We start from the raw sequence: 1,153,433 nt of genomic DNA on the forward strand, positions 1-1,153,433 counted from the left end.
GACAGAATCATGAAGATTTGCATTGTGTCAAATCTAGACAGCATTGTGAAGATTAGCATTGCATCACATCTAGACAGCATTGTGAAGATTAGCATTGCATCACATCTAGACATTATCATGAAGATTCACATTGTGTCACATCTAGACAGCACTGTGAAGATTAGCATTGCATCACATCTAGACAGAAGCATGAAGATTCACATTGTGTCACATCTAGACAGCATTGTGAAGATTAGCATTGCACCACATCTAGACAGCATTGTGAAGATAAGCATTGCATCACATCTAGACAGAATCGTGAAAATTAGCATTGTGTCACATCTAGACAACATTGTAAGATTTCGCATTGTGTCACATCTAGACAGAATCGTGAAGATTAGCATTGCGTCACATCTAGACAGAATCATGACAATAGCATTGCGTCACATTTAGACAGCATTGTGAAGATTAGCTTGCGTCACATCTAGACAGAATTGTGAAGATTAGCATTGCATCACATGTAGACAGAATTGTGAAGATTAGCATTGCGTCACATCTAGACAGAATCATGAAGATTAGCATTGCATCACATCTAGACAGAATCATGAAGATTAGCATTGCGTCACATCTAGACAGCACTGTGAAGATTAGCATTGCATCACATCTAGACAGCATTGTGAAGATTAGCTTGCGTCACATCTAGACAGCATTGTGAAGATTAGCTTGCGTCACATCTAGACAGCATTGTGAAGATTAGCATTGCATCACATCTAGACAGCATTGTGAAGATTAGCTTGCGTCACATCTAGACAGCATTGTGAAGATTAGCTTGCGTCACATCTAGACAGCATTGTGAAGATTAGCATTGCGTCACATATAGGCAGAATTGGGAAGATTATCATTGCGTCACATCTAGAGAGAATTGTGAAGATTAGCATTGCATCACATCTAGACAGAATTGTGAAGATTAGCATTGCGTCACATCTAGACAGAATCATGACGATAGCATTGCGTCACATCTAGACAGCATTGTGAAGATTAGCTTGCGTCACATCTAGACAGCATTGTGAAGATTAGCATTGCGTCACATCTAGACAACATTGTGAAGATTAGCTTGCGTCACATCTAGACAGCATTGTGAAGATTACCATTGCATCACATCTAGACAGAATTGTGAAGATTAGCATTGCGTCACATCTAGACAGAATCATGAAGATAGCATTGCGTCACATCTAGACAGCATTGTGAAGATTAGCATTGCATCACATCTAGACAGAATCATGAAGATAGCATTGTCTCACATCTAGACAGAATCAAGAAGATTAGCATTGCATCACATATAGACAGAGGGCCTCATTACGACCCAGGTGGTAAGTTACCGCCTGGGCCGTGACTTTACCACCATGGCGTAAACTACGTTTACGCCATGGTGGTAGGCGGACTTACCGCCCCATTCCAACCTTGGCGGGGCGGTAAATCCCCATTTTCCCATTTTCCCTTCCCCATTCCCATTTTGCCCCATAGGGCATAATGGGAGTGGGGAAGGCGTTAATTACGCCACCGTAAATTACGGTGGCGTAATTAACTCTATAGTCCCTTAGCGCCATGGATTTTAACACCTGCTAAAAGCAGGTGTTAAATCCGCCATGGCGCTAAGGGACCTCGTACTCAGGCGGTAAGGGTCGGCGCTGTTTACGCCGCCGTAAAACCCTTACCGCCTGAGTCGTAATGAGGCCCAGAATCATGAAGATTGGCATTGCGTCACATCTAGACAGAATCATGAAAATAGCATTGCATCACATCTAGACAGAATCGTGAAGATTCGCATTGTGTCACATCTAGACAGAATCGTGAAGATTAGCATTGCATCATATCTAGACAGAATTGTGAAGATTAGCATTGCATCACATCTAGACAGAATCATGAAGATAACATTGTCTCACATCTAGACAGCATTGTGAAGATTAGCATTGCATCACATCTAGACAGAATTGTGAAGATTAGCATTGCATCACATTTAGACAGCATTGTGAAGATTAGCATTGCATCACATCTAGACAGAATTGTGAAGATTAGCATTGCGTCACATCTAGACAGAATCATGAAGATAGAATTGCGTCACATCTAGACAGCATTGTGAAGAATAGCATTGCATCATATCTAGACAGCATTGTGAAAATTAGCATTGCCTCACATCTAGACAGAATTATGAAAATAGCATTGTCTCACATCTAGACAGAATCGTGAAGATTAGCATTGCATCACATCTAGACAGAATCATGAAAATAGCATTGCATCACATCTAGACAGAATCGTGAAGATTAGATTGCATCACATCTAGACAGAATCATGAGGATTCGCATTGTGTCACATCTAGACAGCATTGTGAAGATTAGCATTGCATCACATCTAGACAGCATTGTGAAGATTAGCATTGCATCACATCTAGATAGAATCATGAAGATTTGCATTGTGTCACATCTAGACAGCATTGTGAAGATTAGCATTGCATCACATCTAGACAGCATTGTGAAGATTAGCATTGCATCACATCTAGACAGAATCATGAAGATTCGCATTGTGTCACATCTAGACAGCATTGTGAAGATTAGCATTGCATCACATCTAGACAGCATTGTGAAGATTAGCATTGCATCACATCTAGACAGAATCATGAAGATTCGCATTGTGTCACATCTAGAAAGCAATGTGAAGATTAGCATTGCATCACATCTAGACAGCATTGTGAAGATTAGCATTGCATCACATCTAGACAGAATCATGAAGATTCGCATTGTGTCACATCTAGACAGCATTGTGAAGATTAGCATTGCATCATATCTAGACAGCATTGTGAAGATTATCATTGCATCACATCAAGACAGTATCATGAAGATTAGCATTGTGTCACATCTAGACAACATTGTAAAGATTCGCATTGTGTCACATCTAGACAGAATCGTGAAGATTAGCATTGCATCGCATCTAGACAGAATTGTGAAGATTAGCATTGCGTCACATCTAGACAGAATCATGACAATAGCATTGCATCACATCTAGACAGAATCGTGAAGATTCGCATTGTGTCACATCTAGACAGAATCGTGAAGATTAGCATTGCGTCACATCTAGACAGAATCATGAAAATAGCATTGCATCACATCTAGACAGAATCGTGAAGATTAGCATTGCGTCACATCTAGACAGAATCGTGAAGATTAGCATTGCATCACATCTAGACAGAATTGTGAAGATTAGCATTGCGTCACATCTAGACAGAATCATGAAGATAGAATTGCGTCACATCTAGAAAGCATTGTGAAGAATAGCATTGCATCATATCTAGACAGCATTGTGAAAATTAGCATTGCCTCACATCTAGACAGAATCATGAAAATAGCATTGTCTCACATCTAGACAGAATCGTGAAGATTAGCATTGCATCACATCTAGACAGAATCATGAAAATAGCATTGCATCACATCTAGACAGAATCGTGAAGATTAGATTGCATCACATCTAGACAGAATCATGAGGATTCGCATTGTGTCACATCTAGACAGCATTGTGAAGATTAGCATTGCATCACATCTAGACAGCATTGTGAAGATTAGCATTGCATCACATCTAGATAGAATCATGAAGATTTGCATTGTGTCACATCTAGACAGCATTGTGAAGATTAGCATTGCATCACATCTAGACAGCATTGTGAAGATTAGCATTGCATCACATCTAGACAGAATCATGAAGATTCGCATTGTGTCACATCTAGACAGCATTGTGAAGATTAGCATTGCATCACATCTAGACAGCATTGTGAAGATTAGCATTGCATCACATCTAGACAGAATCATGAAGATTCGCATTGTGTCACATCTAGAAAGCATTGTGAAGATTAGCATTGCATCACATCTAGACAGCATTGTGAAGATTAGCATTGCATCGCATCTAGACAGAATCATGAAGATTCGCATTGTGTCACATCTAGACAGCATTGTGAAGATTAGCATTGCATCATATCTAGACAGCATTGTGAAGATTAGCATTGCATCACATCAAGACAGTATCATGAAGATTAGCATTGTGTCACATCTAGACAACATTGTAAAGATTCGCATTGTGTCACATCTAGACAGAATCGTGAAGATTAGCATTGCATCGCATCTAGACAGAATTGTGAAGATTAGCATTGCGTCACATCTAGACAGAATCATGACAATAGCATTGCGTCACATCTAGACAGCATTGTGAAGATTAGCTTGCGTCACATCTAGACAGAATTGTGAAGATTGGCATTGCATCACATCTAGACAGCATTGTGAAGATTAGCATTGCATCACATCTAGACAGCATTGTGAAGATTAGCTTGCGTCACATCTAGACAGCATTGTGAAGATTAGCATTGCGTCACATCTAGGCGGAATTGGGAAGATTAGCATTGCGTCACATCTAGACAGAATTGTGAAGATTGGCATTGCATCACATCTAGACAGAATTGTGAAGATTAGCATTGTGTCACATCTAGACAGAATTGTGAAGATTGGCATTGCATCACATCTAGACAGAATTGTGAAGATTATCATTGTGTCACATCTAGACAGAATCGTGAAGATTAGCATTGCATCGCATCTACACAGAATTGTGAAGATTAGCATTGCGTCACATCTAGACAGAATTGTGAAGATTGGCATTGCATCACATCTAGACAGCATTGTGAAGATTAGCATTGCGTCACATCTAGACAGAATTGTGAAGATTGGCATTGCATCACATCTAGACAGAATTGTGAAGATTAGCATTGCGTCACATCTAGACAGAATTGTGAAGATTGGCATTGCGTCGCATCTACACAGAATTGTGAAGATTAGCATTGCGTCGCATCTACACAGAATTGTGAAGATTAGCATTGCATCGCATCTACACAGAATTTTGAAGATTAGCATTGTGTCACATCTAGACAGAATCATGAAGATTAGCATTGCATCGCATCTACACAGAATTGTGAAGATTAGCATTGTGTCACATCTAGACAGAATTTTGAAGATTGCCATTGCATCGCATCTAGACAGAATTGTGAAGATTAGGATTGCGTCACATCTAGACAGAATCATGAAGATTAGCATTGCATCGCATCTACACAGAATTGTGAAGATTAGCATTGCATCACATCTAGACAGAATCATGAAGATTAGCATTGCATCGCATTTACACAGCATTGTGAAGATTAGCTTGCGTCACATCTAGACAGAATTGTGAAGATTGGCATTGCATCACATCTAGACAGCATTGTGAAGATTAGCATTGCGTCACATCTAGACAGAAACATGAAGATTAGCATTGTGTCACATCTAGACAGAATCATGAAGATTAGCATTGTGTCACATCTAGACAGCATTGTGAAGATTAGCATTGCATCACATCTAGACAGCATTGTGAAGATTAGCATTGTGTCACATCTAGACAGAATCATGAAGATTAGCATTGCATCGCATCTAGACAGAATTGTGAAGATTGGCATTGCATCACATCTAGACAGCATTGTGAAGATTAGCATTGCATCACATCTAGACAGAATCGTGAAGATTAGCATTGTGTCACATCTAGACAACATTGTAAAGATTCGCATTGTGTCACATCAAGATAGAATCGTGAAGATTAGCATTGCATCGCATCTAGACAGAATTGTGAAGATTAGCATTGCATCACATCTAGACAGCATTGTGAAGATTAGCATTGCATCACATCTAGACAGCATTGTGAAGATTAGCATTGCATCACATCTAGACAGAATCATGAAGATTTGCATTGTGTCAAATCTAGACAGCATTGTGAAGATTAGCATTGCATCACATCTAGACAGCATTGTGAAGATTAGCATTGCATCACATCTAGACATTATCATGAAGATTCGCATTGTGTCACATCTAGACAGCACTGTGAAGATTAGCATTGCATCACATCTAGACAGAAGCATGAAGATTCGCATTGTGTCACATCTAGACAGCATTGTGAAGATTAGCATTGCATCACATCTAGACAGCATTGTGAAGATAAGCATTGCATCACATCTAGGCAGAATCGTGAAAATTAGCATTGTGTCACATCTAGACAACATTGTAAAATTTCGCATTGTGTCACATCTAGACAGAATCGTGAAGATTAGCATTGCATCGCATCTAGACAGAATTGTGAAGATTAGCATTGCGTCACATCTAGACAGAATCATGACAATAGCATTGCGTCACATTTAGACAGCATTGTGAAGATTAGCTTGCGTCACATCTAGACAGAATTGTGAGGATTAGCATTGCATCACATGTAGACAGAATTGTGAAGATTGGCATTGCATCACATCTAGACAGCATTGTGAAGATTAACATTGCATCACATCTAGACAGCATTGTGAAGATTAGCTTGCGTCACATCTAGACAGCATTGTGAAGATTAGCATTGCGTCACATATAGGCAGAATTGGGAAGATTATCATTGCGTCACATCTAGAGAGAATTGTGAAGATTGGCATTGCATCACATCTAGACAGAATTGTGAAGATTAGCATTGTGTCACATCTAGACAGAATCGTGAAGATTAGCATTGCATCACATCTAGACAGAATTGTGAAGATTAGCATTGCCTCACATCTAGACAGAATCATGACGATAGCATTGCGTCACATCTAGACAACATTGTGAAGATTAGCTTGCGTCACATCTAGACAGAATTGTGAAGATTAGCATTGCGTCACATCTAGACAGAATTGTGAAGATTGGCATTGCATCACATCTAGACAGCATTGTGAAGATTAGCATTGCATCACATCTAGACAGCATTGTGAAGATTAGCTTGCGTCACATCTAGACAGCATTGTGAAGATTAGCATTGCATCACATCTAGACAGAATTGTGAAGATTGGCATTGCATCACATCTAGACAGAATCAAGTCGATAGCATTGTGTCACATCTTGACAGAATTGTGAAGATTAGCATTGCGCCACATCTAGACAGAATCATGAAGATAGCATTGTGTCACATCTAGACAGAATCATGAAGATTAGCATTGCGTTACATCTAGACAGAATCATGAAAATAGCATTGCATCACATCTAGACAGAATCGTGAAGATTTGCATTGTGTCACATCTAGACAGAATCGTGAAGATTAGCATTGCATCACATTTAGACAGCATTGTGAAGATTACCATTGCATCACATCTAGACAGAATCATGAAGATAGCATTGCGTCACATCTAGAAGATTAGCATTGCATCACATCTAGACAGAATCATGAAGATAGCATTGTCTCACATCTAGACAGAATCATGAAGATTAGCATTGCATCACATCTAGACAGAGGGCCTCATTACGACCCAGGCGGTAAGTTACCACCTGGGCCGTGACTTTACCACCATGGCGTAAACTACGTTTACGCCATGGTGGTAGGCGGATTTACCGCCCCATTCCAACCTTGGCGGGGCGGTAAATCCCCATTTTCCCATTTTCCCTTCCCCATTCCCATTTTGCCCCATAGGGCATAATGGGAGTGGGGAAGGCGTTAATTACGCCACCGTAAATTACGGTGGCGTAATTAACTCCATGGTCCCTTAGCGCCATGGATTTTAACACCTGCTAAAAGCAGGTGTTAAATCCGCCATGGCGCTAAGGGACCTCATACTCAGGCGGTAAGGGTCGGCGCTGTTTACGCCGCCGTAAAACCCTTACCGCCTGAGTCGTAATGAGGCCCAGAATCATGAAGATTGGCATTGCGTCACATCTAGACAGAATCATGAAAATAGCATTGCATCACATCTAGACAGAATCGTGAAGATTCGCATTGTGTCACATCTAGACAGAATCGTGAAGATTAGCATTGCATCACATTTAGACAGCATTGTGAAGATTAGCATTGCATCACATCTAGACAGAATTGTGAAGATTAGCATTGCGTCACATCTAGACAGAATCATGAAGATAGAATTGCATCATATCTAGACAGAATCGTGAAGATTAGATTGCATCACATCTAGACAGAATCATGAGGATTCGCATTGTGTCACATCTAGACAGCATTGTGAAGATTAGCATTGCATCACATCTAGACAGCATTGTGAAGATTAGCATTGCATCACATCTAGATAGAATCATGAAGATTTGCATTGTGTCACATCTAGACAGCATTGTGAAGATTAGCATTGCATCACATCTAGACAGCATTGTGAAGATTAGCATTGCATCACATCTAGACAGAATCATGAAGATTCGCATTGTGTCACATCTAGACAGCATTGTGAAGATTAGCATTGCATCACATCTAGACAGCATTGTGAAGATTAGCATTGCATCACATCTAGACAGAATCATGAAGATTCGCATTGTGTCACATCTAGAAAGCATTGTGAAGATTAGCATTGCATCACATCTAGACAACATTGTGAAGATTAGCATTGCATCACATCTAGACAGAATCATGAAGATTCGCATTGTGTCACATCCAGACAGCATTGTGAAGATTAGCATTGCATCATATCTAGACAGCATTGTGAAGATTAGCATTGCATCACATCAAGACAGTATCATGAAGATTAGCATTGTCTCACATCTAGACAGAATCGTGAAGATTAGCATTGCATCACATCTAGACAGAATCATGAAAATAGCATTGCATCACATCTAGACAGAATCGTGAAGATTAGATTGCATCACATCTAGACAGAATCATGAGGATTCGCATTGTGTCACATCTAGACAGCATTGTGAAGATTAGCATTGCATCACATCTAGACAGCATTGTGAAGATTAGCATTGCATCACATCTAGATAGAATCATGAAGATTTGCATTGTGTCACATCTAGACAGCATTGTGAAGATTAGCATTGCATCACATCTAGACAGCATTGTGAAGATTAGCATTGCATCACATCTAGACAGAATCATGAAGATTCGCATTGTGTCACATCTAGACAGCATTGTGAAGATTAGCATTGCATCACATCTAGACAGCATTGTGAAGATTAGCATTGCATCACATCTAGACAGAATCATGAAGATTCGCATTGTGTCACATCTAGAAAGCATTGTGAAGATTAGCATTGCATCACATCTAGACAACATTGTGAAGATTAGCATTGCATCACATCTAGACAGAATCATGAAGATTCGCATTGTGTCACATCTAGACAGCATTGTGAAGATTAGCATTGCATCATATCTAGACAGCATTGTGAAGATTAGCATTGCATCACATCAAGACAGTATCATGAAGATTAGCATTGTCTCACATCTAGACAACATTGTAAAGATTCGCATTGTGTCACATCTAGACAGAATCGTGAAGATTAGCATTGCATCGCATCTAGACAGAATTGTGAAGATTAGCATTGCGTCACATCTAGACAGAATCATGACAATAGCATTGCGTCACATCTAGACAGCATTGTGAAGATTAGCATTGCGTCACATCTAGACAGAATTGTGAAGATTGGCATTGCATCACATCTAGACAGCATTGTGAAGATTAGCATTGCGTCACATCTAGACAGAATTGTGAAGATTGGCATTGCATCACATCTAGACAGCATTGTGAAGATTAGCATTGCATCACATCTAGACAGCATTGTGAAGATTAGCTTGGGTCACATCTAGACAGCATTGTGAAGATTAGCATTGCGTCACATCTAGGCGGAATTGGGAAGATTAGCATTGCGTCACATCTAGACAGAATTGTGAAGATTGGCATTGCATCACATCTAGACAGAATTGTGAAGATTAGCATTGTGTCACATCTAGACAGAATTGTGAAGATTGGCATTGCATCACATCTAGACAGAATTGTGAAGATTATCATTGTGTCACATCTAGACAGAATCGTGAAGATTTGCATTGCATCGCATCTACACAGAATTGTGAAGATTAGCATTGCGTCACATCTAGACAGAATTGTGAAGATTGGCATTGCATCACATCTAGACAGCATTGTGAAGATTAGCATTGCGTCACATCTAGACAGAATTGTGAAGATTGGCATTGCATCACATCTAGACAGAATTGTGAAGATTAGCATTGCGTCGCATCTAGACAGAATCGTGAAGATTGGCATTGCGTCGCATCTACACAGAATTGTGAAGATTAGCATTGCATCGCATCTAGACAGAATCGTGAAGATTGGCATTGCATCGCATCTACACAGAATTGTGAAGATTAGCATTGCGTCGCATCTACACAGAATTGTGAATATTAGCAATGCATCGCATCTACACAGAATTGTGAAGATTAGCATTGTGTCACATCTAGACAGAATCATGAAGATTAGCATTGCATCGCATCTACACAGAATTGTGAATATTAGCATTGTGTCACATCTAGACAGAATTGTGAAGATTGCCATTGCATCGCATCTAGACAGAATTGTGAAGATTAGGATTGCGTCACATCTAGACAGAATCATGAAGATTAGCATTGCATCGCATCTACACAGAATTGTGAAGATTAGCATTGCATCACATCTAGACAGAATCATGAAGATTAGCATTGCATCGCATTTACACAGCATTGTGAAGATTAGCTTGCGTCACATCTAGACAGAATTGTGAAGATTAGCATTGCATCACATCTTGACAGAATCGTGAAGATTAGCTTGCGTCACATCTAGACAGCATTGTGAAGATTAGCATTGAGTCACATCTAGACAGAATTGTGAAGATTGGCATCGCATCACATCTAGATAGCATTGTGAAGATGAGCATTGCATCACATCTAGACAGAATCATGAAGATTCGCATTGTGTCACATCTAGACAGCATTGTGAAGATTAGCATTGCATCACATCTAGACAGCATTGTGAAGATTAGCATTGCATCACATCTAGACAGAATCGTGAAGATTAGCATTGTGTCACATCTAGACAACATTGTAAAGATTCGCATTGTGTCACATCTATACAGAATCATGAAGACTCGCATTGTGTCACATCTAGATAGAATCGTGAAGATTAGCATTGCATCACATCTAGACAGAATTGTGAAGATTAGCATTGCATCACATCTAGACAGCATGGTGAAGATTAGCATTTCATCACATCTAGATAGAATCGTGAAGATTAGCATTGCATCACATCTAGACAGAATTGTGAAGATTAGCATTGCATCACATCTAGACAGCATGGTGAAGATTAGCATTTCATCACATCTAGACAGCATTGTGAAGATTAGCATTGCATCACATCTAGACAGAATCATGAAGATTCGCATTGTGTCACATCTAGACAGCATTGTGAAGATTAGCATTGCATCACATCTAGACAGAATCATGAAGATTCGCATTGTGTCACATCTAGACAGCATTGTGAAGATTAGCTTTGCATGACATCTAGACAGCATTGTGAAGATTAGCATTGCGTCACATCTTGACAGAATCATGACAATAGCATTGCATCACATCTAGACAGAATTGTGAAGATTAGCATTGCATCACATCTAGACAGAATTGTGAAGATTGGCATTGCATCACATCTAGACAGCATTGTGAAGATTAGCATTGCATCACATCTAGACAGCATTGTGAAGATTAGCTTGCATCACATCTAGACAGCATTGTGAAGATTAGCATTGCGTCACATCTAGACAGCATTGTGAAGATTAGCTTGCGTCACATCTAGACAGAATTGTGAAGATTAGCATTGCATCACATCTAGACAGAATTGTGAAGATTGGCATTGCATCACATCTAGACAGCATTGTGAAGATTAGCATTGCATCACATCTAGACAGCATTGTGAAGATTAGCTTGCATCACATCTAGACAGCATTGTGAAGATTAGCATTGCGTCACATCTAGACAGAATTGTGAAGATTGGCATTGTGTCACATCTAGACAAAATCATGACAATAGCATTGCATCACATCTTGACAGAATCGTGAAGATTAGCATTGCATCACATCTAGACAGCATTGTGAAGATTAGCATTGCATCACATCTAGACAAAATCATGACAATAGCATTGCATCACATCTTGACAGAATCGTGAAGATTAGCATTGCATCACATCTAGACAGCATTGTGAAGATTAGCATTGCATCACATCTAGACAGAATCATGACGATAGCATTGCGGAACATCTAGACAGAATTGTGAAGATTGGCATTGCATCACATCTAGACAGCATTGTGAAGATTAGCATTGCATCACATCTAGACAGCATTGTGAAGATTAGCATTGCGTCACATCTAGGCAGAGTTGGGAAGATTAGCATTGTGTCACATCTAGACAGCATTGTGAAGATTAGATTGCATCACATCTAGACAGCATTGTGAATATTAGCATTGCATCACATCTAGACAGCATTGTGAAGATTAGCATTGCATCACATCTAGACAGAATCATGAAGATTTGCATTGTGTCAAATCTAGACAGCATTGTGAAGATTAGCATTGCATCACATCTAGACAGCATTGTGAAGATTAGCATTGCATCACATCTAGACATTATCATGAAGATTCGCATTGTGTCACATCTAGACAGAATTGTGAAGATTAGCATTGCATCACATCTAGACAGAAGCATGAAGATTCGCATTGTGTCACATCTAGACAGCATTGTGAAGATTAGCATTGCATCACATCTAGACAGCATTGTGAAGATAAGCATTGCATCACATCTAGACAGAATCGTGAAAATTAGCATTGTGTCACATCTAGACAACATTGTAAAATTTCGCATTGTGTCACATCTAGACAGAATCGTGAAGATTAGCATTGCATCGCATCTAGACAGAATTGTGAAGATTAGCATTGCGTCACATCTAGACAGAATCATGACAATAGCATTGCGTCACATTTAGACAGCATTGTGAAGATTAGCTTGCGTCACATCTAGACAGAATTGTGAAGATTAGCATTGCATCACATGTAGACAGAATTGTGAAGATTGGCATTGCATCACATCTAGACAGCATTGTGAAGATTAGCATTGCATCACATCTAGACAGCATTGTGAAGATTAGCTTGCGTCACATCTAGACAGCATTGTGAAGATTAGCATTGCGTCACATCTAGACAGAATTGTGAAGATTAGCATTGCGTCACATCTAGACAGAATCATGACGATAGCATTGCGTCACATCTAGACAACATTGTGAAGATTGGCATTGCATCACATCTAGACAGCATTGTGAAGATTAGCATTGCATCACATCTAGACAGCATTGTGAAGATTAGCTTGCGTCACATCTAGACAGCATTGTGAAGATTAGCTTGCGTCACATCTAGACAGAATTGTGAAGATTAGCATTGCGTCACATCTAGACAGAATTGTGAAGATTGGCATTGCATCACATCTAGACAGCATTGTGAAGATTAGCATTGCATCACATCTAGACAGCATTGTGAAGATTAGCTTGCGTCACATCTAGACAGCATTGCGAAGATTAGCATTGCATCACATCTAGACAGAATTGTGAAGATTGGCATTGCATCACATCTAGACAGAATCATGACGATAGCATTGTGTCACATCTTGACAGAATTGTGAAGATTAGCATTGCATCGCATCTAGACAGAATTGTAAAGATTAGCATTGCGTCACATCTAGACAGAATCATGACGATAGCATTGCGTCACATCTAGACACTATTGTGAAGATTAGCTTGCGTCACATCTAGACAGAATTGTGAAGATTAGCATTGCATCACATCTAGACAGCATTGTGAAGATTAGTATTGCGTCACATCTAGGCAGAATTGGGAAGATTAGCATTGCGTCACCTCTAGACAGAATTGTGAAGATTGGCATTGCATCGCATCTAGACAGAATTGTGAAGATTAGCATTGCGTCACATCTAGACAGAATCATGACAATAGCATTGCGTCACATTTAGACAGCATTGTGAAGATTAGCTTGCGTCACATCTAGACAGAATTGTGAAGATTAGCATTGCATCACATGTAGACAGAATTGTGAAGATTGGCATTGCATCACATCTAGACAGCATTGTGAAGATTAGCATTGCATCACATCTAGACAGCATTGTGAAGATTAGCTTGCGTCACATCTAGACAGCATTGTGAAGATTAGCATTGCGTCACATCTAGACAGAATTGTGAAGATTAGCATTGCGTCACATCTAGACAGAATCATGACGATAGCATTGCGTCACATCTAGACAACATTGTGAAGATTGGCATTGCATCACATCTAGACAGCATTGTGAAGATTAGCATTGCATCACATCTAGACAGCATTGTGAAGATTAGCTTGCGTCACATCTAGACAGCATTGTGAAGATTAGCTTGCGTCACATCTAGACAGAATTGTGAAGATTAGCATTGCGTCACATCTAGACAGAATTGTGAAGATTGGCATTGCATCACATCTAGACAGCATTGTGAAGATTAGCATTGCATCACATCTAGACAGCATTGTGAAGATTAGCTTGCGTCACATCTAGACAGCATTGCGAAGATTAGCATTGCATCACATCTAGACAGAATTGTGAAGATTGGCATTGCATCACATCTAGACAGAATCATGACGATAGCATTGTGTCACATCTTGACAGAATTGTGAAGATTAGCATTGCATCGCATCTAGACAGAATTGTGAAGATTAGCATTGCGTCACATCTAGACAGAATCATGACGATTGCATTGCGTCACATCTAGACACTATTGTGAAGATTAGCTTGCGTCACATCTAGACAGAATTGTGAAGATTAGCATTGCATCACATCTAGACAGCATTGTGAAGATTAGTATTGCGTCACATCTAGGCAGAATTGGGAAGATTAGCATTGCGTCACCTCTAGACAGAATTGTGAAGATTGGCATTGCATCACATCTAGACAGCATTGTGAAGATTACCATTGCATCACATCTAGACAGCATTGTGAAGATTAGCTTGTGTCACATCTAGACAGCATTGTGAAGATTAGCATTGCATCACATCTAGACAGAATTGTGAAGATTAGCATTGCATCACATCTAGACAGCATTGTGAAGATTAGTATTGCGTCACATCTAGGCAGAATTGGGAAGATTAGCATTGCGTCACCTCTAGACAGAATTGTGAAGATTGGCATTGCATCACATCTAGACAGCATTGTGAAGATTACCATTGCATCACATCTAGACAGCATTGTGAAGATTAGCTTGTGTCACATCTAGACAGCATAGTGAAGATTAGCATTGCATCACATCTAGACAGAATTGTGAAGATTGGCATTGCATCACATCTAAACATCATTGTGAAGATTAGCATTGCATCACATCTAGACAGCATTGTGAAGATTAGCATTGCGTCACATCTTGACAGAATCATGACAATAGCATTGCGTCACATCTAGACAGCATTGTGAAGATTAGCTTGCGTCACATCTAGACAGAATTGTGAAGATTAGCATTGCGTCACATCTAGACAGAATTGTGAAGATTGGCATTGCATCACATCTAGACAGCATTGTGAAGATAAGCATTGCATCACATCTAGACAGAATCGTGAAAATTAGCATTGTGTCACATCTAGACAACATTGTAAAAATTCGCATTGTGTCACATCTAGACAGAATCGTGAAGATTAGCATTGCATCGCATCTAGACAGCATTGTGAAGATTAGCTTGCGTCACATCTAGACAGAATTGTGAAGATTAGCATTGCATCACATGTAGACAGAATTGTGAAGATTGGCATTGCATCACATCTAGACAGCATTGTGAAGGTTAGCATTGCATCACATCTAGACAGCATTGTGAAGATTAGCTTGCGTCACATCTAGACAGCATTGTGAAGATTAGCATTGCGTCACATATAGGCAGAATTGGGAAGATTATCATTGCGTCACATCTAGAGAGAATTGTGAAGATTGGCATTGCATCACATCTAGACAGAATTGTGAAGATTAGCATTGTGTCACATCTAGACAGAATCGTGAAGATTAGCATTGCATCACATCTAGACAGAATTGTGAAGATTAGCATTACGTCACATCTAGACAGAATTGTGAAGATTAGCATTGCGTCACATCTAGACAACATTGTGAAGATTAGCTTGCGTCACATCTAGACAGAATTGTGAAGATTAGCATTGCGTCACATCTAGACAGAATTGTGAAGATTGGCATTGCATCACATCTAGACAGCATTGTGAAGATTAGCATTGCATCACATCTAGACAGCATTGTGAAGATTAGCATTGCGTCACATCTTGACAGAATTGTGAAGATTAGCATTGCGTCACATCTAGACAGAATCATGACGATAGCATTGCGTCACATCTAGATACTATTGTGAAGATTAGCTTGCGTCACATCTAGACAGAATTGTGAAGATTAGCATTGCATCACATCTAGACAGCATTGTGAAGATTAGTATTGCGTCACATCTAGGCAGAATTGGGAAGATTAGCATTGCGTCACATCTAGACAGAATTGTGAAGATTGGCATTGCATCACATCTAGACAGCATTGTGAAGATTACCATTGCATCACATCTAGACAGCATTGTGAAGATTAGCATTGCGTCACATCTAGACACAATTGTGAAGATTGGCATTGCATCACATCTAGACAGCATTGTGAAGATTAGCATTGCATCACATCTAGACAGCATTGTGAAGATTACCATTGCATCACATCTAGACAGCATTGTGAAGATTTGCTTGCGTCACCTCTAGACAGCATTGTGAAGATTAGCATTGCATCACATCTAGACAGAATTGTGAAGATTAGCATTGCGTCACATCTAGACAGAATTGTGAAGATTGGCATTGCATCACATCTAGACAGCATTGTGAAGATTACCATTGCATCACATCTAGACAGCATTGTGAAGATAGATTAGCTTGCATCACATCTAGACAACATTGTGAAGATTAGCATTGCATCACATCTAGACAGAATTGTGAAGATTAGCATTGCGTCACATCTAGACAGAATTGTGAAGATTAGCATTGCATCACATCTAGACAGAATTGTGAAGATTAGCATTGCATCACATCTAGACAGGATTGTGAAGATTAGCTTGCGTCACATCTAGACAGAATTGTGAAGATTAGCATTGCATCACATCTATACAGCATTGTGAAGATTAGCATTGCATCACATCTAGACAGGATTGTGAAGATTAGCTTGCGTCACATCTAGACAGCATTGTGAAGATTAGCATTGCATCACATCTAGGCAGAATTGGGAAGATTGGCATTGCATCACATCTATACAGCATTGTGAAGATTAGCATTGCCTCACATCTAGACAGAATCATGAAGATTAGCATTGCGTCACATCTGGACAGAATTGTGAAGATTGGCATTGCATCACATCTAGACAGCAGTGTGAAGATTAGCATTGCATCACATCTAGACAGCATTGTGAAGATTAGCTTGTGTCACATCTAGACAGCATTGTGAAGATTAGCATTGCGTCACATCTAGACAGAATTGTGAAGATTGGCTTTGCATCACATCTAGACAGCATTGTGAAGATTAGCATTGCATCACATCTAGACAGCATTGTGGCATTGTGAAGATTAGCATTGTATCACATCTAGACAGTGTTAACTGAACTGAGGCTGCCAACAGCACATCACAGCTCTCTTGCTCTTTTTCCTGCTCAACCTTACTAACCCATCCCATCATCTTTCCTTTCCAGATCCACCAGAGAGCCAGGGGACCACTCCGGTGGTGGTAGTGCGCGGTATTAATATCCTTTAACATTAACATAACAGAAGAAAGTGGTCTCAAGAGAGTGATAAAGAAAAAAAGAGCAGCTCCCAATGTGCAAGGAAACCACGCCCACGGAAGCGTCTATGAATGTCTGCAAGGGGCAAGGTCAAGCTTTGTGACTTGAAATCCCCCCCACTGTAAACTGTGCAAATATCCCCAGAGAGTGTACAAAAGAACTGCATCTAAAAGATGGGGCAGGCCACGTGCCAATGGCATGGTTTCATATGTCTGACAGGACCTCCATGTGTATTGGGGCACACCCACACGAGACCCCAACCTGGGCGGTAAGTTTCGACTAGCGGTGCTGAAAATTACCACTACGCACTCAGAGCATTCACCTCATCTAACTTCCTTGTCACAGTCGTTGTACTGGGAGATGAAAGCAACCAGTGGCCCATCCCTCTTACACACACACCTGCAGCAAGGAGGCTGGTGATAGGATGTTGAGCACCTGGGCGTTTGCAGTGTAAGGTGAGACGCAGATGGTAAGGTCGCCTGCAGCACCATGGTGTGCAAACATGCTTGATGACTGAGCCAGAGCAAACCTATTGGCACATAAACTGGCACACCTGACTGCTGCACACTTTGCATGACCCCAGCTGCTCTGAACATTATTAGTGGTTCCAGCTAAACTAGTGCAAGCATTGCTGCGGCTCCCAATTTTGGAATCACTCTTGTTAGACAGAGGGAGGTGCTTGCTTGCGCAGTTGAGGGGAAACAGCTTTCGATGAGGGCCAGGCTGTATTCCAACAAATAATTAAAAAAAATAAAGACATGGGGGGTCAGGGGTAGATCATTGAAATAAAGTTTGAGGGAGAGATGGGAAACTGAAATAGACCACATTTGTGTCAGGACAGGACTCCCATGAAACACATTGCCGGGCGAAAATACAGGCAACATTTCCTCTCAGTGTGAGAAGAACACAATGGAGATAAGATTACTTTTAGTGGCTGTAAAACAATGTGCCATCTTTTACTGGTCAGACCAAATACTAGCAGTTAAGATGGATTTCTAAGCTCTGAGCTGGTGGCCAGATGTTTAGGAGGCCACCCTAGTTTACTGGAACAGGGGAACCTTCTGGATAAGCCAGACCAATCTACGGTAGCTTGGCAGCCGGTCAAGACTAAGGGGTCATTACAAGTATGGCGGTAGCCATGGAGCAATTAGCTCCATGGCTGCCTCCCATACCGCGACCGTGTCCGGTGTTGTGCAATGGGGACTTACCGGTCTTGTCCAACCCTGGCAGGACCGGTAAGTCCACATTGCACAAACCATTCCCCATTCCCATTTGAGCCCCAATAGGGCTCAATGGGAATGTGAAGGGCGCAAATAACGGGCTTGCGAAAGGCAAGCCCGCTATTTGCGCCCTGGTCACATAGTGGGACCCGTAAGGGACGTGTGGTCCGACCACACGTCCCTTGCGGTTCCCGTTATGGGACCTCAGAATCAGGCGGTAGGGGATTACCAGCACCGGTCTCCTTACCAGTGCCCGGTATCCCCTACCGCCCGACTCGTAATGACCCCCTAAGTCTCAGGAGGGGGGGAGTGGCCAGAAGCCCACAATGAGCACACACAGTAAAACTCCACAGAAGACTCTTACACAAATGTATATAAAACATACTTTTATTATAGGCCTTAATAATTAAACACGCATAAACCACAGTAATAATAACAGTTACCCCACTGGACTTACACTATTTACCATATATACAAATGTGTTCCGCCTAATGCGTACAAGTGGGAGAACACAACCACAACCTGCAACAGAAGAGGTAAGTTAACACAAACATCACATTAGGAAGTTCTTCAGTCGATCCCTAACTTATGCAGTCCAGCCCTACAAAGTGGGGAGCCTTGTGCTCAAAATTACAACAGTGTGTTAACAATGCCCAGTCGGGTGTAAAAGCAAAAGCGGGTCCTCTTCAGGGAGCTGTAGCAGTGCAGGAAGGAGCTTTAAGTGATGAAGAACACTGTCCTACTATTCAAAGAGGGTCTACATTTGCAGGCAGAGTGACTTTCGAGTTTCGGGAATAGCTAGGGAGCGCAGGCTAGCTCAGCAGAGGTGAGTATCTTTTCAGGGATTCTCATGCGTATAGAACAATGGCTTTTCTAGGGGGCCACCGGTAAGTAATGCAAGTACTCACCGACCCTCGACACAGTCCAGACCAAACTTTGGTCATCCGCGGCGGGTCAGTAGCCTTTTCTCAGCTCTCGATGAAGAAAGGAAGACAATTCCAGTGCAGCACATTTTAGGGCACAGGGGGCAGGTAGACAGCCTCTTACAGCGACCGTCACCACAGCAGGGCAACGCAGGGGCTGCAAATGCTCGTGGCTTGCGGCACCCTCATAAATTGTGACCCAGAGGAGCTAGGACAATGAGTTTTGGCGGGAGAAGGCCCAGGACCACAAGTTAGCGATTCTCAAAGTCTTGAATGTCAACTCAGGACGGCAGCACTCCTGTGTTCAAGCTGGTCAGTGTGCTGGTTGGCCCAGGAACACTTCAGAAGAGGCTCTTTTCGAGGGTAAGCAGGAGGTGCAGAGAGTAGTTGGTCCCATTACTCCAAAGGGTTGAAGCGGCCTTGCAGGCCTTCTATGATCGATACAACAACAGGGGTCCAACGGGACAACAGTGTGCTCAGGGTGCCAAAACTTCCAGCTCGTCTCCGGCGGTACCACGGGTCTGCTCTTTCATTTCAGGATACTTGGCTCCTTTTATCATTTGGTGTGACCTTCAGGTGATTGACCTGGAATGGATGCAGAGTCCCTTCTCTTATCCAAGATTCACTTTGTGCTCAAATCTGGGATAGCCAATTGAAGATCTGCTCTCTTGCATTCACACCAGGAGTGGGTGAATCACGGCCCACAGTGGTTCCAGTCATTCAGGCGTACCTGACATAATTGCACCAGTAGTGTGGATAGGGGCCAGACAGTCCCAACCCTCTCCCTGGGCACTAGCGCACGTGACACGCAGGAGCCTGCGAAAGTTGCAGTTTTCACAGGAGGATGCATGCCCAAATAAGGAAAACCTGGGCCTCTCAACCTCGGGGAAGTCAAAGGGACAAAATGGCCAAAGGTCAGAACACTGCCACAGTCTGGAGCCACACGCGGTAAATGCATTTTGGTTCAGTAAAAAGAAGTAAAAATACTTTAAAAGTAAACTGCTGCCACCAGTTCGTCCTAGGAGCACTTGTACAATCACCAGAACATTTTTAGAGGGTGGCTACGGCCATAAAACAAAAGGACCCTCTGCCCGGTACTGTAATGTACTTGGCACATAGAAAAAAAGTTACCAAGAAAAGGAAACATAGTCAAAGACTAAATGATATGATATGATATGATATGATATGGCATTTGTAACGCGCCTATACACAGGTGTTTCAAGGCGCGACGAGGCGGGGAGGGGGGAACAAGGGGAAGACAGACAACGATCCTACTAGGCCAGGTGTCATTCAGATCGCGCAAGTGCAGGGGTAGGGGGAAGGGAAAAGTGCAAGGGGAAGGGGAGGGGGGAAGTGCAGAACAGGGTAAGTAGAATAAAAAATAAATAAATAGGGCCAGCTGGTGGCAAGTGCAAGGTAAGTGCAGACAAGTGCAGGGAGGGGAAGGGGCTGTAGGCATACAGAGACAGTGCCGCAGTGCAGGGGTTGCCAGGGAGGCAGTGCAAGTGGAGAGTGGCTGGGCCAAGGACCGAGGTCAGTGAGAGTGACCCAGGTGCAGGTTCAATGCAGTTTCAGTGAAGAATTTAGCAGGGGAGAGGGAGAGAGAAACAAGAAGCAAAGAGGAAGGTTTTGAGGTGCTTCCGGAACCGGAGATGGTTCTCCTCAAGTTTCAGTGAGGCAGGAAGGCTGTTCCAGAGGGAGGCCCCTGCCGCAGACAGAGATCGACCCCTAGCTCGTTGCTTTGAGAAGCGGCTGACCCTGAGGGAGTTGGAGACAGATGAGCGAAGGGCTCGGGAAGGAAGATATTTAGGAAGAGAGAGTTGAAGTTATTTAGGCCCCAGAAGGCCTTGTGGACAATGCAGAGGGTTTTGAACTTAATCCTCGCAGCCACTGGGAGCCAGTGTAGAGATTTCAGTCCTGGAGAGATACGGTCGCTGGGCTTGAGGCCAAGGACAAGTCTCGCAGTCCTGTTCTGGATGAGTTGCAGAGGGCGGAGAGTGGAGGCAGGCAGATTAAGATAGAGGCTGTTACAGTAGTCCAGCTTCGAGAGAACCAGGGCTCTGGAGACCATGAGCTTCTGCGGGAAGGAGAGGAAGGGAAGAATACCTCTGAGGAGGTGCAGCTGGTAGTGTGACTTCTTAGAGACGTCAGATATATGAGGAGAGAAGGAGAGTGTGGAGTCGAAGATGACCCCAAGGTTTTTTGCCTTGCAGGTAGGAGCAGGAAGTGGGCCAAGAGAGGCCGGCCAGAGAGCTGCAGGGAAGGAGGGAGCGGGTGTGCCGATGAGTAGAATCTCATTCTTACTGGCATTAAGGCAGAGGTCATTGGCGGCACACCATTCCTGGATAACAGACAGACAGTCAGAGATGAGGGAAGGAGAGAAGGAGGCCGAGGAAACATAGTTTCCCAGTACTGACAGCCTGAAAGACGTGCCAGTTTTCCCATAACAAATGAGGAAAGCCCAAAGGAGTGCAGCTGAAGGCTGTGATCCACTGGAAAAAGTCAGGTTAGGTGAGCCAAACAAAAGCAAAAGGTCTCCCACCTCTGTACATGGTCGGTCAGATCTGAGAGTGAATCATGGAAGCATGTGGCAAGCACAGCGCCAACTCTGCCGCCTCCACCAGCAACTTCACGGCCAAAATCACGTAAGAGGAGGCTGAATAAGCTACAGGGCACTAGTATCATCCACCTGCCTTCTCTGCAATGAAACGGTCTTCCATGGAAACTCTGGATCCAGGTTGGGTATCGAATCTTTGCGGTGGTATATGATGCAACTCTGTGCCCAGGACTCGGATAAACCCACGTTTAAAATTACATGCACTGCATTCACGTGAATGCTCGAATGACTGCCCTGTTAAAGAATGTGCATAGCAGCACTGAACTGTCATCCAAAATGCAGCCCCTCTTAAAAGTGCTCAGAATTCCCACAACTAAGGTGTATAAAGCGGAAAAACTAGCACCTCGCTTACCTCCATCAAACAATTATCCATCTCTGTCAAGTGGATAATAGAGGTCAAAAAGGTTGACTCTACGAACCGAAATAGATTTCCTCACTCGAAACACCACGCATGCGTGTAGGCAGTCTGCACAAAAGAGGCTGGCTGACGGGGACCGCAAGTTGAGCTCTATTTAAGCTAACTGCGCATGCCTATGTTGATAAGAATCAAGAATCCAGAACCCAGGTGCGTATACTTGCTCGTATACTGCCGCCCGAAAAGTAATTAACACAAGCAATGATTACTTCCTCAGCTGGAAAGAGAATATTGCCTAGAATTAAATGCTGATGCCTGAAGGCCGCCTAAGAAATTTGAAAGCTGCTAGTTGATGCCCAGAGGGATTCTGGGAGTGGTAGTGCAGCTAAGTGAGTTATAAAGAAAAATGAAATAAAAATAAAATTAAAAATAAATTAACGGACAATTCGAACTTTAAATTACGAAGATGTCAACTAAGCGCCAATTAGATGCTGGGAATTATAGTGACACAAAATAAGTAAAACCTCGTAGAATAGGTGAATACTACTATTATTGCCTAGAAAAAATAGTTATTGCCTAGAAGAAATAGGCAGGAAAATTAAGAAACTGCTGACCAGACGCCAGATGAACACTTGGAGATGACATCCAACTAAAGTGCGATATACGATCTACCAGTATCTAAATGGGTCAAAACTGAGCTAAAGGTGCAAACGTCACCAAGTCTCTAGAAAATGCACCCAGGCTGCCACAGGATGGTCCGGAATGGGCTGGTGTGTTGTGGACAGTCTCTGTAAATGTGAGAAGAATGACAAGAAAAAATGAATAACATACGTGCATGGGGCGGTCCCAGAATCAGAGAAAGCTCACAAAAACAGCGGCCAATTAACAGCAACTAGTAAACAAAGGAATAAAGAATGGGGCGATTCATTTCCCACTCGTGATGGCATAGGCCCGTAGGGACTTGCGGTAAGAACCTCATTAACGGATATTAAAGTCCCACGACTCTAGTGTGTTAAGGCCTTTGTGGAGTGTTTTTAAATTAAAAATCCACATTTGCTCCTTAAAGGACAATTTGTTGGCCAATTGTACTGTGTTATTGGCAAACACTTTTTCTAAGCAGAACCAGGTTAAAGAGTTCGGATTGTGTCCCATTTCTACACAGTGAATCACTAGTGGAGCCGATAAATTGCGAGTTCTGATTTTTGATCGGTGCTCATTAATACGTAGGTTAACTTCCCTAGAAGTTTTTCCTACATACAAAACTGGCACGGACACTGAATGGCGTAAATAAATTTCTTGCTTCTGCAAGTGGTAAAAGTACGTAGTGCCCAACACCTGCCGTTGTAGGTAAAGTCTATCATTTTTTTTTAATTTACAGGCTGCGTACGACGTGCACGGATAGTGGCCTTTCACTTGGTTGAGGTTGACATCCCTAACCTTGGGCTACAAGACTCCCGGTTCGTACTAACCAGGTTAGTCTTGGGCTACATATGTTCTATGCAGTAGTCTATAGCCATGTTTTCGTGTTTTACAGAATGGTAACATCCACCTCCTGAGGAAGACGTTGTGTTTACTACCACTACACGTCGAAACCGGTCGAGAGATAAACCCTACAGGGATGTGATCTTTTGCACTTTTCCTTCCGATCCACCCTGACAATAGATGATTTATTAATTAATTCTATTGATTATGAATCTAAAAATGATGTCTGTTTGATGGGGACCAGTCATGAATTCCTTCTCCCCACAGGTTTTTAGCATGATTCTTTTGTCTTTTAAGCTTTTGGATGTATGTCACGGTATGTTGAGTTGGGTTTGATAGAGTGCACTATGAATGGTAAGTATGTGTGACAATGTTTTAGCCGACTTTAGGCATACGGGTGCTGCTGTTTTGCTGTATTGAAGTGATCAGTGTTTAATTATTTGTGATTGACTCACCATTGTTGAAATTGTTGGTATCACTTTCAATAAATTTTGATACACATTTTTTCAAATTGATTTGTTTCTCTGGACAATCTTTTTCTGTTGTTCTATGGCTGGCTTTAAATGCCACTTACATTTGTGCTAACACTGTTGTGTTTTTGAGTCCTGTTCCCGCCATTTTACAACCACAGTAATTCACAGAGAGACACCTTCCTTCAGGACATACAGTAGTAGAGCTGGCATTATCTGCAGGCCTCCATGTGAAGCATGTGCTGAAAAAAGAGCAGTGTTTGCAGCTGCTCATAACACCACAACAATCAGGAAACGCACAGCAAGATTCTCAAGAGTAGTAATTGGCTGTGCTGCATGTCCACGTTCTACAAATACATTAAATGCTTTTCTGTGCTTTTCCAAAATTTTAAATATGGAAAGAGTTGCTTTAGAAAATGTGCCATCAACCCTAAGCCATCACTGACAGCAAAATGGCAAATGTGCAGCACCAACCAATCAGAATGTTCCGAAATGACATCCTCTATGAGGCTGGCGGCTGTAATGTCATCACACATCCTCTGTGGTCAGAAATTAGGCTGGCGGCTGTAATGTCATCACACATCCTCTGTGGTCAGAAATTAGGCTGGCGGCTGTAATGTCATCACACATCCTCTGTGGTCAGAAATGAGACTGGCGGCTGCAATGTCATCAGACATCCTCTGTGGTCAGAAATGAGGCTGGCGGGTGTAATGTCATCACACATCCTCTGTGGTCATAAATGAGGCTGGCGGCTGTAATGTCATCACACTTCCTCTGTGGTCAGAAATGAGGCTGGCAGCTGTAATGTCATCACACTTCCTCTGTGGTCAGAAATGAGGCTGGCGGGTGTAATGTCATCACACATCCTCTGTGGTCAGAAATGAGGCTGGCGGCTGTAATGTCATCACACATCCTCTGTGGCCAGAAATGAGGCTGGCGGGTGTAATGTCATCAAACATCCTCTGTGGTCAGAAATGAGACTGGCGGCTGTAATGTCATCACACATCTTCTGTGGTCAGAAATGTGGCTGGCGGCTGTAATGTCATCACACATCCTCTGTGGTCAGAAATGAGGCTGGCGGCTGTAATGTCATCACATATCCTCTGTGGTCAGAAATGAGGGTGGCAGGTGTAATGTCATCACACATCCTCTGTGGTCAGAAATGAGGCTGGCGGCTGTAATGTCATCACACATCCTCTGTGGTCAGAAATGAGGCTGGCGGCTGTAATGTCATCACACATCCTCTGTGGTCAGAACTGAGGCTGGCGGCTGTAATGTCATCACACATCCTCTGTGGTCAGAAATGAGGCTGGCGGCTGTAATGTCATCACACATCCTCTGTGGTCAGAAATTAGGCTGGCGGGTGTAATGTCATCACACATACTCTGTGGTCAGAAATGAGGCTGGCGGGTGTAATGTCATCACACATACTCTGTGGTCAGAAATGAGGCTGGCGGGTGTAATGTCATCACACATCCTCTGTGGTCAGAAATAAGGCTGGCGGGTGTAATGTCATCACACATCCTCTGTGGTCATAAATGAGGCTGGCCGCTGTAATGTCATCACACTTCCTCTGTGGTCAGAAATGAGGCTGGCCGATGTAATGTCATCACACATCCTCTGTGGTCAGAAATGAGGTTGGCGGGTGTAATGTCATCACACATCCTCTGTGGTCAGAAATGAGGCTGGCGGGTGTAATGTCATCACACATCCTCTGTGGCCAGAAATGAGGCTGGCGGGTGTAATACTCATTCACTGTTCTGAAATGTGGTAAACTTGGGCTTGCCGCTCACGTCCTGCCTGCGTGCTTCTCGTATCGTCTGTCTTCCCGCCCCCACACTCCCTCCTACTCCATGGTGCTCTCTATCTTGCCTATCTTCTCTAACTGCTTCTCTATTGACTATCCTGCTCTCCTCACTAAATCTGGTAGGAAAACGTTTAAAAAGGACATCCTGGTCTCCAACCCAGGCCTCCCTATCGCAGACACCTACACTAGTGCCTGCTCTAAGGAAACTCTCACTGACATCCTCTTTTTTGTGCCTTCACCTGACCTATGGACCCTTCATATGGTCTCTGTGCTCTCTCCTTTTTCCTCTTCTCCCATTAATGGTGGCACCCGTTGGGATGTCCTCTTGGCCCCCTTCCGCTCCTCTAAGGCCATCATTAATGTCTACGCTAATGGGTCCATCTTGGTCCAAGGCCATCAGGCCAAACTTCACCTCTTTGATAGACGCTTCCCTCGCCTCATCAACTTCCTTTCCTCCCCTGCTGTCGCCCCCCTGTCTTCGGCTACCTTGCCTCTAAACCCTCCCTCCCTGCCCCCTCTCGCACTCCCTCTTCAACTCCTTCTTCTACACCTCTGCAGGGTGTACCTCTGATCTGTACCCCTCCCCCGAAGTCCTTCAAGGATGGCAACCTTCTCCACTTTGCCACTCTTAACTCACGCTCTGCCATCAAGCATTCCTCCGATATCTGTCGCCTTCTTGAGGAACTGGACCTTGACGTCCTCGGTCTCACTGAGACATGGTTCACAGCCAGCTCTGTCACAAGCTTTGACACACTCCTACCTGAAGGTTACAAGATCCTCTCTGTGCCCAAGCCCAACCGTGCGGGGGGGGTGTTGCCCTTATCTTCCCTGAGTGGATTCCTGCCACTGTCACTCCTACGCAGACCTACTCCTCTTTTGAATGTCTTGTCTGCCGACTCTCTCTCTCTCCTAGCCATTCCCTTACCGTGGCTACTATCTATCGGCCACCTGGTCAAATTTCCTCCTTCCTCTCTGAGTGGGCTGACCTCTCCTCCTCACTCCTGTCCTCTACCACTCAACTCCTCTTTCTTGGTGACTTCAACATCCACCTAGATGCCTCCTGTCCCCCACTGGACTCTTTCGTGACCTCTGCGACTCTCTCTCACTCTCTATTCTCCCGTCTGGGCCTACTCATTCTGCAGGGCACACTCTTGATGCTCTGATCTCTTCTGACCTTCCCCTCTCTGTCCCTCTCTCCACTCCTCTCTCCTGGAGTGATCACTTTCTCCTATCCTCCCACCTCACCCTCCCTACCCCACAGGCAAAGCCACCCTCATCATTGCCACCCACCTTCTCGGTCATCCGACCCATGAAGCGCGTGTCAGTTGCGGCTTTCGCTGCCACCTTCTTGCCCCCCCTCCCCCTTCGGCTGACTCCCACCCTGACACAGCCCTCTCCTTGCTCCACTCTATTATATCTGATACTCTTGATATCCATGCCCCTGTCATGAAAATCCGCCTGAAGCCCAAAGCCAAATGTAACTCCTGGTATGATTCGGATCTCGTCACCCTAAAACGCAAGTGCAGGATGGCAGAGAGGAAATGGCGTGCTTCATGTTCATCCTCTGACAAACTGGCCTGCCGCCTGCTCCAAAGGCAATACCGTCTCTCTGTTCTCACCAAGAAAAGAGCCCTTATCCAAGCCCGCATCTCTGCGGCATCTAACAACTCGGCTGAACTCTTTAAAATCTGTAAGGAGCTTGCCAACCCTGCTGCAGTCTCTACCTCTCCTGTCCCCTCCCAGGCCCTCTGCACTGCACTGACCTCCCACTTCATCTCTAAAACTCAGGACATCCTGTCCTCACTCTCCTCCTATCACCTCCCCCCTCTCTTCCCTGCTCTTCCTCTGGCCCTTCTGCAGCCACCCCTCCTCCCTCCTTCTCTGCCTTTCCCCTTTTTTCTGCTGACGAGGTTTCCAGACAAGTCCGATCTATGAAAGTCTCGTCTAAACAGATTCACCCCTGTTCCTCCAAAACTATCAAGGACCACATCGACTCCCTGGCTCCTGCCCTGGCTGACTTTTGCAACCACTCCTTCGCCTCTGGAGTCTTCCCATCCCCCCTCAAGCACTCCCTTGTGCACCCTCTCCTTAAGAAACCCTCTGCCGACCCCTCCTGTCCGGCTAGCTATCGCCCAATCTCCATCACTCCCTTCCTGGGCAAGCTCCTGGAAAAACTGGCCATCTCCGAGCTTAACCTCCATGCTGAAGCTGTTGATAGTCTCCATGACCATCAATCTGGCTTCAGAGCGGCCAGAAGCACGGAAACTGCTCTCCTGAACATCCGTGAGGACCTACTCTTGAACCTCGACTCCAACACTCCGTGTGTTCTCATTCTGCTCGATCTCTCTTCTGCCTTTGACACTGTCAACCATGCCATCCTGCTCAACCGTCTCCGTGATAACCTGGGTATCACTGGTCAGGCTCTGGCGTGGCTGACCTCTTTCCTTTCCAATCGACCCTCCCAGGTCCAACTTGGGTCCTTCCTCTGACATCTTTTTCTCCACCTGTGGCGTTCCCCAGGGATCTAATCTCTCTCCCTGGCTGTTCAACCAGTATCTGGCACTCCTTGCCCACCGCATCGCCGCCCTCTGCCCCAACTTTCAGTGCTATGCGGACGATACCCAGCTCATTTTCAGGCTAACCTCGGCCTCCTCCTCTCCCTCCCTCATCTCTGACTGTCTGTCTGCTATCCAGGAATGGTGTGCTGCCAATGACCTCTGCCTTAATGCTAGTTAGACTGAGATCCTACTCATCGGCACACCCACTCCCTCCTTCCCTGCAGCTCTCTGGCCGGCCTCTCTTGGCCCTCTTCCTGCTCCTACCTGCAAGGCAAAAAACCTCGGTGTCATCTTCGACTCCACACTCTCCTTCTCTCCTCATATATCTGACGTCTCTAAGAAGTCACATTACCAGCTGCACCTCCTCAGAGGTATTCTTCCCTTCCTCTCCTTCCCCCAGAAGCTCACTGTCTCCCGAGCCCTGGTTCTCTCGAAGCTGGACTACTGTAACAGCCTCTATTTTAATCTGCCTGCCTCCACTCTCCGCCCTCTGCAACTCATCCAGAACAGAACTGCGAGACTTGTCCTTGGCCTCAAGCCCAGGGACCGTATCTCTCCAGGACTGAAATCTCTACACTGGCTCCCAGTGGCTGCGAGGATTAAGTTCAAAACCCTCTGCATTGTCCACAAGGCCTTCTGGGGCCTGGGGCCTAAATACCTTCAACTCTCTCTTCCTAAATATCTTCCTTCCCGAGCCCTACGCTCATCCGTCTCCAACTCCCTCAGGGTCAGCCGCTTCTCGAAGCAACAAGCTGGGGGTAGATCTCTCTCCACGGCAGGGGCCTCCCTCTGGAACAGCCTTCCTGCCTCCCTGAAACTTGAGGAGAACCATCTCTGGTTCCGGAAGCACCTCAAAACCTTCCTCTTCACTTCTGCTTTCTCTCTCCCTCTCCCCTGCTAAATTCTTCACCAAAACTGCACTGATTCTGCAACTGGGCCACTCTCACCGACCTCGGTCCTGGGCCCAGTCACTCTTCACTTGCACTGCCTCCCTGGCAACCCCTGCACTGCGGGACTGTCTCTGTATCACTACAGCCCCCCCCCAGCACTTGTCTGCACTTACCTTGCACTTGCCACCAGCTGGCCCTATTTATTTATTATTTTATTTCTATTCTACTTATTTGTACTGCACTCCCCCCCTTCCCCTTGCACTTTTTCCCTTCCCCCTACCCCTGCACTTGTGCGGTCTGAATGACACCTGGCCTAGTAGGATCGTTGTCTGTCTTCCCCTTGTTCCCCCCTCCCTGCCTCGTCGCGCCTTGAAACACTTGTGTATAGGCGCGTTACAAATGCCATATCATATCATATCATATCATAATGTCATCACACATCCTCTGTGGTCAGAAATTAGGCTGGCGGCTGTAATGTCATCACACATCCTCTGTGGTCAGAAATGAGGCTGGCGGCTGTAATGTCATCACACATCCTCTGTGGTCAGAAATGAGGCTGGCGGTTGTAATGTCATCACACATCCTCTGTGGTCAGAAATGAGGCTGGCGGCTGTAATGTCATCACACATCCTCTGTGGTCAGAAATGAGGCTGGCGGGTGTAATGTCATCACACATCCTCTGTGGTCAGAAATTAGGCTGGCGGGTGTAATGTCATCACACATCCTCTGTGGTCAGAAATGAGGCTGGCGGCTGTAATGTCATCACACATCCTCTTTGGTCAGAAATGAGGCTGGCTGGTGTAATGTCATCACACATCCTCTGTGGTCAGAAATGAGGCTGGCGGCTGTAATGTCATCACACATCCTCTGTGGTCAGAAATGAGTCTGGCGGCTGTAATGTCATCACACATCCTCTGTGGTCAGAAATGAGGCTGGCGGCTGTAATGTCATCACACATCCTCTGTGGTCAGAAATTAGGCTGGCGGGTGTAATGTCATCACACATCCTCTGTGGTCAGAAATGAGGCTGGCGGCTGTAATGTCATCACACATCCTCTGTGGTCAGAAATGAGGCTGGTGGCTGTAATGTCATCACACATCCTCTGTGGTGAGAAATGAGGATGGCGGGTGATTCACACATCCTCTGTGGTCAGAAATGAGGCTGCCGGGTCTAATGTCATCACACATCCTCTATGGTCAGAAATGAGACTTGCGGCTGTAATGTCATCACACATCCTCTGTGGTCAGAAATGAGAGTTTCGGCTGTAATGTAATCACACATCCTCTGTGGTCAGAAATGAGGCTGGTGGGTGTAATGTCATCACACATCCTCTGTGGTCAGAAATGAGGCTGGCGGCTGTAATGTCATCACACATCCTCTGTGGTCAGAAATGCGGCTGGCGGCTGTAATGTCATCACACATCCTCTGTGGTCAGAAATTCGGCTGGCGGGTGTAATGTCATCACACATCCTCTGTGGTCAGAAATGAGGCTGGCGGCTGTAATGTCATCACACATCCTCTGTGGTCAGAAATGAGGCTGGCGGGTGTAATGTCATCACACATCCTCTGTGGTCAGAAATGAGGCTGGCGGCTGTAATGTCATCACACATCCTCTGTGGTCAGAAATGAGGCTGGCGGGTGTAATGTCATCACACATCCTCTGTGGTCAGAAATGAAGCTGGCGGCTGTCATGTCATCACACATCCTCTGTGGCCAGAAATGAGACTGGCGGGTGTAATGTCATCACACATCCTCTGTGGTCAGAAATGAGACCGGCGGCTGTAATGTCATCACACATCCTCTGTGGTCAGAAATGAGGCCGGCGGCTGTAATGTCATCACACATCCTCTGTGGTCAGAAATGAGGCTGGCGGCTGTAATGTCATCACACATCCTCTGTGGTCAGAAATGAGGCTGGCGGCTGTAATGTCATCACCCATCCTCTGTGGTCAGAAATGAGGCTGGCGGCTGTAATGTCATCACACATCCTCTGTGGTCAGAAATGAGGCTGGCGGGTGTAATGTCATCACACATCCTCTGTGGTCAGAAATGAGGCTGGCGGGTGTAATGTCATCACACATCCTCTGTGGTCAGAAATTAGGCTGGCGGGTGTAATGTCATCGCACATCCTCTTTGGTCAGAAATTAGGCTGGCTGGTGTAATGTCATCGCACATCTTCTGTGGTCAGAAATGAGGCTGGCGGCTGTAATGTCATCACACATCCTCTGTGGTCAGAAATGAGGTTGGCGGCTGTAATGTCATCACACATCCTCTGTGGTCAGAAATGAGGCTGGCGGGTGTAATGTAATCACACATCCTCTGTGGTCAGAAATGAGGCTGGCGGCTGTAATGTCATCACACATCCTCTGTGGTCAGAAATTAGGCTGGCGGGTGTAATGTCATCACACATCCTCTGTGGTCAGAAATGAGGCTGGCGGCTGTAATGTCATCAAACATCCTCTGTGGTCAGAAATGAGGCTGGTGGCTGTAATGTCATCACACATCCTCTGTGGTCAGAAATGAGGATGGCGGGTGATTCACACATCCTCTGTGGTCAGAAATGAGGCTGCCGGGTCTAATGTCATCACACATCCTCTGTGGTCAGAAATGAGACTTGCGGCTGTAATGTCATCACACATCCTCTGTGCTCAGAAATGAGAGTTGCGGCTGTAATGTAATCACACATCCTCTGTGGTCAGAAATGAGGCTGGCGGGTGTAATGTCATCACACATCCTCTGTGGTCAGAAATGAGGCTGGCGGCTGTAATGTCATCACACATCCTCTGTGGTCAGAAATGAGGCTGGCGGGTGTAATGTCATCACACATCCTCTGTGGTCAGAAATGAGGCTGGCGGCTGTAATGTCATCACACTTCCTCTGTGGTCAGAAATGAGGCTGGCTGCTGTAATGTCATCACACATCCTCTGTGGTCAGAAATGAGGCTGGCGGGTGTAATGTCATCACACATCCTCTGTGGTCAGAAATGAGGCTGGCGGCTGTAATGTCATCACACATCCTCTGTGGCCAGAAATGAGACTGGCGGGTGTAATGTCATCACACATCCTCTGTGGTCAGAAATGAGACTGGCGGCTGTAATGTCATCACACATCCTCTGTGGTCAGAAATGAGGCTGGCGGCTGTAATGTCATCACACATCCTCTGTGGTCAGAAATTAGGCTGGCGGCTGTAATGTCATCACACATCCTCTGTGGTCAGAAATGAGGATGGCGGGTGATTCACACATCCTCTGTGGTCAGAAATGAGGCTGCCGGGTCTAATGTCATCACACATCCTCTGTGGTCAGAAATGAGACTTGCGGCTGTAATGTCATCACACATCCTATGTGGTCAGAAATGAGAGTTGCGGCTGTAATGTAATCACACATCCTCTGTGGTCAGAAATGAGGCTGGCGGGTGTAATGTCATCACACATCCTCTGTGGTCAGAAATGAGGCTGGCGGCTGTAATGTCATCACACATCCTCTGTGGTCAGAAATGCGGCTGGCGGCTGTAATGTCATCACACATCCTCTGTGGTCAGAAATTAGGCTGGCGGGTGTAATGTCATCACACATCCTCTGTGGTCAGAAATGAGGCTGGCGGCTGTAATGTCATCACACATCCTCTGTGGTCAGAAATGAGGCTGGCGGGTGTAATGTCATCACACATCCTCTGTGGTCAGAAATGAGGCTGGCGGCTGTAATGTCATCACACTTCCTCTGTGGTCAGAAATGAGGCTGGCTGCTGTAATGTAATCACACATCCTCTGTGGTCAGAAATGAGGCTGGCGGTGTAATGTCATCACACATCCTCTGTGGTCAGAAATGAGGCTGGCGGCTGTAATGTCATCACACATCCTCTGTGGCCAGAAATGAGACTGGCGGGTGTAATGTCATCACACATCCTCTGTGGTCAGAAAAGAGACTGGCGGCTGTAATGTCATCACACATCCTCTGTGGTCAGAAATGAGGCTGGCGGCTGTAATGTCATCACACATCCTCTGTGGTCAGAAATGAGGCTGGCGGCTGTAATGTCATCACACATCCTCTGTGGTCAGAAATGAGGCTGGCGGCTGTAATTTCATCACACATCCTCTGTGGTCAGAAATGAGGCTGGCGGCTGTAATGTCATCACACATCCTCTGTGGCCAGAAATGAGGCTGGCGGGTGTAATGTCATCACACATCGTCTGTGGTCAGAAATGAGGCTGGGGGGTGTAATGTCATCACACATCCTCTGTGGTCAGAAATTAGGCTGGCGGGTGTAATGTCATCACACATCCTCTTTGGTCAGAAATGAGGCTGGCTGGTGTAATGTCATCACACATCCTCTGTGGTCAGAAATGAGGCTGGCGGCTGTAATGTCATCACACATCCTCTGTGGTCAGAAATGAGGCTGGCGGCTCTAATGTCATCACACATCCTCTGTGGTCAGAAATGAGGCTGGCGGGTGTAATGTCATCACACATCCTCTGTGGTCAGAAATGAGGCTGGCGGCTGTAATGTCATCACACATCCTCTGTGGTCAGAAATTAGGCTGGCGGGTGTAATGTCATCACACATCCTCTGTGGTCAGAAATGAGGCTGGCGGCTGTAATGTCATCACACATCCTCTGTGGTCAGAAATGAGGCTGGCGGCTGTAATGTCATCACACATCCTCTGTGGTCAGAAATGAGGATGGCGGGTGATTCACACATCCTCTGTGGTCAGAAATGAGGCTGACGGGTCTAATATCATCACACATCCTCTGTGGTCAGAAATGAGACTTGCGGCTGTAATGTCATCACACATCCTCTGTGGTCAGAAATGAGAGTTGCGGCTGTAATGTCATCACACATCCTCTGTGGTCAGAAATGAGGCTGGCGGGTGTAATGTCATCACACATCCTCTGTGGTCAGAAATGAGGCTGGCGGCTGTAATGTCATCACACATCCTCTGTGGTCAGAAATGCGGCTGGCGGCTGTAATGTCATCACACATCCTCTGTGGTCAGAAATTAGGCTGGCGGGTGTAATGTCATCACACATCCTCTGTGGTCAGAAATGAGGCTGGCGGCTGTAATGTCATCACACATCCTCTGTGGTCAGAAATGAGGCTGGCAGGTGTAATGTCATCACACATCCTCTGTGGTCAGAAATGAGGCTGGCGGCTGTAATGTCATCACACTTCCTCTGTGGTCAGAAATGAGGCTGGCTGCTGTAATGTCATCACACATCCTCTGTGGTCAGAAATGAGGCTGGCGGGTGTAATGTCATCACACATCCTCTGTGGTCAGAAATGAGGCTGGCGGCTGTAATGTCATCACACATCCTCTGTGGCCAGAAATGAGACTGGCGGGTGTAATGTCATCACACATCCTCTGTGGTCAGAAATGAGACCGGCGGCTGTAATGTCATCACACATCCTCTGTGGTCAGAAATGAGGCTGGCGGCTGTAATGTCATCACACATCCTCTGTGGTCAGAAATTAGGCTGGCGGCTGTAATGTCATCACACATCCTCTGTGGTCAGAAATGAGGCTGGCGGCTGTAATGTCATCACACATCCTCTGTGGTCAGAAATGAGGCTGGCGGGTGTAATGTCATCACACATCCTCTGTGGTCAGAAATGAGGCTGGCGGGTGTAATGTCATCACACATCCTCTGTGGTCATAAATGAGACTTGCGGCTGTAATGTCATCACACATCCTCTGTGGTCAGAAATGAGGCTGGCCGGTGATTCAGAAATGAGGCTGGCGGCTGTCATGTCATTACACATCCTCTGTGGTCAGAAACGAGGCTGGCGGGTGTAATGTCATCACACATCCTCTGTGGTCAGAAATGAGGCTGGCGGGTGTAATGTCATCGCACATCCTCTGTGGTCAGAAATGAGGCTGGCGGCTGTAATGTCATCGCACATCCTCTGTGGTCAGAAATGAGGCCGGCGTCTGTAATGTCATCGCACATCCTCTGTGGTCAGAAATGAGGCTGGCGGGTGTAATGTCATCACACATCCTCTGTGGTCAGAAATGAGGCTGGCGGCTGTAATGTCATCACACATCCTCTGTGGTCAGAAATGCGGCTGGAGGCTGTAATGTCATCACACATCCTCTGTGGTCAGAAATTAGGCTGGCGGGTGTAATGTCATCACACATCCTCTGTGGTCAGAAATGAGGCTGGCGGCTGTAATGTCATCACACATCCTCTGTGGTCAGAAATGAGGCTGGCGGCTGTAATGTCATCACACATCCTCTGTGGTCAGAAATGAGGCTGGCGGGTGTAATGTCATCACACATCCTCTGTGGTCAGAAATGAGGCTGGCGGCTGTAATGTCATCACACATCCTCTGTGGTCAGAAATGAGGCTGGCGGGTGTAATGTCATCACACATCCTCTGTGGTCAGAAATGAGGCTGGCGGCTGTCATGTCATCACACATCCTCTGTGGCCAGAAATGAGACTGGCAGGTGTAATGTCATCACACATCCTCTGTGGTCAGAAATGAGACTGGCGGCTGTAATGTCATCACACATCCTCTGTGGTCAGAAATGAGGCTGGCGGCTGTAATGTCATCACACATCCTCTGTGGTCAGAAATGAGGCTGGCGGCTGCAATGTCATCACACATCCTCTGTGGTCAGAAATGAGGCTGGCGGCTGCAATGTCATCACACATCCTCTGTGGTCAGAAATGAGGCTGGCGGCTGCAATGTCATCACACATCCTCTGTGGTCAGAAATGCGGCTGGAGGCTTTAATGTCATCACACATCCTCTGTGGTCAGAAATTAGGCTGGCGGGTGTAATGTCATCACACATCCTCTGTGGTCAGAAATGAGGCTGGCGGCTGTAATGTCATCACACATCCTCTGTGGTCAGAAATGAGGCTGGCGGCTGTAATGTCATCACACATCCTCTGTGGTCAGAAATGAGGCTGGCGGGTGTAATGTCATCACACATCCTCTGTGGTCAGAAATGAGGCTGGCGGCTGTAATGTCATCACACATCCTCTGTGGTCAGAAATGAGGCTGGCGGGTGTAATGTCATCACACATCCTCTGTGGTCAGAAATGAGGCTGGCGGCTGTCATGTCATCACACATCCTCTGTGGCCAGAAATGAGACTGGCAGGTGTAATGTCATCACACATCCTCTGTGGTCAGAAATGAGGCTGGTGGGTGTAATGTCATCACACATCCTCTGTGGTCAGAAATGAGGCTGGCGGCTGTAATGTCATCACACATCCTCTGTGGTCAGAAATGAGGCTGGCGGGTGTAATGTCATCACACATCCTCTGTGGTCAGAAATGAGGCTGGCGGGTGTAATGTCATCACACATCCTCTGTGGTCAGAAATGAGGCTGGCGGCTGTAATGTCATCACACATCCTCTGTGGTCAGAAATGAGGCTGGCGGGTGATTCACACATCCTCTGTGGTCAGAAATGAGGCTGCCGGGTCTAATGTCATCACACATCCTCTGTGGTCAGAAATGAGACTTGCGGCTGTAATGTCATCACACATCCTCTGTGGTCAGAAATGAGAGTTGCGGCTGTAATGTAATCACACATCCTCTGTGGTCAGAAATGAGGCTGGCGGGTGTAATGTCATCACACATCCTCTGTGGTCAGAAATGAGGCTGGCGGCTGTAATGTCATCACACATCCTCTGTGGTCAGAAATGAGGCTGGCGGGTGTAATGTCATCACACATCCTCTGTGGTCAGAAATGAGGCTGGCGGCTGTAATGTCATCACACTTCCTCTGTGGTCAGAAATGAGGCTGGCTGCTGTAATGTCATCACACATCCTCTGTGGTCAGAAATGAGGCTGGCGGGTGTAATGTCATCACACATCCTCTGTGGTCAGAAATGAGGCTGGCAGCTGTAATGTCATCACACATCCTCTGTGGCCAGAAATGAGACTGGCGGGTGTAATGTCATCACACATCCTCTGTGGTCAGAAATGAGACTGGCGGCTGTAATGTCATCACACATCCTCTGTGGTCAGAAATGAGGCTGGCGGCTGTAATGTCATCACACATCCTCTGTGGTCAGAAATTAGGCTGGCGGCTGTAATGTCATCACACATCCTCTGTGGTCAGAAATGAGGATGGCGGGTGATTCACACATCCTCTGTGGTCAGAAATGAGGCTTCCGGGTCTAATGTCATCACACATCCTCTGTGGTCAGAAATGAGACTTGCGGCTGTAATGTCATCACACATCCTCTGTGGTCAGAAATGAGAGTTGCGGCTGTAATGTAATCACACATCCTCTGTGGTCAGAAATGAGGCTGGCGGGTGTAATGTCATCACACATCCTCTGTGGTCAGAAATGAGGCTGGCGGCTGTAATGTCATCACACATCCTCTGTGGTCAGAAATGAGACTGGCGGGTGTAATGTCATCACACATCCTCTGTGGTCAGAAATGAGGCTGGCGGCTGTAATGTCATCACACATCCTCTGTGGTCAGAAATGAGGCTGGCGGCTGTAATGTCATCACACATCCTCTGTGGTCAGAAATGAGGCTGGCGGCTGTAATTACATCACACATCCTCTGTGGTCAGAAATGAGGCTGGCGGCTGTAATGTCATCACACATCCTCTGTGGTCAGAAATGAGGCTGGCGGGTGTAATGTCATCACACATCGTCTGTGGTCAGAAATGAGGCTGGGGGTGTAATGTCATCACACATCCTCTGTGGTCAGAAATTAGGCTGGCGGGTGTAATGTCATCACACATCCTCTTTGGTCAGAAATGAGGCTGGCTGGTGTAATGTCATCACACATCCTCTGTGTTCAGAAATGAGGTTGGCGGCTGTAATGTCATCACACATCCTCTGTGGTCAGAAATGAGGCTGGCGGCTGTAATGTCATCACACATCCTCTGTGGTCAGAAATGAGGCTGGTGGGTGTAATGTCATCACACATCCTCTGTGGTCAGAAATGAGGCTGGCGGCTGTAATGTCATCACACATCCTCTGTGGTCAGAAATTAGGCTGGCGGGTGTAATGTCATCACACATCCTCTGTGGTCAGAAATGAGGCTGGCGGCTGTAATGTCATCACACATCCTCTGTGGTCAGAAATGAGGCTGGTGGCTGTAATGTCATCACACATCCTCTGTGGTCAGAAATGAGGATGGCGGGTGATTCACACATCCTCTGTGGTCAGAAATGAGGCTGACGGGTCTAATATCATCACACATCCTCTGTGGTCAGAAATGAGACTTGCGGGTGTAATGTCATCACACATCCTCTGTGGTCAGAAATGAGGCTGGCGGGTGTAATGTCATCACACATCCTCTGTGGTCAGAAATGAGGCTGGCGGCTGTAATGTCATCACACATCCTCTGTGGTCAGAAATGCGGCTGGCGGCTGTAATGTCATCACACATCCTCTGTGGTCAGAAATTAGGCTGGCGGGTGTAATGTCATCACACATCCTCTGTGGTCAGAAATGAGGCTGGCGGCTGTAATGTCATCACACATCCTCTGTGGTCAGAAATTAGGCTGGCGGCTGTAATGTCATCACACATCCTCTGTGGTCAGAAATGAGGATGGCGGGTGATTCACACATCCTCTGTGGTCAGAAATGAGGCTTCCGGGTCTAATGTCATCACACATCCTCTGTGGTCAGAAATGAGACTTGCGGCTGTAATGTCATCACACATCCTCTGTGGTCAGAAATGAGAGTTGCGGCTGTAATGTAATCACACATCCTCTGTGGTCAGAAATGAGGCTGGCGGGTGTAATGTCATCACACATCCTCTGTGGTCAGAAATGAGGCTGGCGGCTGTAATGTCATCACACATCCTCTGTGGTCAGAAATGAGACTGGCGGGTGTAATGTCATCACACATCCTCTGTGGTCAGAAATGAGGCTGGCGGCTGTAATGTCATCACACATCCTCTGTGGTCAGAAAGGAGGCTGGCGGCTGTAATGTCATCACACATCCTCTGTGGTCAGAAATGAGGCTGGCGGCTGTAATTTCATCACACATCCTCTGTGGTCAGAAATGAGGCTGGCGGCTGTAATGTCATCACACATCCTCTGTGGTCAGAAATGAGGCTGGCGGGTGTAATGTCATCACACATCGTCTGTGGTCAGAAATGAGGCTGGGGGTGTAATGTCATCACACATCCTCTGTGGTCAGAAATTAGGCTGGCGGGTGTAATGTCATCACACATCCTCTTTGGTCAGAAATGAGGCTGGCTGGTGTAATGTCATCACACATCCTCTGTGTTCAGAAATGAGGTTGGCGGCTGTAATGTCATCACACATCCTCTGTGGTCAGAAATGAGGCTGGCGGCTGTAATGTCATCACACATCCTCTGTGGTCAGAAATGAGGCTGGCGGGTGTAATGTCATCACACATCCTCTGTGGTCAGAAATGAGGCTGGCGGCTGTAATGTCATCACACATCCTCTGTGGTCAGAAATTAGGCTGGCGGGTGTAATGTCATCACACATCCTCTGTGGTCAGAAATGAGGCTGGCGGCTGTAATGTCATCACACATCCTCTGTGGTCAGAAATGAGGCTGGTGGCTGTAATGTCATCACACATCCTCTGTGGTCAGAAATGAGGATGGCGGGTGATTCACACATCCTCTGTGGTCAGAAATGAGGCTGACGGGTCTAATATCATCACACATCCTCTGTGGTCAGAAATGAGACTTGCGGCGGTAATGTCATCACACATCCTCTGTGGTCAGAAATTAGAGTTGCGGCTGTAATGTAATCACACATCCTCTGTGGTCAGAAATGAGCCTTGCGGGTGTAATGTCATCACACATCCTCTGTGGTCAGAAATGAGGCTGGCGGCTGTAATGTCATCACACATCCTCTGTGGTCAGAAATGCGGCTGGCGGCTGTAATGTCATCACACATCCTCTGTGGTCAGAAATTAGGCTGGCGGGTGTAATGTCATCACACATCCTCTGTGGTCAGAAATGAGGCTGGTGGCTGTAATGTCATCACACATCCTCTGTGGTCAGAAATGAGGCTGGCGGCTGTAATGTCATCACACATCCTCTGTGGTCAGAAATGAGGCTGGCGGCTGTAATGTCATCACACTTCCTCTGTGGTCAGAAATGAGGCTGGCTGCTGTAATGTCATCACACATCCTCTGTGGTCAGAAATGAGGCTCGCGGGTGTAATGTCATCACACATCCTCTGTGGTCAGAAATTAGGCTGGCGGCTGTAATGTCATCACACATCCTCTGTGGTCAGAAATGAGGCTGGCGGCTGTAATGTCATCACACATCCTCTGTGGTCAGAAATGAGGCTGGCGGGTGTAATGTCATCACACATCCTCTGTGGTCAGAAATGAGGCTGGCGGGTGTAATGTCATCACACATCCTCTGTGGTCAGAAATGAGGCTGGCGGCTGTAATGTCATCACACATCCTCTGTGGTCAGAAATGAGGCTGGCGGCTGTAATGTCATCACACATCCTCTGTGGTCAGAAATGAGGATGGCGGGTGATTCACACATCCTCTGTGGTCAGAAATGAGGCTTCCGGGTCTAATGTCATCACACATCCTCTGTGGTCAGAAATGAGACTTGCGGCTGTAATGTCATCACACATCCTCTGTGGTCAGAAATGAGAGTTGCGGCTGTAATGTAATCACACATCCTCTGTGGTCAGAAATGAGGCTGGCGGGTGTAATGTCATCACACATCCTCTGTGGTCAGAAATGAGGCTGGCGGCTGTAATGTCATCACACATCCTCTGTGGTCAGAAATGAGACTGGCGGGTGTAATGTCATCACACATCCTCTGTGGTCAGAAATGAGGCTGGCGGCTGTAATGTCATCACACATCCTCTGTGGTCAGAAAGGAGGCTGGCGGCTGTAATGTCATCACACATCCTCTGTGGTCAGAAATGAGGCTGGCGGCTGTAATTTCATCACACATCCTCTGTGGTCAGAAATGAGGCTGGCGGCTGTAATGTCATCACACATCCTCTGTGGTCAGAAATGAGGCTGGCGGGTGTAATGTCATCACACATCGTCTGTGGTCAGAAATGAGGCTGGGGGTGTAATGTCATCACACATCCTCTGTGGTCAGAAATTAGGCTGGCGGGTGTAATGTCATCACACATCCTCTTTGGTCAGAAATGAGGCTGGCTGGTGTAATGTCATCACACATCCTCTGTGTTCAGAAATGAGGTTGGCGGCTGTAATGTCATCACACATCCTCTGTGGTCAGAAATGAGGCTGGCGGCTGTAATGTCATCACACATCCTCTGTGGTCAGAAATGAGGCTGGCGGGTGTAATGTCATCACACATCCTCTGTGGTCAGAAATGAGGCTGGCGGCTGTAATGTCATCACACATCCTCTGTGGTCAGAAATTAGGCTGGCGGGTGTAATGTCATCACACATCCTCTGTGGTCAGAAATGAGGCTGGCGGCTGTAATGTCATCACACATCCTCTGTGGTCAGAAATGAGGCTGGTGGCTGTAATGTCATCACACATCCTCTGTGGTCAGAAATGAGGATGGCGGGTGATTCACACATCCTCTGTGGTCAGAAATGAGGCTGACGGGTCTAATATCATCACACATCCTCTGTGGTCAGAAATGAGACTTGCGGCGGTAATGTCATCACACATCCTCTGTGGTCAGAAATTAGAGTTGCGGCTGTAATGTAATCACACATCCTCTGTGGTCAGAAATGAGCCTTGCGGGTGTAATGTCATCACACATCCTCTGTGGTCAGAAATGAGGCTGGCGGCTGTAATGTCATCACACATCCTCTGTGGTCAGAAATGCGGCTGGCGGCTGTAATGTCATCACACATCCTCTGTGGTCAGAAATTAGGCTGGCGGGTGTAATGTCATCACACATCCTCTGTGGTCAGAAATGAGGCTGGTGGCTGTAATGTCATCACACATCCTCTGTGGTCAGAAATGAGGCTGGCGGCTGTAATGTCATCACACATCCTCTGTGGTCAGAAATGAGGCTGGCGGCTGTAATGTCATCACACTTCCTCTGTGGTCAGAAATGAGGCTGGCTGCTGTAATGTCATCACACATCCTCTGTGGTCAGAAATGAGGCTCGCGGGTGTAATGTCATCACACATCCTCTGTGGTCAGAAATTAGGCTGGCGGCTGTAATGTCATCACACATCCTCTGTGGTCAGAAATGAGGCTGGCGGCTGTAATGTCATCACACATCCTCTGTGGTCAGAAATGAGGCTGGCGGGTGTAATGTCATCACACATCCTCTGTGGTCAGAAATGAGGCTGGCGGGTGTAATGTCATCACACATCCTCTGTGGTCAGAAATGAGGCTGGCGGCTGTAATGTCATCACACATCCTCTGTGGTCAGAAATGAGGCTGGCGGCTGTAATGTCATCACACATCCCCTGTGGTCAGAAATGAGGATGGCGGGTGATTCACACATCCTCTGTGGTCAGAAATGAGGCTGCCGGGTCTAATGTCATCACACATCCTCTGTGGTCAGAAATGAGACTTGCGGCTGTAATGTCATCACACATCCTCTGTGGTCAGAAATGAGGCTGGCGGGTGATTCAGAAATGAGGCTGGCGGGTGTAATGTCATCACACATCCTCTGTGGTCAGAAATGAGGCTGGCGGGTGTAATGTCATCACACATCCTCTGTGGTCAGAAATGAGGCTGGCGGGTGTAATGTCATCACACATCCTCTGTGGTCAGAAATGAGGCTGGCGGCTGTAATGTCATCACACATCCTCTGTGGTCAGAAATGAGGCTGGCAGCTGTAATGTCATCACACATCCTCTGTGGTCAGAAATGAGGCTTGCGGCTGTAATGTCATCACACATCCTCTGCAGAGTCTTATATTTTGTGCTTCTACTTTATCCTGACCAGGTAATGTTGCCACTGGATGAAGTCAAGGCTTTTTTGCTGCAGCCACATTGCTTTAAATGCCATACGGCAAAGGTCAAAGTGAATAGGTCATTCAAAGGGCAGCCAATTGCAGAGCTTGAGGGTCAGACCAATGTCATCAGATTTCTTTCCATCAACAGCATTCAGGCGGCGATGGGAATGGCAGGTTCCAAAGGTTTACGGATGCAGTGAAGAATAGCCATAAGATTCCTGTCATCGACATGGGATAACACCTGAGCCTGACAAATCTAGAAGACATTATCATTACGGGCAGAGGGTTTCGCCTGATGTAATAAGGGAATTTGGTGTTGCACAGTCTTTCCTCTGGTTCCCGAGGGCACAAGGCATATTCTGTTTCTGCTGTATTGTGTGTAAGATTGGCTGCCAACATTCAGAACGGAGGATAGCACAGGGGCAACGGGCTGGTCCTGGAAACATGACCACGCAGAGCAACAGAGGCACGGTATTAGGCGTATTATTTGAAAAAAATGATTAAATAAATAAATAGTATCCAGTCCACCCTTGAAGCAAGAGAAATGCTCACTAGTGTATCCACAATTAAGTGTCATTGGTGAATTGATGGATCTTAAATACGCACTGGGCAAGCTGACATACCGGGGTCTCCAGATGTAAGTTACACAGAATCAGCGATAGGATGGACCCCTTACGATTCCACAAGGCTCAGGAAAGTGAGGGTATTCTAATGATCCTGTCTGGACAACCTGTGGACTGCCAAATAGAAAAGTTTGAAACCAGTCCCACACTTGTTGAGAAGGCCCTCAAGGTCCACCGCTCCGGACCCTGCAGGTATGAGCCGCCATCAACAGTTACCCTGAAATTACTCTGCGTGAGCACATTAATGACTGTGAACTGGGAAAATCAATTGCGGTCACGTGACCAGGACGAATTACACAACTTTATTGTATAGGAATGTATTGATGTCACTAATAATTCATGATTTGAGCAGATCGCATTTGCTGGAGGTGGTTAGATTTGGAAGGGGTCTGTGTGTCAATGTCCGTGCAGCTTCTGAATTCCATCAGGAGTTGTCTTGATGGGGTTAAGCCACTTCTCCGCTGAGCTAGTTTTTGAGAGTGGTTTTGGGGGAAAAGGCAGAATGTACTATGAATTAGCATCGCTTGGCTCCTATGGAAGTGAAGAAGGCATACAATGAGTTTATTGCTCGCGTCGGATAATATTTATTGTGTTTTTTTTGCAGGGAAAACTGTTTGTAGTTCCTTAAGAGGTTGTTGTTAATATCACTTTCAATGCAAGGTGTGAATGATCCTTTGTTTACAGGTCAGCAATTTGCATGGAATGCATTTCGTCACTTGAAAGGAGGGTGGCTTGTACCCGACATGATTTCTTTGTATTATGTTACTCTATTACGCCCCAATGCTTAGGGGGAGGGGGATATGCTGTACTATATTGAGCGTGTTGTACTGATAATACGAAACATTGAAGTGCTCTAGTTTGGGGAGGAGGGGCTGGAGGAATGTGTTCTTTGGAAGGTTCTCTAGAATTGAAGCAGCTGCATCTTCAATCTACCATCTACCATCACCTTAAAAAGGTGTTGTATCCCCAGTTTTGTTTTAAAATTTCATTAGCAGGGCTGCTGTTGTCTAGTTTTGACAGCATATCGGGGGAAAGAATGGTGACTAAGGTCGGAGGTGAATTATGTTTCATTTTTTGGAATGTGAATGGTATTAATAACCCACTAAAAAGGGGAAAAATAATTAACCACTTGAATAACCCTAAAGCGGATGTATGCTTTTTGCAGGAAACACATTTGTTACAAGAGGAGTGGAACAGACTGAAGAGGGGATGCGTGGGGAGTGTATTTGGTTCATCCTATAACTCAAGGTCACGCAGAGTGGCGATTTTAATTTGTAAAAAGTATTCTGTTCAAGTATTGAAGTATTATTTGGACAAGGAGGGCAGGATATCCAGGGTGAAATTGTAACGTTATGTAACATATGTGCACCAATGATGGATGATGGTTCATTTTATAGATACATTGCCCAGACACTACTGGATATGAATACCTCAATACTCGGAGGAGATTTCAATGAGGTGCTAGACCCGTTGATGGACAAAAGTCAAAGTGCTACGACTCGAATGAAAAATAACCATTCTGTGTCCTTACATGCGTGATTGATGAGCATAACTTGGTGGATTCACGGAGACTGCAACATCCATCGACCAAAGAATACAGTTTCTTTTCACACAATACATACTGTAGATTAGACATGAAACTAGTGTCAGGTAAAGCAGCTGAAAATTACACGTGTCTGGTCATGCACCAGTGGAAATGTGTCTGTGTCACGCCTCCGCCAGTCCACAGGTCTCACTGGCGTCTTTGGAATGCTTGGTGCTGGTGCCGCCATTAGAATGTTCCATTCTAGCCCTCTTACTTCCTGGTTAACCGTCTAGTCTTTCTTGTCTGCCTTGTTTTCCTACTTAGCCCCGCCTCCGTTTCCGGTTCGGCGCGTTGCAACTTTGCCTTTTCGGTTTGTTGCCGTGCTCCGCTCTGTTTACTTCTACATTGTTTCCTCTTGCTTTACTCCTGTTACTGAGCCCTGCTCGCTCTTTCCCGCTTCTCTGTGGACTTGGCGGCGGTTTCCCCGTTCCACTCGCTCCTCCTTGATCCCTCTCTCCCTTTCTCTCCTTCTTGGCTTTCCCTGTTTCTGCCTTTCCGTTTCCCTCTTCTCTCCGTTGTTTGGTTCTCCAGTTTCTCTGTAGCGTTCCCGCTCCTCGGGCCGCGCTGCAGGGTATAGTCCATGTGCCTTCTTTAAAGGATCGTTTACTCCACGCTGCCATTCCGGATTCACCCGCCTGCTACACTCTCCAGACTTCCACATCTTCAGTGTATTCTCATCTGCATCCACGCCTCCTGGGACACCTTGCCACTGCATCCATTCCATTGATCATCAGAACTGGAAAGAATCCTACCAACCTGTATTGCACTGATACAGATCCACTAGAAGAGGTTTTTTTAAAGCTTTTGCTTTTTTTCCTCTTCTTGTGGTCTCTGCAGAAAAAAAAGAAGACCAAAAGAAATCCCCGTCAACGCGGAAGCTCCTCTGAAGAAACAGGTGAGGAGGAAGGGGAGGTGGACTTGGACATAACTGATATACAGCCGGTTACAGCAGAGTTTGACAGTTTGCAACGCCAAAAAGACCAGATCATGGCATCTCCAGAACAAGTCCAGGAACTCCTTTCCTCAGTCCACAACTTGACTCAAGAAATACAGGCTGTCAAGACCGGGAACACTGCCCTTAGACAGAGAGTCAATCGCTATGAACAGTCTTGCAGCGATTTACCCCCCATGCCGCTGTCTTGTGGCAAATACAATGGGTCTCCCCATAAATTCAAGGAATTCATGGAAGCATGCATAATCCACTTTACATTTAGACCCCAGACATATGCCACGGATCAGGCACGCATTGGGTTTCTGATCTCTAACTTAACTGGGAATGCTTTATCCTGGGCAGCCCCTCTTGTGACTAGTGCTAGTCCTTTGTTGCAGGACTATTCCGGATTCACAGCCCAGTTTAAAACGGCCTTTGAAAGACAGGAGACGGCCGTGGTTGCCAGTGAGCAACTCTTGGATATACGTCAAGGTAATTCTGATTTGCTGTCCTATATTTCACGCTTCAAAAGGGTGGCTGCTGACGCAAGTTGGCAAGAAAACGCACACTTCACCATTTTTCGTCAGGGACTAAGAGAGGACTTAAAGGACGAACTAGCAAGGGTTCCAAGGCCAGGTACACTTAGTGACCTTTGGTCCACAGTCCTCCAGTTGGACTTCTGTCTATCTGAAAGGCGTTCGGAGCGCTGCAAGAACCGGGGATTTCCTAATCCATTGGAACCTATCACTTCCACCTCCACTCCCACCCAAAGTAAAGAAAGTAAGGAAGAACCTATGCAAATTGGGACAACCAGAGGACCACTTTCTCCGGAAGAACGCAAACGGTGCAGGGACAACAATCTGTGCATGTATTGTGGGTCGAATCAACATATCCTGAGGGATTGCCCTGATGTACCTCCCCGACGGTCGGGAAACGCCACCCCTCGGAACTAGTAGGGACAAGTTACTGAGGGGGTTTCCCAAGTCCATATGTGTCGCTGTCTATCTCTCCAGCCAACACCACCGAGGATAACCGGCTCATGGTAATAGCAGTCCAGTTGTGTCTCCCAAGTCAGACCTGTGAGGTGTTGGTCCTGCTGGACTGTGGGGCAGCAGGATGCTTTATGGACATTGTGTGGGCAGACAAGACCGGCATCGGTAGGCTGGAAAAAGAAGAAGACCAAAAGGTGGAGGGAGTCGACGGAAAGCCGCTGAGTTCTGGTCTCATCACCCATACCACCTCCTCACTGGTAATGAAGATTCTCCACCACACCGAGTCAATTCAATTTGACCTTATCAGGACGGCTCACTTCCCCGTTATCCTGGGAGTGTCATGGCTAAGAAAGCACAATCCACTAATTGACTGGAAGGGGAACCAGCTTTCGTTCTCTTCTGAGTTTTGTCGGCAATCCTGTTCCTCTATTAATCAACAGGCCACGGTCCACACCCTTCCAGATCCTTCCATAACTAGGGAGGTTTTGAAGATCAACAATATACCCAAGGAGGAGTTTGGTCAATACCAGAAGGTTTTTCAGGATGGGGCCCCTCAAGAGTTACCTCCCCATAGGCCGGAGGATTGTGCCATTAATCTGACACCTAATGCCATTGTTCCTTTCGGGCGCATGTTCTCCCTGTCCTTACGGGAGAAAGAGGTGCTTAAAGAATACCTGGATTCTAATCTCCAACACGGCCTCATCCGTCATTCCCACTCTCCTGCTGGGGTATCCCTGTTTTTCATTCCCAAAAAGGGATTGAGCGAACTGTGGCCTTGTATAGACTATAGGGGACTTAATCAGGTTACTATCAGGGATCGGTATCCCATTCCCCTAATCAAAGACATTCTGGAGGCTGTACAAGGAGCCAAGATATTCTCCAAGATTGACCTCAGAAGAGCTTACCATCTGCTACGTATACACACCGGAGATGAGTGGAAGATGGCTTTCCGCACACCATTCAGTCACTTCGAGTATTGTGTGATGCCATTTGTTTTTATTGAATGCTCCTTCAGTGTTTCAGCGTTTTATGGACCGCACATTTTCGGATCTCTTGTTCCATTGTACCATCATCTACCTAGATGACATCTTGGTTTTTTCCAAGGATACTCAATTACATACTACTCATCTTCACCAAGTCCTACAAAGGCTACAGGATAATCATTTAAAGGCCAACCCCGACAAATGTGTCTTCCGAGTTTCTGATGTCCTCTACCTTGGATTCATTCTATATTCGGAAGGCAAAAGGATGGATCCCTCCAAAGTCGATGCCATTCTACAGTGGCCCAAGTCTGGTTCCGTCAAAGAAGTGCAGAGGTTTCTGGGGCTTGCAAATTTTTATCGCAAATTCATCCCGGGCTTCTCTGACAGAGTACTACCCATCACGCGGTTGTTGAAGAAATCCTCATCCCCTTTTTCCTGGTCAACAGAGGCCGATCAGGCCTACCAGCTGTTGAAGACAGATTTCTGCACTTGCTCCCATACTCCGTCAACCTGATCAAAATGCAAGGTTTATTGTTGAGACTGATGCCTCCGCCGCTGCCCAAGGGGCGGTTCTTCTCCAGGAACAGGACGGTATAGAGCATCCCATCGCGTATTTGTCTAAGACCCTGAACGACAGCCAGACCCATTATCTGTAATCGAAAAGGAACTGTTGGCCATGAAATCGGCCTGCGAAGAATAGCGTCACCTGTTGCAGGGGAGTCTCTATCCCTTTGAAATTAGAACAGACCACAAGAACCTCAAGGCCATACAGAGTATGGAATGCGTCAACTCCCGACAAGCCCGGTGGGCCCATTTCTTCACTCATTTTGACTTCACCCTTACATACTTACCTGGTTCCAAGAATATACTTGGGGATGCCCTCTCAAGAAAGCCTTACCCTGGCGTATCTCAATTGAAAACACCTAGTCTCATGTTTCCTGATACCAAAGTTATCTATACCATCGACTCCTTCTTGGAGAAGGTCCATAGTGCCTCGTCCTCTTCGGAAATTCCATCTATGTATTCTAAAGACTTGGTGTTCAAGGATGGTTTATCTTTCCACAAGCAACGCTTGTTCCTACCCAACTCCCAGATGCGGCGCACCGCGTTACGATGGTGTCACGATGACCCAGTGGCAGGACACAGGGGAGTAAAGAACACCCTGGATTTGGTGAGTCGTCAGTTCTGGTGGCCGGGGATGGCGAAGGAAATTACTAAATACATTCATTCCTGTCCTGTTTGCTGTCACTCAAAATACTGCACTCAAAAATCTATTGGATATTTACAACAGGAAGAGGTGCCCAAGAGGCCTTGGAGCATTATATCGACCGACTTCATAGTGGAATTACCGCCTTCGGAGGGATGCTCTTGCGTTATGGTGACGGTGGACTGCTTCACCAAGATGGCTCATTTTTCACCACTGGCAGGTTTACCCACTGCAGCAGAAATGGCGACAGTGTTTGCCCGGGACATCTTTCGATTACATGGCACTCCGGATAAGTTCATCTCTGACAGAGGCACCCAATATTCATCCCACTTTTGGAAAACATTGTGCAAACGATTAGGCATAGAGAGAGCCATGTCATCTGGTTCCCACCCCCAGACCAATGGACAGATGGAGAGGACTAATGCATCTCTAGAACAATACCTCCGATGCTTCATCAATTCGCAGCAAGACAACTGGGTGAGCCTGTTACGCACAGCGGAGTTCGCCTATAACAATGCTACTCACAGTGCGACCAAACTCAGTCTTTTTTTCTGTTCTTATGGCTACCATCCCAGCTTTATTCCTTTGTCTTTTTCTACTCCCTCTCCTATCCCTTCTGTTGACCAGCTGCTATCTACAGTTACAGAGGCACAGAAAGTTGCAGTGGAGAGTTTGCAAGCAAGTGGCCTTCGCTACCGCACTCAGTGCAATTGCAAACGCCTACCTTCTCCTGATTGGCAAAAGGGTACCAAAGTATGGTTAGCAACCAAGTATCTACCCCGGTGGTTACGTCCATCTAAGCTCTCCCCCCGATACCTGGGTCCTTTTTTCATCACCCACCGAGTTAACCCTGTTGCCTTCCGCCTTCAATTGCCTCGCCATATGCGTCGGCTTCACCCAGTGTTTCATTCATCACTATTGAAGGAATACTGTGAGGACCCATTTGGTCATCCATTGCCCTGCACTTCGGTCCCTTCTGCTGTTCCTCCAGTGGAGTATGAGGTGGCTTCCATCCGAGACTCCCGTTATAGAAGGGGTCGGTTGGAATATCCGGTCCACTGGAAGGGTTATCCTAGCTCTGAGGATTCATGGGAGCCAGTTTCTTTCGTACATGCCCCTGCTTTGGTGCAAAGATTCTATCGCCTTTTTCCTGGCAAACCGGGTGGGGTGTCCCTTGGGAGGGGACAAACTGTCACGCCTCCGCCAGTCCGCAGGTCTCACTGGCGTCTTTGGAATGCTTGGCGCTGGCGCCGCCATTAGAATGTTCCATTCTAGCCCTCTTACTTCCTGGTTAACAGTCTAGTCTTTCTTGTCTGTCTTGTTTTCCTACTTAGCCCCGCCTCCGTTTCCGGTTCGGGGCGTTGCAACTTTGCCTTTTCAGTTTGTTGCCGTGCTCCGCTCCGTTTACTTCTACATTGTTTCCTCTTGCTTTTCTCCTGTTACTGAGCCCTGCTCGCTCTTTCCCGCTTCTCTGTGGACTTGGCGGCAGTTTCCCCGTTCCACTCGCTCCTTCTTGATCCCTCTCTCCCTTTCTCTCCTTCTTGGCTTTCCCTGTTTCTGCCTTTCCGTTTCCCTCTTCTCTCCGTTGTCTGGTTCTCCAGTTTCTCTGTAGCGTTCCCGCTCCTCGGGCCGCGCTGCAGGGTATAGTCCATGTGCCTTCTTTAAAGGATCGTTCACTCCACTCTGCCATTCCGGATTCGCCCGCCTGCTACACTCTCCATACTTCCACATCTTCAGTGTATTCTCATCTGCATCCACGCCTCCTGGGACACCTTGCCACTCCATCCATTCCATCGATCATCAGAACCGGAAAGAATCCTGCCTACCTGTATTGCACTGATACAGATCCGCTAGAAGAGGTTTTTTTTAAGCTGTTGCTTTTTTTCCTCTTCTTGCGGTCTCTGCGGAGGAGGGGTCCCCGGCTTCCCTGTTTACTAGGGAATCAGGGTGGCTTCCTACTGCGGAAGACCATTTCTCTTCACAAAAAAAAGAAGACCAAAAGAAAGCCCTGTCAACGCGGAAGCTCCTCTGAAGAAACAGGTGAGGAGGAAGGGGAGGTGGACTTGGACATAACTGATATACAGCTGGTTACAGCAGAGTTTGACCGTCTGGCATCACGTTTTAATATAAACAGAACTTGCTCATGGGAGATGAATACATTACTACTGGAAGAAGATGAATTTGTTGAGAAGATTATCAGTGAGGCTATTCATTTCCTTGAGGAAAACCACATGGTGGAACTAGAAGCAAGAATAGTTTGGGAAGCCGTCAAGTGCTCTATGAGGGACTTATTGATCAGTTTATCGAGCGTTGAGCGGGCGGAATAAGAAACACGACACTGAAGTTCATGACCCTGGATATGAACATAAAAGACAGACATGACAGAGGAAGTGCTACATAATCCAAATGATGAGAAAGTTAAGGAGCTACGCCACATGAAAAGAGATTATAACAAGAAAATGTCTGAAAAGTCTGAACAAACATTATTCCGTATCAAATGCACATATTTTGAAAATGGGGAAAAATGTGACCACTGGTTTGTCCATCGTTTAGAAGCCAAGAGGGAGACATGGCTAGTCCGTCTATCACTAAATTGGATGGGTCCATTCCTTTTAACCCTAAAGAGATGAATAACGCCTTCAAGGACTATTATGAGCAATTATTTTGTATTTGTATTTTGTATTTTATTAGGTTATATATAGCGCTTTACACTAAAGCGCTTTACATAAGGACAATAAGAATACATAGCAAGCATTAACAACATGTGAGTCAAGTATTAGAAACAGTATATAGAACAATTTACATGACCAATATGGTATTATATGAGTGGTATTGGACCATGGTGGGAGAGGTAGTAAAGACATACAGGCCGAATCATGGAATGAATGTGCGCTGAAGTTTTCGGCGCAAGCGTGCGAAACCCGCGCACAGCGATTCATGGAAGTCTGTGCACGTGTAAATCCCTGGATGTGTGCTAAAATTCTGTGTGGCGCACTCTGGCGCACACGTCTCCAAACAGCGTGCGCTAAGCGCACAGTGAAAGCGCACATAGCGCAGTGCACACAACAAAAGTAGGCGGAACAGGGGGCGTAACACGTGGAATGGGGAACAACACGTGAAAATGTGGGCGTCACGGGGGAAGTACAGAAGGCAAATGCGCGGAACGCCCACACGCTTGTCTACAACACGTATTCATGGAATCGAACGGGGCTAATGCGTGCGCCAAAAAAGATGCGCTAATCCGGAAACACATACGCCAGCAGGAAGCAGACATACGTGGACCCGCGCAGCATAAATGTGCGCGCAAACTACAAACAAGCTCAGACGCCAAGATGAATATACCGTTCCTAGCAGCAGTGGTCGTAGGATACCGCAGGAGGAGGAGGAGGATAGTAAGGCCCAGAATTTTTACACCCAGAACCAGCCTTTTTGGGATGCCTGATGACCAGGTGTATGGGAGGTACAGGTTTCCACCTCACATAATACTTGACCTGGTGAGTGAGTGGGAGGATGACCTCACATCACCCACCCTGTGCTCCCAAGCACTCAGCCCCCTGGAGAAGGTCCTCAATGTACTGCACTTCTTGGCCACTGGATCATTTCAGCGGACAAGTACTATAGTGGGGGGGTGTAACAGGCCACGCAGTCACGCTGCCTACACCAGGTGTTGGCCATCATGATGGAACGCCCATCAGTACGCAGGCACATATACCTGCCCAGAACACCTGCAGAAAGGCAGGCTGTCATCCAGGATTTTTACGGGGTGGCACACTTCCCCAAAGTGCTAGGTGCCACTGATTGCACCCATGTGGTTCTACGTCCCCCCAGGGCATCTGAGCATATCTATAGAAACCGCAAGCACTGGCATTCCATCAATGTCCAGGTAGAATCTGATGCCAAGAGAATCATCACCTCAGTATATGGCAACTATCCAGGGTCCACCCACGACAATTTCATTTACAGAATTTCAACCCTAAACCGGGACCTAGAAGCTGGGCGGCATGGCGACACATGGCTGCTTGGTGAGTAAAAATGCCACTGCACATGCATGCATGTCAGATACTGAGTAATGTCACAACCCCACTAATGATACCCATCACCACCTCCCCAGGGGACATTGCCTACCCTCTGAGCACCCACATGATGACGCCAATTCGGAACCCCACCACGCCACCCGAGGTAAGATACAACACAGCCCATATTGCAACCCGGGGCATAGTGGAGCGCACATTCGGAGTGCTCAAGTCACGCTTTCGCTCCCTTGACCGCTCTGGTGGGCAGCTGCTATACGCTCCCCCAGTAGTGTGCAGGATCATAGTGGCAGCATGTGTCCTGCACAACGTTGCAACACGCCGGGGCCTGCCGGTGGACATGGTGGTTCCCCCACATCCCCAACCACATGCACGCCCGCTGCGCATGGGAGGGGAAAGGGCACGTGGTGAGGCAGCCCGTACGCAGCTGATGGCTAATTACTTCACATAAAATCACACCCCTGTGGAGTGCACACAGCCCTGGCACATACCAGCTGACAATCAATGATGATGACATAAGGGACACTCAACTATCACAACCATACCATCCTGAGATTGGTCACCTGGAAGTGTTACATTGTGTGCATCCCTACCTACCCAAACACCACCAATGCTGTGTCATCAAAATACATACATCTATGCTGCTAAATTCATTACCCCCTTGCTAAATACAACATGAGAACAGCGCCATGTCACCCAACCCCTCCCCAGCTCCACCACCAAACACACCATGGCATGTCATGCAATGTGAAAGCAAACAAAGAAATGCACAAAACCTGACACAAGTGTCAAAAAGTGCACTGTCCCAAATGCAAACTGCCCACAGACAATATGCTCCCAGTAATCAATAAGAAACAGCACACATGACCAAATACTTACCACCAACACAATGCTGCAACACACCATGGAAAAATACAAAAACATGACAGTACTAAGTTCAGGTAGTGGTAGTCTTACAACCTGAATACGCCAGCACATCGACCCTTTACAACTGTAGAGTGTTGCTGCCACGCAAATGTCTCAGTGTACTGCATACAACATGAACTGCATCTGCAAAGAAGACGGCCTTGTGAAGACATGAGGAAGGAACTGTAGATTAGGAGGAAGACATGGATACACAAGCACATATCAATGCACCATGCAGTGTACAATACAACAACAATATCCACTAGGGATGTCTACACAGTATTGACTACAGACTGCCCACACAGCTCATGGGAGCCCAACGCCACTGTGTAATTCACTGTCACTTGGTCACACCCTTTCCAAGCCCATGGAAACGGGAAGCAGGAGGGGTGTGTGTCTCACAAACCCAAGCATCTAACCCAAACTCAGGACAAGCCTGCATGTGCCGAGCCAGAATACAGTGGATGCCCACGGGAGCCACACAAGGCAACACACTGTAAAAAAAACTCTCAAAAATCAAAAATGCCCATCTATGGGCAAGGGGGTTTGTGGGAGGCCACCCAGGAGGTTCGAGGACAGGGTGCACACCAACACCCACCTGCGTGGATGTTGCGAGAAAAAAATAAACTCCTTGGGCTCATGGCCTGCACGGCTATGCCATTGTGGGAGAACTGCTGTCGCTCTGCTCATCCTCTGCTGCTGCATCAGGAGGCAGTGGCACTATGGAGGGCAGCCCACGCAAAGCCCTGCTATGGTCCTCCATGGCAGCAAGCATGCGGGTCTGGAAGGTCTGATTCTGGAGGATTAAAGTGCGGAGATCCCCATGCAGCACATCACGGGTTGCCTGCATTTCTGCACGCATGGCCTCGTGTGATGCCCGGATCTCCTCACATGTTGCATGCAGCTCAGCTGAGAGTGAACGTGTGAGCTGCTCCAGCTGCTGTTCTGCCCTAACATTTCGGGAAGCCTCAAGTTCAAGCAGACTCTGTCTGAGGTTATGGAGTTCCACCCTAGGGCTTCCCTGAGGCCCTTTGACTCTATTGATATGGATTCGCGCAGAGTTTCCAGTGCCGCCCGTCGGTCCCTGTTGGAAGTCAAAATGTCTTCCCTGTGTGATTGGCAAATGGAGTCTGTTGCCTGCTGTTGTTGCTCCATTTGCCTTTCAGGGGGGATAATGGAAGTGGCCACCCTCTCCATTGCCTGAGCCATCATTTCTACTGATGCTGCCTGTTGGGTTGCCATACCGTACATTGAGTTTTCCCATACAGTATTGCCTGGTGGCACACGGCCACCGCGTCGGCGAGCACCACACCTGTTCAATCTGCACCTTGCTGTGCTGGCACTGCCTGAGGCTGCAGGTCTGCATTCCCCCTCTGATCTCCTGGCCAAGGAACAGGATCAGATGCTGTGGAGTGTGACCCTGCATCCGTAACCGCCAAAGGCGGACCTACCAACACTGACATCCCCATAGAGGGTTCTACCCCTGGTCCAGGTGGGTTGGACAGAACAGAATCCCTGCCAGAAACAATTACCTGCGACGGCACATAAGTCTCATCATCCGACTCAGCACCTGAATGGAGGTCTGGGGAGGTGCACCCAGAGGCACCCCTGGACAGTATGGTCTGCAGTAAGATTGTAATTTCCCCCACCACCACACCACGTCCCCCACTGGTGCCCGGTCGTGCCTGAGATTCCTCCTGGGTCTGCACCATCGCCTCAACCTCAACAGCACCAAGTGCGTCATCACCTGCAAAAACATGAAAGACAACAAATGGAAACAGGCATGAGCACCATAGCACACACATAGGCCGTGACAAGCAAGAGATCCAGTACATGATTTACACATGTCCCACATGACTATAACCCTGCCATGCATGCACTGTCAAAGAGTTGGAAGTGGAGTCAAAAAGGCAGACACTGGGGTGAGCAAGATGTAAAAGCAACACGTTAGCAGCATGTTGGGTAGCACTGGCATCACACATCAGGCTGTGAGTGGCATGTCCAAAACACATACATGACACATGCCACCACACAGATGTCATGTAGCATAGCCATGGTAAATTACAAAACTACAGCAATATGTCAGTGAATGAGTACTGTCACACATCCATGTCACATCGACATGATGCGAAGATTGATGCTGAATAGTGTTGCAAAATGTGCATGTGCCACACACTGAAACTCATCCAGTGTCCAATAACACAGTCATTGTGGGCTGATCAATGGTTGGTCACTTTAACATTACAGGAAACATCTGTCATCTTCCACGTGCAAACAGGCCCTAATAAAACATTTCTGCAGCCCAATACTCCATCGGCCTGAATGGTGTAATCAGTAACATAACCAGGTAAAAGTAGTGGCCCAGTGTGGGCTGTAAACAATGACCGAAGCATATCACATATGTTGCAATAGGGCAGAATAATGCATAGCAAAAATGGGAGAGTGGAGACAATCAGCCTGAATTAACACTTACCAAATCTGAACAATGTAGTTGCAAGACGACAGTTCAAGGTAAATTGCACTAATGTGGGTGTAATTGGCAACTGTGGGCAGAAGGGATACAGTCATACCCAAATCCAAGGCACGTGAATGTATGGGAGGAAGCAAATGGGTGACCCATAACACTCAGGAGTACACACCCTCACCTGGCACTCACTCAGAACCCGTCACCCAAACAACATACACATGGATTACACACTCACGCATGGGCACTCACCGGACAATGCCTCGTAATCAGGTAGATCTCCCACACCTTGGATCTGTTCCTCTGTGATGAAGGTCCCAGCAACAGACTTATGTTCAGTGAGTTTGTTGTCCTCTTGTGGAGACCCACCGCCAGTCACCAGAGTAGCGGCATGATTTGAGGCCAGCTTGTTCTTTGCTCTGCATTTCAGGTCATTCCACTGCTTGTAGCAATCATCAGCTGTGCGCCTCACAAATCCAAGGGCACTTATGCGATCCGGGATGGTCTGCCAGTGTGCCCTACGTTGACCAGGTGTGGTCTTGCACCCTGCAGTCACCAACATTTCGCGGTTATGTGCCGACACATAGCTCACAAGTGCATCAAGTTCGAGGTCATTAAAGCTAGGCTTCCTTGACGTGCCGGACTGTGTAGAAGTGTCTGGGGTCTCAGCCTGTAGTGCCAGAGCACCCTTCTTTCCCTTCTTCAAAGGTGGAGCAGTGCCTGAGTGGCTTGCGCCGCTCTGGTCAGTAGGGGCAGAAGCACAGGTGGACTGGGTACTGGGAGTGTGCGAAGGCACAATGACCATAGGTCTTGGTGCAGGCATTGGCTGAAGTGTGATGTTGGCAGGGGCAGCATCAGTTTGATGGACCAGGACCGACACTGTCCCGGCTGGGAGGCTCAGATCTGGGGTGGATAGAGCTGCAGCTGCCCCTGCAGCCTCCCCACCCTGCCTACTTGGGGCAGCAGATGACATCGCTGCCCCAGATCCACGTGGCCTAGTGACACCAACTTGCACCGACACACGTAGCTTAGACTTGCTGACCTGGAAGTCAGCCTGGGAGTCATCCTGTGCCGGCTCAGGTGCCACAATGGGCTGGTTCAACAAGGGTTGAGCTGGGATGGTGTCAGCCACGTTTCCCTCAACCATGGGGCAAGGGCATGGGTGTCCTTGATTGGTCCTCCACACATGGGGGTCTAGGGGCACCCTGCAAATCCTGGCCACGTCCCCTACCGCGCCCACCACACCCACCTTTTGGAGGTCGGCCATCTTTGCCTCCCTTACCGCTAGGTCGCCTCCCAACCATGGCACTGATGTTGTGGTGCGTATGGGAGTTGCAGTAAACAATTGTCCTGGGCAATTGGGGGTGAAAGGGTTAGGGTACTAGATGGAATTCGTACCCTAGTGCTCTAGCAAGTCTGTCTGTGACCCCTGGGGGAAGATGACGGGTCACGCAATGCACAGGCACCCAAAAAACAAAAAGTAACGTACACGCAACCCCTCGTAGACCACGTGCGTGGAGAAATTAACCCGTACTACGCTGTGGCACCCAGAAACACAAAAACAAGTGTACGTGTGTTACACGCAGCCTACAATGACCTCTCAAGGGGTACGCGACACACGGGCAAGCACAGTTGGTAAATGCGTGCGCAACTCACCGTCTGCCTGGAAAAAGAACGTGAAAAAAACGTGCGTGTGCGCGTAGGTAACACCCCCGCCAAAATAAGAACCGTACGCTGTCTGAGGAGACAGGACAAAAGAAGAAGCGAACGCTGTTTGAGGAAACAGGCCCAAAAAAAATAAAGAACGCTGTCAGAGGTAACAGGGAGTATGAACTTGAAACGCTGTGAAGTAATTGCTTGTGAACCGACAAGAAGTACAGAATTCACCCACTCGCTCTCCACGAAAAGCACGTACAAGGGAATGGGGTCCTACACGTACCTTTTAAAGTGGCCCACACGTACAGCGTCACTTACGCGTGTACGCGCTAAGGCCCTTTCCTCCAATTACATGAGCTGACACTCGGACGTGCAGTTTTTGGACATGTACGATGAACATGCACCCGTGTTAATGGAAATGCCCAGGAGCGTCACGAAACTTACGCGCGTAGGCCCTTTCCTCGGATTACATGCATCTACACATGGACGTGCAGTTTTTTCACGCGCGCTGAACCACTATGCCCACGTCACGAGGGAAATGCCCGCGCGAGTCACGTCACAGAAGCGCTTATGCGCTAAGGGCCTTTGGTCCAATGAAACCGCGTACGTGTGCTGATGCGCTTACGCGCGAAGGGCCTTTCCTCGAATTACACGCTGACATTCAAGATTTTCACATGCCAAATCACTCCGTATCAAGCTGGCCACGCAACAACACACGGAAGACCACGCTCCTGCCCAGAAGGCCGAATTACTGCCCCCCAGAGCCCTGAGCACGCTCCCACCTGCCATCTGCTGCTGCCTGACTGCCTGCTGCCCATGTGCCCTGCCATTTGCTGCCTGCACGTCAGCCAGGGGTGCAGTTGCTGTGACCACCCCTGCTGGTACCGAAGACTCCCGACTGGGATACCATCGATCCACAGCCCAGCCCCAGGACCCAGTTGCCCACCCACTCTTGCCTCTGGGGTTGCCATGTCGGGCACAACACCATCTCGCACCACTGGCAACCCCCAGCCAGAGAGGCAGAGGGCCACCAGCATCAGTGCCAGGGAAGTTGGTGTCCTGGTGGAGCAAGTCCTGGGGCAGTATGATGCCCTCTTTGGAGGTTCGCGCGCCAACAATGAAGGACGGACCAGGATCTGGATGGACATCGTGACTGCCATCAACGCGGAGGGGGTGGCAGTCCGTGACTTACAACATGTCAAGAAGCGCTGGGAGGACTTCAGGTCCAGGACCCTCAACAAGGCCCGGCGCCTCTTGAAGGCAGCGGATGCCAAGGGGCGCCGGGTCCACCTGTCCGACCACCAGATGAGGGTCCTGGAACACATACGCCCAGCGCTCCACGTCCAGGTCCTTGAGAGGCAGACCCGTCTGGAGTCGAGCGGTAAGTGTACATGCATACTGATTGGACGCTGTGCGTGTGGTGGTGTGCCAGTAGTGTGCTGGTTACACATGTGTTTTCGTAGGGCCATGTAGGGATGTGTATGAACAGGGGCGTGAGGCTGCCACATGTGAGTCCTCTTAGGTGTGAGACACATCGATGCTGTATGTGTTGGTGAGCATGCTGTGCAAATGCAGGTGTGGTAGCACACATGTTTGAATTTCTGTGTATGTACGTTGGCATGGTTGTGGTGTCACACATGGATGGTGGTTCCTGCTGCATGTATCTGCACTGTGTACATGTGCATGTGTGTGTATTGGACAAGTGTGCAACTGTGATGCAACATGGATGCACGTGACAGTGATATGTAGAAGCCTGAATGCCAGATGTGACATGTATGGCGATCGCATCACTCCGACAGTTGGAGGAGATGTAGACATGCATGTAAGTGTGGTGGCGTGTGTGCATGTCTAGTGCACTCCCTGTGTTTCATGTGATGTCAGGCTCACCTTCGGCTGCTCATGCTCTTGTATGTGTATGGATGTTGCTGCCTGGTGCAATATTGCTGTGGAAATGCTCATGTGTGTGAGTTGAAATGACATGTGTGTCGTGGAGTGTGATGCCATGTCTGAAGTTTGACACTGCCACTCATGTGCAACTGTCATGTGTGTATCAGTCCATTGTACAGTGCCCTGATGTCTGTGTTTTATCTCTCCCTGTCTGCAGCATCAACTGATGAAGAGGACGGAGAGGGTGCTGTGGAGCACAGTGGCAAGGATCGCATCACCAGCCGGAGACGCAAGGCCCGGCTCCCCTCCCAGATTGTCATCTCGTCGGGGAGTGAGGAGTCTGGTGCCGCGTCGCAGGCCGCAGCTGCCGAGGGTAGGTCCAAGAGGCAGAGGTCGGAGGTGGACTCCTCGGCAGCAGAAGGTGCAGCTGAGACCCCACAGGGTCCAACGGAGGAAGATGGCACGGAGTCATCCAGGTTGGTGGGGGGTTTGGTGGAGGAGGAGGAGGCGGAAGGGACACACACAGCGTCTGGAGGTGGGAATTCCACTGGTGCTAGTGGTGCAGTGCAGGGGCAGGGACAGGAGGCAGCACAGGCAGCCGCGGAGGTGCCTGTGTGTAATCCTGTCCCTGATCTTGTCACTGCATCATCTGGCACCAGCAGGGATGCCTACGTCCAGACCCGTTTTCAGGGAGGGGATGAGCGCACAACAACTGGCCTTCCTCTCCCTGTGGACGTGGCTATCCGGGACCGTGTTGAGCCTGTCCTGAGTGGGATAGCGTTGCGTCAACGGGGCATGCAAGGTGACCTGCAGTCTTTTCGTGGAGAGACTGCACGTCGTCTCGCATGCCTCTTTGACCACGTTGACCTACTGGGACGGGTCACTGGTGTTGGATTCCTCCTTGTGCCGGACCTTCTTGTGACCCCCTCCTCACCTGAATCCCCTACGCGCCAGTCGTTCTCCATGCCATCTTCCCACCCATGTGTCACCTGGGTACCCTGTGGAGCTGCCCCTGACCCAGCGGCCAGGCTGGTGGAGGACACATCCCTGCCACAGTCGGGAGTCGGACGTCCAGCAGGGGTGGCCACCACGACAACTGCACCCCAGCCGGAGGAGGATGTGCAGGCAGCAAGAGCCAGGGCGCAGCCACAGGCACAGGTACAGCAGCAGCAACATGGTGGGAGCAATGATCGCTCGGGGCCTTCAACTTCAGAGGAGCAGGCATCAGCCATAGGGCAGGAGGACCCCCGATTTCAAGTGTCTTCCTTGTGGCAGCGGTTAGGCCACACCATAGATGTGGAGTGGCAGCAGGCGGAATAGGCACGGCTCACAATCGTCAGGGCGGAGAACTTCATGCGGGGGGCCCTGAGGCGGGCCGAGTGCCTCGAGGCAATTCGCAGGGAGTTGGAGGTAAACATGTCGTCGTCCCTGCAAACCTTCTGGGCCATGGAAGAGGACCGCCTCCAGGACATTGAGCGGGAGTTCGATGAGGCCCTGGCCCGGGACATCAAAAAGTGAGATGTCTGACTAGCCCGCTGCCATTGTAAATAGTTAGATAGTGTTAGGTTTCCTCTCTGTTTTTGTTTATTTTGGCCCGCTTGGACAATGCACCACATTTCTGTATATAGTTCATTATTAGGTAGGGTTTTTTGTGGGTTTCATTTCATTTGTTGGGCTCATGGAACCTGGATTGGTGATTTGTATATAGTTGAACAGTGGATGTTTCTCGTTTTTATTTTAATTTCACCATGGCGCAATGGATTTCATATATTTTTTTTCCCTTGGATTTGTTTGTTGGACTGAGACATTGGACACATTTTCATTTGGATTTCTTTGGATTCTGATTTCATATTTTTTATTTTTTTCCAGACATGCTGCATTTTATTTCTTATTCCCATTATTGATTTTTTTTTTCATTACATTCATGTTGTGTTCAATACATTTTTGTTTCATGCTTCGATGTGTGGTATTCTCTCATTGGTTTCATGCATGTCATGATATGGGTTTTCACATTCACTTGCACCCATTGTGTGTGTGTGACGGACATGTGTTCATGTACATACTTGCCATTCGGGTTGTATCATGTAATGGCCATTTCTCTGTGGGTGGATGCAGTACTTGTTTGGGTCTTTGGGCTGGGGTGGCGTGGGGTGTGGTGTGGGTGGCCATGAGGCCCATGATTGAGGATCGTCATGAGGTGGGTGCTGGGGGACATGAGTGGGACATGAGTGGGGGCCTGCTGGCAGGTGCCCCTGACTGCTGGGGAGTAGGGGGTGCTGGGGGACATGAGTGGGGGCCTGCTGGCAGGTGCCCCTGACTGCTGGGGGTGGGGGTGCTGGGGGACATGTGTGGGACATGAGTGGGGGCCTGCTGGCAGGTGCCCCTCACTGCTGGGGGGTGGGGTGCTGGGGGACATGAGTGGGGGCCTGCTGGCAGGTGCCCCTGACTGCTGGGGGGTGGGGGTGCTGAGGGACATGAGTGGGGGCCTGCTGGCAGGTGCCCCTCACTGCTGGGGGGTGGGGGTGCTGGGGGACATGTGTGGGACATGAGTGGGGGCCTGCTGGCAGGTGCCCTTGACTGCTGGGGGGGGGGGGGTGCTGGGGGACATGAGTGGGGGCCTGCTGGCAGGTGCCCCTCACTGCTGGGGGGTGGGGGTACTGGGGGACATGGTTGGGGGCCTGCTGGCAGGTACCCCTGACTGCTGGGGGGTGGGGTGCTGGGGGACATGAGTGGGGGCCTGCTGCCAGGTGCCCCTGACTGCTGGGTGGTGCGGGTGCTGGGGGACATGTGTGGGACATGTGTGGGGGCCTGCTGGCAGGTGCCCCTGACTGCTGGGGGGTGGGGGTGCTGGGGGACATGTGTGGGACATGAGTGGGGACCTGCTGGCAGGTGCCCCTGACTGCTGGGGGGTGGGGGTGCTGGGGGACATGAGTGGAGGCCTGCTGGCAGGTGCCCCTGACTGCTGGGGGGTGGAGGTGCTGGGGAACATGAGTTGGTGATCACCAGTGCAAGGTGACATGTGGCTTGGCTGGGGGGCATGCCCATGGTGGATGGGCTGCCTGCAGGACATGACCAGGGGTGCAGGGTAGTCCCCTGTGGTGTGGGCTGCCTGCAGGGGCCGTGGAGGGTGTAGAGGGAACACCTGGGAGGACCCACACTCCCAATTCACGTGTAGGACTCCCCGCGCAACCCCGAAAATCAGGTACCCCACTCCAATCGCATGTGAAACTTCCCGTGCACCCCAGGAATACACGTACCCCACTCGCACACGGCCTATCGCCTGTGAAACTTCCCGTGCACCCCCGAAATACACGTTCCCCGCTCCAATCGCATGTGAAACTTCCTGCGCACCCCAGGAATACACGTACCCCACTCGCACAGGGCATTTCGCGTGTGAAACTTCCCGCGCACCCCTGAAATACATGTACCCACTTCAATCGTGTGTGAAACTTCCCGCGCACCCCAGGAATACACGTACCCAACTCGCACAGGGCATTTCGCATGTGAAACTTCCCGCACACCCCCGAAATACAAGTACCCCACTCCAATCGCTTGTGAAACTTCCTGCGCACCCCAGGAATACACGTACCCCACTCGCACAGGGCCTATCGCGTGTGAAACTTCCCGTGCAACCCAGGAATACACATACCCCACTCGCACAGGGCATTTCGCGTGTGAAACTTCCCGCGAACCCCTGTTATACACGTACCCACTCCAATCGCGTGTGACACTCCCCGTGCAGCGGGGTACGTGTATTTGGAGGGGTGCGCAGAGAGTTTTACAGGTATTTTCGTGGTTGGGGGCCTGAGTGCCATCTATGGGATTTGTGCGCTGTGCATGGCGCACGGGGAGGGGTTGGGGGCGTAACTGGCGCTGCTGCAGGGTTGCTGCGCCACTCTGCGCCACGGCTGGTTTAGGGAGCTAAAATCCATGAATACGCTGCGCGCGGAAATGGATTTTAGCGCACGCGGCTGGCGCAGAAATTCGCACACGCACACTGTGCGCCAACCGCGTGCGCCACTTGTGTGCTGAATTCTATGAATTACCCCCTTAGGATGTGATGTAGGACTGTCATGAAAGAGACAGCACAGGTGTTATGATGGTAATTGGAGGAGGTATGATTTGAGAGAAGTGCAGAAGGAGGAATAGGCGGAGATGGAACGGATAGGGAGAGGTAGACGGTTCCAGTGGTAAGGGGCCAGGAGTTGAAAAGATTGGAAGCGGGATGGGACACAGGGCAGAGGAGGGGGAGTTTGAAGGAAGAGATCAGCAGAGCAATGTGGGAGAGGGGGAGTATAGAAAGTGAGGAGAGAGGAAAGGTAAGGTGGGGCAAGACCATAGAGGGATTTAAAGACGAGGCAGAGGAAGTTGAATTTGAGATGGGAGTGAAAGCAGATCCAGTTTAGAGAGGCGAGAGAAAGGAGATGTGATTGTGAGGAGAGAGAAGACAGAGTGAGCGGATAGCAGAGTGGTAGATGGTTTTAAGAGGGGTCTGATGAGTGAAGCAGAGACGGAAGAATAGAGTGGAGTAGTAGAAGAGTTTAGAGAAGATGAGGGAGGAAATAAGGAGTTTAGTAGCATGGAAGGTTAGGAAGGGACAGACTTTACGGGTTTTATAGAGGTGGAAGCGGCAAGAGCGGGCCGTGCGAGAGATATGGTGGGAGAGGGAGAGGTTGGAGTCGATGTGAAGGCCAAGATTGCAGGCGTGGGGAGAAATGGGAAGTTGGGAAGAGGAAAAGAGAATGTGAGGAGGAGGAGAAGAGGCGGGGGTGTTAGCAGGGAAGAAAAGGACTTCCACTTTGTCAGCATTTAGGGTGAGAAAGTGGGAGGACATCCAAGATTTGACAGCAGAAAGGCAGGAAGAGAGCTTGAGATGGATGTCAGGGGAGAAGGAAGAGAAGGAAAGGAAGAGCTGGGTATCATCTGCGTAGAAATTGTACACAAATCAGACTAATAGCTATCCTCTCGGGAGGATAGCTCAGCGGCAACGTGCTCGCCTTGGAAGGAAGACGCCACGGAGCAACACAGGTTTGATCCCAATGTCCGCGCTTAGAAACCTCTCGTTATTCAGCGTGTTATAAATAACCTATCATATATCAGCACCACGATGCCTCAGGGCCGCTGCGCGCTTTATACATTCAAATAAATAAAAATAAATAAATATCTGGGGACTTGTAGAGCTTTAAGGTAGATCTACACATGTCGAATTTAACAACCAAGAGAGAAATAATTTAGATGCCGAACTGACTACTGACGAACTACGGAAATCAATGACATCCCTGAATTCTGGGAAATCGCCTGGACCAGATGGGCTGCATGGCTGAATTCTATAAGATCATGCCAGATTCCGTAATTGAACTTTTACGTGACATCTATGTGACCTCTCGTTCTGCTGGGATGCTACCCCCAAACAACCCGCCATGCATCAATTTCACTGATCAAAAAGAATGGTAAGGACCTGACATTACCTTGGAACTATCATCCAACTTTCGAAAAAAAGGAAAGAAAATGCATTTTTATTTTTGAATTTTCTGGGCTGGCAGTGGATTGCAGACTGTAGCTCTCCTGATTCCTTGTGCACCCAGCATGTGGGTTTAATATCGTGCCTGCTGCTTTCTCACCTGCTCACATTGGATTTTGGGTCCCTCCAAGATGGCCTCACTTTTTCTTCATGTGCCTGATGTCCTCTAGCCCAGCCTGACTCCCACGCCCATTGGTTGCCTGGGCCTTCATTGCCCAATCGGAGCAACCGAGAGGCGGGAGCCGGCACCATCTACAAAGGCCCACTTCTAAGGCCGTCAGCTTCCCTGTCTGCTGTACAGGTCGTTAAATGAGACTCCTGCTTCTGCCACAGCCCAAACCCCCCCATGAGTCTGCTACCCCTGGACTATTCGGACTCTTACCACATTCTGAATGGGTTAGTTTCCCTCCTTCTTATGTACACATCTGAAGCTGTTTCCATACTCACCCTCACCACCTCACTCCCATTTTAATTTCCTTAACCACTGGGCCCTCTTTTAAATTGGACTTGGGTGTGTTTTGCATTTAACTGGAAAGTCAAACTTGCGTGTGTTTTTGCATTTAACTGGAAAGTCAAACTTGCATTTAACTGGAAAGTCAAACTTGCGTTTGTTTTGCATTTAACTTTGGCCACTGATTGTTAGCTGCTAGCCCAGAGACTGCTCTATACTGCTGTACTTGCTTACTCCTCCCTCTGCCTCTTCTTTTCCACTCATGGCACTTTCTGTTTCTCCCATCTATTCCAACTGCATCTCTATCAACTATCCATCCCTTCTCACTAAGTCTGGAAAGAAGAAGTTTAAAAGGATATCTTGGCCTCAAACCCAGGTCTCCCTATCGCTGATACTTGTACCAGTGCCTCTTCCAGACAGACCCTCACCGACATCCTCTTTGTTGTTCCTACCCCAGATCTATGGACCCCCCATATGATCTCTGTGCTCTGTCCTGTCTCCTCCTCTCCCATTAGTGGTGACACCCGCTGGGAAGTCCTCATGGCCTCATTCGACTCCTTCAGAGTCATCCTTAATGTCTACCTAAACGGCATTGTCATGGTCCAAGGTCCTCAGGCTAATCTCCTCTTTGATAGGCGGTTCCCTCGGCTCATCAAATTCCTTTCATCTCCGGCTGTCCCCTCCTCTCATTCCTTGGCTACCTCGCCCACTCTTCGCTCCTCCACTGACCCTCTTCAGGCTATCTCCACAAATCCGCAGGGCGTACCTCTGATTTGTACTCCTCCCCGGAAGGTTTTTAAGGCCGGCAACGTTCTTCACCTTGCCACTCTCAACTCTCGCTCTGCTGTCAAACACTCCTCTGACATCTGCCACCTCCTTGAAGAACTTGACCTTGATGTCCTAGGTCTTACGGAGACATGGTTCATTGCCAGCTCTGTCACAAGCTTTGACACTCTCCGCCCTGATGGTTACAAGATCCTCTCCGCACCCAGATCCACCGGGCCCGGAGGGGGTGTAACCCTGATCTTTCCAGAATGGATTCCTGCCACTATCATTCCCACTCAGATTTACTCCTCCTTCGAATGCCTTGTCTGCAGGCTCTCAATCTCTCCTAGCCACTCTCTTACTGTTGCTACTCTCTACTGGCCCCCTGGGCAAATCACCTTTTATTCTTTCTGAGTGGGCTGACCTTTCCTCCTCCCTCCTGACCTCTACCACTCAACTCCTCCTTCTTGGTGACCTCAACATCCACCTCGATTCTCCCTGTCCCTCATCTCTGCTCTTTCATGACCTTTGCGATTCCCTCTCACTCTCTATCCTCTCCTCTGGCCCAACGCACTCTGCTGGACACACACTTGATGTCCTGATCTCCTCAGGCCTCCCCCTCTCTATCCCTCTTACCACTCCTCTCTCCTGGAGTGACTACTGCCTTCTCTCCTCTCATCTCTCACTCTCTTACCCCCAAGCCAAGCTCACACCTACACTGCCATCTACCTTCTCGGACATCTGTCCTATGAAGAGAGTCAGTTGAGGCTTTCGCTGCCACCGTCTCTCCCCCTCCCCTCCTCCTACGGCTGGCTCACACCTGGACACAACCCTGTCCCTTCTCTACTCTTCTATCTCTGATAATCTTGATGCTCTTGCCCCTGTCATGAGGATCCGCTTGAAGTCCAAAGCCAAGTGTAATTCCTGGTATGACTCCGACCTAGCTACACTTAAACGTAGGTGTAGGGCGGCTGAGAGGAAATGGAGTACTTCTTGTTCATCCGCTGACAAACTGGCCTGTCGCCTGCTCCAAAGGCAATACCAACTCACTGTCCTCACCAAGAAGAGAGTCCACATTCAAGCCCCTGTCTCTGCGGCATCTAACAACTCGGCCGAACTCTTTAAAATCTGCAAGGAGCGTGCCAACCCTGCTGCAGTCTCTACCCCTCCTCATGCCTCCCAGGCTCTCTGCAATGACCTTGCCTCTCACTTTATCTCAAAAACCCAGGACATCTTGTCCACCCTCTCCTCCCCTCCCCTTCCTATTCCCCCTCAGTCTATGCTTGCTAACCCCCCTTTAACCTCCTCCCCTCCCCTTCCTATTCCCCCTCAGTCTGCATTTGCTAACCCTCCTTTACCCACCCCCCTCCCTCATCCTCTTCCTTTTCTCTCTTCTCCCCTGATGTGGTCGCTAGACAAGTCCCATCTATGAAAGCCTTGTCAAAACAGGTTCATCCCTGTTCCTCTAAAACCATCAAGGACCACATTGACACCCTCACTCTGGCCCTTGCTGATTTCTGCAACCATTCCTTTCCCTCAGGATCCTTTCCCTCCCCTCCGAAACACTCCTTTGGGCATCCTCTTCTCAAGAAACCCCCAGCTGATCCTTCCTGTCTGGCTAACTATCGCCCAATCTCCATTACTCCCTTTCTGGGCAAACTCCTGGAAAAGCTGGCCATCTCTCAGCTCCTTCATTCTGATTCTGTTGGTTGTCTCCATGACCACCAGTCTGGTTTCAGAGTGGCCAGATGCACCGAAACTGCTCTCCTGAACATCTGCGAAGATCTGCTCTCCAACCTTGACTCTAACATTCCCTCTGTCCTCATCTTACTCGATCTCTCTTCTGCCTTTGACACGGTCAACCATACCATCCTGCTCAACCGTCTCAGTGAGAATGTGGGTATCACCGATCAGGCTCTGGCCTGGCTGATCTCTTTCCTCTCTGATCGACCTTCCCAGGTCCAACTGGGGTCCTTCCTATCATCTATTTTCCTCTCTACCTGTGGTGTTCCCCAGGGGTCTAAACTCTCGCCCTGGCTTTTCAACCAATACCTGACAACTCTCGTCCACTGCATTGCCACTCTATGCTCAAATTTCCAGTGCTACGCTGACGAGACTCAACTCATTTTTAGGCTGCCCTCGGCCACCTCCTCTCCCTCTCTCATCGCGGATTGCCTAACTGCCATTCAAGATTGGTGTGCCGCCAATGATCTTTGCCTGAATGCCAGCAAGACTGAGATCCTCCTCATCGGCACGCCTTCTCCATCCTTTCCCCTCTCTCTCTCTGGCCGGCCTCCCTCTGCCCTCCTCCTACCTCTACCTGCGAGGCGAAGAACCTCGGGGTCATCTTTGACTACACACTTTCCTTCTCCACCCATATCTCTGACATCTCTAAAAACTCTAAAAACTCTAACTTCCTACTGCACCTCCTCAGAGGTACTCTGCCTTTCATCTCCTTCCCTCAGAAGCTCACTTTTACCCAAGCTCTGGTTCTCTCCAGGTTGGACTACTGTAACAGCCTTTTTCCAAATCTACCTGCCTCCACTCTCCATCCTTTACAACTAATCCATTGGCTCCCAGTGGATGCAGGATTACATTTAAAACCCTCTTCATTGTCCACAAGGCTTTCGGGGGCCTGGGTCCAAAATACCTTCAGCTATCCCTCCATAAATACCTCCCCTCTCGAGCCCTTCGCTCCTCTACCTCTAACCCCCTCGGGGTCAGCCGTTTTTCAAAGAAACAAGCTGGGGGAGATCTCTGTCTTCGGCTGGGGCCTCCCACTGGAATAGCCTCCCTGCCACTCTAAAACTTGAGGAGAACCATCTCCGGTTCCAGAAGCACCTCAAGACCTTCCTCTTTGCATCTGCCTTTGCTCTCCCTCTGCCCTGCTGATCTGTTCTCTTGGCACTGTGCACCTGGCCACCCTCTGTCCCCCGGGCCCAGGTACCTGCTCACCATGCCACCCTTCTGCACTGCCTCCCGGCCACCCCTCACACTGGGGACTGTATCTGTACTGCTACAGTCCCCCACTCCCCATTTTCTTCTTTTTATGCACTTATCAGACTTACCGTAAACACAGCTCTTGCCACTTGCTGACCGCACTACCCCTGTTTATTGCTTCATTATCTATTTATTTGTATTTATTATTATTTATCTGTTCTCCTCTGCTCCGCACTTTCCACTCTCCACTTCCATGCACTTTTCCCCTTTCCCTTTCCCATTAACTTGCATGTTCTCAAGGTCACTGGGCCTAGTAAGATCGCTGTTTTGTTCTCCCCTGTTCCCCTCCCTTGCCTTGTCGCGCTCTGAAACACTTGTGTACGAGCACGATACAAATAAAATATTATATCATATCATATCAATTAGCATATTAAATACAGACAATAAAACTCTGTCAAAATCTTTGGGAAGGAGAATAGAATTGTTGCTACCAAAGCTAATTTATACAAACCAATCAGGAGTTGTCAAAGGTAGACAAGCTGCCAATAATATGAGAAGACTCTTACAAACCGTATCCTTAACAACAGATAAGTGTGATGATGCGAGAGTCTTCTCATTGGATACTGAGAAGGCCATTGACCGAGGGAATTGGAATTACTTGTATGATGTACTAGAAGGAATGGGTGGTAAAGCTATCATGCTCTGGCCCGACAGCACACCTTGGAACCAATGGCATGAGATCTGAAGGCTTTGAGCTGGAGCAAGGCACTAGACAGCGATGTCCTTTGTCCCCACTTTTATTTGTAATTGCAATTGAACCTCTGGCAGCTGCAATTCGAGAAGAAGAAAGGATACAAGGAATAGGTTATAGCGGAGTGTGTCAGAAAGTGTGGCTTTATGCAGATGACCTATTACTGGTGCTGAGGGACTTAGGAAATTCACAGCCAACACTTATGGGGCTTATTTCTGATTGTAATATATGCTCAGGCTATAGGATCAAATGGGCAAAGTCAGAGCAATGCCACTAACCAGATGTTATAATAGACTGGTGATTACAAATCTGGGACTCAGATGGTGCCCAGAGAAACTAAAATACTTGGGCGTCAAGATAACCAATACATAAGAAGGAATGGCAAAGGAGAATTTGAAGGTTCTGAGCGTTGGACTTAAACAGGATTTACAGAGATGGAAGTTGCTGAATCTATCTTTATGGGGTAAAGTCAACGCACTAAAGATGATCTCAACAGCAGCATGATCTCGACACTGAGCATGCTACTATTGGATATTGGAAGACATCATGGAAAGAATTTGATGCTTGTATACAGATATCTTTTGGAGACAACAAGCCACCAAGGTTGAAACAATGGAAATTGCAATTGCCACAGGAGAGTGGTGGATTAGGGGTTCCTAATTTGTATGCCTATCATCTGGCATTTATGGCCAGATACTACTATGCACCGTTACTGGAAAAGGTGCCGGATGATTGGACTAAGGCAGAGGCTTCTCTCTTAGAGACTCTGGCCCCGTTGGCTATCCTGACAACCACATCGGGACGAACAACTAAAGTGGAGCCCACAACGCAATTTTTTAGAAGCTCTTGGAAGGAGTTTGCAAATCTTTTGGGGGACAATGCATCTAAGAGGCTTGACTTATCTGTATGGTACAACCACCAAATGGTAAAGCACTATTTTGGGCAGATTAACTCCTGGGAGGTGTACAGTGGATTGTGGATCTGAGAAGTAATGCCAGATGGCTGACCATAAATCAGGTAAAGGAGACGTGGTAAATACAAAATTGCTCACAACATGATTACCAGAGGCTTAAAAAGGCAATTGGGGACATTGAGTCTGAGGGGGGAACTGATTTCATATCCCTTAATGCCAGTGGTAGGGTGGAAGGTAGGCTAGTGAGTAAATATTACAAACTGATTGTGTCTAGATCAATGGACAATAGTTCCCTAATGTAAGAATGGACAAGAATGGACAAGGGGATTGACATGTGAGATGACTCAGGAATGATGGCAGGTGGTTTGTAAGAATGTTTGCTTATTTTCTCTAAGCCTTAGCGAAAGATCCCATCAAGTTAAGATCCTATATAGGGTGTATTGGACGCCTGCGAGATTGCGTAAGAGAAGTCTCTCTGATATGTGTGATTGTTGGCGTTGTGTTCAGAGAGTGGGCATTCTGGAACGCATGCTCTGGGAGTGTGTGAGAGTGAGTGATTTCTGGAGAAGACTGCATCATTTTTACCAATGTGTTGGGACAAACCTTGGATTACAATTTTAATACATTCATTTTTGCTTGTGACGAATTACTGAATGATCTTAATACCTCGCAACAAAAATGGCTATTTAGAGGTGCCTCAATGGCTAAAACATTGATATTAAGAGGATGGAAGTCGTGACTCTTCGGAAGTGAATGTTGGGATGGATGAAATGTTAAATTGGCTGACATGGGAAGATGGATTTATCGTCGGAAGAAGTCAATTATCCTTTTTGAGAAGATACAGAGTAGATTCCTGGACATTAACTAGCACTTTTCTTTATGGGGGGAGGGAGTGGGCTTATTAAGACATGTTGGCTGTATATTGCATCTGTAGAGAGTTGCAAAATGCAACAATTACTAAGAAAAAAAAAGGAAAAACAAATCAATTACCCTGTGGATGTCAAAAACCACCTGAAGGGTGGCAGCGTCTGTGTTGTGACCAGGGTGGAAACCAAATTGAACAAGCAATTGATGTGAGCTATGTGAGCCTGTTGTAGCGAATTGGCTCGCTCAAGTTTTTTCCAGTGAAATTGAAACCTGGTCATAGGCCTAAATTTGCTTAAAGTTGATGGATTAACTCAACCAATGGGGAAATTAAGCAAAGCTTCATTTGCTCGTGAATAGTGCCTTGTGCCAGTGAGGTAGTAAGAATATGTAGGGGGTTAAACAGCTTCTGAGAAAATGCCTTTAAAAAACAAGTTTGAATGACATTATTTAAATATGTTGTTGGTTTAAAGTAACTCTTAATTGAGTTAAAATCAGCCATTGACACTGATGGAATATCGTCCCAAACCGGAATATCCCCAACTGTAGCTAATTCTTCTGGAATGAAATCTATCTTACTAACAAAAAGAATGAAAAGCAGTGCCCAGTTCCACTGAAGAGGAGACTACGGTCGGAGGTACAAAACTGGCCAAAGCTGAATGACCTGAGAAGGGTTTAGGGCTGAACGGTGGCTGCGGTCATCTGAGACGCACATTACACAGCTTTGGCCTCCATCATGATGACTGTCAGATGCTCTCGTGTGATCTTAAGTTAGAAAAAGCAGTTCAGTAGACATAGCACAAGAGACTTTAGATTTTTAACCCCTGGGTGTACCAGGGAGAGCCAATCTAGCTTTCCTGAACATTGTCAAAGAACTACGACCCTACTGATCATCATATTGAGAACTACTGATCATCATATTGAGTACTACTGATCATCATATTGAGAACTACTGAACATCATATTGAGAACTACTGATCATCATATTGAGAACTACTGAACATCATATTGAGTACTACTGATCATCATATTGAGAACTACTGAACATCATATTGAGAACTACTGATCATCATATTGAGAACTACTGAACATCTTATTGAGAACTACTGAACATCATATTGAGAATTACTGATCATCATATGGAGAACTACTGAACATCATGTTGAGTACTACTGATCATCATATTGAGAACTACTGATCTTCAAATTGAGTACTACTGACCATCATATTGAGTACTACTGAACATCATATTGAGAACTACTGATCATCATATTGAGTACTACTGATCATCATATTGAGAACTACTGATCTTCATATTGAGTACTACTGACCATCATATTGAGTACTACTGATCTTCATATTGAGAACTACTGATCTTCATATTGAGTACTACTGACCATCATATTGAGTACTACTGATCTTCATATTGAGAACTACTAATCTTCATATTGAGTACTACTGACCATCATATTGAGAACTACTGAACATCATATTGAGTACTACTGATCATCATATTGAGAACTACTGATCTTCATATTGAGTACTACTGACCATCATATTGAGTACTACTGATCTTCATATTGAGAACTACTAATTTTCATATTGAGTACTACTGAACTTCATATTGAGTACTACTGACCATCATATTGAGAACTACTGAACATCATATTGAGAACTACTGATCTTCATATTGAGTACTACTGACCATCATATTGAGTACTACTGAATATCATATTGAGTACTACTGACCATCATATTGAGTACTACTGAACATCATATTGAGAACTACTGATCATCATATTGAGTACTACTGATCATCATATTGAGAACTACTGATCTTCATATTGAGTACTACTGACCATCATATTGAGTACTACTGATCATCATATTGAGAACTACTGATCTTCATATTGAGTACTACTGACCATCATATTGAGAACTACTGAACATCATATTGAGAACTACTGATCATCATATTGAGTACTGCTGACCATCTTATTGAGAACTACTGATCATCATATGGAGTACTACTGATAATCATATTGAGTACTACTGCACATCATATTGAGAACTACTGATCATCATATGGAGTACTACTGATCATCATATTGAGTACTACTGCACATCATATTGAGAACTACTGATCATCATATTGAGTACTACTGACCATCATATTGAGTACTACTGAACATCATATTGAGAACTACTGATCATCGTATTGAGTACTACTGATCATCATATTGAGAACTACTGATCTTCATATTGAGTACTACTGACCATCATATTGAGTACTACTGAACATCATATTGAGAACAACTGATCTTCATATTGAGTACTACTGACCATCATATTGAGTACTACTGCACATCATATTGAGAACTACTGATCATCATATTGAGTACTACTGACCATCATATTGAGTACTACTGAACATCATATTGAGAACTACTGATCATCGTATTGAGTACTACTGATCATCATATTGAGAACTACTGATCTTCATATTGAGTACTACTGACCATCATATTGAGTACTACTGAACATCATATTGAGAACTACTGATCTTCATATTGAGTACTACTGACATATTGAGTACTACTGAACTTCATATTGAGAACTACTGCTCTTCATATTGAGTAATACTGACCATCATATTGAGAACTACTGATCTTCATATTGAGTACTACTGATCATCATATTGAGAACTACTGATCTTCATATTGAGTACTACTGACCATCATATTTGAGAACTACTGATCTTCATATTGAGTACTACTACTGACCATCATATTGTGAACTACTGATCTTCATATTGAGTACTACTACTGACCATCATATTGAGAACTACTGACCATCATATTGAGTACTACTGATCATCATATTGAGAACTACTGATCATCATATTGAGTACTACTGACCATCATATTGAGTACTACTGAACATCATATTGAGTACTACTGATCATCATATTGAGAACTACTGACCTTCATATTGAGTACTACTGATCATCATATTGAGAACTACTGATCTTCATATTGAGTGCTACTGACCATCATATTGAGTACTACTGACCATCATATTGAGAACTACTGAACATCATATTGAGAACTACTGATCTTCATATTGAGTACTACTGACCATCATATTGAGTACTACTGAACATCATATTGAGAACTACTGATCATCATATTGAGTACTACTGATCATCATATTGAGAACTACTGATCATCATATTGAGTACTACTGACCATCATATTTGAGAACTACTGATCTTCATATTGAGTACTACTACTGACCATCATATTGTGAACTACTGATCTTCATATTGAGTACTACTACTGACCATCATATTGAGAACTACTGACCATCATATTGAGTACTACTGATCATCATATTGAGAACTACTGATCATCATATTGAGTACTACTGACCATCATATTGAGTACTACTGAACATCATATTGAGTACTACTGATCATCATATTGAGAACTACTGACCTTCATATTGAGTACTACTGATCATCATATTGAGAACTACTGATCTTCATATTGAGTGCTACTGACCATCATATTGAGTACTACTGACCATCATATTGAGAACTACTGAACATCATATTGAGAACTACTGATCTTCATATTGAGTACTACTGACCATCATATTGAGTACTACTGAACATCATATTGAGAACTACTGATCATCATATTGAGTACTACTGATCTTCATATTGAGTGCTACTGACCATCATATTGAGTACTACTGACCATCATATTGAGAACTACTGAACATCATATTGAGTACTACTGATCATCATATTGAGAACTAATGATCTTCATATTCAATACTACTGACCATCATATTGAGAACTACTGAACATCATATTGAGAACTACTGATCTTCATATTGAGTACTACTAACCATCATATTGAGTACTACTGATCATCATATTGAGAACTAATGATCTTCATATTCAATACTACTGACCATCATATTGAGAACTACTGAACATCATATTGAGTACTACTAACCATCATATTGAGTACTACTGAACATCATATTGAGAACTACTGATCATCATATTGATTACTACTGATCATCATATTGAGAACTAATGATCTTCATATTCAATACTACTGACCATCATATTGAGAACTACTGAACATCATATTGAGTACTACTGATCTTCATATTGAGTACTTCAATCAACATCTGGGCCCAATCTGTTTTGAGCCACGGCATTAGTGCTTGCATTTGAGGTGCGGCTGGACATGCACTGGAAGGTTCTAGATCTTCTATGAGACTGCAACCTTGTGACTTGGTTACTCTTTGCAGCGTGTTACTAGTGGCAGAAGTGGTGCAGTGAGAGTTGGCAGCGGCCCTGTTTTAAAGAGGAATGGTCTAGATTAAATTGGTTGTGTGACGGCTGAATACTATGCCTGTACTCCAGGGGACATATATACCATTTGGCTCAGTGGGGGTTGTGAGTTGCGCACATGCTTTTGTAAGGTCTTTGTTTTGTTCAGTCCTGTTGTGGACTGTTCTGTTGTTTTCCATTTTTTTTCCGTTTTGTATCTTGTGTTCTGTATCTATCTGCATGGCACTGACGCCTGCATCTGCACTGCACTCACACCTGCATCTGCATTGGTATTTTTCCATTTAATGTACCATTTAGTATACTTTGACAAGATCTGACAGTAGTGAGTGCTCATGGTGGCTAGACTCCACTCTCGCAAGGCCCCCACAAGGGAGGCATTGAAGTCAGCACCCTAGGCTGCAATGTTTCCGGTTCTTGCAAGCCTCCTAGGCAGACTACTACTGACTGGCTGGTTCTCAGTCAGCGAGCCGCAGGAGCTCCCTTAGGGGTCCCTGATTTTTCCGGAGTCCCGCCAATCGGACCTAGTACTGATGAAAGATGTGAAAACAGAAGGGATATTTTGGCCACGGTATCCAGTGATGCTTGTGGGGGCGCTGTGACCGGCCCAGGCTTAAGTGACCCAAGCTTAAGGGGCTCAAATGGTCTGGAGGTGGCATTTGCTGAGGTCATGGTTGACCTTGCTGCCCTGAAGATTCTACAATGGGGCACTCGGGTGTAGTACCTCAAGCTGTCCTTAAAGCTGCAGCACTAGTGTTGAATGATTCGGGAGCTGTTTCAGATGCTCGGGTTCCTGATTCTACCACTCGAGTGTCTACTCCAGGTATGGGAACTACCTGCAGCCGTCTCCAGGAGCTTTCTGATAGGGGCTCCATCGATCGCTCATCCAGAGCTTCCCTGGAGGCACTAGAACGCTCTATAGATTGCTATTATGCTGAGAACGGCTTGACTGGGCTGCCTGCCTCTGAGGACAAAGTGCTAGAGGCAGGAGATTGTGTGCCCCGGTCCGTCATTGTTGCTGATGTGGGTTCCGCTGGCTTAGCAGTCTCTGAGGGTGCGGGGGGGTCATAGTTCACCCCGAGTAGATAGCCCGCTGTGCATACCAAGCATGCAGGGCTGCCCGGCTAAAAGTACTGGCCATCTTGGTTTCCAGGGGAGCAGCCGGTTTAGTGAACCTCTGTGTATTCCACCAGTTAAGAGGGATCAATGCAGCTCTTTACTTGACGACTCACAGGCTGGTTGAAGGCCATTGCCCTCACAGGCTGGTTATAGGCCTTTGCCCTCACAGGCTGGTTGAAGGCCATTTCCCTCACAGGCTGGTTATAGGCCGTTGCCCTCACAGGCTGGTTATAGGTCTTTTCCCTCACAGGTTCGTTATAGGCCTTTGCCCACACAGCCTGGTTATAGGCCTTTGCCTTCACAGGATGGTTATAAGCCTTTGCCCTCAAAGGTGGTTTATAGGTCTTTGCCCTCACAGGCTGGTTATAGGCATTTGCCCTCACAGGCTGATCATAGGCCTTTACCCTCACAGGCTGTTTAAAGGTATTTGCCCTCACAGGCTGGTTATAAGCCTTTGCCCTCAAAGGCTGTTTGTAGGTCTTTGCCCTCACAGGCTGGTTATAGGTATTTGCCCTCACAGGCTGGTTATAAGCCTTTGCCCTCAAAGGCTGTTTATAGGCCTTTGCCCTCACAGGCTGGTAATAGGTCTTTGCCCTCACAGGCTCGTTATAGGCCTTTGCCCTTACAGGCTGGTTATAGGCCTTTGTCCTCACTGGCTGGTTATAGGTCTTTTCCCGCATGGGCTGGTTATAGGCCTTTGCCCTCACAGACTGGTTATAGGCTTGTTCCCTCACAGGGTGGTTATAGGCCTTTACCCTCACAAACTGTTATAGGTATTTGCCCTCACAGGCTGGTTATAGGCTCTTTCCCTCCATTCTTTTGAATTTTGGGGCCTCTGTGCTGTTGGCGACTGATGCCTCTGCCGCTGATTCGGCCGCCGAGACCCTGTTCGGCCCAAGTGCTGATCATATTTATTTTTTTGCTCAACATTTTAACAGACTTGTTACAGCCTTTATGGAACTGAGGGAGGCGTTTAGGCTGCTTACCGTGAAAGGGGACCCTAGGGGACCCTGACGTCTATGGAAACAAGGTGAGTCACCACACACGATAGATACACCAGACACGAGGTTGTATTCCCAAAGCTAGGGTTTATTGGAAAGCAAAAGTCTCAGATGGCAACTCGGTCTCACGCCCCGCAACGTTTATCTCTAGACCTCGAGGGACGCAAGAGAATGAATTACGTACATCAGTTACATATATACAAAATGATATCAAACAATCAGCTATGACATGTTTAACACCCCCCTTTTATTTGGTTTCTTTTGGGACTAGCAAAGCCAATGGTGACTTTACATGTCCTGGGAGACAGTAGTCAGTCCCAGGGTATGGAGTCTATGTTGGGGGGTCGCTACGACACCCCTGGGTTACGGCACGGAGGGTGCTGTGTAACCCACATCAAAAAAACACATGAGACCCTATGGGGTAAAAGACCCCATAGCCCATAAAACACATGGAAAGTTAAAGGAACACCTCAAATCATGTTTAAGAGTGGGAGCAAAAGAATCTCACTCTTAGCAGGAGAGAAAAAAATAAACCCCAAAAATCCAGCAAAGCTGCTGGGGGACTCACTAGGTTTGGGAAATTAGCCTTACAGAGAATTCTCCCTAACAATGAATCACCCCCCCATGATTGCTTAATGGTCACTGAGGAAGAAACCAAGGGGAGAGTTGATTTAAGTGATATCCCACAGAAAGAGCCAGACGGAGAGCTATTTTGTGACGGCTGATGTTTTAAATTACCAGATGGCACGACAACTGCCGCATATGCTATCACTACCCTAGAGAGCGTTGTAGAAAGCAAAAGAATTCCCTATAATTCAGCACAGGCCGCAGAGATAATAGCATTGACCAGAGCCTGCGAGATTTCAGAAAATTTGAATCTGAATATATATACTGATAGTCAGTATGCTTTTGGAGTGGTTCATAATTTTGGTCGAGTCTGGGCTGAGAGAGGATTTGTGACATCACATGGCGCCAGAATTCAACATGACCCTTTGATTTTATGATTGATTTTACGATTGCTGTCTGCACTCACGTTTCCAAAGCGCCTAGCAATAGTGAAATGCGAGGCACATAAAAAAGTAACATGCAAGGTAGGAGAGGGAAACGCGTTTGCAGACAGAATTGCGAAACAAACTGCCACTGATTTGAATACCAAAATGATGACTGTTCAGACTGAGGAAGTACCCTGTATGATAGAAAATGGAGTTGCCACTGTCAAAGAAATGCAGGCCGAGGCTACGGAAAGATGAAATACAGGGCTGGGCAGAGGGATCTGCTGAGCTGGATCTGGAGGGTTGTTGGGTGGACAAGGGAACTAGAAACTGGATGTTGCCAAATTCGTACGTGACTGCAATGGTCACAATGGCTCACAGCCCTACCCACATCTGTGCCAAGAAAATCATACAGCACCTTTCTACAGTTTGGCAGAATGTAAACATAAAAAAGAATGCAGAGAGGTTGGTGCAGAACTGTATCACGTGTTTGCAACACAATGTAGGGAACGGAACAGTGACTCCAAATAGGCAGTTTTGGCCCACCCTCTATGCTAAATTGCATTCCGGACCTTGCTATCTATTAGGTGCTATTCGTGTCCAGGGAGCTGACACGCCCTAGCGGGCTCAGCAAAGGGGGGCCATAAGAAGAGCATAATTCAAGCCTTTAGCTGTATTATTCTAACATATTCTACCATATAACGAGACAGGCTGGCATCTGCGAAATTATTAAATGCCCTGCAGCTCTGCTTCAAGGCTATATTCGGGAGGGAGCCAGGCATTCTTCCTGGCGCTGCCTACGTTTGTGTTTCAACAAACTCTTGTTATCCTCCCGGCCATGAGGCCTTTTCCTTTTTACATACAGACAACAATGTTTTACAGTCGAGCAGTGTAAGCGGAAAATATACTGCGAAGCAATGGGAACAGAAAGCAATGAGCAATGGTTAGAAAACAAAATGGCGATTCTTGTTACATCAAAATGGCCGTTCATTGGCAAACTCGAAAACCTATATTCTGTCATATCGTGTATGAGACGGTTGGCCCACGGCCACCAAAATATGTTTGCGGTCACAAAGTAGAGGTATCCATTTTTCTAGACTGCCAACCGATCGGTGTGAAAGAGATGCGGGGAGACTAGACTCCTGCTTGGGGGTGATCAATATGCTGGCGAAATCCTTTTCGTACTTTGTGGGAACAGCGGCTAGAGCTCCTGAAGCTTTGAATGCTCTAAACGCATGTTATGACCAGGCTACAGGGCCTGGCTCGGCGTGCATCCCTATAAAGGCTGGGTAGGATTTCATGGCAGGAGCTGGGGTGGTCATTTAATGAGGAGGCAGAGGTTTATCTCGACACAGTTTGATGGCATGGTACAGTCTCATAATGGGACCCCCATCTTAGTGGGCTCAGGTCTGGCTGTTGTTAATTCTGGCTCTGGGGTTCTGGTCAGGCCCAACAGAACTGTGCAAGGTCTTTGTGGGACTGATACTTCAACGTCCGTGGGCCCCGAAGCCTCCCAGGATACTCTTTGTGATGTAATGCGACAAGGAACCGCAAACGACGATCCCCTTAGGGGCCGGCGTGACCTAAATTTGATTTTCTGTTTTAAGGGCCTCCCTCATGGCGATAAAAGTGCATCTGGAACTGTTGCAAGGTTTTGGCTTCCAAGGGGCTTGAGTATTTGGAAGACAAGAAGCTGAGCTCTGTCACGTCCATGATTCTTGGTATCATTGGCAGAAGGTGGGGGCAGGGGCGCTAAGGAAGGCTTTGTTTCTAAGTATCCTGTTATAGGATCTCGGATTCCTGGGCCTGGTAGCAATTCTGAGTCTTTCATTGATCCCAATCGCCCTATTATTGACTTAACAAGATCTGAAGTGGAACAGAGGCTGAGGCAGGTTTCTTTAGCTCCCTTTCAAGTCTCACATCAGGCCCAGGATATGGTGAACACCTTTGCCATTCAGGCCCCTCCAATGAAGCAAGTTTAGGGCTCATGGTGTGCATATGGAAGGAGGGGCTCAGTATGGCCCTAGTGAGTGCTTTGTGGCCAATGGTCCATTTTTTTCTGATGCATTGTGTGATACATTGTGTATGCAATTCCCTCGCTTGAAGTCTGTGTAATTGTGGGTGTGCGTATCCTGGAATGTGATGGGGATTAAATCCAGATTAGATTACCCTGAGTCACTGCCACTTTTTGAATGGTCTGATAATATTTTAATACAGGAGTCCTGGGCTTTGGGCGATGTGGCTGTGGAAGGGTTTATGGCCTATTCTGTCCCGGCGCAGATAAGTTATCGTTGCCATGGAGGGTTGTGTATATTGGTCAAGTCCCTCTATGTGACAGAACCCTTCAAGTTGGAGTTTTCCTGTCCTTTTCTGCAGGCGTTGAGAATCCCCAGGGTGGGTGGCCGTGACATTTTGATGGTCAATTTTTATAATAGCCCCGATGCCCAGTTTGTTAAGAACTGTCTTTCTATTTTAGCTACTGTGATAGAGGGTTTGGTCATCTGGTCATCAAATGATCTATTTCTTATTTTGGGGAGGACTTTAATATCAAGTTGGGCGATGGGCTAGGTGTGACTCTGTTTCACCCCACTGAAGATGACCTGGCTGCTATCTTGTCCCCTACCATGAGAGATGCTAGAATGTGTGGGGAGGGACTTAGGCTATGCAAGTTCCTCTTTTCTTGGGGGATGCAGGTGGTTAATGATCGCTTCCTCGAAGATGTTCTGGGGCACTTTACTTTTTTTCACTACTGGGTCACTCCACAATTGATTATTTGTGTGTCCTAGTAAAATTCTGTGATAGTATTATGGGATTTAGGGTGCTGGATGATATCTGCAGCGATCATATTACTATCCGAGTGGAGCTTAAGCCCAAAGGTAGGCCTTTCTCCGTTTTGTCTAACGTGCCCCTGGTGACTTGAATCTTCGGTGAAAATGGCAGTCAGTGGACTGTGAGAGCTTGCAGAGGGATATTGTCATAAATAATTGGCAGGTTTTTTAACGTTTTTTTCTCTGGCAATTTAAATCGGGGTGACGTTTGGTCTGACTTCTCGCTACTTCTGACCAATCTTTGGGCTTCATTTACCCTGAGGGTGAGTAGAAGGAAGAGCAGTCCTCATTCTAGGTGGTTCAACGCAGAGTGTGTAAAGCTGAAGTCTTGCCTGCTGAGAATTTAGAAAAATCCCTCGTCTACAAGGTTTGACATTATTACGGCTCAAACTATTTATAAGAAAGCCACAGCTCATAGAAAGCATGAAATTGAAACAGAGTCTTGGGAGGAATGGGTTAATTCTTCTGTCACAGATGATGTCAAACTTTTTTGGGACATTGTCAAAAATGGGCCCTTTTATAAATGTAAGTTTGGTGGCTCTTCTGTGATGGTTACTGGCCAGGATTGAGAAGCCCATGACTCTGCTTTATACAGCAACGGTCCAGGGAATGGGATGATTGCTGGCCCTTTGTTTTGGATTCTAATGAGTTATCGAGTACTATGTAAGACAACATTATTTTCAACGTTGAAGAAATTGTGTTAGCTATTAAGAGTCAAGGTAGGAACCAGGCCCAGGACCGGATAACGTTCCTGCAGACTTGTTTTTGGCAGGACCAAATCTGTGGGTCCCTATTTTGGTGCTGGGGGTCATTTTTGTATGTGCTAGAGATACCCATCCTGCTTCCTGGTCTCGTGCTGTCATTCATCCAGTTTATAGGAAGGGCACTGCCAAAGTCATACAGATTCTTTTAGATTCTGTATTTAAGATCTTGGGGAGGGCCCTTCTTGGGAGATTGGAGTCTTGGGTGGAGAGTACCCATCCACTTGGGCTTTAGACCTGGACTGGCACCCGCAGAGCAGGTCTTGAATCTTTACTGGGTAGTGGCACATTCTTTATTCCCCATGGATAAACCTATCTATCTGGCTTTCATGGATCTGAGCACTGCGTTGGACAAGGTTAATCGTGCTGGGCTGCGGAAAGTGTTCGGAACCTTGAATTGCCCCAATGCCCTGATCTCATCTCTCAATGGAGGCTTGAGTGAGGAGTGGAGCTGCAGGACACTACACCTCCTTTTTCTGGTTGAATGTGGGGGTATGAAATACAGGGTAATTAATTATTATTATTATTATTATTAATATTATTTTTATTTGGGTATTTATTAAGCGTGGACCTACCTTGTGGAAGCAAGAGAGTGCTTTTCAGTCATGTAGGGGGAGGACACGGTGAGGGCCGCAGATGTTCCAGGGAGCCGGGACCTAACAGCGCTGGAGGGACAGACAATTTGGCAGCAAGGCAACTACAAGCAACCAGGGGAGGAAACCGGGGAGAGCAGGTAGCATCAGGTAGCATCAACATAGGTTAGGTAGGGAGTGGAAGATCTGTGGACCTGAAACACTTGTGTATAGGCGCGTTACAAATGCCATATCATATCATATCATATCAAGTGTTAGGAAGGAGCCATTCCATGAAGAGGAGGATGAGCTTATGTCCCTTTAGTCATGTGCATGTAATGGATGGGATCGCAGAGTAATTCTGTGTCCACATAATCGAACCAACTCAGGAAGATGGCAAAGGTACTGTTTAATTAACAATTATCTAAAACAGGAAGGTTACAATGGACATAAATGGACGGTCGCTCAGGCTCTCAAGAATTTTCTCATAAAAACATCCTTATATGCAAAACATACATCACAGGTTGTATCATACTATGTGACACATAATTGAAAACCTATCAAGGGTTGGGATTGGCTAAGGGAAACATCTAAATATACTTTCTATAGGGACTAGGACTGTGATTGGCTGCCCACTGTCAGGTGAACAACTTATGCGTAACTCTAAAAACATGTCTTCTTCAACACTTTTAAGTACACAGTTTATAATTGGTGCTCAAACTATAAGGCCCTTCATTATATGGCCCTCTACAATTGGTTGGCATGCTCATGCCATGTCTGCAACATTCGGTTTGCTTAGCAGCACGGAAGCTAAAACCCAGGTGCCAGGAGGTGGACTTGACTTCAAATCACCACCCAATTAGCCCGACATCTCTCATCACCCATGCCTTCTGCCATGAAGATTGTCTTTGAACCTGGCCTTGCAAAGTATCCTTGTCTGTGGGAATATGTGGGAGTGCAGGCTCTCACAATCGTTATTCTAGGACTCCAGTTCAACTCTATTTTCATCCTCAGCTCACGTGACAGGAGACCACGATTAGGTCCATTTTGAAACATTGAAAATGTCTTAAATTAATAAAACCTGGCACTCTTGGAGTTCTTCCTTTGCACCTTAACATGGGATGATTCATCCTTTGCACATTCACTGCTTTCAAGAATAGAGAAGCGACCTTGGCTGCTTCAGTTTTGATACCAGGCCAAAAAGCCTCACCAGGTGCTTCCACGATCTCAGCTTATTCTTGCTGTGACATAATTCTCGGCATTTCCTCTCTATGGGCGAAGGCTTACTAAATTCATGACTCTAATGTCCAGCTTCTATACAGTGACGGCTTTGCCTGCCGTCTAATCACTATATATAGCCAGCCTCTATGATGACTTAGTCTACTTGCGTTTCAGCATCTGTACAGTTATTGAATGGTTGATTTTTTTGCAGCACTACACTCATGCAATCTTCTTTTCGCATATGAACGTTTACTCGATTCTTAACTTCCTCATCAGTTTCTGTAAGATCCATGCATTCTCTTCAGCCAGTATTCTCAGGGCATCACTCATGTTTCTTGTGATGTCACTAGCTTCTCTATTTGCCCCTTTTCATATTCTTTCAGGGAGCTCTTTCCTCAGATTGTCATCTCTTCGTGAATACATTCAGTAGGGTTGTCTCTGTGGATACCCTCTTTCGAATATCCGCTGAGGTATTGGCCTAACTGCTGGTGTCAAACATGGCACAATCTCAGTCCTCCAACATAGAGGAGTTAGGGGGCAGGATTTCCTACAGAGGCATGTAACTGCTCCTCTACATTCCCCCCTCTGGTCGAGTCCTCGACCACCTCCTCAAATGTCTTCACATCTTGATATTTTCTCTTGAAGAAGTGCTGCTTCAGGGTTTAGATCTTCATCCCCTCCTCAGGGTGCCAGCTGATTTAACATGCTCATCTACACTCCAGGTCATGTAGTTGCATTCGGTTTACAATAGACCAATCGTCCCACATACTTATGATTCTTTGGATACAGGAACTTGTTCCTTCAGGTACTGCGATGCTGGCATCTATATATTTTCTGACATCTTTATCCGTCAATTCCTTGGGTCCCAACCCAGATTCGACATCAATCATGATTTTCATTCCTACCACTTTCTTTGCTGTTTTCTTGCATTGGGCAATCATTATCCTGATCACACAGAATACAAATATCACCATCGCCAATATTGCTCCAAGAATCTTGAATATGTTTGCCAACCACTGCAGAATCCATGAGAATATGGAGGCAAACCAACTGTCATCCTCATTGTCCTGTGTCTCGTCTACCATCTTATTATGCAGGTTTGTTGGCAAAGTTATAGCCTCTGTCAAGGTCCCATTCTCGTCATCATGAGAAAATATGAATGTGCAACATGAAGGCCCAATTTTGGTGCAAACTCTTCTTTCCATCGCTGTGATCATGTCAAAGACATTTCTGTTCTGCAGGGTCATTAGTCATATGGCCCTCAGCTCTTCCTTGATAGCATTGAATCCCTTTATGGTGATAAGGATTGTCTGCAGGAGATCCCATCTGATAATCTGCAGCCTCTTGGCATTGGCCATCGTCTGGATCCCAGGCATGATTATAGTCATAAATATTGAGGCAGTCTTGCTGAGCAACCTGTGTTCATAAGGAATGGAGTCATATGCTTCTATTGGTTTGGCTGAGAAGTAATTCCCCCTTCTGGTCCGATTGAATGGTCATATGCTTTTGGAAATTCACCAATGTTCAGGTCCCTCTGAGGAATCACTAATGCTAGAACATGGATGAGCACCAATGAGCTTACTCTAACCCAAACCTTGGGCAACGTCATGTAGGCTCTAGACTCACAAGCCCAATCTCGATCCATGAGGATGGCTGTCCCTTCTCCCATCCAAGAAACGTCAACTGTAGTTGTGCATTCCTTGTTATTGCCCTCATGATTCTTTCTGTGTCTTCAGAAGCACAATGTCGCATTAGCTAATGGGATTACAACCATGGGTCCAGATTCATCTTCTACCCATGTCAGTAGTTTGGCATGTTTAGCCCATGACTTCAAACATTCATTGTTTGCTTTTTGTACCTCCTGTACATATTTTGGCTTCAGTAGATGAGCTGCACAGGACATCAGTCCTTCTTCCCATCCCTTCTTGGATTTCACTCATCCATAGACTAAGAACTGAGTTCACTCCCAACATCCAGGTGATCCAGCTATTTCCGTCATATCAGGACAATTCATTTTCTTCATCTCTTCAATGATTCCCTCCTCCTGTCCTGCTGCAGGATACACAAGCATCTTGCTCTTCCATGCAGGTTCCTTTTCCATTTGTAAGGTCTTGATGTAGTCATCCTGATATGGAAACAACCATCTTGATCTCCATCGTAAAGAGTTTCAACTTCCCTGAAATTGTCCTCGAGTCGTACATGTTGCGAGATGACAAGGCACCTTGCATCGTATTCTGGGCCTTCTCTAGTAATGAGGGTTTGCACTGTATTCATGGCATAGGGGACAAGTGAGCAGACGTAGCAACTCTCCTCAGATGCTCTTTCCCCCACTTTTCTCATGTGCTGGTACCACATGTTATTACCCACTTGTGCTGCATTATCTAAATAAGTATTTATCCCCTCACGATCTTCCTCTGGATCTAACTTGTGTCTTTTAGAGGCCATTAACCATTCATGAAGTATATCAAAAGAAGTTCCCATAGTAGGAAGAACCATAGGGACCTCTTCCACAGTGGAACTGCGAACATGGTAAAGACTGTGAAAGATGAGGAACAGAAAGACAGACAACACAATTATGCAAGCATATATGATGCATAAGAACATAGGCATAGACTTGTGTCCACCTGCCTGGTCATCCTTATCTGTATCCTGTGCAGCCACGGGCACCTCACGCTTGGTGGCAGTAGATAAGGTGATCAGGTGTGTACGGCACATCTCCGAGTCTTCTGGAGAATTTTGAAATGGTTCTTGAGCACCGACCCAAAATGTCCCCCTCTTTGGTGTCCCTGGTATTGATGTGTACCCAGGGCAGCTCTCCTTGACATAAGCGAACATGGTCTCAAAGACCCACATATACTAGACTTGCACATTCCTCTGAGCTTGCCAGCTGCCTTTGACAGGGTGGGCCACTGCACATGTACGGTTCATGTATCCAGGACCGGCTCAAGATCACAGGCAAAGCACACGCTTGGCTTCAGTCTTTTCTTTTTGACCGGTCCTTACCTCTCTCTGGTCTCTCCTGTTGGCTGTGGCATTCCCTGGGGCTCTTCTCATTCTCCCCTCGTTTTCAGTGCTTACAAGAGACCACTCACCGATATCTTTGAATCTGTACCTCCAAACATACACTGATGGCATCCAACCTGTAGTCAAAGTCAACCACCCTCTGAACCCGACCCCCCCCCTTCAGATCCTTACACAGCTGCCTCCAAGCCACCCACAAATGGATGCACTTCAGCAGGCTCTCCCTAAAGGGTTACACATCTGAGATCCTAGTGCTCTGCCCCTTGACCTTGCAGTCTCTCTAATAGGGCCCAGTCTTGTACGGCCAAATCTGTAGGAAGCCTAAGATTCTACTTTGGTGATTATCCCTCCACGCACTACCACATTAGCAGCCAGTCAAATGCTGCAACCTACAGTTCATGCTGGTATGGACCATCCCGTGTGCACGTCCACCCTCTCCAGAGCCAGCCTGCTCAAAGCAATCAACTCACTCACCCAGAATCGATTATACCACCTCCCTCTACTCCGCTCTACCCCAAATACTCCATCTCTAAACCTACTCCTCCACAGCAAAGTACTTCACCTGAAGCCTCACGCCAACATCTGTCTGGCACTGGCTCCCATCACCACCCGAGTCAAGGTACGGCTACAGACCCTAATGCACTGGATCCTTCTGGACCGGGGACCCACAAGAAATATCAGATCCTCTGATCAGCCTCTTTACAGGGTCCAGAATTCTCGCTTTGGGTGCCGCTGCTTTGCTGTCCTGCCTCCCATCCCCTGGAACTCTCTTCCTTCCGACCTTCAACCTGAAAACAACCACCTCCAATTCCAGCGCCCCCTATGGACCTCGCTCTTCTCTCAAGCCTCCTAACCCACACCCGTCTGCGATCACGCTGGGCCACTCCTGGCCCCTGCTCCCTCCATGGTGCCCTCTTGCAGTGAATATGGTCATTGTCCCCCTTTTATACTGACCCCGCCCCTGATTTGGGTATGGTTTCAGGTGTTGGTTGTGTGCAGATGTTGGAAAACAGCGAGGGGGTTACTTAGGTCTGGCATCTATGAACGGAGCTACAGATAATGTATTTCTGAAACAAAATGGCGATGACAAACTGCGGTGCCCCCTCCGGTGCGCATGACCGGAAAGACTTCAAGCAGTGCTCTGTGACCTCTGCATAGCAGGACGTGACTTTCGTGGCTTTTTTTCTGTTTGACAGAAAGAGTCCGCGGATTTATCGCCAAGCAGAGTAAAGCAGGTGGGGGCCACACAGTAGCCAAAACCACTGTAACCAGTGCTCACTAACTCAGCTGTTTCCTCCCTCTGGCCGGATATGGCAAGGCTGGGGATGAAAGGCGGGCTGCAGGCTACATGGAGGAAAGGCGCGCGGGCTGCGCCATCACTGCTCACCAGGATGTTAGGGTCATCAGTGCTCAAATGGCCTTCCCAGAGCTGCCCCAAGTTGGCTCCCGGGGCCCCCTGCCAGGGTCCTCTGCACAGAGGCTCAGGCAGGGCCCCTAGGCGCTACTGGGGACCCCAAAGGTTAAAGGCCAGGCAGCCATGGCAATAGAATGTCTGCATGGGGTGGCTATCTACACCTCAACTCAGAGCTAGCATGTTAATAGTGTTGTGTACACACTCACAGCACTGTATTACTGTCTGTCTGTATGTCTGTCCGCATTACCCTAATCCTGCTATACAGCGCTCTGCTGCTTCAAGACTAAATGGGCGCTACAGACATATAATATGATCAATATATACGACATATCCTATATAATAACAGGAACTCCTTCAGAAGGAGACCCTCAAACATAGGGGGCAATCCATATAGTGTTGTGGGGGCCTCCTGGGCGATGTGGCGAGTACAATCCACTATTAGAACATTCTAATAAGAACCCCCAGCGTTTGCATCCAGCATTGAGAACAAGAAAGCAGGCGAAGGGAATAGATGTACAATTCGGAAACAGCCATGAAAAGTGAAAAAGGGGCGACATGGGAAAGACACTTGTCAGGCACTGCCGTAGTGGTATTAAGTGGCCATTGATGGCAGAAGCTGGGTAAAAGGGGTACCAGTACATGGGCATCTAATAACAGTGCCTGGTAAATGCCTAATACTTATACACAGGCCAAAACTGTTGGCTTTGTCAATGCTTGTTTTAAACAGGACTTCAGTGAAGGACACACATGGTGCTTATACATCGAGTGTCTGGAGGCAGACTTGGTAGTAAGACATTTCTATTGCACCAGTAGCATGCTTACAGCCCATCTCTCAGAAGACTGCTTTGAACAAACACTGCAGGCACTTCAAGTGCAAAGCCTGATGTACGGCTTGATTAAAGTGGGCTCAGAGAATTTCCATGAGGACGTTGAGGTAGAGCCATTTGGGTATCGTGCATGCAATGGTTGGGATGCAGAATAACTCGGACACCAAATAATCGAACTCAGGAAGATGGCAAAGGTTGCTGTTTTAATATCAATTGTCTGAAACAAGGAGTTACAACGGACATCAATGGACGTTCGCTCGAGCTCTCAATACATTTTACATACAAACACATTTATATGCTAAAAATTCATCATAAGTGACGTCATACTACGTGGTAAATGAGAAAAACCAATGAGGGGTTGTGATAGGCTCAAGAAGAACATCTAAGTATACTTTCTATAAGGGGCGGGATTGTGATTGAACATCTAATGTCAGGTAGACAACTTATGCCTACCTCCAAAACAGGTAATCTTCAACAATATTAACTACACCATATATCATTGTCTCTCAAACTTTAAGGCCCTTTGCTACATAGCCCTCTACAATTGGATGGCACGCTGGTGCCATATCTGGAATATTTGGTTCACTTAGCAGCACATAAGCCCAGACCGAGGTGCCAGGAGGTAGGCTTGACTTTACCTCCCCACCCAATTAGCCTAACGTCTCTCATCACCCATGCCCTCTGCCATGAAGACTGTCTTTGAACTTGGCCTTGCAGAGTATTCTTGTCTCTCGCAATATAAAGAATTTTGAGCATGCACAATTGTTGTTCTAGAACTCCAAGTTCAACTCTATTTCCATCCTTGGCTCACGTGACAGCAGACCACGATTTTAACCCTTTTTCAGCATTTAAATGTGTTAAATGAATGAAACTTGGCAGGCTTGGTGTTCTTTCTTTGCAGCTTAACAAGGAATGATTCAGCTTCTCGTGTTCACTGCCTTTGATAATAGATAACCGGCCTTGATTGCCTCACCTTCGACACCAGGCCAGACAGCTTCACCATTCGTTTCCACGATCTCAGCTAATTCTTGCTGTGACACAGTTCTCGGTCTTTCCTCTCCATGGGTCCGGGTGTCAAGAGTAGACAAAGGCAGTGAATATGTCAAGGGAAATGTGCACAGGATCACACAGTGAATAGCTTTGCGTCAAACAGCATGCACACAGGAAACAAGACACATGTACACTAAAACCCAGGATGTGCAAGTAGAGCATAATAACAAGACAAATATATGAAAAGGGATGGGGTATAAGCACTTAGAAGCTGCTTTTGATTACAAAGAAAGTCACCAAGCTCCTTACCCACAAAAGCTGTTACAGGTACTGACAGCACTCAGCCCGCATACAGGGCAAGCAATGACAGGATCTGTGAGCTAACACCCTTGAAGGTATTGTATAAGGTAACGTAAAGACAATACTCACGAGGACGAGAAATACCAACTGAAATGCCAGCGATGCCCACGAACCCTGTTTACCAAACAGGGACCCAGAAAGGCTATAACAGCAATGGGAGGATAACTTAATACATAAGACTCATGACAAGGGGCAAGTAGGTATAGTGATTACAGAATAGTGAGGAAAACATAGGCCTAAACACAGGAGCTCGCTACAACAGCACTGCACACCTAATAATCAATAGGGAACAAATAGAGAAGTGCAAGGGAAAACCTGGAATAGATTCCAAGAGAAAGTAAAGGAACAGGAAAAACTAAATTACAAAGGCAAAACCTTCCCCCCATCCAAGGAAAAGAGGCAAAAATCGAAATCTTTGAATGAGGAGGGACAAAAGGATCAAGGCTTGACAGCAGAGTAGGGCAAAGTCAAAGAAATATAGAACAAAGGCAAACTGGGCTGCACAGAAAAAGGAAAGCACTGGGAAGTGCTCCCTGCAAAACAGAGGAAGATAGAAAGGTAATCCGAGAAGCAGAAATCACTAATAAGCACATTCAATTCCAAATCCAGGGAAAAGGAACAATAAAGTAGAAACCAGGAACTAGACGCTAAGCTAGGAATCAGGAGCAAAGGACCAGTCACAAACAGGAACACTGCAACAATGACCAGCGCTGGTCTGAAGCAAACTGAGGCTTTTGAAGCTGCTTAATGAGCACATGCCTCAGGTGTGCAGCTTACTGCACCTGCCAGCCACAGGTGCTGCTTATCCTCCACCCAACCTTGTCCTGCAAGGGTGGAGATGAAACAGTGGGCCAGGCATTCTGGGAAGCATAGTCATTTGATTAAAGCAGCATGCTTGCTACCAAAAACCTGGAATGGAATGGGAAGTAGCTTGGAAAATAAGGATTTAGCACTCCCAATTCACCACAGCACTGTAGCATAAGGTTCAAACCGAAAGTCCAGTTGGGAATAAACCCCAAATCATGCCCCCAAGTGGTGGGAACGGGAGCAAAGGGAGTAAATTGTGACACCGGGCTTACCAAATTCATGACAACGATGTCCAGCTTCTATACAATGGCGGCTCCGCCTGGAGTCTATTCACTACATACAGCCAGCTTCTAACATTACTAAATCTACCTGCGTTGCTGCATCTGTACAGTTATTGAACGGCTTGCATTTTCTGCAGTGCGTCACACACATGCAATCTTCTTCTCACATATGAAAGTTTACTCAATTCTTAACTTCGTCATCAGTTTCTATAAGGTACATGCATTCTCTTCAGCCAGTATTCTTAATGCGTCACGCTTGTCTCTTGTGACGTCACCAGCTCCTCTTTCACTCATTTTCATATTCCTTCAGGGAGTTCCTCCCTCAGATTATCGTCTCTTCGAGAATACATCTGATAGGGTTTTCTCAGTGGGTATCTTTTTTCGAATATTCGCTGTGGTATGGTCACAACTGCAGGTGTCAAGCATCGCACAATCTCTGGCTTCCAACGTACAGGAGGTGGGGGGCGGGATTTCCTGCAGAGACATGCAGCTGCTCCTCTACATTCTCCCCTCTGGTTGAGTCATCGACCACCTCTTCAATGGTCTCCACATATTGATATTTTCTCTTGAAGAAGTGCTTCTTTGGAGTCCAGATCTTCATCACCCCCCTCAGGGTGCCGGCTCATTTAACATGTTTATCCACACTCCAGGTCATATATCTGCACTGTCCATTCGGATTACAATAGAACCATCGTCCCACGTACTTCTTATGATTCTTCGGATACAGGAACTTTGTCCCCTAAGGTGCTATGATGCTGGCCTCTATGTATTTTCTGACATCTTCATCAGTCAATTTCTTGGGTTCAAACCCAGATTTGACATCGATCATGTTCTTCATTCTTACTGCTTTCTTTGCTGTCTTCTTGCATTTGGCAATCACTATCCTGATCACAAAGAATCCAAACAACACTATGTTCAATAGTGTTCCAAGAAACTTGAAGATGTTTGCCATCCACCGCGGAATCCATGAGAATATAGAAGAAAACAAACTGTCATCTATAATGTCCTCTGTCTCGTCTTCCATCTGATTATGCAGGTTTGTCAACAGCATTATGGCCTCTGTCAAAGTCCCATTTTCCTCATCATGAGAAGGTATGAACTTGCAACATGATGGCCCGATTTTGGCGCAAACTCCTCCTTCCATCGCTGTGATCATATCAAGGACATATCTGTTCTGCAGGGTCATTAGTTGTATGGCCCTCAGCTCTTCTTTGATAGCATTGAATCCCTTTATGGTGATGTTGATTGTCTGCAGAAGTTACCATCAGCAATTTGCAAACATGTGGCATTGGCCATTGTCTGGATCCCAGGCATGAATATAGTCATAAATATTAAAGCAGTCTTGCTGAACATAGGGAATGGAGTCATGTGCTTCTATTGACTTGGCTGAAAAGTAATTCTCTCTTCTGGTTCGATTGAGAAATTCAAGCAATATTCTCCTTCTAAAATGGGCATCTACTTTTGGAAATTCTCCAATGTTCAGGTCACTCTGAGGAATCACTAATGCTGGAACATGGATGAGCACCAAGGAACGCGTTCCTCCCCAATCCTTGGACAGCTTCACCTAGGCCCAAGGACCACAAGCCCAATATCGGTCCATCAGGACGGATGTCTCTGCTCACATTATGGAAACATCAACTGTAGTTTTGCAGCCTTTGTTATCTCCCACATGCTTTCTTCCTTCTCTTCGAAAGCACAAGGTTGCATTCGCCAATGGAATCACAATCATTGGACCTGATTCATCTTCTACCCATGTCAGCAGGTTGGCATGCTTAGCCCATGACTTCAAACACCCGCCGTTTACTCTCTGCACTTCTTGTACATACTCTGGCTTCCGTAGATGAGCTGTACAGGACATCAGTCCTTCTTCCCATCCTTTTTTGGATTTCACTCGATCATAGACTAAGACTTGAGTTTGTTCCCAGCATCCAAGCCATCCAGCTACTTCTGTTCTATCAGGGCAGTTCATTCTCGTCATCTCTTCAATGATCACGTCTTCCTGCCCTGTTGCAGGATACACAAGCATCTGGCTCTTCCATTCAGGTTCCTTTTCCATCTGTGTGGTCTTGATATAATCATACTGGAATGAAAACAACCATTTCGATCTCCATCGCAAAGTGGCCCAACTTCCCTGAAATTGTCCTCTAGTTATACATGCTGCAAGATAAACGAGACGCTCAGCATTGTGTTCTGGAACTTTTCTATAAATTAAAGTTTGCACTGTATTCATGGCATAGGGTATGCAAGCGCAGATGTAGCAACTCTCCTTAGATGTTCTCTCTTCCCCCTTTCTCATGTGCTGATACCACATGTTATTACCCAAGTATGTTGCATGGTCTAGATAAGTGTGTACCCCCTCATTATCTTCCTCTGCATTTCTCTTATGGCTCACAAATTCACAGATTGTGTAATACTCTTGAAGCATATCAAAAACAGTTCTCACAGTCGGGGGAACCATGGAAGCCTCTGCCTCAGTGGAAGTAAGCAAATCAAGGATGCTAACCTTAATTTCGACACTACAGTAACCTCTGATGAATCGTGTGCCTGGACTGATCACCACCTTATCTCCTTCCCACTACAAGACAGGCCTCAACCTAAACCAAGGAACCTCATGGGCCCTCCAGCTTTAACGAGGAACAAGTGTAATGTACAATAGAGAACGTACTGCCGTTACTCCATCCTATTACCAGTCTTACTTCTTTCAGCTCAGACCCTGAGGCACTAGTAAACGTATACAATTCCACGTTAAAACAAGCTATTGACATTATAGCACCACTAAAAATGTGCAAAGGTAATCCACGAACACACCTGAGCTCTTTCTTCAACCCGACTCTTAAAGCCTTAAGGAATGGAAAAAGGTGCGCAGAATCCCTATGGAAAAATAACCCCTCAGATCTGAATAAGGATAAACCCTTGAAAATTGCCTCATATTACAAATCCAAAATTCTCCAAACTAAAAGAGACGTATAATGACAGAATTAATAAAGCAAACTCAAGTACAAGATAACCTTTCGTCATTCTAAGAGAATTAGAGTCCCCAACTCTCCCGACAGATACTTGCATCAAAGACAAGACTTGGTGCACCAATATTCAAAGCGCCCTTTCTAATAAAATCACACTCCTACAAAATAAAATGGAGGCCAAAAAACTAACTCTCTCTAGTGACCTATCATTACAGGAGTGGCAACTGATTCCTACTACGAAGTGCAATCATTTTAAATTTGCCCCGGTCTCTACCCACGAAGTGGAGGACATAATAGCCTGCCTTAAACTCTCCAGATGCCAGGGGGACAAGTGCTGGCAACAATAATCAAAGAGGCAGCCAAAGATCTAGCTCCTTTCATTACTAAACTAATCAACTCTTCCTTTGACTCTTGTACCTTCCCAACAAACTTGAAGGATGCTTGGGTTCTCCCTCTTTTAAAGAAACCGAATCTGAACCCTAACATTCCTACGAATTACAGACCTATAACGACTGTCCCATTTCTCTTGAAACTCATAGACAAGGCAGCCTAAATACAGATACAGTCTTACTTTGAAGCAAACAATGTTCTAGGACTCCGCCAGTCAGGCTTCAGACCTAAACATGGAACTGAATCTGCTCTCATCGACTTGAAAAATTAAATGGATGAGATAAAGGACAAAGGAAAATTGGCCCTCCTCTTCCTACTGGACCTCTCTGCTGCATTTGATTTAGTTAAGCATAAAGTGCTTTACAATCATCTTTTGTCAGCTGCCCTATTTTCCACACATACTACTGCCTGGATACAATCCTTCCTGGACAATCGCTCTTTGAGAGTATTTTCACCTACTGACTCTGAGGACCCTGCACCAATCACATGCGGAGTACCACAGGGTTCATGTGTCTCTCCCACGATGTATGATATATTTACTAAGCCGCTTTTTGATGATCTTGACAATCTGGGTGTCACCTGCACTAACTATGCAGATGACACCTATATTCTCGTACCCCTTTCGGGCGATCATGACATCGACTCAGCCTTGCAGAATAAAGTGTATCTGATTCTCCAAGCGTGGACGGCCACTCATGGCCTCAACTCTTGCTCATCGTTGTTTAGCGAGACTGAATAAACTTAGTTTAAATCATTCAACATTAATGGCATAGACATCACAGTTTCTAATGTGGTAAAAATGTTTGGTTTTTACCTTGGCTCAGCCCTGAACCTGAACAGACAAGTTAATGCTAATGTGTCAACTACAGCTTACACCTGCAAATTAATTAATGCTTGCAAACAATTTCCCTCTACAACAAGTTGTACTACCCTTGCTAGAGCTCTGATTTTATCAACATTAGACTACGGTAATGCACTTTACCTAGGGTTGAGCAAATACAATATGAATAAATTACAAATATTGCAAAATAATGCTCTAAGAACTGCGTTAAGCGTTCCAAGAATGCAACATATCTCTGATGCCAGACGTAACACCAAATGGCTCTCAGTCAAGGATAGAATTAATTTCAAATCAATAACCCTCACCTTCCAATGTCTTTCCAATGCAGCCCCTAAATATTTAGCAGACAAATTTACCAGAAATACATTGGATCGTCCTACCAGATCCACACACCTACACCGCCTCAAGGTCCCAAGATACAAGCTTCAGAAAGCAGGGGAAAGTAGCTTTCCAGTTCTGGCAGCTCAACTGTAGCCTTAAGATCTGAACCTTCCTACTTTAGCTTTAGGAAAGAGACCAAAAGATGGCTATTCTCCCGTGATGTATAACTTTGCATCACCCCGTGACCACTGAACACATTTTAACCACCTGGCCTTTATGTAGATATCTGAAAAAAATTCTGTAAATAGACAATGTAATATAATTTAATTTCTATTCTGTAATGCCATCATATATGTACCTTATTTTTTGTAATCAGGCCCTTATGTATGTACCTTACTCTGTAATGTGTGCTAAGTCTTCATGCAATGTGTAACGTGCCCCGATTCCTAAGGGTTTGGTGCACTATATAAATAAAGAAACAAACAAACAAAAGCATTCCAATAGAGGGTAGAACTATAGATGCCTTTGCCTCAGCGGGAGTACCAGTATGATTGAGACTGTGAAAAATAAGGAATAAAAACCAAAGAGTGTAATTGTGGAGGCATATAATATGCACCAAAACATTGGCATCCACCTTTTGCACCATGCTGGTACTTGTTGCACTTTAAATTCTCTAGAACTGTGCCAGCCTCTAAATGTCTCATCTTTAATACAATCATCAAATTACTGTATACTTGTAACTGTAAAATTTGCTCAATAACTGCATTGAGGAGCCTCCTGATCACAGAGCCATTCTTAGGATCCTGTAAACAAGTGTGAACATCAATGTCTCTTCTGACAAGAGCAGGATAAGCTTGAAGTATGAATATAAAAACAGCAAGCACAAGCCGATGCACATCACTGTCAGTAAGTCCCATATGGTTAACTGCTTAGAACAGATATGCACCATGAAATTAATCTGGATAATGATCTTGTTTCCAATTTCTAATCAAGAACTGACGTTTAGGCATAATTTGGATGCTTCAATGTGTTTCTAAATTTCATTTTTGGCCTACTAAAATTCTCAGCAAGTCCTTGCACTTCTGCTAAGGTAACTATAAGGATTGTCCTCCGATTTTTAGTCCAAGCTAAATCTGTATCATTCACATTCAAGTCATTGCTTTATCGTCCTTCTTCTTTGTCATCGATTGAGTCTGCCCATGCTGAAATTCTTCTTTTTGTCCTGCTTCTGGATCGGCAACAGTGGGAGGGAGAGGCTCACCTTTGTAGACTTTCACATCGCCCAAGTGAAGCCAAGCTCGTCTTCCTTGGACCTTTACAGCTGAAGGGGTTATATTTTCAACACAAAAGGGGCCATTAAAAGGTGGCTCATTATACTTTCTAGTAAAATTCTTTATCAAAATTAGGTCACTAACATATAACTTGGGTGCCGATAGAAGTTCAGTTGGGTTGGTTGTTGAATTGTCTTCATCTGTGTTCTGAGACCGACCCCCATGGCGCTTGATTTGATCTGAAATGCGAGAGATGCAGAGGTCATACATGTCAAATAGGCCCTCATTATGAGTCCAGAGGTAACCGTGCCGGAAAAACCAGCAGGTAGCCTCCGGACCAATAATGATTTACTGGCACCTGACTTGCCGGAATAACCAGGGCATTACTGTCATGCGCCTGCCATCCTGGCGCCTATGGAACTTTTGGTGGCTTTGCCGCCATTAGAATGCTCCATCACGTTGTTCACACTGCCCGCTTGCATGACTAGTCTTTTTGTCCTCCCTCTCTCTCTCCAGGACTTAGCCCCGCCTCTTACTTTCACTTTCGTGTTGCAACCTGCAAGTTACCTTTGCTTGGGGTCTTTGACGCTAGTTTTCTGCTTTCATCCTTTGGCAGCTTTCCTCCTTTTGTGTTTTACCCTGTGGCTTGCTTTTGTCCTGTTCCTTACTATTTTTTAGTTCCTGTTACGGATCACGTTGCGCTCCGGAACAGGATGCACTGTTGCTTTCTGTGTTCATCCTGCCCGCTCGTTTCTTTCTCTGTAGCTATATGCCGTCTTCCCCAGCAAATGCTTGCTTTTCCCCACCTTACCCTTTCCTTTTCTTTATGTCTTTTCTAGCAGGAGTCTGCCGCTCTCTGCTATTACCGGCGCTCTCGCCGCCTACCTTCCACCTTCGTTCAAGGATCTCATTGTTACCCTTCTGTGACTTTCCCTTTTCCTTGGACCATCTTACACTCACCTGGAGCAGTTGCCCTTTGTCCTCGCAGTCTTTACTACCGCACGCTTACCTGAATTGTGGTCTTCTCATCTCACATCCTTCCTGTACCCTGAGAGTTACCGGGTCCATCGCTCGTACTTCCTATGGACATCCACGCATGACCAGTGTTACAAGAGGTTTTTTCTGCAGTTGGATTTTTCCTCTTGCACAGGCATTCTCTGGCGGGTGTGGCTTGCATCCAGGGAAGGCCGTATCTCTTCACAAAGAAGAAGTCAAATCGGAGAAAGAAGGGCAAGAAGCTACAATACTCTTCAAAAGAATCAGGTGAGGAAGAAGGGGATCTAACGGTGTTAAGTGATTCAGAAGCAGATATAACCGACAGTCCTGACAGTTTGCAACACCTAGTTACCTCCAACATGGCAACAACAGAACAGATCCAGTAATTGGTTAACACTGTGCAGGGCCTTTCTCAGGAGGTCCAGACTCTAAAGACAGAGGATTGCTACGCGGGATCAGCCACATGCCTATTTACCACCCATGCAGTGGGCCTAGGACAAGTATGATGGGTCTCCAAAGAAATTTAAGGAGTTTATGGATACATGTATTGTCCACTTCACTTTCCGTCCCCACACTTAGGCCTCGGATAAAGCCCGGTTAGGTTTTCTGGTGCCAAAGCTGACGGGCAACGCCCAGACATGGACCACTCCAATGGTGACCAGGGCAGACCCCGTATTGCATGACTATGGGGCATTCACGGCCCAGTTTAAACAGGCCTTTGAAAGACAAGAATCCTCCCAGATAGCCAGTGAAGAGCTACTAGACCTCAGTAGGGGTCTTCGGATCTCCTAACCTACATTTCGCAATTCAAACGGATTGCTGCTGACACGGGGTGGCCTGAAGCTGTGCAATTCACCATATTCCGGAGGAGACTAAGAGAAGAACTTAAGGATGAGCTGGCCCGCTCACCACGTCCCGCAACTTTTTCCGAATTGATGTCGACTATACTGCAGATCGACTTCCGGTTGTTGGAACGAAGACCAGAAAGAAGGAAGGTACGCTCTCCCATGTATCCAGCTGAGACCTCCAACCCTCCCTCCTCCCCCATCCAAAGAAGAGCCGATGCAATTCGCACCGCAAGAGGCCCTTTGACTTCGGAGGAATGGAAGCAACGGAAGGACAACCTCTATATGTACTGCGGTTCCAACTTACACCTCCTTCGAGATTGTCCTGAGGTGTCTCCTCATCGCCAGGGAAATGGGCGACCTCGGAACTAACAGGGACTGGTCTCTGAGGTACTGCATTAAGTCCCTATGTTTCCTTGACGGTGTCCTCCACCATCCCCACAGAGGATAACAGGTTGATGGTAGTGGCCATCCAGTTACTTGTTGGTCGGAAGACCTTGGATACTCTGGCCCTCATAGACTGCAGAGCAGCCGGCAGCTTCATGGACTTTTTATGGGCCAACAAGGTGGAGATTAAACAGGTGTAGAAGGAAGAGGACCAGAAGGTTGAAGGCGGCAATGGCAAGCCCCTTAGCTCAGGATTAATAACCCATTCCACCGACGTGATACGCATGACAGTACTACATCACACAGAGTCAATCTAGTTTGCTCTCATACAGGCTGCACACTTTCCGGTAATCCTTGGAGTGTATTGGTTACGCAAGCACAATCCGGCGATTGATTGGTCAAAGAATCAGATCGCCTTTACTTCTGGATTCTGCCGCAATTTCTGTCTAAACAGTTGTTCCTATGAGACGGTGAAGGTCATGGACGATTCGTCTTCCTCCTCTTCAAAGCCCCTGTGGGTCCATCTAATACCTACCAATTTAGGCTGTTTCAATAAAGTGTTCAGGGATCAAGATCACCAAGAGTTACCCCCACGCCGATCAGAGGACTGCGCCATTGAACTACTCCCCGACGCCCTCATTCGCTTGGGCCGCACGTTCTCTCTTTCTCTCAAGGAAAAGGAAGCTCTCTGTTCCTAGTTTTGTTCTGCCCCGATTCTTCGCCAGCCAGACCAGGATCTTCCCTTCGCTTCGGCAGCTGCCATTGGGGCAGTCTTACTACAAGAGTATGAAGGAGTGAAGCACCCGGTGGCCTACCTATCGAAAGCTCTCAACGCAAGTCAATTGAACTACTCGGTCATAGAAAAGGAGCTATTGGCCATGAAGATCGCCTGTGAGGAATTGCACCATCTGCTGCAAGGTACTTGTAAAGAGTCCACCGGTGGGGGGTGTCTGTACTTCCGCTCTCTATATGGTAGAGAAGAGGCACAGAGGACCCCAGTCAAGATTCTCTATCATTGGTACGTGGTTGAGCAATCAAGGCCTAGCTTCTCAGGAGGTGATGCGGGCTGGTTCTTAAGTACAGTGTAGTCCCCAAGCACCCACAAAGGAATGTCCACATACTGTATCGGGTACAACACAGTCTTTATATAATTAATATTCAAAGGTATATACAATATCACGATAACTCACTTTGTACTCCGACAATCAGCAATGGTAAATATATACAGTTCTAAAGTGGTACCACTAATTTAATTAGATCTCATTAAAGTGCATACGGTTAGAATGACACACAGATCCGAATAAAGAGGAAACCAGCAGTAGAGAGAGGAAGGAAAGCAAGATGGTTGAACAATTGGCAGAATACTGGTCCCGCTACCCAGAAACAGTTCTGTGTGGAGATCTCCCCACCTGGGCAACCTGTAGAAGAAAGATACAAGCCCAGTCCAAATATTATTCACACTAGACTTTTCAATAGTTCTGCAACCCCAAAGTACCTGGCGTTGTAGCATTCCTCATTGGGGAATCGACATCCCTTCTTGAGTGTCCTCCCTTTCAGGCAGGAGTCATGGGTCGTCGAACGTCTGATGGAGAATAGGTCGAACTACGACGGTGAAGTGGCCGTGTAGTTCCTAGCGGTACTCGTTGATGGGGAAGCGTAAACGTCCTGCAAGGAAGAGGCGTGCGGGGCACCTCGGTGTCGATAGTTCTGGACCGCAAAGAGTTTGAAGAACTGTGGTCTAGCAAGGGTGTCGAGTCGTTGGCATCTCTGTGGTCTTTTGGGTGGCGGGCAACCCACCGGTGGATGCTTCTCAGCGCGTCAACTGTCAGGCCTTCTCCAGCAGGATACAGTGGCGACGATGTGGACGAGAGTGTCCTTGGATTCGAAAGTTCTTAGGCAAAACAGGAGCACGGCGGCTCCAGTGGGCGACGGCGGCCGTTGACAGTGGCAGACAACAGTCCGAGTGCTTCTCCTTGGAGTTCCGCAGCAGTCCCCGTATCGGCAGCCTGTCGTAGGTCTGTCTACCAGGGAGCGTTGGCAAAGATCAGCTGTGCAAGATGGTCCCTCGTAGCTCGGGAAGAGGGCACCTTACCAGGTCCTCTCTGGGGTCAGTCCTTGGAGGCACAGCAGCTTTCAGATTGTGAAGGAGAGCAACAGCAATTCTTCTCTTCCAGCAGGGCTTCAAGGTCAAGCGTCAGTTTCACTCCAGTTACTCTTCGTAGTTTGCACTTCAGCTCTGAACACTTATGAACACGATTCCTAGCAGTGAGAGGTCCCCAGATATACTGTTGATCTCCCATTCATTCCGCTGGGTCAAACTGAAGCATCCAATCACTACGAAGGGCATTCATGCAGGCAGGCAACCAATCAGACGCACAGTGCATTCAAGCCATTCACTTCTCTCCAGACACTCACAACAAGTTATGTGTATTGGGACAAGTACCGAGCCATTCAACACTTCATACTGCATTCATACTGGTTTCGGGCAGGGCTGGCTCAGTCATTGTGTCAACTACCAGATACTAGACAGCCACAACATAGAATGCGTATTCGTCACACACTCCATTCACCCAGGTCCCACCCACAGGTGTACCCACAACATACGGTCGTTGGGAAGGATCCAGCCAGTCTGGTCAGCACTTCCCCACACTACCATATATGAAACTTCCACCCAACAGTCAGTCAGGGGGAAGGGACAGAGGCAGGGCTTTCCGGGACTTCGGGAAGATCAAGGTAACAGGTGATGGAAGGCAAGAGGCCATGGGGGCCATTTTGTCACCATCAGGAATCTACCGATTCCAATGACAGGGCCTGGGCATCCCAAAATGGAGGACGCTCAGGGCACCCGTCAATTCAGCACGTAGCAGCCACCAGCTCGTACTCTGCTCTGTGGGTCACACACAGGTGCCCAAAAACATACACTAGGGGCACAGGGTTGCACCCCTACCTATGGGTCTCCCATGGGTCTGTTCACCAAACCAAGAGAGAGAGCGGCACCGCCAGGAGTTCCACATGAACTCCTGCACGGAAAACACAACAGAACATGATAAAAAGCAGTAAAGGACAAGGATACGGAGGCCCTGTCCCTCCGATGCATTTCCAGCATCACAGCACTATACACCCTTTTCTGATAAGAACTGATTACAAAAACCTCAAAGTACTTCAACAAATGGAATATGTCAACTCCCGGCAGGCCAAATGGGCTCATTATTTGCTCAGTATGACTTCAACATAACATACCTGCCTGGTAGCAACAGCGTCTTGGCCAATTCCCTCTCCCGGATTCCTTTACCAGGCATCTCATCTGATCACCGAACCAGATTACATGCTTCCTCAATGAAGAGTCGTGTACCAGGATTCTTCTTTTCTCCAGACCGTAAGAGAAGCTACAGGAAACACTTCTACCGATCCTCGGGTATCTTCTCAGGACACTCTTTGCAGGCGAGACAGGCTATCGTTTGTTAATGACCGTTTGTATCTTCTGGATACCGCCTCTAGGCGGTTTGCTCTCAAGTGGTGTCATGATAGCATTCTCGCCGGTCATAGAGGCATTGCATCCACCTTGCAACTCCTGAAGCGACAGTTTTGGTGGCCGGGTGTGGCGAAGGGTGCAACTCAGTCTCTTTCTCCCCTGTAAGCACACTCTCCTCACCTGAGCTGTCTGAGTTGTCGGTCTCTTGTAGGCGTCGTCGTGCAAGGTAGTCTCTCCCCTTCTTAAGATGAATGTGCTTGTCATGGAAGGAAGCCATAGTGACTGCTGATTAAACAGCTGCCCCGTGACTCCCTTTCCGGAACCAAGCCAGAAATCAGGGAAAACCCAAAAGGGAAAAAACCCTGTGGTGTAGCGTCGACCCTTCCAATCCAGATGACAGGACAATCGCTGATAAGAGCAATGGTGAGAGGCAAGCAGCAGAGTTTGTAGATTGAATGTCCAAGAAGGCGAAGGCAAGGAGTAGCAGTGTCGGGGAAGTCGGAAACTTCTTGTGGCAGTACGAAGATATGGCACTGGATACAGGAAGAGGGAGAAGGTAGGCAGCAAGCACAGCTCAGAGGAGCCCAGCAGTAAAAGAGAGAGAGAGAGGGGGGAAAGCGGATGCTGCCGGAAACAGAACCCGCCAGGAGATGAAGCACAGCAGCGTACCGCTTGGAGCAGCGGTAGGGAAATGAAGTGAAGAGTAGAGTTCCGAAGAAAACAGGAACACAGGAGAACAGGGAAACCCTCTGGCAGGTCCGAAGGCGGACGGCAGAGGATCGGAGCGAGGAAACCCGGAAACAGGAAGAATCCAAAGTGGGTTGCAACGCAGCGTCAACCCGGGAGGCGGAGAGTTAAATACTCCCAGTGACGCTGCGCTACGTAACTGGGGCTGGAAGCAAGAACACAGAGAAGGGACTAAAACACCCTACCTCTGTGTCTCCAGCTCCAACGCGGAAGTATCCGCCAATTTCGGCTATGGCCATGACGGCGGATGACAGTATGCCCCTCCCTAGACCTAAACCACCCTGGCTTCCCCGGGTGCAAGCGGTGGAATCTGGCAAGCAACCGAGGGGCATGCACCTGGGAAGCTGGTTCCCAGGAGTCCTCCGACTCCGGGTAACCCTTCCATGAAAGGAGGTATTCCAACCGACCACGGTAAAACCTAGAATCTCTAATAGCGGAAACCTCAAACTCCTCCTGGGTGGATGTAGACACAGGAATTTGCCGGGAGAGAGACCGGTGGTGTGGATCTGGATAGTAGGTTTTGAGGAGAGAGGAACGAAAAACAGGGTGAATGCGTTTAGGAGAAGGGGTGAGTTGGAGATGATAGGCCACAGGATTGACCTTAGAGAGAATGGGGAAAGGACCCAGGAAGCTCAGAGACAGTTAGGAATGTCTTGGAAGGTCTTGTCCATCGGGGAAGGTACTTTGTAGATAACCACACCTTGTCTCCCGGCCTCCAGGAAGGGCATTCTCTACGGTGCCTGTCGGCTCCAACCTTATTCCTTCTTCTGCTATCTTCCAATCCTTGCAATGCGCTGGTCTGAGCCTCTTGGATATTTCTCAAAACCTCTTCAGCGACTGGTGAATTGGAAAATCTAGGTACCTCTGGTATTAGAACTCGAGGGTGGACTCCGTAAGTACAAAAAAATGGAGAAAGACCTGTGGCGTAGTGCTTGGAATTATTGTAAGAGAACTCTGCCGTGGGAAGTAGAGAGACCCAATTGTCTTGATGCTGGGAAATGAAACATCTCAGATATTGTGCTAGAGTAGCTTTAAGTCGCTCGGTTTGGCCGTTGGATTGCGGATGGAAACCGGAAGAAAGGGCTCTTTCTACCCCCAATCGGGTACAAAAGGCTGTCCAGAATTTAGAAATGTACTGACTTCCCCGATCGGAAATTATCTTGTCAGGGAGACCATGTAATTTGAAAATGTCTCGGGCAAAGGTCTCTGCCATCTTAGTCCCGGAAGGGGGGAGAAATGTGCCAACTTGGAAAAAGCATCCACCGTCACCATGATACAAATACATGATTCGGATTCCGGGAGATCCACTATAATGTCCGTGGAGATGAGTCCCCACGGGCGAGTCGGCTTCTCTACCTGAGTGAGGAGTCCTAGAGGTTTGCCCGAGGCATACTTGGCCCTGGCACAAATTGGGCACGATCTCACGTACTCAAACACCTCCTTTCTTATGTTGGGCCAGAGAAACGACCTCGAGATGAGTTCTAAGGTGCCGTCTCCGCTTCTGTGCCCCACCATACGTGAGTCATGACACCATTTCAGGATCTGTCCATGAATCTCTGGAATGCCGCTGGGGCATTCACCAATCCGAACAGCATAACTTTATATTCAAACAAGCCCAGAGGGGTACGGAATGCTATTTTTCATTCGTCTCCTTGGGCAATCCGTAGAAGATGGTATGCGTTTCGAAGCACAAGCTTGGTAAATACTCTAGCCCATTGTACAGCCTCAATGATGTCCGTGATAAGGGGCATCGGATACCTGTCACGAATGATAACCTTATTTAGGCCTCGGTAGTCTATACAGGGTCTATGATCGGCGGAGTCTCTTTTCTTAATGAAAAATAAAGGAGCTCCTGCAGGGAACTTTGAAGGTTGTATTAGGCCATTCTCCAAATTGGTATCTAAGTATTTCCGAAGAACCTGTTTCTCCGTCTGCGTGAGAGAGAACATCCGACCAAACGGTACCAGAACATTGGGTTCCAGGTCGATGGTACAGTCCTCTGGCCGATGAGGCGGCAATTTGGCATGAAGGCACTCCTGAAACACCTCGGAAAACCCTGAGCAAAAACTGGGTAATGCATGGACTCCCACGTGAATGTTGGAAAAAATCTTAACCGGCTGTAGATCTCCCCGACCCTCCAACAGAAAACAGTTGGTAACGCAATACGGGGAATTGAAACTCAGTTGATTCTCGGTCCAGTTTATCAGTGGATTATGTCTACGGAGCCATGTGATGCCCAAAATAATGGGAAAATGGGCGGCCCTGATGATGTCAAAACATAAGACTTCCTTGTGTTGGTTTATCGTCAAGGAAAGTTCCTCCGTGGTATGGGTAATAGGACCAGAAGACAAAGGTGACCCATCCCCTCCTTCAACCTTCTGACCTTCTTTCCATGGTATCCGGCAGAGACCCACCCTGTCTGCCCACAGGGTGTCAACGAAGTTACCCATCGCTCCACAATCCAGTAGAGCTAGGGTCTTTACTTGTCTGCTCTCTAGGTCAAGATGTACAGGAATCACCATGAGTCTGGAGTCATCTTTAGACTTGGGAGAGGAAACCGAAAGAGAGACATAGGGACGATGAGAAATGTTGGGAGACCCCCAGTCGCTTGTCCCTACTGACGCAGAGGGTAGTCGTTTCCCAAGCTCTTGTTTGGCAGTTCTGTGCAGTCCTTGAGAAGATGTTGGTCTGAACCGCAGTTTTGCTGCGGTCATTTACATTGTGCATACCCACAGCATGGGGCAGGATTGCGTTACAGAGGGTGAGGTCTGATGATGTGCAGTGGACGTGTTGTGGGATGTGGGCTGGTTGCAAGTCAGGCATATTGTCATTGGTGTGCAGCTTCCATCATTACCACAGGGTTTGGGTGTCATGTTCAGTTCGGGATGCTTTGGGGCACAGTGTTTTTCAGTATGGATATTGTGCAGTCACCACCCCAATCACACCAGGGTGGTGTGTGCATCTCTCCCCCATTACACTGCCATGTGCCTGTCATGCAACTTACCAAGCAGCCAAGCACATCGTCCTGCATGTCGCTCCATGTAGCGTGGTAGCGTGGAGTTCCACAGGACCATTGAGTCATGAGTTAATCCCGGATATCGGGCACAACAATGTGTGATGATCTTGCTGGAGTCACATACCATCTGCACATGGATGGTATAGCTTACGATGGAGTGGTATAGCTTACGATTGCGGTACACCACCTCCATGGCATGCGGGACCACCATTCCACATGGGTGCAGTCAAGAGCACTGATACAGTTTGGCATTCCTGCCAGTGCATGGAAGCCAACTTTAGTGTCAAGGATCTCCTGGGCAGTCCGTGGTGGGGATATGTAGTCACTTGAGTGCTTCAGGGGGGCATCCAGCACTTGGTTCAGTATGCGTGAAAGAAAAGGTTGTGATCTGCCATGCATCTGCCCCACAGTGTGCTGGTAGGTGAGTGTGGCCAGGAAGTGGAGCACAGACACTACCTTCGGTAGAGGGGGGATGGCGGTGCGTATTTCAATCAGGCTGACAATGTCGTCGTGTATCATGTCCACAATGGTGGTGATGGTGTCCTGGTCCAGGTGGTACAGGGTGTGGATCTGCTCAGGGGTTAGGTTGAATGGACTGGCTCTGATGCGAGGGATTGGAGGCTCCTGCGTGGTACCACTGGCTGCATTGGTGGGACTTGCTGGGCCTGGCTCACCCTCATTCTCCTCCTGCGTCTCCTCTGTGGTGCCTGTTGTTGTTGTTGCTGGTGTAGCAATGCAAGCATGTCCTCCAGCCCCAATATCGCAACTGCAAGTGGGATCATTTTGGTGTGGAAAGGGGTGTGGTGTGTGAGTGTGCTCCTTTTGTGCTGGGCCAGACTCCATTTCCTCCACCTTTGCTGATTGTGTGCACCTGTGGCAGCTGGGAAAACTGCACATTGCTGTTAACGGGTGGTTCGCGATGCCGGTGATGCTGCCATCCCGGTATCCCTTATTACCACCTTTGTGATGCCGGTAGTTGCATGTCTGCATGACTTGTGATGTCCTCTGGTTAGCGGCATTCCAGTATTGCCGGCCCGAAGGGGCACGTGACCGCGCATGCCGGTACGGGGGTGCACGGTCTCATGAGGCCCCATATTCCTGTACAACCTTGGAGTAACCTCACTAAGGACTTCATTTTTGATCTTCCCCCTTCTGAAGGTTGCACTTGCATTATGGTCACTGTCCACACGTTTTCTAAGATGGCCCATTTTCTCCCCTCGCTAAAGACATTTTCTGGCTGCATGGACTGCCTGCTAAAATAATATCCGACAGGGGGACCCAGTATACTTCATGCTTCTGGAAAGCTTTATGCGACAAACTGGGCATTGAGAGAATTGTCCTCAGTGTTCACCCCCAGACCAACGGGCAAACTAAGCGCTTAAATGCCACTCTGGAGCAATATCTGCAGTGCTTTACCAACCACCAACAGGACAATTGGGTGACACTATTACCCACTGCCGAGTTTTCTTATAATAACGCTAAGCACACGGCCACTGGTTTAAGTCCTTTCTACTGCAATTACGGATTCCATCCTTTGACTATCTTACCCAGAGATCTAAAAGTCACTACGGTACCATTGGTAGATGACATCCTAGCCAACATAAAAGAGGCTCACAAGATCACCAGCGAAGGCCTACTTGACAGCAAAGCCCGTACTCAAGCCCAAACCAATCCTCATCGCCAACAATCACCTGACTGGTCTAAAGGTACTGTCACCCCGCTTCCTGGGCCCCTTTCCTGTTTTGAAGCAAATTAACCCAGTTGCTTATAGGCTGGAATTACCCCTGCGATTAAAACGCATTCATTCAGAGTTTAATTCCTCATTGCTCAGAGAATTCCAAGGGGATCCATACCAGCGTTCTGTTTCTTCCCCACGGCTGCCCGTGGACACCACACTAGCAGAATATGAAGTCACTCAGATTATGGACTCTAGGTACAGGAAGGGGTGTTTGGAATATTTGGTACACTGGAAGGATATACCCACTCTGAAGACTCCTGGGAACCTGTTTTGCATGTACACGCACCCAGATTGCTTCACATGTTCAACCGTTTGCACCCAAGCAAACCTGGTGGTCCACACCTAGGAAGGGGGCTTACTGTCATGCGTCTGCCATCCTGGCACCTATGGAACTCTTGGAGGATTCACCGCCATTAGAATGCTCCATCACGTTGTTCACGCTGCCCACTTGCATTACTAGTGTTTTTGTCCTCCCTCTCTCTCCAGCCCCGCCTCTTACTTTCGCTTTTGCGTTGCAACCCGCAAGTTACCTTTGCTTGGGGTCTTTGACGCTAGTTTTCTGCTTACATCCTTTGGCAGCTTTCCTGCTTTTGTGTTTTCCCCTGTGGCTTGCTTTTGTTCTGTTCCTTTCTATTTTTTCATTCCCGTTACGGATCACATTCCGCTCCGGAACAGGATGCGCTCTTGCTTTCTGTGTTCGTCCTGCCCGCTCGTTTCTTTCTCTGTAGCTATCTGCCGTCTTCCCCAGCAAATGCTTGCTTTTCCCCACCTTACCCTTTCCTTTTCTTTATGTCTTTTCTAGCAGGAGTCTGCCGCTCTCTGCTATTACCGGCGCTCTCGCCGCCTACCTTCCACCTTTGTTCAAGGATCTCATTGTTACCCTTCTGTGACTTTCCCTTTCCCTTGGACCAGCTTACACTCACCTGGAGCAGTTGCCCTTTGTCCTCGCAGTCTTTACTACCGCACGCTTACCTGGATTGCGGTCTCCTCATCTCGCTAAGTTCCTGTTCCCCGAGAGTTACCGGGTCCATCGCTCGTTTTTCCTATGGATTTTTATTTATTTATTTATTTATTTATTTGGATTTATAGAGCGCACATCTGCCCGGGGGCATCGTGGCGCTAAAGAAGTCTTACTTGTTACAGGCATACATGGTGAATATACAGATACACAGATTTGCATAGAAGCATATTTTCATACATTTGCTGTTATTTCCATACATACAGTGGTGAGAATACAGAAGAGGCAGGGTTAGTTGAACAGCGTGGTTTTGAGTAGTCTACGGATGGATACCTACACTCACCTGCTCCACCGCTCACGCTTCCTATGGACATCCACGCACGACCAGTGTTACAAGAGGTTTTTTCCACCGTTGGCTTTTCCTCTTTCACTGGCATTCTCGGGCAGGGTTCCATTGTCTGCCATATCTAATACGGTGAAATTGTCGCTTTCATCAGAGGAAGGCTGTATCTCTTCACAAAGAAGAAGTCGGATCGGAGAAAGAAGGGCAAGAAGCTACAATACTCTTCAGAAGAATCAGGTGAGGAGGAAGGGGATCTAACGGTGTTAAGTGATTCAGAAGCAGATATAACCGACAGTCCTGACAATTACAGCCCCGGCTGTCCGGTAAGTCAGGCACCGGTAAAATGTTGATCCCCATTCTTGTGGAGTCCCAGACGACTCCAGGGGAATGGGGACCACGGAAGAACCGGCACCGTTAATAATGGTGCCGGTGCTTCCGTGAAAGTCTGCTGGCGGTTGCCGTTCCGCCCACCAGGGTCAGACCAGGCGGGCAGAACAGCACCCGCCAGCAGACTCATAGTTTGCCGGTCCGGAAACAATGGTGCCGGTAAGCTTGCCGGCATTGTTTCTGCACCGGCAAACTTGTAATGAGGGCCATAGCCATTCAATTCATCACCTAATGTTTTAGCTGCACTCTGGGCATCACTTCTACTACTAGACAGAGGTGTAAGAGGTTTTCTCATTTGCCGACCTGTTACTAGCTTGTGAGGGGTGAGGTGATGGTCTGATCCTGGCTGATTTCGAAGGGCATATAAAGCTCGGGGTAGGCAGTATAGCCATTCCTTCTTCAAAGTCATCCTTTCTATCCTTTCTTTAAGGAAGCCTTTTAGTCTCTCACATATTCTGTCCACTTGCAGGTGATAAGCAGAAGAAAACTTGTGTTTAATGTTCAATAGAAGCCCTATTTGCTCAAATAGTTCATTATCAAAATGGGGCCCATTTTTGTATCTCAACACTTCAGACACACCCCACCTCGGAAACACCTTGTGCACTAAAAAATTTGCTGCACAAGTGGCATCAGGGTGTGTACGTGGACCGGTAACGATCCACCTAGAAAAGGGACCCACTACCACTAATAAACACCTATATCCATTACATACTTGCAGCATATCGACATACTCAATATGTAAATGCTGAAACTGAACATTTGGTTGAGGTATTACCCCTCTAATTCTTCTTAGTGAATTCTCAGCAGTAAACCTTTGACACAGGATGTAGTGTACCATAAATAGTGCAATGAGTTCTAACAAATTATGAATGAACCAGCCTTCCGCAATCGTAGCAGCGAGACTCTCCCTAGTTACATGCACAGGGTAATGCAGCTGTTCAAGTGCGACCTTTAATAATGCCCTCCAAACATCTGCTCTGCAATTATTAAATGACACTCCATCATGTGCTGTGTTTTGAGCTTTCGCACTTGAATACCCCGCTCTCCTCCATATGTCATCAGCCCTTTCCCCAAGAATAGCTGCCAGGAGTCATTTTATGTCCCCTATAGCCAGTCTTTCCTCCTGTCATTTTTTTGAATTCATATATCCATTTCCCATCACCCGAAGTCAAACTCTGGAGCTTGCACCTCAAATTATCGTTATCCATCTGCGCCCGTGGAATATACTGGGGCATTGCTCTCCCTTTTCCAATAAGGAAAACTGCGTAAACCCCAGCCCACAGTTGGTTCCCATCGTTAGTATATCCATGGCAGGGACGATTGTCCCTGTCTGTCACCTTGCCGGTAGCAACCTTAACCTGCTCACATATGGCAGCTACTCTCACCTTTCACTATACAATCGTCCTCAGGGACGCTCTGGATATAGTGTGGGATCTGGCGTCCTATCCTTAGGTTGTTCCAGATCTGACATCTTACTTCTTTGTCCATTTTTACACTTCCTTCAGGGGCACATGCACTCCCTCCCTCTACCCCAAAACTGTATTCTCTCTCCTCGTCTGATATATCTTGTCCCCAACTAGTGTTACTATTATCTCACCTACCTTTGTCTAAGTTCAGTCTGCTTAAGGCCAATGCTCTACATTCGTGACTGAATGGGATTGACTCCTCTCTTTGCGATCGAGGCTTTAGGGATCGATCATTTTTCCCTTGAGTTTCATGCTTGCTGTTTCACCTCAACTCTTGATAGGCCTTATCGATCCTCCCTCCAATGCTTCCCTCATCAAATCCTTTCTCTTCCACTACTAATCTAGATGATGTTGGCATTACTCCCTTTGTCAAATACATCTCTTCTAATCTGTCCCTTCATATTTCTGGGCTTGGCCGCACTGATTCCTTACGAATGAGACCAGTATCAAGACCCCGATGTCTTCCCCTTCATTCCGTTTCTTCATCTAGTTCGCTTTGCTTTCTCGCATCCCTTTGTCGCTGTATTGTATTATCCCTTAATCTTTGTGCTTCCTCCTCCTCTCTCTTCCTTTCTCTTCTATCGCTCTCTGCCTGTTGTCATACTTTCTTTGTTCTTCTGCCCATTCTTCTTTTCCCTCTTGCTCCTCCTGATATAGCTGTTCTCCTCTCAGCCTGCTCTTCCTTTTCTGCTCGTCTTCTTAGGCAGACCCAACCCCAGATTAGAAAAATCCCAATTCTGGGTTTCCGCTGTAAACTTGTAAAATAATAAGCCTTGTTTCTGATTGCACGGATAAACTGAGCGTGAAATTGATATAGGCCTTTCTCCATGCGAGAATCTTTCTTTATTTTTGCTTTGAATTCATGATCTTTCATGTATGTATTTTATGTTTATGTCCAAGAATGTGTATTTGTTGATGCTAATGTTGTTTTAATGCACCTTTATATGTTGGATTTCACTATATACAATTTCTCTACATTCCCCTTTTTTTGCAATTCTAACATGCAAATGACATTTATTCTCTTGTCTTGGTGATTTGATTGTTTCTTCAGTAATATTACGCTGTTTTTTGAAAGACCAGGTAATGACAAGGTGTTCCTTGTTCTGTATGATGGAATATTGTTAGAATGACCTTTGTGGCTAAATAGGATTGGACCAGGGAACTGCACTCAAATAATTTAAACCCAATAGGGCCAATCCACGACGCACCAGCACCTTCTGTTGTTTTATGATTGGATATTCTTGCTCCTGACTGGTGCATCTCCCAACGGGCAGACCATTGCCACTGGTTAGTGGCCTCTTTGTTTGTATACTTCCTTTTCTGCTCGTCTTCTTTCAATCTCTTCTCTCATTCTTTGTCCTTTCTTTCTTATCTTCATCCTTATCTTCTCCTTGCCTAACTTCCTCAATGCTTTTCCTCTCTAATTTGAGTAATATCTGTCCTGGAGTTCCTCACCTAGGCCCTCGAAACCAGTGGATTTGGATCGGACCAGAAAAACAACTTTGAACCGACATTCTGTAGAGTTTATAGATACTCCAGTAAAAAACAGGAGGCTTAGTGAACTACCAACAGATATGCAAAAAGAGTCACCAAACAACAAAAGAGACATGACAACAATCATGTCTGCAATAGCAATTGCAATGGCACCCTTCTGCAAACTGTATGAGAGCATAAGTGATGTAGCAAAGGACAACACAACTACCTTAGTGCTCATACAGTCGAAATTATTACTGCAATAGATCTGAAATATGACATATCTCAAAGGAAGTGAGACAGGATGGACAAGGAACCTGAGAATATTTCAGCGTCTATCGGAGAAGAACCTGGAGCAAGTCGATTATGGGAACAAAAATCAACACAGACAATCTGGGATAAAGGCGGCGAAGAAACGATTGCACAGTTGTTCACCAAAGCCAAACCAGTCACAAAAACGAATTCAACACTACCGAAGTATAATGCACGACTTTCGCAGGCTGCTGACCTGCCAATTGAAAATGGTACAGGAAAGAAAGCTTTAATATTAGCAGAAAAAGATCAAATAGGAAAAACAAGGCAGGCTAAGAGCCTGATACTTGACCGGAAAACTCTTGAGGATCCATCAACCAAAAGAGGAACGGTCTCTATTGCAAAAGTGACCACTTGACTTGACCAAGTCACCAAAACCAACAACGGAATCCACAGACCCTAGTCTTAAAAATGGGTCAGTACATAGGCAAAGAGACCAAGGTGCAGATATCCAGATACAGTCTGTAGATGACAGTGCCACGAATAAGGAACTCCAGAAGGCAAGTATCCATAACCACAAGACAACAATCTCGTCCATGGATGCTGACCAGGATATAACTGAAACATGCCAGAATTCAAAGCTTGATAACCCCAATAAGCCAAAAAAGCTGACGTTATTAACAGACCCAGAAACAGCGCCGGATTCCCGTCATTAACCATCCATTAGGGAACACCGCTATTCAACCTCGACTAGCCATCACCAGCCGATTAACAGAGGCTCAAAAAAATCAGAGACAGATGCAAAAACCGAGAAAGAATCCGACTCTTTAAGCTAGAACAAGCCTCAAGTAAAGACAAATATATGGTTCTGAATCGCAGAGCTGTGCTAAAAATAGCCGCAAGCACCACAGCTTTAAAAGGGCTAAAAGCCGAAGACTTTAAATTGATCGAGCCATATCACAGGGAAGGCAAGGCAAAAGCTTATTTGCACATCAGAGAAGCTGCAATTCAAGATTTAACTCGGGATGCTTCAAAAGACCTAAAGCTAGCAGGTTTCACTCTATCGGAAATAAAAACTGCAAGTAAGTAACAAAAATACAGTCGAGATGAAAAGAGCATATATAAATCGACACATGCCACCAGCCCTACAGATCGCCATAGTAACCGAAGAGCAGAGCTGAAGGCTCATTTCGAGGAATACACACACAAGTCAAAACGGAAATACTCGACAGACTAAAGGAAGGTATTCCATGATCAGGAATACAATGAAAGAAACAGAACAAGTTCAACCTACCCAAATACGGGCAGGCAAGATGGTTATCAAAGAAGACAGAGTGCAAGAGACCAATCCCACGTCGTAGCATAATCTATAGCCAGAGGAATTATAGACAGGAATCACTGTCAAGGAAAGTACACGCAACACCTGCCAACTCAAAGAAAGAAGCAGCGTTAGCTGGACCATGGAATTGGTTGAAAGGGGCTTTGACTTCGAGCCACAGGAAATAGCAATCATCGAAGGAAGTTAGTAAAATATACTTCCAAACGGCTATGACTCTAGCCTCGTGGAATACGAGAGGCCATGCACATTTAACCAACCCCAACAGTGAGGAACTAGGGCGATTCGACATTTTATGTCTCCAAGGGACATGGCTGCTTGAGGAACCGACAATGGACGGTTTTGAAATTGAAACGTCACCAGCAACGAAAGGCCTATTTGGACAGCCATCTTCAGGGTTACTCATTGCAGTGAGAATAGGACAAGACCTAAAGATCATCAAGACTATCACAAGATCCTACGGGGTTCTGGCCATCCTCATGCAATGGAACCACTTCTCTAACACTGAAGGAGCATGTACTACGTCACATCTTGCTTTGATCACCGCGTATTGGAATCCCCAAAGAACCTCAACTACAGACTTCTGCCAAACAATGGCCGATGTCATCGATGCAATTGTTATTGAGTGGAATATTATGTCCATAATAATCTGTGGAGACTTCAATGCTAACTGTGTGCATCCAAAAGAGCAATCTATACCTACGATCAATGCGTCGCAAGCAGAGGTTAGAGGTTGAGCATGGATGAACTTGATGACCTCAAGAAACTTTCATAATGCCGCTTCGACGAAGGATTGGAACATACAAATCCCGACTTGGGAAAGGGGAACATCCATGGCCACCTTGGACTATATCTTCATTTCTAACGCTATGCTGTTAGAAATCAACAACTACCAGGTGGATAAAACACAGGCAAGTGATTACAACATACTGTCTATAGCATGGGTGGCCAATTTGCACCAAACCGAAGTATATTCAGCGTCGGTCGGGTCTAACAGCCACATACTCATCTGCGTCTTTCAGCAGCAAAGGTCCGAATTATTACGCAAGAATATGCAACAACAGCTTTCGATCTTCAAACAATGGACGCTACACCCAGACCAAAATACATTCCAATCCTGAGCAAGTTTAAGGCTAAACAGAAAGATGCGACAGTTATTCCAGTCAACCATAGTCATGCATATGACAAAGTATTAGCAGGGAAAAAACTGCATTGAGAAAATTAAAATGGAAGGCAAAAGCCGAAAACATCGAAGCAACGTGAGAGCAGTATGTAAAAGAACAAAAAATATACAAGTCATGGTTGAGAACGCGCAGAGCCGTCTTATATCAAAATGACGCAGAAACCATATTAAGAGCACTCTCAACGAAAAGGTCAGAAGACTTCTGGGGCCTAATTAATGCCACTAGAGGCAATCTCGGAGTCAACATGGCAAATTCAGTTACTGAATCTGCGTGGGATGATTTCTTCACAGAGCTCTTTGCAACACCATCGATCAACGATAATCAACATCTGGAGACTAGCCGCCATCCATGGATAGATTTGTCATAAAAACCTGATATAAGGCTAGTTATTCAAAACCTGAAAACTTCGAGAGCTCCGGGCCCAGATGGCCTGACCAATATCGATTTAAAAAACTACATCGATGAATGGACAGAGTTCATCAGTCTTCTATTCAATCAGTGCAGAATCAACAGACAGACCTCGGAGTCATGGACTAAAGCAACAATAGTCTGATCTTTAAGAATGGCTCCAGGGAAGACCCAGCGAATTACCGCCCTATAGCCCTTCTGGATATCCTAGGGAAACTGTTTGCAACTCTTCTCTTACAGCATTTCTGATTCTGGGCAAAAACGGCTCCCTGCAACGACCATCTGCAAACGGGTTTTGAGAAAAAGGGCAGTACATCAGTAAATATCTTCCTTCTGAACATCCTGAAGGCCAAAATAAAACAGGGCGCCCCTACTGTCTACGCCGCATTTATAGACCTGTCTCAGGCATTTGATAAAGTTGATAGAGCCCTCCTATGGGGTAAACTAAAACTTTGGAAATGCCCAGAAGATATCTTAAATCCGATAATAGCATTGCATACAGAGACTTCTCTCTGTGCCCGCCTGAGCAGGCAAGGCACACTGTCCAGAAAAATTCAAGTAGAAAGAGGCGTGAAGCAAGGTTGTCCCCTGGCGCTGGCCTTATTTGCGGCTTTCCTAGGAGACTTTAAAGAATCTGAAGAGGATGTCCGCTCCTTTCCATCAAAAGTAGGCAACATCAAGGTATCGCGCATTTTATATGCAGACGACATGATCCTCTTGGACCAGACGCCAGTAGGTCTCCAACGACAGCTTGACAACCTTGCCAGATATATGGAAACCAATAATCTCTCAATCAACAATACTAAGACCAAAATCATGATTTTTGCCAAAAGCCAACAACTACACAAACCTTCTAAAACTTGGTCAGTCAACAGAATTAAAATTGAAGTAGTGGATCATTTCAAATACTTGGGAGTCATTATTGAGGGCTCGCCCAAAGAGACCAAAATGCAGCAATATCTCTGGGAGAAAACAAAAAACCTGACCTCACAAATGAAGGTGATTGACCGAATATTTTGAAATTTTTCGTTGATACCAGCTATCAATTTTTACAAAGGTAAAATTGTTCCATCTCTCACATACGGCATGGATGCAACCATCTCCATGCCGACCGCGACCTGGCAGAAACTGGAGGGCTACATTTGGAAAACAGCTTTGGGTTTGCCTAACTCAATACCAATATCAGCATTAAGAAGAGAATTAGGATTTTTGTCTCTGGAAGCAACTGTAAGCATTGCATCTATCTCATTGTATAGGAAAACACTCCTACAAGATGACCTCCCTATCTTTAGCTTCATCGGGACGAGCTAGAAGCTTCAAAATGAAAAGCTATCCATCTCTGGACTGACCAGCAAAAAAACAAATTACATACTGTAGCCTGCACAGAAGAAGATCTGTTGACAAATCCTCAAAGAGTTATCCAGAAGCTTAAAAACGAAGATTGGATAACCATAACGGAAAAAGCAGTGGCTATTACATTCTTGAAAGACTTACCCCCAATTTACAACAAGCTAAAAATCCCCTTGGCATACTGTAAAAAGTTCACTGATAAAAAACCTCAGCAAAACGTTCTTAAGAGCACGTCTCAATCTTTTGCACACAAGAGAAATCTTAGCGTTAAGAAGCCAAGCGAAGATGGCAACCTGCAGAGTCTGTAAAATTTCAGAAAATCAAGAAATGGTTCGGCACCTCTTGCTAAACTGTCCAGCCCTAAATAGAGACCGTACAGCCTTTCTAGCCCCCCTGTGGGTCATCTCAATACTGGTAGAAGAAGGCACATGGTGGTCACGGCTGATCTCTGGCGAAAAAGTAAGATGGGCGATGGCAACAGCTAAAGTGATGGAAGCCGCATTTGAAAAAATACATTCTTGAAAAATTACCTGAATAAACTCTTAGCTCGAAAACTCCCCAGCGATGCCGGAGCGATGCGATCGATGGACTGATTAGACCTAAGCAAAAGCCGATTGCGCGTGGCACTGGTTCGCTTTCATCAGAAGAAGATACCGTCGTTGATATTTCCTTGATGTTAGTTGTTAGACTCTACCTGAGGAACATTTCGTCTGAGATCTGATCTTTTTGTAAAAATCAATTTCTTTTTGATTACACACAAATAAAAAATAAAAAAATAAATAGATGCCAACACAATACACTCTTCTACATTCAGAAAACCAACAGAAGTGAATTCCACCAGTTGTCATCGCAAGAGTGTGATCAACAGCATGCCTGTTGGGGAATACATTTGTGCTCGCAGGAATTGCAGTAAAGGGGAAACATTCAGACAGTAATATACTGAATTGATCGAAAGATTTCAGGAACCGGGCTATGAAGGCAATAAGCGGCTCGTGGAATATAAAAGCCTATTATTGAATAAGAAGGACTTATTGATACTCAAAAACAGACAGTTGGACAAAGGTTATGATAAAGTAAAAATGATCACCCAATAAACATCTGATATCCATGCAATTTTCAAAATGTTTATAAAACATTGGCATCTTCTCTAAAGTTAGATGAGGACTTGAAGCGGTACACTAATGATCTACCCGTCTTTGTTTACACAAAAGCGCCAACATTGGGATCGTTACTCAGTACATCATGCATGCTTAAACAGGATGGTATTAATTAAACATGGCTTCACAAAGATGTGGCAGGGGCCTATACATGTGCTAGATGAAATATGTCCGATTTGCTTTTAATTGCAAGAATTTAAAATCAATCAAATGGAAAACTTCTCTATCAAAGAAAGTATGTATTCTCGAACCAGATTTGTCATATATGTGGTAAATTTGTCTGTGCAATAAAATATATATTGGCAACACAGTATGTGCACTTTGCATACGAATTACAGGTCACCTTTACTTGATGAGAAGCTGCTAGCAGCCCATTGGCAAGGACTCCATCAATTGGGTGAGAAAAAGAACATACAATGAGTGAGGTAATGAAACATGTGTCACAAGTAGCGGAGAAAGAGAATGTCGCCTCAGGCAGCTTGAGGCGAGATGCACTTGCAAATACAAGACTCAATACTGAGCATGAAAGGAATGTTTGTAGCATAAATTATTATCAACAAGTCTTCTTCTAGTCTAGAGCAGTACATTTTCTCCTTTTTTGTATGTGATTCAGCTCCAAAATCTATTTGTGTATTGAGTTTTGGTGCTGATGCCTAAAATCACACCTGGCTGTTGAAGACGTCTTGCTTGTTGTGTGAATGCACTTCTTGTTGAAGTGCTGTCTTGACACGTGGTTTTATGTTAGCTGAAGGTTGGATGCTCAGGACATGATGTACAATCATCGTACAGCGTATATAGTAGCGCAGTCTATCGTTCACCTAATTGGTTCAAGCTGTGTGGTAGGATTCACCTGACGCAGCTTTGTCATTGGATGATCATTTCGAATTGCACACCCTGCTAGGACTGGTTACTGCTGAATGATCACCTTCACTACTAACAATCGCCACCAAAGGTTTCAGTTCTGTCATCTGATTACTTATCGAGTATTTTACTCTCAATACTATCAAAGCGATGCTTGTAATTTATAAGTTGATAATTATATCGTACTTAAAATATCCATACGTCATAAACTGCTGACATACCCTGCTTATATATAGGCATGTCCATGAAATCACACATTATATATATATCTAATCCTGTTTCCAAAATGGTGGTCGCGAGCACGCGGCACGCCGACATTTTGGCCAATGCAGCATGGAGGAGCCTAGCAACTCATTCTTTGTAAGTTGATAATTAGTTCTATGAGCTAAGTTTATGAAAGTACTCAGGTGGTTCTGTCAAAAACCATCCATGGTTTTGGATGTTGCTTTGCAGGGTTTCCCCAACAGGGTCACCCTAATCTAACCGATCGATGATACTGGAAATATATGTTCGACTTTCACTGACAGTCAGGTAGGAATGAGAACATGCATTTGGAATCCGTGAGCGAGCCTTCGGCCATACTGACCAATCCTCTCTTTTCCTAATTACTCTGTGATTGGGAGGGATAAGACTCGGCTTTGATGCGATTCCTTCTTAGCCCTTTCGCTCGCCCTTCCGACTGTGGATAATACCATTAGGGGCCATCTTTATACCCACCCCCCCCCCCCCCCCCCCGCACCCCCCTCTGTTACTTCTTACACAATTGAACAAGCTTTAAGCTGGCTTCTGAACATAATCAGGTGATCCGCGTGATCGGCCTTCATTGACGAATCTTTTAAGAACCTCTTAAATGGTGACTTGGTGATAAGGCACTGCTCTGGACCAAGATCGTATTTAACCAGGGTCTTTGAGTACATTCAGTGGCACTGATCAAGGCTGCTGGAAGAGAGGCAAGCAATCTCTTTTATTCATTTTTCAAACTAACGTTCATTTGTGTTGTTCTTCTCCTCTTCCTTCTCACTGATGCTTTCAACTTGTCCTGTTTTTTTAATGGTTATCTGCATTGTTTGCTACTGTTACAGGCACCTGTATTGGTTCATACGTTTCATTGTGATGTGTACCAATGTATAACTTGACAGCCTTGAAAATGACCTGGGTATATGTCGAAACACGTGTTGGCTGTGACCTTGTTGTTATTTTGATACATTAAAATTGATTGTAAGAAGTTAACAACTCTATTGTAAATGTTTATAACCTTGATCAAACGGAGTGACCTATATTGTGTGGAGCGCAAACCGGTCGGTGCTTAAAAAATACCTAACTACCTAACTACTCGGGCACCAGTTCTGCGTGCACTGTTGAGTCCTCTCTCAGAGTGAGAATGCCATGGTAGGCTTGGTGCCTGTCCTAAGATGGCCCTCCTTTGGAGCAGGAGTGGTTCGCCCATTGGAAAGGGGCCAGGACCGCCTGTCCTCTGAGTTCAGGGTGTGCGGGGCCACTCCAGGAACATAAAGAGCTCATGCTAGGAACAGACACGTAGGCCATTACCTCACTCGTTTCGCTTCTGTGTGCAGCTAGGCAAACGTTGGGCAATACTTGTCCATTTTGTCTGCTGCTGAAGCGTAGGTCGGACTCTCTCTGGAGGACTTTGAATGTGTGACTTTAGCTTCAGGGAAAATGAAAATAAACGCAAATCAACAAATATGTGTAACTATCAAGTGCAAGAGAATTCGCACACTATGTGGCCCATCCCCCACCAAGTACTTCCGGTGAGAAGCCGAATATGGGGGCACATAAAGGGTGATCAAGGGCAATGACCTTTAGTATTGCCCCCCCGTCCAAGCTCTGAGGCTATTATCGCCCCGCTGCAGCTCTGTGGGTAGATGGCACCACCAATCGTTGTTCCTCGAGAACCAACTGAGTGAGGAAAAAAAGGATGAAAGAAAATGACCTTTTCAAAGATGGTTGCTGAGCAAGTTATGCTCCATGACCGTGTGAGCAGTGCCCCACACTTCAGACAGTCACAGACCAGGACAAGTAACTCGGAGCTGCTCGGGAAGAACATGGTAGAGGCGTGAAGCTTGCGTGTAGAAGTGCCCGGCTCTGCACGCAGATAAGAAACAGCCCAGGGCAGACCACATCAGGGGACGCAAGAGCACGTGGCCCAGAGATGGTGCCGCTGCCCCAGAGTGCGCCCAGTGGGGAACCCAAGATGAGCCACGGTTCAATGCAAAACCCAGGAAATGGATTGGGGTGCAGGGAAGGCTGGTGGAGGGAAATGAGGCAGACAGGTGTCAATAAAGAAAACCAAAAATAAGTAAAACGATCGTGATGCAGAGTCTTCCAAAGGGGGAGGCTCTGCGCCACCAAAGGAAAACCTATAGAGATACCTTCACCACTGCAATTTAGAGTCACCTGCAAAGTTGCAGGGTTATCATTCAAGCTGGTCTTGTTTGAAAGGCCGCTTCATGACTCTGGTCTTTGCCTTTGGGTTGCAGGTTTTGCTGGGATCCCAAACCCTTGTGGGTAGAGTATGCCGGTTTCGGCCTCCATGGTTAACACATCCCGGGCTTGGGGAAGATATAAAGACATCGACCATCAGGCGAAGGCAGTGGAATGGCTACGACACAAGCTCAGGTGGGCACGCTCTCACTGGTGGTTTTAGCAAGGTCCCTTTCCGCTAGTATGCTCCCAGCTCCCTGGCTGTATCCCTGGAGCACCCTGCGCTGTCCCCACATTGAATTCTCCCACTGACTCTCAAAGAGGTTACACCATCGCGCACTTCTATACACCAGTTAGAAATTCTTCCTTGAAACAACCTTGTCCACTAGAACTAACTGACTATTTCCTTCTAGATGTACCTGATCCCCTCTCACTACCACAGGGTACCTGTTCCCCTCTCACCACCACAAGCTACCTGTTCCCCTCCCACCACCACAGGGTACCTGATCCCCTCTCACCGCCACAGGGTACCTGTTCCCCTCCCAGCACCACAGGGTAGCTGATCCCCTCTTACCACCACAGGGTACCTGTTCCCCTCTCACTGCCACAGGGTACCTGTTCCCCTCCCACCACCATAGGGTACCTGATCCCCTCTTACCACCGCAGGGTACCTGTTCCCCTCTCACTGCCACAGGGTACCTGTTCCCCTCCCACTGCCACAGGGTACCTGATCCTCTCCCACCACCCCAGGGTACCGTTTCCCCTCTTACCGCCCCAGGGTACTTGTTCTCCTCCCACTGCCCCAGGGTACCTGTTCCCCTCCCACCACCCCAGGGAACATGTTCCCCTCCCTCTGCCCTCCCACTGCCCCACAGTACCTATTCCCATCCCACCGCCCAGTGGTACCTGTTCCCTTCCCACCGCCCCAGGGTACCTGTTCCCCTCCCACCACCCAGCGTACCTGTTCCCCTCCCACCACCCCAGGATACCTGTTCCCCTCCCACCACCCCAGAATCAGAGTACCTGTTCCCATCCCACCGCCCCAGGGTACCTGTTCCCCTCCCACCACCCAGCGTACCTGTTCCCCTCCCACCACCCCAGGATACCTGTTCCCCTCCCACCACCCCAGAATCAGAGTACCTGTTCCCATCCCACTGCCCCAGGGAACCTGTTCCCCTCCCTCCACCCTCCCACTGCTGCAGGGTACCTTATCGCCTCCCACCACCCCAGGGTACTTGTTCCCCTCCCACTGCCCCAGGATACCTGTTCCCCTCCACTTACTCAAGGTTTCTTGGAAAAATAATATACATGTATTTACACAGTCAGTTGGAAAACATTCCACTAGGAAGAGCAGCTCAATATCACAATCTAATATACTACAATACACAACCAATCAGTTTCTGAACAAGTTCAGCTCCCCTGAAGTGGGAGCAAAATGGCACTTCAGTAACTTTAAAAAGGGGTAAAAAGACAAGGTTAAAAGAATTAAAAGCACAAATGCTTTCAGAGGTAGGGCAAATAGTTTCAGTTCACTACAACCAGCAATTCAGTTCAATAGGTCTGTGCCTAAGTTAATGGTTCAGAGTCTTGTATAGGATATTGATACTGATATTTTATTTCTATCGCGCTTGTACACAAGTGTTTCAGAGCGCGACAAGGCAGGGGAGGGGAACAGGGGAGAACAAAACAGCAATCTTATTAGGCCCAGTGACATTGAGAATGCGCAAGTGCATGGGAGAGGGGGAGGAGAAAAGTGCATGGAAGGGGGGAAAATGGAAAGTGCGAAGCAGAGGAGAAACAGATAAATAACAATAAATAAATAATAAAGGCAACAAACTGTGGTAGTGCAGCCAGCAATTTGCAAGTGCTCGGTTTAAGGCAACAGACAGGGTAGGTCTGATAAGTGCAGGAAGAAAAAGGGGGGGCTGTATGGGTACAGATACAGACCCCAGTGCAAGGGGCTGCCCGGAGGCAGTGCGGGGGGTGGCAGGGTGAGCAGTTACCTCGCCCGGAGGACAGAGGGTGACCAGGTGCACGGTGCCAAGAGAGAACAGATCAGCAGGGGAGAGGGGGAGCGGAGGCAGAATAAAAGAGGAAGGTCTTGATGTGCTTCCGGAACTGGAGATGGTTCTCCTCAAGTTTTAGAGTGGCAGGGAGGCTGTTCCAGAGGGAGGCCCCAGCTGAAGACAGAGATCGACCCCCAGCTCGTTTCTTCGTTAGAGGTAGAGGAGCGAAAGGCTCAAGAGGGGAGGTATTTGCGGAGGGATAGCTGAAGGTATTTTGGACCCAGGCCCCTGAAAGCCTTGAGGACAATGCAGAGGGTTTTAAATGTAATCCTGGCAGTCACTGGGAGCCAATGGAGAGATTTCAGGGCTGGAGAGATACGATCCCAGGGCTTGAGGCCAAGGACAAATCTTGCAGTCCTGTTCTGGATTAGTTGCAGAGGGCGGAGAGTAGAGGCAGGTAGATTTAGAAAGAGGCTGTTACAATAGTCCAACCTAGAGAGAACCAGAGCCTGGGAGACCATGAGCTTCTGGGGGAAGGAGAGGAAAGGCAGAGTACCTCTGAGGAGGTGCAGTAGGAAATTTGACTTTTTAGCAACCTCAGAGATGTGGTCAGAGAAGGAAAGGGTGGAGTCAAAGATGACCCCAAGGTTCTTAGCCTCGTAGGTGGGGGTAGGAGGAGGGCCAAGGGAAGCCGGCCATAGAGTGAGGGGAAAGGATGGTGAAGGTGTGCCGATGAAGAGGATCTCCGTCTTGCTGGCATTCAGATAGCACAGTTCTGGTAGTAAACATTTAAGTCTTTGCCACGGATCTTAGAAGAATTTGGTCAGACGAAAAGTTAGATGTTGGCTTAGAGAAGGACAAGCCTTCAAAGTTGGGAAAGTTACACAAACTTTCACAGCGGCCGAACAGAGTTCTTGACCTCACTTGCACAGTACCTTTTAAATGAACTGAACTGAGCTGTAGCTGAGGCAATTGTTCCTGGCAGTTCCTGCAGATCTCGCTGTTCCTGAGCTTCAGTCGTGGGGACAAGAAGGAGGGCATCAGGAGGTTCCTGCACTGCCCAGGGAAGAGGCCATGAGCTTGGCAAAACGTCGGTTTAAGGTGTGAGTTCCTTAAAACCACAAACTGGTATCCTTCCCACTGGCTATCCGGTTTTCAACAGCACTCTGAAGAAAATTTGACCGGTATAGGGACGGTGTCCAGGTGACTTGTGAGTTGGTTGTTCCCACCAAACTCAAGCAATGAAGTCGTCCTTGAAGGGCTTCTCTGGCAGGGGGGTTTCAGGGAATTCTGACCTGCAGCAGTGCTTCACCGGTGGACCAGAAGTTGCAGCACCACCAGACGGCAATACAAATGGCTATCCACAAACCACAAAATACAATTAAAAATGATATCCTTGACACACAAAGCTCTCAATAATGCCGCCCCAAGCTACCTCATGAACAAAATACAGAAAAAAACCTCTATCAGACCAACCAGAGCTACCAACACCAACTGCCTAGTAGTACCTAGATTTAAACTAACCACGATTGGTGGCAATAGCTTCCCTGTGAAGGCTGCTAAAACTTGGAATCTATTACCTAACAATTTAAGAGCAGATCAACCTTACCCACTATTTAGAAGAAACGCCATCCAACATTTTATCTCCAACGACCACTAGTCACCGGTCCACGCTATTCCCAGCCACGACACTGATCCCTGTTTTCCTGCTGAATTATGATATGTTACCCGCACCATCTCTTATGCAATTCACTGACTTTTACGACTCTGGTCTTGTATAATTTGTATATTATTTCTGTATCTTGTATAATTTGTATAATATTATTGTATCTTGTATAATTTTGTAACTTTGTAAGCTTCGCATTATCCTACCTGTTGCGCCCTTCTACCCACGGGTCTGGAGCGCATTAGAAATTAAATAAACAAACAAACAAACAAACAAACAAGCAGCAGTCGTCTTCCTTCAGATCGTCTTCGGTTCTCTCGTTCCAGTGGTCGACTCTGCTTACGAAGTCCCAGAGGCCTGCTTTTAAACAGTTTTCCCCCATTCATTCCAGCCTGGCTGTCTCTCACCCAGAAGGGTGGTAAAAGAAAGGGTGAGGTGGAGACGCGCTAGACACTACAGCAATAAGGCACACAAATAATACAGTTGATATTTTAATTGTAGCAGAAACAGCCGACACGTGTTTCGACACGCTGGTCGTTCTCAAGGCTGAGTAATTAATGGGTCATGATATAACAACAACAAAAATGAATTACAAATTATCATAATCAAATTAGATATACACATTAAAAACATCATCGCATAACAAAAGATGGCGATTGAAATTAGAGCAAAACAAACATACCACAACACATTGTATAATACAAAAGTTGTAGGCATACCGTGAACCAGGGTTGGAGAGTGGAGCACGCAAGGCGGAAGCAGTTGCAAGGATTAGAACAGAGCAAAAATTGTATAATAAGTATGGTCATTTTTGAAAATGTTCAGCCTTTAAATACAATACTAAAATGATGGTCACATTTAGTGTATACAACACTCAGAGTGTGGAAAACAAGAAGAAGGACGATCCTTTTGGACAGTGCGCAGAGACACCGGAGCCACCAGCCATGCATTGAAAACACCAGTCACCCATTAATCAGTAAAGTGAATATCTTGAAGCAACAAGTAAATGATCAGTAATTAGCCCTTCAGAAATAAAAAGAAGGTCCTGACAGGAGGAGACTAGAGTCCAGAGGGAACAAAATAATAAATAGTCTAAGCTTACCGTATGCGAGACAAATATGTTGATAAATCGTGGAGAGGTAATCCCTATACAAAGTAACCATGGGTGATCAATAAAGTAACAAGCAATGAGCTGATCAGATTATTGTGCAGAAATCAAAACTAAAAGTAAAAATAATCGAATTAACATACCACAAAAAGCAAGGCGATGTGAGACTCACTCGGGCATCGCATGCAGATAACAGTCCCTGCCGTAATGACCGTGACAAATATATTACCTTGGGAACAAAAGTAAACAATATCATTTGAGTACTAATTGCAAAGGAAACGAAAACAATTGTGCTATTGCTGAGCCAGGAAGGCACAGTACTTACTCGTACAATCGAGCGGTCAAATAACAAGGAAATCCCCGAAAGCAGTCGTCCTTGAAGGGCTTCTCTGGCGAGGGGGTTTCAGGGAATTCTGACCTGCAGCAGTGCTTCAGCGGTGGACCAGGAGTTGCAGCAGTCGTCTTCCTTCAGATCGTCTTCGGTTCTCTCGTTCCAGTGGTCGACTCTGCTTACCAAGTCCCAGAGGCCTGCTTTTAAACAGTTTTCCCCCATTCATTCCAGTCTGGCTGTCACTCACCCAGAAAGGTGGCTGTCCTTGCCAGACAGCCAGCCGGCCAATCACGCCAGAGTGCATTCAGGTCTCCCAGGAGACTAAGCACAGGGAGTTTCGGGCACCTCCCTCACATCCTGTCCACCCCAGACCCTCAGATGCCAGAGGAGGGCTTCAGCACTGAAGCCCGTCAAAGGACAACGAACAAAGGGACCAAACTTGGTTTGGTGTGCAGTTAAACACAAGAAGGACCTTTTCTAAAAGGAACAGCGAAAAAGGTCGACTGGAGTCTGTTTTTACAGATAGGTCTTGGGCGCCATATTGAAAAACATGGCTGACCCGATTTTTAGCTACCGGTGTTCGCGGTCGGGAAAAATCATGGTAGTTTGTTAAAAAACACTGCTACCAGCCATTTCAAGTAGAAAAGGGTAACATTTGACTGTTACATGAGTGTTTAGACTCAGGGGATGCTAGGCAACCCCTCCAGCACTCTAAAGGAAGATAGTGTGTGCTGGGTCTGTACATTTAAAAATACTAGTAAATTCAATTTAACTTTACAGGCTCTGGGAGACAGTAGTCAGTCCCAGAGAAGGTATTTAAACCTTGGGAAGTCTGAAAGACATCCCTGTGCCACTGCACTGAAGGTGCTGTGTGACACACAAGAAAATGATGATGCCTATGGAGTTGTTTTAAAACTCCATAACCAAAGAACACAAAAGTAAAACACATTGAAAATGAAAAGGTCAAAGTCCCAAAATATAGCAAAAGACCTGGAGGGCTCTAAGGTAGAGGGAATTTAGCACTTGGGTGAGAATTCTCCCTAACAGGGTGGTCTCAGGATCTCCCATATAACTCCTTCTGGTCCTGCATCCACTAGCTTGAGGTATCCCCAGCCCCTTTCACCACCCCACTGTCAAATCCCAAGTTTATGTGGGGTATGTGGTCACTTATCTCTCGCTCTTCCTTAGAAACCCTAAGCTGGTAGTGTGCAGGCTTTCACCTTCGACCTCGCAGCACTTATCCCCCTCAGGGAAGCTTGTGGAGATGTGGCAGTCTGGAAGGATGACCCTCTGTTTGTGTAATATTTATACAAGTCTATCATCTACACTTCATTGCCATGATCAACTCGCCCTTGGGTGTCAACCTTATAACTGGGTGTGTCTGGGATTAGGCACCCCTTGGGAGGGAAGGAGACTTTCCTCTCTGCTTATAAAATCTTTCGGCCACTCTAAGTCTGGGAGTGAATTTCCAGTCGGATCAGTGTCTTTGTTTGGGAACTCCTGGTTATGGGACATCTAGAAGCATTGCTCAAAGTTAGGGAGATCTATCCCAAAATGCCTTGTTCCAGTATGCCGGGCAACAGAGCTGCATGATCCCCATCTGAAGAATGAAATCGGGCCCTCGGAGCCAGGCATTTGGGTAGACATTCATATCCCCGTTGGCCAAGATGTCTAGCACAGCTCTAAAAAGGTTCTTTACTTCGGGGTACATCAAGTCCACCGTAATTGCAGAATTTCAGCTACCCGAGACACGTAGAGCCAGAATGGTTTCCACCCAGATCGCGATGGGCATACAGTCAGTCTGCCTGGAAGTTCCTTGAGCCAGTATTTGTGTGTGCTTGTCAACCTGGAATTCGCTATAAAATTTCAGTTTGGCTTTTCCTTCCTAGCTTCCATCAGGGCACAATAATTGGTATCCAGAAGCTCATGAGGTGGGATTGTTAGACATGCTTGGGCCAAGTGTCTCCGCTTCCCGCAGGCATAACATTGTGCTATTGGTCACCATTGTAGGCTGGACAGTGGTTTACTTGTCTCCACTCTAACAGTTCTCCTGCCTTTACAGGTTCCCCTTCCACAGTTTTGGGCCCCATAGAGTGACTGCAGGCACCTTCAGAGCTATCGCAGCTGGTGTCCATTGGGGCATGTCTTCTTCTCTGTCGGTCTTCTATTGCTGGAGGCTTCGCACTCCTGTTGCCCTTCGTATGGCAGATTAATCTGATGGAGTTGCCTGTCTGCACACTGCAATGAGAGTGCCAGAGAATTACACAATTGGTCCACGTTAAGCTATCCCTGGTCTTCAATGAAGATGTTCTACCCTAACCACTTATTCACTAATAATTGGATTCTGTAGCTGAGTGATCGTGGTGTCCCACCGGGTTTTTGCGGTATCTTCTGTAGACATTGTTGACAGTACTCTCCATTTTCCTTAGGATTCTGAGGTGGAGGTCGTCATCACAGGTAGTTGGACTGTCTGCATTCAGGACCTTCTGGGCATCCAGAATTCTCTGGTCATCAATGGATCATTTTAATGTGCCAGTAGGTTTGCCTTCACTGGCTGGCAGTCACAATCGATTCCAAGTTACAGAAGAACCCCTCAGGTCTTTCTCTTCAACATACCGCTGGAGCAGAGACTTAAGTGGTGCTGGAATATGCCACCCGATCTGTGGCCAGCTGGTTGAGAGTGCTGGTAAATGTTACCACCCTGATTCAGTGTTCACTGTGCCTGCAGCATTGTCCATCCTTGTGCCTCCAGGGTTGAAAATAAATCCTGGCTCGACTTCTCAGGATTCGGCTCATCTGGCAGTTCTGGCACTTTGGCGGAAGCCTGCTTCATTTCTTACATTGGTGTTTATGCCAACTGGGATGTGTCCTGTTGGATCAGGCCCGGTTACTAGATTTCAGTCTCACTGCTGGATTCCAAGTTCTCACCACCCTGCTAGTCAAGATTAGATCCCCACCTCCCAGACCTGCGGTCTAACTTGGGACCTGTGGCCATGGACGAAAGATGGGAAGGATTCCCTAGGCGGATTAAGGTTCTAGGGATTGTGGGTCCAGCTAATCCCATGAAATGGTACCACTTGTCACAGAGTGCCCTGAGTGGGGAACACATGATGAGACAAAGTACACTGGTAAATTTAGGAAATGTATTGTTGTACAAGAAATAACATGTGTGAGAGGTCAAAAATGTGTGGCGGACAACTTTTTGAAGATTTCGCAAAAAATTAAATTTTATTTTAATATAAGGTTGGATGAAAGCCTCACTATCCCCACCCTGATGAGGATTTCCCAGCCTAAAATAAACTAAAGGAAACACCCTAACAAAGGATATCTGTCCCTCACACTTATACATACAACAAATAAACAAGGAAATACATGGCAATTCCAAAAAAACAATACTGATTGAATTTGTAATGTCACAACAGTCTCTCCTGTTTGAACCTGGGCAAATTCCTCTTCCCCAGGTTCAAACGTGACTCCATTTCAAAGTTCAAGAAAAGAAAGCATTGAAATCCTGATTTACAATATGGTTAAACCACAGTTTGCTTCCGCTTCAACTTGTCAACAAAAAGTTCCAACTCATTAAATAGAAGGTTCTTTCTCTTCCTTGAACAAGTTCTCAGTCCATAAAAAACAACAATAATTGTCTTGGTCAGGTTGATTTGCCACAAATACCTGTAGTGCCACAATCAACATAAATCGTCTCTTGGCCAGGATAATTTGCCACAAATACCTGTAGTGCCACAATCAACATAAATCGTCTCTTGGCCAGGATAATTTGCCACAAATACTTGTAGTGCCACAATCAACATAAATCGTCTCTTGGCCAGGGTGATTTGCCACAAATACTTGTAGTGCCACAATCAACATAAATTGTCTCTTGGCCAGGATAATTTGCCACAAATACTTGTAGTGCCACAATCAACATAAATTGTCTCTTGGCCAGGATAATTTGCCACAAATACTTGTAGTGCCACAATCAACATAAATTGTCTCTTGGCCCGGGTGATTTGCTACAAATTCTGTTAGTGCCACAATCAACATAAATTGTCTCTTTGCCAGAGTGATTTTCCACAAATACTTATAGGGCCTCATTACGAGGTATGCCGGTAAGGGAAAAATGATGCCGGTATGTAAATACCGGCATCATTTAACGTTCCGTAGCATTCTGACCCACAAACCCGGTATTAACGGCACCGTTATTTACGGTGCCGTAAATAGCAGCATAGGCGCGTACACACGCCTCTTCGGGCAGGAAATACCGGCATGCCGTTAATAGGTGCCAATTACAACCCACGCAAACATGCAAATACCGGCATCGCAAACCCGGTAATAACGGGCTGCATGATGCTGGCAAAACAGGCATCGCGGACCACCCGCAAACAGCAACCAAGATACAAGGCAGCTGCCACAGGTGCACACAATCCCCACAGGTGGAGTCTAAGGAGGCTGTGCCAGTATGAACTGAGCACACCCACACACCACAACCCCCCCCCCCACAGGTGTAGGCAATGTAGAGTGGCCCAGTACAAAAGGAACACACCTACACACCACACCCCTTCCTACACCAAAATGCTACCACTAGCATTTGCAATCATGGCGCAGGAGGACATGCCTATAATGCTACAACTACAGCAACAACAGCAACAACAACAACTACAGCAGCAAGAACAGGCAGCACAGAGGAGACGCAGGAGGAGAAGGAGGGTGAGACAGGGCCAGCAATTACCACCAGCACAGCCATCAGCGCCTCGTAGGCAGCCAGCAATCCCTCGCATCAGACCCAGCCCATTCAACCTAACCCCTGAGCAGATCCACACCCTTTACCGGTTGGACCATGACACCATCACCACCATAGTGGACATGATACAGAACGACATTGCCAGCCACATACAAATACGCACTGCCATCCCCCCACTACTAAAGGTGGTGTCTGTGCTACACTTCCTGGCCACAGGCACCTACCAACACACAGTGGGCCAGCTGCATGGCATTTCACAACCACTATTCTCACGCATGCTGAACCAAGTGCTGGATGCCCTCCTCAAGCACGCAAGCACCCACATATCCCTACCACGGACTGCCAAGGAGATAGCCGAAACCAAAGTAGGCTTCCATGCACTGGCAGGCATGCCCAATTGTGTTGGTGCCATCGACTGCACCCATGTGGAATTGGTAGTCCCCATGCCACAGAGGCGGTGTACCGCAATCGCAAGCAATACCAATCCATCAATGTGCAAATGGTATGTGACTCCAGCAAGATCATCACCCATTGCTGCGCCCGATTTCCTGGATCCACACATGATGCCATGGTACTGCGCAACTCCACGCTACCCCGTCACGTGGAGCGACATGCCGGACCACGTGCCTGGCTGCTCGGTGAGTTGCACAACAGGCCCATGGCCATGCTGTGGGATACTCATGTGTGCGGATGCAGAAGGGGGGGGGCTACTGCACCTGGGTGGGAAAGGGGGGGTACTTCACCAGGGTGGGAAAGGGGGGGGTTAATAGTACACCTGGGTGGCAATAGACAGTGAGTGGAGAATGAATGCAGAGCTAAACACTCCTCACCTGACCCAGCCAAACGGTACATGACACTTCTCTGGGCCACATCTCACAAATAATGCATATCGATGAGAACAAGTAAGAGGCACAACCAGGCCACCCTGGTGATGGCAAGCAATGCATGAATGAACAGGAAGGCAAGTGTGACAATGTGGGCAGTGTGACCATGCATAGTAAATAATGAACAGCATGAATTGGAGTCAAAACATTGTTGCACTACCACAGCACATCTGCCTCAGCATGCATGATTACATCCTGCACCATCTATTGAACGCCATCCAGACTACCACACCTCATGACAGTATAGATTGAACCTAGATACAATTTTTTCATGCTTACAGGGACATGTGCATGGCCACACCAAATAGCTGCCGCCATGACTGTGCTCCCTGAATGTGGCAGTTCAGAGTGACACACACCTATTTGAATCTGCTTGCAGGTGATGGAGGATATCCCTTGAGGCCGTGGCTACACACCCCTGTGCCTAACCCGCAGAATGGCCATGAGGAGGAGTACAATCGTGTGCACACCCGTCCCCTTGTTGTGATTGAGCAGACCTTTGGCCTGTTGAATGGGCGGTTCCGCTGCCTCAGCAGGTTTGGTGGGGCACTCCTATATAGGCCTGAGAAGGTGGCAAAGATCACTACGGCCTGTGTCATGCTCCACAACATGTGAGTCTGGAGAAATGTACCACTGCCACCTGACATTGACATGCATGGGCCGGGTGAGGATGAGGAGGATGGAGACGGAGGTGAAGTAGCCCCCCTGCCAGTACGTGATGCACGGGATGGCTATGCTGTACGCCAAGCACTAATTCACAAATACTTCTGAAATACAGGGACTATGAAAGACTCGTGTCAGTCAGACACTGGGCCAATGTGGAAATGCACACAGGGAATGTTGGGAGTTGGGTACTGAACACCGTACCACATTAAATGGATGCACACAAAAATAACAATGTCCAGCCATGGATTTTTCTTGACGTGTGTATTATTTACAACAGCAAAAATGTGCCCACTCCCCCCTCTCAGACTCCCCCAACAAACTCCCTGACCCCCCCAACAAACTCCCTGACCCCCAACAAACTCCCAGTCCCCCCAACAAACTCCCTGACCCCCCCAACAAACACCAACATCCCCAATAGACTCCACAAGATACACCCCTTCACCTCCAACCTTGTGTCCCACTACCATTATCCCCCCACACTACTTCCGGGACTTCTTCCTGTCCAGAGGCGGCATTTCAGTGTGCCTTGCACTCCTACGTGTGTGGCGCACTGGCCGGTGGGGACAGATGAAGCTGGTGTGGAGGTAGTAGGTGATTCGCTGGCAGGTTTCACACCTCCTGCAAGCCATGGCCGCTGCATATGAAGCAGCATTGAGGTCAGCACCTGTGTCACCGCCCCCAGGCAGTCCCTCATTAGCCGAGCTGATGCACTGACAGCGGCTGTGTTTGCTTCGATGGCCGCTGTGGTCCCTGCAATTGCTGTGGCAATACCCCGCCTGGTTTCCTCCCCGTCTGCTATGTACTGGCGGAGTAGGTCTAACATGGCCTCCAGTTGGGCCTCCACCATCGACAATCGTGTCTCCAGGGTTCTGGAGGGGGCTGGAGTGGTGGGTTGTGCAGTCACATGGATGACATTTTCGGGACTGGACTCCTCAGAGGTGGGTAGGTCACAGTCACGGAGGCAGGGATCAACTTCACTGCAGGTGGGTGACTGCAGGTGTTGGGGCGAAGGGGTGGGCACGGGGCGCGGGGTGGCCAGGCATGTCACCTCAGTGTCTCCCTCAGGCTCCACACTGGCATCAAGTTCTTCCCCAGTGGAGGCGGGTGCTGCCAGGGACTCCCCTTGGAGAGGTGTGGCCTGCTTGTCTCCAGCGAAGGTGGTGGTGGTGGTTGCCCTCTTCTTACGGTGTGAGGTGGATGCCCTCGCAGTTGTCTCCTGGGTTGCTTCTTCCTCATCAGTGCCTGGGGGGGTAGAAGAGATGCAGGGCATCAGTGATGGTGTGACATGGCAGTGGCGGTGCTGTTCATTATTCATTTGATCATGCTTTCATGTCTTTCAGGTGTGTCACACAGGGTATTCAGAGGGGGCATGTAAGCATTCACTGCATGGCAGGTGGCATGCCATTGATTTTGGGTTTTTGTGAAGTATCACATGGGCAAGCTCCAGGTGTGTTGGCTGTGTGTTGGTTAAAGGATGGGCACTCAGCATGCATTTCAGTGTGGCAGCGTTTGGCCCACCATCTGTATTTGAGTATGGTCATGTGGGTGTTGGGAAATGCATTGCCTTGCCTAGACTCTCTACCACTTCACTTGTGCTACTTCATGGTCTCCCCTACAGGGATCTGCAGGGTCACTCACCTCCTTCCGCGGTTGATGCCGCACCCGTCTCCATCTCACATAATCCCTCGATGGACTCAGGACTGATGAATCTGCTGGCCGTCTCCTCCCGGGGCATCAATTTGGCAGGGGGGTGGGCATCCCCGCCTGTGGCCATGGCCTCCCTCCGATTGGTGGCCATGATATTGCGTACCCTCAACCGGAGGTCATCCCACCGCTTCCTGCAGTCCCTCACACTGCGCGGGGTGGGACCGACGGCTGATACCTTGTGGGCTACCTCCTGCCAGATTTGCCACTTTTGTTGCTGCACCTCCCGCTTCTTGTCGTGGGATTGTATTGTCTCTGCATGTGCAGCTAGAGTGTCCACTAATATGGTGAGCTCTGCGTCTTAGTAACGCTGTTTACGCAGCCGGGGGGTGGTTTTCCTGGTAGCCTTTGACATCCTCTATGGATTTCCACTGTGCTCTCCGAGTATCGGCTGGTGGTTATGGGGGATGGCAATGGATTGTGTTTTTAAAGATGGCTGCCAGCCCATCTCCCGTTCCTGCGCGATGACGTAATTTCCGGGTCAGTTTTTTTGCGAACACGGTATTACCATGCCGCTATTACCATGCCGGTATTTAGGGGTTGGTATGAGGCGGTACCACTATGGGCAGGTCCCGCAATGCCGGTATAGGGGAGTTGGAGGCCCTTTAGCGGCATGGCGGTATTGCCACTACCGGCATGGGGGGACACGCGTGCTCGCGCACTCGTAATCACCCGCTATTAGCGGGTTCATACGAGCACAGACCCGCTCATTCCGGCATGCCGGTAATGAACCCGGTTTTACCGGGCAACTCGTAATGAGGCCCATAGTGTCACAATCAAGATAAATTGTCTCTTTGCCAGGGTGATTAGCCACAAATACCTTTAGTGTTACAATCAACATAAATTGTCTCTTGGCCAGGGTGATTTGCCACAAATACCTGTAGTGCCACAATCAACATAAATTGTCTCTTGGCCCGGGTGATTTGCCTCAAATGCGTGTAGTGCCACAATCAACATAAATTGTACCTTTGCCCGGGTGATTTGCCTCAAATGCGTGTAGTGCCACAATCAACATAAATTGTCTCTTGGTCAGGGTGATTTGCCACAAATACCTTTAGTGCCACAATCAACATAAATTGTCTCTTGGCCAGGGTGATTTGCTACAAATTCTGTTAGTGCCACAATCAACATAATTTGTCTCTTGGCCAGGGTGATTTGCCACAAATACTTGTAGTGCCACAATCAACATAAATTGTCTCTTGGCCAGGATAATTTGCCACAAATACTTGTAGTGCCACAATCAACATAAATTGTCTCTTGGCCAGGGTGATTTGCCACAAATACCTTTAGTGCCACAATCAACATAAATTGTCTCTTGGCCAGGGTGATTTGCCACAAATACTTGTAGTGCCAAAATCATCATAAATTGTCTCTTGGCCAGGGTGATTTGCCACAAATACTTGTAGTGCCACATTCAACATAAATTGTCTCTTGGCCAGGATAATTTGCCACAAATACTTGTAGTGCCACAATCAACATAAATTGTCTCTTGGCCAGGGTGATTTGCCACAAATACCTTTAGTGCCACAATCAACATAAATTGTCTCTTGGCCAGGGTGATTTGCCACAAATACTTGTAGTGCCACAATCAACATAAATTGTCTCTTGGCCAGGATAATTTGCCACAAATACTTGTAGTGCCACAATCAACATAAATTGTCTCTTGGCCCGGGTGATTTGCCACAAATACTTGTAGTGCCACAATCAACATAAATTGTCTCTTGGCCAGGATAATTTGCCACAAATACTTGTAGTGCCACAATCAACATAAATTGTCTCTTGGCCAGGGTGATTTGCCACAAATACTTGTAGTGCCACAATCAACATAAATTGTCTCTTGGCCAGGATAATTTGCCACAAATACTTGTAGTGCCACAATCAACATAAATTGTCTCTTGGCCAGGGTGATTTGCCACAAATACCTTTAGTGCCACAATCAACATAAATTGTCTCTTGGCCAGGGTGATTTGCCACAAATACTTGTAGTGCCACAATCAACATAAATTGTCTCTTGGCCAGGGTGATTTGCCACAAATACCTTTAGTGCCACAATCAACATAAATTGTCACTTGGCCAGGGTGATTTGCCACAAATACCTTTAGTGCCACAATCAACATAAATTGTCTCTTGGCCAGGGTGATTTGCCACAAATACTTGTAGTGCCACAATCAACATAAATTGTCTCTTGGCCAGGATAATTTGCCACAAATACTTGTAGTGCCACAATCAACATAAATTGTCTCTTGGCCAGGGTGATTTGCCACAAATACCTTTAGTGCCACAATCAACATAAATTGTCTCTTGGCCAGGGTGATTTGCCACAAATACTTGTAGTGCCACAATCAACATAAATTGTCTCTTGGCCAGGGTGATTTGCCACAAATACTTGTAGTGCCACAATCAACATAAATTGTCTCTTGGCCAGGATAATTTGCCACAAATACTTGTAGTGCCACAATCAACATAAATTGTCTCTTGGCCAGGATAATTTGCCACAAATACTTGTAGTGCCACAATCAACATAAATTGTCTCTTGGCCAGGGTGATTTGCCACAAATACTTGTAGTGCTACAATCAACATAAATTGTCTCTTGGCCAGGATAATTTGCCACAAATACTTGTAGTACCACAATCAACATAAATTGTCTCTTGGCCAGGATAATTTGCCACAAATACTTGTAGTGCCACAATCAACATAAATTGTCTCTTGGCCAGGATAATTTGCCACAAATACTTGTAGTGCCACAATCAACATAAATTGTCTCTTGGCCAGGATAATTTGCCACAAATACTTGTAGTGCCACAATCAACATAAATTGTCTCTTGGCCAGGATAATTTGCCACAAATACTTGTAGTGCCACAATCAACATAAATTGTCTCTTGGCCAGGGTGATTTGCTACAAATTCTGTTAGTGCCACAATCAACATAATTTGTCTCTTGGCCAGGGTGATTTGCCACAAATACTTGTAGTGCCACAATCAACATAAATTGTCTCTTGGCCAGGATAATTTGCCACAAATACTTGTAGTGCCACAATCAACATAAATTGTCTCTTGGCCAGGATAATTTGCCACAAATACTTGTAGTGCCACAATCAACATAAATTGTCTCTTGGCCCGGGTGATTTGCTACAAATTCTGTTAGTGCCACAATCAACATAAATTGTCTCTTGGCCAGGGTGATTTGCTACAAATTCTGTTAGTGCCACAATCAACATAATTTGTCTCTTTGCCAGGGTGATTTGCCACAAATACTTGTAGTGCCACAATCAACATAAATTGTCTCTTGGCCAGGATAATTTGCCACAAATACTTGTAGTGCCACAATCAACATAAATTGTCTCTTGGCCCGGGTGATTTGCTACAAATTCTGTTAGTGCCACAATCAACATAAATTGTCTCTTGGCCAGGGTGATTTGCTACAAATTCTGTTAGTGCCACAATCAACATAATTTGTCTCTTGGCCAGGGTGATTTGCCACAAATACTTGTAGTGCCACAATCAACATAAATTGTCTCTTGGCCAGGATAATTTGCCACAAATACTTGTAGTGCCACAATCAACATAATTTGTCTCTTGGCCAGGGTGATTTGCCACAAATACTTGTAGTGCCACAATCAACATAAATTGTCTCTTGGCCAGGATAATTTGCCACAAATACTTGTAGTGCCACAATCAACATAAATTGTCTCTTGGCCCGGGTGATTTGCTACAAATTCTGTTAGTGCCACAATCAACATAAATTGTCTCTTGGCCCGGGTGATTTGCCACACATACCTTTAGAGCCACAATCAACATAAATTGTCTTTGTCAGTACCCCTTTTAAGCACTTCTTCAACTTCCACCTGGTTTACTCCCATGCCAGGACCATTCCTCTAACAGTTTGCCGTCCTGTCCGAACAGCATTTCACAACCACTAGAGATTTTGGGGCAGCGCACAGTTGCCTCCCGGTGTGGTGCGATTTACAAATGTCAAAACAAATAAAAGAAATAAATAAATATCACTTGACAAATGTTTTACAACTTCGTAATATTCAATAACTTGCAGTTTTAAAACTCCCAACAACTCTTCAGGGAAAATAAGATTGACACGGGTGTTCTTTGAAAATAAATCTCTTCTTCTGGATCTCTTTTCCCAGAAAGGCAGCCTTTTGGCCACTCTTTCTTCCCCACCGCGCCAGTAACCAATGACTGATAGGACAAGGTACTTTTGCTTCTCTTATTTTGACTTAGGTAATGTGAGTTTATACCAACTGTCACCCAGGTTGTGCAAAGAATAAGCAACAAGTTTCACTGCTCAGGAATCTTCCAAAGCCCCTTGCCACATTTGGTAATGTCTTCTTGATTTGTACTGCCTTGGTTTGTCTCTCTCTTGGTTTGGGAAATGCTTGTAGGTTTTCACTTTATCAATGTTGCCCCGTTTGATTGTTGGGGTTTACATAGACTCAAACTTTGTCATGGCCACAGGCCACAGAACACAAATAACACACCATCTAGTGATGAGGCACTGGGTCACTTGACTCACTTATGTCCCTTTGGGACTCATAAACACAGGGGCCCTGAATTTTGGTGCCAGGCTCATATAGAGATGTGAGCAGGAACACTTTATTTCAGTGCAGGAGTGCTTTTATTTTACCTCAGTGCACACTTTATTTCAGTGCAGGAGTGTTTTTATTTTACTTCAGTGCTGGAGTGCTTTTATTTTACAAGAATTTTCCAGGTGCTTGAAGCCTTTATTCCAGAGAACATCCCCATGTGCTGACTCATCGGGCGTGGCTCCCTAGGCCTGGTCTTCAGGTGCTGACTCATCGGGTGTAGCAGGACGAGGCAGCAGGCAGGCCAGAGCTACTGGCCGTGGCCAGGAACAAGACTATATAAACCCACCGTTCCCTCAAGCAAACACTTTGCGTTACTTTGCACCTCCATGCAACGTGACGCTCACCGGCGCCTGCACCAGCTACTTACCTCATGATCCTGCAACAACAGCATCCTGACCTGGACCCTGGCTCGCATCTCACAGCAATGCTCCATCTTCTTGGCAGATCCTGATTCGACGCTGCCGCACCTGCACTCTCTGTCCCACGAAGCTGAAGTCCTGAAACAAGAAAAGAAGACAAGACAAGGTTAGACCTCCTGAAAACACACAACCCAGGGTCGCGCCACATTTAAGACCCAATGCGCACCCTAAGGCACCATTAAAGGCTACTTACCAGCTGTCGGACCATCTCAGCCCCGCTCCTCTGTACCGCCGGCTCCGCTTCTTCTACCGCAGCTACCGCCGGGACCGCACACCACCTGCAAGGGGAGAGAGCAGAGAAAAGAGACATTACATACAAAGGACAGAGAACAAACTTTACAAATACAATTACAACAGTCGGAAGACAAGCGGGCAAGTGGAAACAAGGGAAACACCCACAAGAGAAGTGGATGAGTCGCAGCTGGCCTGGACTTCCACAGCATGGGACCAGTGAAGGAACTAGGTTCCCTTCAACAAGCGCCCCTGCCAGAAGCAGCAGGACGGAGAGCTCATCATCATCATTCAGCAGGTGAGCCTAAGAGGAGTGCAACCCCAGGGAGGCCACATCCAGGGAGAAGAGGTCTGGAGAAGGGGTCAGGGACAACAGGCTGCATACTCATACGACCCCCCTTATATTCACGCAGGAGCCACACTGCTCATCACCGCAGTTCCCCACACAGACGCAGAGGGAAGAGCAGACAATAGGAGTTTCATCCCTAGGAGGGCTGCGACCGTGCTCCAACGCCTCCGCAGAGACCAGGTGAGCGTAACACACTTGTACATTTACAGTCTTTTGGCTTAAAGTAGGGTTTCGCTGCTTTCATTAATTTGGTATTCAAGACTATTTTGGGAATCTCTGTCACTCGCTCGCGAGTGCTGTTTTTGCTGCGTTCCAGTAGTGTGAGATTCAAAACTGCTTTTCAAGTCCCTTGCATTCACACGCGAGTGCCCATCACTCGCCCAATGCCTGCCTTGCATACACGAGCAGGGAAGGAGCGCTACAGGGTCACAAACAAGCTGTGAACTCACAGGTAAGGCTTGCTCTTCTCTTCCTCTCGCCACTTGCAGGATTTCTCTTCTTGTGGCTTCTAACAAGTCGGCAAACCTCTTCTTTCAGTCCACCGCCACCCAACTGGAACTGGAGCCCTTATCGCTCCTAAGGGTCTCTGGTGCAGTGCAGCCACCAGAGACTACCTGAAGGCCCTTGGGTGCCTGTCAGCCATCTTCAACAGCCTCTGCGAAGGGAAAACTTCCCTCGTCTTCGCTTCCCAATGCGCAGCCTCTGCAGATCAGGTCACCACAGGGCAAGCTTCCCGCTTGAATGCTTCCTACTGTGCAACCTCTCCACCTCAGGATTTGAGAGGCACTGACCCTCTCAGGACCGGCAGCTGCTCTCTGCCGCCCCAGTGTCTTCTCTCTCCTCCAGCTTCTGCTTGGGCTGCCTGCAAGAGCCACACTGCTTCTGTTTCCTGCTTCTCCTCACTCTTTTCCTCCTTCTCATGACCTGCACCTGAGGGGGCCTTTCAAGCCTCTCATTCTGCTTCAAGTATGGGTCATTTGCTTTAATGATCTGACCACTCCTGTAATACTGCACCTCTTAAGCCATCTTCCTCGTCCCAGTAATTACAGGATTGTGGGACTTGAAGTCCCTACTGACAAAGTTAGGTTTTCCTATTTGAATATCACTTCTACACCTCGATATATTCATTTTAACCCAGTTTGAAGGAATATCATGAAGATTAGTTGTTAAACCTGATTGAAGAGGGAAAGGCGATTATTTTAGGTCGTTATTATCCATAAATTCACTTTCACTGTAGGTGTAACAGAGGTCTTTTGTTTTACATGTCTCTGGGGCTTTGACAGAGCTTTCATTTCTTGTAAGGCCTAGAGTTTTATGAGTATTTTTGGCCCCTTTTAAATGTGTATTTTGTGACACAGCAAGATGGTTTTTACAACAAGCCATTACTCACTTTGGTATTACTCAGTCACCCTCCCTAGAGGAAGACAAATACTGTGGGCCTCATCACGAGTTGAGCTGTATTCCCGGCTGTAATACAGCCGACTGTAATAGCCGTAACACCGACCAGTCCGGTGATATTAACACCGGATCACGAGTTGGGCCTTAACGGTAAATCCCCATTCCTGAATGGGTCCATTGGATGCAATGGGGAATTTTCGGTGCTAATTATGCGGGCTAATACAGCCGGCTGTAATACAGCCGAAAACAGGGATTTTCACCTCCAGAAAAAAGCTGGAGGTAAAACAGTCGATTTAGCGACCAACTCGTGATAGGGCCAGCCCTTAAATGCGGCTGTAATACCGTTACCACCGCATTTAAGGGCTACAGCCCAACTCGTGATGAGGCCCATCATTCCACAAACACCTGTTATTCCCCCGGGCCTTTTCTCCTCCCAGGTGATTCTCCCGCAGAACACGCCCCCAAGGTCAGGATCAGGAAGCGTCTGCCTTCCCCTGGCCACCCCACAGAGTCCTCTCATTCCCCCGGGCCTTTTCTCCTCCCAGGTGATTCTCCCGCAGAACACGCCCCCAAGGTCAGGATCAGGAAGCGTCTGCCTTCCCCTGGCCACCCCACAGAGTCCTCTCATTCCCCCGGGCCTTTTCTCCTCCCAGGTGATTCTCCCGCAGAACACGCCCCCAAGGTCAGGATCAGGAAGCGTCTGCCTTCCCCTGGCCACCCCACAGAGTCCTCTCATTCCCCCGGGCCTTTTCTCCTCCCAGGTGATTCTCCCGCAGAACACGCCCCCAAGGTCAGGATCAGAAAGTGTCTGCCTTTCCCTGGCCAACTAGGAGGAGACCTAAGGGAGGGAATTAGTGAGGAGTCTGTAGAATTCATCAAACATGGTACAGCTAAGTCCATGGTAGGGAAATAACAGAGAGTGAGACGAGTGTCTATAAAGAAAACCAAAAATAACCCAAATTAGCTTAATACCACAGGACGTCTGCCTGAGTCCTCCAAAGAGGGGAGCTGTTTAAACCACAAAAACAACATTTTTAAATTCAATCCTCTGGGTATGGCCTCTTCAAAAACTGTTAAGCTGAAATATCAAGTCCTATTTCTGGTGTTCTTCAGATTTCGGTTTAATGGCCTTGGTCTTTTTCGTCAGGCTGAGGATTGACTCAGAGGCCAATCCACCTCAGCATTGGGGAAGACTTATATAACTCCTCAAGGAGGTGAAGACAGTGGAAATGCAGCTCGTGCTCGGCTAGTTGGGGTTTCAGTGGAGAGCTAAGGGAGGTCCTATATCCCAGGACCACCCCCCTCCCCTCTTAGAATACTCTCCCTGATGCAGGGTGAGATGACACTGTCTTGTACCTCCTCTCACCCATTTTAGATTATGGTCTATCTAGAATGACTTGGCCCGCTGGAACATTCTTAGTCTTTCCTTCTAGACTCCTCCCAACCACTCAGGTATATTTCCCCTTCTAATTCCTTTCTCTCAGCCACTGATGTCAAGACCTTTAAGCTCCTCCCACTTCCTGCTCTGTGCTTTCTTGCAGGGTTCTCCTCCAATCTCCTTACTCTCTCTGTTTCTAGATGGTATCGCCGTCTTGTCGCTTTCCACCACTTGCGGGTGACTCCCCTTCACTGCAAAGGTCCACCTCCTCCACTCTCCAACATCACCTCTCCCTCTAGTCTTAATTTTTACTTTTTCCAACCTCTTCTCCACCCCTACAACCCTCCTCCTTCTCACGATGCATCGCTCCTTCTCCAACTCCCCAATACCTCCTTCTTCTGATGAAACCTCTTTCCTTCTCCAACCTCCTCACTCCTTGTTAAACAGGATATCATATCGTGCCTCCTTTATTGTATATACTGACCTAAGCCCAATCGCTCTGCGAAGAAAACTGCGTTGCAAAGTTCCGATTCTAGATCGACTTCGTCACCATATTAGGTCCATCTGCCATTTTCATTTCTATTCCAATGTAACTCTGTGTTCTAAAATGGTGGACAGTGTTTCCTGCTTGTAACTGAGCCGCCCTGAACTTTGTACGTTAGTTAATGTATAAACTGTCCGTTGGCCGAATGTTTGGGTTGAGTAAAGAGACCTTGTCCCATGCCTGACTTGTAGACAGAGGTTTGTCTGCACCAATAAGTCTGATCACCGGGCATACCTCGACCACAATGCCGACGAAATACTGAACGTGGACACTAGCTGAACTGCATTGTAAAGGACATGTGTTAAGGCTTATTGTTAAATCCGAGAATACACTGTTGCCATTGTGACTTGTTTGTATGTGAATTGAGGATGATTCATGTGCATATTATCGGACAAGCCAGACGTGAACTCGGCACAAACTCTAGACCATGGATTATTAACTTGCAGAGGGGCTGTACATTATGATCACAAATGTATAAAATGCACAACTGTTTAGACGTCCAGTACCTCTCACTTCTCACACCGAAAGGGCTGGTATTCGCTGTGATGTACTGAGGGCCAGATAGCTATCTATATCTGACTTTATTTCTTTGTAACTGTACAGTTTTAGAATAAAGATCTGTGATTCTTTATAAGCCCGTGTTTGGTGTATTTCCTTTTGGGGTACTCAGCCTCGATATATCCTTTTGCTTTTACAGATGGCACCCGAATAGGGACCCTCAAGATTGATGCCATCTCGTTGAAAGTTGACGAGGCTATCGGACCGGGATCGGACCATGAAAAAGGGGGCCCCTACCTTATTTGAGAAGCAATACCTCAGCAGTACTGCACAACCCGATCCCTGGACGGTGAGCCCGCGGTTCCAGATGGCATCTTGACGAGGGTCCATATATCGAGACGGGCAGATTTGCCGAAATCACCAACCACATGGGTCCTTTGATAGCTCTTTGAAATCCGATCGGACCTCCTTAGAATTTGATCAGGTGAGTTGTGACCTGATTCTTAAGTATCCTGATAATTTGTTTTGGAGTATTGCACTCGCGAGTACAATTATTGACCAGGTAACACCAGTATTCTGATATGCCTGGGAAATCGTCTGCCTGCTTCAGGGTGTTATTCCGAAGTGACAGACAATCTTTGTAATTTGGCCGACAGGCGCCAATGGAGGGGTCGCCGGCGTGTACTATGTACTGTAAGCAGGGCATTGGTAGTATAGTGTTCAATGATATTTGGCACAGACAAACTAGACATGCTTCCAAACTTCAGTGACGAATCAATGGTAGTTTTAAAATTCTTTGCATAGAATACTTAGAATCTATATTATTAAAGAAAAATGCTAGACCTGCAGCATTTGATGTATTACAGAATTGGAGGAAAGACGCTTTGCAGCAACTTAAGAGTAGGGAAAAACATACGCGCCGTCATATGACGAACGCCAAAAAAGTGTTGTTATATGATCAAAATAAACAGTCTGAGTCAGTTAGAAACATAGATAGGGCTTTTTCACTTGGTATCCAGTAAATGTATCCTTCTAAAGACTTTCATGTATCTCATGAGCTGATTGACAAACTTCTAAATGAACGTAGGCCTGGTGCCACTGCGCCACCTCCGTATGTTCCTCTTCCTGCTGTTATTCCTCCTCCCGTAGCTCCTCCTGCTCCTCCTATTGCTCCTCTTGTTGTTCCTCTTCCTCCAGCTGTTGTTTCTCCTCTTGTTGTTGCTCCTCCACCTGCTCCTCCACCTTTTCCTGCTGTTACGGGTTTGGTGGGTTTGCCTGCTGCACCAGACACAGCACCCTTTTCACTGAATGTATGAGGTTTGCCTACTCTTCCTCTTCCAAGTGGTTCTGTACCACTAGTAGTTGATCGGGGAGCGGGATCAAGGGTTGTAACTCGTAATACTGTGTCTCCAGAGAGAAAGCATGAATTGACTGCTTGGGCTAGACACTGCATGGAGAAGGGTGAACAAGCTGATGTTTTTGCCACACTCTCTAACTTAGACAATGTCCCTGAGAAAAACGTTTTTATTGATGGTTGGGAATTCATTTACGTATAATGTGGAGCAGATTCAATGATATAGATCTCCCACAAGGGTTGAGGCATCTGAATATTTTAGCATATTCAACAGATACTGCGGAGAAAGTACATGAGCACGTCAAGAGGGTTTTTGAGTATAGAAGGGAGTTCAAAAGGTTGCGGAATGAAGATATTGATGTTGCTAGTTTGAATGCTATGTTAGTGCAGAAACGGTTCTTTCCTTGTCGTAAATCGATAAATGAGGAAACACGAATTTATACAAAAGATGCGATTTGGTGGATTTCAGACATGTCGATAACTCCCGTAGAAGTATATGACACGTATAGTCAGTATATGCCAGAAATGCAGAGGAAAGTGATACAGGTAATGGTAGAATACCTGCAGGATGAATGTATAAAAAGAAAGATTTGTTGTCCCGCAGAATTATTGAATATTTATAAGAGAGCTTTTTCATTTGACACTTCTTCAGCTGCTTTAACGCTCAATTTAGCTCTGTTGCTCAGTAAGCGTTCGGAGTTGCCTACTTCTCAGTTGCCTATGAGAGAGGTTCCTCCGACATTTGTCCCAAAAGTTGAGATCCCTGCTAATGTCGCAGCAGGTACACCTGCTGTGGACATTCCTGCACATTATGTATCGCAGTTTGTTCATGTCCCGTTCTCGAGACTGGAAGTGAACACCATTAAACAATCTATTCCCGATATTAGGAAGAATCCAACAGGGTTCTACAAAGAGATAGAGTCTGTCTTGCAATCGTCAGTATTCACCTTGAGTGATATTGATTTGTTATTTCCCGTACTCCTACCTGTTGATTTGTAGAAACAGATTAGAACTGCAGACGATGTACCAGGGTTAGGAGATACATGGGATAATATGGTTAGACTAGTAGAGAAAGGCCAGCTGGCAGGAGACCACCACAGGTAATATTGACCTTGCCCGATAGAATACTTACAAGGTTAAAAGCTATAATTCCTGAATGAAGGATTATTTGGGACAAACTTACTGCTTGTGTCCAAGGGAAATCTGAAGGTGCTACCGAGTTCTTTAATCAGTTCGAACAAGTATTTTCAGATTTCAGTGGACAAGATTTGAGCACGGAGTCTGGGAAACAACTATTTGTGGACACATTTGTGCGTGGATTGCTGCCTGACATCCAGTTGCAAATTATGTCTTCATAGAGCGCTTGGCAACATAAGTCTCAGTCAGAAGTATTGCATATGGCTCAATACTATGAGAATCGTGTCAACAATGAAAATGAAAGAGTTGAAAAGAGAAAAGGCAACTTAAAAACAAAAGTCCAGAAAATTGTTAGAGTCCCTAGAGGGGGTAATTCACAGTTTAGGCATCAGTATGCTCAACAGGGAAATGTGCCATTGGGTCCTGAAAACATAAACCAGTGTGCTTATTGCAGACAAGAGGGTCATTGGCGTGCGCAATGCCCGATCCTCCATCAGATGTCGAATAACGCATTTGGAAACATGGGTAGATGATCCAGAGGTCCTGGTAGAAGTCAGTTTTCTCAGGACTCGCAACAACCTTTTTTGCAGGATAATCAGGCACCGAGTGTGGATAATAAAAACATTTTTGATCATCCTTCTGCTGCTTACCTCTCTGAAGATCTTCCTTTTGACCACATTCTGTTTCGTTAGGATTGCCCGAAGCAGGGTTTGGAACCAACGCCTATTCCCGTTAATCAGAAAGGTCCCCACGTTGAGATGATAGTGGGAAATAGGAAACATCTATTCTTGATAGATACAGGGGCACAGAAGTGTTCCATTGATCATTTACAGGTTCCAAACATTCCACTGTGAGGTCAAACCAATGTTTCTGTAGGGTTTTCTGGCACACCAGTAGTATGTCTGGTTTCTTTGCAGGTACCGATTACCTTGGGTCCATTTTCGGATCACTGTCCATTCCTTTTGACTACGAACTGTGAAGAGAATTTGTTGGGGTTGAATTTGTTGAAGGAATTAAATGTGGTAATTCATTGTTATTCTGATGGAGTGCGTTTGACGATTTCACCACAGCAACTTTCTGTCTCTCAGTTCTTGACCAGACCTTTGCCGCTAGAATTCAGTGATGTTCTGGAGTGTTTATGGGCAATTGATGATAATGATGTCGGTGTATTAAAAATTGAACCTGTTAAGATTGTTTTGAAACATGGAGTAAAGTTGCCACGTATTCTCCAGTATAAGATTTCGGTTGATGGTGAGCAAGCTTTGAAATGCATAGTCTGCGATTTTGTGCATCGTGGGGTAATTGAGGAAATTGCAGGTAGTTTGTGCAATAGTCCGATTTTGCCCGTGTACAAAAAAGGCGATAATGCAATTCCTTTTTTCGTTTCATTGTTGATCGACGTGCCATCAATAAGATTGTTGCTCCACAATTTCCCATTGTGCCTGATGTGATGACAATATTGACTATGATTCCGGCTTCAGCTACTCACTTTAGTGTTGTGGATCTTAAGAATGTTTTCTTTAGTATTCCTATACACAAAGATAGTAAATACTTGTTCGCGTTTACCTTAGGGGGACGCTCGTTTACTTTCACCCGTGTGCCGCAAGGTTACACGGAGAGTCCTAGCATCTAGAGTAGGGCTTTGAAAGAGCAGCTTGATACACTCGAGTTGCCTACCACTTGTACACTGCTTCAGTATGTAGACAATCTACTCTTAGCAGCTGACTCAGAGAGCGCCTGTAAGGAGGGCACTGTGTTGTTGCTTATTCATCTAGCATGACATGGACACAAAGCATCACTCAAAAAGTTTCAGTATTGTCGACTGGAAGTCACCTATTTAGGCTATCTCCTGTCAAAGGAGGGAAGACGGTTGACGCCTGAGTGGATAAAAATAATTTCTAGCATGTCGGTCCCAAATACACAGAAGGAAGTCAGAGCCTTGATAGGCATGGCTTCTTACTGTAGGCAGTGGATCCCCAATTTTTTGTTAACGATTAAACCAATGTTGGCTTTGAGGAAGAAGGGCATTTCTTCGCCATTGTCGTGGAACTTCTAACACCAGCAAGCGTTTGATTTGCTCAAGACTGCACAGTGCTCGGCACCAGTTTTGGGCCACCAAATTATGAAAGGGCCTTCGTGTTGTATGTGCATGAACGTGATGGATGTGCTTTGGCTGTATTAATGCAGGAACATGGAGGGAAGAATAGGCCGTGCAACTACTTTTCTTCCGCCCTTGATCCTGTTGCATGCGCTTTGCCAAGATGTTTGAGAGCTGTCGCTGCTGCTGCTGTGTCCGTGAAACAAAGTGAGGGAATGGTCCTAGGCCATGCTTTAACCCTGATGGTAACTCACTCTGTAGATGTTCTATTAAACAGAACACAAACGCAACACCTCACCTCCGCACGATTACCGAGATACGAATTAATCTTGTTTGCACCGCACATCAAAATTCAGAACTGTTGTGTTCTTAATCTGGCTGAAATTGTACCTTTCCCGCAAGGTACTGCTTGCAGTGACGAAGAGTAACATGACTGCCTTTACACCACAGAGCAAGAGACAAAAGGCAGAATTAATCTAAAAGATATTCCTTTGAACAATCCACAAGGGGAGCTGTTTTATGATGGCTCCTGTTTCAAACTTTCAGATGGTACATACACGGCTGCTTTTGCAATCACCACATTGAACACAGTTGTGGAGACCAAAAGAATCACGCATAACTCCACGCAGACCTCAGAGATCATAGCATTAACCCGAGCTTGTGAACTTTCCGAAGGGCTTACAGTAAATATATACACTGTCAGTCATTATGCCTTTGGGGTGGTTCACAACTTTGGCAGGCTTTGGGCAGAACGAGGTTTCTTGACCTCACATGGCACTAAAATCCAGTACGGCTCCTTGATAGTACGGTTACTCTCAGCGCTTGCACCGCTTACTCAGTTAGCAATTATGAAATGCGCAGTGCATCAGAAGATTATAGATAATGTGGAAAAAGGGAACGCTTTTGCTGACCAGATAGCCAAACAGACTGCCACTGATCTCTCTTCAGAAATGTATACTTCAAGGGAAGCCACAAATGACTCTACTTTGGATGAGGGAATCGAATCTGTGAAAGACATTCAAGCTGATGCCACTTTAGAGGAATCTAAGAAATGGGCTGAGGGTTTGGCAACATTGGATGATGACGGGTGTTGGGTGGACAAAGTAGAAGGGAAATGGTTACTGCCAGATGCATACATTACGATGATGGTCCCACCCATATCTGTCCGTGAAAAGTTACCAAAATGTTGCAAAATGTGTGGGTGAATGATAAAATCTCCAAAGTAGCTGAGCGCTTTGTTCAAAGCTGCATGATTTGCTTGCAGCATAATGTGGGAAAGGGCACATCGACTCCTAGGGGTAGTTTTGGTCCACCTTCTGTCCCCTTTGAGGTGATATATTTTGACTTCATTGAAATGGAGCATTGCAACAACTACAAGTACGTACTAGTGGTTGTCTGTGCTTTTAGTAAATGGGTTGAAGCCTCTCCTGTCAAAGATGCCACAGCTATGACAACGGTGAAGACCATGCTGAAGGAATATTTTCCTCGGTTTGGTTTGCCAAGAGTCATCTGGACGGACAATGGTCCACATTTTATCGCTGCTGTAATTCTGCAGATATGTGCGGGATTACAGATCAATAAACTGTTCCATTCGGCTAGACACGCTCAGAGTGCTGGTTTAGTAGAAAGACACAATGGCATCATCAAAAACAATATCGCTAAGACGTGTGCCAGTACCAAACTAAGAAGGCCAGACACCTTACCGGTCGTGTTATTGTCTATGAGAATGACCCCTCAAACTAAGACTGGGCTCTCGCCATTTGAGGTGGTCATGGATAGGCCAGCTAACATTTGGAACCTGCCTAGGCCCTGCTCGCTACGTGACATTGAGCATGTACTTCTTTCTGATTATTGCAGACAGTTAACAAAAAATCTGAATTTGATTTACTAAAAGGTGCGAGAAGCTCTACCTGTTAGGTACGAGGGCCCAGGTCACAGCATCCGACCTGGAGAGTAGGTTCTTGTTAAAGCATTTGAAAGAGCATCCTGCCTTGCACCCCGTTGGTGGGGCACACACCAAGTTCTCCTGGTTGCACAGAGCGCTGTGCTAGTGGAGGGCCGGAAGCACTGAATTCACGCGTCCCACATCAAGAGGATTCCCTTCCCTTTGCCACACGATACAAGTGCAGATAGTTTCCCATACCTGCACTGTAACCAACGATCATGAATCATCAAACAGCATCAAGAGTGCGTCGGAGATTCTCCCTGAGCCCGTGGAGCCTGGGGAAACAGCTGCTTCATCTCCACACTCTACAACAGCTCCTTTTGCACCAGTATCAAATCCTGTGTTAAATCCTGCTTTGAATTCACCGCTTCCATCATGAAGTAACGACACGTTGTTTGCAGATCACTCAGTACCAGGGATCACAAGGTACAATCTGCGTCTGAGGAGTTAGACTTACTGCACGGTGCGGCTGTGCCATCAAGAAAAAAACATTGAAGGACTTGTCTTTTTGGCCCGATCTTTTGTACGCATCGCGATTCTGTTGGCTAAGGTTTGGGAAAGGACTAAGAAAACACTCAATCTGGAGATCACCAGCAAATTAAATTTGGTGAATTTGTTTGAAGAAACAATGCCTGCAACTGCTCCCACTCGTACGGAACAGATAAGAGACTGTGTGACCGACCGTAATAATGAACATTTAAATGCTGGCGCCCCGAAAACCTATTGTTGTCTTGTGATTATGTTAACTTGTTTCACAATAGTCATTGCCTTAGGATTTTGGCATTTGGAAGAATTAAATCCACTTGAAATTCTGTTACCCACTGAAAATGTACCTACTGTTTCTACACCTTTCGTGCATCTGCACACTCTATCTCCTAGAGACTCTCAGCACAGACAGAGTTACTATAATAATACTCTATTACTTATCATGAATGCCACACATGCCATTTTTAACAAGTCCAATTGCTGGGTCTGCTCGCATTTACCGCAACATGGGGATAAGGGGCTGAGTTGGCATATTCAACCTTTACCTTTGACTACTGCATGCTATGCTTCTCTAAGGGCACTATTCTTTGGCCGATGGAACAATAGCATCTCGGGGCACTTTGATGGAGCTAATTTGAATGACTTTGAGAAACATGCTCTAACGTCCCTGGGATGCTCACTCTTTGCGAATAGGAGCAAGCCTAATCTTGCTTCTATTAGGCCTTCTGATAGACTGTCCCGTCCTTATCAATCTCTGATCTCTTTCAAGATGGCTCCTATAGGCAATAGGGATGCCACGCCACCTTCTTATACTGTTAACCACAGCCCCGATTCAGTTTCTTTCTGCATACAGAGGAATGGTACTCAGTCAATGGGTGATTTCAAGGAGTGCACCAATGTTGCGAACTTGACTAGTGAGGACAGACCTTTGTATGTAGGCGAACCTGTCTACTTTGTGGTAATGTAGCTTTTCCATGGTTACCCAGGGATTGGCAGGGAACTTGTTATTTAGGGATTCTGTTACCCAGGGTATTCATTGCTAGCACTGTAGAAATTTCAAAGGCTCGTCCAAGGCGGGAGAGAATGGCGATACTTCAGCACAAGTTCTGGGTGACGTAGCTAAATCCTTCGTACCATTTTGTGGGCAAATACTGAACTCTGAGGATATCAGAAGACTAGCGAGAGTACTGGAGAGGACCATCAACTGGACCACTGACATACTCTTTAACATGACCTTAGAACAAAAACCAATAAGGTTAGTAGCACTTCAGAACCAGATGGGATTAGACGTCATCCTGGCAGAGCGTGGTGGGGTATGTATATTAGTGGGGTCCGCTTGCTGCGTTTTTGTGCCAGATTCCTCCCCAATGATTTTTAGGGCAATACAAAATCTGTACATCCTTAGTTCAGAAGTGCATGTTCCCGAGGGGAACTGGGATCTTAGCGCTTGGTTCTGGGACTTCTTGCCATCTTGGGGATGGAAGCTACTTTCGGTCTTGCTGATTATTTTAGGTATTCTGTTGTTTTTCTGTTGTTGTATACAATGTCTTCCTGGTATATGTTCGATGATTGGAGGATGTTGTGCACAAGCGATGGGTACATTAGGGCACAAGGTATACGCCCCAGAGAAAATGTCTAATGAATTTGTGCTGAAAGAAATCTCAGTATCTGACATCATGGCGATTGATATCTCCGATAGTGATTCAGGGTGTATGGACATTGAGACGTGGAGTTACTCGTAAAGTGACTAGAAGTAGTTAAGCACTTGGCTTAGGCCAAAAGGAGGGTTTGTTAAATGGGATATCATATTGTGCCTCCTTTATTGTATATATTGGCCTAAGCCCAGTCGCTCTGCAAAGAAAACCGCATTGCAAAGTTCTGATTCTAGATCGACTTCACTGCCATTTTAGGTCCATCCGCCATTTTGATTTCTATTCCAATGTAACTCTGTGTTCTAAAATGGTGGACAGTGTTTCCTGCTTGTAAATGAGCCGTCCTGAACTTTGTACGTTAGTTAATGTATAAACTGTCTATTGGCCGAATGTTTGGGTTGAGTAAAGAGACCTTTTCCCATGCCTGACTTGCAGACAGAGGATTGTCTGCACCAATAAGTCTGATCCACGGACATACATCGACCACAATGCCGAACAAATACTGAACGTGGACACTAGCTGAACTGCATTGTAAAGGGCATGTGTTAAGGCTTATTGTTAAATCTGAGAATACACTGTTGCCATTCTTTGTAACTGTACAGTTTTAGAATAAAGATCTGTGAATCTTTAAAAGCCCGTGTTTGGTGTATTTCCTTTTGGGGTACTCAACCTCCATATTTCCTTTTGCTTTTACATCCTCAACAACTCTACTCTGTCTGATGACACTCTTTCCTAATTAAACCCTTCCGAACATTCCCTGCAGGGTCGGCTTTCTCCTCCTGGTATCCTCTCAGGAGACCGCTCTCTCGCCACTCTCTGCCAAACTCCTTCGTCCAACTCCTACTCAAACACCACACCCTTCCAAACTGAAGTCATTGCATTATATAGAAATGTTCTCCTTCCCTGGAGTGAATCATACTGATATTGAGGATATCTGTGCAGTGAGGCCTGTAATGGGTTTGTTATTGTGCCCTGGGTCAGTGGCCATGTGATTTGGAAGGGAGCGAGCCTCAGGTTGCATGACGGTCTGCCATCATCGTTGATTACAGAAGAGCCATGGGTAGGTGTGGAGTCTCCCACCCCTGCCCTAGAAGCCATGGTGTTACTGTCTGAATGGGTCTGGGTACTTCTGCTCTCTGCGAGGGGTCAGAAATGTGAGGAGGACACAAAAGTACCAGGCGCAAACTATTGTTCGAGGTCTTCATGCTTTGATACAAGCGTGGTATGGTATGGGCCTTTTGACAGATGATGAGAAGCGTTTATTAAGCATAATTGACCCGACCATGACGACTATGTTTTTTTTAAACAAAATGTATAAGCAATTCGAGGCACTTCCAGAGGTCTGCCCGATAATGAGTGGGATAGGGTGGGCAACAGAAGGCTTGTCACGGTACATTGACAAGGCAATCAAAGAGCATGTTCTAATACTACCATCCTACATTAGAGACAGCACGCTGCAGTTTTTGTCAGACATAGAATGGCGAGAAGGCTATCTTTTAGCCACAATGGATGTGACAGCTTTATACACAGCTATCAATCATGAATTGGTGATAAAATCAATTGATTACACCTATCAAGAATTTTCAGCGTCTTACCGGCTACACATATAGATGCTTTAATGTTCCTAAAATTCACTCTTGTTAACAATGTTTTTCTTTTTGTGGATACATATGATTTTCAAACTAAGAGAATGGCTATGGGGGCCAAATATGACCCCGTATTGGCCAATCTCTTTATGGTTCAATACGAACAGACACACGCTCTAAGCAACAATGAATTTGTGAACAATGTTATTACATGGAGATGATATATCAATGACATTTTTGTCATATGGCATGGCTCATCCAAAGCTTTCGAGAGGTACATGCAATACTTGAATGATAACATGTTCGGTATCACACTAACAGGTCATTGTGAATATACTAGCATAGACTTCCTCGATCTTCGCATCTATATCTCAGTTGGGGCAAAATACAAACCAAGACATTTCGCAAGATCACAGAGGTCAACTCCACATTTGCATTCAGGGAGCTGCCATCGTAAACTGACTACTAATAACATACCAGCAGAAGAGTTTTACTGAGCACGCGTAACTGTAGCAAAGAATCACATTTCGCTAAAGAATGTAACCTTTTGACCAAAAGGTTTCAAGAGAGAGGGTCTCCTCCCACCGTCCTTAACAAGAGCAAGACAGAACAACTATGTTGCAGCCAAAGTCCATAGGAACATTGACATTATCACCAATCATTCTAAGGATGCACAAATACTTTACAAAATAGTTCAAAGGCATTGGAATATCCTACTTTTTGGCTCTGACCTATGTCCATATCTAGACAACAAATTCAAAGCACCCACTATTAGGAATACATTGGGCCTCATTACGAGGTTGGAGGTAAGTGAAAGATGATGCCGGTAAAGGATTACCGGCATCGCTTAACGCTCCGGCCCATTCTGACCTGCCAAACCGCTATTAGCTGCACCGTAAATAACGGTGCCTCTAATAGTGGCGTGGGCACGTGACCCTTAATGCCGGCAATACCGGCATGGCGTAAACAGGAGGACATCACAAATCAGGCGAACATGCAAATACCGGCATGAAGAAGGCGCTAGAAGTGGATACCGGCCTGGTGGCAATACCGGCATCGCGAACCACCTGTAAACTGCCATGTGCAGTGTTCTCAACTGCCACAGGTGCATGCATTCAGCACAGGTGGAGTCAATGTACATTGGGCCAGCACAAAAGGAGCACACCACACCCCTTCGCACACCCCTTCCCACACTAAAATGATTCCAATATTAGTAGCTGTACTGGGGCTGGAGGACATGCTGGCATTGCTACAACAGCAACAACAACAACAGGCAGCACATAGGAGACGCAGGAGGAGAATGAGGGTGAGACAGGCACAGCATGCCCCATCAGTGCAGGCAGTTGTACCACGCAGGCAGCCCCCAATCACTCACATCAGAGCCAGTCCATTCAACATAACCCCTGAGCAGATCCACACCCTGTACCGTCTGGACCGGGACACCATCACCACCATTGTGGACATGATACACAACGACATTGCCAGCCTCATAGACATCCATACTGCCATCCCCCCTCTACTGAAGGTGGTGTCTGTGCTCCACTTCCTGGCCACAGGCACCTACCAGCACACGTTAGGGAAGATGCATGGCATATCACAACCATTATTCTCACGCACACTAAACCAAGTGCTGGATGCCCTCCTCAAGCACACAAGTGACCACATATCCCTACCACGGACCGGCCAGGAGATCTCCAACATCAAAATTGGCTTCCATTCACTGGCAGGCATCCCAAATTGCATCGTGCCCTCGACTGCACCCATGTGGAATTGGTGGTCCCACATGCCATGGAGGTAGTGTACCACAACCGTAAAATATACCACTCCATCAACGTTCAAATGGTATGTGACTCAAACAAGATCATTAAACATTGTTGTGCCCGATATCCCGGATCAACCCATGACTCAATGGTCCTGCGGAGCTCCACGATGCCACGCTACATGGAGCGACATGCCGGACAATGTTCCTGGCTACTTGGTGAGTTGCATGGCAAGCACATGGCAGTGTGAAGGGGAGAGATGTATACTTCACCTGGGTGGTATTAGTTGAGAGACTGAACAATACCCATACTGTAATACACTGTGACCCAAGCCAGCCCAGACTGTATCTGACACCTGAAACCAATATGCAAGACGTAAGCTGCACAACAATAACAAGCCAGTACAGCACCCTTACCATATCCATCCACATGTGCACTGCACATAATCATACCGTCCCCTCTGCAATGCAATGCAGTGACATGATGACAGTATGCCCAATGTAAATGACCGCTGAATAGCATCACAACAGACATTAGTCCATGATTGCGTACAAAGGAATCACATTAACTTAACTTTAGCTTGCGCCGCATCTAGGTAGAAATGTGATTGTTAGCATGTGCCACACTTAAAATTCTGAACTTTAGCTTACGCCGCATCTAGATAGAAATGTGAATGCCAACATACACCAAAATTAGAATTCTGAACCTTGGCTTGCGCCGCATCTAGATAGAAATGCGATTGTCAACATACACCAAACTTAGAATTCTGAACTTTAGCTTGCGCCGCATCTAGATAGAAATGTGAAGGTCAGCATCTACCGCACCTACATGTATTCCCATAATTGCAAGGACAGCAATGCCAACTAACCAACCAACTAACAATTTCATCCCTCTGCATACACCTCTCAAACTCTAACCAAGCACAACCAGAAGCCTAAAACGCAGCAATCCGCACAAACTTCACAATGATGCAACAACAAAACAAACCACACATAGATTTGCACAACAGCACATGACGATTACCGACCGTAAAACACCCCAAGCTCAGCCAACGGACCCACCAGGCTGAGGATGCCAACAGCACATCACTGCTCTCTTGCACTTTTCCAGCTTATTCCCACTAACCCACCCCCTCTCCTCCCCTTTTTCAGAGCCGCCAGAGTGCCAGGGGACCACTTCAGTGGTGATAGCGGGCGGTACAAATGTCCTTTAACATTAACATTAACATGAAGCCAATACAAAGAATGTCACTGGCACACCACCACATAAGTGCTAAGTGCAGCATGCCAGCATGTGGACATCAAGCGCGAAATGGCAGATCATCAAGAGTCTGTTACCAACAGTGACAGGATCAAAGCATACGATTGACTACACATCACCTAGATCACGTCAACAACTGCCGTAGGCAGCCAAAGTGCATGAACACTAGAAAGGAATAAGACACTCATGCATCAACTAGACGATGCGACACACACCTGTAGATAATGTGAATTCAGACATTGCAGTTACCTTGAATATCGCCATTCTTGCAGGGATCTGTGGATGTGAGCAAGAAATCAATGCAGGCTTGTGTGTGATAAGTACAGGTTACATTTGATGAGATCACTTACACATAACCATTTTTGCACCCATGCAGGTGATGCTGGCTATCCCTTGAAGAGGTGGCATCTTACCCCTGTCCGTAACCCGCAGAAGAGGCACGAATAGGACTGCAATCGTGCACATACCCGTACCAGAGTGGTGATTGAGCAGACCTTTGGCCTTTTGAAGGCACGGTATCGATGCCTCAGCAGGTCGGGTGGGGCACTCCTGTACGGGCATGATAAGGTAGCCAAGATCATCATGGCATGTGTCATGCTGCACAACATGTGCATCAGACGGAATGTGCCTCTGCCCCCTGACATTAAACTGCAACCGCCTGGTGAGGCTGAGGAGGAAGAAGAAGATGGGGTTGCACGTCAGGCAGGTGGCGATGCAAAGGAAGGATGTGCTGTGCGCCAGAATCTGATAGACCAATATTTCTAATACACATGGATTCAGAGGGTGCAATGGATGTGGGACTCAGGGCACTGGTTGTTGGGGGGACAAGAACACTGTGCACTCTTCACCAATAAAGCACACATTCACAATACCCAATGTCCAGTCATGTGATTGTTCTTGACACAACGGGTGTATTAAGCATAAAGTGAATAGGAAGTGCATGAACCTTCCACCCCAAACACCCTCTCCCCCCTCCCACCACAACTCCCCCAAACACCCTCTCCCCCCTCTCGCCACAACTCCCCCGTCACAACTTCAGTGCAGCATTTGTCTGCAAGAGTCAGCAATTACAGGCTGCCCCTACTTCCCATGTCCTCTTCCAGCATTGGGTGGTTGCATATCTGGCCGGTGCAAGGTCTGCGTGGACCTGCGCAGGGGGCTGGTGCCTAGAGTTGGCAGAGGAGGAGGTGCCTGGTTGCTCCTGTTCCTCTGCGGGACGCTGGCTCTCCATTGAATCCGCGATGCAGCTGAGGACCTGCCTCGCAGCTGCGAACTCATCGTAAATACGTGTTTTACTGGCTTCGATTGCCAGTTTTATGCCCGTAGCATATTCACGCCACTCCTCCCTTGCCTGGGCACCCTTGCTCACATGCTGCCCAACCAGTGCAATGAGCTCCTCCTGGCGCTGTTGGATGAGGCTGATTCCCTGGTCTCTGTCCCTGCCTTTGGTTGATGTTGGCACAGCTTCCGGCATGGGTCCACCATCAGGTGAGCTCTCCCTGGGGCTCCATCTCCCTGCCAATGACTCTCCACCAGACAGCTCATGGCTGCTGGCATTGGATGTGGGGCATGGACTAAGGTGGGGTGACAGCTGCGGGCTGGGTGTGCCCTGTCCTACGGGTGTTTGGCATGTTCCCTCTACATCCGACAGGGGTGCCGTGGCAGCTGCTTCTCCAACTGAACTGTTGGCAGCAAACAGTGAGCCTTCTGCCACTCGCTTCGGTGTGGTGTGTGTGACAGGTGTGGGTGCTATTGCATCGTCAGTACCCCTTTCACGCCTGTTGACGTGTCATCCTGTGTGGCTTTCACCTTCTGCAGCATTCCTGGTTCGCCAGTGCATCTTGATGTACTAGGCCTGTTGCCTCCTTCCATGCCCCTGACCTTCTTCATTGGGGCTGTGGCCTGTGCTGCGGAGTCCTGGTCCTCACTGTCAGATTGTGAGCCTGTGGGGGACCAAGAGAGGGACAGCATCGGTGATGGTGCGACGTGCATCATGCATATATTGGTACTGCTGCAGTTATGTGCATTTGGACTTTGAGTTGTGACATACAGGTTGCTTGCTATATATAAGTGGGTCATACAGGCATACGTCTGGGTGACACATGTATGAGGGGCTGCATGCATGAGGATGTGATGTGGATGTGGACAGCCTATGGGCAGGGTTGTCTACATGTGTGGGATGCCACATGCATTGGCTCATTTCAGTGTCACTTTTGGGGAACATTGTCATGCTTTGCATGACAATGTTTTGTGTGGACACTCACCTCCATCATCCGATGATGGCACACCATGCTCCATTTCACCCACTCCCTCAATTGTCTCTATGCCTATTGTGCTGACACATGTCTCCTCCCAGTGTGTCATCTTGATCTGTGACCCTCCTCCGCCACCTGTTCCCATGCCTTGACTCCGATTGGCTGCAGGTTATCCCAGCGCTTGCGCACGTTCTTTACAGTGCGGGGGGTGGTACCCACTGCACTGACTTTGCATGCCACCTCCTCCCAGATCACCTTCTTTCTTATCTGGGCGGCACACCGCATGTCTTGCTCGGACACAACCTCAGCATTTGCAGCTAGAGTGTCGGCGAGCATATTTAGCTCCTCCACCAAGAAGCGGACCTTGCGCTGGCACGCAGCACCTTTCTTCAGGGCCTTGGGAATTCTGATATGGTGTTGGGTGAAGTTGGGGCAGCTGTAGTGTTGATGCAGGTCCTGGGTGCTGAGTATGACAATGGATTGTGTTTTTAAAGATGGCCACCGTGCTCTTTCCCATTATTGTGCGATGACGCTACTTCCGGTTCCGCTTATTTGCGGTCACCGCTTTTAGAGGTGGCTGCTAATTAGAGGTGGCCGCTAATTAGGGTCACCGCTAATGCCAGTTCCATGGATGGCGGTAGTGCTATCAGTGCTTCCCTTGATGCCGCTAAGTGCCATTTTTGGGTCTTTAGCGGCATGGCGGTAATGTCCTTACTGGCATGGCGCAAAGCTCGTGCCCGCGAACTCGTAATGGCCCGCTATTAGCGGGCTCTTTACTACACGGACACGGTAATTGCTGCATGCCGGTGAGGACCGTTACTTACCTCCAACCTCGTAATGAGGCCCATTGTGTCCCTCATTTTTAGACACCAGTCGCACTAGTGGAAGCGATTGGCTGAGAACTGCAACCTGCAGCATGTGTAGGTATGCTCATGCTGACTTTTGTGAATATACTGACAAAGGGGGCACAGAGATCAAGATCAAAGACTTTATTATTTGCAGAACGACCGTTGCAGTATATGCTATAACGTGCGTTTGCAAAAAACTGCATGTGGGAAGTACCATCAGGCAATTACGAGTCAGAATCAGAGAGCACATAGCAAGTCTGAACAGCCAAGACCATATGTTGCCACATGCAGTCCACTGGCAAGAATGCCACCAGATGGCAGACAAGAATGATTTAAGGTTCATTGCATTTATGAGGGCCAAATGTGGCATAAGAGGAGGGGATCTGAAATTGAAACTGAGGTGTATGGAGTCAAAATGTATTTGTCATTTACGGCGTATTAAAGAGGGACTCAACATCGAGCATGACAGGAATTTTTTCTTGTGACTATTGTGATGAAAGATCGCAAAAGGCTTGTTTTCTGGTCCTTTCCTTTTTGCAGCGGTGGATTTGAAGTCTGCCCGTGTCCTGGCTTCTGGTGGTGTGCTGTCCGCCAGAGATGCTTAGTTACTCTGCAAGGTAGCTGGGTGACTTGAGGGTGACTGCCTTATAGATGACGCAGCCAGACGTAAAGGTGATTCGTGGGAGCCAGTGAAGGTCGATGAGGGCCAGAGTGATGTGGTTGTATCTGCAAAGATCCTTCATTAGGGCGCTGCCGCGTGTAGGGCGCTTCTCAGTGGCACACGGGAGGACGACGGGAGGCTTACAAGAAGGACATTGCCCCCATCCATGTGGCATAGGACCAGTGCTTGAACAGTGAATCTATAGCTGTCAGGAGGGAGGAAGGGCTTGACCTTCCACAGGAGGGAGAGCTGATACTCAGCTGTCTGAGTAGATAAGTGTCTACCAGTATATCCAGGGCTTCTCACTGGAGTTGGATGAGTGCCATGAGCCCCTTGCACAGTTGGCAGTCTGTCACGTGACATATACATTGACCTACACTGTCATCTTGTAGGCAAACACAGTCTGTGAAGAGGGCGCCACTTCACCAATCAGTCCTTGACTCCGGGAAACGCTGGGTCATGGAAGGTTTTCTCATCACCTGAAAGGCACACATCCGCAGAAATGCCAGCTCTGTGACTATTTTAGAACATGCTAATGAATTATTCTAAAATGTGCAGCGAAGCTGCGTGGGTGGGCAGGTCATGTGAGCCTGCGTCTAGACAATGAAATAACGATTATACAGAAAAATAACATTTCAGCAGAAAACGCTGACGTCTGGGAGCAGAGAGTCAGGTGCCCAGGCATCAGCTGGGAATGTTAAACCAACAGTTTATTTATTAACTTTCAGGTTAAGGGGAAATGTGGGTCAAGCAATACCAGAAAAAGAGCAGCCAGCCAGTCCCTGCCAAGCACTGGCTTCCTTTGCTGAACAGCGCCTCCAGCTGGTGTGCTGGTGCAGGTCCAGCCTGCCCTGGTGCAGAAATATAGGTACATGAGGGGGTGCACTCTGGGTCACTGCTCAATAACCCTTTCAGCCATTGGGCTTCTCTTCCAAACGTTTTCAGAGCTCATCCCATCATCAGGGAGGCAGTCTCAGCTGCAGTCAGGGCAGGTGCTGTCTATTGGTTAAATAAACCTTTTAACACTATATATTTCAACAATAAAATCATACACTTACATAAAATATCATTACACACCTAAATACATACCTCCTAACACATGCAATCCTAGTTCATTCCATATTATAAAACAAATAAATAACCTTTTATCATTCAAAATGCAATATGTCCTTAAAATAATTTTGACTATTAGGACCCTTCACCTAAAATCTTTTTCATCTGATTATTAGCAAGCTTTGTTCTAGTTCCAACCAAAGGAGAAACAAAGTAAGGTTTAAGACTGTGCAATTTCCTGAGTATAAAAGGCACCAGGTCTGTTCCGAATAATGGGTGACCTTTGATGTAAAGTTCTGGGACGGGACAGCACGTGACCAGAGGAACATAAAGACATCTCAAGGGCGGGGAGTTTCCAAAAGCAGCAATTGCATGAAATAAAAAAGCAAATCATTTAATTGCACTCCTGTTGTGCACTTTCAAAATATCCCCATGAGAAAGATGAAAGGAACAAATAACTCCGGTGACAGTTCCAGCCTGCTTTGCATAAAACCAAAGAGCATTTTGGGAACATAAGAATGGTCACAGATTCATAGTTTTGACAGACATATCTGTGATAAAAAATAGATACGGTTTTTAATTACTAAGTACATGATGATCAAATCACTTCCACGCCGACAATACCCAGTTCTTTCGATCTCTTTCTGCTTTCTCTGACTCTATTCATAATAACGTTTCCACCTGCCTTCAAGCAGTCCAATCTTGGATGCATCCTCGCTGCCTCCACCTTAATTCGTCTCATTCCTTCCTCCTCCATTTCTCCTGTTCTTTCGCTTTCTTCAACCATGTTTCCCCCTTCCATCATCCCTCTTTCCTGCTCGGCTTTCAATCTTGGAGGTTTTTTACACTAATCTAACTTTTGAGCTCCACATCTCTGCTACTTCTAGTCTTGTCACTTGTAACTTTTTAACATTTGGGAAATTCGCCCTCTCTTGACTTTTTCTGCTACTAAACTCCTTATTTCTTCTTTGGTTCTTTCTGAGCTTGAATATTGTTCTGGCCGCTTCTCAGTCTTCCCGCCTATGATATGAAATGATATGGCATTTGGAACGCGCCTATACACAAGTGTTTCAAGGCGCGATGAGGAAAGGGAGGGGGAACCGAAGGAAGACAGACAGCGATCCTACTAGGCCAGGTGTCAATCAAATCACGCAAGTACTTGGAAGGGGGAAGGGAGAAGTGCGGGGGAAGGGGGAGAGGACATTGCAGTACATAAGATAAGAAAATAAATAACAATAAGTAAAAGTACGGCCAGCAGGTGGCAAGGGTAAGTGCTGATATCAGGTGTCAAGTGTTGGTAGTGGGACTGTAGGGACACAGAAACAGTCCCCAAGTGCGGGGGTTGCCAGAAAGGCAATGCAGGTGTGCGACTGGCGGGGAGGGGACCTGGGCCGTGGCCAGGTAACCAGTGCAGTTTCAGTGTCAGCCAGGAAGTGAGCAAGGGAGAGGAGGAGAAAACGCAGAAGCAAAGAGAAAGGTTTTGAGGTGCTTCTGGAACCGAAGATGATTCTCCTCAAGTTTCAGGGAGGCAGGGAGGCTGTTCCAGAGGGAGGCCCCAGCCGAAGAAAGAGAATTACCACCCACTTGTTCCTTGGAGAAGCAACTGACCCTGGGAGAGCTGGAGGCGGATGAGTGAAGAGCTCAAGAAGGAAGATGTTTAGGAAGAGGGAGTTGAAGTTATTGAGGCCGATCCCTGGGATTGAGGCCAAGGACAAGTCTCGCAGTCCTGTTCTGGATATGTTGCAGAGAGCGGAGAGTAGAGGCAGGCAGATTTAGAAAGAGGCTGTTGCAATAGTCCAGCCTAGATAGAACCAGAGCTGTGGAGACAGTGAGCTTCTGAGAGTAGGAGAGGAAAGGAAGAATACCTCTGAGGAGGTGCAGCTGGTATTGTGACTTCTTAGAGACGTCAGAGATGTGAGGAGAGAAGGAGAGTGTGGAATCGAAGATGACCCTGAGGTTTTTAGCCTTGCAGGTGGGAACAGAAAGAGGGTCAAGAGAGGCCGGCCAGAGAGCTGCAGGGAAGGAGGGAGCGGGTGTGCCGATGAGGAGAATCTCAGTCTTACTGGCATTAAGGCAGAGGTCCTTGGTGGCACACAACTCCTGGATAGCAGACAGACAGAGAAGAGTGAAGGAGAGGAGGAGGCTGAGGGTAGCCTGAAAATGAGCTGGGTATCATCCGCATAGCACTGAAAGTTGGGGCAGAGAACGGCGATGCAGTGGGCAAGGAGTGCCAGGTATTGGTTGAACAGCCAAGGAGAGAGGTTACAACACACAACCAAAATAACACACTGACCTGAAAGCATACACCTAAAAATTACACCTCACATTTAATGACTTCAACACATCCAGCTATAATCATGTTACCGTGTCAAACGTCACTAAATACAACCAAAATAACACCACGACCTGAAAGCATACACCGGAAATTACTTACAATTATTATCACATGGGAAACTCAACTCCCACATGATTCCTTATGTAGATTATCCTTAAACATACACCGTACGTATACTTAATAGCATTAACAATTAAACCCCATATGAAATAAGTACATACAGTAACATGTTCTGAAACACACCTTTAATAAATGGCCACACAACATACAGCCACAAATAAACCTTAAATAACCTCACTCTCTACATCTGGAAGTGACCCAACACAAGAGTGGAAGTTAAGCTTTCAGCTATTCTGGTTAAATTGTCGCTTTTATTTTATGCGTATTTACTGTTAATGTTCTCTGTCTGTTTAGGAGTAGGCTAATCCATAAACTAGCGTTTTCAACGTTTATATGAAAAAACTTTGCTTGATACGCTTATGGTGACCCTAAATAGAACTGACACCCCAGCAATTTGTGTTAAAAGAAGTGCTTTATAAAGTGTGTGCACATCTGTGTGTTTCAAGGTGCTGCTGGTGATAAAGGGCGAATAGGAAGGCAGAAGAAGAAACACTATTTTGTGAGGAGGGTACTGCATTTACCCAGACTCTTCCCCCTCTCAGAGCAGCTGCTCAGCTGGGGCAAGCCGCACCCTTCCAGGGCCAGTGCGAGTTATTAAGGCTGCACAGACACAGCAACCCCCCTCGCACCAATCAGCTCATGGCACCTACCCAGCTCATAGCTCCTAGGCAGTGGGCAGTAGTGGAATTAAATGTATTTGTTGAGTGCAAACTTACTACGAGAAAACCAGTATGAAGGCACTAGTCATAACTTAAAACACATCAACAAAACCATTACATGGCAACAAGAAAAGCAGTGTTAGAAATGCAGTGTTTCTGAGTGGCCTTCCTGTGGCACTGGCCTGCCCTCGCTTTGCTCTGAGCACAAGAGCCATATTGCAATTCTAGACAACATTTCTGCCCTGGGGACTCATTAACACGTTAGCATTTAGTTTCAGGCTGTTCTCGAAGGTGCCGCCAGGACTATGTCGCTATTTTAATATGGCGCCTTATAGCGCTCCTTCAGGGCTGAGCGATATTTTCCATTTCCAAAGCATTTGTGATTTCTGCTTTTTATTGGTCTTGGCAAGTAGAGCAGATGGCCACGACGCTGCTGAAGTTTAAGTTCCACACACTTATAGCCAACAAGTAAAACCATCTACAGGTGTGTTTGCAAAGGCAAGTGGGCATTGCCTGTGCCCTGAACCGCCTGCCCCCACCATGCCCGAGCAGAGCGAGGATCAGGGATTAGTGGAGTGATCTCCCTATCTTGTACCTAAGCTTGTTTGCTTGGGAAATATTTGTAGAAACAGCTGAGTTTTGCTCCTAGATCCGATAAGCTGCTCCTGGCAACGAAATTGCAAACAGACGGGGACATCATTGGATGTGAAGCCACACGTTTTGCCAAAAGGCCCTATCTCTCTGTGGCCTCTCTAGGTGGTGTGGGGGGGCATGTGCAGTGCCAGTGGAGGTGACCTCAAGACCCTCAGGGTATGTGACTGTGATTTGTGGTTTTCATTGGGCAACACACCACTACAAGGAATTCACATTTCAAGGGCCGCGTCTCTGGCTCACAGATGGGCTGGAGCCACCATTGTGAGTAACAGTCCTAATTCCAGTTAACATGTAAATCAAACAGTACATTTTCACCGCACAACTGTACAAATCATAATTTTCTTAAAAACATTTTCATGATCTAATATTGATTAATATACAAATATAAAAAACGATTGTTTGGCATTTTTTAGCACATGTCAACACAATACACAAAACACCATGATGTTACTCACATCAGTGCAACAATGCAAAAAAGTTCAATACGCGTGCAAATCGGCAATATATCGAAAATGACAACCTAATATATATATCGAGTTTGAATACGGGGAGACCCTACTAATAAGTGCAAATACTCAGCAAACGGTGTGTCTGTCACCTAGACACAGCTTCTGCCACCGTTTATATTTATTTATTTATTGTTTATTTATATAGCGCTTATACACAGGTGAAGTGCTTCAAAGCGCTTCAAGGCGGGAAGGGAACAAGGGGCTACAGTAATCATTCTTAGGCCTTGAAGAGTGAACATTATACATTAAGAGGGCTCAAAAGCCCTCCCTCGCCCCACCCCGCGCCAGCCTACTATAGGTGGTTCTAGGGAATCCTCCCATTGGATACCGAATAGACCATAATCGTGTAATAGGCTGTTAGGGAGAATTCTCATTTCTGTGCTAATTCCCTTCAACCTCAGAGAACCCGCATCTCTTTTGCTCTACTTTATGATTTTTTAATTTTAACCTTGGAGTGAGAGAGCCCTTTTTATCACTCTCTCATGGGTTTTGACCTTATTTGGATTATGTGTTTTCTTTGTTTTTGGAGTCTGACAAACTCCATAGGCATCTCCTTTTTGTATGGTGATGCACAGCACCTTCAGTGCAGTGTCAGAGAGAAATCCTTTAGATTTCTCATAAGGTTGAAATACCTTTTCTTGAAAGCGTCAACAACACATGAGGAAGAAACGTGGTGGACAATCGCTGTGGCATTATTCATGGAATACATCGGTCTGGCCCAGCTAGACAAGGACAAAAAACAACAAAGAAATAAACAGAAAAAACAGGAGAACCCAGGACATAAAGACATTTAGATTGGATAACATTGGAGGTTACTCTTCAATTGTTTTGTAAAAATAGTAATACAATTAAATCAAATAATAAAAAAGAAATAAAAAGAAAACCCTTTTCTTGGGTGAACTACAGTTCCCAAGAATAGTAAAGTGAAATTGACTTTACTTACCTTTTCTCTTTGTGGGTCCAGCACACCCCATTTTATGTGGAGTGCTGAGGGGTTACTTAGTAGCCCCTTTTCCTACCTACTCATGTAACATTTTTTAAGTTACCCTCACTACTTTAAATGACTGGTGGCAGTGGTTTAATTTTCCTACCATTGTGCTTTTCTACTGCAGGCCGAATCCTCAGCTGCAGTATTGAATCCATGGGTGACCAATGTGTCAAAATGGCCCGGGCTTCTTTTTTTGCCATTTCTTGATTGTGAGCTCTTTCTTGGGTTTTATTCTGCGCAATAAACCAGGTTTAAACCCTTTGTTCATTTTGCCTTTGGCGCCTTCAGAGTGTCTGGCAGGGCAGGAAGTGAGGGAGGTGTCCGAAACTCCTGTGTCCTTAGTGTCTAGGGTAACCTGAATGCACCCAGTCCTTACTGGCAGGCTGGCTGTCCTTGCAGGTTTGTGAGTGACAGCTAGGCAGTGCATGAAAGGGAGAAACCTGCATAAAAGGCGAGGTCTCTTGAACTGAAGATGGAGTCGACTGTAGAGGTGGAGCCAAGTAGCCCCACCCAAAGCTCCTCCCCCATGCTGCCTATATGTTGGGAGCCAGAGTGTGAGACACGTGCAATGCCACTGAGGATCCTGGAAGTAAGGTTCCCATTGAGAAAGCCATTCATGCATACACGACAATATGACGGCCATTTGAATTAAATCCCGGAGGAAGTGGGAAAAACAAGCAAAAGTGCAGATTGATGACATCATGAAGAAGTAGAGCTGATGCACCCAGAAGAGACGCAGAGACGAGAGAACATAAGCATTCTATAGAAGCAAAGGAGGAGGTGGTAAAGATGAGCAACATTTCGGGGTCGAGGAGAAGATGCTACAGAAATAATGAAGAAGATACCAAGTCATTTTACAAGTGTCCAGACGCAGCAACGCAAGTATAAAAGTATTCTTTAAGGCTGGCTATGTAGTGAATAAATTGCGGCGATGCGCCAACATATACATATAGGAATAAATGGACTACAGATATTTCATAATGCACTGTAGAAGAGCTGGACACTGTGAGCAGAAAGGATTGTTTCAGTGTCTCGCAGTTAGAAATTGAAGGCTTAACCATGGAGGTGAATCAAAGAAGGGTTTGGTTGGCCCAACACCTAGAAGTCAAGGCCACTGTGGGCCTGAATGTTCGTACGGTGGTTTCAGAATGTGTGAAAAGAACAGAACTCCTGTCTTAAGTGAGTAGCGAGAACATTGAAGACATCAGAGGTTCATCATTTAATGGTATTTTAAATACAGAAAGGCTCAAAATCTTGGTCTGCAGTTATGTGGTTGGATGAAAATAGACACTACGACGAGCTGTATCGAAACCAAGAAGACAGAGCATGCCTATACTCCCTCATATTCTCGAGCACAGAGAACATTTCCAAGGCTGAGTTCTAAGCCTTAATTGACTGGCAGAAGGCAAGAGTGATGGTGAAAGGCAGGCTAATTGGTGGGAAGCTATGGTTATGACCAGGCCACCAGCATCTGGATGCCAGCCTGCGTGCTGCTTACGGATGTGGAATATTGCAGGGGGTACAAGGGTGCCAACCAATTATAGAGGGCCACGTAATAGAGAGCCCTATAGTTTGTATAACCAATGGGACGTCGTGTATTTGATGATGTTCGGAATGACCTGCACTAGAGGAGGGCTTAGTTGCCCCACCTGATGTTAGATATATAATCACCTTCCCTGACCAGTATGGAACCTATACCTAGATGTTCCCTGTAATCCTATCACATCCCCAAGTAGGTTTTTGTCATTTGCCACGTAGATTGATGTCAGTAATGACAAGTTTTTAGTATAAAAGCAGTTTTTTTATAACATGCATTGAGTGAGAAGATTGAGCGAGTTTGTTGATGTTCACTGTAACTCCCTGTTTTAGATCATTGATATTAAAACAGATGTACTTTGCCAACTTCCTGAGCCAGTTTGATTATTGATGTATGAGTATATTCTGCATCTCCAGCCATCTCTAAGTATTGCTATCGCATAAAAGGGCTGGGTCGGACTCCCCAGTTCACGACCACTGGAAGAAACATTCGACGAAGGAATCGTGAAGAGAAGCTTGCTGCATCCTCCCAGACCGTTGAACTGCCCGGTGCCCTGCTGCTGTGCTGAAACTCCTTCTCCTAATCGACAAGAGAAGCTCTGGAAGGGACGACTTCTTCCCTTGGGTTAATGGGACCAACTAACCCCAAGACGACCTTTGCTGCAAGACCTTCCTCACCTGGCTGTACTTCTATGCTACTGTTGGAACCGAGTGCCAGGGGTTGAGGCATCCGTAGTCGAGTGCAACGTTTGTAAGCTGGCCAAAAGCTCCAGGAAGATCCTGAGGACCCTCCCAAAGCAGGACCACCCAAGCTCGAGCCACCTCACCAGAGTGCAGGACTCAAGGAGTGAAGGAAGCCCAATCGGTATCGGAGATGCACAGTTGTGCTATTTGCCGGTGGCTGAAACCACGAAGTGTCACTGAATAGAACAGGGCCCGTAGCTGCCACTGACCTCTGAACTGCTGTGCATGAGTCCTCCAGATGTCCTCCCTCTTGTCCCCACGACTGAGGCCCAGGAACACAGGATCTGCAACACTGCAACCAAGACAGAGGCCAGCTGGCTCCTCTTCTTCTAGCCTAAGGTACTGTTCTGACTAAGTGGTACTTACCTCTTTGTCTGTAGCTTGCTTTTCTCAGTTGAGATTGCAGTAGCTGCTTTTTCTAGAGTTGATCTCAGCTCTAAATTTCACAAGTGTAACAACGTGTGGCCCAACAGTGATTTACCACAACAACTCTAACATTGTGCAAGACGTTTTGCTATCTAAGAAGTGCCTCATTTCCATAGACTTTGGCTGTCTTGGCTCCCTGTAGATTCTTCTGGTCCATTGACTTTGATTCTTAATGTCCCCCATAGTTGATACATTGGTTTTTAACTAGTATTTGCTGGCAAAGGTTTTTATCATTGGGAGACTTAAAGTGCTCACATGCTCTGAGAAACTGTTCACCTTTTTCCTTTCTCTAACCTTTACTTTTTTACAAAGTACAAAAGTGATATATAAATGCCAATACTGCCCTAGTTAGTGAGGTCAGGGTGTCGGAAGTGTGTATTAATTACCTCTAACGAGTATCTACGGGCTTATCTTCCTTCTGCGAAAGGGCTATGAAGTGTGTTCTTACTGTTGCACAATGCCCTTTTCATCGAAGGCGTATTTAAAAATGACAGGTAAATAAATACATTTTTTACTAGAAAACCTTGAGCATAAGTGTTATTTCGTTACTTGTCACTGTGAATCTCTAAGGTGCATCTCTACAGCTCACATGGACCCCTTGGAGATAGGTCTGGCTGCTCAGTCACCCCACAAACGTGTGTAGTACAGGACTATACCAAAAGGTGTCTTACCTAACCAAGAGGACAGGTGTTGTGTAGTCTTCCACAGGGTCACTGCTTCAATTCTTGCATAACATAGACCATGTGAGTAACATCATGGGTTTTTGTGTATTGTGTTGACATGCTCTCCCTCAGCCCCCCCACACCCAGTGCACCCCCAGGGCCCTATCATCTAAATGAATCTTTTTCATCTTTGGCGGAGGCAATGCTGATAAAATAACATTTCCCCCTGAGAAAAAGTTACAAAGCAGCAGATAGAAATAATGGTGGCTATTAAAATGTACACTGGGCAGTGGCAGAATAGTGAAAAGAAATGGAAGAAAAAGGCTGATTATGTTGAGAAGAAAGACTTGTGTCTCAGAGTCTAGTTCTAGCCTGTAGTTCTTAGGCTTGCTGCACTTTGCCCTTCACTCCCATGCACAGTACCAGCTGATCCAGGTCGCCTCGTGCGTTTCCTGCCTGAACCCCCCCCCCCCCCCATTAAATCTCTCAGCACTCATGCTCTGTGCATTTCCATTGGACTCGTAACTACACTGTGCACTCTGTTCCCGTCACAATAAGACGCCATCATGATTCACGGGCAGTTCCCCAGCACCTGACGGATGGATATACTTGAACCCAGTGGCAGGGGTCGAGAAGGGCACCCTCCGCCCCCCTGCCAGTATTAATAGTCTTGGTTTACCCACAAACCCCTCCCACCGGTGAGTGATGAAATAGTATTGGCCGATGTCCCGTGAAGCGCAGCCTTCAATATTCCACAGTCACTTTTTAGGGGCATGTATTTTGTGTCTGGGTCCCTGCACAAGCCGCAGCAGGAAGGACCTAGAGAGTGATTGTGTTGCGATGTGTATTATTCCAGGTAGACAACGAGGATCATAGACACTGACCTGGGTTTAATTCCACAACACAATTAATCACTTAGTGCCCTTATACACTCAGAATCATTACATCAAGAAATCCTGAAACCCTCCCACTTCTCTACACTCCCTCCTTTCTCACTCCTGGAACCATTCCACTTCTGTAGACTCCCTCCTTTATCGCCCCTGGAGCTCTTCCACTACTAACACTCCCTCCTTTCTCGTCCCCTGACACCCTCCCACTTCACTACACTCCCTCCTTTCTCGTCCCCTGACACCCTCCCACTTCACTACACTCCCTCCTTTCTCGTCCCCTGGAGCCCTCCCACTTCTCAACACTTACTTCTTTCTCGCCCCTGGAACCCTCCCACCTCTCTACACTCCATCCTTTCTCGCCCCCTGGAACCCTCCCACTTCCCTACACTCCCTTCTTTGTCACCCCTGGAACCATCCCGTTACACAACACTCCCTCCTTTATCGTCCCCTGGAGCTCTCCTACTTCATTCCACTCCCTCCTTTCTCACCCCTGGAGCCATCCCACTTCACTACACTCCCACCTTTCTCGCCCCCTGGCACCATCTCATTTCTCTACACTCCCTCCTTTAGCGGCCCCTGGAATCCTCCCACTTCTCTACACTCCCTCCTTTCTCACCCCCTGGAACCATCCCACTTCACTCCTTCCATTAGCAGCCCCTGGAACCATACCACTTCTCTACACTCCCTCATTTCTCACCCTCTGGAGCCATCCCACTTCACTACACTCCCTCCATTCTCGCCCCCTGGACCATCCCACTTCTGTACACTCCCTCCTCTCCCCCTGGAACCATCCCACTTCACTACACTCCCTCCTTTCTCGCCCCCTGGAACCATCTCACTTCACTCCACTCCCTTCTTTCTCGCCCCTTGGAACCCTCCCACTTCTCTACACTACCTCCTTTCTCGCCCCTGAAACCCTCCCACTTCTCTACACTCCCTCCTTTCTCGCCCCCTGAAACCATCCCACCTCTCTACACTGCCTCCTCTCCCCCTGGAACCATCCCACTTCACTACACTCCCTTCTTTATCGCCCCCTGGCACCATCTCACTTCTATACACTCACTTGCTTATTGGCCCCTGGAACCCTCCCACTTCTCTACACTCCCTCCTTTCTCACTCCCTGGAACCTTTCCACTTCACTCCACTCCTTCCTTTATCAGCCCCTGGAACCATCCCACTTCTCTACACTCCCAACTTTCTCGCCCTATGGAACCATCCCACTTCACTCCACTCCCTCTTTCTCGCCCCTTGGAACCCTCCCACTTCTCTACACTACCTCCATTCTCGCCCTGAAACCCTCCCACTTCTCTACACTCCCTCCTTTCTCGCCCCCTGGAACCATCCCACTTCTCTACACTCCCTCCTCTTCCCCTGGAACCATTCCACTTCACTACACTCCCTTCTTTCTCACCCCCTGGAACCATCCCACTTCACTCCACTCCCAACTTTCTCGCCCTATGGAACCATCCCACTTCACTCCACTCCCTCTTTCTCGCCCCTTGGAACCCTCCCACTTCTCTACACTACCTCCATTCTCGCCCTGAAACCCTCCCACTTCTCTACACTCCCTCCTTTCTCGCCCCCTGGAACCATCCCACTTCTCTACACTCCCTCCTCTTCCCCTGGAACCATTCCACTTCACTACACTCCCTTCTTTCTCACCCCCTGGAACCATCCCACTTCACTCCACTCCTTCCTTTATCGGCTCCTGGAACCATCCCACTACTCTACAGTCCCTCCTCTCCCCCTGGAACCCTGCTACTTCTCTACACTCCCTCCTTTCTCACCCCCTGGAACCATCCCACTACTCTACACTCCCTCCTCGCCCCTGGAAACATCCCACTTCACTCCACTCCTTCCTTTATCGGCCCCTGGAACCATCCCACTTCTCTCCAGTTCCTCCTTTCTCACCCCCTGGAACCATCCCACTACTCTACACTCCCTCCTCGCCCCCTGGAAACATCCCACTTCACTCCACTCCTTCCTTTATCGGCCCCTGGAACCATCCCACTTCTCTCCATTTCCTCCTTTCTCACCCCCTGGAACCATCCCACTTCACTCCACTCCCTAATTTATTGCCCCATGGAACCCTCCCACTTCTCTACACTATCTCCTTTCTCTCCCCTGAAACCGTCCCACTTCTCCACACTCCCTCCTTTCTCTCCCCCTGGAACCATCCCACTTCTCTACACTCCCTCCTCTCCCCCTCAAACCATCCCACTTCACTACACTCCCTCCTTTCTCACCCCTTGGAGACATCCCACTTCACTACACTTCCTCCTTTATTGCCCCCTGGCACCCTGCCACTTCACTACACTCCCTCCTTTATCACCCCCTGGTACCATCCCACATCACTCCACTCCCTTCTTTCTCACCCCTTGGAACCCTCCCACTTCTCTACATTACCTCCTTTCTCCCCATGAAATTCTCCCACTTCTCTACACTCCCTCCTTTCTCATCCCCTGGAACCATCCCACTTCTCTACACTCCCTCCTCTCCCCCCGGAACCATCCCACTTCACTACACTCACACCTTTCTTGCCCCCTGGAGCCATCCCACTTCACTCCACTCCTTCCTTTCTCGCCCCCTGAACCATCCCACTTCACTACACTCCCTCCTTCTTCACCCCTAGAACCATCCCACTTCTCTACACTTCCTCCGTTCTCGCCATGAAACCCTCCCACTTCTCTACACTCCCTCCTTTCTTGCCCCCTGGAACCCTCCCATTTCTCTACACTCCCTCCTTTGTCACCCCCTGGAACCATCCTGCTTCACTCCACTCCCTCATTTATCACCCCCCGGAGCTCTCCAACTTCCTTCACTCCACTCCCTCCTTACTCACCCCTGGAGCCATCCCACTTCACTACACTCCCCCCTTTATTGCCCCATGGAACCTCCCACTTCACTACACTCCCTCCTTTCTCGCCCCTTGGAACCCTCCCACTTCTCTACACACCCTCCTTTCTCGCCCCTGAAACCCTGCCACTTCTCTAGACTCCCTCTTTTCTTGCCCCTTGGAACCATCCCACTTCACTCCACTCCTTCCTTTAACAGCCCCTGGAACCATCCCACTTCTCTACACTCCCACCATTCTCACCCCTGGCACCATCTCAATTCTCTACACCCCCTCCTTTATCGGCCCCTGGAACCCTCCGACTCCTCTACACTCCCTCCTTTCTCGCCCCCTGGAAACATCCCATTTCACTCCACTCCTTCCTTTAGCAGCCCTTGGAACCATCCCACTTCTCTACACTCCCTCCTTTCTCACCCCCTGGAGCCATCCCACTTCACTACACTCCGTCCTTTATCGCCCCCTGAAACCCTGCCACTTCACTACACTCCCTCCTTTATCGACCCTGAAACTCTGCCACTTCTCTACATTCCCTCCTTTCTTGCCTCCTGGACCATCCCACTTCTCTACACTCCCTCCTCTCCCCCTGGAACCATCCCACTTCACTCCACTCCTTCCTTTATCGGCACCTGGAACCATCCCACTTCTCTAAACTCCCACCTTTCATGCCCCCTGGAACCATCCCACTTCATTCCACTCCCTTCTTTCTTGCCCCCTGGAGCCCTCCCATTTCTCTACACTCCCTCCTTTGTCACCCCATGGAACCATCCCGCTTCACTCCACTCCCTCATTTATCACCCCCTGGAGCTCTCCCACTTCACTCCACTCCCACCATTCTCACCCCTGGCACCATCTCAATTCTCTACACCCCCTCCTTTATCGGCCCCTGGAACCCTCCGACTCCTCTACACTCCCTCCTTTCTCGCCCCCTGGAAACATCCCATTTCACTCCACTCCTTCCTTTAGCAGCCCTTGGAACCATCCCACTTCTCTACACTCCCTCCTTTCTCACCCCCTGGAGCCATCCCACTTCACTACACTCCGTCCTTTATCGCCCCCTGAAACCCTGCCACTTCACTACACTCCCTCCTTTATCGACCCTGAAACTCTGCCACTTCTCTACATTCCCTCCTTTCTTGCCTCCTGGACCATCCCACTTCTCTACACTCCCTCCTCTCCCCCTGGAACCATCCCACTTCACTCCACTCCTTCCTTTATCGGCACCTGGAACCATCCCACTTCTCTAAACTCCCACCTTTCATGCCCCCTGGAACCATCCCACTTCATTCCACTCCCTTCTTTCTTGCCCCCTGGAGCCCTCCCATTTCTCTACACTCCCTCCTTTGTCACCCCATGGAACCATCCCGCTTCACTCCACTCCCTCATTTATCACCCCCTGGAGCTCTCCCACTTCACTCCACTCCCTCCTTACTCACCCCATGGAGCCATCCCACTTCACTACACTCCCCCCTTTATCGCCCCATGGAACCTCCCACTTCACTACACTCCCTCCTTTCTCGCCCCTTGGAACCCTCCCACTTCTCTACACACCCTCCTTTCTTGCCCCTGAAACCCCGCCACTTCTCTAGACTCCCTCTTTTCTCGCCCCCTGGAACCATCCCACTTCTCTACACTCCCACATTTCTCGCCCCTGGCACCATCTCACTTCTCTACACTCCCTCCTTTATCGCCCCCTGGAAACATCGAATTTCACTCCACTCCTTCCTTTAGCGGCCCTTGGAGCCATCCCACTTCTCTACACTCCCTCCTTTCTCACCCCCTGGAGCCAACCCACTTCACTACACTCAGTCCTTTATCGCCCCCTGAAACCCTGCCACTTCACTACACTCCCTCCTTTATCGCCCACTGAAACTTTGCCACTTCTCTACATTACCTCCTTTCTTGCCCCCTTGACCATCCCACTTCTCTATACTCCCTCCTCTCCCCCTGGAACCATCCCACTTCACTCCACTCCTTCCTTTATCGGCACCTGGAACCATCCCACTTCTCTAAACTCCCACCTTTCATGCCCCCTGGAACCATCCCACTTCATTCCACTCCCTTCTTTCTCGCCCCATGGAACCCTCCCACTTCTATACAATACCTCCTTTCTCGCCCCCTGGAACCATCCCACTTCTCTACACTCCCTCCTCCCCCCCTGGAACCATCCAACTTCACTACACTCCCTTCTTTCTCACCCCCTGGAGCCATCCCACTTCACTCCAAACCTTCCTTTATCGCCCCCTGGAACCATCCCACTACTCTACACTCCCTCCTCTCACCCTGGAACACTGCCACTTCTCTATGCTACCTCCTTTCTCGCCCCCTGGAACCATCCCACGTCACTCAACTTCTTCCTTTCTCGCCCCTGGCACCATCTCACTTCTCTAACCTCCCTCCTTTCTTGCCCCCTGGAACCATCCTACGTCACTCCACTCCTTTCTTTCTCACCCCCTGGAACCATCCCACTTCTCTACACTCCCTCCTCTCCCCCTGGAACCATCCAACTTCGCTACACTCCCTTCTTTCTCACCCCCTGGAACCATCCCACTTCACTCCACACCTTCCTTTATCGCCCCCTGGAACCATCCCACTTCTCTACACTACCTCCTCTCCCCCTGTAGCAATCCCACTTCACTACACTCACTCCTTTCTCACCCCCTGGAACCATCCCCCTTCTCTACACTCCCACCTTTCTCACCCTATGGAACCATCCCACTTCACTCCACTCCCTTCTTTCTCGCCCGTTGGAACCCTCCCACTTCTCTACACTACCTCCTTTCTCATCCCTGAAACCCTCCCACTTCTCTACACTCCCTCCTTTCTTGCACCCTGGAACCATCCCACTTCTCTGCACTCCCTCCTCTCCCCCTGGAACTATCCCACTTCACTACACTCCCTTCTTTCTCACCCCCTGGAACCATCCCACTTCACTCCACTCCTTCCTTTATCGGGCCCTGGAAACATCCCACTACTCTACACTCCCTCCTCTCTCCCTGGAAAGCCGCCACTTCTCTACAATCCCTCCTTTCTCGCCCCCTGGAACCATCCCATTTCACTCCAATTCCTCCTTTCTCGCCCTCTGGCACCATCTCACTTCTCTACACTCCCTCCTTTATCGGCTCCAGGAACCCTCCCACTTCTCTACACTCCCACCTTTCTCGCCCTATGGAACCATCCCACTTCACTCTGCTCCCTTCTTTCTCACCCCTTGGAACCCTCCCACTTCAATACACTACCTTCTTTCTCGCCGCCTGGAACCATCCACTTCACTACACTCCCTTCTTTTTCACCTCCTGGAACCATCCCACTTCACTCCACTCCTACCTTTATCGGCCCCTGGAACATCCCACTTCTCTACACTCCCACTTTTCTCTCCCCCTGGAACCATCCCACTTCACTATACTCCCTCCTTTCTCGCCCCCTGGAACGCTGCCACTTCACTACACTCCCTCCTTTATCGGCCCCAGGAACCCTCCCACTTCTCTACACTCCCACCATTCTCGCCCTATGGAACCATCCCACTTCACTCTGCTCCCTTCTTTCTCACCCCTTGGAAACCTCCCACTTCAATACACAACCTTCTTTCTCGCCCCTGAAACCCTCCCACTTCTCTACACTCCCTCCTTTTTCGCCCCCTGGAACCATCCCATTTCACTACACTCCCTTCTTTCTCACCCCCTGGAACCATCCCACTTCACTCCACTCCTTCCTTTATCGGCCCTTGGAACCATCCCACTTCTCTCCACTCCATCCGTTCTCACCCCCTGGAGCCATCCCACTTCACTACACTCCCTCCTTTATTGCCCCCTGGAGCGCTGCCACTTCACTACACTCCCTCCTTTATCGCCCCCTGGAACCATCCCACTTCACTCCACTCCCTTCTTTCTCGGCCCTTGGAACATCTCACTTCTCTACACTCCCTCCTTTCTCGCCCCTGGAACCATCCCACTTCTCTACACTCCCTCCTTTATCGGCCCCAGGAACCCTCCCACTTCTCTACACTCCCACCTTTCTCGCCCTATGGAACAATCCCACTTCACTCTGCTCGCTTCTTTCTCACCCCTGAAGCCCTCCCACTTCTCTACACTCTCTCCTTTTTCGCCCCCTGGAACCATCCCACTTCACTACACTCCCTTCTTTCTCACCCCCTGGAACCATCCCACTTCATTCCACTCCTTCCTTTATCGGCCCCTGGAACCATCCCACTTCTCTCACTCCCCCCTTTATCGCCCCATGGAACCATCCCACTTCACTACACTCCCTCCTTTCTCGCACCTTGGAACCCTCCCACTTCTCTACACTCCCTTCTTTCTCACCCCTTGGAACCCTCCCACTTCTCTACATTACCTCCTTTCTCCCCCAGAAACTCTCCCACTTCTCTACACTCCCTCCTTTCTCACCCCCTAGAACCATCCCACTTCTCTACACTCCCTCCTCTCCCCCCGGAACCATGCCACTTCACTACACTCAAACCTTTCTTGCCCCCTGGAGCCATCCAACTTCACTCCACTCCTTCCTTTCTCGCCCCCTGAACCATCCCACTTCACTACACTGCCTCCTTCTTCACCCCTAGACCCATTCTACTTCACTATACTCCCTCCTTTCTCGCCCCCTGGAACCATCCCACTTCACTCCACTCCTTCCTTTATCGGCCCCTGGAACCATCTCACTTCTCTCCACTCCCTCCTTTCTCACCCCTTGGAGCCATCCCACTCCACTACACTCCCTTCTTTATTGCCCCCTGGAAGCCTGCCACTTCACTACACTCCTTCCTTTATCGCCCCCTGAAGCCATCCCACTTCAATCCACTCCCTTCTTTCTCGCCCCTTGGAACACTCTCACTTCTCTACACTCAAACCTTTCTCGCCCCTGGAACCATCCCACTTCTCTACACTCCCTCCTCTCCCCCTGGAACCATCCCACTTCACTACACTCCCTCGTTTCTCGCCCCATGGAACAATCCCACTTCACTCCACTCCTTCCTTTATCGGCCCCTGGAACGATCCCACTTCTCTACACTCCCACCTTTTCCACCCCCTGAAACAATCCCACTTCACTCCACCCCCTTCTTTTTCGCCCCTTGGAAGTCTCCCACTTCTCTACACTCCCTCCTTTCTCGTCCCCTGGAACCATCCCATTTCTCTACACTCCCTCCTCTCCCCCTGGAACCATCCCACTTCACTACACTCCCTTCTTTCTCATACCCTGGAACCATCCCACTTCACTCCACTCCTTCCTTTATCGGCCCCTGGAAACCTGCCACTTCTCTACACTCCCTCCTCATCACCCCCTGGAACCATCCCACTTCACTCCACTTCCTCCATTCTCATCCCCTGGCACCATCTCACTTCACTCCACTCCTTCCTTTATTAGCCCCTGCAACCATCCCACTTCTCTACACTCCCTCCTTTCTCACCCCCTGGAGACATCCCACTTCACTACACTTCCTCCTTTATTGCCCCCTGGCACCCTGCCACTTCACTACACTCCCTCCTTTATCACCCCCTGGTACCATCCCACATCACTCCACTCCCTTCTTTCTCATCCCTTGGAACCCTCCCACTTCTCTACATTACCTCCTTTCTCCCCCTGAAATTCTCCCACTTCTCTACACTCCCTCCTTTCTCACCCCCTGGAACCATCCCACTTCTCTACACTCCCTCCTCTCCCCCCGGAACTATCCCACTTCACTACACTCACACCTTTCTTGCCCCCTGGAGCCATCCCACTTCACTCCACTCCTTCCTTTCTCGCCCCCTGAACCATCCCACTTCACTACACTCCCTCCTTCTTCACCCCTAGAACCATCCCACTTCTCTACACTTCCTCCGTTCTCGCCATGAAACCCTCCCACTTCTCTACACTCCCTCCTTTCTTGCCTCCTGGAACCCTCCCATTTCTCTACACTCCCTCCTTTGTCAACCCCTGGAACCATCCTGCTTCACTCCACTCCCTCATTTATCACCCCCCGGAGCTCTCCAACTTCCTTCACTCCACTCCCTCCTTACTCACCCCTGGAGCCATCCCACTTCACTACACTCCCCCCTTTATTGCCCCATGGAACCTCCCACTTCACTACACTCCCTCCTTTCTCGCCCCTTGGAACCCTCCCACTTCTCTACACACCCTCCTTTCTCGCCCCTGAAACCCTGCCACTTCTCTAGACTCCCTCTTTTCTCGCCCCTTGGAACCATCCCACTTCACTCCACTCCTTCCTTTAACGGCCCCTGGAACCATCCCACTTTTCTACACTCCCACCTTTCTCGCCCCTGGCACCATCTCAATTCTCTACACTCCCTACTTTATCGGCCCCTGGACCCCTCCGACTCCTCTACACTCCCTCCTTTCTCGCCCCCTGGAAACATCCCATTTCACTCCACTCCTTCCTTTAGCAGCCCTTGGAACCATCCCACTTCTCTACACTCCCTCCTTTCTCACCCCCTGGAGCCATCCCACTTCACTACACTCCGTCCTTTATCGCCCCCTGACACCCTGCCACTTCACTACACTCCCTCCTTTATCGACCCTGAAACTCTGCCACTTCTCTACATTCCCTCCTTTCTTGCCCCCTGGACCATCTCACTTCTCTACACTCTCTCCTCTCCACCTGGAACCACCCCACTTCACTACACTCCCTCCTTTCTCACCCCCTGGAACCATCCCACTTCACTCCACTCCTTCCTTTATCGGCACCTGGAACCATCCCACTTCTCTAAACTCCCACCTTTCATGCCCCCTGGAACCATCCCACTTCATTCCACTCCCTTCTTTCTTGCCCCCTGGAGCCCTCCCATTTCTCTACACTCCCTCCTTTGTCACCCCCTGCAACCATCCCGCTTCACTCCACTCCCTCATATATCACCCCCTGGAGCTCTCCCACTTCACTCCACTCCCTCCTTACTCAGCCCATGGAGCCATCCCACTTCACTACACTCCCCCCTTTATCGCCCCATGGAACCTCCCACTTCACTACACTCCCTCCTTTCTCGCCCCTTGGGACCCTCCCACTTCTCTACACACCCTCCTTTCTCGCCCCTGAAACCCTGCCACTTCTCTAGACTCCCTCTTTTCTCGCCCCCTGGACCATCCCACTTCTCTACACTCCCACCTTTCTCACCCCTGGCACCATCTCACTTCTCTACACTCCCTCCTTTATCGGCCCCTGAAACCCTCCCACTCCTCTACACTCCCTCCTTTCTCGCCCCCTGGAAACATCCCATTTCACTCCACTCCTTCCTTTAGCGGCCCTTGGAGCCATCCCACTTCTCTACACTCCCTCCTTTCTCACCCCCTGGAGCCATCCCACTTCACTACACTCAGTCCTTTATCGCCCCCTGAAGCCCTGCCACTTCACTACACTCCCTCCTTTATCGCCCACTGAAACTCTGCCACTTCTCTACATTACCTCCTTTCTTGCCCCCTGGACCATCCCACTTCTGTACACTCTCTCCTCTCCCCCTGGAACCATCCCACTTCACTCCACTCCTTCCTTTATCGGCACCTGGAACCATCCCACTTCTCTAAACTCCCACCTTTCATGCCCCCTGGAACCATCCCACTTCATTCCACTCCCTTCTTTCTCGCCCCATGGAACCCTCCCACTTCTATACACTACCTCCTTTCTCGCCCCCTGGAACCATCCCACTTCTCTACACTCCCTCCTCCCCCCTGGAACCATCCAACTTCACTACACTCCCTTCTTTCTCACCCCCTGGAGCCATCCCACTTCACTCCACACCTTCCTTTATCGCCCCCTGGAACCATCCCACTACTCTACACTCCCTCCTCTCACCCTGGAACACTGCCACTTCTCTACGCTACCTCCTTTCTAGCCCCCTGGAACCATCCCACGTCATTCCACTTCTTCCTTTCTCGCCCCCTGGCACCATCTCACTTCTCTACACTCCCTCCTTTATCGGCCCCTGGAACCCTCCCACTTCTCTAACCTCCCTCCTTTCTTGCCCCCTCGAACCATCCTACATCACTCCACTCCTTCCTTTAACGGCCCCTGGAACCATCCCACTTCTCTACACTCCGACCTGTCTCGCCCCTGGCACCATCTCACTTCTCTACACTCCCTCCTTTATCGGCCCCTGGAACCCTCCCACTTCTCTACACGCCCACCTTTCTCACCCCCTGAAACCATCCCACTTCTCTCCACTCCCTTCTTTCTCGCCCCTTGGAACCCTCCCACTTCTCTAACCTCCCTCCTTTCTTGCCCCCTGGAACCATCCTACGTCACTCCACTCCTTCCTTTCTCACCCCCTGGAACCATCCCACTTCTCTACACTCCCTCCTCTCCCCCTGGAACCATCCAACGTCGCTACACTCCCTTCTTTCTCACCCCCTGGAACCATCCCACTTCACTCCACACCTTCCTTTCTCACCCCCTGGAACCATCCAACTACTCTGCACTACCTCCTCTATCCCTGGATCAATCCCACTTCACTACACTCCCTCCTTTCTCACCCCCTGGACCATCCCACTTCTCTACACTACCTCCTCTCCCCCTGTAGCAATCCCACTTCACTACACTCACTCCTTTCTCGCCCGTGGACCATCCCACTTCTCTACACTCCCTCCTCTCCCCCTGGAACCATCCCACTTCACTACACTCACTCCTTTCTTGCCCCCTGGAACCATCTCACTTCACTCCACTCCTTCCTTTATCGGGCCCTGGAAACATCCCACTACTCTACACTCCCTCCTCTCTCCCTGGAAAGCTGCCACTCCTCTACAATCCCTCCTTTCTCGCCCCCTGGAACCATCCCACTTCACTCCAATTCCTCCTTTCTCGCCCTCTGGCACCATCTCACTTCTCTACACTCCCTCCTTTATCGGCCCCAGAAACCCTCCCACTTCTCTACACTCCCACCTTTCTCGCCCTATGGAACCATCCCACTTCACTCTCCCCCCTTCTTTCTCACCCCTTGGAACCCTCCCACTTCAATACACTACCTTCTTTCTCGCCCCCTGGGACCATCCACTTCACTTCACTCCCTTCTTTCTCACCCCCTGGAACCATCCCACTTCACTCCACTCCTACCTTTATCGGCCCCTGGAACATCCCACTTCTCTACACTCCCACCTTTCTCTCCCCCTGGAACCATCCCACTTCACTATACTCCCTCCTTTCTCGCCCCCTGGAACGCTGCCACTTCACTACACTCCCTCCTTTATCGGCCCCAGGAACCCTCCCACTTCTCAACACTCCCACCTTTCTCGCTCTATGGAACCATCCCACTTCACTCTGCTCCCTTCTTTCTCACCCCTTGGAACCCTCCCACTTCAATACACAACCTTCTTTCTCGCCCCTGAAACCCTCCCACTTCTCTACACTCCCTCCTTTTTCGCCCCCTGGAACGATCCCACTTCACTATACTCCCTTCTTTCTCACCCCCTGGAACCATCCCACTTCACTCCACTCCTTCCTTTATCGGCCCATGGAACCATCCCACTTCTCTCCACTCCCTCCTTTCTCACCCCCTGGAGCCATCCCACTTCACTACACTCCCCCCTTTATTGCCCCCTGGAGCGCTGCCACTTCACTACACTCCCTCCTTTATCGCCCCCTGGAACCATCCCACTTCACTCCACTCCCTTCTTTCTCGCCCCTTGGAACCATCTCACTTCTCTACACTCCCTCCTTTCTTGCCCCTGGAACCATCCCACTTCTCTACACTCCCTCCTTTATCGGCCCCAGGAACCCTCCCACTTCTCTACACTCCCACCTTTCTCGCCCTATGGAACAATCCCACTTCACTCTGCTCCCTTCTTTCTCGCCCCTGAAACCCTCCCACTTCTCTACACTCTCTCCTTTTTCGCCCCCTGGAACCATCCCACTTCACTAAACTCCCTTCTTTCTCACCCCCTGGAACCATCCCACTTCACTCCACTCCTTCCTTTATCGGCCCCTGGAACCATCCCACTTCTCTCCACTCCCCCCTTTATCGCCCCATGGAACCATCCCACTTCACTACACTCCCTCCTTTCTCGCACCTTGGAACCCTCCCACTTCTCTACACTCGCTTCTTTCTCACCCCTTGGAACCCTCCCACTTCTCTACATTACCTCCTTTCTCCCCCTGGAACCATCCCACTTCTCTACACTCCCTCCTCTCCCCCGGAACCATCCCACTTCACTACACTCACACCTTTCTTGCCCCCTGGAGCCATCCCACTTCACTCCACTCCTTCCTTTCTCGCCCCCTGAACCATCCCACTTCACTACACTCCCTCCTTCTTCACCCCTAGAACCATCCCACTTCTCTACACTTCCTCCGTTCTCACCATGAAACCCTCCCACTTCTCTACACTCCCTCCTTTCTTGCCCCCTGGAACCCTCCCATTTCTCTACACTCCCTCCTTTGTCACCCCCTGGAACCATCCTGCTTCACTCCACTCCCTCATTTATCACCCCCCCCCAGAGCTCTCCAACTTCCTTCACTCCACTCCCTCCTTACTCACCACTGGAGCCATCCCACCTCACTACACTCCCCCCTTTATTGCCCCATGGAACCTCCCACTTCACTACACTCCCTCCTTTCTCGCCCCTTGGAACCCTCCCACTTCTCTACACACCCTCCTTTCTCGCCCCTGAAACCCTGCCACTTCTCTAGACTCCCTCTTTTCTCACCCCTTGGAACCATCCCACTTCACTCCACTCCTTCCTTTAACGGCCCCTGGAACCATCCCACTTCTCTACACTCCCACCTTTCTCGCCCCTGGCACCATCTCAATTCTCTACACTCCCTCCTTTATCGGCCCCTGGAACCCTCCGACTCCTCTACACTCCCTCCTTTCTCGCCCCCTGGAAACATCCCATTTCACTCCACTCCTTCCTTTAGCAGCCCTTGGAACCATCCCACTTCTCTACACTCCCTCCTTTCTCACCCCCTGGAGCCATCCCACTTCACTACACTCCATCCTTTATCGCCCCCTGACACCCTGCCACTTCACTACACTCCCTCCTTTATCGACCCTGAAACTCTGCCACTTCTCTACATTCCCTCCTTTCTTGCCCCCTGGACCATCCCACTTCTCTACACTCTCTCCTCTCCCCCTGGAACCACCCCACTTCACTACACTCCCTCCTTTCTCGCCCCCTGGAACCATCCCACTTCACTCCACTACTTCCTTTATCGGCACCTGGAACCATCCCACTTCTCTAAACTCCCACCTTTCATGCCCCCTGGAACCATCCCACTTCATTCCACTCCCTTCTTTCTCGCCCCCTGGAGCCCTCCCATTTCTCTACACTCCCTCCTTTGTCACCCCCTGGAACCATCCCGCTTCACTCCACTCCCTCCTTACTCACCCCATGGAGCCATCCCACTTCACTACACTCCCCCCTTTATCCCCCCATGGAACCTCCCACTTCACTACACTCCCTCCTTTCTCGCCCCTTGGAACCCTCCCACTTCTCTACACACCCTCCTTTCTCGCCCCTGAAACCCTTCCACTTCTCTAGACTCCCTCTTTTCTCGCCCCCTGGACCATGCCACTTCTCTACACTCCCACCTTTCTCGCCCCTGGCACCATCTCACTCCTCTACACTCCCTCCTTTCTCGCCCCCTGGAAACATCCCATTTCACTCCACTCCTTCCTTTAGCGGCCCTTGGAGCCATCCCACTTCTCTACACTCCCTCCTTTCTCACCCCCTGGAGCCATCCGACTTCACTACACTCAGTCCTTTATCGCCCCCTCAAACCCTGCCACTTCACTACACTCCCTCCTTTATCGCCCACTGAAACTCTGCCACTTCTCTACATTACCTCCTTTCTTGCCCCCTGGACCATCCCACTTCTCTACACTCCCTCCTCTCCCCCTGGAACCATCCCACTTCACTACACTCCCTCCTTTCTCGCCCCCTGGAACCATCCCACTTCACTCCACTCCTTCCTTTATCGGCACCTGGAACCATCCCACTTCTCTAAACTCCCACCTTTCATGCCCCCTGGAACCATCCCACTTCATTCCACTCACTTCTTTCTCGCCCCATGGAACCCTCCCACTTCTATACACTACCTCCTTTCTCTCCCCCTGGAACCATCCCACTTCTCTACACTCCCTCCTCCCCCCCTGGAACCATCCAACTTCACTACACTCCCTTCTTTCTCACCCCCTGGAGCCATCCCACTTCACTCCACACCTTCCTTTATCGCCCCCTGGAACCATCCCACTACTCTACACTCCCTCCTCTCACCCTGGAGCACTGCCACTTCTCTACGCTACCTCCTTTCTCGCCCCCTGGAACCATCCCACGTCACTCCACTTCTTCCTTTCTCGCCCCCTGGCACCATCTCACTTCTCTACACTCCCTCCTTTATCGGCCCCTGGAACCCTCCCACTTCTCTAACCACCCTCCTTTCTTGCCCCCTGGAACCATCCTACATCACTCCACTCCTTCCTTTAACGGCCCCTGGAACCATCCCACTTCTCTACACTCCCACCTGTCTCGCCCCTGGCACCATCTCACTTCTCTACACTCCCTCCTTTATCGGCCCCTGGAACCCTCCCACTTCTTTACACTCCCACCTTTCTCGCCCCCTTGAACCATCCCACTTCTCTCCACTCCCTTCTTTCTCGCCCCTTGAAACCCTCCCACTTCTCTAACCTCCCTCCTTTCTTGCCCCCTGGAACCATCCTACGTCAGTCCACTTCTTCCTTTCTCACCCCCTGGAACCATCCCACTTCTCTACACTCCCTCCTCTCCCCCTGGAACCATCCAACTTCGCTATACTGCCTTCTTTCTCACCCCCTGGAACCATCCCACGTCACTCCACACCTTCCTTTATCGCCCCCTGGAACCATCCAAATACTCTGCACTACCTCCTCTATCCCTGGAGCAATCCCACTTCACTACACTCCCTCCTTTCTCGCCCCCTGGACCATCCCACTTCTCTACACTACCTCCTCTCCACCTGTAGCAATCCCACTTCACTACACTCACTCCTTTCTCGCCCGTGGACCATCCCACTTCTCTACACTCCCTCCTCTCCCCCTGGAACCATCCCACTTCACTACACTCACACCTTTCTTGCCCCCTGGAACCATCTCACTTCACTCAACTCCTTCCTTTATCGGCCCCTGGAACCATCCCCCTTCTCTACACTCCCACCTTTCTCACCCTATGGAACCATCCCACTTCACTCCACTCCCTTCTTTCTCGCCCCTTGGAACCCTCCCATTTCTCTACACTACCTCCTTTCTCATCCCTGAAACCCTCCCACTTCTCTACACTCCCTCCTTTCTTGCACCCTGGAACCATCCCACTTCTCTACACTCCCTCCTCTCCCCTGGAACCATCCCACTTCACTACACTCCCTTCTTTCTCACCCCCTGGAACCATCCCACTTCTCTCCACTCCTTCCTTTATCGGCCCCTGGAAACATCCCACTACTCTACACTCCCTCCTCTCTCCCTGGAAAGCTGCCACTTCTCTACAATCCCTCCTTTCTCGCCCCCTGGAACCATCCCACTTCACTCCAATTCCTCCTTTCTCGCCCTCTTGCACCATCTCACTTCTCTACACTCCCTCCTTTATCGGCCCCAGGAACCCTCCCACTTCTCTACACTCCCACCTTTCTTGCCCTATGGAACCATCCCACTTCACTCTGCTCCCTTCTTTCTCACCCCTTGGAACCCTCCCACTTCAATACACTACCTTCTTTCTCGCCCCCTGGAACCATCCCACTTCACTACACTCCCTTCTTTCTCACCCCCTGGAACCATCCCACTTCACTCCACTCCTACCTTTATCGGCCCCTGGAACATCCCACTTCTCTACACTCCCACCTTTCTCTCCCCCTGGAACCATCCCACTTCACTATACTCCCTCCTGTCTCGCCCCCTGGAACGCTGCCACTTCACTACACTCCCTCCTTTATCGGCCCCAGGAATCCTCCCACTTCTCTACACTCCCACCTTTCTCGCCCTATGGAACCATCCCACTTCACTCTGCTCCCTTCTTTCTCACCCCTTGGAACCCTCCCACTTCAATACACTACCTTCTTTCTCGCCCCTGAAACCCTCCCACTTCTCTACACTCCCTCCTTTTTCACCCCCTGGAACCATCCCACTTCAATACACTCCCTTCTTTCTCACCCCCTGGAACCATCCCACTTCACTCCACTCCTTCCTTTATCGGCCCCTGGAACCATCCCACTTCTCTCCACTCCATCCTTTCTCACCCCCTGGAGCCATCCCACTTCACTACGCTCCCTCCTTTATTGCCCCCTGGAACGCTGCCACTTCACTACACTCCCACCTTTATCGCCCCCTGGAACCATCCCACTTCACTCCACTCCCTTCTTTCTCGCCCCTTGGAACCATCTCACTTCTCTACACTCCCTCCTTTCTCGCCCCTGGAACCATCCCACTTCTCTACACTCCCACCTTTATCGGCCACAGGAACCCTCCCACTTCTCTACACTCCCACCTTTTTCGCCCTATGGAATAATCCCACTTCACTCTGCTCCCTTCTTTCTCACCCCTTGGAACCCTCCCACTTCAATACACTACCTTCTTTCTCGCCCCTGAAACCCTCCCACTTCTCTACACTCTCTCCTTTTTCGCCCCCTGGAACCATCCCACTTCACTAAACTCCCTTCTTTCTCACCCCCTGGAACCATCCCACTTCACTCCACTCCTTTCTTTTTTCGGCCCCTGGAACCATCCCACTTCTCTCCACTCCCCCCTTTATCGCCCCATGGAACCATCCCACTTCACTACACTCCCTCCTTTCTCGCACCTTGGAACCCTCCCACTTCTCTACACTCCCTCCTTTCTCACCCCTGAAACCCTGCCACTTCTCTAGACTCCCTCTTTTCTCGCCCCTTGGTACCATCCCACTTCACTCGACTCCTTCCTTTAACAGCCCCTGGAACCATCCCACTTCTCTACACTCCCATCTTTCTCGCCCCTGGCACCATCTCACTTCTCTACACTCCCTCCTTTATAGGCCCCTGAAACTCTCCCACTTCTATACACTCCCTCCTTTCTTGCCCCCTGGAAACATCCTATTTCACTCCACTCCTTCCTTTAGTGGCCCCTGGAACCATCCCACTTCTCTACACTCCCTCCTTTCTCATCCTGTGGAACAATCCCACTTCACTCCACTCTTTCCTTTATCGGCCCCTGGAACGATCCCACTTCTCTACACTCTCACCTTTCTCGCCCGCTGGAACCATCCCACTTCACTCCACTCCCTTCTTTCTCACCCCTTGGAACCCTCCCACTTCAATACACTACCTTCTTTCTCGCCCCTGAAACCCTCCCATTTCTCTACACTCCCTCCTTTTTCACCCCCTGGAACCATCCCACTTCACTACACTCCCTTCTTTCTCACCCCCTGGAACCATCCCACTTCACTCCACTCCTTCCTTTATCGGCCCCTGGAACCATCCCACTTCTCTCCACTCCCTCCTTTCTCACCCCCTGGAGCCATCCCACTTCACTACACTCCCTCCTTTATTGCCCCCTGGAACGCTGCCACTTCACTACACTCCCTCCTTTATCGCCCCCTGGAACCATCCCACTTCACTCCACTCCCTTCTTTCTCGCCCCTTGGAACCATCTCACTTCTCTACACTCCCTCCTTTCTCGCCCCTGGAACCATCCCACTTCTCTACACTCCCTCCTTTATCGGCCCCAGGAACCCTCCCACTTCTCTACACTCCACCTTTTTCGCCCTATGGAACAATCCCACTTCACTCTGCTCCCTTCGTTCTCACCCCTTTGAACCCTCCCACTTCAATACACTACCTTCTTTCTCGCCCCGGAAACCCTCCCACTTCTCTACACTCTCTCCTTTTTCACCCCCTGGAACCATCCCACTTCACTACACTCCCTTCTTTCTCACCCCCTGGAACCATCCCACTTCACTCCACTCCTTTCTTTATCGGCCCCTGGAACCATCCCACTTCTCTCCACTCCCCCCTTTATCGCCCCATGGAACCATCCCACTTCACAACACTCCCTCCTTTCTCGCACCTTGGAACCATCCCACTTCTCTACACTCCCTCCTTTCTCACCCCTGAAACCCTGCCACTTCTCTAGACTCCCTCTTTTCTCGCCCCTTGGTACCATCCCACTTCACTCCACTCCTTCCTTTAACAGCCCTGGAACCATTCCACTTCTCTACACTCCCACCTTTCTCGCCCCTGGCACCATCTCACTTCTCTACACTCCCTCCTTTATAGGCCCCTGAAGCCCTCCCACTTCTATATACTCACTCCTTTCTTGCCCCCTGGAAACATCCCATTTCACTCCACTCCTTCCTTTAGCGGCCCCTGGAACCATCCCACTTCCCTACACTCCCTCCTTTCTCACCCCGTGGAACAATCCCACTTCACTCCACTCTTTCCTTTCTCGGCCCCTGGAACGATCCCACTTCACTCCACACCCTTCTTTCTCGCCCCTTGGAACCCTCTCAATTCTCTACACTCCTTCCTTTCTCGCCACTGGAACCGTCCCACTTCCCTACACTCCCTCCTCTCCCCCTGGATCCATCCCACTTCACTACACCCACTCCTTTCTCACCCCGTGGAACAATCCCACTTCACTCCACTCCTTCCTTTATCGGCCCCTGGAACGATCCCACGTCTCTACACTTCCACCTTTCTCGCCCCCTGGACCAATCCCACTTCACTCCACCCCCTTCTTTTTTGCCCCTTGGAAGCCTCCCACTTCTCTACACTCCCTCCTTTCTCGTTCCCTGGAACCATCCCATTTCTCTACACTCCCTCCTCTCCCCCAGGAACCATCCCACTTCACTACACTCCCTTCTTCTTTGTCCCCTGGAACCATCCCACTTCACTCCACTCCTTCCTTTATCGGCCCCTGGAACCCTGCCACTTCTCTACACACCCTCCTTTCTCGCCCAGTGGAACAATCCCACTTCACTCCACTCCTTCCTTTATCGGCCCCTGAAACGATCCCTCTCCACTATACTCCCACCTTTCTCGCCCCCTGGAACCATCCCACTTCACTCCACTTCCTCCTTTCTCGCCCCTTGGAACCCTCTCACTTCTCTACATTCCTTCCTTTCTCGCCCCTGGAACCGTCCCACTTCCCTACACTTCCTCCTCTCCCCCTGGAACCATCCCACTTCACTACACTCACTCCTTTCTCACCCCGTGGAACAATCCCACTTCACTCCACTCCTTCCTTTGTCGGCCCCTGGAACAATCCCACTTCTCTACACTCCCACCTTTCTCGCCCCTGGAACCATCCCACTTCACTCCACCCCCTTCTTCTTCGCCCCTTGGAAGCCTCCCACTTCTCTACACTCCCTCATTTCTCATCCCCTGGAACCATATCATTTCTCTACACTCCCTCCTCTCCCCCAGGAACCATCCCACTTCACTACACTCCCTTCTTTCTCGTCCTCTGGAACCATCCCACTTCACTCCACTCCTTCCTTTATCGGCCCCTGGAGCCCTACCACTTCTCTACACTCCCTCCTTATCGCCCCCTGGAACCATCCCACTTCACTCCACTTCCTCCTTTCTCGTCCCCTGGCACCATCTCACTTCTCTACACTCCCTCCTTTATCGGCCCCTGGAACCCTCCCACTTCTCTACACTCCTTCTTTCTCACCCCCTGGAACCATCCCACTTCACTCCACTCCTTCCTTTATCGGCCCCTGGAACCATCCCACTTCACTACACTTCCTCCTTTATTGCCCCCTGGAACCTTGCCACTTCACTACACTCCCTCCTTTATCGCCCCCTGGAACCATCCCACATCACTCCACTCCCTTCTTTCTCGCCCCTTGGAACCCTCCCACTTCTCTACACTACCTCCTTTCTCCCCCTGAAACTCTCCCACTTCTCTACACTCCCTCCTTTCTCGCCCCCTGGAACCATCCCACTTCTCTACCCTCCCTCCTTTCCCCCCGGAACCATCCAACTTCACTACACTCACACCTTTCTCGCCCCCTGGAACCATCCACTTCACTCCACTCCCTCCTTTTTCACCCCTGAAACCCTCCCACTTCTCTACACTCCCTCCTTTCTCGCCCCCTGGAACCCTCCCACTTCTCTACACTCCCTCCTTTGTCACCCCCTGGAACCATCCCGCTTCACTCCACTCCCTCATTTATCACCCCCTGGAGCTCTCCCACTTCACCCCACTCCCTCCTTTCTCACCCCCTGGAGCCATCCCACTTCACTACACTCCCCCCTTTATCACCCCATGGAACCATCCCACTTCACTACACTCCCTCCTTTCTCGCCCCTTGGAACCCTCCCACTTCTCTACACTTCCTCCTTTCTCGCCCCTGAAACCCTGCCACTTCTCTAGACTCCCTCTTTTCTCACCCCTTGGTACCATCCCACTTCACTCCACTCCTTCCTTTAACGGCCCCTGGAACCATCCCACTTCTCTACACTCTCACCTTTCTCGCCCCTGGCACCATCTCACTTCTCTACACTCCCTCCTTTATCGGCCCCTGGAACCCTCCCACTTCTCTACACTCCCTCCTTTCTCGCCCCCTGCTGTTATGCGCGCAAATTCCCGGAATGGGATATGGGATACGTACTGTTCGTTTCATCAGTAAAAACACGGGACTCAACCGAGTTTTGCGCTGTGGTTCACAGAAAGGAATATCCCGAACTACGGGCCTCCGAGGTGGCTGGAGGTTGCCATGGAAGCTTAGCACTGCGTTGCTAAGGAGAGGCAACGTGCGTGTCGGTTCACGGCGGTGATCATGTGACATTGGATATTTAACCCCGCCCCCCTGCTTGCTCAGTGCTTCTGATAAAGCATTTTTGGCGCTACTTGTTTACTGTCTTGCATCTCGTTTACCTGGTATCCTGAACCCTTGCTTCCATAACCGACCTTGCTTTTGGATAATCCTAGTCTGTTTTGGTATTTCAGTGATCTACTGGTTTTTCGACCCTTGCCTTCTGCCCTCGGATTTTGATTATCGTCTTTTCCTCTAGTTTACATTTGCTCGTATGGATTTGACCCGGATTGTTTAAAGGACTTCTCTTGAATATATATAGACTACTCCGCGGGACAGCCTCCGCTGCAACGTGGGACAGCATGGGCTGCGCTGCGGGACAGCCTCCGCTGCTACGTGGGACAACGTTTGTTGCATCACGGGAGTTGCACATTAGGAAAAAACACTTTGACTTTCCGTATTCCTCCCAATTCATCTTTCTCTTGCATCACGAATATTTACCATGCATAGTTAAACCCTGGATTCCCTCTGGTAAGAATCTCTGTGCTTTTCTTCTTATTAGTACTGTAGTGTAAAAGGGAATAGTAACCAGAGAGGTCGTTTGTTTTGCAGAGAATTCCTATTGTTTCCGGTTCCTGCTAGATCGAGGTTAATCAACTTAAGATCTGATCTATCTCTAAGCAGGTTAGTGTGGGAGGAGTGTTAGTACTTAGAGAAGACACACGGTATACTTGGATACTAATTATGCTTCTTTCCTTCTACAGCTACGGTGGTCTCTGAGGGAAATCCAAACATCATTGAAAACATCTTTCAATTAATTGATCCCTCTGTATGTGAATTATTACCATTCAGAGGGGTACATTGGTGGGAAGAATTCTTCTTCTACACTACGGGGTCAACCAGTGAAGAGGAATTCTGACACCTGCAAACATCCCATTTCACTCCACTCCTTCCTTTAGCGGCCCCTGGAACCATCCCACTTCTCTACACTCCCACCTTTCTCGCCCCCTGGAACCATCCCACTTCACTCCTCTCCCTTCTTTCTCGCCCCTTGGAACCCTCTCAATTCTCTACACTCCTTCCTTTCTCGCCAATGGAACCGTCCCACTTCCCTACACTTCCTCCTCTCCCCCTGGAACCATCCCACTTCACTACACTCACTCCTTTCTCGCCCCGTGGAACAATCCCACTTCACTCCACTCCTTCCTTTATCGGCCCCTGGAACGATCCCACTTCTCTACACTCCCACCTTTCTCGCCCCCTGGAACAATCCCACTTCACTCCACCCCCTTCTTTCTCACCCCTTGGAAGCCTCCCACTTCTCTACACTCCCTCCTTTCTTGTCCCCTGGAACCATCCCATTTCTCTACACTCCCTCCTCTCCCTAGGAACCATCCCACTTCACTACACTCCCTTCTTCCTCGTCCCCTGGAACCATCCCACTTCACTCCACTCCTTCTTTTATTGGCCCCTGGAACCCTGCCACTTCTCTACACTCCCTCCTTATCACTCCCTGGAACCATCCCACTTCACTCCACTTCCTCCGTTCTCGTCCCCTGGCACCATCTCACTTCTCTACACTCCCTCCTTTATCGGCCCCTGGAACCCTCCCATTTCTCTACACTCCCTCTTTCTCACCTCCTGGAAACATCCCATTTCACTCCACTCCTTCCTTTAGCGGCCCCTGGAACCATCCCACTACTCTACACTCCCTCCTTTCTCACCCCGTGGAACAATCCCACTTCACTCCACTCCTTCCTTTATCGGCCCCTGGAACGATCCCACTTCTCTACACTCCCACCTTTCTCGACCCCTGGAACCATCCCACTTTACTCCACTCCCTTCTTTCTTGGCCCTTGGAACCCTCTCAATTCTCTACACTTCTTCCTTTATCGCCACTGGAACCGTCCCACTTCCCTACACTCCCTCCTCTCCCCCTGGATCCATCCCACTTCACTACACTCACTCCTTTCTCACCCTGTGGAACAATTCCACTTCACTCCACTCCCTCCTTTCTCGCCCCTGGAACGATCCCACTTCTCTACACTCCCACCTTTCTCGCCCCCTGGAACAATCCCACTTCACTCCACCCCCTTCTTCTTCGCCCCTTGGAAGCCTCCCACTTCTCTACACTCCCTCCTTTCTCATCCCCTGGAACCATCCCATTTCTCTACACTCCCTCATCTCCCCCAGAAACCATCCCACTTCACTACACTCCCTTCTTTCTCATCCCCTGGAACCATCCCACTTCACTCCACTCCTTCCTTTATCGGCCCCTGGAACCCTACCACTTCTCTACACTCCCTCCTTATCACCCCCTGGAACCATCCCACTTCACTACACTTCCTCCTTTATTGCCCCCTGGAACCATGCCACTTCACTACACTCCCTCCTTTATCGCCCCCTGGAACCATCCCACATCACTCCACTCCCTTCTTTCTCGTCCCTTGGAACCCTCCCACTTCTCTACACTACCTCCTTTCTCCCCCTGAAACTCTCCCACTTCTCTACACTCCCTCCTTTCCCCCCGGAACCATCCAACTTCACTACACTCACACCTTTCTTGCCCCCTGGAACCATCCCACTTCACTCCACTCCTTCCTTTCTCGCTCCCTGAACCATCCCACTTCACTCCACTCCCTCCTTCTTCACCCCTGGAACCATCCCACTTCTCTACACTCCCTCCTTTCTCTCCCTGAAACCCTCCCACTTCTCTACACTCCCTCCTTTGTCACCCCCTGGAACCATCCCACTTCACTCCACTCCCTCATTTATCACCCCCTGGAGCTCTCCCACTTCACCCCACTCCCTCCTTTCTCACCCCCTGGAGCCATCCCACTTCACTACACTCCCCCCTTTATCACCCCATGGAACCATCCCACTTCACTACACTCCCTCCTTTCTCTCCCCTTGGAACCCTCCCACTTCTCTACACTCCCTCCTTTCTCGCCCCTGAAACCCTGCCACTTCTCTAGACTCCCTCTTTTCTCACCCTTGGTACCATCCCACTTCACTCCACTCCTTCCTTTAACGGCCCCTGGAACCATCCCACTTCTCTACACTCCCACCTTTCTCGCCCCTGGCACCATCCCACTTCTCTACACTCCCTCCTTTCTCGCCCCCTGGAAACATCCCATTTCACTCCACTCCTTCCTTTAGCAGCCCCTGGAACCATCCCACTTCTCTACACTCCCTCCTTTCTCACCCCGTGGAACAATCCCACTTCACTCCACTCCTTCCTTTATCGGCCCTTGGAACGATTCCACTTCTCTACACTCCCACCTTTCTCGCCCCGTGGAACCATCCCACTTCACTCCACTCCTTCCTTTCTCTCCTCTTGGAACCCTCTCAATTCTCTACACTCCTTCCTTTCTCACCAATGGAACTGTCCCACTTCCCTACACTCCCTCCTCTCACCCTGGAACCATCCCACTTCACTACACTCACTCCTTTCTCGCCCCGTGGAACAATCCCACTTCACTCCACTCCTTCCTTTATCGGCCCCTGGAACGATCCCACTTCTCTACACTCCCACCTTTCTCGCCCCCTGGAACAATCCCACTTCACTCCACCCCCTTCTTTTCCGCCCCTTGGAAGCCTCCAACTTCTCTACACTCCCTCCTTTCTCGTCCCCTGGAACCATCCCATTTCTCTACACTCCCTCCTCTCCCCCAGGAACCATCCCACTTCACTACACTCCCTTCTTCCTCGTCCCCTGGAACCATCCCACTTCACTCCACTCCTTCTTTTATCGGCCCCTGGAACCCTGCCACTTCTCTACACTCCCTCCTTATCGCCCCCTGGAACCATCCCACTTCACTCCACTTCCTCCGTTCTCGTCCCCTGGCACCATCTCACTTCTCTACACTCCCTCCTTTATCGGCCCCTGGAACCCTCCCACTTCTCTACACTCCCTCTTTCTCACCCCCTGGAACCATCCCACTTCACTCCACTTCCTCCGTTCTCGTCCCCTGGCACCATCTCACTTCACTCCACTCCTTCCTTTATCGGCCCCTGGAACCATCCCACTTCACTACACTTCCTCCTTTATTGCCCCTGGAACCCTGCCACTTCACTACACTCCCTCCTTTATTCGCCCCCTGGAACCATCCCACTTCACTCCACTCCCTTCTTTCTCACCCCTTGGAACCCTCCCACTTCTCTACACTCCCTCCTCTGCCCCTGGAACCATCCCACTTCTCTACACTCCCTCCTCTGCCCCTGGAACCATCCCACTTCTCTACACTCCCTCCTCTCCCCCTGGAACCATCCCACTTCACTACACTTCCTCCTTTATTGCCCCCTGGAACCCTGCCACTTCACTCCACTCCTTCCTTTCTCGTTCCCTGAACCATCCCACTTCACTCCACTCCCTCCTTCTTCACCCCTGGAACCATCCCACTTCTCTACAATTCCTCCTTTCTCGCCCTGAAACCCTCCCACTTCTCTACACTCCCTCCTTTTTCGCCCCCTGGAACCCTCCCACTTCTCTACACTCCCTCCTTTGTCACCCCCTGGAACCATCCCGCTTCACTCCACTCCCTCATTTATCACCCCCTGGAGCTATCCCTCTTCACTACACTCCCCCCTTTATCGCCCCATGGAACCATCCCACTTCACTACACTCCCTCCTTTCTAGCCCCTTGGAACCCCCCCACTTCTCTACACTCACCCCTTTCTCGCCCCTGAAACCCTGCCACTTCTCTAGACTCCCTCTTTTCTCGCCCCTTGGAACCATCCCACTTCACTCCACTCCTTCTTTTAATGGCCCCTGGAACCATCCCACTTCTCTACACTCCCACCTTTCTCGCCCCTGGCACCATCTCACTTCTCTACACTCCCTCCTTTATTGGCCCATGGAACCCTCCCACTTCTCTACACTCCCTCCTTTCTCGCCCCCTGGAAACATCCCATTTCACTCCACTCCTTCCTTTAGCGGCCCCTGGAACCATCCCACTTCTCTACACTCCCTCCTTTCTCACCCCCTGGAGCCATCCCACTTCACTACACTCTGTCCTTTATCGCCCCCTGAAACCTTGCCACTTCACTACACTCCCTCCTTTCTCGCCCCCTGGAAACATCCCATTTCACTCCACTCCTTCCTTTAGTGGCCCCTGGAACCATCCCACTTCTCTACACTCCCTCCTTTCTCACCCCCTGGAAGCATCCCACTTCTCTACACTCCCTCCATTCTCACCCTCTGGAGCTATCCCACTTCTGTACACTTCATCCTTATCCCCCTGGAACCATCCCACTTCTCTAAACTCCCACCTTTCACGCCCCCTGGGACCCTCCCACTTCACTCCACTCCCTTTTTTCTCGCCCCATGGAACCCTCCCACTTCTCTACACTACCTCCTTTCTTGCCCCCTGGAACCATCCCACTTCTCTACACTCCCTCCTCCCCCCCTGGAACCATCCAACTTCACTACACTCCCTTCTTTCTCACCCCCTGGAGTCATCCCACTTCACTCCACACCTTCCTTTATCGTCCCCTGGAACCATCCAACTACTCTACACTACCTCCTCTCCCCCTGGAAGCCTGCCACTTCTCTACGCTACCTCCTTTCTCGCCCCCGGGAACCATCCAACTTCACTACACTCCCTCCTCTGCCCCTGGAACCATCCCACTTCACTCCACACCTTCCTTTCTCGCCCCCTGGAGCCCTCCCACTTCTCTACACTCCCTTCTTTCCTGCCCCTGGAACCATCCCACTTCTCTACACTCCCTCCTCTGCCCCTGGAACCATCCCACTTCTCTACACTCCCTCCTCTGCCCCTGGAACCGTCCAACTTCACTACACTCCCTTCTTTCTCACCCCCTGGAGTCATCCCACTTCACTCCACACCTTCTTTTATCGCCCCCTGGAACCATCCAACTACTCCACACTACCTCCTCTGCCCCTGGAAGCCTGCCACTTCTCTACGCTACCTCATTTCTCGCCCCCTGCAACCATCCAACTTCACTACACTCCCTCCTCTGCCCCTGGAACCATCCCACTTCACTCCACACCTTCCTTTCTCGCCCCCTGGAGCCCTCCCACTTCTCTACACTCCCTTCTTTCCTGCCCTTGGAACCATCCCACTTCACTCCACTCCTTCTTTTAATGGCCCCTGGAACCAACCCACTTCTATACACTCCCACCTTTCTCGCCCCTGGCACCATCTCACTTCTCTACACTCCCTCCTTTCTCGCCCCCTGGAAACATCCCATTTCACTCCACTCCTTCCTTTAGCGGCCCCTGGAACCATCCCACTTCTCTACACTCCCTCCTTTCTCACCCCCTGGAGCCATCCCACTTCACTACACTCTGTCCTTTATCGCCCCCTGAAACCTTGCCACTTCACTACACTCCCTCCTTTCTCGCCCCCTGGAAACATCCCATTTCACTCCACTCCTTCCTTTAGCGGCCCCTGGAAACATCCCACTTCTCTACACTCCCTCCTTTCTCACCCCCTGGAAGCATCCCACTTCTCTACACTCCCTCCATTCTCACCCTCTGGAGCTATCCCACTTCTCTACACTTCATCCTTATCCCCCTGGAACCATCCCACTTCTCTAAACTCCCACCTTTCACGCCCCCTGGAACCCTCCCACTTCACTCCACTCCCTTTTTTCTCGCCCCATGGAACCCTCCCACTTCTCTACACTACCTCCTTTCTTGCCCCCTGGAACCATCCCACTTCTCTACACTCCCTCCTCCCCCCCTGGAACCATCCAACTTCACTACACTCCCTTCTTTCTCACCCCCTGGAGTCATCCCACTTCACTCCACACCTTCCTTTATCGCCCCCTGGAACCATCCAACTACTCTACACTACCTCCTCTCCCCCTGGAAGCCTGCCACTTCTCTACGCTACCTCCTTTCTCGCCCCCGGGAACCATCCAACTTCACTACACTCCCTCCTCTGCCCCTGGAACCATCCCACTTCACTCCACACCTTCCTTTCTCGCCCCCTGGAGCCCTCCCACTTCTCTACACTCCCTTCTTTCCTGCCCCTGGAACCATCCCACTTCTCTACACTCCCTCCTCTGCCCCTGGAACCATCCCACTTCTCTACACTCCCTCCTCTGCCCCTGGAACCGTCCAACTTCACTACACTCCCTTCTTTCTCACCCCCTGGAGTCATCCCACTTCACTCCACACCTTCCTTTATCTCCCCCTGGAACCATCCAACTACTCTACACTACCTCCTCTCCCCCTGGAAGCCTGCCACTTCTCTACGCAACCTCATTTCTCGCCCCCTGCAACCATCCAACTTCACTACACTCCCTCCTCTGCCCCTGGAACCATCCCACTTCACTCCACACCTTCCTTTCTCGCCCCCTGGAGCCCTCCCACTTCTCTACACTCCCTTCTTTCTCACCCCCTGGATCACCGCATATGATTACATGAAAGAATTTGATGACACAAGATAATCGCCATGTATGTATGCATGCATGTATATATGTATGTCTGGGATTTATAAAGTAGGGAACCAGGTGGGAAGCAACAGGGGTCTGCGCAAAGGGAACCCACCCAGCGGAGGAGAGTGGGTAACTCCATAGGGAGGGAAGTAGGGTTGAGTGGACAGTGAGCAATTGTTGAGATGTTCTTTGAAGAGTAGGAACCACGGGGGCTTAGCGAGAATAACCTTTAAGCAGGATATGTCCCACTTCACGAGTCTCTCCGCAGCCCTTCCCTCTTCCCTGTCCACATTCCCACAGGGTCCTGATCCCTCCCTTGATATCACTAGTAATGGTAAATACATTTTCTATGTGGACACCGGCGGGTGGAATGCAAGCAGCACCTAACACTAAGCTCCCTGCTCACCGACTCACGCTTGTGCTCACACACCTCCTTATGAAAAAGCAAATTAGTATCCTGGAACTACTAAGACCATCATGCACTTGATTACACAGGAATGGAAGTCATTTACAGAGCAAGTCGGACACACCTGCTGTTTATTTCTTTATTTCAGCCTCAGAGCCCTGCATAGGAGGCTTCTGGGGCTGCAGTTTAGGAAATGGTCAGAGGAGTGTGCGGCAAATCTCAACATGGCCGCAAGAAGGGCAAGAGGTGGAACACATGCTTCAGTGCGCTACGCCCACACTTGCACCACAACTTCGCTTGGAGGTGTTTCAGTCATAAAGATTATCGGACAAAGTGAGATTCCAACTTTAAATTAGGCTTCAAAGTCATCCCCAACCAAGATCCCAACATGGATGAGCGTTTGGTTCCACTCAGGGAAGTCATTTAGGTGTCACCATAGGTCGCAACTGCGACCTCTGAATTCTCCCTTGCTACCCCCGTGCTCACCCTTGGGACCCCTAAAAATAAAAATAGTCTTTATTTTTTATTTTAATTATTATTTTAATTATTTTAGTAATGCAAGCTTCTGGGCTCTGGCCAGCACAATGTGGCTCTTGACTTCTAGAGTGGCTGGCTTTCTTGTTCAGGCCTCTTAAAAAAAGAAAAAAACAAAGAACAGGGGTTCCACAAGTCTAACACTTTCAGCAGTGACCCTCAATAAGAAAAAATAGGAATAACAAATAATGTGTCTTTCTGAAATTCTATATAATAATTGCTGAACTCATTAAAAGGTTTACTTCAGGCACACTTCAGGGGGTGAGTCACAGAATTAGTGTGTTCATAAACACCTCAACTCAGCCTTTCATCCTTCTGAGGTTGATAAATGAGTACCAACACAGGTTGGGTGATATTGTAGGTATATGTGTTCTATATAAAGCGCTAAAGCGTAAGTGCTATATAATAACACATCATTATCATTCTGCCTTGGACGTCTGCTTGCATTCACAGTAATCTGGTAATATGGGCCTATACACACTGATATTAATGGTACACATGGCGATCCATTCTTGTGTGAAATGGACATCACATTATAGTGATATCATAACCATTTGTTTCCTAGTGTACTTAGGAACAATGCTATGTGATGCCATTTCCTGTTTTGTCAAGGGGTGAAAGGTCATGTTCCATCGCTTCCGCGATATCACTTCGGGGTGAGGTCAAATGACACCCCTTCCTGTGATGTCATCAGGGGTCAAGGGCAGTAGCGTCGCCAGGAATCAAATTTAGGAGGGGCACAGAGGGGAATCAAAAAATAGGGCTCCTGGTGTGGAACCTATTCTACCCAGGAGGGTTAACTAGGAAAACAAAAGATACAAATGAATAGGTCCAAGGATGCTAGGCTCAGAACAACACCTCCACATGTATTATCAAACTCTGCATTGCTAAAGAAGGAATCACTCTTCAATAGTATGTTGTAGAGATAAATCTCATTTTTTTATATTAGTATATTAGAGTTGTGTGCAAAAAGACATAAATCCAACATTTAGAGAAATTAAGACATCAAAATGGTTTGCTAAAACAGAACAATCGGACAAAAAACAAAGATATTTACAACACACAGTGCCAAAAAAACATTTTTTGGGACAATCTCCAAATTGTGTGTATGCAACAAACCCGACTCCTATTAGGATTTGCCAAGAAATTCACATATTACAGTGTACATATTCAAGTCAACATTTGTGGAAAACACATAGAACAATGGTGGGTACACAAAATTATTTTTCTTGCGTAAACAGCATTAATGTGCTGTAGTTTTGGGGGGAGTAGTGCGTCTACACCAGGTGTTTCAGCCGTTTCTAGGTGGGCTAGGTGTGCCTCATCTTTAACACGGCTTTCATCAGGACGGAGTTCTGTGTAGATTGACGTCTGTGCTGCAGGGGAAGGAGACTACAGTCAAGGGGGTGTCTGAGCCAAAATTATTTAGTTTGAGTGAATCACGTGTGGTTGATGTAAAATCAAAAAGCACATAGCTTACCTATGGGTTAATAGATTTCACAGGCGCTAAATTTGAGATCTGCTAGCCGCATGGGCTGGTCTCTGTATGATCCTGTTGCAAATAACAGAGAACGAGAGAAGCAAAGGGAGGTTGAAGCTAAACATGTCCCCGTTTAAAAAGGCATGAAAAAAAGTTCAGGGAAAAAAGTCTTACCTCTCGCTGGAGGTCGAAAAATGCTGATCCAGGGTGGTATCAGTGGGAAACAGACACAGCTTGCACAGCTAAAAAATATATATGGCTCAAGGTGAGTGTGGTTACCTAGTAACAACTGTCTCATATATATAGCAGTAATTGCAGGGTTTATTTTAAAGTACCTGTGAGGGTTGCAGCATGGGCAGCCTGTCTGCAAAAAAGTACGAGCTGGAGCTCCTCAGGCTGCTGAGTCTCAGATGAGACTGCAGGGACCTGACTGCAAAGCGTTGGTAACGCTGTTGCTAGGTCCCTGTAGTTATTTATATGTTGGCCATCTTGGAATGGCCCTAGGATCGAGTGGGAAACAAAATGATGGATTCTGGCACAAAAAAAGCTCAATCAATTATGGGTGTAATTAGTGTCAACGCGTGTCTAAAAAGTTAATTTAGACAATATTGTTGACAAACGGTTGTCATGGCAACCGTAAGCATTGCGGAGTGGCATTGGTTTTTTATACTCTGAAACAACATAGCTAATGGCCCCATGAGGTTGTGATTACCGAAAATACTTCATTTCAATATGTTGTGGCATGGATCACAAAATGTGTATGTGTCTCAGGAATCTCAGCAGAGAAAGACCATAATTAAGTAGGTGGACAGTTTGTATTGTATTACTAACAGCCCGAGAGGGTGAGAATTAGGGCGTGTCGCCTGGAAACTTAATACATAGTTTCATAATGACAGAAAACATTTGGAATTAACAAAGAAAGTATAGTTTTTCATGTAGGTGATTTCATACATTGACCAAAAAAACACACACAGTGCCATAATGTCTACTGACTTCTGCATTTCATGAAATGAAAAATGATCATAGTGTTAAGAAGTTCATAGCTCATACTCAATCATTGGGCACATGTCATTACAGGAAAGACTTCCATTCAACTGACACATTTAGACCAGCCTGAACGGAGTTAAGTCTGTGGACCCACCGTTGTTCTAATTGGGTCAGCGTTTTGTTCAGATCCCCCCACGCTTTGCTGGTTTCACTTTTTGAAGTACAAACCATCTTATATCAGTATCACTATGGTTCTTACTGATAAAATGCTCTACTAGGTGCTTGTCTGCTACCTTGTTCTTGATACATGAACGATGTTCAGAGATGCGCATTTTGATGGCACGTGTGGTTTTTCCTATGTAGAGGAGTTTGCAAGGGCATTTTATTACATATATGACACCCTTCGTGTTGCAGTTTGTAAAATCTTTCATTATCCATTTAACTTGTGCATGTTCGAAAGATTTCTTTTGCAGGGTCAAAGGGCATGCCACACATTGACCACATTTGTGATGTCCAACTATCGGAGGTAAATCCCATAGTGTGTTCTGTGTTTGTGGGGGTGGCTCTATGAAGGTGTGTACTAGAGTGTCTCTTAGATTTCTGTTTTTCTTGAAAGCAAAACATGGCACATTGTGCAGAGTGCTGGGGTGTTTCAACAAATGCCAGTTCTTCTTGATGGTTTTCTGCATCAATAGGCTCAAGGGTCCAAAAGTGGTGACACATACCAGTCTTCCCAAATCTTTTTTCGGTTTGTTTTCCAAACAGATTTCTCTAGGTGTATGTTTGGCTCTCTTTTTGGCTTGGTTGATGGCCTTTTTTGGATAGCCTCTCTCTGCAAGTCGTTGGGTTAGTCCTTCTGCATGTTGATGGAATTTTACCAGGTCTGAACAATTTCTTCGTATACGCAAAAATTGTCCGTAAGGTAAATTGTACTTTAATCCCATCGGATGATAACTTTGGAAGTGCAACAAAGTGTTGCGGTCCGTGGGTTTTCGAAACAACTCAGTTTTTAGTCGATCCCCGGTCTTGTAGATATGCAGATCCAAGAAATCTATTTGGTGGTGGTCCCAATGCATGGTAAAATTAATGTGAGTATTTCTTAAGTTGATCCAACTGTGGAACTGTTGTAGTTCCAAAGGTGTCCCCTGCCATATAATAATCACGTCGTCAATGTATCTCTTCCATAATGAGATGTTTCTTAGGAAGGGGTTGTATGGCGTGAAGACATGGTTCTTTTCATAGCGGGCCATATATAGATTGGCAATGTCCGGGGCGAAAGTAGCGCCCATACTCACACCTTTAGTTTGTTTGTAGATTTGGTTCTGAAACAGGAAGAAATTTTCAGACATTGCCAATCTAGTGCACTCAAGGATGAAATTTGTGGGGGTAGAATCTAAGTCTTCTCTGGTGTTCAGGATGCACAAATGGCTTCTAGACCTTCTTGTTGTGGTATCGATGTATATAGAACCTCGACATCCATTGTGACAAGGAGGCTATCGGTGGTGAGGATGATGTCGTCAAGTAAGTTAATAGTGTTTGTGTTATCCTTTAGGTAGGAGGGCATTTTGATTACAAAAGGTTTTAGAAAATAGTCTGTGTAAAGGGACAAAGGTTCCAGGAGGGATTTGCACGCCGATACAATCGGTCTACCGGGCGGTTTTTCTGAATTTGTATGCATCTTTGGGATGATATAGAAGGCTGGGATGCGTGGGTTGGTTTTGTTCAAGAACATCTTCTCATCTTCACATATCCAACCTTGCCTGAGGGCGTGTTGAGTGAGGCTTGCAATTTCGTCTTGGAGGACCTTGGTAGGGTTGTATTCCAAAGGTAGGTAAGCTTCTCGATCGCCCAGTAGTTGTAGGCACTCAATGTTGTAATCAGAGGTATCCCAAACGACTATGCCGCCCCCTTTGTCTGCGGTCTTGATTGTGATTGATCTGTCGGTTTCCAAATTTCTCATAGCAATCCTTTCTTCTTTATCAAGGTTATCGCTGTAGAAGTTGTCTTTTTTAAAACCAGCTAGTATGGTCTTGGTGACTATCTTCTCAAAAGTTATGATCTCGACGGGAGTCGAGCCAGGTGGAGGATAGAACTTGGATTGTTCTTTTAAACCTGTGGTGTTGTCTGACTTATTCTGTGGTTGTTGTTGTCCAGTGTCTCTGCACGAAGGTAAGTAAACTTCAAAAAAATGTTTAAAACGTACATTTCTGAAGAATTTCCGCAGTTCTAATTCAATCTCAAAAGGTTGTGCCTTTTGGGCAGGGACGAAGGATAAACCCTTGGCGAGGAGCCTTAATTCTGGTGGGGTCATAAAGTGGGTGGATAAGATGAAGACTGGTATCCCTGGTTCTGTCCTTGGTTTTGGTACCACTGGCGCGTTCTCATTCGCTGTCCTGGTTGCGTCGGTTGTCTCCTGGGTCTTCCTCTTTGTCTGCCCCTGGGAAAAAAAGGTTGTGGTTGCTGTTGTGCTGTAGATCCCGGTAGGCTTGAGGTACTTAGGAGGTCCCTGCGAAATTGACTGATCTATTTCTCCGATTGTAGTTTTGGCTTGCTTGTAAATCTGTGTAGTATGTAGGTCTGAGAAAAGGATAGGTTTTTTCTTCTGAATAGTTCGCTAGGTCTTTTTTGAACTTGTCCACCTTCCTGTCCAGTGGCAGATTTTTGAACTTGGTGATTTCCAACTCCAATTTGTCCAGCTTATCCTTAGCATCCTGATTGGATTTGTCTTCGAGAAACTTTTTTTCCAAATCGATTAATTCAGCGCCTTGTTTTTCACATTCCTCTTTAGCCTTGTCTATAACCAGAATCAACCAATCGCGGCTGCATTTATTTCCAACCCCACTAAAGTTTTTCGTGAACTTAGGGTTATCTGTAAATACCCTGGGGATGTTGCGTACCTGGAGGCCTTCGGGTATCATGCCGGCCCTCAAGTATTCGAGCATGAACTTGCCATGTAGCTCTGTTCGAATTATTCTTTTTTTCTTTTGATTGAGTATTTCTAATTGGTCCTCAGTCAAACCTCTAGTGAGCACACCCTGCTCGTTTCGTAGTGTGGAGGTGGTTCCTAGAAGTTGTTTAAAATAGTCATCGGTATACAAGACTACCTTGACGTTATCCCTAGATGACAGATGGAAATTTATTTTACTATAGCTAGATTTTGACCTTGTTATGGGTCGGTCGATGCCCACAGCCACGGGCTGTACAGACTAGAATCAAAAAATAGGGCTCCTGGTGTGGAACCTATTCTACCCAGGAGGTTAACTAGGAAAACAAAAGATACAAATGAATAGGTCCAAGGATGCTAGGCTCAGAACAACACCTCCACATGTATTATCAAACTCTGCATTGCTAAAGAAGGAATCACTCTTCAATAGTATGTTGTAGAGATAAATCTCATTTTTTTATATTAGAGTTGTGTGCAAAAAGACATAAATCCAACATTTAGAGAAATGAAGACATCAAAATGGTTTGCTAAAACAGAACAATCAGACAAAAAAACAGAAAGATATTTACAACACACAGTGCCAAAAAAACATTTTTTGGGACAATCTACAAATTGTGTGTGTGCAACAAACCCGTAAGGTAAATTGTACTTTAATCCTATCGGATGATAACTTTGGAAGTGCAACAAAGTGTTGCAGTCCGTGGGTTTTCTAAACAACTCAGTTTTAGTCTATCCCCGGTCTTGTAGATATGCAGATCCAAGAAATCTATTTGGTGGTGGTCCCAATGCATGGTAAAATTAATGGGAGTATTTCTTAAGTTGATCCAACTGTGGAACTGTTGTAGTTCCAAAGGTGTCCCCTGCCATATAATAATCACGTCGTCAATGTATCTCTTCCATAATGAGATGTTTCCTAGGAAGGGGTTGTCTGGCGTGAAGACATGGTTCTTTTTGTAGCGGGCCATATATAGATTGGCAATGTCCGGGGTGAAATTAGCGCCCATACTCACACCTTTAGTTTGTTTGTAGATTTGGTTCTGAAACAGGAAGACATTTTCAGACATTGCCAATCTAGTGCACTCAAGGATGAAATTTGTGGGGGTAGAATCTAAGTCTTCTCTGGTGTTCAGGATGTCACGAATGGCTCCGTCCTGATGAAGGCCGTGTTAAAGATGAGGCACACCTAGTCCACCTAGAAACGGCTGAAACACCTGGTGTAGACGCACTACTCCCCCCAAAACTACAGCACATTAATGCTGTTTACGCAAGAAAAATAATTTTGTGTACCCACCATTGTTCTATGTGTTTTCCACAAATGTTGACTTGAATATGTACACTGTAATATGTGAATTTCTTGGCAAATCCTAATAGGATGACAATTTTTGCGTATACGAAGAAATTGTTCAGACCTGGTAAAATTCCATCAACATGCGGAAGGACTAACCCAACGACTTGCAGAGAGAGGCTATCCAAAAAAGGCCATCAACAAAGCCAAAAAGAGAGCCAAACATACACCTAGAGAAATCTGTTTGGAAAACAAACCGAAAAAAGATTTGGGAAGACTGGTATGTGTCACCACTTTTGGACCCTTGAGCCTATTGATCCATATAACCATCAAGAAGAACTGGCATTTGGTGAAACACCCCGGCACTCTGCACAATGTGCCATGTTTTGCTTTCAAGAAAAACAGAAATCTAAGAGACGCTCTAGTACACACCTTCATAGAGCCACCCCCACAAACACTGAACACACTATGGGATTTACCTCTGATAGTTGGACATCACAAATGTGGGCAATGTGTGGCATGCCCTTTGACCCTACAAAAGAAATCTTTCGAACATGCACAAGTTAAATGGGTAATGAAAGAATTTACAAACTGCAACACGAAGGGTGTCATATATGTAATACAATGCCCTTGCAAACTCCTCTACATAGGAAAAACCACACGTGCCATCAAAATGCGCATCTCTGAACATCGTTCCTGTATCAGGAACAAGGTAGCAGACAAGCCCCTAGTAGAGCATTTTATCAGTAAGAACTATAGTGATACTGATATAAGATGGTTTGTCCTCCAAAAAGTGAAACCAGCAAAGCGTGGGGGGATCTGAACAAAACGCTGACCCAATTAGAACAACGGTGGGTCCACAGACTCAACTCCGTTCAGGCTGGTCTAAATGTGTCAGTTGAATGGAAGTCTTTCCTGTAATGACATGTGCCCAATGATTGAGTATGAGCTATGAACTTCTTAACACTATGATCATTTTTCATTTCATGAAATGCAGAAGTCAGTAGACATTATGGCACTGTGTGTGTTTTTTTGGTCAATGTATGAAATCACCTACATGAAAAACTATACTTTCTTTGTTAATTCCAAATGTTTTCTGTCATTATGAAACTATGTATTAAGTTTCCAGGCGACACGCCCTAATTCTCACCCTCTCGGGCTGTTAGTAATACAATACAAACTGTCCACTTACTTAATTATGGTCTTTCTCTGCTGAGATTCCTGAGACACATACACATTTTGTGATCCATGCCACAGCATATTGAGATGAAGTATTTTCGGTAATCACAACCTCATGGGGCCATTAGCTATGTTGTTTCAGAGTATAAAAAACCAATGCCACTCCGCAATGCTTACGGTTGCCATGACAACCGTTTGTCAACAATATTGTCTAAATTAACTTTTTAGAGACGCGTTGACACTAATCACACCCATAATTGATTGAGCTTTTCTTGTGCCCCCCAGATGGAGCAGAATCCATCATTTTGTTTCCCACTCGATCCTAGGGCCATTCCAAGATGGCCGACATATAAATATCTACAGGGACCTAGCAACAGCGTTACCAACGCTTTGCAGTCAGGCCCCTGCAGTCTCATCTGAGACTCAGCAGCCTGAGGAGCTCCAGCTAGTACTTTATTGCAGACAGGCTGCCCATGCTGCAACCCTCACAGGTACTTTAAAGTAAACCCTGTACTTACTGCTATATATATGAGACAGTTGTTACTAGGTAACCACACTCACCTTGAGCCATATATATTTTTTAGCTGTGCAAGCTGTGTCTGTTTCCCACTGATACCACCCTGGATCAGCATTTTTCGACCTCCAGCGAGAGGTAAGACTTTTTTCCCTGAACTTTTTTTCATGCCTTTTTAAACGGGGACATGTTTAGCTTCAACCTCCCTTTGCTTCTCTCGTTCTCTGTTATTTGCAACAGGATCATACAGAGACCAGCCCATGCGGCTAGCAGATCTCAAATTTAGCGCCTGTGAAATCTATTAACCCATAGGTAAGCTATGTGCTTTTTGATTTTACATCAACCACACGTGACTCACTCAAACTAAATAATTTTGGCTCAGACACCCCCCTGACTGTAGTCTCCTTCCCCTGCAGCACAGACGTCAATCTACACAGAACTCCGTCCTGATGAAGGCCGTGTTAAAGATGAGGCACACCTAGCCCACCTAGAAACGGCTGAAACACCTGGTGTAGACGCACTACTCCCCCCAAAACTACAGCACATTAATGCTGTTTAAGCAAGAAAAATAATTTTGTGTACCCACCATTGTTCTATGTGTTTTCCACAAATGTTGACTTGAATATGTACACTGTAATATGTGAATTTCTTGGCAAATCCTAATAGGAGTCGGGTTTGTTGCACACACACAATTTGGAGATTGTCCCAAAAAATGTTTTTTTGGCACTGTGTGTTGTAAATATCTCTGTTTTTTTGTCTGATTGTTATCTTTTAGCAAACCATTTTGATGTCTTAATTTCTCTAAATGTTGGATTTATGTCTTTTTTGCACACAACTCTAATATAAAAAAATGAGATTTATCTCTACAACATACTATTGAAGAGTGATTCCTTCTTTAGCAATGCAGAGTTTCATAATACATGTGGAGGTGTTGTTCTGAGCCTAGCATCCTTGGGGCACAGAGGGGGCCAAAGACAAAAGTAGGGGGGCACAGACAAAAGTAGGAGGAGAACATGATCACTGCTCGTCTTAGGGGGGGGCACTAGGGGGGCACATGGTTTCACAGGGGGGCCCTGCCCCCCCAGGCCTCCTCCTAGTGACGCCACTGGTCAAGGGTCGTGTGGTGTCACTTCCGCTACCACTGGCACTTTAGTGAAATGACGTTCCTGGTTCCACTACTGACCTTACCTGAATGTTATGCTTCTGCAGAACTTTACTCAAATATAGCGACATCTCTTATTTCACTAGAAGAGTCAACGCCATCAACATCTACTTGACCACTCAGACGCTGAATAAATCCACATGGCGCATCCACACTCAGGAAAGGTTGATCACCACTTTTTATTTCTGATGTAAATAAACCATAATACATGCATCTCAGGTGTCAGAAATGACATATGTACCACTACTTACCACCAGTTCTGAATTCAGAGGTAAAGTGTGGGATTTACATCGTGCATACAGCTTGAGATAACTCCCACATTTTGCCTTGAAAAGGTATCACCCCATTACTGTGCAGCAGAAAATTCTGAGGGTGAAAATGTCTACGTTTTTACTGCAAATTTCAGAGCAATTATATTTTAGGGTAGCATATAATGTGAGGGGAGTAGGAAGGGGTTACAGGCGTCTCCCCTGCATATAATTGTGTTGACATGTGCGAAAGAAAAAATAACCTCAGCAATTTCATCTTTGGTATTTTCTATTCGCAGTAATTTCATGGACCCACTTCAACACAGGTGGATTAAGAGCAGACAGAATTGAGTTCTGGGGACTACACACATGGGGGTCAATAACCCCTTAGCGCCACTCATAACCCAGCGGTAATTCCCCCAGACCCAGTGGCAGTGAAGTCATTGAGTTTGGCACATAACGATGTCAACTGTGCTTTAAAATGTGTGCTTCCTGTGGCTGCAGCAAGGAAAGTGTCTGCAAAACATAACCAAATATGCATACAATATTTTGATTTGTAAAGCATTATGCAGAAATGGGAAGAAGGTTCTGTGGCATGTGGATCAAGCAAGCATCAGTGCAGCTTTCTCAAAGGCCTATGAAAGCCTGCACCAGTTCTCTGCGCCTGCTATAGGTCCATGTAGCACGTAGTATGTTCCTCTCTTTACATTCAAATTCTTAAGACGTTTATCTAAATAATGTTGGAATTCAAGGTGGCTGCATGCTTACTATTGCATATTAATGCGTGTACACATGTATTACATTACTTTCTGCCCTACAGTTTATCCTGAAGTGTACCCTCCTTGATTTTTTAAACATCTTCCTTCTCAAGATTATTCCTCAATATCTCTTTCTTGCTTCGGCTTTTCATTGGTTGCTTTCCACTGGTTCCTTTCTGTCATTGCTGCTTCGGCTTTCCATTGGTTGCTTTCTGTCATTGCTTCTTTGGCTTTCCACTGGTTCCTTTCTGTCATTGCTGCTTCGACTTCCCATTGGTTAGTTTCTGTCATTGCTGCTTCGGCGTTCCATTGGTTGCTTTCTATCATTGCTGCCTCATCTTTCCATCCGTTGGTTTCTGTCATTGCTGCTTCGGCTTTCCATTGGTTGCTTAAGGTCATTGCTGCTTCGGCTTTCCTTTGGTTGCTTTCGGTCATTGCTGCTTCGGCTTTCCATTGGTGTCTTTCTATCATTGCTGCCTCATCTTTCCATTGGTTGGGGTCTGTCATTGCTAATTCGGCTTTTCATTGCTTGCTTTCTATCAATGCTGCTTCGGCTTTCCATTGCTTTCTTTCTGTCATTGCTGCTTCGGCTTTCCATTGGTGTCTTTCTGTCATTGCTGCTTCGGCTTTCCATTGCTTTCTTTCTGTCATTGCTGCTTCGGCTTTCCATTGGTGTCTTTCTGTCATTGCTGCTTCGGCTTTCCATTGGTTGCTTTCTGTCATTGCTGCTTCGGCTTTACATTACTTGCTTTCTGTCAATGCTGCTTCGGCTCTCCATTGCTTGTTTTCTGTCATTGCTGCTTTGGCTTTCCATTGGTTGCTTTCTGTCATTGCTGCTTCGGCTTTCCATTGCTTGCTTTCTGTAATTGCTAATTTGTCTTTCCATTGGTTGCTTTCTGTAATTGCTGTTTTGGGTTTCCATTGCTTGCTTCCTGTCATTGCTGCTTCAGCTTATCATTGGTTGTTTTCTATCATTGCTACATCGGGTTTCCATTGGTTGCTTTCTTTCATTGCTGCTTCGGGTTTCCATTGCTTGCTTCCTGTCATTGCTGATTCGACCTCTGAGTGGTTGCTTTCCACTGGTTGCTTTCAGTCATTGCTGCTTCAACTTTCGATTGGTTGCTTTCTGTCATCGCTGCTTCGGCTTTCCATTGGTTGCTTTCTGTCATTGTTGCTTCGGGTTTCCATTGCTTGCTTCCTATCATTACTGCTTCGGCTTTCCATTGCTTGCTTCTTGTCATTGCTGCTTCAGCTGCTTTCCATTGCTTGTTTCTGTCATTGCTGCTTCGGCTTTCCATTGATTGCCCTCTGTCCTTGCTGCTTCGGCTTTCCATTGCTTTCTTTCTGTCATTGCTGTTTCGGCTTTCCATTGGTTGCTTTCTGTCATTGCAGCTTCAGCTTTCCATTGATTGCTTTCAGTCATTGCTGCTTCGGCTTTCCATTGGTTGCTTTCTGTCATTGCTGCTTCGGCTTTCCATTGTTTGCTTTCTGTCATTGCTGCTTCAGCTTTCCATTGCTTGCTTTCTGTCTTTGCTGCTTCGGCTTTCCATTGGTTGTTTTCTGTCAGTGCTGCTTCGGCTTTCCATTGGTTGTTTTCTGTCATTGCTAATTCGGCTTTCCATTGGTTGCTTTCTGTCATTGCTGCTTTGGGCTTCCATTGCTTGCTTCCTGTCATTGCTGCTTCAGCTTTTCATTGGTTGCACTCTGTCATTGCTGCTTCGGCTTTCCATTGGTTGCTTTCTATCATTGCTACATCTGGTTTCCATTAGTTGCTTTCTGTCATTGCTGCTTCGGGTTTCCATTGGTTGCTTCCTGTCATTGCTGCTTCGACTTCTCAGTGGTTGCTTTCCACAGGTTGCTTTCAGTCATTGCTGCTTCAACTTTCGATTGGTTGCTTTCTGTCATCGCTGCTTCGGCTTTCCACTGGTTGCTTTCTGTTATTGCTGCTTCGGCTTTTCATTGGTTGCTTTCTGTCATTGCTGCTTCGGGTTTCCATTGCTTTCTTCCTGTCATTGCTGCTTCGGCTTTCCATTGCTTGCTTCTTGTCATTGCTGCTCCAGCTTTCCATTGCTTGTTTCTGTCATTCCTGCTCCAGCTTTCCATTGATTGCTTTCTGTCATTGCTGCTTCGGCTTTCCATTGCTTTCTTTCTGTCATTACTGCTTCGGCTTTCCATTGCTTTCTTTCTGTCATTGCTGCTTCGGCTTTCCATTGGTTGCTTTTTGTCATTGCTGCTTCGGCTTTCCATTGATTGCTTTCTGTCATTGCTGCTTCAGCTTTCCATTACTTGTTTTCTGTCATTGCTGCTTCGTCTTTCCATTGCTTGTTTCTGTCATTGCTGCTTCGGTTTACCATTGCTTGCTTTCTGTCATTCCTGATTCGGCTTTCCATTGATTGCTTTCTGTAATTGCTGCTTCGGCTTTCCATTGCTTTCTTTCTGTCATTGCTGCTTCAGCTTTCCATTGGTTGCTTTCTGTCATTGCTGCTTCGGCTTTCCATTGTTTGGTTTGCTTTCTGTCATTGCTGCTTCAGCTTTCCATTGCTTGCTTTCTGTCTTTGCTGCTTCGGCTTTCCATTGGTTGTTTTCTGTCAGTGCTGCTTCGGCTTTCCATTGGTTGTTTTCTGTCATTGCTAATTCGGCTTTCCATTGGTTGCTTTCTGTCATTGCTGCTTTGGGCTTCCATTGCTTGCTTCCTGTCATTGCTGCTTCAGCTTTTCATTGGTTGCTCTCTGCCATTGCTGCTTCGGCTTTCCATTGATTGCTTTCTATCATTGCTACATCTGGTTTCCATTGGTTGCTTTTTGTCATTGCTGATTCGGGTTTCCATTGCTTGCTTCCTGTCATTGCTGTTTCGACTTCTCAGTGGTTGCTTTCCACAGGTTGCTTTAAGTCATTGCTGCTTCAACTTTCGATTGGTTACTTTCTGTCATCGCTGCTTCGGCTTTCCACTGGTTGCTTTCTGTTATTGCTGCTTCGGCTTTCCATTGCTTTCTTTCTGTCATTGCTGCTTCGGCTTTCCATTGCTTTCTTTCTGTCATTGCTGCTTCGGCTTTCCATTGGTTGCTTTTTGTCATTGCTGCTTCGGCTTTCCATTGATTGCTTTCTGTCATTGCTGCTTTGACTTTCCATTGCTTGCTTTCTGTCATTGCTGCTTCGGCTTTCCATTGCTTGTTTTCTGTCATTGCTGCTTCAGCTTTCCATTATTTGCTTTCTGTCATTGCTGCTTCGTCTTTCCATTGCTTGTTTCTGTCATTGCTGCTTCGGTTTACCATTGCTTGCTTTCTGTCATTCCTGCTTCGGCTTTCCATTGATTGCTTTCTGTAATTGCTGCTTCGGCTTTCCATTGCTTTCTTTCTGTCATTGCTGCTTCGGCTTTCCATTGGTTGCTTTCTGTCATTGCTGCTTTGGTTTTCCATTGATTGCTTTCTGTCATTGCTGCTTCGGCTTTCCATTGCTTGCTTTCTCTCATTGTGGCTTCGGCTTTCCATTGCTTGCTTTCTGTCATTGCTGCTTCAGCTTTCCATTGCTTACTTTCTGTCTTTGCTCCTTCGGCTTTCCATTGGTAGCTTTCTGTCATTGCTGCTTTGGATTTCCATTGGTTGCTTTCTGTCATTGCTAATTTGGCTTTCCATTGGTTGCTTTCTGTCATTGCTGCTTTGGGCTTCCCTTGCTTGCTTCCTGTCATTGCTGTTTCAGCTTTTCATTGGTTGCTCTCTGTCATTGCTGCTTCGGCTTTCCATTGGTTGCTTTCTATCATTGTTACATCGCGTTTCCATTGGTTGCTTTCTGTCATTGCTGTTTCGGTTTTCCATTGGTTGCTTTCCGTCTTTGTTGCTTCAGCTTTCCATTGTTTGCTTCCTGTCATTGCTGCTTCGGCTTTCCATTGGTTGCTTTTTGTCATTGCTGCTTCGGCTGTCCATTGCTTGCTCTCTGTCTTTGTTGCTTCAGCTTTCCATTGGTTGCTTTCTGTCATTGCTGCATCGGCTTTCCATTGGTTGCTTTCTGTCAATGCTTCTTCGGCTTTCCATTGGATGCTTTCTGTCATTGCTGCTTCTGCTTTCCATTGGTTGCTCTCTGTCATTGCTGCTTCGGCTTACCATAGGTTGCTTTCGGTAATGCTGCTTCGGCTTTCCATTGGTTGCTTTCTGTCATTGGTGGTTCGGCTTTACATTGCTTGCTTTCTGTAATTGCTTCTTCAACTTTCCATTGTTTGCTGCCTGTCATTCGTGCTCCATCTTTCCATTGGTTGCTTTCTGTCATTGCTGCTTCGGCTTTCAATTGGTTGCTTTTTGTCATTGCTGCTTTGGATTTCCATTGGTTGCTTTCTGTCATTGCTGCTTCGGCTTTCTATTGGTTGCTTTCTGTCATTGCTGCTTCGGCTTTCCATTGGTTGCTTTCGGTCATTGCTGCTTTGGCTTTCCATTGGTTGCTTTCCGTCATTGCTGCTTTGGCTTTCCATTGCCTGCTTTCTGTCATTGCTGCTTCAGTTTTCCATTGGTTGCTTTCTGTCATTGCTGCGGCAGCTTTCCATTGGTTGATTTTGGTCATTGCTGCTTCAGCTTTACATTGGTTGCTTTCGTTCATTGCTGCTTCGGCTTTCGATTGCCTGCTTTCTGTCATTGCTGCTTCAGTTTTCCATTGGTTGCTTTCTGTCATTGCTGCTTCGGCTTTTCATTGATTGCTTTCCACTGGTTGCTTTCGGTCATTGCTACTTAGGCTTTCCATTGGTTGCTTTCTGTCTTTGCTGCTTTGGCTTTCCATTGGTTGCTCTCTGTCATTGTACTTTTGACTTTCCATTGGATGCTTACGGTCATTGCTGCTTCGGCTTTCCATTGGTTGCTTTTGGTCAGTGCTGTTTTCGTTTCCATTGGTAGCTTTCTGTCATTGCTGCTTAGGCTTTCCATTTGGTTGCTTTCTGTCATTGCTGCTTTGTGTTTCCATTGGTTGCTTCCTGTCATTGCTGCTTCGGCTTTCCATTGGTTGCTTTCTGTCATTGCTGCTTCGGCTTTCAATTGGTTGCTTTCTGTCTTTGCTGCTTCAGCTTTCCATTGGTTGCTTACTGTCATTGCTGCTTCGGCTTTCCATTTGGTTGCTTTCTGTCATTGCTGCTTTGTGTTTCCATTGGTTGCTTCCTGTCTTTGCTCCTTTGGCTTTCCATTGGTTGCTTTCTGTCATTGCTGCTTCGGCTTTCAATTGGTTGCTTTCCGTCTTTGCTGCTTCAGCTTTCCATTGGTTGCTTACTGTCATTGCTGCTTCGGCTTTCCATTGGTTGCTTTCTGTCAATGCTGCTTCGGCTTTCCATTGGTTGCTTTCTGTCATTGCTGGTCCGGCTTTACATTGCTTGCTTTCTGTCATTGCTTCTTCAACTTTCCATTGTTTGCTGCCTGTCATTCGTGCTCCATCTTTCCATTGGTTGCTTTCGGTCATTGCTGCTTCATCTTTCAATTGGTTGCTTTCTGTCATTGCTGCTTCAGGTTTCCATTGCTTGCTTTTTGTCATTGCTGCTTCGGCTTTCCATTGGTTGCTTTCTGTCATTGCTGCTTCGGCTATCCATTGGTTGCTTTTTGTCATTGCCGCTTTGGCTTGCCATTGGTTGCTTTCTATCATTGCTTCATCGGCTTTCTATTGGTTGCTTTCTGTCATTGCTGCGTCGGCTTACCATTGGTTGCTTTTTGTCATTGCTGCTTCAGGTTTCCATTGCTTGCTTATTGTCATTGCTGCTTCAGCTTTCCATTGCTTGCTATCTTTCATTGCTGCGTCGGCTGTCCATTGGTTGCTTTCTGTCATTGCTGCTTAGGCTTTCCATTTGGTTGCTTTCTGTCATTGCTGCTTTGTGTTTCCATTGGTTGCTTCCTGTCTTTGCTCCTTTGGCTTTCCATTGGTTGCTTTCTGTCATTGCTGCTTCGGCTTTCAATTGGTTGCTTTCCGTCTTTGCTGCTTCAGCTTTCCATTGGTTGCTTACTGTCAATGCTGCTTCGGCTTTCCATTGGTTGCTTTCTGTCATTGCTGGTTCGGCTTTACATTGCTTGCTTTCTGTCATTGCTTCTTCAACTTTCCATTGTTTGCTGCCTGTCATTCGTGCTCCATCTTTCTATTGGTTGCTTTCTGTCATTGCTGTTTCAGTTTTCCATTGGTTGCTCTCTATCATTGCTGCTTCGGCTTTCCATTGGTTGCTTTCGGTCATGCTGCTTTGGCTTTCCATTGGTTACTGTCTGTCATTGCTGCTTTGGCTTTCCATTGGCTGCTTTCTGTCATTGCTGCGTCAGTTTTCCATTGGTTGCTTTCTGTCATTGCTGCTTCACCTTTCCATGTGTTGCTTTCTGTCATTGCTGCTTCATTTTTCCATTGGTTGCTTCCTGTCATTGCTGCTTTTGGCTTTCCATTGGTTGCTTCCTGTCATTGCTGCTTTCGGCTTTCCATTGGTTGCTTTCTGTCAATGCTGCTTCGGGTTTCCATTGGTTGCTTTCTGTCATTGCTGCTTCGGCTTTTCAATGCTTGCTCTCTGTCATTGCTGCTTCAACTTTCCATTGGTTACTTCCTGTTATTGCTGCTTTTGGCTTTCCATTGGTTGCTTTCTGTCATTACTGCTTCTGCTTTCCTTTGGTTGCTCTCTGTCATTGTTGATTCGGCTTTCCATTGTTTGCTTTCGGTCATTGCTGCTTCGGCTTTCCGTTGGTTGCTTTCTGTCATTACTGATTCGGCTTTCCTTTGCTTTCTTCCTGTCATGCTTCTTCAGCTTTCCATTGGTTGCTTTCTGTCATTGCTGCTTCGGCTTTCAATTGGTTGCTTTCTGTCTTTGCTGCTTCAGCTTTCCATTGGTTGCTTACTGTCATTGCTGCTTCGGCTTTCCATTTGGTTGCTTTCTGTCATTGCTGCTTTGTGTTTCCATTGGTTGCTTCCTGTCTTTGCTCCTTTGGCTTTCCATTGGTTGCTTTCTGTCATTGCTGCTTCGGCTTTCAATTGGTTGCTTTCCGTCTTTGCTGCTTCAGCTTTCCATTGGTTGCTTACTGTCATTGCTGCTTCGGCTTTCCATTGGTTGCTTTCTGTCAATGCTGCTTCGGCTTTCCATTGGTTGCTTTCTGTCATTGCTGGTCCGGCTTTACATTGCTTGCTTTCTGTCATTGCTTCTTCAACTTTCCATTGTTTGCTGCCTGTCATTCGTGCTCCATCTTTCCATTGGTTGCTTTCCGTCATTGCTGCTTCATCTTTCAATTGGTTGCTTTCTGTCATTGCTGCTTCAGGTTTCCATTGCTTGCTTTTTGTCATTGCTGCTTCGGCTTTCCATTGGTTGCTTTCTGTCATTGCTGCTTCGGCTATCCATTGGTTGCTTTTTGTCATTGCCGCTTTGGCTTGCCATTGGTTGCTTTCTATCATTGCTTCATCGGCTTTCTATTGGTTGCTTTCTGTCATTGCTGCGTCGGCTTACCATTGGTTGCTTTTTGTCATTGCTGCTTCAGGTTTCCATTGCTTGCTTATTGTCATTGCTGCTTCAGCTTTGCATTGCTTGCTTTCTTTCATTGCATCGTCGGCTGTCCATTGGTTGCTTTCTGTCATTGCTGCTTAGGCTTTCCATTTGGTTGCTTTCTGTCATTGCTGCTTTGTGTTTCCATTGGTTGCTTCCTGTCTTTGCTCCTTTGGCTTTCCATTGGTTGCTTTCTGTCATTGCTGCTTCGGCTTTCAATTGGTTGCTTTCCGTCTTTGCTGCTTCAGCTTTCCATTGGTTGCTTACTGTCATTGCTGCTTCGGCTTTCCATTGGTTGCTTTCTGTCAATGCTGCTTCGGCTTTCCATTGGTTTCTTTCTGTCATTGCTGGTTCGGCTTTACATTGCTTGCTTTCTGTCATTGCTTCTTCAACTTTCCATTGTTTGCTGCCTGTCATTCGTGCTCCATCTTTCCATTGGTTGCTTTCGGTCATTGCTGCTTCATCTTTCAATTGGTTGCTTTCTGTCATTGCTGCTTCAGGTTCCCATTGCTTGCTTTTTGTCATTGCTGCTTCGGCTTTCCATTGGTTGCTTTCTGTCATTGCTGCTTCGGCTATCCATTGGTTGCTTTTTGTCATTGCGGCTTTGGCTTGCCATTGGTTGCTTTCTATCATTGCTTCATCGGCTTTCTATTGGTTGCTTTCTGTCATTGCTGCGTCGGCTTACCATTGGTTGCTTTTTGTCATTGCTGCTTCAGGTTTCCATTGCTTGCTTATTGTCATTGCTGCTTCAGCTTTCCATTGCTTGCTTTCTTTCATTGCTGCGTCGGCTGTCCATTGGTTGCTTTCTGTCATTGCTGCTTCGGCTTTCCATTGGTTGCTTTCTATCATTGCTGCTTTGTCTTTCTATTGGTTGCTTTCTGTCATTGCTGTTTCAGTTTTCCATTGGTTGCTCTCTATCATTGCTGCTTCGGCTTTCCATTGGTTGCTTTCGGTCATGCTGCTTCGGCTTTCCATTGGTTGCTTTCTGTCATTGCTGCTTCGGCTTTCCTGTGCTTGCTTCCTGTCATGCTGCATCAGCTTTCCATTGGTTGCTTTCTGTCACTGCTGCTTCGGCTTTCCAATGGTTGCTTTCGGTCATTGCTGCTTCAACTTTCCATTGGTTGCTTTCTGTCATTGCTGCTTCAGTTTTGCAGTTGTTGCTTTCTGTCATTGCTGCTTTGGCTTTCCATTGTTTGGTTCCTGTCATTGATGCTTTGCCTTGCCATTGGTTGCTTTCTGTCATTGCTGCTTCGGCTTTCTATTGGTTGCTTTTTGTCATTGCTGCTTCGGCTTTCCATTGGTTGCTTTCTGTCATTGCTGCTTCAGCTTTCCTTTGGTTGCTTCCTGTCATCCTGCTTTGGCTTTCCATTGATTGGTTCCTGTCATTGATGCTTTGCCTTGCCATTGGTTGCTTTCTGTCATTGCTGCTTCGACTTTCTATTGGTTGCTTTCTGTCATTGCTGCTTCAGCTTTCCATTGGTTGCTTTCTGTCATTACTGCTTCGGCTTTCCATTGGTTGCTTTCTATCATTGCTGCTTTGTCTTTCTATTGGTTGCTTTCTGTCATTGCTGCTTCAGTTTTCCATTGGTTGCTCTCTCTCATTGCTGCTTGGGCTTTCCATTGGTTGCTTTCTGTCATTACTGCTTCGGGTTTCCATTGCTTGCCTCCTGTCATTGCTGCTTCAGCTTTTCATTGGTTGCTTTCTGTCTTTGCTGCTTTGGCTTTCAATTGGTTGCTCTCTGTCATTGTTGCTCCAACTTTCCATTGGTTGCTTTCTGTCATTGCTGCTTCAGCTTTCCATTGCTTGCATTTTGTCATTGCTGCTTCGGCTTTCCATTGCTTGCTTTTTGTCATTGCTGCTTCAGCTTTCCATTGGTTGCTTTCTGTCATTGCTGCTTCGGATTTCCATTGGTTGCTTTCTGTCATTGCTGCTTCAGCTTTCCATTGCTTGCTTTTTGTCATTGCTGCTTCAGCTTTCCATTGGTTGCTTTCTGTCATTGCTGCTTCGGCTTTCCTTTGCTTTGTTCCTGTCATGCTGCTTCGGCTTTCCATTGGTTGCTTTCTGTCATTGCTGCTTCAGCTTTCCATTGGTTGCTTTCATTCACTGCTGCTTCGACTTTCCATTGGTTGCTTTCTATCATTTCTGCTTCGGCTTTCCATTGGTTGCTTTCGGTCATTGCTGCTTCGGCTTTTCTTTGCTTTGTTCCTGTCATGCTGCTTCGGCTTTCCATTGGTTGCTTTCTGTCATTGCTGCTTCAGCTTTCCATTGGTTGCTTTCATCGACTGCTGCTTCGACTTTCCATTGGTTGCTTTCTGTCATTGCTGCTTCAGCTTTCCATTTGTTGCTTTCTGTCATTGCTGCTTCATTTTTCCATTGATTGCTTCCTGTCATTGCTGCTTTTGGCTTTCCATTGGTTGCTTTCTGTCATTACTGCTTCTGCTTTCCTTTGGTTGCTCTCTGTCATTGTTGATTCGGCTTTCCATTGGTTGCTTTTGGTCATTACTGCTTCGACTTTCCATTGGTTGCTTTCGGTCATTGCTGCTTCGACTTTCCATTGGTTGTTTTCTGTCATTGCTGCTTCGCTTTCCATTGGTTCCTTTCTGTCATTGCTGCTTCGGCTTTCCATTGCCTGCTTTCTGTCATTGCTGATTCGGCTTTCCATTGGGTGCTTTTTGTCATTGCTGCTTCGGCTTTCCATTGGTTGTTTTCTGTCATTGCTGCTTCGCTTTCCATTGGTTCCTTTCTGTCATTGCTGCTTCGGCTTTCCATTGCCTGCTTTCTGTCATTGCTGATTCGGCTTTCCATTGGGTGCTTTTTGTCATTGCTGCTTCGGTTTTCCATGTGTTGCTTTCTGTCAATTGCTGCTTCGTGTTTCCATTGGTTGCTTCCTGTCATTGCTGCTTCAGCTTTCCATTGGTTGGTTTCTGTCATTGCTGCTTCGGCTTTCCATTGGTTGCTTTCTGTCTTTGCTCCTTTTGCTTTCCATTGGTTGCTTTCTGTCATTGCTGCTTCGTCTTTCCATTGGTTGCTTACTGTAATTGCTGCTTCAGCTCTCCATTGTTTGCTTCCTGTCATTGCTGCTTCGTCTTTCCATTGCTGTCTTTCTGTCGTTGCTACTTCCGCTTTCCATTGGTTGCTTTTTGTCATTGCTGCTTCGGCTTTCCATTTGTTGCTCGCTGTCATTGCTGCTTCGGCTTTCTATTAGTTGCTTTCTGTCATTGCTGCTTCGGCTTTCCATTGGTTGCTTTCTGTCATTGCTGCTTCGGCTTTCCATTGGGTGCTTTTTGTCATTGCTGCTTCGGCTTTCCATTGGTTGCTCTCTGTCTTTGCTGATTGCCCTGAGAAAGTTGCTTGGTGCATGTACTGCAACATACATGTAATTCCCTAGGTGCGTCCCCAGTATAGTGCTCTGCAGCATCTTCCCAATGTTTGCACTTTATAAATCGCATACCAGCATAGATACATATTCCCCTCTCCTCCCCCTGTCCTTTCGTGGCCTTTAAAGCAGGCTTTTGGCACATGCACACTCAGAGCCACGCCCATCTAGCCGCCAAGAGTAGGTCTCCTGGTGCATGTACCTGGCACCTTGGCCCTGCATGCACTTCTGTCAGCTGTCATGCACATGTCCAGAATACTGCTTTGCTTGTGCCCCCGGACCCCCTTTATCTAGCAGAGGGGTCAGAATCAGCACTACCTGCCGAGACCATGTCCCCACCTCCTGCTATTTTCCTTGATACATTTGGTGATTTCATCTGCCCAGTTGCCAACTTCCGGGAAAGCACCTCCCCATCCGATAATGGGACACGACTTATGCAAAGTCCTAAGACGTCCCGAACACGCCCCTACTGTCCTCCAGACTTGCGCTGAAAATGCTAACTGTCCCCCAGGTTTACAATTACACAGGTGTTTAGCTTAGGAGGAAAGATATCACTAATGAAGCGTTGGAATGTTTCACTGACTGATGGCGTAAGGAGCTCCTCACAGAGCCGGTGTCTTGCATCAAACGCTCCCGCAGCTCTAATTCCTACTAAACTGTAATCTCTTCTCAAGTCTAATTTAGAAAATATGTTGGCTGTGCACAACTGGTGCATTTGCACAGATATTAATGGCGATTAATACTGTACTGCCACTTCGGCCCCGACCGTCTCCCTCACAAGGTAACTCCCATCATGCCCTATTCACGTTCACCTCCAGCTTCAGGGTTACACAGGTGGCGTGTGTTTAACTCAATCAAGGCAGGGAGGGGCTGGTCCTGAGTGATCGTGAAGTTTCTTAAACTAATAACATCCACTGTATCTCCTCCAGGTGTGCTGATTGCGTCACCATTATGAGGGGCTGATTCTGTCACCATTATGAGGGGCTGATGGCGTCAGATCCTTAACAAGTATTCCTTGGATCTTATACTCCTCACGATTGAGGAGTTAGCACAGAGTCTTCAGACTCTAGATGAAGACATCACCAATCTTAAATCATCATTGAGCAAATGCCACTCAGTGGATCAACTCCAACAAGTACTTGAGGATACTAACCAAAAACTACAGAGATACAAGCAGGAGTTAGAAACTAAGAAAATTCGGAAATTCAGGCATGACACTCTTGATTATAAACTTGATGTCGTCTATACATGGCAAGATTATTACGGGCATCACTCGAGTAATCCATACCAAGGTCAGGCATCAAAACCCGGAACAATGCATGCTGGAACTACATCTTCAGACGCTTCTTGTACATAACTAGATCCAATAAGAGATCCTGAAATCATCCAACCTACCAGCTCACGAGAAGATATATCAGCAGGCGATGACGTGCGTTTTTTAGAAAAGGACCCACCCGACGCAGACAATCGAAATCCACAGACAAAAAAGGCACAGAAAGTGGTCAACCTATCCTTGTATACACTTTTGCATTTGGAACTGCAAGATCTTAGGAAAGGACTATCCTTTGTCCCTCAGAACAACAGCACAAATTCCTGAGGAAGATGAAGTTGAAGCTATTCTTCGAGGGCCTTGAACAGTATCAGGTTTGGGAGGAACAGTCAGAATTTCTGGAGATTAGCCCAAAGAGCTCCTTTAACCCACCGATCCAAAACCACGTTCTATCAACCTTTGAGAAAGCTATACTTTTAGATTTGAAAAAGTTACAGTTTAAAAGCAAAGGATTTGGCAATTTCTCAACACGTGAACGGCTATCAACGTTAACAGGCTGACCCACTACCTTATCAGGCTGGTCGGTAATGTCCTCCTCTTCGGTGGAACACAGATTGCCTCCCGGTTCCCCTTCCTCCTCACCTGACGTTGAAGAGTAGTTCAGTTTCTTTCTCCTGGTGTGCAGAGCAGGTAATCTCTTCTTCTTAAGAAGGTAAGGTCGGCCTCGAAAGGAAGCCACCACGGCCCCTAAACAGGAGTCACGGTGACCCCCCTCTGCGACAGACAAAACGGAGTGAGGGGAAAAGCCAACGGCAGAAAAACCCCTCCGGAGCACAGAAGCACACTGATCCGGAACCAAGAAACGATGGAAGTAACACAGCAGATCCACTTGAGGTAAGTGAGGATGGTGAGCGTAATGAGACAAGCTGAAGGTAATGAACGGCCGCCGCACAGGTAGCTATGGAGAAGGGGAATCAGCAAGAACGAAGGAGAGAGAGCCAGGGAGCGAACTGTGAGCGGGGAGAAACAGAGAAGGGAAGCCAGAATGCCAGGGGATGAGGGGACGAACCAGAATAGGAGAAAAGGAGGATAGCGGGCGGATCACCGCCAAGAGGAAAACGTGAACGGATCGAGAGCAACAGAGGGAAATCCGCAGTTGCAACGCAGCGAGCCGCCTAGTACGGAGAGGTGATATACTAGGCGGAGGCCATGTTTAGGAAGACTAGACCGTAAACGTCATACACAGAGAAACGTGACAGCGCAGATCAATGGCGGCCAAGTTTCCACCTTTTCCATATCCGCCAACTACCTGTGGTCGTGACAACGGCAAACACTTAAAAATCTTTTTGATAATGATACGATTATTTTCAAACCTGCGTGTTAAGACGGATTTCTGAACTCTGTCCTGGTGGCGCAGAAGTTCAGAAGGCCAACCTCATTACTTGGAACAGGGTAACCTCTGGACGAGCCAGACCAATCAAGGTAGCGATCGCGGCAGTCAAGACTAGGTCTCAAGAGGGGTGAGGGTGACTGAAAGCCCGCAATGAGCACACAAAGCAAGAACACTTACAAACTACTCCAAACAGTTGTTATATTAAAAATATATACACATTTATTTCAAGGCCTTTAAAACAATGACCGTAGCGAGAAAATCACAATATAACGATAGTAAACCAACACATACCATATCAACACAATATATATACAAACACAACAAGTCTCAAGCGTTATATGCACGAAATGTGTAGTCCACCTAAAAGGGAGGGAAAACAGGCAGTGCGCAATAATGCTTAGACCCAGTTCGCCTTCAGAGGCACCTAACTAGATGGAAGTCCGAGCCCTGCGAAGAGTGGAGCCTTGTGCTCAAAAGTACCTGCACGCGCTGGTGCCAACGGGCAAAAGGAGAAGCTCTTCGAGGGAAATCCGGCAGTTCAGTTTAGTGCACAAAAGAAGAAGAACAAGTTCCGCGACTCAACCGCAGCCTCCACAGTGAGCAGAAGCAGAGCGCGAGTACGGAAAGGGGGTGCTGTTTGACACAGCGGGGAAAAGCAATGGGCTCCTACAGGAGGGCGACCAGATCCTAGCTATGCTACTCACCGGTCCCCGATGCAAGCAGACCCAGGCTTCTCCGCGTCAGTTTCAGCAGCTGGCAGGTTCAGAAGAGCAGGGAACGCCTCGTCGTCGTGTTGAGTAAAAAGATGTCCCAATCGAAGAAACCCGCACAGTTTGTTACCACAGCAGGGCAACGGAGCGGCCGTGTGTATCTGAGCCAAATGTACACTACTCACTTCAGACCTGGGAACGCCAAGTGTACGAAGCATGTGAGAGTGACAAGGACTCGAAATACTACACAACCTGGCGGCGGTTACAGAGCAAGACTCCTGTGTAAGCTGGTCAGTCAGCTGGATGGCCCAGAGACGCTTCCGAAGGCTTACTGGCAGGAGATGGTGAAGATGCCGAGAATAGCTGTTCCCGCTATTCCAAGGGTCGAAGTACCAGTACAGGCCTTCTGGTTCGATCAAAGGTGAAAAGGGTTTCACAAGACGACAGCAGTGCAGAGGAGAAGTCCTTCAGCGGGTCACCAGCGATTCCTCGGTTCAGCCTCTTGGTTGCAGGATACTTGGCTCCTGTATTCCTTCGTTCGTGAGAACTCAGGAGATCGACATGGTAGTGGTGTTTCCAGCCCCCTCTTATCCACGGTTCCCTTCGCGCCAAAACGGAGGGGACCCAATGGGAGATCCGCTCATCAACACTCACACCATTCGTGGACCAATCAAGGACCACGGTGGTCCCAGGCATTCACACCACCCTAGACTCTCTGGCACCCAAGATGTGTATTGGGACCAGACATCCCATCCCACCTCCTGGAGGCACACACAAGACATGTAGAAGCCCGCGAAAGCATCCGTTTTTCGCGGGAAAGTACATGCCCAAATAAGGAAGGCCCCAGGTCGGCTCGACCTGGGGAAGGTGAAGGGAGCAAGACGGTCAGCGGACAGGACAAAGGAGCCTCGTGGTCTGGCCATTTTGGGAGCCCGGCCACCATTTTGGGTTAAGCGCGAGAAACGCGCTTAGAACGCCAAAAGGAGCTCAAAACACAAGAAACGATCGCTGCCACCATTCCTGTCCCTGAATCACTTGCACCGATCAGATACAATCCTAAACGAGTATCTAGGGCCTGTAGAAGGCTAGAGACCCAAGAGAGCTGTAACTTAGCTTACAGTGCCCTCTTGTGTCATGTTGCACGAAAGCCACAACATGATAAAAGAAACTACGGGAAACAGCGTTCCCCGGTACTGACTGTCTTAAGGGCATGTCTGTTTCCCCGTAAGAAAGGAGCGAAAGCCCAGAGGAGTGCGGCAGAAGGCTGCACTTCTCTGGCAAAGTCAAGAACAAGGTGAAAAACAAAAGCAAAAAGTTTAGGGGTTGCCACATGGAAGGAAAATTACCTACAATTACGAAATCTTTCCTAACACTCGCCCTTCCCAGACTATGGACAGGGGGAACTAATCCACCCCTGGATGAGTCTCTTGTTCAGGTTGGTTAAACATTCTGGACAACCCATCAGCATTGCTATGTTGGACACCTGGCCTATGCTCAATAGTGAAGTCGAAGCCTTGTAGACTTATGGACCACCTAAGCAACTTTGGATTCTCCCCCTTCATGTTCATTAGCCACTTTAAGGGCTTATGGTCAGTTTGCACAGTGAAGTGGGTCCCATAGAGGTAGGGCCTCAGCTTCCTTAGGGCCCACACAACAGAGAAACATTCTTTCTCTACCGTGGACCATCTGAGCTCTCTGTCCTTAATCTGGCGGCTAATAAAACCAATAGGGTGTTCCTTACCCTTCTCATCTACTTGTGATAGTACAGCTCCTATCCCAGTGTCAGAGGCGTCCGTCTGCACGATAAAAGGTCTTTGATAATCAGGGGCCCTGAGGACAGGGGCCTGGCACAAGGAGTCTTTTAAGCCATTGAAGGCCTTCTCACACTCGTCGGTCCAAGTTACCTTCTTGGGTTTCTTCGGAGTTGTGAGGGCAGTCAGAGGCGCAGCTATGGTGCCATAGTCTGCCACAAAATTGCGGTAATACCCCGTGAGTCCTAAGAAGGCTCTCACTTGGGTTTGCGTAGTGGGGGTAGGCCAGTCTTGTACTGCTTGTACTTTACTGGGAAGAGGCTGTATCCTCCCTCCACCTACTTCACATCCAAGGTAAACCACTGAGCCTTGTCCAATCTGGCATTTACTAGCCTTTATGGTCAGGTGGGCTTTCTGAAGAGCCTGGAGCACGATCCCGAGGTGTTTCACATGGTCTTCCCAGGTGGCACTGAAAACTGCTATATCGTCCAGATATGCAAGACAGAATTCGTCCAACCCATTCAACACATGATTCACAAGCCTCTGGAAAGTGGCAGGTGCATTCTTCAACCCGAACGGCATTACCCGGAATTGGTAAAGGCCGTCTGGAGTAGAAAATGCTGTCTTCTCCTTGGCATGTTCTGCTAAAGCTATTTGCCAATAGCCAGCAGTGAGGTCAAACATGCTGAGGTACTTGGAGGCACCCAAAGTATCCACCAGCTCATCTGTTCGAGGCAAGGGGTGTGCATCTGTCTTGGTGACAGCATTCAGAGCCCTGTAATCCACGCAGAACCTCAATTCAGAAGTGCCTGCCTTTGGAACCAAAACCACAGGGCTGGACCAAGGACTACTAGAGGGTTCAATCACCCCAAGGTCTAACATCTTGTTGACCTCGGTCTTAATATAAGACCGTACTTTGTCTGACATCCTGTATCCCCTACTTTTGGTAGGTACACTGTCTCCTGTGTCAATGTTATGTTTGCACCAAGGTGTCAAACCAGGCGACTGTGAAAACAGGGGGGAAAACTGCCTAAGCAAACTTTTCACCTCAGCCTGCTGATCAGAAGTCAGGTGAGGGGCCACTCGGACACCCTCAAAGGAGCTATCTGAAGGACCGCTTTGGAACAGGTCGGGGAGAGGTTCAGACTCCTCTTCCTCAACATCTGAAGCCAGTAGCAGTGCTGCGATTTCGACTCTTGGGACGAAAGCCTTCAGCCTATTCATGTGAAACACTTTTGGAGCCTGTCCAGGCCTTCCAAGGTCCACTAAATAGTTAACCTCACCCAGGGGCTCCACCACTGTGTAAGGGCCTGACCATTTGTCCTGTAAAGCTCGAGGCCTTATGGGATTCATGATCAGGACTTGCTGACCAGGTGTAAAGTTGATGAGGGAAGCTTTCTGGTTGTACCAATGTTTCACCAGCACTTGTCCTGCCTTCAGTTTATCACTAGCCAAGCCCATCAGAAGTACCATCCGTTTTCTGAGCCCTAGCACATAATCAACTACGTTGGTAGTAACAGGGGGAGTGGGCATCTCCCATCCCTCTTTGACGATGGCTAAGGGTCCCCGTACGGGATGACCGAACAGAAGTTCGAAGGGGCTGAAGCCAACACCCTCCTGTGGTACCTCTCGGTAGGCAAACAGTAAGCATGGTAAAAGAAGATCCCATTTTCTTCTCTGAGGTTCCTCCAGAGCCCCAATCATGCTCTTTAACGTTCTGTTGAAACGTTCCACCAGACCATTGGTCTGGGGGTGGTATGCAGAAGAGAACTTGTAGGTGACCCCACATTCCTTCCACATAGCCTGCATATACTTCGACATAAAGTTGCTGCCACGATCCGACACAACTTCTTTAGGGAAGCCAACCCTAGTAAATATGCCAAGTAAAGCTTTTGCAACTGACTTGGCAGTTACAGTTTTCAATGGGATGGCCTCAGGATATCTGGTTGCATGGTCGACCAGCACCAGGATAAACCTATTCCCGAGGATGTTTGCGGGTCAAGGGGACCAACGATGTCGATCCCTACCCTTTCAAATGGTACCCCCACAACTGGGAGCGGTACCAACGGAGCTTGGATTGTCGCGCCAACCTTACCAGACAACTGGCAGGAGGCACAACTCCTGCAGTGACTTTCTACTTGCACCCCCATCTTGGGCCAGTAGAAGTGCATGGATAACCTTTGCTTGGTCCTCTTCATACCAAGGTGACTAGCAAGGGGAACTTCATGCGCCAACTGCAAGAGGAAGGGCCTAACAGCAAGGGGAACCACCAACCTCCTATGGTCTCCTTCTGTAGACTCTGTGGGCTCACTATACAGGAGTCCACCTTCCCAATAAATCCTATGCGTCCCAGGAGGTTTACCCTCAAGCTGGGAGCAGGCCTGTCTCCTTGGGCCTTCCAGAGATGGGGGCTCACGTTGGCCTTTACTGAATTCGTCCCTATCAGGACCTCCTTCAACTAACAAGTCTTTTAGTTCAGGATGATCGTTGGGGTCAAATACTTCAGGCATCGCCACCTCCTCGTCAGGCCCGGGCAATTGACCAACTTCCTCCACCGTAGTGGTAGGCGAGCTCGGGGGAATATTCTCTTTCCCTCGTCTTGACTTGTCGACTCCTTTCGCCTTGGGTTTCCCCTTCGGCTGGGGCAGCGTATTGGTCTTGGCCAATGCTGCCCGTGCTTGAGACCGTGTGTAGGGTCTTTCGGCAGTGTCTCCTCCGAGCCCTAAAGCTCTGAGATCATTACCTAACAAGACCTTTCCCGGGACGTTTCTCTGAATGCTCACTGGAATCCTGACTGTTGTACCATTTAAAGTAAGATTTACAGGTATTACTGGGATCATACGGAGTGGGCCGTCAGCCAACTTAGTGGGCATCAGAGTAGCTCTGGCAACTTCCTCTGAGTCTACCAAGGTAGAATCCACTACAGTGCGACTGCACCCACTATCCCTAAGAGCTGGAGTATCTGCTCCATTGATCAGTACACTGTCTTTAAAGTAGTGCTTGGTATTATCCGGAATCCTAGCATAAGCCTCTGCGACTTTAGGCTCCCAGGAACCCAGGGAAACTAAAACTACCTCAGCCTCTATCCCGCTGGGAAATGAGTCTGAGGAGAAGGATGCTCCTGTAATTTCTTCTTCCTTGTAGGAGGAGAAGGCCAGATTAGCGGAGTGGACCCCCAAAGGTCTAACCTTACACCGGGGATCCCCCTTCACGTGGTCAGTTGCTCCACAAGCAAAACAAGATCCATTGGGTCTGTTTACATAGGGAGGCTTATTGTAACCAGAGTTCTGTTTCGGAGGCTGACCTCCACTACCCTGCAAGTTCTCTTGTGTCTTACCCTTATTTTTCTTTTTGTGGCCCTTATGAGAAGAAGATTTAGCAGATTTTCCACCCTCCATATCGTTGGACTTTTTCCCTTCCTCCTGCTTACCAGGATGAGTTTTGTCCTTATGGGACACTCGATGTGACACCCATAAGTCTGCTGCAATGGCCAGCTTCTTAGGATCTATCTCCTTCGAATCGGCCAAATGCTGCTTAAGCTCCGGGGAAGAAGATGCAAAAATGTGTTCCAGCATGACAAGATTTATCATGCCTCGGAGGTAGAAACCTTATAACCTTCGACCCAGCCAGTTAAGTTTTTCAAGGACTCAGTGACATAAGATACCCAAGTACCACCGTCCTTTTTCTTATACTCTCTGAAACGTTTCAAATATTGGGCCAGAGTTTTCCCAAACTTTAAAATTAGAGTTTGCTTTAACATTGCGAAATCAGCTCGCTCAGCCTTCGACATTTCCATAATGGCACTACAGCCAGAATGGGGCAGTCTGCTGAGTAACCAGGCAATCTTATCAGCATTGTCAACTTGTTGAACTTCGCATGCATACTCAAACGCATTCAGCCAGTCCATAATGTCATTCCTTTCCTCATACACACTGAGCAGATCTTTCGGAAACCGTGGATGAGAGGAAGCCCCAGACCCATGTCCAGGACCCTTGGACCCATTTGCAAACTGAAGCTTGGCCAGTTCCAACTGGTGATCCCTGTCTTTTTGTTTTTCTGCCTGTTCGATTTTTAGTTTGGCTATGCTGAATTCAAGCTCCTGCTGCCTAAACCGCATCTCTTGCTTCTTGAATTCAAGCATAGCCTCCCCATCAGCACTGGCAGAGGAAACATGAGACATCTCGTCCTCCCTGTCCTTGGGGTCGCGATGGATCAGTGCAGCGGCAGAACCGTCGGTTCTACCAGTGAGAGCAGCCCCACCTCCTTCCGCACTGTCCTCAGAAGTTATAGCGTTAAGCTGCGCTTCTTGCCACGCCACGATTCTTTGGATCATTTCCAATTTCGTGCCTTGAGAGGCAACACCTCTCTCCGCACACATCTTTTTCAATGTTTCTGATTTGGAAGCATTTAAAGTTAACAAGGTATTTGTTTCCATACTGTTAGATAGGACTATGGCCTTTTTAAAGTTATACTACAACAAATCACTACGTGTCCTGGTTGGAATAACCTGAAATGCCTTAGTTCGTGCGCAACACTGGATACCTTCAGTCGTATCCCACCGCTGTACACCAATTTGTTAAGACGTATTTCTGAACTCTGTCCTGGTGGCGCAGAAGTTCAGAAGGCCAACCTAATTACTTGGAACAGGGTAACCTCTGGACGAGCCAGACCAATCAAGGTAGCGATAGCGGCGGTCAAGACTAGGTCTCAAGAGGGGTGAGGGTGACTGAAAGCCCGCAATGAGCACACAAAGCAAGAACACTTACAAACTACTCCAAACAGTTGTTATGTTAAAAATATATACACATTTATTTCAAGGCCTTTAAAACAATGACCCTAGCGAGAAAATCACAATATAACGATAGTAAACCAACACATACCATATCAACACAATATATATACAAATACAACAAGTCTCAAGCGTTATATTCACAAAATGTGTAGTCCACCTAAAAGGGAGGGAAAACAGGCAGTGCGCAATAATGCTTAGACCCAGTTCGCCTTCAGAGGCACCTAACTAGATGGAAGTCCGAGCCCTGCGAAGAGTGGAGCCTTGTGCTCAAAAGTACCTGCACGCGCTGGTGCCAACGGGCAAAAGGAGAAGCTCTTCGAGGGAAATCCGGCAGTTCAGTTTAGTGCACAAAAGAAGAAGAACAAGTTTCGCGACTCAAGCGCAGCCTCCACAGTGGGCAGAAGCAGAGTGCGAGTACGGAAAGGGGGTTCTGTTTGACACAACGGGGAAAAGCAATGGGCTCCTGCAGGAGGGCGACCAGATCCTAGCTATGCTACTCACCAGTCCCCGATGCAAGCAGACCCAGGCTTCTCCGCGTCAGTTTCAGCAGCTGGCAGGTTCAGAAGAGCAGGGAACGCCTCGTCGTCGTGTTGAGTAAAAAGACGTCCCAATCGAAGAAACCCGCACAGTTTGTTACCACAGCAGGGCAACAGAGCGGCCGTGTGTATCTGAGCCAAATGTACACTACTCACTTCAGACCTGGGAACGCCAAGTGTACGAAGCGTGTGAGAGTGACAAGGGCTCGAACTACTACACAACCTGGCGGCGGTTACAGAGCAAGACTCTCGTGTAAGCTGGTCAGTCAGCTGGATGGCCCAGAGACGCTTCCAAAGGCTTACTGGCAGGAGATGGTGAAGATGCCGAGAATAGCATTTCCCGCTATTCCAAGGGTCGAAGTACCAGTACAGGCCTTCTGGTTCGATCAAAGGTGAAAAGGGTTTCACAAGACGACAGCAGTGCAGAGGAGAAGTCCTTCAGCGGGTCACCAGCGATTCCTCAGTTCAGCCTCTTGGTTGCAGGATACTTGGCTCTTGTATTCCTTCGTTCGTGAGAACTCAGGAGATCGACATGGTAGTGGTGTTTCCAGCCCCCTCTTATCCACGGTTCCCTTCGCGCCAAAACGGAGGGGACCCAATGGGAGATCCGCTCATCAACACTCACACCATTCGTGGACCAATCACGGACCACGGTGGTCCCAGGTATTCACACCACCCTAGACTCTCTGGCACCCAAGATGTGTATTGAGACCAGACATCCCAGCCCACATCCTGGAGGCACACACAAGACATGTAGAAGCCCGCGAAAGCATCTGTGTTTCGCGGGAAAGTACATGCCCAAATAAGGAAGGCCCCGGGTCGGCTCGACCTGAGGAAGGTGAAGGGAGCAAGACGGTCAGCGGACAGGACAAAGGAGGCTCGTGGTCTGGCCATTTTGGGAGCCCGGCCACCATTTCGGGTTAAGCGCGGGAAACGCGCTTAGAACGCCAAAAGGAGCTCAAAACACAAGAAACGATCGCTGCCACCATTCCTGTCCCTGAATCACTTGCACCGATCAGATACAATCCTAAACGAGTATCTAGGGCCTGTAGAAGGCTAGAGACCCAAGAGAGCTGTAACTTAGCTTACAGTGCCCTCTTGTGTCATGTTGCACGAAAGCCGCAACATGATAAAAGAAACTACGGGAAACAGCGTTCCCCGGTACTGACTGTCTTAAGGGCATGTCAGTTTCCCCCTAAGAAAGGAGCGAAAGCCCAGAGGAGTGCGGCAGAAGGCTGCACTTCTCTGGCAAAGTCAAGAACAAGGTGAAAAACAAAAGCAAAAAGTTTAGGGGTTGCCACATGGAAGGAAAATTACCTACAATTACGAAATCTTTCCTAACACTGCGGACAAAGGGGGTGCCCTTGTCCTAATGGACAAACAGGATTGACTGGTAGAAATAGAGCGACAACTGTCCGATAAGGAGACATATCAAGAAATATTGTTTAATCCAACAACACAAGTGATGACTCGGATCCAGGAGACCCTTTATGAGGCTGGAAGGAGGAATGTAATATCAGACAAAATCCACAGATTTTTGGAGAATAAACATCCCATAACACCGGTTCTATATATACTTCCGAAAATCCATAAAAGACTCCTGAAACCTCCTGGACGCCCAATCATTGCTGCCACTGAGAGCCTTCTCGAGCCTCTGGCACAATACTTGGACAGAATTTTGCAACCCCTAATACAGAACACAACCACATACCTGAAAGACACGACAGATTTTTTGAAAAAACTTCAAGAGGTACAATTTTTGGATGGACGTGACATACTGTTTATGATGGACATCACTTCACTCTACACTAATATAGCCCACGATTCGGGACTGGAAGCAGTTGAGTGGCTGCTGTTAAGGTCAGAGGATTGCCAAGGTGACCATGCGTTTGTACTGACCTTACTCAAATTGGTTTTAATTAATAACTTTTTAAAGTTTGGTGAGAGATTTTTCTTGCACATTTCAGGAATTGCATGGGGGCAGCAATGGCCCCGCGCTACACAAATATATACACGTACTTTCTCAAATACGAGTATGTGATATCCTCACCCAGGTGGTCCAGACATCTGGCTTTATATACACGTTACATTGATGACATATTTGGAATTTGGAGTGGTCCAGAGGAAGAGCTCAAAGACTTTTTTAGGATGATGGACCAGATGCATCCAAAGATCAAATTTACCAGTGACCAGCCGGTCGAACATTCACTTTCTGGATGTTGAAGTTTATGTGAAGGAACAGAAATTGGAAACCCGTATCTTTACAAAAAATACAGACAGGAACAGTCTGCTCCTTGCTACAAGCTTCCATCCTCAGAGACCTCTGCACAGTGTTCCACTCAGTCAGTTTCTTAGATATAGATGAAACATCTTGTGACCCAGTGAATATATACGGCAATCAGCTTTACTCCAAACTAAATTCAAAGGAAGGGGCTATGATAGCACCCCCATTGCAGGTTTAAAGGAAAGAGTCAGTAACGTACAAAGAGATGCCTTACTACCACCAAAACCACCTAAGAAAAGCGAAACACTTGTATATGTGACTACGCACTCTACCTAGAGCAGAAGGATAAAGAGAATAATCCAGAAACATTGGCCGATGCTTTAAATGGACCCCAAATTGCAACAGCTTTTTCCTCAAACACCAACCTTTGCATATATAAACCACAAAGCGCTACGTAGTAGCCTCATTAAAGCTGAAATACTGACTCCGAGAACAGACAAGAACACATTCAATGGCACAACACTGTGTCTGAATTGTCAGCACTGTGCAGATATAATAAAGGGCAACAGCATTAGACATCCCCATTCTGGCAAACCAATATGGCTAAAGCACTCATGGACCTGTGATGCTACGAATGTTATTTATGGCCTAAAATGTCCATTTGGCTTCTACTATGTAGGTTTGACTACAAGAAAGGTAAAAACATGTTGGACGGAACACAAATCTAACGTTCGCACCAGTAGCCAGAGATCACCAGTAGCGATACATTTCTCAGAAGCTCGACATACAGTCACACAATTGAAATGTGTGATCCTTGAACAAGTGAAATTGGGTTCTCCTAGGGGTGACATAGTAAGGAAATTGCAGCAAAGAGAAATTTCATGGATTGAATTATTGGATTGCCTTAGCCCCAGGGGTATGAACTATGAGTTTGATTTGATGTGTTTTGTGTAAAAGCCAACTGGCAACACCGGTCATAGCATGTGAGCAGAACTGATCTCTGCAAGAACAATGGACATGTGGGGCTGGAAGTGCCTCCGAAACCCCCATAGAGTGTGAACGGCTTGGAACTCCCATCTGGGAGCGCCAACCACGGCAGCGTTATGATGTCCTCTATCCGTTCCTGAATACATGAGCAGAATTCAGACTGTATTGGTGTATTGTTGTCCTGATAATATCACGAGAGTGCCCTGGGCTGATTTACTGGATTACCCCTATATCAGGAGTGGGGATCATGTAGTGGATATGACACAGATGTCTTTAAAATGCTGATTGATGTTATTGGTTTCTGAATGTCGAGGGATCACCTTGTTACCAGGGCGTCAGATGAGTTATGAGGAACATGTCCTCCCATGCCTTATGAGTGAGTAGGGCTTTCAATACCCTACACTGTGCACCTTAATAGCGATAGCTTCACACGTATCTTGTGATTGACCATGACTGGCTTGGCCAGCCTCTATTAGGTGGTCATGGGGGCAAGAGCAGGTTAACTCTGTACTTCTCCCATGCCTGCCGTTATTTAGCCCCTATAGGACTAGACTAAGTGCAGTACTCGGTGGTCATGGGGCTGGAGCAGGTTTCTCCTCTTCCCCCAAGCCCACCGTTATTTAACCTTGGAGGATTAGTCTTTCTTTTTTATCCCTGGGGTGATGCACTCGCAACCTCTATATGGTGTCACGTAAACTTCTTTAGTGACTATGGGCCTCATTACACGGTAGGCGGTAACCATGGTGCTATTAGCGCCAATGTTGCCGCCGGTATTTTACCGTGTCCGCCTTGGTGGATGGCGGAATTACCGCCCTACTCCAGGGTGAGCCGGGACGGTAATTCCCCATTCACCAAGGCCCTTCCCCATTCCCATTTTTGCCCCCATAGGGCATCATGGGAATGGGGAAGGCGCTAATTACCAAGGTCCCTTTGCGGCACCCTGCTTTAACGGCTGGTAAAACCAGCCGTTAAAGTCGGGTCCCGCAAAGGGAACTCGTAGTAAGGCGTTAAGGGTTAACGGTCACCGGTAGCATTACCGGTGACCGTTAACCCTTACCGCCTTCCGTGTAATGAGGCCCTATGACTTGCTTTTACTTGGTGTGCATAGGGGCCAGAGCAGATTTTCGTCTGTACTTGCCCCATGCCCACTACAATAGAGCCCTTTGATAATCATATTCAGGCTCTTCACATTTCATACATACGAGGTGGATGGAGGGGCAGAGCAGGTGACTCCGCCCTGCCAGATACCTCTCAGGCCCTTATTGGGGTTCGGTTTTACAATACATGGGCATTCATCATGCCCGAGGTGGCTTACTGATATGTCATTTAAATCATCCGATCTTCTTCACTTTTCGACCAGGTCAAGGCGCTGACGCTCATGTGCATCCCTCTCGATGCGCGTGACCTTTCCTGTCCCCCAGCAGTCCCACACCAAGATGGCCACAGAGACCAAACATAAACTCAGCGACGAGCACCGCGCGTCGGGCGGTTCTTCCCTGCTCTTTCTGTCCTTTTTTCCTTTAGGTAAGTGCAACATTGTTCACATTTTTGATTTTTAAAAAAGAGGGGTTGGTTTATCTGTTATGGATGGCACACTTGAATTTGAATATTTTGTTGAGGAGCTGCATCCCAGCCTCTGTTCTTCATTAGGAGCTGTGCAGTTCCTTGCTGCTCTGCACTCGCTTTCTGAAATCCCCACTTGATGTTTTGCATCTCTCCTGACCACACATACGATTGTCCGCTCTAGGGTTTCACTGGAGATCAATCACTCTTCTGGTAGCTTAGTAGCTACGGTTTCTTAACTTTTAACGCCATACATGATCTGGTCATTTCGTCCCAAGGCCGATTAGTTAACACTCAGCCTTCTCTTTCCCTCTAGGGACCACAGTCTTTTGCTATCTGACTCCTATGAGTACTCTGCAGTAATGTGTGACCGCACCCCAGCGTGGTTGGACTCCCCGATGAGCTATCTTTTGGATCATAGGGTTGGTGGCATTAGCCGACTCTTTTAATGTATTTAGTTGAGATTACAGTCTGAGCCCTGGATAAACTATCCTTTTTATCAATTCTTTAGGAATCCATACTCTGAGAAAACGGGTTCATTTGGAACCAATAGCAATCCTAGCCCTGAAGATGGATTTTCTGTAAATCCAAAACGCGTTGGCAACAGATCAGACCCAATGATGCTATTTACGATCGTTTACTTGGACTGAGAAGGTTTTCCTTATATGACTAAGCGTGGATGTTGTAAACACTAGTCATCTTCTCTGTTTATGTTTTGGTATTACACATTGGAAGCTGTCCTACCACACATTATCGAAAACTGTTCACCCTCCTCAGGGCGGGTCACTAATGCTTTAATTTCAATGCATTGAATTTTGCATGTATTTGTGACACAGTTTATACTCTTGTACATTCCCCTCACTTTGGGGTGTTAGGACTATAGACCTATTAAACTGGACCTGGGATTCTGTCCCTATAGGAGTGCATATGGGGCTACAGTGTGGCAACACACGGTTTCGTTCTTCAGCGGGCTGATTGCATCACCATTACGAGGGGCTGATTGCGTCACCATTATGAGGGGCTGATTGCGTCACCATTATGAGGGGCTGATTGTGTCACCATTATGAGGGGCTGTTTGTGTTACTATTATGATGGACTGATATGATATTATATGGCATTTACAAAGCACCTATACACAAGTGTTTCAAGGCGCGACGAGGCAGGGAGGGGAAAACAAAGGGAAGACAGGCAACGATCATACTAGGCCAGGTGTCATTCAGATCGTGCAAGTGCATGGGAAGGGGGAAAGGGAAAAAGTGTGTGTGGGAAGGGAGAAAGGAAAGTGCAGTACATGGGATAGTAGTAAATAAATAGTATAGTAGTAATAAATAAGAGAATAAAACGGCAAGATGGTGGCAAGTGCAAGGTAAGTGCAGACTTGAGTGCTGGTAGGCCACTGTAGGCATACAGAAAACAGTCTCCGGGTGCAGGGGTTGCCAGGGAGGCAGTGCAGGCGAGCAACTGGCGGGGCCTGGGCCCAAGTCAGAAGGGTGGCCAGGTAGCCAGTGCAACATCAGTCAGGAATTCAGCAGGGGAGAGGGGGAGAGAAAGAAGAAGCAAAGAGAAAGGTTTTGAGGTGCTTCCGGAACCGGAGATGGTTCTCCTCAGGTTTTAGCGAGGCAGGAAGGTTGTTCTAGAGCGTGGCCCCTGCCGAAGAGCGAGATCTACCACCAACTCGTTGCTTGGAGAAGCGACGGACCCTGAGGGAGTTGGAGGCGGATGAACGCAGAGCTCGAGAAGGAATATATTTAGGAAGAGAGAGTTGAAGGTATTGCGGCCCAAGGCCCCAGAAGGCCTTGTGGACAATGCAGAGGGTTTTGAACTTAATCCTCACAGCCACAGGGAGCCAGTGCAGAGATTTCAATCATGGAGAGATACCATCCCTGGGCTTGAGGCCAAGGACAAGTCTCGCAGTCCTGTTCTGGATGAGTTGCAGAGGGCGGAGAGTAGAGGCAGGCAGATTTAGAAAGAGGTTGTTGTAGTAGTCCAGCCTAGAGAGGACCAGAGCTCTGGAGACAGTGAGCTTCTGGGGAAAGGAGAGGAAAGGGAGAATAACTCTGAGGAGGTGCAGCTGATAGTGTAACTTCTTAGAGACGTCAGAGATGTGAGGAGAGAAGGAGAGTGTGGAATTGAAGATGACGCCGAGGGTTTTGACGAGACTTTCATAGATCGGACTTGTCTAGAAACCTCACCTGCAGAGAAAAGGGGAAAGGCAGAGGAGGACAGAGGGGGGGATGGCTGCAGAAGGGCCAGAGGAAGAGCATGGAGTAGAGGAAGGGAGGCAATAGGCGGAGGGTGAGGACAGGATGTCCTCGGTTTTTTAAATGAAGTGAGATTGCGTCACCATTATGAGCAGCTGATTGTGTCACCATTATGAGCAGCTGATTGTGTCACCATCATGAGGGGCTGATTGTGTCACCATCATGAGGGGCTGATTGTGTCACCATTATAAGGGGCTGATTGTGTCACCATTATGAGGTGCTGATTGTGTCACCATCATGAGGGGCTGATTGCGTCACCATCATGAGGGGCTGATTGCGTCACCATTATGAGCAGCTGATTGCGTCACCATTATGAGCAGCTGATTGTGTCACCAGTATGAGGGGCTGATTGTGTCACCCTTATGAGGTGCTGATTGTGTCACCATCATGAGGGGCTGATTGTGTCACCATTATGAGGTGCTGATTGTGTCACCATCATGAGGGGCTGATTGTGTCACCATTATAAGGGGCTGATTGCGTCACCATTATGAGCAGCTGATTGTGTCACCATTATGAGGGGCTGATTGTGTCATCGTTATGAGGGGCTGATATTGTGTCACCGTTATGAGGGGCTTATTGCGTCACCATCATGAGGGGCTGATTGTGTCACCATTATAAGGGGCTGATTGTGTCACCATTATGAGGTGCTGATTGTGTCACCATCATGAGGGGCTGATTGCGTCACCATTATAAGGGGCTGATTGTGTCACCATCATGAGGGGCTGATTGTGTCACCATTATAAGGGGCTGATTTCGTCACCATTAAGAGCAGCTGATTGTGTCACCATTATGAGGGGCTGATTGCATTACCATTATGAGGGCGTTGGTTCCCCATCACACGTCCCAGAGATCTGCAGTGTACCATCAACTGTCCTGATTGGTTCTGGCTATTCTTTCTTGAGGGAGGAAACTCCATTAGTTGACACAAACTCTTAACTTATACAATCTCCGAAGCTCCTGGAGCTGTGCCAAGGGTCCCGTAAGCATAGACAGGGCCACTTGGTGTAAGTCTTACTGCTGGATCACTATTCAATGATATACCAGAGGTGGGTGACTTCTAGAAGACATTTAAACCAATGGTAGAAGTGTACTGAAAAAAGTAGTGGCACTATGGTGTCGGCAGGGGAGCGGGTAGGTGGAAACATAGGGCAACATGTGGCAAGTGTCGCGGGCGGGCAATCCAAAACTATAAGTAACTAGTGACTAAGGCTCCTATTACAACTTTACACTTGTACAGGGACATGAATGGACAAGTCCTCTATATAGAATGGTGACTTTGGTTGTAAAAAGTAGAGGAATGATAAACAGAAAAAATAAAAGTAGTGGAACACCACTCCCAACCATTCCTGCTCACTTCGATCACTGATTTAAATCATAATGGCTCATGTGTAATAGTCAAACGGTTCCAGTTTGCTTCTCATGCAGAACTTATGCACTCACTCCTCATTCCCCAGAGATAGCTCCTGCTCACTGGGTAATAACCACAAGCTGCTTCTTCCTCCTGCTCACTGGGTGATGCCGGATACCCAGGGACTGCTTCTAGCTCCTGCTCACTGGGTGATGCCAGATACCCAGGGACTGCTTCTAGCTCCTGCTCACTGGGTGATGCCAGATACCCAGGAACTGCTTCTAGCTCCTGCTCACTGGGTGATGCCAGATACCCAGGAACTGCTTCTAGCTCCTGCTCACTGGGTGATGCCAGATACCCAGGAACTGCTTCTACCTCCTGCTCACTGGGTGATGCCGGATACGCAGGAGCTGCTTCTATATCCTGCTCTCTGGGTGATGCCAGATACCCAGGGACTGCTTCTAGCTCCTGCTCACTGGGTAATACCCACGGGCTGCTTCTACCTCCTGCTCACTGGGTGATGCCGGATACGCAGGAGCTGCTTCTATATCCTGCTCTCTGGGTGATGCCAGATACCCAGGGACTGCTTCTAGCTCCTGCTCACTGGGTAATAACCACAAGCTGCTTCTTCCTCCTGCTCACTGGGTGATGCCGGATACGCAGGAGCTGCTTCTATATCCTGCTCTCTGGGTGATGCCAGATACCCAGGGACTGCTTCTAGCTCCTGCTCACTGGGTAATACCCACGGGCTGCTTCTACCTCCTGCTCACTGGGTGATGCTGTATACCTAGGAGCTGCTTCTAGAGATGCTTCAAGCTCCTGCTCACTGGGTGATGCCAGATACCCAGGGACTGCTTCTAGCTCCTGCTCACTGGGTAATACCCACGGGCTGCTTCTACCTCCTGCTCACTGGGTGATGTTGTATACCTAGGAGCTGCTTCTAGAGATGCTTCAAGCTCCTGCTCACTGGGTGATGCCAGATACCCAGGAGCTGCGTCTAACTCCTGCTCACTGGGTGATGCCAGATACCCAGGAACTGCTTCTAGCTCCTGCTCACTGGGTGATGCCAGATACCCAGGAGCTGCTTCTAACTCCTGCTCACTGGGTGATGCCAGATACCCAGGAGCTGCTTCTAACTCCTGCTCACTGGGTGATGCTAGATACCCAGGAACTGCTTCTAGCTCCTGCTCACTGGGTGATTCCGGATAGCCAGGAGCTGCTTCTAGCTCCTGCTCACTGGGTGATGCCAGATACCCAGGAGCTGCTTCTAACTCCTGCTCACTGGGTGATGCCAGATACCCAGGAACTGCTTCTAGCTCCTGCTCACTGGGTGATTCCAGATAGCCAGGAGCTGCTTCTAGCTCCTGCTCACTGGGTGATGCCAGATACCCAGGAGCTGCTTCTAACTCCTGCTCACTGGGTGATGCCAGATACCCAGGAACTGCTTCTAGCTCCTGCTCACTGGGTGATTCCGGATAGCCAGGAGCTGCTTCTAGCTCCTGCTCACTGGGTGATGCCAGATACCCAGGAACTGCTTCTAGCTCCTACTCACTGGGTGATGCCGGATACCCACGGGCTGCTTCTACCTCCTACTCACTGGGTGATGCCGGATACACAGCAAAGAGGCAACAAGCAGTAATATGGGTCGGTAGATGAACGGGGACACATTTTGTGCGTTCGTTATTTGCAAGGTAGCGGCACTGTTTCTCATGCTTCTTCATTACAGCAGTGCTGCTGTTTCTTAGGGAGGAAGGATGCCTTTAGCTGATGTCATTTTCAGATAAGTAAAACTTTTGGTAAAGATATGTAATGTGTAGTGCATTGGTAATCGCTGCATACCAATGTGTGTTGATGGTGTGTAAGGGAAATGTTGAAGGTGGACGTTCCTACATCAATATAAAATCTATTTCCACACTTTGCACGAGGCATGGATCTTACTGTTAAGTGTGTACTGATTCTGAGACATCGCTGCATACCAGTACGTGTTGGTGGTGTGTAAGGGAAATGTTGAAGGTGGACGTTCCTACATCAATATAAAATCTATTTCCACACTGTCCACGAGGCATGAATCTTACTGTTAAGTGTGTACTGAATCTGGGACTTGTCACTGTGCTGTACGCCCGCATATTGTCATGTGGCATTCTTCGCAAAGGTCCATACTTTTTAGCAAAAGACCCTTGGTAAAGGGACGTTATGGTTACGTTGCCCTACTGAAAATCTGTGACATTGAGTACAACATTTTTTTATTAACAAGATTTTACACTTAAATTGACCTACTAAAAACCCATTCAATTCATTAAAAAAAAACTTTGTTAAGGGGACATTATGGTTAAGTTGCACTACTAATAACCTATGCAATTCACTAAAAACACTTTACAAATGTGCCATTATGGTTCAAAGTAAAACCGAAAAACCCTTGACATTTGCTAATTATGGTAAGCTAAGCAACCATAGCTCACACCACCTACGTGCATTGCTAAGACTAACACCCACGACATCAAAGATGACATCACAAATGTCATTGATGACATCACATGTCTGGCTTCCTCTTTTTTTCTTTAGTGATATATTTTGGGCATGTAATAATTAGGAACAAAAAAATCAAAAAGTACTACATTTCTAGACTTACACTTTAAATAGGATTGGGGCCTAATTAAGCTTGTATATTTTTTGTGAAATTATAACTTTCTTTTCTCTCCGCTGCCGCGACAAAACTTTGCATTTAGCATTTTCTAAATGAATGCTTTGTGGCGAGATGTGAATTAAGGCACATTAGAAAGTGAAACTGATATTCAATGAAAATGCAAAGTTGTCAGTTCCACCATGGAAGGAGTTAATCGAAAAATCCCACATTGTCAAAGCTAAGTAAAGAGGCAGACTAAACACGATTATCACTGAATGTTTTACAAATATTGACTCTTTTATAAAAATGCAAACACAGCGATGGAAAATGAGCCAATGTCGAAGTCAGCGGCCACTTTCTGTTGACTTTCTCCTGTGTCCTCTAATTTCAGAGTAAGGGCTTCGGCTTTCACAGTAAAACGATTCCCTGAACAGTCACTTCACAGGGTTATGGACCCTACGTGCGAAGAGTACAGACAGGCAATGGGTAAATATTAGGCGCGGGGCAGGGGTCAGCCCGGAAGTGAACTCCCTCTCTAGGCAATGCGCATTCAGGGTGAAACTGAGGGGAGGGTCTCAGGGGCCACTTATACCCCACTACACCCTGCGGAGGTCCACCGATGGGCAGAGAGATAAAATAAGAGCCAATGGTTTGACTGTGAATGGCATGGGGGGAGCGGAAGGGGGGCATGAGGGGGCGGGGGGGGGCGGAAGAGGATGGTGGTTAGAAATAAAGCTGAAATGAATGAGAACGTTGCCTTGACAAAATGGGCAAAAGTGAGGCAAAAAGAACAACAATGAAAAAAAAGAGATACATAGGGAGGAAAGGAAAAAATGAAAGATTAAAGGAGGGGGGAACTGCTCAGGGGCAACACATTTGTCTTGGAAGCAGGACAATGCAGTGCTACACAGGTTTGAATCCCGATTCGTGCTTAGAAACCAATCTCTGGTATTAATTGGGTTTTAAATAAAAACAAATTCTCGGGAGGATAGCTCAGGGGCAACGTGCTCGCCTTGGAAGCAAGACGACGCAGAGCACCACAGGTTCGATCCTGGGGTCCCCGCTTAGAAACCTCTAGGTATTAAGCGCCTTATAAATAACCAATCACATCAATTATAATTATGAGCATTTTTAAAAAATAAATTGGGAAAGAAAACTATAGAAAAGCAAACAAAAAGAAAGTAAGAAATAAGGTCATTAATATGTTTTTTAAATGTCATACATAATGCACACGTTATTATATCTAATACATAGAACCCAGGATTCACTGTGGCAGTGATAGAGCCTAGAGCCACACAGGCTGGCACTTAACAATAAGTAAATGAAAGCTTTATAGCGCCCTGACACACACTGTCCCGGATCAGCAATGGCAGACCGCTGTGCTGGACTCAAACCCCTGCTGTTCAACAAGCTTAGAAGCTTCGCTTTTACTGTCTGTTACCGATCATGTACCAGCGCCGTGACACCTCCGGGTCTGGGCGCTGTCAACAAATGAAATAAATAAGCAGCCTGTCCCACTTTACAATGAATGGGAATGTTTATAACCCAGCATTTCCCGGGGGTTCCATCGTGTTGGCGAGGTTCACAGGCTTGTTTGAATATTCCCCGTCATCAGAGTGAGAAGCCTCTGGAACATTAAAGCTGTTTCATTTGCAATGCAGAAAAAACTGCAGTCACTTTTGTGTTCTCTCAGTGTTGTTTTGGGTCATTTACCCATTAGCGAATAGGCAGTTCTTCCTGTAGCTCCACCGTGGAGCCCACTTCAGATTTTCATAATGCACGTGACGGTGCCAAAACAAGTCAAGATGACCCGCTTGCGGGGTAGGAGGGAGGGTCGCATGAGAATCTTTGAAAGATACCACTGCTGGAGAACAGACGTTACGGGTAAGTAATGTATTCCTTCTCCAGCACCAGATCTTTCATGGATTCACACGCTTGTTTGAATAGATTATATAGCAGTGCACCCAGATCTCCATGAATGCAGTGCCATGCCAGGAGGAGGATAAGGCTCACCTCAGGTGAACAGATGTTGCAGGGCAGCCTGCTCGTCTCAGGACTTCTGGGTCAAGTGTTTGTCGACCCTGCAGAACCTGGTGCTGGCGTGAACAGACCTGCGGCCTTGCAGATGTCCATGAGCGGACCACCGGAAAGGCGGGCAGTGGTAAACGAGACCAGTCTAGCAGAAAAGGCCTTAGTCTGATTGGAAAAAGGCCAGTTGAATAAGTGAAGAAAAAAGTAAATGCAGGCAGAAACCCACCGGAAGATGGGGGACCTGATCAGCCTCTTGCAGATGGGTGTCAGTCCAAACGCTACGCACAGCAGCAAAGACCTTGGCTTGCAACAGGAAGCAGTGTTTATCAAAGGTTCATGGAGGGAAACCAATGAGGGTACAGTAGTTCCAAATGTAAAGTTTCACATCAACCAGACTTTAGACTTCTGGTAAACAAGATAAGGCAGATAGACGCAAAGTGCCTAGATGTCACCCACCCTCCTTGCGGAGGTGATGTCAACCAAGACAACTGTCTTCCATGATAGGAATTTCATGTAGCGGTCTTGCATTATGTTGTCATGCCTGCGCCATGGGGGCATACATTTACGATCAATATGGACTTTATTTTCCATTTGCGAGACTTTGGTGCTTTCTATTTTTCCCAACAAACTACACTTACCACAATGCACTTGGCTATAACCATCTATTCTTGGCCATTGCTGTTCGTCATATTTGGAACTACAATCCCCAGAAGCCCTAGGGATCTCCTCTGCTTCCACCAGCTCAGGAACAGAGATGGAGGTGGCCGATTGTCTGCAGGTGTGCTGATCCAGGTGCGACCAATTAGCCTGCCTCTGTGCTGGGCTGGGCTGGGCTGGGCGGTATAAAAGCTGCTACCTGTAGGAGCTCAGTCTCTTGAATTAAGAGTCCTTCCGGCACCTTTTTGCTTCGAGCTACGGATCTTGTATGCGGTTCCTTCTTACTCCGGCTTTGGATCCAGTGCCCTGCCTTGCTCTCTACATTGCAGCTGATCACGCTCTGCTGCTTTCCAGCCTCTGCCCTTGCCCTGCCGGGCTCTCTGCTTTGCAGCCGATCATGCTCTGCTGCTTTCCAGCCTCTGCCCTTGCGCTGCCGGGCTCTCTGCTTTGCAGCCGATCACGCTCTGCTGCTTTCCAGCCTCCGCCCTTGCACTGCCGGACTCCCTGCTCTGCAGCCTGCCTCACTCCGGCTGCCTACAGCCCTTGTCCTCTGGGCTCCCTACCTTGCAGTTTACAGTCCTCTGCAGCCTTCTACAGTCAGCGGCCCTGCTCCTCTGGGCTTACTCCTTGCTGCTGGTCCTTCTGGCTCCTTGCCACGCAGCCTGCTTCTCTCCGCTGCCAACAGCCCTTGTCCTCGGGGCTTCCTACCTTGCAGCCGATCACGCTCCGCTGCTTGCTACCTACAGCCTTTTTCCGCTGTGTTCTCAGCCTAGCAGCCCTCTACAGTCCTCTGCAGCCTTCTTCAGTCAGCAGCCCTGCTCCTCTGGGCTCACTCCTTGCTGCCCAGGCCTTCTGGACTCCTTGCCGTGCAGCCTGCTATACTCCACTGCCCTAAGCCCTTTCCCTCTGGGCTCCCTACCTTACAGCCCTGCTCCTGTGGGCTTGCTCATTGCTTTCCTGCTCCTCTGAGCTCTCAACCTTGTTCCCTACTGTCCTCTGCTATCCAATCCTGTTACACGACTTTCCCTTCATTCCCTTCTGCTAGTTTGCTATCAACTTCCTTTTGCTGGATTGTAAGTATCTTCTCTTGTACTGTTTGTAGACCCTTTTGTACAGAGCTTGTCTGTTGGTTTCCGTCAGGCAACCTCTGCCCCTTCCCTTGTCTCGTTTCTACGTTACAGACACCGATAGCTGTTGTTCCCAGCCATGAGCAAACAGCGTGGGCCTCTGTTATAGCAAACTGTGCAGAAGGCTAGAGTTTTTTCTAAGGTCAGTGGAATACTCTTTTCCTATATCTGCATACACCCCTAGAGGGAATCCATTCTGTTGTACCTTATTCCTTGTTACACTTGCCTACTCTTCGTTCTCATTACTTTCAGCTGTGTGTGTACTTATCTGTCCACCTTACTTTGGCACAACCACCCAAAACCCTTCCTGGGTGTCCTGTGCCTCTCTTAACAGGGTGTCATCTTGTGACAGAATGCAAGAGCCAAAGATGTCTTGTTCTATAGGCAGGAAAGGCACACACAGACCAAGGATGCTTTCCATTCGCGTTAAGAAACCTTTGCTAAAATATATAGGTTCCCTAAAGTCGGCAAACAAGAACATTAGTCAAAAGGACAGTCTTGCCTTAGTACACAAAGATTTACAAGCACGGTACTACACGAGCCAGTGCTCGCTGACCCTTCTAGGTGTAACTACTATGACATTTGCAACTATGAGCCGCCGTCTCTATCTGTAGAAGAACTACAACAAGAAAATGAATTCCTGCAGATTTTGTTAGCCCAACCAGTGGAAAACACTCATGCATTTTCTGACAATTCTTCTAACACTGCTACAGCCAAGGACATAGCACTCATTGTGGGAGACTCTAACCCAGAGTACGCTGTTGCCAGAGTGATATGCTCAAGATCAGCTTAGCAAGCTCCCCAGACTGCTGGAAGCCCTCATTTGACAGGACAAGGCATTCAGTATCCTGAGGTTAGTGCATCTGGTCCTGGGTACAAAAGACCAATACTGACCATCGGTTGTCTTAATACTTCCCCAGTATCTGCTAACCATAATAACCTTAAGGTCAGTCTTCCTATTGCTACACAAGATTCTGAAGCTTTAGATCAGGCTAATGAAACATACCTGCTTCAATAACAACTCCTACACCTTAAAAGACAGACCGAAGATCTCTATGATGACTTTGTTTATATACATAGTAAAAATGTAATGAAGGGACACAAGATTCCAGACCTTCTGACACTATGTCCTACACCTGATATTCTGTCTTTAGAGATCGACATGATAAGGCCTGGAATTGCCGCACAGAAAATAATACAGACTTATACCAAGCAGATGGAAGACCTAAATTTAGCATATGCATCCCTTCTAAAGTCTGACACAGCTCTTTCACTTTCCAGCCACAGTAACTCAGGTTGTTGTACAGTGTCACGCCGCCCAACCCGGGCTTGTTCCAAACCACTTACCTGATGCGGCGTGCCATGCCTTGGAGGGTACGGGGCTTTCGCCTGGGGGGTACGGGGCGGTCCTGGGTTCCGGTTGCTCCTGGATCTTCGGGACGCTTGGTCTCACGCGTACGCAGTCGGCCGCTCCGGTTCCCGCGCTCTTCCGGTTTCCCGGGGCGTGCCGTTCCGCGCATGCGCGGCCGACCCCTTCCCGCTTTCCGCGCATGCGCGGTACACGATGCTCTCGGCTCCCGGCCGGTTTGCGGCCCAAGCCTCGCTTTGGCCCTCCCAGCACCTGGGAAACAGCACGGCTTGCGTTCCAAGCCTCCCGGGTGTGGGAGGCCCTACTTAAGGAGCCCGTGGTTTGATCAAACCGTGTCTCAACGTGGTCTGACCGGATCGTTGTTTTGCTCCTGCCTTGACCTGAGTTCCGCTCTGTCCTGCCTGGTCTTTCCAGTCCCTTCTGTATAGACCTGCCCTTCCTTGCCCGGGTAGGGGGTCTCCCTGGTTCCCTTCTCCTTGCTCCCTTCCTGCTGGGGTGGTTCCCCCCTTCTCAGTTGTTCTCTGTTCTTCCTCTGGGTTCTTGGTCCTCCTTGGTTCGCTTGCCTTCCCGCCTTCCCTTGCATTCTGCTGCCTCCTGGATTCCTGCTCCTGGATTCGACTCGCAACTCTTCTTGCTCCAGTTGTCTGCAGAGAACTTCTAGCCAAAGACTATCAGGCTCCCCCTGTCAGTGCTTGCACTGTCCTGATGCCACATTAATCAGGGGTGAGCTAACCTGTGGCATCGGGAGCTGGTTCACCTCCAGTCCAGTATCCATTTGAACGGGAGTTGGGCTGGTTCCTTGTGTCACTCTCACATCACCACAGAACTTCTGGGATTCTGGCATCGTCTACTAAGCCAACTTCCGGACGAACAGGTACGCTGCGCCCTAGTGACGCCATCTTTAACATACTGTCAGGAATGGCACTCTATTAAGAGTGGCACAGGACACCCAGAAAGGGTTTGGGTGGTTGTGCCAAATAAAGTGGACAGATAAGAACACACACAGCGGAAAGGAAAGAGAACGAAGAGTAAGCAAGAGTAGCAAGGGAAAATATACAGAATGAATACCCTCTTGGGGTGTATGCAGATATAGGAAAAGAGTATTCCATGAACCTTGGAAATACTCTAGCCTTCTGCACAGTTTGCTATAACAGGGGCCCACGCTGTTTGCTCATGACTTGGAACAGCAGCTCTGGGTGTCTGTAATGTAGAAACAGGACAAGGGAAGGGGCAGAGGTTGACTGATGGGAACCAACAGACAAGCTCTGTACAAAAGGGTCTACAAACAGTACAAGAGAAGATACTACAGACAAATCCAGGAAAGGAGGTGATAGCAAACTAGCAGAAGGAAATGAAAGGAAAGTCGTGTAACAGGATAGGATAGCAGAGGACAGTACGGAACAAGGTTGAGAGCTCAGAGGAGCAGGAAAGCAATGAGTAAGCCCACAGGAGTAGGACTGTAAGGTAGAACGCCCAGAGGAAAAGGGCTTAGGGCAGCAGAGTAAAGCAGACTGCACGGCAGGGATCCCGTAAGTGCCGGGCAGTAAGGAGTGAACCCTGAGGGACAGGGCCGCTGAACGTAGAAGGTAGCAGAGGACTGTAGAGGCTGCTAGGCCGAGAACCCAGCGGAAAAGGTAGGTAGTAGGCAGCGGAGCGTGATAAGCTGCAAAGTAGGAAGGCCCAGAGGGTAGGGCTGTAGGTAGTCAGAGTGAGGTAGGCTGCAGAGCAGGGAGCCCCAGAGGACAAGGGCTAAGGCAGCCGGAGTGAGGCAGGCTGCAGAGCAGGGGGCCCAGAAGACAAGGGCTGAAGGCAGCCGGAGTGAGGCAGGCTGCAGGGCAGGGAGCCCAGAGGACAAGGGCTGAGGCTGGAAAGCAGCAGAGCGTGATCAGCTGCAATGTAGAGGGCCCACAGGGCAAGGGCGGAGGCTGGAAGGCAGCAGAGCGTGATCGGCTGCAATGTGGAGAGCCCGGCAGGGCAAGGGCGGAGGCTGGAAGGCAGCAGAGCGTGATCGGCTGCAATGTGGAGAGCCCGGCAGGGCAAGGGCGAAGGCTGGAAGGCAGCAGAGATTGATCCGCTGCAATGTGGAGAGCCCGGCAGGGCAAGGGCGAAGGCTGGAAGGCAGCAGAGCGTGATCCGCTGTAATGTGGAGAGCCCGGCAGGGCAAGGGCGGAGACTGGAAGACAGCAGAGCGTGATCCGCTGTAATGTGGAGAGCCCGGCAGGGCAAGGGCGAAGGCTGGAAGGCAGCAGAGCGTGATCCGCTGCAGTGTGGAGAGCCCGGCAGGGCAAGGACGAAGGCTGGAAGGCAGCAGAGCGTGATCCGCTGCAGTGTGGAGAGCCCGGCAGGGCAAGGACGAAGGCTGGAAGGCAGCAGAGCGTGATCCGCTGTAATGTGGAGAGCCCGGCAGGGCAAGGGCGAAGGCTGGAAGGCAGCAGAGCGTGATCCGCTGCAGTGTGGAGAGCCTGGCAGGGCAAGGGCGAAGACTGGAAGGCAGGCGATCCGCTGCAATGTGGAGAGCCCGGCAGGGCAAGGGCGAAGGCTGGAAGGCAGCAGAGCGTGATCCGCTGCAGTGTGGAGAGCCCGGCAGGGCAAGGGCGAAGACTGGAAGGCAGCAGAGCGTGATCAGCTGCAGTGTGGAGAGCCCAGAGGAGCAGGGCTGTGAGGCAGGGAGCCTGGAAGGCTATGGCTGGAGGCAGCAGGGTGGAGCAAGCAACAAGGCAGGGTCCAAGCAGGAGTGAAGGTAAACAGCATACAAGATCCGTAGGAAGACGCAAAAGGTGGAGGAAGGACTCTCAGATGCAAGAGGCTGAGCCACTGCAGGCAGCAGCCTTTATACTGCCTAGCCCAGCACAGAGGCAGGCTAATTGGTTGCACCTGGCTAAACACACCTGCAGGCAATCGGCCACCTCCCTTTCTGTTCCTGGGCTGGTGGAAGCAGGGCAAGTCTCTAGGGCTTCTGGGGGGTGTAGTTCCATTGATAACCCATAGGAACAGCCAGGAATCAATGCTTGTAGCCAGGTGCATTATGGTATGCGTAGTTTGTTGGAAATAATAATTAAGCAGCAAAGTCTCGCAAATGGGAAATAAAGTTTCCAAAGTAAATATAGATAGATCCAAGAGTCTGTTGTAAATAAATGATAAACATATAGTCCAAATTGAGCGTAAATGGATGCGCCCATGGCGCAGGCATGACACATACAGACAGTAAAGAATTAACTCCTTCGGTGGGCCAAATCACTCACACTGCCATTACACCACAAGACAAGTGTAATCTTCTGATTAGAGATCCTTCTGAGTCAAAGGATTATTCTGCTCTTACTTCTGACTACTGTCCTTTACTCACACTTACAGCCTCTTCTGAAGTGATCAAATCAGAAATGTATTCTGCTTCTAAGGGTTTTTATACACCAGACCACGAGTCAGATTCTGAACAATACCCAGTACCTGTCTGGAATCCAGTCTTTCCATCAGTCATTACCCCAGAACCACTTAGCAATCTGAGCACACCAGACTTTGAAGATCAGCCTTCAGAACGCCTACCCTATCCTGACCCCACATCTGTCATACTGCCTGTTACTGTATCTGCTAACCCAATCTCTGATGCTCCTCCTGTTAATACTTCTAAATCTGCTACTGTTGCAGTATCTCACATCACTCTTTCTGCAGAAGAAGCACCCCCTTCCTCTCTGCCTGCTAGGACAGAACCGGTTGCTCAGTCAGATAACAACTTTTCTTTTAGGACTACAGCTCCGGTTGTTCCTACTGGTGCCTCTACAGCACTAGAACTACCAGACTCTACTCTGTCAGTCTCAGGTGCGTCACTGGCCGCTGGTTCTTCTACGGCACCCACACTCCCAGTTGCAACAGCATCGGAACTATCTACAGCCATTCATGATCTCCATGCTGCGGTGGCTTCTAAACTTCCTACAAATCATGGAAAACCCTCCACTGTGACTCCTGAAATTTCTGCGGCTAATCTTGACTTTGCCATTGCCGCGTCTGATGCCTTGGAAAACCTTTCTAGAGCAACCAACTCTGCTATACCTCTGGCTCCACCTTCCAACACCTTACTGTTGCCTTTCAAAGCAGGATTTGCCATGGAGCCTGCAGCAGTCTTTCACAGTTCCTCTGAACACACTGTTGGGTTTTGAGCTCCAAAGACTTTGAATTCTACCTCAAAGGTTCCGAACATTGATACTGTCTCCGTCCTTCAAGACTCCCACCTAGCAACCTTCTTAAACAGTTTTTGGTGCCTCATGATGTGCCTTTTTGGAATAAGACTCTTTCACGGTGTGACAGACATTCTTCAGGGAGCCTGGAGAGGGGCCTGGAGAGGGGCATACTGTCATGCCTGCGCCATGGGCGCATACATTTACGATCAATATGGACTTTATTTTCCATTTGCGAGACTTTGGTGCTTTTCTATTTTTCCCAACAAACTACACTTACCACAATGCACTTGCCTATAACCATCTATTCTTGGCCATTCCTGTTCGTCATCTTCGGAACTACAATCCCCAGAAGCCCTAGGGATCTCCTCTGCTTCCACCAGCTCAGGAACAGAGATGGAGGTGGCCGATTGTCTGCAGGTGTGCTGATCCAGGTGCGACCAATTAGCCTGCCTCTGTGCTGGGCTGGGCTGGGCGTATAAAAGCTGCTGCCTGCAGGAGCTCAGTCTCTTCAATTAAGAGTCCTTCCGGCACCTTTTTGCTTCGAGCTACGGATCTTGTATGCGGTTCCTTCTTACTCCGGCTTTGGATCCAGTGCCCTGCCGGGCTCTCTACATTGCAGCTGATCACGCTCTGCTGCTTTCCAGCCTCTGCCCTTGCCCTGCCGGGCTCTCTGCTTTGCAGCCGATCATGCTCTGCTGCTTTCCAGCCTCCGCCCTTGCCCTGCCGGGCTCTCTGCTTTGCAGCCGATCACGCTCTGCTGCTTTCCAGCCTCCGCCCTTGCACTGCCGGGCTCCCTGCTCTGCAGCCTGCCTCACTCCGGCTGCCCACAGTTTTGTCCTTTGGGTCCCTGCTCTGCAGCCTGCCTCACTCCGGCTGCCTACAGTCCTTGTCCTCTGGGCTCCCTGCTCTGTGGCCTGCCTCACTCTGGCTGCCTACAGCCCTTGTCCTCTGGGCTCCCTACCTTGCAGCTTACAGTCCTCTGCAGCCTTCTACAGTCAGCGGCCCTGCTCCTCTCGGCTTACTCCTTGCTGCTGGTCCTTCTGGCTCCTTGCCACGCAGCCTGCTTCTCTCCGCTGCCAACAGCCCTTGTCCTCGGGGCTTCCTACCTTGCAGCCAATCACGCTCCGCTGCTTGCTACCTACAGCCTTTGTCCGCTGGGTTCTCAGCCTAGCAGCCCTCTACAGTCCTCTGCAGCCTTCTCCAGTCAGCGGCCCTGCTCCCCTGGGCTCACTCCTTGCTGCCCAGGCCTTCTGGACTCCTTGCCGTGCAGCCTGCTATACTCCACTGCCCTAAGCCCTTTCCCTCTGGGCTCCCTACCTTACAGCCCTGCTCCTGTGGGCTTGCTCATTGCTTTCCTGTTCCTCTGAGCTCTCAACCTTGTTCCCTACTGTCCTCTGCTATCCAATCCTGGTACATGACTTTCCCTTCATTCCCTTCTGCTAGTTTGCTATCAACTTCCTTTTCCTGGATTTGTCTGTAAGTATCTTCTCTTGTACTGTTTGTAGACCCTTTTGTACAGAGCTTGTCTGTTGGTTTCCATCAGGCAACCTCTGCCCCTTCCCTTGTCTCGTTTCTTTGTTACAGACACCCATAGCTGTTGTTCCAAGCCATGAGCAAACAGCGTGGGCCTCTGTTATAGCAAACTGTGCAGAAGGCTAGAGTTTTTTCTAAGGTCCGTGGAATACTCTTTTCCTATATCTGCATACACCCCTAGAGGGAATCCATTCTGTTGTACCTTATTCCTTGTTACACTTGCCTACTCTTCGTTCTCATTACTTTGAGCTGTGTGTGTACTTATCTGTCCACCTTACTTCGGCACAACCACCCAAAACCCTTCTTGGGTGTCCTGTGCCGCTCTTAACAGGGTGTCATCTCGTGACATATGTAGAGACTGAAAAGGATGTCCCATGCACTGCTTTCCTAAGCAGTCACCAGGCTCTTCAGAAGTGTTTTAACAAGTAAAGAGGGAAACAGCAGCCACGAGAACCTATGAGAGAGGTGGTGTGAGGGGTCAGACTTTTGGATGATTTGTCAAAATACACAATTTTATTTAATAATAAATGTTATCAAACACCTCACTATCCCTACTCTGGTGAGGATTTCCCTGCCCATCAAAACTAAAGGAAAACACTCTAACACAGGATGTCTGGCCCTCACACTTCTCCAACAAATACACAAAGACATAGATGGCAAATCATGGTATCATCAACAAAGATATTCACAGTCTCTCTTGGTAACCTGGGTGGACTCCCCTTCCCCAGGTTTCGAGGTAATTCAGTTCAATGTTCAACAAAAAGAAACCAAAGAAATCTGTGTTTGTAATAGAGTTTCAGTTCAGTTCTTGGCTCCTTCAATGTCACAGTAAAGTTCTGTTAATCAAAGTTCAAACTACAGAAAAGCTTCTTGGTTACATAAAAACTTTCCACTTCCTCAAAATAGCATCAATGTCATTCCCGGCCATGATGCTTCGCCACAACTTCCAGTTGTTCAAGAAAAAATTCCACAGTTCCTTGTTAGATTAAAGTAAATATATACTTCTGCAAATGTTAATGAAACACAGGTCTTGGTTAACACTTATTATGTCTCTCTTTACAAGATTAGGAGTCACAGTAGGTATCTTAGTCAGGATAGATTTACAGCACTCCTACTTCCACTTCAACAACTTCCAACTTTTAGCAACTTCTACAAGAGTTCACCACAAGGGTCTACTCCTCCGCCTCATAGTTTTCCACCTTCAATTGTGCTACCGAAGTCCCAAATCTACTGACAACCAAATACACCACCACAGCTTCTATGACAAGATTCACTTTCAGGTTCTTCAACACCTTCAAGCAGGCAAGGCACTCTTCCTCTGAATATTCCTTTTCCAGAGAGAGCAGCTTCTTTGCCTCTCATGTCTGTCTGCAACAAACCACAGCTTCAATATTAGTTTTCAAATAGAACAAGATTCACTTTCTGGTACTTCCACACCTTCAGTTTGTAGTAAATCAGTCCTTTATGGGAAGAGCCTGTGTTAGAGTAAGCCGGTCTTAGACGAAGCCCTATCATAGGGCCTTCATTTACAAGGTCTGTTTGTAGAATAAGATTACTTGTAGACAAAGCTCCCTCGTAGACGAAGTCCACTGCTAGAATGGCATTTTCACCGATCGGCATGTCGTAGCATAGGCCTTGATTCTCTAATCAGGTTCTTTAATTCGAGTCTGCAGTCTCCTGGATTCTCAGCCCATATTTTCTTTGACTCCAGTCCATAGTTTCAGTATGTAGACTCATGGATTCTCTGTGCAGAGTCTTTGCTTCTTGTGTCTGTGGGTTCAGTCCGCAATTCCTTGATTCCAGTCCACAGTACCCTTGTTCTTGGCCTGTAGTACTCTTGTTAATGCTACTGCTCCCCGTGTTCTCTGTGTGCCCCCATTTCACATGCCAGATCCCCTATTGTCTCCTCCTTTGATATGATATTATAGGTTATTTATAACGCGCTTAATACCCAGAGGTTTCTAAGAGCGGACTCAGGGATCGAACCCGGGATGCTCCGTGTCGTCTTGAGCACGTTGCCCAAAAGCTATCCTTCCGAGACTGTCTTTTAGGAAGTCTAAGAAACAAATGACTCGAGGTAGACACTAGAACTGTTTGTTTGAAGGGATTATCTGTGAAGGTCTGTTTTTCTATTTGTGACTTCGCATGGGGATGGGGTTTGGTTCTGGGATCCTCAGAAGCCAAGCCCCAGCTCTTTCCTTTATCACGTGTCTGTGTATTGACCATTGTACCTTATTAATTAACCCCTCGGGGGAAGCAAACACGTGTGTTCTTGCCCCTTTCCATCACCTTTGTGGCTGATCATGGCCCTCCTCCTTAGATCATACAATCCTCTCTACAGGATGGGGTACAGGTCCTCCCTTGACCCTCTGAGGAATCATGCACCCTGCTATACTTGTGAATGTTTATAGCTACTGTTTCCCATGTTCCTTCCATTAACCCCTCATTGCTTCTATTTCCCCCCCTTTTTGCCCTTTCACGCCCTGAAATTAGCTGTTTTGCGAGTTTGGCACTGTACAAAACCCAAGTAACATTTTGAAAAAGAACATTCTAGATGGATAGTGACTACATATTACATTGCCTGTACGGTGGCTGGCACTGCACCTTTACTGTAGAGTGGCAACGTGTGGCTAAAATGCAGGCATGCCATTAGGGGCACTCAGTGATGGGCGGGGGGGCACCCTTTAACTGACCCCTGAAAGACTTGTATAAGGAAATCGGAATTGTGACATAATGCGATTGAGACAGTATTGCATGCCATTGGCTCGCTATATTGCCAATCGATCCAGGCACCGTCCATTAGCCAATCATTGTAATGGGAATCCTGTCTAAACCCCCATAAACCACAGATCCTAAAAGACATTGGTCAGGTCTTTCCCACCCATCCACCTTAGCGATGTGGGGCTTGGACTGGCCATCGCCTGACATGTGCTCCAGGCACTTAACCTGTGCCACCGCAGAGCACATTCATTGAGATTAGGTATTATAGAGGCCATGAAACTAAGTGGGTCAAACAGGTAAACCAGACAATCAGCAATACTAAAGCACAACCCAGTGTGCTAAGATAGCGCCGCGAGTCAGGTGTTCTGTGTGCAGCGCGCATTCATAGTTTCGAATCCTTGCAGGGCTGTCTCGCCCTCTTCCATTGCGTTTGATACTAATAACACGAATCGTTGCAGTGCTTGGAAGCAGCTGAAAACTGACAGAAAGCACTATTTTAAAAGTGGATTTTAATTGGCTTGCTATGACTTTTATTGTATTATTCATCAACATGATCTTTATAGAATTTACCTAAGAAAGAATCAAACATACCAAATTATAATATAGTAAATCAGAGCGGCCAACCCCCCAATTAAAACCTAAAATGGTCACCTTTGAAACCAGCTTGTTGCCACACTTTATCGTGAATGGACAATGGTCTCCAGGTGCGCTCTCCTGCCTCCGCCATGTTTACGCTCCGGCCGGAGGATATACGGCTTGGCCTTTGGTTTGCAGTCTATATATTTTTTGAGGATTTCACAACTGGTTATGGGTTACCTTGAACAATGTTCGTTGAGATATTTTTATTGTGTTGATGTTGAAATGAACTTAACATTTTGTTTAACATTGTCTTTTTAACGCACTGTTCATCTCTGTTTGTTTTTTATGTTTTCTACCATGGGATTTATTATTTGTTTTCCCCCCATTTTTGATTTGCCATTAATGTGAATGTAGGATTTATACTTGCTCTGGGTTTGATTTTACTAACACTATTGACCGTATTTATCATTTCCCAAGAATGCGATTTATCATTTTCAACCTTAAAGCTCGAACCAAATACATGCCTTGAAACACTTGTGTATAGGCGCGTTATAAATGCCATATCATGTCATATCACTAACAGTGACAATTTCTCTATGCGTCCAAGCTGATTCTTAATATTGTAATTTAAGGAGCCCTGAGGAAGACCCCTAGGCTTGAAACACGTGTTGGCTAATTTTTCTTTTACATGGTTCCCATGACATTATATGTGTTTATGTGATACGCAAATTTGTGTGAAAGCTTTTTCTCTTAGACTCTTTCAAAGCCAGTTTAAATACAATATTGGGGTAAGTACCCCCTCACGCATTTTCCCTCAACCAGTGCTGCCCTCCATTCACTGCCCTGCTGCCATTTCTTCTTCCCGATGCTGTCACTCCTCATTCCTTCCCTCCACGCTAAATGTAAAATGTGATAAACTACAATCACCAAAACTATTGGCATTGCCAATGCTTGTTTCTGGTGTGGTCATGTATGCGTTACCTCCTGGATAAAAATACCTCACAGATTCAATGGCTTTGGAGTGTAACGGGAAGTGGCGCATTGTTTCGACAGCGCGGTCATAGAAGCAATGAATGTGCTCTCTGCGGTGTCATTTCCTCCACGCGAGGGAGCCAGTGACGTTTCACGAATCCATACGTCCTCCCGGTAGCCGGGCAAGTGACTCGGTGAAGGTGGCTATATGCATAGTCCTTTCTGCACATAAGGACACAGTTTTCTCCAAGGTGCCATGTGATTGGCTTGTCCCTCATGGTATGTTTTATTCTATGTAGAGCCCTCATGGTATGTTTAGTTGCAGCTGTAGGCGTCTCAGTTCTAATTACTCTTGTTGAGCCCTCATGGTATGTTTAGTTGTAGCTGTAGGCGTCTCAATTCTATTTATTCTGTGTAGAGCCCTCAGTTCTATTTATTCTGTGTAGAGCCCTCATGCTGTGTTTAGTTGGAGCTGTAGGCGTCTCAGATCTATTTATTCTGTGTAGAGCTCCTCATGGTATGTTTAGTTGTAGCTGTAGGCGTCTCAGTTCTATTTATTCTGTGTAGAGCCCTCATGGTGTGTTTAGTTGGAGCTGTAAGCGTCTCAGTTCTATTTATTCTGTGTAGATGTCACGACTCGCTCCCTTCGCTCCCGTTCCCACCACTTGGGGGCATGATTTGGGGTTTATTCCCTACTGGACTTTTCCTCCGAACCTTATGCTACAGTGCTGTGATGAATTGGGAGCGCTAAATCCCTATTTTCCAAGCTACTTCCCTTCCGGATCCATTCCAGGTTTTTGGCAGCCAGCATGCTTCTTTAACCAAATGACTATGCTTCCCAGAATGCCTGGCCCACTGCTTCACCTCCACCCTTGCAGGACAAGGTTGGGTGGAGGATAGGCAACACCTGTGGCTGCAGGTGCAGCAATCAGCACACCTGAGGCGTGTGCTCGTTAAGCAGCTTTAAAAGTCTCAGTCTTACTTCAGTCCAGCGCTGGTCATCGTTGCAGTGTTCCTGTTGTGACTAGTCCCTTGTTCCTTGCCTTTGTACCTAGTTCCTAGTTCCTGTTTTCTTGTTCCTCCGCCCTGGATTTCGGATTCATGCGCTAATTGATTTCTGCTCCCTTGATTCCCTTTTTGTCTTCCTCTGTTTGCAGGCAGCATTTCTCAGTGCTTTCCCCTTTTAGATGCAGCCCAGTTTGTCTGTGTTCTATATTTCTTTGACTCTGTCCTTTGCTGCTGTAAACCCGTATGCCTTAGCCTTCCTCTTAGATTAGCTTCCTGTCTTTTCCTTGGAGGGGTAGGGGGAAGTTTGCATTGGTTATTTCGTTTTTCCCTGCTCCTGATCCTTACTTTCTATTGGGTTCCATTCCATGTTTTCCATTGCACTACTGCATTTATTTCCCATTTGATTATTAGGTGTGGTGTGCGGTTGTAGCTAGCTCCTGTGTGAATGCTTATGTTTTCCTCACTAATTTGTAATCACTATTCCAACTTAGGTATTTAGTTTTCCTCCCATTGCTGTTATAGCCTTTCTGGGTCCCAGTTTCATCAACAGGATTCGTGGGCTAGCTGACATTCAAGAGGTTTATCTCGTCCTCGTGAGTACTGTTCTTTAGTTCCCTTATTTAATACCATCAAGAGTGTTAGTTCACAGATCCTGTCATTGCTTGCCCTCCACGTGGGTTTAGCGCTGTCAGTACCTGTAACAGCAATTGGGGGTAAGGCGCTTGCCGACTTTCCTCGCGGTCAGGTGCTTACCCCACATCCCTTTTCATATATTGGTTTTGTTGTCACACTCTATTTGCACTCCTGGGTTCTAGCATACATGAGTCGTTGTTCCTGTGTGCATGTAGTTTAATTCGAAGCTATTCACTGTGTGATTTAGTGCACATTTCCCTTGCCATATTCGCTGCCTTTGTACTCGCCTGACTAATCCTGACAGAATGACCAGCCCAAAATTCCCATTGAATATGGCAAGTTTAAGAAAGAAAGGCAGCAAGGCCTCTAACATGTTTGTACAGAAAGCTTCCCCTACATTTACCTGTGACAATCAAATCACTAGTCCTGACTTAAATGAACTCCTTGTCACGAATGGGCATTTACGTGCAAAGTATTTTTCCCATAGGATGGCACATCCTACATTGCCTGATCCTAGTTCTGTCTTTTGTTTTGATCCAGATTCTATGTCAGTGCAAGCCTTAGCCGCAGAACACAACACACTGTTAGACTTATTATACAAGAGTACCTCTGTTGTTGAACCCCATGATTCCAGTTGTGCTTCACCTCAGATAGAACAGTTTCATGGTACAAACATAAAGAATGGAGGGGTTCCTTGCATAACTTCTGTTTTCTACCCTCAGTCTAAAGCATACTCCTTTGCACAAGTACATACTGTAGTCCCTAATGCCAAGAGGTCTAATGTCAATAGTTTGCTTAAGGGAAACACAGACCAAGTTGGTAAGAGAAAGTATAAATCTCAGAACCTGAAAGCAGTAGAGGACAATGCACAATCGGTGCACATCCAGATTGCTAGTGCAGGATCCAGCCCTGATGCCACTATGCCTCCCCCTGTGCCTACTGATAGTGATGTACAGTTAATGCAGGGCATGCTAAGAGCTAAGCTTGAGGAGTTAAGACAAGAATTCATTTCTTTACAAGAGGAGAATAAAACCTTGCACTCTTTACTGAATACACCTCAGACTTTATCTGTTGATGTTGATGAAGTGAACACTGTTCAGCCCCTGAGTGCAGAGACTTTGGTAAACCATGATATTTGTCAATATGTTAGATCTATTGGGAGTGAAAGTCTTTCTTCTAGCACAGCGCTTAATCTGGGCACGGTTTCTAACAATGGTTCTGCTGTTTGTCAGGGATTGCAGTTAGCTGAAGATTTACAAGCCACTCCTTTACCTAAAATTTCCTGTGTAGCAGTTTGTCATAATTCTGAGCTAGCACACATGCAAGCTTCTGATTTCCAAACACAATCCACAATGGTGGCATACACAGATTCAGTCACTACAGTAGGCTTAGGCCCTGCTCTTATTGATACAGCTGCTGAGACTGAAGTAGAGGTTCAAGCTGATATGGAAAACGATGTTACCTCTGGGTTCACTCTTCCTTCTGCCAATTCTGATCAATACGAACAGTCAGAGACAGTACAGATTTCATGTTCTGATGGACTCATTCCACAGCATACAGAACCAAAAAACCGGCAGGCGATTCCTGAACTGTTGATTGTAAATCTGCCTCTTTCAGAAGCTAAGACAGAGGAATGGACAATTGACGAAATCCTGATTAACAGAGACTTTACTATGGTGATTCCACTGGTTGATTTTGACTTCTACAAAGAAAGAGACTCTGTGTCACCCACTAAAGAAAGGGACTGCAAGGGTACAGCTCAGTCTTTGGTTACTGGTGCCAAGGAGTCTAATGCCCTAAAGGTGCCCTCCATTCCTGAGCCACCAATGTGTCTGTCAACTTCTGAGACTTCTGTCTGTCCTCCTACAACCATTGACTCTTCTATGATCCAACCCACAGCCCTGCAGTCATCTTTGGCACACGTGTCTTCACCCAATGAACCGCTGCCATGTCTGCCATTTATTCAAGAGCCAGTCCCAAAGACCTGGACATGTTTGTATCCAGCAACCGAGATTGCTTCAGCTTGCATGCCTTCAGCCTCAAGGTTTCCTCTGGCCTGCCTGTCTTCAGCTACAGTGACTCATCCTGCAGATCATCCTTCAGCTATAGAGCCTCCGGTAGTCCATCTTAAGTGCATGTCTTCAGTCCCGGAGTATACTGAGTATTTGCCTTCAGTTCATGAGACGCCTGTATCCTGCTTAGCCTCGCTGCCAATATCAGAGGTATACCTGTCTACACCATCAGATCCTGCTGTATTTTCTTCTGCTCCAGCGATTCCTCCTGAATCCCAACCATTTACTGTCGATGAACGTCTAGCCTGCCTTTCTTTTGCTTCAGGAGGAGCACCAGAATGCCTGCCTTTTCCACAAGACGATTCTCCCAACTTTTTCACTTTAGCATCAGAGCCTCCTAAATATGCAGCATCAGAGTTTGAGACTTTTGCCAGCTCCCGCTTCAGAGTCATCAAGCTGGACCAAGTGATGAGTCAGAACCACTCACCTGGGTGTGCACAGGGGGTGGTGCAGACCGGCGTATTACCTACAGGACTTGTGCAACAGAATTCCGCCAAGAAGCACCAGTTGGGTACTAGTAGCCAAAGGAAGGGAATGACTGCTGCAGTTCAAAATGTGTCTGTTATTACTCCTTCTGCGAGTGTGCCTGAAATACCAAGTACTGCGTTTATCACTCCTATCAGTATGCCAAACGTCCCTGCTGTTGTATCCCACGTGCAACAAAGTGGCTACACGACTGTCACCAGGAGTACCAGCCTTGTACAACCCATTGGACTTCCAGGTCTCCAAGGCGTAGAACATGTGCAGTCAAACCTTAGTCACTTTCAACCACAAGCCTTTTCCCAGATGGATGACAGAAGAAAATCTGAACCTCTACCTCAGCCGCCACCTTCTCTAATGGCTGAACATAAACCTTTCCTGAAGCCAGCAATTTCCTCACCTCTCGCATGTCCACTCTCGGCAGAAAGGCTAACAGGGCTTCTACCATTGTCTAAGGCATGTTGCACCAGCCTGCCTCCCTCCTCAAAGACTTATAAGTGTCCACTCCCAGTGACTGAGCTTCCTGGACCTTCCAACTCTGCTTCAGGTCCTGCAAGTCCTTCATGCCTTTCTTCGTACCATAAGTCTCTTCCTCACCAGAAGCCACCGTTTCCATCAGTGCCACCTCCAAAGACAAAACGCTCCTATCATGGAAGTCCATCTGCCTTTGCCCACAGGCCACCATTTCCATCAGTGCCACCTCCAAAGAAAAAGCACTCCCATCATGGAAAGAAGATGTCTCGTGCGGGTGGCGGGCACCAGAAGACGGCCGTGGGAGGGGGTATACTGTCACGACTCGCTCCCTTCGCTCCCGTTCCCACCACTTGGGGGCATGATTTGGGGTTATTCCCTACTGGACTTTTCCTCCGAACCTTATGCTACAGTGCTGTGATGAATTGGGAGCGCTAAATCCCTATTTTCCAAGCTACTTCCCTTCCGGATCCATTCCAGGTTTTTGGCAGCCAGCATGCTTCTTTAACCAAATGACTATGCTTCCCAGAATGCCTGGCCCACTGCTTCACCTCCACCCTTGCAGGACAAGGTTGGGTGGAGGATAGGCAACACCTGTGGCTGCAGGTGCAGCAATCAGCACACCTGAGGCGTGTGCTCGTTAAGCAGCTTTAAAAGCCTCAGTCTTACTTCAGTCCAGCGCTGGTCATCGTTGCAGTGTTTCCTGTTGTGACTAGTCCCTTTTTTCCTTGATCTTAGCTTTTGTACCTAGTTCCTAGTTCCTGTTTTCTTGTTCCTCCGCCCTGGATTTCGGATTCATGCGCTAATTGATTTCTGCTCCCTTGATTCCCTTTTTGTCTTCCTCTGTTTGCAGGCAGCATTTCTCAGTGCTTTCCCCTTTTAGATGCAGCCCAGTTTGTCTGTGTTCTATATTTCTTTGACTCTGTCCTTTGCTGCTGTAAACCCGTATGCCTTAGCCTTCCTCTTAGATTAGCTTCCTGTCTTTTCCTTGGAGGGGTAGGGGGAAGTTTGCATTGGTTATTTCGTTTTTCCCTGCTCCTGATCCTTACTTTCTATTGGGATCCATTCCATGTTTTCCATTGCACTACTGCATTTATTTCCCATTTGATTATTAGGTGTGGTGTGCGGTTGTAGCTAGCTCCTGTGTGAATGCTTATGTTTTCCTCACTAATTTGTAATCACTATTCCAACTTAGGTATTTAGTTTTCCTCCCATTGCTGTTATAGCCTTTCTGGGTCCCAGTTTCATCAACAGGATTCGTGGGCTAGCTGACATTCAAGAGGTTTATCTCGTCCTCGTGAGTACTGTTCTTTAGTTCCCTTATTTAATACCATCAAGAGTGTTAGTTCACAGATCCTGTCATTGCTTACCCTCCAAGTGGGTTTAGCGCTGTCAGTACCTGTAACAGCAATTGGGGGTAAGGCGCTTGCCGACTTTCCTCGCAGTCAGGTGCTTACCCCACATCCCTTTTCATATATTGGTTTTGTTGTCACACTCTATTTGCACTCCTGGGTTCTAGCATACATGAGTCGTTGTTCCTGTGTGCACGTAGTTTAATTCGAAGCTATTCACTGTGTGATTTAGTGCACATTTCCCTTGCCATATTCGCTGCCTTTGTTCTCGCCTGACTAATCCTGACAGTAGAGCCCTCAAGGTATGTTTAGTTGGAGCTGTAGGCGTCGCAGTTCTGTTTATTCTGTGTAGATCCACTCATGGTATGTTTAGTTGTAGCTGTAGGCGTCGCAGTTCTATTTATTCCGTGTAGAGCCCTCATGCTGTGTTTAGTTGGAGCTGTAGGCATCTCAGATCTATTTATTCTGTGTAGAGCTCCTCATGGTATGTTTAGTTGTAGCTGTAGGCGTCGCAGTTCTATTTATTCTGTGTAGAGCCCTCATGCTGTGTTTAGTTGGAGCTGTAGGCGTCTCAGATCTATTTATTCTGTGTAGAGCTCCTCATGGTATGTTTAGTTGTAGCTGTAGGCGTCTCAGTTCTATTTATTCTGTGTAGAGCCCTCGTGGTGTGTTTAGTGGAGCTGTAAGCGTCTCAGTTCTATTTATTCTGTGTAGAGCCCTCAAGGTATGTTTAGTTGGAGCTGTAGGCGTCGCAGTTCTGTTTATTCTGTGTAGATCCCCTCATGGTATGTTTAGTTGTAGCTGTAGGCGTCGCAGTTCTATTTATTCTGTGTAGAGCCCTCATGGTATGTTTAGTTGGAGCTGTAGGCACCTCCGTTCTATTTATTCTGTGTAGAGCCCTCAGTTCTATTTATTCTGCGTAGATCCCTCATGGTATGTTTAGTTGGAGCTGTGGGCGTCTCAGTTCTATTTATTCTGTGTTGTGCCCTCATGGTATGTTTAGTTGTAACTGTAGGCGTCTCAGTTCTATTTATTCTGTGTAGAACACTAGTCGCTTTGCTACTTGGGGGTGTCCCATCTTGGAGTCTACGGAGTCGCCTGTTGATATTTAATGAATAGCACATCTGGAGAGTGCAGGGCTCTGCATTCAATGGATCCAATGCCAACATCTGCTCTAATGGATTCCAGGGAGGCTGATGTAGGCAAGTCAAGCAACTTTCCCCAGTTTTGAAACACTCAAATGTCACCCCATATTATCTGACACAAGTGATCTCAGTATTATATATGGAATAAAGCGCCCCCTGTGTACCGTTATAAGAACATTGCAAGTCACAGAGGAGTTCAGGAACCAGCTGAAGGAGAGTTCCTTTATAAGGTCACAGAACTCCAAGGTGACTTGCAATATCCTTTTTACATCCAGTAGGGGGCGATGTTTTCCTCATAATACATGGATGCACGCTGTCATCCCCTTTAATACCGCGCCTCTTCCTTAATCTAATGAAAGAGGTCTCCCCTTTGCTGTTACATTGAATCAATTTAGAATCTGTTTGGAATTTAAAAAAAAAGAATATGCAGCTTTGAATGTGTTGCAAAAAAAGAGTTTAAACATTTTAATAAAATGCATTGAAAACACTTTCATTTTGTACTTTAAGATAGGATATGATATTTTATTTGTATTGCGCTCATACACAAGTGTTTCAGAGCGCGACAAGGCAAGAGAGGGGAACAGGGGAGAACAACACGACAATCTTACTAGGCCCAGCGACACTGAGAACGCGCAAGTGAATGGCAGAGAGGGAGGGGAAAAGTGCATGGAAGGGGGAGAGTGGAAAGTGCAGAGCAGAGGACAACAAATTAATAATGAGAAATAATAATAAATAAAATAAATAGATAATAGAGGCAATAAGCAGAGGTAGTGCAGCCAGCAAGTGGAAAGTGCTGTGTTTATGGCATCAGACTGGTTAAGTCTGATAAGTCTGATAAGTGCAGAAAAAGACGAAAATGGAGGGGGTGGCTGACAGAGTGGGTACAGATACAGTCCCCAGTGCAAGGGGTGGCCAGGAGGCAGTGCAGGAGGGTGATCAGGTACCTGGCCCAGGGGACAGAGGGTGGCCAGGTGCACAGTGCCAAGAGAGCTGATCAGCAGGGGAGAGTGGGAGCGAAGGCAGAAGCAAAGAGGAAGGTTTTGAGGTGCCTACGGAACCAGAGATGGTTCTCCTCAAGTTTTAGAGTGGCAGGGAGGCTGTTCCAGAGGGAGGCCCCAGCCAAACACAGAGATCTACCCAAGCTTGTTTCTTTGAAAAATTACTGACCTTGAGGGAGTTAGAGGTAGAGGAGTGAAGAGCACGAGAGGGGAGGTTTTTACAGAGGGATAGCTGAAGGTATTTTGGCGCAGGCCCCAGAAAGCCTTGTGGACAATGCAGAGGGTTTTGAATTTAATCCTTGCATCCATAGCAATGGAAAATTTCAGAGCTGGAGAGATACGATCCCAGGGCTTGAGGCCAAGGACAAGTCTTGCAGTCCTGTTCTGGATTAGTTGCAGAGGGAGTAGAGTAGAGGCAGGTCGATTTAGAAAGAGGCTGTTGCAATAGTCAAACCTAGAGAGAACCAGAGCTTGGGAGACAGTGAGGTTCTGGGGGAAAGAGAGGAAAGGCAGAGTACCTCTGAGGGGGTGCAGTAGGAAGTTTGACTTTTTAGAGACCTCAGAGATGTGGATGGAGAGGGAAAGTGAGGAGTCAAAGATGACCCCCAAGGTTCTTAGCCTCGCAGGTGGGGGTAGGAGGAGGGCAGACAGTGAGGGAAAAGGATGGTGACCTCCAGATTGCCAGCTACCCCAATGACCTCCAGATCCCAAGCTATCCCAGTGACCTCCAGATGCCGAGCTACCCCACTGACCTCCAGATCTTGAACTACCCCACTGACCTCCAGATCTCAAGCTACCCCACTGACTTCCAGATGCTGAGCTACCCCACTGACCTCCTGATCCCAAGCTACCCCACTGACCTCCAGATGCTGAACTACCCCACTGACCTCCAGATCCCGAGCTACCCCACTGACCTCCAGATGCTGAGCTACCCCACTGACCTCCAGATCCCGAGCTACCCCACTGACTGCCAGATGCCGAGCTACCCCACTGACTTGCAGATCCCGTTATGCCACTGACCTCCAGATGCCGAGCTACCCGACTGACCTACAGATACCTGACTACACCACTGACCTCCAGATTTCCAGCTACCCCACTGACCTCCAGATCCCGAGCTACCCCACTGACCTCCAGATCCCGTTATGCCACTGACCTCCAGATGCCGAGCTACCCGACTGACCTCCAGATCCCAAGCTACCCCACTGACCTACAGATACCTGACTACACCACTGACCTCCAGATTTCCAGCTACCCCACTGACCTACAGATACCCGACTACACCACTGACCTCCAGATTCCCAGCTACCCCACTGACCTTCAGATCCCGAGCTACCCCACTGACCTCCAGATCCCGTTATGCCACTGGCCTCCAGATGCCGAGCTACCCGACTGACCTCCAGATCCCAAGCTACCCCACTGACCTCCAGATCCTGAGCTACCCCACTGAGCTCCAGATCCCGAGCTACCCCACTGACCTCCAGATCCCAAGCTACCCTACTGACCTCCAGATCCTGAACTACCCCACTGACCTCCAGATACTGAGCTACCCCACTAACCTCCAGATCCCCAGTTATGCCACAGACCTCCAGATCACTGACTACGCCACTGACCTCCAGATCCCTGGCTACCCCCACTGACCTCCAGATCCTGAGCTACCCCACTGACCTCCAGATACTGAGCTACCCCACTGACCTCCAGATCTCAAGCTAGGCCATTGACCTCCAGATGCCGAGCTACCCCACTGTCCTCCAGATCCCGAGCTACTCCACTGATCTCCAGATTGCAAGCTACCCCACTGACCTCCAGATCATGAGCTACCCTCTGACCTCCAGATCCCAAGCTACCCCACTGACCTCCAGATGCCGAGCTACCCCACTGACTTGCAAATCACCAGCTACACCACTGACCTCCAGATCCTGAGCTACCCAACTAACTTCCAGATTCCTGGCTACCCCACTGACCTCCAGATCCTGAGCTACCCCACTGACCTCTAGATCCCGTTATGCCACTGACCTCCAGATGCTGAGCTACCCCACTGACCTCCAGATCCCGAGCTACCCCACTGACCTCCAGATCCCAAGCTACCTCACTGACCTCCAGATCCCGAGCTACCCCACTGACCTCCAGATTCCGAGCTAACCCACTGACTGCCAGATGCCGAGCTACCCCACTGACTTGCAGATCAACAGCTACCCCACTGACCTCCAGATCCCAAGCTACCCCACTGAGCTCCAGATCCTGAGCTACCCCACTGAGCTCCAGATCCCAAGCTACCTCACTGACCTCCAGATCCCAAGCTACGCCACTGACGTCCAGATCCTGAGCTACCCCACTAACCTCCGGATACTGAGCTACCCCACTGACCTCCAGATCCCCAGTTATGCCACGGACCTCCAGATCCCTGGCTACCCCCACTGACCTCCAGATCCTGAGCTACCCCACTGACCTCCAGATACTGAGCTACCCCACTGACCTCCAGATCCCCAGTTATGCCACTGACCTCCAGATCCCGAGCTACCCCAATGGCCTCCAGATCCCAAGCACCCCACTGACCTCCAGATGCTGAGGTAGCCCACTGACCTCCAGATCCTGAGCTACCCCACTGATCTCCTGATTCCTGGCTACCCCACTGACCTCCAGATCCCAAGCTACCCCTCTGACCTCCAGACCCGTCATGCCACTGACCTCCAGATGCCGACCTACCCAAATGACCTCCAGATCCCAAGCTACCCCACTGACCTCCAGATCCCAAACTACCCCACTGACCTCCAGATGCCAAGCTACCCCATTGACCACCTGATCAAGAGTTACACCACTGACCTCCAGATGCCAAACTACCCCACTGACCTCCAGATCCCAAGCTACCCCACTGACCTCCAGATCTCGAGCTACCCCACTGACCTCCAGATTGCCAGCTACCCCAGTGACCTCCAGATCCCGAGCTATCCCAGTGACCTCCAGATCTTGAACTATCCCACTGACCTCCAGATCTTGAACTATCCCACTGACCTCCAGATCTCTCCAGATCTCAAGCTACCCCACTGACCTCCAGATGCCAAGCTACCCCGCTGACCTCCAGATGCCGAGCTACCCCACTGACCTCCAGATCCCGAGCTACCCCACTGACCACCAGATCCCGAGCTACCCCACTAACCCCCAGATCCCGAGCTACCCCACTGACCTCCAGATCCTGAGCTACTCCACTGACCTCCAGATCCCGAGCTACCCCACTGACCTACAGATACCCAACTACACTACTGACCTACAGATTCCCAGCTACCCCACTGACCTCCAGATCCCGAGCTACCCCACTGACCTCCAGATCCCATTATGCCACTGACCTCCAGATGCCGAGCTACCTGACTGACCACCAGATGCCAAGCTACCCCACTGACTTGCAGATCAAGAGCTACACCACTGACCTCCAGATCCCGAGCTACCCCACTGACCTACAGATACCCGACTACACCACTGACCTCCAGATTCCCAGCTACCCCACTGACCTCCAGATCCTGAGCTACCCCACTGAGCTCCAGATCCTGAGCTACCCCACTGACCTCCAGATACTGACTACGCCACTGACCTCCAGATCCTGAGCTACCCCACTGACCTCCAGATCCCCAGTTATGCCACTGACCTCCAGATGTCGAGCTACCCCACTGACCTCCAGATCCCGAGCTACCCCAATGACCTCCAGATGCCGAGCTAGCCCACTGACCTCCAGATGCCAAGCTAGCCCACTGACCTCCAGATCCCCAGTTATGCCACGGACCTCCAGATCCCTTGCTACCCCCACTGACCTCCAGATACTGAGCTACCCCACTGACCTCCAGATCCCCAGTTATGCCACTGACCTCCAGATGCCGAGCTACCCCACTGACCTCCAGATCCCGAGCTACCCCAATGGCCTCCAGATCCCAAGCACCCCACTGACCTCCAGATGCCGAGCTAGCCCACTGACCTCCAGATCTCGAGCTAGCCCACTGACCTCCAGATGCCGAGCTACCCCACTGACCTCCAGATCTTGAACTACCCCACTGACCTCCAGATCTCAAGCTACCCCACTGACCTCCAGATGCCGAGCTACCCCACTGACCCCCAGATGACAAGCTACCCCACTGACCTCCAGATGACAAGCTACCCCACTGACCTCCAGATCCCGAGCTACCCCACTGACCACCAGATCCTGAGCTACCCCACTGACCTCCAGATGATAAGGTACCCCACTGACCTCCAGATCCCGAGCTACCCCACTGACCTCCAGATCCTGAGCTACCCCTCTGACCTCCAGATCCCCAGTTATGCCACGGACCTCCAGATCCTGGCTGCCCCCACTGACCTCCAGATACTGAGCTACCCCACTGACCTCCAGATCCCCAGTTATGCCACTGACCTCCAGATGCTGAGCTACCCCACTGACCTCCAGATCTCGAGCTACCCCAATGGCCTCCAGATCCCAAGCATCCCACTGACCTCCAGATGCCGAGGTAGCCCACTGACCTCCAGATCCTGAGCTACCCCACTGACCTCCATATTCCTGGCTACCCCACTGACCTCCAGATCCCAAGCTACCCCACTGACCTCCAGATCCCGTTATGCCACTGACCTCCAGATGCCGAGCTACCCCAATGACCTCTAGATCCCAAGCTACCCCACTGACCTCCAGATCCCAAACTACCCCACTGGCCTCCAGATCCCAAGCTACCCCACTGACCTCCAGATCCCGTTATGCCACTGACCTCCAGATGCCAAGCTACCCCAATGACCTCCAGATCCCAAGCTACCCCACTGACCTCCAGATCCCAAACTACCCCACTGACCTCCAGATCCCTGGCTACCCCACTGACCTCCAGATCCTGAGCTACCCCACTGATCTCCAGATCCTGAGCTACCCTACTGATCTCCAGACCCCAGCTTTTCTTCTGCCTGAGCTTCTTGCCCTTCTCCCTGTTTACTTCTTGCTTGTCCTCGCCTCTTCTTCCCCCCCATCGTTGTCCCTGTACTTAAGCTGAATTCCATATCCTGGGCTAGAGAGATAGCAGACTGGTTGAGTTCCTGCACCCTTGAGTAGCATTGGCTCCAAATATTGGGAATAGTGCTAAGATCATGTGAAGAACATTGGTGAACAACTCTTACATGCCATGTCAATGCTGGTTTATTCCCTTGTACATGGAGGTGTTCGCAGACATGCACACGTGGCGGCCCAGCTCCGCCACTGTGCTTCATTTGCACTGAGTCAAAAGTCCTTGGGCCTCATTACGAGTCTGACGGTAACTGCGGCGGTAAAACCGCCTGGTTACCGCTGGACTCGTATTACCATTCTGCCTCCGTGACTCCTGGAAATACCAGGGCATTACGACCCTGGTGTCCTGGGAATTCCAGAGGCGGAATTTGGTAAATCCCCATTCCCATTGAGTCCCATAGGACTCAATGGGAATGGGGAGGTGGAAACAGCGGCACCATCTCGTGATGGTGCCAGTGTTTCCACGTCCGCCTGCAGGCGGGAGGTGTTAAACCGCCAGGTCAGACCTGGCGGGAAGATCACCTCCCGCCTGCAGGACTCGGGATCGGGTGGTCCGGAATTAACAGTGGCGGCAGGTTTACCGCCACTGTTAATTCCGGACCGCCCGACCTGTAATGAGGCCCCTTGTGTCTGATCGTCTCATGTGTGATGCTCCTGTGTTATTTCTAAGTATGCAAACAACTCTGTTTTCATGTTTTACACATTTTAAAAATATATTATGCTAACAGGGGCCTTATTTAGAACCAGAAATATTCCTTTCAAAAGAGGTATTCATGTTTTATATATGTTCATTTTGAACTTACTTGGGATGAATGGGGCTCATTACGGGTTGGACAGTGCGGTAAAAATGCTGCAGTAATACCATTACCACTGCATTTCTGCACCACCCAACTAGGGGTTTGGGGGTTAAGCGGTGGAAAAACCTTCATCAAGAAGCTGGAGGTAATTCTGTCACCTTACTGCCCAGAATCAGCCAATTCAGGCAGACTAGCAATGCCAAACCACCACTTGTGATCTGGCGGTAATACCGCTGGAATAAGAGGCGGTAATGGTAATGCAGTCTGGTGATATCTCTGCGGATTTACCCGTGAGATACTGCCGAGACCCAATATTTCTAATGCAGGTGTGCATCAACCAGATATATTCACTTAAAAAAGTGTTAATTTTACATCTGAAAATGTGATTGCTGGCTGCAGCTGGAGTGAGTCATGATGAGCCAATGGCTTCCTGTCAGCTGCCATAAGCTGTCTGAGGGTGAAGGCCTTTCACTTTAGGAAATACTTTAGGCCTAGAATCCTGAGCATCAGTTGTTGTTCTGTCTGTCGCCAGCCTCATAAACCTCCCATTCCTGGGGCTCCTTTGCTCCCCATTCCTGAGCATCTCTGGCAGCAGGACCACCTGTGCCTTGGGAACCTTTTCTCAGAACTGCAGAATTCTATCCTCACTCCTCTGCACTTGCACAAGTCACGATACACCCCTCCTGGACATAAAGGGGTGGGTTTTACTAAGCGCAACAATCATGCAAATAGGATGTCTCTTCGCTGTCCAATACTGAAAAAGACCCAGGAACACAGTAATATCGAAAGCCGGAGCAGCAGAGTATAGATTGAATAGATGAGTTTTTAATGTTTTCCTAAAAACTAGAAGAGACGGGGCCTTCCGTAGGTGAGAAGGTAGAAGATTCCAATGTCTGATAGCCTGCACCACAGACCAACCCCCACCGGAACTTTCTTTCTTATAAAAAGGCGGGGTCAGCCTCTTATCCAGTCTGAATCTGGCAGAGTGTGCTTTGGCACCGGAATTCAGCCTTGCTGTGAGCAGTGCTGCTCTTGGATGCTGCACGCATTTAAAGAGCATACTGTGCTCAAGCACCTTGAAGCGTCTCTTGTGCTAGATGGAATAAACCAATACCGATCTCGGACCCAAAAAGCTGGACAGACTCAAAGAATATGGCAAAGTACTACTTTATTATCAGCATAAAATATAGTAGGACAATCTGGTGAACTACAAGCTGTAGTCCACACACTCACACCCATTGTGATTATACAAAGGTGTACGTCAGCTATAATGTCATCCCACGTGGCAAACTAAAACCTATTGAAGGGAGGGATTGGTTAAGGGAACATATAAGCATATAGTTTGTATAAGTATTAGTTACACCATTGGCTGCCCCTTATCTGTTAGGCAGGATGTTGCTACATAGACCCTCTGATTGGTTGCCATGCTTTCCCAACCTTGGACTTTCGGCTCGTTAGCCACACATAAGCAAAAAGGACTCCAGGTGCCGAGAGTAGCATCAGACTACTCCCCACTTTCCCAATTAGTCCATCATCTATCATCGGTCCAGCCCTAAGCCAAGGCTTCTCATTTGTAGTTGACCTTGCAGCCTGTTCTCTGTTCTGGGACTTTTAAGGGAGTGTAGATACACCGTTATCTATTAGGAATCTACCTACCTGCTACCCAGTACCACTGTATGCACCCATCCACAGACTTTCTTCATGGCTCAACTGCCATGTTAAAATCCACAAACAGCCATGGCATTCATTTACCTGTTTTACTGCTGCAGGTTTGGACCAAACTACTTTCATGTTCCATTCCGGGTTTTGGGTTAAACGGCTGATGCATCCTGGTAGATGTATGCTGTCCAAAAGGCATAGGGCTGGGGCAGGCATACTAAATACATTAACTTTCAACACAACAAGCTGCTACAAGTTGGAGAGACCCTGGTTGCATTCACCTGTTAGAAGCTCCTGCGGGCTCGGCTACCAAGAGAGGGATTTTCCTTCATTGCAACCCACTGCTGGAGGCTACTGAAGCCTGGCCTGGGCTTGATTGGACACAGCTGCCTCAGGCTGTAATCAGCCCCAACCTGATGAGATGTGGGCTGGGAGGGCTTCATAAGCTCACTCTGAGGATTAGCAAGTGTTCTATTAACTGCCTTTACCTGGAGTTCCTGCTTTATGCGGTTGTTGAACCTTTCATGCTATCTTGCTTCTGGTTACTAATTCCAACATTCTATAACTGCTTTCCAGTTTCTGTCTTGTTTGCTGTTAAACCAAATCCTTTTTTCGGAAAGTATTGTGTTGCCTTTTTGCCATTCCTTGCTGTGAGCAGACAGCCCCGCCCCCACACACAGGCTCACCTTTTTTCTGGCAAAGCTGCCCCTTCTCCATGTCGCTTTGCAATCCAAGTTTCATGCTTTACTTGCTAAGACCCTTGTCCATAGTTTAAGTACTTGCTTTTTAGTGTACTTCGTTTACTGAACCACGTGTTTGCAGCAAAGTCTTGTCTGTTACTAGTGCACTGGGTTTCTTGAACCATGTATTCATTCACTAAGTTAGCAGTGACCTGCTACCTTTCTTATGACTAAAGCTTTAAGTGTCATGATATTCCTAGAACGCTAGGTTTACAAGTTTATTTGTGGCAACTTTCCTTGCCACGTCCCCACCTACAGCTTCTGTCTATAGTTTCTGCTCTTTGCTTCTTTTCCTATCCTGTACTTGGTCATTTCTACCCACTCTGCGTTTCCCTCTTGATTACACATTGGTCCGCTGTTGTCTCTCAGCTCTGTATCCTTATACAGTGTGACCCATGTGTTTGTCTCCATTATGATTAGATAAGGGAAAGACAATGCTTGCCTTAGTCTAGTTCATTCGAGTCTTATCTGTCTCAGTATATGGTCTCCAGCTTTACCTTTTCACTGAGTACAACCCCTTATCATATTCTAGTACACCCTTTATTCTGATCAATCTGTGTTACCGAGTATATTTGCCTGCCTTCCCTTTCTCTTTCACTTTGCTCCATCCCGCTCCTGACCCTACAGTTCCTGTGACTACCTGTCTCCTCCAAGATCAGCCTGGTATGTATTTGGTTTCTGTTATATGTCACCCCAAAACTACAGTGTGTACTCTGATATATATCTATTGCCCTGTGCAATCCTGACATTAGCTTCAATTAGAGTTTAATGAATAGCCCTTGTTTTTGACTTCTGAATCACATGTGAGGAGACCATGAATTTGTCCATCTCGACCTTCTATTTACTGCTATTTGATTACATTAAATTGGGTGCCATTTCCCTTCTTGGCCTCTAAAGACTTGCTCACTTCATCTTACATGGGTTTTCTTCATCTTTAATTGTCTAATACTTGGCTCCTGCAGATGTTTTCTCCTTTGCTTAATCTAAGAGAAATATGTCTTACTTACTTGGCTTATCCTTTTGACTCCCCTTGTGCCTTGCAATTGTTCCTTGAAGTAGCAGGCCAATGGACTCCTCTTTATTCCTCACACAAAGCTGTTTTTCCAGCACCTCCTGCCTCTGCATTCCCGGTCTATCTCTGAGGTAGCTTGATCCTCCAGTAGTTGCCCTGTGTTTGCAAAGGAGGGCAGACACTACACTATGTTCAGACCGAAGGACATTCCCCGCCTGACAACAGTGATTAAGGCTCGGATCCAATGGAACACTCACATGTGCCTACGTCATTGCGGCTCTGATCCCGCGTTGGCTGCAAGGGGCAAGTTCTTCCGAAAGGGCTGTCGGCCGTGTCCTCCCGGACACCAGCGTTTGGCAACGGCAGCAGCGTTGTTCAGCTGCGCAGGAAGCAAAAGTGCATGTTGAGGCTTATTAAGGCTGACTTCAAAAGTAAGAGTTTTTCTGGCCGGTCCCTGGGACCATCTGCAAATTTGTATTGTTTTCCGTAAGGTTCGATTGGTCTATGCCGACTGGGACACAAGCATTTTAAATTTCAGTGACGGTCCCTGGTTGTGGGATCGTCCCTAATGTTATCACTTTAACCGTTCTTAGAGCTCAAGTAAATATATGTTTGGTCAGGGCACGCGGGGCAAGGAACTTTGCAATGGTCCCTGAGTTCGGGACCGTCTATGCTAAGGGATTGGCTGGCATTGTGTGGATTGCAAGCACTCTGTAGCTCAAGGGTTTGCACGTGCTTTTGCCAGTTGCATGGAACTGGGTTCAAGCTACCTCTGGGGCATGAGAAAGTGAAGGGGCAGAGCAAAGTAAGTATAATGTTAAGTGGTGGGCACGTGAGGGGAACAATTTCTGCAGTGGACACCCGTTAGCTCAATGATTTTGAGCGCATGCCTACCAATAGCAAGGCGTTAGGCGCAAGTCACCTCGCAGACATCACCGTGTAGTGCTAGCAGCTAGAGCAGTGGTATTCAAACTGTGGGTCGCGACCCCCTAGGGGTCCGCGGGTGCATCCCAGGGGGGCCCTGAGAGCTCAGCATGAAAAAAGAATTTTTTTTTTTTTTTTTTTTTTAGATTGGAAGAAATGGACAGGGGTGGCCCACATGGGCGGGCTGAAGCATGAAACTGTCTCAGGCAACAATGAAAAAGTGGCCCACAGTTGTAAATGGATATTCATTCCTTTAGTCACAGACTGGGCCTCATTACTACTATGGCGGACCAGTAACAACGGTGCTGGTAAGCTACCGGCACCGTTGCTACCGTTCCGCCATAGTAAGAGTTGTGCTCGTGGGTGCTTGACAGCCCCCGCCAGGTCTGACCTCAGCTCGTCGGATGCACCAGCACCGTTATTAACGGTGCCGGTGTATCCGAGCTCCCCCTTCCCATTTGAGCCATATGGGGCTCAAATGGGAATGGGGATCTACCGGCACCTTCGAAAGGGCAATTATCATGTCCGCCTAACTCGGCATGACCTAGTAATTGCCCATTCGCGGGTGCCAGACCCGGATGCAACTCCAGTGGCAGCCGTGCCGGTTTTACCGGCACAGCTACCGCCAGAGTAGTTATGAAGCCCACTGTTTCAATAGTACCCAAAGGGGTGCTTTGTGTTAAAATGTAAGTAAATTGTGATATATTCAGCAACAATGGTCAACATTACTAACTGCATAGTGGCCCCTCACCCATTATGGAGGAGCTAAGGAGCCAGCCCAGTGAAACAGTGAGCACTCCCTCAGCTGCTTTATCCAGCTAATGGAGTGCTCCTGGGCTGGCTGAACTGTCAAAGGGAAACACTGTTTCCCTTTGACAGTTCAGTTTAGTTCCCCAGCCGCACATGCTCACTGAGCCATGCAATTGCTGGGGCGTTTTGCTTCGCCAGCATTGCATAGCTCATTGGAAATGCTGGCTGGGGCACTGCATGTCTGTATGTCCGAGGGGGAGCTCCTGCGCCTCCTCGCACATACGGACAGAGCAGCTGGAGCAGCACCCACACACAGGCCAATGCAGAAGGTACGTTTATGTTCATTGTTTTTATTTAAACATGTGTATGGATGCGTTATGAGTGAGTGTATGGTGATGGATGCTCATGTGAATGATAGAGTGATTGCTGTATGAATGTGCAGCGCCTTGCATATACACATAATCATGTTCATTGTGTTAGGACCAGTGGGGCCCAGGGGACAGGGATGGTATCTTTTTACCGGACATCTATCATTCAAAACCCTCTGCCTTGTCCACAAGGCTTTCTGGGGCCTCGGTCCAAAATACCTTCAGCTATTCCTCCGCAAATACCTCCCCTCTCGAGCTCTTCACTCCTCTACCTCCAACTCCCTCAGGGTCAGTCGTTTATCAAAGAAACAAGCTGGGGGTAGATCTCCGTCTTCGGCTGGGGCCTCCCTCTGGAACAGCGCCCTGCCACTCTAAAACTTGAGGAGAACCGTCTTTCTTCCTGCACTTATCAGACCTACCCTGTCTGCTGCCTTAAACGTAGCACTTGCAAATTGCTGGCTGCACTACCACTGTTTGTTGCCTTTATTATTTATTTATTGTTATTTATCTGTTTCTCCTCTGCTTCGCACTTTCCACTTCTCCCCCCTTCCATGCACTTTTCCCCTCACACTTGCGCGTTCTCAATGTCACTGGGCCTAGTAAGATCGTGTTTTATTCTCCTCTGTTCCCCTCCCTTGCCTTGTCACGCTCTGAAACACTTGTGTACGAGCGCGATAGAAATAAAATATCAATGCCTGCCCCCTGGACTCCCAGCAACAATTGCAAACTGTTTGGCTATTTACCCATTTTTTGTTAAAAGTATGCTCTACAATGCAACATTTTAACCTATTATTTAAAAAAAAATTCACAGGGGGAAACCCCCCCGAACCTCCCCTTAATGCCCCTCCACTTAAAAAAGATTCACCAGCTGCCACTGGCCCTCAGACTGTGTTGGGAACGGGATGGGGGAACCGAGGGACTATGGTGGGAGCACAATGGGCGGGAACCATGGGATAGTGATGGGAGCAGAGTGGGGAGAGCCCTGGGTGTGTGATGGGGTGGGGAGAGACCAGCGACTGGGTAGGAGTGGGATGAGGGAGCCCAGCGACTTTGATGGGAGCAGGTGACGGCGCGCAATATATACTGTCCATTTAGCATTTCTGGGGGGTCCCGACCTGCCCAAATTTTGCTCAGGGGGGCCCTGGCCAAAAAAGTTTGAAGACCACTGAGCTAGAGGGAAATGCAAGCGAGTATAATTTCAGTGGGAGCACACAACTGAACGATTTCTGCGATAGGCTCTGACTGCAGCGTGCCGTTGGCACTAGCGGTCAATACACAGAGCCCATACTTAGAAAGCGGGGGTTCCAACACATCCTAGGAGGTATCCAGTCATTTTATTGCAAACAAAACAGAGTGCTACATAACACTGAAAAGAGTAAATAAATACATAATAGTGCGGTATGGGGTTAAAATGGGTTGTGATGCGATTGAGGTGGCTTTTAAAGGGTGGGGAAAAAGGGGATTTTGGGGGAGGGGGCTCAAATTAAAAAAACTAAAAATACATTTGGTGTTTTTGGGGGTTTTGTTTGCAGTTAAATGTACCACTCTGTAATTGTGGTTGATAACATCACACATAACAGATACAACCATCCTAGGACGCCTCATGATCAAAACCTGCAAATGTGTGAAGATTTCTAATGTGGGCCGTTTATTCCGAAGCAAGGCGTCCAGGCGCTTTTTGTGCATGATTTTTGGGATCTAAAACCCCCAGGCCTCGGGAGGCCATATATAACTACAATACCCTGTGTGCTGGGGAAGGGGGGGAATGAAGTGTACGTTTCTGAACCTCAGCCTTTCCATGTTGCGTGTGCCAGGTAGACCAGCAGTAGCCCTCTTGCTGGGGTGGCAGTGCCACCGAGGCCTTTTATTTTCAAAAGGCGCTTTGGGATCCTGGCACTGGTCAGGGAAGCGGAGCTGATGCAGAGGATGGCAGAGACTATGTATGGGCATCATGATAAACAGTAGAGACTCCTGGCATTGTGAGTGCCAGTTGTGTAACAGCCCCTGTGCTACCACATCATGTTTAACATGCGAGGTAGTGCTAAAAGAAAACCTATATCTCGGGGAGCCTAAAGTGCAGGCTAATGCTTGGCGAGTTCATGTTTATTTAGGCAAGATTAATTCCTAGCATTTCAAATATTGTCATTAATGACCACGTGAAGGACCCCCCATGGCTATTGAAGGGCTCTGCTGTGTTACTTTTGCAATAGGTAATGGTAGGGCGTTGTCTGGCACCTGTGTCTTACATGTATGATCAGTACACACAGGTTACCGTGTCCATGGGTCAGTATTTAGCCCTCGTTAAAGGGGACAGGAAGGACATTGCCTGAGAATTAAAACTGGGGACTGGTTTCCGGAACATGTATATGACTGTCCAGTGCAGAGTTGGGAGGAAGAACGGATTAATTGTTGGAATTGAAATGATATTATGCCTCCTATCGCAGTATTTGAATGTGTATTGGCCTACGCCAAGTTGTCTAAAATATCATGTAAATAGACTCCGCGGCAAGGTCTTGACCTTAGCAAAAAGTAATGTAAGTCGCCATCTTGGATTTAGCTGCCATTTTAGGTTCTCTTGTAATGTGGAAGTCACCCTGAACATCAAAATGGAGGCCGAATGACATTCTGAGTGATATTCTGGCCGTTGTGACCTCCACACACACGAATAATTAATATGCCTGCAGGCCACTTGTCGGGGTCGCGAACTGAGACCTTGTCCTATCCCTGACTGTAAGAGGATTCAATTCAACACTACACCTAAGTCAATGCCTAGTCTGGGATACTGAATGGAAACCCTTATTGATATATCTTTATGTCCAGTTCATGCGTTCTGGATGACTACCCCTATATAACACCCCTCTCTTGGAATCCCCCTGACCCCACTGAGCCAAGAAGTAGTTCTGTTTTGCAAGTTTAAAAGGTTTAATTGATAATTTAAACAATAGATATATATATCACACTTTATAATAAATTAATAATTGAATATCACACTTAATCTGAGCAGTAATCAATAATGGATAGTCCGGCACTAGCACACTTCTTTATAATCAATGATGAGTGGTTATAGGATGGATAAGATAGCAACACTGGTAAATAGGGACAGAAGAATAATGTGGTAGAGAATGCTTTATAGGGCTCAAGGAAATGCAAGGTTGAATGAATGAAATGCAGTATAGAAATACTCAATATGACTTCAACAAAACAATGTAATCACTTTTCTCTGGCAATCCCCTCCCCCCCCTTTATGCAATGCAAGGAAATGGAAGGAAAGCACACAGTTCTCAGAAATGCAATCAAATGTAATTCAGTTCACCCCAGCAAGCTTAGACTACAGAAGTTTGAAACACAAGCCCAAAATGCTTTTATATGTGCTGGCAATGAAGTGAAAAATATGCTAAAATGCTTTTATATCCCTCTAGAGGTTCAGGGTGAGTGGTATCTAGTTAATATTAGTCCGGGCTCACTCTAGCAATGATTCAGGGGTGGTTCTTAAGAGGCAAACGAATTTTTAGCAAGGAAAGCAAGGAAACTGCTGTTTTCACACGTGGAGAAATTTGCAAATCGCGGCAACATTCGCGAGTGCGTTTTTCGCGATTGCGGCAATAGTGTATGGAATAGGAATGCGGTTCTAGGTTCGTTGAAAAGCCAAGATTCCCAGCTTTCAGAGGAAAGTTACTGCAAGTCTCTAAGACAAACGGTCACAGAGATATGAGCGATATGGTAAAGGTCGTTTTTCAGATTTGAAATTTTAAAGTTCAAAGTGACAGCTAGCAACTAGAAATGACAGGTGACAGCTTTACAAAATGACAGGTGACAGTTAGGAGGCAGTTCTACTTAGATTAAAATAGATTGAATTATATTATTTTAACTAAGAGATTGGTTCTTCACAGTTCTGCTAGGTACTCACAATATATTTAGAAATAGAATGGGCCTCGCCACGGATCTGGTCAGGTTTTAGACTGGACTCTGGTCTGGTCTCGGCACTTCACAGTGATCTGGGTCAGCTCTCTGGTTCTGCTAACAGTGGTCTGGGTCAGCTCTGCTCTCTCTGGGTACAGCACTGCTTCTGGATCTTTCTGCACAGCTTTCTCTGGAGATTGATGGATTTGAAGTCTGGATCTCTGGATGTGGTATGGTCCGGCAGCATGCTCCGCAGCAAATGGAATTGAATGTCCCTATCTGTCCTGACTGTCTGCTTTTATGTGTTTTGAAAGTGGGTGGAAAGGCTAGCTTCCTAGGCCCTACCCCTCTCCACTTGCATTGGCCACTTCATCCTCTTCCCCTTGATTGGGGGAATGAAATGAAGTGTCATCATGATGAGGTCTGTTTATAGTACAGAGAACCCACCCCTGTCAAATTACACACAATCTATATTTTGACCCAAAAGACATATTTGCACAGGTACACATTTGTTTAAAATTACATGCACCCATCACATATCACAGGAGGTATACCCTGTTCAAATCTGCTCTTCCTGGGAGCTTGCACTCAGAAATGGCAACATTTGCACTTTTTGGTCAGGTTACCAATATCAGATTCTTACTCAAATTTACCCAAATGTGTGCAAGGCATGCAGGCATTAATTGATGAAGTATCAGACTTTTAACATGCATACATTTTAAGTAATACCCTCTTAACTGCTAGTTTGCCCCCAGATCATGCCACCGGTTCTAAAAACCTCTTAAAATGTGGGCAGAAAAATCACAAGAATTATGGTATCATTTAATTAATTATGACAAGTCCGTACTATGAGTTATTCATCTTTTTCTAAAACCATATTCTGGCTACAGGGGTGTGTCTTTTCAGGTCACATGGTACAGAAACCAGTCTTTCCACTTTCTTCAAGCTCAGCCTCTGTCTCCAGTTTCTCCCCCTCCCAGTTTCTGCCAAGCCAGCTTGCTCTCACATGCAGTGCTCCTCCCCTTTCCTTCCAGGAGGAAGCCACATTTACGGCCCCCATAATAAAACATTTGCCTGGGCCCTGGAAGGCCCATTGTTCAAGAGGAAGCCATTTATGGCCACTTCAATAAACCCTCTGCCTGGGTCCTATGTTTAGTCTCTAGCAGTCCCTTGGTAATCCAATCAGAGAAGTGTCATATCCCTTTTGGTGGGAACAGCAAAAGGCAGCTAGGCCTGGGAACACAGCAGTTGTGCAAGTCTCAACTCCTGTCGGGGGTAGCTGGTGGGCAGAATTCAGTTCCTTAAGCCAGGCCCCAGCTAATGTCACTTTTAGTTACCCAGTGTTCTGCATTCAAATAAAACTAACCATTTTTTACATATGCAGCTAGAATTCTGATTCTAAGTTTAAAACTATGACATTTAAACAATTGCAACCTATGTGACACTCAAAAGTAGATCACTCATTTCTTTTAAACATTTAGGTTTTTAGTGTCTTTCAGTCCAAATTTACTTAAACTGCTGAAATCCACAGCTCAGCCAGTCTTGTTATAAACCTTCAAGTCACTTCAGAATATAACTTTACATTGGATCCACCTCTCAGTAAGTCTTTCTTTGGCCTGCTTTGGGTTCATTTATTCAGTTTTACACAAAAAGAGAAAAAAGTCTGGTGTTGTTTTAAAACGCCGGCTTTCTGATAGTGGTGAGTACTGGTAATGCACCCATTTTTGGGATTTAAGAAAATGAATTCCCCACAATTCTAGGTTGCTTTTGGCAATCAGCATTGCCATTCCCAATGGTTTCAGGCTACTGTGTGGGTAGTCCAATGGTGGTTTTAGGCAGTGCCCTTCTGTGCCCATAACATCGGCAAAATGGGTGGCAGCCTATTCTTCATGCACTTCCCTGGGCATTTTCTTGGAATCTCTGTCCATCATGATGTTTTCCATGTCAGTACTGCACAGTTTTGAGGTAGGGCTTAGATGCGTGGATAAAAACATCCCACAAGCCCCCCTCTTGCGATGGCCATTCTGTTTCACTGATGGGACTCGCAAGACCTGGGATGTTTCCTCATCTTCTTCCAATAGATGGCACAGTTCAGCATCTTTTCCTCCATCCGGTCGGATCGATCGGTTCTCCTCGCCAGTCCTGATGGGAGTATTGGGCGGTACACTGGGCCCCTTGCGTCTCTGCTCCCGGTCTCCGGATCATCCTCCTTGGCCCGTCTCCAGGTTTTCTTTCTCCTAGGACGACAAAGGAAGAGCGGCAATACCTATTCATAGACATTTTTCCCCCACCATTGATATAGTGGGGTGGCATATAAATTTATAGTCAAAACATATGGACATGCACATTTCTTTTTGCATTCAAAAACGAAAACACCCACATTGAGAAACTCAGAATTTGATAGGCGATATGTAGGATGTAAATGAACAACTGTATCAGCAGAACTGATCAAAATGCATACATTATGGGATTGACCTGGCAAGGAACTCTAGGCCTGGTCCCAAGAATGGTTAACCCGCGAGGGGGTTGGCCAAGGGCTGGATAAAGGATATAAAAACCCAAGTATTCCAATGTACGGTCTCTCTACTAATGCATCGAACCCTTGTTGAAGTTTGTTACGTTACTCTGAGAGCCGAATAGCTATCCGTTTGTCAATTGACTTTGGTAACTGTTGTAGCTTTTAAATAAAGCACTTGTATGTCCTTTGTAACCTGTGTTGGTGTGTTTCTTTTGGGCTTCCCAGCCTCATATCAATTTTTATGTTTTTACATAATGGGGGGCTCTCCTCCATGCAGGGGGCTTGCAGGCTGAGCTAACATAAGTGGCCGGCTTCTTCTTCACTGCACAGATGCGCTTAGACTGACCCAGTGGCTCACGTTTTAGAGAGGCGCTAGATGAGACGCGTATATCCAACAGCAGGCAAGTGCTCACAGAAAGGTTGTGCGAATACAATATGCATGCGAAAGGGGGGCATAAAAAAGCGCGCTGCCCCGTCACCAGAGTTTCCAGCGCGAGATTATTCCTGATGCTGCAATGCGAATGACTTCCTAGCTGTTGCCGATGTATCTACGCGGATCCAGCACTCTCTCGATCACTTTGCACGCTCCCCGTCACTGGACGTTGTGCACTCGCTTCACACCTCCATGCATGCCCATCTCTTCTTGCACTCTGCCTCGCTCTCGCCCTGTGTTTCCCCTTCACTTGCCTGTCTCTTCTTGCACTCTGCCTCGCTCTCGCCCTGTGTTTCCCCTTCACTTGCCTGTCTCTTCTTGCACTCTGCCTCGCTCTCGCCCTGTGTTTCCCCTTCACTTGCCTGTCTCTTCTTGCACTCTGCCTCGCTCTCGCCCTGTGTTTCCCCTTCACTTGCCTGTCTCTTCTTGCACTCTGCCTCGCTCTCGCCCTGTGTTTCCCCTTCACTTGCCGGTCTCTTCTTGCACTCTGCCTCGCTCTCGCCCTGTGTTTCCCCTTCACTTGCCTGTCTCTTCTTGCACTCTGCCTCGCTCTCGCCCTGTGTTTCCCCTTCACTTGCCTGTCTCTTCTTTCACTCTGCCGTGCTCTCGCCCCGTGTTTCCCTTTCACTTGCCCGTCCCTTCTTGCACTCTGCCGCGCTCTCGCCCTGTGTTTCCCTTCACTTGCCCGTCTCTTCTTACACTCTGCCATGCTCTGACCCCGTGTTTGCCCTTCACTTGCCCCTCTCTTCTTGCACTCTGCCGTGCTCTCACCCCGTGTTTCCCCTTCACTTGCCCGTCTCTTCTTGCACTCTGCTGCGCTCTCACCCTGTGTTTCTCCTTCACTTACCCGTCTCTTCTTGCACTCTGCTGCGCTCTCACCCTGTGTTTCTCCTTCACTTGCCCGTCTCTTCTCTCACTCTGCCGCACTCTCGCCCCGTGTTTCCCCTTCACTTGCCCGTCTCTTCTTGCACTCTGCTGTGCTCTCGCCCCGTGTTTCCCGTTCACTTGCCCGCCTCTTCTTGCACTCTGCTGCGCTCTCGTCCTGTGTTTCCCCTTCATTTGCCCGTCTCTTCTTGCACACTGCCACGCTCTCACCCCGTGTTTCCCCTTCACTTGCCCATCTCTTTTTGCACTCTGCCTCGCTCTCACCCCATGTTTCCCCTTCACTTGCCCGTGTCTTCTTGAACTCTGCCTCGCTCTCGCCCCGTGTTTCCCCTTCACTTGCCCATCTCTCTTGCACTCTGCCTCGCTCTCACTCCGCGTTTCCCCTTCACTTGCCTGTCTCTTCTTGCACTCTGCCATGCTCTCACCCCATGTTTCCCGTTCACTTGCCTGTCTCTTCTTGCACTCTGCTGCGCTCTCGCCCTGTGTTTCCCCTTCCCTTGCCTGTCTCTTCTTGCACTCTGCCGCGCTCTCGCCACGTGTTTCCCCTTCAGTTGCCCGTCTCTTCTTGCACTCTGCCGCGCTCGCGCTGTGTGTTTCCCCTTCACTTGCCCGTCTCTTCTTGCACTCTGCCTCGCTCTCGCCCTGTGTTTCCCCTTCACTTGCCGGTCTCTTCTTGCACTCTGCCGCGCTCTCGCCCTGTGTTTCCCTTCACTTGCCCGTCTCTTCTTACACTCTGCCATGCTCTGACCCCGTGTTTGCCCTTCACTTGCCCCTCTCTTCTTGCACTCTGCCGTGCTCTCACCCCGTGTTTCCCCTTCACTTGCCCGTCTCTTCTTGCACTCTGCTGCGCTCCCATCCTGTGTTTCTCCTTCACTTACCCGTCTCTTCTTGCACTCTGCTGCGCTCTCACCCTGTGTTTCTCCTTCACTTGCCCGTCTCTTCTCTCACTCTGCCGCACTCTCGCCCCGTGTTTCCCCTTCACTTGCCCGTCTCTTCTTGCACTCTGCTGTGCTCTCGCCCCGTGTTTCCCGTTCACTTGCCCGTCTCTTCTTGCACTCTGCTGTGCTCTCGCCCCGTGTTTCCCCTTCACTTGCCCGTCTCTTCTTGCACTCTGCTGTGCTCTCGCCCCGTGTTTCCCGTTCACTTGCCCGTCTCTTCTTGCACTCTGCTGTGCTCTCGCCCCGTGTTTCCCCTTCACTTGCCCGTCTCTTCTTGCACTCTGCTGCGCTCTCGTCCTGTGTTTCCCCTTCATTTGCCCGTCTCTTCTTGCACACTGCCACGCTCTCACCCCGTGTTTCCCCTTCACTTGCCCATCTCTTTTTGCACTCTGCCACGCTCTCACCCCGTGTTTCCCCTTCACTTGCCCGTCTCTTCTTGCACACTGCAGCGCTCTCACTCTGTGTTTCCCCTTCACTTGCCCATCTCTTTTTGCACTCTGGCCCTGTGTTTCCCTTTCACTTGCCTGTCTCTTCTTGCACTCTGCCTCGCTCTCCCCCGTGTTCCCTCTTCATTTGCCCGTCTCTTCTTGCACTCTGCCTCGCTCTCACCCTTTGTTTCCCCTTCACTTGCCTGTCTCTTCTTGCACTCTGCCTCGCTCTCGCCCAGTTTCCCCTTCACTTGTACGTCTCTTCTTACACTCTGCCTCGCTCCTGCCCCGTGTTCCCCCTTCACTTGCCCATCTCTCTTGCACTCTGCCTCGCTCTCACTCCGCGTTTCCCCTTCACTTGCCTGTCTCTTCTTGCACTCTGCCATGCTCTCACCCCATGTTTCCCGTTCACTTGCCTGTCTCTTCTTGCACTCTGCTGCGCTCTCGCCCTGTGTTTCCCCTTCCCTTGCCTGTCTCTTCTTGCACTCTGCCGCGCTCTCGCCACGTGTTTCCCCTTCAGTTGCCCGTCTCTTCTTGCACTCTGCCTCGCTCTCGCCCCGTGTTTCCCCTTCACTTGCCCATCTCTCTTGCACTCTGCCTCGCTCTCACTCCGCGTTTCCCCTTCACTTGCCTGTCTCTTCTTGCACTCTGCCATGCTCTCACCCCATGTTTCCCGTTCACTTGCCTGTCTCTTCTTGCACTCTGCTGCGCTCTCGCCCTGTGTTTCCCCTTCCCTTGCCTGTCTCTTCTTGCACTCTGCCGCGCTCTCGCCACGTGTTTCCCCTTCAGTTGCCCGTCTCTTCTTGCACTCTGCCGCGCTCGCGCTGTGTGTTTCCCCTTCACTTGCCCGTCTCTTCTTGCACTCTGCCTCACTCTCACCCCTTCTTTCCCCTTCACTTGCCCGTCTGTTCTTGCACTCTCTCTACCTCGCACTCTCCCCGTGTTTCCCCTTCACTTGCCCATCTGTTCTAGCACTCTGCCGCGCTCTCATCCCGTGTTTCCCCTTCACTTGCCTGTCTCTTCTTGCACTCTGCCGCGCTCTCACCCTGTGTTTCCCCTTCACTTGCCTGTCTCTTCTTGCAATCTGCCGCGCTCTCACCCCGTGTTTCCCCTTCACTTGCCTGTCTCTTCTTGCACTCTGCCTCGCTCTCGCCCCGTGTTTCCCCTTCACTTGCCTGTCTCTTCTTGCACTCTGCCTCGCTCTCGCCCCGTGTTTCCCCTTCACTTGCCTGTCTCTTCTTGCACTCTGCCTCGCTCTCACCCCGTGTTTCCCCTTCACTTACCCGTCTGTTCTTGCACTCTGCCTTGCTCTCGCCCCGTGTTTCCCCTTCACTTGCCTGTCTGTTCTTGCACTCTGCCTCGCTCTCACCCCTTGTTTCCCCTTCACTTGCCCATCTGTTCTTGCACTCTGCCTCACTCTCACCCCTTCTTTCCCCTTCACTTGCCCGTCTGTTCTTGCACTCTCTCTACCTCGCACTCTCCCCGTGTTTCCCCTTCACTTGCCCATCTGTTCTAGCACTCTGCCGCGCTCTCATCCCGTGTTTCCCCTTCACTTGCCTGTCTCTTCTTGTACTCTGCCGCGCTCTCACCCCGTGTTTCCCCTTCACTTGCCCATCTGTTCTTGCACTCTGCCTCACTCTCACCCCTTCTTTCCCCTTCACTTGCCCGTCTGTTCTTGCACTCTCTCTACCTCGCACTCTCCCCGTGTTTCCCCTTCACTTGCCCATCTGTTCTAGCACTCTGCCGCGCTCTCATCCCGTGTTTCCCCTTCACTTGCCTGTCTCTTCTTGTACTCTGCCGCGCTCTCGCCCCGTGTTTCCCCTTCACTTGCCTGTCTGTTCTTGCACTCTGCCTCGCTCTCACCCCTTGTTTCCCCTTCACTTGCCCATCTGTTCTTGCACTCTGCCTCACTCTCACCCCTTCTTTCCCCTTCACTTGCCCGTCTGTTCTTGCACTCTCTCTACCTCGCACTCTCCCCGTGTTTCCCCTTCACTTGCCCATCTGTTCTAGCACTCTGCCGCGCTCTCATCCCGTGTTTCCCCTTCACTTGCCTGTCTCTTCTTGTACTCTGCCGCGCTCTCACCCCGTGTTTCCCCTTCACTTGCCCATCTGTTCTTGCACTCTGCCTCGCTATTGCCCCGTGTTTCCCCTTCACTTGCCTGTCTCTTCTTGCTCTATGACGCGCTCTCGCCCCTTCACTTGCATGTCTCTTCTTGCACTCTGGTTCCGTGTTTCCCCTTCACTTGCCTGTCTGTTCTTGCACTCTGCCGCGCTCTCACCCCGTGTTTCCCCTTCAATTGCCTGTCTGTTCTTGCACTCTGCCTCGCTCTTGCCCCGTGTTTCCCCTTCACTTGCCTGTCTCTTCTTGCACTCTGCCGCGCTCTCACCCCATGTTTCCCCTTCACTTGCCCGTCTGTTCGTGCACTCTGCCTCACTCTCTCCCCGTGTTCCCCTTCACTTGCCCGTCTGTTCTTGCACTCTGCCTCGCTCTCACCCCTTGTTTCCCCTTCACTTGCCCGTCTCTTCTTGCACTCTGCCTCGCCCCGTGTTTCCCCTTCACTTGCCCGTCTCTTCTTGCACTCTATCATGCTCTTGCCCCGTGTTTGCCCTTCACTTGGCCGTCTCTTCTTGCACTCTATCATGCTCTTGCCCCGTGTTTGCCCTTCACTTGTCCGTCTCTTCTTGCACTCTATCATGCTCTTGCCCCGTGTTTGCCCTTCACTTGGCCGTCTCTTCTTGCACTCTATCATGCTCTTGCCCCGTGTTTTCCCTTCACTAGGCCGTCTCTTCTTGCACTCTATCATGCTCTTGCCCCGTGTTTGCCCTTCACTTGGCCGTCTCTTCTTGCACTCTATCATGCTCTTGCCCCGTGTTTGCCCTTCACTAGGCCGTCTCTTCTTGCACTCTATCATGCTCTCGCCCCGTGTTTCCCCTTCACTTTGCCGTCTCTTCTTGCACTCTGCCTCGCTCTCGCCCCGTGTTTCCCCTTCACTAGGCCATCTCTTCTTGCACTCTATCATGCTCTTGCCCCGTGTTTGCCCTTCACTTGGCCGTCTCTTCTTGCACTCTATCATGCTCTTGCCCCGTGTTTGCCCTTCACTAGGCCGTCTCTTCATGCACTCTATCATGCTCTCGCCCCGTGTTTCCCCTTCACTTGGCCGTCTCTTCTTGCACTCTGCCTCGCACTCGCCCCGTGTTTCCCCTTCACTAGGCCATCTCTTCTTGCACTCTATCATGCTCTTGCCCCGTGTTTGCCCTTCACTTGGCCGTCTCTTCTTGCACTCTATCATGCTCTTGCCCCGTGTTTGCCCTTCACTTGTCCGTCTCTTCTTGCACTCTATCATGCTCTTGCCCCGTGTTTGCCCTTCACTTGGCCGTCTCTTCTTGCACTCTATCATGCTCTTGTCCCGTGTTTGCCCTTCACTAGGCCGTCTCTTCTTGCACTCTATCATGCTCTTGCCCCGTGTTTGCCCTTCACTTGGCCGTCTCTTCTTGCACTCTATCATGCTCTTGCCCCGTGTTTGCCCTTCACTTGGCGGTCTCTTCTTGCACTCTGCCTCGCTCTCGCCCCGTGTTTGCCCTTCACTAGGCCGTCTCTTCTTGCACTCTATCATGCTCTTGCCCCGTGTTTGCCCTTCACTTGGCCGTCTCTTCTTGCACTCTATCATGCTCTTGCCCCGTGTTTGCCCTTCACTTGGCCGTCTCTTCTTGCACTCTATCATGCTCTTGCCCCGTGTTTGCCCTTCACTTGGCCGTCTCTTCTTGCACTCTATCATGCTCTTGCCCCGTGTTTGCCCTTCACTTGGCCGTCTCTTCTTGCACTCTATCATGCTCTTGCCCCATGTTTCCCCTTCATTTGCCCGTCTGTTCGTGCACTCTGCCTCACTCTCACCCCTTGTTTCCCCTTCACTTGCCCGTCTGTTCTTGCACTCTGCCTCACTCTCTCCCCGTGTTCCCCTTCACTTGCCCGTCTGTTCTTGCACTCTGCCGCGCTCTCACCCCGTGTTTCCCCTTCAATTGCCTGTCTGTTCTTGCACTCTGCCTCGCTCTCACCCCTTGTTTCCCCTTCACTTGCCCGTCTCTTCTTGCACTCTGCCTCGCCCCGTGTTTGCCCTTCACTTGGCCGTCTCTTCTTGCACTCTATCATGCTCTTGCCCCGTGTTTGCCCTTCACTAGGCCGTCTCTTCATGCACTCTATCATGCTCTCGCCCCGTGTTTCCCCCCTTCACTTGGCCGTCTCTTCTTGCACTCTGCCTCGCACTCGCCCCGTGTTTCCCCTTCACTAGGCCATCTCTTCTTGCACTCTATCATGCTCTCGCCCCGTGATTGCCCTTCACTTGGCCGTCTCTTCTTGCACTCTATCATGCTCTTGCCCCGTGTTTGCCCTTCACTTGGCCGTCTCTTCTTGCACTCTATCATGCTCTTGCCCCGTGTTTGCCCTTCACTTGTCCGTCTCTTCTTGCACTCTATCATGCTCTTGCCCCGTGTTTGCCCTTCACTTGGCCGTCTCTTCTTGCACTCTGCCTCGCACTCGCCCCGTGTTTCCCCTTCACTAGGCCATCTCTTCTTGCACTCTATCATGCTCTTGCCCAGTGTTTGCCCTTCACTAGGCCGTCTCTTCTTGCACTCTATCATGCTCTTGCCCCGTGTTTGCCCTTCACTTGGCCGTCTCTTCTTGCACTCTATCATGCTCTTGCCCCGTGTTTGCCCTTCACTTGGCCGTCTCTTCTTGCACTCTGCCTCGCTCTCGCCCCGTGTTTCCCCTTCACTAGGCCATCTCTTCTTGCACTCTATCATGCTCTTGCCCCGTGTTTGCCCTTCACTTGGCCGTCTCTTCTTGCACTCTATCATGCTCTTGCCCCGTGTTTGCCCTTCACTTGGCCGTCTCTTCTTGCACTCTATCATGCTCTTGCCCCGTGTTTGCCCTTCACTTGTCCGTCTCTTCTTGCACTCTATCATGCTCTTGCCCCGTGTTTGCCCTTCACTTGGCCGTCTCTTCTTGCACTCTATCATGCTCTTGCCCCGTGTTTGCCCTTCACTAGGCCGTCTCTTCTTGCACTCTATCATGCTCTTGCCCCGTGTTTGCCCTTCACTTGGCCGTCTCTTCTTGCACTCTGCCTCGCTCTCACCCCTTGTTTCCCCTTCACTTGCCCGTCTGTTCTTGCACTCTGCATCATTCTCACCCCTTGTTTCCCCTTCACTTGCCCGTCTCTTCTTGCACTCTGCCGCGCTCTCACCCCGTGTTTCCCCTTCAATTGCCTGTCTGTTCTTGCACTCTACCTCGCTCTTGCCCCATGTTTCCCCTTCACTTGCCCGTCTGTTCGTGCACTCTGCCTCACTCTCACCCCTTGTTTCCCCTTCACTTGCCCGTCTGTTCTTGCACTCTGCCTCACTCTCTCCCCGTGTTCCCCTTCACTTGCCCGTCTGTTCTTGCACTCTGCCTCACTCTCACCCCTTGTTTCCCCTTCACTTGCCCGTCTGTTCTTGCACTCTGCCTCACTCTCTCCCCGTGTTCCCCTTCACTTGCCTGTCTCTTCTTGCACTCTGCCATGCTCTCACCCCATGTTTCCCGTTCACTTGCCTGTCTCTTCTTGCACTCTGCTGCGCTCTCACCCCTTGTTTCCCCTTCACTTGCCCGTCTCTTCTTGCACTCTGCCTCGCCCCGTGTTTCCCCTTCACTTGCCCGTCTCTTCTTGCACTCTATCATGCTCTTGCCCCGTGTTTCCCCTTCACTAGGCCGTCTCTTCTTGCACTCTATCATGCTCTTGCCCCGTGTTTGCCCTTCACTTGGCCGTCTCTTCTTGCACTCTATCATGCTCTTGCCCCGTGTTTGCCCTTCACTTGGCCGTCTCTTCTTGCACTCTATCATGCTCTTGCCCCGTGTTTGCCCTTCACTTGCCCGTCTGTTCTTGCACTCTGCCGCGCTCTCACCCCGTGTTTCCCCTTCAATTGCCTGTCTGTTCTTGCACTCTACCTCGCTCTTGCCCCATGTTTCCCCTTCACTTGCCCGTCTGTTCGTGCACTCTGCCTCACTCTCACCCCTTGTTTCCCCTTCACTTGCCCGTCTCTTCTTGCACTCTGCCTCGCCCCGTGTTTCCCCTTCACTTGCCCGTCTCTTCTTGCACTCTATCATGCTCTTGCCCCGTGTTTCCCCTTCACTAGGCCGTCTCTTCTTGCACTCTATCATGCTCTTGCCCCGTGTTTGCCCTTCACTTGGCCGTCTCTTCTTGCACTCTATCATGCTCTTGCCCCGTGTTTGCCCTTCACTTGGCCGTCTCTTCTTGCACTCTATCATGCTCTTGCCCCGTGTTTGCCCTTCACTTGCCCGTCTGTTCTTGCACTCTGCCGCGCTCTCACCCCGTGTTTCCCCTTCAATTGCCTGTCTCTTCTTGCACTCTATCATGCTCTTGCCCCGTGTTTGCCCTTCACTTGCCCGTCTGTTCTTGCACTCTGCCGCGCTCTCACCCCGTGTTTCCCCTTCAATTGCCTGTCTGTTCTTGCACTCTACCTCGCTCTTGCCCCATGTTTCCCCTTCACTTGCCCGTCTGTTCGTGCACTCTGCCTCACTCTCACCCCTTGTTTCCCCTTCACTTGCCCGTCTGTTCTTGCACTCTGCCTCACTCTCTCCCCGTGTTCCCCTTCACTTGCCCGTCTGTTCTTGCACTCTGCCTCACTCTCACCCCTTGTTTCCCCTGCACTTGCCCGTCTGTTCTTGCACTCTGCCTCACTCTCTCCCCGTGTTCCCCTTCACTTGCCCGTCTGTTCTTGCACTCTGCCTCACTCTCACCCCTTGTTTCCCCTTCACTTGCCCGTCTGTTCTTGCACTCTGCCTCACTCTCTCCCCGTGTTCCCCTTCACTTGCCTGTCTCTTCTTGCACTCTGCCATGCTCTCACCCCATGTTTCCCGTTCACTTGCCTGTCTCTTCTTGCACTCTGCTGCGCTCTCACCCCTTGTTTCCCCTTCACTTGCCCGTCTCTTCTTGCACTCTGCCTCGCCCCGTGTTTCCCCTTCACTTGCCCGTCTCTTCTTGCACTCTATCATGCTCTTGCCCCGTGTTTCCCCTTCACTAGGCCGTCTCTTCTTGCACTCTATCATGCTCTTGCCCCGTGTTTGCCCTTCACTTGGCCGTCTCTTCTTGCACTCTATCATGCTCTCGCCCCGTGTTTGCCCTTCACTAGGCCGTCTCTTCTTGCACTCTATCATGCTCTTGCCCCGTGTTTGCCCTTCACTTCCTTTATCTCTCACCTCTGGCACGCGTGCCTTGAGAAGTCCCCCCCTTCTCTACCCGCATCCTGGCCTCTTGCCCCTTGCCCCATTACGCGCTCCTCCTGGAGCCTTCAGTGCAGGCGTTGTTTAGAGTGCAGATAGGGAGACATGCCACATGGGGAGGGGCTCACAGTTTTTAATTGTGTGTTCATTTGCTCACCCATTGACTTCCTATGGCCATTCACACCCAGTTCCTACCCCTCCCTGCCCAAAACACCTCCTTGGGGGAAGTCTTGGAGCCATCAGACATTGTGCTGGAAGCGCCTGCCCGTGGCCATGTGAGAGATAATGGCTCCATTGGAGCTGTAAACCCGCTATTGGGGTAGTAACCCCAGGCCTGTTTCAGCCACTCCATCTCCGAGGTCTGCGCGTCCTTCTCTGGAGTCTGGTTACACACTTTGCCCAAGGCCAGGAGTTCCGGCTAGTGGAGAAGCATCCGGCATTTGGCAGGTAGCAAAAGCCCAACTATTGGCACTGCCAATGCTGGTTTTTAACAGGGGCTTGAGCTCGGCTCCCCTGCACGGGAGGGGGTGTCTCCAGATTGGAGAGGATCTCTGGGGAGATTTTAGGTGGGCCAATGCCCAGGGGCGAGCGTAATATTGGAAGCACTTCATTCTACTAGGTGGCTCATGAGTCCTGACTGTGTCCTGACTGTGTCCTATGGGAGCTCGGCTGTCCCGGTGACGTCACCGGATGCGCTGCTATGGGACGGCTCAGCTCCAGTCTTCTCACTGTTTGCCCCAAAGTTGGGAAGGGGCGGAAGTGGACTGCGGTCATCTTTACACACGCCTCGAACACCAGTGTGGCCTCATTTCCTGATTGGAGGAACCCTGCAAACCATCCATCATCCTCCTCTGACTGGCGCCATGTCCTATCCAAATGTCCTACTTCTTGCCCTAGTGGGTGCAGATTACCAGGGAACCACTTCTGCCTCCATGGGTGGATGACATGTTCCGAAGCCTGTGAAAGACCATATGCCTGGGGGGGGGACGACGAAGCGGGGGTGCTGTCTACAGGCCCATGCAAGCAAATGCTGCTTTATGATATGATATGGCATTTGTAACGCGCCTATACACAAGTGTTTCAAGGCACGACGAGGCGGGGGGGGGGGGGGGGGGGGGGGGGAACAAGGGGAGACAGACAACGATCCTACTAGGCCAGGTGTCATTCAGACCGCGCAAGTGCAAGGGTAGTGAGGAAGGGAAAAGTGCAAGGGGAAGGGGAGGGGGGAAGTGCAGTAAGAGGTAAGTGGCGTAAAGTAATAAATAAATAGGGCCAGCTGGTGGTAAGTGCAAGGTAAGTGCAGAGCAAGTGCTGGCTTTCACCTGGCACCCTTATAATGAAGAGGCAGAACGGCCATTGGCATAAGAGGCAGAGGGGCCATTGGCATCTGAAGCGGAGCAACTATGGGCATCAGAGGCAGGGCACCTATGGGCATCAGAAGCAAAGCGACTATTGGCATCAATTGATATTTTATTTATTGGCATCAGAGGTGGAGCGGCCATTGGCATCAATTGATGTTTTATTTATTGGCTTCAGAGGCAGAGCGGCCATTGGCATCAGAGGCGGAGCAGCCATTGGCATCTGAAGCGGAGCGACTATGGGCATCAGAGGCAGGGCACCTATGGGCATCAGAGGCAGGGCACCCATTGGCATCAGAAGCGAAGCAACTATTGGCATCAATTGATATTTTATTTATTGGCATCAGAGGCAGAGCAGCCATTGGCATCAGAGGCGGAGCGGCCATTGGCATCAGAGGCGGAGCGGCCATTGGCATCAGGGGCGGAGCGGCCATTGGCATCAGATGCAGAGAGGCCATTGGCATCAGATGCAGAGAGGCCATTGACATCAGAGGCCGAGCGGCCATTGGCATCAGGGGCACAGCGGCCATTGGCATCAGATGCAGAGAGGCCATTGGCATCAGATGCAGAGAGGCCATTGGCATCAGAGGCGGAGCAGCCATTGGCATCAGGGGCACAGCGGCCATTGGCATCAGGGGCACAGCGGCCATTGGCATCAGGGGCACAGCGGCCATTGGCATCAGATGCAGAGAGGCCATTGGCATCAGATGCAGAGAGGCCATTGGCATCAGATGCAGAGAGGCCATTGGCATCAGAGGCCGAGCGGCCATTGACATCAGATGCAGAGAGGCCATTGACATCAGATGCAGAGAGGCCATTGGCATCAATTGATATTTTATTTATTGGCTTCAGAGCGGCCATGGCATCAGAAGTAGAGCGGCCATTGGCAAGAGGTGGAGCGGTCATTTGCATCAGGGGCACAGCGGCCATTGGCATCAGAGGCGGAGTGGCCATTGGCATCAATTGATATTTTATTTATTGGCACCAGAAGTGGAGCGACTATCGGCAACAGAGGCAGAGCGGCCATCGGCATCAGAGGCCGAGCGGTCATCGGCATCAGATGCAGAGAGGCCATTGGCATCAGATGCAGAGAGGCCATTGGCAAGAGGTGGAGCGGTCATTTGCATCAGGGGCACAGCGGCCATTGGCATCAGAGGCGGAGCGGCCATTGGCATCAGAGGCGGAGCGACTATGGGCATCAGATGCAGGGCACCTATGGGCATCAGAGGCGGAGCGGCCATTGGCATCAGAAGCTAAGCGACTATGGGCATCTGAAGCGGAGCGACTATGGGCATCTGAAGCGGAGCCGTCATTATTTGCCCGCATTGTATTGTGTTGTGAGGCAGGGCATTTAGAGGTGATTTTTCCTTGTATGTTGTGAGAGTAGCAGATGGTTTATTTGGTGGAGGTTGATGGGGTAAGTATGAACATTTAGATTGTGAGAGGATTTTGTTGTTGTGATCCAGGGGTAGGATTTGGATTTTGGCGCATGGCCCTAAGGGAAAAGTGTGAAAAAAATTGTCAAAATGTGTGTCAAAAAACTATTTTTGCTCTAAAATTTCGGTAAGCTTACAACTATTTTTGCACAGTTTATTCTGTGTAAATGCCAAATTGCGCGCTGCTTATAAATTGTCACCATGTCAGTTACCCCAATAATTCACCTATGCAAAGCATTCCCTAGGTGTAGTGCCAACATTACTAAATATCATGCTGAGTGGGTGAAAGGGACTGCTGGAAATATGTACCTGTCGTGGCCACAAGAGGGCCCACACTGTAAAAATGTACTCCAACACATGGGCACGTACTTACATGCCACACACGAGGGCAAGAAGCGTACCCATAGGTAATTGGGATAGTGGAGAGACAATGATAAAACCAGAGAAAAGGGTAGGGGGAATATATTGTTGAAACTCGATGGCAAAGGCACAGAAAATATTTATGCAAGGGTAGTAGAGTATGAAGAAATGAAGGGAGCAGCCAGGGAGGAATTCGGGAGGGAGACACAGGAAGAGATGGAGCAAAATGCACAAAGGGAGGAAGAGAGGGAACAGAGAGAAGCATCAGGGAAGATGCAGAGAGAGGACCAGGAATAGCAAAGAAGGAAGAGGGAGGTAGGAGAAGGGGATGAGTATGCAAAGAGGCTAAATGAGAACAGGAGAATGGCACAAGAAAAGGAAGACATTGACATATGAGGAAGGAGGTGAGCCGAAAGAGGAGCAAAGGTATGATGCCAGAGATGTGGGGAGAAGGGAGTGGGACAATAACCCCAGAGACCAGGGGCAGAGATGTGTTGCCAGAAATAATGAGTGGAACATATGTAAGGGAGCGAGTTTTGGTCTCCCACTTGAGGATGACAAGAGCGGAGAAAGTAACAGGGAAACAGTTTGGGTAGACATGGATGGTGAAGAGGGGGGAGAAGAGGCAGCGCAAACCCCACAAATGGATACCACAGGACCAGGCATGGGAGAGATATCAGATTTACTGGAGCCAAACTTAAGCCTGTATCCACCCCCACATCAGTACTGCCCCTAAATGAAGACCATAAATCACTGTATTTCATAAGAAACTTGCCAGAACGTCAGTGATACCACGTAGCTGAGACATTGAAAAGGAAAACCTGTGCAGCATCACCTTTGTGCAAGAAAGGGATAACAATTCCCTTGCTCCACAAAAGATTATGACAACCCCACTATACTCCATGGAATCAGACAGACAAAAATAACTTGATGGAGAAGCTGCCATCACTGACAGCAGGGGTGCGCTGCTGGTTCTACAAACTAGAGCGAGAGACAGCTGGGCTGGCATTGGCCATAGGTGACATGAAAAGCCCATTTGCATCCATATTGGGTGACCAGGCAGAGGACATGTGGAAGCGAGCAGGCTATTCTGCAGTGACAGAACATAACACAGCTAAATATCAAGTGTCACCATTTAATAATTGCAGAGCTAATGTATGGAGGGCACTAAGGGTGCTATTTCCAGATTGTTAGGGAGAATTCTCATTTATGGCTAATTTCCCTCACCTAGTGAGTCCCTCAGCAGCTTTGATGGATTTCTGGGGTTTATTTTTTCCACCTGGTAAGAGTGTGAGCCTTTTCCCCAATCTTACATGTGTTTTGCCATGTGTATTTCTACTGTTGGTGTGATCTTGGGCTCTGGAGCTACACCACTCCATGAGCGAGCGTGCGTGCGTGCGTGTGTGTGTGTGTGACATAGCACCTTCAGTGCAGTAACACAGGGTTGTCTTTGAGACTTCCCACTGACTCAATTTTTCTGGGGCTGACTACTGTCCCCCAGAAACAGGTAAAGTTGCCATTAACTTTATATCGTCACATTTAACTGCAGACCCAGGACACCCCATCTTACATGGATTATTGGAAAGGGTTAATTCCTACCCCTTTTTTGTCTGTGCCTCTCTGAGCCTTGTTTTGATCCCTTAATATTAAGACTTGGCTGCTGGCAGTGGTACCTACCCTAACTTTTCTACCACAATTATACTATATAAACATGGTACTGTTTTAGGCTATTGTATTAGCCTCGAACATAAACCCGCTTGACCAAATTCGTTTTCTTTTGGCTCCGGTCGGGTTTAGTCACCATTTCTTTTTGTTAAAGTCCTTTTTGTGTTTTACTTTTCGCGCCAAACCAGGTTTGCCTTCTTTGTTCGCCGTCCTTTGGCGGGCTTCTGTCCAGAAGCCCTCCTTTGGCACCTGGGTCTCTAGGTGGGCTGAATGTTAAGGGGTGGGGTTTAGTCACCCACTGCACAGGGTCTCCTTGGAGACCAAAGTCGCACTTTGTGTCGATTGGCTAAGGTGGTTGTCCACGCCGGACAACCCCCCTGCTGAGTGATTGACAGCCAGGCTGTGTGAATGGGGGATTTTGGCATAAAAGGCACGACTCTTGAGCTGGAAGTCAGAGTCGCCACTGGAACTGCAAGAACCGAAGAAAAGCGGAGAGAACGAAGGCTGCTGCAACTCCCAAGTCCCGGTGAAGCCCTGCTGCAGTCCTGGGCTATCTACCCTTCAACAACAGAAGATCCAGTCCGGAGTCTTCTTCCCTTGAGCCTGGTGGGATCAACCAGCTCACCTTCAGCAACCAGAGAATCCTCTTCTTGGTCGAAATCGCTGCACACAGCTGTAGTGGTCCGGATAGCCATCTGTAGAGACCCTCCTGTTTTAAAGGAGCGCACCTTTTATTCACCGTTGCAACACTGCTGCTGGCTTCATCCCTGGGTAGAGCAGATCGCTCCTGATGTCCTCCTTCTTGTCCCCACAGCTGAAGCTCCAGGAATCATGAGTCTGCAGGAACTACCAGGAACAACTGTGTAACGCTCACCTGATTCCCACGGAGGCGCTGATCCCGGCTTGGCTGCTATCGTTTCTTCAATTGAGAAGCGTAGAGCTCGGACGACTCTCAGGACTGGGCTTCCTCTTATCGAATGTCTGACTTGCAGGGTAAGTTTTCTGCAGGTGGAAGAAAAAGGGTTAATCACCGTTTGATGGGATTCCTTCTCCCACCAATCGCCAGTTTCTCCCACAACTTAGCTTTCTACTTGTCTCAGCGAGCTCTCACCTTAGGCGTATAAATGCTGAGCTCTCCATCCTGCGTCTGGTGCAGGGATGCGTGGATTCCAGTTACGTCACTGGATGAGTTCAGTGTTGAGGCTCAAGTCTTTTGCGGCCTTAGTTGTGGCACTGGTGCTGGGATGCCGAAGAGCGATACCGCCGTTACTGCACGAGCGGATGCCTGTAATTATACTGTAGTCTTTAGGCTTTAAAAGATGGGCACCTCAATAATGTCCCTTTTCCTTTGTTTCAGGCCTCGGGATGCTGTGGGCGTAGTTTTCCGTTGCCGCTGCACGTGCCGATGCACGTAAGTATAATGTTCGTTGGCCGCTTTTAATGGCACCTCTAATAATGTCCTTTTTCTAGTTTTCAGGTGCCGGATGCTGCAGGCTTTATATCCATTGCCACTGCACGTGCCGATGAACGTAAGTATAATGATCGTTGGCCGCCTTTAATGGCACCTCTAATAATGTCCTTTTTCTAGTTTTCAGGTGCCGGGATGCTGCGGTTGATGCGGCCGCTTCTGCGCGTGCAAAAACTGGTAAGTTAAGATGAATGCAACTGCCTTCACCCGAACCCCTTTTTAATTATGTCCTTTGCCTTTCAGGTGCAGAGAAGCTGCCGAAGAGAAGGCCGCGGTTAGCTCCGTTGCAATCACGGATGGATCAGGTAAGCGGGCGCGGCTGCGAGCAAGTCGCACTTTTCTAACCTTATGTTTATTCTTTGCAGGTTTTGCCGGTGACTGAATTCCGGGATCTGGTAAGTATTGTTCTGTGTCTTTCTTCATCCACAGGTTGCTGCGCGGAAGCTGAAGATGACTCTGGACCTGGAATGCAGGAGCCGACTCGGTGAGCGTCCTGCTGCTGCTGCAGAATAACGCGAAGCACGTGTTTTCCATCGGGCGTGGTTTAAATAGCAGAGAAGTGCTTCCAGTGTGTGTTCTTCCACTGGTTCCACCCAGGTAAGAAAAGAGTTCCTGAATGGAGGGAATAGTTCCTCCCAGCCCTGATGGCTGGGGACTTCAACCAGACTTGTTTTGTTCTGGGTAAATATGCAGCATGGTCTGCCTCTGATAAGTCCACCCAAGCATTATTACACTGTTTATCAATATGAGCCTGGCGCCTATGGCGCCGGGACTGAAACCCTTCATGAGCCTGGCTCACCACTTAGCATGTTTGATTGACAGCTAGGCTGAATGAATGGGGGTTTCTTGCATAAAAGCAGGGCTTTTGGGACTGGAACTTCAGAAGTCGCTACAGGATCTGAGAATCCGAAGAGGAAGAAGCTGAGCCGACCTGCCACGACGACACCACCGGTGGAGCCCTGCTGAACCATCTCACCACTTCCCGACGACAGAGGAGATCTTCTTGCCGGAGAGTCTCATCCCCTTGAGCTGGTGGGGACAACCAGTTCGCTTTCCTTTGTCGCCTACTAGGACGTCTCGTGGTCGGATTGCCCGTGCCAAGTACCCCGGCAAACAGATAGCCACTTACCACTGAACCGCGAAAGAAAGGACCACCCCTTTTAATCGAGAAACTCCACGGCTGGTTTCTTCCCTGGCAGCACAACGACCTCCTGCTTTCCTCCCCGCCGAGATCTTCTCTTCTGCCGGACGAAGCACCGACTCGCAACCGCTGCCAGGAACAACTGCCCCCGCTGGAGTGTTCTCACCATTTCAAGGTACTGTGTCCGCCTGGCCTCCCTTTCTATAGATTGCTACAAGGTGACAGTAAATCCTTAACCTTCTAGACTGGGCTGGCCTCTTGACCATCTAACTGGTCCCTTTCTTTTGGTCCAACTTCTTTCTGAACCTTTGAGACTTTTGTGCACTTTTCAACCATGTGACCTTGGACACATTTCGTTCTGATCCTCTTAAAGTGGATCCGGCTTTCTGAACTCTAACTTCACGGTTTGATTCAGCCTTCCTCTCTTGCTGTGTTCTTTTGAAAGTGTTGGGATCTGTTTCAATTTATGCTCTGCCTTTCTCTCCCTTTGAAACCGAATTATTAGAGTGCCATCTGCGTTAAGCGCTCACCACTGTCTGAAAATAAGTGGGGGCTTTACTTAAGACTTGTCTAAATATTCTTGTAAGGGAGTGTATATACTTTAGTGACTGTTTTTGAACGTGCTTGAGGATTAGTGCCAGTGTGTTTTCTTAGATGTGTTTTTAAATAAATAATTATATATCTTCTACACCAAAGCTCTGGTCACTGTTTGCTTGTTCTACTGTGTTTACCTGCCCTATTGTGTATCCTCTGTATACTGCCTAACTCTTCTTGAGAGAAGTCCGACTGCTCAGCCACAGCTACCAGGTAAATCTGGGTGGTGCAGACTGCCACCAATTGGGTTCACTGCTAACTCCTGTAGTCCTAAACTTTTTGCAGTGGTCCCTAAGGGAACTGCACAGGTTTCTGCCTAACTTCCCCCGCCCCTCAAGACCCCTTCTCTCAACCGCACAGTCTCTGAAAACGACAGTCCGATCACAATCCTGGCGTACCTCACCAGAGTCATGGAATGCTTGGTCACAAACCAACTCCAACAACAGGTCACCACAAGCGACCTCCTCAACGCCTTTGAATCAGGTTTCCACTCCAGCCACAGCACCAAAACGGCAACTCTTCACATCCTAGATGACGTGTACAACATCACTCACAGACGATACGGCCCTTGTACTATGCAGCGACCAGTCCACAACTGTTTACATCAACTGCACCATCCTAACAAAACATCTAGTCCCGCAAGATCAAACTCTAAGGCACTATCGTTCATCGGCATGCCTCCCTACCAATCCCACCCCACCACAGTGAAATATGAGTATATGATATGGCATTTGTAATGCGCCTATACACAAATGTTTCAAGGCACGACCAGGCAAGGGAGGGGGAACAGAAGGCAGACAGACAGCGATCCTACTAGACCAGGTGACATTGCGATTGCGCGAGTGCAGGGGAGGGGGGAAGTGCAAAAGGGGAAATGGGAGGGGGGCAGTGCTGTACTCGGGATCAAAACAATAACAAGAAGTGCAGCCAGCAGATGACAGGTGCAAGTGCACACAGAAGGTGTCCAAAAGTGCAAGTAGGGGGAACTGTAGGGTTACAGATTCAGACCCAAGTGCAAGGTTTGCCAGGAGGCAGTGCGGGTTTGCAACTGGGCAGGCAGAGACCTGAAGTCAGAGGGTTACCAGGGGACAAGTGCAGTATCAGACAGGAAATCAGAAGAGGAAGAGAGAAAACAGAAGCAAAGAGGAAGGTCTTGAGGTGCTTCCAGAACTGGAGACGATTCTGCTCAATTTTCACAGAGGCAGGGAGGTTGCTCCAGAGGGTGGCCCCAGCTGAAGGAAAATATCTACCCCCAACTCGTTGCTTGGAGAAGCGACTGGCCCTGAGAGAGTTGGAGGTGGAGGATGAAGAGCTTGAGTAGGAAGGTATTTGCGAAGAGAGAGTTGGAGGTATTGAGGATCCAGTCCCCAGAAGGCCTTGTGGACAATGCAGAGGGCCTTTAACTTAATCCTTGCAGCCACTGGGAGCCAATGCAGAAATGTCAGTGCTGGAGAGATACGATCCCTGGCCTTGAGGCCAAGGACAAGTCTTGCAGTCCTGGTGTAGAGAGGGAGCCAAGTACCCCCACCTCAAGCATCGCGCCTATGTTGCTTATATGCTGGGAACCAGAATGTGAAACACGTGCAGTGCCAGTGAAGATACCAATACCAAGGAGAATCCTGGAAGCAAGGTTCCCATTGAGAAAGCCATACCTGCATACACGACAATATGATGGCCATTTGAGCGAATCCCAGAAGAAGTGGGAAAAGTGAGCGAAAGGGAAGAGTGGCAACGTCACACGAAGCAAGACTGACGCAACCAGAAGAGATGCAGAGACAAGAGAACAGACATTCTATAGGCATTAAGAAACTATCGAAGATAAACAACATTTCAGGATCGAGATGAAAATGCTTATGCTACAGAAACGATGAAGACATTAAGTCATTTTACACATGTACAGATGCAAGAAACGCAAAGTATTCTTAAGGCTAGTTATATAGCAAATAGATTGCAGTATGCGCCAAACATGTATATATGTATGTATTTATGTATGTAAATATATATATATATATATATATATATATATATATATATATATATATATATATATATATATATATATATATATATATATATATATATATATATATATATATATGAGTGAATGAACTATAGACCATTCCAATACGCATTTTAGCAGAGCTGGACCAGAAAAAGGAAGGATTTTCCAGTGTGTCGCAGATGAAAAAGCAATGGCTTTACAGAGGTGAATCAAAGAAGGGCGAGGCTGGACCAGCCCCAAGAAGCCGAGGCCACTCTGGGCTGGAATGATCAGACAGTAGCTACAACCGTGTGAAAGAACAAACTCCTGTTCAGAAGACGTGCATGAAAACAAGAAAGACGTCAGAGGTTCATTAAATAAGAGTATTTTAAATACAACAGAGCTCTAAATCATGGTCTTCAGTCACGTGGATGGCTGAAAACAGATAATCGTGAAAAGCTACAGCAACTAAAGGAGACAGAGTATGCTATACTCCCTCGTATTCTCCAGAGCAAGGAGCATTTCCAAGGTCAGGTTCAAAGCCTTAATTGACGAGTAGACTGCAAGGGTGATGAACGAGGACATGCTAATTGGTGAGAAGCTATGGTCAAGATCAACCCAGCAGCACCTGGATGCCAGCCTGCGTGGGGCTGGTGTATGTGGAAAAGTACTGACTGGTTCAAGGGTGCCAGCCAATTAGAAGGCTACATAGTAAAGAGCCCTATAGTTTGGCCAGTCAATGGGACGTTGTGTATTTGATGACGTTCATAGTGATCTGTATGAGGGGAGGGCTTAGTTGCCCCACATGATGTTAGAGACCCCGTCACTCTCTTAGACAAGTATGGAACGTATACCTAGATGTTCCCCCTAATCATATCACTTTCTCCAGTAGGTTTTTGTAGTTTGTCACATAGGAGGACGTCAATAATAATGAGTGTTTACAATATAACCTGCTTTTTTATGAAACTTGCCGAGTGAGAAGATAGAAAGAATTGTCGATGTTCGCTGTAACTCCCTGTTTTAGACAATTGCAAATAAAACAGCTTTGATTTGCTAACTTCCTGAGTTAGTCCGATATTGTTTGAGTATCTTCTGCATCCCCATCCATCTCAAAGTATTGCTACCTCGTCTGAAAGGGCTGGGTCGATAACCCTGGTTCACTGTTCTAGATGAGTTGCAGAGGACGGAGAGTAGAACCAGGCAGATTTAGAAAGATGCAGTTGCAATAGTCAAGCCTAGAGAGAACCAGAGCTCTGGAGACAGTGAGCTTCTGGGGGAAGGAGAGGAAAGGAAGAATACCTCTGAGGAGGTGCAGCTGGTAGTGTGAATTCTTAGAGACGACAGAGATTTGAGGAGAGAAGGAGAGTGTGGAGTCGAAGATGACCCAGAGGTTTTTAGCTTCACAGGTGGGAGCAGGAAGAGGGCCAAGGGAGGCCGGCCAGAGAGTGGCAGGAAAGGAGGGTGCAGGTGTGCTGATGAGGAGAATCTCTGTCTTACTGGCATTAAGGCAGAGATCGTTGGCGGCACACCATTCCTGGATAGCAAATAGACAGATGAGAGAAGGAGAAGAGGTGGCGGAGGGGGGCCAGAAAATGAGCCGAGTGCCATCAGCATAGCACTCAAAGTTGGAGCAGGGAGCGGAAAATGCAGTGGGCAAGAAGTGCTAGGTATTGGTTGAAGAGCAACGGAGAGAGGTTAGACCCCTGGGGAACACCACAGGTAGAGCTAGAGATGGAGGAGAAGGACCAAAGTTGGACCTGGGCGGGTCGATCAGAGAAGACCGAGGTCAGCCAGGCCAGGGCCTGATCGGTGATACCCAGGTTATCATGGAGACGGTTGACCTCATGGTCAGTATCCGGGTGGAATCCCACATAAAGGTTCTCTATACCACCACCACCTGCATGGCCACTCACTTCCGAAAACTCAACCCTTGCAAAAGAGGTGACCAAATATGCTCCCTCAGGCACACGCCGGACATCCTCCCCGTGGCACGGCTCCCGCTCCTCTCCACACCAGTCAAGTCCCAAGGCTTCAACATCGACCACCGTCCCCCAACCTATCCTTCACACACCACACCCCACACACCACATGCACACATGCACACATGCAGCCTACAGCGACGACCTCCATACCCCAGTCCAGGCAGTAGTTCCAGGCAAGCGGGATCAGCCCAGGGCTCTCCTATCCCCCTTCCCCCCCCTTGCAAGGCATACAGAATGCATCAGCAAGACACTCATCCGAACACTCCCCAATCACCACCTCTATTCCAGCTCCACCGCCCCCCCTGACTCCCCCCCCATTCTCCAGAGACTCGCTTTCAAAGGACTCTTTATCGTGTACAAGGCCTTCCACATCAACACAAACTACAACCAACAGCCACAAAAACACCAGACAAAGCAACCACAATCTCCTAGGTGTGCCACTCTGCAAACGTACAGGCACACAACCACCCAGCTGGCAGCCACAGACGTGAATGACCCCAACCCCACCCGGACCCCCCTCCCCTCCCCTCCCATAATCCAGCCAGGCGCCTGATCTTGCTGCCCTGCCGGCAGCATCACTTCTTTCTGAGCCCCTGGGGTTCGCTGGGGGTCCCCCGGGTAGGGCCGGCGCTAGAGAAGCGCCTCAATAGTAGTGTCTGTCTTTCTGAGTGTCACATTCCCTGCCACGCGGGGGAGAGGCCAGGGCGCCTCTGGTGGTTTCACTGGGGTGGGGGGTCACATCCCCAGCACACGCCACACTAACACCCGCTGCTTCCATGCTCAGAGGCATGGGGGGCGGGGGGGGCGCTGCTGTGCGAGGCGTGTTCCTTATGCTGCATGACTCCACACCACACCACGCACCTCGCCCTGGACTCGAGGGCAAAGCTACAGAAACGGGGACAATGCATCTTTCGTGCACTAGGGCAACGTTTGCCCTGGTGCCAATACCGTGCCAAACTGCACTTGACAAGGAGCAATCGGTTTCTAATGCGTTCGTGTTTTTAGAAAAAGGGCACACGACACGTTGCTATACTCTACTGAAACTTTGCGCTGTGGTGCAACGTTTCTGTAATGTGGGGTGCAGAGGCCTACCGGGAAATCTCCAGAGCTCCTTAGGCCAGTCCAGCCCTGCCCAGGGTGCATCAATCAAAGGCTACAGGGCAAGCTCCAGACTTCCCAATAGGCCAGTCCACCCTCGCCAAGGGTGCAAAGGCTATGGGAAAATCTCCAGAGCTCCCCTTAGGCCAGTTCAGCCCTGCCCAGGGTGCATCAATCAAAGGCTACAGGGCAAGCTCCAGACTTCCCAATAGGCCAGTCCACCCTTGCCAAGGGTGCAAAGGCTATGGGGAAATCTCCAGAGCTCCCCTTAGGCCAGTCCAGCCCTGCCCAGGGTGCAGAGGCCTACGGGGAAATCTCCACCCCTGCCCAGGGTGCAGAGGCTACAGGGCAAGCTCCAGATTTCCCAATAGGCCAGTCCAGCCCTGCCAAGGGTGCAGAGTTCTACGGGGAAATCTCCAGAGGTCCCCTTATGCCAGTGCACCCCTATCCTGGGCCCAGATGTTCTGGTAAATCTGAAAGCAAGGGGATGGGTTGGGTTAGCAGGAAGAGAAGGGACATGCAAGAGGGACGTGACCAACAAATGAAGCACTCACTCAAAAGCACTACATGCAGAGGAATATCTCAGCTTCTACACAACAGAGGCAATCACACACACACACACACACACACACACACACACACACACACACACGACTGCGGTTCAGGACACAGCGCCAGTCCTGAAGTTTCGCTGCCATTAGCTCTCACTGCGTGTTTCCACCCTCTGAAGTGCTCCTTCAGGACCCCACAGGGCTTTCTGCCTAATTCCACCATTGCAGAGAGATTATTTTTATAGATTTCCAGACAGGGCAGACGTTCCATTTTCCTAATGCAGAGACCCCCTGGTGCGATTCAATTACACCAATAAAATGGGATCCCAGGCAGAGCGCGCGGCTGAGTCAAAGGGATCGTATTATCCGGTGCTACTCGCATGCACAGCACAGCGCCCAGACGCATCTCCTCCGAACGAGGCTCGTTATATCGCTTTCAAACTACAAACTTAATCCATCCCTCGAGAGCACCCCCCACCAGGGCCCAGGGAGTCGGGCGGAGGCAGTAACCAGCCCCCCTGCCAGGGCTTGGCCGCCTCCAGTCGTGGGCCTTCAGCTGGGCTCACAATGATACCCAAGACCTCCCCAAGACCAGAAGATGAGGTGCCCCCCCCTCCCCCTGATGAGTCATTCGTGAAGCGAGGGGACGGCCGCCTCTCAAGTGGGCCCATTCTTTGGGCAACCCATATAATGGCGGCCCTCGTGAGCAAGGGGCAGAGCATCGAGCAGGAGGCAGCGGCCCGAAGCCCTCGTGCAAGGCAGGAGGCGCTACCATGGTAAGCATGAGTCCCTACACTTCTCTACTCATGGCCCTGGCTCTGTTCTCCCACGGGTTCCTGCTCTCGCTGTCCAAGTCCATACGCAAGGCTGAGGGCGACGAGATGCTCCTGGACTCCATCAGCCTCGGCAAGGCGCTGCGCAGCGGAGAGGGCGCCGAGAAGGCCATGGTCAACCAGCTAGAACACTTCAAGAACGACGAGTCCAACTTCCTGGACGAGGAGGAAGAGCGAAGCGCCAAGGTGGGTCTTCCTGGTGAAGCCCAGTCTCCCGGGAGAGGGTAGCCTAGCTCTGGCGAGAGTGGGGGTACCGCTGAGTTATGGAGGGGCAAGGGGTATAGCGCCCCAGATAGATGTGCGGTCCACAGAAGCTCATATTAAGCACCCACCCGGCATGACAGGGGGGGGGGGGGGGGTCACAGCAGCAATAGAAGCACTGTGCTGCCCATCCCTGGGACCCCACATCACACACAGCCGGGCGTTGCCTCCCTTTCAGGCGAAGCTTGAGAGATTACAGTTCAGAAGAGCTGCCCTGCCACACGAACACGGACTGGCCTTAGAATTCCGAACACCTGATGGGGCGATGGAGGGGACTGGGGCAAGAGGCGGGCACAGTCAAAATATATACATTGCTTCAGTATCAATCCTATGATGGGGTCGAAGAAGGTGGACGCCCCCCCCCCCCTTGCTAACCCTTGGAAAGACGAACCCAGGCCTCCCCTCGCATAGAGCTGGAGTCCTTGGGGGAGGGGGCTCGCCCCACGTGCAGTGGGACTAGTGGAGTGGGGGGGGGGGGCACACTATAGTGGGGTTTATTAAATATACAGCATCTGCCGCATTAGCTCAGTGGGCCGAGCGCCTGCTGCTGAGTGATGCGCATTGCCTGTAGGCCAGAAGTCTGGCAAGAGCAGCGTGGGTTCAGGGGGGCAAGGTTAAGTTCACGCTGTTTAAAATGCCACTGCCCGTGCCAGCTTGCTGGGGGTAGAAACGTTGCTTATAAAAAGTACATTTCTTATAACAAATGTCTCCTTCTGGGCAGAACTTGGCTCTGAAACACAACTTCCTGGGCCACAGCGGCCTGAACCTCGCCATGAGGCAGTACCCGTACCTGGCCCTCAGGGGCCCCTCGGACTCGGAGACCCAGAGCCTGGAGAGCGTGCAGGAGAGGCGGGAGGCCGGCGAGGAGGACAGCGCCGCGAAGCTGCCCATCGGCAGGAGGGATTTCGACAGTAAGTGCCAGGCCCCAGGTGGTGGTGGGGGGGGGGGGGAGGAGGGAGGAGGGGGGGGGGTGGGGAGGTGTGTGGGGAGAAACGGCTTCCCAGCTTCTGTGCCCCTCAAACCCCCCCCCCCCCCACACGCACTGGCCCCCAGGACAGGCACACCACCCCCACCCAAGACCCCTGAAGGCCAGGCTCTCGGATCACAACACTGCCTCCTTTCCCACAGGGTGTTCCTCCCCCTGGGCCCCGCAGACCACCGCTGGGCACGGCCACTCCTGTTCCTCCACCCCTCTGCCTCTTCACCAGGCCTCCCACTGCATGCAGAGCGACTGCCCCAACACTAGGTGAGGCCAGCTGCGACCACTGTTGGGGCCACCGCGCCCACCAGGTAAGCCACGTGTGTGCAGCCTTGTGCCAGAAAAAAGATTGAGTGGCCAGTTCAGAACCCCCCCCCCCACCCCCCTGTGAACATTCCAACTCCTGCTATGCAACAGCTGCTCCCAGCACACAAGCAGAAGAGGACCCCCACCTCAGGCAAACTCACCCCTATACAGAACACCTGCCTCCACTATCAGTGGCCCCACCGTCAGCCAGAAACCAGCTCAGGGGCCCCTGCCCTCAGGTTCTCCGCCTCCCTCAGTCCATATGCGCACACCCGCTGTGGAGGCAGGCAGTTTACTCCGGGAAGGCTTTCTATATGCATGTGTAATGTGTATAGGTTCCAGTTATTTGCAGTATGAAGAACACACACGAGACCCCTCCCCCACTCCCAATCACTGACTTTATCCCTTTCCTTGCTTGCGACACCACCAGTAGCCCTGGCAGCAACCCTTGCCCGACACAAGCCACCATGGACCCGCAAACGCCGCCGCCATGACCCTGCTGCGGGACTGAAGGAGCGCCCCTCGAATGCACGGGGCTCCCCAGGGGCCAAGGGGGTGGTCCTCTGAAGCCCTTAGTCCTATCCAGGGAAAGTTTCATGGACCTTCTTGCATGTAGGTGATGGAGGGGTCCTTCACACACTGAGAACCTGCTCTCAAGTGATGGTGCGAGGGAGGAAGAGGCGGGTGGGCCCTAGCACCACCCAGCCCACAGGCAAGACTGGGGGGCGGGGGGGAAGCTCTCCTGGGGTGCACAGACATGCCTGGGCCAAGCATTAGCCACCAGAAAGCCGACCTGCTGTGCTTTAGGTGGGGTAAGAAATTGAGGGGGGGGGGGGGGGGGGTAAAAGGGTGGAGGGTTATCGCAAGGAATGATACTTAAGATCATAACTGAGCCAACATGGTCAGCAATGGACAGATACAGATTGAACAGTCCGGGTGACAGGGGTGACCCCTGTGGCACTCCACAGGGTATTGGCAGCTGTTCACTTGAGCCGGTTGCTTTTCCAGAAACCTGTACCAGGGAGGTTAGTTAATCTAGAGCAGAGTATACTACAATCCACCAGATGGAAACTGCCCCCAAGCCCAGCACGACGAGCCGACTGATGCCCCCTTGTCAGCATTATCGAGTAGGCAGTCTCTGCACCATGGCCTGCCCTAAAGCCAGACTGGTGCGGCTCTAGAAGGTCAGTAGCTTCCAGATGGTCTTGGAGTTGCAGAGTCACAACTTCCTCAAGGACTCTTGTGGCCATCAGAGCCCTGCAAAGGGGCGATAGTTGGCAAGCACTTTATGGCCCAGGTCGGATTCCTTTAGCTCCTCTGGAACAAGGCCCAGCGAGGCCTTCACACACACCCGAAGGGTTTCAGGGGATCCCCCCCGTGCCTGCGCGCGGTGCTTTGCCAGATCTGCCGGGATTGGGTCCTACGGGAAATGAGGAGCCTTCAAATGAGAGCTTCTTTTCCCACTGGGGAGAAATTAAACTCCGGTAGATACATGTTTTTCTACTAGAAACATCGGACTCCGTTAAGGAGGGAGACGTAACCGATTGAGCATCGATAGTCAATTTTATTTTTATTTTTAAAAAAGGTGGTGATAAAATCATTGCCCATCTTCCGAGTTGTGGGCATGCAGTATTATAGAATCCGGACTGGCTAGGTTCCCGATGGCCATGGTCACTGCCGAATGGATGCGCCGTTGACATTTGAGGGCAGGTTTAGAGCTTCTATGGTCTACAGGGCTCTGGCCAGGAGCCATTTTCTCCATTTTCCGATATTGGCTCCCTCAGTACTTCTGCTGGTCGTTAAACCACCGATCCCCTTCCCTAGTCATCGTTGTAGTGTTTTTTAGGGGTGCAATAGCATCACAGCCCATTTGTAATGGTCTCATCAAGTTTGTAGAGACCTCCACACCCACCACGGTGTCGTAGACATGTGACTCAGGAGGTCGGCATCAGAAACACGACGAGATTCTGAAATAGAGGTTATTGTGCTTCGAATTCTAGGTTAGTACAGCACTGAACCCAGAGTGCATTTACCATGTATAGGGAAACCAAAAGCACTGAACCCAGAGTGCATTTACCATGCACGGGGAAACCAAAGCACTGAACCCAGAGTGCATTTACCATGTATAGGGAAACCAAAGCACTGAACCCAGAGTGCATTTACCATGCACGGGGAAACCAAAGCACTGAACCCAGAGTGCATTTACCATGCACGGGGAAACCAAAGCACTGAACCCAGAGTGCATTTACCATGCATAGGGAAACCAAAGCACTGAACCCAGAGTGCATTTACCATGTATAGGGAAACCAAAGCACTGAACCCAGAGTGCATTTACCATGCACGGGGAAACCAAAGCACTGAACCCAGAGTGCATTTACCATGCATAGGGAAACCAAAGCACTGAAACTACAGTGCATTTACGATGCATGGGGAAACCAAAGCATTGAAACCAGAGTTCATTTACCATTCATAGGGAAACCAAAGCACTGAACCCAGAGTGCATTTACAATGCATAGGGAAACCAAAGCACTGGAACTACAGTGCATTTACGATGCATGGGGAAACCAAAGCATTGAAACCAGAGTTCATTTACCATTCATAGGGAAACCAAAGCACTGAACCCAGAGTGCATTTACAATGCATAGGGGAAACCAAAGCACTGATCCCAGAGTGCATTTACCATGCATGGGGAAACCAAAGAACTGAACCCACAGTGCATTTAATATGCATAGGGAAACCCAAAGCACTGATCCCAGAGTGCATTTACAATGCATAGGGAAACCCAAAGCATTGAACCCAGAGTGCATTTACAATGCATAAGGAAACCCAAAGCACTGAACCCAGAGTGCATTTACAATGCATAGGGAAACCAAAGCACTGGAACTACAGTGCATTTACGATGCATGGGGAAACCAAAGCATTGAAACCAGAGTTCATTTACCATTCATAGGGAAACCAAAGCACTGAACCCAGAGTGCATTTACAATGCATAGGGAAACCAAAGCACTGGAACTACAGTGCATTTACGATGCATGGGGAAACCAAAGCATTGAAACCAGAGTTCATTTACCATTCATAGGGAAACCAAAGCACTGAACCCAGAGTGCATTTACAATGCATAGGGGAAACCAAAGCACTGATCCCAGAGTGCATTTACCATGCATGGGGAAACCAAAGAACTGAACCCACAGTGCATTTAATATGCATAGGGAAACCCAAAGCACTGATCCCAGAGTGCATTTACAATGCATAGGGAAACCCAAAGCATTGAACCCAGAGTGCATTTACAATGCATAAGGAAACCCAAAGCACTGAACCCAGAGTGCATTTACTATGCATAGGGAAACCAAAGCACTGAACCCAGAGTGCATTTACTATGCATGGGGAAACCAAAGCACTGAACCCAGAGAGCATTTACCATGCATAGGGAAACCAAAGCACTGAACCCAGAGTGCATTTACAATGCATAGGGAAACCCAAAGCACTGAACCCAGAGTGCATTTACTATGCATAGGGAAACCCAAAGCACTGATCCCAGAGTGCATTTACTATGCATAGGGAAACCAAAGCACTGAACCCAGAGTGCATTCACAATGCATAGGGAAACCAAAGCACTGAACCCAGAGTGCATTCACAATGCATAGGGAAACGAAAGCACTGAACCCAGAGTGCATTCAACAGGTGAAGGGAAAAGCCAAATCACCGAGTACACCTCTGCATTGACCCAGATAGCAAAGGAGATCAAATGCAGAAGAAGGCAGAGTCATTGTCATGGCCATGAAACATAAGTCATCAAATAACTTTATTTGGCCATAGGCCATCAAAGTGCATCCTAACAACAAACATTCACTTATCCACATAGCAACAAAAAATTTCCACAGAGTAGTGTAGGCATTTGTTTACGAGGGCACCCCTCGAGTCTCGCTTGTTGACCCGCAGTTTGGGCGCCCCAAGTAAAGAGAGAGTAGCATTTTTTTAGCCCCCTTTGGATATAGTTTTGTGACGGTCCCCCTGTAGGACGGGGTCTAAAGGCTCTAGGTTCCGTTCTCTTTGGGCATAGGGGTCCAATAGGTTGAGCCTTGGTCTATCAGAGAAGCCGGCGTGCCCTGGGAGTTGTTAATCTCACTAAACTCCATAGACCCCGTGTGCGGCAGTTGTGCTCAGCCTGGCGTTGCCTCCTGTTGGCACCAGTGGGCCTACACAGAGCCGCGACCAAGGGATGTCTCTCCAAGACAAAATGATGGCAATGTTTTGGTCAGAGTGTCTGGCTCAAGGGGGCATACCGGAGGTGGGTTGTGGGCCTCGTTACAACAGCTGGAACCATAGGGGGCCCCTCCCCCGCCACCCCTAGAGCTAATGGATGTTTAGTGGTGCTCAGCTGCACATGACTGCAGTTAGAATGACCTCCCTGGACTGGGCGGACCTCCCTGGACTGGGCGGACCTCCCTGGACTGGGCGGACCTCCCTGGACTGGGCGGACCTCCCTGGACTGGGCGGACCTCCCTGGACTGGGCGTGTGAAAACAAGGAAATATGAGGCAGGGTAACCAAAATGGAAACACACCAAACACAGGTTACAAAGGAACATACAAAGTACTTTATTTTATACTGAATCCAGTTACAAAAGAACAGAACAAAATTCAGATAGCTATCGACCCTCAGTACAACACAGCGAACTCCGGCGTGGTTCGGTGTGCTCAGTGAGTGCAAATATTCATTGAAACAGTCAGGCTTTTATACATTTCTCCAGCCTGTTGTCCAGCCTTTCTTCAGGTTAACCATTCCATAAATAAGTTACTGCTCTAGGGTCCCTTGCCAGGTCAAATCTAGTTCATCTTAGGTTTATACATTAACAAGAAGAAATGGTAATGTATGCTCTAGGCCTAACATTACAATGCGGGACTTAATTTATACAATATAGTTAAGCAGATGTTCTCATTCAATTATAGATCAGTTTCGGTGATACAGGAAATCCATTGCACACAGGTCAGCAGAAGGACAAGGTCTCAGCTCATGACCCTAACAAGTGGCCTGCAGGCAAGTTATACATTAGCTGTACAGAGGTCATGACAATCGAGTTCTGTTCTGAATAACATAGGCTACCATTTTAGCTCACATGGTGACTTTATAGAGTAAGAATACCTAAAATGGCGGCTTGATCCAAAATGACAGTTTACATTGTTTCTAAGGTCAGGACCTTGCAATGCAAGTTTATTCACATGTAGTTTATAAGCAGCTTGTTAGCAGCTTGGCGTAGGCCAATATACATATATTTATAGCAATAGGAGGCACGATATAATTTCTAGTTTGACAAACGCTCCTTTTGGCCTATGCCAAGTGCTAAACTACTTCTGATCTCCCTGCAAATAACTCCATGTGTCATCGTCCATACACCCTGAATAGCTGTCAGAAATATCTATCGCCATTAGATCTTTTACTAAGATCTTTCAATACATGCTCCTTAGAGGTTTTATCCGGGGCATACACTTTATGTCCTATTGTACCTATCGCCTGAGCGCAACATCCCCCTAGCATTGAACATATACTTAGTAGACATTGGATACAACAACAAAGAAATAGCAGAATTCCCAAAATAATCAGCAAGACTGAAAGCACTTTCCAACCCCAAGACCGCAACAAGTCCCAGAACCAAGCGCTAAGATCCCAATTTCCCTCGGGAATATGCACTTCTGAACTAAGAATGTGCAGATTCTGTATTGCCTTAAAAATAGTTGGGGAGGAATCCGGTACGAAAAGACAGCAAGCGGACCCCACTAGTTTACATACTCCACCACATTCAGCCAGAATGACATCTAATGCCATCCGGTTCTGAAGCGCTACCAATCTGATCGCTTTCTGCTCTAAAGTCATATTATAGAGTATATCTGTGGTCCGGTTTATGGTTCTCTCCAGTACTCGCTAGTTTCCTGATATCCTCGGAATTCGCCATCTGCCCAAAGAATGGAAGGAATGATTTCGCTAAATCTCCTAAAACCTGTGCTGGAGTGTCGCCATTCTCGTCCCGCCGTGGACAAGCCTTCGAAACCTCTACAGTACTTGCTATAAACACCCCAGGTAACAGGATTCCTAGATAACAAGTTCCCTGCCAATCCCTGGGCAACCATGGAAATGCTACATTACTGCAAACAAAATAGATAGGTTCACCTACATACAAAGGTCTGTCTTCCCCAGTCAAATTTGCAACGTTGGCACAACCTTTAAAATCTCCCATTGACCGGGTGCCATTCCTCTGTATGCAGAAAGAAACTGAATCGGGGCTATGGTTAACAGTATAATAAGGAGGCACGGCATCCTTATTGCCTATCGGAGCCATTTTAAAGGAAATCAAAGATTGGAAAGGACGAGACAGTATCAGAAGGCCTAATAGAAGCAATATTGAGCTTACTCCTATTTGCGAAAAGCGAGCATCCCAGGGGAGTCAGAACACGTTTCTCAAAACTATTCAAATTAGTGCCATCAAAGTTCCCCGAGATGCTATCGTTCCATCGGCCAAAGAACAGTGCTCTAAGTGAAGCATAACAAGCAGTTGTCAAAGGTAAAGGGTGTATATATCAACCTAGCCCCTTATCCCCATGTTGCGGTAAATGCAAGCAGATCCAACAATTGGTTCTGTTAAAGATTGCATGGGTAGCATTCATAATTAGAAGTAGTGTTATTTTGATAATTCCGTCTATGCAAAAGATCTCTAGGTGACAAGGTATGTAGTTGCACAGAAGGAGTGGGAACAGTTATATTTTCAACAGGTAGGAAATCATTGAAAGGGTGCATTCTCTCCAAATACCAAAACCCACAACCAACAGTTACTAAAAGTCCCGTGATTATCACCAGTGGACAACAAAATGTTTTCGGGGCCCCCACACTGATCTGCTCATTGTCTCTCCTAGTCACATTTTTGTCCAAAAGTTCAGTACGAACGGTAGCGGATGCGGGCATTGTCGTCTTCAATCGAGAAACACCAATTGTTCGTTTGCTGGCGACTCCGGTCGCGCGTCTTCTTAATGTCTTTTCCCACAACCCTTAGCCAGCAGAACCCTTTATGCAATTGGGCCAAAAAAAGGCAAGCCCTCAAATTCTTTCAATTGTACAGCAAGAGCCATATTGCAAACCTATCTCCTTGGGCGGTGATTATACTTCACAGTTTCCGGTGCAAAAGAATCAGCAGACAGGATGTCGTCACTTCCCACAGGAGGTGGCGAGTGAACGGAAGTTGGATCAGAAGATGGATGATCCACAAACGATGCAGTGGGAGAGCAAGGAGGCAAGATGGCCGTTTTGTCGGGCCTTACAACTTTCGGAACGGCCTCCGATACTCTCTCTCCACCGTCTGCCATTTCGGGTACGTTGGTTTCAATGTCGGAAAGGGTTTCTGCGTCTTCTGTATCGTATGGCACTGGGTGTGGGATCCGTTTGGTGTGGCTGCCGTGGATCCAGTGGCGACGTCCCCCTACCCGCACCGCAGTCTGAGTGACCAGGAGCACCTGGTAGGGGCCCCTCCAACGTGGTGCGAGGCAAGACGCTCTATCGAAGGATTTAACGAGGATCCAATTCCCTGGTCGTAGACTGACCGGGGCCCTCGTACCTCACCGGCAATGCCTCTCGCACCTGGTGATAAATTGAAAACAGGTTTTTAGTCCATTGGTTACAATAGTCGGAGAGAAGTACATTTTCTACATCACGCAATGCGCAGTTTTTAGGCAAACCCCAAATGTTAGCAGGTCTCCCCATTACCAGCTCAAAGGGAGAGAGCCCAGTCTTAGTTTGAGGGGTTGTCCGCATTGAAAGTAACACAATCAGTAAGGCGTCCGGCCATTTTAGTTTGGTGCCGGCACACGTCTTAGCGAGCTTGTTTTTTATGATACCATTGTGTCTTTCCACTAATCCGGCGCTCTGAGCATGTCTGGCCGAATGGAATAGTTTGTCAATTTGCAATGCCGTACATATCTGTAGAATTACAGCATCGATAAAATGCGGACCATTATCCGACCAGATAACTCTCGGCAAACCAAACTGTGGGAAGAATTCCTTTAACATGGTCTTTGCAGTGGTCATGGCTGTAGCGTCTTTAACAGGGAAAGCCTCAACCCACTTACTAAAGGAGCAAATTACCACAAGGACATATTTTAGATTGTTACATCGCTCCATTTCAATAAAGTCAAAGTGAATCACTTCAAACGGGACAGAAGGAGGCCCAAAGCTACCTCTTGGAGTTGCTGTCCCCTTTCCCACATTGTGTTGTAGGCAAATCATGCAATTTTGGACATAATGCTGGGCAATTTTTGAAATCTTATCATTTACCCAGACTTTCTCTAACATTCTCGTGATCTGTTGAGCGCACACGTGTGGGACCGTGTGCCATGGTAACCATCATTACTATATAGGCATTAGGAAGCAACCATTTCCCTTCAACCATGTCCACACAACACCCATCGAGTTTCCCCAAGCCCTCAGCCCACCTCTTGGATTCTTCTAATGTGGCATCGGCTTGGATATCCCGTACAGACCCAACACCCTCATCCATTGCATAGGCATCTACAGTCTCCCTTGAAACATACATCTCCGTGAAGAGATCAGAGGCAGTTTGTCTAGCTATTTGATCAGCGAAAGCATTCCCTTTCCCTACATCATCTATAATCTTGCGATGTGCTGCGCACTTAATGATTGCTAACTGACTAGGGAGCGCAAGCGCTGAAAGCAATTGTACTATCAGGGAGCCATGTTGGATCTTGGTGCCATGCGAAGTTAAAAACCCTCTCTCTGACCAAAGTCTTCCAAAGTTGTGAGCCACCCCAAAGGCATACTGGCTATCAGCATATATGTTTACTGTTAGCCCTTCAGAAAGCTCACAAGCTTGAGTCAATGCTATAATCTCTGCGGCCTGCGTAGAGTTATGCGTAATTCTCTTGGTCTCCACAACCGTACTCAATGTAGTGACTGCATAAGTAGCTGTGGATGTACCATCCAGTAGTTTGAAGCAGGAGCCATCACAAAACCGCTCCCCTTGTGGGTTATCCAAAGGAGGTCCCTCAAATCAACTCTGCCTTTTGTATCTTGTTCAGTAGTATACAGGCAGTCATGTGACTCTTCGTCACCGCAAACAGTATTTTGCGGGAAAGGTAGGAGTTCAGCCGGGTTAAGAACGCAGCACCTCCTAATTTGAATGTGGGGAGCAAACAAGATTAATTCATATCTCGCCAGTCGTGCGGAAGTGAGGTGTTGCGTTTGGGTTTTGTTCAATAGAATATCTACAGAGTGAGGCACCATCAGGGTTAAATCATGGACTAGGACCATTCCCTCACTGTTTTACAGACGCAGCAGCGACAGCACACAAACATCTTGGCAAAGCGCATGCAACAGGATCAAGGGCGGAAGAGTAGTAACCGCATGGCCTATTCTTCCCTCCAGGTTCCTGCGTTAATACAGCCAAAGCACATCCATCACATTCATGCACAAACACAAAGGCCTTCTCATAGTTCGGTGTGCCCAAAACTGGCGCCGAACATAATGCAGTCTTGAGCAACTCGAATGAATGTTGATGCTCCGTATTCCATGGCAATGGCGAAGAAATACCCTTCTTCGTCATGGCCAACATCGGTTTTATCACTAGTGAGAAGTTTGGGATCCATAACCTACAGTAAGAAGCCATACCTATCAAGGCTCTAACTTCCTTTTGTGTATTTGGGACAGACATGTCAGAAATGTGTTTTATTCTTTCAGGTGTCAGTCTTCTTAACTCCTTTGACAGGAGATAGCCTAAATAGGCGACCTCCTGGCAACAATATTGAAACTTTTTGAGCGAAGCTTTGCGAGCATGCTTAGCTAGATGGATGAGCAACAACACAGTGTCTTTACAAGAGCTCTGAGTCAGCGGCTAAAAGTAAATCATCAACATATTGAAGCAACGTACAAGTAGGGGGCAATCCAAGGGTATGAAGCTGCTCTTTCAAAGCCCTACTATAAATACCAGGACTCTGTGAGGTGCATGAGTAAATGTGAATGAGCGTCCCCCTAAGGTGAACGCGAACAAGTATCTACTATCCTCATGTATAGGAATACTGAAGAAAGCATTCTTTAGGTCCACAACACTGAAGTGAGTAGCCGTAGCTGGAATCATGGTTAATATTGTCGTCACATCAGGCACAATTGGAAATTGCGGAGCAACGACTTTATTAATGGCACGTAAATCAATTATAAAACGAAATGGAATTGCATTATCACCTTTTTTGTACACGGGTAAAATCGGACTATTGCACAAACTTCCTGCAATCTCCTCAATCACCCCACGATGCACACAATCGGAAACCATGCTCTTCAAAGCTCGCTCGCCTTCAACTGAGATCTTATACTGTGGAATTCGGGGCAGCTTAATTCCATGTTTCAAAACTATTTTAACAGGCTCAATCTGCAAAACACCGACATCATTGTCATCAACTGCCCACAAACACTCTGGTACATTACTGAATTCTGGCGGCAAAGGTCTAGTCATGAATTGAGAAACTGAACATTGCTGTGGTGAAATCGTCAAACGCACTCCATCAGAAGAACAATGAATTACCGCATTTAATTCCTTCAACAGATTCAACCCCAGCAAATTCTCTCCACAATTCGAAGTCAAAAGGAATGGACAATGGTCCATAAACAGATCCAAAGAAATAGGTACCGGTGAAGAAACCGGACAAACAACTGGTGTGCCAGAAAACCCTACAGAAACATTGGTTTGCCCTGACAGTGGAATGTTTGGAACCCGAGAATGATCAATGGAGCACTTCTGTGCTCCAGTGTCTATCAAAAATTGATGTTTCCTACTTCCCACTACCATTTCAACGTAGGGACCTTTCTGATTAACGGGAATAGGTGTAGGTTCCAAACCCTGCTTAGGGCAATCCTAACGAAACAAAATATCATCAAAAGGAAACTCTTCAGATAGATATGCAGCAGAAGGATGATCAAATATGTTTCTTGTATCCACACTCGAAGGAACAAGTTACTTACCTGTAACTGTTGTTCCCCAGCATGGGTCTGGCATGGATTCACATGCTCATGAATATTCCCCGTCGTCAGGCTGGGAATCCTCGGTAAAGAAAAAACCAGTATCAGTTTCGTTTCTGATCTGTCTTTCGTAGTAGTAACCAATCACTGGTCTCTGCGTCATACTGACCACAGCCAATGACTGCCCTCTACCTAAGCCCCGCCTCTGGCAGCCCTCTTCAGATTTGGAAGCACGTGAAGTGGCAGTATGACCAAGTGAAGAGCCGCAGAGGGGTAGGCGGGAGGGTTCGCATGTGAATCCATGCCAGACCCATGCTGGAGAACAACAGTTACAGGTAAGTAACTTGTTCCTTCTCCAGCATGGGGTCTGGCATGGATTCACATGCTCATGAATAAAGAATACATAGCAGTACACACATGCACAACCACGGGAGGTGGCAAAGGCTCAACCTTAAGTATTACATCAAACTCAACATTAAGCAATCTTACCTCCTCACCAGGCTCACCTCAGGCGAACAGGTTGCGCAGCACTGCTTGGCCGACCCTGGACTCCTCCCTGGAATCCCGATCGACGCAGTAGAATTTCGTGAAGGTGTGCGTCGACCTCCACGTAGCAGCCCTGCATATGTCCAGCAGGGCCACACCAGATAGGAACACCGTGGTAACTGCGATCGCTCTGGTGGAATGGGCTCTCAGATGGCCAGGCAGCGGTCGGTTTGCCAACCGATGACAGTACATGATACAGCCGGAGAGCCATCTGGAAATGGAAGCCTTCGAGAGAGCCTTCCCCTGATTGACAGGTCCAAAGTTCACAAAGAGTTGTGACGTCTTCCGAAAACACTTCGTGCGGTCCACGTAGAACTTCAGCGCTCTAGCCACATCAAGCGAGTGCAAAGTCCTCTCAGCCGGCGACGAAGGCGACGGGAAAAACACAGGCAACACCAAGGGTTCGTTGAGGTGGAATTCCGACGGCACCTTGGGCATGAAAGAGGGGTGCGTCCTGAGCAGCACCCTCGTGTCGTGAAAAGTCAAGTATGGTGTCTTGCAAGATAGGGCCTGGATCTCTCCCACTCGTCGTGCGGAGGTGATGGCCACAAGAAACGCTGTTTTCCACGACAGGAACTTCAACAGGGCCGAGTGCAGAGGCTCGAACGGAGGTCCCATGAGCTTGGTCAGCACCACGTTGAGCTCCCACGCCGGGGCCGGAGCCTTCACCGGCGGGAACGATCTGAACAGTCCCTTCATGAACTCTTTCACCAGACGATGAGACCACAAGGACGTCCGCCCCGTGGTTCTGGTGTATCGGGAGATCGCAGCAAGATGAATCTTGATGGACTCGTGCGCCAGTCCAGCCTTGGCCAGCGTCAACAGGTACGGCAGTACTTGGGGAGCCATAATCCTTACAGGGTTAATCTTCTGTGCGTGGCACCAGACAGAACCTCTTCCATTTGTGTCCGTAGCATTTAAGAGTCGAGGACGCCCTGGCCTTTGCAAGAACCTCTCTGCAGTCGGCCGGTATGTCGTATCCTCCAAACTCTAGCGCTGCAGGAGCCAGGCCTGCAAGTTCAGCGACTTCGGGTCGTGGTGGAGGATGGCGCCTCCTTCCCTGGAGAGCAGATCCGCGTCCACTGGCAGCTTGATTGACGGGGACGCTGACAAGTCCAGAAGGTCCGGGAACCATATCTGCCTCGGCCACGAAGGTGCGACGAGGATCATCCTGCATCATGACCTCTTGAGCTGGTTGATGAGCCGGATCAGCAGTGGCAGTGGAGGGAACGCGTATAGGAACAGGCCTTCCCAGGGGAACGAGAAAGCATCGCCCATGCTCCTCGGCTGGGGAAACCTGCTGGCGAACCTCCGGCACTTGGAGTTAGTCGCCGTCGCGAACAGGTCGATCTGGGGTGTGCCCCACCGTCGGAAGAGGCGATCCACTAGATCCTGCCATAGTTCCCATTCGTGGCACGAGCGCAGCTCCCTGCTGAGTGAGTCGGCGATGGTGTTTATCCCTGCCAGATGAAACTGCACCAGAAACATCCTTTGGGCGACGGCCCAATGCTACAGGTCCTGCGCCTCCTTGGACAGTGCTGGGGACCTGGTTCCGCCCTGTTTCCTGATGTAAAACATGGTGGTGGTGTTGTCGGTGAAGATCCTCACCACCTTGCCCTTGAGGGACGGAAGGAAGGACCTGAGGGCCCAAAACACTGCACGGAGCTCCAGGATGTTGATATGGAGGGACTTCTCCGTCGGGAGCCAAAGGCCTCTCGCGTGCAGATTTTCGGTGTGCACTCCCCACCCTTCCAGGGAGGCATCCGTGGTCACTGTCTCCTGGTGGCCTGGGGTCTGGAAGTCCATGCCCGCCTTCAGATGCACGCGGGTGCCCCACCACCGGATCGCTCGTCGGAAACTCTCGTCGAGTGTGATCCTCTCCTCGAAGTCACCCGTCGTTTGGATCCAGCGCGCGTCCAGGAACTCCTGCAACGGGCGCATCCGGAGCCTGCACATGGGAATGAGGTAGATGCAAGAAGACATCATTCCGAGGAGGGACTTGATGGACCTGACCTTGGCCGCGTCAGCAACCAACATCCGCTGTACCTTGCCCAGGATGGCCCTGGTCCTTTCCTCCGACGGGGAGGCCAGAAGGGACACTGTCGAGCTTCGCTCCCAGAAAGTGCGTCTTGCGCGGGTACCAGGTGGGACTTGGCGTAGTTCACGGAGAATCCCAGGTCCGTGAGAAGTTGGACGGTCCTTGCCGTGTGCTTCACGGCGAGCTCCCTCGTCTTGGCTCGGATGAGCCAGTCGTCCAGGTAGGGGTAGACGTGGATCCCCTCTCGGCGCAGCTGCGCCGCCACTGGTGCAAGGCACTTGGTGAATACCCTGGGAGCCGACCGTAGACCGAAGGGAAGGGCTCTGAACTGATAGTGACGCCCTTGGAGCACAAACCTGAGAAATTTTCGGTGCCCCTTTAGGGTGGGAATATGGAAGTAGGCATCCTCCAAATCCAACGACGACAGGAAGTTGCCCTCCTCCAGCTGCCCCAGGACGTGCTGGAGGGTGACCATCCGGAACTTCTGTGCCTTGATGAACTTGTTCAGCCGTCGTAGGTCTAGGATGGGGCGCCATCCTCCCGTCTTCTTCACGAGGAAGTATCTTGAGTAAACTCCGGAGCCCCGAAGCCTCTTTGGGACGAGTTCAATGGCGCCCTTCCTGAGCATCGCCTTTACCTCCCGGAGAAGCTGAGGGACATGAAGCTCTTTCCTGGCCACAGGGGGGACGCGCGGGCACCTTCTTTGAAATTCGAGCGCGTGGCCCCGGGCTAGGTAGTCCAGCACCCAACGGTCGGTGGAGATGGACTCCCACACGCTGACGAAGCTCGCCAGCCGGCCTCCCACCGGGGTGCTTCGGTGGGGGCCCGACCCCACGGCCGGTTCAATCCTGCTTAGACAAGGCTTTGCCGCCTTGGTGACGACGGCGGGGTCCGCCTGACTTGCCTCGTCCCCTGTAAGCTTCCTGAGACGACGAACGGCCGCTTGACGGTAGGTGGAAAATCCGCCGCCGGAACCTTTGGAGGCACTCTTGCCTCCGCCGCTCCGAAAGGGCGGCCGCCGTTGCTGGAGAACCCCGAGCGCCCAGGCCGTCTCCGTGTCCGCTTTAATGGCTTGAAGGGAATCGTCCACTGTTTTCCCAAACAGGTTGTTCCCATCGAACGGCATGTCCAGGACTCTGGTCTGTACGTCTTGACGGAAGTCAGTAGCCTTGAGCCATCCACGCCGCCTAAGGCACACGCCGTTGCCCAACTGGCGAAATCCAGTGTCGGCGATGTCCGTCGCAATCGCGATGGCGTGGTCCGACGCCACCTCACCTTCCTGCAAGATCTCCAGGGCATCAGCCCTCTTGTCGTCCGGTAGGAAGTCCAGCAGGGGAGCCAGTTTGTACCACAGCTCCCTGTCGTAGCGGGCTACGATAGCCAAGGCGTTAGCCGCCTTAATCGTCGTCGCTGGAGACGAGATGACCCTGCGCCCCATCGTGTCCAATTTCTTTCCCTCGCCGTCCGGCGGGGAAGTCGACGTGGAGGCCGCACCCCCCCCCGCTTTCTTCCTGGCCGCCGCGGAGACGACGGAGTCCGGGGTAGGCTGTGCCCGGAGGCACAAGGGGGCCGCGTCTGGGACCCGGTACTTCTCGTCCCGGTCTCTTCTAGCCGGCGTCGTGGATGGGTTCTTGAGGAGGGCTAGGCCCTCATCCCAAATATCGTCCAGTAGAGGTACCGCGAGGACAGTCTTCCTCTTGGCCTCGCGCCGCTGATAAAGGAAACCTTCCTTCTCCTCCGGGCAGAGCTGGAAGAGCTCAGATGCCCTGGCGATCATGGAGTGAAAAGATCCAATCTCGTCGGGCGGGGAAGCCCGGGTGGGAGGAGATGACGGCAGATCCTCGTCGTACACCTAGTCGTCCGTACCCGTCGCGGCCGTGTCAGTCCCCATATCATCCCGTTGAGTCGTGGACGGGGAGGAGGGCTGAACGGGGCGCGACGGCTGAAAAGGAGGTTGAGGGTGAATCCTTTTCTTAGGAGGGGGGCTGCCCGAAGGGCCTGGTTCCGGGTCCCCCGACGGGAGTGGTTCCTCCACTGGTAACGGCAGTCTCGTCCTTATCTCTGAGCATAAGGACTGTATAGCCAACAAAATGGTCGCCGAGTTGTCTTGCGGCACTGGCAGAGGGGAATCCGATGGGCGGTCAGGGGCCCCGTCGGTACCCTCGACAATGTCGTCGTCGCCTGCGTCGGGATCCTTCCCGACGGGCTGGTCTTCTTCCACACCAACGCCGTGGCTTAAGACCTTGATTAGTTCTTCCTCAGAGGTTGAGGCCGAATCCACGACAACCTCCTGCCCCCCCTTTTTCTTCTCCGGAGGTTTCACAGGGGTCCTGTCGATGGGCATAAAAGAGGACTCCCTCCGCGGTGGCAGGGAGACTGAGCCCCGAGGTCGCCACCACTGGTGTAGCCTCCACAGGCTGAGCCAGGGCCGCCGCGACTGTCTCGATAGAGGCCTTGGCCGGATGGATTAAGGCTTTCACCACCTTAGGTGTGCTCACCGCCTTCTCCTTGAGGGGGGGGGGGGGACACTGCCTCGCTCCCCCTCCGCCTTGGAGCTCGACCGGGCCCTCTCCAAGAGCTTCGCCGGGTGCTCGGCCTTCCTCTTAACCGACCCAGAGCGTTGGCTCGTGGTTGATGGTGCCGGGGAGGGTGCACCCTGCCTGGCGCCCGTAGAGCCCGACCGTTCGGCGCTCCCGGTGCCAGCGGACTCTCGGTGCTTGGCCTTATGTTGGACCCCCGTCGCCGGGGCGTCCTCAAAGGTCTTAGAAGACCGCTCGGATTTCTTCTTCTCGCCGGACGGGCTCTTCCCTTCCAGCCAGTTGGCGAGACGTTGATGGCGGTCTTTCATGGTCCGCCCCGACATGTTGCCGCAAAACGCACAGTCCTTCTCCACGTGCGTCTTGTCCTCATGTAGGCAGTAAAGACAAAAGGAGTGTTCGTCTTCCTTAAAGACATTCTGCAGCTGGCATCCAGGGCAGACCCTGAACAGCTTTCCGGGCGTCAAGCTTCCCTTCTCCTGGGCCATGACCGAGATGGGCCTGAGAAACTTCTGGAGTCCTCCAAAAGCAAAGCTCGACGAATCTTCACCCTTGAGGGGTGTGGACGAATCCGACACGGGTCCCCGTTGATCGGATGGAGAGTCGGTGGAGCTTGAGGCTCTTTTGACCGAAAAAAATGAAGTTTTTGAGAAAAAACGTGAAAAAATACAACGCTCGAGAGCAATAGCACGAGGATCCCAACACTTGAACGTGCGGTAAAAATCTGAAGATGGCTGCCAGAGGCGGGGCTTAGGTAGAGGGCAGTCATTGGCTGTGGTCAGTATGACGCAGAGACCAGTGATTGGTTACTACTACGAAAGACAGATCAGAAACGAAACTGATACTGGTTTTTTCTTTACCGAGGATTCCCAGCCTGACGACGGGGAATATTCATGAGCATGTGAATCCATGCCAGACCCCATGCTGGAGAAGTCTGATTATCCTGTGAAAAAGGTTGTTGGGGATCCTGCGAAAACTGGCCTCTACCAGGGCCCCCTACACCCGGGCGACCCCTGGATCGTCTACCCATATTTCCAAATGTGTTAGACCTCTGTCGAAGGACGGGGCATTGTGCACGCCAATGACCCTCCTGGCGACAATAGGTACACTGGTTAATATTCACAGGACCCAAGGGCACATTCCCTTGTGGAACATACTGACCTCCAATCTGCGAACTACCCCCTCTGGGGCCTCCAACAATTTGCTGTAACAATACTTTAGTCTTCAAATCACCTTTTCTCTTCTCTACTCTATCTTTTTCATTATTGACACGGTTCTCGTAGTACTGAGCCATGTGCAGTACTTCTGATTGGGATTTCGCCTGCCAAGACATAATTTGTGACTGGATGTCAGGCAGCAATCCACGTACAAATTTGTCCACGAATAATCTTTTCCAAGACTCTGTGCCTAAGTCTTGTCCACTGAAATCCGAGAATACCTGTTTGAACCGATTAAAGAACTCTGTAGCACCCTCAGATTTTCCTTGGACACAGGCCGTAAGCTTGTCCCAAATAATTCTCTTTTCGGGGATTATAGTTCAGTTTTGCAATGATTCTGTCAGGCAAAGTTAGCATCACCTGAGGTGGTCTCTCACCAGCTGGCCTTTCCCCATCAAGCCTAACTATGTTAGCCCATGTATCTCCCAACCCTGGTACATCATCTATAGTTCTAACTTGTTTCCACAAATCTACAGGCAGGAGTACAGGGAATAGCAAATCAATGTCGCCTAGGGTAAACACTGAGGACTGCCAAACGGACTATCTCTTTATAGAACCCTGTCGGATTTTTCCTAATGTCAGGAATAGTTTGTCTAATAGTATTCACTTCCTGTCGTGAAAACGGGACGTGAACAAACTGCGATACATAATGTGCAGGAATGTCCACAGCAGGTGTACCTGCTGCAGCATTAGCAGGAATCTCAACCTTTGGGACAAATGTCGGAGGAACCTCTCTCATAGGCAACTGAGATGTAGGCAACTCCGAACGCTTACTAAGCAACAGAGCTAAGTCGAGCGCTAAAGCAGTTGAAGAAGTGTCAAGTGAAAAAGCTCTTATAAATGCTCAATAACTCTGTGGGACAACTAACCTTTCTCTTTAAACATTCATCCTGCAGGTACTCTACCATTACCTGTATCACTTTCCTCTGCATTTCTAGCGTATATTGACTGTATGTGTCATGTACCTCAACTGGAGATATCGATATGTCTGAAATCCATCTAATCGCATCTTTTGTACAAATTCGCGCCGCCTCAGATGTCGATTTACGACACGGAAGGCATCGTTTCTGTACATACATTCTTCGTCATCCTCATTCCGTAACCTTTCCAACTCCTTTCTATACTCAAATATTCTCTCAACATGCTCATGTACCTTCTCCACAGTGTCTCTTGAAAACGCTAAAGTATTCCCTTGTGGGAGGTCTGCATTATTTAATTTACCCCACATTACACATAAATGAATCCCTAAACCTTCAATGAAAACATTTTTCTCAGGAAAATTATCCATAGTAGAAAGTGTGGCAAGAACATTAGCTCGATCATCTCTCTCCATACAATGCTTAGCCCATGCAAACAAATCTTTCTTTTCTGTAGGAACAGTATTACGAGTAACAATCCTCGACCCCGCACTGATCAACTACAAGCGGTACAGAACTACTTGGGAGTGAGGGTGCAGGCAAACTCAATGGAGGTACTATTACTGGTGCAATGGGAAGAGGTAGAGGAGCAGGTGGAGGAACAACAACCGGAGGAATAGGAACAACAGGTTGAGCAGGAAGAGCAGGAATAACAGCAGGATGAGGTACAGCAGGAGGAAGAGGAACATACGGAGGTGGTGCAGAGGCACCAGGCCTTCGTTCATTTAACAATTTGTCGATAAACTCATCAGAAACATGAAGATCTTTAGAAGGATACATTTTCTGAATACTGAGTGAGAAAGCCCTGTCCATATTCCTAACCGACTCAGACTGTTTGTCCTGATCATAGAACGCCTTTTCAGCATTTGTTTTATGACGGCGCACATGTTTTTCCCTACTTTTAAGCTGCTGCAACGCTTCTCTTTTCCAATTTTGCAAAACATCAAATGCTGCAGGTCTGGCCTTTTTTTTTTTAACAAGACTGACTCTAAATATTCAATACGAGGGATCTCAAAACTACCATTGACTGGCCACTGAAGTTCGGAGGCATGTCTGGTTTGTCTGTGCCAAATTTTATTAAATACTACACATGCCATGCTTACAGTACATAGTACATGCCGGTGACCCCTCCTGTGGTGCCAGATGGCTAAATTCCAAAGATTGTCTATCGCTGCGGAATAATGCCCTAAAGCAGCTAGACAATTTCCCAGGCATTTCTCAAATACTCCGTGTTACCTGGTCAATAATTGTATCTGCAGATACAATGCGCCAAATTCAAATTGTCAGTTGAATTAAGAGTCGGGTAACGACTCACCTGACCAAACCTAAGGAGGACCGATCGGTTTACAAAGGACTTACCTAATGAATTTTACCTTGTGTATGGTGATTTCGGCAAATCTGCCCGCCTCAAAAAATTGACCCTCGTCAAGATGCCGTCCCAGACCACACGGCTATCGTCCAGGGAACGGATCGTGCAGCGCTGTGGAGGTGTCGCGTCTCGTTCAGTCGGGCCAGTTATGTCACACCGTTCCGATCCCGGTCCGATAGCGTGCGTCAACTTTCAATAATCCGGCAACAATCTTGAGGGTCCCTATTCCGGGCACCAACTGTGAAAACAAGGAATTAATATGAGGCAGGGTAACCAAAAAGGAAACACACCAAACACAGGTTACAAAGGAACATACAAAGTACTTTATTTTATACTGAATCCAGTTACAAAAGAACAGAACAAAATTCAGATAGCTATCGACCCTCAGTACAACACAGCGAACTCCAGCGTGGTTCGGTCTGCTCAGTGAGTGCAAATATTCATTGAAACAGTCAGGCTTTTATACATTTCTCCAGCCTGTTGTCCAGCCTTTCTTCAGGTTAACCATTCCATAAATAAGTTACTGCTCTAGGGTCCCTTGCCAGGTCAAATCTAGTTCATCTTAGGTTTATACATTAACAAGAAGAAATGGTAATAATGTATGCTCTAGGCCTAACATTACAATGCGGGACTTAATTTATACAATATAGTTAAGCAGGTGTTCTCATTCAATTATAGATCAGTTTCGGTGATACAGGTAATCCATTGCACACAGGTCAGCAGAAGGACAAGGTCTCAGCTCATGACCCTAACAAGTGGCCTGCAGGCAAGTTATACATTAGCTGTACAGAGGTCATGACAATCGAGTTCTGTTCTGAATAACATAGGCTACCATTTTAGCTCACATGACGACTTCATAGAGCAAGAAAACCTAAAATGGCGGCTTGACCCAAAAATGGCAGTTTACATGGTTTCTAAGGTCAGGACCTTGCAATGCGAGTTTATTCACATGTAGTTTATAAGCAGCTTGTTAGCAGCTTGGCGTAGGCCAATATACATATATTCATAGCAATAGGAGGCACGATATAATTTCTAGTTTGACAGGCAGACCTCCCTGGACTGGGCGGACCTCCTGAGCAAGCCTTGAAGAGAAGACTGAAGGACTTGGGGGCATGGTTGGCTCACTGGTTTAGCTGCCCTAAGTGTGGTTAATCGCAGAAAGGAGCTATGCCCCAAACACAGCCATCGGGGTGCCTCTGCAGGTGGAGCCGGGAGAAGATTTGCCCTCCAGAGGTTCCGGAGCCTCTGTGCCCATTCGGTCATTTAGGGCCAATGAGCATGGGCCGGTGGTAGGAGGTATATGGACCTTAGAAGCCCCGGGCTCTTGCAGCGTAGGCGGGCATTCATCACAGGGCCGGGCAGATCAGGTATTCGGTGATCGCCGTGGAGACCATTAATGGGTCACCCAATCACGATGCTGTGGGCTTCCTGAATCCAGCGAAGGCAGGGGTGCATTCCGCTGGTCCTTCCCAGTGGCCAACATCAGTTTTTGGGGTGGCAGAAAAATCTGTGGACACCTCAGTCTTTGGAATAACAGGGATGACAGTGCACATGGGATTAGCCCTGCCATGATCTTCTTGGCTATGGACTGAACAGCCTGTATTCGGTTGTCCCCCCCGCCGCCCCCCGACCCCCCCTCCCCATGGCCATTGTCTTCCTCATCCTGTTCAGTACCTGCCCCTTCCAGGACACTTGGTCATACCCTAAGAACCTGTGCATTTCACGGATCAGATAAGTGGTATCCCCCATGGAATTGTCAGGGGCGCTTGCTTCCTTGGTTTTTACTTCACCCCCCCACCCCCACTCCGGCAATGATGGGGACAATACCAGGATTACAAACCCTGCCCTTACTCTGGGGGTTAGCCCCACATCTTCTGCAGATTGCAAGCATCTTGCGAGGAACCTTAGGCTTTGGGTAGGGGATGGGAAGTCAGTCTGCACAAAAGAGAAGAGGGGGATAAGGAGAGGTTAGCAGAGACTCCGGCTCCTGCATTGGGGATGTGCAAGTGTCCCAATGTGCCAATCCTCAAACGATCAAACATAAGAGTCCAACCCAGCCCCAGCAAGAGGTCATGCAAAGGCATGGGTCAGCAGACATTCCCCTGCAAAAGAAATCAAGACAATACATTTCTGAAACCCATCAAGCTCATCTTGCCACCTGCCATATATGCAATATATTACGTGACGAAATCCGGGCATTCATACGGGCAGCTCGTCCCTATGGGCCCACATGTGATATTATCTGCATGCTTGGTAAATAGAAATGGGGTGGTGATGTGAGGAATTCGACCATACACGTGGAGTGCGCGCTCGTCTGGCTTATTGTTAATAATGATGGGAGATCAACCTCAGGAATGTGAGAGACCATTCCGCACACGTCATCTGCTCACTGCACGAATCGCATAGTCGCGTGTGCTCTGCAAAGACACACCCTCCAGGCGTCGTCTTCCCCCATCATATTCAGCTGGAATATGACAGCCACGTGTACATTAAAGCATCTCAAGAAAGGAGAAGGCACACCTTCCTCCAGACATGGGCAGCCTAATTTAAATATCAAAGGCCCCAGGGATCTGCTTCATCTTCAGGTAATTCGGCTGGTGGCAGTGCATCCTAATGAGGAATAATTAAGGCAAGTCTGGAGGAGAGGCTTGGTTGCCAGACAGTCAACAGGAAGGCAGGGATAACACCCCTTTGGTATGTAATCTGTCAATTTGAAGCTGGTTCCCACCCCTTTGAATGAATGTGACGAATGGCAGTGGTCCAGGGATGAATATCAGTTTCTAAACCAATCAGCCCCACACCTCTTGTACACCAGAAGGGATCCAAACAGCTTGGAACACAAGTCAATTATAAACCTCCTTGTCAAATTTGGTGGGAGACAGCTCTGTATCAGGCGGCAGGCAGTTCGGCAAGCAAGGCGGGACAGATGGCTGCAGGCTGTCCGGCGTGGCAGCACGGGCCAAGAATGGTCTCTGTGCTGGTCAGCGGATCGTGGGTGCTAGTCGAGGTGGCTCAGTGCAGCGTGACAACAGTGAGCGGTGCAGCCGGATGCGGTTCGAGGGCTCGAATGTCTCAGTTTCCTTAAACAATAGATGCCGATTGATGCTCGTGTGGCACACCTAGCTTCTTAGCAGGGCTAGTTTCGTCCTTTCAAGGTAGATGGCCCAAAGCTGAGGAGAGCGTTTGCAGGCAACAGCTTTGTCCTTTGTCCAGAGACTCTCTGCAACTAACTCCCACCTAGAAAGCTTGCTGGCAGAACCTAGCAGGGCACACTGTGCTGGCTGGGAACCGGTTCTGGAGCTGCTGGACGGGTCCTCAGAGTCCGCCATCGCCCTCTGTTCCCTGGGAGATGTTTAGGGGAGGGATCTTGCTTTCCTCTTGGAACTCCTAGCCTTCATTCTCTGGCAGATGTAAGGTAGACTCTACCTTAAGCTCAAGTCCAAATGAGTCCTAACTCTTTTGAAGCCTTCAGATCTGCTAAGTGAGGGGTTCAGCCCTCTTTTAAAGCCAAATGGGCTCCAGTGATTGGTGCAGGCTCAACCTACCTGAATGAACCAATCCTGGGTCCCCACCAACAATATTGTTGTGCAGGGGTCAGAACCAGAGTGCTCTGCAACAGGCAAGGTAAGGGGCGACAGCATACACTCCTAAATCCCAACCCATCTTCCCGTCTATTGTAGATCAAAGTGTCTCACTGAGTTCTCCGACAATTAAAGCGCAGGTCTCCAATTAAGTTTGTGACAAGAGCAGACTTCCTGTCTTTCCCCCCACTCCCCTGTAAAAAGGGGTTAGCTCTGCAGGGGTGTGCCTGCGATAAGTAGTGGAACCGACATGAATTTCACTGCCTTTCATACAGAGTGGTATGGACTAGCTTCAAATTGACACATTGCATACCAAAGGGGTGTTGGCCCCTGCCTTCCTGTTGTCTGTCCAGCAACCAAACCTTCCTCTCCCTTAATGCCAGTCACAGATTTTCCTCATCGGCACACCTGAACCCTCCTTTCCAGTCACTCTGCATGGCCTCCCTTGGCCCACTTCCTGCGCTCACCTGTAAGGCTAGGAACCTCAGTGTCATCTTCGACTCCACTCTCCTCACATCTCTGATGTCTCCAAGAAGTAAAACTACCAACTGCTCCTCCTCGGAGTTATTCTTCCCTTCTTCTCCAGCCCACTGTCTCTAAAGTTCTGGTTCTCTCTGGGTTGGACTACTGCAACAGCCGCTTTTAATCTACCTACCTCTACTCTCTGCCACCAATCCAGAACAGGAGTGCGAGACTGGTCCTTGGCCTCAAGTCCTGGGATCATATCTCTCCAGCCCTGAAATCTCTTCATTGGCTCACAGTGGCTGCAAAGATTCAATTTAAAACCCTCTGCGTTGTCCACAAGGCTTTCAGGGGCTTGGATCCAAAATATCTTCCACTCTCTCTGTAAATACTTTACTACTCGAGCTCTCGCTCCTCCAACTCCCTAAGGGTCAGTCGCTTCTCCAAGCAACAAGTTGGGGGTAGATCTCGTTCCTCGGCTGTGGCCTCCCTATGCAACAGCCTCTCTGAAACTTGAGGACAACCAACTCCGAGGTCTGGAAGCACCTCAGGACCTTCCTCTTTGCCTCTGCCTTCACTCTTCCTCTCCCCCTCCACTGTTGATCTGTTCGCTTAAGTAATGGGCACCTGGTTACCCTCTTTTACGGGCCCAAGGCCCTGCCCTCCCAGCAATTCACCAGCACTGCCTCCAGGCAACCCTTGCACTTCAGTCTGTATCTGTAACCCTACAGTTCCCTTAACTGCACTTATCAGACACCTCTCATCTGCACTTTAACCTGCACTGGCCACTTCACTGGCTGCACTATCAGTTCCAGCCCCTGCTCAACACTTTCCACTCCTCCCCTATCCCTTGCACTTTCCCCCTTCCCTCCCCTGTACTTGCGCGTTCTCAACGTCAACGGGCCTAGTAAGATCGTCATTTTGTCCTCCCTTGTTTCCCTCGCTTCCATGGTCACCTCCTAGGAGCACGATACAAATAAAATATATCTATCTGTTCCCTGAGCTGGTTTGAGGACCCAAAATATCCAGGCCTATTCTCTCGAAAGGCCGCCCAACCACGGGTAGTAGAATTAAGGGGGCCTTTGTGGCAGCACCTGACTTGGTAGAAGCTTGACAAGTCAGGCAGGACCAGACACATTGCTTAACTATGCCAAACTGCAGCCAGTAAAAGTGCCACCTGGTGCCCTCATCCTCAGTCTTTTGGCTCACTGTACAGTAGTCCATCCTTCCAGTACACTTTGAAGAGTCCAGGTGCCTCGCCCTTAGGCTGCTCCTCCGCCTGCTTCTGCAGACCCAGAGTGGGACACTCTTTCTGGGCTGTGTAGAAGTCAGTCTGATCTGGGCCCCCAGCTGATGCAAACTCATCCAGCTTGGGCAGACCCTTCAGATCTGCACCCATCTGGTCCTCCACCTCAGGTTCCTGCGCTACGCCAGGAAACTCTGAAATCACTGAGTCCCCTGCTACCAAAGTAGGGTCCTCATTGGCTACTAGCCCCTCTCCCGCAGGAGTAGGCGACTCAGTCTGTGGCACTGGACTAGGGGCTACCGGCCATGCAGATCCTTCCAAAAAGCCAGCTGGAAGCACTCCATGCGCTAAGGCTCCGAGTGTGTTCAATCTGGCGCTCTCTTTGGCCCCCCCAATCGTGAAGCCACTGCAACTATTTTGGGACCAGGAAGATCATTACCCAACAGACATGGGACAGGGATGGAGTCTTTCACCAATACACAGCACTGGGTCGTTTCACCTCGCCAGCTGAACTCTATTGCTAAGGGGACTTACTCTTACAATCAAACCCACTGATGGGACAATCAGGCCGATCAATATACTGGCCTGGCTGTACCCACTGCCAGATGAGAGGTGACGCTAGCCACAGTGTCCCGGACTGCAGGACTTGTGTCCATTGATATACACATGTTCTAGATATAGTTAAGTATTATTGGCAACTGGGGTTTCTTCTGGAGACCGTTACCATTCCCACTCAGTGTAACCAATCGTATTCAGCCACTCCCAGGCCTAGTGAGAAGTCCTCCTCTGAGAGGCCCACACTAAGGATGGCCTCTTCCAAGAGACCAACATTCACTATGGCTTGCTTGGGTAAGCCCCTGCAAGCAGGATCCCCTTTCCTATGGCCCAGCTCCTTCCACACAAAACAACCTTTGGGGCGTCCCAGTGTTAGAGGTGCCTGCGCTCTTTTCGGTGTGCATGGCTGAACTAGAGTTTCGGTGTTTCCCTTCATTTTTTTGGGGACCAGACTTAAGGATTGGGTTGGACCTTTGTCCTTCCCATCCTGGTTTAGTTTTTTGTCTGCCGATTTCTCTTCCGGTTTGGGTGTGCTCCCTCAGCCCTTTTCTGGATTCGAATACTCCCATACCTGTTGGCAGCCTTTGTAAGTTCCCTAGTGTCTGTGATAGTCTTGTCCACAAGATGCTGGTGTAAGTCAACCTCACAATTTTTCAACACATGCTCAATAAAAAAGCTTATATCAGCAATGACTACAGCAGAAGGAAAGACCAAGCCCACTACTTGGAACACCCTTCCTTCAACCACCTTCCAGATTCCTCAGAGCAAGGTTTGGGCAAGGCAGCCAGTCCTCTGGATGGAGCAGCGTAGGTCATAGTGGTGGGCTCAACAACCAAGCCTTAAGGTCAAGGAGAGTGCTTCTTACTTCCTCTGCCACACACCCCAGCAAACCATACACATTACAGTCCTCACACCACCTTCTCTTCACAACACACCCCAACATACTCTCCTCAAGTACAACAAATTGTCATGGCAATCAACCAAGGCAATCAACCAAATAACCCCATTCAAGAAGACAAACCCCACAACCACCACACAAACCGTAGCTCAACAATTCCATCAAACAAGAACTCAGCCACCTTGCAAGAGCCTGGCAAAAAGAACCCAAGCCCCTCCACCAGGATACATATCAAAGACTGCCGCTACAAATACAAGATGTCCATATGCAACGCCAAAGCAGCCCACTTTCTGCAAGCAATCCATTCTGCTACAACTACACAAGCTTTACTCTAGGAGATCCCTGCCCACCTCCCTATGGAAGCCCCTCATGGCCGAGTGCAGCTATGAGCCCTCCACTAGGCAGCCCTACCTCCGACTCCAAAAACTTGCACCCCAGAGACAGACACCAAAGACACCGCCCACCAAACAAAAACATGCACATTTCCTAGACGACACCTCAAACCGTATCTCCACACCAGCCCTGCGCTGGGTCAACACCATCAACTCATGCCTACCACATGGTACGGCAGGACAAACGTCACCCCCTCAAGAAACCAACCCTTCAGCCAACACTCTGAAAACAAACATCCCATCATAATCCGGCCATCCCTCACCAGAATTCTGTAATTTAACACAACCAGCCAACTGAAAGAGCACATCACTATCGTACTCCAGCCAATCAGGCTTCCGACCAGGCCACAGCAGAGACTGCAACACTGCACACCCGCTCCGCAGCCTTCCACCACACCCTGCACCTCAACATCCTATTCCACAGGCTGAAACTCTGGCACCACCCTCAACTGGTTCACCTCCTTCCTCACTGAAAGGACACTCCGTAACCATACCCGCCTCATCAACCAACCTATCGCCCTCCCGCCCACCCATTAGGTGAACCCCATAGAAAGTCTAAGCTATTTGTATTTATTTGTAATGCACACCTAACCCAAGGGTAGCCAGGCGCAAAGGCAGCAAGAGGGTTGCAAAGCTTCGTTACATACAGTGTGGTGAGGTCCAGCTAGGGTTACATTGCCGGACGTATCACGCCAAATTGGAGGGTAGGACATGTACATTAAAGGCAATACTATAAGCATATTTACATTCAATGAGTAGGGGTAGAGCATGTACATTAGGGCAATACTATAAGCATATTTACATTCAATGAGGCGCCACATGGTAGTGGCGAATCTGGGTCTCTAAGAGTCGTTATGAGTCGAGAGATTTGAGCTTGAGCCAGTGGACAGTCCTGGCTCTGAACTGGTGGTAGGGTAGGTCCTCCCTGCAAGACGGAGGGAGGGAGTTCCAGAATTGTGCTGCTTTTACTGGAAAGCTGTTGCCTCCAGATGTAGTACGTTTCAACCTGGGCACCAGAAGAAGGTTGGAGTTGGCCGTTCGAGGGGCGGGAGAGGGTAGGTCTAGTAAATCTGGCGGTGAGGTATTGGGGGCTGCTTGGTGGAGGCATTTATGAATCAGAGACACTAATGTAAGGAATATCTTGTCCTTGGTGGATAGCCAATTACAGATCTTCTGGAATCTGAAATATGGGCTTTCTTCGGGATACTAAGGGCCGCTCTGAGGGCATTATTTTGGAGGATTTGGATTTTGTTAGAGATATTTGTTGCAGCCTACATATAAGGCATTGCAATAGTCCAACTTGGACAGGATCAGTGCCCTGGCCAAGGTGGTACAGTTGGTGGGGGAGAGAAAGGGTTTGGCTGCCCTGATGAGTTTGCAAGTGTAGGAAGTGGCGGAGGCCATTGCGTTCACTTGTTTGTTGAAGGTAAGGGTGGAATCTAGATAGAATCTGAGGGTTTTAACCTCCTTAGCTACCATGATTTTGTTATCGTCAATTATGAATGAGTATTTGTGGCCCAGTTTGCTTAAGTGCCTGACGTAAAATACCTGAAAATAGTATTTGCCCACTCGAGGTGCCCTTCCAGCATGCAGAAAGAGCACACAGTAGGAGGGAGAACCCACATTATTCACACAATCCCACTCCACCCCCTCAAAAGCAGCACAGAATATTGCAGCAAGTCGCCAAGAGAAACCTGCTCCAGCCTAATCACGCTCATTCCAAAGGAGGGTGGCCACAGCATACACACACCTTATGATGATTAACTAAGTGTGACCTCTACATATTCCTGATCTTTCAAGATTTCCATGGTCCCAAGCCTGCCGACAGGACATTTTCCAACCACCTTCGCACAGGTGGCGCCAGCAGAACACACCCACACTACACCCTACACTCAAGCCCTCATAAGAAACAATACCAGAGGGTGAACTTTTCACAATTTACTGAACACCAGCAAAAGCCCCCAAAGCGATCAGGCAACACCACCAATAGAACAGGAATGCACAAAACCGCTCCCCCCCCAAAATGGGACGCTAACCACTAGAGGTCCTCTGAGAAAGGCACCTCAGTGTTTCAACAACATCCATTTAAACCAGGCTGGAAGCTCATTGCTCAGCTCCCGCCCTTCACCTCCGAGAGAATTCTGGGGGTCCATCAGGTCAGTGTAGGTCGCTCATGAATGCTGCCTTGGATATCCGGGACGCGTGCACTCAACTTGGAATCCTTTGGAACCATTTCACTGGGCAATATGGAAACCAATTATTACAGGTTTAATAAGACGAGGGCCTAGACCAGGACACATTATGCACAAGCACCGATGGCCTGTGGTCGCGGCTGTAACTTACACTCAATTCAACACAATACGCTTAGAAATTTCTTAATTTGACACGAGCCAATTCTTTATTCACAACAACTCACCCAAAGGGGGCCCGGTGGGCAAGCAGTGGTTTGAGGTCTACTGGTACAAGCAAGGAAAAGGTGGGAACAAACCCATTCAAGATATCCACTTAGCAACAATCCCTGCACTTGCATGGTTGGTACCACAGCGATGGCTTCAGGAGTGAGGGGGACAGGCGTCATGGCCAACTGGGCCCGTATACTTGGTAGCAAGTGGGGTGATTGGGTCTAAGCAGTTTCTAGGTTTGAAGGGAAGGGCGATTTGCTGGAAGAGCTTGGTTGAAGCACTCGTGTCTGGACATGATGGCGATGTGAAGGGGGGGGGGTGGAATAATGGAGGCCTGGTTGAGTTTAGGAAGGCTGGTTACACCTTAAAAAGGAGGTAGATGGGAATGGCTTTTCATCTAAATATAGGAGCGCTATTGATAGACCTGTCACTGGTGACCAGGGAGCACTGATGACAAATGGTCACTTAGACCAACACCCCCCCCCCCTCATCCCCTTTGACCCAATGCAATCATCTTACAGATACAGGACTGGATCACACCGCTTTGTAATCGCCATTTAGTTCAGACCATGATTGTGTGGGGGGGGGGGGGTGCTAAGGGGTGGCACCCCACCAATCTTGATGAGACCACGGACTGCACTCTTATGAATCCACTAAAACTATATTTTCCATTTCTCGCAGTGCTCCGGTGCATGCTGGGAAGAGTGTACAGACCGTGTTGGCAAATCTGACGCCCGCCCCTGTGGAGACTCCGAGGCCCCGGACATCTCAGCGTCTTTGCTTAGTCTACGTACAAACAAATTGTGTGTCCAAGAACCAAGAAGTACATTTCCAGAACAATATTTTCATATGTATGTTTAATAAAATAAGGAATTCCTGCAAAATGCAAGACTCTGTGCAGTGCAGTTGTGTAGAAAGTACTGGAAGTACACAGGGGGGGGGGGGGGGGTGGGGGAGGCTGATGTGCATCCATACCAAGTTATTTTGTTTTGCTACATGGTGTTAAAAAAATATTTAAAAAAAAAAATCAGGATTCAGAGCCTGAAGAAGCTGGTCAGCTTTGCCTGCCCAGCAATTAGTTTAGTCTTTGCCGCTGCCTTGTGGGTGTTCCCCGATCGGATGCTTTGTGGTCCTTATTCTGTGGCTTTTTGGACACTTTGGGTGCCCCAACAGTCTTCTTGTGCGGGGGTTCAACCGCCTCGCAGTCAATGTTCTCACTGTTCAAATCCACCTGTTTCCTCTTGGCGCTCTTCTGCCCCTGAGGCCTGGCCGCCTGGCCCTTGCTAGGCTGGCCTCGGCCCTGGTGAAGGTTCCCAGAGATCAGGCCCAAAGCTGGCCTTGCCACCCGAGGAGCTTCAGCTGCACGTGGTCCGGTCCATCCAAGTGAGCAGGAGGAGCGAGGAGGAAAGGGAGACAGTTAGCCATGTTGGAACAGGAAGGCGAAGCATACAAACATCACAACACTGAGAAGGACTTCCAACCACCCTGTGCAAAACGGCCGCATCTACGCAGTAGCAGGTAGCATGGCTGTATACTTGCACACCTCAAGAAGCCAGGATTAATGTGGAGGTGCATGGCATAGATTCCCTCCCAATCCCAGCCCCCCACCTCTGAAGAATAGGGGGCCCACTAAAACATCTATTATTCAGTAGCACAGGCAGCATCAGGAAGGAACTCTCCCACTCATAGCCCAGGGCACACTTGCAAAAAACAGTTAAGAGGTCAGATAGTAGCAAAAAGAAACCTGTACCTACACATTGCAGCCGAATGGGCCGCACAGGGGGTTACCACCATTAACAATCTAGACCCACCCTCCCCAAAATCAAATGGAGGGGGACACACCATGAAACACCCCCACAATAGGCCAACAAACTGGCTTGCAAATGCCTGCTCAAAGGTCCCTCACAGCATCAACTGCCTCTAAAGTCAGACAACGGGCGGCGTAGAAGACCTGGCTTTCTCCAGCAGTCGCCCAGGTTTAGAGAAGTCCATTATGGCGCCCTTCAAGGTGCAGCGACAGTAAGGCCGAAGAGTGGGGAGAGGTCAGAAGAGTAACTGCTGAGTACTTCTTTGGCCCTCGCAAAGACTGAAACTTGTGGGGTACATGCATACCCTGCCCCTCCCCCATCCTGTACTCATCTGCTAGGCACTGCAGGACTAGACGGGCACGCCAAATTATGCAAAGTGCGAGACAAAGGCTCTCAGTCATCTGTAAAACAGCATTGTGGCGCTTGGAGCACAACATTACAGAAACTACTGTGGTTCTGGACTGAGAATAACTGGTTGGCACAGCAACAAGCACTGCCATGCATGAATTCCAAATCACCAACATCTTTTTCGAAACTCCCCCACCGTACTACCCAATGCGGAGCCCCCCAACAATATTTGCTGAAATCAGCAGCTTTGTAAGAAGCACGTCAGCTGCGGGCTCCCCATTTCCCAGCTGCGCAGTGATTTCATATGGAGCCATTTTGCAGACATTTGGCCAATTTTGGGCTACATTTCACTGCAGATCTGTTTGTGCTCCAGGGCTGCATCTCTACCCCCCACCCAGTCCCTCACCCCCCTCCCCCGGCCCCCATCATGTGCACTGGTTGTGTTTTGTTTGGGATACTTTTGAGAAGTCCTCAAGATGCTTTGTTCCTCATGTTTATGGCTCACAACCAACTACAGTACACCCACCATACCTCCCCTACTCCCTGTATCTCACCCACTCTACATACCCCCACTTAGACTGATGCAGCCTGTGAGTGGTCCGGGGCTACAATGAGCCGCACAATAATAATTCCAATTAGGCAGGTAAATACAAAAATATAAAGTGATTAATTTGGCCTTTCAAACACTAAACAATGACGCCTCCAAGTAAGTAGTGTTACAGAACTAAATAAAATACATATGTACATTCCCTCTTGTGAAAAGATAACAGTGTTAACCAGGTACGTAATCAGATTCAGAACACAATAGAAATACTTAAGAGCGAGACTAGAATAGTTCCCCAATACTTGTAAGCCCAGCCCTGAATTGCCCTAGAGTCATGTACTTCACAGGTAGGTTTACTATGTGATGCTGCCAGTGTTTGCAATGGAAACCGGGAGGCTTGCCAGGAACACCAAAAAACTATACTGGAGTGGGACACGGGTCAGGGGCTTGCATCCAATAAGGAGTGTCCTCCAGAGCCATCTTCTTCATGGCAGTCCGTGGGAAGGGCGGTCTGGGGCCCGAGAGCAAGACACCAATACCACAGGACTCTAGGACCTGACAATACCAGGCAGGATAGAAACCTGGGTACAGACTTTTACAAAAAAGCCAAGAAGGAATTGAGATCCACACAAAACAACAAAACTACACATAAAACCTTTGTTATAGCCACAGTGCCTCGCAGGATAGTGAACTAGGTAGACTGTGAACACAGTGAACATTGTGAAAGAGACCTGGGGAAGGGAGACACATCCGTTGGTGTTTGTGGCCGTTGTCAAAGGAATCAAGAGGGGTGGGGGGAAGCTTCGACATTGTGAAGATACAAGACTTAGCTTTGATCTGTGCTTTATTTAAACCTTAGTCAAAAGGATCCTTTTTTGAGACTTGATTTGCATCCCTTAAGAAGTACATTTCCTTTTTAATCACCCAGAAGTGAACTTTCGGGCCATCATCCCGAAGAAAAACATTCTTCTGAATCAAGAAGACCCACCCTTTTGTTTAGTTGTGTGAATAATGTAAGTGTCAGAAATATGGACAAAGGACGATGGACTCTTTGCCTTAGACCGACACCCTGACACGTTCCATATATTGGAGGCAGGGAAACCCCTCTTAGAACTAGGGTCAGACCGGGTTTTATCTTTATTTTTACTACCAATAAAAGTCAATGGCAAGAAACATGTCTCCCGTGCGCTAATCTCCCTCCACACCAGGGTTCAAAATGGAGATTCAATAAGTAGGAGGTAAAACCAGCTCCTGGGTTTCAGGCATCACCCTGTAGGCAGGAGCTACCGCAGGAGAACCAGCAGCTATCAGAGATGCTCCTTCAACTCGCATAAGAGGCGAGGCACTGCAAACACGCTAGTGCCAACACACCAACATGCCAATACAGGTTTGCTTAAAGGTGAAAAAAAAAAAAGTGTTCCCACAAATCAGATGCTATATCCTGTACACAAACCCAACGAAAGGACAGACTGCCAGACACCATATTGTGAGGAAAGGGGCACAAGCACTCGTGGAAAAGTTACATAAACATAAGTACATAGAAGACCGCTAAGATCTCAGAGTAACAACCAAAGGCCAAGACAAACATGGAGGGAGATTGCTCGCAGCATTATCACCCTCCTCACAACCTTAAAAACAGATCCTACCCTCAAGTGGTTCAAAGGGAACTTGGCCACCTGGTTCCATGAACAGAAGACAACCCAACTCCGATATGCCCGAAAACAAACCAAATCACCCCCCCACCACCACCATCATCATCACCACCACCTCAACACCGAAGGACTCCTAAGATGAGTATAACTCATGCCGAGCACTTCCACCACCCGGCTACTTTCAGCCATTACCTGATCACCTTTCATGAGGCTGAATTTGGCAAATTCAGAAGATTCCAACTTGTTCCTCCATCCACTGGTTTTAGGTTTCTTGTAATATGAATAATCTGCAGGCACTAGAGTTTTTGTAACCCCCCCACCCCCCCGGTGCCTTACAAATGCATCAACCACACTATGTAGCCCCACCATCAGCCCAGATCTCTGCTACAGACTAACTGAGCAGACTTACCTCACCCAATGCGCCCTATTGCATAATATATCTCAACTATTGTAGTCAGTCCCCACCCGCCCAGCGCTTTGAAGCAGCAGTGCTGCGAGTTAGTACTTTGCCAGTGTAGCACATTTTCCAATTGGAGAATTTTCAGGGACAGCTCAGAATACATAGGTAATATTCTGGAACCTATGAAGGTTAACCTTAACAAAAGCAAAAATGATAACATGGTTGGCAGTTACTAACGGATGTGACGTCCACTTTGGGAACTGCTTTGCAAGATGCAACACCACTTCCTTTTAAGGGAAGCCCTACCCATTTATTTCGGCATTGAAGTATCCGATCGCAGGACAAATGCTGTCATTTAACTTACCCATGATTGGCATGTTGTAGAAGTCCTGAGCTCTACAAATGCAGATCAATGCGAATCGGACCCCTTGCCATAGCCAGAAGTTCACATCACTGAGCAAAGTAGTGTTAAACTTCAGGTCCTGTGATCGTTGGTTCTATGGGACCACCTTTCAGTCGTTGCACCCATGCCAAGCACTCATGACACCCCCCCCCCCGCTCCCCATAATCCCTGCACCCGCCCCCAATACCCTCCTGCCACAGAACACAATTAGTAGGCATGATAAAATACCTGCGGGAACAGGCTCTTCATCGAAGCAGAGGGCAGACACCAATTTTGGTGCAGGATGAACACAGGTGGGCACTTGGCTCAGACTGGGGTACTCTGGCTGCTTCCGGTTCATCCAATAGTCGTCCTTGTACGTACAGGCGAACTGCGACCGGATCAAGGTCTGCTTCAGCTACAAGAAAGCAAAAACAGCTGAAACCAGTTCAGATTTTACTTGCACTTCAGCTCCAGGAGTGTTTAGGAAAGCATGAAGTAAAACTGGCAGTTTTATGTTAGGATAAGTCTCCCCACACCGCAGACTGGAAAGTCTCCCTAAGGGGGAAAGTGGGGGTCCATAGAGTTAAACCCAAACACTCAAAGGGCACCATCGCAGAGCAGTCAGGCTTAACTCTAGAGTGCATGACCAGGCTCTGCCCCCCCCCCCCCACCATCCTCCCTCAGAAATGTAATTATAAATTAAGAGGACACATCTGAAACTGCACTAGAATTATATATGTAGCTTAGTAGAAGGAGCCAATGACCAGGAGCGATAGTTTTTCATAACGGACATAAGGTGTATAAAAACAGCCGTTTTCTGTCGAGTTGTGGAGAAAAGAACTTGGCGGTTAATCTTTCCCCCAGTTTATATTTCAATTAAAACTGGGTTACCTTGCATTTGGCATACCACAATCACCCTCTTTTTGGCAACTATATGGCTTTTGACCTCTGGTTATGCCTTCTTGCCAGTCTTTTTACATTGGCTTATTGCTAGTCGCAAGATGCAAAAAGCAATTAGGACCAGTACCAAAATTAACAAGAATTGTGAACTGATCAAATAAAAAGGAAACATCTGGTAGAAAACACAAGAGCTTAAACTATGCATTTCAGGCTGTGCCGAAGCGCTCTGCTCATCTCACAAATGAACGACCGACGTGCTGAGCTCCACTAGGAGCTAACGCCGTTCATACAGAATTCAGACTAGAAGCAGCGTACCTTCTCCTTTCCCTCCATTGACTTGTGGACACGGTGTTTCAGGGATTTGGGAGATGCATCGTTGCTTTGCTCAGGAGATCTACAGTGAAAAGAAAAGGCTGAACGTAAGTATAACCATTGCATTTCAGGGCCACACAAGTCATGCATGCAATCATCAAATACTGTGTGGACACCTTAAACTAGCTGCTCATTTTTCTGATAAAGCCACAGCCTGGATCAGTTAATTCCTGGACAACAGATCGATGCGTGTCTTCTCCCCCCCTAGCAGCAGCATCACCCGCGCCCGTCACCTGCGGGGTACCACAAGGTTCCTGTGTCTCTCCCACTTTGTACAACGTGTTCACCAAACCTCTGATATTTTGGACTATCTGGGTGTCACATATACAAATTATGCTGACGACACCCAGATACTCATTCCAATCTCAGGAGACTACGCCTCCGACTCTCTCTCTGTGAATGCCATCTACCAAGTCATCCAAGCCTGGATGGCGCAACACGGACTCTGAATGATGAGAAGACAGAGCTCCTCATTCTCGGCTCTCCTCAAAAACTATCCAAACTGCAGCCCCCCGATCCCCCCCCCCCCCCCCCCCCCCCCCCCCGAGTTCAATTCCTTCATCATCGATGGTAACACTAGCAAGGCCTCTAAGGACACTAAAACGTTAGGGATTTACAGCGACTCCACTCTATCCCTGGCCAGAGAAACAAGTGCAGTCTCCTCTGCAGCGGCATACACCTGTAAGCTCAGTACAGCTAGCCACACCTTCCTATCACCAGCCAACTGTGTCTCACTTGCCAGGACGCTCGTGCTGTCAAAAATTGACTATTGTAATGCCCTCTATTTGGGCACCAACATATGTAACCTAAGCAAGTTACAAATCATCCAAAACAATGCTATTAGAGCAGCACTCAACATCCCTAGGAACCAACACATCTCAGACACCAGACGCAACCTACGCTGGCTCTCCGTCCCTCAACGAATTACATTGAAAACACTTGCCCTCACTCACAAATGCCTATCCAACCAAGCACCTTCCTACCTAGCCAACAGATTCGCCCTCCACAACACCAACAGACCCCGCAGAACTGCCCAGACTAACTGCCTCTCTATACCACGCTTCAACCTTCAAAGATCTGGCGGAGCCAACTTTCCAGTAATGGTGGCCAAACTCTGGAACACGCTTCCCAACTTGCTAAGATCTGAACCGTCCTTCCACAGTTTTAAAAACATGGCTAAAGCTTGGCTAACCGCCCAAGACCCTTCACTTACTTGCTAACCACCTCCCTTGCGCTAGCCACCTCTTGTACATAGGCTATGTCCTCCCGATCACCCGTAACTGCATTATGTATATAGGTTTAATGTTATTGTAATTTTAAACTGTAATTGCACTGCCATGTCTGCCTTATGTTGTAACTAAAATATGTGCTCGGATGCCCTCGGGCCTGGTGCACTCTATAAATAAAATCAATAGAAATACAATCACCTCAGACCTTCTTCCGGCCTTTTGGGCCTCATCAGCAAGGAGTAGTTTGGGCCTCATCAGCAAGTAGTAGCTTGGGTCTCATCAGCAAGGAGTAGCTTGGGTCTCCAGGCCCCGGGCCCAAGTCTGGAATACCCATCCCTCTCAGGGTGACTTGGGCAGAACCAAAAGGTGATTAGCACCTTTTGATACGATTGATTCACTTTGGTGGATGTTTGCGTGCTGTTGCAGAGGTGGCAGAACGCCTCACAATCAAAATGGAAACTGGGTGGATACCTTGAATGGCCGAGTCATTACTCCTCCCAAGTGGTTATTCCTCTAAAAGTACAACTTAAGACTGTGTGGCTTCTAGATAATCTATCAAACAGGTTATATTATGCAGGCAAAGGGTCCCTTATTAACTAGATCATACAGTAACGATGGCTGACGGGAATGCAGTCGCAAAGCAGATATTGACAACTCAAGAGTCCACCCACGGACTGGAGCCTGAAATAAGCAGACACCTGTAGTGGCAAGAATGGACCGGGGAAGCCACCACACCACGAAGGCCCAGAATCAATGTCATCAGCATAGGACATAAAACAAAGCAAGTTTTACCAGGACCAATATTTCACTTAACAATGTTACCTAAATAGTGTCAGCATCGAATCCGCTCCGAAAAAAGACGCGTTTTCCTCATCCGCGCAGAGGAGGTCCGCTGTATTCCGGGTTGGAGGACTGGCAGCTTCTTCGTCCAAAAGAACCAACAGTGCCTTGACCGCATCCCTTCCACAGGAGGCTGTACCATGGTTTATGGCATGCATTTTAGGCTGAAATGTAATAATGGAACAGCTTTAAAAGCAAAGAAAGGGGTAAAAGCCTCTGACCAGTTCTAAGCAAGTGTCAACACCTATTCTGCACCACGCAAAAAAGCAAGCACAAATCAAAGAAAACACCCTCTTCTCAGTGCACAAATAGTGGCAGGGTTGATCATCTGATCTGGGGCACCGATGCCAACCCTACAGTAATCAACTCCACCTGCAGAGTTGAAACTGGAGCCTGGTATGAAAAGGTGCCTGTAAAGAGGTCAAGCCTTCAATGGAATAACTTGCCAGCGATGGGCTCACTGAGGGGTGAAGAGTGGTTCAAGAACTCCCCGTCTAAGCCACAGCCTGCAGTCTTTGGTTCGTCAGAGGTTTTGGGACCAATGGCCTTAACCAGCACAGTGACCACCGTGCGCACTTCTGGCAGTCATAATCCATAGAATCCGGGTGCCACAGGTTGCAGCCTTCCGGTCTAAAAGGACTAGGTGGCTTGAGGCCTTGAGCTGCTTACTCCTGAATACACACCATTTTACATATTGTTTTTAGGCTTTGCCATATCAGGCGGTAAAAGACGGCTAGTAGGAGTAGATTGGGAAACTGTCTTGAGAAGCCTATTTGTTGCCATGGTAACTGGCAACGCTACCGGCTGCATAACTGCTCACCATTAGTCTAGTCTCTTGTGCTGGTACTCCTGTTAGCAGGCCATCGAACTTAGGGGGGTTTTCAAAACCTTTCCTGGCGCAAGTCAACCCTAGTAGACTGCCCAAGTCTAACACAAAAGGCTGATAAACCCACTGGGTAGTGTGACTGTAAGGCTTACACTAGGCAATGAGGAGTATTGTGTAAAGCACAACTAGTGCAGAAGACGGTCACACAAGAGATTGCCCACACAGTTGTAGTATTTGAAACTAAAGCCGCAATGTGTGTGTTTATACAAGTAAAAAGCAAACACAAACATGAATTAAACACATGAACAGGTGCTTTTAAGGGCTCCACTTGGGGGGCATGCAGCGAGCTACATTACGCAATACTAGAGCAAGAGAGTGCGTTTTTTTATCACAGGCCTGATAAAAGTATAAAAAGCAGAAGCAAACCAGTTTCACCTAGTCAAGGTCACTCATAGGCGGCAATGGTCTCAATGAAGCCGCTATTCTGGACCGTTCATAGTACTGAGTTTATAGGTCCCCACTGAAGGAAAGTGGCGGTCACCAAACCTGAAGTTTTAGACGGACCCACAATTCATCACCAAACGGTAAAGTAGAGGCAGCTGTAAGATAGGACTTTACACTCAATAGGCCTGCATGGCATCCCTCTGGATGCTAACAGGGACACATCACCCTCTGACCCAGACCAGGTCGGACAACATCCCAAGCTATGGCCATGCTGTTGGGCTAATTTAAGGTTTCAATAGTCACAGGTGCAGGCATCTGAACAGCTGCTTTCGGTGGCTCCAGTCTCAAGTCAGCAGACTCTTGGGACCAAGGTCCATCAGACGCAACTTGAGCCGATAAGGTCCCCAACTTCTTATCCTAGGACAATTGAAAGTTGACAGTCAACATGACAGTCCCAAAGGTATGGGGACAAAATGATTGTTACCGCAATGCTCTTTTTTGATGACAGTAAAAGTTTGGGCCCCACAGCAGAGGTGTTCCGCAAGATTCACAGGCCCTCAACTGCAAGATCTGGGCAACAGTGGTCTTCTGCAGATGGTGGCAGCTAGAGGCCCATGAATACTCTGCTGGACGATGATAACAGTGATGCAAGACGCGGGGTCGGTCATGTTCATAGGGAAGGGAAAATGGTGTAAGGGGTTGCCCATAAGAGCAGATATTTACTTTGTGCTGCATAGGGATCTTACAGAGACCCTCCAACGCTTCGTATATTTTGGATTTTTGGCTCCAACAGTCAACCACCAGGATAGCTCCCGATGCCCATTTCATCTGGAGCAACCTGGGCTACAGGGACTCCAGCCAACCTATCAGGGCCCTTAAATATTCAAACATGGTGGCTTTCCAGAGGGCCAGCTCAGGTGCAGTCAACACAACACTTTGGTTTCAAACATGCATTGGGGCGGTCTGCAGCTCCTTATCCGACACAAACCAGCCCTACACATACACGGGGCAGCACCGGGGCTCTGGCAGAGCCCACAAAGAGAAGGACCGTATGGACCCCAATTGCCATGGATTTCAGAAGGCCACTTTAATGGGCCTGCAAAGTTACACAGCAAAGGCTGAGCAGGCATGTTCACATGACAGAGGAGCAGCAAGGCTGAGACTAAAGAGATCAGGGGTTTGATGCAACTTAAACAGGAAACCGCCAAGGAATGATTGCCCACACAAGCAAGTGTAACAATACACCGATTTACGCAATAAAGCGTCATTAAGTCAAAGCACTAAAACAATATACAGAGTCTGGTGCCAAAGAACACAAATATTCTGGAATTTACAGTTTGTTAAAATGGCCTGAAATGAGGGAAGGATACATGAATAATGTCATGCCGATGGGCCAGGGGCACTCCCGATCCAATGCCATCCCTAGCCTATGGGCCAGGGACACTCCCGACCCAATGCCATCCCTAGCCTATGGGCGAGGGACACTCCCGACCCAATGCCATCCCTAGCCTATGGCCGAGCGACACTCCCGACCCAATGCCATCCCTAGCCTAGGGCCACCCCTATCCTATGGACCAGAGTTCCACGCGGTTTACGGTCAGGATGCAGGTCTTGCCTACACCAGAGAGTTTTGAGGACATTCAAGTTCACTGCAAAGAAAGCACTAGGACTCACAGTAGATTACACTAGAGCATTTGCAAATATTTCCCAGGTAGCAACCTTAGTTTCCCCAGAGTAAGGAAGGGGCAACTGTCAATGCTAGTCATCCAGGCGGCCCAGACAGAATTCCTATACTCCGGGTACACACCCAAAAGCAAAGCAATGATAGCTGCAAGATTGAAGTGAATGGATACAGGGACATCTAAGCAACCAAGTACCCATCAAGACAAAAAATAAAAAATGAAATAAAACTGCTTACCTAACCCCCCCCCCCCCCCCCCCACACCCCACCCTCCTGCAAATCAGGGTAATTGGGGAAAATTGCTCACTAGGGTCAAGGGGTTAGTTACAGGTGCAAAGTGCTCTGCAGTCAACGTCTAGACCACTGGTCCAGCGATTTTGGCATGTTAGTTTAAGAAAATGAATCACAGCCAGACTGCAGTTGGCTATTGCTGCAGGACTTCGTAAGGACCAGGAAACCTACAAATGAGGAGCTGTGGAGTGCCAGCGCCCAGGGTCTGCAGGGATGAGGAGGGACCACAGGACTCCACCTGCAGCACGGGTTCCTTGATCGAAGCGGATACACAGCAAGATCCAGGCAATAGGACCAGTCTCCTCTTCAGAATACGGAGGCCAGCTCCTTCCCCTCCAGGACGACATCTGCAACGAAGGACTCCAGCTAATGGCCAAACCAGTTCAGAGGGAGGCACTGGGAAGGCCTCACATGCCACAAGAGCAGAGAAGTCTCAAGTGTTGGATGGCTTAGGTAATGGTGGTCCCAGCGGCAGTCCTCCAGTCATCCACAGCCCCTCGTACATTGGATCTTTGGCTCCAGTCGCCTCCCGTACAATTGCTTCAGAGATTACAGATCAGGAATATGCAACACCCACAACACAGGCTGCTATCCAGTCATGGACCACCAGCTCAGGTAAGTGTTTAGTACATGTATTGGTACAGTCTACATACCAATAAGAAGCCCCAACCAGTTTGACGCACACAAAGGTAGGTTCCCACTTACGACCACACCAGCCTGTAAGAAAGGCAGTGGAAAAGGAGAGAACCACAAGCACAGGACCTGGCTCGCCATGTTTAGCACTAGCGGGCACAAGTGGTCACCTTAAAATAAAAGTGAGTGATTCCATAACAAGGTACCACTGCCACCAGCCTCTAACCTTCACATACTATTGAAAACTAAATCTGCATACACCAAAGTCCAATGCGAAAGCAAGGTTTCTCTGTACTACGCGCCTTAGGGAAGGTAGTACTAACACAAACTGGGGACAATGTCCACCCTGCACTGGTAGCCTTGAGGACTCACCAGTGCCACAAAGACCGAACGATATAAATAAGACACAAATGTCCACAAAAAAACAAGTCAGTAAGGGCCGGAGGGGGCGGGGGGGGGTGATTTGGGTGCTCGAGAGCCCAGCCAAGATGGTCGCTCTCCTTTGAGCTCCGCAGCACCTTGGATAAAATCCTGATATCAGGGCAACCAACAAGTCTTCCCTGCTGCGCATGTTTCCCCAACAATGAAGGGCACCGGAGCATCGGCTGGATACCCCTGAGGGGCAGGTGGAGCCTGCACGGCCCTTCACACCTGGTCAGCTAGTGCACAGCCCATCGGAACACACAGGCTGAGTAGGTGGGTGAGCCGGACCCATGGACTGGGGCTCTCGGCCCATCTACTGGAACTGGCACCGGTGACCCGCGCAGCGCTCAACGAGAGGCAGTCTAACTCCAGAGATAAAGACGACAATCCCAGATCAGGGCTGCAGTGAAACATGGCAGACGCCACACAGACACATTGCTGAGGGCAGAAGGGATGCACGCCTAGGAATGCCAGGCGCACCAATCCATGTCCAACCACAGGTTGGCAGGGCCTCACTAGGGGGGCTGGAGTGGAAAGGGAAGCCAGTCTGAGAGTGCAACCAGCAGAGGCCATCTAGTGAGGGGAACAGCGGCTTCATTGGAGCTGCCTGTGAGCGTTCTGGGGCCCGCCACATCAGAGGCAGAGCGATACACCACGAGATCCTGATAGTGTTAGGCTGGAGTGTCAACACCCTAAACCATTGCATGGTAGGCCCACCTTGGCTGCAAAACCCTAAAAAAACATGACGTTGCTCCCTGAAGCTGTCATTGGAGCACTGCAAGGATAGCAGCAGCCTGAAGATTGGAGGTTTCCAGAAAGGCACAGGAAGACGTAGGAAGTTCTGGGAACAGGTGTGGAGTAGCCTGTGCCTGTATAGGCAATCGTGGATACGGCATACTAGGAGCCAAGCTGTAACAATTGCTACAAAGCGATAGTGTGAGTTCTCTGGGAACCGGACAGTTGATGAAAATATCATGACAGTAACCGGGAACACCTTTGTACCATGCTTACTCCGAATCAAGATGAGGGGAAAACGGACAAGCAGTAAACTAAATGTAGCTTTGTCGTGGCCAACCCAAGGAAGAAGTGTAAGAGGTTGGGTCAGGCGGTCCCCAGATTGATCAGCCGGGTGAGACGATTGATCTCGGTGACATCAAGGAGATGCTGGAATAAGCACCGTGGACTGAAGTTAAATCTCACCTGCAAAGTCAACCACATGAAGGTACAGCGTGATAAACATGGCAACCGCCTGGACGAGACGGAAAACGGAATTCTCAACGATGGAAGATGGTGCATCCTCGATGGCAGGAGAAATGCGTCAAATTAGGAAGTCACTAAAGGAGGTAATGGCCAAGCAAGACAATCTCAAATTGAGGTCTAGGACAAATAATATAAGTACTGTGGGGGTCCCCAAGGCCAGCGGCACCAGGTCTACAGAACAGTTTGTGGAATCACTCCCCAAAGATGTGCTGGGTTCACAGAGGTGCTCCTGTTTTCCTGGTTGCGAGAGTGCATCGAATCCCTGGGAAGCGTCCAGCTCCTGGAAACCCACCAAGACCAATTATAGCTCAGATGCTCAATTACAGGGACCAGGCCACTGCAGGACCCAGCACAAGAAAAGGCTGTTTGATGTACACCAGGTGATCGAATCGATTATTACCAGACTCCACCAATAAAGTGCAGGACACGAGAAGAACCTACAGACATGTCACATGGGCCATGCGAGCAAGAGGCATGAAATACATCACGATGTTCCCTGCAAAGCTGTGCATGGAACAGAAGGGGAAGGTCCCATTCTTAACCTCCGTCCCCTCTGTGCTCGTCATCCCGGGAGCCACACTGAGTAACCGAGCGTAGTAGGGGTTACCCAACATGCTAATGTTTAATTCTAATCATTTTCCTTTGTCGCTCGGATAATACACCTCTGCAAGGGAGGTGCTAGCTGGCTTCTTAGATTTGTCTTCAGAGCAAAATACACACGATAAAGGTGGGTGCAGGGGGGGGGGGGTGTGTGTTATTTACTGATGGGTTGTGGTGGGGGTGGGAAAGGGATTAGGTTTTCACAGATTCACTTTCAATGGTTAAAATGCTGATGACTGCAGAATACCTGCCATAGCAGCTGAGGAACTGGGGCTGTAGAGTCCAGGTGCACAGACAGGACAGGCGCTAAGGGGGTTTACCTCATGCAATGCACGTGGTCAGAACAGCTTCACTATGGCAATGAATGTGTTATTATATCTAGCGAGGCATCGCGTCAACATTGCTTTCCTATAAGAGACGCACTTGATATTGGACACAGGCAATGGTGATGCCACGGGTACTAGTTCTCTAGAGGGGTGTGCACCATGATCAATAAGTTGCTGGAGTTCTGGCTCACCGACGTGGCCAAAGACTCCAAGGGCAGGGCTTTAATGGTCACTGTAAAACAGACCTCTCAAGGGAAGCCGCCCCCCCCCCCCCCCCCCAAGAGTGAAAAGACAAAAGGGCTAAATAAAGATAGACCAAAAAGGAGCAGTCTTTCCACCCACTTGTCAATTCACCATACTTTCCATCTTGTATGTACCACATTTTCTACAGTATGGCTGGTATAAGTCAGCCTTAAAACAACCCTTCACCTTGTGGTACTCGTTTACGACCTCGGAAGGATCAAAGGCTGAGTTTGGCCATGCCGGGATTGAAACCTGCGTCAGCATGCTCTGCACAGATGTCAAAGCGAGCGCTCTACTCGCTGTGCTAATCGAACCTCCACAAGACCCCGTCACTCTGTTGCTCCACCCACCACCAGACTTTGCACCTTCCAAGCTCTACTCAAGGACACTAGGCCAGCTCCAGGCAGACAGCATGGAGTAGGCTGCTGGTCAAGGGCCATGCCCTGCCACTCAGTTGCCCTGCCCGCCACCTATTTGATCAGGGCTTCTTTAGCGTCCTCATCACCGGCATCCTCAGCAAAGGACGTGCAAATACAATGGCCTCACCCGATTGGGTCTGTTCAGCCCTCATAGGGCCAAGGGCCTGACCCGCTATCCTGCATTTCACCTACAAACGAATCGCTACCAAAAGACATCACCATGTGTCCTCCCTCCACAGCCCATCCCCACTCTCACTAGGGTTCGAATGGCCACGTGCCCTGGGCAGCCCCAGCAAGCTACCCATGCACCCTCATCAATATTGCCCTTGCCCCCATCCAACACACACGGACTAAATGCACACACCCTCTCACGTGACCAATGCTCGCTCAGCAGTCGCTCATACTAAAGAGATTGTACAACATCCTTGATGCCCTGTCCATCACTGAAACATGGTTTATCCCATTCTCCACACCTCCTACCCCAAGGCTACTGCATTCAGCATGTCGACTGGCCAGGAAGGGCAGATGGCAGAGAGCCAACCATCCACAGGAGCCATTGGCCATGCTCCATCACCCCCTCCCCCAGAAGAAGCTCATTTTGAAACCTGCCGGGGACTCCATCACACAAGGAATCCAACTTCAACCTCATCTACAATCTCTAACTTACTCTGCCAAATTGGCACATTCAAATAACGTCTGCGTGATTTTAACGTCCCTGAGGCACCATACTAAGCACGCTTTTTGCACAGACCACTTCCATGGACCTTACGCAAATTCTTCTGAACAAAGGCAGCACCATAGACTTCTGGGGCTCATGATTTGGCTGGTGCAGAATGAACGTGTCGGTATTAACGTTCACTGGCACGTTTCTGCACCGGCCAACTACAAGTTAACCTGTGGTGTGTCTGATTTACCGGAGGCAAGTCAGGCCCCTGACCAGCAAAATCCCCAAGCAGTCCAATGGGACTCCATGGAATGGGGATTAACCACTGGCACTCGTAATCCTGCCGGAGTACCAATATTTCCGTTTGCAGCCAAAATTAAAATGAGCCCCTTTGTCTTCACATCTTCCTGCGTCCCCTGTGCAGACCCTCTCCCACTTGACTGGTGTGACCACACAGCCATCCCACTATCAGTCACCCACTCGACTACAGTGTTAGTCCAGAAATTACCCCTACTATGTATAGTATGTATATTATGTTGGCCGGAAACCATTAGCATCATGTGACCAACATCGCAAACACAGAATCGTCAGTATAACTAGTATAACCACAAGGCGTCCATTTTTTCCACCATTTGCTTTTTTCCCTCTGTCAAAATGCTTTGCAAAATGTATTTTATTCGGGAAGCTCATACACGGTGCGAGGCCACAGCCTGCATGTTGAAAGATCAACCCAGACAGGAATGCCAAACAGTACACAAATACATTGTTTTCCTCCCTCACAAAGTCCTTGGAGGCAAGCAGAAACGGCACTTAATCAAAGGCCCAGGTGCCGGCCTGTCTCACTAAAGCTGTAGCAATAGGCAGTTAAAGCATGAATTAGCAGTCCTCCTTCGCGGATCCGCCTCAGAACAGGCAGACCCCCTAGTTCACGAATAGAAACGGGTAGATAGCATGCTATGGAATGTGCCTCTCTCGCGAACACACTATCCTCGCTGAACAAGTGCTTTATGTTCTCCATAACAAAGAAATGTCTCTTCAACTGTTGCTAAAATAAGTATAATTAGATTGAATAAGAAACTTGTCATAATTGTTAATCACCGAACCCTAGCTCCAGGAGATACATTATGGGCGGTTTGATTTGCCTTCAAAGATTGTATACATGTTGTTGCTTGAGCGATGCTCTTACATCTCGCGAGGTCTGGGTGACACGTTGCGAGACGTTCGACCCAGTCAGCCGACTGAGCATACTTTGCAATAAACTATAGTACTTGGGAAATCGAACCTTGTGTCTGTCGTATCACTATCATATGGTGACTGTGCCTTAGTTTCCATATGCGGAGGGTCTTCAGGGCCTAGCAACGGCTCACAAAGGTCAGGCTAGATGGACCTCACTCAACGCCGCCCATTCAAAACCTTCCCGTCAATGAGCTAAAAGCAAACTTTGACGAGTTCCCTACCACAGGGAATGCCTTGGGAATCCTGGAATTATTCAGCAAAACTCTGAAACTGGTGGGCACTCATGCCCCCCTAAAATCCAGCCGTGCCAAGCCTACACCATCCGCCCCATGGTGCACCCCTGAGCTAGCCTCCATCAAACGCTCAGAGCCCTAAAGAAACAGTGACGCAGAAACCATAACTCGGCAGACTTCACCAACCTCATCTCTGTGCACAAACCATAGGATTCGTATTATGGAGGCGAAAGCCGATTACTCCACCACCATGGAAGCAGCCTCTAACAGGAGCAAATACCCCTTTGAAGTAGCGCATCGAGCCAAACCCTCACCCGACCGAGGAAAAATGAACAGAATCAACACATCACATTGAAGAAAATTAGACAAATTCTGAGAGGCCATCGAATCAACCTCTTGCAGCATTAACATCCCCTGCATGCATCCTGCCCCTCTGGACTAAATACTCTCCCCTTTCCGCCAGATCTAAGAATGATTGCCTCCCTCAAAACTACTTCTTACTCTGAAGATATAATTCCATCATTAAACAATTGACACGGCCGGCGCTCAATGCGCTCCTCAGCATCATCAAGGCCTCCCTCGGAAAAGGATCATTCCCGGACACCCTCAAGACTGGTCTCGTGAGCTCTTTTGAAAAGCAAAAATACCCACCTCTTTTGATGAAAAACACTTTTTAAAAAAAAAGAACGACCTCTTGATAAAAAAAGCAACATCTTTTCATAACCAAACCCTAGATCCAGACTACCAGGCCAACTACAGGCCTATTATGAATCTTTTATTGGAAAAAACTTGGAAAAAGTATTTGCTACACAACTACTTGTCAGAATCGACATGACCATCAGTCGGGGTTCCGCCCAAAGTGTAGCATCGAGAACACCACCATCCAGGTGGAGGATGCTCTCCAAATCATGGATAAGGGGGACTCGTGCCTCTTTGGCCTCCTACACCTAATCGGCTGTGTTTTTCACCGTCATCCACTGCATCCTTATCGTTCTCTTCCCTCCTTGCTGAATGGATGGGATTCTCTGGCAGTGTCCTGAATTGGTTTACCTCCTACATCTCAGGCAGGCACCAGGTTGTCCAGATGAACTCCTTGTTTTCTAACCAACTCGATGTCTCCTGCGTCCCGTGAGAAACCAGAGAGTATTCTCCAAGTAGATCCTGGGAATCCCTTATTCAAGTGGCCAGGGAAGAACCGGCCCCCTCAGATCCCCACCTAACAGCAAACAAGCGGGAAAGAACCTGGGTAGGGGAGCCCGGGTTTTGCTTGGGGAAATAACCCTGGGGAGACGCGGTATTATACCAGGGAAGAAGATGGAGGGTTAAGTCCACAAAGCTTTTGTAGACTGCTCCATATCTACCCCCCCTTCCTCCCAATAAATCTCCCTTATCCAAAGCAAACAAACCATCCGCATATGGTAAACCCTTTAAGAACCCCAAACCCCAGTGCAATGGGAAACTACATGTCCCAGGTGTTGCATACCTGAATACTCCCGATCATTCTTCTCCACCGACCCCTAATTATTTTCCTAACTCAATCTGCTTTAACAAACCACCTTTCTCCCCCCCCCCCCCAATTCATTTCACAAACCCTACCAAGCTTACCCTTCAAAAAAAATCACCTACCACCCCCCCCTCCCAATCCCCCAGGACGAAGGCTATAATTCTATAGAATACCTCTTCCCCATCCTAAAACATAGGACATTCAGAAGCACTGCCCCCTCCTCCTTTTTCCGCAGGAATACCTTCACACACCACAAAAGACAACTGACTAATACCAGAGCTGTTTACCTGAAATGTCCCAATGCAAGGGTCAGGCAATTGACCGGAATATCACACCAGACTGCCCTTTCCCTTCCCCACAGGGATAAAAAGGTGGAGCAGAGTACACTATTTGAGCAAGGCAGACCGCACAACGAGAGCTATCCAAACCTGGCAATAAAACTAATCTGGTGAACAGATCTTTAGGAGGCCACCCTGGTTAGTGAAACAGGGAACACTTCTGGGAAGTCGTCCAGGACAATTCACAGTAGCTTGGAGGGCAGCCAAGGCTAAGTCTTCGGAGTAGTGGGGGTGATCTGAGGTCTTGGATGAGCACACAGTAGGACAGCAAGAATTAGCCCTAGACAGTAGTTTATCAAAAATACCTAATTTATTAGGCCCATAACACACAAGTGAATAATGGAAAGAGTAACATCACTACTGAAATACACACTATGTAAAATATATGTAAAGTCACTTTTCGGTCCATGCAGTAAAGTGTGGATTCCCGCCGAAACCTGTAAGGAGGGAAAGCAGCCAAACTAACACTGGCAAACTCCAGAGATGGGTCTCGCTTTATAAATCCCATCCTTCGAAGATTGGAGCCTTGTGCTCAATGTAAAGTTTGCGGGTAAAAGCACAAAGTACAATATCCAAAGGGGTAGTAAAGTTAGGAGGCTTCTGGAGTGAGCAACATTTGATTCAGAGAGTCAAGGGAGGATCTGCTGCGGAGAACAAAGAGGTTCCCAACTTGCAGACAGCTTTAAGAAGCAGAGGCCACCCAAGCCAAGGACCACAAGGTGCCCTTTGTGCGCATTACGGGGTTGGATGGACTAGGGTCCACCAGAGTGGAAGGAGTACTCACTGCCCTTAGCTCACTCTGGGGCCAAACCTGGCATGTTTGAAGAAGGTTGCCTGGAGTAAGAAATACCCTCCTTGGTTAAGCTTCAAACTGCACAGGCACTGCAGGTGCAGATGCAGGTCTGGCTTACAAGAGGACTGCATCTCGTCACGATTGCACAGATTCAGCTCGTCTCAGGAAGGTGGAAAAGTCACCAGCAGCAGCCACTGTAGCACTGATTCAGGGGTGCTCAAGTCTCACGGTCTGACGCATGCTTCCCTCGCAGCCCAAAGCAACTAATAAAAAGATGCTCTGCAGTGCAACTAGAATTCCCCCAAGCTCGAGACAACTCAAACCACGCTCCTGCACGGGTGCCAAGGAACACGCAGGTCAGTTCACTGGAGGGCCCACAGACACTTCTGAGATGGATTGTTAGCAGGGCACCAAGGAGGCAGAGAGCATTGGTCCCACCACTCAAGGGGTTGAAACACGTTTGCAGGCTTTCTGAGATAGAGAGCAAAGCAGGGCTCTACACCAGGGGGCTCAGGGTGCCAAATCTTTTCTGCACTGTTCTTCTCTGGATACTTGGCTCATCTATAAGTCGATTCAGACCTATGGGTGATCTGCGGGTCTGCATTCAGAACCCGTTGTCATATCCCAAAGTCCAGTGAGTGCTCACATCCAGCTGACCAATGAGTATCTGCCCCACTCATGCATGCCAGCAGTGTTCAATCAGGGACTACTGATGCTCTTGTGCACACAAGACATCCTGGCACCAGTAGTGTGGATTGGAAAAAGACAGTCTCTGCCCACATCCTGGGTACCTACACACAATATGCATTAGCCTGTGAAAAGTGAAGGCTTTCATGGGTGAATGCATACCCAAATAAGGGCCCTCCAGGTCACAGAGCAGGAGGAAGGCCAACAGACAAAATTGCAAAGGAGAAGACAAGACCTTGCGGCACAACCATGACACTATCGGTTGGTGCTCGGCCTGTACAGCTTATGCTCTCTAGAAAGTAGCTCACTTGAGTTACTGTGATTTCTGCTGAACTTTTTGTCAAGACTTTAAAGAAGAACAAGTGCATCAGAGCTATTGGTTTTTGTCCATTAACTTTGGCCGCCATGGCTCCATAAAGACACCCTTCTGATCCTACTGGCTTTGGCTGCACTTGTTCCCTCAGATAATTGTAGACCCCCCATTGCTGGCATGAACATTCCTCTGCCTCCCATTGGGAGACCAATTGTTTTACACTGTGGGAAGTATGTTCAAAATCTGATTCTAACCTTTCCTTCCTTTACAACTCAACTGTATTGGTAACTGCACTTAACTGAAGTCACCCTCGTGTGCTGGAAAATGTGTTAGCAGAAAGTAATCCACTTTTGTCTTTTAAAAACTGAACCCAAACTTTGAATGTTACTAGTAGACAAAGCTGTTTAAAGAATGCTCATTTAAAACTTGTGTATACTTGAAATACATATTTATATATAACTGAAGTGTTACTTGGCCACTTGTACATCTATACAGCTGCACAGCTCACATTACCCCTCTTAAGATATGCCCGACTGTTCAGTCACACTACCAACTTGTGTAGTACAGGCCTATATTTAAAGGTGGGTTACCTAATACCAAGCAGATAAGTCTTGTGTAGTCCTCACCAGTTAGTCTGCACTAATTCTTACCAAACAAGTACAGCAACCCCTGCCCTAGCGAGGAGAGCACATGTGTGTACACACACACACACACACACACACACACACACACCGTTTAAGACTGATAAAGGATAGGACAGTTACTCGCTGGGTAAAGAAATCTGTGTAAGTGAATAGTCTTACAAACCATTATTTAAAAAATGACGTCCTTGAATAATTATCCCAACTGTTTAAAAGTAGGTTTGGGCACTTTACCAATCCTTACTTCCAGAACTGTCGACGCAACAATGGATATCCTTCTCAATCTCTCGTCTGCCTATGAAACGGTCAACCATACCATCCTGCTCAACCGTCTTCGTGACAACCTGGCTATCACTGATCAGGCTCTGGCCTGGTGGACCTTTTCTTTGCTGCACGACTCTCCCAGGTCCAAATTGGGTCCTTCCGATCATCTAACTCCCTCTCTACCTGTGGTGTTCCCCAGGGGTCCAACCTCTCGCCCTGGCTTTTCAACCAATACCTGGCAACTCTCACCCACTGCATTGCCCTTTTCCGCTCCAATTTCCAGTGCTATGCTGATGACAACTCATTTTCCAGCTTCCCTCATCTCTGACTGCCATTCAAGGTGTGCCGCCAATGATCTTTGCCTGAATGCCAGTAAGACGGAGATCCTCCCCATCGGCACACTTGACTCCTTTCCCCACTCTCTGGCTGGCCTCGCTTAGCCCCTCCTACCCCCCCCACCTGCGAGGCCAAGAATCTCAGGGTCATCTTTGACTCCACACTGTCCTTCTCTGCCCACATCTCTGATGTCTCTAAAAAGTCAAGCGTCCTACTGCACCTCCTCAGGAGGTACTCTTCCTTTCCGCTCCCTCCCCCAGAAGCTCACTGTCTCCCAAGCCATGGTTCTCTCTAGGTTGGGCTAAATCTACTTGCCTCTACTTTTCGTCGTTTTGCAACTAATCCAGAACAGGACTGAGAATTGTTCTTGGCTTCAAGCCCTGGGATCGTATCTCTCCATTGGCTCCCAGTGGTTGCAAGGATTAAATTCAAAACCCTCTGCATGGTCTATAAGGCTTTCTGGGGCCTGGGTCCAATACCTTCAGCTATCCCTCCGCACATACCTCCCCTCTCGAGCTCTTCACTCCACTAGGGGGGGGGGGGGGGGGCGTGGTGTCATTTTTCAAAGAAATTAGCTGGTGGTAGAGCTCAGTCTTCAGCTGGGGCCTCCCTCTGTAACAGCCTACCTGCCCCTCTGAAATGTGAGAACCATCTCCGATTCCGGAAGCACCTCAAGACCTTCCCTTTTGCTTCTGCCTTCGCCCCTCGCTCCCCTGCTGATCGGTTCTCTTGGTACTGTGCCCCTGGCCACACTCTGACACTCTTCCGGGCCCAGGTACCTGCTCACCCTGCCACCCCCACGCACAGCCTCCGCCGCCCCCCCCCCCCCCCCCCCTGCACTGGGGTCTGCATCTGTACCCATACAACCCCCACCCTTCTTTTTCTCCTGCAGTTAAAAAATTCCCTGTCTGCTGCCTTAAATCCAGCACTTGCCACTTGCTGGCTGCATTACCACTGTTTGTCTTTATCAATTTATGATCTGTTTTTCCTCTGCTCTGCAATGTCCACTTTTCCCCCCCCTTTCCCTTTCCCATGCACTTGCGCATTCTCAATGTCACTGAGTCTAGTAAGATCATGGTTTTTGTTTCTCCTCCGTTCCCCTCCCTTGACTTGTCACTCTGAAACACTTGTGTACGAGCGCGATAGAAATTAAATATCAATTAAGTTATGCCAGTAAGAAAAGCCCCAGTCTATTCAAGAAACAAAACAAAAAAAGCTAAACCCCACAGATAAAGCAGACGTCCATTGTCCATGAAACCTGGCTACTGTATTTGTATGCTCATAAGAATGCTGAACCTTTGAACATGGTGTATTCTTGGAAAATGGCTTCCATAATACCTGCATACTAAGAAAGTGGAGCCCTTACCCGTGCCGGGCTGACACCAGGGATCAGGTCTTTGGCCACCTCATTCTGAGCATTGATTATGTTTTGAATCCGCAACTCCAAATCTTGGACGACGTCCACCACTGCGGTGCAGTATCGATCGCCACTGCAGCGTCCCCTGATCAAGGCCATCTTTATGGTGGATAAAATGCGCACCACAGCAGTCCTGCGGAGAGGAGAAACAAGAAGTGACCACGGCTGCTTACAAGAACAAGTTACACAGAACAGTTCAACAGGCGAGTGAGGAGGCTGCCGTCGGCCTAAAAGCTGATCCTTAACACACTCACGAGCACAACCTTTACTTGGCCTCCCAAGATGGCGCTTTAGGACTGCAACGTCCACCAGGATCAATTGCAGAGAAGCACACCTTCCATAGTGCTTATATACTTCCATAAGCAAATCCCATGAAAGCAGGCGTGCCTTACTACAGTCTCATATTGAAGCCACACCAGAAGACAATCCTATATAAAAAAAAAAATTTTTTTTTTAAAAAGTATGAGTCTACCCAAAAAAAAAAAAGAAAAGCTGACCCGCACAGTAAGTGTGCAGGAACATTTCTACTGAAAGACCAAACAGGCAGAATGTGCATAGTAACGCAGAGGGGAAGCATGTACATACAGCGTGATGGCCTCTGGGCCACAAGGGGCTTCAAGCAAGAGACTTTACAATATCCGAGGTACATGTCTACCTGGGCTACAAAAATTTGTATTCAGGCCATTCACAATGTAGTGCAAAGTAAGATAAAGCACCAGAACGAGCACAGAAATGCTGAGAACTTGCTGAGGTTCACCGCTGAAACCAGATGGTCTGGAGTAAGTCTGCACTGCTGTAAGTGTCGTCTCGGATATGCTGGGAGGCACCCAGCTCCTGCTTCTAGCCGAGGAGAGCCCGGTTAGCTTGAAGCCAACAGCTACCAGGGTCACTTTTGACTCCCATGGCCAAGTGGTGCCTCACAAACATGCATAAATGATATTAACAGAGTTTGTGAGAATGTAAATAAAGAAGAATTAGGAGACATGTAAATCCAATGCATCAGACATAATGGGGTGGAGAAATAAAGAGTGCAGCCCATGTAAAAATTAGATTTGCAGTGCACTTTGTATTGGTTCCCTAGTGGTAGCTCCCGCTTTTACTGGGTGATGCCAGAGTCCCAGAAGCTGGTTTTAACGCTTACTCATCGAACCCTTAAACAGTGCGCACTTGCTTTCATAATTCTAATTTGGACATGGAGGCAAGCTTTGCCGCCGAGCTCCTGCACTTGGTGCCAGAAAGAGGTTAGGGCTGGAAGCTCGGAGGCCAACAATGCAGGTACAAATAAAAAAAGTAGCAACCAATCTCTGCTGGGGGTTTAGATGCATGCGAAACTTGCAGCCCTAGAATAGGTCTGGGAGGGGGGTATGCGTGTTAAAAGGAAGGAACAGGAGGTTCCAGATTCAGCAGGAACAATAACTGGGCGACATGTCACTCGCCCAGTGTAGGCAAGAGTTGCTTTCATTCCATACCAACGCCTTTCTTTCAAACATCACAAGCACACAGACTGACTTTAAACATTACACCTGGAAATAGTGGTAGTAACTTCAGGGGTGCCAACTAGGGAGGCCGACGAGAAGGGTCACTTGGAGGGCCACCCCGAGAAACAGCAGCCCAAAAAGAGAATATACTTTCATGTGGAGGGCAATGATTTCTGCAGAGTAGCTCTGGCTCCTGGAAGGAGGTGGAGGGGTCGGGGGTGGGGAGGTTAAAGAAAGTACACCCACTTCTTCCTGCCAGGATCCACAAACCTGTACTCTGGGTGGCCGGATGCTCAAGGAAGGAGCGAAGTTCCGAACCAGCACCATGCGTCGCCCAACAATCGTAAGGCAAAGCTCTGCCTCACCAAAGTAGAGGGCACCCTTTGCAGCACTCCTCTCCCCTGATCTGGTGGGAACATGTAGATCACAACTCTTGCTCGATGGACTAATCTCCACGAGGCAGCGAACATAAGCAGGTACCGCTTTGCTGCCAGGAGCCCGATGATATAGCGGAATGGACCACAGAATATTCATCCCAAGACATTAGAGCACTGCAGTTTTCCCCCCTCACCTCAGAAGCCCTCATCAAATCCTGCGACACTGTTGGTGCAGTACCCTTTGGGTGCACTACCACAACCTTCACCTCCTGGCAATAGGAACCCAACATTTGGTATAAGTTTGCACAGGTTGGTAGTGTGGCTGAGCAGCCAGGCTTATCTCAAGAGGGGTCAATGTGAGCAGTAGGGTGGTTATACAGATTCAGTGACGAGTAACTTACACACAAGGTTTCGTGATTAAACAATTTATTTAACAGTCAGTTTGAGTAAGCCTTCGTAGGGGGCAATAAGAGTAACACAAATACACACCTAGTTTCTCTATCTGATCAAGTACCCATTGGGGATGGCAGAGAGACACTTCCTACACCCTCAGGTGACTTAAATAGCTAGGACACTGAACATTAATACATCACTGGTACATTTACATCAATACTGAGGTGTCAAAGAAAAGGGTTATAATAAAAGAAGAGATCACACAAATATTCTGAAACGGGCAAGTACTTTTGAACCTCCAACGCAAAGTAAATTAACCCCTTCCTGGAAGGAAAGAAGAGTCATTCAGGGAGCCAGACCAGCCAATGTCAATTGGGCAAACGTGTAGGTGTGCTGAAGCACTTCCTGCAGTTAAGTAAAAGTCTTGCACAATGTTTTAAAAGTCTTTATAGAAAAAGTAGAATCAATGTAGGGCCACAAGCTGTTAGATTTGTGAGGAGTAGAAGATGCAGGCAACTCTACAGAAGCAACCAAGACCAGTCTCAACTGAGAGCAAGTAAGGCTACAACAACAAGTGGTAAGTTCTTAGGTGTACAGTTTCTTTGGTTAGAAGAAATTCTTCCAGCTGGCTTCTGTTCCTGTACAGCTCTGCAGATCCAGTTGTTCCTGGGCCTCAGTCGTGGGGAAAAGAGGGAGGACTTCTGGCGACTCCTGCACTGGGACGGTCAACAGCAGAAAAGGACAAACTTCGATTCAGCGGCACTCGCAGTTTCAGCTCCTCTGCACTCAGCAAATAGCACCACTGCGATTCTCGGCTACCACTTTGGATTTTCCTCGCATCTGGGGTCGGGCACTCTGCTGAGGTGGCTCAGGCTTGGCCAGTCCTGCTTCCTGGCAGTCCAGAGGATCTTCCACAAGCTTGGGTCCGACTTAAAAGTGATGCAATCCAATCTGGTGTTCCTCTCCCTGGCACTTCGGTTCCAGCAGAAGTACAGCCAGCTCCGAGAGGATGTCCAGACGAGTTCGCTTTGGGGTTGATTGGTCCCACCAATCCAAGGGGAGAAGTCGTCCTTGCAGGGCTTCTCTAGTCGAGGCGAATTTGGAGCTTCAGCCCTGCAACAGGGCTTCACCGGGCAAACCAATGGTCCAGGAATTGCAGCAGGCGTCTCTTCCAAGTAGTTCTTCGGATTCCTTCGTCCAGAGGTCGACTGCCTTCCAAGCCAAAAAGCCTCACCTTTTATGCAGGTTTCTCTCTCATTCATTCATTCCAGCCTAGCTGTCACACAGCAGGGTGGCTGTCCTTGCCAGATAGCCAGCTGGCCAATCACCTTAGGATGCATTTATGTAACCAAGGGGATTAAGCAAAGGGAGTTCGGCCACCTCCCTCACATCCTGCCGCTGCCAGACATACTGAAGCCAGAGGCAGGCTTCACTTGTGTATCCCGTTAAAGGCAAAATGAACTAAGAGACCAAACCTGGTTTGGCTCGCAGAGTAAATCTCAAGAAGGACCTTTCCACAAAGAAATGGCAAGAAAAGATGACTAGGGCCATTTTGACAAAAATGGCACCCAAGATACTGCAGCTGCGAATACAGTCCGCAGTAAAAACACCATAGTTAAAAGTAAACCACTGCCACCAGCAATTAATTGTGGAAAGGGTAACAAAAATCCTACATGAGAAACTAGACAAAGGGGATACTAAGTAACCCCTCCATCACCCTATCCTAAGAGTGTGCTGGGTCTAGAAAGTTACAAAGTCAATTTCACTGCTCTTGGAAACAGTTTATCCAAGAGAAGGTATTAAACCTTTGGGAAATCTAAGACTTCCTTGTGCCACTGCACTGAAGGTGCTGTGTGTCACAATGCAATGATGATGCCTATAGAGTTTGTCAGACTTCAAAACCAAAAGAAAGTGTGACAAATCACAGAAAAATATATGAGAGAGTGTGAAAAAAAAGGGCCTCACTCGAGCAAAGGTGCTGGGGGTCTCTAAGGTAGAGCGGAGTTGGCATATTACTGAGAATTCTCCCTAACCGTTCACAACCCAACATCCATTCCAGACGACCTCTTCCATGGCTGGATTCTCTTGGGCGAGTTCAACCCATCTCCAAAATCCAGTCTTCCTCAGGGTCTTTCCAAGTCGATGCCCACCAGACGCCACATTGTGTGCCAGACGGAGACGTTGGAACCCAGGATCACCGACTGGTCCCGCGGATCCTCTGGCACTGACGCCCCCACCTGGAAATCACAGGATCGAGAATAACTCAAGGATCCCAGGGTCCACTCTGAACTGGTAACATTGCTGAACAACGTGCACAGCAACCATCCCCAGTAACTGCCAAATGCATCCTGCAGAACTGCTTACCTGGTCCCAGTTCAAGGCGTTTGATTCTTCAGCACCTCGGGCAGGCATTTTCACCCTTCTTCATCCCAGCTTCCTCATCTTGGCAAACGCATAAGGGAATCCTTCCAACAGCATGAAGGTCACTTTCCCAAGATTTGCAAGAACACTGGTCCCTCTTGGCCTCTTGTGACATTGCCATCTCCTTTATTGAGGCTCATCGCCTGGGTCCAAAATACCTTCAGCTATCCCTCTGCAAATACCTCCCCTCTCGAGGCCTTGCCCCCTCTACCTCCAACTCCCCTAGGGTGTTTTTCAAAGAAACTAGTTGGGGGTAGATCTCAGTCTTCGGCTGGAGCTTCCCTTTGAAACAGCCTCCCTGCCACTCTAAAACTTGAGAACCATCTCGGTTCCGGAAGCACCTCAAGACTTTGCTTCAGACTTTGCACCCCACAGCCCCCGCTGATCTGTTCTCTCCTGGCACCATGCACCTGGCCACCCTCCGTCTTCCGGGCCCAGGTTCCTGCTCACCCTCCCGCACTGCCTCCGGGCCACCCCTTGTACTGGGGTCTGTATCTGTACCCATACAGCTCCCCCTCCCCTTTTTTCTTCCTGCACTTATTGGACCTACCCTGTCTGCTGCCTTAAACTCAGCACTGACACTTGCTCGCTGCACTACTGTGTTGCTTTTATTTAAGCAATAGAACCCGAGCGGTGGGGGCATTACCAGAGTTGGTAAAGCCCCCGCCGCGAGGTTTCTATTGCTATTAGTATCCCGGCCCGCAAGATTTGCGTGACCGGGGTACTAAAAGCTATTTTTTTTCTGTCCTGAAACGCTGCAGCGTTTGACAGAAAAAAAAAAATAAATAAATAAAAACAAGAAAATGGCCGCCGCCAAGGAAAGGGAAAACGGAGTCAGTTTTCCCTTTCCATGGCGGCCATCGGGAGCGGACGCACTGGGAACACAAGTGTTCCAGCGCGTCCGCTCCCGAAAAAGGATTAAAAAAAAAAACAAAAAAAAAAGTGAGTGGGGTTGGTAGGGCGGGAGTGGGACGGGGAGAAAAAAAAAAATACCTGCGTCCCCGGCGGGGGAGGGAAGCCCCCAGCCGTGTGGAAGCGCAGAGCGGGGATCAAGAAGGTAAGTTGGGGGGCGGGTGGGACGGAACAGTATAAGAAGACTAACCCGAATCCCCGGCGGGGGGCGAAGGCAGCTTCTCAGCCGCAGGGAGGCTCGGAGCGAGGATGGTCCCGCTTCGAGTCTCCTCATCGGCTGAGGGGCTGCCACACCCCCCACCCCCCGCTGGGGACAAAGGCCGTGGAATCCCGACAGAGGGATTCCCGGCCGGGTAGGGACCTGGCAAGAGCCAATCAGAATGCTTGTTGCATTCCGACTGTCTCTCGCCGGGGTACTAATATTCATTCTGTTCTCCTTTTGCTCTGCACGTTCCACTTCTCCCCCTTCCTCGCACTTTTCCCCTCCCCCATGCACTTGTGCGTTCTTAATGTCACTAGGCCAAGTAAGATTGTTGTTTTGTTCTCCCCCGTTTCCCTCCCTTGCCTTGTCGCACTCTGAAACCCTTGTGTATGAGCGCGATAGAAATAAAATATCAATTCAATCAGGAAGTACTTCAACTCAGAAAAGGTATTTAAAATGGATACGTCTCCATGTGGTTAAGTACCCATTCCTTATACATTCGGTTATTTGCACTTTCAGTATGCCAAAAAAAGCCTACAGGCATCAGGGTGCAGGGGTGGTAGGGTGATGCAAGGGGGGGGAGAACAGGGTCCCTCCCGGGAGAAGCCACCAGGACCTGGAAGACAAACCCCTTCTTTCCGTTCAGGGGGGGAGGGAGTGAGTAAGAGGCTGGAGGCACAACGGGAAGCAGTAACCTGCCAATTCAGGTAAGACTGCTGGCCACGCAGCAATCTCGCTAGCGCAAATTTCCCACCAGTCGGGGGCAGACTAGTGCAGTGTGCAGGCAAATGGTTAGAGTTTACCAAAGATGCATGGGTGCTGCAAGGTTTTTGCTTAGAGTTTTATTGGAGCCCATGCAAGCTGGGTTGACCGGGCCATGTCGTTTGCAGGTCAAGATGAGTGCCTGCTAGGGGAAGAGATCGCGCAACGGCATCGCAAGGGGGAAGATTGCACCACCAGAGGTTGGCCCAAGCTCATTTGGGAGCAATAGGTTTCTGGTGAAGTGCTAAGCTGTGCCCGGTGACTTTGAGGGACCTCAATGCTTTCCTAGTATATCACCACTTCAAGACGGAAGGCCTCCATCTACTGCGAGACATCCTTCAGAATGAAGATTGCCTCGCAAGGATAGATCTGAAGGATCTATACCTCAGGGTGCCCATCGCGCAACAGTTACAATGCTTTCTGCAGTTACTCTAGCGCAGCCAAAAGGTGGGAATTCACCCATCCCTGTTCTGGCTGTCCTCTACACCTTGGTGCTTTACCAAGATAATGAGGCCAGTTGTGTCAAGAACAGGTTATCAGGCTCATTATCTGCCTGATGGGTCAGGACAGGCATCTATTGCAGGAACAGGTGGTGTACAGTGTGGCTTCTACAGGAGCTAGGATTCCTCATCAACTGGGACAAGTCGGAGGTAGAACCACCTCAGAATTTCTGGGCTTTATGGTGGACTCCACTTTTGGGACCCTCAGACTGCCCCTGGTGAAAGTCAACGCAATCAGGAAATAAATGTATTCAGGTCAAAGGATAGAGTCTTGCTCAGGGAACTGGCAAGGCTGGTAGCGTGTCTCACGTCGTCCATTCAAGCAATTTTTTCCCGGTCCTCTCCACTACGGAGCATTGCAACGCCTTATAATTCAACAACTCCGGAAGAGTCTCTCGTACGAGCATAGAGTTCCGCTTTCCCCGGAAGCCAGGACTGAGTTGTCCTGGTGGTATCACCATAAGGAGGCGTGGAATGGGAAAGCAATTTTCGGATCCGCCCCGGACCATAGTAGAATCTGATGCCAGCCGCTGGGGAGCACGTTGTGGGGAGAGGACGACTGTTAGGAAAGGAGCTCAGTCTACAGATCAATTGCCTGTAGCGTCTAGCAGGCTCCTTCGCAGAGAAGTGATGGATGCAGGAAAGGGCACACTTGCGTGATGCTCAAGATGGACAACGTGACAGCAGATCATGTACCATGTCTACAGAACGAAGTAGCCGATTTGGAACTTTAGGTACCGCCGGGATGCAAGCAGTTGGCAGCTGGACCCCGGGACTGTTCCTCGAGATCATGGCCCAGCGAGGGCCTTGTCAGAAGGACTTATTCGCCTACAGGCTCAACAGGCAACTTCAGAGGTTTTATAGTTGGAAGCCGGATGTGCCAAGGACAGATGCCTTCCTTCAGGCTTGGTGACTCGGCAGGGAGTATGCATTCCCACCATTCGCATTGATAGCGCAGATGCTAGCCCAAGCGAGGAGGCAGAAATCACAACTAGTGCTCGTCACTCCCAATTGGAAGGGGCAAGTGTGGTTTCAGGGTCTGTTACAGCTCTCGTGCCATCCTCCTATCTCACTCCGAGACTTCACAATCTTGGGGGACCCAGAAGGCAAGACACCCCTCCGCTAGTGCTGGCACAGCCTGAACTTAATAACCTGGATGATTTCCACAGAGTACAGTCCCTGTCAGGCATTTTGGGCGTAGCTGAACAATTCAATTCATTCAGGAATCCTGGGCGCCGGGATAATGAAGGCACACAAGGTTGCCTGTGGAAGATGACCTTGCCGGTGTCTGGCTTGGTACATCCATACCGCTAGAGCAAAAGGTATTTATATAGTGCACCGTCACCAACGGAGTTGGTCTCCAAGCACTCAGGTGAATCTGGAAAGAAAGGTGGGCGGGGTGGGTTAGTGGGTCAAGAGGGCGTAGGAAAGTGAGAGATGGCGTACTGTTGGCAACTTTAGTTCGGTTTTCACCGTGCGCGGAGCTTGGGTGTGCAAATATGATCGAAGTGGGTCCTTGCGTGCTGTCTTTGCGATCTATGTGTTGGTTGTTGGTGTGGTGAAGTCTGTGCAGTTTGCTGTGAGAGCGGTGGTTGTGTTGGTTGTGTGTGAATTAAGTAAGCAGAAATTAGAGGTTTTGTTGGCGAGTTATATGTCTCAATCCCTGTAGATTAGTTCATCAGGTAGTCATAGTGGGTTGGTATATTCGCTCTCGGTTTAATGATTGTCTAGTTTCTGTGGTGATACTGTGGCTATTTCAGCAGATAAAATGGCATAGTACCCTAGGTTAGGTGAGCATTGTCCCTAGACCGATAGTGGGGTTTTATCATCATTACCCAGCTTCTTTCTATTCATTTACTGTCGGTAGTTCATTGGGTAGTATAAACTTCTCTTCCCTTTTCGGACTGTCTAGTTTGAGCCGGGGAAAAGTTTAGCCCCCAGCTAGGCTGTTGAGCTTGGTGAACCCAGGGTGCAGGCATGGGTCCTGCTTAGGTGGTGGAGTTCTATTATCACTCCCCGTTCTTTCCTATGCATTACTGTCTATGTTCCATTGCTGCCTGTGCCCCTGAAGTTTCCATTGCTGGGTGATACCTTGCTCTCCCTTCAGATTGAAAGATGGGTGTTCTAGTTACAATTGGTGAGGATTGTTTTAATTGATAAGTAGTTATGTTACATATCCATATGTTCTTATTGATAAGGGTTGATGATTTAGGGAGTCAGGGTAGGTTTTCCTCTCGGGCTAGTTACTCAGTGTATGTCCTTTTGGGCATTCTATCTAGTTATGGGGTGAAGAGCCAGGATTTGAGGAGTTTGCTGAATTGTAGGTGATCTCTTGTGTTCCGTATGTTCTTTGGTAGTTCCTTCCAGGTTTTTGGGGCAAGGTGAGAAAAGAAGGATCCTCAGAGTTCTCTTGTATGATTTGGGTTCCAAACGGATGTCGCTGCTGGATCTAAGCAGGCTTGCAGTGTGGTGGACGTTTAGTATTCTTCTGATGAACTCTGCACCTTGGTCGTGGATTGCTCTGTGCGTAATGCACATTGATTTGAACTTGATTCGCTTTTTGATGGGTAGCCAGTGTAATGTTTTCAGCGCTGGTGTGATGTGTTTTCTTCGAGGTTATTTAAGGAGCAGTCTGGCCACTGCATTTTGTATGCGCTGGAGTTCATTTAGGTGTCGCTCAGGGAGGCCTAGATATAGGCTGTTGGCATAGTCTAGTCTGGACATGAGGGCGATGACGGCAGTTGTTTGGTTGGCGAATGAGAGGAATAGTAGGATTCTTTTAACCGATGGAGAAAGAAGGATATCTTGATTAGGGCGTTTACTTGTGGTTCTAGAGTGAGTTCATAGGACTCCCAGGTTTTTTATAGTTGATGATGGGGCTGGAGTTTCACCAAGTTCAGATGTAGTGCGTGTGTTGAATTTCTTGGCCCGGGCTGTGTAGGGGAGGACTGGTCCAGGAGACCCTCGCCTGCGCTTTCTCCCCAGGTGAGGGCTATGGCTTTTTTGGGCGTCCCCTCATGCCACCCGGGCCCAGGTGGTGGAGGGTTCACCCACTGGAGACATTGCCCGCACGTATTGATTGCCCACATGTAGTAAAATTTAGCTAGGCCCAGAAACATTTTTGTCTGGTAAAGATGATGTGAGCTCAGCGCACTGTAGCGCGGCCCCCACCTTTGGAGGGTTTCAGTCATCCTTGTTGCCGCAGCACCCTGGCAGATCCGCTGCGAGCACGTTCCCACGAACAAGACGGACATGAGCTAGCGCAATACGCTAACATTGTAACAGTTCACCTCCCGCAGTGTATCATCGCTCCCAGCATGACCCGGCCAGCAGGCCTGGGCAATGAAAAGAACAGTAAAATGGTCATCAGATGGCAGACAGTCTTTATATATTAATGTCAAGACTACTCGCAAAGTATGCTTTCTTCCACCAAATCCCTTATATTACAAAAGCCTGTAAAATGTATAAAATATAAGAAAGCACGCTTCCATGATATAAGCAATGGCGAGCCCACACCATTGCAGTTGGGTGCTAATAATAAAGGAACGCACCAGGAATCTATTTGTTACGTGTATCACTGGGAAACTTACACCCCATGGGCTCGCGCCATAACTGAACTAATGCTGCTAGAGGACACAAGAAAGACAAATGTAACCATACAGAGGGCCCATGTGAAGGAGGCACGAGAAGGCGCATGTCATGTGTGCATATCCAGGTCCCATATGTGCCACCACCGTCACGAATAGTGGCGGGGTACTTTCTATGTTCTCCACCAATCCTAATTCTACCTCACTTACTGCAAATATATATATATATATATATATATATATATATATATATATATATATATATATATATATATATATATATATATATATATATATATATATATATATATATATATATATATGCATATAACTAAAATACTGTACTTGCTAAAACATATTGTATGAATAAGGTGCTCAGACTGGGTATAATCGAGACACATCCAGCAAAGCTTAAATGCATGTTTTGTATTGCTTACAATAAGTATTATAGAGTGTTCAAATGTTCGTGATGTTTTTACCTAAATCGGCAACACACGAGGGAGATACCTTTGTGAAATACGTGCAAGGCCATTCCCCCTCCCACCCTGCGAAGGCTGCCAAGGCATGAGAGCAGAGACCGCGCCGCGCTGCTTTACCTCCCCCAACCAGACTGGAGCCGCTTCAAAGATTTGTAACCCCCTCTGTAGCACCCAAGGCCGCCACCTGCATTATTTACAGCACAGCAGTAAACCTCTGCCTGAACACACGCGCCCCCTCGTAAACCTCACAACCCACCGGACCATCTCAGACTTATGGCCCTGTGCAATCAGGACACCCAACACTTTGACAACACACAGCGGAACATCCATAACAACTTCAAACAAGGCAGAAAGACCCGTCCCAGGCCCTGAAGCTTAGCCCCTCGACCTATGGCCCCGGTCAACAGGACACTGGTAACCATGTCCTGACGTATTACCTCCAGACCCCTCACAAGGTGCATTCCTCCTGTGTTGCATTAACCTGTAGTATAACCTATTGGAAGATTTACTAAAGAAGATAATATTGAAATGACTGAATGACTGCGGTGTGCATGGCCTAGGGCAAATAAGTCAGGAAAAGACATTAATCTCCGACACCGGCCACGATGGCACAACAACACCGCCCGGATGAACTCTGCCACCCTGCCAGGCCCAGCCCAACCCACGAGGCTGACCAGTGACGTCTTCCAGCCAAAGCCAACCACATCGCAGCAGCACCTATAGTTAGTCGTCGCCACCCAATCCCCTTGAACTTGTGCCCCCTATAGTGTGTAGGTTCTTATGACGTTTTTTGTAAATATATACGCCTGTCTTTGCTATTGTCGGACAGAGCGCTCTCGGAGTTTGCAGAGTTCTTTGCATGCCCTATTCTGATTGATAAAATCCCATTTACGCTCACCCGCACTCTGTCTTGGCCTTATTCCCATTTTGGGAGAGTCCTTCATTGTCTCTCATTGCGGGGAGGATCGTGCTGTTTGGGGACGCTTGCTTTCAGCTGTCAGCGAAAGGCAAAGATGTGGGACGTAGACAAGAGTTCTTAGACTTTAAGACCTGGCCAACTAACAAAGATTTATTGCGCAAAGCGCTGTCGGACAAACTTGCAACTTTGTTCTGCCTCCTTTCATGCAAAAGGAAGTCAGACATTACAGCTTTGAAGATCGACAATAAGTATCTCACTTTCGGAAGGGACCCTTTACATCACCAGGAGAACAAAAACGAATATCAAAGCTGTGACGGATGCAGCTTTCCTAGACCAACCGAAGCGGTGTCCGGTTAAGTGTATGGTATACACAAAGCTATGACGGCCCATTTCAGGTTGCAGAATCAATCCTGCCTACAGTTAACGTTACGGAAATCTTTCAAGGCTATTTCCGCAGTGACTCTCACAAGGTGGGTGCACTGGAGCATGCATCGATGTTCTGGCTTACGGATCCCACTCAACACAAGAGGCCATGGCTTCCAAAGCTCTGAAAGTAGGAGTGCACCTGGAAGATATCATGAAGGCTGCCGACTGGTCCAACAAGTCAGTCTGTAAGACCTTGTACTTCAGGCCAACTGAACAAGCGTCGACCTTGGTGGTAAGTAAGCTTCAAACTAGCATGATCCACCGGTCTTAGAATTCAGGTTTTCCCGACTACCGTAACAGAAAGTCATAACTCTTAAACACAGAGGCGAATGATTATTCCACCCAAGCAACCGCTTAGAGTGCGCATGGGAGCAGTACGAGTGGTGTAGCACGACAGACCGTGTATCGCCATTGCTTGCCTAGGGCTTAGCATCCAGGCAAAGTCATATGTTCTGGTTTTCTTTGCAGGCGCAGAGGCTAAGCCAGCGGCTACATGAGGTAGCAGGATGAGTTGCAGGTTATGAAGCATTTACTGGTTGGGACGCCAGTTTAAGTTGGTGAAAGCAAAAGAAAGACAAATAGAGTTACCAGTCAGGAGTGGTACACCTCCAGAGGGACTGGGATTGGATGGCAGGGTCACACGGTCTTTTCTCACCATACTAAGTTCAAACTACATGAGGATTGGTGTTTTCCTGTCCAATTTAGTATTTCCTTGTATTGTGTTTTGAATGAAGCTGCTTGAGAAGTAATGTGTACAGTTGAGCACAATCCTTCGCCTCAGTTTCTAATGAAATTATGATTCTGTTACAATAGTAGGGAAAACTGAATTTTCTCTGGTTGTGTGGAAAGCATTTGTGAATATAATACAGACCGGGAAGTCAGCAAACCAGCGTATAAGGAACATCTATGGATCTTCAATCTCAAAACTATTGAACAGTTTAAAGAATGAGAATTCCATGCTGAACATCTTGTTTTCACAGTTGTACCTCGTTTTTGTGATCTGCTTTTTAATTTGCAATTCCATTTTCATTGTTTCAAGCCAGGTTGCCAATTCGACACCGGCTGGCTGTTTGTCCTCTTTTCCCCCCCCCTTAATTCAGTATCATGGTTAGAGCACTGTTCACCAGGATAAGATTCCTTTTTTATTGCCCTGAGATTTTGAGCCCACATAGCATACTTTGTTAGTACCAAGATGTGCACTATATTGACTTTAGGGGAGCTGTGGGATTGTTCCTCTTATTTCGATTGTTAGCCACGCCCAATCCCATGTCTAATTATTCAGTGGTTTGCTGCCCAGAGGCCGGTGGCACTAGCATGAATATAGGTACTTTAAGTCCGCTGCACATTTAACACGCATGAATGTGCTGATTCTCCATCATTCAGGCTAACGCAGACTAGTAGCATGTTTCAGGGACCATTTTCTCATCTTTTAAGTTAACCTTCAGAGTTCATTTCTTTTCCAATATCTTTGGCTTGAGCTTTATGAAGTTTTGATCATTTGCAATATTTCTTAGGCTCAGGCATTACTGTTGGCCGTCATCCAACACATTCCACATCCGTGATCCTTTGTGTATGCAAGTCATTTTCTATACTTTCTACAGTGCTCACATAGTGTGACGTTACAGTGAAATCTTGTCCTGTTTGGGGTTGTTTTTTTTCCCCCACCCTCCCTGTACCATTTACTGGTTGCAGAGTTACTCTGTTTCCGCCTAATACCATTGTGTGGGCACACAGGCGTTAGCAGCGGGTTATGCTAGGATTCCTAAATTTGTATGATCTCTAACAGGCCACCAATTTGTTTCTGGATGTTCCCAGTTTGTATGTTTTTACTTATTTTGCTTCCTTTGTGATGGACATTGTGGAGGTGTTGGTTTATTTTGTGTATGTTTTTTATTAGGTAGCTTTTGTTCCCCGTATGTAGACGTTGATAATGTTGAAAGCGGTCGGTTTTTGGAGCAGCCTGAAGAGAGAAACACTTAATTCACCATCTCACTTACGGGCCACATGTTGTATTGTATACTTGTAATTGAATATTGGTTTCAGCTGTGCATCATTGTTTAGGAGCTTAGTGTTGCAAAATGTGTGATATTTGATTCTACAAATAGTTTTCTTTGCCACTTTACATTGTCTTTGTGTCAAACAATAATTGTGATTTATTTACATCTATCGTGTATTTTGTATAGCCATTAAAATGATTGTTAATTCTCTAGGCACTTCAGTGGATACCACCTCGATATGCCTAGTCGTTACCTTGGGCTCCTAGAGATCATTCAGTTCCTTTCACTCCTTTATCAAAGATTTTTTAAAATTTTAAAATAATGTTATTTAGATTTCCCTTAGCAAGCTTATTTCATTTTTTTACTTCCCTTCAAAATATTTCAGTTTCCGCAACTAATAGTCAGCCTGTATTATTCGCTTTTAGCTTGCAGAGGCTGGTGACTAGTGCGATTGTGTGCAAGTTTCTCATACTCGTTTTTATTAAGCATTGTTTGGGCATTACTTTAGTTTTGTGGCTGAAGAGACCAAGCCCCAGTCACAGCGGCAGAGGGAGAGGGAAGGTAGAGGAGAAAATCATGTATGGAGGAGAAGGAAAGTCTTGTTTACGGAACTTAAGAAGATCCAGCTCAAGTATGAAGGGAGCAGGGAGGCCATTCCAGAGAGGTACCAAGGAGAGGGATCTACTGCCCACTCTCACATTTGAACTGTAGAGAGGTGGAGCCAGAGGACTGAAGAACCCTGGCCAGGAGGTATTTCGGGAGGGAAAGCTGGATGTAGAGAGGTACCATGCCCCAGACAGCTTTGTGGATGATGCAAAGGGTCCTGAATTTGATCTTTCTGGCCAACGGGACCCAGTAGAGAGATTTTATGCTGGAGCAATGCAATCCCTGGGCTCAAGGCCAAGGATAAGTCTAAGATATTCATAGCTATTGAAATAGCTGTTCACGCTTCACATTGTCCATCACACATTGCACTCTGCCGAACAAGAGTTCAATTCATGGGCTAAACATCCCATTTGCAATGGGCAACTTGGATGGATACAGAATAAGACGACTATGTTCAAGACAAAGACAAGATTAAGAGCGCATACCAAGAATCATGTGATAAGCCTGGAGTGAAAGGAGCTGGAATTAGATGGGAAGTAAATAAAAGACTGGAGAATCCAGGATGAACAGAGCCCAGATGCCGATTTGGGGGATCAGTCCTTCACCAGATGATGGGAAGCATGTGTGGTCATCTGCAGAGCCTGGGTGGTCATTGGTTTATATCAACCAATCATTGACATAGTGCAAAATGGTTGCACGCCTTTATAACCGAGACTTGCTAAACTACTGACATGGGGCGAAGACAAAGGTGGCCAGTTGCAGATAGTGCCTTTTTGCAGATAGTGCCTTTGGAAAGTGCAAAGCTGTGTTTCAGAAACAATGTCACAAGAAAAGTGGGAGAAGCAGAATTGTGGTTGAATCTTTGACGTGCCAGGAATGAGCATTGGAACAGCAGTGATAATGGATCACTACTGGGCTTGTGGATCCAGAGTTTACATGAAGCTGCCCAAAGATTGGGGAGGACATAGTGAACATTCATGTTCCAGCGTTGGCGATTCCTAAAAGTGACCTGAACATTGACAAATTTCCAAAGGCAGATGATCATCCGAGGAAGAAAAGAGATGTGGAGCTGATAAAATCGGAAGAGAACTAGTTCTCAGCCAAGTTAATAGAAGCTTTTGACTGTCCCATATGAACAGACTATTCAGTCAGACCTCAGCGATTTTTACAATAATCTTCAAGACCAGGATCCAGACATAAGCAAATACTAAGTGGTTACAAGTAACCAGATGGGAGTTGTTGCAGACAAGCAACACTAACAAAGGGATTTAAAGCTATCAAGGAAGAGCTAAGAGCAATACGACTGACTCTTCAGAATACATGTGTCCTGGACATGTTTACAGCCATGGATGGAGGGGTTTGTGCCAAAATTGGAGAATCATGTTGCACCTTCACTATTCTCACGATGAGGAGAATGGCACCTTGACTGAGGCCATAGAGTTGCTCATGAAGCTACACATCCAGATGGTTGACGAAGTGGAAGATGTTGCGGGTGACAGTTGGCTTGAATCACTCTTTTTGTGGGTGCCACAATGGATGGCAGATATGGTCAAGTTCCTTGGAGCCCTGATAGTAATGCTGTTGCTTGGATTCTGTGTAATCAGATTGGCTCGCACCAAGACTGCAAAAAAAGCTATAGGGATGAAGATGATTGATGCTGAATCAGGTTGGAACACCAAAGAGCTAACTGATGAATAAATCAGATTATCTAGAGGCCAGCATCCATGCACCTGAGGGAACGAAATTCCTACACCCAAAGAACCATAAGATATATGTGGAGAAATGGATCTATTGCAGTCCAAGAGGACAGTGCATGCCTATGACCTGGAACAGGGAGGAGCATGTGAAATCAGCTGGATGCCTGAAAGGAGTGATATAAATGGGTTCCAAAGAATTTCTTCAGAAAAAGAGATCTAGATGTGAAGGATGATGGGAGAGTGGTCGATGAATCACCTAGAGGGGGGCATGCAGAGAAGGAACCAAGTACCCCCACACCTCAAGCATTGCTCCCATGTTGCCTATATGTTGGGAACCAGAGTGTGAAGTATGCGCAGTGCCAGTGAAGATACCAATACCAAGGAGAGTCCAGGAAGCAAGGTTCCCATTGAGAAAACCATACACGACAATATGATGGCCATTTGACTGACATTCCGGAAGAAGTGGGAAACATGAACAAAAGGGAAGATTGGTGACGTCACATGAAGTAGGACTGACGCACCCAGAAGAGATGCAGAGACGAGAGAACAAACATTCTATAGGTGTTAAGTATCAAAGATAAGCAACATTTCAGGATCAAAATGAAGATGTTTATGCTACAAAAAAGATGAAGACATTAAGTCATCTAACGTGTACAGATGCCAAGAAACGCAAACAGACAAAGTAATCTTGAGGCTAGATATGTAGTAAATTGCGGCATGCACCATATATATGAACTATGGACGATTCCACTATGCATTTTAGCAGAGCTGGACCAGAAAAAGGAAAGCTTTCTCCAATGTGTCGCAGTAAAAAAAAAAAAGCAATGGCTTTACAGAGGTGAATCAAAGAAAGGCGGGGCTGGCTCAGCCCCAAGAAGCCAAGGCCACTCTGGGCCGGAATGATCAGACAGTAGCTACAAACATGTGCAAGAACAAACCCCTGTTCAGAGGACGGGAGTGAGAACATTGAAGACGTCAGGGGTTCATTAAAAAAATAATATTTTAAATACACCAGAGTTTTAAAACATGTCACGTGGACGAGTGAAAATTGACAATCATGACATGCTGCGCAAGGAGATTACTCCCTCTTATTCTCAGGCACAAAGAACAAACTCGGCCAATCGTCAAAGGGCTAATTGACTTGCAGACAGCAGAGTGATGATGAATAGTAGGCCAATTGGTGGGAAGCTATGGACCAACCCACCAGCACCTGGATGCCAGCCTGCGTATGTGTAAAAGTACTGACGAATGTAGGGGTGCCTACCAATTATAGAGGGCCACATAGTTAAGAGCCCTATAGTTTGTGTAACCAATGGGACATTGTGTATTTGATAACGTTCATAGTGACATCATCGTATGAGGGAAGGGCTTAGTTGCCCCACCTGATGTTAAAGACCGTATTCCTAGATGTTTCCTCTAGCCCAGTCACTTTCTCCAATACATTTTTGTAGTTTGCCAGGTAGGATTAGTTTTTACTATACAAGATGCTTTTTATGAAATTAGTTGAGTGAGAAGATTGAAAGAATTGTGGATGTTCGTTGTAACTCCCCGTTTTAGACAATTGAAAATAAAACAGCTCCCATTTGCCAACTTCCTGAGTTAGTCCGATTATTGTTTGAGTATCTTCTGCAACCCCATCCATCTCAAAGTTTTACTACCTTGTCTTAAAGGGTTGGGCTGATAAACACACCCCCCCCCCCCAGTTCAAAGCTGTGATCATGAAACTGACGAGAAGGGAAAGCATAACAATGAGGAGATAACAGTGGTTCCTGTGGATAATTACAGCTCAAAAGATGAAGCAAGCTCCTAAAATGAAGGGGAGCTGTGCACGAACAGAAAAGAGCAAAACAGCATCAGCAGGGCAGCCACGGGAAAAAGGTAAAGTGAGCAAAATCCCTGAGAGGAGATATTTAAAAAAAAAAGTAAAGTATAGAAATGTTAAGTGGGAATCTGAACAAAGAGATAAAGTTGAAATTGCTAAAGAGGGGGTGAAGCTAAGCCCCGGGTTGCACGACCTGCAGTTGGTGGACTGTGTGGTCCGACAACTGCGCTACAACCCAAGGAGACCACACCGAAAGTGTTAATTATCAGCCCAAGCTGAGAGCTTTGTGAAATATGGGAAAGGTAACCATTAAGGATTTGTAGTTTGAAAAGCTGGGAGATTTGAATGCTTTCAAGTTTGAAATTGAACTTTGTGAACCCCAGAGGGTCTAAGCTTGGACGAGGGATGCATGAGGCCCGTTGAAGGAGTGTGAAACAAAAGGGTTCAGAGTCAGAGAAAAGGAGGCCGGAGAAGGCTGCCTTTGTTGCAAGAAGAGAATGTGAACTTTGTTTGGGACATAGCTCTGCTAAACGGTGGTGAAGCCGTGTCTTGAACTTGGGGAAGGGAACTGTGGAAAAGCTCCAGTGCCACCGTGTTTTACTTGAAACACCATTCGAGATTATCCCACCCTGTGCACATTGTCATTCGAGAAGTGAGGGCAAGCATAGGTTGGACACAAATAGCCACTGTTTTAAACTGAAAGACTTGGGCTTCCCACCCACCACCGTAAAGTGAAGTATTTTTATGTCAGCGTATACTTTTGATAACATGCATGTCTCACATCTGCAAGAAGAGGTTACAAAAATGCATCTTCAGTTAAAGAATCATTCTGAAAAAAATAAATAAATGCAGAAGTCTTAAATACAGGAAATTCTAAAAACTAAAAGCGCAGCTTGATCGGTTTAAAACCCAAGTCTACAATTAGAGACCTTAAGGAGAAAGGAATTCCAAACACTAAATGGGGGAAGAAAAGCCTGGAGACGGAAGTCCTCTGGGATGCAAATCATCAAGATCAGAAGTCGGCACAATCAGAATTTTTATCCCAGGAAATCTCCGATGAGCCTTTAGAAAAAGCTAAACTCAATATTTTCCTCTAGTTAAATTCAATCCCCCCCAGACCACAAGCTAGATTCCTTAGGGTCCAGCATGAAGGTGCTTTACATTTACACACCATCCTCCCCCACCCCCCACTATTGCTGGGCCGCAAAGCGGAAAAGCAAAACAAATTAGTAGCTGCTAGAAGGCCACCTCCCAGGATCTGAAGCGCAGGCACCAAATCAGAGTCCAGTACATTCCCCTGGGCGTATGCAGCTTCATAAGGACAGGACTAGCAACTCTGCTGAAGATTGAACTCCACGGAGGACTTCTAGTGCCCGCATCCTATTCCGACCGCCCGCCCCCACAGAGACACAAAGTAGAAAGTTACCTTGGATCAGAGATTTCTCCCAGCATTTCATCAAGCTTGTCGATGAAGCCAACAAACAATGCAAGTCCTTTGACGTGTGTTCTTAGTGGATCAGACTGCGACGGCGCATAACCTTTGCCACCCAGTTCAATTGTTCTTATAAAGGACGTGGCCACCTATAGCAAGTGAAGGAGAACCAGGTTACATGAATCCCAGCTGGCACGAAATGCAGTTTACTCTAAGTACAGGCTCGAAAGAAAAAAGGTTTGCTCACCATACAACATTACATCCTAGAATTCCGAACACGCACCAAAATGGACATTGCCACCATTGCCTCTTTAGAAAACCTTCCCTCCCACTTACCACGCTCTGCCCAACGGACACAGTCACACTTCACATCTACACAAGCTCAACACCTCCTCCTTTGAAGACTTCCAAGACTCGTTCACAGTTGAGATGGATTTCTAATATCTGGCCTTGGGGACAGATGTCAGGAGGCCAACCTAGTTCTAGTGAACGGGGAACTCGGGAGTTCAGCCAAACCCAATCCAGGTAAGCATGGAGAGCAGTCAAGGATATTCTCAGAAGAGAATGAGTGGGGGGCGGGGGGGTCAGGGGTTCACAAGGAGTCCACACAGTAACATACACAAGCGGCAAGTACAACAATATTAAATTGATTATAGGCACAATGCATCAAGCGGGTAATATCACATAACACTCCAAATTAAAACGTGTACAGGCGCGCTATAAATCATATACAGTCATGTTTGGTTATAGCAATGCATACAATTCACCTAAACACCTGAAAGGGAAGGGTAGTTATGCAATGAGATAACAGTCCACAAGAACCAGACTAGAAGCATAACTGAGTACAATCCCCAAGTTGAATGGGGCCTTGAACCCAAATGCCACAAGGTTCCTTTAGGAGAGGGGACAAAGTCAGGAAGTGTTCTTGTGGTGAGAAATGTTCCAAAACACAAGGATTTTATTGGGCTCTTCAGGACACTACCACCAGACTGGGGATGGCCGGTTAAAGCGACATTTACCGCACACAGGCGACAGCCAGTTGTGAACAAAGACCAACTTCCAGAACAGGTTCCATTGATGTTGGGAAGCTGAAGCCTGGCAGGAAGGCGACTTGTAGGAGTAGCTGGCGACTACTGAAGTATCAGACAAAAGTGCTGAATGACGACACTTCAGGCGCGGTAGCCCAAGTCGAAGCAGGTCAGTCCACCATGGTCTAGGGACAATTCCCAATGGCTCCAGGCTGCAGGATAGCTAGAAGATGTTGAGACTGGTTGGTCCCATTAGTCCAAGGGGCGAAGCACTGATTAGGGCCTTCTGGGATCAGGTAGTCCAGCAGGGCTTCACCGGGACAGTTGCAAGAAAGGTCACCAGGCCTCTTCAGAAGAGGTCGCCCTAGGGTCTTGGACAAGACCCCAGCACATGCCAACATCTTCATATCACCAGAGAAGGATCCTGGACCAGAACACCATCAATCACAGTCAGGCAAGGGAGCGGTAGGGCACGGACTACGTCTATTAAACCCTACAGGAGGTGGGAGAAATACAGACTCACTCGGGGCACACGGGTTTAAGGTGGTCCATGGGTCCCTGGTCATTTTCGGCATTGGGATTGTACATTTCAGCAGTCAGCAGTTCAGCACTCTGGCTAGACAGTTCCTGGACTGGCTGGACAGCCCTCACATGAAGAAAGAACCACCATGTTGCGGAAGGCCTCGGGTGGACTCTCAAGGACACCTTCAGGCATCCAGAGATCAGCGGTGGCCCCTTGAAGAAAATGGCAGAAACAAATAAAGCTGGTCCTGCAAGGCCCCTCTGTGTGCCGTAGAGCTGCAACAACAGAGTGGGCCAGAGGGGCACTTGATAAAAGTCGAGGGTCTGTGGAGACTTGGGACAGTGACAGGATGAAGAAAGGAACCCACGACAAAGCTGGTAAGCCCACAGGATGGTTCCCGGATACTACCAAAGACCTCCAAAGTCAGGATCCTCAAGCAGGGGTTGGGATCAATTGTTCCCACCAGTCCAGGGGTCACAGCACCAATGAAGGCCCTCTGGAGATCAGCAAAGGAGCGGGGCTTAGCCAGGAAGGTTGGAGAACACCACGCTGCATGGTTTCGAACAAGTTCCAGGTCTTCTCTCTTCAAAAGGGGGGGGGGCGCGCGGGGAGTCCTGACTCCAACAACAAATCTGTTGAATGGCTGCAAAAGTCCTCTAATGGTAAAGGGTCTGCACCAATTGAAATGGCACTAAAACTCCAAAACTGGACGAGACAATTGAAATAAACTACCATCTGTTGCCTATGTGCTTTGAAACACTTGCTTTGTGTATAGGCGCTATACAAACTTCCATACCATACAGGGCTCGAGTTTAAGCAGCTGGTAAAAGCAGCTTCTGGTTATCCAGCAATAACTGGTGACCAGGCCCAATCACTGGGGGAACGAGGAGCTAGTACACTTGTGAACGGCAATATAAATAATTTCATTAACCTCCACATAAGATACAAAAAATATATAATGTGGTCCATTTAGGACCCCTGATGCCTTAAATATCAGAGGAGTCCTAATGTCTATTTATAGATTGCCCCAACAGGGTGCAAAATGTGCACTCGCCAATGGCTAGTGATATTGGACTCTGGGCGAGTAGGAAATGGTGTGGTGTGTGCAAGTTTAGAATGGAGTTGGCAAGTGACTTCATGCTGGCTAGTGGCTTGCAACTTTACATGTGTGCCCCCCCCCCCCCCATGTGCCAAACACACAAAGCTAAATTCATAAAGGTGAATTTAGCTCAGCATCAGTTGGCCTAGGGAGCCAAAAGTAGCTCCTGGAAGCTGTTTCAAGCCAATCAGGCTCTTCTAGGCTACAAGCTAGAGCTAAATAACTCCCAGCTCGGCCCAATTTCAAATTATCAAAACGGTGGGTTGGTTTGGGGTGGGGTGGTCCATAGAGTTCTAAGATGGAATGCTGCAAAAAGAAAACCTTTTAATGAAGTGGGAAGGGGCGCCTGGGCAGTCTTTACCAGACCCCAAAAAGCAGCCAAGATTCCAGCATTTAGGAAAAACTAAAAAGACCCGCCCCCACGCCCCCAGCCAAAAAATAAAATAAACCACACCCTTGTTGAAAGGGAATAACTTTGAATTGAGAAAACTGGAGAAAAGGAACTTGCCGGGTGCCCTTTATTTCCAGTTTGCAACATAGGAGTCTGGGAAGGGCAACACCAACAGCTCCTTTTGACCCCAGTCCAAAGTGGTGCCTTGCAAACATTCAAGAGGCCTTCAGATGGTAAAGGTTTTAAATAAGGATATAAAGAAAAACAAAGAAGTTTAAACCATTTCAAACCAAATGGGTCATTCATAGTTTCCATGTACACTGGGTACTAGCTTCCTGTTCTGTAGGGTGGGGGGTGGCGCTCCCGCGTGCTGGGGGATTCTCAATACCTCGAGCTTCTTTTGATGCTTGCATAGTAAACCTTCCTTTCACTTCCTGATCAGGGACCCAATACCCCTAAAAGGCATTGGGGCACAATGGAGTAAGCACTACAGAAACCTGCCAAAGAGGCAGTTACATTTTCTACTAAATTTGACAAACATTGAATACTGCAGAGACGCCTGTGCAGCCAACCCTGAACTTTTAGAAGAGCCCCTCTCCAAAATAACCAACTAGCGACTTAAGACAGGCCTGAAAATGGGCACTAGTCACTAGCTGTGGCCTGGAGAAACATTGGCTTCAGAGGGGCAAGGAGCAGTGTGCTGTGGCTTATTGAGTGGACCTGTTAATTGCTTTGCAACTAGAAACTGAACCCCCAATTTACAAATATTTAAAGAATGAAAGGTATATCACCCAATTTGAGGCGGGTGAAGCCACCTACTTGTATCCACATCACGCACACCTGTGCCCAGGCAGAACTGCGCAGTATAATAGCCCTTCAATTGCATAATCTGACATTGCATTTAAATGACACCCCTAAAACAGTCACAACACACAATGGAGACGTACCAGAAAGAGCGACATCTGTTTGTCCCGCGCGGCGTGCCGTAGGTGTGTGAAGGCATCTCTCCCCAGCCCCCGGTCAGGGACATTGAGGACGCTGGCCAGCGCCAGGTCGTTCTTCGTGTTCACAAGGAGGCCCAGGTAGGCACAGACCACCCTCTTCATCACAGAGCGCAGCTGCACAAGACACAAAGGCAGGGTTCACTTCTCAAGGCCATATAGCAATCATGCTTTGTATACACAACATAAAACAGAAAAGTAAAAGGGATAAAAAGCTATACAAATCGATACATAATCTAAAAAGCAACTATCAGCCATTAAACACAGATAAAGATAGATGGTACCACCTGATAAGAAGCCAAATACTGATTCAGAAAATTGATAGCATCTCTTTGCATTTCCAAAAAAAATTGATACAATTCCAGGTTATTTCCTTCCATCAATTGCGACCACAGAGGTGCGAGCGCGCTACACTCAAGATTATTAAACATTTTCAGGTACTTTTGCCTCAAAACCCGGATACTCGCAAACAAGATGTGTTCCACCCACCCTTCATCTCCAGAACATCGCTGGAGTTTTAGGAGAAGATATTGTCTGATCACATAGCAATTAAGAAACGCCATAAGCTGTGCAGGCCTAGAGACACGGTCCTGTAGACTAGTAATAAATATGCAGGCCTATAGACGAGTAATATATATGCAGGTCTGGAGACACGGTCCTGTAGACTAGTAAGAAAAAAGGACCACCGTTTGATTTGGAGGTTATCTGCACCAGATGCCCCTCAACTAGAGCTGTGCAACGTCAGTTCCAACCTATAATAGTACAGACAGTATCAAGGCAATTCAGTACAGACCGCCATTTATCATACCAAGTTTTACGGCCAAGCGGAGCCAACGTCGTGAAATTCTCCAGGCGTTCTCCAGGCGTTGGAACGCTTCGATACATTTCACAATCAGTGTCAGTATCAAGAAGTTTCAAATTTACCCAACACATGAAGGATTTCTGGGTGAACATAGAAATAATCCCAGATAGTTTGAATTCAATAGTTATTCGAAATTATTTACGAAGTATTTTGGCCTCAAATAGAGTAAGCTCAAGGCCAAAAGGCATGGCCCCAGATTTCAATGCCGTACCCGAGCACTGGAACTAGAGTATAACAAAAGCACGATCTGCACCTAAAAGCCGCCATTCCTTCTATAAATGAGCTTTTGGTATTTGTCATAAGCTTACATTTAGCAGGGCGAGGAAGCTGGCCACTCAACGCCCTGGCGCAGGGCGAGGGACACAGCTTCTTTGGGAAGATTGTATGCAGTACCCTTAGGGTGCACTACAATACACCGGACCTTCTGGCAGTAGGGACCCAACCTTTGGTATAAGTGAACTACACAGGTTGGTAGTGTGGTCGAGCAGCAAGGCTTATCTCAAGAGGGGTAAGGAAGGTTGTGACAGAGTTACACAGTACAGTTATCCAAATAAACACTTACACTCGGTTGCTTGATAAAAACAATTATTCATTTATTTCACGGTCGGTTATATAAGCCTTCAGAAAGGAGCAAAAAAAGTACCACTTACAATACACTTCAAAACACACTTAGTTTCTCTAAATCAGATACCCACTGGGGATGGCACACACTTTCTACATCCTCAGGTGACTTAAATAGCAAGGACACTGGACATTAATATATCACTGGTACATTTAGAGCAATACAGGGTTTGGTGCAAAGGTTAAATAGGGGAATAAATAATAAATAGTTCAAACAGGTAAGTACTTTTTGAAACCTTCCAATGCAGAGTAAATTAACCATTCCCTGGGGGAAATGGTCAAGGCACAAAGTCAGAGGTAAAGAGGAGTCTCAGGGAGCCAGGACAGCCCATGTTAATTGCACAATGTCAAGGGGGAACTGAAGATCTTTGTAAGTAGAAAGTCTTACACAATGTGTTTAGAAATGTTTGCTGAAAAATAGAACACTTTAAAGGGCCACAAGCTGGGAGACTTGAGGGGCAAAGCTATAGCAACTCTGCAAGGTAACAAAGACAGGTCTCAACTGAGAGCAAGCAAGGCTACACAAGGAGGTAAGTTCTTAGACTGTACAGTACCTTTGGTTAGAAGAAATTGTTCCAGAAGAGCTCTGCAAATCCTGCTTTCTGGGATTCAGCCGTGGGGACAAGAGGGAGGACTCTGTAGAACTCTTGCACTGCAACGGGCCGGTCGGTGACAGAAAAGGACCAACTTCTATTCAGTGGCACCACAGTTTCAGCTCCTCGCGTCTCATCAAATAGCACCACAGCAGATTCTTGGCTGTTGGAAAGTGCTTTCCTTGCATCTGGTGTCCAGCACTCTTGAGGTGGCTCTGGCACGGCAAGTCCTGCTTCATGGGAGACCAGACGAAATTCCTGGAGCTCTTGGCCAACTTAAAAGCAACACACAATCTGGTGTTCCTCTCCATGGCTCTTCGGTTCCAGCAGCAACTGCAGTGGAAATACAACCAGCTCTGAGAGGATGTCAGACATGCTTACTTTGGAGTTGATTGGTCCCACCAACTCAAGGGGAGAAGTCGTCCTTGCAGGGCTTCTCTTGTTGAGGCAAATTCAGAGCATCATCACAGCAGCAGGGCTTTTCCGGGCAAATCAATGGTCCAGGAGTTGCAGCACGTGTCTTACAAGCTATTCTTCGGATCCCTTTGTCCAGTGGTCTTTCCAAGCCAAAAAGCCTCACCTTTTATGCAGGTGTCTCCCATTCATTCCAGCCTAGCTGTCAATCACACAGCAGGGTAGCTGTCCTTGACGGACAGCCAGCCATCACCTTTGGGTTCATTTCTGTAGCCAAGGGAATAAGCACATGGAGTTTTGGGCACCTCCCTCACTTCCTGCCCCTGCCAGTCATACTGAGTCGGAGGCGGTCTTCACTCGTGAATCCAGCCAAAGAAAATTAACAAAGATCAAACCTGGTTTGGTGTGCAGAGTAAAACTCAAGGACCTCTCCAACAGAAAATGAAAAAGAAAGATCGGGCCATTTTGACGAAATGGGCACCCATGAGTGCCTTACCGTGGCTACGAACACAGCTTCCGGTAAAAACACAATGGTAGTAAAAAGTAAACCACTGCTACCAGCCATTAATTTTAGAAAGGGGAATAACATAAAAATGTTATATGAGAAGCTAGACAAAGGGGATACTAAGCAACCCCTCCAGCACCCGATAGTAAGATAGTGTGTGCTGGGTCTAGAAAGTAACAAAATGTAAGTAAAGTCAATTTCTCTTCACTGCTCTTGGAAACAGAAGTTTCACCAAGAGAAGCAATTTAAACTTTTGGGAAATCTAAGAGACTTCCCTCTGCCACTGCACTGAAGGTGCTGTGTGCCACAATGTAAAAGATGATGCCTGTGGAGTTTGTCAGACTCCAAGTCAAATAAGAAACCCAGAAAATATCGCTTTAAAATTACATACGAGATGAAGTCCTAAAGTCCAGCAAAAGAGCTGGGGGTCCCTAAGGTAGAAGGGAATTGCCACATTTTTGAGAATGCTCCCCAACGCGGCCCCAACACCCTGGGGCAGGGCGAGGGGGGCGGCCACTCCCCAACACCCTGGGGCAGGGCGAGGGAGGCCCATCGCTCTGTTAAAACATGCCTCGTTACTCAAACACAAGGCCTTACCAAGGCAGTATCCACCCACCCCCAGCCATTACCAACGGGACAATTCCAAAGATATACTTCATGCCAGGTGGGTCCTACCACTATCAACAGAAACGGAGCTTTAAGCTGAATTACCTTTGCTATATCCTGGGTCGGTCGACGACTCGGTGTCGTAATGGAGGCTATGATCTGGTCACGCTCTTCAGAATCCTGCGATCCAGCAGAAATAAATTCCAACATTTGAACCTGATAAAGAACAAACGAAAATAGCTGTTAATGAGTATGTAACCAAATGTACAAGAGTGAGAAGAAAAATTAAAAAGTAAAGAATTCCTACTGCGAAGGGAGGATATTAGCATGCACCAGATCAGCATAAATCAAGCATTCAAAGTGCATATACATCAGCAGAGCTATGCATTCGCAGTCTTTGGACAAAGATGAGAGGGGAATAAACCAAAACAAATGATTGCTCCTTCTCTACGTGGTGATCAAAGGCTCTACTACCAACCCCAGAGACAGCCTTGTTACAGCCTTCAATAGCGACACCCACAATACCATTAGGTTTCCAGGAGGCTACCCAGTGCCAGCATGTCATCCACACATGAACCTTCACCCAACAACTATTCCCGGGGAACCAGATCAGATCTACTGCAAAAGGCAACACAAGCATGGATCACACAGAGCAGCTCCTCACATCTGGGGACTAAAACGGGCACTAGAATCTCTTCTGTTGATGCAATCTGACCGCAACAACAAAGTACTGGGCATCATAAGGAGATGCGGCTGTGGTACCCCTCTGAGGCCTTCCAGCTTCCAAAGGTCCAGCACCGCCGACATCGCAGGACACCACAGTACCAATCCTACCAGATTCCCGGCCATGGGTACAAAGACTCCAGCTGAACCAACCAGCCAGCGTATGCTGCACTAAAAGCATTCTCGCTAGGGAAAGGGCAGTAACACCACTATCCACACTCTAGACCTCTTGAGCTTCTGCACTCTGCAGCAAGGCTGGAATCTGGTGTCAGTGCAGCTGTGCGGATGCCATTAGTTTCCTCATGTATCTGCTCTGGGATTGGATCAGAGGCCCAAATGCAAAGTGCCTTGAAGGGGAGCAAAGCAATACCACTTCACCCTGGTCTACAAAACACTAGCCTCCCAACCGGATGGGAGACTCCAGTTGCTTAGAATCCACACCCTATTTATAAAACAACCTGAATGGCACCTGACCCCAAGGTAATCGCCCCCCGATGCTCATCGGCGATATGGTTGCCCTGCCCCACCAGCAAGAAACTTACTTCCTTTGTCTCAGGAGGATAGCTCAGGGGCAATGTGCTCGCTTTGGAAGAAAGACAACACGGAGGAAAAGGTTCGATCCCCGGGGCCGTGCTTAGAAACCTCTAGGTATTAAGCAGGTTATAAATAACCCATCATTTCAATGCCCACCCCAGGGTCCAGAGCCAATGACCCTTGCCAAAATGGGCATCAGCAGTTTCGCCAGTCTGCCCAGTGAATCGGCTCGTTTAAAGGCTTTGTTCTACATCCTTGTCCCGAGTCAAGCTCTGCTGACGGCTTTTCGGGATTTGGCTCTCCGCTAGAATGCCATCTCCTGGAGGAATTCTTCCACATTACCCACCACACTGTGCCCAGTTATGGCATATACCCGCCTAATCTTCCTTCATATTAGACTCAGATTAAATCCCTAAACTGTCACTTTGCCCAGACGCTTTGGGTCCCTGGCTTCCTAAACACAGAGCCTGGCCATCTGGACTCCCGGTGGCCCACCTGCTTTTGTAGTGTCTCTGTATTGCAGTACACAGTCTCCCAACACTGGTCTGGATTGCTTTGGCGTCTTCTGGAGGGAAGCCCTGACCCACACGACAGCACGCAGCCATTTTCTAGATCATACTTGCCATGCTCTGTCAGTCTTGCACCCCACTGTAAATATCCCCTTTTGCAGACAGGATCCCTTAGTTTGTTCATGGGATCAGCACCACATCAGGCCCTGGAGTCTTCTCAAGCGACTCCAGATAAGAAAAACGCCCTGGTGGATGGCAGCTCAAAGCTACCTGGGCACAAGTAGTGTCCAAGCACCATGGATGGAACCACCTTCCACAACAGATGCAGGAGCTGGAAGCAGAATGATGCAAACTCGCCAACAGAGTCTTCTGGATCTCAAGATGTCAGCCAACGCCTAGGGCAAGACTATGAAGAGGGCTCTGCACCGCCCAGCCCCCCCCCCCCCCCAACCCCTCATACCCCTAGGACTGCATTCAGGAGGTGCAGCAATATTGCCCTGGTAGGCAGGCTTTCTAGGGCTGAAAATGTCCATCCAGGCTTCGGCGCAGTCAGGGACCAGCCTGAATCATAGAAGACAACTTCGGTTCTTCCATTGGATACCAAGTCTACTTCGCAAGAAGAGACTCCATTGAACGCAATAAGAATTCAATACAGGAGTGCAGGCACCAAACACCCCATCTTGGGCAGCGTAAGGGTGCAAGACCAAGGCAATGAGCAAGAGAAGTAGACAATGCTTCCAGCACCCCAACTAGTTATTTCATGAGGCTGTTGTGTTGGGTTGCACCGTACTTTTAACCCGCCGCCCCAGACCCCCAGTGCATATTTACCAAGCAAAAGAAATGCCCTTTTACAATCCAATGTGGAGGAGGTAGAGGTAATGCGATTTCCCCAAATATGGGCGTGTGCAGCAGCGGCAGTGGATAGGATGGAATTCGGATCCAACAGGAAAAATACAAACTAAAGACCCTCGTGGCCACAAGCATTTTCCAGCTAGCACCGTTCCTAATGCCCCTGCATATGTCAAATAAGAACCGTCTAAGTGGTGCATATCTGGGTAACGCAGGAAGGGGGTATCGAGGGGTGCAGATGAACCAAAGCCTAATAATGGCAGAAGTACAAGACATGAGAAATCCAAACGGATACTAAAATCACCCAGCAATCCCTTCTGGTTGGCTCATCTAAACCGCAAGGACATTCTCAAACTCCATGACACTCAGCTTCATGGAGGCCAAATACAAGAAATGTTGTGGGATCGCTAACAGATTGCGTGCGCTCTTTTCCACTCTCAAATTTCAAAAAAATATATATATAATGAAAATGCGGGGGGGTCGGCAGCAAGTGATATCACTCCCTCAAACTTCCCACAAAGTTTGTACAAAGTAGACAAAGAAATCAAGGCTCGGGAGGATATCTCGCGCTCACACCAATGGCTAATTGAAAGACCTATTATCACTAGTGCTATAATTCTTCTGAATAAGTGCAAAAGTTCCTCAAGTTACATAACACTTGTCAGTTCAGTATAATTTATTAATTTGACTTCCAAAGTAAAGAACAGCCGACACGTGTTTCGACCTTGGTCGTTATCAAGGCCACTCTATGTCAATGGATTAAATCTTCTGTCCCTATATTGTAGACCCTGAAAGTCTATGTTCCTAACATAAAGTAACAGATTAGTTTACTCTCTTGTTGCCTAAGTTTGAGCCTAAGATTTCCACCCCGTTTACCCATCTTCACTTGCATAAGACCAATGAATCTTATGTCTTCCTGGCTATCCAACTGATGTTGCAGCTGCCAATGGATAGACATTGGTGTCTTGGGATCACTACTCTTTAAACTAGCCAAATGTTCCCTTACTCTTATTCTCAATTGCCGAATAGTACTACCAATGTAAAGCTTACCACATGTACATATAATGGCATAAACGACAAAGCACGTTTTACAGTTAATAAACTGCTTGATCTTAATTGTCATGGCATTATCATCTGTAAAAGAGTCACAATTAGAATGCGCATATTTGCACTGGTTGCAATTACCACATTTAAAAAATCCCTTCTTCCCTTTAAGCCAAGTACCTTCAGTACTATTTGTCTGAACATCCAAAAAAGAGGGACTCAACTTCTGTTTGATGCTATGTGCTCTCGTAAAAATAAATTTGGGTTTCTCAGTCAAAAAAGGTAACAAATCCTTATCAAGTCTTAAAATATCCCAGTGTCTAGACACCATTTTGTACAGTAAAGATGAGTCTTGCGAAAATTGAGTTATTATAGAAATGCAATCATTCTCAGGTTTCTCTTTCACACGGTCACATAAAAGCTCCAATTGACTACATTCTTTGTACTTGTCTGCTGCTTTCTTAATACATTTCAGGTTATATCCTCTCTTTTGGAATCTTTGCGTGAGCAAATCAGACTCCCTCTGATAATCCAAATCTAAACTACAATTTCGCCTGGCCCGATAAAATTCCCCAGCCGGGATATTATCTATTGTAGATCTCTGATGACTACTTTTTGCATACAATATGGAGTTGACTTCTGTTGGTTTACGATATGTTTGTGTTTCAATTTGCCCATTGTTCACAAAAATATGCAAATCTAGAAAGTCAATGCTTTGTGAGCTCACTAGACCTGTAAATCTAATGCCAAATTTGTTATGGTTAGTGTGTAGCACAAAAGTATCATATAAAGCAGGAGACCCTTTCCATACAATTAAAACATCATCGATATATCTTCTCCAAGCTATTAGATTCGTTTGGAAGATCTCCTGATTGTAAATGTGCGTTTCTTCAAATTGGGCCATAAACAAATTCGCCAGGGATGGCGCAAACTTAGCACCCATGGCAACTCCCTTGGCCTGTGCATAATACTGTCCATTAAAAATGAATACATTATTTTGCAAAGTAAATTTGAGAAAGCTTTTAAGCATTTGTATATGCTGCATGTAAGAAGCAGAAGAATTCCCAAAGGTGTAGTCAATTGTTTGAACTGCTAGGTCATGATCTATGCTGGTATAAAGCGCTGAAACATCAAGGGTAGCCAAAAGATAATCTGATTCCCACTTAAAGGATTTGAAAAATTTCAAAACGTGTGCACTATCTCTAACATAAGATTTCATTTTGAGAACATGGGGTTTTAAAGCTTCATCCAATGAATGATAAGTGCATAACTATTAAAGAAGCAGATAAGGGGGGCAACATTGTGGTAATGAATACGCAGGATTACATAACTATGGCAATTTCTCATTTGAATACTCCACAATGCTATACCCTTCTAAAATCTAATCCAACGAAGAAAATTGTTTCTGAACATTTGGAACTTATCCAGCTATGGTATAACAGAGGCTTTCTAACAGAGGATGAAAAAAGTTTTCTGACTAATACGGAACCCACCATGCCCACTATGTATTTTTTGCCTAAAATACACAAGGGTTATGAAACCTTACCACCAGTCAGACCTATCATGAGTGGGATAGGGTGGGTCACGGAGGGTATGTCCCAATATTTGGATGAAGCTTTAAAACCCCATGTTCTCAAAATGAAATCTTATGTTAGAGATAGTGCACACGTTTTGAAATTTTTCAAATCCTTTAAGTGGGAATCAGATTATCTTTTGGCTACCCTTGATGTTTCAGCGCTTTATACCAGCATAGATCATGACCTAGCAGTTCAAACAATTGACTACACCTTTGGGAATTCTTCTGCTTCTTACATGCAGCATATACAAATGCTTAAAAGCTTTCTCAAATTTACTTTGCAAAATAATGTATTCATTTTTAATGGACAGTATTATGCACAGGCCAAGGGAGTTGCCATGGGTGCTAAGTTTGCGCCATCCCTGGCGAATTTGTTTATGGCCCAATTTGAAGAAACGCACATTTACAATCAGGAGATCTTCCAAACGAATCTAATAGCTTGGAGAAGATATATCGATGATGTTTTAATTGTATGGAAAGGGTCTCCTGCTTTATATGATACTTTTGTGCTACACACTAACCATAACAAATTTGGCATTAGATTTACAGGTCTAGTGAGCTCACAAAGCATTGACTTTCTAGATTTGCATATTTTTGTGAACAATGGGCAAATTGAAACACAAACATATCGTAAACCAACAGAAGTCAACTCCATATTGTATGCAAAAAGTAGTCATCAGAGATCTACAATAGATAATATCCCGGCTGGGGAATTTTATCGGGCCAGGCGAAATTGTAGTTTAGATTTGGATTATCAGAGGGAGTCTGATTTGCTCACGCAAAGATTCCAAAAGAGAGGATATAACCTGAAATGTATTAAGAAAGCAGCAGACAAGTACAAAGAATGTAGTCAATTGGAGCTTTTATGTGACCGTGTGAAAGAGAAACCTGAGAATGATTGCATTTCTATAATAACTCAATTTTCGCAAGACTCATCTTTACTGTACAAAATGGTGTCTAGACACTGGGATATTTTAAGACTTGATAAGGATTTGTTACCTTTTTTGACTGAGAAACCCAAATTTATTTTTACGAGAGCACATAGCATCAAACAGAAGTTGAGTCCCTCTTTTTTGGATGTTCAGACAAATAGTACTGAAGGTACTTGGCTTAAAGGGAAGAAGGGATTTTTTAAATGTGGTAATTGCAACCAGTGCAAATATGCGCATTCTAATTGTGACTCTTTTACAGATGATAATGCCATGACAATTAAGATCAAGCAGTTTATTAACTGTAAAACGTGCTTTGTCGTTTATGCCATTATATGTACATGTGGTAAGCTTTACATTGGTAGTACTATTCGGCAATTGAGAATAAGAGTAAGGGAACATTTGGCTAGTTTAAAGAGTAGTGATCCCAAGACACCAATGTCTATCCATTGGCAGCTGCAACATCAGTTGGATAGCCAGGAAGACATAAGATTCATTGGTCTTATGCAAGTGAAGATGGGTAAACGGGGTGGAAATCTTAGGCTCAAACTTAGGCAACAAGAGAGTAAACTAATCTGTTACTTTATGTTAGGAACATAGACTTTCAGGGTCTACAATATAGGGACAGAAGATTTAATCCATTGACATAGAGTGGCCTTGATAACGACCAAGGTCGAAACACGTGTCGGCTGTTCTTTACTTTGGAAGTCAAATTAATAAATTATACTGAACTGACAAGTGTTATGTAACTTGAGGAACTTTTGCACTTATTCAGAAGAATTATAGCACTAGTGATAATAGGTCTTTCAATTAGCCATTGGTGTGAGCGCGAGATATCCTCCCGAGCCTTGATTTCTTCATGGAGGCCAACTTTCCGATACTAAATTCGGTTTGACGCGGTGTGAAGGAACAGTACGTTACAAAGCCTAAACTTGCGCTCAGGACGCGCTGGTCAAGGAGGGAGTCTTATATCCCGCCGTCATGGACCAGACATAGGATAGAAGTAAACTGGGCTCCATTCTTGATAAATAAGGGTCGCCGAAGGTAGAGCGGAATCTCATTTTGGGGGGGGGGGGGAAGATGGGTTCTGCGGTCTCTGCTCTGTGTGAACCTAGAGTCCTGAACAGAATGGTATCAATATAGGTCTTGTCTAGGCTCTAGTTCTTTGCTGATCTCTCAAACGGCTGCGTGTTCATCATCTTCCACCAAGGAGGGGTCTCAATAGATATGTCTTCACTGCCCTGTGGGTCATGTTTAACCAGAACACTGTCTCCGATATTCCACGTGTAATAAAGGGTAGATTTCGCAGTATACCAGTGTGAGGTGTTCTTTTGGGGTGACTATTGAACTAACTGTACTCTTTGCCAGTGTTCTCCCCCCTGAAGTTAATCCCAGCAGCTAAACTACAGCTACCATTGGAGTCTGGCCTTTTCCTTTACCAGTGCATTGGGAGGCTACACTGCTAGGTCCCCAACCCTAAAAAACACCAAATACTGTGGATGCGTCGAGCCTCCAGAGAGAATCTGAGCTGGGCCATGTCCATGTCAAAGGAGGGACACTCGAGACTATTCCAGAGAAGACTTCAATCTGTAGCAGATGAAGGCAGGGGGCAGAAGTACAGAGTGGGGGAGGCTAGTGCCACAAGTAAGCAGCACTCTACCATCTTGAAAAGGCACTATTGCTCACGTCCTTGTAACCCACATGAGGTGCTGTAGGGCAGGAGAGGACCCTCAGACTAGATCGGGCAAGAGCTTCACAACTCAATCCCCACCAGGATTCAGCCAGAAGGTCTCCCCACCATTCACAGTTCTGTATCTTTTGGAAAATCTTAAACACTTTAAAGGGCCAATGAAGGTTTACAACGTAGTGTAGAGGAGCAGCCGCACACCTCGCAGGAAATCCCCGCCCCCTGTTTGCTATATGTTGGAAGTCGGAGACTGTGCCATGTTGGACACCAGCAGTTGTGACAATACCGCAGCAAGTAGTATCCACTGAGAGAACTGTGTACAATGTATCCCCGAAGAGACAACAATCTGAGGGAGGAACTCCCCGAAGGAATATGAAAAAAGAAAGAAGGTAGTGACATGACAAGAGACGAGTGTGACGCACTGACAATACTGGCTGAAGAGAATGCATGGATCTTATGGAAACTAATGAGGAATGCAAGGATCAAGTAAACATTCAAATGCAGAAGATTGCACGTGTGTGAAGTGCTGCAGAAATACAACCGTTCAATAGATGTACAGATGCTGAAACGCAAGTAGACCAAGTGATCAAAGAAATACGTAGTGAACAGACTGCAGGCGAAGCCGCCATTGTATAGGAGCTGGATATTGGTGTCATGAATTTAAGCTGAAAACTATGGGGAGGCTGGCAATTGTTTCCCACCACAAATAAGCTGAGATCGTAGAAGCGCATGGCGAGGGTGTCTGGCCTGGCATCAAAACAGAAGTAGTCAAGGTCGGCCATCTATTCTTGAAAGCACTGAATGTGCGAAGGATGTCGCCACTTATTAAGGGGCAAGGAAAAAACACCAAGAGTGCCATTTTTTATTAATTTAAGACATTTAAATGCTGCAGAATGGACCAGTGAGCCAATGATGTAAATAGAGGAGCGCGGAGTCCTAGAATAGTGAGCGCCTGCACTTGTGTATTTTCCCCACAGACAAGAATGCTTTACAAGGCCAAGTTCAAAGACAATTTTCATGGCAGACGGTATGGGTGATGAGATGTTGGGATAATTGGTTGGGGAGGTAAAGTCAAGTCCACCTCCTGGCACCTGGGTCTGAGCTCACATGCTGCTGAGTATGTTCCAGAAGGGCACAAGCGTGCCAACCAGTTGTAGAGGGCCATATAATTAAGAGCCTTCGAGTTTGAGAGCCAGTGATAAACCGGGTAAACAGTGTTGAAGATGACATGTTTTAGAGGTAGGCATAAGTTGTCCACCTGATAGTGGGCAGCCAATCACAATCCCAGTCCTTATAGAACGTATACTTAGAAGTTCCCCTTGAACCTATCAATACCTTGTAGGTTTTTCCTATTTGCCACGTAGTAGGATGTATTTTTTGCATTCAAGGAGGTTTAGATGGGTAATTTGTTGAGCCGAGAGAGCGTCTGTTGATGTCTGTTGTACCTCCTCATTTTAGACAATTGTTAATAAAACGACACCTTTGCCATTTTCATTCATTCATTTTGATTCAATTATTTGGACTCCGTTATTCTGCAACCCCATCCATTACATGCACGATAAAAGGGCCATACGTTATATATGGTAGGCATTAAACGCGCCTATACACAAGTGTTTCATGGCGCAACAAGCCAAGGGGGGCTTGGGGGGGAGAAACAAAGGGAAAACAGAACCATCTTACTAGGCCAGGTACATTGAGATTGCGCAAAGGGAGGGGGAAAAGTGCGAGGGTGAAGGGGCAGCGCAGTACAAGGGAACGACAGTAAAAAATAAATAGAAATAGAAATAAATAGAAAAATAAAAAAAGATACAAGTAAAGTGCGGCCAGCTGGTGGCAAGTGCAAGGGTAAGTGCATACATCCGTTGTCAAGTGCTGGTAGGGGGGTGTAGGGATACAGAGAACAGACCCCAAGTGCGGGTGACGCCAGAGAGGCAGTGCAGGGGAGCAACGGGTTTGGGGGGTCAGGGGGGGTTCTGGGGTCTGAGATCAGAGGGTGGCCAGGTAACAGTGCAGTTTCAGCCAGGAGATCAGCAGGGGAGAGGAGGAGAGAAAGCAGAAGCAAAGAGGAAGGTTTTGGAGGCGCTTCCGGAAACGGAGATGGTTCTCCTGAAGACGCTCAGTAGGACTATGAAAGAGGCCACTGCTAAAGACTTTTCTGTGGGCAAGCAGCATGGAAGCCTAGACTACACGCTTCCGACTGCAACTGCTCGAGAATAAGACCTGGTTTTCAGGGAAAAGAATTGAGAAAAACTCACTGGTGATACAGATCCAGAAAGGGCTCCAGACTCGAGCTCCACTGACTTCAGAAACACGTCAATCAGGTCCAGCATGTTGCCACTCTTAAGACAGGCGTCATACGATGCTCTGACAGCCGTGTAATCCTCAGGCTCTCTCATGCCATGCTCAAGGGACAGCTTATCATGCAGGAAGTAATTCCACGTGGCCAACACATCACTGAGGGACACTGTAAATTCCCCGAAGCTCTAAAGATTGGAAAGATGGGGGAGAGGAAGTCACCATCACTAGAAGCTGAACACTCAGCCCTCAAGCAATGCCACCCACATCAAGACCTCCCCCAGCACAGACCCAGCCCTCAAACAATGCCACCCACGCCAAGACACCCCCAGCACAGACCCAACCCTCAAGCAATGGCACCCACACCAAGCCCCCCCCCAGCACAGACCCAGCCCTCAAGAAATGCCACCCACGTCAAGACCCCCCAGCACAGACAAAGCCCTCAAGCAATGCCACCCACACCAAGACCCCCCCCCCCTCAGCACAGACCCAACCTTCAAACAATGCCACCCACGTCAAGACCCCCCCACAGCACAAAAGAGCCTGGCACTGCCTGCAGTCCAGAACTAGCACACACATGGGCTTCAGCATGGAGAGCTGAGTGTGGCAGGCAGGCGATAAGGCACCATGGCATTAGCCATTAAGTGTGTGAAGTCCAGCTATTGGCTGATTATACGTAGGTGTCTTTCAGGGGAGACCGCAGGCTTCTTTATACGAATTTCCAACACAGAGTTAAGGTCAGACAGGTGCATGGCACCATTGGCCCTGGGGGATTAAAAGCAACTAACTTGAACCCCTAAACCCCAGGGATAATTTTCAGCAGCACTCAAAGGGGGTCCACATCCCAACAGCAGCAATTGGCAAGGTCTCAAGTCATCTCAGGGGAGGGAAGTTACCCATGCATGCAGAGTACAACTTCCCCAGCCCCCCCCCCCTCCATTATCAAAGCGAAGGGAAAAGACAACGCAAAGCCATGAAAGGCCCAGTGTGAAGGAGCAGAAGGACCCACCTGCTTATGGACCTCGGCCATCGCCAGCTGCAGGATCCGCAGCATGCAGTCCGCCCCGCACAGGGTGGTCCTCTCGCACCCGGGCGATGCAGCCAAGTGCCTTCTGACCAACTGGAGCATTCTCAAGATGTCTTGGTGGCTGGCACTCATCCTGGCACACCTAGGCAGAAGGAAAGGATGGCAAGTCAAACATGGCCCCGCGTTACCCATGACGTTCCCAGGCAAAGAGGTCCTACTCCAGCTTGGACTGAAGAATATGAATTACACCCTGGGCGAGGGGGTCAAACCGCCACCCAGGAGGGGTAACAAAGCCCCCCCACCCCATCCTCCCCAGCACTTCCAAAACGTCCAGTGTTGACACCCTGCCCTGGGTACTTGCCCATGCATTCGCCCACTTGACACTCCAGGTTTCTCATTCTCTCAGACATTGTGCCAACTGTGCACAATTTACTGAATCTTTTATAACACGTATAATACCTGGGGCCAGTCCCTAAGCACGGGGCTTGGATTCAAACCCGTGTTGCTCTGCAAGGCCCTCCCGGCCCAATGATTCTGGCATGTGTGTGCAGGCCTCGCACATGTGGCCCTGTTGTGGTGACTGCACCGTATGTGCGTGCTGGACTAAGCATGGCCCTGCTAGGCTATTGGGGCTGTGCGTTTCTGAACATGCATGATGGCAAAAGGCAGAATTATGCCAGCTGGAACCAGTACCTGGAGGTTCACTGCCAAGGAAAAGCAGTGTGCCACTCACTCAAGCATTCTTCATGAACACTACTCTGCAATGGTGTGGACCCCCGCGAGGCCCATGCAGCAGCCAAAACCTCCGCTTGGGCAATGCATGCTTTTTATTAAGCAATAAAAACATACAGAAACAGTGAAAGATGCATGCACGCCCACCTCCTCTGATGATGCGCAACCGCCCGCCACCCCCGTCCCCCACATGTACAGGGTGCCCCATAAGATTTTTAAGTGGAAGTATTTTACTCCCCATTTAAATCCCATTTCCCCATGGGAGTATTATATAAACAAGTATAAATCTTTTAACCGTAAACTGATTTTCTGCATAGTAAAGATACAGGGTCGCCTCTTTGGGTTGCCACTAGTACTGGACCCCACCATCAGATGACAGAACCCCTTACCCAGGAGTACTGCCTAGGGTCCCTCTGGAGGGTACAGCGTGGAGAAACCGCCCCCCACTTCCCGCACTACCTAAAAAATACACTAAGTGCAATAGTTCAGGTGAAACATGTGATCCAAAGACTCTGAAATCCATTCCCAATAACCTCACTCATGAAGCCAACAGAGTTAAGGGCGCGCATTTTTTGTTGATGCTGTTTGGCTGTTTGCTGTGCTCCGTGTGAGGGGTGGCGAATCTTGACCTTCTGTACATCTTCAGCCGACGGCCCGAGACTTCGCAGTGAGCAAAGAGGATTTGCTCAGCACGCTTATAGCAGACCTAAGGGTGAGATTCCAAAACAACCGTATGAGATATGAAGTGGGAGACTTGAGGCAAGTCTTCTTTGATCCCATTATTGACCTTGGTGGTTATGTTTCCAACCGCAGTTACACCTGGAAAATAAGGGAAATTTGCATTTGCTAGCTAGAACATAGATCAGCGACTGCTAGAGGCTGATTTTGATTCCATTTCTTTATACACTCGGGTCCAGGGACTGCGGGGTGCATCTGTTGGCTGCACCCTTTGACCCAGACTGTTTAGTGCATTGGCTCTTGATCAATCCCAATGAGATCAGGACTACGTAGTGGAGCTGGCCTACGTACGCCTGTACAAGAGCACATGGTGGTACCCTGTGGAGTAAGTGGAATCCAGTTGGGGGGAGGGGGGTCCTATTATACCATCAATGAATATACAAAGCCCAAATACGAGGGAAACATCCCTCTACGAGCCGAAACAGGGGTAACATTTACTGCTGAGGATGATGTAAGAACATGTGAAGCCCAGAAAACAGCTTTTAAACTTGCCTATATGACTGGAAATCCACCTCCCCCACTTGAACCAGCTGTAACCATCTGTAAAGAGATCTACAATGGAAAGAAGGAAACAGAGGTAATGGTTTTAAGTTTTTCTATCCCGACCATGACACCAAGTGCACCGGAAGGGGAGCGAGGCGGTAATTTCAAATTTATCATCTCGGGCAATCAATACAATGCTTTTGTTAAGGCCAATTTCTGGTCAAATGGTCAAGGACCACTACTTTATTAAATCTGCCACAACGAGCACAGATTAAATCTCTGCCAGCACTAAAAGGAACAGCAATGCTCGACCATTCAGTGAGGTCTTCACAGCCCAATTTTGGGGGGCTCAGACTTGACTGACATTAGTATCATTGAATTGTCTGATCAAGCGGAAGGTGAATTGGAGGCCCTGAATACAGAGCTGTCCAGTTTACAGTCACAGAAGCCTTGTAAGGCCCCTACGTTTGACTCTCCGACTCCTCTGGTGGAAGTAATAAACGAGGAATCATCAAGCATCTTCCCAGATAGGAGATGGCGTAGGATTTCATGAAGGCTCCTCTGAGTTACATCATAGGGAGGTGGACGAACATATTTGCCTGTCTCACCCCACTATCGGCTTTGAATATGGTGTTGAGTTCTTTTGTTTCCCTATATGAAAACATTTGGGCCGAATTGAAATCTACCAATACTACATTAACTAAGGTTACCTCAAAACTTGAACAACTGGGGTTTGAGGTTCGTTTTGCCAATTTGGCTACAAGGGAGGAGGTGGAAACTAGGAATGTCGTGCAGCCGAATAAAAATTCTGATAATGTCCTGGGGTCTGTTATTGAAATTCCTGATGATCTGGGATCGAATGATCAGTTGACCCCTTTGGAAGTGAGCTCTAAATCCACTGTAATGGATCATCCAATTGATAATCAAGTACGGGATACTACTGGGACTGACGCCGATATCATTGACATCCCTAACGATCAATCTCTGGTTGGGGAGGAAGTAAATTTGCCCATGGAAGGTGAAGGGAATTTAGCCAAAAGGGCAAGAGACCCCCCGCCCCCCTTTTTCTAATAAAAATACTATTGTGTTGAAGGGCAAAGCATTGAAGCAGAGGGCGGGCTTTAAGAACGGCCCACCGCACTCTGTTTCGTGCTAGATTGTCACCTGTACCGGAACAGGTAATCCCAATCCATGAATCGGTGTAAAAAATCTGAGACCATATCTGAGAATATACCAACAATACTGGATCGGGTGGTTGGAGTGTCAGCTCCCTTGAAGCCTATTACAAAGTCACTTGTGATGAGTATGGAACTCATTAAGGAAGGGGGTGGCCCCCCCTACCCCGATATGAGCCAGGGTCTGAGGTTGAAAGATTCTCCTATTAATCCACTTCCATATCCAACCGGATTTTGGGGTGAGCAGGGAGGGGGCCCTTACAAGGTCAAGTGGCACAGCGAGTAGAGCGCCCGCTTTGACACCCGTGCAGAGCCTGTTAACGCAGGTTCGAATCCTGGCAGGGCCAAACTCAGCCTTTCATCCTTCCGAGGTCGATAAATGAGCACCACACACCGTGGGTAATAATAAGCAGCGCTCAGATACCTGAGGGTTTGTAGCGCTATATAAAAGCCTAATTATTATTATTATTATTACAGATTTGGCCCATTTGCCAGCCAATTTCAGTCTATCTGGGGCTCATCGGGGGGGGGGGGGGGTAATCGACTACCTCTGTGCATATGCCGGGGAACAGAGTGGAGGGAAAAATGGTGCATGCATGCACTACAGCAAGTCCTCTGGTAGTTGCGCACAAGGTACCAAGGGTGGGTTTGGGAGGTGTGAATGACGCTTTCAGGCCCATGTTGGTCACAGGGGATATCCTACCACAAAATTGCCTCTTCCGTGTCTTAATCCCATTTTGCCTATAGACAGGGTGGTGGCAGGATCTGGTATGGGAAAAATCAACATTCCTCAAAGAGGTGGCCGACCTCCTCCCAGAATCTAAAGATCCCAGAGTCTCAGCTGGTATGAAGGACCTGTTGCAGCGCTTTCATTATCCTTCAGGTGCTACTGTGAGAGGGCTCACTGGTGGCACCTGTGGTGATTGGTGAATCATTTCATGGCCCATCAAGTGCCCCATTAACAAAACACTCCTATTCTGATGCACTCAAAGGGAAAGTAGTCACACGACAGACTGAATGGTGGGGGACGTGAAATACATCAAGTTAAGATTCATTGCACTCTGGGCTTGGACTATCAGATTTGTATGAACCGGCCAAACATTCTAACCATCTTTGCGGCTATTCCAAGCCTGGCTTTGGTGTCATCGGCTGACATTGGGAGAGTTTCCTTCCCAGTTAGAGAGGATTTGAGCACCAGTATTATGTTCCTATCCTCTCCTCTGGCAAGAGAACTAATTTTCACCCAAAATGAACTGGCAGGATTGGGTTTTGAAATCTCTCAGATACATGGATCAAACAAGGGAACCCTCAAGAATGGCATGAGCCAATCCATTGCTACCTCCCTAAGGTTGCCGCCATCCCTAATAAATTGCCCCAGAGTGGAGTGCTGAATGATATGGATTGGGCATCCATCGTCTCCTCTCTATGTCAAAAACTGGTTCCATGAAAATAATTGCTCTTTGGGTGACCATTGGAAGAGTAGAACGCTATGTTTGAAATCTCGGAATACCTGAGGCAATGTTCATCTTTTTGCCAATTGTGTGTGTATAAAAATGTTGAGAATGGTTAATTGCATTTGCCTACAAGGGAAATGGTTAACCTCAGCACCAACTCAGGACGGCTGTAGCGTTTTTATCCAATCCGCTAGAGATGGGACGGTGGGTCGAACATCAGGGGGCCTCTTGAACCCCCCCCAATCAGGGGGCCAACTTGAACCCCCCCCAAGTTGAATTAGAAACCATCTTAAAATTGATCACCAGATGTAAGCGTTCAAGTGCTCAGGGCCCAAATGGCCATACGAATAACATCTTTAAGGACAATCCAAGTTTGTGGGCCCAGTTGTTGTGCCTGGAGTTCAGTGATATATTGTCCTCATGGGTGACCCCTGTATCTTGGAACACATCTCATGATGTCCCACTCTCAAGTGTGGCAGCAGGACTGACCTGGCGCATTAACGTCCGATTTCATTAATCAATGCAGACTGCAAGATCTTCTCTTTCCTATTGTCACACGAGGAGTGGGCTCACAGGCGTCACCCGCTGGATCAATTCCAGACGGGCTTTAGAATGGCCCACTGGACCAATGCTAACGGACTTGCCCTGAAGTGTGTACAAGAGGTGGCAGGGTTGACAGCAGGTGGCTGTACGTATATGGCTTCAATCGACCAGACAGCCGCGTTTGACCGGGGCTGATTGTGGCTAAGTTGGCCAGTTAGGGCCTACCTGCAGGGCTCTTGAGGTGAATGTGTGGGGTCTACGAGAACTGTGGGGTCTGAATTTGCTTGAATCAAGGAGGAGATCTCTCAAGGAGAATTAGATCTTTTCAGGGGGTCAGACAGGGTTGCACATTGGCACCCTGGCTGTTCAATTTTTTCAGATGTAGCCATCTCGCTCACCAAAGAATAACTCCTGGCCCCTAAGATCGGCAAGGATAAAATTATTTGGCTAGCATACGCAGATGATCTATTGATCTTTGATAACACCAAGGTGAGGTTGCAACGGTCTGAGTAATTTTGAAGTATATGCTAAAACCAATGGGTTAACAATTAATCCCTCTAAAACTAGAATTCTATCTTTTAGAAAAGCAAGAGTTGATTTCAGGTTATAACCGTAAGTTGGGTGAGATTCCTTTGAAATTGGTTGAGTCAGTGCGATATTTGGGTTTCAATTTCTCTGCCTATCCTAGCTCTAAGGCAATAATTGAACCTATCTTACATAAGGCAAAATTGCTAGAAGCGCAGGTGGTCAGGATTGATTGAAAGTTGGCAAATTTTCTTTGAAACACGCCCTGATATTCTATGAGAGGACAATCATACCTAAATTGATCTATGGCCTGGAATTGCTTCCCAAGAGAGTGAGCGACAAACTGAATCGCATAAAGGGCCGCATCTGGAGAAGATCGCTGGGTGTGCCGAATGCGATTCCCATCTCTGCAATCAGATTTGAATTGGGTATAGTATCAATGTGGGCACCTGTACAGTGGGCTGTATATCCCAGTACTCAAAAATGTAAACCGGAGTGCCAAATAAATTGTTTTATTATTTATAATGCGCACCAGACCCAAAGGTATTAGGGCGCAGAAGAAGGAAAAGAGGATTGTTCAGCTTAGGTTACATTGCTGTGCGTTACAATACAATATATTAACAGTGTTGGCAAAATTCATACAAAAGAACAAACGGTAGCAGGAAACATCAAGCAACAATTAAACGCAGTAGTGGACGGTAGTGTGGTAGGGGTCAAATGTCATAATCCTTAATCCATTGAATAAGGTTGGATCTGAAGCTTAGGTAGGACATGTCTTCTCTTAATGAGGGTGGGAGTGAGTTCCAGTTTGGGCAACTTTGACTGGGAAGCCATTACCACCAGTCTTCATACATTTGAATCTAGGCACTTGAAGTAGGTTAGCAGTGGCTGTTCTGGAGGTGCGGTTGGAGGATTGTCTCCGGAATCTGGAAGTAAGGTACTGGGGGGCGGCCATGTGTAAACATTTATGAGTTAGGGAGGCTGATTTAAGGAGAATTTTATCTTTGGTGGATCTTCTAAAGTCTGATATATGGGCTTTCTTGGGAATGTTAATGGCTGCTCTCAAAGCATTGTTTTGTAAGATCTGGGTCTTGTTGGTAATGTATTTATTGCAGCCTAAGTATAGGGTGTTGCAGTAACCCAATTTAGATAAAACCAAGGCTCTTGCTAGAGTAATGCAGGGTGTAAGGAATGGCTTAGCTGCTCTAATTAACTTACACGTGTAGGCGGTGGCCGAAGCCATAGAGTTTAGTTGTTTTTTGAAGGCGAGAATGGAGTCTAGGTAAAAACCAAGAGTTTTCACTTCCTTGGCTACTGGGATGTTGTTGTCTAAGTGGCCTAGTTTATTGAGGTTAGCCTTGGTGCCCAGAATGAGGAGTTCCGTTTTGTCATCATTCAGGCATAGTCCATGAGAGGCCATCCATGCCTGGATGATGAGATATACTCTGTTCACAAAGGCCAAATCCTTGTCCTAATCTCCCGTCAACGGGATGAGGATCTGTGTATCGTCTGCATAATTAGTGTAGGTGATACCCAGGCCATCTAGATCAAAAAGGGGCTTTGTGAAGATGTTGTACAGAGTGGGCAAAACACAAGAGCCCTGAGACACAATGCAAGTGATAGGAACAGGGTCTGCGGCTGCTGAAGGTGCGATGACCCGCATAGTTCTATTATCTAAGAAGGATTGAATCCAACCATGGCTTCTCGTGAGAAGTGGGTGGCTGAGTCTAAGTGGTGGCAGAGAGTCTTGTGATCGACCAAGTCAAAAGCTGCTGAAAGGTCGAGCAGCCAAAGTAATGCTGTGTTACCGTGGTCTCTCAGGGTGTCTATTTGTGCTTTAAGGTCGATAACAGTTTCCATTCCGCAGTTGCGGTCTAAGGAGGTGGTTGCATTCCAGATATTGTTATTTGTAATTTGGAGGTACCCTACCTTGTCCAGAATTTTAATCAGGAATGGCACTGTCGTAAAGGGGCAATAATTAGTGGGAATGGACAGGTCAAGTTTTTTAGAAGTGGGAGTACCCACGACCGTTCCAAGTTGTTGGGAAAGGTACAGGTGGTGAAGCATTTATGAGTTTTGTTATGAATGGGGAAGGTCCCTTGCAGCATCCTTTATGATTTGTGCAGGACAGGGGTTGCCGTGCAAGTTAAACGGTTTGAGAGTTAAGATGACTTTTCAACTTATAGAGTGGATACTTTCTTAAAGTTGAAAAGGGGTTTAGGTCATTCGGACGGGGGTGAGGGGGGAATTGTACAAGGGCACAGGGGCCATGATATTGTTAGAGTTGGAGGCAAGGAGGAGGGATTCTTTTTTGTTGATTTTAGCCTGGAGGGTCGTTATTTCATTAGCTAGGGCGCTCTGGATGCTGGTGCACCAGGTTTTGTCCTTAAGGCAGGCGTCAGGGGCTTGGATAGGTGTTTCCAATTCTTTAAGTATTATGAATAGTTCCTTCGTATTGGAGTTAGCTTGAGTGATGCGTGAATTGTAGGAGTCTTGTTTAACAAGGATTATTTCTTTTTTGTGTAGGGAGGCTAGTTTTGAGAGATTATTTTTGTTAGTATCAGAGGGGTTTAATCTCCATATCTTTGCATATTTGCGTTTCTCAAGTCTAATGGCTTTTAGGTAGGGGGAGAACCATGAGTTAACATGTTTTCTCCGTTTGCATTTTCTGATTTTCAAGGGTGCTATGGTATCCAAAGCGGTTAACATTGCCTTATTGTACTCTTCGACCAAGGTAAGTGGGTCTGCAGGGTCAAGGTGGGGATGATCAGCGGAATTAGTTTGTCAGATGTAATGTTCTTTTTGTTCCTTGTAGGAATAGCAGGAGCTATACTGATGGCATGAAGGGGGGCTGTGACTTCAAGGGAGAAAGATCAGGTGGTGGTTAGACCAGGGCAGGGGTGTTATGGCATTAACGGACGTTACACAATGGTGGTCCGCTATCCAATCAAGGGTTCTGCCCTTCGAGTGAGTGACGCCTGTTACCTTTTGGGTGAAGCCTGATTCCTCAATGGAGTCTTTGATCTGTGTGGCATTAGGATCTGAGGGATCTTCGTAACCAAGATTAAAATATCCTAGGAGAAGACTTGGCGATGTATTTTTTAGGTTATCCGAGAGGATATTGGTAAGATCATGGATAGAAACTTGGATTTTTCATACATATTGATTTCTAAGGGTTCGATCAGAGGCCATACTGGAGAAGATGGGGATGTCAATGGAGACTTTGATCTGAAACCCTATGTTTGTAAAGCGTGCACTATTCAACTTTGATTGAAAACTAGACAAATTTCACTCTTACCCTTCACTATTGCATTTGAATCATGAGGTCATTTTACAATTTCCGGACAGACTATATCGAGGTATTGTCCTTAGGGCTAGATGGAATGTCCTCCCCACTAGAGACATCCTAGTCAGAAGAGGGCCGAACTCGGCAGACCTTGCTAGATGCAGGTTCTGCCTGGCAAATGAGGAGTCGTTAAAACATCTGGTTATGGAGTGTGTGACACAACCTCCACTTAGGGTTAAATATCTCGAACTTCTAAATGCCAATTCCATTACATATTAAGAGGAGTGGACATGGAAAAGATGCCTGAACATTCGAACTATTCATAGGGGCCTGGCTCTATCCGGATTTATAAAGTTTAAATTTATAATAGAGCAAAGTTTGTTATCCTGCCTGTTTTTTCTGTTCTTTGCCTATTTTTGTAGGTTCATTTTACTCTTCATCTTTTAGGCATAAATTGGTATTATGTTTTTTGCATTTGTAGCATTCAATGAGTGGGAAACTATTATATGTAATGTTTGAGTACAATGAGTATCGTATAATATTCCATTTTTTATTGTTGTATATTTCTCAGTTTTGTTTGTATTGATAGTGCAGATTTTTTTAATTTTTTTTTACTTTTGTGAAGTTTTAAATTTGATATGCTTGTCTTGATTTTTGTAAAGGATTGAATAAACCATATACAAATAAAAACCTCACTCATGCGAATTAAGTTTTATAGAGAAACCTCGGCCCAGAAGGTTTGTTGCAAACGTGCCCATGTTGAACAAAAGCCTTTTTACTCCTTGGATTGGTTTTCCCAGAGACAAAAAGGCGGAGTCTTTGAGAAAAGCGCACAGCCAAGGCCGCTGCACTCGTCCGCTTATGGGAGTCTGGTGGTTACATGCATCTCAAATGGGCTTCCCTGCAGCAACTCAGGCCTTCATGAGAAGAAAATGGCCCCCAGAACCCTCCAGAGTAATGTGAAGAGCCCACATGCATTTCACCAAAAATGGGCAAAGTAACAACTTAATTGGGGGTAAATATTTCAAAATACAAGCTATGAGCCAGCCATCGTCACTACCAGGCACGTTGCATTCCATGGACATCAATGGGAACACCCACACGCCTCCATCCACCCCAACGACTCACCTGGAAAGCCTTGCATTAAAATGCAAGCCTTTAAACACTGTACATCCTAAGCATTCTATAGTGTCTGGCTTCAGCAGCAGCGCAGAGCCTGGAAGCATTGTACTGTGTAAGCATTCTATAGTGTCAGGCTTCAGCAGCAGCGCAGAGCCTGGAAGCAGTGTACTGTGTCAGCATTCTATAGTGTCAGGCTCTAGCAGCAGTTGGAAGCATTGTACTGTGTAAGCATTCTATAGTCTCAGGCTCTAGCAGCAGTGCAGAGCCTGGAAGCATTGTACATCCTAACCATTCTATAGTGTCAGGCTCTAGCAGCAGAGCCTGGAAGCATTGTACTGTGTAAGCATTCTATAGTGTCAGGCTCCAGCAGCAGTTGGAAACATTGTACTGTGTAACCATTCTATAGTCTCAGGCTCTAGCAGCAGTGCAGAGCCTGGAAGCATTGTACTGTGTCAGCATTCTATAGTGTCAGGCTCTACCAGCAGTGCAGAGCCTGGAAGCATTGTACATCCTAACCATTCTATAGTGTCAGGCTCTAGCAGCAGTGCAGAGCCTGGAAGCATTGTACTGTGTAAGCATTCTATAGTGTCAGGCTCTAGCAGCAGTGCAGAGCCTGGAAGCATTGTACATCCTAACCATTCTATAGTGTCAGGCTCTAGTAGCAGTTGGAAGCATTGGGCAGTCCAAGCATTTTATAGTGTCAGGCTCTAGCAGCAGCACAGAGCCTGGAAGCATTGTACTGTGTAAGCATTCTATGGTGTCAGGCTCTAGCAGCAGTGCAGAGCCTGGAAGCATTGTACTGTGTAAGCATTCTATAGTCTCAGGCTCTAGCAGCAGGGCAGAGCCTGGAAGCATTGTACATCCTAACCATTCTATAGTGTCAGGCTCTAGCAGCAGTGCAGAGCCTGGAAGCATTGTACTGTGTAAGCATTCTATAGTGTCAGGCTCTAGCAGCAGTGCAGAGCCTGGAAGCATTGTACATCCTAACCATTCTATAGTGTCAGGCTCTAGTAGCAGTTGGAAGCATTGGGCAGTCCAAGCATTTTATAGTGTCAGGCTCTAGCAGCAGCGCAGAGCCTGGAAGCATTGTACTGTGTAAGCATTCTATGGTGTCAGGCTCTAGCAGCAGTGCAGAGCCTGGAAGCATTGTACTGTGTAAGCATTCTATAGTCTCAGGCTCTAGCAGCAGTGCAGAGCCTGGAAGCAACTGTGTAAGCATTCTATGGGGTCAGTTTAGCACCCTGAAAGTATGATAAACTGGGCCTGCTCCTCCCTCTGGACCAGTCAGCTGCCTTCGACCTGGTAGACCATAAAATCTTGTGTCACCACCTCACCTCTGCAGCCTACTTCTCGCAGGAAGCAACCAAATGGATTTCTTTCTTCCCAGAAGGCAGGGTCATACAAGTGTTCACAGAGCATGCAAGTGCTTCCTCAACCCCCATCCCCTGTGGGGTTGCGCAAGTCTCCTGCATCTACCCTACTCTATACAACATATTCACTAAACCTCTCTGACATCTTAGACGCCATTAACATAGGCAATATCAACTATGCCAATGACTACAAACATCTCCTCCCACTATCAGGCAATTATGCAATAGACTCCAAGACCCTGAAGGCAGCATATTCCACCATCCAGGCACAGGAGGCAGTTATCCAGAGATAAAATGGAAATCCTTGAATACTCAGCATGCATTATTGATGACATCCGGACCCCTGTCCTTGGGGTGTACCTGGATGCCACCCTCATTGTTTCACTAGGTCATTGCTATCACTACTCCAGCAGCCAATGCGACCAAACTACTGAACACAGCCAAACCCAACTTGTCCACTGGCAGCTGCTTCGCCATCAGCAGAGCTGTCATAGGCTCAAGGTTAGACTACTGCAATGCCCTTTTCACTGGCACCTGCACTAAAACCATCCAGAAGTTGCAAATCATTCAAAATAATGCACAAGCAGCAGCACTGAACATCCCAAAAAGGGAACACATTGCGGCTGCCTGGAGAGTCAACCACTGACTGTCCATCAAGGAGCGTGTGCTATTCAAACCCTTTCCATTGCCCATAAATGCCTCACTCCCTATCTCTCACAGAAAATGCTAAGAGCCCGCGCCACCAGACCCCATTATAAGAAGCCCATATACCCACCAAGTCACACAGCCTAAAAGCAGGAGGCGCCGCTCCCCTTCATTGCAGCCACACAGTGGCACTCCCGGCTGCTGGAGGTGGCAGGAGGGGTGGGGGGGGCCCAGGCAGTGGGGGGGCCCCAGGCCACTGGGAACACCCCAGCACTGGGTGAATCATGAAGGGGTGCTGGGGTCACTCCCTGCACTCTGCTCGACACCTGCACCGCCGACACATTGCAACTTGACTGTCAGCCTGCAACAGCGCCACGAAGCCCCTGCGCTGTGTGTGCGCTCAATCAATAAATAAATAAATAAATAAACAAGCAGCCACGGGGCGGCGCGTGTGCGAGGCCAGTGCCATTTCACTGGAATCAGCAGCACTGCAGCGTCGGCTCTGGTGGGGTTCACCTCACCTGGTGATAATACGGGGGTGCAATGCTGGGGGTCGCTCTGCTCACACCTGCTCTGGCCGCACAACACTGGCAGCGGCACCTAGGCTCCGCCCCCGGGGAGATTTAAACACATTTGAACAGCCATTGGCCGGACGCTGTCCAATCAGCGCCCGGAGCCTCTCGCCCCGCCTCTTTCGGTCAGCCAGACACACACTGGGCCGCGCGCCGGAGCGGCCATGTTGGGAGTAGCGGGTCCTGCGCTCTAGTGTTTCCTCACCCGCCGCTGGACTGAGTGTCAAAGGGGAGCCATGATAGGGTCAGGCAGGACGCATTGACATCAGGCGGTGAGTGGTACTCCTCTAGAGCTCTGATTGGACAGCGGCCCGTGCCTGACCCCGCCATGGCGCCCGGTGTGTTCTCTTCCCTCTCTGCATGCTAGACTTCCAGGTGATCGGCTCCGGAGGGTTCAGGCGCTGGCTGCTGGGGACCTGTGCGGGACAGGTATGGAACACGGGGCTGTAGTGAGTGTGACCCCGCTCCTCTGCGCACTGCTCAGCTGGGAGGGGATGGCTCTGCGTCTGCCTTCTTCCCGCCTCCTGTGCCAGCTCACGGGGACGCACCGGCTGTGCCCAGGGGCCCCTCGCACCCTGATGCCCAGGGGCCCCTCGCACCCTGATGCCCAGGGGCCCCTCGCACCCTGATGCCCCTCGCCCTGATGCCCATGGACCCCTCCCCCTGATGCCCCTCCCCCTGATGCCCAGGAGCCCCTCGCACCCTGATACCCAGGAGCCCTCACCCTAATACCCAGGGGCCCTCGCCCTGATGCCCCTCGCCCTGATGCCCAGGAGCCCTCACCCTAATGCCCAGGGGCCCCTCGCACCCTGATGCCCAGGGTCCCCTCACCATGATGCCCCTCGCACCCTCCCCCTGATGCCCAGGGGCCCTCCCCCTGATGCCCAGGGGCCTCTCGCACCCTGATGCCCAGGGGCCCCTCGCACCCTGATGCCCAGGGGCCCCTCGCACCCTGGTGCCCAGGGGCCCCTCGCACCCTGATGCCCAGGGGCCCCTCGCACCCTGATGCCCAGAGGCCCCTCGCACCCTGATGCTCAGGGACCCTCCCCCTAATGCCCAGGCGCCCTCCCCCTGATTCCCCTAGCCCTGATGCCCAGGGGCCCTCCCCCTGATGCCCCTCCCCCTGATGCCCCTCCCCCTGATGCCCCGGGGCCCCTCACCCTGATGCCCCTCGCACCCTGATGCCCAGGAGCCCTCACCCTAATGCCCTCCCCTGATGCCCAGAGGCCCTCCCCCTGATGCCCCTCGCACCCTGATGCCCCTCGCACCCTGATGCCCAGGAGCCCTCACCCTAATGCCCTCCCCCTGATGCCCAGGGGCCCTCCCCCTGATGCCCCTCACACCCTGATGCCCAGGGGCCCCTCGCACCCTGATGCCCAGGGGCCCCTCGCACCCTGATGCCCCTCGCCCTGATGCCCATGGGCCCCTCCCCCTGATGCCCCTCCCCCTGATGCCCATGGGCCCCTCCCCCTGATGCCCAGGGACCCTCCCCCTGATGCCCAGGAGCCCCTCGAACCCTGATACCCAGGAGCCCTCACCCTAATACCCAGGGGCCCTCCCCCTGATGCCCAGGAGCCCTCACCCTAATGCCCACGGGCCCTCCCCCTGATGCCCCTCGCACCCTGATGCCCAGGGGCCCCTCGTACCCTGATGCCCCTCGCACCCTGATGCCCAGGCGCCCCTCGCACCCTGATGCCCAGGCGCCCCTCGCACCCTGATGCCCAGGGGCCCCTCGCACCCTGATGCCCCTCGCACCCTGATGCCCAGGGGCCCTCCCCCTGATGCCCAGGGGCCCTCGCCCTAATGCCCCTCCCCCTGATGCCCAGGGGCCCTCGCCCTAATGCCCCTCGCCCTGATGCCCAGGGGCCCTCCCCCTGATGCCCAGGAGCCCTCACCCTAATGCCCACGGGCCCTCCCCCTGATGCCCCTCGCACCCTGATGCCCAGGGGCCCTCCCCCTGATGCCCACGGGCCCCTCCCCCTGATGCCCCTCCCCCTGATGCCCCTTGCACCCGGATGCCCAGGGGCCCCTCACACCCTGATGCCCAGGAGCCCTCCCCCTGATGCCCCTCCCCCTGATGCCCCTCGCACCCTGATGCCCTTCGCCCTGATGCCCAGGGGCCCTCCCCATGATGCCCCTCCCCCTGATGCCCACGGGCCCCTGCCCCTCACCCTGATGCCCAGGGGCCCTCCCCCTGATGCCCAGGAGCCCTCACCCTAATGCCCCGGGGCCCTCCCCCTGCTGCCCCTCCCCCTGCTGCCCAGGAGCCCTCATCCTAATGCCCACGGGCCCTCCCCCCTGATGCCCCTCGCCCTGATGCCCAGGGGCCCTCCCCCTGATGCCCAGGGGCCCTCCCCCTGATGCCCAGGGGCCCTCGCCCTAATGCCCCTCCCCCTGATGCCCAGGGGCCCTCGCCCTAATGCCCCTCGCCCTGATGCCCAGGGGCCCTCCCCCTGATGCCCAGGAGCCCTCACCCTAATGCCCACGGGCCCTCCCCCTGATGCCCCTCGCACCCTGATGCCCAGGGGCCCTCCCCCTGATGCCCACGGGCCCCTCCCCCTGATGCCCCTCCCCCTGATGCCCCTTGCACCCGGATGCCCAGGGGCCCCTCACACCCTGATGCCCAGGAGCCCTCCCCCTGATGCCCCTCCCCCTGATGCCCCTCGCACCCTGATGCCCTTCGCCCTGATGCCCAGGGGCCCTCCCCATGATGCCCCTCCCCCTGATGCCCACGGGCCCCTGCCCCTCACCCTGATGCCCAGGGGCCCTCCCCCTGATGCCCAGGAGCCCTCACCCTAATGCCCCGGGGCCCTCCCCCTGCTGCCCCTCCCCCTGCTGCCCAGGAGCCCTCATCCTAATGCCCACGGGCCCTCCCCCCTGATGCCCCTCGCCCTGATGCCCAGGGACCCTCCCCCTAATGCCCAGGCATGCATGCACACCCAGTCCCGGGAGACCCCTGCAGACCTAGGCTGCCCGTGGCGCTTCAAACAGTGGCTGGTACACGGGGGCTTTGGTGGTGGGTGCGGGGCAGAATTCAAGCTTCCCTGGCAGTGGCCCCGAGACCCCCCCTCTGTCCCGCAGCACCAGAGGCCACGCGGCAGCAGGCGGGCTCTGGCACTAGCGCGGTAAGTTGCTGCCCACCACCCACTTTACAGTTCAGCTGCCCGGAGCACTGCCCCACAGGCTCTTCTTTCTTCTTTTTGCTGATAGACTTTATCCCTCCGCGTGACCATTGCACCCCTGAGACTTGAGTCCCATTCACTCCATCCTCTCGGGTTCAGTGGGAAGTCCTGGGTTGGGTTTTTTCATGTGATATCTGAAAAAATGAGATCTGGAGCAATACATTGTCAGTACATTTTAAATTAGTAATTCATAAGTGAAAATCAATCATGATATATGGCATTTCTAACACACAAGTGTTTCAAGGCGCGACGAGGCAATGGAGGGACATTGATATAGCACAAGTGCAGGGGAACGGGGAGGGGGAACGTGTGAGGAGTGGCGTACAAGGAATCAAAAACAAGTAGTGCAGATGGCAAGGGTTAAGTACAGACAGCAGGTGTCCAATAAATGTCAAGGAGGAGACTCTAGGGTTGCAGATACAGACCCAAGTGCAGGGGTGCAACTGGGCGGGCAGGGTCCTGTGCCCGAAATGAGAGTGTAGCCACGTGACCAGTGCAGTATCAGCTAGGAGTTCAGCAGGGAAGAGAGAAGGCAGAAGCTAACAGGAAGGTCTTGAGGTGCTTCCAGAACCAGAGATGGTTCTCCTCAAGTTTCAGAGAGGCAGGAAGGCTGTTCCAGAGGGAAGCCCCAGCACAGGAAAGAGATTTACCACCAACTTGTTGCTTTGAGAAGCAACTGACCCTGAGGGAGTTGGAAGTGGTGGAACGAAGAGCTCGAGTAGGAAGATATTTCCGAAAAGAGAGTTAAAGGTATTGAGGGCCCAGGTCCCAGAAGGCCTTGTGGACAATGTAGAGGGTGTTGAACTTGATACTTGCAGCCAATGGAGAAATGTCAGGGCTGGAGGGATACGATCCCTGCGCTTGAGGCGAAGGACACGTCTCACAGTCCTTTTCTGGATGTGTTGTAGAAGGCGGAGAGTAGAAGCAGGCAGATTTAAAAAGAGGCTGTTGCAGTAGTCCAGCCTGGAGAGAACCAGAGCTCTGGAGACAGTGAGCTTCTGGGGGAAGGTGAGGAAAGGAAGAATACATCTGAAGAGGTGCAGTTGGTAGTGTGACTTCTTAGAGACATCCAAGATGTGAGGAGAGAAGGACGGTGTGGAGTCGGAGATGACCCTGAGGTGTTTATCCTCACAGGTGGGGGCAGGAAGAGGGCGAAGGGAGGCTGGCCAGAGGATGAAAGGAAGGTGCAAGTGTACCGATGATGAGGATATCTGTTGTTAGGGAGAATTCTCTTAAAAGGCTAATTTCCCTTACCTATAGAGTCCCCCAGCAGCTTTGCTGGATTTCCAGGGTTTATTTTTTACTCCTGCTAAGAGTGAGACTCTTTTAGTGACCCCCAAACATAGACTCCATACCCTGGGACTGACTACTGTCTCCCAGGGCATGCAAAGTTACCATTGACTTTGCTAGTCAATAGTTGTGAACAAAACCAGTACAAACCATCTTACAATGGAGGTACTGGGAAGGGTTAATAGTTTTTGCCTGGTGTTAATTTTCGAGAGGGTACTGTCCAGTCCCTCTCTCCAAAGTTTCTGGCTGGTGGCAGTGGTTACTACCATAAATATTCGACCGCGAATATTCCCCTATGGGATTTTCCCATTGTTGAGGCTACCACTTTTTATGACGGCCTCTAACATACCGCCGGGTCATTTTAATATTAACTTAACTCCAGTGTTTTTTTTTTAACCAGATCTTTCATAATATTTCTTTCTTGTGTCGCTCTCTGTAATACAAACCGAGGTCAGAGCCCTTTGTTCGTCCTTTTGGCAGGCTTCTGGACAGAAGCCCTCCTTCAGGTGCCAGTGAGTCTGGGGTAGACAGGATGTGCGGGAGGGGGAGTAGGCACCCTGGACAGGGTTGCCTAAGCAACCCAAGTCACACTCTGCCCTGATAGACTGGAGGGTTATCCCGCCAGGATAACCACCCCGCTGTGTGAGTGACAGCTAGGCTGTATGAATGGGGGTTTTTCTGCATAAAAGCAGGGATCTGAGGACTGGAGGACAAGATGTCGCCACTGGACCTGAGAAATCCAAAGTGGAGAGAAGCCGAGGCCTCTGAAACGACTGAACCACCAGTGAAGCCCTGCTGCAGATCCGCACCACTTTTCTCCAACGACAAGAGAAGATCTTCACCTGCAAGAACCTTCTTCCCTTGAGCTGGTGGGGCCAACCAGTTCACCAATCGCCTTCCAGGACTTGCCTTGGTTGAATCGCCAGTGCCAAGCACTAGGAGACCGGATAGCCAGGCACCTGTCCACAACTACCACGATTTAAGGGAACGTACCTTTTATTCCGTTTTGGCATCACTGCGGCTGGCTTTATCCCTGTGCAGTGCAGTAACTCAAACCTTCCTCCATGACAAGAGCCTCTTTTTTCCTCTGCTGGATCTCCCGAACTACCGGCAACGCAGGAGCCTCTTCCACTTTTAAGGTACATTGTTCCGCCAGGCCTCCCGTTTCGTTGGGTACTGCTAAAGGTGTTTTAAATCTTTTACTTACCTTCTGGGCTGGCCGTCCCTATCGTCTAACATTATCTTTTTACCTTCTGCACCCTCCTTTTCAACCGTTAAACAAAGACTTGACCTCAGCTACTAGAACCGTTTGAACCTGGTGTTAAGTAGTCAGCCGGAGACAAACAAGGTTTTCTTTCAAAATTGTTTCTTTTCACAACTAACACTTCTAAGGTCATTGAATTCAGACAAACTGATGACGGTTCCTTTCACCTCGCGGCATTGGCGCTGCGACTTGCTTTACTTGCAATTCAGCGGTTATGCTTTTATAAGTCCCAAATAGTCTCTTATATTTCCCCGCCGCGTATAGGCTTTCACCCCTCAACCTGCTCGCCTGCCGGGCAAACAAAATAAAACAATAGCAATTGTGCACAATTCACACCTTGTAATACTTTTCCTCCGTTTTGCCGCTTTTCTTCTCTGGAATGCTGTTTTGAGCCTCGGACCAGGTACAGCGTCAATCTGTAGGTTTTCAGCTTCCTCCTAGTAAGCCCACTCGTACTCTCCGCAATTGGGTGCGGCTCCCATCGCCACGCGCTGTTCCTGCAAGAGAAGACCCCCTCTGAGTCTCTTGGAGTTGCTTTTAACCCTTACCCTGCTCCTCCCCCGTAATCAGCCTCGGGTGTTCCCAGCAACGGTTTTATCAGCTACTGCTTCTTAAGGTAAAAACTTTTTAACGCATTGTACGCGGATGATAGATTATTTACTGGACTTTAATCCACGTGAGTACTGTTACTGTTAAACTGCTATGCTATAACTAGCTACAGTAGTGCTCCCCTGTTACCCCTGTCACGTGCTATGCCCCTTGCCCTGGCCCAGACACCCATTGTCCTATGTTGTGCTTTTGATTGTTATATGATTCATGCTATGCCTGGTGCTGTGCCTCACGGTAAACCACAAATATACTGTGCTCCATGGTCGCCTACATACCACATCTCAGTTGTGTTGTGCCCCTTGGTCGCCTACAGACCAGTCTAGAATTGTATTGTGCCCTATGGTTGCCCACAGACCAAATTTCAGCTGTGTTGTGCCCCTTGGTCGCCTACAGACCAGTCTAGAATTGTATTGTGCCCTATGGTCGCCCACAGACCACATTTCAGCTGTGTTGTGCCCCTTGGTCGCCTACAGACCAGTCTAGAATTGGATTGTGCCCTATGGTCGCCCACAGACCACATTTCAGCTGTGTTGTGCCCCTTGGTCGCCTACAGACCAGTCTAGAATTGTATTGTGCCCTATGGTCGCCCACAGACCACATTTCAGTTGTGTTGTGCCCCTTGGTCGCCTACAGACCACATTTCAGTTGTGTTGTGCCCCTTGGTCGCCTATAGACCAGTCTAGAATTGTATTGTGCCCTATGGTCGCCCACAGACCACATTTCAGTTGTGTTGTGCCCCTTGGTCGCCTACAGACCACATTTCAGTTGTGTTGTGCCCCTTGGTCAAAATGCTCTTTTGTGATACAGACTGCCCCAAACTGTCCTGATTTACTCTGTGATCTGACCTTCTGCGTTTTTGCACACTTACATGTACATCCCTTGTTTACCAATGCAGCCCCCTAGCCCACGCCCCAAAGCGCCTACATACCTCCCTTCCACTTTTTCCATCTTTCTCACATCCCTCTCCTTTCTGGCCACCTGCAACATGCTGCATGCGCACCTAGACCAACATGCCCACCTTTGCCCCACCCCTCCAGCAGACCTCATACACAACACACCGTCATTTGCACTCCATCCCACACTCAACTCCCTTACCGACCCGGTCGGACACCACCCACTCCACCTCAGGCTCTGCAGACTGAGAACTCGCACTAAACACCTCCTTACTCTCCGCAGTACTCCACACTCCACATTCCTTAGGAACTACAGACTCAGCTCTCGCACCCATACATCAGCCGCCCAGACTTCCTTCCCTGACCACGCTCACTACCTTAGCTCTCATCACGCTGCATGTGCCACGCCCAAGCCTCACACACCCAAATTCACACCGCCCACCCCCAGCACCACCAACACACACACTCTACATCCAAACTTAAGATGCGCCCTCATCAACGCGCGCTCTGTCCATGCCCATGCCATTGAAATCAATCACCTTATCTCTACCCATAATCTCGACATACTTGCCATTTCCGAAACTTGGCTCCATGAAGCCTCCAGTCCTTCCATTCACCTCGCTCTCCCTGAAAACTATACCATCCTTAGACAGGACCGTAAAAACTTAAAAAGTGGTGGCGGCGTAGCCCTCATCTTCAAGGACACCCTCTCCATAAGAATGTGTAATCAACAATGGGACAATAACGCCGATCTCCTCACTGCCAAACTAGCCCTTTCACCTAATTGCACCATAAACTTCTTTATCACCTACAGACCACCAGGATCTCCTCTTGACTACCAAAAGCAACTCCTCCAAAACATAGGCAACAACCTCAAAAGCATCCTACTAGGGGACATTAATCTTGGCTTAGCTGACCCGAAGGACAAAGTAGCCGCAAATTTAGCCAAAGAATTATCTAACATGGGGTTCGAACACAAAGTTACTGCACCCACTCACAGCAAAGGCAGATCCATTGACTGGCTAGCTGATCACAACTGCTCATCGGCAATTACCTCCATCTCAGCACTTCCATGGACGGACCATCACCTCATCCAATTTACCATTCCTACCACGCCTACTCATAAAACCTTAACCCATGCCCCACCCGCTAAAGTAAGAAGCTCCAAAAAACTCACTGCTGCCAACCTCGCCCCTCTCCTTGATACCTCACAACTCAAGCATCCATTCCCCACTGACCCTACATCTCTAGCCAACATCTATTCCAGCACACTCACTCAAGCCATCGATCTCATTGCCCCGCTAGAAGAAAAAAAAGGGAAAAAATCTATGCACTGCAACTCCTGGTTCACTGAAGAACTATCCGTCCTACGCACCAAGAAACGCAAAGCCCTAACCAGGTGGCAAGCAGCGCCTAATCAATCCTCGCTTAAAGACTTTAAAGAGATCTCTCTGACCTACAAAAAAGCCATATTCCTTGCTAAATCCGAATCCTACAACCAGAGAATCACTAATGCCAGTTCCAAATCAAGAGAAATTTTCTCCATATTCAAAGAACTCACCACACCAGCCTCTAGCCCAGACAAAATCATCAAGGATGAAGCATGGTGTACAGGCATCCAGGCTGCTCTCCTCAACAAAGTTAAATCTCTCCAAGACAAAATAGCCTCCCAACGCAAAGCTCTCAACACCCCCACCTGCCCGCCCATACCTCACACCAACAACTCCCCATCACAAACACCCCTTTTTGCCTTCAGAGAAGTCTCGGAGACGGAAGTCAATGACCTCCTTTAAAAAAATCAAACCCTCCACTTGCAAAGGGGATATCTGCCCACCCTCCGTAATCAAAGAGAGTGCAGAATACCTCACCCCCATCATCACGGCTTTTATCAATGCCTCTTTCACATCTGGAAGTGTACCACAATGCCTAAAAGAAGCCTGGGTCCGCCCGCTCCTAAAAAAACCCTCCCTTGATCCCTCCTCCCCTAACAACTACCGCCCCATCACCACCGTCCCCTTTCTCCTTAAAATCTTGGACAAAGCTGCACACAATCAAATCCAACACTACCTGGAAACAAACACCATCCTAGGCAAAAGACAGTCAGGTTTCCGCAAAGGCCATGGGACTGAAACTGCTCTTCTAGATTTAAAAAATCAGATTACTAAAATAATGGACACAGGCAAACCTGCCCTCCTCCTCCTACTCGACCTTTCTGCAGCATTCGATTTGGTCGACCACAGCATTCTCACAACGCACCTCTCCAATGCTGCACACTTCTCTCACAAGGCTACCACATGGATCACATCCTTCCTTGAAGGCAGGGCCATGAAAGTGTACTCTGACCAGGATAGCGCCCCCCCACCACTATCAATTGTGGAGTCCCACAAGGGTCCTGCACCGCACCGACCCTCTACAACCTATTCACCAAACCCCTCTTTGACCTACTGGACTCCCTCAACATAGCGTACACCAACTACGCTGATGACACGCAGGTCCTCCTCCCCCTCTCTGGAGACTACGACCTTGACTCAGAAGCCCTCCTCAAAATCTACTCAACTATCCAAACATGGATGGCTATCAATGGCCTCTGCCTAAACGGAGACAAAACCGAAATCATCATCCTAGCCCGTAACGAAACTCTAACCAAACTCAGCCCCAATTACTCGCACTTGATCATCGACAGTATTAGTATACCTGTCTCCTCTGCCGTCAAGACCTTAGGAGTCTACATTGACGCGACACTCTCAATGACAAGACAAACCAGCGCCATTGCCTCAGCTTCTGCTCTGACTACCAAACTCATCTACGCCATAAAACCCTACCTCACCACGCCCAACTGCCTCTCCCTAGCCAGAGCTACTATAGGAGCCAGACTGGACTACTGTAACGCCCTCCTGGCAGGCACCTCATCAAAAAACCTAAACAAGCTCCAAATAGTGCAAAACAATGCCCTCCGTGCTGCACTACATATGCCCAAATCTGACCATATCTCACAGGCCAGAAGACGCGTCCATTGGCTCCCAGTCAAGGAAAGGATCAACTTTAAAATCCTCACCCTCACACACAAATGCATTAACCACACAGCACCCCCCTACCTATCTGAGACTATAACCAAGAACTCCTCCATCCGCCCCAGAAGAAGTCACCACGCCAACCAACTCCAAGTACCCACTGTAAAAAGAGCCAAAGCCGGCGGCATTGGCTTCCCTCACATAGCACCTAAGCTATGGAATGCCCTCCCCAACGCGCTTAGAGCAGAACCATCTCTGTATCTCTTTCGCAAATCCCTCAAAACCACGCTATTCAACTAACTCCACCTTCCCTTCACCCACCTCAGCTCGCACACATCTGATACGAAAAGTGTTCGATACGAAATGCTTCCTGTAATGAAAATTGCTTTGTAACCATCTTCCTTCCATTGTAACCAGACTATGTATGTATTCATGTAACAGCGCCACGATGCCCCCGGGCTGACGTGCGCTTTAAATAAATCTGAATAAATAAATCACACCTGACCCTGATCCCCCCGCTGTGGGTTAACCCTGTACTCTGTGTCTGTACTGGTGGATCCGATACGATAGGGAAATCCGGTTTTCCCTTTCCTTAGTGTCCTTTCTTTTCACATCGGTGGGCCCCCTCCCTGATGCAGTATTCCGTGTGGAATTCTGGGATCTGTAGTCTTTTTCCTGTTTTCCTTTCCCTTAAAGGCCAGCATTGGCACCCGGCTGATCTCTTCCGCAACCCCCTCCTTTCTCCCGTGTTCCAGGGCGGCCGCTACTGCTTCCACATCACATACCCCCCCGAGGACCCATGCAGTTCGGACAGGTCCATGGCGCGTGACAAGTAATCAGCCACCATCTGATATTTTCCTGGTTTATGAACAGTCACAAACTGGTTAAGGCTGTAGCGTCAAAAACCATTGCAGGACCCTATGGTTTGAGTCTTTTTGTGTGGCTAACCATTTCAGGGGTGCATGATCGGTAAAAATGGTAAACCGTCTTCCCAGTAGGTAATACCGGAGAGACTCCACTGCCCACTTTATTGCCAGGCATTCTTTCTCCAGCGTTGAGTACGGAATCTCGTGTGGAAGTAATTTCCTACTGATGAAGGCTATTGGGCAAAGGTTTTGCTCCGTACCCTGTGACAACACAGCTCCTAAACCACATCCCGAGGCATCCGCCTGTAAATAGAATTCCTTCGAGAAATCAGGACAATGGAGAACAGGTTTTGTGGAAATCATCCGGATCAGTTTCTGAAAAGCTTGCACGGCCTCCGGGGTGATCTGTAGGTAACAGTTTGTTTTCAGCGTATCCGTAAGGGGTACAGCTATGGTAGAGAAGTGTGGTAAGAATCTCCTGTAATACCCCACAAATCCAGGAAGGCTCCTATTTATTTTCTAGTTTCAGGAGGCCGCAGCTTCTGTAGGGCTTGAATTTTGTCCAACAGTGGGTTATCACCCCACCTCCCACTGCATACCCCAGATATTTGGTGGTGTGTGCTGCCAGTTTGGTCTTTTTGGGGTTAATGTGCAGACCAGCCGCTTTTAACGCTTGTGTCATTTGGGTCAAATGTGCCAGGTGATTGTTCCATGTAAGGCTGAAGATTACTATGTCGTCTAAGTAAGCCACAGCATATTCTTCGTGCGGTCTCAGGATTTTATCCATTAAGGCTTGGAATGTAGCCGGTGCCCCATGCAACCCAAAGGGTAAGAACGTGAACTGAAACAAGCCTTGAGGGGTCGAAAAAGCGTGTTTCTCTTGGTCTGCTTGTTTGAGGGGAATCTGCCAATACCCTTTTGTTAAATTCAGGGTGCTCAGGAATGCTGCTGACCCCAGCTTTTCTATCAGTTCATCAATTCTGGGCATTGGGTAGGTTTCATATTGGGATATGGCGTTCAACTGCCTAAAATCCATACAGAACCTGGCAGTACCATCAGGTTTAGGTACTAGGACTTTGTGCGAACACCATGCGCTTTTAGATGGCACAAAGGTCCCCAATTCGAATATGTTATCTATTTCTTTGGCTACTTCTCCATGTTTTGACTCTGGAATTCTGTAAGGCCTGAGACGTACAATTTTTCCTTCTTCTGTGGGTATTGAATGGGTAGCCATATGTGTTTGTCCTGGTATTCCTGAAAAAATCTCGGCCCACGGTTTCAGGGTATCCAATAATTCGTTTTTTTGGGTCTCACTCAACTGTTCGCCCATTTCCACATCTTGCAGGCTACTACGGCTATTGGGGACCATTTGCTCTGGGACTGACATGTTTGAGAGTGTTGCACATTATACGCCCGGTGTTTCTTCTTTCCACAACTTGAGCAAGTTAATGTGGTAATTCTGAAATCCTATTTTTCCGGTCAGGTTGTTCCACCTTATAGTTCACCGGGCCCAGGTTTTTGGTTATCTTATACGGGCCCTTCCACTGGGCCAACATTTTGTTTGTGTGGGTAAGCAGTAAAACCAGCACCTTATCCTCTACCTTAAAAGATCGAGGTCGGCTCCCTTGATCATAATACTTCTCTTGTCTTTCTTGGGCCCTCCCCAGGTTTTCATGAGCAAAATCTCTGTTTACCTAGATGTTCTCTTAGTTCATTAACATAGTCTGTGAGCGTGGTTTCTTCCTGTTGTTCCCAGGTGTCTTTTAGTAATCCCGGTATGGATTTGGGCTTTCTTCCGAATAACAATTCAAAAGGGGAGTATCCGGTTGAGGATTGCGGGGTATCACTTAGTACCATCAACACCCACAGTAAAACCCGATCCCACCCAAACTTGTGGGACTGGTGGCTCTTTTTATCTGTTTTATAGTTTTATTATATCGTTCCACCAGCCCATGCGTTTGGGGATGGTACACTGAGGTTTTCAAGTGTTGAATTCCTAAGGTTTTGCACACCTCCTTCATAACTACCAACATGAAGTTACTCCCCTGATCTGCTACTATTTCCATGGGTATTCTCACTCGAGCAAAGAACGGCATAAGCACATCATATACCTGACGGGGCGTGGCTAGCAGCCATGTAGGAAAGTTGAGTCTCGTGTAGCTCCGCTCGGTGCGTCCACTGATATGCCGAAAACTCAAGCCATAAACTATAAAATCGACTAAAAATCACCACACATGCCAATGGTTGCCTGGGGCACCCGTGGAAGAAGATTGGAACGGCTACGACTTGCCGTTGGGTCGCCGCACCGTAAGAAGGAGAACAACGTGCCTGAGATAATGGTGGTCGCCGAGTGATCCGGCTCCTCGCTCGACCCAGCACCAAGACCGAGGACATCGCGAGCCCGCCTAGACCCAGGGCACCCGAGGTCGGTGGGGGTGATCGAATGCCCTAAGTTACGGGCAACGAGAAAAGCGAACCAGGCACACAAGGACCTGCACCCAATCCCCTGTGCCCTGCGCCGCCGTTGGTCAAAGGCGCCAAGGCAGACGCCTGCTGTGCCGGCTGTAAGCCGAGAGTAAGTGGAGGGGCGGGAGGCCAAAGCGGAGAGCTCCGGAGATAAACCCCAGAAGAGTAGCGATCGCCATGGCCGCCCAGCGCAACACACTGGATGGAGACAGGAAGCCGAGGCTGGTGATCGAACAAGCCCCGCCAAGAGACTGGAAGACCCGAGGCGCAGGCCTCACTGAGGGGACCCCGTGCGCGCCACTGCATAGCATGACGGCGTGGCCCCCACGGACCCACACGAGCGCTGGGCATTACACCCTGTGGCCGTCCATACGGCGGCCCCATGCAGCCAGCGGAGACCCATCGCGGCCACTGCAGTTGGCCCTGAAGCAAACCTCACTCCCGCCGTGACTGTGCTGAGGAGGCCGGGACACTGGGCGAGGACACCTGGAAGCACTGCTGAGACGCCTGCAGACGAGGGGTAAGGAGTCGGAGGGAGGGAGCACTGCAGTCACCGCCGTCCCTGGGCAATGTATAGAGACACTGATAACCCCCAATTACTGACACACGCGCCTGGCTGCCACACGCTGCGCCCAGCACTGGACTGCACTCAGCTGCACCATGAGGCCCACTAAAACTCTTTGCGAATACTGAGGCTGGCCCCGTGGGGAGGGGGCATCCTGCAGAACTGAAGTTGCGCACTATAGACCTTGCGCTGAAGCCCCCATAAGCCCCAGTGGGCGACCAAAAGACGAGGAGTGCAGAGTCAGCGGCAAGGAGCCCCGTGGACAACACACACAGCCCCTGCACGGCTGATGCGCAGTGCCGCCCCTGCCGGAGCCCCAGATCTTAAAAATACACCGCCCGTGGCTACATACCGCGCCCCACGCAGGACAGTATGCAGGGTATTACGCGACCCACAGCAGCACGGGTCGGCCACCAGAGGTGATCCGCCCGGGGGGGGGGGGGCAGCGCATGCCCTGAAAGAAGCGAAGTTGGGGTTTCGAGATAGGCCGAATCCCCCCCTTTCTTCCTCGAGCACTGGAGAGGAAACTCAGGGGCACCCCCATCAATCAAGCCAAGAGGAGCTCACTCCGAGTTCCCAGTACGCCACAAGAGTGCTCCTACCCCTTACACCACGCTGGGCCTCCCAATTCATCCCAAAGGTGGAAGCGCGCAACATAAGTGAGCCAATTGGGCCCCTGAAAGCTCAAACACGGCCTTGCCACAAAGCAAACCACCAAAACTACTGCTGCCAAGTCAACAGATAGATCAGGCGGGTGCGCCCGCCCCCAGAGTGATGACCACAAAAGGTGCACGGAGCAAGCACAAACAAACCACCATGGAGAACTTTACGGCCACTGGGTCGCTCAGACCAGACGCCAGCAACCCCAATGGCGAGATGCGAAACACTGAGCCCCCAGAACCAGCGAACTCGCAGCTCTTGGAGGCCATCATGACCCTCCAGAAAACTATGGAAAGCAAAATAGACGCCGTCGCAATTGACCAAAACCTATTGCGCCAAGATGTACGCTCCATCACCAGTAGAACGGAGGCTTTGGAAACCCAAGTGCGAGACAATACTGAGTCAAAAACCCAGCTCCTGAAAGAGGTGGGCGCCCTAACACAGAAGGTGAAAAACCTAGAAGACAGAGCTGATGAGGCAGAGGGGCGGGCCCGCAGAAACAATATTAGAGTTATAGGCCTACCTGAGGGTATTGAAGGCAGCGACTCCACGAATTACGTCGAAGACCTCCTACTACAAGAAATCGGAGCAGGGAAATTTTCCCAGGGATTCACCATAGAGAGAGCCCATCGATCCCTCGCCAAGCGACCACCCCCGGGATGCTCACCCAGACCGATAATAGCCAAAGTGCTCAATTACAAAGACAGAGAAACTATCCTTGCCTTTTCAAGATCAGGCGGCTGTATACAAAGAAACTCCGCGAAGGTCGACATTTATCCAGACTATACTCTACAAGTCCAAAGAAGCAGAGCCCAATTCACCCACACCAAAGCTAGATTGAAAACCGCAGGCCTGCGCTACATGCTTCTTTACCCAGCTAGACTAAAAGTCCTGCATAACAACAGAGCCTACTTTTTCGACACGCCTGCTGAAGCCACCGAATGGATAGACAGGGAGCAGATACCAGACCTGGAACTAAAACGGCGGAAACCACGGCAAACGGCATCATGAGAAATTACTCCCGTAATCCCCAGGCAGCATACACCTGATACACCGCACCATGCTACGTAATGCGGCAACCTTAATTTAATTGGAGCCACACCAGACACGAATGGCTACACAATAGATACCATCTGAAGCAACCTACTCCTGCCCCCAAGAATAGTTTGGGTAGTTTGACCGCCCGTAGTGCACCAAGAGACCTAGGTCAAATGGAGCGGAAACAGGGCAGTCAGAACGAGCGAAACCTCGCTAGACTTGTTTTTGTTAAGGGTTAAGTTAATGTTTAACATTCATGAGGAAGGGAGCCCCCCACCCTGGGGACCCATTTAAAGTTATATACCTAATGTACCAAGACCATCATCTGCAGAACAGTTGTGGTGCAAACCAAGACCCCTCAAGGCAATGCAACCTACCAAACCAAGCGATTGGGCTACCTCACGGGCCACCCTCAAGCCCACAACTACACTCAGATCATGGCTGACAAGGTTAGAATTATGTGTTGGAATGTCAGAGGCTTAAACAGCTATGTCAAGCAACATTGTGTCCATACATTCATGAAACGTCATAATGTCGGAGTTGCCCTGCTGCAAGAGACCCACCTAAATGCACCCAAGTTAACAGCGCTGACCAAAGTCTGGGGGGGAACCCTGGCGGGCTCCACGTATGATAGGGGAGTCTTAATTTGGATTGCGCCTTCCATTCCCATCAATCTGACCCACACTAAAACGGACAACGAAGGCAGAATGGCCCTGATACAAGGCACCATCGAGGGGAGGGACCTTTGCCTGATTAGCACCTATGCTCCTAACCATGACGCTACATTCTTCTTCCGCTCGTTGTACACCCGCCTGAACCCATGCAGAGATAGCATAATAATTTGGGGGGGCGACCACAATTGCACCCTAGACCCTCGCATTGATGGATCCGACAATAAACCCGTCCGCCCTTCCCCACCCACCAAAATATTGAATGCCCTTGCACACCAATTCACTTTGAAAGACCTATGGAGAGAGCAGCACCCAGATAACAGAGTTTACTCCTTTTACTCTCCCCCACATGCCGTACACACCAGAATCGACTACATATTCACTGTGAGGAACACCTAAACCTGTTCGAAGATACACAATACCTGGCCAAAGTGCTGTATGATCACTCCCCTCTGATGACCACTTGGACTGTAATCACGCCCAGACCCCCAGTTCCTACATGGAGACTCAGAAGCGAAACGCTGTTAGATAAAGCCTTCTGCGAACAAATTAGACAGAGCACCTCAGATTATTGGCAGACCAACTTGGACAGTGTTCAACACATAAGCACGGCATGGGAGGCATACAAGGTGGTGATGAGTGGAGAAATGATCGCTGCCACTGGAGGGGCCCAAAGATCCATCACGTCCCTGCTGGCGCGCACTGAAGAAGAGTTGAGGGACTTGGAAAAAAATAACGTCCCGGACCTTGCCCACATGAACAAAACAATAGAGCTTAAGCAAGCATGCTTAGCACACTGGGAGTCACTAGGGAAGCTAAGCTATGCAAAATATTTCAAAAGGAATCATGCCCTAGGCGACAAACCCGGGAAATTATTAGCATGGCTCTATAAACGCGAAATTCCCAGGAAACCCATTTTCCTAGTCCGGGGCACAAATAGCCAGAACATCCACACAAAAACGGGGATTAATCTAGCGTTCAAAGAATACTACCAGGTCCTTTATTCCAACCCTTCACCACCCACTGACATAGAAATTGAGGACATCCTCGACATCATCAAGCTACCTCAGCTTGATGAACAAATAGCCGAGACCCTAGCAGGCCCCATCACCCCTGAGGAGGTTGCGGTCACTATTAGATCGCTCCCTTCTGGGAAAGCACCAGGATCCGACCGACTCCCAGGAGAGTTCTATAAAACCTACGAGAATATACTAGCCCCTCTGCTATCCCTAGTGTACAATGAAGCATATGAGCTGGGTCACCTTCCAGACCCCATGAGAGAGGCGGTCACCCCCCCCCTGTTAAAACCCAATAAGGATAGTTCAGAATGCTGATCATACAGACCCCTGTCAATGCTTAACGTGGATAACAAGATACTGACGGAGCTACTAGCAGGGAGGCTAAGGGTAGCCGCCCGCTCTTAATTCACCACGACCAGACAGGGTATGTGCAAGGCCGCTCCATCACAGAAAACTTAGCAGACTGCACCATGTCATATATAGCTCTGACAACAACCCGGATAAATGCGCAGTGGCGTCCTTAGACGCCTCCAAGGCATTTGATTCAGTCCGATGGAAATGGCTCCACGCCACTTTGGCCAAGATGGGGATTGGGCCTGCCTTCCTTAAATGGGTCAAACTCACCTACGCAGACCCTACCGCCAGAGTGCGCATGAACTTCTCTGACAAGTGGAATCTCTCCCGTGGTACACGACAAGGATGCCCTCTCTTCCCCTATGCTCTATATTTTAGCTATTGAACCAGTGGCGGCATACCTCAGACAGGAGTATGGCGACGGGGTTATAGTAATTGACGGAATGACCCACTTAGTCTCCATGTATGCGGATGACATGCTTCTTTACCTAAAAGACCCTGAACATATACTACCCTACATACTGGAGACATTGGAGGGGTTTCATAGATGCACAGGTATCCAAATCAACTACGATAGGTCATGCCTGTACCCCCTAGCAGCCCTAAGTAAGTCCAAAGAGAAACACCTCCCAACTCTTGCCCTTAAATGGGAACCTACATCCTTCAAATACTTGGGCATTACGATCCACCAAGACCCCAAAACTGAACACGCGTTGAACACACTGAAGGCGAAAGAGCGTTTGGTCAAATCAATAGACTTCTGGAGGAAGCTGCCACTTTCAGTGGCGGGCAGAGCAGGGCTCCTTGAAATGGTTGCACTACTGAGATTCCTTTACTTCTTCACCAATGTCCCGTACAATATCCCGCAACCATTCTTCAAGGATCTAAATCAACTATGCAGAAAATTCCTTTGGCTAGATGGAAGACATAGTCGCCCTGAAAACGACTCAAAGGCCATATGACAGAGGCGGCCTCAAGGTCCCCAATTTTGAACTTTACTATATAGCAGGTCAACTGAAGCATGTGATCCAATGGATGGCCGATGACGCCACAACTGACACTCGCCTTCTGCAGCCCACAAACTCCCTAAAGCTACTCGGGGACCTACTCTGGATCGAACCGGGAGCCAGACATCAAGATTCACACTTAATCCGCCTCAGAACCCAGATATGGAAGCGCGCCTGCAAGGCCGCCAGAGTGGTCGACCCTTACTCCCCACAGATCCCGATTAGTGTAATCATGACATCCAGTCCAGAGGGCCAGAAGGTGATTAGGAACACATGGGAGACCTACGGTGTTGCCACCCTGGGAGATCTGGTAGACGATCAGGGTATCCTTACGTTTATAGAACTACAGGAGTCCACAGGGATACCAACAGGACAGTTCCTCCTACACAGCGCTGTTGTAAAAAGACACTCAAAACGCTGGCCGAAAATGGAGACCCTTGATACCGGACACAAGGTCATTGAGAACCTGTTGAGTGCGGCAGAGGGAGGACGTGGAACCTCGAGGCTCTACGAAACTTTGCTCACCTGTACTACACAACAAGACCTTAGGAGCAGGAGCAAATGGGAGCTCGAACTTGACACACAGTTCGAAGACAATGAGTGGGAGGTTATAACGCACTACCACAAAAAAGTATCTAGAAATGCCCACTTGCAGCTCATACAATTCTATATAATCAACAGGGCATACCTTACCCCAGACATTACCTCAAGATTCAGCAGAGCAGGCGCCGCAATGTGCCACAAATGCCAAGAACCCCGTGTGGGGATGACACATGTTCTGGGGATGCCCAGCAATTCAAACCTTCTGGACGCAAATCAAAGTAAGGGTGGCAGAGGCAGATATCGAATTAGATGTGCAGACACCTAAGGCGTGCATTCTGGGCTCATACCCTAAAGGTAAAAAGAACAAGCCTCTGAACAGACTTAAGGACTTAATGTATATTTTAGCAAAAAGACGAATCGCCATGGCTTGGAAATGCTCCAGAGCCCCTAGTGTTTCCACGTGGTGGGAGGACCTCCGGAGATGGACAGCAGCCTAAACGGGCTTGGGAGCTGGCGCAACGACAACAAAAACTAGACACCTCTGCGGATCTATTACAATGGGTGGCCATCGCAACAAGCCTTTTTTACGCGAAGGGGGATAGCTCCTCCAGTGAGGACTTGGACAGCCCACATTAACCCTGCACACACTTGGATCGTGTCACAGAACAGAATGGACTTGGTCAAGTTAGGAGGGAGGGAATGGGGGGTTAATTGTGATTATGTTATTGTTTCCCAATCATGCATAAGTTTGTTTAGTTTTTGGAAAATAAAAATAAATTTTAAAAAAAAGCACATTGCATACCTGTCTTGCTGAGATTCCCCTTAAAGGGAAAGCTTCGGGATACCGAGTGGCATAGTCCACAATCACTAAGAGGAACCGAAACCCTCTACTGGTGGGCTCCAATGGCCCTACAATTTCCATTCCTATTCTCTGGAAGGGCTCCTTAATCAGAGGCATTCTTTGAAGAGGTGCTCGAGCCGGTGTATGAGGACTCGTTTTTTGACCTATGGCACACTCCTGACAATATTTGGCTATTTCCGCATACACTCAAGGCCAGTAAAAATTCTGCAGCACCCCTTTTTACTGTCATGTTTTCTGCTAAATGGCCCCCTGTTGTGTGATCATGTGCTAGTTGAATCAGAGTTTTTCGGTATGACTGGGGAACCAGCAATTGCTCCCTCTCTTGGTTGTCCGAGCCTCGGTTCACTCTATATATTAGCCCTTGATTTTCCTTGAAGTATGGAGTGGTAACTGGGGTCCCTCCCATTGCTTGTGCTTGCTCCCTGGCCCTTTTTTAGGGTTTCATCCAGTCCGCTTTCGGTCCGGAACGAGGGAAGATGGTCCCCCACTGGCCAGTCTGAGGACAATATCCATTCCTTTTTCCCTGTTCTTTTCCATACTCCTCCTCTGGCTTTTTGTGGTTTTCTGTTTTTTGTGCCTTCCTTACCTGTTACCTGATTCCCGTTCTTTCTTGTTCCTGGTACCCTCCTGGTACAACCCGTGGTTGTGTTGTCCTGTCCTCCCTTCTCCTTGTCCTGTGGTTGGGGCTCCCTTTTCCTTCCTTCTGAGTTAGGTGGTTCCCTTTCTGTTCCTTAGTTGGCCCTTGCCCTTTGTTCCTTGTCTGCCTGCCCGCTCTGCCTCCCTCTGCCTTGGTGCCTTCCTAGTGAGCCAACCACTACCTTCCTCTGCCGGATCCAGCTTCTTACAACTTCCACTGTGACCTGATCCTTGGGACTTCCATCTTCCGGATCCAGTCTTCCTTGGGACTCAGCATCGTCCTCTGGAGAGGCTCCCCCTGTCAGTGCTTGCACTGTCCTGACGCCACGCTAATCAGGGGAGATCGCACCCGTGGCGTTGGGAGCTGGTTCACCTCCAACCCGGATCCACTCGGACGGGAGCTGGGCTGGCTTCCCGCGTCATCAACCACATCTCCGCAGGACTCCTGACAGTCTGGCATCATCTTCAAGGTCCTCAACCGGACGAACAGGTACGCAACGTCCTTGTGACGCAGTCTATAACATTTTCACTCTTCTTGCCGGTACCCCGATCTCTTTTATGGCAAATGGAGCTTCCTTTAACCATTTGTCGAATTCTGGAATATCTGTCCCTATTAGTACCGGGGCTGGGATGGTGGGAATAATGGCTACTTTAACTGGTATCTCTTGTCCTTCTAGCCCCAACACAATGTCTTTTGTAGGGTACCCTTTTACATCCCCATGTACACTTTTTATGTCAATGGTTCTCGCCTTTCCTGGGTCTTGCTCACTCGCATGCGGCCAAACGGCCGTCTGTCTGCTACCGCTGTCCATCATGGCTGGTTGGGGATGTCCATCCACCGTTACCTCTATCACATAGGCCAGTTTCTTCCGATATCCTGGTGCTTGTAACGTTCCAATGTCCATTGGTACTGCCTTCGTTTTTTTGGCACAGAACCGGGCTATATGGCCCCATTCCCCACATTCAAAGCATAGGGGCGGCTGTCCTTTTAGGACGCTAGTTCCGTTGGTGGACTTAGGGTCTGGTCTATTTCGTGGTTCCTGGGTGGCTCCCCGGTAATTGCTGCGCATGATAGGAGTTTCATGGTGAGGCTTTGCTGGTAGGGCCGTGAAGGTGCGGGGTGTTCCGGCTTTTTGATAGGCGGTGGCCACATCTATGGCTTCAGACAGAGTAAGGTGGTGATGTTGCCTTACCCACCGTTGGATGGGTCTAGGCAGGGCGTCAATGAATTGTTCCAACATCACCTTTTCCTTAATCTGTCCAATCGTGGCTGTGTTGGGTAGTAGCCATTTCTCCGCTAAATCTTGGATGCGGTAGAACAATTGCCTGGGGCTCTCGCCAGGTTTGAGTCTGGTCTCTTGAAACTGGAGCCTATAGGACTCCTCATCCATCCCCAGTCTTTCCAACACTGATTTCTTGATGTCCGCATATGGGGTGTCCCCTGTGGGATTAGCCGCCTGATATGCGCCCTGCATCACTCCAGTAAGCAGGGGCACAAAAAGAAAGCCCATCGGTCCTGTGGCCATTGTGCTGCTCGGGCTATTCTTTCAAAGTTTACAAAGAAATAACTGGGGTCATCCCCTACCTGGTATTTTTGAAGTACGGTAGGTGGAATGGCCGGATGTGCTCGTTGTGTCGCCACTGTAGGGCCTGTCGATCTGCTTGCGCTTGATGCCCTTGTACTTGGCACTAACTGTTGCAGCTGCTGTTGCCTTCAGCCAGTGCTTTCATCACGGCTTCCATGCTGATGGGGATTTGTGTTCCTCTTAAATCCCACCTCTGCCACCACTGTTAAGTAGTCAGCCGGAGACAAACAAGGTTTTCTTTCAAAATTGTTTATTTTCACAACTAACACTTCATAGGTCATTGAATTCAGACAAACTGATGACGGTTCTTTTCACCTCGCGGGCATTGGCGCTGCGACTTGCTTTACTTGCAATTCAGCGGTTATACTTTTATAAGCCCCAAATAGTCTCTTATATTTCCCCGGCGCGTATAGGCTTTCACCCCTCAATCTGCTCGCCTGCCGGGCAAATGAAATAATGTTAAATAGCAATTGTCCACAATTCACACCTCGTAATACTTTTCCTCCAGTTGCCGCTTTTCTTCTCTGGAATGCTGACTTGAGCCTCGGACCAGGTACTGTGTCAATCTGTGGGTTTTCCGCTTCTTCCTAGTAAGCCCACTCATACTCTCGCTGGTCTCACTCCAATCGGGTGCGGTGCCCATCGCCATGCGCTGTTCCTGCAAGAGAAGACCCCCTCTGAGTCTCTTGGAGTTGCTTTTAACCTTTGCCCCATTCCTCCCCTGTAATCAGCCTCAGGTGTTCCCAGCAACGGTTTTATCACACCTGACCCTGATTGCCCACCTCCTCCCTGCTCCGCCCGCTGTGGGTTAACCCTGTACTTCATGTCTGTTCTAGTGGGTCTGATACGATAAGGAAACCCGGTTTTCCCTTTCCTTAGTTTCCTTTCTTTTCCTATCGGTGGGCCCCCTCCCTGATGCGGTATTCCGTGTGGCATTCTGAGATCTGTAGTCTTTTTTCTGTTTTCCTTTCCCTTAAAGGCCAGCATTGGCACCCAGCTGATTCCTTCCGCAAACCCCTCCTTTCTACCGTGATCCAGGGTGGCCGCTACTGCTTCCACATCACACCTGGGCACTTTGCCTCGTACCACTGACTCTGGCTAATTCTGTTGCAACTGCCTTCTCTAGATTGCTTTTCAACAAGAAATGTGTTGGTGCGCCTAAACTCTTATAACCACCTTTCCTTCCCCGTTATATATTGTTGAAGTGCCATTTTGCTCGGTTTTCACCTGAGTATTGCTTATGCTAAAGTACTACCTTGCCTAACTTGTTCACAATCCAATTGGGAAGTGTTGCTGGTGTGTTTAGGAGTCTAACCCTGTATAACCCTCTGAAGAAATTGTTAGTGCCATTTCTGCTTGGTTTACACTGTGCCATTTTGCTCAGTTTTCACTCAGCTCAAACTTGTCTCCAATTTAAATAGGGAGTTGTGTATACGACTGTTTTAACTTGCTTTAGTAAAAGTGATTTGTGTGTTGAGTTAAGAGTGTGTAAAATAAATATATATTCTCTTTGATACAAAGCTTTGGTCAGTGTTTCCTTGTTCCATAGTACTGCAGTCCTATTGTGTAAACCCTGAATACTGCTCATCTCCCTCTTGAGATAAGTCTGACTGCTCAGCCACAGCTACCAACTAAATCTGTGTAGTACAGACTGATACCAAAGGGGATTTATTGCATATACACCTGTAGTCCTAATCTTCTGTAGTGCTCCCTAAGGGAACTGCATAGGATTCTACATAACTTTGTTTGTTTGTTTGTTTATTTGGTATGGCGCGCAAAACCCAGAGGTAATAAGGTGCAGCAGAGATCAGAAAAATAAGTTTACATAAAAGCTTGGTTACAGAATGAAGTACAGGTGAGTAAAAACATAGCATTACATTTCGTAAGAACTGGAGAGAAGAGGGCATATTTACATATATATATATATATACAGTTAATTATATTACAGTTGGTCAATTAGAGGAATGTACAGATATACAGTCAGGTTGGCATGATTCAGTCGAGGGGGTCGTTGGATCGTAGCCAGGAGAGAATGTTTCGCCTAAAGCTGAGGTAGGATTGGTCTGTTCTGATGAGTGGTAGTGCGTTCCAATGTTGAGCAGCCATGACCGGGAAGCTACTGCTGCTTGTTTTTTTCTGTTTGAATTTGGGTACTTGAAGGCAGTGAGAGTTAATCATTCTGGTGGGGCGGGTGGAGGTTTTCTTTACTATTCTGGCTGTGAGGTAGGGGGGTGCTGCGTTGTTTAAGCATTTGAAAGTGACTAATGCTGTTTTGAGTGAGATGCGGTCGCAGATTTTGAGCCATTTGTGTTCTCTTCTTTTATTGGAGATGTGTTCCTTGGAGGGTAGGTTGAGGGCTGTTCTGAGTGTGTTGTTTTGCAGGGTTTGAAGTTTGTCAGTTATATATTTGTTGGCTCCTAGGTACATGGCATTACAATAGTCGAGTCTGGATAGTATGAGGGCATTGGCGATGATGATGATGCAGCTGGCTTGGATGAGGAAGGCTCTACTTGCCCTGATTAGCTTGCACGTGTAGGCAGAAGAAGATGCTAATGAGTTCACTTGCTTTTTTAGTGACAATGCTGAGTCAAGGTGGAAGCCTAGGGTTTTTACTGTTTTGGCTACTGGGATAGTGTTGCCATCGATGTTGAAGGCCTCGTAGTTGGAACTGAGATTTTTTCGATTGCCGTTGGAGCCGAGTATCAGAATTTCGGTTTTATCATCATTCAGACATAGGCCATGTGTGGCCACCCAAGACTGAATGATGAGGTATATTTTGTTTACCAGGGCAGTATCTGAGTCGAAGTTGACCGAAAGGGGTATGAGGATTTGGGTGTCAACTGCGTAATTTGTGTATGTGACACCCAATCTGTCCAACTTGTCAAATAAGGGCCTGGTAAAAATGTTGTAGAGGGTGGGGGAGACGCAGAAACCTTGAGGTACACCGCAGGCTATTTTGATGGGGTCTGCTGAGGCTAGTGAGGAGAAAACTCTCATGGTTCGATTGTCCAGGAATGATTGGATCCAGGTTATGGCGTCCTTCTGGAAGTGTGCAGCCGAGGCCAGGTGTTCACATAGGACTGTGTGCTCTACAAGGTCGAAGGCCGCCGATAGGACGAGGAGTAGCATGGCGGTGTTTCCTTTGTCATTGATCTCATTGATTTGGGTTTTATGATCGATAAAGGCCGTTTCAGTGCCGTGTTACGGCATGAATCTAGATTGTCGCGACGCCTAGTAGTTTGTGGGTTTCCAGATAATTGCTGGATTTGCAGGTATGCTACTCTGTCTATTATCTTTAATAGGAAAGGTACCGTGGTGATGGGCCTGTAGTTAGTAGGGATCGCGGGATCTGAAGTTTGCTTCTTGAGGAGAGGCAGAACCCATGATTCTTTGAGATTGCTTGGAATGGTGTTAGAGGAGAAGGATGCGTTGATCAGTTTGGTTATGAAGGGGGCTAAGTCCCTGGCAGCATCCTTGATTATCTGGGGGGGGGGGGACAGTTGTCCCCTTTGCAATTTGATGGTTTAAGTGAGGCGATGGTTTTTTCGGTTTCTGGGATGGAGATTTTAGTAAATCTGAAAGCATTCGGGTCAGAGGGATTGGTTATTTTGGCTAGATTGCTGGGAGGTGAGTCGTTGGTGGTTTTTTCAGTGGGATTTTTTTTTATTTTAATGTGTTTTTTTGTTTTTTTAATTTTTTTTAATTTTTATTTTTTTTAATTGGCGACCGTCTTACTAGCATTGGCAGGATAGCTCAGGGGCAATGTGCTTGCCTTGGAAGCAAGATGACACCGAGCGATATAAATTCGATCCCCAGGTCCGCACTTAGAAACCTCCTGGGTATTAAGCGCGTTATAAAAAAACTATCATATCATTAAGACAGAGATCGTTGGTGGCACACCACTCCTGGATTGCAGACAGACAATCCGAGATGAGATGGAGAAGAGGTGGCAAATGGGAGCATGAAAACGAGCTGAGTGTCATCCGCATAGCACTGAAAGTTGTAGCAGAGAGCAGCAATACGGTGGGCGAGAGGTACCAGGTATTAGTGGAAAAGCCAGGCAGGAAGCTTAGAACACCACAAGTAGAGAGTGAGATAGAGGAGAGGAAGGACCCAAGTTAGACCTGGGAGGGTAGGCCTGAGAGAAAAGGGGTCGGCCAAGCCAGTGCCTGATTAGTGACACCCACGTTAACACAGAGACGGTTGAGCGGGATGGCATGGTTGACTGTGTCAAAAGCAGAAGAGAGATCAAGTAAGATGATGACAGAGGGGTGATTATCATCAAGGTTGGAGAGCAGGTCTTCACAGATTTTCAGGAGAGCAGTTTCCGTGCTTCTGGCAGCTCTGAAACAAGACTGATGGTGGTGGAGACAACCAACAGATCCAGTGTGAAGATTCAGCTGGGAGATGGCCAGCTTTTCTAAGAGTTTGCCCAGGAAAGGAGTGATGGAGATTGGGCGATAGTTAGCTGGAGAGGAGGGTTCGGCTGAGGGTTTCTTGAGAAGAGGGAGCACATATATATTTTATGTTTTTTAAAAATGTCATAAAGGATACAAACAATAGCAGATAGAAACTATTCGTTCAGGAATTCAGTTCATTCAACCCATACAACACATTCAATCCATCCACATACACAGATACGCTGTACATTCAATAGAACTGTGTACAAAAACATTACAACGTCAAGGAAAATTGTAAATCAAACAACAAACCCAAAAGAAAAATATTAAGAAAAAATGTATAATTTGAAATGTCGACAGGAGAAGACTGGAATGGCTCAATCTTGCAATGTTGACTTCCTGCTACTCCAAAAAAAGCACCCACTGCACAAAGTGAAACCCTTAACAAATACGCTGTTTTGGCAAAGAATGTCAGGGGTTCCAGTTCACAGAGCTAGAGAATCAACGAGATGGAAATGAATCCACATCAAAGACATAACTTTAACGTGGATCCATTTCCATCTCGTTGGTGCAGTAGGCAATGGTGAGGGTGTGACCCTGTCACAGGGGTCTGTAATATCCTCTTCTTCACAAGAAGACTCCCGTCTCACCACCCTCCCCAAGCTCCTCACCTTTGTCCTTCTTCTTGGTTTTCCTCTTCTCTTCGCTTTTGGGTCTCTCCTTTTTTTAATGTAGATAGGGACGTCCATGGAAGGATTCCACCGTGCCACCGTAACAGGTGTGACGGGGGTTAAACCTCCGTGAACGTCCAGATAGGGGAAAAAGCCAACGGCATAAAAAAACCTTGAGAGACTTCCACGCAGTGGTCGTGGAACAGGCTTGAGTGAACCAGCAGATGAAGTGGAGAACGTGGAACCAACGGTAGGATGAAAGCGGCAGAGGCAATCCGAAAAGACAGGTCTGGTACACGGACTGGCTGGTGAGTACAAGGTACGTGGCAGAGGCAATCCGAAAAGGCAGGCAGAGGTCTGATACACGGGCTGGCAGAAGAGTACAAGGCGGTAGACCAGGGTAAAGGAAAGAAGGAAGAAGAAAGCAGAAAAAGCGGAAGGGACTAGAGAGGGGGCAAGGACAAGGAGGCGTATAGGGAGAAGAGGGAAGAAATGGAACGATGGAGAGAGAGAGAAGGAGCAAGGGTAGGAGGAGCAAGTGGGTGGAAAAGAAGGTAAGAGGGCTCCTGCAGGAAATCGGGAGAGGAGCGGGTACTAACGGACGCGAGGTCCGAAACGGGAAAACAAAACACAGCGAGAGCAACACGGGTCGGTAACCAGGCAACGTTGCAACGCGCCCATAAACCGGAAGCGGCTGAATAAATACCTCTGGTTAGGTGCGTGTGCGAAAACTAGACCGGTAACACCCGCAAGAGGAAGAACGTAATAGAACTAGCTATGGCGGACCATAGCGCCAGCGGTTCCAAATCTGCCACCCTCGCAGAGACATGACAGTATGCCCCCTCCTAAGGTGCCCTCCCCGGGCTTGCCGGGATGATGGAAATGAAATGTACGTACTAGGAGAGGGGTATTGATATGAGAGGTAGGTTCCCAGGAATTTTCTGACCAGGGATATCCTTTCCACCGCACAAGATACTCCAGTCTACCTCTGCATACCTCGAATCGCAGATCTGGGCAACTTCATACTCCTACTGGGTGGAATCTGAGGGTAAAGGAGTACTCTTGGGATGACGAGACCACGTATCCTCATGGAAAGGTTTCAATTGGGAAGCATGGAAGACGGGGTGTACTCTACGAAGAGCTATGGGGAGTCTTAATCGAAAAGCTACTGGATTGATCACCTGTGTGATCTTGTATGGTCCTATGAACCTAGGGGATAGCTTGGAGGGGTGAGTCCATCTTGGTTAGTATCTTGTAGACAGCATGACCCGAGATCCTACTTCCCACCCAGGGACAGGTCAACGGTGCTTGTTGGCTTGCGTCTTGTAGCGCTCTTGTGCCTCACTGAGACCTTTCCTAGCCTTCTCATGTACTTCTCGAAGTGAGTGAGGAATCCACAGAGGGCAGGTTGGAGGGAAAGTCAGAAATGGGCAAGATAGAATGTGGGTGATAGCCATAGGTGCAGAAAAAAGGACTTGTACCAAGAGCAGAGTGAACAGAGTTGTTATAAGAAAACTCAGCTAAGGGTAATAGTGAGAACCAATTGTCCTGTTAGAGGTTTACGAAGCATCGTAGATATTGTTCAAGGGTTCCATTGAGACGTTCTGTCTGTCCATTTGATTGAGGGTGGAACCCAGATGTCAAGGCTCTCTCTACTCCCAACCTTCCACAGAAGTCTTTCCAAAACCGGGAAGTCTATTGACTTCCCCGATCCGAGATGATTTTTGTAGGTATCCCGTGGAGACGAAAGATGTCTTTCAAGAATACCTCTGTCATTTCGGTTGCAGAAGGTACCCCCGGTAAGGGGGCAAAGTGAGCCAGTTTGGTAAAAGAATCTACCACCACCATGATGCATGTACATCCTTGAGATCGGGGCAACTCGACGATGAAATCGGTCGAGATGGTATGTCATGATGCCCGCTCCCGGGGAGCCGGTTCAAGCCCTGCGTCCCCGAAAGCGGACATCCAGTCCCCAAGGAAGGACCCAGCAACCCCATATAGGGGCCCTTTGGACAGTGTCCTGGCGCCTATGGCGCCAGGCTCATAAGAGACATCAGTCCTGGCGCCATAGGCGCCAGGCTCATTATGGATGTGCTTGGGTGCACTTACCCGATGCAGACCATGCGGCAGGATCCCGGCCTCCTTGAGGCCTGAAAGGAACTACTTTACCTGTGGGACTAATTTACCATCCGGGCGTGGTCGGGGAAGGATACATACCTGATTGGAGGAAGGATACATACCTGGAACTTCTTCCAAGGCTATTTAAACCCCACCCGAACAGCCACACGTGCTTCGCGTTGTTCTGCATCTAGCTGCTGGACGCTCACCGTGTCTTCTCCTGCATCCTGACTTCTGCCACGCCTGCCAGCATCCTGGATCACCTGCAAAGGAAGAGAAGAAGAGAACAGAAGAAGGAAAAGTCCTTACCTGCTAAATCCGCATCCCGGAGACATCTCGCCGACAATCCTGAAAAGGAAGACTTTTATTTAAAAGCTCATTGCGTCGATCGCTGCAGCGCCGCATTCCACTCACCTTTACTGGGCGCCTCCATGTTCAGCAGCGATCATCCGGATTTGCAGTCACGCCCCAGCGCCTAGGGAGAAAAAGACCAGAACAAAAGGTGAGAGAGAGAAGGGAATAAGGAAAGCTAAATCTCCATGTTAAGACTTACCTGTTGATTCATTCCCTCTTCATTTCGGGTCCACGCCGCATCCTGGCATTTCCGGACCCCGGCCCCTAAGGGGAAAAAGAGACATCAGCGTTAATGAGCGAATGAAAAGACATTACCAAAAAACGCTCATTAAAGCCTTACCTGATTTCTACAAGGATTTCACCTCTCATCTCGGGTCGGTGCCTGTTCCCCGGCATTCCATACCCCGGCCCCTATGGGGAAAAAGACACTAGCATTAGTACATTAATGCATGGACACAAGGGGAACCTCTTATCAAAAAACTTACCTGTAAGCCAAGCAAGTTTGGTTCTCACCAATCCGAAAATCCAGTGAAGTAACTGGATACCAACGCGCCCCTGCATCAGAAGCAGGATAGAGAGCTCGTCCTTCCAGACCCTAAGGTGAGACGCTACGAGGAATCACAGAAGGGTGAGAGGGGAAAGTGGGAGGCTGATTGCATTACCCCGCAGGCAGTTGATCCCCTATTTTCGCCTACAGAAGGATACTTCTGCGAGCCAGACAAGCCAGATTTGGGGGCCCGGTCCAGTCCGTCTTCCGAACCCTGCGCATCACCTTAGAAGAGGTCACAGCAGCGCGAGCCAGGCCAGCGCCTCCGTGGGAGTCAGGTGAGCGTTACATGGTACTCCAGGGACCGACGGGAACCGCACAGGGTTCCAGGAACCCTACAGGCTTTTGGTGTGAAACCTTGTTACGAAGACAAACTGCACAGGACTGTACATAATGAACGACCTCTTTGTAGATACTCTAAGGTGCCCTTGGAATCATGACACCAAGTTAAAGCTGTTTTCCGGAGGTATGCGTGGGTAAATAAAGTTTACCTCTTACGAGATAGAGGCCGTCTCTGATGTTATAATTGATGTCCTTGGGATGTTTGTCCACTTTGAATTGTCCCCCAGAAGCATCTCTCACCTGCCTCAAGAATGTAGAGAGCATTCCGATACACTTGGTTAGGGGAAACATCAATTCTCGAGAGGCTTCTGATTCGGACATGTAGTCGCATCGGCGAGAAAGGGAATCTGCCACCAAGTTCTGGTTACCGGGTATGTAAGTGATGACAAAATCAAATTGAGCAAAAAAGTGAGCCCATCAACATTACTCCTCTCCTTAAAGTACCTGCACTCCAGGCTCCCTTCTCACAGGACCCGGAAACCCTCGCCAGCTCCTTCAAGCTAGCCATTACCCAAGCGGTCGACTCTGTTGCTCCCCTCACTCTCAGGAAAGCCAAGAAAGCCAACACACCAATGCCTGGTTCTCCCAGGATCTGCTCCAAATGCGTGCTAAAAAACGTGCCGCCCTAGCAACCTGGAAAGCTTAACCCAATGATACTACCAAACTAGCCTTCAAGACCATCTCCAAAGACTATAAATCTGCCATAACCCTAGCTAAAGCCAGCTCCTTCAACACAAGGATAGCTAACGCCAAATCTGGCACTAAGGAAATCTTCGCCATTTTTAGGGAGCTAGAAACACCTTCCTCCCCACCACCCACCCTCCTGAAGGATGAAAAATGGTGTAATGACATCCAATCCGCCATGCTCAACAAACTCAATACCCTGCAAACGAGAATCCTAGCTCACCAAAAAGCCCTAACCCTCCTGATTGCTTCCCAAAATAGTCATCAGAACAAGGAGACTACAACCAACTCCTCTCCGGTCTTCAACTTCAAAGACGTCACCGAAGCCGAAGTCATCTCCCTCCTAAAAACTATTAAACCGTCCAACTGCAAGGGCACGCATGTCCTGCTCAGCTCATTAAGGACTGCGGCACCACCATCGCCCCTTTCATGATGCCTTTATCAATGCCTCCTTCCAATCAGGCCTCGTCCCGTCCGACCTCAAAGAGGCCTGGGTTCGACCACTCCTTAAAAAACCATCCCTTGACCCCTCAGTACCAGGTAACTACAGGCCCATTACCACGGTCCCCTTCCTGCTTAAAATTCTGGACAAAGCAGCCTACCTGCAAGTCCAAAATTTCCTTGAGGACCACCGCCTTCTGGGCCTTCGGCAGTCTGGTTTCAGGCCACGACATGGGACTGAAACGGCCCTACTCGACCTGAAAAATCAAATGGACGAATTCAGAGACGCTGGGAAACCTGCGCTCCTTCTGCTCCTTGACCTACCCGCCGCATTCGACCTTGTCGACCACAATACACTTTGCCACCACCTCTCCATTGCAGCCAACTTCTCCCCTAAAGCGTGCGCGTGGATCACTTCATCTCTGCAGGAACGGGCCATGAAAGTCTTCTCCGACTCGCCATGTGCCTCCCCCAGCAACATTAAATGTGGAGTACTCGAGGGATCCTGCATCTCTCCCACCCTCTACAACCTATTTACGAGGCCCCTCTTCAACCTTCTCGACACCTTGGGCATATCATACACCAACTACGCTGATGACACGCAGGTGCTCATCCCTCACACTGGTGACTACAAGACAGACAGGATCACCCTTAACTCCATTTACTGCACCATCCAAGCATGGATGGCAGAAAATTGGCTGTGCTTCAACAGCGACAAAACCGAGCTCCTACTCATTGGGTCACCAACCATCCTGGGTAACCTCAATAAGAAATATCGCTCCTTCACCATCAATAACATACCCATCGAAGTGTCCCACACAGTTAAAACTCTCGGAGTCTACCTTGACTCTAACCTCACCATGAACAGGCAGGTCAACGCCATTGCATCCTCATCGGACTACTACTCTAAACTGCTCAACGCAGTAAGACCCTTCCTAACCACGCAGAACTGCCTTACTATTGCCAGGGCCACCATCTGTTCAAGACTGGACTATTGTAATGCTCTCCTCGGTGGTACATCCAGCAAAAACATTGCCAAACTCCAGCTTGTCCAAAACAATGCACTTAGGGCCACCACTGGTCTTCCGAAAAAGGATTACATATCGGACCTTAGGAGACAGGTGCACTGGCTTCCCGTCAAACGGAGAGTTATCTTCAAAATCCTCTCCATTACCCACAAATGCCTCCATGATCTAGCGTCCCTTATCTATCCCAGTGTCATGCATGCTGGACGTGGTTCTACCTCTTACGCTCATAGAACAGCTAGACCGTTCTATTCCAAATGGCGGTTGTTCGATTCATTGCCGGGAAACTGACGTCTGCACTTTTCACGTCGCTAAATTCACGTGAATTCTGCTTCGTCACGTGAGCTACGGCATTACGTATATAAGTAGCGTGGAAACTTCACTCGCTGCTTCTGATCAAATCATTTGGCGTTGTGTAGCTGAACCTCCGATCTGCGTCCTTGCAGTTTTCCTCAGCTGCTTCTTGGGCCTTCTATAGTGTGTTTTCCGCCACACGCTGATTCCTGGAGCTGTTTGTTCGCGTGTAATTCCACAAGCGCACGCTGTCTTCAAGCGCGGCTGGCCTGGATTGCGTGTATCCTGTTAGCGTGTAATTCCACACGCACACACTATTTTCTTCGCGGCTGTTCAGAACCGCGTGTACTTTGTTTATTCCACAAAAGGGCGCTATTTCTGACTCCTGCATCTGTGATATTAACAGGTGGATTTATTCATTTCTATACTTTTCTCTACGTGGGAAGGAAGTTTTTCAAGGACTGTTGGAAGGTGACAGTGAACAGTACTTTGGACGCTATCCTGTGGTGCAGCAACCCGGTATCTAGCGTGAGCCTCGTGCCGTTCGGGATAAGTCTCCCTTACTAATCTTCCCTTCCTTGTCGTTTGTTCCAATTCCGGATTTTCCTCAAGAGACTTCTGCTGGATTCTTCTACACCAGTCATAAGGTCAGTGTGTGAATTAATGCCAAATACTGTTCTATCATAGAGAGTTGATTTGGGGCAGTTTCTTATGATACTTTATTTTGTTCTAGGCTGACTTCCTATACTTTACCCACGCCCTTTCCAGTGATCTATCTCTCTGCCTGTTTCATCAGTTAGAGAGTCGTATCATTTGGAAGGTCTAAACTTGACTTCACAACTATCAAATCATGTGAACAGGGATCCGGAAGACCCTACCATCTGTATCCTTTTGAGTACCGTATCCTTTTCAGTCAATACTTTGGTGCTTTATGACAGAATCGGAAGCCATGGAGGGTACGGATCCTTTAACTGTTCTGACTCAGTTGATCAGCGATTTGAGAAATGAAATGGTTACGGCACAGGACATGTTGCGGCACCGTATGGACGTTATGCAAGACGCCATGCACGCTAGTCCTCAGGGAGCACAGATTCCGATGGCCACTGCATCTGGATCTGGGACTATGACACCCCCACAGGAAACTATTAATGTGGTTATGCCCACTCAGTTTCCCTTGGCTCCTCCGGAACGGTTCACAGGTGACCCCAAAACCTATAGAACCTTCGTTAATCAGTGCCGACTCCATTTTCTTTGCCGTCCTACATTATTCCCTGACCTAACCACAAAAGCAGCATTTGTGCTTTCCTATTTAGGGGGTACAGATGCTGCTTGGGCTAACCCTTTGTTGGAATCAAATAGCCCTTTGTTATACGACTGTGATGATCTTTTGGCTGCTATGAGTAAAGTCTTTGACATGCGTTATGCTACTCAAGCTATGGATCTGGAGTTACTTAATCTACAACAAGGCAGTCAACCTCTTTTGCCTTACATTGCCCGATTCAATCAACTAACAGCCAAAACTCAATGGCCTGAAGGCAAGAAAACGGCTGTTTTCTACAAGGGTCTTTCAGAAGAACTGAAAGATGCCTTATCCATGGTTCCGGTGGTTCCTACGGGATTCACAGAGTTGCTCGATTTGGTTCTACAAATCGATGCCCGAAGAAATGCTCGGAAAGGAGAGAAAAAACCATTCTTACAAGCATCGGTTCGTTCGGAGGCACCGGCAGTTCTCTCGAACGACCCTGAACCAATGCAGATTGGCGCTGTGAGAGGCCGGTTGTCCAATGCAGAAAGAGAGAACCGAAGAAAGAACAATTTATGTATGTATTGCGGTTCATCCGAGCATTTATTAGCGACATGTCCTAAGAAACCAGTCAAGCGTTCGGGAAACGCCAAAACTCGACAGTAGCAGGAGTCCCTGTGTTGAGTTTTTATCGGACTCCAGTACCATTCCTAATCACGCACCTATAGCTGTCGAGGTGACGTTACGTTGTGATGACCAAGAATTGGTTTCCAAGGCCATGATTGATTCCGGAGCCACTAACAATTACATAGACTTCACATATGCCAAGAATTGTTCCATACCCCTTGTAAACAAGAACAAACCTGAAACGGTTAATACTGTGGACGGATCTGTTTTGACTTCTGGTATGGTAACCCAGGAGACGGTACCTGTTCAGATGACATTATCTAATAGTCATTCGGAAGAAATCGTCTTCGATGTCATAGCTGCTCCGCAGTACAAAATAATACTTGGTCTTGCCTGGTTGACCCTTCATAATCCCGCTATTGACTGGGTTTCGGGATTGCTCCAGTATCCTTCAATTTATTGCAATGAACATTGCTTTACCAGTCAGGAGGTGTCAAACAATTCACATATATTGGCCTCTATGGGGGGGAGCTTCAACTATTAGTGTGGTACATCAAAGCGATACAACCATACCATGCAAATACACTGAGTATGCTGATGTTTTTGATAAAGGCCAGGCAGAACAACTGCCTCCACATCGACAGTATGACTGTCCGATTGAACTGATTCCTGGAGCTAAAATTCCTACAGGTCGTGGATATTCATTGACTCCAAAAGAAGACGTTGTGTTGAAAGAATACATCGATAAAGCTCTAGCGATGGGATTCATACGGCCATCGCAATCGCCTGCTGTGTCTCCTCTATTCTTTGTTCCGAAGAAAGAGGGAGATCTAAGGCCTTGCATTGATTACAGGGCACTTAACGACATCACCATAAAAAATCAGTACCCTTTACCGCTGATAAACGTTCTATTGGATCAATTAGGTACTTCCAAGTACTTCACTAAATTGGATTTGCCAGGAGCATACAAATTAGTTTGCATTCGTGAGGGCGATGAATGGAAGACCGCTTTCAAGACACGGTATGGCCTTTACGAATATTTGGTGATGCCTTTTGGTCTGTGCAACGCTCCCGCTACTTTTCAGTTCTTCATGAACGATATTTTTGGGGATGTAATGGACCAATTCGTGGTGATTTATTTGGATGATATTCTGATTTATTCATCGTTTTTTTCAGAACACATCAAACACGTTTCTACAGTCTTACAAAGACTCAGGGAGAACCTTCTTTTTGTGAAAGCCGAGAAATGTGTCTTTCATTCACAGGAAGTGGAATTCCTGGGTTACGACATTACCAATCTAGGTGCTCGAATGAGCCGTTCCAAAGTGAAGGCCATATTGAATTGGCCTGTTCCGCACAATGTCAAGTCATTACAGTCTTTCCTAGGCTTTGCAAATTTTACCGCAGGTTTATTCATTCCTTCTCCAAAACAGTGGCTCCTTTGACGGCTTTAACTAGTTCCAAAGTTCCTTTCTGTTGGAACCAGAATGCCCAAGCATCATTCGAGATGTTAAAGGAAGCATTTACCACCGCACCCGTGCTTCAGCATCCAGATCCAGATCGCCAGTTCATTGTTGAAGCGGATGCATCCAGTGTCGCTACTGGAGCGGTGCTCTCACAAGTTTGCACAGAAACCAAGGAGGAGCACCCAGTGGCTTTCTTCTCTTGCAAACTTACCCCATATGAATGAAATTACACAGTCACTGAGCGGGAATTACTGGCAATCAAGGATGCTTTCCGAGAATGGCGACATCATCTTCTTGGGGCCAAACATCAGGTGTTGGTGTACTCTGACCATAGAAATCTTCAAGCATTCAAATCTATGAAATGTCTTACGGCTCGACAGGCCAGATGGCATGTCTTTTTTGCTCAATACGATTTCCAGGTCACATATCGTCCTGCCAGAGAACACGTTAAGTCAGACGCTTTGTCTCGCATTGGTGAGGAGGCGAAGGAAGAATCACAGGTGCGCAATCAGTTGTTGGCAGATCATGTAATATGTAGTTGTTCTGTTCAACCATCCTTAAAAAACGAAGTACAGGAGTGGGTGAAAAATCATCCCCAAGTGATCCAGGATATGAAGCTGGACGTACATAACGGTTTACCTTTCACACAAGGAGTGCTCTACTTACCAACGTTTTCAAAGCGGAATAAGGCCCTCAAGTGGAATCATGATTCCTTGATCGCAGCCCATCCTGGACAGAAGAAAACACTAGAGCTGCTTAAAAGATGGTGTTGGTGGCCATCCATGACAAAAGATGTCATAACTCATGTATCAACATGTTCTGTATGCATCCAATGCAAAAACACTCCTGGTAAACCAGTGGGCTTACTCCAGTCACTACCTGTCCCTAACAAACCATGGGACATGATATCTATGGACTTTGTGGTGGAACTCCCACAAAACCAGGAATACGATACCATATGGGTTGTAGTGGATTACTTCACTACATTGGCTCTTTATATTCCCTGTATTGGTTTACCAACAGCTGCTATTTTGGCTGACCTGTTCATTCGACATGTATTCCGTTTCTTTGGTCTACCGTCAGTAATCATTACGGACAGGGGCTCACAATTTGCGTCACGCTTTTGGAGAGCACTAACTTCAGCATTACTGATTGATGACAGAATGTCCAGTGCTTATCACCCTCAAACTGATGGACAGACCGAAAGAGTCAATAGCACTATGGAACAATATCTGCGGTGTTTGTGTCTGCAGTTTCAATCAGATTGGCTCAAGGTCCTGCCGGCAGCAGAATTTGCCTACAACAACTCCTATCATAGTGCCATAGGCACTTCACCTTTCTATGCCCTTTATGGACAACACCCCCGATCAATACCTTTGGATTCCAGTTTGTCTTTGGATACTCCTGCCGCAGGCCATACTTTTCGTGATCTTACGAATCTACAGAGGAAAGTGAAGCAGCAATTGGAACAAGCTAAAATACACGACAAGTTCTATGCCGTGTTCTGAGGCTACCAGATTGCCTGTACGGCCTGTTGCTATTTCTGTGAGGGGTTCAGATGAGTACGAGGTACAGGACATACTGGATATGAGGCTACGTTCTGGTTGGCCGTATTATCTGGTGGATGGGAAGGGCTACGGTCCCGAAGATAGGTCCTGGGAACCTCTTTCCAATATACATGCTCCTGCTTTATTGAAGCGTTTTCACTCGAAAAGGGAAGAGGTTGCCCCTTTGGGGGATGGCACTGTCATGCATGCTGGACGTGGTTCGCCCTCTTACGCTCATAGAACAGCTAGACCGTTCTATTCCAAATGGCGGTTGTTCGATTCATTGCCGGGAAAGCGGCGTCTGCACTTTTCACGTCGCTAAATTCATGTGAATTCTGCTTCGTCACGTGAGCTACGGCATTACGTATATAAGTAGCGTGGAAACTTCACTCGCTGCTTCTGATCGAATCATTTGGCGTTGTGTAGCTGAACCTCCGATCTGCGTCCTTGCAGTTTTCCTCAGCTGCTTCTTGGGCCTTCTATAGTGTGTTTTCCGCCACACGCTGATTCCTGGAGCTGTTTGTTAGCGTGCAAATCCACAAGCGCACGTTGTCTTCAAGCGCGGCTGTCCTGGGCTGCGTGTATCCTGTTAGCGTGCAAATCCACAAGCGCACGCTGTCTTCAAGCGCGGCTGGCCTGGGCTGCGTGAATCCTGTTCGCGTGTAATTCCACACGCGTACGCTGTCTTCAAGCGCAGTTGTTCAGGACTGCGTGTATCCTGTTCGCGTGCAAATCCACAAGCGCACGCTGTCTTCAAGCGCGGCTGGCCTGGGCTGCGTGAATCCTGTTCGCGTGCAATTCCACAAGCGCACGCTGTCTTCAAACGCGGCTGGCGTGAATCCTATTCGCGTGAAATTCCACACGCGCACACTATTTTCTTCGCTGCTGTTCAGAACCGCGTGTACTTTGTTTATTCCACAAAAGGGCGCTATTTCCGACTCCTGCATCTGTGATATTAACAGGTGGATTTATTCATTTCTATACTTTTCTCTACGTGGGAAGGAAGCTTTTCAAGGACTGTTGGAAGGTGACAGTGAACATTACTTTGGACGCTATCCTGTGGTGCAGCAACCCGGTATCTAGCGTGAGCCTCGTGCCGTTCGGGATAAGTCTCCCTTACTAATCTTCCCTTCCTTGTCGTTTGTTCCAATTCCGGATTTTCCTCAAGAGACTTCTGCTGGATTCTTCTACACCAGTCATAAGGTCAGTGTGTGAATTAATGCCAAATACTGTTCTATCATAGAGAGTCGATTTGGGCCAGTTTCTTATGATACTTTATTTTGTTCTAGGCTGACTTCCTATACTTTACCCACGCCCTTTCCAGTGATCCATCTCTCTGCCTGTTTCATCAGTTAGAGAGTCGTATCATTTGGAAGGTCTAAACTTGACTTCACAACTATCAAATCGTGTGAACAGGGATCCGGAAGACCCTACCATCTGTATCCTTTTGAGTACCGTATCCTTTTCAGTCAATACTTTGGTGCTTTATGACACCCAGCGCATTTCCATGCCCACCTCCACCAGGCCGTCTAGGCTAGCCTACACTAACCTGATTACCAAGCCCAAAACATGCAGAGTTCGTGCTGGTGGCTCTAGCTTCCTAGCTATCGCTGCCGACCACTGGAACGCACTCCCCACTCACATCAGGGCTATCAACTCCCACTTGGCATTCCGCAAAGCCATCAAAACCAGTCTGTCTGTCTGTCTGAAATGTTCGTGCCTAGCATTTGCTCAGTACTCAACTGAAATTCTATGTCTGCTTAATGTACCTGCAACTGACCGCCTTACAATGTAACTAAGTAATCGCATGTTCCAAAGTCGTATTCTTGCCTACTTACAGCTTCTTCAAAAAGCGCCTCAATGCCCGTGGGCTGTAGTGCGCTATACAAATGTAAAAATAAAATAAATAAATCGTGCTTGAAGAGTGTTGAAGCATTCAAACTGTCTTAGGACTTGTAGGTTTTTGTGGTCGGTCCGGATGGTGAAAGGGTGTTCGCCTCCCTGCAGTAAATGGCGCCACTCAAGACAGGCCGATTTTGTGGCTAACAATTTGCGTTCAATAACAGAATAATTCTTTTGACTGGCATTTAGAGTTGGGATGTTCCAAGCCTTGATGTTTCTGCAAGAAGACCGCCCCAATCACAGCAGCAGAGGCATCCGTCTCTAAGATAAAGGGTCGACCTTAATCCGGATGGAGGAGGATGGGAGCGGTACGAAAGGCTTCTTTAAGACTGCGAAAACTGTCTTCTGCTTCTGTAGACCATCTGAAAGGGGCCGACGACTTCTTGAGAAGAGTCGTGATAGGTATGATCTTCTGAGAGAAATTGGAGATAAACTTCCGAAAGTTCGCTAGGCCAAGAAACCTTTGAATCTCTTTGACGGATTTAGGTGACGGCCATTCCAAAATCGAAGTCACCTTGTGAGGGTCTCTAGAAATTCCTTGACTGGAGAGGATGAATCCCAAATAGGGAATGGAAGTGGCAGAGAACACACATTTGTTGAGTTTGACAGAGAGATGATCGTCTCTTAATCTTCGGAAGACTTCCTTTACATGTTCTTCGTGTTCTTCGGATGTGTTGGAAAACGCCAGAATATCATTGAGATATACAATGGTGGTATGACACAACAAATCAGAAAAAGACGGTCCATAAAGCGTTGGAAGATTGAAGGGGTGTTGACTAACCCAAAAGGCATCACCTCATACTCAAAAAGCCCAAACGGAGTCCTGAATGCCGTTTTCCATTCGTCACCAGTCTGAATGGGGAGCAGATGATAGGCATTCCGTAGATCAAGTTTGGTGAACATGGTGGCACCCTGGACGGCTTGAATAATCTCAGTTATCAGGGACATCGGGTAACGGTCCTTAATGGTTACCTTGTTCAAGCCCCGATAGTCTATACAAGGACGCAATTCCTGTGTCTCTTTCTTGAGGATAAAGAATAATGAGGCTCCTGTTGGAGACTTCGAAGGCCTGATCAGTCCATTGGCTAAGTTGTTATCCAGGTACTCTCTGAGATAACGTCCGTCTTCCAGGGATAGAGGAAACATCCTACAGAAGGGCACCAGGGCTCCGGGAGTGAGGTCGATGCAGCAATCTTCCGGTCGGTGTGGAGGTAGTTCTATGGGAATCTTCTCGGTAACTACCTCAGCAAATTCCTTGAGATGGTGCGGTAGACAATCCGTCTTGGAAGCTTAGTAGGTTCTTTGTCCAGTCAATGTGAGGGTTGTGTTTTCGTAGCCAACCAATCCCCAAAATGAGGGGAAAGTGGGCTGCACGAATTATGTCAAAGACAATCTTTTCAGAATGCTGTTGAATAAATAGGGCGAATTCTTCTGTGGTGTGGGTAATCAACCCAGAAGTTAAAGGTTCCCCATCGACACCTTCCACCTTCTGGTCTTCTCGTTTGGCGACACGGTTAATTCCCTTTTTGTTCCACCCACAGGGTATCAATAAAGTTACCGGCCGCTCCGCAGTCGAGTAAGGCCTGGGAGGTTACTTCAGTGGTTCCTAGTTTAAGGGTTACAGAAGGTACCATGAGACGAGAATCTTCAGGTATCTCCGAGGAGGATACCGAAAGGGTTGTGTAAGGACTTGGAATGGCCCCTCGGAAGTGAGTCCTAACACTTACTGAGGGCGATAGTTTCCCGACCGTCTGGGAGGGACGTCAGGACAGACCCGTAATAAGTGAGTGGATGCTCCACAATACATGCATAAACAGCCATCCCTACGTCTCTTACGTTCTTTCGGGGTGAGCGGAGCTCGAGCTGTACCTATTTGCATTGGTTCTTATTTTCCTTGGCGTGAGGAAGGCACAGACGTAGGAGGATGGGTTTCCAGGGGAGGGGACCCAAAGAACTTGGTCTTCTTCTTTTCAGCCCGACGTTCCGACAGTCGGAAGTCTATCCGGAGGGTAGCAGTGATGAGGTCGGCAAAAGAAGTTGGTCGAGCAATACGGGCCAGCTCATCCTTGAGATCCTCTCTCAATTCCTGCCGAAAGATGGCATATTGAGCCTGCTCCTGCCACCCTGCTTCAGCTGCTACTTGTTTAAAGGCGGTGATATATGTCAATAGGTCGGAATTCCCTTGTCGGATGTCCAGAAGGTCTTCCGATGCTATAAACGTACTTTCTGTGCGCAAAAAGGTTTGCTGTAAGAGGGTCTTGAAAGTGCTATAATCATGTAGAACTGGATTGGTCTGATTTACTAGAGGGGTGGCCCATGCCGGAGCGTTACCCATCATATGGGTAATCATAAACCCCACTTTGGCGTGGTCAGACGCAAAGGTTTGGGGACGAAAAGAGAAGTGAAGGTTACAGGCATCCAAAAATTCTTTAACTCTCTTTGGTGATCCATCAAACTTGGGAGCGAAGGAAGGTCGGTAGAGGGTCGTTCTCTCTCCGTCATGTTGCTGTAACGCTGGATTAGCGGCCTTGAGATTCTGTACTTCCAAGTTCAGGCCTTGTACTGCAGCAACAAGTTCCTGAACTTGTTGTGGTGTTGCCATACTGGGTTCTTGGTGGCGTTGCAAACTGTCACAGGGGTCTGTAATATCCTCTTCTTCACAAGAAGACTCCGTCTCACCACCCTCCCCAAGCTCCTCACCTTTGTCCGTCTTCTTGGTTTTCCTCTTCTCTTCGCTTTTGGGTCTCGCCTTTTTTTTAATGTAGATAGGGACGTCCACGGAAGGATGCCACCGTGCCACCGTAACAGGTGTGACGGGGGTTAAACCTCCGTGAACGTCCAGATAGCGGAAAAAGCCAACAGCATAAAAAACCCCTTAAGAGACTTCCATGCAGTGGTCGTGGAACAGGCTTGAGTGAACCAGCAGATGAAGTGGAGAACGTGAAACCAACGGTAGGATGAAAGCGGCAGAGGCAATCCGAAAAGGCAGGCAGAGGTCTGGTACACGGACTGGCTGGTGAGTACAAGGTACGTGGCAGAGGCAATCCGAAAAGACAGGCAATGGTCTGGTACACAGGCTGGCAGAAGAGTACAAGGCGGTAGACCAGGGTAAAGGAAAGAAGGAAGAAGAAAGCAGAAAAAGAGGAAGAGACTAGAGAGGGGGCAAGGACAAGGAGGCATATAGGGAGAAGAGGGATGAAGCGGAACGATGGAGAGAGAGAGAGAAGGAAGGAGCGAAGGTAGGAGGAGCAAGTGGGTGGAAAAGAAGGTAAGAACGCTCCCGGAGGAAAACGGGAGAGGGGCGGGTACTAACGGACGCGAGGTCCGAAATGGGAAAACAAAACACAGCGAGAGTAACGGCAACACGGGTGGGTAACCAGGCAATGTTGCAACGCGCCCGTAACCCTGAAGCGGCTGAATAAATACCTCCGGATACGTGCGCGTGTAAAAACGAGACCAGTAACACCCGCAAGAGGTAGAACGTAATGGAACTAGCTATGGCGGACCATAGCGCCAGCGGTTCCAAATCCGTCACCCTCGCCGAGACATGACCGACCCCCTCCTCTCCTTGCCCCCCCCCCCCATTAGGCACTCATAGTTTTACAGTGAGGTGTTGGACAGTTTGTTTTATTAGATTTAACTGTACTTTGTGGTGTGTTCACATTAATTGATTGTACCTACAGTTGATGACCCTTTTGTTTCTCTTGTACAGGCTTTCAAATATGTTATTGGTGCCTGCTGCTTCATTTAATTGGTCATACGTGATTTAGATGACCTAGACTGCGTGCAGATTCTGTTTTTACTCAAGACTGGGTGTGTCTAGATACAACTTCTGGCAGTTTTGCTGTTTATCGATTTGACAATGTGTATTTGTCCTTAAAAGATTTATCAATTCCCCTGATGAAGACGTTCTTGAATTATTTTGTCAATGTCAAAACCGGTCAGTGATTTCTTTTGGAGTAGCAGGAAGTCAGCATTGGCAATATTGAGCCATTCAAGTCTTCTATCTACATTTCAAATTATACATTTTTTCTAAATATTTTTCTTTTGGCTTTGTTGTTGTTTTATTTACAATTTCCTTGATGTTGTAATGTTTTTTTGTACACAGTTCTATTGAATGTACAGCTTTTCTGTTTACATGGAAGATTTGAATGGGTTGAATGAATTGAATTCTTGAATGGATAGTTGCTATCTGCTATTGTTTGTATACAGGTAGCTTGCAATCGTCTTCACCAGGTAGTTCGGAAATCCCAGGCTGATCATCTTGTGCAACAGTCCCTTGTGCCAGACTTGGTCGAATGGTTTGGCGTCATCCAGGAAGACGATTGCCATGGACTTGTTGGATGGTGTCCACCGCTCTCGGCAGTTGATGGGTCGATGCTTGCTCCTTTCGATATCCAAACTGTTCCTTTGCTAGTAGGTTTCTTTCGCTTGCGAGTCGCTGAGGCGGGCAAGGAGGACCTTCTCTAGGAGCTTTGATAATCGAGAGAGAAGGTTGATGGTACAGTAGTTCACAGGATCCCTCTGTGGTTTGGCTGCCTTTGGGAATATGATGACCCTTGCTTCTTTCCAGGATCTCGGGAAGTGCTGGAGTCTCATGCATGCATTAAAGACCTCTGTGAGGTGTTCCATTGATGTCAGCGGGAGGGTCTTGATTGGCAGGTTGGTTTTTTCCGTCGCTCAGAGCTTGTGCACTCCTTTATTTCTTCTGCTCCATCCCGGTTTGGTCTTCTGCGAGATGCTGCCCTACAGGCGGGTGAGTGCACCTCTGTTATAGCCCCCTTAGGTTGCGCAGCCCCCAACAACTGCTCCTTCTCAGTGTTATCCGGACCCTTTGTTACTCAATATAGTAATCCTTGCTTTTCCTTGAAATAAGGGGTGGTGTTTGCTGTATTGGATGGATCTTGTGCTTGTTCTCTGGCCCTCTTTAGGGTGTCATCCATCACAATTTCTGTACGGAAGGACGGCAAATGGTCCCCAACTCTCCAATCTACTAGACCGATGTCCCTGTAGTCCTTTTTCCAGGCTACATCCTTCTTTTCTGGGTTTGTGATAAGCGTATCTTTGTAGGTGCACCCTGTCTGTTTTTGCAAAGGGTGCTTCTTGTAACAATTTTTCAAACCCCGGTAGGTCTGTACCTGTGAAAACAGGAGTTGGAAGTGTGGGAATGACAGCTGCCCTTATGGGAACCTCCTCCCCTTTTATGCCCAAGGTGATGTCCCGTGATGGATAGTGTTTAATGTCCCCATGCACACATTTCACGGCTATTTTATCCACCTTGTCGTTCTCCTGGTTGCTCAGGTGTGGCTGTATGGGGGTTTTGTCTGCTGCTGCTGTCCATCATGGCCTGGGCCAGGTTGTCAGAAATGTACCAAAGTATCAACTGAAAAGGATACAATACTCAAAAGGATACAGGAGGTAGGGTCTTCCGGATCCCTGTTCACCCGACTTGATAGTCGTGAAGTCAACAAAGACCTTCCAAATGATACAACCCTCTGGCTGATAAAACAGGCAGAGCGATGGATCACTGGAAAGGGCGTGGGTAAGGTATAGTAATCCAGCCTAGGACAAATTAAAGTGTCATGAATAACTGCTCCAATCTGAGTATGATGAATTAGATAATGACAGGAATGATCACACTGACCTGTATCTCTGGGTAGAACAATCCAGAAGTCTCTTGATGGATTTGAAATGAAGAACAAACGACAGGGAAGGGAAAATTAGTAAGGGAGACTTATCCCGAACGGAACGAGGCTCACGCTAGATACGGGTTGAATTCACCACAGGATAGCGTCCAAAGTTCAGTTCAAAGTCACTTCCAATGATCCTTGAAAGGCTTCCTTCCCACTTTAGGGATCAATCCTTCTGTTAATTCCACAGATGCAGGAGTTAGAAGAAAATAGCGTTTGAAGACAACGTGAGCGTGTGGATTTACACGCGGGCAGGATTCGCGCAGCCTGGGCCAGCCGCGTGTGAAGACAACGTGCGCGTGTGGATTTACACGCGGGCAGGATTCGCGCAGCCTTGGCCAGCCGCACTTGAAGACGAAGAGCGCGTGTGGATTCTACACGCGGGCAGGATTCGCGCAGCCTTGGCCAGCCGCACTTGAAGACGAAGAGCGCGTGTGGATTCTACACGCGGGCAGGATTCACGCAGCCTTGGCCAACCGCGTGTGAAGACAACGTACGCGTGTGGATTTACACGCGGGCAGAATTCGCGCAGCCTTGGCCAGCCGCACTTGAAGATGAAGAGCGCGTGTGGATTTTACACGCGGGCAGGATTCGCGCAGCCTGGGCCAGCCGCGTGTGAAGACAACGTGCGCGTGTGGATTTACACGCAGGCAGGATTCGCGCAGCCTTGGCCAGCCGCACTTGAAGACGAAGAGCGCGTGTGGATTTTACACGCGAGCAGGATTCACGCAGCCTTGGCCAGCCGCGTGTGAAGACAAAGAGCGCGTGTGGATTTTACACGCGAGCCGGATTCACGCAGCCTTGGCCAGCCGCAATTGAAGACAGAGAACGCGTGTACGTTATCACGCAAGGGATAGTTCCAGGAATCAGCGTGTGGCGGAACACACGCTATCGAAGGCCCAAAAGTAGCTGTAGGATTATGCCAGGATGTAGATCAGAGGTTCAGCTACACAACGCCAATAGAGACGATCAGAAGCAGCGAGTGAAGTTTCTACGCTGCTTAAATACGTAATACCGTAGTTCACGTGACGAAGCAAAAGTCACGTGAAGTTAGCGACGTGAAGAGTGTAAACGTCGTTTTCCCGGTAACGTATCGAATAGCCTCCATTTGGAGTAGAACGGTCTCGCTGTCCTACGAGCGTAGCGTCCAGCATGCATGACACAGGTGTCCATCTACGGTGACCTCTATTACGTAGGGTAGACGTCGTCTTCGGAATTCCTGCGTTTGAATACTCCATGTCTCCATGGGTTCTGTCTTCATTTTCCAGGAGCAGTACCTTGCGATAGGGCCTCATTCTCCACACGCAAAACACTGGGGTGGCTGACCTTTAGGTAGAATGGCTCAGCTTGATGGCCGTGCTTCCATCCGCAATCAGGGCTCTGAGGAAGTGGCCCTGTAGTTTCTGCTGCGCATGATGGTGGGCTCGGTATTTTGCCTTATAGGTGGAACTGTGAAGTTCTGGGTGCCCCAGCCTTTTTGGTATGCGGTAGCCACGTCTATGGCCTCTGGCAATGTTAGATGATGTTGTTGCCTGACCCACCATTGAATTGGACTAGGCAGGGCTTCTACGAATTGTTCCAACATGATTTTGTTCTTAATCTGCCCAATGATGATGGTACTGGGTTGCAACCATTTTTAGGCCAAGTCTTGAATGCGATAGAACAGCTGCATTGCTGTATTGTTGCTCATTTTATGTCTTGGGTACAAATAACCTCATAATTATCAGTAAACAAATTGCTAATCATATAGGTTTGTTTGCTAATCAAGAATAAATTAATTAGCAAACTCTCCTAATCAGTTTTTCAAAACTGATTTATGCCTTGATAAGTAATGTATTTGTGATATTTTATTTAACTGTAATATATGTTTAAAGTTTATACTGAAACGCATTAAACTAAATTAAATAATGAGATATAGTGCATGATTTCATTTGGGTACTAGCAGATAAAAGGGGGCAGTGTGGGCATATGCTCACAGGCCTTTTGGGCACTTGATGCATGAACATGTGCTTTACAAGGGCAATTATGGCATGTATTGTTGACCACCCATGTGACTTTCTTTGGGCACAAAATGCATGAAAGGGGTAACGGACATCATGATCTGGTTTGGGCAGAACCTACTTGAAAGTGGGACAATGCTAGCATATATTGTTGAGAGAGGCCTCCATTTGTTTCCTTGGAGACTGCCAAATTCAACACCTGTTTATGAAATGCTACTATATGTTGCTCGTAACCTGGCATCTATTCAATTGTTTTATCTGTGACCTGCAGAGCTCAGTGTACATTCTTTATTGTTGCCATAATGGTAAGCGCGTGCTAAAAGCATAAATCAGTTCCGATGAATTCGCTTGGTTCAATTCCGGGATTATGTGTTTCTACCTTCTTTGATCCCACACTGGGAGAACCTGATTTCTGTGAGAACTTGGTGTACAAATATTCAAACTGCGCTAGCTAACAAAATTTCACTTCTACAAGAGAAAATAGAAAACAAAAAACTAAATCTATCCAAGGACCTGCATTCACCAAAATGATACACAATCCTGACGAAACCATGTAACCGGTTCACATTTTCCCCCCCGTCTCTATCCAGGAAGTAGTGAAAATAATATCTTCTTTAAAACCATCCAGATGCCAGGGTGACTCCTGCCCGGCACCAATAATCAAAGAGGCAGCCAGAGAACTCGCACCATTTATCACCACCTTCATAAACTCCTCATTGGACTCATGTTCCGTCCCATCTAACTTAAAAGACACGTGGGTTCTCCTGCTTTAACAAAACAAACGACCTGTATCCTAACATACAAACCAATTATAGGCCCAGAACAACTGTCCCCTTCCTTCTTGAATTTTTAGATCGATCAGCCTACCTCCATATTCAGTCTTACCTGGAAACTAATAATATCCTTGATCTGCGTCAATCTGGTTTCAGACCTTATGGAACAGAATCTTCCTTCATAGATGTAAAACATCAAATGGACAACCTAAAGGGCAAAGGGAAGCTTCCTCTTCTCCTCCTATAGGCTCTCTCGGCCGCATTCGACTTAGTTAATCACAAGGTCCTATGCAACCATCTGACCTCAGCTGCACCCTTTTCTGATGAAGCTACTGCTTGGATTCAATCATTCCTGGTAATCGCACTAGAAGAGCCTTCTCACCTAACGCCTCAGCTGAACCCATACCCATCACCTGTGTTCCACAAGGGTCATGTGTTTCGCCCACATTGTACAATATATTCACCAAGCCCCTTTTTGATGATCTTGATAGTCTGGGTGTCACCTACACTAATTATGCAGATGACACTCAGATTCTCATTCCCATCACTGGTGTTTATGAAATTGACTCAACCCTACTAAACAAAATATATCTGATTATCCAATCATGGATGGCCACCCACGGCCTCTGTCTGAACGACGAGAAGATTGAGCTTCTCCTCGTTGGCTCAGTAGTAAGAATAAATAATCCAAGCAATCACTGCAATATTGACGACAACAATATCAAAGTTTCCAAGGAGGTGAAAGCCTTAGGTTTCTACCTCGACTCAGCTGTAAATTTAAAGAAGCAGGTCAGTGCCACTGCATCAGCCACAGCATACGCCTGTAAATTAATCGATGCCTGCAAACCCTTCCTCTCGACAGCCAGCTGTGCTACACTAGCTAGAGCTCTAATTTTATCAAAATTAGACTACTGTAATGCCGTATACCTAGGCTCTAGTAAATATAATGTGAACAAACTACAAATTCTACAGAATGACGCTCTAAGAACTGTGTTCAACATTCCCAGAACCCAGCACATCTCTGCTATCAGACGTAGTGCAAACTGGCTTGCAGTTAAAGACAGAATTAAATTCAAAACTTTTAACTGTCACGCAAAAATATCTCGCTAACTCTGCCCCTAAATATCTAGCCGACAAATTTGTCAAACAAACGTAGGAACGCCCCACTAGAACCCTACACTCGCACTGCCTGAATGTACCTAGATTTAAACTGCAAAAAGCAGGCGGAAGTAGTTTTCCAGTGATGGCCTCTAAACTACGGAATTCACTACCTGTTGACCTAAGATCAGAACCTTCCTACAGCTTTAGGAAGAATACAAAATCCTGGCTCCTATCCTTTGATGTATAATCAATGCACTAGTCGGACGTCTTTGTATATATCTGTATGTAACATTTGCAAATATGTGTAATTTATTGTAAATATTTCCAATTGTTTTGCTGTCTTCTCTGTATGGAACTCATGTAAAGTGCCCAGATACCTCCGGGTTTGGTGTGCTATATAAATAAAATAAACAAACAATATGCAGTTGTTGCTGTCATCAAAAAATGTAATCGCTTATTGTGGCAGATGGTCTAGGATTTCAGAGACGGAAGGTCTCCGGGAACAAGCCCGTGCCATTCACTTCTGCAAACACATCTAGGCGATTAGCAATTCATTGCCAGGGGAGCATAACGGGCAGGTGACAGGACACCCGGGGCCCTCATAGCGACCCCTGGTGGGAGGATGCCATCATCTTGACACCACTTGGAATGTCTTCATGATAGCACGCTGGGGAGCTGTGGGGGGTGGAGCAGGCATATGTCCCAGGGGAAAAAAAGAAATGGGCACTGTTGTGTCAGCTCGTCCCTGCAGGCCATCCGTTCATTTCCAATGATAACATGTTTGGGGCTTTTTAAAGCATTGCCATAAGGATTGAGTCGCAATAGATGAAGATGGAGACAAGGGAGAATAACCTGAAATGAGTCAATCACAAAGCCACTTTACATCGCAGCGGATTGACACCAAGGGTTCTTTTATGATGTATCTCAAAGGTCTCTGGGGTGGAGGTAAAGCTTTCTCAAGCCAGACCAAACATGGGTGAAAGGCATTACTATTTAAATGGTGCATACATGGCTGCTTCCCCAAGTGCTGCATAATGAGCAGGCCCAGCATGCTGGGTGTGCCGCCATTGCTGAAGGATGGGGTTGATAAGCATATCATGTGTCTATCCATGACGTTTCCTTTTCCATCAGCATCTCCTAGGGCGGAACTGTGGCGCAGAAGATGAAGCAGGACAACTCCAGGACGGCCGCCTACACGGTGGACTCCGAGGACTACGTGCACGTGGTGGAGTTCAATCCCTTCGAGTCTGGAGAGGGCGGAAGCTTGATTGCATATGGAGGCAACAATTACGTGGTTATTGGTGTCTGCAGGTTTCCGGTGAGCTAACCATCTCCATCTGTTTGTGATGGAATTTGTTGCAAAGGAAATAACCATAGTTTGGGGAATTACATTTCTGCGGAGAAAGGTGGTGTTGCTCTTATGCTTCATATACTTTCACATCTTGATTGACTGTTCAAAAGTAACAAACACTCCCCCCTCGTCACCCCCCGAAAGTAATGATTGGAAAATGTTGCTCAATCCTTAAAATATCCAGGCACTATTCTCTGACCCCTAAATAGTAAAACCTAATCATATTACCCTATTGTTCACATAGCACTCTGCACTGGATTACTGCTTGCTCTTGGGCTGCAATAATAGTAATTAATGCCCCAATCAGATTATGGTCTTCAGAAGGATGGAAAGTTGCATTAGGACCACCAGTTTCAAGCCTCTACTTTCACGTGGCAGACGCTTGACTGAGTCATCTTACCAGCTCTATTGGCAAGACCTGCATCCTTGCAGTAATCCGTGCACTAATCCGTGCGCTGGTGGGAAAGTCCGGGCCATGCCCTTGCTACATGAGCTGGGGATGACACTGACATTCCAATGCTTATGAATAGATTCCCAGCGGTTGTACTTCATAGTGTCCACCAGATTTCCAAGCTCCTTGTTTGCTCTGCGGCATTATGTGTTTGTTCACTTATCTGGCCAGCACCTACGATGGTTGCGGCAGCAATAGGCCAGGTCTCATTTGTGTACCTGTGAATCTTTGGTTTTCTTCGATTAGACACTGCAACTTTCTTCCTGTAAATCATGTTCTCTTTTCACATAGGAGACAGTGCAAAAGGTAGCGTGGAGCGAGTTGAGTGGATAGACGATGCCGTGAGAATAAACACGCTCGCCTGTAGTTTGATAGTGGGGGGAGGTGTGTGTGTGTGTGTGTGTGTTGGTATAGTTGTGTTTATTTGAATACACCCTTTGTAAGGGTGTGGAAGGAGGGGACTGGCGCACAGGTGGCATGATTGTTGGCAGAGACTTGTATTAAATAAGTGAGTTGGAGATAGACCTCCCTGCCCCTAATACTAAGAGGGGTTTCCCTGCTTTGAGATAATATTCTGAGGAGTCTCTCGGGATAGTACAAAGAAATAAGTCCACCGTTGTGTCAAAAACCATTTCCAGCCCTCACGTGTGATATTGATTGCCTCCTTTTAGCGAATGTTTTCTAACTGACTGTGTTTTACCAAGAAACCTTGAATTTAAGTGTCTATCTGAATACTTGTGATTGTAGACCTCTGTGTAACATCCTTACAAGCTCACATTCCCGCTTGAGATAAGCCTGGCTGCTCAGCTCGCTACCAGAAACTGTGTGGTACAGACTTATACCAAAGGTTGGTTTTGCTTACACCTGTAGTCCTAGTTGTGTGTAGTGGTCCCAAAGGGTACTGCATACAAACTTTGCCTAACAGTTCCACAGGAAGTAAGAAAATCCCTTCTTGGCGGCATTCCGCGGGAAGTAAGAAAATCCCTTGTTGGTGGCATTCTGCAGGAAGTATGAAAAATCCCTTGTTGGCAGCGTTCTGTGGGAAGTAAGGCAATCCCTCGTTGGCGCCGTTCCACAGGAATAAGGGTAATACCCTGCAGCTTTCAGTTACGGCACTCTGTATAGCCGTTGACAGCCTGGTTCTCCGTACCCCAGTGGCCCCTTCTAGGTGACCACAACGCTGGCTCTCTGCTCCCCATTTGGGTGCCCCTCACCTGCTGTTCCTAATATTCCCAAAGGTACACATCTCCTGCAGCGTTTGGGTCCTCTTCTCCCTGCTCCCGTCCTTCCTCTGGCTCCTCCCATCACGCACACACCACGTTCTCTTGTGATCCGACCAGAGGGAAAAAAACACAGCCGCGTTAGTCCCGGCCCCTCTCAACTGGCTCCCCACCTGTTTCCCATTTATCCAGTCCCTCGCCACCGGACCACACCTCCTCCTTAGCCTGCCACTGCCGACTTAACGCTGTACTCTGACAACCCCGCCTCACAGGCCGTTAGTCCAAAGGAGCGTCTCTGGGTTGGTTACTCAAACGACTGATAGATTAGAAGAAGAGTCCAAGGAATATGCTTACAACATGGGAGATGCCGATAAATGCAAGGCCTGAATTTGCTGCTCTCCATCCCATCACCTCCCCTCCCCCCCGCTGACACATCCTGTGTCAATAAATCTTCCTGCCTTGCCGTATTTGTTTGCCAACCAGCTTGTATATTTAATGGGGCTGTTTGAGGTTTATCTTAAGGCAACCTCGCAAACTTTGATGTTTTATGAATTTGGGCCAGCATTTCCCCTATCTGCGCATTTCCTTAATATCCAAAATATGTTGTCGGCTGAGATTGTCGTTTTCCTTTACAACAGTAGTCAAGGGAACTGGAGCTTGCGTTGATTCTATCCCCGAATGTTCTTCTACCGCCCCTAAGATCTTTCCTTCCAAGATAATTTCAGTTAATTCAAGTAATTGTCTACCTTCCAGGACTGCCATCTCATCTGTCTTTTCAGTCATGATATGATATGATAGTTTATTTGTATAGCGCCTTTACACAATGTGTTTCAAAGCGCTTCAAGGCAAGGGAGGGAACAAGGGGAAAAAACAATTACATTCTTACAGGCCATGAACAGTAAGGATGTGAAATTAACTATCGTACTCGGCCTGGCGACATTTCAGATAGTGCAAGAGCTAAAACATAGATAAGGAAGGGAGGGGGAGAGTGGGAAGGAAATGGAAAGAGACAAGCGACTACCGTACTAGGCCTGACAACATTTCTGGTAGATCTGGAAAAAAAACAAGAGGTGAGGGAGAGGGGTGCAGAAAGGTAGGGGAGGAACAAAGCAAGCGACTATCATAGTAGGCCTGACGACATTTCAGATAGTGCGGGAGGGGGGGTGGGGAGGAAAAACAAGTAAGGGGAGGGAGGAGGAGACAGACGAGGTTGCTATCATAATAGGTCCAGGGACGATTCTGATAGAGTAAGTGCATAGAAGGAAGTAAGGGGAGGAGATAGGAAAAGGGAGATGGGAAAGGAGGAGAGAACAGAGAGTTAGCAGTCAAAAGAGTGGAGAAGCAAGAGGGGAGAGTGAATACAATTGCAGAAGTCAGTAGTAACGCATAATGTTGCAAGCCAGGATACAAGATGAAGATGGGAACAGCATGATTCAGGGCCACCATGAGTACAAGATGCAAAAGAAGTTCAGCATGAGAGTTGAGAAAGGGTGACGCACCATGAATGAATGAAGTCCATAAAAGTCAAATCCAGCATTGGCCACAAGACGGTGATGGTGAAACCAGAATGTATCAGGACAGACTCCTGCAGAAGTAGGCTTGAGTGGGGTGAGGGGGGAGCAGGGTAGAAGAATCAAGCAAAACGGGCAACACCTGTGTGCGAGAATGGGGGGCACAAGGGAACATCACAGGGGGACCAGAGGGAGTAACACATGTTGGTGCATGCCTACCTGCTGTCTGAGCAGAGGGTCGGGCCCTGGGTCCGCCTGGTCTGAACAGGTCCAAGAGGAGTTCCCCTTTTCTTCGCCTGCCCTTCGCCCTCGGACGCCCGGTCGAGAGACGCCTATGATCTAATAGTTAAGAGCAGGAAGGAAGAGGCAGGGTTAAGAAGGTGGGTGGTGCTTGCTAAGTGGTGAAAAAGAGCGGCAAACAGGAAGACACCAGGTGGGCGGAACTTGCTAAGTGGTGAAAAAAAGCAGCAAACAGGAAGGCACCAGGTGGGCGGGACCTGCTAAGTGGTGAAAAAGAGCGGCAAACAGGAAGGCACCAGGTGGGCGGGGCTTGTTAAGTGGTGAAAAAGAGCAGCAAACGGGAAGGCACCAGGTGGGCGGGACTTGCTAAGTGGTGAAAAAGAGCGGCAAACAGGAAGGCACCAGGTGGGCGGGGCTTGCTAATTGGTGAAAATGAGCGGCAAACAGGAAGGCACCAGGTGGGCGGGGCTTGCTAAGTGGTGAAAAAGAGCGGCAAACAGGAAGGCACCAGGTGGGCGGGGTTTGCTAAGTGGAGAAAAAGAGCGGCAAACAGGAAGGCACCAGGTGGGCGGGGCTTAGGCCAGGTGACCTAGATCCACTTGCACCTGCTCCCCATCTGCCAACATGATGACAACTGAGTCTGTGTTATCTGTGAAGGAGATTAAATGGGCAACAGGGCAGTCTTTTGCCGGACTAATTTGCAGATTTTAATTCAATCATACTGCCGTTCCCTGCTTTAGGTGCTTTAAAGAAAAAATCAGGGACTGTCTGATAGTGGCCGTTGTGGAGAAGCCGGTGAACCAAAATCGTCTGAAACATGGGGGCCGTTAAAAGAGAAGAAATGTGGGGAAGAGCTACTGCTGGCCTGGTGTTTGTGGGTTCAGGGTGTGGGATGGTCTGGTCCCACTCCATATCTGGGCGTGTCTGAAGGTCTCTGTGTGAGGCATGAATGAAGGACACAGTGGTCCCCGATTGAACTACTTCTGGCTGTGTGAATGGTGCAGATCCTTCCCATTGGTGGGCTTGGACTGGCTTCCAGCCAGGATTGAAGATAAGAAGAGGACTCCTGCAGCCATTTCTTCAGATCACTGTTGGAGCCAAGTATTGTGTGTAGACGAGCAGTCGACTGAAGATCTATGGATGACTGCCGAAGAGGCAAGGTAACCCTTCCTGCGTTTGGCCCGGTGAAGCCCTGCTGGACTACCTGATCTGCGAAGGCCCCGAGCGGTGCTTCAGCCCTTGGACTGGAGAGGCTGACCAGTCTTGATGCATTCTCGGGGATCCATCCTGCTTGCCTTCTTCGCCAGCGGTTGCATCCTGCACCAACAGCCGACTGGAGAAATCCTCTGACCCGCAACCGATAGACACCCTGCACCAGAATAAACAGCAGGAAAATCTACCTTAAGCGACCCCCAGATTACCCATCTAGTCAGGGGGTGATGCACCTCCTTCTGTTCTCCTTAGAATACACTTTGGTTATTCCATTCCATCGCTTTTGATCGTCAGATCTAAGGGCTTGTATCTGAAAGATAAGAATGATATATTTTACATACTTGTAACTTGTTGTATATCTTGTTGAACTTTTTTCATCACCACAAGAACTCTTCCTACATCTGTCCCCTCCCAAGAAGAAGCCTTATAGGATTTGGAATTACAACGTTGGGGCTTAATTCTTGTGCATCCCTACTTACTTTCTTTTAGTTGACTAAGTTAATGTATGCACTCCTAAAAACCTAAAGGTGACTGTGTATATATATATATATGTTTGATATTTGGAGTATTGTGTGATATTACTACCTGCTTGATTCCTTTTTCTAGTGTGTTTTGGGTCCTATAGAGTATTTTTGTACTTGCCTGTCTAAATTGAATTCTTGTGTTCTTCGCTATGTGGACTCATCATGGACCCCTGACCAAGCTCACTTTTTCCTGAGACTATGCCTTGACCACTCTCCACGCTTAACTTGATTGGGTTTGGCTTACCTCGGAGTTCCACTGTTCACTATAACTAGGGAGGCCTCCTACATTCCTGCCCACCAGGCCAGATTCTAGAAATCCATTCTAACAGGAACCACGGAAAAAAGACACTATCCCAAAAGGAAGAAAGAATGGGAGAACTAAGTTTGGAAAGCAAGCAAGAGATACTTGACTGGAGCTCGGAAGGGCATTTCAGCATTCCGAGGACTCTATGGACTGGAACTGTGAACATAGGAAACGGCGACGACGATGATGATGATGAAGAATAGAAGGGGTCGGAGTCCGAAGCCAACAGTCATTGCTCGGTTGTTTTGTGTTTTCCATTTTAGAAGATAGGAAGAGGAACTAGGTTAAATTAGGATTTCCAGACAGCTGACTTTATATTGTTTTAAGTGCTGGCACCGCGACAACATCCCTTTATATTTCTTTCTGTTTAGAGTAGGGCTTGGAAGCCCAGCTTCAAGGAACGATTAGGTTTACTTGATTGTAACAGAATTGACGATCATGCCTCCTTGTCTGAAACCTGATTCTGACCCGTCGCAACCCTCGATCGTGGTTTGAACTGGTGTATTATTGGTGGCATACCATGACCCTGGCCCGAACATTTCGCATCCTGTGGAGGTGTTTGCCAGATGTAGATTGGCCATCTGTCTAATCCTTTGTTTTTAGCCGCCTAGTGATTGGTGGGCTGGCTTAGGCCTGCCACTGCGTGTGGGTGCAGTTAGTGGAGACCATGTGCCTTCTTTGAGTTCTGTTTGGATTTTCACAGAATAGAGGTCCTGTTAGAGTATTCCTGCCGTTCTGGGTTGCTGCTGCATTTGTGGACCAGATCTCGTGATATTGGCTGGACACTGTGCTCAGCTCAGCTCTCCTCTTACCATTTACGGTGGTTGGATTTGTACTGGGACGACTGCTGGCTTCCTATGTTGCATGAGCCAGGATTTCCACCCTGGGACTGTCTCCACGCCTTTATACTGCCGCGGGCATCCTGCCACAGTGGTGGATGCTGCCATCGCCTTTAAAGCGGTTGAGACCCCAATACCCCACCTCATCTGCTCTTCAGGACCGTCCTGGGCACCCCCTCTGATGTCTTCTGCTCTTGGGCACTCTCTCTTTGTTAGTTTAGCCGCCAGAACCTGCTTTTCTGGGTTCTCCTGCCTTTTCGGAGTCGTCCTCACCGGTGCATCTGGCTTGAGGGTCCCTCTAGGCCCTTCATTGACTGAGGTGCACTTTTGCCTTTTTTAGAGCCAGAGTGACTGTTCTGTTTGGCATATGGGGTCCTGTAATGACTATAATCCAACCCCTTGTCTCTATATGTAATGTGCCCATCACTAGGTAGTGGATCTACAGTAGGGTATGGGAGTGTGTGACCTTTTATGCCACTGTTACTCCCACGCAGACCTACTCCTCTTTTGAATGTCTTGTCTGCCGACTCTCTCTCTCTCTCCTAGCCATTCCCTTACTGTGGCTACTATCTATCGGCCACCTGGTCAAATTTCCTCCTTCCTCTCCGAGTGGGCGGACCTCTCCTCCTCACTCCTGTCCTCAACCACTCAACTCCTCTTTCTTGGAGACTTCAACATCCACCTGGATGCCTCCTGTCCCCCCTCTGGACTCTTTTGTGACCTATGCGACTCTCTCTCACTCTCTATTCTCCCGTCTGGGCCGACTCATTCTGCAGGGCACACTCTTGATGCCCTGATCTCCTCTGACCTTCCCCTCTCTGTCCCTCTCTCCACTCCTCTCTCCTGGAGTGATCACTTTCTCCTCTCCTCCCACCTCACCCTCCCTACCCCACAGGCAAAGCCACCCTCATCATTGCCACCCACCTTCTCGGTCATCCGACCCATGAAGCGCGTGTCAGTTGAGGCTTTCGCTGCCACCTTCTTGCCCCCTCCTCCCTCTTTGGCTGACTCCCACCCTGACACAGCCCTCTCCACTCTCCACTCTGCTATATCTGCTACTCTTGATATCCTTGCCCCTGTCATGAGAATCTGCCTGAAGCCCAAAGCCAAATGTAACTCCTGGTATGACTCGGATCTCGTCACCTTTAAACGCAAGTGCAGGGTGGCAGAGAGGAAATGGCGTGCTTCATGTTCATCCTCTGACAAACTGGCCTGTCGCCTGCTCCAAAGGCAATACCGGCTCTCCGTTCTCACCAAGAAGAGAGCCCTTATCCAAGCCCGCATCTCTGCGGCATCTAACAACTCGGCCGAACTCTTTAAAATCTGCAAGGAGCTGGACAACCCTGCTGCAGTCTCTACCTCTCCTGTCCCCTCCCAGGCCCTCTGCACGGCACTGGCCTCTCACTTCATTTCAAAAACTCAGGACATCCTGTCCTCACTCTCCTCCTATAACCTCCCCCCCTCTATTCCCTGCCCTTCCTCTGGCTCTTCTGCAGCCACCCCTCCTCTCTCCTTCTCTTCCTTTCCCCTTTTTTCTGCTGACGAGGTTTCAAGATAAGTCCGATCTATGAAAGTCTCGTCAAAACAGGTCCACCCCTGTTCCTCCAAAACTATCAAGGACCACATTGACTCCTTGGCTCCTGCCCTTGCTGACTTCTGCAATCACTCCTTCGCCTCTGGAGTCTTCCCATCCCCTCTCAAGCACTCCCTTGTGCACCCCCTTCTTAAGAAACCCTCTTCCGACCCTTCCTGCCCAGCTAACTATCGCCCAATCTCTATCACTCCCTTCCTGGGCAAGCTCCTGGAGAAACTGGCCATCTCCCAGCTTAATCTCCATGCTGAATGTGTTGGTAGTCTTCACGACCATCAGTCTGTCTTCAGAGCTGCCAGAAGAATGGAAACTGCTCTCCTGAACATCCGTGAGGACCTGCTCTCGAACCTTGACTCTAACATTCCATGTGCTCTCATTTTGCTTGATCTCTCTTCTGCCTTTGATACTGTCAACCATACCATCCTGCTCACCCGTCTCTGTGATAACCTCGGTATCACTGGTCAGGCTCTGGCGTGGCTGACCTCTTTCCTCTCAAATCGACCCTCCCAGGTCCAACTGGGGTCTTTCCTCTCTGACATCTTCTTCTCTACCTGTGGTGTCCTCCAGGGATATAACCTCTCTCCCTGGCTGTTCAACCAGTATCTGGCACTTCTCGCCCACCACATCGCCGCTCTCTGCCCCTACTTTCAGTGCTATGCGGATGATACCCAGCTCATTTTCAGGCTACCCTCGGCCTCCTCTTCTCCTTCCCTCATCTCGGACTGTCTTTCTGCTATCCAGGAATGGTGTGCCGCCAACGACCTCTGCCTTAATGCCAGTAAGACTGAGATTCTATTCATCGGCACTCCCACTCCCTCCTTCCCTGCTGCTCTCTGGCCGGCCTCTCTGGGCCCTCTTCCTGCTCCTACCTGCCAGGCAAAAAACATTGGGGTCATCTTCGACTCCACACTCTCCTTTTCTCCTCACATATCCGACGTATCTAAGAAGTCACACTACCAGCTACACCTCCTCAGAGGTATCCTTCCTTTCCTCTCCTTCCCCCAGAAGCTCACTGTCTCTAGAGCCCTGGTTCTCTCTAAGCTGGACTACTGTAACAGCCTCTATCTAAATCTGCCCGCCTCTACTCTCCGCCCTTTGCAACTCATCCAGAACAGGACTGCAAGACTTGTCCTTGGCCTCAAGCCCAGGGACCGTATCTCTCCAGGACTGAAATCACTACACTGGCTCCCAGTGACTGCGAGGATCAAGTTCAAAACCCTCTGCATTGTCCACAAGGCTGTCTGGGGCCTTGGGCCAAAATACCTTCAACTCTCTTCCTAAACATCTTCCTTCTCGAGCTCTTCGCTCATCCGCCTCCAACTCCCTCAGGGTCAGCCGCTTCTCCAAACAACGAGTTGGGGGCAGATCTCTTTCCACTGCAGGGGCCTCCCTCTGGAACAGCCTTCCTGCCTCCCTGAAACTTGAGGGGAACCACCTTCGGTTCCGTAAGCACCTCAAAACTTTCTCTCCCCCTCTCCCCTGCTAATACTACTGAAACTGCACTGAATCTGCAACTGGGCCATTCACCGTTCTCGGCCCAGCCACTCTCCCCTGCACTGCCTCCACGGCAACCCCTGCACTACGGGACTGTGTCTGTATCCATACAGCCCCCCTTCCCAGCACTTGTCTGCACTTACCTCGCACTTGCCACCAGCTGGCCCTTGTTATTTATCCTGTATGCTGTATGCTAATAACCCTGTATTGCACTTTCCCCTCTCCCTTTCCCCCATGCACTTTTCCCTTCCCCTCTACCCTTGCTCCTGCGCGATCTGAATGACACCTGGCCTAGTAGGATCGTTGTCTGTCTCCCCTTGTTTCCCCCCTGCCTCGTCGCGCCTTGAAACACTTGTGTATAGGCGCGTTACAAATGCCTTATATCATATCATATCATATATCATATCATTGCACTGCTTTTATACATGCACCCGTTATTTTATCATGTTATGGCTTTTTAAAGTACTTGGGGAACTAATAGAGGGATCTATGTGGAATCTAAGAAAGGTGCTTTTTCACCTCACTCCAACAGGACCTCTAGTCTGCATCACCTTTTTTTCTACAGTAAGAGACATTCAGGTTCTCTCTTGGGGTGGGTCTACTGCCCCACCTTAGTTGGTGGTCTTACCAGTGACCTAAATGACCTAAATGGTAAGGTTGGAAATGTTTCTCTGTGACCTCTGGATGCTGAGCAGGGATTTCTTCTGGGTTTGTGATGCTTGTTGCTTGTTTTCGCTCCTAGAGCTGGTCGCTTTGCACTGAGTGACGAAAGGCTGAGTGTCTTGGATAGGTATTAATATCTGACCGTCTGGTTCATGTATGCACTGAGGTTTGCCCCGCTGGAACGTGCAAGGAAAGGTCGAGTGTCTCTTGTTTAGTTATTAATATCTGTCCCTCTGTTCACATATCCACTATATATGGGCCCCGAGAGATGAAAGGCTGAGTGTGTTCTAGATATGTGTTCATATTTGACCTTCTGGTTCACATACTATATCAGTGACCTGGTGTTTTCTTTTTTTAGGAGGAGGATGTGACCGTGGAAACATTTGTTTATAAGACACTCCGAACATTTCAGCATGGCATCAGTGTGGACGCCATCGCCTGGAGTCCAGAATCCAGACTGGATGCGTTACCTCCACTGATCAGGTATTGCCCACACTGTGAGGGAGGCGCGTATGCAAGACATGGCGCAAGTGCGTCCTTTCTTTTCACCCTTACATCCTGTTCATTTCTATGATTCCTCACCCCCTCTCACAGGAGCTGGTTGAGTTTCTGGTATCTTCGTTGGAGGGGTTGGGGCCAAGCATTGTACATGATTCCACTTCCTCTTAGATCTAATTTTACGTTGGTTAGAGGTTTCCCTCCTAACAGTAGGATTTACACTGGAGTCTTCTGTAGCAGATCCAACATTCTCAAGGTGGTTAACCATAGACTTGGGTTGCCTGGATTTCCACCCGCTTTGAGGGTTTCTAGTCCTCAAAGGCCCAGATAGGTCTCCAACTTGTCTCTCCACCTCTTCCTCAGAAGTAGTGTGGGTCAAAGACTTTCTAATTGGAATTGAAATGATGGAGCAGAGTTTGGGCTCCCATTTCCCTACTATTCTAGTTTTAGAGTTGCCTTAGAGGTTGCCCCACTAACGCAAGGACCTGCAATGATGTCCTCTATAGAGGGTCCCATAGGCTCAGAGTGGTGTTTTAAGGTTGACTCGCTAGCCAATCTGGTTTGCTCCTGTTTAGTTTTACTGGGCAAGAGTTTTTAAATTATTCTCCAACAGGACTCTACCAGGCATCTCATTTTGTACACTGACCGGGACCCTAACCGCGATCTTATTGCATTGAGTGAAAGCTGGCAGGTTAGGAACCATTTGGACCGGGCCTCCAGCAAGTTTAGTGGGAACTTTGGGTGCCTTAGCTACATCCTCGGTTTAAAAAAATCTTTCATCAACCACTGTTCTGCTGGCCCCAGTGTCTCTCACGGCAGGAGTCTCCTGACCATCTACAAGAACACTGTCCTTATAATACACTTTGGTGTTACCTGGAATGGTGTTGTAAACATCCACATTCTGCTGTTCACACATACCTAGGGACATTAAAGGTACACTGGCTTGAACTCCAAGGGGTTCTTCAGCCAGTAGGTGAGAGTGCACTTGCCATTTGTACTTCTCCCTCAGGGATGAAGGCTAAGGAGGCAGTGGGGACCCCTGAAGGTTTACCCTTGCATCTGGGATCCCCTTTCACATGATCTACAGACCCACAGAGAAAAAAGTTACCAAGTGCTCTTAGGAATGGGGGTTTCTGTTGCCCTCACTCTGGTTGGACACCAGAGGGTTCACTAGACCTACCAGGTTTACCATGGGATCTACCCTTATTTTGTTTGTAGCCCTCTTCTGGGTGGTTGGAATTATAAAAGTCTTCTCATTTTTGTACTGTTTTCCCTCCTCCTCCTTATGAGTTGCCCTGTAGGCTACCTATGAGTCAGCAGCCTGTGCTAGTTTCTTAAGATCAATTTCCTTAGTCAGCCAAGTGCTGTCTCAGCTCAGGAGAGCAGGCATCAAACATAGTCTCAAGTAAAAAAAAGATTTCTCATTCCTACAAAGGAGTTCACTCTGTAACCCCTAATCCAACCACCTAAATTCTTCAAACATTCATATAATCGGGTAGCCCAAGGGGTACCAACAGTCCTTTTGAGGGTGATAAACCTCTTAAGGTACTAGGAAGGATTCTTCCCCCAAATCTGGCTATTGATGCCATTTTAACTAACTCATAGGGCCTCATTATGAGTTTGCCGGTCCGGTAAACAAGGGTGCTGGTAAGCTCACTGGCCCCTTTGTTTCCGGATCGGCAAACTCTGAGTCTGCCTGCCGCGGCCGCTGTGCCCGACAGGTCTGACCCTGCCGGGCACAGCGGGAAGTAAGGCGCCGGTAAAATATTACGAATCCGGCGGCAACCCACTGGTAGCACCGGCAGGGTTACCGCTGAAAGCAAGCGTCCCCAAACAGCACGATCCTCCCCGCAATGAGAGACAATGAAGGACTCTCCCAAAATGGGAATAAGGCCAGGACAGAGTGCGGGTGAGCGTAAATGGGAGTTTATCAATCAGAATTGGGCATGCAAAGGACTCTGCAAACTCCGAGAGCGCTCTGTCTGACAATAGCAAAGACAGGCGTATATATTTACAAAAAACGTCATCAAAACCTACATACTATAGGGGGCACAAGTTCATTGGGATTGGGTGGCGACGATTAACTATAGGTGCTGCTGCGGTGTGGTTGGTCTTGGCTGGAGGACGTCACTGGTCACCCTCGTGGGTTGGGCTGGGCCTGGCAGGTCGGCTTGAGTTCATCCGGGCGGTGTTGGTGTGCTGAGGCGGCCTGTGGCAGAGATGAATGCCTTTCCTGACTTACTTGCCCTCTGCCATGCACCTCGCAGTCATTCAGTCATTTACAGTTCTATTCTCTTTTAGTAAATCTTTCAATAGGTTAAGGCAACACAGGAGGAATGCACCTTGTGAGGGGTCTGGAGATAATATATCGAGGCCTGGTTACTTGTGATCTGTTGACCGGGACCGTAGGTCGAGGGGCTAAGCTTCGGGGACTGGGGCGGGTGGTACAGGTCTTTCTGTCTTGTTAGAAGTGGTTATAGATGTTTCGCTGTGTGTCGTCAAAGTGTTGGGTGTCCTGGTTGCACAGGGCCATAAGTCTGAGACAGTCCGGTGGGTTGTGGGGTTTACAAGGGGACGCTTGAGTTTAAACTAAGGTTTACTGCTATGCTGTAAATGATGCAGGTGGCTGGCCGCGGCCTTGGGTGCTGCAGTGGGGTTACAAGTCTTTGAAGCGGCTCCAGTCAGGTCGGGGGAGGCGTGATAGCGCAGAGCGGGGCTCTGTTCTCATGTCTTGGCAGCCTTCTGAGGGAGGGAGGGGGATACATCGAGACCTTGTACGCTTTCACAAAGGTATCTCCCTCGTGTGTTGCCAAATATAGGTAAAGACATCGCAAACATTTGAATACTTTCTATAATACTTATTTAAAATCACTTCAAAACATGCATTTAACCTTGGCTGGGTGCGTTTCCATTATACCCAGTCCGAGCACCATGTTTGTACATTATATTCTAGCAGCTACAGTGTTTTAGTTACATGCATATACATTTGCAGTAAATGAGGTAGTGGTTAGATCAGTGGAGTACATAGAAAACGATCCGCCCCTGTACGTGACGGTGGTAGCATATGAGGGGCTCAGACATTCACACATGATAAGTGCACTCTTGCGCATTCTTGACATGAGTTCATAGTATAGTTGCATCCGCTTTCTCGCGTACTCTAGCAGCATTAGTTTTAGTTATGGCGCGAAACCATGTGAGGTAGGCTGCCCAGTGATACACGCAACGAACAGATCCCTGCAGCGTCCCTTTGTCATTAGCATCCACCTGTAATGGTGCGGGCTCGCTATAGCTTATATCATGGGAGCATACTCTCTCATTTTAATACATTCTACAGGCGTGTATATTTTGTGGAAGAAAGAAATAATGCAAGAGGACTTGACATTCATATATACATATATATGTAAAGACTGTCTGCCATCAGAGGACCATTTTGCTGTTCATTTCACTGTTCAGGCCTGCTGGCTGGGTCATGCTGATAGTGATGGTACACTGCGGGAGGTGAACTGTTACAATGTTAGCGTATTTCGCTAGCTCATGTCCGTCTTGTTCGTGGGAACGTGCTCGCAGCGGATCTGCCAGGGTGCTGCGGCAACAGGGATGTTCTCCAAGGGTGGGGGCCGCGCTACAGTGCGCTGAGCTCACACCATCTTTACCGGGCAGAGAATGGTTTTTGGGCCTAACTAAATTTGTGTTGTAATCAATACATGTGGCCATTCGATACATGCGGGCAATGTCTCCAGTGGGTGAGCCCTCCACCACCTGGGCCCGGGTGGCATGAGGGAACGCCCAATGGGCCATAGCCCTCACCTGGGGAAGAAACGCAGGCGAGAGGGGTCTCCTGGACCAGTCCTCCCCTACATTTCCCCCCTTTCGTTACTAAAGTAACGAATTCTTTAACTCCTCTATCCTCCTACACTCTGCTTCGTCCATCACCGCCTCATCCCATGCAGGAGTTCCTTTGATAGGCATCCATGCTCTGCACACCCCCCTTAAACTCTCACCTCTCCTGGCGTATTCATCTGGAGTACACGTAAGATATATGCACCCACCATCTCCTTCCAAATCTACCCACACTTCCTCGTACCATTCTAGTATGCGGGGCTCTTTGATGGTGGTGTGCCAAAGCTTATCTACAATATCCTTGTCATGGTACATGGGCACCAGTTGGTACCTTGGTGTGTTGTCTACCCCTGTTTGTACTTGTGCTTCTTGCACCGTTTTTATTGTACCGTGTGAGTTGCCCATTGTCACCATCATCATTGCACCATTTGGTACTGCGTTAGCACAGACTCGAAGACCCACCTGGCATAGGCAGAAAATCAATAGGAGGAACACCACAGCTGGCATCAAAAATTTCATCGTTGTTCCAAGCCATGAGGGGACCCAGGAGAAGAGGTTATCGAACCATGTACTATCTTCTGCTCCGCCTTCCATCTTCATTTTTTCTCCTAGGTTGTGGACTGCTTCGATCACATGGGACAGGGAGCCGTTTTCTGCGTCTTCAGAAGGTACGAAAGTGCAGCAGGCACTTCCTATTTTTCGGCAAACACCGCCGTCCATCGCCGTCAACAGGTCCAGGACATACCTGTTTTGCATGGTCATCAGTCGCAAGGCTCTTAGTTCGACCTTTATTATGTTAAAACCTTCTTCAGTGTCGTTCACCAGCTGAATTAATTCCCAGCGTGTTATCTGGAGCCATTTTGCGTTAGCCCTTGCTTGGACACTTGATACGAGCGAGGCAAAGAATGTTTCTGCTGAGCTGAATAATCGATATTTGTCTGGGATCTGGGCCAATAGTTCTGATGATGCCTTCGATATATAGTTTGATGCTCGTCTGTTGCGGGTCAGCACCTCTTCCTTGCTTCCAGAAGACAGGACATACATTCGTGGTTCTGCAGTTGGTTGGCCCACACTCTGTTGTGTGCGTTCCTGTGTCCTTTTGCTTCCATCGATGTGGCTTTCTGGTATCACCATTAGAGCTGAGTGCAGAGTGGCCATTGAGCAGCTGCCACTCCACGACGGGGGGAGGTGTAGGTATGCCTGGTTTCCACATACCCAATACGTGTCCATAAGGGCCGCAGTCCCTTTTCTTAGGTCTGGGATAGTGAGGGTTTTGTTGCACTTCTTGTTCGTCCCCATGGACGTTCTCCCCTCCCCTTCGAAACATAGTTCATAGTCTATTTCATTCTGCAGCTTGAAAGGCTTTTCGATGGGCGTAACCCAGGTTAGTTTTGAAATGTGTTCTCTCCATACGGGTGTGCATGTTTCTTTTATCCATTGCAATTTCTCCGGTGCCACACCCCTCAGTGCTTCAGCTTTACACATTACTTCTTCATTCTTCCACTTGTTATCAGAAAAAAGTGTCCCTTCGATTGCAAAAAATGGTTCTTTCAGACATACAACCCCTGTCGGTTTTGGGTAGCACGTTTTCTCGTTCTGCAGCATTTGAAAAGTCACTTCATGTGCCTGGAAAGTATTCTTAATTCTGCACAACGTGAGATGAAGGAGACATTGGGCATCTATAATCGGCAACTCTTTGGGTAACAGTACTTTGGGTGTACCTGATGCGTGAGGGATGAGGGAGCAAACATAACAGCTCTCGTTTGTTGTTTGTTTACCTGTGGCACTCATATCTGCATACCACTTATTTGTTTGGTGGGGGTGTCGTGGGTCTTCCATCTTATCTAGGCCTAGCCCATAGTACTCATCATACTTCCTCCTCCCTGCTTCCCTCTTCCGTCTATTGTTCTTATTCCTTATATTCTTCCCGATTCCCTGGGCACGAGACAAACTAGACCCCCCTTTCTCATTCCCGCCCCCCTTCACCCAGTCATCATATAATATTTCATGTGTTTCTCTCATTCTTTGATTCTCTATGGTCGTGGGGGCAGGTTGGCTGGTGGGGGTATTATACAACCATGATATGGCAGAGGGATTTCGGTCGTTTAAACTGTGAGCATTGTAATTAGACATCTCAGGTGGGGACAGTGTGTTGTTTTATCTTTCACTTTTTGGCCCTCCATCGTGTGAGATGACAACATTGGGTGACGTAGTATAGTAGCCCCACACAAGTTTAGTTCCATCCCATATCAAAAAATCACCTTCCCTTGTAGTTGTGTTGACACTTCCAGTTGTATTGGTCCCAATAGTTGTGTTGCTCCCTCCCCCCTCGTTCATCTCGATAGAGATGAACGCTATGAACCAGTATGTAACCAGACCAAATAATAATGTAAAAAACAATATAATGCACGTAGATAGTCCACATTCATACGAATATATACATTTCACAGTTAACCATTCTCTAATTCTAGTAAATTTATCCGTTGCAGGCCGCCCGTTAGATGCCATGGAAGCTCCTGTTTTAAGATATAAAAGTGCATTGAGTGCATACATGTAAACATTTTTGTTGGCACCATCAGTGCCAATATACATGTGACGGGGAATGGAAGCGGGTGGGGATGCGGGGAGGGGTATTCACAGACAAGGGTGTATACACGCTCATAGTTTGGCATTCCATTTAATATATGTATATGATATATTCATACTCAACAAGATTAAAGTTAAAACAAAATTTTCCCCTTTTTTTTTTTTTTTTTTTGCATCTTTATCAGTTGTGCATTTCTTCAAATTCAGTACCAGCACATACACGCAAGTTCATATTCAGTCATTCTGCTCAGTTGCAGCGTTTGCTGTTGTCTGTGCCTCCCCATCTACCTCCTCTTGTACGTTGCTATATGCCTTCCGTACATCGGTCAAGTGCACCCAGTACCTCAACCCTTTGACCTTTACCGCCGTAGGCGTGCAAAATATTACTTCATATGGGCCATGGAATCGTGGTGCATTCCACCGACGCACAAAACTTCTGACATATATCCAGTCGCCTGGCGTTAGCTGTAGTTGTTGCTCTGGCTCCGTGACAGCGCCTGTTACATTTCCCTCTTCTCTAGTGAAGGGTGGGGACAATTGCTTTGCTATCACGCGCGCTGCCCTTGTCAGTTTCTTTAAATAGTCTGTGAACTCATCTCCCAATATCGCGGCGCTTCTGTGAGCGTCTGAGTGTTCGCGCAGTGGTGAATGTGCTGTGTTCATCCGTCTCCCAGTCACGATCTCGTGCGGGGACAAATGGTGGTCTTTGCTTGGCTGGTTTCGCAACTCAAATAGCGCAAGCGGTAGGCAGTAAATCCAATTCTTTTTTAATGAGAAGCATAGTTTTGATAACCTGCCCTTCAACAGTCCGTTCATCTTTTCCACTACGCCATTACTTTGAGGATGATAAATTGAGCATAATTTATGTTTTATTCCCAGCAATGTAGTCACTTCCTTAAAAAGCTCATTCACAAAATGAGTGCCATTGTCTGAGCGGATCACGTCACAAATTCCCCAGCGCGGGAATACTTCCCTTACTAGGAACTTGGCGGCGCTCTTGGCATCGGGTCGCGCGCAGGGTCCTGCTTCCACCCACCTTGAAAATGGGCACACGACCACAATCATGTACCGTGCACCATGACACCTTTCCCCCATGTCTGCGTAATCTATGTGTAGTTCCTTGAATGGGCCAATGGGTTTAGGGATTGTTCCCCGGAGAGTGCGTAATGTCATCCCTGAATTGTATATTTGGCATGTTGTACATTCCATTGCCAATCGAGACACATGCTCCTGAAGACAGGGCACGAACCATTCTTCCTGTATTTCTGCTGCGATGTGTTGTTTGGTGTTATGTGCAGGGAAGTGTAGCTGTTGAAATGCAATCTCTAGTAGCTGAATTGGCATTACCACCTTCCCCGAGTTATTTTGCCTCCACAGCAGGTCTGTTCCTGACTTGCTGCACCCTCGCTTTGTCCACAATAGTTTTTCCTCTGCACTGGCTCCTTCCTGTAATGCTATTATTTGTTGTATGGGCATGATATTATATCCCTCTGGGGGCTCTTCGTTTGTTTTGTCCTTAAGCATGTACTCACCTGTGTCATTTTTGTGAAAATAGGAAGCCTCCTTGGCGGCCGCGTCCGCTGCCGCGTTCCCTAAAGACACAACATCTGTGTTGGACGTATGTGCTTGGCACTTTACTATTGCTACTGCAGTGGGGTTTTGCAGGGCCTCAATTAACTCTTTTAACAATTCTGCATGCTGGACAGGTGTTCCATCTGCCCTCCTAAAGCCCCTCCGCCCCCATCTTGCTAGGCCTCCATGTACTGTCGTTGTCATGTAAGCTGAGTCTGTGTATATTGTTACTGCACAACCCTTTGCTGCATGTAGTGCTTCTATGAGTGCAATCAGTTCTGCTGCCTGCGCGGAGTAATGTGATGGGAGACGATATTGTACCAGTGTTTCATACTCACCGTCTTCTAACCTCACCACTGCCATGCCAACGTGTTTTTCTCCCGTGTCCGCGTCAATTGATGCGGACCCATCCACAAAGTACACTTCCCCTTCGCTTAGAGCGTTCTCACACACCACTGTCTCCTCCCCGCTTCCTCCTGTGTAGGTTGCGCAATCGTGGTTCTGCATGTCTTCGAGCGTGCACGCTTCTGTAATGAATGTGGCGGGGTTCACTGTCTTGCATCTCACTATATGGATGTTGGCACTGGACAGTATAACCTCGTAGGCGGTCGCCCGCTGTGTGGTCAGTGTGCTTTTTGATCTCTCGAGTATTGCAAATAATGAATGTTCCACAAACAATGTCACAGGGCAACCCATTACTATTGTGGCACTTTTCTCAATCGCGAACGCGGCTGCAGCGAGTGATTGCTCGCACGCGAAATGGCCCTGCATCACAGCATCTAAAGTGCCACTATAGTAAGCCAATGGCTTGTGTCCCAAAGATGTTTTTTGTGTCAGGACTGCTGTCATCAGTGTTTCCTTGCAGTGTGAGAATAGGTAAAACTCGCGTCCATAATCAGGGTTTGCGAGTACTGAGGCGCTTGAAATCAACTCTTTTAGTGTTTGGAAGGAGGAACTCATCTCTTCTGTCCATTCCATCTTCCTGTTCTCCTGTTGGGCCACCTTTAATGCTTGTAATAAGGGCCTGGTGTATGCCGCATAATCTAATATCCATGCTCGGCAATAATTGCACATTCCCAAAAATTTCTGCATGTCTTTTACTGTTGTGGGTTCTTGTACTGATCTTATGGCTTCTACCCTGTCTGGTATTATTCTTTTCCCATCTCTTGAAATCAGCTGCCCTAGGTACAGGACCTCTGTCAGACAGTACTGTAGCTTTCCCTTGTCCACTTTGTACCCCTTGTTGGCCAGCAAGGTCAACAATGTTACGGAATCTGCTCTGCATGTCTTTTCGTTTCGTGCGCAAACTAGCAAATCGTCTACGTACTGAATAATGGTGCTCTCAACTGATAGGTTTCCTAGGTCTTCATGTAATACACGATTGAAGATGCTCGGGCTCTCGCAGTAACCCTGTGGTAATCTGCAATGCTCATACCTTTTACCCCCCAGTGTGAAGGCGGTAAGGTATCTACTCTCTTCAGCCAGGGGTATAGAGAAAAATGCGTTTTTCAAATCCACTACTGTGAAATGTGATGCCTCTTTCGGGATGCTGCATAGTATTGATGCGGGGTTCGGGACTAGAGGGAACTCCTTCTGAATTACATCATTGAGGGGGCGTAGGTCTTGTATCATCCTCCACGACCCCCCTTTTGCTTTTTTGATCGGATAAATGCAAGTATTACATGGGGAGTTTGAAGGCACTATTATCCCTTGTGCTAGTAGGGCATTTATTGTCTCTTTTATCCCTTCTTCAGCTTCACGAGACAGAGGATACTGTTTAACTCGTGGTAAAATTGCTCCTTGCTTTAGCTTTATTACCACAGGCTGTACCCCATGCAACAGTCCCACATCATGGGGGCCTGTCGTCCATAAGCTGTTTGGTACGAGCCTCATGTCGTCATCAAAAAACGACGGTGGTGCTCCTACCACCGTCATCAATTGGACGGGAATCTCCCTTGCTTGTATTAAAATATCACAGGGCATCGCTATTTCCATCACTATTTCACCATCCCCCTTCTGAGTCTGAGAAGAGATCCTCATCTGTTACCTCTCGCAGGGCGGTGTTGGCGTTTGTGCATAGCACTGTGCGCCACTCACACCCTTCCTCGTCCACTCCGATCACAGCTATTCTTTTTGCTGACACTTGCACAGCGTGCAAATCTAACGATACCACTGATCCTGGTGCTGCGTTGGGGCATACTATGGGGCGGAAGAGGAACTCCGCCGGGATCCTCCAGTCCATGCTTCTCAGCTCGGGAATTATGAGGGCCAGAGTCTTCAGCCCTTTGATAAACATTTCCTCATTTTGTGGCAGTCCTCGTATTTCCTGCGTGGTTGTGTAGGCTTGCACTACCAACATTGCACGCAAGGGGCATATCCCGGGTGTGGAACACACTATCCCTCTCTCGGTAAATGATATGGTCATGTTGAGTTTACTCAGGAGATCCCTCCCTAGCAAGTTAATTGGGGAATGTTCGTAATACAATAAGGGTGCCTTCACAGTCTTACCCCCCACTGTCACATCCAAAGCTTCTGTATAAGGAACTTCAACTACAGCCCCAGAGAACCCCTGCGTCTCTAACTTCCTGTTAGATAACGGGAATCGGCCCTCTCTGATACATGATTTCTCCGCTCCCGAATCAACCATGAATATAAATTGCTTGTCTCCTATCTGCGCCCCTACCAATGGTTCCTCTGCTGCATTGTAGGTGGTGGATAGAACTGGACATGCAAGTGTTCTCTGTGGGCTGTCCTATGCGGGGTATCTCGTCGCCCCTCCCTCATTAAAGACATTTCCGGAAACTACCGACATGCCGCTGTAAGGCGCTGGCGCGGGGGCCCCGTTTGCTGTTGTCGCGAAAGGGTTACCTGGCGTGTATTGCATGCTGTCATTGTTTTGGGGGTGGTTCTGTGTCCTATATTGGTGTCCTTGTTGCTGGCCCGTGGTACCCTGGCCAGGGTTCCTTAGCTGCTGTTGTCCCATTGGGAGACCGTATGGGCTTCCCGGGTGTGGATGACCATAAGCCTCCCCCTCCTGGAACCCATTGTTTTGTCTACTTCTGCATTCCCTGGAGTAATGTCCCCATCTTCCACAGTTCCAGCAACTCCCTTGGGGGCCCCTGGGACCCTGCCATCCATTTCCTCCCATTCCTCCATACCCCTGTCCGCCTCCTCTCCGGCCCCTGTACCCACCTTGTCCCCCTCGAGGGGTCCACTCTTGCCACTGCGGGCTTCCACCTTGCTCTTGCTCAGTCCACTGCCGCTGTGCTGGTCCTGCCCAATTAGTTGCCACCCTTCCTTGGAGTGCTATCAGCCCCTCCTCCTCCTCATCTCCCTCCCTACTGTGTGGGAGCGCGGCTACTGCTGCTGCAACCTTCACTAACTTTGACTGTACTAACTTCGCCTCGTCTGCCAATCTTTTCTGCGCCACCTCCTTCTCCCTCTCCTTTATTCTTTTACAATGGTGTACTATTATGCTTTGAATTTCTGGCCATCCTTTTGCTTCAATACCTGCTATCTTGTCAAGCGCCTTCTGCACTTCCTTTGGGAGCCCTCTCTTTATAATGAAATAAAATAAAGATGTCGATTGATACCAGGGCGTGCCCGTTTCTGCTCTCCACATCTCTTGGACCCGGAAAATATAATCCATAGCCTCTTCCCCGTCATTCATTGTACACTGCATCACTGACTGCAAGTCCGGTGTGTCTGGGAATGTTTCGCGTAAGGCATCCCACACCCTGGCACGCACCGTGTTAAATGATGCCCCATCATGGCGGTCACAGTCTAACGTTACTCCCGGGAAACCGGCCTTAACCCATACCCTTTCAGCCTGGTCACCTACCGCTGATACGAGTAGACTTTTCACATCTCCTATGGCTAGGGGTACCCCGGCAGTATGTTTCTCAAAGGCATATATCCACTTACTTGCCCCTCCTGACAACGGGGGCAATAGCTTTAATAAATTGGCTTTATCCATCTGTGCCCATGGGATATAGTTAGGCCTCCCTCCTCCCCTGTGTATCAACGGGAGCTGTAGCCTTCCTTTTGTCGTTCCGTCCGGACCCGTTTGAGCTGTTGATGTCCCCAGTGATGCCATTTTTCCCACTCTGTTCCTTAGTCGGCCCGTCCACTCATCATCCAGGGTTCTCAGCGAACACGTACCTTCCTCCCCCTCGCTTCCCCCTCCTATTGCCATACTCAACCTATCGCTTTCTTCTACCTCGTCCCTTATATCACACAGCAACTCCTCTCTAAGTCCCCCCCGCCTTTCCTCGCTTGCACCATCTCCCTCTCCGGGCCCTACTTCTATTATTCGCGTTGGTTCTTCCTCAATTCTGAACAAAATCTCGCCCTTTTTCCACCCCTCTTCAGGCTTTCTATTTTCACCTAGCGCTCTGGACGTGCGCCCTGATCTAGTTGCATCTAGTGCTGTCCGTTCGCATATGTCTTTTATCCTCGAGAGCTCATCCTTTGCTATCGTCAGTCTTGATTCTAAATCATCTGTGAGCTTCTCTATATCCACCCTTTGTGCGCCTGCCTGGGCTCGCTCCCTCGTGCTTTCGTATGGCGGAGGTGCCGTGGGCCGGAGGGGTGTAGTATCTCTCGGGGGAGGTATGTAAGTGGGATCACTGTACCCCTCTGCGGGCACAGGCTTCTTTATTATCGGGTACAAGCTTATTACCTCTACTGGTGGCGCTACACTTGAGCCTTCTTTGACATCTCTTTGTATTAGCAGTGGATTGTCTGTGGTGGACAGGAGATCAGTATTTAGTACTGGTGTCTTAGGCGGTGGTATCTCTTCAAATAACCTCCAAAGATCTAATATTTCCCTCCTATTTTGCAGCTGCTTTCCTTTGTATTTTAGATAAATGCATGTGGCCACTGTATCCAGGACACTTTTATCAAACGACCCTCCCTCGGGCCAAATCTGAGGTAACCCCTCCCCCTTTAGCTCGGTCACCCATTGGTCATGATATTTTTTAATCCGCTCCACGTATCCCGGGAGATTCTTACAAATATGTGATAAGGGTGTTTCAGCCCCCATCTCTGTGCCCTCCTAGTGCTGATGTGCCTCGTGTGTTTGCAACTACAATGTAACTGTCGTATCAATATTATTCTTTATATATTACCTCACATTCAATGCTGGGTCCCTTTGGGCTCTCCCCCTCCCTGACTGCACAATACAAAACTGGCCGTGCACAATGTCTATTATGTTCTTTTTGAGGGGCACATACAAGAGCAACCCATCCTTTGGTTTGACAATGTCAGACTGGAAATCAAAAAGGTACTCACTCACTCCACTATATTGGCGTTTTCTGAAGAGAGAAAAACTTTTATCCGACCACACTTATTATGACCATTTAACTATTATGCACTTCCAATCGTTCACACATTCACAACGTCAAAATCTCCTCTAGCACATACGAGGTGCACACACCTTTTGGCACCATTCACCATTCAAGCTGCCCTCCCTTTCCTCCCTAGCCGGCTGTCCCTAATCGCCTTATTTGAGTATCTAGATGCGCATATATATATATATAGATATTAACCTGTTTTCCCCTCCTTCTAATAGGACTTTGTTTCTCTTACTGTCTCCCCAAGTCTGTGCTAATCACAGTTCTTTATTCTCCCCCCTACCCTTAAGAAAAGGAAAAAAGTAATAGCGGTCACTAATGTACTCTCAGTGTCCCCTTTTGCTGAACACTTTTATTTTATACTCCACTTCTTCATATATTCCCAGTACTAGTTAAGATAGCACTATGCGGCGCCGCCTTCCACCCCCTTTCGGAGCTAGGTTCCCGTCACTTTTATCTCTTATTCATCTCTTAATCCTAATGGCCATATGCAAAGAAAAAGCAAGGAAATTTTAAGATGATCTTTAGTAGATCTGCGTACCCCCTCTCCGTTTCCTGTCCTACACTTCACTCCCCACTCCCCTTAAGATCGCTCGCACTCAGTACTCACGTGCCCGTCTTGAACCGATACTCTCCGAAACTGGGTCCGTCCAGGCAGTGTCGCCGTCAGCTCAACAGTCAGCCCCGGCTCCGGCGAGCGGTACTCAAAGGGGATTTTTCAACCGGGATCCCGTACCCCCTCTCTATTGAGTGCGCACTTCTTAGTGTACCGGTCGCCGTTGGCGGGCCGCCTCCCGGAGCCGGCTCACCGTGCGTATCCCTTTTCGACCGGAGATTCTCGTGCCAAACGGGGACGGTTAGAAGGAGTTTAGGAAGAAATAAAAATCACGCTATCGGGGTCACCACTGAAAGCAAGCGTCCCCAAACAGCACGATCCTCCCCGCAATGAGAGACAATGAAGGACTCTCCCAAAATGGGAATAAGGCCAGGACAGAGTGCGGGTGAGCGTAAATGGGAGTTTATCAATCAGAATTGGGCATGCAAAGAACTCTGCAAACTCCGAGAGCGCTCTGTCTGACAATAGCAAAGACAGGCGTATATATTTACAAAAAACGTCATCAAAACCTACATACTATAGGGGGCACAAGTTCATTGGGATTGGGTGGCGACGATTAACTATAGGTGCTGCTGCGGTGTGGTTGGTCTTGGCTGGAGGACGTCACTGGTCACCCTCGTGGGTTGGGCTGGGCCTGGCAGGTCGGCTTGAGTTCATCCGGGCGGTGTTGGTGTGCTGAGGCGGCCTGTGGCAGAGATGAATGCCTTTCCTGACTTACTTGCCCTCTGCCATGCACCTCGCAGTCATTCAGTCATTTACAGTTCTATTCTCTTTTAGTAAATCTTTCAATAGGTTAAGGCAACACAGGAGGAATGCACCTTGTGAGGGGTCTGGAGATAATATATCGAGGCCTGGTTACTTGTGATCTGTTGACCGGGACCGTAGGTCGAGGGGCTAAGCTTCGGGGACTGGGGCGGGTGGTACAGGTCTTTCTGTCTTGTTAGAAGTGGTTATAGATGTTTCGCTGTGTGTCGTCAAAGTGTTGGGTGTCCTGGTTGCACAGGGCCATAAGTCTGAGACAGTCCGGTGGGTTGTGGGGTTTACAAGGGGACGCTTGAGTTTAAACTAAGGTTTACTGCTATGGTGTAAATGATGCAGGTGGCTGGCCGCGGCCTTGGGTGCTGCAGTGGGGTTACAAGTCTTTGAAGCGGCTCCAGTCAGGTCGGGGGAGGCGTGATAGCGCAGAGCGGGGCTCTGTTCTCATGTCTTGGCAGCCTTCTGAGGGAGGGAGGGGGATACATCGAGACCTTGTACGCTTTCACAAAGGTATCTCCCTCGTGTGTTGCCAAATATAGGTAAAGACATCGCAAACATTTGAATACTTTCTATAATACGTATTTAAAATCACTTCAAAACATGCATTTAACCTTGGCTGGGTGCGTTTCCATTATACCCAGTCCGAGCACCATGTTTGTACATTATATTCTAGCAGCTACAGTGTTTTAGTTACATGCATATACATTTGCAGTAAATGAGGTAGTGGTTAGATCAGTGGAGTACATAGAAAACGATCCGCCCCTGTACGTGACGGTGGTAGCATATGAGGGGCTCAGACATTCACACATGATAAGTGCACTCTTGCGCATTCTTGACATGAGTTCATAGTATAGTTGCATCCGCTTTCTCGCATACTCTAGCAGCATTAGTTTTAGTTATGGCGCGAAACCATGTGAGGTAGGCTGCCCAGTGATACACGCAACGAACAGATCCCTGGAGCGTCCCTTTGTCATTAGCATCCACCTGTAATGGTGCGGGCTCGCTATAGCTTATATCATGGGAGCATACTCTCTCATTTTAATACATTCTACAGGCGTGTATATTTTGTGGAAGAAAGAAATAATGCAAGAGGACTTGACATTCATATATACATATATATGTAAATACTGTCTGCCATCAGAGGACCATTTTGCTGTTCATTTCACTGTTCAGGCCTGCTGGCTGGGTCATGCTGATAGTGATGGTACACTGCGGGAGGTGAACTGTTACAAAGTTAGCGTATTTCGCTAGCTCATGTCCGTCTTGTACGTGGGAACGTGCTCGCAGCGGATCTGCCAGGGTGCTGCGGCAACAGGGATGTTCTCCAAGGGTGGGGGCCGCGCTACAGTGCGCTGAGCTCACACCATCTTTACCGGGCAGAGAATGGTTTTTGGGCCTAACTAAATTTGTGTTGTAATCAATACATGTGGGCATTCGATACATGCGGGCAATGTCTCCAGTGGGTGAGCCCTCCACCACCTGGGCCCGGGTGGCATGAGGGAACGCCCAATGGGCCATAGCCCTCACCTGGGGAAGAAACGCAGGCGAGAGGGGTCTCCTGGACCAGTCCTCCCCTACACCGCCGGACTGGTACTGAGGCCCATTGTCTTTTCTGCCACTGGCACTCAACCCCATGACAGCATCACAACCATTCTGGGGGAGCCTAGACATGAGCCATGCAATCAAATCATTCCCTCGTATTTCTTGTAAACGTTAGGTGTATTCAAACGTACTCGGCCAACCCAACACGTCAAGTTTAGGATCATACATACTTATTGCTTCTTTAGGCAGGTGAGGCCTCTTGGGACTAGTAGACCTAGGATAAGGGGCTACTAGGTAACCCCCAGCACTCCACATAAGAGGGTGTGTGCTGGACCTACAAAGTAGAAAGGGAAGTAAGATCAATGTCACCTTACTATTCTTGAGAACAGTAGTTCACCCCAGAAAGGGTATTTAAACCTTAGGAGAAATCCAAAGGATTTCTCAAAAAGCAGATGTTTGGCAGACTCCAAAAACAGTGAAAACATAAAATCCAAATCCGGGAAAAATACATGACAGTGATAAAAAGGTCTCACTCACTCAGCAGTTAAAATTAAACATTCTTAATCCAGCAAAAGAGCTGGGTGTCTCTAAGGTGGGAGGAAATTAGCACAGTAATGAAAATTCTCCCCGACACTCATCCCTCCCCTTACGTCTCCCTGCCAGGCTGCCGGGCCTTTAGCTGGGTCTTGCTATTCCTGGTCTGGCTGCACCCTGTCCTCCGGGGTCGTCGTCTAGCGCCAGTTCTCCGTTGCCTGGCCTCTCCTCCATGTACTATCTGTATTTGCCAATTTCTGTCCAACTTCTCTCCTATCTCCAGACTAGAGATGTGGATTTGTATAGCTCTGTACTCTGGGCTTTTAGTCGTCGGCTGGCACAGTGCCCCATCAGTCTCCCAGAACTGTCCTTGAGCCACTGCTCCTTCAGTCCCCGATGACTAACACCCGCACGGTTTTAGACAAGAGCCTCCTGACTGAGAAAGGGCGGAAAAATGAACATGACTTGAAAGAAATGCATGCAGGGAAGCTGTCTGCCTGCTAGAGTAGGGCAGCTAGTACCTAAGTCCCAAAGGTTAACTCTCCAGATGTGTATATATGACTCATCGTTTTCCATCACTTTACTTGTAGGGTGTTATCCTAAATTAAATGTTTAGAAAGATGCACTGTGTGCTCCGAAGGGGTGCAGGCTTGATTACGGTCTCAGATATGTCAAATATAAAATGTGTGTGTGTTCCTGGAATGCTCTTGGATTGTATGCAAAGCACTCAGTGCTTTGCGTTGTTGCTGTTAGTCCGCAACCCCGTTATCATGGGTGCTCTCCTGGGTGATTTCAGGGCCACCTGAAGATGTCCTAGGGAAGTTAACACATTTGCCAACATAAGCACAGTTAAAGTGACAGTCTTTTGTTCAAGATGTCTGGTGCTCCCCCCGGGAATATGTAGATGCTGAAAGGAATGCCTTGCAGGGGCTAATAGCAACAAATTATCAAGGAGCAAGGGAGCTGAAACCCCGAATGAGCACTTAAAAAATCTATTAAGCACAGTGGGCCTGGGTCGTTTATTTACAAAATGCTGGCGATTTACTGCGTGATTGCATTGCTTAATTGCTTATATTCTAGTCCGAAAGGGATTTATTTACAGGCACACTTTATTTAGAAACTGAACCAGAGGGAGAGTTATTTATAATATGCAGACTAAAGGCAAACCAGACGACTTTGGGTAGTGCCCAAAGTACATGTTTGCCGGGCCTCAATGATGTATCGTTTGTTTGAGGCAGGTGTTCTTGCTTAAGTCACTTACCCCTCCTTTAGGCCACACCTGGCAGAATTTGCCCAAGGCCCTTTCCAAAGCCCCCACTCAATTTTGTATCTCACTTGGAGCAGTGCCTGTGTTCACTCCCACTGAGCTGAACCCGTGTTAGGCAAGATTGTATGCAGTACCCTGTGGGAGACTGAACCAGCCCTGTCCTCTTGGCAATAGTTAACCCAAGCTTTGGTATATACCAACACAAGTTGGTAGAGTGACTGAGCAGCCAGGCCTATCTCAAGAGGGGGTCAATGTGAGCTGTAGGGATGCAACATAGTTTCACAGTGACAAGTATCCAAATAAAACCTATGCTCAAGGTTTCTGGGTTAAACAATTCTTTATTAATTTAACAGTCAGTTCAATAAGCCTTCTTTAGAAGGGAGCAAATATGTAACACAAAAATGTACTTCAATAAATACACACTCTGTTTCACTAAATCAGATCATACCCATTTGGGATGGCACATACACTTCCTGCACCCTGAGGTGACTTCAATTGCTAGGACACTGGACATTAATATATCACTCTCCCATTTAGAACAATACTGAGCTTGGTGTCAAAAGGAAAAGGTAAGCACTTTTAAACCCCCCCCACCCCCAAAGCAATGTAGATTAACCCTTTCCCAGCTACACAAGTAAAGAATATTTGACTCTTTGAAGGGACAGATCAACGCACAAAGTCTGAGGTTTAGAAGAGTCTATCGGGGAGCCAGGACAGCCAAAGTCAATTGAGCAAAGTCTAGGGGAGCTGGAGTTCTTCTTGAAGGTAAGTAAAAAGTCTTGCACAATGTTATAGAGAGTTTCTTTAGAAAAAGAAATCGCTATTGGGCCACAAGCTGGGAGGCTTGTGAAAGGCAGAGCTGCAAGCAACTCTGCAAAAGGCAGTAAATGCAAGTCTCAACTGAGGACAATCAAACTACACAGCAAGAGATAAGTACCCCTTAGTTCACAGTAGCTTCCGTCTGAAAATATTGGTTCCAGCGGGCTTCTGTTCTGGTTCTAGTTTGGCAGATGCTGTTGTTCCTGGGCCTCAGTCGTGCAGACAAGAGGGGGGATGTCTGGGGACTCCTGCACTACGGTTTGAAGGTCGGCGGCAGCAATGAGCAAACTTCAGATCAGCAGAACTTCACGGTTTCAGCTTCTCACAAATAGCACCCCGCGATTCTCGGATACCTTGTGGACTTTGCTTGAATCTGGGGCCCAGCACTCTGTTGAGGTGGCCCAGGCTCGGTCAGTCCTGCTTCATGGGAGTCCGGCGGTTCTTCCTGTAGCTCCGGTCCGACTAAAAAACCGATGCACTCGATCTGGGGATCCTCTCCCTGGCAATCCGTTCCTGCAGCAGCAATGCAAGTACAGCCAGCTCTGAGAAGATTTCCAGATGAGTTTGCCTTGGGGTCGATTTGGTCCCACCACCCCAAGGGGAGAAGTTGTCCTTTGCAGGACTTCTCTAGTCGAGGCGAATTCAGAGCTTCAGCACAGCAGCAGGGCTTCACAGGGCAAACCAATGGTCCAGGAGCTGCAGCGGGCGTCTCTTCCAAGTTCTTCTTCGGATTCCTTCGTCCAGTGGTCAACTCTGCCTTCTGTCCAAAAGACCTCGCCTTTTATGCAGGTTTCTCCCATTCATTTGCAGCCCAGCTGTCACTCACACAGCAGCATGGCTGTCCTCCAAGGACAGCCAGCCTACCAGTCACGTATGGGTGCATTCCTGTAACCAAGGGGATTAAGGACAGGAGGTTTTGGGCACCTCCCTCACTTACTGACCTGCCAGACACGCTGGAGCCAGAGGCAGCCTTCAGCAGTGACCCCCATCCAAGACAAAACTAACAAAGGGACCAATCCTGGTTTGGCGCGCAGAGTAAATCTCAAGAAGGACCTTTCCAACAAGAAATGGCGGAAAAAGAAGACCGCGCCATTTTGACAAAATGGGCACCCATGGGTGCTTTACTGCAGGTGCAATTTCAGCCCGTGGTAATAACACACAATGGTAGGAAAAAGTAAACCACTGCCACCAGCCATTAATTGTAGAAAGGGTAACATAAAAATGTTACATGAGAAGCTAGACAAAGGGGATACTAGGTAACCCCTCCAGCAACCTATGGTGAGATAGTGTGTGCTGGGTCTAGAAAGTTACATATGTAAGTAAAGTTAATTTCACTTCACTGCTCTTGGAAGCAGTAGTTTCACCAAGAGAAGGTATTTTAAACCTTTGGGAAATCTGAAAGACTTCCCTGTGTCACTGCACTGAAGGTGCTGTGTGTCACAATGTTAAAAGATGATACCTACGTAGTTTGTCAGACTCCAAAAGCAAAAGACACAGGGCCTCATTACGAGTCCGGCGGTAACTGTGCCTGAAATTCCGGCAAGTTACCGCCAGACTCGTATTACCATTCCGCCTCCGTGATTGCCGGAATTACCGGGGCATTGTGAGCTGGGAATTCCAGAGGCGGCATTCAGTAAATCCCCATTCCCATTGAGTCCCATAGGACTCAATGGGAATGGGGAAGTGGAAACACTGGCACCATCTCGTGATGGTGCTGGTGTTTCCACGTCTGCCTGCAGGCGGGCGGTGTTAAACCCGCCTGGTCAGACCTGGCGGGAATGACACCTCCCGCCTGCAGAACTCGAGATCACCTGGTCCGGAAACCCGAGTGGCGGCGGGTTTACCGCCACCGTTATTTCCATACCGGGTGACTCATAATGAGGCCCAGAGTGTTAAAATCAAAGAAAAATACATGAGAGAGTGGGGAAAAAGGTCTCACTCTCTCCAGGATAAAAATGAAAAGTCCTAAAGCCCAGTAAAAGGACTGGAGGTCTCTAAGCTAGAAGGGAATTATCACATTTCTGAGAATTCTCCCTAACAGCCCGTTGTGAGGGCCTGCTGCTCTGTCCTGTAATTGGTGAGTGGATGGGATTGGCTGCTCCTTAAAGGCTCACGTGAACCTCCTCTAGGTTTAGGCACTGGACCAAGCCTTTATTTAGACTGTCTGCCATCTTACACTCCACTTCCCCATTCCTATTACTGCCTGCCTCTGCCTGGGACGGACGGGTCTCCCTGGTGTGGAAGAAAGACTGGCCGTCAGTTCAATTCAAACTTTGTGTCACTTGTGTATGAAACTCTGCTGATGGACACTAGATGGGTAAGATTGTATCATTTGCAAGCAGAAAGGGCGCCAGTAAACTGACGAGATTGTATCACTTGTGGGAACTCAACGCTCAGAGGGCATTTCTCTGGGCCTTTGAAGTGAGTTATTTTCTACGACGGGGCGTTCGCCAAATTGTAAGAGAGTTCGTTTTAATAGTATTTTGTTTGCAAACCTGGATGTCGATGATCTGTGTGGGCTTTTCATTCTTAGGGACTTTGGATCTTGAGGCTCTTTAGCCTGGATAGTCGCACCATGTAGATTCCTCCATGTAGATTCCTCCTTTGACTGTTCCCTACCATACGGAATGCTCTAAAATGGGAGGATTCCCTGGACATCCTCTATCCGCCTCTAGCTTGGGAAGCACCCAGAGCCTTGGTCACCCCACTAGATGTCCCCAAAGTGAGCAGGGGCCTATGTCACATCCTCTAGGTTGTGCGAGAGGATGAGAGATATTTAAGTCTGCCTCCCATCATGCTTCCTTGGCCTGCTCACTCCACACATGCAACATGTGCCCTGCCCACTCCACACATGCAACATGTGCCCTGCCCACTCCACACATGCAACATGTGCCCTGCCCACTCCACACATGCAACATGTGCCCTGCTCACTCCACACATGCAACACGGGCACTGCTCACGCCACACATGCAACACTGGCACTGCTAGTTGATTGCGACGCCACCCCACCCCTTAATATTTCATGGTGTTAACCACAATGAACAGATGGATGATGTTTGTGTTAGCATGTGCATTGTGGAACACACCGTGGAGTTGTGGACTTTAACTTTGTTTTCGGATATTTAGCAGTACACTTTGGGAAATGTATGTTTATTCTTGCTCTTTGGAATTTTGTCAGTATATCTGACACCACCACCTCAGGGGCTCCAAACGCTGTTAAAAGACACCAACCTGGGATTGTGATGTGACGCAGGCTACGGACAAGAGCACCGTGTTGCTACTGGTGACTAACATTTGCTTTTTTCAGATTTTGTACGGCGGCTGGTGACAAAACGTTGAGGCTCTTCACGTCAGATCTTCAGGACAAGGATGAATACAAGGTATAAAAACTAATGATGCGAAACAGATAAAGTATGTGGTCTAGTGATGTTTCTAAAAGCAAAGCACTTAAATGCCTGTGTTTCTGCCCTTGTTCTCGAGCTGAATCTGGCAAAATGAGTTTACGATCAGACGCGACTGTTAATACAATGTCTCTAATTAGTTGGATATGACGTCTGTTAAATATAAATATTACTATTAAAAAGTATGGGTGAGTAAATCAAACATCATATTGCTTTGAGTAAAAAACATGTAATTTACAAAAATTGGCACCTAAAGCAAACATGCATTGAAAACATGCACTACGAACAATTACATTTGGAAACAATATTCCGTAATGTTATGTGCTAATTAGAGAGATAAAAATGCGTAGGACGATTGATAATGGTGTTGACCTTTTGAATAAAATAAAATGAGAATAGGGTGTACATTGAGTATAAAGCAATAGAAAGTGGCTTAGCAGAGGATGTTGACATAACAGAAAACAATAGTAAAAGTTGACTAACCGTCACTCGAAAGAACCGATGAGCCGACTCAGCAAGCAAGGTAAAAATTGTAGAGCTGGCGATATCCATTGTCGATCTCACAGGGCCAGACATGGGGGGGGGACCTGGTCCTTAGATGAGGCCCTTTGAGGGGGTTGGCGATCTGTACTCTGGCACAAGGAAGTGCAGAAGATCAGCCAATCAATTCAGGGATCATCCCTGCTAGGCTAAACTGATCTTGTTTCTGCATGGGGCTGCCATGTTGAAAGTTGTCCCACGCCGGGTTCTCTCTTTGAGGTTGTACCGCTAAGGTGAGGTAGGCAGTGGATGGCGGAGCCCCCAATTATGAAACGGAAAGGCTCTCCAACTGAGGGCAAGCTTGTATACCCTCGGCTCTTGAGGGTATAAAAGTGAGTAGGCACACCCAAGCATCTTGAGGGTATAAAAGTGAGTAGGCACACCCATCCGACTACAGAGTTAATTGCTCAGGAATTCCCAATGTGTTCTAATGAGATCAGGTTGTGTTGGAGTCTAACCTGGATAAGAGAGAGGGCCAGATGTACCGGAAGACCAATAGATGAGCGAAATGAAATTCAGGTCAGCATTGCTGAGATTAATAACCTATCAATAATCTGCGGGTGATTTGTCTTGACCAGATTATGCCTGGAAGCTGATACCTACTCGATTAGTTACAAGTCGGGTTATAAACAGAGATCAACTTGGCTAATCCCTCTTTATTCAAGGTATCATTTGTTAATGGATTGATATTTGATCACACATTCTGACCTTGTACAGTAATTTCAAAACTCTACATAGCTATGTGGATATGTTTAGCCACTGAACTAGAACACAGCACTATCCCATGTGTTCTAGGACTGTGCTTTACAATTTGTTTATTAAACATCCGGTAGGCCAGTGAGTTAATTTTATAGCCAGATTATTTAAAACCTGGGAGCAGTGGCTCCAGTCGAGGGCACTGCTTCCTGTTGCTTCTTGTTTTCCACTTTGATTGTTGACTCTGCCTTTGCTCTGCTGTAGTTATAGGGTGACAGGGGAGTGGGTTGGAATGATACGTGTTGACCAGACTTCAGTTTTAGTTCAGGCAACATAATAATGCACTGATATTTACGTTATCTGCTGCGGACCCACCACATCTTATCCTTTGCACTTAATTTCTACTTCTTGGTGACAAGAGGTGCATAGAAGGCAACTCTTGTAGTTTACCCATCTCAAGTGAGCATTTTACCCTTTACTAAGCTTTCCACCTCCGGCTATCCAGAGTGTTCAGTGGCTTCCAGGGAACCTTTGCTCTCTATACTGGTTTAGAGTTGTTGAGAGGCAAATATGATGTTTCTGTTCATAACTCGTTCTATTCCATACTCCATATTTATGCTCCAGCTGCCTTCGTATGAAAAGGGGAGTCGGGTGAACACTGAACTTTAAAATAAGTCATAACACGCAAATGCATATTCTCCTCTGCTGTTTTCTTGTTAACCTCCACATTGTATATAAAGGATTCAAGAAGAGGGTGTCTAAGCGAATATCTGACGTGTTTGTTCACACCCACCAGGCCTCTATGGCAATGTTTCACCTCCTGAATTCTGTAAGTGTAGCCCCCTTGTGAGAAGAGGGGGTTGGGGGCGGGGGTTGGATGTGTATCAGGTGAGCGCACTAGGCCCGGAAGACAGTCCAAGGACACCGACATATGTTGATTGCAGGGGCTGGGTCTTCAAAGGAGAGTCTGCAGTCACTGGGTCTGAGGTGGCCATGTGGATATGGGTGCCCAATGCGAAAGAACCCTTTGTGGTGTACATGGTATTCAGCACCTTCAGCGTTGGCATCCTCTCGGCCGCCTTGAGAGAGCACGCTCTCGGGTGCAAAATGGCATTCATAGCAGAGGGGGATGGATGCGAATGAGGGGAACGTGATAGGCCAGTAAACAACTGTTCACATTAACACATGTTTTTCTTTGTTTTATTTAATTTGGTAAAGTGGATGGCAATGACACTACAAATTACACTGCTGCGGTCGAGGTACTGTCTGTATAAATCCACTGTATTGTCCGTAGTAACTGAGGAATTCATCACGAATGGCTCGAACCACACAGGCAGGTATTACTCGTTGAACGTGAAATCTCCGTCTTCCACCATTTAAAGGCACGATATGCCACAAGTCTGTATCACCTGTGTGAGAGATGCAGAAATAGTTTACTTGAATGAACTCATTAATTGTTTTTTTGTTTTGTTTCCACAACCTTGTAAAATGTAAGGCATTGTTATGCTTTAAAAAGTACCTTTTCATCCAAAGTACCAACAGTATTTGTGATTTCAAGTAGATATCAATTAGAAACGTGAACGCAAATTCCTGCAAAAAATAGTTTGGGAGACGCTTCAAAGTGAAAGAAACGTAATTGTTCAGGCGAGGAAGACTTTGGTTTCAGATTAGAATTAGTATTTATTCAATTTACAGAACAATTCTTTCATCAGTGATCCATCGAAGTTATATTGATGTAGAGGAACTGCATCTTAGGTTAGCCGCCTCGGTCGTCAAATAAACAACATATAGAGAGTGAACCTACTTGGATTATGAGCGCAAACTGTAGCTCGAAGCTTGTGCATAAGGACCATCATTTGCAGCACAGATCTGGTAAGGCAGGCGGCCGTAAAGTCATGCAGCTCAGTACCGCTTAGCAGTGCTGCGTCTTCTGTAATGTAGCCTAAGCAGCCAGAGCTTTCTCGGCAACCGCAGTTCTCCACCAGAGTAGACATAAGCTCACAGCGATGGCAGGTACACCAGATGGAAACATCTTCCAACTGACTGGGGGGTTCAGGCTCCGGCGATTGATCCTCATGACTTTCCTCTGATTCCACATGAACTCAAATTGCATCTCTTTCAAGAATTTCCTCTTCTGAATATTCGGGCTTGTACAGGTAGGGCTGAATTGTTGCCATAGTTACTGAATAGTGAAGAAGCACAGAATCAACAGTGAGGTAAAAAAAAATATGTTTTTGTTTGTATACTGTAAAGAAAAGAGGTTTCCCTTGAATGTTTAAGAAAGACAAGCCAAGAAACAGTCATGTTACAAAAACACATTGTGAAAAGACAAAGTTAATAGGCTCAAAATGTAAAAGCTTGCAAGGATACATGTTTAAATATGGTTTGGTAAATACATTTGTCCATAATACAAGAAATGAAAAGCGATTACTAAGTTAATTAATTTTAGGCAGTATTACCTGTTCTCAGTGTGTCATACTTGGCAGATAGCTGAACAGGGCAGAAACAAGTCAGGGAAGCTTGAAATGAAATACACTGACACGAAGGAAAGAAACTCGAACGTTGTGTGATCAGAAAGGGTTTGTTTACAGGAATGAGGCATCTTGACATTTCCATGGAGACACGTCAATAGATTGCGCATAGTGGACGTTGAAAGGAGACTTTCATTGAAGTTGTGAAAAGAGGCGTGAGAGTCTAGTGATGTCAGCTTGAGGCACGGGTGATATGAATTAGTTCCGCTAGGGCACTTGAATTTAGGGCGATGGATAAACGGATAAGATTAGCACAAGATGGCGGTACCCACCCGACCCGTCGTTTTCGCATGAGTTAAAGTGAAAACAACTAAGGTAAATTGCTTTGGAATATTTTTTAAGAACAATAGATGTATGCTCTAAAATACATGCCTGATCGATTGGGCCAATACAAATTCTCCCCAGGGGGACCCTCCCCCTTTGAAGTTTGGGGAGGTGAGCCTGCTCCGCAAAACACTCCCTAGGCGTCTGGGCAAGTGGGACCTCACTGGGAGTGACACCCCCCTCCCCTCTTGGGGACATGGAGCTCCCTATGCCAGCAACACTATCGGGCCTACATGGGATTGCCATTAGTAACAAGTGCCTTCCTTTTGTTTGGTTTCAGGTAATCCTGGATCATATAGGATGCAAGGAAGAAAAGGGAACGCCCCTTTGAGCGTGAACTTGTATATAACCTGGATGCATTGATCGGAGAAGGAGATAGCGATGCGCAGAAGTAGCCCTCTGACGTAGCTACTCCTTGGAGGGGCCAAGCAGTGTGGAGTTGCAGAGACCGCGTCAATCTTAGAAGGCGAGAACGCCAAAGAAAGAAGCCGAAGGTCCAGCACAGCGAACATCAGCAACTACTCTGGCAGCACAGAGTCTTGGAGACCATCCAGCATGGTGGTGTGACCATGGATCAGCAGTGGTGGCCTGGAGCCTGATCAACAATGCTGAGATCAGTGATAACGCGAGAGACGAAATCTCCCGTCGGCAGACCTCTGCCGAGCACAGCAACACAGCAAGATTGCCAAGAGCGAGTCCACTGTGAAACCGAGAAAGAGGAGACAGAGAGTCAAGTAAACAGATACGTACGGATGCTAAGATCCAAAAAGTCACACACATCGAGAGAAGGTACCAGGGTGGAACGGAGAAGGGGGAGGCAACTGGGACCATACGCATTCATTGAGAAAAATCGCAATGTTGACTGCATCATTGAGAAAGCACAAAAAGTGCATATTGGGAGATGCCAAGGAAGGTTGCTGACAATATTGAAAATGAGGTGTTTAGGATGCTAGAGTATATCTATTGGAGGAGGGAAAAGAGTTGTAACCCATCTTGTATGGGGACATTAAGAGAGCATGAACCTACGAGTTAGAAGACACCAAAGAGTGGCGTCTCCAACATTGGGAATGATCAAAGAAGATTACCAAGAATAATGGTTTATAAAAACTGGAGTCCATTATTAAGAGACTGAAAAAGCGCTACGAATTAAACCCAAGTATCAATCCAAGAAATCTAAGAGCGAGGGTAACCCAATAGGCAGGCCCCAGGAGTGGTGTAGCCAATCCTTTATTAAGGGCATACCAAAGCCCAACCGAAGGAGAGTTGACTGTAAAGGATCAGAAGGACCTTTAACGTAAGAGGATGAACTTTAAGAGATTACATTCAGGAAAAACAGTGAGGAAGATTTTGAGGACATTGATGGGTCTCACACTCACTGGAGCACGAGACCTATGAATATATACCAATGTTCGGAAAGTTTTCTCTTGGAGAAACTTTTCATCCATATTTTATGGACCCCCAAACTTTTTGCTTTTGCTTTTGCACGTTGTCCTTAACATGTGCAGTGAAGTTAAGCATTCAGCTCCACTTTACTGGCCTTTCACTCATGTGTTATGGGGGAAATGACCAGTCCTTCAGACTGTCTGTACTGGAACTGTTTTACGTTTGTCTTTTGCTTTTGTTGCCTGTTTGGATAACTTTTTGTCAGTGCACAATGCATCTTACAATGCAGTGCAATGGGGTTTCTTTTGTCTGACCCTAGATTCTTTTGGAAGGGCCTTAAGACGAACTGGTGGGAGCAGTTACACTTGCACTATTTTTTACTGCATTTTATAGCTCTCTTGCGTGTACCGCGTTTGGCTACTAACTACATGCGAACAAACTTACACCAAAATGTGCCCGGCCGATGAGCAGGGGACACCCCCGCTCCACATGTTTGGTATGTATTAGCCTAATTGTTAGTTTATAATCGATTGAATGGTACTGGCCAAAATTCGATAAAATGTACCATACAATCAATTAAAAACGAACAATTAGGCTAATACTGTGGTTGTGAGGGGCAGATCTTCATTGGTTGGGCTGATTTTCAGTCCTCACCTGGGAAAAGGAGTCCTGCAGCCATTCCCCAGAGATACTTCGTAAGACCCGTAGACTGATCCTGGCGACCAACATTTGCTGCAATCCCGGTGGAGCCCTGTCTGGCTATTGATCTTAGAAGACAGTCATCAGTGCTTCGACCCGTAGCAGTGGTGGGAACAACCATTCTCGACTTCTTCTGGTAACTAAACAAGTTGGAGCCTTGGGAAGCGTTGCTGGACCATCCTATAGATTGACCAGCTCCAGTTTGGGCTACCGTGCTAGAAGAGTCGTTCTGTGTTTCAGCTCGGAACTTGAGGGGTTGTCTGCTATGGCGTCCTAGCATCGACATTGCCCAGGCAGAGGACCGACTTCGACCGCAGCATCTGTGTCCCCTTCTGTCACTACATCCGTGACCGCCGCTACAAATGTCTTTCCTGCGTCTGCACTGAAGAGTCCTGCACTGGTGTCTACTGCATTGTTCGCCGAGGAGAGGTTGCACCATGCTCCTGTACCTGACTGAAACTCTTCTTTAACCTGCAGCTCCTGGGCTTTTTTGACCCGAACCAACGGCTGGAGAACTTACCTCAGGTGACCCTCCGAAGACCTGCCAAGTCTGGAGAAAATTCGGATTACGGGGGGTAAGTTACATCAGTACTTACTTGCACCCCTATTTCCACCCTTGGAAAGTTTGAATAACTTTTGAAACTTTTATAGCAGTTCGGCATTGGCGATACTTGTGGCGAAAGCCCTCCTAAAGCTGAGAACAGTCTTATTCACTATAAGAGATCCCTTTTTTTTTTTGTTTTTCAAAATGTGGTTTTATTGAAGTTTTACAGTTATGACATAATTAATAAAATAATGCAAACATCCATATATATCAAGGTGAGGTCACAACTCTTCCCCACCTCCCACACCCACCCCCCTTTATCCCACGCCATGGTTTAATGGTAAGTAACAACAACAGGGTCCAGCACATCATCTGAGGATACAATGCGAGCATAGGGTTGTTTCCGAAAGAGAAACGGTGCTCAGAAAATAAGGTCCAACATATAAGAGTCACATGTCTTGTAACAATCGATCTCCTCCCACTCCAAAGGGGTAGCCCCAATCGTGTTGTTCCCCTCAAGAGAACCGTCTGAGATGGTTACTCGTGCCTCAGGCTGTTTTCCAGTATTTGTCAAAAAATGGTAGCCATAGGGCCTTGATGTTGGATTTGGATTCATCGATCAGGTGGGTCAAATACTCCATATCATAGATTGCTCGTGTTTTCGCTACCCACTCCCCCTCCCCCGGAGGTCGGGGTGATTTCCATTTCTGGGCCAAGCAGCATCTAGCCGCGACTAGCATGACCTGCAACATGTGGTCATGTTTCACCTTGGGGGCCCCCTTCAACCTCCATACCGAACAACACCAGCCAGGGGGACAGAGTTCTCCCCAATCCGTCAACTCCCCTTATCCATGACACAGGACCTCACTCCAATAGGTTTGTGTCACCTGACACTTCCACCACATATGGACATAGTCTCCCTTTTCAACATGGCATTTCCAGCAGTGGGGGTCGTAGCCTTTTCTCATTCTGGCTATCCTTTGTGGGGGGTAGTGCCATCTGTGTATCAACTTCAGGGCCTGGTGGCGGTATTGGGGCACAGTTGTGGAGCGGTGTGCCTGCCTACAGATCTTGGTCCATCTCTTTTCCGTTATAGGGGTGCCCAGGTCCTTCCCCCCATTGTACTTGGGAGGATGGGGGGGTCCATGGGGCAGAGAACAGCAAAAAGCTATAAAGCTGCGATATCACCCCCTTGGTACCTTTGTGCGTTATGAGGAATTTCTCAAAATCGGTTAGGTCCCGCCTAAGTGTGTCTCCCCATCTGCTCTCGGTAAGGGCACCCTTGAGCTGTAGATATCGAAAGGGGGAGAGGTCGGGGAGGCCCAGGGCGTCTTTCAAGTCACCTAGAGAAATAAACACCCCATCCACCCAGAGCTGTCCGGCCCTACAAAGACCCACCTCGTACCATTGCTGGAAGGCTAGTGGTTCATTGATCCCTTCCCAAAGTGGTGGGGCCCAGATGCAGCTCAAAGGTGAGGGCCACGTTGTGAGCCATCTCAGGTAACCTCCTTCCTTCCAAATAGACCACAACACTCCCAACACTGGGTGTTTCAGGACCCTTCTCGGAATGGATGTCTTGGGGACCCATAGCCATTCGTCTAATGTGACCGGCGAGAAGAGTGTGTTGTCTAACGTTACCCATTGTTTCTTTGGGCCAGTCATCAAGTGGTCAACAAGGACACGCAATTGTGAAGCTTTATAGTAGGTGTCAAGATCGGGAAAGCCCACCCCATCCTCATCCTTGGGTCTTGTGAGAGTGTCGTAGGCAATTCTATGGAATTTACCGGCCCAAAGATAACGGAGAAGGGCCCGTTTGATCTCCAGGAGGAATGGGTTTGGTATCTGGGTTGGCAGCATTTGGAACAGGTACAAGAATTTAGGGAGGATTAACATTTTGATGGACTTGAGGCGAGCCATCCAGAGAGGCCAGATATCGACCAACGTCCCAGGTCGTGTTTGATCGACCTCCATAGGGGCGGGTAGTTTACTTTGAAGAGATCCCCTAAATCTGATGGAATTTGGATCCCCAGGTGGGAGAATCCCTCTGTACGTTTACAAAATGGGAGGTTGTCGATATATTGTCTCTCGGTCTCGTTGAGCTGGCCTGCCGGGAATGCCACTGATTATCTACATTGACCCTGTAGCCTGCCAGGGAACCATATCGCTCCAGACTATTCAACACCTCTGGGACAGATTGGGATGGTTTAGAGGGGTACAGGAGGACATCGTCGGCAAACAGGGTTATTTTGTAATCAGTTCCCCCCATCTTAACACCCTGGATCTGATCGTTGGTCCTGATTGCTATAGCCCACAGTTCCATCACCAGGGCGTATATGAGGGGGGACAATGGGCATCCTTGTCTTGTGCTTCTCTCTAAGGGAAAGGACTCTGACTCACTTCCATTGACCACCACTTTAGCAGAAGGGCGGGAGTAGAGGGCCGTCATCCATCCCCGCCACCTGGGTCTCATCCCCAAGGACGATGGAACCCCCTCCATGAAGGCCCAGCTCACCCTGTCGAACGCCTTCTCCGCGTCTAGGGACAGGAGAAGGGCACCATCGGATTTCACCCCATTTGAGCTCAATATGTGGAGGGTTTTGCGCATACTATCCGCTCCTTGTCTGTTTACTACGAAGCCCACCTGGTCGGGGTGAATCAGCTGGGGGAGGCACCGTTCTAGGCGTGTCACCAGGATCCTGGTGAAGATCTTGGCGTCTGTGTTCAGGAGCGAGATGGGCCTATATGAGCCACACTCCGCTGGGTCTCTGCCCGGCTTGGGGATAACTGTGATTATAGCCTGCAGAAATGTTGGTGGAATGGTTTCTAAGGTCTTGATGTGGTTAAATAATTTGGTCAGCGGTAGGGTTAGTTCGGACTGGAATTGTTTATAGAAATCCGCTGTGTACCCATCTTCCCCTGGGGTCTTGCCTATTTTAAGCTTTCTGATGGCCTCCTCCACCTCCTCCTCCGTTATCTCCTTGTCCAGTGTCTCCCTCTCTAGGTCTGTGAGCTTGGGTAGGGGGTGGTCATCTAGATATTTTCGAATTTCATCCGGTGATTCACCCTCTTGTTTGGTATAGAGGGCCCTATAAAAGGCCGCGAATGATTTTGCTATGTGTTCAGTTTTTGTCTGTGTGTTACCTGCCCCATCCCTGACCTTTTCTATGTGTCTGTCCACCCTATTTCTCCTCAGCCTGTGTGCCAGAGAGTCCCAACCCTGTCGCCCCTTTCATAGTATCCCTGCTTCGTGTATCTCATTTTTTTAACTACCTCTCCAATTAGGATTGTATGCAGAGCCTGTCTCTTCTCTCTCATTTCACTCAGGAGGTTTTCGCGGTCTATGTTTCCTTTGGTGAGCTGTGCCCTCATGGCCCGCAGGTCCTCCCAGAGTCTGGATTCTATCAGGGCCCTCTCTCGCTTCTTGCTTGCACCCTCTGCAATGAGGAGACCCCTGGAGGTAGCCTTCCCTGCCTCCCAGACTGAGACCATTATGACCTCCCCTGTGTCATTTGATAGGAAGAAGCCCTTCATTTCGTTCCTAAGGAATTCCCTAAACACCTGGTCCCTCACGAGGGTGTTAGGCAGAAACCTGTGCAGTTCCCTTGGGGACCACTGCAAAAGATTTAGGACTACAGGTGTTGGCAGTAAACCCTCTTGGTAGCAGTCTGTACCACCCAGATTTACCTGGTAGCTGTGGCTGAGCAGTCAGACTTCCCTCAAGAAGAGTTAGGCAGTATGCAAAGTATACTCAATAGGCACTTAGATACAATAACACAAGCAAACACTGACCAGAGTTTGGTATCAAGGTATATAATTATTTATTTAAAAACACACTTATTGAAACACTCCAGCACTATTATTGTAAATCACTCTAAACACAGTTACTATTATTATATATACATTCCTTATTCCTTATCAGACAAGTCTTAGTTAACACCGCTTATTTCCAGACAGAGGTGAGCGCTTAACTATAGATGGCACTCCAATAAGTTAACGAAAAAGGCAGAATGTAGGAAAATACACCAGACTAATACTTAGGAACTCTTAAGCAAGGCAGGAAAGTCAAAAGTTACTTGTGAGCCAAAGTCCATCGGTCGGGCCCACTCTTGGAGAGAGCAGGGCACAGATGCACCCAAGATCACACAATGACAACAGGCTTAAAAAGTCTTGCAGAGAGTTCAGAAAGGTTTTAGTTAGGTTTAATTTAGCCGGGGTGTCCCAGGCTAACCCAGGGTCGAAAGCCGGGGGCTAAATCCACCCCGTACAGTCGGTTGCAAGGGAAGCCAGGCAGAACACGGTACCTTATGTGGAAAGGATCCTCCAGCGGGGGCAGTTGTTCCTGGCAGCGGTTGAAAGTCGCGGCGTCGTCCAGAGGAAGAGAAGATCTCAACGTGGAGGAAAGATGACGGTCGTTGCCCTGCCAGGGAAGAAACCAGCCGCGGAGTTTTCCGGTTAAAGGTACTACCCTTTGATTCGCGGTAGTGGTAAAACGTGGTATCCCGGTTGCCGGGGTGCTTGGCACAGGCAAGGCGGCCACGAGATGCTCCAGGAAGCGAAAAAGGAAGCAGACTGGTTATCCCCACCAGTCGAAGGAAGAAGACTCTCCGGGCTGGAGATCTCCTCTGTCGTTTGGGAAAAGTGGTGAGACGGTTCAGCAGGGCTCCACCGGTGGTGTCATCGTAGCAGGTCGGCTCAGCTTCTCCCTCGTCGGATTCTTAGGTCCTGTAGCGACTTCTGAAGTTCCAGTCCCCAAAGCCCTGCTTTTATGCAGAAAACCCCCATTCACTCAGCCTAGCTGTCACTCAAACATGCTAAGTGGTGAGCCGGCCGGCTCACCACTTGGGCCAATCAGGACGGAGTGCAACACTGAGTTGCCTAGGTGCCTAAATCCCCCTCCACCCCCCCTAAGTACCACAGACAGAGTGGCACCACTTTGGAGGGCTTCTGTGGAGAGAGCTCAATTGGGTTGGAGTCACAGAAGCGAACACACACGCCATTTTAGAACCGAGTTCTGGCAAAAAATACCAACCGGAGTGTTAGGCAGAAACCTGTGCAGTTCCCTTAGGGACCACTGCAAAAGATTTAAGACTACAGGTGTTGGCAGTAAACCCACTTGGTAGCAGTCTGTACCACCCAGATTTACCTGGTAGCTGTGGCTGAGCAGTCAGACCTCCCTCAAGAGAGTTAGGCAGTATGCAAAGTATACTCAATAGGCACTCAGATACAATAATACAAGCAAACACTGACCAGAGCTTTGGTATCAAAGTATATAATTATTTATTTAAAAACACACAGTTGAAACACTCCAGCACTCTTATTGTAAAATATTCTAAACACAGTTAATATTATGATATATACACCCCTTTTTACCTATTAGAAAATCACAGTAAAACACCACTTATTTTCATACAGAGGTGAGCGCTTAACTAGATTGCACTCTAATAAGGTTGTGAAAAAGGGAGGGAAAAAGACAGAATAGGAAGCGGCACACCACTCTACGATTCCAGAACACTGTTAGCAAGGCAGAGAGCAAAAAAGTCACTGGTGAGTCAAAGTCCAAAGGCTGGGCCCACTCTTAGAGAGAGCAGAGCACAAATGCGTCCAAGATCACACAGTTACACTAGGCTTAGAAAGTCTTGCAGAGGGTTTAGAAAAGAGTTTAGAGAGGCTTAGAAAAGTTTAGCCAAGGTGTCCCAGGCTAACCCATGTTCGAAAGCCGGGGGCTAAATCTACCCCATACAGTCGGTAGCAAGGGAAGCCAGACGGGACACGGTACCTTAAGTGGGAAGGATCCTCCAGCGGTGGCAGTTGTTCCTGGTAGTGGGTGCAAGTTGTGTCGTCCAGGGGAAGAGAAGATCTCGACTTGGAGGAAAGATGAAGGTGCGGAGTTTTCCAGTTAAAAGTGGTACCTTTGTCTCGCGGTCGTGGTAAAACGTGGTATCCCGGTTGCCGGGGTGCTAACCCCCAGGGGTCTGCCAGCATTTTCGCCATACATCAACCCAGTAGTATTCTTGTAGGAGGTCCCTCAAGGCGAGATTGTCTTTTGTGGGGGCTCTTGGTCCCGTCCCTTTGGCTGACCACCAGTCCAGATGGGGGTCTGTAATGAGATTGAAGTCTCCGCCCAGGATTGTGGCTTCCTCAGCCCACCCGTCCATGACCCCAAAGACCCTGCGAATAAACTTGACCTGGCCGGCGTTGGGTGCGTATATTGTGGCTAGTGTGACTCGTGTACCCTGGGCCAACCCCTTGATCGCCAGAAATCTTCCTCCAAAGCCCCACTTCGTCTCCACATCAGTGAGGTGCAGCGATTTACCCAAGAGGATACCCACTCCCTCCTTCTTGGAGGATTTGTGCGAAGCCCAGAAGTTTCTGCCTATCTCCTTTCCCTTAATCGTTGACTCGGCCCCCCTTCTATAGTGGGTTTCCTGTAGGAAGAGGGCCAGTAGTTTCTGTTTGCGGAATAAGTTACTCGTGAGAGACCGCTTGTTCTGCGAGTTTAGACCCTTAACGTTGAGCGTACCGATCCGACCTTCAACCATGGTCGTCACTATCCTTGCCCTGTGAAACCTCAGTGAGTGCCCCCGTTATCTGTTGGCTTGGACCCCAGAACCATGGCGTGGCGTTCCCTATTTCTTTCCCCTCCCCCCTTCCCGGTTTCCCATTTCCTTTACCCATTTTGGTAGGCGTCCGTCTCCATCGCCCGACAGACATCGGGTTTAGTCAACGAACCACCAGGGCTGCTGCCTGGGCCCCGAGAGATAAATAGTGTGGAGCGTACCCTACAATTTTTACCCTTAGGAACATTCAGCTGCTTTAGTCAGGGTCCAATCACTCCACAAGACCTCCCCTACCACAGTCCCCTCTACCCCTGCCACGTGTCTCATCGGAGCTGGGTCTAACCGTGAACTAGCTTCCAATGTGAGTTGGAGGGATCTTTGAAGGCCTCGGGGGGGGGATGCAGCTGGCCACCCTCTGACGGCCGAGAGAAACCCCCCTCCGTGTGTCAAGCAGATGGAACCCAAAACCTTCAACCCTCAATTTCGGCCTAAGCCTCGCCAACCGTGGCAACATCCCAACGTAACATAGATCGCCCCCAAACATGAGAGGGCCCGTGAGGACCGTGCGGTCAGATGCAATACCACACAACAACATAACATCGCATTTCTTAACTTTCTCCCCTTCTCTCTGTCACTCGGATCCACCGCGCGTGCTTCGGCATCCTTAGAAGTGGAACAAATGCTTCTCCTCCATTTGCCGGGGCGAGCGAGCGAGTGAACCACTACCGATCAGCACTGCGTTCCATTTCTTCTCCCCTCTATCCTGTAATCATGCGGGTCCTCGGCGTCCCTCCGAGGGGTGTCTGGTTTTCCTGAATTTCCGGGTGCCCTTCACTTTGTGTTTCCCCTGGCTGTGGTCAGGGCCCCGGGGGGCCCGACTCGGGTCTCTGCCGGGTCCACTGCTCTCCCCCGAGGGCCCCAGAGGTACCTCGATCAGTTCGTCGATGCCTCTTTGGATGTCTTGTTCTGTAACGAGCTGAAAGTTTTCCCCTTGCCACTCAAAGGATAGGTAGAATGGGTGTCCCCAGCGGTACCGGACCCCCTTTTCCTGGAGCCACCTGGTGATCGGGGCACATTTTTTCCTCATTTGTAGCGTGAGGGCGGACAGGTCCTGGTATATTGCCACGCTGGAGTTGTCAAATTGTATCTCTCTTAGGGTTCTAGCTCTTTCAAGTATTTTTGCTTTGTCCATGTAGTAGTGGAACTTCGCAAGCACGGTGCGTGGGCCCCTACCACCTCCGCCAGCTCGATGCACTCTGTAAATCAGGATGGGTTCTCCAGAGTGGGTTCCCAGGACAATCCTAATGATCTCCTGCACTTTGCCCTCCAGGCCGGTCTGGGTCTCCCCCTCCACCTCCTACAGGCCGAAGAATCGCAGGTTGCACCTCCGTTCACGATTTTCCATATCGTCCACTTTGAAGCGGAGCTCTCCCTCACGCCGCTGCATCTCCTTGAACCTCGCCTCCATCTGAGCCTCCAGGAAGACGGTGGAAGCCTGGTTGTTCTCCACCCCCTCCATTCTATCCTCCAACGTGGAGATCTTGGTGGTGAGGTCGGCCAGCTTGGCACCCATGTCCGTTCTCATCCCCCTGATTTCGTCCAGGATTGTCTGGATGTTGCTCTGCATGGTGTTCATGTCGGGGGGCGGCATGGGCGGCGGGTTGGTCTCCATCTCTTGTTTTCGGGGAATAAATTGGCATCTTGCCAGGGTTCCTTTTCAACTCAAGGGGTGTCTCCCCCTCTAGGTCTTCGTAGTTCCCCGCGATCTCCCCCTGGGGCTCAGGGAGACGGTCCCCTCGATCAGCGCCAACCCCGATGAGGTGTAGTGGTTAGGACGGGCGGATCGTGCCGCAACCCCCTGGCGGCCACTACTCACGGTTGCTCCGACGTTGGGCTGGTGGGTGCCTTCAAAGGTCGCAGGAGGGCCCAGGCACGCTCCCGCGTCGGACCGGGCCTGTTCGGTGTAGGCCTCCAGGAGTTGTGTCGCAGCAGTAGCCACGGGGAGTCCTTATGGTAGTTGTTACAAAGATGTTCCCCAATGCCTGGGGGGTGAGGAGAGGAAGGAGCCCGGGCGCACTCCAGCGACGGCCCGGGTCAAGATACACAGATGCGTGTGCGGCAGGCCGGGGTCCGGCCATGGAGGCCAACGGGTATTAACGTCCGGAGCCGCCGCAGCGGGAGCTGAAGGTGGGCTCGTCTAGGGGCCCTGGTTTCAAAGGGACTCCCACGGGTTTTCCGTGCTGCCTTCAGAGGTGCAGGGTGTCGATTCCTCAGATTGATCCCGGCAAGACGCTCATCCGCGGAAAGGAGGAGCCCGGCCACGGAGCTTCACCTCGTGCGTAGCACGGGCCTGGAGGGGGGAGGGGAAGCGCGGATGTTCCAAGTCAAATATCTCGGGGACCCGGGCACCCCCAAGACTCGGGAAGGTGTCTCTGGAGTCCCCAGGAGTTCCCCCACCTGGACTCAGCCTTTATAGGAGGATAGCGTTCCTTTTATCGCAGTTTACTCCACAAATCTCTCGGGGCTTCAGGGGAGCCGAACGATCAGGCGGCCATCACGCCTGCGCCCCCTGGTGGCCACCAATAGATCCCTTTTTTTACCTTTGGGCCCTTCCTCACATCCACAGGACCCTCTCCCTAATTGTTTCCCAGCTCCTAAAACTCTTGGGAAGAACGTGAACGTTTGGGCACAAGGCTTGTTTGGTTAGGTGGAGTACATCTCTGTAGCAGTACGGCGAGTTAGGTATTTTTCTTATTATTTAACTAAAACACTTAAAATGGCCAACCTATTTTTCTTATTATTTAACTAAAACACTTAAAATGGCAGAAATGCAACTCACACATATTTATATGGTTTTGTCTAAAGCTTTTATTGATAAATAAAATAAAGGGGTTGGGAAAAGGCCTTGCTGTCCCTGTGCTAAAGATATTTCCCTGCCTAAACTCAAAACTAGGGATCTGTCTGCATCCGAATGTCCAAAACAAAACCATCCTGTGTCTAAAACACTATTCTGAACCTCACATTCGAATGAAATAAATCTTAAGGTGAAAAGGGGAATCTATTTAGGCCTTCAGCATTTCAAAAGTGTAAAAAAGAAATAAACAACTCCAACATAGTCTCTTGTGGATATTATCCTTAATCCAGAGGTCATCCATTGCCTTTCCCATGGATTCTTCTTCATAATTTCTTGACAATAATAACTTGTGTCTTTGATATTGAACAAGAGGAAAAGACAATTCTCTTTCCATCTTCAGCCTTTATATTGTTGGGATACCTGGTATACTCTCCTGCCAGGATTTTCTCTGTTTCTCTAGTTGCACACCCTTGGGATAGCTTGGTATACTTCCCTGCCCGGGGCTTCTGGTTCACACACTTGCAACTGCCTAGTATAATCTCCTGCCAGGACTTCTTGCGATTGTCTGTTTCTTCGCCTCCACCTTTGATAATTTATTACATTAACTCTCTTGGCTAATTCCTTTTAGTTCATAGTTTATTTCCTCATTAGTGTTGTGCTCACACTTCCAATCATAAACCACCTTAGCATTTTGGGTTAATGTACATTGTCTTTTAAAGATTCCCTTCTGAGGCAAACATGCTTTTAACTTCTTACTTTCATTATCGAGAATCGATTTCCTCTCCTTATCCGAATTGTATTGTTCAATGTTTAACATACAGAGTGTTCGCCAATACGTCCCAGTGTTCCCTTTTGTTCCAGCGTGGACTCACTGGCTCATTGTGGCTTGTCTTGTTCTGCCTACGGCTTGCCGATGACAGCCTCTGGATTCACTCTCCTTTGCACTGCTGAGCTTTAAGTTTCGAAGTCTGTCGTGGCCAGGCTGGGCCTCTCTCCGCACAGCTTCCCGGTAAGCTTCTCTTTGCGTTTTACCGCTGGCGAATGCCCGGGAGCGCTATTCTCGCTTCTGGCATTCCGGCGTGAGAGCTTCTCTGCGTCTTCCCATTCTGCGCACTACATGAGGCGGCTGACTCCAATGTGCTTCTCTCAGTTCTCCGGTCACTCGAAGAGCGGCAGCTCACTCCCATCAGCACTCACTCCCATCAGCAGTCTGCCATTTCTTCTTTTGATCTTTTAAAAGTCCCGGGCACAGGTGTATGCTCGCAACAAATAGAGCGTTGCCTGTGCTCAGGGCTTCCTCTGATCTGCATTGCTCCATTCCTCTTCTTCGTTTCAGTGTTAAGGGGTTTCTGGGAACGGTAGTTTCTTTTTAGCAACTTTAGCAGCTTGCATGAAAACATTGTAGGAATGGTTTCAACATGTTCTAGAGGGCAAGTCAATGTTTGAGAACTGTTCTGGAGATTTGTTTGAGAACGTTTTAGCACTCTCCTTTGGGGAAGCAGGGACGCAACCACAATAGGCCACTAATATGTTGTGTATGGGAGATTGATCCTGCATGAGAGGGGTACCATGTCTCATCCGTGGACACCCGCACTTCCCTCTGGAGGTTGTCCCTTCCCATGAAATCCTCTGTCATATAGCGGTCCCCAGGATCAGGTAGCGGCTGCCGTCACATGGGAGGAGGTCACTGCACTGCTGGGGAAACAGGGTGGGGGAGGGTGTGTGTGTGTGTGTGTGTTTTCATTTTCGTTGTCTTGAGGATATTGGCCTAAAACAAAATGATGATATGGCATTTATAACGCGCTTATACACAAGTGTTTCGAGGCGTGACGAGGCAAGGGAGGGGGAACAAAGGGAAGATGGACAACGATCTTACTAGGCCAGGTGTCATTCAGATCGCTTGCTTATGGCATGGTTTGCTAAAGGAATCCCCATATATGTGGAATTGCCTATCCTATAGGTGTTTTATGTCTAACAAATCAAGTCCTGGGAGCTTGCCATAGCAATTTTCAATGTTTATTGCCAAAAAGAAAACCCAAGTAAATGCAAAATGCTTGTGATAGTTAGCTTTACATTCAATAAATGTTGGTGCAGTGCTAGCTTTCTAAAATATGTGTATTATTTGCTTATTTAGTTTCTTTCCCTATTCTATTTAAATCTTATTGTCAGGTTGTTAAGACGGATTTCTGAACTCTGTCCTGGTGGCGCAGAAGTTCAGAAGGCCAACCTAATTACTTGGAACAGGGTAACCTCTGGACGAGCCAGACCAATCAAGGTAGCGATCGCGGCGGTCAAGACTAGGTCTCAAGAGGGGCGAGGGTGACTGAAAGCCCACAATGAGCACACAAAGCAAGAGCGCTTACAAACTACTCCAAACAGTTGTTATATCAAAAATATAGACACATTTATTTTAAGGCCTTTAAAACAACGACCGTAGCGAGAAAATCACAATATCACAATATTAAGCCAACACATACCATACCAATACAATATATATACAAATACGACAGTCGCAAGTGTTATATGCACGAAATGTGTAGTCCACCTGAAAGGGAAGGAAAACAGGCAGTGCGATAATACTTTAGACTCAGTTCGCCTTCAGAGGCACCTAACTAGATGGAAGTCCGAGCCCTGCGAAGAGTGGAGCCTTGCGATCAAAAGTACCTGCACACGCTGGTGCCAACGGGCAAAAGGAGAAGCTCTTCGGAGGAAGTCAGGCAGTTCGGGTTAGTGCACAACAGAAGAAGAACAGGTTCCGCGACTCAAGCGCAGCCTCCACAGTGAGCAGAAGCAGAGCGCGAGTACGGACAAAAGGGTGCTGTTTTTACACAGCGGGGAAAAGCAATGGGCTACTGCAGGAGGGCGACCAGATCCTAGCTATACTACTCACCGGTCCCCGATGCAAGCAGACCCAGGCTTCTCCACGTTAGTTTCAGCAGCTGGCAGGTTCAGAAGAGCCGGGAATGCCTCGTCGTCGTGTAGAGAAAAAAGACGTCCCAATCGAAGAAACCTGCACAGTTTTGTCACCACAGCAGGGCAACGGAGCGGCCGTGTGTATCTGAGCCAAATGTACACTACTCACTTCAGACTTGGGAACGCCAAGTGTACTAAGCGTGTGAGAGTGACTAGGACTCGAAATACAACACAACCTGGCGGCGGTTACAGAGCAAGACTCCCTTGTAAGCTGGTCAGTCAACTGGATGGCCCAGAGACGCTTCCGAAGGCTTACTGGCAGGAGATGATGAAGTCGCCGAGAATAGCTGTTCCTGCTATTCCAAAGGTCGAAGCACCAGTACAGGCCTTCTGGTTCGATCAAAGGAGGAAAGGGTTTCACAGGACGACAGCAGTGCAAAGGAGGAGTCCTTCAGCGGGTCACCAGTGATTCCTCGGTCCAGCCTCTTGGTTGCAGGATACTTGGCTCCTGTATTCCTTCGTTCGTGAGAACTCAGGAGATCGACCTGGTAGTGGTGTTTCCAGCCCCCTCTTATCCACGGTTCCCTTCGCGCCAAAACGGAGGGGAGCCAATGGGAGATCCGCTCATCAACACACACACCATTCGTGGACCAATCACGGACCACGGTGGTCCCAGGCATTCACACTACCCTAGACTCTCTGGCACCCAGGATGTGTATTGGGACCAGACATCCCAGCCCACACCCTGGAGGCACACAAAAGACATGTAGAAGCCCGCGAAAGCATCCGTGTTTCGCGGGAAAGTACATGCCCAAATAAGGAAGGCCCCGGGTCGCTCGACCTGGGGAAGGTGAAGGGAGCAAGACGGTCAGTGGACAGGACAAAGGAGCCTCGTGGTCTGGCCATTTTGGGAGCCAGGCCACCATTTTGGGTTCAGCGCGAAAAACGCGCTCAGAACGCCAAAAGGAGCTCAAAATACACAAAACGATCGCTGCCACCATTCCAATCCCTGAATGACTTGCACCGATCAAATACACTCCTAAACGAGTATCTAGGGCCTGTAGAAGGCTAGAGACCCAAGAGAGCTGTAACTTAGCTTACAGTGCCCTCTTGTGTCATGTTTCACTAAAGCCGCAACATGATAAAAGAAACTACGGGAAACAGCGTTCCCCGGTACTGACTGCCTTAAGGGCATGTCAGTTTCCCCATAAGAAGGAGCGAAAGCCCAGAGGAGTGCGGCAGAAGGCTGCACTTCTCTGGCAAAGTCAAGAACAACAACAGCAAAAAGTTTAGGGGTTGCCACATGGAAGGAAAATTACCTACAATTACGAAATCCTTCCTAACACAGGTTACCAGGTCTCGACTATAGCACTGCATAAGATCGACCTTTCAGTAATAAATCAAAAATATACTGTGGTGCCAAGGAATGAGGAGACTGACCAAGTGGTGCTATGGTTTTGGTTATAGACTTTGAGTTAAAGAAAAAGATAAACTATCCGTCCTTCACCCTAATGGAAATTCTATACCTAAACTAAAGCAACTCGGGTTTTCATCAGGATGTCTGTGAAAGTCCAAATCAAAAGGCACTGTCGCAGTCCAAAAGCTCCTACGTTATCCCTGTCACTACAATAAACAGTAATAAAGTTTGGGGTCTGCTCGTGCTCCAGTTGAATGATGCTCTTCTCCTGGATATAGAGTGTCCCAAAGACGCCAAGTCTTCTCAAAATGTTCCTAGCATTTCACGACGACCAAAACCGTTCTATAGGATTCTCGTGGGGCAGGAGAATGACTCCCATCTCCTAGCTGGTTCCCCAATGCCCTTAATAGGCTTCAACAAAACTTGTAATTCCTTCAAGGAAGTTTCTACACACTTAGTTTCTTTATACTTTTTATCCTGTCCCCACTGGGATGACGAAGATGCTCCCCGAGCCTCCCTCTACTCTCCAGCACCGCGCTCTTGTGGACCTGCCCAGGGAATTGTGCTACAAAGTGATTCACTACTTTATTCATTTCTTCATGGTTTACAGTCTCTAAACAGGCTTGTACCTGTTCCCGTTACCTTCTCCTGGGGAACTCTTCACCGGATTCGTCAAGGGTCACGGGTTCACTTCTTCCTTCACCTATAGGGAAGACAGGGGATCGACTCTTGATTCTTCTGGTGTTGACTGAAGACAAAAGAAGGACTAAACCCCAAGGGGTGCTGGTTTTCCATACTCTTATGCGGTAACACAGGAACTTCTCTTGAAGGGCGTGTCCCTTCGCACTTTCCAAAGAACGCTGGTCTCAGCTTTAGGTGGGGTCCTTTACCCACTTCGTTGGGATTATTCGCCGTCCGGTTATCCCGCTTTATTGATGTGGGCTGAAGTGTCCCTCGAGGAACGACCTGCCTATACTGCCAGGATACTCTGCGGCTTTGAGTTGAGCGCTTCTGTGAGAGAGTTCTTTCCCGGTAAGTCATTAACTTTTATAAATGTCTTTTGAATCTTCCCGGCCCCCCTCAGGTCAGGTTTTAAGGGCAAGTATAGGTTTGAACACAGACAGACGTTGCAGTTGGACATATTGACAAAGACTTCCCTTAGTTTCTTTAGGTCAGGAAATCCCACCTTAGCATAGGGTAAGTTAGGCCTTACTCCATCCAGACAATTTCATTAATAAAAGCTTTTGTGATACTTTGAATCTGTTGTCTGTGTCGCCTACCATGATGTCTCCTTCTGTTATAGCCAGACTCAACGCCTCTCAGGTCAAGCGCAGTAAAGCAGGAGGCTCTAGCTTCCCCTCAATCGCCAGGCACCTATGGAAAAACTTACTCTAGCACCTAAGAGCTGAAACCTCTTATTAGCCGTTCCGAAAAAAAACTTAATGTTCTTTTTAGCTGATCTACTCCCAGCTCCAGACAACTATTGACATTGTACTCGAGTTCACATGACAACTTGTATCATTCTTTGTCCTCTACTTCCTCCCCCCTTCTTTCCTTTGCAGCACCCTTATGGCTACGGGTTTGGCGCACTCTATACATTCAAAAACAAATAAATAAACTATCTTGCACTGCGCCTTTGTCGAATAGCTGCTTCATTCGCTTTCCACTCTGGGTTCAGCTGAGGTCTCTCCAGCGTTCTGTGCGGCTCTGAGGTCACATGCTGGCTTACTGTCTCGGCATGTACTGACGAACGCTGTTTACATGAGCGGCTCAACGACTAGGAGCTTCTACGCGGCTCCCCGTGTCCCCATGGTTTTTCCTGCTTGTCTGCAGCGTGTTTCCTTCTGTCCAGGTAGCCTTCTCTGTGCCCCGCGAGCCTCTGCTTGGAGTTCCCCGTCCTCTCCTGCACTGCTCGACTTGTTAGTGCGGTCCCCATCTTTAAATGTCCCGCGCACTGTAGGCTAACTCTTGCATCCTCCACCTCGTCTCAGTACCCGGGGGATTATGGGAGCCGAGTCCATGGATGTCATTTGGCTTTTAACTCTCCAATGGGTTTTCTCAGGATATTTACAATAAGGCACATTAGAAACCGATGGTGGTATGTGTGAGTTGTTGGTGTTTGGGTTTAAGGTGGGGGCCTGACTAGAATGGCAATAGGCCATTAAGAACTCTGATATCAGAGGGTCTTCCTCATGGGAAAGGGGGGAATACCGCATCTTGACCAATGGAGACAAAACATCTCCCCGTAGTTGTCTTGTGTCATGTGATCCTCACTCATGAAACCACCCGCAGGGTCAGGATCTGGAAGCGCTGCAGTCCCCTGTCCACATGGGAGGTCGTCACCGCCAGGGAATACGTGATGACTCCATTGGATTCATCACACCGCACAGCCCAAACACCACCACTCCACACCACAATAACTCCCAAAACACCTTAATTCACAAATCAATGCTATCGCAGTTTATATACACAATGTTTTAGACCATTCTTCAGTCCTTTCTTAAAAACGTGAATTTAGCTCCTTACGCCCCCTTGTCCTGGGCGGAGGGGTCCCAGACCCGCAATATAATGGGCTCACACAACAAAATCGCATTTATTAACAAATGGTGTAGAGCCTGCCTCTGGCCCCTTGCCTCGGAATGAGAGTATTTACCTCCTCCCACTCCCTTTTGCCAAATGGAGGGATCCCAGGTCCTTCATATCCTGGACCTCACCTCTGCAGCGCTGCCTTTTCTCCAAAATGGTGAAGTTCCTGTTAACTCTACCTTCACCGTTTTCCCTCATAATATATATTGTGACGTTCCCATGTATAAAACCACTATATATTGCCACATGCTCTTTCATACGCCACCCACTCGCCATCAATTTAATCCACACTGTGAGGAACCTGAGGGTGTCCTCACTTCCTTCTCCCCAACATCCTCTGCTCGGGTGGCCAAGGAAAGGCCATCGCTCTTTAATTCTGACCCTGGGGGTGGAGATGCGAGGCAGGATCACCTGGGTGGAGGAGACTTGCGGAATGGTGGGGGGATGTTCTTGGCTGAGACACGGTATCCCCCATTTCCATTCCATGATGAACCTCACTCCAAGCCGCATTCATGGGATATTGGTACCCTTCTCCCTTTGTCTAGGATAACACCAGAAGACACTATTGATCTAGGAACACTAGGAAGAAGGTGAAGAAGAGAATGTCCACAGGCGAGACATGGTACTCCCCTTTTCCTTGTAATAATCGACGTCCCCCAGCCTTTATAAGCTGCTGTTTATTGCTTCCCCTCCTTCATACCACTGTAGTACTGGGACGAGGAAGAGGCGACTAGGAGTGGTACATGTCATTTCACCACTCTGGTACTGAGACGAGGAAGAGGCCTGCAGACTGTTGTGAAGGTCAAGCTTGCTCAGAGAACTCTACTAACTATGGTCAGGCAATTGGGCTTGAGGACGCACACCTGCAACCTGTTAAATTGTTGCAGGTGTATAAAAGGGAGAGAGACCAGCAGGAGAGAAACCGGGCTGAGCCCTGCGGGCCTGAGAGAAGAGAAATCCAGTGGAGAAGGAGGCTGCTGAGCACGCCAGCAGGTTCCTGGGAGAGACTGTGGTGCCAAGGCCCAGGCAGGCCGTGAGAGGCTCACAGTGGTGGGAGCCTCCGTGGTCGGTTGCCTGCCACAGGAGCTGTGTGGCATGGAAGAAATCCAATTGCTGCAAGCTACGGGCAGCGACTGCAGGAAGCGAGCGAAGCTGCTGGCATCCCACAGAAAGAAGACTGGAGTGCGAGCGGGACTCGCATTACAGTGGAAACATATATGCAGAGCCCAAGAAGAGGAAAGCAGCCAACTGGGACCAGTGAGTGAATACAAAGGAACACTCTAACCAGAGTGCTCCTCGGGGCTGAGGGCAAAAGTATTTACCGAATGAACGAATGGAGACGTGCAAGATGCTGTGACCCCCCAAAGTGAAGGGTTGTGATGAACAATACGAATAAGATGAACTGTGAAGAAAAGAATAATAGTTAAGTATGCATTATTGAATACCGAACTCCAAGAAAAGCTTTTGACAAGCCCATGAGTGCTTTTGATAAGCCTGTGAACAGAAGATAAGTGTGTGTGAAATACACGTGCAATATATTGAAAGGAAAGAACGAATCTTATGAAATGCAGTGAAAAGCAAGTATTGAATAGAGTGTGAAAGTTATGTGGCGAAGGAAAAAGCACACCACAGAGTGAACTATGTGAAAGAACACATTGTGTCGAAGCCAAAAGGCTGGCAAGGAGAAAGCCAAGTGATTATGAACCTGAATGCAGGTGCAGTTGCAGAAAAACCTGTGTGGGCAAGAAAGCATAGGGTTACCGGTTGCGCGGCCTGTGATGGGTTGGCCATGTAATTCGACAACTGAGGCTAGACCGAGGGTACCCTATCTTTGGAAGCCAAGGAAACATAGACCAAGCCAATCCAAATGTGTGTAAGAGATAGCTGAAGTGAAGCCGAAGAGAGCAATCTGTGTGAGCTGTCAAGAAACCAGGAGGAGTGGAAAGTTGACCTGGAACTGGTTTTGAACATTGAGAGACTGAAACGAAGTATAAGCTGGCAAGCTGGAAAAGCTGACGTCTTGGGGAAGGGAAAACTAAGACCGTAGGAACACTAAGACCGTATGAAACTTTGTTGTTGTCTTGAGGAAGGGAACATTGAGGGCTTCATTTGAACTGTGTTGTCTTCTTGGAGTAAGAAACCCTGAGACTTTGTGGAACTGTCTTGACCTTTGGGGAGAGGAGCTGGAAAGCAAGTCCAGAGCTAGAAGAAGCTCAGAACATTATTTGGAACACTGTTTCTTTTGTTGCTTACATCCCTACACATTATTTAGCTTTCGTTGTGAGGGCAAGTATAGGTTTCGTACACAGGCAGACTTTTAAGTTGAACTTGCTGATTCAGAATTTACTTGGTTTCTTTATGTTGGGAAATCTCACCTTAGAATATGGAAAGTTAGGCCTTCAACCATCCTGACATTTAAGTTAATAAAACTACTCTTGTTTGAACTTTGAATCTGTATCTTGCTTCATGATGCCTTCACAACACATGCGCACTCCCCCCTTCTTGTTTTCGCATGCAAAGGTGCTCTTTCATCTGTGCATTCTACCTAGTTCCTCCAATAAGGGGTCCTGTCAATGGCTTGCACAATCTGGGAGCAGCGCCCTGCTCCAAAGAGCAGACGAGCCTTCTGGCAACACAGCGCCTGCAAACCTTTTAAAGTTATGCATGGGGATTGGTCGCTGCAGATGGGCGCCGCACCCCAGGTTGCACGGCTGGGACACCCCCCAACTTCTCGGAGAGTCTGGGATCACATTGGGGGTCACCAAATTGAAAGGAAAGAGACCCAAAAACCGCACGAAAAAATTATCGAAAGAGTCCAATAAGCACTGCACCCCTTTTCAAAGGAAAACAAGGTTTATTATAGGCAAAAAGGTCTCAGGCGGCCCATAGAACTGAACTGACACGGAGCTTGCTGATTATTCAGAAGGTTACATCTTTTATAGGCTGATGAGCCATAATTAACAATGCTAACAGAATTATAGTTACAACATGATCCCTCCACCCTCATTGGCTGCGACCTATATAACATGCTAATGTCCCCATATAGTCGCAGGACCGATTGCCACACCCAATCTAAGCCCATTCCCCTATACATGAGGTTCATTACATCGTCGCTACTAATTCCACAATGAGGTTGGTGTTTTTACTGTATTGACAGATAAATTGTAACCGTCGCGTGATGTGCACCCCTCCGGCCCTGACACGATCAAAGTAAACTGGCGGCCAACTCTGCATTAGTAGACAATAGGCCTTCTCATTATACCAGACGCTGCAGCGCACACAAGTTGCCCCCCCGACATTGTACTTAATTTATTGCATCACCTCTGCTGGTCACATCCCAAATCAAGAAAAATTATATAGGGAACACGGGGCACACCTATGGTAAATAAAACTGAAGGAAATATAGTGATGGAATCTAAGAAAAATATTGAGCAATTTGAGGTGTGGGGGAGAAACTCTCAACCTTGACATCTAGAAAAAAGTAAGACAGTAAAGACAAATGACTATCTCTCAGACGATATTACGTCATAAAATTCGTAATTTATTTTGCATAGGTTGGCCCAACGCGTTTCAAGCTTACACTCTTCTTCAGGTGCATTAACACAGTTCCAAAAGTTTCTACAAAAAAATGGAGAAATATGTACATCTTAGAATTATATATTAAATATTCTGATTCATTTGGAAGAAATAATTACATTAGTGTCACTATCTAGGCATGTTTAGACATTTTATAGCCATTGGTAGTACAGTAGATCATTAGGAGAGAGAAAATTCACATTAGTAATCTGATTTCTAGTTTACAATCAAATTTATTCGTAAGAGTGAATATTCATGAAGACCTAAATCAACCAGTAGTGGAAGAAGGTAAAAGTAGAAACACCCTAAGGCCCGGGAGGGTAGCTCAGCGGCAACGTGTTCGCCTTGGAAGCAAGACCACACGAAGCAACACAGGTTCGATACCCGGGTCCGCGCTTAGATACCACTGGATATTTAAGCGCGTTATAAATACGCAACTAAGACAACAAAAATAAGCAATTACACATCTAAAAAACAAACAATTCCTCTTACAGCGCCTCGATGCCCACGGGCTGTATGAGCGCTTTAAAAAAAAAATGCAAATGCAAAAATGCAAGACTCCTTATGACTCAACTAGTATCCGTTAGCCTAATGATTTTATGTGAATATAGAATATTCACTCTTACGAACAAGTCATTTGGCTTTACTGTCTTACTGTTTAAACTATTGTTTGAAAATGTATTTAAACCTTTGAACATTTTGTTCATTACTCTATAAACACCAATTACTTGTATAAGCTACTGGTCTGTTCTTACAGATATCAGGCAGTGTGCAAAGGGCGGGTGTTCCCAAACCTTTGGAACAACCACCATTTGTCTGTATCCCAAATCAAGGAATGTTCCTGGCACGGCTCCCCCCTTATCTCCTTCAAACCGCAGGTGCCCAGTAATGACGTGACTAGGGCAGAGCTTGTGAGGCTGAATTTCAGGGATATATTTGCTTATGGCTGTGTGTCTACTTGTAATTCATATGTGATCACTGCCCATTGGGGTGGGCAGTACTGCTCTAAATCTTCATCTTGCCCATTGGCATTGCAAAACCTTATGCCCTGTTCTCCTGAATGTGTCCTTCAAAGGGCTATTCCCAGCAGCTCACATTCCGTTCCCAGCATGTTATACAGTTGGCGTTTATCTGTGCCCTGCGGATATCTCTGACTTCAGCTTCTCTCCTGGGGAATCGAAAAGGGGATTCGTTTTTAGCGCTTGGCTACATAGAACACATCGGGGCCTGCATTCTATTCTGCTCAGAGTATACCGGCCCTTAACTTCAATATGACGATGCTTCTGCCATGTAAGCACGCTGGCTTCACTTCTACCACACTACCTTGCTGACTCCATCTTCCCCCCTGCTCCAGCTCTTCCCGCATCTCACTGCCGTCCGTAACCTCAAATGCATCAACTAAACACTGGGCCTATAATACTGCCCTACCTATAACCTCTTGTTGCTCTTTCTGAGTTGCAATATGTGTCAAACCGAACTAAACAAAATACATTACAAGAGAAAATAGCATCCCAACGTGAAGCTCTCAATACCCACACCAGTCCCCCCACACCTCCCACTCACAATCCTCACCCGCAAACACCCCTTTTCGCCTTCAGAGAAGTCACAGAGCTGGAAGTCTCCGACCTTCTCAAAAACATCAAACCATCCACTTGCAAAGGGCATATCTACCCACCTACCATCGTCAAAGAGTGCACAGAATCACTCACCCCTATCATCACAGCATTCATCAATGTCTCATTCTCCTCTGGAACCGTACCACAATGCCTAAAAGAAGCCTATGGTCGCCTGCTCCAAAAAAAATAAAAATAAATAAAAACCTCCCCATGGCCCCATCTCCCCAATAACTATCACCCCATCATCACCTTCCCCTTCCTCCTCAAAATCTTAGACAAAGCCGCCCATAACCAAAGCCAACACTACCTAGAAACATATGCCATCTTAGGCAGAAGACAATCGGGTTTCCGTAAAGGCCATGGGACTGAAACTGCCCTCCTGGATCTAAAGAATCAGATCACCAAAATTATGGACCCAGCCAAACCTGCTCTCCTTCTACTGCTCGATCTGTCTGCAGCATTTGACCTTGTGGACCATGGCATCCTCACCTCTCACCTATTCAACGCATCACTTCCCTCACATGGCAACCACATGGATCACCTCCTTCTTAGAGGGTAGGGCCATGAAGGTGTATTCGGACCAGGCCAATGCTCCCCCCACCATCATCATCTGTGGAGTCCCACAAGGGTCATGCACCGCACTAACCCTCTATTACCTCTTCACCAAACCCCTCTTTGATGTACTGGACAATCTTGGCATAGCTTACACAAACTATGCCGACGACACTCAAGTTCTCCTCCCCCTCACTGGAAGACTATGACCAAGACACAGAAGCTCTCCTTAAGATTTACACCACTATCCAAACCTGGATGGCGATTAATGGTCTTTGTTTAAACACAGATAAAACCAAGATCATCATCCTAGCCCCCAGCAAAGATCTAACCAAGCTCAGCCACGAATATTCACACATGACCATTGACAATACTAACATTCCTGTCTCCACAGCTGTGAATACCTTAGGAGTCTACCTAGACGTCACACTCTCCATGACAAGACAGCGCCATCTCCTCCGCATCTGCACTGACAACCAAACTCATTTATGCCATAAAACTCTACCTTACTGCACCCAACTGCCTCTCCATTGCCAGAGCCACTATAGGAGCCAGATTGGACTACTGCAACGCCCATTTAGCTGGCACATCAACCAAAAACTTAAACAGGCTCCAAATAGTGCAAAATAATGCTCTCCGTGCTGCACTGCACATCCCCAAATTTGACCATGTATCACAGGCCAGAAGAAACGCACACTGGCTCCTAGTCAAGGAAAGAATCAATTTTCAAATACTCTCCCTCACACACACAAGCATCAATCACACAGCACCTCTCTACTTATCAGAAACCATAACCAAGAATTCTTCACTCCGTCCTAAAAGAAGCCACTATGCTAACCAACTCCAAGTTCCCCCTATAAGAAGAGCCAAAGCCGGCAGCATTGGCTTCCCTCACATAGCACCTAAGCTCTGGAACGCTCTCCCCAACTCGCTGAGAGCCGAACCCTCTCTGTACTCCTTTTGTAAATCTCTTAAAACCACACTATTCGCATAACCTTACCCTTGCCCTCACCATCCCTGACCCCAACTGTACCATAACGATCTATCTGTAATGCCAGTTTGGGGGTGTGGCTACAGAGCCATTTAGATAGATGTGTTTCCAGAGGAGCTCCGGACGTTGCAACATTGATCCGTAGTAAATTAGCAAATGCAGAAGGCCGCGGTGCATGAAAGTACAGGAGCAGGCACATGAATGCATGGAGCCCCTTCCAAGAATTCCAGAAAAACACCGGAATGCAGCGGGGTCGCTGCACTGAAGATTGTGATCGCGATGGCTGGTGATTTCGGGACCCAAAGGGCGGACATCTAGAGAGAACAAAGGAGTCTGACGAAAACAAACAGTTTCGGGCCCGCAACGTGGAGAAACGGGGCAGGAAGAGTAGCAGAGCAGTAAAAACACGGACGCGACCTTAACATGAATTGTGGGCTCGCGGCTGTGCATTAACTTGAAAACTGTGAGCGGTGTCGAGCGGAGCAGAGAACGTGCGGTGGTGTGTCCGGAGGTCCGGCGGCTCACCTGACCTCAAAATCATACACCGACTCAGACCGCAAGGCGTGGCTGCCAGCGCGGCACTCATGCAGGTTAGCGCTTGCCTGACAGACTGAGCGCGCGGCGCCTCCAGCCCACTTTCAGAGGCAGCCGGAGAAGACACAGCGAGACGGCGAACGTCTAATGGGTGAGCAGAGCGCTCGGCGAGCGCAATAAATAGTAATCAGAAGTCGGGACTGGGAGGCGGATGAGATGGTGTGCAACATTGTATCAACAGTGCCTAAGCTCACAGGAGGTGACGGATGGTGGGTGGCACACTTTAAACCATCGGAAGTCGCACCAGAAAAGAAGCGGTAAGAGAAATAGGTGAGTGTCGGAAAGACATTAAGCTATATAACGGCCATGTTGGGCTGACACAGCCAGTACACCCCAGCAGTGGAGACGCACGGATCAGTGGGGAGACCCACAATGGCAATTATAGAAGGAGCATATAAGACACAGAGCCAGATAGCCGAACAAAATAAGACCCATAGTGCCTTATGTGGACTGCCTGACAGCACTAGAGCCAGGGACACTACACCACCTAATAACACCGGTTATGCAGTTAAGAGTCGGCGAGAGCAAGCCACAAGACTGCACCCGGGGCCCGATACACCACAACAAGCTGCCCGAGGGCACACTACCAGAGGCTGGCACCCACCAATATTGACGGAACGGGTCAGGACATGCAAGTCACGCTGGTAAGCTCAGCAAACATGCCGCATAGTGCAGATAAATCAATGTAAACACAGCAATCACGGCCTTACCCCGAGGGATATGATATGGCATTTGTAACGCGCCTATACACAAGTGTTTCAAGGCGCGACGAGGCAGGGAAGGGGGAACAAAGGGAAGACAGACCGCAATCCTGCTAGGCCAGGTGTCATTCAGATCGCGTAAGTGCATAGGTAGAGGGGAAGGGAAAAGTGCAAGGGGAAAGGGAGAGGGGAAAGTGCAGTACAGGGTTAGTAGAATACAAGATAAGGGCCAGCTGGTGGCAAGTGCAAGGTAAGTGCAGACAAGTGCTGGGAAGGGGAGCTGTAGGGATACAGAGACAGTCCCGCAGTGCAGCGGTTGCCAGGGAGGCAGTGCAAGGGGAGAGTGGCTGGACCGAGGTCCGAGATCGGTGAGAGTGGCCCACTTGCAGATTCAGTGCAGTTTCAGTAATTTAGCAGGGGAGAGGGGGAGAGAATGCAATAGCAAAGAGGAAGGTTTTGAGGTGCTTCCGGAACCGGAGATGGTTCTCCTCAAGTTTCAGGGAGGCAGGAAGGCTGTTCCAGAGGGAGGCCCCTGCTGCGGAGAGAGATCTACCCCCATCTTGTTGCTTGGAGAAGCGGCTGACCCTGAGGGAGTTGGAGGAGGATGAGCGAAGAGCTCGAGAAGGAAGATATTTAGGAAGAGAGAGTTGAAGGTATTTTGGATGCCAGAAGGCCTTGTGGACAATGCAAAGGGTTTTGAACTTAATCCTCGCAGCCACTGGGAGCCAGTGTAGAGATTTCAGTCCTGGAGAGATACGGTCCCTGGGCTTGAGGCCAAGGACAAGTCTCACAATCCTGTTCTGGATCAGTTGCAGAGGGCGGAGAGTAGAGGCAGGCAGATTTAGATAGAGGCTGTTACAGTAGTCCAGCTTCGAGAGAACCAGGGCTCTGGAGACAGTGAGCTTCTGGTGTCGGTCTAGGAAAAATGGACACCTCTCATGATGGACGGAAAACGCATTTTGGTGGCCGAAGGCCAACCGTCTCATGTACGTAACGATGGAAATACAGGTTTCCGAGTTTGACCAATGAACGGCCATTTTGATGTAACAAGGATCGCTATTTTGTTTTCTAACGATTGCTTATTGCTTTCTGTTCAAATTGCTTCGCAGCACATTTCTGCTTACACAACATTGTTGTCTGAACGTGAAAGGACAAGGCCGCGAGGCTAATAAGAGTTCGTTGAAACACAACGTAGGCAGCTCCAGAGAGGAATGCCATCACTTCTACAGGGTGCCCCAAACACCTCTTGATCCCGGTTCAATCGTCCCGTCCTCGCCGTTCTCCGCCTTTACTCAATTACAACGTACACGATGGAACAAGTGGGGGAGGGTCCCTATTTGGGCGCCATCTTGAAAGGGGCCCCTAGGGGTCCCTCGCGTTATGGAAACAAGGAAAGTCACCACACACGATAGATACGGCAGACACGAGGTTGTATTCCCAAAGCTAGGGTTTATTGCAAGGCAAATAGTCTCAGTTGGCCAACTCGGTCTCACGGCCCGCAACGTGTATCTCTAGACCTCGAGGGACGCAAGAGAGTGAATTATGTACATCAGTTACATATATACAAAATGCATATCATACAACCTTTGTGCCAAAAACAGAGGTTGCCGCAACGGGCACCGTAGCGGCGCAGGTAACGCCAGCTCATTATACCGCCCAGCATGTACATGTCCCCTTTTCCAGACAGGAGTTGAACAACATAAAGCAGACGATTCCCGATATAAGAAAGAATCCTGCAGGATTTTACAAGGAAGTAGAGTCCTGCCTGCAATCATCCGTGCTTACCATGGGTGACATAGACCTAATATTCCCAGTGATCCTGCCAACAGACATATGGAAGCAAATAAGAAAGGTGGATGACGTAACGGCCTATGGCGCCACATGGGTGGACTTGGAAATAGAAGACAGGAATAAAGCGGTTGGAGGGACACCAGAAGCGAACATGGTAGCATTACCAGCACGCATAATACAGAAATGAAAAGAAATTGTCCCAGAGAAAAGAATTCAATGGGACAAGTTAACTGCATGCGTTCAAGGCAAGGATGAGTTAGCAACAGATTATTTCAATAAATTCGAAGAAGTATTTGCAGATTTCAGTGGGCAGGATGTGAGCTCGGAAGCGGGGAAGAGGCTATTTGTTGATAAATATGTGAGGGGGTTGAGACTTCCAATTCAGAACCTAATAATGACATCAGAAAGTGCATGGCAAGAAAAAACGCTGGACGAAGTATTACACATGGCCCAATATTATGAGAACAGAGTGAATGCGGGAAAGGACCAGGAGGAGAAAGATAGAGTAAATCTGAAAACAAGGGTGTTACTGCAGCAAGTAGCAGGACATAATAGAGGAAGAGGGAACGCACAAGGGAGGAGCCATTTGAATATGCATGGGGGGCCATTGGGACCAAATCGGTGTGCATACTGTAAGGAGAAAGGACACTGGCGAGCGCAATGTCCACATTTACAGAATAGAAATGGACCTGGTCAGAGAAGACAGCACAGAGGGCACCAAGTAGCGAATGGACCAAATAGGAATAGTATGCAGCAGCACCACAATAATGAAGGTAATCAAAAACGAAGCACAAAACCAAAGTGCTCCTAACCAGAGTCAGGGTCAGCAAAACCAACAGTATGGGAATAAGAGTGGGGGAAATAGAGGAAAGAATGGGAACATTTTCACTACGCAGCCAAATGCGTATTACAGTAATAGTAGTGACTACACATCGGATGATGTGTTATTTCCCCAATAGGACAGCCCAGGGCAGGGGCCGGAACCAGTGTCTATTCCCGTGAATCAGAGAGGACCCTATGTAGAAATGAGAGTCGGGAATGAGGAGCACCGCTTCCTTGTAGATACAGGAGCCCAAAAGTGTTCAATAGACCATCACTTGGTTCCGGATATACCACTGTCAGGGCAAAAGAATATTTCCGTAGGGTTCGCAGGTACACCAGTCATAAACCCAGTGTCCCAACCAGTCCCAGTTACTATAGGACCATTCACTGATCATTGTCCTTTCCTTTTAACAGACAATTGTGGGGAGAACTTGTTGGGATTGAACTTGTTGAAAAAGCTAGGTGTGATTATACATTGTACGTCAGACGGGGTGTTCCTGACGATTTGGCCACAAGATGCCCCAGTGTCAGAATTCGTGTCTGAAACCTTGCCAGGAGAGTTAAGAAAAGTGCCAACCTGTATATGGGCGATGCATGACAACGATTTAGGATGCTTGAAGATAGAGCCAGTAAGGATAATTTTGAAAGATGGAGTTAAACTGCCAAGAATTCCCCAGTATAAAATTTCGGCAAACGGAGAGAAAGGATTGAAAAGTATTGTTTCAGATTTGGTGAAATTAGGGGTAATTGAAGAAATTACAGGCAGTACATGTAACAGCCCGATTCTTCCAGTGTTTAAGAAAGGAGGCAATGAAGTACCATATCGTTTCATAATTGATTTGCGCGCGCTAAACAAAGTAGTAGATCCACAATTTCCTTTGGTCCCAGACGTCACTACAATATTGACAATTATACCTGCCTCAGCAGAATACTTTAGCCTAATTGATCTAAAAAACACTTTCTTTAGCATTCCGGTGAACAAGGGCAGTAGATATTTGTTCACGTTCACATTAGGGGGACGATCATTTACATTCACGCGCATTCCACAAGGATATACGGAAAGTCCGAGTATTTACAGTAGAGCGTTAAAAGAGCAGCTAGACATGCTAGAATTACCAGTGGAGTGTGTACTATTGCAATACATAGATGATCTGTTGATCGCTGCTGATACAGAAGAGATTTGTAAAAAGAACACCGTATTACTACTGTCACACCTAGCGGCACATGGCCATAAAGCTAGTTTGAAGAAGTTTCAATATAATCGAAAGGAGGTAGCTTATTTGGGCTACCTACTTTCGAAAGAAGGGAGAAGGCTAACGCCAGAACGCATAGAAAGTATTTCTTGTATGCCTATTCCAAAGACACAGAAAGGAGTCAGAGCCATAATAGGCATGGCCTCTTATTGCCGGCAGTGGATCAGTAAATTTGCGTTAATTATGAAGCCAATGGTGCTATTAACTAAGTAGGATGCAGTGATTCCTTTGCAGTGGAATGAAGAATGTCAGAGAGCGTTTGATCAATTGAAAACTGCATTATGTTCTGCTCCAGTTTTGGGCACGCCGAATTATGAAAACGTTTTTAGATTATTTGTTTGCGAGAATGAAGGATGTGCGTTAGCTGTTTTGACACAGGAACAAGGTGGAAGAAATAGGCCATGCGGCTATTTTTCTTCTGCGCTGGACCCTGTAGCGCTGCACTACCACGATGTTTGCGATCTGTCGCGGCGGCTGCTGCGTCGGTGAAACAAACGGAAGGGATGGTATTGGGGCATACTTTAATTCTGATGGTGCCACATGCCATAGATGTCCTATTAAATAGGGCACAGACGCAACACCTCACCTCTGCTAGATTTTCAAGATATGAGATTATCTTGTTCACGCCCCATATCCAAATTATGAGGTGTAGCGCTTTGAATCCTGCAGAATTAATGCCACTGCCCATAAAATAAATTGGTGACAACGAATCACCACCCCATGATTGCTTAATGGTGACTGAGGAAGAAACGAAGGGGAGAGTTGATTTAAGTGACATCCCACAAAAGGAGCCGGATGGAGAGTTATTTTGTGACGGCTCTTGTTTTAAATTACCTGATGGCACGACAACTGCCGCTTACGCTATCACTACCCTAGAGAGCGTTGTAGAAAGCAAAAGAATCCCCTACAACTCTGCACAAGCCGCAGAAATAATAGCACTGACCCGAGCCTGTGAGATTTCTGAAAATTTGAACGTGAATATCTATACTGATAGTCAGTATGCTTTTGGGGTGGTTCATAACTTTAGCCGACTCTGGGCTGAGAGGGGTTTCTTGACATCGCATGGGGCCAGAATTCAACATGGCCCTTTGATTGTACGATTGCTGTCTGCGCTCACGTTTCCAAAGCGCTGAGCAATAGTGAAATGCGAGGCACATAAAAAGGTAACATGCAAAGTGGGAGAGGGAAACGCATTTGCAGACAGAATTGCGAACTGCCACTGATTTGAATAATAAAATGATGACAGTCCAGACTGAGGAAGTACCCTGTATGATAGAAGATGGAATTGCCACTGTCAAAGAGATGCAGGCCGAAGCCACGGCCGATGTGATACAAGGGTGGGCAGAGGGCTCTGCTGAGTTAGATTTACAGGGTTGTTGGGTGGACAAGGGAACTAAATACGGGATGTTGCCAAATTCTTATGTAACTGCAATGGTCACAATGGCTTACAGCCCTACCCACATCTGTGCAAAAAAAATAATACAGCACCTATCTACAGTTTGGCAGAATGTAAACATAAAGAAGAATGCAGAGAGGTTGGTGCAGAACTGCATTACATGTTTACAAGACAATGTAGGAAAGGGAAAAGTGACTTCAATAGGCAGTTTTGGCCCGCCCTCTATGCCATTTGAGGTAATCCATTTTGATTTCATAGAGATGGAGAGGTGCCAAAATTTGAAATATGTCTTAGTGGTGATCTGTACATTCAGCAAGTGGGTGGAGGCATATCCCTTAAAAGACTGCACAGCAATGAGTACGGCCAAAGTAATGCTTAAAGAATACTTTTCCCGTTTTGGCTTGCCCCGTGTCATATGGTCAGATAACTGTCCACATTTTGTGGGCACAGTGGTATTACAGATATGTGCAGGTCTTCAGATTGATAAGAGATTTCATAGTTCGAGGCATCCGAGTTCAGCCGGTCTTGTTGAGAGGCACAACGGAATCCTCAAGTCAAAAATTAGCAAGATATGTGCAGGAAGCAAGTTGAGTTGGGTGGATGCATTACCGATAGCACTATTGTGCATGCGTACATCTGTACAGGCTAGAACTGGGCTCTCCCCGTATGAGATTGTGATGGGGAGGCCGGCGAATGTTTGGTGCGCACCTCAGCCAAAGCGACTGAGTGAAGTGGAACATCCTGTACTTAGCATTTATTGTGGCCTTTTAATGCAGAAATTGCATTTGATTCATCAGCAGGTGCAGGAGGCTCTTCCCGTAAGATAACTGGTCCGGGGCACGCGCTGGAGCCAGGAGACCTGGTGCTGCTTAAGAACTTTGAGAGAAAATCGTCGTTAGCACCCAGGTGGCGCGGCCCCCTATCAAGTGCTTCTGGCAACGCAGACAGCAATGCGGGTGAATGGGAGGAAGTCGTGGATCCATGCCACCCATGCCAAAAAGATCCCATCTTCACTGAAAGACTTGCTCAATCCGGACGACCGGAAAGAGACAGCGGTCCCAGAAACAAAAGAAACTGCTGCTAGTCCACCGCCGCTAAATCTGTCTGAGCGAGAAGTGAAACTCGAAACAAAGCCTGAAAAGATTGCCAAAAAAGGGGGAAGGGCAAAGAGTGCCCCAACGTTGCCCAGCAGAACCTACATCACTGTTGGCCGACACAAAATCTGCATTGCAAATAACGACAGATACTAAACGTGTACCCCTTTGGCGCCCACCAGCACTTGCCATTGCGCCAGAGCCAAAGATCGAATCCGCATCACTGTCGCGGCGCACACCAGCATCTGCCATTGCGCCACAGGCTGACTCTGAGCCTGGATCTGGAAGTGCACCGGCACTGTTCACGGATCACACAATACCAGGAGTGAGGCGATATGATTTGCGGCCTCGAAAGACAGAGTGATCCACAGTTCTTTGGTGTTTATGCTAACCTCTGGTTCTGCTCATGGACGGAGAAGGAACTAGAGGTGTAGAGGAGAGAAGCGTGAGAATTGTGCAGGTCGGACAATTCAAGAGTCGCTGCTCCTCGGCGCAATCATAAAAAGTACATGTGTCTGGAACCAGAGCGGACAAGCTGGGCGCACATGGTACAAAGGCAATAGAGAACGGTTCAGAAGTCCTCTGAGCAGTATGAGAGAGGATAAGTGATCTTGCCTAGAACGAATAAGCAAATCAGGCTGCAAAGGGCTGGCAGACTAAACTGTTGACAATTCCTTTGAACTTATTGACATCCGGACAAGTGCGACGAAGAGAGATATCCACAACACTTTGTCGGGAAGAAGGACGGTGAGAAAAATGTCGAGACCGGTTTCAGCCTCCTCCTGCACCACTGCTGAGAATGAGTTAGTTATAAAGACTGTAAACTTAGGGAAAACGCATGGTAAAAAAAATTGTATGCTGACTTTGACAATAATCATGTGCTTCATGAGTGTGGTAGCACCAATAACGACAGCCTTTGTGTTATGGTATGTGAAGTCTATACACCCATTGGGAATGTTCTTACCAATAGTTAATATATCCACTACAGAAAGCCCGGTTCAGGTGATTACCTATACCTTGTCCCCAATGGAAGAGAGACACAGAGAAGGGTATGGGAACAATACGCTATTACTCATCATGAATATGACGCATGCAATTCTAAAGAAAAATAATTGTTGGGTATGCGCCCATTTACCGCAGCATGCGGGGAAAGGTATAGGCTGGTATGTACAACCATTACCATTAAGTTCTACTTGCAGTGCAACTTTAAGTGCAATGTTTTATGGGAAGTGGAATAAGAGTGGTACGGGTCAATTAGATAGAACAAACATGAATGAGTTTGAGGAAATAATTGAGGCCTGGGGGTTGTTCCATATTCCATAAAGCGCAAGTGATGACCCCAGAACCTACGTTTTAGAAGTGTGCGAAAAATAACATGACAAAATAGACAAGATAGATTGTCCGCGCCAGTTAAAACATCTGTGATGATGTTTCGTGTAAGAACAGACAGGAACAAAGATGCACTTCCCCCTTCTTACACAGTGAATTGCAACCCGAGAATTGTCCCTTTTTGTCTAAAAAAGAAAGGCTCCTATTCAATAGGAACATTTACTGGATGCATGAATACAGCGGTACTAAAATGGGAAATAGAACCAGTATATGTGGGAGATCCAGTCTATTTTATATGTGGAGAGAAAGCATATCCTTGGTTGCCCAGAAACTGGGGAGGTACATGTTACCTAGGTCTACTGTTCCCGGGAGTGTTCCTCTTAGAAACAGCAGACATGGCCAGGCTATCCAGATCTAGAACCCAAAGGAGTAGCGAAGGTGTTTTGATAGCGAAGGACGTAGCAAAATCATTCATACCATTCTTGTCCCAGATAGTGAACTCCTATAACATAAGGCAGCTGTCCAGAATACTAAAAGATTCCATAAACACAACGACAGATATACTTTTTAACATGACGTTGGAAGAAAAAGGAATTAGGTTAATGATGCTGCAAAATAGAATGGCTCTCGATGTAAACCTGGTTGATCGTGGGGGAATTTGCAAGATTGTGGGATGAGCGTGCTGCGTATTCGTAGATGACTACTCCCCTACGATTTTTGAAGCAATAAAAAAAATGCATGTCCTAAGCTCCGAACTCCCTACTGAAGAAGGGGGCTGGGGAATAGGGTCCTGGTTTTGGGGAATACTGCGTTCTTGGTGATGGAAGTTGATTGAAATATTAGTATATGTGTTTGGAATATTCATAATGTGCTGTTGTTAGTTTGCACTGAGATAAGTGAGGGATGTACTAAGGGATGTATGCATATGATAACAAAAAGAAAACAAATGTATGGCCGGGATGACAGACACAAATAAAATGAAAACAGTGAAAGAATTAATGGCTATAGATATTAATGACGATGATGATGCTTATAATAGCATGCAAAATTCAGACATAAGTACTTCAGACTTATCGTCATCAGAGGAGGGTACAATGAATGAATGAGACGTTTGGCATACGGCCAAAAGGAGGGTTTGTCGGTCTAGGAAAAATTGACACCTCTCACGATGGACGGCAAACGCATTTTGGTGGCCGAAGGCCAACCGTCTCATGTACGTAACGATAGAAATACAGGTTTCCGAGTTTGACCAATGAACGGCCATTTTGATGTAACAAGGATCGCCATTTTGTTTTCTAACGATTGCTCATTGCTTTCTTTTCAAATTGCTTCGCAGCACATTTCTGCTTACACTGCTCGACTGTTAACATTGTTGTCTGAACGTGAAAGGACAAGGCCGGGAGGCTAATAAGAGTTCGTTGAAACACAACGTAGGCAGCTCTGGAGAGGAATGCCCGGCTACCTCCCGAATGTAGCCTTGAAGCAGAGCCGCAGGCCATTTAATCATTTCACAGCTGCCAGCCAGTCTCGTTATATGGTAGAATATGTTAGAATAAAGCAGCTAAAGGCTTGAATTATGCTCTTCTTACGGCCCCCCCTTCTGAGCCCTGTAGAGCGTGTCGGCTCCCAGGACACGAATAGCACCTCATAGATAGCAAGGTTTGGAATGTGCCTCTTCCCCCGTATGTAGCTCGCTTACAAGAACAGAAGCACTGTGTTCTGTTCAACAGAGAAAAGATGTCTCCACACTTGCAAGGTTGCATATTGTTGCTAGAATAGATATTTGAAGGTGTCATATTCGTCGAAATTGTCCATCATCAAACCAAGTTCAAAGAAACCCAATAAAGGGGGGTGTTAAACATGTCACAGCTGATTGTATGATATGCATTTTTTATATATGTAACTGATTTACGTAATTCGCTCTCTTGCGTCCCTCGAGGTCTAGAGATACACGTCGCGGGGCGTGAGACCGAGTTGGCCAACTGAGACTATTTGCTTTGCAATAAAACCTAGCTTTGGGAATACAACCTCGTGTCTGGCGTAACTGTCGTGTGTGGTGACTGTAACGCTCACCTGATTCCCACGGAGGCGCAGGTCTGGCTTCGAGTGCTGATGCTTCTTCAATGGTGAAGCGCAGGACTCTGAAGATGGACAGGAAGGGCCCTCTACTCTGGCTTCTCCGGCTCGCAGGAATATTCCCCTGTGCGTGAAAAGGGAGTATTACCTACTGACTGAGTTATGCTCAAGCCTCCCACTCTCTTCCAACCCTCCACGATACCCTTCCACGATTCCCCGTGAAGTCTCACCTTAGGGTCTGAAAGGACAAGCTCTCCATCCTGCTTCTGACGCAGGGGCGCGTTGAACCCAGTTACTTCACTGGATTGAGGTTGGATGGGAGTTCAGGTAAGCTTGATTATACTGGTAAGGCGCTGTAAAAGTTCTGTTGCAAGTTCAAAAGTTCAAGCTTTAAATAATAATGTTCATTGTCTTTTTTCAGGTGATGAATGAAGATTCCTTTGGAGACTTCTTGCAACAAAGCGCTGATGTTGATGTCTTTTCCCCCATAGGGGCCGGGGTTCGGAATGCCGGAGATATGGCGCCGACCCGAAGTGAAACGTGCAGTTCCAGTAAAGATCTGGTAAGTCCTAAATGAGCGCTCAGGTAATGTTTTTGCATTCGCTCATCTAATGTCTTTGTCTTTTTTCCCCATAGGGGCCGAGGTCCTGCTTGGAAGCAGCAAGACCCTAAATGAAATGGGAATGACCCAACAGGTAAGTCTTAGAAGGAAACTGAGCTTTTCCTATTCCCTTCCTTCTCTCACCTCTTATTCTTGTCTTTTTCTCTAGGCTCTGGGAAGTGGCTGTGTATCCGGATGATCGCTGCTGAAGATGGAGGAACCCAGGAAAGGTGAGTGAAATGCAGCGATCGTAACGAAATGCTTTTAAAAATGATGTCTTCCCTTTCAGGATCGTCAGTGATGTCTCCGTGGTGCAGATTAGCTGGTATGTCTCTTGTCTCCCTTTGCAGGTGACCCAGGATGCTGACAGGAGTGGCTGAAGTCCAGATGCAGGAGCTGACACAGTGAGCGTCCAGCTGCGAGGAGCAGAACAACGCGAAGCGTGAGTTGCTGATCGGGTGTGGTTTAAATAGCTTTGGAAGAAGTTCCAAGTGTGTATCCTTCCTCCAATCAGGTATGTATCCTTCCCCGACCACACCCGGGTGGAAAGAAGTCCCACAGGTAAAGTAGTTCCTATTCAGGCCTCAAGAGGGCCTGGATGTGGCAGCATGGTCTGCATCAGGTAAGTGCACATTAAAACACTTGAACACATGTCTAGCTTTATGAGTCTGGCGCCTAAGGCGCCAGGACAGAGGTCCAACATGAGCCTGACGCCTAAGGCGCCAGGACTGCGTCCAAAGGGCCCCAGCTTGGGCCCGCTGGCCCTCCCCTGGGGGAAATGATGCCTGCCTCTGGGGTTGCTGGGTCGGACCTGGCTCCTTGGAGGTAGGCATCATGACAGTGACTTGCTTTGTTTCCATAACGCGAGGGACCCCTAGGGGCCCCTTTTAGTGCGGAAGTGAAAGCAGCTTTTAACTGGTCAAAAGCCTTTTGGGTTTCAGATGACCAAACATGTGGCACCTTGGCACTGGTCAGAGAGGTAAGAGGCGCAGAAATCTCTGAAAAGCCATTGATAAAACGCCTATAACAATTTGCAAAACCCAGCAAGACGAAGCTTTGGCCACCCTTTGGTAAACACCTATCGCATGATTTGCAACCTCGATTACCTCTGTATATACTGAGACGACTAACTACCTTTGTATATATTTGTATATGTCCTTATTCTATGTATGTATATATATTATGTAATTTGTAAATGCCTTCTGTAACCCTCTGTAACCTTTCCAAACATGCGCCCTGATGCCCGTGGGCAGGCTGCGCAATATAAATAAATAAATACAAATACAGAAATAATTGTAGTGATTTGATAGTTTTGAGCCCTGGTCATTCCAAAATGGCAGTGATTTTAGATTGACTCATACGAACCCCACTGCTAGTGAGATCGTAACCCACGAATTCCACCTCTGAGGCATGAAAGATGCATTTTTTGGCTTTTACGAATAAATTGTGATCCCTCAGTCGTTGGAGCACCGTTTTGCATGTAGTACATGGTCTGTCTGGTTTTGCGAATGGATTAGAATATCATCCAGGTAAACTACCACATACTGATCAAGGATGTCATGGAATATATCATTCATAAATGCCTGGAAGGTGGCTGGTGCGTTACAGAGTCCAAAGGGCATCACCAAGTACTCAAACCATAACGTGTCTTGAACATAGTTTTCCACTCATTCCCTTTTCTCATACGGATTAAATTGTAGGCCCCTCTGAGGTCGAGTTTAGTGAATATTTTTGAGGAACCCAACTGATCAAGGAGAACAGAGATCAGGGGCAGGGGGTACTGGTTTTTTATGGTAGCTGCATTCCAGGCGCGATAGTCAATGCAAGGACGTAAATCTCCTTCTTTCTTTGGAACAATAAAGAGCGGGGATGCAACTGGGGATTTAGAAGGACGAATAAACCCTGTGGCAATAGCCTTGTCTATGTACTCTTTGAGTACTGCATCTTCCTTGAGAGTGAGTGAATACACCCTTCCAGCAGGCATCTTTATCCTTGGTATCAGGTCTATCGGACAATCATAGGCCCGATGTGGAGTTAGAGATTCCGCCATACCTTTGTCAAATACGTCCAAATATTCTGCATAATGAGAAGGAACTGTAGACGCAATGTTATTTGATATTGCTCCAATATGCATGGTAGAAGATACCAACGCCCTGGTAGGGCTATCCGGCTGATTCCAGGCAATGAAGTGCATTGACTATTGCAAACGTTGGAAGGGAACTGAATCTGATATGTAGACCAATCAATGACAGGGTTGTGGAACTGCAGCCATGGAATACCCAGGATGACTTTGTAGGCCGGAGCTTTGATAATATCGAATGATATAATTTCTGTATGGCCTTCATCAGTGCTCATATGCAATGGAACCGTCTGATGTGTTACCTTTCCAGAGACAAGGATCGAACCGTCCACCGCATTAACAGTTTTAGGTATGGTTTTGCAAATTAACGGTATGCCTGACATAGAGGAAAAGCATTGGTCAACATAGTTACCAGTTGCTCCTGAATCTATCACTGCCATTGCCTGAAATGAACGATCTTGGTTCAAAGAAAACGTAACAGGAAGGCGGACCAGCTGAACCGGATTCTGTATCTGAGAGTCCAAAGGTGGTGCTGCCGACGTAGGGACTGCATCTACTGTCGGGATTTGGCATTTCCCGCTTTTCTCTTGGGTTTTTTGGGATATTTGGGCAGTAGATGATCTGAAGCCCCACAATACATGCAAAGATTGTGCGATCTGCAGTATTCTCTTTGAACAGGCGTGAGTGGACCCCTAACCACACCAATCTGCATAGGTTCTGGTGCAGGAAGAGTTGAGGATGAAGCATCCGCAGGAGCTGAGGCGAGTAGAGCAGGTTTCTTCTCTCCACGCCTTTCAGCTTTACGGGAGTCAATCTGAAGGACTAAATCAAGCATTTCCCCGAATGCTGTGGGAACCACTGGGACAGTGGAAAGAATGTCCTTTAGTTCGTCAGAGAGACCTTGATAGAAGACTGCAGTCTTCTTTTCTTCGGGACAAACCGTTTACGCTGCCAGCTGATTAAAGCCAGCCAAATAAACCAATAGAGAATTGTTCCCTTGTCGATGTTTCAACAATTCTAAGTCGGTAGCCTGAGTAGTATAACGTGTATCAAATGCCTTACACATCATACCTAAAAGGGCATTGCAATTGTAGAGAACATGACTATTTGATTCTAACAATGGATTTGCCCAGGCGGCAGTGGTGCCACCCAAATGTGACAAAACAAAGCTGCCTTACTCGTGGAAGTAGGGAACGGAGCAGGCCGACACAAGAAGTGCAACTTGCATTGGTTGATGAAGGTCCTGTATTGTTTAGGATTACCCAGAAAGCGTTCCGGGGGAGCCAAAGGGAACTGGGTGGTAAGCATGATAGGATTTGATTCCTGTGCGGTAGCTGGAAAGCCGAACCCCGAAGCAGTAGCACTAGTGCCTGAGGCTGGGGTAGTTACCAAGGCCTGGATAGCATCCATACATTGACGTAATGCCTCTTGTGCATTGGTCAAGTCGGTTCGTAGATCCATGACCATTTGCACAATCTGATTCAACGCATCACTGGTCTCCGTGGACATTGTTAGGCCGCTAATTCTGTTACTCACCGCTGCGTGAACAGGTCAGGAAGATAGACAGTTGACCTTGGAGACGATATGTATACAGGAATCGATATTCAGCCTCCAATGCCAGCTCCCCTGAGTTCGAGACTCAGGCTTCCTCAAGAGAGGGGATCTTCTTTACAACGTACCTCTCTGCTGTTTCTAGTGGAACAGGCAGAGATGTCAGTTGAATAAAAGAGCGGGGAGAACACACACCGCCAATACCAAAGCTGCAAAGGAATACAAAGATATTAGACAGTGCTGAGAAAACAAGTAAGCAATCAAGCACAGTATGGGACAGGAAATACCTAGGCAGGGATCGGAGTGGAACTTTCCCCGGAATGGACCTACAAGTAAAGAAGTAAACCCAATTGAGCGATTTAATCTAATGGATTCTTCCTATAGAGAGTTTTAGCCAAAACTACAGACCTGACTAGTGGGACTCTCAAGATTAAACGATTTCCAGGATTGGAGAAAACGACAGGATAAAATAATAAACAGGGAAATTAGTACATGGAAGTAAACCCAGGCGGCACAAGGGTCACACTAGAGCCGGGTTGGTGCAGGAACAGGAGAGCGTCAATATGCACTTTGAAAATAAGTTTGTTGAATGTTATAGTTCAATAAATGTCCCAAATCCAGTAGAGAGGAATACCAACAGAACAGCAGGTAAATAGTCAAAGATGGCGCTGGTCGAAATGGAAGTAAATAAACACAGTTGGTTAACTGAAACACACGCTTCCCAAACGAAGATTGGAGCAACTGAAGTGTTCCGAGTACTGCTGACGACTGAGTTGCAAAAGACAGCAGAGGCAGGAAGAACAATCCAAATAACGTTCTGTGTCGAATACCAGAAGATCACAACAATGATTAGAGCATAGAGAAAGCAGTCCAGGGACAGTCCGGGTCGAAGTGCTAATGGAATGGGAGACGTAACAATCCAAAGTTTCGGGCAAGGGTCGGAACCAGGAGATCATGTTGGAATTTCGTGACAGGATTTCACAAGGTAAACGGACGTAACCGCAAATAGTAAGAAACACTAATTAGCAGCAACAAGCCTGCTGGAAAATGGCAGTTTTAAACTCATAAGATGTACGGCGTTCACGTACGAGACGTGTCAGCTGACACAGGTTCTGCCGTAGCTTGTACAGATGCTATGGCATCTGTACAAGATGCCATGGTAAACCTGTATCTGCTCCACAAAGGAGCCTGCGAATGGGACGTACGCCGCAGGGTAGTTTTCTGCCGAAGTGTAACAGGGTGGTGGAAAAACTGTAAAAATATCTAGATTAAACTTTCCTAAAAAGAGGCTAAAAGGCCGACTTTCAACACAGATAGCAATGTAAAAAAAGGCAAAAGCAAACTTTCCTAGAGAGATGGCCAGGCACGTTCCAATATTAACAATAGAGTAATTAGAGGGGTGGGTCAGATTTGTTGGGTGCAGTGATTGCTGCACCCCCTGACCCACTGCACTTACTTTAGCAGTCGCAGCAGGTTCACGGCTGCAGGCTTCTTGCTTCCCTGGCTGACACCGGCAGACACCATATGGGGATGTTCTTTGCCTTAAAAAAGGAACTAGCACAGGCCTTGGATTTTTATGTGAATCTATGACTCCTTGGCAGTCATTGCTGGTTGACATCTGGCTACTGGCTTCCGCAGTGAACACGGGCAAACACGGACTGGAGCTGCGTCTTCAGGAGCTGCCCTCTGCCTTGTGCCGTCTGCCGGCTGCCCAGAGCAAGGCTGCTCTAAGACTGATGCTGAAGAACTGATTCCGGGTCACTGAAGGGACCGTACAGGCCAATCGGCAGTGGGTGGTTGGGAGTCAGCATGGACAACCAAGCAGAGCTGCTGCTGCTGTGTTGTCCTGTTCCCCTGGTTCTCCTTCTCTCTCGTGCCTCTGCAGTCACTTCTTATACACCTTCAGTCCTTCATTAATTAAGGTTGCCTAGTTCTGATTATAGGGACATGCCTGACCTTCATTTATCTTTTCGTCCCAGTACCAGAGCGGTGAGAGTAAAAGGTGTCCATTACTCTCAGTTGCCTTTTGCTCGTCTCAGTACTAAAGTGGGGAATGTGTGTAATGTTCCTAACTCTCAAGGGTTTCTTCCTCATGTCAGCATTAGAATGTGAAGAGTGTGTAATGTTTCTAACTCTTAGTTGTTCTTTCCTCATCTCAGTACCATTAGATACCCCAAGAGGGGTGTTAGGGAGAATTCTCTGTAAGGCTAATTTCCCAAACCTAGTGAGTCCCCCAGCAGCTTTGCTGGATTTTTGGGGTTTATTTTTTTCTCTCCTAAGAGTGAACTGATTCTTTTGCTCCCTCTCTTAGACATGATTTGAGGTGTTCCTTTAACTTTCCATGTGTTTTATGGGCTATGGGGTCTTTTACTCCATAGGGTCTCATATGTTTTTTTTATGTGGGTTACACAGCACCCTCCTGGACTGGAGACACCAGCCCCCCAGAGCAAGAATTCCGACATGAAGGCTCCGAGCAGAGACCTTGCAGGACTCCGTATTCCGAGAGGACCTAAGGGAGGAGATTATTAGGTACCTTGATACTAATACAGGGAGTGTGGAGTCAGAAGGAACCCTATGGGAGGCATTTAATGTGGTAGTGCGAGTGGCGGCCATATCCAAATCCAGGGTGCTACAAGGGGGCATAGAACGTGAATTACAAGAGACAGAGAAGAAGCTAGAAGAAATAATGCTTGGGGGAGGAGCCTCACAGGAGGATGCCAAACAAGTGTGCCAACTGCAACAAGCCAGCGCGGGGCTCTGGGAAAGACTATGCAAGCTGAACTATAACAAATATATCAAAAGACAACATGCGGGGGGTGGATAAACCGAGGAGGCTGCTAGCATGGTTATACAAAAACGAGACACCAAGACCAGTAGTCGGGGAGATAACAGGAGAAGGCCAGGCTTGGAACACCCAAGAGGGGGTGAACGAGGGGTTCCTTAGGTTCTATAAACGCCTTTATGAAGGCACAGAAGAGGTTGCAGAACGGGAAATTCTGGAGACACTAGAAGACATGGGATTACCCAAATGAAACGAGGAAGAAAGGGAGGACCTAGAGACTGTGCTACTGCACCTACCTACTAGCAAAGCCCCAGGGTCTGATGGGCGCTGTTAGGCAGAAACCTGTGCAGTTCCCTTAGGGAACACTGCAAAAGATTTAAGACTACAGGTGTTGGCAGTAAACCCACTTGGTAGCAGTCTGTACCACCCAGATTTACCTGGTAGCTGTGGCTGAGCAGTCAGACTTCCCTCAAGAAGAGTTAGACAGTATGCAAAGTATACACAATAGGCACTCAGACACAATAATACAAGCAAACACTGACCAGAGCTTTGGTATCAAAGTATATAATTATTTATTTAAAAACACACGGTTTGAAACACTCCAGCACTCTTGTTGTAAAATATTCTAAACACAGTTACTATTGTAATATGTACACCCCTTTTTCCTTATCAGATAAGTCACAGTAAAACACCACTTATTTTCATACAGAGGTGAGCGCTTAACTAGATGGCACACCAATAAGTTTGTGAGAAAGGGAGGGAAACAGACAGAATATGGAAAGGTACACCACTCTAAGGTTCAGGAACACTGTTAACAAGGCCGAAGAGCAAAAGTCACTGGTGAACCAAAGTCCAAAGGCTGGGCCCACTCTTAGAGAGAGCAGAGCACAAATGCGCCCAAGATCACACAGTTACACTAGGCTTAGAATGTCTTGCAGAGAGTTCAAAAAGAGTTTAGAGAGGCTTAGGAAAGTTTAGCCAGGGTGTCCCAGGCTAACCCAGGTTCGAAAGCCGGGGGCTAAATCTACCCCGTACAGTCGGTAGCAAGGGAAGCCAGCCGGTACACGGTACCTTAAGTAGGAAGGATCCTCCAGCGGTGGCAGTTGTTCCTGGCAGTGGGTGCAAGTTGCGTCGTCGTCCAGGGGAAGAGAAGATCTCGACTTGGAAGAAAGATGGTCGTTGCCCTACCAGGGAAGAAACCAGCCGCAGAGTTTTCCGGTTAAAGGTAGTACCTTTGTTTTGCGGTCGTGGTAAAACGTGGTATCCCGGTTGCTGGGGTGCTTGGCACAGGCAAGGCGGCCACGAGGTATGTCGGGAATGCGAAAAGACGGTGAAACTAGTTATCCCCACCAGTCAAAGGAAGAAGACTCTCCGGCGGGAGATCTCCTCTGTTGTTGGGAAAAGTGGTGAGGCGGTCCAGCAGGGCTCCACCGGTGGTGGTGTCGTGGCAGGTCGGCACAGCTTCTCCCTCGTCGGATTCTTAGGTCCTGTGGCGACTTCTGAAGTACCAGTCCCCAAAGCCCTGCTTTTATGCAGAAAACCCCCATTCACTCAGCCTAGCTGTCACTCAAACATGCTAAGTGGTGAGCCGGCCGGCTCACCACTTAGGCCAATCAGGACGGAGTGCGACTTGAGTTGCCTAGGCAACTCAGTCCAGGGTGCCTAAATCCCCCTCCACCCCTCCTAAGTACCCCAGACATAGTGGCACCACTTTGGAGGGCTTCTGTGGAGAAGCCCGCCAAAAAGTGGAACAAAGGGCTCGACTTGGGTTGGAGTCACAGAAGAGAACACAAACACCATTTTAGAATCAAGTTTTGGCAAAAAATACCAACCGGAGAATTAATATTAATTAAATAAACCGGCGGTATGTTCGAGGCTACCGTAAATAATTAAAGATAGTAGCCTAAAACAATGGGAAATCCCATAGGAAAATATTCGCGGTTGAATATAAAAAGTAGTATCCACTGCCACCAGCCAAAACCCGATCAGGGGGGAGGGAGACGTGCCCCCTCGACTAACAGACCATGGGACAATTGAATTGCCCCAGCCAATACGTCCACAATATGATGGTTTGTACTGGTTCTGTTCAGAATTTAAGACTAGTAAAGTCAATGGTGACTTTACATGCCCTGGGAGACAGTAGTCAGTCCCAGGGTATGGAGTCTATACTGGGGGGTCACTATGACACCCCTGTGTCACTGCACTCAGGGTGCTGTGTAACACACATCACAAAAACACATGAAGCCCTATGGAGTAAAAGACCCCATAGCCCATTAAACACATCTAGATTCAAAGAAACACACTCAAATCATGCCCAAGAGTGAGGGTAAAAGAGTCTCACTCTTGGCAGGAGAAAAAAATAAACCCCAAAAATCCAGCAAAGCTGCTGGGGTACTCACTAGGTTAGGAAATTCAGCCTAAACAGAGAATTCTCCCTAACAGGCTCCCTAGCGAATTCTACAAAACGTATAGACAAGAGGTACTCCACCCGCTGCTGGCTATGTTGAACGAGGCTTTCGAGAGGGGAAGGCTGCCAGAGTCCCTAAAGGAGGCGGTGATCATTCTGCTCCTCAAACCCAGTAAGCCGAGCACAGAATGCGGATTGTACCGACCCATATCTATGCTAAACCAGGATAGTAAAATCCTTACTGCAGTGCTGGCTAATAGACTTAAAAGGGTAATCGTCAAACTCATACACACCGACCAAACAGGCTACGTCCCGGGCAGGAACATAACCGTGTCACAGGTTTCCCCCCTTCTCACCTGTCTATGTTGTTTGTTGGAGATCTTCGATGGATTCTTCTTTCGTACAGTTCGGGTCTTGTATAACCCTGTGCGTAGGTCCTCGGGTTCCAGCGTGCGTTCAGCGTTCCGTCTCTTGGGAACGTTCAGATGTCCGGGAATGTCCGGGGAAAGTCCAGGAAACGGCGAAGAGTGCACTCTGGGAACGAGTGTACGGAGATCCGGGATGCGATAGAGGACAAAAAAAAGGAGGAATGAAGGAGGAGGAATTTAGGGGGACCGGGAACCAGGAATCAAAGGATAAGCAAAAGCGAACTACGGCAGCACACGTCTAGCCACGGCAAGCAGTAGCGTTGAGACGTGCAGGGCCGTGGGGGCGTGTCCGCTTTATAGAACGTAGTGCGTACGGCACGTAAACTGGTATACGGCGTTCAGCGGCCATGTTGGGAGTACTGCTGAGTGCAAGCCCCTATCGGTCAGGGACCAGGAAGTCCAGAAAGGACGCGTCTGATGGTTCATGACAAACCGACAACCACAGGAGACTCCATCACATCATAAACCAGAAACAGAGCGACTACAGTGAAATGGTGATAGTCTCGCCGGATGCTATAAAAGCCTTCGACTCTGTAAGATGGCCTTGGATGATGGCGGCCTTGAAAGAATATGGGATGGGACCAGGGTATCTGAGGTGGGTAAAGATGGTATATAGCTCCCCAACAGCTAGGGTCAAAATGGGCGCAATAATTTCAGATAAATGGCAATTTAGCAGGGGCACAAGACAGGGATGCCCCTGGTCCCCCATGTTCTATATCCTGGCATTGGAACCATTAGCGATCTTCCTCAGACAGCAGTACAGGGAGATTGGGATCCACCCGAAGGACCGCACTTGATATCACTGTATGCAGATATGTTGCTATATCTGCGCTTCCCAGAGGAAAACTTGCGGTATGTCCTAGAAGTGATTGAGCATTTTGCAACCATCTCAGGTGTAGCGCTAAACCCTAAAAAGTCATGCATGTTCCCCCTGGCGAGATACAGAGGGGCCCCACAGGAGAACCTACCTATACTGCAGATACCCTGGCAGACTAGAACAATCAGATACTTGGGGACTGATGTATACCACACGATTACAGACAAATATAAATACAACACAGAGAGGGCGGTGGAAGAAATCGAGAACAGCATGGGGTTCTGGGCGAAGCTCCCCTTGGCCATGGTGGGTAGGGCAGCTTTGCTCAAGATGGTGGTCCTGCCCAGACTGTTGCATTTCTTTAAGAATTTCCCATGTATGCCCCCCATACGCTTTTTCACGAAACTCCAAAGCTTATGCAGGGGCTTCATATGGCATAATACCAGAAACAGGGTGGCTCTATGGAAATTGCAGAACTTGTATGATAAAGGAGGCATAAACCTGCCGAATTTTGAGATGTACCACTTGGCAGGGCAGCTGGTTGTCGGAAGTAGAAATGGCTGAGGCCAGATTGCTAAGTAGGGACTGTGCCCCATTCTTTTTAAAAGAACTGATATGGCTACCCAAACTAAAGATGCAAGGACGAGAGAAATTGCCAGAACTAGGTTGGAAAACCTGGCGCAAAGCAACCCAAGTGGTGGGAAACCTGACCCCATGCTCCCCGCTGACGCCACTCGTGGCGCTGTGCGGAGAGGACGAGCAAATGACAAGAGGGATCCCTAAATTCTGGGAACCGGTGGGACTCGCAACCCTGGGAGACATCTGGCAAGAAGGGGAGATATTAGACTTCCAAAAAATAATGCATGAAACCGGAGTACACATAGGGTAACACATCACATACACCAGAATTGTTAAACGAGCGAGAGAAAAGTGGCCCCAAATAGTACTAGCGGAACAACCCGATATGGCCATTGAAACAATGTATGATATTTCAGAGGGAGGACACGAAATATCCCAAATTTACAAACTATTAATGTCCAGAGTGGGCAAGGTGCTGTCCCAACTAAGGAGGGACTGGGAGGAGGAGATGGGAGAACCTATGCAGGATGGACAATGGGAAAGAGCCCAGAGATACCACCACAAGAAGGTGTCCCGGAATGCAAGGTTGAAGCAGATCCAGTTATATGTTACCCACAGGGCATATATGACCCCCAGTAAAATTGCTAGGTTCGAAAGGGCGGCGCCGCAGAGGTGCCCCAAGAGCGGGAGGTGGAAGCTGGGTTGATTTACATGTTCTGGGCGTGCCCGGAGGTGGGGAGATTATGGGAGGAAGTCAAACGTTGCCTGTCCCAAAAGGGGACCAAGGTGAGGGTGGATTCAGTATGGGCATGCATTCTGGGGGGATTCACCAGACCACGTAACCTTAAGCACATCAGTAAACTGAAAGACCTGGCCCACATCCTGGCCAAACGGAGAATTGCCATGAGCTGGAAAGCAGCCCGAGACCTAGACTAGAGGAGAGGTGGAATAATTTCCTTAAGTGGGCAGAAGCGGAGACGGTGGCATGGCATGAAGCAGTCAGCAGGGGAGGGGAGGAGGAAGTGGGACCCCTGATAGCATGGAGACAAATGGTGGCCACGGTGTCGGGACCCTCCCAGGCCGGACCTAGTGAAGGTGATATGTCTGGTAATAGTCAAGGAGATAAACCCTAAGAAATTAACCTTGTGGTATTGAAGTGGGCGCTCGAGTTATTGGGGAGTGAGGGTGGAGGACTGTAAAGTGTAACGTGTTGATGTACATTAAGAAGCAAGTATATGGAAATGTCCTACATGTTGGTTAAAGTTGGTGTTGTTTTAAAAAAGAATAAAAATTGTTTAAAAAAAAAATCTGTAATGCCAGTTTATGTAACCACATATGCTCCTGTAATGCAAACTGCCTTGTAATCATATTGCCTTCCTCTGTAACCAGCTTATGTCTTTATCTGTAACAGCGCCAAGATGCCCATGGGCTGTTGTGCGATGTAAAAATATGAATAAATAAATACATGTGCCTTCTGCTGCGCAACCCTCTGTCTATTCCCACAATATTTCATGCTAATCGTTTTTCTCAATCTGAACCTTTTTGCGTGACTGGGACGTTGTATGTGCATCCCAACACGTCACCAACCCTAGAGGGACTATCGGTTAGCGCTCCCTACTCTCATTGTAAGGGGTCCCCTTCTGGGTAGAAGTGACGCCATCTGAAGGAATGTCACAATACACCCTGGCTCGGCTCTTCATTGTTGCCAAAAACATAGGAATTTGTAAGCACACAAACCTCTTCCATCAGGGCCCGAATGCTGATTTCGAGGGGATTGGTTCCTCCGACATATTCCACATCTATGACAGGTAATCACCACAGCTGTGCTGCTTCGGTGTCTGCGTCCTGCCTCGATGACGTCGATACGCCATCCTCGAGGGCCTCAGTCGAGCCGACATCACCGGATGTTACAAGTAGGACACACGACGCCCATAGCCTCAGTTCCGTTTTTTCCACGAACGTGTTCGCTTCAGAGATCTCGGCGCGCCTCGGTTCTTCTGTTCTATCGGTTCTTCGAACTTGGTGTTTTGTGAAGATATCATGTCTTCGTCTTCTACCCCGCGGTCGGGATTCAAGAAGTGCCAAGACTGCGGTTCCAAGATGTCACTTACAGACCGGCACGACGTCTGCCTCTGGTGCCTCGACGAGGACCACGCCACTGATGACTGTGACGATTGCCAGTTGTTAACTTCGAAGGCCTTGCAGGAGCAGAAGAAGCAGCTTTCTGTAGGTAGGGTTATTAAACCATAAAAGTCGAAATCCGCTGGGCTTTCAACTGACGATTCGAGGGGCGACTCTCTGCGCCATCGGCGTAAGTCCAGGGGGTCTCGGTCCCGGAGTGGTTCCTGCCATTCCTCTGCCTCCTCGAGGCACTCGCGGAAGCGCAGTCGCCTTCCCCTTCCCCGTCCTCGTCCGAGGACTCCGCCAGACGGCGGGTAACTTGTCCTACCAAGCATTCCATCCCTGCGGAATGGGACGCATTTCGTAAGGAACTGATGGCGATTTTCAAGTTGCAGGACTACGTTCCGTCCGCGACTTCAAGAGAAGCCGGCAAGGAACACGCTAGGGCCACCGTTCACGCGCCTTCAGGCTCGGGCAGTCGTCGCGATCACCGGGAACCTTTTGAGGTCCCGGTTGGACAAGGTGGATCGCTCTAGCCATGCACGCTCCAGGTCCCGGTCCTCGACGCCTTCAAGACCGGTGCAGCCTGTGAGGTCTTCCAAGAAGACGTTGACGCTATCGGTGCTATGTCCGTCGAAGGACTCTCTCGAGGCTCCGCCTCCGAGGAAGTCATCGACGCCATCGGCACCGAGGCCGTCAAAGCACACGCTCGGGGCACCGCCCTTGAGGCCTGTGTTGAAGCCATCTGCCCCACGCTCTACGCCAATTCTGTCGACGCCCTCGATGCCTTTTTGGAGGCTTTACTGGAGGTACCCCGTGCATCGGTGGAAACTCAGAGGAAGGCCCTGAAGAAGTCAGTAAGGCCTGTATTTGAACCTTTTTCTGTGCCCTCATCCAGGGATTTATTCCAGCCACTGGATTGCATCTCTGAGGTGGATGAGGGGTCTGATGAAGGTTTGGTTCCTGATGAGGTTCCTGACGAACTCTTGTCTGGTCATAGCCAGTTGGAAGACCTGCGTCAGTCTTTGCACAATGCCAGTGGCCTGGACACCTCTCCGGAGGTTGAGTTTGGTAGACCTGAGCCTGGCACGCACGCCGAGTCTTAGTACCGGCGGCTCATGACGAGGGTGACCGAGTACTTGGGGTGGTGTGCGCCACCAGTGGATTTTCTGCAGGATGACCTGACAGATATCCTTGACCAAGGTCCACCCACTGACCCGGTGCTGCCATTTCATATGGTTTTACAGGGAAGGGTGGCGGCGGCTTGGACTGCTACTGAGAGTCTCTCGGCAGTGAGCAAGTCGTTGCTGAAAAAATACTGTCCTGCCAGTAGCGACTCCTGCTACTTGACTACGCACCCCACTCTGGAGAGTTTGGTGGTGCAGGCGGCAACGGCCCCAGCAAAGCAGGCGTCGTACCCTACCATCCCTCCTGATAGGGACGACAAACGTTTTGATGGCATGGGCGAAGAAATTGTTTTCTTCAGGGGGTATGGCTTTACAGGCAGCCAACTCTGTGTGCCCTAGTATGTTTCACTCACACTCTGTGGAATTGTGTGTCTTTGGCGGCTGAACATATTCCTGAAGGGGAGGAATGGGATGGTTTTCTTGCCCTCGTTCAGGATGGCAAGGATGCCATGTGTGAATCAGTTCAGTCGGATCTGGACGTGGCAGACTGCCAGCCGGTCCATGGCGGCGAGCATCGTGATGTGCAGATTTGTGTGGTTTTGGAAGTCGGGGTTTGCTCCTGACGTACAAGCCCGGCTTCTCAACATGCCCTTCGATGGTGAACATCTTTTTGGCAGCAAGGCTGACGAGAGCCTTGAGAGGTTGCAGACCTTCACAGCTGCAGCAAAGTTGTTGAGTGCTGCATTTCGCCAACTTCTGCCTTTTCATCCTAGGGGACAGCAATGGAGGGGAGGTTCCTTTCGATACTACTCTTCCTTTGCTAGATTAAGGGAAGCTGCAAATCAAAGGGGCCACCGTAGGAGTACCAGAGGTGAAAAACAAGGTACTCAAGGTGCCAAGGCTTCTCGGGCAGTTGCCCCTTTGCCCTCAGGCTCTGCTGCAGCTGCTTCAGCTCAGTCATGAGGCCATGTCCCATGGTTCGCCGGCTGGAGAAAGGCTGGCACAGCATCTTGTCGAATGGCGTGCCATTACTTCAGATGTGTGGGTTCTGGAGATGATAGCCCACGGCTACTGTCTTCCTTTCTGGCAGAGGCCCCATGACAATCCACCAGGGAATCTCTCTTTGAAGGGTCCGGATCCGCTCCTTGCGCAGGAAATCAAATCTCTGCTGGAGAAAGGCGCCATAGAACTGGTGCCTGTAGCAGAGAGGAACAAGGGATGGTATTCCCCATATTTTATGATCCTGAAGAAAGACAGGGGATTAAGACCCATCATGGACTTGCGTGGTTTGAAAAAGCTCCTCAGGAAGGACAAGTTCAAGATGGTTACTCTCTCTCAAGTCCTCCAGGCCCTTCAACTTCAGGACTGGTTGGTGTCTCTCGACCTCAAGGACGCTTACTTTCATGTGCCGATTCATCCCAAGCACAAGAGGTACCTGAGGTTCGCGGGTGGCAACTCGCATTTTCAGTTTCGGGTCCTGCCGTTCAGATTGACCTCCGCTCCGAGGGTCTTCACCAAGCTCACGGTGGTGGTGGCGGCAGCTTATCTCAGGAAAGGGGGGATTCGCATCTTACCCCTACCTGGACGATTGGGTGATCAGGACGCGCTCTCCCGTGCAAGTCCTGGATCATCTGTCAGTCACCTGCCACTCCCTTCACAAGCTGGGCTTCTCCCTCAACTTAAAAAAGTCCCACTTGACACCTACCCAGCGGCTACAGTACATCAGAGCAGTGCTCGACACATCTCTGGGGCAGTGTTCGCCTCCCCAGGTGAGGGCTCATCACATTCTGCAGATGGTGAACAAGTTTCAACATGCCCAGAGTCTCCCGGCGTTCGAGTTCTTGAGGTTGCTCGGCCTCATGGCATCCTGCATTCTTCTGGTGCCAGAGGCCAGGTTGCGAATGAGATCTCTGCAATGGGCTCTCAAGCTCCAGTGGTCGCAGTCCTTAGGCAGGATGTCGGATCCCGTTCAGGTGCCGCCCTCAGTCGCCCAGGATCTTCTGTGGTGGGCCGTCGAAGGCAATTTGATGAAGGGGGCTCCATTTTGGCTACCCTGGCTGGAGGTAATGATCGTGACCGACATGTCCCTCACGGGATGGGGAGCTCATGCCAACGAGTTGACAGCCAGCGGCCGTTGGTTTCTGTCGGAGTCCAGACTCCATATCAATCTGTTGGAGCTGAGAGCCATCAGGCTCACCCTGAAGGCTTTTCTGCCGTCTGTGCGGGGGAAGAATGTCCTGATTCTGATGGACAACACAGTGGCCATGCACTACCTTAACAAAAAGGGGGGGCAGGGTCTCTCCCACTGTGCAGAGAGGCGATGCAGCTCTGGTTCTGGGCCATCTAGCAGGAAATTTCAATCTCAGAAGTTCATCTGGCCGGAGACAAAAACGTGGCGGCGGACGTTCTGAGCAGGTAGAGCACGGTTTCTCACGAGTGGGAGCTGGCTCAGGAGATTCTCCTGGAGATCTTCGCCCTTTGGGGGACCCCACAAATGGATCTCTTCGCCACCAGTGTCAACCGGAAGTGCGAAAGATTCTGCGCACGGGAATTTCCTCCAAGAGGAGCCTTAGGGGGCACGTTCGTAGTGGAGTGGTCCTTCCCACTGCTGTATGCGTTTCCTCCAGTCCCTGTCATTCCGCAAGTGCTGCGGAGGTTACGAAGGTTCGGTTCCCGAATTATCCTCATTGCTCCGGCATGGGCCAGGAGAGCGTGGTACCCGGACCTTCTCAACATGTCCATCTACCCTCCACGCCGTCTTCCCTACCAAGACAATCTGCTCTCACGGGAGGGGGGTCAGGTTCTCCATCCAGAGGTCAGATCCCTCAATCTTCACGTTTGGCTTCTGAAAGGTTGAGGTATAAGGATTGGGACCTCCCTGAAGATGTGATGGAGGTGTTGTTTTCGACCAGAAGGCCCATGACAAAGTCCCTGTACCGTTGCCGTTGGAGAAAGTTCTGTGACTGGTGCAGGGTTAAGAATGTGGATCCTTTTTCATGTGCCATTCCTGTGGTTGTCTTTTTTGCTTTCTATAGCCTACAAGGGCCTGCAAGTGGGGACCATTAAAGGTTACCTGGCGGCGCTGTCCATATTTAAATGCTCCTCTGAGGAGTGTTCTTATTTTAAGATTCCTTTGATTTCTCAGTTTCTGAAAGGGCCACTAATGTGTTCCCACCGTCACCTTTCCAGGTATCTGGTTGGGATTTGAACCTGGTTCTAAAATTCCTAATGGGAGCTCTGTTTGAGCCTTTACATTCTTGTCCTTTGAGACTGTTGACCTTTAAAACGGTATTTTGGTTGCAGTTACTTCCGCTCGCAGAGTGAGTGAGTTGCAGGCACTATCCGCCAAACCACCCTTCACGGTGTTCCATAAGGAAAGGGTTGTCCTTAGGGTTCGTCCTTCTTTTCTTCCAAAGGTTGTGTTGGAATTTCATTTAAGCCAGAAGGTTATTCTTCCGGCGTTCTATACTCCTCCGCATCCTGGTAAGGAAGAGGAGAGGCTCCATAGGTTGGATCCTAGGAGAGCGTTAAGCTTCTACTTCTCACACATGTCCCGTGTCAGAGTGGACGATCATCTCTTTATTGGTTACGCTGGAAGGCATTTGGGTCAAGCTGTTGCTAAGCAGACTTTTTCCAGATGGATTATCTTGACTATCTCGGAATGCTACTGTCTGGCGGGTAAGGACCCTCCAGTAGGCTTGAGGGCCCATTCTACTAGGGGTGTGGCTGCCTCCACTGCTCTGCAGAGGGGTGTTCCCGTTCGTAACATGTGTGAAGCAGCCACATGGGCCTCTGTCCATACTTTTGTAAAACACTACTCCCTGGATTCTATCCATGGGCAAGATTTGGCCTTTGGCAAGGCGGTCCTCTATTTTGCAATTTGATTGGGCATTCTAAAATTCTAAATTGCTTTCCCACCTCCATACATTGGTACTGCTTTGGGAGTCTGTCATAGATGTGGAATACGTCGGAGGACACAATCCCCTTGAAGAACAAGTTACTTTCTTACCTGGTAACGTTCTTTTGATGGGATGTTCCGATGACATATTCCACATCGTACCCTCCCAGCCTGCCCCTCTACAGAATTTCTTATGCAATTGCAGCTTACGTTTCCGCAAGGCTTTCTGTAGTCATTGTGGCAGAAGATTGGTGCCACACGTTCTGGGAAAAAACTACAACTGAGGCTACGGGCGTCGTGCGTCCTACTTACAACATCCAGTGATGTCGGCTCGACAGAGGCCCTCGAGGATGGCGTATCAACGCAGGACGCAGACGCCGAAAATGTTCCGAAGCAGCACGTCTGTGGTGATTACCTGTCATAAATGTGGAATATGTCGTCAGAACATCCCATCGAAAGAACATTACAAGGTAAGAAAATAACTCCTAGCCTTCCTTGGCACCAGTAGCATGCAATCGTCCTCACTTCCTTACATCTTTTTCCTCTAAACCTCTGTTTGGTCTGCATTCCTCATGTAGTGTAAATTTTCCATTATTCTTTTTCTAATATCAACGAATTTTATCTTTTGATATCCTCTGGTTCTCAACTCAATCATACAAATAGATCTAGGATCCAAATACTAAAAGGCAGTCATCGTCTTAATTAACTGCAACCAGCCCATTCTGTTCCGTTGGGGAGGGCATCTTTGGGCTTTATTTGTTTGTTTGTTAGATGCTTATACAGCAAGTAAAATACTGTTTCAAAGCGCCCACATGGTGAAGGGAGGGAACAAGGGAGTGAAACACATTACAAAACACAATATTTAAGAGCAGTGACAAACCTACTATGCCATGTGAGTATTCAGAACATGCAAGTGCAACAAGGAAGAGGGCAGATTCAGTAAGTGCTGGGGAGTCCGAGCTCATGAGTGAGCCAGAAATTAAGTGCTTGGGTTGATGAGTGCTATATGGCCTGGAGCCGCGTTAGGTGTAAGTGCGAATCTCCAGGGTGGAGGGTGAGCCAATGCAAGTGCTGAGTGTAGACAGGAGCTGGGCCGATTGGGTGTGGGAGATCAGGGGCCCTGAGGATGCATAATGGCCCAGGACACCAATCGCTGCAACTGTGAGATTAGCAGAGGAGAGAGGAAGGGAAGGAGGAGGTAAAGAGGAAAGTCTTAAGGAGCTTCTGAAATTTAAGAAAGTCCTGCTCAAGGCAGAGAGGGACCGAGGGGCTGTTCCAAAGGAGGGAGCCAGCTGAGGAAAGCTATCAACCACCTACCCTCTGTTTAGGAAAACACTTTACACACAAAGAGTTGGTGCCAGAGGTGCAAAGAGGTCTAGAGGGAGATTATTTAGTAATATAAAGTTGAAGATAGTGTGGTCCCTGGGCACAGACAGCCTTGTGGCTGATGCAGGGGGATTTGAATTTAATCCGTACAGCAACTGGGAGCCAGTGAAGACATTTTAGGTCAGGAGAGATGCGGTCCCTGGACTTAAAGCCGAGGGTAAGTCTTGCTGCCCTATTCTGGATTAGCTGGAGGGGTCGCAGAGTGGAAGATTGTAGATTCGGGAGGAGGCTTTTGCAATAGTCAAGCCTAGAGAGAACAAAGGCTCTGGTAACATTGAGCCTCTGGGGGAAAGTGCGAAAAGGTAGAATTCCTTTGAGAAGGAAGAGCTAAAAGTTGGACTTCTTGGCAATGTCCTGAGTGTGAGGGAGGATGGCGAGAGAGGAGTTGAAGATGACTCTGAGGTTTTTGGCTTCAGAAGAGGGTGCAGGGGGAGAGCTCAAAGAGGAAGGCCAGAGTGAAGCGAAGGAGAAGGGAACAGGGGTCCCGATGGGAAGGACCTCAGTTTTACAGGCCTGGAGGTGCACCAGGACTGGATGGCAGAAAGGCAGTCCTGAATGATGGAGGGTCTGCAGGAAGTTTGAAAAAGAGGTGTGTGTCAACTGTGTAACACTGGAAGATCACTTTATTTGTCTCCAGTCCAAATATTGAATCCTGTCTCATGTTAAATATACTCGAGAGCGTCAGTTCGCGTTTATAGATCAATAAATAAGAGAAAGAATTAGGAGCCGGGATAACATTCCCACTACCCACCGCTGCACTTCCTGACCCAGTTGCGCCATATTCCGGCCTATTCTTCATCTAAAAGGGAATGGGGTGAGCACAACTACAAGTCCCAACATGTAAAGGAGAAGCCATGACTGCTCCGGCCTGACGTGGGGCAGCGTGAAAGCTCTGCTCGTTAAGGTTTTATAAAGTTTAGCTGATGGTTGATGTACTTCTCAGACAGACCGAATGGGTCTGAAATAACAAGCACATGAAGAATGGCTCTGGAATGCTCATTGCCAGTCACAAGAGGCCTGGTGCTTTCTTGCACCATTTTTCCATTGTGGTTGCACAGAGTGCATCTATGACTGGAGTGGGACCTCAGGTAGAGGTGGCCAACTGTGGTCACCTTCCCTTCTTGCTGAATTGAGTAAGCTCCTTTCTAACTTTCTCTGCCTGGCTGCTAAACTACACACTCTCCCTCAGGCCTCAACCAATGTGTGAGCCTGGTTGTGTGAGCTTAAAAGCTGGGTAGAGTGGACTAAGGAGCTGAAAAGGTTAGAAGTGGTCTGGTTTCCCTTTTTGGGACAAGTGTGTTATGGGACATGTAGTCCTCTGATATGCACGCCCACGTGGCACACTAGAATGGATTCTGATAATGAAGTCACTTTGGGCCGCCTGTCTTTAGGCAGGCAGAATGTATTGTGGGGCGTTTATGCTTTTGGTGAGGGGGAACCCACTGAGCTGAGGTGTGCAGAGTGCACTAAGGACATGTATAGTGAGTGAGGAAGAGTCCATTCTGGGGAATGGAGTCCTATGAGCGTACATACTGGCGTTTGATGGGTACTCCTGGTAATTTGAGACCCCTACCTGCTTGATTCAAGAAATACCAGTCTCCAAGAACTCTGCAGTCCCACAGATTCCTTCGCCAAGCCACTATTTGGAGGTCTGAGATTTGCGTGCAGGCTCCAGTACTCTGGATCGTCCCCATATCAGATGACATTAAAAAGGCTGTCTGTTTTGCCCCGCCCGCTGATCCTCTTCTTTATTTCTATTGGCTATATACACTTTGGTAAGTCAGACACAGGTAAGTCAAATAACCTCCGCTAAGCCCGATCAAAAAGATGTGTTCCCTACGCTAAACCAGCATTGGCAATGCCAATAGTTCTGGCGTTTACTTTGGTTATTTGCAGTAAGGTGCAAAGTTTGAAAGGAGGATGTGAGAAGTGTGCAGGTGTGCAATAGTGTGTGGAGGGGAATAGAGCAACGGAGTAAGACATCTTTGAGTAATGAAATTCTACACGCAGCCTGATAAGGTACTGAATCCTTCCCTTCATTCAAATGAAGATGGCATACAATCACATGGTTCTGGTGTGCTATTATTAGCCGTGGGATTAGAAGTCAGGCCTATGATTATGTAAACTATTTATAGATATAGATGCATGGCACATATTCTGTGCATAGCAGCCCGATTTACTCCATCCCCTGAAGGTCGATTAAACGACTATAATTAAATGCGTTAATTAAATGTATGATTAGAAGTCCGGAAGCGCTATATAAGGAAGGCGTGTCATTGCAATATAGTTCTCTGCCAATCGAATTGCCACTCAGATTTAGTGTGCCCTGTGTGGGAAAGCTAACCGCAGAACAGAGTGCTCAACAGTACACACTGCCCTGGGATTTCATCAAACTCCCTTCTTCCCTGGGGTTTCATAACACTCCCTTCTGCCCTGGGGTTTCATCACATTCCCTTCTGCACTGTGGTTTCATCACACTCCCTTCTGCCCTGGGGTTTCATCACACTCCCTTCTGCCCTGGGGTTTCATCACACTCCCTTGTGCCCTTGGGTTTCATTACACTCCTTCCTCCCTGGGGTTTCATTACACTCCTTCCTCCCTGGGGTTTCATTACACTCCTTCCTCGGGTTTCATCACACTCCTTCCTCCCTGGGGTTTCATCACACTCCTTCCTCCCTGGGGTTTCATCACACTCCTTCCGCCCTGGGGTTTCATCACACTCCCTTCCGCCCTGGGGTTTCATCACACTCCCTTCCGCCCTGGGGTTTCATCACACTCCCTTCCGCCCTGGGGTTTCATCACACTCCCTTCTGCCCTGGGGTTTCATCACACTCCCTTCTGCCCTTGGGTTTCATCACACTCCCTTCTGCCCTTGGGTTTCATCACACTCCCTTCTGCCCTTGGGTTTCATCACACTCCCTTCTGCCCTTGGGTTTCATCACACTCCCTTCTGCCCCTGGGTTTCATCACACTCCCTTCTGCCCCTGGGTTTCATCACACTCCCTTCTGCCCTGGGGTTTCATCACACCCTCTGTCCTGGGGTTTCATCACACCCTCTGTCCTCTGCCCTGGGGTTTCATCACACTCCCTTCCGCCCTGGGGTTTCATCGCACTCCCTTCCGCCCTGGGGTTTCATCGCACTCCCTTCCGCCCTGGGGTTTCATCGCACTCCCTTCCGCCCTGGGGTTTCATCGCACTCCCTTCTGCCCTGGGGTTTCATCGCACTCCCTTCTGCCCTGGGGTTTCATCACACTCCCTTCTGCCCTGGGGTTTCATCACACTCCCTTCTGCCCTGGGGTTTCATCACACTCCCTTCTGCCCTGGGGTTTCATCGGGTTTCATCACACTCCCTTCTGCCCTGGGGTTTCATCGCACTCCCTTCTGCCCTGGGGGGGTTTCATCGCACTCCCTTCTGCCCTGGGGGGGTTTCATCGCACTCCCTTCTGCCCTGGGGGGGTTTCATCGCACTCCCTTCTGCCCTGGGGGGGTTTCATCGCACTCCCTTCTGCCCTGGGGTTTCACCGCACTCCCTTCCCCCCTGGGGTTTCATCGCACTCCCTTCCGCCTTGGGGTTTCATCGCACTCCCTTCTGCGCTGGGGGGGGGGGTTTCACCGCACTCCCTTCCGCCCTGGGGTTTCATCGCACTCCCTTCCGCCCTGGGGTTTCATCGCACTCCCCTTCACCCTGGGGTTTCATCACACCCCTTCCTTCCAGGAGTTGCAGCAGGTGTCTCTTCCAAGTTCTTCTTTGGATTCCTTTACCCAGTGTCTGCCTTCCAAGCCAAAAAGCCTCACCTTTTATGCAGGTTTCTCCCATTCATTCCAGCCCAGCTGCCAGTCACCCAGCAGGGTGACTGTCCTTGCCGGACAGCTAGCTGGCCAATCACCTAAGAGTGCATTTCTGTCTCCTAGGAGACTAAGCACAGGGAGTTTCGGGCACCTCCCCCGCTTCCTGCCCCAGCCTGACACCCTGGACACAGAGGCGGGCTTCACTGGTGAATCCCGCCAAAGACAAAATGAACAAAGCGACCAAACCTGGTTTGGCGCACTGAGTAAATCTTAAGAAGGACCTTTCCACAAAGTAACGGTGAAAAAAGAAGATCTGGGCCATTTCGACAAAAATGCTTTACTGCAGCTGCGAATGCAGCCCACAGTAAAAACACACCACAGTAGTTAAAAAGGTAAACCACTGCCACCAGCCATTCATCGAGGAAAGGGTAACATAACAATGTTGCATGAGAAACTAGACCAAGGGGATACTAAGTAACCCCTCCAGCACTCTATTGTAAGATAGGGTTTGCTGGGTCTAGCAAGTTACAATGGAAAGTAAAGTCAATTTCACTTTACTGCTCTTGGAAACAGTAGTTGATCCAAGAGAAGGTATTTAAACCTTTGGGAAATTCCCTTGTGCCACTGCACTGAAGGTGCTGTGTGACACAATGTAAAAGATGATGCCTATGGAGTTTGTCAGACTCCACAACCAAAAGAAACACAGGGTTCAAATTGCATTAAAGATACATGAGAGAGTGGGGAAAAAAGGGTCTCACTCTCTCCAGGTTAAAAATGAAAAGTCCTAAAATCCAGCAAAGTTGCTGGGGATCTCTAAGGTAGAGGGAATGAGCACATTTCTGAGAATTCTCCCTAACACTCAGGCATTCTTAGATGCACACACTTGCAACTACCTGGTATACTCTCCTGCCAGGGCTTTCTTATATGCACACACTTGCAACTGCCTGGTATACTCTCCTGCCATGGCTTTACTCATATGGGCTCAGCACACCCCTCCAAACTTGATAGTCTCTTGTGTTTGCTTTTTCTGTTATTGTATCTGCCTGGTATATTATCCTGTCAGGACTTCCCTTACATGTGTATTGCATACAAACCTGAGAGTTTTCCTTCCAAACAATTGTTCTTTCAACCTTTCTCTCACATATGCTTCATTAATACCTATTCAGTTTTGGTATGGCTGCCAATACGCCCCGCTGTCCCCGCTTCCCTTGGGTGAAATCACTGGCTCTGGCTGGCGTATTAAACTTCTCCGGCGTCAAGCCGGTAGCGGTCATTTGGTGTCTCCTTCTCTGTTGTTGCATCTGTTTCTCGGGTACTCTGCCTCTCGTGGTTCCTGCTGGGCTCTTCTGCTTCGTGTCTTCAGGCTTAGGTAAGGCGACCACTTCCTCAAAACACCTGCAAATGCCCAAGAGCCCTCAGTTAGCTTCTGACGTTCCCATAGCATGTTTCCTCTCGCAGTCTGCTTCCCTTTCTTTAGTTCCCAAGCTGGACAGCTCCACAGCACTCTCTCCAGCCTCACGGTCTCTCGGCTGTACTCAGAGAAGCAGCTCTCTCTCCAGCAGTGTGCCCAGTCAGCTGTGGCTGCTGTTTAAATGTCCCGGCTACAGGTATGTCCACACAACAACTAGGACGCAGCTTGTTCTTCTTTTCCGCTCTGCATTACTCGGCTCATCTTCCTCTTCCTAGTATTCTTGTAGTTATGGGAAGGATAGTCCATTCTTGGTGCTTTGCATACGAAGTCTGCGTAAGTGTTATGGGTCAGTCAGTTCTGAATGACTTGCAGGTAGAGGCTGAAAAGGTGTTTTCATGAGACTTTCATACAGATCTTGAGAAAAGGTCTTGCATGTTCTCCTTGGATGGATGGAGTATCCTCAAGAGAGGAAGGGAAATACCATGGCTTGCCTGATTGTGCCCTGCTACTCCCACTCCCCTCTACGTGGCCCTCCCTTAAATATTTGCTCCCAGGGTCAGGATCAGGTAGCGACTGCCGTCCCCAGGCCACATGGGGAGAGGTCACTGCTAGAAAACGTGTGATGATCCCATCGGATTCATCAGATGAAATAAAGAGTTTATTGTATCAAGAGGAAAGCCAAGAAGTAAAGCTAAATTGGGAGAGTTTAAAACCCCTGTTTCGAGGGGATTGGGTCCTCCGACGTTTTCCATATCTATGACAGGTAATGTTCACAGCTGTGCTGCTTTGGAAAATCTTCGGCGTCTGCGTCCTGCATCGATGACGTTGATGCGCAGCCCCCGAGGACCTCCTCCGACGGCCGACGTCACCCGATGTGATAAGTAGGACGCACGAAGCCCGTAGCCTCAGTTCTGTTTTTCCGCGAACGTGTCCGCTTCGTGAATCTTGGTACGCCTCGACTCTTTGGAGTTTGCTGTATTCTTCTCGGTTCATTGAACCTGTTCGGTTTTTGTGAAAACATGTTTGTGACGATGTCTACTTCGTCTTCAACCCCGCGTCCGGGCTTCAAGAAATGCGGGGACTGTGGGTCCAAGATGTCGGTCACGGACTCGCACGACGCCTGCCTCTGGTACCTCGGGGAGGCCCACGATACGGACGACTGTGTCAACTGCCAGTCGCTCACGGCCAAGGCCTTGCGGGAGCGCAAGAAGAAGATGTTGGTAGGTCGGGTGACTAAGCCCCAGAAGTCGAGGTCTACGGGGCTTTCGACGGATGACTCGAGAGGGGACTCTCCGCGTCATCGTTGGAAGTCCAGTGGGTCTCCTTCCAGGAGTCCGTCTCGCCACTCCTCTGCCTCTTCGAGGCATTCCCGGAAGTGCCGGCATCGATAGCCTTCCCTGTCCTCTTCCGAGGACTCCGCCCGTCGACGGGTCGCTTATACCACCATGCAAGCGACACCGGAGGAATGGGCTTTCTTCGGGAAGCAGATGTTAGCGATTCTTGAATCGCAGGGCACCGGTCCGTCCGCGCCTCTGAGTTGGGTCGGTCAGCACCGGTTGAGAGACACCGCTCGTACGCCTTCGGGCTCGGGTGGTCGGCACGGCTCACGGGAAAGGTCCCGCTCGGACAAGGGTAGCCATTCTCGCCATGCCCGTTCTTGGTCCCGGTCCTCGACGCACTCGAGACCGCGTGATCCTGTGCCGTCTTCGAGGAAGACGTCGACGCCTGTGGCGCCGAGGTCGTCGACGATTTCTCTCGAGGCTCCGCCTCCGAGGGGGTCGTCGATGCTGTCGGCGCCTAGGTCGTCAAGAGACACGCTCGGAGCTCCGGCTTCGAGGCCTGTGTCGACGCCGTCAATGCTGGCGGCGCTGCAGCTCACGTCGACGCCGATTTGCTCGACGTCGACGCTGATTCTCTCGACTATGCCGCCGACTCGTTCGGTGCCCTCAACGCCTTTCGGGGCGGTGGTGTCGGAGGGGCTCCGTGGCACGGGGTTAGCCCCTAGAAAGGCTCTGGCTAAGGTCAGGCATAGCTTTGGTCCCCAGGTGTCTTCCTCTCACCGCCTGGAGTACATTTGAGAGGGTGATGAAGGCTCTGATGACGGCTTGGTTCCGGTTACGGTACCAGATGAGCTTCTCTCGGGCCATAGCCAGTTTGATGACCTGAGGCAGTCACTGCATGATGCCAGTGGACTGGACACCTCTCCGGAGGTGGAGTTTTGTAGGCCGGAGCCTGGCACTCATGCCGATTCTTCATACCGGCGCCTTATGTCTCAGGTCACAGAGTACTTGGGATGGTCGACTCCCCCAGGGGAGTTCGTTCAGGATGATCTCACAAACATCCTTGATCTTGGCCCCCCCACTGACCCGGTACTGCCGTTTCATATGGCTCTGCAGAGAAGGGTGGTGGCGGCTTGGACTGCTCTGGAGAGTCTCCCGGCAGGGGGCAAGTCTTTGTCGCAAAAATACCGTCCAGCCAGTAGCGACCCCTGCTACTTGTCCAGGCACCCCACTCTGGAGAGTTTGGTGGTGCAGGCGGCTACGGCCCCGGCAAAGCAGGCGTCGTATCCTACCATCCCTCCGGATAGGTACGACAAACGTTTTGACGGCTGGGCGAAGAAAGTGTTTTCTTCAGGGGGTATGGCGCTTCAGGCGGCCGACTCCATATGTGCCGTGTCTCATTTCACACACACTCTGTGGAACTGTGTTGCATTAGCGGTTGAACATATTCCCGAAGGGGACGAACGGGATGGTTTCCTTGCTATGGTTCAGGATGGCAAGGATGCCATGTGTGAGGTCGTTCAGTCGGGTTTGGACATGGCAGATTGTGTCAGCCGGTCCATGGCGGCGAGCACCGTAATACGCAGGTTTGCGTTGTTGCGGAAGTCTGGGTTCGCTCCTGATGTGCAGTCCCAGCTCCTCAACATGCCCTTTGACGGTGAACATCTTTTTGGCAGCAAGGCTGACGAGAGCCTTGAGAGGTTGCAGACCTCCAAAGCTGCAGCATAGTCGTTGAGCGCTGCAGTTCGACAACCTCCGCCTTTTTGTCCTAGGGTACAACAATGGAGGGGAGGTTCCTTTCGCTATTACTCATCCTTCAGTAAAGCAAGAGGAGCTGTCAGTCATAGAGGCCACCGTAAGAGTGCCAGAGGTGGAAAACAAGGTACTTGAGATGCCAAGGGCGCCCGGGCAGTTGCCTCTTTGCCCTCAGGCAACGCTGCAGCCGCTACCACTCAGTCATGAGGCCAGGCCCCGTGGTTCGCCGGTTGTGGAAAGGCTGGCGCAGCATCTTGTAGAGTGGCGTGCTATTACTTCAGATGTGTGGGTTCTGGAGATCATAACCCACGGCTACTGTCTTCCTTTTCGGCAGAGGCCTCACGACAATCCACCTGGGAACCTCTCTTTGAAGAGTCCGGATCCGCTCCTTGCGCAGGAAATTCAAGCCCTGTTGGAGAAAGGCGCCATAGAACTGGTGCCTGTAGCGGAGAGGAACAAGGGATGGTATTCCCCTTGTTTTTTGATTTCGAAGAAAGACGGGGGATTGAGACCCATCATGGACTTGCGCGGTTTGAACAAACTCCTCAGGAAGGACAAGTTCAAGATGGTTACTCCCTCTCAAGTCCTCCAGGCCCTTCAACTTCAGGACTGGTTGGTGTCTCTCGACCTCAAGGACGCTTACTTCCATGTGCCGATCCATCCCAAGCAGAAGAAGTACCTGAGGTTCGCGGTTGGCGACTCGCACTTTCAGTTTCGGATCCTGCCGTTCGGATTGACCTCCACCCCGAGGGTTTTCACCAAGCTCATGGTGGTGGTGGCAGCGCATCTCAGGAAAGGGGGATTCACGTCTACCCCTACCTGGACGATTGGTTGATCAGGGGGAGCTCTCCCAAGCCAGTCCTGGATCATCTGTCCATCACCTGCCACTTCCTTCACAAGCTGGGCTTCTCCCTCAATTTAAAGAAGTCCCATTTGACGCCAACACAGCGGCTCCAGTACATCAGAGCAGTGCTCGACACATCCCTGGGGCTGTGTTTTCCTCCCCAGGTGAGGGCTCTTCACATTCAGCAGATGGTGCACAAGTTTCAGCTTGCCCAGACTCTTCCAGCGTCCGAGTTCTTGAGACTGCTCGGCCTCATGGCATCCTGCATTCTTCTGGTGCCAGAGGCCAGGTTGCGGATGAAAGCTTTGCAATGGGCACTCAAGCTCCAGTGGTCTCAGTCCTCCAGAAGGTTGTCGGACCCTGTTCAGGGTCCGACAACCTTCCCCCTGTTCCCTCGGTCGCCTAGGACCTTCTGTGGTGGGCCGTCGAAGGCAATCTGAGGAAGAGGGCCCCATTTTGGCTGCCCTGGCCGGAGGTGACGATCGTGACGGACGCATCCCTCACGGGATGGGGAGCTCATGCCAACGAGTTGACAGTCAGCGGTCGTTGGTCTCTGTCGGAGTCCAGACTCCATATCAATCTGTTGGAGCTGAGGGCCCTCAGGCTAGCCCTGAAGGCTTTTCTGCCGACTGTGCGAGGAAAGAGTGTCCTGATTCTAACGGACAACACGGTGGCCATGCACTATCTCAACAAAAAGGGGGTGGGCAGGGTCACTTCCTCTCTGCAGGGAGGCGATGCAGCTCGAGTTCTGGGCCATCCAGCAGGAAGTTTCGATCTCGGCTGTTCATCTGGCCGGAGACGACAACGAGACAGCGGACGCTCTGAGCAGGCAGAGCGCAATCTCTCACGAGTGGGAGCTGGCTCGGGAGATTCTCCTGGAGATCTTCGTCCTTTGGGAGACCCCTCAAGTTGGATCTCTTCACCTCCAGTGTCAACCGGAAGTGCGAAAGGTTCTGCTTGCTGGAATTTCCTCCAAAAGGAGCCTTAGGAGACGCGTTCGTGGTGGAGCGGTCATTCCCACTGCTGTACGCGTTTCCTCCAGTCCCCTCCAAGTACTCCCGCATCCCGCAAGTACTGCAGAGGTTACGGAGGTTCGGTTCCCGGATGATCCTCATTGCTCCGGCGTGGGCCTGGAGGACGTCGTACCCGGACCTTCTCGACTTGTCCATCTGCACTCCACGTCGTCTTCCCTACCCAGACGATCTGCTCTCATGGGAGGGGGGTCAGGTTCTCCATCCAGAGGTCAGATCCCTCAACCTTCACGCTTGGCTTCTGAAAGGTTGAGGTATAAGGATTGGGACCTCCCTGAAGACGTGATGGAGGTGTTGCTCTCGGCCAGGCAGCGGGCAACAAAGTCTCTGTACCGTTGCCATTGAAGAAAGTTCTGCGACTGATGCAGAGTTAAGAATGTGGATCGTTTTGAGTGTCAAATTCCCATGGTTCTGTCTTTTTTGCTTTCCTTGGCCCACAGGGGCTTGCAAGTGGGGACCATTAAAGGTTACCTGGCGGCGCTGTCCATATTTAAGTGCTCGTCTGAAGAATGTTCCTATTTTAAGATTCCTTTAATTTCTCAGTTTTTGAAAGGGCTCACTAATGTGTTCCCTCCGTCACCTTTTCTGGTGCCCGGTTGGGATTTGAACCTTGTTCTTACGTTTCTTATGGGTGCTCCGTTTGAGCCTTTGCATTCTTGCCCTTTGAGACTGTTAACTCTGAAAACTGTGTTTTTGGTTGCGGTTACTTCCGCTCGCAGAGTGAGTGAGTTACAGGCACTTTCAGTTAAGCCACCCTTCACTGTGTTTCATAAGGACAGGGTTGTCCTTGGAGTTCGTCCTTCCTTTCTTCCGGTGGTGGTTTCGGAATTTCATTTGAGCCAGAAGGATGTTCTTCCGGCATTCTATCCTCCTCCACATCCTGGTAAGGAAGAGGAGAGGCTCCATATGCTTGATCCTAGGAGAGTGTTGAGCTTTTATATTTCGCGCATGTCCCGGGGTCAGAGTGGACCATCAACTTTTCATTGGTTACTCTGGAAAGCGTTTGGGACAAGCTGTGACGAAACAGACTTTGTCTCGTTGGATTATTTTAGCTATCTCCGAGCGTTACCGCTTGGCGGGTAAGGACCCTCCGGCTGGCTTGCGGGCCCATTCTACCAGGGGAGTGGCTGCATCTACCGCCCTGCAGAGGGGTGTTCCTATTCGTCACATCTGTGATGCAGCCTCCTGGGTTTCAGTACATACTTTTGTACGTCACTACTCCCTCGATTCCATCCGAGGGCAGGATCTGGCCTTTGTCAAGGCAGTCCTTTATTCCGCAATTTGATTGGGCATGCTAAATTTGTTTTCTAAATTCTTTTCCCACCTCCTTGCTTGGTACTGCTTTGGGAGTCTGTCATAGATATAGAATACGTCGGAGGACCCAATCCCCTCGAAGAACAAGATACTTTCTTACCTGGTAACGTTCTTTCGATGGGATGGTCTGACGACGTATTCCATATCGCTCCCTCCCTACCTTCTCCGCTGCAGAATTTCTTTTGCGATTGCAGCTTGCGTTCCGCAAGGCCTTGTGTGTCTGACTGGCAGAAAACTGGTATCACACGTTCTGGGGGAAAAAACTACAACTGAGGCTACGGGCGTCGTGCGTCCTACTTATCACATCGGATGACGTCGGCCATCGGAGGAGGCCCTCGGGGCGGCGCATCGACGTCATCGACGCAGGACGCAGACGCCGAAGATTTTCCGAAGCATCACAGCTGTGGACATTACCTGTCATAGATATGGAATACGTCGTCGGACCATCCCATCGAAAGAACGTTACCAGGTAAGAAAGTAACTTGTTCTTCTGGAACTTCCTGAACTGATCAAAGTAGTGAAGAATAACTACTTGAAGATTATCTATTGAATTGGCTTTTGTCCAAGAAGCATAGTACAGGAGAAGGGCGTCATTCTCCTGTACCCTTGTCATTTTGGAATAGTGGTGGGAACAGAGCAGATTAGAGTTGGACAGAAGACATTTCTTATTTTGGAGACTCTGTTAGGGAGGGATAACACCTATTTTAGGGATAGAAACAAGTTATTCACTGCCTTTTAATTTAAATAAAAGTCATTAATATGCCTGAATTAAGTCTCTCTGTCGTTCTTTTGACACTCCACAACAGACAGTCCCCCCTCCCCCTTCCCTGACAGACGGGCATTGCAGGCCTAGCCATTGGCACATCAACACAAACTGAGCCACGACTAGGCTGTCCTATTTACTATCACACTCTCCCACATCAGTGGCTAACCAGACCCAAAGTGCTGTAGTCTATCCGATCTTGTGCTTTTCCCTATCCTTCCTATACTCCCATGTTTCTCCACCAGCGCCATAGAAAATAGATTGGCACTCAGGAATCGGGTACTTCTGATCTTCACCCATCAATACCGCAGGTTTTTCCTCTGCTTTTTGAGAAATCTGATGGTATTCTCACTCCTTGACCCCTTGCATCCTCTGCACAGGTAGCCAGGGAAAGGCCATTGCTCTTGAATCCTGACCCTGGGGGTGGAGAAGCGAGGGAGGATCAACTGGGTGGAGGTTCCTTGGGGATTGGGAGTGCGTAGCCCCTGGGCAAGATATGGTATCCCCCTTTCCCTAGTACTGACTAACCCAACCCTTCCCCCGTCGTCTTGGGCTGTTATAAGCCAGTTTCAGACGAAGAAGAGGCAATTCGGAGCAATAAAGACCACATCTTTTTGCCACTCTGGTACTGGGACGAAGAAGATGTCTGCCAGGAGCTGTAAATGTCAGGTATGTCCCATTAATTGTGATCTGGCAGGGCTGATTGGACATTCACACTTGAGGCCGATCAAGGGGCTGCAGGTGTGTAAAAGAAGCCCAACAGGGTGAGAGGCAGCAGGGAAAACCTGTATGTGGAGGAACGACAGAAGCAGCGCCGGTGCAAGTGTGGCGTGGGAGCTGGAATCCGTGGAGCAAACCGAACGCTAAGCATGGAGCCATGTTGAGATGCTGTCCCCTTTATGTGTGTAAGTCTTGTTTCCCTGTGTTGGTTCAATGACACAGCAGTGCCTGAGGGGCATGAATGGGATCCCTGAAGTGAGAAGGCATCCGTACGATCCATGCTGCTATGAAGCCTTTGAACGCAACCAGTGAGTTTCTAGCCATTGAGAAACCCGGTGCGTGAGCGTTTAACTGTGGGTGTTCGAGGAATACTTTGTATCAAATGGTCGCATGTGGGAGAAAACACATCTTTAAAAGTCTCTGATGGTTGTACGGTGCATTTAAAGTGAATTAAGGAAATATGACATCACGGGTTTCTTGAACACCGAACGGGATGAAAACCTTAACAAGTGCAACTCGTGCCTAGAGTGCAATCCGTGTTGAATACCGAACTGCTACATACTAAGTTCAGGAGTAAACTGGAACTTCAAATTCAACTGAAACCATTCTATGCTGCCTACTAAAAACGAATGCTATATATGTCCGAGGAAATCGGTATTTGTTTTCTTCTAAAGTGAATGAAACTTTACTTTGAACATTATTCCAACACAGTAAGAGTTTGTCTATGGAAACCCCATCATAAAATAAGCTACAAGAGTGGAATAAAGAGTGGAATAAAGAACTCTATACCAGTGGCAAAGAACTCAGAACTCTATACCAGAGTGGCAAAGAACTCTGTACCAGAGAGGCAAAGAACTGAGCGGCAAAGAACTCTGTACCAGAGCGGCAAAGAAATGAGCGGTAAAGAACTCTGTACCAGAGCGGCAAAGAACTCTGTACCAGAGCGGCAAAGAACTCTGTACCAGAGCGGCAAAGAACTCTAAAGGAATAAGGGATATTTCTACGCTGCTGACATTTAAATCTTGGAAAGAGAACCCTGAAACTTGAGACATTTATTGAATTGAGATCGGAGTCTCAACGATCCCTTGTGCTTGGAACTGTTACTTGGAACTTATATTATCCTGTACTCAAGAGAGGTACATTGGAGACTTTTTGTCTGGAACAGTTTTTTACTTGGGGGAAGGGAGCTGAAAGGAAGCTGGAAGAGGCTCAGAACTGTATGTTGGACACTGCTTCTTTTGGTTGCTGATATCCCTACACATTGTATAGATTAGTTGTGAGGACAAGGACAGGTTATGGACACAGATTCTTCAGTTGAACTTTGACTCCGACTTTCCTTAGTTTTATTTGGGTAGGGAATCCCACCGTAGCATAGGGCAAGTTAAGCCTTACTCCATCCTGACATTTAACTTAATAAAGTATTTGGTTTTGAATTCAGAATCTGTTGTCTGTGTCTTGCTTCATGATGCCGTCACATTTCCCACTTTCCCACTAATGAACACCATCCCCCTCAGAACCAAGCGCAGCGAGGCCACCAAGTGGCAAATGGGCGCTATGCACGATCAATTACATTAGTATCTCATCTGCTTCGTACGTACTTTTCAAAATGTTGCGACGCCCCTTTCACCTTCAACTCTGCATTGCCCACAGACACAATGTGATTAATTGGACTGAAAGATTCCCTTTGCCCAGCACACTGATTGGATTTTAGGCCCCAGCGACTCGGGTGTCAGTGCAAATTCCGTTTTCCACAATGTTAAGAAGAAAATCATTGATTGTTCTCTACTCCCTTTCTAGGATGTGTGCTGTAGAGTGCTTCTTTGTGTTCTTTATGTGCCACCGACACCAAAGTGAGGTATTGAGTTCCAGTCTGTGTTTTCATTAACAGGTCATTGAAGGTCACTCTGATTACATCAACGATTTGGTGTTTGCCCCCAGCGGAGGGGAGGCTATTGCCAGTGTCAGTGATGATCACACCTGCAGGTAAGTGTCTCGTCATACATCCCCACTTCTCAACTTAATTCTTCTCCGCTCTGTATCCCTGTTTCGAGGGGATTGGGTCCTCCGACGTATTCCATATCTATGACATGTAATCACCACAGCTGTGCTGCTTCGGAAACTTTTTTTTTTTTTGTCTGCGTCCTGCGTCGATGCGCCGTCGTCGAGGGCCTCCTCCGACGTCTGACGTCATCCGATGTGATGAGTAGGACGCACGACGCCCGTAGCCTCAGTTCCGTTTTTTCCGCGAACGTGTTGCTTCGTGAATCTCGGTTAACGCCTTGACTCTTTGGAGTTCTGTTCTTCTCGGTTCTTCGAACCTGTTCGTTTTGTGAAGTGCGGGGAGTGTGGGTCCAAGATGTCGGTGACGGACTCGCACGACGCCTGCCTCTGGTGCCTCGGGGAGGCCCACCACACGGATGACTTTATCGACTGCCAGTCGCTCACGTCCAAAGCCTTACGCGAACGTAAGAAGAAGTTGTCGTTAGGTCGGGTGTCCAAGCCCAGGAAGTCGAAGTCTGCGGGGCTTTCGACGGATGATTCGAGGGGTGACTCTCAGCGTCATCGTCGGAGGTCTGGTGGGTCTCCTTCCAGGAGTCGGTCTTGCCACTCCTCTGCCTCTCTTCCGAGGACTCCGCCCTTCGGCGGGTCGCTTATCCCACCTTTGGCAATGCTGTCCTTTGCTCCGCAATTTGATTGGGCATTCTAAATTTTGATTCTAAATTCTTTCCCTCCTCCTTGCATTGGTACTGCTTTGGGACTCTGTCATAGATACGGAATATGTCGGAGGACCCAATCCCCCCGAAGAACAAGTTACTCTCTTACCTGGTAACGTTCTTTCGATGGGATGGTCAGACGACATATTCCATATCGCTCCCGCCCTGCCTTCCACGCGGAAGAATTTCTTTTGCGATTGCAGCTTATGTTCCGCAAGGCTTTGTGTCTGACTGGCAGTTGACTGGTGTCACACGTTCTGGGGGAAAAAACTACAACTGAGGCTACGGGGGTCGTGCGTCCTACTTATCACATCGGATGTCGGAGGAGGCCCGCGACGACGGCGCATCGACGTCATCGACGCAGGACGCAGACGCCGAAAAAAAAAAAGTTTCCGAAGCAGCACAGCTGTGGTGATTACATGTCATAGATATGGAATACGTCGTCGGACCATCCCATCGAAAGAACTTTACCAGGTAAGAAAGTAACTTGTTCTTTGCTGCCATATATCGATCATGCACACAAATAATCCAGGATTCTTGAAGGAGTGGTATTCTGCATGACTTACTCATGAAGTCCTCATAAGTGGCACCTTGAAGAATAGCAGTAGACTCTTTAAATTAGCACCGAAAAGGAGCCCGCAAATTGACAACCATTATAAATGCACAAACAATGAAAATGGAAGATCTACTTTCTTCCTGGCAAAACAGACACTTAAAAAATGCCAAACATTCAATAAGATCGAGGCTGGTATGTAAAAGGATAGCCCAACTCCTAAAATGGCAGCAGCAAATTAGGTTTCTGGGCATCTCGGATGGCCACATGAAGTGTTGAGATACCCACACGCACTGACAAGATCACTTAATACACATCATTTAGACACTTAGCTCATTGTTCTTACTGTAAGCCCGCAAGCAAGTGGTTAATAACAGTAGTTAACTACATGTAGCAATCTAGCCCGCTTCAGTACAGCTGAACCCCAGGGCGTATTCTCAACAAACTGAGCTATCCTGAAGGCTACTTTTTTTTTATAAAACAAATGAATTAGAACTTAATGAAATAAGGTATTTTTGTTTCATTTAATGTAATCTATTTGCTGCTAGCACAAAAAGAACCATCTTACTGAGAACCAAACACAAATAAGTGTACCTACATTTACAATGTCAGCAAACATAAAAAATAAAACCATTTCCAGGGACACCTACCAACAGTGGCGCAATGCACACAAGTAACGAGGCAGGCTAGTGTGGCCCTGTGCACATGCACTGTGCAGAGCTAGAGGCTAATTACCCTGAATTTGCACTAGTGGGAAAGAGAGTGGGGATCTATATATTCATAATAGTGCATCAAATCCTTGTATAGAGGATACCCAAAGAATATAAGCCATTTCTCATAAAAGAAAGCAAGAGCATAAGAAAGGATATGCTTCATCCAGGTGAATAAACAAGATTAACCATTCAGTGTAGAATGGACCATACAATAGAAGTACATCCCCAACAACTGGCCTTGTGCCAATATAAACTAAATGTAATGCTAATAATAGAACATTCACACCTGTATTCCTATTGATAGAAAGGTAAGAACGAATCGGATCAGTTCGAATTAAAAGCAATCACTAACATCGAGGCTGTGAACTAGTACAGCTCATGTACAGTCACGGAAAATAAAGGCTACATCAAACTATTTCAGGAATTTGTGCAAAAATGGGCAGTGCTTTTTGTGAGAAACCAGAGGGGGTGTCACTTACTAGTCCTCGGACCTATTGCTTAGGTGGCCAGGGCACAGCCTTCGCCTTTGAATCCCGACCCTGGGGGGGGGGTGATGGACCAGTGCGGGAGGATCACCTGGGTGAGGAGTTTGCAGGGAGTGGGGGTGAGGCAGGCGATGGAGATGTGGTATTCCCCATTTGTTTTGTGCATCCAACCCCTCCTATTTTTTTAGGATCTGTCTGCTCCCCCCAGCTCTTTTCTTCACAAACAATAGGCAGAGGAAGAGGGCGACTGAGAATAACAAAACTAACCCTTATACATCGTACTGGACATGTCCCGCTAATCAGGTCAGGCAAAGTCAGGCACTTGACTTCAAGTGCATACACCTGATTCCAATTGGCTCTCCTCACACGGATAAAAGGTGGAACATAGAGACGCACTCTGAGCCAGGTGGAACACGAGTAAGAGCAGAACCTCAGTGGCGAAGGCAAACCTACTGGAGCAGGGCAATAGACCAAGGGACGAGAGCAGGGGGTCGGAAACCCCAAGAGTTCTCTACTGGAGAACATTCCATCCACAAGGCAGCGAAAGACCCGTGAAGAATGCCAGATCCCAAGACTGCATTGTGTTTCAAGGACACCAGCGACCCTCCCGGGTGAACGGCAGAGTTGGGGAGGCGATGCCAAGCATGTGGTAATAACCGTGACTCATGAATTGGAAATCGAAATAGCAAGAAAGAACCACACACAGCCGGTGAGTTGGCAAGCGACCTAGTAGACGGGTGTACACCAGGAAAGATTGAGGTTTGCAACAATATATTACAAATGAAGGCTGCACGCGTGTGGATGAGACGTGAGGAAAGGCAGACTTGTGAATTCACTTTTAAAGTAAAGACAGCTGTGGAATCAGCGATACTGAGTAACGGAGTAGTCTGGCGAAAAGCAGTAGCCCACTCGGAGGTCTCAGTGAAAGGTGCATTGTTTGAGGCAATAAAAGTAAATGAACTGAACATTGAATTCCTTGCTGAAGTGGTCCTGCAGTGGTCTGTAAAGGAAGCCTTGCACATTCCAAAGTCTTTGACATGCGAAAAGCGGTCTGGGCCCGACAGAGGGAGACCGGTGTGAACCTTTTGTTTCATTGTTTGGGAAAGACTGGAATAAGAGCCTTTAATGGCTCTTTAATGGCTGGGGCCTCTCTCTAGAACAGCCTCCCTGCTACTCTAAAATTTGAGTAGAACCATCTTCAGTTCCGTAAGCGCCTCAAGACCTTCCTCTTTGCTCCTGCTGTCGCCCCCCTCGCCCCTGCTGATCTCTCTCTTTCTCTTTCTCTTTCTCTTTCTCTGCACCGTGCACCTAGCCACCATCTGGGTACCTGCTCACCCTGCCACCCACCCGCACTGCCTCCGGGCCACCCCTTGCACTGGGGTCTGTATCTGTACCCATACAGCCCCCAACCCCCAACTTTTTTCTTCCTGCACTTCTCAGACCTACCCTGTCTGCTGCTTAAAACACAGCACTTGCCACTTGCTGGCTGCACTACCACTGTTTGTTGCCTGTATTAGTAGTTTGTATGCTGTACCCTCTGGGACCATTACACACAACTCTGACCACAGGTATAGGAAACCCAACCTTTGGTATAAGCTTGTACTACACAGTTTTGGTAGCGTGTTGAGCAGCCAGGCTTATCTCAAGAGGGGTCAATGTGTGCTGTAGTGGAGTTACAGAGATTCACAGTTACAAGTATTAAAATAAACTCTTACACTCAAGGTTTCTTGCATAAACAATTATTAATGTTTGTATCAGTCAGTTAGAATAAGCCTTCTTCAGAAGGGAGCAATATTATAGTAACACACAAATACACTTCAGTACTGTATACTCTGTTTCTTAATTAGTAAAGACCCTTTTGGGATGGCCCACAGACACAACCTACACCCACAGGTGACTTCAATCACTGGGGTGCTGGGGACATTAATATCTTACTGTTGACATTTAGAATACTCTTAGAAGTTGGTAAAAGGCAAAGGTTATTAGAACAACAAGAGACCACAAATATTCTTAAGTAGGCAAATACTTTTGGATTCCTCAAGAAGAGTCATAAAATTCAATAGGCTAAGCCAAAGTCAATGGGCAAAAGTCTTGTATAGGATGAAGCACTTCTGGTAAGTAAATTGAAAAGAAAAGTCTTTACGCAAGTTCTTAGGTGTCTTTGATGAAAAGAAGAATCAAAGGTAGGGCCACAATCTGATTAGACTTGTGAGTTGTAGACGATGCAAGCACTCTACAGTAAGAGTTAAGTTCTCTCAGACTTTTTACAGTACCTTAGAAATTAAGAAAAAGATGCAGCTGATGACATCTGTTCCTGTGCAGCTCTGCAGATCTCGCTGTTCCTGGGCCTTAGTCGTGGGGACAAGAGGGAGGACATTGGGGGTCTCCTGCAATGCACTGGGACGGTCAAAACTTGCATCCGGCAAACTTCACTTTCAGTGGCTGTTCAGTGTTTCAGTTCCTCGCGTCTACTGCAAAAAGCAACACTGCAGTTCTTGCTGTCGAGATGAACTTTCCTTGCTTCTGGGGTCCCGCACTCTGTTGAGGGGGCTCAGGCTCAGTCAGTCCTGCTTCCTGGGAGTCTAGAAGATCTTCCAAAAGCTCTAGGCCAGCTTAAAAGCAATGCACACAATCTGCTGTTCCTCTCCCTGGCTATACTGTTTTCAGCAGCAACTCTGTGGAAATTCAACCAGCTCCGAGATGGATGTACAGGTGACTTACTTTGGAGTTGATTGGTCCCACAAGCTCAAGGGGAGAAGTCGTCCTTGCAGGGGCTTCTCTGTCGATGCGAACTTGCGTTTCAGCACTGCAGCAGGGCTTCTCTGGGCAAACCAACGGTCCAGGAGTTGCAGCAGGCGTCCTCTTCAAATTCTTCTTCGGTTCCTTCATCCAGTGGTCGACTCTGCCTTCCAAGCCAAAAGCCTCGCCTTTTATTCAGTTCTCTCCCATTCATTCCAGCCAAGCTGTCAGTCACCCAGCAGGTTGGCTGTCTTTGCCAGACAGTCAGCTGGCCAATAACTACAGAGTGCACTTGGGTCTCCTAGGAGACTAAGTACAGGGAGTTTCGGGCACCTCCCTCACTTCCTGCATACCCCAGACACCCTGCAGCCAGAGGCGGGCTTCCCTCATGAATCCCGCCAAAGGTGTGCAGTGAAAAAGTTGAAAACATTATGTGGAAAGTCATAATGTTGAGAAAAAAAAAGTTGCAATTTTTTTTTTCGAATGTTTTCTTTTTTTATTTGTTTTTTTTTTGGGTTCCGCAACAAAAAAAAGAGGTAAAACAAAAAAAGAATTAGAAAAAAGGGGGTATGGAAGGAACCCCCCATTTCGAACAAAAAATAAACAAAAAGAGACATTCGAAAGAAAAATGTCGACTTTTCTTTTTCGACATTATGACTTTCGACATAATGTAATTCGGTAATATCACTATAAACCCCCGCCAAAGGCAAAATGAAGAAAGAGACCAAACCTGGTTTGGGGCGCAAAGTAAATCTCAAGAAGGACCTTTCCACAAAGAAATGGCAAAAAAAGAAGACCAGGGACAATTTGACCAAGATGGCTCCTGTGGGTGCTTTACTGTAGCTGCAAACACAGCCTGCGGTAAATACACTCCGTGGTAGTTCAAACAAAACCACTGCAACCAGCCATTCAGTAAGATGCGATTTTGTAACACCTCGTTGCCTAGCAATGGAAGCTTTGCTTCTGATTGGCCGTGAAGAATCACCAGCTACACTTCTTGTATCCGGCACCAACACCGGAAGGTGTCAGCCGGGTCCACGCTCTAAGGACCACTTCTAAGGACAGCACGCCTGTCTTTGTCTGCTCACTATGACGAAGCAGCTACAGAGGGCAGGAGCCCCTGCTGCCAGCACTGACTCCTGGTGGTGCAGCCACGTCGTCGTGCATCTTCCACATTTTGGGGGTAAGCTCCTGATTCCAAACAAATCTGCCTTTACTGCGCATATTGTGCCATGTTAATGTTAAAGGACATTTGTACCACGCACTATCACCACCGGAGTGGTCCCCTGGCGCTCTGCCGGCTCTGAAAGAGGAGGGGAGGTTGAGTTAGTTAGGAGGAAGATAGCAGTGATGTGCTGTTTGCGGCCTCAGCCCGGTGGGTCCGTTGACTGGGCCTGGGGTGTTTGCGGTCCGTAGTCGTGTACTGTTGTGCGAGTTTGTTGTTGTTTTGTTGTTGCAATGTAGTGAAGTTTGTGCGGTTTGTTGTGCTGTAGGTTTTGATTGTGTTTGGTTTGGAGTTTGAGAGGTGTATGCAGAAGGGGAAATTGTTAGTGGAGTTGGTATCTCTATCCTAAATTGAGGCGCTGAGCTTGCGTAGTCTCCCCTGATGCGCCTCTGTCCTGATCTGGGTCCGTCTGGCATGCAAGGTTCCTTACTCCTCTGGCCCCCACCTCTATCATACTCTCTCATAGCCCCTGCTGTCCTCCCTTCATACTCCTGTGGCCAGTGCACCTGCCAATGTCAACATCTCAAGTAGTGTGGTGATTGCCAATATCTCGACAATTCCATAAAACACTGTGGTACCTGGTGGTAACTAAAGGGCGGGCGAAGACGTTGGGTGGGATTGGCTGGGGTAATTGACTCGGTCTCCGTGCGTGTCACCTGTGTTCCAGTCTATCCGGTGTCACCCTTCCAGGTGCCGACGGAGCTTCCCTGTCAGTTTGGGGGTTGTCCGTGTCCTTTCCAGTTTAGTCATCCTTTTTCCTGTTTCTGTTTTCAGTTTGAGTCTGTGGTGTTGAAGAGCCAGGTTTTTAGTGGTTTCCTGAATTTTAGGTGATCTTCAGTGTTTCTTATTTCTTTTGGGATGTTGTTCTAGGTTTTTGCAGCTAAGCGGTAGAAGGAGGTGCCACCAAGTTTTTTCTTAAGGTATGGTTTGAGTTCCAGGTGGATTTCGTTGCTTGATCGGAGGGGTCTCGTTGGTTTGTAGACTGTTTTTTTCTTTTGTAGGAATTCTGCTCCTTGTCCGCTGATTGCCCTGTGCGTTATGCACATTGTTTTGAAGGTGATGCAGTGTTTTACTGGGAGCCAGTGTAGTGTTTTTAGGGCTGGAATGGTGTGGTCTCTTCTGGATAGTTTCAGAACATTAACATATTTCCACAGTTACCCTTGCCAGGGCCTCATTTCTGCCACTATTTCACACCATCACCCCAACCAACTTCATCCTTCCTATCCAACCCAGTAACAAAACTTTATCTGCAGATGTCACCCACATCATGACTACATCTAGTCCCTCGCTTAGCCCACTCTAATGATACAGCCCTTTGCAGTACCACCCACCCCAGTTATGCCATGTCCTGTCAATGCCAGAAACCTAAGACTAGGCTCACGTTTCCCCAACCACAAAAGTGCCACAAGGATGGTCACTCAACACGCCCAGCCCACTACCAAAAAACACTGTCCAACCATTTGCCCAATAGTAGCGCCCATGCCCACTATACCACTTGCATCTACGTCCAACCCCATAACTCTGCCACCCACTATCACACCAGGATTCCCAACAAAACTGAGCATAGGAGGACCCACACCTGAATCCTCAAGGAGTCTGCTAAGGGCAGAATCCTTGATTGGGTGGCAGACCATAACTGCACAGCCTACATCACTGACATCTCACCACTAGCCTGGACCGACCACCACTTGGTATCGTTCACGCTCTCGACTTTTCGACCCCCACCCCTGCCAATCATTAGGGCCCCACCCACTCTCACAAGAAACAAAAAGAGTATTACTGTGGAGAGACTCATCCCAAACTTACTCCCCACACTAAACACACCCCATGATAACTTGAACCCAGAGACCTTGGTAGATGAATACAACAAAATCATGTCTACCTCGCTGGATCTAATCGCCCCACTTAAACTCAGACCAAGCAAGCCCAAAACCCATCTGAACAAATGGTATACACCTTTCCTCAAAAGCTTAAGACAGCAAAAAAGAAATTGTGAAGCCTCATGGAAAAAACTCCCCTCAGCAGCCAACAAACTCAAACTCGTCAAACTAAATGCCCTTTATAAAAACAAAATCTACCTTGCCAAATGAACCTCCTTTGACTCCCGCATAGCCCAAGCGAACTCAAACATGAAGTAACAATTTTCCATCCTTAAAGAAGTAGAAACCCCTATAGCACCATTAGACACCTGCTCCAAAGATAAAAACTGGTTCTCAGAAATACAAAATGCCTTAGCCAATAAGATTGCCACCCTACAAAACAAAATCTCTAGCAAAAAAGCTTCCTTGAATGACCCTATCCCTTCCACCCGGCCCGAGAAGCTCACTGTAAAGGATGCTACCCGTTTCAACTTCTCCAAAGTTACTACATTAGAAGTAGAAAAAATTATTCTGTCCCTGAAACCTTCTAGTTGTCGGGGCAATCTGTGCCCTGCACAGCTCATTAAAGATGCTGCCCGTCACCTCTCCCCTTTCATCACCAAATTAATCGACGCCTCCTTCTCCACTGGCTCCATCCCCACCAACTTAAAACAATCCTGGGTACTCCCTCTACTAAAAAAAACCCACACCTGACCCAGCCACGCCCACAAACTATAGACCCCTAACGACCGTACCATTCCTTCTAAAAAATACTGGAGAAGGTTGCCTATGTACAAATACTGAAGTATTTGGAAGAACACCACCTACTAGGAGCCAGACAATCGGGCTTCCGCCCTCAACATGGGACTGAGACTGCTCTCATCGATCTTAAAGCACAGATTGACAAGCTTAGAGACATCGGCCAAGCTGCCTTACTCCTCCTCCTAGACCTCTCTGCAGCATTTGATCTGGTCGATCACTCTGTCTTATGCACGCACCTACACACATCAGCTCACTTTTCGGCTGAGGCCATTACATGGATCAGATCATTCCTCAATGACAGAACCATGAGGGTCTTTTCACCTACAGCTGCAGCAGACCCTATACCCATCACCTGCGGCATGCCACAGGGCTCTTGTGTCTCCCTCACACTGTACAACATACTTACCAAGCTCCTTTTCAATGATTTGGATCATCTTGGTATCACCTACACAAATTATGCAGATGATACCCAGATCATCCTTCCGCTTTCAGGAGATTATGGGAAGGATTTGGCCTTGGTGAATAGGGTGTACATCATCATCCAAGCATGGATGGCCACGCACGGACTATGCCTGAATAATGATAAAACTGAACTTATCATTCTAGGCACCACTACCAGTTTAAAGAAACTAGGCCCCGCCTATTGTTCTTTCACGATTGATGGCCACAACATCAATGTAGGACAAGCGGTTAAAACACTAGGCCTTTATCTGGACTCAACCCTCTCCTTCAACAGACAGGTGAACTCTCTAGCCTCCTCTACAGTCTACACGTGCAAATTAATTTGTGCAACTAAACACTCCCTATCCGACACTAGTTGCCTGACCCTTGCCAGAGCCCCTTATACTGTCCCGCTTGGATTACTGTAACGCTCTCTATCTCGGGTGCTCCAAAGCCACCACTAGCAAACTACAAACTCTCCAGAAAAATGCTCTCAGAGCAGCACTAGGCATCTCCAAAAGAGAGCATATTACAGTACATTCCCAACAGAACCATTGGCTCTCTATTAAAGACAAAATTCTCCTAAAAAACTGCTTCTCTCATGCACAAATCCCTCAACAACGCTGCTCCCATCTATTTGATCGATAGATTTCATAGACAGACCTCACTGAGACCCATAAAATCGGCATACAAAGACTGCCTCTCGGTCCCCAATTTCAAACGTTCCACTATAGGGGGTAATAGCTTCCCAGTGAAAGCAGCTAAACTGTGGAACTCCCTTCTGCAAATTCTCAGAATGGACCTGCCTTTTCAGAATTTTCGCTCTAAGTTCGTTTTATGGCTAAAAACGTAGGCCTTTGAACATCTCCTTATTGCCAGATGTATACATTGTACTGCCTACTGCTTTTATTCACTGTGTATTTATTACCCATCTGTATATTTGTATATTTTCCAGATATTACTCCCACTTTTTACTATACATATGTATAACTTCTTTACTGTACTGATCTAACTAAGCTTCGCAATCTCTTGTAAATGTTGCACACTGGTACCCGAGGTTTTGACCGCACATTACAAATAATAAAACAACAACAACAAACAATAAACAACCCTCAGCAGACCGAAGCTCCATACAATGTGGAGTCCCACAAGGACCTTGCGTGTCACCTACACTTTATAATATTTTCACTAAGCACCTCTTTGATCGCCTGGACAACATGGGTGTCTTCTACACCAACTACGCTGATGACACCCAAGTCCTCATCCAGCTCAATGGGTGCTATAAAGAAGACACCAAGCTTCTAAACAATATCTACTTAGAAATCCAGGCCTGGATGGCCAACAATAGTTTGTGTCTCAATGACAAGACCGAGCTCCTGATTGTCGGCACCCAGGCTCACTTGAACAAAATTGACCACAGGTACGCCAACTTCATCATTGACGGTAACGCGATTAAAGTAGCCAAGGAATTTAAAACCCTGGGGTTCCACCTTGACTCAACACTGTCTCTGAAGAAGCAAGTCAGCTCTGTAGCAGCAGCCACTGCATACACCAATAAGTTAAGTTACAGCTGCAAACCCTACCTGTCTACCAACAGCTGCCTAACTCTCGCTAGAGCCCTAGCGTTGTCAAAAATCAACTACTGCAACACACTCTCCTTAGGCTCCTCTGAACTTAACCTCAATAGGCTACAGGTACTTCAAAATAACTCCTTAAGAGCAGCACTCAGCCTTGCAAGAACCTGCCACATTTCTACGATCCATCGTGAGGCCAGTTGGCTTTCAGTCCGCGACAGAATCACTCCCTGCACCTTGGCAATTGCACACAAATGCCCTGCGAACACAGCCCCCAAATACCTATCAGATCAATTCTGCAAGCACCAAATTCCTCATACCACCAGATCTTCCCTCTCTCATCTTCTTGTAATACCCAGATTCCACCTAAAAACTACGGGAGGAGCCAGCTCCCCAGTTCAAGCAGCCAAATGCTGGAACTCTGCATCTCTTGCTCTCAGACAAGAACCTTCCTTCCTCACATTCAAACATGGAATAAAAAACTGGTTGATCAACAAACCTCTCCAATAAGGCTCCTCCTCCTCTGTCTTTGCGGACGCACTAGTGCTTCTTCCATATGTTCTCTAATCCCTTGCACTTACCTGTAAATGTGACTTCTTGTCTTCAGACCACCTGTAACCCCTGGTCACCCAATTTGTTTTTTTGATTCTGTTTCTATATGCATGTAACTTTAAGCTTTGTTCCAGCGCCCAGTTACCTCCGGGTTCGGTGTGCTTAATAAATATTAAACAAACAAAAAGGGTAACATAAAAATGTTACATGAGAAGCTAGACAAAGGGGATACTAGGTAACTCCTCCAGCACTCTATTGTAAGATAGGGTGTGCTGGGTCTAGCAATTACAATGGTAAGTAAAGTCAATTTCACTTTACTGCTCTTGGAAACAGTAGTTTATCCAAGAGAAGGTATTATAAACCTTTGGGAAATCTGAAAGACTTCCGTGTCACTGCACTGAAGGTGCTGTGTGACACAATGTAAAAGATGGTGCCTAATGGAGTTTGTCAGACTCCAAAACCAAAAGGTACACAGTGTTCAAAATCACAATAAAATACACGAGAGAGTGGGGAAAAGGGTAACGCTCTCTCCAGGTTAAAAAAATCATGTCCTCAAAATCCAGCAAAGTTGTTGGGGGGGTGTCTAAGGTTGAGGGAATTAGCACATTTCTGAGAATTCTCCCTAACACTCGTCCCCCCAGACTAAGGGACAGGGGGATTTAATCCATCCCTGGATGAATCTCCTTACTCCAGTCGATCATACTTTCTGGAGGGACCATCAGCATTTTGGTGATTACACCCTGACCTGTGTTAAATGGTAAAATCAAACCCCTGTAGGCTGATTGATCATCTGAACAATTTAGGATTCTCCCCCATCATCTGTATTAACCATCTCAAGGGTTGGGGTCTGTTTGAATCACAAAAGTAGATCCATTCAAGTATGGTCTAAACTTCTTCAAATACCACACAATAGCAAAACATTCACGTTCTATGGTTGCCCACCTTGTCTCGAGTTCCTTCAGTTTCCTACTGATGAAGCAGGTGGGGTGTTCCCTGCCATTCTCATCCAGCTGACTCAGAACTGCACCTATACCTGTATTGGAAGCATCTGTCTGTAGAATAAAGGATTGGTTGTAGTCAGGAACTCTTACGTCTGGAGCTTGACAAAGGGCTTGCTTAAGTTCTAGTGCACTCCACATTCCACCTGTCCTTCTTTGGGAATTTGGGTGAGGAGATTGCATTCAAGGGAGAAGCTATGGACCCATAGTTCTCAATGAAGTTCCTATAATAACCTGTGAGACCTAAGAAGGCTCTCACTTGGGTTTGAGTAGCAGGGATGGCCCAGTCTTGTACAGCTTGTACTTTGCTAGGCAATGGCCTGATTTCACCTACTCCTACCTCATGTCCAAAGTAGACCACTTTACTCTGACCAATTTGACATTTACTCACATTTATGGTCAGATGGGCCTGCTCAAGAGCCTGCAATACATATCCTAGGTGGATACATATGTTCTTTCCAAGTAGGGCTGAACACTGCAATGTCATCCAAGTATGCCATGCAGAAGTCCTCCATCCCATTCAGAACATGATTCACCATCCTTTGGAATGTAGCAGGTGCATTAGTCCAAAAGGCATAACCTTAAACTGGTAGAGGCCTCCTGGGGTTGAAAATGCAGTTTTCTCCTTGGCATGGCCTTGGCAGAGCTATTTGCCAAAAGCCTTAGTTTAGGTCAAATGTACTGAGGTACTTGGCTGAACCAAGTTTGTCCACCAGCTCATCTGTCCTTGGCAAAGGATGGGCATCAGTCTTAGTGACTGCATTTAGAGCTCTATAGTCCACACAGAATCTCAACTCCTTGGATCCTGCCTTTGGTACTAGCACAGCTGGACTAGACCATGGACTTGTAGATGGCTCTATTACCCCGAGATCAGGCATCTTGTTGACCTCTTCATTTATGTGGTTTCTTACATAGTCTGACATTCTGTAACCTCTGCTTTTAACAGGTAACAGTCACCAGTGAGAATCTCATGCTGGCCCCAAAGGGTCAAGCCTGGCTGTAACAGTCAAGAGGGACAGTTATACCATGGAGGGTCCCGAGACCCAGAGACCCACATGGTTGGGGAATGGTGGGGTCAGGAGATGGCTAATCCTGGAGAAAAATGGACAGGAAAATATAATGTGGAGTTCCAAGACGGGGACACGAGAGTAGGAACGTCACGTTTATGCGAGACGGCAGAGATGGCGACGTTCGACTCTGGCGGTCGTCAGGAAGACATGGAACCTCCGGGCGGACACACTCGAGACGTAATGCCGTGCTCATGTGAAGTAGCAGAGCAGCTGTCGTTCGACTCCGGCAGCAGTCAAAGGACCGCGAGTCCTGAGAGGCGGGGCTGCCGCGGCATGGCGGGGCCCCGGGTGCTCAGCAGTTGTAGCCCACATAAGTGCCGCGGAGCCACGGAATATGAAAAACAACTTCGTGACACAATAACAATACAGCCCAAAAACACAGGTCTCACAGAGACACACACAGTCCCTTCCAGGGAGAAATTAAGCACTTACCTGGGCAGAGGAGACTGGGACAGGGAGCGGATAGAGGTCGAGGACGAAGACAAGTTGCAATGCATCAAGGAAAAAAGGGGCGGGGCTTGGGGGAGTTTATATAGACTAGAGGAGGAAGTGAACACTGATTGGCCTGTTAAATTCTGGCTATATAAAGACAAGACTGGAAGGCAAGAAATTCTTGGTTTTGTTGCAGATCTAACCAGACAGGACATCAGGAGCTACTGAAGGCTGGTTGGTGTATGAGGACTAGGAGGAGAAGTCTTGCCAGAAGTCCTTACCCCATTCCCTGCAAGGAACAGAGAAGAAACCCAGCATAAGCACAAAGAAGGACATTTCAGAAAATAATTCTGATTGAAGCTTATTTTATTTTCACCATTTTTTTTTGTAAGTCTGAATAAAGACCCATTTTTATTTCTCTCAATACCGGCTGACTGTCTCATTGTCACACTAGCATTAATGAAAACAGAGGGGCAAACTGGTTTAACAGAGCTTTGCACTCCTCCTGTTGTTCCAGTGTCCGATCAGAAGAGAGATTAACTCCTATCTTTCCATCTAAAGGTTGTCCCCATAGAAGGTCAGTTAGAGGCTCACTCTCCTCCTCCTCTTGATCAGAGTCTAGAAGCAAAGCTCCCAGTTCTGGTCTAGAGACATAGGCCTTTAGGCGGTTGGTGTGAAAGATCCTGGGGGCCTCCTTAGGATTGCCTAAATCCACCAAATAATTGACCTCTCCACGTTTTCCCACAACCTTGAAGGGTCCTATTCATTTGTCATGTAAGGCCCTCTGCCTTGTAGGTACCATAACCAGAACTAGCTGGTCTTGAGTAAACTCAACCATGTTGGCCTTCTGGTCATGCCAATGCTTCACCAGAGCCTGACCTGCTTTCAAGTTATCTGAAGCTTCTGTCATCATGTGTGTCATTCTCCTTGGGAGAACTTGCACATAGTCAGTGACATTCACTGGCTTGGGGGAAGGAGCACTATACAACCCCTCCTTGATTAGGGCCAATGGACCTCTAACCGAATGACCACAGAGAAGCTCAAAGGGACTGAACCCAACCTCTTCCTGAGGGACTTCTTCATAAGCAAAGAGAAGGCACGGCAGTAGAAGGTCCCACTTTCTTCTAAAGGGTTCTTCTAAAGCACCTATCATGCTCTTCATAGTTCTGTTAAACCTCTCTACCAATCCATTGGTCTGGGGATGGTAGACTGTTGAGAACTTGTAGGTCACTCCACAGTTTTTCCAAATGGCCTGCATGTACTGGGACATAATGTTAGATCCCCTGTCAGAGATAACCTCATTAGGAAAACCTACTCTGTCAAAAATACCAAGTAGGGCCTTAGCCACTGCCAGAGCTGTGACAGTCCTCATAGGTATTGCTTCAGGATACCTGGTAGTATGGTCTACCACAACCAATATAAATCGGTTGCATGAAGATGTTGGAGGGTCTAAGGGACCAACAATGTCAATTCCTGCCCTCTCAAAAGGAACTCCCACCACTGGGAAAGGCACCAAAGGTTCTGCATTCTTGGATCCACTCTTGCCAGATCTGACAAGTGTGACAGCTTCTACAGAATCTATCTACATCAGACCCCATCTCGGGCCAGTAGAAATAAAGAGAAATACGTTTTGTCTTCTTAAAACTTAAGTTACCAGCCAAAGGAATCTCATTGGCTAACTGTAGAAACGGAGGACACACCTCCTGGGGCACTACAAGTCTTCTGTAGTCTCCTGGGGTAGACTCAATAGGTTCACAGTAGAGGAGGCCATCCTCCCAGTACAACCTGTGCTTCCCTGGCTCCACCTTCTGCCAGTAAAGACTGCAGCTCAGGATGGTCTTTAGGATCCAGATCTCCAACAGGGGGATGGTCTTCTTGCAGCTCTGTGTCATCAGTAGCTGACTCGACCTCTTCTGGTTGGATCTCGCACTCGGCCACAGCTGGTGGAATAGTTACAGGTGTGACTTTGGACTGTGCTATCAGGGATGGCCTGGTTTGATGCACAAGAGTGCTATCTTTCTTGTTTTTGGAGACCCTGGGATTCCCCTTTGTCCCTTTCTTTCTGGAAATTGAAGTTGGCTTTTCCTGTGGGCTGGGTGTTATAGGTTCTTCTGTAACAACTCACTGAGTCATTTAAAGTGAGCTCTCTGGACTCCTAGTCTGCTTCCTTTTACTGGGAGGCCTGGGGGTGTTTGATACAACTCCAAGAGTTGTCATTCCCCAACAGGACTCTCCCAGACACCTCACTTTGTACATTGACAGGTATTCTTATAGTATATTATTGCACTGGATGAGAGCTGGTAGTATCGGAACCATCTGGAGAGGGCCTCCAGCAAGCTTAGTGGGACCCTTGGGTGCCTTAGCAACATCCTCCGGTTTAAAAAAGGTTTCATCCACCACTGTGATGCTGGCCCCAGTGTCTCTAATGGCAGGGGTCTCCTGCGTAAAATTGTTACATTTGAAGCTAGACAAAGGGGATACTCGGTAACCTCTCCAGCACTCTATTGTAAGATAGGGTGTGCTGGGTGTAGCAATTTACAATGGTAAATAAAGTCAGTTTCACTTCACTGCTCTTGGAAACAGTAGTTTATCCCAGAGAAGGTATTTAAACCTTGGGAAATCTAAAAGACTTCCCTGTGCCACTTCACTGAAGGTGCTGTGCGACACAATGTAAAATATGATGCCTCTGGAGCTTGTCAGACCCAAAAACCAAAAGAAACACAGTGTTCAAAATCACAATAAAATACATGAGAGAGTGGGGAAAAGGGCCACAGTTACACCAGGTTAAAAAAATCAAGTGCTTAAAATCCAGCAAAGTTCTTGGGGTCTCTAAGCTGGAGGGAATTAGCACATTTCTGAGAATTCTCCCTAACAGTCTGTTTCTCCTTTGCTCCGCACTTTCCACTTCCCCCTCCTTCCATGCAGTTTTCCTCTCTCCCATGCACTTACACGTTCTCAAAGTCACTGGGTCTAGTAAGATTGTTGTTTTTTTCTCCCCTGTTCCCCTCTCTTGCCTTGTCGCGCTCTGAAACACTTGTGTACGAGCGCAATAGAAACAAAATATCATTTCAATTCAATAACGTGGAAGGCTTGGCGGGCCGCGATCCATGTTCCGTACTGTTTCAGTGTAAAGCCTGAGCCGGAGTGTCATCCTGCCTAGAGAGACTGCCTTATTCCGTGCTGTCTAAACATGGGGAGGAGAGCTGATTCAGCCACATTTATTCTTTGTCGAACACTGATTTTCCCTTTATATACATACCACCTGTACACCTTTTTTTGCACAAGAGATAGGACAGGCATCAGGTTTTGTTAGCATAGGCCATTTTGATTTGACAGACACGACTTGGACTGTTTTTTTTATTATTTGATGGTTGAGACGAATTTTATCTTTTGTGTCAGTGTCATACATGTGATTCCATGCCTCTCCTACTTTGTCTTCCGGTAGTGTTCCTTTTATGATAATGCGTTTGTAAGCTGCAACTTGTAACAAGGTCTGTCCAATCGCGAAACAAAGCTGGTGTCTTGTATTTTCAGTTTCTCATAATTTGCCATCTAGCATTTGCCAGGTCAAGATCTCCCCATTTCTCCTGCAGATGCAGTAGTGCACCCCGATATCCAGTGATTCCCAATACTGCCAGGTGTATGGAGTCATCCTGTGGCATGTCTAAAATAGAAGAGATTGCGCCCTTCACTTTACTGCAAAACCTATCTATCAAAGGGCACTCATGTAGCATATGGGGACATGTGCCTTTACGTGGTGCAGCAAGCCAGAAGGAGAACCTGGACCAGAGGACATGCATTGTTTTATGTATTTTGTTGATTTGTATAGCACACCCTGCCCAGGGGGATCTAGGCGCATTTCTTTACATGTTTACAGGTTAAATTTACAAGTTAACAATCAAAAGTTGCAAGTCTTGATGTACAGTACAGAGTATTGGCATAATAGTGGAATAGCTACAACGCAGTCCCGCTATACAAGTCTGATCAGTGAGGCAATAATGTGAAATGGTATTTACATGCGGTCGAGGGATGTGGCAAGGTCTTGCTCCGTTAGCCAAGATTTGGCTCTGTTCCTAAAAGATGAGAAACGGGTTTCAGTTCTGAGAGGGTTTGGGAGTGTATTCCAAAGTTTTGATGCAAGAACTGGGAAGCTCGACCCTCCTGCACTTTGTAATTTGAATCTCGGAATAGTCAGTGAGTGAGCTTGTGCCGATCTTAGTGGTCTGATGGTGGTGTGTGCTGTGAGGCGATTTGCGATGTACTCTGGTGCTTGTTTGGATAGACACTTCTGTGTGAGAGTGAGGGTTTTGAGTGAGATTCTAAGTGACACTGGGAGCCAGTGGAGGTTCCGTCTGGTGTCGGAAATGTGCATTTTTCTGGGGAAGTTGAGGGCTGCTCTAATAGCGTTGTTCTGTGTTACTTGAAGCTTATTGATGTTCTTTTTGCTGGTGCCCAGGTACAGAGCATTGCAATAGTCAATTTTAGACATCACAAGAGTTCTTGCAAGGGTGATGCAGTTAGAGGTAGTGATGAACGGTCTGCAGGCTGTAATAAGTTTGCACGTATAGGCTGATGCAGAGACTACCGAGTTGGTTTGTTTTGTCAGAGAGAGATTGGAATCAAGGTGGAATCCCAGCGCTTTGGTGGTGTTTGTGATCTTAATGGGAATCCCGTCAATAACAAAGACTTTAAAGGAGGAGTCCAGTTTATTAAGTCTGAAAGGAGAGCCTAGGATGAGTAACTCAGTCTTATCGGCATTTAAACATAAGCCATGAAGTGCCCTCCAGGCTTCGATGACTAAATAGATCTTGTTAAGCACCTTTAAGACAGTTGTGTAAACACTAGTGTTATCAAACGGTTTTGTTTAACTTAAAAGAAAAAGCCATTCTAGAGTTCCCTGCCTAACAAAGTATACCATAATGTGCTTGTCAATAATCAAAATAACAAACATGCTCCTCGTCCAAACCTCTCCTCTAAACTGGCCCTACCACTTAGAATGAAATATAAAAGAAAACGAGGCCGAGTGTCCAGCCTTCAGAGCCTCCAGGAATCCTACCTGGTCGCAAATCCAATGCGTATCCATAGAAAACATTTCTCCGTGATTTAACAGATCTTGTCAAAGTTCCAAAAGTTTCTCAAGTTTACAAACTAAAGTCTCAAGTTCCTGAAAGGATCAAATGTCAATAGGCGGAGGGCTACCTCCTAATCCATCTCCACCAGTTGGGTGGGTTTCTCCCCACTAGGTGCACTCCTTGATTGTCTCTGGGCTCCCCTTGAATTTGTTCTTCACTTGTGTTATTGGGCCCCTCGGGCTTCCTTGAGTTCCTCTGTCCCAATGTCTCACTTATCTCCCAGGGTATTGGTAACCGCTCTTGGTTCCCTGTAGTTTCTGTAAGCTGTTTTGCTGAGTACAATATTTGGGTTTCTCCGACTTCCATAACCCTGGAGTTCCTCTGTCCCAATGTCTCACTCATCTATCTGGGGTATGGGTAACCCCATTTGCTATGTGACTCTCCCTTCTGTGAGCCATCTGGAAGTTTCTTGAACTCCCTTGGGGTTCTCTGTTTCAATGTTTCACTCATTTCTCTGGGAAATTGATGATCCCTCTTGGCACCACTTGGGTTTCTTTGTCCCATTGGTCCTCCTGGAGTATTGGTAACCCCTCTGTCCAGGTGATACTCCTGGTTCTCCGTAGTTTCTGTAAGCCGTTTGGCTGATTATAATACTCAGATTCTTTTGGGCTCCTGTAACCCTTGTTGTTACTTGGGTCTTTCTCTTTCTCTGGGGCTTTATGCCCCTGGTATGGGGTTAGGGAAATCCTTCCTTCTTCCCCGTTTGCTCTCTAGTCTCTCTGCCCCCTCCATTATGAGCAACCCAGTTACCTCCTTTGTCGCAGTGTTTACTCCTGTGAGGTGGCAGCTTATCGATAGCAGTGGGCATCCCCACAGCTTTTTTGCATTCGTGTCTAGACACAGGCGAGTTTTGTGTTCCGGTCATCTCAGGGTTTCTCTGCTCCTTGGCTCCTTCATTGCGAGCAGAGGATTCATTCCCCCCTCGTGTTCTGGGTTCAGAGAGGTTTCTCGGGCACCAGGCCACCACGTTCTCCACGTGGTCGCGCCTCCAGATAAGGCCGACTTTGCTTGGCCTCGCCGACTCCGCACGGCTCTGTGCCCGATCAACGGCGTCTCTCCTTCTCCCGTCTTTCTCCACGCTACAGCCAGCTCCACTGTGCAGTGGGCTCTGCCCCTCTGTGACATGCTCACGTCAAAGTCTTGCCTCTGCGTATTGCTTCATCTCCTCCATTCAGGGGTGATTGCTCCTTCATTCGCGCTCCGTGACCAAAAAGAGGCGTGTTATGTATGTCCAGCTGTCAAGCCCACGGACAGACCAGCATTGTCTTGAGGCAAACATCCAAAGGCAATTTCTGTATTCTCTTGAGTCCTACAGCTGAATAAAACAACATTTGTTTCTCGGATTCCTATGTATGCAGATAGTTCTTTAGTTATAGGGAGTTCCCCATGGGAATGGAAGATTGTGTCCCCTTGAGGAGAGGCAATCCCAGTAAGGTCCTGCTTTCCCAAAACCCTAGGAAGGGGTTTGCTGCGCGGACTGACCTCTCTAGCCTCAAAGGGGAAAAAGGGGCGAGGCATTCGGATTTGTCACAATGAGCAGTCTCCAGCATTGAGCTAGCATTACAGCATTTGCTTTTTGTATACAAGTTGGATACCAATGCTCTCTGTGAAGCATGTTACAGATCAGTCTAGTGTTGGCATCTCTTGACATCGGTTTATGATTACTCTCCAAACTTCACATCAGTTTGGTGGTTCTCTTTTAAGAGGTAGCTTACGGTCGATGAGCTTCTTCTGCAACAGTGAATACGCTGGAGCGACGGCTGTCTTTTCTAACTAAATGTGTAGTGTATGGAGGACAAAGGATATTGGGATCGGTGCTGTCGTAATTGTAGGTATTTCCAAAAATCTCTTGTTAAATTCTATTTCTTTGACAAGTTCAAAGAAGTCTAAAGAGTAGGCATTGATATGCCAGAGCATGCCTTCTGTTAGGGAGAATTCTCATTTCTGTGCCAATTCCATTCTACCTTAGAGACCCCCAGAACTTTTGCTGGACTTTTAATCTCTCACCTGGAGAGAGGGAGACCCTTTTCCCACTCTCATGTATTTTTCTATGATTTAAACCCTGTGTTTCTCTTGACTTTGGAGTCTGACAAACTCCATAGGCATCATCTTTTACATTGTGTTACACAGCACCTTCAGTGCAGTGGCACAGGGAAGTCCTTTGGATTTCTGCGCCAAGATTTAAATACCTTCTCTTGGATAAACTACTGTTTCCCAGAGCAGTAAAGTGAAATTGACTTTACTTACGTTTGTAACTTTCTAGACCCAGCACACACTATCTTACAATAGGGTGCTGGAGGGGTTACTTAGTATCCCCTTTGTCTAGCTTCTCATGTAACATTTTGTTAGCCTTTCCTCACTGAATGGCTGGTGGCTGTGGTTTACTTTTAACTACTTTGGTGTGCATTTATCACGGGCTGCCTTCGAAGCTGCAGGATAGGACCGAAGGGTGCCATTTTTGTCAAAATGGCCCTGGTCTTCTTTTTTCGCCATTTCTTTGTAGAAAGGTCCTCCTTAATATTTACTCTGCACGCCAAACCAGGTTTGGTCCCTTTGTTCATTTTGTCTTTGGCGGGATTCACAAGTAAGATGATATGATATGATAAGGCATTTATAACGTGCCTATAACACCAAGTGTTTCAAGGCACGATGTGAAGCCCGCCTCTGGCCCCAGAGTGTCTGGCAGGGGCAGGAAGTGAGGGAGGTGCCCGAAACTATGCTTAATCCCCATGACTACAGGAATGCACCCAAAGGTGATTGGCTGGCTGTGTGATTGACAGCCACCCTGCTGTGTGATTGACAGCTAGGCTGGAATGAATGGGAGAAGCCTGCATAAAAGACAAGGCAGAATCGACCACTGGATGAAGGAATCCGAAGAAGTACTTGGAAGAGATGCCTGCTGCAACTCCTTGACCATTGGTTTGCCCGGTGAAGCCCTGCTGCTGTGCTGAAGCTCCGAATCCGCCTTGACTAGAGAAGCTCTGCAAGGACGACTTCTCCCCTTAAGTTGGTGGGACCAATCAACTCCAAAGTGATCTCGGTTGGACATCCTCTCGGAGCTGGCTGTACTTCCACTGCTGCTGGAACCAAAGTGCCAGGGAGAGGAAAACCAAACTAAGTACAGTTCTTTTAAGTTGGAACCAAGCTTGGGGAAGATCCTCAAGGACTCGCAGTAAGCAGGACTGACCAAGCCTGAGCCACCTCAACAGAGTGTTGGACCCCAGATGCGAGGAAAGTGCAGAGTGGTATCCGAGAGTCTGCAGTGGTGCTTTTTGCTGAGATGTGAGGTGCGAGGAGCTAAAACCGCAAAGTGCTGCTGATTTGGAGTTTGTCCTTTTCGGCTGCTGTCCGTCCCATTGCAGTGCAGAAGTTCCCAGAAGTTCTCATTCTTGTCCCCACAACTGAGGCCCAGGAGCAAAAGGATCTGCAGAGCTGCACAGGAACAGAAGCCAGCTGGAACCATTTCTTCTAACCAAAGGTACTGTAAAGTTTGAGAGGACTTGCCTCTTGTTGTTGTAGCCTTACTTGATCTCAGTTGAGAATTGTCTTCTGTAGAGTTGCTTGCATCTTCTACCTCTCAAAAGCCACCCAGCTTGTGGCCCTACATTGAGTCTACTTTTTCTACAAAGGCTTCTAAAACATTGTGCAAGACTTTTACTTAACTGCAAGAAGTGGTTCAGCTCACCTACACTTTTGCCCAATTGACATTGGCTGGCCTGGCCCCCTGATTGACTCTTCTTACCTCTGACATTGTGCTTTACCTTTCCTTCCAGGAAGGGATTAACTTACTTTGCATTGGGGGTTCAAAAGTACTTACCTGCTTCAGAATATGTGTGTGATCTCTTGTTTTATTCTAATATCCCTTTTCTTTGACACTCATCTCAGTATTGCTCTAAATGTACCAGTGATATATTAATGTCCACAGTGTTTTAGCTATTTGTCACCCAAGGGTGTAGGAAGTGTGTGGGATGTCTCAACCCACTAGTCCAGGCCCTGCAACATTACTGTGCATTGCTGGCAGCAGAAGCATCAGAAATGGCTACCGGAAAGCATGCTGCTCGCTAAAAATCACCAGAAAGTGTGCAGTGAAAATCTGAAAAATAGGCCGCCATCCACTTTTGCCTATGTCAGTGGTAACACAGGGGACCGCTGCCAAAACCCACCATTGGGCTACCCACAAAGTAGCCTGAGATCACTTGAAAAAGCAATGCTGATTGCCAAAAAGAAACACAGAGCTGTTTGGAAATCTGTTTTCTTGATTGTCAAAAATGTGCAAAAATCATGGCTCACAAACCACATAAGAGATCCAGCCTCCTTGTTGGGTGTTCCACATTATTATACTGCAAGAATCCACATAAATACAATGTCAGCAAGAATCATATGTTAATATGTTATCAGAACAAAATCCTCATTTAAAGATTGCTTGCTGAAAGAAATCTGTCAAAAATGGGTGTAGTACCGTTACTCACCTCTGTCAGAAGCCGGCGATTTGAAACCTATCATGTGTAAAGTGAACATTGAACTCCAACTATGCCAAAGAGAGTTCCATCAAAATGCCATATATGAGTGCCACACATTGATTTTCATGTTGAAAAAGGACTGGAAGTAAAGATGGGTTTGCTTATTTTAAATTTATAAATGTATTTTTTTTCACAAGGAACTATGTTACAATTGACCAGAAGGTAACCTGATTCAGTTAAAACTTCCAAGAGGCCTTCTTCCCCTGAGAATCTCACACCTTGTTCATTCCCACCAAAAGGAGAGCATTTCGCATTGGCATGTTAATCAGAAGGGGAGGAGATTTCCCCTGGTGCCCAGACCAAGAAACAATGGATTCCTTGGGCTGAATAGGAATGCTAATTCGGGTGTGACTGACAACAAACTGCTCTGGCAGGAAGGCAGGGCATGTGACCCTCTGACTCAGCCCAGCTCTGGAGGCCGGCCAGACTGAAATTGTTGATTTGACATTGGATTAAATGTATGTTTTAGAAAAAGGCTTATAGCAAAGTGTACTGAACTGACAAAAATATGAAACTTAGAGATTGTTAAAATGAAAAATGTGCTCACAGTTTAAGACTAAGCTGGAATCTGTACGATGTTCTGAGACTGAACCCCGGAAATTATTCATATTGCAGCCATGGTGTTTATGTTAGGAACATGAAAAATTACAGAAATGTTCCCAGAGGGGACGTGCATGCATGTATACAAATTGGTGCAGAACTAACATTGAGAAACCCACCAAAAGCCCTAAAAAGTTGTCATTTATGAACCATAGCTCGCAGGAAGATGGGAGTTGAACAGAAATGTACCTTAAGCAATCTGTCATGTAATTATGTATTATTAACACCTTGTGTATCTTGGAAATATGTTTTTTGGGGGAAATAGATTTCCTAAGAAAAAGCAAAGGGGAGGGATTTCCTTTGGGCCATAAACACAGCATCACTCTGACACCTGATGACACACTGCTACTGTCTCAAATCAGGAGAGGGGAAATTATCTGACCTATCAGATCCTTAGAGGGTTGGGCATAGTAGAATCAGCCTCCCCACCCACTTTGGAAATACATAAATAGGGACTGCTGAGGACAGTCAGGGACACACACTTTACACTCCTCAACTGATTTCTTGGCGAAGCACCCTGCAGGAAGATCCAGGCTCCAGACATGGATCCAGAGACCAGACTCTAGAACCAAACTCTAGAACTTTGAAGCAGAGAGGCCTAACCCAAGAAGCTGAACCCTTTTTCAGCAGGCCTCAGAATCTTTTGCAACTTGATTCTAACCCCTAAACTTCCACGGGGCCTAACTAAACCATTCAACAGCCTGGCTGAGCTGTTTTGCTGTTCTAGCTAAGAACCCGTGCTAGAACCAAGATCCAGATCCATAGAGCACAGCTATAACCAACCCGTCAGATCCAGTCCAAGAGGCCGCGCAGACCAGAGTACCTTGCTGAGAGCAGAACCCAGTGCCTGAGACCTGTCCGGTGGCAAGCGAATCCCAGCCAAACCCTTGACCAGATCTGTGACAGGCCCATTCCATTCTAAAGTCATAGGAGTGAGTATTTAGTCTAGTCTAGAACTGTCCATAGTCCTCTCTTATTTTAAAGTAATCCTATTCAATCCTTTCCAACCTATCCAGAACTGCATTATAGAATCTTGTGTCCATCCTGAATTCTTCTCATTGTATAGTCTGTGATAATTGTAGCGATAATCATCTGTGCGCTGATATTTTCTGAAGAAAGTCAAGTGTCCTGGCGCACAACAATCAGAGTGGAAGGCGCCCTGTTCTGGTGGTTGTCCCATTGGGTATCTTGCACTTTCATAGCCCCTTGGTGTAAGTCCATATTGGTTCCGAATCTTTAAAGCGCAATCTGTCATTTTGAAATCTTGACTCTGTTTATGAAAAATCTACCTTCACAAAAACCTCTAACTGTTGAACCGTACGTCCTAGAAACGAAAGTTAAATGTCATTTTGAAGCTAACATCTTCAGCTTTCAAAAAAACCCAAAAGGTATTCCTTATAGTTTTTCCCTAATCGCGTTTCCCGCACGCGGAAAAGTTGCCGCGATTTGCAATTTGGCTCAATTTCATTCTATGTAAAAATAGCTATTTCTTGCTTTCAACTTCTGAATTTCGTTTTCAATATGCTAATCATTCATAAATCATTGCTAGTGTTGACCTGAACCAATCCAAAGCAACTCTCACTAGTTCTGAATCCCATTTAGCGAATTAAAATCAATATTAGCATTTTCCCATTCATTGCAAATCACATTCAAAACCATTTTGACCTGTTCGTAAAACATTCCTGTTCTCTCTAAGCTTGCTGGGGGAAGTGGGATTGAACTGCATTGTTGATTGTATTTCTGAAACCTGTGTGCCCTCTTCCACCTCTTCATATTTCATACTGAGGGGAGTGAGTAATAACATGTGGAATGAGTGATCATATTGTCTTTTGATTGAATTCATATCAAGTTTTATTTCTGTGTTGCATTCTTTCCTATTATTGCATTTCCTTGAACCATACAAAGTATTCTCTGCTAGATTATTCTTCCTATTCCTACTCCTAAGTGATTAAAGAGATTGTTGATATTGTAATATTACCCATTGCTGATCATTGTTCATATTCATAAGTGTGATATTCAGATATTATTCATATTCATAAAAGTATAATCTATATATTGTTCAGTTCTTCAAATAAATCTTTTAATTTACAAAACAAACCTATTTCTTGGTTCAGTGAGACCGGGGGGATTCAAAGAGAGGGGCGTTATATAAGGGTACATCATCCAAAATTAAACGAACTTTGACATAAAATTATATAAATAAGGGTTTCCATTGGGCATCCCATACTAGGCATTGACTTAGTTGGAGTGCCGGATTGAAATCACTTACAAGTGTCTGTGTGCCATCCCAAAATGGTACTTGCTGATTTGGAGAAACTAAGAGTGTGTATTTTGGAGTGTATTTGTGTGGCTTATTCAAAATGACTATTAAATACATTAATCACTGTTTAATGAAGAAACCTAGAGTGTGTTTATTTGAATACTTGTCAGTGTGAATCTCTGCGTAACTCCCCTACTGCTCACATTGACCCCTCTTGAGAAAAGCCTGGCTGCTCAATACGCTACCAACCTGTGTAGTACAGACTTATTCCAAAGGTTAGGTTCATATTGCCAGGAGGTCAAGGTTGTTGTAGTGCACCCAAAGGGTACTGCACCAAATCTTGCCTAACGCTGCAAATGTGCTTAAAAACCATCCAACATCAAAGATGATGCCCCCAATTGCCCCAGGCCCCGCACAAGTGCCTAACCCTGGACAATCACCACAGTATCAGTATCAGTAACCTCCACATGAGAAAATGCAGAACCCAAGTCCAAATTCTGTATTGGCATACATACAGCAGCAAGCCCTACAGTCACCATCTCAGCCCTGGGACAAGGACCCTCTGACACATGATACGGTAACCCTTTACACTGGAGGGAGTGTACTAAGAGGGAGGGTTTTCCCAATCCCGGGGCGAACACCTATCCCCAACAGGACTGCCCACAGAGAGCCTTGACATGCCCAATCCTGCCAATCAATGCCAACCCCGAAGAGGAACCCCAGGTGGTGTGAGGATAGGTAGTAAAACATATACTTTCATGGTAGACGCAGGAGCTGCAAAGTCCTGTATTAAGGAAGGCCACTTTCCCATATCAGGTAAGGTAATGGGCACGCAGGGGTCCTTTGGAGCTATAATGTCGGTTACATTCACAGAAGACTTGCCCATCAAGGTAGGTACCCATGAGGTATGTGAGAAACCAGAGGGCATCCTCACTCCCCCTGGATCCTCGCCTCAGGTGGCCAGGTAAAGGCCATCGCTTTTGGATCCTGACCCTGGGCGTGGAGAAGGGAGGGAGGATCACCTCGGTGGAGGGTCCTTGGGGATTGGGAATGGGGTGCCCACAGGTGAGACATGGTATCCCCCTTGTCCTATTGAAGACCGACCTAACCCTCCCCCTGTCTTTATAGGCTATTGTAAAACCTCTCCCCTCATTTCCCCACATGTTACCTCTGACAGTACTGGGACGAGGAAGAGGTAACTACGAGTAATGAATACTAAAACCTCATTATACCACTCTAGTACTGGGACAAGCAATATGTCTGCAGAGTGCTTTAAATGTCAGGCCTGTCCCTTTTAACTGTTGTCGGGCAAACCCAATTGAGAGTCCACATGTGCTACCTATCAAGTAGTTGCAGGTATATAAACGGAGACCAGCAAAGAGAGCAACAGGGAGGCCTGTGTGGTAGAGACCAGCAGGGGACCCTTCTTGTGAGCAGGTAGCTGTGGTGGGTCCTGAGGAGAAGCCAGCTCACGGGCAGATGTCCCAGAGATCCTGTGGCGCCCAGAGCAAGTTGGGCCATTAGGCTGCCACAGGTGTGGGAGCCTCCATGGTGGAGGGAAAGCATCTATGAGCAAGAAGATGGAAGAAAGGACGCTGCCCATGCCAGTGGAGCACAAGCAGAGCTGCCGGTGTATGCCAGAAAGCACCCGGAGAGCGAGCGGGGCTCGCAGAGATCAGCCCGTCAGCCTGTGAAGCCGACTGGAAGAGAGAAGAAGAGGGCGCTCTCCGCATCCGTGGAGCAGAAGCAGCCGCCGGGGTGTGTACAGGAAGCACCCGGATAGCGAGCGGGGCTCGCAGAGACCGGCACACCAGCCTGTGAAGCCAACTGGATCAGAGTAGCTGAACGCTGAGTGTCGGTGAGCGCAAGGGAAGGGCACTCAGAGCCGCAGCACTCCTGGGGGGGGGGGCTACACATACGCACCGAAGTGATGTATGAATTACATTGAATCCCAGACTGAATTCAAACCGGAAATAAAGCTAAATCACGCATATTGAATCCCGAACTAAATGAAAACTTGACATTAAGCTCAATTAAGCATATTGAATATGGAGCTGAATGAAACTTTATGGGCAGATGCTAAAGGGAATGTTCCCATTTGCAAGCAGTCTACGGAAAAGAGCAGAAGAAAGAGTGCGACCGAAAGGTGGGGAATACATAAAACCACCTTAAATTGAACGTTATGAATGGATAGAGTGTGGCAAGGTCAAAGACTGGCATAAAACGTGTGACACATAATGGCAAAGCTAAGAGGCCGACAAGGAGAAGCTGAGTGAATGCAAATCTGTACACAGGGGTAAGTACAGAAGAACCAGTGTCTGCTGAAGAGCCTAGGGTTCCTGGTTGCACGACCTGTGATGGGTGTACTGTGTGTCTGACAACTGCGCCTGAAACAGGGAGCCCTGAATTGGCAGTGTGCCAATACCTCCCAAAAGGGGAAAGCTGTAACGCTGTCCAGCCAGAACACTCAGACGGTTGGAGGGGATGTCCCTGGCTTTGGGCATCTGTTTCCCATGTGGGTGTACCATTCAGAAGCACAACGCCAGCTCCAGGGAGGCCCGACAGGGTCCTCTTCCCTCTCTCTCGAGGGAAATTCTGTAACGCAGCCCAGCCAGCGCTCCAGGATGGTCAGGAGTGATGTCCCTGGCCTTGGGCGGCTGTCGCACATGTGGTTTGACCATCCCCAAGCCCAGCAGCGGTTCCAGGGAGCCCCGGCAGGGTCCCCGACCTTTCCCCGAGGGAGATTCTGTAACGCAGCTGAGCCAGAGTTCTAGGATAGTTGGGGGGAGGGGGGGCTGGGGGGATTTATGTCCCCGGATTTGGGCGGCCCCAAGCCCAGCGACAGTTCCAGGGAGCCCCTGGCAGGGTCCCTGTCCTTTCCCAGTGGGAAAAGCTGTAACGCAGGCCAGCCAGAACTCCAGGATGGACGGAGGCAGTGGTCGAAGTGCATGAAAAGAAGTAGTGAACTATGTACCCTGCTGGTCTGCCCCGCCCCCCAGCAACCCCATTGCTACGTCCCATCCACAGATAATACAAACCCATAAACACATGCGCCGGCTGTCTAAGGGAATGCTCGGTGCAGTGCACTCAAGTGCAAGTTTCTACTTCTTCCTAAACGTTTATTTTAAAACAAAACTATTCCGGAATAGTTTATTTTTAAAAACAAAAGTATAGGAACAGTAAAACTTAATTTAAAAAAGTGGAGGAGCACCGCTCCCAACCGCTCCCGCCCACTTGGACCTCTGGTCGGAGGTGATGTCTCCGGCCTTGGGTGCCTTATCTCCCATGTGGGTTGAACGTCCCCAAGTGCAGCAGCAGTTGCAGCAGCAGTTGCAGGGAGTCTCGGCAGGGTCCCCTTCCCTCCCCCGATGGATATTCTGTAACGCAGCCCTGCTAGCGCTTCCGGCTGGTCGGGGGTGATTTCCCTGGCCTTGGGCGGCTGTCTCCCATGTGGTAGGACCATCTTCAAGCCCAGCAGCGGATTCAGGGGGCTCCGGCAGGGTTCCCGACCTTTCCTGGAGAGAGAAGCTGTAACACAGGCCAGCCAGAGCTCCAGGAAAGTTGGAGGTAATGTCCCGGGCCTTGGGCACCAGTCTCACATGTGGATCTTTGCCAGGGCTTGTGGGTAATACATTCTGGGACGATTTGCGCAAGTCACACCTCTGTGGATTCCCACGGGTGTCTTACAGTGGTTTAGCCTTTTCCCTTTGCGCCCAGGTAGGTGCACCCACACATGTTATGTTATTTTGCATTTATATAGCGCCTTATATACCATTGGTATGGTCTGAAGGTGCTGGTAGGTTGAACGCCCTTGGGAACCGAAGTTCAGATCAGTAGAGAGAGTAGAGCGAGTCAAAGGTGCGTGTGAGCACCGGGTATGTGTGCAGCTGGTGCGATATTCATGTAATAGCTGCTTCTTAGCGGTAGGTGTGGTGGTTGAGAGATCAGGAGTATGTGTTCGTTCTGGCAGGATTTATCCAGAGCGAATGTGGCTGTGTTAGGCCTGAGGAGAACACCTGGCTGGGGGTTCCCCCTCACTCATCTGCTCCCCTCGCTCATCTGCTCCCCTCGCTCATCTGCTTTATGCACTTGTGCTTTCCACGCATTCAATAGCAATATGCACCCATCAGCCTTATAAAGTAATTCGCTAATACGCAGTAATCCTGTTCTATATATTCATCTGCTCTCTCCATTCATCCGCTTTATACCCTCATCCGCTCTCTGCACTCATCCGCTCTCTGCACTCATCCGCTCTCTGCACTCATCCGCTCTCTGCACTCATCCGCTCTCTGCACACATCCGCTCTCTGCACACATCCGCTCTCTGCACTCATCCGCTCTCTGCACTCATCCGCTCTCTGCACTCATCCGCTCTCTGCACTCCTCCGCTCTCTGCACTCATCCGCTCTCTGCACTCATCCGCTCTCTGCACTCATCCGCTCTCTGCACTCATCCGCTCTCTGCACTCATCCGCTCTCTGCACTCATCCGCTCTCTGCACTCATCCGCTCTCTGCACTCATCCGCTCTCTGCACTCATCCGCTCTCTGCACTCATCCGCTCTCTGCACTCATCCGCTCTCTGCACTCATCCGCTCTCTGCACTCATCCGCTCTCTGCACTCATCCGCTCTCTGCACTCATCCGCTCTCTGCACTCATCCGCTCTCTGCACTCATCCGCTCTCTGCACTCATCCGCTCTCTGCACTCATCCGCTCTCTGCACTCATCCGCTCTCCGCACTCATCCGCTTTATGCACTCGTGCTTTCCACGCATTCAATAGCAATATGCACCCATCAGCCGTATAAAGTAATTCGCTAATACGCAGTAATCCTGTTCTATATATTCATCGGCTCTATGCACTCATCCGCTCTATACATTCGCCAGGTCTGGACATTCGTCTTCTCCAGCGATCTATACACTCTCCGCACTTCCATACTCATCCGCTATCCACACTCATGCGGTCTACATACTCTTCGCTCTGCATACTCATCTGTTCTTCACACTCATCCGGTTTACGCTCACCCGTTCCGCACATTAATCTGTTCTACGCACTCCTTCGTTCTACTCGCTTCTCTGTATTTACGCACTCATCCGCTCTGCACGTTCGTCCGTTCTGCACAACCAACCGCTCTACACACTTATCCGCTCAACATGTTCATCCATTCTATACATTCATCCGATCTCCATACTCATTCGATTTACACACTCATTCGAACTATATAGTCATCTGTTCTTCCACTCATGCATTCTTCCATTCGCGCATTCCTCTGTTCCACACGCTTCATCCATTCTAACTATTTCATCCACGCCATTCATTTCGTTCACTCCTCATGCATTATGTCCATTTCAGGAGTTTAAATCTCTTTACTGTTTCCATATGATTTATTCTTATTAACCACTTCACTGCTTTGATCTAGTTTACTCGTTTAATTCTGTGTGTCCTTCTAGTTTATATTAGGGGTTATTAGCTGTCAATTTCTCGCATCAGGTAGTTTGTTGGGTTGGTGTCCTTGAGATGATGTTAGTCTGTGCGGGTTAGTTTGGTTCGGGTTGGTTTTAGGGGAAGAGCCAGGTTTTCAGCAGTTTGCGGAAAGACGTTAAATCCTCAGTTAGGCAGATGTGGGGTGGGAGTGAGTTCCACAGCGTGGGGGCCTAGGCTGAGAATGATGATCCGCCTAACCTGACTGAGTTTGTCTTAGGTATAACTAAGAGGCCGGCTGAGCTTGGGGGGTGATAGGGTTTTAGCTTGTCTTGAAGATATTGAGGTCCGGTTTTATGCAGTGCTCGATGGGAGAGGCATAATGTTTTGAAAGTCACCCTTCGGGCTACCGGGAGCCAGTGCAGCATCTTAAGGGCTGGGGAGATGTGGTCTCTTGGGCCGAGCGCAAGTAGCATTTTGGCTGCCGCTTTTGTGCCCTTTGGAGTTTATTCAGTTGGTACGCGTGGACTCCGAGGTATAGGGGATTTGCGTAGTCCAGTCTTGATATAACGATTGATTGGACCGCGGAGAGTCTGTTGGGAAAGGAGAGATATGGAAAGATGCGCCTAAAGGGTTTTAAGGTGGTAGTGGCAGGACTTTGAGACGTTGTTGACTTGGCGCGAGAGTGTTAGGTGAGAGTCAAGGGTGCATCCAAGATTTTTTCACTGAGTTGGAGGGGGTCGGTGAGTTGCCCATGTCGGATGGCCAGGGTAGTGGGTGCGGAAGAAGTTCGGAGTTGCCACATACCATGATTTCCGTTTTGGAGGGGTTTAACAAGAGGTGGCTTTGGGTCATCCAGAGTTCTATGTCCAGGAGGCCAGGTCAGGTCGGGGGTTGGGTTTTGAGTTCAGGAGTTTTAGAATTAGTTGAGTGTCGTCGGCGTAGTTGTAGCACAGGATGTTGTGCGAACTAATTATTGGTGGAAGGGTGATCAAGTAGAGATTGAACAGGAGGGCAGAGAGGTATGCTCCTTGTGGGACTCCCGTGTCGACTGGTCGGGCTTGGGAGGAATAGGTGGAGAGTATTGTTATTTGGTACCTATCTTTGAGGAATGAAGCTATCCATTTAAGAGTGGTTTCATAAATTCCTAGGGAGTGGAGGCGGTCTAGGAGGATTGAGTGATTGATTGTGTCAAAGGCGGCAGATAGGTCGAGAAGGATTAGTGCGGCGCATTCCCGTGGAGTCTGCCGTCATTTTAAGGTCATCCCAGATTGAGGTTAGGGTGGTTTAAGTTCCGTGACGGGCTCTGAAACCTGATTGTGCGGTGTCTAGGAGATTGTTGGCTTCGACAAAGGCATTTAGTTGGGAGTAGGCGGTTCGGTCAATGAGTTTGGCAAGGAATCTGGTGTTTGAGATGGGGCGGTATTTTTTGGGCTTGAGTGGGTCGAGGGAAGGTTTATTAATTAGAGGTTTGACATGAACCGTTTTGAATGCATCGGGAAAGATACTAGAGGAAAGGGAGGCATTTATGATGGATCTTGCGTGTTCTCCTGCGCAGGTGGAAGCGAAAATTTCTTTGAGGGTTGTGGCTGGGCAAGGGTCCAGCGAAGAGGGTCCAGCGAAGAGCCAGATGGTTTGCGGGCAGATTTTTTGAGATTTTTGAGAAATTGCTCTGGTGATATTGGACTAAAGGATTTGAACGTTGGTTGCGTAGTGGTCGCAGCTGATGGGCTGTCCGATATGGGAGGAGTATTGCCTGGTGGATGTAAGAGGGCCAGTTTGGTGGCTAGAGTATTAGTTCTTTCGAGAGCCGTGGTGTAAAAGTGGAGGGAGAGTGAGTCGCACAGTGATTGTGAGGGGGTCGGGACAGTCGTGGTGCAAGCCGGTTTGGTGAATTCGGAGATGATTTTGTGGAGTTCTTTGCTTGGGTGTTTGCAGTTTAGGATTCAGGAGTTGTAGTGGGTCTTTTTTGCTTTCCGGATTTCGGCCTTGTACTAGTAAAGGTGTTGGGCCAAGGTGGCCCTGCTCTCCTGGGTTTTGTCTTCTGCCATTTGCGTTCTAGGTATTTATATAGTTGTTTAGTGGTCTTTAACTCAGGAGAGAACCATCTGGGGAAGATGCCACGGCGGGTTGATGGTTTGCAAGGGTGTGTGAGCCGCATCAGAGATGCGTTGAGCCATGAGTCAAAGGCGTCAGGGGTTAGTTGGGATGGTAGGTAGGTGGTGGAGACTGGAGGAGTGCGTCGGCTAGGTCTGGGGCGATTATTCGTTTTTTCCAGCATTTGCGTAGATTCGGAGGTTCAGATTCGAGTACGGGAAGGGTGAGAAAATGAAATGATCGGACCAGATGATAGGGGTGAGGGGGTTTGCATGAATCCGGGTGTTCAAGCTAAAGATGGCATCAAGAGTGTGTCCTTTATAGTGAGTCGGCCCATTTATGTGGGGTTGGAGGTTAATTGCGTCTAAACCGTCAACCAGAGAGTGTGTCATAGGTTTGGTGGGGATGTCGAGCCATATGTTGAAGTCTCCAAGAAGGTTGAGGTTGGGATAGTTTAGTTGAAGGGTGGCAATAGAGTCACAGAGGTTGTTTGCGAATTGTCTATCGTAGCCAGGGGGCCTGTAGATTATTAGGAAGCTGTGTGAGAGCGACAGGGAGAGGGATAGTTTAACGAGGAGAGATTCGCATGAAGGAATGGAAGGTTGGTTGTCGATGATTGAGGCGTGGAAGAGAGACTTGAACCAATGGGTGTCGGAAATACAACACAGAGAATTCAAACCATCCTGATTTATAGGAACTGTAATTTGGCCTTCGTCACCTGACGCTATTTACCTTAAATCTCTCCAATTAGTATTCAAGAACTATCGGCCTGCAATCAAAGGATATTTAATCCTTGGTAGCAACCTGTGAGGTACTGTTTTCGTTGGGACACCTCTGGGAATGCGGGAAGGTAGGACATGTGGTGTTGGCAGTGTGTTTCGGTGAGTGGGCAGAGTGAAATGTCCGAAAATTTAGATTTTTTTTTTAGCCACATTTTTGGACTTTGTCAGGGCTTGTGGGTAATAAATTCTGGGGCGATTCGCACAAGTCACACCTCTGTGTCCTCTTTTGGGAAATGTATGGGGTTCCCTGTTTTTCTTGGTGTCTTCAACACCCTAGGCCCAAATCTGTAGGTTGTCCACATGAGCAAAATTTCTCAAAATCTGCTCTGTCGAAAGACTTGGGATTACCAGTGGTTTAGCCTTTTCCCTTTGCGCCCAGGTAGGTGCACCCGCACCTGAATCCCATACTGTTTTCGTTGGGACACCTGTGGGAACTCGGGAAGGTATGACATTTGTTGTGTTTACGTGTTTTTCATAACGTTTCAACCCATTTGCTGCTGCCCTTTGTCACACAACCCTTTCATTTCCCCAATGTGACCTACATTTAGTCGCTGCTTTAGGCACTATACAGTTTTGTAACCTGCACAAGTCACCTACCCTTCAAAAGGTCTGCCTGTGCTCTTTCAAAAAATGTATGCTTGCGCTTCCTCACCACATGTGTTTTTCTTATTTACACAAGCTAAGTGCATCTGTTTAGGCCGTAAACATAAAACTCCTGTCTACCATAGCTCTGTTTTTGGCTTGTGGTATTGCTTGTTTTGTGGAAGATTATGAAAAATGTTTGATTTCCTAACTGGAAGAGTCGGTGGGAATGTAGCAGAGTATTGTTTTTCTCAGAATTCACAGAAGCCATTGCCGTACCAAGCCATCCGTGTCCACCACACACCTTTGTTTTCTCTCATTTACTAGATTGTTCCCCAAACTATGGACATTTTCCCTACATAGTTGTTGCCTGACCTGCGCAAATCGCCCCTTCCTAAACTTGGAATTTTGTCTACTTTTCAGAAATGTATGCCTTTCTGTCTTTCCATTCAGCTTTCCTACCCTCCTCTTCCATTCCGACCACTCAGGTCCTATTGGAAAAAAAGGCCTCTCACAAAACGGCTGGTAACCATATCAAATTATGTTTTTCTGGTTTCCACTCAACCTGTTCTTGAAAACCTGGAAAAAGGGGGAATTCAGCACAGCAAACCATTTGTTCCTATTCCTTAGTGGCGTTACGACTGCCTACATGTGGGGAAAAAGGGGCAAAATTTGGCCGAGATATCCCATGTAACAAAAATGTTACAAGGGATTGAATGGCGACATACCAAAATCACCAAAAAAGGCCTTGCCACTGGGGGGGGGGCCGTGGCAATTAAGAGTTTAAATGTGTACTAGCTTGTGTGCCTGCCGTTGCCCGTGTTACTGATCGAGTGGTGTCTCATTTGCCCTGGAGAAAGTTGCTCTTGTCCTCTTGCCGGCAAGTCTTGCTTAAGTTTGCTCTAGTCTCTCATTTACTCAAGTTGCTATTGTGCCCTGGTCGGCAAGTCGTGCTGCTCTTTGTTGTTGTGTTCCAAGAGCTCTTGATATTGATTTTCGCTTTGCACTAGATGGAGCTTTTCCAAGTGATGTTCGTTTTTCCTGCAGCATGTTGCAGTCACTCAATGGCTTCAGCACATTTGAGAAAGTGTCAGAGAAAGATGGATTGATTTTGCTCTCTTCTTGTGAATGAACTTAAGTAAACTGTAACCTTGCCATTTCCCATATTTGGAGTGGTGTTTTAATTCCCTTTAAAAATGCTTTAATAAACACTTTTTAACTGTATACAGTAATAATACATTTCAAAGGAATAACCAACACATGAAACATTTTGCTTCAGACTCTTTTCCCAATTTTACCTCCTCCTTCTAGTACCTACTGTAGTGAATCGGGGTGAGCATCAGTAAATGAGGGTGTCTATGGAGTACATTTTTTGTTTGAATTTAGACTACGATCTTGCCCCAGACAAAGGAGGAATCGCTGCAAAATCTGGTCGACGTGGGTTCAACGGTGTGGATTTGTATAGCCGGACAAACATGCACGCATACATACATTCGCTTTATATATAAAATTTAGACCTGTTTGAATTCTTGTTTATTAACATTCTCAAATACTCAAGTTAATGTCACACATGCATGTTGGTAAGGCACCAGTTGGTCTGAGGGGCCAAATGTAGCTCCTAGTAGCTGTTGTTTTCAAGCTAAACCGTCTCTCCTAGGCCAGAAGCAGGAGCTAAATAGCAGTTTTGAACCCTGAATACACACCATCATAAATAACGTTATTCCCATATTCATACTTTGTGACAAATAAGCGATTCACAAGAGTCCAATAACTCTGCTGCCCTCAGTCAATATTTCTCACCTAGGTTATTATGACATGATTGAAGATTTTATATCAAAAACAATAAAGGGTAACGAAATAAGGGTTTAACAGAGAGGGAATCATGGGGTATCCCCACGCGAGACTCGTCCTTGGCCTCAAGCCCTGGGACCGCATCTGTCCAGCCCTAAAATCGCTCCACTTGCTCCTGGCAACTGCAAAGATCAAATTCAAGACACTCTGCATCATCCACAAGGCTGTCTGGGGCCTAGGACCTCTCTACATCCAGCTTTACCTCTCGAAATACCTCCCAGCCAGAGTCCTTCGGTCTTCTGGCGCAAACTGTCTTTAGGTCAAACATTTCTCCAAGCAGAGAGTGGGAAGTAGACCCCTCTCCTCGGCTGATGCCACCCTCTGGAACAGCCTCCCTGCCTCCCCCCAGTTCCTTCAGACTTAAACCGGATCGTCTTTAGTTCCGGGAACTTCTCAAGACCTTCCTTTTCTCCTCTTCCTTCCCTCTTCCCCTCCTGTGCTAAACTCTCCATCTGCCACTTGACTGGGGCCTGTTCCCTTCAGAGTCATAGAGGTGCCAGACCAACCCCCATGAGTCCCTCTAGCATTCCTCTGCCAGCACTTGCCCTCAAACTCCCTTTCCCCCAGAATATCCCAACTTAGTCCTGTCCACTGCACTCCTCTCTCCCCCACCCCCCATTTCCCCTGGCACTTGCCCACCCCCACCCATGGGGGCACCCCACTTCTGCACTTCTCCCTCTATCCCGCTCCCCCTGCACTATCACCTTGTTCACACACTTGCACGGTAGGATTGTCACAAAACCAATATAACCGTTTCTTTGTTGTTTGTACTCTTGTATCATGTCCCCCCTCCACCCTGCCCCCCCTTTTTGTCTTGTGGCGCCTGGAAATTGGCATACAAATGTCCAATAAATAAAATGGTCTGCCTTTTATCTCTGTATTTACAAAGTCTGTCTCCGGAAGCCATGTTAAGTGAGTGGCCATTGGGCATAAATGTCTCGGCAGAGAAGAAGGGCCAAAGAAACGCTTTCATATCATTTGCTACGAGCTTTGTAGGGTAAGTAACTTGTATCTCGTTTTTCATTAGGATTTGGGACTTGGATGGGAATCAGAAAGCTTCATTTGTCCTTCGATCTCCCGGAATGAGCGTCTGCTGGCATCCTGCAGAAGCCTTCAAGGTTAGTTTCCAATCCACTGGAAGATGGCATACTTTGTATACCCCAAAACCCTTCTAGTTAAAAAGGCAGCCTACCATTTGTGTATTTGTTTGATTTTTTTTCTTTTTTCTTTTTCTCCAAAAAATATGTAAAGATTAATTCACTTATTGGTTCACAGTTATGTATGTAATTGGTCGGTATTATCACACAACTGAGGGGACACCCTACTTCTGACACCGGAACATGGTTAAAGGGTTTTATTAAGCAACTAGAATACATGAAACTATTGCACAGAAATTGGTCCAGGGTGGCTGTAACATAAAGGTTCTTTGAAAATGTAATTGTGGAAGTTGTGAATAGTGTGGCAATGTCACAGTGCCAACATTGCACCCATCCCCGGTCCACCTGAAAGTATGACTGACAGGACCAGCCCTGAACTATTCTCCAACACCCTGACACAGCAACTAGTTAGGAATTGCAAGGTCGCAAAGAAAGATAGTATTTGCGATTACATCTCTCAAGAAGCATTCGGTTTAGAAATCTAAAAACCGTAGCGAATTCCGCAGTGTTTTCCAGGGATTCAAAAAGAGCTATTCGATGGGGAACCACTAGGACACGCAGAGAGGACTATTGGCCAACAAGTGCATATCCTCGAAGGGGAAAACCTAACGTATCCCAACTCCTCCCGGCCATCCAGCAGCCCCATTTGTGAAGGAGAGTAGTTTTTTCCCTCCCCTGCATCGTTTAAAGAGAGAAATACTTCCTTTCCCCTGCCCCCATAGGAAAAAGGATTTTGCGCAGCTGGGAACTTGGATGTTTTCCTGTTTCTTGTTGGTGGGGTCTTTCAACACCAGAAACCCACAGAATTAACAATTAACGACTTTTCAGGGGGCCAGACAGGAAACGAGGCAACAGCATTGAAGCAGGAAAACACCAGGGCCTGCACTGGAAACAAACTGAAAGAAATCCATAATGACTATTATTATGGTATTGACTGAGCACGCACTGAGCTTCCAGAAGCAACGGAGCGCTTTTCACAGGTATACAACAGTACAGATGCATACCGCAGCCCTTTACAGAGGTATACAACAGTACAGATGCATAACGCAGCACTTTACAGAGGTATACAACATTACAGAAGCATAACGCAAGGCTTTTCAGAGGTTACAGAACAGACATACGGGGGGGGGGGGAATAAAGAGGTGGCGCAAGCCTTTTAGAGACTCCCCCTACCCGGGCTTGAATAGGAAGGCAATTATCAACACAGCCAATGTGTAGATGTTTAGAGCTTTAACACCAAGGCTACGAGCTACAGAACGCACAGGAAAGGCGTTCATGCTAACTTTCACATTGATTTGATAACTGGTTTCCTAGTCCAAGCCAGGGACGGGAAGTCTTTTGGAGTTTCTTCACTCCGTCTTCCATGCAGAAGCTGAAGTTAGTTTGCAGCTCTGCTTCTCCCCGGCCTCCTCAGTTCACTTGCAAGGAAATTCTTCTGGGGCTTTAGTTGTTTGAAATGCCAGGGACAGGAAACCCTCCAGTAAGTTTCCCACCTGTGAAGTCATTTTTTCTATGGGAAAGAGGGGAAGAAAACATTTCTCTCCTTGAATGCTGTAGCTGCAGAGCTGAGGGGGGAAGCATTTTCTTTTAGGAGCACTGCTGCCTGGAAGGGTGGCTGGAATGAGTTAGGGTTTCCCCTTCACGGATCAACACCTATTGTCTAAGGGTTCTCTCTGAATGATCTGGTGTTTCCCCATAGCACATCTTCCTCTGAATCTTTGGAAGATATTCTGAGTTGCAGTCCAGAATCTCCTGTTTCTATGGGACCTGGTAGTTACCAACCAATGGTTCACTCCTGGGGTTCAGGAATAGTGCAGGACTAGTTCACCTAACATCCAGGGTCTGTTTAAGAGAGACTCTCTGGTAAGGCCTTTTGGGAGAATCCTGTGGCCTTAGTTTGTAAAGCCCACTCCCCTTTTCGTGCATCAATTCTTCTCCATGCCCCGGATTACGCTTGGGGAGTTTGACTGGTCAGGTTGGGGTGTATATCTGAGTCCTATCACTCTTCCTTGATGCCATAACTTTTCTTAGTATTGTTTAGTTTTTCTTAGAATACACGGATAGGGTCAATGTTAAGGATGTCCAGACCACTATAAAACTGATTTGCAAAATGTCAAATTTAGGGTAAAAACACCCGGAGAAGTAAAGTATAGCAACTTGAGGGGCATGCAGTGCAGGAAAAGCACTACATCAGATAGCTAGTTAATAAAAAAACACTTGTGTGTTATTGAATTCAGTTAATATTCAGTCCATTTTGCTGAACACATTTTCTGTGCGCCTGCGACTTGTCATGTCACCCCACCTCCATTAGATCAGGTCCTGGAGACATAGAGAGACTTCGTGGTGATTGGGGTGGTTACAGAGGTTCGGCAACCAAAGGAGAAGCAAATGGCGTGCCTGATGCATGTAACCAAAGCGGTCAAAGTGCAGAAGGGGAGGGCTGGCAAAAGAAATTGCAGAAGTAACATGAGCCGTTCCAGCAGGAGCGCCGGGGAGGAAAGTGCTGGGGTGAGGGAGCAGGCATAATCTACCTAAGAGGACAAACTGCACAAGGGGCAACAGCAGGTCATTTACCTGATCCAAAACTCGCCCATGGTTGGGCTCAGCAGGCTGCCTGTGCCACCCTCCCCTGCGAATAATAAACTGCGACCAGTGACGTTGCAGGAGAAGCCAAAAGTTATGATATGGCATTTGTAACGCGCCTATACACAAGTGTTTCAAGGCGCGACGAGGCAGGGTGGGGGAACAAGGGGAGACAGCCAACGATCCTACTAGGCCAGGTGTCATTCAGATCGCACAAGTGCAAGGGTAGAGGGGAAGGGAAAAGTGCAAGGGGAAAGGGAGAGGGGAAAGCGCAGGGTTAGTAGAATACAAGATAAATAATAAGGGCCAGCTGGTGGCAAGTGCAGGGAGGAGAGGCTGTCGGGATACAGAGACAGTCCCGCAGTGCAGGGGTTGCCAGGGAGGCAGTGCAGGTAAGAGTGGCTGGGCCAAGGACCGAGATCGGTGAGTGGCCCAGTTGCAGATTCAGTGCAGGTTCAGTGATTTTAGCAGGGGGGAGGGGGAGAGAAAGCGTAGGCAAAGAGAAAGGTTTTGAGGTGCTTCCGGAACCGGAGATGGTTCTCCTCAAGTTTCAGGGAGGCAGGAAGGCTGTTCCAGAGGGAGGCCCTGCTGCGGAGGGAGATCTACCCCCAACTCGTTGCTTGGAGAAGCGGCTGACCCTGAGGGAGTTGGAGCCGGATGAGCGAAGAGCTCGAGAAGAAAGATATTTAGGAAGAGAGAGTTGAAGGTATTTTGGCCCAAGGCCCCAGAAGGCCTTGTGGACAATGCAGAGGGTTTTGAACTTAATCCTCGCAGCCACTGGGAGCCAGTGTAGTGATTTCAGTCCTGGAGAGATACGGTCCCTGGGCTTGAGGCCAAGGACAAGTCTCGCAGTCCTGTTCTGGATGAGTTGCAAAGGGCGGAGAGTAGAGGCGGGCAGATTTAGATAGAGGCTGTTACAGTAGTCCAGCTTCGAGAGAACCAAGGCTCTAAAGACAGTGAGCTTCTGGGGGAAGGAAAGGAAAGGAAGGATACCTCTGAGGAGGTGTAGCTGGTATTGTGACTTCTTAGAGACTTCGGAGATGTGAGGAGAGAAGGAGAGTGTGGAGTCGAAGATGACCCCGAGATTTTTTGCCTTGCAGGTAGGAGCAGGAAGAGGACCAAGAGAGGCTGGCCAGAGAGCTGCAGGGAAGGAGGGAGTGGGTGTGCCTATGAGTAGAATCTCAGTCTTACTGGCATTAAGGCAGAGGTCGTTGGCGGCACACCATTCATGGATAGCAGAAAGACAGTCAGAGATGAGGGAAGGGGAAGAGGAGGCCGAGGGTAGTCTGAAAATGAGCTGGGTATCATCCGCATAGCACTGAAAGTTGGGACAGATAGCGGCGATGCGGTGGGCAAGAAGTGCCAGATACTGGTTGAACAGCCAGGGAGAGAGGTTAGATCCCTGGGGGACACCATAGGTAGGGAAAAAGATGTCGGAGAGATGGGACCCCGGTTGGACATGGGAGGGTCGATTGGAGAGGAAAGAGGTCAGCCACGCCAGAGCCTGACCAGTGATACCCAGGTTATCATGGAGACGGTTGAGCAGGATGGTATGGTTGACAGTATCAAAGGCAGAAGAGAGATCGAGCAAAATAAGAACACATGGAGTGTTAGAGTCAAGGTTCGAGAGCAGGTCCTCACGGATGTTCAGGAGAGCAGTTTCCGTGCTTCTGGAAGCTCTGGAGCCAGACTGACGGTCATGAAGACTACCAACAGAATCAGCATGGAGATTAAGCTGGGAGAAGGCCAGTTTCTCCAGGAGCTTGCCCAGGAAGGGAGTGATAGAGATTGGGCGATAGTTAGCTGGGCAGGAGGGGTCGGAAGAAGGTTTCTTAAGAAGGGGGTGCACAATGGACTGCTTGAGGAGGGATGGGAAGACTCCAGAGGCGATGGAGTGATTGCAGAAGTCAGCCAGGGCAGGAGCCAAAGAGTCGATGTGGTCCTTGATAGTTTTGGAGGAACAGGGGAGGACCTGTTTTGACGAGACTTTCATAGATCGGACTTGTCTCAAAACCTTGTCGGCAGAAAAAAGGGGAAAGGCAGAGAAGGAGGGAGGGGAGGGGTGGCTGCAGAAAGGCCAGAGGAAGAGCAGGGAATAGAGGGGGGGAGATGATAGGAGGAGAGTGAGGACAGGATGTCCTGAGTTTTTGAGATGAAGTGAGAGGCCAGTGCCGTGCAGAGGGCCTGGGAGGGGACAGGAGAGGTAGAGACTGCAGCAGGGTTGGCCAGCTCCTTGCAGATTTTAAAGAGTTTGGCTGAATTGTTGGATGCCGCAGAGATGCGGGCTTGGATTAGGGCTCTCTTCTTGGTGAGAACGGAGAGCCGGTATTGCCTTTGGAGCAGGCGGCAGGCCAATTTGTCAGAGGATGAACATGAAGCATGCCATTTCCTCTCTGCCACCCTGCACTTGCGTTTAAGGGTGACGAGATCCGAGTCATACCAGGAGTTGTACTTGGCTTTGGGCTTCAGGCAGATTCTCATGACAGGGGCAAGGATATCTAGAGTATCAGATATAGCAGAGTGGAGAGTGGAGAGGGCTGTGTCAGGGTGGGAGTCCGCCGAACGGGGAGGGGGGGGCGAGGAAGGGGAACAGTGTTCCTCTTTGTCATTCGATCATCAAGCAGCTAAACAGCAGGACACCTCAGACTGAACTTGAGCATCCTTAGGGATTTTCTTCATCCCGCTTTTCGGCCTGAGAAGCAGGATGAACGTACCTAGACAAGCTTAGGAAATCTCAGGTCGTCCTTCCACAGGAGGCTCACATCCAGGGCAGTTTACTAGTCCTGCCTCCAATTGGCTCCTTCCAGACTCAGTAGCAGATAACGACTTTACTTGGCCATCTTATGATCTGTGAAGGGGCCGTGTAGAATCTTGCGTCTCCTACGTTGGCCAGGGCTGCTTCAGAGTGCGGCCCCAGCAGAAGCAGTGACAGGAAACCTAGAACAGATTCAAGCAGGTAAAGAGGTACCCGCTTTGGCCAAATGAGCAGATAAAAAGGACCTTCTTTGAGGAGCTTTACTTATTTATTTATTTATCTTTTGCTTGTTAGGCCCTTATACAATAAGAATATACTGTTTAAAAGCGCCCGCAGGGAGGGAGCGAGGGAGGGTGGTAAATACATTACAATATAATATTAAGAGCAGAGGGGGAAGAGGAGGAGGGACGGACCTGCTATGCCTTGCGAGTATGCAGAACATGCAAGTGCAGAAAGGAAGAGGGGGGTAAGTGCTGGTGAGTCCGAGCTCGTGTGTGAGCCATAGAAGAAGTGCTGGGAATGTTGAGTGCTATACGACATGTTCCGCGGGAGGTATAAGTGCGAGTCTCCAGAGCAGAGGGAAAAGGATCTTGTCAGAAGTGGGATTCGAACCCACGCATCCAGAGGAGACTGCGACCTGAACAAAGCGCCTTAGACCACTCGGCCATCCTGACACACCGGCCATAAAATGGTCCTCTGCCTGAATTTAAGCCGCTGGCTGCCCATCGCAATAGTGATATATTTTATTTGTATTGCGCTCCTACACAAGTGTTTCAGAGCGTGACTAGGCAAGGGAGTGGAACAAGGGAGGACAAAACAACTATCTTACTAGGCTCAGTGACACTGAGAACGCGTAAGTGCAGGGGAGAGGGAAGGGGCACAGTGCAAGGGAGAGGGGAGAAGTGGAAATTGCCATGCAAGAGATAAAAACAACAAGAAGTGGTAGTGCAGCCAGCAAGGTGGCAAGTGCAAGGTTTAAGGCCAGACAAGGGGTATCTGCTAAGTCCAGGTAAGGGAACTGTAGGGTTACAGATACAGACCCAAGTGCAAGGGTTGCCAAGAGGCAGTGCGAGTATGTGGCTGGGTGTTCAGGGACCAAAATCAGAGGGTAACCAGGTGCACGGTGCTGAAGCAGACAGATCTGCAGGGAAGAGGAAGAGTGAAGACGGAAGCAAAGAGGAAGGTCTTGAGGTGCTTTCGGAACCAGAGATTGTTTCTACTCAAGTTTCAGAGTGGCAGGGAGACTGTTCCAGAGGGAGGCCCCATCCGAGGAACGAGATCTATACCCTACTCGTTGCTTGGAGAAGTGACTGACCCTGAGGGAGTTGAAGGGGGAGGAGCAGAGAACTAGAACGGACAGGTATTTAGTTGGCTACATGCTCTACCCATTTTCCTGGTGAAGATGATCTGAAAAGTGACTCTTTTCATACTAAGTCCTAGAGAGCGTTGGCTTTTTCATCCAGTTTCTCAGAAAGCTCTAGAATTCGACTGTGGGCCTCACTATTTGCCTATTGTAATCTTGTATGCGTTTCCCAAGTCCACCACGGAAAAGTCTCCATATCAAGTTTGTTTCTTCAGCCGTAGGATTTCATCCAAGGAAAGAAAGGTTGTATGCCCAGTTCTAATTTTAATCAAGTTAAACCCTTTTCATAATTAACAGACCCTTCAGAATGGAAGTCGTCCCCCCTTTTCAAAACCCCTTCTCTCAGGGGAGAGAAAGCTCTGTATAGACCTGAAAAGACTTTTGAAATCATGCCATCACCTCCACAGGCGACTATTACTTAGGATCGCGTCACTAAAAGGCACGCTCCTTCAAGATTTATTTCTTTGTTTGCCTTTCAGATAAATGGTTTTGTTGCTAATCCTTGGTGATTAAGATAACGAGATGGTTTGAGTGCAATTAACCCTTTATGAGTGAGCCACAGATGAAGTGCTTTGGATGTTGAATGCTTCATGGACTGGGGCCGCGGCAGGTGTAAGTGCAAACTTCCAGAGCGGAGGGTGTGCAGATGCAATTGCTGTGGATAGACAGGGGCTAGGTAGAATCGATGTGGGAGGTCAGGGGCCCTGATGATTCATAAGGGCCCAGGACAGCAATTCAACAACTGTGAGATTAGTAGTGGAGAGAAGAAGAGAAGGAGGAGGAAAAGAGGAAGGTCTTAAAGGAATGGTTCGGTCAGAAATATTATTGTCCCTATGGTTCGGCCATGTGCTTTTAATCTTAATTCCATCGATCGTACAAACATTTCCTATGCACCTTACCCGAGTTTTCGTCTCGTGAACACAAGCAAAATCAGGCAGCAGGGCGCGGCCATCTTGTGATAATCTTATCACTTGCCGCATCGCCCTGGGTGACCTGCGTTTGCGGCACTAAATCATACCCCCCCCCCCCCCCGAGCCTGACATCACCAAATTATTTATATTCTCTGCCTCTCTCCGTGACGGTGCTGGGCAGCGTGGCCAAACGTGCCCAGTCGTCACCTACAAGACTAAACGCGGAACCTGGAAAACAACACACATTATCTCACAGCGCGGAGCGTCACAATTAGGAATATGAAACTGTACTTTAAGAGGAAACAACAAGACACTACAATTGGTAAAGTACATTTATTTCACATTAAATGTTTCGATAACAATCGGCGTGTGACCGAATCAATTAAAATAGAACTTTTTTTCTTTGCTCTCGTTTAATAAATCCGCAAATGTTTATCGTGAGTCACGCGCTGTTCCTTTCGGGTACACAGGGTGTTCGTTTTGGGTAATCGAAGCACTTCGGTCGCACGGTGAATTGCAAGGCTGGTGCTTCAACTTCGCACTAGACCACCGTAAAGGTTATGTTGCTCCTAACCGCCGGTACTGCGTACTGACAGATTGGACCTTGTCTGTCGTCCCAAAATACGGTCAATTAGATGCAGCGATTGACATGTAGCTGCAGCTGGCGGTTGAAGAAGTCATCGGTCGGGGTCTGGAATAGATGACAATCGCAGAACGGCACGATGTACCTGTTTGCAAAAGATAAAAATCGAAAAGCGTCTCAGTAGCCGATCTTTATTACAATTATTAATTTCCTTTATTAGCGCAGAGGTGACACAATGTGAACGAGAGAATACAATGTGGAATATCAAAGTACTCTGCTATTTGCTTCCGCGGAAAGTGCGAATGAGAATGTTGAGCTCTAAACGTAATGCGTAAACTGGAGCAAGAATTAGAGGTAAAAAAAATGTACTGATTTATTAGCGTTGAGCCAGGGAGAAACTAGTGGTGGTTTACATGCGTCTCGATGCTGACCTGCCCCTGTAGATAGAAGTACTAGCACTTCACTGCAATGTGCCAAACAGAACGAACAAGTGCAATGTCACCCATCGGTAACGGTCAGCTATTCGTATTTCGATTAGTTCTGGTATGAAATAGTCTAAAGAGAAACTTACATTATATTCGCAATTTTCATTCTCTAGGCGTAATGCAGACCGTGATGTAGAATCCTCCGTTCGTGTCAACGTTTTCTCATCAACTGAACTTACATGTAACTAGGTGCAGTTTCGGAATGGGCAACCTTATCATATCATACGTTATTACACCCCCCTTCAATTCAATCCCTTTCGGAATGGTCCCTGCCTCTCAAGGTCAAAAAACAATAGAACCTTATACTGTACGAGGGACGCGCGGGGCCTCACAGCTCCCAAGCCAAAATTCAAAGCTGGTGACCTTCACTCAAAATGAACGTACATTCTTACTTTGCAACATCCCGTGTCAACGCATCCATGAGAAAATGAATTTTGAAACACAGACTCCGGAAATAGGGGGCTGCTCATTGTTCGTGGCACTGCTCAGCTGTAGGTGAAATTTGCCAATAGGGCCACCTCTGCTTATGTCATGGCCTCCTACCCCATGGCATGTTTTCACAGTCAGTACTTCTTGCGTGCCCAGAATGTTTTGTGGCCTAGGTCTAATCCCTTTTGTAGGTCCAGCAGTTATTCAGCTTTTTGCGGAACTTTATTGCAAGTCAACTGCCAAAACCCAAATATTCTTACACGCTGTTACCCATTGTTCATTAACACGAAAAATGCAGGTCCCACAGTATCTCAACTAACCTGTGAAAGCAATCGTAATAATTGTGATATATTCTTAAGAAAAGGACTGAGAGGATAGATTTCAAAAGGCAAAATGCATACTTTATTTATACAGATTATAGAAACATTTTTTGCAAAAATAAAAACAGACGGTCTTCATTTCAACCAGGATTTGAACGACTTAACAAGCTCTGCTTTGGGTGGACATGGCACGCTGGCAATGTTTTGTGGCAATGTATGTGTTCTCTGAACACATTTGTGCACGATTCCATGACTATGCATCTCGACGACATTAACAATGAGATCTTTCACAAAATCGAATTCCATTTTATCATATACCGGCTTGACCACCCATTTTTTGCTTCTTTTTGTAAAGGCCATATTGTAGCGAAGCATCCCTAAGTTTCCAGCTGTCCTAGATTGTTCCCGGCCCACATTCTCTTTATGCGCTAATAACGCTAGTAAAGTCCTAAATTTCATCCCCTGGATGCCAAAATGCAATCTCTTTGGCCTGTACTTTAGGCACATATTGTGGAACACCTCCAAATCTCCTGTGTGACAGAATTCTGTGAGTCCCTTCAGATCTCTTGATAGAGTTTTATCAAACACAATCTTCTCAAGGGCTTTGTGTGGAGGTGAAGATGGAATCAACCACTTCTTCTTCCGTGCCTGCTCTTGGGACAAAGGGCCATGTTCACATTGGTGGAAATGTTGGTTTTCTGTCCAGTGGTGAACGTTGGAACAGTGGTGCATCAGTGAGTGCCATTTTTCAAGTACAATTTCCACAGACCCATCACATGTTTTGGAGCTCCACCAAAGATGGTTGCTGAAAGACTGGGACCATTGCGAAATACTTTCAAAACCTTTTTTTCCCCTGCAGCAGAGATTTATTTATTAATTGATTTGGCAACGTGCCATACATCAAACTGATGTTTAATATTTGGATACTGCTCTCTCATTGTCTTGGCTATTGAAACGTGTCTGCCAGTGGCTATGTTCGATTTCCATTCCCCTCAATTGTAGATATTCCAATGATTTTATAAAACCAAGTTTCTCCATGGCCACCGAGGATTTACATTGGGACACCTGCACGACCACCAAACTCACAATCTTCTTACTTTCCATGTCCTGAAGATGGTAGGTGCAGTACTTAGCAGAAAATCTAGGGCTGTCGCACTGTCCGTCGCCAGCTAGCCTGAACCGTTTGTCGGGGAATGTACTTTGAATAGCAAATTGTTCAATTCTCAAACATCAGAAATTGCAGGGAATAGATAATCATGTTGGTATTTGTAGTATTGCATTTTAGAAATGAAATGAGTCCCACAAACTGAAAGAAACTGGATAACTTCATGAAACTGGAGCCACTGAAAAGTAAAGCTGCTGCACACAGTAGATTGCCAGCTGGCAGTTTCCCCAGCATCGGTTGAGCGGACCATGAAAATTCTTTGTGACTTTTCACAGGTGGCATGTATTTTCAGGTTACTGCCTTGTGTTAGACGAGTCACGCTCACCAATGGCTTTCCACATACTTCCCCTCCCACTGAATGCACACATTTCAGCATCTTTATAATCTCCATCAAGCTGCTGTCGAATATTATGTATTTGGCCTCTTTTATAATACTGTCATCAGGCAACATTGTTGTTTCGGACTGACCCATGGTGGACTTATCGGCAAAACCGGGCATACTATAGTCAATATCTTTGTCTGTTTCGTCAGTCAATAGTGTTGAAGCTTCAGTTTCTGTCATTTCAACACCTGTTACTTGAGCATAGATAGGAGAAAACATCAATGTGGAATGTTTTTTGGGGGGCATTTTTTTGGCGGATGTCGATTGTGTCAAGTGCTCATTGAGTAATGTAAAACTATCTTCTATAAATTCTATTGCACCTTCCTCTGGCGGAGCGGGCACATTGTAGCAATGGTCCAAGAACACTTTGCTGGAATCGCCGGTCTTATTAAATTCATTTTCTGGCCATTGGACATAGGCATCTCGAGTGTGAACACGACACGCCTCAATGAATAGTTCCTCCATGGTGAAAACAGTTTGGCAAGCCGCATCTGTCATTTGTATCACTGTCTGTGTCTGCATAGTCTGTACTCGATTGGGCAACTACAAGACAGATAGGAAAAGGGATGTTCAGTGTAAATCCAACATACAGTGTTGTACAATTGACATAAAAAAAAGCATATAATGAAGGCCTTGGCACAAAACTTTTGCCAACAATATAAAGTGTTTATAACTAACCTTATTTTGATTTCTTTTCTTTGAAACCTTCTTTACTCTAACATCAGCAAACTGGCAGACCGACTCTGATACATGTTACTCCGGTTCAATATACAGATCTTGTATACATCCCTACAAAAAATAGTATCCATTTAAAATAAGTCATTGGCATTACACATGTAATTAGACCGACTTTCTTTTATTCGATGGTACTGTCAGTGCGCATACCTCTGGCTCCGGAGCAACTGTATGGTCTGGTTCCGGAACAACCACAATGGATAATGTAATTGTAGAGGACGCTGCAGCATCTCCCTGAAACACAGTACTTGCATTAGTAAGGTCGAAAAGATTGGAAACGGGACAAAGACGACAAAGGTACATATCAACAGTAAAGTGGCTAAGAAACATTGTGCAATGCAATGATACGTTGCGAAAATATGATCAGATTATCTCGTCCTATTGAGCTATGATGACCCATACCCCTGACACCGGATCTACTACGAGGGGTGTTCGGATTGTAGTGGACACTTCAGCATCTCCCTGAAACACAGTACTTTCATTAGTGAGGTTGAAAAGATTGGAAACGGGACACACAATTTGGAAAGACGATAAAGGTACTTATCAACAGTAAAGTGGTAAAGAAACATTGTTCAATGCAATGATACGTTGCGGAAATATGATCACATTATCTAGAATTCCGTACATAAAACCAGTCTGGAACGGAATAGCTAGGTAAGATTACCTGATACGCACTCGAAGTGGTTGATGACTCCAGGCAACACGTGGATGTTGAATCTTGTTCCTTCATATTCGGTGGATAGTAATGGAGTGGTAAAGGCAAAGTATTATTCGATTTAGAAATTCCAACATTACAAAATGGCATGTAAGGAGACTGAATACTAGAAAATTACACTTAATGAAACGCATAATATAGCATAGTTATCCGTCCCCATAAATCATTTTTCTATGTGGGTTCTACAAAACAAGGACTGATGTTTAGCAAAAAAGTCATTATTTCAGCAGCTATTCAATCACATAAATATGGAAAGTACTACAAGTGGCATTTACACCGAAAATAAAGGCGTAAAGCTAAATCCGGAATCGTGACTCACCTGTGGCGGCATTTTCACGGGTAAAGTCGGAATAGCGTTTGGGAGCAATTTCTGAGTTGCTCTTGGTTGATTCCTCTTTGTGTACAAGGATGTGTCGTACATATCCGGTGAGAAGTGCAGGCTGCAGATGCGGTATCGATGACCCCTCTTGTCCTCCAAGACTTGGTTGACTCTACTTTCAAGGTCTTCCAGTGGATATCCGCAACGTCTGACCCATTTTCTTATTCGATCAACAGTCTTGGGGAATACATGCATTGTAATGCCTTTCGGATTTGTCATGGGTCTTCGAAGGGCAACCGAAAATAGAACATGCAGGCATTATTGTAAATTCTGCAAAATAAAGATCAACATTATTAGAAAATTATTTTGCATAAGCATGTGAGAAAGAATGAATTGGACCATACATTGTTCGATGCACGCTTTCTTTTGGGCACCACAGCAAAACCAGTGCAACGTGTGCGGCTGTATTATAGGATAAATTTCACAAACGATTCATTGATGTGTTGGAAATCAGAACATGTTACTCGTCCCTTGAATGTTCTATCATGCACAAAAATGAAATCTGCTTATACTGTAGGCACGGTCCGCGAAGGATGCAATACGATGCCAATTGACAATGATAAAAATTGATATACCGATAACATAACAAAAGAAACTCAAGTCAATAGCAATGCACTACGGAGTTCGATACTTCGGAATGGATATACATTTTCAAATGAAGGAGATATGATTAGGATGCATGCCCTTAACTTGACCAACAAACAGTTGGATTCAGCAAGCAGAGTAATTAGTGGCAGGAGAACGGAGATGTTCACAGTTAGCACACTGACGAGTTCACTCGAAGCTGTCGCAGAGTAGCACGTTCACGAGTTGACTTGCAGTGCTCAAAGATGTTCTCATGGTAAATATCCAGTGGTTTATAAAGAATAACAAAAAGGGGTGTGTTTGTGAATGAATGACGTTGTATATGTCGTGGCATTATGTACATTTGCAGGGGCGCAGCCTGCTTCAGGGGAGGCCTGCCTGGAGACACTGGGTCGGAGGAGGCCATGTGAGCGATGGCCCCTGGGCGTGGGATACCTTTTGAAGTGTACATTTTGTTTGGCACCTTGGCCATTCGTGCTCCTGACAGCACCCCATGGAAGCACACATCCAGTGGTGCGAACTGCCTTTGATAGTGGGGGGTGGAATGGATGGGCCGGGAGGCATGCAGACAAGGCACCGGAACACTGCTGAATGGAGACACACTTGATTCACTTAAAAACTGAAACAACCATTGATAAAAAATATGTTGTGTTTTATTTGGTTTCTTATTTTGATGGCACAAAAATACTAGATATTGTAAAGGACTGGTTGCAGCTCGGCGAGGGGAAATCCCCTGTACTGACCACTGTCACTGGGGAAAGTTTGTCTAATGGCGCCAACGACACAGGCGGGTGTTACTCATCGAACGCGGTGTCCAAGCCTCCCATGAAGCCACCATGTGTACGAACGATAGGCTACCAGCCGGTACCTCCTATGAAAGAGAAAGGTACAATCTGTTTTTAAATGACCAAGATAAGTGTATTAAAGCTTAGTTGTCAATGACAATTCTTGTATGCAATGGCATTTTTGCCAGGACAAATGCTAACTAGACACTGCACAATATTGAACAATTTTTATGCGACTATTACTAGAGAATTGCAAGACTAAACAGATGTGACAATGATATCTTGAAGTTACGAGAATATAGGGGACAACCGTGAAATAGTAGTGGCCTAACTTACATCACAACCAGACTACACTTACTCGTTACTTGGATTACAAGGGCGAACTGTTGCGCGAAGTTCGTGCATAAGCACCATCAAAATCCTCAACACGGACCGTGTGAGACAGACTGCCGTGAAGTCTGGCAGCTCGGTAACGCATTGCGCCTGTGGATCGCCTCGTGATATGTAGGACAAGCATCCAGAGTTTTCTCGGCAGCAGCAGTTCTCCACCTCAGTTGGCATTAGCGCGCACCGATTGCAGGTACACCAGGTGGAAACACCGTCCATGCGACTAGGCCCAGGCTCTTCATCTGTTGAAACGTCCGCCCAACTGTTGTCCAAATCCCCATCGTCTACAGAGCTTGCTCTTTCCAGTAATTCCTCCTCGGAATACTCGGGCTTGTACAGGTAGGGCATTATTGTTGCCATGGTGTGGTAAAGAAATGAAAATAATTCATAGCGGTCGTACTGGTATCTGTTCACACGGGCTACAAGCAACAAAGGTAGCTGACCAGAGCACAGAAACGAGTCACAGAATACTCAAAGAAATACAGTGAGGAATGGAAAAGAAAATCTGCTGTTGTGTGTTGTGAAACGCTCTGTTTATACTTGTCGAGGAAAGAGTCTTCCTGCCGTTTCCATGGCGACACACCATTAGCTGAGGCGCAGAGAATGTTGACACGAGACATGCTTTGGCGTTATGAAATGGGCGGTACACGTCTAGTGATGTCAGGATCAGGGGCGGGGGATATGATTTAGTGCCGCAAACGCAGGTCACCCAGGGTGATGCGGAAAGTGATAAGATTATCACAAGATGTCCGCGCCCTGCTGCCTGATTTTGCTTGTGTTCAAGAGACGAAAACTCGGGCTAGGTGCATAGGAAATGTTCGTACGATCGATCGAATTAAGATTCAAAGCACATGGCCGAACCATAGGGACAATAATATTTTCTGCCCGAACCATTCCTTTAAGGAGCTTCCGGAATTTGAGAAGATCCTGCTCAATGGGGTGGGGGGGATATTCCAAAGTAGGGAGCCCGCTGAGGAGAGTGAACGGCCCTCTGTTTAGCAAAACGCTTTACACACAAAAGAGTTGGTGCCAGAGGAACGTAGCGGCCTAGAGGGAGAGTATTTAGTGAGATGAAGTTGAAGATAATGTGGCCTCCAGGCTCAGACAGCCTTATTGATGATGCAGAGGGATTTTAATCTAATCCGTGCAGCAACCGGGAGCCAATGAAGAATTTTGAGTGCAGGAGAGATGCGGTCCCTGGGTTTAAGGCCAATGATAAGTCTTGCTGACCTATTCTGGATTAGCAGGAGGGGTCGCAGAGTGGAAGATGGCAGATTCAGGAGGAGGCTGTTGCAGTAGTCCAGCCTAGAGAGAATCAAGACTTGGGTCACATTGAACCTCTGGGGGAAAAGTGAGAAAAGGTAGAATTCCTTTGAGAAGAGCTGAAAGTGGAACTTCTTGACAATGTCCCGAGTTTGAGGGAGGAAGGCGAGAGAGGACTCATAGATGACTCCAATGTTTCTGGCTTCAGAAGAAGGAGCAGGAGGAGAGCCCATGGAGGAAGGCCAGAGTGCAAGGAAGAAGTCGGGAGCAGGAGTCCCAATGGGAAGGAGCTCACTTTTACAGGCATTGAGGCAGAGATTGTTGGAGGCGCACCAGGACTGGATGGCAGAGAGGCAGTCGGGGATGATGGAGTGTGCAAGAGGGTCAGCAGGGAGTTTACAAAGAGCTTTGTGTCGTCTGCATAACACTGGAAGTTGGGGGCGAAAGAGGAGATGAGGCGTGCAAGCAGAGCAAGGTAGATGTTAATGAGCCTGGGGGAAGAGTATAGAGCCCTGGGGGACACCACAGGTGGAGATTGAATTAGGTGAGGTAAAGAGGCCCTGGATGACTTGGGAAGAGCGGTCTGTGAGGAAAGAGTACAGCCGATCCAGTGCCAGTTCCGAGATACCAAGTGTTTTGCGGAGCCTTTGTATGTGGATGGAATGTTTGACTGTGTCAAAGGTAGAGTAGAGACCGAGAAGGATAAGGACAGCTGGGGTGTTGGGAGTCCAGAGGTGCGAGCAGTTCCTCACGGGTGTTCCGAAGAGCCGTTTCCGTGCCTCTGGATGCTCAGAATTCAGATTGATGGTTGTGGAAAGCACCAACAAGTTCAGTGTGTGAGTTGAGTAGGGGGCAAGGCCAGCTTCTCAAGCAGCTTCCCCACAAGGGAGTGCTTAAGGAGGATTTGGGGGGGATCCAGTGACGAAAGAGTGATTGCAGAAATCGGCGAGGGAAGGGGCAAGAGAGACTATTTTATCCTTGATCGCCCTGGATGAGCAATGTGAGACCTGTATAGAAGAGACCTTCGTGGAGTGGACATCTCTGGTAACTTCTTGAGGTGAGGAGGAGGAGGGAGGGTGGGTTGTGGTTGTGAGAGAGTGTAGAAAGGGTGGTCAGGGTGGCCTGAGTTTTGTTGAAAAGTATGAGGCCAGTGCATCGCAGAGGGCCTGAGAAGGAGAAGGGGAGGAGGAGACTACGGATGGGTTGGCTAGTTCCCTGCAGATTTTGAAAAGTTCCGCCGTGTTATTGGATGCACCGGAAATCCGTGCCTGTATGTGGGCTCTTTTCTTTGCACGGGTGGCGAGTCTGTTTTGCCTTTGGGGCAGGCGGCAGGCCAGTTTGTCAGAGGATGAGCCTGATCATAGCCACTTTTGTTCTGCTGCCCTGCACTTTCGTTTCAGGGCCGCAGGTTCGGTGTCGTGCCAGGTGTTACGCTTAGAGGCAGGTTTCCAGCGGGTCCTCATGACTGGGGCAAGAATGTCAAGAGTATTGGTGATGGAAAGATGGAGGTTGCTGAGGGCAGCGTCAGAGGTAGGGGGCAAGTTGCAGGTGAAAGTGGAGGCAGTGATGGGTGGATGTTTGTGAACAAGGTTGGTGTGACTTTTGGGGGGGGTGCGGTCAGGGGGCCAAAGGGACCCAGGTGGGCAGAGAGGAGAGAATGGTCTCACCAGGAAAGAGGGGTCACTAGTGGGGGGGGGGGTGGGGTAGAGAGAGAGGTCACAGTGAATGAGGGCATCGAGAGTGTGTCCAGCTGTGTGGGTCGGCCCAGAAGGGAGAATGGAGAGGGACATCAAGGTGCAGAGGTCAGTGAATAGAATGGATGCAGAGTCAGGGGAATCCAGTTAAATGTTGAAATCGCCCAGGCGGGGCAGGATAGAGGTGGATTAAAGCAAGGAAAAACAGAAGTCCGCCCATTCAGAGAGGAATAGGGTGGTGGTGCCCGGAGGCCGCTAGATGGTAGCAATGGTCAGGGTGGAGATGGGAGAGATGACCAACTTGCCAATCAGGCTTTCAAAGGAGGAATAGGGCAAGTCGCCAGGGAGGAGGGAGTCAACGGCAATGACTGAGCTGGCATTGAACCAAGTCTTGGTAAGAGCGAGAATGTCAAGGTCATTGTCTTCAAGAAGGAGTCAAATGTCAGAGGAGTGTTTGTTTGCTGAGCGAGCGTGAAGTGTCACAAAGTGGAAGAGGTCAGTGCGTTTGAAGGTTTTCTGTGGTGTAGTACAGGGGCGTGGTACACGTTTCAGAGGAGGGAGAGAGGGAGTGGAAGGGGGAGATGCTGGCGAAGGAAGGAAGTTAATGAGAGAAGGCAGGATATGGTCAAAGAGAAGGTTGGGTTGTGGACCCTGAACCAGGATGGTGCCAGTGTGATGGACATAAACAAAGCAACGTGAGGATGAGAAACCGGCCAAGAGGTCTTCCCACATGGTGCCACCATTAATGGAGGAGCATGTGGAAAGGGAGAGAGTAGAAATGAGATGGGGGTGGGGGGGTGGGCCCATAGATCTTAAGAGGGGACATAGAAGAGGATATCAGTGAAAACCTCTTTAGAGGAAGCACTGGCATAGGTGTCTACAATAGGAAGTCCAGGGTTTGCACTCAAGATATCTTTTTTGTGCGTTTTCCTACCAGACTTTGAGAGAGAGGGGGGATGGGTGATAGTGCAGCAGGTAGAGAATATAGGAGAAATGGAAAGAGCCATAGGTCGACAGAGGTATAGACAAGGAATGAAAGAGGAGTGGCTGCACAGCACAGTGTGAGCTAAACTCACCAGGAGGCCTAGTAGATGGAGTCGAAAAGAATAAATGCAAACCAGAGGAGTAGATGAGTGCTACAGAGATGTGTGAACTATACACAAATGGAGTCAACAAACAATGTAATGCAGATGGTGCACAGATGTAATGCTATACACAAATGCGAGTCACAACTGCAGTGAAAAGAAAGAAGTACATTGTGGTGAGGATGTGTGTGGGGGGGGGGGGGTAAAAGGCACTGTAGACTCTTCAGGAGAGTTAGTGTTGGAGGTCAGCCAAACTCACTTTCATGACTGCAGGAAATGAGGGTAGTGTTGGATCCAGTGACAAGGAAGCAATCAATTAGTCAGGAGGATGGATCAGGGTTTGAACAGGGACTCTGAGTCCTGCGAGGCCCGGACAGCCCCGACAGAAGCCTTAGTTCGGGCCTTGGTGGAAAGGGCCCGGCTTCCGCCTGCCAGCAATGTGGATTGACACAAGAAGAGCCAAACAGAGGGGAGCAGCTGGCTTGCAGATGGGAGTCTCCATCAGGGTGAAAATGAGGCAGTCATTTTGGAGCACACGCTCTCCATTCAAAATTGCCATGGCCAAGTGGCTTCCACAGGCATTACACCCCAAAAAGGCACAACTTCTGCTCAATGGAATGGAAAGAACTCGAGTGGTTGAAAAGTGTACATGGAGGATCAGCAAAAGATGGCCCAGCAGGGCTTACCTAATAAACATGCCCACACGCTCAGGATAAGCTCCAGCAACGATCTCCGGTGAAATGGTGAAAGCAGCACTCGAGCCTTCTGCTCTGCATGCCTCCAGTCGATGTAGTCCTCATCCGACCATGATCCAAAAGATTGTGGCTGGACAGCTCTTCCTTATGTGACTACTGTGAGACAAAACTATCCAATGTCTGTTATTTATATCTACCTGTAATTACAGTCAAACTTGCCTAAACCTCCCATTGAACATATTTAATTGTTAGCAATAAAAGTGACACTCTGTAATCTATTTTCTTAATAAATACCCTGATAATAATATAATATAATACCCTCTTGATAAAGTAGTTCAAAATGACATTATTTTCATTTATCTCGTTTAACAGTTAATGGTTGCAGAGAAAAGTGGCACAATTCGATTTTATGATGTCATTAAACATCAGGCGATTCTGTCACTGGAGTCTGAACAGATACCACTGATGTCAGCTGACTGGTGTCTACGGAACCCGTTAAAAGTGGGCGCGGTCGCCCACAATGATTGGCTGCTCTGGGATATAACACGCTCCAGGTAAGTGCTTTCATGACCAACTCATTCGTTTTTGCGCGTTCAGATTTCGCCGATTGCGCCGAATTTCAACGGTAGTATTCTCAAAGCGTCCATCCTTGGTCAAGATTCTTAGGGTGTTTTGGACCTCCTACACTGAGATCGCCAGACATTAGCTTCCTGGAGGAAAATGAAAAAAGGGATTAAAGAAGGACGAGCTCTAGAAGGAGGATAGGAGGAATGTAAATGCATATTTTGGCGCTGCAGCTGAACTTATTGTAGTGTTGCCTCTTGCCTGCATGGTTATTAGCTGCACATGTGCCATTAAATACCAGATCTTTATGACTAGCAATGTGGTACCTTCTCCCTGCTTCCCACTTACCAAGAGCAAAAGATCATGTTGTGAAGTAGGAGTATTGTACACGCTACTGTCATTTAAACTTCATACAATTTGGAATACTTTTGTACTTTTGTTTGGAGCACACACGGCACACACTCTTCAAATTTGTTTTGTTGCATTGTTCAGAAGTTGCCTCTTTATGTTATCACATATGCAATGTTTGTATTTATTTTAAACTTCTGTTAAGCGCAGGGAAGATGCAATCCTCATTATTCGGATAAGAACAGGATTACAACAAGGGACCTTCCTAGTCTTGGAGCCCCCATTGCCTTTTCTTGTATGGTGTTACATAATAAAAACTGAAAACGTATTAACGTCATCACATGACTTTTCACACTCCCTACACTATGAGCCCACTTACTTGTTTCGTTTCTTCCTGGGCTTGGAGCAAGCTGATTAGTCCAAGCAAGCTCCCGGGTGCTTTCAATCCCTCCCCTGCAAACAGGCATTGTACATTTGCTTCCCATGAGAATCTGGGATTATCAGTCATTCTGTCTGGCTTTGAGCTTTCTGATTTTGCCCAGGAACTCATGGAGACTGACTGCCAACCCCCCCCCCCCCCCTCAAGAGATAGAGAGGGTGAGCCCAAGCACCCTATAACATCTTACTCTCTCAACTGACCAGGACTACGGTCCCCAAGGGCGTTCAACCTACCACCGCTTTGAGCTCATACCTGTGATATATAGAGCGCCATATAAATGCCAAATAACCTAACAGATGTCAGGAAGGTGAGTGGTCCAGGATTGTCTGGGCAGGAGCGGAGATCTTCCCTCAAGCGTACCACGTATAGGCAGCAAAGTCTTGGACGGATAGCTCTGCAGTATAATGCCGGTGGCGCTAGAAGAGAGGTGAAGGGTAATCGGAAGCCAGACTAGGTGCTCAAGAGAGTTCTGGTCAACAACAAAGTTCCATTCCATGTATCCTTTCCCTTGCCGAAGTGACATTCCATGTATCCTTTCCCTTGCCAAAGTGTGACTCTCTTGCTTCTCCAAGGTCTCTCCGCAATTCAAAGTAATGGTTAATAATTCCACAACCTCTTGCTTGAAAATCTTCTGAAAGTCTTTTTCTCCAAACATAAATTCAGAAATCAAATACAAGTGTTCTTTTCTCCAAATGCCTGACACTTGTTAGCACATCACCCTTCTTTATAAGAACTACTTTAGTCAGAATGTCAAAATGTCTCATTCAAAGGAAACACTTTAGTCAGGATGGTTTCAACAGTCACTTTCTGAAATGTAGCAGTGTATCAAAACGGATTGATGGAATTGACATCTCTTAACATCACAACCTTTTACCACAATCGCAGCACTTCAAATCACTTCTTCCTCCTGGTCCACTTGCCTCCCAGGACTAACTACAATTGTTCCCTCACCTGTCAGGATAAAACACCTACTACTACATGAGGATGTTTAAACCAACAACTGCTTCTTTGATTAGTCTTTTGGCTTCTAACACCGCTGGCTTACATCTTCTTCCAACTGTATATTTCACGAAAAGGATAATGATTTTTTTGTTGATATGTTTGCCCCAGGCAATGCAGGTTACAGTTCTCGCCCTCTTGATCCCTTTTTCAAAGGGGGCTTTGCTCCTGTGACTTTCTTTCGGCTGCTGACAATGTGGGTTACAATTCTCTCCCCTTCGACATCCTTTCTTAGGAGAGTTGCACCTGGTTTGCCTGAATTCCTGTTTTCTTAGGCTTTGGCAAGGCAGATTACAATGTCCCTCTATTGGAAATTCCTCCCGAGGAAAATTGTGTCCACGTTGCTTTATTATTACGTTCTTCTGGCTTTGGCAATGTGGGTTACGATATTCCCCTATTTGAAACCCCCTAATAGGAGAGTTGCCCCCAATATATGCCTTAAATTCAATTGTTCGATATTCAAAATGGTTATTCCCACCTTGCGTTATCCCTTGGAGCGGCCCGGGAGTCACCTGCTTCAGGCCAACTCACTGGTATGCCTTGGCATCTCCTTCTGACTCACCGGTAGTGCAGCTTCACTCGTCCGGACTTCTCCTGCTTCTCGCAGCGTGCCCTTCCCTGGAGCCTCTGCAGATCCATGTACTCTCGGGTGCACATCCAAAACCTGAGCGGTTCACGGCATGTAGGGAGTGTCTCTTTCTCACAGGAAGGCTTACATCAATGACTCTTCCTGCTGTGCTTCCCCTGCATTTCCAAGGGGTCCCGACCCTCAGCCTCCTATTTACACTGTGTCCTGCAGCAGCGACAACGGTAACCTCCGCTTCTGCCTGCTGATTCCTTCTCTTACACACATAAAGGGTCTTTATCATAGGTCAAACTCATTACAACTAGACCGCTAACAACGGTTTAGTAACTCTGGGCTGTGAAAAACCTTAGGGTATTCTCCCAAGTAGACCTCGAGAATCCCATAAACAGGTGGCAAGGAACGGGCTGGCTCTCTCAGATGCCAACCCTGTGGGTGGGCAAGCGAGGGAGGATCACCTGGGCTCTGGGTTATGCTGTGGGGGGGGTAATATCCAAGGTGAGATGCAGTATTCTACCAGGGAAGTAGGAGAGGATGAGATACCAGGGGCCTTTGTAGGCTGTACTACATCTGCCTCCCTTCCTCCCACTGAATCTCTCTTGACCAAATCCCATAACACATCCGTACATAACTGCTCTAAATTCCCACACCCTGTTGGACCCAGAAACTATCTCTGCCAGACTCTCTATTTTTCTAGTCCCTGTACGAATATTCCCCCCCTATTATTCTCCACGTCCTTATGATTTTTCTTATCTGAACACCCAAACTACCGTGACAAAACACTACCGTTCTCACAATCGCCTCTGTTCAGTTTACGATCCCGAATATCCCCATTTGCTTCATAAACCCTACTGATCCCATCCCTCTGATTATCATTTTCCAGACTCCCAATCGAAGGCGACCAACAACTACACTTCCCACAAACCCTCTTACTCATTTCACTAATCCCACAAAAACCACCCTTCCGAGATCACCTCAAACCCCACTAGTACGAAGGTTATTTCATACAACACCTCTTCTTCTCTATACCCCGTAGAATACCCTGACACTCTATCACCCTCCTTTTCCAACACAAACACTTTCCCATTTACTGGAAAACAAAGGACTAATATGAGAACTGTTTACCTGACATGTCCCAACCCAAGGCTCATCGAAGTCTGGCAGTTGATAAGAATCACACACACCTGACGGACCTTTCCTTTCCCCACGGGATAAAAGGTTGAGCACAGGTCGAGCAAAGCAGACCACTCGACGTGAGGGCTAACTCAGCATGGCAGTTCAAGAGAAGGAGAAGGACGGCGCAAGTCGAGAGGATACCAAGGGGAGAAGTGACCTTGCCCTTATCGACAGAGACCCATGAAGCCTCCAGGGAAGGAATCGTAAGACTGCGGGCAATAGCCAGCGTGTGTTGAAGCAGATGTCAACAGTACCCAGACGCCTTGTCCGCTGACTGCCAAGCCGAGGAGAGACGCATGGCCCAGTGGTACCGGCCTTGACTCTACAGACAAGAAAGCAAAGCGGTTCATCACAGCCAGTGAGTCGAGAGGGGAGAGCCAATAAAGAAACAGACTCTGTTAAACAAAAGTAGCAAACTACTAATTGAACTTTGAATGAACAAAAAACTGTTGAGAAGGAAAGGGGAAAGCCAGCATAGCATAATCAAACACCACGTGGGTGTCCACTTGAGAAACGCAAAGCGATTACCCTGCTATTGAACTACAGTAAAAAGAAGGGGCCTTGGGAAAAGGAGAAAGGGGGTGTGGGGTCAAAGTGGTCATACGGGGGTCTTGTGAAATCCTCCGTACAGTCAAGTCTTTGACAGGCAGATGAATAGGAAACTAAGGAAAACGCATCCCGCATGGTATGAAGAGGACATGAACTGGTTGAAAAAAAGGGGACAAAATCTAAAGTTCCATGAGCAATGTGTTGACAAGAGTGAACCCGGCAGAGGGATGTCCATAAAAAAGTGTTTTGCCATAGTTGACAATAGTGAACCCTGCCGAGGCTGGGCAACTAAAACGGCCAAAGCCTAAAAGAACTGCTTTAAGAGACATTTTGTTTTCTTGAATACAAGAAGTATTGTAAGACCGGGGGAAGTGGATTGTTCCATTTGGCATTGGAATCCGAGCCCAGCAGACGGAGAACCCGAAAGGCAAGCCGTTGTGAACCCAAAGGAGGGAGGCTGGAAATTGAAAACAAGTCCAAACCCGAAGGAGGGAGATCCAGGGGTGGAAAGTCATCACCCAAAGTTTGTTGCGAAAAGAACTGTTTGATTAGTCAAGTACGACTGTGAGGGGTCTGCACCTAGAAGAGGGGGACCCAAGGGTGAAGCCGGCACCCAAAGCCATACGTGGAACAGAACCTTTGTGTTTGTTGAGAATATCAGGCACTCAAAGTCAAGAGACTTTTTATTTGAAAGAGACTTTAACCATCGGAAAACCTGATAGCTGGAGCGGAACTGTCGGCTTATGCTGGGGAAAGCTTGTGTGTGCTGTGCTCAGGAGACCCACCTTGTCCCGTGCTGAAAACGTGGGGAAGAGAGACCCCATGGCAATCACCTTGTGACTTATTATCTGTGAACACTTCTTTCTTTATTTATTGAAAACCCTATACCACCCTCTTTCTGCAATTAGTTGTAAGGAACTGGCAATAAGTTTTTCTTAGTATAGGCCTTTTATTTTGACATAATGCCACAAGGACTGCCTTATTTTTCCTTTGATGGTAGACGCTTGCTCCCATCTTAGATTTAGCATAGGTGTTTTTCCACCCTGCATATACAGTTTAATAAACACCCTTGAACTGTGATCAGTTGTCTGTCTTTAGTTTGAGCCCATAATGTTCTTGTTTGTTCTTTCATTATTTAATCCAGTCGAATTGGTTAATTGAGAGGATTCATATCTAAGGGAGGGTTTTAAAGGAGTTGATGTTTTTCCCTTGGATCTTAGATCTACACATAAGTTGGAATCACAACTACTAGGAGTTGAAATCTTAACTTCATGACCCACTTGTGTACCATTTTCATGTTTTTAGAAAGGGTTTTCATGCTTGGGACTTTGAGTAATACTGTGAGAGGGAGTCTTGCAGTGTGAACATGCCATTCAATATTTGGGTATAAGGGAAATCCCATCCTCCGAAGAGGATGTATACTGCATCTCTCCTAACGGAGTCAGCACTTTTCCCTTATAGCCGTCTCATCCTATGGGATCCTCCGTACTGGTACCACCCCCAGGGTTAGGATCGGGTAGCGGCTGCCTTCCCCTGGCCACATGGAGGAGAGACTAATAGGCTGGGGTTTAGTGATCACTCCGCAGAAGTCATCACACAGTCCTGCTGTTTTTAAAGTATTTCTGTGATTTTATCTCTTTCTTTGTGAGAAATTACTGAAATGAACTGCCCCTGTACCTTCTGAAGTAGCTACCGGAGCGTGCCAATTTGTGTCTACTGCACCTACGTGGGAACTGGATTGTCTCTACACTTAGCTCTGCATAGTCCTAATTTTACTCCCCTGATTGTCTTCTTAAGTGTTATATAATGGCTGCTGTCTCCTAGTGACCCTTAAACGTGTGTAGTATTATATTTATTTAGATTTGACTTTTCCACTGGGGTTGGGAGTGAGTTGGGTCTTGTTTGGACCCTTTACTGTCTTTTTTACATCCTGTGAGGAGCCAGGATTAAGACTCGGATACAGTGGGTTCATGGTTTTGGTGAAAGACGTTTATTAAAATATAAGGGGTTGGTGAACTGCCCCTCTGTCCCTGCTCTAAAAGGTGTTTCCCTTACCTAAAACCAAATCTTAGGGTCTGTGAATGTCAGAATGTCCAAAGCAAAACCGTCCTGTGTCCAAATTACGATTCTGACCCTCACAGTCTAACAAAATCAACTGTAAGGTAAAAACGGTCATGTCTTTGGCCTTGAGTGGTTAATACATGTTCAAAAAGGAGAATGCGTAACTTCAACACAAGTCCCTGTTCCCGAGGATGACTCCCTTCCGCTGGATTTCTCTTCTCTTGGTTGATTATTCAACAATATCAGTTCCTTGGGTTTCTCTTGATCAACAGCACAACTGGTACACAAAACAACTTGGCTTATTGTCTTTATCCTGTTGGGATATCTGGTGTACTCGGATATATGTTAAAAAACGTAAACGAAAAGATCGAATTACAAAATTACGGACACCACTAGTCTGCGTTTTGTAATTCAAACGTTTGGGGTCCCCGCAACACATGTATTATATGCGGGGGACACCCCCGCAGACCATAATACCAAACTAGGGGAGCGGGTGACACCCCCACTACCCTGCTCCCCTAGCTCGGTATTTTGGTAGTAATTTAATTTAATTGGTTATTTATAACGTGCTTAATACCCAGAGGTTTCTAAGCGGGAAAAGGGGATTGAACCTGCATTGCTCCGCATCGTCTTGCTTCCAGGTGAGGTGTTGCCCCTGAGCCTCTAGTAGGTATTTTATACTAGACCGAATGCACACTATTTGTACATTCAGTCTTTTATATACTATCTTTTCGTTTATTGCCGGTGTACTCTCCTGCCAGGTTTTCCCCTCCTCTTCTCTTGATTAGCACTGCCTTTTGCTAGTCCGGATATATCCTTCTCAGGACCTCTTTAGATTATGTATTTCTTATACACTGTTCTGCTTGTCCTTGCCTGGTGTGCTTCCCTACCAGGGCTTTCTCATATGAACACACTTGCAAGTGCTGCTATACTCTCCTGCCAGGTCTTTCTTATATATGTATTTTCTTTGTACCTTTAATTTGCCTGGTTTACTCTCCTACCAGGGCTTTTCACATGTGCGCTCTGCACTTGCTTCCAAACTTGATAGTCTTATGTCTGCTTTATTTGATAATGTATCTGGCTGGTATATTATCTTGCCAAGGCTTCTCATATGTGTGTTCTTCGGTCCTCTGGCTTCAACTCTCTGCCAGTTAGACGCTTTTCCAAGCAGAGTGGGAGGTAGATCCCTTTCTTCGGCAGGAGCCTCCCTCTGGAATGGCCTCCCTGCCCCCTCAGACTTGAGCCGGATCTTCTTACATTCCAGAAATTCCTCAAGACTTTCCTCTTCTACTTCTCCTTCCCTCTCCCCCTCCCGTGCTACTCTCCCTCTGCCGGTGAGACTGGTGCATGGTACCCTACGGCTTTTACAGCATCCCTTCCAGTATTTGCCTTCATACACCCTTCCGGACTAGCCTGAGTCTGATGCACGCCGTCCACCGCACTTGTCCTTACTCTCCCACTTTCCCCTGGCACTTGCCCTTGTGGCTCCCCGTCCATCACCTTGTTTGTTTTGCTTAGTCAACCCGAGGGGGACGGGTATGCCCAGGCGTGGGACCCCTGCCTGCTGGGCCCAGAGATCCAATCTACTCCTCACTGATGAGGCCCAACAAGGCTGAAACATGTCTGGGGATGCTTGTGGTCTCGTGCAGAAGGGATGTGACCAAGCAGTTCGGAATGGACTGCCGCTTTTGAGGTGGGACCAAGCCTGATTTGCATTTGGTCTTTCCCCTTTTGTAATGGCTTGGCAGGTGAAGAACGATGGTCTGGAGGGTTGCCCAGAGCAATGCCAGAGGTTAAGATTAATTCTAAACCTTCCAGCCATTACCTCTTTTGTTTTGCTTAGTCGCTCCTTGCACTTGCCCATCTCCTGCCTGGGCTCCCACTCATGCACTTCACCCCCTCCCAACCTCCCCTTCATATTCCTTTCCCCCTACTTCCACCCTCTCCTGCACTTCTTTGTCTTTGCACTTGCACAGTAAGAATGTCACAAGGCCTAGTATGACCGTTACTGCTGTTATTTTATTTATTTATTTCTATGTCTCCCCCTCCCCCTATGTCTGTCTTGTGGTGCCTGGAAACACTTGTGTATAGGCGCCATACAAATGCCCAAAAAAATAAAAAATACACTTTTGTTCCGTTTTCCCCTTTAAATAACTGCTTTCTTGCTCTTTCTGTTTCATGTTCTTTATTAACAATTATTTGTGTTTGGCGTGACTGCCAATATGACCCAGGGTCCACGCTTCCCTTGGGTGGACTGGACTCACTGGTTCTTGCTGGCTTACTCTGTTTCTCCTGCGGCAAGCCGTGGCGGTCATTTCAGAGCATCCTTCCTTCTCGCCGCCACTTTTCCTCGGCTTTACTGCCTTTAAGCGAGCCTGTTGGGCTCTTCTGCTAAGTTCCGTGCTTCTGTAAGGCGCAAGCTGCCTCCCAACACCTGCAAACGGCCTGGAGCCCTCTATTGGTTTCTGGCGTTCCCGCAGCGTGTTCTCTCTCGCGATCAGCTTTCCTTTCTTTGGTTCTCGAGCCGGTCAGCTCCACAGAACTCTCTCCAGCCTCATAGGCTCTCGGTCTGTACCGAGAGGAGCAGATTTCTTCCGCCAGCAGCACAGCTCACTCAGCTGCTTCGCTTGTTTACATTTCCTAGCTGTGGGTATGCGCTCTCAACAACTAGAGCCCAGCTTGTAATTTTGTTTCTGATGTTTGTTAATCTGCTTAGAATCACATGCTTTGCATAGGTCCGACATCCAGTGGTCACTGCGGAGTATTGCATTTTGTTTTTCGTAGTCGAAAAGGGGACGTCGACAAGGCGTGTCTGTAACACTATCCGTATAGTGACGTGCGTTGTACCCACAATCCCTCACGCGTCGAGGTCCCTCAGATTGTTTTTTTCCGCCCAGCTACCGGTCGCCTTTATGCGGAGCTCCTCGAGAGACATTGCCAAATAGTTTCTTCGACCTTTGGTTGGTTGTTATTAATATCAATAACGTAGATCCCTCCCTCGACGCAAAGCCGTTTCTCCGCCGAGCAAGATCTTCGACGGAAGGACGAGCGGAGGGGATCCTTCGGCGCTGCCGAACACGTGGCCTGGCCTCGCCGGCCATACACAGTAGGGAGAGTGGGGTTTTGTGGTCTTTCTTTCTTTTCTTTAAGAATGCCTTTCTCTTTCCCCTCCCTCTCTTTCGAGGTCGTAGTCACACTTATTACCCTCAGCTATGGAGAGGACGCCATTTAGGTTTTGCCCGCTTTGCATGGGTAAATATACCTGGAAGGATAAGCACAAACGGTGCAACCGTTGCTTACCCCTCGATCACCAGGAGGACGGCTGTACGGCCTGTAAATTACTAAAGCCCAAAACTCTAAAAGACCACCTGGTCAAAAGGTGGGCGGCCTACGCCATGTCTAGGCCTGACTCCTCGCCCGCTGCCGCCACCGCCGAGTGTGACGAGGACAGTGACTACACGGCCCCCGTAACGGAGGCTGTAGACCTCTCAAAGGAGCGTTCACGCTCCTCGTCGTCCGTCCCCAGCCCCGACAAGCCCGGCTCACGCCCAACTTATGGGGATGAACACCCCGGCGACAAGGACGCTCACAGAAAAACACCAAAGCACATACCCCTCGGCACACATTCGTCGAAGACGAAAGCAGCCATAGCGCCAATGGGGACGCCAGGCCCACCGGCGTCTTCCGCCGACCATAAGTGTCGTCAGCCCTCCCCGCCACTGCTTCCGCGACAGGCGACTGGGCACTCTAAAAATAAGGGCGCTAACACCAAAATTCCCGGCGACGCGCATCGCAAGAGCGCTCACGTTGCCAACAAGGACTCGACGAGCAAGGACTCGACAAGCAAGGACTCGACGGGCAAGGACTCGACGGGCAAGGACTCGACGGGCAAGGACTCGACGAGCAAAGGCTCGACGTTACATAGCGCGACGGCGACCGATCCCTCGGAAGAGAGAATGATCGCCGAAAGCCTCGCGCGCATAGCATCTAAGGACGGCCAAAGACGTATGGCGAGTGAAACGCCGATAACCGCGCACAAGGCCAGAGATACGCCAAAGGCGCCGGAAAACAGATCAGGCCAGTTCCCGATGCCGACAGAAGGCCCTAGCCAGCAAGAAGTCTACTCAGAAGGCGAAGGCTCTCTTTCTTCGACGTTATGGGACAGAACCAGACAAATACAGGAGGAAGAAACCCCCTTTCCTTTCCCAGACCGTCCTGGCCGACCTCAGTGGACCTTTGAAAGGTTCCAAACCTGAATGGACAAACTAGATAGGTTCATGTCCATCCCAGAAGACAGGGCACCCAAGAGACCAAGGGAGGCACCCCTGGAGAGTCCAAGGGCTAAATAACAGAAGTTCTATAACCCAATACAGGAGGACTTTAACTCTTACAATCCCACTGAGGAAGACCCCTTCTTCCAAGAGGAAGATGAGTTCACCTATGTTGAGGACCAACAAGAAGAGGAAGGTTTTCACGAGGAAACTAACCTATGTGAGGAAGGATTCCAGGAAGACACAGGCGAGGGCGACCCAAATCCCTGGCAGTCACCGGCTCGGTCGACTGACACAGGCAGTAGCAGTATAGTCATCAGGTCTACTGAAACTACACCAGTCAGGAACCCTTCGGCTGTCGATGATCAACCCACCTTCAATGCACTGCTGAAGAAGGCAGCAGCACATTTTGAAATCGAAACTGGGGAGGTCACCCCAGACACCGATTATCAAAGAAAAACCCCCCACTAGCCAGGTTATACCCATCCTCGCCTCAGTTAAGAGACGTATTACACCTTCTCTTTCCACTCCTGCATTAGTGAGAGGGGTCAATCCGAGGATTGAGAAACTGTTCTCTCCCTCACAATCAGACCCATTATATATTAAGGGTCACTCAATCCCGGACTCCCTGGTCGTGACCAACACCAGGAAAAGTGCAGGAGTCCCACTATCTACTAGTGAGGCACCCCCAGATAAAGAGAGGAAGAAGCTGTATGCCTTAGCCAAGAGAATCACCACCTTTGCAGCATTCTCTACCAGAATCGCCAATAATAATACCCTATTGGCAAGCTACGCCGATGCTCAATAGGCTAAGCTCAGACAGGACATCGAAGAAGCTCCCGAACCCCTAAGGACTCGTTTACTGGCTACAGTTAACGAGGGCTCTCTGGTCAATCAAAGCATCGTCAAGAATACCCTCGATGCAGCAGAGACGGCTGGCCGCACTTTGGTACAAGGAATTTTACTGAAGCGTCATGTCTGGCTTCGCAACTCCGGATTTAAGGCGGAAACACAAGCGTCCCTTATTAATAAACCCATAGAGGAGTCCAACCTCTTTGGGAGAGCAGTGGATGATGCGCTGGAGAACGCGAAGAAAGAATTTGATACAATAAAAACCTTAGACCAAATTTCAAAACCCCCTAACAGGCGGGGATTTGGTAATAAGCGCTTTTTTCGTGGACAACGCCAGCAACAAAACCAACAACAACAGTACTCTGCCAGCAACTACCAGAGTAATAGCGGCCAGTACAATCAGAGGGGTCAACGTCGTGGCAAGGGAAGAGGCCGGGGTTCCACCCCCAGAGGCTCCCAAGCCAACAACACCACCAAGTGATGCGAAGATTCGCGTCCCCTCCCATGCAACGCCGGTCGGGGGCCAGTTAACATCCTTTTTTCCAGCATGGGAGGGAATAACTTCAGACCGCTGGGTACTTTCCACCGTAGCCCGCGGAAGTGGACCAACTGCTGTAAAAAGGAGCCATACAGGTCGTGCCTCTATCTCAGGTAATGGAAGGTATTTATTCAGTGTACTTCCTTGTACCCAAAAAGGATCTAACCATGCGCCCTGTATTAGATCTGCGCCCAGCGAACAAGTTTGTCAAACCCCAAAAGTTTCGTATGGTGACCTTACAGGAAGTGATCCCACTGCTATCACAGGGAGATTACATGACAACACTGGACATGAAAGATGCATACTTTCATATTTTAATGTTGCCAGCGCACAGAAAATACCTCAGGTTCATAATAGAGGGCAAACACTACCAGTTCAGAGTGCTACCCTTCGGCATAGCATCTGCACCAAGGGTATTCACGAAAGTACTGGCAGTGGCAGCGGCCCACCTGCGCAGGTTATCCATCCCAGTATACCCTTACCTCGACGACTGGCTCATAACAGGGGATTCTTACGAGACATGCTTCTCAAACACCCAAAAGACTGTAGACCTTTTGTTCCAACTGGGCTTCTCCATCAACAAGAAGAAGTCCAGCTTAAACCCCAGCCAAGTCAAACAATTCCTAGGGGCTCTAATTCGAACAAAGGACGGCCTCGTCTTCCCCTCCAACGAGAAGGTCCAAAACATGCTTTTTCAGATCCCCCAATATGTGGCAGGTCGAGAGGTGACGGTGCGCAAAGCGATGCGATTGCTAGGAATGATGGCGTCGTGTATTTATTTGGTACCTCACGCGCGCCTGCGCATGCGCCCAATGCAAGAGTGGCTCAACAGCCAGTGGTGTCAGGCCAGCGGACAATGGGACGATCTAGTGGTGGTCTCGCAAGCCTTGGTTCTCTCGCTACGGTGGTGGACAAAGGAAAACCTTATATTAGGGAAACACTTTGCCACACCCGCAGTGGAGGCCACTCTAACCACGGACGTATCCCTCACAGGATGGGGGGCTCACCTATCCCATCAGACTGCTCACGGAGTGTGGACTCCGAACGTAGCATCCAAGCACATAAACCTACTGGAGCGACTGGCGGTGTTCAAAGCACTAAAAGCCTTCCAGGAACACCTACAAGGGAAGACAGTGATGGTCCTTACAGACAGCACCACAGCCATGTACTACATCAACAAGCAGGGGGGCACCCACTCTCCAGGATTGTCCAAGCTGTCCCAGAATATATGGAAGTGGGCTCTCAGACACAACATGTTCCTACTGTCACAACACGTACTAGGGGAACTCAATCTGCTAGCAGACGAACTCAGCAGAGGCTTCCCCCTGCCCGAAGAGTACGAATGGCAATTGCACGAAGACATCGTCTTAGACGTCTTCACGCAATGGGGATTCCCGGAAATAGACCTGTTCGCAACTCTGGAGATCTCACAATGCCAAAGTTACGCCTCCAGGTACCCCCAGAACCAGTCCAAGGGGAACGGTCTGTCGATTCAATGGTCAGGGAAATTTGTTCACGCCTTTCCCCCCGACTCCCCTTCTCAACAAAGTGGTGCACAAGATGCACCAGGAGCAGGTTACCATGATACTAGTGGCCCCAATGTGGGCCCGGCAGCCATGGTTCGCTCACTTGATGGAGATGTCCCTATCTCCCCCAGTGGAACTTCCCTGCCCGTACAACATGCTGTCACAGGACAAGGGCAGGACACTGCATCCATGCCCTCAGACCATGAACTTAGCAGCCTGGCTCCTGAGATCATAGAATTTGGACATCTACAACTCCCGCAGAGATGTATGGACATCCTCAGGGAAGCCAGAAAACCTAATACTCGCCACTGCTATTCTAGCAAGTGGAAAGGATTTGTCATCTGGTGTAGAGGTAAGAGCATCAACCCGGTTGACTGCTCTCCCACACACATTGTTCTGTACTTGACCCTTTTACTGGATTCAGGTCTAGTGTTCAATTCCATTAAAGTCCACCTGGCGGCACTTTCTGCATACACCACTTCCCAACTTAAAGTGTCGTGGTGGAAGATACCAGTTATCAAGGCCTTCATGGAGGGAGTAAAGAGAATACACCCTCCGATAGCTAACCCAGCTCCCGGATGGGACTTAAATGTGGTACTTTCTAGACTCATGGGCCCTCCTTTTGAACCCATGCACAAGGCAACTCTTAAAGACCTCACTCTTAAGACAGCTTTCCTAATAGCTATCACCTCCATTAGGAGAGTAAGTGAACTACAGGCTCTTTCTGTTCTAGACCCCTTCGTAACAGTTCACAAGGATAAGGTGGTTCTACGCACACACCCAAGGTTTGCACCAAAATTCATATCGAAATTCCATGTAAACCAGTCAATAGAACTACCAACGTTCTTTCAAAACCCTTCCAGTTTGGGAGAAAAAAGTCTGCATACACTAGATGTACGCAGAGCTGTCATGTTCTACATGGAAAGAACCAGACCACTGAGAAAGACTAATCAGTTCTTTGTCTCGGTGGCAGCAGGAAGAGAAGGAGATGCAGTCTCAAAGTCCACTATATCTAGATGGATTGTTCAATGCATCACTCTCTGTTACACTCTTGCTAAGAGAGAACTACCCTTCAAGCCAAGAGCACATTCTACTCGAGGCACTGGGGCTTCCATAGCGTTCATTGCAAATGTTCCCCTTGAGTCCATCTGCAAAGCGGCTACCTGGAGTTCTGTGCACACCTTTACAAAACACTACTGTCTAGATGCACACTCTAGATCTGACTCCCAGGTGGGACAGGCAGTATTAAGACATCTTTTCTCTACTGTTCTTTCTCATAACCCACCGCCAACTCCGGGTACTGCTCGCTAGTCTATGCACAGCATGTGATTCTAAGCAGATTAACAAACATCAGAAGACAATGCATTACTTACAGTAAAAGCATTTCTGATGGTTGTATCTGCTTAGATTCACATGCGCCCACCCTTCCTCCCCGCTCGGATGGAAGGAACATAGACACCTTTCTACATCTCTCTCTCTTTTCTGTACTCACTCACGTATAGAAGGCTCCCTCAGGGCAGAAAAAATACAAACAGAGGGACCTCGACGCGTGAGGGATTGTGGGTACAACGCACGTCACTATAGGAATAGTGTTACAGACACGCCTTGTCGACGTCCCCTTTTCGACTACGAAAAACAAAATGCAATACCCCGCAGTGACCACTGGATGTCGGACCTATGCACTGCATGTGAATCTAAGCAGATACAACCATCAGAAATGCTTTTACGGTAAGTAATGCATTGTCATTTATAATGCGCCTAATACCTAGAGGTTTCTAAGCGCGGACCCTGGGATCGAACCTTTGTTGCTCCAAGTCGTCTTGCTTCCGAGGCAAGCGTGTTGCCCCTGAGCTATCCTCCTGCTGGTCCCTTATCTCTTGGCCTTCTCTGATCTGCATTGCTCAGCTAATCTTCCTTGTCACAGTATTCTTTTGGTTGTGGGAATGGAAGTCCATTCTTGACAACTTGTATGTAAAGTTTGGGTAAGTATTCTCAGAGATCTTTGCAGGCAATTCAGATCTCGATGACTTGTAGGTAGTAGGTAGATTCTGAGAAGGTATTTTTATGAGTAGTCTTTGAGGGATTGCATGCAGATCTTGTACAAAGGTATTCAGTAACCTTCTTAGGTGGGTGAGGGGAGCTATATCAATAGGCCATAAAGGAATTGGGCATGGATGTGGTCTCCTTAAAACGAAGGCGGATACCATGTCTCATCCGATGGTGCCATGTTATTCTCCCAGGGGCTTTCTTCCCCCATATGATCCTCCCCATAGAACCGCCCCCAGAGTCATGATCAGGTAGAAACGTCTGTCCCCTGGCCATATGGGGAGAGGTCACCGCCGGGAAAGGAGTGATGACACCTTTGGACACCTCACAATACACTGCGATATATTCAGAAAGGAGCACCAAAAGGGACCCTTCTGCTCCCTACAGCAACTCCTCCCTCTTAAGCACAACGAGGGTCCTGAGAAGGAAAATATGGCCGCCGCCGTGCTCGGCATCAGCAGCACCAGCTCAAAGACTCTGTTGTACCCTACACCTGATTAGATGCCTGTGACAACCGATGAAATGATTGCACCTAGCCAGTCAGCTCAGCCGGCTTGTAGCGAAGGCCAGGAGTTGAAGCCTTGGTTTGTCTCTGCCAGTGATGGAGCCCTCCCCACCACATCCTCTTCTTGCTTCTATCTCGTGCCATGAGTCCTGCATTCTAAAGTAGGTAAGCTAACTGCCCATAGCCCCCATATAGTCTGCGGGAAAAGTAAGGCCCAAACATGTACCACCACATGGCCAATTAGGCTATCTTGTGCCTCATTCATTCCCACACTGGCCCAACCCGCTTCCTCCAACGAGCACTACCATTAAAACATGGGCAATCTCACCCTAACCCATGAGCTATGCCCAAGGCACCCTTCAACGCACTTCCCCCACCGTTTCCAATGTTACTTCTACCGCACCGCAGGATTCCCCGGAGTCGCCACAGCTCTGTTGCCTTAAACGCAGGGGATCCGGTCACAGCACCTGCCGGACACTACGGCACCACAGGAGCCATCAACCGTGACCCTTCATGTAGACTTGATCAAGCCAGCCATCACCATTCTACCAATGGAAGTTTTTTTATTTTTTTATTAAAATGTTTTATTGGTTTCTGCATACACAAAATAAACCTCTAACATTATTACATCTTCCATACATAAAATCCCAAATTTCCCAGATTCCAAAAAGCTATCACTGCTTACTAAATTATCGTACAACAGCTTCTAGCATCTTTATTACAGCAATTACTCGTTTCGTTTGGTCTCCCATTAACATCCAATTCCACCAATCTATCCGAGAAAGGGTGCTCCCCAAAATGTTTAATTCATCCAAAAAGAAACTTCGAGTTTCATACACACCCGCACAATGCATCACTAGATGCTGTGACGTTTCAATAGGCCTCTAAAATGTACAGCAACGACACAGAGCATTTTCAATCCCAGAGGTTTTCCTCATAAACAAAACTTCTCGGGTATGCAGGATGTTTAGTCTACATCTAAGAAGAAGGTCTCTGTATTTCGAAGGGAATTTCAAAAGAACTTTTGGCAGAACGTTTACCTTCCCACTCTCAGGGTTAGGATTTGTCGAGATTTCAAGTTTGCGGACTGATCCACCGTAGTGATCCAGTCCCTAGTGATTCATTTCTTTTTGGCCATATCAGGGTTTTGGATTAGCATTTCCACTGTGATGTCTTTTTCCTCTAGGACTGCCTCATACTTCCTTTTCCAAATCTTAAGCGGTCCATCTGACAAGGTTTTATTAAAGGCCAAGATTTCAAACGGCCTTCTCACTTCCTCCAAGCCACACTTTCTATAGAGGGAAATTGAGTTCCAGATTGCCATGGACTCCAGAGATTGGAGCCTGAGTTCACGCCTAATCGCACAGTGGGGAAGCGAAAAAGGTAATTTTAGGATACATCTCCAAAAAAGTGCCTCCAGTTTTCTCCACACATGCCAAGAAAGGCTTAGGGTTCACTCTGCTCCATAGGTTAGAATGTGTGCAACCTTCTGCTTATAGAAGGACAGAATTGGCTCCATGGTAAATCGGCCATATCTGCGTTGGAATACTCTCAGCCGTAGGTATTACAGCTGGGCCGCATCATTACTATTTTTATTTAGTTTGACTCCCAAATAGACTATTGATTCCACCCTTTCAAGCGGGGATCCATCCACCCTCCATGTGAATCTATTTTTTTCTTTCCCGCACTTTTCATTGGGAGGGTTTTAGATTTTTTAACATTCAACCTTATCCCATTTTCCTTCAAGTATAATTCAAAGGCTTCCAGTCGACGCTGCAGTCCTATTTGGGTTAAATAAAAAAAAAACAGATAAGCTGCAAACAGAACCCATGGCACCTCCACATCATTTAATTTAGGAGGGAAAGCTCGAATCCTCGACTGAGACGATGCCATGTCCGCTATATCTAAGCAAAATAGCAGCGGCGCCTGGGAGCATCCCTGCTTTAACCCTCAAAAAGTGAAGATCTCATCAGGGGTTTCCTCTAGAAGACAGCCTAATTTATACCGAGGTGCCAGGGTATAGAGCTTCTATTGCCTCTACCAGGTCCTAAGGACAGCCCAACAAACGCAGTTTCAACCATAGACGGCCTCTGATAACTCCGTCAAAGGACTGTTCAAGGTCCATAAAGGCCATGAACATAGTGGATCCATCCCCCAAAACTCTCTCCTTTAGAAGATTAATAATAAAGAGATTTGTTGAAGTACCCACTCCCTTGACAAAGCTGGTTTGTCTAGGGTCCAATATTCCCTTCCACTCTGCCCAGTGTCTTAAAGGCATGGTCTAGTAAAAAATGTTATTTAAAAAATAGATAGGCAACATAAAAAAAAATACTAGCATTCTCTTTTTTAAAACTTCCTATGTAAAATTTTGAGCTATTCAAGCTCAGAATTCGCAAAAGCAAGCACATCTTGTGAAATGGATGCCCTCCTGTGCTGGCTTTTGCTTTTGCAGCACTAATGAAGGAAAAGCCAGCCAGCTGTAGTAAACAAAAGCTACCGCTGGGTGGCTTTCCCTTCATTAGTGCTGTACGCGGAGGACGGGGACCGGAGACCAGAGCAGGAAAGCTGCAGCTGAATCTCGGTAAGTGCTATTTATTTAAAAAAAAAAAATAAGCACTAGCTGGAGGAGCCCGGAAAACTTAGAAATAAAACTGCAGCTTTAAAAACATTGTATTTATGTTTGCGGTCGCTTTTGAAGCGACCGCAAACATAAATACAACGTTATTGTGTCGGAGGAGCCTGAGAAACTCTGAAAGAAAAAACGCAGTGTTTTCCAACACAACCACGTTGTGTTTCTGCCTGAATCTGCTTTCCCAATTTGGGCTCTCGGGCTACCCACGGGGAAAGCAGATTCAGGCAGAAACAACGCAGCATTGCGGAAAACAACCACGTTGTTTCTGCCTAAATCTGCTTTCCCATTTGGGGCTCTCGGGCTCCCCACAGGGAGCCCGAGAGCCCCGAATGGGAAATCAGCTGTAGGCAGAAACACTACGCGGCATGTAAACACAACCCCCTGGGGGCACCGGAGACCCAAAGTGATAGCCACAGCAGGCAGAAACACAACACGGTTGTGTTGGAAAACGCTGCAGTTTTTCTTTCCGAGTTTCTCAGGCTCCTCCGAGTTTCTCAGGCTCCTCCTGAGTTTCTCAGGCTCCTCAGATGCCTGGGAGACTTCTTTAAGCAATGCAGTATAATCCACCTCAGAGGGATTTTTAGAAAGCAGTGTCCCATAGGCCCGATGTTCCTTAAATCCTGCACTCAGTCATAGGTGCAGACCGCAAGGACCAAGGATCACCCACCGCTCCTATTTTTTACCTGGGCTTTGGGGCATACCACTTCCTCAAGTGGATAGCCAGCAGGTCATGATAACTAAAGCATTGAGGCCTTATGGAAAAACTCTCAATCCCGTCCCTTAAATTCTCTGAAATAAAACAATACAATATACATGAGACTCTTTCCCCAACCCACCACGTTTGGCTTCCCGGGGTATCCCCCTCCCCTTGCCCATTTAGCATAGACCTGGCTCTGGCTTCCATGTTTCTCATCTACACCTGCTCTTTCCTTCCATTCATTCTTCCTGAATACTCGTCCCTCAGAGTCTACCAACTTAATATTGAGGTCACCGCATATCAGAATCTTAACACCCTCATCTCATCAATTACACTTGTGATCGACCTCATGAAGTTCACATCCTTGCCCATATTAACACGCTAGTATATGTTAATGTTGTTATGTTGGCATTTATATAGCGCCTTATGCATCATTGGTATGATCTCAAAGCGTTGGTAGGTTGAACGCCCTCGGGAACTGCAGTTCAGTCAGTAGAGAGAGAGTGAGTGTAGTATGGTGCGTGGGTGCACCGGATATGTGGTGTGGTTGTTGCATGATAGCTGCTTCTTAGCGGTGGTTGTGGTGCTGAGGAAATCAGTTGGATGTGTTCAGTCTGGAGGGTGGACACCCAGACTGAGTTCTGGCTGCGTTAGGCCTAAGGAGACGCTTAAACTAGCCGTAAAGTGCTCAGCTAGCTGTGTTTTATTAGGATGATGTGGAGTTTGTGGGGTCATGTTATTATGAGAACAGCTAGACCGATTGTGTCATAGTACAGCTGTGTTCTAGTTGAATGATGGTGTATAGGGGAGAGTAAGCATAGTAGTGTGATATGGTGGAGATCAGTAAGCGCCTGCGATCAAGCATGAGAGCAGGACAGGGGGCGTACATTGGGCATAGTTTCTAAGTTCAACAATAAGTGTGAGACACCCAGACATGATATCATTCAGAAGTCTATCTAAGTGCGGAATATGTTATCATTCACAATTCCAACTAAGTGAGGGATATGCTACAATCATAATTCTATCCAGATGAGGCACATGCTGTCATTCACAATTCCTTTGCTATGATTTACAATTGAATCGAAGTGTGGCACATGCTACCAATCACAATTCCATCTCAGTGTGGCACTTGCTAACCTTCATAATCCTATCTAGATGCAAGGTCGGCTGGTGTTCACGGTTCATAGAAGTGGGGGTCATGATAACAATCACATTCTATCTGGATGCGACTCAGGCTAATGTTCACAATTCCAGCTAAATGAGGGACATGCTATCATTCACAGTTCCATATAAGTGTGGCACGTGCTACCAATCACAATTCCATCTAATTCCAACTAAGTGAGGGATATGCTACCAATCATAATTCTATCCAGATGAGGCACATGCTGTCATTCACAATTCCTTTCAGGAGTGAGACATGCTATGATTTACAATTCTATCTAATTGTGGGATATGCTATCATTTACAATTGTATCGAAGTGTGGCACATGCTATCATTCACAATTCCAGCTAAGTGAGGGAGTGGATGGAACAGGCGGAGTGGATGGAACAGGCGGAAATGTCACTCGGGTCCTTCTCATGTTTCAGATAAATGATCTGAACGTATGGATTCAGGCATCTGGTTTCAATCAGCGACCACCCCAAATCATTTCTCAGAAGCATCAGGTCACCTGCATAAGGCCGACCCATCACCCCCTTAGGAGCCGGATTCAAAAAGGCTGAATATCACAATGGGGCGGAGTCCTCAGCCAGGTCTCTTGGAATAAGAGCATGTAAAACAGGGCTCAGTCCGGAATCTTTTCACTGAAGAGTGATTGGAAGCCTCAAGTATTCCAGTATCCTATCTTCAGGGGCTCCGATTTCTCTTCCCTAGGAGTCTAACGGCCATCCTGGTGGCCCAGGGATCCGGCCAGCCATGACCAGGATGCAGGATCAGTAATCTCCTCCCTTCCTGGCCCATTTGGACCTTTTGGTTGGCCACCGTAAATTTCAAAGAATGTAATACGTTGAGGGTAGTAGATGATACCCCCTTAGTTTTTTTCCTTTTTGGGCATAGGATCATCCTGGACCCTAATGTGTGCCGGTTTTTGGACAGAGCCACCGTTCTGTTTTTTTAACATCAGTAGCTTCCATCCAGTTTGCTTTAAGCAGAATCTGATAATCCTAGACTTCATATCCCAAGCCCTGAACTTTCTCCTTTAATGCTAGGATGAAATCCTTCTTAGTTTGTGAGAATAAATGCAGGATCACCCAATCAGTCCGCTTTTCTACCGCAAATTCAACAACCCTGAAATCACTAGAGGCAAATTTCCCATCCGGGATCAAACAATGAAACGGGTATAGTACTTTTCTTCTATTTAGGATGAGCATGTTAACATCCTGTTTGGTTCTCTCGAGACAGAGCTTGTGGGTCGGGCAAGCGCGATTTCTAGGGGCCACCTCTTTAAGCGCCGTCTTATTTTGTTCATGGGCCGGACGGATTTTCAATACGGGTCTTTGAGGGAGATCTTTCACTCCTTTTGACTTCCCAGAATCGATATTCCTACACATTTTTCTGTTCTCAGGGGGATTTTGCTTTTCCGTAGGCTTTAAAGATGTTTTTTTCGCCCAATTTGGCCGTGAGACTTTCATCGCAGCTTGGAGGCTTCTTATATGACTCTTGCATAGCCACCAATGCCGATCCCTTAAAGTTCACTCGAAATTTAAAGTCCCACCGCGTAGGGTGTTTTTTCACCCCAGATTGATTTGTCTCAACAATGAGACCCTCAATCTTTTCCCACTCCGATTTACTCAAGTCGTTCCAGTCGAGGTCCTCTTCAACTCGCTCCAATTCTTCTACTAACAGGCTCAGCTCACCATCAGCTGCCGGGCGCTCATTTACTTCTGAATTCACCTCTCAGCTCAGCAAAGGATCCGATCCGTCATCCTCAAGCAGCTGGAGCTCGATTCTGGATTTTTTTGCAGCTGGAATATTTTGTAGTGTAGCTGGAGGAGATCGAATATTTCTCAGAAAGCCGCTGGATCCCTTTGCTTTCCTTCTCGTTTTTGCAGGCATGTTTTTTTATTTTATTATTTGCTGGGGCACTGCCTTCTTTAGTAAGTCTATTTTGGGGCCATTTCCAGAGGCTTTATCCGAAGAGATTTTTACTCCATCACCTAACGCTGCAGCCGTTTTCTGATTTTTTTTTTTTTTTTTTTTTTTTTTCCTATTGAAGGCTGAGAAGAGATTTTTATCCAGAAGGTTACTTGGCTGGAATTCCTCCCCGGCTGTCAAGTCCACCACTGGTATCCTCCGACTCTTTTCTAGGAGGGGGGCTTGCATGATCAATATTTCTTTCCTTAAGCGGCCCCATCCTTTGGGGGTCACCCTTCATGTTCATTCGCATCCATTGACAATCCTGTAAAAGGGCTTCCATCATTGCTGACTTGTCTGCGTATTCCTGACGGCCAAGCCACATAAGCGGCCTTGCCAAACAGCTGGGGTTTCCGCTTCTTTATCAAGTCTTGAGTTCACTTTTTGCACGAGGGACTCCCAAATTTTATTTGATAATGAGGAGCAATTTAGACTTTCATAAAGCTTAGTGAAGGGGATTAAAGATCTGGAGATCGTGGCTATCACCAGTTGTTGGTGAGCCAAATCCACCACCACCTTCCGCTGATCATCCTTTAGAATTTCTCCTCTATTCATTGGGGACGGCATTTGCATATAAATTGAGGAGGTCCATTTTTGCATCATTTCCCTCATTCTCCTCCAGGGGCCTTGCCTCTGACAGAGAGCCAGATGAAACACAGGGGCTCCTCATTTGCAGGCCACATCTCTTGGGACCCCTCCCCATTCCAATGACCAGAGGGGATCCCCAATTGTTCCACCAACGGGTCCCCTCCTTGTGCACTTTCAGCATTGACTTCCCATTCCACTGCTCTGTCTGCTTTCAGCGTCAATTTATCCAGCAATGTTTACTGTAGAAATGCTTAGTCTTTTCTGTCTCGTTATTTTAAGGGAGAGATCAAGCAGGTTTTTGGCTAGCTTATTCGCCAGATCTCCATTTGCAAATACATTTGATGGAGAGATACTCTTTTCCAAGCTGCCCACCGGCCTTGTTTGCCTCTCCAATGCACACTCTGCGGGGACTTCATGCAACTGCCCCATAGGGTCATTTTCCTCACCCAAGGGCAGCCCCCGCAAGGTGGGGGGGGTGTGAACAGAGGGTTTTTGGTACTACACTCCCCAGTCATCTCTTTATCTAGGGGGAACCCCCCCCCCCCTTTTTCATTCCTCAACCCCTGGGCGGCAAATCCCTCCTCCGGGGTCTCCATGTCAAGTAATAGTCGCAGGCTCTGCACCCGCTCAATATCAGCCATATCATCCGCTGCCAGCAGATTGAGCCCTGCCCCACCTCTCCTTGCCTGCAGGTGCGTCTGTGCGCTGGGGGGACTTGCAGCTTTTCTTCTCTCCGTCATGCGGGGGCTGATGCCGCGGTTTACGGAGCCCGGAGCACACACCTCCTGCAAATTCCTAGAAACTCCACTTTGCTCCATTTCACGGAGGAAGTGGGGTATAAGTGGAAGTAGGAGGCAGGAAGTTCACGCAGGGGAGGGGCTCACCATTGCTCACTCTGTTTCCAAGGCTTTTAAAGGGACAAGCCGCTATATTTGCAAGCAAACGTCCAAAATGTCCTGCAGCGTCCTGCGGCACCAAACACAGCAGTAGTGAATCCAAAACAAGCAGAGTAGACTTGCCTCCACTTCTACCAATGGAAATATCCTGACCCCTTCATTTTAGCGCACCGCGTGCCTAAAAGGGCCGGCACGACCTGGCAGAGGCACAGCACCGCACTTGAAGCATCTCTCATTAAGCCAAGCCCACAGCCTGACCTAAACCCCGCAACCACTGGAAATCCGCAACATTACCCTACGCTTAAGAACTTTTCATACTGCGCGACCCGCTCACCCGCGCCACACCAACCAAAGAAATGACCCCATGTGCTGTAGTACCTTGATGCATCTCTTGTGCTAGATGGAATTATAAATAAAGATCTCAGGCTCAAATAACCAGACAGACCCAAAGAATATGGCAAAATACCACGTTATTAACACAGAATAAAGTAGGGCATCATATGAGCAATAAATCACAGCTCACACTGTCACACACAATTCTGAGCGTGCAAAGGCTTTATATCTCAATGTATGTCAGCTATGACGTCATCCTTAGTGGCAAACTAAATAATCTATCAGGTAGAGGGATTGGTTATGGGAACATATATACTTATACATTCTTTAAGCATTAATAATACAATTGGCCGCCCTTATCTGGTTGGCACACACCTCTAAATGCATATAATACAGATTGTAGCAGAATATGTGGCAGTGGATAGACCTGTGCAACATTGTATAGCATGTTGCCTCAGGACCTCTGATTGGTTGGCATTCTCCCAACCTTGGACCATCGACTCATCAACAGCATATGAGTAAGAACGAAACCTAGCCTAGGTGCAGAGACCAATGTCAAACTACTGCCCGCATTCCCAATTACTCCATTATTTCTCATCAGTCCAACCCCATGCCAAGGTTCCTTGTTTGAAGTTGACCTTGCAGCGGTTCTGTTCCAGGACTTTCAAAGGGAGTGCAGCACATCACAAACTTAACTTCAGAGCCTAATGAATAGTCCTTGTTTATGACTTCTGAGTCACGTGTGAAGGGACCACAGTTTTTTGTCAATTTCAAGCTCTTATTTACTGCGATTTGATTCAATTATGCTGAATGTCATTACTCCTCTTGGCCTCTTGAGACTTGAAAACTCTATCTCTCATATGCTTTTAGCATCCTTGAGTGTTGTGAGGGTAGCCCAACTTACAGGGGTACCCCTTAATTATACGGGTACCCCTAATCACGCTCACACCAGAGTAAAGAACACGCCTCTAGGGAAGTAAGGCCAAGAGTCTATCTTGCAAGGATAACAAATGTATTCTTTACAGACATGAGGATAGGAGCAAATAACTCTGCTACCTGAATGGTCTCTTCTGTCCCTCATCTGTTCCTTTCTCCTGCAAACTGGGGCCAGGCAGGAGCTTTTATACTCCTAACTTGCTGTAGTGGCAACTCTGGATATGGGCATGGCTTGATCCCAACTCGTCCTGCTTCTCTACAAGGGATGCCCCAAAGCCTTTCTTTTCAGTATCTGCAATTTAGGGCATGCTACTTCACATATTGATAGCCTATGCAATAAATACTCTGCAGCTCATGTTTTTCATAATTTTGCGACATTATTAACATTTATGTATAAAAAGATTTTCCTGTCATTCTCTCCATATTTCATTCATTCTACCCAATATTTTGATCTGGCCCTGTAATGTCTTTTAAACCTGGTTTTCCATAATTCTGCATTGTGCGCATGAGCTTTAGTCTGCCTGGGACCTTTGACAGACAGCAAACGGCTGCTGAGTTGATTTGTGCGGCTCATCCAGAGCTAGCCTCAGTGACGCAACACTGCATCAACTCTGCGATCCATTTTAAGCGCAGGCCACATTCCTTTTGGTAGTGAGCCTGCTTTGAGATTTTTAAAACTAAATAGGATTTAACATTTACAAATGTATTCAGCTAATAGTTATTTGCACCTTATATTTAAATAATCACTGCCTTCTTTTAGTGCCTGCCCGTGTCTGTGTATATGATTATATTTGCATTACTTTTTTTTTTATCAGTGCTCCTCCTACCCCCTTGGTCTCTTGTAATGCCTAGAAGCAGTCAAAAGAAGTCTTGCCTAATTCTAAAGCGTTTGGGAGTGAAGGAAGGCGCTAGCTCCTTCCCAACATTTCCCATTTTCATTACTTCTACAGTAATTAACTCATCGCCACATGACACATTTACAACCCCAGAAATATCATTTTGAGTTTCGCTGTTTATTGTATGGCAAGGTGTTTTAAATCCACCAATTGATACCATTATCTTTGCACTATTAGGGACTATATTTACACAACATTGGAGACCCAATTGGCACATGCAGAAGAGGACCAAGAAGAATACGATAACGGGCACCAGTATTTGTACTGCTGACCCCAGCCATGCCGGGACCCAATCAAAGGCAAGCAATAGCCAATCTGTGTTCTGTTCTTTCTTCATTTGAACACCTAGATTGTGCACTGCCTCGATGACGTGGGATAGTGACCCATTCTCAGCATCCTTCAGGGGTATAAAGGTGCAGCAGCTGCTTCCCAATTTTTTGCACACTCCTCCTTCTATGGCTGTTGGCAAATCCAGCATGTAGCGGTTCTGCATAGTCGTGAGTCTCCATGCACAAAGCTCTACTTTGATGGCGTTGAACCCATTTTCTTTGTCATTGACCAGCTGGACTAGCGCCCATCAGACTATCTGCACCCACTTGGAATTAGCAGCTGCTTGTACCGCAGGAGCCAAAAAAGATGAAAAAGTCTCTGCTGAGCTACAAAGTCGGTACTCATTAGGTATTCCTCTGAGCAATGCAGAAGCGTCCTTTGAGACATAGTTTGTTCTCTTCTTTCTTCCCCACTGTTGAAACCGTCCTTTTTCTTGCAGCATACCAAATTCTTGTGTGATCTTCTCCCTTCAGGTGTTCTTCCGGGATTACTAGTAGAACTGAGTGCAGGGTGGCCAGTGAACACTTGCCCCTCCAGGAGGGTGGGAGGCGCAAGTAGGCTTGGCAGCCACAAACCCAGTAGTAATCCATCACCGCTGCCGTACCTTTCATTATATCAGGGATCACAAGAGTGTGGTTGCACTGTGTGGTTGCGCCAACAGGAACTGTTCCTTCATCGCTAAAACAATCCATCTGCCGGGCAAGTCACTGTGGTGCCCTGCAATTTGTCATTGACATGTGAGTAATCACCCACGGAAAAATATTGTACTTGTAGGCACTGGCAGTATTTCGTGTTGCCATTGCATAATGCTGGTCTAGATCACTGCTCCTCAACTGCATGCTGTGTGCCTGTAATATGTCCTTTATCCTACATAGTGCAAGATAGAACAGGCATTGTGCCTCTGTAATTTGAAGTGGATGTGCAACTAAAACTTTAGGTGCCCCTGATGCATGTGGGATAAGTGCACATACGTAACAGCTTTCTTTGATCACATTCCTTCCTGCAGTACGCATATCGGAGTACTAGCTATTGGAGGAGTCTGGGTACTCGATGAGAGAGAGATATTGATTTTTCCTAAATTCCTCTTCTAGTACTATCGCTGCTTGATGGGCATCTGCCGCTTTTCTCACAGGGCATATGGGGGTCTGCATACGCCTGCCTGTGTCTATTTCATGTGGTGTCAAATGTGTGCGTAAACTGAAGAGGGCCAAGGGCAATCAGTGCACCCAATAAGCCCTTTATTTTTACAATACATAGTGTTTCAGTGCTTCTTTGGACCATATCTCTTTGGACATCTCTGACGTCTCTAAAAAATCTCTAGGTTGGACTACTGTAACAGCCTCTTTTTAAATCTACCTGCCTCCACTCTTTGCCCTTTACAACTAATCCAGAACAGGACTGCACAGCTTGTCCATAGCCTCAAGCCCTCGGATCGTATCTCTCCAGATCTGAAATCCTTTCATTGGCTCCCAGTGGATGCAAGGATAAATTTAAAACCCTCTGCATTGTCCACAAGGCTTTCTGGGACCTGGGTCCAAAATACCATCAACTATCCCTCCGTAAATACCTCCCCTCTCGAGACCTTCGCTCCTCTACTTCTAACGCCCTCAGGATCAGTCGTTTCTCAAAGAAATGAGCTGGGGACAGATGTCTTTGGCTGGGGCCTCCCTTTGGAACAGCCTCCCGACCACCTTGAAACTTGAGAAGCATCTCCGGTTCTGGAAGCACCTCATGACCTTCCACTTCGCTTATGCCTTTGTTCTGCTTTTCCCCTGCTGATCTGCTTCTCTCATGCAGCACCGTACACCTGGCCACCCTCTGTCCCTCGGGCCCAGGTACCTGCTCAACCTGCCTACCTCTTACACTGCTTCCGGGCCACCCCTGGCACTGGAATCTGTATTTGTACCCATACAGTCCCCCACACTTCTTCTGCTCTTATCCGATATACCCTATCTGACTAGCATGCACTTGCCACTTGCTGGCTGCACTACCTTTTTTTCACTGCACTTATTTATTTCACTGATTATTTTATTCCGTTCTATCCTCTGTTCCGCACTTTCCACCTCTCCCCCTAGCACGCACTTTCCCCCTTTTCCATGCACTTGCACGTTCTTAATTTCACTGAGCCTAGTAGGATCGTTTTTTTCTTTGTGTTCTCCCCTCTTTCCCTCCCTTTGCTTGGTCACGCTCTGAAACACTTGTGTATGAGCGTGATGTAAATAAAATATATCATATCATATGTGCACTACAATTTCTTGATACTGATTCTGCAGCCATCTCTCCCTCCTAAAATAAGCATGGCTGCTGTGTCTATGGTACCATGAACTCAGGTTGTACAGCCTTATACTAAGACTGGAGTCTTGTACTGCCTCGGTTGAATGGTTTTACTAAGCCCTTAGTTGGACTTCAGAAAAACTGTCCCAACAAGTACATACAATGTTTTATGCCCAATTGCGCTGCTCCATGCTGAAATAGCGCATTAAAGAAATGTGTGCCATTATCTGATCGCAATACTTTGCACACGCCCCATCGTGGAAACACCTCTCTGACCAGGAACCGTGCTGCACACGTTGCATCTGGGTGTGCACATGGTCCTGCCTCCTTCCACCTTGAAAAGGGGCAAACCGCCACAATAAGGTACCGCCACAATAAGGTACCTATATCCATTGCACATTTCCCCCATATCTGTATAATCTATATGCAGTTCACGGAATGGCCCCATAGGGCGAGATAATGTATCTCTTAATGTTTGTAAAGTCTTCCCTGTGCTGAAACTTTGCCATGTTGTCTGCAGCTGTGGGAGGGGAAATGGAGAGAACTCTACTGACTCCACAATAGATCAGTGGGAGACTTTTTGCAAACCCTCCGCAACCATAGCTCTTTTTCCTCCTCAGGCGCTTTCCCTTGAAACTCTATAATCTGTGATATGGGCAATGCTTTGTATGAAAGTGTAGTCTCACTTTCTACAGGGGTGGTCACTATACACTCTGTTAACATTGTATCTGGAAAATAGGTTGCCAACTTGGCTGCCTGGTCGCAGCTGCATTGCCCTTGGATATTCCATCCGTGATATTAGTATGGGCAGCACGTTTGACGACTGCCACAGCAGAGGGCCATGATAAGGCTTCAATCAGTTCTTCAAACAGCCTTGCATGCCTTACTGGAGAGCCATCTGCCCTCCGAAACCCTCTCCTCTTCCACTGAGACAGACCTGCATGCACTGTTGTCATGACATATGCAGGGTTTGAGTAGATGGTGACATACTGCCCTTGAGAGGGTCTCAATGCCTCAATGAGAGCAACAAGTTCCGCTGCCTCAGTTGGATAGTGCATAGGTAACCTATTCATGATCAGAACTTCATGCCCGCCCGACCCCTTTTCTGCGCACCACTGCCACCCTTATGTGCTTCCATCACGTCACCTGGTCAATTGTTGATAACCCATCAACATATAGTATATCCCCTTCTCTCAATGCCCTGTCTCTAGCTTTAGATTTACTCTCCTCTTCGCCCTCGTATGTAACACAGTCATGCGTTTTCAGGTCCTCATCAGTGGATGCCTCTGTCAAAAATGTGGTAGGATTCACCATCCTGTACTTTACTATATGAATTTGAGGTTTGGATATTATAATCTCATATGCAGAGGATCTCTGCATTGTCAAAGTTATTTAGATCTTTCCAAAATGGCGAATAGTGAATGTTCCCCCAAACAAGTTAACAGTGCACCCCGTGACAATCATGCAACCTTTCTCTGTTGCAAAGGCAGCCGCTGCGAGTACTTGTTTGCAAGCGAACTGTCCCTGCATAACTAAGTCGAGCGTCCCACTATAATAAGCCAATGGCTTGTGGCCCATTGTGCTCTTTTGGGTCAATACTACTGTCATGAGCCGTCCATCAGAGTGGGAAAATAAATAAAGCTCCTGTGTATAATCCGGAGTTGCTAAAACAGGGGCCGTGCAAATAGCTTCTCTCAAGTCCTCAAATTGTCTATTATTTTCGACAGTCCATTCCAATGTACAATTTTTTGTCGTCTGTCCTTCTCTGAGACTTTATAACAGCGGCCTTGTGTAGACTACGTGATCTAGGATCCATGCCCTACAATAATTACATAAGCCAAAAATTGTTGCATTTCCTTGACGGTACTGGGCCTAGGGGTGGTACGTACTACCGCCGCCCTATCTGGTAATATTTCTTTCCCATTTGCAGATATAAGTTGCCCCAAGTATAGTACCTCCTGTTGGCAGTATCGTAGCTTATTTTTATCTGCCTTGTACCCTTTGTGAGCCAGCAATTGCAATAATGCAAGATAATCCCTCCTGTACTGCTACTCGTTTTCACTACATACCAACAGATCATCCCATAATGGATGATTGTGCTAAGCACCTGATTATTTCCCAAGTCGGCATGCAGTGCTCTATTGAAAATACTTGGACTTTCACAATACCCTTGAGGCAATCTTGTGTGCTCAGCGCTGTTGACTATGCGTAAATCAGTGAGATACCCTGAATCAGGGTGAAGTGGGATTGAGAAGAACGCATTCTTCAGATCCACCATTGTGAATTATGTCGCTGTCTTGGATTTGGAACTACTGGAAACTCCTTCTGCGCCACGTAATTAAGAGGACGTAAATCCTGAATCATCCTCCAACTACCCCCTGTCGCTTTCTTGACTGGGTATATGGCCGTATTATATGGGGACATGGATGGCACAATGATGCCTTGCTCTAATAGAGCCTGGATAGTGCCTTTTATCCCTTCCTCTGCTTCCCTTGACAACGGGTAGTGTCGCGCACTAAGGAGTACTGCTCCTGACTTCAATGTAATCTGTACTGGGGTCACATCTCTCAGTAACCCAACATCATGTGGATTAACAGTCCATAATTGTGCTGGCACATATCTCATGTCCTCCTCAAAAAAATAAAGATGGGGTCAACACTGCCATCTGGGGGCACTGTACCTCCCTATACTGTGCCATGATAACACGGGGGATGCAGATTTCCATAATCTCCCCATTTTGCTCACTGTCCTCAAATAACTCCTCATCAGTCATTTCCTTTAATTGTAGTATCAGATCTACACATAGTACTGTGTGCCATTCGCACCCGTACTGATCTATTCCAATCAGGACTACTCTTTTGTCTGACACTACTAGTCCTTGCAAATCCAATGACAATATTGTCCCTGCCACCATCTAGGCTGGCACCATGGGTCGGAAAATACAATCCGTGAGCACTCACCAACATTGGGTCGCTATTTGAGGCACTGCTTTTTCTAAAACTTTGATACCATAGAAAAATATATCTGGGACTACAGGAACCCCCTGGACTACTGGCTCCCTTGCTATTGCATTGATTATTACCATTGCTCGAGCTACACACATCCCTGGAGTGGAACACACTACCCCTTGATCTGTGAATGATGGTTACATTTGGTTTACTTAGTGTCATGATGCCCGCTCCCGGGGAGCCGGTTCAAGCCCGGCGTACCCGAAAGCGGACATCCAGTCCCCAAGGAAGGACCCAGTAACCCAATATAGGGGCCCTTTGGACAGTGTCCTGGCGCCTGTGGCGCCAGGCTCATAAAAGACATCAATCCTGGCGCCATAGGCACCAGGCTCATTATGGATGTGCTTGGGTGCACTTACCTGATGCAGACCATGCTGCAGGATCCCGGCCTCCTTGAGGCCTGAAAGGAGCTACTTTACCTGTGGGACTAATTTACCATCCGGGCGTGGTCAGGGAAGGATACATACCTGATTGGAGGAAGGATACATACCTGGAACTTCTTCCAAGGCTATTTAAACCCCACCCGAACAGCCACACGTGCTTCGCGTTGTTCTGCATCTAGCAGCTGGACGCTCACCGTGTCTGCTCCTGCATCCTGACTTCTGCCACGCCTGCCAGCATCCTGGATCACCTGCAAAGGAAGAGAAGAAGAGAACAGAAGAAGGAAAAGTCCTTACCTGCTAAATCCGCATCCCGGAGACATCCGCCGACAATCCTGAAAAGGAAGACTTTTATTTAAAAGCTCATCGCGTCGATCGCTGCAGCGCCGCATTCCACTCACCTTTACAGGGCGCCTCCATGTTCAGCAGCGATCATCCGGATTCGCAGTCACGCCCCAGCGCCTAGGGAGAAAAAGACCAGAACAAAAGGTGAGCGAGAGAAGGGAATAAGGAAAGCTAAATCTCCATGTTAAGACTTACCTGTTGATTCATTCCCTCTTCATTTCGGGTCCGCGCCGCATCCTGGCATTTCCGGACCCCGGCCCCTAAGGGGAAAAAGAGACATCAGCGTTAATGAGCAAATGAAAAGACATTACCAAAAAACGCTCATTAAAGACTTACCTGATTTCTACAAGGATTTCACCTCTCATCTCGGGTCGGTGCCTGTTCCCCGGCATTCCGTACCCCGTCCCCTATGGGGAAAAAGACACTACCATTACTACATTAATGCATGGACACAAGGGGAACATCTTATCAAAAAACTTACCTGGAAGCCAAGCAAGTTTGGTTCTCACCAATCCGAAAATCCAGTGAAGTAACTGGATACCAACGCGCCCCTGCATCAGAAGCAGGATGGAGAGCTCGTCCTTCCAGACCCTAAGGTAAGACGCTACGAGAAATCACAGAAGGGTTTCAAGGAGGGTGAGAGGGGAAAGTGGGAGGCCGATTGAATTACCCCGCAGACAGTTAATCCCCTATTTTCGCCTACAGAAGGATACTTCTGCGAGCCAGACAAGCCAGATTTGGGGGCCCGGTCCAGTCCGTCTTCCGAACCCTGCGCATCACCTTAGAAGAGGTCACAGCAGCGCGAACCAGGCCAGTACCTCCGTGGGAGTCAGGTGAGCGTAACACTTAGCAGATCCTTACCCAACAAGTTAACAGGCGAACTCTCTGAATATAACAAGTGGGCTTGTGCTACCATCCATCCCACTTTTATATCCAGCTCCTCAATGTATGGAACCGTAGAAATAGCCCCAGAGATTCCCTGCTTGTCAAGTTTTACCTGATAATGGAAAGTTCCCCTCCATAATGCATGATTTCGTTGAACTTAAATCTACCATAAATATAAATTGCTTGTTTCCTATTTCAGCCTCCACCAAGGGCTCCTCTTCAGTGTGTGTGGTTATCAATAGGATTTGGCATGTGAGTGCTCTCTGTGAGCTGTTCTAATCAGTATATGTATTTGTCCCGGGCAATGAAAAAGGGCCGCTCCCCACCATTGTAACTCCTTGGAATGGGGCCCCTGGTCTCCCTGCCATCCTGTTAAAACTGTTCCCTCACCCTGCTGTGGTTGTTGCCCATGTTGCCCTTGCCCGTCAGCCTCATAAGGGAACTGGTTTTGACCCCCTAGCCCAAATTGCTGTTGTCCCATTCCTTGAGGCCCTTCGAATCCCTGCACTGGAGGTGATGGCCCATAATTAAATCCCATCCCAGCACTGTTCCTGCATTCCCTTGCAAAATGCCCCCATCTCCCGCAATACCAGCACTGTGATGTTCCTAATCCTCCTCCCTGGGGCCCTATCCCCCAAAGCTTCCTGCTCTTCTAAATCCTCCTCTTCCTCTTGGTGCTCCAAGATACTGCAACTGTGGGTTGAGGTACTGTCACCCCCACCCCATTGTCCCTGTCCTCCTTGCATTAACAATTTGTTGAGTGTCTCATGTCTGGTGCTGTCACTGGTGCTTGGACGACAACCTTATTTAGTTTCTTTTCCACTAGTTTTTGCTTCGTCAGTTTGCTGCTTCTGGGCTGTGTCCCTGTCCAGCTCCTTGATTCTCTTACAATGGTGGACTATTATACTTTGTATCTCTGCCCACCCTTTGGCTTCAATTCCCACAATTTTATCTAGTGCCTTCTGGACCTCATTTGGTAAACCCCTCTTTACGATAAAATAGAAAAATGGTTCCATTGTCCTCCTGTCTCAACTCTCCACATTTCCTGTAACTTAAGAATAAACCTAACTGGGTCCTCATCACCCATCGTGCACTACATTAAAGAATGTAAATCGGGGGTATCTGGGTACATCTTTCATAGGGCATCCCGTACCCTTTCCCTTACCTCATCAAAGGCTGCTCCATCATGTTCATTATCTGCAAGATTTAGCCCAGGGTATCCGGCCCTTGTCCATATGTCGCCAGCCTGGTCCCCAACTCTGGCGACCAGTAAGCTCTTAAGGTCTCCTAGTGCTAAAGGTACCTCTGCTGTTTTGTTTTTCAAATTCATAGATCCATTTACTGGCGCTGGCTGTAATCTGGGGGAGAGCTTTAATCAAATTATTTTTGTCCATTTGAGGCCAGGGCACATACTAAGTTATCCCTACTCCTTTATGTATGAGGCATCTGCAGGTCTACTTTGTTTTCTACCCCTTTTTTTAGTACTTTTCTGATCTTGCACTACCACCTTTAAATCTGGTCTATTTCCTGGTCTATCCCTCCTCCTGTGGCGGTGACGGGTTTCTCGCTGCCTCCTCTCCTTCTTCTCCTGGCTCTTCATTATTTCTGCCAACTTGATCTTCCCCTCCTATTCCCTTGCTTGTTCTACTTGTTATCCCAGGACAGCCCATACCCTCTGCCCAACATATTTTCAACACAACCATTTCTTATTGCCCCAGGGTTGACTCTAATCAAAAAATCTTCTGACTTCCAATCCCCCCTATTTTCTGCATCGGTACCCTTATTTCTGGTGAGACTTCTTCAGTTTCTTGTAACCTGACTAACCTTTCCTGCAGCTCTCTTAACTCGTTGTCTATATCTGCTTCTGGACCTTCTGGGTGCACTGATGCTAAGGGCATGTCTGCGCTTGTGGATGTGTTGTATGGAGGTGGAGGTGCAAAAGCTCTTGATTCCCCCCTCCCCCCAGTTGCTAATCCTGATAATCCTGTTGTTGACACTTTCACTACCACTGGAGGCTTATAGACTGGGTTTGTATACCCAACTGCAGGTTTAGGCGTTATGGGGTATATCCCATTACATGTGATCTCTTTTTTCATCTTTCTGATCTTCCATATCCACAAATAATCGCCAGAGATCAAAAATCTCTTTTCTTTTTGGAATCATTTTCCTTTATATTTTGCTGCTAAAAAGATGGACTTTTTTTCTAGCATGTTTTTGTTATGGGACCCCTGCTCTGGCCAGGAGCAGGACATCCCCTCTCTTCCTTTGTTTCTACTATCCATTGTTTATGATACTTATTTATTCTGTCACAATAAAGTGGCATGATCCTATGCGTGTGTTTTATTGGGGTTTCTTCCTCCATAATGCTGTGCGTGTCCCTACTGCTTCACTTAGACCCTACTGCTATGCTGCGCACACTGCTACCTGTTACACAAAAATACAGATCATCCATCTTTTTCCCCCACTCCCCTTATTTTTTTCACTTTGACTTCACCCACACACACACACGCCGCGACTCATCCACCTTCCTTCCTTCCTTCCTTCCTTCCTTTTTTTTTTACCATAGAAGACAACAAGAGAAAATAGACAAAAATAATTGACTAAAATCCAGGCCCATTTCTTATACCGAGCCATTACTTTTTTTCCTTTTTATCCTTGTAATACCAGCTTCCCAACTATTTTAATATGCTTAGGATTCCATCGCCATATAAGAATAATGCGTTGTACTACCATCTCAACCTATTATGACTGAGGATCCCTTACTTCCCAGTCCTTACACGCTGAGGCTCCCTTTTTCCATTATAAAAAGTAGAAAAACAGAAATACTTGACAATTTCAATGCAAACCCAACCTCCTATTCTCTCTGCATTTTAACACATCACCTGAAATCCTATCCAATCTATTCCGTAACACGCCACAGAAAGTCCTATTCAATCCATTGACCTCGTACTTTATCCTTTCATACATACATGTCCCCTTGTTATTACTTGCAAGAGTATACTCACATGTACGTGTTTCACTTGAGCTTCCTCTATTTACAAAGTCCCAATGCTGGCCTGTCTTTCTTTCTGGAAGCACACCCTGCTTTAGTGAGCAGAGAGGATTCCTGTTATAATGGATTCTACTAAAACCGTTCAGAATACACGTGTGTTTTGATTTAAGGGAGTGGTCACTATAGATGGGCATGACTCTTTCCAGGTGACCGGCCTGAGTCTTCGCAAAGTACGGGGGCAAATAACTGAGGTCCTGTCAGGTCATTACCATTGTAAGGGTAGCCCAACTTATAGGAGTACCCCTTAATTATACGGGTACCCGTAATCACGCTCACACCAGAATAAGGAACACCCCTCTAGGAAAGTAAGGCTAAGAGTCTATCTTGCAAGGATAACAAAATTATTCTTTACAGAAATGTGGATAGGATCAACCGTTCCTTTCCCCTTCAAACTGGTGCCAGGCAGGAGCTTTTATACTCCTAACTTGCTTTAGTGGCATCTCTGGATATGGGCATGGCTTTATCCCAACTTGTCCTGCTTCCATACAAGGGATGCTCTAAAGCCTTTTTTTCTTCAGTGTTAGCGATTTAGGACATGCTACTTTACATATTGCTAGCTTATGCAAAAATACACTAACTCATGTTTTTCATAATTTTCCTACATTATGAACATTTATATATGAAAACATTTTCCTGTCATTCTCTCCATATTTGATTCATTCTTTTAAAAAAAATTTTTTATTGGTTTTGAAACGCAAGGATAATATGTACGAGTGAAAAATGCTCTTGCTAATGCTAGCTTTGCCAATGTTAGTATTGCCAATGCTAGTCCTGCCAATATCGCCACCACTGCCAGCCCTGTTGCCTCCTGTACGAACACGGCCCTACGTAAAACACACTCACCTGAAAAATACCTCTGTAGATGTTAACATGCCCTGTTCCACATTGCCAAACAACCGTCTCGCTCTAACTAGCACTTCTTGTCCAGTCTCCAGGAACCTGGACATGGCCAAGGAACTGTGCCCAATCCCACTAGAAGAGGACAACTGCATGAACTGTGCCCTCATTAACGTTCGCTCCTTACCTGTGTATGCCCTTGACATAAATGACCTCCTCACGTCTCGTAACCTGGATGCATTGGCCATCTCTGAGACTTGGCTCCATGAAGCATCTGGCCCAGCCCTAACCTTAGCCATTCCCCAGGCTACTTGATTTACTGAAAAGACCGACCAAACACCAGAGGTGGCAGAGTTACCCTCCTGGCCAAAGACTCCCTTCGCATTAGGCAGGTCGACATTGCCCTAGAAGGACATCCTGTCACTCAAATGGTCCCCCTCACCCACATGTACCATTGCAATCCACCTCATATACCACCCCCCTGGCCCTACCCTAAGCTTCGAAGAGAACCTCCTCCACATCATTGGAGATAATATCAAGACCTCCTCAAAAATCATCATACTGGGAGACCTAAACCTGGGCCTTAACAATCCTGAGGACCTTCAGGCCTCTTCACTTTAGAACGCCCTCAAAACCCTGGGTTTCAGGCAGTGCGTTAATATACCCTCTGTGAAGGCATCATAAAGAATGACACAGACAACAGATTCAAAGTTCAAAATCAAACACTTTATTAACTTAAATGTCAGGATGGTCAAAGGCCTAACTTGCCCTATGCTAAGGTGGGATTTCCCTACCTAAATAAAACTAAGGAAAGTCTGAGTCAAAAAGTTCAATTTAAAAGTCTGTCTGTGTCCAAAACCTATACTTGCCCTCACAACTAGATCTATACAATATGTAGGGAGGTCAACAATCAGAGAAAGTGTTCAACATAAGGTTTTTTTGAGCTTCTTCCAGCTCCCTTCCCCGAGGATTATGCAGTTCCATAAAAAGTACCAAAATTACCTTTCTTAGGTTCAAAGTGGTGCAGATTTCCCTTCCCCAAGTTCCAAGTAAAACAATTCAAACACAAAAGGGTTGTGAGGCTCCTTCCTTAAGTTTCCGGCTTCTCTTCCTCAAGGCTTTAGCTTCACCATCACAGTGTCCCTGCCTTCTTATGACTCGCAGTGTTGCTTTCTTTCTCTCATTTTCTACGCCTGCAACCCTTTAACTGGGTGCATGTGTGCTTTCCCAATTAAGCTGGCTTGATTATGATTAAGGGGACATGCCTGACCTTCACAATATGTTACAGCCATCTTCTTCGTCTCAACACTAAAGTGGTGAACTGGTATAGTGTTCTTTACTCTCAGCTGGCTCTTCCTCGTCTCAGTACCGTCAAGTGTCACAAGAGGGGAAATGAGGGGACCTGACTTTCAGAAACCCATAAAGTTCTGGGAAAGGTTAGGTTGGTTGTCAATTGGTTCTCCCCTCTACACTCGCCCCTCCCCTCTACTACTCGCTCCTCATCTCTACTTGCTCCTTCCCCCAACTACTCTCCCCTCTGCTCTACTGCTCTCTTCTACTGCTCTCTTCTACTGCTCTCTTCTACTGCTCTCTTCTACTGCTCTCTTCTACTGCTCTCTTCTACTGCTCTCTTCTACTGCTCTCTTCTGCTCTCTACTGCTCTCTCCTCCGTTCTACTACTTGCCCTTCCGCTCTACTGCTTGCCCCTCCCCTCTGGTACCCGCCCCTCCCCTCTGGTAACCGCCTCACCCCTCCCCTCTGGTACCCGCCTCGCCCCTCCCCTCTGGTACCCGCCTCGCCCATCTCCTCTAGTACACGCCTCGCCCATCTCCTCTAGTACACGCCTCGCCCCTCCCCTCTACTACTTGCTCCTCTCTCCACCTTCTACTTCTCTCTCTCTCTCTCTCTGTTGTAACTGTTTGAGTAGGACTCAGTGACTCTGATGTTTTTGTTGGTGTGTGTTTTGTGATGTTAGGGTGGATTGTGGTTGTGTGTACTGGGTAGCTGTATCCATAAGGAGTCCAGAGTCGCGGTGGCTTTTTAGGTGTGTGAATATTTATTGTGTTGGTGTGTATTTGTGTAGTGTTGATGGATTTATGGACTAAGTGCCGGGGAGTTCCCTCTAGGTTTGCTTCCCGAATCTCATAGAGATGGTAGGGTGTGAATGTTAGATTAATTCTTGGTGTGTTTGTGTAGTGTGACTAGCCCCTACTCAAGTGTAATGGTGTTGGTTAGTTGAAGGAGCAGGAAGAGGGGACTGGTTAGTAAGTCGGTCGTTTTTGGTGAAGCATCTGGTGTCACTCTTCGTTTGCCGCTTAATGGTATCTACCAACGTTCTTGGTTGTGGTTCGTTGGCCCATATCGCCTCCCCTCTAGGTTGTGGGTTGACTTACCTGCCGGTTGTGCCAGCAGCAGGATTGTTGTTTTGGTTACTCGTCCAGGTTAGACGTGGCTGTTGGGTGTGCACCTGCTGTCCGATCAGTTGCCTAAAGGGTGCGCATCAAGAGTTGTGAAGATGGAGTGGCAGGCGCTCAGCTGGGCGGACCTAGTTATGGGTGGTCAGGTATGGCCAGTGTTTAATTGTTTACCTTTCTGAGTTTCCTTGGCGCTTAATTGCATGTGGGTGTTATCTCTGAATTTGTTTGAAAGTTGGGTAGCCTTCTCTGCGTTGATCACTGTAGTCGTTGGGCGGGCGGGAGGTGGGGTGCAGTTTTCTGGTGCTCTGAGCTATTGCTGTTGTCTGTGAACAGTGTTGCTTAGCATATTTCTTTTGGTCCGCGATATTATTGCTGCTGAAGTCCCTTTGCGGTTGTCATTGTCTGTTGAATAACCAGGTTTTGAGTCGTTTCCCGAAGGTGATGTGGTCTTCTGTGGTTCTAATTTCTTTGTGTATGGTGTTCCAGAGGTTGGAAATTAGACGTGAGAACGCTTTTCCACCGTATTTCCTGTAGTCACTGTAGTCGTTGGGCGGGCGGGAGGTGGGGTGCAGTTTTCTGGTGCTCTGAGCTATTGCTGTTGTCTGTGAACAGTGTTGCTTAGCATATTTCTTTTGGTCCGCGATATTATTGCTGCTGAAGTCCCTTTGCGGTTGTCATTGTCTGTTGAATAACCAGGTTTTGAGTCGTTTCCCGAAGGTGATGTGGTCTTCTGTGGTTCTAATTTCTTTGTGTATGGTGTTCCAGAGGTTGGAAATTAGACGTGAGAACGCTTTTCCACCGTATTTCCTTTTTTCGTATTGTTTTGTCTCCATGTGTAGGTCATCACTTGATCTTGGGTCCCTTCTTGGCTGGTAGCGGCAGATCTTGGCTTGGAGGAATTCGGCTCCTTGTCTGTGTGAGGCTTTGTGGGCGATGCAGAGTGCTTTTGAATTTAAGGCGTTCTCTTTAATGGTAGCCAGTGTGGGATTTTCAGCGCTGGAGTGATGTGGTCTCTTATGTTTAATCTTAGTATAATGTGAGCACCCAGCATAAAATAATCGGGGGTGGGGAGAACCGTACAGGCAACCATAAAACCTAGCATGCAGTTGAGTCCCCTCTGAACCTGCACAATACTGTAGTGTCCTCAAGACAACCCATCCCTAGTATATGTGGATGACCCTAAACCTGATGGTCAGCACCTAACACATATTGCAGGGTATGATATGATATGTTAAGGCATTTATAACACGCCTGTACACAATTGTTTCTAGGCACCATGGGATAAAGGGGAAAATAACTATTTATCCAACAGCAAACCTATGTTTTGAAAAATCCAGGAGACCTATGACATGAATCCATAATCATTTAGACACTCCAAGGGCATTAAATAAGTATTAATGCCCAGTCACACACATTACATTATAGCTATAAGGAAATGTAAACCGTTGTATACTGTAGGCTTCCAAGAATTAATAAAACATTTGGGCCACATTTTACATTCCTTATACATTTCAGGGAACAATGTACACCTTGTTACCAGAGTCGATCACTGTGTTTAGTGTACATTCCGCATAATAGAAATGAAGGGGGGACTTTAGAAATGACTATAAAATCACAGGTCGCTGCAAATATGATTAAAATTGGTTGTTCTAAAGCTCACTGAACTCTTGAGGGTGGGGGCAGCAAAATGTCCAGGGGTAGGTGAGTACCCCAGAGTCCATTTTAGGGGAGCCCAGGTTATGTTCAGTTCCCTAGGAATGAACGGGGAGGGTCCCATCTGCATTAACGGAGGTACGTCTGATCTGCCCCATGGGTGCAGATTCTGTGATGAGTATCTCCTAGGGAAGGCCAGTGGAGACCACAAAGAAGTGTCTGAGGTTGTAAGATGGGCTCAGGCCCCAGAACAAAAAGCAGCTGTAATAGGAGGACCCCGATAGTACTTGCTTCCCAGGAATCTTTACCATGGACCAGAGGTACACCTGGGGCCTTCAAGGTGTAAGAGCTTGCATCGGAAATGTTGGCGAAATCTGCTCTACTATCACGAAACAACCAGGTGAGTAAACTGCTCTTTTCCACAGGTGTGGTTTTCATGGTTCCGTTGCCAGGCAATTGAACCCTGGTCCAGCGTTGATTCCAGAGACCCAGGAACAGAACAAAGGCTCTTCCATAGCATTGACCTTCGAGCCAGGGATGGAAAATCTGGCAAGGAAAATTTCATGAAAATGAGGAAACCTGCAAAAATGGTTCAGAGCAGCTTGACAAACAAAAGCGGACAGCAGCATGGCAGCAAACGGTCCCCTGATGGGACAATATCTGGTGACACCCTTGGATGTCCTAAGTTGAAGATCTGGCGAGAACTTGCAGCGTCAACCAGCTGCTAGACAGCAGCCGCTGCCCACGGCCAGTCGGATGACTCTGGTGGTATGCAACATTAAACAGCACAGAAAACTCTTCCATTGTGGAGGGCTCGAAGAAACAGATGTGGGGGGACCCCAGGATTCTTTAAGAAACCCTGGCTGGACTTCTAGCAGCAAAAGCCCACAACAGGATATGCCTAATTCACAGCATTTAGCAAGTATTGTCAAGTGAGGGATTTAAAAATCCCAAAACTGTGGGAAAACCCATTCAGGAGTTTGGCAGGCCTGCCGCCTCAAAATGTGCCTTTCGCGAAGGCCAGCAAAGCAATCACTAAAATGGGCTAGGGGCAAAGCGTCAGATGGCCAACCACACTGTTTGGTCAGTAAGACTTCCACTTAGCCTTAGCCAAGCCCCACAGGTGGAGAGTAGGACCAATACAAAGGCTTCAATTTTTCAAAACTGCTGTTTTGAGGCCACCTTGTGGTCGCCTATCCCCTACTATCACATAGACAAAGGAAAGTCCTGAAACACAAAATGGCAGAGCAGAATTTCTTTAAAAAAAAAACTCTTGGCAACCCAGTGGCTACCAAAATGGTATATTGGGCTACCAATGCAGTAAAAAGGCTTTCACCCTTGGTGATGCCAAAACTAAAGTATAGCTGTCACCAACGTTCTCCCGAAAAACCTGTGTAGCATGGTGGAATCAACCAAGGCGAAATATGGGGAGCCCAAGAGGCACACCTGGGACTGGCCACCTTAGGGAGTACACACCGCCATACACCTTTTAAAAAAAGGTAAGAAGGCACCTACTAGCAAGCAGACCCCTGGGAAGAGAGGTGGGGAAAAGCAAAATGTGGGCTGCACCAGAATGTGGGCTTAGGCTACCCAAAATAGGAATTCTGGCTTAAATAACTCATTAAAAAAAATATGGGCAATGCCGTCCAGCGCACAGTGCAATTTTTCACCCCAAGTATATTAGACTTCATGCACAGCAATGTAGAAATAAAATCTGGGGGTGTCTGAGTGGTGGACAGGATGACGGTTGCTGGGATCTCCCCTCACTCTGGTTGGAGACCTGCTGCCATGTAGTTGAAAACGCTTCACTGCATCAGAAAAAAGAGACCAAGCATGGGCATTGCTGGAAAAGTGGACATGTTGCGAAGGGGTCCGACACATGACCCTTTCAAGAGGGGATAGGGACCCCTCTCAACTTGAGGGGAGAGGGCCCCCAGGTTGTTAACCAGTGCCAGTCCTGCTCTAGAGGCAGGGTGTGGGAGTTGGGATGGCCCCAGTGTCTGTCTCTTCTACCTGTGTCTGGCTAAGTGAACTAAGTACCACCTTTTCTTCCCCATACCTGTTGTGCACAATGCTGGCCAGTATTTTTCTGTTTGTCCCGTAGGACTACATTACCCAGAAGGCCTGGCGGTGGAGGAAAGTGTAAGTAACGACAAGGCCGCAGAATAATTTGCACATCAACCTGGCAATACAGATTCTCTACCTGAGACGAAGTGTGAAATCGATTATACCTTCAGCGGGGCTGCAGAGTGGTGCGCAGATAAAACCTGCAATTTAGACAATCGGTTTAGTCCTGATACGAACTCTGAAATTGATCATACTTTGATGGGCCCTCAATACCAAACTCTGGTGATCCCGCGTACGACAATGGGGTGGGGTGAAAAGCCTGTATGTGTGCTTGTATACTTGTAACTCAGTCCCTGGATAGAAGGGAGCTAGTCGTTGTCCTGGGAAAACCGCTGAAGGAAAGGACCAACGGAAGGGGTACAATTAAAAGGAACCTGGCAATCAAGGCAGTGTGGGTTGTTTGGGTGAGCTCAAGGGAAGAAGAGGAGGACCAAAAGGAGGACCAAAAGACCAAGCAGAGATATGACAGTGCTACAGAGTCCAAAGTGTTTGCTTTCATTTTACACCCAGTCCTGAGTTTTTGCAGAGAAGTGAAGCCTTCAGCTTCACTCCACTGGCCTTTTGCTCATTTGCCATAGGGAAACAGACTAGTCTTTCAGACTCAGTACTTTTGTTTTGTACTTGTTACCTGTTTGGGTAACCTTTTCATACTGCCCAAAGCATCTTCTAATGCAGTACAATGGAGATACTTTTGTATAACCCTAGACTCTTACCAAAGGTATTTTTCATTACTTGTAAATGTGCTTAAAGACAAGCTGGTGGCAAAAATAAAATCTTTACAATTTTTGCTATATTTGTAGTTGCCACTTTCGAGTTTACCGCGTTTGGCTACTATCAGTGGCTAGTATCCTAAAATGGCCGTGCCCTGAGAATATTTTGCTTGTTTTTTGGTCTCCTTCCTGCCTTCTCAGGTCAGGAATACCCTTTAATGACCATGCATTTGCCTGGCAAAGCTGCCGTTTTCGCGGGCTAGTGCATGCCATGTGTATATGGACCAAGGAAGTGGGCTGGGACTGTGCAGTCCCAATCCATGTTGCCAGTGGGTCTGGTGTGCATGCTTGAGTCAGCCGCACAGTGGTCCCTGATTGGACCACTGCTGGTGTGCATGAGTGGTGCAGGTCCTGGATATTGGAGGGCTGAGTTTGATCACCCAAGTCCTGCAGCCATTCCAGCAGAGCAGAAGGGGAGCCAAGTATCCTATGTAACTGTGCAGACGACTGAAGACGAATCCTGAACTACCTGATCTCAAAACCCATGCTGGCGCATCAACCCTTAGACTAGTGGAGCCAACCAGTCTCAGCGCCTTCTTGCGATCCTGCAGCCTTCAGAAGTGTCCATGGACCACCCGGGGGACTGACCAGCTCCATTTTGGTCTACCATGTGTGACGAATCTGAGGATGTCGTCCCTTCTCCCCTGGGGGAGGAGAGCATTCCCATGGGGCGAGAGCGCTGTGTTCACTGAATAATAATCCCCCTGGGGTGATGTACTGTGGGAGAATTACATGGGAGAGGAAACCCCTTATAGGATTGGGGACGACCCTCCACAGAGAATGCAGTATTCCCGCCAATCACCTGACCCTAGACCCCCTTCTTACAACCCTAAGAACAACCCCTTCTCTAATAGGCTCATAAGTTGTAGTCACCCTACCATTTCCCTAGAGAGTACTGTAACGGAGAATAGGAGTTACCGAAGTGAAGATCCCTTTCCAGGACTCTGACGAGGAAGATCTCCCAATGACTCACAAGGGAGTCATAAGATCAGTACTGTGATGAAGAAGTTTGGATGAATGTGGATTACCTGCCAGAACCACTTTCGACAGTCTAGTGTTTTCCCAAGTCCTATTGGCCAGAGCCAGTATAAAAGGGAAGGCCGACTCAGGAAGTATGAGACAAGCCCTCCCTGGAGGAGCAAGAAGCAGGGAAGTTTTGCTGAAGGAGAAGATGATGTGGGCCAGAGTCTGTCAGAAGGAGGAGGGAATCTTTGCACGTCAGTGAAGTGCTGAGGACACCCTGCATGTGTTTTTGCCCAGAACTTCGGTAGTCAGCAACTAGTCCTACAAGTCGCCTTCCTACCAAGTTTCAGCTTCCCAGTGTCCAGGATTCCTGTTGTGGATGGCTTCCTTTGTTCGCCTCTGGAGAGATGCCTGCTGTCGCCCGTGTGAGGTGACTGTCACTGGAACTGACCTTCCCCAGTCTGTTAATGTTCTGAAGAGTTCTGCATTGGTGCCTGCTGCATTTTGCACTCTGCTGCTGGACTCATACGGAACCTTGCTTGTACCTGCAGCTCCTGGACATCTTCTACTGGATCCAACGGCAAAAAAACCTACTTCCAGCAACTGTCAAGTCACTTGGGAAAATCAGAGTAAGGACGGTGAGTAGTCCCAATGCTTACCAGTGCCCTACCTCCTCCATTATAAAGTTTGTGAAGAACTTTGATTTCTCCAGCATGGGGTCTGGCATGGATTCACATGCTCATGAATATTCCCCGTCGTCAGGCTGGGAATCCTCTGTAAAGAAAAATCAGTTTCACTTTCGTTTCTGAACTGTCTTTCTACTGGTAACCAATCACTGGTCTCTGGGTCATACTGCCTCCAGCCAATGATTGCCCTCTACCTAAGCCCTTCCTCTGGCAGCCATCTTCAGATTTTTACCGCATGTTCAAGTGTTGGGAGTCCTCGTGCTTAGCTCTCGAGCTTTTACTGCGTATTGCATTTTTTCAATGTGTTTACTCTTATTTTTTCGGTCAGTTCGAGCCTCAAGCTCCACCGATTCTTCTTCCGCTAAACGGGGACCCGTTTCGGAAATTTCTACGCCCCTCAAGGGTGAATTTTTGTTGAATTCCACTTCTTGGAGAATTCCAAAAGATCTTTGAGGCCTACCCCACGTTGACATGGCCCAGGACAAAGGAGATTTGACGCCCACTGGATCCAAGCTGTTTAGGAACTGCCCAGGATGTGGACTGCAGAACGTCTTTAAGGAGGATGAACACTCCCGGTGCCTCGACTGCCTGCACGCCGACAAGTCGCACGTGGAGGAGGACTGTGCGTTCCTCAAGAACATGTCCGTCCGGACCATGAAGGACCGTCGTAAACGACTCGCTGACTGGCTGGAGGCGAAGAGCCCAGCAGCGGGTGAGAAGAAGTCTGAGCGGTTTTCTAAGAACTTTGAGGGCGCTCCGGCGACAGGGACCCAACAAAAGGCAAAGCACCGTGAGTCCGCGGGCACCGGGAGCATCGTTGCTTCGGGCTCCTCGACTGCCAGGTAGGGTGCGATGTCACAGATGCAATCAACCACGAGCCATTGCTCCGTCTCAAGGAAAAAGAAGTCAGGGAACCCGTGTAAGCTTCAGGAGAAGCCCCGGTTGATCCCGACGGAGAAAGCCAAGGGGGAGCGAGGCGGTGGCCCTCCCCCCACGGTGAAGGCCTCAGATGCACCCAAGGTCGTGAAGGCCCAGATTCACCCAGGCTAAGGCCTTGATTGAGGGAGTTGTGGGGGCGACCCCAGTGGAGACGACTTCCGGGCCTAGAGTTTCCCTGCCACCCCGGAGGGAATCATCTTTCCAAAATCGAAAAGACCCCCGTGAAACCCGAGAGCGAGAAGGATGAGCTGTCTGGCGTCAAAGCTATCCTGGACAAGACGTTTGAGGAGGGCAGGACCTACCAGAAGTATCGCATCGGTGGAGCCGACGAGGAGCTGCAGGCCGCGGAGGAAACGGAGGACACCACGCCCCTGCCAACACTCCCGTTGCAAAGGATGCCTCCGCCACAGGACAATTCGGGAGCAATATTGATGGCTTTGCAGACCCTGTGCACAGAGATAAGGACCTCCAGTGGACGATCCAGCGGCATCTGGACAGTCGGGGAGCCCTCTGAACAAGCAGAGGCGAGTCCATCCTCCCACTCCCTTCCATCCTTCACCTCCATGCCCTCCGCCGAGGGACAAGACGGAGACATCGATGACTAGGACGGACGACGGTGGCGACTATGTAGGCGACGACGGAATGGATCTCCTGTCTCCTCCTGACGAAATTAGCTCCTTTCATGCCCTGATCACCAGGGCCTTGGAGCTCTTCCAGCTGTGCCCCGAGGAGCAGAAGAAAAAGAGATGTCTTTACCAACGATGGGAAGCCAAGAGGAAAACCATACTCTCAGTCCCGCTGTTGGATGACATATGGGACGAAGGGCTATCCCTTTTGAAAACTCGTCCACGGCCCCTGTGAAGAGAGACCCGGACTCCATTCCTATGTGCCTCAGGGCGCAACCGACCCCGGACTCAGTGGTCTCCGCAGCAGCCAAGAAGAAAGTGGCAGGGGCGATGGCGTCATCTTCCACTTCCCCGCCGGACGGCGATGGGAAGAAGCTATATGCCATGAGACGTCGGGTCATCTCGTTGGCAGCGACAACCATCAAGGTGGCCAACGCCCTCGCGATCGTGGCCCGCTGTGATAGGGAGCTGTGGTTAAAGATCGCTCCTATCCTGGACTTCCTCCCAGACGACAAGAGCGCGGAAACCCTTGAAATCCTGCAAGAGGGCGAGGTGGCTTTGGATCACGCCATCACGGTAGCTATGGATATCGCAGATACCAGATTTCATCAGATGGGCAACAGTGTTTGCCTGCGCCAGCGCGGTTGGCTCAGGGCCACAGACTTCCTTCAGGACGTACAGACCCGGGTACTGGACATGCCCTTCGACGATAACAACCTGTTTGGCAAAGCAGTGGACGAGTCTCTCCAGGCCATCAAGGCAGACACCGAAACGGCCCGTGTCTTGGGCACTCTCCATCAGCGACGGCCATCCTTTTGGACCTAAGGAGGCCAATCTCAAGGTGCCTCCAAAGGATTCGGTAGCAGTTCCTCGTCGTACCGCCAAGTGACCCGTTCCTCGACGCAGGAAGCATTCAGAGGCTGCAGCAAGACCGGTGGATACCGTCGTCGCCAAGGAGCTCAGGGTGGCAAGGCCTCAGTGAAACAGGACTGAACCGGCCGTTATGTCGGGCTCCCACCTGAGCACCCTGGTGGGAGGCCGGCCGGTGAACTTCGTCGGCGTGTGGGAGTCCATCTCCACCGACTGTTGGGTGCTGGATGCCCTGGCCCACGGGCACACTCTGGAGTTCCAAAGGAAGGCCCCCGTTCCCACTTGTGGCCAGGAAAGCAAACCACGTTCCACAGCTGCTTCTGGAGGTAGGAGCCATGCTGATAAAGGACGCGATAGACTTCTTCCCAAAGAGGCTCATCAAAAAGAAGACGGGCGACTGGCGACCCCTCCTAGACCTTTGCCGTATCAAAAAATACATACATCAAATCGCAGAAGTTCCGGATGGTTACCCTTCAGCACGTGCTGGGACAGCTGAAGGAAGGTGACTTCCTGTCGTCGCTGGACTTGGAGGATGCCTACTTCCACATCTCCATAACAAAGGACATCGAAAGTTCCTACGATTCGTGGTCCAAGGGCGGCACTATCAGTTCAAGGCCCTGCCCTTCGGGTTAAAGTGTGCCCCAAGGGTCTTTTCCAAGTACCTGGCACTGGTGGCGGCACGGCTACGCCTGCAGGGGATCCACGTATACCCCTACCTGGACGATTGGCTCATCCGAGCAAAGTCAAGAGAACTCGCCGTCAACCACACAGCGAAGGCCTGCTCACGGAACTGGGATTCTCGATAAACTTTGCAAAGTCCCATTTGGTACCGTCGCAGGACACCCTGTTCCTGGGAGCCAGACTCGACACAGTGGCGCGGTTGGCTTCACCGTTGGAGGAGAGGATGAAGGCCATCCTGGGCAAGGTACAACGGCTGTTGACCCTAGAAGTGGCCAGGGTGAGCTCCATCAAGTCCCTGCGCAGCATGATGTCATCGAGCGTCTGTGCAGGTTGCAGATGTGGCTTCTGCAGGAGTTCCTCGATGCCCATTGGATGCAAGAGGTGGAACGCTTCGAAGACAAGATCCCCCTCAACAAGACTTTCCACCGAGCGATCCGGTGGTGGGGCACCCGCGCGCATCTCGCGGCGGGCATGGACTTCCAGACCCCAGTGCATCAGGAAACGGTGATGACAGATGCCTCGCTGGAGGGATGGGGAGCGCACACCGGAGATCTCCACGCAAGAGGCCTGTGGCTCCCGAAGGAGAGGTCCCTGGGGCTCCGGGCCGTGTTCTGGGCTCTCAGGTCTCTCCTTCCGTCCCTCAAGGGCAAAGCGGTTCGGGTCTTCACCGACAACACCACCACAATGTTCTACATCCGGAAACAGGGGGGCACCAGATCCCCAGCCCTATCCAAGGAAGCGCAGGATCTGTGTCACTGGGCCGTTGCCCAGGGGATGTTCCTGGTACCTTTTCAAAGGAAGTGCCAGGGGGTGGTGGGGAGATGGGCAAGTGCAGGACATGGAATCAATGCAACGAGTAGTGCAGCCAACAGTTGACAAGTGTGAGTGTTAAAAGTGCAGACAACAGGTGTCTAATAAGTGCAGGAAAGGGGAGTGTAGGATTACAGATACAGACCACAAGTGCAGCGGATGCCAGGGGGCAGTACGGGTGTGCAACTGGGCAGTCAGAGACCTGGGCCCGAGTTCAGAGGGTAGCCAGGTGACCAGTGCAGTATCAGACAGGAGATCAGCAGGGGAGAGGAAGAGAGAAGGCAGAAGCAAAGGGGAAGGTCTTGAGGTGCTTCCAGAACCGGAGATGGTTCGCCTCAAGTTTCAGAGAGGCAGGGAGGCTGTTCCAAAGGGAGGCGCAAGCCGAAGAAAGAGATCTGCCCCCTACTCGTTGCTTGGAGAAGCGACTGACCCTCTTGGAGGTGGAGGAGCAAAGAGCTTGAGTAGAAAGATATTTCCGGAGAGAGAGTTTGAGGTATTGCGTTCCCAGGCCCCAGAAGGCCTTGTGGACAATGCATAGTGCCTTGAACCGGATGCTTGCTGCCATTGAGAGCCAATGGAGAGATTTCAGGGCTGGAGAAATACGATCCCTAGGCTTCAGGCCAAGGACTAGTCTTGCAATCCTGTTCTCGATGAGTTGTAGCGGACGGAGAGTAGAGGCAGGTAGATTTAGAAAGAGGCTGTTGCAATAGTCCAGCCTAGAGAGTACTAGCGCTCTGGAGACAGTGAGCTTCTGGGGAAGGTGAGGAAAGGAAGAATACCTCTGAGGAGGTGTTAGGCAGAATCCCGTGCAGTGCCCTTAGGGACCACTACACACGATTAAGACTACAGGTGGCAATACAAGTTTTACCTTTGGTACAAGCCTGGTAGCAGTGGCGGAGCAGCCAGGCTTATCTCAAGAGTATATGAGCAGTAGCAGAGATTACACAAAAGCCCCACAATAACTGTGACTCGAGCAAACACTGACTCAAGGTTTCAGGTAGAAAAATATAAGTACATTTATTTTTAAACCATTCATTATAAACACAACACTTCTATTAAACTTAAATGAAAACCACACGTTAAATACACTACAACTAACCAATTCACTTTGTACAGTAAGTCTCAAGGTAAGTACCCTGTGTTTGAATGAACCGGTGTTACGGACAAAACACATTACCGCGAATATGATTGCAATCACTTTTTGACAATTCGGTCTACTAAATAAACACGTATCCGCGACATGAAATGCTACCGGGGCAAAACACACTTAGCACCGGAGATACCCAGAGGGAGTTGGAGGCAAAAATCACAGGCAATATTTTGGTTAGGCAGGTAGAATCAAGAAACACTCAGAGACAGGAGTTCAAAAGTCAAAGGGCCAGAGTCGAAAGACGCCGGGGCCTGTTGCCGAAGATCACACAGTCAGTTCACGATTCAATGTAGCCAAAAAGTACTTAGATATTGTCAATGTTCGGAAGCAAAAGTTATAAGGAGGAGGGAAGACAAGGGCAAGCCTTGGAAATGAAGAAAAGGGGTTCACCCAGTTTCCTCAAGTAGAACACAGTACCTTGTTCCAGTGGTGCAGCTGGGGCCCTGGCAGTTGTTCCTGTTGGTTTCCCGCAGACCCACGATTCCTGGAGCTTCGTTGTGAAGGAGGACCTCTGAAGGGGGTCTGCACCACACAGGGATGAAGCCGGCAGCAGCGACGCAGAATAAAAGGTGTGCTCCTTAAAAACAGGAGTGGCTCTTCAGATGGCTATCCGGACCACTACAGCAGCATGCAGCGATTTCGACCAAGGAAGAGGTTCCTCTGGCTGTACAAGGTGAGCTGGTTGTCCCCACCAAGCTCAAGGGAAGAAGACTCCGGACTGGATCTTCTCTAAGTCATTGAAGGGAAGATAGCTCAGCACTGCAGCAGGGCTTCACCGGGACGGGGTAGTTGCAGCAGCCGTCATTCTCTCCGCTTCTCTTCAGTTCCTTGTAGTTCCAGTGGCGACTCTCTGACTTCTAGCCCAAGAGACCTGCCTTTTATGCGAAAACCCCCCATTCACACAGCCTGGCTGTCAATCCCCCAGCAGGGAGGTTGTCCAGCCCGGACAACTACCCTGTCCAATCATGACAAAGTGTGACTTGAGTTTCCTAGGATACCCTGTGCAGGGGGTGACTACACCTCTCCCTCACGTTCAGCCCGCCTAGACACCCAGGCGCCTTGAGGAGGGCTTCCGAGCAGAAGCCCGCCAAAAGACAGTGAACAAAGAAGGCGAACCTAGTTTGCCATGCAAAGTAAAACACAAGAAGGACTTTAACAAAAAGAAATGGCAAATAAACCCAACCAGAGCCAAAAGAAAGACTATTTGGTCAAGCGGGTTTATGTTCGAGGGTTCGAGGCTAATATAATAGCCAAGAACAGTACCACGTTTATCTAATATAATCGCGGTAGAAAAGTTAGGGTAGATACCACTGCCACCAGCCAAGTCTAAATGTTAAAAGAGCGAAACAATGCTCTAAGAGATACAGATACAAAGGGATACAAATTAATCCTTTCCAGTACTCCATGGAAGATGGGGTGTACTGGATCTGTGATAGATTGACTAAGTAAAGTTAATGGTAACTTTACCCTATTCTGGGGGACGGTAGTCACCTCAGAAATGGAGTCGAGGGAAGTCTCAAAGACAACCCTGTGCCACGGCACTGAAGGTGCTGTGTGACACACAAAAATAAGGGGGCTACTGAAGTAGTGTACTTCAGAGTCCACAATCACAAAAACAGGTAGAAACGCATAGCAAAACACAGGAAAGAGTGGGGAAAAGCTCTCACTCTTACCAAGTGGAAAAAAATAAACTCCAGAAGTCCAGCAAAGCTGCTGGGGGACTCACTAGGTGAGGGAAATTAGCCATAAATGAGAATTGTCCCTAACAGGAGGTGCACTGGTAGTTTGACTTCTTAGAGATGTCAGAGATGTGAGGAGAGAAGGAGAGTGTGGAGTCCAAGAGGACCCACAGGTTGTTAGCTACACAGGTGGAAGCAGGAAGAGGGCCCAGAGTAGGCGGCCAGAGAGTGACAGGAAAGAAAGGTGCAGTTGTGCCAATGTGGAGGATCTCTGTCTTACTGGCATTAAGGCCGAGATCATTGGCGGCCACCACTCCTGGATTGAAGACAAACAATCCGGGATGATGGAGGGAGAAAAGGCGGCTGAGGGGAGCTTGAAAGCAAGCTGTCATCCGCATAGCACTGAAAGTTGGAGCAGAGAGCAGCAATGCGGTGGGTGAGAGGTGCCCGATATTGGGTGAACAGCCTGGGAGAAAGATTAGATCCCTGGCGGACACCACATGTAGATAGTGAGATAGAGGAAGGGAAGGCCCCAAGTTCAACCTGGGAGTGTCGGGTCAGAGAGGAAAGAGGTCAGCCAGGCCAGGGACTGATCAGTGATACCCAGGTTATCACAGAGCCGGTTGAGCGGGATGGCATGGTCAACCATGTCAAAAGCAGAAGAGAGATCGAGTAGGATGCGAACAGAGCGGTGGTTAGCATTCGTGTTGGAGAGTAGGTCTTCATGAATGTTCAGGAAAGCGCTTTCCATGCTTCTGGCTGCTCTGAAGCAGGTCATAGAAACAACCAGCAGATTGTGTGAAGATTAAGCTGGGAGATTGCCAGCTTTTCCAAGAGTTTGCCCAGGAAAGGAGTAATGGAGATTGAGCGATAGTTAGCCGGACCGGAGAAATCAGCAGAGGGTTTTGTGAGAAGAGGGTGCACAAGAGTGCTTCATGGGGCAAGAAAGTTTCCAGTGGTGAAAGAGTGGTTGCAAAAGTCGGCCTAGTGTCAAGTGCTTTACCGTGTCAAAGGCAGAGGAGAGATCATGTAGAATGAGGACAGCTGGAGAGTTGGAATCCAGAGATGCAAGCAATTCTTTACAGGTGTTCAGAGGAACAGTTTCCGTGCCTCTGGATGCTTTGAATCCAGATTGATGATCGTGGAGACCGCCCATAAGTTCAGCGTGTATAGTAAGTTGGGGGAGGGCCAGCTTCTTCAGGAGTTTCCTGAGGAAGGGGGTGATTGAAATAGGGTGGTAGTTGACTGGACAAGTGGGGTCTGTTGAGAGTTTTTTCAGGAGGGGCACACAAGGGAGTGCTTATGGGGAGAAGGGGCAGGATCCAGTGGCAAAACAGTGATTGCAGAAATCGGCAAGTACAGGGCAAGAGAGCCAATGTTGTCCTTAATGGTTCTGGAGGAGCAAGAGGAAAACTGTTTGGAGGAGACCTTCGTGGAGCGGACAACTCTGGTGGCCTCACCAGGTGTGACAGGGGAGGAGGAGGAGGAGGAGAGTGGGGAGGATGGAGGGAGGGAGAGTGGGAAGCCATAGGAGGCAAGGGAGTGGAGGAGGGGTTGGGGAAGGGAGTAAGGGTGCTCAGGATTCCTGAGTTTTAGTAGGGAACCGAGTGGCTAATGCATTCCAGAGGGCTTGGGAGGGGACTGTGGATGGGTTGGCTAGTTCCCTGCAGATTTGTAAGAGTTCAGCCGAGTTGGTGCATGCACCAGGGACCTGCACCTGGATATGGGCCCTTTTCTTGGCATGGATAGAAAGTCTGTATTTTCTTTGGAGTAGGCGACGGGCCAGTTTGTCAGAGGGTTTGCCACTCTGGTTCCGCAGCTCTGCACTTTGATTTCAGTGCTACGAGTTGTACGAGGCGTTACGCTTGGAGGCAGATCCTCATGACTGGTGCAATTATGTTCAGAATGTTGGTAATGGCCAGATGGATGTTGCTGAGAGCAGAGTCAATGGTAGTCTGGGGTGGGGGGAAATCGGGAATGAATGTGTATGGGAAGGCAGCAGCTGACACACTTCATCGGGCAGATGTTCGTGAAAGAGGTTGCCAAGTTTGGCAAGACACCTACCCAATACCTTATAAGGTTCAGGGATTTTAAGAAAAGAGAGACTGTGTCTTGGGTTGACTGGGTGAGTGCTGCGCACATGAACATGATGGGGTGGATTGATGGTTACAAGGTGAAAACTTTTGTTGAATTGTCCCACCTGTTGTTTTTTGAGCATTTTTCTGAAGCCTGTTCACCGGAGCTGCGTCAGTATGTTGCTGACCAGAACATTTTGGATCCCTTTAAGATGGCTAGGCTGGCTGACAAGTGGGTCTCCCATCGGTTGTCCCCTAAGGACTCCAGTGGGAAGGACAAGGACAAAGAAAAGGGGGCCTCTCAGAAAGCTGAGGTGTCCCAAAAGCAGTTACAGTTGGGTAAACCTAAACCTTCCTCTCCGAAGACCCAAAAATCTAGTGGGGATAAGTCATCTGTGGGTGGGAATAAGAGTAGTTGTCCACCTGCTGCAAAGCAGGCTCCCAGTGGTTCCAGTACCGTAGCCCGCACTCCCGGCACTTGTTGGGATTGTGGGGCTCTGGATCACAAGAGGGGTGACTCCAAGTGTAAAGGTAAGGCACTTGGAGTACAGGCTGTCAGCCTGACCTACCCTTACCCCATGTCTGAGGTGGAGGCCACTGTCCTCCCCTCCTCTACAGGGATCACATTTGGTGCCCCTTTAGAGATTTCCTTAGTGTCCCTTGGGGCCTGGGACCAGTACGCGGAAGTACTGGCGACTATCCCACAGAACACCTGTAGATTTTTGAGAAGTGTCCTCCTGAATGGCCAGCCTTCCACTGATTTGAGAGACACTGGGGCGAGCATGACAGTGGTGGACAGGACCCTGCTCAAGCCAGAGGACTATGTAGGTGCTCCTCTGAGAACCACCATGTTAGCTGGTGGGCCTCCCAAATTATCGCCTGTAGCCTTAGTCACCCTCGTAATTGGAGGCCACTGTCCTCCCCTCCTCTACAGGGATCACATTTGGTGCCCATTTAGAGATTTCCTTAGTGTTCCTTGGGGCCTGGGACCAGTACGCGGAAGTACTGGCGACTATCCCACAGAACACCTGTAGATTTTTGAGAAGTGTCCTCCTGAATGGCCAGCCTTCCACTGGTTTGAGAGACACTGGGGCGAGCATGACAGTGGTGGACAGGACCCTGCTCAAGCCAGAGGACTATGTAGATGCTCCTCTGAGAACCACCATGTTAGCTGGTGGGCCTCCCAAATTATCGCCTGTAGCCTTAGTCACCCTCGTAATTGGAGACAAGACAGCAAAGCTTCCTGTCCTGGTTCAGGACAATGTCCCTGCTAACATTCTGTTAGGTAATGATCTAGTAGAGTTGGGATTGATCGCGGATGGTCTTCCCATGACTGCTGCTGTGGTCACTAGGTCACAGGTGACCCCGGGTCTGGCTGTGAGTCAGGTACCCGAGCCAAAGGTGCGACCTAAGGCAAGACGAAGGAAGAACAAGAAGGCCACCTCTGTGGGGGGAGCTCCTTCTCTTCCTGCTGTTCCTACAGCACCCATTGGGATCCATGCTCCGGACAGGCTGGGTCCAGTGGTAAACCCTGTCTCAACTCCTGTGGGAGAAGAGCCAGAAGACTCTCCTGTGGGAGAGGTTCTCAACCCGGAGGATCATCCCGATCTTCAATGCTCGTTAGCTGAACGGGGACCCTCCCGGGCAGACTTCTGTAAAGGACAGAGAGAGTGCCACTCTCTCGAGGGTCTGAGGAAACCGGCCCTTTCCCAGGCACAAGGAGAAGTGCCTAGGACATTCCGGATTTATTGGAAGGGTGGGCTCCTTGTTAGTGAGCCCACTAAGCCTGAACCTGGTGCCCTCAAGAGGTTGGTGGTACCCCAGGTTTACAGGCCCTTCCTACTGCAGTTGACGCATGAGGTGCCCTTGGCTGGCCATCTTGGTACCAAGAAGACTAAGCAGAGGCTCTCTGCCCATTTCTACTGGCCCCGGATGGGAGTAGAAGTGGAGTCCCACTGCAGGACCTGCCCAACTTGTCAGTTGTCTGGCAAGACTGGAGGCAGTGTCATTGCCCCACTGCAACCATTGCCAGTGGTTGGCACACCATTTGTGAGGGTGGGCATCGCCATTGTCGGTCCCCTGGACCCTCCCACTTCAGGTGGACATCGGTTCATCCTAGTTTTGGTAGATCATGCCACCAGGTACCATGAGGCTATACCCCTTCGGACTGTATCTGCCAAGGTGGTTGCCAGGGCTCTCCTGGGCATTTTCACCCATGTTGGATTCCCCAAGGAGGTTGTCTCTGACAGAGTATCCAACTTCATGTCTAGATACATGAAGACCATGTGTAAAGAGTGCGGAGTAACCTATAAGTTCTCCACCTCTTACCACCCCCAGACCAATGGTCTGGTTGAGAGATTTAATAAAACTCTCAAGGGCATGATGGGTGCTTTGGAAGAGCCGCTACGGAGGAAATGGGATCTCCTCCTGCCATGCCTGCTGTTTGCTTACAGAGAGGTACCTCAAGAAGGTGTTGGTTTCAGCCCCTTTGAGTTACTCTTTGGACATCCCGTGAGGGGGCCCCTTGCCTTGATCAGAGAAGGTTTGGAAGCCACCCCTCCAGGTCCCGCCAAGCAAGTGGGGGACTATGTGTTAGGCCTCAGACGGAGGATGACACAGATGATGGGTCAGGCAACAGCGAATCTCAAGGCCAACCAGGAATTGGAACAAATACTGGCATGACCTTAAAGCATCGCAAGTGGATTGGACTCTGGGACAGGAGGTCCTCGTGATGGAGCCTACCAATCCTCGGGCATTGGCCGATAAATGGACTGGACCCTTCAGGATAATCTCCAACATGGGCGAAGTCAATTATCTGGTTGACATGGGAATCCCAGGGGTAGCCCCTCAGGTATTCCATGTTAATCGGCTCATGCCTTTCCACAGGCGAGCAGAAGTCTCATGTCTCTTGCTAGCTTCAGAGCAAGAAGAGGATGAGAGTGAGCCCCTTCCTGATTTGCTATATAGCAACCCTCAGGATGGCTCAGTGGAGGGAGTGCATCTCTCTCCCGATTTGACAACAGAGCAGCAGAGGGCCTGCAGGACTTTGCTCCAGCAGTATGCTTCTCTGTTTTCGCTGACGCCAGGCCTTAGACCGTGGTGTAAGCACGAGATTGACACTGGTCACAGCGTGCCTGTCAAGAGCAGGAGCTACCGTATGTCAGATACTGTTAAGACCCACATCCAGGCCGAGGTCGCCAAGATGTTGGATCTGGGTGTTATTGAACCCTCAACCGGTCCCTGGTCCAGTCCCATGGTCCTTGTCCCCAAGGCAAGTTCCCAGGCAGGTACCAAGGATTGGTGGTTCTGTGTGGACTACCGAGGAGTCAATGCTGTCACCAAAACTGACGCGCACCCATTGCCTCGGGCTGATGAGCTCGTGGACACCATAGGTGCTGCCAAATTTGTGAGCACCTTTGATCTCACCTCAGGCTATTGGCAAATAGCTCTGACGGACCATGCCAAGGAAAATACGGCGTTCTCAACACCAGAGGGACTCTACCAGTTTAGGGTCATGCCTTTTGGGTTGAAGAATGCCTCTGCCACCTTCCAGAGATGGTCAATCATGCTCTCAGTGGGCTGGAAGCCTTTTGTGTGGCTTATTTGGACAACATTGCCGTCTATAAGTTCCACTTGGGAAGAGCATTTGACACATCTGGGTAGGGTGTTGCAGGCCTTGAAAAGGGCTAACGTCACTATCAAGGCCACCAAGTGCCAGATAGCTCAGGGGAAAGTCACATATCTTGGTCATGAGGTAAGAGGGGGTCAAATCCAACCTCTCCCCAGTAAGGTACAGGATGTACAGGACTGGGAGACTCCCACTACTCAAACCCAGGTGAGAGCCTTTTTGGGCCTCACTAGATATTATCGCAATTTCATGGCAGACTATGGAACCATAGCTGCACCACTGACAGCTCTGACTTCACCCAAACAACCTAGGAAGGTTAATTGGATGGAAGACTGTCAGAGGGCCTTTGATGGCTTGAAAGAAAGTCTGTGTAGGGCACCTGTGTTGTGTGCGCCTGACTACAGCCGACCCTTTATCATCCAGCCGGATGCCTGCGACACCGGAATTGGAGCTGTCTTGTCCCAGTTAGATGACAAAGGGAGGGAACATTCCATCATCTTCATCAGTAGACAACTCAAGGGTAGAGAATTTAGGTGGGCTACTGTTGAAAAGGAATGTTTTAGTATAGTTTGGAGCCTTAGGCGTTTTAGGCCCTACCTTACGGGGTCTACCTTCAAGGTCCAAACAGATCATAAGCACCTGCAGTGGCTTATGCAGATGAAGGGTGAAAATCCGAAACTGCTCAGGTGGTCCATTAGCCTGCAAGGGCTAGACTTCACCATAGAGCACAGACCAGGGAAGAGTCACGATAATCCAGATGGCCTTTCCAGAAGGTATGTTGACCGTCTGGATGAGGGTGTCTATCCCGTGGGAGATTAGGCACCCTCCACCTCAGTCTGGGGGGGAGGGGGGCGACTGTGATGCTGGAAATGCATCGGAGGGACAGGACCTCCGTATCCTTGTCCTTTACTGCCTTTTCATCGTGTGTTCTGTCATATTTTCTGCGCAGGAGTTCATGTGGGACTCCTGGCGGTGCAGCTCTCTCTCTTTTGGTTTGGTGAACAGACCCGTGGGATACCCTTATGGCACCCATGGGTGGGGGTACAACCATGTGCCCCTAGTGTATGTTTTTGGGCACCTGTGGGTGGCCCGCAGAGCAGGGTATGGGCTGGTGGCAACTCCATGCTGACTTTGACAGGTGCACTGAGTATCCTCCATTTTGGGGATCCCCAGGCCCTGCTATTGGAATCAGTTGATTCCTGATGGAAAACAAGATGACCCCTGTGGCCTCTTGCTGTCTATGACCTATTACCTTGTTTTCCCAAAGTCCTGGAAAGCCCTGACTCTGTCCCTTCCCCCTGACTGACTGTTGGGTGGAAGCTCCATATATGGTGGTGTTGTGAAGGCCCAGCCAGACTAGCTGGAGCCTTCCCGCTGACTGTATGTTGTGACTACCTCCTGTGGGTGGGACCTGGGTGAATGGAGTGTGTGACCAATATACACTTCTTGTTGTGGTTGTCTGGTTTCTGGTATGAGAGTCAAAGACTGAGACAGCCCTGCCCGAAACTGGCCTGAATGCAGTGTGTAGTGTTGAATGGCTGAGTACTTGTCCCAATCCGCATTCCTTGTTGTGAGTGTCTGAGAGGGAGGAGGATGGCCTGAATGCACTGTGTGCCTGATTATCTGACTGACTGCATGAATGCCCTTCTGTATGATTGGCTGCTGAGTGTGTGCCAGCAGTGTGGATGAGAGACAGAATAGTATATCTGTGGACCTCTCACCACTGGAAATTGTTCAGAAGCGTTCAGAAGCTGTGTCTTAACATTAAGAGTAACTGGAACTGCTGATCCTCGACGCCCAGCTGGAAGAAGACTTGCTGTTGCATTTGCTTCGACCGATCTGAAAGCTGCCGAATCCGTCGAAGACTGATCCGAGAGAGGACCTGGTAAGACGCCCTCTTCCCGTACTCTGAGGGACCATCGAGCACCGCTAACCTTCGCCGAAGCTCCCTGGAAGTCAGACCCTCGAAAGGCTACCGACCTGAGACGGGTCTGCTGAGGACATCGAAGTGAAGCACCCGGACTTCGCCGCCGTCGGAAGTCCATTGCCGTCGACCAGGGTTCGCCGGTTTGTGTAACTGCTGAAGGCCCGTCGAAGTTGTGTTGCCCAGCCGTGGGGACCACTTGATGCCGTGCCGCCGACAACCGTAGCAGCCTGCTCCTTTGCCTAAGAACATTTTGAATCCAAGGATTCCCTTGTCCGCACCGTCGACCGCTTTGTCCCGCCGGAGAAAGTCGAGGATGACCAACGCGCAGAGGAGAATCCGCCGGTGGGTTTCCCGCCACCTGAAGGCCACAAAGACTTCGACGACTCGACGTCCTTGTTGGGCCACAGTTCTTCCAAAACTCTTTGCGGTCCTGAACAATCTATCGCCGAGGTGACCCGCACACCTCATCCTCGCAGGACGTCGCTGACGAGCACCGCCTGGATCGACATTGGGGTCTCGTCGACGACAAGTTCACTTCGACGCCTCTCGACGATCCATGGCTCCTGCTTTAAATGGAGTCACTCAAGAAGGATCCTTCGACGCGTCTTCGAAGAACTCTACTCCACCAGGTACATTGGGGGGGTAAAAACATTATAGGAGGGAATAAGGCTATTGAACAATATATGGACTGGGCTTGTGCTATATATCTTTATTTTACAGGTTGCCCAGGTGGGGGGGGATCTCCATACAGAACGGTGTCTAAAGGTAGAGGCCAGTAATCTGCCTATTGTTTCAACCATCTTGCGTTCCTTCCTACCTCTATTGCTGGTTTCCTCGTAATTGACCTGTGACATTTTAACCGTACAGTTGATGCACTTTAATGAGGTTTGATAACATTGGTGGTACCACTTTAGAATTGTATATATTTATCATTGTTGATTTCCGAGTACAAAGTGCGTTATTGTGATCGTGTACATACCTTTGAATATTAATTATATGAAGACTGTGTTTTCAGTAATACAGTTTGTGGACATTCCTTTGTGGGGGTTCGGGGACTACACTGTACTTAAGAACCAGCCTGCATCACCTCCAGAGAAGCTAGGCCTTGATTGCTCGTCCATTGCTACCGTAATAGAGAATCTTGGCTGGGGTCTTCTGTGCCTCCCCTCTATCATATAGAGAGCAGAAGTACAGACACCCCCCTCCAGTCCTTACAGTTAGCCAGGCTGGAGGAGGTGCGGTTGGAGGGCCGAGGGATCCCAGGCAAGAGGAGAGGAGTGATCAGTGGGGAGGAGAGTGAAAGATCAGAGTAGATGAGGGTGTCCAGAGTGTGTCCAGCTGAGTGGGTTGGACCAGAAGGATGTTGAAATTTGGAGTTTAGCGGTGGTTGAGAGGAGAGAGAAGCAGAAGTCGTAGAGTGGTAGAGCCAGGGGGCAGTAGATAGTGGCAATGGTCAGAGAGGAGGAGGGAGAGATCACCAGCTTTCAAACCAGGCTGGCAAAGGAAGAGTAAGGCTAGTTGGGTATGAGGAAGGAAGGGACCCACTCAGGTAACATCAAGGCAACCCCACCTCCAGCATGGTTAGGACTGGGCTTGGAAATTACCTTCTAGCCATCTGGCAGAAGGGAGTCAAAAGCAGTGAACCACGCCTCGATAAGAGCGAGGAAGTCAAGGTCAAAGTCTTCAAGATGAGCAGCTACCGGTGGAGTGTTTGTTTGCTGAGCGAGCGTTAAGTGTAGCTAGATGAAGTAGGTCTCCACCTTTTTAAAGGTTTTCCGAGGAGGGGTACAGGGGCGTGGTACACCATTCAGAGGGGGAGGGACAGAGAGAGTGAGCAGGGGGGGGGGAGCAGAAGTGGGAAGGAAGTTAATGAGGGGCGGGTTGCGGACCCTGAACCAAGCTAGTGCCAGTGTTGTAAACATTAATGATAATAAAGCAAGAAGATGAAAAGCCCGCCAAGAGGACTTCCCCCTTGGTGAAAGGTGAGAGAGGAGATGAGGGGTCCATAGATTTGGGGAGGGGACCAGAGAATAGACTATCGTTGAAGACCTGTCTAGAGGTTTCACTGACATAGGTGTCTGCGATGGGTAGGCCAGGTTTGGCGGTCAGGATGTATTTTCTGTGCTTTTTTCTTCCAGCCTTCGTAACAGAGGGAGTGTAGGTGGTGGTGTAACAATTAGAGAAGAAATGATAGATGGTGCGTGTCAGAGGATATAGGAGTGGCTGCACTGCACAGTCCTCGCCCAAACTCACCAGGCGGCCTAGTAGTAGCAAGAGGGACACAAAACGCAAAGCACAAGTGGGGTGCACGATGTTAAAAACACACATACTCCTAAATTTAAAAATCAAACAAGGGGCACAAAATGCAATGCAGAGGTGGGGTGTGTCAGAAATCAAAGGGAGTCTCACTTACTAGTCACCGGAGATCGCTCTCTCAGGTGGCCAGGGCACGCCATCGCATTTAGATCCTGACCCTGAGAGTGGACCAGTGCGGGAGCATCACCTGGGTGCGGGATCTTCAGGGAGTGGGCGTGGGGGAGCCGATTGTATTTGTATGTTATTATTATTTATATAGTGAGATGCGGTGTTCCCCCCCCATTTCACGTACCCATACCTCATCCTATGTTATAGGATTCTCAAATGTCCCAACTGCCCCCACTTTCTACACAAACACTGGGCCGAGGAAGAGGGTGACTGAGAGTAAAGAGGCTACCACTTGTATATCTCATTCGACATGTCCCATTAATAAGGTCAGGCACTTGACCGTAATCACATACACCTGATACCCATTAGCTCCCCCCACACTGATAAAAGGCACATAGAGACACACTCTGACCTAGGTGAAACATGAGAAGGAGCAGACCTTCCGGTGCGAAGGCAAACTCACGGGAGCAGGACGACCGATCGAGGGACCAGAGCGAAAGGTAGGAAAACCCTGAAGATCCCTGCAGGAGGTCGTTGTCTCCAGGAAACCGTGAAGGAGGTGCAGAAAAGCCAAATCCCAGACAAGAAGAAGCCGGCTTTGTTTTTCAAGGATGCCAGCGACCCTCCCGGGTAAACAAGAGTTGTATCAACCTCGACTTGTGAATCACAGCCGCAGAGACAAGAAAGGAGCGCACACAACCGGTGAGTTAGCACACATGAAAGGCCAGTTTGTGTCAAGGAAAGATTGAAGCTACAGCAGTGTATCTCACAATTGAAGTTTGCGCGTGTGCTGATGAGACGCGAAAGAAACCAAATCAGTAGTGAACTTTAAAGTTTCTGATAACTGTGAAGCCAGTGATACAAAGTAACAGAGTGGTCCGGCGAAAGGAAATGGCCCACTCGAAAAACTCAGCAAAATGTTTGATGTCTTTTTATAAAGCAACAAAGTGAGCGAACTCTGTGAAATGGTCAAGATTAATCCAGTCAAAGGAGAAGTTAAAAGCTGATTTCTTTAAGAGAAAGATAACTTTGAACTTTTCGGATTGTGTTATGGAACTACCAAGACCAAGAAACACTGGGTCAAATAACATAAGGGAGAGCTGAAGTGAAAGTCAAAGTGGTCTTGCGGAGGTCTATGGGATAAGCCTTGCACACTCGAAAATCTTTGACATCCGTGAAATGCCCGAGCCCCGCTGAGGGAGACCAGAAACATGAAATGAGTTAGTGGAAGGGAACCCCTAATGAATGTGAATGAAGCTTGGGGAAGGGAACCCCTGCAAGTGCTATGATTGCGAGGCCAGAGCCCGGCTGAGGGAGACCTACGTTGAATCAGGTCCGAGGACAACAGAGGGAGACTTAAGTGAACTGTTGTTGAACTGTGAAAGAACTTTTGGAAAATGGGAATAAGTGGCTTTAACGTGGAAGGCCAAGCGGGCCTCGACCCACATTTTGAACGGCCTTTTTTTGATAACCTGAGACAGTGTGTGTCATCCTGTCTACGGGGTTGCCTTACTCTTTGCTGTCTAACGTGGTGAGGAGAGCTGACCCAGCCACCTTCATCTTATATGTTATAACACTGACTTTCCTTTGCATACGTATTCTCCTTTACACACTTTTTGTATAAAAGATAGGGCAGGCTTTAGGTTTTGTTAATATAGGCTATTTTGATTTTTCTTTATTATTTCATGGTAGAGACCACTCTCATCTTAGCTATAGGACAAAGTAGGAGTTTTTCCAAACCCCAAGAGTTTAGTAAAGGCTTTGAAACATGTAGCTCTTGTGTCATACTGATCTCCCTAAGATACCAACCATGAACTGAAGTAAAGGAAGAACAATCTACGGCATATCACTTACTAATTGAAAGATAGGTAAGCTAGAATCATACCAAAGAAAGATCGTGCAGAAGAGATCGGGATGGAACGGTAAGGGTGATATGTCGATAACACCTTGGCCTACAAAGTAAACACAGGCAGCAATGGATCACAGACAGGAAATAGATAAGAAGGGAGCGGTTGATTGTAAAAATACAGCACCAATGTCAGAGTGGGGGACAATGCACACCTCGACCTGGTACACAAAGGTCAGAAATAACACAGCTGGGAACATGCCACGCCATCACTCCTAACAATTAGACAGACAGGAAAGAGAAAGAATATGCCTACTCCATAGGAGCACCGGAAACATAGAGCAAGAATTATAAGGATGAAGAGACATATAATCAATCCTCTAACCCAAAAGCTCAAATCTCTGCATACTTACCTCACACAAAAATCCACACAACTACACTTCGCACAGCAAACCGTGTGCACTTCACCACACCGAAACAACACATAACTTGCACCAACAGCACACAAGGACTCGCATAAATCTGATATTCACACCCAAGCTCAGTGCATCCCCCCAACCCTGCCTTCTTGTTTGCAGATCCGCCTGAGCGCCCGGGGACCAATTCCGTTGGTGACGGTGAGCGGTACAAATACCTTTAACATTAACTTGTGATACCATGCCTCCCTTACCGGTGCAAGATGTTAAAAACACATACACCTACATTTGAAAATCAAACAAGAGGCACAAAATGCAATGCAGAAGTGGGGTGCCAGATATCAAGGAAGGCAGAGTGAAATAGACAGTTTGTTTCTGGTTCAGAGTTTGTTTTAATAGGAGGCAGCGGAAAGTTCACTCACAGGATGTTCTGCAGAGAACATGGAGGTGCAGGGACCCAAGTTTTTGTGTGAGCCGGCTACAACAGGAGGCTGCTTCATGATTAGGAAAGGGGGGGGGGCACCAAGCCCTCCTTGGCCCTTGACAGGCACAGTCGCCTTAGGAGTGGGGCCTTTGGTGGAAATCCAGTGTTCGCCTGCCGGCCTCTGGATTGGCTGCTTTAGTGTGCAAAACAAGCCAATCAGAGCAGCAGCAGGCCCGAGTCTATTGTAGGGTGGCCATTTTGAAGAAGGTGCAGCTAACACAATAAGGATGGGCCAGTCACTGTTACCACAGCGCCCTGAAGAACCGAATGTGACTGTATATATGTTTTACATTTAGAGTGTTGTGTGATAACATTACCTGCTTGATTCATTTTCCCTGTGTGTTTTTACCCATCTAGAATTATTGTGTCTTTCACTTTGTGGACCTCTGACCCTACGCAGCACTTCTGAGATTTGTCCTTGACCACGCTTCCACGCTTACCTTGATTGGTTTGGCTGAAATTCCCAGAGTAATCGTGTTCACTATAACTAGGGTGGCCTCCCAAAATCTGTCCAACAGGCCAGATTTGAGGAATCCATCTTAATAAGGAGCATGGAGGAGAATTGCTGAAATTGGGTGCAAGGTGAGACATTGCTTGGATGGAGAAATTGGAACTTGAGCGTGAGAGTTTGTGCAAGGTGAGTGAGTTCAGACGTACGACGAGTATGGGGTGATTGAGACTGAAACAGAAGGTGACTGGGGAAGTGAAAGGAGAGTAACTGAGTTAGAAGGTGAGGGTGGAGTGTAGTAAAGGGGTGAGTAGAGCATGCAGAGGAGTAGAGTACAGGAGAGAGAAGAAGCAAAGAGTGAATGCCGGTAGGAGTTGAAAGAAGAACATTGGAGGGACAGCTAGAGGAAGAGGGAAAGATGGAGGGGAAGGGAGGTACGAGAGTAGGAAGGAAGGAAGGAAGGAAGGAAGGAAGGAACTAACTTACTTCAGGGCCTGGAGTACAAGAACATGCAAGAAAAGGACTGATTGAGACCTGGGTAATTAAAGGTACCTGTTTGTGATATCATTCTTATTGTAATATCCAGGTTGGGATCCACATAGATAGATCACAGATAAAGTGAGGCAGACGAGGCGTTTGCCTTTAGTCCCTCATGACCAGCCAGGCAGCTCATTGATAGCAGGGGTTACCAATCTCTAGTGGCCATCTTGGGGTTCAAGGCCGCCTGGGCTAGGGAGGGAACTGCCCAGGAAAGACGAGGGAGGGAGGGAGAGAACGAGGGTCAGCCAATAGGCAACTCCTGTTATCTCAATAAAACCCCTTCCGCTATCTTCAGGAGTTGGTGTGTTCTGGAGGGTATCTGTGACGTTCGGCTTAGATGGTGTGAATAAAGCCCATAACACTTGTCCCTGTTTCAAAATGTGTTCAATGTTTACACAATTGGGAATGCATTTTTCCAATCTGTCAGTGGGCAGCATCTGTGGTAATGGGATTCCTCTTCAACAGGCTTGAGGAATGCGTGGGATAAATGTCCCGGAGACCCGGAGAGTGCTGGGGATGTTATAGCCAAAAGTACAGCACATCTTCGCTTTGGCCATATTGCTCAATGTTTTGTTCCTGTAGTGCTTTATTATGGGTGTTTAATAAACCGAATGTAAAGGAAATGCCCTTTGACAATGCAGAGAGTGATAAAGACCGCCTTCCGATCAGTCATGTAACCAGACGATGTGCCAGGACTATTCTGGGATAGCGAGTTCTCTTGATTGCTTCGCAGGCTGTGTAGGAGCTTCTGTGCAGACGATCACTCTTGAATCGGATGTAAATGCTGGTCTGGCTATCTTTCCCTTCTGGTACAGTCCATGTTTATTGGCAGTTGTGGTGAACCAGAAGTATGGCTCGGCCAGAGGACATGTTTCAATGTTCAAGAAAACACCATTGCTCGCCCTATTGCTAAAAGTTGCTCGTCAGGATGTCAAATAACTAAAAATCAGTCCTCCGTCCTTGCCCTGCCACTAGATGAAAAGGAAACAAAAACGAGAGAAAGTGTTTGCACACCGGAGGTCGTCAACGCCTCCTAGCTTCACCCCCTCGCCGGCAGACGGTCTTCAAAATTAAATGTTCGTTCCAGGATACGGTTTGTGGCAGAAGTCTCTAAAATGCTTTTCAAAATAAGAAATCAGTTCAAAATCCAAATCAGTTCCCCTACAAAGTCAATCAGTTCATCAAAGGTTTTCAAGTGCTCAAACAGGGCTCCTCAGTTTCTATGCTGGGATCCAATGTGGTTCGCGACTTATCCTCAGACAATGCTTTATCGTAAGAGTCAACCCGCTCACTCGAGCCTTCGTCCTCCTGGGGCGTTGTACTTTTCAGTTCCCTGTTGTTCACTCTCTTGGCCTTCAGTATTGATATCAGCCCTTGTGCCCTCCAGGTACAGGCTATTCATGGGTTCTCTAACCCTTCGGCTTCTCTTGTCTGTTTTCATTCCTTCCTCCTTTAGTGACCTCTCAGAGTTTTGTAGCTTTTAGTGTTAATATTTTGGACACATCGCTCCTTGCGCAGGTTGCTCACTAGCCAGTAAATGATTCAGGGTTTCGGCTTCTCTGCAGCGATCAACCGCCCACCTCCCTACTTCCTTTGCGACCCGCCAGAGGCATAGCTAGGATTAGCTAACAGGTGGGGCATGAAGCTAATGTAGTTGGCCCATTACTGTGACATTAACATCTGTAAATGCCCACACAGTGCTACTGATTGAGCATTTACAGATTTTTGGTGGGCCTTGCCCACTCAGGCCCTACCCTGTCTCCACCTCCGTCCGGAAGGGTCGGTTGTTCTCATATCAGCGGCGTTCATCTCCACCTGCTGCGGTAGTGCCTCTGGTCGCGGTAGGCCTAGTCAGTGCTCTAGGTTCTCTCCCTGTGGAATCAGAAAAATACAATATTAAGGCTTTTACACCATGCAAAGGAAAATACACCGACACAGGCTTGTAAAGATTCCCAGAATCTTTATTACAAAACTGAACAGTATCAAACAAAGTACACAAATAGCTATTTGGCTGTCAATACGTCACAGAGACCACCAGCAGGGTTCAATGTGAGCAGTGAGCAGAATTTGCTAGCTGGACATCAGCGTATTTATACAGTTTTTTATAATGATGTCCAGCCTCCTACAAGTTAATTATATACTGGGCTAGGGTCACGCCAGGTACGTTCCTAATTTACATATCTCGTGCATGCGGTTTACTTTTTAATACATTTACTAACAAACATTATTATTCTCTAGTTTAACGTTACACTCTTTACACATTGCTTTAATACAGATCAAACAAATGTTTTGCATGTCGTATTTGCATAGCATTATTGTTCTTGTATACTTGTAGGTTAACATTGCTGATTCAAGTAATCCCCTGATCCCGAGGTCAACAAAGGACAAGGTCTACATGGCCGTAACATGTAGCCTGAAGGCAGGTTGGACATTAACTCTCCTACAGAGGTTGAAGAGGTTAAGGCAAGAACAAGAGCACACGAGACAACCATTTTAGACTACAGGGTGACTTTGTACAGTAAACTAAAATGGCGGCTCTAACCTAAAATGGAGGCTTGATTCACTTGAGGTCACGACCTTGTAATACAAATTTCCCCGCAAAGCGACTGGGCACAGGCCAACATATACAATGAGGACAAAACAATATTATATCAGTTCTAACATCCCCTTCAATGATTCTTGGTGCAGGGGCTGGGGAGCTTTCGTCCCTAGCATTCCTGGATTCTGCAATATTTTTGCATGATCCTGGCCCACCACAGCCTCTGTGGTCCCACCTCTAGACTGCTTTCATTCTACGCCACAGTGGCTGAATCCACTTTGTGTGTCTCCTCCCCTGCCGGTTCGATTAGCATCAGTAAATCTCCTCTTCCAGGTGAGGGTTTAGTTATTTGTATATGCATCTCTGCAACGAGAGGCGACGTTGTGGCTTATATGATGGTGAGTCTTGTGACAAACCTGAGGGTGTTCTGACTGGTAGGCCCAGGGGATCTTTTGTTTGGGTGGCCAGGGGAGGGCCGTTGCACTTGGATCCCGACCCTGGGGGCGGACAAGCAAAGGAGGATCACCTGGGAAAGGTGCCTTTTGAGCCCCCTTACTGGGTGTGATGCTGGAAATGCATCGGAGGGTCAGGGCCTCCGTATCCTTGTCCGTTACTGCTTTTTTTTGTGTGTTCTGTCGTGTTTTCGGCGCAGGAGTTCATGTGGGACTCCTGGCGGGGCAGCTCTCTTTTGGTTTGGTGTGCAGACCCATGGGATACCCTTATAGCACCCATGAGTGGGGGTACAAGCCTGTGCCCCTAGTGAATGTTTTGGGCACCTATGGGTGGCCCACACAGCAGGGTATGGGCTGATGGCAGTTCCGTACTGAATTGACAGGTGCCCTGAGCATCCCCCATTTTGGGATGTCCAGGCCCTGTCATTGGAATCGGTAGATTCCTGATGGAAACAAGATGGCCCCCATGGCCTCTTGCCTTCCATCGCCTGTTACCTTGATCTTCCCGAAGTCCCGGGAAGCCCCGACTCTGTCCCTTCCCCCTGACTGGCTGTTGGGTGGAAGTTCCATATATGGTAGTGTGGGGAAGTGCCGGCCAGACTGGCTGGAGCCTTCCCAACGACCGTATGTTGTGGGTACACCTGTGGGTGGAACCTGGGTGAATGTAGTGTGTGACGAATATACACTTCTTGTTGTGGATGTCTGGTATTTAGTGTTTGACACAATGACTGAGACAGCCCTGCCCGAAACTGGTATGAATGCAGGGTGGAGTGCTGAATGGCGTGGTACTTGTCCGAATCCACATTCTGTGTTATGTGTGTCTGGATGGAGAGGAATGGCCTGAATGCACTGTGTGCCTGATTGGCTGACAGACTGCTGAATGCCCTTCTGAGTGATTGGTTGCCTGAGTGTGACACGGCAGAATGAATGGGAGATCAACTGGTATATCTGGGGGCCTCTCACTGCTAGAAATCATTAATAAGCTGAAGAGAAACTGGAGTTCAAACTGAAGCTTGACCTTGAAGCCCTGCTGGAAAAGGAGAATTGATTTTGCTCTACTTCGCCGATCTGAAAGCGGTTGTGTCTCCAAGAACGGATCCAGCGGAGGACCTGGTAAGGATACCTCTCCCTGAGCTACGAGGGACCATTGTGCACCAGCTGATCTTTGCCAAAGCTCCCTGGTAGACAGACCTACGAAAGGCTGCCGACCCAAGACGGGGACTGCTGCGGAATCCCAAAGAGAAGCACCTGGACTGTTGTCCGTCACCGTCGACGGTCACCGTCGACGACCACCGTCACCGACCGGAGCCACAGTGCTCCCGTTGCCTAAGAACATTTGATCCAAGGACGCTCTCGTCTGCACCGTCGACCACTTTGTACCACTGGAGAAAGTCGAGGCCGTGTACGCACCGAGGATCATCTGCTTGTGGGTTTCCCGCCACCTAAAGACCACAGAGACGCCGGACGGCTCGACGCCCTTGCTGGGCCACTGTTCTTAAAACTCTTTGCGGTCCTGAACTTTCGACATCGAGGTGCCCCGCACGCCTCTTGCTTGCAGGACGTCAACGCTCCGTCGTCGACGAGCACTGCTAGGACCGAAGCTGCCACTTCACAGCCGTAGTTCAGCCTGTTCATCGCCGGACGTTCGAAGACCCGTGGCTCCTGCCTTAAAGGGAGTGTACTCCAGAAGGGCTGTCGATTTCCCTACGAGGAGCTCTACCACACCAGGTACTTTGGGGTTGCGGAACTATTGGAAAGACTCTTGTGAACAATATATGGACTGGGCTTCTGATATATCTTTATTCTACAGGTTGTCCAGGTAAGGGGGGGGGATATCCACACATAACTGTGTCTATGTAACGGGGCCAGTATTCTGCCAATTGTTTTCCTCTTATATCTATTGTTGGTTTCCTTTAGGAACTGATTTGTGTGACATTTAACCGTACAGTTGATGCACTTTAAAGAGATCGAATAGTGATTGTGATACCACATAGAACTGTATAGATTTGCCATTGCAGATAACCGAGTACAAAGTGAGTTTTCATGATATTGTAAATAACTGTGAACATTAATTATATAAAGACTGTGTTTTGCCTAATACAGTGTGCGGACATTCCTTTGTGGGTGCTTGAGGACTACACTGTACTAAAGAACCAGCCTGCATCACCTCCTGAGAAGCTAGGCCCTGATTGCTCGTCCATTGCTACCATCAATAGAGAATCTTGGCTGAGGTCCTCTGTGCCTCTCCTCTACCATATAGAGAGCAGGAGTACAGACACCCCCGTCCGGTCTTTATACTGGGCAATATACTGCATAACACAGAAGCTGCCGGCGAACAATATACAACACGCACGAGTGGGAGCATGTTGGCGCAGCCTGGAACTGACGGCATTACACTTAAAGACAAGCCCTGACCCTGGTGCAGGAGGGGAGCGGTCACCGCTCTGCCCCCGAAACCGCTGACCACTAGCTGAACACGAGCCGCACAAGCACAATAAACTATTGCAAGCCCAGCCAAGACATTAGGAGACCACTGGAAGTAAAGGTGTCAGAACTTTGAGAGCCCAAACACGAGGGACACAGACCCTAGGGGAAGAGTCTGTCAGGCCTTTCACACACCTCTGGCAGCACCGTGGCTAATACGCTTGCACAAACTACCTGGACAAACTTGGACCCAGTAACGCGGTGGGCATCTAGCCCAGACATGTTGAGGGGTATGAGTGAAAGTGTAGCTTCCCTCTAGCCCAGAACTGTGCACAACCCAAGGAGCAGTGCAAACATGGCTGTATTGAGAACCACATGTGCAGGGCCGGAGCACACAGACACTCGCCACTACGACGTGCCTCCCTATGGGAAGGGTACCCCACCTACCTCCACTGGCTCACAACAACGGGCCTAGCTCAATGGACGGCAAAACTGAATGTGACAATCAACATGGGAAAATGGGAAAGCACTGAAAGCTGGCAAACTCCCTCACTGTGAACTGACCAGTTCCACAGTGCATCAACGCAGGAAGGTGCATAGGAGATTACAGTAGACCCCACTGAGCCACTATAAACTGGGTGAAGCACACAGACTCCCAGCCACCGTGATTTGCACGACGCACAAAGACTGCGCACTTAACACGAGGCACACACTACCCGCAACGCGGCATTGCTGTAAGCACACACAAGGCTCAGCCCATCTCTGCCTCGGGAAGAGGTCCCAGAAACACCAGGAGTCCTCAAACTCACAAGCAGGCAGGGACTAAGGGCAAGATCCTGCCTGGCGAAACCAGCAAACGCACAACCAAGGCTGCAAAACGTTCAACTATCGCTGTCCACAGACCTGATGGTGACACCTGGGAGAGAATCAAACTGTTGAGCGCACTACAATGCCCAGAGGGGCTGCGGCCAAGAAAAAAGGATCAATAGACAGGTTCACAAAACGAGCAAATAAGGAGAGCGAGAAAAGCAGCTGCCCCACTGGTCAAATGGCCACACCCTTGCCACAGGCGACGCAACTAATAATGGATCCACAAGAAGTCTACAACTCTATGCAACAAGGATTTGCAGCACTTAAAGAAAACTTGGATAGCTAAATACCAATGTGGCATCGATCCGCAACCAACTGGAAAAGGCAACGGGTCGTATCACTGAGGCTGATAAGCAGAACTGAGGACACCCTTGAAGCACTGCAAAATACTGTCATAAATATGGGTAAAGATTTGGGCACAGTTAAATTGAAATGCGAAGTTGCGCCGCAACAACATAAGCATAGTCGGCGTACCCGAGGAGCCACTCCAGGGACCGTTGGAACAGGCAGTGGTAAAACCTCTCAGGGAGCTCCTAAGGGACCCCGGATGGTCAGCAATTTTTGTGGTGGAACAAGCCCACATGTCCCTTGCTCCACGTCCTAAACCAGGTGCATACCCAAGGCCGATAATAGCCAAACTCATGAACTACAGGGACAGAGACCTGGTCCTACGAACAACAAGGGATAAACAAGAATTGAAACTCGGATCAAACACCATACGGATATTCCCTGATTACACAATTGCAGTGCAACAAGAACAGCGTACATTCTTGGGAGTTAAAAAATGCTTCGAGAACAGAAGATACCATACGTAATGCTGTATCCAGCCAGACTGCGCCTGCAGCACAACGATAAGACGTATTTATTTACGTTTCCTGAAGAAGCAGTCACTTTTGTTGAACCAAATATTCCCATGCCTAACAACCAATCCCCTGAGAAAAAAGCAGGAGCTGAGTCGACCAGGCAACGCCATAGATGCTAGTGGAGAACCGACTAACCAGAGCAATGCGATACAGCGACAGTGAAACACACAAGGACACCAACCGCAATAGTACATTGATGACTAACAGTTGCAATGAGCAAATAGAAATAACTCATTTGAGAGATAGTAACGCAAATAAGTCAGAACCGGACCAGAAGATAAATGCATAGGCGCCTGGAACAGGCCGCCTCCGAAGCACCCCCCACATGCAAGTGCAAATGTTTGATACCGGGGAGAGTGCTAGGGTAGGGCGGGGTGACTGCATAGTCGAAGTTCAGGGAACCAGTTGGGGTGTTAAAGTTGAAATAATGCACAGACGGGCTACTATGTATAAGTGCAGCATCACAATTACACACTGGAAAATGATGGCAGAAACTGGGAATAACAGACCGTATGGCTAGCGGGGAACAAGATGAGATAAACTTGATGAGCTGGAATGTCAGGAGACTCGGGATACCGGTAAAGGCACGCAAAGTGTTGACATATGTCAACAGAATGGGTGCACGTATATTGTTCCTCCAAGAGACACACTTATTGCGTGAGCAAGCCATTAATTTCGCACCAGGATGGGGACACCACCGCTTCTACACTTCTTACTCTACCAGAGTCCGGGAGGGGGGGATCATGATATTGGTGAATAGGACGCTACCATTCGCACACTTCTCAACGGACAGTGACCCCAAGGGCAGATCTGTGGTGGTACACGGTAAACTAGGGAGCACCGAAATATTGCTGATCAACGTGTATGGCCCTACCATAGACTCCCCTGAATACTATACCAAGGTCTTCCAAAAATGTGCTAAATAGCCGACTGCCCAAATCATCTGTGGGGGGATTTTAACACTATACTAGATCCAGTCCTGGAAAGAACATCGAGCACCCCCAGACCCCTGACATGTGCAGCCCGCGAAATAGGTATACACATGGCAGATCTGGGATTGATAGATGCGTGGCATGCACTTCACAGAACATAGCGAGCTTACACCTTTTACTCCACGGTCCACGACATGCACTCCCGAATTGACCTATGGTTGGTATCTCGGAGAGAGCTGGGTTGGACATCAAAGGACACATTCTTACCTAGAACGTAGTCAGACCACTCACCAATACTGCTAACACTCATTATCCCAGAGGTAACCCCGCAAAGGACTCCATGGCGATTTAAGGCGACAGCACTGTCGGACCTAGTATACAAAACGAACCTGACGCAAAATGTCAAGGGTTACATTGAACATAACGACGATCAGTCACAAGTCAAGCAATACTATGGCAGGCATTCAAGGCCTATATAAGGGGCATACCGATGTCCACTGAACTAGATGTACTAAAAGACACACAGAGGGTGTTGGAGAGAAAAGAGGGGGAAATTGCCAAACTACATGAGCAATATGCAGCCACCCCGTCGGCGCAGACTGCGACAGCGATCAAAACACATCTTGATGACTTCCGGACCGCGAAGTGTGTTATTTTGATAGGCCAGCGGCGGTCTGACATTCTGGCGAACAAGAAAGACCTGGTAAACTATTAGCACAGTTGGTCAAGGGAGAAAGGGGAACTACGAACATACCATGTATAACAAGAATGGATGAAGTAGTAGTAACGAATCGGGAAGAGGTCAGTAAAGTCTTCTTTGATTTCTATTCCTCACTGTAGTCTCCTCAAAGCGCAGCGACGGAAAAGGAAATAGACGACTACTTATCTACGATACCCACAACCTTGCTATCTGGTGAAGCCAGAGCTGCCTTAGATTCTCCACTGACCCTTGGCAAAATAAAGGAGGCTATAAAGACCCTGCCGAGTGGGAAAGCGCCGGGCAATGATGGCCTAGGAGCAGAATGCTACAAAGAATTCATCGAGCAGTTAGCCCCCCGTCTCCTCAATGTATGGTCAGAGGCGTTGCAATTGGGGAAATTGTCAGACTCCACTCGGGAGGCGGTTACAACCTTGCTACTTAAGCCTGGTAAACAACCTGAAGAATGTGGTTCGTGCTGCCCTCTATCCCCGTAAATACGGATGCAAAAGTGTTCGCGAAGATCCTAGCCACCCGACTCAATCCGCGGATGCCGCATATGGTCCATGAGGATCAAGCAGGGTTCGTACAGGGCAGTTCCACTGCAAAGAATATCTGCCGTTGCTATTATTTTATTGCAAATGTCCCGAGAGACACACAAGGGATAGCAATGGCCCTAGACATGCAGAAGGCATTCGACACAGTATATTGGCCATTCCTGTTCAGAGTCCTCAAACTATGGCTTTGGCCCAAACTTTATGAAGTGGGTACGTATACTAGATGCGCAACCCTATGCTAGGGTCTGGGTGAATGGGGTCTTGTCACCAATTCTGGAGGTAGCGGGAGGGACGAGATGGGGTTGCCCACTCTCTCCACTGCTGTTCGCCCTGGTGATTGAACCACTTGCAGATTTACTGAGGGAAAGATACAGTAGGGCAGGGATACCTTTGGAAGGTAAAACTGAGCTCATCACCCTCTATGCTGATGACATTATGCTATACATCAGGAATCCAGAGAAGCATATGGCAACTATTCTAAAAGCAGTGCAGGAATTTGGGAAATATTTCGGACTTAGGCTAAACGCCACCAAATCAGAGGTCTTCCCACTAACAGATGCAACCACATGCCCCACTGAATTGCATGGACTCAAATGGGGCCCCCCATAAGGTGAAATATCTGGGAGTAGACACAACGCAACTAACTCGAACATTAAACTATGGGGTACTAGCCGACATGCTCTGCGCCAAACTAGCCCGGTGGAACCACTTACCAATCTCCCTGATGGGACTGGCACTGATCAAAATGATTATACTTCCAAACATATTTAATTTATTTAGCACAATACCTTCACCAAGATACAAGGAGCTTGCACGACCTTCATATGGAAAGGGCAGCCTAGGGTGAGCTGGAAACTACTCGCTGAACCATATGAGAGGGGTGGATTAGCTGCACCTGACTTTGAACTCTATTTCCTATCCACGCAAGCCTACTGCGCAATATACTGGACGGGAGATGGCCCGGAAGCACCACATGTATCAAATGAGACACACAGGGAGGGTACCACAGAGCTCCTGCATGTCGATGGCGGCGAGGCGATGGCGGGCTGATAACACCATGAACCCGGGACATGTGAAATGTAGAGCATGGGATAGATTAGCGGGTGCCTCCAAAGATGCAATGCTTTACCACCCTGGGATGCCCTTATGGGATGCACCCTACCTCCCCCCGACACAAGGTGTGACTTTGGCTACACATTGGAGAGAGAGAGCGGCGTCAAACCTTTTGCAGATGTGTTCACTGACAAGCACTTTGTTAGCTGGGACGCGATCAAAGTGATTGTGGGGGATAGTCCACTCCAGAAGCTGCAATACTTCAGGCTGCGCTCAGCGACCGCCAGTACATGGGAGAACTTCCCTGCAGAACCCCCGATCCAGCCCAGCCTGGGATTCATGCTTACCCCCGAGTCCAACAAAGAAAACCACCTCTACCCTCTATTACATCTCCCTGTCATGCATGGTGGCCCAGAACTCACAGGCCAGAGGGGAATGGGAACAGGACCTGGAAACCACCTTTACAGATACACAGTGGGCACACTTTTGTGGGTTAACTAAAAGTATATCATTTAACTCTAGATACAGGCTTATCCACTACAAAATACTCAACAGGGCTCACTACACCCCTGCCCGACCCAGAAGCTTGTATAACAGAACATCAGGAAAATGTCCCAGATGTGGGCGTGACACATATGTTGTGGTCATGCACACATCTCACAGGTTTTTGGTCCGACGTCTGTGAGCACTGGATGAGATGTCAGACCATCGCATACTGTGGGATCCGAATGCATGTGTACTGGGCATAGTGGCCAAGATGAACCCTATCCATCGCACATGTCCTAATCTGAGTGCACTGCTAGCAAAACGTGTGATACTAATGCACTGGAAAAGTAGGGAGCCTCCAGGGCTCGGAGACTGGATGAGAGACATGACCTGGGCAAATGATAATGAAGACGTATACTCAGGACTACTCCCAGTGACATGCCGCGTTCAGGAAATGCCTAGCTGATAAAAGGCAAAGAGAAGAGGAACAGGACGAAATGTAAAATGTAACTGTAATGAAGGCAAGTTGTATAAAATGAACATGTGTAATGTTAAGTGATGTAACCAAAATCTAAGTAATATGTCTAACTGTGCAAATAAAAAAAAGTAAAAAGAAAAAGGGGAGGGGGCCTGCAAAGAGAGAGAAGGAAGTTTCAAGTTTCTATTGGGAACAGAGGAGGGAGGCTGCAAAGGTGAGTCTGGCAGAAGATCCCTACCACAGACCCAAGCACACCAAGAAGCAGGAAGGAGCAGAGGAAGCCGTGGAGAGTGCCCACAGGAGGAGGAAGGGCGAGGTGCTGAGCCAGTAGCTGTGTAGGGCTACACCAAAGCTAAGGAGCCTTGCCTCCCTAGGGCTAAAGAAGGCAGACTGCAGTCTGCTGGTCGTGGTTCCTGCAAATCTTGCTTCCCATGGGCATGTGAGAGGAAGTCCAGGTGCAGGAAGGGCAGGTGGTGAGACGCTGACCTCCTCCCAGAACTCTCTCCCCTCAACCCCCAGGGAGCTACCCACCAGTGCCACGCTAGCCGAGTAAGTCTCACGACGGATGAAGAGAGGTACCCGGTAAGCGTATGGGTGGCTGGAATGGGGGAGTGAAGCAGAAGGGGTACTCAAGTGCGAGAAAGGGATACCCCGAGTAGATATAAAGCAACTACAAGTCCCAGGAGGCATTGGGTGAATGTGAAAACCAGTACAGCTCGAGCTCGGCTGAGGGGAACGTACAAAAGGAATGATGAGCGGAATAATGGTCAGGCTGGGGTTCCAGTGAAAGTCTCAGACCCAACAAATAGTGGAAGGCCAAGCGGCTCGAGCCTCACGGAGGGAAGCCAAGGCATAAGAGCCACTGAGGAAGGTTTGAGCCCGGCATAGGGGGACCTAATAAAACTGTGTGAAGCCTGACTAGGGGCTTAAGGGAAAGCCTGCCTGGGGGCTTAAGGAAAAGGCTACCTGGGGGCTTAAGGGAATGCCTGACTGGGGGCTTAAGGGAAAGCCTGCCTGGGGGCTTAAGGTAAAGCCTGACTGTGGGCTTAAGGGAAAGCCTGCCTGGGGGCTTAAGGTAAAGCCTGACTGTGGGCTTAAGTGAAAGCCTGACTGGGGGCTGAGACCAGGACTTGGGTAAGGGAAGAATCTAAGGGCTCTAGAATGACTTTCTTTTTGAACTATGTTAAAATGGCGATGTGAACCCGACGGAGGGATTCCAGGAGAAAGCGGAGGGAAGAGAATCCTGCATTGTGAGAAAACTAAGTGAACAGTGTTATTTTGGCAAATGTGAACCCGGCGGAGGGATGCCTGGGAATTAGGGTGAAGAATGATACACCTGTGAATATTGTGACGACAAACATGTACCCGACTGAGGGATGTCCACAGTGAGTTGTTGGTCTGAGCCCAACTGAGGGAGGCTAACGACTGAGAGAAGGATCAGAGCCTGGCTAAGGGGGATCCAAGGGTGAAGGGTAATCGCCCGACGTGAACATTAGTAGAAGAAACTTTTGTTTTGTTGTTTATAGCGCATCAGGCCCTCTAAAGCAAGAGACTTTGCATAAAAGAGACTTTTGTACAAAAGGCCCTGATATTGAGAAAAGGAACTGTAACCTCGTGTCAGAGAGAAGCCCCAGAGTGTGCTGTGTTCTGGAGTCCTACCTTGTTCCGTGCTAAAAACGTGGAGAAGGGAGACCGCAGCTTTAACATCCTGACGTATCATTTTGTGAACACTTCTTTCTTTTCTTGTGAACATTACCACACACTATTTTGTAGCATAGTGTTAAGGATTGGCAATAGTTTTTCATTTAGAATAGGTCCTTTTTATTTGACTAGAGTCCACTAGAACTGTATTATGATTGGATGGTCGTAGCTTGCTCCCATTTTAGCTTTAGGTTTAGATTAGGTGTTTGTCTCCCCCATTTTTACAGTTTTGAACTGTGATCACTTGTGTCTCTTGCTTTGATACCATGCCTTCCTTACAGTCTGCAGAGAGTTCATTAGTGGTGTCTGACAAACAAAAAGGCCTCATCACCTTTACAACTTATGTGGCCCCTGTTTAGGCAGAAAGTACAGATTTCAAAGGGTTTCTCCTTGCACTCGGGTAGTCCTCGTCCCCAAAGGGAGAGCCACTCCCAGTGAGGTACCGCTTAACCAAAACCCTACGGAGGGTCTTGTGGAGCTGGCTCACTTCCCCAGCCTCAGTGGGGGTGGCACTCCCTTGGGGAGATGGGAACCATTTCTTGGATTGACACATAGTGCAGTGGCAAGGCTGACTATTGCCAGAACTTAGTGTGAGGAGAATCAAACCTGTTGTGAGGCTGAGCGGAAGCGCGCCTGTTGTGAGGCAGAGGAGCCGCGCGCCTGTTGTGAGGCAAAGGAGAGGCGGCGCGCCTGTTGTGAGGCAAGGCTCGCTAATCCAAGGCTGCATCAGGGATGCAGCTCTGCTCCCTGAAAGGTGCACGGCCTCAAAGGTTAGGGAGTGCAAAGGCAGCCGGCTCCATGTGCAAGTAACCTCAGCAAGGTTTCTCTTGTCTCCATTGGCTGCTGGTGGAGGTGTACCTTTTTGGGTTTTGGTTTACTGTATCACTAGAAATGACCTGCAGGTGTCGTTTGAATACTGTGACTGTCACCAATCTGACACAAGGTGGGTGGTGGCGTAACCATGGAGGCAGGCTGCTTCCACCCACAGGGTTCTGGGATCTATCGGGAGGATCCCCCAGCTATCCTCACCACATTAGATAGGAGTCAGGAAAAATTGTATTGTCCAGGTAAGTACCTGTTAAAGTAAATTGTAGAACAGTTTTAGGTAAGTTGTTGAAGTTCCCCAGGAATACAGGACGAAGACAGTAGGCAGTTTTGCGGTGAATCCCCGGTCCAGCGATGATGGTATTGCACCAGGGGACACAAAGGCCCCCTTGAAGGGACCCAGTGCCAGGTCTGAGACCCAGAAGGAGATGCAGCCCCCGAGGCTTCAGACCCCAGTGTAAGCACGTCTGCAGACCTCATCTACCATGGGCCACAGGGCTCCATGAGGGCAAGTATAGAGATTAACCCAACAACCCAGGGCCTAGAGTGAAGTACTCCGCCGCAAGTACAGCTCTCCTTTGGCAGAGTGAAGCATCCAGTCAACCATGGACTTGACAGCCAAAAAATAACGATCCCCCTCCTGGATGTGGGACGTACCTGCCAGAAGTGAACGCAACAATGGAAGTGGCTCCAGGAGCACAGATGACCCAGCACAAGCGGCTTCCAGTGGCTCAACCAACCAAGGGAGGCAGCCCACATAAGATGGTGCCACGCAGAAGACTACAGTAGGGGTGACGCACAGGAGACAGCGAGAGCTTCAAAAACCAAGGTGGAACTTGGTTTCCCTGAACAAAGGAAGCCCCAGGAATACAACGGCAGAGGGTGCGACCTAAGAAAAATACATTAGTGCCCAAGTTACTACCAAAGAGGTATATTGGGCTACCAATGCAGTAAATATGATTCCATTCCAGCTATGCCCAGCCTACTCCCCGATAGCAATGTACAGTGAAAGAATCACTCTACGGCAAAAGGGAGGGGCTTCAAAAACACCTCTGGGCTCAAAGCCTCAAAGGATACCGAAGGACCATATACCTTTTATGAGGGTGGATAAAAAGGTTGCCGTGACAGGGAGATTTCACTCTGATTGTAGGTCAGAAAAGCAAAATAAAGGGGAAAAAACAAAGATTTTTTTTCAAGAGGGAAAGCAGAATTTCCACAAAATGAAATTCTGCCTTGATGCCGAGTGCCAGGCGTCGGGGGGGCCTCTTGCGCCTGTGAACTTGCTCCAGAAGAAAGGGTCTGCTTTTGATCTAATGGACTCTTTGCTCAAGGTTCTTTAGGTTACATGTGGAACCATTTAACCACCTTTCTCTCTTTCCACGCTTCTGCCTTTCTGTTACCACCCCTACAACTTATTGGTGCCGCCACGTCATGTAAATGGCAAAGGGGCGCTTAACAAAGGACATGCAACAGATCATAGCATACGTAATTTCTTGGGAACGCCTCAATTTAGCATGTGTGGGTAGTGAGTCGCTGGGGACAGAGGTGATGCTAGAGGGGGATTAGAGAGGGTCTCCCTGGAGCCCTGTCCTCCTCTCAGAGAATAGGGTGCTCACTTCTTCCTGGAACCCATGTCGCTACATTGAACTTCATTGCCCAGCAGCCCCCGGCTTGTCAGTGGAGGAGTGCTGGCCTTGCAAATAGGTTGCAGGATTAAGTCCCACTAACAGTCACAGGGAGAAACAATATATTGGCCACAAGAACAACCCTGTGCATGCTCACACCTGGGACTCCACTTCACATACTAGACCACAAAGGAGTGGACCAGGACACGGGCCACAGTGCACTCCTACACCATGCACTCTGGTGCCCATACTGCAGAAGACGCTGCCCCTGACAGCACAGATCCTGCAAACCCCATCATGCAGGTGTGTGCATGGTAATGCAGACAGCGCAGAGCTGCTGAGAAGGAATTTTCAAACTGATGTTGGACGCAGCGAACACCTTAGGAGCATTGCAGCCCTGCATGCAGGCTGATGGGAACACTACAGTAATTAGCCAATACAAAGGTACGGCTAATAACTTAACCAGTAGCCTGGCCTTGTCAAGAGGACGGGCAGCCCTCCCAGCCGGGGGTGGTAGATCTACCAGGGAGAGATCCCGGGCCAGTCCCAACCCTGAGGTGTACAGTGGAAGTTGTGATGGCTCAATTCCTGCTCCCAAGTGCCGGCATGTTTCTGTCCAGTCCACATAATAACTTCAGCCATATCTCCATTGCAAGATGTTTACCAGCGTTTATCTTTTTCCTTTCAAAGACCCTCGATCTGAACAGACCAACTGAAGCATCAGAGACTGAACCCTAATCCTGCGGCTTGCAGAGCGGAGTCCTAATCGGCATCTATCCTCACAGGGAAGAAGAGCAGGGAGAGAGAAGCCACTACACCCAGACGATGCTATGCCACAAGTGATGGCAGACAGCAGAAGGAAGAGGGCGAGCAATAAGCCAGACTCCTACACAGTACTGCCAGAGAACACCAGCAAGTACACGTTGGGATTGAAAAACTCCCTAGACCACCAGGGACCATTGGGGGAATACCAAACCCCTGCATCATGGAATTTACCTCGGTGACACCTGGAACTAGAACGTGGAGCACTGCTTTCCCGTGCCGCCTCTCCAGTACTCAACGGACCCGTGCGGAAATAGTGGGCAGGGTCTTAGTCCATTACTTAAGACTTTTCACATTACACACACACACTGAGTGGGGAAGACTAGGCCAGATCGGCCGGGATTGTCTCTCTCTCCCTGGCCTAAAGAGTGAGGTATACGCAGGAAGTGTGGATTATTCAAGTTAGGTCAATGGTGGTGATGAAGAATGACCGAGACCAGCAGGACGGAGGAAGGAGCTGCAGAGTGCGCAGGTGATGTTTGGAGCAGGTGAGCTATTGGCTAGAGAGTGAAAGTGTGTACTGCAGTGTGAGAGTGCATGTTTGTGTGGCGCATGTGATTAGAAAGATTAGTGTAAGTAGTGTCTTTGAAGAGAATGGAAATGAGTAAAAGGAGGGTGTGGTGTGGAAGGGAAAAAAGGGGCATTAATTAGTGGGAGGAGGGGAAACATCAAATGGTGGAGGCAATACCAAGAAGTCGTGAGAACATCAGAGGGATAGGAGATTAGCTGGAGAAATGCAGCAAAGGGGATACAGGCAAAGAGTAGGAAAGGGAGAGGCGAGAGTGAGCGTGTTATACGGGGAGTCCAACGGGGTATCTGTAAGGCACAATTCTCTAATCCCAGTGAAACGCTAATCACTGGATAGTGTCAGGAAAGTTAGGAAATCCCTCAGGGAGTTCAGCGAGGTAAGACACTCTACCTTTAGGTCCCATCCACTAGGGGTCAATGTTCGGTATCTAGTAGCCTGGGGTCAGCGAGGCCTGGGTTAGCATGGCGGTACGACACGAGAGGGATGGCCTTAGGGCCCAAAAGAAGTTAAATGAAAACCCTTGAACCAACTCTGAGACTGGAAATGATTCTTCTACCATCTGTGACATTAACAAGAGGAAATTAAAGTATCAGAGAGGATAACCAATCCCAGTGGAGAAAACACAGTAGCCTGGGGGAAGAACCAAACAGAATTGGTCTTACAAAATACCCCCAAAATAAGAGTTTGGGAAGGCTCATTCATGTTCTTGGACCTGGAGGAATCAAACATGCCTACTGATGTCCCCTTAAAAAAAGGGGAGATTGCTGGAGAGAGTAAGACTGGAGGAAGGCGGGGCAAGCCGGGGCGAGGGAGAGGCTGGAAGGGGCGAGGGAGGGGCTGAAAGGGGCGAGGGAGAGGCTGGAAGGGGCGAGGGAGATGCTGGAAGGGGCGAGGGAGGGTGTCATGATCACTGCTTCCAAGGGGCTGGGACTAGCCCAACGTCCTTGGAAGCAGCCCTCTAACCTTCATCCTAGGCACCAGCCGGTCCCCATTGGGACCTTTTGGACCTTGTCCTGGCGCCGGTGGCACCAGGCTCATCAAAATCACTGGTCCCGGCACTGGAAGCGCCGGGCTCATAACATGTATAAAGATGCTTGGGTGGACTTACCTGGAGCAGACCATGCTGCTTACTTACCAGCCATATGGGAATCCTCTACGAGCCGGGACTAGTTTCTTACCTGGGTGGGGCAGGCTCCACTCCCTAGAAACAACACTGGAACTCTTCTAGAACAGGAACTCTTTTCTTTCCTGGGCGAGGCAGTGGAGGAAGACGCCTCATCACTCCAAGGCTATTTAAACCACACCCGATTGATGCAACGTGCTTCACGTTATTCTGCATCTGCAGCAGAACGCTCACCGTGTCGGTTCCAGTCTTCATTCTTCCGATCCTGAACCTGTGAGAACAAAAGCTTACCTTTCTTGTATCCAGCCTTCAGAAGCACCTGCAAAGACAAAGAAACAACAGGTTAGCACAGCAACCTTCACTCGCAGCGCTTTCCTCCATCGGCAGTTACCAACTCTTCGCGCTGCTCCTCTGCCATTATAAAAGCCTGTGAAGACAAAAGCATAATTATTCCTGTGGGGAATTTACCTACCGGCACCCCTCGAATTCCGGTTTTCTTCAACGCTGCATTCCTGCACCTGAAAGAGAAAAGGAGAGATATTAGGCAGGCTATTTACTCACGCGCCATCGCGCCCTCCACAATTAGGCGCCTGCAAATACCCCGGCGTTTTCCAGAGTCTCTTCAGCATCCGAACTCATACCTGCAAAAGAAAAGAGACAGTTGGAGTGCATTTCGAAAGCAGGCAACAGGCACTTACTTACGCACTCCCAAGCGCTTCATTCCTATGCGCTGGCTCGAACTCCGGCTCTTTTCAAACCACCATCTTCCGCCTCAAGAGCCCTGCAAGACAAAAGGCACCATTTGAAAAGAACATTATACAGAGCCCTATTCCATACTAACGTGCCCACGCACCTAAAGACTGTAAGGACATTAAAGGTGCCCGGAAACTCACCGTTCGTGCAGTTAACGACGGTTAGCAATCCTCTGAAGTCAAGAGGCCTACGTTTCAACCCAGTGAAGGAACTGGTAACGGCACCCTGCACCAGACGCAGATGGAGAGTCCAGCATTCACCTATCTAAGGTGAGCACGTTGACCTTGGGGCTCCACGGAAAAGTGAGAAGGGGAGAGAGAGAGACACCGGACAATCCCAGGTCATTAACCCCATATTCTTTCACCTGCAGACATCTTACTCTTCGAGTTAGACACACAGTGCGAAGAGGCCCAGCCCCGGAGCCAATCGAGTCCTGCACTTCACTTTTCAAGATACAGTTACCACCCTGCCAAGACCAGCGCCTCCGTGGGAATCAGGTGAGCGTTAGAGAACGCGAAGCCCACCGCAAAACTCCTACCCAGGCGCAATGGAAACCTCAGATACCGATCAATTGGCCCGGTTACTTGGCGAACTAAAAGCGGAAGTACATGCAGCTCGTCAGGAAACTAACGCTCTAAGAAGAGAGCTGATTATATCCAAGGAGCGAACAGATGACCTCGCTAGGCAATTGCTACAAACGCAGGCAGGACAAACACCTCTGCCCGCTTCAGGAGGAAACTGTAACGCTCACCTGATTCCCACGGAGGCGCGGGTCTTGGCAGGAAGATGTCCGTAACACGAAACGTGATGTGCAGGATTCGGTTGGCTTCTGGGGTCGAACCTCTCCGCACTGTGTGTCGAACTCGAAGGGTGAGGTTTCTGCAGGTGAAATAATATGGGGATTAAAGGTCTGGGTTGTTGAATGTCCCTATCTCTCTCCTCCCAGCTTGTCTGTTGAACCCCCCTCCCAGGTCAACTTGCTCACCTTAGATAGGTGAATGCTGGGCTCTCCATCTGCGTCTAGTGCAGGGTGCCGTTGCCAGTTCCTTCACTGGTGAAACGTTAGCCTCTTGACTTCAGAGGATGAGTACCGTCGTTGTCTGCACGACCGGTAAGTTTCTGGACACCTTTAGTCTGTAAGTATGGCAAGCGCTCTTACTGTCTCTTTCTTTGTCTTTGCAGGCGACGATGCAGAAAGAAGAAATCCGGAAATCGCCATGTGCCGGTGAGTGTAACACTGCTGTTGTCTATGCAGGTGAAGATGCAGTGTGAAGAATCCGAAATGCACAGCGTGCCGGTAAGTAGAATAATGCCATTTATCTTTGTGCAGATGCAGCGTGAAGAATCCGGAATGCACGGCGTGCCGGTAAGTAAAACAACGCTGTTTGTCTTTGTGCAGATGCAGCGTGAAGAATCCGGAATGCACGGCGTGCCGGTAAGTAAAATAATGCTGTTTGTCTTTGTGCAGATGCAGCGTGAAGAATCCGGAATGCACGGCGTGCCGGTAAGTAAAGTAATGCTGTTTGTCTTTGCAGGCGAAGGTGCAGCGCAGCGTGAGACACGGCCGCTGCCGATGGATCAGGTAAGCAAACACTGCGTGTGAAAGTTCGTTCTGCTAACCTGTTGTTTCTGATCTTTTGCAGGTGCTGATGTTGCTCGGGTACCGGAATGGTGAGTATAATTCTTGCAGGTTCAGGATCCAAAGAAGAAAAGCTGGAGCAGACTCGGTGAGCGTTCTGCTGCAGATGCAGAATAACGCGAAGCACGTTTCCTCAATCGGGTGTGGTTTAAATAGCCTTGGAGTGATGAGGCGTCTCCTTCCACGGCCCCGCCTAGGTAAGAAAAGAGTTCCAGTGGAGTGGAGCTGGCCCACCCAGGTAAGAAAAGTAGTCCCAGTCCCCCGAGGACTTTTAAGAGTCTGGCAAGTCAGCAGCATGGTCTGCCGCAGGTAAGTCCACCCAAGCATCTTCACACCTATGATGAGCCCGGCGCTTCCAGTGCCGGGACCAAGGCTTCTGATGAGCCTGGTGCCACCGGCGCCAGGACAAGGTCCAAAAGGTCCCTGTGGGGACCGGCTGGTGCCTAGGATCAGGGTTAGGGGCCTGCTTCCAAGGACGTTGGACTGATCCTGGCTCCTTGGAAGCAGTGATCATGACAGAAACTATCCTTCAGCATCCTCCACAAACCCAGTGCAAATCAATCTACCCGGTAATGTGCCCTTGGCTCCGCCCGAACGCTTTTCTGGTGACCCAAAGAGATTTGCAGTGTTCATTAACCAGTGCCGCTTACACTTCTTATGTAGGCCAGCAGCCTTCCCAACAGATCAGGCCAAGGTGGCCTTCGTGCTTTCTTATCTCAGTGGCAGTGCCGCAGATTGGACGATCCCTTTAGTCACTCAGGATGATCCGGTTCTTCATAATTTCCAGGCTTTCCAGTCCAGCATGGAGAAACTGTTCGCAAGACATTCTCAAGGGCAGGCCTTGGACAATAAACTCCTTTCGTTACGACAGGGTAATCAAGACCTTTTGACTTACATCGCATCATTCAACAGACTTATAGTGGAAACTCAATGGCCTGAGGATAAGAGAATTACGCTTTTCTACAGAGGCCTACGTGGAGAGCTCAAGGATGTGTTAGCTCAAGTTGTGAATCCTCCACAAGACTGCTCAGACTATATTGACCTAGTTGTTCAATTGGACCACAGATTACAGAACAGGAAGGCTGATCGTTCCAAATTTAATACCCGAGTGTTTTCCAAACCGCAGACCTTAGCTAGGGGAGTTGACACCGTGGAACCCATGCAAATAGGGGGCATGAAAGGACCATTAACCCAAAAAGAGTGAGAAAGGAGAAGACAGCTGCAATTATGCCTCTATTGCGGAAACTCGGGGCACTTTCTTCGAGACTGTCCAGTGAAACCAGCTAAGAAGGCTGTAGGAGCTGCAGTTACCTGTACCACTAATTCTGAGCAGGGAAACGACAAAGCCCGACAAGTGTAGAGGTCCTCTTGCCGAGCGTTAAAATCTGTTCCGTGACCTCGCATTTCGTGGTGCCTATGGTCCTCATTAGCCCTGAACGTCTGGATTGTTTGCATGCAATTGAAGCTTACATCGACAGCGGAGCAATCGGCAATTTTGTGGACCGTGAAATGGTATCAAGGATGAATCTACCTCTTTGTCCTAAGGCAGTAAAAGACGTCATTACTACAGTGGATGGCACGGAGATAGCCTCCGGACCAGTAACTCACACCACCCAAGAAGTGACGTTAGTGAGCCAAGATGGACACCGGGAGAAAATCGTGTTCGATGTGATCAAGGCCCCTCAGTTCCAGATCATTCTAGGAATTCCTTGGTTAGAGAAGCACAATCCTCAGATCGATTGGCGAGCAAAGACGGTTCAGATTCCTGAATGTATCCCCACTTGTTATCCTCGGCCCGACGTTTCACTGGCAGCAATCTCTTCTGAGGTTCCCCAACTACCTCCTGAATACCAGGAATTCCAAGACGTCTTTCAGAAGGACCAAGCTAACTCCCTGCCTCCTCATAGGTCTTACGACTGTCAAATAGAGCTGATACCCGGATCTACTCCTCCTTGCAGTAGGATTTATGCCCTCACCGAGCCAGAGAATCTCCACCTCAGACAATATCTGGACCAATACCTAGCTAACGGGTTTATCCGTCCTTCAAGATCCCCAGCTTCTTCGGCTTTGTTCTTCGTTCCGAAAAAGGAAGGAGACCTTAGAACTTGTATAGATTACCGCGCCCTGAACCAAATCACCGTTAAAAACAGATACCCGTTGCCTTTGATCCCTGAACTCCTGGACCAAGTCAAAAACGCATGTATATATACAAAGTTGGATCTCAGAGGAGCCTACCATTTGGTACGAGTAAAAGAGGGCGATGAATGGAAGACAACCTTCAGCACCAAGTATGGGCTGTTGAAGTTATGCCCTTTGGAGTATGCAACGCTCCGGCCGCCTTCCAGTATTTTATGAATGACGTCCTCAGAGAACTCATAGATCTGTGTGTAGTTGTCTATATTGACGACATCCTCGTCTATTCACCATCTGAAGAGGAACATCGGAAACACGTTAAAGAGGTCCTCGAGAGATTGCGTCAACATAACCTTTTTGCTAAGCTTGAAAAATGCGTTTTCAACGTAACTGAAGTTGAATTCCTGGGATTCATACTGTCGCCTAACAGAGTCCATATGGATTCAAAAAAGGTTGATGCAATCATCAAGTGGCCTTCACCAACCTCTGTAAAAGGAGTTCAAAGCATGTTAGGCTTCGCTAACTTTTACCGCAGGTTCATTCCCGAATTCTCTCGAATAGTCCAGCCCATCACCGCTCTGTTAAAGAAAAACAAACGTTTTGAGTGGTCTACAGAGGCGGAACAAGCTTTCCAAGACTTAAAAGCTAAATTCATCTCTGCACCTGTTCTGAAACATCCCCGCCCAGAACTCCTCTACATCGTTGAAACAGATGCTTCTAGTCTTGCTATGGGGCAGTTTTATCACAAAGGGATCCAGTTACACACCAATTACATCCTGTAGCCTTTTGGTCCCGCAAATTCTCGGATCCCGAGATCAACTATTCAATTACAGACAAGGAACTTTTAGCTATCAGATCGGCCTTTAAGGCCTGGCGGCATTACCTTTTGGGAGCCAGACACACAGTCACCGTAATGACAGATCACTGCAACTTACAATATCTGAAGACGGCCAAAGCTCAGTCTTCCAGGCAGCTCCGCTGGGCTCTGTTTTTGGCTGAGTTTGACTTTATAATTACTTATCGACCAGGCAGTAAAAACGGAAAAGCAGATGCCCTCTCCCGGATGGGAATAGATTGAACACTTGACCAATCCTGAACCAATACCCATAATCCCTGAACAAAGAGTTTTGGGTTTGGTCAGCGCTCAATCCCTTGAAGACATCGAGACAACGGTCAAATCACTCCTAACTCCGGCAGAATTACAGGACTGGCAACTCAAGGGGAAGGACTTCTCAGTGGATCAAGACCTACCATATTTCCGAGGACGATTGTACTTGCCCTGTGAGAAAATACAAAAACAGGTAATCTCCTGTTATCATGACTCATTAATGGAGGGCCACCCTGGCATTACCAAAACCATGGAAAAGGTCAAAAGACATTTCTGGTGGCCATCATGGAAGAAGGACATTAGAGACTTTGTAATCTCCTGCGGTGTGTGTGCTCAGAATAAAAGCCAGAAGGAGAAACCAGCCGGCCTCTTACACCCGCTTGACATCCCTCCCTGTCCATGGCATACCCTGTCCATGGATTTCATCACTGACTTACCTCCGTGCTCAGGATATAATACCATTTTAGTAGTCGTGGATCTATTCTCCAAGATGGCTCACTTCATTCCCCTAAATGGCCTACCTTCAGCTTCAGTGTTAGCCCGAGAATTCTTAGAAAACATTGTTCGGTTACACGGTTTTCCCTCGGTTTTGGTCTCCGATAGAGGAAGTCAATTCATCTCCCACTTTTGGCGAAGTTGCTGTCGCTTAGCCCAGATTGATGTGAGACTTTCAACTAGTCACCATCCCCAAACTGACAGACAAACCGAGAGGACAAATCAAACTCTGGAGCAATATTTACGTTGCATGCTCCAACAAACTGAAAACCCTTGGAAGGACATCGTTTGGATCGCTGAATATGCTTATAACAATTCGATCCATTCTGGAACCGGGAAGACTCCCTTCTTCCTGTTATACGGAACCCATCCTAAGACCTCTAACCTGGATCCTCCCCAAAAACTCGAAACACCTGCTGTGGATCACTTGCACTCGGTGATCACTCATGCTTTTAAAGAAGCCACTGCCCATCTGCAAAGAGCTAAAGCACTATACAAAAAAAGAGCGGATCTACACGGTAAAGAGGCCCCTCACTACTCTGTGGGAGATCAGGTCTGGTTATCCACTAAGCACCTGCCTCTAAAAGGACCCAGCACTTTCATCCCGAGATACCTAGGACCCTATCTCATCTCTGCCATAATTAATCCGGTGGCTGTCAAATTGGAATTGCCTTCTCATATGAAAATACATCCAGTATTCCATGTCTCCCTACTAAAACCAGTACAACCAGAAACCTGAATGACCAAACTCCCAGAACCTGTTCTAGTGGATGGAGAACTTGAGTTCGAAGTAAAGAACATCCTAGACTCCAAAATCTCCAAATCTAAGTTATACTACCTGGTTGATTGGAAAGGATACGGCCCCCAGGAAAGGTCTTGGGAACCCTCAGAACATGTCCATGCACCTCGTCTGGTCAAGAAATTCCATCTAAATCACCCTGACAAGCCAAAACCCCCGGAGAAGACGCGCTTGGGAGGGGCCTTGAGGGGGGGTGCTGTCATGATCACTGCTTCCAAGGGACTAGGACCAGCCCAACGTCCTTGGAAGCAGGCCTCTAACCTTTATCCTAGGCACCAGCCGGTCCCCATTGGGACCTTTTGGACCTTGTCCTGGCGCCGGTGGCACCAGGCTCATCAAAATCACTGGTCCCGGTACTGGAAGCGCCGGGCTCATAACATGTATAAAGATGCTTGGGTGGATTTACCTGCAGCAGACCGTGCTGCTTACTTACCAGCCATATGGGAATCCTCTACGAGCCGGGACTAGTTTCTTACCTGGGTGGGGCAGGCTCCACTCCCTAGAAACAACACTGGAACTCTTCTAGAACAGGAACTCTTTTCTTTCCTGGGCGAGGCAGTGGAGGAAGACGCCTCATCACTCCAAGGCTATTTAAACCACACCCGATTGATGCAACGTGCTTCGCGTTATTCTGCATCTGCAGCAGACCGCTCACCGTGTCGGTTCCAGTCTTCATTCTTCCGATCCTGAACCTGTGAGAACAAAAGCTTACCTTTCTTGTATCCAGCCTTCAGAAGCACCTGCAAAGACAAAGAAACAACAGGTTAGCACAGCAACCTTCACTCGCAGCGCTTTCCTCACCTGATCCATCGGCAGTTACCAACTCTTCGCGCTGCTCCTCCGCCATTATAAAAGCCTGTGAAGACAAAAGCATAATTATTCCTGTGGGGAATTTACTTACCGGCACCCCTCGAATTCCGGTTTTCTTCAACGCTGCATTCCTGCACCTGAAAGAGAAAAGGAGAGACATTAGGCAGGCTATTTACTCACGCGCCATCGCGCCCTCCACAATTAGGCGCCTGCAAATACCCCGGCGTTTTCCAGAGTCTCTTCAGCATCCGAACTCATACCTGCAAAAGAAAAGAGACAGTTGGAGTGCATTTCGAAAGCAGGCAACAGGCACTTACTTACGCACTCCCAAGCGCTTCATTCCTATGCGCTGGCTCGAACTCCGGCTCTCTTCAAACCACCATCTTCCGCCTCAAGAGCCCTGCAAGACAAAAGGCACCATTTGAAAAGAACATTATACAGAGCCCTATTCCATACTAACGTGCCCACGCACCTAAAGACTGTAAGGACATTCAAGGTGCCCGGAAACTCACCGTTCGTGCAGTTAACGACGGTTAGCAATCCTCTGAAGTCAAGAGGCCTACGTTTCAACCCAGTGAAGGAACTGGTAACGGCACCCTGCACCAGACGCAGATGGAGAGTCCAGCATTCACCTACCTAAGGTGAGCACGTTGACCTTGGGGCTCCACGGAAAAGTGAGAGGGGGAGAGAGAGAGAGAGATACCCGACAATCCCAGGTCATTAACCCCATATTCTTTCACCTGCAGACATTTTACTCTTCGAGTTAGACACACAGTGCGAAGAGGCCCAGCCCCAGAAGCCAATCGAGTCCTGCACTTCACTTTTCAAGATACAGTTACCACCCTGCCAAGACCAGCGCCTCCGTGGGAATCAGGTGAGCGTTACAGGGGGGCTGAAAGGGACGAGGGAGAGGCTGAAAGGGGCGAGGGAGGGCTGTAAATCCTGGAAGAGGAAAACTAACCAAAATGGCAGCAATGCCCCTCTGAACTCCATGTGGGGAAGTTGAGCGCTAAAGCCTACGACTTCCTACCAATGACCCCTGGGAAAAGATAAGAGGTACCAGGCCCTGGCAGGATGGGCCAATGCCCAGGAGAGAAACCTGCTGTGAATGCTGGACAAGTAGCCTAGGAGAGAGGCCTACTGAGAGTCCTAAAACCCATGGCCCAGGAGAGAGGCCTACTGAGAGTCATATAACCCGCGGGCCAGGAGAGAGGCCTACTGAGAGTCCTAAACCCCGCGGCCCAGGTGAGAGCCCTATTGAGAGTCCTATAACCCGTGGCCCAGGAGAGAGGCCCATAGTAAATACTGAAGCCAAGGTCCAGGGGCACCTTTAGGGAATCCTGAAGTCCAGATCCTCGAGAGACCATCTGAATCCAGAAATGTATAGCCTGGGAGAACTAGGGGAAAGTCAGTTTACTTATAGTAGATTAGGGACAGACTTGGAACAGGTGATTTGTGAATGGTTTCCTTTGGCCATTCTTTGGAACGTTGTAATTCCCTTAGGGTAGCCAACAGGCAACAGCCTCCTAAAGGTTAATTCCCTTAGGGCAGTCAAAACAGCTTCCTAAAGGTTAATTCCCTTAGGGCAGCCAAAACAGCCTCCTAAAGGTTACTTCCCTTAGGGTAGCCAAGAGGCAACATCCTCCTAAAGGTTAATTCCCTTAGGGTAGCCAAGAGGCAAGAGCCTCCTAAAGGTTAATTCCCTTAGGGTAGCCAAGAGGCAAGAGCCTCCTAAAGGTTAATTCCCTTAGGGTAGCCAAGAGGCAACATCCTCCTAAAGGTTAATTCCCTTAGGGTAGCCAAGAGGCAAGAGCCTCCTAAAGGTTAATTCCCTTAGGGTAGCCAAGAGGCAACATCCTCCTAAAGGTTAATTCCCTTAGGGTAGCCAAGAGGCAAGAGCCTCCTAAAGGTTAATTCCCTTAGGGTAGCCAAGAGGCAAGAGCCTCCTAAAGGTTAATTCCCTTAGGGTAGCCAAGAGGCAACATCCTCCTAAAGGTTAATTCCCTTAGGGTAGCCAAGAAGCAAGAGCCTCCTAAAGGTTAATTCCCTTAGGGTAGCCAAGAGGCAACATCCTCCTAAAGGTTAATTCCCTTAGGGTAGCCAAGAGGCAAGAGCCTCCTAAAGGTTAATTCCCTTAGGGTAGCCAAGAGGCAACAGCCTCCTAAAGGTTAGGTTTGAGACCTTTTTTTTGTTGCCCAAGCAGTTGGAGGATTATTCATTAGATGTAGGGTGCACCTAGAGCGGAGAGGACTTATTCAAACATGTTTGGACCTTTTATATTTTGGGGGTGAGGGGGGTTCTAATGGCCCGCCAGTTAGTTTGGCCCGGTCTAACAGTTTTATTCAGAAGTTCCTCTTTAGTTTTAGAGTACCCTAGTACCTATTAGCAGTTCCTCACCCTGGCCATTTTGGTATTGGAATCCAGATATGCTTGAACCCTAGTTTGTGGCTATGTTGCAACGGTAGACTATCAAGTTGCCTATTGAAGCTGTCCCGAAGAATAACTTGGTCATTTGCCATTCTTTATTCCTCATAGCGGTACCGTGGCCTGGGCTTGTGTGGAAAATCAGATTTTGCACCCTTTCACCTGTTGTAGAAATTGAACTTGGCTAATGCTGGCATGAGTCTCCTGTCTGTCTGGGCAGTGCATGTACCATTTAGCTGGTAGAAGCCCAATCAGGCTGAAACAGTCATCAATACCATTGTATAGGTGCTTTATGCGTCTTCACCGTTCATGTAAAGGGTAAGCGAGAAATCTCTAATAAATCACTAGTCTTTTTTTCTGCAGCTAAACAAGGAATGTCCTGGCCAATAGAGTGCTGATGCCAGAGCTGTCATTGCTGTCTTGCATCCTTATTGAGTCCAGGAATGTACTGGCCAATGTAGTGCTGATACCAGAGCTGTCATTGCTGTCTTGCATTCTTATCTGTCCAGGAATGTCCTGGCCAATAGAGTGCTGATGCCAGAGCTGTCATTGCTGTCTTGCATCCTTATTGAGTCCAGGAATGTACTGGCCAATGGAGTGCTGATACCAGAGCCGTCATTGCTGTCTTGCATTCTTATCCATCCAGGAATGTCCTACCCAATGTATTGCTGATACCAAAGCTGTCATTGCTGTCTTGCATCCTTATCCCTCCAGGAATGTCCTGGCCAATGTAGTGCTGATACCAGAGCTGCCATTGCTGTCTTGCATTCTTATCCATTAGAACGTGTCTAACAATTGCTAACCGTTGGCCTTTTTGAATTGCAGTTACCCACAAGAAAAGAGACCAGCCCATGTGGATAAAGCCAGAATATTCAGGTATGCATCATTTGATATTGCAAGCCTCGGGCTCTCTAGCACAGAACTTTTGCCTTCCGCCGATAATCTTCTGGGGTGCATAATCCACATCTCGCAAGTAGGAATGACGCTTCCCGGCATCTATAAGGTGATAAGCAGATGCTGGTCAAAGAAATTACCTCTGTTCTGGTGGAGGTGAAATAAAAAATTTGTGAATAAAGTGGTTTTATTTTGCAATATTTAATAGTAAGGTTTCCCTCACAAGGTAAATCCTTTTCATTGTAAATGTGGTTGAACCGGACCACCATGTATTGGGTGTAAAGTAAAAGTGGTTGAACTAACTGGACACCCATGCATTGAGTGTGTTGTAGACGTGGTTGAACTGGACCACCATGTATTGGGTGTGATGTAAATGTGGTTGAACTGGACCACAATGCATTGGGTGTGATGTAGACGTGGTTGAATTGGTCCACCATGCATTGGGTGTGATGTAAACATATTTGAACTGGACCACTGTGATGGTTGAGCTAAAACATGGCGCTGGTGCACAGTGCATTCTGGGAGAACTCAGAGCCATGATGGATATTTATCCATGCCTCAGTGGAAAGCTACACTTGCTTTGCGAAACAACATGTTTTCAACGTTATTCGCTGATGGGCTTGGAATGCAGGCCTTCCCAGCCAAGGACACGGCACTGGGAAAGCTAAGATCTGCAGGTGCCGGCTGGTACCTGATAGCAAAGTTTGTTTTGGGTTTGCTCGGCCTGTGCCAAGGTTTTGAGATGAGTTATGGAATTGTTTCCCGGGGCGTTTAGGAGAGAGAAGTGCTTTGCTCCTTGAGGTTACTGTCGGTTGACCCAGCTGGCAACCAACGGTCACCCATCAATGCGCAAGCGCATTGCCAGAAGGTTCGAGAAGTTGCCACCCCTTGTTGAGGAGGGCATATATGCGGAAGCCCTCAACGGTCAGACGGGATAAGCACAAAGACCTCAGTCGGAGGGGGGACGCTTCGGTCCGACACTCCTGTGGGTTGTTGTGTTCTTGGCCTGGCTGTTATCGGGGTCTTTCAGCCGCTTCTGGCGAGATGAAGTTCCATTAAGCTACGCCCATGGTGATGTATTTCTTTCTTTGACTTCTTTATGTTTTCTGTGATCTATGCCCATGTGAGTTGTACGAGTTATTTCTATGAACCTGTAAGCTTTGAATAAATAGCCGTAAAGAGCTGATTATCTTCTAAAGTGTGCGTGGCTGTGAATTATTGTGTCTGTTTTTGGGTTGAAGTATTTTCTCTATAATTGCACTGGCGATTTATGGTAGTTCCGTGCACTTTTCAGAGGAGAGCAATACAACCACCATGTATTGGGTGTGATGTAAATGTGGTTGAACTGGACCACCATGCATTGGGTGTGATGTAGACGTGGTTGAACTGGAACACCATGCATTGGGTGTGAAGTAAACCTGGTTGAACTAACTGGACCACCATGCATTGGGTGTGATATAGACATGGTTGAACTGGACCACCATGCATTGGGTGTGATGTAAACGTGGTTGGACTGGACCACCATGCATTGGGTGTGATGTAGACATGGTTGAACTGGACCACCATGTATTGGGTGTGATGTAAACTTGGTTGGACTGGAACACCATGCATTGGGTGTGAAGTAAACGTGGTTGAACTAACTGGACAACCATGCATTGGGTGTGATGTAGACGTGGTTCAACTGAAACACCATGCATTGGGTGTGAAGTAAACGTGGTTGAACTAACTGGACCACCATGCATTGGGTGTGATGTAGACATGGTTGAACTTGACCACCATGCATTGGGTGTGAAGTAAACGTAGTTGAATTAACTGGAACACCATGCATTGGGTGTGATGTAGAGATGGTTGAACTGGACCACCATGTATTGGGTGTGATGTAAACGTGGCTGAACTGGACCACCATGTATTGTGTGTGATGTATTTTTCGAAAGTGAACGCTCTGGTGCACGTTTTATCTTTCACTTGAGTGTGTGTTTACTGGACATTGACTGTCGCTTTGAAGGTGCAGTGAAAAAAAGATACTCCCATTAAGTGTCCTGTTGAAAAATCATATTGGGACATTGCATTGCTATTTGTTGAATGTGGAGAAATGCTCTTTTAACCCCCGGTCAGCTTGTGTAGTCGATTGTTCAGAATGGAGTCATTACCTGTAGTTAATGACTGTATTCAGAGGTTTTTAATTGGCTGAGAGGAAGCCAATAATGAACTCCATGTGCTAATATTTGTATGCCGTACATCCAGAGTTTGGGATTGCATCTAGCTGCTTGTATGTCTTTTGATTATATAATGTTGCAAAACTCTCCTTCTCTTCTTTCTAGGTGGTGCAAAGCCAATGAAAATGTGTTTGCAACAACTGGGTGTCCAGGGAAGATGAACAGCCAGCTTCTTGTGCATCATTTTGGGCACCCCCAGGTGAGGATACTGCTGCACATGTCTTTTCCCACATATTGACACTGTGCAGACTTCATGAATTTTACGCTTAGTTTGGAAAAAGCAGTTTTCCCACGTATATGCCCCCTGAATTGTATGATGCCCTGATGATTTTTCCCCATTGAGTTCCATCCAGGTCTTAATGGGGACGGAACTCTGTTTCTTTGTTCCCCTTTGCTGACCCACCTTAGTTTCCCTGAGTGAGTATTATCACCCAGTCAGTGTGACCAACATTTGGTTGAAGGCAGGTGTTAGGCAATGTTTGTATGCAGTACCCTCTGGGAACACTACGAAAAACTGACTACAGGTATAGGAAACCCAACCTTTAGTATAAGCTTGTACTACACAGGTTTGGTAGCATGTTGAGCAGCCAGGCTTATCTCAAGAGGGGTCAATGGGAGCTGCAGGGGAGTTACAGAGATTCACAGTGGCAAGTGTTCAAATAAACACTTACACTCAAGGTTTTGTGAATTAACAATTATTATTTTATTTATCAGTCAGTTAGAATAAGCCTTCTTCAGAAGGGAGCAACATAATAGTAACACACAAATACACTTCAGTACTGTACACTCTTAGTTTCTAAATCAGTAAAGACCCTTTTGGGATGGCTCACAGACACAACCTACACCCATAGGTGACTTCAATAACTAGGGTGCTGGGGACATTAATATCTTACTGTTGGCATTTAGAATACTCTTGGAAGCTGGTAAAAGGCAAAGGTTATTAGAACAAGAGACCACAAATATTCTTAAGCAGGCAAATACCTTTGGATCCCCACAGCAGAGTCATTCAGTATAATAGGCTAGGCCAAAGTCAATGGGCAAAAGTTAAGTAAGGTTAAGGTAAGTAGAAAAGTCTTTGCACAATGTTTTAGAAGTCTTTGAAGAAAAGAAGAATCAAATGTAGGGCCACAATCCGTTAGACTTGTGAGTGGTAGAAGATGCCAGCAACTCTACAGTAAGAGATAGGTTCTCTAAGACTTTGTACAGTACCATTGAATTGAAGGAAAGATGCAGCGGAAGACTTCTGTTCTAGTACAACTCTGCAGATCTCACTGTTCCTGGGCCTCAGTCGTGGGGACAAGAGAGAGGACTTCTGGGGACTCCTGCATTGCAATGGGACGGACATCGCTCGCAACTAGCAATCTTGAAATCAGTGGCTGTTCAGTGTTTCAGCTCATCGCGTCTACCGCAAATAGCAACACAGCGGTTCCTGGCTGTCGAGACAGACTTTCCTTGCTTCTGGGGTCCCGCACTCTGGTGAGGGGGTTCGGGCTCGGCCAGTCCTGCTTCCTGGGAGTTCGGAGGATCTTCCTGAAGCTCTAGGCCAATTTAAAAGCAACGCACACAATCTGGTGTTCCTCTCCCTGGCTATACGGTTTCCAGCAGCAACTCTGTGGAAATTCAACAAGCTCCGAGAAGGATGTCCAGGTGGCTTACTTTGGAGTTGATTGCTCCCACAAACTCAAGGGGAGAAGTCGTGCTTGCAGGGGTTCTCTGTCGATATGAATTTGGAGTTTCAGCCCAACAGCAGGGCTTCACCGGGCAAACCAACGGTCCAGGACTTTCATCAGGCGTCCTCTTCAAATTGTTCTTCGGTTCCTTCGTCCAGTGGTCGACTCTGCCTTCCCCAAGCCAAAAGCCTCGCCTTTTAGTCAGGTTTCTCCCATTAATTCCAGCCTATCTGTCAGTCACCCAGCAGGATGGCTGTCCTTGCCGGACAAGTCAGCCGACCAATCACTACAGTGTGCATTTGTGTCTCCTAGGAGAATAAGCACAGGGAGTATTCGGGCACCTCCCTTGCTTCCTGCCCCCGTCAGACACCCTAGAGCCAGAGGCAGGCTTCACTCGTGAATCCCGCCAAAGGCAAAGCGAACAATGGGACCAAACCTGGGTTGGCATGCAGAGTAAATCTAAGAAGGACCTTTACACAAAGAAATAGCAAAAAAAGACGACCAGGGCCATTTTTACAAAAATGGCACCCTTGGGTGCTTTACTGCAGCTGCGAGCGCAGCCAGCCATAAATGCACACCATGGTAGTTAAAACGAAACCACTGCCACCAGCCATTCAATGAGAAAAGGGTAACATAAAAATGTTACATGATAAGCTAGACAAAGGGGATACTAGGTAACCCCTCCAGCACCCGATGGTAAGATAGTGTGTGCTGGGTTTAGAAAGTTACAAATGTAAGTAAAGTCAATTTCACTTCACTGCTCTGGGAAACAGTAGTTTATCCCAGAGAAGGTATTTAAACCTTTGGGAAATCTAACAAGACTTCCCTGTGTCCCTGCACTGAAGGTGCTGTGTGCCACAATGTAAAGATGATGCCTATGGAGTTTGTCAGACTCCACAACAAAAATGAACACAAAGCTCAGAAATCAAACTAAAATACATGAGAGTGGGGAAAAAGAGGTCTCACTCCCTCCAGGTTAAAAAAAATCAAGTCCTCAAAATCCAGCAAAGTTGCTGGTGGTCTCTACGGTGGAGGGAATTAGCAAATTTTTGAGAATTCTCACAACAGCAGTGATATCTTACGTTGTGGCAGCACCATTTATTGCCATTCTACCACACAAGAAGCTGTTCTCGCTCCCTGAGAGAGCCCTAAAACCAGGACTCTGGTTTGTGTAAATCCTGTAGGAAAGAGGGAGAGAGCGAAAGAGAGATGAATAACTGGAGCTTTTTTATAGCATAAAGGGAATAACCAGCCCTACCGATAAGGGGAGTATTGTGTACTTTTACTCCCTAAGAATTGGCAAAAACTCACAACAAAAATAGGAAATGGACATGTAGAATCTTGCGCCCGCCCCTGCTTTTACCCTCTCAGCACCATGGATATCTTTGGACCAGTAGTGCACGTAGTACCACAGGAACGAAATTACTATTTTAACTGCCTGATTGTAAGAATTAAACATGTATTTTAATGTGCATGAATAACTAGCTGCAAAGAAATATATATTACAAAAACATTTCTGTATTTCAGTTTCGGAGAACTGGGAATACTGCTCACAGTTTTGGAGATTTAGAACTTATCTTGAGAACTGGGAATACTGCTCTCTGTTTTGGAGATTTAGAACTTATCTTGAGAACTGGGAATACTGCTCTCAGTTTTGGAGCTTTAGATCTTACCTGGAGAACTGGGAATACTGCTCTCTGTTTTGGAGATTTAGAACTTATCTTGAGAACTGGGAATACTGCTCTCAGTTTTGGAGATTTAGAACTTATCTTGAGAACTGGGAATACTGCTCTCAGTTTTGGAGATTTAGATCTTACCTGGAGAACTGGGAATACTGCTCTCAGTTTTGGAGCTTTAGATCTTACCTGGAGAACTGGGAATACTGCTCTCTGTTTTGGAGATATAGCCGCTCCAGAGGTCCTTGTGGGGCCTCGATGGAAACGCCCTGTAAGAGGTAGGAATTAGAACCTGGTGCGAATGATTTCTTTTTGCAATGTTCTCTCCCTAGATTTCTATGGGACCCCCAGTCTTTTTGCTTGTGTTGAAACCAGTCGTGACTTTTGGAGGTCATTAATCCCTTCTGCTTTGCTTCCCTTGTCCTTATGCTCATTCTTATGGGGCAACGGACTAGTGGCTATGACTGCCAGGACTGAGAGACATGTTTGTCAATTTTTTGTAGTGTTACAATTGCACATATCTCCTTATATTTATTTATTTTATTTATTTGCATTTTTAAAGCGCTCACACAGCCCAGGGGCATTGAGGCGCTGTTACAGGAATCTGTCTTAGCTGCGTATTTATAAAGTGCTTAATACCCAGAGGTTTCAAAGCGCGGACCCGGGGATCGAACCTGTGTTGCTTCCTGTTGTCTTGTTTGCAAGGCGAGCATGTTGCCGTTGAGCTATCCTCCCGGGACATAGCCACCTTATAGTGAAGTGCAGTTAGGATACTTTTTATCCGTATATCTTTTTAATACAATAGCTTTTTGGTTACTTTTACAATGTTCCCAAGACAATCTGGTGGCAGCTGTGATATTTTTACAGTTTTTGTGTTATTTTACTTGTGCACTTTTGCATTTGCCGCAAATGGCTACTAAAGCTGGCTAGCACGCAGAGATGGCTGTGTCACAAGGTTTATTTGCTTGTTCTTTGGTCTTCTTCCTGCCGTCTCAGGTCAGGAAAGGGCTTATACAGAAATCCCTGTGCCAATGTAAAGCTGTGGCTTTTGCAGGCTAAAGGAGGTTGTGCACGTGTGGCAGAGAAAGGGGGCTTAGACTGTCTAGTCCCAATCTACATCTCTGGTACCAGAAAGTCTGTTGCTGAGCAGATGTGATGATCCATGATTGGATAACCAACCATCCTGAATCTTGAATAAAAGGACTACCTCTGCGACTGTTCGTCAGATCACCCTTGGAACCAAAACTTTTACGAAGAAGAGCAGCCCGCTGACGACCTGAAGATGACCCCTGCAGCTGACCAGCATCGGCTTCAGTGTTGTCCCGGTGAAGCCTTTATCCTCTGCCCGATCTGAAGAAGACCATTGTCGGTGCTTCGACTCCTGTGCTAGTGGGAGCAACTATTCTCAACCCCTGCTTGAGAATCCATGACCTCTGTGACTTCAGGAGTCTGAGTGCCCCCGGATCAACCCGTGAACTGACCAGCTCTCTCCTGGGCTACGTCACTGCAGGCCTTCCGTGCAGATCTTTACCTTGGGCCACAAGTCGCCCGCTCATGCATTTTCCGCTGTCTCACACCTACAGAAGCTGTGGTGGACCTGCTTTTTCGTTCAACACAGTAAGATCGCCTGTCGCCGCCTGACTCTGGTGACTCCTGTTGCAACACTTCTCCTTCAGTCCTGAGGTAGTCTGCCCCTCAGAAGTCTTCATCTTTCCTCATTTGGGTTTTCTACTGGAATCTGTCTGGAACCAGACACCGATAGTGACATCTGCTCCCGCAACCCCTGGCCCTTGTCAGAATTTGTCTACTCTTGAACTTTGAAGACATAGAGTAGCCGACAAATTCTTCCTGGTAATGTACCCCTTTGAGTGGGCAGAAATAAAGATAAACACAAAGGGTCTATTAACTGGAATATGGAACACCAGACGATGACCGCAGGCTAAAGAGGACAAAGAGAACCGTGTCATTGCACAAGGTAAAAACAACCAACAGCTTGTGGAGCAGTGTCAAACAAAACTAACCTGATGGCAATCTCTGTTATCAACATGCGAAGTCTAAGGTCTTCAGATTAGATGAGGTCAGCCCTAGGATAAACGTGGTATATTAAGTCTCAGAACACTTGTTAGCCGTGAAGAAAAAGAAAGAACAGTAAACACGCTTACCGCATTGCCAGGGCGTGGAAAACACAAGTCTGTATGTTCTTGCTCCAGTATGCAAGAGTCCAGTGTAATAATCCAAGGTTGGAAACCCTATACCACCGGCACATGGACGCCTAGGACTGAGGTGGCACCAGTCGGAACCCGACGGCACATGGACACCTAGAATTCCCAAGCAAGACGCACCATAGGAAGTCTCTAGTCCGTACGTGTAATTGGGGCAGCAGTAGGGTTCAGACGTGAGCAGATCCAAGGACAAAGCAAGATTTCAAAAACTGTAGCACTGATTCAAACGAACGCAAGGAAAATGAGCTGCCGTTGCAAGACTGAAAGGCGTTTCAATGCCATGAGTCATGCGACCCGGTCGAGTTGCACCGAGTAACGTGTTGCGTGGAGAAGCCGCCAGCGTCTCCAAGGCAACCTCCAACACTCCAGCATTCGGGAACGTCCTATAACGAATATCCGCTGCAGAGAAAAAGCAAGACTCTGTCTGGCGCACAACCTATGACTGTGGCATGTTTTCATAGAGCGTAGGTTGCCTTTCCTCCTCTTAACTCCAGAAATGTAATAAGACGATCTGACAATGTGCTTAAGACCACAGCTCATGACAAGGTTCATGACACCCTTCCTGCACCAAACCAAAGGCCAGTAGAGTGTGTTCTCAACGATTCCAGAACACCTGCGATGGTCGCTGGAAGAATGGGAGTCAGGGGGGGTAAATGAACATACCTGTTTCTGTCCCCCCTGTTCTCTGTAGCGTTACATGGGCGTTTTATCCTGGCCCTTACTCGCTCTTACCCGACCTTTGGTGGTGTAACCTGGGTTAATGATCCTTCCATAGGCCTATCCTACTGTGTTGGAATGAGTTGCGTACTCACTTGAATTTGTGCCTTCTTTTGAAACTCTTATTAATCATATTCCTATAAGAAGGTACCTGAAGAGAGATATGCTTATGGGCACAAGGTCCCAAACCATTTTAGGATTGGACTTAATAAGAATTAGGGACGCTGTTTTGTGTTGATTCGAAAGAGGTCTGCCATGTTTTGCTCTGGTAATTGATTCATATGCAATTCTATTTCTGCTAATGGTGGATAGATAATATTTTACATTGCAGCGGTCGCAGCACTTTAGTTGAGCATTGTGTTCCATAGGAAACCCGAAAAATGAATTCCTAATAACTTTTGACTCGTATGACGGATTTGGCTGACATTTTGCAAACAAAATTGTACTCGTGCGCCTTTGCCCCTCCCCTCGACTGGTAATTCTGAGAAATAAAAAAGTTATTAAAGTAAAAGAAAATGCTGTCCCCATTAATTTCAGGTAGAGAAAAGGTCCCATCTGTTCTCAGGAGCACAGCTAAAACCGCTGGACGCAATTGGACCAGGTACGAAACAACTTGGGCATGAATCATTGACTCGATTTCCAGGAGGGGTCTGTGGTTATTACGTCCAGTAGTTTGAAAAATATTCAAAGGTGAAGGGGTGCCCACTTCTGTCAAAACTAAAGTTGCATCTCCCATGGTGCATTGCAGCAGAGAGGCTGACAGGATTTTCAGAAATAAAGAAGCAGCCATTTTTTCCCAAAATTCTTTTGATAAGAACTTTTGTCTTGCATGGTGAAAATCCCCAAACAATTTATCACAAGCCCAACTAAACTGCAAATCTTGGGAACGATTAAGAAAACATAAAAACGCAGTTTTCAGCCCACACGCTTTCTTTTTCCCATAGAGAAAACGTTCCGTTTTTAAAAAAATGTAGCCTGAAAACCACTTGGCAGATTTGGACCAAATAAGAAACGATTGGTCACAGAGCATTGATGCAATTTCCTTGACTGGTTTGGGGTAAATCAACCATCCACTAGTTTGTAATATTTTCGACAGAGTGCAGGGTGCCCCCTACTCCTTGAAACTTTTATATCGGTCTTGGTGCTTTGCAGTAGAGAGGCTGAGAGAGGCTCTAACCTTTGACCTGCCGGGTGGATTTGGGTGACATTTTTCTAAACCAAGGGATTGTCCAGGGCCCCCCAAAACTGGATATTTTGGGAATGATTTGTCAAAAAAGTTACTAAGAATGGTGTGAATAAAAAGGTTGACATATGGCCCCCTCAAAGTCGGACCTCTCACAGGCAGAGTTCTTAACTGGACTCGTGTGTTTCTTAAGTTGCTGTTTACTGTTTATGTTGGAATGGGAAGGGAGCAGGAGGAGGTGGTATTATAATAACTAACAAAAGGTTACTGCGAAGTGGGGTTGGTATGTTCTCAATTTTGGCGTCATCTTCGACTCCACTCTCTTGCTCTCCTCGCATCTCGGATGTCGTCAAGAAGTCACACTACCAGCTGCACCTCCTTAGAGGTATTTTTCCTTTCCTCTCCTCCCCCCAGAAGCTCCCTGTCTCCAGAGCTCTGGTTCTCTCTAGGCTGGACTGCAACAGCGTCTTTTTTTTTTTTCCTTTTTTTTTTTATTGTGCGATAGCCAAAATTTGACTTTTAGCACATTTCAACAAACAGTACACAAAGATAAAACAGATACAATTCATCCATCACTATACACACTCTAAATATCACAATAAACAAAACATACATCATTAGAAATCAAGAAGGGAAAGAAAGCGAGCGAGAAAAAGAAATTCAAATCAACCCTAACAATTCAGTCTGTTATTAACTCTAATTCCTCTTTCTCAATCTGCCTGCTACTACTCTCCTCCCTCTGCAGCTCATCCAGAACAGGACTGCAAGACTTATCCATGGCCTCAAGCCCAGGGACCGTATCGCCCCAGCCCTGAAATCTCTCCACTGGCTCCCGGTGGCTGCAAGGATCAAGTTAAGGACCCTGTGCATTGTCCAGAAGGCTTTCTGGGACTGGGGCACGCACTACATCCAATGTACAATCCACCTTCCTTCTCAAGTTCTTCACTCAGCTAGCTCCAGTTCTCCAAGGGTTAGACACTTCTCCAGGCAGAGAGTGGGTGTAGATCTCTCTCCTCAGGTGCCTCCCTCTGGAAGGGCCTCCCTGTGCCTCTCAAACTTAAGCCAGACCACCTGAAGTTCAGGAAGCAGCTCAAAACTTTCATCTTCTCCTCTGCTTTCTCTCTCTCCCTCCCCAGCTGACCTACCTGTCTGCTGTACCGACTGGTTCCTTGGCTACCCTCAGAGTCTCACTGAGTACCAGGCTCTTTCTTGATCAGTCACTCTTGCACTGCCTCCAAGCCTACCAGGCACTTGGGGGCTGTAACTGTAACCCTACAGTCCCTTGTTCTCCTTGCACTATCCAGAGCTGTGCTGCCCTGTTATCCCCTCCCCTCTCCCTTAAACTCCCCCTTTTTTCCCCTGCGCTTCTCGTCCTCGCACATGCACATTCTGAATGACACATGGCCTAGTAAGATTGTTTGTCTTGTCCTCCCTTTGTCTTCCCTCCCTTGTCTTGTCGCGCCTAGAAACACTTGTGTACAGGCGCATTATAAATTCCCTATCATATATCATAACTTGTACATGACCGACAAGGGTGGTGGCTCTCAGAATTTCTGAACCTTGCTGACACTAGGCTGTGCCCATGGGTGACGTGACAAATAATGTGGAAGACTGCATACAAATAGGGATGTGGAATATCTGGGGCCTGAACTTTCCTGGGAAAAGAAAATCGGTTCTCAGGAAAATGGGGGAAATCTCCGTAGTGTTTTTGCAGGAAACACACCCGCTGTATCTGGATGAGAAGAGATTGAGGTCCTAGGTTTACCCGAGGTAGTTCTTTGCTTACGGATATGAGAAAGAAACTGGGGGTAGCCATACTGTTGGGGACAGATTTGCTGATAACCAAGATCTTAGTTTCGCGAGATCTGCAAAGAAGATACATTTGTGTTAATGGTCTGTCATGGGAACATGGATTGGCTCTAGTCTCTGTGTATGCTCCTAATGAGGGGCAAGATCGCCTTGTGGACAGCTTTATACCCCAAGGCATAGCCTTTGCTGAAGGCCACATACTGATTGGGGGCGACCTTAATCTAGTGCCCGACCCACTGCTTAAGTAAACGCTACTTGCTTCCACGCTAGATTATAAACGTGCAGTTTGCTAAACTGCTACTAAGAGAACTGGGGCTAGTAGATTGGAGACTATTCCACGGGGAGGAGAGAGACTTCTCTTTTTACTTGCATGTTCATATGGGGTTCACGAGGCGTGCCTTATTGCTTCCCTTTCCTCTATATCCATGTGTTCGGGGGTGGGGGGGGCGGGTGGAGATAGGATTGTGTACACTCTGACCACACACCCGTGCCCTTACATTAGCGTATGGACGCAGGCCGCACCGTAAAGCGTCCCTAGCAATTATCTGGAAAAGGGGGGTAGTCATCACACACTACTGTGAGGGGTCAGTAATGCGAGGCGGACAGCCGTTTGCTGATTTATCAAAGTGTGAAAGTGTATGCCTTTTTATTCTTAAAATTAAGATATTCAAAAATGCCTCACTGAGGAGTTCATTGCCTAACCAAAGCTAAGGTAACGCCCTTGAACACAGGATCACTGGCCCTCACACCAAGCAACAAATGCACAAAGATATATGGAATACAGCCTGATATGAGCAATATTCACCATTGCCGAATTACCTTCTGCTGTCCTGGGTGATTTCCCTTCCCCAGGATTCAAAGTTCATTCCGAAAATGTTCAACCAAAGAAAGAAACGTCTTGATGTTTCAAAGTAAAAGTTCATTAACCAAACTTCCACTGGCAACAAATCTCTTTCCTGAGTGAAAATCTCTTTCCTGAGTGAAAATCTCTTTCCTGAGTGAAGTATCCCGTTCCACTTCCAGAAAAATAGCACCAGTGGTAATCCTGGCCGCAATGCTTTGTCACTTTGTTTCAGAAGATTTGCCACAGTTCAAAAAGGAAATGCAATGTCCACATTGTCAGTAATACTCAGTTCTTGGTTAGCAGTTAGGATTTCTTTAGTTACAGGTTTAGCATTCACGCTGGTATATTTGTCAGGATGACTCATTAGTGCTGCTGCTTTCACTTTAACAACCACACTTCCACTTGCTGAACCATGAGAACAGTCCTCTTTGTCCCACAGTACTTCACTTGGTTTAGACTACTGCACTGTTGCATCTACTGGCAACCAGATATAGCACCACAGCTTCAGTGATTTGGATTACCACCACAGCTTCAGTGATTTGGATTAGCACCGCAGCTTCAGTGATTTGGATTAGCACCACAGCTTCAGTGATTTGGATTAGCACCACAGCTTCAGTGATTTGGATTACCACCAGAGCTTCAGTGATTTGGATTACCACCACAGCTTCAGTGATTTGGATTACCACCACAGCTTCAGTGATTTGGGTTACCACCACAGCTTCTGTGATTTGGTCTTTTAGACAGGCTTCGACAAGAGTGCTAGGATAGTTTTTGTGATGTCCAACTAAGGGCTTAGTAAAACCATTCAACTGAGACACTACACGACTCCACTCTTAGTATAAGGCTGCACCACCTGAGTTCAGGCTAGCGCAGACAGAGCAGCCAGGCTTATCCTAGGAGGGAGAGAGGGATGCAGAATCAGTACAAAGAAATTGTAATATAAATATGGTCCAAAGAAACACTGAAACACTGTGTACTGTATTTTATTTGATATAATTGAATTTATCAATTTTCTTTTTTACAAAAAACATTCCATAAAGTTGAAAGTTACTTGCATCCCAATCTTTTTGTTGATAGACAATCAAACACCTGTGTAGTGAGTTCCAGAAAAAGAAAAAGATATCCAAAGTGACTTCTGTTTGGGTTCAGGGTTCCTGTTCCAGATTTAAAGTTTCAAGATTTGGTAGTATTAAGTTCGTCATGGAAACAGCCGCTATCACGGTCCTTGTTTTTTCTCCACAAATGAGTATCTTGCAAAAAGTCTCTGTCCATAGTCCAAAAGTTCTGTGTTAATGGTGACAGGTACTTGGATCTTGCATTGCCCCATTTAGGGCAAATCATCAGAAGATGTTGTATCGACTCTGTTTCGTCAGTCGGTTGGCAGAATCGACATGTTCCTGAAGTTGATCTTCCTTGTATGTTATTCACTTAATTTGTTTTGATTAAGTTTAACCTCATTCGAAGGAAAGTGTCTCTGAAAGATTTGTCAGGAAATCTTTTCAGGTATCCTCTGCAATGGTTCAGTCTTACGTCAATTGCCGGTAGGTCTTTTGCTAGGCTGCTTTTCTTTGCCTCTTCAGATGTACGGATCCAATCCAGTTCTAATAGTTTTTTCTTGACTCGCGTTAGGTTCAGTACCAAATCTTCTTCTGATGTACAAGTTTCCGCCAGTGTTTTTCCTCTGTTCCACCCAGTCATTCAGAACGTTGTTGGTCCTTTTTTGGATTTCATCATGAATGATCTCAAAAATAGGCGCACTGAACGGTGGAATTGTTTTACGGTAGAGACTCGGGGCATTCCATTCCACAATTGAAGCTAGAGATGTTAGACCAAGTATGTTTCTAATCCGGGTTGTGCTTGCTGCATTTGGAAGGTTTAAGACCTTTCGCCAAAATGAGCCTTCTGGGGTAGGCCATAGTTTGATGGGCATGTGAATCATGCCGTCTGCCCTGTATGTTAAAGTGGGGATGACCTTGTTTCTGTATAAATTCACTAGGGCTATTGAGGAAAAACGACCAAACTTCTCGTCCATTAAGCACCCTTGGGCTGCTAAGATCTTAACTTTAGATTTCAAAAGGTCTTGGGCTTGAGCCTCTATGGAGCGGTTATTGAACTCAACACCCAGATGTTTAATTGAGTTCAGTTCTTCGATCTTTTTTCCATTCAGGAACCAGTTGGGTAGATTTTTCGTTCTTTTTGCTCGCTGTAGGCAAATGATTTTGGTTTTGCCTTCGTTGAGTTCCAGTGCGTTTTGATGTAGATAACGTTGCAGGCTATCCAACTGCCTTTGAAGGCCAATGGGTGTCTGATCAATCACGATCAGGTCATCTGCGTAGAGTAGTCTTTTAATCTTCGAGTTCCCTATTGTAGGTGGAAATATTCGAAGTAAGCGATCGTGGTCCTTGATATCTGCGATGAAAGAGTTGTAGATGGCTGGGGCTAGAGGGCAGCCCAGTTTGACCCCTCTTGAAGTTGGAATAGGACGACTTAATAGTCCCTCTCTGTTTTAAGCACACTATTACCAAAGTACTAGAGTGTAGTTGGATCAATGGGTCCAAGATTTCCACCGGGCAGTTTCGATCTCCCAGCTTTTCCCATAGCAGGTTACGGTCTACTCTGTTGAAAGCCTGGACGAGGTCCACAAAAGCTATGTAGATCCTCGTCCCCGATTGATGGCTTTGCGCTTTGAGAATGTTCAGCATTACTATATTAGCGGATGTACCAATGTTTTTAATAAACCCTGTTTGAAACGGGTCGTACCAGCCATATGAAGTTGACCATTTGATGAATTTTGACAGGAGAAGGGTTCCAAAGATTTTCCCTACGACGTCTAATAACGCGATGGGGCGGGAATTCTTTGGGTCATCCCTTGGGCCTTGTTTGTAAATGGGCACGATGGTTGCCGTTTTCCAAGATGATGGTAGTTGTCGGGCCTTGCAGGTCTTATCAAGGATGGCTTTTATGAAAAGTGCCCATTCCTGAGGATGTTCTTTCAGCATCGCGTTAGTTAGCCCGTCGGGGCCTGGGGCCCTTGAAGGATTCCGTTTTTTATTTTAAAGTCGATGTCGTCTAGGGAGTAATCAAGGTCCCAAGTCTGAGTCGCCATCAAAGGATTTCGCTTGTTTTTACCCCAGCCACCAAACAAAGTCGTGAAATGTTGTTCCCCGGCTGCTTCCGGGACGCGGTTTAGCTGTGTGTCAGATCGAATTGCGGTACTCTTTTTAATTAGTTTCCAAAAATCTCTTGAATTATTATTGGATAATGCCTTTAGCATTTGTTCTGCATCATTTTGAAGTAAAAGTCTTCTACGGCCAGCTATCCAGTTCTTATATGTTTGTTTGGCTAACCCTGGCTTCTTCTCTCAGGCGCAAGGAGTTTGATTTCGCGGCAATTCTTGTTGTCAGTCGAAAAGCCTTTTTTTTTTCTCCACCAAAACTGCATTGTAGCTGTGTTTGAACGCTTTTTGTCTAGAACTTGCACCTGTTTTTTTTTATTTTAAATTGTTCCAAGAAGGGTTGCAAGTCAACTTGTAAGGTGTTAACCATTTTGAGGTCAGTGTTCTGCAGAATCCTGTGCAATTCCCTTGGGGAACACTGCAAAAAGATTAAGACTACAGGAGTAAGCAGTAAACCCAATTGGTAGCAGTCTGTACCACCCAGATTTACATGGTAGCTGTGGCTGAGCAGTCAGACTTCTCTCAAGATGAGTAGGGCAGTATACAGAGGGATGCACAATAGGGCTAAAAACACAGTGGAGCAAACAAACACTGACCAGAGCTTGGTATCAAAAGTATATAACTATTCATTTAAAACACACTTTAGGAAATACACTAAGCACTATAGATCAAAGCAAGTTCAAACACAGTCAGAAAAAGTATACACACCTCCCTTAATAATTATTAGACAAGTCTAGGTCAAAACACCACTATTTGTAAAACAGATGCGAGCGCTTAACTTAGATGGCACTCCAATAATTAAGTTAGAGGGAGAGAAAAACACAGGTCATGAAAATAAAACTGTTCCCAACACTTTTCTAAGACCAGAGCAAGCTAGTGAAGGCAGAGTCTACTGTAGAGCCAAAGTTCATAGGCCAGGGCTACTTTAAATGGAGCAAGGCGAAATGTGCCCAAGATCGCACAGTTAAAAAATGCACTCCAGTCTTTGCAAAAATTTTCAAAAGGGGTTGGTTTGATGCGAAAGATAAAGTTAGAAGGTCTGGGGCCAACCCAGTTGGAAAGCCAAGGATTTAAGGGTCACCTTTAGCAATCCGTGGAAAGGGAGGCCAGGTGGAACACAGTACCTTTAAAAGTGAGGACGCTCCAGCGGTGGCAGTTGTTCCTGGCAGCGGGTGCAGCTCGTGGTTTCGACCAGGGAAGAAGATCTCGTCGAGGAGGAAACATGGAGTCGTTGCACTGCCCAGGGATGAGACCAGCCGCAGAGTTGCTCGATTAAAAGGTACGTTACTTTTATTCACGGTCCTGCTGGACTGAAGCTTGGCTATCCGGCCGTGTCTTGATATGGGCAAAATCTTCCTCGGGGCCAGCCCTTTGAGAGCAAAAATACCCAATTCAGCCCAAAATACAGGTTCTATTGTGCTGAGCAGTGATCTCATGCTAGTGACAAATGACACCCTCAAAGTTTTAGCATATTTATTCTAAGCAGTGAATTTCATATACATTTGGGATTCAAGTTAAAGAATATTACAAAGCATAAACTTAGAACAATGCAAAATATAGTGAAACATGGAACTTAGATAAACATAGAGAAACATAGAGAAATATAGAGAACATAGAGAAACACAGTCTTACGTCCCTTTAATCAGCACTGGGAGACCTTGGCTTTTCATAAGCTAGCTGTAAAAACAAGCCCCGCTCAGAAAAACAATGCTGGAGGACACCGTGAGAGCCAATTCCGGGCACTTGACCGTGCATGAATCAAGTCCACAGGACGATCTCCCACCGAGTCATGTGTGCATGGATATTTTATAATCTCGTGCTGTCAGTCACCATGACGCATAGTTCCAGAACTTTCCCTGTGCAAAGTATAGGCTGGTTCATGGAAAAAACCCAGCTCTGTTAATTTCCACTGCTCCGTCTGAGCCCCTCCCTGGCCCCATCTGCGAACACTGGAATGTCTTATCAGTGCCTTCCCAGAGAAAAGCAAGATTAGCTTGGAGCCAGTGCTACCGTTAGTGAGGCTGAATATTCTAAGGGAAGCAGGGATGTATTAACCCCATCTGCAAGCTCTAAAAGGCATGCACTCATAGCTTAGTGTTTATAGCGCTTAAGACTGGCTATCTAAGCGCTATATAGGTGCCATGATGTTCCAAACACTCCAAAAACCTATTAGCTACAGAGCTAGGGGCCCTCTCCCTGCCTGTCTATCAACAATGCATAATGTGACCTATTTCATACTAGGCCTGCATATTCCTTGTAGCTCACTACTGCATAATGGAAGTGCTATAACAGACTACTGTCAGCATTTTTAGCACATACTTTGAATACACTATTGGCTTTCAGCGGCTAATGCTGTCATCTAAAGCCCTGATTGGCAAGGTTGCAATTTCGTGTATCACTACAGGCCGCCGGGTGCTTGGCACTGGCGATTCGACCAAGGGACATCCTGGAAGGCGAAGGTCGAACTGGTTGTTCCCACCAGCTCAGAGGGAGAAGACTCTTGCAGCAGAAGATCTTCTCTTGTCGTCGGGGAAGTGGTGAGGTCGTTGCAGCAGGGCTCCACCGGTGGTGTCGTCGTTGCAGATGGCTCAGCTTCTCCCCTCTTTGGATTTCTCAGGTCCAGTGGCGACTTCTGAAGTTCCAGTCCCAAAAGCCCTGCTTTTATGCAGAAAACCCCCTATTTCACAGCCTAGCTGTCACTCATAAATGCTAAGTGGTGAGCCGGGCGGCTATGGTTTTGTTCTTGGATAGATCGATTCCGTGGATATGATGTCTCTTGGTGACATTGCCGATAGCCATAGGTCTCCTCCTATTACACGTGGGTCTTTCTTGCCGATGGAATTAGCAGTCAGGCTATCAGGATCGCAAATGGTGTTCAAATCAGCACAGATGATAATTTGCGGAATATCACATTTTATCTGAGCCGTGTCGATTATTGAGGTCATTTTCCTGGTGAAATCCCTGTTGGAAATTAGTTCAGTGTTCCTATAGCAATTGATAATTATCCGTTTTTGAGTTTTTGTTTCTTGAGTTGGTAAATTTGGCAGTGCCCAGTTTGCCAGCAGAGCAGAAGTTCAGCAACCAACACCTTTAGGATGGAAATGCCTGAATTAGCTTTCACTGCGGTCAATATGCCCGGAACTGGGCGCCCCAGATCTCCTTTGATTGCTGTTGCAGCTCTGGTGTTGTAGCCGTCCAGTAGAGGTTTGTGAGTCAACAGTTTCCTAAAATTCACATCACTGGGGGCTGTCCGGTGGTTGAATTCTAGTGTTCCAGGATCGAAGCTTTAATTCTTCTTTGTATTAACCATTGTTGTTCTATCTGAATTAGAATGTTCAGTACTCATGGGTTGCTATTCAGCCGTGAGGCTTGTGGCAGCTTTAGAAGCCCAGCTCCTCGTTTTCTCCTCTGGGCGTTCAGTATGTATTGTATTTTGTTTATTTAAATACAAGTAGGCCCAGATAAATCTTGGGTGGAAAAAGTACTATAACAGATCATATGAACGCATTATAAAAACAACACTATGCTTGCAGGTTCACAGACCAAAGCATAAACCCTATGTAGAAAATTAACAGTAGTGTAGGTAAATCGAACCTTTTCATACACTTTCAGTATAGGTCACACCTTTTCTTGGGGAGTAAAAAACCATTAGTTGCTTTTTAGATTACTTTCTGTAATACAAGGGTATTAGACCCTAGCAGTTGTGCCGTGACCCTCAGCAAAGAAGTCGCATAGTAAACCAATTGGACAGTATGCTTTTCTGCATAGTGGAAACCCTTATTCTAGGAACAGTAAAAACCCATGACTCTGATTCAGGATAACACAGCTATTCTAGGGGAGTTGGACCTTGGGGTGTAATATACAAACACTTACTTTTCAGCTCAGTGGAGCACAGTCTAAGATCAGTTAGAACCCTTTACACTAATTGAGGATTGAACCATGCATACCAAGGGCAGCTACACCTAAAGAAAACTTTTCAAGAATTGCACACAGCTGTTCTAGGCAGGTAAAACCTATGAGCTATCAGCAACTTAAGGATCACTATAACCTAAGGCAGACGTATACTGGACCGGCTAACAGCAAGTCAGGGGAAGCAAGACCCAATTGGGGACACTCATACATTTGTATCCTAACAGGAATAGTAAAGTGAAGCCAATAGCATTACTTTTGGGAAGAGGATGACCGAATTCACAGGTGAGTAAATTAACCTACTATCTACTTTCTTTTTTAATGGCGAGACAGTTTCTAAAGAAAGTAAGACACTGAGTGCACTTATTCAGAATGGCACAAAGCTATTCCAGGTAGGTAACACCTATATATACTTTTCAGCATGGCAGAACATATCTAAGGTAAGTAAGCACTTTACATATACTTTTACAAGTGGCCGAACACTTTCAAGGTAAGTAAGAACTTTTATAACTGTTCACTCTGAGTTACCAACCAACTCTATCACAAGTAATTAAACTTGTCAACACTTGTTTTACCTGTTAAGGCAGACCCCTTAAAGTATCCAGCCGTTCCCTATTCTATGGTACGAGCTCTCTGAGGCAGATGAGGGACCCTAGTGGTCAAGGAGCCAGCTGTAGGCAGAGTGAAATCGGGCTCAGTTGCATGCAAAGTCAGAGTCCCAGAGGAAGACTGTTCAAACAAGTAAGTATTCGTCTTTCAAAGTTAGTTGAGGGCCCGGGACTTCAGAGAAGACACCCTAGGAGGATTCCAGCATGGGCCTGGGTGACCTGGACGAGCGGACTCCCAATCACAGGAAACACCCCAATGCTACACAGGAATAACAAGAGACTTAAGGTAAGTAATATTCACGTCTCTAGCGGTCCAGCAGGAGGCCCACAAAGTTTCAGCAAGATTCTGAATTCGGAAGACAGTGCACTGCACAATGGTTCAAGGTCCCAGGGTATGGGGGTATTGCAGCCCGGTAAGGTCTCAGCACGACGTGGGATAGCTCAAAATGCAGGGATTCTTGGGTCGAGTTGGTCTCACCCGGCTCTGGGTCGCCGTTTTTGGAGTCCCCAGGTCAATTGGAAGAAAGGGTAACAGCAGCTCCAGTTACACAGCATGCTCTCCGGTTGCTGGAAATCATCTCAGCTTTCTTCATCGTCCTCTTCGGCTTCTGCTTCCATGATCGGACATTTATGAAGGAATCCAGCCAATCAAACAGACTTGCAACATTCAAGCTTGGGGGGCAGTGGGTGGGGTTGGCAGTCCTTTCAGGACAGCCAGCCTCCCAGTTTGAACTGGATTCTCGTAGTTAGGCTGCAAGACAAAGGGCTATGGCGTTTTGGACTCCTCCCTAGCTTTCTGCCTTCACAGACACTCTGGCACCTAGACAGGGAATCCACAGGATTCCTGCCGAAGATAAAGTTAACACAAAGGATTTTCCTGCACTGGAGGTCAGGGGAAGGCACAATAAAGGACAAGGTACCCTAAAATGGCGAATAAAGAAGGCAGGTGCAATTTTAGTAAAATGGGCACCCATGGGTGCCTTTACCGGGGCAGCGGAAACAGCCCGTGATAATAAAAGTGCACCGAATTGGTTAAAAGGTATCACTGCCACCAGCCATTAAAGGTAAGCTTGTCACTGTAACAGAATTGTTACAGTTTTAATATGAAAGGGGATACATTGTATCTCCCCAGCACTCCACATAAGGTGGGGTGTGCTGGTTTCACCTAATAAAATGTAAAAGGGATCCAAAGGTCCTTTTTACCCTTGGGAACTGTAGTTCTCACAAGCTTAGCCATATAAAGTTTTTAAAAAAGGGGGAGCCCCAAAGGCAACCCAGAGACAATAGGCAGTATATGCCAAATGTTGTCAAAGAGGATACTATTAAAAAGACACTTTAGAAAGTCTTAAAAATGACACCCATGAAAAGAGTAAAAGACTCCGAGTATGGAAAAAGGTTACCACTCCCTGAGGTATAAGGAAAAGGAATCCACCAGTAAAGCAGAAGGTTCTGGTGTTGACGCAGGTCAAAAAGATTTATCATTGCTATGAAAATCTTACCTCACAAATATATACTTTAAAGCACTTCAACCTACTCAGGTAGTCCAGGCACTCTTCCTCTGTATAGCTTTCTTCATAAGGGGCAGCCTCTTTGCCTCTCGTCTGTATGCCACAATAACAACCTAGGTTTCTCTTTAAGACACACTTCTCTCAGACTTCCACAGTCTTTGGCACTACACGTTGTGCCCACTTCAAAACAGTCTTTACAAGCAGCCAGTCCCTCTTCCCCAACTTTACCTGCACCTTTCTGCCATCTACCAGCCCAAGTAGTTACCCAGAAGCCTTGGTGCCCCTCTCTTATCTTTAGGTAATGCTTGCACACTGGTGTTTTAGGCCAATGAACTGTTAGTAACTTCACAGTACAGCTGGATTGCTCTTGAACTCTGAAAACGGTGGATTTCACTTTAAGTACGGGGCACCTCTTTGCTAGGGCAATCCGTGTTCTTTTCTACAGTTTAAACTCTTCTTTTAAATGAAAGGTATGTCATTTTTAGGTACAGAATAGGATTCAGCCTTTCTGTAGAAACCACAATTAGGCACACGCCACCACTCTTAGATGTACTTTTCAGAAGTTAAAGGTTTCCACACTTATATTGTTAGATATTCGGTATCGGTCTTCTCAACGTTCTCTACCTTTAATTGGAGACACGCGACCATCCTTTAGGTACAAACAGTCTCTTTAAAGATTGGACTATGGGTTAAAGTAGGGTTGGCTTTCTACGCAAGTAAAAGGAACTTTTAGATTACACGTGAGCGCTACATTGCCATTGTTCTGGTACTTTACGTTCAACGAACAAGTGTTACTCGCTTTAAATCTTACGCGAGTCAACACAGACTTCTTTGACACTTGCTCTGCAGGTTGCCTGCTTTCCCGACTTCTGCCACGACTACTACTGCTTCTGGTTTCGTAAGGACCGACACCCTTCCTCTGTGAAGGTGTCTCCAGTCCGGCCACACGATTCTGGAGCCCCTCTCGCTCCTGAGACCCACGGCTTGACAACGGCTCCTCGTCTCGGTCTCTAGCACAGTCTCTGCACGGCAACTACGGAAATCGGACTCACATAGGGCAAAACAGCTCTCGCGCACGTCTTCCACTGCACAGCCTCTGTACTTTGGGAACAGGGCTCTCTGAGAACACACAGGTGAAATCGACTGTCTGCATGTTCTGGCGCCCCTCTTGTTCTCCCACCTCTGCTTGGTTTGCCTGCCTCATGCCACCTTCTTTCTCCTCGTACTGCCACAGCTCGCACTACAGTCACAGTTCCAGGTCCTTCCTTCTACCTGCCCCTGAGGGAACCTTTCATTCCTCCCAGGTTACTGCAGGTGTGGGCTGTTAGGCTTAATTACCTGACTTGTGCAACTGCCTGCCCCTTCAGCCCTCCTCTTCTTCCAAGTACTTCTGGGATTCTGGGACTTGTATTCTCTTTCTGCAAAGTTATTTCTTTTAACAAGTGAGCTATGTTTAAGGCTAGATCTGTTTCCCTTAAACTCATTAAAATATGGACTGTTAGAATTAGACGTTACCAAGGAAGGTCTTTTATGAAGGACAACATTTTCAGATTACTTTACATTCTACCCTTGGGAGTTAGGAGGGTGTTTAGGTTAATATGCCCAAAAGGATCTTTTCTTTGGTAAGGCGTGTTCAGATTTTACAATATTCATGTCCACATCTCTAGATTTAATATGAGGGTCGGGGACATTAAAATGACAATAAGCCATTACCTCTTTTGGTACCTTAAGAAGGTTCTTCCTTTCAGAGGAAAACTACTGTGCCTCCTCCCGCGAGATGATCTCACCAGCCTGGGCCCCATCCCCTCCTCGGTGATCCTCCAGCAGTACACCACCCCCAGGGTTAGGATCAGGAAGCGTCTGCCTTTCCCTGGGTTTCCAGCTAGCACTTAGTGGAACGCAATGATAGCAGTGGTTCATGGGGAACTGGTTAGCATAACCGCGGCCTACAGTAGGGAACGCAAATTGATTCAGCTGCGCCTGTACGAGGAGGTTGAGGCAGCTGAGCGGGACCATAAGAGGAGAGGTACGCATGCTTCACATAGAGCCCTGACTGTACTGTGCAAAGAACACAAAGATCGGCTGAGACACTCCTCAAAACCAAGCGATATTACTATACCAACTGCAATAAGGCCAATTGCATGTTGGTGTCCAAACTAAACGAGGTTAAGACCCATAACAACATAATGGCCCTGCATGGCGAAAAGGGATATTGTGCCGATCTGAACCAGATAAGATCAGAATACTACGAGACCATTTCTGGGCCTTGTTCTCAGGGGACATTACCTCTGAACGCTTGCATATTGAATATCTAAGGAAAGCTAAAGTGTCCAGACTGTCACAACAACTGAGCGACTCGATAAGGGGTCCTATTTCGCCTGACGAGGTGGATTGCGCAATTAAGACATTGAAAAACAAAGCTCCGGGCACCGACGGCATCACGGTCTCTTTAAGAAATTCCGCTCGCTGCTGGTTCCTCACTTGGCAACTTTGTTCAATTCATTCCTCGAATCTATCAGAAGTACTCCTACTATGTGGACTTCCACTATTGTCTTGACTCCCAAACCAGGGAAAGACCCGGCCTATTGTGACTCCTTCCACCCAATCAAACTACCAACAATGGCTCCTTGTTGTTCTCCAAAATCCAGGCGCCTCGTTTGATGGAGGTCATTCCTGATATTGTAGATAAGGACCAAACTGGATTCATAACTGGGCGTGGACTCCTTGATAAAATGCATACGGTCCTGAACCTGACTTTGGGCAGGGGAATCATGGGGGCACATCTGGGAGTAGTAGCACTTGATGCCCACAAGACGTTTCATAGGGTGGACTGGAATTATGTTCATCTCACCCTTGGAGCTTTTGGCTTCAGTCCCAATTTCACCAAATTCGAACTGGCCAACTAGAAAGAGCAATCAACCTCCCTTAGAGTTAATGGGCAATACTCTCCCTCCATGACCATAACCAGAGGAACCAGGCAGGGGTGCCCCTTGTCCCCATTGGTGTTCGCATTCACAGTATCAATGGTGCCATTTGCATGTCGGGTCAGACTGAATCTGGCAATAGCGAAGGTGCAGGTCGGTGCCAATGAGCATAAACTCTCTGTATGCAGACAACGTTCTCCTAACTTTGCCGGATCTCTGTGCCTCTTTATAATCCTTGTTGGGTTAGCTAGAAGAGTTTAAGAAGGTCTCTGGCTTCGCAATTAACTGACAAGTCATGTGGTTTGGCTGTCACAGATGCAGACCATTTGGAACTGATATCCCCGATGCAGTGGAACCGGGTAGCCATACCCTACCTCGCGTCCAAATTCCTTGCAAAATCTCTCTGGTTTACCAGAAGAATTTCCCACCTCTGGGAGCGATGGAGGATTGAACTAGATCAGGGTGGGCAGGAGATACCTTGGTTTGGGAGGATCTCTGCGATCAAAATTAACCTGGACCCCAGGATGCTCTCACTGCATGACGCTGCCAGCCAGGATTCCGGTACTACGCAAACTACAGGACCAGATCTTGAGATTAAGCGCAAGAGGGTACTGCGGAGGCCTATGAGAATGGGAGGACTGGGGGCCCTGGTGTATTCCGTTACAATGTTACAAGGCAATTATGTATTCATTGCATTCATTCCAGGCGAAGCCAGTGCGATTGTGATGGCTGCCATGGTGAAGGCCCATTTGGATTAATGCAAAAGTATTTTGGTGGGCATTCCGGTCAAACAACTGCACAGGCTTCGTTAGAATGGTCTGCCGGCTGAGTAGATCTGCCCATTTATTGTTGTCTTGCTGAACACATCATTGGTTGGCGGTGAAGGACTGAATCAAATTTAAGGTGGCGTGCCTGAATTATTAAATTACTTGCCTCCACCTATTTGAGAGATAAAACCTGCCGTTATCAGCCTACCAGGCTGTTACGATCAAGAGATCAGCCGTTGTTGATTGTCCCCCCCCCCGTAGGAATATGTTTCAAGGGGAGACCAGAGCTTTTCCATTTATGGCCCGAGTGTTAGGGAGAATTCTCAGAAATTTGCTTGTTCCTCTCTACCTTAGAGACCCCCAGCTCTTTTGCTGGACTCTAGGACTTTTAATTTTTAACCTGGAGACAGTGAGACCCTTTTTCCCACTCTCTCATGTATTTTCTGTGATTCTGAATCGCTGAATCTGTGATATGCAGTGGCAAAGGGAAGTCTTCCAGATTTCCCCAAGATTTCAATACCTTCTCTGGGATAAACTACTGTTTCCCAGAGCAGTAAAGTGAAATTGACTTTACTTACATTTGTAACTTTCTAGAGACAGCACACACTGTCTTACAATAGGGTGCTGGAGGGGTTACTTAATATGCCCTTTGTCTAGTTTCTCATGTAACAATTTTGTTACGCTTTCTACAATTAATGGCTGGTGGCAATGGTTTAATTTTCACTACCATTGTGTGTTTTTACCATGGCCTGCGTTCGCAGCTGCAGTAAGGCACCCATGGGTGCCCCTTTTGTCAAAATGGCCCGGCCTTCTTTTATTGCCATTTCTTGTCGGAAAGGTCCTTCTTGAGATTTACTCTGCGCGCTAAACCAGGTTTCGTCCCTTTGTTCGTTTTGTCTTTGGCAGGATTCACGAGTGAAGCCCGCCTCTGGCTCTAGTATGTCTGGCAGGGGCAGGAAGTGAGGGAGGTGCCCAAAACTCCCTGTGCTTAATCCCCTTGGTTACAGGAATGAACCAAAGGTGATTGGCCGGCTGGCTGTTCGGCAAGGACAGCCACCCTGCTGTGTGATTGACAGCTAAGCTGGAATGAATGGGGGAAACGTGCATAAAAGGCAAGGCTTTTTGGCTTGGAAGGCAGAGTCGACCACTAGACAAAGTGCTGCAACTGCTGGACCGTTGGTTTGCCCAGTGAAGCCCTGCTGCTCTGCTGAAGCTCTGAATTTGTTTCAACTAGAGAAGCCCTGCAAGGACAACTTCTCCCTTTGAGTTGGTGGGACCAATCAACTCCAAAGTGAACTTGTTTGGACATCCTCTCGGAGCTGGCTGTACTTCCACTGCTGCTGGAACCGAAGTGCCAGGGCGAAGAACACCAAACAGAGTGCAAAACTTTTAAGTCGGACCCGAGCTTGTGGAAGATCCTCCGGACTCCCAGTAAGCAGGACTGACCAAGCCTGAGCCACCTCAAGAGTGCTGGACCCCAGATGCAGAGAAAGTCCAGAGTGGTATCCGAGAGACCACAGTGTGCTATTTGCTGAGACGCGAGGAGCTGAAACCGCAAAGTGCAGCTGAATAGAAGTTTGCCCTTTTCTGCCACTGACCGTCCCGTTGCAGTGCAGGAGTCCCCAGACGTCCTCCGTCTTGTCCCCACAACAGGTCCAGGAACTAAAGGATCTGCAGAGCTGCACAGGAACAGAAGCCAGCTGGAACCATTTCTTCTAACCAAAGGTACTGTAAAGTTTGAGAGGACTTGCCTCTTGTTGAAGCCTTACTTGATCTCAGTTGAGACTTGTCTTGGTTGCTTGTGTAGAGTTGCATGCATCTTCTACCTCTCACGAGCCTCCCAGCCTGTGGCCCTACATTGATTGTACTGTTTTTTATACGAAGACGTCTAAAACATTGTGCAAGACTTTTTACTTGCCTACAAGAAGTGCTTCAGCTCTCCTAGATTTGTGCTCAATTGACATTGCCTGGCCTGCCCTGACTCCCTGAATAACTCTTCTCTCCTCTGACATTGTGTTTACCTTTCCTTCCAGGAAGGGGTTGATTTACTTTGCATCGGGGGTTCAAAAGTGCTTACCTGCTTAAGAGTAATTGTGTGATCTCTTGTATTCAATAACCCCTTTTCTTTGCCATTCCTCCCAGTATTGCTCTAAATTCACCAGTGATAATGTCCTAAATATTTATGTCACCCGAGGGTGTAGGAAGTGTCTGTGTGCCATCCCCAATGGGTATTTGCTGATTTAGAGAAACTAAGAGTGTGTATTTTGGAGTGTATTTGTGTGTTACTGATGAATTGCCCCTTCTGAAGAAGGCTTATTCAAACTGACTGTTAAATAAATTAATAATTGTTTAATCAAGAAGCCTTGTGTGTAAGAGTTTATTTGGATAATTGTCACTGTGAATCTCTGTGTAACCACCCTCCTGCTCACATTGACCCCTCTTGAGATGAGCCTGGCTGCTCAGCCACACTACCAACTTGTGTAGTACAAACCTATACCAAAGGTTGGGTTTCCTATTGCCAGGAGGTCAGGGTTGTTGTAGTGCATGCAAAGGGTACTGCATACAAACTTTACCTAACACTGGTGGCAGGCGGTGAAGATCTATTGTAGAGTTGTTACACCAAGTATTTACTTTGCTTTTTGTTCAACTAAAAACCTACACTATTACTACAGCAATTGTAACATGACAAATATGGATAACTTCAGTCAGGAAGCCATGATCATTTTAACAGTAGATCAACAAAGAAATGTGTGAAGTCTGGAATCTCCCTGTAAAAGGAAAGAGAAATGAATTGATTGCAAGATTGTTGAATCATCAAAGCCTGTCGCACCTACTAACCCAGGAAATGTGGAAATTGATAATGAGGACGATAATTCAGAGTCTAACTCTAATGTCTTAGAAGAGTCAGAGGAGGGAGAGGAGTCCCAGGAAGGGGGCCCTTCTTCACCTCAGCAGGCCCTTTTGCCTTAACCTATATCCATAGGGACCCCTCAAGGTCCATCACTGAGTCTAGAATATGTGTCTCTTGAGAAAATGAGACTTGAATGGATTTTAAAAGGTTACAAGCCCAAGCTGAAGCCAAACATCAGGACATCAAACTCAGGGAATTGGAAATGCAACATCCTCTTGAAATGAAAATATTGTCTCTTGAAAATATTTCCCTCCCAGTGTCTTCTAGGTCTTCCAGTCCAAAGAGGCCTTGCCTGCCCAAAGGAGTTGTGAGTATGTATGATGTGAAACTTGATATTTTGGATTGGTTGGGTGCTTTTGAATGCAATCATGGGATTCAGGGTTACTCGGGGAATCAGTTGATTCCTTGGCTTTTGTCTAGGCTCCCCCAGGTTGCAACTGATGCCGTAATGGAGGTGGAGGAGCTTGAAAGATTGGAGTATGAGAATGTGAAGCTGGTTAGGATAGCCAGGTTTTGGAAAACTTCCTCCCAGTATAAGAGGTTTAGAACCCTCAAAAGGACTGATGGTACCTACCAATGTGCGTTTTTACCGCCGGCTGAATCCTCAGTATTTTGTCAAAATGGCCCTGGTCTTCTTTTTTCGCCATTTCTTGTTTGTGAGATTCTTCCTGGGTTTTACTCTGCGCACCAAACCAGGTTTGGTCCCTTTGTTTGTTGTGTCTTTGGCAGGATTCACTGGTGAAGCCCGCCTCTGGCTACAGCATGTCTGGCAGGGCAGGAAGCGAGGGAGGTTCCCGAAACCCCCTGTGCTTAGCCTCCTTGGTTACGGAATGCACCCAAATATGATTGGCTGGCTGACTGGCTGTCCTTGGAGGACAGCCACCCTGCTGTGTGATTGACAGCTAGGCTGCGAATGAATGGGAGAAACCTACATAAAAGGCGAGGTCTTTTGCAAGGAAGGCATAGTTGACCACTGGGCGAAGGAACCAAAGAAGAAACTGACGAGAAGCTTGCTGCACCCTCCTGGACCATTGGTTTGCCCGGTGAAGTCCTGCTGCAGTGCTGAAGCTCCAATTTCCGTATCGCCTAGAGAAGTGGACAACTTCTTCCCTTGGGTTGGTGGGACCAACTGACCCCAAGACGAACTTGACTGGGAACCCCTCTCCCTGCTGGCTGTACTTCTTTGCTGCTGCTGGAACCGAGTGCCAGGGGACAGGAACACCAGAAACGAGTGCATCATCTTTAAGCTGGACCCGAGCTCCAGGAAGATCCTAAGGACTCCCTTGAAGCAGGACGACCCAAGCCTGAGCCACCTCAACAGAGCGCTGGACCCCAGAAGCAAGGGTACCCCACAGGGTGTCCAAGAACCGTGGTGGTGCTATTGACCGGTAGCTGAAACCGCGAAGTGCCGCTGATTTGGAGTAAGCCCATTGCTGCCTTCAACCGTAGTGCTGGAGTCCCCAGACGTCCTCCCTCTTGTCCCCATGACTGAGGCCCAGGAACACAGGATCTACAGGACTACAACAGGAACAGAAGATATCTGGACCCTCTTCGTCAGACCTAAGGTACTGTCTAACTAGGGGTACTTACCTCTTGTTGCTTGTAGCTTGTTTGCTCTCACTGGAGACTTGCATTTGCTGCCTTTTGCAGACTTGCTTGCATCTTTGCTTTTCACAAGCCTCCCAGCTTGTGGCCCAACAGTGATTCTTTTCTTTTAACTCGCTATATAAGATTGTGCAAGACTTTTGTGCTATCTTCCAGAAGTGCCTCAGCTCCCCCAGGCTTTGCTCAATTGACATTGGCTGTCCTGGCTCCCTGTAGACTCTTCTTACCCTCTGACTTTGTGTTTAACTGTCCTTCCAAAAAGTCATACATAACTTACTGTATAGCTGGGAAAGGGTTAACCTATATTTAATTGGGGGATTGTAAAGTATTTACCTGTTCAAAGAACGTGTTAACATGTTTCCTTCCCTAACCTTTTTTCCTTTTTCCACAAGCTCAGTATTGCATTAAATGTAAAAGTGATATATCAATGTCCACAGTATCCTAGCAATTGAAGTCCCTTCAAGGTGTAGGAAGAGTGTGTGACATCACAACATTATCTACTTACTTAACTGAAACTGGAGGAGTGTATTTTTGAAGTGTATTTTATTGTTGCGTATTGCCCTTTCTATGGAAGGCTCATTTTAAAACTGACTGTTAAATTAATAAATAGTTATTTTAATAGGAAACCTTGAGTACAAGTGTTATTTCAATACCTGTCACTGCAAATCTCTGTGACCCCTCTTGTGATATGCCTGGCTGCTCAGTCACTCTACCAACTTGTGTAATACAGGCCTATATCAAAGGTTGTGTTCCCTATTGCCAAGAGGACAAGGCTGGTGTAGTCTCGCACAGGGTACTACATACAATCTTGCCTAACAGCGTCCCCGACCTGCGTGGCCCCTCGCAGTCTTCGATCGTGTGAGTGTATGCGCGATTTCCATCCTTGACTTTGCTTGCGCTGTTGGTCCCCGATATGCATGGTCCCTCGCAATCTTCGTGCGTGCCTCGAAGCCAGTTCCATCCTTAGCTCGGGTCGGCGCTGCGCCTCCCAGATTTGCGTAGTCCCTGGCAATCTTCGATCGCATGTGCCTCTGCACCCCTTCCGTACTTGGCTACGTTTGCACCTGTGCATCAACTGCTCACATGGTCCCTTGCATTCCTTGATGGCGTGTCCCTCTGCCCCACTTCCATCCCTGCCACGCTCACGCCTGCACGTCCCTAGCCCGCGTGGTCCCTCGCAATCCCTGATTGCATGGGTTCCTCGCACTTTACACCCTTGGCTACGTTCGCACTTGCGCGTCCTTGCCTGCGTGGTCCCTCACAACTCTTGATCACGTTTGCCTCGCATTCTCCATCTTGCCAGCACCCACGCGCTCCCCTAGCATCCTTGCTCCCCTGCTGGTCATACCCTCACCTTCTCCTATCCCAAGCCGCTTCCCTGTACTTTGGTTTAATGCCCGGTGTTCTGCTGTGCTCTTCCTTGTTCTAGGTTTTCTTTCGTCGACTGCTCTGTTTTCATGATGCCCTGGTAACCTGATTGTTGTTCACCTTACTGCCCTGTGTTCTGTTGTGCTCTTCCTTCCAAGCTCTTTGTCTCTTTCAGCTTAATTCTTTACTATTTGTTCTTGTCTCGTTCCGTCTTGTCTGCTTGCACCCCCCCCCTGTGTCCACCCACAGTGTCTTCCCCCCTTACTGCACTTTTCCCACTCCTCACCTCCACCCCTCTACCTCTCGCCTCTTTTTCCCCACCTCCTCTATGGTGCTCTTTCTCCTTTCTTCTCTAACTGCTTCGATATCGGCTATCCTGCCTGTCTCGCTAAGTCTGGTAGGAAGATGTTCAAAAAGGATATCCTGGTCAACCCAACCCAGGCCTCCCTATCGCCAATACCTATACCAGTGCTTCCTCCAGACAAACCCTCGCCGACACCCTCTTTGTCGTTCTCTCTCCAGACCTATGGACTCTACACATGGTCTCTGTGCTCTCTCCTTTCTCTTCTTCTCCCTTTAATGGTGGCACCCGTGGGAGGACCTCCTGGCCTCCTTACACTGCTCTAAGGTCATCATTAATGTTTATCTGAATGGTACGGTCTTGGTCCCAAGGCCCTTAGGTCAACCTCCTCCTCGACACTTCCCGTGCCTTATCAATGTCCTTTTTTCTCCTGCTGTCCCTTCTGTCACTACTTCGGCTTCCTTGCCTCCCCCCTCTGCCACCTCTCTGGTGCCCTCATCCTCCACCTTGGCTACCTTGCCCTTTCCTCCTTCCTCTTCTGCCCTCCCTCGGGCTCCTTCTACACTTCCGCAGAAAGAACCTCTGATTTGTACTCCTCCCTGGATGGCTTCAAGGGTGACAACCTTCTCCATATTGCCACTTGCAACTCTTGCTGAGCTGTCCAGCCCTCCTCTGACATCTGCTGCCTCCTGAAGGAACTCAACCTCGATGTCTTCTTTCTCACCGAGACATGGTTCGCGGCCAGCTCTGTCACAAGCTTTGACACTCTCCTCCCTGATGGCTACAAGATCCTCTCTGCCCCCAGATCCAGCCGTTCCGGTGGGGGTGTGCCTCTGTCATTCCTATGCAGGCCTACTTCTCTTTCGAATGCCTTGTCTGAAGGCTGTCCCTCTTGCCTGGCCATTCTCACACCATGGCTACTATCTACCGGCCACCCGGTCAGACCACCTCCTTCCTCTGAGTGGGCAGACCTCTCCTCCTCCCTTCTGGCCTCGAACACGCAACTCCTCCTTCTTGGAGACTTTAACATCCACCTGGATGCTTCCTGTCCCTCCTCTGGACTCTTTTGCGACCTCTGCGACTCTCTCTCACTTTCTATTCTTCCCTCTGGCCCGACTCACTCTGCAGGGCACACTCTGGATGTTCTGATCTCCTCAGACCGCCCCCTCTCTAACCCTCTCACCACTCCACTCTCCTGGAGTGATCACTTTCTCCTCTCCTCTTTCACTCTACCCCTCAGGCCGAGCCAAGCCACAAACTGCCACCCACCTTCTCGGTCATCTAACCCATGAAGCGTGTGTCATTTGAAGCTTTCGCCACCACTTTCTCTACCCCAGCCCTGTCCAGGCTCCACTCTGCTATCTCTGATGCTCTTGATGTACTTTCCCCTGTCATGAGGATCCGCTTGAAGCCCAAAGCCAAGTGCAGCTCCTGGTACCACTCCGACCCTTGTGCATCCTCTGACAAACTGCCCTGCCTTCTGCTCCAAAGGCAATACCTATTCTCTGTCCTCACTAAGAAGAGAGCTCACATCCAAGCCTGCATCTCTGCAGTATCTAACAACTCGGCCTAACTCTTTAAAATCTGCAAGGAGCTGGCCAATCCTGCTGCAGTCTCTACCTCTCCTGTCCTCTCTGCACAGCCCTGGCCTCTCATTTCATCTCTAAAACCCAGGACATCCTGTCCACCCTCTCGTCCTCTACTCTCTCCTCTACCTCCAGCCTCCCTGTAGCCACCTCTCCTCCTCCCTTCTGTCTTTCCTCTCTTCACCCCTGAGGAGGTTTATAGACAAGTCCAATCTATGAAAGTCTTGTCAAAACAGGTTCTTCACTGTTCTTCCAAAACCGTTAAGGACACATTGACACCCTTGCTCCAGCCTTGGCCGACTTCTGCAATCACTCTTACGCCACTGGAACCTTCCCTTCACCCATTGAAGCATTCTTGTGCACCCTCTTCTCACCCCTCACCCCTCCTGTCCGGCTAACTATCGCCCGATCTCCATCACTCCTTTCCTGGGCAAACTCTTGGAAAATCTGGCCAACTCCCAGCTTAATCTTCACACGGAATCTGTTGGTTGTCTCCATTTATTTATTTTAATTTTATTTTTTACATTTATATAGCGCACAGATAGCCCAAGGGCATTGTGGCGCTGCTACTTGCAGTAGACCTAGTTACATTACGCATACGTTAGTGCATTGGAGAGCAGAGATGTAATATATGTTATGCATAAAAACGTACACAGTTCATAGTATCCCAGGTAGGGGATGGACGTTGTGTCAGGGGGTAAGGTGATCAGGCAAATAGGGTGGTTTCCATGGTCTTACGGAAGGCGGTGAATGATGGTTCAGCTTGCAGGGCAGTGGGGAGGGCATTCCAGTGCAGGGCGGCTAAGTAGGGTAAGCTGGCACCACCTGCTCCTGATCTTTTTACCATGGGTACAGTGAGCAGGTTAGCATAGGGGGTCCTAATTGGTCTCGAGGAAGAGGCAGGGTGGATTCTTTGCGATAGGTATGCTGGTGCGGCGAGGTGAATGCATTTGTGGATGAGGGTCAGGGCTTTGAAGATATCCTCTCCTCTCCTTTATGGGGAACCAGTGGGAGGCTCTTCTGGCAGCAGAGATGTGTTCTCTTTTGGAAATGCCTTGTGCTGCGCGTAAGGCGTTGTTTTTAATTACTTGTAGTTTTCAAGGTTTTTTGTGGAGGTCCTAAGAAGAGAACATTGCAGTAGTCCAACCGGGATCCAGTGATGGCTCTAGCTATGTTTGTGCAGGTGTCATTGCTGAGGAAAGGTCTGACTGCGTTGAGGAGTTTGGCATGGTAGGCAGCTGAGGAGGCAATGGCATTCACTTGTCTGGTCATGGACAGACCTGAGTCCAGGTAGACGCCTAGGGTTTTTACTGACTCGGATACTGACATTTTGATGGAGTCGATGATAAAGTGGCTGAACTGGTCGTCAAGTTTTTTTAGTGTGTCGGGGGAGTCTACAAGCAGGAGATCGTTTTTGTCTGAGGTGAGCCAGAGGCTGTTTGCAGCCATCCAGGTTTCGATGGTGTTGTAGATGATGAGGGTCTTGGAGTCAGTGTCATAGTCGCCAGTCAGGGTGAGGTGAGGAGGATCTGTGTGTTGTCCGCGTAGTTAGTGTAGGAGATCCCCATGGCGTCAAGGATGAGGAAGAGGGGGCGAGTGAATATATTGTAGAGGGTGGGAGAGAAGCAGGAGCCTTGTGGGACCCCACATAGCATAATGGTGGGTGAGGCAGTGGCTAGATCAGAGAAGACCTGCATGGTCCTTCCTTGTAGGAATGAGGAGATCCAAGTACTGTCATGGGCTGAGAAGTTTGCAGTGGAGGTCAGGTGGTGGCATAGGACGTCGTGATGAACAAAGTTGAAAGCGGCGGAAAGATCGAGGAGAAGGAGAAGGACGGGTTTGCCTAGGTCTCTTGCGTCATCCATCTGGTTTTTAAGGTCGAGTAGGGCGGTCTCAGTCCCGTGTTTGGGGCGGAATCCGGATTGCCTCAGACCTAGGAGTTTATTCTCTTCGAGGAAGTGTTGAACTTGCAGGTAGGCTGCTTTGTCCAGAATTTTAAGAAGGAAGGGGACGGTGGTGATGGGCCTATAGTTGTTGGCTGAGGTGGGGTCAAGTGTGGGTTTATTTATGAGAGGCCTGACCCATGCTTCCTTGAGGGATGAAGGTACTTTCCCTGTGGTGACGGAGGCGTTGACAAAGGCTGTGAGAAATGGGGCGAGGGAGGCGGCACAGTCCTTGATAATGGTACCGGGGTAGGGGTCTCCTTTGCAATTGGAGGGTTTGATGCCTTTCATTAGGTTAATGATGTCTTTCTCCTGGATGGTTTTGAAGGAGAAGGTGGGGGAGGCATCTGAGGTGTGAGAGGGGGCGGGATTGGGGGGGGGTAGGGAGCGTGAGTCTAGTGTTCATAATTTTAGCTTAAAGCAAGTAAAATTTGTTACGCATGGCTGATTGAATGCCATCGCACCAGGCCTGATCTTTGGTGAAGTTTTGGGGTCTGGGGGTAGGGGTTTCTTTTTTTTTTTTTTCTTTTTTTTTCCTTTATTTGTTTATAACCTCATAGGTTTTTACAAAACATATTTCGAAATTCGCATTCCCTGTTGCGCAGTTTGTTTACTACCTAAGGACACCACTCCTGGGGACTCCTTTCATTACTCTAGACTCGAGAGCAGGCTTAACGTGGGTGCCTCCTCAGGGGCTACCTGGAGGCTCTTGCAATTATGCCCATTAGCTCTTTGCAGGGCGACAGTCAAAAATTTCGCGGCTGTCCTGGACCATTTAGCCGAGTCCCCGGCTATCAGCCATGACCAGGAGGTTTCCTCATCCAACATCTTGGCTTCGTTGAAGAGTGGTGTCAGATAGGATTGTCTCTCATAGGATAATGCTGGACAAATCATTAACAGATGTCGGAGTGATTCTCGATTGTCCGGCACACTGCATAGACGGCACTCCGCTGATGGGGACAGCGCTCTACTAGATAGAATTTCTCTAGTAGGCAGTAAGTTCAGCCGTGCCCGCATAAAAGTTCGTCTTAGATTTTTTTCCGGGAACTTGTCACAGTACTTTAAGGGTTCCTTTAGGCGATTGTGCGAAGGAGGTAGGTGCTTTAGTGATTTGTAAAAAAGAGCTTTTTCGTTTGTACAGATCCAATCTTGCTGCTCTAGCTTAGTTTTGACACGGCATGGATTTGAAATCAGTATTTCTTCATCACACACTACCGCCTCCATAGCGATCTTGATTTTTTTTTTCCCAATCTACCAAGGCTTTGCAGTTCCGTCCTTGTAATTCAGCCGCCACGATTTTGAAAATCAGGGGGGAGCTTTGTAGCAGGATTTTCCTGTATAGTTGCGTTGCAGATATGGTCACCACCGCTCCAAGAGATAGCAAACCTAAATCTCGACGGATTGCTGGAAGGGGAGCTGACTTAGGCAAGCCTAATACTGATTTCCAAATGAAGCCTTCTAGACGCGGCCATAGTTCATCCGGGAGCTTGAGGTTTGCCGCCATGCCATAAGTAATGGTTGGAACTACTTTCGTTTTGTAGAATTGTAGGGCGGGGAACCACGAGAATTTTCCAAATTTCCCATCGACTGCCCGCATTTGAGAAGTTAAGTTTCGCACTTTTGACCAGAGCGAGTTTTGGAGTGAGTTTTCACGGAGCGTGTTGTCAAGCATTACTCCGAGATATTTATATTCGGTTATGACTTCGATTTTAGTTTGTCCCAAAGCCCAGCTGAAGGTTGATTTAGTGCTCTTTGTTGATTTTGAGAGTATCAGGATTTTGGTTTTCGTTTTGTTGATTTGCAGATTGTTCGTGCTCATGTAGGCCGCCACGTTGGTCAACTGGCGCTGAAGGCCGATTGCTGTTTGGTCCAGTAGAACCAGGTTGTCGTCATACCAAAGCCTGGACACTTTCTCCCCTCCAACTTTAGGAGGGAATGCTTGCACCATTTTCTCAGACTCTTGATAGTCCCCAATAAATGCAATAAACAGGGCCGGGGCCAGGGGGCATCCCTGTTTGACTCCCCGTTTGGTGTAAATCATGTCGGAGAGGGCCCCTTGCTGGTTTAGACGGACCCTTAACGATGTTTCCATGTGGAGTGCCAGGATGGGGTCGAGAACTGGTCGCGGACAGTTCCATGCTGTCAGTTTGGCCCATAGCTTAGTACGATCTACTGTATCGAAGGCCTGCGAGAGGTCTATTAGTGCCATGTAAACTTTAGTAGCTCCCCTCTTTGCATTGGCTTTGATTATACTCAGGATCAGAAGATTAATTGCCGTTCCTGTACCTTTTTGGAATCCTGTCTGGAAACAGTCCGTGGCTGGGGAGATGGCGGCCCAGTCCTTGAAGTGTTGTAACAGCAACGAGGCAAAGATTTTGCCAATTATATCTAGAAGTACAATCGGTCTGTAGTTAGCCGGTTGGTTTCTATCGCCCTGCTTAAAAACTGGGACTAAAATTGCCTCTGTCCAGGATTTTGGAACTTGCCTCTGGGTCTGGCATTGGGTAAAGAGTTCGGAAATTGCATTTGCCCATGCTGATGGATGCCTTTTAATATCCACATTTGTCAGTCCATCCGGGCCCGGAGCCCTTGAAGTTTTTAACTTGGCAATTGTTCTTAAGATATTTTCCTGATTCGCTAAATCGATCCATGGGTATTCCCCTCCTTTTTGAATCTGGTGGGGCGAGTCCCCTGGTACGCGGTATAAGTCTGAGTAGTGGGAGATCCAGTTTTGTTCAGATACTGAACTCGAGAGTGGTGGTGCTTTTTGGCAATTTCTATTTCTGAGCAATGTCCAAAAATCTTTGGTCTTTCTCGTCGCCCCAATTACCAGCATGGCTTCCGCATCCTTCTGGTACAGTGCTTGGCGATGGTGTTTTAGCCATGCCTTGTAAATCTTCTCGCCAGTGCGGTATTCAGTCCATGCCTCCCTCTTCCCTGCCTTGATCGCTTTCTTTTTTAGCTTTCTCAGCTCCAGTCTTTTTGTCACCACCTCTTGGTTGAACGTGTGGACATGATTGGGAGGGTTTTTCACCTTGCCTCCAAAACTTGTTTTGTAGGGCACAAGCAGCGATACATATTCAGGTCTTCCCTCTATTAGATTTTCCGGTGGGACCCCCCCTTTTTGCTTTAGAGCGATTTCCAACCCTCTCACGTAGTTAGATGATAGACAAAGTCGGTTTTGCTGCATATTCGATCTTACCACTGGTAGGTAGTGCCCTCTTTCCTTCATAAGACCGCCCCAGGACATCTGCAGCAGATTGTGGTCACTTTTTGGTGTCCGGTATACTGTGAAGTCCGTCAGATACGGGATCAAACCTTCGGTGATGAAAATGTAATCGAGAGTAGCCTCCGCACCCGACCTTTCCCATGTTGGAATTTGGGATTTGTGCTCCACCAGTTCTGCCACATTGTACAGTTTACGTGATTTCATTAATTCTGACCACGCTTTACCTCTTTCGTCGGCCACGGGATAGGAAGGCTTATCATCTTTGTATTTGCCGGTCCCACATTTTGCGTTCAAGTCACCGCATATTATTACGTGGGGGACCTTTAGGTCGATTGTAATTTTATCGATGATATTCACAATCTCCGTACAGAAGCCCTCAGTGGAGACTCTATCCGGGTTCCAGTATAGGTTGATTATTGCTACTTCTGATGTAGCGTCTATGGCTAGATCCCGGGGACGGTGATTCCAAGATACAAGAGTTGTTAACATGCCATAATCTTCAGCTACCTTCTTTATACTCGAGATTCCTGAGCCTACCCGGGTTGCCGTCAGTAGGCCAGCCGATGGTCGTCCCTGTAAGGACCTTGTTGCTGGGGAAACTTCAATTTCGTAGCCGTCTAACGCCGGTTTTCCCAGGAGCCAGGTTTCTTGAAGGCAAATAAGATCGAAGGCTCCTAAATTAGTCTCACTTTCGGTCATTAGATGGCGATGACCTCTTGTGTTCCACGATGCCATATGAAGGGGTAGTTCTTTTTGCTTAGTGGGCGGCATTTCCTCCCGTCCCATAGTGGCGTTGGAACACGATGGTGATTGCTATGCTTTGGGGGGGCGGGCAATAAGGTCTTGAACCCACTTCCACGGTTTCAATTGAGTTCCCTCTTTGTTCGGCACTGTTTTCGTCTTTTTGCCTAGTTCTTCCTGGTATTGCTTCTCGTCACTTATTCCTTGAGCTTTCGGTGGATCTGTGGGTCGACTGTTCCTGTAATTACTGTGTTCTTTATTTTCATAATGGTTAGACGGCCTGAATTCTCCCCTTACATTTGTCCTTGAGGACCACTTGGGTTTATACGGTGTCTTTTCTGCGATGTATTTTACGGCATGATGTAAGGTCGTGCCATTTTTCTCTCTCTCGTGGGTTTGGTGTAAGGGCATTGGGATTCGAAGTTTTTCTATTTTCAAGCCCATACGGTGGAGATCCTTTACAACTTCTCTGGAGAGATCGAAGGCTGCCTTACTATTCACATGGAGGTAGGCTTTGGCTCTGTGGTCCCGGTGGTTCCACAAGTATAAGATCGGCTGATCTTAAATTTCGCAACGTGCTTATCTTTCGCAGCAATTTCAGGACTGTGCCTCGGTTCAATACTAGATAAGTATCCTTTGAAGAGGTTTGCTCTAATTTGAAGAGTATTGAGTCGTGTAACTTTTCTTGTATCTTTTCCTTTGACTTTCGGTGACTACCCATCGATTTATGGGATTGTAATCGAGTTTTATCCTGGTGCTGCCGTTGATTTGGCCTGCAGCTTGTGTCTTGATCTGGTTTGCGTGTTCTTGGTATTTCCTGTTCTTTAAGGGTTTTTAAAGCCTCCAGGGCGATGCTTGGTGAATTTGCCGGCGAACTATGAGTACGAGACCTTCGCCCCCCCCCCCATTAGTGTTTGTTACCTTATTCGGTTGTGGGGTCGGTTTCCCCGACGAGGGTTTTTGCGAGCTTGTCGTTGGGGAGCTGATTTTTTCCGATGTTGAGGGCCTCGCCTTTTCACCGACAGAGTGTTGCGAAATGTTCAATAGATCCTGATCGGACTCATTCCCACTACTTACATCAAGAGTCAGAACTGGTCTCAAGATAGTTGAAGGTTTCTCTGGCTGTACGACGTTATTGGGTTGAGGTTTTAAGATCCCCTCATCTCGACTTTTCTGTGATTCTGGTAGTTCCCTTTGAGTGGTCTTTGCTCTTTTGTCCATTTCCAGTACGCTTTTCCCCTTTGTTTGCTTTAGATTAGTCGTGAGCCGTCCGGCTATGACCTGTTCCTGTTCGTGGTGTGCAGTTTTTTTAACAGACTTTTTGAAAATGGGGGCGGTACCCATGCTGCTGCCACTTTCTGTTGTCTGTATAGCCTTAGAAGAGGAAGTGGTCCGGCTGTTTTTTGCTTCTAACTCGCCTCTCAGTAAGTCAATTTTCCCCTCAAGGTTTGCGGCAATCCTATTTGAGTTTCGCTCAACGGCCGTTAGATATCCTTCGATGAAGGTTAGTTTTTCACTCATTGTACTTATCATAGACGAGTTGTCCTTGAGTGCTTCATGAATTGACTCATACAATTTGCAAAAGGGGTTTAGGGCTATTGTCACCGCCGACATTATCGACAGTAAATCAGCTTTATTTTTAGAGGGGGTGTCTTTCTCTGTCATGCTTGGGATTTCACTTAGGCGCCTCGATTCCTTGGGGGTTTTTGTCTCTCTCTCGATTAAGTGATGAACCGGCCTTTCTGTTGTCCTTCTCTTTGTTGGTGGCGGTGCACCGAGAGTCATTGAGTTGCTTTCTCCTAGTGGCCTCCCTGAATTTCCTAGAATGTGTGGGTGTATCCATGCATATTGGTCATTCGCGGTAGATGAAGTCTGCTCTTCTCTTTCACTAGGAGTGGGTGGGCCACCATCCCGAGGTTTTGAGAGAGCCTCCTCTGACTGTAATGCTTTTGGAGATTCATGCACTTCACCTCTCTCTATCGCTTGGTGAGCGGAGGTTTCTTTAGCACTTTGCTTTGTCCTTTGATGGGGCGAGATGTTTTCTAAGTCACTGCTCTCCTCGTTGTCTATAAGTGGGGCAAGGTTCGCTGAGGTGCTATTTGCGAACCCTTGAGGGATGCCCTCGATTTTCCTAGATTTCAGTCTTGGAGAGGGTTCTGTGATAGCCTCAAGTATTTCAGCATCTGAAAGTTCCGGCTCCATCTCGTGTTTCCTTTTGTGCTGTTGGATGAAATAGTCTTTGAGGGATGATGATATCAGAGGAGTTGCTAAGCGATTGATTCTACCCTGTGCTCGTGCCGGGGCTTTGCGGGATTTCTTCCCTGGCGCCTTTTCCAACCTTGCTTTTGCTGTTTTTCTTTGCTTTGGTGGAACTGTTCTGCGTGGTACTGGAGATTTTACAAGTGAGTCATCCAGTTTAGGGATCTCGTACTGAGAGGCCAAGTTCTGTTGGCTGGAGCCTCTACTGCCACTTTTATGTAGTTCTTGTGTTTGTTGCATGAGCTGTGGGACCTTCTCTTGTGTTTTCGCCTCAACTGCTGCAGATGGGGTGTGTTGGTCTGGATTTTCGCAAAACGAATCATCCTGGGGTGTGGTCGCCTCCTCCTCGGGTACTTCAAATACTGAGTCATCTGATTGACTGCCACTCATTGCTGATTTTTCAGCTTCATGGTCAGAGCTCTCAGCCAGGTCTGAGCTGTTTGCCCTACTTTCAATTTGGATTGCCTTGGCGTTAGGTAGATTTGACTGGTTGGAACAGCCAATAGGTGAGTGTGTACTTTTCAGTGATTGGTGCATTTGGACGGTAGTAGAGACTTGGGAAATTGGATTAACTTGGTGATTGGAGGCGCCCTCCGCATTCGACTTACGGACAACTGCGTGAAAGCGCACTCCTGGCTCTGTAAATCGATCAGCGGTTCTTCTGACTTGAGAACATTTTCGTGATGATAGCTCAGGGCGTATGGATTCCTGCCTCGCCCATACTCCGACAGTCTCTGGCGGGAGATCACTCGCCATAGTGGTCAGACCGCCGGGCGTTCTGTGCTCAGCATTTTTGAGAGGGCTCCGCGTGATAATAGGGGGGGAAGGACCCCCTTCCACACTGCACCGTTCTTCGCCTCCCCTTCCCTTTTGTCACTTTGATCTGCTACTGGGAGCAAAGGACCATCCAAATACGTGGGGTCCACAGTGGGACTCTTGGAGCCGCCTAATTTCTTTAGCCTGACGTCGGCCCGATGCCTATCCAGGGGTGAGTTCATCTGCGTAGGAGGCACGGGAGGTGAGGGGTGTGAGCAGGGAAGATGTAAGGGGGAGGAATTACTCCCAGTTTGTGGTTGCCCCTCTCGTGGCACAGCTCTCTGTGTTTTCAGAGAGTGCTTATTTAACAGAGTGTGCTCCTGGCACTTTGGGGAGTCAACAGTGTCGAGTGCCAGTTTGCTGCTGCGCAGACGGCGACTTATGTCGTCTTCCGAGGGGGGTGGACAAGCCATCCCACACTGGGAGAGTTCGTGAGTGGTTGGTACACAGCTTTAAGGCTAGGTGGGGGAGGGGCTTTCCACGTATGCCACAGGAAGATGTAAGTAAGTGACTTAACGTCTGTTGCTTCCCAACACCCTACACCGCACACTTGCCTATTCCTCTCCAGGTACCCGCGCCGTCCAGAGCCGAACAGCAGCCAAACAGCTCTTTACGTGTGAAATGCAGTGCCCTTTACTCCGCAGTCGGGCTTAACGCCGCAAGGGTGTCTGGGGCTGTTTTTTAAAGTTGGTAGAAGTCACGTGACAACACACGTGACCGTGGCAGAACTCCACCTCCTCCAGGAAGTGGGTGAACGCCGGCAGGATACTCGACGTGTAGCAGAGGTGAGTCAGGATGCGAGCGTTCTGGATTAACACCAGGGGTTTCAAGTTCCCTAAATATGGTGTATATCCATGACCCTCAGTCTGGCTTCAGAGCAGCCAGAAGCACGGAAACTGCTCTCCTGAACATCCGTGAAGACCTGCTCTCCAATCTGGATTCTTATCTCCCCTCTGTCCTCATCCTACTCGATCTCTCCTCTGCTTTTGACACAGTCAACCATGCCTTCCTGCTCAACCGGCTCCGTGATAACCAGGATATCACTGATCAGGCCCTGGCCCGGCTGACCTCTTTCCTCTTGGACTGACCCTCCCAGGTCCAAATTGGGTCCTTACTCTCCTATATCTCTTTCCCTCTCTCATCTCGGATTGTCTGTCTGCAATCCAGGAGTAGTGTGCCGCCAAGGATCTCTGTTAATGCCAGTAAGACAGAGATCCTCCTCATCAGCACACCTGCACCTTAATTTCCTGTCACTCTCTGGCTGGCCTCCCTTGGCCCTCTTCCTGCTCCCACCTGTGATGATAAGAACCTCGGGCTCATCTTTAACCTCGGGCTCTCCTTCTCACCTGGCATCTCTGACGTCTCTAAGAAGTCAAACTACCAACTGCACCTCCTCAGAGGTATTCTTCCTTGCCTCTCCTTCCCCCAGAAGCACACTGTCTCCAGAGCTCTGGTTCTCTCTAGGCTGGACTCTCTAGGCTGGATTACTGCAACAGGGTCTTTTTAAATCTGCCTGCCTCTACTCTCCCCCCTTCTACAACTCATCCAGAACAGGACTGCAAGACTTATCCTTGGCCTCAAGCCCAGAGATTGTATCTGTCCAGCCCTCTCCCAGTGGCTGCAAGGATCAAGTTCAAGACCCTCTGCATTGTCCACAAGGCCTTCTGGGGCTTGGGCCCGCCATACCTCCTAAATATCTTCCTTCTTGAGTTCTTCACTCCTCTCCCTCCAACTCCCTCGGGGTCAGTCGCTTCTTCAAGCAATGAGTTGGGGTAGATCTTTCTTCGGCCGGCACCTCCCTCTGGAACAGCCTCCCTGCCTCTCTGAAACTTGAGCAGAACCATCTCCGGTTCTGGAAGCACCTCAAGACCTTTGTCTTTGCTTCTGCAATCTCTCATCCTCTCCTCTGCTGATCTCCTGTCTGATACTGCACTGGTCATCTGGGTACCCTCTGAGTTCGGGCCCGGGCCCAGGCCCCTGCCCGCCAGTTGCACGCACACAATTCCTCCTAGCAACCCCTGCACATGGGTCTGTATCTGTAACCCTACTGTCCCCCTACCTGCACTTAGTTGACACCTGCTGTCTGCACTTTAACCCTTGCACTTGCCCCCTGTTGGCTGCCCTACTTGTTGTTTTTCAGCCCTTGTACGGGACTCTCCCATCCTCCCCTTCCACTGGCGCTTTGTCCCTCCCCTCTTCCTTGCACTTGCGCGATCTCAATGTCACTAGGCCTAGTAAGATCGTGGTCTTTTGTCCTCCCTCTGTTTCCCCTCCCTTGCCTCGACCCGCGCAGTAAACACTAGTATATAGGCGGGTTATAAATGCCATATCATATATCGTATCAATATACAGTGCTCTGAGGTCTTGCTGTCAAAAAGACTTTAGAAAACTATCATCCTTATCATCATGGCGCTTAGAAACACTGTTTTTGTTGTATAAGCGCCTTGTAAATGTCCAATAAATAAAATCATCTTTTTTGCACCCGGGGAAACTGTGCTTGTTCTGCAGCAGAGCGAGCCACGTTCATTTTCTTCCTCAGAACTTCCCATAATGGTTGTTTGGGGAGAGAGTTGAGGGGGGCCAAGTTACTGGGCATTAGCCCAGAAACCTTGGCCTCAAGTGCTGTGTGGAACAGCATAATTGCATTTAAACGATGCCTGAAGGGGCATTATCTGACCGCAACACATACTTGTCAAGACCAATTTCCTAATACAACTGCAAATCTTTTCGCTATTCAAAGTTTGAAATTTCCGCACAACCTGTGATGGAGCAAAATAAGTTCACGGTAATGGCCGCCATGGATGGTGACGGGTCCATTTGTCCGAAGCAATTATTTGTACATTTGTAACGGCCAGGGACCTCTCCGAAAGCAGACATAAGAATGTAAACCAACTAGCCCTGGGGAAATTACTTTTCAATATTAAAAATTCAATTCTCTAAACGTTACTTCGACTTAAAAATCCAATAATGTTCTACCAATGAAAATGGAGAAACGGTCTCGTAGAGACATCTGCCGCCAAGAATTTAACAATCTACCGAGAAAAAACAATCTTTTTTGTATTGTTTGCTTGGAAAATCACATTTTATTATTTCCAAGTAAAGGGAAACCTATCCTGCGTCTACTCCTTCCTTTCTCGCAACCAAAGACTTGACATTCATTTGACAATTACATAAAAAGAGGTTACCCCAAAAACAAAATGGAAAACTTTGGAGTACCATTTGCCATAAACAAAATCACCAAAAATACAAATGCTGTGAGAGTACAGGGGGATTTAAATCACTTGTGAACCCTTAAAATCCACACAAACCGGTAATGATATCTATCATGGCGATTCTGGTGCCGCTCATCCACGATACTTGCCTTTTTCCAACCACTGGGACCTCCTTGCGGTGGAACTGGGATCTGCTTCATAACTTATAGGCCCTCTGCACGAACCTCAGACCCCACTAGGATTGTATGGTGGCTGGCCTGGAGCATGAGTAAAGGGGTGCCTTACCTATCCCACCCTGAGTAGCGCCAGCACATCACCTTGCTAGCTGATACCTTTCTGCTAGGCTCACCCTCTGCCAGGCCATCACATTGATAGTTGTAGCCTCAACTGTGCTCAGGTTATCCTGATTAGCTATGCCAGACGACATACGCACACATACCAACACAGTTTGTAACCCTTTCACTCTACCGTCACTCTTTCAACCTGTGGTGTTCCCAAGGGTTCTGACCTATCGCCCCGATTCTCCAATGTCTACATGGCTGCCCTTGCACGTGTGATTGCCACCTCCATCTCTAACTTCCAGTGTTATGCGAATGACATGCAGCTCTCCTTCAGGCGACCCTCAGCCACTTCATCTACCTCGCTCATATCTGTCTGACTGTCTGCAATTCAGTCATGGTGTGTTGCAAAGAACCTCTGCCTCAATGCCAGTAAGACTGAGGTTGTTTGCATTGGGTCTTCTGCTCCTGCTTTCCCGCTCTCTCTGGCTGGCCTCCTTTGGCCCTGTGCCTGCGTCCACCTGCGAGGCAAGAAACCTTGGGGTCCTCTTCAACTCCACTCTCTCCTTCTCCACTCACATTTCGGACATCTCCAAAAAGTCCAACTACCAGCTACACCTCCTCGGAGGTACTCTTCGTTTTCTCACCTTCACCCAGCGGCTCACTTTCTGCAGAGCCCTGGTTCTCTCAAGGCAGGACTACCGCAACAGCCTCTTCCTCATCCTCCCTGCCTCTGCCCTGCGCCCTCTGCAACTCATCCAGAACAGAACCACACAACTTATCCTTGGCCTCAAGCCCAGGGACCGCATCTCTCCGTTCCTGAAATCCCTCCACTGGCTCCCTGTCTGCCATGATCAATTTCAAGACCCTCTGCATTGTCCACAAGGCTTTCCGGGGCCTGGTACCTACCTATCTGCAACGTTACCTTCCCAAATACTGTCCTTCCCAAACACTCCACTCATCTACCTCCAACCTTCTGCGAGAGAGCCGGTTCTCCAAGCAGAGATTTGGAGGGAGATCGTTCTCTGCAGGGGCCTCAGTCTGGAATAGCCTCCCTGCCGCACTCCATCTTGAGCCTAATCTTAAGTTCGGAAAACTCCATAAGACCTTCCTCTTCTCCTCTTCCTTCTCTCTCCCTCTACCCCACTAACCGTTTTTCTCCACTCTATCCCTCTCTCCCTCCTTTTCTGCGCAGCCTTCTGACTGGCTGCATGGTGTACCTCAGAGTCTCACATGTACCTGGCACGCTCGCCTGTCCCCTTGCACTTGCCTCCGTGCCTTGCATTTGCCTCATCCTTACTGCACTTGGTCAATGACCCTTGAGAGTGGCATCTCTCAGCACTTACCCCAGCTTCTGACTGACTGAACGCACTTGATCCCCTCCACCCCCGCACCCTCTGCATTTGTCCCCCATCCCCTCTCCTGCACCCATCTGCATACTTGCACCATCTGAATGCACCATGCCTTAAAAATCGCCTATATGTTTTCCCTTGTCTCCCCACCTTGCATGGTGGCGCCTCAATGCACTTGGAAAAACTGCAGAATTGTTGTCAAACCTATTTGCTGTCATCTATACTGTTAATTGTATTATATACACTTGAAGTCCATCCCTACTCTATTGAAGGCCCAGGGTTGTAACCGGTACAGATTGGGAGCCCTGCACAGAGACGCTGTGCATCCGTGCACTGTCAGAAGGCCTCCTCCATCTGCACAGAAGTCCATACCATCTCATGCACGCCTGTGCATACCAGAAGGCCTCCTCCATCTGCACAGAAGTCTATACCATCTCATGCACGCCTGTGCATACCAGAAGGCCTCCTCCATCTGCACAGAAGTCTATACCATCTCATGCACGCCCGTGCCCTACCCTAAGGCCTCCTACATCTGCGCAGAAGTCTATACCATCTCATGCACGCCTGTGCACCACCAGAAGGCCTCCTACATCTGCGCAGAAGTCTATACCGTCTTATGCATGCCCGTGCACTACCAGAAAGCCTCCTCCATCTGCACAGAAGTCTATACCATCTCATACAAGCCTGTGCATACCAGAAGGTCTCCTCCATCTGTGCAGAAGGCTATACCGTCTCATGGAAGCAGTGAAGCCAAGTGCTGGAGCAAGCTCACTGTCATGCGCCGCAGGAGCAGTGTCTTCTCTCCACCCAGGAATCGACCGGAGCCCCAGGAAAGCACGTTAGCTGTGAGGTTCAATTAATTGCAACAGCAGTACTAGCTGTAATATTTCATTCGGAGCCCGCAGCTCTCCTTTACAAATCATCCTTGTTTGATCTACTGCATCGTTTGAGAGATAGAGCGCTAAGTTTATCGCACCCCAACATATTCTGAAAGTTAACTGTGAGGGTTAACATCTCGTCTACCTATCAGGTTAAGCTGTTAAGCGATAGCCAGCCCCCAACGAAGGCCACACCTCTAAGGCTCCTGTCCGAGCCTCTACCACAGCAGAAGCAGTGAAGCCAAGTGCTGGAGCGCGCTCACCGTCGTGCGCTGCAGGAGCAGTGCCTTCTCTCAACCCAGGAATCGACCGGAGCCCCAGGAAAGCACGTTAGCTGTGAGGTTCAATTAATTGTAACAGCAGTACTAGCTGTAATATTTCATTCGGAGCCCGAAGCTCTCCTTTACAAATCATCCTTGTTTGATCTACTGCAACGTTTGAGACATAGAGCACCAAGTCTATCGCGCCGCAACATATTCTGAAAGTTAACCGTGAGGGTTAACAACTTCAAAGATGGCCACCGCCTAAGGTTTCATACCTTCTACACAATCAAGCCGACTATCTGCAGCTGATTGGCTGGCCCGCATCTCATCTACCTATCAGGGTAAGCCGGCAGGCGAAAGCAGGTCCCTCAACAAAGGCCACACAACTAAGGTGCCTGTCTGGGCCAGGCGGAATGAGGGAATGTTGCACCCTGCACATAGCATCTTTTGTTTCCTGTTGTGCATCAAACCAAAGCCGGGTAAGCATCCGCTGAGAGCGATTCTAATCTGCTCAGACCCCAAAATAGCTGCAACACTGTGTTATAAAGAAGGCCAATATACTTTATCTATTAACCCCTGTACCTAGCTGCAGAACTTATCACCACGTGTTACTCTTCCCTTTATCCAGCTATCATCTTCACCGCTAGATCCTCGACCACATTGACAATTCCAAAACTGAACATATCCCTGCTGGCCACTGCTACTGCATTGTCCCGCAGTTAAGTGCCGTTCATGCTTGATCCTCGCCCACCCGCACCTTTTCAAGCCAGTCTGATCCCGGCCACTGCGATTCCTATGCCTGCAGCACCATCTGTTACATCTGCTCTGGCGCTTCTTACATTTTAAACTGGTTGAGCGAAACCAAAAGGCGTATTACCGCAAGCCCACCTTTTCCACAGTGGCTCGAATCGGCCCATGACTGATATCTCCATCCCAGCCTACACACCTGTTGAAGGCCCTACTAAGGTTGTTCAAATGATGCAGGGGCCTGACATTATTTAACTTTAACTTTGTACACTGACCCGCTACTTTAAATCACTATATGTTTACCTCGCGCTTTATAAATGTATTCTCTACCTATATCTTACATGTGGCTCTTGCCCTCTGTACCTGTGTCTGCCTCTCCAAATATTGCAATACTAGGGCTCCCCCGACCAATGTGCCATTAACCCTATGCTGTGCCTGCTACGGCTTAGGTTCCTCTTTTGCTTCGCTGCGTACCACTGTTTATTTGTCCTCGGCAGTTGTGCATTGTATTACGAGCTGTTATGAACCAGTTGTACATTATATCACGATCTGTTACAAACTTAAACGCCCTGATACTGCACTCGCCACTCTAAACCTGCCTCTCACATCGCCATTACCCCCAGACCTACTCAGTACAAGTCTTGCCTTACCTGCTAGTTATTCTACTACCAATTGGGCCACACCATCCTAGGCCATCCCCCGCGGCCAGATCCTTCCACCCATACACACCCCATCGGTCCAACCACACATGAGCCCTTCTCACTTGAGTGATCCTAACGTATTCCAGACCCTCTGGTCTCCTAAAACTTGCCCGCTACCTTCAGCTCATTGCCCATCATTATTGGCTCACTCCATTGCACATCAGGCCTGTTCACCCAGGCGGGGAATGGCCTTGCTCGACTTTGGTGCCCCCGACATTACCCTTTTCCCTGCCCAACACCCATCCTCCCTATAAAGCCCTCCGACCACCACCCCACCCCACCCGTATCACACCTTAGCGCCTTAGCGAACCTACACACTCCATTTATCTAGCCAGCCCCCCCTCGTGACCTTCCCTCACGAATATGTCATTTCACCCGTTACTATCACCACTTGCCCTGGCACCCTGTGCCACAGTTCCACATCCTCACCCCTCCTTCGCCTTCCAACTACCCCATCCTAGGTTCCTTAAGGCGTGGACTTGCCCACCCCACCCCTGTAGACCCACAGCCGCCTCATCCCCCACATCCCCACTTTGCAAACACTCCAGAATTCCACGCAGCCCAAAACACAATCTTGACAACCATGGATCATATTAAATATGTACCTTGTCCTACACTGAACAGAAATACTAGGCTCGAGCTAGACTCTCTCCCCTCTACGAATCAAAAATAACTAGCAACACCCTCTTAAACCGCCGTACCTCCTCTAAACACACAACTTTGCATTGGGCGCAAGCCCACATGCAAACCACTCGAGAGGCTAAAACGAAAGAACACACACCAGTAACTCTGAAACTCCAGAGATTACCTAGCACAACTAATGCCAGATCTGTCGTAGCTCATGCCACTGAAATAGCAGATATCCTAACATCCGACAACCTTGACCTCCTAGCGGTCACAGAAACCTGGCTGCATGAGGCAGCAAGCCCAGCGCTCTCACTAGCGATACCAGAGGACTATCAACTCTTAAGAATGGACAGACCTAATTCTAGAGGAGGTGGCCTAGCTATTATTGCTAAAGCTAACCTGGACTAAAGACTATCCACACTACCCCCATTAAAATCCTGTTAACTACTTTCGGCGAAATCACCCATATCACCTTGTATATAGGCCACCAGGGCCCGTAGGCTCATTTGAAGAGGACATATCTAGCCTCTTAGCTAACAATATAAAAGACTCATCCCAGATTATTATTTTAGGTGACCTCAACCTAGTATTTAACGACCCGGATGACAAACAAGCACAAGCGGTAGCTACCATGCTCGCTGAACATGGCCTCATCCAAAAAGGCCTCTCCCTTACCCATGACAAAGGTAGGACCCTATTCTGGGTAGCCACCTTAAACTGCCCAACGGCTAGCACTAAAATTACACCCCAACGTTGGACTGACCATTACCTAATAGACATCAGCCTAATACTAAACAAACATATAGATAAAGACAAAATCATGGCACCTCCTCTTCCTACTAGATCAAAGAAAAACATCACACCAGACAATATCCTACCTCTCCTCCTTCCTGTGATTAATGCTTTGCCAAGTAATTCCGACCCAAATACCTTGGTAGATTCCTATAATGACACTATGACTAAGGTCCTCTATTCCTTTGCCCCACTCAAAACAGACTCACCTTGACACCTGGTACACCCCTCACCTCAAGGTAGACTGGAAAAAAGGAAACTAGAAACCATATGGCAGCATTCCCCAACAGAAGAAAATAAACTAAAACTAAAACTCTGAATAATTTCTTTCTTGTAATTATTGGCACAAACAAGTCTTTAATGAACGAAGCATGCTCCAATACCAAGGAATTGTTTGTGATTCTTCGGGAGCTAGAATCACCCATACCTTTGCCGGATAACCTACCTAAAGACAAGCAATGGCGCCCCAGCAAATAAATTGCAGCAAAAAAAGCGTCTCTCCCCCTAGCCGAAATACTAACTGCCCCCACAACTAATGACACGCCTGATCTGGCTCCATTTAGGTTCTCTAAAGTCACCATTCTGGAAACTGAAAAAAATCATTGAATCCCTAAAACTGTCAAATTGTAAAGGAGATAACTGTCCGGCCCAAATAATTAAGGATGCGGCCAGAGACATAGCCCACTTTATCTCTAAACTCATTAAAGCCACCTTTTCATCCAACACTGTACCAAATCGCTTAAAAGAATCCTGGTTTCTACCCCTTCTTAAAAAACAATCTTTAGACCCCTCCATCCCCACAAACTACAGGCCCATCACAATGGTCCCATTCCTCCTCAAGATAATAGAGTGGCCCATCTTCAAATTCAGCAATCCCTTGAGACCAACCAACTTCTAGGCTCCCGCCAATCGGGTTTCAGACCCCAGCATGGCACGGAGACAGCATTAATAAACCTTAAAGCGCAAATTGATGAGCTCAACGACAAAGGAAACAGCCATGCTGCTCCTCCTTGATCTGTCGGCAGCCTTCGGCCTGGTGGACCATGCAGTATTATGCAAACACCTAGCATCGGCTGCCCACTTTTTGAGTGAAGCGATAGCTTGGGTCCAGTCCTTTCTATACAATAGAAATATGTGAGTCTGTTCCACCTCAGCATCAGCAGACCCAATTCAAACAACATGCGGCGTCCCACAGGGCTCCCGTGTCTCACCAACCATGTATAATATCTTTACTAAGCCTCTATTTGACAAATTGGACAGACTGGGTGTCACCTATACAAATTACGCCGATGACATCCAGATACTCATTACCCTTTCGGGCAATTTCACCTCAGATACAGCCTTAGTAAACGAAATATACACCCTCATTCAGGCATGGATGGCAACCCACGGCCTCTGCCTTAATGACAATAAAATGGAGATCGTGATCCTTGGCTCGGCTAATAACCTATAAAACTTGATACTAACTATAGTGCCTTCAACATTGATGGCAATATAATTACAGTCGCCAAAGAAGTGAAGACACTTGGCTTCTATCTGGACTCCACGCTAACTGTAAATATACAGGTAAACTCTCTGGCCTCATCCACTGCTTACACCGGCAAACTCATTAGAGCATGTAGACCCTTCCTCTCACTAGCAAGTTGCATTATCCTAGTTAATGCTCTCATTTTATCAAAATTGGACTACTGTAATGCTCTGTACCTAGGAGCCAACAAATACATCATCAACAAACTTCAGACACTGCAAAATAATGCGCTCCGAACGGCCCTCAACCTCCCCACCAGAGAGCATATATCCATATTCCCACAGACATCACCACGCCCCAGTCAACACCTAACCCTAGTCTCAAAGGTTACCTTCTTAATGTGAGATCCCTAGGTACGCATGCCATCGACATCCACAACCTACTCATGGACCAACACCTAGACTTTCTAGTTGTGACGGAAACCTGGCTTCACCAAGCATCCGGCCTCTTATTAGCCTTAGCCATCCCACAACCCTGCACCATTCTAAGGGCCGACCGAAAGGACACCACTGGAGGAGTGGCCATTATTGCCAAATGCACACTACAGTTCAGATCCTGCACACTTGATCCCCACACCCGCTTACGAATTGTCACATTGCAAACTTACAACTTACCCTAAAACCACAACAAACGTCTTCATCATTTACAGAGTGCCGAATAATGCCAACCACCCGAAACCGACCTCCCCGTACTCCTCACCCCTCTCCTGAAGCCAAATAGCAAATTAATCATTCTGGGTGACCTCAACCTCGGATTTAACGATAAACTAGACCACAAAGCCACTGCATTACACGCAGCACTTCATGAAATGCAGTTCACCCAATGTGTTAACTCATCCACTCATTCCAAAGGCAGAATCCTAGACTGGATTCTCACCGTTAACACCAATTTATCAGTCAGTTACATTTCCAACATATCATGGACCCACCATTATCTAATCCGCTTCAGCATGCTGATCCCAGACTTTCAGACTGCCCCTAAACGCTCACTCGCCCCCATTATGGTAAGAAACACCCGTAAACTCACAGTAGATAACCTCACCCCTCTACTGTCTGACTCCCTCAAAACATTCCCCACCGCTCTCACCAATCCATACATCATCGCCGGTATTTACCAAGACTGTCTAAAAGCCACCATCAACACAGCTGCCCCGCTCACTTCCAAAACAGCCCATAACGCCAAGCAAACTCATTTTTTGTTAAATGAAGAGCTCATTGCTCTTTGCCATCACAAGAGCACGGGAGCACTCTCATAAAAAGTCCCCATCTCCTGACTCCTCCAACCTACTCCTAATAGCAAACAAAGGCTATAAAGCAGCAGTTATAGCGTATAAAGAAAACGCTCTGAATACCTGCATAGACCATGCCTCTTCCAACACCAAGGAGCTCTTCTCCATACTGAGAGAATTGGAAGCGCCCACCCCCGAGACCACCCCCCCCACCAACGCGAGCAAAGCCTGGTGCACCACCATCCAAAACGCTCTGGCCTCCAAAATCCTCACTCTTCAAAACAAAATCCAAACCAAAAGGAATCTTTTGGCCGACGAAAACCCGCCCCCACTGGTGCAGGACATGTGCACATCAAAAAATAACACCCAATTTAGATTCACCAGCGTCTCCCAAGACCAGGTGCTGAACACCATCTCCACTTTGAAACTGGCCAACTGCAAAAGCAACAGCTTTCCGGCTCACCTAGTCAAACTTAGTGCCCCCACTCTTGCACCTATTATCGCTAATTTCATCAGCTTTTTTCAACTCCAATTCTGTGCCAGCCAGCATTAAAGAAGCTTGGGACACCCCGCTGCTTAAAAACCCCTCATTAGACACCACGTTACCCACAAATTACCGTCCCATCATGACTGTTCCTTTTCTACTGAAAATAGTGGACAAGATGACCTACTCCCAAGTCCAAGATTACTTGGAAAGTAACCTGTTGCTAGGAGCCAGACAATCTGGTTTCCGGCCCAAGCACAGTACTGAAACTGCCCTTTTAGACCTCAAAATCCAAATGGAGAACATAAGAGATTCGTGGAACATGTGTATCCTTCTCCTACTTGAACTCTCTGCCGCATTTGATCTGGTCGACAAAAACAAGCTTTGCAAAACCCTTGGTGAGAATTTCAACTTCTCCTCAGAGGCCACTCTTTGGGTAAAGTCATTCTTAGCTGATCAGTCCTCAAGAGTCTCCATTGGTACTGAGCCCGCCGACCCCATCCCGGTCCTCCTGGGGGTCCCCCAAGGCTCATGCCTCTCTCCCACCCTCTATAATGCCTACACAAAATGTCTGTTTGCAGCACTGGCTGCCATGGGTGCCATCTACACCAACTTTGCAGATGACACCCAGGTCCTCATCCCCATCTCGGGAGACTACCAACAAGACTCAGCTACTATGAATAAGATCTACACCATTACCCAAAAGTGTATGGCCACAAACAGTCTTTGTCTCAACAATGAAAAAACTGACATCCTCATAGTAGGAACCCGTCCCGATAAATAAATCCTCCATGCCAACTACTCACAGTACTCTCATCCCATGTCAAACCCCTAGGCGTCCACATGGATTCGCACCTCACAATGAGGAAACTTATCCGCAGCCTTGCCTCGGCTACCGCATACACTGCTAAACTCATTGCACTCAGCCGCCAATTTCTCACCCCTAAAAACTGCCTCACCCTAGCTCGAGCCCTAATCCTTTCGAAACTGGACTATTGTATTATCCTTTTACTGGTAACCACAAAGACTAACATCGACAACATGCAACTGCTACAAAACAAAGCCCTAAGGACAGTGTTTGGTCTGAAAAAAAGTGATCTTATCTCCCACATCAGAAGCGATGTACATTGGCTTCCCATCCAGGCCAGAATCGCCACTCACAAATGTCTCTCCAATGCAGCCCCATTATATCTGAACAGTACTGTTTCTCAAAATAGCTAGATCCCTCAGATCAGGCTGTAGTGCCCATCTCTACATCCCAAGATTCAAGAGCACCAGAGCAGGGGGCGTGGGGTAGCTTTCCAGTAGTTGCACCTAAAATCTGGAACTCCCTCCCCATGCATATCGAAACAGGCCTTCCCATCAGCGCTTCAAGAGCCTCATCCAAACTTGGCTCTTCAACAAGTTCTAACCATGAGTCTGCCCCGGCCACCGAGTTCCTCACTCCCTGCCTCACCCAGCCTCCTGCGCTGTCTGTGTTGCGCTGCATTATTGTACAATAACCATGCTATGCCTTGAACTGAGACCTCTCGGCTCTCCTACCGTAGTCATTAACTGGAATACTGCAATTATCCTGTAACCAGTTGAGCATGCCTCATGTAACTTAAGTCATGATACCTCTGGGTTTGGGCGTGTAACAAATGCAATAAATAAATAAAATAAATGAACACCTGTGCATACCAGAAGACCTCCTCCATCTGCGCAGAAGGCTATACCATCTCATGCACACCCGTGCACTACCAGAAGACCTCCTCCATCTGCGCAGAAGGCTATACCATCTCATGCACACCCGTGCACTACCAGAAGACCTCCTCCATCTGCGCAGAAGGCTATACCATCTCATGCACACCTGTGCACTACCAGAAGGCCTCCTCTATCTGCACAGAACTCTGTACCATCTCATGCATTCCATGCACTACCACAAGTCCTCCATCGGCATAGAAGTCTATACCATGCGTGCACGCCCATGCACTACCAGAAGGCCTCCTCCATCTGCACAGAAGTCTATACTGTCTTATGCATGCCCGTGCACTACCAGAAGACCTCCTCCATCTGCGCAGAAGGCTATACCATCTCATGCACGCCCGTGCACTACCAGAAGGCCTCCTCTATCTGCACAGAACTCTGTACCATCTCATGCATTCCATGCACTACCACAAGTCCTCCATCGGCATAGAAGTCTATACCATGCCGTGCACGGCCATGCACTACCAGAAGGCCTCCTCCGTCTGCACAGAAGTCTATACTGTCTTATGCATGCCCGTGCACTAACAGAAGGACTCCTCCTTCTGCCCAGAAGTCTATACCATCTCATGAATGCCCGTGCACTACCAGAAGGCCTCCTCCATCTGTGCAGAAGTCTATACCGTATTATGCATGCCCGTGCACTACCAGAAGACCTCTTCCATCTGCCCAGAAGTCTATACCATCTTGTGCATGCCCGTGCATACCAGAAGGCCTCCTCCATCTGCACAGAAGTCTATACCGTCTCATGCTCACTGTGCACTACGAGAATGCCTCTGTCTGCCCAGAAGTCTATACAATCTCATGCACACCCGTACCATCTCATGCACGCCCGTGCACTACCAGAAGGCCTCCTCTGTCTTCGCAGAAGTCTATACCGTATCATGCATGCCCGTGCACTACCAGAAGGCCTCCTCCATCTGCCCAGAAGTCTATACAATCTCATGCATGCCATCCACTACCATGAGTCCTCCATCGGCATGTAAGTCCTATACCATCCCGTGCACTGTCAGAAGGCCTCCTCCATATGCACAGAAGTCTATACCATCTCATGCTCACTGTGCACTACCAGAAGGCCTCCTTCATCTGCCCAGAAGTCTATACAATCTCATGCACACCCGTACCATCTCATGCACGTCCGTGCACTACCAGAAGGCCTCCTCCGTCTTTGCAGAAGTCTATTCCGTATTATGCATGCCCGTGCACTACCAGAAGGCCATACCATCTCATGCACGCCTGTGCATACCAGAAGGCCTCCTCCATCTGCACAGAACTCTGTACCATCTCATGCATGCCTGTGAACTACCAGAAGGCCTCCTCCATCTGCACAGAAATCTGTACCATCTCATGCATGCCATCCACAACCAGGAGTCCTCCATCGGCATATAAATCCTATACCGTCCTGTGCACTGCGGGAAGTCCTCCTCCATATGCATAGAAGTCTATACCATCTCATGCTCACTGTGCACTACCAGAAGGCCTCCTTCAGCTGCCCAGAAGTCTATACAATCTCATGCACACCCGTACCATCTCATGCACGTCCGTGCACTACCAGAAGGCCTCCTCCATCTTTGCAGAAGTCTATACCGTATTATGCATGCCTGTGCATACCAGAAGGCCTCCTCCATCTCCCCAGAAGTCTATACTGCCTCATGCACCCCCCTGCATACCAGAAGACCTCCATCTGCCCAGAAACCATCTCATGCACACCCGTACCATCTCATGCACGCCTGTGTACACCAGAAGGCCTCCTCCATCTGCACAGAACTCTGTACCATCTCATGCATGCCATCCACTACCAGGAGTCCTCCATCGGCATAGAATAAAAGTCTATACCGTCCCGTGCACTACCATAAAACCACCTCCATCTGCACAGAAGTCTATACCGTCTTGTGTACCAGAGGGCGCGGGCCTCCTCCATCTGCACAGAAGTCTATACCGTCTTGTGTACCAGAGGGCGCGGGCCTCCTCTGTCTGCATAGACGTCTATACCATCTCTTGCAGGACTTGCTTGCTCTAGATTTACCTGGAGACTAGATTGTTTGAAACTGCCGTCTCTTCTCAGCGCTCTCAAGTATTGGCCATTAAATCGTGAGAAAGCAATGTGTTTGTACAGTCCTGGCATTGTCTCTCTGGTTGTCCCACTTATTTGTACGCTCTTGCAGGTTCCAGGTGCTGCCATACTCTAAAGTAGTTCCTTTCACATGGTGCCTCTCTGCAGCATGCAGATTCATCAGAAGCGGAGGGACTCGACCGTTGGACACTTGCTCGGCAACCTGTCCTCCATGGTTTTATTTTTTTCATTGATTGTTTTCTCATTTCGTTCGAGAACCTCTTAGCATCGTAAACCATGTGTGCCAATCTTCCCCCATACAGCAGTACTTTGCCTGGGTGCACCAGTGAAGCCTAGTTTGTAAGTACTTTTATGGATAACTCAGAGGGCTAATGTATGGTTTGCGGATATGTTGTGTATCCAGCAGGCCCCCTCGTTATCTTGTCATTCATTTTAAGATCAATAAAATAAGAAAAATGGACTTGAATAATGCCACTAGTTAGTGCCTAGAGACAATTTAATTATTATTAATTTGCCATCTTTCTAGTCATTTTCTTTTCAAAACCTTTCGCAGTCTGGAGCTAAACTTAGGCACTCACGGGTTCTCTCTTACTTAAACTTATTTAAAAAGCACCAATTTGTACTGAGCCACTAATTCCCACTTTGTACATTTCAGTTTAACCTCTAAAGCAACGCCATACTTAACAGTGACAGGATGTGGTTCGTAAATTTTTGACAGTGACTGGATATGCAAGGGTCATTCGAATTAGCGACTAGATACATCAGGGCCGCCCTCGACAGTGACTGTACATGGCCGGTCTGCCCTCGACAGTGACTGTACATGGCCGGTCTGCCCTCGACAGTGACTGTACATGGCCGGTCTGCCCTCGACAGTGACTAGACATGGTCATTCTGCCCTCGACTGTGACTAGACATGGTCATTCTGCCCTCGACTGTGACTGGACATGGTCATTCTGCCCTCGACTGTGACTGGACATGATCATTCTGCCCTCGACTGTGACTGGACATGGTCATTCTGCCCTCGACTGTGACTGGACATAGCCGGTCTGCTCTTCACTGTGACTGTACACGGACGGTTCGTCCTCGACCATGTCTGGGTGCTACTGGTCTATTTAGTATTTATTTTATTTATAAAGCGCACCAGGCCCAAGGGCAACCGGGCGCATCACTTGGTTACAGGCATAATAAAAACAAGGGTAAAGGCATTATATATACAACAAATATATAAACATATGACTTAAATATACAGATATATACAAGTAATGCAGGGAATATACAAGTGTGGGTTAGACAGGTTTAAGGCAGTGGGCAGTAAATGCTGTAGCTACTGACTCTAAGGTAGGTCGTGGGTGGACAGCCAGAGTGGGAAGGACGGTTCAGCTCTCAGGGGGTTAGGTAGCGAGTTCCATAGCTTGGCTGCTAGGACTGGGAAGCTACGTCCACCGGATCTTTGGAGGTTGAAACGTGGGGTATCAAGGCAGTTAGTTTGGGCACTTCTGAGTGTTCTGGAGGTGGTGTGTCGAGAGATCTGCTGGCTAAGTAGCTAGGGGCTTGGTTAGCAAGGCTTTTGTGTGTAAGCGCCAATGCGTTAAGAGAGACTCTTTGGGAGACTGAAAGCCAATGGAGATTCCGTCTGGAATCTGAGATGTGCAGGTTACTAGGAAGGTTGAGGGCCGCTCTAATTGCATTGTTTTGGATGATTTGTAGTTTTTTGTAGATTGCATTGGTTGGTACCCAAATAAAGGGCGTTGCAGTAATCAATTTTGGAGAGGACCAAAGTCCTGGCAAATGTGGTGCAGTTGGCTGGTGAGAGGAAGGGGCGGCATGCTGTTATGAGCTTACATGTGTAAGCTGCTGCAGAGGATACTGCATTAGTTTGTCTAGATAGAGTGTGGAGTCAATGTAGATGCCAAGTGTTTTAGTATCCTTAGCAACTTTAATAGTGTTGCCATCAATAGTGAAGGATTTAAACGCTGAGTCAAGTTTACTCAGTCTTTGGTGTGAGCCAAGGATGAGAAGCTCGGTCTTTTCGTCGTTTAAGCACAATTCATTCTGAGCCATCCAGGCCTGAATGACTTGATAAATGGCATTGATGGCTAGTGAGTCAATTTTGTGGGTTTTGTGAAGACATTGTAGGGTGTTGGGGAAACACATGATCCTTGGGCGACTCCACAAGTGACCGGAGAGGGTGCAGCAGTGGCAGTGGGAGAGAAGACCCTCATAGATCTATTGTCAAGGAATGAGGTGATCCAGGCAGTACATTTTTCCGAGAAGTGGGCAGCAGTTTTCAGATGACGGCATATGATTTGGTGGTTTACTAAATCAAAAGCCGCAGAGAGATCTAGAAGGAGTAATAGGGCAAGTTTGCCCTTGTCCTTTAAGTCCTCAATCTGGGTTTTGAGGTCCAGAAGAACGGTTTCAGTGCCATAGCGTGGTCGGAAACCAGATTGCCTTAGTCCTAAAATATTGTTAGTTTCCAAGTACTCTTGGATCTGGAGGTATGCTGCATGATCAAGGATTTTAAGAAGAAAAGGGACGGTGGTGATCGGCCGGTAGTTAGTGGGTATGTTGGCGTCCAAGGTTTTTTTTAGCATCCTTGAGGCTGTTAGGGATGATCCCAGAACTGAATGAGGAGTTTATAAGGGTAGTGATGAAGGGGGCTAAGTTATGTGAGGCCTCCTTAATGATGGTGGCAGGGCAGAGGTCCCCCTGACAGTTGGAAGGTGTGAGGGTGTTGCTGATGTGTTCAACTTCCAAGACGGAGAGAGGTGAAAAACAAAATGGTTGCAAAGATTCAGTGTTAGTTTTGGGGTTATCCTTGGTAATGTTATAAGAACGATTAGACTGCAGGCTGTTTTTTTTCTCATTAATTCTAGTTTGGAGGGTAGCAATCTTACCCAGGAGGGCCTTTTGAATGTTGGCACACCGGATACTGTCTTTGGGACGGGAAGGATGAGTGGAAGTAGTTTAGCACATGTTATATTACGCTTATTTCTTGTGGTAGTAGCCGGCGCAATGTTAGTGATGGTGGGGAGGATTTTAGTTGGGATGCTGAGGTGGTGGTCGGTCCACGTACAAGGTTGGTTAGAGTTGATAGTGGTGTCTCAGTTTAGGTCGGGTAACCAATCTAGGGTCCTGCCCTTAGAACGAGTAGGGGAAGTAACACGTTGAGTGAAACCTAGGTTGGATAATAGATTATTGATTTCGAGGGCTGGGGCATCGCTGGGGTCAAGGTAGCCTAGGTTGAAGTCCCCTAGAACTATAATTTGGGACTTGGACTTAGTATTGTCGGTGAGGACATGAGAAAGGTCTTCGGCGAAGGTGGAGAGTGGGCCGGGAGGTCTGTATATAATGTGTAGTGTAACAGTCTGGTTAGGGGTGATAGCTAGTTTGGCTGTAAGTAGTTCAGCTGAAGTGATTTGGCAGGGAGCAGCGGATAAGCAGAGATTAATTGAGATTTTGTGGATGATAGCCACGCCACCTCCTTTGGATTGATCAGTATTGCAATCACTTCTGATGATGGTCTAGCCTTCAGGGATGGCTAATGATAGAAGGGGTCCTGAAGCAGCGTGAAGCCAGGTTTCAGTAATGGCTATGAGGTCTAGGTCATGAGTTATAATTAAATCAGCCATATCAAGGGCATGGGCCGTAAGCGATCTGGTGTTGACCAGAGCAGCCTTGATGCAAGTTGTAGTACTTGAGGCAGAGGGGGTGTCCGGCGTGGGAATGTTAGCAGTGAGTGTGATTGCGAGTTGTTGGTCACGGGCTGCGGGCTTAGTAAGTGATGGTTGGGCTGGTCGGTTAGTGATAGAAAGGTGGTGGGAGGTATGAGGGAGTCTGCCCCTAGTCTGGAGTTTCTCATAGATACCGTGCAAGGTTGGTTAGGTGTAGGCTTAGTGGCGAAATGTTGGAGCCATAGAAGTGGGTGGTTGAGGTAGGGGTTTGCAGCTGGGGGGGTTGAGCGTGGTAGGCGGTATGATATGAGGCTGCTGTGTGAGGCACGAGGCAATGCTGATACTGTGCAGATGAGAGATGGAATGTATGTTGAGTCCAGGTTGTGTCAGTAGAGGGGCTGCAGTTGTAGTATTAGCGCAACGTAGATGTAGTTCGAACAATGCCAGTAGTTGAACTAAAAAGTGGAGCCCACGTTTAAGGCGGGTGAGAGTGGGACTCTGGGCAAGCATAGCAACAATCGAGAATGCTGACTGGGGTCAAAAGGTGTATGGCAAAAGGCACAGGATGGGGTAACAGCTAAGGTAGGCAAAAGCTGTTTATCAAATAGATTGGGCACCCAGGAAGTGGCAGATGAGGAGGAGGCTAGGTATTAATTCATTCTAAGGGCTACCTATAGAAGCAAAATCAGCAATGTGGCAGGGCAGGAGCACACATGAAAGGGATGCATACAAGCAGAATCGACAATGCAGTAGGCTTAAACAATCGTGGAGCGGCTGCATACGAGTAGAATCAACAATACGGCAAGGCTCATGAAAGGGCTGCATACAAGCAGAATCAACAATGCAGTAGGCTTAAACAATCGTGGAGCGGCTGCATACGAGTAGAATCAACGATGCGGCAAGGCTCATGAAAGGGCTGCATACAAGCAGAATAAGCAATGCGGTAGGCTTAAACACACGTGGAACGGCTGCATACAAATAAATCAGCAATACGGCAAGGCGTGAAGCACATGAGGATTATACAGAAGCAATATGAACAGATCGGCATGCCATGTACACGTTTTATGGCTAAGTCAAGGTAGGTTAAAGATACAGTATATTAGGTACAGGAGTAAACGAGGATTTACAAGCAAATGGCTAACAGTGAAAGCAGTGAGCAAGTGTGGCTAATCCGTGTGAGGACAAGACGTTTGCGCCATGGGACAGAATGATTGCATTTCGTAGCAAGAGGCAATGTTGTGCAGGTCAACAGTTTGAGACGGTGATGCCGCTCTCACAGTAAGGCCAGTACAATGGCGTGCAGTATAAGCTACTGACAAATGGATCGTTAAGCATGTTGGTACATACGGCTGATGTGTCTAGAAATTAAAAGGAACATCCAAACACGGTAAGTAGATCGAGCAGGCGCAAAAAATAGCAATTAGGGACAAAGGTGGCTCTTGTAGAGATAAGCGATAATGCGATGTGCAGGCAATTCAAGAGACGTTAGAGTCTTACGGTTTTGAAGGCAGCAAGTCGTAGGTCAATTGCCTTAGGCGTGTAGAACTTGAAGTGGTCAGAGAGTTAGGCTGAAAAACAGGCAGAGAGTGTGGGTGAACGGCGAGGAAGGCAGTGGACAGGCTAGGGACAGGGAGTCTTTGTGGGTCGTGCCTTCGTGGAGAGGGCCAGCTCTCGCCTCCCGGTTCGGATTGGCTGACAATAACAAGGCAGCAGCCAATCCGCTGACACAAAGCGAGTAGCACCGAGTAAACAGTGCTGAAGGTAGACGGATTCAGCAGGCGGCCATCTTGGAATGGTGGAAACCTCGTGGCAAGTAATGGAGGATCACTTTTTTTACATTTTTTTTTATTGTGTTTGATTCAAAATAGAAACTTTACAATTTTTTTAACACATTTTTGTTTGTTTAAAAGAAGAAAACATATAGCAGTATAAATTCTCAATTCATTACATATTAAAAAGACAACAGAATATAAAATTACTTCAATTTACATTAATTCATTTTGTGCAGAAATCGCTTTCATTATCACCTTTAAAAAAATTAGTCAGATTGATAAGTAACTTACAACTGTTCCCCCACATACACTTATTCCATAGGGTTAGTTTGGAGAATTCGGTATCAGAATACAAGTAGCTTCTTAGATGTCTATTTCTTACTTCATCAAAGTGTTTACAATAGATTACCAAATGTTTCAGTGATTCAATGACACCATATATTTGACAAAATATGCAATCTCCACCTTGTGTATCAAACTTAACACCTTTATAAACCCAGCTCTGAATTCGCTCAAAAGTAGGAAATTGGTTCAAACGGAACCGCATATATAAATTCCTTTCTAAAAAATTAGGAAATTGGAACAAATACCTGGGTAAAACCCCGATTTTCCTTCTAAATGGCGCATATTCTTTATACATCTTAAAATTACCAATTTGGTCAGATTGCCGACACCAAGCCAAGAGTTGGAATTTACGTTTGTTTACAGGTAGACACAGTAGAAAATCTTCTTTAGGAATATTTGTAATTTCTAGAATTGCATCCATTTTCTTAGTAAAGTTATCTAATTCCAATAAGGAACCATGTTCTATTATTTGACCAAGATCACCATAGAGTGAGTTCCTAGGTGGGTCTAACATCTTTCTGTAGTTGTTCAAACGTCTCCAATTCCACTTAGCAGACAATGGCAACAATCCTATTTCATGGAGAATAATTGCATTAGGAACTGATCTAGCAATACCCAGAACCTTTTTCCACATTTGCCCTTGAATCATGTAAAGAAAATCCTCCATATCGAACATACACGAATAAAAGATGTATAGTATACAAGGTTCAATCTTCAGCAAATAAAACTGAATGATTAGTATCAGAGAATAATTGCAATATTTCCTGAATAGTATGCTCATTTGAGATAACAAGGGTTTAGTTATTTCCCTTAGCAGTTTAGACCACCATATCTTAGAATACAGATCAGTAATAGAGTAACCAAGATAACGCAGTTCTTTAACCACCTTTAGTTTTTCCATACCAATTCCCCAATCATACTTTTTGATATTTTTCTTCCCATCCGCAAAAACCAAAGTTTTTGATTTAGCCCAATTTATTTTCAAATTATGTTCCTCTGCGAAAAGATTAAATGCATCCAGCTTGTTCTGTAACCCAAACGGGGTTCTATCAAGGAATAATAAATCATCTGCAAATCTAATACAGTTCAGTTTGAGATGACCAAGTTTAGCCGGATAACATATTATATCTTTCCAGAGAGTTTCAATTTGGGAGAGATAAATATTGAATAGTATCGCGGCCATAGAACAACCCTGTTTCAGACCAATTTCAGTAGGGATTTGATCTGTAAGGGTTCCTATTTTATTAACACGAACCATATAATTTGCGTTGGCTTGTAGTAAAGCTATCAACACCACTAGATGTACTGGAATCCCTAGATGGATCATAGTCTTCCATAAGAGACATCTTATAACAGTGTCAAAAGCTGAACTGAGGTCTATCGCAGCCATATAGACTGCTCCAATTCCCTTTTTTTTTAGTTTGACACTGGAGAATAGATAAAATAGTGGCATTCAAGGTACACCCCACGTCCTTACGGAAACCAGTCTGAAATTTAGACAGAATATCATTCTGAAATAAGTATTCTTGAAGTTCTTTTAGAATAAGCTGGGAAACAACCTTAGCAGAGGCATCCGTAATCGCAATTGGTCTAAAATTTTGGGGATCGTTGGAGGGACCCTTCTTATAGATGGGGCCTATAATTGCGGAACACCAAGTGAGTGGAATTCTTTTAGTAGCAAAAATTGAATCAAATTTAATTTTTAGGATAGGAGCCCAGAAATGCGGGTCATGTTTAAGTACGCATGCCGGGATATAATCAGGGCCAGAAGCTTTAGTGTCTTTCAGCCTAAGGATAGCATCTATCACATCCTCAACTGACCATGGACAACATTCCAAAATAAATTCTGCATATTCAACGTGAGGAATATTTCGGAATGATTTTGGTAATAAAAGGTTTTTACGTATGTAGGTAACCCAAGTAGCAGCTAGAATGGAAGGTTCACAAGAGACACTGGTTACATGCAAGTTTCTAATGAGAGACCAGATATTCCTAGTATCATGTTCCAATATATTATGCATGGCCATTTCATGCCTGTAAAGCCTGATCTGATTCTTGAAGGAAACCATGATACGTTTCTTTTCCAAGCCATACACTGTGGAACTCAAATTCAATCTCGACAATTCCCTGATTTTGGACTTTTTATTGAGTTTTAGATTATAAATTCTTAAGTCAAAAGCATGCCGATGTTCACTCCAAGTAACAGATGGTCTAAGGGCATATGCTATATCTAACAAATTTGTTTGAATGATAGAATTTAGTTTAGCTTCCATTTCGGGTTTATGTAGCTCATGATTCCAATTAATAGAAAAGTTACATCATTCTTGATTTTATCAATCAGTTTTCTGCAAATGTATCTGTTCCACCGTATGGACAGACCAGGTCTATCAGTCTCCGACAATTGCAACGATTCTTCCTTGACTAAACTCCACTCTTTCATATTTACGCTGATAGAGATGGCAAAATGGTCCCCATAGCCAAAGTTTAATATTTGGGTTGGTTCGCATGTATTATAAAAATAGGAAGATATGAAAAAATGGTCAATATAAGAGCTACGATCACCACATTTCCAAGAATACAAGGGGGATCCATGCTTGGGCTTAACTAGTTGCATGTCCCAACCTAACAAATGCCGTACCCATTTTTTGCCATTTTCACAGTTGTTGGTAAACTCCCATTTTCCATACACATTCCAAAAGATTTGGTCCCATAACAAGAGGAATTAAAATCGCCACCCAAGATGATCTGCACATGTTGCATAGTTGAGAATATGTCTTCCAATATTCCATCAAGTACTTGCAAAATTCGATCCCAGGTGATACGGGCTCTATTCCAATATAGGCAGATAATTATTAAAGCTGTATCATAAAATCCCTTAATTTATAGATGTACTACCAGTAAGCTATCATCTCTTAACAACAACTTAACATCAAAGTTACAACGATTGCTTATGAGAACAGCTAAACCACCAGACGGCCTACCCTTTGGACCCCTAGTAGCTTCCATAGTATAGGAAAGAAAGCCCTCAATATTAAAAGATGACATATGCATGGTTTCCTGCAAAAGAAATATTTCATGGTTTTTGCTGGATTTATCATTTCCATACCACTGCTGGAAATTTGCAAGTCCACAACAATTCCAGATGTAATTCTCAGTTTACCATGGCTACGCTATCTCATCTCTGTTAGCTTTTGCAGTAGGACATACAACACCACTAGATCCCGAGGTAACTCCGTTAAGAGCAACCACTAATGCGAGCAATTGTTTCAATGTATCAGCACTAACATTTAGTTCTGGGACCACTTGTGTATTCACAGCTTTGGGAATATCAGTTTTGAGTGGAGTTGCCAAGAATTTGTCTGCATCCTTAACGTTCATAAAAACAAAAGGAGTAATACCCAGTTCCATGAAATGTTCCCTTTGCTCCCAGACCATCTTCATAATTAACATTGACTGAAAGCCACATAACATGCGATGATTACAATGAATACCCATCCGTATCCAGTCAAGGTCATCAGAACGAAGAGTTCTAAGTGGGGGGATGGATTGAAAAGTTTTCAGCATAAATGTTCTGTTCAAACTGGTTCTACCGTTTATTTGCACATTATCTTCCCATTCCATAATAACCGGCATACCAGGAGTCAATTTCATATCCTGTTCCACTTTATCAATACATGACTTGGAATCATCATCTTCATAGATCGACTTGGATTCCAATTCCACATCATTCTCACCAGTTAAGGGACTAGGGCCAGATATCACACTCGGAGCTTGCTTTTTTATCTTAGTTAAAGGTTTCGTCACTCCCTCATTTCCTAAACCCACAGGTTTACTTACTCCTTTAGTTACAGAACCCATATCGCCATTCACTTCTTCAATTGTTTCATCATCAGAATGATTATCTCCACTGTCCAACACAGTTTTATGACCTTCATCTATAACCTCCTTCATGTTATTCCCATTACCAATGAGGTTATTATTCCCCATAATTGTTTTTATTTTCTTTTCAGTTCTTTTATTGTTTACAGGATAGAATTGAGAGAGGGCAGTTTGCACACCCATTGTACCCATACCTATCGATGTAGACTGGCCCTTTGTAGAGACTAAACGATTACATTCTTTACCAGACTTGCTGGCATTAGTATTCTTATCAACATTTAGATGTTTTCATTTTTTCAAACGTTTTTTGGCTGCAATATATCTTCATTTGAGCCCTCAGAAGTCAAATTTAAAGGGCCTTGGACTCGTCATCCAATTGATGAAGGTCAATGCCCTTCTCTTCACTGGCACCAATCCTTTCTTTGTAAGCTGAGGTCTCAACCCCCTTTTTGGATTTAGCGTTCATCTTTTTCTCATTTGCTTTTTGGGATTTATTTCTCTTTGCTTCCCTTTTCAGTGCACGTGCTGATGTTTTTTTTTCTCTCCTTGTCAGTACCACTTTATGCTCTACACAATCATTTTCAGATTTGGACTCATTCAAACAGTCACTCATCTCTTCATTTCTGTCCTCCGTTAGATCAATTAAATCTAAAAGCAGTGACGGACTATCCAACACTTCCCCACGAGACATCGGTTCTACTTTTGGCGAAATCAGGCACTTATTTTCGATATTTGATTTTCCCACAAGAGATTTTTTTACCTCCTCTATGTCGATTTTCAAAACTTTAATATCGCTACTTAAGTCGCCTATAGCTTTTGTTAAAGAAACAGAATCTTTTGATTCATAATTAGGCAAACAAGCTATTGAAGGAGTCGCCATTTCTGTAAATGTTTTCAATTCAGCATTCACCATTCTTCCATCCGCTGGAGTTTGTGTAGAGCAATCCTTAGTATTTAATCTATTTTTGTTGTAGACTAGATTAGACACTGCGTCGCAGGTAAACAGCAGCCCCTCTACTTTGTTCATCCTACATAAGAGCTCAGTTACAATTGATCTCAAATCAACTAAATCACCATGCGTTCGTTCATCTCCTTTATCTAATAAATCCAGTATCCTTGAAAGAACTGGAAAGTCAATACCAAAGCCTGGGGTATCACAAGCACGCAAATCCAATTCTTCATCCACTTTTGCATCATCACAATTTTTTCCTTTGAAACTCATACCTTTCTTTTTTTCAAATTGTTCAATTTGTTCATTGGGGTCCATGTAGGAGTTTTTCTTAGTTACCAATGGCTTTTTAGGGATTAGCAGGAGTTTGCCTTCAAGACTATCACCTTTACAAGCTTTACCATCATAGTCACCATCTTCACTCAAATTTCCCACAAAAGAGTGGCGGTCGTGTCCATAATGGGTTGGTAAACTAAACATATGGACATCCTCTCTACCCATCATTCTATTTGAGAGAGGAGTAGATGGCCCCATAGAGAATCTCATTCTCTTACCCACTTCCATCTCAATAGCCGGACCAAGAATAGAACAGTCGTTCAGGCCCCCCAACACTCGATTATTACGATTTCTAGAATCAAGCTTACTTCTCATCCAGCTCAGTCTCACTGGGGGGCATATTCAGGGGCACATTGAATTCATTTACCTCATTAACATTATATTTAATCGGTGAGGATGCGAGTTTAGATGAGGCACGATATCCCATTTTAGGAACGTCCTCTAATAGAGCACTTTCCTCATTAGTACCCTGCATCTGATCAATTTTAGATGCTTCAAAGGTTACCCCCCCCCCCTTCCTCATTCATACTCTGTATTTGTTCAATCTTTTAGGCATTCAAAGTTACCACTTCATCATTTGAACACTGAACTCCATCATTTTTTGAAGGATTCGGAGTAACAATACCATCCTCAATCACAGCAGGGGGCAGAGGCAAATTATTGAGACTATAGTCACTACATTCGTAGTTAACCACCGCATCCTGAATGGCATCAAAATTGACATCAAGATTACCCGGATCTTCATGTGAAGATCTTTCATTGGACAAATCCAAAGGTGTTATGACGGGACTCATTGCCCAATTAAGCTTCCTACCACTCCTGAGCCCGTTAACCATATTCATAGGACTTGGAGCAGCAACCCTCAGATATAGACTTAGTGCTTATAAAAGGTCTGCACACCTATCACCAAAATACAGAACACGTGCTATACAGGATCAGGAACAACCACAAAAATATTTGTCCGTTATAGGTATCAAATAGATAGGAATAAAACACATATAACCATGCATATAAATCTTATTAGGGAAACCAAATTTCAAAATATAGGATACCAGCACTCTGCCCACATGCACGCCACCACACCTAACAGCCCAACAGCCACTTCTGATCCATTTCTGATGCGCGATGCGCATGCATCAGCCCAATTATAGGAAGTGGATCGTGGCCAATGGCGCGGGAGGCAGGGGGCGTGCCTATGGACGCTCAGTCCAAAACGAGTGAAAGTTGAAACACTGTTACGGCGGGTCAGGAACTTCCTCTCACCGACGACGATCCCAACATCATGGAAAGAGCGAGGAGCAGGGTTTTGGGCAGCTACAGCTACAGTCCAACAGCCACTTCTGATCCACTTCCGATGCGCACGAAATGGAGGTTCACTTTGCAGGAGAAGGTAGCAAACAAATGGTGGGCTCAGCGCCAATGCTGCTATGATATTCGTATGAAGCACAACAGAAATTCAGGCGTTGCAGACAGAATATTGATTTAAAAGGGTGCCACAGCACAATAAGCCTTATGGCCTACCTTGCAGCAGAATTGTTGCTGCCATCTGGTCTGCACTCGACATGGTGGGTGTGCCCTGAACAGTGACTGGACACGTACCATCTGCCCTCACCATGGCTGGTCTACCCTCCACAGGGATTTGGCACAAATGGTTCATTCTAAAGACCTACCCCCATTCAGGTTTGGACTTTCTCCTAGGTTTGGCGTATTTCTCTTTAGCAGAGTATTGTCCTGCTTTGTTATTGAACATCAATAACTGTGGCATTAATGATAAATGTTAGATAGGCTGTGTGATAGAGAGACGGTTGTCACAGTCACTTCATACTTTCTGCTCTCCCGCTGGTATTTTTTCTACCGACAATATGTACCTTTTATGTATTTTTGTTTGTTTGTGCCTGCGCCATCATGCCTATGGGTTCATTGTGCACATTACAAATGTAATAAAGTAAAATAAACAATAATGCTACTCAGTCTGTTCTTGCTAGTTTTGTGAAGCATTGCCACTTGGTTGTACTCAGCAAATTGATCTCTGGTATGGCAGCTAGACAATTTTAATCTCCAGGGTGAAGATGTGTGCTCAGGGAGTAACTACTTGATTAATGGCATTACTGGTGACTATCTCTGGTCTGTAAACCTCGCTACAGGCCACTGAAGTATAACCTGAACAAAACATCTAAGTTGCACTGCTCAAGCATCTAATATTCATGCTTACAACCAGTGCCAGGAGATGGATATGAGGGTGCATTGCCCGTTGGCACTGCTCTGGTGGAGAGTAGTAGGCCTGGGGTGTTTACACTGAGTCAAGTGGACTAGACATCGTTTTTCAGTCCAGGAGACAAGTGGGCCCAGTGGCTGCACTAACCGCGCATCTTCTTAGAGGTGACTCATGTCACAGGTGAAGACTAGGGTGATCAGAGCCGACAGGGAATGGCGTCCAAGGTACAAATGAGCATTGTGACTGCACTGACTCTGCATCACCATAGTTTGACTAATCATGGATGTCGTCCCTCCTCCCGTAGGAGACCCTTCCTGTGGGGCCAGGATGGTGCGGACACTATCCACTAGTTCATCTGGGGGTGGTGCACCGAGGGAGGGTCACATGGGGAGGAAAACCCCTTATGGGACGAGGGACGAGGTTCAGGGAGAACGCGGTATACACACAACACCCACACCTCTCCTTCAACCTCACTATCTCTATCCCGAACATCCTCTCCCATATGCTTTTATAAAGTTACAGAGATAGAAACTATTGAGACGAGGAAGAGTGGGCAGGAATTAATGTAACTAATATGGAAAACCACTGAGATGAGGAAGAGCTGCGAATCCTTAAAGAATACACTGCAGAACCAACCTCGGCGGTCTTGACCACAGTGACCAAGTAAAACAAGCCCAGTCATAAAAAGGAAGGAAGGACTACCAGAAAGGGTAGATCCTCCCAGAAGGAGCCGAGAGCCTGGAAGCTGTCCAGCTTGGGGCAAAGAGAAGGATGCCGAGGCGACGTCACATTTCGGTCTGCAGTCAGCCAATTGAAGAGAGAGCGGGAGCCCCGGAACCACACGTCTGCGGAGTTGCTGCAGAGAGAGAAGAGCCTGTGAGAGATAAGTGTAGGGGAGGCATGGTATCACAAGTATGGCACTGACACAATGGGTACAATTTGTAAAACCTTTATTGAAATGGTTGGGGTTGGAGAAACTCCTAGTCTGCCCTATAACTAAGATGGGAGTAGTCTCGTTCATCAAATAAATAACGCAGTCCTAGTAGAGTCTGTCCAATCAAAATGGCCTATGCTAACAAAACCTAATGCCTGCCCAATCTCTTGTACAAAAAGTAATAAAGGAGAAATGTATGCAAAAGGAAAGATCAGTCTTCAAATGAATAAATGCGGTTGAACCGACTCTCCTCCCCACGTTAGGTAAACTGAGGTTCTTAAGGTAGTAATGTGTTGTAATTCCTTGACGTCACCTATACATTTACTCATGAAGTTGAATCCCTGATCTGTTAGAATTTCCCTGCGGAAACCAACCCTAGAAATGAATGGTAGTAGGTGTTTTAAGATTTGCTGGGTTGTATTGTTCCGCATGGGGAACACTACTGGGTATCGGGTAACGTAAACAACAAGTTCGAGAACATATTTATTACCAAGTTTAGAGGTTTCCAACGGTCCAGTGATATCCATTCCAATTCAGGAGAAAGGGACTTCTATTATTGGTAAGGGGTTTAGAGGGGGGCAGGTAAGGGAATCTGTGAGCTGATTTTCTGGCATATTTCACATGTCACGTGGATACCTGGCCAGTAGAATTCCCCACTGATATGAGCTTGGTTTTTAGATTGTCCTAGATGTCCACCTGTCGCATGAGGATGTGCAATCTCTAGCATGATCCTGCGATGGGTTTTCGGTATTACTGAGTTTTACATGGGCCTTCTCTGGAGGTTTCCTTTCTATATAATAATCCCTGTTTCAGTAGGAAAAAAGGGTTCCCTTTTTTTGTCCTTCTCCCTCCGGAATATATGAACAGAATGTTCAAGTCACCTTCTAGCGCACCTGAAGTTAACGATAACTATAGGTTAAATGATGTTCCAAAAATCATGTTTGTTGTATCATGAGGCTTTTTTATTCCAAAAATGATCCTCGAAAAATTGTTCTTAAATAGTAGTGCCCTCTACACGTGTTTCACCAAATCTATTGGCTCATCAGGAGGGATTTATAACAGAAAAATCAATTCAAATTCATTGATTAGATATAAACATGCCTAATGATTAAATATTTGCATTCATCTAGAGAGCTTAGTCCATGTTTAGATTCCAAGTTAGTTTGAAATTGGAGTGGTCTTGGTAACGTGTGTTTGGGGGTTCCCCTGTGCGGTTTTACCCCAATAGGAGTTTCTTTAAAGTCTTTCGATTGACACTTGAGAGCTTCTGAAAATCGTCTTCTTTCCTTGCTTCTCCCTCCGGAATCACTGTTACGAAAGCCTTTGCGAGTAATGGATTATTTGGGCGAAGGCTAGATCGGGAGGGATGGTAGGTTCTTCTTCCCTCTCTGCCTCAGGGATAGATGTTTAATCAGTCTCTCCAAAGCCTAAGCTACCCCCGTTTCCTCTGGTTCACTTTCTCCCTTAAAACAGGGAAATGGAGCCTTCTCCAGAATTCTCTGCCATTTTGTCACCACAGTGTATTTCAAATGGAGTTTTGCCATGGTTCTGTAGTAGAACCTTTGTCTCCCCAAAAGTCTGGATCTATGATGCCTGGCTGGACCTCTAGACCAAACTTCCAGGCCAGATTTTTGGGCCAATCTTATATAACCCGCAGGGTGTATTAGGACGAAGTCTGTGATAATCATCCCTCTTTTCCCGGGAGGGACACTGGCTTCTCTACTGCTACAAATATCAAAGCATATGGATTCTTTTGTGGCAGTAGAGGGGTCTGAGGCTCTATGACTGTTTCTGGAATTGTGGGGTCCCCCAATTTGTCTCAATTGAGTGGTAACCCGTTCCTGACACCAGTAGGGGAGGCATGGGATCACAAGTATGACATTGACACAATGGGTACAATTTGTAAAACCTTTATTGAAATGGTTGGGGTTGAAGAAACTTGTAGTCTGCCCTATAGCTAAGATCTAAGATGGGAGTAGTTTCGACCGTCAAATAATAAATAACACAGTCCTAGTGGAGTCTGTCAAATCAAAATAGCCTATGCTGACAAAACCTAATCCCTGCCCTGTCTCGTGTACAAAAAAGTGAATAAAGGAGAAATGTATGCAAAATGTATGCAAAATGAAAGATCAGTAATCGAATGAATGTGGATGAACCAGCTCTCCTACCCACGTTGGACCTCAGAGTAAGACTGTCCCTGTAAGCAGTATGACACACTCTAGCTCGGCTTCCAACACAAATACAGTTCCAGAACATGGATCGAGGCCCATCTGACCCTCCACATTTTAGGTCTCTTTTCTCGACTTCTGAAAATAATGTTTCAACCAAAAGGTTCACAAAGGTCCCCCTCTGTCGGGTTCAGACCATTCACAATAAAGTTCTACACAAACTTGCAGGGGCTCCATTCCCCATGCTTACTTTACTTGGGGTCTCCCTCTGTCGAGCTTGGACCACTTTCGGATGTTGAAGGCTTTCGAATGTGCGTGGCTAACTTTTCAGACCACTGCAGGACCACTCCGACTCAAAATGTATAGTCCAACTTTTACTTTCCCCTTTCTAGGAGTTAAATGTTTCCATATCACTTTTGCTGTATGTTTGCTTCGAGCAATTTACCTTTCACAGAGACTTTCGAGTGGGCTACTTCCTTTCGCCGGACCACTCCGTTACTTAGTATCGCTGAACTCGCAGTTTCCTTTTACTTCAAAGTTCATTCACAGGTCTGCCTTTCCTCGCTTCTCATTCACAAGTGTGCAGATTAATTTGTGATAAAATGTTGCTATTTCAAACTTTCACACACAGGTCGCTTGCCCACTCACCGGCTGTGTGCATTTTTTCTTTGCTTTACGATTTCCAATTCACAAGTCCAGGTTAGTACCACAGGCTTGGCCTCACCTCCCCAACTCTGCCGTTCACCTGGGAGGGTCGCTGGCATCCTTGAAACACAATGCAGTTTTCACTTGCGGGATGTGGACTTCTCCATGTGTCTCTCACGGCCTGTCTGAGGCACCGACTTCCAGTAGGGAACTCTGGGGTTTTCTGACCCGCTGCTCTCGCTCTGCTCGAATAGGTTTACCTTTGTTCCAGAAGTCCTGCTCGTACTCGTGCTCCACCTTGCTCAGAGTGTCTCTTTGGGTTCTGCCTTTTGACTGACCAGATTATTGGGACATGGCCAGTACAATGTGAGAACGTTGATGTTGTTTCACTCTGTCACCCTCTTCCCTAGTCCCAGTGTTTGTGTAAAAAAAAAAAGGGGGGGGCGTTGGAACCTTGGAGCATCCTAAAACAAAGGATGGGTTGGATAAACAAAATAGGGGGGAATACTGCATCTCGCATTCGGTTGTCTAACCCCCAGTCCCCAAAGTACCCCTCACCCAGGTGATCTTCGTGCACTGGTCCACCCCCAGGGTCTGGATCCAAAGGTGATGGCTGTGCCCTGGCCACCTGAGAGAGAGATCCCCGGGAACGAGCGGGTGAGACATCCTCTAGTTTCTCACAGAAGGAACGCGGGAAACAAAACGGAGCAACAGGAGTGCTCCTTACTCGGCGAGAAGCCCAGTAACCAGGGTCTGGAGCCCATCACTGCGCAGCCGCCGTGCATAGAGCAGAGCCCGTGAGAAAGAGAAGACGTGGGAAACCAAATGGAACTGCAGGAGCGCTCCACATCTGCAACAAAGATCCATCAACAAACCCGAAGGTAACAAGGTTGTTGGGGAAAGCAAGGAAGACCAGAGAAGCAGAGAACCAGGGGCTGTTACCCCCACACAGAGGAACAGAGACGGCAGTAAGGAGAAAGAGTCAAGAGAATACCTGGCAGGGTAGTGAACTAGGTACACCAGATACACAAGATAACGTGGGGGCCTGGGACCCACAACCAAGTAGGGAGAGAAGTCCAATCCCTCTTCTTCGGCACAGTACCTGGCAGGGGAGTGAACCAGGTCTGTCAACTGGGGTCTGGGACCCGCACATAAAACGAGGCCAGCGGAAGGGAGACATTCCCCCACCAGTTGTTGAACAGCCGTACAAACCTGAGAAAAGCCATGGGAAGGGCGACCGTTCCCCATCAGTTGGGTTTGAACTTTATTTTGAGAACTCTCATCTTTATACAGTGAAGGTTTTTGATCCCTTGTTCAGAAGAAAAGGGTTGTTCTCCTGAACCAAAGAAACCTGTTACTACTTCAGTTTAGTTTATAGTGTAAGGGAAAGAGTTGGGATTCTGGCACAGGACAGTGTACTTTTTACTTCAGACATTCTGACAGACCCATAAGAATTTTAGTTTAGGTAGACAAACACCTCTTAGAAATAAGACAAGATGGGTTTTTCTTTTGTTTATATTTTGATTAAAAGTCTTCCCCATGCCACCACTGTGTCAGTCCTACTTCTACACCCTTACAATAGTGATGACTCTAGTTCTGCGATCTAGACAGTGATCTGATCCCACAGGGATGGAGTCTGGGCCTAGTTTGGAATTCATTGCAAATCCTTGTGTATTTATGTCATTGTCTTCTTTTACTTATAGTAAAAGTCTAAAATAAAAACATAATTTAAAAGAAGTACAACAGAGTGTTTCAGTTGTATTGGTAACATTTTCTCCTAGCGTCTTTGAGTTTAGCCAGCAACTGTGAGTAACATTTTTTTTTTCTTCTTTTTTTTTTACAGCCTATTCTGATTGGTTCAGCATCAGCGGGATCTGGTTTAAGTTGGCACCGAACTCTTCCAATCTGTGTCATCGGTGGATATCGTAAACTGCTATTTTGGGTTACTGAAATGTAAATAAGACCAGTTTGTACAATTTATGTAACTTTTCTCTAATAAAACGCAAAAAATGCAATCATGTACCCTTTTCCACTATTCATTGGTGCCAATAATGCTACTCTCTGGTTTTTCATGTAATGCCAGATCCATCGTAATATTACTGTTAGGATGGATTTCCAAAATCCACCCTGCTGGTGGATTTTGGAAGTCCGCCCTATTATGGTGAACAGGGAGATGCTGAGATTTTGACCAAACTCAAGCAAGGTGCAGTAACAGAGTGAGAAAGCTTAGTCTCGGGAAGGCTGAGTTGTCTAGGGCTACAACGATCCCACACAGAGCAATTCTTCCAGTTATACAGTAAGTAGAAGCACATGCAATGATTTATTAGTTCTTTAAAATACGCACCAAGCGAATAACCTCTGGGGAAACATTTTCATACAAACACTATAAAACTATCACCCTTGGAAGAAGAAAGAGACAGCATATACTTCAATAACCAGTAAAATACAAGGAGGACTTATATCAGGAGTCTGCAATCTTTGGCTCTGCAGATGTTTTTGGACTACAAATCTCAGCCCTAAACCGCGTGGTTAATGGTGAGGGATCATGGGAGTTGTAGTCCAAAATATCTGGAAAGCTAGCCGTTACTGTCCCCTGACTTGTATGCATGAAGTGTAGCAAACACACTTTAGAATAACCATGAACAGTTTCCCTAGCTCTTAAAAAGTCCAACCCTGAGTTGGTTTGGGGCAATTTTTCCCACAGGTCATGTGATGAATCAGAGGTGATTATCCCAAAAACCCTGACCTGTAACTCTTCTCATGTGACCAGGGAAAGGCAGCCGCTTCCTGACCCCGGGGTTGGTATTATGCAGGAGGATCACATGGGAGGGAACTCGCTTTAGGACGAATGGGAGAATCCTCTAAACAATTTCCCTAATGATCCTGCTGTCCTGATAGCTCATTATAGAATTGAGGATTTTGTGCTTACAACAACTATAAGAACATTGTGGACTTCACGTCCCATAATAATCTTAGTATTCAGACGCAAAAGTGGGGTCCAGCTTCGGGCCAGGAGAGAGCAGCAGGAAGAAGCGGTAGTTGGAGTCGCCGCTGTGCGGCCAGCGGGACGCCCTGCAGAGAACGTGGTGGAAGTCGGGATTCTGTTTTTATGCAGAGGGTGTGTATCAGGATGCAGTATTTAGGCCAGCGACCCCAAAGGAGAGCGAAGCTCTATCTGTCCTGTATCCCGCTGCGGTGTAAGGTTGTCACCGGAGAGCGTAGGAAGCTGTGACCGCTCCATGGACAGGTAGCTCGAGCAGCGGCAGACTGACCGGAGCTGTCAAACACAGAGAGAATCCCTACAAACAAAGAATCGGAACCGGCGAGTCGGAAAGAGATGCCAGGATATACTGGTGAGTTGGCTTGGTACAGGTGTGTGAGAAACCAAAGGGTGCCTCACTAGCTAGCCCTCAGGGACTTGTCTTCCAGGTGGCCAGGACACAGCCATCGCTTTTGGATCCAGTTCCTGGGTGTGGACCAGTGCGGGAGGATCACCTGACTGAGGGGTCTTCAAGGAGTGGAGGTGAGGCAACCGATGGTGAGACGCAGTATTCCCCCCTTTCCTGTACCCATACCCCATCCTACCAGGTGTGTTATCTAGAGACTGCAACTTCCTTCCCCGACACAAATACTTTCACACAGACAGTACGCTCTGGGGAAAGACAGACTCGCACCCAAGCATCTCATTGGACATGTCCTGCTAATCGGGTCAGGCAAAGTCAGGCACTTGACTTTAATCACCCACATCTGCTATCCATTAGCTCTCCCAACATGGATAAAAGGTGGAACATAGAGACACACTCTGAGCAATGTGGAACACAAGAAGGAGCAGGACTTCCGGGGCAAAGGCAAACCTACTGGAGCAGAGTGACCGAGAGAAGGACGGGAGCAAAGGGTAGAGAAACCCAGGAGATCCCTACAGGAGGTTGTTGCCTCAGAAGAGACGTGAAAGATAAGTGGAGAAGGCAAAATCTCAGACAAGAAGAATGCATTGTGTTTCAAGGTTGCCAGTGACTCTTCTGTTGAATGACAAAGTCGGAGAGGCGAGACCAAGCCTGTGGTATTAACCTTGACTCATGAATTAAAACCGCCAAGACAAGAAAAGAATGCGCACAGCCGGTGAATTGGCGAGTGACATAAAAGGCTGGTGTGTGTGTTAAAGAAACATTGAAGTTGCAACAGTATATCTCAAAATTGGAGGCTGCACCTGTGAGGATGAGACATGAATGAAGGCAGGCCTGTGGTGAAGTTTAAATTGTCGATGACTATGAAGCGAGTGATACAGAGTAGCAAAGTTGTCCGGTGAAGGAAAGTAGCCCACTCGAAGGTCTTTGAGAAAGGTGAAAGGTCGTGTTATAAAGCAACAACGTGAATGAACTCTAAAATACGTAATGGTCAAGATTAACCCCACCAAAAAGGGGAAGTGAAAAAGTGAATGTTGAACTTTTGTGCTTATGATACTGAACTACCCACACCAAGAGACACTAGGGCCATTAACACAAGAGTCTGGCATTCGGGCCAAGTCTAAGAGGTCCTGCAGGGGTCAATAGTAAAAAAACGTGCACATTCAAAAGTCTTCAAATCGGAAAAGGTCTGAGCCCGACTGAGGGAGACCGGAAATGTGATAAGTTGGGGGAAGGGAACCCCTTAAGAATTGAATTAAGGTTGGAGAAGCGAACCCCTGCAAGTGCTGTTATTGAAAGGTCTGAGCCCGACGGAGGGAGAACTACGTATACTTTTTGTTGAACTGTGAACTTTTTGTTGAACTGCGAAACAACTTTTGAAAGCTGGAATTGGAGACTTTAACATGGAAGGTCAGGTGGGCCTTGATCCACGTTTTGAACTGCCTTTGTGTTGAGAACCTGAGCCAGAGTATGTCATCCTGTCTATGGCAGCCGCCTTACTCCGTGCTGTCCAACGTGGGGAGGAGAGCTGACTCAGCCATCTTGATTCTTTGTTAGAACACTTTCCTTTGCATACATATTCCCCATTACACACTTTTTGTATAAGAGATGGGGCAGGATTTAGGTTTTGTTAGTATAGGCCATTTTAATTTGGCAGAGACTGACTAGGACTGTTCTCTTTATTATTTGATTGTAGAGACTACTCCTGTCATAGCTATAGGGCAAAGCGGGAGTTTTTTCAAACCCTGAAAACTGAATAACATTTTTTGAATTGTATCTCTTGTGTCAGTACCATACTTGTGATAGCATGCCTCCCTAATAGGTGACCCTGCGGTGCTCCAAAGTAGACTGCTGTGTAAGACTGAGCATTTTGAATACCGAACCTTTGAATTAAAGCTGGGCACAACTCTCCTATTAAGAGATGTTGAATAGGGGAATATTGTAACCCGCTTTGCCAAAGAGGAGCAATAGTAAAACAAAGGGGATACAACTTTCCTAAAGAGGGATATCCGACGACGGGACATTATAAACTGCATTGTCAAAGTCAAAGAATGCGGAGAGCGACATCAAGGCAATTTGAATATAACAGTCCCAGAACAAGATACCTGGTGGAAGAAAGTTGCGAACTACATTGCCAGCAGCCAATAGGTTGTGTAGAAAGAAGTCAAAGACTGCAAGAGAAAAAGCCCTCCTTGTAGAAAGGAGCAAGGGGGAGAGAACTGTAACCTGCATTGCCTATGGCAAACAGATCAATGTGATGATCTGTGTCCTTTTGCACAGTATATCTGTGGAAGAAGGTGTGAGCCAATAATGTTGGAAGTCAAAAGAATAACCCAAGAAGCAGTTGTTGGTTCGACTTTCCCCGTAGAGGATATAAGTGTGGAAAGTTTGTAACAAGCCTTACAACAGAGTACAAGTTGTGGTAGTAGCAGTTTTACCCTGGCAGATGAGTAAACCAGGAAAGGGACACATAGTAGTGAGTCCTGGCAGGCGAGTGGACCAGGACGAAGATAATTTGAAGTACTGTGAGTGTGATAAAGGATTGTCGGGGGGGGGGAGTGGCAATTCCACTACCGTGTTTGAAGAACTGTTGTGTAATTATTCTGACTGAAGTATATTCTTTTGAATGAACCCTCCTGACTAAAGTATTGCTTATGAAGAGAAATACGATGTGATGAGAAGTGATTGACCTTCAGAGAAAAGAACATTGACTTCTGACTTGATGTGTGAAGAGAACATGTTTTTGGTTGCCAAGCAGAAGGTTGTGGAAAATTTGCAATTTGTTTTTAGGTGTGAGAAATCCTTTGGAATTAAAACCGTCACTTTGCCAAGTAAAGGATTATAATGAATGTAAAGAACTTTGTATTATATCTGGAGGGGAACGTGGCTAGTTATGAGAACTTTCCTTATAATGAACTATGGTTTGAAACTTCCTGAATTGATCACAGGGAAGGGGTTCGAACCCTGGTCACAAGGATTCATGTTTATAAACTTTGTTTGAATTTAAATATATGTTATGAACTTTGAACAGCCAGATATTACCTGTATGATTTTGTTGTATGTATTCGTGTGAGGGACAGATATCTTTGGACATTAGGTCATTTTTCTTTAGCTTTAGTTTGCTAGGGTTGGGAAAGATAGGCGTTTGTCTCACCCCTTATTTAATAAAATGGAGACTTGTGAGAAAACTATACCGATGTATCCCGTGAAGGCATCATGAAGTAAGACACAGACAAGGGATTCAACTTTCTTTCTAAAACAAAAGGCTATTTTTCTTAAATGTCAGGTTGGAGTAAGGCCTAACTTTCTCTGTGCCAAGGTTGAATTTCCCTACCTGAAGAATAAGTATATTCTGTGTCTATACAATGTGTAGGGATGTCATCAGCAAAAGAAATAGTGTTCAAAATAAAGTTTAGAGCTTCTTCCAGCTCCTAGCGTATGATCAGCCTCCCCTCCCCAAGTTCAAAAACAGTTCTAAAAGGTCTCGCGGGGGGTTCCCTTCTCAAGAGTTCAACACAGTTCACAAAGTCTCGGGTTCCCTTCCCCAAGAGGTCAGCTCTTCCAGCTTCAAAGCTACAATCGGTGCAAATCTCCTCGCTTTCAAAAATATTTCTAGTTCAACTTTTTAATAAACATAAAGGCTTTTCAACAGTTTACATTAATTTCTCTCTTTCTCATTCTCTTCAGCAATTGTCATCAAATACAACTTCTTTATATTGGGTTTCCTTGGCTCTTTTCAAGCAGAGCTCACTCGGTCTAGGTGCAGTTGTCGGACCACACAGTCCACCCATTACAGCTCACGCAACCAATAACCCTTGACACTGAATACCTTCAGATTCTCCTTGACAGTCTCTTGGCTTTGCCACAATGTGTATCTCCCACACCTTTGTATCTTTGGCCCACACTGATTTTAGATACTCCTTGGCAGTCTCTCGGCTGTGCTACAACTTGTATCTCATACCACCATATTCTCCTTATCAGTCTTTTGGGCTTTGCCACAGCTGGTATTTCACACATCTCACTCTGTGGTGTTCCCCCGTTTTCCACCACCTTGCTTTCACATTATTCATAAGTGCTCATTGCTTGCTTTTCACGTTATTCATAAACACTTGTCACTTGCTTTTATCTTGCGCTGTATTTTAACCTGTTCATCACATCTTTCATTCAGTTCGGTAGTCAATAATGCTTGTTGTACTCTCAAAAGTACTTATGCCACTTTGCGGCTTGTGCTGCATTACAAAATCCTTAATTTGGTCTTTCATAGTACTGTAATGGTTTTCAGTTCATTCAGTATTTAAATATGCCTGCTTCCAGCCCCTAGAGTGCCCCGGTATGAGTGTTGCCTTTCTTGCACTCACTGGTAGGCTGCCGCTCCTCTGGCATCTGGTTCCTCCTTCCCGAATTCCTTTCGCTCTGCTCGTTCCTCCCGGGAGCCCCAGTGAGCAGCATTTGCCATCGTTGAGTCTTGCTGCGCGTTCCGCTTTTCCACAGCAGAAGCTGCCAGCAGTGCCTGCGGCGGTCCGGGAAGTTAGATATCCCACAGCTCCTGCTGTGGACACAGCGCAAGGCCGACTGCAGACTTCGCGATCCTCTCACAGCCAGCCTTGGCCCTGGTATCTTTTATGATATGGCATTTATAACGCACCTTATACACAAGTGTTTCAAGGCGCGATGAGGCAAGGGAGGGGGAACAGAGGGAGGACAGAGACAACAATCTTAATAGGCCAGGTGAAATCGAGATTGCGCAAGTGCAGGGGCAGGGGAAAAGTGCGGGGGGAGGGGCAGTACAGTACATGGGATCGACAGTAAAATAAATAGAATAAATAAAAGCAATAAGTAAGCGGTGCGTCCGGCTGGTGGCAAGTGCAGGGGTAAGTGCAGACATCAGGTGTCAAGTGCTGGAGAGGGACTGTAGGGATACAGAAAACAGTCCCCAAGTGCAGGGGTTGCCAGTGAGGCAGTGCAGGTGTGCAACTGGCGGGGAGGGGACCCAGGCCCAAGATCACAGGGTAGCCAGGTGACCATTGCAGGTTCAGTTTCAGCAAGGAGTTAAGCAGGGAAGAGGCGGAGAGAAAGCAGAAGCAAAGAGGAAGGTTTTGAGGTGCTTTCGGAACCAGAGATGGTTCTCAAGTTTCAGGGGGGCAGGGAGGATGTTCCAAAGGGAGGCCCCAGCAGAAGATGGAGATCTACCATCAACTCGTTGCTTGGAGAAGCGACTGACCCTGAGGGAGCTGGAGGCGGATGAGCGAACAGCTCGAGAAGGAAGATATTTAGGATGAGAGAGTTGAAGGTATTGAGGCCCCAGAAGGTCTTCTGGACAATGCAGAATGTTTTGAATGTTTGTGGGGGAAGGAGAGGAAAGGAAGAATACCTCTGAGGAGGTGCAGCTGGTAGTGTGACTTCTTAGAGATGTCAGAGATGTGAGGAGAGAAGGCGAGTGTGGAGTTGAAGATGACCCAGAGGTTTTTAGTCACACAGGTAGGAGCAGAAGGAGGACCAAGAGAAGCCGGCCAGAGAGTGACAGGAAAGGAGGGAGTAGGTGTGCCGATAAGGAGAATCTCTGTCTTACTGGTATTAAGGCAGAGATTGTTGGCGGCACACCAATCCTGGATAGCAGACAGACAGTCAGAGATGAGAGGTGGCAGAGGGGAGCCTGAAAATGAGTTGTGTCATCCGCATAGCACTGAAAGGTGGGGCAGAGAGTGGCAATGTGGTGGGCAAGAAGTGCCATGTATTGGTTGAACAGCCAGGGCGAGAGATTAGACACCTGGGGAACACCACAGGTAGAGATGGAGGTAAGGAAGGACCCAAGTTGGACCTGGGAGGTCGATCAGAGAGGAACGAGGCCAGCCAAGCCAGGGAGTGATCAGTGATACCCAGGTTATCACAGAGACTGTTGAGCAGGATGGCATGGTTGACCATGTCGAAGGCAGGTGAGAGATCTAAGATGAGGACACAAGGGGTGTTGGAATCAAGGTTGGATAGCAGGTCTTGACAAATGTTCAGGAGAGCAGTTTCTGTGCTTCTGGCAGCTCTGAAGCCAGAACGGTGCTTGTGGAGACAACCAACAGACTCAGTGTGAAGATTAAGCTGGGAGATGGCCAGCTTTTCCAGGAGTTTGACCAGGAAGGGAGTGTTGGAGATTGGACGGTAGTTAGCCAGGCAGGACTGGTCGGCAGAGGGTTTCTTAAGAAGAGGGTGCACAAGAGAGTGCTTATGGGGAGGGGAAGACTCCAGAAGTGAAGGAGTGGTTGCAGAAGTCAGCCAGAGCAGAGGCCAAGGTGTCAATGTGGTCCTTGATGGTTTTGAAGGAACAGGGGTGAACCTGTTTTGACGAGGCTTTCATAGATCGGACTTGGCTAGAAACCTCATCTGGGCAGAACAGGGGAAAGGCAGAGAAGGAAGGAGGAGAGGTGGCCGAAGTAGGGCCAGAGGGAGGGCATGGAGTAGAGGGCGCAGGGGGAGAGGAAGAGAGTTAGAGGACAGAGTTTTAGAGATGAAATGAGAAGACAGGGCCGTGCAAAGGGCCTGGGAAGGGACAGGAGAGGTAGACACTGCAGCAGAATCAGCCAGCTCCTTGAAGATTTTAAAGAGTTTGGCCGAGTTGTTGGATGCCGCAGAGAAGCAGGCTTTGATGTGAGCACTCTTCTTGGTGCGGACAGAGAGCCGGTATTGCCTCTGGAGCAGGCGGCTGGCCAGTTTGTCAGAGGATGTACCAGACGGACACCATTTCCTCTCAGCCACCATGCACTTGCGTTTAAGGGTGATCTGAGTTGTACCAGGAGTTGCACTTTGCTTTGGGCTTCAAGCAAATCTTCATCACAGAGGCCAGAACATTGAGATTATCAGATATAGCAGAGTGGAGCATGGAGAGGGCTGTGTCAGGGTGTGAGTCAGCCAGAGGATGAGGAGGGGAGTGAAATTGGCAGCGAAACCTCAACTGACACACGCTTCATGGGTCGGATAACCAAGAAGGTAGGTGGCAGTGCTGGAGTTGGCTTGGCCTGAGGGGTGGAGAGAGTGAGCTGGGGGGAAAGGAGAAAGTGGTCCCTCCAGGAGAGGGGAATGGTGAGAGGGGGGAAGGTCTGTATAGATCAGAACATCCAGAGTGTGCCCTGCAGAGTGAGTTGGGCCAGAGGAGAGGATGGAGCGAGAGAGAGTCGCAGAGGTCGCAAAAGAGTCCAGGCGAAGGACTGGCAGCATCCAGGTGGTTGTTAAAATCTCCAAGAAGGAGGAGTTGAGTGGTTGAGCACAGGAGGGAAGTGGAAAGGTCCGGGGACTCAGAGAGGAAGGAGGAGATCTGACCAAGTGGCCGATAGATGGTAGCCACAGTGAGAGAATGACTAGGAGAGAGAGAGCCTGCAGACGAGGCATTCAAAGAGGTGTAGGCCTGTGTAGGCATGTCATAAGCAGGGTGCTCAGCCCGGCTTCCTTCCTGCAGGTACCTCTCCAGCCTGCTCCGCTACTATAAGCTGTGTCCTTCTCTCCAGGTGTCTCTCTCCAGGGCTTCTCTCTCTAGGCCAGTTCTCTCCAGGCTGTCTTTCGTACATTACTGGGCGGTCTTGACTTTTAGTCACCTGAAACTAGTTCCATGGTTGCAGGTGCAAGTCCTTCACTTCAGTTGCCTGACCATAGTTAAGCCTATTAGCTGGACATGCCTGTCTATTGCAATGGTACTCCTCCACCGTCCTCTTTTTCGTCTCAGTACCGAAGTGGTGTGAATGAATGGAAGTGTGCATAACTCCCATTTGCATTCCCCTCGTCCCAGTTTTAAAGTGAAATGTTTGTGGGACATTTTGTTTCTATGAATAAAGCAAAGACTGGCAAAAGCCTATAAAAGAAGGGGACATTTGGAGTGCCTTTTCGATAAGGGAAAGGGGGATACCAAGTCTAACCCAAGGACACCCTCTCCCCACATCTCCTCCACCAAGGTGATCCTCGCTTGTATATCCACCCCCAGGGTGAGGATCCAAGAGCGAAGGCCTTTCCCTGGCCACCCGAGCAGAGGATGCCGGGGAGAAAGTAAGCAAGGACACACTCACAGTCCTCACATTTTGACCCCTCAGTCACTGGTTCCAAAGATATAATTTTTTCCAGTAGGTTTATGAGATTTGCGATGCCAGTGGTTATGATTAAGAGGCAAAAAGTTAAAGTTCAGTTAAGTAAATTCACTCAATGCCAGATACCAGAATAGGCCTAAGGAGGGATCCGTGAACACGCCTCCACCGACCAAAGTCAGGAAAAAGTGATTTTAGTGACAGGACTTTACGCCCATGTAACGGTATGGAGTGCTGGGGGTGAGGGCAGAAACTGGTATGTTAATTACGTTAAATCCAATTTCTCCCCACGACCACTGCTGATGTTCTGGATTCTGTTGGGTACACAGTCTTCTGTGCTTGGTCCCGTTGATGGAGTCCCAGGGGCCGTGGGTGCAGAGGTCACTTTCAGCATTGGGATTTAATTGTGGTCGGTTGTGGGTGCAGCATTTCAGTTGCAGACATCTTCCAGTAAAATATCCATTATAGAAAAGATGAAGACTTCTGCAGAGTAGTCCACCTCAGGACACCATGAAGGAGCGATGATGACGCGTTGCAATGGGGACGGCAGGCGATCTTCAATGGACGAACAAAGGAGCAGGCCCACCACAGGTTGTGTTGATGCAAGAAGATTACAAATTCAGGAGCGGGCATCTTGTTCCACAGGTTGGAGACCCTCTAAGTTCCAAGGATGCACTCAGAACAGCGACAGCAGCTGTGCGGCAACCCAGGAGATTGCTGGTCAATCCACTGGTTGGTCCAGGGACACTTCCGAAGCCACAGATCCTCAAGCAGGGGTGGAGACTGCTTGTTCCCATTGGTGAAGCGGTCGAAGCACCAATGAAGGCCGTCTTGGGATCAGGACAGAGGAGCAGGGTTTCACTGGGGCAGCACTGGAGTCGCTCCTGGTCAGCTTCAGCAGTTGTATTTGGGTCGTCAGCGGGGTGCTGTTCGTTGTATGGCACTTGGTTCCAACAATTATCTCAAGAACGGCTGCAGGAGTCCTCCTTTTATCCAAAATTGGGCCTGGAATCTCAATCAAGTCCAAGAGTGGCACCATTCAAACTGCTTTTTTAAAAAAATGTATTTATTTATTTATTTTTGTTTTATTTGTATTGGCTGAAATAAATCAACCTTTCAAAATATCAAATGCATAAAATCCATAAGAATAAGATAAAAATTAAAACAAATGGACAACCAAGCAAGACACATGAAATCGGACAATTTTTCACAGCACAATAACATCAAAACTTTGCTAAACTTAGCTAGACTCATAAAGGAAACTTGACAAAACAAATTCATCTTCTTAGGCAATCTCACCAGCACGAGGTGGTGAGCCCAAGTTGTCAAGGAATCGCTATGGTGCATCAGCCAGTAGATTCATAGTAAGTATAAAACATTTCTTAGTTCAGTTGTTTTACATATGAATCATCCTCCATGAATTCTAATTTTAAAATTCATAAGAAATCAGTAGTTGCAATTTGTAATGGCAAGTTAAACGAACCTAAAATTATAGACTAGCGTTTATTTGGTTCCAAAGAACCCAAGAATTTACAGTGTCTTGCATAATGGGTCTCTCTCAAAGGGCGAAGTTCATGACATTCAGTGATCAGAGGGACTAGGGTTTATCGTGAATCATGATCCGATAAAAACCGACAAAAGTTATCCTGAGTAGGGAGAAGCTTGCGTTTAGCTCGGATGTCATTAGTAATCCACAGATTAAAACGCAAGCGTAGTGTGCCAGCACAATATTTGTGTGAAGGTGAACGCACTAGATATGCAGGCAAAGTGTGAAAGTTTTTCGGAGGAAAGCTGGTCACTTCTCCATCCCTGTATGGTAAGCATATTTCTCTTGTTTTGATCCAGTCAGCCTGGAATATTTTTAACTTGGCTTTATCAGGATTATTGAGCAATAAATCAAGGGAAACCTCTGCAATGGCTAGAGTTTGATAAACTTTCAATAACCAGGCATTTACAAAAGCATGATTCACTGAAAACATGTAATGAGTTCATCAAGCTCTGTAGAGAGTAGACATTTCCTAAACAAAGCGCATAGTCGCCAAATGATGGAGCGCCTGGAGGGAGACTAGCCCCAGCTCATTTCTGGTCCAGGCAGCTGGCGTGCATTGAGGCAAATGTAGTAACTGCCACCAAAATGTAGCTTCCCATTTGACAAATTTAAAGGGAGAATCACTGGGTAGAATTTCCCAACCATAAAGCAATGAAGGGGCTATCTTCATATTCCAGAAATGTCATATCGGCATAACCGAAAATTTCCTCTAGGTATACATAATAATGCGAGCCTGGGAAATTACTGGGGCAAGTTTAACCTGCACACGCTCTAAGTGACCTCTCGCATGTGGTTTCCCCTCGAACAACATCCCCAGATAAGTATAGTGTGGTACTACCTTCAACAGAGACTCGTTAATGGTCCATGCATGAGCCAACGGACTGGATCTTCTTGGGCAATATACTACGATTTGTGGTTTAACAGTATTCATTTTCAGTTCATTCAATTGTATGTAGCCATTAAAGGCCTCTAATAAACGTTGGAGACCCATCTGAGTTTTAGAAATGAGGACAAGGTCGTCCGCGTACATTAGTGTTTGGATTGGATGGTTATTGAATTTAGGTGAATCTGACATTACATTAGCAAAAGAGCATCTGACATCATGGATTGTTTCAGTCCTCCTGCAGTGGTGATGTTGTCTGATAATAAACCCTCCATGGAGATGCGAATACGGATGGATGTATTCGAATGCAGGGAATGAATTACATCGTACAGAGTAGGTGGACAGTGGTCTCTTCGTAACTTTGACAGTAGGAACAGGCGGCTAACCGAGTCAAAGGCAGCATGAAGGTCCACGAATGCAAAGAAAACTTGTTGTTTTTGAATCTGGCATTGTGCTTTGATGGCATTAAGGGCAAACAGGTTGATGTCATTGTCCACACCTGCTACAAAACCTGTTTGGATGAGGATCGCGCAGATGGAATTTCAAAGTCCATGCATTGAAGTTGCGCAAGACCAGTTTAGTGAATATCTTGCCTGGCGCGTCCAGTAATGCGATTGGTCGATAATTCGATGGAATGCTGCGATCCCCCTTTTTAAAGATGGGGATTATAATAGACGTGTTCCAAGAAGGCGGGATTGTATGTGACCTTACTATTTCACAAAATATGTTGTCCAAGATAAGGGCCCACTTGTTGGAATTCACTTAGAACATGATGTTTAAAAGCCCATCAGGGCCTGCCACCCTAGAGGAGCTGGCCTTCATTATCAAATCTTGGATAATAACAGGGGAAAAATCAATTTGCCATGAAAGTGTGGACACCGGCTCATATTTATGCCTGGCATATTCAAGGTCAGCATATAAATCCGTAAAGTGTTTGACCCAGCCTACTTGATGTACACCATTAATTTGTGAATCACCCTGCTGATGATGTGTGTGGCTGTGAAGTAGTTGCCACATGCCTGCTGAGTTTTTGTTAGCGATCGCACTGGCCATGCCTTCACTGTCTTGCTGGAATATATATGCCTTTCTACACCTTAACCAGTTTTTATACCTGCATTTGGCAGTTTTGAGATCTTGCCAGCGAGACAGCTGATTGGAAGCTAAGAGATCTTTCTTGATTTTCCTGAACTCTGCTCTAGTGTGTTGTATTTCGGGATAAAAAACATGTTCGGATCAAAAACATGTTCGTGTCGTACTCTATTATGGCAGGGAATGGTTATGGTCTTAACAAAAGAACGTAGTAGTTCTGAATACTGCTCTGGGGGTCTATTAGAGCATTATGCTCTATTATGTTCTTAATAGCAGTCAGCAAGGTCATGTTCCAACGCAGACGAGATCTTGCTGGATTAATAGTAAGCTTGGAGGTAATGAATGATTTTTTGACCTTTGAGAAATTCCAGGCGATATCTAGGGCAAGTAGTCTGTGATCGCTAAAAGTTTGGTCACAAATTATCAATTGTTGGACACTCTCAAACGATCTGGTATCAACATAAATATCGTCAATGATATTTGAACTTAAGCCTCGATGCCACGTATGTTGAGGAGGAGAGTCACCTGCGACTGCTCCATTGACCATATGAAAATTAGGCTCGTCCATGAAAGTGATCCATTTACATACGTCTTGACTGATGCGCTTCTTGTCCCAGCAGTCTAAATTGAGATCCCCCAAAATGACAGTGTGCGTAATGTGAGAGTTCACTAATATCATGTCAATAATTTTAGCTAGGCCAGCATAGAAAGCATCATCTGTCATGGCTGCGATGTTGCGATATATGTTAACCAAGGCTATTATCTGATCGTTGTTAGTGATTTTAACTAGCTGAATATGAGCACTTAGAGGCCCAGTACGATAAGCCACAAGGAGACCTGAGGACGGTCTTCCCCTGCTAGGGGTGGCGGCTGGAGTCAAAACGAGGTCTTAGCCGCCCCATATCGGTGGTATGGACAGCCAAGTTCCCTGCAGGGCAATGACATGGTATAGGCAAGGCACATTTTGTATGGATAGTTATAAATAAGCATGACCTTGGGTATTCCAGCTCGCAATTTGTAATGTTGATGCTGCATCAGGAGTTAATGGTCAATTACGCTGAAGTGAACTCGCCGGAGCATCTCTAGCTACCACGGTGTGTGTGCCCTGATAGATGTTGAGTTTTGGTTTGGCAATTTGAGCCCTGGAAGGTTCGCGTTCCGGCTCCTGTGCTAAGACGAAGCCCTTGTCAAATAACTGCATTTTACAGTGCCAAATGGAGTTCCAAACCACCCCAGAGGGAATCCACAGTCTGACTACAGAACATGTAACTTCTGAGACAAACTCAATTTGATCAATATCATTTGTAGATCTATCTTGCAGATCCCCTACATCACCAAAAATATTCAAAACACTCTGGCGATTTAGGTCATAAACTGGAAAGTTGCCTTCTCTGCATTTCATAATGAAGGAGTGAAAGATGGGCTGGTGCAGATGCAAGTGTCTAGAAGAGGACTGCAGGTCATGCGTGCGTGCGCTCCATTTCAGACTAGATGATTCTGAGTGCATCCTTGGGGTGGGACGTACCTGGCTGTCCTCCACCCATGACGTTGGTTTAGCACTGGAGAGTGTATCTGCTATATTCACAGAGCTAGCATCAGCAACAGAGCGGATGGGAATGCTAGCTACACCATGGGTGTCTGCTTTCTTGTTAAGAGTCTTTGCCAACTGCACAGCCAGATATTCGTCAACTCGGTTTCAATTCCTCCAAGGCAACTTGAGATAAGGAAGAGTCTGAGGGCGTGGTTAAAGGAGCCTGAAGACAAAAGGAAACCACTCTTTTGGCTGCTAGGTCCTCACGCGGCGCCAATATAACCTCTCCGCCTGCTGATTTGGCTGGCCTACATGCCCATGGGACAACTCATCGGGGGTGGCAAGAGAGGGGGCAGGGAAGGAAGCAGGAATATTGTTCTTATTCAATGGGGGGCCTGACTGGCCACTAGTTTGGCATTCTTAACCTGTTGGATGGAGTGCACCAGGGGAGTAAGAGGAGAGAGAGGAACACTTGGCTGTGCTGGATCAGATGGTAACATGGCAGGGGTGACTGGCCGCAAATGAAACATAGCCACCGTGGAGGGGGCTACTTTGGTGTAGATAGGGGCAAGTGAAGTGGCAGAAACTGAATTAGATGTGGAAGACTTACCAAGGGCCTGAAAGAATGCATTAAGGCTACTTTTAGTGTGTTTGGCACCAGCCATGTTCTTTGTTTTTTAATAAAGGATTGTGGTATTTTTCTAGCAAACTTGAAGTTCGATGGCCTTGACCAGTGCATTGCTCATCCTTAGATGCAATGTCCTCATAGTCAGAGGTAGCCTCATTCGGGCCACTAAGAACAGGTTGAAAAGCACAAGGCGCTACCTTAGCTAAATCTGACAAAGCAGCAAGCGGGTCATTTGGGCGAATAACGCCAGGGATTGTCGGTAGATGGCATGGAAGAATATCAGGAACACATTCCACAGCAGAGACCTGTGGCAAAGTCTCTAGGACACACACAACAGATTGGAGCAAAAGATTGGACGCGGAGGTGTCACTTCTCCTGTTGCTCATTAAAGGCAAACAATTAGAATGTAGCCATTTAACTAACTCATCAAATTAGGTGGTTTGGTGGGTTAGTTTGGAGCCAAGTGATTCAAATACTGTGCACAGACTAGTGGTGGTGGTGTACATAGCTGTTAAATCATTAATAAATGGTGCAGAGAGTTATCAGATGGGGTAATTTGAGAGGTCTGGGGGTAGGGAGAACAAAGGACTGTAACATTGGATTGGAGTGGGCAGATGAAGAGTGCAGAGACACTGTCTGCAGGCCCTGGGAGCACTCCTCTTCCCTCGGAGAGATGGGCGACTCACACTGGCTAGCGTGAATCGATAAGCCAGAGTAGTCATGATTCAAGGGAGGGAAGCTAACAGGCGAAATGGGAGTGCCGGCTTCAGGTGGAAGCTAGAATGGTGGTGTCAGAAAGAGCCCGAGGATTCACACGGCATGGCGGCGTGCAAAATGCAGGATGAGAGCTACCAATGTTTAGGGGAAAGGGTGTGCGTCCACTGAGCACAGTGGGCGGTGACCGTGATGATACAAACTGAGTGGCCTCATTATGTTGTAAATCAACAGACATTTTGAGCCAAGGCATAGTGAAGGACAGGTAGGCGTAACTGAAGTTGCTGAATAAAAAGTTGGAGAGGGTATTACTACACTGCCATTGCTTGGTATTGGAAGCATGTTGGAAGCATTGACAGGCATGTTTGAGGTGAGTTTATATGCCAAATACACCATTCAAAGGCCTAAAGGCAAGAGAAAAGCAGATCATAAAATACCTTGGGCCCAAAAGGGAAAGGACAACGGCTCAAACTAAGCAGGGAGAGGGGCCAATCTAAACTCCACAGCTGCTCGGCTAAGCAGCCAAGCAGTACTCTAGCGGTACTCCCGTAATGGGGAAGTGCGCCGGTGCCGTAGGATTCAGGGGCGTTTCCACAGCATCCCCTACAAAGACACAAACAAAATTGTGAAGTGGGGGCTCAGTGGGGCTTGTCACTGGCAGTATCAGCAGGGAAGTCCACAATCACCTTGAGTACGAAATAGTTCACAAAGTCCACAGGATCCACAGACCAAGGAGCAGGAAAACAGCAGAGGAATTTGCGGCCAAGCGGTACTCTAGCGGTACTCCCACCAAACTGCCTTTGGCTAGCCAATCATGGATAGCCACTGGCCACAACAGACAATGACACCTGAATGCTGACTAGGATCAGTCAGTCCCAGCCCCCAGAAACACTTGTGTATAGGCACGATATAAATGCCATATCATATCACATCACATCAGCTTTGCTGGGATAGGGCATTCCAGGCATGGCATTTCCTGACCCAAGAAGGCCAAAGAACAATATGGCCAAAGGACGAGCAGAAACCTTGTGGCATGACCATCATAGGGTGCTAGCCACCTTTAGTCGCCATTTGCAGCAAATGCAAAATTACAAAAACACAAACATTTCTGAAGCTTGTGAATGTGCCTAGAATCACATGCTGTGCGTATAGTGTGAGACAGGCATGCTATCAAGAGATGACGCAGACAATAGGAGTAACAATTTCCCAAAACCTTTATTGAAAGTTTTAGCTTGGTTTAACACCTATCTCGACCTATACCTAAATTAATTAAGGAACGTCTGTGTCTGTAAATCTAAACCAAGGTAAAGGCTGTCTGTTTCAAAACCTATGCTTGCCCTCGCGTCTGATACTGAAACAAAGTGTAGGCATGTTCCTAGTTAACTAAAGAGTGTCCAAAACAAATATGGCGCTACCTCTGCCTCCCTTCCCCAAGTTCAGGACACAGTTCCAGAAAATGCTTCTTTCACCCAACTTGCCTAGCCTGTGGATTCCCTTCCCCAAGTCCAATGTATAATGTTCTGTTACTTTCACAAGGTTCACAATAAAGTGTAGCCTTTTATATAATATGATATAATATGGCACTCATAACGCGCCTGTACACAAGTGTTTCTCGGCGCAACACAACTGTTATAATTTGGTTGGGGCTATTTGCTCCTGGCGCAGTTGACCGACCTCATGGGCAACACAACCAGTTGGCCATGCAGTTTCTTAAGAAGTTCCTTTCATTACTTCCTTACTTGGTTTCTTTCTTGTCCAAGCTTTTGGACATATATTTGCTGGTAGGTGACCTGATTTCTTTGTCACCCTTTTTTTATATATCCTATTTTGCTGGCTTCCTCTTGTGGCCTCTTTCTCCCTTCGTTTTGGGTTAACAGGTTTTCCAGACCAAGCTTTTGCTCACACTTCACTGCCCCCCCCCTTCTGCTGTTCACTGACAGCTTCTTTATCGAGTTCAAACTCTTTAACACTGTTCACTCTCAGCCAATTGTTATCTGTAACCACTCTGCCACATAGTTTCCAGACACTCCACTGGTTGCCCCACATTCATTTGTTCTCTCATTATTCTTATTTGGAGGCTTTCGAGAATGTACCGACTGTACGCAACTACACCGATGCAATGTAATTCACTTTACCTTTCATGCGTTCGCGCACCGGGTTTCTAGCATTACTTGAAACTGACTGGTTGCATTGCTGCTTCCCACGGCTTCTCCGCTCACGGTTGAGGTCAGGGTCTCACCTCCTGCCCCCTCAGACACTCCTGGGTCAGTTCCTCCACCCAGGGGAACAAGCACTCTGCAGCCACGACGAAGGAACCAACAACTTCCCCGGTTCCCTTCAGTCCTCGCCAGCAACCTAGAGACACGGCTCCTTCGCACCGGTTCTGCAGACTGCCACATTCCGCACGTCTTCTGCTTCTCAGAGCTGTGACTCCTTTGCCTCTTTTGGGGGTAAATAGGACATGAGTGGAAATAGCCCATGAAGGCTGAGGGAAAGGAGGGTAAGTCAGTGTTGGGAAAGGGGGATACCCTGTCTCACCATCCGACACCCACTACCTGGTCCCCAAGGACTCTCCACCCAGGTGATACTCCCTGGCTTCTCTGCCCCCAGGGTCGAGATCCAAAAGCAATGGCCCTTCCCTGGCCACCGGAGCAGAAGATCCCTGGAGAGTAGCTGTGAAAGGGCCTTCCAGTGTTTCACAATAGTCCGACATCTAGTGGTAATTGCAGAGTATTGCATTTTTTTATCGAAGCTCGAAACAGGGACATCAACATGTGCGTGTCTTTAACGCTATGCCTAACGTGACCTGTAGTGTACTGTGAAGGCATCATGAAGTATGACACAAACAACAGATTTAAGATTCAAAACAAAGATAATGGGCCTCATTATGAGTCACCCGGTATGGAAATAACGGCGGCGGTAAATCCGCTGCCACCATTGTTTCCATACCGGGTGATCTCGACTCCTGCAGGCGGAGGTGTCATTCCCGCCAGGTCTGACCTGGCAGGGTTAACACCACCCTCCTGCAGGCGGACGTGGAAACACCGGCACCATCACGAGATGGTGCCGGTGTTTCCACTTCCCCATTCCCATTGAGTCCTATGGGACTCAATGGGAATGGGGATTTACCGAATTCCGCCTCCGGAATTCCCGGGTCACTGGGGTCGTAATGCCCTGGTAATTCCGGGAATCACAGAGGAGGAATGGTAATACGAGTCCGGCGGTAACCTGCCGGAATTTCAGGCATGGTTACCGCTGGACTCGTAATGAGGCCCATTTATTAACTTAAATGTCAGGGTGGTTGAAGGCCTAACTTGCCCTATGCTAAGGTGGGAAAGTCTGAGTCAAAGAGTTCAACTTAAGTCTGTCTCCAAACCCTTGCCCTCACAACTGAAACTAAACAACATGTAGTGATGTTCATAATCAAAGAAATTGGGATCAATACAAAGTTCTGAGCTACTTATGGTTTTAGCTTATTCTTCAACCCGCCCCTCCCCAATTTCAAGATAGTTCCACAAAAAGTCTCACAATTACTTTTTCCCACGTTCAAGGTAACACAGTTCCAAATAGTTCTCAGGGATCACTTCCCCAAGCTCTGAGCAACATAGCTCACAAAGCAAAGGGGTCCTGAGGCTTCACCCACTAGACAACACGTGCCGTTCTTCAAGTCTCTGGAGTCCCTTCCCCAAGAATGTAACTTTGCCAAATATAGTTCAGTCATTAGAAAAAAGTAACTTGACTCGAGGCCAACCTGACCCTCCTTCTGGTTGGCTTCACCAGTTCACTCAAAAGGCTTATTCCTGATTGGATTCACAATGTCTTTGAGTTCTCCTCATTCAGGACTCACTGGTCTAGGCGCAGCTGTCAACCCATGCCGCCTACCCATCACAGGTCGCACAACCAGTATACCTAGATTCTCTGGTCACATAGGTTCGCCAGCTCCTGCTCTAGTGCAACAAGTCACTTTCACTTAATTTCACTTTGTTGGCCTCTTGGCTTTATGTGCAACAGTACACTTCTTTGGCTTTTCCTTGCCAACCTCTTGATTCTGCCATCATGTGTCACACACCTCTTGCCAGTCTGAGGTCATGCCTTATTGCATTCATTCATTCATAAAAGTTCACCTTTGTGGGGTTTTATTCATCTCCCCTTTTCTGTGGCACTTTTTCACACGTATGACTTCTTCTGTAGTTTACTTTCACATGGATACTTTATTCATCCGTCAAGATTCGCTTGCCCCATAATGTTTCTGTGCATTCAGCATTCAATATGTTTAACTTTAAGGTTTCATTCAGTTCGGTATTCAATATACTTCTGTTGTGGTTAAATTCACCTTTTCATTTAGTTTCAATGTTTGAAATGCAGCAATTCGGCTTAACTTGGTTTTCATTCAGTTCAGTATTTAGGATGTATTAGGTAAATGTAGTTTCAAGTTTCTATTGAGTTCAATATTCAATAAGCATTGTTTGCACTGATTTCACAGAGTTATTCATTCCCGGTCAAATTTGGAGCGACCTGGCCCCATGTGTTCCCCTGGACACTCACAGGCTGACTCAAGCTCCCTCCGACGCCCCCCCCCCCCACAGCTCTATTCTGTCCGCAAGGCCGGTGGGCCTTCTAATGCGAGGCCTGCTCACCTGCCGGCATTCCTCTCTGCACGCTGACAATTGGAGCGGCTTCTCACCAGATGTGGCCAGCGTCCTCTCTCTTGGCTTTGCCTGCAGCTCCTACTGCTCACAGAGGACATGGACGGCGCCGCCTCTCTCGGCTTTGCCTGTAGCTCCGGCTGATCACACACTGTGCTGGAGGCGCCCACACCTGTGACCACGATACATCCCACTTGTCTTGACCATACAAGTCTGCTGGGATTTCTGCTGGTGACCTGGCTCCTACTCCAGCCCTACCATGGCTGCTTTCGCACAAAAAGGGGTCTTCAGCTGGTCTCTCCCACACAGCCTCCCTGTTTCCCTCCTCTTGTTCTCTGGCCGGCAGTTTATATTCCTGCAACCAATTAACAGGTTGCAGGTGTGTGGCCTTACTTAGGTTTGCCTGACCATGATAAAAGGGACATGCCTGACTCTCTTCTTCCCCAGTACCAGAGTGGTTAAGTGAAGGTATAGTGTTTATCACTCTGTCTCTTCTCTGTCCCTGTACTTTTGAATGTCAAATGTGGGGAATTGAGGGGAGAGGTCTTGGAATAACCCATACAGGTTGGAAGAGGATTAGGTTAGTCATTATTAGGGAAAGGGGGCTACCATGTCTCAACCGTGGATACCGTGCTCCCAGTCCCTCTCTTCTGCACTTTATGACTAGTTCTTTGGGTAATACCTCTGGTTGTGTACTGGGACAGTGGGGTAGGTATAGCAATAACCCAGATCTTCCTCTGGAATAGAGGATTCGCCATGAAGGGGAAATGTTGCATACTGTGTTTTACATGAGCAGGTCTCTTCCCCAATCCCGAGTGCTCTCTATCCATGTGGTCCTCCCTCGCTTCTCCACCCCCAAGGTCGGGATCCAAGAGCGATGGTCCTTCCATAGCCATTCAAGAAGATGTTCCAAGGGAATTGCATGCGAGGACGCCATCAGATTTCTCACAGTGGCCAAGATCTTTCACGCGTCAACGTCCACCCAGGATTGTTTTGAGTTTGTGTTAACGAGAATTATTGCTGTTCCGTTCGTCTTCGACACATCCATTGACAAACTTCTTCAAAGACTGTTAAGGTTTGCCGTCCTGCGAACCTTCGCTGACTCAAACAACTCGATGGCAGTGGTCGGCCTTGGCCTTCAGGCTTCAGCCTTACACTACGGAGAGTGGGGACCCCATCTTTTATAGATGCTTCTCTTTGGAGAATGCCTTTCCTTTCTTTCCCCACTTCTGCCTTTCTTCGTCTGGCTGCTTTTCCACACTATCATGGAGAGAACTCCATTTGCATTTTGCCCTTCCTCTAACAAGAGGTTTCTGTGGAAGGACACTCCTAGGGAGTCTAACATTGGTCTATCTCGTGAGCATGACGAGCAGCGCTGCAAGGACTGTTGACTCTTTAATCCTAAAACGCTTAAAGAAAGGTGCACTAAGCGGCGAGCGACCTACACTATGCAGGCCGAGAGTCCCTCTCCTGCTGTCACCTCGGTCGAGGATTCTTCAAATAGCCACGGCTCTGTTTCCGGGTCCAAGGACATTATTGTGGAGTCGGCTGAATACTAACTGCCAGTCCCCAGCCCTGCTACGCATGCTGTTGGCAGTGCGATGGGGAGATCACACCTTGGTGACAAATGCACAGAGCCCCACAGCCTCCTTTGTCGGACTTGTTGAAGTGGTTGCATAACTGAATGAGGTGACGTGGGCTGGAGCTCGAAGTGTTCCGACGATAACTTGCTATCACAAGGTGGTTGCACGTCATATTTGGACTTAATTCTCTGGATGGATCATAGGAATCTAATCACACAGCTGCACCGTGCACTTGATTCGTTTTTTAGGATGCGGTGAAGTAGGGAGGGTCCGGAGCTGGGGTTGGGCTCTGTTTATGAGAGGTTAGATGGCCAGAGAGTAGGGCACACATGATCTTTGCATGCCCATTGTATCATGTAATGGCTGGTACCAGTTCTGCGCAGGAGCAATCATGGGTCCCGATGAAGCTCCAGGGCGATTGTTGAATCTTGAGTCTCAGAGCGCCATGCGCAGAGTGGTTGTGTTCCGCACTTTGGCACTTGGGATAAGGAGAACTAAGCGTGGGTTAGCTCACCCTGGTTATGACACCTTTATAATGTCTTTGCACAGTGATTTCATATTCTGCAATGGGCAGGACCCAAGCATAATCATTTCAATGATCTTGTTTTCAACTTTCTTCTATGTAGCCTTTGTCTCTCCAGATGTTTCAGTCTACATCTCCTATCAGCCCTAGCTAGAATACTCCATGAAGAGGGATCATGGGGGGGGGTGTAGTCCAAAATATCTGGAAAGACACATGTTGCATACCAGTGCTCTATGGGAAAGTAGGTATGGGGGGGGCGTGGAGTAATGTGTCTTTAATTTGTATTATTTTTTGTTTCCTGGTAATTATTTCATCTTTAGCTTAGAGCAGGATTCGACCTCTTGGGTAAGTATGTTTTAATGTTTATTGTTGTAAGCTTAATGAAATGCATCAATCCTCATTAAATGGTTGCTTAATGAGTCCCTGCTGAAGGACCCGGTGCTCGTCCGATAAATTGTCGGCTATTATCGGCCAATACTTTTCGCTTATTCCACCCGAGTGCTGCTCTTGGGTGGACCCGTCTAAGTTGGCGAGAAGGAAATCACTTTTGCAGTCGGAGGCCTCGTCTGATATGTTTCCTGTTCAGGGAAGCCACTTAAGGGTGGCAGAAGCAAGCGGATCTCAGCACTAAAGGTTTCTGAGGCACGTGGGAGCATTTATCTCAGGCCAAGAGACTTATCTCAAAAATGGTGGTCTTTCCAGGGGCATACTAAAAAACCACTGATGGATGTGATAACCCCTTTACATGGTCCCAGAAGAAATACATATTCTCTAAACACTCAGTAGAGATGGGCCTTTTAGTAGAGAAGAGTCCATATTGATGCGTCCATTACTTCCTCACTTGAGGTATTGAATATGAAGTGACCAGTAAAGTTGCATTAGACGTCCGAATTGCGCATGTCCTGTCAGAAAAACCTTTGAAAGATCCAGAGGAAGGTGAAAAAGCCGAAAAGTCATTTGGACGTAGACCATTCAGGTTACTGCGTGTTAGGGAATTCAGAACCCTATAGAGGCTATATCAGTCATTTGAATATTTTGCTCAAAAATGATTTGTATCTTTGTCTATATTTACCTATTGTGAATCAAGGAATCTTGTGTTTTGGTTCAATAGCAGTACTAGAACTTTAGAGGCCTGTGCCTCATTGGGTAGCAGTACTTGCACTTTGTCCAAAATAAAGGTCTTGTATTTATATTCGAATTACCTTCTAATGTCATTTTAAATGTTCGTTTGATTATGTTCCGTGAATGAATTAATACATTGTGATCTAAAAAGAAATGTTCAATTTCCTGTATTGTGAGACAAGAAGGAACACTTATTATAGAAACAATTTTTGCCTCTGTTCCTGTCTTTTGAGGTTAGCGAGAGTACTTGCTACTCTTGGGAGATGGCATGGGAAGCCAGGTTCAAGACTTTGAACAGTTCCATAAAGTCACCCTCGCGTGAGCGGTCCGGTCACCTGAAAGGCATACAAAGAAAACTATCATTGCACTTGATTGAGTTAATAGCGAAAGCACTTTTTCAAACTAAACGATATTACTTCGAGAAAAAACTTGAGAATTATGAAAAGAGCAGTAATGACGGAAATGGGGTGTTACAGACCGATGTCAGACAATGCAGACTTGTGTAGTTTATGGCACAAACCTATGCTCCACAGATGGGTTGAATGGTGAAGCCCAGCAACAATATCTTGAGAAACTCAACTTCTGCAGATCCCAAAGAGACTAGAGAAATGTTAGAGGGCCTCACCTCTGGGAAAGAGGTACAAGTACTGATGAAAAGATTCCGGAACAGCGAGGCACCTAGGCCTGATGGCTTCGTCGCCGGCTTTCATGAGATGTTTTGTAGGACATTATCTGACTTCACTTTTTTGGGGAAAATAACATTTTTATTAGCATTTTGTAACAAGTTAAGGCACTTAAAACCAATAAACAGCATTTGCAAAAACCAAAAATGGTCTTGTCCTTACTGTGTGTTTTTTACCCCCCATCTCTCTACCGACCTTCCCCCCCAAGAATGCTTCCCTTACAACCACTCAAAAATCTTCAGAGACGATGTTACCCTCCTACTGTCTATACCCCTCAGGCTATGTAACTACATTTCACCCACTTTGACCCTCGATTAATTGAGAATATGTGTTAAGTATTCCAGCTCATAGATTGTTCTGACCTTCCTTAGCCATTCTCTTTCCGTGGGGATTTTGTCCCGCTTTAGAACTGTGCCAAACAACTTCTAGCTGCTACCAAGAGGGTACGGGTCATGTGATTTCCCTGATCCTCTCCCTCCTGCTCCCATACCCCGAATGGGAGCCCCAAGGAGATTGGCTACTCATGATCCCATCGATTCCCCCTGATCCACGAGAGGACCTCTCCCCAATAGGTTTGCATGTGGACACATCCTCACCACATGTGGTAAAAATCGGCGCTGGGGGTTCGGCACTTCCAGCATTTGAGTCTTCTGGGTACATTTTAGCCAAGAGGGCGGGCGTGGTGGTGCCAACGGTGCAGAATCTCGATTGCCTGCATTCTGAACTGGAGAGAGGTCATGGATTGGGAAGCCTTCTACACGTGGTGGCCCATAATTCATCCGGTATATTTTTTTGCTGATCCTCGGCCCATCTATCCCTGACTTGCGGGTCCTACGGGGGTTCAAAGTTCCGCAACACTTTATAGACGTTTGCTATACAAGCTTTTGAATCCACCGCCTGTAGAAGCAGACACTCAAACGTTGTAAGGTCCCTTCTTAAATTGTGTCCCCACTGTGAGGCCTTGAGAGCTCCCTTCAATTGCAAATAACGAAATTGGGAGAGCTGGCCAATGTGGAGGCAATCCTCCAGGGTTCACATAGACAAACATTCCCCACCTTCCCGCATCTGCCCAGCCCTACTGAGCCCCACCTTGACCATTCCAGAAATTGCTGGGGGTTTGCTATAAGATTACTTAAGGGGGGCGCCCAGATACAGCTGATGGGGGAGGGCCAGGGCGTGATCATCTCATATCGCTCCCTTCCTTCCAGATTGACCACAGCACCTCCAACAGAGGGTGTCGGAGTACCCTACTGAGTATTTCCCTCTGTGGGACCCATAACCATTCAGACAAGGGTGACCGTGGAAAGGATTGAGTTGTCATTTGCTTCTTCAGCATGGGGTCTGGCATGGAAAAAATCAGTATCAGTTTCGTTTCTGATCTGTCTTTCTTAGTAGTAACCAATCACTGATCTCTGGGTCATACTGCCCCCAGCCAATGACTGCCCTCTCCCTAAGCCCCTGCCCTGGCAGCCATCCTCAGATTTTTACCGCACGTTCAAGTGTTGGGAGTCCTCGTGCTTTAGCTCTCGAGCTTTTACTGCGTTTTCGCGCTTTTTCAGGAGATTTTCTTATTTTTTCAGTTTAATCGAGCCTCAAGCTCCACCGTTTTCTACTTCCGATAACAGGGACCCATTTCGGAATTCTTCTACGCCCCTCAAGGGTGAAGTTTTCGTCAAGTTACGCTTCTTAGAGGATTCCAGAAGATCTGAGGCCTACCTCAACGGACATGGCCCAGGACAAGGGAAGCTCGACGCCAGGATCCAAGCTGCTCAGGAGCTGCCCGGGATGCGGATTGCAAAATGTTTTCAAGGAGGACGAGCATTCGAGATGTCTCTACTGCCTTCATGAGGACAAGAGGTACGTGGAGAAGGACTGTGCGTTCTGCAAGAACCTGTCGCAACGGACCAAGCAAGATCGTCGTTTCCGCCTCGCCGTCTGGCTGGAGAAGGGCACAGCAGGTGAGAAGGCGAAGAAAAAGTCTGAGCGATCTTCTAAATCCTGTGAGGGCGCCCCGGCGACGGGGGCCCAACAGAAGGCCAAGCACTGCAAGTCCACGGGCACCGGGAGCGCCGAAAGGTCGGCTCTTTTGGCTGCCAAGCAGGGCGCGACTTCCCCCCGCACGATCAACCACGAGCCAGCGCTCTGGTTCGTGGAAGAGGAAGTCCAAGAACCTGGGTAAGCTTCTGGAGAGGCCCCTAAGGTGGTGAGGGCCTTGATCCACCCGGCAAAGGCCTCTATCGAGGTTGTCGCAGCGGCCCTGGCGAAGCCGGCAGAGACTACACCAGTGGAGGCAGCCTCGGGGCCCAGAGTTTCCCTGCCACTGCGGAGGGAATCCTCTTTCCAGCCCATCGTTAAGACCCCCGTGAAGACCCCGGTGGAAAAAGAGGGGGGCGGGCTGGTGGCCATTACAGACTCTGATTCAGCCTCCGAGGAGGATCCGGTGGAAACCGTGAAAGGCCTCAACGAGAGGTTCGAAGGCCTCATCGAGAGGTTTGAGAAGGTTTGATCCCAGGGGAAGGTTCCTGCTGATGTGATCGAAGATAGCGACGATGACAACGACGAGGGCGACAGTGGAGCAGCCATCCCGCCCGTCGCAACCATTGCCCGAGCCCCAGGATAGCTCGGCGGCCATTTTGTTGGCGATCCAATCCTTATGTACTGAGATAAGGACGAGGTTACCACGGACCCCGATGGAGGATCCAGAACCAGGACCGTCGGGAAGCCCTCCGAACAAGCGGAGGAGAGTCCACCCCGCACCGCCCTTCATGCCCACGAGGCCTGTGGACCTCTCATCCCCCTCGCCGGACCCTCAGGATGAGACTGGGACGGACGACGGCGGCGGCGATGATACAACGGACATTCCTTCATCGCCCCCCCTCGGGCCTCTGCCCGACGAAATTGGCTCTTTCCACGCCATGATAGCCTGGGCATCCGAGCTCTTCCAGCTCTGCCCTGAGGAACAGAAAAAGGAAGGTTTTCTTTACCAATGACAGGAGGCCAAGAGAAAGACGGTCCTCGCGGTACCGTTGCTCAACGACATCTGGGATGAGGGGCTGGCTATCCTGAAGAACCCTTCCACGACACCCGCCAAAAGGGACAGTTACGAGAAGAAGTACTGGGTCCCCGATGCCACCCCCTTGTGCCTCAGGGCCCAGCCTATGACGGACTCGGTCATCTCGGCAGCGGCCAAGAAGAAAGCGGCAGGTGCGGCGGCATCCCCGCTGGACAGCGAGGGCAAGAAGTTGGACCCCATGGGACGAGTCATCTCGTCGGCGGCGACAACGGTTAAGGCGACCAATGCCTTAGCGATTGTGGCCCGTTACGACAGGAAGCTTTGGTTCAAGGTAGCTCCCCTGCTAGACTTCCTACCGGACGACAAGAGGGCGCGGGCCCTTCAGATTCTGCAGGAAGGTGACGTTGCGTCGGATCACGCCATAATGGTGGCAACGGACATTGCCGATACCGGATTTCGCCAGCTGGGCAACGGGGTTTGCCTTCGACGACGAGGATGGCTCAAGGCGACGGACTTTCGCCAGGACGTCCAGACCAGAGTGTTGGACAGGCCGTTCGACGGCAACAACCTGTTTGGGAAGATGGTGGATGAGTCCCTCCAGGCCATCAAGACCGACACAGAGACAGCCCGAGGCCTAGGAGTCCTTCAGCAACGGCAGCCCTTTCGGAGCTCCGGAGGCAGACAGGGAGCCTCCAAGGGATCCATCGGTGGCTCTTCTACGTACCGGCAGGCGGCCCGCTCCTTGTCCCAGGAGGCCTACAGAGGCCGCGGCAAGCAAGAAGGGTCTCGACGCCGTTGTCAAGGAGGCCAAGGCGGCAAGGCCTCATCCAAGCAGGACTGAACCGGCCGTAGCGTCGGGCCCCCACCGAAGCACCCCGGTGGGAGGTCGGCTGACGAAGTTCGTCAGCGTGTGGGAGTCCATCTCCACCGACCGTTGGGTGCTGGAAACCCTGGCCTGCGGACACTCGCTAGAATTTCAAAAGAAGTGTTCTCGCATTCCTCCCGTGGCCAGGAAGGAGAATCACGTCCCTCAACTGCTGTTGGAGGTAAGAGCAATACTCAAGAAAGGTGCCATCGAGCTCGTCCCCAACAGGCTCCGGGGCTCCGGAGTATACTTCCTCATCAGAAAGAAGACAGGCGGTTGGCGCCCCATCCTGGACCTGCGTCGGTTAAACAAGTACATCAAAGTACAGAAATTCAGGATGGTCACCCTCCAGCATGTGCTGGGACAGCTAGAGGAGGGCGACTTCCTATCGTCGTTGGTCCTGGAGGATGCTTACTTCCACATCCCCATTCTAAAAGGACACAGAAAGTTACTCAGATTTGTATTCCAGGGGCGTCACTACCAATTCAGAGCCCTGCCGTTCGGATTGAAGTCGGCACCCAGGGTGTTCACCAAGTGCCTCGCACCCGTGGCGGTGCAGCTGCGCCTGCAGGGGATCCACGTCCACCCCTACCTGGACGACTGGCTAATCCGTGCAAGGTCAAGAGAACTCGCCGTCGAACACACGGCAAGGACCGTCCGCCTGCTCACGGAACTGGGATTCGCAATGAACTACCCCAAATCCCACCTGGTTCCTTCGCAGGTGGCACTGTTTTTGGGAGCAAAGCTTGATGCAGTGGAGCGATTGGCATCTCCGTCGGAAGAAAGGACGAAGGCCATTTTGGGCAAGGTGCAGCGCCTGTTAGCCGCGGACGTGGCCAGGGTGAGGTCCATCAAGTCCCTCCTCGGGATGATGTCCTCATGCATCTACCTTGTGCCCCTTTGCAGACTTCGGATGCGTCCGCTACAAGAGTTCCTCGACGCCCGCTGAATTCAAGCGGCGGGCAGCTTCGAAGACAGGATCCCGCTCGACGAGGAGTTCCGTCGGGCGATTCTATGGTGGGGTACCCGTGCACACCTCACGGCAGGCACGGACATTCAGACCTCGCGTATCAGGAGACGGTGACAACGGACGCCTGCCTGGAGGGATGGGGGGCCCACACCGGAGATCTCCACGCAAGAGGCCTCTGGCTCCCGGAGGAGAGGTCTCTCCACATCAACGTCCTGGAGCTACGAGCCGTGTTCTGGGCGCTCAAATCGTTCCTTCCGTCCCTCAAGGACAAAGTGGTGAGGATCTTCACCGACAACACCACCACAATGTTTTACATCCGGAAGCAGGGAGGCACCAGATCCCCAGCCCTATCCAAGGAGGCCCAGGATCTGTGGCACTGGGCCGTCACCCAGGGGATGTTTCTGGTTCCCTTCCACCTGGCAGGAATAAAAACACCATTGCCGACTCACTCAGCAGGGAGCTGCGCTCGTGCCAAGAGTGGGAACTACGCCAGGACCAGGTGGATCGGCTCTTTCAACGATGGGGCAAACCCCAGATCGACCTGTTCGCGCCGGCGACGAACTCCAAGTGCCAGAGGTTCGCCAGCAGGTTCACACAGCCGAGGAGCTTGGGCGATGCTTTCTCGTTCCCTTGGGACGGCCGGTTCCTGTACGCGTTCCCTCCATTGCTGCTCCGTCTCATCAACCAGCTCAAGAGATCCAGGTGCAGGATGATCCCCGTTGCACCGGCGTGGCCGAGACAGATCTGGTTCCCGGACCTTCTGGACTTGTCAACGTCCCCACCTATCAAGCTGGCGACAGATGCGGATCTTGTCTCCAGAGGAGGAGGCGCCTTTCTTCATCACGACCCGGAGTCGCTGAACTTGCAGGCTTGGCTCCTGCAGCACTAGAGTTTGGAGGATACGATATCCCGGCTGACTGCAGAGAGGTTCTTGCAAAAGCCAGGGCATCCTCAACTCTCAAGTGCTATGGACATAAGTGGAAAAGGTTCTCTGTCTGGGGCCGTGCACAGAAGATTAACCCTCTGTGGATTACGGCCCCTCAAGTATTGCCGTACCTACTGTCGCTGGCCAAAGCTGGACTGGCTCACGCCTCCATCAAGATACATCTGGCTGCCATCTCCCGATACACCAGAACTACAGGACGGGCGTCCTTGTGGTCTCATCGCCTGGTGAAGGAATTTATGAAGGGACTATTCGAGGGGATTGGGTCCTCCGACGTATTCCACATCTATGACAGGTAATATCCACAGCTGTGCTGCTTCGGACGTCACCCGATGTGATAAGTAGGACGCACGACGCCCATAGCCTCAGTTCAGTTTTTTCTGAGAACGTGTTCGCTTTGTGAATCTCGGCACGCCTCGACTCGTTGGAGTTTGCTGTTTTCAATTCTCGGTTCGTTGAACCTGTTCGGTTTTTTGTGAAGACCTGTTCGTGGCGATGTCTACTTCGTCTTCAACCCCGCGTCCGGGCTTCAAGAAATGCGGGGACTGTGGGTCCAAGATGTCGGTCACGGACTCGCACAACACCTGCCTCTGGTGCCTCGGGGAGGCCCACGATACAGACGACTGTGTCGACTGCCAGTCGCTCACGGCAAAGGCCTTGCGGGAACGCAAGAAGAAGCTGTCGGTAGGCCGGGTGTCTAAGCCCCGGAAGTCGAGGTCTACGGGGCTTTCGACAGATGACTCGAGGGGCGACTCTCCGCGTCACCGGCGGAAGTCCAGTGGGTCTCCTTCCAGGAGTCGGTCTCGCCACTCCTCCGCCTCTTCGAGGCAATCCCGGAAGCGCTGGCATCGGTTGCCTTCCCCGTCCTCTTCCGAGGACTTCGCCCGTCGGCGGGTCGCTTATCCCTCCATGCAAGTGACACCGGAGGAATGGGCTTCCTTCGGGAAGCAGATGCTAGCGATTCTTGAATCGCAGGGCACCGGTCCGTCCGCGCCTCCGAGTGGGGTCGGTCGGCACCAGTCGAGAGACACAGCTCGTACGCCTTCGGGCTCGGGTGGTCGGCACGGCTCACAGGAGAGGTCCCACTCGGACAAGGGTAGCCTTTCTCGCCATGCCCGTTCCAGGTCCCGGTCCTCGACGCTCTCGAGACCGCGTGATCCTGTGCCGTCTTTGAAGAAGACGTCGACGCATGTGGCGCCGAGGTCGTCGACGATTTCTCTCGAGGCTCCGCCTCCGAGGGGGTTGTCGACGCCGTCAGCGCCTAGGTCGTCGAGAGACACGCTTGGAGTTCCGGCTTTGAGGTCTGTGTCTACACCGCCGATGCTGGCGGCGCTGCAGTTGACGTCGATGCCCTTTCTGTCGGCGCCGACTCGTTCGGCGCCCTCGACGCCTTTCGAGGCGGTGGTGTCGGAGGGGCCCCGTGGCACGGGTTTTGCCCCTAGAAAGGCTCTAGCTAAGGTCAGGCACTGCTTTGGTCCCCAGAGGTCTTCCTCTCCCCGCCTGGAGTACATTTCAGAGGGTGATGAAGGCTCTGATGACGGCTTGGTTCCGGATGAGCTAATCTCGGCCCATAGCCAGTTTGATGACCTGAGGCAGTCACTGCATGATGCCAGTGGACTGGACACCTCTCCGGAGGTGGAGTTTTGTAGCCCGGAGCCTGGCACGCCTTATGTCTCAGGTCACCGAGTACTTGGGTTGGTCAGCTCCCCCAGGGGAGTTCATTCAGGATGATCTCACGGACATCCTTGATCTCGGTCCCCCCACTGACCCGGTTTTACCGTTTCATATGGCTTTGCAGAGAAGGGTGGCGGTTGCTTGGACTGCTCCAGAGAGTCTCCCGGCAGTGGGCAAGTCTTTGTCGCGAAAATACCGTCCAGCCAGTAGCGACCCCTGCTACTTGTCCAGGCACCCCACTCCGGAGAGTTTGGTGGTGCAGGCGGCTACGGCCCCGGCAAAGCAGGCGTCGTATCCTACCATCCCTCCGGATAGGGACGACAAACGTTTTGATGGCTGGGCGAAGAAAGTGTTTTCTTCAGGGGGTATGGCGCTTCAGGCGGCCAACTCCATATGTGCCTTGTCTCGTTTCACGCACACTCTGTGGAACTGTGTTGCATTAGCGGCTGAAGATATTCCCGAAGGGGACGAACGGGATGGTTTCCTTGCTATGGTTCAGGATGGCAAGGATGCCATGTGTGAGGCCGTTTAGTCGGGTTTGGACTTGGCAGATTGTGTCAGCTGGTCCATGGCGGCAAGCACCGTAATGCGCAGGTTTGCGTGGTTGCAGAAGTATGGGTTCGCTCCTGATGTGCATTCCCGGCTCCTCAACATGCCCTTTGATGGTGAACACCTTTTTGGCAGCAAGGCTGACGAGAGCCTTGAGAGGTTGCAGACCTCCAAAGCTGCAGCGAAATCGTTGGGCGCTGCAGTTCACCAACCTCCGCCTTTTCGTCCTAGGGGACAGCAACGGAGGGGAGGTTCCTTTCGCTATTACTCGTCCTTCAGTAAAGCGAGGGGAGCTAGCAGTCAAAGAGGCCATCGTAAGAGTGCCAGAGGTGGAAATAAAGGTACTCGAGGTGCCAAGGCCGCTCGGGCAGTTGCCTCTTTGCCCTCGGGCAACGCCGCAGCCGCTACCACTCAGTCATGAGGCCAGGTCCCATGGTTCGCCGGTTGGGGGAAGTCTGGCGCAGCATCTTGTAGTGTGGCAAGCCATTACTTCGGATGTGTGGGTTCTGGAGATCATAACCCACAGCTACTGTCTTCCTTTTCGGCAGAGGCCTCACGACAATCCACCAGGGAGCCTCTCTTTGAAGAGTCCGGATCCGCTCCTTGTGCAGGAAATTCAAGCCCTGCTGGAGAAAGGCGCCATAGAACTGGTGCCTGTAGCGGAGAGGAACAAGGGATGGTATTCCCCTTATTTTTTGATATCGAAGAAAGACGGGGGGATTGAGACCCATCATGGACTTGCGCGGTTTGAACAAACTCCTCAGGAAGGACAAGTTCAAGATGGTGACTTTCTCAGGTCCTCCAGGCCCTTCAACTTCAGGACTGGTTGGTGTCTCTCGACCTCAAGGATGCTTACTTCCATGTGCCGATCCATCCCAAGCACAAGAAGTACCTGAGGTTCACGGTTGGCGACTCGCACTTTCAGTTTCGGGTCCTGCCGTTCGGATTGACCTCCGCCCTGAGGGTTTTCACCAAGCTCATGGTGGTGGTAGCAGCGCATCTCAGGAAAGGGGGGATTCACATCTACCCCTACCTGGACGATTGGTTGATCAGGGGGAGCTCTCCCGAGCAGGTCCTGGATCATCTGTCCGTCACCTGCCACTCCCTACACAGGCTGGGCTTCTCCCTCAATTTAAAGAAGTCCCATTTGACACCAACGGAGCGGCTCCAATACATCGGAGCAGTGCTCGACACGTCCCTGGGGCAGTGTTTTCCTCCTCAGGTGAGGGCTCTTCACATTCAGCAGATGGTGCACAAGTTTCAATTGGCCCAGGATCTCCCAGCGTCCGAGTTCTTGAGACTGCTCGGCCTCATGGCATCCTGCATTCTTCTGGTGCCAGAGGCTCGTCTGCGGATGAGATATTTGCAGTGGGCACTCAAGCTACAGTGGTCTCAGTCCTCCGGCAGGCTGTCGGACCCTGTTCAGGTGCCGCCCTCGGTAGCCCGGGACCTTCTGTGGTGGGCCGTTGAAGGCAATCTGATGAAGGGGGCCCCATTTTGGCTGCCCTGGCCGGAGGTGACAATCGTGACGGACGCATCCCTCACGGGATGGGGAGCTCATGCCAACGAGTTGACAGTCAGCGGTCGTTGGTCTCTGTCGGAGTCCAGACTCCATATCAATCTGTTGGAGCTGAGTGCCGTCAGGCTAGCCCTGAAGGCTTTTCTGCCGTCTGTGCGTGGAAAGAGTGTCCTGATTATAACGGGCAGCACGGTGGCCATGCACTACCTCAACAAAAAGGGGGGACAGGGTCACTTCCGCTGTGCAGGGAGGCGATGCATCTTGTGTTCTGGGCCATCCAGCAGGAAGTTTCGATCTCGGCTGTTCATCTGGCCGGAGACGACAACGAGACGGCGGACGCTCTGAGCAGGCAGAGCACGATCTCTCACAAGTGGGAGCTGGCTCAGGAGATTCTCCTGGAGATCTTTGCCCTTTGGGGGACCCCTCAAGTGGATCTCTTCGCCTCCAGTGTCAACCGGAAGTGCGAAAGGTTTTGCTCATGGGAATTTCCTCCAAAAGGAGCCTTAGGAGACGCGTTCGTGGTGGAGTGGTCATTCCCACTGCTGTACGCATTTCCTCCAGTCCCCGTCATCCCGCAAGTGCTGCGGAGGTTACGGAGGTTCGGTTCCCGGATGATCCTCATTGCTCCGGCGTGGGCCCGGAGGACGTGGTACCCGGACCTTCTCGACTTGTCCATCTGCCCTCCACGTCATCTTCCCTACCGAGACGATCTGCTCTCACGGGAGGGGGGTCAGGTTCTCCATCCATAGGTCAGATCCCTCAACCTTCACGCTTGGCTTCTGAAAGGTTGAGGTATAAGGATTGGGACCTCCCTGAAGACGTGATGGAGGTGTTGCTCTCGGCCAGGTGGCCGGCAACAAAGTCTCTGTGCCGTTGGAGAAAGTTCTGCGACTGGTGCAGAGTTAAGAATGTGGATCCTTTTGGTTGTGACATTCCCATGGTTCTGTCTTTTTTGCTTTCTTTGGCCCACAGGGGCTTGCAAGTGGGGACCATTAAATGTTACCTGGCGCAGCTGTCCATATTTAAGCGCTCGTCTGAAGAGTGTTCCTATTTTAAGATTCCTTTAATTTCGCAGTTTTTGAAAAGGCTCACTAATGTGTTCCCTCCGTCACCTTTTCTGGTGCCAGGTTGGGATTTGAACCTTGTTCTTAAGTTTCTTATGGGTGCTCCGTTTGAGCCTTTGCATTCTTGCCCTTTGAGACTGTTAACTCTGAAAACTGTGTTTTTGGTTACGGTTACTTCCGCTCGCAGAGTGAGTGAGTTACAGGCACTTTCAGTTAAGCCACCCTTCACTGTGTTTCATAAGGACAGGGTTGTCCTTAGAGTTCGTCCTTCCTTTCTTCCGAAGGTGGTTTCGGAATTTCATTTGAGCCAGAAGGTTGTTCTTCCGGCGTTCTATCCTCCTCCACATCCTGGTAAGGAAGAGGAGAGGCTCCATAGGCTTGATCCTAGGAGAGCGTTGAGCTTTTATATTTCGCGCATGTCCCGGGTCAGAGTGGACGATCAACTTTTCATTGGTTACGCTGGAAAGCCTTTGGGACAAGCTGTGACGAAACAGACTTTGTCTCATTGGATTATTTTAGCTATCTCCGAGTGTTACCGCTTGGCGGGTAAGGATCCTCTGGTTGGCTTGCGGGCCCATTCTACCAGGGGAGTGGCTGCGTCTACTGCCCTGCAGAGGGGAGTTCCTTTTCGTCACATCTGTGATGCAGCCACCTGGGCTTCAGTACATACTTTTGTACGTCACTACTCCCTCGATTCCATCAGAGGGCAAGATCTGGCCTTTGGCAAGGCAGTTCTCTATTCCGCAATTTGATTGGGCATGCTAAATTTGTATTCTAAATTCTTTCCCACCTCCTTGCTTGGTACTGCTTTGGGAGTCTGTCATAGATATGGAATACGTCGGAGGACCCAATCCCCTCGAAGAACAAGTTACTTTCTTACCTGGTAACGTTCTTTCGATGGGATGGTCCGACGACGTATTCCATATCGCTCCCTCCCTGCCCTCCCTGCTGCAGAATTTCTTTTGCGATTGCAGCTTGCGTTCCGCAAAGCCTTGTGTGTCTGACTGGCAGAAAACTGGTGGCACACGTTCTGGGAAGAAACTATAACTGAGGCTATGGGCGTTGTGCGTCCTACTTATCACATCGGGTGACGTCGGCCGTCGGAGGAGGTCCTCTGGGACGGCGCATCAACGTCATCGACGCAGGACGCAGATGCCAAAGATTTTCCGAAGCAGCACAGCTGTGGACATTACCTGTCATAGATATGGAATACGTCGTCGGACCATCCCATCGAAAGAACGTTACCAGGTAAGAAAGTAACTTGTTCTTCCGATCGTTCCCACCGGTGAAGACCCCTGCCCAGGCATGGGAGCTCAACGTGGTGCTGACCAGGCTCATGGGGGCCCCATTCGAGCCTATGCATTTGGCGCCGTTGAAGTTCCTGTCGTGGAAGACAGCATTTCTCGTGGCCATCACCTCCGCACGACAAGTGGGAGAGATCCAGGCCCTATCTTGCAAGCCTCCATACTTGACTTTTCACGACACGAGGGTGGTGCTGAGGACGCTCCCCTCCTTTATGCCCAAGGTGCCGTCGGACTTTCACCTCAACGAGCCCTTGGTGTTGCCAGTTTTCTTCCCGTCGCCTTCGTCGCAGGCCGAGAGGACTCTGCACTCGCTGGACGTAGCTAGAGCGCTGAAGTTCTACGTGGACCGCACGAACAGTTTTCGGAAGACATCACAGCTGTTTGTGAACTTTGGACCTGTGAATCAAGGGAAGGCTCTCTCGAAGGCTTCCATTTCCAGATGGCTCTCTGGCTGCATCATGCACTGTCACCGGTTGGCAAACCGACCGCAGCCCGGCCGTCCGAGAGCCCATTCGACCAGAGCGATTGCTGCTACCACGGCGTTCCTGTCTGGTGTGCCCCTGCTGGACATCTGCAGGGCTGCTACGTGGAGGTCGACACACACCTTCACAAGATCCTACTGCGTCGATCGGGACTCAAGGGAGGAGTCCAGGGTCGGCCAAGCAGTGCTGCGCAACCTGTTCGCTTAAGGTGAGCCTGGTGAGGAGGTAAGAGATGCTTAATGTTGAGTTGTTGTATTGCTTGATGTTGAGCCTGTTGCCACCTCCCGTGGTTGTGCATGTGTATACTGCTATGTATTCTTATATTCATGAGCATGTGAATCCATGCCAGACCCCATGCTGGAGAAGGAACAAGTTACTTACCTGTAACTGTTGTTCTCCAGCATGGGTCTGGCATGGATTCACATGTGAACCCTCCCACCTACCCCTCTGCGGCTCGTCACTTGGTCATACTGCCACTTTACATGCTACCAAATCTGAGGATGGCTGCCAGGGGAGGGGCTTAAGGAGAGGGCAGTCATTGGCTGGGGGCAGTATGACCCAGAGATCAGTGATTGGTTACTACTAAGAAAGACAGATCAGAAACGAAACTGATACTGTTTTTTTTCTTTACCGAGGATTCCCAGCCTGACGACGGGGAATATTCATGAGCATGTGAATCCATGCCAGACCCATGCTGGAGAACAACAGTTACAGGTAAGTAACTTGTTCCTTCTCCGAGTGTGACTCCATGTGATCTACCAACAAGCGCAGCTGGGTTACCCTGTAATATGTCCCAAGAGCAGGGGGACCTATCCCCCAGCCCCCCTTGACAGAATGAGGGTTCTATATGCTATGCTAGGCCTCTTTCCTGCCCATATGAATTTCAGGAGCCTGCGTATATCCAATTCTAAAAAGGGCATGGGGACCACCACTCGGATCATCTGGAACAGGAATAAGAATTTGAAAAGGATTACCATTTCAATACAATTGAGTCTCACCATCCATGACAGGTTAAGTCTGGTCCATCGGTCGAGATCCCCCTTTATTTTCCACCAAGGTCTCCCAGAGTCTCTACTCCCAAATAACGGAACCCATCCCCCTGCACTTTAAAACCAAGTCCCTTCATGTTTTCCCCTATCTGGGTTTTCTCGAATCCCACCGGGTATGCCACAGATTTGCTAAGGTTCGCCTTGAAGCCTGACAGTTGCCCATATACCTCAAGCTTTTCCAGTAGGGTCGGGAGGGTGGCATGGGGATGAGTTATATGCAGAAGGTCATCGTCCACAAAAAGACTTACTTTATACTCTTCCTCCCCCACTTTTACCATTTGGATTTGGCTGTCGGCCCCAACATCCATTGCCCAAGGTTCCATGACCAGTGCATACAGGAGCGGCGACAAGGGGCACCCCTGTCTGGTTCGTCTTCCTACCTGAAGGGTCGTGACTCTTCCCCATTCACCACCACTGTTGCCCTGGGAGTGGAGTACAAGGTCGCTATCCAACGTTCCCACTTCTCTCCCATTCCCACTGATGCCAGCACCCCTTATCAGCGTTTAAGGATAGTATCAAGAGTCCCCTTTCTTTAACTATAGGTGAGTGTAGCACGTGAAGGGTTTTACGTAGGTTGTCCGCCCCTGCCGATTTTTAATAAAACCAGTCTAAGCCGGGTGGACCAATCTAGGGAGAACCCTCTCGAGCCTGGTGGCCAGTACCCTCGCGAAGAGCTTAGCGTCCACATTGAGAAGCGAGGTAGGCCTGTATGCCTGACAGTACGCAGGGTCCTTCCCTGGCTTAGGCATCGCAACTATTCTGGACTCCAGGAATGAGGGGGCACTTCACCTATTTCGCTAGAGCCATTCAAACCCCTTACCAATGGCACTAGCAGCAACTCCTGAAATTGTTTGAAGAAATCGGTGATGAACCCATCCTCCCCCATGGCTTTTCCAGCATTCAATCTCCCTGTGGCGGCCACTACCTCTTTCGCCGTGACCTCGTCCTCTAGGGCTGCTATTTCCTCAGGGGTGATCTTGGGGATTGCCAGGCCTTCCAGGTACGTCTTAATCGCTTGGTCCCCCGGCTGCAGGTCCCTCCTTTATAGCTCCTCGTAGTATTCCGCAAAACACCCGGGGATCCTGTCGTGTGGGCAAACCATACCACCCTCTTTGTCTCTGATCTTTTCCACCTGTCTATCCCCTCTACTCCCACTGACCCTGTTAGCTAGTAGTGCCCTTACCCGGTCCCCCCTTTCGTAGTACTGTTGCTTTGTGTATCTCATTTTGTTGAAAACCGCCCCCATACGCGTGGTATGTAGAGCCTGTCTGTCCTGTCCCCCCATTGCCCCATTCAACAGAGCTCTGAGGCCACTGATTTCTTCCCGTAGCTTTGTCTCGATAAGCCCCCTCTCACGTTACTTCTTGGCCCCCTCCGCTATTAGCAGTCCCCGTATTGTGGGCTTAGAAGTGTCACACACATTGTTTGGGGTGGACCTCCCCTGTTGCATTGATCTCGAAGAAGGATCAGATTTTGTTTCCCAAATATTCCCTGAAACCCAGACCCCGAAGTAGAACATCATTACAGCGCCATCCAGGGTTGACCCTTCTTATGACTTCAAATCTCCAGGACGCTGTCACCATTTCGTGATCTGACCATGTGACCGTTTCTATTTTGGGGGATGTAATGTCCTTCACTTGTTCCCATGGGATCAATAGTAGATTTATTCAAGTGTAAGTAGAGTGGGGGGGAGATAAGAAGGTGTAAACTCCTGCTTGGGGGTGGGACGCCCTCCACCCATCTGCCCAAAAGTGACCCTCAAGGAGGACAGCAAATTCCCTGTTCTCCTTTCCCACCTACTTAGTTGCTCCCCATCCCGCTGACCACCAGTCCAACCCCGGGTCTGCCACTCGATTGAAGTCCCCCCCTACTAGTACATTACCCTCCCCCATTCATCCAGTGCCGCAAAGACCTTTCCGAGAAAGTGGATCTGGCCCTCATTGGGTGCATACACCGTGGCCAAGGTGAACAGCACTCCTTCCATGTAACCTTGAGCGCCAATAATCTGCCTCCAAAGCCCCTCTTGATTTGAAACCCATTCATGCAGAAGGACCTCGCTAGGACAATTCCTATCCCTTCCTTTTTTATGGTCCCTGTTGGAATCCCAGAACATTTGGCCCACCGCCCCTTTGTGTAGGGGACGCTCCATCCCCTGTCTGAGGTGCGTTTCCTGCAGGAACAGGACTGATAGCTATAGGGACCGGAACATATTTTAGGTCAAGAACCGTTTATTTGGGAAATTCAGACCCTTGAGGTTGAGGGTTGCACCCTTCAGATCAACCATATCCCTGTCTGGGAAATTCCCCTATGCCTGGGGTCATCGCCCTTCCATATGTCATAGAAGCCCCCTCCCTGTGCATGCTGGTCCCCTCACCCGCTTCCCTCCCCACCTCCCCCCCTCCTTCTCCCCCTGCCTCCACTCACAATTCCCTCCCTAACCCACAATATCAATCCAAACTCCAAGAAAAGAACAACAGGGCATGAAGCCCAACTCAGTAGAGACTTCTGGATATCCCCAGCTCAACAGGGTGTGTGGAGATTTGCGGTCTGCCTGGCTGTCCTTTGCCCACTGAGCATGCCCATATCTGGTGGGATAATGCCTCGATTACCTCCCGTCCTCCAACAAATTGTTTAAGCGACAGTTCACTTCGGAGGTGGTAAGTGCTGGGCCCTTGGCTTCCTAGAACATCTAGAGCTCCTGTCCCTTTTTTTCCCTTTGGGTTGGGAAAATGCACTCTTGAGGCGCTCCCCCAGCAGGCTCTCCTTCTCCGGCTGCTCCTCCTCACTCTGCAGTTCTTTTAGGAGATTGTCTGCATCCTCGCCTTGATGCAAAACATACTTTTCTCCCTTGAGTTCAAGCATAAGAGCGAAGGGAAAGCGCCAATGGGGTATACAGTCTTTATGACGAAAATGTTATGTAGACATGCACTCATACCAAAACTTTTACAATGACAAAACATAACGAAAATCCCCCACTCCAAAATGTGTAAAATGTTCAGTATAAGTGCATTCTGCATAAATGTGTCGTTATATAGTCATGTAACCATGCCAAAGGTACCTAACTCCCTTATCTTGAAGCCATTTTGTCAGTGCCCTGCATTTGCAACGTTGGTTTCAGGGTATATGCCAGTAGGTCTTGGAAAATCATAATCTGTGCTCCTTCCCATTCAATCGTGCCCTGCTCCCTTGCTCGTTGTAGGATTTCTTCCTTTTCGGTGTAGTAGTGGCACTTAGCAACCACCGAGCTTGGTCCCTCACTGGGCCCTGATTCTCTATGGACTCTGTTAATTGTAATGTCCCTCTCTGGTGAGGAACCCAATAGTTTACGCAATAGCCGCAGTAGTGACTTTGCAAGAACTTGTGGTGTTTCTGCCTCTCCGCTTGACAGCCCCCAAATGAGGAAATTGTTACTCCTCTCCCTATTTTCAATGTCATGACCTTTAGTCCTCACCTCCCTTTCCCTTCGTTTGAGCTCCTTCAGCCGGATCCCTACCTCCACGTCACATATGTCTGTGGCACAGCATGAGTGTTAGAAGGCTTTCACTCGCTCTTCTACCTTTGTGACTCTCTCAATAAGTGTACCCATCCTTGGGCCTGTGCCCTGAATGCATGTAGTTTTGATAGCACCACATGTATGCCCTGCTGTATGCCCCTCAGGGCTCCCATCTCTACTCTGGCTCCAGTTTCCCCTGCCATACTGCTTTCCTCCGCTGAGCACCCCCTGGTACCTCTGCTGCACTGCTCTCCCTTCAATACTGTGCACAGGTCTTTCCGCTCCCACTAGGTGCTGGGGCCCTTTCCACAACTATCCTACTAGGTCCTTTTTTTCAGGGCTTGTCCTTGACCACAGCCATTATTGGCAGGGCCTGTACTATGACTTGCCCCCCGTAGACTCCTGGGGTATTGCAGCACCTCTGGGTGTGTCTTAGGAGTTTTGTGGTTGGGTCCCTCCCGCCTGCCCAGGGGGGCCCAGAGTCCTTTGTCCTTTCCTTTGTTGGGGGGGTGCTATAGCCTGCTGTCCAGTGCCATGGCTGTATCCCTCCCTGCTCGCTTCTACAATCTTGTTCAGACCGTGGTGTGTTGTTGGGGGAGGGGCATCTGTCTTCACTCTTCTCAGCCCTCATTCCTGCCTTGCAACGGTGCCAGCACTTCCCCACTGTTATTTCTTTGGGGGACAGGGGTGTTTGTCCCCCCCCAACTTTCATGGCACATCATTTTGTCCCCATTCATTTGGCTGGGGCGCCTTTTCTTCAGTTGTCCTGTTCCCCCCCACCCAACATTTTCAGCAAAGTTACTCCACTGGGGGAGGAGTGGGGGGTGGGGGGGTGGGGGGGCGGTTTGCCCTGTTGCGCTATGTATGGGGGTCTCACCCACACTCTGTTTCCGTGAGGCAGTGATTTGACTTTGGGGGAGGGGCACCTGCTTTGCCGTCTCCCGGTCCATGGCCTTGCCCTGCAACGGTGCTGGTGCTACCCCGCTGTTTCTGTGCTGGGGGGTGGGGAGGAGAGACAGCGCCTTACTATTTTATGTTGGCGGATCAACCCGCTTTCTGGTCTCCACAGGGTGCTCTGCTGCAAGTCCCCCTCTCCAGGTATCTGCGCAATGGCGCTAGTGCCCCGGGCTTGTGCGCCGGTGTTGCTCGAGTCCGGGCCCGCTGCTCTCTGCTGGCACTCTGTGGGCTTTTACAGGAGCGGGGGTTGTAGGCCCATCAGAATCCGCCCCGTCACTGGACACGTTGTTCTGCTCAAGGGGTTGCTCTGATAACTTAATTGCCTGGCCAAGCGCGGAGCTCCTCACTCACGCACCCGTCTACATCTGTGCCCTCTGGTGGTCTCCCACCTACTTCACTTTTTAATGGTTTTCTTTCACTATGTTGATGCTATAATTATAACGATGCCTAAATTGAAATGAATCCCTAAACCTACAACGGACCTCCCCAAACCTACCCTTCTTACTACCTGTTAGGCAGAATCCCGTGCAGTGCCCTTAGGGACCACTACACACAGGTGGCAATACAAGTTTTACCTTTGGTACAAGCCTGTACTACTATGTCAGAGTGGTAGCAGTAGCGGAGCAGCCAGGCTTATCTCAAGAGTATATGAGCAGTAGCAGAGATTACACAAAGGGACCACAATTACTGTGACTCAAGCAAACACTGACTCAAGGTTTCAGGTAAAAAATATAAGTACATTTATTCTTAAACAGTTTGTTATAAACACAACACTTGTATTAATTCAAAACCACATGTAAAATACACTACAAACAACCAATTCTCTTGGCACAGAATAACTCAAGTTAAGTACCTTATGTTTTGGCGGACCAGTGTTGTGAAACAAAAGACGTTACCGGGAATACATAAGCGATCACTTTTTGACAGCTCAGTTGTATTAACGAAACGCGCATCCGTGGCGTGGAATGTTACCGGGGCAAAAACACACTTAGCACCTGGGCTAACCAGAGAGAGTTGGGGGCAAAAATCATAGGCGATACTTTTGTCAAGGCAGACAGGATCAGAGAACACTCACTGACAAAAATTCAAGAGTCAATAAGCCGGAGCCAGTGCCAAGTGGAACCGGGTTCCTGTTGTCGAGGATCACCCAGTCAGACAGTTCAAGATTCAACATTGCCAGGAGTACTTGGATATTGTCAACAGAGGAAGCAAAAGTTATATGAGGGAAGGAAGACAAGGGCAAGCCTTGGAGGAGGAGAAAAGGGATTCACCCTAGTTCCTTGAAGCAGAACACAGCACCTTATTCAAGGAAGAAGCTGGTGCCACAGCAGTTGTTCCTGGTAGTTTCCTGCAGACCCACGGTTCCTGGTACTTCGGTCGTGGAGACGAGAAGGAGGACGTATGGAGGACGTCTGGAGGGGTCTGGACCACTCAGGGATGAGGCCAACAGCAGCGACGGTGAATAAAAGGTGCACTCCTTTAAAACAGAACATGCTCTTCAGATGGCTATCCGGACCACTACAGCAGGGTGCAGCGATTTCGACCACGAAGAGGATCCTCTGCCTGTGGAAGATGAGCTGGTTATCCCCACCAGGCTCAAGGGAAGAAGACTCTGGACTGGATCTTCTCTGGTCATCGGAGGGTAGATAGCTCAGGACTGCAGCAGGGCTTCACCGGGATGGGGTATTTGCAGCAGCCGTCTTCTCTGCTTCTCTTCGTTCCTTGTAGTTCCAGTGGCGACTCTGACTTCCAGCCCAATAGTCCTGCCTTTTATGAGAAAATCCCCCATTCACACAGTCTGGCTGTCAATCACGCAGCAGGGGGTGTTGTCCGGCCCGGACAACCACCTCAGCCAATCATGGCAAAGTGCGACTTGGGTTTCCTAGGATACCCTGTGCAGGGGTGACTACACCCCTTCCTCACATTCAGCCCACCTAGACACCCAGGTGCCCAGAGGAGGGCTTCTTGGCAGAAGCCTGCCAAAAGATGGTGAACAAAGAAGGCAAACCTGGTTTGCTGTGCAGAGTAAAACACAAGAAGGACTTTAGCAAAAAGAAATGGTAACTAAAGCCAACCGGAGCAAAAAGAAAGAGTATTTGGTCAAGCGGGTTTAAGTTCGAGGCTAATATAATAGCCTAAAACAATACCACGTTTATATAGTATAATCGCGGTAGAAAAGTTAGGGTACATACCACTGCCACCAGCCAAGTCTAAATGTTAAAAGAGCAAAACAAAGCTCAGAGAGGCACAAACAGCAAGGGGTAGGATTTAACCCTTTCCAGTACGCCATGTAAAATGGGTTGCACTGGGTCTGTAGTTAAGTGACTATGTAAAGTTAATGGCAACTTTACCTGTTTCAGGGGGACAGTAGTCAGCCCCAGAAAAAGGAGTCATTGGGAAGTCTTAGAGACATCCCTGTGTTACTGCACTGAAGGTGCTGTGTAACACACACAACAAGTTGGGCTCATGGAGTGGTGTGCTACAGAGTCCAAGATCACACAACAAGTAGAAATGCACATGACAAAACACTGGTAAGAGTGGGACAAAGAGGCACACTCTTACCAAGTGGAAAAACGTCACTCCAGAAGTCCAGCAAAGCTGCTTGGGGACTCACTAGGTGAGGGAAATTAGCCATAGAATGAGAATTCTCCCTAACACTACCTGACCGCACTGTGGAATTTTGATGCTCAACATTTTTCAACTGTTCCTAATAATTGATTCAGGATTATCCATCTCCAGGCCTTGACGGCCACCAATATAACAGATTTTCTGGATATCCCTGAATTAATATTCAAGGGATAAATGTGCATACAATGATTCCAAATGTATGCAAACTGATCTTGTGAATATAAATGAGAGCTATCCTGAAAATCTGTCACGTTTGCGGACTTCGAGGCCTTGAGTTGGACACCCCTAGAGTCTCTAATGCTGGATTGCATGCAAGTGCTCCATGCGAGAAGGATCACGGGAAGAGTGATTCATGTAAATGCCTGGGCCAGGTGATTCCAGATCGCTACTTCATGTTGGCTCTCGATGCCGAGAAAAGGCTTGTTGGCATTACCTGGACCTTTCTAAAGCCATCTCTTGATGAATTTGGATTTTTACCAGACTTCTCTCAATACAGTCTGGCTAATTGTCAGTCCCAAGAGTCTTGCTTTAAATTGAGCAATCGATTCTCCGGACCAGCACTGTTGCCCCCAAGGCACACGTCAGGGCTGCCTTCTTTCTCCTCTTGTAGTTAAGCTGTGCCTTAAGAATCTGGGATAATAGAAATGTGAAAGGGGTGGGATTGGGAAGACAGATTCACAAGATGGTGTTGGTTGCTTTGTATTTTCGGAGACATGGCTGTGGTTCATCCGAGAGGAATCATGTAATGGCTGCATTTCCCAGAGGAGGTGAAACAATAGAGAGGCGGGAGACATCCCTGTGGACTTCCCGAAGGTTCTTCCACTCCACTGATGAGCCAGACCTTTAACCAGTGTGAACCTCTGTCCCTGAAATATATATGTACTTTGTTCCCCGATCCGCTATCCCCAATGTTGGGGACCCCTGACCTCACGCCTAGCTTCATTACTACATACTACAGCATTTGGGACTTGGGTGGATTTCATCAGCTGGGACAGATGGATGAAAATGGGGCACCACTACTCTTTGAAGCCTTTCAGATACCCCACAACCATTTCCTCCTCCTGGTCGGAGGAACATACAGCGAGAGGCTGAGTGTCACTTTCCTGCAGTCGCAGAACAGTGCAAATGGAAAAATACTGGCAGAAAGACCTTCAAAGTGGTGGCAATGCCCCCAACCCTGTTCAATAAAAGTGGTGGCAATGCCCCCAACCCTGTTCAATAAAAGTGGTGGCAATGCCCCAAACCCTGTTCAATAAAAGTGGTGGCAATGCCCCAAACCCTGTTCAATAACACCAAGCGAATAGGTGAATGGAATCCCCCCATTACCCAATACTGAGAGACTTTGAATATCCATGAATAGATTCACCACGTGGAAACAATTCCAAACCCCAGAGACAAACCAACAGCAGCCCTGGCCATTCCCAAGGACCAACACAATATTCACAACTCCTGAGAGAGCATAAAAGCAAATGAGTGACTCTGAAAAAAGCAGAGAGAGTGCGAGGGAGAGGACAGACTTTCCTGGATTCATGGAGAAACCACTACCTGGGACGAGGTAATGCATGTTTTGTCAGCGGTACAGCAGTTACTCTAGCAAAGGTCCATCAGAGACCTGACCCCGACAAAGCTATGGTAAATGGAGTACATAGAAAGAGGTCCCAGAGCCAAGCAGTGAAGCGAGACAGAGGCCAAAGGACTTCATTCAGAGTTTTAAGAGGGTCCCCTGGCAAGAGGGTAAATAATATTGTCTCTGTGAAAACGTGATAATAAAACTTAGTGGGGAGGAGAAATTCCCATTTTTGCTTTAGTGTGTGCTGGGAAGCCCACGGTCTGGGAGAGCCCTAAGGTGAATGCTGGGAAGCCCAAGGTCTGGGAGAGCCATAAGGTGAATGCTGGGAAACCCAAGGTCTGAAAGAGCCCTAAGGTGAATGCTGGGAAACCCAAGGTCTGGGAGAGCCATAAGGTGAATGCTGGGAAACCCAAGGTCTGGGAGAGCCATAAGGTGAATGCTGGGAAGCCCAAGGTCTGGGAGAGCCATAAGGTGAATGCTGGGAAACCCAAGGTCTGAAAGAGCCCTAAGGTGAATGCTGGGAAACCCAAGGTCTGGGAGAGCCATAAGGTGAATGCTGGGAAACCCAAGGTCTGGGAGAGCCATAAGGTGAATGCTGGGAAGCCAAAGGTCTGGGAGAGCCCTAAGGTGAATGCTGGGAAACCCAAGGTCTGGGAGAGCCCCAAGGTGAATGCTGGGAAGCCCAAGGGCTGGGAGAGCCCTAAGGTGAATGCTGGGAAAACCAAGGTCTGGGAGAGCCATAAGGTGAATGAATGCTGGGAAACCCAAGGTCTGGGAGAGCCCTAAGGTGAATTCTGGGAAGCCCAGGGTCTGGGAGAGCCCTAAGGTGAATGCTGGGAAGCCCAAGGTCTGGGAGAGCCATAAGGTGAATGCTGGGAAACCCAAGGTCTGGGAGAACCCTAAGGTGAATGCTGGGAAACCCAAGGTCTGGGAGAGCCATAAGGTGAATGCTGGGAAACCCAAGGTCTGGGAGAGCCATAAGGTGAATGCTGGGAAACCCAAGGTCTGAAAGAGCCCTAAGGTGAATGCTGGGAAACCCAAGGTCTGGGAGAGCCATAAGGTGAATGCTGGGAAACCCAAGGTCTGGGAGAGCCATAAGGTGAATGCTGGGAAGCCAAAGGTCTGGGAGAGCCCTAAGGTGAATGCTGGGAAGCCCAAGGTCTGGGAGAGCCCGAAGGTGAATGCTGGGAAACCCAAGGTCTGGGAGAACCCTAAGGTGAATGCTGGGAAACCCAAGGTCTGGGAGAGCCATAAGGTGAATGCTGGGAAACCCAAGGTCTGGGAGAGCCATAAGGTGAATGCTGGAAACCCAAGGTCTGGGAGAACCATAAGGTCAATGCTGCGAAACCCATGGTCTGGGAGAGCCCCAAGGAGAATGCTAGGACGCCCAAGGTCTGGGAGAGCCCTAAGGTGAATGCTGGGAAGCCCAAGGTCTGGGAGAGCCCTAAGGTGAATGCTGGGAAGCCCAAGGTCTGGGAGAGCCCGAAGGTGAATGCTGGGAAGCCCAAGGTCTGGGAGAGCCATAAGGTGAATGCTGGGAAGCCCAAGGTCTGGGAGAGCCCTAAGGTGAATGCTGGGAAGCCCAAGGTCTGGGAGAGCCCGAAGGTGAATGCTGGGAAACCCAAGGTCTGGGAGAGCCCTAAGGTGTATGCTGGGAAGCCCAAGGTCTGGGAGAGATCTGCAACTGAATGACAAAAACCAAGGGCAGGGAGGGACCTAAAGTGAATGCTGGGAAGCCCAAAGTCTGGGATAGCCCTAAGGTGGTGAATGCTGGGAAGCCCAAGGTCTGGGAGAGCCCTAAGGCGGTGAATGCTGGGAAGCCCAAGGTCTGGGAGAGATCTGCAACTGAATGACAAAAACCAAGGGCAGGGAGGGACCTAAAGTGAATTCTAAGAACCCGCAGGTGTGGGAGAGCCCTAAAGTGAATGCGGAGAAACCCCAGGTTTGGGAGTGACCTGCATGTGGAAGTGACCTAAAGTGAAGGCTGAGAAATCCCAGGTGCGGGAATGACCTGAAATTAATGGTGAGAACCCCCAGATGTGGGAAGGACCAAAAGTAAATCTTGAGAAACCACAGGTGTGGGAGAGACCTCAAGTAAATACAGAGAAAAGATACCTCAAGTGAATGCTATAAAACCGGTGTGGTGGAGACCTACAGTGAATGCTGAGAAACCACAGGCGTGGGAGTGAATGAGAGTAAATGCTGAGAACCCTCAGGTTTCTGAGAGACCTAAACTGAACACTGAGTAACCCAACGTATAGAGACAGACCTCGAGTGAATGCTGTGGACTGCAAGGTCTTGTGGTGGGTCGGAAGGAGGAGTCGGGCACATTGATGTTCAACCCAGTCATTCTCTTGGGAGAGTACTACTCCCAAGCCCACTTTTGATGCATTGGTTTGTAAAAGGAATTCTTTATTAAAATCTGGCATCTTAAGAACATCTTCCTGATACAGGACGCTTTTCAGGCCTTCGAAGCTAGCTTGGTCTTGTTCACTCCAAACTAACTTCTGGGCTTAGACATTTTTAAATGTTTCCATTAGATTAGTGGCCAGGGTGGAGTAGTGGGGGATAAACCTGCTGCAATATCCAGTTAGACCCAGGAAGGCTTGAAGATCGCGCTTGTTTTTAGGGGTTGGTGTTTGTTGCATTGCCTTGGCTTTCTCAGTTTGAATCTTGAATTAGGCCATTTCCCACAAAGTATCTGAGATATTTTATGGCAGACTGTGCCAAGTGACATGTTCGAAGATTTACTCTTATACTAGCTTTTCTAAGAGCCCAGCCAATAGAGTAAAGAGGGTGTAAATGCTTGGGACACCTGTTACTATGGACCAAAATGTCTAAATAGGCTCTACAGAAAGCAGTTTATGGTCCCAATTCTCTATCCATGTGCCATTGAAAAGTGGCAGCAGCTCTATACAGTCCAAAGGGTAAGGATTTGAACTGGGAAAGGCCATGTTTGTGCTCAGATCCTCTTGATATGGATCTCCCTCGTTCAGGCTTGGATCCTCTTGATATGGATCTCCCTCGTTCAGGCTTGGATCCTCTTGATATGGATCTCCCTCGTTCAGGCTTGGATCCTCTTGATATGGACATCCCTCGTTCAGGCTTGGATCCTCTTGATATGGATCTCCCTCGTTCAGGCTTGGATCCTCTTGATATGGACCTCCCTCGTTCAGGCTTGGATCCTCTTGATATGGATCTCCCTCGTTCAGGCTTGGATCCTCTTGATATGGACCTCCCTCGTTCAGGCTTGGATCCTCTTGATATGGATCTCCCTCGTTCAGGCTTGGATCCTCTTGATATTGATCCCCATCATTGGGGCTCGGATCCTCTTTCTACCAAAATTAAAGATTTTCGACCTTTGCTATGGGTTTTGCTTAAACCGTCACAGGACCACGTTGATTAACTTCACGCAAATATTCTCATTAATCATCTACTTTCGTTTGTCTTGGCGGGATACCTTACAGAAACTTTCGAATGAGCACATCCACGTGCCGGACCACTCTGTCAACGGTATTGTATCTTTCCTTCTTAAGTGCAAACATTCATTAGCAGTTTAGCATTACTTGTGTCTTTCATCAAACGCGTTTAACAATGTTCATTCCAGTACTCGTTATACAATGTTGCTGTTGCAACCTTGACTCCAACACAGACCAGTCTAGCATCAGTCTCCCTTACTCACCGGCTGTGTTGCACTTTCTGGTTCTTCTTTAATCCTGGAGCCAAGGATGATACCACAGTGGCTGATGCGGCTCCTCCCCACCTTGGTCAGTACACGGAGGGCCTTTGGTATCTTTGGCACGCAATGCAGGATTCTTTGGTCTGGTTTCCTGGCCTTATGCTATCTGCCTCAGAGGTCTCTTGAAAGTAACAGAGTCTGGCCTAAAAGGTCATGGGTAATTCCCTTCTTATGAACCCTTCTTGGTTTGCTGTCTTTCTACCTTCGTTCAGCTGCTGACTTGAAACTGCTGTATCTTCATGTGCTTTGCCTTGCTCAGTGTGCTCTCGTTCTCTGCCTTTTAACCATGTGGGGAAGTCTATTGGAAGTCAGGTGTAAGTGATTGTCAGTAATTGCCTGACCACAGTAGCAGGACATGTCGGATACACTGCTCGGTTGTGAGTCAGTTTTCTTCCAGGGGGGGCTGTCTGTATGAAGTGCTGGAGAAGAGAAAGGGGGGGGCTAAGGTTCTCCACGTATCCTACCTGGTAGGATGGGGTAAAGGTGTTGCAGGGGGAGGGATACATGTCTTGCCATCCAGTCTCCCACTCCCCGAAGAACCCTCACCCAGGTGATCCTCCCGCACTGATCAACCCCCAGGTACTGGATCCAAAAGTGATGGCCATGTCCTCACCACCTGGATGACAAATCCCTGGACACTAGTGGGTGAGACATCTTCTAGTTTCTCACAGTTTCCACTGACGTCTGTAGGATTCGCTTTAGGGTCTGGTTGAACCACTCTACTAAACCATCGGCCTCAAGGTGGTAGACCGATGTTCGGAGCATTTTGATGTTAAGCAACTCCTTCACCTCTTTCATTAGGCAGGACATAAAAGTAGTACCTTGATCCATAAGGATCTCCTTGGGAACGCGGACTGTGATAAATCCAGCAGAGTCATCACAGCCTAAAGTCCCATGTGGCCAGGGAAAGACAGCCACAGCCTGATTCCCAACCCTGGGGCTTTTGTTAAGAGAGAGGATGACCTGGGAAGAGAAGGCTGTCAAGGGAATTTTGTGACAGGAGAGATGCAGTATTCCTCCTCTTCTGAGGATGGGGTTTCCATAGTGCCTGAATATGTAATATCATGTTGTCACAGTAAGGACTCCCCTCTCTGACTTTCCCAAGGTGCAAAGTATAAGAACCCTCTATGTAAACATGAAAATTATGTATATAAGTGTGAGGTATTTAATACTACTACCTTTAGTAGTATTGATTTTCAAGGTTATAGACCTAAGAGAATACTGGTATTTCCTTTAAAATCTTCCCCTAAACATACGTTTGGGCCCTCTGCCTTCCTGTGAGGCAAAAAACCTTGGTGTCATCTTCGACTCCACTCTCTCCTTCTCTCCTCACATTACGGACCTTGCCAAGAAGGCCCACTACCAATTGCACCTCCTCAGCGGTATTCTTCCTTTCCTCAATTTCCCCCAGAAGCTCACTGTCTCCAGTGCCCTGGTTCTCTCTAGGCTAGACTACTTCAACAACCTCTTGCTCAATCTGCCTTCCTCTACTCTCCGCCCTCTTCAACTAATCTAGAACAGGACTGCAAGACTTGTCCTTGGCCTCAAGCCAGGGACCGTATCTCTACAGCCCTGAAATCTCTCCACTGAGTCCTGGTGGCTGCAAGGATTAAGTTCAAGACAATCTGCATCGTCCGCAAGGCCTCCGGGGCTGGGGCCCACACTACATCCAACTCTCTCTTCCTAAGCACTCTCCTTCTAGAGCCCTTCGCTCATCCACCTACAACTCTCTGATGGTCTGACGCTTCTCTAGGCAGATAAGGGGGGTAGATCTTTGTCCTTGGCTGGGACCTCCCTCTGGAACAGACTCCATATCTCTCTCAAACTTGAGCAGGACAACCTAAGGTTCGAGAAGCAACTCAAGACCTTGCTTTTCGCAACTGTTTTCTCTCTCTCCCCTGCAGATGTACTTGTCTGCTGCACTAACTGGTTACCCGGCCACCCTCTGAACTTTAATGGGCACCAGGTTCCTGCACGACCAGTAGCCCCTTGCACTGCCCCCGGGCTTACAGCGCACTTAGTGATTGTATCTGCAACCCTACAGTCCCCTGCCTCCTTGCACTTACTAGAGCAGGCCACCCCCGTGGCACTTAGTTCAGCTTTGCCTATTGCACTTCCCCCATCCCTCCCCCTTGCACTTTTCCTCTCCCCTCTCCTTGCACAATCCGAATGGCACAACGCCTAGTAAGATTGTTTGTTTTGTCCTCCCTTTGTCTCCCTTTCCTTGTCTTGTTGCACCTAGAAATAAATCCTCTAAACAGTGCATTAAATAATGGACAAACAAATAGGAACATTATGGACTTCAAATCCCATAATGCTCCTAGTACTGAGATGGCGAAATGGGGTCCAGAGTTACCAAAGTGTAATATGCGGCTAGTTGTTGTAATGACCCACAACTGAGCAGGACCTTTAAACATTTAAAGGCCTTTTCGGGTGTGGGCCAAAGAGGAGAAGCAGCAAGAAGAAGCTGAGGTTCGAGTCGTCACTGTACTGACAGTGGGACACCGTGCAGAGAGCCTGGTGGCGGTCTGGATCCCTGATGTCTGCAGAAGACACAGAGCGGGAAACAGTATTGAGGCCGCCGACCACAAGGGAGAGAGAAGCTCCCTGCATCTTACAACCTGTCCCAGTGTAAGGTTTTCACCGGTCAGTGTACAGGGTTGTGCAAGCTCCGTTGGCGGTTAGCACGAGCAGCGGCAGACAGGCTGGAACTGTCAAACGTTTTAGGAGTCGCGACGATGAAAGAAGCAGAACCCACATGTCAGAAGGAGACACCAGGACAAACCAGTGAGTTGGCCTGATGCAGGAGACCCTGTGTCGCTGTTAAGCTTACCTGGTCTCTGCGGAGGCGTTGGGGCACGGTTGCAGCCCTCCCTGGAGTTAGATATCCCCCTTCTGGTTTCGTCCCCTGCGGATCAGCTATGGGTGGCGACAATTGGTGGTACTGCTCCTGTGTGGATATGGGAAAAAGTGAGTGCGCTGATAGGTGACTGTGGTATCTCCCAACCCCTTCGACCCAAGGTGCGATTTCTGTGGGCACGTACTAGCCCATAAGGTTCACCTGGTAAATGTGAATGATGAGCTCTCCGTCCTGCTACTTCTGGCAGGGGCGCTTGTTGATGGAATCTAGTTCCTTCACTGATTCCTTGGTAATAGTCTAGTCTGGATGTGACTATGTTCCTCTTTCTGCTTTCTCTCAATGTCTCTTGTCTTTTCCCTCTTTCTTTTCCCTCTCAATGTCTTGATGTTATTGCTCTCAATATTGTTGTTTTTAACTGAATAACGTTCCTCTCTGTTTTCTCCCAAATAGGTGGAAATGCGGCCTAACAACGCTGTGGAGGTGTGGAACTCGGCTGAGTGGAAGATGGAAACAACCGCGATGTCCAGCAGCAGGTGAGTGATGGTTTTTAGGGAAAGTGAAAGGTTTTAATGGCAGCGTGTCCTTAACGTAATGTCTGTTAAGTGTCTAACCTTATCTTTTGCAGGTGCTGTGAATTCAGATGGAGTGTGTCATGCCGCGGTGTCTAGATGATGCTGCATGCGTTCCGAGATGTTTGCCGGTGAGTCGCGTTGCGAGGAAGAAGATGTCTGCGCTCCGAGATGTTTGCAGGTGAGCCGCGGTGCCGAGAAGAAGGCGTGTGTGCTCTGAGATGTTTGCAGGTGAGCCGCGGTGCCAGGAAGAAAATGTCTTCCGCTCCGAGATGTTTGCAGGTGAGCCGTGGTGCCAGGAAGAAGCGTACAGGTGAGAGCAGGATTCTCCAATGGTAAGTACGGATGAAGATGGCAGGATCTCTCCAGGTAAGATGAATCCCAGGCGACGGTGCGCGTTACGCTGCACGGAGGTCCAGAATAACACGAAGCGTGTGCCTTGAGGTTTGGGCTGGTTTTATAGCTGAGCTCTTAAGACCACATCCCCTAGCACAGTCCTGCATGCCACACCCTGCCACTCCTAGAAGTTGCATGTGCAGATGCAGATGGAGACCACACCCGGACTAATTACACAAATGAGAGTTCTTGAGCGTATTCCTGCCCATAATAGAAGAGTTCCTGTTCCATTCCAAGCACTTCTGCCCATAATGAAAATGTCTTGTTTAAGTTCTTCCATGAGCCTGGCGCCAAAGGTGCCAGGACTGTGTCCAACCGGGCCCCCCATGTATAATCATCCCAAAGGGACGTGCGTGCACCAGGATGCCTCCTGCTCCCTCCACTTGATGGTGCTGCTCCTGTGCTCCTGGGCAAGTGACCATGACAGTCGCTCCAAAGGAGACTGCTGAGTAATTTTGAATACTGAACATTTGAATTTATGCAAACTGGGTGCAACTCTCCTATTAAGAGTACTCGATTAGGAGACTATTATAAGCAGCATTGCCAAAGCCAAAGAAGGGCAATGATAAAACAAAGAAGATACAACTTTCCTGAAGAGGTATATCTAAAAAGGGCACATTATAACATAATTTGCCAAAGAAACCCGAGAGTTGACATCAAGGCAATTTGAATTTAACAGTCCCATAACAAGATAACTTGAGGGAGGGAGTTGTAAACCATAATACCAATAGCCAATGGGGTGTGTAAAGGAAAATCAAACACAGCAGAATAGAAGCCCTCCTTACAACGAGGAACAAGGGGGCGAGAAGTGTAACCTGCATTGTCTTTTTGTGCAGTATGCTTGTGGAAGAAGCTGTGAGCCAAATGTGTTGAAAGTCAAGTGACTTAACCCAGAAACAGTTATTGGTTCAACTCTCTCCTTTGAGGATTCAAGTGTGGCGAGAGTGGAGCAAACCTTGCCACAGAGTACAAGTTGTAGTTGTAGGCGTTTTTATCCTCGCAGCGAAGGGACAAATAGCGGCTGGCGAGTAGACCAGGAAGAAGATAACTTGAAGTACTATGAATGTGGTATAAGATTGTGGTGGAAAAGAAGTGGCAATTCCACTTCTGTCAGAATGCAAGTCTTCGGATTCGTGACTCACCTGTTTGTTTCTTGAAGATATCTTCTTGAGGTTCGCGGTTTTCTTCTTTCTGGACGAGCGAGCCTTGTAGAGATAAGGTCTGGAATCCTCTGAATCCAGTCTGCTGGGCTACGGCGAGCGCTCTGGTTTCTGAATCCCGGCAGCAGCAGCTCCGGCACTTGGAAGGTGTTCATAGTTCCTAGGAGGATCCGGGACGGAACCAGGACTGGATGGAAAAGATAAGGAGGCTCCGTACGAAGAGTTCACGGATGGAAGAGGAAGGAGACCAGGAAAGGAATTGGGGAACGGGCACCAGGGTTCACGAGGTTAAAGGACTGGAACTAGCACGAAACTTGCTGGAATGTAGGTGCAGGCAAGGGAGCGTTGAGACGCGCAGAAGCGTGTCTGTTTTCAAGGAAACATGTGCAAGGATACAGAAAGACTAGACTGCGCCATCTCTTGGTGTCGGCCATGTTGAAAGGGAGCGGAGTACATGGTTATTGACTGAGAGACCAGGCGGACTAGAAGGGTCGATATCGCCAATTCATGACAACTTCTGTGTTTGATGAACTGTCATATAACCACCCGGACTAAAAGTATATATTTGTGAAGGAACTAACCAACCCTTCCGCAGTCTCCACCTCACTTCCATCCTCCCATACCCTCTGTAATGCACTGGCCACACACTTCACTGCAAAAACTCAGGACATCCTGATCACCCTCACTTCCCTTTACCCCTCTTCTTCTCCCGCACCCCTTCCTCTGATGGCCTCCCATCTCCCCTCTGCCTTTCTCTCCTCCTTCTCTCTTGTCACACTTGATGAGGTCACCAAAGTTGTCCGCTCCATGGAGGTCTCCTCAAAACAGGTCTCCCCCTGCTCCTCTGGAACCATTAAGGACACCTGAGGCTGTCACCTTGCCTGCAACAGTTCTATTCTGGGCTTCATGGATAGAGCGAGTGAAAGTTGGTCTGATCCCTATATTATAATCTGTGGGGACCTTAACATCCATGGCTTTGGCTCTAAAAAGGAATTGATCAATTTTGATAATTTAGGGGTACCTGATTCAGAGCCTAGAGGTTTGAGATGGAGACAAGACCTGCACCTTAGAAATATTGATATTCTCAACGGGATGACAAAAGGTGATAATCCACCTAATATCACCTGGAGAGATGTCACTGGGGGCGAAATCTTGGATTACATCTTTGTCTCCAACAATATACAGAACTACGTGAAGGTTCTAGAGGTAATGGAATCCTTACAAAGTGACCAGAACATATTTTGAAGAGCCTGAAATCTTCCGAAGACTCTTCTAACTAACCTCATGAAAGTAAAGCACCAACTGGTTGAGCAAGACTGGATAAAGACACCGGCGGAAAGAACCAAACTTAAAGGTTATGGTAAAACTTGGCCAGAATGTCGTTCCATAAATTCGCTTCCAAAATATCTTCAGAAATTCCCAAATCGTCACTATCAGAGACAATTATTTCGGTTAAGACTTAATCTGTTCCCCACAAGAGAGATTCTGGGAGTTAGGCCGATGGGCCAATTATCAGGTTTCAACTGCAGACTTTGTATGCAACCGAATTACAGGGAGACACTAACGGATCTGGTGCTCTTTGTGAAGACTGGAGGCGGGTATCTGTACTCCTGCTCTCTATATGGCAGAGGAGAGGCACAGGGGACCCCAGCCAAGATGCCCTATTCGGTAGCTATGGTCGAGGAATCAAGGCCTAGCTTTCAGGAGGTGATGCAGGCTGGTTCTTAAGTACAGTGAAGTCCCCAAGCACCAACAAAGGAATGTTCACACACTGTATTAGTGAAAATACAGTTATTTATATAAATAGGATTCCGGTTATGTACACAATCACAATAACACACTTTGTGCTCAGTTAATCTAAAATGGCAAATATATACACAGTTCTACGTGGTACCACAGTTACTATGAGATTTCATTAAAGTGCATCAACTGTACTTAGTTTAAATGTCACACAAATCAAGTAATAAAGTGAACCAACAGTAGACATAGGTGGAAAAGCAGTTGGTTAGAACAACTAGGAAGGAGAATGGCCCCGTTTACACAGACACAGTTCTATGTGGAGATCCCCCCACCTGGGCAACCTGTAAAGTAAAGATATCGTACAAGCCCAGTCCATTTATTGTTCACAAGAATCTTATTTCTTTCTAAATAGTTCTACAACCCCAATGTACCTGTTACGCTCACCTGATATCCCGGGGGTGTCTGGAAGGCTTTGAGATCTGGAACCCTGGATGCGTAGTTGCCCAGTGCTGAATAATGAATCTGCCATCACAGAAGGGAGGATTTGTGATAAGTGTCTCTAACGGGTGAATCTCCGACCTCCCTCTGACGGATTCCCTTCCCACTGAGTCTTTCTCACCTTAGTTATTTGTAGGGTGAGCTATCCGTCCTGCGTTTCTTGTGCAGGGACGCTTGACATTTGTTGGCGAGCTGCCCGAGTTGCTTCACTGGTGCAGTGCGCCTTCCTTGAGCCCAGGCCTGCTGTGACCCCGAATCTGCTGTTAGGCAGGCAGGTTTGTTAATTGTAAGTCTTTGTTCTGTTTATGATGGGAATTCGTTAAAGTCTTTATCTCCTTCTTTTCAGGTGTGAAGGTCTTGATGCTGGCGTGCCGGATGGAGAGGCATGTTTTTAGGTAAGAGAAAGCGCAGAGCGCGGCGCCTTTTTATCTTTTAAAGCTAACCTGTGTTTTCTTCTTCTTCTCCTCACAGGCCGCTGTGATGCTGCGAGTGGATGACAGCGCAATGAAAAAACTGGCCCCGGAATCAGTTAAGGTAAGTAAAGCGTTGTGCGGTTGTTCAATATTGAAAGCAAACCTGAATACGTCTCCCTTTCCTTTGCAGGATGTTGCTGTGGTGCTCCGGATGGAAGCGCAGCCGAGCGCGATGGAATTCAGGTGAGACTAATGGAATTCGATGTTTTGGAAGCGCGCGCATTCTAATATTGTTTTTCCTTTTCTCAGTGCAGGTCGCAATGTTTGAGCAGCAGCTATGGCAGCAGTTCGCCAGAAGTTCTTAAGCTAGTACTCACAGGTGAGTGATGTTTCTTCTTCTCTCGGTTTCCACAGATTGCAGCCCAGTTGAGATGCTGAGTGTGTTCTTGTTCTTGCAGGAAGTTGCTGAAGACCAGGAGCTGGACACAGTGAGTGTCACACTGCTAGATGCAGAACAACGCAAAGCGTGTTCTGCAGCCTGGGTGTGGTTTACATAGCTCTTGTAAAATAGTACCAGGTAAAGTAGTTCCAGGCCCCAGCCACACCCAAGACATTAGACCACATGGTTTGGTTCACAGGAACTGAGCCATGCGGTTGCTTCCATGTTGGATTTAAAGGCCCATGTACATAAATGGGACCTAGTTTGAACAGCCCTTCCTTCCTACATATGAGCCTGGTGCCAAAGGCGCCAGGACTGGCTCCAGGAGCCCTTTTGCAGCGGTTTTAAGGCCCTCAGCGTTCTGGTGGGAGCCTGCTTGTGGCACAACTTGTGCCCCCTAAGAGTGGTCATGACATTACCTGGAATAGCAGAGATTGACGACGGGTCGTCAACGGATCCTTCTTGAGTGGCTCCCTTTAAGGCAGGAGCCACAGATCGTCGAGATCCCACGAGGAAAAAAGGGTGAACACTGTTATTGCAGCAGCAGCTTCGGGTCTTGCGATGCTCGTTGAAGATCAGTTGAAAACCTCCTGCAAGCTGAGGCTTGCGGTGCATCTCGACGACAAGTGTTCATTGCTGCAAGGAGTCAATGAAGAACTTTGGCCCAGCAAGGGCATCGAGTTGTCAGTGTCTCTGCGGTCTTCGGGTGGCGGGAAACCCACCGGTGGATTCTTCTTGGTCGTCAGTGGCCTAGAATTTCTCCGGCAGGACGAAAGCCATCGATGATCTTGAGCAAGGGAGTCCTTGTTTCAATGTCTTAGACAAGGGAGCACTGCGGCTCCGGTCGGCGATGGAGGTCGTCAACGGTGATGGACTTCAATGTCCGGGCGCTTCTCTTCGTGATTCCGCGGCGGTCCCCATCTCCAGTCGGCAGCCTTTAGAGGGTCTGACATCCAGGGAGTTTTGGCAAAGATCAGCTGGTGCACAATGGTCCCTCGTAGCTCGGGAAGAGGTCTCCTAGCTGGGTCCTCTCTTGGATCAGTTCCTTAAAGGCACAGCAGCTTTCAGATTAGCAGCAACTTAAGTTTTTCTTCCAGTCGGCTTCAAAGTTAAGCATCAGTTTCGACTTCAGCTTCTGTACGATTTCTAGCAGTGAGAGGCAGCCAGATATACTAGTTGGTCTCTCATTCATTCTGCTGGGTCACACTCAGGCAACCAATCCCTCAAAAGGGCATTCAGCAGTCAGGCAGCTAATCGGACATTGCATCTAGGCCTTTCTGCTCCCTCTCAGACACGATACCATATATGGAACTTCCACCCAACAGCCAGTCAGGGGGAAGGGACAGAGGCAGGGCTTCCCAGGACTTTGGGAAAAACAAGGTAACAGGCAATAGAAAGCAAGAGGCCACAGAGTCCATCTTGTCTCCTATCAGGAATCAACTGATTCCAATGGCAGGGCCTGGGTATCCCCAAAATGGAGGATACTCGGAGCACCTGTTAAATTCAGCATGGAGCTGCCACCACCCTGCTCTGCGGGCCACACACAGGTGCCAAAATACATACACTATGGGTACAGGAAATATTCTCTTAAAACCTTCTGCGGACCCATCTTATCCAGATAACTACTGCCCCATCTCTATCACCCCCTTCCTTGGGAAATTCTTGGAGAAGCTGGTCTTCCCCGTACACGCTAAACTTGTTGGGTGCCTACACGCGATACCGTAGAAGTGACCAAATCCAATGTTTTAGAGGAAGAAGTGACCCAATTCTTTTCTTATTTTTTTACCAAATTGTTCTTAATTACACGGCCTTCAATCTAGATTCCAAGCATCCAGAGACATCGAAACTGCTCTTCGAAACACCCATGAAGATATGCTTGCATCTCTGCCAAGCCAACTCCAGCACTGCCACCCACCTTCTCGGTCATCCGACCCATGAAGCGCGTGTCAGTTGAGGCTTTCGCTGCCACTTTCTCACCCCGTTCCCCTTTTGGCTGACTCTCACCCTAACACAGCCATGCTCCACTCTGCTACATCTGATACTCTTGATGTTCTTGTCCCTGCCATGAGGATCCGCTTGAAGGCCAAAGCCAAGTGCAGCTCCTGGTACGACTCAGACCTAGTCACCCTCAAATGCAAGTGCAGGGTGGCTGAGAGGAAATGGCGTGCTTCTGGTACATCTTCTGACAAACTGGCCTGCCGCCTGCTCCAAAGGCAATACCAGCTCTCTGTCCGCACCAAGAAGAGCTCACATCCAAGCCCACGTCCCTGCGGCATATAACAATTGAGCCGTACTCTTTCAAATCTGCAAGGAGCTGTCCAATCCTGCTGCAGTCTCTATCTCTCCTGTCCCCTCCCAGGCCCTCTGCATGGCTCTGGTTTCTCATTTCATCTCTAAAACTCAGGACATCCTGTCCCCTCTCTCTTCCTCTCCCCCTCTTCCCTCTACACCCTGCTTCTCCTCTGGCCTGTGTTAGGCCACCTCTCCTCCCTCCTTCTCTGCCTTTGTTCTCCCCACACAAGGTTTCTACACGAGTCTGATATTTGAAAGTCTCGTTAAAACAGATTCATCGCTGTTCCTCCAAAACCATCACGGACCACATTGACACCTTGGCCCCTGCTCTGGCTGACTTCTGCAACCACTCCTTCGCTTCTGAAGTCTTCCCCTCCCCATAAGCACTCCCTTGTGCACCCTCTTCTTAAGAAACCCTCTGCCAACCCATCCTGCCCGGCTAACTATTGCACAATCTCCATCACTCCTTTCCTGGGCAAACTCCTGGAAAAGCTGGCCATCTCACAGCTCAATCTTCACACTGAATATGTTGGTTGTTTTCATGACCATCAGTCTGGCTTCAGAGCTGCCAGTAGCACGGAAACTGCTCTTCTGAACATCCGTGAAGACCTGCTCTCCAACCTTGATTTCAACACCCCCTGTGTCATCGTCTTGATCTCTCTTCTGTCTTTGACACGGTCAACCATGCCATCCTGCTCAACCGTCTCTGTGATAACCTGGGTATCGCTGGTCAGGCCCTGGCATAGCTGACTTCTTTCCTCTCTGATCGACCCTCCCAGGTCCAACTTGGGTCCTTCCTCTCCTCTATCTCTATCTCTACCTGTGGTGTTCCCCAGGGGTCTAACCTCTCTCCCTGGCTGGTTCAACCAATACCTGGCACTTCTTGCCTGCTGCATTGCCACTCTCTGCACCAACTTTCAGTGCTAGGCGGATGACACCCAGCTCATTTTCAGGCTACTTTCAGCCACCTCTTCTCCTTCACTCACCTCTGACTATCTGTCTGCTATCCAGAAGTGGTGTGCCGCTAATGGTCTCTGCCCTAATGCAAGTAAGACTGAGATTCTCCTCATTGGCACACCCGCTCCCTCCTTTCCTGTCACTCTCTGGCCGGGCTCTCTTGGCCCTCTTCCTGCTCCCGCCTGCAAGGCTAAAAACCTTGGGGTCATCTTCGACTCCATACTCTCGTTCTCTCCTCACATATCTGACGTCTCGAAGAAGTCACATTACCAGTTGCATCTCCTCAGAGGTATTCACCCTTTCCTCTCCTTCCCCCAGAGGTTCACTGTCTTCAGAGCTTTGGTTCTGTCTAGACTGGACTATTGTAACAGCCTCTTTCTAAATCTGCCTGCCTCTACTCTCCGCCCTCTGCAACTCATCAAGAACAGGACTGCAAGACTTGTCCTTGGCCTCAAGCCCAGGCATCGTATCTCTCAGGACTGAAATCTCTGCACTGGCTCCCAGTGGCTGCGAGGATTAAGTTCAAAACCCTCTGCATTGTCCACAAGGCCTTCTGGGACCTGGGGCCTAAATACCTTCAACTCCCTCTTCCTAAATAGCTTCCTTCTCAAGCTCTTCGCTCATCCGCCTCCAACTCCCTTAGGGTCAGTCGCTTCTCCAAGCAACAAGTTGGTGGTAAATCTCTCTCTTCGGCAGGGGCCTCCCTCTGGAACAGCCTTCCTGCCTCATTGAAACTCGAGGAGAACCATCGCCGGTTCCGGAAGCACCTCAAAACCTTTCTCTTTGCTTCTGCTTTCTCTCCCCCTCTCCCGTGCTGATTTCCTGGTTGAAACTGCACTTGTTACCTGGCCACCCTTTCTGATCTGGGGCCAGGCCCAGCCAATTGCACACCTGCACTGCCTCCCTGGCAACCCCCGCACCTGGGGACTGTTGTTCTGTATCCCTACAGTCCCCCTTCCAGCACGTATGTCTGCACTTACCTGCACTTGCCACCATCCGGCGGTTCTATTATCTTATTTATTCTACTATCCCTAGTACTGCACTTTCCAATCTCCCTTCCCCCACGCACTTTTCCTTTTCCCCCTTCCCATGCACTTGCGTGATCTGAATGACACCTGGCCTAGTAAGATTGTTGTCTGTCTTCCCTCTGTTCCCCCTCCCTTACCTCTTCGCGCCTCGAAACACTTGTGTATAGGCACGTTATAAATGCCATATCATATCATATGGTATGTTATTTGGCATTTGTATAGCACCTTTTACCATTCTTATGATTCCTGTGGGACTGCAGACCAGGTTAGTAGAGAGAGTAGTGTAGTGCACTCGGTATGTGTTCAACCAGTGTGGTGTGTAGCTGCATACTAGTTATAGGTGTGTTGCAGTGGTTCTTGAAGATCAGTAGAATTTGTGCAGCAAGACTGATGGATTATGGTATCTGCATTCTGGCAAAGTTGGTGCTTGAGGGTGCGGTTATGTGTGCAGCTAACCCGATTCCGAGGAGCATAGCTGTGTTTTAAAGACTGTTGAGGCTAACGTCGAGGTGTATATGTATGTGTGCAGCTAGGCCGAATTATTCAAGGGGTGAATCTGCGTTCCTTTGTTAGTTGGTGCAGAGTCAAGAGATAGCATGTTGGTGTGTTTGAGTGTCTGAGTTTTCCACAGGGATCTTGTTCCTTTTCAGCTTTGAGTGCCTGTCGAGGGTGTGGGTTCATCTTGTTTCTTGATGGGTCTGATTGTTTTGGCGAAGACTGACGGTTGGTGACAGGCAGATCTGTCCCAGAACTCATGTTGTTTCTGTATAGGTGCTTGCGACGTCCTCGGTCGGCCGTTCTGCTAAATAGAATCCCTGATAGGTAGTTCTATTAGAACATTCCCAGTCGGGATTAGCAAAGAATAAGTACTAGAACACTCCTTGCTATATAATTCCCCACAGGGAATTCCGGATGTGTCGGATTAGCAAGCAAGGGCATTTCCTGGATAGATAGCGTAGTGCGTATATGTACAGGGCAGTGATCAAGTTCAGAAGTGCTATGGTGCTAGGGTTGCTAGTTCTGCTAGAGAGATTACCGGTGGGTAGTTCTGCTATATACATTGACTGTTACGCGTGATTAGCATCTTAACTACTAGACGGCCCTACATTATCTAGTTCTGCTCTTGGATTTCCAGATGCGTAGAATTAGCAGTACCTTCTTGCACTGATTATGTATTGCAGTCTCGATCAAGCTCATGAGTGTTATTGGTGCTTGGGTTGCGAGTCTAGCGCAATCGCCCCTGGTTAATTTCGCGATAGATGGCTTTAAGCCTCAGAGCGTACAGAATTACTGAGGACGAGGTGGTGAATACATTCTGTCAGGCACAAAGGTGGCGTTATGATTCAGGTTTCAAGTCTGGGCAACGGCTCTAGGTGGTGGAATTAGATATCGTCAGGCCTGACGGTCTATGACAGGGTCCGTAATCAGTGGAGTAATACACCAGGTGTCAGTCGTGGTGGTAGGTCGAGTGGTTCACTGCATTCCCTTTTGTGTTTTAGGCAAAGAGACAGGTTTTGATTGCCTTCCGGAAGGCATGTAGTCTTTGATGTGTCTGATGTGGGGAGGCAGTGAGTTCCAAGAGATGGGACCAGGGTTGAGCAGGCTGGCCCTACGATCCTAGCAGAATTGAAGGTGGTGTCCACTAGGAGGAGGGCAGTGCTAGATCTAAGGGTGCGAGTCGGGTGGTAAGGTGTAATCTTCTGTTGTAGGAATTTGGGGCCTGCTTTGTGCACCGCTCGGTGTGTAATACAGAGGAATTTGAAGGTAGCCCTGCGTCCACAATTGGGAGCCACTATAGGGTACGGGGAGCCGGAGAGATGTGGTCCCTTCGTCCCAATGTAAGAAGCAGTCTGGGAGCCGGGTTTTGTACTCGTTGGAGTTTAACTGGTAGGCCGGTGCACCCAGGTACAGTGAGTTTCCATAGTCAAGTCTGGACATGACAATGGACATAATTGCAGCCAGTCTGTTCGGGTAGGTGAAGGTGGAAGTGGCAGAATTTGGATGTGTTGTTGATGTGGTGAGGGTGAGTTAGGTCTGAGTCCATTGTGCAGCCAAGGTTTTTGACAGTGGTGCTGGTTGGGGCAGGCGGGAGGCCGAGTGAGGTTGGCCAGGGAGTCGGGTGGGGGAATAGAGCAGATTTTCTGCATACCATGATCTCCATTTTACCTAGTGTAGGGGAGGCATGGTATCACAAGTTTGACACTGTCATGCTTCTGCATCTCTGCCTTTGGGTTCGGTGGTGCTGTCTTCAGACCCGCAGGGTGTTTTCTACCATCTTCAAAGCAGCCCCTAAATCATTATTTGACATTTCCTCTCCGAAATCTCTATTTCGGAAAACATGGACTTCAATTCCCATAATGCACCTTACGGCAGTTCTCATTTCCTGGTTATTCCTATGCATCAGTGTTGGAACCACAATCCCCAGAAGCCCTAGAGATCAGTGCCACTTTCACCTTCCCAGGACCAGAGAGGGAGGAGGCAGATTACCTTCAGGTGTGCTGCTCCAGGTGCTGCTAATTAGCCTGCTTCAGCCAAGGGCAGGATTTAAGCAGCTGCCAGCAGGAGCACAGGTCTCTTGCATTGATGTCGCTCCCAACCCGTTTTGTCTTGAGCCACGATATTCTGCTGTTTCCTGTTGCTGTCAGATCCTGCTCCTTTCTCCAGTCCCGGTGATCCCTGCCTAGTAGCCCCGACACTCTCCTCTGCATTCTGCCCTGCTCCCCTGGGCTCCCTGCCTCGCAGCCTGCAACTCTTCTCTGCCTTCTGCCCTGCTCCTCTGGGCTCCCTGCCTTCAAACCTGCTACTCTTCTCTGCCTTCTGCCCTGCTCCCCTGAGCTCCCTGCCTCGCAGCCTGCTACTCTTCTCTGCCTTCTGCCCTGCTCCCCTGGGCTCCCTGCCTTGCAGCTCCCTACTCACCTATGCCTTCTGCCCTGCTCCCCTGGGCTCCCTGCCTTGCAGCCGGCTACTCCCCTCTGCCTTCTGCCCTGCTCCTCTGGGCTCCCTGCCTTGCTGCCTGCTACTCTTCTCTGCCTTCTGCCCTGCTTCTTTGGGCTCCCTGCCTTGTAGCCTGCTACTCTCCTCTGCCTTCTGCCCTGCTCCCCTGGGCTCCCTGCCTTGCAGCTCCCTACTCTTCTCTGCCTTCTGCCCTGCTCCCCTAGGCTCCCAGCCTTGCAGCCTGCTACTCTCCTCTGCATTCTGCCCTGCAACTCTGTTCTCCCTGCCTGGTAGCCCCGACACTCTCCTTTGCATTCTGCCCTGCTCCTCTGGGCCCCCTGCCTTGCAGCCTGCTACTCTCCTCTGCATTCTGCCCTGCTCCTCTGTTCTCCCTGTCTGGTAGCCCCGACACTCTCCTCTGCATTCTGCCCTGCTCCTCTGGGCTCCCTGCCTTGCAGCCTGCTACTCTTCTCTGCCTTCTGCCTGCTCTGTCGGGCTCCCTGCCTTGCAGCCTGCTACTCTCCTCTGCCTTCTGCCCTGCTCTTCTGAGCTTCCTGCATTGCAGCCTGCTACTCTTCTCCGCCTTCTGCCCTGCTCCCCTGGGCTCCCTGCCTCGCAGCCTGCTACTCTTCTCTGCCTTCTGCCCTGCTCCCCTAGGCTCCCTGCCTTGCAGCCTGCTAGCCTCCTCTGCCTTCTGCCCTGCTCTTCTGAGCTTCCTGCATTGCGGCCTGCTACTCTTCTCTGCCTTCTGCCCTGCTCCCCTGGGTTCCCTGCCTAACAGCCTGCCACTCATCTCTGCCTTCTGCTCAGCTCCTTTGAGCTCCCTGCCTTGCAGCCTGCTACTCTTCTCTGCCTTCAGCCCTGCTCCTTTGGGCTCCCTGCCTTGCAGCCTGCTACTCTCCTCTGCCTTCTGCCCTGCTCCTCTGGGCTCCCTGCCTCACAGCCTGCTACTCTCCTCTGCATTCTGCCCTGCAACTCTGTTCTCCCTGCCTGGTAGCCCCAACACTCTCCTTTGCATTCTGCCCTGCTCCTCTGGGCCCCCTGCCTTGCAGCCTGCTACTCTCCTCTGCATTCAGCCCTGCTCCTCTGTTCTCCCTGTCTGGTAGCCCCAACACTCTCCTCTGCATTCTGCCCTGCTCCTCTGGGCTCCCTACCTTGCAGCCTGCTACTCTTCTCTGCCTTCTGCCTGCTCTGTTGTGCTCCCTGCCTTGCAGCCTGCTACTCTCCTCTGCCTTCTGCCCTGCTCTTCTGAGCTTCCTGCATTGCAGCCTTCTACTCTTCTCTGCCTTCTGCCCTGCTCCCCTGGGCTCCCTGCCTCGCAGCCTGCTACTCTTCTCTGCCTTCTGCCCTGCTCTTCTGGGCTCCCTGCCTCGCAGCCTGCTACTCTCCTCTGCCCTCTGCCCTGCTGTGCTCCCTGCCTTTTAGCCTGCTACTCTGCTCTGCCTTCTGCCCTGCTCCTTTGGGCTCCCTGCCTTGCAGCCTGCTACTCTCCTCTGCATTCTGCCCTGCTCCTCTGTTCTCCCTGCCTGGTAGCCCCGACACTCTCATCTGCCTTCTGCCCTGCTCCCATAGGCTCCCTGCCTTGCAGCCTGCTATTCTCCTCTGCCTTCTGCCCTGCTCTTCTGAGCTTCCTGCATTGCAGCCTGCTACTCTTCTCTGCCTTCTGCCCTGCTCCCCTGGGTTCCCTGCCTCGCAGCCTCCTACTCTTCTCTGCCTTCTGCTCTGCTCCTTTGAGCTCCCTGCCTTGCAGCCTGCTACTCTTCTCTGCCTTCAGCCCTGCTCCTTTGGGCTCCCTGCCTTGCACCCTGCCACTCTCCTCTGCCTTCTGCCCTGCTCCTCTGGGCTCCCTGCCTCACAGCCTGCTACTCTCCTCTACATTCTGCCCTGAAACTCTGTTCTCCCTGCCTGGTAGCCCCGACACTCTCCTTTGCATTCTGCCCTGCTCCTCTGGGCCCCCTTCCTTGCAGCCTGCTACTCTCCTATGCATTCTGCCCTGCTCCTCTGTTCTCCCTGTCTGGTAGCCCCGACAGTCTCCTTTGCATTCTGTCCTGCTCCTCTGGGCTCCCTGCCTTGCAGCCTGCTACTCTTCTCTGCCTTCTGCCTGCTCCATTGGGCTTCCTACCTTGCAGCCTGCTACTCTTCTCTGCCTTCTGCTCTGCTCTTCTGGGCACCCTGCCTCGCAGCCTGCTACTCTCCTCTGCCCTCCCTCTGCCCTGCTGTGCTCCCTGCCTTGCAGCCTGCTACTCTCCTCTGCCTTCTGCCCTGCTCCCTTGGGCTCCCTGCCTTACAGCCTGCTACTCTTCTCTGCCTTCTGCCCTGATCCTCTGGGCTTCCTGCCTTGCAGCCTGCTACTCTCCTCTGCATTCTGCTCTGCTCCTCTGTTCTCCCTGCCTGGTAGCCCCGACACTCTCATCTGCCTTCTGCCCTGCTCCTCTGGGCTCCCTGCCTTGCAGCCTGCTACTCTCCTATGCCTTCTGTCCTGCTCCTCTGGGCTCCCTGCCTTTCAGCCTGCTACTCTTCTCTGCCTTCTGCCATGCACCTTTGGGCTCCCTGCCTTGCAACCTGCTACTCTCCTCCGCCTTCTGCCCTGCTCCTCTGGGCCCCCTGCCTTGCAGCCTGCTACTCTCCTCTGCATTCTGCCCTGCTCTTCTGAGCTCCCTGCCTTGCAGCCTGCTACTCTCCTCTGCCTTCTGCCCTGCTCTTCTGAGCTCCCTGCATTGCAGCCCTGCTGCTCTCCTCTGCCTTCTGCCCTGCTCCTCTTGGCTCCCTGCCTTGCAGCCTGCTACTCTCCTCTGCCTCATGCCCTGCTCTTCTGAGCTTCCTGCATTGCAGCCTGCTGCTCTCCTCTGCCTTCTGCCCTGCTCCTCTGGGCTCCCTGCCTTGCAGCCTGCTGCTCTCCTCTGCCTTCTGCCCTGCTCCTCTGGGCTCCCTGCCTTGCAGCCTGCTGCTCTCCCCTGCCTTCTGCCCTGCTCCTCTGGGCTCCATGCCTTACAGCCTCCTGCTCTCATCTGTCTTCTGCCCTGCTACTCTGGGCTCCCTGCCTTGCAACCTGCTACTCCCCTCTGCCTTCTGCCCTGCCCCTCTGGGCTCCCAGCCTTGCAGCCTGTTAGTCTCCACTGCCTTCTATCCTGCTCCTCTGGGCTCCCTGCCTTGCAGCCCTGCTCCTCTCCTCTGCCTTCTGCCATGCTCACCTGGGCTCCCTGCGTTGCAGCCTGCTACTCTCTTCTGCCTTCTGCCCTGCTCCCCTGGGTTCCCTGCCTCACAGCCTGCTACTCTTCTCTGCCTTCTGCTCAGCTCCTTTGAGCTCCCTGATTTGCAGCCTGCTACTCTTCTCTGCCTTCAGCCCTGCTCCTTTGGGCTCCCTGCCTTGCAGCCTGCTACTCTCCTCTGCCTTCTGCCCTGCTCCTCTGGGCTCTCTGTCTCACAGCCTGCTACTCTCCTCTGCATTCTGCCCTGCAACTCTGTTCTCCCTGCCTGTTAGCCCCGACACTCTCCTTTGCGTTCTGCCCTGCTCCTCTGGGCCCCCTGCCTTGCAGCCTGCTACTCTCCTCTGCATTCTGCCCTGCTCCTCTGTTCTCTCTGTCTGGTAGCCCCGACAATCTCCTCTGCAATCTGCCCTGCTCCTCTGGGCTCCCTGCCTTGCAGCCTGCTACTCTTCTCTGCCTTCTGCCTGCTCCGTTGTGCTCCCTGCCTTGCAGCCTGCTACTCTCCTCTGCCTTCTGCCCTGCTCTTCTGAGCTTCCTGCATTGCAGCCTGCCACTCTTCTCTGCCTTCTGCCCTGCTCCCCTGGGCTCCCTGCCTCGCAGCCTGCTACTCTTCTCTGCCTTCTGCCCTGCTCTTCTGGGCTCCCTGCCTCGCAGCCTGCTACTCTCCTCTGCCCTCTGCCCTGCTGTGCTCCCTGCCTTGCAGCCTGCTACTCTCCTCTGCCTTCTGCCCTGCTCCTTTGAGCTCCCTGCCTTGCAGCCTGCTACTCTCCTCTGCATTCTGCCCTGCTCCTCTGTTCTCCCTGCCTGGTAGCCCCGACACTCTCATCTGCATTCTGCCCTGCTCCTCTGGGCTCCCTGCCTTGCAGCCTGCTACTCTCCTATGCTTTCTGTCCTGCTCCTCTAGGCTCCCTGCCTTTCAGCCTGCTACTCTTCTCTGCCTTCTGCCCTGCACCTTTGGGCTCCCTGCCTTGCAACCTGCTACTCTCCTCCGCCTTCTGCCCTGCTTCTCTCGGCCCCTTGCCTTGCAGCCTGCTACTCTCCTCTGCATTCTGCCCTGCTCTTCTGAGCTCCCTGCCTTGCAGCCTGCTACTCTTCTCTGCCTTCTGCCCTGCTCTTCTGAGCTCCCTGACTTGCAGCCTGCTACTCTCCTCTGCCTTCTACCCTGCTCCTCTGAGTTCCCTGTATTGCAGCCCTGCTACTCTCCTCTGCCTTCTGCCCTGCTCCTCTTGGCTCCCTGCCTTACAGCCTGCTACTCTTCTCTGCCTTCTGCCCTGATCCTCTGGGCTCCCTGCCTTGCAGCCTGCTACTCTCCTCTGCATTCTGCTCTGCTCCTCTGTTCTCCCTGCCTGGTAGCCCTGACACTCTCATCTGCATTCTGCCCTGCTCCTCTGGGCTCCCTGCCTTGCAGCCTGCTACTCTCCTATGCCTTCTGTCCTGCTCCTCTGGGCTCCCTGCCTTTCAGCCTGCTACTCTTCTCTGCCTTCTGCCATGCACCTTTGGGCTCCCTGCCTTGCAACCTGCTACTCTCCTCCGCCTTCTGCCCTGCTCCTCTGGGCCCCCTGCCTTGCAGCCTGCTACTCTCCTCTGCATTCTGCCCTGCTCTTCTGAGCTCCCTGCCTTGCAGCCTGCTACTCTCCTCTGCCTTCTGCCCTGCTCTTCTGAGCTCCCTGCATTGCAGCCCTGCTACTCTCCTCTGCCTTCTGCCCTGCTCCTCTTGGCTCCCTGCCTTGCAGCCTGCTACTCTCCTCTGCCTCATGCCCTGCTCTTCTGAGCTTCCTGCATTGCAGCCTGCTGCTCTCCTCTGCCTTCTGCCCTGCTCCTCTGGGCTCCCTGCCTTGCAGCCTGCTGCTCTCCTCTGCCTTCTGCCCTGCTCCTCTGGGCTCCCTGCCTTGCAGCCTGCTGCTCTCCCCTGCCTTCTGCCCTGCTCCTCTGGGCTCCATGCCTTACAGCCTCCTGCTCTCATCTGTCTTCTGCCCTGCTACTCTGGGCTCCCTGCCTTGCAACCTGCTACTCCCCTCTGCCTTCTGCCCTGCCCCTCTGGGCTCCCAGCCTTGCAGCCTGTTACTCTCCACTGCCTTCTATCCTGCTCCTCTGGGCTCCCTGCCTTGCAGCCCTGCTCCTCTCCTCTGCCTTCTGCCATGCTCACCTGGGCTCCCTGCGTTGCAGCCTGCTACTCTCTTCTGCCTTCTGCCCTGCTCCCCTGGGTTCCCTGCCTCACAGCCTGCTACTCTTCTCTGCCTTCTGCTCAGCTCCTTTGAGCTCCCTGATTTGCAGCCTGCTACTCTTCTCTGCTTTCAGCCCTGCTCCTTTGGGCTCCCTGCCTTGCAGCCTGCTACTCTCCTCTGCCTTCTGCCCTGCTCCTCTGGGCTCTCTGTCTCACAGCCTGCTACTCTCCTCTGCATTCTGCCCTGCAACTCTGTTCTCCCTGCCTGTTAGCCCCGACACTCTCCTTTGCGTTCTGCCCTGCTCCTCTGGGCCCCCTGCCTTGCAGCCTGCTACTCTCCTCTGCATTCTGCCCTGCTCCTCTGTTCTCTCTGTCTGGTAGCCCCGACAATCTCCTCTGCAATCTGCCCTGCTCCTCTGGGCTCCCTGCCTTGCAGCCTGCTACTCTTCTCTGCCTTCTGCCTGCTCCGTTGTGCTCCCTGCCTTGCAGCCTGCTACTCTCCTCTGCCTTCTGCCCTGCTCTTCTGAGCTTCCTGCATTGCAGCCTGCCACTCTTCTCTGCCTTCTGCCCTGCTCCCCTGGGCTCCCTGCCTCGCAGCCTGCTACTCTTCTCTGCCTTCTGCCCTGCTCTTCTGGGCTCCCTGCCTCGCAGCCTGCTACTCTCCTCTGCCCTCTGCCCTGCTGTGCTCCCTGCCTTGCAGCCTGCTACTCTCCTCTGCCTTCTGCCCTGCTCCTTTGAGCTCCCTGCCTTGCAGCCTGCTACTCTCCTCTGCATTCTGCCCTGCTCCTCTGTTCTCCCTGCCTGGTAGCCCCGACACTCTCATCTGCATTCTGCCCTGCTCCTCTGGGCTCCCTGCCTTGCAGCCTGCTACTCTCCTCTGCCTTCTGCCCTGCTCCCCTGGGCTCCCTGCCTTGCAGCTCCCTATTCTTCTCTGCCTTCTGCCCTGCTCCCCTAGGCTCCCTGCCTTGCAGCCTGCTACTCTCCTCTGCCTTCTGCCCTGCTCTTCTGAGCTTCCTGCATTGCAGCCTGCTACTCTTATCTGCCTTCTGCCCTGCTCCCCTGGGTTCCCTGCCTCGCAGCCTCCTACTCTTCTCTGCCTTCTGCTCTGCTCCTTTGAGCTCCCTGCCTTGCAGACTGGTACTCTTCTCTGCCTTCAGCCCTGCTCCTTTGGGCTCCCTGCCTTGCAGCCTGCCACTCTCCTCTGCCTTCTGCCCTGCTCCTATGGGCTCCCTGCCTCACAGCCTGCTACTCTCCTCTGCATTCTGCCCTGCAACTCTGTTCTCCCTGCCTGGTAGCCCAGACACTCTCCTTTGCATTCTGCCCTGCTCCTCTGGGCCCCCTGCCTTGCAGCCTGCTACTCTCCTCTGCATTCTGCCCTGCTCCTCTGTTCTCCCTGTCTGGTAGCCCCGACACTCTCCTTTGCATTCTGCCCTGCTCCTCTGGGCTCCCTGCCTTGCAGCCTGCTACTCTTCTCTGCCTTCTGCCTGCTCCGTTGGGCTCTCTGCAAGGCCTGCTACTCTCCTCTGCCTTCTGCCCTGCTCTTCTGAGCTTCCTGCATTGCAGCCTGCTACTCTTCTCTGCCTTCTGCCCTGCTCCCCTCGGCTCCCTGCCTCGCAGCCTGCTACTCTTCTCTGCCTTCTGCCCTGCTCTTCTGGGCACCCTGCCTCGCAGCCTGCTACTCTCCTCTGCCCTCCCTCTGCCCTGCTGTGCTCCCTGCCTTGCAGCCTGCTACTCTCCTCTGCCTTCTGCCCTGCTCCCTTGGGCTCCCTGCCTTACAGCCTGCTACTCTTCTCTGCCTTCTGCCCTGATCCTCTGGGCTCCCTGCCTTGCAGCCTGCTACTCTCCTCTGCATTCTGCTCTGCTCCTCTGTTCTCCCTGCCTGGTAGCCCTGACACTCTCATCTGCATTCTGCCCTGCTCCTCTGGGCTCCCTGCCTTGCAGCCTGCTACTCTCCTATGCCTTCTGTCCTGCTCCTCTAGGCTCCCTGCCTTTCAGCCTGCTACTCTTCTCTGCCTTCTGCCCTGCACCTTTGGGCTCCCTGCCTTGCAACCTGCTACTCTCCTCCGCCTTCTGCCCTGCTTCTCTCGGCCCCTTGCCTTGCAGCCTGCTACTCTCCTCTGCATTCTGCCCTGCTCTTCTGAGCTCCCAGCCTTGCAGCCTGCTACTCTTCTCTGCCTTCTGCCCTGCTCTTCTGAGCTCCCTGACTTGCAGCCTGCTACTCTCCTCTGCCTTCTACCCTGCTCCTCTGAGTTCCCTGTATTGCAGCCCTGCTACTCTCCTCTGCCTTCTGCCCTGCTCCTCTTGGCTCCCTGCCTTACAGCCTGCTACTCTTCTCTGCCTTCTGCCCTGATCCTCTGGGCTCCCTGCCTTGCAGCCTGCTACTCTCCTCTGCATTCTGCTCTGCTCCTCTGTTCTCCCTGCCTGGTAGCCCTGACACTCTCATCTGCATTCTGCCCTGCTCCTCTGGGCTCCCTGCCTTGCAGCCTGCTACTCTCCTATGCCTTCTGTCCTGCTCCTCTAGGCTCCCTGCCTTTCAGCCTGCTACTCTTCTCTGCCTTCTGCCCTGCACCTTTGGGCTCCCTGCCTTGCAACCTGCTACTCTCCTCCGCCTTCTGCCCTGCTTCTCTCGGCCCCTTGCCTTGCAGCCTGCTACTCTCCTCTGCATTCTGCCCTGCTCTTCTGAGCTCCCTGCCTTGCAGCCTGCTACTCTTCTCTGCCTTCTGCCCTGCTCTTCTGAGCTCCCTGACTTGCAGCCTGCTACTCTCCTCTGCCTTCTACTCTGCTCCTCTGAGCTCCCTGCCTTGCAGCCCTGCTCCTCTCCTCTGCCTTCTGCCATGCTCACCTGGACTCCCTGCGTTGCAGCCTGCTACTCTCTTCTGCCTTCTGCCCTGCTCCCCTGGGTTCCCTGCCTCACAGCCTGCTACTCTTCTCTGCCTTCTGCTCAGCTCCTTTGAGCTCCTTGATTTGCAGCCTGCTACTCTTCTCTGCCTTCAGCCCTGTTCCTCTGGGCTCCCTTCCTTGCAGCCTGCTACTCTCCTCTGCCTTCTGCCCTGTTCCTCTGGGCTCTCTGCCTCACAGCCTGCTACTCTCCTCTGCATTCTGCCCTGCAACTCTGTTCTCCCTGCCTGTTAGCCCCGGCACTCTCCTTTGCATTCTGCCCTGCTCCTCTGGGCCCCCTGCCTTGCAGCCTGCTACTCTCCTCTGCATTCTGCCCTGCTCCTCTGTTCTCCCTGTCTGGTAGCCCCGACAATCTCCTCTGCAATCTGCCCTGCTCCTCTGGGCTCCCTGCCTTGCAGCCTGCTACTCTTCTCTGCCTTCTGCCTGCTCCGTTGTGCTCCATGCCTTGCAGCCTGCTACTCTCCTCTGCCTTCTGCCCTGCTCTTCTGAGCTTCCTGCATTGCAGCCTGCCACTCTTCTCTGCCTTCTGCCCTGCTCCCCTGGGCTCCCTGCCTCACAGCCTGCTACTCTTCTCTGCCTTCTGCCCTGCTCTTCTGGGCTCCCTGCCTCGCAGCCTGCTACTCTCCTCTGCCCTCTGCCCTGCTGTGCTCCCTGCCTTGCAGCCTGCTACTCTCCTCTGCCTTCTGCCCTGCTCCTTTGGGCTCCCTGCCTTGCAGCCTGCTACTCTCCTCTGCATTCTGCCCTGCTCCTCTGTTCTCCCTGCCTGGTAGCCCCGACACTCTCATCTGCATTCTGCCCTGCTCCCCTGGGCTCCCTGCCTTGCAGCTCCCTACTCTTCTCTGCCTTCTGCCCTGCTCCCCTAGGCTCCCTGCCTTGCAGCCTGCTACTCTCCTCTGCCTTCTGCCCTGCTCTTCTGAGCTTCCTGCATTGCAGCCTGCTACTCTTCTCTGCCTTCTGCCCTGCTCCCCTGGGTTCCCTGCCTCGCAGCCTCCTACTCTTCTCTGCCTTCTGCTCTGCTCCTTTGAGCTCCCTGCCTTGCAGACTGGTACTCTTCTCTGCCTTCAGCCCTGCTCCTTTGAGCTCCCTGCCTTGCAGCCTGCCACTCTCCTCTGCCTTCTGCCCTGCTCCTCTGGGCTCCCTGCCTCACAGCCTGCTACTCTCCTCTGCATTCTGCCCTGCAACTCTGTTCTACCTGCCTGGTAGCCCCGACACTCTCCTTTGCATTCTGCCCTGCTCCTCTGGGCCCCCTGCCTTGCAGCCTGCTACTCTCCTCTGCATTCTGCCCTGCTCCTCTGTTCTCCCTGTCTGGTAGCCCCGACACTCTCCTTTGCATTCTGCCCTGCTCCTCTGGGCTCCCTGCCTTCCAGCCTGCTACTCTTCTCTGCCTTCTGCCTGCTCCGTTGGGCTCCCTGCAAGGCCTGCTACTCTCCTCTGCCTTCTGCCCTGCTCTTCTGAGCTTCCTGCATTGCAGCCTGCTACTCTTCTCTGCCTTCTGCCCTGCTCCCCTCGGCTCCCTGCCTCGCAGCCTGCTACTCTTCTCTGCCTTCTGCCCTGCTCTTCTGGGCACCCTGCCTCGCAGCCTGCTACTCTCCTCTGCCCTCCCTCTGCCCTGCTGTGCTCCCTGCCTTGCAGCCTGCTACTCTCCTCTGCCTTCTGCCCTGCTCCCTTGGGCTCCCTACCTTACAGCCTACTACTCTTCTCTGCCTTCTGCCCTGATCCTCTGGGCTCCCTGCCTTGCAGCCTGCTACTCTCCTCTGCCTTCTGCCCTGATCCTCTGGGCTCCCTGCCTGGTAGCCCTGACACTCTCATCTGCATTCTGCCCTGCTCCTCTGGGCTCCCTGCCTTGCAGCCTGCTACACTCCTATGCCTTCTGTCCTGCTCCTCTGGGCTCCCTGCCTTTCAGCCTGCTACTCTTCTCTGCCTTCTGCCCTGCACCTTTGGGCTCCCTGCCTTGCAACCTGCTACTCTCCTCCGCCTTCTGCCCTGCTTCTCTGGGCCCCTTGCCTTGCAGCCTGCTACACTCCTCTGCATTCTGCCCTGCTCTTCTGAGCTCCCTGCCTTGCAGCCTGCTACTCTTCTCTGCCTTCTGCCCTGCTCTTCTGAGCTCCCTGACTTGCAGCCTGCTACTCTCCTCTGCCTTCTGCCCTGCTCCTCTGAGCTCCCTGACTTGCAGCCTGCTACTCTCCTCTGCCTTCTGCCCTGCTCCTCTGGGCTCCCTGCCTTGCAGCCTGCTACTCTCCTCTGCCTTCTGCCCTGCTCCTCTGGGCTCCCAGCCTTGCAGCCTGTTACTCTCCTCTCCCTTCTATCCTGCTCCTCTGGGCTCCCTGCCTTGCAGCCCTGCTCCTCTCCTCTGCCTTCTGCCATGCTCACCTGGGCTCCCTGCGTTGCAGCCTGCTACTCTCTTCTGCCTTCTGCCCTGCTCCCCTGGGTTCCCTGCCTCACAGCCTGCTACTCTTCTCTGCCTTCTGCTCAGCTCCTTTGAGCTCCCTGACTTGCAGCCTGCTACTCTTCTCTGCCTTCAGCCCTGCTCCTTTGGGCTCCCTGCCTTGCAGCCTGCTACCCTCCTCTGCCTTCTGCCCTGCTCCTCTGGGCTCCCTGCCTTGCAGCCTGCTGCTCTCATCTGCCTTCTGCCCTGCTCCTCTGGGCTCCCTGCCTTGCAGCCTGCTACCCTCCTCTGCCTTCTGCCCTGCTCCTCTGGGCTCCCTGCCTTGCAGCCTGCTGCTCTCATCTGCCTTCTGCCCTGCTCCTCTGGGCTCCCTTCCTTGCAGCCTGCTACTCTCCTCTGCCTTCTGCCCTGCTCCTCTGGGCTCCCTGCCTTGCAGCCTGCTGCTCTCATCTGCCTTCTGCCCTGCTCCTCTGGGCTCCCTTCCTTGCAGCCTGCCACTCTCCTCTGCCTTCTGCCCTGCTCGTCTGGGCTCCCTGCCTTGCAACCTGCTACTCTCCTCTGCCTTCTGCCCTGCTCCTCTGGGCTCCCAGCCTTGCAGCCTCTTACTCTCCTCTGCCTTCTGCCCTGCTCCTCTGGGCTCCCTGCCTTGCAGCCTGCTACTCTCCTTTGCCTTCTGCCCTGCTCCTCTGAGCTCCCTGCCTTGCAGCCTGCTATTCTCCTCTGCCTTCTGCCCTGCTCCTCTGGGCTCCCTGCCTTGCAGCCTGCTACTCTCCTCTGCCTTCTGCCCTGCTCCTCTGGGCTCCCTGCCTTGCAGCCTGCTACTCTCCTTTGTCTTCTGCCCTGCTCCTCTGGGCTCCCTGCCTTGCAACCTGCTACTCTCCTCTGCCTTCTGCCCTGCTCCTCTGGGCTCCCAACCTTCAAGCCTTCTACTCTCCTCTGCCTTCTACCCTGCTCCTCTGGGCTCCCTGCCTTGCAGCCCTGCTCCTCTCCTCTGCCTTCTGCCCTGCTCGTCTGGGCTCCCTGCGTTGCAGCCTGCTACTCTCTTCTGCCTTCTGCCCAGCTCCTCTGGGCTCCCTGCCTTGCAGACTGCTACTCTCCTCTGCCTTCTGCCCTGCTCCTCTGGGCTTCCTGCCTTGCAGCCTGCTGCTCTCCCCTGCCTTCTGCCCTGCTCCTCTGGGCTCCCTGCTTGCGGCCTGCTACTCTCCTCTGCCTTGCTCTTCTGAGCTTCCCGCATTATAGCCTGCTACTCTCCTCTTCCTTCTGCCCTGCTCCTCTAGGCTCCCTGCCTTGGAGCCTGCTACTCTCCTCTGCCTTCTGCCCTGCTCTTCTGAGCTCCCTGACTTGCAGCCTGCTACTCTCCTCTGCCTTCTGCCCTGCTCCTCTGGGCTCCCTGCCTTGCAGCCTGCTACTCTCCTTTGCCTTCTGCCCTGTTCCTCTGGGCTCCCTGCCTTGCAGCCTGCTGCTCTCATCTGCCTTCTGCCCTGCTCCTCTGAGCTCCCTGCCTTGCAGCCTGCTACTCTCCTCTGCCTACTGCCCTGCTCCCCTGGGTTCCCTGCCTCGCAGCCTCCTACTCTTCTCTGCCTTCTGCTCTAGACTGGACTATTGTAACAGCCTCTATCTAAATCTGCCTGCTTCTACTCTCTGCCCTCTGCCCTCTGCAACTTATCCAAAACAGGACTGCAAGACTTGTCCTTGGCCTCAAGCCCAGGGATCGTATCTCTCAGGACTGAAATCTCTGCACTGGCTCCCAGTGGATTTGAGGATTAAGTTCAAAACCCTCTGCATTGTCCACCAGGACTTCTGGGACCTGGGGCCTCAATACCTTCAACTCTCTCTTCCATAATATCTTCTTGAGCTCTTCGCTCATCCGCCACCAATTCTCTCAGGGTCAGTCCCTGTTCTTCAAGCAACAAGTTGGTGGTAGATCTTTCTTCGGCTGGGGCCTCCCTCTGGGACAGCCTCCCTGCCTCCTTGAAACTTGCGGAGAACCATCTCCGGTTCCGAAAGCACCTCAAAACCGTCCTCTTTGCTTCTGCTTTCTCTCCTCCTCTCCCCTGCTGAATTCCTGAAACTGAAACTGCACTGGTTACCTGGCCACCCTCTGATCTCGGGCCCAGGTCACCTACCCTGCCAGTTGCACACCTGCACTGCCTCCTGGCAAACCCCCACACTTGGGGACTGTATTCTATATCCCTACAATCCCCCTACCAGCACTTGACACCTGATGTCTGCACTTACCCTTGCACTTGCCACCATCTGGCCGAATTTTTTTATTGTTTTATTTATTCTAGTTATCCCATGTAGTGCACTGCCCCCAACCCTTCCCTCCGCACTTTTCCCTTCCCATGCACTTGCGCGATCTGAATGTCACCTGGCCTAGTGAGATCGTTGTCTCTTTATTCCCTCTGTTCCCCCTCCCTTGCCTCGTCGCGCCTTGAAACACTTGTGTATAGGCGTGTTATAAATGCCATATCATATCATATCTTGACTCTAACTCTCCAGCTGTTCTCATCCTACTTCATTCATCTCTCCTCTGCATTTGACACAGTTAACCACTCCATCCTCATAAAACGGTTCCACAATACCCTAGGTATCTCGGAGCGGGCACTGGACTGGCTGACCTCCTTTCTCAATGACTGTCCTTCCCAGGTTACTCTGGGTTTCTTCTCCTCCCCCACTTCTATCTCCACCTGTGGCATACCCCAGGGCTCCAACCCTTCTCCCTGGCTCTTTAATATCTATCTAGCTCCCCTCGTACACCAAATTTCCACTTTCTCCCTCAACTTCCAGTGTTATGCAGATGACACACAACTCTTCTTCAAACTCCCTACGATCCTCTCCTTACTTCCTCCATCATTCCTGACTGCCTATCTGCCATCCAGTCCTGGTGTATCTCCAATGATCTCTTCCTCAACGCCAGCAAGACAGAGATCCTTCCCATTGGGATTCCTGCTCCCTCTTTCCTCCCCTCACTCTGGCCACCCTTCAAGGGCTCTCCCCCTTCTCCCTCATCTGAAGCCAGAAACCTAGGAGTCATCTTCAAATCCTATCTTTCCTTTCTCCCTGACATTCAGGACCTTGCCAAGAAGGCCCACTTTCAACTCCACCTGCTGCAATAGCCTCTTCCTTAATTTATTTAATTTATTTGATTTATTTGGATTTATAAAGCGTCTAGCGGCCCAGGGGCATCGCAGCGCTCTTACAGTATATTCACTTAGATACAGCTTAAGGCAGGTACTTCAAAGAGTTACAGGTTCACATACAATGTTCAACAACAGGTGTAGCATTCCATTGTTACAGAGTAATAGTCTTAGGCACGATCAAGTACAGTCTAGTTGAAAAGCTTAGTTTTCAGCGCCTTTCTAAATCTACCCTCATCTTCTCTACATCCCCTCCAGCTAATCCAGAATATAGCTGCAAGACTTATTCTTGGCCTGATGCCCAGGGACACCATTTCTCCAACACTAAAATCTCTCCATTGGCTCCCAGTTGCTGCAAGGATCAAATTGAAATTGCAAGGCTGTCTGAGGCCGGCAACCACACTATTTACAACTAGCTCTCACTAAATACTCTCCCTCCAGATCTTTACGTTCCTCCGGCACCAAACTCTCTGTGTCAAGCGCTGGCTGAGCTCTTTCCTCTGGAACAGCTTCCCCCTTCTCCTGCGCCTTGAACCGTATCACCTCAAATTCTGGAAGCTCCTCAAGAACTTCCTCTTCAGCTCCTCCTTCTGCTAAACCCCACAGTTGCTGAGATTGGTGGTCAGGGCCCTTATGTGGTCACCCGGGTCCTGGCCTCCCACACCCAATCACCTTCAGCCTCTGCCTGCTCCCAGCTATTGCCTTGGCACCCTCTGCCTCCCACATCCTCTCAACGCTGACCCTCCAACTCTCAGACCAGAGGGGCGCTCTGGTGTGCCCAGCAACAATTGATCCTTGCACCATTCTCTAAATCCCCTGCCCATTCCGTCCCTGGCCCCTCTCTCCGAGACAGAAGGCCTTCCCCCGCTGAGTGTCCAACTGTCAGACCAGTGGAGCTCTCTGATGCTCCAAAAAACACAGCCCCTCCACTAGCCCAACTCTTGGGCCTTCTTTTGGAAACACACCCTGCACCTCTCTCACTGTCCCCCCGCCTCTCGCCCCTTCAGTTATAAACCATAATACCATCACGCAGGCCTCAGCCCATCTCTCACACGAGGGGAGGCCCCCCTAAACCCAACTGCCCCTCCTGTACCCCTGCTCCCTCCAAACAGACACCCTCCCTCATACACACTCCCGACCTGTCCCACACTCTTGCCACAACTTTCCCAGAAGAATCCCGGGGGCACTGTGACAGCGTATGCCAGATCTCCACTCCTGTCCGGCGCTAACTCCATCTCCCTCGCCCGACCATCCCTCCCTCGGCAAAAAATGCCCACCTACCTACCACCATCGCCCTCACACCACCCTGCTGCAATTGGCCTCCCCCGGCAACCCCCCTCGCTGAATCGTGCATCTTGCCCGTTCCCAAACCATCACCTCTACCCCCTTTCTCGCAGACTCCCCCCACCCTCTTGCGCACTCCCTCAGCACCCAAATGCACAAATCTCAAAGGTAGGCGCTGACCCTCGCCCTCAACTCTGCATGCCTCATCTGCCTTATGTCTCTCAATCCACCTTCTCTCTCCTACCCCCACTAACAAGCAAGGGCCGGAGCGAGGGTGTCACACCCCCATTAACAAGTCCCTTCTACCACCCCTCACTCTCACCCCCTCCTTATAGACAGCATCCCCCCTTCTCTCTCCTATAAACCCCTTCCCAGTCCTCATGCACCATCCTGTAACACCTAGCCAGACAAATCTGTACTACCCACTACTTCTCACCACCATCAAGGACCACATTGACACCCTCGCTCCGGCCCTTGCTGATTTTTGCAACCGCTCCTTTGCCTCAGGATCCTTCCCCTCCCCTTTGAAGCACTCCTTTGTGCATCCTCTTCTCAAGAAACCCACAGCTGATCCTTCTTGTCCAGCTAACTATTGCCCAATTTCCTTTACTCCCTTTCTCGGCAAACTCCTGGAAAAGTTGCCCATCTCTTAGCTTAACCTTCATTCCAATTCTGTTGGCTGTCTCCATGACCACCAGTCTGGCATCAGAGCTGCCAGAAGCACGAAAACTGCTCTCCTGAACATCTGTGAAGATCTGCTCTCCAACCTTGACTCTAACATTCCCTCTGTCCTCTTCCTCCTCGATCTCTCGTCTGCCTTCGACACGGTCAACCATACCATCCTGCTCAACCGTCTCCGTGAAAACCTGGTTATCACTGATCAGGCTCTGGCCTGGCTGACCTCTTTCCTCTCTGATCGACCCTCCCAGGTCCAACTTGGGTCCTTCCTATCATCTAGCTTCCTCTCTACCTGTGGTGTTCCCATGGGTCTAACCTCTCACCCTGGCTTTTCAACCAATACCTGGCAACTCTCACCCACTGCATTGCTATTTTCTGCTCAAATATCCAGTGCTACGCTGATAACACTCAACTCATTTTCTGGCTGCCCTCTGCCACCGCCTCTCCCATCTCTGATTGCCTAACTGCCATTCAAGATTGGTGTGCCGCCAATGATCTTTGTCTTAATGCCAGCAAGACGGAGATCCTCCTCATCGGCACACCTTCACCATCCTTTCCCCTCACTCTCTGACCGCCTTGCCTTGGCCCTCCTCCTACCCCCACCTGCGAGGCTAAGTACCTTGGGGTCATCTTTGGCTCCACCCTTTCCTTCTCCGCCCACATCTCTGAGGTCTCTAAAAAGTCAAACTTCCTACTGCACCTCCCGAGAGGTACTCTGCCTTTCCTCTCCTTCCCCCAGAAGCTTGTGGTATCCCAAGCTCTGGTTCTCTCTGGGTTGGACTATTGTAACAGTCTCTTTCTAAATCTACCTGCCTCTACTCTCCGCCCCCTGCAACGAATCCAGAACAGGACTGTGAGACTTGTCCTTGGCCTCAAGCCCTGGAATCGTATCTCTCCAGCTCTGAAATCTCTCCATTGGCTCCCAGTGGATGCAAGGATTACATTCAAAACCCTCTGCATTGTCCACAATGCTTTCTGGGGACTGGGTCCATAATACCTTCAGCTATCCCTCTGCAAATACCTCCCCTCTCGAGCTCTTCGCTCCTCTACCTCTAACTCCCTCAGGGTCAGTTGTTTTTCAAAGAAACAAACTGGGGGTAGGTCTCTATCTTCTGCTGGGGCCTCCCTCTGGAACAGCCTCCCTGCCACTCTAAAACTTGAGGAGAAACATCTCTGGTTCTGGAATCACCTCAAGACCTTCCTCTTTTCTTCTGCCTTCGCTCCCCCTCCCCCCTGCTGATCTGTTCTCTCTTGGCACCGTGCACCTGGCCACCCTCTGTCCTCCGGGCCTAGGTAACTGCTCACCCTGCCACCCTCCCGCACTGCCTCCGGGCCACCCCTTGCACTGGGGTCTGTATCTGTACCCTTACAGCCCCCCCTTTTTCCCTTTTTCTTCCTGCACGTATCAGACCTACCTGGTCTGCTGCCTTAAACCTAGAACTTGCAAATTGCTGGCTGCACTACCACTGTTTGTTGCCTTTATTTATTTATTATTATTTATCTGTTTCTCCTCTGCTTCGCACTTTCCACTTCTCCCCCCTTCCATGCACTTTTCCCCTCCCCCTCTCCCATGCACTTGCGCGTTCTCAATGTCACTGGGCCTAATAATATCGCTGTTTTGTTCTCCCCTGTTCCCCTCCCTTGCCGCGCTCTGAAACACTTGTGTATGAGCGCATTAGAAATACAATATCAATACCATGCCTCAACCCTCTGAACCATTTGTTACCTCCCGAACTGCCCATCCCATGGCATTTCTAAGTCAAAAACCTGCAGCCGCCCGCCCTCTCTTCCCAGTAACTAGCCACCCATGGTCCTCTACGTACACACTACAGTATTCCCCCTGACCACCTCCGTCCTTCCTTTTACACTACCCTTCCCAATCGACTGTCTCTCGCCCCCCATCACCAACCACCAACGACCCCGACCATTCCCAGACACCCAGGTAAACAACACCCCCTGTACCTCTGACAAAGTCACCTGCCTCCTCTTCAATGCCCGCTCCGTAGCCAAGAACAAACACAGCATCTTTGATCTCCTAACCACGAGAACCCTGACCTTATCTTCATCACCAAAACCTGGTACTCGACGACCTCAAGCCTATCGCTCACAAAGCATTCCCACCGGACTGACTACTCACTCATCACCCACAACAGACCTTCCAGAGGAGGTGGATTATACATCCTGCAAAAACCTTATATCTCTGTTGCCTCCCCTGAAACACAACCCAGCACAGCTCTCTGCGAATTCCCCCCCTAGTCAAACTCTCTCGCTTGCCTACTCTGTCACACAGCTTCCTTCTGGTCTACAGGCTACGACAGACACTTCGCCAACAGCCTATGTGACTCACTAGCAGCCATTCTAGTTAACCACCCGCCACTCGCCCCACTGGGAGACTTTGACATCTGGCTCAACCACCCCAACAACTCCATGACTCTACCACTGGTCGACAGCATAGACACTTTCAACCTCACCCAGCATATCAGAGGACCAACACATACTGCTGGACACACCCTCAACACCCTCTTTTGCTCCTCCACCGTATCTCCACTTCCACCCTCCAACCCCTCATCTGGACTGATCACTCTTCCATACCTTTCCCCTTCCTCACACCACCGCCACCCCCCAAGCAGCCTCTACCACTACACCTCAGTTCAAGTGATGAAATAAAGTCAAGGTAGTACCGGACCTGGCCAAGATGCTGCTAAACGCCCTCCCGTCACTCCTGACCACAGCCAGACCTTTACCCATAGAACTCTTTGACTCTTGGCTAAACGACTCACTCATTCCCCTAACCCACTCCAAGTCTGCTACCAAGCCCCAAAGGACTAACCACCAAGTGGTTCACCCCCCTCCTGAAGACTCTAAAAACCCACAACCGCTCCCTTGAGTGCAAATGGAGCGTGGCCAGAACCCCATAAAGCAAATCAGTACTCGCCCACCACCACAGAAACTACAAATCAGAGATCTGAATGGCCAAAAAAGCATATTACAATAAAGGATCCTAAACTACCATAGAGGCAGCAAATAACTCCACAGGATCATCACGGAATTCCTGAACCCGCTCTGCACCACAACTGTGACTGACTCCTCACAGCTGCTCTGCAACTCCCTGTCTGAACAGTTCCACATAAATATCCCTAGACCGGACAGCCACACACAATGCAAAAATCTCACTATTGCCCATACGCTTTACACCTGCTCTACCAACCCTCCCCCGTGAAAACCCTTCCTTCTACTCTTTGAACCCTATTTTGAGGGAAGAGATCACAAAACTATCTGTCAGCCAACGCTGAGGCTCACTCCTTGACCTTTGTCCCACCTCTCTTCAAAGAAATCTTCACCACCTGTACAGGAGAATTGGTGAGGTTGATTCTCAAGGACTCTGTCAACTTCCCAGACTCCTTCAAAACTGTGCATGTCAAACCTCTGCTTATAAAAGCATCCCTCGCCCCTCTACTACCAACCAACTTCAGCCCAATCTCCAAAACCAGATTCTGGCAAAACTCATCGCCCACTGCTTACTCACAGCTCAGTCGTTTTGTGGAAACTTAACCATCTCCTAGAACTGCACAATCAGGTTTCCGACCACGCCACGGAACATAAACCACGCTGATCTCTACCTGAGATGACCTTGAAGTGACAGCAGACTCGGAAGGATGGACAGCTCTTATTCTTCTTGCCCTCTCAGCAGCGTTTGACGACAGCAACCACATGATCCTCCTTGTCAGACTGCCCTCCTTAGGAATACATGATTCAGCTCTTTCCTGGATCGCCTCATTTCTCTATAATAGACAGCAACTCACCCAGCTCGCACTTTTCTCACTGCTGCATGCCCAGTAAATACTTGAGTACTCCAAGTTGCCTGCCTCTCACGTCTTCTCTTCAACCTTTACTTGACACCGTCCCCAGGATAATCCGATCACACAACCTCACTTGCTATAACTATGCGGATTGCACTCATCATCCTGAGAATTCCTAAATTTACCACCTACCCCAGCCATGACCTAGCAGCTTGTCTCTCAGACATTGACTGCTGGATGACGACTAACCATCTCCTTCTGTACCTAGTGTGGGAAAACAAAGGGTGTCTCACATGCTAGACTTTGGTGATCTCTCAGGTGGCAAGGCCATCGCCTTTGGATCCAGACCCTGGGGGTAGACCAGTGCGGGAGGATCACCTGGGTGAGAGATCCTCAGGGAGTGGGGGTGAGACTGGTATCCCCCCTTTCCTGTGCCCACACCCCATGCTATTTTATAGCATACTCCGACAGCCCAAACCCCCCCCTCACCTTTCTACACAAACGCTGGGGCAAGGAAGAGGAGGAATGAGAGGAAAGAGGCTAACCCTTACATATCCCATTGGTTATGTCCTGTAATTGAGGTCAGGCAAAGTCAGACTCTTGACCTTAATTGCATACATCTGATACCCATTAGCTCCCCCCACACGGGTAAAAGGCAAAACAGAGACACACTCTGAGCAAAGTGGAACATGAGAAGGAACCGATCTTCCGGGGTGAAGGCGAACCCACTTGAGTAGGACGACCGATCGAGGGACCAGAGTGAGAAGCTGGGAAACCCTGAACATCCCTGCAGGAGATCTTTACCTCTGGGAAACTGTGAGAGATCTGTAGAGAAAGCCAAAACCCAGACAAGAAGAAACCTGCATTGTGTTTCAACGACGCCAGCAAACCTCCCCGGTGAACGGCAGAGTTGGGGAGTTGAGGTCAAGCCTGTGGTATTAACGTTGACTCGAGAATCAAAGCCGCAGAGACAAGAAAGAAAAGCACACAACCCGTGAGTTAGCGAAAGACATGAAAGGCCAGTTAGTATCAAGGAAAGATTGAAGCTGCAGCAGTGTATCTCACAATTGAAGGATGCACACGTGCTGATGAGACGCGAAAGAAAGCAAACCTGTAGTGAACTTTAAATTCAGTGGGAACTGTGAAGCCAGTGATACAGAGTAGCAGAATGGTCCAGTGAAAGGAAACAGCCCACCTAAAAGTCGCTGCAAAATGATTGGTGTTTGTTATAAAAGCAACAAAGTGAATGAACTTTGAAATACCAATAGTCAAGATTAACCCTGATGAAAGGGGAACTTAGAAGATGAATGCTTTAAGAGAAAGACTTCTTTGAACTATTCTGATCGTGTTATAGAACTAACCAGACCAAGAGACACTGGGGTAAATATAAGGAAGAGCTGAAGTCAAAGTCGTCCTGTGGAAGTTTGTGGAAAAGCCTCTCACATTCGAAGGTCTTTGACATCAGTGAAAGGTCCGATCCCGACTGAGGGAGATCTAGAACATGAAATAAGTGAGAAGAAGGGAACCACCTGACACATGTGAAAAAAACTTGGGGAAGGGAGCCCCTGCAAGTGCTGTGATTGCGAGGTTTGAGCCCGGGAGAGGGAGATCTATGTTGAATCAGGTACCTTTCTTAAGAAGTCCGAGCCTGACAGAGGGAGACCTAGGTGAACTATTGATGCCTTGAGATGTCCGAGCCTGACAGAGGGAGACCTACGTACCTTTTGTTGAATCATGAAATAACATTTTTGCGAGTTTAAATGACTTTAACCTGGAAGGCCAAGCGGACCTCGACCCAGGTTTTGAACTGCCTTTTTTTGATAACCTGAGCCAGAGTGTGTCATCCTATATACAGGTGCTGCCTTTCTCCGTGCTGTCCAACGTGGGTACTTTGTTATAACACTGACTTTCCTTTGCATACATATTCCCCTTTGCACACTTCTTGTATGAGAGATAGGGCAGGCATTAGGTTTTGTTAGTATAGGCCATTTTGATTTGACAAAGACTGACTAGGACTGCGTTTTCTTTATTATTTGATGGTAGAGACTACTCCCATCATAACTATAGGGCAAAGTAGGATTTTTTCCAGACACCAAAAATTTAATAAAGGTTTTGAAACTTGTACCTCTTGTGTCAGTGTGTCATAAATTGCGCAGGACACCCAAGTACATTTTGGATGGCTGTGCTGATGCAAGGGGGAAGGTAAAGAAGAATGAAGAATAGGCGAGGTAATTCAGAACAACAGCATAGAAGAAAGGGCAGATCGCAATGGTGAACAAGAAGGGATGGAAACCATGCAGTAGACAAACAATGAGGAATCCCACTAGGGGTGTATACACAGGTTGGACTAAAGACTGCCCACAGATATAAAGGAAGCTCAATGTTTCTGTGTAAGTTACTTTTTACAGGCAACACTCCTTGCAAGCCCATGGAAAGGGGAAGCAAGAGTGGCTTCAGTGACTGGACCCTAGAGCACAAACAAGGAGTGCAATTACACGAGACAAGCCAGTATGGGTCCAGCCGGAACCTACAGCGGATGCCCTCTGAGGGAACGGAACACAACTCACTTTTACATTTAATTCACTATAAGTCTACAAGTAAAACAAGACAAGGGAAGGGGCAGAGATTGCCTGCTGAGAAACCCAGCAGCCAAACTCTAAACAAAGGAATAACAGAACCACAAGTGAGGACAAGAACAATAACATAAATACCTCGGGGCAACTAGGCAGTCAAGTACACAAGATCAGAAGGGGAAAAGGAAGGAAACAATGACTGCAACAGAGGAGCAGGGCTGCAATGCAGGGAGCTCAGAAGAGCAGGGCAGAGGAGAGTAGCAGGCTGCGAGGCTGGGAGCACAGAGGACAGGGCAGAAGGCAGAGGAGAGTAGCAGGTTGCAAGGCAGGGAGCCCAAAGGAGCAGGGCAGAAGGCAGAGGAGAGTAGCAGGTTGCAATACAGGAAACTCAGAAGAGCGGGAGTAGCAGGCAGAAAGGCAGGGAGCCCAGAGGAGCAGGACAGAAGGTGTCACGATCCGTCAATCACGCCCTTTCTGGTCTTCCTGGTCCCTGGCACATCGGGGGTTACTCGCTGTAGTACACCCAACATGGCCATATACACGGAACGCGGTCTATCGACCTTTACGTCCTATGCAGCACGTTCTATAAATTAGCCACTCCCCTGCGGTTCCACGCGTCTCAACGCTACCGATAGCTGTGGCCTGACGTGCTCCGTAGTTCGTTCTCCTGAACTGTGTTGCTTCCTGGTTCCCGGACCTTCCTCCTTCTCCTTTCCTTCTACCTTCCTTGATCCTGTTTCTTCTGCGTTCCGCGCAGACCGCCTCCGTGTGCTGCCTCCATTTCCAAGCTTCCTGGAGTTCCATTGATCCCGGACGAAGAAGCTGAACGAATCCTGGAATCCGAAGACGGCCAAGCAGGCTTGTACAAGACCCAAACTGCTCTGAAGAAAACCCCGACAAAGGACTCCGCAAAACAGAGAAAACAGGTGAGAAAAGGGGAAACCTATGACAGAAGGCAGAGAAGAGTAGCAGGTTGCAAGGCAGGGGGCCCAGAAGAACAGGGCAGAAGGCAGAGGAGAGTAGCAGGCTGCAAGGCAGGGGGCCCAGAGGAGCAGGGTAGAAGGCAAAGGAGAGAAGCAGGCTGCAAGGCAGGGAGCCCAGAGGAGCAGGGTAGAAGGCAGAGGAGAGTAGCAGTCTGCAAGGCAGGGAGCCCAGAGGAGCTGGGCAGAAGGCAGAAGAGAGTAGCAGGCTGCGAGGCAAGCATCCCAGAGGATCAGGGCAGAAGGCAGAGAAGAGTAGCAGGCTGCAAGGCAGGGAGCCCAAAGGGGCAGGGCAGAAGACAGAGGAGAGTAGCAGGCTGCAAGGCAGGGAGCAGAGCAGGGCAGAGGGCAGAGGAGAGTAGCAGGCTGCGAGGCAGGGAGCCCAGAGGAGCAGGGCAGAAGGCAGAGGAGAGTAGCAGGTTGTGAGGCAGGGAGCCCAGAGGAGTAGGGCAGAAGGCAGAGGAGAGTGGCAGGTTGCAATACAGGAAACTCAGAAGAGCAGGGCAGAGGAGAGTAGCAGGCTGCTAGGCAGCGAGCCCAGAGTAGCAGGACAGAAGGCAGAGAAGAGTAGCAGTTTGCAAGGCAGGGGGCCCAGAGGAGCAGGGCAGAAGGCAGAGGAGAGTGGCAGGCTGCATGGCAGGGAGCCCAGAGGAGCAGGGTAGAAGGCAGAGGAGAGAAACAGGCTGCAAGGCAGGGAGCCCAGAGGAGCAGGGTAGAAGGCAGAGGAGAGTAGCAGTCTGCAAGGCAGGGAGCCCAGAGGAGCTGGGCAGAAGGCAGAAGAGAGTAGCAGGCTGCAACGCAGGGAGCCCAGACGAGCAGGGCAGAAGGCAGAGGAGAGGAGCAGGGCTGCAAGGCAGGGAGCCCAGAGGAGCAGGGTAGAAGGCAGAGGAGAGTAGAAGGCTGCAAGGTTGGGAGCCCAGAGGAGCAGGGCAGAAGGCAGAGGAGAGTAGCAGGTTGCAAGGCAGGGAGCCCAGAGGAGCAGGGCAGAAGACAGAGGAGAGTAGCAGGCTGCAAGGCAGGGAGCCCAGAGGGGCAGGGCAGAAGGCAGATGAGAGTAGCAGGCTGCAAGGCAGGGAGCCCAGAGGAGCAGGGCAGAAGGCAGAGGAGAATAGCAGGCTGCAAGGCAGGGAGCTCAGAGGAGCAGGGCAGAAGGCAAAGGAGAGTAGCAGGCTGCAAGGCAGGGAGCCCAGAGGTTCAGCGCAGAAGGCAGAGGAGAGTAGCAGGCTGCAATGCGGGGAGCCCAGAGGAGCAGGGCAGAAGGAAGAGGTGAGTAGCAGGCTGCAATGCGGGAAGCACAGAAGAGCAAGGCAGAGGAGAGTAGCAGGCTGCAAGCAGGGAGCCCAGAGGAGCAGGGCAGAAGGCAGAGGAGAGTAGCAGGCTGCAATTAGGGAGCCCAGAGGAGCAGGGCAGAAGGCAGAGGAGAGTAGCAGGGCGGCAATGCAGGGAGCTCAGAAGAGCAGGGCAGAAGGCAGAGGAGAGTAGCAGGCTGCACGGCAGGGAACTCAGAAGAGCAGGGCAGAATGCAGAGGAGAGCAGCAGGCTGCAAGGCAGGGGGTCCAGAGGAGCAGGGCAGAAGGCAGAGGAGAGTAGCAGGCTGCAAGGCAGGGAGCCCAGAGGAGCAGGGCAGAAGGCAGAGGAGAGTAGCAGGTTGCAAGGCAGGGAGCCCAAAGGAGCAGGGCAGAAGGCAGAGGAGAGTAGCAGGCTGCAAGGCAGGGGGCCCAGAGGAGTAGGGCAGAAGGCAGAGGAGAGTAGCAGGTTGCAATACAGGAAACTCAGAAGAGCAGGGAGTAGCAGGCAGAAAGGCAGGGAGCCCAGAGGAGCAGGACAGAAGGTGTCATGATCCGTCAATCACGCCCTTTCTGGTCTTCCTGGTCCCTGGCACATCGGGGGTTACTCGCTGTAGTACACCCAACATGGCCGTATACACGGAACCCGGTCTATCGACCTTTATGTCCTATGCAGCACGTTCTATAAATTAGCCATTCCCCTGCGGTTCCACGCGTCTCAACACTACCGATAGCTGTTTTGTTGGGGCGCATGCGAGGGCCTCGTTAAGGTCCCGCGCATGCGTGGTTAAATAAAGTGCGTCCGTGCGGCAGTGGCCGCTGGGACGCGGAGCAAGCAGCATCGCGTCCCGCATGTTCCTTTGGGTCCGTGTCTGTGTGCGTGTGCATGTGTGGTCCCAGGGGCCAGATACAACAACTGGCGACGAGGCGGGATCGCTGCCACGGCGTTCGCCCAACGGACGTGGGCGCACGATACACATCGTCGGCACGCGAGTGTACGACGCGGATCGAGGGAGAACGTTTGTCGCCTCGAGGCAGTAGCGGCCTGCAAAGGTGCTCGTGCGCTGCCACGAAGGAAATTTTTGGAACTCTTGATTGTCCCCAGCAACCTGGGGACAATCCAAAATAAAAAAAGCTGGACACAAGGCTAGAGCGGCTGGCCACAGCAGAAGGTACGTTGAAGAGCACACCAACCAGGTTTGCGGCCTCTATCACCCCGAGAGGTGCCTGTGCGACCTGTGAAGATGACAAGCAGCGAGGATGAAATGGAAGTGGCGACAAGAGTGGTGAGGACACAACAGGGATCGCTGCTGCGCATGCAGGAGTTTGACATGTCAGGACCCCCGTCCAAGCTGGGACCGAGGTGGCTCCTATGGGTAAAGAAGTTGGAAATGTACTTTACTGCGACTGGGACCTCGAATGACGACGCAAAAAGGGCGACCCTTCTATATTCAGCTGGCCTGGACGTTATGCGCATCTATGAGTCGCTCACCCTACCAGTGGTAACGTATGACACTGTCAAGACCGCGCTTGAGAACCATTTCATCCCACAGTCAAATGTCGACTACGAGAGGTTCCTATTCTGCAGAGAGAAGCAAAGGGAAGAAGAATCTCTCGATCAATTCTGTGCCAGACTGCGAGTGATAGCCAGCACGTGTCGCTGGGGCAACGACGAGCTGATAAGGAACCAGGTGCTCCAGGGCTGCAGCTCGGACAAACTGCGGCGGCAAGTGCTGAGGGAGCCGGGGTGGTCGCTGCAGCAGATACTTGACAGTGGAAGGACATATGAGCTAGCGGAATCCAGAGGTGCTAGCATGGACGCGGCGGTCAGGCCGAATGCAAGAGAGGAGGCTTTTGCTGTTTCCAAAAGAACAAAGCAGAAAGAGAAGTGGGCCCCGAAGGCATCAGAGAACAGGCATCCGTCCACGCCTGGGTCGACTTGTCCAGATTGCGGATATGACCTGCCACATGCAGAGGAGTGCCCCGCCAAGACGAGGTTGTGCGGACGGTGCAATGGACTAGGGCACTATGCTCGTATGTGCTGCGCACCGGCCCCTGTACCCACCCAGAGAGGCGGCGGGTTCAGAAGGCAACGCAGCATTGCAGCCCTCGAACAGGAGATACGGAGGCTACAACTCGCAGAGGAAGAGGAAGTAGAGGAGGAGGACGAAGAAGAGGTGTTCTTCATCTCTAACATTGCCTCGGAAAACAAACGGAGGAGGCAACCCAGGTGTGTGGTGGACATATTGGGTGTGCCAACTCAGATACTCGTAGACACAGGAGCCTCTGTGTGCGTGCTGGCAGAGGCAGATTACCTGAAACTCCCAGGCCCGCCGGCACTGGACAAGTCCATGGCGAAGATATTTACCTTTGGGGGAGACACCCCACTGCCGCTCAAGGGTGTGTTTGTGTCACCTGTGTCGAAGGGGGATAGTACCATCAAGGCAAAGTTCTTTGTCACAGACGTGAGCCCTCACTCGATTCTCAGTTGCGCGGCGTTGGAGGCCCTCAATTTAGTTCATTTTGCGTATGGTGTATACCAGATAGACATCGAGACACTATTGGACAGGTTCTCGAGCATCTTCGAGGGCATAGGGAAACTTAAAGCACCCCCAGTGCGCCTGCATATCGACGAATCCATCAGACCGACAGCCCTCAAGCACCGCAGGATCCCGTTCCACCTAAGGGAAAAGGTGGAGGAGGAACTCCGGTCACTAGTAGAGATGGACATCATTGAGAGAGTGGAGGGGCCGACGCCTTGGGTGTCCCCAATAGTGGTGGCCCCCAAGCCAAAACAGCCTGGGGCAGTGAGGATTTGCGTAGACATGCGCCTCCCAAACGCGGCAATTAAGAGGGAGAGGCACATTACGCCCACACTAGATGACATTATTGGAGAGCTTCAGGGGGCGAGAGTGTTCTCGAAGTTGGACCTACGAGCGGGCTACCATCAGCGGGAACTGCACCCGGACTCCAGGTTCATAACTACTTTTACGACGCATGACGGCCTTTTCCAGTTCAAACGGCTGAGCTTCGGCATCTCATCGGCCGCCGAAGTTTTCCAGAACACTATCAGAGGGGCTTTGGCTGGCCTAAAAGGGGTGCTGAACATGAGCGACGACATTTTAGTCTTTGCGGGCTCCGAACGAGAGCACATGAAGAGGTTAGAGGACACGCTCCTGAGGCTGAAGAACTTAGGGCTCACCCTTCATCGACAAAAATGCAAGTTCTTCAAGGACCGTATTGGTTTCTTTGGGTTCATCTTCCACGCGGCCGGTGTGTCGCCCGACCCAGCCAAAGTGAAGGACATTAAGGAAGCCGCCCCCCCGCAGTCCCCTACGGAAGTGAGGAGCTTCTTGGGGATGGTGACATATTGCGGGCGTTTCATCAAGGGGTTAGCGTCGCTGGCGGAACCACTCAGAGTGCTAACGAGGAACGACGCTGTGTGGAAGTGGGGAGCCAGTGAGCAGGAGGCATTCCAGACTCTGAAAAATGCCCTATCCGATGGGGACACCATGGCATACTTCAACCCCAAAGTGGAATCAGAGGTGGTGGTTGACGCGAGTCCAGTGGGAGTAGGGGCGGTACTACTGCAACCTGACGAACGTGGGGACATGCGTCCCATCGCCTATGCGAGTAAGGCCTTTTCGGACACGGAAATGAGATACTCACAGATTGAACGGGAAGCGTTAGCCATCCTGTGGGGCTGTCGCCATTTCCGGCTGTACATACTGGGCAAACCTGTCGTGGTGGTAACTGACCACAAGCCGCTCCTGCCCATACTGGCTGGGGGGTCGTCTAAGCCGCCCCCCAGGATCGAAAGGTGGATGCTAGCCCTGATGGAGTACGGGGTGAAACTCGTATACCGGCCAGGCACGAACAACCCGGCCGACTACCTATCGTGCCACCCCAGCAAGGAGAACTCTGTCACCGACATTGGGGCGAATGAGTGCCATGGGCTTTTGTGTCAGGTGGTGGAAGGGTCTCTTCCGATGGCAATATCGAGACTTGAGATGGCAACGGAATGCTCCAAGGACGAGGTGTTTACCATTGTCAAGAATGCCGTGAGGAGCGGCAAATGGAGGGAAGTGCTGCACGACAACGCCCGCCGTCAAGCGGAGGCTCAGAGCGACCTCCGAGCACTCTGGAAGGTGAAAGATGAACTCTCGGTAGCGGACGATGGGCTTATACTTCGAGGGCGGCAACTCGTCATCCCACGGGCACTGAGGTCAAGGGTCCTCGAATTAGCCCACATCGGCCATCAGGGGATTGTCAAAATGAAGGCTCGGCTGAGACACAAAGTATGGTTCCCGGACTTGGAGGGGCGAGTGGAGAGTTACGTGAGGAGGTGTATCGCATGTCAAGCAGCGGCCCCGGGTGATAGAGCTCCGCCGATAAGGTCGATGGAGCGTAGCTGCAGACCATGGGAGACTGTCCATGTGGATTTTGGCTCGACTGGTCGGGGAATGTACTTTCTAGTGGCCATGGACCAATGGTCCAGGTACCCCGAGGTGGAGGTGGTATAGTCGACGGCGACAGAGTTTGCAACAAAGGCATTAGATAAAATGTTTGCCACCCATGGATTCCCAGACCTACTGTGCTCGGACAATGGGCCACCGTTCACAGGCAGCCAATTTGCAACCTACCTCCGAGAAAGCGGAATCCGGCATCGCAGGGTGTCCCCGCTCTGGCCGCGGGCCAACGGGGAGGCCGAGAGAATGATGCGGACTCTTAACAAGGTCCTGAGGATCTCCGCCTGTGGCGGTGAAGACCTGGAGAGGAAGCTCGTGGAGTTTCTGAGAGAATACCGCACGACGCCCCACCAATCCACGAGAGTGGCTCCAGCCGAGGCACTATTTGGGCGGTGCCCAAGGGGAATGCTACCGGAAGAGGATGGCCGTCTGCCCGGAGTAATAGACAATGAGGGTGTCAGGGAAGAACGGGCCAGGCGCAACGACAAAGAAAGTGAAAGAAGGGGCCTGCAAGAAAAGGAGGTGCGAGTGGGGGACACGGTGTTGGTCAGGAACAGGCACCCCGAGAGGAAGTTGTCCCTGCCCGTCGAGCCACGCCCGTGGAAGGTAACGCATGTTAAGGGCACCATGGTGACGGCAGCCTGCGACCGAGGAGCAGTCACGCGCAACCGGTCGTTCTTCAAACGCATTGAAAGACCGACTGAATATGGGACATCAGAGGAAGGCGTACGGCATGATGGTCCCCCAGGAGATCAGGAGGGCGAGCAGGGCCGGGACTCCCCGAGACCTGAATGTGAGGATTCGACTCCACCTCCCGCATCACCAAGGTACCCGATCTGCCGCGAGTGGCGTCTGCCCGGGCATCTCAAGGACTATGTCCTGGACTCATGGGACTGAGCTGAGCGATGCAAGGTGAGACTCTCAGGTGTTCATATGTCCGCCCACCCGGGTACCCGGCGTGCGGGCGGAGGCACGCCCAGCTGTTTAAATTTGTTTTGGTTAAAGTTAAAAAGGGATGTGACGTCCCAGTTTTGTTGGTGCACATGCGCGGGCCTCGTTATGGTCCCGCGCATGCGTGGTTAAATAAAGTGCGTCCGTGCGGCAGTGGCCGCCGGGACGCGGAGCAAGCAGCATCGCGTCCCGCATGTTCCTTTGGGTCCGTGTCTGTGTGCGTGTGCATGTGTGGGCCCAGGGGCCAGATACAACAACGTGCTCTGTAGTTCGTTCTCCTGAACTGTGTTGCTTCCTGGTTCCCGGACCTTCCTCCTCCTATCCTTCTACCTTCCTTGATCCTGTTTCCTCTGCGTTCTGCGCAGACCGCCTCTGTGTGCTGCCTCCATTTCCAAGCTTCCTGGAGTTCCATTGATCCCGGACGAAGAAGCTGAACGAATCCCGGAATCCGAAGACGGCCGAGCGGGCTTGTACAAGACCCGAACTGTTCGGAAGAAAACCCCGACAAAGGACTCCGCAAAACAGAGAAAACAGGTGAGAAAAGGGGAAACCTATGACAGAAGGCAGAGAAGAGTAGCAGGTTGCAAGGCAGGGGGCCCAGAAGAACAGGGCAGAAGTCAGAGGAGAGTAGCAGGCTGCAAGGCAGGGGGCCCAGAGGAGCAGGGTAGAAGGCAGAGGAGAGAAGCAGGCTGCAAGGCAGGGAGCCCAGAGGAGCAGGGTAGAAGGCAGAGGAGAGTAGCAGTCTGCAAAGCAGGGAGCCCAGAGGTGCTGGGCAGAAGGCAGAAGAGAGTAGCAGGCTGCAACGCAGGGAGCCCAGGTGAGCAGGGCAGAAGGCAGAGGAGAGGAGCAGGGCTGCAAGGCAGGGAGCCCAGAGGAGCAGGATAGAAGGCAGAGGAGAGTAACAGGCTGCAAGGCTGGGAGCCCAGAGGAGCAGGGCAGAAGGCAGAGGAGAGTAGCAGGTTGCAAGGCAGGGAGCCCAGAGGAGCAGGGCAGAAGGCAGAGGAGAGTAGCAGGCTGCAAGGAAGGGAGCCCAGAGGAGCAGGGCAGAAGGCAGATTAGAGCAGCAGGCTGCAAGGCAGGGAGCCCAGAGGAGCAGGGCAGAAGGCAGATTAGAGCAGCAGGCTGCAAGGCAGGGAGCCCAGAGGAGCAGGGCAGAAGGCAGGGGAGAGCAGCAGGCTGCAAGGCAGGGAGCCCAGAGGAGCAGGGCAGAAGGCAGAGGAGAGTAGCAGTCTGCAAGGCAGGGAGCCCAGAGGAGCTGGGCAGAAGGCAGAAGAGAGTAGCAAGCTGCAACGCAGGGAGCCCAGACGAGCAGGGCAGAAGGCAGAGGAGAGGAGCAGGGCTGCAAGGCAGGGAGCCCAGAGGAGCAGGGTAGAAGGCAAAGGAGAGTAGAAGGCTGCAAGGTTGGGAGCCCAGAGGAGCAGGGCAGAAGGCAGAGGAGAGTAGCAGGTTGCAAGGCAGGGAGCCCAGGGGAGCAGGGCAGAAGACAGAGGAGAGTAGCAGGCTGCAAGGCAGGGAGCCCAGAGGAGCAGGGCAGAAGGCAGAGGAGAGTAGCAGGCTGCAAGGCAGGGAGCCCAGAGGAGCAGGGCAGAAGGCAGAGGACAATAGCAGCCTGCAAGGCAGGGAGCCCAGAGGAGCAGGGCAGAAGGCAAAGGAAAGTAGCAGGCTGCAAGGCAGGGAGCCCAGAGGAGCAGGGCAGAATGCAGAGAGGAGTAACAGGCTGCAAGGCTGGGAGCCCAGAGGAGCAGGGCAGAAGGCAGAGGAGAGTAGCAGGTTGCAAGGCAGGGAGCCCAGAGGAGCAGGGCAGAAGGCAGAGGAGAGTAGCAGGCTGCAAGGAAGGGAGCCCAGAGGAGCAGGGCAGAAGGCAGATGAGAGCAGCAGGCTGCAAGGCAGGGAGCCCAGAGGAGCAGGGCAGAAGGCAGGGGAGAGCAGCAGGCTGTAAGGCAGGGAGCCCAGAGGAGCAGGGCAGAAGGCAGAGGAGAGTAGCAGTCTGCAAGGCAGGGAGCCCAGAGGAGCTGGGCAGAAGGCAGAAGAGAGTAGCAGGCTGCAACGCAGGGAGCCCAGACGAGCAGGGCAGAAGGCAGAGGAGAGGAGCAGGGCTGCAAGGCAGGGAGCCCAGAGGAGCAGGGTAGAAGGCAGAGGAGAGTAGAAGGCCGCAAGGTTGGGAGCCCAGAGGAGCAGGGCAGAAGGCAGAGGAGAGTAGCAGGTTGCAAGGCAGGGAGCCCAGAGGAGCAGGGCAGAAGACAGAGGAGAGTAGCAGGCTGCAAGGCAGGGAGCCCAGAGGAGCAGGGCAGAAGACAGAGGAGAGTAGCAGGCTGCAAGGCAGGGAGCCCAGAGGAGCAGGGCAGTAGGCAGAGGAGAGTAGCAGGCTGCAAGGCAGGGAGCCCAGAGGAGCAGGGCAGAAGGCAGAGGAGAGTAGCAGGCTCCAAGGCAGGGAGCCTAGAGGAGCAGGGCAGAAGGAAGAGGAGAGTAGCAGGCTATAATGCGGGAAGCTCAGAAGAGCAAGGCAGAGGAGAGTAGCAGGCCGCAAGCAGGGAGCCCAGAGGAGCAGGGCAGAAGGCAGGGGAGAGCAGCAGGCTGCAAGGCAGGGAGCCCAGAGGAGCAGGGCAGAAGGCAGAGGAGAGTAGCAGTCTGCAAGGCAGGGAGCCCAGAGGAGCTGGGCAGAAGGCAGAAGAGAGTAGCAGGCTGCAACGCAGGGAGCCCAGACGAGCAGGGCAGAAGGCAGAGGAGAGGAGCAGGGCTGCAAGGCAGGGAGCCCAGAGGAGCAGGGTAGAAGGCAGAGGAGAGTAGAAGGCTTGAAGGTTGGGAGCCCAGAGGAGCAGGGCAGAAGGCAGAGGAGAGTAGCAGGTTGCAAGGCAGGGAGCCCAGAGGAGCAGGGCAGAAGACAAAGGAGAGTAGCAGGCTGCAAGGCAGGGAGCCCAGAGGAGCAGGGCAGAAGGCAGAGGAGAGTAGCAGGCTGCAAGGCAGGGAGCCCAGAGGAGCAGGGCAGAAGGCAGAGGAGAATAGCAGGCTGCAAGGCAGGGAGCTCAGAGGAGCAGGGCAGAAGGCAAAGGAGAGTAGCAGGCTGCAAGGCAGGGAGCCCAGAGGAGCAGGGCAGAAGGCAGAGGAGAGTAAGAGGCTGCAAGGCTGGGAGCCCAGAGGAGCAGGGCAGAAGGCAGAGGAGAGTAGCAGGTTGAAAGGCAGGGAGCCCATGAGGAGCAGGGCAGAAGGCAGAGGAGAGTAGCAGGCTGCAAGGAAGGGAGCCCAGAGGAGCAGGGCAGAAGGCAGGGGAGAGCAGCAGGCTGCAAGGCAGGGAGCCCAGAGGAGCAGGGCAGAAGGCAGAGGAGAGCAGCAGTCTGCAAGGCAGGGAGCCCAGAGGAGCTGGGCAGAAGGCAGAAGAGAGTAGCAGGCTGCAACGCAGGGAGCCCAGACGAGCAGGGCAGAAGGCAGAGGAGAGGAGCAGGGCTGCAAGGCAGGGAGCCCAGAGGAGCAGGGTAGAAGGCAGAGGAGAGTAGAAGGCTGCAAGGTTGGGAGCCCAGAGGAGCAGGGCAGAAGGCAGAGGAGAGTAGCAGGTTGCAAGGCAGGGAGCCCAGAGGAGCAGGGCAGAAGACAGAGGAGAGTATCAGGCTGCAAGGCAGGGAGCCCAGAGGAGCAGGGCAGTAGGCAGAGGAGAGTAGCAGGCTGCAAGGCAGGGAGCCCAGAGGAGCAGGGCAGAAGGCAGAGGAGAATAGCAGGCTGCAAGGCAGGGAGCTCAGAGGAGCAGGGCAGAAGGCAAAGGAGAGTAGCAGGCTGCAAGGCAAGGAGGCCAGAGGAGCAGGGCAGAAGGCAGAGGAGAGTAGCAGGCTCCAAGGCAGGGAGCCCAGAGGAGCAGAGCAGAAGGAAGAGGAGAGTAGCAGGCTGCAAGCAGGGAACCCAGAGGAGCAGGACAGAAGGCAGAGGAGAGTAGCAGGGCTGCAATGCAGGGATCTCAGAAGAGCAGGGCAGAAGGCAGAGGAGAGTAGCAGGCTGCAAGGCAGGGAGCTCAGAAGAGCAGGGCAGAATGCAGAGGAGAGCAGCAGGCTGCAAGGCAGGGGGTTCAGAGGAGCAGGGCAGAAAGCAGAGGAGAGTAGCAGGCTGCAAGGCAGGGAGCCCAGAGGAGCAGGGCGGAAGGCAGAGGAGAGTAGCAGTTTGCAAGGCAGGGAGCCCAAAGGAGCAGGGCAGAAGGCAGAGGAGAGTAGCAGGCTGCAAGGCAGGGGGCCCAGAGGAGTAGGGCAGAAGGAAGAGGAGAGTAGCAGGTTGCAATACAGGAAACTCAGAAGAGCAGGGAGTAGCAGGCAGAAAGGCAGGGAGCCCAGAGGAGCAGGACAGAAGGTGTCATGATCCGTCAATCACGCCCTTTCTGGTCTTCCTGGTCCCTGGCACATCGGGGGTTACTCGCTGTAGTACACCCAACATGGCCGTATACACGGAACGCGGTCTATCGACCTTTATGTCCTATGCAGCACGTTCTATAAATTAGCCATTCCCCTGCGGTTCCACGCGTCTCAACGCTACCGATAGCTGTGGCCTGACGTGCTCTGTAGTTCGTTCTCCTGAACTGTGTTGCTTCCTGGTTCCTGGACTTTCCTCCTCCTTTCCTTCTACCTTCCTTGATCCTGTTTCTCCTGCGTTCTGCGCAGACCCCCTCCGTGTGCTGCCTCCATTTCCAAGCTTCCTGGAGTTCCATTGATTCCGGACGAAGAAGCTGAACGAATCCTGGAATCCGAAGACGGGCGAGCGGGCTTGTACAAGACCCGAACTGCTCGGAAGAAAACCCCGACAAAGGACTCCGCAAAACAGAGAAAACAGGTGAGAAAAGGGGAAACCTATGCAGAAGGCAGAGAGGAGTAGCAGGTTGCAAGGCAGGGGGCCCAGAAGAACAGGGCAGAAGTCAGAGGAGAGTAGCAGGCTGCAAGGCAGGGGGCCAAGAGGAGCAGGGTAGAAGGCAGAGGAGAGAAGCAGGCTGCAAGGCAGGGAGCCCAGAGGAGCAGGGTAGAAGGCAGAGGAGAGTAGCAGTCTGCAAAGCAGGGAGCCCAGAGGAGCTGGGCAGAAGGCAGAGGAGAGTAGCAGGCTGCAACGCAGGGAGTCCAGGTGAGCAGGGCAGAAGGCAGAGGAGAGGAGCAGGGCTGCAAGGCAGGGAGCCCAGAGGAGCAGGATAGAAGGCAGAGGAGAGTAACAGGCTGCAAGGCTGGGAGCCCAGAGGAGCAGGGCAGAAGGCAGAGAAGAGTACCAGGTTGCAAGGCAGGGAGCCCAGAGGAGCGGGGCAGAAGGCAGAGGAGAGTAGCAGGCTGCAAGGAAGGGAGCCCAGAGGAGCAGGGCAGAAGGCAGATGAGAGCAGCAGGCTGCAAGGCAGGGAGCCCAGAGGAGCAGGGCAGAAGGCAGGGGAGAGCAGCAGGCTGCATGGCAGGGAGCCCAGAGGAGCAGGGCAGAAGGCAGAGGAGAGCAGCTGGCTGCAAGGCAGGGAGCCCAGAGGAGCAGGGCAGAAGGCAGAGGAGAGCAGCAGGCTACAAGGCAGGGAGCCCAGAGGAGCTGGGCAGAAGGAAGAGGAGAGTAGCAGGCTGCAATGCAGGAAGCTCAGAAGAGCAGGGCATGAGACAGAGGAGAGTAGCAGGCTGCAAGGCAGGGAGGCCAGAGGGGCAGGCCAGAAGGCAGAGGAGAGTAGCAGGCTGCAAGGCAGGGGGCCCAGAGGAGTAGGGCAGAAGGCAGAGGAGAGTAGCAGGTTGCAATACAGGAAACTCAGAAGGGCAGGGCAGAGGAGAGTAGCAGGCTGAAAGGCAGGGAGCCCAGAGGAGCAGGACAGAAGGTGTCATGAACCGTCGATCACGCCCTTTCTGGTCTTCCTGGTCCCTGGCACATCAGGGGTTACTCGCTGTAGTACTCCCAACATGGCCGTATACACGGAACGCGGTCTATCGACCTTTACGTCCTATGCAGCACGTTCTATAAATTAGCCACTCCCCTGCGGTTCCGCGCATCTCAACGCTACCGATAGCTGTGGCCTGACGTGCTCCGTAGTTCGTTCTCCTGAACTGTGTTGCTTCCTGGTTCCCGGACCTTCCTCCTTCTCCTTTCCTTCTACCTTCCTTGATGTTAAAAATGGCGTCTCCAGGACGCAGAGTACCTGGGCTTCCGGTAGTTGTTCGTGGTGTGGTCGCCAGGCTGTCCGACAGGTTTCGGTAGATGATGTAACGCGAGAAACCGGTGCAGCCCTTTCCCTGAAGTCAACAGGGTTAGGGGTGGACCAGCTCCCAACGCCACAAGTGTGCTCCTTCCTGATTCTTGTGGCGCTGGAGCAGTCTGCAAGATTGTTTTGCGGACTGTTATGCTGTGGTATTCTTCAGAGAGGAACACAAAGGTAGGCTGATGAGTGAAGTAACTGTCCGCAAAATGTATAAGGCCAGATTCCAGGGAAAACAACTGGGAACCCAATAGTTGAGCAGAGTAGAGAGTTCGTAACTGGAAGCAGCTGGAATGGAGGAAGAGAGAGGCAGGTAGGTCGTGGAAGACAAAGCCGTGGAGCAAGGCTGTAGGTGGTAAGGATGAAGGACTAGCAGAAGCAGGCAAGGCTGAAGGGCAAGCTGAAGCAGGCAAGGCTGAGGGCTAGGCTGGAGCAGGCAAGGCTGTAGGGTAGGTAGAAGCTGGCAAGGCTGAGGGCTAGGCTGGAGCAGGCAAGGCTGTAGGATAGGTAGAAGCAGGCAAGGCTGAGGGCTAGGCTGGAGCAGGCAAGGCTGTAGGGTAGGTAGAAGCAGGCAAGGCTGAGGGCTAGGCTGGAGCAGGCAAGGCTGTAGGGCAGGCTGAAGAGCAAGGCTGGAGCAGGGATCAACAGGAAACTGGAGTAGCAGGAGGCTACAGGAGCGAAAACACGATCCGAAAGACAAACCCCGTTGAGACGCGGCGAGTCTCGGGATCTCGCTCCTTAAATAGGGCCGGCAGCACTCAGGAGGCTTGGAACGCAAGCCGTGCTATCCCCGAGCGCTGCCGGGCACGAAACGAGGCTTGGGAAGCAAGCTTGTGGCTCCCCAAGCGTCTCGAGGACTGCGCATGCGCGAAGACCGAGACACGGTCTTCCGCGCATGCGCAGACCCCGGGACACAGAAACCCCGGAAGCGCCGAGTGCCGCGGATGACCGCGGTCCCCCCAGCCGGTATCGGGGATAACAGCGCCAGGATGGGGCGCGTCGGGACCCATAGGCGCGCCCCCTCCGACAGGTAAGTGAGGTGGTAACACGTTGCCCCCTCCCAGAAAGGCCAGGAGCCCCAGGTTTCCAAGGAAAGCGGCGATAAAAATCATGGATCAGGCGGGGAGCATGTACATAACTACGTGGTTCCCAAGTCCTATCACAGGCTGGGTAGCCCTTCCAGTCCACTAGATACTGGAGTACCCCACGCCTGATGCGAGAATCGCAAATTTCTTGTACCTCAAATTCAGGGGACCCCCGGACAAATACAGGCGTAGGACGAGAGGCAGATCGGCCAAAAGTGTCAACCACGTATGGTTTCAACAGGGAGACATGGAAAATTGGATGCACCCGCCATGTCTGAGGTAATCGCAAGCGAAAAGCCACAGCAGACAGGCGCTTAGTGATCCTGAAAGGGCCAAAATATCGGGGAGCCAATTTGGTGGGCAAATTACGTATGGGAAGATGCTTGGAGGATAACCAAACCAGATCTCCCACCTGGAAAGCAGGTTCCGGGGACCTTCCCTTATCAGCCTGTCGCTTCATCCGTGCCTGTGCCTCCGCCAAAGTACTGCGTGCCAAGGAGTGTAGATCCTGGATGGAAGTGACGAGATGATCAGCAGAAGGAACTGCACTTGAAGATACAGGACAAAAGGGTACCAATCTAGGATGCAAGCCAGACAAATAGAAAAACGGACTCAGGCCCGTAGCAGAATGAACCGTGTTGTTATAGGAGATTTCGGCAAACACTAGATGCGACTTCCAGTTAGACTGGGTGGCATTGGCAAAACAGCGAAGATACTGTTCTAGAGTCTGGTTAGTCCTTTCTGTCTGGCCGTTGGTGTGAGGATGATAACCAGAACTAAGTGCACGATGAATGTCGAGATGACTGCATAGTTGACTCCAGAAAGATGACAAGAATTGAGACCCTCGGTCGGATATGATCTTCTGCGGTAATCCGTGTAACCTGTATATCTCCTGAAGAAATGCCGTTGCCATCTGTGAAGCAGTAGGTATTCTAAAGAATGGAACAAAATGAGCCACTTTGGAAAAACAGTCCACAACGACCATGATACAGGTATATCCTTCAGACGGAGGAAGTTCCACGATAAAATCAACCGCAATGGTGTGCCAAGGGTAAGGAGGAATCTCGGTGGGATGAAGCAAACCCAGGGGCCTCTTCCTGGGAATTTTCACCTGGTGTCAAGATGTGCGTCCCTAGGGCGCTGCGTACCTGTGTTTCCTGTAGGCTTGCGTGCCGGGGTCGCCAGGACGTTGCTTGTAGAACGAAAGATGAGAGGGTAACGCCAGGAACCGGCCCAGGTCCCGTCCTGATTGCAGGATTGAAAATGGGTCCGATTCCTGACGCCACGAGTGAACACTTCCCTGGATTTACGTGGCGCCAGAACAGTGCAAGCACTGAACAGGGAAGGCCGGTAGATGAAGACTGCGAGGCTTGAGTGCGTTGCTGTGATTCTGCAGAATCCTTCTTGAAGATGTCGAGAGGAGCCGGCCGGGGCTGTAGTATGGCAGAAAAGGCAGACGGCAAGTGGAACCGAACAAAGGCACCGAGGCACTGGCACCCAGCACAAGGCAGAGGAGTATACAGGCAAGGAAGGTGGTCGGGCAGGAGAGGGAAGGGAGGTAAGGAGGAATGATGAAGGGACCGGGAGAACTAGGCCAGGACCGGACAATACCCAACCCAAGAGAGCAGACCCCCAACCAAGGAACCTAACCACCAGGGAAAGGAAAGGCTGGTCAAACTGGAAGGAAACAAGGGAGGCAAGCGAGGGGACCAAGGAAGCACAAGAATTTCCAGAAGCGAGCGGGAGGTCAGGACCAAACCGCGTTGAGACGCGGCGAGTTCAGATCCGGAAGCCCCTTTATAGTAATTCGGCACGGAAGCGAGGCTTAACCCGCAATCCGAATCGGCGCATGCGCTGAATCACGGTATTCGCGGGAACGAGGCTTGAACCACAAGCCCGTTCCCTGCCGCTTCCGCGTATGCACGCATGCACCCCAACTCGCCCGTGACCAAGGCGAAACCGCGGGTACAGCCGCCAGGCATCACCCCGCCCACGAGGACACGGCCGATCCCGATCCCGGGTGAGTGTCCTAACACCATGCCCCCTCCCAGAAAGACCCGGGGCCCCCGGTCTACAAGGATGGCGTAAATAGAACTCACGCACCAAACGGGGAGCATGGACATTCCCAACAGGTTCCCAAGTGCGGTCACAAGCCGAATACCCCTCCCAATCCACCAGGAACTGCAATTGACCCCGATGGAAACGAGAATCACAGATTTCCCGGACCTCATATTCAGGAACACCCTGCACCTCAAAGGCCGCAGGACGAGAGCCCAAGCGCCCATAGGGGTCCTCCAGGTGAGGCTTAAACAAGGAGACATGAAACACAGGATGCACCCGCCAGGATGGGGGTAAATCCAGTTTGAATGCCACTGGAGAAATCTGTCTAGTAATCCGGAAGGGACCTAGGAAACGGGGAGCAAATTTCGTAGGTAAGTTGCGAACAGGTAAGTTCTTGGAAGAAAGCCACACCTTCCCACCAACCTTGAATATAGGTTCCGGGGTACGCCTCCTATCTGCCTGTTCCTTCATGTCCTCACGTGCCTTAACCAGGGTACCAGTCGCCTGGGCATGCAGTCTTCGGATCTCTTGAATCAGCTGATCAGCAGAAGGAACCGCGCTTGGTCGTACAGGAACAAACGGAAAAAGTCTAGGACTGAGTCCATAGGTACAAAGAAAGGGGCTTACACCTGTTGCAGAATGAATCGAGTTATTGTAAGCTACCTCAGCAAAGTCCAGTTGCAATGCCCAGTTGGTCTGAGAGGCGTTGGAGAAACAGCGCAGATATTGTTCCAACGTCTGATTGGTCCTCTACGTCTGTCCGTTGGACTGTGGATGATAGCCAGAACTAAGTGCTCGATGTATGCCCAGGTGATGACACAGTTGTTTCCAAAAGGATGATATGAACTGGGAACCGCGGTCCGAGATGATCTTATCAGGTAGTCCATGCAACCGGTAAATGTTGTGCAGAAATGCTCGGGCCATGGAACTCGCAGAGGGAACTTTAACAAAAGGGATAAAATGAGCCATCTTGGAAAAACAGTCAACTACTACCATAATGCATGTGAAGCCCTCGGAAGGTGGTAGTTCCACTATGAAATCAGTAGCTATGGTGTGCCAAGGATAGGGCGGTGTCTCGATGGGTTGGAGTAGACCGAGTGGTTTCCTTCTGGGTATCTTTACTTCTGCACATACTGGACAGCATTCCACGTATTGTTTAACTTGTTTGGCCAATCCTGGCCACCAAAACTGTCGGGCGACAAGTTCTTGTGTAGCACGTATGCCCCGATGACCCCCGATCTTCGAATCGTGAAAAGCATGCAAAATGGCATTCCGAAGAGAGTCGGTGGGTGCATACAATCTCCCACTGAAGTAGAGCAATCCCTCGTTCTCACAAACTTGGGGCAATTTCAAAAGTTCCGTTCTGCAAGGGTCTGCCAATGTTTCCTGTACGAACGTATCCAGGTAATGAGACACTGAAAACAAGAAATGTTCTGGGGCTAGCAATAACTGGTTCTGACTGTCTTGCTTGATGTCTTCCAAGGAGCGAGACAATGCGTCTGCTTTCAGATTCTGAGCATTTGGTATGTAAGTGATCGTGAAATCATAATGAGAAAAGAAAAACGCCCAACGGGCCTGGCGGGAATTGCGACATTGAAGAGATCGTAGATACTGTAGATTTCTATGGTCGGTACGGACCTCAACAGGAAATTGGCCTCCCAAAAGATGATGGCGCCATTCTTCAAAAGCCAATTTGATGGCTAAAAGTTCCTTTTCGATCACGGCATAATTCCGTTCGCTCGACGTTAGTTTTCGGGAAAAATAAGCCACTGGGAATTCAACATCCGACTGCGGGTCCTTCTGTAGCAGAACTGATCCAACGGCGAAATTCGACGCCTCTGCTTCCACAATGAATGGTCTACTTTGGTCGGGATGATGTAGGATGGGGGAGGTGCTGAAGGCGTCTTTGAGACGTTCGAACGCATTGGTGGCTTCCTCATTCCACACAAACAACGTCTTACTGCTGGTTAAACTGGTTAAAGGTGCTGTGAGATTGGAAAAACCTGGTATAAAGCGCCTATAGAAATTGGCGAATCCAAGGAATCGCTGAAGGGCCTTCACATCGTTAGGTCGTTTCCATTCTTGAATAGCCCGTGACTTAGTTGGGTCCATCTGTATGCCAGAACGGCAAATCACGTACCCAAGGAACTCGATCTTGTCTTGATTGAAGAGACATTTCTCAATCTTGGCGTACAAGTGGTTCTGACGTAAACGGTTGAGAACTTCTTTGACATGTATGATGTGTTCCTTCTCATTCTTTGAGAAAATCAGTATATCATCTAGGTATACCCATACTGATATTCCGAATAAATCCGAAAATATGTCATCCATTAAACGCTGAAAAACGGCTGGGGCATTGCATAGTCCGAAAGGCATTACACGATATTCATAGTGCCCTAAGGGTGTCTTAAAAGCCGTCTTCCACTCGTCACCAGTCTTGATTCGTACCAGATGATGTGCCCCTCTTAAATCCAACTTAGTAAATATACAGGCAGAGTGCAAGGATTCCAGGATATCACGTATTAGAGGCAATGGATATCTATCCTTCCGAGTAAGTTCGTTTAACTGCCGATAGTCCACACAAGGACGTAACGTACCCTCCTTTTTCTTGACGAAAAACAGCGGAAATCCCGCAGGAGACTTGGAAGGGGTGATATACTGTTTCTGAAGGCAGTCGTTGAGATATTCTTGTAAGACTGTTCTTTCCTGCGGGGATAAGGAATACACCCGTCCATGTGGAATCACGGATTCTGGTAACAGATCTATGGCACAATCAAAACTTCTATGAGGAGGCAGGGGTATGTCCCTGGGTTCCGAAAACACAGAGGAATATTCCGCATATTCAGAAGGTATGGTAGACAACAGGCATACGCTAGATGTTCTATTCACCTCTGTCTGCGTGGCAATTGTAGACATCCCAACTGATAACCTTGCGGAGGAACAATCCAGCAAACAACGATCCGAATTAAAGGTCAAAGTACGGGTTACCCAATTAACCTTAGGGTTGTGGTACAACAACCAGGGTAAACCCAACACGATCGGATAAGATGGTGACTTAATCACATCCAAAGATATGTTTTCCAGGTGTTCATTGATCCGCAACTGCAGAACACCGGTGTGATGTTGAATGGGACCAAAAGACAAAGGTGTACCATCAATGACCTCAATCGGTGTAGCTTGCCTTTTCTTAAGTAGAGGGATCTGATTCTTCTTGACGAACTCAACATCGATATAGTTGCCAGATGCACCACAATCTAGAAGACCCATGATTTCAGTTGACTTATCCTGCCACAGTACTTTAATTCGGAGTACCAAAAGGGCTGCGGGAGACATGGGCAGTAAGATCCCATCGGTATCCGGAAGGGCTGGTGTGAACGGTAGGCCTGTCATTGCCTTCCTTATACCTGACAGGCCTACTAGTTTTCCGACTTCCTGAGTGGTCGTAACTGACAAGTACCCAGATAGTGCCCGGAGGCACCGCAATATAGGCACAAATTCAAGTCCCTTCGACGTTTCCTCTCTTTCGCGGACAAAGGTCCTCTGAGTGCCCCCAATTGCATGGGTTCCGGACCCGTTTCTGCTGTACTTGAAGCGCCAGTAGGTGATGGAAAAGACCTGGGGTACGGCTTCTCCAACCGACGTCTTTCCCCCTTCCGCTCAGCCAAACGGTGATCGATTCGTAGGACCTGTTCCTGAAGTACCTGTAAAGTATCCGGTTCTGGTATATGGAGAAGTTCGTCCTTGTACTCCTCTCTCAAACCTCGCCGAAAAAGCGTCTTCTGTGTTACTTCTGGCCATTGAGAATCCGCCGCCAATTGACGGAACCGACCAATGTAAGAGATCAGATCACTTGAACATCGCTTTAAATCCATCAATTGGTTTTGTGCTGTGGCGGCCAAGTTAGGTGACTGGAATACCTCCAAAAACGCTTTCTCGAAGGCGGCAAAATCACCCAGTATTGGACTGTTTGCTGACACCAAAGGGGCTGCCCATGCAAGCGCATTTCCAGTTAGATTCCCTAGAATATACCCAATCTTCGCCTTCTCGTCGGTGAAATGGGAAGCACGGAACAAAAAATGGATCTTGCAATGGTTACAAAATTCGGCCACTCTTCTCGAATCCCCGTCGAACTTCATGGGTGTCGTCTGTGCCATGGCAGAATCAGCCTGGGTTGTGGTGCTAGTCCTATGCACCACCATCTGACGTAGAGTCTCGTTTTCTAGACAAAGTGCTGTCATTTCAGCCCTTAAAGACCTGATTTCGTCCCTCAGTTCAGAGGTTTCCTCCATCTCTGGGTCAGAATCGGAGGTTAGGCGTCTCAATCTGTCAAGATGTGCGTCCCTAGGGCGCTGCGTACCTGTGTTTCCTGTAGGCTTGCGTGCCAGGGTCGCCAGGACGTTGCTTGTAGAACGAAAGATGAGAGGGTAACGCCAGGAACCGGCCCAGGTCCCGTCCTGATTGCAGGATTGAAAATGGGTCCGATTCCTGACGCCACGAGTGAACACTTCCCTGGATTTACGTGGCGCCAGAACAGTACAAGCACTGAACAGGGAAGGCCGGTAGATGAAGACTGCGAGGCTTGAGTGCATTGCTGTGATTCTGCGGAATCCTTCTTGAAGATGTCGAGAGGAGCCGGCCGGGGCTGTAGTATGGCAGAAAAGGCAGACGGCAAGTGGAACCGAACAAAGGCACTGAGGCACTGGCACCCAGCACAAGGCAGAGGAGTATACAGGCAAGGAAGGTGGTCAGGCAGGAGAGGGAAGGGAGTTAAGGAGGAATGATGAAGGGACCGGGAGAACTAGGCCAGGACCGGACAATACCCAACCCAAGAGAGCAGACCCCCAACCAAGGAACCTAACCACCAGGGAAAGGGAAGGCTGGTCAAACTGGAAGGAAACAAGGGAGGCAAGCGAGGGGACCAAGGAAGCACAAGAATTTCCAGAAGCGAGCGGGAGGTCAGGACCAAACCGCGTTGAGACGCGGCGAGTTCAGATCCGGAAGCCCCTTTATAGTGATTCGGCACGGAAGCGAGGCTTGACCCGCAATCCGAATCGGCGCATGCGCGGAATCACGGTATTCGCTGGAACGAGGCTTGAACCACAAGCCCGTTCCCTGCTGCTTCCGCGTATGCACGCATGCACCCCAACTCGCCCGTGACCAAGGCGCAACCGCGGGTACAGCCGCCAGGCATCACCCCGCCCACGAGGACACGGCCGATCCCGATCCCGGGTGAGTGTCCTAAAACCTGGGCACAAACAGGACAACTCTTTACATAACGTGCGACATCATCTGCCCAACCAGGCCACCAGAACTGTCTGGATATTACTTCTCGAGTTGCTCCTATTCCACGATGGCCACCCACTCGGGAGTCGTGAAACCCCTGAAGCACAAGAGTCCGACGAGAGGTTGTGGGGATATACAGCCTATTCCGGAAGAAAAGCAGCCCATTCTCTTCAGTAACCTGTGGATGCCTCATGAGGTCTTCCCGATCGGGATCGGAATTTGTGTCTTGTAGAATCTTCTGAAGATAAGGCGAGAGGGTGAACAGGAAATGCCTTGGGGATATTATTGGCTCATCCCTGCACTGCTTTCTTGCTTCTACCTCCAAGGATCGAGACAAAGCATCGGCCTTTACATTCTGAGCACTGGGGATGTATGTGATATGAAAGTCATAGTGAGAGAAAAAGAAGGCCCACCGGGCTTGACGAGAGGTTCGGCACTGAAGAGACTTCAAATACTGCAAATTTCGGTGGTCAGTACGTACTTCCACAGAATGCCGGCCTCCAAGGAGATGATGCCTCCACTCTTCAAATGCAGCCTTTATTGCCAACAATTCCTTCTCAATTACTGCGTAATTTTGTTCGCTAGGCGAGAGCTTGCGAGAAAAGTATGCCACGGGGTGTTCCACATCAGTTCCTGGTTCCTTTTGCAAAAGGACTGCACCGACAGAAAAATCGGAGGCGTCGGCTTCTACAATGTATGGCAGCTCGTCATTTGGATGACGCAAAATGGGAGCAGTACTAAAGGCTTGTTTCAAGACGTTGAAAGCCTTGGTGGCTTGTGCATTCCAAAGAAAAGGTGTTTTACTGCTCGTTAGTTGAGATAAGGGAGCCGTGTGTTGGGAGAAATGGGGTATAAATTGCCGATAGAAATTAGCAAATCCCAAGAATCGCTGAAGGGACTTCACATCAGAAGGCTGAGTCCAATCTTGAATGGCTTGTACCTTGGCTGGATCCATGAAGATTCCTGTGCCACTGATCACATAGCCCAGAAACTCCATTCTTTTTTGATGAAAAGAACACTTCTCAAGCTTAACGTACAGATGGTTCTGAGACAAACGTCGAAGCACCTCTTGAACATGTTCCACGTGTTGCTTCAGGGAGACGGAAAAAATGAGGATATCATCGAGGTACACCCAAACGGATATCCCGATTAGATCACCAAAAATGTTATCCATAAAACGCTGAAAAACAGCCGGGGCATTGCATAACCCGAATGGCATGACCCGGTATTCGTAATGCCCAAAGAGGGTCTTAAAAGCCGTCTTCCATTCGTCTCCGTCTTTAATTCGAATTAGATGATAAGCGCCTCTTAGATCCAACTTAGTAAACACCTGGGCAGTTCGAAGGGACTCCATGATGCTCCGAATTAAAGGCAATGGATATCTATCCTTTCTTGTGATATCATTTAATTGACGGTAATCAATACAGGGTCGTAGGGTTCCTTACTTTTTTTTCACAAAAAATAGCGGGAATCCAGCTGGTGATTTCGAGGGAGTGATGTATCCCTTCCTGATACAGTCCGACAAGTATTCCCGAAGAACCGCCTTCTCAGTAAGGGACAAGGCGTATACCTTCCCATGAGGTATCACAGAACCAGGTACCAAATCAATAGTACAGTCAAATAGTCGATGAGGTGGCAGTGGTATGTCTTCGGGTTCAGAAAATACTGGCTGTAATTCGGCATATTCCTGAGGGACAGACAACAAAGCACAGAATTCAGGAGAGCCAGTACCCCTCGTGAGGGGTATGGAGGAAATCTCCTTTCTTGACACACCAGGCAAACAGCAATCTTGGAGGCAGAGAGATGAGGTGAAATCCAAAATGCGAGCTCCCCAATCGATGGTAGGATTATGGTGAAGAAGCCAAGGTAAACCCAAGACCACGGGATAGGAGGAGTGATCTGATGACATCCAAAGCGATTCTTTCCCCATGTTCTTTAATCTGCATATGTAGGCACATGGTTTGTTGACGAATTGGACCAGAAGATAATGGGGTTCCATCGATAACCTCGACGGGCAAGACACTTCTCCGGGTGAGCAAGGGTATTTCATGGCAGACTGCAAATGTCTCGTCTATATAGTTTCCGGAGGCCCCACAATCCAACAAGCCTAGCACCTCCGTCTCCTTGTTTAACCATGATAACTTGATCCTTACCACCAGTAAAACAGCCGGTTGCATGGGCTGAAAAGAGGCGGAACTGGAAAGGACTGAATACGAATCTGGACCTGTCGTTGCCCTTCCTACTGACGACAGGCCTACTAGTTTTCCGACTTCCTTTGTGGGCGTAAAGGACAAGTACCCAGGAAATGCCCAGCAGCCCCACAGTATAAGCAAAGTCTTAAATTTCGTCTGCGTTTCCGTTCAGCTTCCGAGAGCGGACCCCTAACGGCTCCCAACTGCATGGGTTCGGGGCCGGAGTCCGAAGGCCCGGAATTTCCAGCCTGAGCGTTGGGTGGTCTAGTGAACATCCGTTCAGCTCGTCGTCTCTCACCCTTCCGTTCTGCCAATCTGTGATCTATTCGCAACACTTGTTCAATTAATTGTAGTAGGGTGTCTGGCTCTGGAATATGTAGTAATTCGTCTTTGTACTCCTCTCTTAAACCTCTTCGGAACAAAGTCTTTTGAGTTATCTCAGGCCACTGGGAGTCAGTTGCCAATTGACGGAAACGGCCAATGTAGGCTATGATATCCATAACACCCTGTTTCAAATCCATCAATTGATTCTGGGCTGTGGAGGCCAAATTAGGTGATTGAAAAACCTCCAGAAATGCTTTTTCAAAAGCTGCGAAGTCATTGAGTATGGGGCTATTGGCGGACACCAATGGGGCGGCCCAAGCCAGGGCATTTCCAGTCAAATTACCCAAAATATATCCTATCTTGGCTTTGTCAGAACTGAAATGAGAGGCTCTAAAGAGGAAATGTATTCTGCAATGATTGCAAAACTCTGCCACACGTCTTGGGTCTCCGTCAAACTTGATGGGTGTAGTCTGGGACATAGCCCCTTCTCCCTGAGACGATACCCCGGAGGATTGTGACACCATCTGTCTTAGACCAATGTTCTCTTGACGGAGTGCTGTCATTTCAGCCCGAAGAACACGCATCTCCTCCCGGAGATCTTGAGCCTCGTCCATCTCGGAGTCGGAAGGTAGGCGTCTCAATCTGTTAAAGATGGCGTCTCTAGGACGCAGAGTACCTGGGCTTCCGGTAGTTGTTCGTGGTGTGGTCGCCAGGCTGTCCGACAGGTTTCGGTAGATGATGTAACGCGAGAAACCGGTGCAGCCCTTTCCCTGAAGTCAACAGGGTTAGGGGTGGACCAGCTCCCAACGCCACAAGTGTGCTCCTTCCTGATTCTTGTGGCGCCGGAGCAGTCTGCAAGATTGCGGACTGTTATGCTGTGGTATTCTTCAGAGAGGAACACAAAGGTAGGCTGATGAGTGAAGTAACTGTCCGCAAAATGTATAAGGCCAGATTCCAGGGAAAACAACTGGGAACCCAATAGTTGAGCAGAGTAGAGAGTTTGTAACTGGAAGCAGCTGGAATGCAGGAAGAGAGAGGCAGGTAGGTCGTGGAAGACAAAGCCGTGGAGCAAGGCTGTAGGTGGTAAGGATGAAGGACTAGCAGAAGCAGGCAAGGCTGAAGGGCAAGCTGAAGCAGGCAAGGCTGAGGGCTAGGCTGGAGCAGGCAAGGCTGTAGGGTAGGTAGAAGCTGGCAAGGCTGAGGGCTAGGCTGGAGCAGGCAAGGCTGTAGGGTAGGTAGAAGCAGGCAAGGCTGAGGGCTAGGCTGGAGCAGGCAAGGCTGTAGGGCAGGCTGAAGAGCAAGGCTGGAGCAGGGATCAACAGGAAACTGGAGTAGCAGGAGGCTACAGGAGCGAAAACACGATCCGAAAGACAAACTGCGTTGAGACGCGGCGAGTCTCGGGATCTCGCTCCTTAAATAGGGCCGGCAGCACTCAGGAGGCTTGGAACGCAAGCCGTGCTATCCCTGAGCGCTGCCGGGCCCGAAACGAGGCTTGGGAAGCAAGCTTGTGGCTTCCCAAGCGTCTCGAGGACTGCGCATGCGCGAAGACCGAGACGCGGTCTTCCGCGCATGCGCAGACCCCGGGACACAGAAACCCCAGAAGCGCCGAGTGCCGCGGTCCCCCCAGCCGGTATCGGGGATAACAGCGCCAGGATGGGGCGCGTCGGGACCCATAGGCGCGCCCCCTCCGACAGGTAAGTGAGGTGGTAACACTTGATCCTGTTTCTTCTGCGTTCCGCGCAGACCGCCTCCGTGTGCTGCCTCCATTTCCAAGCTTCCTGGAGTTCCATGGATCCCGGACGAAGAAGCTGAACGAATCCTGAAATCCGAAGATGGCCGAGCGGGCTTGTACAAGACCCGAACTGCTCGGAAGAAAACCCCGACAAAGGACTCCGCAAAACAGAGAAAACAGATGAGAAAAGGGGAAACCTATGACAGAAGGCAGAGAAGAGTAGCAGGTTGCAAGGCAGGGGGCCCAGAAGAATAGGGCAGAAGGCAGAGGAGAGTAGCAGGCTGCAAGGCACGGAGCACAGCAGAGCAGGGCAGAGGGCAGAGGAGAGTAGCAGGCTGTGAGGCAGGGAGCCCAGAGGAGCAGGGCAGAAGGCAGAGGAGAGTAGCAGGCTGTGAGGCAGGGAGCCCAGAGGAGCAGGGCAGAAGGCAGAGGAGAGTAGCAGGCTGCAAGGCAGGGAGCCCAAGGGAGCAGGGCAGAAGGCAGAGAAGAGTAGCAGGCAGCAAGGCAGGGAGCCCAGAGGAGCAGGACAGAAGGCAGAGGAGAGTAGCATGCTGCAAGGCAGGGAGCCCAAAGGAGCAGGGCAGAATGCAGAGGAGAGGGTCGGGGCTGCCAGGCAGGGAGAACAGAGGAGCAGGGCAGAATACAGAGGAGAGTAGCAGGCTGCAAGGCAGGGGGCCCAGAGGAGCAGGGCAGAGGGCAGAGGAGAGTAGCAGGCTGCGAGGCAGGGATCCCAGAGAATCAGGGCAGAAGGCAGAGAAGAGTAGCAGGCTGCAAGGCAGGGAGCCCAAAGGGGCAGGGCAGAAGACAGAGGAGAGTAGCAGGCTGCAAGGCAGGGAGCACAGCAGAGCAGGGCAGAGGAGAGTAGCAGGCTGCGAGGCAGGGAGCCCAGAGGAGCAGGGCAGACGGCAGAGGAGAGTAGCAGGCTGTGAGGCAGGGAGCCCAGAGGAGTAGGGCAGAAGGCAGAGGAGAGTAGCAGTCAGCGAGGCAGGGAGCCCAGAAGAGCAGGGCAGAAGACAGAGAAGAGTAGTAGGCTGCAAGGCAGGGAGCCCAAAGGAGCAGGGCAGAAGGCAGAGGAGAGTAGCAGGCTGCAAGGCAGGGGGCCCAGAGGAGTAGGGCAGAAGGCAGAGGAGAGTGGCTGGTTGCAATACAGGAAACTCAGAAGAGCAGGGCAGAGGAGAGCAGCAGGCTGCTAGGCAGCGAGCCCAGAGTAGCAGGACAGAAGGCAGAGAAGAGTAGCAGGTTGCAAGGCAGGGGGCCCAGAGGAGCAGGGCAGAAGGCAGAGGAGAGTGGCAGGCTGCAAGGCAGGGAGCCCAGAGGAGCAGGGTAGAAGGCAGAGGAGAGAAACAGGCTGCAAGGCAGGGAGCCCAGAGGAGCAGGGTAGAAGGCAGAGGAGAGTAGCAGTCTGCAAGGCAGGGAGCCCAGAGGAGCTGGGCAGAAGGCAGAAGAGAGTAGCAGGCTGCAACGCAAGGAGCCCAGACGAGCAGGGTAGAAGGCAGAGGAGAGGAGCAGGGCTGCAAGGCAGGGAGCCCAGAGGAGCAGGGTAGAAGGCAGAGGAGAGTAGAAGGGTGCAAGGTTGGGAGCCCAGAGGAGCAGGGCAGAAGGCAGAGGAGAGTAGCAGGTTGCAAGGCAGGGAGCCCAGAGGAGCAGGGTAGAAGACAGAGGAGAGTAGCAGGCTGCAAGGCAGGGAGCCCAGAGGAACAGGGCAGAAGGCAGAGGAGAATAGCAGGCTGCAAGGCAGGGAGCTCAGAGGAGCAGGACAGAAGGCAAAGGAGAGTAGCAGGCTGCAAGGCAGGGAGCCCAGAGGAGCAGGGCAGAAGGCAGAGGAGAGTAGCAGGCTCCAAGGCAGGGAGCCTACGGGAGCAGGGCAGAAGGAAGAGGAGAGTAGCAGGCTGCAATGCGGGAAGCTCAGAAGAGCAAGGCAGAGGAGAGTAGCAGGGCTGCAATGCAGGGAGCCCAGAGGAGCAGGGCAGAAGGCAGAGGAGAGTAGCAGGGCTGCAATGCAGGGAGCTCAGAAGAGCAGGGCAGAAGGCAGAGGAGAGTAGCAGGCTGCAAGGCAGGGAGCTCAGAGGAGCAGGGCAGAATGCAGAGGAGAGCAGCAGTCTGCAAGGCAGGGGGTCCAGAGGAGCAGGGCAGAAGGCATAGGAGAGTAGCAGGCTGCAAGGCAGGGAGCCCAGAGGAGCAGGGCAGAAGGCAGAGGAGAGTAGCAGGTTGCAAGGCAGGGAGCCCAAAGGAGCAGGGCAGAAAGCAGAGGAGAGTAGCAGGCTGCAAGGCAGGGGGCCCAGAGGAGTAGGGCAGAAGGCAGAGGAGAGTAGCAGGTTGCAATACAGGAAACTCAGAAGAGCAGGGAGTAGCAGGCAGAAAGGCAGGGAGCCCAGAGGAGCAGGACAGAAGATGTCATGATCCGTCAATCACGCCCATTCTGGTCTTCCTCGTCCCTGGCACATCGGGGGTTACTCGCTGTAGTACACCCAACATGGCGGTATACACGGAACGCGGTCTATCGACCTTTATGTCGTATGCAACGCGTTCTATAAATTAGCCATTCCCCTGCGGTTTCACGCGTCTCAATGCTACCGATAGCTGTGGCCTGATGTGCTCTGTAGTTCGTTCTCCTGAACTGTGTTGCTTCCTGGTTCCCGGACCTTCCTCCTCCTTTCCTTCTACCTTCCTTGATCCTGTTTCTTCTGCGTTCTGCGCAGACGGCCTCCGTGTGCTGCCTCCATTTCCAAGCTTCCTGGAGTTCCATTGATCCCGGACGAAGAAGCTGAACGAATCCTGGAATCCGAAGACGGCCGAGCGGGCTTGTACAAGACCCGAACTGCTCGGAAGAAAACCCCGACAAAGGACTCCGTAAAACAGAGAAAACAGGTGAGAAAAGGGGAAACCTATGACGGAAGGCAGAGAAGAGTAGCAGCTTACAGGCAGGGGGGCCCAGTAGAACAGGGCAGAAGTCAGAGGAGAGTAGCAGGCTGCAAGGCAGGGGACCCAGAGGAGCAGGGTAGAAGGCAGAGGAGAGAAGCAGGCTGCAAGGCAGGGAGCCCAGAGGAGCAGGGTAGAAGGCAGAGGAGAGTAGCAGTCTGCAAAGCAGGGAGCCCAGGTGAGCAGGGCAGAAGGCAGAGGAGAGGAGCAGGGCTGCAAGGCAGGGAGCCCAGAGGAGCAGGATAGAAGGCAGAGGAGAGTAACAGGCTGCAAGGCTGGGAGCCCAGAGGAGCAGGGCAGAAGACAGAGGAGAGTAGCAGGTTGCAAGGCAGGGGGCCCAGAGGAGCAGGGCAGAAGGCAGAGGAGAGTAGCAGGCTGCAAGGAAGGGAGCCCAGAGGAGCAGGGCAGAAGGCAGATGAGAGCAGCAGGCTGCAAGGCAGGGAGCCCAGAGGAGCGGGGCAGAAGGCAGAGGAGAGTAGCAGGCTGCAAGACAGGGAGCTCAGAAGAGCAGGGCAGAATGCAGAGGAGAGCAGCTGGCTGCAAGGCAGGGGGTTCAGAGGAGCAGGGCAGAAGGCGGAGGAGAGGAGCAGGCTGCAAGGCAGGGATCCCAGAGGAGCAGGGCAGAAGGCAGAGGAGAGTAGCAGGTTGCAAGGCAGGGAGCCCAAAGGAGCAGGGTAGAAGGCAGAGGAGAGTAGCAGGCTGCAATACAGGAAACTCAGAAGAGCGGGAGTAGCAGGCTGCAAGGCAGGGAGCCCAGATGAGCTGGGCAGATTTCAGATGAGAGTTTCGGGACTACCAGGCAGGGAGAACAGAGGAGCAGGGCAGAATGCAGAGGAGAGTAGCAGGCTGCAAGGCAGGGAGCACAGCAGAGCAGGACAGAGGGCAGAGGAGAGTAGCAGGCTATGAGGCAGGGAGCCCAGAGGAGCAGGGCAGAAGGCAGAGGCGAGTAGCAGGCTGTGAGGCGGCAGGGAGCCCAGAGGAGCAGGGCAGAAGGCAGAGGAGAGTAGCAGTCTGCGAGGCAGGGAGCCCAGAGGAGCAGGGCAGAAGGCAGAGGAGAGTAGCAGGTTGCAAGGCAGGGAGCCCAAAGGAGCAGGGCAGAAGGCAGAGGAGAGTAGCAGGCTGCAAGGCAGGGGCCCAGAGGAGTAGGGCAGAAGGCAGAGGAGAGTAGCAGGTTGCAATACAGGGGGCCCAGAGGAGCTGGGCAAAAGGCAGAAGAGAGTAGCAGGCTGCAACGCAGGGAGCCCAGGTGAGCAGGGCAGAAGGCAGAGGAGAGGAGCAGGGCTGCAAGGCAGGGAGCCCAGAGGAGCAGGATAGAAGGCAGAGGAGAGTAACAGGCTGCAAGGCTGGGAGCCCAGAGGAGCAGGGCAGAAGGCAGAGGAGAGTAGCAGGTTGCAAGGCAGGGAGCCCAGACGAGCAGGGCAGAAGGCAGAGGAGAGTGGCAGGCTGCAAGGAAGGGAGCCCAGAGGAGCAGGGCAGAAGGCAGATGAGAGCAGCAGGCTGCAAGGCAGGGAGCCCAGAGGAGCAGGGCAGAAGGCAGGGGAGAGCAGCAGGCTGCAAGGCAGGGAGCCCAGAGGAGCAGGGCAGAAGGCAGAGGAGAGCAGCTGGCTGCAAGGCAGGGAGCCCAGAGGAGCAGGGCAGAGGAGAGCAGCAGGCTACAAGGCAGGGAGCCCAGAGGAGCAGGGCAGAAGGGAGAGGAGAGTAGCAGGCTGCAATGCAGGAAGCTCAGAAGAGCAGGGCATGAGGCAGAGGAGAGTAGCAGGCTGCAAGGCAGGGAGCCCAGAGGGGCAGGCCAGAAGGCAGAGGAGAGCAGCAGGCTGCAAGGCAGTGAGCCCAGAGGAGCAGGGCAGAAGGCAGAGGAGAGTAGCAGGCTGCAAGACAGGGAGCTCAGAAGAGCAGGGCAGAATGCAGAGGAAAGCAGCAGGCTGCAAGGCAGGGGTTCCAGAGGAGCAGGGCAGAAGGCGGAGGAGAGGAGCAGGCTGCAAGGCAGGGATCCCAGAGGAGCAGGGCAGAAGGCAGAGGAGAGTAGCAGGTTGCAAGGCAGGGAGCCCAAAGGAGCAGGGCAGAAGGCAGAGGAGAGTAGCAGGCTGCAAGGCAGGAGGCCCAGAGGAGTAGGGCAGAAGGCAGAGGAGAGTAGCAGGTTGCAATACAGGAAACTCAGAAGAGCGGGAGTAGCAGGCTGCAAGGCAGGGGGCCCAGATGAGCAGGGCAGAATTCAGATGAGAGTTTCAGGGCTACCAGGCAGGGAGAACAGAGGAGCAGTGCAGAATGCAGAGGAGAGTAGCAGGCTGCAAGGCAGGGAGCACAGCAGAGCAGGGCAGAGGGCAGAGGAGAGTAGCAGGCTGTGAGGCAGAGAGCCCAGAGGGGCAGGCCAGAAGGCAGAGGAGAGCAGCAGGCTGCAAGGCAGTGAGCCCAGAGAAGCAGGGCAGAAGGCAGAGGAGAGTAGCAGGCTGCAAGACAGGGAGCTCAGAAGAGCAGGGCAGAATGCAGAGGAAAGCAGCAGGCTGCAAGGCAGGGGTTCCAGAGGAGCAGGGCAGAAGGCGGAGGAGAGGAGCAGGCTGCAAGGCACGGATCCCAGAGGAGCAGGGCAGAAGGCAGAGGAGAGTAGCAGGTTGCAAGGCAGGGAGCCCAAAGGAGCAGGGCAGAAGGCAGAGGAGAGTAGCAGGCTGCAAGGCAGGAGGCCCAGAGGAGTAGGGCAGAAGGCAGAGGAGAGTAGCAGGTTGCAAGGCAGGGAGCCCAAAGGAGCAGGGCAGAAGGCAGAGGAGAGTAGCAGGCTGCAAGGCAGGGAGCCCAGATGAGCAGGGCAGAATTCAGATGAGAGTTTCGGGGCTACCAGGCAGGGAGAACAGAGGAGCAGTGCAGAATGCAGAGGAGAGTAGCAGGCTGCAAGGCAGGGAGCACAGCAGAGCAGGGCAGATGGCAGAGGAGAGTAGCAGGCTGTGAGGCAGAGAGCCCAGAGGAGCAGGGCAGACAGCAGAGGAGAGTAGCAGGCTGTGAGGCAGGGAGCCTAGAGGAGCAGGGCAGAAGACAGAGGAGAGTAGCAGGTTGCAAGGCAGGGAGCCCAAAGGAGCAGGGCAGAAGGCAGAGGAGAGTAGCAGGCTGCAAGGCAGGGGGCCCAGAGGAGTAGGGCAGAAGGCAGAGGAGAGTAGCAGGTTGCAATACAGGAAACTCAGAAGAGCAGGGCAGAGGAGAGTAGCAGGCTGAAAGGCAGGGAGCCCAGAGGAGCAGGACAGAAGGTCTCATGAACCGTCGATCACGCCCTTTCTGGTCTTCCTGGTCCCTGGCACATCGGGGGTTACTCGCTGTAGTACTCCCAACATGGCCGTATACACGGAAGGCGGTCTATCGACCTTTACGTCCTATGCAGCACGTTCTATAAATTAGCCACTCCCCTGCGGTTCCGCGCGTCTCAACGCTACCGATAGCTGTGGCCTGACGTGCTCCGTAGTTCGTTTTCCTGAACTGTGTTGCTTCCTGGTTTCCGGACCTTCCTCCTTCTCCTTTCCTTCTACCTTCCTTGATACTGTTTCTTCTGCGTTCCGCGCAGACCGCCTCCATGTGCTGCCTCCATTTCCAAGCTTCCTGGAGTTCCATGGATCCCGGACGAAGAAGCTGAACGAATCCTGAAATCCAAAGATGGCCGAGCGGGCTTGTACAAGACCCGAACTGCTCGGAAGAAAACCCTGACAAAGGACTCCGCAAAACAGAGAAAACAGGTTAGAAAAGGGGAAACCTATGACAGAAGGCAGAGAAGAGTAGCAGGGTGCAAGGCAGGGGGCCCAGAAGAACAGGGCAGAAGGCAGAGGAGAGTAGCAGGCTGCAAGGCAGGGGGCCCAGAGGAGCAGGGTAGAAGGCAGGGGAGAGAAGCAGGCTGCAAGGCAGGGAGCCCAGAGGAGCAGGGTAGAAGGCAGAGGAGAGTAGCAGTCTGGAAGGCAGGGAGCCCAGAGGAGCTGGGCAGAAAGCAGAAGAGAATAGCAGGCTGCAACGCAGGGAGCCCAGGTAAGCAGGGCAGAAGGCAGAGGAGAGGAGCAGGGCTGCAAGGCAGGGAGCCCAGAGGAGCAGGATAGAAGGCAGAGGAGAGTAACAGGCTGCAAGGCTGGGAGCCCAGAGGAGCAGGGCAGAAGGCAGAGGAGAGTAGCAGGTTGCAAGGCAGGGAGCCCAGAGGAGCAGGGCAGAAGGCAGATGAGAGCAGCAGGCTGCAAGGCAGGGAGCACAGAGGAGCAGGGCAGAAGGCAGGGGAGAGCAGCAGGCTGCAAGGCAGGGAGCCCAGGGGAGCAGGGCAGAAGGCAGAGGAGAGCAGCAGGCTGCAAGGCAGGGAGCCCAGAGGAGCAGGGCAGAAGGCAGAGCAGAGCAGCAGGCTACAAGGCAGGGAGCCCAGAGGAGCAGGGCAGAAGGCAGAGGAGAGTAGCAGGCTGCAATGCAGGAAGCTCAGAGGAGCAGGGCATGAGGCAGAGGAGAGTAGCAGGCTGCAAGGCAGGGAGCCCAGAGGAGCAGGGCAGAAGGCAGAGGAGAGTAGCAGGTTGCAAGGCAGGGAGCCAAGAGGAGCAGTGTAGACGGCAGAGGAGAGTAGCAGGGCTGCAATGCAGGGAGCTCAGAGGAGCAGGGCAGAAGGCAGAGGAGAGTAGCAGGCTGCAAGTCAGGGAGCTCAGAAGAGCAGGGCAGAAGGCAGAGAAGAGTATCAGGCTGCAAGGCAGGGAGCTCAGAAGAGCAGAGCAGAATGCAGAGGAGAGTAGCAGGCTGCAAGGCAAGGGGCCCAGAGAAGCAGGGCAGAAGGCGGAGGAGAGTAGCAGGTTGCAAGGCAGGGAGCCCAAAGGTGCAGGGCAGAAGGCAGAGAAGAGTAGCAGGCTGAACGGCAGGGAGCCCAGAGGAGCAGGACAGAAGGCATAGGAGAGTAGCAGGCTGCAAGGCAGGGAGCCCAGAGGAGCAGGGCAGAATGCAGATGAGAGTGTCAGGGCTACCAGGCAGGGAGAACAGAGGAGCAGAGCAGAATGCAGAGGAGAGTAGCAGGCTGCAAGGCAGGGAGCCCAGAGGATTAGGGCAGAAGGCAGAGAAGAGTAGCAGGCTGTAAGGCAGGGAGCCCAAGGGAGCAGGGCAGAAGGCAGAGGAGAGTAGCAGGCTGCAAGGCAGGGAGCACAGCAGGGCAGAGGGAGGGCAGAGGAGAGTAGCAGGCTGCGAGGCAGGGTGCCCAGAAGAGCAGGGCAGAAGGCAGAGAAGAGTAGCAGGCTGCGAGGCAGGGAGCCGAGGGGAGCAGGGCAGAAGGCAGAGAAGAGTAGCAGGCTGCAATGCAGGAAGCTCAGAAGAGCAGGGCAGAAGGCAGAGGAGAGTAGCAGGCCTTGCAGGGAGCCCAACAGAGCAGGCAGAAGGCAGAGAAGAGTAGCAGGCTGCAAGGCAGGGAGCCCAGAGGAGCAGGGTAGAATGCAAAGGAGAGTGTTGGGGCTACCAGACAGGGAGAACAGAGGAGCAGGGCAGAATGCAGAGGAGAGTAGCAGGCTGCAAGGCAGGGGGCCCAGAGGAGCAGGGCAGAATGCAAAGGAGAGTGTCGGGGCTACCAGGCAGGGAGAACAGAGTTGCAGGGCAGAATGCAGAGGAGAGTAGCAGGCTGTGAGGCAGGGAGCCCAGAGGAGCAGGGCAGAAGGCAGAGGAGAGTGGCAGGCTGCAAGGCAGGGAGCCCAAAGGAGCAGGGCTGAAGGCAGAGAAGAGTACCAGTCTGCAAGGCAGGGAGCTCAAAGGAGCAGAGCAGAAGGAGGAGAAGAGTAGGAGGCTGCGAGGCAGGGAACCCAGGGGAGCAGGGCAGAAGGCAGAGAAGAGTAGCAGGCTGCAATGCCGGAAGCTCAGAAGAGCAGGGCAGAAGGCAGAGGAGAGTAGCAGGCTGCAAGGCAGGGGGCCTAGGGGAGCAGGGCAGAAGGCAGAGAAGAGTAGGGAGCTGCAAGGCAGGGAGCCCAGGGGAGCAGGGCAGAAGGCAGAGGAGAGTAGCAGGCTGCAAGGCAGGGAGCCCAGAGGAGCAGGGCAGAATGCAGATGAGAGTGTCGGGGCTACCAGGCAGGGAGAACAGAGGAGCAGGGCAGAATGCAGAGGAGAGTAGCAGGCTGCAAGGCAGGGAGCCCAAAGGAGCAGGGCAGAAGGCAGAGGAGAGTAGCAGGCTGCAAGGCAGGGAGCACAGCAGGGCAGAGGGCAGAGGAGAGTAGCAGGCTGCGAGGCAGGGAGCCCAGAAGAGCAGGGCAGAAGGCAGAGAAGAGTAGCAGGCTGCGCGGCAGGGAGCCCAGGGGAGCAGGGCAGAATGCAGAGAAGAGTGGCAGGCTGCAATGCAGGAAGCTCAGAAGAGCAGGGCAGAAGGCAGAGGAGAGTAGCAGGCTGCAATGTAGGGAGCACAACGGAGCAGGCAGAAGACAGAGAAGAGTAGCAGGCTGCAAGGCAGGGAGCCGAGAGGAGCAGGGCAGATTGCAGAGGAGATTGTCGGGGCTACCAGACAGGGAGAACAGAGGAGCAGGGCAGAATGCAGAGGAGAGTAGCAGGCTGCAAGGCAGGGGGCCCAGAGGAGCAGGGCAGAACGCAAAGGAGAGTGTCAGGGCTAACAGGCAGGGAGAACAGAGTTGCAGGGCAGAATGCAGAGGAGAGTAGCAGGCTGTGAGGCAGAGAGCCCAGAGGAGCAGGGCAGAAGGCAGAGGAGGGTAGCAGGCTGCAAGGCAGGGAGCCCAAAGGAGCAGGGCTGAAGGCAGAGAAGAGTAGCAGGCTGCAAGTCAGGGAGCTCAAAGGAGCTGAGCAGAAGGCAGAGAAGAGTAGCAGGCTGTGAGGCAGGGAACCCAGGGGAGCAGGGCAGAAGGCAGAAGAGAGTAGCAGGCTGCAACACAGGGAGCCCAGGTGAGCATGGCAGAAGGCAGAGGAGAGGAGCAGGGCTGCAAGGCAGGGAGCCCAGAGGAGCAGGATAGAAGGGAGAGGAGAGTAACAGGCTGCAAGGCTGGGAGCCCAGAGGAGCAGGGCAGAAGGCAGAGGAGAGTAGCAGGCTGCAAGGCAGGGAGCCCAGAGGAGCAGGGCAGAAGGCAGAGGAGAGTAGCAGGCTGCAATGCAGGGAGCTCAGAGGAGCAGGGCAGAAGGCAGAGGAGAGTAGCAGGCTGCAAGTCAGGGAGCTCAGAAGAGCAGGGCAGAAGGCAGAGAAGAGTAGCAGGCTGCAAGGCAGGGAGCTCAGAAGAGCAGGGCAGAATGCAGAGGAGAGTAGCAGGCTGCAAGGCAAGGGGCCCAGAGAAGCAGGGCAGAAGGCGGAGGAGAGTAGCAGGTTGCAAGGCAGGGAGCCCAAAGGTGCAGGGCAGAAGGCAGAGAAGAGTAGCAGGCTGAAAGGCAGGGAGCCCAGAGGAGCAGGACAGAAGGCATAGGAGAGTAGCAGGCTGCAAGGCAGGGAGCCCAGAGGAGCAGGGCAGAATGCAGATGAGAGTGTCAGGGCTACAAGGCAGGGAGCCCAGAGGATCAGGGCAGAAGGCAGAGGAGAGTAGCAGGCTGCAAGGCAGGGAGCCCAGAGGATCAGGGCAGAAGGCAGAGAAGAGTAGTAGGCTGTAAGGTAGGGAGCCCAAGGGAGCAGGGCAGAAGGCAGAGGAGAGTAGCAGGCTGCAAGGCAGGGAGCACAGCAGGGCAGAGGGAGGGCAGAGGAGAGTAGCAGGCTGCGAGGCAGAGTGCCCAGAAGAGCAGGGCAGAAGGCAGAGAAGAGTAGCAGGCTGCGAGGCAGGGAGCCGAGGGGAGCAGGGCAGAAGGCAGAGAAGAGTAGCAGGCTGCAATGCAGGAAGCTCAGAAGAGCAGGGCAGAAGGCAGAGGAGAGTAGCTTGCCTTGCAGGGAGCCCAACGGAGCAGGCAGAAGGCAGAGAAGAGTAGCAGGCTGGAAGGCAGGGAGCCCAGAGGAGCAGGGCAGAATGCAAAGGAGAGTGTCGGGGCTACCAGACAGGGAGAACAGAGGAGCAGGGCAGAATGCAGAGGAGAGTAGCAGGCTGCAAGGCAGGGGGCCCAGAGGAGCAGGGCAGAATGCAAAGGAGAGTGTCGGGGCTACCAGGCAGGTAGAACAGAGTTGCAGGGCAGAATGCAGAGGAGAGTAGCAGGCTGTGAGGCAGGGAGCCCAGAGGAGCAGGGCAGAAGGCAGAGGAGAGTGGCAGGCTGCAAGGCAGGGAGCTCAAAGGAGCAGGGCTGAAGGCAGAGAAGAGTACCAGTCTGCAAGGCAGGGAGCTCAAAGGAGCAGAGCAGAAGGCAGAGAAGAGTAGGAGGCTGCGAGGCAGGGAACCCAGGGGAGAAGGGCAGAAGGCAGAGAAGAGTAGCAGGCTGCAATGCAGGAAGCTCAGAAGAGCAGGGCAGAAGGCAGAGGAGAGTAGCAGGCTGCAAGGCAGGGAGCCTAGGGGAGCAGGGCAGAAGGCAGAGAAGAGTAGGGAGCTGCAAGGCAGGGAGCCCAGGGGAGCAGGGCAGAATGCAGATGAGAGTGTCGGGGCTACCAGGCAGGGAGAACAGAGGAGCAGGGCAGAATGCAGAGGAGAGTAGCAGGCTGCAAGGCAGGGAGCCCAAAGGAGCAGGGCAGAAGGCAGAGGAGAGTAGCAGGCTGCAAGGCAGGGAGCACAGCAGGGCAGAGGGCAGAGGAGAGTAGCAGGCTGCGAGGCAGGGAGCCCAGAAGAGCAGGGCAGAAGGCAGAGAAGAGTAGCAGGCTGTGAGGCAGGGAGCCCAGGGGAGCAGGGCAGAAGGCAGAGAAGAGTGGCAGGCTGCAATGCAGGAAGCTCAGAAGAGCAGGGCAGAAGGCAGAGGAGAGTAGCAGGCTGCAAGGCAGGGAGCACAACGGAGCAGGCAGAAGGCAGAGAAGAGTAGCAGGCTGCAAGGCAGGGAGCCCAGAGGAGCAGGGCAGATTGCAGAGGAGATTGTCGGGGCTACCAGACAGGGAGAACAGAGGAGCAGGGCAGAATGCAGAGGAGAGTAGCAGGCTGCAAGGCAGGGGGCCCAGAGGAGCAGGGCAGAATGCAAAGGAGAGTGCCGGGGCTAACAGGCAGGGAGAACAGAGTTGCAGGGCAGAATGCAGAGGAGAGTAGCAGGCTGTGAGGCAGAGAGCCCAGAGGAACAGGGCAGAAGGCAGAGGAGAGTAGCAGGCTGCAAGGCAGGGAGCCCAAAGGAGCAGGGCTGAAGGCAGAGAAGAGTAGCAGGCTGCAAATCAAGGAGCTCAAAGGAGCTGAGCAGAAGGCAGAGAAGAGTAGCAGGCTGTGAGGCAGGGAACCCAGGGGAGAAGGGCAGAAGGCAGAAGAGAGTAGCAGGCTGCAACGCAGGGAGTCCAGGTGAGCATGGCAGAAGGCAGAGGAGAGGAGCAGGGCTGCAAGGCAGGGAGCTCAGAGGAGCAGGGTAGAAGGCAGAGGAGAGTAGCAGGCTGCAAGTCAGGGAGCTCAGAAGAGCAGGGCAGAAGGCAGAGAAGAGTAGCAGGCTGCAAGGCAGGGAGCTCAGAAGAGCAGGGCAGAATGCAGAGGAGAGTAGCAGGCTGCAAGGCAAGGGGCCGAGAGAAGCAGGGCAGAAGGCGGAGGAGAGTAGCAGGTTGCAAGGCAGGGAGCCCAAAGGTGCAGGGCAGAAGGCAGAGAAGAGTAGCAGGCTGAAAGGCAGGGAGCCTAGAGGAGCAGGACAGAAGGCATAGGAGAGTAGCAGGCTGCAAGGCAGGGAGCCCAGAGGAGCAGGGCAGAATGCAGATGAGAGTGTCAGGGCTACCAGGCAGGGAGAACAGAGGAGCAGAGCAGAATGCAGAGGAGAGTAGCAGGCTGCAAGGCAGGGAGCCCAGAGGATCAGGGCAGAAGGCAGAGAAGAGTAGCAGGCTGTAAGGCAGGGAGCCAAGAGGAGCAGGGCAGAAGGCAGAGGAGAGTAGCAGGGCTGCAATGCAGGGAGCTCAGAGGAGCAGGGTAGAAGGCAGAGGAGAGTAGCAGGCTGCAAGGCAGGGAGCTCAGAAGAGCAGGGCAGAATGCAGAGGAGAGTAGCAGGCTGCAAGGCAAGGGGCCGAGAGAAGCAGGGCAGAAGGCGGAGGAGAGTAGCAGGTTGCAAGGCAGGGAGCCCAAAGGTGCAGGGCAGAAGGCAGAGAAGAGTAGCAGGCTGAAAGGCAGGGAGCCTAGAGGAGCAGGACAGAAGGCATAGGAGAGTAGCAGGCTGCAAGGCAGGGAGCCCAGAGGAGCAGGGCAGAATGCAGATGAGAGTGTCAGGGCTACCAGGCAGGGAGAGCAGAGAAGCAGAGCAGAATGCAGAGGAGAGTAGCAGGCTGCAAGGCAGGGAGCCCAGAGGATCAGGGCAGAAGGCAGAGAAGAGTAGCAGGCTGTAAGGCAGGGAGCCCAAGGGAGCAGGGCAGAAGGCAGAGGAGAGTAGCAGGCTGCAAGGCAGGGAGCACAGCAGGGCAGAGGGAGGGCAGAGGAGAGTAGCAGGCTGCGAGGCAGGGTGCCCAGAAGAGCAGGGCAGAAGGCAGAGAAGAGTAGCAAGCTGCGAGGCAGGGAGCCGAGGGGAGCAGGGCAGAAGGCAGAGAAGAGTAGCAGGCTGCAATGCAGGAAGCTCAGAAGAGCAGGGCAGAAGGCAGAGGAGAGTAGCAGGCCTTGCAGAGAGCCCAACGGAGCAGGCAGAAGGCAGAGAAGAGTAGCAGGCTGCAAGGCAGGGAGCCCAGAGGAGCAGGGCAGAATGCAAAGGAGAGTGTCGGAGCTACCAGACAGGGATAACAGAGGAGCAGGGCAGAATGCAGAGGAGAGTAGCAGGCTGCAAGGCAGGGGGCCCAGAGGAGCAGGGCAGAATGCAAAGGAGAGTGTCTGGGCTACCAGGCAGGGAGAACAGAGTTGCAGGGCAGAATGCAGAGGAGAGTAGCAGGCTGTGAGGCAGGGAGCCCATAGGAGCAGGGCAGAAGGCAGAGGAGAGTGGCAGGCTGCAAGGCAGGGAGCCCAAAGGAGCAGGGCTGAAGGCAGAGAAGAGTACCAGTCTGCAAGGCAGGGAGCTCAAAGGAGCAGAGCAGAGGGCAGAGGAGAGTAGCAGGCTGCGAGGCAGGGAGCCCAGAAGAGCAGGGCAGAAGGCAGAGAAGAGTAGCAGGCTGCGAGGCAGGGAGCCCAGGGGAGCAGGGCAGAAGGCAGAGAAGAGTGGCAGGCTGCAATGCAGGAAGCTCAGAAGAGCAGGGCAGAAGGCAGAGGAGAGTAGCAGGCTGCAAGGCAGGGAGCACAACGGAGCAGGCAGAAGGCAGAGAAGAGTAGCAGGCTGCAAGGCAGGGAGCCCAGAGGAGCAGGGCAGATTGCAGAGGAGATTGTCGGGGCTACCAGACAGGGAGAACAGAGGAGCAGGGCAGAATGCAGAGGAGAGTAGCAGGCTGCAAGGCAGGGGGCCCAGACGAGCAGGGCAGAACGCAAAGGAGAGTGTCGGGGCTAACAGGCAGGGAGAACAGAGTTGCAGGGCAGAATGCAGAGGAGAGTAGCAGGCTGTGAGACAGAGAGCCCAGAGGAGCAGGGCAGAAGGCAGAGGAGAGTAGCAGGCTGCAAGGCAGGGAGCCCAAAGGAGCAGGGCTGAAGGCAGAGAAGAGTAGCAGGCTGCAAATCAGGGAGCTCAAAGGAGCTGAGCAGAAGGCAGAGAAGAGTAGCAGGCTGTGAGGCAGGGAACCCAGGGGAGCAGGGCAGAAGGCAGAAGAGAGTAGCAGGCTGCAACGCAGGGAGCCCAGGTGAGCATGGCAGAAGGCAGAGGAGAGGAGCAGGGCTGCAAGGCAGGGAGCCCAGAGGAGCAGGATAGAAGGCAGTGGAGAGTAACAGGCTGCAAGGCTGGGAGCCCAGAGGGGCAGGGCAGAAGGCAGAGGGGAGTAGCAGGTTGCAAGGCAGGGAGCCCAGAGTAGCAGGGCAGAAGACAGATGAGAGCAGGAGGCTGTAAGGCAGGGAGCCCAGAGGAGCAGGGCAGAAGGCAGGGGAGAGCAGCAGGCTGCAAGGCAGGGAGCCCAGAGGAGCAGGGCAGAAGGCAGAGGAGAGCAGCAGGCTGCAAGGCAGGGAGCCCAGAGGAGCAGGGCAGAAGGCAGAGGAGAGCAGCAGGCTGCAATGCAGGAAGCTCAGAAGAGCAGGGCATGAGGCAGAGGAGAGTAGCAGGCTGCAAGGCAGGGAGCCAAGAGGACCAGGGCAGAAGGCAGAGGAGAGTAGCCGGGCTGCAATGCAGGGAGCTCAGAAGAGCAGGGCAGAAGGCAGAGGAGAGTAGCAGGCTGCAAGGCAGGGAGCTCAGAAGAGCAGGGCAGAATGCAGAGGAGAGTAGCAGGCTGCAAGGCAGGGGGCCCAGAGGAGCAGGGCAGAAGGCGGAGGAGAGTAGCAGGTTGCAAGGCAGGGAGCCCAAAGGTGCATGGCAGAAGGCAGAGAAGAGTAGCAGGCTGAAAGGCAGGGAGCCCAGAGGAGCAGGACAGAAGGCATAGGAGAGTAGCAGGCTGCAAGGCAGGGAGCCCAGAGGAGCAGGGCAGAAGGCAGATGAGAGTGTCGGGGCTACCAGGCAGGGAGAACAGAGGAGCAGAGCAGAATGCAGAGGAGAGTAGCAGGCTGCAAGGCAGGGAGCCCAGAGGATCAGGGCAGAAGGCAGAGAAGAGTAGCAGGCTGTAAGGCAGGGAGCCCAAGGGAGCAGGGCAGAAGGCAGAGGAGAGTAGCAGGCTGCAAGGCAGGGAGCACAGCAGGGCAGAGGGAGGGCAGAGGAGAGTAGCAGGCTGTGAGGCAGGGTGCCCAGAAGAGCAGAGCAGAAGGCAGAGAAGAGTAGCAGGCTGCAAGGCAGGAAGCCCAACGGAGCAGGCAGAAGGCAGAGAAGAGTAGCAGGCTGCAAGGCAGGGAGCCCAGAGGAGCAGGACAGAATGCAAAGGAGAGTGTCGGGGCTACCAGACAGGGAGAACAGAGGAGCAGGGCAGAATGCATAGGAGAGTAGCAGGTTGCAAGGAAGGTGGCCCAGAGGAGCAGGGCAGAATGCAAAGGAGAGTGTCGGGGCTACCAGGCAGGGAGAACAGAGTTTCAGGGCAGAATGTAGAGGAGAGTAGCAGGCTGTGAGGCAGGGAGCCCAGAGGAGCAGGGCAGAAGGCAGAGGAGAGTGGCAGGGTGCAAGGCAGGGAGCCCAAAGGAGCAGGGCTGAAGGCAGAGAAGAGTAGCAGGCTGCAAGGCAGGGAGCTCAAAGGAGCAGAGCAGAAGGCAGAGAAGAGTAAGAGGCTGCGAGGCAGGGAACCCAGGGGAGCAGGGCAGAAGGCAGAGAAGAGTAGCAGGCTGCAATGCAGGAAGCTCAGAAGAGCAGGGCAGAAGGCAGAGGAGAATAGCAGGCTGCAAGGCAGGGAGCCTATGGGAGCAGGGCAGAAGGCAGATGAGAGTGTCGGGGCTACCAGGCAGGGAGAACAGAGGAGCAGGGCAGAATGCAGAGGAGAGTAGCAGGCTGCAAGGCAGGGAGCCCAAAGGAGCAGGGCAGAAGGCAGAGCAGAGTAGCAGGCTGCAAGGCAGGGAGCACAGCAGGGCAGAGGGCAGAGGAGAGTAGCAGGCTGCAAGGCAGGGAGCCCAGAAGAGCAGGGCAGAAGGCAGAGAAGAGTAGCAGGCTGCGAGGCAGGGAGCCCAGGGGAGCAGGGCAGAAGGCAGAGAAGAGTAGCAGGCTGCAATGCAGGAAGCTCAGAAGAGCAGGGCAGAAGGCAGAGGAGAGTAGCAGGCTGCAAGGCAGGGAGCACAACAGAGCAGGCAGAAGGCAGAGAAGAGTAGCAGGCTGCAAGGTAGGGAGCCCAGAGGAGCAGGGCAGAATGCAGAGGAGAGTGTTGGGGCTACCAGACAGGGAGAACAGAGGAGCAGGGCTGAATGCAGAGGAGAGTAGCAGGCTGCAAGGCAGGGGGCCCAGAGGAGCAGGGCAGAATGCAAAGGAGAGTGTCGGGGCTACCAGGCAGGGAGAACAGAGTTGCAGGGCAGAATGCAGAGGAGAGTAGCAGGCTGTGAGGCAGGGAGCCCAGAGGAGCAGGGCAGAAGGCAGAGGAGAGTAGCAGGCTGCAAGGCAGGGAGCCCAAAGGAGCAGGGCTGAAGGCAGAGAAGAGTAGCAGGCTGCAAGGCAGGGAGTTCAAAGGAGCTGAGCAGAAGGCAGAGATGAGTGGCAGGCTGTTAGGCAGGGAACCCAGGGGAGCAGGGCAGAAGGTAGAGAAGAGTAGCAGGCTGCAATGCAGGAAGCTCAGAAGAGCAGGGCAGAAGGCAGAGGAGAGTAGCAGGCTGCAAGGCAGGGAGCCCGACAGAGCAGGCAGAAGGCAGAGAAGAGTAGCAGGCTGCAAGGCAGGGAGCCCAGAGGAGCAGGGCAGAATGCAGAGGAGAGTGTCGGGGCTACCAGACAGGGAAAACAGAGGAGCAGGGCAGAATGCAGAGGAGAGTAGCAGGCTGCAAGGCAGGGGGCCCAGAGGAGCAGGGCAGAATGCAAAGGAGAGTGTCGGGGCTACCAGGCAGGGAGAACAGAGTTGCAGGGCAGAATGCAGAGGAGAGTAGCAGGCTGCAAGGCTGGGAGCCTAGGGGAGCAGGGCAGAAGGCAGAGAAGAGTAGGGAGCTGCAAGGCAGGGTGCCCAGGGGAGCAGGGCAGAAGGCAGAGGAGAGTAGCAGGCTACAAGGCAGGGAGCCCAAAGAAGCAGGGCAGAAGGCAGAGAAGAGTAGCAGGCAGCAAGGCAGGGAGCCCAGAGGAGCAGGGCAGAAGGCAGAGGGGAGTAGCCGGCTGCAAGGCAGGGAGCCCAGGGGAGCAGGGCAGAAGCCATAGGAGAGTAGGGAGCTGCAAGGCAGGGAGCCCAGGGGAGCAGGGCAGAAGGCAGAGAAGAGTAGCAGGCTGCGAGGCAGGGAGCTCAGGGGAGCAGGGCAGAAGGCAGAGAAGAGTAGCAGGTTTGAAGGCAGGGAGCCCAGAGGAGCAGGGCAGAAGGCAGAGAAGAGTTGCAGGCTGCGAGGCAGGGAGCCCAGGGGAGCAGGGCAGAATGCAGAGGAGAGTGTCGGGGCTACTAGGCAGGGATCACCGGGACTGGAGAAAGGAGCAGGATCTGACAGCAACAGGAAACAGCAGAATATCGTGGCTCAAGACAAAACGGGTTGGGAGCGACATCAATGCAAGAGACCTCTGCTCCTGCTGGCAGCTGCTTAAATCCTGCCCTTGGCTGAAGCAGGCTAATTAGCAGCACCTGGAGCAGCACACCTGAAGGTAATCTGCCTCCTCCCTCTCTGGTCCTGGGAAGGTGAAAGTGGCACTGATCTCTAGGGCTTCTGGGGATTGTGGTTCCAACACTGATGCATAGGAATAACCAGGAAATGAGAACTGCCGTAAGGTGCATTATGGGAATTGAAGTCCATGTTTTCCGAAATAGAGATTTCGGAGAGGAAATGTCAAATAATGATTTAGGGGCTGCTTTGAAGATGGTAGAAAACACCCTGCGGGTCTGAAGACAGCACCACCGAACCCAAAGGCAGAGATGCAGAAGCATGACAGTGTCAAACTTGTGATACCATGCCTCCCCTACACTAGGTAAAACGGAGATCATGGTATGCAGAAAATCTGCTCTATTCCCCCACCCGACTCCCTGGCCAACCTCACTCGGCCTCCCGCCTGCCCCAACCAGCACCACTGTCAAAAACCTTGGCTGCACAATGGACTCAGACCTAACTCACCCTCACCACATCAACAACACATCCAAATTCTGCCACTTCCACCTTCACCTACCCGAACAGACTGGCTGCAATTATGTCCATTGTCATGTCCAGACTTGACTATGGAAACTCACTGTACCTGGGTGCACCGGCCTACCAGTTAAACTCCAACGAGTACAAAACCCGGCTCCCAGACTGCTTCTTACATTGGGACGAAGGGACCACATCTCTCCGGCTCCCCGTACCCTATAGTGGCTCCCAATTGTGGACGCAGGGCTACCTTCAAATTCCTCTGTATTACACACCGAGCGGTGCACAAAGCAGGCCCCAAATTCCTACAACAGAAGATTACACCTTACCACCCGACTCGCACCCTTAGATCTAGCACTGCCCTCCTCCTAGTGGACACCACCTTCAATTCTGCTAGGATCGTAGGGCCAGCCTGCTCAACCCTGGTCCCATCTCTTGGAACTCACTGCCTCCCCACATCAGACACATCAAAGACTACATGCCTTCCGGAAGGCAATCAAAACCTGTCTCTTTGCCTAAAACACAAAAGGGAATGCAGTGAACCACTCGACCTACCACCACGACTGACACCTGGTGTATTACTCCACTGATTACGGACCCTGTCATAGACCGTCAGGCCTGACGATATCTAATTCCACCACCTAGAGCCGTTGCCCAGACTTGAAACCTGAATCATAACGCCACCTTTGTGCCTGACAGAATGTATTCACCACCTCGTCCTCAGTAATTCTGTACGCTCTGAGGCTTAAAGCCATCTATCGCGAAATTAACCAGGGGCGATTGCGCTAGACTCGCAACCCAAGCACCAATAACACTCATGAGCTTGATCGAGACTGCAATACATAATCAGTGCAAGAAGGTACTGCTAATTCTACGCATCTGGAAATCCAAGAGCAGAACTAGATAATGTAGGGCCGTCTAGTAGTTAAGATGCTAATCACGCGTAACAGTCAATGTATATAGCAGAACTACCCACCGGTAATCTCTCTAGCAGAACTAGCAACCCTAGCACCATAGCACTTCTGAACTTGATCACTGCCCTGTACATATACGCACTACGCTATCTATCCAGGAAATGCCCTTGCTTGCTAATCCGACACATCCGGAATTCCCTGTGGGGAATTATATAGCAAGGAGTGTTCTAGTACTTATTCTTTGCTAATCCCGACTGGGAATGTTCTAATAGAACTACCTATCAGGGATTCTATTTAGCAGAACGGCCGACCGAGGACGTCGCAAGCACCTATACAGAAACAACATGAGTTCTGGGACAGATCTGCCTGTCACCAACCGTCAGTCTTCGCCAAAACAATCAGACCCATCAAGAAACAAGATGAACCCACACCCTCGACAGGCACTCAAAGCTGAAAAGGAACAAGATCCCTGTGGAAAACTCAGACACTCAAACACACCAACATGCTATCTCTTGACTCTGCACCAACAAACAAAGGAACGCAGATTCACCCCTTGAATAATTCGGCCTAGCTGCACACATACATATACACCTCGACGTTAGCCTCAACAGTCTTTAAAACACAGCTATGCTCCTCGGAATCGGGTTAGCTGCACACATAACCGCACCCTCAAGCACCAACTTTGCCAGAATGCAGATACCATAATCCATCAGTCTTGCTGCACAAATTCTACTGATCTTCAAGAACCACTGCAACACACCTAGAACTAGTATGCAGCTACACACCACACTGGTTGAACACATACCGAGTGCACTACACTACTCTCTCTACTAACCTGGTCTGCAGTCCCACAGGAATCATAAGAATGGTAAAAGGTGCTATACAAATGCCAAATAACATACCATATGATATGATATGGCATTTATAACGTGCCTATACACAAGTGTTTCGAGGCGCGAAGAGGTAAGGGAGGGGGAACAGAGGGAAGACAGACAACAATCTTACTAGGCCAGGTGTCATTCAGATCACGCAAGTGCATGGGAAGGGGGAAAAGGAAAAGTGCGTGGGGGAAGGGAGATTGGAAAGTGCAGTACTAGGGATAGTAGAATAAATAAGATAATAGAACCGCCGGATGGTGGCAAGTGCAGGTAAGTGCAGACATACGTGCTGGAAGGGGGACTGTAGGGATACAGAACAACAGTCCCCAGGTGCGGGGGTTGCCAGGGAGGCAGTGCAGGTGTGCAATTGGCTGGGCCTGGCCCCAGATCAGAAAGGGTGGCCAGGTAACAAGTGCAGTTTCAACCAGGAAATCAGCACGGGAGAGGGGGAGAGAAAGCAGAAGCAAAGAGAAAGGTTTTGAGGTGCTTCCGGAACCGGCGATGGTTCTCCTCGAGTTTCAATGAGGCAGGAAGGCTGTTCCAGAGGGAGGCCCCTGCCGAAGAGAGAGATTTACCACCAACTTGTTGCTTGGAGAAGCGACTGACCCTAAGGGAGTTGGAGGCGGATGAGCGAAGAGCTTGAGAAGGAAGCTATTTAGGAAGAGGGAGTTGAAGGTATTTAGACCCCAGGCCCCAGGAGGCCTTGTGGAGAATGCAGAGAGTTTTGAACTTAATCCTCACAGCCACTGGGAGCCAATGCAGAGATTTCAGTCCTGGAGAGATACGATCCCTGGGCTTGAGGCCAAGTACAAGTCTTGCAGTCCTGTTTTGGATAAGTTGCAGAGGGCAGAGGGCAGAGAGTAGAAGCAGGCAGATTTAGATAGAGGCCGTTACAATAGTCCAGTCTAGAGAGAACCAGGGCTCTGGAGACGGTGAGCTTCTGGGGGAAGGAGAGGAAAGGAAGAATACCTCTGAGGAGGTGTAGCTGGTAGTGTGACTTCTTAGAGACATCAGAGATGTGAGGAGAGTAGGAGAGTGTGGAGTCAAAGATGACACCAAGGTTTTTAGCCTTGCAGGTGGGAGCAGGAAGAGGGCCAAGAGAGGCCGACCAGAGAGCTGCAGGGAAGGAGGGAGTGGGAGTGCCAATGAGTAAAATCTCTGTCTTACTGGCATTAAGGCAGAGGTCATTGGCAGCGCACCACTCCTGGATAGCAGACACACAGTCAGAGATGAGGGAAGGAGAGAGAGGAGGAGTCTGAGGGTAGCCTGAAAATGAGTTTGGTATCATCTGCATAGCACTGAAAATTGGGGCAGAGAGTGGCGATGCGGTGGGCTAGGAGAGCCAGGTATTGGTTGAACAGCCAGGGAGAGAAATTAGATCCCTGGGGGACACCACAGGTAGAGAAAAAGATATCAGAGAGGAAGGACCCAAGTTGGACCTGGGAGGGTCGGTCAGAAAGGAAAGAGTTCAGCCACGCCAAAGCCTGACCAGTGATGCCCAGGTTATCACGGTGACGGTTGAGCAGGATGGCATGGTTGACCATGTCAAAGGCAGAGGAGATATCATATAAGATGAGGACACAGTTGGAGTCAAGGTTGGAGAGCAGGTCTCCACAGATGTTCAGGAGAGCAGTTTCCGTGCTTTGGCAGCTCTGAAGCCAGACTGATGGTCATGAAGACAACCAACAGATTCAGTGTGGAGATTAAGCTGGGAGATGGCCAGTTTCTCCAGGAGCTTGTCCAGGAAGGGAGTGATGGAGATTGGGCGATAGTTAGCCGGGCAGGAGGGGTCGGCAGAGGGTTTCATAAGAAGGGGGTGAACAAGGGAGTGTTTCAAGGGGGATGGGAAGACTCCCGTGGTGAAGGAGTGTTTGCAGAAATCAGCCAGGGCAGGAGCCAGGAAGTCGATGTGGTCCTTGATAGTTTTGGAGGAACAGGGGTGAACCTGTTTCGTCAAGACTTTCATAGATCGGACTTGTCTAGAAACCTCATCTGCAGAGAAAAGGGGAAAGGTAGAGAAGGAGGGAGAGGGGTGGCTGCAGAAGGGCCAGAGGAAGAGCAGGGAGTAGAGGAACGGAGGGGATAGGCAGAGAGTGAGGACAGGATGTCCTGGGTTTTTGAGATGAAGTGAGAAGCCAGTGCTGTGCAGAGGGCCTGGGAAGGGACAGGAGAGGTAGAGACTGGGGCAGGATTGGCTAGTTCTTTGCAGATTTTAAAGAGTTCAGCCGAATTGTTAGATGCTGCAGAGATGCAGGCTTGGGTATGAGCTCTCTTCTTGGTGAGGAAGGAGAGCCGGTATTGCCTTTGCAGCAGGCGGCAGGCCAGTTTGTCAGAGGATGAACATGAAGCACGCCATTTCCTCTCGGCCACCCTGCACTTGCATTTTAGGGTGACAAGATCTGAGTCATACCAGGAGTTACACTTTGGCTTTGGGCTTCAGGCGGATCCTCATGACAGGGGCAAGGATATCAAGAGTATCATGTACTGCTCTTTCCCCTCTCCCTAGCCCCACGCACTTGTCCCTTTCCCCCTTCCCATGCACTTGCGTGATCTGAATGACACCTGGCCTAGTAAGCTCGTTGTCTGTCTTCCCTCTGTTCCCCCTCCCTTGCCTCGTCGCGCCTCGAAACACTTGTTTATAGGCGCGTTATAAATGCCATATCATATCATATAATTTGTATTTGTATTTGTATTTAGTAATCTTATATAGCGCTTTATACCAAAGCGCTGTACAGTTACAACAACAGGGTACATTTAACATAACAAAAATTGTGACAACAGAAGCAAATTACAAACATGCATCAGTCACCAAAAACCGAATGTAGAGCAATTATTCAGAGGGGGAAGGGGAGAGGAGGGGGAGGGCTAGGAGGAAGAGGGAGGGAAGGTAGGAGGAGGATGGAAGGAGGGGGTGGGGAGAGGATAATGGGGGAAGAGGGGAAAGGGGGTAGGAGAGGGGAGTGAGAGGAGGGGGGTGTCATGGCGGGGAATGGAGAAGGAGAGATTTGAGGGAGGTGCGGAAAGAGGAAAAAGTAGAAGAGTGGATAGAGAGAGGCAAGGAGTTCCTTTGGAGGGGGCCAGGAGTTGGAAGGAGCAGAAACGGGAGGAGGCACAGGGGGAAGGAGGAACAGTGAGGAGGAAGTGGTCAGCGGAACGAAGGGGACGAGAGGGTGAGTAGAATGAGAGAAGGGAAGAGAGATAAGGGGGAGCAAAATTCGTGGAGAGATTTGAAGACCACAGAGGAAGTGAAATTTAAGTTGAGAATGAAAGGGGAGCCAGCCAATGGAGGAAAAGGAAGCAGAGATGGAGTTACAGGGGAGAGAAGACAGAGAGTATAGATGGCAGAGTGATAAATAGATTTGAGGGGGGCAAGATGTGAAGTGGGAAGGCCAAAAAGTAAGGAGGAGCAGTAGAAGAGGCGAGAAAAGATAAGGGAGGAGATTAAGAGTTTAGTAGCATGAAAAGTAAGAGAGGGACGAACTTTGCGAATATTGTAGAGGTGGAAGCGACAGGCACGAGAGGTGAGTGAGATATGGTGGGAAAAAGTGAGAGAAGAGTCAAAGTCAAAGCCTAAGTTATGAGCGTGGGGGGAGAAAGTGAGATTAGAGGGAGGAAAATTAATGAAAGGGAGAGGAGGGGGAGGGGGAAGGGAGTTGGAAGGGAAGAAAACTACTTTGGTTTTGTCAGAGTTAAGGGAAAGAAAGCGGGAAGCCATCCAGTTTTTAATAGCAATGAGACAGCAGGAAAGTTTAAGGTGGAGGTCAGGAGAGAAGGAAGAGAAGGAAAGAAAGAGCTGTGTGTCATCGGCATAGAAGTGGTGAGAGATGCCAAAAGAGGAGATCACAGGGGCAAGGAGGGAGGTGTAGAGTGAGAATAGGAAGGGACCAAGCACAGAGAACTTTGGGAACTCCATATTCAAGAGGGTGGGAAGGAGAGGAGCTGCCGCCCCAGGAAACAGTAAAAGAGCGGGATGAGAGGTAAGAGGATAGCCAGTTGAGTACAGAACCTTTAAAACCAAAGGAGGAGAGAGTGTTGAGAAGAAGGGGGTGATCGACAGTGTCGAAGGCAGTCGAGAGATTAAGAAGAATAAGGACAGAGGATTGCTTAGAGTGTCGGGCAGAGAGGAGGGAGTTAAAGATGTAAGTGAGGGCAGTTTCAGGAGAGTGTTTCGGGCGAAATCCAGATTGAGAGGGGGGAAGGAGAGAGAGATTAGTGACAAAGGATGAGAGCTGCGAGTAGGCAAGGCGCTCAAGAAGTTTAGAGAGGAAAGGGAGAAGTGAGATAGGGCGGAAGTTCGAGGTGAGCAGGGGATCAGCGGTAGGTTTCTTCAGAATCGGAATGATAGTGGCATGTTTGAAAGCATAATGTTGAGAAACTCAAGGTCTGGTAGAGACCTAAAGTGAATTCTGAGAAATGACAGGAATTGGAGGGACCTAAAGTGAATGCTGAGAAATGGCAGGTGTGTGAGAGACCTAAAGTGAATGTTGAGAAACTCATGATCTGGGAGAGACCTAAAGGGAATGCTGAGAAATGGCAGGTGTGGGAGAGACCTAAAGTGAATGTTGAGAAACTACAGGTGTGGTAGAGACCTAAAGTGAATGTTGAGAAACTCAAGGCCTGGGAGAGACCTAAAGTGAATGTTGAGAAACTCAAGGTCTGGGAGAGACCTAAAGTAAGTGAATGTTGAGAAACTCAAGGTCTGGGAGAGACCTAAAGTAAATGTTGAGAAATGGCAGGTGTGGGAGAGACCTAAAGTGGATGTTGCAAAACGGCAGGTGTGGGAGAGCCCTAAAGTAAATGCTGAGAAACGGCAGGTGTGGGAGAGACCTAAATTGAATGCTGAGAAGCCCCATGTGTGGGAGAGACCTAAAGTGAATGTTGAGAAACTCAAGGTCTGGGGGAGACCTAAAGTGAATGTTGAGAAACTCAAGGTGTGGGAGAGACCTAAAGTGAATGTTGAGAAACACAAGGTCTGGGAGAGACCTAAAGTGAATGTTGAGAAACTCAAGGTGTGGGAGGGATCTAAAGTGAATGTTGAGAAACTCAAGGTCTGGGAGAGACCTAAAGTGAATGTTGCAAAACGGCAGGTGTAGGGGAGCCCTAAAGTGAATGCTGAGAAACGGCAGGTGTAGGGGAGCCCTAAAGTGAATGCTGAGATATGGCAGGTGTGGGAGAGACCTAAAGTGAATGCTGAGAAACGGCAGGTGTAGGAAAGACCTTAAGTGAATGCTGAGAAACGGCAGGTGTGGGAGAGACCTCAAGTGAATGTTGAGAAACGGCAGGTGTGGGAGAGACCTAAAGTGAATGTTGAGAAACGGCCGGTGTGGGAAAGGCCTAAAGTGAATGCTGAGAAACGGCAGGTGTGGGAAAGAACTAAAGTGAATGCTGTGAAAGGCAGGTGTGAGAAAGGACTAAAGTGAATGCTGAGAAACGGCAGGTGTGGGAGAGACCTAAAGGGAATGCTGAGAAATGGCAGGTGTGAGAGAGACCTAAAGTGAATGTTGAGAAATGGCAGGTGTGGGAGAGAGCTAAAGTGAATGTTGCAAAACGGCAGGTGTAGGGGAGCCCTAAAGTGAATGCTGAGATATGGCAGGTGTGGGAGAGACCTAAGGTGAATGCTGAGAAATGGCAGGTGTGGTAGAGACCTAAAGTGAATGTTGAGAAACTCATGGTCTGGGAGAGACCTAAAGTGAATGCTGAGAAACGGCAGGTCTGGGAAAGAACTAAAGTGAATGCTGAGAAATGGCAGGTGTGGGAGAGACCTAAAGTGGATGTTGCAAAACGGCAGGTGTGGGAGAGCCCTAAAGTAAATGCTGAGAAACGGCAGGTGTGGGAGAGACCTAAATTGAATGCTGAGAAGCCCCATGTGTGGGAGAGACCTAAAGTGAATGTTGAGAAACTCAAGGTCTGGGGGAGACCTAAAGTGAATGTTGAGAAACTCAAGGTGTGGGAGAGACCTAAAGTGAATGTTGAGAAACACAAGGTCTGGGAGAGACCTAAAGTGAATGTTGAGAAACTCAAGGTGTGGGAGGGAACTAAAGTGAATGTTGAGAAACTCAAGGTCTGGGAGAGACCTAAAGTGAATGTTGCAAAACGGCAGGTGTAGGGGAGCCCTAAAGTGAATGCTGAGAAACGGCAGGTGTAGGGGAGCCCTAAAGTGAATGCTGAGATATGGCAGGTGTGGGAGGGACCTAAAGTGAATGCTGAGAAACGGCAGGTTTAGGAAAGACCTTAAGTGAATGCTGAGAAACGGCAGGTGTGGGAGAGACCTCAAGTGAATGTTGAGAAACGGCAGGTGTGGGAGAGACCTAAAGTGAATGTTGAGAAACGGCCGGTGTGGGAAAGGCCTAAAGTGAATGCTGAGAAACGGCAGGTGTGGGAAAGAACTAAAGTGAATGCTGTGAAAGGCAGGTGTGAGAAAGGACTAAAGTGAATGCTGAGAAACGGCAGGTGTGGGAGAGACCTAAAGGGAATGCTGAGAAATGGCAGGTGTGAGAGAGACCTAAAGTGAATGTTGAGAAATGGCAGGTGTGGGAGAGAGCTAAAGTGAATGTTGCAAACCGGCAGGTGTAGGGGAGCCCTAAAGTGAATGCTGAGATATGGCAGGTGTGGGAGAGACCTAAGGTGAATGCTGAGAAATGGCAGGTGTGGTAGAGACCTAAAGTGAATGTTGAGAAACTCAAGGTGTGGGAGAGACCTAAAGTGAATGCTGAGAAACGGCAGGTCTGGGAAAGAACTAAAGTGAATGCTGAGAAATGGCAGGTGTGAGAAAGGCCTAAAGTGAATGCTGAGAAATGGCAGGTGTGGGAGAGACCTAAAGTGAATGTTGAGAAAACGGCAGGTGTGGGAGAAACCTAAAGTGAATGCTGAGAAACCCCATGTGTGGGAGGGACCTAAAGTGAATGCTGAAAAACTCAAGGTCTGGGGGAGACCTAAAGTGAAGTTGAGAAACTCAAGGTGTGGGAGAGACCTAAAGTGAATGCTGAGAAACGGCAGGTGTAGGAAAGACCTTAAGTGAATGCTGAGAAATGGCAGGTGTGGGAGAGACCTCAAGTGAATGTTGAGAAACGGCAGGTTTGGGAGAGACCTAAAGTGAATGCTGAGAAACGGCAGGTGTGGGAAAGACCTAAAGGGAGTGCTGAGAAACGGCAGGTATAGGAAAGACCTTAAGTGAATGCTGAGAAATGGCAGGTGTGAGAGAGACCTAAACTGAACGCTGAGAAATGGCAGGTGTGGGAGAGACCTAAAGTGAATGCTGAGAAATGGCAGGTGTGGGAAAGACCTAAAGTGAATGCTGAGAAACGGCAGGTCTGGAAGAGACCTAAAGTGAATGATGAGAACCCCAAGGTCTGGGAGAGACCTCAAGTGAATGTTGAGAAACGGCAGGTGTGGGAGAGCATCCTAAAGTGAATGCTGAGAAACGGCAGGTGTGGGAGAACCCTAAAGTGAATGCTGAGAAATGGCAGGTGTGGGAGAGACCTAAAGTGAATGTTGAGAAACGGCAGATGTGGGAAAGGCCTAAAGTGAATGCTGAGAAACGGCAGGTGTGGGAAAGAATTAAAGTGAATGCTGAGAAATGGCAGGTGTGGGAGAGACCTAAAGGGAATGCTGAGAAATGGCAGGTGTGGGAGAGACCTAAAGTGAATGTTGAGAAACTCAAGGTCTGGGAGGGACCTAAAGTGAATGCTGAGAAACGGGAGGTGTGGGAAAGAACTAAAGTGAATGCTGAGAAATGGCAGGTGTGGGAGAGACCTAAGGTGAATGCTGAGAAATGGCAGGTGTGGTAGAGACCTAAAGTGAATGTTGAGAAACTCAAGGTCTGGGAGAGACCTAAAGTGAATGCTGAGAAACGGCAGGTCTGGGAAAGAACTAAAGTGAATGCTGAGAAATGGCAGGTGTGAGAAAGGCCTAAAGTGAATGCTGAGAAAACGGCAGGTGTGGGAGAAACCTAAAGTGAATGCTGAGAAACCCCATGTGTGGGAGGGACCTAAAGTGAATGCTGAAAAACGGCCGGTCTCTGAGCCCCTAACATGAATACTGGCAACCCAAGGTCTGGGAGAGCCCTAAAGTGAATGCTGAGAAACGGCAGGTGTGGGAGTGACCTAAAGTGAATGTTGAGAAACTCAAGGTCTGGGAGAGACCTAAACTGAACGCTGAGAAACGGCAGGTGTGGGAGAGACCTAAAGTGAATGCTGAGAAATGGCAGGTGTGTGAAAGACCTTAAGTGAATGCTGAGAAATGGCGGGTGTGGGAGAGACCTAAAATGAATGCTGAAAAGCGGCTGGTCTCTGAGCCCTAACGTGAATACTGGAAACACAAGGTCTGGGAAAAACCTAAAGTGAATGCTGAGAAATGGCAGGTGTGGGAGAGACCTAAAGTGAATGCTGAGAAACGGCAGGTGTGTGAGAGACCTAAAGTGAATGTTGAGAAACGGCAGGTGTGGGAGAGACCTAAAGGGAGTGCTGAGAAACAGCAAGTGTGGGAGAGACATGAAGTGAATTTTGAGAAAGGGCAGGTGTGGGAGAGACCTAAAGTGAATGTTGAGAAACTCAAGGTCTGGGAGAGACCTAAAGTGAATGCTGAGAAATGGCAGGTGTGGTAGAGACCTAAAGTGAATGCTGAGAAACGGCAGGCGTGGGAAAGACCTAAAGGGAGTGCTGAGAAACGGCTGGTGTGGGAAAGACTTTAAGTGAATGCTGACAAACGGCAAGTGTGGGAGAGCCCTAAAGTGAATGCTGAGAAACGGCAGGTGTGGGAAAGACCTAAAGTGAATGTTGAGAAACGGCAGGTCTGGATGAGACTTAAAGTGAATGATGAGAACCCCAATGAAGACCTCAAATGAATGTTGAGATACGGCAGGTGTGGGATGGACCTAAAGTGAATGTTGAGAAACAGCAGGTGTGGGAGAGCGTCCTAAAGTGAATGCTGAGAAACACCAGGTGTGGGAAAGACCTAAAGTGAATGCTGAGAAACGGCAGGTGTGGAAGAGCCCTAAAGTGAATGCTGAGAAACGGCAGCTGTGGGAAAGACCTAATGTGAATGCTGAGAAACGGCTGGTGTGGGAAAGACCTAAAGTGAATGCTGAGAAACAGCAGGTGTGAGAAAGACCTTAAGTGAATGCTGAGAAACGTCAAGTCTGGAAGAGACCTAAAGTGAATGATGAGAACCCCACGGTCTGGGAGAGACCTCAAGTGAATGTTGAGAAACGGCAGGTGTGGGAGAGACCTCAAGTGAATGTTGAGAAACAGCAGGTGTGGGAGAGACCTAAAGTGAATGTTGAGAAACGGCAGGTGTGAGAAAGACCTAAAGCGAATGCTGAGAAACGGCAGGTGTGGGAAAGACCTAAAGTGAATGCTGAGAAACGGCAGGTGTGGGAAAGACCTAAAGTGAATGCTGAGAAACGGCAGGTGTGGGAAAGACCTAAAGTGAATGCTGAGAAACGGCAGGTCTGGAAGAGACCTCAAGTGAATTTTGAGAAACGGCAGTTGTGGGAGAGACCTCAAGTCAATGTTGAGAAATGGCACCTATAAATGGCAGTTTTTACCCTGGTGATGAATCCCAAGATGTCACTTCTCCCCGAGGGGGAGCCCCTTCGCATGAGGCCAGGGAGGTGAGGCCGCTACCCAATAGTCCCCATAGGGATGGTACTCATGGGAGGATCTCATGGGAAGAGACTTCACCTCTGGGGATAAGGGAAAACAACTCAGGAGAATGTGGCATACCCACCCTCCACCCATGCCATATACACCCATTCAGTCCTTAGACCCCTCTTCCAACACAGACAACACAGACAGAGAGCAAGTCCATGTACTTCTGTAGCATCTGTGAAGTTAACCTAATCAAAGGTACTGGGACGGAGATCACTGAGAGCCCTGAGGGTTTGCCTGACCCAAGTACTGGGACGAGGTGGTCCATAGGAGGAATAAGGATTGACATGACATGAAATTGAGGAGGACTTTCTGTCTTCAACCTGTGATGAACCTGGGAGTTTAGTATCTCATCCAGAGAAGAACCAGGCAGATTGGCGGATTCAGGTGAGCAGCTGTGAAGTCTGGAGGAGGCCGAGCAGGTAACAACCTTCCTGCCAGTCCTGAAGAACTGCGTGGTGGCGAGGCTGTAAAAAGCAGACCACAGACCCGAGCAGCCGGTAAACCAAGGGAGAAGGAATGCGAGTGCTGTAATAAGGACACCCGATCCCAGGAAGAACCAGAGAGCTACCCGATCTCAACGGCAGGTGCAGGGAAGTTTGGGAGGACTGGTAGGGATGCACTGAAGGCAGCAAAACGGTCCTGCATCAGAGGAATACTTTCTCTGCCCAGTGGCCTAACGAAAACCACTGACCACCAGAGATGGGCCAGGTACCGACATCAAGGAGCAAGGCATCTTCCTTGTATCAGTACTTGGCGAGAGAGTAAGCCAAGAGAGCTGAACCCGAAGAGTGGGAGAAGCAGGGGTCTGACACCCAAACCAGGAAGCAAGGTAACTTCCTTATGTTCATACTTGGCAGGAGATTTACCAAGTGCCCCAAACTGAACAGATAGAGATGCCGGGGTCTGGGACTTGAAATCAGCAAGTAGCGCAAGTAGCACGAGTGATCTTCCTCGTTGCAGTATTTGGTAAAGAGAGATACCATGTGAGTCCAATCAAAGAAGAGAAGAAGCCAGGGTCAGTGGACCCTTCTAACATTTGAGAACTGTGTATCTGAAGCTACATGAGACATGAGCCATCAGAAGGAAGTCATTCCCCCTCGTGATAGGGCACTGTGAAACAAAAGTGAGAAAGACCAGCGGAAGGGAGTCATTCCCCCTGGGTGTGTGGACATGTTAGAAGATAGGCAGGGTGTCTGTCAAGGAGAACTGTTATGAACTTTGCCTTTTGTGTTTTGACCTGGGGAAAGGAGCCATTCCCCCCAGAAGAAGTCAATACTTGGGAACAAACTTCTACCCCCAGGCCAGAAGAAGGGAGTCATGCTTCTGGACCAAGAAGACCTACCTTATCTTTAGTTTGGTATTAAGTGTAAGGGGCAGAAGCAGGGTTTTGACACAGGACAGTGGACTATTGATTTACACTGACATTCTGACAGAGCGATTAGTCTTTTAGTTGTGGAAGGAAAACCCCTCTTAGTGAAAGGGAAAGTTAGGTTTTCTCTTTATTTTCTTAAACTATACATGTTTATAGAAACCACTACTCAGCCTGCGTGTCAGTCTCTTCCTTCTGCACACTTACACCCTATAAGAACTTACCCATTTTTGCTTTGTGCATAGTGACAGTATTGAAACTATAGGAAAACATTTCCATGCTGGCTGCACCAATATATGTCAGTATTCCTATGAAACATACTCATGTTTGCTTTGCACATATTGCCAGTAATGATACTGTAAGAAAGCATCGCCACGCTGGCTCTGCCAATATAGGGTAGTACCCCCGCATAAGAACATACTTGTGTTGGTGTTGCCTTTAAAAATGTCATGCCACAATAAGAAAATATGTCAAAAATGGCTCGCACAATGTAGGCCAGACTAGATATGTAATAGCACTCATCAGCGCTGGTCATAGGGCTGGATTTACCCAGATCTGGAATCCAGAAAAATGGGCCTCATTACTGTTAGGCAGAATTACATGCAGTACACTTTGGGAGCACTACACACAATTAAGACTACAGGTGTAAGTACAAGCTCACCTTTGGTATAAGTTTATACTACACAGTTTTGTGGTAGCAGGGCTGAGCAGCCAGGCTTATCTCAAGATGGATGTGAGCAGTATAAGGTATTACAGAAAAGACTTGCAATCACAGTGGTTCAAATAAACACTTCCTCAAGGTTTCTTGGTAAAACAATATTAATTTATTTACACAGTCATTTAGAAAACATTCCACTAGCAATAAGCAGCTCAATATAACACTATAATACACTCCAGTACCAAACCAATATGTCTCTGAACAAGTTAGACTCTCCAGAGGTGAGAGAAAAATGACACTTCAGTAACTTTGAATGGGAGTAAAAGACACAAGTTATAAGAATTAAACACAAATACTTTCTTAGGCAGGGCAAATAGTTTATTTTATTTATTTTAATTTTTGTAACGCGCCAACATGCCTGCGGGCCTCAGGGCGCACACAGAACAAGACAAAGACAAACAGGCATACGAGGCAGAAGAAGAGAAGCGCCAGAGGGTTATTCCAAGTTGAAGAAGTGAGTTTTTATGGCACGTTTGAACACGGTGCAGCTCTGGATCTGCCGTATCTGAGCTGCAAGTGTGTTCCAAAGAAGGGGACCCTGAGCATCAAGGGTAGTACCTCCAAATTTGGCTGTCCTGAATTTAGGATGTTTGAGAATGATCGCAGAGGAAGAGCGAAGGTTCCTCACATTAGGTTTGGTGCTAATGCGGGATAAAAGATAGATGGGGCTGCTTAGACTGAGGCATTTGTGGGTCGTGGTAAGCATCTTATGTGTTATGCAGTGTTTGACGGGAAGCCAGTGGAGTTTTTTCCTGAAGGAGATATGTGTACGACGAGACTGATTGAAGATGTTACGCACAGCATTATTCTGAGCCACTTGTAGTGATTGGATGTTAGAGGCTGTAGTGCCCGCAGGAGGCTGTTACAATAGTCCAATCTTGAATTTATCAGTACAGTGGCCAAGAGAGCACAGTTCTCTTCTGATATGAATGGTCGAATGTATCCTATTCTCTTGTTTATAAGACCACAGCTAGATTTAATGCTGGAAACATGGGATTTCATGGAGGGTTCTTCATCAAGAACAACCCCTAAGGTCTTGACTTTCTTTTGGACGATAATGGTATTGTTGGCAATATAGAAACTGGCATAGTTGGAATCAAGTTTCGCTCGAGTGTTTTGAGATGCCACGATAAGGAGTTTGGTCTTTTTATCGTTCAAGGCAAGAGAATTGCAGGCCCTCCAATCTTGTATGGCTTTATATATTTTGTTGATGGTTTCCATATCACTGCTATATGAGCCACTCAACTGTATGACTACCCGAGTGTCATCAGTGTAGTTTGTATATTGCACTCCTGATTTGTGCAAGAGGTCAAGAGGTCAGTTCACTATTAGAGACAGTTCAATACAATAGGCCTGGCCCAAAGTCAATGGACCAGTGTCTTGGATAGGATAGCACAGTTGTGGTAGTAAACAGTTAAGCATTTGCCAATGTTCTCAGAAGTAGTTTGCACGAAAAAGAGTTATATGTCTGATTAGGAGTGAACAAGACTCCAAAGTTGCCAAAATTTCACGAACATTCACCGCGGCAGAGAGGATTTCTCAACCGCGTTTGCACAGTACCTTGGTAATAAAGAAAAGCTGTAGCTGAGTCAATTGTTCCTGGCAGTTCCTGGAGATCTCGCTGTTCCTGGGCCTCAGTCGTGGGGACAAGAGGGAGGATGTCGGGAGGCTCCTGCACTACATGTGGACAGATCCACAAGCTTGGCAAAACGTCAGTTCTAGGTGTGAGTGCCTTAAAGTCCACAAGCTGGTATCCTTCTCACTGGCTATCCGGTTTTCCACAGCACTCTGAAGAAAATTCTACCAGAATAGAGACGGTTTCCAGGTGGCTTGCGAGTTGGTTGTTCCACCAACTCAAGGGAAGAAGTCGTCCTTCAAGGGGCTTCTCTGTCGAGGGAGTTTCAGGTGATTCGGGCCTGCTGCAGAGCTTCATCGGGTAAACCAAAGGTCAAGGAGTTGCAGCAGTCGTCTTCCTTCAGCTCGGCTTCGGTTCTTTCGTTCCAGTGGTCAACTCTGCCTTCCAAGTCCCAGAGACCTGCTTTTAAACAGTTTTCTCTATTTCATTCCAGCCTAGCTGCTACTCACCCAGCTGGGTGGCTGTCCTTGCCGGACAGTCAGCCAGCCAATCATGCCAAAATGCATTCAGGTTTCATTCAGGTCTCCTAGAAGACTAAGCACAGGGAGTTTCGGGCACCTCCCTCACTTACTGTCCACCCCAGACACTCAGGCGCCAGAGGGGGGGCTTAAATATTGAGGCCCGCCAAAGGCAAATGAACAAAAGGACCAAACCTGCTTTGGCGCACAGAGACAAACACTAGAAGGACCTTTCCAAAAAGATATGGCGAAAAAAGTTGATCGGAACCTGTTTTTACAGAGGGGGCTCAGACGCCATCTTAAAAAACATGGCTCTGGTGGATTTTAGCTACCGGAGCGTTTAAACGGGTCGCGGTCGTGAAAATCATGGTAATACCACTGCCATCGGCCAGTCTGAGGGGAAAGGGTAGCATTTGAGTTCTACATGCGTTTTCTAGGCACAGGGAATACTAGGTATTCCCTCCAGCACTCTGCTGTAAGGCAGTGTGTGCTGGGACTTGCAATTTAAAAAGAGTAGCAAAGTCAATTTCACTTTACATTCACTGGGAGACAGTAGTCAGTCCCAGAGAAGGTATTTAAACCCTGGGAAGTCTGAAAGACATCCCTGTGCCACTGCCCTGAGGGTGCTGTGTAACACATAAGAAAAAGATGACGCCTATGGAGTTTGTCTAAAAACTCCATATCCAAAGAACACAAAAGTAAAACACACATCAAAATACATGAAAGAGTGGGAAAAAAGGCTCACACTCTTTCCAGGTAAAAAAAATCAAGTCCTCAAAATCCAGCAAAGTTGCTGGGGGTCTCTAAAGTAAGGGAAATTAGCACATTGATGAGAATTCTCCCTAACAATTACAAGTTTGCCGGACCGGTAACTACGGTACCGGTAAGCTTGCCGGTACTGTAGTTACTGGACCGGCAAACTACGAGTTCTGCTTGCGGGTGCCTTTTCACCGGCCAGGTCGGACAAGGCGGACGGAAAGGCACCCGTAAGCAGAGCATGTCGGATGCACCGGCACCATTCTGAATGGTGCGGGTGCATCCGACCTCCCCATTCCCATTGAGACCTATGGGGCTCAATGGGAATGGGGAGTACAAGTTTTTGGCCCCTGGCAATGGGGAGATACAGGGTCCACCAGGGTTGTAATGGGCCTGTATTTCCCCTTTGCCAGGGGCCGGAAAAATTTGCAAGTTTGGCAGCAGCCTGCCAGGTTTACCGGCAAAGCTACCGCCAAACTTGTAACAAGGCCAAAATGTCTCCCCATATCTCGCATCCAGGAAGTACATTTGCGAACTTCAAGTGTGTTGGTGTTTTCATTTGCTTTTGTTGTGAAAGCCGGGATTCGAACACGTTAGGAAGCAGGTCGAGGGACTTACCCAGCTGACCACTGTAATGTTTCGTCAGGGTACATGTGAACGTGCTTGTTAGGATTGTACTTTGCAGAAAATGTTTCATCAAGCTTTATAGGTTTAAAAGGTGTGCTCCTTTTATACTTTGCTTGCAGTATTGTAGGAACCACTTCTCCTCTTGTTTTTTTCCCCAGGTGTTAATAACTCATTTATGGGGGGAGGGGATGCTTTGGCACCCCCCTCACCCTCCCCTCTTTGCTGGTGGGATAATACAGTTAATTATTTCCATTTACAGTAATGCTTATCTTGTTTGCTTTACCCTTGATGCCCAGTAAAAAAATGCCATGCCACAAATACCTAGACTGGTCCCATCAGAGCAGACACCGGCCTCGTCTCCATATAAATGTAGAGCTACATATAGTTTTGTTCTCCAAGGCTAGCCTGAGAGGGGTTAACAGGCATCCCAACCCCCTTAAATCTCCGCGGGCCTGATCATGAGTTGGGTGGTAGCTCTTACATGCGGCGGTAACGCTGTTGCTGCCGCATTTAGGGGTCCCTCCAATCTCGAGTTGGGTGGAAAGTTAGAGTTTTGCTGGAGGCAAAAATCCAACTTTCCGACTGTTTTCGGCTGTTTTTGGCACTATTGCCGCCGCAAATCCCCATAGAGTCCTATGGACTCTTAAAAAAATGGGGAATTATAGCCTATTTGCGTTGGCGGTATCCCAGCGGTATTACTGCCTGGATACCACTGAAGCCATGATAGAGCCCACTGAGTGGAGGCCTCGCCTTCATGAAAGTCACAGCGCACGCGCCCTGAACACCAGTGCACGCGCCATGAACCCGTGCACGTGCCCTGAACACCCGCTCGAACCCCGCGCAGGTGCCCTGAACCCCCGCGCATGTGCCATGAACCTCCGCGTGACCCCCCGCCCGCGCCATGAACCCCCATAGAGTGGGGAATGACAGCCTATTTGCGTTGGCGTTATCTCGGCGGTATTACTGCCTGGATACCGCTGAAGCCATGATAGAGCCCACTGAGTGGAGGCCTCGCCTTCATGAAAGTCACAGCGCACGCGCCCTGAACCCCCGTGCACGCGCCATGAACCCCCGCGTGACCCCTCGCCCGCACCATGAACCCCCATAGAGTGGGGAATGACAGCCTATTTGCGTTGGCGTTATCTCGGCGGTATTACTGCCTGGATACCGCTGAAGCCATGATAGAGCCCACTGAGTGGAGGCCTCGCCTTCATGAAAGTCACAGCGCACGCGCCCTGAACCCCCGTGCACGCGCCATGAACCCCCGCGTGACCCCTCGCCCGCACCATGAACCCCCATAGAGTGAGGAATGACAGCCTATTTGCGTTGGCGGTATCTCGGCGGTATTACTGCCTGGATACCGCCGAGGTCATGATAGGGCCCACTGAGTGTGTCGCCTAAGACGGCTTTAGTGGAAGCCTCGCCTTGGTGAGCGTCACAGCGCACGCGCCCTGAACCCCCGGGCACGCGCCCTGAACCCCCGGGCACACACAGTGCATTGTGGGGCAGTGCCAGCTCCTCGACTGGTCATGCTGGAATAGTAATAGAGCGCGCAGACTCTGCCAGAGCGCCGAGAATAGACTTTTTCAGACCGTAATTGAAGTCAGATTGTTAAATAACACACTCATGTGACCTCATTTCAATACACATTTAATGCTGGACTCTTAGGGCCAACAAACATATGAACTAATACGTGGGGCCCTTTTTGGGACACATACGAAGAAAGAAAAGCAAACTAGCGTGGAATAGGAACGTTTCCAGGCGCCAAAAGTATTGCGGTTCCATTATTAATCCAGGAATTCCTGACAGAGGAGAAGGGGGCCAAGCCCGTCCAGGCAGCTGCCCACTGGCCTACCCAGCCCCCAGCAGCCTCGCGTCTGGGCCAATCCGCCAAAGGCAGTCCTGTCTGTAGGTGGGATGGCAGGTTTATCATTCAGGAAACAGTCCTGCTAAATAGCCCATAAAAGGGACTCTGTGACATGGTGTTCCCCATGGAAGGCACTGGACTGGCCTTATGACTGGCGCTCTGGCTGCGTCATTTCCACCCAGCCTTTCTTATGCTATCTGACATTTGGACAGCACCCCTTGTGACTTCTGTACTGCTTTTAGTTTTGGCTTGGCATAAAAGGTTTCACTTTATGACTACCCTAAGGCACCGGATAGTGTGTCAATAATTGATTCACGTTTCTTATTCAGTGTGGACCAGGCCTAGTAATGCGTGCTTCTGGGCGCTGTAGAGTACAGTCATTGTCAGCCCTACTTTACCTATGTATGATGCTGGTGCAGTAGACTACACCCACATCAGCATTACAAGACCAGGTGCAGAGTCCCCCATGGGCCACCCCTTCCCAGGGTGCAGAGGCCTACCGGGAAATCTCCAGAGTCCCCCATGGGCCACCCCTTCCCAGGGTGCAGAGGCCTACCGGGAAATCTCCAGAGTCCCCCATGGGCCACCCCTTCCCAGGGTGCAGAGGCCTACCGGGAAATCTCCAGAGTCCCCCATGGGCCACCCCTTCCCAGGGTGCAGAGGCCTACCGGGAAATCTCCAGAGTCCCCCATGGGCCACCCCTTCCCAGGGTGCAGAGGCCTACCGGGAAATCTCCAGAGTCCCCCATGGGCCACCCCTTCCCAGGGTGCAGAGGCCTACCGGGCAATCTCCAGAGTCCCCCATGGGCCACCCCTTCCCAGGGTGCAGAGGCCTACCGGGAAATCTCCAGAGTCCCCCATGGGCCACCCCTTCAAGGGTGCAGAGGCCTACCGGGAAATCTCCAGAGTCCCCCATGGGCCACCCCTTCCCAGGGTGCAGAGGCCTACCGGGAAATCTCCAGAGTCCCCCATGGGCCACCCCTTCCCAGGGTGCAGAGGCCTACCGGGAAATCTCCAGAGTCCCCCCATGGACAAGTCCACCCCTTCAAGGGGTGCAGAGGCCTACCGGGAAATCTCCAGAGTCCCCCATGGGCCACCCCTTCCCAGGGTGCAGAGGCCTACCGGGAAATCTCCAGAGTCCCCCATGGGCCACCCCTTCAAGGGTGCAGAGGCCTACCGGGAAATCTCCAGAGTCCCCCATGGGCCACCCCTTCCCAGGGTGCAGAGGCCTACCGGGAAATCTCCAGAGTCCCCCATGGGCCACCCCTTCCCAGGGTGCAGAGGCCTACCGGGAAATCTCCAGAGTCCCCCATGGGCCACCCCTTCCCAGGGTGCAGAGGCCTACCGGGAAATCTCCAGAGTCCCCCATGGGCCACCCCTTCAAGGGTGCAGAGGTCTACCAGGCAATCTCCAGAGTCCCCGCAGGCCAGTCCACCCCTGCCCAGGGTGCAGAGGCCTACCAGGAAATGTCCAGAGTCCCCCATGGGCCACCCCTTCCCAGGGTGCAGAGGCCTACCGGGAAATCTCCAGAGTCCCCCATGGGCCACCCCTTCCCAGGGTGCAGAGGCCTACCGGGAAATCTCCAGAGTCCCCCATGGGCCACCCCTGCCCAGGATGCAGAGGCCTACCAGGAAATGTCCAGAGTCCCCCCATGGACAAGTCCACCCCTTCAAGGGGTGCAGAGGCCTACCAGGAAATGTCCATAGTCCCCCATGGGCCAGCCCTGCCCGGGGTGCAGAGGCCTACTGGGCAATCTCCAGAGTCCCCCATGGACCAGTCCACCCCTGCCCGGGGTGCAGAGGCCTACCAGGCAATCTCCACAGTCCCCCATAGGTCAGTCCACCCCTGCCCAGGGTTCAGAGGCCTACCAGGCAATTTCCACAGTCCCCCATAGGCCAGTCCACCCCTGCCCAGGGTGCACAGGCCTACTGGGCAATCTCCAGGGACCCTATAGGCCAGTCCACCCCTGCCCGGGGTGTAAAGGCCTACCGGGCAATCTCCAGAGTCCCCCATGGACCAGTCCACCCCTGCCCTGGGTGCAAAAGCCTACCAGCAATCTCCAGAGTCCCCCATGGGCCTCTCCACCCCTGGCCAGGGTGCAGAGGCCTACCAGGCAATCTCCAGAGTCGCCCATGGACCAGTCCACCCCTGCCCAGGGTGCAGAGGCCTAGCGGGCAATCTCCACAGTCCCCCATAGGCCAGTCCACACCTGCCCAGGTTGCAGAGGCCTACCGGGCAATCTCCAGAGTCCCCTATGGACCAGTCCACCCCTGCCCAGGGTGATATGATATGAAATGGCATTTGTAACGCGCCTATACACAAGTGTTTCAAGGCGCGACGAGGCGGGGGGTGGGGGACAAGGGGAGACAGACAACGATCCTACTAGGCCAGGTGTCATTCAGATTGCGCAAGTGCAAGTGTAAGGGGACTGGGAAAAGTGCAAGGGGAAGGGTAGAGGGGGGAAAGGTGCTGTACATGGTTAGTAGAATACAAGATAAATAATAGGGCCAGGTGGTGGCAAGTGCAAAGTAAGTGCTGGGAGAAGGGGCTGAAGGATACAGAGACAGTCCCGTAGTGCAGGGAGGCAGTGCAGGGAAGAGTGGCTGGGCCAAGGACCGAGATCGGTGAGTGGCCCAGTAGCAGATTCAGTGCAGGTTCAGTGAATTTAGCAGGGGAGAGTGGGAGAGAAAGCGGAGGCAAAGAGGAAGGGTTTGAGGTGCTTCCGGAACCGGAGATGGTTCTCCTCAAGTTTCAGGGAGGCAGGAAGGCTGTTCCAGAGGGAGGCCCTGCTGCGGAGAGAGATCTTCCCCCAGCTCGTTGCTTGGAGAAGCGGCTGACCCTGAGGTAGTTGGAGGTGGATGAGCGAAGAGCTCGAGAAGGAAGATATTTCGGAAGAGAGAGTTGAAGGTACTTTGGCCCAAGGCCCCAGAAGGCCTTGTGGACAATGCAGAGGGTTTTGAACTTAATCCTCGCAGCCACTGGGAGTCAGTGTAGTGATTTCAGTCCTGGAGAGATACGGTCCCTGGGCTTGAGGCCAAGGACAAGTCTTGCAGTCCTGTTTTGGTTGAGTTGCAAAGGGCGGAGAGTAGAGGCAGGAAGATTTAGATAGAGGCTGTTACAGTAGTCCAGCTTCGAGAGAACCAGGGTTCTGGAGACAGTGAGCTTCTGGGGGAAGGAGAGGAAAGGAAGGATACCTCTGAGGAGGTGTAGCTAGTAGTGTGCCTTCTTGGAGACGTCAGATATGTGAGGAGAGAAAGAGAGTGTGGAGTCGAAGATGACCCCAAGGTTTTTTGCCTTGCAGGTAGGCGCAGGAAGAGGGCCCAGGGAGTCCGGCCAGAGAGCTGCAGGGAAGGAGGGAGTGGGTGTGCCGATAAGTAGAATCTCAGTCTTACTAGCATTAAGGCAGAGGTCGTTGGCGGCACACCATTCCTGGATAGCAGAGAGACAGTCAGAGATGAGGGAAGGGGAATAGGAGGCCGAGGGTACCCTGAAAATGAGCTGGGTATCATCCGCGTAGCACTGAAAGTTGGGACAGAGAGCGGCGATGCATTTGGCAAGAAGTGCAAGATACTGATTGAACAGCCAGGGGGAGAGGTAAGAACCCTGGGGGACACCACAGGTAGAGAAAAAGATGTCAGAGAGGAAGGACCCCAGTTGGACCTGGGAGGGTCGATTGGAGAGGAAGGAGGTCAGCCACGCCAGAGCCTGACCAGTGATACCCAGGTTATCACGGAGACGGTTGAGCAGGATGGTGTGGTTGACAGTGTCAAAGGCAGAAGAGAGGTCGAGCAACATGAGAACACAAGGGGTGTTAGAGTCAACGTTAGAGAGCAGGTCCTCACAGATGTTCAGGAGAGCAGTTTCCGTGCTTCTGGCAGCTCTGAAGCAGACTGATGGTCATGAAGACTACCAACAGATTCAGCATGGAGATTAAGCTGGGAGATGGTCAGTTTCTCCAGGAGCTAGCCCAGGAAGGGAGTGATAGAGATTGGGCGATAGTTAGCTGGGCAGGAGGGGTCAGAAGAGGGTTTCTTAAGAAGGGGGTGCACAAGGGAGTGCTTGAGGGGGGATGGGAAGACTCCAGAGGCGAAGGAGTGATTGCAGAAGTCAGCCAGGGCAGGGGCCAGGGAGTCGATGTGGTCCTTGATAGTTTTGGAGGAACAGGGGTGGACCTGTTTTGACGAGACTTTCATAGATCAGACTTGTCTCGATACCTCGTCAGCAGAAAAAAGGGGAAAGGCAGAGAAGGAGGGAGGAGGGGTGGCTGCAGAAAGGCCAGAGGGAGAGCAGGGAATAGAGGGGGGAAGTGATAGGAGGAGAGTTAGGACAGGATGTCCTGAGTTTTTGAAATTAAGTGAGAGGCCAGTGCTGTGCAGAGGGCCTGGGAAGGGACAGGAGAGGTGGAGACTGCGGCAGGGTTGGCCAGCTCCTTGCCGATTTTAAAGAGTTCGGCCGAATTGTTAGATGCCGCAGGGATGCGGGCTTGGATATGGGCTCTCTTCTTAGTGAGAACGGAGAGGCGGTATTGCCTTTGGAGCAGGCGGCAGGCCAGTTTGTCAGAGGATGAACATGAGGCATGCCATTTCCTCTCTGCCACCCTGCACTTGCGTTTAAGGGCGACGAGATCTGAGTCATACCAGGAGTTACATTTGGCTTTGGGCTTCAGGCAGATCCTCATGACAGGGGCAAGAATATCAAGGGTATCAGATATAGCAGAGTGGAGAGTAGAGAGGGCTGTGTCAGGGTGGGAGTCAGCGGAAGGGGGGGAGGGGGCGAGAAGGTGGTAGCGAAAGCCTCGACTGACAGGCGCTTTATGGGTCGGATGACCGCAAAGGTGGGTGGCAGTGATGAGGGTGGCTTTGCCTGTGGGGTGGGGAGGGTGAGGTGGGAGGATAGGAGAAAGTGATCACTCCAGGAGAGAGGAGTGGAGAGAGGGACAGGGAGGGGAAGGTCAGAAGAGATCAGAGCATCGAGAGTGTGCCCTGCAGAATGGGTCGGCCCAGACGGGAGAATAGAGAGTGAGAGAGAGTCGCAGAGGTCGCGAACGAGTCCAGAGGGAGGACAGGAGGCATCAAGGTGGATATTGAAGTCTCCAAGAAAGAGGAGTTGAGTGGTTGAGGACAGGAGTGAGGAGGAGAGGTCAGCCCACTCAGAGAGGAAGGAGGAAATTTGACCAGGTGGCCGATAGATAGTAGCCACGGTAAGGGAATGGCTAGGAGAGAGAGAGAGTCGGCAGACAAGGCATTCAAAGGAGGAGTAGGTCTGCGTAGGAGTGACAGTGGCAGGAATCCACTCAGGGAAGATAAGGGCCACATCCCCCCCAGCACGGCTGGGCCTGGGCAAGGAGAGCCTACTGGGCAATCTCCAGGGACCCCCATAGGCCAGTCCACCCCTGCCCAGGGTGCAGAGGCCTACCGGGAAATCTCCACAGTCCCCCATAGGCCAGCCCACCCCTGCCCAGGGTGCACAGGCCTACTGGGCAATCTCCAGGGACCCCCATAGGCCAGTCCACCCCTGCCCGGGGTGCAGAGGCCTACCGGGCAATCTCCAGAGTCCTCCATGGACCAGTCCACCCCTGCCCTGGGTGCAGAAGCCTACCAGCAATCTCCAGAGTCCCCCATGGGCCTGTCCACCCCTGGCCAGGGTGCAGAGGTCCATGGGGGACTCTCCAAAGTCCCCATAGACCAGTCCACCCCTGCCCAGGGTGCAGAGGCCTACCGGGAAATCTTCAGAGTCCCCCATGGGCCAGCCCTGCCCAGGGTGTAGAGGCCTACCGGGCAATCTCCAGAGTCCCCCCATAGGCCAGTCCACCCCTGCCCAGGGTGCAGAGGTCCATGGGGCAATCTCCAGAGTCCCCCATGGACCAGTCCATCCCTGCCCGGGGTGCAGAGGCCTACTGGGCAATCTCCAGAGTCCCCCATGGACCAGTCCACCCCTTCCAGGGGTGCAGAGGCCTACCGGCCCGTCTCCAGAGTCCCCCCATAGACCAGTCCACCCCTGATAGTAGGAGAGCCATTGAATATCTCTGATTCTATATTTCTGTTTTGTTTGGTAACGCTGTGCATCCACCGAGAAGCTAGACTCCGGCTACTTCGCCTGGAAGACGGTAGCTATACACGAGTTGTCTGAGTAATCCCTGGGTATATGCAGCTAATCTGTGCTTGGGGCCACTGGGCCGAGTGGGGGCCTACACTCAGCCAACCAATGGTAGACTTCAGGCACAAGTCTCCTTTTAGTTTTGGCTATTAGATGGTGTTTAATGGAGTTCAGCTAGGATGGAGGGACACACAGCTTTCAGGTGTTGTTTGGCCATTTCCAAAAACAAGGGGGATGACGGGGTTCTGGGAGTTTCTCTACTACCAGCCTATATCCCGGGTTAGAGTCTCAACCAGACTCTTGAGCTCACCATCCTTTCACAGAAGAGAAATGTCCACTATATATCAGTCTTTGTCCTGCCCAGGGGCAGTCCAGCACCAAAATGCTGGGCAGTTCTCTTCTGAACAAGAGTACCAACAGCAACCCCAGACACGTGTTTCGGCCTGGTTGGCCCTCGTCAGTGAGGTGGAGCTGTGCCTCTCTAAGAACACCCATTGGCTGCGCATTGACATGTTAATCACTATAGCCATTCCCACTTACTACTTTCCCTACCTTCCCTCCCTGCCCAGTACACCCCCTCCGGGGATCTCTTTGAGCCAGCTCTAGCAAACAGCAAAAACAAACCTTGTCCTACCAGTGTAATTTCTAAGCAATCTGCTTAGAGTTAATGGCCTAATTGCATCGATAAATGCACTGCTAGTGTAATAAAAATGCCTTAACCAAGTGTACCCTTAGCCTCTTTATTTAGAAGAGGTAGATGCGCCCTCACATATGTTCCTTGCACTGACATTTTTTTGAGAACAAGCATTGGTAAAGCCTGCAGTTTTGGTGTGTGTATACATATTGCATAGGCATTCTCCGGGCGCTCCGTCACATGCCCTGGCATTCACACATCTGCTGCCAGAGCCATCGGTGGACACGCAGGTGGCAGCAGTCTGTCAGTCGGGCCACTTTCCCCTAAAAATCCTAAGGTAGGTCTTGCCGTTCATTCCTCTCGCCTTCGCCCTCTGGTAGTGGCAGCCTTGGCGCTAAGTCGTCTGGACTATTGCAATTCTTTCTACCCGGCGCAACCTAAGGGCTTAGTCCAGCGGCTTCAGCGTCTTCAGAAAATGGCTGCCCGGGTGGCAACTGGCTCCCCTTATGGAGCTCACATTTTCCTGGCACTGCGCTCGCTCGATTGGCTGCCTGTCAAACAGCGCATTATCTTCAAGGCGCCCTGCTTGGTGCATCGCTGTGACAAGTTCCGTCGCTACTGCGCCCCGTGGCCACTGAGATCGCTGGCTGCTGGGCTTCGTGTCGTCCCGTCATTCTGTCGCGCTTGCACCAGAGGTCGAGCTTCTCAATTGTGGAATAGTCTCTCATTGACCATGAAAAGTCTGTCAAGTCATTGGGTTTTTAGAAAATCGCTGAAAACATATCTGTCTGGTTAATGATTCTTCCATTGGATCCTTCTTCCTCTCTTCTCCAGCGCCATGATGCCCCTGGGTGAGCGTCTGCTAATAAAGTTTCATTAACATAACATAACATAACATAACATAACGTTGTATGGCTATGGCAGCTTCCGGCGAATGCTGATCTCATGCCTGCACACAAGACAGGCATGCCTGCTGTGTCTTCTCTTGGTTCTTGGTAAAAGCCAGATCTGTGCGTCAGCCCTCATCGACTCTGCCTAAAAGCTGTGATTAGACACCAAACAGAAAGGTTCAAGAAACAAAGCAGAAACTCTGATAAGACTTAACCTGGAATGCATCAAACTGGCAAGCTCAGCCGTGCCGGATTTACAATCTACCCTTTTCTTTCAAATGTGGGGCAAATAAACAGCACCACCCTTCCCCCCTCAGCTCAGTTACAATTTCTTGCGATTAAGATACTTTAAATTGTTATGTTCCAATTCCACCTCCTCTTTGTTGGTTCCTCCAGAGATGTGCTAACAATGTTAGTGTGTCTGACCTTTCAACTGAAAGAAATAGCTCTCGGGAGGATAGCTCAGCGGCAATGCGCTCGCCTTGGAAGCAAGACGACACGGAGCAACACAGGGTCGATCCCCGGATCCACGCTTAGAAACCTCTGGGTATTAAGTGCGTTATAAATGATATATCATATCAATAAAGGACATAGGGTCTGTTGCTGCCTGCTTGAACCATAGCCTTTTTATTGACATATGTTCGGAACTCTGCCTATGTCTACACCACTCCCAGGTAAAGATGGCACGTACTTTTTTGTTACTGGTGAAGGAAGCTTTGGGGCTATATGGGGTGGGGGTTTATCGTCCCCCCCCCCCCGCCCCGACTCAATTGAATAAGCAGACTGGATTTATTTTTTGGGATTTCCTTGATATTCCTTCTTACGAGCTGTAGGGAGGGGGTGGGGCTTTGCCTCTATACAGTTGTGATCAGGGCTGTCACAAAGTGTGGTGAGGTCCTTGGCAAAATATTTGGTGAGGTCCCCTTACAAGGTTTTTACTGGGCAAACAGGACACACAAGAAATCTCCCCTTGGGTTTGTGTGGAGGACCCCTAATATGGTTTATTGTTATGACTGGAACTCAGCTAAGGCAAAGCCATGCTTCTCTGCTGAAGAAAGGTTATATATATGTAGGATGGCATGGCGGCGTGCGGGACTTCATGCCAGCATTAAGGAGCCCCCCTGCCCTTGTGCACGCGATGAGACACACATTAGAGTGACAGGCAGGTGTTCATTGGCGGATGGTGAATTTTTTAACTGGAGGGACTTAAATGTTGCTGTGTATGCAGGAGCGACCGAGCACAGTGAGGGAACACAAACCAAACAAGGGGTGCTCGAACATGTGTCGGTATCAAAACATGTTCGGGCTGGCTGTTCCCATACACGTCCATGCAGAACGGACCAATATATGATGTATTACCATATAAGGACTCCCATTCTGACATGCCACAGAAAGTATACCTAGACTGGCTCTACCAACATAGGCCATTGTACCACATACTCACATTTAGGTTTTCATTTACCCTTAATACCTAGTACACAAATTCCATGACACACAAATAATATATGGAGCCTGGACCCACCAATGTAAGAATATCTAGCCACGTAATACCACTCATCATGTTTGCTTTACCATTGATGCCAAGTAAAGAAATGACATGTCATATTAAGAAAGCATGTTCAAACTCACACTTCTACTGCCAGCCTGTATATACTTAATGTGACATGGCATTTTCTACTTGGCATCAAGGGTAAAGCAAACATGATAAGTGTTATTATGTGGCTACATGGGCCTACAATAAATGTTGGACAGTCTAGCCACGTAATAACACTTAAGTTTGCTTCACTCTTGATGCACAGTTACGGTGCACCATAAGTGTAATTATTTGCTTGACTGGCCTACATTCAATGTAGGCCACTCTTTAGGCCACTCTAGCCACAGATTAAGACTTATGTTTGTTTCACCCTTGATGCATATTTACTGTGCATCAAGGGTAGAGCCTACATGGTACTGTTATTACGTGGCTAGACTGGCCTACATGGTACTGTGCATGAGGGGTAAGTCAACAACGAATACCATGCTCCCAGCAGACCACAACCCTAAATTTCGCTGGGTGGGGCCTGGCAAAACGTTCACATACAACACTTTCACCCATACATTCACACATAATTCAAACAACTTCCATGCATGCATACATAAAAACCAACACAACAGCCGCGGCTCGAACATGGGTTGACATGCATATTTTTTTAATTTTAAAAAAGGGCTTAACTTACTTGCACACAGCCTCCACACGCACCTGCGCGCCACGGAAGACCGTATGGACCTCTTTCTGCAATGTGAACCCACTGAATCACGGGAGAGGAGTCCTCTCCTGCCAGCCAGTATGTCTAGGCTGTCAGCCAGTAATGAGAGTCGGCCGCCTCTCATCTCGCTATGTTTGCTGCAGAGTCCAAATGACTCTACATATTGAAAAACAAAATTTGTAGTAGGGGACGCGCTCTTGCTGAGAAGAAGGCAGCACAGTCCCCCATGTAAATAAAGAACAGGGGTTGACTGTGCTGCCTGCCACTCAGACGAGGGGAGGGTCCAGTGAGCCCCCCCCCAAGGGCAAGGCCTGGGGCAGTTTGCCCCCCTCCCCACCCCTTCAGGACAGGGTGTGAAGTGCTCTTGGAGTTGTGCAGGGATTGCATTGGTGACCTGCGTTGTCTGCTGATGTATCTTTTCGTCTGGTGGGGGTCCTCTGAGCAGCAATGTGGGGGTCTCGTGAGAACTGTGCAAGTGGCCCAGGAGTCATGGCTGGCACACTGTTGCGTCCCATTATGAGGGGTTCGAGGGAGTTCTCGAAGATGGGTCACTTAGCCCAGCCAATGGGCTTACTCTTGGCTGTTGACCTCACTGGAGGAACACCATGGATATGACATGATAGGTTATTTATAGGTTTCTAAGCGCGGACCCAGGGATGGAACCTGTGTTGCTCTGTGTCGTCTTGCTTCCAAGGCGAGCGCGTTGCTGCTGAGCTATCCTCCCGGGACAGCTAGTGGGCCTAGTAAGGCTATTTCTCGCCGAGGTCCTGAGTGCGTTCAGCTCCGTAGCCCTATCCACTTTCTTCTTTGAACGCTACTTAGAATAAGCGCAAGGCCTGGTTACCCAATGCAGAGTTTGTCCATGCCAATGTTGTGCATTTTGATGCTCTGGTGTCTCCTTTGCTTTGTATGTCTGGCAGGAGCCTGTGTCTTTCTTTAGATGTCACACCACCCCAGCAAATCGTGCCTGATTGCAGTACTCTTTTGCATGCTCAGGGAACCGTCGGGGGAAAGGCAGGTATGAGGAGTTCTGGCACTCTGCAGTGGGTGACGAGGTTGGTAACAGCGCTTTCCCTGCTTGCCAGTCAAGCTGCCATCTCCTTGTCATGGCCCTTTCTGTGTTGAAAGGCCAATTGGTCCTATAGCTTTGTCTTGCCCATCTCAGCACTTGGAAGACTCCTGCTGTTTCCATACACCTTGGGTTAAGCCTCTGGGTCAAGCATCATGTTGGTTATTGTTAGGCAGAATTACATGCAGTACCCTTTGAGAACATTACACATAATTAAGACTACAGGTGTAAGCACAATCTCACCTTTGGCATAAGTCTGTACTACACAGTTTTGTGGTAGTAGTGGCTGAGCAGCCAGGCCTATCTCAAGAGATATGTGAGCAGTACAAGGTGTTACACAAAGGACTTGCAATCACAGTGGGTCAAACAGGCACTTACTGAAGGTTTCTTGGTAAAACAATATACACATTTAGTTAGAAAACATTCCACTAGCAAGAAGCAGCACAATATCACACTCTAATACCCTACAATACTAAACCAATAAGTTTCTGAACAAATTAGGCTCCTCTGAAGTGGGAGCAAAATGGCACTTCAGTAACTTTCAAAAGGGGTAGAAAGACAACGGTTATAAGAATCAAACACAGTTACTTTCATAGGCAGGGCAAGTAGTTTCAGTTCAATACAAGAGGCAATTCAATTCAATAGGCCTGGGCAAAAGTCAATGGTTCAATGCCTTGGATAGGATAGCAGAGTTCTGGTAGTAAACGGTTAAGTCTTTGCCAATGTTCTTAGAAGTAGTTTGCACAAAAAAAGAGTTATAGGTCAGTTTAGGAGCGAACAAGACTCCAATGTTGGGAAAGTTTCACAAACTTTCACTGCGGCAAAGAGGATTTCTCTGCCACATTTGCACAGTACCTTTGGATGAAGAAAAGCTGTAGCAGAGGCAGTTGTTCCTGGCAGTTCGAGCAGATCTCGCTGTTCCTGAGCTTCATTCATGGAGACAAGAAGGAGGACATCGGGAGGTTCCTGCACTGCACAGGGAAGAGGCCACAAGCTTTGCAAAATGTTGGTTTAAAGTGTGAGTGCCTTAAAGTCCACAATCTTGTATCCTCACTGGCTATCCAGTGATCAAAAGCATTCTGAAGAACATTCAACCAGTATGGAGAATGTGTCCAGGTGGTGTCACGAACCCCATCCAGAAGACCCCCTGGCAAGCCCATGGGCCAGGAAGGTTCTCCACTAAAACCAGGCATCCTTGGCCTAGGCCTTCTTGGGGCCAGTCCTGGCGCCAGGCTCATACTTGATAAAGGATTTGTATTGGGAACTACTTTATTTCAGTGTCAATCAACATGGAGGCATCCATATAGCTTGGCTCCTTGGAACCAAGCTATGCGGTATAGAATTTTTGGGTGTGGTACCATAGGAACTATTTTACCTGGACTACTTTCTTGAAGCTATTTAAACCACGCCCAACTGGGATAACACGCTTCGCGTTACTTTGCAATTCTGCAACGTGACGCTCACTGTGTTCAGCTGCGCCCGCGAACCTCGGAAGAACAGCATCTGTAAAGGAGAAAAAGGACATCGTTAGCAGCAGCAGCTTACCTGTAATTTCATCGTTAGGTGTCTACAGCTCTTGCGATCAGCATCCCGGAACCAGCGCTCCTCCCGGATTGTCGAATATGCAAAAAAGGAAGAAACAAGGCATTAGACATTTTACAATTTAATGAACGGTGCAGAAAAGCTTACCTCGCAAGCCGCTCCTCGACCAGCATCGCCGCAGGAATTCCATGCACTGGCTGAGCACCGCGACCTGTGAGGAAGCAAAGACAACAGGTTAGCAAAAGGCAAGGCATCATAGCGCTGTGCATAACACCAACTCACCGCATCAAGGCGCTCTAAAAAAGCCATTACTTATCGGCGAGACCCAATTCAGTCTATGCCACATATTGGACATCCACGCACCTAAGGAAGAGAAAAGACATTAGCTAAACCAAAAAGGCATGCAAGGACTATATTATAGCACAGCAGTATAGCACAGCAGTAAAACTTACCTGAAAGACTCAAAGCAGGCAGGCATCAGTGAAGTAACTCGATCGCAAAAGCCCACCAAGCACAACGCGCCCCTGCCAAGAAGGCAGGACGGAGAACACACCTGCATTAAAAACAAGGTGAGGAGAGGTCCAGTGGGGCCGCGGGTATACGGGGTGATGGGGGACTGTTTACCCTAGTTGCTCAGTCCTGAACATTGGCCACCTGTATTCCAGGCAGAACCCTCCTGCTGGTCACAACTGGGAACTGCAGAGAAGGATACCTGAGTCCCAACTGCTGGGTGGTGTCCCCGTTGAACCAGGTGAGCATACCAGAATGCGAAGCCTGCCAAACCAATCCACCTGGGTGCCATGGAAACATCAGAATTAGACCAACTGGCCCAATTGTTAGGAGAACTTCGTGCCGAGGTTCACTCTGCCAGACAGGAGACTAACGCTCTCCGGAGAGACTTATTGGTGACTAAAGAGCGTACCGAAGATATCAGCAGGCAAGTCTTGCAATCACAAGCGGGTCAGACACCTCTACCTGGGAACAACCCACTGATGCAAAACCCTACCGTGTCATCCACTGTCTCTACTCCGGTACAAGTTGTGTTACCAGGTATAGTTTCTTTGGCACCACCGGAGAGGTTTGCTGGTGATCCATGAAAATACGCAGCTTTCATGAATCAGTGTCGCCTTCATTTTCTTTGCAGGCCGGGAGCATTCCCAAATGACCAAGCCCTGGTATCCTTTGTTTTATCATACCTAAGTGGCAGCGCCGCAGATTGGTCGGTACCATTGGTGACCCATGATGACCCTTTATTATATAACTTTCGGGGGATTTCAGAGGGAAATGGAAAAACTCTTTGCTCGCCATACCCGAGAACAAGCTGTGGACAATGAACTCCTTTCCCTCCGACAGGGGAATCAGGATTTGTTAACGTACATCACTACTTTAAACCGACTGGTTGCTGAAGCCAGGTGGCCTGAAAACAAAAGAACCACGTTGTTTCATCGGGGCTTACGAGGCGAATTAAAAGACATTCTAGCTCAAGTGGTTAATCCTCCTAGAGATTGTTCAGAATTCATGGACTTGGTTGTGCAACTGGAAAAAGAAGACCTTGGCCGTGAGGCCAGCGGTGTGGGCTGCACACCCGTTGACCACTTAGCTTGATGTATTTTCAAGAGTTTGCATATATTTTAATTTGTGGCTTATTTTCTTCATAAGCTTGGCACCTTCATTAGGTGCTTGTAAATTTTGAGGCTGAAATAATGTCACATAAAGGGCCTATGCATTTCGGGTAATGAACCCTTCGTCAGGGCCTATTGACATTCGATAAACAATTGCCTTTTGGTCAAATCTACTTATATGGTCAATATATAAGCAAGTGCATAATATAACAACAGTACAATCCCGGCAACAAGGGAGAACATCAATCCATGGATGTCATGGAAAACAACATTCAAATATAAGTGTATGACAAAATGAAAGGTACGTTACCATTGAACATCACAAGTGGTCGAGTCATTTCCATTGCAGTATTGGACAGATTATGGGATTTCATCAAAAACAAAACAAAAAAATAAAATAAAGACAAAAGAATAATACGCTAACGTTAGACTTTATCTCTCAGTGGTTACATATTAACTGGGTCAGAAAGCTAAGATTGCTTTAAAGATTGATAAAAAAAAATGAACTGAAAAGCGGGTAACTGACCTGCTGTTCGTATGCTCGCTATTGTGTAGATGGCGAGTTGTAACGGAGTCAATATCTCCGTGATTGTCAGTATCTCAGCGCGAATCTATACAAAGGATAAAAAAGCTATTAGGAAAGGAGCGATGTGAATGGAAGCAAATGCAGAAGCCGAGTCCAAAAGCATGTCATTACCTTAGTCATGCAGCGCGAAGCGGCGACAGGACGCTGTCTGCTCGCGAGTGAGAAAAACGAAACTAGCTGAGTCAGGGAGGTAGCTATAGAAACCAAAATGCCAGTTTGTTGAAAAGAGGAGCTTCATGTTCTAAGCAAATGTGACCGCCATATTGAGATGGTGCATGGATGCAATTGGAGTGCATTAGTGAAAGAGCGCTAAATAGCGGTAAACAGGGGGAAGTGTGAAAGTTAGAGGAGTGAGAAAAGAGAGAAGACAACAAACTTAGGTGGGTGAAATTAAAGATGGCAAATTCAGAAAAATAAAGCAATAAAAAATAAATATTAATACAAATATGAAAAAGGATGCAAAACTGAAGTTATGTGTTGCGAAAGAGCTGGTGAAAAAAAACAAGTAAGTTAGGACAAGAGTATAGGAAAATAGGAAAAAACTGCACTGCGTCGAAACTGTATGGAGACTGCTTACCAAAAAGGATCAGAAAGAAATGATATTAAAAGATGTGCGCTTTTCTCCACATTAATTCAAATCATATCTATAGTTTACAGAAAACAACTCAAATCAAGTTCTTCATTCATCCCATTGGGATTCAGTAACCCCAATCTTTCGATCCATAGTGCTTCTTTTTGTGCTCTCAATTGATTCATGTTAGCACTCTGTCCTTTGGTGGGAATCACTTCCAGTACTGCAAATCGTAGTTGTGCTATTGTATGGCCATTCTGAGTGAAATGTCTTGCCACTGCTGATGCTGGATTTTTAAGCCGAATGCAAGATTTGTGTTCGTTGATACGTATGCATACCTTGCGTGCTGTCTCGCTGACATAATACTTGGCACATGGGCATTTAATTTCATAAACCACGTTTTCAGACAAACAGGTCGCATGGTTTCTGAGCTGAATTTTTTCTCCTGTTCTGGGGTGTGATATGAAAGATCCTTTGATGGTATTATTACTATTTCCACAAGTCATGCATGGATATGTCCCGGGCTGTTTATCAATGATCCGCATTTTGGATTTTTTGCCTTGTGTGTCAACCAATAGGTTGCAGAGATTATTACTTTTTTGATAGGCAAACACAGGAGGTTGTGCAAACAGATCTTTAGTCCTCTGATCGTTTTGCAGTATGTTCCATCTTTTGAGCACGCTTTCTTTGATTTGTCGACTCTGGATGCTGTACTTTGTGACGAAAACCAAATCTGGACTTTGGCGTTCTGTTTTTTTTTAAAGTAATTGTGCACGATCTTGTGCATCTGTTTTGACCTTAGCGGCTCGAAGATCATCCTCTGGATAGCCTCTTTTTTTCAATTTGTTGTGCAATTTAGTGAGTTCTAAATCACATTCTGCTGGGTCACTCACGATCCTTTTAATACGTAGCATCTGGCCAAATGGTAGATTGCGAAGAATGGTAGGTGGATGAAAACTCATTCTATGCAATAAGTTGTTCCTGTCGGTGGGTTTGGAATACAACTTGGTTAGAATCCTGGTACCATTAATAACTGTTTGTACATCTAAGTAGTGGATATTCGGGTCACCTATTTCCATAGTAAACTGTATTCTTTTATCAATGTTAGTCAGATACGATAAAAACTGACTGAGTTCTTCTCTGCTACCTGTCCAGATTCCAAATATATCATCGATGTATCGATGCCACTTTTTCAAATGTGTACTCCATTATGGATGATTGATAATGTGTCTGCTTTCGAAGTCATACATGAATGTGTTTGCATAGGATGGTGCCATAGTAGCTCCCATTGCTGTGCCGGTAAACTGTTTATAGAATGTTTCCTTGAATTGAAAACATGAATTTTCTGAAATGAATTTGAGCAAAATCAAAAGAAATTCTTTGTTGGCTCCTATGTTGTCTGCATCCAGTAACAGTTGTTCAACCGCTTTTTGTCCTGAATCGTGAGGTATACTCGTGTAAAGACTGGCGACGTCTATTGTAAAAAGAATGTCTTCTGTTGTGAGTTCAATTTCTTCTATGATTTGTAAAAAATGTGTGGTGTCTTTGACATATGTAGAAGTTTGCTGAATTGTGGGTTGTAGGAAGTAGTCAATGTATGTGCCCAAGGGTTGTAATAAGCTTCCAGTGGCAGCCACTATTGGTCTCCCGGGAGGGTTCATGAGTTGTTTGTGAATCTTGGGGAGGATATAGAAATGTGGCATTTTGGGGTATTGTGTCCATAGGTAGGTCTTAGTTTTGCTGCTGATCCAGTCATTTTCCAATGCAGTATCCAATATTTCATTCAGTTTGCTTTTGATGTCTTTCGTTGGGTCTTGCGTTAAGATTGAATATGTTTTGGCATCCGATAGTTGTCTCAAACACTCACGCTCGTAATCTGTGGTATCTTGTATAACTATGGCACCTCCTTTGTCCACCGATCAGATTGTTATGGAATCATCTGTGAAAAGATTTTTAATAATTGATAATTCACCTTGGTTTAGATTTTTCCTTTTTGGTTGATGAAATTGTATTTTCTTGATATCATTCAATACCAGATTATGGAAAATATCAATAGCTGGTATGTGTACTGGTGGGTTGAATGTACTTTTGGGTTTGAAATCAATGTATTCACTATCATTCTGGTTGTCCATTGTGTTGGTGGTTTCAGCAAAATATGTTTTTAGTTTGAGTTTGCGAACTAATTTGTACAACTCCACTTTTGTGTTGAATATGTTGTTGCTGTAAGTTGGCACAAATTTGAGACCTTTTTCTAATGTTCTGATTTCTTTAGTTGTTAAATTAATGTTGGATAAATTAACAACTAGTTCCGATTGGTTTGAAGACGTGTTTTCATTCCTTGTCCTCTTCTTCCTTCCTCTCCTTGTCCTCTTCCTCGTTCTCCTAAAAAGTCTTTCCTTGGCAGATTCATTGGTTGTCTTGGTCGTAGATTAATTCCTGATCCACTTGCTGTGGGATTCTCTGTTGTCGATTCTTCTGTGGCTTCTACATTATCTGATTATGAACTACTTTGATCGCTTGTAGGTTTATTTGGTCTTTGAGGCTGGTTCTGATATTTGTCAGCCCATGTGTACACCTCGTTATTTAAGTAGTCGTAAGTGTCTCTTTTGAATTTTCGTATTTTACAAGCTTCTAAATCTTGTTTGTATCCGTCCAGTTTGGTATTAATATCCACCAGAATTTCAGCGAATGATTCTGCATCTGTCAGGTTGGTTATATCCGTGGATAAAGTTTCTATTTCTTTTTCTAACAATTCAATATTGCCTGAAAGTTCTTTAATAGTGAGTAGGATCAAATCGAGGGAACATTTGTTTAATATTTGCTCCCTTTTTTCCACAAACTCTCTGTTTTCTTTGCATAAAGTGGGACGTAATGGTATTCTAAGTCCTCTGGGAATGCGTTGTGCTTTGTAATATCGGCTCAGGGTGACAGCATGCAGTTTGCGATTGATTAGCTTCCTGATTGAATATTCAAGTAGTTTAATCTTGCTTTGGGGATCTTTGTTAGTTGTAGTGTGTACTGTTTCTTTGATTAGACCTAATATGGCATCTGCCTCTTCGGCTGAAAAGCCAAGCATAGTTGCTCTGTCGTCTGTTAAGAACTCAATATCTTCATACGACATAGTAGTGTGCAATAGCTCAGAGAGTATCACGGATGTGAAGAAGGGTTGACTGGAGTGGTGGTGAGCTATGCACTACTTGGAATACTTGTCGTCTTATTCAAAAACTTGTAACAAACGAATAGTAAAACTTGGGGTGCAAACCCACTGTAGATAGTGCCTCCATGATTGGCACTGCAAAAACATGAAAAAAGAAGACCTTGGCCGTGAGGCCAACGGTGTGGGCTGCACACCCGTTGACCACTGAACAGTGGTTAGGTTAAATATGTAGAAATAATTCACTTAGCTCGATGTATTTTCAAGAGTTTGCATATATTTTAATTTGTGGCTTATTTTCTTCATAAGCTTGGCACCTTCATTAGGTGCTTGTAAATTTTGAGGCTGAAATAATGTCACATAAAGGGCCTATGCATTTCGGGTAATGAACCCTTTGTCAGGGCCTATTGACATTCGATAAACAATTGCCTTTTGGTCAAATCTACTTATATGGTCAATATATAAGCAAGTGCCTAATACAACAACAGTACAATCCCAGCAACAAGGGAGAACATCAATCCATGGATGTCATGTAAAACAACATTCAAATATAAGTGTATCACAAAATGAAAGGTACGTTACCATTGAACATCACAAAGTGGTCATGTGTGGTCGAGTCATTTCCATTGCAGTATTGGACAGATTATGGGATTTCATCAAAAACAAAACAACTGGACCACCGGTTGCAAGACCGAAAAGCAGACCGTTCTAAAATGGACCCTCGGCCAGTGTACGTCCGACCTAGAGACAGTGTAACTCAAGTGCAAGAAAATACTGTGGAGCCCATGCAAATCAGAGGGGTATGACCCCCACTAACAAAACAAGAGCGAGATAAAACAAGACAGCAACAACTATGTCTGTATTGCGGAAAGTCAGGGCATTTCCTCAAGGACTGCCCAGTGAAACCTCTGAGGAAGATCGTCGGGGCCACGGAAAAAGATGAAGAGAAGGAGTGTCAGCCGGGAAACTACCCAGCTCGGCAAACGTAGAGGTCAGTTTGTCAAGTGAGAGGAAAGAGCCACTGGCCTCACACTTTGCAATACCGGTGATCTTAATTTATAACCAACGATCGTCAATAATGCATGCCATTGAAGCATACATCGACAGCGGAGCAGTTGGGAATTATATAGATCAGGACCTGGCTGCAGAGAAGGGGCTTCTCCTGTGTTCCAAGCCGACTACAGAAAAGGTAACTACAGTGGATGGGACAGAAATCGCTTCCAGACCCGTAACCCAGCGCACAGCAGAGATAACCTTGCTGTGCCAGGACGGTCATCGGGAACTTATTTTGTTCAATCTCATCAAGGCACCTCTATTCCGGCTCATACTAGGGATGCCATGGTTAGTCGCTCACAACCCTTTGATTGACTGGCGGGCAAGAAAATTAACCTTCCCCAGCGACTGCTCCCCAGCCTGTTATTACCAAGAACAGAAACCTGCTTTCAGTATTTCTACGACTCCTGAAGTGGCAACCCTGGGAGTGACTAATACCTTGCCTGAGGAATACCACGATTTCCAGGATGTATTCCAGAAGGACCAAGCAAACACGCTGCCGCCACACAGGCCCTATGACTGCCAGATTGACCTTGTTCCCGGTCCTCAAATTCCTTGTGATAGAATCTATGCTCTTATGGACCCTCAAAATCTTCATCTGAAGTCTTACTTAGACCAATACCTTGCAAACAGATTAATCCGTCCATCGAAGTCCCCTGCAGCCAGTCCTTTGTTCTTCGTGCCGAAAAAAGAAGGGAATTTAAGGACCTGTATTGACTACTGCGCATTAAACCAGATCACTGTAAAGAACCGTTATCCCTTGCCACTTATCCCAGAAATGCTGGACCAGGTCAAAGATGCTCAGATTCACACCAAATTAGATCTTCGAGAAGCGTACCACCTGGTCCGGGTCAGAAGCGGAGATGAATGGAAAACTGCTTTCCGTACCAAATATGGTTTATTCGAATATCAAGTCATGCCCTTTGGGTTATGCAATGCTCCGACAGCATTCCAATATTTCATGAATGACGTCTTGAGAGAGTTAATTGATGCCTGCGCCCTAGTATACATAGATGATATCCTAGTGTACTCAACCTCAAAACAGGATCATATCAAGCACGTCCGTTCATTCCTCGCCAAGCTCCGTGAACATCGTTTATATGCAAAGCTTGAAAAGTGTTTCTTTCACGTAACCGAAGTAGAGTTTCTAGGCTTTATCCTTACTCCCGGAGGCATCAGGATGGACCTGCACAAAGTTGACGCCGTTCTGAAGTGGCTATCACCAACATCAGTAAAAGGAGTGCAAAGTATGTTGGGCTTTGCGAACTTCTATCGCCAGTTCATACCAGACTTCTCCCAAGTTGTACACCCGATCACTGTATTACTATGAAAAAATAACAAAAAATGTGCCTGGACCGAAGAAGCAGAAAAAGCTTTTCAGGAACTTAAGAAAAGGTTCACCTCAGCGCCAATCCTGCGACATCCACGTCCAGATCTGCCTTATATCGTGGAAATGGACGCTTCCAGTATAGCAATGGGAGCTGTCCTCTCACAAAGAGATCCTGACACCGGCCAGCTACCTCCAGTGGCCTTCTGGGCGAAGAATTTCTCACCTCCAGAAGTAAATTACGCCATTACGGACAAAGAACTCTTGGCAATGAAATCCGCCTTTAAAGCTTGGCGACACTATCTTCTGGGGGCCAGACACACCATTACAGTTATCACGGACCACCGAAATCTGCAATATCTTAAAACAGCTAAAGCCCAGCCTTCACGCCAGTTGCGCCGAATATGATTATGTCATTACATTTCGACCAGGCGTCAAGAATGGAAAAGCTGACGCACTCGCTTGTACAGGCACTGATGACATGGTTTATACGGCCCAGACCCAGTCCCCATCATACCCAAAGACAAACTCTTAGGCCTCACTGGGGCCTTAACCCAAATGGAACTGGGAAAAGAAATTCAACAAACCATGAATCCGGATGCCCTCCTTGCATGGCAAGCGCAGGGGGAACAATATCCATCAAAGATCACTTACCCTTTTTTAAGGGTCGTCTGTACATACCCACCAAGGGTTTACAGCAACAAATCATTTCAGGTTATCACGATTCTTTGATCGAAGGACACCTTGGAATTACCAAGACCTTAGCCAAGGTAAAACAGAACTTCTGGTGGCCTACCTGGCGTAGAGATGTCATCCAATACATTCAGTCTTGTGGAGTCTGCGCACAAAACAAGTCGCAAAAACAAAAACCACCTGGCCTTCTAAAACCTCTGGACATTGCTCCTGCACCATGTCACACTCTTTCCCTCGACTTCATCACTGACCTACCTTCCAGTCAAGGGTTTAACACCATCCTTGTAGTCGTAGACCTATTCTCAAAAATGGCGCACTTTATTCCGCTCAATTGGCCTCCCTGACACATCCACTCTAGCCAAGGTATTTCTGGATGGTATTGTTAAACTACATGGCTTCCCATCAGTCCTAATCTCCGATCGAGCTAGCCAGTTTGTCTCTACCTTTTGGAGAAAGTGTTGTGCAATGGCGCAAATCGACGTCCGGCTATCCACTAGCCATCACCCCCAAACGGACGGTCAGACCGAGAGAACCAACCAGACCCTTGAGCAATACCTACGATGCATGTTGCACCATGAATTAAGAGGCTGCAAGGACTTACTATGGAAAGCCGAGTACGCATATAACAACTCCTTGCATTCCAGTACCGGACGAACACCCTTTTACACCCTATATGATAGACACCCACGTACCTCAGAACTGGATCTCCCAACCAGCTTGGAAATGCCAGCAGTAAAAACCCTTAACACCAACATCACACAGGCTTTCAAAAAGGTCAAAGAATATCTAATTCACGCCAAAGACAAGCAAAAACAATTTGCCGACCAACACAGGAAAAAGGCTCCAGACTATCAAGTAGGGGACAAGGTTTGGCTGGCCGCCAGGTTTATACCCATCAAAGGAACCCGAACCTTTCAACCCAGGTACTTAGGGCCCTACATCATCAAGGCGATTATTAATCCAGAGGCCGTCAAATTAGATTTACCATCCAATCTACACATCCACCTGGTATTTCATGTGTCTACTTTAAAACCAATGCAGCCTGGTACACGGATTGGAACACCACCAAAACCCATTGTTGTTGACGGAGAACCATAATTCGAAGTTAAAGGCATATTGGACTCTAAGTATTCAAGAGGGAAGTTATACTATCTAATTGATTGGAAAGGATTTGGACCCCAAGATAGATCCTGGAAACCCTGTGAAAACGTTCATGCGCCACGTCTGATCAAAAACTATCATCAAAACTTCCCAACTAAACCCGGGCCGGATAGGAGGAACACCTTGAGGGAGGCCTTGGGGGGGGAGTGTTGTCACGACCCCCATCCAGAAGACCCCCTGGCAAGCCCATGGGCCAGGAAGGGTCTCCACTAAAACCAGGCATCCTTGGCCTAGGCCTTCTTGGGACCAGTCCTGGCACCTTTGGCGCCAGCCTCACACTTGATAAAGGACTGGTATTGGGAACTACTTTATTTCAGTGTCAATCAACATGGAGGCATCCACATAGCTTGGCTCCTTGGAACCAAGCTATGAGGTATAGTATTTTTGGGTGTGGTACCATAGGAACTATTTTACCTGGACTACTTTCTTGAAGCTATTTAACCCACGCCCGACTGGGATAACACGCTTCGCGTTACTTTGCAATTCTGCAACGTGACGCTCACTGTGTTCAGCTGCACCCGCGAACCTCGGAAGAACAGCATTTGTAAAGTAGAAAAAGGACATTGTTAGCAGCAGCAGCTTACCTGTAATTTCATTGTTAGCTGTCCACGACTCTTAAGATCAGCATCCTGGAACCAGCACTCCTCCCGAACCGACGGATCTGCAAAAAAGGAAGAAACAAGGCATTAGACATTTTTACAATTTAATGAACGGTGCCGAAAGCTCACCTCACAAGCCACTCTTCGACCAGCATCGCCTCAGGAATTCCATGCACCGGGTGATCACCGCGACCTGTGAAAAGACAAGACAACAGGTAGCAAGAGGCAAGGCATCATAGCGCTGTGCTCAGCGCCTACTCACCGCATCAAGGCGCTCTAAAAAAGCCATTACTTACCGGCGAGAACCAATTCAGTCTATGCCACATATTGGACTTCCGTGCACCTAAGGAAGAGAAAAGACATTAGTTAAACCGAAAAGGCATGCAAGGACTATAATATAGCACAGCAATAAGACCTACCTGAAAGACTCAAAGCGGTCCGGCATAAGTGAAGTAACTCGATCGCAAACGCCCACCAAGCACAACGCGCCCCTGCCAAGAAGGCAGGATGGAAAACACAGCTGCATTAAAAACAAGGTGAGGAGAGATCCAGTGGGGCCGCGGGTATACGGGGTGGTGGGGGATTGTTTACCCCAGTTGCCCAGTCCTGAACATTGCCCACCTGTATTCCAGGCAGAAGCCTCCCGCTGGTCACAACTGGGAACCGCAGAGAAGGATACCTGAGTCCCAACTGCTGGGTGGCGTGTACGTGGAACCAGGTGAGCGTAACAGGTGGCTTGCGAGATGGCTGTTCCCACCAGCTCAAGGAAAGAAGTCATCCTTGAAGGGGCTTCTTTGTCGAGGGAGTTTCAGACAATTCGGACCTGCTGCAGGGCTTCACCGGGCAAACCAATGGTCCAGGAGTTGCAGCAGTCATCTTCCTTCAGTTCGTCTTCGGTTGTTTCGTTCCAGTGTTGACTTTGCCTTCCAAGTCCCAGAGACCTGCTTTTAAACAGTTTTCCGCCATTCATTCCAGCCTGGCTGTCACTGACAGAGCAGGGTAGCTGTCCTTGCCGGACAGCCAGCCGGCCAATCATGCCAGAGTGCATCCAGGTCTCCTAGGAGACTAAGCACAGGGAGTTTCAGGCACCTCCATCACATCCTGTCCACCCCAGACATTCAGGCACCAGAGGGGGGCTTCAGTACAGAAGCCCGCCAAAGGCAAACGAACAAAGGGACCAAACCTGGTTGCCGCACAGAGAGAAACATGAGAAGGACCTTTCGAAAAAGAAATGGCGAAAAAAGTCTATCAGAACCTGTTTTTTTCAGGGGGCTCAGACCCATCTTAAAAAACATGGCTCCGGTGGATTTCAGCTACTGGAGCATTTAAAAGGGTCGCGGTCGGGGAAATCATCCATTCTGAGAGGGAAGGATAGCTTTTGAGGGCTACATGAGTTTTCTAGGCATAGGGAATACTAGGTATTCCCCCAGCACTCCTCTGTAAGGCAGGGTGTGCTTGGTCTAGCAATTTAAAAAGACTAGCAAAGTCAATTTAACTTTACACTTTCTGGGAGACAGTAGTCAGTCCCAGAGAAGGTATTTAAACCTTGCAAAATCTGAAAGACACCCCTGTGCCACTGCACTGAGGTTGCTGTGTGACACACAAGAAAAATATGATGCCTTTGGAGTTGTCCAAAATTCCATATCCAAAGAACACAAACATAAAACACACATCAAAATACATGAAAGAGTGGGAAAAAAGGCTCACACTCTTTCCAGGTAAAAATTAAAGTCCTAACAATCCAGCAAAGTTGCTGGGGTCTCAAAAGGTAAGGGAACTTAGCACATTCCTGAGAATTCTCCTTAACAGTTATTCACCCAACCTGGTTGGAGGCTGATGAATCGGTTCTGGTTTCTGAGCTTTGCGATGCCCATGCCTTAAGGGTACCCTGGTTGTGATGGTTCTTTTGGGTATTTCTTTAAATCCTTTTCCATTTTTAGTCCATTGGTTTTCAACAACAGTTTTCTGACCACCCCAGGGCTTAGGTTTTTTGGAGGTGTCCGTGAATTCCTTGTGCAGAGCGAGGCTGATAAGTGCGGTTCTGCTGCTGGGTGCAGTTTGGGATCTCTGACATTGCAAACTCAAAAGAGGTGGTGGCTCAAAGGGTTAGCACTAATCCTAACCTTTGGCATTGCTCTGGACCAGGTCCTTCGCCTTTCAATCCGTTACAGAAAGGCAAAGACCCTGTGCAGGCTAGACCTGCCCCCCACCAGCCCCCCCAGAAGAGACCGTCCAGCTCAAACTGCTTGGTTACAACCCTTCAACACACACACATGTGAGGTCATCCCACACGATTCATGAATGAAGTAGGGTCAGTGGGAATCAACCGAAAAGCACAAGAGAAGGACCCGCCTCTGAATTGAAACAATCTACAAGCAAATTCAATAAACATACAATTTCAGTGCAATAATGTAGATACACTGACTGATAATCTGATAATACAGTGCCGGCAGTAATTACATCCACACAACAGGTGCCATTATTTAAAACAACCAGCGGCCCACATGCCTCTGCCCCTAGGGCTATCCAAACTCTGGACCTCATTACGACCTCGGCGGTAGCCATGCCGCTATTGGCGGCATGGCTGCCCCCCGAAATCGCGTCCGGGTTCCCAGAATGAGGAATTACCGGGCCATTCTGAGTTCGGAGGGCCTGGTAATTCCTCCCTCCAGGAACCCGGACCCGGACCTTCCCCATTCCCATTTCAGCCCCCATAGGGCTGAATGGGAATGGGAGAGGGAGCAAACAATGGGCCGATTACGAGTGGCCCGTTGTTTGCTACCTCTTTCCCTTGTGGGACCCGATAAGCACGTCTGGTTTTACCAGGCGTGCTTACCGTGTCCCGCGAGGGGACCTCATAATGTGGCGGAATGGGTTTAACGGGTCCGCATCCTTTTGCGGAACCCGTTAACCCGTTCCGCCAGGGTCGTAATGAATTGTGTAGCACTTTCAAAGTTTTCTGCAAGATACTAATTTTCAATGACCAACTCGAGTTTCTGCTTTTAATTTTTCTACCCAGCCTTCCTCAGGGCAGTTTTCTTACATCACATGGGGAATGTGATGTTGGTTCTGCAGAATTAACGGAAAAGGAATATTTATTATCTATTATGTCAGCCCAACTGTCAGAACAGACAAACACATAGTTTCACAGTGGAAAGAAATTCATTCTAACCTTTCTTGAATAAGTTTGAAAATTTGTATTTGTGAATTGTCCATTCAAAAAAAGGAGTCAACGAGGTCCCCATCAGTTCTCTCTCCGGTCAATAGCACTGCCAAAAAACACAAAGGGGGAAATATGAACCCAGTATCAATCCATCCCTTAATGTGCAGGCAGTACTCTGCCGGGGTCTAAACAAACAAATCCTACCTAACTCAAAAGGTCAAGCCATGCCGAAAAATGAAGCTTCGACTGAAAAAAGTGCAGAAAAAGTGTAAATCTAAATACTCATTTGACACTTAACACAGCACATCTCGTCTGTATAGCATTTGCATCACCCACACTTGAGACCAAAAAGGTAAACCTGTTTCAATAGTGTGACACTCAAACTGTGTCCTGTTAGGAAGGTTTATTCTTAGAGCAATTTTTCTCCATATGTTATGGACCCACAAACATTTTGTTTCCGTTTTTGCACTTTGTCCTGACCTTTTACAGTAAAGTGAGGACTTCAGCCTCACTCCTGTGGCCTTTTGCTCACATGTTATGGGGAAACTGACTAGCCCCTCAGACTGTCTGTACTGGAAAACTATGTTGTCCTTTGTTTTTGACGTAGTTACCTTTTTGGGTAACTTTTTAACATTGCACAATGCATCTTACAGTGCAGTGCAATGGGGTTACTTTTGTGTAGCCCTAGACTACACTCAAAGGGATTTATGGTTACTTTTAGATCTGCCTAAAGACAAGTTGGTGGCAGCAGTTACTCTTTCATACTTATTACTATATTTAATTTGAGCCCTCTCGTATTTGCCGCGTTTGGCCATTAACTGTGGCTAGGTTCCTAACATGGCCGTGACACAAGGTGATTTGTTCCTTGGCCATCTTGTATTTTTGCCTTCTTCTGGCCTTCTCAGACCAGGAGAATCCTATTATGGTCATGCATTTGCCTGGGAAAGCCTGGCTTTCTGCTGTCATGTACAGGTCATGTGTGTTAGAAGCCAGGAAGTAGGTTGGGACGGCCTGGTCCCTATTCACAAATCGGTTTCTGGAAGTCTGGTGTGTATGCATCAGTTTCACCAACAGTGGTCGCTGATTGGACCACTGCTGGGGTGTGTTTGTGGGGAAGATCTTCATTGGCTGGACTGAATTTCTATGCTCTCCTGGAAATTAGGATAAGCTGAGGCGTCTTGCATCCATGTTCTAGAGATCTGATGAGGAGCCAAGTATCCTGAATAGCCATGAAGACTTCAGAAGACCTGTGGACCGATCCTGAGAAGGGCCGGTGACCAGATTTTGCGTGTGTGTGTGTGTGTGTGTATGCAAGATGGCCACTGGTGACCTCCTGGTTTCTTTTGCCTTTACTATTTGGTTGTCAAAGTCCTGGAAAACCCTGACTCTGTCCCCTTCCCTGAATGGCTGTTGTGTGAAAGGACCATGTATGGCTCTGTGGCTGCCTCCTGCCAGACTGGCTGGAGCTGCTTGTTGTGGGTACACTCTGTTCATGGGACCTGCATGAATGGATGGAGGATAGTCAATTTGCATTCTGTGTTGTGGGTGTCTGGTTTTGGTTGTGTGACACAATGCCTGAGCCAGCCCTGATTAAAACTGGAATGAATGGAGTGAATGCTCTGAAAGGCTGGGGAGTTGCCTCCAATCCTCGTCCTGTGTTTTTGGTGTCTGGTTTTGTGTGAATGGACTGAATGCTTGTGAGCCTGTTTGGGTGCTGCCCGCATGAATGCACTTTTGTGTGATTGGCTGGCTGAGCCTAGGTCAGCTGAGTGAATGGGCAGATTGTTGTATAACAAGGGACCCCGCACTCACCGCCTTGTCAGAAGCTGAAACAAGAAACTTCAGTCAGAAGCGGAAAGTCAAAACTAAAGCAAGAACAAGAAGAGGAACCAGCCCTCTATGGAGCAGGAGCTCTCTCAGTCCACTGCAGGAGCAGTGGGCAAGCCTCGGATATCCCAGATGATTTCCCTGTGAATCGACGGTAAGCGCACTAAAACTGCGCATGCAAATTCGGAAATAGTGCTCTCAGCCACGCGCGCTGGAATTGCCACAATCTGCCTCCATATTTGCCCTTTGTGACTTACTGCGCCTTGCCACCCTGTCTCAGGCCCAGTTGCCCTGCCCTGGGGTCCTCTGTGCTTGTGGATGCCATTGTGGTGCACATGGAAGGAAGCACCTTTCAAGATGGCCGCCCCCCGAGATTCACTGCCATCTTCAACCTAACCCCAGTCTCAGGCCTCCCTACACGGCTCTGATTGGCTTTCTGGCTGTTTTTCATCAGCCTATCCAGTGAGCCGGCAGGCGGAAGCCGGCCCGCGTCTGCAAGGCCCAAGGAGACAAGGCCAGCACCTGTCCTCAGCCTGTCACCAGCCGTCTGCCTCTGCATGAACCCCTGTACGAGCCGTTCCATCACCTTGGCATTAAGGTAACATTACAGCCCTAGTGGCTATCGGACCATTGCCTGTTTTGCCTGAACACCTGTGCCTGACCTACTCCTCTTGCCCATGTGTACACGCCACCTACCGACTCGTATTCCCACCTACCGACTCGTAGTGCTATCCTACTTTCACTAGCCTGCTGTGTCACAGGTGCACGCTCGAACTATATTAGCATCTTAACCATGCTCAGCGACCTGTACTCCCATCTCCCATTATTCTCGTCTTCATCTCCTCCTACAGCCACGCATTCACCTTGATGTGTCCTCATTATTGCTGCACTGTATTAGGCCACAATCATGCGCACATGTTCTATGATACACCTGCTTCTTTGTGAAACCCCTTATATTTGTGTCACTTGGACTGCTGCCCATTGGTTGTTTACACTTCGTGGCACCACATAAGTATTGACCTTACTCCGTACTTGGTAACTTATCCTGCTGCCCTACTTGCATTACCATATCAGGGCTGTTTAACGGCTAAATAGCTAACTGTTACCTCTCCTACATGCCTCACTTGTATTAACTTACTTTGTCTACCACCGCTGCCCATTTGTAATCTGGCCTAGGTGCTCAGATGCCTCACCTGCACGGTAGAATCTGTGTTGCATAAACTGCCAATTGTGAATAGATATCTCACCCAGTTGCCCATTGGCACTGCCACACTTGTGCTGCTTGGTGGTGAGCTGGCCCAGGTGCCTCACCTGCATTGACCTACCTTGTTTATTCTTGCTGCCCAATTGTGATTTGGCCCAGGCTCCCAGCTGCCTCACTAGCCTCACAAGTACTGCCTTATTTGTGTTGACCAGCTGGTACCCGGAATAGGTGCCTCTCCTAGCACTGCCATATTCCTGCTGCTTACCTGAGTAAGATGTTATTTCTACCTATCCTGCTTTGCACTATGGCTGCCACATCACATACTGATACTAGAAGCCTAGCATGCCTCACTGAGCTCCCTCTAGCACCCATACTAGATCCTAGCCCGCCCAAACTGACAAATACAGCTATACACTATGCTACGCCCTTGCAGCCTGCACTCCACACTGCCCTAGGGCCAGCATCCTTTGCTTCCCTACCTTGTGCCACGTCTAATAGAAACCTTCGACTCCGCACCAGATTAACAAAATTACACAAACCACTGAGAAGATCCCTAACTACCACCAACCTGAAGAGTAACTTTCAGCATATTTTGAAACCTATTCATACTAATTTGTCACCTTCACATTCTATCGCCAATACTAGTGCCCACCAAATCAATAATCATAAACGCAAATCAAGTGATAATATCACAGCCAAACCTGTCCAGGTCAAAGCGGTGACTGAGGCCCCCTTCCTTAAAGGAGCACTTCTCAATGTGAGATTGCTTGTCGCCCATGCCCTTGACATTGCTGATATAATCACAGAAGGCAATCTCGATTTCCTTGCGATTACCGAGACATGGCTACATAACGCAGCAGGACCGTCGCTTATGTTAGCCATCCCAGATGGCTACACAATAGCCAGATAAGACAGAGATGGTGCACGAGGAGGCGGTATCGCTATCATCTCCAGAATGTGCCTATCCCTCAGACTAGCCCCTACCCTATTGTCACAATCCTGCAAAATTCTATCTGCTAAATTCCATATAAATAATTCTCAATCACTCAGCATCCATCTAATATACAGACCGCCGGGTCCTCTTGGCACTTTTGAGGAGGATCTGCATAATATACTTACTAACAACCTCAAACCAACCTCTCAATTACTCCTATTAGGGGATCTCAACATAGGCTTTAATGACCTGATGGACAAAAATGCTACAGACATAGCTAACTCAATCAAGGCATTAGGCTTGTCTCAAAAAGTCAATAAACCCACCCACTTGAAAGGGAGAACATTGGATTGGATAGCGGATTATAACTGTGCAGTTACTATCTCATCCATCACTCCTCTTTCCTAGACAGACCACTCACTGGTGTCCTTTCACTTATCTACGACCAGATCCACTCCCACTGCCCCTCTACTAGCGCTACCATGTCTAACAAGAAACAAAAAAAGCATTACAGTTGATAAAGTAATCCCTGCGATCCTCCCCACTCTAAATGCCTTACCTGAGAATCTCAGCATCCTAGTCCATGAATTCAACAATATCATGCTCACTACATTGGACAAAATTGCCCCTCTTAAACTTAGATCTAGCAAACCCAAAGCCCATTTAAATAAATGGTTCACGCCACAACTTAGAGACCTAGGCCTTCTGAAAAGAAAAAGTGAAACTAACTGGAGACTCTGCCCCTCCACCGATAACAAAGCCAAATTAACCTTGCTCTCTTCACACTATAAGAATGAAGTCTGCCTGGCTAAACGTAATTCTTATGACGAGCGCATCGCCAAATCCAACTCTAGCATGAAGGAACTCTTCTCTATACTAAAAGGATTAGAGTCACCTATAGCTACACCTGATATCTGTACTAAGGATAAGTCCTGGTGTACAGACATCCAGCAGGCATTATCAAATAAAATTAACATGCTCCAAAATAAAATCCAGCACAAAAAAGAAACGTTGAATCTACAGCACTCACCTAAAAGCCCTCTGCCTAGCGACCCACCGAAGGCACGCGATAATATCTTCCATTTCACCAAAATGTATACTCTGGAAGTAGAACAAATCATCCTTTCATTGAAGCCTTCTAATTGTGAAGGCGACATCTGCCCAGCGCAACTAATAAAAGATGCTGCCAGGGAACTATCTCCGTTCATTGCTAAATTGATTAATGCCTCCTTTACTTCAGGCTCCATCCCTGCAAACCTAAAACAGTCGTGGGTGCTCCCTCTCCTAAAAAAACAGACACTAGATCCCCTCATCCCTACCAACTACCGCCCCATTACCACTGTATCATTTTTACTCAAAATATTGGACAAAGCTGCCTATAACCAAATTCAGAAACACCTAGAACGGTACAAACTCCTAGGAGACAGACAATCTGGTTTCCGCCCTCTATATGGAACAGAAACTGCCCTCATCGATTCAAAATCCCAAATTGATGAGCTGAGAGACAAAGGGAAGTCAGTACTCTTGCTCCTACTTCATCTCTCAGCTGCATTTGATCTTGTGGACCATAAACTCCTCTGTAGACACCTTGATTCTGCCGCTCACTTCTCCCCTGAGGCTATCAGAGGGATTGATTCATTCCTGAGCGAGAGAACCATGAGAGTTTTCTCTCCATCGGCAGCCGCAGACCCTACCCCTATCCTGTGTGGTGTTCCTCAGGGTTCTTGCGTCTCTCCAGCTCTATAAAACATCTTCACCAAGCCCCTTTTCGATGATTTGGACCATCTGGGTATCATCTACACCAACTATGCAGATGATACACAGATTCTCCTCCCGCTTTCTGGGGATCATAGCAAGGACACGGAGTTGGTGAACAGGGTATATCTTATCTATAAGGCATGGTTGGTCACTCATGGCCTATGCCTGAACGATGATAAGACTGAGTTGCTATTCATGGGAACACATGCCAACATCAAAAAACGAGGTCAGGAATTTTCCTCATTCAACATCGATGGAAATACCATCAAAGTCTCCAAGGAAGTAAAAACACTTGGCTTCTACTAGGATTCCACCCCGTCCTTTGATAAACAGGTAAAATCCCTGGCCTCCACCACAGCCTACACCTGCAAGCTGATTAGAGCTGGCAAGCCATTCCTCTCTAATGACAGCTGTTTGATCCTGGCCAGAGCCTTAATACCAGGGGTGTTGCTAGGTCTGGAAAAGACCTGGGGCTACTCTGATGTCTGAGACTGGGGGCTAGCTAGCCTTTTGGCTGTAGCTGCTGAGATTCTATCTGGGGCTACAACCAGAAGACCAGGGACTATAGCCCCCTTAGCCCCCCCAGCAACGCCTCTGCTTAATACTATCCAGAACTGACTACTGTAATGCCCTATACAGTGGTACTAATAGAATGTCCATCCAGCGCCTCCAAACATTACAAAATAATGCCTTGAGAGCAGCAATTGGCATAAATAAAAGTACCCATATCTCCTGCATTAGACGCCATTATAAATGGCTGTCTTCTGGCAACAAAATACAGCTAAAGACGTTATCACTGACTCACAAAGCTCTAAATAACGCTGCCCCCAGCTACCTCACAGATAAACTTCATAGAAGAATCTCTCTCAGACCTACTAGAGCCGGCAATTTGCTTGGCCATGCCTAGATACAGACTCACCACAATTGGTGGTAATAGCTTCCCAGTGAAGGCTGCTAAATCTTGGAACCTACTGCCACTAGATCTAAGAGTAGACCATCCTTGCCCACTCTTCCGAATAAATGTCATCAAACACCTCATCTCCACCGACCCCTAGTCTCCTACCTCTAGGCCCACTCCGCACCTTGATCAGTTGAGTCTCACCCGCCTTATATTCTCATTTAAACTCTGTGCCTCTCTATAACTTGTATATTTGTACATTGCATATTTTTGTAAACACATAAGCCTTGTATATCTTCTATAATTTATAACCATGGATACTATGTAAGCTTTTATTGTATATATTGTATTTCTTGTAACTATGTAAGCTTTGCATTTTCTTACTGCTGTGTCCTGTTACTTACGGGTCTGGTGCGCAATAAAAGTGAATAAGCAAACAAACAAACAAACAAGTCTCAAGAAGCTTCCATCCTGGAGAAGTCTCAAGAAGCTTGCATCCTAGAGAAATCTCAAGAAGCTTGCATCCTGGAGAAGTCTCAAGAAGCTTGCATCCTGGAGAAGTCTCAAGAAGCTTGCATCCTGGAGAAGTCTCAAGAAACTTGCATCCTGCAGAAGTCTCAAGAAGCTTGTATCCTGGAGAAGTCTCCAGAAGCTTGCATCCTGGAGAAGTCTCAAGAAGCTTGCATCCTGGAGAAGTCTCCAGAAGCTTGCATCCTGGAGAAGTCTCAAGAAGCTTATATCCTGGAGAAGTCTCAAGAAGCTTGCATCCTGTGTGTTCCTGGGAATCTGCATCCTGAATCCAGCTGGAAGAAGACGTTCTGCTGTTGCAACTCTTCACAAGATCTAAAGGCTGCTTTTCAGATTCAAGAACTGGTCAAGAGAGGAACTGGAGGGGCGACCTCTTCCCGTAGCTACGAGGGGACATCATGCAACTTCTGCTGTTCACCCAAAGTGTCCTGAAACCCCATCCTATATGTCTGCTGTCTGGATAAGGGATCTTCGTGGGTCCAGAAGAGAAGTGCCTGGATATCTTGAATCCAAGAAGTCCCTATGTGTCGCCCAGTGCCTGGAGGAGTGTTTGAGAATGCTGATAGCCAAGTAGCTGTATATCGACCAGAAGAGGGGGTGCCCTGGCATAGTGCTGCCCAACGCCCAAAGCTGCCAAAGTTACAAGTAACACTCAAAATCTTCAAGTGGCACTGCAGCCACGGCATCTGTCCACTTTTCCATGCCAGAGAAGATCCAGGATCTCCCCTGAAGAAGAGTGCCAGCTTGTGGGTTTCCCACCACCAATGCACAAAGACAGTGTCGGAGGGTCCAGCCTTGGTGAGCATCAGCAGTCCATTCCAGTGCTGGCGTCCAAGTTGCCAGAAGCCATCCTGTCATCCATGCTGTGGCTGCAGCACCAAAGAACCGAAAGATGGCCAACCGCAAAATATCAAAACTGCACGCCTGCCACTGCTATTGTACCCATCACCTCCAAAAGTCATCAATGAGCGCCAAAGGACTTATCTTCTTTATCCAAGCCTTTTCGAGGTCCACAGCAAGTTTCATCTTCATAGGACATCTACAACCCGACAAAGTAGACCACCGCGATAGACCTGCATTGCTGCCTTTTCGACACTGCTTGGTTCCCTTCTCCTGCTCGACACCAACATCCCAGCGACTCCTTCTTCCAGAGGGGGTCCATCCACAGGGGGCATCATCAAGTGAAACAAAGAAACTCTGCCAATTCCCCTTCCAAGGCACCCAAGGTACTGTGACGAGGAAGAGCCTCTTCCATCCTCAGGATTCATCCAGGGGTCCCGGGTCTGTCTAGGATCCTGTTCTCCTGTGGTTTCCCAGGTACATTGGGGTAGTGGGGATTGGTAGAAAACAAAGCAGGCCATTAATGAACATATTTTGATGGGGCTGTAGTATACAAAGTAAAGTAGACCTTAACTTTTTCTTGCAGGTTGCCCAGGTGGAGTGATATGTGAGAAACCTAAAGGTGTCTCACCCGCTAGTCTCCAGGGATCTGTCATCTAGGTGGCCAGGACACGGCCATCGCTTTTGGATCCAGCTCCTGGAGGTGGACCGGTGCAGGAGGATCACCTGGATGAGGCGTCTTCGGGGAGTGGAAGTGGGACAACGGAAGGTGAGACGTGGTATGCCCTTCCCTATAACACCCTTTCCCCATCCTACTAGGTAGGATACCTAGGAACTCAACCCCACCCCCCACCCCAATTTCCCGACACAAACACTTTCTCATGGACAGCTCACTGTGAGCAAAAACAGAAAAACAGACTAACACCAGAGCTGTATACCTGACAAGTCCCAATACAATGGTCAAATAATGTCCGGCAATTACTGATCATTACACACACCTGACTTCCATCACACTTCCCCACACGGATAAAAGACGGAGCACGAAAGCAAAGCACACGAGGAACCAGTGGTTCCAAGATGGCTGTTTAATACAAGGAGAAAGACAGCAAGACCAGAGAGGGTTGCAAGGAGGAAAGTGCCCTTGACCTTTTCAGACTGTTACTTTCGCGAACCTTGCAAAGTAAGAAACGTAAGATCAGGAACTAAAGCTGAACAAACCTGCATTGTGTGTGATAGGCACCCAGGGTTTCCCGCGTCGATAACCAAGCCTGTGCAGAGTGGCTGTTGCTGTGGTACTGTCCTTGGCTCCTACAACAAAGCAGCGCCCGTAAAGACAGCAAGCCATTGAGTCGGAGAGACTGATACTGAACCAGCTTGTGTTAGAACAAAGGTTGAAATCGACAACATTGTATGAAGAAATCTAAAGAGAATAGTGTGTGAAACGTGTTTGACGAACGATGCAAAAACTATTGAAAACCAGAGGAGTGATTGAACGTTGGTATGGCAAGTAAGATACCATAGACAGTGTGGTCCAGCACAACCTGGGTGCTCACTCAAAGGTCTATGTCAGGCATCAAATTAATTGACAACTATTGAAAGTGGAAATTTGAGATTAAACTGGTCCTGCAACGGGTCATGCTTAATCCTGTGCACATTCAAAAGTCTTCGATAGTTGAATGCTTGTTACAATTGGTCTGAGCCTGGCTGAGGGAGACTAATTGTAATATAAAAAGGGATCTGAGCCTGGCTAAGGGGGATCCAGGGTGAGACACCTGAACTGAACATTCGAAAGAGGAAAGGAACTTTGGGCCTCATCACAACGTTGGCGGTAACCCTTAAATCTGGCGGTCGCACTATTACCGCCGGATTTAAGGGTCCGCCAAATCAGGACTTCAGCGGATTTCGCCCCAGCTCTTGGCTGGGGGGAAATCCGCCAAAAATGTGTGCTATTACCGCCGGCGGGAAATCCGCCGGCGGTAAGAGCGCAAATTTTCCCCATTGAGCCCAATGGGGAATGGGGCATTCCCGAATGGGCTCAATGGGGAATGAGGAATTACATTACCGCCGAACTCGGGATCCGGCGCTATTAGCGCTGGGGAGTTTGGCAGTAGTGCTAATACCGCCGGCGTTACCGCCAAAGTCGTGATCAGGCCCTTTGTGTTTATTTTGTTCTTGTACATCAGGCCCTCGGAGTCAAGAGACTGATGGAAAGCAAAGAGACTTGCATCACAGAAGGCCCTGATGCTGGTAATGGAACTGTGTTCTCGTGCCGAAGAAGCCAGAGTGTGTGCTTTGCTCGAGTGAACCACCTTGTCCCGTGCTGAACACGTGGGGAAGGGAGGCCAACGGCCTGAACATTCTGACATATCATTTTGTGAATACTTCTTTCTTTTTCATGAACACTACCCCTCAATATGTATGTTTAGCGGTAAGGATTGGCAATAGATTTTTTTAGTATAGGCCTTTTATGTTGATGAGACTCCACTGGGACTGCATTATTATTATTTGATGGTCGTAGCTTGCTCCCATCTGTAGATTTAGGGTTAGATAGCGTTTATCACACCCTTGTGGAAGTTCAATAAACACCCTTGAACTGTGGTCACTTGAGTCTGTCTTACTGTTGATTCCATGCCTTCCTTACAGCTCCTCACACAGTATTGCATTTACATTCTTAAAGAAAGCATTCTAGCAATGGTCTAGATATTAACTTCATTTCCACACTGATGCCTATGAGGGTGACCATTACCTGATATGTAAATGCTTTTTAATAGCTGCCAGCAGCTGGTGCATTAAAACTGAATTTAAAGGTAACGGTGGTTCCTCTCACAACTGTATATATTACGTTACGTTACCTGATTATATTGCTAGTACAAAGTTAGTCTTATTTATTTGTAAATGCCTTCATGACTTTTTATCCTTTAATAAAAGAACTCTGCTCTCACCTAACATAGGGCCTCATTACACGGTATGCGGTAACCATGGCGCTATTAGCGCCATGGCTGCCGCCGGTATTTTACCGCGTCCGCCTTGGTGGATGGCGGAATTACCCCCCTACTCCAAGGTGAGCGGGGGCGGTAATTCCCCATTCACCAAGGCACTTCCCCATTCCCATTTTTGCCCCATAGGGCATAATGGGAATGGGGAAGGAGCTAATTACGGTACCGCAAATTGCGGTACCGTAATTAGCACCGAGGTCCCTTTGCGGCACCCTACTTTAACGGCTGGTACCCGCAAAGGGAACTCGAAATAAGGCAGTAAGGGTTTACCAGTACCGGTGCCCTTACCGGTACCGGTAAACCCTTACCGCCTACCGTGTAATGAGGCCCATAGTGTGTGGACATTCCCTTGTGGGGGCTTGGGGCGTCACTGTACCTAAGAACCAGCCTGCATCCCCACCCTTGAGTCTCAGCCTTGGTTGCTCGGTCATAGCTACGGTTAGAGAACCTTGGCTGAGGTGCCCTGTGCCTCTGCCCCAACCAAGATAGAGGATTGACGTCAATCGCAATCTCTGTGTCCCCTGCTGTCGCTGTGCATCGGTGTCTGTTGCTGAAACCAGCTTTGCTGCATCTGTTTGAGTGCTCAGTGGAGTCTGGCATCAGCGTGTGCTGCATTCAGCCACAGGAACAGGTTACGCCAGCTCCTAGACCTGACCGCAACTCTTTTTGCACCTGCAGCTCCTGGGCTTCTTTGACTGGAACCAATGGTGAGAAAACTGACCTCATGCGACCCTCCATCGACCTGCCAAGTCTAGAGAAAATTAAGAGTATGGGGGGTTAGTTACAGCGGTACTTACCTGCACACCTATCTCCACCCTTTAAAAATTTGCTAACTTTTACATAGTTCTACAAACGTTTGGCTTTGACAATACTTTTTTGCTGAAAGCCCTCCAAAAGCTAGGAACAGTCTCACTCACTAGTATAAGTCCTCTTCGACTTTTGGAAACACGTTCACATCCACAGGACCCTTTCCCTCATTTATTCTAGCTCCTAAAACTGTTGGATAAAAACCTCACATCTTCACAGTTCATAACAAAGATCACGGAGTCCCCACGTAACCGTCATTGGTTCATGATAAAATGAGGCCTTAACACCACTGCTTCCTCAGATTAATTCAAAATGTGCGAGATCTCCACCACACCCCGGCGCATGGGCAAACCGTATCCAAGTCCAGCCATGATGCCCTCGATCTAAGCGGGATCACATTCAAGTTGATCTGAAGGATGTTTGTTTGACAATTGGCGGTGTTGATTTTAGTTATGACAGGGGCGGTTCCTCTAATAGGCCGAGGGATGTAATATTTTAGGGGGGCTACATTTGCACGTTTTACCACGAGAGCCTCTAATTCAAGCTCTGCAGATCTCTCCTTCAGGAGTAATCTTTGCTGCCTACGAGTTAAATCACCCAACGCTGTTACTTTGCTCAGTCTCCATTTCTCCAAGAGGCTGATTCCACTGTTATACCAACACCTCTGGTCCTTATTAACATTCTTCTTAGACTTTCCCAAAGCAATATTGATATTTGGGTTTGTAAAAACTTTCGGTTGAACATTCAAATACAATTCAAAAAATGTCTGCTTGACTTGTAATGATATGCTAACAATCCCCAGCTTGTGTCTTAAGGCATAGCCCGGAGCCCTGTAATACTTCTTAGGGCACAGTTCAGCGCTACTTTGGGGCCTCTGCATGGCGCTGCCCCCCAAATCTCTGCACCGTAGGGGATGGCTGTATTCATCTTTGAACTAAGAACCTGGAAGTGCTTATCCAGATGTTTACCACTGAAATTATGGTAGAAACGGAGGAGGCCTCTCAGGCCCACTGCGGCTTTCTTAGCTGCTGTATTTACATGGCTTCTCCAGCCTCCCCTTTCCGACAACACCAGGCCCAAATATTTATACTCATCGACCCCCTTGATCGATTGGTTGCTCAGGGCCCCTTTAAATGATGGTTTCTTCTTAGGGTTGGACTTTCTAAGTGTGGATTGTTATTCCTGTGAATTCTCAGTGTCAAATACTAACTACTTACTTTTCCTTCCAGATGTTTTGAGGAGTGAATTGATTATTTGCCAATGACTACTGTGTTTGTATGTATGTATTCTACTATTAGTGTTTGTGTTAATATTACCTGTTCTCAGTCATTTTTGCAGTGTGTTCTTTGGCCATAAATAAATATAGTATTTTTATAACTGATTGTGTAAGTGCAACCCCTGTTTACTTACTGTGTGAACTCATTGTGGAACCCTTACCACACATACTCACTCCTGAGACTTAGCCTTGGCCACTCTCTATGCTACCCTGATTGTCCCCTCTTCACTATAACTAGGGAGGCCTTCTAAACATCTGTCCACCTGTCCACCAGGCCAGAGTGTAGAAATCCAGTCTAACATGTCCTGAGTCGGCATACTCCCCAGCACAGCCCGCTGAACACCAGCATTACACTGCAATTATAACGTATAACACACCACAGTGGCGAAAAAATGCTATACCGTTATGCCACTCAAAAAAAGGTCCTCCCTGTAGGCCATCTTAGAGGAACTTTAGAGGCTGCAGACACTGTTTTGATAGATCATAACCTATACCTTACAGCTGACTGAAGACTCCTCCAGGTCAGCCATCTTGGAAGTGTAAGGAGTGCATTAGACAACGCACCTAGGTGCACGCTGTACCGTCTTGTAAAAGCCACCCTGACATCCAAACTGGTCTACAATTAATTGCTTGTTTATATAGGTGATGCAATCACCGTTGGATGGTGCAAATCCATTGTGATGAGTGGAATCTGTACAACTAGTTAGTATTACAAATATAACAGGGATATTTAATACTGAATGGACAGACCAATGAATACAAGAATGTCCCAGTGCTCCTTGGGTTTGAAATGCCTTAAACCAAAGAGGGCCTCATCGAATACAATGCAGTTAGATCAAGGTTATCGGTCTGAAGTTAGTAACTGCAAGGAGCTCAATGCACACCAGTGCAGGTCCTCATTCAGGCCAGTTTCATGTGTTCTTAGCCGATGAATGCTGATTTGTTCTAGTTTGAACAATCTGTTGGACATAGAAACATTATTCCTATCTGGTTTCAATTAATCTATGACCATCCAGCTAATGTCATGTTCTCTGTGATTTATTTTAAGAAAGCGCTGAACCAGCGGCGTTGATAGTGAACCATTGCGTATCCTACAGCGGTGTTCATTCATTCTGGTAGCCACTTTGAGGGTTGTCATGACAATGTATAACAGTGAAAATGGACACTTATTTACGTAAATAACGTTGGAGGAGTTGCAATTCATGACATTTTTAAGAGTCCACTGAAAGGTTCCATGGGTAAACACTGTGGCCCTCATTACGACCCTGGCGGAAAGTAACTGACCTGACCGCCATAGCGTAAATAGCGTTTCCGCCATTGCACGATGGAGTAAAGTGCGGCTAATTCTGACCCATCGGGCTCGAGCATTACGCCATGGCGGAAGTGCAAAGTCCGCGATGGCGGAAATGTCCCCAAAACGCCCCTCACCGCCGTCGTACGGTGCCCTAGGTGCAATTCCGCCACCCATCATAGCGGTCACCGTAATGAGCGCTAATCGCAAAATACGGTGACCGTAAATATACGGAAACGGCAGTAAAAACATGGGGCCGGAACAGGAAACAGCACGCCGTACACCTATAAAATCAGAATCCCAACACAACCATCAAAAATCCGACCCTGAGACACATCCCAACCCGTTAGCCACCCTAGTTAAAACAATCAAAATGGGAAAAGTTGCTAAAAAAGCATGCGACCGCAAGCGGCAGGTCCACTTCTCCCATGAGGAACTCACCGTGCTCACAGAGACCCTCCAGGAGAATGCTGCCGTCGTCTTCTCGACGCAAATGACCAGGACGGCACTTGCGAACAAGAAGGCCATATGGGCCCTGGTGGCACAGCGGGTAAGTGCGGTGGGGACCGCACCCCGCAACCCCCAGCAATGCAGAAAGCGATGGGACGACTTGCGGATACGCGTACGGAGCATACTATCAGCCAACCGTAACATTGCCACAGCAACCGGGGGAGGATCGGAATCACCCATCAAGTTGACCCCCTGGGAAGAAATCTGTGCCTCCACCATTGGAATGGAGAGTATAGAGGGAGTCGGAAGGATGGAGAAAGGAGTGCAGACAACCGAAGAATCAGGTAGGTGGGCCAAATAAAACAATGCTAAATCCACAATGTCCAATCATGTGAAGTACCATGTGTCCACATAGTGCAACAGAAACACATGTCCAGGAGAACGTCCACATACATTGGCCTGATAGCGCACTCTAAAAGTCACATAAAATACATAAATGATTAAAAATCCTAAAAACACCCTCTACACGTGCAGCATGCACACCCTAACTGCAGGCTGCAAAACAACTGCATCCTCAATACACACAAAAATGAAACCACCTCCAAGGCCCTGACCCAAATCACCCTCAGGTACCACCCCAATGCATGTGATACATTGCCATTCCAATTTCCACAGACCCATAAATGACGCTCGCCCTCCTTTACTCCACCACAGGGTCCGAATCAAACGACGAGCTTCAGGACACCCCTACCAGCACACCTGCAAAGAGGGCCAAGACCAACGGACAAAGACCCTCCACCTCAGCTGCACGGACCAAGACACGGCAGCAGCACAAATCAAGTGGCAGCACACAGGAGGGGACTCCAACAGGCACCACAGCAGCCAGCATGCCCACAACAGCAGCACCACAGGTCCCCCCAATGGATGCCACAGAAGGCACTGCTTCTGGTGGCAGCAGCACCATAGGTGACACTGCATTAATAGCAGCATGCTCCGACACAGAAAACGGTGCTGTCGATGTAGGACCCATCCATGACCTGTCTCAATCCCCCTGTTTGTTCCATCCCGTACACCATGAGGATACCACGCAGGGGCACCCACAAGACGACGACTGGCCATCCCCCACAAGCCCTGTGGCAAGGCAACATGAGGTGATCAGCCCCTCTGTGACACCACCGCAAATGGGCATGGCCCAGCAGAGGCAACAGTCCCTCGACCAGGTGATCATGCAACAGCAGCAACTGGCCACGCTCCTCAAGGAGCATGCTGATGAATGTGGAGGTACTAAGGCAGCCATAGAAACATCTACTGAGACACTTAGGGCACAAATGGAGCGAAGTACAGAGACACTAAGGGTACAAATGGAGAGAAGCACCGAGAGCCTGAGGGGGGAACTGCATGCGACGTCCAAAGTCGTATGTGGTGAACTTGCCGCTGTGCGCCGTGTGCTCACTGAGCTCTCACAAACCCTTAGGGACATGCATGGACGTGAGCAGGCAGAGACATCATCCGTTGCAAGTTCCGTCCAGGGCAGCCCCCAACGTAGATCTGGGAGGAACCTGCGCTCCACAGGCAGGGGTGCCCCTGATACCCGGAGAGGGGGCTTGCAATAGCGTCTGCCCACTGACAATGAGCATCTTTGGACACTGGTGTTCGGGGGGGAGGTAGGAGGGTGGAGGGGGGGTGTTGGGCTTTCTTGGGTGGCGGGTCGATGGGGTGTGTAACATAATTTCACATATGCAATGAACATTTCATAATCACCCAATGAGATGTGTGGACATTGATCATTGTGTACGAGGCCTTTATAGGCGTACAGTCCACATTGTGCATGTTCCAGACACACACAGTGCCACAAGTCCCGTGTCCATGTATCAGCCACCAGGCGTGAGTGCTAGAAGCATGAATCTATGATATTCTGATGAATTTCACGGGCCTCCTGTGCCTCGCGGACTCCTTGAGGTGCTGCCACATCCCCACCCTCATCATGACCATCTTCAGGTGCTTGCAGTTCTGCGTCAGGGGGCATGGGCACATTTCTACGTACGCACATGTTGTGTAGCATGACACATGCCATGACCATCTTTGCAACCTTCTCATGGCGGTACAGGAGTGCCCCGCCAGACCTGCTGAGGCAGCGGAAACGAGCCTTCAGTAGGCCGAATGCCTGTTCTATGACTACACGGGTACGTGAGTGGGCATGGTTGTAGTCCTCCTCATGCTGGTTCTGTGGGTTCCGGAGTGGCGTAAGGAGCCATCTCTTCAGTGGATACCCGGCATCACCTGTATGTGGACAATAAAGGATGTTTGTGGAATGACATTGCTACGTACGCATCCCCCCCCCTTCCTGCCAGGTCATTGCTGCATCACATACCCCACATCATCATGCATGAAATGAGACTCACCGAGTAGCCAGGATCTGTTCCCTGCGTGTCGCTCCATGTAGCGTGGTATTGTAGAGTTCCTCAAGACCATAGAATCATGGGTTGAACCAGGAAATCGGGCACAACAATGTGTAAAGATCCTGTTGGAGTCACACACCATTTGTACATTAAGGGAATGATATTGTTTCCGGTTGCGGTACTGGACCTCCATGGCATGTGGGACAACCAATTCCACATGGGTGCAGTCGATGGCACCAATGCAACCCGGTATGCCGGCAAGTGCATGGAATCCCACTTTTGTGTTTGTGATCTCATGCTCCGAGCGTGGTAAAGAGATGTAGTCGTCTGCGTGCTTCAGGAGGGCATCGAGCACTTGCGTTAGTGTCCGTGACAACAGTGGCTGTGAAATGCCATGCAACTGTCCGACTGTGTGCTGGTAGGTGCCTGTGGCCAGGAAGTGGAGTACAGACACCACCTTCAGTAGGGGTGGGATGGCGGTTGGGCTATCTATCATGCTGACAAGGTCAGCGTGTGTCATGTCCACAATGGCGATTATGGTGTCCCGGTCCAAACGGTAGAGGGTGTGGATCTGCTCAGCAGTGAGGTTGAACGGATGAGCTCGGAGGCGTGGGATTGCGGGCTGCCTGCGTGGTGGTAGTGGCTGTGCTGGTGGGCCTTGCTGGCCCTGCCTTGCCCTCCTCCTCCTCCTGCGTCTCCTCTGTGCGGCCGGTTGTTGTAGTAGTTGGTGTTCGTCTTCTTCTTGAAGTTGGAGTACTTGCAGTGCTATCAGGTCCCCCAGGCCCAACATCGCTAGTCCTGCCGGTAGCATTTTGGAGTGGGTGTGGTTGTGGGAGGGGGTTGGGTGTGCAATTTATGTGTTTTCAGGCTGTATTGCCTCCACCTGTGGTGATTCATTCCACCTGTGCCAGCTGCAATCCCCTTTGGGCGAGCACGTCCCGCACACAACGCTGCAGTGTGACGCATGGCATCTTGCTATTACAATCATGTATTTGACCCCGATGGCAGTGTAATATTGGTTTATATGTTCATTCTGCTATGGTCCCATTGTTTCACATACAATCTTTGCAGTCGCGAACAAACTTGTGAAGGGTCAGTGGAATGTAGTACTCGATTAACGGTGGACCCTCATGCAGCACTGTACCGAGGTTCACCGACGGGCGGGCGTCCCGTTTGTGAGTGAAGCCAGTTGCCATTTTCACACACTGCCGCACTACATGGATGAATTTGTGATTTCGAGCGGTCACAGATGCCTTTTCGACGTGATGTTGCAAATGAGGAATTCGAAGGACAGCGCTTTCGGTTTTCAGCTAGCGGCGAGGAGACGCCCACAGGTCTGACTGCAAATATAACGTACTATTGTACAATGTCCTTGAGACAGGGGCCATGGCGAGAATGCAATGATTGATATGAATAGTATGGGATGCGCAATAGCGTAGTGGACGATAAGGCAGGACGTTCCCAAATACATATTACTTCACAACACTAGAATTCCGGGCTGGAGCACAGTGGATTTTGCAGACTGCATTACGCACAGACTCAATGGAAATTTCAAATGTGATGTGAGTAAATAATCAGGCGTTTTTATACCGGGATGAGGGAATGATGTATGGATGCATGGACAGATGATTTAATTGAGAGTTTGCCATGTACATGGCTTTTTGGAATCTATCCCCTTCCCCTGCGCTATGTGATGCAGAGCTGCCATAGTGGGACCATCGTCTATCTGCCCTTGTTGAACCCTCCCTGTCTCGACGCGCCTTCATACACTTGTGTCTATGCACGTTACTAATCCCATCTAATGGATTCTGTTTTAACAGACGCATGCACACAAACACTCGTTTGTAATAGTGTTTTCACCTCGATTTATATGGTTATGAATCGCAAGTGATTTTTGGGTGGAATTAATCCTTTTGAGTGGGCTAGCATGCATATGCCTGTAGATTTAGTGTGATCATTGAAGTGAGTAATACAAATGAAGTTCTGATGCCCATACTATTCTTTTTCATTTCATTTGGGTGACAGGTATCTCCTACCCTTTTGCCGCTGCCATCTGTATGCCACTCCTGCAGATGGCTTTTACTCCCGACACCTGCTGCTTCGAGTTAATCAGTGGAGCACCATTACGATCTTATGGGACGATCGCCAATGGGCCACATGCCCTTACGCTGTACTAGTGGCTAGGAGCAACATATCAACCTTTCAGCTGGACTAGTGCCTACCTAATGGGACGGCCCTGCGGTTCTAGGCGCTTCCATGTTGCCTTTTTGAACGTGGATGTAGCCCCTGTGTACCATGAAGGAACAGGGCGTCACACAAGGAGTAGCTGGTCATTTATTGCGGATGCAGCCCACAGTAATGAAAAATATTTTGGAGTTTGTGACCTAATAGCTGTATGGGCTTGGTGAATTTGATGTGCATTAATATTTTATTCAGATATTAACCGTGTAGCGTTATTCTTTGCAAGTAATGTAGCATATTCCTATTTGTGGAGCGATGTATTGTGAGAAGATCTACATTGGGTTCCGGCTTCTGAGTATAGTTGCGTGGTACTGTACTGGCCGCGTTTGCCTACGATGCCCAGTAAGGTCAGGGATAGGGGCAGCCATTTTGACTGTTTTCATGATGTCATGCTCAGGGGCGGGGGATTAGCTTTTGTGTGACAGATGCCGGTCAGCCAGGTGGATTGGTGGATTGATGTGATTGTCAGAATATGGCTGGTCACGGGTGCCTGTGTTTGCATGCGTTTCTTGGAGGGAGACTGAGGTCATGTCCATTGGAATAGCTTCTGTATTCGTGCCATCTGTGCCCTGCAGCTCCCATTGGCCCCTCTTGGGGTGGGCCTGGCTGCTCAGTCACTCTGCCAACTTGTGTGGTACATGCTTGTGCTGATGGTTGGTTTGTTTACTGGCAAGAGTACAGGGCTGGTGCAGTCTCCCTCAGGATACTGCTTTGAATGTTGCCTTACACTGGTGTCAAGCGATGGGGGCCTGTTGTTGTTTTGTCTCATATTTCAGTTCATATTGCTGTACTTGTACCTTCACATGCCTGTGCTGCATCGGTACGGCAATGGTGACATGCCAAATATGGATGGCCACTCACAAGGCACTTGGAGCCCCTACATTCATTTGTTCGTTGGCATGCATGGGTGACTTGTACATTTGACTGGTTGCATTGTGTGACTTCATTGCACCTACGGGGAGTTGTGCAATGTGGGCAGGGAGTGGTGTACAGGCACTCAGTAGGGCCATTTACGGTTGGTTCACGATGCCGTAATTCTCACCATGGCGGAATGGTACTTTCCGCCATGCTTGATGGCGTTATGTAAATGTCCGCTAGGGTCAGAATTCGCGTACCGTTGCGCCATGGTGGTAATTATGGTTTTGCATGGCGCGCGTCCGCGTACTTGGTGCAGTTAGCGTTGGCGTTCACTACGGTGTCGCTAATGGCATCGTACTTTGCGGTGACGGGTCATAATCGCACCGAGCGGTATTCGATGGCGGTATTTCATTTCCGCCATCGTTTTTCGATTTCCGCCAGGGTCGTAATGAGGGCAAGTGTCTTTGATGGTATAGGCACACGCACTGCAGTTACCGCAGGGGTGGTGTGCCCCCTTAGAATTCCCAAGCAGCTTGTAAGGTGTTTTGTGCCATTCTTAGACATTCTACTCTGAGTCAGGAATGGACCAGGCTGTCCCTGAGGTTCTTGCCTCTTTTAAGCGTAAACAAGGGCAACATAGTAGCGCTGCCTGTGCTGGTAACAAGGCTCCAGCGTTTATTTATACGCTTCTTAATCCTTTAGGTATATTTAGAAAAGGTGGTAACACATACCAACCTATTGGACTGATTGCTAGCCTCTCTAGCCGTTAAAAGAGCCTCCCTGTTGGTATATCGGGCTCTGATGGCTGCGTGTTTCAATGTTGTTGGGGGGCAGATGAATATGTCATCCATAGATTCTACCTCTCCACCACACCAATACCACAAAGGTGAGAGAACTCACAGCTGTTCCGGCCTTAGCCCCCACAGGCACAGGAGTGATTGGGACATTGTGTGCTGCGGATGACAAACGCATTTAAACTAACGTTGTAACAGTAAAAGAGTATGCATTAGACACAAAGCTAACATACACTCCACATGAAGAACACATACAGTAGGTAATATATGCATTCAGGCATGAAGAACACTAACATAGCATCAGCAGACTTTAAGAAAACTAACATGACCAATGTATAAGAAATCATAGAACATAACACACAAATATAGCTCCCTAATGTGGAAACAAAAGTGTAATTGGGCAGCCATCTTCCCAAAGATGGAACCCACAGCATGTCTTTCAATGAGCACTGGCCTCAAGACCTCGGAAGAGCTTGAAAGGCTGAATCCATAGAAATACAAAATTGTGCAGACTCAGACAGTGGCTGCCAGCTAACGCCAAGGTTAGAGTGGAATAAGGGAGCATCAGAACTACGGAACAAAGGCACGAGATAGCAGTTCCCAAGATGCAAGCAGTATACTGCCAGATTAACTAAAGTTTTATAAGAGCATAAACGACCTTTGATAGCCAGGTGCAGTAAAGCAGTAAGCCAAAAGACTCCAAGAAGAATAACTCAAAAGTGTCCCCAGAGAGAGAAGAAAACACAACACACACGCTAATAATAGCTAAATTCTCAATAAGTAGAAGGTCAGTCAATTTCATACATGATCTCTGTTAGGCAGAATCCAGGGCAGTTCCCTTGGGGAGCACTACCCCAGACTAGGACTACAGGTGAGAGAAATAAATCCCCTTTGGTATCAGTCCGTACCACAAAGATTTAGTTGGTAGCTGTGGCTGAGCAGTCAGACTTATCTCAAGAGGGAGATGAGCAGTATTCAGGGTTTACACAATAGGGCTACAATATTATGGAACAGGGAAACACTGACCAAAGGTTTGTATTAAAAAAGGGAATATATATTTATTTTATACACTTAGATCAAAGTTAATAAAGTAAGTTAAGTTTAGTCAAAAGAAAAGCATATACAACTCCATATTCAATTGTCGGCAAGTTTGTGGTAGAGTGAAAACTGAGCAAAACGGCACAGTGAAAACCAGCTACAAATGGCACTCTATCAATTCAACGAAAGGGAGGGAAAGTACAAGTTAAACCGAAATATCTTCAGACACCCCCTAGCAACACTTCCTGAAGTTTTGTGAACAAGTAATGCACAGTAACACTTTAGCAGAAAGATAAGTGAATGAAAACTGAGCAAAATGGCACTCCACAAGTTAAAACAGTAGGAAGGAAGAGGGGTTTAGAAGATTTAGTTGCATCAACACATTTCTCATTGAGAATCAATCTAGTGAGGGCAGATCTAACAAATCAGCCAGAGTCAATAGGCCTGAGCCAGAGTCAGTGGTACAGGACCAAGAGCTTAGGAGCAAAAATGTTCTTGTAGCTGCAGTTAAGTCTTTGGTAAACGAATATTGAAAAGGTAGATGCGAGGCGAAAGACAATGCTAAGAGAGAGGACGGCCAACCCAAGTAGATAAAGGATTTAAAACACCTTTAGGGCAACCACAGAAAAAGGGCGGCCTGGCGGAACAATGTACCTTAAACGTGAAGAAGTGGCTCCTGCAGTGGCAGTTGTTCCTGGTAGTTCCTGCAGGTCGAGGGGTCCAGCAGAGGAAGAGAGGCTCTCGTCGTGGAGGAAGGTTCCAGTCGCTGCACTACCCAGGGATGAAACCCACCAGCTCAAGGGAAGGAGGCTCTCTCGCTAAAGATCTCTTCTCGTTGTGTGGAAGAAAAGTGGTGAGGCGATCCGGCAGGGCTTCACCGGATGGTGTAGATGCTGAAGAAGTCTCTGGCTTCTCTCCCCTTCAGTTCCGTAGTTCCAGTGGTGACGTCTTGCTCTTCTAGTCCTCAGGATCCTGCTTTTATGCAGAAAGAGACCCATTCATACAGCCTAGCCGTCACTCACACAGTGGAGTGGTCATCTTGGCGGGAGACCCTCCAGCCTATCAGGTTAGAGTGCGACCTGAGTTGCTGTGGCAACTCTGTCCAGGAGTTCTACTACCCCTTCCAAACAACAGACCCACCCCCGACTCAGAGGCACCGAAAGGGGGGCTTCTGGGCAGAAGCCCGCCAAAAGAGCGAACAAAGGATCCCCGACCTGGATTAGGAGTTTAGAGTAAGACACGAGAAAGAAGTTATATCAAAGTTCTGGCAAATAAAACCTACCAGAGTAAAGTTAATAATAAAATAAACCGGCGGTATGTTAGAGGCTGTCAGTAAGAGTATTAGCCTCGAACAATGGGAAAATCCCATAGGAAAATATTTGTGGTCGAATATAAAAGGTAGTAACCACTGCCACCAGCTAGAAACTTTGTAGAGGGGGACTTTAAGGTACCCTCTCGAAAATGAACATAGGGGAAAAACTATTAACCCCTTCCAGTACTTCCATATTAAGATGGGGTGTACTGGTTTAGTTCATAGAGATTGACTAGTAAAGTCAATGGGGACTTTACATGCCCTGGGAGACAGTAGTCAGTCCCAGGGAATGGAGTCTATGATTGGGGGTCGCTACGACACCCCTGCATCACTGCATGGAGGGTGCTGTGTAACACATGTGCACAAAGATGGTTCCTATGGATGAGAGAAAAGATCCCATAGGCATTGAACACAAAAAATAGCCTAGAACACACATAGCAAAGATGCCTAAGAGTGGGAAAAAGAGTCTCACTCTAGCAGGTAAAAAGAAATAAACCCTTCAAATCCAGCAAAGCTGCTGGGGGACTCTATAGGTAAGGGAAATTAGCCATAAGTGAGAATTCTCCCTAACAATCTCTTAGCACGTGACCCGTACATAGAGAACACTAGCCATTCATTTGAAGCAAACATAGATGGGACACCTGCAAAACACCCTGAGCACACATAGACACGAGGCACCACACAAGGCCAAGTACAAAGGGATTGCCCGGTCTCATGGTCTGAGAATGAGGGATGGTATCTTTTAATAGGAAGATGAATGGTTCATAGGGCCTCTCTCCCCCCACTCTCTGTCTGGCTCATGACTTGATGATCTATCAGTGTCCAAGGTTAGTTAACTGAGAGCCAACCTATCAAAGTCCTTTATGTCATGCCCACTGCTCCAGATAAGATTTGAAAGTGGGAGTATTTTACTCCCCATTTTTTAAAGTTGGGAATAAAATGTTTTTCATGGGAATAAAAAAGTAAGTCCATTTTCCAATGTGAGAATTTTAAAAAAGCGAGTAAAATAAGTTTTCAATTAAATAATTATTTCTTTAAAAAATACATGTTTACTTCTTCGGATCAGGCAGTAATAATAGTAATGTTGTCTTCTTGTATTGGTCCAAACATATCCATGGAGCTGTTTGTGTAAAGCAGGGGCAAAAGGTGTTACGTGTCCGTTTACTATTTTTTGTTGGGAGTATGTTTATTCCCTATTTTTATTTTTTCTGAGTATCTGTCCCTCACACGTATACATACATCAAACTCATAAAGGGAATATACGGCAATTCACATATAAACGAAATAACAAATATTTGTATTATTTATATAGCACACTTGGCCCAAAGGCATCAGGTGCATTTCTTACTAGTGGAAGAAGCGTGATGAACCACAGCCATTGATCAATATACATTCAATCATTCACAAGATAATTACAAGATTAACAGACATTTACAGGGTGTTAGATGACACAGCAAGGCCAGCAAAGCCACGCAGGAGGAGAGCAGTGTAGGTTGTTATGGTCAAGATGTGTGCAGTGGCGGGTGGAGGCTTTAAGAGTCCTGCGCTGTAAGCCACAAGTTTGGCTTTTCTCTTGAAAGTGTGGAAGGAGGATTCAGATCTGAGAGGGTTGGGAAGCGAGTTCTACAACTTGGTGGCGAGGACCCGGAAACTGCCACCCCCTGCTTTCTGAAGCTTGAACCTAGGTAATGAGAGACAATTAGCTTGGGCTGCTCTAAGAGGGCAAATGGAGGTGTGGGGAGTGAAGCGGTTTGCCAAGTATTTAGGAGCCTGGTTGGCCAGGCATTTGTGCATGAGCGTGAGAGTTTTAAGTGAGATTCTTTGGGAGACGAAGAGCCAGGGAAGGCTGCGTCTGGTGTCAGCGATATGCTGGTTCCTGGTTTAGTGCTGCCGTAATAGCGTTGTTTTGTGTTACCTGTAACTTACTAAAGTTATGTTGACTGGTCCCAAGATAGAGTGCATTGCAATAGTCGAGTTTCGACATGATGAGTGTTCTGGCAAGGATGGTATAGTTTGCCGTGGTAAGGAAAGGTCGGCATGTGCAGGCTGAAGATGAGATTACGGCATTGGTTTGCCTTGCCAGAGATAAGGTTGAATCAAGAGAAATGCCTAAAGTTTGCGTGTTGTGATGGTATTGCCATCGATGATGAAAGGTTTGAATGCGGGATCAAGTCTATTGAGTCTGTGGTGGGAACCAAGGATGAGTAGCTCTGTCTTGTCATCATTGAAGTAGAGCCCGTGTTGTGCCATCCATGCCTGGATGATCTGATAGATGTCATTTAGAGCTTTGGTGTCAACTGTGTGGTCACCAGTGATAGGGATGAGTATTTGGGTGTCATCTGCGTAGTTAGTGCAGGTGACACCCATATAGTCAAGAATATCGATAAGCAGTTTCGTGAACACTTTGTAGAGTGTAGGTGAAACACAAGATCCTTGGCGGACCCTGCATAGGACTGGCAAGGGTTCAATGGAGGCCGATGGGGAGAAGTCACTCATGGATCTATTTGCCAGGAAGGATCTAATCCATGTGGTGGCTTTGTTGGAGAAGTGGGCTGCAGATTTGAGATGGAGGCAAAGAATGTGATGGTTAACCAGATCAAATGCTGCTGATAAGTCTAGCAATAGTAGGAGGGCCAGTTTGCCCTTATCTTTAAGCTCCTCAATTTGAGTTTTTAAGTCAATTAGGGCTGTTTCAGTTCCATGCTTGGGTCGGAAACCAGATTGTCTACAGCCGAGGAGATTATTGGATTCTAGATAATCCTGGATTTGCAGGTAGTCAACTCGGTCCAGGATTTTAAGTAAAAAGGGAACTGTGGTGATAGGCCTGGGAGTACACAGGTCTAAGGACGTTTTTTTGAGTAGGGGGATGACCCACGCATCCTTGAGGTTATCTGTTACAGAACCTGTGTTGAAGGAAGAGTTTATAAGGGCGTTGATAAAATGTGCTAATTCATGTGTAGCCTCCTTAATGATAAGGCCTGGGCATGTGTCACCCTTGCAATTGGAGGGCTTGAGTTTAGTGATGATGTTCATAGAACATATAGAAAGAGGTGAAAAGCTAAAGGGTTTATGGGTGTGAAGAGGTGGGGCAGTCTTTCCCGTGGGAGTGCTATGCTGTGAGACGGTAGGTAAGCTGCTTTTTTTGGCATTTATTTTAGTTTATAAGGTGGTGATTTTGTCCAGGAGTGCTTCTTGTATAGTGGAGCACCATGTACTATGTTTGCTGCGGGTGTCGGGAGCGGCAGATGCTGATTCAAGTTCTTTAAGTATCTTAAAGAGCTCTTTAGTGTTAGATTCAGCTTGCACAATTCGTTTGTTGTAAGTGTCTTTTTTGGCTTGGAAAATTGCCTCTTTGTAATTGAGGGATGCTATAGTAAGGCTGTCCTTATTCGCAACTGAAGGAAGGCTTTTACAGCGGGCCTCTGTATTCTTCTTTTTTTCTTGCGCAGTACTCTCAGTTGTTGTGTAAACCACGTGTTGAGGTGTGCACAGGGTTTGGGTTTCCGCTGTTTGATTGGCGCAATGGTATTCAGGGCTTTAAGTATGGTTTGGTTGAAGGTATCAACTAGGACTGTGGGGTCTGCGCACGATACCGAAGCATTGTTTAGTATAGGTAGAATAAGTGGGAGCAGTTTATCCCTAGTTATGTCCCTTTTGTTTCTCCTGCTGATGGATGAGCCATGTTCTGTTTAGAACATTGGTTGTTGGCTTTGATGTTGAAGGTTATCATATGGTGATCTGACCAGGCGCACAGTCTGTTAGACTCTATGTTGATGCTGCAGTTTAGATTGACCAGCCAATCAAGGGTTCTCCCTTTGATGTGAGTAGGTTCCTAAATGCGATGGGAGAATCCCAAGTCAGTGAAGGTACTGGCAAGGTCCAGGGCATTGTGGTCATTAGGATCTAGGAAACCAAGATTGAAATCCCCTAGTAAGATAATTTGTGAATTAGGCTTGGTGTTGGTGGATAAGAGGGAGGTGATGCCATTTGCAAAGGTGGCGACAGGACCTGGTGGCCTGTAGATAAGGAGCAAGGTGATGGTTTGGGTGAGAGAGACAGGTATGTTGACGGCTAGTAGCTCTGCTGATGGAATGTTCTGGTTGGGGATGGGGCGAAGGCCAAGGGAGCTTGTGAAGTTGAAGGCGGAGCCTCCGCCTTTGGATTGGTTGGTATTACGGTCGCATCTAGTGATGGAGTAACCATTGGGGATGGCGAGAGACAGTAGTGGACCAGCTGCTGCATGTAACCAGGTCTCCGTGATGGCTAGGAAATCTAGATCTTGTGCTGTGATGAAATCAGCATTATCCAGTGCATGGGCAGGGAGGGACCTGGCATTGACAAGGGTGCCCTTAAGCCCAGTGTCTTTGACAGGGGAAGGGTCAGTGTTATTATTATTCGGGGAGACTTTAGGTGTGATGTTCTTGATGCCTGTTAACGTCAGTGTTTGTGTGTGTTTGCCAGGAGTATTGAGAAATGTGTCGGTTGTAGTAAGAGAATGCGATTGATGTGCAGCGCTAGGGAATCTGGAACCTAATCTGTGGTTCCTGAGCTGCAAGGTGCAAGGTTGATTAGGGGTAGGTTTGGAAGCGAAATGTTCCAACCATAAGGCCAGTGAGTTCAGGTATAGGTTAGGGGATATTGCAGTGGTGGTAGACACAGTGCTGATGGTATCATGTTCTGAGGGAGGCAAGAAGGTGGTGGGGGGATCAAGGAAGATCAGATTTGGTTAAGAGGAATTTGCCAAATACAGACGTCATAAGATGTACAATAATGAAACGTACAGTACAGTACAGTACAGTAGTGTAGAGGAGCAGGTCGCTAAAGTACACACAGGGCCAACAAAGCAATGCAGTGGGTCGGACAGGCATGAATCAACTAGAGCATTAGCGTTCAACTATGGCGCACGAAGAGCATCAGTTAGACGAGCAAAGCTTGTGAATCGAGCAAAAGAACAAGGAGGGGCCGAAGAAGGCGTGTAGATAATGTGGCGCACAGAACTTGGATACAATATGGGGCACAACAGGAGCGATCCACTATGGCATATAGTGGGTCAGGTAAGAACAGATATGTAGCACAGCTATTGTAAAGCACCACAAGTAGGTATGAATATGTCATACACTAGGACAATAAGTCATCCAATACAATACGAGGGAGCAAAACCGCTGGTTTAGCTAAGATGTACAAGAGGCAATATGATCAAATTGCACAAATGGAACAAAAGATTCGTTGATGTAGGGGATGCCAAGTTCAGAAGGCAGGATCCACATAGTTCAATAGGAGATGACATTGGGACCAACGTGTAAATGTCAAAGCGTTAGGAGTTTGATGTTTAAGCATGAATGTCACAGCGGCACGGGGAATTTGCAGAAGTCCCTGATTACGGAGGCTTGCTGTCTATGGTGGAAGATAAGTAGACACTGAAAGTGGACGCACAGTGCGGGAGTTTGAAAGCGGTATATTGCAGTATTATTATGAGCAAAATAAACCTAATAACTGTGTGCCCTTGTAACCTGGGTTGGCTCCTCTTCCCCAAATTCAAAGCAGGATTTTCAATCAAAAGTTCAAATAAGAAATTTCTGTTTTGTAACCAAGTTCTGATCATAAAGTTCTTCTTGCTCACGAAGTCTTTCGCTTGGATTTTAACGAACAGTTCAACTAGACGACAAGTCTTTATCTCTCCAATTAGAGCAAAGAGCAAACAATGTCTTCTTCTTAAGAAACAAAACACTTTCATAATTCTTCTGTCTCAACAACAGAGGTTTGTCAGGGTGATTCCACAACACTTCATGAAACACTTTAGTAGTTTTGCCCCTTCTTCTCCAGAACCTTCAACCACAATACAGTACTGCAATGATTTCTTACTGGTCCACTTACCTGCAGGACTAACACTAAAGGTCCCTATCCTGGTATACTATCCTGCCAGGACAAAAAGCTTCTAGCACTACTACAAGTAGTTGGTATGCCTCCTCCTCTCGCTGGCAATAAGGGTTACAATCTCTCTGCCATAATGTTCTCTTGTTATTTTGCCACTGGGATTTAAATGCTTTTTCAGCTCTGGCCCTCTCTTTACTTTAGCAATGTTGTTGGTTTCAATAGCACCGACTGTAACCTTTCTTTTCTGGGCTTTCTACAGAGTTCTTATTACGCCAATGTAGCTTCCTTATTTTATTTTGGTATTCACAATTACTATCAGTGGCCAGCGGTCGATTACCGAGCGTACCGGGATTACCCATCCATGGTAAACTCACCAGTTTCTGCATACGCGTTGTTCAATACGTTGCCACTGCTCGTTCTGCTTTCTCCACCGCTTCCTGAATGGCAAGCAGCTTCTGATTTCCCACAGTCTATGCTGAACAGGAAAGGAGCTTTCCTCGTTCTTAGTGTCCACCAGTGAACCTCAGCCAACGGGACTCTACATGCAACCCGGAGAGGCTCTCCCTCCAGGGGGAAAGCTTGCTGCAACGCCGATTCCTGCCGTGCGCCCTCTGCAATTACATTCTTCAATCTTGGAGACCATCTCAGGACCGACATCTGCATCACATGTAGCAGCGGCTACGTCTACTCCATTTTCTTTGTTCTTCTGCTGTTGCAACCTAGACAGATGGGTTCTGCAACCCCACCTTCTGGTTCTCATAGCCTGAACCTGAGGGGGACATATATTTTTAAAAGGTCAGCTCAGGTTTGGGTCATCAGAACCATCAGACTGCATCTTGCAGTTTACTACCTCTGATTCCCTCTTCCCCGTCCCAGTACTTAAGGCATTGTGGGACTTGAAGTCCCCAATGTTCTGATTACCTTTTTCTTCATCTTTTTAAATTTTAACTTTATTGGATTTACATTGTATGTTGAATAAATCCCTAGTGAAGGGTTTGAGAGGTTTTAATGGTTAATTCAGACTTAAGGAAGAGTTATATTCAGCATAAAGCAAGTGTCAAGGTTCTGACTCCCACATATTATATTTCCCTGTTGATCACAAGTGTTTTCACTACCGTCAGTTTGGGTAGCTTTGTGAAGGGAAGTCTTACTCTGACAACAAGCCGTTACATATTCTGGCACCATGGAAATCTCCCTCTCTGAAGAAGACAAATACTACATCTTTCCTAACAGAATCTTCTGTTCCCTTGGGAACTTTCTCCTCCCAGGTGATCCACCTGGCTAGTACCTCCCCCACGGTTAGGATCAAGTAGCGGCTGCCTTCGCCGGCCACCTGGGCAGAGACTTTAGGCAGGAAGTTTGTGAGGATTCCGCAGGATTGATCACAAACAGTGCCATATACCATTTATTTTGTTAGCACAACAGTGCTGGTGTCCAATATATCCAGTTGACACCCCACTCACCTGGTATGCCCGCACGTCTCCTTACCGTGGTGGGCTAGGTGGCAGCTCCGCGATCGCGTCTGCAGGCGCATACAGCTCCGGCCCCCTCATCCTGTGGGACATGCTCACAGGACCAGCGGCCACTTTCTGCACATGCATTGTGGCGACGGCTTAGTCTGTGGCCATGACAATGCCATGGTATATAACTAAAACAAACGCTGTAGCCAGCGCGTCGCAACCTTTCCCATAGGGGGACACGCTGCTGAGCTCTGCTCCGTTCTTCCTGCCTGAGCTCCTGCCCTGCTCTCGCTCCTTGGAATTTTGCCTTGATTGTGCTAGCTGGCCAGTCTGTTTCCTTGCCTGTCACTCGCTCTGAGATACTGGTGTTTCAGTACCCTATTTCTATCTGCATTTCTGACTTCTCACTTACAGTGCCTTTCACTGCCTGGTATCACGGAAATCGTGGTACTGGGGACATGCTTCCTATCTCTCACTGGTGCCATCTTCTGGTTTGGGGTTAAGAGGTGGATTTCCATATCACACTTGCTACAGGACTGGACGGACACCAGCTACCAGCTCTATTCTGGACCACCAGCAACTTCGACGCTCAGGTATTCGGGATTCACGGGGGGCTCACCTTGACACCAGTTAGCACAGTAAAGCCAGATTTAATTATTTAAAGTCAGTAAAAGTAAGGTTACCTTGAGTTGGTGCAGTTAGGCTATATTGAAACATGCTCAGTTACTGCAGTAGTGTCAGATTCCATTATACCCAGCTAGCACCCCCGCACCGGATTGATTCCGTTATGCCACTTTACCTTTAACAGCAAGTCCTAGTAAACCAGTGGATCACTGCCTCACTCTGCCATGTGTGCCTCACTCTCATTATGTGGGTACTACACAGCCTCAGACTCTCTTGTGTGTCTTGCAGCTTTCATTGGGAGGTTTCACAGCATTGCTGCTGGCAGAGAGCTACTACTCTGCAATGCCTCAGCCTCACCAGCTGCCATGACATGGTTGCACTGCACTGCCTATGACCAGGTAAGACCCTGGCCTTGCCAAGAAGGGATGGGAACCACTGCCAGCTTGGGGTGGAAGGCCCATCAGAGAGGAATCCAGAACCAGTCCTACCCTTGAGGGGGCAGTGGCAGTTGGGAGGTGCCCTATTTCTATTCCCACCCTATGTGCCAGCTTGTTTGTGTGCGGTATGAAGTTTCACAACACCATGTCTATAACCTCAAATTACTGCAGACTTCTCTTTTCATTCTAGAGAAACAACAGATCAGGATGAAAACCTCATAGGACAGAGAACCAGCAGCCTACCACTCAAAGCCTTCTGAACACTTCGGTGGAGAGAGAGAGAACTACCAGGAAGAGAGACTGAGACCTGAATTCCCCATCATAAAGCCTACGGGAGCGGCGTACCACAACGCCAGGCAACGGAAGCAGCAGGAGCATTTTGACAAGGTGAGGCATTGGTCAGAGAGTGCAAGTGGTACTGCATTGTGAGTGTGTGTGAAAGAGTGGCAGGTTTGTTTAGGAGAAGGAGTGCAGGGAGTGAATTTGAAATGCTCCTTTGTGTGAAAGAAGGTTGTTTGAGTAGAAGGTGGGGCGGAGGTCGTAGTGTGAAGGAGGGAGTGGTAGTGTGAAGGAGGGAGTAGTAGTGTGAAGGAGGGAGTAGTAGTGTGGAGGAGGGAGTGGTAGTGTGAAGGAGGGAGTGGTAGTGAGAAGGAGGGAGCAGTAGTGTGGAGGAGGGCATGGTAGTGTGCAGATAGTGGTATTGTGGAGGAGGGAGTAGTAGTGTGAAGGAGGGAGTGGTAGTGTGAAGGAGGGAGTGGTAGTGTGGAGGAGGGAGTAGTAGTGTGAATGAGAGAGTAGTAGTGTGAAGGAGGGAGTAGTAGTGTGGAGGGCGGGTAGTAGTGTGAAGGAGGTAGTTGTAGTGTGGAGGAGGGAGTAGTAGTGTGAAGGAGGGAGTAGTAGTGTGAAGGAGGGAGTAGTAGTGTGAAGGAGAGAGTGGTAGTGTGGAGGAGGGAGTGGTAGTGTGAAGGAGGGAGTGGTAGTGTGAAGGAGGGAGTGGTAGTGTGGAGGAGGGAGTAGTAGTGTGAATGAGGCAGTAGTAGTGTGAAGGAGGGAGTGGTAGTGTGGAGGAGGGAGTGGCAGTGTGAAGGAGGGAGTAGTAGTGTGAAGGAGGTAGTAGTAGTGTGGAGGAGGGAGTGGTAGTGTGGAGGTGGGAGAGGTAGGGTGGCGGAGGGAGTGGTAGTGTGGAGGAGGGAGTAGTAGTGTGAAGGAGGGAGTGATAGTGTGAAAAAAGGGAGTGGTGGTGTGAAGGAGGGAGTGGTAGTGTGGAGGAGGGAGTGGTAGTGTGAAGGAGGGAGTGGTAGTGTGGAGGAGGGAGTGGTAGTGTGAAAGAGGGAGTGGTAGTGTGGAGGAGGGAGTGGTAGTGTGGAGGAGGGAGTGGTAGTGTGAAGGAGGGAGTGGTAGTGTGAAAGAGGGAGTGGTAGTGTGAAGGAGGGAGTGGTAGTGTGGAGGAGGGAGTGGTAGTGTGAAGGAGGGAGTGGTAGTGTGAAGGAGGGAGTGGTAGTGTGGAGGAGGGAGTAGTAGTGTGGAGGAGGGAGTAGTAGTGTGAAGGAGGGAGTGGTCGTGTGGAGGAAGGAGTGGTAGTGTGGAGGAGGGAGTGGTAGTGTGAAGGAGGGAGTAGTAGTGTGAAGGAGGGAGTAGTAGTGTGAAGGAGGAAGTAGTAGTGTGGAGGAGGGAGTAGTAGTGTGAAGGAGGGAGTAGTAGTGTGGAGGAGGGAGTGGTAGTGTGGAGGAGGGAGTAGTAGTGTGGAGGAGGGAGTACTAGTGTGAAGGAGGGAGTGGTAGTGTGGAGGAGGGAGTAGTAGTGTGGATGAGGGAGTGGTAGTGTGAAGAAGGGAGTGGTAGTGTGAAGGAGGCAGTGGTAGTGTGAAGGAAGGAGTGGTAGTGTGAAGGAGGGAGTGGTAGTGTGAAGGAGGGAGTGGTAGTGTGGAGGAGGGAGTGGTAGTGTGGAGGAGGGAGTGGTAGTGTGAAGGAGGGAGTGGTAGTGTGGAGGAGGGAGTGGTAGTGTGAAGGAGGGAGTGTTAGTGTGGAGTAGGGAGTAGTAGTGTGGAGGAAGGAGTGTTAGTGTGAAGGAGGGAGTGGTAGGTGAAGGAGGGAGTGGTATTGTGGAGGAGGGAGTAGTAGTGTGGATGAGGGCGTAGTAGTGTGAAGAAGGGAGTGGTAGTGTGAAGGAGGGAGTGGTAGTGTGGAGGAGGGAGTGGTAGTGCGAATGGGGAGTGGTAGTGCGAATGGGGGAGTGGTAGTGCGAAGGAGGGAGTGGATTGCAAAGGAGGGAGCAGTAGTGCGAAGGAGGGAGCAGTAGTGCGAAGGAGGTAGTAGTAGTGCGGAGGAGGAGTGGTAGTGCGAAGGAGGAGTGGTAGTGCGAAGGAGGGAGTGGTAGTGCGAATGTGGGAGTGGTAGTGTGAAGGAGGGAGTGGTAGTGTGAAGGAGGGAGTGGTAGTGGGGAGGAGGGAGTAGCAGTGTGAAGGAGGGAGTAGCAGTGTGGAGGAGGGAGTGGTAGTGTGAAGGGGAGTGGTAGTGTGAAGGAGGGGTGGTAGTGTGGAGGAGGGAGTGGTAGTGTGGAGGGAGTGGTAGTGTGAAGGGGGAGTGGTAGTGTGGAGGAGGGAGTAGTAGTGTGGAGGAGGGAGTAGTAGTGTGAAGGAGGGGGTGGTAGTGTGAAGAGGGAGTGGTAGTGTGAAGGAGGGAGTAGTAGTGTGGGAGGAGCGAGTGGTAGTGTGAGGGAGGGAGTGGTAGTGTGAGGGAGGGAGCGGTAGTGTGGAGGAGGGAGCGGTAGTGTGAAGGAGGAGCGGCAGTGTGGAGGAGGGAGCGGTAGAGTGAAGGAGGGAGCGGTAGTGTGAAGGAGGGAGCGGTAGTGTGGAGGAGGGAGCGGTAGTGTGAAGGAGGGAGCGGTAGTGTAGAGGAGGGAGTAGTAGTGTGGAGGAGGGAGTGGTAGTGTGGAGGAGGGAGTGGTAGTGTGGAGGAGGAGTGGTAGTGTGGAGGAGGGAGTGGTAGTGTGAAGGAGGGAGTGGTAGTGTGGAGGAGGGATTGGTAGTGTGGAGGAGGAGTGGTAGTGTGGAGAGGGAGTGGTAGTGTGAAGGAGGGAGTAGTATTGTGAAGGAGGGAGTAGTAGTGTGGGAGGAGGGAGTGGTAGTGTGGAGGAGGGAGTAGTAGTGTGAAGGAGGGAGTAGTAGTGTGGAGGAGGGAGTGGTAGTGTGGAGGAGGGAGTGGTAGTAAGGAGGAGGGAGCGGTAGTGTGAAGGAGGGAGTGGTAGTGTGGAGGAGGGATTGGTAGTGTGGAGGAGGGAGTGGTAGTGTGGAGAGGGAGTGGTAGTGTGAAGGAGGGAGTAGTATTGTGAAGGAGGGAGTAGTAGTGTGGAGGAGGGAGTGGTAGTGTGGAGGAGGGAGTAGTAGTGTGAAGGAGGGACTAGTAGTATTAGTAGTATGGAGGAGGGAGTGGTAGTGTGGAGGAGGGAATGGTAGTGTGGGAAGGAGTAGTAGTGTGGAGGGAGGGAGTGGTAGTGTGAAGGAGGGAGTGGTAGTGTGAAGGAGGGAGTAGTAGGTGGAAGGAGGAAGTAGTAGTGTGGAGGAGGGAATAGTAGTGTGAAGGAGGGGGTAGTAGTGTGAAGGAGGGAGTAGTAGTGTGGAGGAGGGAGTAGTAGTGTGAAGGAGGGAGTGGTAGTGTGGAGGAGGGAGTGGTAGTGTGGAGGAGGGAGTGGTAGTGTGGAGGAGGGAGTGGTAGTGTGAAGGAGGGAGTGGTAGTGTGGAGGAGGGAGTGGTAGTGTGAGGAGGGAGTGGTAGTGTGGGGGAGGGAGTAGATAGTGTGGAGGAGGGAGTGGTAGTGTGAAGAGGGAGTGTAGTGGAAGGAGGGAGTGGTAGTGTGAAGGAGGGAGTGGTAGTGTGAAGGAGGGAGTGGTAGTGGGAAGGAGGGAGTGGTAGTGTGGAGGAGGGAGTGGTAGTGTGGAGGAGGGAGTGGTAGTGTGGAGGAGGGAGTGGTAGTGTGGAGGACGGAGTGGTAGTGTGAAGGAGGGAGTGGTAGTGTGAAGGAGGGAGTGGTAGTGTGGAGGAGGGAGTGGTAGTGTGGATGAGGGAGTGGTAGTGTGAAGGAGGGAGTGGTAGTGTGAAGGAGGGAGTGGTAGTGTGGAGGAGGGAGTGGTAGTGTGGAGGTGGGAGTGGTAGTGTGAATGGGGGAGTGGTAGTGCGAAGGAGGGAGTGGTAGTGCGAAGGAGGGAGTGGTAGTGCGAAGGAGGGAGTGGTAGTGCGAAGGAGGGAGTGGTAGTGCAGAGGAGGGAGTGGTAGTGCGAAGGAGGGAGTGGTAGTGCGAAGGAGGGAGTGGTAGTGTGAAGGAGGGAGTAGTAGTGTGAAGGAGGGGGTAGTAGTGTGAAGGAGGGAGTAGTAGTGTGGAAGTGGGAGTGGTAGTGTGGAGGAGGGAGTGGTAGGGTGAAGGAGGAAGTGGTAGTGTGGAGGAGGGAGCGGTAGTGTGAAGGAGGGAGCGGTAGTGTGGAGGAGGGAGCGGTAGTGTGGAGGAGGGAGCGGTAGTGTGGAGGAGGGAGTGGTAGTGTGGAGGAGGGAGCGTTAGTGTGAAGGAGGGAGCGGTAGTGTGGAGGAGGGAGTGGTAGTGTGAGAGGGAGTGGTAGTGTGAAGGAGGGAGTAGTATTGTGAAGGAGGGAGTAGTAGTGTGGAGGAGGGAGTAGTAGTGTGGAGGGAGGGAGTGGTAGTGTGGAGGGGGGAGTGGTAGTGTGGAGGAGGGAGCGGTAGTGTGGAGAGGGAGTGGTAGTGTGGAGAGGGAGTGGTAGTGTGAAGGAGGGAGTAGTATTGTGAAGGAGGGAGTAGTAGTGTGGAGGAGGGAGTGGTAGTGTGGAGGGGGGAGTAGTAGTGTGGAGGAGGGAGTAGTAGTTTGGAGGAGGGAGTGGTAGTGTAGAGGAGGGAGCGGTAGTGTGGAGGAGGGAGCGGGTAGTGTGGAGGAGGGAGCGGTAGTGTGGAGGAGGGAGCGGTAGTGTGAAGGAGGGAGCGGTAGTGTAGAGGAGGGAGCGGTAGTGTGGAGGAGGGAGCGGTAGTGTGAAGGAGGGAGCGGTAGTGTGGAGGAGGGAGCGGTAGTGTGGAGGAGGGAGCGGTAGTGTGGAGGAGGGAGCGGTAGTGGAGGAGGGAGCGTTAGTGTGAAGGAGGGAGCGGTAGTGTGGAGGAGGGAGCGGTAGTGTGGAGAGGGAGTGGTAGTGTGAAGGAGGCAGTAGTAGTGTGAAGGAGGGAGCGGTAGTGTGGAGGAGGGAGTAGTAGTGTGGAGGAGGGAGTAATATTGTGAAGGAGGGAGTAGTAGTGTGGAGGAGGGAGTGGTAGTGTGAAGGAGGGAGCAGTAGTGTGGAGGAGGGAGCGGTAGTGTGGAGGAGGGAGCAGTAGTGTGAAGGAGGGAGCAGTAGTGTGGAGGAGGGAGCGGTAGTGTGGAGGAGGGAGCGGTAGTGTGAAGGAGGGAGTGTTAGTGTGGAGGAGGGAGCGTTAGTGTGAAGGAGGGAGCGGTAGTGTGAGGAGGGAGCGGTAGTGTGGAGAGGGAGTGGTAGTGTGGAGAGGGAGTGGTAGTGTGAAGGAGGGAGTAGTATTGTGAAGGAGGGAGTAGTAGTGTGGAGGAGGGAGTGGTAGTGTGGGGGAGGGAGTAGTAGGGTGAAGGAGGGAGTAGTAGTGTGGAGGAGGGAGTAGTAGTGTGGAGGAGGGAGTGGTAGTGTGGAGGAGGGAGTGTAGTGTGGAGAGGGAGTGGTAGTGTGAAGGAGGAGTAGTATAGTGGGAGAGGGAGTGGTAGTGTGGAGAGGGAGTGGTAGTGTGAAGGAGGGAGTAGTATTGTGAAGGAGGGAGTAGTAGTGTGGAGGAGGGAGTGGTAGTGTGGGGGAGGAGTAGTAGTGTGAAGGAGGGAGTAGTAGTGTGGAGGAGGGAGTAGTAGTGTGGAGGAGGGAGTGGTAGTGTGGAGGAGGGAGTGGTAGTGTGGAGGAGGGAGTGGTAGTGTGGAGAGGGAGTGGTAGTGTGAAGGAAGAGTAGTATTGTGGAGGAGGGAGTGGTATTGTGGAGGAGGGAGTAGTAGTGTGGGGGAGGGAGCAGTAGTGTGGAGGAGGGAGCAGTAGTGTGGAGGAGGGAGCGGTAGTGTGGAGGAGGGAGCGGTAGTGTGGAGAGGGAGTGGTAGTGTGGAGAGGGAGTGGTAGTGGTGAAGGAGGGGGTAGTTGTGTGAAGGAGGGAGTAGTAGTGTGGAGGAGGGAGTGGTAGTGTGGAGAAGGGAGTAGTAGTGTGAAGGAGGGAGTAGTAGTGTGGAGGAGGGAGTAGTAGTGTGGAGGAGGGAGTGGTAGTGTGGAGGAAGGAGTGGTAGTGTGGAGGAGGGAGTGGTAGTGTGGAGGAGGGAGTGGTAGTGTGAAGGAAGGAGTAGTAGTGGGGAGGAGGGAGTGTTAGTGTGAAGGAGGAGCGGTAGTGTGGAGGAGGGAGCGGTAGTGTGGAGAGGGAGTGGTAGTGTGGAGAGGGAGTGGTAGTGTGAAGGAGGGAGTAGTATTGTGAAGGAGGGAGTAGTAGTGTGGAGGAGGGAGTGGTAGTGTGGGGGAGGGGAGTAGTAGTGTGAAAGAAGGGAGTAGTAGTGTGGAGGAGGGAGTAGTAGTGTGGAGGAGGGAGTAGTAGTGTGGAGGAGGGAGTAGTAGTGTGGAGGAGGGAGTGGTAGTGTGGAGGAGGGAGTGGTAGTGTGGAGAGGGAGTGGTAGTGTGAAGGAGGTGTAGTATTGTGGAGGAGGGAGTGGTATTGTGGAGGAGGGAGTAGTAGTGTGGGGGATGGAGCGGTAGTGTGGAGGAGGGAGCGGTAGTGTGGAGGCGGGAGCGGTAGTGTGGAGGAGGGAGCGGTAGTGTGGAGAGGGAGCGGTAGTGTGGAGAGGGAGTGGTTAGTGTGAAGGAGGGAGTAGTAGTGTGAAGGAGGGAGTAGTAGTGTGGAGGAGGGAGTGGTATTGTGGAGAAGGGAGTAGTAGTGTGAAGGAGGGAGTAGTAGTGTGGAGGAGGGAGTAGTAGTGTGGAGGAGGGAGTGGTAGTGTGGAGGAAGGAGTGTAGTGTGGAGGAGGGAGTAGTAGTGTGGAGGAGGGAGTGGTAGTGTGAAGGAAGGAGTGGTAGTGGGGAGGAGGGAGCGGTAGTGTGAAGGAAGGAGCGGTAGTGTGGAGGAAGGAGCGGTAGTGTGGAGGAGGGAGCGGTAGTGTGGAGGAGGGAGCGGTAGTGTGAAGGAGGGAGCGGTAGTGTAGAGGAGGGAGCGGTAGTGTGGAGGAGGGAGCGGTAGTGTGAAGGAGGGAGCGGTAGTGTGGACGGAGCAGTAGTGTGGAGGAGGGAGCGGTAGTGTGGAGGAGGGAGCGGTAGTGTGGAGGAGGGAGCAGTAGTGTGAAGGAGGGAGCAGTAGTGTGGAGGAGGGAGCGGTAGTGTGGAGGAGGGAGCGGTAGTGTGAAGGAGGGAGCGTTAGTGTGGAGGAGGGAGCGTTAGTGTGAAGGAGGGAGCGGTAGTGTGGAGGGGGGAGCGGTAGTGTGGAGAGGGAGTGGTAGTGTGGAGAGGGAGTGGTAGTGTGAAGGAGGGAGTAGTATTGTGAAGGAGGGAGTAGTAGTGTGGAGGAGGGAGTGGTAGTGTGGGGGAGGGAGTAGTAGTGTGAAGGAGGGAGTAGTAGTGTGGAAGAGGGAGTAGTAGTGTGGAGGAGGGAGTGGTAGTGTGGAGGAGGGAGTGGTAGTGTGGAGAGGGAGTGGTAGTGTGAAGGAGGAGTAGTATTGTGAGGAGGGAGTGGTATTGTGGAGGAGGGAGTGGTAGTGTGGGGGAGGGAGTAGTAGTGTGGAGGAGGGAGTAGTAGTGTGGAGGAGGGAGTAGTAGTGTGGAGGAGGGAGTGGTAGTGTGGAGGAGGGAGTGTAGTGTGGAGGAGGGAGTGGTAGTGTGGAGAGGGAGTGTAGTGTGAAGGAGGGAGCGGTAGTGGAGGAGGGAGCGTTAGTGTGAAGGAGGGAGCGGTAGTGTGGAGGAGGGAGCGGTAGTGTGGAGGAGGGAGCGGTAGTGTGGAGAGGGAGTGGTAGTGTGAAGGAGGGAGTAGTAGTGTGAAGGAGGGAGCGGTAGTGTGGAGGAGGGAGTAGTAGTGTGGAGGAGGGAGTAATATTGTGAAGGAGGGAGTAGTAGTGTGGAGGAGGGAGTGGTAGTGTGAAGGAGGGAGCAGTAGTGTGGAGGAGGGAGTGGTAGTGTGGGGGAGGGAGTAGTAGTGTGGAGGAGGGAGTAGTAGTGTAGAGGAGAGAGTAGTAGTGTGGAGGAGGGAGCGGTAGTGTGGAGGAGGGAGCGGTAGTGTGGAGGAGGGAGCGGTAGTGGAGGAGGGAGCGTTAGTGTGAAGGAGGGAGCGGTAGTGTGGAGGAGGGAGCGGTAGTGTGGAGAGGGAGTGGTAGTGTGAAGGAGGGAGTAGTAGTGTGAAGGAGGGAGCGGTAGTGTGGAGGAGGGAGTAGTAGTGTGGAGGAGGGAGTAATATTGTGAAGGAGGGAGTAGTAGTGTGGAGGAGGGAGTGGTAGTGTGAAGGAGGGAGCAGTAGTGTGGAGGAGGGAGCGGTAGTGTGGAGGAGGGAGCAGTAGTGTGAAGGAGGGAGCAGTAGTGTGGAGGAGGGAGCGGTAGTGTGGAGGAGGGAGCGGTAGTGTGAAGGAGGGAGTGTTAGTGTGGAGGAGGGAGCGTTAGTGTGAAGGAGGGAGCGGTAGTGTGGAGGAGGGAGCGGTAGTGTGGAGAGGGAGTGGTAGTGTGGAGAGGGAGTGGTAGTGTGAAGGAGGGAGTAGTATTGTGAAGGAGGGAGTAGTAGTGTGGAGGAGGGAGTGGTAGTGTGGGGGAGGGAGTAGTAGTGTGAAGGAGGGAGTAGTAGTGTGGAGGAGGGAGTAGTAGTGTGGAGGAGGGAGGTGGTAGTGTGGAGGAGGGAGTGGTAGTGTGGGAGAGGGAGTGGTAGTGTGAAGGAGGAGTAGTATAGTGGAGAGGAGTGGTAGTGTGGAGAGGGAGTGGTAGTGTGAAGGAGGGAGTAGTATTGTGAAGGAGGGAGTAGTAGTGTGGAGGAGGGAGTGGTAGTGTGGGGGAGGGAGTAGTAGTGTGAAGGAGGGAGTAGTAGTGTGGAGGAGGGAGTAGTAGTGTGGAGGAGGGAGTGGTAGTGTGGAGGAGGGAGTGGTAGTGTGGAGGAGGGAGTGGTAGTGTGGAGAGGGAGTGGTAGTGTGAAGGAGGAGTAGTATTGTGGAGGAGGGAGTGGTATTGTGGAGGAGGGAGTAGTAGTGTGGGGGAGGGAGCAGTAGTGTGGAGGAGGGAGCAGTAGTGTGGAGGAGGGAGCGGTAGTGTGGAGGAGGGAGCGGTAGTGTGGAGAGGGAGTGGTAGTGTGGAGAGGGAGTGGTAGTGTGAAGGAGGGGGTAGTTGTGTGAAGGAGGGAGTAGTAGTGTGGAGGAGGGAGTGGTAGTGTGGAGAAGGGAGTAGTAGTGTGAAGGAGGGAGTAGTAGTGTGGAGGAGGGAGTAGTAGTGTGGAGGAGGGAGTGGTAGTGTGGAGGAAGGAGTGGTAGTGTGGAGGAGGGAGTGGTAGTGTGGAGGAGGGAGTGGTAGTGTGAAGGAAGGAGTAGTAGTGGGGAGGAGGGTGTGTTAGTGTGAAGGAGGGAGCGGTAGTGTGGAGGAGGGAGCGGTAGTGTGGAGAGGGAGTGGTAGTGTGGAGAGGGAGTGGTAGTGTGAAGGAGGGAGTAGTATTGTGAAGGAGGGAGTAGTAGTGTGGAGGAGGGAGTGGTAGTGTGGGGGAGGGAGTAGTAGTGTGAAGGAGGGAGTAGTAGTGTGGAGGAGGGAGTAGTAGTGTGGAGGAGGGAGTAGTAGTGTGGAGGAGGGAGTAGTAGTGTGGAGGAGGGAGTGGTAGTGTGGAGGAGGGAGTGGTAGTGTGGAGAGGGAGTGGTAGTGTGAAGGAGGAGTAGTATTGTGGAGGAGGGAGTGGTATTGTGGAGGAGGGAGTAGTAGTGTGGGGGATGGAGCGGTAGTGTGGAGGAGGGAGCGGTAGTGTGGAGGAGGGAGCGGTAGTGTGGAGGAGGGAGCGGTAGTGTGGAGAGGGAGCGGTAGTGTGGAGAGGGAGTGGTAGTGTGAAGGAGGGAGTAGTAGTGTGAAGGAGGGAGTAGTAGTGTGGAGGAGGGAGTGGTAGTGTGGAGAAGGGAGTAGTAGTGTGAAGGAGGGAGTAGTAGTGTGGAGGAGGGAGTAGTAGTGTGGAGGAGGGAGTGGTAGTGTGGAGGAAGGAGTGGTAGTGTGGAGGAGGGAGTAGTAGTGTGGAGGAGGGAGTGGTAGTGTGAAGGAAGGAGTGGTAGTGGGGAGGAGGGAGCGGTAGTGTGAAGGAAGGAGCGGTAGTGTGGAGGAAGGAGCGGTAGTGTGGAGGAGGGAGCGGTAGTGTGGAGGAGGGAGCGGTAGTGTGAAGGAGGGAGCGGTAGTGTAGAGGAGGGAGCGGTAGTGTGGAGGAGGGAGCGGTAGTGTGAAGGAGGGAGCGGTAGTGTGACGGAGCAGTAGTGTGGAGGAGGGAGCGGTAGTGTGGAGGAGGGAGCGGTAGTGTGGAGGAGGGAGCAGTAGTGTGAAGGAGGGAGCAGTAGTGTGGAGGAGGGAGCGGTAGTGTGGAGGAGGGAGCGGTAGTGTGAAGGAGGGAGCGGTTGTGTGTGTGAGGAGGGAGCGTTAGTGTGAAGGAGGGAGCGGTAGTGTGGAGGGGGGAGCGGTAGTGTGGAGAGGGAGTGGTAGTGTGGAGAGGGAGTGGTAGTGTGAAGGAGGGAGTAGTATTGTGAAGGAGGGAGTAGTAGTGTGGAGGAGGGAGTGGTAGTGTGGGGGAGGGAGTAGTAGTGTGAAGGAGGGAGTAGTAGTGTGGAAGAGGGAGTAGTAGTGTGGGAGGAGGGAGTGGTAGTGTGGAGGAGGGAGTGGTAGTGTGGAGAGGGAGTGGTAGTGTGAAGGAGGAGTAGTATTGTGGAGGAGGGAGTGGTATTGTGGAGGAGGGAGTGGTAGTGTGGGGGAGGGAGTAGTAGTGTGGAGGAGGGAGTAGTAGTGTAGAGGAGAGAGTAGTAGTGTGAAGGAGGGAGCGGTAGTGTGGAGGAGGGAGCGGTAGTGTGGAGGAGGGAGTGGTAGTGTGAAGGAAGGAGTGGTAGTGTGGAGGAGGGAGTAGTAGTGTAGAGGAGGGAGTAGTAGTGTGGAGGAGGGGTAGTAGTGTGAAGGAGGGAGTAGTAGTGTGGAGGAGGGAGTCGTAGTGTGGAGGAGGGAGTGGTAGTGTGGAGGAAGGAGTGGTAGTGTGGAGGAGGGAGTAGTAGTGTGGAGGAGGGAGTGGTAGTGTGAAGGAAGGAAGTAGTGTGGAGGAGGGAGCGGTAGTGTGAAGGAAGGAGCGGTAGTGTGGAGGAAGGAGCGGTAGTGTGGATGGAGGGAGCGGTAGTGTGGAGGAGGGAGCGGTAGTGTGGAGGAGGGAGCGGTAGTGTGCGGTAGTGTGGAGGAGGGAGCGGTAGTGTGAAGGAGGGAGCGGTAGTGTGGAGGAGGGAGCGGTAGTGTGGAGGAGGGAGCGGTAGTGTGAAGGAGGAGTAGTAGTGTGGAGGAGGGAGTGTTAGTGTGGAGGAGGGAATAGTAGTGTGAAGGAGGGAGTAGTATTGTGAAGGAGGGAGTAGTAGTGTGGAGGAGGGAGCGGTAGTGTGGGGAGGGAGTGGTAGTGTGAGGGAGGGAGTAGTAGTGTGGAGGAGGGAGTGGTAGTGTGAGGAGGGAGAAGTAGTGTGGAGGAGGTAGTCGTAGTGTGAAGGAGGGAGTAGTATTGTGAAGGAGGTAGTAGTGTGGAGGAGGGAGTAGTCGTGTGGGGGAGGGAGTAGTAGTGTGGGGGAGGGACGTGTGTGAAGGAGGGAGTAGTAGTGTGAAGGAGGGAGTGGTAGTGTGGAGGAGGGAGTGGTAGTGTGGAAGGAGGGAGTGGTAGTGTGGAGGAGGGAGTAGTGTGGAGGAGGAGTAGTAGTGTGGAGGAGGGAGTGGTAGTGTGAAGGAGGGAGTGGTAGTGTGAAGGAGGAGTGGTAGTGGTGAAGGAGGGAGTAGGTAGTGTGAAGGAGGGAGGGTAGTGTGAAGGAGGGAGTGGTAGTGTGAAGGAGGGAGTGGTAGTGTGAAGGAGGGAGTGGTAGTGTGGAAGGAGGAGTGGTAGTGTGGAGGAGGGAGTGGTAGTGTGGAGGACGGGAGTGGTAGTGTGGAGGACGGAGTGGTAGTGTGGAGGACGGAGTGGTAGTGTGAAGGAGGGAGTGGTAGTGTGGAGGAGGGAGTGGTAGTGTGGAGGAGGGAGTGGTAGTGTGGAGAGGGAGTGGTAGTGTGAAGGAGGGAGTGGTAGTGTGAAGGAGGGAGTGGTAGTGTGGAGGAGGGAGTGGTAGTGTGAATGGGGGAGTGGGAGTGCGAAGGAGGGAGTGGTAGTGTAAAGGAGGGAGTGGTAGTGCGAAGGAGGGAGAGGGAGGGGTAGTGCGGAGGAGGGGAGAGGAGTGGTAGTGCGAAGGAGGGAGTGGTAGTGCGAAGAGGGAGTGGTAGTGTGAAGGAGGGGGTAGTAGTGTGAACGAGGGAGTGGTAGTGTGGAAGTGGGAGTGTAGTAGTAGGAGAGGAGTGTAGGGTGAAGGAGGGAGTGGTAGTGTGGAGGAGGGAGTAGTAGTGTGAAGGAGGGAGAAGCAGCGTGGAGGAGGGAGTAGCAGTGTGAAGGAGGGAGCGGTAGTGTGGAGGAGGGAGCGGTAGTGTGAAGGAGGGAGCGGTAGTGTGGAGGAGGGAGCGGTAGTGTGAAGGAGGGAGCGGTAGTGTGGAGGAGGGAGCGGTAGTGTGGAGGAGGGAGCGGTAGTGTGGAGGAGGGAGTAGTAGTGGTGGAGGGAGGGAGCGTTAGTGTGAAGGAGGGAGCGGTAGTGTGGAGGAGGGAGTGGTAGTTTGGAGGGAGTGGTAGTGTGAAGGAGGGAGTAGCATTGTGAAGGAGGGAGTAGTAGTGTGGAGGAGGGAGTGGTAGTGTGGAGGGGGGACGGTAGTGTGAGGAAGGAGCGGTAGTGTGGAGGAGGGAGCGGTAGTGTGGAGGAGGGAGCGGTAGTGTAGAGGGAGGGAGCGGTAGTGTAGAGGAGGGAGCGGTAGTGTGGAGGAGGGAGCGGTAGTGTGAAGGAGGGAGCGGTAGTGTGGAGGAGGGGGCGGTAGTGTGGAGGAGGGAGCGGTAGTGTGGAGGAGGGAGCGGTAGTGTGAAGGAGGGAGTAGTAGTGTGGAGGAGGGAGTGTTAGTGTGGAGGAGGGAATAGTAGTGTGAAGGAGGGGGTAGTATTGTGAAGGAGGGAGTAGTAGTGTGGAGGAGGGAGTGGTAGTGTGGGGGAGGGAGTAGTAGTGTGAGGGAGGGAGTAGTAGTGTGGAGGAGGGAGTGGTAGTGTAGAGGAGGGAGTGGTAGAGTAGAGGAGGGAGAAGTAGTGGGAAGGAGGGAGTAGTATTGTGAAGGAGGGAGTAGTAGTGTGGAGGAGGGAGTAGTAGTGTGGGGGAGGGAGTAGTAGTGTGGGGGAGGGAGTAGTAGTGTGAAGGAGGGAGTAGTAGTGTGGAGGAGGGAGTGTTAGTGTGAAGGAGGGAGTGGTAGTGTGGAGGAGGGAGTGGTAGTGTGGAGAGGGAGTGGTAGTGTGAAGGAGGGAGTAGTAGTGTGAAGGAGGGAGTAGTAGTGTGGAGGAGGGAGTGGTAGTGTAGAGGAGGGAGTAGTAGTGTGGAGGAGGGAGTGGTATTGTGAAAGAGGGAGTAGTATTGTGAAGAGGGAGTAGTAGTATGGAGGAGGGAGTGGTAGTGTGGGGGAGGGAGTAGTAGTGTGAAGGAGGGAGTAGTAGTGTGGAGGAGGGAGTGTTAGTGTGAAGGAGGGAGTGGTAGTGTGGAGGAGGGAGTGGTAGTGTGGAGAGGGAGTGGTAGTGTGAAGGAGGGAGTAGTAGTGTGAAGGAGGGAGTAGTATTGTGAAGGAGGGAGTAGTAGTGTGGAGGAGGGAGTGGTAGTGTGGAGGAGGGAGTGGTAGTGTGGGGGAGGGAGTGGTAGTGTGAAGGAGGGAGTAGTAGTGTGGAGAGGGAGTGGTAGTGTGGAGGAGGGAGTAGTAGTGTGAAGGAGGGAGTAGTATTGTGAAGGAGGGAGTGGTAGTGTGGAGAGGGAGTGGTAGTGTGAAGGAGGAAGTGGTAGTGTGGGGGAGGGAGTAGTAGTGTGAAGGAGGGAGTAGTAGTGTGGAGGAGGGAGTGGTAGTGTGGAGAGGGAGTGGTAGTGTGAAGGAGGGAGTAGTCGTGTGAAGGAGGGAGTAGTATTGTGAAGGAGGGAGTAGTAGTGTGGAGGAGGGAGTGGTAGTGTGGAGGAGGGAGTGGTAGTGTGGGGGAGGGAGTAGTAGTGTGAAGGAGGGAGTAGTAGTGTGGAGGACGGAGTGGTAGTGTGGAGGAGGGAGTGGTAGTGTGAAGGAGGGAGTAGTAGTGTGAAGGAGGGAGTAGTAGTGTGGAGGAGGGAGTAGTAGTGTGGAGGAGGGAGTGGTAGTGTGGAGAGGGAGTGGTAGTGTGAAGGAGGGAGTGTATTGTGAAGGAGGGAGTAGTAGTGTGGAGGAGGGAGTAGTAGTGTGAAGGAGGGAGTAGTATTGTGAAGGAGGGAGTAGTAGTGTGGAGGAGGGAGTGGTAGTGTAGAGGAGGGAGTAGTAGTGTGAAGGAGGGAGTAGTAGTGTGGAGGAGGGAGTGGTAGTGTGGAGGAGGGAGTGGTAGTGTGGAGGAGGGAGTAGTAGTGTGGAGGAGGGAGTAGTAGTGTGGAGGAGGGAGTAGTAGTGTGAAGGAGGGAGTAGTAGTGTGAAGGAGGGAGTAGTAGTGTGGAGGAGGGAGTAGTAGTGTGGAGGGGGGAGCAGTAGTGTGGAGGAGGGAGCGGTAGTGTGAAGGAAGCAGTAGTAGTGTGAAGGAGGGAGTAGTAGTGTGAAGGAGGGAGTAGTGGTGTGGAGGAGGGAGTAGTAGTGTGAAGGAGGGAGTAGTAGTGTGAAGGAGGGAGTAGTAGTGTGGAGGTGGGAGCGGTAGTGTGAAGGAAGGAGTAGTAGTGTGAAGGAGGGAGTAGTAGTGTGGAGGAGGGAGTGGTAGTGTGAAGGAGGGAGTGGTAGTGTGGAGGAGGGAGTAGTAGTGTGAAGGAGGGAATAGTAGTGTGGAGGTGGGAGTGGTAGTGTGGAGAGGGAGTGGTAGTGTGAAGGAGGGAGTGGTAGTGTAGAGGAGGGAGTAGTAGTGTGGAGGAGGGAGTGGTATTGTGAAGGAGGGAGTAGTATTGTGAAGGAGGGAGTAGTAGTGTGGAGGAGGGAGTGGTAGTGTGGGGGAGGGAGTAGTAGTGTGAAGGAGGGAGTAGTAGTGTGGAGGAGGGAGTGTTAGTGTGAAGGAGAGAGTGGTAGTGTGGAGGAGGGAGTGGTAGTGTGGAGAGGGAGTGGTAGTGTGAAGGAGGGAGTAGTGGTGTGAAGGAGGGAGTAGTATTGTGAAGGAGGGAGTAGTAGTGTGGAGGAGGGAGTGGTAGTGTGGAGGAGGGAGTGGTAGTGTGGGGGAGGGAGTGGTAGTGTGAAGGAGGGAGTAGTAGTGTGGAGAGGGAGTGGTAGTGTGGAGGAGGGAGTAGTAGTGTGAAGGAGGGAGTAGTATTGTGAAGGAGGGAGTGGTAGTGTGGAGAGGGAGTGGTAGTGTGAAGGAGGGAGTGGTAGTGTGGGGGAGGGAGTAGTAGTGTGAAGGAGGGAGTAGTAGTGTGGAGGAGGGAGTGGTAGTGTGGAGAGGGAGTGGTAGTGTGAAGGAGGGAGTAGTCGTGTGAAGGAGGGAGTAGTATTGTGAAGGAGGGAGTAGTAGTGTGGAGGAGGGAGTGGTAGTGTGGAGGAGGGAGTGGTAGTGTGGGGGAGAGAGTAGTAGTGTGAAGGAGGGAGTAGTAGTGTAGAGGAGGGAGTGGTAGTGTGGAGGAGGGAGTGGTAGTGTGAAGGAGGGAGTAGTAGTGTGAAGGAGGGAGTAGTAGTGTGGAGGAGGGAGTAGTAGTGTGGAGGAGGGAGTGGTAGTGTGGAGAGGGAGTGGTAGTGTGAAGGAGGGAGTGGTATTGTGAAGGAGGGAGTAGTAGTGTGGAGGAGGGAGTAGTAGTGTGAAGGAGGGAGTAGTATTGTGAAGGAGGGAGTAGTAGTGTGGAGGAGGGAGTGGTAGTGTAGAGGAGGGAGTAGTAGTGTGAAGGAGGGAGTGGTAGTGTGGAGGAGGGAGTGGTAGTGTGGAGGAGGGAGTGGTAGTGTGGAGGAGGGAGTAGTAGTGTGGAGGAGGGAGTAGTAGTGTGAAGGAGGGAGTGGTAGTGTGGAGGAGGGAGTGGTAGTGTGGAGGAGGGAGTGGTAGTGTGAAGGAAGGAGTGGTAGTGTGGAGGAGGGAGTAGTAGTGTGAAGGAGGGAATAGTAGTGTGGAGGAGGGAGTGGTAGTGTGGAGGAGGGAGTAGTAGTGTGAAGGAAGGAGTGGTAGTGTGGAGGAGGGAGTAGTAGTGTGAAGGAGGGAATAGTAGTGTGGAGGAGGGAGTGGTAGTGTGGAGGAGGGAGTGGTAGTGTGGAGGAGGGAGTAGTAGTGTGGAGGAGGGAGTGGTAGTGTGGAGGAGGGAGTAGTAGTGTGGAGGAGGGAGTGGTAGTGTGGAGGAGGGAGTGGTAGTGTGAAGGAGGGAGTAGTAGTGTGGAGGAGGGAGTGGTAGTGTGGAGGAGGGAGTAGTAGTGTGGAGGAGGGAGTGGTAGTGTGGAGGAGGGAGTGGTAGTGTGGAGGAGGGAGTAGTAGTGTGGAGGAGGGAGTAGTAGTGTGGAGGAGGGAGTGGTAGTGTGGAGGAGGGAGTGGTAGTGTGGAGGAGGGAGTGGTAGTGTGGAGGAGGGAGTAGTAGTGTGGAGGAGGGAGTAGTAGTGTGAAGGAGGGAGTGGTAGTGGGAAGGAGGGAGTGGTAGTGTGGAGGAGGGAGTAGTAGTGTGGAGGAGGGAGTGGTAGTGTGGAGGAGGGAGTGGTAGTGTGAAGGAGGGAGTAGTAGTGTGAAGGAGGGAATAGTAGTGTGGAGGAGGGAGTGGTAGTGTGGAGGAGGGAGTGGTAGTGTGGAGGAGGGAGTAGTAGTGTGGAGGAGGGAGTGGTAGTGTGGAGGAGGGAGTGGTAGTGTGGAGGAGGGAGTGGTAGTGTGGAGGAGGGAGTGGTAGTGTGGAGGAGGGAGTAGTAGTGTGGAGGAGGGAGTGGTAGTGTGGAGGAGGGAGTAGTAGTGTGGAGGAGGGAGTGGTAGTGTGGAGGAGGGAGTGGTAGTGTGGAGGAGGGAGTAGTAGTGTGGAGGAGGGAGTAGTAGTGTGGAGGAGGGAGTGGTAGTGTGGAGGAGGAAGTGGTAGTGTGGAGGAGGGGTAGTAGTGTGGAGGAGGGAGTGGTAGTGTGGAGGAGGGAGTAGTAGTGTGGAGGAGGGAGTGGTAGTGTGGAGGAGGGAGTGGTAGTGTGAAGGAGGGAGTAGTAGTGTGGAGGAGGGAGTAGTAGTGTGGAGGAGGGAGTGGTAGTGTGGAGGAGGGAGTGGTAGTGTGGAGGAGGGAGTGGTAGTGTGGAGGAGGGAGTGGTAGTGTGGAGGAGGGAGTAGTAGTGTGGAGGAGGGAGTGGTAGTGTGGAGGAGGGTGTAGTAGTGTGGAGGAGGGAGTGGTAGTGTGGAGGAGGGAGTGGTAGTGTGGAGGAGGGAGTAGTAGTGTGGAGGAGGGAGTGGTAGTGTGGAGGAGGGAGTAGTAGTGTGGAGGAGGGAGTGGTAGTGTGGAGGAGGGAGTGGTAGTGTGGAGGAGGGAGTAGTAGTGTGGAGGAGGGAGTGGTAGTGTGGAGGAGGGAGTGGTAGTGTGAAGGAGGGAGTAGTAGTGTGGAGGAGTGAGTAGTAGTGTGGAGGTGGGAGTGGTAGTGTGGAGGAGGGAGTAGTAGTGTGGAGGAGGGAGTGGTAGTGTGGAGGAGGGAGTAGTAGTGTGGAGGAGGGAGTAGTAGTGTGGAGCAAGATATGAAGAGAGACATCCTGGTGTGAGAGGCATCAGAGGGACAGAAGAGGAAGATGTAAGTAGTAGAGAAGGCAGGAAGAGTCGAAGGACGGAGAGGAGCAGGAAGAGAACATCAGGAAGTGAGAGGGCGAGGAGTAAGTGGGCGTGATCGGATGTAGTATCTGTGAGTAACTCCCCACTGGATAGTGTAGGTTGAGCCCAGGAAGTCCCTGCGGGGGAATAGACAGAGAGAGCGTTTTGCCTGTAGGTCTTCACTGATAGTATATGCAGCACCTAGACAGTGGGGCCAATGTTCTGTACATACTAATCTGGGCAGATGGGCACCTGGGCTATGGAGGATCAGTGCTTTCCAGATGAGAGAGAGCAAACCAATAGAATCCCTTGGACCACCTTGGAGAGTTGGAGTATTTCTTTGGCCTTCTAGGACGAGGCTTGGGCAATGCATTGTGTCCTGAGGTAGAGGTTCGATCATAAGGAGACACTGACTGCCCTGCTCCGCCTGATCCCTGAATATCCTCTCCCCATCCTTAAGACACGATGCGGCATCCCAATGTGGCTCACTCGGGAGAGTGATGCACGCACAAATCCCGAAAGAAGGGAAAAGTGGGCATCCGAGCTATGCATGAATCCTGCCTGACCTGCAATGCCTGCGATTTCTGGGCCAAGGTGAGCAGTGCTGGCGGGAGCTGCACAGCATTATCTGGAGGCTTTGGGGGGAATGTGTAAGCATGTGCGGCCCAGAGGTTGGTGGGAGGCATGTCTGGAACAGATGGAGGGCGTCCTCAGGGGAGTAAGCAGGGACTGCGAGTAGGATCTGGCAGGATTAGGAGGTTGGGGGCAGATGGAGGGCGTCCTCAGGGGAGTAAGCAGTGGGGCGGATGCAAGGGACTGCGAGTAGGATCCGGCAGGATTAGGAGGTTGGGGGCAGATGGAGGGCGTCCTCAGGGGAGTAAGCAGTGGGGCGGATGACAGGGACTGGGAGTAGGATCGGGCAGGATTAGGAGGTTGGGGGCAGATGGAGGACATCCTCAGGGGATAAAGCAGTGGGGCGGATGCAAGGGACTGCGAGTAGGATCCGGCAGGATTAGGAGGTTGGGGGCAGATGGAGGGCGTCCTCAGGGGAGTAAGCAGTGGGGCGGATGACAGGGACTGGGAGTAGGATCGGGCAGGATTAGGAGGTTGGGGGCAGATGGAGGACATCCTCAGGGGATAAAGCAGTGGGGCGGATGCAAGGGACTGCTAGTAGGATCCGGCAGGATTAGGAGGTTGTTGGCAGATGGAGGGCGTCCTCAGGGGAGTAAGCAGGGACTGCGAGTAGGATCTGGCAGGATTAGGAGGTTGGGGGCAGATGGAGGGCGTCCTCAGGGGAGTAAGCAGTGGGGCGGATGCAAGGGACTGCGAGTAGGATCCGGCAGGATTAGGAGGTTGGGGGCAGATGGAGGGCGTCCTCAGGGGAGTAAGCAGTGGGGCGGATGACAGGGACTGGGAGTAGGATCGGGCAGGATTAGGAGGTTGGGGGCAGATGGAGGACATCCTCAGGGGATAAAGCAGTGGGGCGGATGCAAGGGACTGCGAGTAGGATCCGGCAGGATTAGGAGGTTGGGGGCAGATGGAGGGCGTCCTCAGGGGAGTAAGCAGTGGGGCGGATGACAGGGACTGGGAGTAGGATCGGGCAGGATTAGGAGGTTGGGGGCAGATGGAGGACATCCTCAGGGGATAAAGCAGTGGGGCGGATGCAAGGGACTGCGAGTAGGATCCGGCAGGATTAGGAGGTTGGGGGCAGATGGAGGGCGTCCTCAGGGGAGTAAGCAGTGGGGCGGATGCAAGGGACTGCGAGTAGGATCGGTTAGGATTAGGAGGTTGGGGGCAGATGGAGGGCGTCCTCAAGGGAGTAAGCAGGGACTGCGAGTAGGATCCGGCAGGGTTAGGTGGTTGGGGGCAGATGGAGGGTGTCCTCAGGGGAGTAAGCAGTGGGGTGAATGCCAGGGACTGCGAGTAGGATCGAGCAGGATTAGGAGGTTAGGAGGTTAGGGGCAGAGAGCTGCTAAAGAGGCTGTAATGCGTCCTCCGCTTTTATGCACGACATTGGAAGAGCATGGAAGTGGCAGAGGGGCCAGAACGGTCGAAGGAATTCCTTTAGGAGTGGAATTCTGCACCTTTGTGAGCTGAGCAATGGCGAAAGAAAAGTAATTGCCAACAGTGAGCTACTCTGGGTATATGCTTTTTTAAGAATCTTCTTTCTTTGGGATTGTTATTCGATATATACTTTATTTTGGTGTTTTGTAAGGCGAAAACTCATGGGAGTATTGCTTTCACGTGCCCCTGGGCCTCATTCCATTTTCGTGTATACCGGCACTTTACTGCACTGGCCGACTGTGGGTTTGCTGGTGCAGCACCTGGGTTAAGCCAGGTGCCCTACTGGCAAAAAAAGCCCTCATTATCGGCGCAGGCTGTAGAGGTATCGCGAGAGCCCCGCTCTCGCGAGATCTCGATCGCGCGACCAGCTCCGCCCCCGCGCGCTACGCGCGAGTACGGGGACGAGCTGAGGACGCGAAGAGCAGCGTCTTCCCGGCTCCTCCGAGCACGGGAGCTATTTTATGAGTCTTGTAGCGGATTAAAGCTACAGCACCCAAACCCTTGTTGGCCACGTTTGGCCCTGTTAATCCTGGAAATTTTTCATGCCTCATTGATCTAGAGTTTGGGGAAATAAAGTCCTGGTGAAAAGCCTGCCTGACTCCTGTCTTCCTTCAGGCACCATTATACAACATAAATTGGCGACGAGGATCACCACAAGAACCGCGCAGAAACATGCAGGGAGCCACACCGCCTCCACCCTTTCTACAGACACCAGGTAGGCCTGCCATTCCTTGGCCACAATGGCAGCCCCTGTTCACGACCTACGTGGAGGCAATGGGTGGATCTGGATTTTCAGCAGTGAGACGCAGGGCCATGTTACTCAACGCCTTAGGGGTGGAAGGGCAAAGAATTTTCGAGGGCCTTACCCCGATACCAGTAGATGACGTCAATGATGATGTGTTCATGGAGGCCGTTAGAAGAATCATTAAGAGGTTCGCCAGCAAAGAGAACACTGTACTCCATAGAATAAGGTTTTACACACGGAAACAGGAGCAGTCCGAACCCGTCGATGACTACGTCACGAAATTAAGGGAACTAGCAGCCCTGTGTAACTTCGGTACCGACGCGGAAAACCGCATATGCGACATGCTAATCGTCCATACCAACAGTCGCAAAGTCCAGGATAAGTTCATCCTCGAAAAAGAGTTGCAGTTAGAAAAAGCCGTGGAAATTGCCAGAGCGGTAGAGGAAACCGCGGGGAGAAGGAAAGAGTTTACAGGGGCCCAAGTCCCTACGGAAATACAAGCAGTTGGATTCCGTCCGAGAAAGGAAAAATCTGCACCAGACACGAGAGAGTCAAGAAACAGCAAGAGAGAACCCCTCAAGTGTCATAGGTGCTCCAGCACCAAACACCTGGCATATGACAGAGAGTGCCCAGCCAGAGACAAGGAATGCTCAATCTGCAAACGCATAGGACACTTCTCGATAGTGTGTCGATGGAGGAACAAGAAAGTCGCGAGCCTCACCACAGACCACACAAAGGAAAGGGAATCCTCGTCAGATGAGGAGGGGAGACCCACGGTCATAATGGTGAACAGCACCCGAGCCAGGAGAGAGAAGCCTCACTGCGTCATCAGAATCGATGGAAGAGAGACTCGGGTTATGGCAGATTCCGGGTCGGACCTCACCATCCTACCCCTTCAGACATATAAAGACATGGTGGGTAAAGAGAAAGTGGAAGTGCTCACCACACGACACAAGCCCACGGTGTTTGGCGGGGCCTCAGTCGAACTTCTAGGGTATATCAACGGAAAAGTCGAATTCAAAGGAAGGGAAACCGTCACCAGAGTCTACTTCAGCCATGAAGGGCCTGCAGTATTGGGCTGGGATGATCAAGACAAGCTAAAAATCAGACTGGATCCCAGCACAGAAGATCAAGTCCTATCAGTCCATACGAGAAATGAATCTGTTGTCAAGAGCGATTACCCCACACTTTTCTCGGAGGAGCCGGGGCACATTAAAAGTTTCATTCACAAGATCGTGCTCAAAAGAAATGCCGTCCCTGTCAAGCACCGGGTGAGACCAGTACCGGCCACAGCAAGGGACACCCTGAGGCAACAGCTGGACAAAATGAAGAGGGAAGGAGTGATAGAAGAAATTGAAGCGTCCGAATGGCTGAGCCCAGTCGTCCTGATAAAGAAACCCCACTCACAGGAATTAAGGGTGTGCATAGACCTGCGCAGCCTGAATTTAGAAGTCATCACGGACAACTACCCGCTCCCAAGCATAAACGAACTCATATTATTAATGAAAGAGGCCGAAATATTCTCAAAGCTTGACATGAGAAATGCATATCATCAGATACAGCTCCATGAAGAGTCGAAACCACTTACCGCATTTATCACGCCCTTTGGCACGTTTCAATTCACTAAAATGCCTTTCGGGTTGTCGTCGGCTGCGTCGGCCTTTCAGCGCATGATGGACGTCCTACTCAGGAAAGTCGAAAATGTAGTATATTTTCAGGATGACATATTGGTTTATGCAAAGGACAAGCAGACCCATGATACCACCCTCAAAGTGGTTCTCAACAAACTACAAGATGCAGGAGTGTGTTTACGCCACGATAAATGCTCGTTTGGAGTAAAAGAAGTGGAATATCTGGGGTACAGAATTTCGGAAAAGGGGATCAGCCCGAAAGAAAACCTGATGCAAGCCATCACCAAAGCTCCTGAACCAGCCACCAAAGAAGAGGTGAGGTCTTTTCTGGGGTTGGCTGAGTATTACGCGAAATTTATACCAAAGTTTTCAGAAACCACGTCACCCCTACGCGATCTACTCAAAAAGGGGACAGAATTTTCTTGGAGGGAACCTCAGAAGAGGGCGATGGACACCATAAAGCAACACATCATGAAAGCTCCATGTCTGCAACCCTTTAACCCAGAGTGGGATACGGTCATTACCACTGACGCCAGTGCATACGGATTAGGAGCAGTGCTAACGCAGAGGAGAGGTGACACCGAACATGTGGTGGCCTTTGCGTCGAAGGCACTATCAGAGGCGGAACGGAATTACTCGACGATTGAAAAGGAAATGCTAGCATGCGCATGGGCAGTCGAACATTTTAGAACATACGTGTGGGGCACAAAGTTCAAGCTGGTGACAGATCACAAGCCGCTCATCCACATGCTCAGCCCGGGAGGCACCAAAACATCCACGCCCAGGCTAGCTCGCATTGCAGCAAAACTACAAGAATACACATTCGAAATCCATCACATATCAGGATGGAAAAACTCGCAAGCCGACTGCATGTCGAGACTGCCAGAGAACAAGGAAAGGGCTACCACATTCCTACAGGGGGAATGCATAGTCGCATCCATATCAGACATAAGGGCCCCAGATTACCTGGAACTCAGTGAAAGACACTGGGAAGAAGAAGACGGGAAGGACCCAATCATGGCCAAGATACGCAATTGGATCAAAGAAGGCTGGCCCCATGAGAAAATGCTGCCGGAGGGCATGAGAGCATATTGGAAGGTGCAAGATGAGTTGTCGGAAACGGAGGGAATAATCATGAAAATGGATCAGATCATCCCCCCCACAGGAATGAGGCGCACCATACTCTGCAGGGCCCACGCGGGGCACCTCGGGAACACGATGACTCGCCGCAGGGTGAGAGAAGCTTACTGGTGGCCGTCCATGGACCAGGAAATACGCGCCATGATAGAGCGCTGCCATGAATGCCTAAACAGTGACAAAAGACTCAAGGTCCGACAAGCGCCTCTCATTCCCACGGAGATACCAGAAGCGGTATGGTCCAAAGTGGGCATTGACTTCATAGGGCCCCTGGAGGCGATGGAAACGGAACATAAATATGGCATAGTGCTGGTCGACTACTTATCCAAGTGGGTCGAAGCCGAGTTTGTCCCGAACATAACCACAGAGACGGTCATAGAGGTACTCACTGAAATATTCCAAAGGGAAGGTCTCCCCAAAGAAGTCGTCACAGACAATGGAGTGCAACTAGTATCCAAAGATGTGGAAGCATTTTTGAGAAAGAACCACATCAAACAAAAGAAAGCGGCCTTGTATCACCCCCAAGCAAATGGACTGGTGGAGAGGGCGAACAGGTTCATAAAAGGGGCCATCCAACTGGCAACAGCGTCAGGAATGAACCCCCTCAAAACCGTCAAAGAAGCCATAGCGGCTCACAGGCTTACGCCAAATGGAATTACTCAAATATCCCCATTCAAAATGTTGAGAGGGAGGAGTGCGGCATCCACCCTCATTCCTCCATGGCTGGCGAAAGTAAGGGAAGATGAAGCAGTTGACATGACTGAAGTAGTATGGCGCATGGAGAGAAACAAGAGACGCATGAAAGAGTGGAGTGATGAAAGAAGAAGGACGAAGCAAGCGCCCAACATAAGAGAAGGGGACTGGGTCAAAATCAAACTGCCAAGAAAGGACCAAGCCACGGGATCCCGTTACAGTAGGCCCATAAAGGTAGCTCACCAAGGGACAAATCACGTCCGCACGGAAGACGGGCGCTCCTGGAACTTGGAAAGGGTAGCACTATACCAGAAAAGGCAAGAAGAAGCGAGGACCCAAGAGACACCCCACTTAGAAACCGAAAGAGATAATTGGAGAAACGAGGAACAAGAAGCAGAGGGAGGCGAAGGAGAAAGAGACGCAACCGTAGTGGAACGGGAAGAACCATGTGAAAGTCCGGAACCAGAGCAGCAGAGACCATGCCCTGTAATCAGTGAGAGGCCCCGGAGGGAGCACAGAAGACCGGTGAGATACAATGACTATGTAGTACAGTGAACCCGCTCTGCTTTTGGGAAAAGGGAGGTGTGTAGAGGTATCGCGAGAGCCCCGCTCTCGCGAGATCTCGATCGCGCGACCAGCTCCGCCCCCGCGCGCTACGCGCGAGTACGGGGACGAGCTGAGGACGCGAAGAGCAGCGTCTTCCCGGCTCCTCCGAGCACGGGAGCTATTTTATGAGTCTTGTAGCGGATTAAAGCTACAGCACCCAAACCCTTGTTGGCCACGTTTGGCCCTGTTAATCCTGGACATTTTTCATGCCTCATTGATCTAGAGTTTGGGGAAATAAAGTCCTGGTGAAAAGCCTGCCTGACTCCTGTCTTCCTTCAGGCACCATTATACAACACAGGCATTGGCAGGGACGGTAATGACGGCAAATCCCCTCATGGAGTCCTAATGGGGATTAACCCCTTCCCTCCGGCAATTGTAATCCAGCAGCAATGTCGCTGGACCAGTGCCGGTATGCTGGTGGGTTTACTGCCAGGATACCGGCAAGGTTGGAATGAGGCCCATATAAGAAGAAAACAAGAGAGAAGGGGATATACCCAAACAAGAACGAATGTATGGGCACGCATGGGCCAGGGAAATGTCCCATGGGGTTACAGATTTAGATACGGCGGATTTAGCAGAGGGAAAGGTTTTAGTGGTACTAGCATTCCAGTCATTACTAAAGACGCTAGAGGTACGCTAACCCCGTGGTTTAAGGTTAACCGATATGGCTGGAGCCAGATGAAGGCTGTAAAGGTGGCTGTCGTTGTGTAGGGAAGTTCTGAGGGTCCTGCTGGTCATGGCTAGCAGGGGGCACCATACTGTCCTGAAGGAGGGCTTTCTGTTTAGGGTTTACAGCGTTTATAGATTTCTTGTGACACTCTTGGTGTGGTGCTCTGGTTTTGTTTAAGTCGCGGGTAAGGTTATCCCAGTGTTTTGTGGCTAACACTGCAAGGGAGCCCCCCATGTCCCGTTCTCTTGAAGCTGGGCCGTATCAGATAAGTGTTCTGTGTGGACCTCCGCAGACTCCTAGGGGTGCACTCCTACACGCAAGAAATGAGGCAGAGGGCTCTGGCCCAGGCTTTGGAGCCAGCGGAAGCCTTGCTGCTAAGTTTAGGGCCAGCTGCAGCTCTTTTAGTTGCCCTTTGCTTAACCCCAGATGGAGGCTCCGCCATTGGTCGGCTGGAAACTTCCAGGCCAGGCCAGGACAGGACACAAGCCTCCCCAGGATGCAGAGCTGGAAGGGGGACTTGCCTGCCAGGAAGGCCATTTCAGGTTATAGTGAAAGCTTGTTTCTTGGTCTGAGGGGATGGGGAGAGGCCATTTGAGCGGAAGTGAAGCCAAGGGAGGGAAATCTGCCTTCCACGCTATTGAGCCAAGGTACAGGCCCATGATGCATTGCTCGGTGGCTTGGGAATGGAGGTGAACTTCTAGGGACGGCCGCGGGGTGGTGCTGGTGTGCTGAAATGGCCTGCTGCTTCTGGGCACTAGACAGAGGCTGTCAATCATCCATCGCCCAGGCCCGGATTCTCTGAGCTCCACTGGAACTGTGCATTTTCTGTGCATAGAATTAGTGCCAAGACTCTGCATCTGACAGATGGCCTCTGCCATTCACAGCAGAGCGGGGCTGTCTCGGCGCAGCCTTTCACCACATGTCTGCTGACCTTATCTTACTCTAAAAGCAAATAACGTGCGGAATATATATTGATCCACTCATCATTATACGATCAGCCAGAGGATATTTCGAGCACAGGACCCTCAGCGCGGAGGCAGGATGTGCCCCGCAGCAGGGGTTCGATTCCCCGGTCAGATAAAGGAATTCCTGTGTTATTGGTAATAATTATGACAATGCGCATAACGGGCTCTGTGTTGCTGCTGATAGAGGGGTTTGTGTAAAACACCAGAGTCATTATTATAAAACTGCACAAGAACAATGGGCTAAAAGCAGTCTAGATTGTGAAGTCCAGGCAGCAATCCACAGTGAGTGCTCACATGACCATTATCATTGGCTAATGCCCGGTCAGTTCCCTGGACAGAAGCGTCACTGCAAACAAATGATGACGCTGGCGTCCCTTTAAATAAAATATTAAACCTACACTAAAGAACGCAATAGTACCTTCACTTCCTAAGTTTTTCTGCTGGAACCAGCCGGGTGCAGAGAGCAAGCACCAGGCCTGCTTTGGCTTTCTGGCCTCCCAAAGCTGCTCTAACCTCTCCCCCGGGTGCAGAGAGCAAGCACCAGGCCTGCTTTGGCTTTCTGGCCTCCCAAAGCTGCTCTAACCTCTCCCCCGGGTGCAGAGAGCAAGCACCAGGCCTGCTTTGGCTTTCTGGCCTCCCAAAGCTGCTCTAACCTCTCCCCCGGGTGCAGAGAGCAAGCACCAGGCCTGCTTTGGCTTTCTGGCCTCCCAAAGCTGCTCTAACCTCTCCCCCTTTCAATGATGTCAGAGCTTCACTGGTCTCCTCATGGACACTCTGGCATGACTAGGCTCAGGCTTCCTTAATCCCCCACAGCTCGTTGGGGGTCTCCACGGCTGAGTTTGGCTCTGACATCGCCCATGTTGCCACCACACTAAGCATTTATTGGTCCACCCTACAGGTCGTAAAGGACATGCTGTAAAATCTGCGCGGCTTTTGCTGCAGCGCAGTCTTGGCGCGCAGCCTTTTCAGAATGCGACCCGCAGCGGATGCCACACATTGTAACTTACTGTGAAATGCAATGCAACTGGGTCTTGCAAATCTCGGCTCCTGCACATTTTGGGCAACTCATTGGTGCTGGGTCCTGTAAGAAAAATGGTGGGAAGGGTTGGTGAGGAAAGAGGGAGAGGCGAAATGTGTACGCAAATACGGGCGAATCGGAAGAAGCCATGCTCCATATGTTAGACGGAATCTAGGTATTCACATTGAGGTGTTGCACAATGCGCCCCACTTCATGATCCCCATCCTTTCGTCTTGATCGTTTCACCTTCATGGGTGTGCATTGAGGTGGGATGTGTGGTGAGTAGTCTGGATTTCAGGGGCGGCTCGTCCATAATAGGTGAGGGGAAGCCAACCCCCCAGAACCCTTGCCCATAATGGAGGAGCAAAGTCAGTCAAGTAGCGCTCCCTCATCTGCTTGATGCACCTGAGGAAGCGCTCCTGGGCGGCCTTGAACTGTTAAAGTGAAACAGAGTTTCCCTTTGACAGTTCTGATCCTCAGCCACGCATGTTCAATGGACCATGTAAGACCAGGGGTGTTTTGTCTCCCCAGCCTTGCATGACACAGGGTCAGATAGTCCATGTGGGGGTAACTAGGAGAAAGTTTGCAAAACCAAATACATGTTCTTTTTGTTTTGGTATGAACACTTGCCAGGGGTCCCAAGCTACATGCTCCAGGAAAAGAGAAAGACCCTAAGAATGAGATTTTGAAATATATTAGCAGGACGGGCCTGAGGGAAAAAAACAAAGGCGGAAGTGGGTGGCGGTCAGAAACCAATCACCCAAAGCCCAGTACAGGGGGAACCAACTTACTTAGGCAGAAGTTTCTTTTACTTCAATTATTAGTGGTAAAGTGTAGGATAGCATAAGTTTGCATGGGGGACAGAATGTTTGTGAGACGTCCTGACAAGCACTCTTTTATTGTCTTCTTTTGAAGTTAAGGAAACCATAACTATGGCTATGGAGTTAGTTGCAGTGGTCACAGTGTGTGGGAGCGTTTGGGAGCGGTGCGCCTCTACTTAAAAAACAAAAAACGTTTCACAGTTCCTGTACTTTTATTTAAAAAAAGAAACCTATCCAGAATAGTTTACTTTTAAAATAAGAATATGGGAAGAAGTTTAAACTTGCACTTCAGTGCACTGCACTGAACGTTCCCTTAAACGGCAGGTGTGTTGGGGGTTTGGATGGCGTGTGGTCAGGGGGAGTGGCAGTGCGGGTTGCTGGGGGGTGGGGCAAGCCGCAGAGTCCACTACTTCTTTTCATACACTTCGACCACTGGTTAGTTGAGGTTTTCTTTTCTTTAATAACACTTGTTGAGCCATGTTTTCTTCTCCGTCTCCTGTGTCTGAATTCCCACACCTCCCCATAGTAAAACTCTGCTGACTGCGCGGATTTTCCTTCCTGATTGGCTCCTCGCCTAACGCGACTCTATGTAAACTTGATCACTTGACAAATCAAAATGATCAACAGTGACCACGATGCTGTCAAGTTAACTTGGAAAATTGATACTTGCGATGTTGGAGATCGTTACGTGTGCAATAAAGAGATTAATCAAGGTCTAAACAGATTAAAAATAAACAAAAAGGAAATTGAACTTTTGACGCAGCAAATGTTAACTAACGACACCTTCGACACTTGTCATGTGAATTTTGCTGCACTTTTTTCACAATTTAAATGCAGGAAAAGTGGTTTTAAAGTTGACCAGCATAAAAGCAAATACTCTTTTTAGCAAGAAAGTGCCAGAGGAGAAGAAAACATTTAACCTGGACATCAAGCTCTTAAAAACAGGAGATTCTATGCATCAATCACAGGCGATTAGGAAAAGGCGTCAAAAATATCGTCATTGTATTATATCCTTTCAACTGATTCGTGATCAAGAGAGAGCAGAGGAGAAGCTAAGATTAGGGACACCTGGTCAGAATGCAGCGATGGGCAATGGAGTTAACACCGACGTTTGCGTAAAGCACTTCACTTGCTCTGAATCAATGATTTTGGAATCCCTTATGAAGTCGAAAGTTCCATGGAACGTCTGTTACACAAAGGAAGACATTTTAGACGCAATTTCTAAATTAAAAAACTCAAGGACAGCAGGCCCCGACGGTCTTACAAATATCGTGTTAAAGAAGAACAGAGAACAGTGGGCCTCGTTCATTGAAGTACTTTTAAAAAAGATCTCAGTTACAAAGAAAATGACATTTTCTTGGCAATCAGCAGTCGGTGTCCCGATATTCAAAAAAGGTAATTGGGACAACCCCTCAAACTACCGTCCGATTGCCTTGCTCGATGTCATTGGCAAACTTTTTGCATCGTTTCTTCAAAAAAGGCTATCAAATTGGGCAATTTACTTTGGAATTGTCGACTCTCGTCAAAGAGGTTTCACAAAAGGAGTGGGGGCCAAGGAGTTAAACCTAATTCTGCTCAACTTGTTGAAACTTGAGTCTAGAAAAGGTGGCAAAAAGCTGTTTCTTGCTTTTGTTGACCTTCACCAAGCCTTCGATAGTATTAATAGAGGTGCAATGTGGCATAAATTACAGAAGAGGGGTTATCTGCCAGGGCTTTTACAACTGCTCAATGCCCTACACTCCAACACAATGATTGGGGTAAGATTAAATGCAGAAGCTGAATTAACAGAAAAGGTTCCAACAAAAAGAGGGGTAAAGCAGGGCTGCCCGTTGGCAGCGTTAATTTTAAAATTGTAAATTTCAGACATATCTGTGACCCTACTGAAAACCAATTAAGAGTAATTACCTCTAAATGATCTGCAAATACATGTAAATAAATCAAAAATGGTCTCTTTTGCAACGAAGCTGGGGACAAGAGGAAAGAACTTCAAATGGTTTATAGCCAGTGAGCCACTTCACAACACAGAATGCATTTGATACTTGGGTATTATCTACGAGAAATCATTACGAGAATGGGAATAGACCCGTATCTGAAAATCTAACACTTCAGGGTGCAAAACTGAATGCAGGATACGCAAATTCACTTTAAAACCTGTGATAATGTTCTATATACAAAAGGTTGTAGCTACCATCACCTTCAGCAGTGAAGCCGGTCCCAATATAAATCGTGCTACTTGGGATTATCCCGAAGGATATTTTTGTCAGAAAGTGCTCAGACTTCCTTGATATGTTTCGACGACTGCCATTTGATATGAACTTGGGCTATAATCAATATATTCATCTGTACTTTGGAAATCGATGACAGCCTTGAACAAAATGCATATGGATCCAGCTGTGTTGCCTTATCATATCTTGAACTTGATTCCAGAAAAACCTTACACAGGGTTGTTGATGGTTTGGACAGACAAGATAGATAAGAACTTAATCCATTCTAGTGTTGAAATGGAAACAGTCCTGATTAACCCACATACGGCAAAGAAAAAGCTAAAACTCTATTGGATACAAACCATCGACAATATTAAATAACAGAGTGGACGCATGTGGAGTAAATCAAATCCCGAAATACCTAGAAATATTCCCTTCAAGATATCATCGAGACCAGTTCATGAGGCTGCGCTTAAATTTATACCAAAGAAAAGAGATGATGTTGCTAAAGCGTGATAAAGGAACCCGGAACAACAATTGCCGGTTCTGTGAGAACACAGTGGAATCATCTGAACATCTGATCATTGAAAGTTTATCCCTGAACAATCAAAGAAATACATTCTTGAGCGAATTTGCCCCTCCAAATGGCAATATGGAGTAGTGGTGGTATAAGATGCTTGTTGGCAATAACTTCAAGCAAATTTGCGCAGTGATTTACTACCTTGATAAGGTTTTGACAGTTCAGTAAAAAATATCAGACTTCTTGTAATTTGGTTGACTAAGTTTTCTTGTTGACAATGGACTTGGTAAGGAGGGGAAATAAACAATACATGGGACGTGGGATGAACGGAATGCAACATAAAGTTTGTAATAAATTAATGTTTACAATAAATAAAAAATGAAAATAAAAAAAGATAGTTTTTTATGCCAATCTGCTGTCTTCACTAAAGAAGAAGAAATGAAGTTGGGGCCAGAAGCCAAGCCAGCCATTGTTAATGCATACATCTCTCTATAGGTTTTCCCTGTCCCCTAAGAGGGAGTCACCTAACGAGGATCCTACGCACTCTTTCCCCTAGGGGTTGTTAATAGTAGCAGGCTCACCGCCCTAGTCCCATAGGGACTGGCTCCCACTTGGGGAGAGGTGGTGAACACCGAGGATTCGTCACAGAAAAATTGAAGAAACTGGCGTCCCCAAAATGCCAGTCTAGCAACATAATGCTGATGTGCCATTACACGGCTAGACCAGCATTCTGGGTCAGCCAGTCTAGCCATTTCTTACTGTGTCATGACATATTTTAACTGGATATTGATGGTAAAGCAAACATGTTAATTACTATTACTTAGCTAGACTGGCATTTTTGGTCAACCTGTATAGCCATTTCTTACTGTGTCACAACATATTTTAACTGGACATCCATGGTAAACAAACTTGTTAATTGTTATTACTCGGCTAGCTGGCATTTTGGGGCAGCAAGCATAGCCTTTTCTTTCTGTGGCATGACATTTTTTGATCGGAATTGTGGTGAGTCAGACATAGGAGGCAGACAAGAAGATCTGTTTTGTACCAGATTACTTTTGTTAAGTCCTATTCTAACCCTACTTCTATGATGAGTTCCCTACTCTTAAAAAAAATGAATGAGTACTCGTCAAAATGTCTTACAAAGAAACACTGCCCTGTGTCCAAACCTATGCTGCCCTAACATCTGCCGGACCACTATGGAAAAAGGAGAACATAAACGTTAGCTTCGAAAAGGATTACTTCTCCCTTTGGTTGATTAGGGGTGGCTGGTTTTCTGAAAGCCCGCCAAAAGAGTTCTCAGTGTCTTCTCGGCTCTAAGCCTATGCTAGGACAGTTTTTCTAAAGTCCACCCAAGAGGCTTTATAAAACTATACCTTTAGGCAATACAGTAATCTCCAACTCTTAGTAAAGACCTGCACTACATAATTTGGTAGCGTGGACAGAGCAGTCAGGCTTATTTTAGGAGGGGGAGAGGGCTGTAGGAAGGTACAAAGAACTTGTAGCACATATATGGTCCAATGAAACACTTATACACTGATGTATTGTAAAAATAAATGTGTTTATATATACAAAGGCAAAGAGAATTCATCAGAAAGTTAAGTACTATTAGAAGTCATAAACACATTATAAAACCAACACTATGCTTATGGTAAATAAACCAAAGACTAAGCCCATTTAGAATGGCAATACGCAGCTCAAGTTGAGTAAAACCTAGTGATACACATTTAGAATGGCAGAATGCTATTCATGGGGAATAAAACCACATTAGTAGACTTTTAGAATGACCCATGGCAATTCACGGCAAGCAGACCCTATTGGTAATAAGCTATGTGACTTATTCAGTTTAAGGAATAATATAGTTATACAAACATTGTTACAAGTAGACACCTTGCAACATATGTAACTTGGAATGATACAGTTACACTAACATTACTTTCTAGAACAGTGGAACACAATTCAAAGGTAAGTAAATAACTTTGTCTACTTTTCAGAATGGCAGTCAGCAATTCGCAGGTAAGTAAGAACTTTGTAACACTTTGTAATTTATTCTATTTCAGAGATACAGTTATAGTGCTAACACCTTTAGCAAGTAAGCACTTTGCAACACTTGTTAACATTTCCTCAGAAGTCATTCCCTATTCTAGAACATGAGTGACCTCAGGGGCAGAAGGGGAGACCCTGGTGGTCCAGGAGCAAGCTGTAGGCAGGTTAGGATAACGCAAAACTGCAGGAAAGTCAGAGTTCCAGAGGATTTCTCATCAAACAAAAAAGTACAGACTTCAGAGTTAGTAGAAAGTGTTCAGGGACGTCATAGAAGGCTTTCTAAATGTGTTTCAGCATAAGACTGGGCGAATGGTATGGGCGAACTCCCAACTACACGAATCACCACCCTAGCCAAACAGAAGCTACACAAGACTTTAGGTAAGTATTACCCTCAGCCACACAGTACCTCAGCAGTGAAGAAGAGCTTTCAGACAGAAGCCTTCACGATGCAGCAACACAGGACCTAGTTTCTGCATTCTTGTTCGTGGTGACGAACGAAAGGACACAGGATGGGAACTTGCAGCAGCAGTCGACAGAAAAGGCTCCCAACAAAGGCTCCCAACTTCAGTGCTTCTTGTGCCTCTGTGAATGTTGCACCCTTTTCAAGGTAAAAACAAGGGGGCCTCTGGAGTTTCTGTACTACCGGCCTACATCCCGGATTAGAGACTCAACCAGAGTCTTTAGCTCAGCATCCTTTCACAGAAGAGAAATGTCCACTACATATCAGTCTTTGGTAATTCTCTTCTGACCAAGAGTACCAACAGCAACCCCATACATGTGTTTCGGCCTGGTTGGGCCTCGTCAGTGAGGTGGAGCTGTGCCTCTCTAAGAACAGTGAGCAAGGGTTCCACGTCTGGATTACCCTAGTAATTTAGGGTGAAAACCCAAAGCTACTTAATATGCAAAAACAAGGGGGGTTCTGGGAGTTTCTCTACTACCGGCATATATCTCGGATTAGAGTCTCAACCAGAGTCTTTAACTCACTGTCCATTCACAGAAGAGAAATGTCCACTACATATCAGTCTTTGTCCCGCCCAAGGGCAGTCAAGCACCGAAAGGCCTGGCAATTCTCTTCTGAACAAGAGCACCCTTTTGAAGGTACCAGATGAAGGACGGTCGTCGCCGAACAAATTTGCCTCGCTATCTCGGTCTAGCACTCTGGTGAGGGGACTTTAAGGAGTGGAATCTTGCTTTTGGATGTCCAGCAGGAGTCCACCAAAGTTTCTGTGGGATTCGTTCTTTGGAAGACATTGCCTAGTACTCTGGCTCAAGGTCCGAGGGTATTGGCGGTTTTCAGCCCCGGAAGGTTGTTGTGGGATGGCTCAAAATGCAGATAGTCTTGAGACTGGTTGATCCCACTAGTCTATTGGTCTGAGTCAGCAATCTTCAAGACTCCTCTGTCACATCAAAGAAGGGTCAGCACAGGCAGCGGTTCCACAGCAGGCATCTCTAGTCGCTGGAAGCAGCTACAGCAGGCTTCTCCTCTTCTTCATCAGATCTTCTGTTCCAGTGGTCGACATGTCTTCAGCTCCAAGATCCAGGCCAGATATACAGGAACCTGCACACATCCTCTGCAAACTCTCCCTGCAGTTCACAGAAAGGGGCGGGTGGCCAACCCCCCAGTAGGGACTGGATTCTCACAGGCACACCAGAAGACAAAGGTGAACACAGTTTTGGACTCCTCTCTCATTTCCTGCCTTCAAACACACTGTGGAGCCTCGGCAGGCTACACAAAGGGTTCCTGCCAGAGACAAATGTACAACCAGGACCTCCCCCACCCAGGACGGCAGAAGAAGGACCAAAAAGGACAAGCACACTACAAACGGCGAATAAAAACAAAAGCCACCATTCTAGCAGAATGGTGACCCTTCTGTGCATTACCGCGGCTGGTTTGACAGCCTGCAAGTGATAACTACAAAAAGTCAGTAAAGTATGTTCACTTCCACCAGCTATAGTAGTAAGCTTGTCACGCTAACGAAATGTTACAGGTCAGTGAGAAAGGGGATACACTGTATCTACCCAGCACTCCACATCAGGTGGGGTGTGCTGGTCTCACGATATAAAATGCAAAGGGGGTGAAAATCCCTCTCTACCCTTAGGGACATGTGTTCTGCAAGGTACCTTATGAGAAAATGAAAAGGGAAGCCCAAGCGGCAACCCAGCAACACCGCACCGAAAGTGCTGCTTGCGGCACTAATAAAATGTAGATGCCCAAAATGTTATAGGAAAGGACAGATTAAAAACGAAACTATGAAGAATCAGAAAAATGACACCATCAAAAAGAGTAAAAGAAAGGGTGAGTGGGGAAAAAGGTTCCCACTCACTAAGCTACATAGAAAAGGAATCCACAAGTCCAGCAAAAAGGGTTCTAGGTCAAAAGACCTTTAAAAAAAAGATTTAAAAAATAAAAAATAACGATTTAGAAAGACCACTCTGAGAACACTCAGAGCAGTCTTTCTAAATCGGAACTGTCACGCCCCTGCTGCACACGCGTGCGCACAGGGTCTGACAGGTGGAACGAGATGGGCAGGGGAGGATGGGCTACAGGTAAGTGTGTGTTTGCGTGCATGTGTGTATGAAAGGGGACAGTGTTTGGGGGGAGCAGGCTGGGGGAAGAAGTGTGTCTATATGTGTGTGTTTCTGAGAGTTTTGGTGTGTAAGGGGGTGCTATGGAAAAGGTGTGTTGTGAGTATGCGGCGGTGTTGGGGTGGGGGGAGGTTGATGGGGGTATGGGGTTGAAACACCTGATTTCAAAGGGCGGAGGGAGAGGTATTCAAGTGTTTAGAATATTGAAGGGCGCCCAAAATCGGTCTTTTTTTTGGGGCAGCCTTTAATATTCGAGATAAAGACATAGAACTGCAAAAGGTGCTGGGGGTCTCGCGGTGGAGGGAGATATAGCAAATACATAAACATCTGACTTAACAGCCTCCTAATGGGAGTCCAAAATGTCCCTCAGGCTTTCTCGCAGCAAAGGGGCTTTGTTAGGCAGTTCAAACCGTTCCAAGTGTATCCAGTCCCCATGGATGTGTTCTCCTCGTTGGACACAACTGGCTCTCCTAATCTGGGTTGGTCAGTATTCACTAAACTGGAAATGGCTCTCACCCCCGTTTGGTTTATTTTGTGCCTTGTAGCATTTTGGGTAGTTCCCTTACTTACCCTTCCTTGGGTTGGGCTCTCTAGCTCTACAGGCACTTTTTTCTCACCCCTTCGTGGGGTACCTTGATTTAAAGCCCCGTGTGGGGTATGTGGCTTCTTTTACCCTGTTTTCTTTGTAGGTTTTTCACCCCCTCATGGGGTATCTGGATTCTTAGCACGGCGTGGGCTGTGGACTTTCCCAACCCTGATTCAATGTTCAGTTTTCTTACCCCCTTGTGAGGTCTTTGGATTCTCTGCCTACCATGGGCTCCTCTGTGACTTCACCACCCTCCACCCGCTCCTTGCTTCATGCCGTATATATCTGCTTTCCAGCAGTGGGGCTCGTTGGGGGTGGGGGAGGGCGGCCTCTCTGGCCAGCGCAGAACCCGCTTTCAATTTCCAGTCTGTGCTGTCGATTCTCTTGCGTCGGTTCCTCCCATCCTGAACTGACAGGCGTGACTTTGCTTCCTTCTTCTTCAGCCGCTCCCAGCTCCTCGGGCCTCACACCTTCATTGAAGCAGCAGCGTTCCGCTGGCTTCCTTGGCCCTCCAGCCACCACACCATCTGTGTGGCTCTGTCTCCAGGCACCTCCTCTCAGTGAGACACTACCTCCTCTCCGCAACTACTAAGGCCAGCCTCTCATGGCATCTGGCTGCTTCTCTCTCTCTGCACCAGGGTCCTGTAGCCCCTATGTTCCTCCCGGAAACTAGCTGGGAGGATCCATTGGTTCCACTCTTCTTGTGAAGGCATCAGAAAGTACAAGTCAGAAACCAAATCCCCAATGGGGAGCCACACCCTTTGGGACTAGGGATGTGAGCCTGCAACGCAATAACACCCCGAGGGGAGAGGGAAAACAGAATTCCAATGGGGGCTACGCCCCCCCCCCCGTGCGGGCACAAGGAGATCCCAGACAAGGAGACACATAAGGATCTCGGCACGTCTAGAGAGGAGAGGCAGAGACCTGCATCAGACGAAGCAGGAGGAAGAGCTGTGCAACCACAGAGAGGAGGTACTGCTCTGGTGGAAGGAGGAGCCAGCCATGAAGCCGCCATACCCGGGAGGAACCACTGTGCAGCAGGGAGACTCAGGAAGCGCCATTCCCTGGACTTGGGCCTGGAGCTGTGGGAGCTCGGCTCTACCGGTGCAGAAACAGCGACTAGCAGAGTTGCAAACAACTGGTGGAGGCTGGAGCCGATGCTGGACCACTAGAAGATGGACGTGGATGGCTGCGCATCCATGCAAGAGCCACCCACAGAGACTGAACCACACCGACACCTCAACCAAAGAAAGCCCAAGCAAAGAAGGTATGTGGGCTGTAATAGGAACCGGGAGGTCGCAGACAGAGTGACCCATACCCCACGCCAGCGTGGGAAAAGCAGAAGCCCACGAGGGGCCAACATTGAGAATTGCCTGAAATGGGGTGATAATCCCCATACCCCATGCCAGGGAGGGAGAACAGAACCCCCATAAGATGCTGACCTACAGAGGAACCCACAAGGGAGTGAAAGCAACCAGAGACTCGAGTAGACTGGGAGGCAGAAAAACCGCACGAGAGGCTGAGACCGAGTAGGAAAGCCAATGAAATGCTGAGACTCAGAGTCCTCAATAAGCGCACACAGCTTATCAAGTTGGGTAAATCCTATTGAATGACTTTTACACTCATTTATTTTAGAAATGATAACACTCTACTATTACTTTTTAGAAGTGTGAACCAAAATTCAAACTGAAGGAGTAGGCGTGTGGTGGCATAAAAGGGTGGAGGCGAGACTTGGAAAGAGTGAGAGACATTGAAGGGACAGAGGAGAAAGTGGTAAAAAGCAGAGTGAGAAGTGGGAGAAGTTAGAAGCAGGAGAGTAGTGAGTGCAGATTATCAGATCGTGAGAGGGATAGGAAGATGTGGGCATAAGAGAAAGGAGACTGAGTCAGGCAGAGTGTCTGGAAAACATAATCCCATTTCCCTTTTGATGACTAACCAGTGGAGAGAGCAGGGAGAATGAGGGAGTCCCTGAAGGAGGTAAGGGAGATAAGGCTATGTGCCTTTAGTCCAACATCATAGTTAATTTAGAGTTGACTATACTGAGGGAGAAACAATCCCTACACTAACAGGACACCTGGGGTAGGGAGAAGATGCTATGAGAGAGGGACGGCTCTAGGGCCAAAAACCCTTTAACCTTCTCAGAGACTTTTGGGGGCTCATTTTCTGTGGGGGCGTAACATTAATGGAAGGAGTAACCAGTGCTCAATGTGTGGGGGGGGTGAGAAACCTGAGGGTATTCTCCCAAGTAGACCTCGGGTGTCCCTTATTCATGTGGCCAGGGAAGGTTTGGCTGTCTCATATCCCAACCCTGGGGGTGAACGAGCGAGGGACGAACACCTGGGTAGGGTAGCCTGGGGGTATGTTGTGGGAAATGCCCAAGGTGAGATGCGGTATCGGTTCCATGTCTTAAAATCGTGGCAAAAATGCCTGTGTATACAAAATATTGCAGCAAAAAGGCTGTGGTTTTGCCGCCACAATCATGTAAAGGATGCGGGAGACACCCCCGCAACTCCCGGACCCCTTATACCATTTAAGGGTAGCAGGGGACACCCCCGCAACTCCCGGACCCCTTATGTGGTATAATGAGGTACACCTTTACTGGGTCAAAGCACAGCATTTTTGCTGCAATTTTTTTAACCAGCAACATTTTTGCTGCGATTTTCTTACATGATACCGTGGTATGATACCAAAGAAAGGAACAAGGTCTTTGAAGCTTTTTTAGACTGTACCAACGCGACCTCTCTTTCACCAAATGAACCTCCTTTGACAAACTCCCTCTCTGCATATGGTAAATCTATTAGGAACCCGAATACTCCCAACCATTCTTCTACACGGCCCGCTGATTATTCTTTCATGAACACCCAGTCTTCCATCAGAAGGCACTACCATTCCCAGAATCCCCCTGTTCCTTTCATGACAATAATCCCAGTCAATCCCACATATTTCACAAATCCTACCAAACCCATCCTTTTAAGGGTCCGAGGGTTATAATTCCCTACAACAGCTTTTCCCCCTCCTACTACATAGGACATTTAAAAACACCAACCCCCCTCTCTTCCGACACGAACACTTTCGCACACCACAGACAACGGACTAATAACCGAGCTGTTAACCTGACATGTTCCAATGAAAGGGTCGGGCAAAGTCAGTCAATTGACCAACACCACACACACCTGATGACCCTTTCCTTTCCCCACAGAGATAAATGGCGGAGCATGAGAGCACAGGATGAGCAAGGCATATCGCACGATGTGAGAGCTAACTCAGCACGGCAGTTCAAGAGGAGGAGAGAGACGGCACATACCGAGAGCGTGACAAGGAGAGAAGGCCTGTGAAACCTCTGCAGAAGGAATCATAAATCCGCGAACAATAGCCAGTGTGTGTTGCAGCAGATGTCAACGGTACACAAGACCATCCCCCCCTGTTAACCAAGACGAGGGGAGACGCTTGTCTCTGTGGCACCAACCTTTTTTTTTTAAACAATTTTTATTATTTTATAACAAACACGTCAACCATGAGAACTTTTAGGACATACATAATCAATATCAAAACATCACATTATGCATTGTCGCTTCCCGTCCTCCCCCCTCCCTCCCTCCCACCCCACCAACTCGAGCCATCGCAGCCTCATCATCTACATGAGCCTTTCCGGGAATCTCTGTGTTCGTTGACTCATCTGAGTCTTCTGTATCATGATTGACCTGGTGGGGGCTTGCCATTGAGGTCACCAGCTGCCTCCAGGCTATCAGGGGGCCCGCTTCCTCCTCCCCCCCCCTTGGTGACAGCTTCAAACCATACCACAGTTTCTGCTTCCGTCCATCTCAAGAGGTCCGCCCACCATATCTCCACTCTGGGTCTGTGGGCCGCTTTCCAGCACATTGCAATTCTGCCTTTAGCCAAAATATAGGCCAGGTCCTTCATTTTACTGATATGCTTCGAATGACGTGGCCTGGGGAAATTCCCGAGCATGCAAGCCCAAGCAGATCCTACGTCCAGTACCACTCCCCCACCAGCCATTTTCATCTTTATTTCCTCCCAGAATCTGTGCACCTCAGGGCAGGCCCAGAACATGTGCAGTACTCCTGCCTCCTCCTCCCCGCACCTGTGGCATTTTTGTACAGCCGAGCCTCCAAACCTAGCTATTCTACTGGGAGTCAGGTAAGCTCTATGAGTGACGTACAGCTGGATCTGCTGGAGTCTCGCATTCCGGGACACCTTTTTATGGTACCTTTGGGCTCTATCCCACTGTCCCTCTGTCATGGGTTCCCCCACCCCCTCCTCCCAGTCATGTGTCAATTGGAGCAGCTCCTTCCCCGTCTTCGCACTCAGGAGCTCATCTATCCTGGATATTTCGTGCCCACCCTCCAAGACGTCATACATCGTTTCTAGGGAGGCATCGGGTTCTTCCACTAGCACAGTGTCTGGCCAACTCTCTCTCACCTTTTTCATGAGCCTGGCATAAGTAATAAATTGGCCTCTATGCACCCCTGTCTCATCCTGCAGCTTCTGGAATCCCAACGCCTCCCCTTCCTGCCATATGTCTCCAAGGGTGGCCAATCCCACTGGTTCCCAATACCTATGGACCGCTTCGAACAATTGGGAGTCGTCCCCGCATAGCACCGCCAGCGGGGCCTGCTGGGAAAGCGGATCTGGGTCACCCACCGTTCTCCCATGTCCTGTGCCATACTTCCCAGCCCAGCTTCAATAATCTCCCCAACCTCGCCATTTTAGTTTTGCGCAGCCATACTGTCTCCCTCTCTGTGGCACCAACCTTGACTCCAAAGAGAAAGAAAGCCAAGCAATTCATCACAGCCGGGGAGTCGAGGGAGGAGTTGATAAGAAACTGAACTGTATTGAACGAAAGGTAGCCAAGGGCTAATTTGAACTTTAAAAGGCTTAAATAAATTATCAATGAAAAAGGGGGAAAACCAGCAACAGAGGAGTACAGCGCCATGTGGGTGCTCATGCAGGAAACTCTGGGCGATTACCAGATGGTAGAAACAAGTGTAACCAGAAGTCATTGGGAAGAGGTGAAAAGAGGTCATAGTGGTCATACAGGGGTCTTGTAAAATCCTCTGTACCGTCGAAAGTCTTTGACTGACAGATGATTGAGAAGGAAAGGGAGATGAATCCCGCTTGATGAAATTAGCGCATGAACAGTCTGTTGCAAAAGTTGGCAAGAGTGAACCCGGCAGAGGGATGCTAACAAGAAGGGGCAAAGTCTAAAGTCCCATAGAGTATGTTATGATATAATATGTTATTTTATTTATAGCGCGCCTATACACAAGAGTTTCAAGGCGCGACAAGGCATGGGAGGGGATCAAGGGGGGAAACAAGACAACAATCTTACTAGGCCCAGTGACATTGAGATTGTGCAAGTGCAGGGGAGAGGAGAGGGGAGAAGTGCCGGGGGGAGAGGAGGAGGAGTAAGTGCAGGACATATGATCAAACAACGAGAAACGAGAAGTGCGACCAGCTGGTGGCAGTGCAGGGTTAAGTGCAGAAAGGTAGTGTTAGATAGTGCAGATTGACAGGAGTGAACCCGACCGTGGAATGCTAAACCTATGAATAGTGTGTTGACCGGAGTGAACCCGACCGAGGGGTGTCCACAGTGTACTGTTTTTTAAAAGTTGACAAGAGTGAACCGGGCAGAGGGAGGCTGACAAAAAGTGGGGCGAGCCCTGAGGAACTGTTTAAGAGATTAAGATTTGTGAATGCAAGAAGTATAGTAAAACCAGGCGAAGTGGATTGTCGCCGCTCTTGGCATTTGGATCTGAGCCTGACCGAGGGAGATCCAGGGGTGAAAAGACATCACCCAAAGTCCATTTGGAAAGGAACTCTTTGTTTGTTTGTTTATTTTTTTGTTGTTGAATACATCAGGCCCTCAAAGGCAAGAGACATTTTATTGAAAAGAGACTTAACCATCGAAGAACCTGATAGCTGGTACGGAACTGTCGGCTCGTGCTGGGAAGGCTCGAGCGTGTGCTGTGCTCCAATGTCCCACCTTGTCCTGTGCTCAAAACGTGGGGAAGTGAGACCCCTGGCAATCACATCTAAGACTTATTTGTGAACACTTCTTTCTTTATTGAAAACCCTATCCCACACTCTTTCTGTAATTAGTTGTAAGGATTTGGCAATAGTGTTTTTTTTAGTATAGGCCTTTTACTTTGACAAGATGCCACAAGGACTGCCTTATTTTTCATTTGATGGTCGAAGCTTGCTCCCATTTTAGAGTTAGGTTTAGATTAGGAGATTTTCCAACCTACCTATACAGTTTAACAAACACCCTTGAACTGTGATCCCTTGTGTCTGTCTTTACTGTTGCCACCATGCGTTCCTTACAGGGGGCTTTCCATGGCTCAGCCCCAGCACTTACTTCTAATCCTAGATTGATTATGTTGTGTTGTTTTGGCAGCTTTATTATTTTAACTGCCAGTCAGTCATATTAATATAAAAACAACAGTCTGCAATGTGTCTTTTGATCCTGGGCTAGCTCATTGTTATTCACGAACGAGAAGGTGGCAATGCTGGGCACTGATGCAGGCCATGCCCGCACACTACTCCAATCAACCTGCTTGGCGTTGCTGCAAATTCTCTACTGTAAAAACCAGCAAAGTGGGTTGACAACAACAGGACAGTCACCTGTCAGCAGTCACGAGACAGGGGTAAGGTCAGTGAAAAGCCAATATCAAAGAGGAGAGCCTAGCATGAGGGCCAAACCAAGGAAGCTGATCTTGCTGCAGTGTTTGACCGGCACGTTCATCAGTTCACTTATGGTTTTGCGGCATTTGTCCAATAATTTAACCGTAGAAGGAAAGCATGCTGGCTTGTATTTTCTATTGATAGATTGCTAAAATGTTCCACTTGCCACTGATAGTATTTTAAAGAAACACTTAAATATTTATATTATTTCAAGACACAATAGGAAAATCACACCATGCATCCATAGTCCTCAATAAACTGGTGGTATTAACACCAATATTTTGGTACTGTATGGAGCAGGCGTGGGTGGTGTCAGAGGGCTGGGAGCTGCCCGTCCCGGTGTGTCACTGACGTGCAAGTAAATATTTAGGCTCTGGCACTTCTCTTCTTGCAAACTAAGCACTAGCGTAAAAGCCTTGTGTGAGGCTTTTATGCCTTCCATTAACGTTACTCCCAGGAGGGGTGGAACGCAGCTTGCATTTCCACCGCCTCCTTTCCTCTACCCGAGACAAATGCTCCAGCGTTTCCGCTGCCATGGATTGTCATGCCAGCGCAGATGCAGGAGATCTCCATGGGGTCTGCCTGATTTCTGCCCCATTACAGCTAATCATTATCCCTCGTCCACAATATTAGAACATCTGAAGCCCGGGAGCGTAAAGGCTAATATTAAGTATTTATACTCCTTACTAGCACCAAACGAGTTCCAGCAACATTTTTAGTCGTCCTTTGAGTGAATGTCCTCACTTTGCTTTGGTCCATGTTAATAATCTGATAGTTCTTTAGGGCAAAATCGGTCACTATATTCAATGTAGATTGTAAACCCAATTTACCCTAAAATAAATGTCTTCTTTGGCAAGAACGTTATTTGTGACAGTCCATCTCTAACCGTTTCAACACCATAGCAGCAGAAATGTTGCTTTTAGCGTCTAAAGTAGCAACAAGCCTTTATGCTATTGAATCAGATCTAGGCATCACTTCCATGAGTGACATCATATCCTGCTTGCCGCAGCCTAACCTCCACCCCAAAGGCCATCTTAATGCCCACCTGGGGCCGTGGCAGGTGTTGCGGCAGAGAATACTGCTCTACTCGAAGCAAGGCTCTGGAGAAAGTTGGGTCTCTGCAAGAGAAGCTACTACTCCTGATCGCCTGACAGACATACTAATGGAGAACAATATTGATGTGGGTCCTTTATACTCATAAATAGAAACACATTAATAAAGATATATGAGCATTACAAATAGAATAGTCAATCAATATACAGTTCCTAATATTAGCAATAAAATAGTGAGTAGTGCTGTGACGAATCAAGAGTATTTGTCCCTTCTCCCCAAGTTGGAGCCACCCCCTTTGAGACTAGGTGGGTGAACCCGCTTCGCAAGATCCTCCCTAGGGGTCTGGAAAAGTGGGACCTCACTGGGAGTGACTCTCCCTTAGGGGACAAGGACTCTCATTCTCACAAGAAACTCCCTAGTCCAACAACTGAATCTGCCTATATGGGATTGCCTTTCATGAAGAATACTGTGAACTCCTTCTATTTGGCTCCAGGCAATGCTGAACCAAACGAGCCATTCAAAGGAAAAAGGAGAAGTGCTTCATACATAAGTGAGAGGACGGGAGAGTATGGTACGCAGGAGAAGCCCACTGACGTAATCACACCTTGGAGAGGGTTCCATGTAATAATGTCCCCACAAAAATATCGCCATGCAAAAATATCGCCGAAAAATGGCCGTTTTTGTGGGGACATTATTGCATGGAACATGCCCCTCTCCCCATATATATGGTCACCCATATAATATCGCCACAACAACCTTTTCGCAGCGATATTATGTACGGCGACCATATATGTGGGGATAATATTACCTGATACCTTGGAGAGGCAGTCCAGAACGGAGCTGCGGAGCCCGCGACAATTCAGATGGTGAAGTATGCCAGCTTGAGACGCTGGAGAACTGGCAAAACAGACAAAGGGAGTCTGGTGGCGTGACCACGGCCATACTGTCGTGGCACAGGTGCCAGTAAATGCCGAGACCATTTAAGTAAGGAGCTCCCATCTGCCATTATTGGTAGATGGCAATTCCTGCAGAGAAGATGAGCGCGGAATACATGCAGAGACGGAGATGCCCTAGTAAGAAAAGTCGATTTTCAGAGCGTGTGCCGAGCGCCATGGCATTTCCCTGGGCAACCAAACATACTGGAGTGAACGGAAGAAGCGGTAGACCGCCAGAACAAACTGATATGAGAGAAACTCATCAAAGGCACAGGGCGGCATTCGAACAATACACCAGTATAACTGGATATACAAGAAACATAGTAAGTAACAGATAAATAACGTGAAAAATAAGGCGGCATGGGAAACTGAAGGAAAGTGGAAACGACCCCCTGGGAAGGAGGGGAAAAGCTACAAGAAGTCTATGTTGAAGAGTGGGGTAAACACTCCACACACAACTGTAACAAGTGTTGTGAATTAAGACTGGCAAGTGAAGCAGGTAATAAGAAACAGAATCTAGTAGAGAGAGCCCACGAGAGGGGGATTCCTGAGTAGGGAAAAATCACACACAACCTCAGAAGGGTTGAACATCAAGAAAGCCAGAAATATAAAACCAAAGGAAAAAGTGTGAGACAGCATTTCAAGGAGAATCGTTATAAGCGTAGCATTAAGTAGAGTACAAGATCCATGAACGTTTGGGAGGAGCTACATGAGCTCATGAAAGAATAACCCCAGAGAGTGTCGAAGAAGACCATCCTAAAAAATATATTTTCAAACAGAGACGTGATATAAACCCTGAGCGATGCCTGCAAGAGAGAAGGTATCAAGGGAAGCCACGAGCAGAAGAAAGCATTCTTTTGGCCCACTTTGAGATGTTTACATTGGTGGTAGGGTGAGATGGACTGGGGGCATTTTGTTTTTCGTTACATTTTACTTTGGACTTCCTGACGACAGACGAGCACCTTTAGTTAATTCAGTTAGGCTGGGAAATCCCCATGGCAATGGGGAGAGATATGCCTTTTCGTTTTTTAAATAAAGAGAAAGTAAACATGTCCATAGGCTGTCTGACTCCTTCTTTCGACCTGCCAAAGTACCCAGCATCCTCCTCTTCTAATATGTTAAAACTACCTACTTCCAATCACAGATGCTTATTTTGCCACTGCGGCCCAGGACAACTTACCATCATACACACAATTGTGCTGCTGTGGAGTGGCAAGCCAGGGAACAGGTGATGTTATGCAGACCAACCTCTGGATAACCCATTAGGTAGTGTGGCAGGCCAGACGAAGGCCTTGGACAGGAGGATGTGTTGTCAACGAGTTTTATTTAACTTAAAAGAAAACGCCTTTCAAGCCAGATTGCTAAACGTGGAGTTCCCTTCCTAACAAACTATAATAAGGTGCTTGTCAATAGTCCAAAAAAATTTGTTTTCTGTCCAAACCTATCTGCTAAACTGGCCGAACCACTTAGATAAAATCTAAAAGAAAAACTGGGCAGTGTGTGCCCTTCCCTCGGAGTTGTTCACTCCGATCCCTTTCAGGGCTTTGAGGAATCCCTCCTGGTTCCGGATCCAGTGATTATCATAGAACCTTTATGAACATTTACAAATACATACCATACACACGCACATATACACATATAAACATATAAACATATAAACATGTTCTAAATTCATTCAAAGTACTACATATTCGTAAAATATTCTTAAAATTCCAATTTCCCGGTCCTTTGTGTTTGGGAACAGGACTAACCAATCAAACTAATAAATACAGACAATAAACATTCAAAGTGTTAAAATCATTCAAAATCATACATTTTTTAAAATTCATTCAAAAGTGCTTAATAAATGTGCAATCATGTACATTGACATATACAGTCAGCACCCTGCCCTTAAACTCTCCCGAATTCTAAGGACTCGACTGTCACATAACTTCATAGACTTTGCTTACCAGTAGATTTGTAATCAGTGTGGATTTCCTTCTGAATGTATTGTTTCTGTTCCTTCACAATGTACGCTCTAAGGTTCATCCCGATATGGTACAGAGCAACTTGGACTGAGGTGGAGTTAGTTTTGAGGCAATAGCTCCAGAACTCATGTTCTAATATTGCCTCGTAATTATTTACTAAGTTCCCTAGGTATGTCATGTATAATGAGCCCAGCTTCAAGCATTCCCCGAAAATGTGCGTCGCGGTTTCTTTGTCCACAGGGTTCTTACAAATTCTGCAGTATCTGCAGTCCTCATTCAATTTGTACCCACCGTCCAGTGAGGTGAGCACCGGAAGTTGGTTAATCCGGATCAGAAGTCTGAGTCTTCTTACCTCAGGCTCAGGAAAGATCAAAAGATAAGGTGGAGGTCTCATAAATCTATGCATCACACGTGACACCTGGGCATAGCCATGGAGAGTTTCCAGGTGGGCATAATTGCCCAACCAATCCCACTGTGCTATCTTCCTAGCAAACACTTTCTTTAATTTCCCAGAACGGGTCCGGCGATGAAAGTCTGGCTGCCAGTTTATACATGTAAACAGTCCTTTTTATCAGCTGTGTTTGTCTCCTCATGACTGTATGAGGCCACACAAGCCATTCATGTATCTTTACTGATTGTTTGCGTACGGTGAAACAGCTGTCTCTGCCCTGCGTCTTAGCACCATTGCCTTTAAAGATAGAAGACCCAATTCTAACGGCAAGTGCTCCATAGGAGTACATTGGGCCTCATTACGACCCTGGCGGAATGGGTTTAACGGCGCTGGTAGAGCTGCCGGTGCCATTAAACCCATTCCACTCTATAACGAGGTCCCCTTGCGGGAACCGCTCTGGACGTCTGGTCAGACCAGACATCTTTTGCAGGTCCCGCGAGGTGACCAGGGAGCTAACAACGGGCCCGTTAATAACATTATTAACGGCCCGTTGTTAGCTCCCTCCCAATGGGGGCTCAAATGGGAATGGGGATGGTTCGGGTCCAGGTTCCCTGAATGGGGAAATACCGGGCCCTCCAAAGTCGGAATGGCCGGTATTTCCGCATTCAGGGACCACGGACCCGGACCCGAGTTTGGAGGCAGCCATGCCTTTATCAAGGGCATGGCTGCCTCCAAACTCGTAATGAGGCCCATTGTGGCAGATTCAGAACACTGCGCCAAAAGAACCCTTCAATGCGATTTAGCCATTCTAATTTATTCATCTCCAGGGCTTCTAATCCACACAATATAGCAAAGCGGAACCATTGTTTATATAATAACAAAGTCCCACTCATCGAGAAACCGGCCTTTCCTATCACATTGCGGTTAAGCAGGAATGCTAATTGCCTTGCCTTCATGGTCTTGAATTTTATGATATCATCGTAGCTTGCATTATGCATTAGGTCGAGCCGGAGATATTCATATAGAGATGTATACCGGATTTGTCCTGTTTGTCTTTCAATACATAACTTTCTTTCTTTTGTGAGATACCAACATCACCTTGGTTTTCTCTAGGTTTATGATCGACTCGTTTTCATTGGTGTAACTGACCAGGTCCCCTAGTAGAGCCTTGATTCCAACTACAGTGTGGCTTAGTAGCACAAGGTCATCTGCGTACAAAATTGCCGAAATTCGGTCTTGACTGATTTTCGGTGACCATTTAGCTACCGCCTCTAAAGGCGGAACAAATAGGCTACATATAAATTAAAGAGTAGTGGAGCATCATACATCCTTGTTTAACTCCTCTGTTTATACTAAATTCGCCAGATAGGCCATTTCCATTTCCCAGTCTTATCCCAGCAGTAGTGTTGATATGCAAACCTTTAATTATCTCTAATAACCACATGGGGCAATCCCAATTAAGCATTTTTTCCCCAGCAGAGTTGCTCCCTATTGACTAAGTCAAATGCAGATTTGAAATCCACAAAGGCTATATATCAAGAAGGGTTGGTTTTAGTTCTTGTGTTGTTGATCAGTCTAACCAGAACTCTCAAATTAAGATTCATGCTGGCACCTGCTCCGAAACTGGATTTTAGTAGATGTCCCAATTCTTTTTCGTCCAGCCATGCTTGCAAATGTTTTAGAACACACATTGCAAACACTTTCCCTGTGGGGATAATTTTCAGGTGCCAGCCGGTCTCCAACTTTATAAACAGGCACCATTATGGAACGAGTTCATGCTTGAGGGATCTCCCTTTGCTGGCAAACTTTCGAAAACAAATTACATAACAACATTGCCCACTTTCCCGGGTCGGAAATGGCTAAGCCATTTGGACCAGGAGCCCTAGAATTCTTTGCCTTTCCAATAATATCCACTATGCAATCCCGATTGAAATGCAATAGCCAAGGGTAGTCGTCTCCTGTCTTTTTTTCCAAACTCTTTCGGCTTTTAAACATCTTTGATTCAATAAACATCTGCCAAGTAAGTTCAGGGATGGGATTTATTATTCCTGTTGTGTCATTGGGGTCTTTAGCTAGTGACAATGTACGCCAAATGATTTTTGGGTTATGACTCATCATAACCTTTAGTAACTGTTGCCAGTTCTCCGTCAGACCTAGTGCTTTACGTTTCTTGTACCAATTACAAGATACATTTTTAGCTTTTTTGATATTGATCAAAGTTTTCTGTGCAGAGTTTGAGGATCGCTTTATGATTCGCACCTGCCTGACCAACTAGACCTCCATGTCAAAATGTTTTGTTATTCTGTCCCCAAACCTAGTTTGTGGTGGTCCCTTGACTACCCACACTTTTTTAGTGATTTCACTTATCCACGATTTGATGTCCTCTGCCGAGAGCCAAGCCAGGTGTTTGGAGCCATCTGCCAGGGCGTTGGCGCACAACCTACAGGCCCTTCTAATATTACCCTCAGACCAACAAATTCTATTGCCTCCGTGGTGGGTCTCCAGGTCCCCGGGGCCCGTTTCCGTAAGGTACTCACCAATTTCTTTTAGGCAGAATTCCAATATACAGTGATCACTGTACTCAGTGGGTACCACACGCAATGATGCTGCATATTCAAGCAGTGGCCCATTACCACACAAGTCATCTATGGATCCACATTCATTGTCCACAATCCAGGGTGGTTGTCCCAGGATGTCATTTAACAGCTGGCCATTGAGGGTTGTGAGTTCCCAGCCAGCCCAAAAGTGAAGTCACTCACGTGCCTTAATGTTGCAGTTCTTAAGTTCAAGAAATGGCCAAGATTCACCACATCTTGCATTCATGGTCCCCACCCAGAAGGATTATATCAGACTCTGGATCGTCCACCCATGACATGATCAACTTGTCTATATAATATGCTTGAAGATGGTTTCTGTTTTATCCATCCCCGGGGGATCATATATGCATATTAGTAACATTCTTTTAATTATGCCCCCCTGCACTGAGCCTATTTCCTCTGCAATAACATTTCCCTCTACAACTGTACAGGGTACGTCGTGGGAAACACCTACCAAGAGGCCACCTGATGGTCGTCCTTGTGGCCCCTTATCCGCCATGGTCTGATGGATCGCATATCCATCTAGATACAAGGCCTGACACAGACATGTTTCCTGTAACATAACAATGCTTGATTTTACCTGGGAGGCAACGAAACCCCCACCGGAGGTAAAGTGTGACTGGCCACACCTATTCCATGAAATTATATTAATTCAGTCATGGGGCAACAACACACCGGGTATAACACTCCTTAACCACTTCCATCCCTGAGTACCATCAAAAGTAGGAGTACCACCTTTCTTTGGTAGTGATGCTGATACATGCCTGTCATTTTGTCGACAGTTTTTACATTGGTCACACACATTGTCAGAGGTCTTCAACTCAGGAGTGCCATCTAGGTTATATCCCAAAAATCACAATGAATCACTTTGCATTAAAGATGCTGTGGATGGAAGTGAGCAGTGGCTTTTTGACAGATCGTCGTGTGGCAGGGCCAAAGGTTGCAGAAAATTCAAAATCATTGGAATTTAGGATGCGTAGGGAAGGCACTTTTGTGAACAGTTTCAACAAGGCTGAGCGATTTACCATTACCCTCTTAACAGTCAAGATATTCTGGCTGATAGCTACTATTCGACTGCCCAGTATCACCTTTGAGGGTGCTGGAGATTGGGGAACCGACCACCTTGTCAACTAAAGGCCCTTGCCCACTTTGCCCACTTTCCGTGGGATTAGGTCATTCCTCGGATCCCACGGATAGTGGACTGACACTGTTGTCTTTCAGCAGCAAACTAGTCAGTGTTCCCTCTCTATGCTGTCTGCGTTTATTCCGTCGTATTTCCTTCTTTTGGTTTTCTTCATCTGGGTGGACGGCTCAGACACCGTTACGATAGTTGAGTTTAGAGACTGAGGGCCTCATTACACGGTAGGCGGTAAGGGTTTACCGGTACCGGTATTTTACCATTACCGGTAAATCCTTACCGCCTTACTACGAGGTCCCTTTGCGGGTTGGGGTATTTAACGCCTGCTTTTTGCAGGCGTTAAAAACCAACCCACAAAGGGACCCAGGGAGCTAATTACGGTACCGCAATTTGCGGTGCCGTAATTAGCGCCTTGCCCATTCCCATTATGCCCTATGGGGCAAAAATGGGAAAGGGGAAGGGCAATGGTGGAAGGGGGAATTACTGCCCTGCCAACCTTGGAATGGGGCGGTAATTCCCCTTTCCACCAAGGCGGTGCCGGTATTTTACCGGCATCAACCATGGCGCTAATAGCGCCATGGTTCTCCGCCTACCGTGTAATGAGGCCCTGAGTGTCAAGACACAAGGGCTGCTTCTGAAGTTTGTTAGATGCTTTCAGCTGCAATAATAGGCACATTTTGAAGCGTTTTTCTTTGCGTGTTGGATAATTAAGGGGAGATGTGAAAGTTTCTCCCGAGGGCAATTAGTGTCACACTCCTCCTGCGATTCAATGATTATGGGTACCTGTTAGGGAGAATTCTCTCTTTAGGCTGAATTTCCTAACCTAGTGAGTCCCCCAGCAGCTTTGCTGGATTTCTGAAGTTTGTTTTTTTCTCCTGCCAAGAGTGAGACTCTTTTTCTCCCACTCTTGGACATGATGTATGGTATTCCTTTGACTGTTAATGTGTTTTATGGGCTATGGGGTCTTTTACTCCATAGGGTTTCATGTGTTTTTGTGATGTGTGTTACACAGCACCTTCCGTGCCGTAATACTGGGGTGTCATAGTGACCCCCCACCATAGACTCCATACCCTGGGACTGACTACTGTCTCCCAGGGCATGTAAAGTCACCATTGGCTTTACTAGTCCCAAATTATTAACAGACACCAGTACAAACCATCATATTGTGGACGTACTGGTCGGGGCAATTCGATTGCCCCGGGGTCTGTTCGAGGGGGCACATCTCCGTCCCCCCTGGTCGAGTTTTGGCTGGTGGCAGTGGATACTACTTTTTATATTCGACCGCAAATATATTCCTATGGGATTTTCCCATTGTTCGAGGCTACCAACTTTAATTAATTCTCATAGCCTCGAACATACCGCCGGTTTATTTAATTAATATTAATTCGCCGGTTGGTATTTTTTGCCAAGACTCGATTCTAAAATGGCGTTTGTTTTCTCTTCTGTGACTCCACCCCAAGTCGAGCCCTTTGTTCCACTTTTTGGCGGGCTTCTCCACAGAAGCCTCCAAAAGTGGTGCCACTCTGTCTGGGTACCACAGGGGGTGTGGGAGGAGGTTTAGGCACCCTGGACTGAGTTACCTTGGTAACTCAAGTTGCACTCTTGTGTGATTGGCCCAAGTGGTGAGCCGGCGGGCTCACCACTTAGCATGTTTGATTGACAGCTAGGCTGAGTGAATGGGGGTATGCTGCATAAAAGCAGGGCTTTGGGGACTGGAACTTCAGAAGTCGCCACAGGACCTGAGAATCCGACGAGGGAGAAGCTGAGCCGACCTACCATAACGACACCACCGGTGGAGCCCTGCGGAACCGACTCACCACTTCCCGACGACAGAGAAGATCTCCCGGCTGGAGAGGCTTCTTCCCCTGACTGGTGGATACAACCAGTTTACCTTCTTCTCTTCGCACCCCAGACCGGTCTGTGGTCGAATTGCCCGTGCCAAGCACCCCGGGAACCGGATAGCCACTTACCACTGGACCGCGAACCAACGGACCGCTCCTTGTACCTGAGAAACTCTGCGGCTGGTTTCTTCCCTGGCTGTGCAATGGACTCCTGTCTTCCTCCCCGACGAGATCCTCTCTTCCCCCGGACGAAGCACCGACTTGCATCCGCTGCCATGAACATCTGCCCCCGCTGGAGTATTCTCACCACTTTAAGGTACCGTGTCCGCCAGGCATCCCTTTCTAAAGATTGCTACAAGGTAATAATAACTCCTTAACCTTCTGGACTGGGCTGGCCGCCTTGACCCTCTAACTGGTCCCTTTCTTTGGTCCAACTCCTTTTTGAACCGTTACAAGAGTTTTGTGCACTGCAACCGTGTGACCTTGGACACCTTTCGTTTTGACCCTCTTAAAGCGGGTCCGGCCTACTGAGTTTGAATTCACAGTGTTACTTTGCCTTCCTCTCTTGTTGTGTTCGTGTAAAAGTGTTGGGATCTGTTACATTTGATTCTCTGCTTTTCTCTCCCTTTTTAATAAACAAATTATTAGAGTGCCATCTACGTTAAGCGCTCACCGCTGTCTGAAAATAAGTGGGGCTTTACTTAAGACTTCTCTAAGTATTCTTTTAAGGGAGTGTATCAGGGTAATTCATGGAAATTCGCACAAAAGTCGCTTGCGATAAAATCCATTTCAGCGCACAGCGTATTCATGGATTTTAGCCTCCAAAACCAGCCGTGGCGCAGAGTGGCACAGCGGCCCTGCAGCAGCGCCAGTTACGCCCCCAAGAACGCCCTTGCGCAAGGAAAAGGCATCAAAATCCCCAATCCAGCGCAAAGGTCTGCGACAACCCAAAACCAGTTTACCGGACTGCCAAACAGCAAACGCCAAGCGGAGGACGTGTATTACGGGTTTTGCGGTAACTTCCACACGCGAAAGGGCCTGTGCGAGCGGGTACGTGCATAACTGGGGTTCGCGTGAAGTTACACACGCGCTTGGCCTGGGTACGTGTATTTCAGGGGTGCGCGGGAAGTGTTACACGCGATTGGGCTGGGTACGTGTATTTCAGGGGTGCGCGGGAAGTCTTACATGCGATTGGGCCTGGAGGAGCGGTGTATGTGTATTCCAGGGGTGCGCGGGAAGTTCTACATGCGATTGGCCTGGGTACGTGTATTCCAGGGGTGCGTGGGAAGTTTTACACGCAATCGGGCTTGGGGCAGCGGTGTACGTGTATTCCAGGGGTGCGCGGGAAGTTTTACACGCGATTGGGCTGGATACGTGTATTTCAGGGGTGTGCGGGAATCTTCACATGCGATTGGGCCTGGGGGAGCAGTGTACGTGTATTCCAGGGGTGCGCGGGAAGTTCTACACGCGATTGGCCTGGGTATGTGTATTTCAGGGGTGCGCGTGTGTTTTCACATGCGATTTGCCTGGGTACGTGTATTTCAGGGGTGCGTGTGTGTTTTCACACGCGATTTGCCTGGGTACATGTATTTCAGGGGTGCGCGTGTGCTTTCACACGCGACTGACCTGGGTACGTGTATTTCAGGGGTGCGCGGGTGTTTTCACACGCGATTTGCCTGGGTACGTGTATTTCAGGGGTGCGCGGGTGTTTTCACACGCGATTGGCCTGGGTATGTGTATTTCAGGGGTGCGCGGGAAGTTTCACACGTGATTTCAGCAGGGTACGTGTATTACTGAGGTGCGCGGGAAGTTTCACACGCGATTTCAGCAGGGTACGTGTATTTCGGGGGTGCCGGGGAGTCCTACATGTGATTTGGCAGTGTGGGTCCTCCCAGGTGTTCCCTGTACACCCTCCACGGCCCCTGCAGGCAGCCCACACCACAGGGGACCACCCAGCATCCCTGGTAATGTCCCGCAGGCAGCCCACCCAACATGGGCATGCCCCCCAGCAAAGGCACATGTCTCCTTGCACTACTGATCACCAACTCATGTCCCCTTGCACCCCCACTCCCCAGCATTGCGGGGCACCTGCCAGCAGGCCCCCACTCATGTCCCACTCATGTCCCCCTGCAACCCCACCCCCCAGCATTGCGGGGCACCTGCCAGCAGGCCCCCACTCATGTCCCACTCATGTCCCCCTGCACCCCCATCCCCCAGCATTGCGGGGCACCTGCCAGCAGGCCCCCACTCATGTCCCACTCATGTCCCCCTGCACCCCCACCCCCCAGCATTGCGGGGCTCCTGCCAGCAGGCCCTGACACATGTCCCCCAGCCAACACGTCATCACAATCTAGATCCCTGGCCCTTATGGGCAGCCTCCACATGCCAAACACCCACCCAAGTATTGCATCCACCCACTTAGAAATGCCAATTACATGATACAACCCCAATGGCAAGTATGTAAATGAACACATGTCCCTCACATAAACACAATGGGTGTCAGTGAATGTCAAAACCCATATCATGATATGCATGAAACCAATGAGACGATACTACACATTGAAGTATGATGAAAAAATATGTATTAAAAGCAACATAAATGGAATTAATAATAAACAAATGACAATGGGAATCAAAAACCAAAAGCAGCATGTCCGTAAAATAATGAAAAACCACAAATCATAATCCAAAGGAAAGGTGTCCAAAGTCACAGTACAAAAAAGTAAATCCAAGGGAAAAACAAAACCGAAAATCATTGCTCCATGGGTAAATCCAAAAAAAAAACTAAAATCCAACAGTCAACTATATACAGATAAACAATCCAGGGTCCATGATCCCAACTGAAGAAATGAAACCTATCTAAAAATACTACCTACAAAAATGTGGTCCATTGTCCAAAAGGTCCAAAATAAATAAAAAAACAAAGGAAACCTAACACTAACTACATAACTATTTACAAGGGCAGCGGGCTAGTCCGACAGCTCACTGGTTGTTGTCATGGGCCAGGGCATCATCGAACTCCTGTTCAATGGCTTGGAGGCGGTCATGTTCCCTAGCCCCGAGGTCTCGCAGGGATAATGCAGTGTCTAGCTCCAACTCCCTGCGAAGACCCTCGAGGCACTCAGCCCGCCTCAGCGCCCTCCGCATGGAGTTCTCCACTGTGACCATTGTGAGCCGTTCCTCCTCTGCCCGCTGCCGCTCTGCACCTATCTGCTGGCCCAACCGCTCCCACACGGAAGCCACTCCCATTCCAGGGTTCTCCTGCCCTCCGGCCGATGCCTGCACCCCTGATGTTGATGGCCCCGAGCCATGATGCCTCCCACGTCGAGCCTGCCGCTGCCTCCGACGCAACTGCCTGTGCCAGCACAACGGCATCCAGGCTGATGGAATCCACCAACGCCGTCGTGCATGTGCCCTGCCCGATGATGCCGTCATATCCTCCATCTGCTGGGGTCCAGTTGCTGGTGTGTCCAGCCCTGCTGGACCTCCGACTCCCGACTGTGGCAGGGATGGGATCCCCACCGAGGTGGCTGCATTGGTCGGGGCAGGTCCACAGGGGGCCCTGGTGGCATCTGGGCCGGAAGACGGTATGGAGAACGACTGGCGCATAGCCTCCACAGAGGAGGAGAGGGTCGCCAGAGTGCCCGACACATGTACAAGACCCTCGACCACGACCGCTCCCAACTGGGCCACGTTGGCACGGTGCTCTTAGTGATGACGTGCGTGCTCCCCCCGGAAAGCACGCACCTCATCACGAATGACACCCGTGCGCAATGAGACACCAATCAGGACCTTCTCCATACGGCTGGGGGTCCCCTCGTCCGCAGGTAGAGGAGTGTCAGATGACATGGACATCCCCCCTAACTGCGGACAGGCCTGGGATGGGGCATCCCTGCTGGTGCATGGTGGTGCAGTCACAGTGTCAGCGACCTGTGCTGCCTCCTGCCCCTGGCCCTGGACTGCACCACTTGCACCAGCAGGGATGCCCCCACCAGGCCCCATGCGCGGCTCAGTAGCGGCCTCCTCCTCCTCTGTGGGAACCACCAACCTGGATGGCTCCACACCGTCTTCCGCCGTTGCAAGCCCCTGTGGGGGCTCACCCACCCCTTCCGCTGCAGCCGTGGGGGCATCCCTGCCACTTGGCTCCACAGCGCCGTCTCCGCCCTCTTCTTCACTTGCCGCTGTGTAGAGGGAGACATAGAACACAAGCATCAGGGTACTGTACAATGGTCCCCTAGACAGGAAGCAATAGCAGATGAGTGGCACTGTCAAACATCACTTCCATCATGTCCCTCCACAACACATGGGTCAGTGCAGGCAAAACACACGCAGTAACAGGCATGGCACATGCTATGGATATTTGCATACATGTCCAAGGGACTCTCCAAACATACAATGTTGGTTTGAAACTCACATGCATCATGGGTCATGCCTATCACATGCACATACTTCACCGTACTTTCATCCATCTGGACTCGTACACCCCAGACTCAGTGGATACAAGGATGACTAGGCTGCATCAGTGAATCTGAACATTGTCACAGACATGTGTCATGCATCCATGCCATTTACAAGTCACAGACACGCAGGTCAGACACACAGACATGGACACAATACATGTACATGGCATCAGCACCCATCCCTCACACCCACCCATGTCCAGGAAAAGAGACTGGCATGCTTTCATGTGTCCATTCCGCATAGATCTCCCAATGTTGCATTTGAACACATGCACCAACTATGTGCTTCACACATTACTGGCCTCACATGCATGACCATGATGTCCCTGCACACACACATACGTACATGGCCTATGTCACACATGCAGGCAAGTATCAGACAACCAGCACACTGCAACATGCCCTGTCTCACACAGCAATGCTTGGCCACTTACCGCTCAACTCCGGACGGGTCTGCCCCTCAAGGATCTGGGCGTGGAGCGCTGGGCGTACGCGTTCCAGGACCCTCAGCTGGATGGTACTCATGGTGTCCCGGCCCCCCTCCACGAGGCGCCGGGCCTTCATGAGGGTCCTGGACCTCAAGTCCTCCCAGCGCTTCTTCACTTGCTTGATGGTGCGGGTTGTCACCCCCTCCGCGTTGATGGCAACCACAAAGTCGTCCCAGATCCTGTCCTGTCCATCCTTGTTGGCGCGTGATGATCCGAATAGGGCATCATAATGCCCCAGGACTTGCTCCACCAGGACACCAACTTCGGTGGCAGTGAAGCTGGTGGCCCTCTGCCCCTCTGGCTGGGGGTCGCCAGTGGTCTTGGATGGTGTTTGCCCCGACATGGCGACCCCCGAGGCAGGCGTGGGTGGGCAACTGGGTCCTGGGGCTGGGCTGTGGAGCAATGGTATCCCAGTCGGGAGTCTTCTGTTCCAGCAGGGGTGGACACAGCAACTGGACCCCTGCATATGGCTGATGTGCCGGCACCAAATGGCAGGGCACGGTGGCAGCAGGCAGGCAGGCAGGCAGCAGCAGATGGCTCGTGGGAGGCTGCTCGGGGCTCTGGGGGGCAGTAATTCAGCCTTTTGGGCAGGAGCGTGGTCTTCCGTGTGCTTACGCGTGGCCAGCTTGATACGGAGTGATTTGGCACGTGAAAATTCTGCACGTCAGCGTGTAATTCGAGGAAAGGCCCTTAGCGCGTAAGCGCGTCAGCACGCATACGTGACTTCATTGGACCAAAGGCCCTTAGCGCATAAGCGCCTCTGTGACGTATCGCGCACGGGCGTTCCCGTGGCAGGCCTTGAAAATCACACATGGATTTCCATTGCTCTGTACGTGCTTTTCGTGGGGTGCGGTGCGTGTGTTTTGCAGGCGTTGGGCTTCACACGCTACTACTTCACAGCGGGTGGGTGTTGGCTACACGTTCTTCTACACGCAAGGCAGACGGTGAGTGGTACCCTGCTCCCCCAGGCCCGATCGCGTGTGAAAACACCTGCGCACCCCTGAAATACACGTGCCCAGGCCAATCGCGTGGAAAACTTCTCACGCACCCCTGAAATACATGTACCCAGGCCCGATCGCGTGTAATACTTTCCGCGCATGCCAGGAATACACGCACACGCTATTTTTGACACAGCGGGTGTCCGTGTTTGTCGCGTACCCCTTTGCACATCATTTGTCCTAGAGGGCCACAGTATGGGACATTCATCATAGCTGAATATACGTGCTTTTTGTTAGCGCACATTTTGGCGCACATTTTTTTCCTGCGCAGGGACGCTACCACCTGCTTTCGTGTGGCGGACGTGTATGGCCCTGTGCGCATCTTTGCCCGTGCGCTGGTTTGCCCTATTCGATTCCATGAATACGTGTTGTAGGTGAGCGTGTGGGCGTTCCGCGCACTTGCCTCCTGTACTTCCTCCGTGACGCCCACATTTTCACGAGTTGTTCCCCATTCTGCGTGTAACACCCCGTGTTTCACCTACTTTTGTTAGGTGCGCCGCGCTATGTGCGATTTCGCTGTGGCCTTAGCGCACGCCGTTAGATGGCCTGTGCGCCAGCGTGCGCCGCGCACTTTTTCAGCGCACATCCCACATTTTACTTGCGCACGGACTTCCATGAATAGATGTGCGCTGGTTTCCCTGCGATGTTCGCACTTGCACTGCGATTTTTCAAGTAACACTGCGAATCGCACGTTTTCGCACGCGTGCGCCGATTTTTTCAGCACACATTAATTCCATGAATCGGCCTGTATATCTTTTAGTGACCGTGTTTTTGAATTGCTTACTATTAGTGCCTGTGTCTTTTATTAGATGTGGTTTTAAATAAATAATGATATCTCTTTTACACCAAGCTCTGGTCAGTGTTTGCTTGTTCTACTGTGTTCTTTTGACCTATCGTGAATACTCTGTATACTGCCTAACTCTTCTTGAGGGAAGTCTGACTGCTCAGCCATAGCTACCAAGTGAATCTGTGTGGTACAGACTGCTACCAAGTGGGTTTACTGCCAAACACCTGTAGTCCTAAATCTTTTGCAGTGGTCCCAGAGGGAACTGCACAGGGTTCTGCCTAACACTGGTGTACAGCGGTGGGATTTGTATTGAGTATACACTTTAGAGTGCTTTTTGAACACTTTAGGACAACTAACCATAGAGCTTAGCACTAAAAAGCTGATTTTCTAACTATGTCTGCTATGGAGAGTTATACCCTAGAATCATTGCCTGCCAAAACTACTGATTGCTTGAAAGTATTGTGTAGACATAAGAATCTCTCTGTGAAGGGCAAGAAAATGGAACTTATAGAAAGATTGTTAGACAACCAAAGTCTGGGTGGTACAGAGGAATCTACCCCCCCCCCTAGCAAATGTAGAAAACAGTGATGGTATTGATCTGAATCAAAGTCTTGATAATGAGTCAAAAGAGGAAAGTGAACCTAATGAAGTTAGCCACTCTGAGCCTCTGTCTGCCTTACCTACTGTACCTACTGGGCCTATACCAGCTCCCACATGTAACCCTGCTTATTTTGAACTTGAAAAAATGAAGCTTGAATTAGAGTACAAACGTTTTATTGCTCAATCTGAAAGAAACCACGAGCTAGAGTTCAGAAGAATGAATGTCCAGGCTGAGCAGAAGCAAGCTGAGTTAAGACTCATAGAAATAGAGCTTAATCATGAACTAGAAATGAAAAAGTTGCCTGTGGAAAATGCTTCTCTCTCCTCTGGTTCTTCTAGGAGTTCCAGTCCCAAAAGACCCTGGATGCCTAAGGAATTAGTGGGTATGTATGAACCTAGGTTGGATGTGTTGGATTGCTTAAAAATGTTTGAGTATAATCATGGGCTCCAGGACATCACAGGGAATGAGTTACTTCCCTGGTTGTTCTCTAGGCTTCCCCCTATTGCAACTGATGTGGTAATGGAGTTGGGGGAGGTGGATAAGAAGGATTATGAATGTGTGAAACCAGCTTTGATAGCTAGATTTGGGAAGACCCCTTCCCAGTACCTTAAGAGGTTTAGGACCCTCAAAAAGAATGATGGTACCTCTTGGGCTACCTGGGTGAGTGAGTGTTTAAAAAACTTAGAGGGATGGATTAAGGGTTACAAGGTGAACACTTATGAGGGAATGAGAAATCTTGTTATGTTGGAGTCAATTTATGATGCCTGCTCTCCTGAGCTCAGACAGCACTTGGCTGATTCAAGGGAATTAGATTCCAGGAAGCTAGCTAAGGCTGCTGACTTGTGGGTTGCCAACAGGGCCACTCACAAGGATTCAGGGGTCACTCAGAAAAAGTATGAGGGAAAGCAGCCACCAAAAGTGAACCAAGAGATTTCTAATACCTCCCAAACCAAAGAGGGCCACAAACAACAAAATAACCAGGGAAAGCCCCAGGGTAAACCACAACAGGCTAGTGTACCTTCTGGTCACAAACCAGAAGGAGGTCAGGCCAAGCTACCCTTCCAGAGAGCATTTGGAACATGCTATCTCTGTGGGGCAACTGACCACATCAAAGGAGATCCCAGATGTAAGGGTAAACCTGCAGGGATCAGAACAGTCTCCTTAGCCTTCACTCATGAGGAGGAAGTCCAAATGGCTAGTGCTCACTTTGAAGTCGTTGCTGAAGAACCTTTGTGTCTTCAAGCAAGTGTAACAGTAGAGTCCATGGGTCTGGTTAGTGATCAGAATAGGAGTGTGTACAACTCCATACCAGAAAACTCTAAAGTTTATTATATGGACAGTGTTCTTGTCAATGGTCAGGATACCCCTGTGAGGCGAGACTCTGGGGCCAGCAGAACAGTAGTGGATGAAACCTTTTTAGTCCTGAGGATGTTGCTAAGGCACCCAAAGGTCCCACTAAGATGTCTGGAGGCCCTGTCCAAATGGTTCCAATTCTACCAGCCCTCATTCAGTGTAATGACATGACAGTGTTGATTCCTGTCAGTGTTCAGACTGAGGTGCCTGGGAGAGTCCTGTTGGGGAATGATCTAAGAACTCTAGGAGTAGTATCCAGTACCCCCAGGCCTCCCAGTATGGAGACCCAGAACCAAACCAAATTGGCTAGAGAGGCCACCTTAAGGAACCACTCTAGGCCTGTGGGAACCTCTACTGAGACCCCAACTACAAGCCCTGGTGTTGGTAAGTTGACCTCTGACCCAGGCAAATTTCAGGCTAACATGTTAGGGAAATGGGAGCCCCAACCAAGCTCCATCATTGTTCCCCCAGTTATAGAGTCTGTGACTCCCCCTGCTTCTGAGGAAGAGGTGGATAGACCTACTGGAACCCTAACTAGGCCTAAGAGAACTGGTAATTCTCAGTGCTGGTGGAAAACCAGAAAAGAAAAGTCTAAGGCCAACAACCTTCAGACTGTTGGACCTTCCACAGAAGACTCCAACCCAATTCCTAGTCTTAAGGGGGAAACTCCTAAAGTAGGTAAGGGTAGATCTAAGAGGAAGGAGAAGCCTGTACCTTGCTTATCTCCATCCCCTCCAACCAAGAGGCCTAAAACCCAACCTTCTCCCAACAGAGAGGTAGTGAGGACCTCTGGAGGCCCCTCTAGATCTAAGGGAATCCTTTATAAGGACCCCTTAAAAAAGCCTAACACAGGTTCAGAAGTTGTACCAACTTCTGAAGGACTGGTCAACCAGATCCCCTATAACTTTAAAACGACTGATGTTCCTCAAAGGGTTTGTAGGTCATATAGCTTACAAAGGAAAACCTTTGATTTGACCATAGAACATAGGTCAGGGTGTCACCACCAAAATGCTGATGGTCTCTCTAGGATGTATGTCATCGACCAGAGGTATGAGATTCATCCAGGAGTGGATTAAATCCTCCTGTCCCTTAGTCGGGGGGGGGGGGGGTGAGGTTTAGGGAAAATTCTCTCTTTAGGCTGAATTTCCTAACCTAGTGAGTCCCCCAGCAGCTTTGCTGGATTTCTGGAGTTTGTTGTTTCTCCTGCCAAGAGTGAGACTCGTTTTCTCCCACTCTTGGACACGATTTATGGTGTTCCTTTGACTGTTAATGTGTTTTATGGGCTATGGGGTCCTTTACTCCATAGGGTTTCATGTGGTTTGCTATGTGTGTTACACATCACCCTCAGTGCAGTAACACAGGGGTGTCATAGTGACACCCCACGATAGACTCCATACCCTGGGACTGACTACTGTCTCCCAGGGCATGTAAAGTCACCATTGGCTTTACTAGTCCCAAATTATTAACAGACACCAGTACAAACCATCATATTGTGGACGTACTGGTCGGGGCAATTCAATTGCCCCAGGGTCTGTTAGTCGAGGGGGCATGTCTCCGTCCCCCCGGTCGAGTTTTGGCTGGTGGCAGTGGATACTACTTTTTATATTCGACCGCAAATATATCTCTATGGGATTTTCCCATTGTTTGAGGCTACCAACTTTAATTATTTAATTCTCATAGCCTCGAACATACCGCCGGTTTATTTAATTAATATGAATTCGCCGGTTGGTATTTTTTGCCAGGACTCGATTCTAAAATGGCGTTTGTGTTCTCTTCTGTGACTCCAACCCAAGTTGAGCCCTTTGTTCCACATTTTGGCGGGCTTCTCCACAGAAGCCTCCAAAAGTGGTGCCACTCTGTCTGGGTACCACAGGGGGCGTGGAAGGGGGTTTAGGCACCCTGGACTGAGTTACCCTGCTAACTCAAGTCGCACTCTTGTGTGATTGGCCCAAGTGGTGAGCCAGCCGGCTCACCACTTAGCATGTTTGATTGACAGCTAGCCTGAGTGAATGGGGATATGCTGCATAAAAGCAGGGCTTTGGGGACTGGAACTTCAGAAGTCGCCACAGGACCTGAGAATCCGACGAGGGAGAAGCTGAGCCGACCTACCACAACAACACCACCGGTGGAGCCCTGCGGAACCGACTCACCACTTCCCGACGACAGAGAAGATCTCCCGGCTGGAGAGGCTTCTTCCCCTAACTGGTGGACACAACCAGTTTACCTTCTTCTCTTCGCACCCCAGACCGGTCTGTGGTCGAATTGCCCGTGCCAAGCACCCCGGGAACCGGATAGCCACTTACCACTGGACCGCGAACCAACGGACCGCTCCTTGTACCTGAGAAACTCTGCGGCTGGTTTCTTCCCTGGCAGTGCAACGGACTCCTGTCTTCCTCCCCGACGAGATCCTCTCTTCCCCCGGACGAAGCACCGTCTTGCATCCGCTGCCAGGAACATCTGCCCCGCTGGAGTATTCTCACCACTTTAAGGTACCGTGTCCGCCAGGCCTCCCTTTCTAAAGATTGCTACAAGGTAATAATAACTCCTTAACCTTCTGGACTGGGCTGGCTGCCTTGACCCTCTAACTGGTCCCTTTCTTTGGTCCAACTCCTTTTTGAACCGTTACAAGACTTTTGAGCACTGCAACCGTGTGACCTTGGACACATTTCGTTTTGATCCTCTTAAAGCGGATCCGGCCTACTAACTCTGAATTCACGGTGTTACTTTGCCTTCCTCTCTTGTTGTGTTCGTGGAAAAGTGTTGGGATCTGTTACATTTGATTCTCTGCTTTTCTCTCCCTTTTTAAAAAACGAATTATTAGAGGGCCATCTACGTTAAGCGCTCACCGCTGTCTGAAAATAAGTGGGGCTTTACTTAAGACTTGTCTAAATATTCTTTTAAGGGAGTGTATATCTTTTAGTGACCGTGTTTTTGAATTACTTACTATTAGTGCCTGTGTGTTTTTCTAGATGTGGTTTTAAATAAATAATTATATCTCTTTTACACCAAGCTCTGGTCAGTGTGTACTTGTTCTACTGTGTTCTTTTGACCTATCGTGAATACTCTGTATACTGCCTAACTCTTCTTGAGGGAAGTCTGACTGCTCAGCCACAGCTACCAAGTGAATCTGTGTGGTACAGACTGCTACCAAGTGGGTTTACTGCCAAACACCTGTAGTCCTAAATCTTTTGCAGTGGTCCCAGAGGGAACTGCACAGGTTTCTGCCTAACAGTGCCAGCTCAGTAGTGCCAACAGGAACTGCACCAGGTTCAGTTAATAACTTTCCCAATGTGGGTTCTTCGAGCAGGGCACCCAAAATGAGGCCTTGTCTGGCCACCTCCTTATCTATGCATCTACCAAGTTTTAGCAGAATCTTTACAGCAAAGTGTACAACATTATTGTTCGATGTTGATGTTAAGTTTGAGGAATTACATTGACTGTTAGATTAATTGCTTGCTTCAGATCGAAGCGTATGCAGCGATGGTGGCGTATCGTCCATAACCATATTTGGGGATGCTGAGAAGCGTTGTGTAGTCAACACAGCAGAATTTACAGAAAGAAAGTAATCGCTTGTTATCACGATTCTTTAATGGAAGGACATCCCGGTATGGCCAAGACCTCAGAAAAGATCAAGCGCTACTTCTGGTGGCCGTCTTGGAAAAAAGATATCAGAGACTTTATAATGTCCTGTGGAGTATGCGCCCAAAACAAGAGTCAAAAGGAAAGACCAGCAGGCCTCTTACGCCCTATTGACATCCCACCTCGCCCTTGGCATACGCTTTCTATGGACTTCATCACCGATCTACCTCCATGCTCCGGATACAATACGATTCTAGTAATCGTGGACTTATTCTCCAAGATGGCGCATTTCATTCCGCTCAAAGGCTTGCCAACAGCAGCAACTCTGGCCCGAGAATTTCTCGAAAACATCGTCCGACTGCACGGTTTTCCTTCGGTTCTAATTTCGGATCGAGGTAGTCAATTTATTTCTCATTTTTGGCAAAGTTGCTGTCGGTCGGCTCAAATTGATGTGAGACTATCGACCAGTCACCACCCTCAGACCGACGGACAAACCGAGAGGACCAATCAAACTCTGGAACAGTATTTACGCTGCATGCTGCAACAAACTGAAAAGACTTGGAAAGATATCCTTTGGATATCCGAATATGCCTACAATAACTCTGTCCATTCGGGAACTGGGAAAACCCCGTTTTTTCTTTTATACGGCAGTCACCCTCGAACCTCGGAGTTGGATCCCCTCCAAGATCTTGAAACACCAGCAGTAGACTACCTGCATTCTACAATCACCCAAGCCTTTAAGGAAGCTGTTTCTCACCTTCAAAGGGCTAAAGAACAATACAAGAAAGGAGCAGATCAACATCGGAAGGAAGCCCCTCAATATCAAGTAGGGGATCAAGTCTGGTTATCCACCAAATATCTACCTCTAAAAGGGCCATGCACATTCAACCCAAGATACCTTGGTCCCTATTCTATCACTACCATAGTAAACCCAGTAGCGGTCAAGTTGGACTTGCCCCTGCACATGAAGATACATCCGGTCTTCCACGTCTCTCTATTAAAACCTGTGCAACCTCAAACCCGACTAACTAAATCTCCAAAACCCATCCTAGTTGATGGAGAACTCGAGTTTGAAGTCAAAAGCATTCTGGACTCCAAGATCTCCAAATCTAAACTATTTTACCTAATTGACTGGAAAGGCTACGGCCCCCAAGAGAGATCCTGGGAACCTGCTGAATATGTCCACGCTCCTCGCCTAATCAAAAGATTTCACCGAACATTTCCTGACAAGCCAAAACCCCCGGAGAAGCCCGGTTTGGGAGGGGCCTTGAGGGGGGGTACTGTCATGATCTCTGCTTCCAAAAGGTCAGGGTTTTCCCAACTCCCTTGGAAGCAGATCCATAACCCAGGTTCCGAGTGCCAACCAGTCCCAATTGGGACCTTTTGGACCCAGTCCTGGCGCCAGTGGCACCAGGCTCATAAATATGCCCAGTGCCAGCGCTGGAAGCGCCGGTCTCATAATGCTTGGGTGGACTTACCTGCAGCAGACCATGCTGCTTACTTGCCTGCCAGTTGAGCCTCTGATCCTCTTCTGTTTGGAACTACTTTTCCTGTTGGGTGGGGCAGGAGCCACTCGCTAGGTTCAGAACACTGGAACTCTTCTGGAAAGCAGGAACTCTTTTCTTACCTAGGCGTGGCTGTGGAAGGAGACACCTAAGCACTATAGGAGGCTATTTAAACCACACCCGATGGATGAATCTTGCTTTGCGTTATTCTGCATCCTCTGCAGCAGAACGCTCATCGTGTCTTCTGCATCTGATCCTGGGCCTAAGGAAAAAGGCTTACCATCCTGAATCCAGTCTTCAGCAACACCTATAAAGACAAGAAAGAACAGGTTAGCATTACGGTCTTCAGTGACAGCGCTTCACTTACCTGGTCCATCGGCTGTCACCAACGCCTCGCGCTGCATTCCGGCATCTGAAAGACAAAGGCTTACCTACTCTTCGTGCGCTCCGGAGGTCTTCGCGTTGCATTCCGGCATCTGAAAGACAAAAGCTTACCAACTCTTCGCACGCTCCGGAGGTCTTCGGCGCTGCATCCCGCATCTGAAAGACAAAACAAGGTGCGTTTAAAGACATTGGGGAACTTTAATACTCACGTGCCATTACTCCTTTCCACATCTAACCCAGTGGGTATTCCGGCACCCTGCAGCCGCTCCGAACTTGTACCTGCAAAATAAAAAGACAGCTAGAGCGCATCGTGAAGCAGGCAACAAGCGCTTACTTACGTGCTTCCAGGCGCTTCTATTCATCACACGGGCTCCGTCTTCAACTCACTTCAGCCCGTCATCCGCCATCGCCGGAACCCTGCAAAACAAGAGACATCATTACTAAAGACTTTTAAAGACATTAGAATTACTCGAAACTTATCGTTCGTGCAGTAAACGACGGACAGCAGTCCTCTGAAGTCAAGAGGCCTGCTCCCCTTATCCAGTGAAGAAACTGGTTACAGCACCCTGCCCCGAGGCAGAAGGAGAGCACGGCGTTCACTTAACTAAGGTGAGAGCGTTAACCTTTGGGGTTCTACAGGAGAAGAGAAAGGGAAGAAGAGAGAGACATTCAATAACCCAGTTCATTAATCCCATATTTTCTATCTGCAGACATCTTACCCTTCGAGTCAGACATACAGTGCACAGAGGTCCAGCCCAAAGAGCCAGCCGTGTGTTACACATCACCTTTGAAGATACGGTATACGCCCAGTCAAGACCGGCGCCTCTACGGGAATCAGGTGAGCGTTACAGTAAGGTGGCGGGATATCTCCCCAGTCACTTACTTGCTTGTAAGATCTGTGTTCAGGGCGGCTCAAGTAATGGTACAACGAATTGTCAGCCAGACCTCCTGCTCCGGCCTGAGCCACGGAACACTCGTACACACTCCACCACGCTCCGCTGTAGCCCGAGTGTTTGAGTGATAAGACCCACCTCCAGAAGTAAACACAGGAGATAGACTCTCCTCCAAGCTCCGTCTGCTGCACCAGAGTAACAAACACACAGAACACCCGTACACACTCCCTTAACACGGAGTTCGGAGCTGGCGTTCAGTCAGCCCAGTCTGTGTTACTGTGCGGAGCATTTTCTTTCTTTGAGAGGAGCTGCCGCGACTCGTGAACTGGTGCTTACAGCTTTAATTCAGCAGATTGCCTATAGAAAAGTACTTCCGGCGCGGAGCGTGGCGCAGAGTTTGGAGCTGAGTTCAGTCAGCCCAGTCTGTGTTACTGTGTGGAGCATTTTCTTTCTTTGAGGGGAGCTGCAGCGACTCGTGAACTGGTGCTTACAGCTTTAATTCAGCAGATCACCTATAAAAAAGAACTTCCGGCACACTGCGAGTTCGGAGCTCAGTTCAGTCAGCCCAGTCCACCTCAGAACGCTCACAGGACGCCGGATGGATTTGCTGTCAGCCATTGACTTTCAAGTGGCTCTTACGGACGCCGCCCCACACACATGCAACAGATTGTTGCAGCTCCGGTGGCAGCATTCAAAGGCAGCGAAACTAAAGGTAAGCGAGCTCCCCTTAACTTCTAGGGAGCAATTGCCTAGCTTATTGACAATGGATTTATTAGCAGCTGGCGTTGAAACTGCACCGCTCTCAGTGGAGTTGACCTCAATGGCTTCAGTTTCAGTTTCCTCTGCAGTGGAGGGCGTGAAATCTGTGCTGGGAGGCGTCGATGATGAGACGGCCATAGGAACTGGAAAATCTATTCTCTCACCGCCTCCCTCTTTTCTCAAGCAGCAAGAGGGTGCAGTCCAAACATACATTACGGCTGGGATTTTAAATGCGAAAAGTCTGCCGCCCCCCTTGGTTTACGTAGATGCTTCCAACACATCTTTTACATTTGATATAACGGACGCAGACTTACTAGCGATGCGGTCACCGATGGAGGGCGTTTCAATTCCGCAAGATCTTCTGGAGAGTCCATTGCAACCGGCAATCTCTTTAAATGTGCAACCGGGACAAATTGCAATTTCTGTGGAGCGGCACAATCACATTGAGCCAGTCAAAAATGCAAGTTTGGACCAAACAATCAAGCCTTGTCAGAACATACAAATAGCAATGGATCTGAGAGACAAGCAAATGATTGATTTTAAAACAGCACAAGAAATCGAAGATGGAAATGTTGAGGCGATCTCCGAAAAAAGAATGAACGATGCAGCTCATTCTGAAAATCTACCTTCTCACGAGAGAAAACTCCTGGCACTACGCTAAACTATGATGTTGTAGCACGTGAAACCCGTTTGATGGATCGGTTGAAAGCCGATTTCGTTTTAATGCGCGATCGCCTCAATGAAAGTCTCATTAAAAAACAAGAAAACATGCCTGCAAAATTTAGAAAAGTGAGTACTTTAATGAAGGAGGATAATCATCTAACTAACAAATCATCCAATTTAAATGACTCAGCTGCTGTTGTGGGGCGCATCAATCTAGATTTATCTGATGGCTGCCAGGTCAATGGCTATAGTAATATCAACATCGACAGTTTCCGACCTTCTGAAGCAGCGAATGTATCGTCTGAAAGAGATTCAATTCGCTCTCGTTCTGCCCAACCTTTGTCAGCAGAACAATCAGAAGACCTTTCTAATACTAGAGGAAATATATCCATTGCAGCTGGACTTCAGATTCATAATAACGTTTTAGCTGCTACTTCCATTGCCTTAATGCCTTTTATGAAGTTGTATGAGACCCTGAATGACGCCGTGCGCGACCAAAATTATCTACTGACCACGGCAAACAGCAAGCTGATCGCACTACAAAAATGTAATGAACACCTTGCACAACGACTTGACTTGGAAGCTGCTTCTTCTTGTCAATGGCAATCTCGCCTTAATGAAATAACTAAACGCGAAGCACTTGAAAAAGTAGATCTCAGCGAAGCACTTGTCGAATGCACGAAGTGGATTAGACACAATGTTGCTGTGCAGCCTCTTTGCTGCCCAATTAGTAATAACTGTGTTTGCAACGGAAACAGTAATGATCTATTAACAGCTGAACTACGCTGTCCACCGTTGGCCCAGCCAATTAATCTTGACTCGTTGCCATCTGCCGTTCAACAGAATGATTGTAGCAAAAACACAAAAGTCATTGAAACGAAAAACAACAAGAACAAAAAATCACAGCCAGAAAAGTGCAATCACCTGTTTTAGAAGCTGCTTCGACTCTAGCGGAAATGACCACTATAGCTGGCTTGCAAGCAAATGATCTGGTTGCCATCGAATTATTAAATCCACAGAGTGATGACGCAAATAAAGATACTGAGACAAATTCTCAAAGAAAACAAATTGGACCTGGAGCAATAGCGGTACAAAAAGTCTTGTTTGGTATCTTCACAGGATCCGCCAAATCGATAAAACCTACAAGTTCAAAACTTGCCCTACTTAAGGAGAAAAAAACAAAATGGTCGAAAACAACAATGAAAGGACCTGCACAGAAACGTGCACGTTCAAATGATGCGAAGAAATTTATTAGAAATTTGACAACCCCTCCGCGAATAGAAGTGGCCAAAAAAACTGCCATGAAGGCCAGGTCAGAGACGTTGAATGACAAAAATGATACTGCCAAGGAGACAGAGAGCATAACGCAAACATTGACTAAGCGAGTGCGAGAAGACTCAATTTCGTCTGACTACATATCTTCAAACAACTCGCTAGACTTGTGTAATCTCTCAACATACTCAATTGACGATGAAGATGTCTCGGTCCCAACTAAGAGTGTGGGCGAGGAATATTCTACTAACAGCCTTGAGAACTCATCAAAAGAAGAAATAAGAAAGAAAATGCAACGTGGCTTTAGCCAGCACAAGCATCCAAGAAACCGGGCAACCCTGAATGAAAAAGGGCCATTGGCCTCCGCTGATGATCTTCACATATCAACAAGAAAAACAACGAATCTTGAAGAAAATACATTGTTGAAGCTTAATCTGAAACAAGCATCAGCCCAATATCAAAAACAAAATTATCAAAAAGCCAGGGGGAGAAACTCGCTGTCTGAGCCCTCAAAATTGGGCTGGTGTAAACTGGAGCTGGAAAATACCTTAGCAGAAAAAAATGAGGTACACCTAAATCGAGCAAATGTGATAAGGTTGTTACATTATGTCTCAGCATTACGAAACATAAGATCAGATGACATAGCAATAGTATAATACAAATCTGAATTAAGAATTGACTGGGTAATTCTTCATATGAAATCAAAGTTCCTAGCAAAACCGCTACTCGATGCCAAAGAAGATCTATTTTTTTTGGTTTTGATTTAAAGCAGAGTGAAGATCAGCTGTCATCTCATGCCTCAGCGATGAAAAAAAATCAGAATACCTTCTCCAATAAAACTAAAAGGGACGATCTGTGGAAACAACTTAAAAAGCTGTAAAATCTCCCAATTGATGCTAAAAATCATTTGATGGCACATAAAAGTCCAAGTTCAGATGCGCATTATCAAGAAAAGAATGTCTAGGATAACGTGGGGTCAAAGGTTTGACCCAGTTGTTAACTTTGTGGAACACACAAGGAGTTGCCCATCTATTTCAAGAAGGTTGTTTCCAGAAGATAAGGAGCCCATTGATTTGTTTGCAAGAAACATGGATCCGTGAAACGCCATCTTGTGACGGCTATACGGTATTCTTAAATGCTGCTGGGAAAAATCTATTTGGCCGTCCCTTTTCTGGACTATTAACGATGATAAAGAACTCATCCGGATGGGAAGTGATAAGAGCCTCAAATCCTAATCTGTTTGTGCAAGCACTAATTCTAGAATCTATCCTTGAAGAAACACCAACACCAAAAAAAACAACTCTTGGTCATAAATACTTATTGGAATCCTGTAATGATCACTGAGTCTGTATATTTAGCATCAATAACAGCTCAAATAGATGCTTGCCTTACTTCTTTTGACGAACCATTTATTCTGGTATGTGGCGATCTGAACTATTCATGGTTCGATGAAGCCAAAGTGCGAAGTACATCTAATAAGCACAAAGCCCCAACTGAATCATCAGATCGAGGCCTCAAGTGAGAATATGAACTATCTTTACGTCACTGTGTGATGTTAAATGGTTGCACTAAGGGTGACATTCTCGAGGAGATTAAAAAAAAAACTAGATTATATTTGGGTTTCAGAAAACCTGCATTGTCACATTTCAAAGTTAACAACATGGGAATCAAAAAAAAGGTGACCATGATGCCCTGGTGTTATTCTGGGAGAGGCACCATAAAAGAAGCCAGGCAAGCTACAAAACATCATTAAGCAATAACAGTGCTCAAAATCGATTGCAGATAAATAGTAAGCAGATCGACAACTTGACAGCTGACTTTATCCGCACAAATATGATGAGAGTTCAGGCCGACTATGTGTCCTTGTTGACGCAGTTTACTTCATGTTCCCACAGGCACAACATGAATGTAACAAAAAACAAGCATCCATTCAGTTCCGAAATAAGCGAGGCGAAGAAACTGCTAAAAAAAAGATCTTCGATTGTTAAAGAAATCTGGAGATAAAAACACAAGTCCCCTCCTTGCTGAGAGACTCCAACGCTACCGAAATTGGATAAAATCATTTAACATCATCCGGGACCAAGAACAAGTGGAATTAATGCTACGTTTAATAATCCAAAAAGATAGCAGAAACATCTGGCAAATTATAAATACTGGTCATCTAAAGCAAGTTTTCACACTCAAATGGTGTGAACGCTGCAAGCTGGGTGAAGCACTATACAGCAGTTTTTAATAGTCAAGAATCTGAAGACTGTGCCAAAATAATGTTAGAGAACTGCAAATGGAATGTCACCGAAACTGTGGAAGACATTGAAAATGCCATTCAAAATTTAAAGACCTCGAGGGCCGCTGGGCCGGTTGGCATATCAAACTCGATGCTAAAAGCGAACAAAACAAACTGGGCGCAATTCATCAAAGTGTTATTTGACCACATAGCATCCACATTGGCGATCCCTGACTCGTGGAAATGCCCACTGGTAGTGCCGGTGTTTAAAAAGGGACACCGTGAAGACCCTGAGAACTACCGCCCTATAGCGCTGTTAGATACAATGGGAAAAATATTTGCTACCTTCCTGCAAAAAGAAAATTGCTAGGTGGGCTGAAGGAGTCAACTTAGTTGATGAAAGGCAAACTGGATTTACAAAAGGCGTAGGAGTTGAGTTCAACCTGATGCTCCTAAATTTGGTAAAATCGGACACCATAAAACGCAAGAAAAGGTTGTTTCTTGCATTTCTTGACTTAAAACAGGCGTTTGACAGCATTAATCGCCAACTCCTATGGAAAAAGCTTAAGGTCTGGGGATGTCGACACCAGTTATTAATCCCTCTGATAGCAATGTACTCGAACACCACCATTCGGGTGCGACTAAATGCCGAAGGGGATGTAACAGGAGACATAAAAACAACTAAAGGAGTGAAACAAGGCTGCCATTTGGCAGCCCTGCTGTTTAAGATTTTTATGTCAGACCTGCCTGAAGCCCTCTTACAAACAAAGTAATTTCCACCAAACATCAACAGCTAGCATTTAAGTTGGGTAATCTACGCAGATGACGTGGTCTTACTTGACTCCACTGAAATTGGGCTCCAAAGACTGCTGAGAGCATTACAAAACTATCTTGTTTCAAATCATCTGCCAATAAATGTGAAGAAGTCAAAAGTCATTTCTTTGGGCCCTAAAACACAAACAAAGAAAAAAGTATTTAAGTGGAAAGTTTACAACGAGGCCCTGACCAAAACTGAATCCATCCGTTATCTGGGAGTCTAATTTACCATCTCAATAAGAGAGTGGAGTTGGACGCATGATGTCTTATCTCGAATGAGGATTTTTGCTCAGCAAGGAGTGAAATTACATGCAAAGTATGGCAAATTTACCTTACTGCCAGTAATAACTTTTTATTTGCAAAAAGTGTCACCAGTCATCTGCTTCGGCAGTGAAGCTGGCTGGAATATCAATTCTGGTTTTTGGCCTCAACTGGAGGGGATATTCTGGAAAAAAGTTCTTAAATTACCTCATAATGTACCAATGGTTGCTATTCGACATCAACTGGGCCTAGACTCTCTATACTCCCGTGTGGTGTGGAAATCAATAACAGTTCTTAGAAAAATGTGCTTAATGCCAGTAGCGAAACCCTATTTGATTCTGAACGAAAAAAGCAACGATCCATCAGCCTTCCTACTAAACAGATGGGAAGATAAATTGAAGTCAATATTACGAGAAGCCGATCTGAGCATGTCTCTTGTTCTGCAAATTCCGCAAGTAGCGAAAAAAAGTTCCGACACTGGAACTGGATAACCAACATGGAAAATCGCAGATCATTAACATCAGCTTTAGATCTGGGAACATCGACGCAAAGATTGGGTGAACTGCCGAAGTATCTGGCTGAATTCCCTTTGCAATATCATCGCAACCAGTTTATAACACTGCGACTAAATCTTTATAATACACATGAGGTCTTGATGAGAAGAAAAGACCTGGCGACCAAGAGCGACATTTGCCGTTTCTGTTTGACAGATGTTGAATCGATTAAATATCTAGTAATCGAGTGCCCTAAAATTATTGACCAACGCTCATTACATCTTGCGCGCTTTGCCCCAAAAAATGGAAACATGTTTGAGTGGTGGAGCTACTTAATCTCAGGGACAAATGTTCAATTAACCTGTGCAATCATTAATTTTATGGATATGATTCTACCAAATATTTAATTGATTTAAATTGTGTGTGACGTGGTTGGACATGGGTATGTTTTGTCTGATTCGGCAACTGGAAATTGGAAATTTGTTGGAAATTTTGTTTATTTTTTCCTTTCTCTTTTTGGATTTTGAGATGTTGCAGAAAGAAATATGGACTGACAAAAAAGTTTGTTTCTTTTTGCAAAACTAATGTCAATAAAAAATTAAAAAAAATAAAAACGCTCCCTTAACAGTCTGTCAAAGTCCCAAAAGTTTCTCAAGTTTACAAAATAAAGTCTGAATTTCCCGAAAACACCAAATGTCCAAGTTGTCTTAGGATGCAGGCTATTTCCCTGATCCCTCTCCACCACTTGGCTTGGTATCTCCTGTCAGGAGTCAGCAATGCAAGGCGGACAACTTTTGGATGATTGTTTAAAACATGGCATTTTATTTTAAATTATAAATGTTAAATGCTTCACTATCCCTACTCTAACAAGGATTTCCCTGCCTATTAAAACTAAAGGGTAACACTCTTAACACAGGATATCTGGCCCTCACACTTAAACATCAAAATACACTAAGAAAATATGTGGCAATTCAAAATGACATCAACAATGATATTCACAGTCTCTTTTGATAACATCTGAATAACCTGGGTGAACTCTCCTTCCCCAGCACTCGAGGCAAACTTAGTTTCAAAGGTCAACAAAAAGAAACAAGACAATCCACATATGCAATACAGTCTCAATTCATTTCTTGATGTCTCCAATGTTGGAGTAATGTTTTGTTAACCAAAGTTCCAATAACATAAAAGCTTCTCCTCTTAGTGATAATACCTTCTACGTCACCAAAAAAGCATCACTGTCATTCCCAGCCACGATGCTTTTGCCACAACTTCCAGTTGTCCAGGAAGGAGGACCACATTTCAAAGGAAAGACAGCTTCTGTAAATGTTAATGTAACACTTGGTTAATAGTTATTAGTACCCAGCGAGAGTCAAGCAGAATGCAACACGCATTCTGATTGGCTCTCGCCGGGTCCTTACCTGGTCGAGAATCCTTCGATTCTCGGCCGGGATTCCAGAGGCCTTGTCCTCGGCAGGGGGGGCGTGGCAGCTCCTCAGCCAATGAGGAGGCTCGAAGCGGGGCCTCAGGTAAGCTTTTTTTTTCCCTCCCTCCTCCATACCCCACCCCACTTACCTTCTTGCTCCTGCATCCCTGGTGGGGGACGATGGCAGCCTCCAGCAGTGTGGAGACTCCACGCCTCCCCACAGCTGGAGGCTTCCATCGTCCCCTACCGGGGACGCAGGTACGTTTTTAGTTTTTTTTACTCCCCCCTTCCCCACCCTCCCGCCATCCCAACCCCACTTACCTTCTGCTTCTTTTTTTTTCGGGAGCAGATGCGCTGGGAACACTTGTGTTCCCAGCGCGCGCCCACTCCCGAAGGCCGCCATGGAAAGAGAAAACAGACTCCCATTTTCCCTTTCCCGGTGGCCATTTTCTTGGTCTTTTTTTTTCTGTCCCGAAATGCCGCTGCTTTTCGGGACAGAAAAAAATGCTTTTAGTGCCCCGGTCACGCACATATTGCAGAGCGGGGTACTAATAGCAATATGACCCTCGCGGCAGGGGCATTACCGACTCAGGTAATGCCCCGGGCTTTGCTCGGGCCTATAACTATGGATCCGCCGCGAGGGTCATATTGCTTAATTATGTCTCTCTTTGTAAGGTGAATAGTCACATTAGGTATCTTTGTCAGGATGACCTCACAGCACTTCTACGTCCACTTCAACAACTTTAACTTCTACAAGAGTTTACTATGAGGCCTACTCCTTTGCCTCACATTATTCCACATTATTTATTTTAATTTTATTTTAACATTTGTGTAACGCCCAGACCCACAGGTATCACAGCGTTTGTACAGTGTAGTAACATACGAAAAAGACATAACAAGTCATTGGGCCTCATTATGAGTCCGGCGGTAGCCGTGTTGGAAAAACCGGCAGGCTACCGCCAGACCGGTAATTCCATTCCGCCTCCATGTTTGCCAGAATCCCCGAGGCATTACAACCCCGGTGACCCGGTAATTCTGGAGGCGGAATTCTGAAAAAGTCCCATTCCCATCGAGTACTATAGGACTCCATGGGGATGGGGACCATGTAAACACTGGTTCCGTCTATGAAAGAGCTGGTGTTTCCATGTCCACCTGCAGGCGGGTGGTGTTACTTCTGCCTGGTCAGACCTGTGGGAGTGACACATCCTGCCTGCAGGACTCGGAATCAGCCGGTCCGGAAACAACGGTGGCGGCGGATTTACCGCCACCATTGTTTCCGGACCGGCTGAGTTGTAATGAGGCCCATTATGTTAAGAATTCAGTGCATATTAGAGAATTCATAGTTAAGGTGTTAGTCAAACGTATTGAATATGTTTTCAATAATTTCTTGAATGCTAGGTAGGAGGGGGCGTTTCTTAAATGAAGAGGTAGGGAGTTCCACAGGGTATGGGGCCATAGAGATACTGAAGTCTCACATCTACTGACAACCAAATACACTACCACAGCCTCGGTACTTTGTGACACCACCTCAGCTTCAGTTCTTGATGGCTTAAAACAGGTTATGACAAGATTCTCTTTCTGGTACTTCAACCCCTTCAGGTAGGCAAGACACTCTGCCTCGGGACAAAGGGGCAGCCTCTTTGCCTTTCTTGTCTGTCTGCAACCAACATGACCTAGAATTGCCTTTGGAACACACGTCTTTATTCGGCCTACAGTCTTTGGCAATGTAGGTTATATCAACTTCAAATAATATAAGTAGCAAGTTTTCCTTCCCCAACCTTGCCTTTATCCCTCTGCCCACTGTTAGCCAGAATAATTACCCAGAAGCTTTGGTGCCACTCTTTTGGCTTCAGGTAATGCTTGCACACTTGAATCTTAGGCAATGCTAAAGTTCTAGTTGGTTCACAGTATTGTTTAAACTGTTCTCTGGCTTTGGGAAAGGCTGGTTTCAGTCTCAATTGGGCAATACTTAGTTCACTCTTGGCTTGGGCAATGCTTGCTCTCTCCAACTTCAAATAAGATTATAACACTTCTCTTTATGAGCAATTGTTGTCGCGTGAATAACGATTCAGAAGTCACTCTTTCTCTGAAGAGCATAATCAGGCACATGCGACCAATTTTTCATGTACTTTACCAAGTTTAAAGTTTAACAATTGCTTTTTGTAGCGTTTGCTCTTCACGTGAGTGTTGCTCTTCATGTGTGTGAAAGGGAGAATACCCGATTACACATGAGTGCTACATTTGAAGACTCAACAAACAGCTTCGCCTCGCTACTACTCTCACGCAAGTGATAATTAAGATGGATAATGTTGCAGGCAGTGCTTGCGCAAGGAATCGGAAGGCCAGGTTTGACTCACCAGCTTCTGTGTTCCTTTTATCCACGTGTTGCGCAAATTCTACATCTTCTGGCTTCACTTGGGACCCACACCCTTCCTCGCTGAATTTGTCCTTGGTCCAGCCACTCAATTAAAGAGCCCCTCTCGCTCCTGAGACCCATTGTCAGGTTTGTGTCTTACCTGAGGTTTTTGCGATAATGTAGGTGAGATTCTGCTTCTAAGATTGTCCCGCAGACGTGTATCCTGCAGGTCGGGGCAGTCCACTCTGGCAGCCACACCATCCCGCACTGGCTGCTACAGCCGGCGTGTCCCCCAAAGCGAACCTCCAAGGAAAAGGGAAAAACCACAATGGGTGAAAAAACCTTTCATGGCAGATGGTATTTTCTTTGTGAGGATCATATTAGAGCACAGTATCCAAAATGGGTAATCAGCAGAAATTAGAAGACTGGAAGAAAATCCGGAATACTGGCAAGATCCAAGGAAAGGAATTGCAGAAGACAACGGAATGGGGAGAATGTAGGTAGAGGGACGGGAAGAAGATGAAGAACGGGACAAGGGAGCAGGAGCAAAGGATAACAACGCAACAGCAAACGGAACCTGGTCGAGGGACAAAACAAGAGGAAACACAGAATGCTAGAAAACAAGCAGCTAAGCTAAAGGTGCCAAAGTTACCTTAGCGTTGAGACGTGCAGTAATGGCGTCCCAAGTGTACTTTATGGAAATGCTGCACGAACTGCAACTCTGTGGCGTCTGCCGGTGACACCGCTTTCTGATGCCTAGTGCGATCGGGAAATAGGAAAGTCACGGCCAAGCATGTCCGCCATGTTGGGTGAGGTGCTGAATGCCGTGAAACGTACAGCCCTGAAAGGACGGGTCCTCGACCTTTACCACAACGACCACCTCAAATCCAGGTAACAAATGACAGTATGTCCTTTCCCTATGCCAACACCCCCGGGTTCGCCCAGGTGCAAGGTGTGAAACTTTCGTACCAGAGGTTGTGCATGTACATTTTTAGAAGGTTCCCAGGTCCTTTCAAAGATAGAGTAAGCCTTTCAATGCACAAGATACTGCAGATGTCTCCTGCGTTATTTAGAATCACATATGTTTAGTTTATTATTTGTATAGCGCCGCCTGGCCCTAGGGCATCCGGGCGCTTGCGATGAATACAACAAGAATAATGAATACAACAAGAATAATGCAGCAGAAATGTACAAATCGATTACATATTTACAAATTTACAGTCTTGGTGCATGCTAGTGCGGTAGGGCTAGGCAGTTTCTTTGGATAGAAGCCAAGTTTTGGTGTTGTGTCTAAATCTGTGAAAGGACGGTTCTGATCTCAGCTCGAGTGGAAGTGAGTTCCAAAGTTTGGAGGCAAGCACGGGGAAGCTGGAGCCACCTGCTTTTTGGAGCTTAAATCTTGGGATATTTAAGCAGTGTGTTTGAGCTGATCTGGTAGGGCGCGCTGGGGTGTGGTGCTTGAGGTTGTCGGATAGGTATCTGGGTGCTTGGTTAGCTAGGCATTTGTGTGTGAGTGAGATGGTTTTGTATTCAATTCTTTGTGGTATGGATAGCCAATGGCAGGTGCGTCTGGCGTCCGAGATGTGTTCTTGTTTGGGTATGTTCAGGGCTGCTCGCAAGGCGTTGTTTTGTATGACTTGTAGTTTGTTGATGTTTTTCTGACTGGTTCCCAAGTATAGCGCATTGCAGTAGTCAACTTTGGAAAGGACTAGCGCTCTGGCTAAGGTGATGCAGTTGGATGGTGAGAGGTAAGGTCTGCTGGCGTTGATAAGTTTACAAGTGTAAGCAGTGGCTGATGAGATGGAATTGATCTGTCTTGTCAGTGTGAGGGAGGAGTCGAGGTAGATTCCTAGGGTTTTGACGCTGTTAGAGACGGTGATGTTATTGCCGTCTATAGTGAATGCTTGATAGAGTTTGTCGAGTTTATTAAGTCTGGGTTGGGAACCTAGGAGAAGAAGCTCGGTCTTGTCGTCATTAAGGCATAGGCCATGCTTGGCCATCCATTCTTGGATAATGGAATAAATGTTGTTGAGAGCAGTGAGGTCAGTGGAGTAGTCGCCTGTTAAAGGGATCAGTATTTGGGTGTCATCTGCGTAGTTGGTGTAGATGACACCCAAGCGGTCCAGTATGTCAAAGAGGGGTTTCGTGAATACATTGTATAGAGTGGGGGAGACGCAGGAGCCCTGGGGGACACCGCAAGTGACTGGGGATGGGATGGCAGAGGCTGTGGGTGCGAAGACTCTCATGGATCTGTTGTTAAGGAAGGAATGGATCCATGCGTTGGCGTTATCTGAAAATTTGGCTGCTGAGGATAGATGTTTGCAGAGGATGTCGTGGTTGACCAGGTCGAAGGCGGCCGATAAGTCAAGGAGGAGAAGGAGGGCTAGTTTACCATTGTCTTTAATGTTGTCCATCTGTGTCTTAAGGTCAATCAGGGCGGTCTCAGTGCCGTGTTTGGGGCGGAATCCTGATTGTCTGAGTCCTAGTAAGTTATTTTTCTCGAGGTGGTTCTGTATCTGGAGATAGGCAGCTCTGTCGAGGATTTTTAGTAGGAAGGGTACAGTCGTTATGGGTCTGTAGTTGGTGGGGACATTAGGGTCAAGGGTGGGCTTCTTAAGTAACGGAAGAACCCAGGAGTCCTTGAGGTTGTTGGGCACTATGTTGGAGGTGAAGGATGCGTTGATGAGGGAGGTGATGAAGGGAGCAAGTTGTTTGGCAGCATCTTTAATGATAGGGGCTGGGCAAGTGTCGCCTTGGCATTTGGACGGTTTAAGAGAGTAGATTATTTCTTCAACCTCTTTAATGGTTATGGTGGAAAACTCAAAGAGGTTATTGTCATCATTTTGGGGGGTGGTGTGGGTGTATGTAGAGGGGGTGATGTTATCGGAGAGGGTGAGGCTTTCTTTCTTTGTCAGGATTTTGGCTTGTAGCGTGGCAATTTTGCCTAGGAGTGCTTCCTGGATGTTCGTGCACCAGTGGATGTCTTTGTTGCAAGTGTCTGGAATGGGGGAGGGTGATTCGAGTTCTCTCAGGATATTGAAGAGCTCTTTGGTATTAGATTTGGCGTTGCTGATTCTTTCATTGTACATGTTTTTTTTAGACTGGATGATGGCTGATTTATAGATGTTCGATGCTAGTGCGTAGGATGTCTTATTAATAGTGGATGGTGACTGTTTCCATGCTAATTCAGCTTGTCTTTTGGCTTTGCGGAGTGTTTTTAGTTTGGGGGTGAACCAGGAATTGAGGTGTGCTCGTGGTTTGGCTTTCCGAAGCTTGAGTGGTGCTATGGTATTTATGGCCTTAAGGATAGTTGTGTTGTATAAATCTACTAATTCAGTAGGGTTGGTCATGGTGGGTGAGAAGTCGATGATGGGTCGGAGTAGCGGGAGGAGTTTCTCTAGTGTGATATTTTTGTTGTTTCTTGTGAGTGTGGGTGGGGCATTGGAGGAGGGCCCTGGTGTTTGAGAGCCTTTGTTGATGGTGAAGGTAATAAGGTGGTGATCGGTCCAGGCGCATGGAGTGTTGGAGAGGATGGTAGTGTTGCAATTGAGGTCAGCTATCCAGTCAAGGATGCGGCCTTTGTTATGTGTGGGTTGTGCGATATGGTGGGTGAGTCCTAATTCTGAAATAGTGTTGGCGATAGTGTGAGCTTTGTCATCTTTCTCATCATTGAGACCTAGATTAAAGTCTCCTAGGATAAGTAGTCGAGAGTTAGGTTTGATATTGTTAGAGAGTAGAAGGGCTATGTCGTCATTGAAGGATAGTATGGGGCCTGGTGGTCTGTAGATGAGGTGGATGGTGATAGTGCTTGTGTGCGTTGTAGATAGTTTGAGGGTGAGTAATTCCGCTGATGTCAGTGATTGGTTTTGTATGTGTCTAATGTTGATGGAGCTTTTTGCAATAACGGCTACTCCACCACCTTTAGCTGTTTGTCTGTCTGCACGGTAGATGGTATAGTCATTGGGTATAGCAAGTGATAGAGAGGGGCCAGATGCTGGGTGGAGCCAGGTCTCTGTAATAGCTATGAAGTCGAGATCATTGACGGTAATAATGTCGGCAATGTCTAAGGCATGGGCGACTACAGATCTCGCATTGATGAGTGCACCTTTAATGGTTTCGGTGGTGATGCATGATTTTTTGATGTGGGTGCGGGGGGAGGGTGCGATCAGGCCGTGTGATATCTGGTCTGTCGGAAGTGTAGGGCGTGTGCAGTGAGGGGCAGATTTGGTTAAGGTTATGTTTTGTTTGTTGCCTAGATTGGGGAAGGATGCGGGTGTGTGTGTTCTGGATCTGAGTCGGGTGAATCTCGATAATCCTGAGCAGGGATAGGATCTGCTGGTAGTGAGGTTCGTGATAGTGGGTTTGCCGATGGGAGTAGTTTGTGATGCTTCTTGGGGGCTGGGGGTGTCTGCTATGCGATGAGAGTCAATGGAGGAGGTAGGCTGGAAGGGGTTGATGTTGGGTAGGAAGGGGGTGGGGCAGGGTATGGGATAATGTCTGGGGCAGGCTAGTCTGCTGAGGCCGTTGGAGTGTAAGCGAAAGTGTGACCCTGTACAAGGGGTGTCATGGGGGACCAGGCAGAATGGGAACATAATGAGGAAGGTCCAGGTTATCATTTCTGAGTTTAGAGGGAACTGACGCACAAAATCGTCAGAGAGAAGCTAGTGCGCAATGTTAGTACACAATGGTGCTGCAGTGAGGGTACTAGCGCAGAGAATCGGAGAAATGCTAGTGCACAGTGCTGATACCCAGTACTAATACGCAGTGTACTCTAGGCGACCATAAGGCATTACACAATGTCACAGTAGTCTCTAAGCGACCATAAGGCACTTACACAAAGTCACAGTAGTCTTTAAGCGACCATAAGGCACTACACAATGTTGTCACAGTGGTCTCTAAGCGACCATAAGGCACTACACAATGTCACAGTAGTCTCTAAGCGACCATAAGACACTACACAATGTCACAGTAGTCTCTAAGCGACCATAAGACACTACACAATGTGAGCAGTAGACTGTGTTATACCGTACTGCGAGAATAGGGTTCAGTGAAGGCTTGAAACAGTTCAGGTTGCTGGCTGGAACAGTTGAAAAAAGGTTGCAGTAAGGGGCGGTGTGTTTACCCCAAAGGAGATGGGCAGGGGATCTAGCCCTATGCTCGGTGGTGTATACAGGCTAGAGATAGGCACAGTGCACAGTGCCTTCGAGGTGGGCCGGTTCGGAACCTGCTGGCTTGTGGTTGGCTCCCAATAGAGGAGAGGGGCCAATCACGATGTTTGCAGGGTAGCGGGGCCGGATGGAGGGCTATAGATGCGGCGGACAGCCATCTTTAAATGGTGTGAACCTCGGGGCTTCGATTGGTGGCTGGATGCACTTAGAGTGCATTAATGGGGCAGATCCTGGCAGGAAGGGCCGCCCTGGGCAACGCTGGAGCAGAGCAGATATTACTAAATAATTTGCCGCGTGTTGCCTTCAAGACGCACGCTCGTGCTGTAGCTAGGGACTCGTGACATACCTGGTGTCAGCAGCTCCAGCAGTGGATGGAAGGAGCTCCTGCTCATGGTGGCTCTGGATTGGTAAGGTGTTCAACTTCGAAACTCAGGGGATCCATCAAGGAGGTTAGGAACTGGAGGTTTCTTTTTGTTAGAACCTTTATATGGTTTGAGAAGTGGCACATGAAATACCCGCTGTATCCTTTTCCATGAAGATGGTAGACCTAAACGGAAGGCAACTTGATTGATCTTTCTTTGGATAGGAAAAGGCCGAAATAAGTGGGTGACAGTTTTGTAGGACTGAGATACTTCTGTAAATATTTGGCAGACAACCAAACTTTGTCCCCTACGACATAAGAAGGCTCTTTGCTTCTCTTCATATCTGCATATTTCTTTGTTTGTTCCTGAGCCACAGACAACATCTCAGCTGGCCTCCTTTGGCCTTGCTGGAGAACATTTACCAGGTGTTGACTCTTGGACGTTGAGAAGGGACAGGCGACATGGTAGGGAACACAGTTGGAAGAAATCCATAGGTACAAAGAAATGGGTTTTGTTGTAACGAGGTATGATGGGTGTTGTTGTAGCTGAACTCTGCGACAGGAAGTAAGGTAGACCAGTCTTCTTGTACATGAGATGAAAAGCAGCGTAGGTATAGTTCAAGGGTTTGATTCAGTTGTTCTGTTACTCCATTGGACTGTAGGTGGTATCCAGATGACAATGCTCTTTTTATCCCAATATTTTTACACAAGCCGGATCAAAACTTTGAAATGTATTGACTTCCTCTGTCCGATATGATTGTTGTAGGGAGGCCATGTAATTGGAAAATATCAGTGTGGAATACAGTGGCCATTTCAACTGCTGTGGATAGTTTTGGAAAAGGATAAACCTTAGCCATATGTGTGAACAGATCAACAGTTACCATAATAGTTGTAAATCCATTCGAAGGTGGCAATTCCACAATCAAGTCAGTGGTGATTTTCTCCCAAGGCCTGGAAGGCATGTACGTTTTCCTTTTGGTGCTTTTGATTGAGCGCAGATGTCACACGTCCTGAGGAGGTGGTCTCTCACAGAAGTTAGCATCTGAGGCAACCAAAAATGATGGTGTAGCGTGTGGAAGGTCGCGGAAACCCCCTCATGACCAGCTAGAAATGTGTTGTGACAAAGATGTATAGCACGTGTTGGAGTATCAACAGAAGGTACATACAGGTGACCGCCTTTCTTTAACCCCTTAACTGCTGAGGGTTTTCCCTCCCAGTGCTGAGCCCTTTTTGGTGATTTTGGTATGTCGCCATTCAATCGCTTGTAACTTTTTTGTTACAAGTCATATCTAGGCCAAATCTGGCCTCTTTTCTTCCCACATGTAGGCGGTCATAACGCCAACAAAGAATCTTAATTTGCTGTATCGGGTGAGAGAAAAGAACAAAAAAGAGAGCAAATGTGTTTTTTCAGAAAATGCCAATAAAATGATGTACAAAGAAGCCTGTTTTTTTCCTTGTAAGAGCTAGGAACAAATGATTTGCTAATCTAAATTTGCCATTTAACAGGGTTTCAAGAACAGGTTCAGTGAAAACAAAAATAAACATATTTATATAAGATTACCATCAGTTTGTGAGAGGTAGGCCTTTTTTCTGTTTTTGTCCCAATAGGACATGTGTGGACGGAATGGAAGAGGCAGGTAGGAAAGCTGAGTGGGAAGACAGAACGGCATACATTTCTGAAAAGGAGACAACATTCCAAGTTTAGGAAGGGGTCATTTGCACAGGTCAGGCAACAACTATGTAGGTAGAATGCCCATAGTTTGGGGAAAATTGGAAAAATGACAGAAAAAAAGGTATGTGCTAGACATGTTTGGACCCGTAAAATAATGGCATCTGCGAATATTGAGAAAAGCAATGCACCGCTCCGCTACATTCCCCTGACTCTTCTAGTTAGCAAATCACACATTTTTGTAATGTTTCGCAAAACAAACAATACCACATGCCAAATACTGAGCCATGGTACGCAGGATTTATATCCTGGCGGCACAATCAAAAGTACTTAGCATGTGAAAATAAGGAAAACACATGTGGTGAGGAAGGGCAAGCATACATTTTTTGAAAGAGCACACACAGACCTTTTGAAGGATAGGTGACTTGTGCAGGTTACAAAAGTTTGCAGTGCCTAAAGCAGCAACTAAATGTAGGTCACATTTGGGAAATGAAACTGTTGTGTAATAAAGTGCAGTAGCAAATGTTTGAAACTGTTATCAAAACCAAGAGAAAACAACATATGTCCTACCTTCCCACATTCCCACAGGTGTCCCAATGAAAACGGTACCTCACATGTTTGGACGCAGCTACCTGCGCGCAAAGGGAGAAGACCAAACCACTGGTGCATCAAATGCCCTGCGGAAGACTGGATTTGGCTTTGAGGACAACCCACAGATTTGGGCTTGGGGTGTCGCAGCCACCCAGGAAAATGGGGAACCCCACGCATTTCTGTAAAGAAGACACCCGTGGGAATCCACAGAGGTCTGACTTGTGCAAATCGCCCTAGAATGTATTACCCACAAGACCGGGCAAATTAAAAAATATAGTGAAAAAAACACACTTTTCAGACATTTGCCACCAGGAAACCAACGAAACACGCCGCCAACAACACATGTCCTACCTTCCCACGTTCCCACAGGTGTCCCAAAAACAACAGTACCTCATATGTGTGGGTGCTCCTACCTAGGTGCAAAGGGAAAAGGCTAAACCACTGGTATCCCAAAGGTTTTCGGGAGAGCACATTTTTAGGATTTTGGTCTTGTGGACCACCTACAGATTTGGGCGTGGGATGTTGCAGCCACCAAGAAAAACAGGAAACCCCATGCATTTCTGAAAAGAAGACAGCGTGGGAATGCACAGAGGTCTTCCTTGCGCGAATCGCCCTAGAATTTATTACCCACAAGCGCTGCAAAGTCCAGAATTTACGGGGGAAAACACAATTTCTCAGACATTTGCCACCATGAAACCACCGAAACACGCCGCCAACAACACATGTCTTACCTTCCAACATTTCCATAGGTGTCCCGAGGAAAATGGTACCTCACATGTGTGGGTGTACCTACCTGGGCGCAAAGGGAAAAGGCTAAACCACTGGTATTACAAAGGGTTTTGGGAGAGCAAATGTTTCAAGATTTTGGTCTTGTGGACAACCTACAGATTTGGGCCTGGGGTGTCGCAGTCACCAAGGAAAACAGGGAACATCATGTATTTCTGAAAAGAAGACACCCGTGGGAATCCACAGAGGTCTGACATGCGTGAATCGCCCTAGGACCCACAAGGCCCGGCAACCCCCAAAATGTAGAGGAAAAAACACAATTTTCAGACATTTGCCACCAGGAAAGCATCGAAACATGCAGCCAACAAAACATGTCCTACCTTCCCACGTTCCCACATGTGTCCCAACAAAAATGGTACCTCACATGTGTGGGTGCACTTACCTGGGCGCAAAGGTAAAAAGGCTAAACCACTGGTATCCCAGAGCATATTTTTAGAATTTTGGTCTGGTGGACAACCTACAGATTTGGGCCTGGGTTGTTGCAGCCACAGAGGAAAACAGGCGAGCCGATGCATTTCTGAAAACAAATCACCCGTGGGAACCCACAGAGGTCTGACTTGCGTGAATCGCCCTAGAATGTATTACCCACCAGGGCCGACAAAGTCCAAAAAACACATTTTCAGACATTTCCCGCCACGGAAACACACTGACAACAACACATGTCCTACATTCCCACACGTGTTCCGATGCAAACGGTACATCACACGTTTGAATACACCTCCCTGGTTGGAAAAGAAAATGTGTCAACCGTCCACAAGTCCAACGGCAGTCCCAGGGAGCCCTGACAGGGTCCCCATCCCTACCCGGAGTGAAAAGCTCTAACAGGGGTGATGTCCCGCTATGGGCACCCATCTCCAATGTGGATTGATCATCCCCAGGTCCAGCGCTGGTTCCAGGGAGCCCCGGCAGGGTCCCCGTCACTTCCCAGAGGAAAATTCTGTAATGCAACCCAGCCAGAGCTCAAGGCGGGGAATTGGGGCTGGTCAAGCTCCAGGATGGTCGGGGGTGATGTCACCGGCCTTGGGTGCCTGTCTCCCATTTGGATGGACAGCACCCAAGCTTAACGGCTGTCCCGGGGAGCCCTGGCAAAGTCCTCGTCCCTTCCTGGAGGTAAAAGCTGTAATGCAGCCCAGCCAGAGCTCCAGGCGGGGAATTGGGGCTAGTCGAACCACATGGGAGATGGGTTCCCAAGGCCTGGGACATCACCCCTGACCATCCTGGAGCTCTGGCTGGGTTGTGTTACAGAATTTCCCTCCAGGAAAGAATGGGGTACCCTGCCAGTGCTCCCTGGCACTACCGTTGTGCTTGGGGACAGTCAGCCCACATAGGAGACAGCTGCCCAAGGCCAGAGACATGACCCCCAACACCCTGGAGTTCTGGCTGGGCTGTATTACAGCTTTTCCCTCCGGGAGGTATTTGCACACTGCTGGGGCTCCCTGGTAGGGAAAAGCTGTAACACAGCCCAGCCAGAGCTCCAGGATAGTTGGGGCAATGTCCCTGGCCTGGTCCAGCTCTCTCCCATTTGGGGCGACCATCCCCAAGTACAGCGGCTGCACCAGGAAGCCCCGGCAGGGTCCCCATACCTTCCCCGGTGGAAATTCTGTAACACAACCCAGCTAGTGCTCCAGGATGGTTGAGGATTATGTCCCTGGCCTTGGGCGGCTGTCCATCTGAATGGGAGACAGGCACTCAAGGCCAGTGACATCACCCCTGACCATCCTGGAGCTCTTGCTGGGTAGCGTTACAGAATTTCTGCCCGGGAAGGGATGGGGACCCTGCTGGGCCTCCATGGAACCACTGCTTGTGGACGTTCAACCCACATGGGAGACAGGTGCCCAAGGCCAGGGACATGACCCCCCACCACCCTGGATCTCTGGCTGGGTTGCGTTAGAGCTTCTCTCTCTGAGAAAGGCTGGTGACCCTGCCAAGTCTCCCTGGAACCACCTCTGGGCTTGGGGACGGTCAACCCACATGCGGGACAGGCACCCAAGGCCAGGGACATAGCTGCCTCCATCCTGGAGCTCTGGCTGGGGTGCATTACAGAATTCCCCTCCGGGACCCTGCCAGTGCTCCATGGGACTTCTGCTGTGCTTGGGAACAGTCAACCCATATGGGAGACAGGTCCCCAAGTTGGAAAAAGTGCAGTCCATAAAGCCCTGGAAAACGGCTGGGGCTTTCATCAATCCAAACTGCATGACAAGGTATTTGAAAGTGCTCGAAAGGAGTTCGGAAGGCCGTTTTCCAATTTGTCGCCTTGCTTGAGTCCTATAAGGTGGTCTGCCCCATGGAGGTCTAACTTGGTGAACACTGCCGCATCCAGAATATCCAGAATCATTGGGAGTGGGAACTTGTCTTTCACAGTGACTCGATTCAAGCCTCTATAACCCAGGCACGGTCTCAACTCAGTTGTTTTTTTTTGGCACAAAAAAAGCGATTCTCCACAAGGAGACTTGGAATGTCTTATGAGGCCGTTACAAAGACTTTTGTCCAGGTATTCTTTCAAAAGTTTTTTTTCAGGTGGAGACAGAATAAACATCCGGCCGAATGGAATGATGGAATCGGGAGTAACATTAATGGCAGGGTTCAGGTCTGTGCGGGGGTAAGGTTTTCTCGTTGTCTTCAGAAAATACTTCAGCAAACTCCTGATATTCTGGAGGTATCATCTGCAAATGGCTAACTGACAAAGAAGTTTTTTTTTTGTTGGCTGAAGGTTCTGTGCAGTGAACCAGGAATGCCTTCTCTGAGGATGATGAATACTGGGAGAAATACTCTGAGCCCAAAAACATGGTCCCTGCAGCCCAGTTTATGTAGGGGTTATGTAACTGGAGCCACGGAATACCCAAAACTAGGGGGAAGTGAGCCGCCTTGATAAGATCAAAACATATCATTTCTGTGTGTCGAGCCACTTCCATTCTTAATTCTTGTGTTTGCAATATTATAGGCCCAGAAGACAATGGTATTCCATCAATGCCATCCACAGGGTGGGAAACAGTTTTCTTCACAGTTGGAATGTTGTTTTATTGTGCCCAAGAAATGTCCATGAACATGCCCGCTGCTCTGTAATCTACCAGGGCCAGAGCATTGACCGGTATCTTGTTACAGGTGGAGATTTGAACGTTCATAACCACCAAAGGGGGTCTAGAAATAGAGGAACACAAGGAGCCTTCAAGCTTCTCCCGATACCTAGCTCCTTTCAGGATTGGGAGTTGGCATTTCCCAAACGCTGAGGTGGTACCAGCGGACATTCAGAGAGTAAATGTTTACAGCAACCACAATACATACATAACCCTTGAGAGTTTCTACGCTTTCTTTCTTCAGGTGTGAGTGGTCCTGTTGCTGTTCTCAGCGCATGGGTTCTGGATCGGTTGCGGTAGAACTAGGCGAGGCTCCAGAAGGCAGGACGTTGGGTTTGTAGGCAAGGCCTCTGGACTTGCGCTTCTCAGCACGTCTACCTTGTAGGCGGAAGTCTATCCGCAAGACTAAAGCCAGTAATGCGTTAAAGTACACTGGATGTGCCACACGAGCCAACTCGTCTTTGATCTCTTTGTTCAAGCCACGGCGGAACAAGGTCAAACAGTTCCATGTCATTTCATCGTAGGATGTGTTTTCGCAGGGGTTTTTACTGCAGATTTTTTAACGAAGAAAACTCATAGGGCCTCATTACACGGTATGCGGTAACCATGGTGCTATTAGTGCCATGGTTGCCGCCGGTATTTTACCGTGTCCGCCTTGGTGGATGACGGAATTACCGGCCTACTCCAAGGTGAGCGGGGCCGGTAATTCCCCATTCACCAAGGCACTTCCCCATTCCCATTTTTGACCCCATAGGGCTCAATGGGAATGGAGAAGGAGGTAATTACGGTACCGCAAATTGCGGTACCGTAATTAGCACCAAGGTCCCTTTGCGGGCCCGTTCCTTAACGGCTGGTAAAACCAGCCGTTGAGGTCGGGTCCGGCAAAGGGACCTCGTAGTAAGGCGGTACTTACCGCATACCGTGTAATGAGGCCCATAGAATTTTATTTTTTTATTTTTTATTTTTTTGCTCTTCTCGAACACCCACACCCCATATATATATTTGTCTAACCCCCCCTAAAACTCCGATGAGCTTTTTTCCTTAAAAAAGTTGCGTTAAAAACCCCAGCAAGAAAACATCCTGCGATGAAAGGGCGCCATACTGGTTAAACATGTATCCTCGTGCCAACCAGTTTCTTTAGCCAGTTGTCTGAACTTACTGAACTTACTGGTATATGTCATCAGACCCATCAAGCCCAGTTGGAGGCCCAAAAGTGTTTCCTGTGCAGTAAAGGCCATGTCCGGCCGATCGAACATGTTTCTGAATGCAGCCACAAACGCGGCGTAGTTATCCAATAAGGGGTCTGAGCCAGTAACAAAGGGGGCGGCCCATGTGAGGGCATTTCAAATGCGAGATTAGAAACCCTACTTTAACTTTCTCTGAAGCATAGAATAGGGGTGTGAAGGTAAAATGGATGAAGCAAGAGTCCAAGAGTCCAAAAACTGCTGTAGTTTTTTCAGGGTTCCATCGTATTTCTCCAAAACCATACCAAGAGAGGGGTTCTCCTGCGTCAGTACATCCCTTGTGAGGACCATCTGTTTTAAGGGGGCATTTCCCGCCTTTAGTATCTGTACCTCAGCTGTCAAGTCCTGCATGGCTCTCACTGAATCCTGAATGGAATACATGTCTGCGGCACATCCTGGCGTCGCAAACTGTCAGGTTTGTGTCTTACCTGAGGTTTTTGCGATAACGTACATGAGGTTCAACTTCTAAGTTTGTCCTGCAGATGTAAATCCCTCAGGTAGGGGTGGCCCTCTCTGGTAACCACACCGTCCGGCACTGGCTGCTACAACCGGCATGACCCCCAATGTGAACCCCCAAGAAAAAGGGAAAAACTCACAAGGGGTGAAAAAACCCTTTGTTCTCAGATGGCATTTCCTTAGTGATGCTCCTAGCAGAGCGCAGTATCCAAAATGGGTAATTAGCAGGAATTAGAAGACTGGAAGGAAATCCGGAATACTGGCAAGATCTGAGGAAATGAATTGCAGAAGACAACGGAATGGGGAGAGCGTAGGTAGAAGGACGAAAGAAGATGAACGACGAAAGCAGGAGCATAGGAAAACAACACAACAGTAAAAGTAACCTGGTCGATGGACAAAACAAGAGGAAACACAGAAGACTAGAAAACAAACTATGCTGAGCTCAAGGGGCCAAAGTTACCTTAGCCTTGAGACGCGCAGTAATGAATTTCCAAGTATACTTTTTGGAAACACTGCACAAACTGCAACTCTGCAGTGCCTGCTGGTAGCACAGCTTTCTGATGCCTAGCGCTATCAGGAAACAGGAAAGGCACAGCCAAGCCTGTCTGCCATGATGGGTGAGGCGCTAAATGCTGGGAAACATTCTGCCCTGAAAAGGCGAGTCCACCACCTTCGCCACAAGGACCATTTCAAACCCGGGTAAAACATGACACCCTCAGCTTCACAACAGCTGCTCACCACCCATCTACGACACGATGTACTCAAGGTGTCAGAATCGGTCGGAGGATTATGATTCTTTTCTCACCTGTTTAATCTTTGATGTCTTCTGGTTTGTGGTTGTTTTCTCCTTCTTTTTTGTAGTCTGTGCTTCATGGAGAAAGGCGCAAGTCTCCACTGAAGCCACCCTGCTGGCTCAGAGGCCAAACAGGCCAGCACCGGAGATTACTTCCCAAGCCAAGGTAGACCGCGATGATGGTTCCAAGTGTTCTTAGGCGGTGACCAAATCCAGGGAAGTCCAGGAGTGATACCACCGGACAGTAGCCAGGAAGGAACATGAAGGTAGGTAGTAATTGCAGTATTCATTGAGCTGGAGGACAACAGCCACGCAGTCAGGAGGGTGGCGAAGTGGAGGAGTACTGTCCAAGAAAACAGCGTGCTGTAAGAAGAGTGCAAAGTCAGGGAGCAAAGGAAGGTAGGCGGCAAAAGGCAGAAGCTTAGGTAAGGTTAGTGGCCACGGAACCCAAGGGAAGTGAAGCCAGGAGACACAAGGAGAGGCAGCAGCACAACCCGGGGCGATGCTACCAGGAAGGAATGGAGAGGTAGGCACAGGAGTGAGCGCTAAGCACAGCAGGCCAGTACTGAGCGTTGAGATGCGCTGACACATGGACTGAGCAGCGATTAAGTGATGATTCTGTAAACAAGCCTAGGCGTCTAGACCGCAACTTTGCAGTGAACGGCGGCCATGTTGGAAGTAAAGATGGACGTCGGACCTTCCAGGCAGTCCAGAAGGGGCAGAGACGTCGAATCATGACAGCATGTCCCCTCTGAAACCCTGTTCCACTGGGCTTAACTGGATGGGTCTGGTGAAACCGATGGACCAAACGTGGGGCATGGATGTTGGTTTCTGGTTCCCAAGTCCGATCGCTGGGGGGATATCCATTTCATTCCACCAGGTATTGCAGTCATCCTCTTCGATACCTAGAATCACTTATCCTTGAGACCTCGTATTTAAGCTGGTTGTTGTTGACAATAGGAGGAGGACGAGACTCTGTTCTGGTGGAAGCATGATACGGTTTCAGTAAGGAAGAGTGGAAGACTGGATGGATTCTCTTCCAGGACTCTGGAAGACGCAGTCGGAAGGCTACTGGATTTATGATTTTGATGATAGAGAAAGGCCCGTCGAAACGTGGTGACAGTTTGTTGGGTCTTAAATGCCTGGGTAGATAACGAGCTCATAGCCAAACATTATCCCTGAGGGCGTAAGCCGGAGAAGACCTGCATTTGGTATCTGCAAATCTTTTGATGTCTATCCTGGCATTTTGTAGGTGTTCCTTGACGTTTTTGTGTACAGTCATCAGATAGGTTATCCAGGCATCGACTGAAGGGACCGGACTGGAATAAGGCAGGGCCATGGGAAGAACCGATGGATGGAATCCTTGGTTGCAGAAAAAAGGACTGGTCTTCATTGCTGAATGTTCTAAATTGTTGTAGGCAAATTTAGCCACTGGAAGTAGAATTGACCAATCATCCTGGACCTGGGAGGAAAAACACTGAAGATATTGTTCAAGGGTTTGGTTCACCCTTTTGGTTATTCCGTTGGTTTGAGGGTGATAGCCAGATGATAAGGCTCTTTCAATACCAAGCAGGCGGCACAAGTTTTTCCAGAACCTAGAGGTATACTGGGGGCCACGATCCAATATGATCTTGGATTGTAGTCCATGTAGTCTGAAAATATCTGTTACGAAGATTCCAGCCATCTCACTGGCGGAGGGTATCTTCTTTAGTGGAGTGAAATGTGCCATGTGGAAAAAGAGATCAATTGTAACCATGATAGTGGTGTGTCCCTTGGACAGAGGTAGATCCACAATTAAATCGGTGGCAATGGTTTCCCATGGACATGAAGGAGGCTCTGGTTGAAGCAGGAGTCCTGCTGGTCTTTGATTGTCATACTTGTTTAGGTTACAAACAGTGCATGTCTGAATATAGGCTTGGACATCCAGGCACATCTTTGGCCACCAAAACTGTTGTTGAAGGGTCTGTAGGGTGGATCTGATTCCCCGGTGCCCGGAGAAGAAGGAGTTATGACAAAGACGTAGCACCTTTTCTCTTAGATTCTGAGTAGGTATACTAAGGCTGAATCCTTAAAGAGAATACTGTCCTTGGTTGACATGGCCCATGTGTGGGTACTGGAGAATTCTTTCCAAGGGCCCAAGGTTTTAGTCTCCGATCGGATCTCGTCCAGAAGTACTCTGGCTTGGGCGATGAAGACCATATCCGGAAACATCCGGGGAAGAGGCAGTGGTTCGTCAGGGATTGTTAGGCAGAATCCTGTGCAGTGCCCTTAGGGACCACTACACACAATTAAGACTACAGGTGGCAATACAAGTTTTACCTTTGGTACAAGCCTGTACTACTATGTCAGAGTGGTAGCCTTGGTGGAGCAGCCAGTCTTATCTCAAGAGTATATGAGCAGTAGCAGAGATTACACAAAGGGACCACAATCACTGTGACTCAAGCAAACACTGACTCAAGGTTTCAGGTAAAAAATATAAGTACATTTATTTGGTTAACCATTTGTTATAAACACAACTCTTCTATTAAACTCAAATAAAAACCACAAGTTAAATATACTACAACTAACCAATTCACTTTGTACAGTAAGTCTCAAGGTAAGTACCCTGTGTTTGAATGAACCGGTGTTATGAACAAAACATGTTACCGTGAATACGATTGCGATCACTTTTTGACCGTATCCGTGACATGAAATGCTACCGAGGCAAAAACACACTTAGCACCTGAGATACCCAGAGGGAGTTGGAGAAAACATTCACAGGCAATATTTTGGTTAGGCAGGCAGAATCAAGAAACGCTAAAAGACAGAAGTTCAAAAGTCAAAGGGCCGGATCCAGGGTCGAAAGACACCGGGGCCTGTTGCCGAAGATCACACAGTCAGACAGTTCACGATTCAACGTAGCCAAAAGTACTTCGATATTGTCAATGTTCGGAAGCAAAAGTTATAAGAAGGAGGGAAGACAAGGGCAAGCCTTGGAAATGAAGAAAAGCGATTCACCCAGTTTCCTCAAGTTGAACACAGTACCTTGTTCCTATGGTGCAGCTGGTGCCCTGGCAGTTGTTCCTGTTGGTTTCCCACAGACCCACGATTCCTGGAGCTTCGTTGTGAAGGAGGACGTCTGAAGGGGGGTCTGCACCACACAGGGATGAAGCCGGCAGCAGCGACGAGGAATAAAAGGTGCGCTCCTTAAAAACAGGAGAGGCTCTTCGGGAGACTATCCAGACCACTACAGCAGTGTGCAGCGATTTCGACCAAGGAAGAGGATCCTCTGGTTGTGGAAGATGAGTTGGTTATCCCCACCAAGCTCAAGGGAAGAAGACTCCGGACTGGATCTTCTCTGAGTCATTGAAGGGAAGATAGCTCAGGACTGCAGCAGGGCTTCACCGGTATGGGGTATTTGCAGCAGCCGTTGTTCTCTCCGTTTCTCTTCGGTTCCTTGTAGTTCCAGTGGCGACTCTTTGACTTCTAGCCCGAGAGACCTGCCTTTTATGCGAAAAACCCCATTGACACAGCCTGGCTGTCATTAACCCAGCAGGAGGGTTGTCCAGCCCGGACAACTACCCTGGCCAATCATGACAAAGTGCAACTTAGGTTTCCTAGTATACCCTGTGCAGGGGGTGACTACACCCCCCCCTCACATTCAGCCCACCTAGACACCCAGGCGCCTTGAGGAGGGCTTCTGGGCAGAAGCCCGCCAAAAGACAGTGAACAAAGAAGGCGAACCTAGTTTGCCGCGCAAAGTAAGACACAAGAAGGACTTTAACAAAAAGAAATGGCGAATAAACTCAACCGGAGCCAAAAGAAAGACAATTTGGTCAAGCGGGTTTATGTTCGAGGCTAACATAATAGCCAAGAACAGTACCACGTTTATCTAATATAATCGTGGTAGAAAAGTTAGGGTAGATACCACTGCCACCAGCCAAGTCTAAATGTTAAAAGAGCGAAACAATGCTCTAGGAGGTACAGATAAAAAGGGGTACGAGTTAACCCTTTCCAGTACTCCATGGAAGATGGGGTGTACTGGATCTGTGGTAGATTGACTAAGTAAAGTTAATGGTAACTTTACCCTTTTCTGGGGGACGGTAGTCGCCTCAGAAATGGAGTCGAGGGAAGCCTCAAAGACAACCCGGTGCCACGGCACTGAAGGTGCTGTAAGCGATATTCAATCAACACTACAGCTAAGTCAATGCCTAGTCTGGGATTCTGAGGAAAACCCTTATTGATGTATTTTTACATCCAGTTCAGTACTCTGGATGACAACCCTTGTATAACACCCCCCTCTTAGAATCCCCCTGACCCCACTGAGCCAAGGAGTAGGTTTGTTTTGCAAATTAAAAGGTTTATTTGAAAATTTAAACTATATATATATATATATATCACACTTCTATAAATAAATTGATAATGGATATTACACTTGTGAATATGAGCAGTAGTCAGCAAGAGGTAACTTATGAATAGGAACAGAAGAATAAGGTGGGAAAGAATGCTTTATATGGTTCAAGGAAACGCAAGGTGGAATAAAATGCAGTACAGAAATAACTTGTTATGATTTTAGCAAAAGGTAATATGATCACTTTTTCTTTTGACAATTCACTTCCCCCCATGCAATACAAGAAATGGAAGGAGAGCACACAGTCTTCAAGAATCCCAACATATCACACTTTATAATGCAATACACAGTTCCAGTTCACCCAGCAAGTTTAGGGAAAACAGGGATGAGTTTTAAACACAGGCGAATTACTTTAATGTGGTTTGCAAGGAAGTGAAAAGGTGCTAAAATTGCTTTTAATTCCCTCTAGAGGTTCAGTAGGTGATGGCTACTTTATATTAGTTCAGGCTCACTTTAACAATACTCTATGAATGATTAACAGATTGCAAACGAATTTTAGCAAAGAGAAGCAAAAAGCTGCTGATTTCTACAAATGAAGAAATCGGGCCAAATCACAAATCGCGGTAAATTTCGCGAGTGCGTGTCTCGCAATTACAGAAAAAGTATTGGGAGTAGTAAGTCGTTGGAAAGCCTACATTCTAAGCTTTCAGATGAAAGTTAAATCTCGTTCCTAGCACAAACGGTTCCGGAGATACGGATGATTTAATAAAGGTAGATTTTCGGATTTAAAGTAAAACTCAAAATGACAGGTGACAGCTTGCAGCTGCAGAATTGACAGGTGACAGTTGTGCAGCTTTAAAAATGACAAATGACACGATTTCTAGGAGGCTATTCTAATTAGGTTAAAATAGCTTGAATTAGATTATTTTAACTAAGAGATTGGGTTCTGCACAGTTCTGGCGTTACTCACAATATATTTTGGGCAGGAATGGGCCTCACCATGGATCTGGTCAGGTTTTGGACTGGACTCTGGTTCTGGTCTCGGCACTTCACAGCGATCTGGGTCTCTGGTTCTCTGGTCTGGTCTCTGGCAATTGTTCTTGGCAAAAGAATTCAGACAGCTCGCCCGGCTGTGGAATAGTTTGCAAATGACTTTAAGGATGCTGAGGCCTGCTGAGAAGAGTTCTCAGTTTGTGGGTTTAGGCCCTTGCTTTAAGTTCTGAAGTAAAGTTCTGGTCTTTGAAGATTGATGGATGTAAAGTCTGGAGTCTCCCGGCAGAGCGTCCCGCAGAAAATGGAATTGAATGTCCCTACCTGTCCCAGCAGTCTCTTTTTATGTGGTTTAAAAAGTGGGTGGAGAGGCTAACATCCCTAAGCCTGCCCCTCTCTTGATTTGATAGGCCAATAGATTCTTTGGTCCCTGATTTGGGAAGGGATAGTGTATCAGAGTGATGTCATTTTTATAACCTGCAGAAATGACACTCCGCTGGTCAATGTGCACACAAATCTATTCCTGATCCAAATACATATTTCCCAGGTACACAGTTGTTTGACATCACATACACACATCATATATTACTAAAGATAGTCCCTCTCCCGACTCTGGCGTTTCTAGGAGCTTGCATTCAAAAATGGCAACTTATTTTCGATTTTAGTGGGTTTTGCAACATTAGTTTTTCATCAAAAATTATACAAAGGTACATTTCCCTTCCACATATATCCCAGTAACTTTCCATGTCTCTAGCTTAAACACATTGTCTACAATAATCATAATTAGCGGGGTTTTGCCCCAGAACATGGTACAAATTGGAGTTTGGACTCAAATCGTGAGGGCATTTTTCAAACTAAGACTCTCAAAGTTGTACATTCCTGTCATTTGGTTACAATAAATTATCACTGTTTCTATAAACTATATATTTGTTGCAATTCAACTCCCCAAAGTGTTTGGGTCCGCCTCCAGGAGTCTGGGTGGGTCAGTGATCACATGTCTCTCCTGGCTGGCAGAGGGCTGTTGACAGGAAACACTCAAAATTAACATACCCCATTCAACAGAAAGAGCCTTTTGTGTGGGCTCCAGCAGGCTGCCTGGATGTCTCTCCTCAATCAATCAACAGGGTCATGTGATATCCTGCCTCCTGGTGTGGGAATCTCTGAGGTGTTAAGGTTTCCCAGCCTCTTGGCCTCTGGGAAAAGCAGGTGGCTAGATTTCCAATTAACCAACAAGCTTCGAAGTCCCTGCCCCTCTTGCAACTCCTAAATACAGTTTCCCTGTCAGAGTTTAGACCGCTAGCGCCAACTTGGGGAATTTGTCGGTACTGCATCCATTTTTGAGTTGTCTTGAATTACTGCATTTCAATAGAGTGGTCTTTTGCTTGATAGTATAGGACCCTTGCTTAACATTGTTTTGATGGCATCCTTACAGTAGAGTGGGGATGTGGAACCCCCCACAAGAAGGTTGTATCTTTGGAGTGGTCTCGTGCCAACTGCGCAGTTCTCCTATTCTGGCATGAATGTGGGCGGCGATAGCTCATCCCCACATCCACCCAGTCTATTGATTTAGTTTGTTCTGGGATAGAATAATGGGCGGCGACAGCTCATCCCCACATCTACCCAGTCTATTGATTCAACATGGGTCAAAACCCTTGACAGTGCTGTGTGACACGCAAAAAGAAGGGGGCTACTGAAGTAATGTACTTCAGAGTCCACAATCACAAAAACAGGTAGAAACACATAGCAAAACACAGGTAAGAGTGGGGAAAAAGCTCTCACTCTTACTAAGTGAAAAAAAATAAACTCCAGAAGTCCAGCAAAGCTGCTGGGGGACTCACTAGGTGAGGGAAATTAGCCATAGATGAGAATTCTCCCTAACACTGCCCCCCCAAACTAAGGGACAGGAGGATTTAATCCACTCCTGGATGGACCTCATACCTCTAGTCGGTTACAAACATCCTAGAGAGACCATCAGCATTTTGGTGGTGACTTCCTGCTCTGTGCTCAATGGAAAAATCAAATCCTTGGAGACAGATTTACCATCTGAGTAATTTGGGGTTTTCCCCTTTCATTTGCATCAGCCATCTCAGGGGTTGGTGGTCAGTCTGAATAGTGAAGGTAGATCCATACAAGTATGGTCTAAACCTCTTCAGTGCCCACACAATAGCAAAGAATTCTCTTTCTATTGTTGCCCACCTTGTCTCAGGATCCTTTAACGTCCTGCTGATGAAACAAATGGGGTGTTCCCTACCTTTCTCATCCCGTTGAATAAGGACTGCACCTATACCTACATTAGAAGCATCAGTTTGTACAATGAAGGGTTGGTGATAGTCAGGAGCTCTTAGGACTGTAGCTTGACAAAGGGCTTTCTTTAGACCTTCAAAGGCTTGATTGCACTCCACATTCCACCTGACCTTTTTAGGAAATTTGGGAGAGGAGATGACATTCAAGAGAGAAGCTATGGTCCCATAGTTCTCTATGAAGTTCCTGTAATACCCAGTGAGACCTAGGAAGGCTCTCACTTGGGTTTGAGTAGTAGGGGTGGCCCAGTTTTGTACAGCTTGTACTTTGCTAGGCAATGGCCTTATTTCACCTCCTCCTACCTCATGTCCAAGGTAGATCACTGAACTCTGACCAATTTGACATTTGCTTGCCTTTATGGTCAGATGGGCCTGTTCAAGAGCCTGCAATACATAACCTAGGTGTTCAACATGTTCTTTCCATTTAGGGCTGAACACTGCAATGTCATCCAAGTATGCCATGTAGAAGTCCTCCATCCCATTCAGAACTTGATTGACCATCCTCAGAAATGTAGCAGGTGCATTCTTTAATCCAAAGGGCATTACCTTGAATTGGTAGAGGCCAGCTGGGGTGGAGAATGCAGTTTTCTCCTTGGCATGGTCTGTCAGGGCTATTTGCCAAGAGCCTGACGTTAGGTCAAATGTGCTGAGGTACTTGGCTGCACCAAGTTTGTCCACCAGCTCATCTGTCCTAGGCAAAGGATGGGCATCAGTCGTGGTGACTGCATTTAGAGCTCTATAGTCCACGCAGAATCTCAACACATTGGATCCTGCCTTTGGCACAAGCACAACTGGGCTAGACCATGGGCTAGTAGCGGGTTCTATTACCCCGAGTTCAAGCATCTTGTTGACCTCATTCCTTATGTGGGATCTGACATTGTCTGATATTCTGTACCCCCTGCTTTTGACAGGCAAACAGTCACCAGTGTGTATGTCATGCTGGCCCCAAGGTGTCATACGCCGCCGAGCTGATTGGCGGTTGCTTCCACGTTGGCGGCTCCGGCGTAGGCTGTAGTCCCAGCACGTTGTTTCATCATACGTGCATTGTCGGTCTAGTTGTCATCCAAGATGGTGGTCGCTGGGAGGTACTTCACCACTCCTCTCCCAGCGATTGCCGCGTTGCAACCCCTTAGTTACCAGCTTTGCTGCTTTTGGGTGAATGACACTAGATTTTCCTGCTTTCACGGCTCCTAAGCCGCTCTGTTACTCCCTTTCGGATCGCTTCCTTACGAGCCGCCTCTCTTTTCTCTTTTCTTCCCGCTCGCTACCTACCTTGCAGTCCTGTTGCTACTCTGCTCGCTCAGGTTTCCCGGAACGAGTCACTCTTTCCGCTCCTCATCTCTGCATTTAGGGTTTCTTGCCGCCGCTCCTCGTGGCTTCTGTTCTCCTCCTCCTCTGAGCCACGGTCTCCCTTTACAAGATCTCCTATCTCCAACCTGTGGAAAACCTCCTACCAACAATACCGGAAGACTCCTGGAATTTGTGTTTCCCTGCGTGCAAAGGGTTTTTTCTGCCTCTGGGGCGTTTTCCCTTGCCGCCTGTCTACGGGAGAGGAGCCCCAGGACTGCTTGTTTCAAGCATTCACTGTGGCTTCCTCTCGTGGTAGGCAAACGTCTTCTAAAGAAAGGAGAGATTATTGCACACGTCGCCACCTCAAACATGAAGAATTGGAGGACTACGAGACAGGTGAGGAGAGTGGGGAGGAACAAGGGGTAAGAGCCAAGGCTGAACAGGACAGATTGCGACGCCAAGAAGACAGAATGTCTGCAGAGGAACAGATCCAGGAACTCTGGAAAGCTGTTCAGAGCATGTCGCAAGAGTTGCAGACAGTTAAAGCAGAGAACGCAGTACTAAAGCAATTAGCCACTGCTCGCGAATCTCCGCCCGCTGAACTGCCAATCATGTCGCTCCCTTTGGGAAAATTTGATGGTTCTCCCAAGAAGATTAAGGAATTTTTGGAAGCCTGTGTGGTATATTTTACATTTAGACCTCGCGCTTTTGCTACCGACCAATCTAGGGTTGGATTCCTGATCTCAAACTTGACGGGCAATGCTCTTACGTGGGCCACCCCATTGGTGACCAGCAGCAACCCCATATTGCATGATTTTGCCGGATTCCAGGCTCTGCTAAAACAGACCTTCGAGAGGCCTGAACTTACTTTCACCGCTTGCGAGGACTTGTTGGATGTTCGACAAGAATCCTCAGATGTTTTGACCTACATTTCTCGTTTCAAAACCCTGGCTGCAGGGGCGGGTTGGCCTGAGCAAGCTCAGTACGCCATATTCAGCAGGGGCTTAAAGGAGGAGATCAAAGATGAGCTCGCCAGGTCCTCTCGACCACCGACCTTTGCAGACCTACTATCGACTGCATTACAGATAGAATATCGACTTCAGGAACACCGAGCTGAACGTCGCAGACATCGCCCTGCAGTAAACCTTCGCAATTCTATGGCTTCTACGTCATCCTTGCCCCACTCCTCCCACTCCCATGAAGAACCTATGCAGATTGGGGCTACCAGGGGCCCTCTTTCTTCTGCAGAACGAAGACGGAGAAAAGAGAAAGGACTTTGTGCTTATTGTGGGTACGATCAGCACATTCTTAAAGATTGCTCTGAGGTTCCAACCAGACGACAGGGAAACTCCCTCGCCACCAGTAGCGAGGGGCTACCTGCAACCTACTTAGTCCCTATGTTTCCCTCTCGATAACAGCTCCAAACACCTTGGAGGATTCCAGATTGATGGTCATTCCTGTACTTGAGATTGAGAGTTAAGCTTCGGGGGAGTGTCTTGTTCTCAAGGTCAGTCCTTTCAATGCAAAGATTATTTCAAACAAACATAGTATATGTCCAAATCATGTGATATTTTGAATGATGTTTATTTTCCAAAAGAACAACAGCCGACACGTGTTTCGACCCCTGGTCATTGTCAAGGCTGTATACATCATAACATAACAACATTGGTGACAATGTACATGACAGTGAAATTATCATTAGATCATAGAGTTAAACATAAAACCATAAAAAACATTAAAAAAAAGGAGATAAGTCAGACCATATTGTATCATGTACCAGGTCAGGGTTTGATGGTAGGAGTCAGAGCAGGATGAGAATTCAATACCAAATGATAGAAAGAAAATATAAAGTTGCAATAAGCAAATTGGCAATTGTTGTCCTTCCATTGTATTCAATATACACTACATTTTGGTCTTAAGAAATGTATCCTTGATACATAAACACCAAGCTTATGCAGGGTTTGTGAGGTATTCCATCTGTCAGTACCCGATATGACCAAAATATAACAAGAATTTAGAAATCTAAATAGTGTATCCTGTATATACTAAAATAATTAGAATGAGACCTACTGACCCTGAAGTTAGATCCAAGGTCATTAGCGACTATTGATTATAATTCTCTCATGAGACCACTGGGACATCAAACGTGTTTTCCGAAGAAATGATTATTTGTAATTCTGCAGTAAATTAACATTTATGTATCAATGTATGATGAACTGTTTAGTGGCAAGGACTGTGAAGTGATAAGTGCAATAATTGTCTTACCTTATTATGGAATGGCGGATTTACAAGCAAACTGAATTTCAATGGGCCATTTCTGGCATACGTATCTTTATATGGCCTGTGAAAATATATGTAAAAATGTTTTGATCATATGATATAGCCCTTAGATTTAAATCAATACCCATTAAAAAAAATGTTTTACTCCTAATATGTGTGTGCATAATGCTCCATTTAGCAAGAATGATACTGTGTCCTTTATAGTAGTGGCTTGTTGGTGGGAATTGGATAAGTGAAAGATAACATTGAACATGTGGCCCTATATATCCATGAACAGCACCTTGTTCCCCCAAGGAGAACCATTGAGATAAACAAACCCGATTCAAATAATTTGCATCACAAAATTCTATACCTTCTATTTGTGGGGATAAATCCCTGATCCCAGTTTGTGAAGCAGTCCCTTTCGGCTCCTTCAGCAATGCTTTTCAGCCGCGATTGCAGCTAAAGAGCCACACAAAATGGCGCCCGTAATGTGATGACATCACGCGTATACGTGACGCGCGACGTCATCAATGTAAACATGATGACGCGCATTATCAGCGCACTATATCTGTTGTTGGCAACAATGGATGTATATGTCATTATTGGTGAAAGGTAAACATGATTCCCTTGGTGGCTTCCACTCCTAATGTAGTAAAAGATATATTATATTATAGGGGAAAAAAGGACTTGGTCACGTGTGATGGTGTCAAACAGTTACGTTAGTGTTATGGAAAAATACCCATGTATGTCTAATATCGGGTTACTGAAGAATGGCACCGCACAACCACTTAAGAATGGTTTTGTAACTAACCTGTATATGGTTAAAGAAACACATGCATTTCATGGTCTCAATTCAAACCCACTTGGGTGCATCTTAAGAAACAAATTAGTTTACACTCCTGTTGCCTCAATTTGAGCATAACATTGCCTCCTCTTTTGCCTAACTTACCTTTCATTAGTCCAATGAAACGAATATCATTGCTATTGTGCATTTGGTGACATTCTCGCCAATGAATGGCTAACAGTGATTTGGGGTCATTGTTTCTTAAACTAGACAAATGTTCCCTGATCCGAACTCTCAGTTGTCTAATTGTGCTCACTACATACAGCTTGCCACAGACACAAATAATAGCATACACAACATTGGTTGTGCGACAATTGATAAATTGGTTGATTTTAACCACATTCCCATTCATGTCTGTGAAAGATTGACAATTGCTGTGAGCATACTGACATTGATTGCAATTACCACATTTGAAAAACTCAACATTTTTCTTCAACCAATGTTCTCCTGAATCATTAACTTTGGTTTCTAGAAAAGACGGACTAAGCTTTTGTTTTATTGTCTGAGCTCGTGTATAAGTGAACTTAGGTTTATCAGAAAGATAGGGAGTCAAATCATTATCCAATTCCAATATATTCCAGTGTTTATCTACCAAGCGATAAAGAATGGATGAGTCTTTTGAGAAGTGAGTAATGATTGCAATGTGTTGCGATACGTGTTTCGCACTAGAACGCTCAGAAAGTAAATCTGACTGTTTGTATTTTAGGTATTTATTCTCTGCTTTGTTAATGCATGTTGGTTTGTATCCTCTGCTCAAGAACCTAGATCTCAAAAGTCTTGTTTCTTCTTCATAATCAGAGTCCCTAATGCAATTCCTTCTGGCCCTGTAAAATTCACTGGAAGGAATATTGTCAATTGTAGAGCGCCGATGGCTACTTCGTGCCTGGAGTACAGAGTTAACTTCTGTTGGTTTGCGAAAAGTCTTAGTTTGGATACTGCCTTGTTCAATGAAAATGTGCAGGTCTAAAAAATCAATTGCATCTGCATCTGCAGTGCCGACAAAATTAAGCCCAAAATCATTCTTGTTAACATGTTGCACAAAATTATCAAATGACCCAGAATCTCCTTTCCAAACAATAAGTATATTGTCTATGAAGCGTCGCCAAGCAATCAGATTGCTCTTATATTCAGTGTTGCTGTATATATGAACATCCTCAAATTGATTTGCTAAAGAGGGCGCAAACTTTGCCCCCATGTTAACACCTTTGGCTTGAACATAGTACTGTCCATTGAATATAAACACATTGTTATCAAGTGAAAAAACTTTTCAGTAAATGGACATGGTCTAAATATGATGCAGAAAAATCACAAAAGATGTAGTCAATGGTATGTATTGCCAGATCATGATCAATGCTAGTATAGAGGGCTGATACATCCAATGTTGCTAACAAATAATCGCACTCCCACTGTAAAACATGAGTACTATCTGGTACATAGGATTTCATCGCGATCACATGGGGTTTGAGAACTTCATCCAAATACTGTGAGAGCCCTTCTGTGGCCCACCCTATACCACTCATTATCGGTCTTACAGATGGGAAATGTATAGTCTTTATGTAGTCTTGTATAGTCGATGTAGTCTTTATGAATCTTAGGTAGAAAATACAGGGTGGGCATGACTGGTTCTGTGTTGATCAAAAATTGTTTTTCATCTTCTGTCAAGAAACCCTTTTCATACCAAAATTTTATACGTTCCGAGAGCTCAGCAAATACTTTTTTGGTTGGGTTGGATTTAAGGGGGATGTAGCATCCAGGTGTGTTAATAATAGAACCTCAGCAGTATAGAGTAAAAGACTCTCTTCAGTGTAGTTTTCCATATTTGATATGATTTCTTAGTTAAATAGAATTAGTGGTGTTAGCCTTGTGGTTATTTGAACCCAAGCAATAGCAGCACTCTAAGTGTAATCACTCTACTTCCAAATCCTCACCGCTGTACACCAGTGTTAGGCAGAATCCTGTGCAGTGCCCTTAGGGACCACTACACACAATTAAGACTACAGGTGGCAATACAAGTTTTACCTTTGGTACAAGCCTGTACTACTATGTCAGAGTGGTAGCAGTGGCGGAGCAGCCAGGCTTATCTCAAGAGTATATGAGCAGTAGCAGAGATTACACAAAGGGACCACAATTACTGTGACTCAAGGTTTCAGGTAAAAAATATAAGTACATTTATTTTTTTAACCATTTGTTATAAACACAACACTTCTATTAAACTCAAATAAAAACCACACGTTAAATATACTACAACTAACCAATTCACTTTGTACAGTAAGTCTCAAGGTAAGTACCCTGTGTTTGAATGAACCGGTGTTATGAACAAAACACGTTACCGTGAATACGATTGCGATCACTTTTTGACAGTTCAGTCTACTAAATAAACGTGTATCCGTGACATGAAATGCTACCGGGGCAAAACACACTTAGCACCTGAGATACCCAGAGGGAGGTGGAGGCAGAAATCGCAGGCAATATTTTGGTTAGGCAGGCAGAATCAAGAAACGCTCAAAGACAGGAGTTCAAAAGTCAAAGGGCCAGAGCCGGGTCGAAAGACACTGGGGCCTGTTGCCGAAGATCACACAGTCAGACAGTTCACGATTCAACGCAGCCAAAAGTACTTCGATATTGTCAATGGTCAGAATCAAAAGGTATAAGAAGGAGGGAAGACAGGGGCAAGCCTTGGAAACGAAGAAAAGGTATTCACCCAGTTTCCTCAAGTAAAACACAGTGGGCCTCATTACAACCTTTCAGGTCTGGACTGCGGTGATTTCGTGATGGCGGTAACAAAGTTTCCGCGTCCGCAAGGTTGCGGAAAGACCATCCGATTACGTGCTGTCAGTCGCGCGCACCACACGGACGCGGAAACGTTGTTACCGCCATCACGGAAAAAGCCACAGAAATGGACATAGCGCTGCCACAAGTAGTACAAAACCCATGTCCGCCACCGTCGCCACGAACACGGAACTGGAAATACCATGATCGCCAAAACAGGAAACAGAGGGGCGGCCATCATATAAAGCACAATCCATTGCCATCCAGAGTCAGCACAAGCAGAATCCACACTGTGAGAAGCCAAAAGGGACCACCAGCATGTCTGCCAGGATTCCAGCCCAGAGGCAGCGCAAACATCGCTTTAGTGAGGCGGAGCTAACCGTTCTGGTGGAGCACATAGTGGAGCATGCAAAGATGCTGTTCAGTGATGATCAATAGCGTGCCACACAGCAGCGGAGGAAGGAAGTGTGGGCGGAAGCAGCAGGCAAGTGCACTGCTGTGGGCGTGACTGTGAGGAGTGTAAAGGACTTCCATAAGCGGTGGGATGACCTCAGGCTGAGGGTTCGGAACCTGATCTCCACACACCACCAACGCAGCAGTGGGACAGGTGGAGCACCCCCTTCCCCCCAGACGCTTCAAGCATGGGAGGAGCGTTGCACAGTATCCTCCACCTTGAGGACATCCATGGGATCGGGGAGGCTGAGGCAGGAGTGAGCCCACCTGCAGATGCTGGTAAGTGGTCAAACATGAATGCCATATGAGTATATGTTGATGGCATGACTGGGCTAAAGGACCCATTAACACCCCCCCCCCCAGGCAGTGCATGACTGGGCCAAAGGACCCATTAACAACCCCCCCTCCTCCCAGGCAGTGCATGACTGGGCCAAAGGATCCATTAACAACCCCCCCCCAGGCAGTGCATGACTGGGCCAAAGGACCCATTAACAACCCCTCCCCCCCAGGCAGTGCATAACTGGGCCAAAGGACCCATTAACAACTCCCCCTCCCCCAGGCAGTGCATGACTGGGCCAAAGGACCCATTAACAACCCGCCCCCCAGGCAGTGCATGACTGGGCCAAAGGACCCATTAACAAGGCCCCCCTCCCCCAGGCAGTGCATGACTGGGCCAAAGGACCCATCATGATCCATATGGCAACCAATATCACTACAATGCATACCCCCAACAATCAGATGCATGTAACTAACACTATTGAATGATCAACCTGTATGATGCATGTGATGCACCCATCAGCCACCACCACAACACTAATTGCATGTCCTCTCTGTCCCCACAGCCGTATCAAGTGACAGTGATACTGCACAACAGGCCAGGCAATCTGCACCGGCACGTGTCCAAGCCACCGCCCCTGCACAAGAGGATGCTGCCAGCAGTTCGGCATCTCTGCCCCCAGTAGCAACTGCAACACATGTGCCGGCCACCATCACCAACATCCCCACCGTCTCCATGCTGCCTGACGCAACACAGGTGTCACAAGCACCCATCATGCCCACCCAACCCACCACAGAAAGCAGCTGCACTGCAGAAGAGGCAGCATGTAGTGACAACAGTGCCCCAGCAGTGCAGTCTGATACTGGCCCACAGGGGGAGATGGCCACATTGGATGACTTAGAATCCTTCCATCAGCTGGAGTTCAGCCCCACATCACTCCGAAGTCCCATGAGGTCAGCCACCCCATCACAGCACGTCAGTAAGTCGCCTCTCAAGGTCCATTGGACGCTTTGCCAGCACTATAGTCACCCTGGCACGCCATGCGCGGGAGGGCAATGACACCACCTCCAGGCTCATAGAGTCCATGTTGATTGGCCAACAGGCAAATATTGCACATATGCCATCCATTCCTGATTCTGTGCCATCCAATACCACCACCCTATGTGGCTGCTGATGTCGTCCTCAATCATGGCGGTGATGTACAGGATTGTTGGACGGTCCAGCCGGTATAGTGTGTGGATCTGTCCTGGGGTAAGGTTCCAGGGTGAGGCCCTGTTGCATGGTATTGCAGGCTGCCTGCGGGGTTGTGCCGCTGGACAATGGGGTTTGCCATAGGTGCAGGGTTGGCTGGTTGCCGCCTGCGCCTCCTACGCCTCCGCCTCCTCCTCTGCACCATTACTGCCATCATGTGCAGTGCTGCCTGTTGGTTGAGTAGGACCAGTCCCAATGCTACTAGAGCTGCTGCCTGCATGGTTCTGTATTGTGTTGGGCTGGGTATGGCCCTTTTGTAGGCTCCCAGTGGGCTGCTACCTCCAGTTGGGCTGATTTGGTGCACCTGTGCCCTGATTCAATTCAGCAGGCACTGTTTAACGTCATGATCACGGTAGCGGCTGTACCGCCACCGTGATCACGGTTTTAACACCATTTTTCAGGCAGTGTTTCTATGTCCACTCTAGTTGTGATGCTCGCAGTGTTTCGTATAGCCGGTAATGAAGGGGTTTCCGTGCAGGCGGACTTTACGGGACCCTTAACTCTGCGGTGGTGGTTGGGGGTGGTGCTATTTCCAGGGCCGCAGGTCATGATTGGGCGGACGCAGACACGGTGCCGGTATGTTAAGTCCGGACCGATGTACTTGTAATGAGGCCCAGTACCTTGTTCCAATGGTGCAGCTGGTGCCCTGGCAGTTGTTCCTGTTGGTTTCCCACAGACCCACGATTCCTGGAGCTTCGTCGTGAAGGAGGACGTCTGAAGGGGGTCTGCACCACACAGGGATGAAGCCAGCATCAGAGACGAGGAATAAAAGGTGCGCTCCTTAAAAACAGGAGAGGCTCTTCAGGTGGCTATCCGGACCACTACAGCAGTGTGCAGTGATTTCGACCAAGGAAGAGGATCCTCTGGCTGTGGAAGATGAGCTGGTTATCCCCACCAAGCTCAAGGGAAGAAGACTCCGGACAGGATCTTCTCTGAGTCGTTGAAGGGAAGATAGCTCAGGACTGCAGCCGGGCTTCACTGGGACGGGGTAGTTGCAGCAGTCATTGTTCTCTCCGCTTCTCTTCGGTTCCTTGTAGTTCCAGTCGGACTCTCTGACTTCTAGCCCGAGAGACCTGCCTTTCATGCAAAAAAACCCCATTCACACAGCCTGGCTGTCAATCACCCAGCAGGGGGTTGTCCAGCCCGGGCAACTACCCTGGCCAATCATGACAAAGTGCAACTTGGGTTTCCTAGGATACCCTGTGCAGGGGGTGACGACACCCCTCCCTCACATTCAGCCCACCTAGACACCCAGGCACCTTGAGGAGGGCTTCTGGGCAGAAGATCGCCAAAAGACAGTGAACAAAGAAGGCGAACCTAGTTTGCCGTGCAAAGTAAGACACAAGAAGGACTTTAACAAAAAGAAATGGTGAATAAACCCAACTGGAGCCAAAAGAAAGACGATTTGGTCAAGCGGCTTTATGTTCGAGGCTAACATAATAGCCAAGAACAGTACCACGTTTATCTAATATAATCGCGGTAGAAAAGTTAGGGGAGATACCACTGCCACCAGCCAAGTCTACATGTTAAAAGAGCGAAACAATGCTCTAGGAGGTACAGGTAAAAAGGGGTACAAGTTAACCCTTTCCAGTACTCCATGGAAGATGGGGTGTACTGGATCTGTGGTAGATTGACTAAGTAAAGTTATTCGTAACTTTACCCTTTTCTGGGGGACGGTAGTCGCCTCAGAAATGGAGTCGAGGGAAGCCTTAAAGACAACCCAGTGCCACGGCACTGAAGGTGCTGTGTGACACACAAAAAGAAGGGGGCTACTGAAGTGGTGTACTTCAGAGTCCACAATCACAAAAACAGAGAAATACACATGGCAAAACATAGGTAAGAGTGGGGGAAAAGCTCACACTCTTACCAAGTGAAAACAAATAAACTCCAAAAGTCCAGCAAAGCTGCTGGGGGGCTCACTAGGTGAGGGAAATTAGCCATAGATGAGAATTCTCCCTAACAGGGATATAATCTTGGCGCCTGGATAGAGCATCTGCTAGTACATTTGATGATCCTGGAACATAGGTTATCTGGAACTGGGCAAAGAAATACGCCCAGCGGGCCTGATGGCTATTTCTGCACTCTTAGGACCAAAGCACCTGTAAAGTCCAATGGTCGGTTCTTACTTGAACAGGAAATCTAGCACCTAGTAGGAGCTGTCGCCAATCAGTGAAGGCTTGGCGGATAGCTAGCAGCTCCTTTTCTAGGACTGAATAATGTGTTTCACTGATGCTTAATGTCCTGGAGAGGTATGCGATTGGATGCTCGAGGTCGTCATCTTGTTTCTGTTTCAGGACAGCTCCTATGGCATTCTCTGAAGCATCTGTCTCTACCAGGAAGGGTCTGGAAACATCAGGTTTTCTTAGGACTGTTTCTCAGTGAACTTCATCTTAAGTGTCTTGAAGGCGGGCTCCTGTGCTGTAGACCAGATGAAAGGTGTGTCTTTTTTAGAAGGGAAATAATTGGCTGAACAAGTGATGTAAAGTTTGGAATGAACTTTCCATAGAGGTTTGCCAGGCCCAGGAAGGACTGAATCTGTCTAACCGAGGATGAAGTGGGCCATGAAGTGATGGCAGCGATTCTAGAAGGGTCCATGGCTACACCATGAGGGCTTAGGATGAATCCCAGGTATCGCACTGTGGCGTCGTGAAAGGTGCATTCTTCAGGTTTGGCCAGTAAATAGTGTTCCTGTAAACATTGCAAGACCAGGGTAACATTTTCTTGGTGCAGGGCTGGATCTCTTAAATAAATCAATATATCATCCAACTTGACGATGACAAACAGGAACAACATGTCTGAAAACACCCTGTCCATGAAACGCTGGGACACAGCAGGGGCATTGGAGAGACCGAAGGGCATGACTAAGTACTCAAAATGGCCAAAGGGTGTCCTGAAGACGGTCTTCCATTCATCGCTGTTCCTTATGCGAATAAGATGATAGGCCCCTCTCAGATCTAACTTGGTGAACATCACTGCACCCTGCAAGGCTTCCAGGATGTCTGTGATGAGAGGCAAGGGGTACCTCTCCTTCCGGGTGCATTGGTTCAGGCATCTGTAGTCCAAGCATGGACGAAGTTACTTTGTTTTCCTTCTTCGGTACAAAAAATAAAGAGGCTCCTGCTGGGGACTTTGAAGGACGGATGGTGCCATTTGCCAGATTGGTGTCCAGGTAATCTCGAAGGGCTCTTTTCTCGGGTTCTGACAAAACAAACATCCACCCGAAAGGTATGACAGCACCTTCCTCAGTTTCGATAGCACAATCTTCTGGCCTATGGGGGGGCAGAGTCTAAATGATGGCCGTAGAGAAGACATCGAAAAAATTACGATAGGCTCCAGGAACATGGCTGACGTTGGAGACTGTGATTTGTTGCCTTTCCAATTGCCTGTTTTTGGTAGATGCCACTAGCTGAGCTTTCTGGGAGAGACAATGCGAAAGACAAAACTCTGAACCAAGGAACAAGGATCCTGCTGCCCAATTGATGTATGGGTTGTGGCGTTGCAACCACGGCATGACCAAGACCACTAGATAGTGGGCAGCCCTTATGATGTCAAAACACAACAATCCCTGGTGGTTGTTGATGGATAGCAGAAGTTCAACCATTTGCTGAGTAATAGGTACAGAAGATAGTGGGCCTCCGTCAATTCCTGCCTGTACTTGGACTCCCTTAGTACCAGATGTTGTTTTGCCCATTCATCATCCAGGAAGATGCCCATGGCACCGCAGTCTACCAAGGCCAGGACCGGATGAGCCACTCCTGTGGCGGAAACCAGGGTCACTTGGAGAATTACCAACGTAGATATTTGGGCCAGGCCCAAGGAGGCAGAAAAAAAGGAGCAGGTATCGCTCTCCCGAAACGGGGTTCCATTCAGGATCAGGAGCTGGCGTTTCCTGACCGTTTTGGTGGAACTATCGGGCAGTTCCTGACCAAATGCTTATCCGAGGCACAATACATACACAACCCGCTATTGATCCTTTGGGTTCTTTCCTGCGCTGTCCGGGGTCCTTGTAAGGTTCCCAACTGCATGGGTTCTGCTTCTGTTTGTGAAGGCTGAGGAGCCTCTCTGGGACTGGGATAGTTTCAACTGCGGAGTATGAACTTTTCTTTTCTCAGCCTTCCTTTCCTGTATATGGAAGTCAATTTATAGGGATAAATCAAGAAGGGCCTGGAAGGAACCAGGGCGAGCCACTCTGGCCAGTTCATCCTTGACTTGCTCTTTGAGCCCTTTACAGAACAAGATGAAGCATGCAAATTTCCTTCCTTAAATTCACTTTTCCTTACATGCCTGGTACGGTCATAGTACTCTTTGTATTAATTTTGTTTCTCTTTCACTCTCCTTATAATATCTTCAATGTCTATTCTTTTACAGTTTTTTTCTTGGTAACCATGGTGGTCTCAACCTTTTAGACGCTACTCTCCCTTTCATCATGATAATTGGTTCTTCTGTTGTAGAATGAGGAATCATTCTATACGCATTTAACGCCTCCTTAAGTGTATCTCGCCATGATAACGAATTGGCCACAGCCAGTTGTATAATATTCTTTACAAAATCATTCATGTGCTCCACTAATCCATTGGCCATGGAATAGTAAAGTGAAGTAACTTTATTTTCAATGGCTCGATCCTTTAAAAATGCTTGCATCTCCTCTGACATAAATTGGGCCCCATTGTCTGATATTATTATTTTGGGATCTCCTTCCCTGCTGAATACATCTTCCAGGAAACTCATGATCTTCCCTGTCGCAATCGTGTCCTCTATATCTACCCATTCAACCCACTTTGAGGTATAATCCAACAACACCACTATATATATTTTTTGTGAATCCAATGTCTCGAAGGGTCCTTTAATATCTATGGCCATTTACTTCCACACCATGTTTGGAATCTCAACAGGTTGTAATAGTATAGCATGTGTCTTTTTGCTCTTGTCACTTTCTGCACATGCCTGGCAATTCCTTACCAACTCTTCATTTTCGTTCCACATCCCTGCCCACCAATATCATTCCCTGATTCTTCTTTTCATAAGATGCATTCCAAGATGGCCTTCATGAGCCAAATCCATGATTCTTTTCCGTAATGTTACAGGTGGAATTATTCAATCACCTCTAAAAACACATACCGCATCTTTTGCAATTTCATTCCTAATTTGTGCGTATTCTTTCAGAGTGTGGTCAACCTTCTGCCATCCTTCCTGTACAGCCTCGCACAGAAATCTTTGCTCAGGGACTCAGAGGATGCTTGGGCCCACTCTTCTTTTGATATTCCTGGTTCTATATGTACAATAATACATTCCATATCCTTCTCATCAACGCAATCCTCATTCTGTTCTCCGATATTCCGAGACAATCTGGAGAAGCAATCTGCAATGACATTCATTTTACCAGGCATGTTCACTATCTTTACATTGAATTGCATTATGTCAAGAACAGGAAGGCCGATCGTTCCAAGTTTGATGCTCGAGTATTTTCCAAACCGCCAACTCCTTCCAAAGGAGTAGACTCCGGGGAACCCATGCAAATAGGGGGCCTGAAAGGTCCTCTAACACAAAAGGAGCGGGAAAGGAGAAAACAGTTGCAATTATGCCTCTATTGCGGAAACTCAGGGCACTTTCTTCGAGACTGTCCGGTGAAACCTGCCAAGAAGGCAATAGGAGCTGCAGTGACCAAAGTTACAAACTCTGAGCAGGGAAACGACCTCGCCCGACAAGAATAGAGGTCCTCTTGCCGAGCGTGAAAACCAGTTCCGTGACCTCGCATTTCGTGATACCTATGGTCCTCATTAGCCCTGATAATCCGGATCGATTACATGCAATTGAAGCTTACGTCGACAGCGGTGCCATCGGCAATTATGTGGATCATGAAATGGTTTTGAGGATGAATCTAACTCTTTGTCCCAAGGCTATAAAGGACGTCATTACTACGGTGGATGGTACGGAGATAGCCTCCGGACCAGTAACGCATACCACTCAAGAAGTGACGCTAGTAAGTCAAGATGGACACCATGAGAAGATCGTGTTCGCTGTGATGAAGGCCCCTCAGTTTCAGATTATTCTAGGATTATCTTGGTTAGAGAAACACAATCCTCTGATCGATTGGCGAGCAAGAACGGTCCAGTTTCCAGAATGTGTCTCTACTTGTCACCCTCCACCTGGTGTTGCACTGGCAGCAATTTCTTCAGAGACTCCCCAGTTACCTCCCGAATACCTAGAATACCAAGATGTTTTCCGGAAGGATCAGGCTAACTCTCTACCTCCTCATAGGTCTTATGACTGCCAGATAGACCTGATACCTGGATCTACTCCTCCTTGTAGTAGAATTTATGCCCTCACCGAGCCTGAGAACTTTCACCTTCGACAATACCTGGATCAATACCTGGCAAATGGGTTTATTCGTCCTTCCAAGTCCCCTGCTTCTTCAGCTTTGTTCTTCGTTCCAAAAAAGGAAGGAGACCTTAGAACTTGTATAGATTATCGCTCCCTGAACCAGATCACCGTCAAGAATAGATACCCGTTACCTTTGATCCCTGAACTCCTGGACCAAGTCAGAAAAGCATGCATATATACAAAGCTGGATCTTAGAGGAGCCTACCACTTGGTGCGAGTAAAAGAGGGCGATGAATGGAAGACGGCCTTCCGCACCAAATATGGGCTATTTGAATATCAGGTCATGACCTTCGGACTTTGCAATGCCCCGGCCGCCTTTCAATATTTTATGAACGATGTCCTCAGAGAGCTCATAGATGTGTGTGTTGTTGTTTACATTGACGACATCCTCGTTTATTCTTCATCGGAATCTGAACATCGGAAACACGTGAAAATGGTCCTCGAAAGATTGCGTCAACACAAACTTTTCGCTAAATTGGAAAAATGTGTTTTCAACGTGACTGAAGTTGAATTCTTGGGATTCATATTATCACCTAGCGGAGTGCGTATGGATTCAAAGAAGGTCGATGCAGTTCTCAAATGGCCATCACCATCCTCCGTAAAAGGTGTGCAAAGCATGTTAGGCTTCGCTAACTTTTACCGCAGGTTTATCCCCGAATTTTCTCGAATAGTCCAGCCCATCACTGCCTTGTTAAAGAAAAATAAACGTTTTGAATGGTCTACCGAGGCGGAACAAGCTTTCCAGGATTTGAAGACTAAATTTATCTCTGCACCAATCTTAAAACACCCTCGCCCCGAACTCCCCTACATCGTGGAAACTGATGCTTCAAGTCTTGCCATGGGGGCAGTTCTATCACAAAAGGACCCGGTAACCAATCAGTTGCATCCCGTGGCATTTTGGTCCCGCAAATTCTCGCCTCCTGAAATCAATTACACGATTACTGACAAGGAACTTCTGGCTATCAAGTCTGCCTTTAAGGCTTGGCGGCATTATCTGCTGGGGGCCCGACACACCGTTACTGTGATTACAGATCACCGAAACCTGCAATATTTGAAAACCGCAAAAGCCCAATCCTCTAGACAACTCCGTTGGGCATTATTCTTTGCCGAGTTTGACTTCATAATTACCTATCGACCTGGTACAAAAAACGGTAAAGCTGATGCCCTTTCTCGGATGGGAGTGGAAGAACACTTGATCAACCCTAAACCTGTACCCATCATTCCCGAACAAAGAATTCTGGGTGTCATCGCCACACAATCCATAGAGGAAGTTAAGGATAAAGCCAGGCAACTTGTAACTCCAGCAGACATACAGAATTGGCATCTGCAGGGAAAGGACTTTGCAGTAAAGGACAACTTATTGTATTTCCAAGAACGATTATACCTGCCCAGCACAGATTTACAGAAAAAAGTAATCTCTTGTTATCACGATTCTTTAATGGAAGGACATCCCGGTATGGCCAAGACCTCAGAAAAGATCAAGCGCTATTTCTGGTGGCCGTCTTGGAAAAAAGATATCAGAGACTTTATAATGTCCTGTGGAGTATGCGCCCAAAACAAGAGTCAAAAAGAAAGACCAGCAGGCCTCTTACGCCCTATTGACATCCCACCTCGCCCTTGGCATACGCTTTCTATGGACTTTATCACCGATCTACCTCCATGCTCCGGATACAATACGATTCTAGTAATCGTGGACTTATTCTCCAAGATGGCGCATTTCATTCCGCTCAAAGGCTTGCCAACAGCAGCAACTCTGGCCCGAGAATTTCTCGAAAACATCGTCCGACTGCACGGTTTTCCTTCGGTTCTAATTTCGGATCGAGGTAGTCAATTTATTTCTCATTTTTGGCGAAGTTGCTGTCGGTCGGCTCAAATTGATGTGAGACTATCGACCAGTCACCACCCTCAGACCGACGGACAAACCGAGAGGACCAATCAAACTCTGGAACAGTATTTACGCTGCATGCTGCAACAAACTGAAAAAACTTGGAAAGACATCCTTTGGATAGCCGAATATGCCTACAATAACTCTGTCCATTCGGGAACTGGGAAAACCCCGTTTTTTCTTTTATACGGCAGTCACCCTCGAACCTCGGAGTTGGATCCCCTCCAAGATCTTGAAACACCAGCAGTAGACTACCTGCATTCTACAATCACCCAAGCCTTTAAGGAAGCTGTTTCCCACCTTCAAAGGGCTAAAGAACAATACAAGAAAGGAGCAGATCAACATCGGAAGGAAGCCCCTCAATATCAAGTAGGGGATCAAGTCTGGTTATCCACCAAATATCTACCTCTAAAAGGGCCACGCACATTCAACCCAAGATACCTTGGTCCCTATTCCATCACTACCATAGTAAACCCAGTAGCGGTCAAGTTGGACTTGCCCCCGCACATGAAGATACATCCGGTCTTCCACGTCTCTCTATTAAAACCCGTGCAACCTCAAACCCGACTAACTAAATCTCCAAAACCTATCCTAGTTGATGGAGAACTCGAGTTTGAAGTCAAAAGCATTCTGGACTCCAAGATCTCCAAATCTAAACTATTTTACCTAATTGACTGGAAAGGCTACGGCCCCCAAGAGAGATCCTGGGAACCTGCTGATTATGTCCACGCTCCTCGCCTAATCAAAAGATTTCACCGAACATTTCCTGACAAGCCAAAACCCCCGGAGAAGCCCGGTTTGGGAGGGGCCTTGAGGGGGGGTACTGTCATGATCTCTGCTTCCAAAAGGTCAGGGTTTTCCCAACTCCCTTGGAAGCAGATCCATAACCCAGGTTCCGAGTGCCAACCAGTCCCAATTGGGACCTTTTGGACCCAGTCCTGGCGCCAGTGGCACCAGGCTCATAAATATGCCCAGTCCCAGCGCTGGAAGCGCCGGGCTCATAATGCTTGGGTGGACTTACCTGCAGCAGACCATGCTGCTTACTTGCCTGCCATTTGAGCCTCTGATCCTCTTCTGTTTGGAACTACTTTTCCTGTTGGGTGGGGCAGGAGCCACTCCCTAGGTTCAGAACACTGGAACTCTTCTGGAAAGCAGGAACTCTTTTCTTACCTAGGCGTGGCTGTGGAAGGAGACACCTAAGCACTACAGGAGGCTATTTAAACCACACCCGATGGATGAATCTTGCTTTGCGTTATTCTGCATCCTCTGCAGCAGAACGCTCATCGTGTCTTCTGCATCTGATCCTGGGCCTAAGGAAAAAGGCTTACCATCCTGAATCCAGTCTTCAGCAACACCTATAAAGACAAGAAAGAACAGGTTAGCATTACGGTCTTCAGTGACAGCTCTTCACTTACCTGGGCCATCGGCTGTCACCAACGCCTCACGCTGCATTCTGAAAGACAAAGGCTTGCCTACTCTTCGTGCGCTCTGGAGGTCTTCACACTGCATTCCGGCATCTGAAAGACAAAAGCTTACCAACTCTTCGCACGCTCCGGAGGCCTTCGGCGCTGCATCCCGCATCTGAAAGACAAAACAAGGTGCGTTCAAAGACATTGGGGAACTTTAATACTCACGTGCCATTACTCCTTTCCACATCTAACCCAGTGGGTATTCCGGCACCCTGCAGCCGCTCCGAACTTGTACATGCAAAATAAAAAGACAGTTAGAGTGCATCGTGAAGCAGGCAACAAGCGCTTACTTACGTGCTTCCAGGCGCTTCTATTCATCACACGGGCTCCATCTTCAACTCACTTCAGCCAGTCATCCGCCATCGCCGGAACCCTGCAAAACAAGAGACATCATTCCTAAAGACTTTTAAAGACATTAGAATTACTCGAAATTTACCGTTCGTGCAGTAAACGACGGACAGCAGTCCTCTGAAGTCAAGAGGCCTGCTCCCCTTATCCAGTGAAGAAACTGGTTACAGCACCCTGCCCCGAGGCAGATGGAGAGCACGGCGTTCACTTACCTAAGGTGAGAGCGTTAACCTTTGGGTTCTACAGGAGAAGAGAAAGGGAAGAAGAGAGAGACATTCAATAACCCAGTTCATTAATCCCATATTTTCTATCTGCAGACATCTTACCCTTCGAGTCAGACATACAGTGCACAGAGGTCCAGCCCAAAGAGCCAGCCGTGTGTTACACATCACCTTTGAAGATACGGTATACGCCCAGTCAAGACCGGCGCCTCTACGGGAATCAGGTGAACGTTACAGTTTCTGTTTCAGGACAGCTCCTATGGCATTCTCTGAAGCATCTGTCTCTACCAGGAAGGGTCTGGAAACATCAGGTTTTCTTAGGACTGTTTCTCAGTGAACTTCATCTTAAGTGTCTTGAAGGCGGGCTCCTGTGCTGTAGACCAGATGAAAGGTGTGTCTTTTTTAGACGGGAAATAATTGGCTGAACAAGTGATGTAAAGTTTGGAATGAACTTTCCATAGAGGTTTGCCAGGCCCAGGAAGGACTGAATCTGTCTAACCGAGGATGAAGTGGGCCATGAAGTGATGGCAGCGATTCTAGAAGGGTCCATGGCTACACCATGAGGGCTTAGGATGAATCCCAGGTATCGCACTGTGGCGTCGTGAAAGGTGCATTCTTCAGGTTTGGCCAGTAAATAGTGTTCCTGTAAACATTGCAAGACCAGGGTAACATTTTCTTGGTGCAGGGCTGGATCTCTTAAATAAATCAATATATCATCCAACTTGACGATGACAAACAGGAACAACATGTCTGAAAACACCCTGTCCATGAAACGCTGGGACACAGCAGGGGCATTGGAGAGACCGAAGGGCATGACTAAGTACTCAAAATGGCCAAAGGGTGTCCTGAAGACGGTCTTCCATTCATCGCTGTTCCTTATGCGAATAAGATGATAGGCCCCTCTCAGATCTAACTTGGTGAACATCACTGCACCCTGCAAGGCTTCCAGGATGTCTGTGATGAGAGGCAAGGGGTACCTCTCCTTCCGGGTGCATTGGTTCAGGCATCTGTAGTCCAAGCATGGACGAAGTTACTTTGTTTTCCTTCTTCGGTACAAAAAATAAAGAGGCTCCTGCTGGGGACTTTGAAGGACGGATGGTGCCATTTGCCAGATTGGTGTCCAGGTAATCTCGAAGGGCTCTTTTCTCGGGTTCTGACAAAACAAACATCCACCCGAAAGGTATGACAGCACCTTCCTCAGTTTCGATAGCACAATCTTCTGGCCTATGGGGGGGCAGAGTCTAAATGATGGCCGTAGAGAAGACATCGAAAAAATTACGATAGGCTCCAGGAACATGGCTGACGTTGGAGACTGTGATTTGTTGCCTTTCCAATTGCCTGTTTTTGGTAGATGCCACTAGCTGAGCTTTCTGGGAGAGACAATGCGAAAGACAAAACTCTGAACCAAGGAACAAGGATCCTGCTGCCCAATTGATGTATGGGTTGTGGCGTTGCAACCACGGCATGACCAAGACCACTAGATAGTGGGCAGCCCTTATGATGTCAAAACACAACAATCCCTGGTGGTTGTTGATGGATAGCAGAAGTTCAACCATTTGCTGAGTAATAGGTACAGAAGATAGTGGGCCTCCGTCAATTCCTGCCTGTACTTGGACTCCCTTAGTACCAGATGTTGTTTTGCCCATTCATCATCCAGGAAGATGCCCATGGCACCGCAGTCTACCAAGGCCAGGACCGGATGAGCCACTCCTGTGGCGGAAACCAGGGTCACTTGGAGAATTACCAACGTAGATATTTGGGCCAGGCCCAAGGAGGCAGAAAAAAAGGAGCAGGTATCGCTCTCCCGAAACGGGGTTCCATTCAGGATCAGGAGCTGGCGTTTCCTGACCGTTTTGGTGGAACTATCGGGCAGTTCCTGACCAAATGCTTATCCGAGGCACAATACATACACAACCCGCTATTGATCCTTTGGGTTCTTTCCTGCGCTGTCCGGGGTCCTTGTAAGGTTCCCAACTGCATGGGTTCTGCTTCTGTTTGTGAAGGCTGAGGAGCCTCTCTGGGACTGGGATAGTTTCAACTGCGGAGTATGAACTTTTCTTTTCTCAGCCTTCCTTTCCTGTATATGGAAGTCAATTTATAGGGATAAATCAAGAAGGGCCTGGAAGGAACCAGGGCGAGCCACTCTGGCCAGTTCATCCTTGACTTGCTCTTTGAGCCCTTTACAGAACAAGATGAAGCATGCAAATTTCCTTCCTTAAATTCACTTTTCCTTACATGCCTGGTACGGTCATAGTACTCTTTGTATTAATTTTGTTTCTCTTTCACTCTCCTTATAATATCTTCAATGTCTATTCTTTTACAGTTTTTTTCTTGGTAACCATGGTGGTCTCAACCTTTTAGACGCTACTCTCCCTTTCATCATGATAATTGGTTCTTCTGTTGTAGAATGAGGAATCATTCTATACGCATTTAACGCCTCCTTAAGTGTATCTCGCCATGATAACGAATTGGCCACAGCCAGTTGTATAATATTCTTTACAAAATCATTCATGTGCTCCACTAATCCATTGGCCATGGAATAGTAAAGTGAAGTAACTTTATTTTCAATGGCTCGATCCTTTAAAAATGCTTGCATCTCCTCTGACATAAATTGGGCCCCATTGTCTGATATTATTATTTTGGGATCTCCTTCCCTGCTGAATACATCTTCCAGGAAACTCATGATCTTCCCTGTCGCAATCGTGTCCTCTATATCTACCCATTCAACCCACTTTGAGGTATAATCCAACAACACCACTATATATATTTTTTGTGAATCCAATGTCTCGAAGGGTCCTTTAATATCTATGGCCATTTACTTCCACACCATGTTTGGAATCTCAACAGGTTGTAATAGTATAGCATGTGTCTTTTTGCTCTTGTCACTTTCTGCACATGCCTGGCAATTCCTTACCAACTCTTCATTTTCGTTCCACATCCCTGCCCACCAATATCATTCCCTGATTCTTCTTTTCGTAAGATGCATTCCAAGATGGCCTTCATGAGCCAAATCCATGATTCTTTTCCGTAATGTTACAGGTGGAATTATTCAATCACCTCTAAAAACACATACCGCATCTTTTGCAATTTCATTCCTAATTTGTGCGTATTCTTTCAGAGTGTGGTCAACCTTCTGCCATCCTTCCTGTACAGCCTCGCACAGAAATCTTTGCTCAGGGACTCAGAGGATGCTTGGGCCCACTCTTCTTTTGATATTCCTGGTTCTATATGTACAATAATACATTCCATATCCTTCTCATCAACGCAATCCTCATTCTGTTCTCCGATATTCCGAGACAATCTGGAGAAGCAATCTGCAATGACATTCATTTTACCAGGCATGTTCACTATCTTTACATTGAATTGCATTATGTCAAGAACAGGAAGGCCGATCGTTCCAAGTTTGATGCTCGAGTATTTTCCAAACCGCCAACTCCTTCCAAAGGAGTAGACTCCGGGGAACCCATGCAAATAGGGGGCCTGAAAGGTCCTCTAACACAAAAGGAGCGGGAAAGGAGAAAACAGTTGCAATTATGCCTCTATTGCGGAAACTCAGGGCACTTTCTTCGAGACTGTCCGGTGAAACCTGCCAAGAAGGCAGTAGGAGCTGCAGTGACCAAAGTTACAAACTCTGAGCAGGGAAACGACCTCGCCCGACAAGAATAGAGGTCCTCTTGCCGAGCGTGAAAACCAGTTCCGTGACCTCGCATTTCGTGATACCTATGGTCCTCATTAGCCCTGATAATCCGGATCGATTACATGCAATTGAAGCTTACGTCGACAGCGGTGCCATCGGCAATTATGTGGATCATGAAATGGTTTTGAGGATGAATCTAACTCTTTGTCCCAAGGCTGTAAAGGACGTCATTACTACGGTGGATGGTACGGAGATAGCCTCCGGACCAGTAACGCATACCACTCAAGAAGTGACGCTAGTAAGTCAAGATGGACACCATGAGAAGATCGTGTTCGCTGTGATGAAGGCCCCTCAGTTTCAGATTATTCTAGGATTATCTTGGTTAGAGAAACACAATCCTCTGATCGATTGGCGAGCAAGAACGGTCCAGTTTCCAGAATGTGTCTCTACTTGTCACCCTCCACCTGGTGTTGCACTGGCAGCAATTTCTTCAGAGACTCCCCAGTTACCTCCCGAATACCTAGAATACCAAGATGTTTTCCGGAAGGATCAGGCTAACTCTCTACCTCCTCATAGGTCTTATGACTGCCAGATAGACCTGATACCTGGATCTACTCCTCCTTGTAGTAGAATTTATGCCCTCACCGAGCCTGAGAACTTTCACCTTCGACAATACCTGGATCAATACCTGGCAAATGGGTTTATTCGTCCTTCCAAGTCCCCTGCTTCTTCAGCTTTGTTCTTCGTTCCAAAAAAGGAAGGAGACCTTAGAACTTGTATAGATTATCGCTCCCTGAACCAGATCACCGTCAAGAATAGATACCCGTTACCTTTGATCCCTGAACTCCTGGACCAAGTCAGAAAAGCATGCATATATACAAAGCTGGATCTTAGAGGAGCCTACCACTTGGTGCGAGTAAAAGAGGGCGATGAATGGAAGACGGCCTTCCGCACCAAATATGGGCTATTTGAATATCAGGTCATGACCTTCGGACTTTGCAATGCCCCGGCCGCCTTTCAATATTTTATGAACGATGTCCTCAGAGAGCTCATAGATGTGTGTGTTGTTGTTTACATTGACGACATCCTCGTTTATTCTTCATCGGAATCTGAACATCGGAAACACGTGAAAATGGTCCTCGAAAGATTGCGTCAACACAAACTTTTCGCTAAATTGGAAAAATGTGTTTTCAACGTGACTGAAGTTGAATTCTTGGGATTCATATTATCACCTAGCGGAGTGCGTATGGATTCAAAGAAGGTCGATGCAGTTCTCAAATGGCCATCACCATCCTCCGTAAAAGGTGTGCAAAGCATGTTAGGCTTCGCTAACTTTTACCGCAGGTTTATCCCCGAATTTTCTCGAATAGTCCAGCCCATCACTGCCTTGTTAAAGAAAAATAAACGTTTTGAATGGTCTACCGAGGCGGAACAAGCTTTCCAGGATTTGAAGACTAAATTTATCTCTGCACCAATCTTAAAACACCCTCGCCCCGAACTCCCCTACATCGTGGAAACTGATGCTTCAAGTCTTGCCATGGGGGCAGTTCTATCACAAAAGGACCCGGTAACCAATCAGTTGCATCCCGTGGCATTTTGGTCCCGCAAATTCTCGCCTCCTGAAATCAATTACACGATTACTGACAAGGAACTTCTGGCTATCAAGTCTGCCTTTAAGGCTTGGCGGCATTATCTGCTGGGGGCCCGACACACCGTTACTGTGATTACAGATCACCGAAACCTGCAATATTTGAAAACCGCAAAAGCCCAATCCTCTAGACAACTCCGTTGGGCATTATTCTTTGCCGAGTTTGACTTCATAATTACCTATCGACCTGGTACAAAAAACGGTAAAGCTGATGCCCTTTCTCGGATGGGAGTGGAAGAACACTTGATCAACCCTAAACCTGTACCCATCATTCCCGAACAAAGAATTCTGGGTGTCATCGCCACACAATCCATAGAGGAAGTTAAGGATAAAGCCAGGCAACTTGTAACTCCAGCAGACATACAGAATTGGCATCTGCAGGGAAAGGACTTTGCAGTAAAGGACAACTTATTGTATTTCCAAGAACGATTATACCTGCCCAGCACAGATTTACAGAAAAAAGTAATCTCTTGTTATCACGATTCTTTAATGGAAGGACATCCCGGTATGGCCAAGACCTCAGAAAAGATCAAGCGCTATTTCTGGTGGCCGTCTTGGAAAAAAGATATCAGAGACTTTATAATGTCCTGTGGAGTATGCGCCCAAAACAAGAGTCAAAAAGAAAGACCAGCAGGCCTCTTACGCCCTATTGACATCCCACCTCGCCCTTGGCATACGCTTTCTATGGACTTTATCACCGATCTACCTCCATGCTCCGGATACAATACGATTCTAGTAATCGTGGACTTATTCTCCAAGATGGCGCATTTCATTCCGCTCAAAGGCTTGCCAACAGCAGCAACTCTGGCCCGAGAATTTCTCGAAAACATCGTCCGACTGCACGGTTTTCCTTCGGTTCTAATTTCGGATCGAGGTAGTCAATTTATTTCTCATTTTTGGCGAAGTTGCTGTCGGTCGGCTCAAATTGATGTGAGACTATCGACCAGTCACCACCCTCAGACCGACGGACAAACCGAGAGGACCAATCAAACTCTGGAACAGTATTTACGCTGCATGCTGCAACAAACTGAAAAAACTTGGAAAGACATCCTTTGGATAGCCGAATATGCCTACAATAACTCTGTCCATTCGGGAACTGGGAAAACCCCGTTTTTTCTTTTATACGGCAGTCACCCTCGAACCTCGGAGTTGGATCCCCTCCAAGATCTTGAAACACCAGCAGTAGACTACCTGCATTCTACAATCACCCAAGCCTTTAAGGAAGCTGTTTCCCACCTTCAAAGGGCTAAAGAACAATACAAGAAAGGAGCAGATCAACATCGGAAGGAAGCCCCTCAATATCAAGTAGGGGATCAAGTCTGGTTATCCACCAAATATCTACCTCTAAAAGGGCCACGCACATTCAACCCAAGATACCTTGGTCCCTATTCCATCACTACCATAGTAAACCCAGTAGCGGTCAAGTTGGACTTGCCCCCGCACATGAAGATACATCCGGTCTTCCACGTCTCTCTATTAAAACCCGTGCAACCTCAAACCCGACTAACTAAATCTCCAAAACCTATCCTAGTTGATGGAGAACTCGAGTTTGAAGTCAAAAGCATTCTGGACTCCAAGATCTCCAAATCTAAACTATTTTACCTAATTGACTGGAAAGGCTACGGCCCCCAAGAGAGATCCTGGGAACCTGCTGATTATGTCCACGCTCCTCGCCTAATCAAAAGATTTCACCGAACACTTCCTGACAAGCCAAAACCCCCGGAGAAGCCCGGTTTGGGAGGGGCCTTGAGGGGGGGTACTGTCATGATCTCTGCTTCCAAAAGGTCAGGGTTTTCCCAACTCCCTTGGAAGCAGATCCATAACCCAGGTTCCGAGTGCCAACCAGTCCCAATTGGGATCTTTTGGACCCAGTCCTGGCGCCAGTGGCACCAGGCTCATAAATATGCCCAGTCCCAGCGCTGGAAGCGCCGGGCTCATAATGCTTGGGTGGACTTACCTGCAGCAGACCATGCTGCTTACTTGCCTGCCATTTGAGCCTCTGATCCTCTTCTGTTTGGAACTACTTTTCCTGTTGGGTGGGGCAGGAGCCACTCCCTAGGTTCAGAACACTGGAACTCTTCTGGAAAGCAGGAACTCTTTTCTTACCTAGGCGTGGCTGTGGAAGGAGACACCTAAGCACTACAGGAGGCTATTTAAACCACACCCGATGGATGAATCTTGCTTTGCGTTATTCTGCATCCTCTGCAGCAGAACGCTCATCATGTCTTCTGCATCTGATCCTGGGCCTAAGGAAAAAGGCTTACCATCCTGAATCCAGTCTTCAGAAACACCTATAAAGACAAGAAAGAACAGGTTAGCATTACGGTCTTCAGTGACAGCGCTTCACTTACCTGGTCCATCGGCTGTCACCAACGCCTCGCGCTGCATTCCGGCATCTGAAAGACAAAGGCTTACCTACTCTTCGTGCGCTCCGGAGGTCTTCGCACTGCATTCCGGCATCTGAAAGACAAAAGCTTACCAACTCTTCGTACGCTCCGGAGGCCTTCGGCGCTGCATCCCGCATCTGAAAGACAAAACAAGGTGCGTTCAAAGACATTGGGGAACTTTAATACTCACGTGCCATTACTCCTTTCCACATCCAACCCAGTGGGTATTCCGGCACCCTGCAGCCGCTCCGAACTTGTACATGCAAAATAATAAGACAGTTAGAGTGCATCGTGAAGCAGGCAACAAGCGCTTACTTACGTGCTTCCAGGCGCTTCTATTCATCACACGGGCTCCATCTTCAACTCACTTCAGCCAGTCATCCGCCATCGCCGGAACCCTGCAAAACAAGAGACATCATTCCTAAAGACTTTTAAAGACATTAGAATTACTCGAAATTTACCGTTCGTGCAGTAAACGACGGACAGCAGTCCTCTGAAGTCAAGAGGCCTGCTCCCCTTATCCAGTGAAGAAACTGGTTACAGCACCCTGCCCCGAGGCAGATGGAGAGCACGGCGTTCACTTACCTAAGGTGAGAGCGTTAACCTTTGGGTTCTACAGGAGAAGAGAAAGGGAAGAAGAGAGAGACATTCAATAACCCAGTTCATTAATCCCATATTTTCTATCTGCAGACATCTTACCCTTCGAGTCAGACATACAGTGCACAGAGGTCCAGCCCAAAGAGCCAGCCGTGTGTTACACATCACCTTTGAAGATACGGTATACGCCCAGTCAAGACCGGCGCCTCTACGGGAATCAGGTGAGCGTTACAGTTTCTGTTTCAGGACAGCTCCTATGGCATTCTCTGAAGCATCTGTCTCTACCAGGAAGGGTCTGGAAACATCAGGTTTTCTTAGGACTGTTTCTCAGTGAACTTCATCTTAAGTGTCTTGAAGGCGGGCTCCTGTGCTGTAGACCAGATGAAAGGTGTGTCTTTTTTAGAAGGGAAATAATTGGCTGAACAAGTGATGTAAAGTTTGGAATGAACTTTCCATAGAGGTTTGCCAGGCCCAGGAAGGACTGAATCTGTCTAACCGAGGATGAAGTGGGCCATGAAGTGATGGCAGCGATTCTAGAAGGGTCCATGGCTACACCATGAGGGCTTAGGATGAATCCCAGGTATCGCACTGTGGCGTCGTGAAAGGTGCATTCTTCAGGTTTGGCCAGTAAATAGTGTTCCTGTAAACATTGCAAGACCAGGGTAACATTTTCTTGGTGCAGGGCTGGATCTCTTAAATAAATCAATATATCATCCAACTTGACGATGACAAACAGGAACAACATGTCTGAAAACACCCTGTCCATGAAACGCTGGGACACAGCAGGGGCATTGGAGAGACCGAAGGGCATGACTAAGTACTCAAAATGGCCAAAGGGTGTCCTGAAGACGGTCTTCCATTCATCGCTGTTCCTTATGCGAATAAGATGATAGGCCCCTCTCAGATCTAACTTGGTGAACATCACTGCACCCTGCAAGGCTTCCAGGATGTCTGTGATGAGAGGCAAGGGGTACCTCTCCTTCCGGGTGCATTGGTTCAGGCATCTGTAGTCCAAGCATGGACGAAGTTACTTTGTTTTCCTTCTTCGGTACAAAAAATAAAGAGGCTCCTGCTGGGGACTTTGAAGGACGGATGGTGCCATTTGCCAGATTGGTGTCCAGGTAATCTCGAAGGGCTCTTTTCTCGGGTTCTGACAAAACAAACATCCACCCGAAAGGTATGACAGCACCTTCCTCAGTTTCGATAGCACAATCTTCTGGCCTATGGGGGGGCAGAGTCTAAATGATGGCCGTAGAGAAGACATCGAAAAAATTACGATAGGCTCCAGGAACATGGCTGACGTTGGAGACTGTGATTTGTTGCCTTTCCAATTGCCTGTTTTTGGTAGATGCCACTAGCTGAGCTTTCTGGGAGAGACAATGCGAAAGACAAAACTCTGAACCAAGGAACAAGGATCCTGCTGCCCAATTGATGTATGGGTTGTGGCGTTGCAACCACGGCATGACCAAGACCACTAGATAGTGGGCAGCCCTTATGATGTCAAAACACAACAATCCCTGGTGGTTGTTGATGGATAGCAGAAGTTCAACCATTTGCTGAGTAATAGGTACAGAAGATAGTGGGCCTCCGTCAATTCCTGCCTGTACTTGGACTCCCTTAGTATCAGATGTTGTTTTGCCCATTCATCATCCAGGAAGATGCCCATGGCACCGCAGTCTACCAAGGCCAGGACCGGATGAGCCACTCCTGTGGCGGAAACCAGGGTCACTTGGGGAATTACCAACGTAGATATTTGGGCCAGGCCCAAGGAGGCAGAAAAAAAGGAGCAGGTATCGCTCTCCCGAAACGGGGTTCCATTCAGGATCAGGAGCTGGCGTTTCCTGACCGTTTTGGTGGAACTATCGGGCAGTTCCTGACCAAATGCTTATCCGAGGCACAATACATACACAACCCGCTATTGATCCTTCGGGTTCTTTCCTGCGCTGTCCGGGGTGCTTGTAAGGTTCCCAACTGCATGGGTTCTGCTTCTGTTTGTGAAGGCCGAGGAGCCTCTCTGGGACTGGGATAGTTTCAACTGCGGAGTATGAACTTTTCTTTTCTCAGCCTTCCTTTCCTGTATATGGAAGTCAATTTATAGGGATAAATCAAGAAGGGCCTGGAAGGAACCAGGGCGAGCCACTCTGGCCAGTTCATCTTTGACTTGCTCTTTGAGCCCTTTACAGAACAAGATGAAGCATGCAAATCTCCTTCCTTAAATTCACTTTTCCTTACATGCCTGGTACGGTCATAGTACTCTTTGTATTAATTTTGTTTCTCTTTCACTCTCCTTATAATATCTTCAATGTCTATTCTTTTACAGTTTTTTTCTTGGTAACCATGGTGGTCTCAACCTTTTAGACGCTACTCTCCCTTTCATCATGATAAACGGTTCTTCTGTTGTAGAATGAGGAATCATTCTATACGCATTTAACGCCTCCTTAAGTGTATCTCGCCATGATAACGAATTGGCCACAGCCAGTTGTATAATATTCTTTACAAAATCATTCATGTGCTCCACTAATCCATTGGCCATGGAATGGTAAAGTGAAGTAACTTTATTTTCAATGGCTCGATCCTTTAAAAATGCTTGCATCTCCTCTGACATAAATTGGGCCCCATTGTCTGATATTATTATTTTGGGATCTCCTTCCCTGCTGAATACATCTTCCAGGAAACTCATGATCTTCCCTGTCGCAATCGTGTCCTCTATATCTACCCATTCAACCCACTTTGAGGTATAATCCAACAACACCACTATATATATTTTTTGTGAATCCAATGTCTCGAAGGGTCCTTTAATATCTATGGCCATTTACTTCCCCACCATGTTTGGAATCTCAACAGGTTGTAATAGTATAGCATGTGTCTTTTTGCTCTTGTCACTTTCTGCACATGCCTGGCAATTCCTTACCAACTCTTCATTTTCGTTCCACATCCCTGCCCACCAATATCATTCCCTGATTCTTCTTTTCGTAAGATGCATTCCAAGATGGCCTTCATGAGCCAAATCCATGATTCTTTTCCGTAATGTTACAGGTGGAATTATTCAATCACCTCTAAAAACACATACCGCATCTTTTGCAATTTCATTCCTAATTTGTGCGTATTCTTTCAGAGTGTGGTCAACCTTCTGCCATCCTTCCTGTACAGCCTCGCACAGAAATCTTTGCTCAGGGTCCTCAGAGGATGCTTGGGCCCACTCTTCTTTTGATATTCCTGGTTCTATATGTACAATAATGCATTCCATATCCTTCTCATCAACGCAATCCTCATTCTGTTCTCCGATATTCCGAGACAATCTGGAGAAGCAATCTGCAATGACATTCATTTTACCAGGCATGTTCACTATCTTTACATTGAATTGCATTATGTCAAGAATCCACCTGTGAATTCTAGGGGACAATAAATGTGGATTCTTAGAATTAAAGATGTATATCAACAGCTTGTGATCAGTCTTAAGGGTTACTGGAAGGCTCCATATTAGTCCTCTAAAATGCTCCAGAATCCAACTCACTCCAAGGGCTTCCATTTCTATGGTTGAGTAGTTTAGTTCTGCCGCCTTCAGTACACGCAAAGCAAAGGCAATTGGTACAATGTCATTCTCCTGGACTTGCTCAACACTACACCCAGGCCAACATCACCAGCATCAACTGTAATTACGTTAGCGGCTGTGCTACTGAGGGCCTCATCACAAGTCGGGCGGTAATCTGGGGGATTATCCATCGAGCGCTATTTGTGCTAACGCCAAGCCACCCCGGCAGAAAGTCCACCAGATCACGAGAACGCGTGCACGCTCACAGGGACATGGCGTTAACGCGAATAGCGATTGGTGTAAAAATTGTCCAGGAACCCGAAAATCCAGCGCACCGTGCGCTACCGACGTGCCGCGACACCAATAGCACGCGGGAAACACATCACCGCCGGAACGGTAAACAAAGCGGCGGCCATTTTGGAAATCACAATTCGTCGAATATCACAGCCCCTGCAAGCCATCCACCCCTGTGAAGAGTGAAAAATGTCACAGGAGCGCACTAGGGGCAAGTCAGCCTTGGACAGGGTCAGGAAGCCCAAATTTAGTGACCAGGAGCTGGCCGTACTTGTGGAGGAGGCAGTGACCCACCATGATGAACTACATGGTGCACAGCAGCGCAAGACAATTGGGCAGCGTCAGGCACAGATCTGGCAGGAAATCAGCCAGAGGGTGTCGCAGTGGGGAGCATGCCCCGGGATGGGGAGGACTGTCGCAAGCACCTAAATGACTTGCATGTCAGAGTACGTGGCACACTATCCCAGCACAGGAGTGCAAGCATGGGTACTGGAGGAGGGCCACCACCACCACCACCCGAGCTCACATCCTGGGAGGAGAAGATGACAACGCTCATCGACATGGGCACCATAGAGGAAGTCGGAGGAGCGGAGTCTGGCACTGGTATCCAGCAGGCTGCAGGTGAGCCCCCCAAATGCACGAACCTGTAAGGGCCACACATGCAGACCCTGAGTGAATGAATGTGCATGCAATGTGCGTGAGGCACTGTAGACACCCATAACTGACCCCTTGTACCACCATACTGTAGTGCCCCCTAGACTCCCCTGTATGTGCACTGCATCAGTACAAGGGCCAGGGGACAGACATCCATGGCCATGGCACAGCTACGTGATGTGTGAGTGTGCATGAAAACCGCCCCAGCAACATGGGCACAGTGCATCCTCAGCACGCATGTGCTGATGACAGACAAACATGTCCGTGAAGTGTCCCTCCACAGTGACACATCCCACCAATCACAACATGCGGAGTGAACATAATGCAAGTGCAATGCATGATTGCTACTGTCTACAATTCCATTTGAAGGCATGAAATGCATGATACTTATTTAGGCTGCTCAGAACTCATACCACACCCTATCTACCCCACAGGCACACAGCGATCACCACAGGACGACGATGACGATGAGGAGACTACTACATCACGGCGCCCGAGGCAGCGCTCCTCGACCAGCACCACCATCCCTCAAAGGGCCTGCCTGGAAGCAACCCAACGCCGGACCCATCCCGTCTCACCACACTGCAGCTCAACCAGGTGGCTGCAGCACCCACATGGCAGAAGGGGGTCAGCGCCTCTTTCACCCCAACCCATCATACAGACACTGGATGTAGAGGGAGCCACCAGTGGGTCAGAGCCTGATGACGGACAGACAGCTACAGGTGCAACAGCCAGAACTGTTTAGCTCACCCAGACGTAGTGACACAGAAGGAATGGCCACACCTCAGGGGAGCCCAGAGACAGTGGCACGGGAAGCACACACCCCACGTGTGCGTGTGCATCGTTTCTGCACACCACAGCCTGATGTCAATAGTCCATCATATGGTACCCCAGAGGATAGGCACTTGGATCGCAGCAGCCCCATCCAAGCTGCCAATATGTCCCCATTCAGCCTCCCTTCCAGGCAGTGCACAGCTGTCAGCCTGGACCCCGTCATACCCGAGGTACCTTTGATCACGGGAGCTTCCGTGATGGCACGACTGGACGTAATTGAGGCCAAACAGGCGAAAATAGAGTCCATGGCGAAAGTGCACAGCTGCCACATCAAGGCCATCAGCAGAGCCATACGGGATGCCACTAAGTACATGGCCCGAGACAATGCTCTGACCCAGAAAGTGGTGGAGGGGTGTACTGAGGCCCTGATAGGTTTTTGGCAAAGGGTACGGGAGTTGAGCGAGGCACTGTCGGCACATGCAGAGCAGACAAGGGAATCCAACAACCTTTTCAGCCAGCAGCAGCAGGTCACCGGAACCATCCCATCGACCTCTACCACGCCCACGGAGGGGTCCCTGGAGCCTTCACCTAGGCGCCGGTCAATGCGCCACCTGAGAGCCCGCTCACCAGAGGGTCCCGGACTTGGAAAGCACCCCCGACCATCATAGATGGACATGGCACCGTTTTTGTGGGCCCTGAGAACATGCACCTACCTGCACTGTTTGGGGAGTTCACTGGGGGGAGGGCGGATTGTGTGCTGAGGAGTTCACTGGGGGAGGGGGGATTGTGTGCTGGGGAGTTCACTGGGGTAGGGGGGTTGTGTGCTGGGGAGTTCACTGGGGGAGGGGGGATTGTGTGCTGGGGAGTTCACTGGGGGGAGGGAGGATTGTGTGCTGGGGAGTTCACTGGGGGAGGGAGGATTGTGTGCTGGGGTGTTCACTGGGGGAGGGGGGATTGTGTGCTGGGGAGTTCACTGGGGGAGGGGGGATTGTGTGCTGGGGAGTTCACTGGGGGGAGGGGGATTGTGTGCTGGGGAGTTCAGTGGGGGAGGGGGATTGTGTGCTGGGGAGTTCACTGGGGGAGGGGGGATTGTGTGCTGGGGAGTTCACTGGGGGGAGGGGGGATTGTGTGCTCGGGAGTTCACTTGGGGGAGGGGGGATTGTGTGCTGGGGAGTTCACTGGGGGGAGGGAGGATTGTGTGCTGGGGAGTTCACTTGGGGGAGGGGGGATTGTGTGCTGGGGAGTTCACTGGGGGAGGGGGGATTGTGTGCTGGGGAGTTCACTTGGGGGAGGAGGGATTGTGTGCTGCGGAGTTCAGTGGGGGAGGGGGGATTGTGTGCTGGGGAGTTCAGTGGGGGAGGGGGATTGTGTGCTGGGGAGTTCACTTGGGGGAGGGGGATTGTGTGCTGGGGAGTTCACTGGGGGGAGGGGGGATTGTGTGCTGGGGAGTTCACTGGGGGAGGGGGATTGTGTGCTGGGGAGTTCACTTGGGGGAGGGGGATTGTGTGCTGGGGAGTTCACTGGGGGAGGGGGATTGTGTGCTGGGGAGTTCAGTGGGGGAGGGGGGATTGTGTGCTGGGGAGTTCAGTGGGGGAGGGGGATTGTGTGCTGGGGAGTTCACTGGGGGAGGGGGATTGTGTGCTGGGGAGTTCACTGGGGGAGGGGGATTGTGTGCTGGGGAGTTCACT

General features: G+C 48.6%; 5 protein-coding genes and 1 non-coding gene across 7 annotated transcripts; 2 read left to right on the forward strand and 4 right to left on the reverse strand.

The window, feature by feature from the left end:
* Nucleotides 1-293,245: 293,245 nt before the first annotated feature.
* LOC138514767 (serine/arginine-rich splicing factor 4-like) lies at nt 293,246-294,880 on the reverse strand. The gene has a single exon (XM_069630146.1). The coding sequence runs from the start codon at nt 294,878-294,880 to the stop codon at nt 293,246-293,248; it is 1,635 nt and encodes a 544-aa protein (XP_069486247.1).
* A 1,559-nt stretch (nt 294,881-296,439) lies between these two features.
* On the reverse strand, nt 296,440-297,453 carry LOC138514768 (micronuclear linker histone polyprotein-like). The gene has a single exon (XM_069630147.1). It carries the CDS (start codon nt 297,451-297,453, stop codon nt 296,440-296,442), a length of 1,014 nt encoding a protein of 337 aa, XP_069486248.1.
* A 15,149-nt stretch (nt 297,454-312,602) lies between these two features.
* PMCH (pro-melanin concentrating hormone) lies at nt 312,603-344,388 on the forward strand. Its single transcript, XM_069629931.1, has 3 exons — nt 312,603-312,973; nt 313,770-313,959; nt 344,181-344,388. Exons 1-3 carry the CDS (start codon nt 312,728-312,730, stop codon nt 344,228-344,230), a joined length of 486 nt encoding a protein of 161 aa, XP_069486032.1. The 5' UTR covers nt 312,603-312,727; the 3' UTR covers nt 344,231-344,388.
* Nucleotides 343,466-419,065, reverse strand: PARPBP (PARP1 binding protein). Of its 2 annotated transcripts, XM_069629929.1 has the most exons (11): nt 418,970-419,065; nt 406,358-406,517; nt 405,309-405,536; nt 395,308-395,418; nt 391,548-391,718; nt 387,554-387,708; nt 367,499-367,682; nt 351,960-352,141; nt 349,852-349,930; nt 348,883-349,051; nt 343,466-344,858 (listed from the first exon to the last, which is right to left on the reverse strand). In XM_069629929.1, exons 2-11 carry the CDS (start codon nt 406,505-406,507, stop codon nt 344,575-344,577), a joined length of 1,713 nt encoding a protein of 570 aa, XP_069486030.1. In that variant the 5' UTR covers nt 406,508-406,517; nt 418,970-419,065; the 3' UTR covers nt 343,466-344,574. The 2 variants fall into 2 exon arrangements, with proteins under 2 accessions (XP_069486030.1, XP_069486031.1); XM_069629930.1 differs by lacking the exon at nt 405,309-405,536 and having other exon boundaries at nt 344,342-344,858.
* A 244-nt stretch (nt 419,066-419,309) lies between these two features.
* Nucleotides 419,310-808,985, forward strand: NUP37 (nucleoporin 37). Its single transcript, XM_069629932.1, has 10 exons — nt 419,310-419,449; nt 469,899-470,085; nt 480,526-480,650; nt 502,859-502,931; nt 578,360-578,454; nt 616,857-616,947; nt 636,658-636,839; nt 732,086-732,136; nt 734,476-734,569; nt 808,809-808,985. The coding sequence occupies exons 2-10, from the start codon at nt 469,930-469,932 to the stop codon at nt 808,920-808,922; spliced, it is 981 nt and encodes a 326-aa protein (XP_069486033.1). The 5' UTR covers nt 419,310-419,449; nt 469,899-469,929; the 3' UTR covers nt 808,923-808,985.
* Nucleotides 622,916-622,998, reverse strand: TRNAL-CAG (transfer RNA leucine (anticodon CAG)). Its single transcript has one exon. It is a non-coding gene; the product is annotated as a tRNA-Leu (tRNA).
* Nucleotides 808,986-1,153,433: the final 344,448 nt, after the last annotated feature.

This window comes from Ambystoma mexicanum, chromosome 12 (genome assembly GCF_040938575.1).
Source record: "Ambystoma mexicanum isolate Mex_15411 chromosome 12, UKY_AmexF1_1, whole genome shotgun sequence".
Taxonomy (NCBI): Eukaryota; Metazoa; Chordata; class Amphibia; order Caudata; family Ambystomatidae; genus Ambystoma; species Ambystoma mexicanum.

What these genes read in the sequence shown, in the direction of transcription:
- LOC138514767 (XM_069630146.1), bottom strand. Translation starts at nt 294,880, where the DNA reads ATGATAGAGTGCAAGAAGAGACGGCCAAGTGAAGGGCAAACACGGGGC.
- LOC138514768 (XM_069630147.1), bottom strand. Translation starts at nt 297,453, where the DNA reads ATGATAGAGTGCAAGAAGAGACAGGCAATTGAAGGGGAAACACGGGGT.
- PMCH (XM_069629931.1), top strand. Translation starts at nt 312,728, where the DNA reads ATGGTAAGCATGAGTCCCTACACTTCTCTACTCATGGCCCTGGCTCTG. An exon ending in AGGAAGAGCGAAGCGCCAAG is followed by an intron (nt 312,974 to 313,769) that starts GTGGGTCTTCCT and finishes CCTTCTGGGCAG; the next exon opens with AACTTGGCTCTGAAACACAA. An exon ending in CGGCAGGAGGGATTTCGACA is followed by an intron (nt 313,960 to 344,180) that starts GTAAGTGCCAGG and finishes CATTTCTCGCAG; the next exon opens with TGCTCCGGTGCATGCTGGGA.
- PARPBP (XM_069629929.1), bottom strand. Translation starts at nt 406,507, where the DNA reads ATGAGTGCCAGCCACCAAGACATCTTGAGAATGCTCCAGTTGGTCAGA. An exon ending in TGGCCGAGGTCCATAAGCAG is followed by an intron (nt 405,537 to 406,357) that starts GTGGGTCCTTCT and finishes TCCAATCTTTAG; the next exon opens with AGCTTCGGGGAATTTACAGT. An exon ending in TCGATGCTGACACTATTTAG is followed by an intron (nt 349,931 to 351,959) that starts GTAACATTGTTA and finishes TTTTCACTGTAG; the next exon opens with ATCTCCTGAGCAAAGCAACG.
- NUP37 (XM_069629932.1), top strand. Translation starts at nt 469,930, where the DNA reads ATGAAGCAGGACAACTCCAGGACGGCCGCCTACACGGTGGACTCCGAG. An exon ending in GCGTTACCTCCACTGATCAG is followed by an intron (nt 480,651 to 502,858) that starts GTATTGCCCACA and finishes TGCTTTTTTCAG; the next exon opens with ATTTTGTACGGCGGCTGGTG. An exon ending in TGGGATATAACACGCTCCAG is followed by an intron (nt 636,840 to 732,085) that starts GTAAGTGCTTTC and finishes TTTGAATTGCAG; the next exon opens with TTACCCACAAGAAAAGAGAC.